This window comes from Ambystoma mexicanum, chromosome 12 (genome assembly GCF_040938575.1).
Source record: "Ambystoma mexicanum isolate Mex_15411 chromosome 12, UKY_AmexF1_1, whole genome shotgun sequence".
NCBI lineage: Eukaryota > Metazoa > Chordata > Amphibia > Caudata > Ambystomatidae > Ambystoma > Ambystoma mexicanum.
Genome location: NC_090936.1, coordinates 1039314945 through 1040264460, shown reverse-complemented (window position 1 = coordinate 1040264460; position 949516 = coordinate 1039314945). Strand labels below are relative to the sequence as shown.

At 45.6% G+C, this 949516-nt stretch overlaps 2 protein-coding genes across 3 annotated transcripts; one reads left to right on the top strand and one right to left on the bottom strand.

The window, feature by feature from the left end:
- Nucleotides 1–118535: 118535 nt before the first annotated feature.
- On the bottom strand, nt 118536–301636 carry GTF3C6 (general transcription factor IIIC subunit 6). 2 transcript variants are annotated; one of them, XM_069629567.1, is made up of 6 exons: nt 301445–301636; nt 272224–272310; nt 218855–218918; nt 218227–218271; nt 217370–217480; nt 118536–119184 (listed from the first exon to the last, which is right to left on the bottom strand). In XM_069629567.1, exons 1-6 carry the CDS (start codon nt 301523–301525, stop codon nt 118880–118882), a joined length of 693 nt encoding a protein of 230 aa, XP_069485668.1. In that variant the 5' UTR covers nt 301526–301636; the 3' UTR covers nt 118536–118879. The 2 variants fall into 2 exon arrangements, with proteins under 2 accessions (XP_069485668.1, XP_069485669.1); XM_069629568.1 differs by having other exon boundaries at nt 301425–301579.
- Nucleotides 301637–352387: 50751 nt separating this feature from the next.
- Nucleotides 352388–828761, top strand: FSCN3 (fascin actin-bundling protein 3). The gene is made up of 7 exons (XM_069629566.1): nt 352388–352784; nt 431376–432072; nt 480631–480749; nt 483464–483623; nt 742725–742895; nt 743556–743774; nt 828469–828761. The coding sequence occupies exons 1-6, from the start codon at nt 352611–352613 to the stop codon at nt 743759–743761; spliced, it is 1527 nt and encodes a 508-aa protein (XP_069485667.1). The 5' UTR covers nt 352388–352610; the 3' UTR covers nt 743762–743774; nt 828469–828761.
- Nucleotides 828762–949516: the final 120755 nt, after the last annotated feature.

Here is a 949516-nt window from a genome sequence, read left to right as displayed (position 1 = left end):
AGCAGGCAAAGGACATAGCAGGGCTAACTCCTGCAAAAGCCCCCAGCCTCCAATCCAAATAATTTACACAGATGACAATTTTTCAGATTGAAATAAACATGGTCACTTTATTGGAGTCATCCTAACGGGCGGTCCTGGCCTCACTCCCGACACAAGAGTTCCTGGCATACAAAATACCTCCCCGGTGGCTTCTCGCCATTCCCGGGGTTTCACAAACCAGTGAGTTCTCCGCACTTCAGTTTGGCAAATTTCCAGGTGACACAGTCACTTCGTGTTTCCGCTCTAGCGAGAATAGACCACCTCTGGTTGACCAACTGCCAGGCCAGTCATTCCCATAACGTTGTATAGAGTGAGTCCCGGATCACTGCAATCAGTTGTTGAGGAGTCCCAACTGTCCCTTATGGGGTCAGTGCCTGTTGAACGCCATCCTGACTCATGCAGCAGGTATAGCTCGCGGCAGCACCCACAGCGCTCCTCCTTCTGTAGGACCGCCCTTGTAACCCGGCCTGTGACAGAAAGTAACATATTATAAACATTGCAAAACATCCCTATTTGAAAAGAAAATGTGGTTACTGCATCCAACAGACAAGCCTGCGCAACCCTCATTACCTGTAACACTCACTTGGGAGGGAGGGTGATGGGCTGCCAAAAGGATTACCTCCTGCAGTTCGGCCCATTTTATGTGCCTGCACAGGGCCAGCTGGTTTCAGCTGGACTCTGGAGGCACGCCCGTTCCACCCCCCTCAGGAGAGGGGAGGCGAGCTGGATGCAGGGGGCCAGTGGGGTGGCCCGCTATCACAGCTTTCCCTCTAGCTCCCTCCTTGCTGTGTCCTGTTAACCGGAGACAGGCCCTTTACCAGCCACTCCCTATCGTGTCCCTCTGAGACCCATGGGCCTTGTGACATGCTGTAGATGGGTGTACGCCCCTACATTTCACGCATTCGTGTGAAAACTTGCAATTTGCACCACAGTGACAGTAACCCCCTTTAAAAAGGTTGCAGGAGCCATTCCCTCCCCCACTGCCCCATCCCGTGTTTTCACTGCCGGCAACCTGCAAGCTGCTCTTGCATGATCACTCCTTGCCCCTCGTGGCCTGTTTGCCTTGGCAAAAGGGCTGCCAACTCTCTTTTTTCCCCTCGTCAAACTTACCGTACCAAGCCCGCTATGGAGTCTTACCCTCCTCCCCCCTCGACTGACTGGACCTCTCCTTTCCCCCCATATAGGCTACCCAACCTTCCATGTCCTTTTGATCCCATGTCATTAGGGGCCTTGGGCCATCTTAGACCTGAAAGCACAGTCATAATCAACCCAACCTGTTGAACCAGAACAGCAGTATTCATCCCCAATTGTGTTCCTGTACTTCAATAATGTGGCCTGCTGCTTGGGGAACGTCTCCATTATCACTGCAGCTAACAAAGAAAATGCCTTGGTCCAGTTACCAAACGTCTCCTCTGGCCTATACCTTTTCGCTCTTTCCTTACATTCCTCTTTGATGATTGTAATGATGGCACTCACTGTCTCCAGCGACAATAATGAAAACAAATCAAAATACTTCTGCACCCAAATGTGCTCCTTTACCCGCTTTGGAATATGCCAAGCCAATGACGACCTCCCTGACATTAATGGAGCAATCGCTACTAGGGCACTGTCTATCCCTGTGCCCCTAAGGCTGAGGGTTGGTCATCAGACCATGGACCAGTGTCTTTCACAACCCCGCCTTCTGTTGCCCCCCTGGGGAGGACCCCCCTAAGGAGCTGCTGCACCCCTACTTGCGGGTGGCATTGCCCCTGCTTGCTCCCCCATCGGTACTGGGCCTTGTTTCTCCTCTCTCCCAGACCGTCTGCTGCACCTGTACCTCCCCCAGCTACGAGGGGGCCGGACCCCACCAGTGCCCCTGCATGAAAGTGGGCTCAGCGGGCCTCTCCCAAACCCCTCTAGGGGTTGCCGCTGCCTGGGCCCCATTTGACTCCTGCTCGACATTCTGCATCCTTCTAAACATTTGCTCGATAAATCTTGCCATGTCACCACTACCCCATTCTGGACCCATTTTACATCCTGGCATTTCTGCCGGTACCTCGCTACTACTGCCCGTGGTGTATGGCCTGGAGCACTCTCTTCAAGCTGTAAACTATTCTCTAACGTCACTCCCAGAACTCCCTGAGGAAGTTATTCTGGGTCGGGATTTCCCTACCTTTTCTACTCTCTTGCAGGAAACCCCACCTCCCTTTGGAGATTTTTTACCCCAGAATGGCTGGCAGTCAAATTGGTACTCCCAAAACTCTCCCAAAAATATGGCACTGGGAAAAATCAGAACCCCATGAAACTCCTTAAAGATGTAAAGAACTTATGAAACCCGAGTTAACCCTTAGAGCCCAGTTCATAGGTTACTTTAGAGAGAGCAATAAAACCACTCCACCTCTACCTACATCAACGAACGAAAATCAATGGAATATGCAAGAGTTCTTGGACATATCTCATCCCTGTTCTCTCCCAGGTCTTAACAACGAATAACCTGGACAAAGGGTAAGGGTATGTGAGAAACCTGAAGGTGTCTCACCCGCCAGTCCCCGGGGATCTGTCATCCAGGTGACCAGGAAAAGGCCATTGCTTTTCGATCCAGTACCTGGGGCTGGACCAGTGCGGGAGGATCACCTAGATGAGGGGTCCTCGGGGAGCGGAAGTGGGACACCGGAGGGTGAGATGCGGTAACACCTTTTCCCCATCCTACTAGGTAGGATACCTAGGAACTCAACCCCCCCCCCTTTCACGAAACGAACACGTTCTCACAGACAGTTTACCGTGAGTGACAACAAACTAACACCAGAGCTGTATACCTGACATGTGCCAACTCAAGAGTCAGGCAGAGTGGGACAATTACTGATAATAACACACACCTGACCTCCATCAGACTTCCCCACACGGATGGCAGTTTATTACGAGGAGAAAGATGGAGAGACCAGAAAGGGTTGCAAGGAGGGAATTGCACTTGGCCTTTTCAGAGAAAGAAAAATGTTACTTTCACGAGCCCTCATGTATAAGAAACATAAGACAGGGAATCAAAGCTGAAGAAAGGTGCATTGTGTATCGAAAGTACCTGGGGCTTTCCCGCATCAATGCCTGAGGTGAGGAGGAGTGATTGTCGCTGTGGTACTGTCCTTGGCTCTGACAACAAAGCCGCTCAGTAAAGTCAGCACATCCGGTGAGTCGGGGAGACTGATAGCATACTAGTCTGTGTTAAGACGCAAGGTTGCAAGCGGCGACATTGTATGAAGAAATCTTCAAAGAACAGAGTTTAAAGTGTATGTGATGGGCGATGCAAATATAATTGAATATCCAAGAAGTGAGTGAACTTTTGAAACCAAAGTATATGCCTTAGACAGAGTGGTCCGGCACCACATGGGTGCTCATTCGAAGGTCTCTAAGGTATCCAACCGAGAGTGTAAAACTGTAAACTGTAAAAGCGAAGTGGTCCTGCAGCGGGTCAAGCCAAACCCTGTGCACATTCGAAAGTCTTCGATAGCAAATAAGAACTATAATTGGCCCGAGCCTGGTTGAGCGAGACTAATTGTGAAAAGGGGATCTGAGCCGACTGAGGAGGATCCGGGGTGAACTGCGAGTCACCTGAGAAAAGATATACAAACTGTAATTGGTCCGAGCCCGGCTTAGGGAGACTAATTGTGAAAAGGCAGATATACGAACTGTAATTGGTCCGAGTCTGGCTGAGGGAGACTAATTGTGAAAAGGGGGTCTGAGCCCAACTGAGGAGATCCGGGGTGAACTGTGAGTCACCTGAGAGAAGATTGTGGTACAAAAGGGGATCCAAGCCCGGCTGAGGGGGATCCAGGGTGAAGAGTGAATACTTGGAAAGGAACTTTTTTGTTTGTTTGATACATCAGGTCCTCTCGATCAAGTGACTTTTGATAACTTAAGAGACTTGGACATAGAAGGCCCTGATGCTTGTGATAGAACTGTGTCCTCATTCCGAAGAAGCCCAAGAGTGTGCTATGCTTGAGTGAACCTCCTTGTCCCATGCTGAAAACGTGGGGAAGGGTGGCCAACGGCCTGAACATCCTGACTTATCATTGTGTGAACACTTCTTTCTTTTTCATGAAAATTCCCCCACACTATTTATAAATTAGCAGTAAGAATTGGCAATAGGTTTTTTTAGTATAGGCCCTTTTATTTTGACGAGACTCCACTAGGACTGGTTTATTATTATTTGATGGTCATAGCTTGATCCCATCTTAGATTTAGGTTTAGATAGGTGTTTATCACACCATTGATAAGGTTCGGTAAACACCCTTGAACTGTGGTCACTTGTGTCTGCCTTACTTTGAAAAAATTGCTTTCTTACATCCCCCAGACTTGCAAGCAGATAGGTGAAGATGGGTTGCCATTTCCCTGGTTCCTGGATCATCATGCTTGGGCCTAGTATCATGTAACTTTGTTCATCACGAATTGGGCGGTAGCCTTTAAATGTGCGGGGTAACAGTGTTACTGCTGCATTGAAGGGTCCACCCAATTTTGAGTCTGGTGTCTTTACCCCCAGCTGATAGCTGGGGGTAAACACGCCGGAAAAATGCCACTTTTCAGCGCAATTACCACTGGCAGTATGACTGCACGGTAATTGCACCAAAAATGCCCCATTGAGTCCAATAGACCCAATGGGGAATGTGGCGTAACAGTTAGCACGCAATCCATGATCCAGAGGTGATATCACTAGACGGGTGGGTGCTAACATAAATAAAGTTGGGCGGTTTTGCAGGCGGGATACCGCCCAACTCAGGATGAGGCCCTTAACATTTTAGACTAGCCTTCAATTCCATGATTCTTTGATGTCCTTTATGGGTGAGCAGGATGACCTGGTCTGTCAGGGATCCTGGGATCATGATGCATGTGTCTACAACTTTCAAGCATCAACGCACCCCTCCCAGCATCGCATGAGGATCACGGTATGTGACAAATTTACTTCTTCCCGCAGCAGTACAAGGGTGAGCAGTGGCTAAAGCACCTACTCAGCCCTCAAACTGCTACAAAACAAGAGTGATTCCATTCATAAAGGTAAAACAGGCGCATGGTACCTGGGCCGAGGGAAGACTATGTTCTTGAGAGGGGTCTGAATGTGATTCAGAAGCAACCCAAACAGCAAAGCATAATAGTTTAAAATAAAGGGAATGTCCAATGAAGGTTCTACACAAATATGTATACTTTAATTAACCACACCTTCTGCAGAAAAAACAAATTAGTAAAACACTACACAAAATCCACCCCTAAGGAAAGCACACAGAATATGCAGATAGCAAGATGCAGCACTCTGGTTAATGAATCAGGGATGAAAGGAAATAAACTCAATGTGAAAGTCAATAATAACCTCAATGTTTGTAAAAAGGATATGTTCTGCTGCAAAAAGGGAGTGAAGTGGCCAAACTAGTCTCCAGGGCCCATAACTGGAGCACAGAGTAGTTAGTAGTCAATAATATGCGGTTCTTGGCAGTTCGACAGCATTGAGCCAGTCTTCTTCATGCTGTGCAAGCCGATCAAGCCATGTTCGGGTGTGGCTGATCATGTAACCCCCAAGTGGGGAGCAGGCATCATGCTGGTTCGAAACGGTGGCTCTGAGCAGTTCAAGTGTGGCATTCGAATGATGCAGCTCAGATGGCTCCACAAGTGTAATTTGAAAATCCGGTCCACTTCGAGTCGTGGTAACTCCTGGTGATGGATTGAAACTGTGATCCTGATTCTCCGAGGTGCAGTTCGACGAGGCAGCAACTTAATGACGAGCGGGTTCGAGTTGTTCGGTAACCACTGAGTCAGGTCAAATGTATTTATTTATTTATTCATTACATTTATATAGCGCACCTAACCCTGTGGCATCTGGGTGCTTGTTCTTAAGAATATGGTTACAAACAGGTACAAAAACGATCTTGGGCATCATGAAGTTGGTTACATCCAGTTACTTTCAAGCTTACTCATATGTATATGCTTAGGGAGTAGGTTACATCCAGTTACTTTCAATTTAGTCATATTCCTGTACATACTTACAGCCTACGTGTGTGTTTAAGGAGTTGGTTACATTCAGTAACTTTCAACTTAGTCATAATCTAGTACATACTTTCAACTTAGTCTTAATCTGGTGCGTAGGAATTGGTTGCATCCTGGTACATTCAGGCTAGATCAAACTTTGAGTTCAAGGATTTTGTTACATCCAGTTGCTTAGGGCTTATTCAGAGGCAAGGTGCGGGTGCAACAAATTACATGCAAAGAAGGGAGCTACTAAGTCCAGCATCAGGTGGGTATTCATATAATGCCAATTGTATGGTAGGGTGGTCTCTGGGTCCCTTTGGGCAGCTCTCCCCATCTAGTGGGACTGGGTGCGGATGATAGTAAGATTAGTGGTTATTTTTTAGGTCTTGTTTGAAGAGCCAGGTTTTGAGCTTCTTTTCGGAATGACCAGAGTGAGGGGTCAGTCCTGAGATCTTGGGGTATGGCATTCCAGTAGTTAGCGGCCATAACCGGGAAGCTAGAGCCGCACTGCTTCCAGCGGTTCTCAATGCGGGCTGGTAATGAGTGGTTGGTTCCAGCATCAAACTGAGGCTTGCTGTGGTTCAAAGAGATGCTCAAGAAGTGCAGATCATGAGGGTCACCAGGGTAGATTCGACAGTCGGAGTGATGCAAAGATGATGGTGACTGCGCAGTTCGAGTCAGGTGGTCCGATGCAGTGTTCGAAGGTCACAGTACGATAGGTCACCCATGGTCGGGTCGACTATCGATGAATATATGCAACGGCAATGCTAGTGGTTTGAAAAGCGGTTTGAATGGTGTGGGTGCAGCAATGGCTTCTTGTTCGAACCAAGGCAATGACACACTGGGCTAGCATGTTGCACAGCAAACTGGTTCGAAAGATGCAACAGAGTAGTTCATAGATTAGGTGAGTGCCAAAGGTAGCACCAGTGGGTCTTGTTGGTTCAACTGGGTCGAACCAGCTTTATGCACAGGGGTCCTGGTGGTCTTGGCTCTCAGGTTGATGTGAATCCTAATCCAGGGATTCAAGGGTATGTTTAAGTCTTTGTTCTTGGCCTCCCAAACATGGTGAGGCTGGCACACAACTGCAGATGTCCATCTGCACAGTGAGATCTAGGGTACTGTTGTGGCTGGCAGAGAGGCATATATTGTCCCAGCAGTAGTCCCCCCACCCCCAATGTGCCCTGTGGATGGTAAGGGGAAAGAGGTTGCCTTTGTCTTGGCCACTCAGTCTTCACCTCCAGTGGCAGGCTTTGGAAAGATCAACTCTCTCAACAGACGTCCATTTAAATCTTCCTCGGGTTTTTGTTCAAGAGTGAATCGAAGAAGGAGTGGGAGACCCCTTCTTCTGAAGATAAAGATCTTCAGGTGATCAGAAATAAGCAAATAAGCAAGTCTGCTTTAAGGGTCCAATCCCTTCTCTTAGGACAAGAGGACTTTGCCTTCTGACATCATACCCAAAGTGTGTTGTGCTATAGGTAGTGGAGGGCACAAGAAGGAAAGATAGATTTAGAGTAAACAAGATGGTAGAACCTTCCTCCAGCTGTAAGGTGCTCTTCCTATCTACACTTACCCTGCCCCTTGCCTTCTCAATAGAATCTAAGGCCCTTTTGTTTTGCAACAACCTGATATGAGGCTACTCCTTTTGTAAATGGGTGTGCCCTTTGATTCCTATTCCCAGGACAGCTTCCTGGGAAGTGCCTGTCTCTCTGGTGAGGGTGTTACCTTCCCTCACAAAGGAACAAAGAGAGGCAACCCGTGGGTCTACAGTCTTGCTGGGAGCAGCTAAGACAGCCTGGCTGGAGGAATACACATTACCCTCCCACAGCCGGACTGGCTCACTTTGCTGACACATGTGTGATTTCAAATTGATGTGGCTTGGATGATTATGCAAAGGTGCTAGCCACCATGCCTTAATCTCAGGTATGGCTTATATTTAAAGTTTAACGTGCCAAAAGGATATTATTCTCATAGTTCTGGAGTTTTTGAAACAGGGGTGCATTTCTTAAATGCAGCCCCTGCACTGCTGTTACTTGACTGTCGCAGCAGCTGCTAAATAGGTACCTGTGACCCCTGAACCTGCTGTGTGCCATTGCAGAACAGGCACTACAGATCAGGATACTGGTCCAGCAGGGCACAGGTGTACACTACTTTTTGGCATGGGCTTATGAAAAGGAGATCTGATTAGCAGATGTCCCTTCCTGAGATGGAACTACCCATATCATTGTATTATTTTAGTAAAAAATAAAACAAACAGTCCTTCTAAACCCTCACCAGATGGCAATCCGTCACACCCTAATATATGGCACACATGTTTTTACTGCAGCGGAGGTCTACATAACCAGAAGAACTGTCTGGCAGAAGACTATACATGCAGGAAATCCAATAAAGTAAACACTTTTTTGAGAGTATGTCTTTCTAGGTGGGGTCACTGCATGACACCATCAGAAGAGCCGCAGTTCGGAGAATGGAGCCGACTGCCAAAGATGACACATGTGAAGGCGCTTGAGATACCTTCAACAATGATGTTTCCTTAACTATGAGGGTCAACACAGGTCCAGAGATGTGAAGACTAACCTCCCAAGTGCAAAGTCCACATGAATGGCATACATGTTTCACTTGTCATCTACAATGGAGTGTCAGTGAACATACTGCCTGCATCAAAACAGATTAATTTCTCCTTCCAAGCGCATGTTTCCTACTTTGAAGATCCTCCATCAAATTCAAGTTGCTGTTCTCTGTCATAGGCTGCTTAAAAAAGTAAAACCTATAAAGTTACACATCAACACTTCTGCCCAACCAGTCTGTCTTCACCATCAACACATTCCTTTTCACATGGACAGAAAGTTGAAAAAGAGCTTGACAAACTTGAAGCAGATGGCATGGTCGAGAACGTCTCTGGCCTACTTTATGGGTGTCCCCCCATTGTGATTACACGCAAGGCAAAACAATCGGAACAGACATGCATTGCATCAACTGGGTCGAACCAGCTTTATTTACAGTTCCAGTCATTTGGAGGGTGAACACCAAGGGGTCCTGGTGGTCTTGGCTCTCAGGTTGATGTGAATCCTAATCCAGGGATTCAAGGGTACGTTTAAATCTTTGTTCTTGGCCTCCCAAACATGGTGAGGCTGGCACACAACTGCAGATGTCCATCTGCACAGTGAGGTCCAGGGTACTATTGTGGCTGGCAGAGAGGCATATCTTGTCCCAGCAGTAGTCCCCCCAACCCCAATGTGCCCTGTGGATGGTAAGGGGACAGAGGTTGCCTTTGTCTTGGCCACTCAGTCTTCACCTCCAGCGGCAGGCTTTGGAAAGATCAACTCTCTCAACAGATGTCCATTTAAATCTTCCTCTGGTTTTTGTTCAAGAGTGAATCAAAGAAGGAGTGGGAGACCCCTTCTTCTGAAGATAAAGATCTACAGGTGATCAGAAATAAGCAAGTCTGCTTTAAGGGTCCAATCCCTGCTCTTAGGACAAGAGGACTTTGCCTTCTGACATCATACCCAAAGTGTGTTGTGCTATAGGTAGTGGAGGGCACAAGAAGGAAAGATAGAGGTAGAGAGAAACAAGATGGTAGAACCTTCCTCCAGCTGTAAGGTGCTCTTCCTATCTACACTTACCCTGCCCCTTGCCTTCTCAATAGAATCTAAGGCCCTTTTGTTTTGCAACAACCTAAAATGAGGCTACTCCTTTTGTAAATGGGTGTGCCCTTTGATTCCTATTCCCAGGACAGCTTCCTGGGAAGTGCCTGTCTCTCTGGTGAGGGTGTTACCTTCCCTCACAAAGGAACAAAGAGAGGCAACCCGTGGGTCTACAGTCTTGCTGGGAGCAGCTAAGACAGCCTGGCTGGAGGAATACACATTACCCTCCCACAGCTGGACTGGCTCACTTTGCTGACACATGTGTGATTTCAAATTGATGTGGCTTGGATGATTATGCAAAGGTGCTAGCCATAATGCCTTAATCTCAGGTATGGCTTATATTTAAAGTTTAACGTACCAAAAGGATATTATTCTCATAGTTCTGGAGTTTTTGAAACAGGGGTGCATTTCTTAAATGCAGCCCCTGCACTGCTGTTACTTGACTGTCGCAGCAGCTGCTAAATGGGTACCTGTGACCCCTGAACCTGCTGTGTGCCATTGCAGAACAGGCACTACAGATCAGGATACTGGTTCAGCAGGGCACAGGTGTACACTATTTTTTGGCATGGGCTTATGAAAAGGAGATCTGATTAGCAGATGTCCCTTCCTGAGATGTAACTACCCATATCATTTTATTATTTTAGTAAAAAATAAAACAAACAGTCCTTCTAAACCCTCACCAGATGGCAATCCGTCACACCCTAATATATGGCACACATGTTTTTACTGCAGCGGAGGTCTACATAACCAGAAGAACTGTCTGGCAGAAGACTATACATGCAGGAAATCCAATAAAGTAAACACTTTTTTGAGAGTATGTCTTTCTAGGTGGGGTCACTGCATGACACCATCAGAAGAGCCGCAGTTCGGAGAATGGAGCCGACTGCCAAAGATGACACATGTGAAGGCGCTTGAGATACCTTCAACAATGATGTTTCCTTAACTATGAGGGTCAACACAGGTCCAGAGATGTGAAGACTAACCTCCCAAGTGCAAAGTCCACATCAGTGGCATACATGTTTCACTTCTCATCTACAATGGAGTGTCAGTGAACATACTGCCTGCATCAAAACAGATTAATTTCTCCTTCCAAGTGCATGTTTCCTACTTTGAAGATCTTCCATCAAATTCAAGTTGCTGTTCTCTGTCATAGGCTGCTTAAAAAAGTAAAACCTATAAAGTTACACATCAACACATCTGCCCAACCAGTTTGTCTTCACCATCAGCACATTCCTTTTCACATGGACAGAAAGTTGAAAAAGAGCTTGACAAACTCGAAGCAGATGGCATGGTTGAGAAAGTCTCTGGCCCACTTTATGGGTGTCCCTCCATTGTGATTACACGCAAGGCAAAACAATCGGAACAGACATGCATTGCATCAACTGGGTCGAACCAGCTTTATTCACAGTTCCAGTCGTTTGGAGGGTGAACACAAAGGGGTCCTGGTGGTCTTGGCTCTCAGGTTGATGTGAATCCTAATCCAGGGATTCAAGGGTACGTTTAAGTCTTTGTTCTTGGCCTCCCAAACATGGTGAGGCTGGCACACAACTGCAGATGTCCATCTGCACAGTAAGGTCCAGGGTACTATTGTGGCTGGCAGAGAGGTATATCTTGTCCCAGCAGTAGTCCCCCCACCCCAATGTGCCCTGTGGATGGTAAGGGGACAGAGGTTGCCTTTGTCTTGGCCACTCAGTCTTCACCTCCAGCGGCAGGCTATGGAAAGATCAACTCTCTCAACAGATGTCCATTTAAATCTTCCTCGGGTTTTTGTTCAAGAGTGAATCAAAGAAGGAGTGGGAGACCCCTTCTTCTGAAGATAAAGATCTACAGGTGATCAGAAATAAGCATGTCTGCTTTAAGGGTCCAATCCCTGCTCTTAGGACAAGAGGATTTGCCTTCTGACATCATACCCAAAGTGTGTTGTGCGATAGGTAGTGGAGGGCACAAGAAGGAAAGATAGAGGTAGAGCGAAACAAGATGGTAGAACCTTCCTCCAGCTATAAGGTGCTCTTCCTATTTACACTTACCCTGCCCCTTGCCTTCTCAATAGAATCTAAGGCCCTTTTGTTTTGCAACAACCTGATGTGAGGCTACTTCTTTTGTAAATGGGTGTGCCCTTTGTTTCCTATTCCCAGGACAGCTTCCTGGGAAGTGCCTGTCTCTCTGGTGAGGGTGTTACCTTCCCTCACAAAGGAACAAAGAGAGGCAACCCGTGGGTCTACAGTCTTGCTGGGAGCAGCTAAGACAGCCTGGCTGGAGGAATACACATTACCCTCCCACAGCTGGACTGGCTCACTTTGCTGACATGTGTGATTTCAAATTGATGTGGCTTGGATGATTATGCAAAGGTGCGAGCCATAATGCCTTAATCTCAGGTATGGCTTATATTTATAGTTTAACATACCAAAAGGATATTATTCTCATAGTTCTGGAGTTTTTGAAACAGGGGTGCATTTCTTAAATGCAGCCCCTGCACTGCTGTTACTTGACTGTCGCAGCAGCTGCTAAATGGGTACCTGTGACCCCTGAACCTGCTGTGTGCCATTGCAGAACAGGCCCTACAGATCAGGATACTGGTCCAGCAGGGCACAGGTGTACACTATTTTTTGGCATGGGCTTATGAAAAGGAGATCTGATTAGCAGATGTCCCTTCCTGAGATGTAACTACCCATATCATTTTATTATTTTAGTAAAAAATAAAACAAACAGTCCTTCTAAACCCTCACCAGATGGCAATCCGTCACACCCTAATATAAGGCACACATGTTTTTACTGCAGCGGAGGTGTACATAACCAGAAGAACTGTCTGGCAGAAGACTATACATGCAGGAAATCCAATAAAGTAAACACTTTTTTGAGAGTATGTCTTTCTAGGTGGGGTCACTGCATGACACCATCAGAAGAGCCGCAGTTCGGAGAATGGAGCCGACTGCCAAAGATGACACATGTGAAGGCGCTTGAGATACCTTCAACAATGATGTTTCCTTAACTATGAGGGTCAACACAGGTCCAGAGATGTGAAGACTAACCTCCCAAGTGCAAAGTCCACATCAGTGGCATACATGTTTCACTTGTCATCTACAATGGAGTGTCAGTGAACATACTGCCTGCATCAAAACAGATTAATTTCTCCTTCCAAGTGCATGTTTCCTACTTTGAAGATCTTCCATCAAATTCAAGTTGCTGTTCTCTGTCATAGGCTGCTTAAAAAAGTAAAACCTATAAAGTTACACATCAACACATCTGCCCAACCAGTCTGTCTTCACCATCAGCACATTCCTTTTCACATGGACAGAAAGTTGAAAAAGAGCTTGACAAACTCGAAGCAGATGGCATGGTCGAGAAAGTCTCTGGCCCAATTTATGGGTGTCCCTCCATTGTGATTACACGCAAGGCAAAACAATCGGAACAGACATGCAATAGACATGCATCAACATACGCATTCCTAACAAGGCCATCAATCGAGAATGCCATGTCACCCCCACTATTGATGACATGGTAGCTAACCTGACTGGATCTATATTGTTTCCAAAACTGGACCTCAAATCCGCCTATCCGGTGAATGTAATCAAGTGTGCCCCATGCCCACAAAAAGTATCTCAACTGCTCCCTTTTCTGAGCTTGGCCAAATACTGCGAGTGCTTCATCCCACCTCTCATCAGCATCACAGAGTCACTCGGAAGCCTCACCTAAGCAAGCACGAAATGGGAGTGGACAGAACGCCATCAACAAGCCGGACAGAACACCAAAGGTGCAATCATGTGTGGAACATCCAATGGTTACTTCGACACAAGAAAAAAACTGATTTGGTGGCCTATGCCATTGGAGCCATCCCCCAACTGAACAAAGATACTCTCAAATAGGAAAAGGAGTCAATGATGTACTATGAGACATTAAGCATTTTCATCCGTATATTACGGGCACCCCTTCAAAGTGATCACTGATCGCAAACCTCCAATACCCATCCTCCATGTGCTATCCCTGAGAACCCGACCTACAATTCAAAAATAGATGCTACAGCTTCAAGTGTATGATTTCGCCCTGAAATTCCAGCCTTGTGTGAGCGATCCAGCGAACTTTCTCTCTCAACATCCAAGAGCTGTTACAGCGAAGCAGTGCACACAGAAGAACATGTATGCGTGAAAGTTGAATTGGCAACTCTGACTACAGTTCAATTGAGAGACCTCATTAAGAGCCACAGAATTGATTTTTCACATGGCATGTGCCCTTTCGCTTGCCAGTCTTGCCAATGCCTTATGCATCACAGGCACACGGTAATGAGCCAGGTCATGATTTCGTGCCATTACCCGTACTCTTTGCAGCGAGGTATGGGTCTCACACTAGATGTTGTAGCATAGCTTGAAAGATGACCTGCCTTGTTTACCTTGCACTCAAACCTTGCCATTAGTATTGACCAGTTTGCATGGCCTTCCAAAGTGTCAGACTCCACCATGTAGCGTGTCAAGAGATTCGCCTGGTCATTAGCAAGATTGGCGTAAGTTGAACCTTCCATATGCTATGTTGATCTGTGGTTGAAAGTACGTGGATAGCTCTGTCATTGCAGCTACATAGTCATTGTGTGTCCCAGTGTAGGGAACTGATGTAAACAGTTCATTGACATCATCATGACTGAGATGTTGGATAGTGTGGTGAACGATCAGGATCGGCCTCCCTTGTGCTCTTGAAGTATTATGTTCTTGAAGTTGAGGTGGCCGAACAACAAATTCCATTTAGAACCTTGTGAAGGGTTTATGGTCTTTCCATCGAAAAAGTTTCCAACTAAACCTTTTCCATCAAACGTTTTACTATCAAATGCATTTTTAGTAATTCTTTGTTTTTATGGGGGGGTAACCCCCCCCCCCAACCCTGCCGTTTTGTAACCTTTAAAAACCCACCTCTAACAAAATGAAACCTTTATCCCACAAACACAAACATTCAATGGTAAAACATGTGTTGTAAAACCTTCGATGGAAAATGTTTAATTGGAAACTTTTTCGTTGGAAAGACCAGATAGCCTTGTGAAGATGCATTGTTCATCATGTCAAAAAGCAGAAGCATGGGCAGGTCTGATTGGTAGGGCCTGGCCCGGCAGCGGGCAGCACAACTGAAGCAGGAAGGCTAGCAGTGGGGTCCAAGTCAGGCATCACAGCGGAAGGAGATCTCATGCAGGCAGACCTCTGGTGTTACCTACAAGGGAAAGAGGAGGTAGACGAGGGTGCCAGAATGCAGCAGCCAGGAGAACCCTCGAAACAGCAGCGGCCTGTGGTGCACTATGGTGAGCAGTGTGTATACTGCAAATTGCTGCCAGGAATCTGAGGCATGGTAGATGAGGGGCGGCGTGGCATGAGCTACCTCATCACCGGTTATGTTGTAGAGAGTCCCACTGTAGCAGCAGTATGTTGTGTGATGCACTAAATAAATGAGCGGCACACACAGGTGTTGTACTTGGTACATGGACGTGAGCAGTGCTTTAAGTGGGATTAGAAATTGAGGGGGGCTCTCGTTTGGGTTTCTGGCCTAAGTACGGGGGTGCTTATGTCATGCCCCCTAATGAGAGCGCCCCCTCACATAAAGGAGATGTGGAGCTGGGGCGTACTGGCATTATCACCTTTGATGCACCCAGCCCCACCTTTTAAACCAAAGAATGGGCTCTGGGCACACCAAAGGTGTAACACCGGTGTGACCCAGCGCGCACATAGCAGGCAGCCCTTTCAATGAAGGATCTGCGTGGTAGGCAACGCGTTAACCACAGGCTCCTTGAATGAAAGGTCTGCCTGCTGTTGATGTCTTCGTACTCTGAAACAGGAGGGCTAGACTTGCCAGCTCCCCTTTTGTTTCCAAGTAAATAGTCATCACGCAGCATGAAGCAAAGGGGCATGATTATTTACTCGGAAACAAAAAGAGAGCTGAACAAAATTCCAGCCCTCCTCATATTTGAGTACCTAGACATCAGGCAACCCACACTGCACAGTTACACCTGCTGCTTGCAGGTGTCAGTACTTTTGTTTAGAAAAAAGAAAAGGCGATGCAGGCAGCTCGTGTAACGGTGCAGCCGCTACACGTGCTGCCCGAGATGTCGGCGTGGCTGGGGCTAGTCGTGTGTGGCCACCGCAGGACCCCAGCTCGGGAGCCCTTTCTGGAGACTGCCATGGCATGGCCCCTGACTAGCCCCAGCCCACTTAAAGCCCTGGACGCAGGTCTTCTGCTTGAGCGCAGCGTTCAGTTCCTTATTTACATGACCGTGCGTGGTGATGTGTGCTCTGACAGCCCACACAGAGGCTGAAGAGGCCAACAGTTATGCATCGTGCAGAACAGCTGGGCATTTCATCAAGGTTGGCATGATAAAAGGTTCGAGACCTGGTTCTAGTGGAGTAACTTTGCTGAAAATGTTGGGGGGCATGACATCTAAATGAAGGGGGGGCATGACATCTAAATGAAAGGAGCCTATGCGAAATGAGTAGTACAAAATGGTGGGACAAACACCTCTGACCCCCGCACCCCTTAAAATTACGCCCATGTCTGGTTCCCAGTTAAATATGGGTTTCAACAGCAAGCCCACTGAGCTATCAGTTTAGGAGCAACTTTTTATTGACTCGTGTGTTATTTTGACATTATTTGGTTTCAATTGTATTGTAGGCTTTTTCCTTTACTGTGTGTAATTTAATGAAGTCAAAGTTCATATAATGTCACTTCCTGTAATGCCATTTGGCGAAACAATTTAAATGGATATACATTGTAATGTGGCACTCATATAGCACTAAGAACAGGCTTTGGCACATTGCTAATCACACTCAATGTGGTCACATAATGGATCTGCGATGAAGGGGGTGATGGGCTATTCTCAAACTCACTCTATTTGGTAAAGAGGAAGCTGAAGTTCAAACTTTGAACTCAATGAGTGTGCTATAGGGTGCAGAAAATGATGGCTGACAATTTGTAGTTCTTTAAAGCCTCTCATGGGGTATGTTATTGTTATGTTATGTTTTTGAGCATTTGTATAGTGCCTTTTTACCATTGGTATGATCTCAAAGCACTGTGGGATGCACGCCCTTGGGGACCGTAGTCCAGGCCAGTGCAGAGAGTAGGGTTGTAAAACGTACTTGGGTGCACTCTGTATGTATGCAGTCAGGCGGTTTACGTGGTGTGTAGCTGCATTCTAATGCTAGGCGTGGCGCAGTGGTTGTCTGAGATCAGTAGAATGTGTGCAGCCAGGCAGAATTGTCAAAAGTAGCTACATTCTAGCAGAGGTGGGGCTTGTGAATGAGATTATGTGTACAGCTAGGCCGGTTTTTCAGGAGGGATAGCTGCGTTCTAAAGACTGAGGTATTCATGGAGGTGAATAAGTATGTGCGCAGCTAGGACAAATTAATCGAGGGGTATAGCGGCATTCCATTGTTTGTTGGTGCAGAGGAGAGAATTAGCATATTGGTATGTGTGCGTATTTGCGCGGCTTGGAGGGAGTCCCCTGTATCTAATTACCTTCCAGTGCCTGCCAATGTGACCGTATCTCCCTTTTTTAGGCCCTCTATCAGTGGTCCTATTAAGTCGGACCCATCTTTCTCCCTTTCTTTCCCCTTTGGCCCTCCAGGGAAGGGTACACCCTAGGTCTCAAAAACTATCCCTCACATTCAGGTGCCTCTCTTCTTCCCTGCACTCCACTCCGGTCCGGCCTTCTCCCCCACTGGCAAGTAGGAAAAAACGCCTACATTTGAGATACAGCAGTGGGAAAGATAAGCCAAAATGTGAGATACAACAGCAGGTAGAAAACTCTTTGATTTGAGATACCTGACAAGTGGAAAAAACGCCTACATTTGAGATACAGCAGTGGGAAAGAAAAGCCAAAATGTGAGATACAGCAGTAGGTAGAAAACACTTTGATTTGAGATACCTGGGAAGTGGGAAAAAACGCCTATTTTTGAGATAAAGCAGTGGGAAAGAAAAGCCCAAATTTGGGATAATGCAGTAAATGGAAAACCTCCTACAATTGGGAAACATCACTGACTGGAGAATGACTTACTAGTTGGCTAACATCGGTGTGCAATGTTATGTATGGCAATAAGGGTGCTAGGGTTGTGATGGAATACAGTGATTGCTGTACTCCCAACCCAGACCACACTTACCTTATTAGTTGCTGCTGATTGATGGTGGTTCACGGGCAAACACACCTGTACTGGAGACACAGACTCCCTCTGAGGAGGGCACAATCAGGGGAAGGGGAGGAGGGCGGGGCGGGACATATGGCAGGGCAGAGGTCGCCAAAGAAAGCCAGGGATGGGAGAGGCCTGGAAAGTGCAAAAAAGAAGATGGAAGAAACGAGAAAAAGACAGTAAAACGGCAGAAAGGAGCACAAATTGAGGTAGAGGGTGGAGAGCTGAGAAAAGGAGAAAGAAAGGAGTGAAAAGGGAAGGAGAATAGCAGAAAGGAGGGAAAATGAAGGCAGAGACCTTGATAGGTGAGAAGAGGAGAAACGCCAGAGTGAAAAGAGAGGGGGGGAGGCAGAAAGGAAGGAAAATGAAGGCAGAGGACACAGAGAGTGAGAAGGAGACATTCACCTCACAGGGGTATGGACGGATATGGACTCCTTTAAAATATAAAACCATTGGAAAAACCTTGATCTTCACATGGAGCACAATTAAGTCTGAGGCAGTTGTCTGCCCGTGCTGCAGCTGTTGTACAGTGCCACTTTGCCTCAGGCCTAAATCATGAGAGGAGCCCCACCCCAAGACAAGCTTGCGAGTATCAGTTTAAGAAATAACTACTTGTTTAATTTTGTCCCGTGGAGAGGAAAGGCCCCTCCCATTGGTAGAAAAGATAATAGGTCACACCGGTCGGTCAACTAGGAAAAATTAAATGCACCAGATAAGATACAGATTTGAGAAGTTGCATATTTGAAAGTTTGTCAGGTGGTCAGGAACTATATGACCTTTTTGCTTCAGTGCCACAGGAATTGTATTCTCTTCTTTAACCATTAGCCATAACTTGGTCCACAAAACTCACGGTGCATCAATTCCTTCAAACATGATCAATATTTCTCAACCTAGTCTCCTTCTCATGGATCAATAGGAATTTTGATTCCCCGTTTCAGCATTCAGCGATTCTCAGATCAGTTCCCTTCCCATATGTCGCTAGGAATTTTGCCTTGGAGATTCAGTGGTTTTTATTCTGTCTCTTTCTCACGTGTCATTGGGAACTTTGACTCCAATTCCCAGAATTCATCAGTTTTTAGATCAGTCTCTTTCTCATGTTTAGATAGGAAATTTCACTCCAAGTTCAAGATTTCAACATTTCTCAAATGAAACTATTTCTCATGGGGCAGTAGGACCCTTGGCTCCAAGCTCCGGCATTCAGAGCTTGTCAAAGCAAACTCTTGTTCATGTATTGCTAGGCACCCTCCCGATATATTCCAAGATTCAGTGCTCTCTCATGTGCCATAACAACCTTTGCCTCAAAGTTGCAGTCTAATCAAACTCTTTTTCAAAAGGTGTCCGGAATGCGCAGTCTTAGTTGCACGATTCAACACTTCCCCATTTTCTTTCCTCATGTATCTCAAGAGACTCTGCCTCCAAGTTCCCGGATACTATTGTATTGTAATGTAACCTAATTTATAAAATGAGAACTAAGGCCCAAAGGCAACTGGGTGCTAAAGAATAGACTGCAGAAGAACCCATCCCAGCCCACACTACTTACACAGAAGTGTCTTCAAAACAAGAATGTCTTTCTCAATGTTTCAACAATGTTTCTCACATAAGCTTATTGTGGGTTCTTCATGGGACCTCCCTCTCCCCAGACCCTCGCTCATGGCATTGCCCTTCCTTGTTGGCAGGGGACTCTTCCTCTCCATTCAGTTGTTGTTTCGTCTTCCATGCTCTCCTTTTCTCTGACAGCTTGCATCGCTGAACCTATCCCTACTCTTGGCCCTGCGGTCCGATCTCTCTCTGACTCTCCTGCTGGTTGCTTCCACCTCTCTCAGTCCAGCAACTTCCTGGTGGCTTCATGTCTTCACAGCATTTGAAGTTCCGCCTCTTCCTCTAAGGATCTCTCAGCAGCGTCCCCTTCTCAGGACATCTAGCTCTCGTCTCCACTGCTGTACATTGGCTCTGCATCTGACATCTCCCATTTCTCTTATTCTAAGGTTGGCTTCTGTTTCCTTCCATGACTTCCCACTGTTCTCTGGCTCTCCAGCGTATGCAGGACAACTGCTCCAGATCCCCCCACCCTCGCTACTCAACACCTGTTGTCCCTGTAGCCTTCCTCCTAGGCATGGAAATGGTCGAAAGTCTTTCGGAAGATAGCTCTCGGGAGGATAGCTAAGGGGCAATGTGCTCGCCTTAGAAACAAGACGAGACAGAGCACCACAGGTTCGATTCCCGGTCCGCGCTTAGAAACCCCTGGGTATTACGCGTGTTATAAATAACCTATCATATCAGATAGGCTATCTTCTTGGTATCCACTTGTTGAGACAGTTTCTTACGGGTATACTTCACCACACCTCTATTGAAAGAGGCGGGTGCCAAGAGTGCCATACAAGCACTCTGACTTAGTTTGCTATCATCTAAAATGAATCCTTTATTTTTCAAATCAGCAAAATGTTCTTATCAAGGAGAGCTCCACTCCACAGTGAACACTGTACGGGTATGGTGCATAAGTCGCATGTCTGAGGCAGCAGCATTTGAAACTCAGCTCCCACCACATTTGGCCTTCCAGCCCCTTTGCCTATGGAAAGAAAAGGCAGCAGAGGGATGGGTCCAACGAATAAAGTGAAAGCGTCCAGTAAGACTTGTCAGCACGGCAGTGGGCCAAAATCCTAAACTGCCTCTTCAATTCTGTGAAGAAGGGTTGCGCATGGAACCATTTCATAACCAAGGGATGTGCTTGTTGATGTAGGATCACTCGATGTCCTCAGATGTCACACTTGCATTTGATGCACCGAGCAGAGAAAATGGGTAGGCCCACTTGTTTTACATTTTGTTTAGGCTTGCTGTTTGCTTGGTTCTTAAAATGGAACACAGAAGAGAGCAGTGCAGAATGGATGGTCGCTCCTCAGGCCGATCCCAATCCTTGCCTCAAGAGAAAGGGGTTGGGGATATGCAGGGAGGCAATCCTCCCCAGGAGATCCCTTTCTTTGATGCTGGTCTGATTTCGAGGTCTACCTCTCTCTGAACCACGTTCACACTGTGTCTTCACTTCACAAAACATGATAGGGGCCCCTCTAAATGCAATGCTTGATAAACCTTGCACTGATGAAGGGCTCACAAGAGCTCAGTTGGTGACAGACTCTCCCCTGCTGCCACAGAACTGTCCTGATGAAGCGGTCCAGCAGGTGGATAAAGGGACTGTTGTTGGTGAGGTGGCTGCACACCTTAGCATCAGTCGAGGACTTCGTGAGGCTCCAAGCCTGACCCCATTCCTTCAGGTGATATGATATGATAGGTTATTGTTACGAAGACGCTCTGGGCACAGGTAAGTCTTCGTGGTAAGTATTTATTAAGATACAGGATATTAAGGCCCCCACAACACAGAGGACTCCTCTCCTCCCACAAGAGGCTTCAACTGACAAACTCAGAATCTTGAACAAAACATAAACACTCACAGAGAGTCTGTGACATCATCAGAACCTGAACTAGTAAACATTCCACTGCATAGCTTTCCATGCAGCAGTGATCAACATCATAACACATCTCCCTTTTTTCCAAAGTTTTATACATACGACCCTCGAACCTTACACTTGACCTCTCTTCACTGTAGCCACCCTACTCTTGTTCCAGACCTGACCTCCTTCCACACGTACCGCTCCCTTCATAACAGCAACCACTCTAACTGGATCTGAGTATAATGCATCACCTTTTCTCTTCACCACACCCTTCTTTATTCTCACCCAATCTCCTCGCTCCACATGCAATTCCTTCCTTCCTCTTCTCTTATTGTCTCGCATAACCCACTCACTCTTCTTTCTCTTGAGCGCATTTCTGACCTCATCAATGACTACATCCGACTCCCTGCTCCTCCCTAACCATGGAGGACACGCCATCGAGGAAGCCTTTCGGCCCCTCATAAGTTCGAATGGACACAATCCAGTAGTTACATGGGGTGCCATGCGCAATGCCCACATTCTGTTTTGAATCGTCACTAATTTATCGAAACCACACTGCTCTCCCATGCGCACACTTTCCATCACACATCTATTTAGTCTTTCCACCACTCCATTGGTCTCAGGATGATAAAAAGATGTCCTCCTATGACTTACCCCACATTTTTTTAAGTATGCAGGAAATATCCCTCCAGTAAATTGCGTTCCATTGTCAGTAAGGACACTCTCAGGTAATCCTTCACTCGCAACGATCTCCTGCAACACCTTCACCATATTCTCTCCCGATATTTCACGCACCACCTTGAAATCTACCCACCTGGAGAATAAATCAACCACCAGTACCACATACCTTCCTCTGCCATACCCTAGGTCAACTGGACCCAAAATATCCATTGCTATATCACACCAGATTTTTGATGGAACTCCTACATCAATAAGGGGCTGCTTCCTAGCCTCCTCTCCCTTCCCACTCCTGATGCAAAAATGGCATCGTGCAAGATGATTTTCAACTTCCTTGTCGAATCCCGGCCACCAATAATCTGATCTTAATACTCCTTTGGTCTTGGTAATACCAATGTGGCCACTATGAGCCAAATCGATAATTCTTTTTCGAATACCTGGCGGAGTGACTGCTCTCTCCCACCTGAACAACACGCCATCAATGACAGATAGCTCATCCTTAACTTCCCAATAAGGTCTCTCACCCTTGACCAATTCAGATTTGTTGGGCCAAAAAGACGTCGATACATATGTGATCACCTTATTAATTATCGGGTCTCTCGCAATCTCCACCAGCCACTCTTCTCTGGATACAATTCCCTCTGTGTTAACAAACACCATTTCCATTTCCATCTCCTCACCTAACCCTTCCTGGGTTGCAACCCTTACTCTTGAAAGATTGTCGGCTAGCTTGTTCTCCTTCCCAGGTATAACTTCCATGGAAAATTTGTGCGCCTGCATCCTGGTAACCCATCCGGCCACTCTGCGCGAAACCTTATCCAAACCCTTACTCTCAAAGATAACCTTTAATGGTTTGTGATCAGTACGCAAAACAAATTCCATACCCCACACAAAATTTCTAAACCGCTCAACAGCCCAATAACAAGCTAAGGCTTCCTTCTCAAGAACGGAATATCTCAACTCTGCACCCTTCAAAGCAAGTGACGCATGTGCTATCACCTCCTCTGAACCATCGTCTTGTCTCTGCGAAAGTACTGCACCCAGCCCTCCTTCGCTGGCATCCACAGTAATTATAGAACATTTCCTTGTGTCAAAACAACCCAATGGGCGGGCCATATCAATTTCTTGTTTGATCTTTGTAAATTCCTTGTCACACTTTTTGTTCCATATGAACTCAACCCCCTTTTTTAGAATCTTCCTCATTTCCAAAACTTTGGATGCATAATTCATCACAAATTTTTGATAAAATTCTGTCATGCCTAAAAATGAACGTAGTTCACTTTTGTTAGTTGGCTTCTCAATTACCTTTATCGAATTTACAATGCCCTCTTTGGGTTTTACCCCTTCATGAGAAACTTCGTGGCCTAAGTAATCTACCTTTGAAAGGGCAAATTTACACTTTTCCTGCCTTAATGTGATTCCCCTTTCTTCAAAAATTCTCAAAACTTCGAATAATCTGTTGTCGTGTTCTTCAAGTGTTTCTCCACAGACCAACACATCATCCTGGAAACAAAACACCCCCTTCACACATCTGAGTAAACGGTCCATTACCTTTTGAAATACCGACGAGGCCGATGCCAAACCAAAAGGCATCCTTCTAAATTGAAAACGCCCTCGTGAGTAATGAAAGCAGTAAGCTTCCTACACCCCTCCTCCAACTCAATCTGGTGATAGGCTGACGCCATATCCAATTTTGAAAAAAACTTCCCTCGCCCGACCCTGGTCAACGTCTCACACATGTTGGGCAATGGGTGCCTATCAACCATGATACATTTATTGAGCTCACGCATGTCTATGCACAGCCTTAGATCTCCTGAACTCTTTTTAACAACCACTACCGGGGACACCCATTCAACTCCACCTGCCTTTTCAATCACACCCGACTGTAATAATTTCATCAACTCCTTCTTGACCCCTTCCCTCAAGGACAAAGGTACTGGCCTAAGCTTCGCAACTACAGGTGTGCTATTTCTTTTCAAAATGATTTGGTGAATAAAACCTTTCACTTTTCCCATGCCTCCATTAAACACTCCACTGTGCTCTACCACATACTTACACGACCCTACACCTGATCTTGATACCTGATAAACCTGCTCCTCTTTGTTTGGGTCCAGCTTGATGGCTAGATTTTTCTGCTCCCTCCATCCCAACAAGGATTGTCCCTTTTTTGTTATGTATACCTTGCCGTCGCATTTCCGGCCCTTGAACTCAAACTCACTCCACACATACCCCAACAGGTCAATTTTGTCCTGATTGTAACCACCTGGATTTATATCAGGTTTAGATAGGCCGGACACTTCCCCTTGCATCTCCTTCTCAAACACACTTCTTGACACCAAAGTGATCTTGGACCCAGAGTCTGCCATCATTGATACCTCATGGCCATTGACTTTCACCACAGCATACGGACGCTCACAATCATCCACATTTTCATCCTCCATGACAACATTAACGGTGTTAACAACAATATTCTGCATTTGAAGTGTCATCTCCTCCTCAGACGACCTTCCATCTTCTTCTTCATTCACATATAGGACCTTCTTTTGAGCATTTTGTCCAAATTGAAAGTTTTTGCAACAATTTGCGTAATGCCCTTTTCTTCTACACTTAGCACATGTAGCCCTGCGTCCCGGGCACACAACCGAGGATGCAAAGTGTGTATTGCTCGCACATCGGAAACATAGCCTCTCATCCTTCTTCTCCCCCTTCTGCGGAGGTTCTTGGCTTCTCTTCTCTTCCACAGTTCCCCGACTTGCTTGCCGGTTCCTGAATTTTCTCTTCCCCTTCCCGTCTGTTACACTTAAAACTTCAGTTCTGCTCTCCTTTGGCTCTGCTACTTCGTTTCTGGATAATTTGGCAACACACGCTAATGAATGTTCCACCCTCCTTGCAATGTCTAGCACGTCATCCAGATTTGGCTCATCTCTTAGCCATAGCTCCTCTCGGATTTTGTTAGCCCTGCAATGTGTCATAAATTGATCACGTATGTGTTCGTCAAATCCATCTTGGAATTTGCAGGACAAGGCAAGGTGTCTCAACGCCGTCACGTATTCCTCCACAGATTCTCCAGAAGCCTGCACACGCATGCGGAAATTGTACCGCTCCAATATCGTGCTGGTCTTGGGATTAAAGTGCTTATCCAACTTCATCAGAGCCAAATCAAATTCGGTCATGTCATCACCACCACCATCCCCAAGCGGTTGTGGAAGCGTTTCGTATATTCTCTGGCCCTCATATCCCAAGAAATGCAGCAACAACGCCAGTTTCCTTTCGCTGGAGTAAGAAGTCCCACCAGCTGCCTTCATGTAGTGTAAGAAACCCTTGCGCCATTGAGCCCACAAGATTTTTGCCGGTCCCGGCACTGGCATAAAAGTTGGCGGTCCTGCGATACCTGGTAAACCTGCCATAATGTCAAGAGTGTGAGCTGCTGGTCTATAACCTCCTAAACAGTGGTTGAATTTCACGTGCCTTCCGATGCTGTGCTAGCTGTCTTCAGATGGAGTCTTGCAAGGTTGAAATTTCTCTTCTGCTGCAGCTTATTCCATACAAAATGCAATGACAAGATCCTCGCTTCCTCTAGTTGGCACACCTTCTACCACACTGCGGTGGTGCGGTCTATGCTGCTCATCCACTCACGAATCCCTATCAGCACAGCACGCTAACTTCCACTCTTGCGCGCTTACTACTGTCTTCACGGTAATGTGTTCCGCCTGCGCGCCTCCTACTGAACTTACGGTAGTACTCTGCGCCGCCGCCCCGGCCTCTCACTGGTTTTTCAAACTTCGTGCTTCCAGTGGAGTGGAGAGGATGGTCTCCTCTGGATGGAGGCAGGTCAAAGCTGCCCACCTTTTCTTCTTGATGTGCTCCGCTCTCCCCGATCCTCGGCGATATACCAAGTACCGTCTCTGGGACACCAGCCCCTCCTTCCCCCCCTTTTTTTTTTTTCTTTCGGAAACTTAGTCCGGTTGCGGCGATCCCGCCTGTGGAAGGATGGTTGCTTCGAGGGGCACAATCGCGCAACTAACGGCGCCACTGAAGAGCACAGTGGGGCAACCAACTCGTCGCTCGTCAGTGCATACGGGCAGCGCAGCACTTACTTGGAAGCAGCACTCACTAGATACGAGGATATCCGCCTTGTTGATCCGAGGGCCGCTACAACGCTGGGGAAGGCGGAGCGGCCCCGAGCAGGGACAAAACAGCTTGCGGCGGGGTGGCCTAGCTTCGGTGGTCGCTTCTACGCTTTCGGGCAGCGGAGCAACGTGCAGGGCGGCTTGTTGCTGGGGGCCTATTGTCATCCCATCCTCGTCGCCATTGTTACGAAGGCGCTCTGGGCACAGGTAAGTCTTCGTGGTAAGTATTTATTAAGATACAGGATATTAAGGCCCCCACAACACAGAGGACTCCTCTCCTCCCACAAGAGGCTTCAACTGACAAACTCAGAATCTTGAACAAAACATAAACACTCACATAGAGTCTGTGACATCATCAGAACCTGAACTAGTAAACATTCCACTACATAGCTTTCCATGCAGCAGTGATCAACATCATAACAGTTATTTAAAACGCGCTTAATACCCAGAGATTTCTAAGCGCGGACCTGGGGACTGAACTCATCGTCTTGCTTCCAAGGCAAGCATGTTGCCCCTGAACTATCCTCCCGATCCAAATGTGGAGGATCCTTACATTCCAGCCAACAAAGGGAGGTTGCCACCCCTACCCACCATCAGGAATATCATCCTGCAAGGATCAAAGACCCTGAAAAACACACCAGTCCCTCATGAGATATTTTCAATTCCTTGTTAACAGCAATGGAGGAGGAGGTCGGCCTCTGCCCCATGCTGAAGATAATGAAGACGCAGCTCCAGTTATTTGAAGACATTTCTTGATAGAGGAAGAGAAGGTCTCTTTTATCCTCATGGTCCTGTGGGAAAGTGCAAATCTAAATCCCTTAGGGAGAGACATGAAACAGTATCCAGTTTTTTCCAGAGCAAAACCCACCACACATTTTTTTAAACACACTTTTTTGAGGTTGTACATGATTTTACCAACCACGACTACAGAGAAGTAAATTTCATCGCAGACAAAACACTGAAAAACACTGATTGTTATTTGTTTTTTTAATTTCCTCCCCCCCACAAGCCCCACTTTTTTCCACCCTTTTCAAGCCACCCTGACCCATTTTAGCCCCTTACCCTTTATATATTTATTTAATCTTTTGGGTGTTTGTCTGCTCTGTTATGTACCACTCTGTTTGTCTTGCAATAAAATGACTGGGACTGGATAACATTTTTGACTGATTTTATGCCACAAAACGCAAGGGGTAGATTTGGGTGAGGCAAAATGGGTTGTGGAGAGGTTGGATGGGGGTGTAGTGCAGGCTGCAGGGTATCCCCCAGATTTTCTGGCAACACATCAATAAAACAATTGTGGTAACAAATCTGTGGTAAAACAAATGGTGTGGTAAAAACACATGTAACCCTGGGAAACTGGGCTCCTCGTTCTCTGGATTATGAATCCGGGTCTCATAGTAGGTTTGCAGGTCTCTCTGCTGGTGGCTAAAGTGTTCCATCCTTCTGAAAGGGATGGGCCCCGACCCCCGCAGCCCTTTTGGTACGGAATAAGATGCCAACACAAAGGGCTGAGAATGGCACTGGGGGATTCATCAGATCAGCGATGTGTTTCCCCAGGGAGATGGAAGAGCTTTCAAACTGGAGGGAGCCTTCACCAACCAACAGGGCAAATCAGTCCTTTACGCCCCCCCCCAATTTATTGGGCTTGGTCAGTGCTTATGATGAAAGACAAATGTGTGCGGATGTATCATGTCGATAAGCTACGGAGTATAAAAGTGTATGCCTTTTCCCCCTTTCTCCTTCTTCCAAAGATGCTTTGCAATATCAGCATATAAGAGTCCAGTGTAATTTTGATATTCCTTCTATCGAACCTGAAGACACGGTTTCCACTCCTCTTCCATGTGTTATGCCAAATGGAGCTGGATGTTCCCCTGTCCCCTCCTCCTTCAATGGCCATCTCGCCTTCATCATACACTCTTCTGGATCCATCCAGAGGTCTTCAGGGAAGGGACATTTCAAAGGATATATCGCTGGCTCTTCAGGGATCAAGCGGTCATCTTACCCTGTATGCTCAGCGTTAGGTCTCCTTTTCATTATGGTGCCCCAGATATGGCATATTCCCTCTCTTCTGTCATGCACTTAGGATCTGGGATTTCCTCCAGAAAGGATCCTCCCTGTGGTTTCCATATCCTCTCTGAGAGCATAGTTTGCATTCACAGAGATCGACGGGAACCTCTATGCATATACTCAAATTCTGGCAGGTTGGTTTCAGCCTTTCAATACTGGGTTGAAATGGTGCAATGTGCACAGTATTTTCTAAAATTGGCACAATACCATGCAATTTGCTGTAATGCAAAATTCCAATAGGTGCCTGGCCACCAACAATATGCGGGATATGTCGGCATCTCAAGTTTAAAAGAAGTTGATGCCTTTGCACATATGCCATAATTTTCATTTTAAAACATTCTTTGTGATGCTGGAGCCCTCAATAGTTCGGACAGCTGCACGTGCAAGCCACACATTGCCCACTGGTCATGCACAAGAATGGCTGCATGATTCTTGCAGGGAGAGGGAGCGTTCCTGTGAGCTGTTCTCTGTGATGCTGCCGCCTTCATAAATGGCTGATGGGTGGCAGGTTGCCACCCATTATGAATAAGTTGCCCCACGTTACAATGTTTGCTCAAAATGTTAATATAATGATTCATTTATTGTGCGGCTGAGTTGTTCTAAGATTCTGCCACGTTTCAAGTAATCTCTATAATGGTGGGATATGATTTTATCCCACCATAATCCCTTGGCCTGACGAGATGGGTCCCTGCCCAAACCCGTCAACCATAGTAAGAAATCCTGGAATGAAAATCAACAACACCCTCATTCTTGATCCACAGGTCAAAGCCCTCGCCGGAAGCTGTTTCTCCCAGCTGCACATGCTACACTGCATCTTACCTTAGAATTCACCCACAGGGCCATGGCCATCATTTCTCAAATAGTATCAGCAACAGACTATGCAAACAGCCTCTATCTTGGACTCCCAGAATACCTAATAAGGAAACTTCAAAGAGTTCAAAATTCAGCGCCAAGACTATTTCTCTGAATGAAGCATTTGAACTTATCACACAAGCATTACATACTTTCCACTGGCTTCCCATCCAGAAAAAGTTTAATTTGAAAACCTTGAGCATCGACCATCATTCATACCATGGGGGGCAGGTGGGCTATTCCTACCAAAGTAAGTTTCCAGAATACTTAGGTCCACAAATGCGGCACTAGTACTAATCCCCAACTTAAATAAGAAACTAATCCTCTGAAACGCTTGGTACTACCATCTGTGGGAAACTCATCTGACTTGTGGAAACTCTCCCCATGACACTGGTCCGCACCTTTAATCTCAGTGAAATCTACCACTAAAGCCAGGAAGTGACATCACCCTCAGCCCCATTTCAATCCTCCTCATCCCTCAACTAACTCCTCACTACTAAAATTTGACCTCCCATACTCCGACAGACTACCTCCTAGGTCTAGTGTTCTTAAGATTCAGACCCTACCCATCTTCTGTTAACAACAATGCTGCCAATGTTTGCACTCCACAACCCAGCGTCTGCCCATATGGCTAACCTGCCCGGTCGGTACCAACCACAAACAACATAGAGATTTTCATATCGACACACAGGTTACCGGTACTTCCGACCGGCAGCCATCAACACTAAAGGTTTCTGCATCTGCCTTCCCGCTATCTAACACACCCTGCCCTCCTTTCTTACATAGCCATGCACACCAAGGCCAACATTATAGGCAGAACCTTGCTATATGAGACCACTTTACACTACATTGCAGTTACACCTTTTGCATATTACTTGATCACATGGTTTCCACATGTAACTTTTTTATATTTTGACAAACTTTGAAGGCTAGTCAACAAAGAAGGCTTTGGCTTACTTTCCTTGTCTGTATTCCATGACTTGGCATGTGAGCAATCTGCATGAATTGGAGATATGTTAAACTGGCGGTTGATTTTATTTTTTGACAAAGCAGAACGTGGTATATGCTGAATTAATGTCTGCCATGTCAGGTGTGCAGTTAGGTGCAAACATTATCGCAAGGGGGATATATGCACATCAGCCAATGTGATTGCTTATCTCTGCGAATCTGCCTTTCTCTGACATGAACTTCCTGAAATCAAAACTGGGATCTGGTCTGACAGCATCTGAGTGCTGTTGCTCTTTAAAGCTACCCACCAGAATACTTAGCCCTGGTGAATAGCATGCAGTGTCAGCCTTCAAATTAAATGTCTCAATTGGTTTCCTACATTCTTGACAATTTCTAGGAGACAGCTACTAATAGAAAATGATGACATTAAGTTGTTTTGAAGTTGCTAATATCATGGTAAATGCATATGTTATTCCTTTTTTATGTCAGGATCAAATAAATCGCCCAAATAATATTGGGGCAAATTCTCTTACTCATGAATGAAATCGCCCCAGTAGATCTCGCCCATAGCTCCAACCTCTTGGCCATTAACTACAAGTAGCTCTTGTTAACCTTAAGATTGGAGACCCTTGCATTAGTGTGTTTAGAGAACCCCGAGTTAGCATCTCTCCGGTGGAATCCTTTCCTACTAGCTTGCTCAAGATGTCAGAGCTTTCCAGTCCTAGGCGGTATTTTCCCTTTCAGTCCTGGAAATTGAAAACATTTACTGGGTAACCCTCTCTTGCTTGGAGGGTTGGTGCTGTGGGAGGAGCGGACGGAGTTGACTGCAACACACTATCGCTTCATAGAACCCAATTCTGGCGATTTACATAAAAGCAAAGAGCATTATGGGAACATAAGAGTGCACACAATTTTAAATTTGAAGCATGTCTTATAGTGATTAAGTAAGAAACCCTTCAAAACAAATAATGGAAATTGGACTATGCTGTTTTGATTGGTCACAATATTCACTCTAACAAAGAGATGTATGTAAATTGCAGGACATATATACCATTTTGGACCACTATAACATGGTATGTGAGGCTTTGGCAGTTTAGTATGCAGTCTCATTAAAACTTGGGTTATCTGATCTGTAGTGCTCTGCGCTACCTCTAGGGCCTGCAGATAGGGCAGCCGTCAACCGAGCTATTGCACCACCTGTGTGTCAACGACCAGGCTGCCTTCAGAAGACTAACACGTTTTGTGCCATTTAAAGCCCAAGTATCTGTGCTGTTCCCTTTTTGTTGGGGGGAACGTTTCTTTGGTCATCAGAGTCCTCTAATCTGTTCCTTTTGAGACTTTGGAATATTCCTTAAATTCATGTTTCTTTGTCTCGCTGACAGTATTTCAGAAAGGCAGCCAAGTGAGTATGGGGACTCTCCTGCGTAGGGAACCATAGCAGCAACAACCCACACCATGACCGTCAGCCCAGAATATTTGCACAAAAATATCCCTGCTAAGAATAACCCATCCACCGCTCACCCATCTTCCTGTCTGTTGTGAAGTAATTGCTACAATTCACCAGACCGGTTGCCCAGTCATGAGCAAATAGGCGCTACACACACAATTCAAGGGGGAAACGAGGGCCGCAGCTGCTTTATTAGGCAGGAGTTAACTTACAGGTAACCATACACAGACCACACAACTTCAACTATTTTATGCTAAGCTGGTGTTCTAACTGTACCCGAAGAGGGAATTGTTAACAATTCCTCCCCAAGGGTTTCCCCTTCTAACACTCCATATGTGTCCCTCTCTATTCTCAACATCTATACGTTCGGTGGCCTCTCAGGCGTCTTGTACCCTTGCGTGACGCTGTCTAAGCTTGTGGCCGTTCAGCACCCTTGTGCTCTCCCAGCAACTAACCCTACTGTCGCCCGCACACTTTTCCTGACTCTGCAAACGGTGGAGTAACTTTGCTGAAAATGTTGGGGGGGACATGACATCTGAAGAAAAGATGCCCCAGCCAAATCAATGGGGACAAAATGGTGTGCCATGAAAGTTGGGGGGACAAATACCCCAGACTCCCTAAAATTATGCCCATGTCTGCAAACCAACCATATTCACGTTTTCACACATTACTTCTAACTCTAAGTCCTGAAAATGCTTTCCGTTGAACTGCCTTCTGGTGTCTGTAGTCTTCCATCCAAGATGGAGGAAAATACAGTACAAATGTACTCTCATATCTACGCAGATTTCTAAACAGGTGGTCTAAGAACTGAAATGAATGGATTATAGTCTTTGAAATGTGTGGGTCGTTTCTCCAGGTAAAGCAGTACTAAAGATGCACTGAAAGCAAGAGTGATGGTGCCACATGACAGGTTTGAAGCCGGTTTGTACCGACTAAGCCCCATATTCTGCAGGGATGAATCAAGTATCATAAGTGGGCAATAACAACACTGAATGTTAGAGAGCTCAGACGTGGTCTAACTAACTGAAGCTCTATAAAATAATCATGTTACATTTATATGATGCACATTGGATCAAAACACATTGACATTCCTAGTACATTGTGCTAGTCTGATGGTGAAAGCTAGCAGGTGTGAGTGCCTGGCTGTGATGAGAGTACCTCACCGTCCGATGACAAGGCCTGTAAATAGACTTGATGTTACCATCTCTTGGCAATTCTATCAAAGATTGGGCATGTGATTGTAAAACTATACACAGGTTGAGGGATCATTGGCATGTGAACGTTTTACCTACCGCTGCAACAAAGAACACCTTTTCGATACCCGTAGCCACATATTTTTTTTTTTTTTAAAGTTATTCATGTATTTTCTTTTCCCCCCTTCTGCCCCAAACAAATTAGCATAAAGACAATTGATACTCCCGAACAATAGGAGAAATGTTTATGTATAGAAAAACAAGTCTGAGGACTGTTAGTTTTCCTTATCACTACTTTTGCCCCCTCCTTCCTCTTCCGTAAAGGGGTGCAGAATGTTTACCACTTCAGACTGTGATGTCTTCCATAGTTTCTTGCACTTGTTTATGTATTTATTTGCATTTTTAAAGCGGTCACACAGCCCGCGGGCCTCGAGGCGCTGTTACAGGAATTGTTTGTTTACTTTTCAGTTGCATAATTGTTTTTTCTTAGTTGTGTATTTATAACGCACTTAGATACCCAGAGGTTTTCTAAGCACGGACTCGGGGATCGAACCTGTGTTGCTTCCTGTCGTCTTGCTACCCTCCTGGGACAGGCTCTTAATTCTATGGGATTATGTACCACATGTGCTAAGGACCCTAGAATATGGACCCAATCTCTCAGTGAGGAGTAACAGCATAGCACAGGGACGCAATAAAGCAATAGATTACTTTTCTAGATGTCATCATATACGCATATATTTACCTCCCTAAATCCATAATCTATACTTCTGAGCACTGGTGCACAACGTAACCCATCCGCCCCTTTAAGGGTGGACTGGGATCCAAAAGAGGCCCTGGAAATAATTTTCAAAGTGGCTCCATATTACACATTTTCAGCAAGCCCAACCCTTTTCCTATGAGAACATGTGGACATAAAATAAGTTACCACACAAAAGAGGCCCAGGGTGCAGAGTCCTATCGGGACATCTTCAGAGTTCCCTAGAGGCCAGTCTACTCTTGCCTGAAACTTGCAAATATGCTGCCATCTGGGACGCCCATCTCCTTATTCGATGCAATCTCGTCTCTGTGTTGCATGTTGTGCATCTTAGTCGAAGTGCAGTGCAATGTCAGTGCAGTGCACAAGCCCACGTCCCATTTTCCACGCTGCTCCCTCTATCCTAATATCTGTAATCCTGATATGACCTCCATAGTCTTCAAGGAGGAGAGTGTTGATAACAGGTGGTAAGAGGGAACCTTCACCAGGTTGGAGGATGAATTCTAACACCCCATTATTTCCATATGGTGATAATTATCACCCTACATAGGTTTTAGGGAGTAGGTTAGTGGTAGTGGAGCTGTAAATTTGGCTTCACCAGGAGTGCAAGTCATGTTACTGCTTTGGTAGCCAATTGAACCTTTGATGTAGTGTTTGGGTCACCAATGTCTTTTTTTTAATCCTGCTATGGGTAATTTTGTATTTTAGGACATATTCCAATAAAATATCAGAAAGAAAATGCTGAATGCACATTTACTGCACATTTAGCGGTTATGAAAATACCAAATCTGATTTTACTGAGTGACCCGCTCCCCATGTTTGGTCAAATCGGATTCGGAGGTTGTGGTGCTGTCCCCCGCTTCCATTAGATAAAGTTCTGACAAAAAAAGGACCCTGTGGCGGCAGTTCCGTCCAACATTGGGAATAGGGAGCTGACGTTGCAGGGGAAGGGGGGAGTCGAGACACAGGAAAGAAGCGTGCCATCGGAAAGTAAGTAGGGGTAAAGGGGTAGCAGGTATGGGTGATACAGGAAAATGGGATCTATGTCATCACTGCACAGTGCCATTTCCAGATTCAACATTTTCGTCGTCGAAATTACGGGGCGTGCATTGATCACATAGATCCTTTCAGGACTTCCCTTGTTCATGCCAACAAAGAGATGGGCTCAAAATGGTCTTTCTGACCACATTGCTCTTTGTGAGCCCACATGGCAGCTTCCACATTGATTTAAACTGGTGTTGGCCAGCACAGGTCTGCTCCCTCTTATCTTCTGTGCGGGTGCCTGGGCTGAGGGGCAGTACTGCTGACCAACCTATAAGGTTTATCATCTGGCCCTTTGATTCCAGTCCCCTCTAGTGGTTGATTGGCTGGCCTTTGATCAGCCCCTTTTTGCAGTGGCACTTAAGGCCCTGCCTGGTTTCTGCTCCCCCCTTTTGCTGCTTTGTTATTTAACTTGGAAGAAGTAGGTCTGCCGACCTGTTGATGGAATGTTCCTAAGATTCCCTCCGTGTTTGCCTTTGTTAACCCTTATGCGGCTACATTTACCCTGCTATAGTGGTTTGGGCTTTCTGCTCTTTGAGACCCAGTTCATGCCTCTTGAATTCTTTTACTGTCGCCCCTCATTCACTGGGTTGAGCTGTCCATGCTGGAACTGGGCGTTTACTGTCATTTTCCTGCCATTTACCGGTAGGATCTGCCACCTTGAAGGGGTGGAAGCTGGAACCTGCTGCCACATGGAAGGGGTTTGGGAGACCAACACACCACATGATCTGCTCTTTGGGATGCCGTAGAGGGTCCCCAGCCATTATCCCCATACTGGGATTGTTTTCTGCTCTGCTGTCCCCCTTCCTTTTCCATTGGGCTGCTGGGTTTCTGTCTTCATGGGTACCTCTGCATTCCTTACCTCTAGGTCCTGGAGTGGGCAATTATTCTGATACTGTCACTTATGGGACCCTCTGGTCCGGGGATGAGATTCTTTGGAGGAGACTCTCAACAAAGCTTCCTATTGACTTTTCTTGGGGGTCCAACTGCTCTTGGTCGCTGGTTCATCCTCCAACCTCTGGATCACATGATCAGGATCTCCTCTGGTACTCCCTGGGGTTGTTTGCTTAGGAATCCTTACCTGTGCAGTAAACCAAACTTGGCTCATTACAAGCGGTGTGCCCACTGACCTTGTCCCATTGTCTTATATTGAAATTTCTACCTGCCCGGGGACTCTCCTATAGTGAATTTTGGGGTACTTACCTGCTCATGGACCTGTACCAACAAAGGATTCAGGAAGGTTAAGGCCAAAGACTGGATTTTTAAAAATGATCAGGGATTTGCGATGTATATTTAAATGTTCTACTCTTCTCTCCTGTAAAAATGCCTGCTTCCTACACTGCAACTAATTTTGGTGACTGTGCAACTATGTTTTCTGGCAGTGAATTGTGTTGGTAAGTGCTGCTAAAAATGTATCCTGATTTTTGGGAAACCTTGTGCTCTGTGTAGTAATGGTTTTCCACTCCCTGGCGTGATATTGATTACCATGCAAGCATTTGTATTATTGTAATCCTATATCCTAGGGAACCTGAACTAATGCGGATGGTTGGTGTTGACTGTAGAACTATTTTGTGTGTATATTAAACATTCCTGGTTCCCTTTTTTGCTTACCCCTCACCTTTATGTGTTAGGCGCTGACCCATGGTCTAGGAGGCCCTACTATATATAACAGGGGTGGTTTGTGTCTATAGGGCACTGTGTTTCGTTGTGCAAGTCCAAAAGTGATTTGACCTGCTTTGCTAGTTTGCGTGGTCCCCCGGTTCTCCCCCACCTCCTCTGTGAATGTATGTTGGGTGCATAGCTGAGATAGTGTACCCATATATAGCAGTGGGGTGTGGAGAGTCCCTTTAGACATTGTGACGAGGCCTGCTTACAGGCCCCGCCAGGGTAAGGAGGGAGCCCACAACACCCAGACTGAGCCGGAGAATGTGTGCAGGCCCTCTCTCAGCACCTCCTTACCAGAGCGCCAGAGTCCCATGAGGGAACGGTGCTGCAGGGAATGAACCGACCAGGACAACAGGGAAAATATTTGTTTTAATCAAGGCCTCTATGACGGCCCTTGTAATTCCACTAGCCCACCAGGGAAACCTTTAAGGGACAAAGGCCTCCAGGCAGTCCTGGGGGATATACTGGTCCCTGCCAGCCAGCTCAGACTCAAAGCCAGAAATGCAGTTAGACTGCATGGAGAAGGGGTGGGGCTTACAAGCCCTTTTAAAACCTCTACAGCACTTCCCATGTCACAGCCCCTTTGTCAGGTAAGTGATTGGATAAGGTAAGTGGCCAATCCTGGGTGGGGTTGGGGTATTTAAGTGAGTGTGTGTGAGTGCTCTAGTGTGGATTAGTTGGGTCAGGACAGGAGTTGTTGGAGGACGTCTGAGAGACCAGAGGAGGCAAGAGCGACCAGAGTACGGAAACATTTGGAGAGAGGTGTTTGTGGTGTATTTGTGTGTGAGTGGAGAGGGTGAGGAGTAGAGTAGGTGAAGCAGGACAGTAGTGGTGGTGGAGGTGGGAGTAGTAAAGAGGTGGTGGGAGTAGGAGGTGATAGTTGGTAGTAGTGGACACGTAGTAGAGAGAGAGAAATGAAGGTGAGGCATGGTAGGCATCATAAAAAAGAAGAAAGTAGAATAGCGGATTTATCAGGGGAGTGGAAGTTGGAGGTAAGAGCAGAAGTGATAATTAAGATCAAAGGGTGGAAGTGGAAAGGCAAAGTGAGAAATTGGAGGGATAGCAACGTGGTGGGAGGAGAATATTTTAAGAACTCAGTGTACTGAAGGGTCGGGTAAAGAACGCGTGTAGAAGAAGGGCGAATAGTACTGGATAAAAGAAGGCACTATCCCTAATGACTCCCTTGGAGTACTAAGCGGGATAGGGTAGGGAAAGTGTAGAAAAACCACAGGGAGTTAATTAGCCAACGCTTTAGGGAAAACATCAATAGGATTAGTCAGAACAACAGACCGATAGGTGTCCCCGTTGGAAAGCTACTAACACCCCCGTTAAGGACGCCTGGGCTAGGAGGGTAAACCCGCAGAAAATGGGATGAGAGGGACAGCCCTAGCGCTAAATTCCCCAAGGACCTGCTTAGCCCTGAGACCTGCCCGTGAATCCCTTAGACCAACCAGTTGTATGTTTATTTATTTATTTATTTTTGCATTCATTAAGTGCACTAAACCCGAAGGCATCAAGGCACTGGTTACAAGAGGTCATCGCAGAAGATACATACACGAGGTACATAGGACATTGGGGAGACCCATCAATGCAACTGTTATGAGGTGCAGCAGGAACATGGATACAACATTCTAAGTAGCAAGTCAATCCAGCATGGCATGAATGCCAGCTCGCCACATGAGCAGCACCCCATGAATCACTCATAGCCTGGGGTGAGTGCAGATAACCGCTTTGTCAGAAGCAGTGCACTGTGAGGTGGCATCAGATTAATCAGCCTTAAACATGGTCGCCAAACCCACACCAAGGGCAGAATGGAGGTCAAGAAGATGTCATTTCAAATAAACACCCTTGGAACTTCTTCCAGTCTCAATCGTGGTTATTTGTAGCGGGGCACACTATTTAATATGTATTTATTAGTACTGTGTATTATGTGCCTAAGTATTTATTTGAACTGATACAGATCTCTATATGTGTAACAACATTAAAGCATATATTTTTCACTACATCAGTGTGGTGTGCTTTCAGTGGAGATAAGTGTGTGGACTAATTGCATGCAGCTTTGTATCAGCTGCAGGACCCTACATGAGAGTCTAGCCTTGTCGCGTTGTCCACGTTTCTTATCTTTAAGGGGGGTTTGGCTTCCCTTTCTTGTCAGGTGGGTTAGCCCCCCATTAAGGATAGTGGTTGTAGATCCTTCAAGAGAGGGTTGTACAAAAACTGCCTCATCACTTATTAATGTTATTTGCCAAAAGTGCTTCATAATGCACCAATTGGCAGTAGTATCAACCTATTTTCCATGGTGGAGAACCACCAAACCCCTGATTATGTGGTCCCATTACAGGTGTGGTGGTAATTGTAATTGTAAGGGGTTATTTATAACGTGCTTAATACCCAGAGTTTCTAAGCGCGGACCTGAGGATTGAACCTGTGTTGCGCTCTGCCTCGTCTTGCATTTAAGACGAGCACGTTGCCCCTGAGCTATCCTCCCGAGACACAAATACCACCTATTTTAGTGCCTGCCATATTACAGGCCTGGGAGAGTATATACACTCCAGTTGTATTCCCTTGCAATGTTGCTGCTAGTAAATATTGCTGTATTAGAAGCTGGAATAGCACCTTGGAATACATCCAATGTTTCCCTCAACCCAAAAGGTGGGGGTAAAACCTGTACAATCTCCCCTCTGTATTTTAAATGTGTTTACCACTTCCTTTCAATACAAGGAAACACTATTTCTATTAAGGGCATTGTAAGGGATTAATATAATAGACAGGCAGATTAAATGTGACCCTTTTGTGCATTACAAATAATGAACAGTAGTTGTATGATCGGAATCATACGAAAATGTCCCCCAAATAATTCTGACATACCTTATACTGCGCATTTGCACCATACAAAAATTTCGACTTCCTTTTACACCGAATAAGTACAGCAGGGGTTGCAGAGGTGCCCCCCACGCCTCTTATTCGGTGTAATGGGCTCGAGGGTTGCAGGGGTGTCCCCTGCTTCAACTACATGGATAGCAGGGGACAATAAAGAAAACAAAAGTAAAAAAAGAAAAGAAAAAAGGACCCTACGGTGTCCGTTCCGTCCCACTAGGGAACGGACATCGCAGGGATAGAGGGGAGTCGGCGGTACACACTGAAGTGTGACGCCGAAAAGGTAAGTAGGTAGAGGGAAGTGGGTAGGCGGATGCAGGGAACACATGATCTATGTGATCACTGTGCCTCGCCGTAATGAAAGTTGCCATTTTCTTAGTCGACATTTTTGGCGGCGCAGTGATCACATAGATTCCATCTTCAGCATAAGGATGGTAATGGTTAGACACATTTTCGTTTCAACAATGTGTGGATTTACTGAAATAAGGCCACTGAGATTTTAGTAAATACTCTGACATTACCACCCTGATGGTAAACCTACAATAAGGGGGACACCCTCAGATTACCACTGGTGGTAATCATCGAGAAACCTCCTGTGCCTACAATGAAGCCCAAGAAGTTTTATTTAAATTATTTGATGCTCTATCAATATTACTTGTTGAATTTTCTTTTAAAAATATAAAAATGTTTTTGGACTTGGAAACCCCACTGTCATTAAAACTGAAAAATTCATTTTTTGGGTGGCTTTGAATGTTTGGCAATGGCCAGCGATCAACGGACAAAGACCAAAGCACACCTTTTGGGCCTAATAGAACATTCATGTAAGTAGCCCTGCTGTAGACAAAACAATTTAATTAAATTCATACCATTTTGCTTGGTCGACCGAGTCTTCCATTATTTGGACCTCTCTTTTCCGTTCGGAGATTTCAGCACCCCAATACACTTCTGCCACACTCTTCTGTTCATCGTCGTCCTATTTTATTCAGGCCACACAAAACCACACGTCCCAAACTGGGGGCCTAGCATTCTCCATCCTTGCTCCTCGACTATGGAAAGCTCTCCCTCAGCACATCTGGGGGAACGATTGTTATGTAGCCTTCAGGAGAACCAATAAGACTCTTCTGTTTCCCATGCAATCTTTCAACCGTTCGACCCCACTTTGTCTTCTAGGAGGTGTATGCTTGTGCTTAATGAACTTGACCGATCTCTGCTGCCATGTGCATGGTCTCCAGGTGCTCTGGTGGATCCGGAAGAGAGTGGATGTAAAGTTGGGAGCAGAGGGAAAGGAAAGATTGCAGTGCATTGTGTTGAGGTTGCAGATCAGAAGCACCTTGAGCTCTGCGTGCGTGTAAGCTTTCTAGGTGTGAAATGTAGGACACATTGAGGGCTTTGTGTACAGAGGGGTGACCCTGTGCTTTTAGCATAAGCACATGTTGGCCAGGGGCTGAGTATGTCACTTGTAGTTAGAAGTATATGTTTGTGATGTTCAAAGACTGGGGAGGAAGAGGGTCCTTTTTAAAAGCTGCGCATGAGTGGCTTGCTTGCGTTTGTGTGTGGTGAGTAAGGTAGAGAGTAATAGAGGATTAGTAAAAAGGTGGGCAATGTTCTTGGGGTTTTCCTAGTGCTTTCAATTATTGGTCTTGCTGCCAATTATGTTAAGTCGACAGTTGTTTCACTTTAGTAGTTGATGCGTGAAGATGTCCTGTGTTTTAGTTATTCAAGGATGCAGGAAAACGTTCTCTTAGGATTTTGCCAGTGCCATGATGTGATGTCTGCTAGTCCTTTTAGTTTCCTGCCTGCTATGCATTTTGTTTCTAGGTGGACCACCGGGAGCAAATATAAGGCTCCCTTAGGTTGTGTCTGTGCGTGCAAGTCAAACTATTGAAAAGTATTGTTCCAGCTGCAGGCCCGGCTCCAGCAGGGGGGTGAGGGGGGCCAGGCCCCCCATAGCCAGCCTCTGGCCCCCCCTAGAAAGGAGGCCATGTCAGTGATGTTTATGACCACCAGGTAACCGAGGGAGTGGGGAGGGGGGTGGATGTCACTCTTAACCACGGGTGCACAACATGGGGCCCAAGTGCGGCCCAGCATGTTGATTTTCCTGCAAGCAGTTACGGCCGTCCTCTATTAGGAAAGTCTTTTTTTGACTTGCCAATGGGAAAGCAAAAAAAGTCCTGCTACTTTCCCCTCCAAATGCAGTGTGCGCAATTCCATACATACAGCCTCATTCACGCAGCTTCCCCTCCCATCAACTTTTTTTTTGGTAACATTAGTGGCATATGGCATTTTAACACCTACACTTGCATATGGATTGCACCAACAGAAGTGACTTCACAGAAAAGGACTTTGCAAGGAGCATCATCAGTTTTTAGTACTTGCAGGTACAATGGAAGTGACTTTAGAAAAGGTTGCCATAAGTAAGCCAAGTGGCAAATAACTTTGTGGTGCAAAATACCTAAATTGCACTGTTATTATATAACAACTCTGTAGTCATTAGGATTTGTTTTTCTTAATGACTTTATAACAGCATGATATGCTAATATAAACTATGAAGTTAATCACTGCAGATAAGGCACAGTGCGATTACATGATTTGCCCAGGATCACACACTTTGGTTCGTAGTGAAACCGGGATGCAGAGTCATTTGTTGATGCCAATTCTATTTAGCTCACTGTCTTTGTGAAAAGGCTCTTGCACTGATGCAATCCACTGGTCACTCTGTTGTTTGGGGGGGGGTGTGAGCACAGTGTTTGGTTGGGGGTGGTGGCCATGGGGCATAGTGTGGGGGTGCAGGCCATGGGGCATAGTGTTTGGTTGAAGGGTTGGGGCCATTGGTCATAGAGTTTCGTTGAGGGGTGGGGGCCATTGGTCATAGAGTTTGGTTGAGGGGTGGGAGCCATTGGTCATAGAGTTTGGTTGGGGGGTGGGGGGCCATTGGGCATAGTGTTTGGTTGGGGTGGGGGCCATGGGGCATAGTGTTTGGTTGGGGGTGGGACCAATGTGGCAAGGTTTGGTTGGAGGGGTGGTGGCCATGGGGCATAGTGTGGGGGTGCGGGCCATGGGTCAGAGTTTTTAATTGTGGGATTGTAGCCATGGGGCATAGTGTTTGGTTGGGGGGCCATGGGGCATAGTGTGTGTTTGTGGGGTGGTTGCCATGGGGCATAGTGTATGGTTGGAGGGTGGGAGCCATGGGGCATAGTATTTGGTTGGGGGTGGGGGACATGTAGCAGAGTTTGGTGGCAATGGGGCATAGTGTGGGGGTGCAGGTCATGGGACACAGTTTTTAATTGTGGGATTGTGGCCATGGGCATAGTGTTTGTTTGGGTGTGAGGGCCATGGGGCACAGTGTCTGGTTGGGGGTGGTAGCCATGGGGCAAGGTTTGGTTGGAGGGGTGGTGGCCATGGGGCATAGTGTGGGGGTGCGGGCCAGGGTCAGAGTTTTTAATTGTGGGATTGTAGCCATGGGTCATAGTGTTTGGTTGGGGGGCCATGGGGCAAAGTGTGTGTTTGTGGGGTGGTTGCCATGGGGCATAGTGTCTGGTTGGAGGGTGGGAGCCATGGGGCATAGTGTCTGGTTGGGGGTGGGGGATATGTAGCAGAGTTTGGTTGGAGGGTTGGTGGCAATGGGGCATAGTGTGGGGGTGCAGGTCATGGGACACAGTTTTTAATTGTGGGATTGTGGCCATGGGCATAGTGTTTGTTTGGGTGTGAGGGCCATGGGGCACAGTGTCTGGTTGGGGGTGGTAGCCATGGGGCATAGTGTTTGGTTGGGGGTGGGGGCCATGTAGCAGAGTTTGGTTGGAGGGGTGGTGGCCATGGGGCATAGTGTGGGGGTGCGGGCCATTGGGCACAGTTTTTAGTTGTGGGATTGTGGCCATGAGGCATAGTGTTCAGTTGGGGGTGGGGGCCATGGGATATAGTGTCTGGTTGGGGGCCATGTGGCAGAGTTTGGTTCAGGGGGTGGTGGCCATGGGGCATAGTGTGGGGGTGCGGGCCATGAGGCATAGTTTTTAGTTGTGGGATTATGGCCATGGGGCAGAGTTTGGTTGGAAGGTGGGGGCTATGGGGCATAGTGTCACATGCAAGAGTGAACCCAATCATAAGCTAAATTAGGCACAGTTAAGAGATGTACCTCCTTTGCCTTTTGTGGAAACCTGACACAATGAAGGCCATACTCCCAAGAGTATGACCAACTCAAACAGCAAAGTATAGCAGTCCAAATAGCAGTCCAAAATAATGAGCTTGTGCCTTGCAAATCTAAAGCGGCATAATGCGTGAAATGTTTGAGCACAGTGTTTTTTCTCCTGAATAATTTGTCTACTTTGTCCACTATTGCCAATATATCCTTATGAAAGAAAAGAATTATAAAAGTGGGAAATCTGTAGTACAAAATGTACGTTTGAAATACACAAAGACCGGCACACCTAAAAATTGATTTTTTCCATGTGTTTAATAATAAGTGAGGGTTGAAGAACACTCCTGTCACTCCTTCGCCTGCCGCTCCTCCCGCATTTAGTTTTCGGCCCACTATAGGCAGCATGTAGGGTACATTCGGCCCTCTGGCAAAATCAGTTGTGCACCCCTGCTCTAAACATTCAGCAGCAACCTCAGAGACATCATTGTGAGAGGCTGAATTGCAGGAGGCCTGGCCAGGATTTGTTTTCTTACCCTAGACCAGTGGTCTTCAAACTTTTTGACCCCGAGCCCCCCCTAAGAAAAATTTCTCCGGCCCAGGCCCCCCCTATACACATGTACTCCAAAATGTTACTCGGTTGCGAACGGTTATCGCGCGCTGGAGTATAATGGTGCCCCCAACGAAGGAGTGCATGCCACACACCACGTTGTTTCAAAATCATTGCTTGCAATGATTCAAATCAGATGAGGACAAATATTTGTGAACAAAGCATTCCGATTATTTTGCTATAATACAGAGGACTCGACTAAAAATAGTGTTGGGTATTTATTTCACACAAACGAAAACACCCAATATTGCTGTCCTGTAGTAACATTTGCTATGCAAGTGCTGTAACAATTTGTTTCTGAAGTACAACAACGTACTGTCAATGCTGTCACTTGCAAGTTGGACAGTGGCATACTGGAGAACTAGTGTGAAGGGTGGGCCTGCCTTTCACCAGCCAGCCTGTCAATATTGGGTTCAATTTTTCCAATAGCCAACCGCAGGCTTTCTTCCACCTCCAGCTTTGACCGATATTTTGTGATCATATTTCCGTGTTTTTGCATTTCTTGTGTATGTTCCCACCTCTCCTTCCGCTTTACGTTTCAGATCCCTACCATCTTTGGGCACTAGAAAACGATCCATCGAGAAAAGGAGCCTGAACCTGTCGAAACATTTCAAACGGTTTTAAAAAAGTAGAAATGCACCCCAAAAAAAGCATAAACATGGCAAACACCACTTGCAAAGAGTTGAACTGAGCCATGTGAAAATGTTGGGGTTGGTGGGAAACACCCCATGCAAAAAAGGGTCAGAAATATGGGGTGGGGAAAAAGGGAGGGGAGATTTTAAAAAAGCAAAAATTCAACAAAAAACGTTCTGAAAAGCTTGGGAGTGGGGGAGGGAAACCCCACACAAAAATGGGTCCGAAACACTGGTTGGATAAAATACATTGGTACAAGTCTCAGAAGAATTACTATTCAGATCATGCAGGCCCAGTTCTAATTTCTTTTTGCAGTGTGGCCCCGGACTAGGTTGCAGGTGATAATGTGCCCCCCCCTGGGTTGCCCTTGATGATGCGTATGTCCCGTCCCCCCGGTCACCCGTGATGTGGCATCAAGCAATGCAGCGCCATACAGTGATAGAAATCAGATGGGCAGTTAGTAGTGCAAGAGGACAGCTTTGTGGGGAGGTCAGGCAACTAAAAGCAGATTGGAGCTTTACCCACAAATACAGGATATGAGAATCCAAAGGAGATGGGTTTGCAGTGAGAGGTGGCATACGGCATGAAGAAAATGGGGCCTTGTGAAATCCATACCGGCAAGGGGTGGTGGTGGTGGATGGCGGAGCTCTCAGTTTTGGGAAAAATGGAACGGTAGCGCAATCTGAGCAGGAACGAGGAGGGCAAGCATTGACTAGGGGTCCATAGATAGCTTGTGTTTAGGGGAGGAGAAAGGAAATGAGCTTAGTGTAGTAGTTGAATTTGCAGTAGTGACAGATGTGGTATTACATACCATTTGGGGATTTTCCCTAGAGCCAAGAACCTTAGTTATGGCCAAGTGCCATCAGTTTGTAGGAGAGGCTTTGCCGAAAGGAGTATCAACCTCAGAATTGGGAAAGAAAAAAGGTACCACCAAAAGTTGAAAAACATTCTCCAAAAGTCAGTAAATCATCTGTCAAACAGGACCAACACTGAAAACGAACCTGACTTCATATCCAGAGAAATAAATTTCAAGCTGCAAGTTACTACCAGGCATGAGAAGTCACTCACCACTTCAATTCGCCAAATGCACACCATATATATACTCCCCATGATCACTCGCTATTGGCGGGTGAAGGTTGAGAGCCCTGGTTTAACCAACACATTTTTTCCAGAACGAGGAGCATTGCGCAAGCTAGGGATCCAATGGATGACTGGAAACACAGCCATGGCAAATGAAGCAGGACCGGTGCTGCATTAACAACGCGGCTCCCCCATGGCAGATTGCTGGGCTCCAGCAATCTGCCATGGGGGAGCCGCGTTGTAAAAAAAAACACCAGCAGAGCAGTTCCGGTCCCCCGCTCGCCTCCTCTCCTCCATGCATGCCCCCCAATGTGGGGGATGCAGGGAGAGAGGGGCGCAGGGGGACCGGTGCTGCATTAACAACGCGGCTCCCCCATGGCAGATTGCTGGGCTCCAGCAATCTGCCATGGGGGAGCCGCGTTGTAAAAAAAAAACACCAACAGAGCAGTTCCGGTCCCCCGCTCGCCTCCTCTCCCCCATGCATGCCCCCCAATGTGGGGGATGCAGGGAGAGAGGGGCGCAGGGGGACCGGTGCTGCATTAATAACGCGGCTCCCCCGTGGCAGATTGCCACGGGGGAGCCGTGTTAAACATAAAGCGGAACGAGTCACTTACCTCGGACTCGTCGGCGGCGGCGGCAGCAGCAGCAACAACAACAGGGAACACAGGACACCACAACGCAGCCTGGACGCGCGATCCAAATGCAGGAAAGCGCGCGTCCAGGCTGCGTTTATTTCCTGTTTCCATGGCCACGCCCCCACCACATCGCACTGGCTGAGCATGTGCATGGGAGCCAGTGGCTCCCCATTGCACATGCTCAGTTCAGTGCGGCCAAAAAAATAAAAATAAAAAAAGCGTTACTCGTTTTCTTTTCTTTTGGAAGGCATCACGCGCCCCCCCAGGCATGGTGGCGCGCCCCCCAAGGGGGGCGCGCCCCACAGATTGAAGACCTCTGCCCTAGACAATGATTTATGCCCCACAGCCATGAAAGTACAAACGACCAGGGAGATGGAGGGCCATTCACACCTCTAAATTAGGTAGCACACTTATTCATGCAGGCTGCCTACAACCATTTTCTGAAACCTAAAATCACAATTTTGGTTCTGTAATTTAAAGTATGTTTTTTTGTGGGAATATATTGGTTTTTCACATCATGCTTAATAAAATGGTTAACTATATAAAACAATAAATGACAGGTAAAGTTGCTTTAACACAGATCTCTGCAGAAGGTGCGTAAACTGACGGGCTGGGGCTTACAAATTACATTGAAAGTATATATTCTGCTGCATTAACTACTTGAGTATACGTGAAAAGATAAGGTTGGTAGTAACAAAAATGTAATTCTGGAGGGGAGTGTAGTAAAATCAAAAAGTGATAGATGCAAATCAATGTTTGAATTAAACATTATCACTACCGTTGCTCTGCGCAACATTCCATGCCATCATTCTGTAGTATGGCTGTGCGATTAGAGAAGTGGACAAGCCATTAACAAATGACCTTCGGTGCTGCCACCGAAAGGTGCAGTTCAATCTCAATTGCTAGGTAGTGTTGCATCTGCACTGGAACACAAGCAACCACATGCATTTTAGCAGTTTTGGAAAGGCTTCTGACATTAGTGACAGGGCCAAAGCTGATATGTAAACAATGCAATGGAAGGCTGGCCAGAGCAATGACGGTGGTTCTAATTGATTCAGAGACTTTTTACCTATTAGGTACAAACAGAACTCAGGCTGTGGAACACAGATTCAATGGCAATAAACTGTCAGGAGAAACACACATTCTATGGGCGTGTCTGGTCATTTACCCACATAATGACTAGCCATGGCAATGTTAATGCCTCACCACCAAAACATAACCTTTGCAGAGCTCTTTGAGCAAGCTTTATCACAAAGTAACAACAAACGTGTTACTGTACAGGGCCTGCCAGTGTTATATCTAAGCATTCTTTTGAGTGTTTAATAACTTAATTGCCTCTGTAAATGAGCTCCTGTTGTAGTGAAATTCTCTTAATGTGTGTCTTCAGCCAGTTGATTTTATAAGCAATATATTTGTCAATGCCTTTGACTTGCACTGAAGTCCTGTCTTAAACAAGCAATCACAAAGCCAGCAGTTTTGCCTTGCTTATAGGTATAGCAGACATTTGCGAGGCAGTGCCATCATATGCCCAGTTACTGGCAGCATTTTCCAGCTTTTCCCATCTTATGGACAGGTGGTACCCTTATGGCAGTACCTGGCAAATGCCTATCCATGCCTAATCAAAATCCCAAACTGTTGGCTAGGCCAATGCATGTTGCCTTGAGTTAGTCTCCCTAAGTGAACGTGTATATGCCCAGATGTGGGTGTCTTGCTTGCTATGCCTAGGGAATCAAGCTGCACCTCACTGAGCTGGTCCAACAAGGCCCTACCTGAAAATGATAAGGCTAGGTTGGCAAGTATTGACCAATTTCAGATCTTCTCATGCATACTTACCAGTGGGCCTCTGACCTAAATAGAATACATCTTTGTTTGGAAGCCTAGTCTACTCTGCCAGAACGTTTCATGATTCAAACTGATAAGTACTGACTTGATAACCTCATTCTGTTTGAGTAACTTTAAAGAGTTTGCATGCAAACAGAACAGGTCATGTGTTTTGTGGGATTTGTTTGGAAAGTATGATGTAAATCTTGGGTGCTGGGTGTTTAGGCAGTGCCAGAAATGAAACATGTACACCCCTAAAATAACAAAAAAGAAGAGAGTTTTCTATAATGTTACGGACAAAGAATTAAAAGTGTACATCTTTTATACCTAAAAAGCAGTTTTTAAATATTTTCTAAAGAGTGCAATCAGAGGTGGATTTAACATTTGGAGAAGGGACAAATGCCAATGCCAACCCCCCGCACCTCTGCTCTACTCCCTCCCCTCGAATAAGAACAGCAGGGCTAAACAGGCCCTACCAGTGAGATCATATCTTTTTAACATGTCTCAGAGGCAGATTATTTACAACAAGAAGTGATTAGAGATGAGAAAAGGTAAAAAGATAGTGACCATAGCTGTGGCCCTTAAAAAAAAGTTAGTGGAAAAATTGGGTGGTTTTAAGAAGGTATTTAAGTGTGATTGTTGGGTGATTAGTAGTTAAGGAGATACAGAACAAGCTGTGTGAAACACTAACTTTTTCATGCATTTCCTTTCACTTTGTGTCTGTATGAGATTTTGTGTAGGTTCACATTAATTGCTATGCTGGAGCTTGTAGGTTTCCATTCAGGATGGGGAAAATAAAGCTACAGTCATAGGGGATAATTTTCCAGGTCAACCGATGTCGAAGTGGTGCTAAATGCATTTAGCTCCACTTTTTATGAGCTGCAGGATTTTGTATGATTTAACAGGCGAAGTTGGAGAGCATATCTGACTTAACAAGGTCCCCCTGCCAAAACCGATTGGTGTTCCACCAGCATTTATTTTTATGTTGGCGGAAAACCAATGGATTCCTATGGGATCTGCCTGACGTTTACACCTGGTATAAGCGGGCAGAGTCCAAAGGAATACGATGTGGATGGCTCCCACAATCGCTAATTGTGGAAGTGATTTACACTTTCCAGATACGTAGTGGTAAAGTAAGGAGCAAAGGCAATTTTCACCTGTGTTTTACTCTTTATTTTTCCAGTACTTGGTGGAAACAATTAAAATTGACTGAATGTGCAAACAGGAGAATAACGCTCTGTGCAATATAGGATTCAAAACAAAACGCCCCCTTAATCTTTTCATCAACATGCTTCTACAATGATGAATACATTGTGAGGTTGGTTTATCATGTGACTTGTGCATTTCTAAAGTAATCTGTATAACATTTAGTATTATTTTAGGTATACAAAGCCAAACTTCAACACATATTTGTACCAACCTGAGCTCGGAAGATGTGTGATCAAGTTTCTAAATTTCAGGCTAGACTCAAATTATGGCTTACCACTTGATCAAAGTGTGTGATCCTTGGCATATTTTTAATTTCACTATGCCTTACCTGTTAAAATTAGGTGCCCCTAGAAGTGATTCAGTTCGCATTATAAGCTATTCCAAACAGCCTCACTCATGGTTTAATAGATGGACAGCAAAGGCATTAGGACACACACATGCACATCTAACTTTGAAAATGTCCGGGCCACATTTATTGAACAACATTGTGTCATTCAATAGCAAATCAAAGTAAACACACCAAACAAAGAGTCATCATGGACAATTGCATTTATAACCAGTGTGTAAACAGTATGTACCAGACCATGATGTACAGGGGCACGCCCCACCAGGAGCGATACCAGGAGGCCACAAACCCCTCAAACAGCACTGTCTGCCGCCTGATGCAGCCCTTACAGCCCCAGGACCCCCTTGCACTCTCAACTCAATTAAATACATTTTGTGTTTAAAATGTAATTTTGGACATGAACCATTGATAGGCAACATTCAGAATGGGACTACTGTAGTGTTTCAGTTGGAAAGGACGGGCGGGGGAGGTTGTGGAATGGGTGGGTAAAGGGAGGATTGCATATAAATGTGTATGTTATTGGAGGATATGTAGTTGTGCTCGAAATATTCTTAAAATCAAAAGACTACCTGTGTTGATTGGACATGTTATGTTCTGATCTTGAAATTAAAAGAAGTTTGAAAAGAAATGCAATTTTGTAGGAAACAAAATCTCCTATTCCTTGCTTCAGTATTCTGTGGGGGGGCTCTATCTTTCACAACAAGATGAAGGGAGCACAAGCATCTCCTCCGGGGCATGCTGGGAGTAGCCACAGTGCTCAGGAAGGTATTGTTGGGCAGACACCATGTGAGATGGTACAAAGACTGGGGGCCTCACTGCTCAGCCCTCTCAGAGGAGGAAGAGGAGGCATCACCCTCAATTCTCCCAAGCCAGTCCACGAATGGCATGCTGGGTGCTGGTGTGAACGGGTGGGAGGGGAGGTACATTAGAATGTGGTTAGGGCAGCTGAAGGAAGGTGACTGGACGGTGAAAGGTGAAGGAGGATCAGATATAACAGAAAGGGGAGAGCAGATGGGAAGGGAACATAGGTAGATTATTGTTGCAACACTATTTTCCTTGCTTCTCTTTTGCTATGTACTGTTTTTTATAGAGGGGTGCAACCATATTTTTGCAGATCTGGGAAGACATTTTTTGCTGGATCACGGATCTAGGAAATCTGGATCAATGCCAGCACTTTGTTTAGGGAACTCCTAGACCCACACCCAATGGAATGTGGGCCCCCCTGATCACAACCCTGGCCCACCCAGATGAAAATTCCTGGAGCCGGGCCTGTCCAGCTGCTTGATTGGTGCAGGTTAAACATTATCTGTTAAGCTTTGTCAAGCCAGGTTTTTAGACTTTTACTGAATCTCTGGTCATCGAGTAGGGTGCAGATTTTCCATGTTAGCTGTTCGGCCACCATAGTGGAAAAGGCACAGCCTCCTGGTCTTTCCCTGCAAGATATTCTGGTTTCTAATAGCATGGTGTTTTTTGATCTAAGGTCTCTGGTTGGTTGATAGAGTGATATTTTGTTTTGGAGGAATTGCAGTCAAAATTCAGACATTTGGCTTCCGACACATACATCTTTTATGAACTGTCCTACACCATTCCATCACTACCACTGCTGCTTCGATTAAGCTCCTCAAGAATAAGAAAATATGTCCTTTTCTTACCAACTACTCTACAAAAACTCTAATCTTCATTCTTGTGCTCAACAAGCTGTACTAATGTACAAGGCCACTCCTTGGCCTTTCTCTCTACTGCTACCTCCTTCTAGACAAAGTTTTTAACTTTTCTACCCATACTTCTCATTATGTACACAGACTCCTATAACTGCAGTTGACAATGTGGCCCCCCTTCAGCGCTCCACTCTACGTCGGGCTCTTCTGAGCCGTGGTTTACTGGGGAATTGAGGTCAGGCAGGCAGAGTGAAAATGGAGGAGGACATATTGTGACACAGATAAACTCACTTTGACAGGAAACTGCGCCTCATAAAGCCATTTGGGATGCTAAATGCTGGGTCCAAGATTCAGACGGCAGTCAATCAGTTGAAGGAACCTTTTTGCCTGGTTCGCACACTCTCCTCAGCCCATAATGTCCCGTCTGGGGTCATTCCCTTCCAGTTGCTGTGTGACTGTTTGACCCAGTGCTTTTTGCAGAAGATAGATGACATTAGGTGTACAATTGCCTCGTCTGACCTAATATCGGTGCGTATGCCTCCTCTTACTATGTCCGATGGACCTATGCAGTCGTGGTCAGCTTTTCCCCCTCTTTGGTCCAGACGAGATAGTGGGAGCTACTCTAAAGATGAAGTCCCCCCTTGATCCCGTACCTGTCATTATCATGAAGAACATTATGCCATGGATTGCCTCATGGGATGGGCAGGTGGTGAACCACTCTTGCAACTCTGGAACTGTTCATGCCCATCTAAAGCACTCTTTAGTGATTCCCCTCCTCAAAAAACCCTTAGTGGATCCTGCTGTTTTTTCTAACTTTTGGCCTATCTCTTTGCTCCCCTTCTTTATGAAACTGCTCAAGTCACTGATCTCACCTCTGCTAAGCTCTTTTCTTGAGAGATCTGATTTTTTTTATCCCTTCCAATCAGGCTTTTTCCCTGGCCGGGGCACGGAGAGTGTTTTGGTCTCCGTTGTAGATTACCTTGCTCGGCTCTCCAATCAGGGTGAGGTGGGTGCACTGATACTTTTAGATCGGTCCGCTGCGTTTGATACAGTGGATCACTCCATCCTGGTTGGGTGGGTGATGGAGACAGCGGTGTCCGGCCAGGTGCTAACCTGGTTGGAGTCTTTCCTAACTGGGCGTCTCTCTTTCTTTCCTCTTTTTGTTCTGCCCCTCTTTCTTTTTCCTGTGGTGTTCCTCAGGGCTCAGGGGCCAGCTTTTGGTCAAGCTCATCCATACCCATGGCCTCCGGTGCTACTCGTATGCTGATGGTACTCAGATTATTGTTCATATTCATCTTCACCAACAGGAGGCTGTGTCCCAGTTGCAGGGATGTCTGGAGGTGGTGGGAGGGTGGATGAGTGATAATTGGCTTGGGCTGAATGGGGACAAGACAGAGGACTTGGTGGTGGGCCACCACACCCCTCCCCCTCCACTTCCCCCTTTCCTCTCTCTGGACTTCCTACTTCTGGCCTGCTTCTCTTGGCTCACTTCCAATCCCTGTCCTAGTGGTGAAGGACCTTGGTGTTAAACTGTGTGTGTCACTTTCTTTGGATGCACAGGTGGCAGCTGTTTGCCAGTCCGGGCACTTCAAACTAAAGATTTTATGGAAAGTCCTCCCTTTCATTCCTCCTTATTTCCATGCTCCGGTGGTTGCCTCACTCGTTTTGAGCAGAGCAGACTACTGCAATTCTCTCTACTTAGCTCAGCCGCTGCATCTCTTACGACGGCTTCAGGTTCTACAAAACACTGCGGCGCGTGTGGTGTCCCATGTCCTGTTTTCCTTTCACATCTCGCCTGTTCTTTGCCAGTTACACTGGCTTCCCATTGAGAAAGAGTACAGTTTAAATCTCTGTGCATAGTACACACAGCGTTCTATGGGCTGGGGGGGCAGAGTATTTGCAACAGAAATCTTGGCTGTGTGCTCCACTCTCAGGATAATGCAGGTATCTCGGTTTCCAGGATTCGGCTCTCTTGCGTTGGCGGCTGTGCCTTTTCTGTGGTGGCTGCCAAACTCTGGAACCCGATACCTCATGGGCTGCGGGTAATAGAGAATCATCTAGATTTTTGTCAAGCTGTAGAAACCTCCTCTTTTAGGTGAGGCTGGCTGATGGTCTGTGTTCTGCTGGTTCTATAGTGCCAAGGTGCCTACGGGTGAACGTGCACTCAATAAATATTTCAATCAATCACTCTCTACAACCTACCCATATCCTCCCCCACTACTTCCTACCAACAAGATGCTGGTTGGTTCTCCATACACAGCTGCTCCCTTTTAGAATTCCTTCTCCTAGGCTTCAAAGCTATCAATGGTCTTGCTGTTCAGTACCGGTTGGATTGTATCTCAGTTTACTCACCATCTCAACTCCTCTGATCTTCCTCTGTACTCAACCTCAACATCCCATACCCTTCTTGTGCCTCCTTTCGCTTCCGCTCTTATTACCTACTTGCCCCACTCCGCTGGAACCCACTACCCATTAACAATCAAAGCCAGCCCAACTGTGGGTCTCTTCAAAGATCAATATAAATGTCACTTGCTAAAGAGGGCACTCTCTTCTCCATTATCCCTACCTGACCCCAGCACTGCCTCCAGGGATGCTAAATAATGTTATTTTGTATGTTTAATTAGTACTCCATTTTAGTTGAAGCACTTGCCCCCTTAGGTTAATGTTACCTTTGTACATCACCTGTTTTACTATATACATTTTGTCTATGTTTCTTTTGTCCCTTGTATAAGTCCTTATTTTTTTTACACCCTCAAACTGGCTCACTACTTGTTCTCATCTTTCTTCTGTTGTATAGGCACCCTTCCTGGGAATGCCTCTGGCACCTGTAAATGTGTTATTGAAAGTCATTTCTGAACGAAATTGACATCCCTGTTTTTCAAATAAATATAGATACCAAAAAATACAAATACCTGATGGACGCCAAATATTTAATGGGAAGATTTGACCAATGCTAATGCTGACAAGAAATACATTAAAAAAACGAATGTTGTACACATAAATAAAAGATATGCTTGATAATAACTTGCTATTTTCTGGCATGTTAATCTAATTACATAAGCTGTGTTGATGAAAAATAAAAGAATACAAGAAAAGTGGACAGACATGCATATGCGTGATTTGTATTTCTTTCATTAAGAGCAGAGGTTTATTTGATTGGATTTTACAATGCTATTTGTTTCACCTATATTGATTGCTATGAACAGTCTGTGGTTTCACCAAAACTTTAGCAAGCAGTTAGCGCTCTCTATCTTGAAAAGTTCAAAGGCATGAGAAAGGCTAAAGAAAGGCAAGAAAATGTGTGGGATTTTGAAAGTCTAAAATTGTATTTTATTGCCACCAATGACTGGCTGTGCTCAACCCACTCGTGGTGGGTTGTGTTGCACCCACTGGTGGCCTGCAGAATTCCAGCCATGTATGGCTTTCTATTTACCACAAACCAGGGCCTGGAAATTATTTTACCCCCAGTGGCTGGCACTGCTCCTCTCCCCACCCCCACCAAGGAAAGGCTATGTTTCGTTCGCAGAGAAAAGCGATGTTCGGCCCACTAGTGGGCGAGTTGTATTCATTCACTAGTGGCTGGTTCAGATGCACCCACCAGAGGTTGTCAGTTCTCCTCTGCCGAGTGGCTTGGTTTTTTCCATCCATCAGTAGCTGACTGCATTGCTTCCATGCTCTCTCTTTCTTTCAGTTTAGGGGCAGACACGGCAAGAGTGGGCCTGGGGACATCAAGAGTTCTATGCACAGTAACTAAGCATCTGCAGACAAAAAGTATTTTCAAAGGCGTTTAGCACAACAATTACGTTAAATTCATCAGGTCAAGAGAAAATACAAATGTTAGTTGACCAACTTAGATGTATTTTGCTCGGGTGGGAGGCCCGGTGGAGATTAGATGTTAAAACTTGGTCACCTCACAATTTCCAGCCTAATAATTTGTGTTCAGTTATATATTTCATATAACCCAGAGAATCATAAATGGCAATAATAGTATGAAAAATGTGCCACCTTTTTTTTTAACTGTCATTCATTGTATGGACGTGGAGCAGCACAAGCCTCCACAAATCTATTTGTGGTGGTTGACGAAATATGACACAAAACGTTTGCAAATCAGTAGCAGCTGCTCATCAAATCACTGGTGACAAATCCTGAAACGAGCAGCGGTTCCGGAAGTCAGTGAAGGCAGATTTTTAAATCAGCCTCTTAGTTGCTCAAATCAGTCTTGAAGGATCCTGAAATCAGTAGCAATAGTTATTCAGATTGGTTGGCAGATCCCGAGATCAGCAGAGGTGAATGCTCAAATCACTGCTAGTAGAACCTGAAATCTCCCTGCTGGTTCCAGAATCCAGGCATGGCAGACCCTGAATTCAACAGCAGTAGGTCGCAGTCTGTGGTATACTTTCCTAAAATTGGAAGCAACGATTCCTCAAAGGAGTGACAGGCGATACTGAAATGATCCACACTTCTTTCTGAAATCCCTAGCAGCAGTTATTTGAAATCAGCACTAGTGTTCCTGGAATCAGTTGTGGGTCAATTCAAGGAATCAAAATCAGATGTCCCTCAAACCATTGTTGCCAGATCCTAAAATCAGTAGCCGCACTTGTTAAAATTGCCATTGGTAGATCAGGAAGTTAACAGTGGTGGTTCCTCAATTGAGTGGAAGAGAATTCACAAATTAATGTGCTGATTCCTCACGCCATTCCTGGTAGAACTTGAAATCAGCAGAAGTGAGTCCTCAAGTTAGTTGTGGCAAATCTGGAAATCAGGTGCAGATATTCATTAAGTCTGTGGTAGCATATCCTGAGATCAGCGAGTGGATCGTCACATCAGTAGGCAGACCTTGAAATCAGCTTGATGATTGCTCACATCATTGGTGGAAAAGTGGTAAATACCTTGCATTCAGCAGGAGTCGTTCCTTAAAGCATTGCGGCAGCTGCTACAATTAGCAACAGTGGCTCCTCAAAACATTGACAGCAGATCCAGAAATCAGCAGCAGTGCTTCTTGAGTTAATTGTGGACCATTTTGAACTCAGCAACAGTGGTTCCTGAAAACAGTGGTATTAGATGATAAACACGGCAGCAGTGGTTTCTAACCCCAAAGGTGGCAGACTGGGAAATCAGCAGCAGTTGTTTCTGATATCAGTAACAGTTGATCTTGAAATCAGCAGCATGCCTTCCTTAAATTATTGGCGGTAAATCATGAAATCAACATTGGTGATTTCAGAATCAACCAGAGACATTCCTTCTCTAGAAGCAGCACTTTACAGCAGCAGTACTTCTTTCATTAGCAACAGAAATTCACATAATCTGTTGTAGCAAGTACAGAAATCAGATGTAGTCGTTTCTGAAGGCAACTGTGCTGATTTATGAAGTTAGTGCTTGTAGATCCCAGCATTGGCATTTCTTGGAATGGTTACAGCAGGTCTTGCAATCGGTGGTTCTTAGAATCGGTGACAAATGTTCTTGAAATAGGTAATAGCATTTCATCAAAATCAGCAGCAAAAACCTGTGTTAATAATGGTTCTTAAAATCAGCAGGAGTAGTTTTGAAATTAGAGGCTGGGGGAATCAACACGATCTTGAGATCAGTGGAAGGTGTATTGTTATGCTTAAAATAATGACAAAATCTATACATTCTTAGGAGAACCTGTGCTAAAAGAATGTCTTTGCACCAACGTCGTCCTTGCCTACTATGCGTCAACATGTAGGCTCAATATGAAATGTGGGGGGAAGCCCCCTGGAAGCAGCCCAATTGCTACTGCAACTGCTGACCTTCCAGTCCATCAGCACACTTGCAGAAAGCAACTGAAGAGATGCTGCATGCGTGTGTAGCAACCCCCCATATGTGTGCTGGACACATGCACTCTCTTTATCACTTCTCCTGCTGGATGCAATGCCCTGAGAGTGCACACTGGGGATATTTACAATGGTGTCTCTCTCCTTCCCTGTCCATAAAGCACTGTGACAGAAAATACCAGATTTTATCGGGAGCAGAACAATATGGCGAAATCCAGCACACAGCCAAGATTCGGATGTAATTGCAATGAACATGCATTGCCACTTGCAAAGCAACTACATGTGGGAGGTGAGTGAGCATAAATGTGGTTGCATTGCATGCCACAATTGTTTGAAGCTTGAGTAGCTGAAAACTTCCTTTCAAAGCCAGTTTAGCAAGCCTGCAAGCAGTGATGTTTTAGTGTGTATGGCAGAGGACTGAACCCTGCAACTCTCCAGATGTGCTGGACTATCACACCCAAGATCCCTAACCATTGAATCTGCTGACTAGGGCCAATGGGAGTCCAAAATGTCCAGATAACCAAAGTTTGCAGACCACAGCTCTAGGGACTCTTGCTCAATTCCTATGGTCCTAGTTTCTTGTGAGTTTTAAAACTCAGAATATTTGGCAACACAATTGCCGGGTGGTCGAGGTTCAGCCTGTCACTGACAAAACATACATCCAGTAGATGAAATGTCAATGCCCTATGCAGTATGGTTCCAGATCATGGTAGTAAAACAGCAAGAGGCAGAGAAATATCCACAAAGCAGTGCAGGATCAGTTATCTTATGTAACTTAACATCACATGAAATACCAGTTAAGTTACGTAAGCCATGCAGATTGCTCCGCGAGTTAAGTGCTCTCATAAGGGATTAGTGTGTAACCTGCAGTCACAGAATGGATTTCCCAGCAGGGCTCTTCTCAGGCTTTCACCCATCCAAGGTCAATAATGCTGCCCGCGACGTACGTGCATAGGGTGGACGGCATTCTAATGAATGCCTGTAGATGACATCTGGTTTATGGAGATGCAAATAACACTCTGGCTTTATAGAGATTACATCCTCTCCGCCCACATGAAAATAAATGCAGGCAGAGATGCATGGGGTTTTTGGTGAATAGAATGGCTACGGGAGACAGGGGAGGACTTTAGCTTTCACCCCCCCCCCCCCTCTGTGTGTCTAATCCACGAGTAATGTAGGGATTGTAATGTATAGTCCACACCCCCTCCACTGGCATCAAGTTGACCCTCTTCAAAGAAAGAGCCGTCTGCCAGTAAGCACTAAATAAAAGATATTATTCTTATTATTAAAATTAATAATAACATAATAACATCTCCATAATGGTGGCCAGGAAGGTGTTGGTTTTGAGCTGAAGAACACCACAATATGACTTGTTTTTATCACAATACCAATGTAGAGTAAGGAGAATACCAAAAAGTGTCAAGTTGTTAACAATCTATAATACACTTTTGTTTAAATTTGTCTGAAGGTCATATCTTACAATACGCATAATCTGTGTGAGATGCATGTTGTCAACGCGCACAGAGGAAGTCATTAGCACATAAAGATATTTCTAAAGGATGCATTCTCCCCCTCTGATATGGAAGTTACATTCAACCGGCATGACCCGACGACAAGGAAATACAGCATTTTCTCCGCTCCCGCGGATCTCTGGTGGTGTTGGGAGGAGGGTGGCAGGTGGGAGAGTGGCGGGACCGCAGGGATTTTTCCTTTTGGCCCAGGTTGTCTATTCATGCATCTTGTTTTCCTCATCCACCCTCTGTATTGGTGGTTCATGGAAATAGTGTAGGGGGTGGAAATGGGCCAAAGGTGGGGTATGCACAAAATCAAATTCGAGTTGTTTAGCTTTCCACTATGGTGTGTATTCCAATGTAGGGCACCGCCTGGCTCTCGTTTTCTATCAGATGTCAGATGGAACCTCTCTGAGCATTGTATCCCTAGAGTTGACAACTATTCACCTTAATTCTGTAGATCTCAAGCAATAATATCTGAAAAACGTAGAGCACAATGCAGAATTATCTTCCAGTGAAAAGGAACAAAATCAGTTTTCTTGATCCAATCCTGCATCTCCAGGAATTCCCAAGATCCCTGCTTCTGCTCCCATGCAACTGATCAAAGTAAATGTCATGTAAAGCCTCCTAGAGTGCCATTGTCCATCCAATTGAAGTCAGCCTTATTTCCAGCTATGGTACAAAAGTATATGAAGGTATGCTGAGTGTAGGTGGGCTGGTGGTGGCAAAGAATGGCTTTCTCCAAAAAAACCCAATGGTCCTAACTGGACTGCTGAGAACAGACATATGTCAACACGAGTTGTAGATGTTTGAAGTTCAGTCCCACTTTGGTGAAAGGGCTTATAGAGATGTACTCGACTTTCTTAACACAAGTAATATGTGTTTTAACTTGTGTATGTTTTAGTTTAAGAACCTCTCCTGTTATTTCTATGAGATTCAACACTCTGCTATTATTACACTGAATTCAAAGGCATTTGTCATTTCTGTTATTTATGTCCATTCTCTCTCCCCCCCGCCTCTTTTTTTCCTTTCTTGTTGTTATTTGGTGTTGTTGGTTGTGATGGTCGCAGGTTTGTGTTTCTAGTCCTAAATTCCTAACAGCGTTTATAAGGTGCCACATCTTGACTAAACTACGTCGAGTATTTAACAGAATGGAGAGATTTGTGGAAAAACAAATCGTTTTCCGTAAATCACAGATTCGACGGACTTCGGCCAATTTCCTCAGATTGAGAGATTGCACGTGGATTACCCTTGCCCTAAAGTTTTGTAATGCTTTCTCTATCCCTCTTCAAGCCAAAAAAACCTGTTTAATTTCCATAGGCACCTAAAGACTCACCTGTTCACTTAATGAACTCGTAAGTCACTCCTCGCTCCCCCTGACACATTTCTCGATCAGATGCATTCAACCATTATGCTCTGATGCAATAATTGTTTGCATAGGCAGAGATGTTTTTATGGGAGGGCAAAAGGGGCACTTGCCCCGGCCCCAACCTTGGAAGGGGGCCCCACCAGGCTGTCTGATATAAAGAAGCAAGTTTCCATTGTTCACCAGACTTAAATAGACCACATCAGGATATTTAAAGTCATTCTGCTGATGCTCTAAACCTATTGCTTGTCTGTTTTGACAAGTGCTTCTGCCTTGATCAATTCATCATGTAATGCGTTCTGTGTTCACTGTGCTTATACAGTTTGTGTGTTCCTTACGGCACAACTGCTGTAGCATTCCTTCCTTCATGTGAGAATTATGTTGATCATGTGCCAAAGTTGAAATACATATTGATCAATGGAGTGCCACAATAGTTTAGAAACTATCTCAGTGTGTCAAGCACTCATTGCAGAGATATGTGTCCATATGCAACATTAGAATAGCACATTGCAGCAAGGCTGGCTGAGCCTTACCTATGTCTGAAGTTTATAAACCTGACTGCATATGTACTTGGTTTTGCAGCACAACAGGTGTTATTATCAGCAACGTACCTGCACCAGATAGGGGTTGCTATAAAAATGAACATGTCATCCTTATGGTGAAGGTCTAGAATTTGGGTTGTTCAGATGGGGTGTTCTAAAACCTAGGCAATCATCTCCATCAGTGAGCATAAACTGTTAGTTCAAGAGGTGAAAAAGAATCCAAATTCAAGACTGTGGAACCAAAGGTTTCATGTTTGTATCCTTTCTTTGTCAGCAGACGATACAATGATCTTGGTCAAATCATCTAATATCACTTACGGTCTTCTGTGAGGTTTGCCTTCTTACATTCTGGTGGCATCGTTTTGCCCATTACTTGATCTTTCTTCTTATGTAGGCCATTTGAGTGGAAGGGGTGGTAGACAAAAGATAGCAGACCAGATGTTGCAGGCCTCAGGCATATTTCAGGGTCTGCTCATGTGACACAAAAACAACCGTTTTTTTGTGGAAAAGTCAAAGGTTTTTCTGCATGTTTATAAATGACAATTTCACAAGCCAGTGTTTTTAAGTATTTAAAGCTTTAAAATACAAAAAACAAACCAAGAATAAATCTGTTAAATCACATTGATTGGTATACTGGTACTTAAATGCTTTCCTTGATGAATGAGAGAATTAAATTATAATCATTCCATTTTGCATAAAACCCTTCTATAATATTTTGTTTGAAAAAATGTTCATGTTTGGTAATGTGATTTGTGTATTTTCAAAGTCAGTTTTATAAAATGAGATTATTTTAGTTCATGGTAAGAACTGGAAAAGAAAGTGTACAAATGCAGAAATTACAGAGTTGGCAAAAATCCCAGCTTTACCCCTTAACCAAGGTGTAATCCTTGGCATCTCATTTAATCTTGTGTTTATTTATTTGTTTAGCAATTTGTATAGCGCTCCAAGCCCGAAGGCATATAGTTGCTTTTTTTGGACAGACAATGAGCAGTGCAGGTTGCCATGTTTACAAAGTTACCTGAGTGTTTATGGTCATTAATGCAGTACAATATAGTTCTAGGTGATCATAATAAGTCAGGTTGTTTTGAACGCTGATGTGATACAATGCAGTACTTAGAGATAATGCTGTGTACAGTTGCAAGTTGCAGGTTATAACGGTGAGGCAGGAAGATTCTAGTCATAGACACAATACAAAACAAAACAATAATAGCAGTATCTGTAGTAGTACAGGATGCAGTGATAATGAGTGTGGTGAATATGGTGGTTATTTTAGAAGTTCCTGAGTGAAGAGCCATGTTTTGAGGTGCTTTCGGAAAGCCCAGTAGGAATTTTCGGATCTCAATGTTGCTGGTAGGTTGCTCCACTGGTTGGCAGCCACCACAGGGAAGCTACTGCCACCTGCGTTCTGACGCTTGAATCGTGGTGTGACGAGCCTGTGCGCTTTTGCTGAATGCGTGGGTCTGGTGGAGTGATTGGGTGTGAATTTATCTGTAAGATATTTAGGTGCTAGCTTATGTATGCATTTGTGTGTCAGGGCAAGTGTTTTAAATTGGATGCTCTCAAGGATGGGTAGCCAGTGGGTGTTCCTTTTGTTCCCTGAAATGTGTTTTATTTTAGGTATATTCATAGCTGCTCTAAGTGCGTTGTTTTGGATCAAATGGAGTTTGTTCATATTCTGAGCCTTAGGGCCAGCATACAGAGCATTGCAATAGTCCAGTCTAGTCAATATGAAGGCTCTAGCTAGGCATATGCAGGTATTGGTGATAAGAATAGTCTGCAGGCAGTAATGAGCTTGGATGTGTAGGCTGCAGCAGATGCAGTGGCTTTGACTTGTCAAGTTAAGGTTAAGGATTAATCTAGGTAAAAACCGAGGGTTTTAACTTCCTTTGACACCTTGATAATGTTGCCATCTATGTTGAATGATTCGAAGGAGTTAGATAGCTTGTTGAGACAGTGTTTGGATCCTATGAGTAGGAGTTCCGTTTTATCAACATTGAGGCATAACCCATGTAGGGCCATCCATTTTGTTCAATGATAGAGACTCAATGTCATGCAAACCGGTGATGGGTGTGAGAATTTGGGTATCATCTGCATAATTAGTATAGGTGACACCCAATTTGTTGAGTCAATCGAATAGAGGCTTTGTGAATATGTTGTATAGAGTCGGGGAGACTCAGGAGCCTTGGGGTACTCCGCAAGTGATTGGTGCAGGTGCAGACTCTGCGAGCGGTGAGAAAACTCTCATGGTTCTATCCGTAAGGAAGTATTTTATCCATTGAATTGCTTTGGGTGAGAATTGGGCTGCTGAGTCTAGGTGATTGCATAATATATTGTGATTGACTAAGTCGAACGCTGCACAGAGGTCTAAAAGGAGGAGGGGAGCTAGGAGATGATTTTTTCAGTATCTCTGTTCGAGACAGGTGAAAATTCAAATAATGTGTCCAATGGTACTTTTAGTGTGAAGGATTGCCTGTTTGTAGTTTTTTGAAGCTATGGTAAAGGATCCTTTGTTCCGTGACGTTGGGAATTTTTTCCAGTTTGATTCTGCTACTCTTTTTATATTACGAAGGGCTTTCAGATTGGGTGTGTACCAGGTGTTGTTGAGGTGGAATAATGATTTAGCTTTACGTAGGGCAAGAGTCGCTACTTTGTCAAAAGCTGTTTGGAGAGTTTTATTATAAAGATCCACTAAGTTTGTAGGGACTTTGTTTTGCAGGTCCTGGAGTGCTGTGATGGTGTGGAGCAAGGGTGAGATGTTGTCAGCTGTGATACTACATGAGTTTCTAGATAGTGCAGCGGGTGCCAGAGGTGTGCAGGGGTCCACTCCTGCGTTCTTGTCTATGTTGAAGGTGATTATATGATGGTCCCACCATGGGCAGTGGTAGTTCAAAGTAATGCTGGTATTGCAGTTAAGGTCCATTAACCAGTCGAGGGTGTGGCCTTTGGTGTGGGTAGGGTTGTGTATGCAAACGTTTGCCTAACCTCTCAAAATTGCCAGTCCCTAAACCTTTCAAAATTGTCAGACCTTCACAGTGAGTTTCTTCTCATTGTCTGATCTTCAAAAGAACGCACTTGTGGTTTCACTGGCTATAGTTTTGCTTCCACTATAAAAGTGAGCATTGATATATTGCACACAACAGGAACTTGTTCCTTTGTATCTTTAATGGCAACACTATTTGAAAACCATGTCCCACTTCTAATCTCAGTCTATCTGGATACAGACCCCTTCCGGGTAGCTTCTTATCTGCATCCACTATCCATGCTATGATATGGTATATCTAGATTTCTCCTTCCTTTCCGATTGGTCTGCTCTATCCATGCTTGAGCACTTTTGCCTTATGTGATGCAGCTAATGTGAGTTTGCTGTCTATTCTGTGTTACATGTACTATTTACATGCAGTCCTGCATTATTATTTCAGACTGCATACCTTCCTGGATGCTATTGATAAAAAGTCTCCTCTATCTATACTATACTAGAACAGAAGTAACCGCTTCACATACTACTAATTTTGGCCTTCATATGCTACTTGTTTATCATTCTGATTAGAGAGCAAGAACGAAGAGGGTAATGGGACTTAAAGGGAGTAAATATGCTTATTTTGAATGTTGCAATGAAGCATATCAACCTATGGGTTGTGATCACGACGAGGGGTAGGCTGCGCCCAGATATTCTTGATCACTTAATTCCTTTGGTTTGGTGGAGGGGGCCCCAAAGATGTATTTGCCCAGGGCCCCAAAAGTGCTTAAGATGGCCCTGTGCATAGGCACACTACAAATGCCAATAAATATGTAAATTAATACAAGATGTGTGTTTTGGAGTTCGAGGTGGCAGCTGGCATCTGTTGGCAGCACCAGGGCATGTAAAATGGTGGTTTCTACACAATGAATATGCCTGCAATGCGAGGCTACAACTGGCACAAGATGACATTAACTGACCGGCCGAGGCTGTACTAAAATATGAAGGCGGTGCCACTAGCCAATGTGGGCTCTGTTTGGTGTTCCCTGGCATATCATGAATGCATCCATGGCATATGATGTTCCCATCCGAGTTAAAATATGGTGGCCAACACAAATCGCCTCTTGTTCACATTAGTAATTATGTGTTACTTTATTAATGTTATGTTTGTTGGATTTCTGTCTGCTTCCCACTAGGGTTCTGATCATATTGCCCTGAGGAAGGCTTTAATTATTTGCCAAACCATAGGCACAATGCCGAAACCTGTAAAGGTGGCCTACGGACAAGTAGGGGACCCACTGTGAAGTCAGGATGTGTACAAACACGTAGGCAGACTAGCACATGGACATTAATTTACCATGTATGGTAGAAGAACTATAAACAGTTATGGAAGGTAGTAATTGTACCTCTATCAAAGTATTGATGACTGTAAAACTCAGAATTTGTTTTCTTGTTCTTGGTGGGATTATGTATGTGTTTCTTTTCTCTCTCTCTTTCATTAATTATTCAAAATGTTTTTATGTTTCTGAAAGAGCGGATTTTTCTTTGTCTTATTTCATCCTCATGACCTCTTGCACTGACCAACTACACTTTTCTCTTAAATGTTCTGATGTAGTCATTAACTATTTTGAAGCCTTTGGATAACTTCACAATATCTGTTCTTTTTAACCTGTCTGAATAAAACACTCCGGTTTGAGAATCCATGTGAATGTGTTCGATTTAGATCTGGGATGCTATTACGTGATATCATGATTGATACACGCTTTTTATGAAAATAACCTTTAATCCAATGATTTTTCATTCGATTTGCAGCATGGACAACATACACCTTGTTTGAGTATTTTTCATACGTGCCATGTCACTGCCTGTAATGCCATCATGTTCAAATGTCATGTGATGTTACTGTAATGTCGTCAGGTGAGTGATATGACTTTCCTTACCCCAGGCATGTTGGTCGATTATCATCCCTGAAGCCGGAATGCACTATGCTTGAGGCCTGTGGAAATGAGCAGAGCAGAGGAGCGTGAGGACACCGTAGGCGCGCACGGGCTCCCGCCAGCAGGGAAAAGAGCACAATTCCCAGAAGAGCAGATCAAATGCATGACAGATGCGACAGCAGCATTATTAGCGGGAATGCCGGATTAAAAGCTCTCTACTGTTATTAATAAATTAGTTCAGTCCCGGCATTTTAACCAGCCATCTGTCGTAGAAATCATGTGAAATGCTACACAATGCCTGCAGCCGAGATAACCCTTCACACACCGGCCACACACAGTGACTGACTTTCACAAGATTCAAATTGCACAATGGCTTTTGCATACAACATGTTCCTCTTCCCAATACACATACATAGAAGAAAAGAAGACAAATGTACAGAGAAAGCAACAAAGAAAAGAGAAAGCATGAAATAGAAAACGAGAGAGTGGCAAACAATGTACACAACATGTAAGGCCGAGGAGCACAGAGCAAATGGCTTTTCCCCGAGTCATGGCTCATGGACTACTACTGATGTCATGGGGTGTAGCGCCGGCCTTCTAGTGTGTGTCTCATCCGCCCCCACCCCACTGCTGCAGGTCAAAGGCTACATATCACCCTACTGCTGGAATGTATGAAAACTCTATAACGTGTTTTGGAGATTAACGATAACACATGTACGGCCTTGGTTTTGATAGAATAAAAAGGTGAATCGGAGGATAGGAATGGGAGTAAGGGGAGGTGAGGCATGTCCAGGATAAACAAACTGTGATTACCACTATCTTGATTTATCTTGGAAGTTCTTTTTCTTTTGTATTGCTTCTCTCTGTTGTGTTACGTGGCTGTGCCTACATAGCGCAGCTTCTGCCATTTGCATGACCCTTTGGGGCTTTCGACCTGTATAAAATGGGGGTGGGAAGTGAATTAGTAAATTGTCCCTTCCATGGGATTTCTAAAGAAGGACAATTATCTGGTCCTATTCAACTTCTTCTGACTTCATTTTGCATCTTCCAGATCTCGAATATCTCCACCCCATCTCTTCTGCACTTAGTCCTTCAGCAGAACCTGTAAGTCACATGTTCCCATCACACATGGGCTGATTTAGACTTTCATGTTTTTGAGTTTCATGAAATGACTACCATCGAATTGGGAAACAACACCTGTAATTCAAGGGCCTGGAGACAACTCCATTTTTAAAGTGCATTATATACATGTATCTTATTATTTGATATCGTGAGAGATGGCTCTTTTCTAGATTCATGTTCTTATAGCTTTACCAATGTCAGCTGGGGGTTGGGGGGGGGAGTCCTTATTTCGGTTCTATGTCATTTCATCCATCGACACCAATTTTTTCGACTGGTGTTTTTACGAAAAATGTTTGCAGAAAATACTCATCGAAATATTTCTTAAATTATTTTGGGGGGGGTCCACGCCCAAGTCCCACCCCCCTCCTCTACCTATTTTTTGTTATTCCAGACACATCCAACCCTTTAAATGCCCTTTCCCATGCCCCCAAAAAAAATTAGATTCATTTTTTTTGGCAAAAACTCTTCATAAAAACACCAGTTGGAAAAATGGGTGTCGATGAAAGGACGTTGTACCCTTATTTCTGCTGGTGCCCTTGAAAATATTTACTTAAATGTTGAGAAAGGATCTTACGTGTCACATCTTATTCTTTCATAAAACCTTCTAGCAGATCCTTAAAGGAATTTCCACACAATTAGGTTTTGTTTTCCTTTTAAGTGCATCTCATTGACGTGCTTCTAGAGCCTATTTCTGATCGTATGAAGCCCCAATCTACTGCCAAAGGATGTTGAAAATTGCTTACTGGAATACCTTCCTACATGGTCCACTTCGTATGTCACACAACTGACATTGCCTACTCATTTAACTCCCAGATGAGAGGACGCTATCCACTGTGAAGAGCCGGGAATGAGACGTAGACACAGAGGGAACATGCTTGAGGCTACAAACTGTTACTAAAACAAATGGGGGTTGGAAAATACCAAAACTAATGGGTCTGTCCTGTGTCAAGATGTCCAAACAAAGGGACGTCCTGTGTCCGTAATCCTATTCTGGCCGTCAGACTCTAATATAACTCCAAGGTGAAAAGGGTATTGTCTCTTGATTTCTCAAAGTGCTCAGATGCTCAAGTTGAAAACAAAGGTTCATATCCAAAAAAAAAGGTTACCAAAAGGACAATGGTCACAGTTCCAGGGAATAGCTTCCTTCCCCAGACTCCTTGTAGGAAAGCAAAGTTAAAAAAGAAAAATCAAGTTTCCCAGAGGATTATTCTCTCTCCTTGGTGTATTCACTTGTTTCAGGGAAATCACTCCCTTACCTCAAGCTTTCTCTTCTCTTCAAAATCCTGAGGGTATCTTTCTTTCTCAGGACTCTTCCTTTGCACACATTTTTAACAGTTCACAAGTTCGATTGCATGGCCTTCCTCGAGATCTTCCTTTCAACAGTTCACACAATAATTCATACTCTCAAGGGCATGCTCCTTCCTTGAGAAACAGTACAATATGCACCCATATTTGTCTTCACCTGGCGTCTGCCAGGACTTTGTAGTGCAAACATTAAACTTCACCTGGTATACTTCCTTGCCAGGACTTCATTACGCAAACACTTAACTTCACTTTGGATACCTTTCTGCCATTCATAACTTGTTCTACAAATACTTTCACTTCTTTAATGACTTTAATTTTGGGCTCTTGCTCTGTTTTTATGAAGCGGCACACTAGTTTAGACAACTCAGTGACCCACTGGAGTTCTTTGGGTTTATCAGTAGTGTCTGGCGCCCCCTCGCTTTGGTTACTTTCACTTTATGTTATTTCTACAGAGCTGCATACGCTCACTGGCAACACGGTAACCCACATGTTCTCCCTGGGGGTACCGGATGCCTCCAGCATGCCTTCACTCTTGGCCGCTTCAGTGCATTGGCCCAACATGTACCCCATTAAACGATGCACCTTCAATGTGCCTTCTATCTCAGTGCCCGGTTCCCACTGCTCTCTACCCTCGAGCGGTGAACCGTCTGCACCTCCGCTTCTTCTTCCTGGGTTTGGGTCTGCCAGCACGTCGCCTGCCATGGCGTGTTTCCCTCGAGCGTGGTGTTTGGCTTTGTTACGGGTCTCGAGGCAGACCAGTGTCCGCAGCATGCGACTCCGCCTCTTCTCGTCCGCTGTAGCCAGGTTGTATTTAAACTTCCCAGCTCGATTATACCTTTTCCAACAACTAGACCGCTGCGTTGGTTGTCTGGTCCTAGTGATCATTACTCTGTTGTTCTTTTGCGTGTCAGTGGTTATGGGACCATTTCCTGAATGGCATTGCAGATGTGGATACTGAACTTCATTGGGAGTGAACCTCGCTGCTCCCTGCCTCTTCCTCATCCCTTTTGTCAATATATTATCCCTGATAGGAGTTTGGAGAGTAGTCAAAGTAGATTTACCAAGAGGTTGGGGAAGAGCTTAACAATATGCCATTAAGGCATGAGGAATAGAGGCAACATCCCTGAAAAGGGGGCGGAGGATTTCCTACAATGATTCCCTGTCATCTCCCGGGGGTTCACCTCCCCAAGGTGGTCCTCCCTCAAAGCCACCCCCAGGATCAGGACCAGGTAGCGACTGTCGTCCCCTGGTCACATAGGAGAAGGCTACCTTAGGGAAAGAAGTTAGGACATCTCCAGCTTCATCCCACACCTAGTAACTACTTCTCTCTACCACTTTCACATTTTCTCCAGACTACTGTCCAGTGCCACTGTGACAGTACCCCTTCACATAGCCCTATGCCCCTTTCACATTGTCCCCACAATATTGCCCTATGCCCCTTTCACATTGTCCCCACAATATTGCCCTATGCCCCTTTCACATTGTCCCCACAATATGTATATATTTCCCTTTCACATTTCCCCAGCATGTTATGAAATGCCAGTGCCACTTTGACATTGCCACAGAATGCTGCCACATGCACAAGTAACCCCGATAACATGCAGACCCAGTCTCACACAAAACACTTACCAGCACTGCAGCATTCTTTGTATGTCCCTCTTGCAAATGTCAATTGTGGCACAAACAGGCCAGCGTGAGGGAAGAGTCACACAGGGCTGGCTGACCACCCTCCCGGGCAGGCCCGGAAGTCGTTTTCAATCAAATCCACCCACAGCCTTCACCCCACATCTTGCAGACTATGCTTCCCTATAGCTCCCTTGCACGCTCCACACTTAACACTTCTTTCCCTTCCTTAAAATCTCTTATCCCCATCCTCATGCTCCTCCTCCCACTCCTGCTCCTCCTTACTTGCCCCACTCCACTGGAATGGCCTCACTCCCAGCCATTAAAAGATCCCTTCCCTCATATGCTTCAAGGCCAGACTCAAGCCTCACAGTCTGTCCTGCAAAGGGACTCCCTCCCACCCTCCTCAGCTGGATCCATCGCTGCCACCTGCCTCCATTCCCATGTTTGGCTGGACATATATTATTTAATATATAACAAATCGCAGCACTAGGCCTACATTAATTGTATTAACTATGTCCGTTACTCTGCCATGTCCCAGGTTTCTGCATCCATTATGGCTGCCTCATGAACAGGATACTCATCCCCAGACACCCTTAGTACATTGTAAAGGCACCCCCACGTCGGCACTGCTTCTGCCTCTTGCACTCCCCCCTCCTATGTTCAACACGGCCGTTCAAAATGACATCCTTAATCTTCTATAAATACTAAATGTAAATACCAAGCCTGCCAAGCAGGGGGATTATCCTAGCGATGAAGACTTCCTCACCTCTAAACTACAGCGGCCTTGGAACCGAAAGAGGCCCTGGAAATAATATTTAAAGTGACCCCATATTACACATTTTCAGAAAGCACAACAGTTTATCCAATGAGAAAATGTAGAAATAAAATAGGTTACCACAATAAAAGAGGCCCACGGTTCAGAGGCCTACCAGGAACTCTCCAGAGTTCCCTGTGGCCAGTACACCAGAATCTTGCATGGCCCGTTTACTTCACCCTCGAACTGTAGACAAGGACAGGGCTAGGTGAAGGCGCCCCCCTTCCCCGCCATAAGCACAGGGTTCGAAGCCCAGGTCGCCTGACCTGTACAGGAGTCAGTGACGAAGATGCAATGACACAGCACAGCGTGTCAGGGTTGCGTCAATGCATTTTAATAAACATACATGCATATTCCGTGCGAAGACAAACACAGCACACTCCGGCTTACGTTGCTGAGCCCGCAGAGGGTTTTAAATTAAGGGTGTGCTTGTCCCCGCCACCCGAGAAGGGTGCACAATGAAGACGATCTACCGAGAGGTGTACATCCTGAGCCTGGACTGGAGCTTTTTGGCCATGTGTGTTCCATATGTTCTGAAGAAGCATGACGACATTGGATCGCTGTTTAAAGAACCAGCAGAAAGCAAATATATATTTTTTCGGAGGGTACTAGCACACACCACCTAGAAATATATTAGTTACAAGGACTTGCTTCCACATTTCAATGGGTACAAGCAGACGGTTGTTTTTGCACAAGACACATTCTCTAGCTGTAAGCATGTTTTTGCACTTAAAATTGATGGCAGCTCCAGTCTGTCCTAATTATTTTTCAACGTGTGACAAACACTGGGAAATGAACCGCTTCGGCGGTTTTTTTCCTGTGCAGATATGAAATCCACCCCGCTGCGTCACACGGGAAACTACCGTGGAGGTTGCATGGAAAATGTAATCTGAGAATGAAAGGCGGCGACGCGCCGGTGCCTGGAGCGGACAGGTGCCCGGTGATCGGCCCTAGGAGGAATCCTTTTGCCTTCGAAGGAAGATACTCATGGGAGTGTTTAAACTCTTGGGCTGGGTGCATACCGTCGTCGTTGAATGGGAACGCATTCTGCTGCATCCAGGTACCATATCATTCATTTTTAGACAATGGACCATTTAGTTCCAAAAACAAAGGGTAATCTATTGGTCAAATAAAAAAAAAGTCAACACCATTCGACAACCAATAACTAGTTCGGGGGGGACAGGGGACACCTTGGGGACTTTGCTACAGGCACAAATCACAGAGTAAAATCTGCCATATTTTTGTGGTCAGTGATGATCATACACATTTGTTCTAAAAAACTAATATTTTTTTCCAATGGATCAATCCCATTAAAAAAAACCTTTGTAAATCAGGACCAAAGAGTGCTGAACAATACAGGATGGTTCTGGTCTAGGTAACACATGCTAGCCTACTTGACACTCCCTGACCGTAGGCAGCAGGACCCCTGCCACTGGCACATTTAACATCATATTGACTGCAACCTGGTAAGTGTGCACAATGCTTGGAATGATAGCAACCGCTGGGGACATTAACAGATGGGCAACTCGGAAAAGCACCTCCAAGTCTCCGTTCCCAAAAAGAAAGGAACCTGTGACGATGCAATAAAACGGTGTACACACCCCAACACAAATAAAAGCCGTCCATTACCTGAAATACAGGCAGCGCAAAGGATTGTTCCATGGCAGTGGTCAAAGTCAAAGTGCATGAAAATGAGCACTATGTTCCTTGCTGGCCTGCCACGCTTCCCACAAATCCTATCGCCCACCCCCTCCCACACATAATACAAACCGCCAAACACATGCGCCTGCTGTCTGAGGGAATGTTCAGTGTAGTGCACTCAAGTGCAAGTTTCAACTTCTTCCTACACTTTTATTTTAAAACCATTCCGGAATGGTTTCTTTTTCAAATAGAGTATAGGAACATTAAACGTAATGATAAAAAGTAGAGGAGTACCGCTCCGCCCACTTCGACCACTGTTCCGTGTTAAGTCAAGTGCCCTGCACTGATAATCTGTAACGACGCATACTTTCATCAAGTTTTTGCTCCTTGTAGCAATGCATAATAATTGACTGGTAGGCAGAAAGCCGAAACACTGTCTCCAGCTCCTTACAATTACCGCATATCAAAGTAAATATTATCACTTCATCATCATATAAAATGCAACAACAGCAAAGCCACAGTCCACGGCTCTATGCAGGAATTCGGAAAAACTAGGACACGCCAGTACTACTGTGGGCAAACCTTTATGCAGACTTATACATAGGGACTGGCTGCTGGCCTCTTTCTGAAAAACGTGCCAAAAGCTGCACAAGCGCCAGTGTGCGGTCAGCAACCACTTCCCATGAAGCGTCAACCAATGACCCGATTGAAGATTACACAACCATGCTTTTGTGTGTGCTGCGCCATTTCGCAATATATTACCGCAGCCGAGCCATGTTTTGGGGATGAGCAGGCCAGGCAGGCAGAATGAGCAACAATTTAAATTAAATATATAATAAATACACGCTTTCTTGCATCATGAATGAAAGTGCATGGATGGATGACCCATAAAAGCCAGGCTCAATTTTCGGTGCCCTTGGAAATACATAACGGGGGCACGTTCTACACAGCACCTTAACTGGCCTGTTGGCCTAATTAATACCCTTCTTAATCGCACGTTTACACCCTGTCACTTCCCGATTACTCTGGTAGACACACTGATCACACTCTGTGAGCTGCCAGCCTGTCCCTTCATGCTCCCCAATTCTGCTGCGACAATATTTCATTGATTACTAATCTCGCTCGCCCCTTGTTTCCCCTAAAACATGCAGTACCTCGCGCTCTGTTATCATGCAGTATATTATAGGTCTCTGGATCACGATGCATACAAGTGATCAGGATGCATGGAAGTGAATTCAAGTCCGATTTGAGCAAGAGATTCTGGGGGGATAAAGGACATTATATACCCCCTGCTTAAAATTGTGGGGGGGATTTGTCTCCCCTGTCCCCCACCCCCATGTCCTACGCCCATCTTAGTATACAAGAGGTTATCCATAATACGTCACCTCATTTTATGTTTCCAAGTGCTGACATTACTACTTAATACCTCCTACAGGAAAACTGAACAGCTGCCCGGTCTGATGTGTTTTTTTTCCACCCTATTCCACCCTCCCCATTTCGCTGAAGATCTTGCCACTGTTCGTGTGGAAGATGGTGAGCATTCGGCTAGGCACCATTCTCAGCCTGAAAGCCCTGGAAACGCTGCCTCTAAAATCTATAACCATCTGGCCTCTGAGTCTGCATAATCTTCTTTAGCACGCGGCTTGGGTTAATGGCCAGGTGTAAATATAAAAAAACATGCATAGCAAGTCTAGCTGTACCAGCTTTTCAGATCCGTTTGGGTCATTCCTCACGTGCATCGCAAGTCTAGTTGCACCAGCTTTTCAGATGTTTGGGTCATTCCTCACGTGCATAGCCATTCTAGTTGCACCAGCTTTTCAGATGTGTTTGGGTCATTCCTCACTTGTGTAGCAAGTCTAGTTGCACCAGATTTTCAGATCCATTTGGGTCATTCCTCACGTGCATCGCAAGTCTAGTTGCACCAGATTTTCAGATCCGTTTGGGTCATTCCTCACGTGCATCGCAAGTCTAGTTGCTTTTTCAGACCAAACGACTTGTGTGGCTAGTCAGTAAACGTCCCCCCTTTTTAGTTTTGGCTATTAGCGTGTGCTAATATGCCACCTATAAGCTGATACATTGCTGTACAGCTAGGGAAAAATGGCATATGAGGGACTCAAAGCTTGTAGATATTTGGTTATTTACCCACTCATTGACTGTCCATGGACCCTATGGTAATTACCACCCACTTCATGTCCCTCCCTGCCAAAAAGACATCCACCTGGCATCTCTTTGAGCTAACTTTAATCAAGCCTTACCATCACATTTTGTGCTGGATGCGCATGCCAGTATTCTGAGAGTGAATGATTTAATTGGAGTGGTTAACTGGCTGCTGGTATAATACAAATATCTTAACCAGGTCTGCCTTCAGCATGTCCTTTACTGAAGACCTGTTAAAACAAGAATTGGGAAAGCCAACAGTATGGCTTGTGTAGAAGTATTAGGCAATCGCCAAGCACTGCTATTATACGCCCAGGTACTCCCACCTTTTTGCAGCTGGAACCATCTCTGGCCAGTTAATACCACTAAGGCGGTGCTTTTCACATGCCTACACAAAAGCTCAAACTGTTGGCATTGCCAATGCTCGTTTTAGCTTAATACTACAATTGATCTTGGCCAAGAAGTGCTGGACATGAACTCACCCTCCCATGCCAGAGAGGGAGCTATTCAGATCCTATTACAGTTGATCATTTAGAGGCCTGTTAAAACAAATATACAATTTGCATTGCATGAATGCAAATCTTTGCACAGCGCAGAAGCCAGGGAGGGGAACGGTACACGCACATCCTTGCATCTTCTCCTGAAAGGAAAAGCTTGACGTTTATCCACCAGAAGGTACAGGACGAAACAACGATAGGTACGAGAGCGGCGCTACACTGCAGAGCACAGACGAATGACGATTGGTCCCCTTAGCACGTGACAGGAACTAAGCAAGCAGTGATGCAGAAAACCAGGGATGTAGAAACTAGGGGGAAAACAGATACGATAAAAGAAAGGTGCACTAGAGGAGCTCCAGATGTCATGGCTGACGTGGCAAGCTTCCCAGCGCACAAGAAGGGGGACGCCATAGGGAGGGTGACCAGATTAAAAAAATAAAAAACTGGGACAGGTAAACTAACATAAAAGTAGGACTAACTCTTGAAAGTTTTGTCAAGGCATTACACTTCAGTAGTGGATGGAGGAGAGGGGGGTTTAAGTGTTAACGTTCAAATAAACACATATTATAATTAACGTATCACTAAAGTAGCACAAGCTTACATTATCTTAAGTTGTAAAATAGAGCATTTCTTCTGTGCAAGCTGTGCCTGGCGGCTATGAAAACCTACTACCAAAAAGCGGGAACACTGCAGTTTCCAATGGAAGCATAATATGATTGAAAAGGGGGGACAGAGCTCCAATTTCCGGGCTGTCCCCGCAAAACAAAGACGTCGGGTCACCCTAGCCATAGTAGGCGTGGTCCCTCTGCCCACGCAGATTCACCGCATTACTTGGGAGGTGGCGTTGCACTGGAAATCCTTGCACTTTTCTGTAAGGAAAGCCATGCTACCTAACAAGACCTGCCACTCCCTATATTGAAGGCAGTTACAATCACAGAACGTGATCTTTAGGGGTGTCGTTTTCTGCATTGCTAAAGAGGGCATTTAAATGCTATGTTAATAGTCGTTTATGCTGCGCACATGTCGGACATCTGCATTCCAGGTGTGCCCACTGGCATTATATTTCGCTACGCATAACGATGAGTCGGTGTCAGAAGGGAGCAGCATTGGGAGGGTTGGGGGGGGGACACGTGTAACTACTGCAATTAAAGAGAAATCTGGTCATTCACATGTGCTTGGACTGGTTGGCGTGTTGAGAGCTGCAGTGCTTGAACAAAGCCTGAAAACATACTGCAGACTGAACCAAGGAAACCGGGAAGACAATGGGCGACACATGTGAGATATTAGTGAGGTCCCTCTAGCAAAGTAAACTATAAATAAGTTGGACATTCCAAGGAACATTTAAATAAAAAAAAGCAAGACATTTGTTTATGTTGGGTCAAAAATATATTGATTTTAAATATAAGGAAATGGGCCTGTAAGTCAAGAGTGGTCGAGTAACCCTATATAAAATCTAAAAGCAAGGTAGAGCTAATTCAACGTGCTCGAAGCTAGATCGACTGCTTTACAAGTAACAGGTCCCAAGGAGATATGTAACTTAATTTCCAAGCATGATATAGACTTTGCATGAAACTGTTGTGTAGGCATACACCTATCTAGGAAACACGGCAGGCAATGTCTCATTTAAAGAACTAGTGTTCATCCTACAGACAGCTGGAGTCGGGTCAGGGGAGTAGCCAAAAGCATAAGATCGCACAGAGAGCAATACCATCCAGTTAATCAATGACGCTCTCCACATCCTGGATAGAGGGGACCCCTTCACACTCATCCTTTTGGATTTCTTTGCCACCTTCGATACCATTGAACATGAACACCCTTCTCCATAGCCTCACCACATGCATGAACGTGGACTGAACTGTCCAACAATGGTTCACCTCCTACCTCTCCAACAGACACTAGAGCCAGACGAGCCTCAACAAATTCCACCACCACCAAGTAACCTGTGAAGTTCCACAATGTTCTATTCTCTCCCTGGTCTTATTCAATCTCAACATCGAACCCCCGGGGAACTCCTTGCCAACAGCAGCATCAAGATACATCATAACAGAAGACATGAAGCTTTGCCTAAATATCAAATTGCACCAATGATATCCAGCGACTAAAGCACTGTGTCTCTCATCGAAACTTGGATATCAAGTGCCTACCAGAAGCTCACCCAGGCAAAGATCAAATTAATTATGTTAAATAAATAGAACACACATCAGGTACACAAAAGTCCACAATTGGCTGGCGGAATTGAAGCTCAACAGTTTCACGCCTCAACTCTCCAGTGCAAAATTGCTTTGCCTCCTCATTGACAGACCTCTCATTCAAAAAACAAGTTACCAAGAAGACTCAAAAAGCACAGTACCAGCTTGCACTCCTCCACATAGTCAAGCCCTTCGTACCAGCCCCAAGGTTCAGAACAAATATAAAAGCCCAGCTCAACGATCACCTGGATGGTGGCGGCACCCTAATTTGTACCTATGAAAGCCATCCAGGATACCTCATCGCACGACAAAGAAAATTCAACTGCAACGCACCCATACTTAAGACGCAGTACTAGCTACACCTTTAGCTGTATTCTATGGGTCATAGCGCACAGGGGTCAAGAGTGATGTAGGGCTAGAGTAAGGGATTAGTCAAATAACACATACCTCAAAGGCCAGGGGTTTGCAGCTATGTGAACAGCTTGCTTGAATTTTTCATGGGACTAAGCTGTATTCTATGGGGCGCAGCGCACAAGGGTAGGGTGAAGTAGGTCAGAAGCATATTTGTTTTAGTCATGCGGCACATATCATAGAGGCTTGTTCCACTGAAAGGACTCACTTTGTGCGTCATAATCCCCGCCCAGCCTCATGCACAGGGAATCAAAGTCGAGTTGGGCTTGAGATCCAGATCAAGTGTGCAGAGGGGAAGAGCCAGGTTTCGTGCACCTACCTGTGGGCGAGATGGTTCTCTATACAGCAGATGGTTAATGGGAAGGAGTTCCAGATGGTGGGTGCTTGTACTGAGAAGGAGGTATCCGCCATACAGGTCGATTTGATCACTGGAATGATGCATAGAAGTGCTGAGCTTGATCTGAGGTTTCTGTTAGGACTGTAGCAGTACATTTATGTTGCAGGTATTCCAGTCCTTTGTTGTACATCACCTTGAAGAAGGACCTCTGCGCAAACGGAAGCCAGTGAAGGACACAGAGCGGGGGAGATGCTTTCTCTGGGGCCTAAGGCTAGGAGGAGCCTTTCTGCACTGTTTTGTACTCAGTTTTCTTAGCTGCGATGCAGTGGGTCCCTAGGTATAGGGCGTTAGCATAGTCTAGCTGGGAAAGGATGATAGAAACGATTGCAGTGACTCTGTGTGGGAAGGTCAGGAAAGGAAAAAGGCAGTGAATGATGCAAATGTGGAGGTAACCTTTTACCATGGAGTTGATGTGATGTGACAGGGTCAAGTCTGTATCCATAATGCATTAGAGATTTTTTTACTGTGTTGGAGGTGGTGGGCAGAGGACCTAGGGAGAGCGGACAGGAGGTGGGTTGAGGGAAGAGGATGGTCTTCCCACATAGAATGATCTCGGTTTTGCCTGGATTGAGTACGAGGCGATTAGCCAGCCGTCATCCAGTGTTTAATCTCTGAGAGGCAGGATGCAAGATCAGGGGTGGTACACATAGACCTATTTGGGATTTTGAAGATGATTTGGGTGTAATTTGCGTAATTGTAGCACGATAGGCCATGGGATCGAATCAGTGCGGGTAGCTGACTCAAGTCGAGGTTAAAGAAGAACTGGGAGAGAGAGGCACCTTGAGGTACATCATGGGTGACTGAGGGGAGCCGAAGGAGCATGTGTACTATTTGAGATCTGTTGGAGAGGAAGGAGGATATCCAATTCAGAGCTGTACCCCTGATGCCAAGCAGGTATGTAGTCTGTGAGGATGGAGTGGTCAATGGTGTCAAACACTGTTGAGAGGTCAAGTAGGATTAGGGCAGCATAGCCATCTGTGTGTCATTTAAGATCATCCCAGATGGACACTAAGCAGGATTCAGTTCCTCGTAAAGGTCTGAAGCTAGATGGGACAGAGTCGAGGATATGGTTTGATTCTGATAAGAGGCATAGTTGTGAGTATTCCGCTCGGTCAGCTAATTTAGGCATATAGGGTTGTTCGAGATGGGTCTGTAGTTGGATGGGTCAAGGGGGTTGAGGGAGGTCTCTTTTAGCAGGGGCTTGTTCTAAGAGGTCTTAAATTCTGCTGGGAAGGTACCGGAAATGACTGATAAGTTGATGGTGGATCTTGAGAGGTTGTGGCAGAGGTGGCTGTCAAGGTTTATTTTAGCAGTGAGGAGGGGAAAGGGCCTCCAGTGGATCCTGATAGTAGCTTGAGGAATTCTGGGGTGTAGAGTAGTGAGAAGGTGGAGAAAAGCAGGAGGGTGGAAGGCGATTCTGGCATTGTGGGTGAGGGGGAGGGGTAGAGGGAGATTTTAGCAAAGATGGATTTGTGTCTCTCTTGGGCTATGTTGTGTAAGTGGTCTGAGAGAGAGTCAAAGAGGGATTGGGTGTGGCTGGGCAAGTTGGTGGTGCATGCAGGGTGTTGAATTCAGAGATGGGCTTGAAGAGTTCCATCGATGGGTGCAGGGTTTTGGGGGATTCTGTTTCAATACTAGGATTTATTGGCTTTGCGTACTTCTGCACGATATAGTTGGAGCTGGGAGGCGTAGGCCATTTTGCTGGATGTTGATGGGACTGCAAGCCATCTACGCTCCAGGATATGGTTCAAGGTTTTCAGTTTTTTGAGGGTTCGGGTGAACCGTCTGGGTAAATGGCCTTGTCTATTTGAGAAATATCCGATGGGGGAAAGGGAGTCGAGTGCTTGTGAGAGCCAGTGATCAAAGTTAAAGATGGTGATCTGGCCCGGGTTGAGGGATATTGAGTTCTGGGAGGCAAGTAGGGTCTCCGACAGGTCAGAAGTTGCATTTATTTCCCTCCAGAGGCAGGATTGTATTAGTGGCCCTTAAGCTGCCAGAGGGGCGGGTGGGTCAACTAAAGAATGGGTGAAGAGGATGACAGAATAGTAGGACCAGACAAGCAGGTGCAGTGGCCTTCAAACTGTAGGGCTGAAGGATGCCCGGGGGGGGGGCACAAGGCTCTTAAAAAAAGATTACAGTACATGCTTATAATATAAGCCTCAGGGCAGGGGGGGGAGGCAGCAACAAAACGTTTACTGTAGGGGGAGGCTCGGCAGCAATATATTTTACTCAAAGGGGGCTCAGCATTAAGGTTTGAATACCACTGGTCTAGGGTGTGACCAGCCAAGTGGGTTGGCCATGAGACCAGCTGTGCTAGCTGCAAGGTTTCTAGGTTGACCAGTAGTGATCAGTGTTAGGTGTGAAGGCACCATGAAGTAATACATAGACAACAGATTAAAAGTTAAAATAAAAGATATTTATTAACTTAAATGTCAGGATGGTTGAAGGCAAAACCTGCACTATGCCAAGGTGGGATTTCCATACCTGAATAAAACTAAGCAAAGTCTGAGTCAATGAGTTCAACTTAAAAGTCTGTCTGTATCCAAAACCTATCCTTGCCCTCAACTACGATTAACAAACCTGTAGGGATGGCAAAAGGAATAATGTTAAACTCAAAGTTCTGAGCTTCTTCCAGCTCACGGCTTACTTTCCGCTTCCCTTCCCCAAGTATAAGAAAGTTCCATGAAAAAAGTCTTAAAGTTTTACCTTTCTTCTGTTCAAAGAAATAGAGTTCAGCAGGAATACTTGGGGTTCCATTCCCCAAGTTTCAAGTAACACAATCCAAGACAAAGGGGTCTTGAGACTCCTGTCCAGAGAGAACAAGTGTAGTCCTTTATGTCTCAGGGCTGAGACCCTTCCCCAAGACTTCAATGCCTTTTATTATACTTGTCTTAGTCTTTTCACAAGTCTTTAAAAACACACCAGATCGACCTGACCCTCCTTCTGGCTGAACTTACCAGTTCCTTTGCAGTGGTTTTATTGGGCTGTTTCACCTTCAACCACTAGGGGCTCTCTGGTCTAGGCACAGTTGACAGACCACACAGTCCACCCATCACAGGTCACGCAACCAAGATCCCCTGCCTTCTCAGACCACATAGGTTCCTTGGCACTTGCTCCTGTACACCAATTAACTCTTGCTTAGGTCCTTTTATTGGCCTCTTAGCTTGGTGTGTAATCACTCTGTCTTCTGCTGCATTAAATCATCACATTCAACATCCTTTTCGCTTGAGCAATGCTGGCTTTTCCCACTTCCTTCATATCAAAAGTAATTGGCTCAACAAATCTTCACACTGTGCCGTTCATTGGGAAAATCCATTTATACTTCTCTCAAAAGGTTTCCAAACATTCCTTTAGTTCATTTAGAAAGCACTCAAACCATTTTTGTGGCTTGCAGAACGTTTCTATTCCCTTTTCAGGTTTATAACACTTTCTGTGTAAAGCCTTAATTGAATCACAATGGGAACGTTTGCTCATGGATATTATTTCTCTTCTTAAGCCTTCTATTCGCTTTAACAATGGCTCGTCCGTTTGTAATCGTTCGCTATAACAATGGCTAGACAGTTTGTATCAACTTGCGTAGGCAGTTTACCGGCACGGACAATGCATCCGCTGATACTGTTGCTTTGAGGTATCGCGCTCGCGTGTATAGCTGCGTGGTGGTTCCAGGTCTGTGAAACTCACTGGCTACTGGATGCACAGGTGGCATTGCTTTAAGGATTCCTCTGCTTCCACTGCTACCTGATTAGGGGTTTTCAGTCTGCCCCTAAAAAGCTCCTACAAGGCTCTCATGCCCTGAGTCAATGAGCACCGGTCTTCAGGAGTACGGGATCAGCCAAGCTTGACACTGATCCCCTGCTGCGCAAACTCTGCATACAGGGTTAGAAGTTTTAAAGCCAGTCTCAAGACACTGAGTCGGCGCGTTCTGCTCCCCACAGTTCGCCACAGCTCCTGCTGGTCTTCTCGTTCTGCTGCTCCATTCACAGGTCTCCCTGTTCCTTCACCTGGTGCCTAATGGCCTGCTGTGCTGGTCTCCCTTTACACACCTGCATCCCCTTGACAGGCTGCAGGTGAGGAACTCTGATTATTCCTGCCTGACCACAATTACAGGGATATGCTTGACCCTCACAGTTCCTTGCAGGCATCTTCTACTTCCTAGTATTGTCAAGTGTTGTATGTGAAGATTTGAAGGAAACTGGCTTATAATAGCCCATAAAGGTTGGGGTAGGGGGGCTTAGGGTGGGTGCCGGTAGGGAAAGGGGGATACCATATCTCACCCAAGGGTACCCCACTAACAATCCTAAAGGACCCTCCACCCAGGGGATCCTTCCTCGCTTCTCCACCCCCAGGGTCAGGGATCCAAAAGCGATGGCCTTTCCTTGGCCACCTGCAGACAGGATCCAAGGGCAGTAGGAGTGAGAATACCCTCAGGTTTCTCACATAGGGGAGTTTTGTTAAAGTGCACCCGCAGGTAAGACTCTATACAACTATCCCTTGGTATAATGGAAGAGCAGCCAGGCTTATCTTAAGAGGAAAAGGAAGATGTGAGCTGTAGGTAAGTACAGTGAACTCAGTAAAAACATAAGCCCAAATAAACTCTCATACACTTGTATTTATACTAAAATAGACATTTTATTTATGTATGCAAGTCAAAGTTATATTCAGGTTAGTCCAAGCAACATACTAGAAAACATTAGCAATACTGTAGGTGAGTAAACCAATAATAGGAAGAAATACAGACCATGAACACAGTTCAATGGTAAGTAAGGATCACTTGTTATAGGCACTCAGAAAATGTTCTGTTGTAGGAAAAAGGGATTATTTAGCACCATCAATAACAAGTCGCTACTTTCAATTACTTGTAATACTTTTCAATGATCTCATTACTTAAGCAGTCCGTCCCTAACTAGTTAAGAGTTCTTCAAAGTCAGTTGGAGAGGGTGTCTGGACAGCCAGCGCCCCCTCCCATCCCCAGCCCCTCAATGGGAACTAGTTCCTATCAGGCACACCAGAAGACAAAGGATAGAGTTTCGGGATCCTCCCATGCTTCCTGTCCTCGCAGGCACACATGAGTTTCGGTGGGCTACACAAAGTGTTCCCGCTGAAGATAAAACTCGAGTCAGGACCTCCCCCTCCCACAATGGTAGGACCACGAAAGAACAACCACTCAAGAAATAGTGAAAAAAGAAAGGAGTCACCATGTTGGAACAAAGGTGACCCTCCTGTGCATAACCGCAATTGTGAATACAGCCTGCGGTGGAAAATAGCACAAAAGTCAGTAGAACACATCCACTGCCACCAGCCATAACTATAGGGTTGTTAATGTAACATAATTGTTACAGAAGCTGAGAGAAAGGGGATACTAGGTAACCTCTGAGCACTCGACATAGGGTGGTGTGTGCTGATCTCTCAAACGGAAAAGCTAAGAAGGATAAAAGGTATCCCTCTAACCATGAGGACAGTAGTTCTCAAGGAAAATAAAAGAATACAAAATGGAGAGCCCAAGGGGCTCCCAACAACACTGCAAATAGGGTGAAGTGTGCTGCAAACGTGTAACACAGATGCCTTTACAAAGCTATGGAGGAAAGCAAGACTTCATAAAATAAAGTAAAACATACATAACAGGATTCCCATGATCAGAGCAAGAAAGAATGAGGGGGTGAGGGGCAGGGGGTGGGGGGTGGACGGAATCATCCTCTCATTCAGGGGAACAAGAATAAGGTCCAGCAAAAAGTGCTGGGGTCTCACTAGAAGAGGGAATTATGCATAAAACAAATACATGTCCCTTACAATAAGGTCATTGGTTTACGTGGAATGTCAAACCAGACGTTGAAATCCCCCAATACCGTGGGGTGGGAGACCATGATGACTGCCATGGAGTCACTTAGGGATTCCGCAAAGCTTCCGATTTATCCTGGGGCTAGATAGATGAGCAAGAAGCTGTGAGTATATGAGGGAGAACAGGAGGGTGGGGGGTATGGGGAAAGCAGGAATTTTACCAAGAGGGATTCATAGTCTGTGTTGCTGGCCTGTTCGTTGTGCATGGTTAATCAGATTTCTACTTGTTGAAAGGAGCAACCTCAGCTTAAATGGAGAAAAAGTACAATTAAGAAGCTATTACCCTTGGGCAGTTCCAAGATTAAACACATTGGTGTGGCATTGAACTCGGTTTAGTACAACAGGGATTCCACTGGCGTACACCTGCTTTTACTTGTCCCACCTGCCCTTGACTTCTCTTTGGTCTAGAAGAAACCATACGCAACAAATCGGGGTCCCTCATGAGAGGAACCCCAGCCATCTGCCAGACCACTAGAGCTCAAGGAAAGCAACTAATGCTTGGTCAATCACGTTTTTCAACTTTGCACTTACCCTGAACATAATGTTTGTGTCAAATCCTTTTCTACCCAGTTAAGTGATGGTTGCCATGTACTTCTTTGATGTTACCTTATTCGCTCACCTGCCCCGAACCTGTAGGGCCAGCCTGCATTACCTCAGCCCCTTTGGCTCCCCTCCATCACCTCATCAGGATCTGTTATCTGCCCTCAGAGATAATTGAGTATGTGCCCTGCCCTTTCATTTCCCTCTTTGATCAATCCTTCCAGTCTCTTTATCCCCTCCAAAAAATCCGGATGTGGCTCCAGGCTCCACTGTGAACATTGACTGACCTTCCTTCTATTTACTCCCTCTCCCATAGTCATGAGCTGGAGAGTAGCCACCTGGGTAAGCTCTACACAGAGACCGCTGAGATTTATATCTAGAAGCTGGCCTGGTGGACAGATTTCAGTAGGCCACCCTACTTACAGGAAACTGGGGAACTCCGCGAGGTTAGCCAAAACCCAATCAAGGTAGCAATGGTGAGCAGTCAAGGCTAGTCTACGGAGAGTGTGAGTGGGGTCAGGGGTCCACAATGAATCCACACAGTGAAGCACACAGAGGAATGAACAAAAATGCTATATTTATTCTAGGTCTTAAACACACACAAAAAATATTTATGTCTAGTTGACTTATACGGTGCACTGTTACAATTTGGAATGTCTCCAGGCACTCACGTGGATCTGTAAGAAAGAGGGCAGGGTGGGTTAGTGAGGGAAGAGGGATATGCTAGAGGTTGTACTTTTCTGTTGATGCTTTAAGAACTAGGAGAAACTGGCGCCTGTGCTCATCGGTTTTCTAGTGTGCTTTGTGTGCACTGGCTTGTTCTGTCCAGAGGCATAAGGCCCAGTGCCTTAGATTGTTTGCAGATGTGGATTGTGATGAATGTGTGGTTTGTATGCTTCATGCGTATTGTGTGTATTGTGGCTGGCCCATAGGGGCTTGTGAGGTACTTGGGATGCATGCAGGAGAGATTAAGAGCAGGGGTGATTAGTACAGTGACAATCTTCAGAGTGTAGCACACTTCCAACACAGAGGCAGGATTCAGAGGGCAGCAGTGTCCGCGCTCAAAATTCATCTAAGCGCAATACCTTGGCTACCCTCAAAATTTAACTAAGTGCAATACGTTGGATACTCTCAAAATTCAACCAAGTGCAATGTATTGGCTACCCTCAGAATTGGACTAAGTGTAATACACAATGGCTACCCTCAGAATTAATCTAAGTGCAATACCTTGGTTACACTAACAATTTCGTATAAGTGCAATACATTGGCTAAATTATTTTTCTTAGTGCAATACATTGGCTACCCTCAAAGTTTCTTCGAAGTGCAATACATTGGTGTTAGGACAGTTTTTCCAAAGTCCACCCAAGGGACTCTATAAAACAAAATCTAGTGAAACACAGAGCTCCAACTCTTAGTATAGACCCGTACCACCATATATTATGGTAGCAATGACAGAGAAGCCAGGCTTATCTTAAGAGGGAGAGAGCGCTGTAGAAAGGTACTAAGAACTTGTAGCACACATATGATCCAAAGAAACACATATAGATTTATTATAAAAATAAACGTGTGCTTATATATACACAGGCAAAGAGAATTCTTTAGAAAGGTAAGTACTATTAGAAGTCAAAAACTTAAAAACCAACACAATGCTTGTGGTAAGTAAATCAAAGCATACACCACATTTAGAATAGCAGTATGCAGTTCAATGTGCATAAAACCTAGTGTTACACATTTAGAATGTCAGTATGCTATTGAAGGGGAGTAAAATCACATTAGTAGAATTTTAGAATGGCAATAGGCAATTCAAGGTAAGTCGACTCTATTGGTAGTAAACTATGTTACTTATTCAGTTTCAGGAATAATATAGTTGCACTAACATTACTTTGAAGAATAGTGGCACACAATTCGAAGGTAAGCAATTACTTATTAATAACTTTTCAGGCAGCCAGTTTGCACTTCAAGAATAAGTAAGAACTCAGTATTACACATTTAGAATGGCAACATGCAATTCAAGGTGAGTAAATCCCCACTGGTTGTAAACCTTTACACTTAGGAATATGTAGTTATACCATTGTTACTTTCCAGAATGGTGGAACACAATCCTAAGGTAAGCAAGCACTCTATAAGACTTTTCAGAAAAGCACTAAGCAGTTTAAAGTAAGCAAAACCTAATGTTACACGCACATTTAGAATGCAATCTGCTATTTAAGGTGCATAAAACCCCATTGGTAGTACACCTTTGTACTTACTCTATTACAGGAATATGTAGGTACATCAACATTACTTTAGAAGAGTGGAACACAATTCAAAGGCAAGTAAATAACTTGATATACTTTTCAAAATGGCAGTAAGCAATTCAAAGGTAAGTAATACATTTGATTCCTGAAACAGAATAAGTTACAAAGTGTTAAGTTACAACATGAACACATAGCAAGTAAGTACTTTGCAACACTTGTTATTATTTCTTACAGAGGTCTATCCTTTAGAAGTCCTTCCCTATTCTAGGGCATATGTGTTGTCAGAGGCAGAAGGGGGACCCTGATGGTCCAGGAGCCAGCTGTAGGCAGGTCCGGATATGGCAGAACTGTATGAAAGTCAGAATTCCAGAGGATTTCTCGTCAAACAAGTTCATACTTTAGTGGAAGTGTTCAGGGACTTCGTAAAAGGATCTCTATAGGTGTTCCAGCATTGGGCCTGCGCGAACTCCCAAACACGCAAATCACCGTCCTAGCGACAGAGGAGCGACTCAAGACTTTAGGTATGTATTACCCTAAGCCACACAATACCTCAGCAGTGAAGAGCTTGCAGACAGACACCTTCACGACGTGGCAGCACAGGATCCGGTCTCTGGATTCTTGGCCGTGGTGATGAAAGAATGGACACTGGATGGGAACTTGCAGCAGCAGTTGTAGGACAGACTCCCAACAAAGGATTCTTCGGTGCTTCACGATTTTGGCATCCTGTTCAAGACACCAGATAAAGGATGGTTGTTGCCGAACAGATTCTCCTCGCTTGCTCAGTCCACAACCCTGGTGAGGGGGACTTCGAGGATTGGACTCTTGCTTCTGGAGGTCCAGCAGGAGCCCACCAAAGTTTCTGCGGAAGACGTTGCACAGTACTCAGGCTTGAGGTCCCAGGGTATTGGTGGCTTGCAGCCCAGGAAGGTTCCAGCTTGTCTGTAAGGGGGTGGGGGAGTTGGAGGGTGAGTGTGGTCAAAATACAGGTCTTCTTAAAACTGATTGGTCCCACCAGCCTATTGATCAGAGCTGTCATCTTCGGGACTCCTCTGTCACATGGAAGTAGGGGTCAGCACAAGCAGTGGTTGCACAAGCAGTGGTTGCACAAGCAGTGGTTACACTGCAGGCATCTTCGGCCTTTGGAATCAGCAACAGCGGTCTTCTCTTCTTCTTCCTCATCGGATTCAGCTCCAGTGGCCAACTTGTCTCCAGCTTCCAACTTTGGGGAGGGGAGGTGGGGTTCTTTCAGGACAACCAGCCTCCTAGTTGGAACTGGTTCCAGGCAGGCATGCCAGAAGACAAAGGATTGCACAGTTTCAGACTCCTCCCTCGCTTCCTGTCTTCACAGACAATCTGGAGCCTTGTCGGGCTACACAATGTGTTCCTGCTGAAGACAAGAGTACAACCAGGACCTCCACCACCCAGGATGGCAGAAGGACTAATAAAAGGACAAGCACACAAGAAATGGCGAAAAAGAAAGAAACCACCATTCTAGTTGAATGGTGTCCCTTCTGTGCATTACCGTGGCTGTAATGACTACCTACGAGTAACAATTGCACAAAAGTCAGTAGAACACATCCACTGCCACCTGCCATAATTGTAAGCCTGTCACTGTGACAGAAATGCTACAGGAGCAGTGAGAAAGGGGATCTTAGGTAACCCCTCTGCACTCAACATAAGGTGGGGGGGTGCTGATCTCACAATGGGGATTGTAGAAAGGATAAAAAAAAGTATCCTTCTACTCTTGGGAACAGTTGTTCACACAAGGAACCCAAGAGAAAATAAAAAGGGAAGAGGGGCACCACAGCAACATTGCTCCCAAAGTGCTGTGTGCTGCAATTGTATAAGGTAGCTGCCCAAAAAGTTATATGGAAGTATAGATTCAAAAATAAAGTATGGAGAGTCAGAACATTTAAACCCGTAAAAAGAGTAAAAGAAAGGGTGAGTTGCGGGCAGAGGTTCCCACTCACTCAGGAACATAGAAAAAGAATCTACAAGTTTAGCAAAAAGTGCTGGGGCTCTTGCATGTGATGGCGATTTGGCATATAAATGAAAATCTAACCTAACAATTGGCTACCCTCAAATTCTGCTAAAATACCTTGGCTACAGTGAAGGCATCATGAAGCAAGACGCAGACAACAAATTCAAAGATCAAAATAAAATGTTTTTTTTTAAAGTTATTTTTATTTATGTATATATTAAATCAAAATGTCAGGATGGTAGAAGGCCTAACTTGACCTATGCTAAGGTGGGATTTCCATACTTGAACGAAACTAAGGACAGTGACTCAAAGAGTTCAACTTAAAAGTCTGTCAGTGTCAAAAACCTATACTTGCCCTCACAAGTAAAGCTAAACAATGTGTAGGGATGTAAATAAAAGAAATGGTGATCAACGTAAAGTTCTGAGCTTCTTCCAACTCTTAGCCTCTTTTTCAACTCGGCTTCCTTTTCAACTCCCTTTGCCAAGTACAAGGAAGTTCCACAAAAGTCTCAAGATTACCTTTCCCAATTTCAAGGCACCATAGTTCCAACGAAAAGAGTCTTGAGGCTCCCGTCCTCTAGACAATATTTGCAATTCATCAAGTCTCGGGGTTCCCTTCCCCAAGACTTCAACATAGTAACTTGTATAGATTTCAACCTTTCAAAGTTCAACATAAATGTAGGTCCAGTTGACACTCCTTCTGGCTTGCCTCAGCAGCTCACTCAGTGCTCCTTCTTGAGTTTATTTCACAATGCCTTTGACTTTCACCATTTAAGGCTCACTGGACTAGGGACAGTTGTCAGACCACACAGTCCACCCATCACAGGTCACGCAACCAGGAAGCCTAGGCTCTTCTGTACTTGTCCCGCTGTATGGATTCACATTCACTTAGTTCTGCCTGATCGGCCGCTCGGCTTTGTTTGTAGCTTTAAACTCTCCTGACTGCTCCTGGCCAGCCTCTTGGCTTTGCCACAACGCGCCACACACCTCTTCCCGTTCTTTGGCCTTTCCACACTGTGTTCATGCATAAAGCTCACTTTGTGGTGGTCTCGCTCCTGTCCCACCTTTCTATTGCACTCTGTCACACTTACGCTCTCTGTAAGTTACTTTCAAATGGGCGCTTTCCCTTTTGGTTTTCATCAGCTATTAGCTTTGCCCATAAAGTTTTATACAGTTCAGGGCTCAATATGCTTAATTTTGCTTGTTTTAACATTTTCATTTAGTTCAGTATTCAATAGTATTGTTTTCATTCATTCAATATTCACAATCTTGCATGTATCAGACCCCTTATGATTGCGCTCTGCCCCTTCTAGACCACCTTTTTCCCACTGGGGTCTGGCAGGCTCACCGCTCTTTGCAATGTTCCACAGGCTCTGCTTAATGTGGCGTCAGCTGTGCATTCTTTGGGGCAATCTGGCTGCCTCTCCCACCTGGTACACGGCTTCGTGTGCACTTGCTGGCTACCTCTCTGCGGGCAGAACAGCGAGCTCTGGGCAGGTGAGCGTCCTGGTTGCTTCACTTCTGGTCATCTCGCAACCCTGTCTGCTCTTGCCTGCCCTCTTGCCGCCTGCTCCCTCTCTCTGCTCTGCCTCTCCAAGTGCTCCAGATTGCCATCCACTCCCCTTTCTACAGCACACCACGTTTCCTGCTTCTCGCCAGCAGATTTCTCCTGCCTCCTGCTTCCCTCCTGCAGGGTTTCCCCGGTCTCTTGCTTTCTGCCAGCAGGTTTCCTCAAACTCCTGTTCATCTCCGCACTGCCCGCTTTCTTATACTCATAATAATTACTAAATGACCACCTGCATACGTCATTTGCCTGACCATAGTTAAGGAGATATGCCTGATGTCCACAATACTTTACCATACCTCTTACTCGTCTCAGTACCAAAGTGGTGAAATAGTCCACCAGTCTTTATCCCTCTTAGTCGCCTCTTCCTCGTCCCAGTACAGTCATAGGTAAAGTGTGAGAAAATGAGTGGAGATGCCGGATAATAGCCCATAAAGGGTGGAGGAGGGTTAGGTTAGTCTTCAATAGGGAAAGGGGATACCATGTCTCACCTGTGGGTACCCCACGCTCAATCCTCAGGGACCCTTCACCCAGGTGACCCTCCCTCGCTTCGCCACCCCCAAGGTCAGGATCCAAAAGCGATGGCCTTTCCTTGGTCACATGAGAGGCGGATCCATGGGGAGTATGAGTGAAAATACCCTCTGGTTTCTCACAGTACCTCAACTAAGTACAGTACATTGGCTATCCTCAAATTCTTCTGAGTGCAATAGGTGGTCTAGATTTGAAGCGCAGTAAGAGTCAAAACAGTTACAAGAATCGCATGTTTGTGATAAAGTAATAAAGTAGTGGCAGTATTTTGGAAGCACAGCACTGGCCGTGTTCCCAGTTCTTACCACCATACCTGTTTGTAGCCGTAGAACGCTTTGTACAGCACCCAGGCAAACAGGTAGTGGGAGCTGCCCTAGGGAGATGCCCTTTGCTTCTGGCCCTTGGTCAGCTGCTCGGGCAAGGTTGCCCTGGGCGATCCCCTAAAGATGGGAAGTTCTGGTTGCGTGCTCAAAGCATAGATCTATCAGGCATCATAAGGGGGGGGGGGCAGTGGGAGGAGGGAGGGTTAGGCCTGAGCCGGCGGGTGCCTAGTGCACAGACAAAACCACATTCTTAAATGTGAAGCCATGCCGAAAACCATAAGAGAGATGCTTACCCAGGATGGTTGTTTGCCCTTGGAATCAGTGAAGAAAAATGAAACTAGCATGTGATACTATCGTACAACACTAAATAATAAGCATATCTACCATCACCATAGGTTCTAAAAATGCATTAAATTACTTAAATTAATAAAATAAGGGCGATGCAGTAAGATGGAACCAAGTCACAAGAAATATGCCCTAGATTCATCAGAAGTGCAATTCCTATGAAGAGTGGGACCTTGTGCCCAAAAGTCACAATGCTTCTCCCAGAATGTATCTGTTTCAAGTAAAAAACTTGTGCGGGTGAAATTTTCAAGGGAGGAGATGCAACAAAGTTACTTGTAAGTAAAAATGTGTTATCTTTCAGGGTTCACTGCCTAGTTGCGACGATCCCAAAGCAGTGGCATGGAATGATGCAAAGAGACTTGTTCTCAACGTTATCCTATGGAGGACAGGGAGAGACAAACGTCAATTACGCGTTTACTTACCCCATGACCTCTATTTTCTCAGAAGACTGAATGGGTCGACTGAGGGTGGGTAAGTGGGTGTTCGCTGGAGGTTGGTTTTCCTACCGTTGGTTCCAGTGAGAGGTGCCCAGGAGCTGCGGGTGTAAAGAATCTTTCTGTTGGGTTCAGGAGCAGAGTGCAACCCTTGTCGCTGGAGAAACATAGTAGGCACTGATGCAGACCTCTTCAGGACACTTCACAAGAAAGTGGAAGGAGAGTTTCAGTGACGGCAGGCGTTCTTCTAATCACGGTTGAAGACCTTCCAGAGCAGTATCCCTTGAAGCTGGAGGCTGAAATTTGGCAGGGAGACACCTTACACCACAAGCTGGTGACCACCGAAGCTCCGGCTGCAAACGCAGAATGGTGACGGTTCTAGCAAGGTAGCCCACTGGAGAGCTGGTCAGTCCACAGAGTGATCCAGGGACAATTCCAAAGGCTCAGGATGGCTGAATACTCAATAACATGTCATGACTGGTTGGTCCTACCAGTCCAGGGGTTGAAGAACTGCACAGGGCCCTTGCCGATCAGCTAGTCCAGTGGCGCTTCAACATGACAGATGCAGGAAGGGATGCTGGGCCTCTTCAGGAGTCGTCTTCGGATCTTCAGTCGGCTGTCCTTCTACACAGGATTCTTGGCTCTAGCGCTGATCTAAAGAAATGGCTGCAGTAGTCCTCCTTTTATCCAAAATCCTGGCTGGGAGCAAAGTCCAAGCCCACCAATGGGTAAGGCTCTGCACCATTGAAACAGCCAGCAGTGGTCCAATCAGGTACCACTGTTGGTTTCACTCATGTTCCACACCAAGACGTTGTCACCACAGATGTGGAGTGGGACCAGACAGTCCCACCCCCTTTATGAGCGCTACACACACCCAAAGGCATCACTAGCCTGTGAAAGCTGGAGTTTTCTCGGGCAAGTGCATAACTTTATCCAAACAACAATATGGCAAAGAAATCATGTGCTATGGCCATTTTAAAGGCACTAGCCATGTTTAGTAGCCATACAAACGTGAATGTACACACTAGAAATAACACAAAAATGGTAAAACTATAATTGCTGCTACTAGCGTGTAAAAGACCAGGGTGATACAAACAAATCTCCATTGCAGCATTGTAAGATGCCTGAAACGTTAAAAAACGACACAAGTGTAAAAGTCAAAGGGGAAACAGTTTCCCAGTACAGACAGTCTGAAAGACTGATCACTTTCCCTACAACAAACTGAGCAAAATGCCAGGGGAGTGAAGCTGACGCTGAAGGCTTCACTGCCCTGTAAAGATACACGGCAGGTTCAGAAACAAAAGCAAAATGTTTGGGGGTTCACAGAACTATGGAGGGAAAGTTGCCAAAAGAGAAATGTTTCCCAATGCTGAGCTTCCCTCCCTGTCCCAATTTCCCCATCCCAATTAAGAATCTGAAAAGCAGTTTCTGGGCTCTGCTGCAAATGCGCACTGACTTCCCTTAACTCTCACCCATCATTTGGCTTTGAATCAACCGTCATGCAATGTGGCATGTTACAAAAAAGCAAAAACAAATTAAGCTTTCATTGTAGACCTTGCAAATCCCTCAGCTGTTTCTTCTTAGCTCCATTTTCACTTGTGACCATATGAAAAATATTCATCACAATAAAGCTCTTTCACCTTAAAAAGGCACACTTGCCTACATTTGACAACTGCATTCAGGGTTTTCAAAGTCCCATTCTGATGATTTTTTAAAGCTCTGATGGAAATGCTTTTCGAGAAAGGATAAAGGTTGAAAAAACAATATTTAAGAGGAATTCGAATTATTGGAGACTAGCACAATAAAAGAAACAGAATTGATGAATATGTATAATCGAATGGCGTTTGTATAGGCATACATTGTGCAGTAGGTAGCCGTGGAGACAGCCTTGAAGAATGAGAATAAATTTCAGTGCACACTTTACAGCAACACTGGGAGAATCTAAACCACGTTGCTTGGGAAATTGCCAGCTCTTGTTGCCAGGCAGAGTGTGTTGGTTTCACCTGAAAGAGCGGCATCTCACATTCTTCTCCTGCCAGAGAGCACCTTGAATCCCCAGGACACCTTCTTTCATTTGTTTGTCTCTTGCAGTAATTATTGCGCTTCTTGCTTGTTTCCGCAGCCTGCTTTCCCAGGGGCCAGGTAACAAACAACTTACTTTTTCCTTACATAGGCCGCTAAAGACAAGGTACATCCTTGCCATGATGCTACGTTGTGTTCTCCTGGGAGGACTTTGTGGCCGCTGTAAAATGGCTTCAGGTGTCCTTCGCCATGGGCATTACAAACAAGATGTATTGACGTCATGCAAAGTGATCGGAGCCCTGGATTTCAGCGAGGGACCGTAGTTAGAAGTACAAATTCAACCTTTGGCAGACACTGCTTCTGCATTGATCACGGGAATGTACAACTATGGTTTTCCAGAGCCGCAATCATACTACATATTCAGGATATCTACGTGGGATTGATCTAGTTAAAATTAATGTAAATGGGAATAAGTTACTTACAAAAGGCAGTGGTAGACCAGTAGATCTGGGGGGAGAGAGGGGTTATTGTCCGAGGGCACAAGACCACAAGATCATGTTACTCTAAGATCCTCTGCTCAAATCCAGTTCGGTTCAATGGCAATCTATAGGGCATTCCAGTCATTGGTAATTTAGTTGTCAATGTGTGCCCTCTTCTTAAATGAAATACTGGTTTACTAATCACAAGTGGTGCCACCATCTTCAGCCTCATCAACTGGCAAACACTGAATACGCAGTGTCTGCCCATGGACAGTGCACAACAGATATGCCCTGCTTCATCATATATATATTTTATAGTTGAGATGAGTAGTGAGCGCCATAGGAAATTGAAAACATGATTTGCTAATAACATTTGACTTGTGCAACGGATTGGGCTGACATTTTGTAGACAATTCCGACTTCACAGATGAAACTGCATCACAGAAACAATAAGTAATGGGGGCAAATGGGAGGGCAGGGGAGGTGAGGGCATGAGAGGAGTGGGGGGAGCAGGCACAGATGATGGGGGAATTTGTGGCGGACAAATATTGTTTGCAGTTATTCCCTGAAAACCACATGTATAATGACTACAAATAATCAAGGGTAAGGCTGAAGGCCATGGCTAGCAACAGGGAGTGATTTAAAGAATACAGTGGGCACTGCTGAAGGCCATTCCCACTGGCCATGGCCGAAGGCACCGAATAATATACAGTGGCCAGTGGCCATGGCAGGCGGTGCCGAAAAATATGCAGAGGGCATGAAAAAAATATATATAGTATAACAAAACCCTTGAAATTCAAGGGAAAAGACTTAATTTTACTCACCTTAACTGCATCAACTAAACACAACAAACCCCTTGAAATTCTGCGCAACTCGGAACCGGCTTAACTCTGCGCATTCCTGTTGCAAAGCCCATGATCACATATATATGATAAGAGAAGGAATTTACAATGCCATGCAAAATGGCATTATGGAAGATATGGCATTATGGGGAGATAAATGGGAATGTGCCGAATTAAGCCGCTCTTGAGTTTTGCAATGTGCTGAATTGCAAGGGTTTTGTTATACCATGTTTTTTTTCAACAAGACATCTCAGTAAAATCATTATTTTCATATCCAGCAGAAAAACATTTTTGTAGTTTTCCTCTTTGAAATTCCAGCATAAGGACAGAATTACCTAAAGGTAAATTGAGCAGTTTTCCCAAGCTGCTAGTGGGCCAGGGAGACAGTCAGTTTCATATCAGACGTGTCAATAATTCCTCTTTCCGGATACCCGATACTTTTCTGTTACAAGGGACACGATTTGGGATCCTCTTAAACAACCAGTGGTAAAAAAAAAAAACTAAAAAAAACGATGCACACCTTTGTCCCTCTCACTCTTTCTCCAGCTGTCTCCCAACATCTACCTCCCTGTGTGCCTACTTCTTATCTTAATAGCTACAAAGTCACAATTACCAAAGTCCATTGCAATGTGCATCACTGAAAGTGCCACCTAAGTAGACGCTATGCTCACTAGCACATAATGGAAGTGGCCAATGTAACGTTCACATGTGCTTAACATAACCATTTTACTATTGCATCACAAATACCAGCAAGTACTATTGCAGATGTTCCATGTACACATAAAGACACCCTCCTTCCAAGGTATAAAGAGGGGATGGCCGTGGTAGAGAAGAATGAAAACAGAAGATTATGCAGATGACACCCAGAAGAGTACAACTTCGGGCCCAGAGAGATCCTGCTTCCCACCCCACCAGAGACAACCCCATAAAACTCCTAGCGGCCTCTAGAACTTCCAGGCAGCCACCCAGGGCATAATTTACATATTAGAAGCCTACCCCTCGTTTGAGAGTGCCCAGAGTTACATGCAGCTTTCCTTTCTAGGGAATCTGTTAGTTCATTGCTGACGGAGTGAGTAGGCAGGTATTTACTCTCTCATAGGCATGGATAGAGGCCAGAAAAGCTCCTTTTCTCCAGGCCGAGTTGCCAGAACGTTCATGGCAACACGGTGTGAGGTTATGAGAGATTCCAGATTGCCTTCTCCTCCTTTGTCATTCAACCATCCGTGGTCTACTACTTCCATGCTTTTGCATAACGGGGAACAGAAGCATTTCAACCCACAGCAGACCGGACTGAGACCACTCCACCCTGGATCTAGGGACCAGGTCTTCCCCATTAAAGGGCATACCACAGGTCATGTCAGAGGATATGACACATTGGCAAATCAGCAGGTCAGCAACAGTAGGTTCGTACTTCCACCACAATGAGGTCAACCAGATTGGCAAGAGCTCTGAAATGGCCTAATGTATGTTGATGCAAAACACCTAAAACAGCATAGCTGTTGGTGGAATGGCTATACATGCTTTCATAACATAACTCCCTTTGTGGACACAATAACCTAAAACAAGAGTCAAAGGAGAAACATTGGAAAAGTGGGACAGGACCAGTCCCATACCAGTCACCATGAATTCTCTGAAATATCAACGTCTTCACTGAAGAATCCAACATCAAAATGTCCCAATCTATAGTTATAAAAGTGGAAATGTGTGGGTTTATGGCAAAGCATTGTTCGTTATATTATTCCATAACTTTTCACCAATCTGCACCAAATTTTGCATGGTTATGACCCTACGGACATGACTGGCTACATAGCATTTGGACACCCCACCACTTGCCCCAGATTTCAGCACCTTCACACGAGACGATTGCCTGAAATCGGCGAAACATCAATGTGGTCGTAGAAGGACCAGCCCACGGCCCTAGAATGCATGGTTTCTGGGACATTTTCACCACAATTCACTGCAACAAACTGCACCACGCCAGGGTGAGGCAACAGGTGGGGAGAGCACAGTAGTTGCCATTATGCAGCAGCACACCAATCACCCCCCTCCTGCTAAACGTCTACTCGGGGGTATGTCAACCAGCCACACATGCCCATTCTCGGTTCAGTTTACTTCAGAGTGCAAGGCACATCAAGCGATAAGTGAATCGGAACAGCGACCTACAGGATCATTGCTTTTTAACAATTGATGAGTGTTGTCAGGTCTGTCCATACTTTTTGCAAGCAAAGTATAAATGAGAAAATGGAAAAAACAAGCAGATTTTTGGAAGATGTGATAGACCAACTTTAACAAACATTTTTATTACACAATTTTGGTCTGCAGGCAGTAGGACTAAAAAGCATGCACACAAGAGCACCACACGTAGGCCGATGTACAGTGCATAGTGCTTCAGCCCGACTGATCACAAGAGGAATAGGATAAGTGCCAGGAAAGGTAAGTGGTGGGGACGGGTGAATGCAGGGGGAATGGGCAGGTGAAGGGGCTGCACAGCAGGAAGGAGCGTTTAGGGGGACCACCAGAAAATGAGAGGGGGAGAAAATAGTGTCATTGTGGCAGGTGGGCTTAATCAAGCATCCCTCTGCAAAGTGGGTCTTATGTACACAGACTTTGGACCTAGATCAGAGACTAAACTGCCTCCCTGAACATTCAGTGACTTCTGATGAAGTCACTGCTGTAAAGCAACCGTAATAAAACGTTACCCATCTGCAGTACACTGTATTGTCTCTTTTGCATCAATCTATATAAAAAACATTTTTACTAATATAGTGTCTGGGTAAACCAGCTGTTGCATGTCTCACTGTAGCTTTTTAACACCCTGCTCCCCCTCTTGAGAAAATAGGATTAACTACTCCACTAAGTCTACCTCTGGGGGTCAGGCACATACAAAGAAGCGGTATTACCCACTTTTGCCAAATGGAAATTTCACAAAAAATATTACCACAAACATGCAGATGGTGAGTTGGGGTAAGGTATATAGAAAGGTTGGGTGTGGAAAGCATGGGTCTGGGGAGAGGTCCCCCCCACTGTTCGTGGTAAAGAAAAGCAGAAAAATCGGCCAACAATATTCAGTGAAAAAAAAAATAATTAACGTTCATAGATCCAAAGAAACCTCCAAACTTGATGTGAATTTATTGTCCTGAATAGGGTCCAGAATTTTTTTTCGAACATTGACTTTGCCAAACATGTCTTTTGATCGATTGCATTTACTTTTTTAATGTCTTTATGTAGTATGCTTTTATGTTTTATGGAAGGTTTTTTATTCCAAATAAAACATGGCTGACTGGCATTTACTTTTTGGGGCGGGTGTGAGTGGACACTTTATTCTCCATGGTCGTTTTATTCTCTGTGCCTGCCTCTCCCTTCATCCGCCGGCCTTGAACCCTCCTTTCCAACCCTTTTTGTCACTACCCATTTCTCCCAAGATTCTCCCTTGCTGCTCACATCACTACTGGCTCTTGTTGTACCATCTAATGACACCATCCACCTGGTTTTACATAGTCTTGTTTAGCAAGGGGACAATTTGCATATCTTTCGCCATATACAAGTTGCTTTGGGAAATGGTAGAACCTGTTGAGGGGTTTCTTTGTCTAGCTAATGCTCTAAATGTAGCGACCATACCGCCATTGTGTCGAGCAAACTTGCATATTCAATTGCCCTGTAAAATCAGTATTATATTGCTGCGTTTTAATAGGAGGAATACTCGTTGCCATCTTAGAGACCAGTAACTGAACACTTGTCATTTCTCAGCGTGGATTGGCTCCTCTGCTACCGTTATGTGCCATTCATGCCATACGCATGGGCTTGCAGCACTGAGGGATGATGAAATACGCAGTGTTGTACAGTTCAAGGTTTCAGGTGGACAGTCAGACAAAGCATAACAAATGGCAGAGCACGCATACAGTGCAAATTAGTTTACCATCACCACAACAAACATCACATAACATAACCGCATAGCAGAACAACATAGCATACCAAAACAGACTACCATAGTATGTTCAAATTGCCCAACATACCTTGGAACATAGTTACTTAAGGCCATGAGATTGAACGCAGCGCCACATAGCATTGGTATTACCTTGCATATCAGCAGAGCATGAACAGATATCAGTTAGAGAGAAAATACATACAGGGATGTATACATTCTAGAACTGGGAGCTGTGCATGTTCCATAGGTGTCACTATAGATGCATGTGTGTTATGATAACTGCACTGGGAATACAAGGTATAGACGCCTCATTCACAGGACTATATACACGTGGTTGTACGCTTGAAACCACACAGGCGCAACTACATACCATGAATTATGCCACAGGGAAGCTATGGCACAGTTGTGTGTCTTTATAAAATGCCAGTTATATTAGACTGAATGGCACCTATCACTTGATTGAAAAACATCCTGACTGAGCGGAGATTCACTTTCAGCGAGCTCAAGTCGCAGGCATCACAATCATCTGAAAAAAGCAAGATGAATGTGAAGGGACTCCCACAGAACTTTTGAGAATACATCTTTCCCCAAACACGTGGTTTGTCAACTTGGAGGGAAATGCAGAGAAATGTTATCTGTGGCATACCTCAGGTGAGGATCAAGGTCAGAGGATAACTTGCGAGACAGAATCAGCAGATTAACTCCACTGCAAAGAAAAGCAGTACTCCTATACTTGCCTATTCAACCCAATGAAGATAAGGAGTCAGTTCTCAGTGGCATGAGCACTTTACAAATGGCACATAAGGGTAGCACAGGAACCAATACACACTGAGGAATGACAAGCCTGTTAAGTAACTGGTCTCCAAGATAGCAGCAATAATATACTGATTTTACAGGGGAATTGAATATGTGAGGTTGCTCTACATACACAATGGCGGTATGATCACTAAATTTGGAGCATGAGCTAGAAAAAGAAACTCAACAGGTTCTGCCATTTCCCAATGCAACTTGTATACAGAGAAAGATATGCAAATTGTCCTCTTGCTACACAAGATTACGTACAAGCACGTGGCTGGCGCGATTAGTTTACTTAACTCAACAAAGAAGTTTCATATGGCTCAGGAAATTACACCAGGATCTCCCACATGTAATCTCATAGATAAATGTGAATCTGGACTTGATGTAATGGATTCAAAACATATGTGATTAACAAAAGGTGCATGCTGAAGTTCAAAATAAAAAGATCATTTATAATTGCTGGGTCATGAGATGTCATCTTTGATTTTTATAACGGCAATGACCTACTACATTGATTTGCAATTAATCTGGATTTTATCAATTACAAAGTCTGGTCCAGAATTGGGGGAAACCCGATATGCTTCAGAAATCTCGAAAAGGCATCTAGGTGAGCTCAATTGCTGCATTATGTTGCTAAAGTTCACATTAAAGAAGAAGTCACTATTCCAAGAAAAACACAACACATGTCCCCAGTAAATCGGAGAAAAGAACAGACGTTGTTTAATAAAGAAGCTTTTATTAATTTAAACAATATTCTTCAGCAACAGGGACCGTCTATATCCAAGCCCCTTAGTAGATCTGAAAGTCGAAACCATCGGGACCATGATCAACCAATATTCTGAAGGTGTAATTTTATCTGCAGATACCTCCATGGAGATGGCTGCTGATTCCAGATATTTCTCCATGGATTTAGCCAATCACATCATTGGTCCCATGCCTGAAGAGTGTCACACAATACGGACGGTAAAAGACCAGAAGCTATTAATACTTGACAAGGGGGCATTTTATGGTGTACTCCCTAAGCCCCTATATCATGGGTCTGCAACATGCAGCTCTCTAGATGTTTTGGACTACAACTCCAATGACCCCTCACCATTGACTTTGCGGTTTCCTGGGGAATTATTCGACCAATCCACAGTGCCTTTAGAAATCCAGTACAAGAAATATTAAAAACCAGTGGAAACATTGTGCAAACCTAAATTTAAGAGGGTACATATGTCACAGTGGCTTCTTCCTGCCATTGATCCGGGGCTCTCATAGATCGAGGCTTCGAATGCATATACAGCCCTCAATTTGACTAAGGGATATTGTGCTGTCTCTGTACTCGTGAACAATATACAGTTGTCTTTATGTTTGGGGGGCAACAATATGCATGGACCAAAACTCCATTTGGGTATATTACTAGCAGAAATTATTTCAATATATTCTTTCATAAAGCCAAGCCTGACCTTGTAGAAAGAGGCATTTGTATGTCTTATTAAAAGTAAAAATGTTGAACACTTGGAGGCGATCCACCACGTGTTGACTCAATTTCCTTTCAGAAAGCACAGTGGTGCAGAACTAAAGCAAACTTTCTAGGCAATGAAAGAACCACGGGTCTTATTCCTGAGGAGAAGGTTGAGGCGATACTGAAATTGAAGAATCCCACAAATCTACATGAATTACGAAGTCTCTTAGTATAGACTAACTACTGCCATGATTTCAAAGAAAGTTACACATAGATCACTTAACCCTTGGTCCAGCTTTTGAAAACAGGAGTCGAGTGGGTGGGGTGGAATCTGAAACAGAGGCTGTAAAACAACTGAAAATAAGTTTATCCCAAGCTCCGTGCATGGCTTATCCCATCATAAACAAGGAATTCTTCCACGAGACAGGAGCTCCAATACTTTAACTGTGGTCATATATCAGAAGCATGACCAGATTAATAAAGCAATCTCTTACACAAGAACAACTTGATCACCGTTTGAGATCAAATTTAATGAATGTGAAAAATCACTCCTTGCAATGGTATGTGTGTTGAACAACTACTCTCCTTTGATCCATGGGGAGCATATATTAGCCAAGACTTCCCCCACCAGCCTCTACAATACGTGCAGAGTGACCGAATACAAAATAGGAAGGTCTCCAACTCAAGGATTACTTCCAGGTTTCTTTCAATGCAGAGTTACCATGTAGAAATCACTCCTGGTCAAAATAAAAAGAGTCCTATGGCACAAGGATTGGCCACTTTACATGAGTGTGTCCAAGACAACTGTCTAGATTAGGAAGAACTCAGAAAAAACAATAATATGGAGACACATCTAGCTTCTCCTCAAAGTGTATGAGTAAAACATGTCAGCAAATGCCCATAGTTTATGTGGATAGATGTTCTGTGTTAATTCAGAATTAGGAGAAAGACAAGGAGGCATGATTTTCACAAGTTTAATTCTCTCTTCAAAGAAAGAAGACCTAGTGTTTCCTTAAATGTGGTATACTAATCATGCTCTATACAAAAGTCAAGAGGTGCTTGTCAAGGTGTCAAGATGGCTAAAAAGAAAGAGTCCTCTGTCCTGAATCCTATTCCAACATAGTATCTTCCTCATTACTCAAAAGAAAACCTACAAATCACCAAGACACATTTTTGGCACTTGAATTAATAAAAAGGGATGGCTGCTGGTTTCTGACCACCCCTCCTGTGTCTCTTTACCATAGACCCTTGCCTATGTTCACAGTCCCAAGCATATCATTTGTGTACTGCTAACCTGCTCTCTAGGCCACCAGGAAGTTGTAACTATGTTGCTTCCCTCGCCAATCCCGGGTCCTTTTAGTCTCTTCCTCTCCTTTTCACAATCCACCCTCAAGTGACTTCCTTTCCCCCCCACTCTGGGCTCTGCTCTTACTCTCTCCCCACTCTGGGGTTTCTTGGCTCCCCCCCCCCACTGGGGCTTGTCTTAGTTTCCCGCACCAGGGTTGGTATCTTTTTCTCTCCCCAATCTGGGGCTTTCCCCTCTTTCTCTCTGCCCACTCTGGGGCTCGACTCACTCTCTCCCCCACTCTGGGGCTTCTCGAGTCTCTCCCTGCTCTGGAGTTTGTTTCACCCTTCCCCCAACCACCCCAAACTGGAGCTTCTGGGGTCTCTCCCCTCTTCGGAGCCTGTTTCACTCTTTCTCTCTATCCTCACTCTGGGGCTTCTCAGGTCTCTCCCAATCCAGGGCTTGCCTCCATCACACTTGCTGTGCCGCCTGTCTCCTGCTCAGCTGGGGCCAACACATACCTGTTTGTAACAGGCAGTGCCAACCGGGAGGCTTGTATAGTCTGTCCAGCGCTCGTCTCTCTGTGGGGGTCGCTTACGTGACTCATCTGCTGGAGTGCACGTCGGCCTGTGTCGACTTCTTGGCCAGTCTTTCGGTGTTGAGACCGGAGGGAGGCTTCTTTGTGGGGCCTTTCCGCGGCTCTTACATGTGCTGCGGTGCTATCCAGTTACCAGTCATTTGAGGCCTTATGGCACACTCCAGGTGCACACCATGGCCTGGGGTGCCTCGTCTGGCGTTTGCTTTCTGCTGCCTGCGTTACCACCTGTGTGGGCTGCGACATACTTGAACTCTGTGGGCTTCACGGATCCTCGGATTGGTGCCTTCACTGACATGCCACCAGGAGGCTGTTCTTTACGCCTTTCTGCGGTTTCCCATAAGGACAGAGTTAACTGTGGGTCAGAAGCTGTGCAAGCCATTAAAGGAGTCCTAGGGTTACCATTCACTTTCTTTTTTGTATACCCCATTAAAGTGATAGTGTCTGGTTGAAAAGGATGAGGACGCAAGTCTTTCTCTGGGGATTTCCTGTCACCTAAGGGGGAAGTCACCCACAAAGGGATTTCGCTTACTTTGTCCATTAGGGGTGTTCATCATCGCAGGCTCACCTCCCTAGTCCAAAAGGGGGTGGCTCCCCCTTGGGGCAGGAGATGAACTCTTTGGTTTCGTTACAGTTCCTACCATATAAAATAAAAGGATGAGAAGGAATTAGTAGCTGGTGCTAGGAATGCTTGGGTGAATGACATGCCTGAACCCGCAGACGTGTATAGAAATCAGTCTCCGAAGTGGTCAGGTGGTGGAACAGATGGCTATATATGAAGCTGCACTTACTGCTGTGTATCACCAGATACAAATAGTAATCATAACCGATTCAAATGGATTTGTTGAGCACTTAGTAAACTGGAACGCCAGAAGTATGCTTTGTGCAAACACACCCATGAAACACGTGAAGTAAAACCAAACAATAGATAATTTAGTGAGAAACAACATTACTACTCTGGAAGAAAATTAACAGTGAATCGAAAGTTGAAGGCCCCAGTAAGACAGGAAACTATCTAGCTGATCAATTAGCCAAAACCAGAGAAAACCAAGGCGAATACATTTATATGGAACATCTCCTTGGGGAAATAAAGGTAACAGCAATAACACAATCACAAACATGCATAATAGCAACCCCCAAACCTTTCCCAAACTTCTGGACCCCTGTCCGTCCAAGGGCATACAAATAAGAAGTACATTGGGACCATAATTATGGTGAAAGGCGCTATAACAAATGACAAAATGAATGATATATTTAGATACATTTGATTGGTGCAGTGATGCGTTCTGAATGCAGCAACACATATGTTGACCATTACGTGTCTCTTCAGCAAGTTGGTTGAATGTCTCAGTGCTCCAAATTGCAAGGGGGAAACAGCAGCTATGTTTGTTGATAAACCACATCTTATCTTGTTTCAGCCTTCCCCAAAAGATGAGTCCGTCCAGGGTAGTCAATTCACCAGATGATGGAAATGAGTGTTAAAGAAGTTTGTGTTGGATTCTGAACGCAGTTGGTGCTTCAATTTATCACTAGCCCAGATGGCTCTGCGGTCTACTCCTACTTCTGCCACCATGATGCCCCCTTTGAACTCATGACCAGTCTTGCCTTAACATCTGTTGTACCAAACAGAGGAACAGCCATTGATAAATGCCTCCACAACTCACAAGCATGTAGAGAACGTGCAAAAGCATCTCCAAAATGCTTTTATGTGTCCCCAGAAAAATCTGGAGAAGTCTGCGGTAAGACCTGTTATAACCATCACACATCCAAAAAGGAATACGAGGTAGGTGATCGAGTTTAACTCTATAATTTCAAAAGGAATCAGGCGATGGAAAGCAAGTTCCCTCCCATCTAGAAAGGGGTGTATGAGATCCTAGATTATTTCTCTCGTGTAATTACAGGATCAAGATTCCAAAAGGGCAACAGAGAAGAACGATGGGGCCATATGAACCAGCTGAAAACCTGTCATGCCTGGAATGCCTTTCATCCGATTGATAAATCTATTCCTTCTCCCACTGAGACAAATCCTGACTAAGAAAAGTGGCAAGTACAAAGGTTTAAACGAAAGGATGAATGTTTCTGTAATGTTTGAATTAAAATGATTGTTTAGTGGTGTTCGCAGAATGTCATGTAAAGATTAGGGGTGGATGAGGAATTCAAGAGAGGGTTGCATGTAAAACCCCATCATTCATGTTTTACTAAACTAGCATTTCAACTCCCCTCTCAGTAATTAAGTGAAAATTACTTCCAGCCTCCCGGACAAAAGTTGGGCCAAGGGAATGGCACCAGAGGAAAGGGTGCAAACCAAGATGAGAGAAACTGAGTTCCATCGAGAGGTCCTGTACCTGTGCCCGCAGAAGCTGCTGAGCCCCCGCATTCCCCTGAAGCTGTGCAGTCAACTACTGACTAGTAACAGCAGAAGTCTCAACAACTCCAAACGAAAGGGGGAAGCGGAGAAAACAACGAAAGACACAGGTAACTCCTCTTAATGTTGAGAACCTGCAAAGGATAAAACAACTCACATTAAATCCACATTAACTACTAGCGTTTATTCTATAATCCTCTTTTAGAACGTAGATATACCTGTAAAGCCTCCCTGAAGAGCTGAAAGGCTTGAATTATAATTGCTTCAATATTGTATGGTGATAACTGAAGAAAACATCTGAAAGCTATTATTCAGGATTTTCTCTCTCCATGACTCTTTTACTTAAAGTTCATTAAATAATTCTGAATTTAATTCAAAGTGCAAGTTCCTTAAAACCTTGAATTTCACATTAGCTTTGCTTCATTAATCAAGGAAGGATGGATGCTGTCTTTAAAACAAATAGCTTTGAATTCTCTTCTTCTCTGTTTCATACATTAATGTTTTTGAAGCCAAACGGTTACTTTCTAAAGATGAATTAAAGATAAAATGTCTTCTTCTTATAAAGATCCTTTTGTAAGTTTCCTCTCATAGATTTCAAAGTAACAGTCGATTAGCATTTATATTAACTGCGCATGCGTGAAACTATCACTCTTCTCATGCGCTCGTATTCGCCTGTGTGTGAAAGTTTCTTTCTGCGCATGCGTGAAGGATAACTGAAAGTCACTCGGCTAGATTGCGCAGCATTCAATAGTGTTCGTTATCTACGCATGCGTGATGAACTACTCACTTTAACACAATGGATGAATACGATTCCTCGTTACAGTTTACTTTTGTACTTTAGAGATTGCGCAGTAACAATTGTGCTTTACACTACTTCTCTGCACATGCTCAGACTACTCTACTCATCAGAGCATGCGTTCGTAAACAGTTACTAACCAAAATAAAGGCAACATGCGTATTAACAGAAAGGAACACATTAACTTATCACAATATGTACATATTCATGTAAGCTTATGAGGAATCAATAAATCACGTATTACTTGAATACGCTTTCCTTCACTGAGCATGCGCGAGAGATTAGCGCTATTACAAGAAACAGTTTAAAATGCCGCTATGCGCTTTGCTTGACAGATTTTTTAAGATCTCCTTTCATGTGGAAAGAAACTGTCTCCGACTGTCAAAACTTATTCAGGTTTCAGTTACTTCAAGATGCAAAGTCTTTTTCCTAGAATCTAATTACCTAACTAAATACCTAAAAGATTTATCAAACAGAAAGATTTTCAGCTACTTCTGCAAACTTCTCTAAGTTTTAGGAGAAGAACCAGGTATGATTCTTAACTTATTAGTTATGGATTTTAAGGTCAATTCTAATCAGAGAAGTTAAGTAAGTAATGAGAGGATTTGCATCTGTTTTCTTGTATTCTCTGCAGGTTCAGTTTCGGTTAGTCTTGACGCAGTCAGCCTGGTGTTTTTATGTTATCCACTTCCCCCTTTCCCTTAGGGGTGTAGTTAACAGGGCTGAGTAGTATTTCTGGTTCTGAGAATTACACTTCAGGGGGATTGTTTGGGGTTCTGCAGCTTCCGCAGACACAGGAACTCTCAGCCTGACGCCTAGCAGCAGAGTATATGCTTTAACTGAGAAAGAAAACGAGTTTTTGAAAGAGTTTTTACAGGAAAATCTTGCTAAAGGTTTCATCAGAAATTCTCAGTCACCTGCTGCATCTCCTCTATTTTTTGTTCCTAAGAAAAATGGGGAGTTGAGAACGTGTATAGATTATCACTCCTTAAATAAAGTCACTGTAAAGAATAAATACCCCTGGCCTCTGATTTCAGAAATGTTAGATCGTATTCAAGGAGCTAAAAATAAAATCTAAATTGGATCTTAGAGGAGCATACCATCTTGTTAGAGTTGGACAGGGTGATGAATAGAAAACAGTCTTCAAGACACGATTTGGGTTATATGAATACCTAGTCATGCCTTTTGGGTTGTGTAACGCTCCTGCAGCATTCCAATTTTTTATTAATGATATTCTCAGAGAATTTTTAGATATCTTTGTGATTGTTTATATAGATGATATCTTGATATTTTCCTCAGATTTGGAAACACACCACAGACATGTAAGATTGGTTTTAGATAAATTGAGAGAGGATCATCTTTTCGCTAAACTTGAGAAAAGTCAATTTCATACTGAGGTGATTGAGTTTCTTGGGTTTGTAGTCTCTCCTTCAAGCCTGGAAATGGACGACAAGAAGATTCAGGCAATAAAAAATTGGCCAACCCCAACTCGAGTAAAAGAGGTTCAAAGCTTTTTGGGTTTTGCCAACTTTTATAGAAGATTCATTGAGGGTTTCTTTCAAATAATTCCGCCAATCACTAAACTGCTCAGAAAAGGAGTTACATTGTGTTGGAGTGAAGAAGCTGAAAAAGATTTTCAGGAGTAAAAAAAAAAAAGATTAATCTCAGGTCCTATATTAGTGCATCCAGATCCGTCCAAATCATTCTTTGTGGAAGCCGAAGCTTCTAATTTAGCTATGGGAGCAATTTTATCTCAGAGACATGAAGACACTGGACAGTTACGTCCAGTGGCTTTCTTTTCTAAAATATTCTCTGAAGCTGAAAGGAACTATACTATAATGGACCGTGAGCTATTATCTATTAAGGCTGCGTTTGTTGAGTGGAGACACTACTTAAAGGGTGCAAGACATGCGATTACAGTTCTTACAGACCATAGAAACCTTCTTTTCTTGAAGTCTGCTAAAACTTGACACCTAGGCAGTTACGTTGGTCTATGTTTTTTGCAGATTTTGATTTTATGTGACATTCAGACCTGGAAAGTTGAACGGTAAGGTGGATGCCTTGTCTAGGCAATTTCCAGGTAGTGAGCAAGAGACGGAAAATATAGTTAAGCCTAAAGATCATTTTATCTCTGCATGGATTTCTATTAGTAATGAGTTAAAACAGGAAATTCAAAATGCTATGGGTGAACAATAAAGGGAAAGTTGGGTTCGTCAAGAATCGTACAGCACCAGTTCTTGCTCAGAAATTTCTTCAGCAAGATCAATTCATGAAGATTTACCAATTGTGGGTGATAGGTTATACTTACCCAGTGAAAAGTTAAGAGAAAAGATTTTACATGAATGTCATGATTTAAGTTTGGTTGGACAGCCGGGTTTTCGAAAAACTTTAGATCTTGTTCAGAGACAATTTTGGTGGAAAACTATGAGAGTTGATACTTTAAATTATGTCAAAACTTGTGAAGTCTGTGCTAAAGCTAAAGTATCTTGCAACAAACCGGCTGGTTTGTTAGAACCTTTACCAGTTCCTCCACATCCTTGTCACACCATTTCAGTTGTTTTAATTGTTGATCTACCAGTAGATCATGGTTGTTCTGTCATCTTGGTAGTTGTAGATTGTTTGACGAAAGAAGCTCATTTTATTCTTGTTAAGGGTCAAGCTATAGCACCAGTTCTTGCTCAGAAATTTCTTCAGCAAATTGTTCGCTTGCACGGTTTACCCAGTAGTATTATTTTTGATCGGGGGTTCACAATTTGTTTCCAAGTTTTGGAATGCCTTTTGTAAAGATTTAGAGATGAAGATTCATTTAACATCTGGATAACATCCCGAATCCAATGGTCAGGTGGAACGTGTGAATCAAGAGTTGGAGAAGTACTTGAGGTGTTTCTGGCATTACATTACATTACATTACATTTGTAGTGCGCGCTATTGACCCTCATGCATAAAGGCGCAGATCAGACAAACAGGTAGTGTACAACAGTAAAACACAAAGACGTTTCCTTCTCTTGAGAGAAGAAAGGTATGAGAAGAGAGGGGAAGACCGGGTGAGGGGAAGACCAAGTGTTTATAACTGGGTGAACCCTTGAGATCAAAATTACAGGATTCTAGATAATGGTGGGTCAAGGAGTCATAGCGGATAGGTTCTCCAAGTATAGATTAGGTGAAGAGATGTGTTTTGAGTTCTTTCTTAAAGACATACAAGGAGTTCTGATGCCTTAATCGATCCGGAAGTTTATTCCAGAGGGAAGGAGCCCTGACATTAAAAGCCTCGTTTTCTACCTTAGAAGTCCTACTTCTGGGCTGTACAATCAGGTTTGAATTCCTGACCTAAGAGAACGTTGGTTGGGTTTCTCAATAATGTGATACTGTAGATAAGTGGGCACAGCTTGTTGCCTACACTTAAAAGTGATAACCAGAACTCTAAAGACTATCCGAGATTCTATTGGAAGCCAGTGAAGAGATCTTCTGGCCTCAGTTATGAGTGTACTTAGGGAGTCTAAGAACTACTCTGACTGCCCAGTTCTGGACAACCTGCAATCTGCGTAATTCAAGTAGACTAATGCCTAGAAGAAGACTGCAGCAGTAATCCAACTTTGCCCCAATTATTGCCCTGGCAATAGTGTCTGCGCATTCTTGTGAAATCATAGGCTTTAAGTGTGAGAGAAGCTTAATATAGTAAGCAGCTCCCGCCACGACTGTGGAAACATGAGCCTTCATGCTTAAGGTAGAATCCAGGGTAACTCCTAGGATTTTAGTTTTAGGCAGTGGAGAGATGATGTCATCTCCTAGTTTGAAGGAACTACAGGCTGTATCAAGAGTTTTTAGAGCCCTTGGACTACCAACGATCAGTAGCTCTGTCTTGCTACGGTTCAGGGCAAGGAAATTTTCCAACATCCACTGTTCAATTAGAGTAAAGATTCTATTTACTTCAAGCTCATCCCTCTCATGGAATCCTGTTAGTGAAATGACGCATTGAGTGCCATCAGCATAATTTGAGAAAATGACCCCCACCTCTTCTAACATGAAGAAGAAAGGTGCCATGAAGAGGTTGTATCGACAAGGTGATCTGCTCGCCCCTTGGGGGACTCCGTATAGCACAGATATTGGAGTGGCTTCTGCCGAAGCCGTGCAGACTCTACTGCTTCTATGCTCCAAGAAAGATTGGACCCCCTGTGCTGCTGAGACTGAGAGATTGGCTACATCTTGTAATCTGGGAATAAGAATAGAGTGTTAAATCAGATCAAAAGCGGCTGATTGATCTAGGGAGATTATTAATGACAGTCCCTTTTTATCCATATCTCCCAATAGTTTCGTTTTATGCTCTAAGAGCGCGGTTTCCGTCCCAAATTTTTTCCTGAAACCAGACTGCTTCGGATGGTGAATAGGGTATTTTACCAAGTGTTCTGCCAGTTGGCCATATGCCACCCTATCCAGAATTTTCAATAGGAACGGGGTGTTTGATATAGGTCGAAAGTTGAGCGGGTTGTCCATTGGCAGACCCGGTTTTTTGAGAATGGGAGTAACCATGGTGGTTTTAATCTCATCTGGGACGCTATTTTCCTTTAAGGAAGTATTTATGAAAATACATAATGCTTCGAGGAGCCGTGGGGGACATTTCTTAATGATCATTGAAGAGCAGGCATCTCCTCTGCATTGAGAGGGTTTCATATGTTCGATGATTATTTGAAGTTCACTCTGAGTAATGGGGTGAAAATCAAATTGGGGTATCGAGGAGTCATGACTAAAACTCCAGTTGGTATCCTTACTTGCTTGGAGTAAAGGTTTTTTTTTTCTCTGGCATTAAGCGAATATTGTGTAACTTATTGAAGAGACCATCTTGTATTAATTGGCAGCAAGAGGTGTCATCTTTTGCTAAATTGTCTAGGGGAGCAAATAACAGATTGACTGTTCTTTTAAATTGACTTGAACGCTGCGCTCCCACCAAAACTCTGCATGTCTTGTCCCACGCAGATCAGACCTCAAACTTGCTTCATAAGTAGTTTCAGATTCTAAAAATATTACCAATTAAAATTAAAACTCAGCATAGAAATATACAGGACCTTCCTGAGGAAGATTGGACAATGAAAGGCAGCTTGGAACCTTGAAACTGCTTCAATGTCTCCTTAGCTTCCAATCACAATGTATCATCTTGACTAGCAATCGGATCCCCGATTGATTCCCTCCTTCCTTCTCACCATGCTGGATTGGGACACTCTCCCTCTGATAAAAAAGATAATTAAGGAATATGAGGGGAATAATAGGCATAAACATCAATAAACATTAAAAGCAGATTACAAAATAAATGGAACCCAAATAAATGAAGACTGGCAGTGAATTAAAACCTGACAACTCCCCTCTTAGTAATTAAGTGAAAATTACATCCAGCCTCCCGGACAAAAGTTGGGCGAAGGGAATGGCACCAGAGGAAATGGTGCAAACCAAGATGAGAGAAAATGAGTTCCCTCGAGACTATAGCATCAACTAGCTCAGGCCAGTAGAGGCTTTGGAAAAAGAAGACCTGGCAGGGTTCAACCCCTCTGCAGGGCTGATGGGTGAACCTCTCTCAAGAAAAGGAAGATTTTAAACATGAAGCCATTATCCCTGAACATTTGTCATTCTCCTGGAGATCTCAGTTCGGGGAAGGAAGACTTGTAGGGATAGATAAATGAAGCCAAAAAGGATTCTCTGAAGCAAACCCATGTTAAAAGGTAACTTTCTACTTTAGTGCATATGATTCAACTATATGGCAACATGTTGCTTCAATACAAAAGAGAATAGGTGTTGCCTTATGTGATAGATAACTCCCAATGAGAGAAGTAGTGATACCCAACAAACTGTTTGAGATTTCATAATCACCAGGAACATTTAAGCATCAAGTCCAAAAACAAAGTATTTGTTCACAGCTTTAGTTGCAACAACAGAAGATTCAGAATGCCCCTTTGTATCAGTAGTGTCAAAGAACTAAATTTGCAAATTGTCTGGACAAGGAAATGAAGGGCATTACACATCCAGAGACTTTTATTTTTAACCAATGGTAAGGAGGAAAGCAAGACCTGAAAAAAGCACACCATTCTGGCATGTTGAGTGAAGTGCCAATGCTCCAGAAACAAATTTAAATTGTGTATTTATTCTACTACTGTCTGATCACTGTACAAAGCCATAATTCGTTTTCTCATTTGTATAGCGCCATTTACCATAATTATGGTCCCAACTCGTTTGTTGGTTGAATGCCCTCCGAGGGACCAGAGTACACATTTGGGAGGACTGGGAGGTGCTATTATGCATGTGTGCATTTCAGCAATTAAAGTTATGTGAGGGTGGCCAAGACCCTATCTGTCACCAATGTCTGAATGGTGTGTGCATGGGTGTAGCAGAGGTAAACTTTGATCTTAACAGGGTGGATTTGATTTAAGGAGCTAGAGTTATGTGGGAAGCAACAGTTCAAATGTCTGTCTTTAAAAGTAGCTTCATTCTCATGGCAGAGGCGCTGTGCAATAGTCTTTGCATTGTAAGTGTGTGCACGGTGTGTGGAATGCACCTGTGGCTTCCGCTAAATTACAAAGGGGCAGTGTGCGAGGGGAGAAATGGGTTAGCTGTACAAACACCAATGTTTACATCCTGTGTTCCGTCAATGAACAAAAAGCAGTGCTAGGTATCACCATAATGACACATTGAAGGGATTCCAATTCATATATTACATGATGCACACAATTTGAAAAGACATTTTGTGTTGCTCGCAAAACCCGTCTATGCATTTCTCCATTTTACTTTATCGATTGAAAGTTGGCCTGGTTCTTAACTCGGAGCAAACCAGCTTCCACCGAAGGAAGTGGCTAAAAGGATATTTTAAGACAATAAGAACAGACATTCGGGAGTTCAGACTTCTATGGTACGTATTAACTTGTAAGATGGCTCTGCGGGTTAAATGCTTGTTTCTGTGAACTGTGTTTGATCTGCAAGTTGCAGGTTCGAATCCCGGCAAGGCCAACTCCGCCTCTCATGCTTCTGAGGTCGATAAAGGAGTACCAATTTCGATTCGGTAATAATAGTAATGTATGTTACTATGTCCTATGTAAAGCACTTCAGATGAAAGCGCTATATAAAAACAAATGATTAAATTATGATTTTGTTGCTCATAAAAAATCTAAGTCTACCTTAATTGCAAAGTTAAAGAGAAGGTCCATCCATAAATAAAATACATTGTGAATTAGAAGTTGTAATAAACTCTTGCCAATTGCACCACTAATGCGAAGAACAAAAAAACACCTGTCCCATCAATCATTCTGAACCCCTAAGAAAGATCTGTTTGCTCGTGTTATGGGACTTTGGTCACAAGATGCTATTGACAGTGAAAAGTACATGTTTAGGCTTGCAGAAATGGCTAATATAAAGACTAGCTAATTTGTGCTAAAATGGGGAAGACCTTGTTGGAAATAAATGGCATTTCCGTTGAGTGCATTTCTTATCAAATTAAGTAAAAATCCCAAATTGTACCATTGAAACAAAAAGGTATAATCAAATAAATTTCATAACATTTTAATGGTACATGATGGGCCCTGATACTAATTTTATTTGACAGATTAAAAACCCATCTATAACACCAAGTTCGAATTTCCCACAATTATGAAATACCATACAATTATGAAAAATTAATAACTTCATAAAGAAGTATGCTACGAATTGTACCAGTTGTCAAATTAGGTGTTCCGAAGCATAGACATGCATGCTTTGCATGTTTAAAAAAAATAATTCAATTTGCACCTTCCTGTTAGAAACTAGAAGATAAAAATAAAATGGCATTCATCAGTATAGGAGGGAGATCTCCCTTTCTCGCTCATGCTAAAACACAGAAATCATGTTAAGACAATGAAGAATGTGGGAATATTCTGTAGGAGTGTCTGATAAAAGAATAAACCAAATGGAAATAAGCAACATCATGATGCCAAAGGGGGGTGATTTTGATTATAAAATAGTGCACACAGATCTACAGGATCATTATTAGTATTGTTGCAAGGAGACAGATGGATGGAGGAGAAATATCAACTGGAGCACTGGGATTCCATAGAGGCTGCAGAAAGGATACTCCCTACTCCAAGGAGATGAGCAGTCCATATGGGTACCTATCCAGTGCAATTTTGAGAACTTGCCGATTGAGGGATTCCAAATCTGAAATTCCAAATCTGTTGAGTGTCTTATATTCCTGTCCATGGCAATAAAAATAATAGTTTTAAAAGGAATCTAGGAGCAGTGTAAGGTAACATGCACAGTGGTCTTCATTGCAATTAAGTGCAAAGAGAGTTCATTTTCATGAAGCCCAGTACATTTTGGAATTGAGTGTGTAGTGTAAAACTGACTGCACTTTTATACAAATTAAGTGTAGTTTTGTTTTTGTAAACTTAAGTCCGATTAAAATAGAATCTGTGTGTGCCTACCAGCACAGTGAATGGTTCGGGATACGACAACAGTGGGCACTGTAGTTATGAAAATGTTTGTGGATGAGGGGTAGATTAGAGGATTCAATTCGATTGACTGAAAATAGTGTGAAATATAAAATTCATTCAACCGCTTGATCTGAACAGCACTGGGGTAATCGTGCAAGTGAAAGGGCCCTATGCCATTCAAAGCAGTCTAAACACACTTTTCCCAAATCCAAATCCTGTAAAATTCAAATGTAAGAATAGTTTAAGATGCAGACACTTAGACACACAGAGCACCACATTACGAGAGGAAATGTAAGGTATGCAGCAGTTTTCTGATTCTGTAAACAGAGGGTGTCATTGGAGAAAGTGAAGGTAAATATTTTAAACATTTGCAAAATGTGACTTATAGTATTGAGATGCTCCTGTGAGCTCAAGGATTTTGAGAGAATGTATAGACAAGCAGCAAAGGTTTAGTTAGAATGTCTATTTTAATTCAACGCTTTATGTCTATACAGAATTGATTATAGAAATGAGTGCTTGTGTGTGCAAAACAGTGAGCTTAATGGTGGAAGGTTTGATTTGATTTTCGAAGATTTATATAGTGCATACCCCACAGGGACCCGGAAGAAACCTGCATCTGGGCGCAGATGGTACTTAGCAATACATAAATTGTACAGTACTGAGAAAAAGGAACCTACACATACAGATACATCTTCAATTGTTTGCCGAATAGGCTCAGGGACTCAATTTGTCTTAAATTATCTGGAAGTGAATTCCAGGTGCGAGGACCTGTAAAAGAAAAACGTCTGTTACCCCATGTAGAGGTTCTGGAACCTTGTACTGAAGATCATAGCATATGATTAAGGGCGATAAGTAGTAATCTTGGATGGCATAAGCTGGAGGCAAACCATGAATACACTTAAAGACCACAATTCGCTCCAAAGCCTCTGGAGGACGTTTTAGCCTGACATAAACCCGAGTGTCATTATCATAAGCATGATAACATATCAAATTGGGAGAAGATATTAAGCCGTGGGCGAATGTACACGTTGAGTAGCAACGGAAGAGCCCTGGGGAACTCCAAAGGTGACAAAGTGTTAGACAGATAAGAACCAATTTTCACCTGTTGAACACAGTTAATAAAGAGGCAAACCAATGTAGTGCTCCATCGGATACTCGGGCTACTGATGACAATCTGGATTTCAGGATATTCAAATCTACTGTATCGATTGCTTCCGATGGGTCCAGCATGACCAGCATGCTGATGTCACCAGCATCGGCAGTCTCGAGTAGATCATCCCAGACAGCAGTTAAAGCTCTTTCAGTGCCATGAACCGGCCTAAATCCGGACTGATATGAGTCAAGAATTCTCCTCAAGAAACCTCTGAAGTTGTACCGTCGCAACTTTTTCAAAAATGTTGCCAGGCCCTAGAGGACTAGCAATGGGATAATTGGACAATATTGTGTAATCCAGAGTTGTTTTTTTTAAACAAAGGGTTAAGATAAGAGGTCTTTAATTCTGGTGGTACACAGCCTTGGGTCAAAGCAGCGCTAATCAAAGCCTGGGCAGTCTGAGTGCCAGTGCATGTTGCTTTGCAAGATAAGCAGGATCTGGATCATATGCATAGTTGGTGGGTTTCAGACTGCTTATCAAGTTAGTCACATTATCCAGACTAACCCGTGAGAAAGTACATTTGGGTAATAACTCCAGGTTTCCGGAGGATGCAGCCTTTATAGTTGTATTGGGGTGCAAACCTACACATTGAGCATCTATGTTCATCCTAATCGACTCCATCTTTCCAGAAATAAAATATTAAAATCATTAACCACTTTTTGAGATGCTTGACGACTAGTATTGATGCACAATGGGTTAATAAAAAGTTAAATTACATTAAACAAAGCTTTAGGTGTGTTGACAGCAGAGTTTATTTGCTTTTGAATACTTATAGATTTGGCTTTAAGAATCCCGGCTTTATATGTCTTCAAGGCAGATTCCACCTTAATGTGGTCAGTTATATTTGTGGTCTTGAACCACCTTTTTCATTTTTCTGATAAATTCCCTTGAGGATCTTTAATTTGTCACTATCCCACTGATGTTTCCTCTTAAGAGTTTTTTTACAGTCCTACGAGGAGCAATAGTATCACAGTTTGCTTGAAACTTTGCCGTCAAATTTGTATAGGAGGGGTGAGCAAGTCATATCAGTTTAAGAGGCCGTTATACCAGCCAGTAATTCATCACTAGATATGCAGTATAGATCTTTCTTTCCGCGGCAAAACTCTGGATTGGCTTTTTTATTCCTTTCAAGTTGGATTTGACTAATAGCCATCGTGAAACTCACCATGAAATGATCTGACCAACTGACAGGTATATTTTTACTGTGCGTTATATTTAAACCTCTATATAATATAGGATCCAAACAGTGGCCTCCTATGTGTGTTGGCAAGTTGGATAGTAGCTGAAGATTGTGTGACTATAGAATATCATTTAGAGGTTTACAATTTGTCCCTTCGGGTTCACCACACCAGATATTCAGGTCACCTAATTATAATCACCTTTTTAAAATATAATACCTCAGAGCCCAGGTAGGTGTCCAAGCTGTCCAAAAAATATGTGGCAGAACCTGGAAGTCCATAACAAAGTTCTAAGTGACAGGAGTCATTGGATGAGAAATGGCAAATACAAGCCAGTATTTGGGAAACAGTGTCCCATTCAAGAGAATGGAAGTCAAGCAGCTCCATGGTGATTTCAGTCAATATGGCTACACCACCTCCTATCTGGGATTCTCAATTAATCAATTTAATCTGAAAAAAGGGCAGAACGAATAGATGAAACTAAGTTGTGCATGTAGAAGTGAACCAAGATTCAGTTATAAAAAGGAATATCTACATCATTTGCACATATAAAATCATTCATAGCAACTGCATTTTTGATAGTCAACCTAGCGTTAATAAGTGCCAAAGATAGTGGGGGCCACGGGGCTGTGATGACTTCAACACTTGGGCCTGCAGCGTTACAACCAATATAAAAGAGTGTCACATTTTATTTGGTGAACGCAGGGACAGGTTGCCCTGTAAGGTGTTTTGGAGAGTGAGTAGCGTTTCCTTTGAATATGCAATCATCATGTTCACAAACACGAGAGCACTTTACACTCGTATACAGTGGGCTGCAATAGTGCAAATCAGATGTATGCTCCCTAAATCACAATCGGTCAGAATATTAAGCCCGATGGCCGTACACACGTACGCCACGGACCGTCTGGCCACTCTCACGCCGGCACTCTCGTGCCTGGTGTGCAAATTAATAGTACCCAAGAACTACAAGGCAACTGGGCGTTGTAGTTTTACTCCCGTATTGGTGCTTCAACAAGATAAAGCAATACTAGCTCGTCACACAATGGTATTTTCAACTGTCTGCAATTGATGAATTATACAATGAATTCCACACTTCAGGTAGACAAAATGTTTAAATACTATTAAAAAACTGAATATCGTAAAAATTAAGGCCTAGCAGCAATTCAAATTTAAAATTAAGTAGCAGCAATTTCAAAATGTGCAATCACGCATTCAGTTCCATTCAATTTCAGTTTAAGGAAAACGGGTTAGTTTCATTTTTGAAGACCAGCTTGTCTGTTATAATGCACTATTATGGTGGCTTCCACAGCCTAAAGCAGGAGATCACTAGTATCTGGATTTGACTTTAATCTTTCTTTAAATAAAATCTGAGCTTTGAAAACACTTCCTGTTCGTTACCCAAAATTGTGGGATGGAAATCAGGGGGCATTAGATCAGCAGTGTCCGTCTGAATTAGTCTATTCATTCTTCAGCAAATATATCGCAAATGTGCGAATTAGGACCAGTGAGCAGTAAAAACTATTTCACGACGTTTTACTGCTCGCCAGTCCTTGTTTCCCAGGGAAGCAAGTGACAGTTCTCCATAAAACACAACGATAGCAAAACAGATTCTAAATTCAAATACTAGTCCATTTTTCAGACCATAAAACAAGATAGAAGACTTGTTATCGTTCTGCTGTTTTTCTTTGGCAATCCTAATAATAATGACAAAAAAGTGGATGCAACAGTAGACTCTTTTCAGCACGAGTGGCAGAAGAGAATTGACAGCAGGAAGTGCAAAGCAAGGAATTCACTAACCACTCTGACAAAGCGCTTCCTTCTACTTACCATTTCACAACACTACAAAGACAAGTGCAAGTGTTTTTGGATGTCAAATTGCAAACAAAGAATTTCTTGCATCTGGAGCTTTGCAATGTCACATTTCAGAGGGAGTGAGGATAAGTGACAAGCCACTATTTGATACCATGCACAAACTGCATAGGAGCAGCTAGGGTGGCATCACTTTTGACTGTGACCATCTACAGGTACAAGGCATCAATGAGCCGGAATTAAACGTTAGACCGCATCATATGTATTGTCCAAAACTGAAATTTGGTAATCTATAGTAATGACGTGCACATTTAGTCACAAACCATCTAAATACATTTTTAATAATCTACAGTTGACACTCAGTAGAAAAAAATTAAATACAAAAATTGAAAGTAACAAATCAACATAAATATCATTAGGTCCTCATAGTTAAGGGAACTGTAGCGAGACCGGTTCTGTCTGTCCGATTCTCTCCAGGCTTCCCAAGAACTTGCAACCAAAGAGAAGAACTGTGACTTCCATCCTTCCCATCCACCCACCCACGTTTGGAGGTACCCTGCCTGTGGATGCTATAGCCCATACGGAAGTCAGTTCAGAGCTCTTTAATTCCAACCTGGCGATGCCACATTAAAGGAGGCTTCTGTGCCGCTCCAGCGTGAGAAGAGCTTAATCTTCTGAAAGCATTCCTGGTGTCTCTCCCACATCACCAGCGGCAACGCAGTCCTTTGCCTTGAACGGCAGACCGTCAGGGCTAGGAGCAGTACCTTCTACTTCACAGTCTGGTTTCTCTACTTCAAAACTAAGGTCAGAGTTTCCCTCTTCCCCAATCTCGTCCTCCGACTCCTCGGCTTGCTCGTCTGAGTTGTGTGAAGCCGATTCGCCAACATCCCTTTTCTGGTGCATGAAGCTGCAGATCATGTTGGGTCGCTGTGAGAATTCATTTTCCTTGATCTGGAACCATTCCACACCACCTGCAAAAAGCAAAGAGAATCACACAGAATATGAGAAATAATCTGAAGGTATAATCTTTTTCTACATTTTTGAGAAGTACATTTTTGATCGTCATTGTCAATAGACCACTCCAGACACCAAGAAATTAGGATGCATCTCTATCAAAAAAGCCATGCACTATTCACAGACAGACATATTGTATGAAAGAACATGCAGCCCTTAATCAATTTAAACAGTGAGGTTTTAAATCACATTTGTGAACGCATGGGCACTGGAGTGTTCCCTAAGCCTAGTTATTGCTGTTCGCTCAAAGATAGTTTTTAAACAGCCAAGTGTGCATGTATGTAAGGGTGGATTGAAAAAAGGACAAACCTAGCTCGGCTATCCATATAAGAAGAACCCATGGGGTTATAGGGATGGTGTGGCGGTAGCAAACAGTAGCTGGAAAGTGTCAGGTGAAGAGGTCTGGAGGGGGAGAAGTAGGTTTGACAGGAGTAATAAGCCACTGGCAAGATTATAATAATTTCTTTTTAAGCGCAAGGCATTCAGGTCCTTCCTCAATTGTAGGATAGAGGTGGGCAGTTATCTGCATTGGTAACTGTCTGCAGAGAAGGTGTGTTGTGTGTGTTGCATGAAAAGGCCCGTTTCCTCCTTTGTTCCCCTCTACATTGTTATGTTTCTGGAGTGAGGGTATAGGTTCTGGTGATGAACTGCCAGCCAAAGATGGTGAGTGCTTCTTCCAGATACAGTGATATTTTGTTTGCAACTGCTATTTAGGTGGTGCAGGCTTTCTTTAATATAATGTGTGCTTGAAGGGTTAGCTAATGAAGCTCCTTGATGTTGGAAGTCTGATTTTCAAATTCCTATGAGGTGACATGCAGCATGCTGGACATCTTTCTGTAGGGCAATGGTGGGATGTGGGACTTCTGCAAGTAGATTGTTGCCTTCATCAAGGTGGGAGATGACAAGGGCATGGACAACTGTTCTGAAACCATGGGCAGGGATGAAAGGCTTGACTTTGCGGAGGAGCAAAAGCTGGAACAATACCATGTGTGTCTTCTTGGCGATGTGCATTTTGAATAAGAGTTCTCAGTAGATTGTAAAGCAGAGACATTTTGAACTGGGTGAGTTCTGGCAAGAATCTGTCAAGCTCTATGTCAGTCAGTCAATTCTGTACTCAGGCATGCTTAGTGGGGTTTCCTAGGAAACAATTTGGTTTTTGTTGGATTGAGCATCAGCATGTGCTGGACATCCATCCTGGATAAGTGAGACAGCACTTGAGTCAATGAACTTGATCTTTAGATAAAGTTGCATGCCATCTGCATATTGGTTTACCTGAATGTCGGTGCAGGCGCAGAGGGAGAAAGTTCCCCTAGAGGTTAAAAGAGACAGGGTGGAGCCGTGTAGAAATCTGACAATTACTCGGCAGCTCTGGGATCAGTTGGGGCCCATCTGAGGGAGATGGTTTGAATGGAGTGGTAGGGGAACCACTGCAAGTCTATTCTATCAATAAGGAGGGTTTCATGGGCAATGAAATTTAAGGTGGCAGTGAGATCGAGTTAACAGGGGTCACCTTTATCCAGGATGTGCAGAACATCATTGATAACTTTTGTGATGGTGGTCTCTGTGCAGTATTGTGACTGAAGTCCAAAGTGGCAGTGCTGTATAAGATTATGCTGAGTTAATACAACTAGATGGCGACAGTCTTCTCAATCACTTTGCACAGCAAAGACAGACTGGTAATGTGGCAATAGTTGTCCCAGTCATTCGGACTGAGTGTAGGTTTCTTCAGCAGGGGGAGGATCTGCCCAGTTTGAGGGATAAATTGAGGATATTGAGAACTGATTCAAATGTGCTACTTTTAATGGAAGGGAGGATGTAGTCTTTTTAGCTGTTGGATTAAGGGCTTCGAGTATTGGTGAGGGCCTCTGGAGTCATTATCCAGAATTGAGTCCATCTTGATATGCTGTGGGTTGGTATGCGTAGGACATCTCTAGGGTGTCTGGAGGTGTCAATCTGTTGCCTTATCTTTTGTATCTCGCCTCAGAAGAAGTTGTTCATGGCGCTGTATTTTTCAGTGCATTGCTGTATTGGAGCATTTGGAAGTGCTTCACCGCTTTAGAAGTCACTGCGCCCTTGTTAGATGCTTCTGTGATGGTTGTTGTGTAGCAGTTTGCTATGGCGAGGAGTGTTAGGCAAGATTTTCATAGCAATGATAAATCATCCTGACCTGTATCAACTCCAGATCCTTTTGCTTTACTGGTGGATTATTTTTCCATATACCTCAGTGAGTGGCAACCTTTTTCCACACTTGCAGATCCTTTTACTCTTTCTATGGGTGTCATTTTTAAAACTCTTCATAGTGTCTTCTTAATGTTATCCTCTGACAACATTTGGCATAAACTGCCTATTGTTGCTGGGGTGCCCTTTGGACTCTCCCTTTTAACTTTCTCTGACTAACCGTGTGAGAACTACAGTTCCCAAGGAAAGAAAGGATACGTTATCCTCTCTAAACTTTATTTAAGTGAGACCACTCTACCCCACCTTATGTGGAGTGCTGGGGAGACACAGTAAAAATGAGAAAGGGGATACATTGTATCATTTCTGATAAAGGGACACGCTTACCTTTAATGGCTGGTGGCAGTGAACCTTTTTTACTAATTTGGTGCACCTTTACCATGGGCTTTTTCCACAGCCCCGGTAAAGGCACCCATGGGTGCACATTTTACCAAAATGGCCCGGTCGTCTTTTTCTTTTCTTCCATTGTTGCGTTCCTTGTCCTTTCTTGGACATTCCCCTGCCCTTTATGGTGGGAAAGTCCTTTGTGTGATTTCTACCTTCGATGGGAGACCTAGTTCCAGCCTGCCCCGGCTCCAGTGTGTCTGTGAAGGCAGGAAGCGAGGGAGGAGTCCAAACATCTGCAGCCCTTTGTCTTCCAGCCTTACTGTGAGCATCCAGGTCAAACTGGGAAGCTGCCTGTTCTGAAAGAATTGCCAATCCCCGAGTTTGAATGTTGTATGTCTGTTTGATTGGCTGGGTTCATGCATAAAAGTCAGATCCTGGAAGCTGAAGAGGTTGTCGACAACTGGAGCAGAAACCGAAGCGGAAGATGAAGAAACAAAGGCCTTATCGATTTCCAGCGATTGGAGAACATGCTGTGTAAGCGGAGCCTGCTGTAACCCTTCCTTCCAATCGACCTGGGGATCCCGAAACGGAAGACCCTGAGCCTGGTGAGATCCACTAGGCTCAAGACTACCTGCATTGTGAGCCATCCCACGTTGTGCTGTGGCCTTGCAGGGCTGAAATACCCCAATAAACTGAGACCTCGAGCCATTGTGTGGTGCACGGCTATCCAAATTGAGCTGAAATTTTGTGGCATCCTGCTGGAACTCCAAACACACGATTTGAGTCCTATAAGTCCCCTCATCAGAGTGCTTGACCTTGCAAACTGGGATAATCTGACCAGTGATATTCAGGCTTCTTCTGGCTCCTGAAAAGGACACCAAAACCACATAGAGAATCTTGCCAGGAGCCTTCTCAGTTGATTTCTGCTGCAGAAGGCCTTCCAGTGTCATGTCTTCATGACAAGGAATTCAGCACCTGGGTTTTTGGCTGCAGATCCTGAAGTCTCCCCCATTGCAACCTCTTCTTCTGTGCTGAGAAAACCATGTTAAGATCGTCTTGCCTAGAGCCTTCCCCATGATCCCTGTTGCAAAAGTCCTTCCATGGTCCTGTCTTCATGATAAAGGAATTTAACGACTGGGTTTTTGGCTGCAGATCCTGAAGTCTTCTTGCTGCAACTTTTCTTTCGTGCTAAGGTACTGTGCTGGCTGGGTATATACTAACCTTAAGCCTTTGTGATTTCTGTAATGCTTTGGGGCGTTTTTGTGACTGGGAGTCTTCTCATCCAGTTCAGCCAGGCCCACTGCCGGAATCCTCCTAGGGTGTCTTCTTTGAAGTCCCTGAACACTAACTAACTTTAAAGTGAACTACGTACTTGTTAAACAGTTTTCCACAGGAACTCTGACTTATACCTGCAACAGAAGCCTGTCTACCTCCGCCTACAGCTGGCTCCTAGACCACTGGGGTCTCGCTTCTACCCCGAAGTGAACTCATGCAATAGAATAGGGACGGGCTGGATACGTAAAGGATCATGTCTTGAAAAGTATAACAAGTGTTTAAAAGTACTTACTTGTGAAAGAGTTAGTTGGTAACTGTAACTGAGCGGTTACAAAAGTTCTTACTTACCTTGAATTTGTGTGTTGTGCCTCTCTGAAAAGTATATAGGGTTAATTTACTCACCTGTGAATTGGGTGTGTCGCTTTCCCAAAAGTAATGCTGTTGGCTTCACTATTTCCTTCAGAGAATAGGTGTAGACGTTCCCCAACTGGGTCTTGCTTCCTGTAACTTGCTGTACAGCCTGTTTAGAGTAAGTCTGCCTTAGGTTTTAACCTACCTAGAATAAAATTGGGTTTTGCTTTCCCTAGTCTATTTATACAGTTGCTAAAACAGTCATAGGTCTTTACAAACCTTTAAGTTGCCGATAGTTCCTTTAAAAAGTATATAGGTTTTATTTACCTTGGGTTACCGGTGTGCCATGCTAGTCATAGCTTACCGCAGTCTGTGCCACTGGTCTGAAAAGCAACTGATATAGTATATTACAACATTAAGTTTTACCGCCTATTATAGATGTGTGCCATTCTTGAAAAGTGTTGTATAGGTGTAGCTAACCTTGGTCTGCTGGTGAACTCTAAATTAGTGTAAATAGTTCTTGCTTATCTTAGACTGTGTTGCACTGTGCTGAAAAGCAACTGTAATGGTCTATTACACCATAAAAGGCCGTACTCACCTACTATAACTGTGTGTTATCATAAATGTAGTCATAGGTATATACTGTTCCTTGAACCTGTGTTCCACTATTCAGAAAAGTATCCTGGCAACAGGGTTGGTTGATTATGCGATTTCTTTGCTGAGTGTCACGGCATAACAGAAAGTAATCTAAAAGTAACTAGTGGTTTTTACTCCCCATGAATAGTTGTAGCCTATACTAAATGTGTATGATAAGGTCTGACTTCCCTAAAATTACTGTTGGGTATTCTGAAGAAGACTTTATGCTTTTGTCTGTGTACCTTCAAGCGTTGTGGTGTGTTTTTATAAATGTGTGTAGGGCTCTATAACCAGTACTTACCCAAAGACTTAACTTGGCATACTTGTATTTATAATAAACCTTTATTTTTTTTATAATACTTCTGTTCTATTGTATCCTTGGTGTACTACAGGTTCCGTGTACTTTCCTACAGGCCTCTCTCTCTCCTAAGATAAGCCTGGCTGCTCTGCCTATGCTACCATATACTCAGGTGGTACAGCCTTATACTAAGAGTGGAGTCTTGTACTGTCTCAGTTGAATGGTTTTGCTAAGCCCTTAGTTGGACTTCAGAAAAACTGTCCTAACAAGGAGGGTACTGGGTTTGCAAGGTGAGAAAGTCTTCTTGATGGTGGATTTCCTCTAGAATTGCTATTGTCTGTGGATAACACGCTTACTGATGAGCTCCTGTGTCTACTAAGGTGTAGAGGGCTAATGTTTGTTGAGTAATGCATGTGTGGTTGTTTTATCAGTTGTGGTATGGTTGAATGAACTGACCTGAGAGTGGATATTCGTTGAGGGGGGTAAGACGCAGAGTATTAGATGATGCACTTTTGTTCCAGTGCCTATATGGGGACGTTTTTAAAGGATCAGTGAGGTGTCTTGGCTGGTTTGGCTTTTCCCAGTGGGGTACGAGGTGTGTGATCGAGTAGGAGCAGCATAGCTGAAGGTCTGTCCAGTCAAAAGCTGTGGGGGCATGGAGGGGAGAAATTCAATATCTGGAGCCATGTGTCATGTTGGGTTATAGCCAGCATAGTTCTAGCCATTGTTTTAAAGATGGGGTTCGTAAAAAGTCCTGAAGTTACATCTCATCAGTTTCTTCTGCAGCAAGCACCCTCTTGACACACTCACATTCCACTGAAGGGCTACTGGGAAGCCAAGTGAGAATGTATACAACTGGTACATCGTTCTGTGGATCTCGTGCCTCTCTTCAGAGATCAATAAATTGCTGATGCTCAAGGGATTACAAATAACACCCAACCAATCAGTGAACAATATGCAGACACTGCATGGCATTGTATTGTATTAAGTCTACAGTCAGGTAATGTCTGATGAAAGTGCTGGTAGTTATCAGGATCCTTATGAATGTATTTAGTTGCTAGGAAGTCAAAAGGCAAATATAGAGAACTGTATGTGGCTGCAGAATTACACACCATATGTTGCAACCGTCTCAACAAAAAGGTGCTCAATGTTGTATAAACTTAACTAAAGGTCCACAGTGTAACTGGCCTACTTGCCATCGGCAGACTCAACTTCATGCACACCAAACTATGGGCCTCATTACAAGTCCGGCGGTAACCCTGCCGGCAGGGCCATCTTAAGCACTTTTGGGGCCCGGGGCACAGACACCTTTGGGGCCCCCTCCACCGAACCAAAAGAATTAAGCAATCCAAAATATCTAGGTGTGCCCCCTCATCGTGATCACAGCCCATAGCTTGATATGCTGCCTCACAGTGATCAAAATAAGCATGGGTACTCCTTTTCAGTCCCCTTACCATTCTCATTTTAATTGGAATGATAAACAAGTTACATTTCAAGGTCAACATTCATAGTCCACGACACAGGTTCTTATGTTCTAGCATAGCTGCAGGACAATGTTCAACAATAACAGCAAAGAAAAAGGTATATTGGCCAAATTATAAATGCGAGACACAGATTGTTCAAAAAGGTTTGCATAATCCACAATAGACAAAGAATTCAGATTGCCAGCCTCACGGAATACATATGTGCTGAAGCATGGATACAGGAGACCCAATAGGAAGCAAGGAGAAAGCTAAACATACCATAGCATAGATAGTGGATGAAAATTAGAAGCTGCCAAGAAGGTGTCTGTATCCAGAAGGACTGAGATTAGAAGAGGGACATGGTTTTCAAGTAGTGTTTCCCTAAGAGAGCAAAGGAACACGTGGTTGTGGTGCACAATATATAAATGCTCACTATTATTATAGAGGAAGCAACACTATAGCCAGCGAAGCCATGAGGGAGGCTTTTCTGACGATCATACTTTAAGAACGAAATCACTGTGATGCCCAGGATCACACATTGGTAAAGAGGTGAAGGTGGAATATGTGCCCACTGTGCAATTTTTCCACTTCACTTCCTGTTCTTATAAACTAAAATAATCCAATTTTATAGAACTGACTTGGAAAGTACACACATCACATAACCCAACATGACAATTAAAAAAAATAAAATGTTATAAAAGCTTGCTATGCTAAATTGAAATAATTCTAGCTTCGTTGTCTCCATCATCAAGGGAAGTATATAAAGTAGCACCATACTGATTGCTGCCATCTTAAAATATTCCATCTTGGTTTCTCTTTTGTATTTTAAAGCTTTAAAAAAAATAAAATACAGGCTTGTGAAATTGTCATTCATTAATGTGCATACAAATCTTTCAATTGTGCTAAAAAGCAAACATTTTTTTTGGTCAAATAAGCAGACCTTAAATATGCTTGCCAGATGCCGGCAATACCTGGACCGTTATCTTCCGTCTAGAACCCCTTCCACTCAAATGGCCTCGTACAATTTTACAATTTTACCGGCGCCTGACTTCCTAGTGCCACTGGGAAATTACATGTCCGGCAGCCCGGGAAGTCAGTGAAATTTAAGTCCCCATTCCCATAGAGTCCTACAGGACTCTATGGGAGTGGGGACATCTGTGAACGCTCTGCCTATGGTGGCAGCTGCGCCTGGCAATGTCAGACCTGTTGGGTACAGCGGTCACGGCAGGCAGACATGTAGTTTGCCAGTCCGGAAACAAGAGTGCTGGAGAGCTTACCGGCACCCTTATTACCGGACCAACAAACTTGTAGCAAGGCCCATTGGCTTGCTTCAGTGAATGCTTTGGTGTGCTTGGCTTTAACATGCCAGTTCTATGTTGAAAAACTGGCTCCACTTTGCCAAAAAGATGGAATTTTAAACCCGGACACTCAGTAACATTAGCATCCAAGATTCTGCCCCAGACTGGATTGCTTCCCATCTGATTGGTCCTTTTCCAACTCATGGAATAGTGACATCTACACTCCAACCCTTTTCCAAGAGAATCGTTCTTGGCCCACTTTGCTTCTCTGCACTCTTGGTAAACTTAATTCTTCCTTTGGCTTCTTTTAAACCAATTATGATTTATGATTAACTCTTCCAAGAGTGATACGATTTACCTCTTCGCTCTCAACTACCCACCAGCTTGCAATATTCACTATCCCCTACCTTGATTTCCCCATCCCACCTTCCAAGGTTCACAGAACAAACTGAATCTGTAGTAATTAATTATCTCCACTGCCTTTGGGGCCAGGTTCAACCTTCTGAACAGTCTCAAGGATGAAGGATAGCTCAGGGGCAACGCGTTTGTCTTGGAAGCAAGACATTGTGGGGCAACACAGGTTCGAATCCCGATCCTGCGTTTATAAACCACTCTGTGGTATTAAGCGCGTTAAATGAACAATAAAATAAAATGTACACCCCAACTAGGCTTTTTTTGCAAGGCTTAGCAACATTAACAAGCCTGATGTGCATCAGTACATCATTCCCCATCACTAGTGCATCACATGCAAATGCTTGCATTCCAATTTCCCTGCTTGTTGCATTTCTTGATTTCCTGTTTGGTGAGGTCATGGCTTTGTGCTCATTTGCCACCTGGAGATGATAGGTAGGAGTGTCCCTTCCTTGTTCCAGCCTTGTAAAGGATGTCTGCTTGGAGGGGTAGCCAGTGCAGAATCTTAGTATTATTGCTTATTACATTGTAGAATTCATGTACTGGATGGATCCAGTAGTCTGGCATTGCACGGGTTTTACTTGGCCCAAGGCATATGGAGATATACGAGTAACACTATTTAATAATAATTGATTTTCGGTGGAAAAACATGAAGTCTATGAATCTATACACTAGGACTGAGAGCTTTAAGTATATGATGGACCTTCAATAATGGCAAGCAAGCAATGAAGTGCACAAGTAATAGTTCAATGTGATTGTTACCAGATTAGTGATACACTGTAGCCTTGTAAACGACCTATGGTCAAAACACGTGTCGGCTGTCAGACAATATACCGATTGTAAAACTCTAGATTTTGGATGTTTGAGCCAAGAGGAGGTTGATTGCCAGATGACAGGCTATTTGCTATGTTTTGTTAAATTATGATGGGAGAATTAATAATTCCATATGATATTTCACTGTTCAGTTGAATTGTAGGTCTGGGTTTTTTCGTTTCCATGTGTTAATATCCCTGCAAAAATAACGCGATACAAAAATATCGCCATATTTTTGCAGCGATATTGAGGCATGGACCCTGCAGGGGACACCCACGCAACCCCCGCATTATTTTTTAAATTTGCAGGGCCACCCCCGCTCCCACAAATTATCCCCCCCAAACATACCGCCTATGCCGTTCCAGACGGCCATATATATGGCAATATTTTTGGTGGGGATAAGATTACCTGATACTGTTTTTTCTTGATCAAGTGATGAATAATATAAAATCACAGATAACCAAATTGTTTTCTTTTGAGAACAAATTGTTCAGCACAGAGACTCTGAAGCAGTCTGAAGCAATCCGAATAGTTTGTTACTCAACGATGTGTATATTCAAACCTTAAAGTGGGATTGATCCAACACCAGGAACCGCTCTAGTACTCGTATTTTTGTGTCATCAGTATACACAGCTGATCAGTATTTAGTCTAGGATTGCACACACTGGGTAGTCATTGAAAACTGGATGCCTATAAGCTTTTCAGATGAGAATGCATTCAAGAACAACGTCGAGTACATTGCACACAAAAACTAAGTTAAACTATTCAATATGAATCATCCCTTTTCACTCTAATTTGGAAAAGAAATGTTTTTGAACTTGTTAACAGCCTCAAATATGACCTTGGTGAAGCAAGAAGTGCAGTGCTAAGCTCCAGTTATCAATTACATATTTAGCAAAACAAAAGAGCTGATGGCTGGAAGGTTTAGAATTAATCTCAACCTCTAGCATTGCTCTGGGAAACGCTCCAGAAGATCGTTCTTTGGCTGGCAGGACATTACAAAAGGAGAAAGCTCATATGTAAATCAGGCTCGGTCCCAGCCAAAGAGAGGCAGTCCAGCACAAACTGCTTGATCACATTCGTTCTGCACGAGACCACAAGCATCCCCAGACATGTATTGTGGCGCCTTGTCAGTGAGGAGTAGCTTGGGCCTCTAGGCCCAGCAGGCACGGGATCCATGTCTCGCGCTGGACTGCCCCCCTTTGGGGTTGGACCACGCCTGATTCGCATATGGATTTTCCCCTGTAATGGCTTGGCATCCTGAAAAAGCCTGACCCTGGACCCATTTGAGTGGTTTAAGGGATATCAGGTAATAATGTCCCCTACATAATGTCGCTTGGAAAAGCCTTTGGCGACATACGTGGTGACATTATGTATGGGGACAGGTTGCGGGGATGTCCCCTGCTCCCACATGTTCAATGTAATAATGTCTCCGCAAAGAACAGTGGTTAGCCTGGTTATCTGCCCCAGACATATCCCATAAACATTCTCTGTGGGTCGACCAGTTTCTTTGGAGGTTTTATGGCCAGCCTGATTGGCAGCCAAAACAATTGTGTGCCTGGTGTGCGATTGGAGGGTTAGCCGAGGCCTGTCCAAGTCAACATGTTATCAATGAGACCCTGTGCATCCCTCAGATTCTTACCTACATTTCTGTCCAACTGTTGAGAAGATGGGCTGCTACTGCTGATGACCTGGTTTGGGCATATTGGCTTTACACTGGCTGTTTTGTCCTTGCTACTGGTTTCAAAGGCTGCTGAAACCCATGCTGGGCTCTTCCAAAGTAATGTCTTACGTCATCCTTACTGGTTCAGTTTTATTTTTGGGGCCTGGCCTTTGCTGCGATGCCTTCGTGCGAAATGCTCAATAAGCGAAAGCATCCAGGTGAGTAAGTAAACCTGGCCTCGATGAGTGTTGGATCGATTGTACTCCGCCTCAGCTCTGTCTTGGGTTCTCCTAGGTCTCCTCCATCCAGATATGGCCGAAACCACTTTCCGAAATTTGAGCCCACGAGGAATAATCATGTTGGGCGCTTTCCCCTTGCCGGGACACGCTGGTTGCAAGCTGGTCCAGATGGAACTGTGTGGTGACACAGCGCACTGGGCCTGAGGGAGAGGTGTCGCTAGAGTGAGTGGGGTGCATAGTACTCCGGAGTCCCAGAGGTGTGAGTTGAATCCCGCAGTAGGCAAAAGGTGCTCCTGCACAGGCTGTGGGGAGGCCCCAGGAGCGAGGAGGAGCTTGGCACCACAGTTGGCGAAGTCTAGCCAGCGAGTTTGGTGAGGGACCGCCACCTGACTTCCCTACTGCGCCGGTGAACGAGGAGTCCCTGCAGCGGAAGGCTGCTGTGTGCTGGTGCCTCCGAACAGCAGGGAGCAGCAGATGCATATGGGAAAACACCTCTCGGCGCACTGTTGAGGCACTGGCCTCCCAACATAAGCAATGGAGAGGAGGTGGAGCACCGGCCCATTGCCCCCAGGCAGTCAGATTGCACCAAGTGTTACGGTATGGAGTAGAGAACAGCAGGGGCAACGAGGCAGCTGGGAGGCAGATGCACTAAGGTGAAATGACTTTAATGAGGCATATGAATGAGGCCGCAGAAACTGGTATTGGTGCAGGTGGTACCCAACTATTGATCTGATCCCTGGCCCCGCTCATCAGTGGTGGAGTGGAGTGGCTGTTGGTAGAGTGCAGGCGAGACACTGTCTTGGGACTAGCATAGTGTGTTTACTGGTCTCTGGAAGAAGTAAAAGTCTCGGGAGGCTGGGTGGCTGGAGACTGCATCGGCTCATCACAGAGAGGCTGCTGGCCTGTCACCGGTCCTGGACAAGTGGTGCAGGGTGGGAGCCGGACTGGTGATCCACTATGGAGTTGTCCCAGGGGTCCCAATATGGCAAAACAAGCAGCGAGACAGAAGGGCCTCATATCCGGAAACATAAAGGCACTCATGCAGGAGTCTGAGGGGCCGAAGCGCCCGCAGCAGTTGACGACTGCCCAAGTGCACTCTCCGCCTCCCCTATTCAACCAGAGACCGATGACCCATCAACAAGGAGATCTGATCTGATGCCAACGCTAATGGAACTTGAGAAGGATATCAAAGATAGCGCAGCTGACCTCACCAAAGCCATAGCTGATCTCAACAAGCACGTCCTGTTGGTGGAGAGGAAGGTGGATGAGGTCGAAACAGTACTATGTGAGCAGGGGCATAACATGATGAACTGGCTCGGCGGGTCGGAACCCTTGAGCAGAAAACTGAGTCGGTTCTGAACAAGCTGGAGAATGCCCAAAATATATCCCGCCGAAATAACATTCACATCAGGGGGATCCCCAAATCTATACTGAATGCAGAGTTGCAGGAATATGTGGTGGGCCTCTTCCGGCATCTTCCAGACTCATGGTGGTGATGGAGATAGTCTTGGACCGGACTCGCCAGCTGTACTCCTCATACCAACTGAGTAAGAATCTGGCCCCAGATATGATAACTAGAGTCCACATGTTTCAGGAGAAGGAGGAAATCATGAGGGCAATGCGAAAACAGGAACCAGTAAGGTTCTGGGATGTCCCGCTGAGACTCTACCAGGATATACTCCGATATTGATGCATAGTAAGGATCAGACTGAATGCAGCAACTATCGTCCTACTATACTAAACAGGGATGCAAAGCTTTATGCAAAAGTGTCAGTTCTTGGCTAATGGGGGTGCTGCCGGGGATCATACATCTGGATCATGCTGGGTTAATTATGGGGAGGCACACCCAAGATAACCTAAGAATGGCTGTCAATGTGGCGATATGGGGACGCAGGACTGCCCAGAAAATGTCCATGCTTGCGCTTGATGCCACCAGACCGTTTGACAACTTGGATTGGTTTTATTTTAGGCGGACATGGAAAAATGTGTGTGTGGGCCAGTCTTTAGTCGCATGATCCTAGCCAACTTCCAGATGCCCTCCATGAAATTGCTGATCAACGGGCAACTCTCAAGTTCGATCCCAGTGTGGAGGGACACGCATAAGGTTGCATAATATGCAGACAACATATTACTGTTCCTCCGGGACACAGCTTGTTCGCTCCCAAGGGTTAACGAGGTCCTGGAGTGAATTTGCGGGGGCGTCCAGCTTCCGCATGAATTACTCCAAATCGAAGGCCCTTAATGTTTCAGAAGATCTTAAATCTGTAACGGCCTGGAGCAGGGATTTCCCCCGAATCTGGGAACGGGATTGTATAGAATGTCTGGGGTTAAAACTCACAACGGCATACGACAAGCTACTTGCAGCAAATATCACGGGTCTTTGGAAAACCTTATTAGCTAACCTTAGGAGTTGGGACATGCAAGAACATTTGTGGTTTGCTCGCATAACCGCCATCAAAATGACCCTATTACTGAGATTTGTATATGTGGTGAGCTCCCTCTTGATTCAAGTCCCTGTCCCTATGGTTAAAACTATGCAGAGGGAGATCCTATGTTTCAAATGGGGTGGCCAGAAACCCCGAGTTCCCAGAAGAATCCTTTTCCGGCCCCCAGGGTTGGGGTTCTCTGAGATATCCAGTTATCATTTGGCGGCACAACTGGCTCCAATGTTACATTGGGCATCAGAGGAGAACCAAGCAAGCTGGCGTAAACTAGAACAGAGTGCCACCAACATTCCACTGCAGTATCTTGGATTCCTTGGCCAGTCGGCACGAGAGGCCCACTACTCGAAACCTCGAAAATGCACTCTCAAATACTGGGGCAAGGCAATACGGGATAAGAAATTGAAACGGGGGTTGGGCCCATGAACACTGTTGAAGATATAACACCGGTTTTGCACCAGGCACATCCCCTAGTTTCTGGGCACACAGGGCAGGGCAGGCCACCTTAACTTTAATGGATTTCTACCGGGAGGGCACCCCACTACAATTTAAGGATCATAAAGTGAAATTTGCTGTGACAGAGTGTTAGGGAGAATTCTCAAAAATGTGCTAATCCCTCCCACCTTAGGGCCCACTAGCTCTTTTGCCGGACCTTGGGGCTTTGTACTTTTAAATCAATGTGTTTTCTGTGTTTGTTTCTTTTTGAATTTTGGAGTCTAACAACTCCATAGGCATCATCTTTTCATTTGTGTCACACAGCACCCTTAGTGCAGTGGCACAGGGAAACCCAGGCTTTCCCAAGGTTTAAATACCTTCTCTGGGATAAAGTACTGTTTCCCAGAGTAAGTAAAGTGAAATTGACTTTACTAGTCTTTTAAATTCCTAGACGCAGCACACCCTATCTTACAATAGAGTGCTGGAGGGGTTACTTAGTATCCCATGGGCCTCATTACGACCCAGGCGGTAAGTATCGGACATTACCGCCATGGCGTAAATAGCGTTTACGGCTTGGCCCGATGGCGTAAAGTGCGGCTCATTCCGACCCATCGGGCACGAGCTTTACGCCATGGCGGTAATGTAAAGTACGCGATGGCGGAAATGACCCCAAAACGGCACTCACCGGCGTCGTCCGCCGCGCTAGGTACACTTCCGCCATCCATCTTAGCGGTCACCGTACTTAGCGGTGACCGTAATTAGCGGTCAGCGTACTTTACGGTCACTGTAAATAAGCGGAACCGGAAGTAGCGCCATCGCGCCGGAACGGGAAAGAGCACGGCGGCCATCTTGAAAAACACAATCCATCGGCATCCTCCGCAACCACTGGACATCTGACCCTGAGACCCTGCAAAAACCAATACCTACCCATTTCCCTGCTCGAAAATGCCCAAATCTGTCCGAAAAGCCTGTGACCGGCAGCGGCAAGACCGGTTCACAAGGGAGGAGCTCAATATACTTGCTGAGACGGAGAATTCCGCTGTGGTCTTTTCCACACAGATGACCCGGCCGGCTATTGTGAAGAAGAAGGCCATATGGGCCTTAGTTGCCCAGCGGGTTAGTGCGGTAGGGACCGTCCCCCGCAACGCAAGGCAGTGCCGGAAGCGCTGGGACGATCTCCGGCTCCGCGTCAGGAGCATCCTCTCGGCGAACCGCAACATGGGCATGGCGACCGGGGGAGGATCTGAGTCCCCAATCAAACTACAGCCCTGGGAAGAAATATGCGCCTCAACAATCGGGATGGAGTCCATTGAAGGGGTAGGAGGGATGGAGCGAGGAGCACCGGCATCAGGCGATGCAGGTAGGTGCCTCAAATGAAGCCATGCTAGAGTCACTGAAGTCCATTCATGTGAAGCCCAATGTTACCCTATAGTGTAAATGCAACACATCAGCAGGGCACTGCCTAGAGCCACATCTGACCTCCACCCAGTACGCATGCAGTATGCACACCCTAACTGCAGGCACCCACATACCTCCATGCTACTTCCACGCAAAAGTGAGACAACCTGTATGCCCCTGCCTCAAATGTGCCGCATCTAGTAACCCAAATGATGTCATCCATCACGATGCACGCGCAATGTACGCAGACCCATCAATAACACTCTTCCTCCTTTGCTCCACCACAGGCTCAAACTCAGAACCCGATGATGAGGACACACCTGACACCACACCTGTCAAGAGGGCCAGGACCACAGGGCCAACACTACAACCCTCCACCTCTGCTGCAGCAGATAAAACACCACAGCAGCCAAAAGCCGGTGCCAGACAACAGGACAGGCCACTGACCGGCACCCCAGCAGGTAGAAAGGTAGCTGCAGCAGAAGCAGTAAACATCCCCCAAATGGTTCCCACAGAGGGGACAGGTTCAGCAGGAAGCAGCACTATGGGGGAAACTGCTGCCATACCAGCTTGCTCAGACAGTGATGCAGGGGATGCAGAGGATACTGATGTGGGACCCCCCACTGCCCACCTCCAATCCCCCACCCTGTCCCAAAGCAGCCCACATGAGGATGCCACACCGGTGCAAATCGATGATGACGATTGGCCATCCCCCCCAAGCCCTGTTGTAAGTCTGCAGGAGGGGAGCAGCCCCATGGACACACCACAGGCAATAGGCATGGCACAGAGGGAACAACTGAGCCTGGAGGAGCTCATAACTCGCCAGCAGCAACTCTCCTCGCTCCTTAATGAGCATGTCACGGAATGTGGGGGTGCAAGGGACTCAATGGAACACTGCACCGAGACCCTGAGGGCAGCGATGGTGCAAAGCACCGAGACCCTGAGGGCAGCGATGGTGCAAACCTCCGAGACCCTGAGGGCTGACATGCAGTCCTGCACAAAGGACATTTGTGCCGAACTTGCTGACATGCGGCGCGTGCTGTCTGAGCTTGCACGCTCAATTCGGGACATGCATCCAACTGAGCAGCCAAGCACATCCTCCGCTGCCAGTTCCACCCCGAGCAGCCCCGTCCGTCGATCAGGCAGGACCCTGCGGAGCACAGGCAGGGGTGCCCCGGGGTCTGGGAGAGGGGGCTGCCATTAGTGCCTGCCCGGTGCAATAATACATCAGCCACTTGATCACAGGGGGTGTTGGGGTATTCAGGGGGGAGGGGGTGTGTTGGGGTATTCAGGGGGGAGGGGGGAGTGGGTGTGTTGGGGTATTCAGGGGGGAGGGGGGAGGGGGTGTGCCACGACATGTTATCTCCGAAATACACTTTTTGCTTCTCCAAAATGAATTGTGTCGACATTTTCATTGCATATGTGTGCTTTATTGGTGTACAGTCCACAGTGTGCATGTCCCAGGAACACACAGTGGCCCAAGTGCAGTCTCCATGTGGTACACACCAGCCGTGTGTGTTAGAAGCAGTGGTCGATGATAGTTTGGCGCATTGCACGCCCCTCCTGGGCATCGCCTCCTCCATAGGGTGCCGCCCCATCTGCACCCTCCTCATCCTCATCGTCAGGTGGTTGCAGTTCTGCGTCAGGGGGCAGGAGCACATTCCGTCTGACGCACATATTGTGTAGCATGACACATGACATGACGATCTTTGCCACCTTCTCATGGCGGTACAGGAGTGCACCACCAGACCTGCTGAGGCATCGGAACCGTGCCTTCAATAGGCCAAATGTTTGCTCTATGACCACACGGGTACGTGTATGTGCACGGTTGAAGTCCTCCTCGTGCTGGTTCTGCGGGTTCCGGACTGGTGTAAGGAGCCACCTCTTCAGGGGATAGCCTGCATCACCTGTATTTGGGCGAGATTGTATGTGTCAGTCATGACGTATGCCAAAAAACATGATATGCCACCATGGCTTGTATCCAACTGTTACTTTGGATCACTCCTACATGCACTGATCAATTCACACAATGCAACAAGTATATGCTCATGTCTCCCATGGCCTGTCTTGCATGCCATCACCCAATGTATGCAGTGGGGTGGAGTGCATTGTGAGTGCCCATCCACTGTGTCCGTTCATGCCGTTTGGTTAGTTGGCCTGGCACATGTCCTGTAATGGCAATGCGCACATCATTGCAACATTTCTGTGCGCCTCATCATGGCCCCAGTGAGCGATGGTGATGTGGACAGGGCCATTTTGGGGGCCCTGCTGTCTGTGTAATGGTGTGTTGATGTTTCTGTCCGTCATGTGCCTCCTTCGTGGTCAGTTGTGGGGGACAGGCCTGTCGGTTGATGGTGTTTGGTGCATTTAGGTGTTCTGCATTGTTGGCAATGGGGTCTGATTTGGTAAAATGCACATGCAGATGGTTGTGTCATGGTTGGGGCACAACCTCATTCACAGGGGAGGGCTGCATACATTGGGTATTGGCTTTACTGGCGTTGGGTGGAGTCTGGGTTGCTCTAGGGTATCATCTATCTCCGTTCTCTCTGCTACTCACAGCCAGGTGGAGTATGCATCATCCCCCCCCCCCCCTTTCAGCCAGGTGGAGTATGCATCGGTACGTCATTCACCTACCCACTTCACATTTCCATGGTCATGACATTGGACTCACCGAGTAGCCAGGATCTTGGGCCTGCATGTCGCTCCATGTAGCGTGGTATTGTGGAGTTCCTCAGGACCATTGCGTCATGGGTTGATCCGGGGAATCGGGCACAACAATGTGTGATGATCTTGTTGGAGTCACAGACCATTTGCACGTTAATTGTGTGGTACTGTTTCCGGTTGCGGTACGGTACCTCCATGGCACGTGGAAAAACCAATTCCACATGGGTGCAGTCGATGGCACCAATGCAACCAGGTATGCCTGCTAGTGCATGGAATCCCACTTTGGTGTTTTCTATCTCCTGGGCAGTCTGTGGTAATGAGATGTGGTCATCTGTGTGCTTGAGGAGGGCATCGAGCACTTGGATGAGCGTACGTGAGAATAATGGTTGTGAGATTCCATGCAAGTGCCCCACTGTGTGCTGATAGGTGCCTGTGGCCAGGAAGTGGAGTACAGACACTACCTTCAGTAGGGGTGGGATGGCGGTTGGACTTTCTATCATGCTGACGATGTCGTTGTGTGTCATGTCTACGTTGGCGGTAATGGTGTCCCGGTCCAAACGGTACAGGGTATGGATCTACTCTGCAGTGAGGTTGAATAGACTGGCTCTGATGCGTGGGATTGGGGGCTGCCTGCGTGGTGCCACTGGCTGTGCTGGTGGGGCTAGCTGGCCCTGCCTTGCCCTCCTTCTCCTCCTCCGTGCAGCCTGTTGTTGTTGTTGTTGTTGTTGCTGCAGTTGTAGCACTCGCATTGCTATCAGGTCCTCCAGCCCCAACATTGCTAGTCGTATTGGTATCGTTGTGGAGTGTGACTGGGTGTGGGAAGGGGTGGGGTGTGCACTTTTTGTACTTCCTGAGTCTGTATTGCCTTCACCTGTGCTGTTTCTGTGCACCTGTGGCAGCTGCATTCACTTTACATGTCCCTTTACGGTTGGTTCGCGATGGCGTAATTAGCACCATGGCGGTAAGGTACTTAACGGCCTGGGTGATGGCGTTAGGTGCATGTCCGCTCGGGTCGGCATTCGCGTACCTTACCGCCATGGCGCTAAGTACGGTGTGGGAGGTCGCGTGTGCGCTCCCTTGGTGCAGTTAGCGGCAGCGTTAACTACGATGGCGCTAATTGCATCGTAGTTAACGGTCATGGGTCATAATCGTGCCTGGCGGAAAACGATGGCGGTAACCATTTACCGCCATCGTTTTTCACTTAGCGCCTGGGTCGTAATGAGGCCCCATGTCTAGATACTCATGTAGCAGTCAAATGCTACCCTTTCCTCTCAAAATGGCTTGTGGCAGTGGTTTTACAATGAACTACCATGATCTTTCCCGACCGCGAACACCGGAGGCATTAAATCACGGGAGCCATGTTTTTCAAGATGGTGTCTGAGCCCCCTCTGCAAAAACAGGTCCCGGTATTCTTTTTTTGCCATTTCTTTCCAGAAAGGTCCTTCTAGAGTTTTGCTGTGCGTGCCAAACCAGGTTTGGTTCCTTTGTTCATTCGCCTTTGGCGGGCTTCAGGAGTGAAGACCGCCTCTGGTGCCCGAGTGTCTGGGGTGGGCAGGAAGTGAGGGAGGTGCCCGAAACTCCCTGCGCTTAGTCTCCTAGGAGACCCAAATGCACTCTGTGGTGATTGGCTGGCTGACTGTCTGGCAAGGACAGCCACCCTGCTGGGTGAGTGACAGCTAAGCTGGAATAAATGGGAGAGAACTGAATAAAAGGCGAGTCTCTTAGCTTGGAAGGCAGAGTCGACCACTGTAACGAAAGAACCAAAGACGAGCTTGAAGAGGACGGCTGCTTCAACTCCTGGACCGTTGGTTGGCCCGGTGAAGCCCTACTGCAGGTGCAAATCGCTAAGTTCATCTCAACAGAGAAGCCTTGCAAGGATGACTTCTCCCTTTGAGTTGTTGAGACCAATCAACTCGACACTAAGCCACCTGGGTACCATTCTCGGAGCTGGTTGTACTTTCCTCAGAGTGCTGCAGGAAACCGAATAACTAGGGAGAGGGACACCAGCTTGTGTGCCGACTACAGCTACTGCAATTGAAGATTTGCCAGTTGCCAGCTTTTTTGACCAGTCCCAGTGCATTGCAAAAGTCCCCCGACGTCCGCCCTCTTGTCCCCACGACTGAGGCCCAGGAACAGCGAGATCTGCAGGAACTGCCAGGAACAGAGGTCACCAGCTGCATCTTTTTCTTAATTTGTAAAGGTAGTGTAAAACCAGACACAGTACTTACCTCTTGCGGTGAAAGTGCTTGGAACTTTCCCAACTCACAGGCCTAATCAGCTTGTGACCCAACATATCCAAGACTTTAGCCTAGCCTATTAAATTGAAGTATCTGCACTGCCTAGGAAATAATTGTATTCTTTCTATGTTCTGATAACCTATGCTAGTTTGCTCCTCTTTAAAAGTATTCTAAATGCCTCAGCAACTTAGAGTGCACAGTACTGAAGTATATTTGTGTGCGATTATATTGCCTCCTTCTTATGAATGTTTTATAACTGACAGTTAAATAAATTAATAAGTATTTAACAAAGAAACCTTGAGTGTAAGAGTTTATTTGAACACCTGTGATTGTAGACCTCTGTGAAGGAACAAGTTACTTACCTGTAACTGTTGTTCTCCAGCATGGGTCTAGCATGGATTCACATGCTCATGAATATCCCCGTCGTCAGGCTGGGAATCCTCGGTAAAGAAAAAATCAGTATCAGTTTCGTTTCTGATCTGTCTTTCGTAGTAGTAACCAATCACTGATCTCTGCGTCATACTGACCACAGCCAATGACTGCCCTCTACCTAAGCCCCGCCTCTGGCAGCCATCTTCAGATTTGGTAGCACGTGAAGTGGCAGTATGACCAAGTGAAGAGCCGCAGAGGGGTAGGCGGGAGGGTTCGCATGTGAATCCATGCCAGACCCATGCTGGAGAACAACAGTTACAGGTAAGTAACTTGTTCCTTCTCCAGCATGGGGTATGGCATGGATTCACATGCTCATGAATAAAGTATACATAGCAGTACACACATGCACAACCACGGGAGGTGGAAAAGGCTCAACATTAAGCATTACATCAAACTCAACATTAAGCAATTCTTACCTCCTCACCAGGCTCACCTTAGGCGAACAGATTGCGCAGCACTGCTTGGCCGACCCTGGACTCCTCCCTGGAATCCCGATCGACGCAGTAGAATTTCGTGAAGGTGTGCGTCGACCTCCACGTAGCAGCCCTGCAGATGTCCAGCAAGGGCACAACAGATAGGAACGCCGTGGTAGCTGCGATCGCTCTGGTGGAATGGGCTCTCGGACGGCCAGGCAGCGGTCGGTTTGCCAACCGATGACAGTACATGATACAGCCGGAGAGCCATCTGGAAATGGAGGCCTTTGAGAGAGCCTTCCCCTGATTGACAGGTCCAAAGTTCACAAAAAGTTGTGACGTCTTCCGAAACACTTCGTGCGGTCCACGTAAAACTTCAGCGCTCTAGCCACATCCAGCGAGTGCAAAGTACTTTCGGCCGGCGACGAAGGCGACGGGAAGAAAACAGGCAACACCAAGGGTTCGTTGAGGTGGAAGTCCGAGGGCACCTTGGGCATGAAGGAGGGGTGCGTCCTGAGCACTACCCTCGTGTCATGAAAAGTCAAGTACGGGGGCTTGCAGGAAAGGGCCTGGATCTCTCCCACTCTTCGTGCGGAGGTGATGGCCACAAGAAACGCTGTTTTCCACGACAAGAACTTCAACGGAGCCGAGTGCAGAGGCTCGAACGAAGGTCCCATGAGCTTGGTCAGCACCACGTTGAGCTCCCACGCCGGGGCCGGAGCCTTCACCGACGGGAACGATCTGAACAGTCCCTTCATGAATTCTTTCACCAGACGATGAGACCACAAAGACGTCCGCCCCGTGGTTCTGGTGTATCGGGAGATCGCAGCAAGATGAATCTTGATGGACGCGTGCGCCAGTCCAGCCTTGGCCAGCGTCAGAAGGTACGGCAGTACCTGGGGAGCCGTAATCCGTAAAGGGTTAATCTTCTGTGCGTGGCACCAGACAGAGAACCACTTCCATTTGTGTCCATAGCATTTAAGAGTTGAGGACGCCCTGGCCTTTGCAAGAACCTCTCTGCAGTCGGCCGGTATGTCGTATCCTCCAAACGCTGCAGGAGCCAGGCCTGCAAGTTCAGCGACTTTGGGTCGTGATGGAGGATGGCGCCTCCTTCCCTGGAGAGAAGATCCGTCCTGTGACGACGAACGGGCCGCTTGACGGTAGGTGGAAAATCCGCCGCTGGAACCTTTGGAGGCACCCTGTTTGCCTCCGCCGCTCCGAAAGGGCGGCCGCCGTTGCTGGAGAACCCCAAGAGACCGGGCCGTCTCCGTGTCCGCCTTGATGGCTTGAAGGGAATCGTCCACTGTTTTCCCAAACAGGTTGTTTCCGTCGAACGGCATGTCCAAGACTCTGGTCTGCACGTCCTGACGGAAGTCAGTAGCCTTGAGCCATCCACGCCACCTAAGGCACACGCCGTTGCCCAACTGGCGAAATCCAGTGTCAGCGATGTCCGTCGCAATCGTAATGGCGTGGTCCGAAGCCACCTCTCCTTCCTGCAAGATCTCTAGGGCTTCCGCCCTCTTGTCGTCTGGTAGGAAGTCCAGCAGGGGGGCCAGTTTGTACCACAACTCCCTGTCGTAGCGGGCTACGATAGCAAAGGCGTTGGCTGCCTTAATCGTCTTCGCTGCCGACGAGATGACTCTGCGTCCCATCGTGTCTAATTTCTTTCCCTCGCCGTCCAGCGGGGAGGTTGATGTAGAGGCCGCGCCCCCCCTGCTTTCTTCCTGGCCGGCGCGGAGACGACCGAGTCCGGGGTCAGTTGTGCCCGAAGGCACAAGGGGGCCGCGTCCGGGACCCGGTACTTCTTCTCGTACCGATCCCTTCTAGCCGGCGTCGTGGATGGGTTCTTGAGGAGGGCGAGGCCCTCATCCCAAATATCGTCTAGTAGAGGTACAGCGAGGACCGTCTTCCTCTTGGTCTCGCGCCGTTGATAAAGGAAACCTTCCTTCTTCTTCTCTTCCGGGCAGAGCTGGAAAAGCTCGGATGCCCTGGCGATCATGGAGTGAAACGATCCAATCTCGTCAGGCGGGGAAGCCCGGGTGGGAGGTGACGACGGGAGATCCTCATCGTAAACCTCGTCGTCTGTACCCGTCGCAGCCGTGTCAGTCCCCGTATCATCCCCACGTGTCGTGGACGGGGAGGAGGGCTGAACAGGGCGCGATGGCTGAAAAGGAGGTGGAGGGTGAATCCTTCTTCTCTTAGGGGGAGGGCTCCCAGAAGGGCCTGGCTCCGGGTCCCCCGTCGGGAGCGGTTCCTCCGTTGGTGGTAACGGCAGTCTCATCCTTATCTCCGAGCATAAGGACTGTATAGCCAACAAAATGGCCGCCGAGTTGTCTTGCGGCACTGGTTGAGGGAGATCCAACGGGCGATCAGGAGCCCCATCGGCATCCTCGACGCCCTCGTCGTCTTCCACGTCGGGGTCCCCCCTGACAGGATGGCCTTCTTCCACGCCAGAGCCGTGGCCTAAGACTTCGATCAGCTCCTCCTCAGAGGCTGAGGCCGAGTCCACGACAACCTCCTGCCCCCCCTTTTTCTTCTCCGTCGGAGGTTTCACGGGGGTCCTGTCGATGGGCGCGAAGAGGACTCCCTCTGCGGTGGCAGGGAGATTCTGGGCCCCGGGGTCGCCACCACTGGTGTAGCCTCCACAGGCTGAGCCAGGGCCGCTGCGACTGTCTCGATAGAGGCCTTGGCCGGATGGATCAAGACTTTCACCACCTTAGTTGCGCTCACCGCCTTGGGGGGAGGGTCACCACCTCGCTCCCCCTCCGATGGGGCCTTAGGGCACGACCGGGGTCTCTCCAGGAGTTTCGCTGGGTGCTCGGCCTTCCTCTTACCCGAGCCAGAGTATTTGGCTCGTGGTTGATGGCGCCGGGGAGGATGCGCCCTGCCTGGCGCCCGTAGAGGCCGACCGTTCGGCGCTCCCGGTGCCAGCGGACTCGCGGTGCTTGGCCTTCTGTTGGACCCCCGTCGCCGGGGCGCCCTCAAAGGTCTTAGAATTCCGCTCGGACTTCTTCTTCTCGCCTGATGGGCTCTTTACTTCCAGCCAGTTGGCGAGACGTTGATGGCGGTCCTTCATGGTCCGCTCCGACATATTGCCGCAAAACGCACAGTCCTTCTCCACGTGCGTCTTGTCCTCATGTAGGCAGTAAAGGCAAAGGGAGTGTTCGTCCTCCTTGAAGACATTCTGAACCTGGCATCCAGGGCAGACCCTGAACAGCTTTCCGGGCGTCGAGCTTCCCTTCTCCTGGGCCATGTTCGAGATGGGCCTGAGAAACTTCTGGAGTCCTCCAAAAGCGTGGCTCGACGAAAACCTCACCCTTGAGGGGCGTAGACGAATCCGACACGGGTCCCCGTTGATCGGATGAAGAAACGGTGGAACTTGAGGCTCTTTTGACCGAAAAGAAGAGAAATTTTTTGAGAAAAAACGTGAAAAATAGCACTAACGCTCGAGAGCAATAGCACGAGGATCCCAACACTTAAACGTGCGGTAAAAATCGGAAGATGGCTGCCAGAGGCGGGGCTTAGGTAGAGGGCAGTCATTGGCAGTGGTCAGTATGACGCAGAGATCAGTGATTGGTTACTACTACGAAAGACAGATCAGAAACGAAACTGATACTGATTTTTTCTTTACCGAGGATTCCCAGTTTGACGACGGGGAATATTCATGAGCATGTGAATCCATGCCAGACCCCATGCTGGAGAAGCCTCCTTACAGCTCACATTCCCTCTTGAGATAAGCCTGGCTGCTCAGCTGCGCTACCAAAATCTGTGTTGTACAGATTCATACCAAAGGTTGGTTTTGCTTACACCTGTAGTCATAGTTGTGTGTAGTGGTCCCAAAGGGTACTGAATACAAACTTTGCCTAACACAGAGCGGGAACTGTTTCGCTATGTGCAGATTAGGCATTTGATCTCGAATAGGGCAGTTAAAGAAGCGGCCAACAGAGCGCCCATAGGGCTGGAGCTTATTGTGAGTAGGGCTGGAGCTTACTGTGAGGAAAGGGTCAATTAAAAATGGAGTAGCAAGACTTTTCGATGGGGCCACAGCTGGGGACATTCTACCCTATGTGACCAAATAGGCAAAAGATGTGGGGGTTAGCATAGCAGAGGAGGAGTGGGCGAGATTGTGAAACGGGCGAGCAAAAGCTCCAGATGTTCGGCCATTAGAGATTTAGTGTATACAATTTGCTTTCGGTGGTGTATGACCCCTCACTGATTGCATTCGATCAACTCTGAAATTCCTCCTACCCCTCGCTGTTGGTGAAACTGTGATCAGGTAGGAGATCTGCGTTATATGTGGTTGTCCTGCCCAAGGGCACATATTTTCTGGAAGGAGGTTCTGAGCCGCATTGAGGACATCCTAGGAATACAATTACCTCATTGCCCGATGGTTGTGGTGTTGGGGGCGGTTGCTGAGGGTCTCAATGATGCTATCGGGGCTCGGGCCACACTCATAACCCATATGCTAACAGCGGCAAGAATCACATTAGCCCATGGGTGGAAGATGGAACAGGGGCCAATTGTGGCTGGGTTATGGGTTAGATTATGGGGAATTATGGTAATGGCGAAAGTGTGTGCCTTGGTGAATGGCAGATCGAGATACCTCGCTGTATGGCTGCCATTCCATGAATATGAATCAGACAGAAAACAGCATTACTTTAGGCCCACCCTGTTCAGAAATTTACTCGGTGCTGTGAAGGGATTGCGATTGGACAGGCTTGGTGGAGTGCTCTTGCAAGATGGAGTGGAGAACATTGGAGGGACTCTTACACCACTGTAGGTTTATTTCGCATATTTGTCACAGCTGGTTGGGAAGGGGTGGGAGGAGGCGGAGGGTGAGGGTGAGGGTTTCTGGTATTGGTTAAACATTTTGTGAACTCGGACACATAACGAAAGCAAATTTTTGACAGTTCCATTGTCATGGTCATGATATTAATGCTGATGGTGGTAAGTCGACTAAGTTTGTCTGGTGTTTGTGTTGAAATAAATAAAGCTTTAAAAGAAAAAAGTATGTATCAACATCACAGACCATACATTACAATTGTACATTCAATTCCTGTTAAAAAGAATCAGAAATCAAGCATACCTCCATAGAAGGTATGATGGTACATAACCCCCCCGGCCCCCGGTGGCGCAGCATGACCAGCTTAGTGCACATACACATACCAGTTCCCTATGTCAGAGCTTCAAGAATCCGAACAATTTTCCTCCATAGAATCGTAAGATGGTATAAATATATCTCGTGGTCACCACACATAAACAAGCGCCACAGCTCATCACCTGTCAGCGCCACCTGGACACCCACGTCCCTAAGTGCTACCGCCCTAAGTTGTTTGAGAGACTTACAGGCTGTTAAAAGATGTTAAGTTGACTTCACACATGCGTCCCCACACAGTCGACATTGCCGGCAATCAGAAGGTGCGTTATCCCAGGCCCATATCATTTAATTTGTCTTTGCTGTTTTAAACTTGACTTTTGGGTAATCCCACACCAGAAAGTTTCTGAGGAAGCTATAAAAAGGTACCTCTGCATGTTCTCTCTGGCCATTATATATTCCCTGAAATTTGGCGCGTTGCTCTTTGTTGCCAAGTCAACCATTAGTTGCCCAGTGCATTGTGAACTCACCAGATTTGCCATAATCTTTCTGTATTTCCTGAATTGACAACTTAGAACATTGTCAGGTGCCCTTGCAAGCCATCTCATAGCCACAGACCAGATTTTCAATAGACTGCTGTTAGGCATTAAATACACTCTGCTTGATATCACTGTATACAGTGCGCCCAGCAGAGCATCTTCTGGAGCATTAGGTACCTTCCCGAGAAGGGACAAAAAGTTTAATTAAAGTTTAACATAAATGGGGGCAACATTGAATTCTAGGTACAGGATTTGAATTCTAGGTACAGGATTTCAATGGAAGTTCGAGGGGGCAGTTAGTAGCCTCTTAAGTAACGAGGCCTCAAATTTGTTAAGTTACATAACGTGGCACAATGTCTGGTCTCTGCCCCGTATAACATGACCGATATAATCTCCGCCTGTTATAATTGTAGGAATACGTTCAAAGAGTAGCCTGCACCCTTCGAAGCAAAGGAATCAATGGCACCAACTGTTGTTGCTGATTTTAGTTTAATATATTCTAAGTGCCTTGTTCCTTGCAATTCTGCATCTAAATAGATACCCAAGTATTTAAAAACCGGGACCCCTTCAATTGGTTCACCCTCCAGCTTTCATTTAAGCTATCTCACCTTCATGCCACTCAGACAGATTTTTGTTTTGTCAGTGTTTATGACAAGAGAATTGCGGGACGCACAGTCTCCCAATTTATTCAATGATGCCTGCAGACCCCAGGAGGTAGAATCAAGAAGAACAGGTAGTCTGCGTAACCCAACCAGTACACAGACATATCAAACAATTTTGGAGGATTAGCAGAGCAGTTTGAAATGTCCTTACCCAGATCAGATAAATAAAGGTTAAATAACATGGATACAAATACACACCCCTGTTTTACCCGTTTTCGTGGAGAACATTCTCATCTTTAACAGACCCAGAGGTAGACCAGCTGCGCAAAGTTTATTCCACAGCCTCTCTCTATCTACCATATCAAACGCTACACGCTAAAGTTGATAAATGCTGCGTGAACTGTTTTCCGTATGGCCCAGGCCTGCAGAATAATGGTCTTCAAAGCAAGGTAATTGATGGTGGTATTGGAACCTTTACGGAACCCGGTCTGATTTAATAGGATGATATTCCTTGCCACCAACCAATCCTTGTGCTCAGATAGTAGGACTCGTTTTTGCAGGAATATCCAGCATGGCTAGCAGACAATACCTTTTAGGGTCAGTATGGGTGTCTTTCTTGTGCACTGGGACAATTATGCCTTCCTGAGAAGAAGGCAGAATCGTTTTTACCTCGCAGATCCAGCCAAAGAGACAGTGAAGAGCCTCTGCCCAAAGGACCAGATCAGTTTTAAGAAGGGAGCTGCAAATCCCATCCGGTCCAGGGGCACAGGAGGATTTTCAGGCCATGATAATATCAAGTATTTCTCCAGTGCTTTTCATAAACAACCATTGATAGTTGGTAATCTGGGAGACAATGTTACTCCACCCCCACCAAAGTGATTAGCCAAATGGTTTTCCCATGTTTTCCCCAGAGACTCCATTAATGTCTCTAACTCTGGAAGTGTTGCCATTGATGATCCTCCAGAATAGAGCTGTCATGAGTTTGAGAAGCTTAAACTAAAAGGTGCCAGGTGGCCCATTCCTTAGTGCGTTTGTGTTTACTTTGCGTAGGTTCTTTTGTATAGCTTTTGCTTCTAGGGCATATAGAGTTGACTTAAGTCAACCCTCAGATCTTGCAGCATTGACCTTTTTTTCCTCTCTAATCTCCTTATCCGGTGTGGGCAGATGTTTCTTATTCATCACAAGGCCGGCCCTGGTATGAGATTTCCACGTTACCATGCAGCAACCCTTAATGCTCTCTATACATGTTGAAAAATGGCTTAAAGCTGTGCTTCCCATTACATCCCAAAGAGAATTTTGAAGAGGGCCCCACGTCATTAAATAGCTATTCCACTTGGCTCGAGCAAGAATTGTGGCCTTCTTTAGATTACCTTTATGCCAAGAAATCAGTGCAGTATTAACAGTTACTAACCCCACATGGGTCGGGTCTTGGATCATAATTTCAAAATTCAACGAGGTCACTAATGGGTAGTGATCGCTTTCCTACCTGTGAGAGAGACACATGTCAATGATCAGATTGAAAGCATTTGACACAAAAATTTAGTCTATGATACTACTTTTTACCTTCCCTACACGTGTATAATTTTGAGGGGTGTCAGAGGAGTAATGCCAGTTTACCATAAGGTAATTGCGAGAATAAAGTAAATTGGCCCAGCTAGAGCCCAGTCTGGGTTAAATCGCAGAGGAGGAACCAGCTGAGTCTAAAGGGCCAGTTAGAGCGCCTTTCGGTATTCTCGCATTGAAATCCCCACAGATGACTACGGGCGAGACATCACCCAATGTACCGATAATTTCCTCTACAGCCCTTATTATGGATGCATGGACCTTTTGTAGAGGGGGGACTGTATACGTTAACGATGAAGAGTTCTTTCCTAGGGAATGAAAGTAAGCATCCCCCCAATAAGGCAGTTAACCCCCTGCAATGAGAGGCAATAAAGGACACATCCCAGGAGGGAATGAGACCACGACCAAGTGCGGTTGAAAGTAAAAGGTTCTTTATCTTAATCGATATAGGGCATGTAAAGGACTCTGCAAACTCCGAGAGTGCTCTGTCTGACAATAGCAAAGACAGTCAGTTACATTACAAATACACATCATGCATGAGCTAAGTTATAGGGGCCACATAGTCTTGGGGATTGGTTGGCGCGTCTAGCTACTATGTTGTCTATATGCTCGGTGCTCCACGATTGGTGGGGATCCACGTGGTGGCATCACAAAGTGCTTGGGTCAGCTGGGCTCGTCTGGGTGGAGCTCCAGGGCACTGGCTGTCAACGGAGATTCACCACTCTGGTTCTAGAAACTTGCCCTTATAGCCTTTCATACACATTCATCACACTCATCTATGCCAGGTTGTTATGTAAAACTTCTAACACATCAACCTAATACTTATGTGGGGACACAAGAAAGCAGTATGCAATAGGAGGCTTCTTCCATACATCATCGTAAAGTTGTCATTAACAAAGGGTCCAGTCTCATGGGTCCAGGTGTCTTATCAGGGGGCACGGGTCAAGCTACCTTTATCATTTTATCCTGTTAGATGCAGTAAATGATGGCTCTGGATGATGTGTGCACAAGGACGGATAACTGTCTTCGTTGTCTGTTGAATTTGTGGTGAACGGGAATACCATTAGGTCAGAGGGGGCATATAGCTGGCACCTCAAAGACGGCGGGATTTAGGACCGGGTAGCTCGTAATTCAATTGGCCTGGCCATGGCAGTACACAGTGGTTGTATGGCAGCCTCTGACATGGGGGAGGTAAATACTTGAAGCGGGTCCAGCAGGAATGTGGGGAGGTGAAGCTGTGCTGTTCGAACACCAGCAAGCCCAGGCGGGCCTTGGCGGGTGGAGGGGGATATGGCCTTGTAACTTTGTGCGAGTTTCTTATTCACTGGACTGCACAAATACAGATGTTGGGCTGGGGGCATTAGGTAAATTACACATTTCTGCCGTTTCCCTGTGCTTACATTACTAGATTCATAACAATGGAGGTTTTTCATTGGCACATACATTACATAACGTTAATCGATCTTATGCTTGCAATGCATGGGAAAGGTGAACTTATAACAAACGTGAGGTAGTATCAGGATGGTTACATACTCGGGAGCAAGAACGCAATGTGTTGATCTAACATTTCGGTTATAGTAAGGACTGGCTCAATGCCCTAGGTGGCTTACATGCAATACAACATATTTCATCACATCATACACAAGTATTTTATATATTGCTTTTCCATTACCCTTTGTTACAATAGCAGCAAAACATTAGTTGATACAAATTGGATTTCCGAGTGGTTGTAAACTGGGCCTTAGAACATGAAGGTGTCTCGGGGGTTGGCGGGGGTCACCTCGCTTTAATATGAGTGACTTGCATTATACATTTTAATACTTTTAACACACATCCTTTAGCAGCATGGATAAGACTGAGAGACTCGAGAGTTTAGCATATATGGTTAACACTTCATCTGGGAGAACAGGGCTGGGGGTCATGAGCACCATATATCACGAACGCGGGGGGGTTAGGTGCAGGGTCGGGGTATACTTGATAGGGACGACTTTTGTTCTTTCCCAGACCTCAACTGCAAGTCCGGTCACTTCTAGGGAAATGATGTACTGCGGAAGGTAAATGATACATGGCCTCATTACACGGTAGGCGGAGAACTATGGTGTTATTAGCGCCATGGTTCATGCCGGTAAAATACCGGCACCGCCTTGGTGGAAAGGGGAATTACCGCCCCATTCCAAGGTTGGCGGGGCAGTAATTCCCCCTTCCACCATTGCCCTTCCCCATTCCCATTTTTGCCCAATAGGGCATAATGGGAATGGGGAAGGCGCTAACTACGGCAGCGCAAATTGCGGTACCGTAATTAGCTCCCTGGGTCCCTTTGCGGGTTGGCTTTTAACGCCTGCAAAAGGGACCTCGTAGTAAGGTGGTAAGGATTTACCGGTACCGGTAAAATACCGGTACCGGTAAACCCTTACCACCTACCGTGTAATGAGGCCCACAGTGTTTGTTCTGTTACTTGTTTGCGTCTAGTTGATCGTGAGAATGGGCCTTCAGCGGATCTGCCATGGGGTGGAGGCTATGAGGGAAGTGCAGGACTCTTCGTGCGCGGTCGAGTAGGGGCTGAGCTGCAGCGTTTGTACGCATGTTGTTCCACTGAGGCCTGTGTTCAGTATACTCAAAAATTGAGTCTTGGTGTGTTACAAAATGATGTCCATGTTATGCTACACTGCGGGCCATGCAGCCTCACGTGTCGATCCGAAGCCACCCTGCCTCCCGGGCCCAGGTGCATGGGGGGCTGCTGACGAGTCATGAGCCTCACGTAGGTGGGCAATGTGGGGGAGGGGGGTCCTAAAGACCCATCCTCCCATACAGAAAGAGGACAGCGGCTCGAGGAAAGGATTGTCTACCAACCAGGACCTCCTTAAATTCGAGCAAGAAAGCATCCAACCTCAGGGCCTTCTTCACGCCCAATACCAAACCCCTCTTCAGACAGCCTGTAATGAAGTGAAGGATCTGACCATTGGGAGCTCTGGAGTGGCCCAGCATCACAGCAAGCAGAGGACAATAGGATGATGTCACCAGGGAGTGAATGAGTTGATTGACAGTGATTCGGAGCCAATAGGTTGAGGGGAAGGAAGTAAGGTGTCTTTCTCTAATTCTGGCGTTGATGTGGTTTTTTTTTTTTTTTTTTTTTTTTTTTTAACAGGGACCGAATCCAGAGGAAGAGGAACCGTCATATGAATGGGCGTACTAAAAGGCCCTAAGTAAATCCCGTTGAAAAGGAGTTGATCTGGCACCTGTTGTGCCGATATTGATGTGGAGAAAGCCCGTTGGCCAAAATCCGCAAGTTGAGAAGACACGGGTTGGGTCCTGTTATAAGAAGAGTGAGCGAGTGAGCAGCTCGCCTCGGCCCCCTCCGCTGTGTGGGAGGAGTTCGGAGGAGAAATCCCAATGACGAGCGGTTGGCCGTGGAAACCCCGAGAAGACGCGACGCTACGCGTAAGCAAACAGCTGATGTGCGGCTGATCGAGAGAGTGAAGGACCGAGGAGAGTCGTCCCACGGCGTTGCAGTGGCTGATCGAGGGGAGAGGTGTAATCTGGAAGGAAATTACCACAGCTGCCGAGGAACTCGTACGGAGGAATGTGCAGCGGAATGACAGACGGTGAGCCGCTCAGCGTATGGGGAGAGGCCCTGTAACGAAATTCCTGAGGCTATCTGTGCACGAACCCAGTGGCCAAAAGGGGGAACTGCAGCCATACTAAAGTATAAACTGGGGAACAGCTGGGGAACTAGGATCCCGTGAGAGAAGTCCGGCATTCCCTGAAATCCTGTAAGGGAAAACTAACAGAGATAAGTGGGGAATGAACAAAGAACCTATCTGAGGGCAGAGACTGTTGGGATCGTATGTTAGCACAAAGTGGAGAAAGTTCGGGAGAAGAGGATAGATCGTCTTCCTAAAAGAAAATCCTTAAGCTAGAGTATCTAAGAAAACTCTTCACCAGGATAACTCGCCACCTACCACAGAATCCTACGCAGAGTCCTTACTTCTGAAGAGACTTCTTTTTTTTATTTCACTTCATGTTAGGAGTTGTCTGAATAAAAGAAATCTGTTGAATTAACCAAACAGCCTCAAGAGTGTTTATCCCTCCCGCTAAGTTGTGACACAGCCTCTCTAACCTTGTGTGGCTATACAGGAGATAATATTCCAACCATCAATAACCAATGGAGTCGTGAGCAGACCACCCTCTTCAAAGATGTGAGTTTCCACGCGTGTTACAATGTAACAATAGTGAGTGAAGATTCTGATCGAAGCTAGGGGCGTGGCATGCCCGGTTGATTTACCAGATTAGCTAGCCATGCCCAGAAAAATTCCTCGCTCTCATCAGCGCTTGATTCAAAGATCTACTCGGCGGGGCGGGAATGTTACCCTGACATGGAAAAACACCCTTTCCAAACATTCCCTGCCCACCCTTATCGCCAGCGTACCTTTGCCCCAGGTACCCATCCACCTCGATGGACGTGCACTAGTAGCCCAGTTTATACAGACCCTGGTGATGGGCCAGGACGTATGTTAATGTGCTTCAGCAAAAAATAAGAAATGTATGCTGCATTTGCACCACTGGAAGTAGTCTCACAAATGTCCACAATATAAATATAATCATTAGAGATAAATCGAAGGTGGATCACAGAGTGAAACAACACCAATAACCACGATCGGTTAATATAAAAACATTTTGCATTGCAAAAAATGCTCTCAATTTGAACTGCCATGGATTTCATAGATGGCAGAGCCGTCACTTTCACATCTTGCGGGCTGCTGCCGTTGTGCAGCTCCGTTTGTACAGCGGCAGACAATGTTGACCGGGTCACCATATCAGTGGGCTGAGGCATAAACAGCACCTCCAGATTGTAGGAGGTTTCCACCACGGTATTAAATGTCCTGATTTGTGTCTTTCAATGTACATATTGTTCCACAAGATTGCGTTATGGGTATTTTACCGGTGCAAACAGGTTGCAGTTTGAAATTGTGGCTATTCATCGGAATACCTCTCCGCAGGCGTTTGTGTTGCGGACTGACACCACCTGCATTCGTCTCAGGCAAGGGTTCGATGAAAGACACAATCTTTGTAGCACAATTGGACACAGTAATGATTTTTTCAGTACACCCTGTAGATCTTGAGAAGGATTATCCAACAGTGCCGGAGTATGATCATTTGATGTGCCTAATAGATTGAAGACGACTTTAACTGCCCTTTTCTTCTTGGTCGAAAGATCTTCATACAGGATTGCTTGCTTAGGGGTTTTCTTCTTCTTACGTTGATAGCAAGCAGAAGAGTTTGGATCAAGCCTACTCGAGCCTGTGTTTTGACTTTACCTTGCCGTGTTTAGTTGTTTCATTATCGCCAGATTATGTTCAGTGATGTTTGCATTAGTCTTATCCTGCAATATGACTAGGACACAAACTGCATTAGTTAGATTTTGAACACAGACCGTTGTTTGTGCAGATTGACTGTTAACCGAGAGAGTCTGTGACCAAAGTGTCACATTTTGATATCAAGTGGACTAACAAAGTCTCTAATATGTTGAACATGGCGGAAGATGAACCACTTGCATTGCTCATGTTGCTCTCCACTCCAGTATCTGTCTGCTCCCTAAGTTCACCTGCATCAATTGGTTCCCCTGTAGCTTGAGGATCGGAGCCAGCGGCAGGCTCCTGGCAGGGGGACAATGTTCGCTCAACAGATCGGACTAGAGAGGATAAGGCCAGTTCCGGCTTAGGCGTCGTTGCTCCACCACCACTCAACACTAGGTCTGCAGCTGTGAGAACTAGCTGCCCATTCCCATTCCCGGCTAGTTGGTGTTTATAACTGGACTTAATGCTAGTAGACTAAATGGCAGGGCGCCTTTCACTGGTGAACTTGCTATTGCTGGGGGGATGTTAGCCCCCAGACCAGTGTGAGTGGTTTGAGGAGTGGTCAATGCCTTTAGTACCGTTTACAATCATCTTGGACCCCAAACAGGGTAGTTGGGCCATCAGCTCATTAGTAAGGTCTGTGCAAGGCAGCATCGATATTACTGACATTGATGGTTTCAGCAATCACAATTGCATCAGTAGGGCTGGCAGCAGTTGCATCAATAGAGATGGCAGCAGGATAAGGTGAGGTTTGAACAAGCGCAGAGTAAAAGTCTGATTTTTTAGTCTGAAGTGAGTTTGTCGGCAGCCTTTTCAGGGCCACAGTGGAGGTCTGTTCAGGGACCGCCACCAACCTCTCGGCAATCCCGGACCGAACCATCCACACTGTTCATGGCGTGCTGAAGTAAAGGGGATATATTGAGCGTCTTCGGCCATTCCCCCCTCCTTTCGTCTGTGGGGGTGAAGATCTTAGAAATATTTGTATGCAGACTGTGCCCATACATATCCATGCTAACAGCACCCATTTTTGCAGTATTCCCACATAAGAGCATACTCTTGTTTGCTTTGCCAAAAATGCCAGTAATGACACTATAAAAAACCATGTCCACACTGGCTCTCCCAAAATATGTCAGTATCCCCACTGTCTATAAAACAAGAAGGCGTCCTGCCACTTCTTGTTTTTGATATACCATGGTTTGTGTATGTTTTCATTCGTTAAAGAATTAACTGGCTGGAGAAAATCAGCTCTATGACCACATTCAAAGTCCATTTTTAGGTTCGCAAGGTCATTTTGCTAATGAATGAGGCTACAACTTGTACAAATTAAGGCAGCCCTCTTTAATCGGCTGTAACATTATTATTTATTGATCTTTTTGCTATGTGCATGAAAGTAAGAAAACAGTGAGAAGCTAACTATTTCTTCCTTAGCAAATGTACATGAACTAAACATAAATAAGCAATTCAACACAGAATGACAATGTAACAAAAACAAAGCGGCGCAATGTGTAAAAGGACCGTCAATTAATCCCAAAGACGGTAAGCATGTGCATTGTTGCCATTCTAGAACATATTACAAAAGACATTGTCACAGTGGTCAGACATATATGGAACAAGGAAAAAAACGAAATTAGTGCAACAATTATTATACATCCTAATATGTGTCTTCGTCTGAGACCTAATGTAGGTCAAACTGCAGGCAAAAGTGACCAATCCCAAGGATTTGTTAAAGAATTAAAACATACACAAACCATGGTATGTCAAAAACACTAAGTGGCAGGACGCCTTCTTGTTTCATAGACTCTGAGCCCACAGTCCTCCCACGAAGGGCTGTTCCTTTAGTATCCCTGCTGTGACAAATCTGATGGGAGTCGTCATCGGTTCACTCGCAGGAACCCCCCCTCCTGTTGCCAGGGAAGGGCAGAAGCTACCTGACACCAACCTGGGGGTGGCCATTTGCGGGAGGGCGACATGGAGGGAGAACACCCTCTGGGAAATAGGGGAGACTCCACAGAAGAAGCATGGCATACCCTCCCCCCCTCCTTTAAGGGATAATGACATCTATTCCTCCATCTAATCTGTGTATGGAATATTGTAACGTAGAACATCCTAATGAAGGCAACAGAATCACCCATACATATCCTTAGGAGAATACTGGTACAAGGAGGAGTGATCAAGTAATGAAGATTACTCTGACCGAAAAGGATATTGTGCGCACTCGTTATTGGAAACATGTGACCACTGGCAGGAGATTAAAAACCAGCAGTGAAAAACCAAGATAGAAAGAAGGAGAATCCATACCAGACAGCGGTCGGGACGTGAGAAAGAAGCAGAAAGTTTGGCCGAGTCACAGCGAACCTGTGTACGTCGTCCGGAGCAGCCCCAAGAGTGGAGGCTTTCCGCTGCAGCACCGTGACCAGAGAAGGCTGCTGAAAGGAGGAGGATGTGGAGCAAAGGCCCGGGGATGGACGAAGCAGTAATCAGAGCCGACAGCAGAAAGCAGTCAAGACCAGTGGACGTGAAGGACTAGAAAGCCACCAAAGAAAGCCAGTGAGCCATGCGCAGAAAGGTTGGGAAGTCAGCGGAATTTGTTCGGTCTACCGTGTACCGGAAAGAAGACCAAATAGAAGCTGGAGAAGCTCGAGCAGGGTGACATGAACTTTGGGACCGTGTGTACAGGTCCAAGACCTGTGTGGAAAAGAGACTGAGAACTAGGACTGGAACAAGAGTTGAAGCCAAAGCATCTGCATATGATCAAGAACAGAAGTGCATATTATGATTTTAAAGGCCTGACAAGGAAGTGTGCTTGGCATGGAAAGTAGTGGGTCGGGGACCTGCATCAAACTGTGAACTGTGCAAAAATGAGACATTAAATCTACCATTCATGGGAAGGGTAAGTCTCTGAGAATAAAGAGAATTGTGTTGAAGTGCTATAAGGTCCTAGCAGAAGAGTATACCAGGAATCAAGGAGGAAGAGAACTGTGTTGAAGCGTTATAGGATGCTGGCAGGAGAGTATACCAGGAACCAAGTGGAAGGACATTTATTTTATTTCTTGATAGCGCCCAGACCCGGAGGTATCACGCTGTTAGTGAAGGTACAGTTAAAATATTGGTTGGAGGCAGCATTTCTGGAGAGATTGTTTCAGTACAGAAGGCAATGTTACAGGTGAAGTCATTGAGTTCAGGAGTATTTATTAAATAATGCAGTTTTTACTTTTTTTGTGAAAGAAGGTGAGAGGGTTTTTCTTGGATACAGGGTGGTAGGGAATTCCACAGGGTGGGAGCAATGACAGTGAAGCTGGAATCCCCAGCTCGCTTTCTGTTGAATCTGGGGGTGTAGGCGAGGTGGAGAAGCACAGGCTGTGAATGTAAGATTTTTTCATGATGCAGCGGGCGAGGTATGGGGTGCAGTGTTGTGAAGGCAAGTGATAGACACCATTTTTAATTCAATGTGCACCTTGATTGGTAGCCAATGTGCTTCACGTCTCCCTAGCAAAATGTGATCTGCTTGTTTCAGACCCCATACTTGCCTGAGGGCGTTGTTTTGGATCAGTTGTAGTTTGTGAGGTTTTTCAGAGAGGTACCAGCAAGGATGGCATTGCAGTAATCAAATTAACTTCCAATGACAGCCCGGGTAAGGGTGAGGCAGTTACTGGTGGTGAGGAATTTTCTGGTGAGGTTATTTAGTTTGGTTGAATGGGCAGCAGACGAGGCAACCACCTTGATATGTTTCTGCATGTTTAGCTCGGAGTCGAGAAACTCCCAGTGTTTTAACGTGGGTAGATACAGGTGTGACATTCCCATCGATGCAGAAAGAGGCAAAAGCTGGGTCAAGTTGCTTGAGGCGGTGTGGGGAGCAGACAATGAGGCGCTCCGTCTCGTCATCATTCAGGCAATGATGGTGAGTAGCCATCCAGGTCTGGATGATGCTGTAGGTGTGGTCTTCGGGGGAAAGGTTGAAGGTGACAGTGAGGTGGTGGCATAGGATGACATGGTCAACGAAGTCAAAGGCCGCCGAGTGGTCAAGTAAGAGGAGGATGGCAAGATCCCCCGTATAGCTGATGCAGTAGAGTTGAATCTTTAGGTTGAGGAGGGCTGATTCTGTGCTGTGTTTGGGCCTGAACCCTGATTGACCAGTACCCAGTAGATTATGGGTTTCAATGCAGGTTTGAAGTTTGGAGTATGTGGTACGGTCTAGAAATTTCAAGAGGTAGGGTACTGTCGTGATAGGGCGGTAGTTGGTAGGCAGAGTGGGGTCGAGGGAGTGTTTTATCAGGAGCGATGTGACCCAGGCTTCTTTGATGGAGTTGGGTACTCTATGGGAGTTGAATGAAGTGTTGATGAAGCTGGCAATGGTGAGAGCAAAAGAGTCGGCGCACATCTTGACGAGTTGGACGGGCAGATGTTGCCTGTGCAGTTGGATGCTTTGAGATGTTGGATGGTAGTGATCACCACCATAGGGGAGACGGCGGTGAAGTGAAAAAGGGAAGGGTCGTGGAACCGCAAGGGGGTCACCTTGAGAGGACGGGAGGAGTGATTTCTTTTAGCATGGTTTTGTCCCCGAGGTTGTGGGTTTTGTTGGCTATGGCTGACTGCACAAGGGAACACACAGCTTTGTTTTCAGAAAGCTATCAATAGGAGGGGCTGGAGTTTCAAGCTCCTTAAGGATTTTAAAGAGCTCTCTTGTGTTGGAGCTTTCTTCGGGATTCTGACATTGTAGATGCTGAACTTTGTAGTAAGGATAGCCGTTTTGTAAGTGTTGGCAATGGAGCTGAAGGCCTCCTTATTAATAGGATTAGGGTATTTTCTGCAGAGATCTTCTTGAGTGCTTTTTAATTTGCAGAGGGATGTTAATTCCTCTGTGAACCAGTTGTGGTGGTTACTTTTTTTGCAAGTTCTAGTTTTGAGGGGGGAGTGTTGGTCTAAGGCGCTGAGGAGCGCAGCGTTTTAGGCAGCGAGAATGACTTCGGGGTCAGTGCTGTCAGGCCACGCCTCTAGGGAGGCACGGATGGTGGATTCCAATAGTTCTTTGGTACGTTTACGGGAGTGTCTAGCAGTGATCAGTGGGAGGTCGCCCGTTTTAGGGGTGGGGGTTGTGGACATAGCGAAGCAGATCAGGGAGTGGTCTGTCCAAGGTAAAGGGTCAATGGAGGTGACTTGAACAGGTGTGTTGCTAAATAGTATCCAATCGAGGGTCTAGCCTTTATCACGGGTGGGGGAGGAACGGACTGGGAGAAGTTCATTTCGTCGAGGTCTGTAGTGAAGGCAGTATCCTTCTGGTCTGAGGGGTCTTTGAATGCTAGGCTGAAGTCGCCTAGGAGTAGGAATTTGGTTTTAAGCTTCAGGAGAGGGGCAATGAGCAGGGGGATGTCAGCGTCCGGGTTGCCTATGTTATTAGGTTGGCAGCAGAAGAGTAGGATGTTGATGGTGGTTGGAATCACTTTTAGCTAGTAGGAGCTTGTAACCCAGCAGAGAAGAAGGGGGTAGGATCTGATGGGTAGGAAGGATTTGGAGATGATGGCAACGCCTCCACCTTGGTTACCCTCTCTGTCAGCTCTCAGAATGGAGTAGCCAGTGGGTATGGCAAGAGATAAGGTGAGAGCAGCTGCCTCGTGCAGTCAGGTTTCCGTTATGGCCAGCAAGTCGAGATTATTGTCGAGTATGAGGTTGTGAATGTCAGGGACGTGGGCACAGATAGAACGTGCGTTGATGAGAGTGCAGGTGAAGTTTTCTAGACTGGTGGGGGTGATGAGGGAGGTGGTGGGGATGATGAGGGAGGTGATAGGTGGGCTGAGCGTGGGCTTGGGTGGCTTCAGGGGGAGATCGGTGATGGGCTTGGTAGTGTGCAGGGGGCCTAGAGCCACTGTATGAGCTGGTGGTTTGGACCCATCTGTATGGAGGCGGCGGCATTTCTGGTTAGAGAGGTTAACAGGGCCAACCAGTCTAGAGCAAAGTCTGTGAAGGCGTGATGCGCCCAGGCAGGGTGCTGTGTGCAAAGTGGAGAGGATGGAGGCGGTAGCGGGAGGTTTTACAATGTAGTTAAGTTTCTGGCAGGAGTGGGGGGTGGTTGGTGCTGTGGAAAGTGGCAGAGTGGTCCTGTGGCAGGCAATGTTGTCTAAGTTGTTGGGAGCCCAGTTTACGTATGGGCAGGTTGGTGGGGGCAGAGGTGAGCTTGGGTAGTGCGATCTGGTACTTAGAAACAATCATTTGGCCTTTGTGTCGTGTCAGTGAGCCGATCCATTCCAGGGTAGGCAGGAAGGGTGAGGGTGGTGGGGTGCTATTGCCATGGTATGTGGGAGGCGTGGCTGGGGGTGCTGGGAGGCCATAGGCTGTGGAGCTGGATGGTATGGTGTGAGCTTTTGGTGGTTTGCTCCATTCTGTGTTCTGAAAGCAGCCTGTACATTCAGGGATTCGCTAATAGTAGCCTGGGCCAGCCCATCGATTCGGACGGAGGCAGGGGCAGATGCCGACGGTCCTTGCTTGACAAGAAGGGCTTCGGCGCGTCCCCGGCTGGACTGACTTGCATAGTTGCCAGAGGGGGGCACTAGACGTTCCTGTAGAGTCTGTTTCTGGCTCCTCAGAGTTGCTTGATCGAGGGTTTCTCCCGGTGCCTCCTGTAAATGCAGAGGGGCCTCCCGCAGAAGGCCGGGAAGACCCAGCTCCCTGAAATCCCGCCCGATGCGAGCCGGAACCGGGGACTCCAATGAATCACTGCAAGGGCTGACAATGTCCGCTGAAAAAGACTCGAGCGCCTGATTTATGCAGTTCCGCCCCAGCCGCATCTTAAGCAGCCGTCCCCACTTACGGACTACAGCCAGAGCGTTTATCCTTTGCCTGGATGACGCCATATTTTGACCACTGATGCACACGTCCTGAAGACAGTTCGGTATCCATCTTGCAGCGCTGTCTCATGTCTACCAGCCCTGCGCTCCGCCAACCAATTACCGAACCAGAAACACACATCTAAGTGTCGACACTGTTTGGTATATTGTGACCCTGAACAATATACATAAGAGATTGTCATCAACTTGTGACACTGTTTGATATATTGTGACCTTGAACAATATGTATAAGAGACTGTTATCAACTTAATAGTGTTCACTGTACAATGGCGATACACTGAATGTTCTGTAACCACCTTTTACTAACCCACCACCGTGCAGAGTATACATGCACTTTTATATGTACTTGTGTTGTGCCACGGCACATAAGAATTCCTTCAGACAAAACTTTTCTTTTCTTTGCAAATAAATGCTGATCATTGTTTCATGCATATTGTGGTGATTTTGTCTATGGTTAACTACCGACACAGTATTTTTCTTGCAAGGTCCTACCGACCACCCATCACGCTACTGGCTAGGGAAGCCTGTTGACTCTACCCCCTTATAATTGTGTATCTTTTCTACCCTCAAGAGTCAGGCCCCCGAAAAAAGAGGGTTCCTTTGCCCATATATTTTTTCTCCTCCTGGTATGGTGTGAGGCCAGGCGGGAGTTGCGGTGTGGTAGCCATAGTTGACATTCCAGCTATCGGAGACAGGGCAAAACGGGTGGGCGCAGGGCTGGTGGGCAGGTTATGCGTTCTTACCAACATCCGGTCTGGCGTAAGCATATGCACGAGGCATGGGGGCCGGAAACACAGTTATGCAGTCAGCACAAGTTTTATGCACATTAGCGGCAAGCACGGAGGCCGGAGTCGCAGCGTTGCGGACAACAGAGGCAATATGAGCATTATCGAAAGGCATGGGGGACTGGCATACAAGCTTGTGGCCATCACAGAGACCCTTTACATTTGGAAAGTCATTAGTGTTGCAGTACTAGTCTTCATCGGGCAGGAGGGCCCAGTGTACAGTGCTGCTGTGGATGTAACGTTTGGCAAGGGTGTCAGTGACATTTGTGGATGGTCGAGGTGTCAACTCAAGAGTAAGTGAGCCGGTAGAGCCAGTGTTGGGAGCAGAGGCGCTCGTGTGAAGGGACACAGGCAGCCTGCGGGGAGGTTGCCGGCAACATCATGGTTGCCCGGCATGGAGACGAGGTTTGGTGTCAGCGACATGATGCATCGCAGCATTGCGGATAGGAATCTGGTTGGTGGAGGTGGTGGGTCTGTAGGTAGGTGTGATTGGTTTTTTGAGGGAGTCAGGCAGATAACAGTGACAGGGCCGGAGATAGCATGAGACTGGGCAGTGTATTCAGGGGTGATCCACATTTCGGCAGCCACAGGGGAATCATCCATCGATGTGATGAGATTAGTAGAGGACCAACTGTGCTGTGCCTCTTACCTGGTTGCATCGGCAGGTTTCAAGCTGAAGAAGTGGGCGCAGCTTGTAAGTGGGAACTCTGTACATTCATCAAACCGCTTTGGGGTTCATGCAGGACAGCATCCCCAGCAGACAGGGGCCTTAGACCCAGGCCTTCGTCCGGGACTCGGCTTCGCCTCTTGGCTCATCCAAGCCTCGTAATTTGCTGCATCCGGCAGCCAACGGTTTCAAGGTTGCAGCTGTGTGCTTCTTAGATGGTTTCAGAAAAGACAGCCAGGCAGGGGAATCTCTGCCTTAATGCCAGTAAGACTGAGATCCTTCTCACTGGGACCCCTGCTCCTGCTTTCCCTATCTCTCTGGGCGCCCTCCTTGGGCCCTCCTGCTTCGCCTTCATGTTAGGCAAAAAACATTGGTGTCATCTTTGACTCCACTCTCTCCTTCTCTCCTCACATCATGGACCTCGCCAAGAAGGCCCACCACCAGCTGCACCTCCTCAGCGGTATTCTTCCTTTCCTCAGTTTCCCCCAGAAGCTCACTGTCTCCAGAGCCCTGCTTCTCTCTAGGCTTCACTACTGCAACAACCTCTTTCTCAATCTGCCTTCCTCTACTCTCCGCCCTCTGCAACTAATCCAGAACAGGACTGCAAGACTTGTCCTTGGCCTCAAACCCAGGGGCTGTCTCTCTCCACCCCTGAAATCTCTCTGCTGGCTCCTGGTGGCTGCAAGGATCAAGTTCAAGACACTCTGCATCATCCACAAGGCTTTCTGGGGGCAGGAGCCGCACTACATCCCACTCTCTCTTCCAAAACACCTTCCTCCTTGAACCCTTTGCTCAGCCATCTCAAACTCTCTGAGGGTCAGACACTTCTGCAAGCTGAGAGTGGGGTGTAGAGATCTCTCCTCTGCAGGCGCGTCTCTCTGGAATGGCCTCCCTGCCCCTTTCAAACTTGAGCCAGACCACCACAAGTTCCGGGAGCCAGACCACCACAAGTTCCGGAAGCCAGTCAAGACCTTCCTTTTCTCCTCGGCTTTCTATCTCACTCTCCCCTGCTGACCTACCGGTCTGCTGCACTGAGTGTCACAAGTCACCCCAGCACTGCCTCTGGGCCTACCATTGCACTTGGGTGTCCCCAGCCTCCTTGTCCTTACCCAGAGCTGTGCTGCTCTGGCTGCACATACTCAGAACAATGCCACCCTGATTGCACTTCCCCCCTTCTCCCTCCCTGCACTTTGCATTCCAGCACAATCTGAATGACACAAGGTCTAGTAAGATCGTTTGTTTTGTCCTCCCTCTGTCTTCCCTCCATTGTCTTGTCCGCCTAGAAACACTTGTGTACAGGAGCGTTATAAATGACTCATCATATCATATCCTGTTCGAGGAAAAGAGAAGACTTGTGTAAGAGAGTTGTTTGGACACTAGAATAACCGGTGTTCAACTTTGGCATTTGGTTATCGCACTTTTGCGATTTTGTTAAACTCGAACTCTTGAACACTGAACATTTCACAGAGGAATCTCATTGGCGGAAGAGGGGAAGCACTGTTCTTGTAGGAGCCTTTAGTTAGGAATCCATTGACCTTACTTACCTCTTATTTTAGACATTTAGTGCCGTTTTCCAAGAGCTTACTTTTGCTCACCCTCATCATCCTGCCCTTAGTATGTGGTTAACCTCCTGACACGATTTTGTTATGCACTATTGTAAATAAACACTTAAACCTTATTATTTTGCCCGTATCAATTTCTGCATACAGAAGTGAGGAGCAGGTGCGATTCGCAAACTCGCCACAAGGATCAAGAGATTATTCATTTTCTTCATTAATGTTGATAAACATTTAGCAATAATGATTCCATTACCTACCTACACCATTAATCTTAATGGGTTGTTCCCAAATAAAATCCTCATCACTGTAAGGTCTCCACGTGATGCTCACTGACTCTGCATTGTCAAAGTATTGCATCGTTTCTATGATGAAGTTCCGATTTTGCTACCAGCATGTCGCAATATTTTCTGCACTGCAGAGCTCCTGAATGCTTTCCAAGTTTCTGAATCGGAGTATACATAAAAAGTATTAGGTTTGTTGAATTGTATTACACCATACTTCCTTGCAAAATTGCAAGGAAGTATTTTATATTTAATATTTAAATACTAGCAAATGTGCCTTTATTACGCGTGGAAGCTCCGACTGGTGGTAGTCTCTGCCTGTGTGTCAGTAGGACATCAATGCAAAGCAGTGTTCTGCAGTATTTGAATAGTGTTGCAGTGGTTGTTAAAAGAACTGGTCCATCCTATCCTTTCCCGTACCATCGGTCAGTCCTAGAACGCATAGCTCGTTTGGTTCTTGATCGCTTTTCCATGTGACACGTAGGTTTTCGGTTTAACTAGTGGAAGTTCAGAATTTCATTTAATTTACAGGGCAGAATTAGTGCATAAAAAGATGCGCTGGGTGAGCACACAATCGATTGCTCATCTCTCATGCAAGCTGCGCCCTGTTGAAGTAGATTATCAGAGTGTTGCTCTGTGTAGGGCTGACTTATTAGTATTGAGTTTACTGTGTGAAAAAGAGTGCTTGCTTGTGCTGCAACAAGAATGCCCCCAGTACCAAAATTGCTTACTTGTGATATGGCCCTTTCCTGGTGCTTTTCTTCCTTCACTAAGTGTCATTATCTTTTTTTTTTTTTTTTGCTGGGTCATTAGAGGTCTGTAATATATAAACAGCGACTCCTTAAGTGTATTCTGGTCCAACCTTCTTCTTGCACAAATTGTTTTGCACCTTCTCTCCACAAGGTGGGGATCGAGCTAAAGATTTGCATCGGTTTTTCCACCCTTGTGTTTCCTGAAGGCTATGCTTCATAATCCCACTGCAATCCATTTCATAGATTTGCATGTAATATGTTTAATACATTGACAACACAGTCGCCCCTCCATTATCTTAACAAGATTACTCTTTTCTACCATCTTCAATGTGGAGTTCATACCACAAAAACTCCAGTCCCTGCAGCCTCTTTACTTCTCTTACCCTTGCCCAACTCTTATTTTGGAGGCACTGGTCACCCATAAGGGTGACCTATAAGGGTGACCAGTGCAGGGGGGCTGTCTCCTTTGGTGATTCCCGTGTGTTTAATGTAGTACATATATGTCTGACAGTGAAGTTCTGCCAGAGTAATTTGTATCCCTTTTTCTTTTGTTTTCATTGACATTTTTGTTACCTTTTTGAACTCCCTAGGACAGTCTGGTGGCAGTGGCAGAGTTTTATACATTTTAACGGTGCACTTCTTGCATCATCTTTTTTCTCCACATATTGTATACCATATGGCATATATTACTTATTGTAATCATAGTTCTAAGGCTTGTATCTGCTTAGATTCACATGCTTTGCATAGGCCGACATCTAGTGGTATCATATGATAGTTTATTTGTATAGCGCCTATACACAATGTCTTTCAAAGCGCTTCAAGGCAAGGGAGGGAACACAGGAAAAATACAAACCGTGAACAATGAACGTTGTTACAAGGCCTCAAACAATAAGAATGTGAAATTTACTATCGTACTCGGCCTGGCGTCATTTCAGATAGTGCAAGAGCGAAGACACAGATAAGGGAGGGAGTAGGTGGGTGGGAAGGGAAAGGTAACAGACAGGCATCTACCGTACTAGGCCTGATGACATTTCTGATAGAGCCAGAGGAGTACAAGAGGAGTGGGGGAGGGGAGGAGAAGGAAGGAGAGGAACAAAACAAGTGACTATCATAGTAGGCCTCACAACATTTCAGATGGTGCTGGAGAGGAAGGGGGAGGAAGAGACACGAGAGGGGGGGTGGAAGACAAACAATGTAGCTATCATACTATGCCCGAGGACAGTTCTGATAAACAAACAAGAGGGGGCCAGAGGGCATGGGAACGGCACACAACATGCTTACCTGCTGTGTGAGCAGGGGTTCGGGCCCTGGGTTCTGCTGATCCAAACAGGAATTGCCCTTTTTGTTCCCTGCCCTTAGCTTCGGACGCCTGGGCGAGAGACGCCCTTGATCTAAGTGTTAAGAGAAGGAAGGAAGAGGCAGGGCTAGGTGCGGAGTATTGCACATGTTGTTTTCGAAGTATCTAAAAAGGACGTTGACTGGGCGGGTTTGTAATATTATCCCTAGTGTGACGTCTACTGTACCCATGATCCCTCACGTGTCGAGGTCCCTCCGATTATCAGTTTCTGACTAGGGGGAGCATAAAGTGTAGCGTGGAGACTAGGTAAGTTATGATTAAGTGTGAAAACCTCCATGATTTACCCAAGAACCTTCAACTCCAAGAGGGAGGAAGGGCAGGCGCATGTGAATCTAAGCAGATACAAGCATCAGAAATAAGATTATGGTAATAATGTATGCCTTATGAGGATTGTGGATCTGCTTGGAATCACATTCTTTGCATAAATTATCGAGCAGTACTTGGAGAAGGAGGTGGTTTATCTAAAGGTAAAACAGACAAGACGTTTTAATACTGCCTAGCTCATCCACCTGTGCATCCCCTTTAGAATGTGTATTTAAACAGTAATGTTGTGTGAAAGTATGAACTGAACTTCAAGTGGAAGCTTTGCAAATGGCACATAAGGGCACATTTGCTATGATAGCTATAGTTGCCCCTGTGCCTCGAGTTGAGTGTCCTCTGGGCTTGCATGGCAAAGTTCGCCTAGCAAGAGAATAGCAAAGTTGGATGCAGTTGACAATCCATTTTGAAATAGCCGATTTGAGATAGGGTCACCCTCTCTCCCTGCGGCTAGAGATACAAAAAAACAGTCTGTTTTTCTGATTGGTTTCGTCTTTGTAGGCAATACATGTCCGCCCTTCTGACATCTGCGTATGTGGAGTGTTGGAAGAATTGGAAGAACGCAGGACGTTCTATGGATTGATTTACATGGAACTTTGAGATTTTCGGAGGAAAACAGGGATGTGTGCGTAGCACAACTTTGTCTTTGTGAATAATTACAAGTGGATCTTGCACTAACAGAGCTTGTAGGTCACTAACCCTTCTTATAGATGGATTGCAATTAGGAAAGTTGTCTTATAATTGAGACGTTTACGACTGGCTTTGTGCATTGGCTTGAAGGCCCCCCCCCAGAACCCCCAATGAGCGTTGTAAGTACAATATTCAAGTCCCAGCCAGGAGTTGGATTAGAACCTGGAGGGCATAATCTTAACATCTTCCATCAATGCCTTAACCAAAGGCACCTTTCACCATGCAACTTTACTTTGTGATGTGGTGTAGGCTGAGCGAGCAGCTAGATATACTCATAATGAATTGAAGACTAAGCCCGACTTTAACAGATGCAGGAGATGGTGTACTTTATGTGAAGGTGAACAGTAACACGAAACGTTTGTGTTTGTTGAAATAATAATGTCTTGTGTTTGGCTTGCATGCTTCTTGCATGCTTCTTTTAGAATATCCATGCACCACTGGTCTAGGTTTAAATGACCAAATTCTATGACTTCAGGAGCCAGGCCACTAAGTTCAATGTCTGAGGGCATGGGAGAAGTGTTGACCCTTGGTTCTGTGACAGGTTGAATGGGCCCAGTAGTTTTTATGGGAGGAAAAAGACATCATTTGTAGGTGTGAAAATCATGTTTGTCGTGCCCACTTTGGAGCCATTAGGATCAATGTTACTTGTTCCTAGTGTAGCTTGTGGACTATTTCGTTCAGAAGAGGTGGTGGGGAGGAGGTGTTTTGGGGGGCAGCGTACCCTCATTTCCCTGACCAGTTCATTAACAGAGCGTTTCCCATGGATCTTGTCTGGGAAAATCTGGATGCATACTCTTGGCATTGTGCTTCGTCTTGTGTAGCAAAGAGGTCGATTTCTGGGAACCCCCAGTTTGAGAAGAAGTTGTGTAGCCTGTCTGCGTTTAATTGCCACATGTGTTCTGAGGGCAGCACTGCACTTCTGCTTAGTACGTCTGCATAGATTTGAGTTCCCCTGGACCAGGCTGTGCTAGGAGAAATATGTTGGGTTTTAGTGCCCACATCCAAATGTTCTAGGCTAGTTTGGTCAGCCCTGGAGAATGTGTCCCTCTGTGTTTTTTATGTAGAACATGGTTGTAGTGCTATCTGTTGGAATAAAGACTGTCTTTTGTACTAGCTGTGGTTTGAAAGCTTGAAGCGCTTTGAAGACTGCTAGCAGTTCCAGAAGGTTGATATGTTTTCTGGTTAAAGCCTGTGGCAACACCTGTGCACTATGTGATGGAGAAAGTGTGCTCCCCACCCCGTTTGGGATGAGTCTTTAGTGAGAGTGGCTTTGATAGCTGGTGTGTTGAAAGGTTTTCCCTTTAAAAGGTTCTCTTTGGACCACCACTGCAGTGATAGAACCAGAGGTTTACGAAATCACCACTAGATCGTCCCATAGACCGCTTGCTTGCAACGATTGTTTCGCCAGCCACTCTTGCATAGGTCGCATGCACAATCAGGTGGGTGGCACTAGGTAAATGCAGGAAGTCATAATTCCAAGAAGGCACATGGCCTTTCGCAGTTACCTGTTGGGCTATGTATTGAGGTGTTTGAAATAGCATGAAGGAAAGAAGGGAGGGGGAGGGGGCAGGGGCCCTGGTATCCACGTTTTGAAGACAGTAATGCTGGAGGCTGGAAGACCACCCCAAATCCAGGGCGGCTGAACCATAGGAGGGTAATGGAACCTACTGGCGGACCGGAGTAAGCTACAGGTATGAGGTCCTAACCTCCTGTGAAGATTTGGACTGACAGCCAGGTATGGCAGCCCAGCGGTGGGGCGGAGCAAGGGGTAGTATGCTGTGTATGAGGTAGGATCCTCAATTTGGTGCACTCAAGAGTTCTGTTTGTTATCATGGAACATACCCAGGTCAAGGGGAAAAATGGAAAGGGCAGACATTGTCGAGCTCTTGAAATCACACAAAGTTATCCTCTTGCAGGAAACTTGGGCATTGGAGACCCCACTGCTGAATGTCTACCTATCTTCTGGGATCCCGACCAAGGAAAATGCAAGTGGAAGATGCTATGGAGGTCTGACAATGCTAATTAGGATTTCAGGATTTCTCTTGATTGCAGGATTAGGGCGTTGGAGACCAACATGGATTTTCTACAGGCGATCCGACTTTCTCCTGCAAAGGGTGTTTCGCTCTGTATTCTAAATCTGTATAATAGCCCACATAAAGCAGAGGGGGACAGGCTTTCCAGAGTGAAGTCTTTTATGGATGATCTCTTAACCAATAGAAGGATTAAACATGAGCACTACATTTGGGGAGGGGAGTTTAACCTTAAAATTGGTGTAGGCCTGCCCAAAGAGCTACTAGACCCATTTGAGGGCCAAATGTTGAGCATTCCACAGCAGCAGATGAGGGATGCTAGGGGCTGTGCGAAGGGTCTTCAGATTTGACTGTGACTAACAGAATGGGGGCTCCGCTCAGTGAATGGTCGCTTAGCACCAGATATACCTGGCCATTTGACCTTTAACAACCATTTAGGCTTGTCTACAATAGACTATTTCTGTATCTCCCTGGATCTTTGGGATAGGGTCGTGAACTTTGAAGTGGTGCCAGATTTTTAATAGTGATCACTATCCCATCCGTTTGATAATGGAGGTGGTGTTGGAGGAGGGGTACCGTCGTGATACCGTGGCATACCCGGCAAAGGTGTTGGCTCCAGGCATGAGAAGAATCAAAATGGGAAAAGATCAAGGAGGCCAACATCCATTTATCTATGATTGAGGACAATGCAGTGTTATTTCATGGTATTTTGGATGGGACCTTGACTCCCCGGGAGATTGTGGATACATTTGTGTAACTTTTGGGGGCTTTCTCCAAGAGTTTCACGGTCCTTACTAAAAAGAAATGGAAGGCCCCAAGTCCAGGGTGGTTTGACGAGGCCTGCAAAAATGTCAAGAGATCTGTTGAAGGCTCTCAAGGCTCCGGTCGGCACCAGAAGCAAGATTGCCCACACCAGAGCTAAATATTGGGGTGAGCTCAAGAGAAGGAAAATGGTAGTGGAAAGTCAAGGATGGGAGTTTGTTTTTTGATGCATCCAAACATAACGATCAGAAGGCCTTCTCGGAATTTGTGAAGGGGGTATCTCGGCAAAGGTCCAGTGGTACCCATGTGGAGGAGGCAGGGTGGATAGAGCATTTTGGGAACTTGTTTAGGGGAGGGAATGAAGGGGATAGATCAGGTCGGAGCCATTCCTCCTTGAAGTTTAGGTTGGAGGATGAAGCCAGTGCAATTAGCCAACAGGCACATAATCGTTTGATGGGCCCTGATGTGATTCCCTACGATTTATTTCAGGATCCCCTTGACTTGTAGGCACCGCTTTTTACTGTAGTGTTCAACGCCTGTATGGAGACGGGACCTACCCCCTGTCATGGAAAAAAGCAATTATTTACCCCATACATAAAAAGGCGGATGTGGCATGTCAGTCTTCATTACAGACCAATTTCCCTTTTGGGCACGTCTTTCAAGATCTTTGGGAGAGTTCTGTTGGGGCCAATAGAAACCTGGCTCTCTGAGGAGTTGGTTTTGTCTGATGTTCAGTTAGGTTTTCGCCCCAGGGTTAGCACTATGGAGCAGAGTCTCAACCTGTATCTGTCGGTGGCAAATTCTGTTTTTTGCAAAGGTGAGGGGGTTTACCTTGCGTTCATAGACCTGAGCACGGCCTTAATCAAGGTAGATAGTTCCAAACTTTGGGCTGTGCACGGGTCAATGGGCTGTTCGAGGGATATCTTGAAGGTCTTGCTAGAAAGCCACTGTGAAAAGGAGGGCTGTGTACACAGTGGACCGGGGGCACACTGCACTGTTTGTTTCAAGGTTGGGTGTGGTGTGTCCGGCTGGGTTGCGTCTTGGCACCCATCTGTTTTTGTTTGTACATCAATGGGTTGTTAAAGGATCTGATGGCTACAAAGGCCAACTTTTTGGTCTGGGGGGAGGGGAGGGGTCAGGCCTTTCCTTTGCTGGCATACACGGACGACACTGTTGCTAGCCAGGACCCAAAGAACCTTACAGATACTTATTGATGCATATGAAACCTTTATGGGAAACCTGGGGCTCAAGATAAACACCAAGAAGTCGGCCGTAATGGCCTGTGTAGGTAGCAAGCGGTCAGCGAAAATGCGGACTATGGTGTGCAAGGGAGAAATCATCCCACGGGTGAAGGATTTGGATTACCTTGGGATTAGGTTCTCCGAATCTCTAATGGGGAAGATGCATCTACAAAAACAATCAGCAAAATTGACCAAACAGATGGGGGGGAATTTCCCACCCTCTTGTGCTGTGTGGGCAAACCACTGGATGCAGTGATGAAAATCTATTTGGCACAATCGAAGGCTGTCACTTTGTATGGCGCCCCGTTATGGGGCTTCCAATCGACTCATGACCTCCAAGTAAAGGAGAATGTGTTTTTTAGGAGATTACTGGGTCTCCCGAATTCCTCTGCCTGTATCATTATTCATAGAGAGCTGGGCTTGGAATTTTGGGAGGACCAGTGGACCTTGGCTCCGATAATTTTTTGGGTCAGGATTTGGGCAAACGAACGTGCCACACTCTGCCACTTTATAATCCGGTCTGTAACGGCCAGGGTTGGCTGGACAAGAATTCCATGGCTTGATTATATCGATAAAGCCTTGGTGGGAGGCAATATAAAATCTCCCACCCCTGCCCCCGACCCCACCCCACAGACCAAAACCCAGTTTAGAAAATATAAATGTATATTGGGGGAAGGGTTTACAATGAAGGGAACTTTTTAGGAGCATGTGATAAACTCTGATGAAGTTCATGCAGTGATTAGCCGGACTACTGAAATAGAACCCTACCTAATCTGGGGCACTACCAAAAAAGACAATTGGCTAATCACTTGTACAAGATTTGATTGGCTTCTCTTGTGGAGAGACAGTTAATTGGAATGGATGCCCAGTACGCGGCTATACAGGAGAAGATTTGGCCCACTTGTTATTGTTTTGCCCAGGTTACAGTGGGATTTGCTGAGCAACATTGCTGCCAGTCCTAAGGGAGGCTAATATTCGCTTTTACAAGCATGCTCTTTTGTTCGTCCTCAAAGCTGACACCGTTTTCTGAAAAGAGCTATGCACCTTAGGAAGAGGCTCATAGGCGAAGAAGATCATCTGGTTGTCAGCACTGTTTTATTATCATATGTATATAGGTTCTTGTCATCTTTATGGTTCCTGGCGTGAAAGTCATTTGCAATTCATTGTATGTTTTAAACATTGGTTTTATGTATATTCTATGTGTTATGATGTAGCTTAAGGGGGCACTAGCATTGACAGTGGACCTTAGTGATGTTATGTGGAGTGTTGGTTCAGGAGGATTCTTTCAAGCCAAAGTGATGTGTTTACTTTTGTAAAGATTCCATATGTATTCAGTTGATGGACCCTTGAGAGAGATCAAACTGTGTGTGGGCAGCTGGGGGTCCTTTCTGTTATTAGCTTTTAAATAAATCCTTAAACACAAGCATTTTGTCACCCTGTGTATGCAGCATAACATTGGCGACGAGGATCTAGCGAAGGCCGTAAGGAACAAAGGACCAGGAGGACCCTGGCAGAGTCCGGTGTCGTCTGGCCCACACCTGGCTCCAAGGCCGCTCCGCTGTCATTGGCGTTGCAGCGGCCCGGACGCCCGTCACATACCTGCTGAGCACGCCTTGCTCATGCCGCTCCGTGCCTCCGCGTAGCAGCGGCCAATGCGGGACACGGTCACACAGTTCACGAAGTAAGTGAGTTGCTTCCCCTGCACGTGCAGCGGCCCCATCCTCCAAGTGACTGAAGCTGCAAGCAGCATCCAAAGCGATAGCCGCTTCCGCGATCAAGGCGAACCGCCTACTATGTAATAGAGGCGCAACGAGAATCCTCGTCCAAATCTACCGCGCGCAGTGTAGTAGAGGGGCAATCTCATTAGCATGCACATTCGCATGACCAGCAGAGGAGGAACGGAATAACAGTATGTTTTTGTACATTTGTAGGTATGAATTTTATGGATTGTCAAGGGATGGGATTTCATTGATTGTAATGAATAGTGATCTCTATTTTTTGTGTTTGATGGATCTTGAATCCGAATAAACATATTGACCTTCTTTCATGTCCAATGTTGCCTTGTAATCCCCTTGTTTTCGCAGAGGAATTACTTCCTGCAGCGTAGTCATAATTAATTTTTGTGGCTTGACATCCGTGTTTGCAGGACACAGGTCTAGAACTGGTAGCATTGTCAGTTCTTTCTTTGGAAAAAGGAAGTACACTGAATAAATAACTCTATTTTCCTCTAGAGGTGGTATCAGCTCTTTTGCTCCTTTTTGCAGTAAAGTTAAAATCTCCTCTTCTAGAATTAATTAATGTTCTGTTGACATTCTTCTTGCACGAGGAGGATGATGGTGCAGTGTTTCGAGGAAAGTGATTGAATAACCCTTTGCCACGGTTTTGAGCACCCAATCGATCTGATGTTATCTCCTCCCATGTGTGGGTGAATGATGATATGCTGCAACCCCCTACCAGATGGATGATAAAGTGAATCGGAGCGTCATTTGTTGGCGGGGGTAGCCGAGCCTCTGAAGGCTGCAAATCTGCCCCACCCTTTGCCTCTACGAAATCCTCTTTGTTGGTTTCATTGATAAGAGGATGATTGTCCCTGGGCACTGTAGTAAGAAGAGGTAAATGTTCCAAATCCAGATATATTGGATCTTGTAAAGCCTTGGCTGCGAAAAATGTGCCGTGTGTTGAAGGTGCCCCATTGGACATAAGGCTTACTTGTGATCTGGCCTAATGTTTGTAAAGTCTTGTGCTCTTTTTTGTGGTATCAAGCTGATCGTCAACTGCTTTTCCAAACAGGACTGAATCTTCAATCAGAGTATTGATTAATGATGCTCGAGTTTCGGGTTTAAACCCAGAATCCCAGAGCCATGAATGGCATTTAGACAGGGTCCCCTCAGCAATTACTCTCCCTGACGTGTGTTGCTGAGTCTAAAATATGTTTTGGGCTACCGGTTTGTCCTCTGTGGCGATCTTTAGACAGTGTGACTTTATAGGTTTGGGCACAGAATCGTGATGTTTGAGAACCTTGTTCCACTGTGTGTTATAACTCGCAAGCAGTGTGGTATTACTTGCAATTCGGTTGATGTATAATCCTGGGGTGGTAGTTTGCTTCCGTAAGGTACACAGCCATTTGCATTCCTTACTGGGAGGTGCCTAAGAACTAGAGAGTGGAACACTTGCCCTTTTACAAGTGATGGTGACCAAAGGGGAGTCTGGTTTAGCGCTTCCCCTAATATATGGAGGGTCAGGTGGAGATGGCTTGAAAAATCTTTCCATTCTGGGGTAACTGCCCGAGTAAGCGATGGTGTAGGAAATTATGTGGCAATCCTCCTTTTTAGTGATTGTACTCAAGGAATGGCCTGCCTAATGACTTTTTTCTCATTTAAAATATCTTCCACAATGTTATTGTTGTCTACTGTCTCTTTGGCATGAATATTCAAATGATTAGCAGCCCTCTTTATAAGACATTGTATTGGTTGTCAATTGGGGAGCTGTGGACACTGTCAGGTGCAACAACATCTGGAGGGTAAATAATGGTCACATCTGGGTCATCCTAGCCATCTTGATCAAATGTAGATGAAGCTGCCATCGCACCGGATTGGTCAGCCTCCATCCTTTTAGCCTATTTTGGGAGACCGGCAGGCGTAAACCGGCCCCCGACAAAGGCTCACGATCAAGGCTCATGACCGAGCTGACCAAGCTCAGAGCGCACCTCCCTCTTTCTGCTCCGCTCTATGTCCTCATTTACACCCTTCATCTGGGATCACCCCACTACCTGCACCTGCTGCACTAGCCCTGATCTAAAGGACTCACAGCCCGCCCGGAGCACTGCCATCATCTGATCGACCCACTGCATATCGAACACCTTAGCAGCTGCACAGTGAGACTCTTTCTAGACCGCACTGCCCCTTTGACTTGTATCCCTTGCACACCGCATCGGACCCTCGCACTTCCCAGTAGCATACGCTTTATACCCATATGCCTAACCGCTTGGCGCCCCTCGTAGACCAAATCCCACACCTCTGCGGATACTGACTGATACACCCCTCTCCTCCTGGTCCTACTGTGGGTACCGGCAAGATCGAACCGCCCAACAGAGATTCCATAACGTGTCTCTCGCTTCGTTGCTGCCATCCTTTTGAACCAAAACCTCTACCTACCAAGTATTCTGTTGTCGTCGTTAATCCATCTGATCTTGCCTGCTGTGACCTACCGCGCTTCGCTGTATACCTGTGAAGTCATTCTTAACCTATCTAATAATTGATCGACTACTGAAGTATTGCTTACCCACTTTACCTGTGCTTTAGCGTGTACTATCTATGCTTGCACTAATTGACATGCTACGAATCCAAGCTACTAGAAAATGTGCCCCACCTCAGTGAGGCTTAACACATGATCTTTACGCGGCTCGCCAGCTAACGGCAACCAGTAGCCTCTTCAACCAGCACCCGAAAACGGTTGTTACACCAGAATTAGTCTCATTGGGCCTCATTATGAGGCTTTCGCCGGTATTTTATTTTTTCCGGCACCCAGAAATGGGCAATTACCGGGTCACTACAGCCTTGCCGGACCCGGTATTTGGCCATTCCTGGGCGCCGGAAAAAAATTCTTCCCCTTTCCCATTGTGCCCCACAGGGCTCAATGGGAATGGGGAAGCGAGATGCACCCGCACCGTTATGATCTGTGCCGGTGCATCCGACATGTTGAGGTCGCGGGTGCCGCTCTGCCCGCCAGCACAACTCGTAGTTTGCCGGTCTGGGATCTACGGTACCGGCAAGCTTACAGGTACCATAGTTCCTGGAACGGCAAACTTGTAATGAGGCCCATTGGTTTTCAACCGAATACCCAAATTGCTACTAGGCCGATTATCACCATGTACCCCAAACTATCTACACGCTGCTCATAGCCTACCCGGTAGTCCTAACTGGCCTCACACTGGTCGTAATCTACTGCGGAAATGGACCATGTGTCACTCCGTGCCTTTACCTGTCCAACATCACAGTGTCCTTCCCTAGCCCACCGGACAACTTATTTGTATGCCACGCACTGCCCCACTGTGATAAAAGACTAGGCTGCTCTGAGCCAGACTCTAAAAAGGATCTCTGACCCCCATAGCCTACCAAAACAACAGACGGCCAGGCTTACTGCTAACCTACCTATAAAAACACCTTTCCTTGGTCAAATGTACATGATTCCATACTACTCATACTCTTCTATACTACCTACCAACATTATTACACTGCATAGTTGGTTCATGCCAAGCCACAACCTTAAATTAGTACTATTGGCGCTCCTCAGCCGTCCTTCTAGCCATGGCTTTAGCACCTTCCACATCCAATACCACCCAAATGACTATGCCCCTTTGTCAATTACTTCATATGAGTAGCTGTAAATCGTTCTCACTGGATAACCACACAGCCACCTATGTCCGCACCTCACCTGTGACCAGAGGAACAATACACTTAGAGACAGGACAAAAAACGATCCACTACATCAAAATGATCAGTTAGCACCCCATCCTGTGAACACCTTAAACTTAACTAGCACCACTGCCACAAACCTAGCTGCTGAAAACAAATACGTACGGGACCCAAATTAAAAGAATAATTCGCTTAGACATAGGCCCAAATGTGCTTCAAGTACAACTAAATCTAAACCTACTAACGGCAAAGCTGGCAATCTTTCTTCACAAATTAAAGGTGCCTTAATTAATGCCAGATCAATCCCTGCACACGCCTTGGACATATCCGACCTCATCACAACAAATGACCTTGACTTTATTGCTATAACAGAAACTTGGCTGCATCCCGCAGCAGGTCCTGCATTAGTCCTTGCCTTACTGGACGACTATGCAATTATTAGAAAGGACAGAACCAGCACAAAGGGAGGAGGCATCGCCTTCATCTCCAAATCAAACCTCAAAATCAGAAATTCCCAACATCCCTTTCCCATCAGGAGAACTCTTGTCCACTAAAATCACAGTCTCTGCCACAACCTCACTAAACCTACACCTCATCTACAGGCCACCAGGTCCCATATCTTCATTCAAAGGGGACATCGCCACCCTGCTAACCACTGATACAAAACGTACTTCTAAAGTGATCGTCCTTGGAGACTTCAATCTAGGCCTTCACGACAGCTCGGATACGCAAGCCACCACACTAGCCAATACCATTGAAACACAAGGTTTCACCTTACGCTCCTCTGGGCCAACACATGCCAAATGTTGCACGGCCGATTGGCTCCCTGACCACAACTGCACTACTCACATCAACAATGATCCCTGCCCATGGTCAGACCACAATACCCTACTATTCCAAATCAGCACCAACACATCCACCAACCTTCCAACGCCTATGGCACCTGCCATTCAAGCACGAAACATGCGCAACATCACGCCAGAAAACATTCTCTCGCGGATCTCTCGGCTCACTATGCATGCTGAAGAGTCAACGGACCTTGCCTCTCTGGTATCTACCTATAATCAAGTGATGGAAACAGCCTTAGATGCAGTGGCCCCTTTGGGTAACTGCAATAGGTGTAGCTTTGCAGTTACCCAAAGGGGCCACTGCATCTAAGGCTGTTTCCATTAAGTTCAGGGGTAAACCACTGGTTAAGCTCATCTTAACCAGTGGTTTACCCCTGAATTTAAAGAGTTACGTAGTAAAAAAAGAAATGCAGAAAGCAATTGCAGGAAAAACCCATCAATCACTAATAACATTTCACCTCCCTAGCTTCGGACTACAGAAAAGCCACCCATCAGGCCAAAAGCAATGCGTATAACCTGCACATAGAAAATGCTAACTCGAGCTCTAAAGGGCTCTTTCAGTCCTAAAAGAATTAGAAGCCCCTTCTCAGAGTCCTGACTTATGCATCAAAGACCACACCTGGTGTGAAAATATTCAAAAGGCTCTTATAGATAAAATCATGGAACTCCAGCTCAAAATTAATAATAAAAAGCTGAAACTCAACACAGCTCAGCAGTTCACCATTGAACTCATACCACCCAAATCATTCCCTAAGTTTGAGTTTTCCTCTATTACGATAGAAGATACCACCATAAAAGGCCTCAAACCGTCACAATGCCAAGGAGACATATGTCATGCGACCCTAATCATAGATTGTGCAGACAACCTGGCACCATTCATCACTTCACTTATAAAAAATTATTTTGCCTAAAACAAAGTACCGGATAACCTCAAGGAAGCTTGGGTGTGGCCTCTACTGAAAAAGACTACTTTGAACCCAATGTACCTACGAATTACCGGCCTATCATGACGGTACTGTTTTTGCAAAGAATTCTGGACAGGGTAGCATATGTCCAGATTCAAAAACACTTAGAAACACACCGTCTGCTAGGCCTCCGGTAATCCGTCTTCCGCCAGAGCCATGGAACGGAAACGGCCCTAGTAGACCTTAAGGCACAAATGGGCCTGATTAGGGACAGAGGTGACCTAGCCATCCTCCTCCTCGATCTTTCAGCGGCATTTCACCTTGTTAATAATAACATCCAATGCCGTCACCTTGCTAGCGATGCCCACTTTTCCAATAATGTAACTGCATGGATCAAATAATTCTTGTCAAACCGTACGATGAGAGTCTTCTCCGCACCAGCAGCAGCTAACCCCACCTCAGTCACCTGTGAAATGCCACAGGGTTCATGCGTTTCACCTACCATGTACAAGGCATTTACTAAACCTCTCTTCGATGAACTGGACAAATTGGTTGTCACATATACAAACTATGCTGATGAGACCCAAATACTAATTCCTATAACGGGGGATTACATCAGCGACATGAATGCCCGTAATGCAATCTATCTCACGATCCAAGCTTGGATGGCTCAGCATGAATTATGTCTTAATGACGATAAGACTGAGATCCTTATCATGGGCAGTCAAACTAAACTCAAAAATCTGTCTCCACTGTACCAATCCTTCAACATTGATGGAAACCTTATCACAACTGCCAAAGAGGTCAAGACCTTAGATGTCTATCTCAACTCCTCGCTCACGGCAAGTCAATGCCATCACCTCACCATCCGCCTACACAGATAAACTCATTGCTGTCTGTAGACCATTTCTCACAGTAGAGAACCGTATCACCCTGGCAGGAGCCTTAATCCTCTCCAGGATCGATTACTCTAATGCCATCTTAGCAGGCTCCTCAACTAAAAACATCATGAAACTCCAAACTGTGCAGAACAACGCCATAAGAGCAGCACTAAATATCCCCAAAGCAGACCATATCTCCACCATCAGAAAAAACATCCACTTGCTACCTGTAAAGGACCAGATTAAATTCAAAGTACTCTCCTCACCTGCAAGTAACCTAGCAGGCCTTACATCCACCTAGTTAAGTCACTGCAAGCCATAAGTTGGCTCAACGTGCAACATAAGCCCCCAGCCTGCACCCCCCGGGCCGTGCATCTCCTGTAACCAAATTCTTAAGCTTGCATTATTTGTGATCCGCATTACCCGTAACCAAACTCTTAAGCTTGCACAACATGTCACAAACATCTTAAGCTTGCTAAACATGTAACCACTTTAAGCTTGCAATACCTGTAAGCACGTCCTCAAGCATGCATTATCTGTGATCTGCATTACTTGTAACCAATTTCTTAAGCTTGCTGAGCATGTAACCAAAACCTTAAGCTGTTAATCAAGTAACCATTCGCTTAAGCTTGCATTTCCTGTAACCATATTCATAAGTTTGTGCGCCCAGATGCCCAAGGGTTAGGTGTGCCATACAAATAAAATACTAAATAGTCAGGGTCATCATCAGGTTCATCCTAGTTGACATACTACACATCTTGATATGCCTGATCGTCCCCTTGGAAAGAGTCATGGGAGAGGTCTAGGACAGTATCTGTGGGCGATATGTGGCGTCTTGGTGATTTTGCTAAGGGCCAAGTCCACACAAGAGGAAACTTTGTCCATTGTTTCTTCAAAACGTTCCTTTGTCCATGTCCCTGTTCTAGGTGTTTTGGGTAGGGGGAACACAATAGCCTCACGGTCCTCTATAGGCCTCTCTGTCTGGAGAAAATGAGATTAAGGGGAATTAGTCTCTTCATACTGTGGCACTTTGTCAGTGACAGAAGGAGTGTGAACATGTGTGTATGTGACTTTGTATGGTATTTATCCCCACTAGCGTGGAATGTTTTGACACCTATGAAACATCTATCGAGAAGAGACTTTTACGTATGCATATTGGCGCCTGTTTTTCTTCATCACCTTGCACTAAACACGGTTACGGCTTTTTCAGCGCATGGTTGGTAGGCCACGAAGTGCCTTCCACCGGCATGCAGCCTTCTTTCGACGGCTCGGTCAAAGAGCGGCCTGGGTTTGTGTGCTTATGTGTGCGTCTCTGTCAGAGGCTTTTCCCCATAGCAGCATGGTGCAGCTGCCTATCGGGTTTGGGGACTGACACGCCAGAAGGTTCCCTTGAAATGTCTTCAGCCTCCAACACGGAGCAGCTGCTGCCTTGGTCTTCCAGATCCGACTCAGGTCGGTTGCGGTTTCTGATTCGGCCCATCATTGCATGGGCCGCCCACCGTTTGGTGCGTCGTTCCTTTAGGGTTTTTAGCCTAAATAACTTACAGGATGCACAACGGCCCTCTGGGTTCTTGGGGAAGGCAGTGATTACACACTCAATGAGAGTCTTTCCACAGATATTTTCTGTTGCAGCTGGGACATAATTTAAAGCAAGTTCTCTCCATGGTGAGTGCAGTTTTTAAAAGGCAGCTGCTCGAGAAAGGCAGTATATGTAAAAAGTGGAAGTATGCATTCTCGGAGAGAAAACGAAATCAGTTCCACACTCTATGTGGCCGAATCCTGTCACTGGATCACCCATCTGATTCCTCCTCCCTGCCCTCTTGGGTCCAGAAACTGCTATATATGGCATGCACCTTCGCAGGCCCCAGCGTGAATTCCCAGTGATGTGTTTGGGACCTGGATGAAATGGAGGTAGGGACTGTATGGTTCCAATCAACATCCATGTGAGAGTAATTCTGCTGCTCTGTAGATGTTGGATTTGAGGTGGTCCATCATTGGATAGCTTTACATGTTTGAATAGTGCAGGTCCTTGCCATTGGTGGGTTGGCACCACCCGACCATATTTTGAGTTAAGAGGCACCTGAGCATAAGAATCAGAAGACTGCTGTTACGGACAGCCAATAATGCCAAAGTTAACTCCAAGTGAAGCCCTCCTGCACTTGAAGACCCTTGGCAATGCCTAGATATTTAACTGGTTGGACCAACCCTTCCTGGCCTTTGCATCAGAAGCCAGCTGACAGAAGCCAAGAAATGTCACAGGAACATCCTGTGGGATGACCAGTCTCTGCAAAGGCTTCTCCGCTGGTCATCGTGCTCAGCTGGAGCTCTGCACCCTGCAGGTTATCTACTTCTGGCCTAAGACCATCCATCCATCTTTCCTGCGTTTTCTGCTCTCTTGCAAGAAGAGGAGCCTTTCTAGGGCGATTTCTCCTTGCCACAAATCTCACCTCCCACCCCTTGACCAGGATTTTCTTCACTGCTACTCTGCGGTGTCTAGAAGGTCTAGTCACATGGTGGGACCTGTGGTGGCTGCAGTATTTAAGTGCCTGTGCAGTCCAGCTAAAAGCTTGTTGGAGAAACAATCCTACCAGAATCCAGAACCGCTGCCTACTTGAACACAATACAGACACCAAATTCTGTCACTGAAACTGTGACCCCTGGACCTCCACTGGCGTGACTAACAGCAGGAGTAAGCATCGCCAGAGAACCTGTAAACCCTATGGATGGTCAACTCAGAATGTGAGGAAGGGAGGCAAGTTTACTTTACCTGTTTTTATGCCACTCTTATGAAGATGTGGTAGTTGCTGAAGAGAGCCACAGATGAGGGTGTTGATGGGATTTTTGCTGTCGCCGAGGTAGTAGTCGATGAAACTTTCGTCATCAGTACGCCAACCATCGTCTGAGTCATGGACGGAGAAGACTTGTGGCACAATGACACCAAGGTGTCATTGGGATCATCGACACTTTGGTTTTTATTGACAAATGCTTTGTTGACGAAGGACATGCTGTGGACGATGGTCTTGCGGACGATGAAGGTGTTAAAGGAGCCGTGGACGAAGCAGTCGTTGTGGATTTCATCGACAAAGTAGGCTGCTTATCTGAGGATGTATGCGCTAGGGCTTTTTTTGATGGGGCAGACTGAGCATGGGTGGTATCTTCTTTCTTCACCGTCTTCTCACAGGAAGCCTTCTCATGGGATCTGCTGTGGCAAAGTGCAGCATGAAATCTAACGGAAGTTGAATCTGAAGCCACAGTCCCTTCATCTAGCCCAGTGCCCAACCATCTGCGACAGGCTTAAGATTTTATTCCAGAAGGAGTGGCACATGGAACATACATTAATATTGTGGTCTGGATATAAGCGTTACAGGCAAGGGAACAGTCCATAGGACTCGACTCTTAAGAGATAGAGAGATTTATATCTATGATTGGTCATTTATAATGCAGTAAATACCCAGAGGTTTCTAAGTGCGGACACAGGGATCGAAACTGTGTTGCTCCGCGTCGTCTTGCTTCCAAGGCGAGCGCGTTGCCCCTCAGCTATCCTCCTGAGACATAAGGATACAAGGGTCTGTCCCGTGGGGCAGCACCCGATGAATGTAGTACTTCCTCAAACCACAGAAGACAACAGAACCTATCTCAACTTTTCAGCGCTATAAAAAGTAATCTTAAAGCTATAAAGTTTGTAGATAAACAAAGGAAAGTAGAGAACTTGAAGAGGAATTCCAAAACTTGAACGTGCAGTAAAAATTCTGAAGATGGCCTCTAGGGTGGAGCTAAGGAAGACACTGCTTATTGATGGTTAAGATGACCCAAAACGACTAAGATAACACCAAAGGGACTGTAGCTTTTCAAATCCAAATGAAAAATGCTTCAATATTACTGAGGGTTCCCAACTTGATGATTGGGAATATTCAAAACAGCATGTAAATCTATGAACGATCTGTAGGGGAGGACTGGTCCAGGAGACCCCTCTCGCCTGCGTTTCTTCCCCAGGTGAGGGCTATGGCCCATTGGGCGTTCCCTCATGCCACCCGGGCCCAGGTGGTGGAGGGCTCACCCACTGGAGACATTGCCCACACGTATCGAATGCCCACATGTATTGATTACAACACAAATTTAGCTAGGCCCAAAAACCATTCTTTGCCCGGTAAAGATGGTGTGAGCTCAGCGCACTGTAGCGCGGCCCCCACCCTTGGAGAACATCCCTGTTGCCGCAGCACCCTGGCAGATCCGCTGCGAGCACGTTCCCACGAACAAGACGGACATGAGCTAGCGCAATACGCTAACATTGTAACAGTTCACCTCCCGCAGTGTACCATCACTATCAGCATGACCCGGCCAGCAGGCCTGAACAATGAGAAGAACAGTAAAATGGTCCTCTGATGGCAGACAGTCTTTATATATATGTATATATTAATGTCAAGACCTCTTGCATTATTTCTTTCATCCACAAAATACAAACGCCTGTAGAATGTATTAAAATGAGAGAGTATGCTCCCATGATATAAGCTAAGGCGAGCTCGCACCATTGCAGGTGGATGCTAATGATAAAGGAACGCTCCAGGGATCTGTTCGTTGCGTGTATCACTAGGCAGCCTACCTCACATGGTTTCGCGCCATAACTAAAGCTAATGCTGCTAGAGTACACGAGAAAGCGGATGCAACTATACTATGAACTCATGTAAAGAATGCGCGAGAGTGCACTTATCATGTGTGAATGTCTGAGCCCCTCATATGCCACCACCGTCACGTACAGTGGCGGGTCGTTTTCTATGTACTCCACTGATCTAACCACTACCTCATTTACTACGAATGTATATGCATGTAACTAAAACACTGTAGCTGCTAGAATATAATGTACAAATATGGTGCTCGGACTGGGTATAATCGAAACGCACCCAGCAAAGGTTAAATGCATGTTTTGAAGTGATTTTAAATAAGTATTATAGAAAGTATTCAAATGCTTGCGATGTCTTTACCTATATTCGGCAACACACGAGGGAGATACCTTTGTGAAAGCGTACAAGGTCTCGATGTATCCCCCTCCCTCCCTCAGAAGGCTGCCAAGACATGAGAACAGAGCCCCGCTCTGCGTTATCACGCCTCCCCCGACCCGACTGGAGCCGCTTCAAAGACTTGTAGCCCCACTGCAGCACCCAAGGCCGCGGCCAGCCACCTGCATTATTTACAGCACAGCAGTAAACCTTAGTTTAAACTCAAGCGCCCCCTCGTAAACCCCACAACCCACCGGACTGTCTCAGACTTAAGGCCCTGTGCAATCAGGACACCCAACACTTTGACAACACACAGCGAAACATCCATAACCACTTCTAACAAGACAGAAAGGCCTGTACCACCCGCCCCAGTCCCCGAAGCTTAGCCCCTCGACCTACGGTCCCGGTCAACAGATCACGAGTAACCAGGCCTCGATATATCATCTCCAGACCCCTCACAAGGTGCATTCCTCCTGTGTTGCATTAACCTATTGAAAGATTTACTAAAGAGAATAGAACTGTAAATGACTGAATGACTGCGGTGTGCATGGCGGAGGGCAAGTAAGTCAGAAAAGGCATTCATCTCTGCCACAGGCCGCCTCGGCACACCAACACCGCCCGGATGAACTCAAGCCGACCTGCCAGGCCCAGCCCAACCCACGAGGGTGACCAGTGACGTCCTCCAGCCAAGACCAACCACACCGCAGCAGCACCTATAGTTAGTCGTCGCCACCCAATCCCAATGAACTTGTGCCCCCTATAGTATGTAGGTTTTGATGACGTTTTTTGTAAATATATAAGCCTGTCTTTGCTATTGTCAGACAGAGCGCTCTCGGAGTTTGCAGAGTTCTTTGCATGCCCAATTCTGATTGATAAACTCCCATTTACGCTCACCCGCACTCTGTCTTGGCCTTATTCCCATTTTGGGAGAGTCCTTCATTGTCTCTCATTGCGGGGAGGATCAGGGTGCCGTTGCCAGTTCCTTCACTGGTGAAACGTTGGCCTCTTGGCTTCAGAGGATGGATACCGTCGTCTGCACGACCGGTAAGTTTCTGGACACCTTTAGTCTTTATAGTCTTTTTATGCGTGGCAGTGAAGCGCCTGGAACTGCGTAAGTATGGGAGGCGCTCTTACTGTCTCTTTCTTTGTCTTTGCAGGTGACGATGTGGAATGAAGAAATCCGGAATTTGCCGCGTGCCGGTAACTGTAACACTGCTGTTGTCTTTGCAGATGAAGATGCAGCGTGAAGAATCCGGAATGCACAGCGTGCCGGTAAGTAGAATAATGCTGTTTATCTTTGCAGGCGAAGGTGCAGCGTGAGACACGGCCGCTCCCGATGGATCAGGTAAGCACTGCGTATTAAAGTTCGTTCTGCTAACCTGTTGTTTCTGGTCTTTTGCAGGTGCTGATGTTGATCACAGGAATGGTAAGTATAATTCTTGCAGGTTCAGGATCCAAAGAAGAAAAGCTGGAGCAGACTCGGTGAGCATTCTGCTGCAGATGCAGAATAACGCGAAGCACGTTTCATCAATCGGGTGTGGTTTAAATAGCCTTGGAGTGATGAGGTGTCTCCTTCCACGGCCCCGCCTAGGTAAGAAAAGAGTTCCTGCTTCCAGAAGAGTTCCAGTGCTGTATCCAGGGAGTGGAGCTGCCCCACCCAGGTAAGAAAGTAGTCCCAGTTCACTGAGGACTTCTAAGAGTCTGGTTAGTAAGCAGCATGGTCTGCCGCAGGTAAGTCCACCCAAGCACCTTCACACCAATGATGAGCCCGGCGCTTCCAGTGCCGGGACCAATGCTTCTGATGAGCCTGGTGCCACCGGCGCCAGGACAAGGTCCAAAAGGTCCCTGTGGGGACCGGCTGGTGCCTAGGATCAGGGTAAGGGGCCTGCTTCCAAGGACGTTGGGCTGATCCTGGCTCCTTGGAAGCAGTGATCATGACAGTATCCCCCCTCAAGGCCCCTCCTAAGTGTGTCTTTCCCGGGGGCTTTGGCTTGTCGGGGTGATTCAGATGGAATCTCTTGACCAGACGAGGTGCGTGGACATGTTCTGAGGGTTCCCAAGACCTTTCCTGGGGACCGTATCCTTTCCAATCAACTAGATAGTATAATTTAGACCTGGAAATTTTGGAGTCTAGGATGTTCTTCACTTCGAATTCGAGTTCTCCGTCTACCAAAACGGGTTCTGGGAGTTCAGTCAATCGGGTTTCTGGTTGTACTGGTTTTAATAAGGAGACATGGAATACTGGATGTATTTTCATATGCGTAGGTAATTCCAATTTGGCAGCCACCGGATTAATTATGGCAGATATGAGGTAGGGCCCAAGGTATCTCGGTATGAAAGTGCGGGGTCCTTTTAAAGGCAGGTGCTTAGTGGATAACCAGACTTGATCTCCTACAGCGTAGTGAGGGGCCTCTTTACGGTGCCGATCGGCTGCCTTTTTGAATTGAGCTTTAGCTCTTTGCAGATGGGCAGTGGCTTCCTTAAAAGCACTGGTGATCTCCGAATGCAAGTGATCCACAGCAGGTGCTTCCATTTGTTGGGGAGGATCCAGGTTGGAGGTTGTAGGATGGTGTCCATATAATAGGAAAAAAGGAGTCTTCCCGGTTCCAGAATGAATCGAATTGTTGTAAGCGTATTCAGCGATCCAAAGAATGTCCTTCCAGGGGTTTTCTGTTTGTTGGAGCATGCAGCGTAGATATTGTTCTAGTGTCTGGTTTGTCCTTTCGGTTTGTCCGTCAGTTTGGGGATGGTGACTGGTCGAAAGTCTTACATCAACTTGGGCTAGACGACAGCAACTGCGCCAGAAGTGGGAGATGAATTGACTTCCCCTATCGGAGACTAAAACCGAAGGAAAACCGTGTAAGCGAACGATGTTTGCCAAGAATTCCCGGGCCAATACTGAGGCTGAAGGCAGACCCTTCAAGGGTATGAAGTGAGCCATTTTCGAGAATAGATCCACGACTACTAAGATGGTAGTATATCCCAAGCATGGAGGTAAGTCCGTGATAAAATCCATGGACAGGGTATGCCACGGACAGGGAGGGATGTCAAGTGGCTGCAATAGGCCGGCTGGTTTTTGCTTTTGACTTTTATTCTGGGCACACACACCGCAGGAGATTATAAAGTCTCTAATATCCCTTTTCCACGATGGCCACCAGAAATGTCTTTTAATCTTTTCCATGGTTTTGGTAATGCCAGGGTGCCCCTCCATTAGAGAATCATGATAACCGGAGATTACTTGTTTTTGTGGTTCCTCACAGGGCAAGTGCAATCGTCCTCGGAAATATGGTAGGTCTTGATCTACTGAGAATTCTTTTCCCTTTAACTGCCAGTCCTGCAAATCGGTCGGAGTTAGAAGCGATTTCACCGTGGTCTTGATGTCTTCAAAAGATTGAGTGCTGACCAAACCCAAAATCCTTTGTTCTGGGATTATGGGTATTGGATCTGGATTGATCAAATCTTCATCTACTCCCATCCGGGAGAGGGCATCCGCTTTTCCGTTCTTACTACCTGGTCGATAAGTAATTATAAAGTCAAATTCTGCTAGGAACAGAGCCCAGCGAAGCTGTCTGGAAGACTGAGCTTTGGCTGTCTTTAGATATTGTAAGTTGCGGTGGTCAGTCATTACAGTGACTGTGTGTCTGGCTCCTAGAAGATAATGCCGCCAGGCTTTAAAGGCCGATCTGATGGCCAAAAGTTCCTTGTCTGTAATTGAATAGTTGATCTCAGGAGGTGAAAACTTGCGGGACCAAAAGGCAACCGGATGTAGTTGATTTGTGACCGAATCTCTTTGTGATAACACTGCTCCCATAGCAAGACTAGAAGCATCCGTTTCCATGATGTAAGGAAGTTCTGGGCGAGGATGTTTTAAAACAGGTGCAGAAATGAATTTAGCTTTTAAGTCTTGAAACGCTTGTTCCGCTTCAGAAGACCACTCAAAACGTTTGTTCTTTTTCAACAGAGCGGTGATGGGCTGGACTATCCGGGAAAATTCAGGAATTAATCTGCAGTAAAAGTTAGCGAATCCTAACATGCTTTGAACTCCTTTTACTGAGGTTGGTGATGGCCACTTGATAATTGCATCAACTTTCTTTGAATCCATATGGACTCCGTTAGGTGACAATATGAATCCCAGGAACTCGACTTCCGTTGCGTTGAAAACGCATTTCTCAAGCTTAGCAAAAAGACTATGTTGACGCAATCTCTCGAGAACCATTTTAACGTGTCTCTGATGTTCTTCTTCAGATGATGAATAGACGAGGATGTCGTCAATGTAGACAACTACACACACGTCAATGAGTTCTCTAAGGACATCGTTCATAAAATATTGGAAAGCAGCCGGAGCATTACACAGTCCAAAGGGCATCACTTGATATTCGAATAGCCCGTACTTGGTGCGGAAGGCCGTTTTCCATTCATCGCCCTCTTTGATCTGTACCAAGTGGTAGGCTCCTCTGAGATCCAGCTTTGTGTATATACATGCATCTTTGACTTGGTCCAGGGGTTCAGGGATCAAAGGTAACGGGTATCTGTTTTTAACAGTGATCTGATTCAGGGCGCGGTAATCTATGCAAGTCCTAAGGTCTCCTTCCTTTTTCGGAACGAAGAACAAAGCCGATGAAGCTGGAGATTTTGAAGGACGGATAAACCCGTTAGCTAGGTATTGGTCCAGGTACTGTCTGAGGTGAAGGTTCTCTGGCTCGGTGAGGGCATAGATCCTGCTGCAAGGAGGAGTTGTTCCAGGTATTAGATCTATTTGACAGTCGTAAGACCTGTGAGGAGGTAGGGTGTTAGCTTGATCCTTCTGGAAGACGTCTTGGAACTCCTGGTATTCGGGAGGTAATTTGAGAATCTCCTCAGAAGAGACCGCCGCTAGTGAAACATCAGGTCGAGGATAACAAGTGGTAGAACACTCTGGAAACTGAACCGTCTTTGCTCGCCAATCAATCGGAGGATTGTGCTTCTCTAACCAAGGGATTCCCAGAATGATCTGGAACTGAAGGGCCTTGATTACATCGAACACTATTCTCTCCCGGTGTCCATTGTAACTCAACAGCGTCACTTCTTGGGTGGCATGCGTTACTGGTCCGGAGGCTATCTCCGTGCCATCCACAGTAGTGATGACGTCTTTTACTGCCTTAAGGACAAGGGGTAGATTCATCCTTGATACCATTTCACGGTCCACATAGTTACCGATTGCTCCGCTGTCAATGTAAGCTTCAATTGCATGCAAACGATCCGGATGTTCAGGACTAATGAGGACCATGGGTATCACGAAATGCGAGGTCACGGGACAGATCTTAACGCTCGGCAAGAGGACCTCTACTCTTGTCGGGCGAGGTCGTTTCCCTGCTCAGACTTTGTGGTACAGGTATCCGCGGCTCCTACAGTCTTCTTAGCTGGTTTCACGGGACAGTCCCGAAGAAAATGTCCTGAATTACCGCAATAGAGGCATAATTGCAGCTGCCTTCTTCTTTCCCGCTCTTTCTGGGTTAAAGGTCCTCTCATGCCCCCTATTTGCATGGGTTCCACAGTGTCAGCTCCCTTATTCGAGGTCTGTGGTTTAGAAAACACTCGGGTATCAAATCTGGAACGATCTGCCTTCCTGTTCTGTAGTCTATGGTCCAGTTGGACAACTAAGTCAATATAGTCTGAACATTCTTGTGGCTGATTCACAACTTGCGCTAGCACATCCTTGAGCTCTCCACGCAGGCCTCTGTAGAAAAGCGTTATTCTCTTGTCCTCGGGCCATTGTGTTTCCACTATGAGTCTATTGAAAGAGGCTATATAAGTCAAGAGGTCTTGGTTACCCTGTCGTAATGAGAGAAGTTCATTGTCCAAGGCCTGCCCTTGTGCATGTCTTGCGAACAGTTTCTCGATGCTGGACTGGAAGGCTTGAAAATCGTGTAAAACCGGATCATCCTGGGTGACTAAAGGGATCGACCAGTCTGCAGCGCTGCCACTGAGATAAGAAAGCACAAAAGCCACCTTGGCCTGGTCTGTTGGGAATGCAGCTGGTCGACATAAGAAGTGCAGGCGGCACTGGTTGATGAACACTGCGAATTTCTTTGGATCACAAGCAAAGCGTTCGGGCGGAGCCAAGGGCACATTACCGGGCAGATTGATTTGCACTGGATTTGAAGCTGATGCAGAAGGATAACTCCCTCCTGGAATGGGCAAAGGTGTCTGTCCTGCCTGCGTTTGTAACAACTGCCTAGCAAGGTCCTCAGTTCGCTCCTTAGAAATTATCAGTTCTCTTCTTAGAGAGCTCGTTTCCTGGCGAGCTGCATGTACTTCTGCTCGTAATTCCCCAAGCAACTGGGCTAGTTGATCAGTATCTGAGGTTTCCATTGCGCCTGGGTAGGAGTTTTGTGGTGGTGGCTTCGCGTTCTGTAACGCTCACCTGATTCCCACGGAGGCGCGGGTCTTGGCAGGAAGGTGTCTGTAACACGAAACGTGATGTGCAGGATTCGGTTGGCTTCTGGGGTCGAACTTCTCCGCACTGTATGTCGAACTCGAAGGGTGAGGTTTCTGCAGGTGAAATAATATGGGGATTAAAGGTCTGGGTTGTTGAATGTCCCCATCTCTCTCTCTTCCCAGCTTGTCTGTTGAGCCCCCCTCCCAGGTCAACGTGCTCACCTCAGATAGGTGAATGCTGGGCTCTCCATCTGCGTCTAGTGCAGGGTGCCGTTGCCAGTTCCTTCACTGGTGAAACGTTGGCCTCTTGGCTTCAGAGGATGGATACCGTCGTTGTCTGCACGACCGGTAAGTTTCTGGACACCTTTAGTCTTTATAGTCTTTTTATGCGTGGCAGTGAAGCGCCTGGAATTGCTTAAGTATGGCAAGCGCTCTTACGGTCTCTTTCTTTGTCTTTGCAGGTGACGATGTGGAATGAAGAAATCCGGAATTCGCCGCGTGCCGGTAAGTGTAACACTGCTGTTGTCTTTGCAGATGAAGATGCAGCGTGAAGAATCCGTAATGCACACCGTGCCGGTAAGTAGAATAATGCTGTTTATCTTTGCAGGCGAAGGTGCAGCGTGAGACACGGCCGCTGCCGATGGATCAGGTAAGCACTGCGTATTAAAGTTCGTTCTGCTAACCTGTTGTTTCTGGTCTTTTGCAGGTGCTGATGTTGATCGGGGACAGGAATGGTAAGTATAATTCTTGCAGGTTCAGGATCCAAAGAAGAAAAGCTGGAGCAGACTCGGTGAGCGTTCTGCTGCAGATTCAGAATAACGCGAAGCACGTTTCATCAATCGGGTGTGGTTTAAATAGCCTTGGAGTGATGAGGCGTCTCCTTCCACGGCCCCGCCTAGGTAAGAAAAGAGTTCCTGCTTCCAGAAGAGTTCCAGTGCTGTATCCAGGGAGGGGAGCTGCCCCACCCAGGTAAGAAAGTAGTCCCAGTTCACCGAGGACTTCTAAGAGTCTGGTAAGTAAGCAGCATGGTCTGCCGCAGGTAAGTCCACCCAAGCACCTTCACACCAATGATGAGCCCGGCGCTTCCAGTGCCGGGACCGATGCTTCTGATGAGCCTGGTGCCACCGGCGCCAGGACAAGGTCCAAAAGGTCCCTGTGGGGACCGGCTGGTGCCTAGGATCAGGGTAAGGGGCCTGCTTCCAAGGACGTTGGGCTGATCCTGGCTCCTTGGAAGCAGTGATCATGACATTGGTCTTTGCAATGCCATAGCAGCTTTTCAATTTTTTATCGATGAGGTTCTTCGGGAATTTCTTGATGTTTTTGTCATCGTCTATATTGACGACATTGATTTTTTCACAGAATTTGGAGAAACACAAAATTCACGTTCGACAGGTCTTGAGGAAATTGAGAGAGAATAATCTTTTCGCTAAATTGGAGAAGAGTCAGTTCCATACGGATTCGGTAGAATTTTTAGGATTTGTGATTACTCCTTGTGGTCTGGAAATGAATCCAAAAAAGGTGGAAGCCGTTCGTGATTGGCCTACTCCAACTAAGGTGAAGGAGATCTAGAGCTTTTTGGGATTTGCCAATTTTTACCGAAGATTCATTGAAGGCTTTTCCAGTTTAGTAGCTCCAATTACTCGACTTTTAAGAAAAGGAGTTCCATTTGTTTGGGAAGCTAAGGCTGATGAGGCTTTTCATATTTTGAAGGAGAAATTCATTACCTCTCCTATTTTGATTCATCCCGATACTTCCAAACCATTTTTTGTAGAGGCTGATGCTTCCAATGTGGCAATGGGAGCAGTGTTGTCTCAGAGGCATAATGTTACAGGACAATTGCATCCAGTGGCTTACTTTTCTAAGAGATTTTCACCTGCAGAGGAAAATTACACCATTTCAGACCGAGAGCTTCTAGCTATTAAAGCAGCATTTGAAGAATGGCGACATTTTTTAAAAGGAGCACGTCACACAGTGACTGTATTAACTGACCACCGAAATTTACTCTTTTTGAAGACAGCAAAAACTCTGACACCTTGACAACTTAGGTGGTCATTATTTTTTGCGGATTATGACTTTATAGTTACTTTTAAGCCAGGTAATCAAAATAAAAAGGCAGATGCTCTGTCACGGCAGTTTCCAGAAAGTGAGGTTAAGTCGGTTTGTGAGTCTCTTCCATTGATCGCTCCAGAACGTTTTGTTCTTGCTGGGGTTGAAAAGGTGAACACAATCTTCAAGAAAGTAAGGGAATCCATTTCTGAGACGCAACTTGAAGATTGGGTTCGTTTGGATCCAGCTCGCAAAATTAAAGATGGTTTACCTTATTTAGATGACAGACTCTACTTACCATCAATTGAACTTAGAGAAAAAATGTTGAAGGAGTGTCACGAATCAGTCTTGGCAGGACATCCAGGGTATCGGAAGACTCTTGAGTTGATCAGAAGACATTTTTGGTGGGAACGAATTCGACAAGATACCCTCAATTTTGTTAAGACCTGTGAAATTTGTGCTAGATCTAAGAATCTCATCGGAAAGCCTTCTGGGTTATTGGAGCCGTTACCAGTTCCACCGCGGCCTTGGTACTCAGTGTCTTTAGATTTCATCACGGATCTTCCACAAGATAAAGGTTGTACTTCGGTATTGGTTGTAGTTTATTTACTCACCAAAGAAGCACATTTCATTCCAATGAAGGGAGAGGTTACCGCTGATAGTTTAGCTCATAGTTTCTTGCAAGAAGTGGTAAGATTACATGGAATTCCCAGTCAGGTTATCTCAGACAGAGGTTCTCAATTTATTTCTAAGTTTTGGAGAGCTTTTTGTGAGAGATTGGGAGTGGAGGTATGTTTATCATCAGGTTACCATCCAGAAACCAATGGGCAGGCAGAAAGGATAAATCAGGAGTTGGAAAAATATTTGAGGTGTTATCTGCAGACAGGTGAAGAGTGGGTAGATTTGTTGTGGGTTGCAGAATTTGCATATAACAACTGTAGTAAGGATGCCACCTCTATGTCTCCGTTTTATTTGGGACGAGGTTTTCATCCTCGTTTTCTTAGTATTGAGATTAATAATGATTCTAGAAACCCAGAAGTCGAAAGGAGATTAGAAGTTATGAAAAGAAATTTGGAAAAGGCAAAAGGGGTGTTGGTGGAGAGTAAACAAAAATACAAAGAGTTTGCTGACCGTAAAAGGAAGATTAGTCCTCAATATAGCGAGGGAGATTTGGTGTGGTTATCAACCAAGTTTTTGAGAATTAAAGGAAGAAATAAGTTTTGTCCTCGTTTTGTAGGACCGTTTGTTGTTGAAAAGGTGATTAATCCAGTGGCTGTTCGTCTTAAATTACCCAGTCATATGAAAACTCATCCAACTTTCCATGTTAGTTTATTAAAACCTGTGGTTAAAGGAACTAGATTAACACCTACTCCTTCGGCAGTGGTGATTGAGGAAGATGCTTCCGAAGAATTTCTGGTTAAAAGAATTCTGGACTCTAGAAGAGTAAGAGGAAAGCTACAGTATTTAATTGATTGGGAGGGCTTTGGTCCTGAAGAGCGCACTTGGGAGAAAGCTAGTGATGTACATGCTCCTCGTTTGGTAGAAAGATTCCATAAAAAATTTCCATTGAAGAGTGGCCCAGGGACTGGGCGTTAGGAGGGGGGGTACTGTCAGGTTGGAGTGACATATTCTTTACATACAGTATCATATACCCACTTACATTGGGTCAAGGGAGACTCATATTTAGTATAGAAAGGTTTTAGGAAGTTATTATGGGTTATATTTTTTATACAGCCAATTTTGCCCTTAACCTTCATTGCAGTCTATGGAGATTGCCCCAAGCCAAGATGGAGGTTCTCAGTCTAAATTCTGATTGGCTGGAGATTGTTTATAGGGAGGACAATGAACATTCTAAACTGCCTTTCATCGTCCTTGCCCAGCTGAGAGGTCGTGTGCCTTGTTGCGCCTGCTTAACTTTGTCAAAGGTTACAAGTTTCTAGCGGTTGAGCGGAAGATCTGAAAGTATAACAGGAGTCATGTTTGGAGTTTGGTGGAGACACAGGACAGGAGTCAGAAACTTCCATTTATTCTGAGAAAAGAAGTTTTCAAGTCTCATTCAAGATAAGTGACTTTCCTGATTTGTTAAACTTGTTAAAAGGTTATATTTATCTAAGGGATTGAAATCAAATCTGTATCTAAAAAGATTAAAGCGCGTACGTTTGTTTTTATCGCTACATGTCAAATCAAACTAGTGCGAGAGTTTTTTGTCCGTTACTTCTCGCCCACGCGTGTGTCTCTGCGCGTGAGAGTGAAGCGCGAGCGCGTACTTTGGACTCACGTTTACTGTTCGTTTACGCAAGGGTTTTTTCTGCGTGACAATATAAGCGCGTGTGTATGTTGTGCGTGTTTCCCGCGACTTGGAGGAAAGCGCGTGTAATTTTTATCGCGTCTTGGATTTTAGCGCGAGTGCGTTTTACCCGCGAATTGAATCGTCTGCGCGTGTGCGTGTTTCCCGCGACTTGGAGGAAAGCGCGTGTAATTTTTATTGCGTCTTGGATTTCAGCGCGAGTGCGTTTTACCCGCGAATTGAATTGTCAGCGCGTGTGCGTGTTTCCCGCGACTTGGAGGAAAGCGTGTGAAATTTATATCGCGTCTTGGACTTTAGCGCGAGTGTGTTTTTACGCGTGTGCGTATTTCCCGCGATTTGGAGAAAAGGCGCGTGATTTTTTTTCTTCCCGTGGTTTCTGGCTTTCCACGTGAAGATTCCAGCGCAAGTTAAATTCGTTCCTGAGAAAAAGACTCTCTACAAAGAAAATATTAAAAACAAATACAAGAACTTAAAAGAACTTCATAAATCTTACTTGAAGACCTTGTTCAAGAATCTTTGATTTGAGCAGACTAACTACAAAGTTAATTTACATTCATGGACCTACTGAGAAGGCTGAATTATCTATAAGATTCTGGTCCACAAGTAAGGAAGTCTTGTCTGCCTTTCACTTCTCTAGGCATTCTGAAGAGAAGAACCAGGTATGGTTTTTAAACTATTTTGATTAAGGATTTAGAGTTTAAGGTTAGTATAGTAACCCATGAGTAATGAGGAATATTGCATGTTTATGTTTTAACTACAGGTGAAGAACCAGCGAGTTGATAGCTTCCAGCCTGGTGTTTGTTTCTTTGTCCCTTCCCCCTTTCCCCTGAAAGTGAGGTAAACTGAGTAGTTATTTATGTCAACTCAGAGTGCCACATTTTGGGTGGATTGTCAGGGGTTCAGCAGCTTCTGCAGACACCAGGTTCTCAGCATGACACATCCACCGGAGGGACATTGCTAGCGCCAGAGGAAAACCCCTGGAGTCTCCGTGGTCCGTGGGAGCTGGAATTGGACCCCTGCAATTTTGTTGAACTTGTGGAGACTGGGCTGGCAAAGACACGGCTTTGGCACTTTTATAATTGGATTTTGGGTTGTGTGTTTTCCGAGCGGCCATTGGACACCCTGGTCCCACGCTGAGCAAGGTTGAGAAAGGAGTCGCCGCCGATGACCCTGGTGAGGCGCTCCAGGGTGAGTAGATAACCAAGCAGCTATCTTTTAATTAGTGTCACCTTCCTGTGTGGGTGGGAGCTCTTTTGGTTAAACCAGAATTGCAAGCTTGTTATTCTATTCTGCAACTTTGAGACATGGCAAATGTGCCTGCTCCTGTGTTTTTTCTGGCAGTGCCAGGTGAACCCAGGGTTAGATGGGAAGACTGGAAGGAAGGATTCAGCAAATATGCCTTAGCAGTGTTTGGTGCCAACTACTCCAATGAGCGCAAGGAGGCATTGCCATTTCACTGTTTGGGAACTGCAGGCCAAGAGGTCTTAAAGAGATTGCCGGAGCCTTCTGACATTTTGGATGCTGGTCCATATGAAAGGACATTAGCCAAACTGGACAGGCATTTTAGAGTGGAGGAGAACATTATATTGGAAAGATATAAATTTGCCACGAGACAGCAGAAGAATGGGGAAAGTATCGAGGATTTTGTCACGGCTTTAAGGGGCTTAGCAGTGAAATGCAAATTCACTCACTGTCAGGATAAGGACTTGAGAGACCAGCTAATGATTAAATGTTCCAATGACAGTATAAGGAAAGAACTATGGAAAGAGAGGAACCCCACTTTGGATCGAGCAATTGAGATAGCGAAAATGGTGGAACACACAGATAAGTGCATTGAAGTTCTTCAATCGGATACTGTGAACAATGGTAAACCCAAGTTGGATGAAAGTCAGGGTTCAGTGCTGAAGGTGTCAAAGGTTGTTCAGAGGCAGAGTACGTGGAATCCAAGACGCGCCTCGCAGAATGCTAAAAGGAGCGAAGAGAACAGACCGGCAACTGGCAGAGGATGGCGTCAATGGGTTCCTGCAAAAGATAGCAGAGGGATTCCCAAAGACATGAATTCTTTCAAGATGGTTAGGGATTCAGGACAATCCAGAGGTTTTCCAGGGAGACGATGCTTTAGATGTGGAAGCTTGTCGCATTATAGCCTCGGATAAGGATTGCTTTGCTATTCATATCATATGCAATGAGTGTGGTGTGAGAGGGCACATTGCCCGATGTTGTAGAAATTTTAATGCTGGGTCAAATCAAGTGCATGAAATAAGTGCAAGGTATGAAGATGAGTCATATTGTGAGGATGGCAGAGAAGTGGTATTTACAGTGAATGCTGTCAATGGCAGAGTGAAAACGCAGAAACCTTATGCTGAGGTTGTAATTCGAGGTGTACCAGTACGCATGCTAATGGATAGTGGTGCTGACTACACCTTGATAAGTGTGGAAGTGTGGAGGAACAAATTCGATAGTTGTAGTCTGTGGGAAAATACTGTTAAAGCAAATGCTTATGGAGATGTTCCCATAGATATTATAGGTTGCTTTGATGCTGAATTACAGTTTAAGGACAGGAAGGCCAAAGGTTATGTGTATGTTACCAACAGAGGGGGTGAATTGTTGTCATGGAGTGATCAAGCTGAATTGAAGATAAGGCTTGAGGCAAGTCATCCCGAGCAGGTAATGTCTGTTGCGGGAGGAGAGCCCACAGAGATACAAACCACGTTATCTGGGAAATTGGGGTGTCTTAAGGGCTTTGTACATGTAATTCGCCTAAAGAAAGGAGCTGTACCTAAGATTGCAAAACTGCGAACTATTCCTCTTGCTCTTAGAGGAGATGTAGAGGAAGAACTCAAGAGAATGGAAAGAGATGGTGTCATTGAAAAGATAGAAGCATCTGAATGGGTCAGTCCTATAGTTGTAGTCAGAAAAGGCAATGGGTCTTTGAGGCTCTGTATAGATCTTAGACATCTAAACAGCATGGTTGTGGCAGACAGGTTTCCTCTTCCCCGAATAGATGATTTGATGGTGGGAGTAGCTGGGTCAAAAGTGTTCTCCATACTAGATCTTAAATCGGCCTACCATCAGGTTGAATTGCACCCTAATTCCAGGGATCTCACCGCCTTCATCACCCCGATTGGATTGTTCAGGTGTGTTCGCATGCCATTTGGTTTGGTCTCAGCCGCAAGTGTGTTTCAGAGTATTATGCATAAATTACTTGGGGGTGAAAAAGGGGTGATGTGTTATCAGGATGATGTTCTTGTATGTGGGAGCGATGAGAAGGAGCATGATGTTCGTTTGAAAAGAGTTTTGGATATTTTGAAGGAGGCAGGCCTCACCGTTGCCTTGGAAAAATGTACTTTTAAAGCCAACAAAGTGGTGTACCTGGGTCATGAGATCACTGGGGAAGGGGTTAGACCCAAGGAGGAGGCTATTGAGGCCATAAAAAGAATGGAGGAGCCTAAGTCTAAAGGGGACATACTATCATTTTTGGGACTGGTGGAGTTTTACGGCAAATTTGTCAAGGGGTTAGCAGAAATGTCGAGGAATATGAGATTTCTCACTCGCAAGGGAGTCGTTTTTAAATGGTGTGACCGGTGCAAGAAAGAATTTTTGATGATAAAAGAGGCTATTGTCAATGCTCCCATTTTGAAAATATTTGAGGAAAGTAAACCCACATTGCTTTTTGTTGATGCCAGTGATTATGGTGTTGGGGCTGTTCTGATGCAGGAGGATCAGACAGGTTTACAGACTGTGGCTTTTGCGTCCAGGTCTTTGAAGGGCCCAGAATCTAGATATTCAGTTATTGAGAAGGAGGCTCTAGCATGCGTTTGGGGTGTCGAGAAATTTAAAAGATTCTTGTGGGGGAGGAGTTTCACCATTTGCACTGACCATAAACCCTTGGTTGGAATTTTTACGAAAGGTGGTTTGGAGGGAGTGTCAAGACGCATTATGAAATGGGTCACGGCATTGCAAGGGTTACAGTATACCATGCTCCACGTAAAGGGGGAGGTTAATGTGGTTGCAGACGCCTTGTCTAGATCTGTCCAGAGGGAAATTTCTGACGATAGTGACTTTACAAGTTCAGAGGAGAGTGCAGAAATATTCCAGGTGCATGAAACATTAAAGAAAAGTGAGTGGGATGTGTCTTGCACGGAGGATGTTGTATATCAAGGAGTACTTACTCTGGTTGCAGAAGGTAAAATTAAGAGCCACAGGGGCGAGATGAATGGTTTTGCCAAAGTGAGGGAGGAGCTATGGATTCAGGATGGTTATTTATACAAGGGTCACCAGATGGTTGTGCCAGTCGGTATGAGGAAGTCTGTTTTGGAGTTGGCCCATGTTGGGCATTTAGGTCTGGCCAGGACGAAGGGACTTGTGAGGTCTGAATTTTGGTGGCCTGGTATCGACAAGGACAACGAGGAACAAGTCAAAGACTGTGTGGAATGTATTGAGGGAAACAAAGGCTTGAAAGTGCAAAAAGTTCCCATGGTAGTGAGGGAGTCCCCGCGTGTCCCTTGGGACGAAATTGCGTTGGATCTCCTCGTTCCATTTAATATTGGTGGTGGCAGAGATAGCAACCTATTAGTAGTCATGGATTTATTATCAAAATGGCCGGAGGTATGTGTACTCAAGGACATATCCAGTAGTAGTATAATCAGATTTTTGGAACAACTGTTTTGGAGAGAAGGGTTTCCAAGAAAGTGTTTGTCTGACAATGGGACCCAACTTGTTTCCAGAGAGTTTAAAGAATTCTTAGAGAATCATGGGATTGAGCAGGTGAATACTTCTTTATATCATCCCCAGAGTAATGGGTGTGTGGAACGATTTAATAGGACTCTGATGGAGCCTATTAGGATAGCGGTGGCTACTGGAGGAGATTGGGTGAGAACAGTGATGGAACGCACGTTCCAGTATAGGCTAACTACCCATAGTGTCACAGGCGTGAGTCCATTTGAGATCTTGAGAGGAAGAAAACCAAATACTCATTTATGTCCAGGTTGGATGGGCAAATCGAAAATGGTGGATGTGGATCTAGAGAGTGTAAAAAGGAGAATTTTTGAAGCTGGAGTTAGATCCAAGGAGAGGTATGATCAGAAGAATTGTTGTAGGGAACTCAAGGTCAAAGAGGGTGATTGGATTAAAGTCAAGCTCCCCACCAAAGTTCGTAAAGGAGCCTCGTTGTTTTCTGAACCCAAGCAAGTTGTGAAAAACTTGGGTTCGTCAGTGTTGGTCAAAGGAGGAGCTATTTGGAATAAGGAAAGGGTGGCTTTTCCGTTTCAATGTTAATTTGTCTTCAGTTAGTTTCTCGCTCCTTGGATAAGCACGTGTGGTTTTTCCCGCGGTTTAGTCTTCAGCGCATCTACATTCTTCACTCAGTTTGGATTCTTATGCATGTTCAAGATATTTCCACGTGAGATTTTTTGTTGCAAGTTTCAAGAACAGTTTTATTAAGTAAAGACACTCTAAAAATAATAAGAAGAAATATAAGTTCTTTCCAGAAAAACTAGAACTTCCATTTACTTTTAATGAACTTAAGACTTTGTTCAAGCTTCTTGAGTTTAAAGAAGATTACCTGCAAAGTTAATTTCACATTCATGGACCTACTAAGAAGGCTGAATGATCGTTGAGATTCAAGTCAACTAGTAAGGAAGTCTAGTCAGCTTATCACTTCTCTGGGCATTTTGTTGAGAAGTTCCAGGTATGGTTTTTACTTATTTTGGTAAAGGATATTGATAATTAAGGTTAGTATAGTACTCCATGAATAACAAGGTGTATTATATGTTTATGTTTTACTACAGGTGAAGAAACAGCTAGCCTTTAGCTTCCAGCCTGGTGTTTGTTAATTTGTCCCTTTCCCCTGGAAGTGAGGTAAACTGAGCAGTTTATAGTATCAGCTCAGAGTGCCACATTTTGGGTGGATTGTCGGGGGCTCAGCAGCTTCTGTAGACACCAGGATCTCAGCCTGACAGAATGAAAGGCCTATAAAAAAAAAAAGTCTGCCCAGGCTGTATGAACCCCGACGAGCCAGCCATGGAGGCGTTGGGAGAAATGGTTAGGGAAATTAGAGAAGAGTTACGGGTGGCTCATCTGGAATACTCAAATCTTAATAAAAGAATAGATGAGTTAAATTTAAAGGTAACACAAATACAAGAAAAAGAAGTGGAAGTTTCGGGAGGTGCAGGAAACCCACCTGAGTTGGTGAGAGTAGGGGAAGAACAAGAACATAGGCTTCCAAGGGAAGTGGTGGGTGGTTTAGGAACTTTAGTTATGCCAGTTCCTTTGGCTGCTCCTGAGCGTTTTTTGGGAGATCCGAGAAAGTTTCACATTTTTCAGACTCAGTGTGAATTACATTTCTTAAGTCGCCCTGAGTTATTTTCAACGGATGCTTCCAAGGTCACATTTACATTATCTTATTTATCAGGAGAAGCCTCTGCGTGGGGAAGTCTTTTGGTGAGTCAAAAGAGTTTGGCTTTGAATAATTATTCCCTGTTCCAGGCCGAATTTAAAAAGATTTTTGATAAGAGACAGGTATCTTTAGAGGTAGATGGAGAACTACTGGAGCTGCGTCAGGGAGGAAAGGAGTTGATTTCTTATATCACTCAATTTAGAACTTTAATTTTAGAGAGTAGATGGCCAGAGGAGAAGAGGACTTCCTTATTTTATCGGGGCTTAAAAGATGAATTGAAAGATGCTTTGGCTGGTGTTTTGGAACGACCAACTACTTTAGATGCTCTAATTGATTTGGTAGTTCGGTTAGATTTTCGTTTAACCGAAAGACGTTTAGAGCGTAGACGTTCTCAGGGAGAAGTTAGGTTTCCAGGAAGAGTAGAGAGATCTAAGGTTGAGGTGGTGAACAGGGAAGTTAAGTCAAAAGGTAAATGAGCTGCAGAGTCGGGTGAGAGGTCCGTTGTCAAAGGAAGAGAAGACAAGAAGAAGGGAGAATAATTTGTGTCTATACTGCGGTAGGAGTGGTCATTTCCTTGAAAACTGTCCTTTTGCCTCCAAGAAGATCTTCAATTCTTCAGGCAGAGTACAACAAGTTGCTAACACGATACAGACAGCTGTTCCTCACATAACTGTGAACGTATCCTTAATGTTTGAAAAGAAAATCTTAGGTTCTGGGCCAATTATTATTGATTCAGGGGCTACAGGAAATTTTATGGACAGAGGATTGGCAAAGATTCTAGGTGTTCCTTTAGTGGCTAAGAAAGAAGTGGAGCAGGTAAGGGCAGTTGATGGTACATCTCTTTCTTCAGGTCCAATCACTCATAATACAGAGGTACTTGAGATGGAGTTAACTGGAGGTCATAAGGAAACTATCTCTTTTGAATTAATTGACGCTCCAATCTTGAAAATAATCTTGGGTATGCCCTGGCTTACTCTGCATAATCCTAGAATAGATTGGAGTGCAAGAATTGTATCCCTAGAATCAACTTTTTGTAAGGAACATTGTTTCTTAGGAAAAAGTCATGAAGAGGAAGAAAAATTTGTGAATTCAGTTTCGTTTTCACTTGCAGAAAGAGGGGCAATAGGTTTTGATGTTGGAGCAGTAGTGGGTGAACTTCCTACTTGTTATCAGGATTTTTGGGATGTATTTGATGAAAAGGAAGCTGGAGAGTTGCCTCCTCATAGACCGTTTGACTGCAGGATAGATTTGGAGCCTGGAGCTATTTTACCTTGCAACAGGGTTTATGCCCTGACAGAAAAAGAGAATGACTATTTGAAAGAATATTTAAAGGAAAATTTGGCTAAGGGTTTTATTCGGGACTCTCAATCGCCGGCTGCCTCACCATTGTTCTTTGTGCCAAAATCTGACGGTTCCCTCAGAACTTGTATAGATTATAGGGCGGTAAATAGAATGACAGTAAAAAATAGGTATCCGCTCCCTCTCATCTCTGAGATGTTAAATCAAATCCAAGGTGCCACCATTTTTTCTAAATTGGATTTAAGGGGAGCTTATCATCTTGTACGAGTTCAAGAGGGGGATGAGTGGAAGACGGCATTTAACACCAGATTTGGCCTGTACGAGTACCAAGTGATGCCATTCGGTCTTTGCAATGCCCCAGCGGCTTTTCAATTTTTTATTGATTAGGTTCTCCGGGAATTTCTTGATATTTTTGTTATCGTTTATCTTGACGATATTTTGATTTTTTCCCAAAGTTTGGAGAAACACAGAATTCACGTTCGACAGGTCTTGAGAAAATTGAGAGAGAATAATCTTTACGCTAAATTGGAGAAGAGTCAGTTCCATACGAATTCAGTGGAATTTTTAGGTTTTGTGATCACTCCTTGTGGTCTGGAAATGAATCCGAAAAAGGTGGAAGTGGTTCGTGATTGGCCTACTCCAACGAAGGTGAAGGAGATCCAGAGTTTTTTGGGATTTGCCAACTTTTACCGAAGATTCATTGAAGGCTTCTCCAGTTTAGTAACTCCAATTACTCGACTTTTGAAGAAAGGAGTTCCTTTTGTTTGGGACGTTAAGGCTAATGAGGCTTTTCAAAAATTGAAGGAGAAATTCATAACTACTCCTATCTTGATTCATCCTGATACTTCCAAGCCATTTTTTGTAGAGGCTGATGCTTCCAATGTGGCAATGGGAGCAGTGTTGTCGCAGAGGCATAATGTTACTGGACAATTGCATCCAGTGGCCTACTTTTCTAAGAGGTTCTCACCAGCGGAAGAAAATTACACCATTTCAGATCGCGAGCTTCTTGCTATCAAAACAGCATTTGAAGAATGGCGACATTTTTTAAAAGGAGCACGTCATACTGTGACAGTATTAACTGATCACCGAAATTTACTTTTTTTGAAGACAGCAAGAACTCTGACACCTCGACAACTTAGGTGGTCTTTATTTTTTGCAGATTATGATTTTATAGTTACTTTTAAGCCAGGAAATCAAAATAAGAAAGCAGATGCTCTGTCACGGCAATTTCCAGAAAGTGAAGTTAAGTCGGTCTGTGAGTCACTTCCTCTGATCGCTCCAGAACGTTTTGTTCTTGCTGGAATTGAGAAAGAAAACAAAATCTTCAAACAAGTACGAGAATCCTTTTCAGAGGCACAACTTGAACATTGGGTTCGTTTGGATCCAGCTCGCAAGATTAAAGATGGTTTGCCTTATCTAGACGACAGACTCTATTTACCATCTATTGAACTTAGAGAAAAGATTTTGAAGGAATGTCACGATTCAGTTCTGGCAGGACATCCAGGATATCGGAAAACACTAGAGTTGGTCAGAAGACATTTTTGGTGGGAAAGAATTCGACAAGATACTCTTAATTTTGTTAAGACCTGTGAAGTTTGTGCTAGATCCAAGAACCTCATCGGAAAGCCTTCTGGGCTATTGGAACCGTTGCCTGTGCCACCGCGGCCTTGGTACTCAGTGTCTTTAGATTTCATCACAGATCTACCACTAGATAAGGAGTGTACATCAGTATTGGTTGTAGTTGATTTACTCACTAAAGAAGCACATTTCATTCCAATGAAGGGAGAGGTTACCGCCGATAGTTTAGCTCACAGTTTCTTGCAAGAAGAAGTAAAACTGCATGGAATTCCCAGTCAGGTCATCTCAGACAGAGGGTCTCAATTTATTTCTAAGTTTTGGAGAGCTTTTTGTAAGAGATTGGGAGTTGAGGTATGTCTATCATCCGGTTACCATCCCGAAACCAATGGGCAAGTGGAAAGGATAAATCAGGAGTTGGAGAAATATTTGAGGTGTTATCTACAGACAGGGGAAGAGTGGGTAGATATGTTGTGGGTGGCAGAATTTGCATATAACAACTGTAGTAAGGATGCCACCTCAATGTCTCCATTTTATTTGGGACGAGGTTTTCATCCTCGTTTTCTTAGTATAGAGATCAATAATGATGCTGGAAACCCAGAAGTGGAAAAGAGACTAGAAGTCATGAAAAGAAATTTGGAGAAGGCAAAAGGGGTGTTGGTGGAGAGTAAACAAAAAAATAAAAAAGATTTGCGGACCTTAAAAGAAAGACTAGTCCCCAGTATAGGGAGGGAGATTTGGTATGGTTATCAACCAAATTTTTGAGAATTAAAGGAAGAAATAAGTTTTGCCCTCGTTTTGTAGGACCGTTTGTTGTTGAAAGGGTGATAAATCCAGTGGCTGTTCGCCTTAGATTACCAAGACATATGAAAACTCATCCAACTTTTCATGTTAGCTTGTTGAAACCTGTGGTTAAAGGAACTAGATTGACACCTACTCCTTCAGCAGTTGTATTTGAGGAAGATGATTCAGAAGAATTTGTAGTTAAGAAAATTCTGGACTCTAGAATAGTGAGAGGAAAGCTACAGTATCTCATTGATTGGGAGGGTTTTGGTCCTGAAGAACGCACTTGGGAAAAAGCAAGTGATGTACATGCTCCTCATTTGGTTGAAAGATTCCATAAGAAATTTCCATTGAAAAAAGGCCCAGGGACTGGGTGTTAGAAGGGGGGTACTGTCAGGATACAGTGACATATTGTGAATTACATTAGGTATGGGGAAAATTAGTATAGAAAGGTTTTTGGAAGTTATGATGAGTTTAATTTTAAAACAGCCAATTTTGCCCTTAACATTCATTGCAGTCTATGGAGAATGCCCCAAGCCAAGATGGAGGTCCTCAGTCTAAGTTCTGATTGGCTGGTGATTGTTTATAGGGAAGACAGTGAACATTGTAAACTGCCTTTCATCGTCTTTGCCCAGCTGAGAGGTCGTGTACTAAGCTGCTCCTGCTTAACTTGTTCAGGGGTTTCAAGTTTCAAGCAGTCGAGCGGCTTCTTTGGAAAAGTAAACAGGAATCTTACGGAGCTTCATTTTGTCACTGAACAGGAGTAAGAAGATTTCGAGTTATCCAAGAAAATAAGTTTCCAAGACTCTTCACAAGATAAGTTCTTTTAAAACTCAAGACTCTTTTTATAATGTCATTGTAGAAGAGTTAAACTGATTTTCTAGTTCATATGAAAACATTAATTAAGAACTATATTGCTGTCGTATGTTTGGCTTTGCTACGCTACGTTATCTATCAAGCGCGTGGTTTTTCCGTTAACAGAAGCCTGCGCGTGAAAGTCTTGGCTTGAGAATCTAGCGCGAGCTCTTTGGTGTCGCGTGATACTATTGTGCGTGTGTTTTTTCTACCCGCGGTTGGTTTTCTGCGCGTGTGCGTGTGCTCGCATCTTGGAATAAGCGCGTGTGGATTTTTCCCGCGGTTTTCGATTTCAGCGCGTGTGAGTTTTCTCGCTCCTTGGATAAGCGCGTGTGGTTTTTCCCGCGGTTTAGTCTTCAGCGCATCTACATTCTTCACTCAGTTTGGATTCTTATGCATGTTCAAGATATTTCCACGTGAGATTTTTTGTTGCAAGTTTCAAGAACAGTTTTATTAAGTAAAGACACTCTAAAAATAATAAGAAGAAATATAAGTTCTTTCCAGAAAAACTAGAACTTCCATTTACTTTTAATGAACTTAAGACTTTGTTCAAGCTTCTTGAGTTTAAAGAAGATTACCTGCAAAGTTAATTTCACATTCATGGACCTACTAAGAAGGCTGAATGATCGTTGAGATTCAAGTCAACTAGTAAGGAAGTCTAGTCAGCTTATCACTTCTCTGGGCATTTTGTTGAGAAGTTCCAGGTATGGTTTTTACTTATTTTGGTAAAGGATATTGATAATTAAGGTTAGTATAGTACTCCATGAATAACAAGGTGTATTATATGTTTATGTTTTACTACAGGTGAAGAAACAGCTAGCCTTTAGCTTCCAGCCTGGTGTTTGTTAATTTGTCCCTTCCCCCTTTCCCCTGGAAGTGAGGTAAACTGAGCAGTTTATAGTATCAGCTCAGAGTGCCACATTTTGGGTGGATTGTCGGGGGCTCAGCAGCTTCTGCAGACACCAGGATCTCAGCCTGACACTATTGGATCAACAGCACACAAGCAGCTCTGCGACTTCACAGAAGCCAACAACATTCTCGACCCAGCCCAATCGGGCTTCAGAACGCTTCAAGGAACTGAGTGCTCCCTGGTGTCCGTTTAGGATGGCCTAAAAAGAACAGTGTACGTGGCAGAATGCACAGTGCTCATCCTTCTTGACCTCTGGGCCACCTTCAATACCACTGACCACACCATACTCCTAGACATCTTCCTGTACGTTACCGACCTACACCGAATCTCTACCATCATCCTCTCCTGCTTATATTATGCCAACTGCCTTTATCTAGGTGCACCGACTTTCCAACTTAGGAAACTCCAAAGAATCCAAAATGATGCTGCCCGTCTCATCATTGGCCTCCCACCTAGAAACACATCAGCTCTGCACTCACTGGATCCCTATTGGTCAACGGACTACCTTTAAAGCCATGTGCATTACTAACTGTGTCATCCACACCACCTGGTCTCGAATTCCTCCAGGATAAAAACAGACACGCTACCAACCCACCAGGATCCTCAGATCAAGGTGCAGCACTACGCCTCGTTATCCCCCATTGTATCTCCACCAGATTGGGAGGATCCTCCTTTTCCATCTGAGCTCCCACCACCTGGAACTCTCTCCCTCTCCACATCAGCCGCATTGACAACCACTGTGCATTCAGAAAGACCTTCAAAACTTGGCTATTCCCTTCCTCTTCCGGAATCCCCTCTCTCCACATTCCCATGACTGTCCTCGCATACAAGCATCAACCCAGACTCAGCAAAACATCCACAAATAATGTTACAGCAGGGGCTTTCGCGGTGTCCCATCCTGATAAAGTCTGCCCATTCCTCTCCCGCGCACAATCACACATCAGCCCCTGGGACTTCCTACACTCTAATTGGTGCACTCTGGTTATCGGACAACATCTGATAATCTGATAGTAGCTTGTACCTTACCACTGAGTGTCGGGAGAGCAAATCAGGCCTTGAAATATGCACTGGGGTCTCATCCCAACTCCTGCCTCAGTCGAATAACTAGGGGCCCTGCACCAGCAGATCCCGTCCTATCGAATAGCAAAGGGTGCATGCCCAAAACACTCAGAATGCTCGATTAGATTCATCACTGGAAGTAGCAAATGAAGTGTGCCTAGTGGGATTATGGGGATAGGACATAGGACATACGACACGCTTTGAAGGACTGCCCCATCTAATTATTAAAGTGGCTTGCCCAGCACTAAAAACGCTCGATTCATAGATTCATTGGAGGTGCGCCTGGTTGAATATAGGACATGATATGCACTAGAAAGGATTTTGAGGGTAGGAATGGTGACGCACAAAGATGGCTCCAAGGGGCAAAAATACGACACACTTGGACAGATGTTTTTGGGGATGGGAAATAGATCAAAGGTCATAGGTGAGACCTTTCAAAATACCAGCAAATGCATGCCATAAGGCTGGGCCGAGACATGTGGGTGGCCTGGTAGTGCATCTAATTAACACATGTGGCCCCACTTCGAGCATTACACCTACAAGGTTTCAGCCCACCCAGGATGCTCCAAGTAACTTGCTAGCACCCCCTTTCCACATATAACTGTTTAGGTTAGGCTTTGAAACGCACAGTGGTTACATACAAGTATCCCTTGACACTGCGCTTATTAGATTACTTGGTTAGATTCTTGAGAACTTGGCTATATCCATTACATTTTATTGCCTATTGCCTATTGCAAAACTGGTCCTTTTCCATGGGAGCATTCTACCGCAACTAGAAGACGCTCTCGGACAATCAGCATATTGCCATGGGCGACTTAGGGGTAGCTGGCCCATAGTGCCAGAAAAATCAGACACAGCGACATTGAAGAAAAACTCTGTCCGAGTTTAAGGTATGTATAAACGCACCACTTCTGTGGACATCTGCCGCAGGCACAGTTCTCCATCCACACACTAGAACGCAGCTACAACTATGACAAATTCGGTCTAGCTGGTCACACAAATATTTGCACTGAAACCCCAGACTTGTCTCAACACCTCTGCCAATAGCAAAATAGCGACAACCTATGACAAATTCTGTCTAGCTGGGTTCAAATCGAGTCTTCTGCACTAGCGCTCTTTCATGACTACCCACAGCACCCCGCCATGTACCTTACCTCTTGGGTTGCTTACTGGTGCCTAGCCAGCCCTCCTAAGTCCTAATCTCGGCCAAATGCACACACGCGTCTTAAAGTCCACTCTTAGAACGTTTTCCCATAGCTGGACTTTGGTTCCAGAGGGCCTTCCTACCACAAAGTGCATTGAAGGCAAAACAATGGCGCTATATAAATGACTATAATACAATACAAAGGGCCTCATTACAACTCAGGCGGTAAGGGTTTTACGGCGGCGTAAACAGCGCCGACCTTTACCGCCCGAGTACGAGGTCCCTTAGCGCCATGGCGGACTTAACACCTGCTTTTAGCAGGTGTTAAAATCCATGGCGCTAAGGGACCATGGAGTTAATTACGCCCCTATGGGGCAGAATGGGAATGGGGAAGGGTAATTGGGAAAATGGGGATTTACCACCCCGCCAAGGTTGGAATGGGGCGGTAAATCCGCCAACCACCATGGCGTAAACGTAGTTTACGCCATGGTGGTAAAGTCACGGCCCAGGCGGTAACTTACCGCCTGGGTCGTAATGAGGCCCAATGTTAGTAACAAGCCAGGACAGTGTAGACAACGCTTTCATGACTAGGAGGGTGTATGACTTTAGGGATACAAGACCCACCAACTAGGGGTGTCACGGTATTAGTTTTATGACGGTATGATAACCTTCTTGCCAAATGACGGTATATCATGGTTATCGCGGTATAGCAAGTGATGTTAACTAATCTTAAGAAATATTTTCTAAAAGGTCATAAATTGTCAGATTTATCATCAAACAAAATCAGGCACCCAGGGCCAGAATTGGGCTTTTCAACATACTTTCCACTGAAATGCCACCCCTTGCTTCCACCAAACACACGTGTGGAGAGGAGGAGGAGGGGGGAGCCCTGCTGCGACTAGCAAAGCAAACTGAATAGCTTTTCTTAAGTGGTCATTTAGGCTTTTAGCTTAGCACTGTATTTATTCTTCCTATTGCAAACATATTAATTTATGTCAGGCACGTGTGATTTATGGAATCGCATTAAAAACTGCTCCAACTGTAACTACTTGGCAGATGGCACAGATGGCAGATGGCACATCCAACAGTGCAAGACCAAGACTGTACAGCACTTGCTTACTGCAGCCTTTCCAAATCAGATTGAAAAGCACACTTAACGGTATAAACGGTATACCGGTATAAACAATGTGACGGTTATTATTCAATTGAGTGGTTCACGGTATCTTTAACAGTATACCGTTACATCCCTACCACCAACTTAAAACCTGTTGCTCAGTTTTAAAACTAGAAAATGTTAAATTATTGTTTTGAGATTTTTATAATGGTTTTAAATGTGTAAATGGATCTTATTTGATTTAATTTAGGCGTATAATGTTTTTTGTTCCTATGTATTTAACTAAGAATGCTGTTGCAAACCCAAAATATTATTTGCTCAGCTGGGTGAAGGGAGAACGAGCGGTGCTAGGCCTATGTAGCTGGATTTGACCTGGGTGATCCAATGAGGCCTGATGTCACGGCCCGCTCCCTTCGCTCCCGTTCTCGCCCCCTTCGTTCCCGTCCCCGCCACTTGGGGGCATGTTTTGGGGTTTATTCCCTACTGGACATTTCCTTCGAACCTTATGCTACAGTGTTCTGATGAATTGGGACCGTTAAAACCTTATTTTCCAAGTTTCTTCCCTTCCGGATCCATTCCAGGTTTTTGGCAGCCAGCATGCTACTTAAATCAAATGACTATGCTTCCCAGAATGCCTTGGCTCACTGCTTCACCTCCTGCTTCCCAGAATGCCTGGCTCACTGCTTCATCTCCTCCCTTGCAGGACAGGGCTGGGTGGAGGATAGGCAACACCTGTGGCTGCAGGTGCAGCAGGCGGCACGCCTGAGGGGTGTGCTCGTTTAGCAGCTTTAAAAGCCTCAGTTTGCTTCAGTCCGGCGCTGGTCATTGTAGCAGTGTTCCTGTTGTGACTAGTCTCCTGTTCCTTGTTCCTGGTTTCTGTGCCTTGTACCTAGTTCCAGTTCCTAGCTTTTGTGCCCAGTTCTTAGCTCCTGTATCTTGTTCCTCTGTCCTGGATTTCGGATTAATGTGCTTAATTGATTTATGCTTTCTGAATTTCCCTTTCTATCTTCCTCTGTCTGCAGACAGCCTTTCTCTGTGCTTTACTCTTTGATGCAGCCCAGGTTGCCGGTGCGTTCTGTCTCTTTATGCTGTCCTGGTTACTGAAAAGCTTGATGCATTAACCTTACTTTTGTAGTATTAGTTTACTGCCTTTTCTCCTTGGATGGGTGGGAAAGGTTTCCTTTTGTGATATTGTTTCCCCTGCTCCTGATCCTACTTTATTGAGATTCCATTCCATATTTTCCATTGCACTTCTGCATTTACGTTCCATCGAATATTAGGTGTGGGTGTTGTTGTAACTAGTTCCAGTGTGTATCCCCTTTTGTTTTCCTCACAAGTTAATATCACAATTCATACTTGCCCCTGACTAGGGTTTTATGTATTTTGTTATCTTTAACCCTTTGCTTTTACAGCCTTCTGGGTTCCTGTTTGATCTACAGGGTTCGTGAAATTACTGACATTCTAGTGGTCTTTCCGGTCCTCGTGAATACTGTTTGAATGTTCCTTATTCAGTATTTTACAGAGTGTCAGTTCACAGAATCTGTCCTTGCTTGCCCGCTACGTGGGTTTAGCGCTGTCAGTATCTGTAAGAGCATAGTGGGTAAAGAGTTTGCTGACTTTCCTTTCAGTCATAAGGAGGTCCTAAGTGCTTACCCCACATCCCTTTTTCATATATTAGTAAATACTATATTTGCACTCCTGGGTTTTTATATATACACAAGTCTTGGGTATTATATGCACGTTGTTAGATCCAAAGTTGTTCACTGTGAAATTCTGTGCACTTTTCCCCTTGCCATAGTCAAGGCCTTCTCTCTTTCTTAACACCTGATAGAAGTGTGCGCAAAGTGTGTGGGCTGTGTCAGTTCTGTACACCGAGGTGTAGTGAAAACAGCCTGACGAGACAAGAACACGGAAGCACTGGGGCTGGAGGATCAGGACTGGCATCCTCCCTCGCTGTGAGGTGTTGAAGATAGGGCGGAAACAGTCCAATATTAGTAGACCAAGCCGGCTGTTTGACTCAGGCTGCGGATGGACGTACCCCATACAAGCCACCTCGAGACAAAGAGGTGTGGGTGCAGGAGGGGACGGTGCAGCACTGAGAGGAAGACAAAGAAGAGTTCTTCCTGCGAGTTGAACACCACCAGGGACATGCCGTTGTGACGCCCACACCAAGTGGCTCAGTCTTCGAATCCAGATGCCTTATCAGAGTCGCAAGGGGAGGTCCAGACTGGTATAGAGGTATGTGCGCAAAGAGGAAAATAAAGTAGTACAGCAGGGAAACCTGGAGGAAAAGGTTTCACCGTCGCAGGTGACCCCACAAGAAGGCGGCCCTGTCCCAGCGGCAATAGCCACACTGAAGACGTTTTAAGAGCACAAAATTGATGCGGTTATAGTGGATGTCTGTCTACTGCACCAGGACGTGCTTGCATTGGCGGACCACTTGGGTACTGCAGAGCTAAGAGTGCAGAATAACACAACCAACATCACCAGCACCCAGACCCAGGTGGTTGGCATACTTGAGCGAGTGAAAATCCTAGAACACCGGGAGGAAGACGCAGAGGGAAGAGCATGCAGGAACAATGTCAGAATATTAGGGCTCCTGGAGGGAGAGGAGGGCGGACATCCTACGGCTTATATTGAGACCATGCTCCAGCTGGAAGTACAAGAACATGGAAAGGATATTGGTCTTCTCCAGAGAAGGAGGAACTATAACCAGGGGATCTTCACAGCTGGCAATCTATCCAGACTGTACTGCGGTAGTGCAACAGCACAGAGCAATGTTTGTGCTGACTAAGGAGCGCTTAAGACAAACAAACCTGTGCTAAATGTTGATTTATCCGGTGAAATTTAAGGTCTTGCATAACGGAAGGCCGCACTTTTTCGAAAGCACTGCTGAGGCACAGTCCTGGATGGACGCACAGGGGATACCGCAGCTCCCGAGCAGGGACAATAACACGCCCTAGCATAGTGACAGGGGAGCAGACTTTGGTTTTTCTTCACCCTACTGTCCTGCTGCAGAGGTTGGTAAATATGGGAAAGAATGCGGGAGCATGGAGTACTGGGATACCGGACCAGTACAGGCACTCAGAGGGCCACTGCAGATGCAACTGTCATGAACCCTAGTTGTACTTTAAGATGCCAGTTTTGAGGCATCTAGCTGCTGCACGTTACCCGAAGTGGGGGGGGGGGGGGGAGAGGCAGCTGGTTCTGAGAAGGCGATTTACTGCTGGGCTGTTTGGTCTGGTTCATGGTTACTGGGTCGTTTTTACAGTGGTTGGGGATTGGAGGATGGGAGCGGCAGAAGGGGGGGGCGAGGCGGGAGTAGAAACGGCTGGGGTGGGGGGGGTGGTGGGGGAGTTTGTGGTTGGGGCCCATAGGGGAGGATGAGGAGAGGGGGCGGAAATGCAAGAAGTTCAGGTGTTAACTGACAAGTGGAACCATAGAAATTGGGTGTTCAGCGGGGAATGCTTAACAGTGAAAGGTAACAGATTGGGCATGGTGAAGGGGGGTGTGTGCAGACACAGGAAGAGCTCTTCGGCAGACTGCTAGGGCGATGGGAATCAAAGGACCCGTATGTACGCAGCTATGGCAGGCCGTAGGGGAGTGAACATGGAACGTGAGAGGCCTCAATAACTATGTTAAGAGACTGCGATTACATACCTACCTGGCTAGGAAGGGTATTCAAATAGCACTGTTGCAAGTAACACACCTGACCGCAGACAGACAGAGCACGCTGGCTAGAAAGTGGGGAGGCAAGCTATAGGACTCACCTTTCTCGGCATACACAAGGGGGGGGTCCTTGTCTGGATTGCTCCGACAGCCCCCTTCCGACTGCTGGAGTTTAAAGGATGACGAGGGGAGGATGGTGGTTGCGCACAGACTGGGAAAGCAGGGGAATTTGCGTTGTAAACACCTACGTGCCAAATCACAAAGCCATAGTGTTCTGCAGGTCATTATACTCGAGGTTGACCATGTATGGAGAGGCGATATGGGTGTGACGAGGAGATTTGAATTGCACCCTTGCCCCGGTATTAGACAGATCAGACACCAAACACACAAAACCAGCACCACCGGCCAAGACTCTCGGCAGCCTACTGCAGGATTTAAGACTGGTGGACATCTGGGGAGCGAGGCACGGGGAAGAGCAGGGCTACTCACACTTCTCGGTTCCTCATGTTGTGCACACACAGATAGATTACATGTTCACAGGGGAAGAAAGGCTGGGTGACTTTGTGCACATAGAATATAAGGCCAGAACACTATCGGACCATGAGCGTGGCCCTGAGACCCCGGATACCTACCTGGCGCCCGAGGGCGGAAGCCCTGCAAGATGAGTTGTTTAAGGACTACCTGAGGGACCAAATAGAGGAGTACTTTAGTATTAACACAGACAGCGTAGCAAACATGAGCACAGTTTGGGGCGCATTTAAGGTGGTCACGTTGGGAAAGGCGATGGGGAAAATGGGAGGCCTAAGAGCAGATCTACAAAAAACCCTGGGAGACATGGAGAATTAGATAGCAAGTGCAGAAAAAGCTGAGGGAGGAACGCCTGCTTTTGCGAGGCGGGTGACGGAACTGTGTAGGAGCGTGGGAAAGAGGGACGCTTTGACTTAGCGGAATACACTCAAAACTGCATGCAAAGAGGGACAAACCGGGGAGACTGCTGGCGTAGCTATGCAGGTGGGAAGAATCAAGACACAGGATTAACGCCATCACTGATGTACACAGAGAGTAAGTCAGAACACAGGAATGGATAAACAAGGTGTTTTTTAGATTCTACAAAACCCTATACACAGACAAGACAACAGAAAGGGGTGAGGACAGAGGAGGCCTTGGGACAAATAGACCTACCGAAACTGGGAGAAGACTAGGTGGACGCACTAGATGCCCCACTGACACTAGAAGAAATCAGGGAAGTGATTAGAGAACTCTCGACCTCCAAGACCGGATGGCTACCAGGGGAGATTTACAAAACATATGTGGGAATACTAGTGCCTAGATTGCAACATGTCTATACAGAAGCAGAAGAGCTGGGAGTACTACCCAGCAGCCTGAGGGAAGCCACGATCATACCAATCCTTAAACCGGGTAAATCACTGCAGTGCTGCACATCGTACAGGCCTCTCTCTATGGTGAACCAAGATTGCAAAATCCTGACGGCGGTGTTGGCAAACAGACTGAGGAGAGTAATAGGGGACCTAGTACACACAGACCAAACTCGGTATGTCCCAGGGCAGAACACCACATGGAATTTGCGGAAACTACAGCACGTTATAGTCACAGACGACACTAATCATCTGACGGACCAAAGAGGAGTGGACTTATTAGATGCAGTCATGTCCTTTGACTCTGTCCGCTAGGGCTGGATGTTTGTGGCCCTGGTGCATTTCGGAATTGGCCAAGCTTTCTTGAGATGGGTAAAGCTGATATACATGACGCCCAGGGTCCATGTGAAGACAAGCATACAGACCTCCGCGGTGTGGGAAGCGCAGAAGGGCACCAGCAGGGCTGTCCACTATCGCTGGTGCTGTATATTCTAGCACTGGAGCCACTAGCTGTGTTCCTCAGGAAGAAATATGAGGAGGCGGGGATAAAGCTAGATGGAGTGGTGCACCTATTCTCCTTGTACGCAGAGGACAAGCTACTGTATGTAAATAGGCCAGATGACAACTTACCGCACTTGTTGGATGTCATCGAGCAGTTCGCTGAACCATCAGGGACAACAGGCTGAAGTCCTGCCTGTTCCCCGCTTGCATGGCTTAGAGACCTCAACAAACAGGCATCTGCCCTGACTGAGACTTCGGTGGGAGACGAATAACTTTTGCTATTTAGGCATTAACGTGTGGCACCACCCAGTGGACACACACAAGAACAATACGCAAACTGCCATGGATAACGTGGCCAGATCCATGAAAATGATCGTACTCCCCTGCATCCTGTATTATTTCACCAATGTCCCTTATAACATACCTGCAGTCTTCTTTCAGAGGCTGAACGTGTTGGTGAGAGACTTCTTGTGGGAGGGATTGAGAAACAGAATTACTTTGAGCAACCTACAGAGAGACTATGCTGCGGGCGGGATGAACGTACCCCAATTCGTGCACGACTACCGGCAGCAGCTGCAACATGTGGTGCGCTGGCAGGGGGACAAAGCTTCACAGGACATCTTGCTATTACAACCGTTGCTGAAGCAATATTTTGAGGGAAGTATTATGGGTTAAGGAGCTTGCTCTAGAGAGACCCTCCCTGCTGTTGCAACTAGGCAAAGACATATGGCGGAGTGCTGGAAACTCCTAGGCAACTCAGATCCTTGCCTCAGTGCATGTTCCCGTGGTGGGAATCAATGAACTGCGGGGGGCACTGGTGCAATATAGAAGACACATGGGAGGACAAGGGGATAGCCACGATTGGGGACATAGTAAGAGAAGATAAACTAATAGCTTGCCAGGCCCTGGTGAGCGAATTTGGTATACATAAAGGGCTAATCCTGCTATACTTAGGCATGGTCAAGAGAATTGGGGAAAGATGGCTTGGTCCGCAGAGTGAAGTGGGGGCCAACGAGAAATTTGACACCATGTACGACCTTTCAGAAGGGGGACACATGGTCTCTGGACTAAATGATTTGTGCCTGGGCAGGTTGGGTGCGTCGGAGCTGAAGGTGCGCAGCAAATGGGAGACTGACATATGGAGAGCACTTATGGAGACGGCATGGGAAAGGGCACTGCTCTACACCAAGCCAGTATAAAGAAATGCCAGGTTCGAACTCACCTAATTGTATGTCACTTACAGAGCGCATATGACTCCATACAGGATGTCTCTCATGGCGAAACGTGGTGACCAGGCCTGTCCAAGATGCATAGGAGGGAGCGGACCTGATACACAGGTGTTGGGTGTGCCCAGTAATACAGACATTTTGGGGGATTTAGAGGGGAGGGTGGCACAGGGTGTCATCCAGATGGAGACGTGGCCCCCAGAATATTGTCTATTGGGATTGTTCCCGTGGGGCGGTAGAAAAAAGGCTCTCATGACCAAAATGAAGGATTTGGTTTGTGTATTACCGAAACGCAGAATTGCCATGGCGTAGAAATCGTCGGATAGAAGCCTGGTGGGCAGATCTAAGGTGATGGTCACTAGCAGAGTCAGCTGTATGGTATAAAGCGCTTAAGATGGGAATGAGGGAATAGAGGCCTGGGACGAGCTGGTACAGAACATGTTCAACCTGGGAGAAGATGAGACTTAGAGGCTGTATGTTCCCATGGGAGGTTGATGCAGGAGGTACTGACACAATGGGGGAACATGTAGTTTGGTGGCCAGGAATTGTTGTGGGAGGTGGTTGTCCTGCCGGAAAGCTGAGATTGCGGTAGAATGACAACTCCCTCCCACCCCCCCCCCCCCCCAGGGGAAACCCTTGAATTGATATATGCCTGTATCATTGGAATGACATGGTGAAAGCTTGTCTGTATTTGTTTATTTGGTGAATAAATAAACACATGTAAAAAAAAAGAAATATAAAAAAATGATATCTAACTAACCCTAAAAATCTTTAGTGTTGATTCAACCATGATCCAGCACTGTGAAATAGAGCAGTATTAACACGTGGTCTGTGAACTGTAGGCACCTTAGGTTTCTCCAGGAGTAACAATCCCAATCCCTGGATGACGTGGATCAGGCACAGCCATGCAACATCTTATTAGCAAAACATGTTTTTTTCTTTTCATTGAAAGACCTACCTGAACTCTCGTCCCCTTCTTTCTTCTCAGTCAGAAACGTCCTTGTCATGTGGAGCTTCTTCATCGTGTGACACTTGTACTTAAGTTGAGGTGCACTGCCGTCATTCTCCACTGAAAAAACAATCAAAGCGGTAACGCCACTATAAGGTACCCTACATTTTGATTAGTAAATGTCAGTTTATGTATAGTTCATATATACAGGACGGCCTCCAGAAAAATCGCTTGGCACATCATCGATTTACATTTTGCCCACTTATTCAGATTACCTTATGCCCACCTAGAAATGGCAGACCCCCACCTGAGAACTTTGTCTCTAACACCCTCTCATGAAAGCAATGAAATGGCATTCCAGGTTAACTTGACATTCCCAGTAAGCTCCCAGTTTATGTAATTAGAATACACTACAATGAAAAAATGCCACATAACATAAAATAGCCCAGAGAGCAAATTCCTGTTGGGAAACCCTGTTTGCAAAGCTCAAACAGACACAAGCTATCCATATGCTCCAAAGAACAAAATGGCAAGAAGTGCGATGAGGCTATCGAGTCAAGGCTTTCAAAATACTCGCTGCTGGCACCTAATAAAATAGGGAACGATTCAACAGCTCAATATAAGGTCCTGTTGAGTTATCCAGTAGGAACATCTACTGACAAATAAAGATATTAACCATGTACATAAAACCAGCCACAAACTAAATTATACTTTTTAAACAGTGTTGCGCAACTGCAAAAAAGACTGTGGCAGCAACTGCTGTACAAAAAGCAAGCAATAGAATTGATCGACATCTATCATAAACAAACATCTGCTATAGGGGAGAAAATACGACAATGGCACATGAAAAAAAGCTGCCCACTCACCGTGATCTGGGTCTTCTTCAAAAATCACACAGGTACCCAGTGTATCTGATGAAAGAGGAAGAAACAATGGATTAAAAAAATCTAAGTGAGAAAGAAGCAATTCCAACATAGGTGGCAAGGTCAACAAAGCTATCTCCCAGAGAGTTGGGATAGTTCTGTTATCTGCAAAGAAGGGAGTCTATGGCATAGTTCTTTGCAGCCCGTAAATGCCCCTTTCTGGAATGCGCTTTGGCTTTAAGATATTGGCTACTACAACATAATAGAGAACGTCTATAAAAAACGAATCCCTCCCCAGAGGAAGACTCAAGTACACTTAGCTAAATAAAGGATATTTGTGTGAAGAGGTCAATTGATTTTACTATCAGCCCAGAGGAAAAATCCATTATGCGTTTTTTAACACTAACAAGTGTACACTTATTGTATTTTGCTTGAAGAGGGTAAAGTAAGACCAGAGCGTCCCTTCATGATGGTGAAACTGTCCTATAGAGAGCCATCAATTGGTTATTTTACCTCATCACATTTTCTATCCTAGTAAATCGATGCTTGCAATGATTGGTCATTCTGGGTATAATCAAAACGTGCAAGGTGCCCCAATGGCTTTGCATTTCATTTCCTGCTTTCTTCCTACCTGCATATTCCCCAGCAAAGACATACTTGTCCACTTGTAAGATGGGCCTCTCGGTATCTATTCCCTGTAAAAAAAAAGTGGAGAGGGGAACAGAAACCTTACTCAATGGGTGCAACTGTATGAAAACTATTACACAAACACAGTGGCTTTTACATTTCTTCTTGTATACTTCTTGTAATTTACACCCAAAATGGCTTCACAAAAGAAATGCCTTTGGAAGAAAAGTAAGTGAAGCAATACATCTGAAACTTTCATTGCATAAAAAATGTGCTCGAATTTTAAGCTTAGAGGAAACCAACTTTTTAAAAAAAATAACCAAGCATGACAATGAATAACCCACAACGGTGTATACTGGGTAAATCTTACAGGAAGCTTGTAAAAACAAACTTACTGTCCACTAGTTTTAGGAAATGAAAACGCATATGTAGAAAAAACCAACGACATAAAGTGACCACCAAAACAATGTGTATTATAATAACCGACTACAAATGCACTATGAAGCGTTAAGAAACGCAATGCCGGTGTTTCGTGCAACATCAAATTATAGGAGCAAGGCCCTGAAGTCAATGAATAAGTTATGGGTACATTCCATTTAACACATCAACATGCATCACCAGTCCTAACTAGAGTTTAAGAGGACGATTGCATCCTCCATTTCTTTCATATGTCCATGCATTCCTCCATTACATCCACGTACCACCTCGCCTAAAATATCAAGAGGAGTGAAAAAAGAACATATCAATTGTATATTAAGGCACTCGTAGCCTGTCTGTGCCTGTGACTTCTCTTCCAACCCTCTGGAGGGCAGGAGCCCATCCACAACCAATGCCGCAGTGATCCTACATGACGTACAACTCTGTGACTTGGGTAAGGCTTCTTGCTGACCTCTGCAAGCAGTGCCCATAGCCATCCATACTCGGCACCTGGCCTGTGAAGCTCAGAACACCCAGCACCCTGCCGCTGACCTGACTGCCTCACAACAGCGGATTTCGGCAGCCGCTGCCGCCATCATCCTCGTGGAGCCACTTAAAATGACCACCGTTTATTTTTGTTACTAGGTAGCCTGTCTGTGCCTGTCCTTTAACGCCGGTCCGCCGTCGCCCTGAATCACTGGATGTTACAACCAAGACTCAAAACTACTGAATGAGATTTATCTTGAAATCCAAGCATGGATGGCTACCAACAGTTTATGTCTCAATGACGATAAGACTGAGCTACTGATCGTGGGCACAGAGGCACGATTGAATAAACTTGACCCCAGGTACTCATCTTTTAACATTGATGTTAACGTGATCACTGTATCCTTAGGACCCAGGCGTTAAGGGGTTAACGGCGCGGTAAAAGGCTGTGGCGCCGTTAACCCCTTACTAGGAGGTCCCTTTGCGGCTCCCGACTTGAACGGACCAGCCGTTAAAGGAGGGACCCGCAAAGGGACCTTCATGGCAATTACGCTACCGCAATTTGCCGCCTTCCCCATTCTCATTAAGCCCTATGGGGCAAAAATGGGAATGGGGAAGGGCCATGGAGAAAGGGTGAATTACCGTCCCGCCAACCTTGGAATGGGGGTGGTAATTCCCCCTTTCTCCATGGCGGACTCCGGCATGGCCCATGGTGCTAAGCCCTCTGCCCTAGATGTCTCCACAACTGTCATGTAGGATAATGGCCAGGAAGCTGCCTTTTTGATCCTACTGGAGGAAGGGCAATACATTCCTTCCAGAGCATAGGAACCCTTCCAAGCAGATCACTTGGAAATCAGTCAATTAAAGGCAATACTGACAAAGTGACACTGACACCAGCGTTCTAACCATTAGAGTCATTTTGAATTCAGCAGATGTGGGAAGGGACAGAGTTCGAGTAGCCAGAGGAGAAAGATAGGCTGAGAAATGTGTTTTACCATCCTGGTTTCTGCTAGGGCTCTTTACAACTTCCTGTCCTCCCAATTCCCTGCAGACAAGGCACTCTGGGTATGATGTCAAAGGACACTTGTTATAACAGCCTGGATTGCCTATTGTCTAAGTAATTTTCCTCGGTCTTCTGCGTGGTGATGCATGGTCACTGAATTCCACAGTTTCTCTTAAAGCAAGACAATGTATCAATGTATCAACCTCTGAAGGATGTAGGACTAAATCGGCTCTGACAGAATTCAAATGTGCGACTTCAGGTTGTACAAAGATGTCAGAGGTGAATGACGAATTAGTCTGAACTCACTCATCCTTGGTTGGAAAAGATCTGCCACACTACCCTTGAACTGAAATCCCTAAACTGGCTCCCAGGCAAAAGGGTCATTTTTTAAACTATGGGCTTGCCAATCACACATGGAAGACTGAGGTAAAATTACTCTGGAATAAATTAAGCATAAACGTTTAGGAGGCTACGTCTTCAGTGCAAGTGGACTAGCTGTAAGGAAAACAAGTTGCTAAATATTGAAATTACAATAGAGGTGGGTAGGTGAGCAAAGGCCATCAGGGATAGAGTGCAAGCAGGTGATGCTTGCAATTTCTGTACCTATTATGTATGAGAGAAGCGTTCACTTTTACTACTGCTCATGCACTAATCCAACTATGGTGCAGTACATTTCCTTTTTATCTGTTGGCGGCCAGGGGGAAGGGGGTGAGGGTGTACTTGCAATAATCCTGCTGTGGGTCAGCAGAGGGAGGGGGCATCGACTTCAGTGACCACATAAATACATGTCACAGACACCTTTTTAGTTCTGGAAACATCCGAACAACAGGAAGGAATGGCAACGGGGCACCAGACTTAGCCACTGCTGCTTGATGCGATTTAACATCTCACAACTGGAATACGTTAATTTGAGATGTCTTTAATATTCCTGTTGGGTTATAAATGTGATATTCACCTGCTCTTAGTCGCTGTTTGATGAAGGCATGCAGCTTCTTGTTATGCATCATGTGCATGCAAGCAAGAGACAGCATACCTTTCATGAGACTGGTTCCATGTGATAATATCCCCGCAAAAATTTCGGCATACAAGAATGCCGCCATTTTTATGCAGCAATATTACCCCATGGAACCTGCGGGGGACACCCTGCAACCCCCCCACTTTTTTTAAAATGGAGTGGGGGAGAACCCTGCAACCCCTGCTCCCATTTACCCCATAAATTATCCCCATAAATAATGTCTATGGCGTTTACTGGAGACACTATGTATGGCGACATTATTTATGGGGATAATATTACCCGATACCATGAGAATACGCTACTCACAGTTCAACCAATTTTATGCGCTCTGCAGTGTTCTTTTAACTAAAAAAGTCAACACTTCCAACTCAGCTTCAAATAATAAGTAGTAAAACTGTCAGTTTACCAGAAGAGTTAGCACTCATGTTTAAGTTTCAAATCATAGGTAGTCAAAGAAAGACTATGTAACGGATGAGCAACCACCCACAGGTGCAGAGTAAAGGGGAACACTGAGCAATTGGCTCCCTTAGTTCTTTAGCACTGGGGGCAGGATACTCACTTTGCCCATGTAGAGATGTTTACAGTTTTTAATTTCTGGTTGTACATACATGAGACTGACTGTGCACTTTGTCAGTGTGGCTGGAGAGGAAACACTATTGGCTTTAAAGCCATGGGCATGAAATGCAGTGTTGGTAATGCAGTGATTGGATATGTTGAATTCTTTAAAAGTCGTGTGACACGTCTTAAAGTAGAAAGCTATCAAGTTATCTCATCAGGTTGAGTGTTTGTTGCTGAGGCGTTATGGGTTTAAAGCTGGCTGTAAATCAGATGGCTTTTTGCAATTCCTTATTAACACATAAGTGTTGCAAAATGTGCACGGCCTCAGGATGGATTTGACTGGTCATTTGCTCATATTCACGGCAGGGTTGGGGGAAATGCTGCCCCCATAATGAATATCAAATAAAAAGTTGGCATCCATGAACCTACAGCTTAGTTTCCCAACGGTGGTCGGCACAATAGAAACATGCACTTTCAATTGAGCAGTTTGACAAGAAAATACCATCTTTAGAAGTATATCCTGTGATAAAAACAGAAAGGAGGAGCGCAAATATTAAAGGGGATTTGTGGGGTTAGTCTGACACAAGTGGTGATTTTAAGTTGAAGCATGTGTCACTTGCGAAAGGTCTTGGTTTTTGCATGAATTTCAACAGTGCACGTGTAGAAAACAGTGTGCCCAGTACGTGGAAGCCTTTTATTAACTTGGATGGGCCCCACCTCAATGATATACTTTGCCCATCAATTCCTGTGGTGTCTGCTTCAAGCCAGAACAAAGAACAGGCTGAGCAAATAACGCCACTGAACGTGTGATTGACTGCTGGTCGAAGTGGCACTTTTAAGACTCAAGAAAAGTGTTCTTTGAAAAAAAAAGGGGCAAGTCCCCAGGTTAGGTGGGACAAAGTAAAAATGAGTGGGGGGCAATTTCACCGCTGTAGGGACACCTATGCTGGCATTGCCCAGCCAACACTACGGTTTTTATTTTATTTAATTTTTTTTTTTTTAATAGACCAGCATGTTGCCCCTGTGCTATCATGGCGGTGGCAGGGGCATGACAAAAGCCATTGCAATAGCCAATACAGAAACCTTGGGGGATGGGGTGATGGGCTGTATAGTGCGCCTTATAAATATTCAATAAGGCCATGGCATTGAAGGACACACAACCATGGCCAGGTGCCTGTGGGGGAGAATGGCTTGTTGCATGTGCTGCTAGCCATGTCCAGTGGCCACTTTGGGTGACTGGGTGGTGGGGGAGTTCAGGTAACCCAAGGCAAGGCCACAGGCTAAGCCCGGTGGGCACTGCTCATATGATACACACCATCAGTAACCCCTCCACCCCCTCAAAACTGAAAAACTTTATACTCCTTTGTAGCACATAGTAATACAAAAGTGCCAAACAGGCGAACACCTTTCTTTACATCTACGTGGTGCAAAAAGTGTAAATGTCGCCTACAATTAACTATCATGGGAATTCTATGGAATATCACTGCATGTATAAGTTTCAAAAAGTTGACAGATTCAATAGGAATCCATTCACTTAATGCCTGCATAAATATGTATGCTGGCGTTCAACCACAGGTTACTTTGAGGAAGCTGGAATGAATAAGGAACAAGTTACTTACCTGTAATTGTTGTTCTCCTGCATGGATTCACATGCTCATGAATATTCCCGCTTGTCAGGCTCGGAATCCTTGGTAAAAGAAAAACCAGTTTCACTTTGGTTTATAGGAGAAAGACAGTTTATAAACAAATCACTGAGCTCTGGGTAATACTGCTCCCAGCCAATGACGGTCCTCTCCCTAAGCCCCTCCTCTGGCAGCCATCTTCAGATTTGGTAGCACGTGAAGTGGCAGTTATGACCAAGAAAGTGCCGCAGAGGGGCAGGAGGGGGGGGGGGGTTGCATGTGAATCCATGCCAGACCCATGCTGGAGAACAACAGTTACAGGTAAGTAGCTTGTTCCTTCTCCAGCATGGGGTCTGGCATGGATTCATATACTCATGAATAAAGAATACATAGCAGTACATACATACACAACCACGGGAGGTGGCAAGTCTCAAAATAAGCAATTGCACTTACCTCCTCACCAGGGTCTCCTTCAAGCGAACAAGTTGCGTAGCACTGCTTGGCTGACTCAGGACTCCTCCCTGTAATCCCTGTCGACATAGTAGAATTTTGTGAAGGTGTGTAGACCTCCACGTAGCACCCCTGCAGATGTCCCGCATGGGCACACCAGACAGGAATCCCGTTGTGCGATCGCTCTGGTAGAATGGGCTCTCGGGATGGCCAGGCAATGGTCGGTTTGCCAACCGGTGACAATGAGTGATTTTGCCGGAGAGCCACCTGGAGATGGAAGCCTTGGACAAAGCCTTCCCATGGCTCACAGGACCAAAGTTCACAAAAAGCTGAGAAGTCTTCGGAAACTCTTTGTGCGGGCCACATAAAACATAAGCGCTCGAGCCACATCCAGCGAGTGCAAAGTCCTTTCAGCCGGCGACAAAGGCGTCGGAAAAAAACACAGATGACACCAAAGGCTCGTTGAGATGAAACTTCGATGAACCTTGTGCATGAAGGAGGGGTGCGTCCGAAGCATCACCCTTGTCTCGTGGAAAGTCAAGTAAGGTTGCTTGCAGGACAGAGCCTGGATCTCACCTACTCTCCTGGGAGAGGGGATGGCCATGAGGAAAGCTGTCTTCCAAGACAGGAACTTAAGTGGCGCCTGATGCATAGGCTCGAATGGGGCCGCCCATGAGCCTAGTCAGCACCAAGTTGAGTTCTCACGCCGGGCCAGTAGCCTTCATTGGCGGGAACAAACGGAACGTTCTTTGATGAATTCCTTCACTAGACGGTGCGACCAAAGAGAAGACCGTCCCGGAGTTCTGGTGTAGCGGGAGATAGCTGCCCGATGCACTTTTAATGGAGGCGTGCACCAGCCCCGTCTTCGCCAACGATAACAAGTACGAAAGGACTTGGGGGGCCTGGACCCTTAGAGGCTTAATCTTCTGCGATACGCAGCCATTTGTGTCCGTAGCACTTCAGAGTCGATGATGCCCTGGCCTTGGTGAGGACATCCCTGCAGTCAGCTCGTACCCAACGAACTCTAATGCTGCAGGAGACAGGCCTTCAGGTTCAGCGATCCCGGGTCGTGGTGCAAGACTGCGCATGCTTCCCTGGCGAGCAGATCTGCGACCACTGGTAGCTTGATTAGAGGGGACGCTGACATATTGAGAAGGTCCGGGTACCAGATTTGCCTCAGCCACACTGGTGCGACGAGGATCATCCTGCACTGGTACTGTCCGAGTTGACTTATGACTCATAGTAGCAGTGGCAATGGAGGGAACGCGTACATAAATAGGCCTTCCCAGGGGAAGGAGAATGCGTCCCCCATGCTACCCGGCTTGGGGAACCTGCTGGCGAACCTCCGGCACTTGGTGTTCGCCGCCGTCGCGAACAGATCGATCTGGGGATTGCCCCACTTGTCCTCTTGATCCTGCCAAAGCTTCCACCCATGACAAGCACGCAGCTCTCTGCTGAGGGAGTCGGCAACAGTGTTTTTTACTCCTGCGAGGTGAAAAGGAACAAGGAATATCCCCCGGGCGACGGCCCAGTGCCACAACTCCTGCGCCTCTCTGGAAAGCGCTGGGGACCTGGTGCCCTCCTGCTTCTGTATGTTTAACATTGTGGTGGTATTGTCCGTGAAGACCCTCACCACTTTGCCCTTGAGGGTCGGAAGGAATTTCTTGAGAAGCCAAAACACTGCCCATAGTTCCAGGACGTTGATGTGTAGCGCCTTCTCATCTGGCAGCCACAGTACTCTGGCGTGGAGACGCCCGGTGTGTGCTCCCTATCCTTCCAGGGAGGCGTCCGTCGTGACCGTCAAGTGGTATGGAGGGCTCTGGAAGTCTGCGCCCCTAGCAATGTTGGAGCGCACGCCCCACCACCTTATCGCTCAACAGAACTCCTGTCGAGCACGGCTCTGTTTTTGAAATTTACGGGTACTGGGATCTAACGGGCAACCAGGAACTCCTGGAGTGGTAGCATTTGCAACCTGCAGAGCCGGACCAGGTAGATGCAGGACGGCATGTCGGGACCCTTGTCTGGACCACTTGTCTCAAGTTGATGGCCTTCAACCAGCCACGACGACGGAGGCAAACCCCATTTATCATCTGGCAGAACACCGTATTCGCAATGTCCAGGGCCACAGTGATGGCGTGGTCCAATGCCACTTCACCCTCCTGAAGGATCTCATCTGCATCCACCCGCTTGTCCTCGGGGAGGAAATCCTGGATCGGAGCCATCTTGTACCATAGCTCCCAGTCGTACCCGGCCAAGGTCGCCAAGGCAGTCTGGACGGTTATCGCCACCGAGTAAATTCCGTCCCACAGTGTCCAATTTCTTCTCCTCGCCGTCGGGAGAACAGAGGTTGACGACGACAGATTGGACGATTTCTTCCTTGCCGCAGTCGAGACCACAGAGTCCAGCGAAGGTTGCAACCGCAGACATTTAGGCGCAGTCTTCCGGCACTCAATACTTCTTCTCTAGCCGGTTCCTCTTCGCCAGGGATGAAGAGGGGTTCTTCAGAAGTGCCAGCCCCTCATCCCAGACATCGTCCAGGAGCGGTACCGACAGAATAGTCTTCCTCTTTGCCTCCCGTCGTTGGTACAGGAAGCCTTCCTTTTCCTTCTCCTCCAGCGTGAGTTGAAAATGTTCAGACGCACAGGCAATCATTGAATGAAAGAATACCACCTCGTCCGGTGGAGAAGACCTTGACGGTGGTGAGAGGCCATTGTCAGTGTCTGTCATAGCAGTGTCCGCCCCTGTCTCCCTAAGGGAGTGGGGGGGGGTCAGCGACGGCTGGAACAGAGGTGTAGGATGCCTCTTCCTTTTATTTGACGGAAGTTGCCGCAGTGTCAACAGGGTCCCCGTCGGTGGAGTCACAGGCGGTGTCGCCGGCATCCTCTTCTGAATCTCCAACACCGATGTGTGGAGGATCAAGAGAATATCCTGCCACAGATCCCTGGAAGGTGCCTGGGGGACAGGATCGCTGGGCCCAGCAACTGTGTCGTCGTCGTCGCCTGTCCCGTCATCGTTGTCACCCATCTCTTCAGGGATGGTGTGGATGGAAACAACTTCTTCCTCATCGGAAGATGAAATATCTGTGAGCTGAAGCTCTTCCACTGCCCCCTTTCCTTTCTTTGGGTCCTGAGGGGGTCGGCTTAGGGCTGAGTTCTGGCATCCTCTTTTCCTGAGTCTTCGACACCGGTTTGGCCGAAGCCTCCCATTTGGGAGGAAGCACCATTCTGGTCGCCACTGGGGTAGCCTGAGCTGAGAGGGGGGCAGCAAACATCTAGATGGCAGAAGACGTCTTGGCCTGGATAACCTTGGCCTGTGCAGGAAGGACAGATCCCTTGTCCTGTCTGGCCTTCTCTGGCTTCTCCTGCAACTCCCCCGGGGTAGCTGACTTTCTCCTTGACGAAGAGCTGGAGATTGAAGCAGACAGAGATGATTAACGCGCCTCGACTGTTGCGGGACCTGCTTGTGCAGTGACCCCGGCGGAAGCAGGCTCACAGTGCTTGGCCTCGTCTTGGGCCCCCACGGATAGAGGGCCCTCAAAGGACTTGGAAGCCCACTCAGGATGGCCGGATCCGGATGAGGCCTGTCCCTGAGGATCATCCGGGGTAGAGGCCTTGGCCTTGAGCCACGTCGCCAGACGGTCGTGCCGGTCCTTCATTGTGGGCTTGGAGAAGCCACAGCTAATTTTACAATCCTCCTCCTTGTGCGTCGGGTGTAGGAAATACAGGCACTGGGAATGCTTGTCCTCCGTGAAAACATTCCGCAGACAGTACAGAGCTTAAAGAGGGAAGCCTCCTTCTCCTCCGACATGATCCGGCGCGGTGTAGGCCTGATGGACGTCTGGAAACCTCCAAGAATAACACTCGATGATTTAACTCCTTGAGAGGCGAAGAATTAAGCCAAAAACGGGTCTCCATTGATCGGATCTATAAGCGATGGAGCACAATGGCTTGATTGAACAAAAACAGAGATTTCCTACCGAAAAAGCTTGGAAAAACGAAGAAAGCTCAAAGAGCAAAACACGAAGACTCCCACCACTTGAACGTGCGGTAACAATCTGAAAATGGCTGCCAGAGGAGGGGCTTAGGGAGAGGGCAGTCATTGGCTGGGGGCAGTATTACCGAGAGCTCAGTGATTGGTTTATAGGATAAAAACAGTTTAGAAACTAAAGTGAAACTTTTTTCTTTTACTGAGGATTCCCAGCCTGACGACGGGGAATATTCATGAGCATGTGAATCCATGGCAGACCCCACGCTGGAGAACTAATATGTTATGTTAAATTAATGGGCATTTGTATAGCGCCTTTCACCATTGGTATGGTCTCAACGTGCTGTAGGTCGAACGCCCTCGGAGACCAGAGTCCAGGTCAGTGGAGATAATCAGAGAATGTAAAGGGTGCGTGTGTGCACTCTGTGTGCAGCTAGACCGAATTGTTCATGGTGGATAGCTGCATTCTAATGCAAGAAGTAGTGTGTAGGGTGTGTGAGACAGTTAGTATGTGTGCAGCTAGGTCGAATTGTCGTGGGGTAGCCACAGTCTAATGGAGGTGTTGCTAGTATGTGAGATTATGTGTGCAGCTATGCCGAATCGATTGTGAGGGATAGCTGCATTCTAGTGTTGCAGGTGCTTAGTGGAGAGTCGGGGTAGTGTACGATTTTCCGTGGGGATGGAGAACGCCTCCATCTACCAGATTGCCTTCCTGGACTTACCAAATTAACTATGCTCCCCTTTATAGGCGTCTGGTGCATCAGGAACCTCCAAGTTTAATATGAACTCAGCTCTATCTGCAATACATGGCCGTACCTTCCCAGGCCTAGTACTTCAAGCAATACTGTGTTAGGCCACCGCACACCTGCTTTACGATACCAGTAGCTCCAGGTGCAGAGGAATGTTGAATAATCTAGGTCTGGGCATGGCAAGGGCTGCTGAGTGTAGTAACAATGCCAGATTCATGTTAGTGCAGCACAGGACCAATGCGTTACAGATCTGTCTACCAGGTAGGATATTGCTCATGGAGTATATGCTTCTGGATAGGCAGATACGTCCATGTGGACGTCCATGGACGTATCTGCCTATCCAGAAGCATATACTCCATGAGCAATATCCTACCTGGTAGACAGATCTGTAACGCATTGGTCCTGTGCTGCACTAACATGAATCTGGGATTGTTACTACACTCAGCAGCCCTCGCCATGCCCAGACCTAGATTATTCAACATTCCTCTGCACCTGGAGCTACTAGTATCGTTGGCAATGCAAATCTCGAATACTTCCTGCAATACGTGGCTGGATCCTCCATGAATCCAGAGACTCAGGTGTTTAAGTTGAAACCATGCCATTCTCTTGAGTGCTTTGCGTTACTGAAGCTTTTAGGTGCTGTGGATGGCTGAGTATTCTAGGTGCAGTGCATGCCTAGAGGTTGCTAGGGGCAGTGCAACGCTGTCCCTTACAGGAGCTGAACTCGCCAGAACATCACAGAGAGCGTAGTACATTTCCAAACCTTTAAGTGTGATGCAGAGCCAGGCAAGATTAAGTGCTACTAGGCTCATGGTTCTGTGTCCTGGGCATTCTTACCTGTTTGTTGTAGTTGATTCTTGGCCTTTCCCTGACCATGGGTAGTTTGCTGGGAGACATGGTCAAAAGCCAAGTGGGTCTTTTAGCACGATTTAGGGGAAGAGCCAGGTCTTGAGTGCTTTTTGAAACGCCATGTATTCTTGCCTGTGAATGATGGGGCAGAGAGTTCCGGCTAGCCTGTCATTGTCCCAACTCCACCTCAGAACAAAAAGAAAATACCCCTGAATTGCGAAAAAGTGTAAAAAGACTGGCATTAATGCCCATCCCTACACCATTTTTCCACTGATACACAGGACTTGCAAAAAGACCCCTTAGTGCATCTGCCTAATGAGGCAGCTTCTCAAGCCTAGCACATCTTTTTTTGTACAAGAAATGAGATGTGATCTATTAAGAAAAAGCATTTGAATGTGCTCATCATATCTCTTTTTAATGCACATCCTGGGTTCACATATAAATACAAATTCCCCTAAACCCAGGTGGATACACAATGGTTGGAATTGTATTTTTTTCTGACCCTATCCATCAATTTCACTTTAAGCGTACCAGTCTGCACGCGACTGCAATCTCAGCATTACTGTTCTTGTCCTGGCCTACGCTCTCTCTCTACTTCTCACAGCAACTTACCCCGGGGATCACTGCTTCCGCTCAGCACTACATAGCTCGACTTACACTGGAGAATGCAAAATAGAACCAGTATACCAGCCTCTATTAACCATCTTAAATGCAATTCTTTTTATTATGGAACTTCTTTGCTTCAGTTAACGCTGTGCACCACCAGTGTCTCCTGGATCATGTCCAGAGCGTTCTAGCAAATCCAGACTATTTACAGATATTTCTGGATTCTTTAACAGTTTATCTGGGGATTGCTAAAGCTGTTCTTTCCCATGGTTAAACAGATGAAAGGAAGTTTAGAATCTTTTGCAAAGTTACAGGTTCCTGCCTAGTACAGACTTACGTCTCCACCACACAAACTTAGTTTCTAAGAGGCCTAGACATCTGAAAGAAATGCAGTTGAGGAAATCAACCCAAGGAATTTATTACCATTCACTCTTCACACAACCACTCTCAATGTGCCCCCTCATACAACAAATCCTTCCCCAAAACATCTTTAACCCAAGACCAAGAAGGGGGCTTGACAACAGCCTTCAGAACCAAGATTAGCCTGTTCAAATATTTGGTTGTGGCTTTTGTATTGTGTAACTCTCAAGCAGCATTTCAGTTTTTCATTAATAAAGTACTCGGCTGAACGTTTGTGAGTCACATTTGGATCCTTTCTCAGGATTCTAGGCAACATGAAGAGCATGTCAAACTGGTCTTGAAGAGACTTCAAGACAACCATCTATTCACCAAGCTTGAAAAAAGCCAGTTCTGCACTGAGGTGGAGTTTTTGGGTTTCATGGTCTCCCCTAAGGGATTAGAGATGACAATCGTAAGGTTTCAAACTGTACACAACTTGCCAGCTCACAAAAGACGCGTAGAGCGCCTTGGGATTATCTAACCTTTTTTTCCAGTTCAGGCAGGATTTTTCACGTTTGGACACTCCGATCACAAAACTACTGAAGAAAGGTATCAGTGTTGAATGGACACCAGAGGTCGGATAGGGAGTATCAACTTATGGCTTGTTTCACGACAGGCACCATTCTTTTGCACCAGGATTCTGCTCAACCATTCTTTGTGGAGGTGAATACCTCAAACTTACCCTTGGGTGCAGTGCGGTCTCACCGGCATCCTCCTATGGGTCCATCACATCCTGTAATCCTTAACATTTTCTTCAGCAGAGATAAACTATTTCTGATCTGGACCTTCTTGCAATTAAATCATTGTTTAGAGAATGGAGGTACTACAAGTTAGGGGCCAAACATAAGGTCACAGTTCTTACAGATAACAGTAATGTGATAGTCTTGAGGTCGGCCAAACTCAAACGCCCCGCCAACCAAGTTGTTGTCATTTGTTGCTGAATACAATTTTGTGGTAACGGTCAAGTCGGGCTGCCAAAATGGTTGGGTGGATTTCTTGCGGAAATGTCATCCTGGGAGCAAGAAGCTTTGCTCTGTGGACGCTGGTCCATTAATTCTGGCAGGAATTATGTAATGGAGTGGGGCGACAGAATCAGCAGTATTTTATTCAGAGGTCCATAAGCAAATGTCGTCAGAACCAATGCATAATTAGGCCGTAAAGAATACCACTTGGTAGATCAAAGATTGTCATACAGTGTTGATGATAGATTGTCGTTCTACGGATAAGTTTAGAGAAAATGCCTTAAAGGAGTGCCATGCATCCTGGTTAGTGGGATACCCAGAATATAGGAAGACATCAGAACTTTCAAGACAGAACTTCTAGTGTCTGTGTATGCAAATGAATACCCCAAGTTTCATCAGGTGTTGTCAGATAGAGGAATACAGTTTATTTTCAGATTTTGGCAGTCTTCCTGTATTGTTTGGGGAATTGATGGTCAGTACTGCTTATCCTGAATCCAATGAGCAAACTGAAAGGGTGGATGAAGAGTTTAAAAAGTATTTGAACTGTTATTTGAAAGCAGGGGATGGTTGGGTGGACCCGATTTGTTTAGCAGAATTCTATTATAACAACTCAGTTAAAAATGTGGCTTCCATATCCCCTTTTTTGCAATCTGTGATATATCTCTTGCTTTCTCCAGGAGGTAGGGGAGGGGGAAACAGGTTCCTGATGTAGACAGGAGCCTCAAATCCACGAAGGAAAACCTGGAAAAAGGCTCTAGGGGATTTACAGTTAAGCAAGGAGAATTATAAGAGGTTTGCAGATAGTTCTAGACGTCCAGCTTCTAAATATGCAAATGCAAAAATACAAAATAATCTATCGGGAAGGAGAATAAGTCTAGGTCTCCACCAAACATTTTAAACTGAGAGGACAGAAGAAGTTTAGTGCCTGTTGTATTGGTCCTTATGTGCTTGAAAGGGTGTTACGCCCTGTGACAATTAGCCCTAGATAAAAATGAAAAGCCGGGAGAACCTTTACTTGCTGAAACCTTTTCTTAAGGGGAACTAGGTTGGGGAGGGCTCATCTTCAGCTGAGCATTGAGTGTCCTGAAGAGGGTTGAGGGGCAAGGTATCGTGGATTCAAGTTTCTACAGGAGGAAATTGCTGTACCAAATTGACTGAAAAGGTTATGGTCCTGAGGAAAGATTGTGGGAATTTGTAGAAAACAGGAGAGTAAGGTGGGAAGGCGCACTCACTTTTGTACCAGTTTGCTAGTTTAAATAGTTTTCTCCTTGATTAAGTATGTAATGGTTAAGAGTTTTAGGTGCTCCTTGTTGAGATCTGTGCTACCAGACAAACGCTTTTTATTGCATTCCGAATTGTCTCCGATTACATCGGACAAAAGTGTGCCCTTGTCTTCGCATCGCGTGCACTGCGGGAAGCCATCCTTCTAAAATTTGTAGAAAACATTCAATTCTCCAGTGAGGGAATTTGGAAACTTAGCCGAAATTCTTAACTGTCTTTCAACCTACGATTTGGAGCACACATGTCCTTGATTCTTGGTGGGCTATTTAGGGTTTGAGGGAAGATCTTCATGGGACAAGTTATATAATATATGATGGGAACTTCTTTTTGTGTTATTAGAGAACAGTCTTTCAAATTTGAGGGTTTATTTAAAAGTAATGAAAACGCAGACATAGAGAACAGTTTGAGACCACTGTCGAAATCACTTGGAGTTAAGCAACTTTTAGCACAGTGTCTTCCTCGTTTCCTAGAGGAAAGGACTCTGTGGCATAAAGTTCCTATTACAGTGTGGGAAGTAGATTAACTCATCCATAGTAGCCGCTGGCTAGACAGAGTGTCACTTGGTGAATACAAGTTCAAATAAAGTGCTTGTTCAGGAATTGTGTTCCCCAGAACTATACATGCATGCAAAGAAGCTACTTCAGGAAGAGTAACAAGTTAATTAATGTACATTGTAAACCAATTAAGTTTTGTAAATAGTTAAATTAGAAGGCTCAAATCTGTAGTGCCCCTGAGAGGCTGGGGGCAATCCTGAGCCAGAGACTAGATATCCTTCAGTGTTATTTTCTCCAAAGCTCCCAGTTGTCTCTTGGCAATTAGCAGAGACACAGAGGCACGAGGAAGGGAAGGTGGGGGAGTTCCAAAGATGAAGGGGAGGTCTCTTAGGTGGAAGAAATATTAATAGCTATGTACATGTTTCAGGTTTCACCCTGAGCCATGGGATCTCAAATCCTATGATGCAAACTTTAATTCCAGCATGGCTAATGTGGAGTTGAGCTTTCTTTACAGCCAAGAATACTTGGACTTTTTGGACCCAACATTGTTTTTTCAAAGAAAACTATATGAAAACTACAGTTTTCAGGAAAGCCAACTCTAGAAATGCACTCCCGCATAAAGAGTGCCCATCTATAAACTTGGCAAATGGCAGCTTTTATGGAGAATTGCTCTGTTGGACGTGAAACTGCTCTTCTGTTCAATATGAAGATCAGGCAAATAGCTATGAAACTCTTTCAGCTGAGAGGTTACTTCCAACATCTCTTCCCCTTTAAAACTGATACCAGAGAGCATGCATCCAGCAGATCCAAAGACCAATATTATACACTCTGCAGATCAGAGTGACTACTGGGATGTTTACCAGATTAGATTTGTCGCAATATTTAACAATCGTCAGATTTGGTGAATTTTCTCCAAATTGATCTGTATTATGCCCTAATATGGATCTTGCATCAATTCTTTCAGCAAGTTTGTAAAATCCCATATCGATAGTTCCCCACAGTAGCTAAACTATTTGCTCCAAACTTTTTCAAACATCCTTCCAAGCTTCCAGAATGTCATGAACCACCGGACGCGTCCCTTCTGGACTTCGTGGTCCCTGGCCCATAGGGGACTGAACTCAGCAGTACTCCCAACATGGCCGCTGAACGTGAAACGCTGTTTGCCAGTCTCAGTGTTGTACGCTCTGAGTTCTACAAAGCAGACATGCCCCCGCTGCCCTGCGCGTCTCAACGCTACCGCTTGCAGTAGTCAGACGTGTGCTGCCGTAGTTCATACAGCGATTTCCACTGATTCCTGGTTCACGGTCCCCCAATTTTCCTCCTCCTTCATCCTCCCCTTTTTGTCCTCACCTTGCATTCCTGGATTTCCTTCGCACTCGCCTTCCGAGTGCGCTCCTTGCCATTTCCTGGACTTTTTTCCCGAACATCTGAACGCTCCCTGGAGACGGGAAACTAACCGCATGCTGGAACCCGAGGACCCACGCACAGGGTTATACAAGACCCGAACAGTGCGAAAGAAGACTTCATCGAAGAACTCGAACAAACAACACAGAAAGGTGAGAAGGGGGGAAACCTGTGACAGATTGAGACGCCAACAAACTGATACAGTTACGGACATGGGGTCTGCAGTTCAAGACCTCATGCAGAAGTTAACAACAGAAGTTCAGAATCTTAAGGCCGAGAATACTGCATTGAAACAACTAGTCCTGTCACGTGATTCCGCGACCAAGGGAAGTGTGTTGCTGGGTGGAGTGGTGGCTAAATATGATGGCTCATCAAAGAACCTTTGTGGCTTCCTCGATTCGTGTTTAGTGCACTTTACCTTTAAGCCCTACTACTTCTCCACCCCCAGGGCAAAGGTGGGCTTTATGATTTCACATCTTTCTGGGAATGCATTAACTTGGGCAACGCCCTTAGTTAATTCGGGTGATGCCCTCCTGGATGACTATGATGGTTTTGTACAGGCGCTAAAGACCATGTTTGACCGCCCAGAACAGGTCTACAGTGCCCAAGAACGCTTATTGGACTGCCAACAAGGATCCCAGGATATGCTTACCTATGTAACAAGCTTTAAGCAACTGGTTAAGGAAGCAGACTGGTCCTCTGAGGGCTGTTTTACCCTCTTTCGAAGAGGGCTGAATGAAGAGATAAAAGACGAGCTAGCCAGGGTAGCTCGCCCAGGTTCCTTCCAGGCTCTCATGGACCTCTCTTTACAAATAGACTTTCGTATCTAGGAAAGGAAGGCGGAAAAGAAGACGACTAAAATGCCCTACCAAAAGACCTCTACAGAACCTTCCTCTAGACCTGAGCCCGCTCACAGACCTTTCCCCGACCACAGACCCAGAACCCAGGCAACTAGGAGCCTTCCGCGGACCCATAACTCTGCAAGAAAGGATGCGACGGATTCACACCGGGCTGTGCATGTACTGTGCCTCCGATAAACATCTTGTGAGAGAATGTCCTTTAGCCCCTCCACGGTGTTCGGGAAACGCCAGCTCCCGATCCTTGATGGAGCACAGCTCCGGGAGAGAGATGTTTGCTCCACATCTATTCCATCCTTGAACTCTCCTGGACAAAACAATCTTGTGATTCTCCAGACCTTTCTATCGCCTTCCAAGAAAGAAGCTTATCCAATTCTGGCATTAGTGGATTGTGGGGCCATGGGGATATTCATAGATCATGATTGGGTCACTACCCACCACATTCCATATGAAACACGAGACATCATGCAACCTGTAGAGGCTATTGATGGAAGATCTCTTTCTTCAGGACCCATAACCTTGCAAACCAAAGAGATCCTGCTTTCTATAAACCACCATCAAGAGAGGATCAAATTTGACATCATAAAATCTGCCCATTATCCAATGGTACTGGGTATGCCCTGGTTACAGAAGCACAACCCCTACATCAACTGGGCGGCAGGATCCTTGTTTCTTGGTTCAGAACACTGTATGTCCCACTGTCTATCCCTGGATTCCTTGTCAAGATCCTCTGAAGATACGCGAACAGACCAGCAAGGTCCATTCACGGTCTCAAATATCATCCAGGTTCCCATGGCCTATCAGGATTACACTGATGTGTTCTCGACTGCCATAGTTCAGGCCCTACCCCCTCACAGACCTGAAGACTGCGATATTGATACTGAACCCTCAGCAGTGATTCCCTTTGGAAGGATGTTCATTCTATCAGAACCAGAGAAAAAAAAGAGCCCTCCGAGAATACTTGGATACCAACCTGGAAAATGGCACTATACGACCATCCAAATCCCCGGTGGGAGTTCCGTTGTTTTTTGTTCCCAAGAAAGATACCAAGGAGCTTAGGCCTTACCTTGATTATTGTGGTCTTAATCAATGCACCCTTGATCTCGGATATCCTGGAAGCGGTGAGAGGAGCTGTAGTTTTCACGAAATTAGATCTAGGAGGTGCCTACCATCTGATCCGTATCAAGGAGGGTGACGAATGAAAAACCGCATTTAGAACACCCTTTGGTCAATTTGAATACTTGGTTATGCCCTTCGGACTCGCCAATGCCCCAGCGGTCTTCCAACGTTTTATGGACCGGGTGTTCTCAGATATGCTGTTCCTCTTCGTCATAGTTTACCTGGACGATATACTCCAAGGACCATCTGAAGCATGAAGAACATGTTAATGCAGTCTTACAGCATCTACGTGAACATAAGCTCCTGGCTAAACCTGAGAAACGCCTTTTCCATGGGTCTACTGTTCACGATCTCGGATTTGTCCTTAGCCCAGAAGGAATTGGAATGGACCGCTCGAAAGTAAACTCCATTCTATCCTGGCCTGTTCCAACTACTGTGAAACAGATTCAATCCTTCCTGGGGCTTGTCAACTTCTACCGAACATTCATACCTTCCTTTTCGGAGATAGTACAGCCGATCATTACATTGTTAAAGAAGGATAATCCCCTTCACTGGACAGCAGTCCAAGATGAGGCGTTTCAACGATTGAAGTCGGAGTTTGCACAAGCCCCCATTTTGGCTCAAACTTTCATTGATCGACACTTCCTAGTGTAAACGGATGCCTCTAACTATGCCATCAGGGCAGTCCTAAAACAGGAATTTGATGACAAATTAGATCACCCCATCGCCTATCTTTCGCGCACCATGACTCCTAGCGAAACCCACCATTCTGTTCTGGAAAAGGAACTATTAACCATCCGTCAAGCCTTCACAGATTGGCGTCATCTACTCCTGGGAGTGAAACATCCTGTTCAGGTCCGCACGGACCATCGGAATCTTCAAGTTCTGCAATCCCTGGAATGTAGGAGCAGTCGTCAAGCCCGTTGGGCCTTCTTCTTTGCCCAGTACCAGTCTCAAATCCATCATGTTCCTGGAACACACAATATAATTGCTGACGCCTTATCCCGACGTCCCGACTACGAAATTTGTGAAGACCGATCCTTCCAAAAGATGTTTTTCCACACAATATTTGTTGCCCAAGCAATCAGTCTCCTGGAAGACATTCGGATTCAAACCCAGTCCTCTTGGATCTGGAAGGAGTTTACTGGGAAGAATCGACGGAATCTCAAAACAAAGGACGGATATTTGTTCCAAGGATAATTGTCTGGTCATCCCCACACAGAGACTGTGACAAAGGATCACAAGCCTATGTCATGACACCCTTCATTCAGGACACCGTGGCATCACCAACACTCTCCGTTTAATACAAAGACAGTTTTGGTGGCCAAAAATGAAAGATGACGTCCAGCATTACATCCAAACCTGTGCAGTCTGCAATCAAAATAAGCATGATAACAAGAAACCGGCGGGTCTCCTGCTCCAACCAGCGCTGCCAACAAGACCTTGGGAATTCATCACTACGGACTTTATTGTGGAACTACCACTTTCCAGGGGATACACACAAATCATGGTTACCATTGATTTATTCACTCACATGGCTCATTTCACACACTTATATAAACTACCATCTTCCTCTGAACTCACTGGAATCTTCCTGGAACACATATTCCGACTTCATGGACTACCCTCCAAGATCATATCTGACAGAGGACCTCAGTACATATCTCAGTTCTGGAAACACTTCTGTCGTATACTAGGTATCCAACGTGCCCTCTCCTCAGGTTATCATCCACAGACCAATGGAGCTACTGAACACTTGAACCAAACCCTGGAGCAATATCTTCGCTGTTTTGCCACCAAGGTCCAGGACGATTGGTCACTTCTAATACCTTTAGTTGAATTTGCATTCAATAATTTGGACCACTCGGCTGTCAAAACCAGCCCCTTTTTCTGTAGCCAAGGATTACGCCCTTCGGTTCTACCATCCATACTCCCACATCCTACCCCAGTTCCTACAGTTCACTCTTGGATTGAAACCCTCATCAACGTACACAGAGAAGCCAAAGAACACCTCGAAAAGGCCCGAACAAACACCAAACATTATGCAGATTCCAAAAGAAGACCAGGGCCTTCATAAGACCAGGGCCTTCATACACAGTGGGTGATAAGGTCTGGCTATCCTCGAAACTACTGCCTCCACACTTACGATCAAATAAGTTGTCTCCCCGTTACTATGGCCCTTTTTCCATAAAGGAAATCGTTAACCCAGTGGCCTTCCGACTCAAACTACCAGAATCCTGGAAGAGGATCCACCCAGTTTTTCACACTGCTCTGTTGAAACCATATGTCCAGTCCTCCCGGACTGCTGCAAGATCTACCCCTGTGGTTGTCAATGATTAATTAGAATACGAAGTGTCCAGAATATGTGACTCCAGGTACAGACGTGGTCAGTTACAGTATCTGGTTGAGTGGAAAGGGTACCCTCCCAGTGAACGCACCTGGGAACCAGTCTCAAACATAAATGCCCCAGACTACTCCGAAGGTACCACCTTATACACCCGGGTAAACCCGGAGGAACTGGGTTTCGGAGGAGGCATGCTGTCATGAACCACCGGACGCGTCCCTTCTGGACTTCGTGGTCCCTGACCCATAGGGGACTGAACTCAGCAGTACTCCCAACATGGCCGCTGAACGTGAAACACTGTTTGCCAGTTTACGCGTTGTACACTCTGCATTCCACAAAGCAGACACGCCCCGAGGCCCTGAGCATCTCAATGCTACCGCTTACAGTAGTCAGACGTGTGCTGCCGTAGTTCATACAGCGATTTCCACTGATTCCTGGTTCCTGGTCCCCTAATTTTCCTCCTCCTTCATCCTCCCCTTTTTGTCCTCACCTTGCATTCCTGGATTTCCTTCGCATTCGCCTTCCGAGTGCGCTCCTCGTCATTTCCTGGACTTTTTTCCCGGACATTTGAACGCTCCCTGGAGACGGGACACAAACCGCACGCTGGACCCGAGGACCCACGCACAGGGTTATACAAGACCCGAACGGTGCGAAAGAAGACTTCATTGAAGAACTCGAACAAACAACACAAAGGTGAGAAGGGGGGAAACCTGTGACACAGAAAGAGTGTTTTTTTCTGGTGAACAGCTCAAGCTGTGGGCTTCTACCAATGTGGTTGATGCACAAACTGCATTTGCAGATCAACCTAAGGGGTCCTTTTGTACATGAAATTCAAGGAGTATACCCGCCAGGAGTATGAAAAACACCTGTCAACATGCGTTTTGTATATGATTGTATAATTGCAAATTGGCATACCTTGGTTGAATTGATCAGATGCTTATATTATTTTTTAATTTTATTGGTTTAAATCAAACCTTTAAAATATTACACAGACGAACAAAACAAAACAAAAGGACAACCAACTCCGGTGTCCTTATCATTGCCCCCAACTAGGCCGCCATCCTTTTCCCCACACAATCAGACAGAACTCATCGCCCGAATTACCTCTTAACGAACGTCCTTGAGAGTTCGCAACACCTTTTAGCAGACTCATAGTTGTCCTGGATTCTCTTTCAATTTATCATCTATGACGGCCAAAAAGGAGGTCATGGGCAAGATTAATTTCATATCCAGTCCATTCCACATTCTCCGCCACCACTCCTCTGCACTCGCAGACTGATTATCATTGTACCATCGACCTAGATGAATTGATCTAACATCCTTCAACGCTGAACAGAAAAGGACTAGATATCTGAGGGACTCTAGCTCCTTGTTACAAAAGCGACAGGTAGAGTTTAGTCTCGCATTACACGCCCAATGACTGGTTCGCTGTTTAGTTCTCAATGCATTCAGCCGGCACAGCATAAATAGTCTTCTAGCATTCGAATTAGGAAAGCGAGTCAGATATTTTTGAAGGATGTTATACCCTCTTGCTTCAGCAGGAGAATCTGTCATCGCTTTGGCCGCCAAACGCTCTCGACATGTATTTATCCAGTCAGCACTTTGGCAGCCGTTGGATTAGTTGGAGTTTTTAAGCTGATGTTATTTATTGCCAAAAGGTCTTCACAACGTTTTATCCATTGGGAGAGAATATCTGAGCCTCCTGATGCAGCGTTGTGAAGTATCTGGAATTGAAATATTCCTTCTTCTGCTCTCGTTTTTCGAAACAATGCTAGTTGATTCCAGCATATCCTTGCATGTAATGAAATTAAGGCTAATTCATACCGAATGCAAGCAGTTGCGATTCCAGGTGGTAAGTTTAGGGTCTTAGACCAGAACATATGTTCTAGTGAGCTCCAGTGTGTAGACGGCAACCAAAAGCATTTTCCGCGCCGTAAGCCAGAATCGGCACAACTTTTTGTTCGTGTCGGGGTCCGGCTTGACTGAATTCCACAGGAGCTGATGCTGGCCCCACAGACCCTCACCAGGAGTTCACTTCTCAACCCTTAAATATAAGCTGAGCTGAAAACCCCAAGAAAGGGAAAGGGGAATTGCAACCGTCTGGTAGGCTCTGGTATCTGTGGTAAACAAATACACCTGGTTACTTATATGATAAGATAAACTTATTTTCTAAAATTATTCTAAATAAACTCTGAACTCTTTACCTCTTAAACCTCAGTAAAAGACTTAGAGGCTAGTAAACTGTGTGGAATATCTTGTAAATAATTTCTTGTGTAGTGCATATAGTTCAAGCCACTCAAGTCTCTTTAGAATCCTAAAGTGATGGCCCTTGCAAACACTTTTCAGAACTAGATATTCTTCTTGCTTCAAAGTTTTTTAACTCTATGTAGTTTTCAATGCTTTTATAAAATGCAGTCTTTTTCTGAAGTATTGAATTCCATTTGCATAAATTACATTAAATAAATATTCTTTAACTTTCTGGAATGCTGTTTTCCTTCTGCGTGTGACTTGTTTCCTTATTTACACAAAGAACGTATAGTTTCTTCCTTGATAAGCGTGTGCGTTAAACAGGTGAAATCAGAAGACGTGAAGAATTGTCCTTGCGTTTAAAATACACACACGATTCTTTACCAAACCCGCGCGTGTGAAAAAATACGTAAACGCGATAAAAATAACACGCGCTAGTTAAAATGGACTTGCGCTCTATCACAAACCAACACGCGCTTTCTCATGAGAAGTCTTTCACGTTAAAAATGTACACGTGCTAAAATTCACTCGCGCATTTCATTTGGGCACGCGCTCTATCGCAAACCAACACGCGCTTTCTCATGAAACGTCTTTCACGTTAAAAATGTACACGTGCACTCGCGCAATTCATTTGGGCACGCGCTCTATCGCAAACGAACACGCGCTTTAAAAAAAAACACGTAAACGACGACTTGCGAGCTCGCGCACACATTAAACAGTCTTGAAGAACATTACACGCAGTTAATTAACTTTAAACTTCTACGCACAATCTTCAAGCTTGTTTTCCTTATAATAACTTTAACTGTAAATGTCTCTTTTCTCAAATACTTTTGAAACTTGTTAACTCCAAGTTTTCTTATAAAGGAAAATGAAAGTTCACTGTGACAATCTTAAAATCTTTAAAAGAACGATCCCACCTGATGTCTTCTTGTTCAAACTGGATCAGCTAACGATATTTTTACTTCTTTGGTAGATTTTCTGAGCTCTGAAAAGGCCTTACTTAAGGAGCTTAACTAATGTACAACCAGCCACTGAATTTCTATGGATGAAAGGCAGTTTAGAATCTTGCTCACCTCCCAAGAATCAAACCCATTGTCCTTTCCACCAATCAGGCAAACCAAACATATCATTGTTCCTTTAACCAATCAGATTAAGTTTCTTTCGCTCCATCTTGACTTGGGCAAGCACAATGTTAATTCTATGTACAAACTCTTCCTGTTACTAACCCAGCCAGCTCTGAAAGCACAAATAACCCAGCCAGCTCTGATAGCACAATGTTAATCCTGTTACTCTTCCTGTTACTAACCCAGCCAGTCCTGACAGTTCGTAAAAATTGCTTAGTGGTTGCACTGAAAATTGCCCATATTTTTATGTATCACTAGGCCCTGGCAGGCCAACTGGCCACATTTTCTTTTTGAGTCGGCCACCCAAGGCTCATCACAGATACTAGAATTTAGTGTCATGCCAAGGTATTTTACACTTTTTGATATCTGCAGTTTCCCTTGATTTATGACTTGTTTTCAAGTTCTCGAACACCAGTATGTCTGTCTTAGATGTATTGATCTTCAAATTATTCTGGCAGACATATTTCTGTACGGCTTCAAGTTTCCGTTGGAGACCAATCGGTGTTAAATCTAGGATTACTAAGTCATATGCGAACAACAGCCAGCTTACCTTCGATGCATTGAGTTTAGGTGGAAAGGATCTCACTGATTGAATCGCGGCACCGATATCAGAGATAAATAGGCTGAAAATCGCAGCTGCTAGCGGGCAACCCTGCTTAACTCCTTTCGACGTCTTAATTTGAGTTGATAACGTCCCTGATGGATCCAACCGAATGGCAATTAAAGTATTTGTGTGGAGTTCTTCGATTGCCGCAAGTAAGTCAACCGGGCAACCCCACAATTCCAATTTTTGCCACAGCAGTTCACGGTCAATCATATCAAAAGCCATCTAAAAGTCCACAAAAGCAAGATACACTCTCGTGTTTGTTCTCAGGGCTTCCATTTTCAGCAGATTTAAAACCAGCAGGTTCAGAGAGCACCTGACAAATTTCACAAAACCTGCTTGTCGTTCATCCACTCTTTTCGCTGTTTTAGCCCAATTGGTCAGTTTTACTTGCAGGAGAGATGCAAAAATCTTTCCCAGAACATCAAGAAAGGCCACCGGGTGATAGTTTTTTGGTGATGCTCCGTTACCCTTCTTAAAAATTGGCACCATTATACCAGTCTTCCATGAGGCTGGCACTTGCTTTTGCAAATTGATTCTCACAAATAAATCAAAGCACATATCAGCCCATACATCAGGAAACTGTTTGATCATACAGTTGGACAACCCATCGGGGCCGGGTGCCCGAGAGTTTTTTGCTCTCACAATTACCTCTCGGATATCATCCTTAAGGAAATGTAAATTCCATGATGTTATATTAGTAGTTGACACGATTGGAGCAAAGTCTTTAAAGTATAGGGCTGTAAAATGCTTAACCCACTCTATTTCTAGAACTGGGCACGCTTGCAAGGCCACTTGCGAGGTTTCCATGCAGTTGATAGTTCACCAAAACTCGCCACTGTTCTTATTCCTGAGGATCTTCATCATTGCTTCAGCATCGTTTTGATGTAATACGACTCAATGACTTTTAATCCAGTTTTTGTAGGCTTGTTTGACTACTTTGTTTTTTGCTGCTATTTCATTCTTTGGGCCCTGATTATTTTTTCGAATCTCAGCTCTCATCGATCTTTTCCGTTGTTTTATCATAAGATCAAAGCTATGTTTTTTCATAAATGACTGATTTTTGAGACCAAGACTTTTACTTTTGTACTGTGACAAAATTGGCATGTATTCAATCTCTTCCGTTTTTGACTTGAACTGATTACATATCTTAACCACATCTTGTTCTTCCAGCTTTAAGCGAAGACGATTTGTTTCCACTAAAACTTTGGTGTTCCACTTTTTGCATTGCGGACCTCGAGTGTCATGGAATCTGAGTTCCAACATTTCGTGGTCACTATTGATCATAGAGCAAATTTTCATGGTCTTTATTTTTCCATGCAGCATATCGGAAACAAAAATGTAATCAATGGTGGAGCTTTGACCTTCTCGCTGCCATGTGGGTTTAGCCGGTATATCACCTTGCGTGTGGCCGTTTAGCATAGCGAGCCCTCTCACTTCCATCTCTTCTAACCATAATTTTGATAACCGACCTTTGATGGAATTCTGAGGATTGCAAAAATCGATGTTTAGGTCGCCACAAACTATCACCGCACTTCCACTACTTGATTCTAACAAGTTATCAAGGATTGCAGTGATCTGGTCGATAAACGGAAATGAACCAGTCCGTTGGTGATTCCAATATAAATTAATAATATGGATCACATCACAAGGGTTAGAAGCGGCAGCAATTTTACGTATCTCACAAACTTGAATGAAGGCAGTGTAGTTCACTGAATTATGCAGCCGGTAACCCGACGATCTTTTAATCATCGTCAAGAGACCTGCTACTGGACGGCCCTTCTCGGCTTTAATAGCTGGATTTAATGCACACTCATAGTCTGTGATTGTTGGTAGTTCACACATCCAGGTTTCCTGTAAACAGATCAGTTGTAAGTCCTGTGCCCAGTTGTTGTTTAAAAGATGTAAATAACCACGCGTGTTCCATGAGGCAAAGGAACATTCCTACTCTGTAGTGGGTTTCGGGCATTAGCTGTTCATGTTTACATTCAGAGCCGCGGCCATCCAATTCCAGTCTTCCACCAGAGCGGGTTCCCTTTGGTTATTTGTTTTTGACGAAAAGGACTTTCCAAGTTGTATCCCATTTTCTATGGTAATTTTGATTTTCTCCATTGGATCTGTTCTGATCCGCGTCTCCTTATCAACTGCCACAAAGCCTTGGGGCGGGAGAGGGAATAATTGGGCATTGCAAGGGAGACTGTTCTGGTCAGACTGGAGTTGCCAGTTTTGCTCTCTTTGTTCCACTTTTCTCACTTCCTCAGATAATTTAGAAGTGCACTTTCTAGGGAACCAAGTGTCACCTAGATGATTTGCCATCTCTTCTTTTTCATGTTGTTCCGGGTCTCTCACTTTATACGTGTCAAAGCCCATTGGCAGCAGCTCTTCATTCGCATCCAAAATTACGTTTGCGATTAAGTTGGAAATTAAATGTAAAATCACCTTATCAGTGCACAATTCCTCTGGAAATTCAATTATTATCAGATCTTTTGACTCCAGAGAGCGAAGACGGGGTACATGGTGAAGCAATTTTAGCACATTTGATCTGTTCAAAATGAGTTTGTCCGTGCCCTCCAATCGATCAAGCATTAATTTGATTAGCAATGACGGCTCTAATTTTCTTGCAGCAGACAGCCTTGTCTTATTTTTCAAATTTTGCACCAACAATGCAGCCTTATGAAAGACCGATTTCTGAAACTTAACTGCTTTAGCATCAAGAATTGCAGTTGTCTCCGGACTTTTCTTTTTTGACATACGCCCCATTTAAATCACCCTGGCAGCGATTTTCAAATTTTTGAGACTTCTGTTGGCCTTGTAACCTTTGTCTTTCTCTTTTCTCTTGAAGAGTAACAAATACTGGACTCCTCTGCTCTCTGCTCACATCGAAATCCTCAGCAACCTGTGGAATAATCTCGCACACTCTGTCTTTGGCTACTCGGGTAGGGCAAGTTGGTGGAATTTCACGCTTCTGTGGCTCCATCGGAGTACACCTTTGTTTCTCCGATGAAGTGATTTTAGGGACACTGTTCGGATTTGTGTCTAATGAGGATGCAGCAGCGTCTTGAGAGACACATGTTTCAGCAACGGTTTTATTCACTTCATCATCAGGATCAATCTTGTCTTCATAAACTGACAAGTCCATTAGTTCTACTTGTATAGCTAAGTCCTCAACATTTGGCTGGCTCTCCGTCGCCTTAGACATTGGCTCTTCAGGTACATGATGAACAGTTTGAGTCTCCTTAATTGTGTCCGCTAATTTCAAGCTAGTAGAAATAGCCTTGTCAACTAATTGGAACATATTTAAATTCCGCAAAAATTTTCGTGCTCCTTTTTGTTGCGATTTTTTCCTGGCTGGCATGTTCTTTTGCTTTTTCATTTGCGGATGACATAACTTTCTGCCAGCGGATAAAGACGGTTGCACTTCAGTGTCCGAGCTTCCAAAGATGGGAAACATGCCTGCGGGCTTTAGAGGCGCCACTGCCACAAGTTGCGGCTCAGGAGCCAAGTCTGTAATTTTCTGAAGTGGAGATGAGCCGGAGGCCATTTGAGAGTCCACTAAGGCTGGATTAGATGCATTTTTTGCTTGCAAAAAAGCTGTATTGAACGAAATGTCAAGGGAAGGTTTTTAACAAACGTTTTTAGAACAAGGTTCAATAACAGTCGTTTGATTTTGCACCTCGATTTCCGACAGAATCGAACTGTCCCTAGGCGCTTCATGTGAGATGTCAATCACTTCCTTTATTACGCCTCCAGATAACTTACTATCTTGGAGGACTTGCTTCTGTGGTTGTGCAGGGTGTTGATGACGAGTCGGCATCTTGGCCAACGGTGAAGAACTTACAAGGGCGTTTGCATTGGAGGCTAAAGCTTCACTTCCCGAAACTTTTAAGTTATCGTCACTCAACAGATCTTCTCTTTTTTTAGTTGTATGTGATTTATGAAATAAAGACAAGGCTTCCTTTGCAACCTCTGCAAATAATTTTTTGGCAATCATGTCGTTCTTTTTAGCCTCCTTAACTGCTAGGATGCCACCCAGAACTTGATGAGACACTTCTTCTTGTTTGTGTCTATCATCTACTGCATTGTTTCTAGATGCATCAATTTTGAATTCATCATGGCTAGTAAAGTAGTGACATCCTTTACGTTGTCGCTCAGAGTTTCATATAACTTGGTGAAGGGTGTCATAGAAATTGCCATTGCGGATGTAAGCGCCATTAAAAGTTCGTTTGAAGGCACATGAACACATGGAGCGGACCGCTCCTCTAATACTCTCCCCTGGGACTCAAATGCAGATCGCCTACCACAAGCCCCTTTCCTCCTTATCTTTGGAAAGGGACGTTCACCCATCGAGGAGTCTGTCATTTCAGAGTCATCAGACGTCACTACACAAGCTGAGCTTTCACTTGTGCGGAGATGGCGCCTCTTATTATTGGGCTGACTGGTCTTATGTGGAATCGGCGCTCTTTTCTGAGAGTCTGCCACGTTTCCCTCTTGAGATTGATCAAACCTATCAGGAGATTCATCAGCGCATGTTTTGCTTCTTTTGTAATTACTAGATCCCCATATATCATGATTTAAATCAGTGACACTCTTACAGGTTCTTTTCTGAGGGGCCTTCGAAGGCAACTCATCAGTTAGGGTAGATACAGATAACCGATTACAAGATCTAGATTTGTTTAAACTGATCAAATTTTGTAAAACGGCAGAAACTACCTCTAGCGAATTTCTTTTATCATTATCCACAGAAGCAGTTTCTTTTACATTTTGAGAGTTCTGAATCGATTAATTATGCCAGTCTGTGATCACACTAGAATCCTTAAAGGGGGTCTCAATAAGCTGTGGGACGTGGTTAGGAGTCGTATCGTTCTGAGAGGCAGCAAGAGATTCACACATAGTGACATTTGACAAACAAATCGGCGAAATAAGAGGCACAGAGGTTGAACTCACGGCATTGGTAACGACTAACCCAGGGCCGTCTATCCCACTGGGCATCCCCGTGGTGCACTCAGGGCGAGCAAACGCGACTGCGCTCACCACTACGTTCGCCAGGACCCCCAGCCGGTGCACTAGCCCTGGAGCTGCAGTGTTCCCCACACTGCGAGGTGCTTCAGCCGCGGCTGACGGCCACGCCCCCCGGGCCAGCCCACCAACGTCATCGGCGTGCGCCATGGCAGGGGAGCCTGAAGCAGCCTCGGGCCGCCGGGCCACTGCAGTTTCCTCAAATGCCGGCACGACACCCACCGAGCCGGCGACCCTCGCCGCACACAACGACGGCGGCATGGCAGCCCCATCAATCAGCACATCATGGTTAGTCTTACTAGTCTCACAAGTCGTTTCGATATTGATGTTGGCCATCTTCACTTCATTTAATATCGTTGTAACCATACACCCCCCTCCCTCCACCTGTTGCACTCGGAAAAGAGGAGTGGATGGGGGGGGGGGTTTAGATTGAATTCTGTCAGCGCAGGAGGTGCAGGAGACGATATAGAGATCCGCTTAACGGACAAACCATCCTCCACAGATTGCAAGGGTTCGAACACCTCTTCCGGCGGCATAACTGCGGAATCCTCAGATAAGTCAATATTATCAGTTAACGACCCACATGAAAAATATTGACTCACTTTTTTGTTCCTCAAATTGTTTGTCTGTATCGTGTCAATATTGGCTTTTTGTCTTACTTGAGCTCTAGTCCTTCGTATCACCTTAGAAGTACATAGATTAGCTGGATCCATCTCTCTCGAAGAGTTATCCTGGACGACTTCGCCTTGCGCCGCTCGTCAAACAGCAAACAGCAGAATCCTCAGCCCTTCGGTCCTCAGGGCTTATATTATGCATCCAGGAAAACGCTTGTGCCACCTCAACTGCTGACTTCCTAGCACTACATTTTAGAGTAGTAAATTAATCAGATCCAAAACAAATGCACTTATTTTGCAATTCAGAATGTAGGGCCCATCCCTTGAGGTGGTAATCTAGACATGGGGGCAGAAATTCAAGTTGCAAGCTACTTACCAGCCATAAAGGTCACTCGCACCTCAATTCTAGTGGCAAATGCATATTTTGCCCCGTGATCTAGACTGTCCAACACAGCCAACATAAAAGAAATATTGAACAACACCATCAGAGCAGCACTAAATATCCCTAGAAATCTACACATCTCTGACCCCAGACAGGGCTTACACTGGCTTTCCGTCTCCCAAAGAGTCTCCCTCAAAACGCTGACACGGACGCACAAATGTTTGGCCAACCAGGCGCCCAGCTACCTGGCTAGCCGATTTACACACCGCACCTCTAACCACCCTCAAAGAGCTTCCCCGGCTCACTGTCTCCCCTTACCCAGATTCAAACTACAGAAAGCAGGAGGTGCCAGCTTCCCAGTACTTGCCTCTAAACTATGGAAGTCTTTACCCAACCCGCTTAGAGCTGAATCTTCATTCCACTCCTTTAAGAGCAAGGCCAGAGCCCGATTGCTTAACCAAGACCCACCTAGCTTCTTTAGGCCCCTACCAGTCGGCTAGTCCCAGTCTCAGATCTACTGCTTCATTCCAAGATTGTAAATACAATGTAATGTTATGCAAGTACTCTAATTTCTGTATATACGTTTTATATTGCTATTTTTATTGGCATCTTGTATGGTTATTCTCACTGTTATTTCCTATGCCCCCACTGCCCTGTTGTTCACTTCTGTAATATAAGTGTTGTCACCTTGTTCACTATATCATTGTAACCTAAGACATGAGCCCAGTTGCCTTTGGGCTAGGTGCGCTACACAAATAAACAAAATACAAAAATAGAGACACTAAGTCAAGACTTTCACAAAAAGTGGCCAGAGTACCAATAGCAATCGTCAAGTATTTCTTTAAATTGTTTCTCTCCCATTAGACTTGGATTTTGGTTTTCTAATCCAGGATTTTAATCTTAGTATTTATTTAGATCTGTATGCCAAACTGTGCTTATAGACGATATCTATTTCATGATCAGAACAATCTAGTTGTGACTCTTTCCCCCTTCCCCTTTTTCTTATTTTTATTTTGATGTATTTTAAGTGGGAGGACAACCTGGAGTGATCAATGGTTATTATGTAATCAATGGCACTGCATCCACTTTCAGTGGTTAGAATACACTACATTTCCTTTGATTCAGCAGCTTACAGTCCAGGAACTAAATAATATTGCCATAAATGGCCCATCATTGTAAAATGCATTTCATACTGCTACACTTACAAGCACCAGAAATACGATTACGGTGACTAATCTACACCTTCTGATGCTTGTGAATATGTTTAGAATCACATGCTGTGCATGGACTAGCGAGCAGTACCAGGAAATTGTGGTGGGATGTGTGAAGGAACAGTAGCAAGCAGATGTCTTAGCTCCGCCAGCCCCACTGGAGAGTCAGTTTTAGAATGTGCGTCTAAGCAGCAATACTTGAGAACAGAACTCCAGGTAGCCACTTTGCAAATAGAATCAAGAGGAACATTTGCAATAAAGCTATAGTAGCTCCTGTGCCTCGAGTACAATGTGCTTAGTGACAGGATCCCCTTCTCTTCCAGCAGCTAATTGGTCTGACTTTCTTAGTGCTCTTGTTTTATCAAAGTAATATACCACTGCTCTCCTAACTAGTTTATGGAGGCTTGTTTCAGCTGAGTTAGTGGGATTTTGAAAGAAAGTTGGAAGTTCTATGGATTGGTTCACGTGGAGCTTAGAAATTAATTTAGGCGCAAAGCGTGGGTGTGTGTGTGCAGTCCCACTTTGTGTTTATGCAAGTAAAAAATGGGTCTTGAACTGAGAGAGCCTGTAGTTCACCAATTCCCCTGATAGAGGCAATAGCCACCAGAAAAGCAGTCTTATAGGTGAGAGCCTTAAGACTAGCTTTCTGCATCGGCTCAAAAAGGAGGTCCCATTAGTTTTGTAAGAACAAAGTCCCATTCGTCAGTTGGGTTAGAAATAGGAGGTTGAAGTATTTTTACCCCTTCCATGAATGCCTTAATTACTGGAATTTTCCACCAGGAAACTTTGCTCAGAGATGTGGTGTACGCAGAGAGGGTAGCAAGGTGGACCTTTGGTGAGTTTAAAACAAGTCCTGAATCCTAAAGGTTTGTTAGATAAAGGACTATATCTTTAGGTGAACAATCAATAGGGTTGATGTTTTTAGTATTGCACCAAATTACAAAAAGCTTCCATTTATTGGAGCAACAACGTCTGGTGTTAGGTTTCCATGCCTCTCTAAGGATGTCCATAAATCTCTGTGGTAGTTAGAGGTGCCCAAACTATGACTTCAGCAGGCAAGCTGTTAAGTTGAGCGTTTTCAGAGCATGGGTGTAGTGTTTACCCTTGATCCTGAGACAGCATGTTGTATGGGCAATGCAGTTTCCTCAGTGAGTAAAAGTGACATTCCCATGAGGTAAGAGAACCATGGCTGTCGAGCCCACATTGGTGCCACCAGGATCAGTGTGACCTGTTCCTGGTGTATTTTGCGCACTATCCCCTTGAGTAGAGGAACTGGAGCAAACTGTACGCAAATCTCTCGGACCATGTTCTCCACAGACTGCTCCCTTTGGGCTTTCTCTGTGGGTATCTGGGAGAAGTAATCTGGACATTATTGCATTCTCCAGTGTTGCAAATAGGTCAATGTTTTGATGACCCCATTCTGCAACGATGTTGTGCAAAATGTGCTCTTCCAAGCGCCACTTGTGCCCTACGGGTAGATGCAAATCTATGCTGAGCAGGTCTGCCAGAAGATTGTGTTCTCCTGGAGTAAATTGCGACAGGAGGAACATGTCATGATTGAGTGCCCATTTCCAAATGTTCTGAGACAGTTTGGATAGCCCTGGAGAGTGACTGCCCCCACCCCCTGTTTGTTCAGGTAGTACATGGCCGTAGTGTTGACTATAAGGACCAGGATGGTCTTCCCTTGTAATTGTGTTTGAAAGGCTTTGACCACAGCAAGTAATTCCAACAGATGTTGGTTGGCTACTAAATGTGAACACATGCCATGTGTTGTCTGTTCTTGGAGTTGTGTTCCCCATCGTGAGATTGGCTTCTACTGCTGGAGTGGTGAAGGATTTCCCCTTCAGAAGGTTCTCCTTTGACCACCACTGTAGAGACTGAACGAACGAGGTCTGTCGAGACAACCACTAGATCCTTTCATTGACCGCTGGTTTGACACCATTGGCTCGAGAGCCACGCCTGCATAGTACGCATGTGCAGGCGGGTGTGGAACTAGGAAGATGCAGTATGCCATCATCCCCAACAGCCGCATGGCTTTCTGTACTGTTACCCAACGACTAGCTACATACTGAAGGATCTGGAACAGCAGGTTTTGAACCCTCTCGTCCGAGGGGGAAGACGAGTCCATCTTCTGTTCGAATTAGGGCTCCTAGAACCTGTTTGACTTTACTGGGCACCAGAATGAATTTCTTTTCGTTGATTGAGAACCCCAGGTTGAAAAGAAGATCTACAGTCTTGTGTGTTCTCCCGACACGCCTGGTGCAAGTCTCCAGTTATGAGCCAGTCATCAAGCTAAGGGTACACTGGAATGGACTGCCTGCGCAGGAGAGCTGCCGCCACTGCTTGTACCCTGGTAAAAACCCATGGGTCTGAGGCAATGCCGAAGGGGAGCACTTTTAATTGATAGTGAGTGTTCTCTATCTTGAGCCCAAGGTACTTTCTGTGCGCTGGCAACATTGAAACATGAAAGTATGCATCTTTCATATCCAAGGTGGCCCTGTAATCCCTTTGTTTTAGTAGAGGGATTACCTCCTGAAGAGTAGTCATCCTGAACATTTGAGGTTTGACATACTTGTTCGCAGGACGCAGATCTAAAATAGGCTGCATGGTTAGATCCTTTTTGGGTACAAGGAAGTATATTGAATAAATACCCTGGTTTATTTGAAGATCTGGGACAACCTTGATCACTCCCTTCTGCAGCATGATCTGTACTTCTTCCAGCAGGATGTGGACATGTTTTGGCAACAGTCTTCTGCTTGTCAACAGATGGTATTGTGGTGAAAGTAGAAATTCTATACAATAGCCGCCGCTGACGGTTTTGGAGGACCCACTGATCCGAGGTGATTCCCTCCCATGCATGGTGAAAGATGTCAATCGTCCCCCTACCGGGGGGACATGGAAAGGCACCTGCACCACAGAGTCATTTGCTGGCTGTGGCAGGGGAGCCTCGGACTGCAGGGTTTCTCCCCCTATACATGATACGCCGAAATCCCTGTTGAGGGGTTTGAAAGGTACCAGAAGTGCCCTGGCGGAATACCAGGGAGATCTTCAAGTTCCATATGCCCCTTGTGCTGAGCGAGGAAAGGATTGACCACGAAAGGACCGGCGGGTAATAATGAACACAAGTTGAACAAAAGGCTTGGCTGAGATTTGATTCAAAGATTCGAAAGTTTCGTGCTCCTTTGTGGGTTCGAGGGCTTCGTCCACCGCTTTACTGAAGAGGGCCGAGTCTTCCACAGGCTTATTCGTAAGTGAAGCCTGTGTCTCAGGCTTGAAACCAGAATTCTTTAGCCACGGATATCGCTTCAAATGGTTGCCTTCTGCCAGTACCCTACCCGCGGTCTCTGCTTAGTCCAGGGTGTTCTTCAATGTTTTGCGTCACTGTACGCCCTTCTTGAACCACTGCCAGAAGCTGCGATCTAGTGGGCGCAGGAAAATTCTGCAGGCCCTCATAGACTAGCCCCAACTGTATGTCGTTATAGCTAGCACTGAGTGTTGTGTTGTTAGCTATATGGTTACTGTAAGCAGCTGACTAGGTGATGTGCTTTCCAAAGGCATAAAGCTTCTTGCAATCCTTGCCTGGGGGAGACTCAGACGAACAGAGTGGAATCCCTGCACGTCTCCTGGTCGTGATAACAACCAGGGAGTCTGGAATGGCATGTCCTCTAAAATAGAGGATCCGAGGGTGCTGGCGGATACTTTTCTCAACCCTTTGGTTGACGGCTCAAGTAAGGGAGGGCGTGAGCAAGGATGGGGCAGTGCACTTTTTAACAGAGTTCAAAAGTGGGCTGGCCTGGCTGACGGGGACTTTCTCCTTGAGGAGATCATCAATGAAATCAGAGTCAGGCACTGATTCTTGCATCACAATTTCATGAGGAGGGTGTTGAACAGCATATGCTCATCTATTGGTAAAGCCTCCCAGGGTTGAGGGACGGGAGGAGCATCCAAGAATATATTGTCCGGTTCAGCCTCATGGGCAGGTGTAGTGGGCCAAGTCCCCTGGTCATCAGCGGGGGTACAGGCATCTGGATCCTGAGAAACTGGGTCCTGGGAAACAACAGCTGGGTCCGGGACATATCATCAGGATCATATTGACCATCCTGGAAGATGTCCTCAGGAGGATCAGGAAAACGCAGCCTGGATGGAGATGAAAAACAAGCCCCAGGAGAGTGGTGGAGAGTGGACTTTAAACGCGTAGGGCAGTCATCCATAGGCCATGGCCTTTTAAGGAGGTCTTCAAGTTCGCCAGATAAATTGATAAATTCCAACATTGTATCCAAGCAGGCCTCAACCCTTTCCCTTGTCCATGCAGAGAAAGAGGATTAATCATGAGGAGGGAAAGGCGAATCAGACGGAACAGGGTCCTGTTGTAGGGCCAGTGACAGAGGTGGAGAGGCTGGAAAATATCCTACATGCAAAGGGAAGGCCTTCTTGGCCTCAGAGGCATGAGAAGGGGCATGAAAAAGCTTCTACCCGAGTTTGGAGAGCATTTTAGCAATGGAAGTGTGTTTTGGCAGGTCTTTTGATGCCTCTGCAACATGCGCCGAAGTTTTAGGTACGGCGCACTGTGATGCTGAAACCTGGGGACCCTGTGCTGGCATCGATGGCGGGAGAGCAGCGTGCCCTGAAACTTCGGCTGGCCTACGGCGCTGATGGCTTTCGACGAATACGTTAAGGGGTTGTGTGTTTGGCCTTATGAGTAGCATGTGTGGCATTGACCATAAGTTGTGATTTCCCCATCGCACTGCCGACGTCTTGCTTAGTTGGAATGGACACTCGGGAGTCGGTATCCACGGTTTCGTCTACAGACTCCGAAACAGAGTTGTGGCTGCTTATGGACACCTTGTCCGAGGCGATTGCAAGAGAGTGACCTCGACCTGCATGGTATAGGCCGCCCAACGCTTTGTACGCCTGCCTTTAGGCCGTTACAGTTTAATGGACTTGCAATGCCACTTGTCATGGTCACGAGGTGGACACCAGTTACACTGCCTAGGAGTGTCTTTCCAAGGAAATTTGCTGTTACACAAAGGCCAAAATTTAAAAAGAGTTTGCTCCATAATAGCATGGAAAAGCAGCCAGATGAGAAAAATAAGCAGGTGGGGTGGAAAGGAAAAGGCATTCTCAAAAGAGAAGTGTCATAGAAATATGTCCTCACTCTCCCAATCGGAAGGTCGGCCTGAGGGCCAAGACCAAGAAACAGCCATTGAGTCGCCAGAGGCAGCAAGGGTTGCAGAGTAGCAAAACAAGAGCAGCAAAACAGGAACAGCCATCGAAGAGGGTCGTTGTCGAACAGTCGCCGAGAATGTCAGCCGATGAGTGCACCAACTATGGAAGAAATAGCAATGTATTATCTCGAAATACGAGCTCTGCATTAAGCGACCAACCAGAAGGGCGGAAAAAAACCAATCTGAGGGAGCTCGACGCGTGAAGGATTTTGGGTACACTACACATCACATTAGAGGTAGTGTTACAGTCACGCCCATGTCAACGTCTTTTTGATCTTCGGAAAAAGATGAAACTTATTGCGATTACCACTAGATGTCAAGATTATATGCACAGCACGTGATTCTCAGCAGATTCACAAGCATCAGAAAAATATATTATAATTCTAAAAACAAATCTAGTTTTGTAATCCTTCCTTGTGCCTAGGAATTAATGGAAATTAAAATATGCGGATTCACTTAAAGTCCTTTTCCAGATCAAGCAGTAAAAATACAACTCCTTCCTGTGAAACGGCTCTTCTGATCCATACATACCCAGCAGCTTTGTGTGTGGAGATAGGCTCCTTAAAATTGGCTGGCAAATACATTTTGTTGGGAGCCTGTTTTTAGGGAGCAAAAGCGGCTGGAACACTGCTTATCTGTAGGGCTGGTGGAAAGGCTGAGACAAAGCTTGAATAGAGAAAGCAAAGGCTGAGACAAAGCTTGAATAGAGAAAACCGTGAACCTGGGAGAGGATTTAAGAAGCAAGGTGGAAGCAGAGAGCCTGGTAGGTGAGACCAAACAGTGACTAACTACTGAACAAACCTTCCCAGAGGAATAGTTAAGTTTGTGGTATGTTAGAGACTAAGGTCAGGCATTTAAGACAGAACGCTAGGTTTTGTCATCTTCTGCTTTGGGCCAAACCATGGCAGCATTTTTGTTGTTAGCTCAAGGTAGCCGAGAGGCTTAAGTCTTATTAAGATTAGGTGCTGGAACATTTTCGTAGGCCATCTATTTTGGGAATTTACATTATAGCATAGGCTGTCTCAAGGAGAGACAAGGATTTGTAAGAACAGGTTGTGAACTCCATGATTTAAACCAGTGTAACGCTCACCTGGTATCCACAGGGACGTCACTCAGCCTGTTCTGACCTCTTACAACCTCGAACCCTTCGCTGGAGGCTACTCGACTGGAGACTGGGCCTGAAACACAGGATTGGTGGAGTTTAACTCCCTATTGTCTCAGTGTGCTTCATTCCCTTCCTCCCCAGGGTCCAACCCTTCCCTTTGATCCACAGCTCACATTGTTTTCTTGGAAAGTGTTTTCTGTGTCTTTTAGGTGCCGCAACGTTTTCAGCGTGGATGCCGGTTATGAAGAAGAAATGCGGTATGCAGCCCCTCTAGATGTTTCCACGCTAACCTGGTGTGTCTTTTCCCTCTTGCAGATGGATGAGAAGTTCCGGAGACAGAGTTCCCCCAGAGCGGCTGGGATTCAGGTAAGCGTTTGAAGCGCGTACAGTCTTTAAAAATAAGCGAAGATTTGCTGAATGCTTACTAATGCCTTTTTCTGTTCTTTTCCCTTTTCCTTAGGAAGCGGCGTGCCGGGATGCGAATGACAATGCCGAAGATGCCCGCAGAACAGAAGAAGCGATGAATGATGGGCAGAAGCGCCGCAAGGTAAGGCTGTTATAACAGTGTTCTTGTACTTGCAAGAGCTGAGCGCAGAAGAAAGATGCAGGCCTACTGGAGACCGATCCGAACACGGAGAGTGTCACGCTGCAGGTGCAGAAAACACAAAGCATGTTTCTCAGCCTGGGCGTGACTTAAATAGTCTCTGGGTATCCCAGGTGTCTCTGTGCTGAACCACACCCAAAAGACTAGACTGCACATGCAGTTCTGGGAACCGAAATATGTGGGGGCATCCATCTTGTCCCCATCAATGCACTACAAGTCCAATCCCCAATGTTATCCTATGGGAGTGAGTGAGTCTGGTGCCACAAGCGCCAAGTCTGACTCCAAGTGAGTCTTTGGAGGGATGGAGAGGCCCTCGTTGCGGAGTTCATACCACCTGAATCGGTCGAAGGAGTGGGAGAGATGCTGGACTTTGATGCCCAGTCCAGTGAGTGTTGATGCGTGTTTGTTGAGGACGTGTGCGTTTTACTTGTGGGATGTGTTGTGCATGATTGCCACTATATGTGATGTGTACATGGTTCTGATGTGCAAGTAATGCAATGCTTCCGTGATGCATGTCTGCTCTGCTGGATGGTGGACATTTGGAGCAGACGGGGACTGTCCGCATCACCATTATTGCACCCTACTCACATGCTGGTTACCAGTATACCCTTCCGGTCCATGTTCCAGCTCACTGGCCTTTCTGCATGTGGCGTGGGGTGACCTTCCTCTCAGCCCAGGCACAATGTCATAGCATGACTGACGTGCATGTATCCTCTGCCTGCATGCGGGTACTCCATGTAGGCATGCTCCCTTGCCCCTCCTCCGCCACTCTGCACCCCAGTTCCACCTTTGCACTGGTCTGCTTCAATCTTGCCATTGTGTACTTTCCTGTTCATGCGTCCTGTGTAGATGCTAACTTCCAGCGTACAATCTGCCAGACATATGCTGTGTGGTACAGCCTTAGTACTTGATGCAGGGTATCTCACTTGTACTGTGCATAGGTCAGTTGCCCCGCAGGGACATAAGTGCCCATTCATGCTCCATGTGCATTGCACGCATGCCCCTATGTGTCCTTGACTGGATGATCACTGTAATACAAGTCCTGGGTGACATACATTGCATGGCATCTCATCAGCCTTCCCATGTCAACTGTGGCTTAGTACTGCGTTGCACACATGTTTAGGGTCTGACAATCTGTGTGGGTCACAGGCCTCAGCCTGTTTAATGGACAATGACTCTATCTGACTGTTGTAGTGTCTTCTTCACACATGGGCGGCCTCCAGAGTTTTCATCATGTGTCCTGCTTACTGTCCCATCATCACTTGCAGTGTTGTCACTTGAATCACATTAAGCTGTTGATGCCAGTCAACACTGCCTGTCAATACACAGATCTATGGTCAGCCTTTTGATACCATGCTGGGCATCCCTGCTTTTGTACTTGGGTGCAGGGGTGCTTTGCTTGTAGATATGCTACCCATTGAATGCACAGTGCACGCGATGCCTGAATTTGACCTTGCACTGCCTTCACATTTCCTGACACACACCATGGAGTCCTTGTACATGTAGGTAGTGAGGGACATACACATTTGCTGCACTGCATAGACCCACTTCTATGCAAACTGCCACCTTTCAGCAGGTCTGATCACAGAAGCAATTCAAAGTTGACCCATCATGCATGCCAGGTTCTATTTTGTGTGTCACATGTCTGCCTGATGTGTTTGTTGTCAGTGTGTGTGTGTGTGTGTGTGTGTTGTGTGCTTCTGACATGTGTAGTGACCTTTTTTCTCTCTATTTTTCAGGTGATGACGCAATGGAGGCGGAGCACGGTGTTGTCATGCCAGACACAGGGTTGTTACCAATACATCAACCCGGCACAAGTGAGGGTCGTGGGGTGGTAGGCCACGAAAACCCCCAAGTGCTACAGTCCATCTTGTCTCTGGCTGCCTATGGGTCCAGCCCTGATGACGACTCGGACGTCCATGTCGAGTTGGATGAGCATCAAGTCCATGTGTCAGGGGTGAGTGATTCTGATGTGGACACTCCTCTGTCTGCGACACCTGCAGGGGTCAGACAGTCTTGGTTCCTCCGCCCGTGGTGGATCGGTACGCAGGGTCACCCTCCACACCAGTCACTGATGTGCCTGGGACATCACGTCGACGAGGGCATGTAGTCGTGCAGCCGTGGGCGGTGGCAACACAGCGAGGAAACCCGGTCCTTGGGTCCCGCAGGGGTCAAGCCCAGCAACGCGGTCGCCGCACGCAACCGCAGTATACTGAATGGGAGCAAGACATGACTGCCAATTCAGAACGGCAGGGGGCAGCAATGGAGAACATCGCTGAGAGCATGGAGCGTGTGGCCCGATCTGTGCTCCCCCTGCTAGGCAGGTGCTTCTCCAGCACGGCCCGGCCCGCTCACTCACTCTGGCTGGGCATGGCGGCCTCAGACAGGGCACGCCAGGCTGAAATGTCGTCTCTGCGTCAAGCAATTGCTGCTCACGCAGAGGCGCACATGGATGCCCTGAGGGAGGGGTATGCTTCCCTGAAATCCACTCTGGGTGTCCTTATGATGTCCCAGAGGCAGCGGGCAGAGGAGAGGTTTGCACAGCTTGAGCGTACCATCTCGGCTGAGCTACAGGCTTGCCGGGAGGTGCAGCGATTGGCCAGCCAGGCCTTGCAGGAGGAACTCTGTGTTACACGTGCTACCTTGCAAGATGAAGCACGTCTATCACGTGAGGTTCTGCATGCAGACCTACGTCACATCGCCACACAGAACCAGGCTCACCCGTCCGGCAGACTTGCTGCCATCGAGGGGCAAGTTGCGGCTAGGCGTGGCCAGGCTACTGTGCCACGTCCTCCTTTCCAGGATGAGCCAGACTCGGACGACCATCTATCTCCCACATAGGTCGGGCTGTGCAGGCGTTGAGCCCATGGAGGTTTTTTTTTTGGCTCAGCATCATCGCATGTGGGTGTTGAGCAGCACCCTGTACCACCCCCCTCCTGGGTGCCTCCCCTCCCCGCCGGGTCGTATGTGGCCATTTTTTATTTTTCTTTTAGCTTAGTTAGTTAAGTTTCTGTTTGATAGTTAGTTTAATTAGGTACTGTAGGTTTTTCATAGTTAGTGTAATTAGTTAATCTAGTTTAAAATTGCTTGTCTATTGTGCTTTCATGTGACGGTGCAGTGCTTTGTGGCTTTTGAAAGCTTCCACTGGCTGTTCCAGCTGGGCCCTTCAGGCTTGTCTTGTGTATGTGTTTGCTGCTTGGGGTCCTTGACTCACATATGCCACTCCTGCCTCCCTTATCCATGGGCTCGCAAGGATGGTTCGGTGTAACAGCCTATTACACAAGGGCTTTGGACTGTCATATCTGTGGCATGTCTGGTGCTGTGTAACTTGTGTTAACACCCCTAGTGGGGATGATTGCGGTGTTATTGACCACTGTTCTGCTTTTGCTAGATGGGGTGTTTCATGATTAATGTGTACATTCATTGCTATGCACTGTGTAGCATGTTTCTTATCTTTACTGTACACATGCTTGTTGCAATTCATGCCGTAGATAGTGTGTTCCACACTTTGGATGTGAGAGACGGTCTGATGGTGTGATTTCAGATGTACGTCTCTGACATGGTCCAGTAATGAGATGCCTGAAGAGACACACACAGATGACTCTAAAGCATTAATCATGTGTTTCATGGCCTTTCTGCAGGGGGATGAGCCTCCAGACCCCCTTTGCCAGCAGACATGGCCCATTGGACATCTGGATTCTGGACACGTTTGGTGGTGCCCACATGCACATGTGTGCGCAAGCAGAGGCACAGGGATTGCAGACATACATCCTAGAACTGCTGACGTGTTTCAAGGGACTCCAGGCAAGGTGAGCAGCACAGGGGGGCCACAACACAGCAAAGCTTCCACCAGGCCAGTTGCACATGCATGCTTAGTAGCAGCACTGACGGTGGGCTTGGACGTATATTGGCATTGAAGCGCACAATACAGCTCAGATGTGTTGGTGGACTCATGGCTAGTTGATTGCAAGGTTGTCTGGGACACCTGCAGGGGCAGTGGCACATACCCTCCGGTCCACCATGGGGCATTGAGGCACTTGTATCACCCATGTAGCCTTCCGAGACAGGGAAAGGAGCAGCTCACAGGGACATACAGCTAGGGACAGACTCGGGTGCAGGGCATTTCATTTCCATGTACATTTTGAAACATGCACTGCCTACTTTGTTTCGGTCATGGTGGAACACGACTTGTTCTGAAGTCATACCTTGCTATATGCGTCTGTCTGCTTACCCACGGAACATTGCATGTTGTGTGAATCGTGACACATAGGTGTTCCATTTGCCACGCACCCACCGGTGACTGACTTACTGTATTGACTGTGTATGACCCATTACAGGGGTAATGTTACATATCGGTACGAAGCATCCACACCAGATTGTCTGTTTCTAGAGTAGTTGGTTGCTATGGGGCATATTTGGTGGTGTGTTTGTGTGTTATGGGCACGCACAGATTAACAACTGTGGCTCTCTTTGCAGCATTGAAGCGCTCCTGTAACCGGACCTGAGAGTGCGCAGGCAGGAGGCCAGCACTCAAAACCAGAGCCGATGTAATTCAATTTGGTATGTTTTTTTCCCTAATCACCCCAAGTCCTATCCAATTCTAAACCCTGTACCCTCTACCCGGTGTTCCTGCTTCCCATACCTATCCAACCAACGTTCCCTAACCCTCTTTCCCCGCTGGGGTTGCAGATGCCTGTGTAAGCCCCAAGCTTCCAAAACCCTAGAGGGGGTGGTTGGTTCGTGCCACTCCCAAGCCTGGACTCCGGACGGCCCGGACAATGATGTACAAGTTTGTTAGGATTGTGTATGTGTTAATGCAGGTAGTAAATTTTCGTGCATTCCCTACTTCCACGTGTCATTCCTCCTCCCCTCTCCTGCCACTCATTCCAGTTATCGAGTATGCCAACGCCTGTCCCGACTGCATATCCTTGACCCTCCTTCCCCACCAGGGTCTCAGAGGCCTGTGTGAGTTTGACCTTGCAGGCACCCAGGCCACGGTGGGGGTGGTTGGTTCGTGCCATTCCTGCGCCCGTACACGGGAGCTGTGACAGTACACATCCATTCGTGGTACATCATTCTATGTTATGTACCACACATGGTTCACATCCTGTTGTGACATTGTTTTACTGTGCTACCTTGGTTGTTACATCATTGTGGTAGTACTTGGCCTTTGTGAGGTACTGCTACTTCAAGTCATCTACTGGAGGCTGTTCTGGTTAGTTTTTCTGCCTTGGATTTTGTGTTTTTGCAAATCAAGGTGGACTCTGAGGGTGCAGGCAACATTTTACACACAAGGTGGGAGATGGCGACGAAGGGGAAGGGTGATCCTGTGGCCAGGTGAAATTGAGGGTTGAAGGCTCCATGACCCAGGTGCAGTTGTTCAGTGGGTCATGGTGATTTGTGAGGGAGGGGGGTGTTTTGTTGTTGATAGTTGCCTTGCCCTGCAGTGTGATGGGGACCCCGACATTGTAATTGTGGTATCCTATGTACATGATGTGTTCTGCTGATCAATGTCTGTTCATGTCTTGTGTTTACCTTTGAGGTGTGAGGGGATAGTTGTGGTTTGAATGCTGGGGTGTACACATGGTGAATATTCACATGTGATGTGTAGAGGACACTGATGGTCACTTGATTGCACATGCATATGTTGAGTGCATGTCCTTACTGACCCACACATTCGCACTATGATGCACTACATGTACAACCACCCTTGGATATCCACGTGTACACTCTGTTTGCCTTCTGCTGCCCACTGTGTCCCTGCAGCACATGTTCTGTGACCAATTATGGATCCTCTACGTGCCTAATTTGCTTTTTGATGTGGTTTGTCGCTTAGATGTGATGCTCAGGGTGTGCATCACACACAATGGCTGTTCACTGTGCTGTGCGCTGAGCAGTGTGTTGCAGGAGTTGGACACAGCACACAGAAGCTGCAGTGTTGATTTTGCAATGCACAATGTGCATGTAGACAGGCATTCATTGTCATGTTACGGCTACAACTTTTGTAATGCATTTGGGAATGACTTATTTTGGGTGGGAGGTTGTTGGTCAGTCATTTCATCTGATTCCATGTCAGGCATCAATGTCTGATGCCAATGTACATTTTTCACATGGCAATGTGTACCTTATTGGTACTGTGTTGGTGTATGGCTATTGCTTGCCATGTCATGTTGTGGTTTGGGAGGGTTTGAGTGGTATAACAGTGATGGTCATGGCCTGTTTCGCAGGTGTGTGTGATTCACACCTTGCATGTCAGGGTCAGCCGCTTCTCGAAGCAATGAGCTGGGGGTAGATCTCTCTCCGCGGCAGGGGCCTCCCTCTGGAACAGCCTTCCTGACTCCCTGGAACTTGAGAAGAACCATCTCCGGTCCGGAAGCACCTCAAAACCTTCCTCTTTGCTTCTGCTTTCTCTCTCCCTTGCTAAATTCTTCACTGAAACTGCACTGAATCTGCAACTGGGCCACTCTCACCAACCTCGGTCCCTGGCCCAGCCACTCTCCACTTGCACTGCCTCCCTGGCAACACCTGCACTGCAGGACTGTCTCTCTATCCCTACAGCCCACCCTTCCCAGCACTTGTCTGCACTTACCTTTGCACTTGCCACCAGCTGGCCTATTTATTTATTTTTTATTCTACTTACCCTGTACTGCACTCCCCCCTCCCCTTCCCCTTGCACTTTTCCCTTCCCCCTGCCCCTGCGCAATCTAAATGACACCTGGCCTAGTAGGATCGTTGTCTGTCTTCCCTTGTTCCCCCCCCCCTCCCTGCTTCGTCGCACCTTGAAACACTTGTGTATAGGCATGTTACAAATGCCATATCATATGTGTGCCTTTTGGTCACACAGGATAGCTTGTGTCTAAGTAGCTAGGGATGCACACAATGTGGCACTTCCATGGCAACAATCTCAGGGTGGTAAGGTTGTGACAGTTGACTCTCTATTTATCATCATCGATTGTCACCTGGTATGTGCCAGGCCTGTGTGCACTCCGCAGGGGTGTGAGTTTAGGTGACAAATGTGGCCACAAGCTTGGTCCGGGCTTCCTCGCCACGTCCCCTGTCCCCTCCAATGGGCAGCGCCTGTGGTTGGGGATGTGGGGGCACCACCATGTCTACCGTTACGCCCTGCCGTGTTGCAACATTGTGCAGGACACATGCTGCCACAATGATCCTGCACACTACTGGGGGTGCATAGAGTAGCTGCCCACCAGAGCGGTCAAGGGAGCGGAAGCGTGACTTGAGCACTCCGAAGGTGCGCTCCACTATGGCCCTGGTTGCAATATGGGCGGCGTTGTATCTTACCTGGGGTGGTGTGGTGTGGTTCCGGATTGGCGTCATCATGTGGTTGCTCAGAGGGTAGGCACTGCCCCTCTGGGGAGGTGTAAATGGTTGTGATTATTTGGGGGGGTCAGCGGGGTGTGCGTGCGCGTGTGTGTCCCCGTCCGTCCATCAGGGCGGACCTTCTGTATATGAAACTGTCATGGGTGGAGCCAGGGTAGTTTGCATAGACAGAGGTGATGATTCCCTTTGCATCGCATACCACCTGTACATTGATGGAATGCCAGTGCTTGCAGTTTCGGTAGATGTGCTCAGTGGCCCTAGGTGGACGTAGGGCCACATGGGTGCAATCTATGGCACCGAGCATTTTGGGGAAGTGTGCCACCCTGTAAAAATCCAGGACAACGGCCTGCCTTTCCGCGGGTGTTCTGGGACCTGGTCTAGGCAGCGTGACTGCGTGGCCTGTGAGACCCCCCCCCCCCACTATGGCAGTAGTCTGCTGAAATGACCCAGTGGCCAAAAAAGCAGGACATTGAGCGCCTTCTCCAAGGGGCTCAATGCTTGGGAGCAAAGAGTGGGGGATTTAAGGTCATCTTCCCACTCCCTGACCAGGTCTAGGATGATATGGGGTGGAAACCTATACCTGCCGTAGACCTGGTCGTCAGGCATCCCAAAAAGGATTGTCCGTGGTGCGAAAATGCGTGCCCTGGCTATTCTCCTCCTCCTGCGGTGTCCCACGATCAGTGCTGCGACAAATGGGGCATTCATCGTAGCTGTATATAAGTGTTTGTTGTTTGCGCGCACTTTTATACTGTGCGCGGGGACGCTTCCGCCTGCCTTCGTGTGGCGGACGCCTGTGTGCGTCTTTTGCCGTGCGCAGGTTTCCCGTATTTGAATCCATGAATATGGGTTGTTCGTGTGCGTGTGGGCGTTCCGTGTAGTTCCCTGCAGTACTTCCCCAGTTACGCCTTCTTTTTCACGCGTTATTCCCCATTCCGCGTGTTACGCCCACTGTTCCGCCCACTTTGGTTGTGCGCGCCGTGCTATGTGCGCTTTTGCTGTGCGCGTAGCGCACGCCGTTTGGTGGAGTGTGTGCCCACGTGCGCCATGCAAGGATTTGGCGCACGGACAGCGGGAAACACGCGCAGCATCTTCCTTGAATCACACGCGTGCGCTGGGTTTCTCACGCTTGCGCCACCTTGCGCTGGGATTTTAGGCGCACGTTTGTTCCATGAATCGACCCCCGAGTGTCACGCTGAAGGTGCAGAAAACAAAAAGCATGTTTCTCAGCCTGGGTGTGGCTTAAATAGTCTCTGGGTATCCCAGGTGTCTCTGGGCTGAACCACACCCAAAAGACTAGACTGCACATGCAGTTCTGGGAACCGAAATATGTGGGGGCATCCATCCTGTCCCCATCAATGCACTACAAGTCCAATCCCCAATGTTATCCTATGGGAGTGAGTGAGTCTGGTGCCAAAAGCGCCAAGTCTGACTCCAAGTGAGTCCTTGGAGGGATGGAGAGGCCCATGAGGGCCATGTAGGTGATTGTGGCCTGGCTCCAGCCTGAGATCTTGGAGGGCTGGCGACATGAGGGGCAGGAATCATGACAACCAGAACATACAAAAGGTGTTCGGGCTCCCCAAGGACAACCCCATGTTGTGCTGGTGCAGCCTTTGTACTGTTTGCTTCAGACCAATCCTTATTATGCCCGGTATATTCCCTAGAGCCCATGGGTGTATGTCCAACATTTACCCAATAAACTCACTAATTAAGATACGTTGTTTAAACACAAATTTAGTGTCACATGTTATTGGTCACATGTTATTGCTTGGCCTTACCATGCTTCTCATGTGGACCAATCTTCCCTCAATCCCAAAAGGTACCTAGAATTGTAGGAATAACAGACGTACTATTCCCTTCTAGCCGTATGACACAACAACCCAATGGCATAACCCAAGGGGTATACATTCAAGTTGCAAGCTACCAGCCAGCTTTCAAAAAGTTGCTCGCCACCTCAATTTTAAACTTGCCAAGAGTCAAATTTCACTAGCAAATGGCTAGTGGCGGGTGCTAATTTTGCACCCTAGGCTAACTCATTTAATTTAAGGCCCTCTTCAATGTTAATTTTTATGACGATTCAGGTACTCTTAGTCTCCTCATGCTTATTGGAAGTCCCCTGCTTTCCATTGTGATGCACCCCATTTGACACCTGTTGGTTATCTGCAATGGCCAACTTTTTAAGATCCATGAGCTTTCAGTCAGCCAGATGGTGATGCAACTAACTTGGAAAAGCACCAAAACGTTATCAAGCACAGTTAAACTGCCCCTACATTCAAAATGAATCCACTTTTATCAACCTTAATCTGTTCATGCAAATTATTTAGACCCACTTGTATCCATCCTTAGCAATTTATCAGTTCCAACAACACAGAAACACACCATGCCCGTCGGAGGTTTGGTCCAAGAGTGGTACTCCGCACTATTACTTCTACGTTTACTAGGAACCTTAACTTAACAGCCTCGCTTTCAAACTATTTCAGCTCAAGCGGTTGGGCAAGTTCTTTTTCCTTAAGAGCCAATCGTCAGCCTCTGTTCTTTTGCATCTACTTTCCTGTACTCAAGCTATCTAGCTTCTTCTACGTAAACCAGGCGACCTATCTTAAGGGCAAGATCCATTTGTCAAAGTTTAAAAACAACTTGGTCAATTACCAGAGAGGGAGAGGAAAATGGTAGTGAAACAGCAGAATCATAAGTTTTCTCTTCTCTGGTGGGCATTTAATCTTGAAAATGTTTAATAGCTGGCACCCAGTCAGCTTTGCTTAAGCCAGCAAACATTTCAAAGAAGGTTGGCCTTAAAGACAACAACGGTGGTATCTGTGTACAACTTCTAAATATCGAAATTGAGATTTGATGAGCAAGAGATGAAAGCAGCTCCTGGGTATTGGGCATCACCCGGCAGGGAGGAACTAACACGATAGAACCAGGAGCTAACACACAATGTACCCCAAATCAAACTTGCGCATGAGATGCAAACACTAAATATATATCCATGATATATTTTCCATCCTACTTCAAATGCCCCATAGATGTGTCTTCAGTCCCCTTCATTCATATTACCACATTTAAAGAGTTAATATCACATATGTATGTTTGTAGGGAGCTAGTTGGCCTGAGGAGTCAAAAGTGGCTCCTGGTAACTGATAGTTTGGAGCTGACCAGGCTCTCCTGCTAGAAGCAGGACCTAAGTAGCTCCCAGCAATTTCACACCATGACTCATTAGCTACTCTGCATTTAGACTAGACACATTTAGTGTGTAGTTCTTAGGAGTACATATCTCAGTTGCTGGAGTTCAAAAAACCTGTACCCAATCAGTGCTACCAGAGTTTGGGGAGATTTTTATTATGCCTTATTTCCATGTCTCAGATAGAGCAACCTACTTGGCTTGCAGGGCGTTTCCTCCTAGTGACCCGACCTCTTCAAGTAATATTGTGGCTGAGCAGTTAGTGCAACCCTTCAACAGCATGAGGCTGGTATAAAAAAAAAAATATATAAAATAAAAAAAAAGTACAGTAAACATCTAAATACACAATAAGGCAATGTCCAAAATATATATCTAAAATATATTCTGCACAATAAAGTTGTGTAAAAGCAATAATTACAAAACATCGACAGTCAAGAAAATTAGAATAACTTCAGAAAATAGAAAAACAAAAAACTGAAATCTTACAGGATTGTGTAAATGTTACTAAGGTCACAAGTCCATCTGGACTTTTAGGGAGGCTCATAAGCCTCTGAAGAAATAATTACACCTAAATCCCAATGTTGGGCTATAGATTCATAGGAATAAATCGGTCAATGTTAACCAATAGAGGAAAATAAAGCGCTAGACACGGAGATGCAGAGGCAGGAGGGATACAAAAACGATGCCCAGAGAAACGAGAGGTCCCAAACTAAGAGGTTCAGTCTCCAAGATCAACTCACCAGTCCCCAGGACGAGAGGTTTCGTTTCAGGGGCGATTTGTGACATCAATTGGTTCTGTTCTGGATAGACACGGTCAGCACAGGAGCTTTACAGCCATGAAACAACGGAATCAAAGCCCAAACGTACGTAGGTGCCCCCAACAGGAAATACATGCTAATGAGTTGTCTCGGAAGAGAATAGTTTCAGAGTCTCCAAAGGTAGGCATCCCTTTCACAGTTCATGCCCCAGTGCGCATGCTCAATGGGTCAGGCAAGGCCAGAGGAGTTTGCTTTACTCAGCCTTGCATGGCCCAAAGGGGATGCAGTCTGGGGTACTGCAGCTCTGAATGTACGCAGGGGTGCTCCTGTGCCCTCACACATAACTGACAGATGATGCTCCAGCTCCTGTGTGCATGTGCAGGAACCAGGAAGTGCTTGCTCCATTTTCAATTTGCGCGGGTGCCTGGAATGCCATTGCAGGATGAAGTCCTCCTGAAGGCGGCAGAGCGCATTCTGAACCAGGGCTGCAAGCAAGTACAAAAAAAAAAAAATATGTATGTGAATGTGTGCATGTCTGCGGGTCCAGAAATGTGTATGCTTGGGTGTGCATGTTAATCAGAGAGTGTATGTTACGGGTCGAAGAGTTATGAGGGCTGCCCCTTGCCCGGCACCATCAAAACCGTGATCGGGCATTTGATTTAGGGATGCAGGGAAAGATGGGGTGCATTTTTTAACTGGGCATAAAAAGTTAAAGCAAACATGATATGCCAGAGGCATAAAGCGTAGCCAGACTGGCTGCGACAATGCAGTCCAGTCTAGCCACGTAACAACACTTATAATGCAACACCAGAGGCAAAGTGTTTCACAGATACATTTTGGGCACCTAAAATCTGCGGTTGTGGAGTGTCCCTTTTCATCCACTGGTCAGTCGTCTCCCTGGATGCCACAGGATCAAATCACAGCAGTTGATATAGCACTGGTGCAGGGGGTGCCAATTTTTACTCCTAAACTGGAGGGTAGATGGGGGACAGTTACCTACAATCACGCAACACTGAAACATTTGGCAGAGAGACAACCTTTCTGTGCAAACTCAGAGGATATGTAAACCAGAGGAATTCCAAACATCGCCACCCCCAGCACACTCACAGAAGTCCTTTGTGAGCTCCGAGCCGGAGTTCACTTCAGTGAATGACATTACATGGTCAGTCTCCTTATCCACTAAATTAAAGAAGGACAACAAAAGTAATGTTGCCTGGCTACATTATTTCTAAACAACTATAAACTCCATTTTGGGTGCCTGTTGAAGAAAAAGGCTTCAACTGGAGCAGCCACTAAAGTACACCACCACCAACCACAATAAGGAAAAACTGTCATGGACAGATCACAGACCCAGTGAGACAATGGGGCATATTGGCAGAGGCCCCCACCTCACTGGGATAAAAGGGTCCGAGCATCACATAAAACATGCAGAAAAGGTAGGGGACACAAAGAGGGGATGAAGAGGACATTAAACCCTCTGTTTACTGTTACACAATTTAAAAATATCACTAATTTGTAAAATCGCAGTGTCTAGCCAGCCTACATAAATACAAGTATACTTCCATTATTCTCAAAGATTACAAATCAAAAGTATATTGCCAGTTAGCAAATACACAATTCTGGAAGATCCCCCTACCCTTTACCCCCCCTCCCGTAATGCCCCAATTTGAAACATTTAGCACACTGGTTTAATCCCAGTATATTACTATTTTGTAGAAAAAAGGTGTGTATTGCAAGGTTGGCCATCCAGTTTGCACAAAAACAATATATGCAGTGTACTGCTACCCAGTGTGGTATACTGTATGGTGATAAAATACACAAATCCCAGGATTTATACACTTTGCAATATACCCCCAAACGATCAAACCTGAGGTCTGCTGTATTGTCAGTCACAGCACGGCAGTATATTCTTTCTTAGTTTGCCACCTTGGAATATTCTTGTTTAGTGAAACTGTTGTATATTCCCAATTTTAAAATCCGAGTTTACTCCCAGGCGGAAGAATACCACTTTCCACAATCCTAGTGCATTCCCACTTCTCTGCTAGAAGTGTTATCCAATTTTCAGAACGTCAGCATTTTCCTTTTTAGAACAGTATATCTCCAATGTATCATTACACTATTCCATCATACGCCCACTCTACCATACACAATTCCAGTTTGCAAATTGCCAGTGTATTTATTTCCAATCTGTATGATCCCAGTATACTACCATCGTAATCTTACATTCACAGTTTGAAAATACCAGAGTAATAAGAATCTCAACTGTGTATTTATGGTTAGCACACATACTCATTTCCAACCAATAATCCCACTGGTTTCAAAGTTTGCATAATTGCACTATATTTCCAGGATGACAATAACAGCATACTCACAGTGTTAAAGAGTATAGTGCATTGAAGGAATGTCACATCAGCCTCAAACATCATGTGCTACTGCTGGAGAAACCATGCTTCAGAAGCTTTACCTAAAAAGACAACACATACACCCATGCCCGACAGAACTTAATCACCGGCAGTCTAATGACGCTCAGGGCTCAAACTGAAACAAGTGTCTCTAGCTCCATTGGACAAATACAGTGACATAAGCAAGGCTCAAAATTTGCACTCGCCACAAGCCAATGGCTAGTGATAATTGATTCTTGCCGATTGCACAGAATGGAGTTCGCAAAGTGACTTTTTATGGCTGGCTAGTAAATTGCAATATGAAAATTTACACCCTGGCATTATCATTCAGTAGCTATGCAGTTGGCACGAAAGAAAATAAACGCATATCTGCTGGTGTTTGAATTTCTTCCCGAAAACACAGTATGGCAAAGCCTCAGCATGAACATCTTAAACCTTTATTATGAATTATTTCTGTTTCTTTAGAGTGATATCGCCTCCATATATGGACTCTGAGGCAGAAGGCATGGTGGTGGAGGGAGGGCAATACATGGAGAAGAGGGATGGGAGAGAAAGCTGGCATGGGACGATACAGGATGAATGTTAACAAGCGTTTTTTCTTTTTAGAAGGAGGAGGGACAGTGTTTGCGGTTGTGTTGTACCAACTTCTACTTTGTGCCGAGCAAAGTAGATAATCAGTATCCTTGCTCTGTGCTTGGGAATTGCAAATGGATACATGTTCTTTGCCTACGGACACACGGAATATGGATCTTATGAATGTGTTGGATCAGTTTGGGTTCTTGTTTTTAACATTCATTCACAGACAACAACCTAGAGAACAACGATACAATCATTACTTCCTTACAAGAGAAAGCATGCCTTCTTGTGCAGAGGTTTTGCATCAAAATGTTTCAAGGCTTTCATACAGGTTTCCAACACAGCATTTAATATCAAATTGCAACAATTTCTTTATTTGAACATACTTACCAAAATCTTGCATCGGTTTTCGCATCGATCTAAGAAATCCGTATCAAGAATTCCTGATAACTCAACCATAACCAGCTGCTCCTGAAACTAAAATTTAAAAAAGCATGTTTGAAAAAGGGAACGAAGTGCAATAAATCGAAATCTGTCCTTTCACGTCAACATACATATTACTAATGAGATCAATTTGACTTCATGGGTTCCCTCCTGCAGAGACACTGGCATGCCCAACCATCTACCTTCGCATATATGAGGGCCTCTGCCCTTTCCCAGCCAAGCATGTCAAAAAATAAAAATAAAAACAGTGTGAACACACAGGCCTCACAAATTCTTTAAAATACTACAAGGCCTGTAGGTCGAGTAATAGTCTACCTACTTGAACTAAGAGAAATGCACTATAAACATGGTAGTGGGGAGCAAATACTTTACCAGCGCTTTCTGTAAAATGGTGCATTTCACCATAAACTTACTTCATGTTTGAAGCACTACTGCACCCCAGAAGGCCACCATGCACAGTGAAACATGTTTCACACTCATTGTAAACAAGGCTTGTTTGCAGTAAATGTCAACTAAAGGTTCCAAAACATCCCAGAATTTCGTTGTACTCGCCACACGGTTGAGTTCTATGCAAACGGCACTCGACCTTCATAAAAACTCGACTAGAAGAGCAGTCCAATAGACTTTGTGAGGACCAACATGGATACCAACCTTTGCCCTGAACGTTGAAGAAACAAGGTAATCAAAACTTGCTTCGGTCATTTCCCCACCCTCCTGCATATGTTCAAGCAGTGACTTTCCTAATCCGGTCAAGCCTACACTACACAAAGCTCCTTGATTTAGGAATTAACAGGTAATGTACTAGGTGATTCTAGCAGGCTCAGAAAGCAGCTACCAGATTCCTAGTACACCTTTCAATAGTGACAACCTCACTTTGGCTTTACAATCACTAGATTGGCTCCCAGGCAAGTGGGCCTATGCAACACGTACAGAGAATATTACAACGTGAGCCTACAATTCTTCCAAAAGAAACGGATAAAATACCACCAACCTCCCACCAAACCCTCAGATCACAAGTATCCCTAGTCAAGAAACAAAGATTCTGGTAAAAAACAAACTAGTGGCAAAGTGGTGTCTGTTCTATCCACAGTGTGCAACCATATGCAGCTGCCTATACCAGCTATATAAGACCTTAAAGTACTTAAGAGTGGACATGTTTTTGCTGCTAAATAAATGGCCACCTCAAGAAAGACAGCCTTATGCAGCAACAAAAACACATTTCTGATGAACAATAGTCAGAAGACAAAATGCAGACAAAAAGCTACTATAAACCTCCTTTTCACGCTGATGATTTGCATACAGACTCCCTAATAAACCAATTTCCATACTTCTTATAGAGTTCCTTTTAAGTCGCCTTGAAAATTGCCTCGATATCGGCACACAGAATGAACTTACATAAATCATCATAGTAGTTAAGAGTGAGTGACATTCTCTATGCTGGCACACATCACTATGTTCACTTCCAAAGATTTTTCAATAAGACAACTTCTTTATTTTTATTCACAATACACCTCAAAACATGACTTCAGCATATGAGTGAACGGTCCTTATTACACGCTGCGATATAACGTTTTATGCAGAAGCTTTCTCAAGAATGGTGGCCGTGTGCCTGAAAACAAGAACAACTTTACTTTCACTACAGATTTCATATACACTTCACTACATAACACCACTATCTGTACAACTTTCAGGACACTCATCAAGGAAAACCTGACTGCTACTCTAGGATAACCTATGGTTGACCTACTCCCTGCTGCAGTACTCGAGAACCTTTCAACTGAAGCAATCCTCCCTTACCCGGTAATCATCAACAGCTACCCAACTCAAGGTCTCGGGCCAATTCTGCCGCTTCTCAAAAAACCAACAGAGGATCCCGATGACTTTGCAACTCCCTACTCATCACCCACCTTCCCATTCCTAGTGGAGATCCGTAAGACAGCAGTAGCCACACAACTAACACATCGACGCAATAACTCCTTCAAGTCCTACCAATCTGGCTTCAAAGCCAGATGCAGCATGGACATGGCTGCCATCAAGGTGATGGCCAATGCCCTGAACACCCTTGACAAAGGCCATCCTTGCCTCCTGGTTCTACTTGACCGATCAGCCACGTTCAACATAGTAGAAAACCAGACACTCACAGCTGCATGGCTATCAGCAAGGTCATCCCGAGCAGGTCCAAATCCTACCTTGCTAACTGCCCACAATTCACCCAAATGGATTCCTATAGATCACCAACTTTACCCATAACCTGTGGAGTCCAGCAAAGCTCCATTCTCTTCTCCTTGACCTTCAATCTTTACATGGAATCACTCGGATCCCTCCTGGCTCCACACACCATCAACATCCACTCATATGCAGAGGACACTCAGCTATACCTCAAGATATCCTCCATCGATCACAACTACGGGTTCAAGGCCTGCCTCACTTTCATCCAGTCCTTGATGTCCAGTGCTTACCTGAATATCAACACCTCTAAGACTGAATGCCTACGGCTGACGAACATCATCAAACACCCTGCCATCTAGACCTAGCTTTCTGCTATACATTTCGAGGGGCTTCGAACTCCAGCTGCTCACCTACACCAAGTCCATTTGGTTCTACATCAACAAACAACTGTCCTTCAAGGATCACAGAGAAAGGAAGACAAAAACGTTTTGCATCCAGCAAACCACTTTAGATCTGCTGCACCAAGCCTTGGTCTTCTCACGGGTCGATGGTGGCAATGCCCTCCTAGAATGCCTCCTGGATACCATTGTGGCATCCCTCAAATGTGTCCTAAATACTGCAGCTCAACTCAAAAGGACTCTGCAAATTCAACCACATCACCCTGCTTCCTCGAACTGCACTGGCTCCCGTTACAAGCATGCCTCAACTTCAAATTCAGCTACACCATCTACAAGGCCATTGTCCTAAAGTCCCCAAGTTACTGTGGTGAGAAGTCCAGCATCTCCGGAAGCATACAATCTACCAGAAGCAAGGTCTTGTGCAGACTTAAACTCTGCCATTGCAGGAAGCAAAGAACTATAAAACTGGCCTAGGTCTATTCTCCACAGATTCTGGAATGCGTTCCACTCCAACTGCAGACTCACCTCCTCGCTTCTACATTTCAGAAAGGAGCTTAAGACACTCCTTCAAGGAATGGCTTCTCCTTAGCACTTAGGTCCACTCTGCCTCCACTCCCCACCTAGCCAAACTGAGTGAGTGATCTGTGCACTCCACCCATCCCCTGGATTGCTGGTAGATCCCTTGCTACCAAAATGCCTGCCCTTCACCTCTTCAGCTAGCTCCATGCTCTCTTTATTGATACCTTCTGAACAGACCCATTTCCCCCACCGTGTACTTTGCCCTATGACTTGTAAAGTGCTCTGTTCCCGATCTAGGTCCAGGCTTAATTAATAACCTAAACAGGGCACAACATTTGCACTTTCTACTAGCCAGTGGCTAGTGATAACCGACTCTTGGCGAGTAAGAAATAGTGTGCATTGTATATGTGTACAATTGAGGAGTTGAGCGACTTTATTGGTGGCTAAAAGCTTGCAACTTGACATTTTAACCCTCCCCCAATAAGAATAACAATGTATTAGTGGTCCCCTAACCCAACACGTTTGAATTGCCTCTTTATGCCAGCTTGGATATGTGCCCTCATGAAATGTACGAAGTCCATTTTCAGTGTCCATTGGGTCATCAGAGAGGTCACGTATCAAGAGGTCTGCAGCACCTTGTAACAGTGCTCCTATAAAGAGTGTCGTCATCATATTAAATCGCGTATCTGTGCTTTACACCCAACCAACTTGCGACATGACAAATTGTGCTTCCTTCCACCTTCTCATTCATAGATAACACATTATCATTCAGACCTTCACAAACCAATCATTGCGAGTTTATAAAGCCAATAATCCCCCTTTCATTATTTTTTCTCCGTCACTACCTCTTGAAAGTTACAGAACATCCAGAATTAATGTTATGGTGGATTGTGTCCCTTCTCCGCAAAATTAGTCATCAACTGTGATTTACTTTGTCTCATTTGTACGCTTTTAGAGTTCAAGTAACAATGCTTGTGTTATCGCCAATGTAATTTAACCCACAAAGCCATTTAATTAAGTACACCATGTACTCGCTAGGGCTCCTGTGGTTTAAATCTAATAACTTCTACAGCAATGGGATATTTCATATTCATAACTATGATTGCATTACCAACCTAAAAGACTTAGGAAGGTCCCCTTTTTTGATGATAAGAATCTGTGAATATCCATCGTCAACGTACCAGTTTCAACTATGAAATCCTCTCTTGTATGTAAACAGCGGTTTCTCCTTTAAAAAAGTCTTCATTTAATTATCCATCTTAAGACGGGACAGTGGCTTTCTATGATGTTCTTACATTCCCAACTGTCTTGTTAAAGTTTATGCACTGTAGCAAACAGGCCTAGGAGCCTAACAAGGGGACATATTTAAACAGTGTGCTTTATTAAAGTAACCTCTAAGCCCTACTTCTATAATGAAGTACCTACTCTAGAAAACAACAAACAGGTGCTCGTCAGGACATCTCACAAATTAATTCTGTCCTTTATCAAAGCCTATAATGACTGAACAGCTGCCCTAACACTATGTAAAGAAAGAGAATCTAGGATTTAACTTCGCATAGGGTTACTCCCCCCTTGGACAACCTAGAGGTAAGTGTTCTGCTTGATTTATGCTTGGTTCAAAATGGCGCGGGCGCGCAATGCATTCTGGGAGTGCTCAGAGCCATGTTGGATATTTACTTCACTCCACAGTGAAAGGCTGCACACATTTTGCTGAAGTGTTAGATTCACAGTGCTGAGACAAACGTGCTTTTTCAAACTTGATATGCAGTCAAGGCCATTTCTGCTGGGAAAAGCTCATGTTGTTATGACTTGCTACTGTTCTTCGTGGAGCATGTTTTTGGAGCAGGGAGGCCCTGCGTTCCTTGGGGGGAGCTCTCGATTGACCCAGCTGGCAACCGACGGCTGTTCCTCAACTGCGCAGGTGCAATTCCAGAAGGTTCGAGAAATAACTCCCCTTTTGTGGAGTTCCTATATATGCGGAAACCCGGAGGGGTCAGGTGAGACTTCAGCCAGAGAAGGATGCTCCGTCTGGCCTTCCTGTGAGCTGTGGCACTCTCGGCCTGGCTGCCCCCGGAGTCTTCCAGCCGCTGCTGGGCGAGATGAGGACAAGAATTACGCTCACAGTGATGTATTTCTTTTTACTTCTTTAGTTCTTCTGTGATCTATGTCCATATTAGTTTTATGAGTTATTTCTATACACTTGTAATCTTTGAATAAATAGCCGTAAAGAGCTGATTATCTTCTACAGAGTGCGTGGCTGTGAGTTATTGTGTCTGTCTGTTTATGGGTTGAAGTATTTGCTCTAGAATTGCATTGGTGATTTATGGTTGCAGGGGAGAGCAATACATTATGGCGCTGTGAGCAGGGTTATTTGTGATGAAGTGTTCCAAATATTCAAGAATCTGTTTGAATGTAAATAGGCTTTGGTTATCTTGCAAACGAAAGTAAGTTGGCAGTGAGTGTTGAACTGTGTTAAGCTGTTTTTTTTCCTTGCTGGTGTGTGCGTGCTTGTGGGAGTGATTGCAGTGAGAAAAAAAAAATATAACGATATAAAGAGGTTTTGTACCATTTTGCAGTAATGAATAGTTTGTTCAGGAAAAAGAGTGTTCCCGCTGGCGGTGAATGTTCTGATGTTATCATTCCAGGCAGGACTAAGAGTCCATATGATAAGTTGGTTCAGGCATGGGCCTGTGGTGCAGGGCTAAGTGAGAATTGGGATCAAGGATTGGGGGATGCCGATCCGGCTGATGTAATTGCATGCTTTCAACAAGTTTCAGTAGAACGTGGTAAAGAATGTGTGGCATTAGGCAGGCCAGGTTGGGTTCTTTTGCATGTTTATAGGAAAATACATCAGAGGCAAATAGATAGATATGAAAAATGAGGTTTTGCGATTAGAAACAGAGCTGGCTGCAGAACGGCAGACTGCCTTAATGCAGCAGATTCAAATGAAACTGTTTAAAGATAAGGCCGACACATATCAGGCGGTGGCTGAGAGGGCAGCAGTCAGAGTAGCTCGTTATAAGTATAGGAAAAGACGGCGAGGGGTCAACAAAAGAAAGGTGGCAACAGTAATCGCTACTGCTGGCGCAGACTGGGATCCAGACAAGTGGGATGGTGATATTTTTGATTCGACCAGTCTAGAAAGTACTTCTGCAGAAGAGTCTGACCCCAAACCAGAGGTGAAACAGAAAACAGTGGCAGTGAAGCCTGTTAGAAGGCGGCGAGCCGGACCACACCCGCAGAATCCTGGTGGTGGTATGGTGGATTTAACCACTTTGGAAGATTACACACAACAGGAGGTTGGGGAAATTATTACCCGTTTTAGGCAAAAATCAGGGGAAGCTTTATTGACATGGATGGTGAGATTGCTTGATGGGGTGCTGCAGGGTTGTTGGTAGATTCTACTGATTCACCACGTTTTTTACCCCTGTCAATTGACACCAATGTACAGGAGGTCTTAAGAGCAGGACCGCCCCCTGATGCAAATGGTCAAGATACGCAGGTGTCTTTGTTGCACCCGATAGCCCAAGCATGTAACCGTAAATACCCCATTACCACAGACTGGCCAAGTGAAGAAACAAAGTGGTATACATTGAGAGAAGCAATTCAAAAAGTCAGAGAGCATGCTATGAAAGAGGCGATTCACATAGATGCTCCTGATCACATGGGAGCCGTGCCGCTCTCAGTTTCAACTCGCAACATGGTGATTAGAACTGCGCCACCCGCATACAAAAGTATCATTATGACTTTGCTCGTAGGCATGACGGGCAAGGCTACTGATGAGGTAGCAGATGCCATTAGGCAACTTGCAGATTTGGGAGAGTGGGACAAGAGTGATAACAAGCCATGGGAGAGAGAGAGGGGCACAGTGAGAGAAGAACTGAAGGCAGGCGTCAAGATAGAGACTCCCGCGTGTGCCGAAAAGACATGTTTTTGGCTTTGTTAAAAGATGGTGTGCCACATGAAGAAATTGATGGCATTGAAACCAGAGTAATGTATGAATTATACAAAAGACGAGGGCTTGCAGCAAAAGAACGCTATAAACAGGTTAAGAAACAAGTAGTCACCAAGCCACAAGGGGATGCCTCACCTTCTGCTCCCCCTGCGGAAGAACAAGATGAAGGGTCTATGGAGACACCTTCCCCGTATCAGCCAACATACGCCGATTTGAGAAAGGTGGCGAGTGCAATGCTAAAGGCAGAGTCAAGTCACACTCATTCGAAGTTTGACTAGGGCTATGGCCAAGCTCCGCAGCGTCTGCCCGCATAAAAGTGGATAGGCGGCCTCATGTTGATGTTAAGATTTTTTGGGGGCCAGGAAGTACACAAGGGGTGCGAGCATTGATGGACACCGGGGCGGAGGCCTCTTTGATTCATGGTAATCCAACACGATTTAAAGGCAAACAGTTTACGATCACAGGTTTATGGGGAAAGGAGACCCCCGCAGTGCAAACGCGAGTGGAGATGAAAGAGACAGAAATACCAAGTGTTGATTGTCCCGATACCGGAGTATATAATTGGCTTTGACATTTTGGAAGGGTTAACCTTGGGACTTGACGGTAAAACGTATCAGTTTGGGGTGAGTGCATTGATTTGTACCCCCATTACTGTAGGCAAATTGAAGATGCCCCCAGTGCAAGTGCCAATAGCAACCAAGCAGGTAGCAATGAAACAATACCGCATTCCTGGGGGGGCACAAGGAAATTTCCGACACCATCAAAGAGTACGTGGAGACGGGTGTATTACGCCCTATTCCCACATCATGGAACAATCCGCTCTGGCCCATTAAAAAGGGGGATGGGTCGTGGAGGATGACGGTGGATTACAGGGAGTTGTAGTGCCCGCAGTCCCAGATGCCATTACTTTGATTGAAAATGTCCAAAAGGTTTGAGGGGACTTGGTATGCAGTGATGGATTTAGCTAATGCATTTTTCTCCGTGGCAATCGCTGTTGAGTGTTAAGAGCAGTTTGAATTTGCATGGGGTGAACGTCAGTACACTTTCACGAGACTACCCATGGGGTACATGCACAGTCCGACTATCTGTCACCGGCTGGTGGCAGAACACTTAGACAAGATACCGTGTAAACCTGACATACACATTTCTCATTACATTGATGACATTTTGATTCAGGGCAAGGATGAGCACAGCGTGCAAAGTCAGCTAGATGCCCTTATGGAAGGATTGAAAAAGGAAGGGTGGGAGATTAATCTGAGTAAAATTCAAGGTCCAGCTGAAACAGTGATATTTCCAGGTATTTAGTGGCATCATGGGCATCGAGAAATGGTGCCAAAAGCTTGACAGAAAAATACTTGAATTCACCACTCCAACGAACAAAAAGCAAGCTCAGCAGTTTATAGGACTGTTTGGGTTTTGGAGACAGCACATTCCGCATTTAGGGCAGATATTGCCCCCCCAGTGGGGGGGGGGGGAAGAGCAGCAGAGAGCCTTTGAGATGGCGAAAGACACTGTGCAGGAGGTGCTTGATTTATGGCCCTTGAAGGAAGGTGAAGTGGAGTTAAATGTGTCTGTGCAAGACAATTATGCTAACTGGAGTGTGTGGCAGAAACAAGACAGGAAATGTGTGCCATTAGGGTTTTGGAGTCGTAAGTTGCCCGATGCTGGTAACTCATATGCTCTGTTTGAGAAACAATTGCTGGCATGTTATTGGGCTCTTGTTGATACTGAGCAAATGACGGTGGGCCATGATGTATTGATGAGGCCACAAATACCAATCATGCAGTGGGTACTGAGCTCTCCTAAAACACAGAACAGGACATGCTCAAGAAGCCAGCATAATTAAATGGAAATGGTACATTCAAGACAGAGCCAAATCAGGACACGGAGTGGCAAAATTACATGAGCAAGTAGCCAACATACCGCCCTCAGATTACATACCACCGGAAGTGCCTGAAAAACGTGAGTCTCCAGTGAAATGGGGAGTACCTTACAACGATTTGACCGTGGAACAAACAGAGCATGCTTGGTTCACGGATGGTTCAGCTCGATACGTGGGAACTGAGCGGTACTGGAAAGCAGTGTCGTACAATCCCAAAACCAAAAAGATATTGACAACGACAGGGAAAGGAAAGAGCAGTCAGTTCGCAGAACTTTATGCAGTTTACCAAGCATTGAAACAAGAGACCCCTGGTCAATGTTATGTGTACACAGATTCATGGTCAGTGGCGAATGGATTGGCAGTGTGGTTGCCAACTTGGCAAAAGAATGGATGGAAGATTCATTCAAAAGAGTTGTGGGGAAAAGAACTATGGTAAGATATTGCAGAAATGTTGTTACAAAGTGAAATCACTGTATATCATGTGGACGCGCATTGTGCCACAGATTCATTAGATCGTTGGTTTAATTCTGTTGCAGATGAACACACCAAGATTGCCTCAGTGGATGCAGAGGCTCGGGAGGACGATATGGAGGGTTTGGCCAAATGGGGCCATCAGAAATGTGGGCACCTTGGAGAAAAGGCTACTATCAGGTGGGCAGAAGCTCGAGGCATCAGTCTTCCCTTAGAAGTAGTGAAAACCATTATTTTGTAGTGTCCGTGTGCCAATACCAATTGCATAGACCTATACCTCAAGTTGTTCGAGGCACATTGAGAAGAGGAAAATTAGCAGGTCAAATTTGGCAGATTGATTATAATCGGTCCTATGCCAATCAGCAGAGGTTGTCAGTATGCATGCACTATTGTAGATACATACTCGAGATATTTGATGGTTTTGCCGCGCAAACGTGCAACCCAATTGAATACCATCAGGTTGTTAGATCAGATCATATTACATTATGGAGTGCCTTTGCAGATTCAAAGTGACAATGGGTCACATTTCAAAGGCAAATTAGTGCAGGAATTTTGTCAGGAAAAGAGCATTGAGTGGGTCTATCATATTCCCTTCCACTCAGCTGTAGCAGGGCTAATTGAACGAATCAATGGGTTACTGAAAGAACAGTTGCGCAAATCTTGAGACGGCAGTTTGGCAGGCTGGCGTGATTGTGTGTTTGATGCGGTGCAGGTGCTGAACAATAGGCCTGTGTATGAACATGAAACTCCTTTGATGCGATTAATGACTCCTACTTTGCAGGTTCAACCAAATTCAGTCAGAGAAACATCGTTATACTGGGAAATTAAACCAGGTTCTTTAGCTCCCTATCGAGCAACTACAGAGTCAGCAGGGGTGGACTTGCATTCTAATGACGAAATCAGATTAGATCCAAGAGGAATAGTTGTCATTGAAACAGGGATTGGAGTACAGATTCCCCCAGAGCATATGGGATGGATTTCCCCTAGATCTGGCCTAGCATTGAAGGGAGTTCAAGTGTTGGGAGGGGTAATTGATGCGGATTACCAAGGCAAGATTAAAGTCATCCTAATGAATAGTGGGGATCAATTGTTATCAATCAACAAGGGTGATCGAGTGGCCCAATTGATAGTCATTCCCATTAAGTTGTCCATGATTAAGAAAGGGGAGCCTCCTACAGTGTTAACTACCAGCATGGTACCGGGTGCAAAGGTGTGGTGCAACAGCCAAGTGGTCCACCAGTGCCAGCAGATGTCATTGCATCAGGCAAAGATCAAGTGGTTTTAGTAATGGAGCCTGGTAGAAGGAAATGGCAATATGTACCTGCAGACAAATGTTACCTAGGAGAGTGATGTGCAACACTGTGATCTCTTTTCTGGGTTTGCTTTGTAGATCCTGGGTCTGGTTGGTGTGGCTGTGGCACTAAACGGACTCCATTTGTAAGGGTTAGACGGTCTTCTGTCACCAGCAAAAAATGTCACATCTGTGCCAGTGATCAAGAGGATACTGATAGTGATGAATAATGTTGTCCCCAAGCAACTCTATGTCAGTGCCGACAAGCCCGCCAGACCGAAGACATGGATCCGTGAATTGCGACAAACACATCAAGAGCAAGTGAAAACAACCTTGATGCCAGTTGTGCAGGAGCCCTTTGTAGGACGGAGGAAACACTCTACTATGATAACTCAAGAAGAAAATATGTGGATCTATTTAACACAGCAAGTACTGAATATATCACACTTTTGTTTAACTGTGTCAGGACTGGCTAGTTTAATAACAGGAAGAGTAACAAGATTAACATTGTGCCTTTAGAGCTGGCTGGGTTAGTTGTGCTTTCAGAACTGGCTGGGTTAGTAACAGGAAGAGTTTGTTCATAGAATTAACATTGTGCTTGCCCAAGTCAAGATGGAGCGAAAGAAACTTAATCTGATTGGTTAAAGAAACAATGATATGTTTGGTTGCCTGATTGGTGGAGAGGACAATGGGTTTGATTCTTGGGAGATGAGCAAGATTCTAAACTGCCTTTCATCCAGAGAAATTCAGTGGCTGGTTGTATATTAGTTAAGCTCCTTAAGTAAGGCCTTTCCAGAGCTCAGAAAATCTACCAAAGAAGTAAGAATATCGTTTGCTGATCCAATTTGAACAAGAAGTCATCAGGTGGGATCGTTCTTTTAAAGATTTTGAGATTGTCACAGTGAACTTTCATTTTCTTTTATAAGAAAACTTAAAGAGTCAACAAGTTTCAAGTTCATTTGAGAAAAGAGACATTTACAGTTAAAGTTATTATAAGGAAAACAAGCTTGAAGATTGTGCGTAGGATTTAAAAGTTGATTAACTGCGTGTAATGTTCTTCAAGACTGTTTAATGTGTGAGCGAGCTCGCAAGTTGTCGTTTGCGTGTTCTTTTTAAAGCGCGTGTACATTTTTTACGTGAAAGACGTTTCCTGAGAAAGTGCGTGTGGTTTGCGATAGAGCGCGTGCCAAAAAGAATTGCGCGTGTGAATTTTAGCGCGTGTACATTTTTCACGTGAAAGACGTTTCCTGAGAAAGCGCGTGTGGTTTTGCGATAGAGCGCGTGCCCAAAAGAATTGCGCAAGTTAACTTTAGCGCGTGTACATTTTTTTTACGCAAAATACGTCTCAAGAGAAAGCGCGTGTTGGGTTGCGATAGAGCGCGTGCCCAAAAGAATTGCGCAAGTTAACTTTAGCGCGTGTACATTTTTTTTACGCAAAATACGTCTCAAGAGAAAGCGCGTGTTGGGTTGCGATAGAGCGCGAGTCCATTTTTATCAGCACGTGTTATTTTTATCGCGTTTACGTATTTTTTTCACGCGCGCGGGTTTTGTAAAATAATCTCGTGTGTATTTTACACGCGAAGACAATTCTTCACGTCTTCTGATTTCACGTGTTTATCGCACACGCTTGTTAAGGAAGAAACTATACGTTCTTTGTGTAAATGTGTAAATAAGGAAAACAATTCACACGCAGAAAGAAAGCAGTATTCCAGGAAGTTAAAGAATATAATTTAAAGTAATCTATGCAAATAGAACTCAATGTTTTCAGAGAAAGACTGCAATTTATGTAAGCATTGAAAACTACATAAGGTCAAAAGAACTTTGAAGTAAGAAGAATATCTAATTCTGAAAAGATGTTGCAAAGGCCATCACTTTAGGATTCTAAAGAGACTAGTTTGGCTTGAACTATTTGCACAACACAAGATATATTTACAAGATATTCCACAAAGATTACTAACCTCTAAGTCTTTTACTGAGGTTTAAGAGGTAAAGAGTTCAGAGTTTATTTAGCATAAGCTTAGAAAAGAAGTTTTCTTATTATATAAGTAACCAGGTGTATTTGTTTACCACAGATACCAGAGCCTACCAGACGGTTAAAGGGCAGCAGTGTCTCCGTTGTTATTTTCTCCAAATTCCCCTTTCCCTTTCTTGGGGTTTTCAGCTCAGCTTATATTTAAGGGTTGAGAGGTGAACTCCTGGTGAGGGTCTGTGGGGCCAGCATCAGCTCCTGTGGAATTCAGTCAAGCCGGACCCTGACAAACTGATGTGCACAATGCTGAAGCTTTATTGACTACATGTTTAGTAGCGGTGCCCACGCCTGTTCCCGTTTTAAAGCATATTTTTCGGCGTCACACATAATGATTCTTTAGTTCAAGACTCAGACATTAGACAATCTTTTTCAGTCTACGAGTACTGCAGGTTCTGCCAAGAAACCGACAAGAAGTGGAGAAATTTGACACGTGTGATTACGTACAATGTAACCCAAGGTGATGTGTGTTATATTATGACGTGCAAAGCACAAGAAATTGGTAAATGCAGACGAATAGAGTTGACCGATCAATACAATCATACCACATTCGAGAGGAAACTGCGTAAATAACACTATGTCTTGCAATCATACAGTGATAACTGCTAGTCATTTGAATCATGTGAAACTTCCAACAGGATGGCTCTTTTCATGTGGTAACATTACATATACTTATATTCCAGCTGCTTGATTTATGCTTGGTTCAAAATGGCGCGGGCGCGCAATGCATTCTGGGAGCGCTCAGAGCCATGTTGGATATTAACTTCACTCCGCAGTGAAAGGCTGCACACCTTTTGCTGAAGTGTTAGATTCACAATGCTGAGACAAACATGCTTTTTCCAACTTGGTATGCAGCCAAGGCCATTTCTGCTGGTAAAAGCTCATGTTGTTATGACTTGCTACTGTTCTCCGTGGAGCATGTTTTTAGAGCAGGGAGGCCCTGCGTTCCTTGGGGGTGGGGGGGAGGGGAGCTCTCGATTGACCCAGCTGGCAACCGACGGCTGTTCCTCAACAGGTGCAATTCCAGAAGGTTTGAGAATTAACTCCCCTTTTGTGGAGTTCCTATATATGCGGAAACCCGGAGGGGTCAGGTGAGACTTCAGCCAGAGAAGGACACTCCGTCTGGCCTTCCTGTGAGCTGTGGCACTCTCGGCCTGGCTGCCCCCGGAGTCTTCCAGCCGCTTCTGGACGAGATGAGGACAAGAATTACGCTCACAGTGATGTATTTCTTTTGACTTCTTTACTTCTTCTGTGATCTATGTCCATATTAGTTTTATGAGTTATTTCTATGTACTTGTAACCTTTGAACAAATAGCCGTAAAGAGCTGATCTAAAGAGTGCATGGCTGTGAGTTATTGTGTCTGTCTGTTTATGGGTTGAAGTATTTGCTCTATAATTGCATTGGTGATTTATGGTTGTTCTGTGCACTTTTCAGGGGAGAGCAATACAGTAAGCTGGTTTTCTGACCCAAACCAAAGAGTTCTTATGTTTTTTTCCAGCTTTCAGTTCAGTAGAACAGTTGCTAAAGAAACGTCTCTCAGCTTGTCTTTAGGATTAAAACAATGTCCTTGTCAGGCAGTCCATACAGTTTCAAACATATCCATTCTCCTGTGATGTATGCTGTACGAGTCACTGTTAAGTACCAAACCAACGTTTGTTCTTTGTCCCCTCCTGTGATGTTTACAGTTTCAACCTTGGGCAGGATCCAGGTCTCTTCAGCCTTATTTGCATTATTCCTTCTCTCACCCTTTTGAGGGGTAGACTGTTTTCAGTACCTGGGTGGGCATTGGGGCTGCTCATCCCTTCTGTCAATATCACTTTTTGCAGTGCTATTCAGCTTTGTTGATTCATCGCTTCTCTCTTCCCCTTCAGATCCTTAGCCCTGTGTGTGCATCGAACTCACTCAGTCCTGGATCATCGATTGCTTCTCTAACCCCATCTTGGGGTGCTCGGAATGTTAGGCCCTTGTGAGCCTTGGGCTTGCTGAGTCCTGGATAGTCTATTGCTTCTCTCGCCACCCTCCTTGGGTACTCTGCTTTTTAGCCCTGCGTGGTATTTGGGCTCGCTCAGCCTGCTGCGGTTTGTGGCTTTTCTCACCCACATATGGAATATTTGCTTCTTTATCGCCATGTAGTTTTTGGGCCTACTCAGTATGAGCTGGTCTGTGTATTTTCTTACCCCATTCTGGGACAATTATACCTTCACACCAGGATGGGCTTGATTGTGAGCTCACCTCTCTCCAATTGCTACCCGGGTGCTGCCGCGTACCTGCATTACAGTGGCACTACCCTGCAGTAGAGGTGGTTGTAATGGCCCTTACAGTGCCACGTCCGTGTCTTGGCTTCAGTTCACATGGTCTGCTATTCTGAAGCGTCTGTCTCTCTGTGTCAGCGGAATAAGACACCAGTGCGCCCAGTGTTGTTAGTTTTGGCTCGTGGTTCCCATATGCTTTCACTGGAGTGGCAGCACTCTGCGGGCTGCCGTAAAGCTCCTCTCTCCACGCCGACTGTGTTACTGTCAGCTCCTTCTGTGTGGAAGCGTGTCCCTATGTCGCGGGCCTGCACAAGCCAGCATTCCTCACCTTACGGTTGATTCTCTTCTCCTCAGTTGGCATTGGTGCTGTATTTAGGTTCCACCTTGGACCAGTGAAAAATATTCTATTGGTTTGCAGTTTCATCACAAGCAAGTTACTGGTACGGGTCAGAAACCAAGCCATTCACCTTAAAGGAGCTCTGTACCTCAGAACCATGGTCAGTTCCCATATATTCCAAACATGTTTGGTTGGGTCTTTGCAATGAGGGGTGGTGAAAGGAAATACCTGCTTGGGCCTTCCTTGACCTCAGTGGGTGTCACCCCAATGGGATCCTGCTTTCCCTGCCCCTAGGGAGGGAATTGCATAGTGGGCTCACCTACCTGGTACCAAAGGAGGAGCCAACCCCTTTGGGGAGAAGTGACAAATTACCACAGATTAGTAACAGCACATTAAAAAGCATAAGATTGTTTTAGTTATTTATTATTAATCAATTATCCCTTTAATGGTCTGACATGAACACTTCTTTGTAATTTAGCTCAATTATATTGTCTTGTTTTAAATCTTGTTGTGACTTGACTTGCTCTTTGTTTGAAAATACAAGTCTCACTGATGCTATAAACGCTAATAATTACTTTTGATTTGATAACTACACTTTTTAGTCAAATCTGCTTACGGCAATAGGCTCAAAAATAAAGTGACGTTTGTAATCTTAAGAAGCAGTACATTTCGAGCATCGTGAAATTTTTATTTTTTATTACTGTTTTCACAGTACAGGTTGGATCAAAAAACAAAAATACAAAATAATTTCCACAATGATTTGCCAACATTGATTTCTTCCCCCCGTGGGACCTTTGTGTTTAAAACTTTGTACATCGGGCGTGACCAACCGGGAAGACCATGCAAACATACTCTCTACAAGCTCCATGAAGACTAAGGCCTGTCGGAGCCCTATATCCCACCAAATTAAGATTTGAGGGGCTGCACACCCGGATGCTACCCAAAAGACCCTATGGTGCACTTATTTAATGAATCAGGCTGATTGGATCGAGCAAATTTGGAGACATGCGGCCTCCACATAGCTATGCAGCAAAAAACAAGATGGTGCCTAGATCTGATCCTGATGAGTGGAGAGCTTGGAAGTGAAGAAGACTCTGGTGCAAGGTTATCCCACTGTCGGGGGGAGGAGTGCGGAGAGTGTTAAGAGCCCTGCTTGGTCCCCGGGAACGCTGGGGAACAGCCTAGAGGGCGTACAGTGATAGCGTGGTGGGGCGATATCGAAACCGCACAAAGTCCTGAGAGATGGAGACAAAGCCCAGGTGCTCTGTGAGGTTCTCCGTCCGACATGAAAGGTAACATCAGGAGGAGCGGTGTCAAGAGTCTGGGCACACTAGCTAACATACTCTGGGTCTTTGAGGGTTTGTCTACAGCAGAGAGTTTTTAATCGAGTGATTTGAAAGTACCACAAGATGAAAGAGGGACTATCAGGGAATGATAAGAGGACTCTGGTGAGGAGACTAGGGGTTGGGCTCGAGAGAGTGTAGAAATGGCATGAAGGCATATATTTTCCCACCTGTTCTGGACCATTACGTGGGAGTGAGCCCGCCCTCACCTAACCATGGTGCAAAAACACGCAGGGTAGTCCTCCAGACCCGCGAAATGTATACGAGGAGGCGACAGATTCTCACACCTAGATGAGTGGATATATTGGATACTGGGGGTGAATGCACTACCGAGGGGGACTGAGAAGATTGCGAGGGTCCAGCACAGAAGTGATTATGGCTAAAGCAGCCAAAAACAGAAGGGAATGCAATCGGGGGACATAAAAAGTCTCATGCAGGTGCAAGATAGCATGAAGAAATACCAACAAGTGACGTTGGCGCAAGTGCACTCCCCAAATCCTCAGAAGCATATTGAGGACCCCCTCAGCTACAAAAGCCGATTTAGAGTCCATGCTAGAGAAGATTAAACAGGAATTGAAAGACAACGCAACTACTCTGGCCAAGTCAATGGAGGACTTCGAGAAGTATGTAAGAACAGCTGAATCTAGGATAGAGGAAGTGGAGGCTTCCCTTTGCGAACAGGTGCAGGAACACACAGAGTTCACTGAGAGAGTGAAGGGACTCCAACATCAGATGGAATTTGTACTAGCCAAACAGGAAGATACAGAAAACAGGAGGAGAAGGAATAACATTTGGATACAGGGAATCCCAACACAGATCACAGAGTGAGAGGAGTATGTTATAGCATAATTAGGCGAGATCATAGAGGGGGTGAAGATGTAGACATCGTCCTGGATCGCACACATTTAGTCTTCTCTAGGTTTCAGCAATGGAATGATCTGCTCCCTGATGTTATTACACAAGTCCACTCTTTTCAGCCTCAGGAAACGATTAGGAAGAAAGCCAGAACTAAAGAGAAGATTCTCTTTAGGGAGGTCACCATTTTAATCTTCCAGGATCTAACCCAAGCAACACTCCAGAAGCGGAAAAGCTTGCAACTGGTCACGGCTGGCTTAGAGAATGAAGGCGTGGAATATAGATGGGCACATCTGTACAAGTTGATATTCAAATACAGAATCAAGAGAAGGAAGAAGAGGTGGCAGACTTACTGTACTGGACTCATCAATCCGTAGCCAAGATGCAGAGGTCTTGCCCAATAGAGGAGAGATGCCGAGATGGATGTGTGTGCCGGGGTGAAGGAAGAGAGTATGCGCAGAACAAGGAGGGGAGAGATTGCATGATGGGACTTGATTTTCAGGGAGACACAACACCCCCTTCACCCCCAACAGCAGCGGACCATCGGAATAGGAATGCGCTGGGGAGATTGTTCAAGAAATTGGAATTGATCAAGACGTGTCGATTCTTCCATCGCCACGATTCTTGCATCAGGAGGATCGAGAATATAAATTTTCCTCTGCAGTCCACAGGGGATATTCCAGGATTTATATGATTTTGACCTCTAGTGCCATGGGTAACATCAGTGGATATTGGGATCAGTTGTCTCACGCATCATCCTCCGGTCATGGTAAAACTGTTGGCTAGTACCTCCCAAACATCGGATAGGAAACCGTGGCATCTGAATAAGATAGTATTAAATAATCTGGCTATACAGGAAGTGCTCCAAAATTACTTCACAGAGAGCCAACTAGAGGGGATGGATTGAAGATTAATATGGGATGAGAGCAAATTGGTGAATAGGGGAGGATTTATAGGGAAGTCAGCAGTGTATATGAGTGCCATAGAATGTTTGAGGATAGAATTGGAAGAGAGGGTTCAAATTTCAGAACAGATACATAAGTAGAACGGAATGATTAAAGCCTTGAGAACTTTGCCCAAAGCTCTCTCCCAACTTGAGATGTGCCTGGCCGATTGGTCTGCTCAGATGATCCTGTGAACTAAACAGGCATACTATATATGGGGTAATAAGTCAAATAGCTTTTTGGCAGGTAAATTGCATAAAGTGAATATGAGTATTATATTACAGAGTTAAAAGGTGAGAAGGGAGCCTTGCAATGAAGCAAAAGTAACAGCTATGGAACACTTTGTGGGAAAATAAGGAGGCAGGAATAGATGGATCCGGGGATCCCAATAAAATTAAAAAATAAAAATAAAGGAGGGTTGTCTATCAGGTAAATCGCCCTAAAACATCGAGAGTGGATTGAGATTTGCTAGAGAGACCCACAATAAAGGGAGAAGTGGAAGAACAATTGATGCGCTACCCCGTAACAAAACCCATGGCCCGGATGGGTTCTCCAATGCTTATTTTAGGGCTTTTAAGGGGTCCTATTGGTTCCTTGTGATGCTGGAAATGCATCGGAGGGACAGGACCTCGGTATCCTTGTCCTTTACTGCTTTTTATCTTGTGTTTTGTCGTGTTTTTCATGCAGGAGTTCATGTAGGACTCCTGGCGGTGCAGCTCTCTTTTGGTTTGGTGTACAGTAGGGGTGTCATGGTATTAGTTTTATGACGGTACGATAACCTTCTTGCCAAATGACGGTATATCATGGTTATCGCGGTATAGCAGGTGGAGTTAACTAATCTTAACAAATATTTTCTAAAAGGTCATAAACTGTCCGATTTTATCATCATCACAAACAAAACCAGGCACCCAGGACCAGAATTGGGCTTTTCAAACATACTTTCCACTGAAATGTCACCCCTTGCTTCCACCAAACACAAACACACGTGTGGAGAGGAGGAGGGGAGAGCCCTGCTGCGACTGGCAAAGCAAACTGAATAGCTTTTCTTACGTGGTCATTTAGGCTTTTGGCTCCCCCACTGGCTACTGGTGAAGATGAACATGTTGCCATCTTGATAACATGCACGCCACAGATCAATCGAGGCGGATTGTAGTATACGTGTGTGCGCATGAACACACACACACACACACACACACACACACACACTCTCTCTCTCTCTCTTTATGCGACAGTCTTTAGTTTACTTGCGGGCCAAAAGGTGTTCAGTAAACAGGGACATGTCACCTTTGGTATGGCAGCAGTGAATACCCACAGAGATGAGTGAATTTTGCAGTGTGACTTATTATATGTAAATTCAATGATAGAACCAGGGAAATCCCCCATTGTCATATGTTTAGCAAACATTATCCATTATAAATATATAAACCCCAAAGCCGCCATCCCAAAGTAAACCCTTTTCCTTCTTGGCACTGTATTTATTCTTCCTATTGCTAACATATTGATTGTGTCAGGCACGTGTGGTTTATGGAATGGCATTAAAAACTGCTCCAACTGAAACTACTTGGCAGATGGCACATCCAACAGTGCAAGACCAAGACTGCGCAGCACTTGCTTTCTGCAGCCTTTCCAAATCAGACTGAAAAGCACACTTAACGGTATAAACGGTATAAACAATGTGACCGTTATTGTTGGTCAATTAAGTGGTTCACGGTATCTTTAACGGTATACCGTTACATCCCTAGTGTACAGACCCATGGGATACCCTTGTGGCACCCATGGGTGGGGGTGCAACCTTGTGCCCTTAGTGTATGTTGGTGGCCCACAGAGCAAAGTATGGACTGGTGGCAGCTCCATGCTGAATTTGACAGGTGCTCTGAGTATCCTCCATTTTGGGGATGCCCAAGCCCTGCCACTGGAATCAGCTGATTCCTGATAGGAAACAAGATGGCCCCTGTGGCCTCTTGCTTTCTATTGCCCGTTACCTTGTTTTCCCAAAGTCCTGGGAAGCCCCGACTCTGTCCCTTCCCCCTTACTGGCTTTTGGGGGCGGGGGGGAAGTTCCATATAGGGTGTTGTTGTGAAGTCCAGGCTAGACTGGCTGGAGCCTTCCCAGTGAATGTATGTTGTGGGTACAAGTGTGGGTGGGACCTGGGTGAATGGAGTCTGTGACGAATATGCACTTCTTGTTGTGGATGTCTAGTTTCTGGTGTTTGACACAATGACTGAGACAGCCCTGCCCGAAACTGGTATGAATGGAGTGTTGAATGGCTGGGTACTTGTCCCAATAAACATAACTTGTGAGTGTCTGCAGAGAAGTGAATGGCCTGAATGCACTATGCACCTGATTGGCTGCCTGCCTGCATGAATGCCCTTCTGACCGAGTCAGGGCTTGATTGTGACCCAGCAGAATGAATGGGAGATCAACTAGTATATCTGGGGTGCAAAACAGGGGGGGTCTGGGAAACTCTCTACCAGCACGAACACAGCCCGTTGACTTGTTCTTGGCCGAATGGCCCCTGGGAGAGTCTCAACCAGTCCAGAACCCAAATAGAGAGACACAGCTTCACCTCACTGATGATGCCCAACTGGGCTGAAACACGTTTATGGGGTTGCTGTGGTACTCTTGTTCAGAGGAGAATTGCCCAGCATTTCGGTGATGGACTGCCCCTGGGCAGGACAAAGACTGATATGTGGGGATATTTCTTCTCTGTGAAAAGAACAGTGAGCTAAAGACTTGGTTGAGACTCTCCCAGGGGCCATGCACCCAAGAACAAGTCAATGGGCTGCGTTTGTGCTGATAAGAGAGTTTCCAGACCCACCCCCTGTTTAGTATATCTGGGGGCCTCTCACTGCTAGAATTCGTATTCAGAAGCTGAAGTCCAAACTACGAAGAGTAACTGGAGTGAAACTGAAGCTTGACCTTGAAGCCCTGCTGGAAGAGAAGAATTGCCGCTGCTCTGCATCACTCGGAAAGCTGCTGTGTCTCCAAGGACTGACCCAGAGAGGACCTGGTTAGGCGCCCTCTTCCCGAGCTACGAGGGACCATCGTGCACTGCTAATCTATGCCAGCGCTCCCTGGTAGACAGACCTATGAAAGGCTGCCGACCGGAGACGGGGACCGCCGCGGAATCACAAGCAGAAGCGCCCAGACACTTGTCCATCACCGTTGATGACTGCCACCGTCGACCGTAGCTGCCGTGCTCTCTTTGCCTAGGTAGCATTTTATCCAAGGACACTCTCGCCTGCACTGTTGACCGCTTTGTCTCGTCGGAGAAAGTTGAGGCCACTGACGCGCCGAGGAGCATCCGCCGGTGTGTTTCCCACCACCTGAAGACCGCAGAGTCGCCGACGACCCGACGCCCTTGCTGGGCCAACGTTTTTAAACTCTTTGCAGTCCTGAACTATTGTCACTGAGGTGCCCTGCATGCCTCTTCCTTGCAGGACGCCAACACTCCGTCGTCGCCGAGCACCACTAGGAACGAAGCTGCCACCACACTGTCGTCGTTCACCCTTTTCCTCGTGGGATCTCGACTATCCGTGGCTCCTGCCTTAAAGGGAGCTGCTCAAGGAGGATCCGTCGACGACCCGACGACAAACTCTGCTATTCCAGTTAAATTGGGGTTGTAGAACTATATTAGAAGGAAATAAGACTCTTGTGAACAATATATGGACTGGGCTTGTATGATATCTATTTATTTACAGGTTGCCCAGGTGGTGTCACGATTCTCGCCCAAAAGCCCCTCTGGCAAACCCATTGGCCAGGTGGAGTCAGGACTCAGGCCTCTAGAGCCTGGCATCCTCTTCAAAAGCCCTCATGGGGCCAGTCCTGGCAAAGCATGAAAAACAGTGTGCTTGGGAACTACTTTATTGTATTGTCAGCCAACATGGAGGCATCCACATAGCTTGGTTCCTAAGAACCAAGCTATGCGGTCTAGTGTTTTGGGTGTGGTAGCCTAGGGACTACTTTACCTGGACAATTTTGTAGGGGCTATTTAAACCATACCCGAGCAAGACAATACGTTTTGCGTTACTTTGCAGCTTGCAACGTGACGCTCACCATGTCCAGCTATTCCCTCGAACCTTGGAGAAGCAGAACCTGCAAGGAGACAAAAGGAACATCATTAGCAGCAGCCTCTTACCTGCAATCTTCATCTTTAAACACTCGCAGCTACTGGGAACCGCTTCTTCGAATCTGCACGCCTCCCGGACAAAACGACCTGAAAGAGGAAGATAGAGGCAACATTAAAGCAGTAGAGACATTTACAAATTACGAACTGCTCAAAAGGCTTACCTGGCTGGTCGCCTGTCGGCTGGCACCACTCCGGACATTCCACTCGCGCTGAAGAACACCGCAACCTACAAGGAAGGAAAACACAGGTCAGCAAAGGCAAGACTTTGCAGCGCTGTGCATAGCGCTTACTCACCGCATCATAGCACTCTTAATGCGCCATCATTTACCAGCGGGGCTCAACAAAGCCAGTTCGCCGCGCTGAAGTTCTGCATACCTAAGGGAGAAAAAAAAGAGACATTTTAAACAAAGAAAGGCATGCAGGATAGCAACAAAACTAAAGAACAGCAATAAGACCTACCTGAACAATATCACTCCGCCCATGAAAGACAACGCGCCCCTGCAAAGAAGGCAGGACGGAGAGCACGCCTAATTCTACCACAAGGTGAGGTGAGGGCGCCAGAGGGACTGAAATCATACGGGGGTGAAGGGACGATACTTACCCCAGTCAGTCAGTCTTGAACACAGTCCTCCTGTATTTTCAGGCAGAACCTTCCCCGCAGACCACATCAGGGCAAAGCTGAGCAGCATACCAGCGAGTACCCGGCTGGGTGGCGTCCCTGTGGATACCAGGTGAGCGTAACAGGTCGGGGGGGGGATCTCCACACAGAATTGTGCCTAGTTGGTAGGGGCCAGTATTCTGCCAATTGTTCTAACCAACTGCCTTCCTCCTATTTCTATTGTTGGTTTCCTTTATTGAGTGATCTGTGTGACATTTGACCAGAGTATAGTTGATGCACTTTAATGAGATCTGATAATAATTGTGGTACCACTTAGAACTGTATATATTTGCCATTATAGATTAACTAAGCACAAAGTGAGTTATGGCGATTGTATATAACCTTGAACTTAATTATATAAAGACTGTGTTTTAACTAATACAGTGTGGACGTTCCTTTGTGGAGGCTTGGGGACTACACTGAACTTAAGAACCAGCCTGCATCACATCCTGAGAAGCTAGGCCTCGATTGCTCGTCCATTGCTACCGTAATAGAGAATCTTGGCTGGGGTACTCTGTGCCTCTCCTCTACCTTATAGAGAACAGAAGCACAGACCCCCCCCCTCCAGTCTTTACACTCCTCTAACAAAGTTATTCAATACAACCTCAGAGAAGGGGCAAGCATTTCCAGATATGGCATTCTCCACGAAGATCCTGGTGCATAAACCTGGGGCAGATCTGAGTGATTGTGCCAGCTATCGCCCAATATTTTTACTTAATGGGGATGCCAAATTGTATGCCAAGATTTTGGTGACCTGATTGGGGCCAATCCTTCCAGAGGTGATACACCCGGACCAGACAGGATTCATAGCCGACAGATCAAACCATGATAATATATGTAGAGCGATAAACATCGTGGACTTGGGTAGACGTTTGGGGCAGGAGATGACAGTTGTGGCGTTACATGTGCAGCAAGCATTCGACAGTAAATTGGAATTTTATGTCTGCCACATAAAAGGCTTTTCAACTGGGTCCCAAAATTAGGGAAATGTTATTGCCAAGTTTTCGGTTTCCGACAACAAGGACAAACGTTAAATGGTATGCTTCCCCCCGACCCATACTACCAATATCGAGAGGCCCGCCACAACGATACCCGTTGTCTCCCTTGGTCTTTGCAATGGCTATGGAGCCCTTAGCGTGTCTAATCAGAAAGGAAGAGAATATTTTGGGAGTGGGGGATTGGAGAAGAAGTTGGAGCTATATGTCGGTGATGTCCTACTTTTTCTGGTGAAAGTACGTTACCGTTAGCACTGAAAAAGATCAAATGTTTTGGCTTGGGATCAGGCTTCATGATAAATTATGGGAAGTATATGGGACTTAGTATAAATTAAAATAATAGGGGAAGTAGGTAGGAGGTTCCCCCTGAAGTGGGTAGCAAAGTACCTAGGGGAGAAGCGGTTGTCACCATATGAGGGGCTCTATAAAGCTAATATGCCGGGCATATGGCAGCAGTCTAGGGAGGATTTGCAGGAACTGTTCTGGCTAGCTAGAATCGTAGCAGTAAAAATGACGTTACTTCCCTGACTGCTCTATGCATTTTGTGCCGTTCCAGTGATGATCCCAAGAGCGATGCTTGATAGGATGCAGGGGGAGATATTTATTCGGAACAAAAAGCATCAGAGAATAGCCAAAAGAATCCTGACGATGGCTACGTTTCTAGGTGGTTTGGGTAACCCAGATATCAGGCAGTATTTGTAGGCTGCCCAGCTTGCACTCATGCTGGAGCAGACTGACACAGGGAAGTAAAGGATGGAAGGCTTTGGAACAGGGAGTCACATCTATTCCCCTAAATAAACTTCTATTTCTGGAGGAGACTGTGCGCCAGGCTGTAGGTCATCTTCTTAAAATCGACTGAATGTTGTCTATCCCACTGGTATACAGCCTTCAAATTTAGAAAAATCACAAATTAGTCGCAACCTAGATTTCACACCGGGAATGAATGCTACTTATGTAGCGAGCTGAGAAAATAAGGGAATCATCAGACTCATGGATCTCTATAGAAATAGACCAGTCACATTTGAGATGTGTAGGGCATAATACTTATTATTTTTTTTATTTGTATTGGTTTATTACAAACCTTTAAAAAGAAATAAACAAAAGGCCAAAGGCTAGCAAGCAAGTTTGAGATACAAGTGTTTCGCCAGAATTGAGCAAAGGGAAGGTAATAGACATAATACTTATTGAAAGAGTGGTTCCGATACACCCAAAACAGAACGCTTCACCAAACTGAGTGTAGGGTACACACGGGATCAGAGATTTCGTTAAGAGATGGGATTGAGAGGGGGAAGATCTCAAAGTTGTACAGACTGTTGAATCATGATACTCCCGCTGATAGGCTACCTTACATGGACAGATGGGAAAAGGAATAAGGGGTAACTATTGCACGAGAGGATTGGGAATGCATTTGGGAAGGAGCACATAGAGCATCCAAATGTAGCATGATAAAGGAAACGGTACAAAATTTGATTCAGATGGCATCGAACGTCTCAGCAAATTAATACATGCTCTTGCGTTGCTGGAGAAGATGCAAGAAACTGGAAAACGTATAGGAAAAACTGGTGGAATTGTAATAAATCCCAGATCTTCTGGTGCCTATTAAGGAAATCATGGGTAGACAGCTACCCCTGGATCCTGTAGTAGTGGTTTTGGGGAATGTGGCAGAAGGTTCTTACGAGATGAAGGGTGCAACGGCGACCCCGATTACCCATATGATGAATGCGGCCCCATCTACATTAGCCCAATTCTGTAAAACGAAAGAGGGTCCCATTATTGGTCAATGGTGGGTCAAACCATGGGGAGTCCTGGCAATGGAAAAGATAATAGCCCTGACAGCAGGGGGCTTGATGATCTTCATGAAGGAGTGGGTGTCTTTCCAGGAATATGTTAAATTTTCTATCATAAGCCAGATATATTGAAGAATTTCTTCATCTGCTGATAAGAGGGGGCATTTGTTGAAGTGAGGGAACTAAGAGATATTAGGGAGGAGGGGGAATGGAAAGCCTTGCCTATGCCTACGATATGGCCCTATGTCGACCTTGTAGGGGAAGTAGCAGTCTTAGGTATTGATTATTCATAATAACACTGAGGCATAAGTGAAGAAATGGAGTTACTGCTCTGCCTCCCAGCAGGGAAAAGAATTGTTTAATAAAGAAAGCTTGTAAAAAAATAAAAATAAAAACACAAAAACAACGTTGTACATCAAGAGTTAAATATTTAGATAAGATTGTGTTCCGTTTATGGAATCAATTGTCTGTATAAAATCACTAGCATCATTAATAGAAGATCTATGCTGCTGCACCAACAGTTTCAAATAATGATTTACGCAAATGGCCGTTTGCCTAAATATACCATGTCTACTTAAAACAACCAATATTTTCTTCGTGGTTGTGATAGTTTTTTGTGACCTTGAATGCAAGACAGGGATTCTTCATTATCAAGAAACTGCTGATGCCTCTTGAGATGCACCCAATGCCATGTCTCACTGGTGATATTGTCAAACAATGCTCAATAGTAATGGGTAGGATATGCTTACAATTTCTCTGTTATGAATCAGCCTTCCGTGCACAGTATGCATTATCCAATAACTAATGTTGAGACACGTGCTTCAGTCTTAAATGCATATTCTCTTTGAGGTTTTGGACTCTTAGTATTGTTGTATGGAGAGTTAAATATCTTTTACAATCAAAATTTTACAAATATATATAGAACTGCACCCTTGCCAAGGAAACAGTCCCTTTCCTTAGTTACAACACTAGCACTGAAACAACACGTCCAAGACGTTTGACACAGCGGCACAACTTAATACTTTCTACTATTGTGAGCTTCTTCTGGGCTTTGTAATATTATCTAAAGGCATTTCAAAATATCCATGTTAAATCAAACACCAGACGTTTAAACAAACTTATGTTTAATAATCCCACAGAACATCACACTCCTAGCCCGATATCACATTATTCTTTATGCGCTCTGCTCCAACACACTGTCACAGCAATCCCACCAGATACTACCAACTAAACCCAACTGGATGGTCGCTGCATTATGCCATGCTTCAGACTCCATGTAATACCATTGTATCCCATGTTCAAAACTACAAAAACCTCCAGCCATGCCCAGAAAGCACCACAACACTGAAAACTCACCCACCACAATTACTCCTTCCAGGAAAGTTGTTGTTTAACACCTTGCTTTATCTAGTATTGAAGAAGCTGCTCCAGCTGTTGTTAACCACTATGTTCGGATCTGATCAACTGACCCAATAATACATTCCGTGTTTACTGTAGTTCATCCGCTTTCTGCATTTACTATTGCACCACTAGAGTAGCAGTAATCTGTTTCTATGGGGAATAGGTTGATCCAATGCAATAATCAAAGTTGAAGCACACACTGATAAGTTTCCAATGGCTCCATGATATATGATGTTATTTATAATGCGCTTAATACCGAGAGGTTTATAAGCGTGGACACAACCTGTGGTGCTCTCTATCGTCTTGCTTCCAAGGCGAGCATGTTGCCCCGAGCTATCCTCCCGGGACAAACCATGGCTGAAGACAGCTCGTTGTGTTTATGCTGCAGATATCAGTGCACATATCATATTCTGCAGATATCAGTGTTAAAGGGCTATATCATAGTACCCAATCCTGGCATGGCCAATTCAACCATTCTCCAGTCTGAGGTTATTTTTGTATATAAATATTACAGTGAAACAAAGCAACAGATCATCAAACCCCAGATAAATGTATTTTCAATATGCAGTCTGGATGCAATCAATATTATGTCAGACCATGCGGAATGACATATTTTCAGGGTCTTGTAGAGGGTTGTTTGGGTCAGGCGGCAACTGCTTTCGGCCATATAAAAATTTAGAGCATCCAACTTAAATGACTGCCTGCAGCGTTATGTTGGGATACGTAGGCATACCACATCACCTCTAGCAAGTGTCCAGTTTGTCCCACCACAAATAAATTATCAACACTATTATACATCACTTGAGGACAGTTGTGAGCAGAGACAGCATATGCGTAAAGGTTATTCAAGGTAAGAGTGCACACAGCAACGTCATAACTGTAAGTGGGCAAACAGCCACGTGAAGGGGGGGATGGGTAATCCCTCATGCAACAACTTGGGACCCACTTTCTAAAACTGACGCTCTGCCCAATTTAGAGACTGGCTCCTCCCCGGCCTATTGGGGTCCATGGGCAGGGACGTAACGAAATATACATGGGTGTGGCTAACTGGTGATGGGAGGGACCACTTCCTAGACTGGGCGTGGCAAACTTGGAGGCTGCACCCTCTCTGTTCAACCCCAAGGGATGTCTGGCATGGGGCCCAAGTATCAAATGGTAGCTGCTCAGCATTACACATCAATTCACTTAAACATCCCTTTCACCATACACTCAATCATTTACACACACATTCATTAATTACATACACACTCCTTGCACACATTATGAGATCAAACACAACACTCTTTAACACCGCTACTTTCAGAAAAGGCTTACCTCACATCTCAGTCTAACTAAAAGGAAGGGTGCACATCATCACCCGACCCTCAGTGCAGTTCGCTCACATTCCGTGAGGAAGGGGCTGATATGTGTATTTGATTTTTGTTTGCCAGAGAGGTGAGGGAGCCATTTCTTGAAACCAGCAGCTCTAAAGTGTTGCTGTGTTTGTGCAAAGACATATATCTACACGAACACAGTAACACTTTAAAGCCGCCGGTTTCAGAAAAGGCTACTTTCCCCACTCTCCAACAAAAAACTATTTCGAACAACACCATTGAGCTAATCGGGCTCAGCTTACACAATGACGTTGCGAGACTGTGCATGGGGGAACACTGTGTGCTTATTTTGAGAAATCCCTTGGATAATTGCAGATATTCAACGAGTCACCGGGAAAAAATATCATGTTTCTGCTCCCACCTTCCTCTTCTATCTCGTACCTCTTCTTCCTCCCCCTCCTCGTCCTCCTGTAGGTCTTCATCGCCAATGACTCCCGCACGAACCCTAGTAGGCATCTCCATCGCCGGACCCCGTTCGGGCTTACATTTGACAGTGCATTGGTAGTATAGTGTCTAGGTGGGAGAGAGGGAGGCGGGGTCGAGGGCGGCGTGTAGTTCCCTTTAGAGGAAAGGACCCAGCAACGCATCCTCATCGCGTACGTTCCATGCAACGTATGACCTATTTTGGATCAATTCCACGTACGTAACATCCTGACAACATCCTAGGCTACCACGTGCTCCTTTAATGAGCGGAAAGGCTGAGGCCATTGCAAGCTTCGTGCGCGGATATCAGATTGACTCTTACATAGATGTTCCTCCTATAGCGACCCGGAAAGTCGCCAGTTTGCTGGTAACTAACCAGGTAGAATTGCCGTGATTACGTTTGTATTTAGAAACCTGTTATGTGGTGCAGTGAGGTGTAGTCGTGGGACTATGGACCAAGAATGTCCATCACCTTTGTGTAGGGGTACCAATGTAGTTTAATCACTAAGGCCTCACTTCAAAGGGGTGGGTCTGGATAGGGACAGGCATCATGAAAGTCATTTGGATCCCCAGGTGTAGCTGCTCCTTCCACCTCCTTTTGGTCATACCAGCCAATATTTTAAAACAGTCCGAGATTTAGCACCAGAATGAACAAAACTTTTTTTCCCTATTGGCTTTTGTGGGAGGAATGTTCATTTTAGGCTGGAGAAAGTTACAAATACCAAATTCGGGAGTCTCCTGCATAGCTGCCACATTTCCCAGTTCCATGCGTGCCGCCTCGAGCCAGTCCAGAATTTTTGTTTCCAGTTACATGCAGGAACTTGTAGTTTCGTTTTTCCAATTGTAAGGATGGGCCTACAAGTCCCAGCAATGGGGAAAAAATAGGACTGGCACAAGCAGTCACATAGCTCTCAACTCACACGCTTTTGGCGGGTGTCACCCGCCTTCTAAACAGCTGACTCACCGCCAAGCCTCCTGCACACCCATTAGTTTCAATGGGCCTCTCACCCGCCCGTAATAAAATCAGGTGTTTTCACCCACCTTTGTGACACAAATGGTTGAGAGCTATGCAGTCACACGTGGAAGTGGGCAACTTGGCAGCTATGCTGCAGTGAAAATCAGAAGAGATAGTGGGTCTGCTTTTGTTTACTCCTGTCACTGCCCATGCAACCCCTGGCTCAGATGTTGGAAGGGCTTTGTCAGAAATATCAAGTAAACATGAGACGAGGCACGTTAATGCCCCGTTGCGATTGTGCAGGCATTCATGACAGACCAGATCTAAACCCACATTGCCTATCTTGCGAATACCTGAAATGACTGTTACTTCCTACAATGCCGTTATCTTAACAATGGTTACACCCAATTAAAAAATAATGTTACTGAAAAGTGGCATGAAATGGTTTATGAAAATATGTTGTGTCTGTCAAACATCTGCAGTGACCCAAAGCTGATATGTATTACTGCAGTCCATGGAGAAATCAGCACCAAAGTCAAAATGAATGGAGGCACAGCAAAGAGGTAGAGATGGAGCATGCTCCATATGAGAGAAAATAATGCAATCCTATTTTATTCTTTATATTCTGGGACATGTAATCCAATAGCAGCAGTCAAAGCAAGATACAGTACAAACTACCTAGCACAATCAATAAAACATCAGGGCAACAAAATTGCATAAGCCCCCTGGTGGAAGGGCACTGGGGCTTTGGCGCGAGAGAAGCAGTTGGTCACGCCCCCTTGGGAGAAGGAAGGAAGCACCCGCTTCAAAATCACCAGCAGCTTGCTCTTGCGGCGTACGCCCGCTGGTGGAAGGGCACCGCTGTGAGGTGCTGTGTGGAGGTCCCGAGGAGAGGGGGGCCTGATCGACGGAATAAATAAATAAATACTGTGGAGTCCCTGGATTGTGACATTTCGAAGGAGGAACGACGGATGGTGCATGAAAAACGTGGAGAACGGTGGCCTGGAAACGCAGCAAAGCAATGCAAGTTTTGGTATAGGAGGCAGGAAGTGTTTTCATGATCATAGGAGTCACACAAACTTTTTCTTCCAAGCCTCGATTTTTCCTTGACGGACCATTTGACTACTTTGCTGGTTAACGGCATTATTGTCTCTAGTGCCCTTGTTCGCCGCTTTTTATCTTGAGGCCAATTGGATCAGGGGGAGGAGACAGACTTTGGCTGCCTCTCGAGCTGTCAGGCGTTCCCCGTCCACATAGGCCAACCTGCAGGGGCTACCCCGACGTCCTCTACCTTGAGGCCAAGTGCCAAAACACAGGAGGGAAGAGACAGACTGGCTCCCTATCAAGCTGTCGGCCTTCGTGCCCTGTCTACTTGAATTGTTTCTGGCCCTTCTACTTGTCTCACTGTTGTTTTACCGCTACTGCCCTACACCCCCGACGGGCACAGCAGTGGCTTAGAAGTGATACTCCTTCTTAAAACCTCTGCTACTATCTCCGTGCGATGGATAATTTGTTGACCAAGCAAACCTTTGAATACTTAATTTAGTGAACCTTGTAAAACGATTTTAGATGTTTTTTTTCTTTTTAATTCCTTTTGCACATATTGAACACATCAAACATTTCACATTATATTGTTAGACATTGTCAAACCTGTGATGAACCGTGATACTTTTGTGGCATATTTTGTAGCTACAATATTAGCCTGTTGGACCACTACGGGTAAACGGAAGGCCTAGAGAGTGAAACCATGGGGAGGGGGACAAACAAAAATCTCCAGGCTCTTCAAACCCATAAATGAGGTTAATTTATCAATCACAGAAATCAAGGGGTTCCTGGATGATATTGAGCGGCATGAGGGAGGTCGAATTGCATGGTGGATGACCCTGTGGATTTGATCAACATTTGCAAAACTTCACCCAATAAGGAGGAGAGGGTGGTTGGTCCAAACCTGCACATTTTGGGGGCGCTGGAGAGCCTGAGCAAGATGGCTGCAGGCCCGTCTGCTCACCACACCATATCCAATATCCGGCATAAATCCGGACGTTAAACAGTCCTGAAACCAGCTAGAAGTGAAGACGACCGTTGCTGATCACCCAAGGCACACGTAGGTGCCTCAGAAGATCGGAGAACCTTTTTCAAGCCAAGAACGACACGCGGGAAAGCACTGGGAGAAAGCAGCTTTGCAGCATGCGACAACAGAGTGGGAGGAGCAGCTGGCCTTGAGAGAGAGAGACGGACCAGCACTGAGAGCCCCAATGCTCGCACACAACAGCCGATGCGGGAAAAGGGAACTTTCTGGCGAAACAGAGCGGCTATGGGACTGTTAGCAGGAAGCAGAGCTAGACACCCACTGGTGGACTCCCGATCTGACATCCGGGAGACACCAAGCTACTGAAGAGGCAGTGTCGCACCACAACTAAGAGCGTCCCAGAGGAGACCGTGCACCCGGCGCCACTGCCACTCAGTCCAGGATCGGTCCAGAAGGGCAACCAGATCCCACACAGACAACGTTGGACGGTGGTGGCAGACAGCACCCTGCATTGGGGCGTGGGGCAGCCCGAACCACGAGACAACACTTCCGGGGAATGAAAACCGCACAACCGACGAGCATCCAGGCTCGGAAAGGAAGGCAGACACCTCCGGAGGCGGGGAGACAAGAGGACAGAGAAAGGCGTAACCCCGGCACCCACTCGCGGCATACAACGGAGTGGACTGAGGAACTAGGATGACCTCTGCAGCAAACCACAGGACCCAGGGGAGGGCTGAGGGAACACCTCTGAGAGTATCATCCGCGGCAGCATTTCTGCTGAGAGCGGGTACCCCTCAGCTGGCAGCCCCCAGACGTATAACAGAAGCAGAGGGCACCCCCGCCTACAGCGGAGGAACAGTAGTGGCTGTAAGACACGCAGCCCGGATCCCACACCCCGTTCATAAGGGGGATTGGCAGATGACGCCGAATAGCGCAGTGAGGAGCAACAGCACGCACCCGGCGCAGGGATGGCCTGCGCTGCCACGAAGTCTGGGGCCTCAGGCACCCCACAACACCGAGATGGGTCGCTCAAGGGGACCATTGAGGATCCCAACCAGTGGGAACAGAGAGGTGGCCGGATTTGATCAGAACCACATAGCAAAGACCCAGCGACCCAGCTAATACCTGCGACAACCTGTGGCCACAAACAGTCGAAGCACGCAACAATCAGGGGCCCCACTGAGGTAGAAGGGCCACACAGCAAAGATCAGATAGAGCACAGACTAAAAACTGAGCCACCACAGCAGCCTTGACCTGGGCGCCGGAATTGGTGTTACTGAGGGCAGTAAAGCCAGTGGTAGCCCAGTCTACCCGCACCACAGTGGGAGAGTGTACAACGCAGGGTCCCTCCCCCTAGTGATGGACTAAAGCAGGACCAGCCCAACTGGTGCTTCCCTGTCGCTGGGGTGGTGGTGGGCACCCCACTACGAAGGACTCACGGAAGTAATCCAGCACACTGCTTGGCAGGAAGCACTGGTCACAAGGACATTGACACAGAGTGCATACACCTACTGGAGCCTGTGAGTGAATCAAATCTCGTGAGCACCCGGGAGTAATGCTAACCTAAGTCTGCAGACTTAGAAGATGTCCAAAGCGGGCAAAGGTGGGAAACAGTAGACAAAGCTCCAATTCGAGGCAGCATCACAGCCAAAACCGACCGAGACACAGAGCCCGTCCGAGGGCAGCAGCATGCAGGGCACCCAGGACACGTCGACCACATTCCACGATATAAAGGTAATGTCCGGTCAGCTCCAAAGCAGCATACAGTCCCTGGACGGAAAAATGGACAAGCTGACCTGCAAAGTGGACCACATGCAGGTTCGCCTGGATAAGCATGGGGAGCGACTCGACGAAGCAGAGGGACGGATTTCAGTGGTCGAGGACGAGACAACTTCTATGTCCAGGGACCTACAACAAATAAAAAGAACACTGAAAGAGCTCGCAGAAAAGCAGGAGAACTTAGAGTCAAGGTCCAGAAGAAATAATCTGAGGATAATTGGGATTCCCGAGTCAATTGGTCAACGAAAGATGGAAACGATAGTGGAAGAAATCCTGGGGGAGGTGCTGGGCCGCGGGAACTCTTCAGACGTCTATATAGTGGAGAGAGCACATAAAATCCCCAGCGGCAGGAACCCAGTCCCCGGGGCACCACTATGCCCGATTATAGCAAGAATGCTGAATTACTGCGACCGCGATTCAGTGCTGCGGAGAGCCAGGGAGCTAGGGTCCCTGACATACAAAGAGGACCTCATTAGGATCTTCCCGGATTTCTCTGATAAAGTCCAAGCATCACGTTGCACATGTATTGACGTTAAAAAGAGACTGCAAGAATGAGGCATCCGCTACACCATGCTATTTTCGGCCAAGCTCCGGGTGGAATACGAGGGTCAGACACTGTTCTTCACCACTCCAACGGAGGCTGACGAATACTTGGAACGCTGACTTCGTAACCCAAGACCCAGAGGAAACAATGATTAAGTCAGCTCTGGACTATGATCACGCGGTTGGTCCCCAAAAAGACGGTAAAATGAGCTGAGATAAATGGACCAGTAACAGACCCAATCGTCCATGGTGTGGCAGAATGGTCGGACCACTAGCTAACACCCAAGTGGAAGCAGTTTAATGGTTTAAGCAACGGGAGGGGGGAGGCATGGATGATACTGACAGGTTGGGGAAGTCGGTGGGGGTGGGTGCAGGGGGGCGCAACACACAGAGATGGTATTCTGGTGCACAGAAGGCTACGGGAGGGTCGAGGGGAAGGTGGGATACACAGATCCCGGATACGTTTGAGTCTGGTGGCTCGTCACTGGAACAAGGGAGTGGAGAACTCCAACTATGGCTGGGTCAATTAGGTTCCTAACATGGAATGTGCAAGGGCTGAATTGCCCGTCCAAGTGCTGAAGGGTCCTTCTATATCTACAATGCCAACGAGTAGGGGTGGCGTTCTTACAGGAGACGCATCTCGAGGAAAACAGGGGAGATGAGGTTTGGGAACTCCTGGGCAACAACAGATATTTCTCTTCCTACTCCACCTATGCAAGAGGAGTATGCACTCTTATCCACAGCAAGGTAGGATTTAGCCTGCTCACAGTCATCAGGGACAACGAGGGAAGAGGTCTCATAGTTCGGGGCACGATACAAGGCCATTTATACACCCTGGTCAACTATTACGGACCTAACCAGGACACGGTAACGACCCTTGGGTGGAGCACCAAACGGAGAAGTAATCTGGGCTGGTGACTTTAATGAGGTCATGGACCCTGCGCTAGATCCTGAAACGAGATTGGGGGGATGGTTCGGATGTGGGAGCTGGAGGACGTCTGGAAGCTGGAAAACAGTAAGGCACGACAATATACCTTTCACTCCTCAGTCCACCACACAGCTTCACGCCTGGACTTTTTCTTAATATCACAGGGGATGATGGGAGGGGGAGGGAAAGGGAACCATGGCGATTTAAGGGGGAGGCCCTAACAGACCTACATTGCTAAAGAGATCGGCATGAAGAAACAAATCAGGCACGAGCTCACATCCACTGAGACCCGCTTCGGCTTGTTAAAGGCTGCAGGTTTCAGTTTCAGTTTATTCATTTGTATTGCGCACCAGACCTGAGGGTATGAGGGCGCATGAGCAGCATGGTTATTCAAAGCTTGGTTACAGGTTGCTTATACATTACATCACAATCTTCCAATGTGGCAATGTAGGACAGTGCATACAGTTTTACCAGAAGGGTGTAATACAATACAACATTTTTATAAATAACAGATAAGCATACATTACAGGATTGCGGTAGTGTGGCGTTAGAGGTTAGAGGTATTAGTGGTCCTTGTTCTTTATCCAGCGGATATAGTTGCGTCTGAATGTGCATAGGTTTGGGGTGTCCTGAGGGAGGGAGGTATGGCGTTCCAGTGTTGGGGTGCTTTCACCTGGAAGCTATTGCCGCCCATTTTGGTGCGTTTGAACCTGGGAACTATGAGCAGGCTTGCGTTGGAAGTTCTGGTGGGTCTGTTGGGGGTGTATTTGCAGATTCTGTCTGCCAGGTAGCGTGGGGCAGTGTTGTTCAGGCATTTGTGGGTTAGTGATGCGACTTTAAGCAAGATTTTGTCTGTGGTATTGAGCCAGTTATGGGATTTCCTGATGTTGGAGATGTGTTCTCTCCTGGGAATGCTAAGCGCTGCTCTGAGAGCATTGTTTTGTAGTGTCTGAATTTTGTTGATAATTTGCTTGCTGGCTCCTACGTAGAGGGCATTGCAGTAGTCCACTTTGGACAGTACCAGGGCTCTGGCTAGTGTAATACAGCTCTGGGTGGATAAGAAGGGTTTGGCTGTTATTATAAGCTTGCATGTGTAGGCTGTGGAGGAGGCCATAGTGCTAACCTGTTTGTGGAGGGTTAGGGAGGAGTCAAGATATATTCCTAGGGTTTTCACTTATTTGGCTTCCTTGATCGGGTTCCTGTCAATGATGAAGTTGGTGTAGTTGTGGTCTAGTTTGTTTAGGTTAGAGGTGGAGCCAAGGATGATGAGTTCAGTCTTGTCATCATTCAGGCATAGACTGTGCGAAGCCATCCATGCTTGGATGATGAGGTACACCTTGTTCACCAAGGCCAAATCCTGGTTGTAGTCTCCCGTCAGCGGGATGAGGATCTGTGTATCATCTGCGTAATTGGTGTAGGTGATACCCTGGCCATCTAGATCATCAAACAGGGGCTTCGTGAACACGTTGTACAGAGTAGGGGAGACGCAGGAGCCTTGTGGGACTCTGCATGTGATGGTGACGGGGTCGGCCGCAGCGGAGGTGGAGAAGACGCGCATGGATCTGTTGCTGAAGAATGACTCGATCCAGCCGATGGCTTCTTGGGAGAAGTGGGCAGCTGAGTCTAAATGATTGCATAGGATTTTGTGATCAACTAGATCAAACACCGCAGAGAGGTCTAGTAAGAGTAGTAGTGCAGTTTTCCCGTTATCTCTAAGGGTGTCTATTTGGGCTTTCAGATCAATTAGGGCCGTTTCAGTCCCGTGTTGGGTTCTGAAGCCTGATTGTCTCATACCTAGGAGGTGGTTTATTTCAAGGTATTTTTGGATTTGTTGGTATGCTGTTTTGTCTAGTATCTTGAGCAGGAATGAGACGGTGGTAATGGGTTTGTAGTTGGTCGGGATGGAGGGGTCAAGGGAAGGTTTTTTGAGGAGGGGGAGGACCCAGGACTCTTTGAGGTTACTGGGGACTGTTCCTGATGAGAATAAGGCGTTGATGATCTGGTGATAAATGGCGAGAGGTCTCTTGCCACATCTTTAATGATTTGTGGGGGGCAGAGGTCGCCCTTACAGTTGGATGGTTTAAGGCTGAGAATGATTTTTTCCACTTCGAGAGTAGAGACTTTGCAGAAGCTGAAGCGAGCGGTGTTGGGTGTAGGGTATGCAGGTGAAGGGCTCCGGGGGGTGTTGGTGGGGTTGGTTAGTTTGGTGTTAGTGGGGTTGGTTGGTTTGGTGAGGGAATCTTTCTTGTTTTTTATTTTGGTTTGAAGACCTGAGACTTTGTTGTTTAGTGCATTTTGGACACTGGTGCACCATTGTTTGTTCTTCACACAGGTTTCTGGAATTAGCACCGGTGTTTCAAGTTCTTTGATGATTGTAAACAACTCTTTAGTACTGGAGTTGGATTGTGCAATTCTCTGGTTATAGGATTCTTTTTTGGCAGCTATGATTTCCTTTTTGTAATTGGCCGTTATTTTATTGAGCAGTAACTTGTTGTGGTCTGTAGGAGACTGTCTCCAGACTTGTTCCAATTTGCGTTTTTCCAGTCGAAGTCCTTTAAGGTGGCTGGAAAACCATTGGTTGAGTTTTAGTGGTGCAATGGCGTTTAAGGCTATGCGCATGGTGTTCTTATAGCCTTCTACGAGGTCGTAGGAGTTGGAAGCGGGGAGTTGGTTGAGCGTAGAAAGGATGAGAGGGATCAGTTTTTCCACTGTAATGTTTTTCTTGCTTCTTGTGGGGATGGCTGCGGCTAGCACCAAGTTGGTTATGGGGCGCGAGGCTTCGAGGGAGAAGGAGAGGAGATGATGGTCCGACCAGGTTTGAGGAGAGTTATTGGTGATCAATGCGGCGCAGTTGTAGTCTGCTATCCAGTCAAGGGTTCTCCCTTTGTTGTGGGTAGGGCTAAATACTTTTTGTGTGAAGCCTAGTTTAGACAGAGTATTATTGATAAGGGTGGCCTGGTAGTCTTTGGGGTCTTTGTAGCCTAGGTTGAAGTCTCCTAGGAGAAGGCACTGTGAGGAGTTTTTTAGGTTGTTGGTAAGGATGGCACTGAGGTCTTCCTCAAAGGATCCCAGGGGTCCAGGCGGTCTGTAGAGTAGGTGAATAGATATTGTTTGAGAGTTAGCAGTGGGCAGCTTAGCTGTGAGTGATTCGCATGATGGGAGGTGTGCAGCGGAATCGAGTCTGATGTTAAGGTGAGTTTTGGCAATGATGGCCAGGCCTCCGCCTCTAGATTCAGTTCTATCCGCTCGGATGATGGTGTAGTCCTTGGGGATGGCTAGCGAGAGGGCTGGGCCTGCGGCTGCATGGAGCCAGGACTCTCTTATGGCTAAAAAATCTAAGTCTTCAGCTGAGATGAGGTCTGCGATGTCTGTGGCATGGGCAATGATGGAACGTGTGTTAATGAGAGCACCTTTTATGTGTGGGGTGGTAGTTTTGGTAGGGGTCAGGGTGGTCTCTGTATTGAGCGCTTTGTTTTTGGTTGTCGTAATATTGAGAGAGTTGGGTTTGAGTTTTTTTAACGTGAGGTTAGCGCAGGTGCTAATGGAAGTTCGGTTGGTTAGTTTGGTTTGGGTGGAGTCCCTAGCTCGGGGCTCATATAGTTTGGGTAGTCTGGACCGTAGTCTGGTGAGCCTATCCGAGAGGCATGGAGGAGAGAGTTGGGGAAGCATAATTAGGATGCTAGGCTCTATGAGGAAGGGTGAAGTGGTGCCTAGGCTGACCGTGTTGAGGGCAGAGCTAAGTGGGCATGTGGATTTGATAAAGTGTAGAATAATTCTCAATAGTATTGAGTAAATGCCTGGGAGGAACATTTTGTTGACTCGATTAGACGGTCATATAATGGATAGAATGCAGTGTGTATGTAGGTAGTAACAGCTAGTGCAGCCTGCCTAGATTAAAAAATCTGGCGGTAGGGCAAAATGCCGTGTGCAGGCAGATAGCAAATAGTGGCTGGTGCACCCTGCCTAGATTTAAATTCTAGCAATAGGGCTAGAATTTCAAGTATCAAGTGATGGCAGCTAGTGCAGCCTACCTAGATTAGCACCTAAATTCAAAATAACACAGGCTTGAAGGATAGCACCTAGATTCAGAATAACACAGGCTTGCAGAATAGCACCTAGATTCAAAATAGTTAGCAGGCAGATTCGACAATAGCAATAAAGGGCAGAAAGGCACTAAGTTCAATGCATGGGCACATAAATATGAGTTGCCTGTACGGACTGGGCAGGGTAGCGTTGCCCACCTGAATGCAAATGCACACAGGCCATCTAGGGTTAGGTACTGTTGCAGATGATAAGCAGCATTTAAGTTCAATAAGGTGAATAGAGCATAGTGGCGGGTGTAGGAGAGGTGAGTGAGTACTCACAGCCTCATAAAGTTTGAGCAGGGGGTATGGCACTGGGCTCTGGTCAGCTCAGGACAGTTTCTGGACAGTTGTTGGCCTTGCCCTCAGGGCCTTTCCAGGAGGGGCCGGCTAGCACCTCCCGGTGCCTGATTGGTGGAGAAGTAGGGTGGAGCAGCCAATCATCCGGCGCCTCTGGTCGGGAGAGGAATCGCAGAGGGGAGGCTTCAGATGGCACGGGCGGCCACCTTGGAATGGCTTCAGCCTCGTGTCCTGCAATGGCGCTCGTGTGGTTGTGGCTCAGTCAGGGGGCAGCCACAGCTTTGCTGCAGATGCACTGTGCAGTAAGCGCAAGCAAATTGAATTAAAATAATTAAAAAAAAGAAATTCAGCGTGGATGGTTACCGCGCCTAGCGCGCTAAGAGTAACCCAGATAGGCGTGCTGTGGCAGACATACCTTGGTGCAGTCCTGAACAAGGTGATTCAGCAGTGGGTCACTGCTCCAGCAGTGATAAGGAGCTCCTGCTCCTCTTCGACTTGATTTCAGGTGCGATAGGGACCCCGAACGGCAGGCTGAAACCAAACAATTAATTGAACAATGCAAGACACTAGCACACAGGGAGGTGAAGCTACTGGGATGAAGAGCATCCGTGAGGAAGTATGGAGAGGGGCAAAAATCAGGCAGGCTTCTGGCAAGGGCGGCAAGGGTGGAGGCACATAAGGAACGAGTCACATCCATAATAGATGACAGGGGAGTGGAAAAGTTTGACGATTAAGCGATAACCAAAGAGTTTGGCAGATTCTATATGGATCTATACTCCTCCCAACTATCAGCAACCCAAACGGAACTAGAGGGGTACCTTGACCAGACGGCACTGTACTGGTGTACTGAGGAAGACAGGGCGGGCCTTAACTGTTTCATAACACTGGAAGAGGTACTGTCAGCTATTAAATCTCTACCGTTTGGGAACGCTCCGGGACCGGATGGCTTCTGTGCCGACTTTTATAAGTATTATGCATCCAATCTAGGCCCTCATCTCCTAGTAATGTGCCAACAAAGCACCCAGGAGTGGAAACTCCCAGAATCACTACAGGAGACAGTGGTGACGGTAATACCCAAGCCAGGGAAGCCACCTAACGACTGTGCTTCGTATGGGCCAATCTCTCTTATAAATTTGGATAACAAAATATTAGACAAGATATTAGCTTCCAGACTGGCCCCTCTGATGCCGAAAAAGGTAAAGTCAGATCAGTCAGGATTCATTCCTGGCCGCTCGACTTCTTTTGGGATAAGGAGGATGCTGGGGTTGATATCAGCGGTTAACCCGAAAGACAAGGTAGTGGCCGCACTGTTGGATGCCACCAAACGTTTGACTCAGTGGAATGGCCCTTCCTGTTCACAGTGCTACGCAGTATGGGGCTGGGAGAACACTACATTACAATGGTGGCACTACTATACGAATCCTCGACAGCTAAAGTGAAGGTGAATTGCCGATTTACGCAAGCTATACATCTACACAGAGGCACGCGACAAGGTTGCCCGCTCTCTCCGCTTTTATTTGCCCTAGCGATTGAACCCCTGGCGGAAAGGATCCGAGAGGCTCATATACACAGAGCCATTCAGCTCTTTAAACACAAGGTGGTCATCTCATTATATGCCGATGATATGGTGCTATATATCAAGGATCCGGAACTGAACTTGGATCCTGTCATGGAAGAGGTGGTCGAGTTTGGTCTTTTCTCAGGTCTGGTAATTAATGCCACTAAATCAGTCCTTTTCCCATAAACCAATAGCGTAGCACAGTATGATGATAAGTCAGGCTTCCAATGGTATCTCCCACAGACCCGCTACTTGGGTGTCATGATAGCCTGAGAGGCGCACACACTCTTTGACAGAACTACCAGAAAACACTAGACCATGCGAAAGATGCCGCCAACAGGTGGAAGAACCTACCACTTAACTTATACGGAAGGGCCTCTCTGCTTAAAATGATCCTTCTGCCTCGGTTCTTATATCTGTTTAGTAACGTGCCCACAGGGGTTCCCTCAGAGTATTTCAGGGAGGTGAAATCAGCACTTACTCACTTCCTTTGGGCTGGTAAGCAGCCGAGAGTGGCATGAGACAAATTAACGGCATCAGTGTACCAAGGGGGACTAGCAGTACCAGACATGGAAGCTTATTACACTGTAGCGCAGGCGGGATATGCCCTACATTGGTTAGGAGGTCAACAGGAGAGGAGGCATGTAGAAGTGGAGACAGCACTTGCGGCTCCTAACCTGCTCCGATCCTGTTTCCTTACTGCCCCCAGCAGGGGACGACGGACCGGAAACATGCTAGAACTCACATGCTGATCCTGGGCAAAGATGGAGGGTAAATTTGGGTCAGAAGTTATTTACTCCCCGGAACTGCCACTTATGTTTACCCCTGGTATCCCACTCACTGCGGAGAAGGGCATAGCCAGCCTCCTACACAGGCTGGATTTAACCATAACCTGTTCCTGGAGGGGAGGTTGATCACAATGAAAGGGAATCTCAGTCCCCTAGACATGCTTTTATATTTTAGGTTTAGGTTAAAAACGACAATCCAAAGTAAAAACGACCTTCCAAAAGTTGTTCCCTAACTTCCAAGAGCAGCCTATACCGGCCCCGATAATCATCAGAATGATTGCGGGGGCACAACCGAGGAGGGTGGTGTCTGTTATGTACGCCTTATACCAGGCCTCTAAACTGACTGACAACGCACTCAAGAGGATGTGGGAGCACTCATTAGGTCACCCAATTTCAGATGAAGATTGGACATTTTGCTGCACAGGAACCAAGCACATTGATGTAAACGCCAGATATAAGTTGATACACTGGAAATACTTGCACAAATACTATTACACTCCGGTTCAGATCCATGGTTTCTTCCCGGGGGCAACCACTGACTGTATTAGATGCAGGGACCCAGGTGCAGACTTTTTCCACATGGCATGGTTGTGTGCAGCCCCTTCTGGGGGGAGGTTAACAAAACCGTTGGGGAAATAATAGGACAAGAACTTGAAATGGACCCCATGGTCGGCTTTGGGGATACTCTAGCCCTATCCCCAATGGTAGGAGGCGACTAGCTGGGCTATTGCTACTTCTGGCCAGAAGAAGATTGGCAATGCATTGGAAAGGCTCTAAGCCCCCCAAAGTAGAAGCCTGGCTAGAAGACGTAGCCAGGATATGGAGACTGGGTACAGGAACCTCACATCCTACCAATCTGCACCATCCAACATATGGGACCCATATGTGCACTACCTACTGAGTTTGGGAGAAAGAGATGCCACAGAATCTCACCAAACCCACAGCGACAGAGAGCAGAGTAATGGGGTATAGGCTGTGAGAATCACCTATGCTCATACCCTTGACACACAGCAGGGTTATCGACACCAACCTCACACTGGTAGAAGTGATTAGGACTGGCCAACCCTAAACAAACTGTGCATGGGCAGCAAACAACAGATGCCCACGGTTGGTTAAACTCTCTCCAGGCTCCTTCTTGATATGCACAAATATTTATGATCTCACCGAGCCTTCACCATACTCCTTCTTGATGTAATACAGAATGTCTGATTTGACTGTTGCCCCCCTCGCTCCCCTCTCGATGAGCCTCTTAATTACCTGTGCTGTATGTTAAGAAGGTTAAGGATTGTTCTTGTTTATGCTGGACCTCCAGCTGCTTGTTTGTTAAAATATCAATAAAAAGATTATAAAATAAAAAGGAAAACCTGCACATTTCGAGGGTGGACCATATGACGCCCTTCGAAATTCCCCCTACCGCAACATAGAAGGGGGGGCACAAATGTGTGCTTTGAAAGAAGCAGCTAAGTAAGGAACTAGGGGCATCCCAGCTAAGCATTGTGGAGACCCAGCCACCATAAAAGAAGGTGTAGCGTTTGGGACAATTAGGGCTATCGATACTTCCAGTCGAGCACTTGGAGCGAATGTTGATTGCGAAGGGTGACCAGTTTTAATTACCTTCACCCTCCGGCAGGCCCCCATTGAACTTTCCTACAAGTTTGATGCTATTGCCCCCACAAACGAAAGCATAGATTGGGAAACATTGCCACCCTCAGCTATAATAAATTGCCAGGATGGCCCCTTGGAAAATAGTGATTCTTCATGGAAGGTGCAAGGGAAATAAAAACCTAGGGCATCCCTATTGGACAAGCAGACCATGAAGAGGGGCCTACGGCCACCCACTTTTAGGAACATGAGTACTCAAACAGGTTTACATGACCCACCGACCCTATGTTCATAGCCCTCCAGGCTATTTAGCGATCAATTTGGTTAAACAGTGTGTTCCAATTCTGGAGGAAGCCCTGACCACGACCTTTGGTAAACAGCTGAACTCCATTATAGAAGAAATAAGGGTGCTTAGGGGAGTGATTGCCTCCCTTGGTGGCAGCATGGAGGGCTCTAGGCCTACTATGGAGAATAGTGCATTTCCCACCAAGGGGCTTAATAAGAGGGGTCTTGTCGGTAGGCCCCAGGAGCAACCCAATATGGGTACCACCCCTAGTGGAGTAGGGGGGGTATGATCTCGGACCGTGCCAAAGGCCCGGCAAGTCCTCTTGTCTTAGGCAGGGGTGGGGTCTTTGGCGATCACTGGAGACCACCCCCCGAAATGGGGGGTTGTGGCGGTCGCGGGTGCATGAGACCCAACTATATCCACCTAGGACATTCCCTCTGCCTCTCGAGGCCCGTCCATCTAGTCTCTCGATGTGTAGGCTTGGACCCCGCCTCTCGGGGCTGAACTTGCGCCGCATAGGGGACACTAGAGGCCAGGCCCTTCACTACCCGAGGACCAGTGCGCCAAAAGGCATGCAGGCTCCCAAGGGTTACCTGACTAATGTTCCATGGTTGGCAAGAGGGGCCTTTGAGGATGCTGAATCACTCAGAAACAAATGCCTACATTGGTTCAGGGAGGCTAGGGGGAGTCTCTCGGTAATTGGGAGGGACCTCCTAAAATGCGACGGGGGCTGTTTGGCGATTTCTCCCATGGATTATATTGAGGTCCAGTTGGCCTCATGGGACTTGGTGGAGGGCATCCTAAGTATTAACTTGCGTGCCATCCCTCCTAAGGGGGTAAACTTCTTGGTACGCTCACAGCTATTTTTCGAATCCAGCCTTAGGCATGAGTGGCCTTCCTCGCAGTCACCTACCCGTTTGGCCCACAGGATGGTGGAGGCTGCTGGAGAAGTAGTCTCCTCAGGCGATGCAGCTTCCATCTCTGATTCTACCCCCATTTTGGACCTGTTGGATTGACCACTGGGGATGGCCCAAGGGAGATGCCATATCTGGAGCCTGACCAATATGCCTAAAAAAACCTTTCCTGGAATGTAGCTGGCTTAAATCGAATGACTACCAACCCGGCCTGGTGCAACCTTATTAGAGAGCACCGGGTCATATTGTTCCAGCAAACATGGGCTTTAGAGAGAGCGCCTTTGAGGGTTATGTGACTACCACAATCCCAGCAGCCAAAAGCCCCCGAGGAAGACCAATGGTCAGGCTCCAGATATGGAATGATGTCAGGCTTCCCTGGAAAGTAGTATTGGTTGAAACTGGCTCCCCTGATCTACAACTGTTAGGCGTGAATGTGGAGGGGGGGACGATTCTTGCTCATTAACTTATACAATAGGCCGAGCGTGAAGACTGGCCTGGTGACTCTATTGAAGTTACAAGACCTGTGCAACCTTAACACTCCTCTGATTTCGAAAAGCCTGTTCATACTGGTAGCTGGGGTTTTGAATCTTCAGGTGGAACCCCTGGCGATAACAAAAGATCTTTGAGAAGACCAGGACCTTGCATGGTCGATCCCCCCAATATCATCTGCCCCCCCATAAAAGAGTCCATAAAGCCGTGGTTGAGTCAGCGTGAATAATTCCTAGTCTGAACCTTAGAACATGCAATGCCAGATTTCCGGTGACCAACCACCAGCCATGACATTTAGCGGCCCGAAGGGAGCCTTGCGTATTGATTATATATTTATTTCGGCCAGCCATTGGCCCACAACCCGGAACCTGATTATCATTGACAGGATGGAGGGTGACCACAAACCCCTTTTCCTTTCTTGCTGTATTGGGTTTGGTGGATCTAGGGGTAAAAGGTGGGATGGGGTAAGTCAACATATAGTGGTCAAGTGGCAGACTAGAAAATCAATAAAGTAGCCAGGTTGGATTGAGAGGTGTAAAGCTCAAGGCTTATGCAGAGATAGTGGATAATTTGGGCAGCATCTGCAATTCTAGTGCCCCAGCATCCACTATAATCACAGAGTATGAGACCCTGGGCAAAAATGTGGTACCCTTTGTGTCCACAGTAAATGCAAAGACTAAACGTATGGCAGCAGAAAAAAATCCCTGGTACAACGCTGAATGTTGTAGATAGAAAAAAAGATATAGGGCCTCATTACGAGGTTGGAGGTAGCATGGCGCTATTAGCGCCATGGCTGCCTCCAAACTCGTTCCGACTCCGCCCTGGTGAATGGAGCAATTACCGGTCCATTCCAAGGTTGGCGGGACTGGTAATTCCCCATTTTCCAGAGCCATTCCCCATTCCCACTTGAGCCCTTGTAGGGCTCAATGGGAATGGGCAAGGCGCTAATAACGGTACCGCAAATTGCAGTACCGTTATTAGCTCCAGAGTCCCTTTACGGGTCCCGTCCTTAACGCCTGTAAAAACCAGGCGTTAAGGGAGGACCCGCAAAGGGAACTAGTAATAGGGCTGTAAGGGATTACTGGCACCGGTGCCCTTACCAGTGCCGGTAATCTCTTACCACCCACCTCGTAATGAGGCCCATAGTGCTGCATGCCAGATCCGCAAATCCTGTGGACAAAGGGGCCCTGCAACAAATGAGGGCAAACCGCAAAGTTCTTTTGTGCGCAACAAAAAATAGCATATGCCCAAGCTTCCTGTGCCACCCTCCATGAGGCGATGGAAGAAGGGGACATGGTGCGGTTTTGGAAGCTGGTCTCCCCTTGTAAATTAGGTGGTGATCATTCCGCACAATGTTGTATTTCTGGCACTGCCTGGAGAAGGCTTTTCTCAAATCTCTATACAAGTATGGGAATGCAGGCTGTCCAGCATAGCGTGGAGGACCCAGCCACAAACCCCAAACCCCCTAGATGCAGTTTTGGTCATAACACATAAGGAAGTGGAAGAGGCATTGGGTTCTCAAAAAGATGGAACGCAGCAGGGCCTGATCTTATTCCCTTCGACTTCTATCGAGATGAAATAGCCATCTGTGTACCAATCTTATACAGAGTATTTAACGCTGCCATTGTCACTAAAGAAGTACCGCAAACTTGGCGGGAGGCCTCAATAGTACCAATACATAAAAAAGGGCCTAAAGATCAGCCTGAAAATTACAGCTCGATTTCCCTACTCAGTGCTGTTTGGAAAACTCTAAAAATGGGTAGATGACACAAGGCGCATTAGTAATGCCCAAGCCGGGTTTCGAACTGGCTGGGGTACAGTGGACCATTGGTTTGTACTGTTCGTATTCCAGTAATACACAAAATTGCTAAACATGAAATTATATGTCATCTTTCTGGACCTTAAAACAGCGTTCGATTCCGTGCCAAGAGCAGTATTGTGGCAAACCTTGAAGAAGCGTGAAATCCCAAAACAGTTGCTTGATGCTATTCAATTATTACATGTATACAACCAGGCTACTTTGCGATGTGGTCTGGGAGGGGACCTGACTGATTGGTTTGATGTGTTGAAAGGTGTCCATCAGGGATGCGCCCTGGCCCCACTTATCTTTTTGTTATACATCCAGGAAATTGTGGTTGCATTGGAGGCTCCTAAAATTGGGTCAAATAAATGTCCCACCCTGTTCTTTGCCGATGACGTGGCCATTCTCGCTACTAGCCCTATCGGACTCCATGGGAATGGGGCTTTACAGAATTCCGCCTCCAGAATTACCGGGTCACCAGGGTTGTAATGCCCCGGTGATTCTGGCAATCAAGGCGGCGGAATGGAATTACCGGTCCGGCTGCAGCCTGCCGGTTTTTCCGGCACGGTTACCGCCGGACTCGTAATGAGGCCCATGGTCTTTAAACCCCCTTTTCAAAGTCATGCCAGGTGAAGATAGAAGTCGATGGCCTTAAATTGGACCAAGTTGGGCATTCTGACTACCTGGGGATTAGATTTAATTAAGTGGGGCTGGATGGACCAATTGGTCAAATCCAAGGTAAACAAATATAGCAAATATAGTGGGGCAATCCGGTCTTTCTTCTCGAGCCATGGTAGCGGGGCAATTACACCAGCCCTAGCACTATTTGACAAATAAGCACTGCCTGTGTCACTTTATGGCGCAGAGATCTGGGGTTTTGCAAATAAAAATGTCTATATCCAGTTATGAATATCTTCTTAAAGAAATCATTGTTCCTACCTAAGAATGCTCCAACCGTGCTGATTTACTTAGAACTTCAAGTGCTGCCTGTGGCGGATCTGATTGCCTTAGGCCAGGTCTGTATTGGGTTAGGCTCTGGTCCGTAGCGAGCCTGGCCCACTACAAAGATGCTCTGAGATACTTCCTGCAATTGGAAGGTGCGAAAAACCAGGGTTGGGTTCTACATGTGAAAAAGTTGTTGTGTGTGCTATGTGCCAGACACTTCTGGGAAAATCCCAGTGAGTGTCGCCCTTCACTCAAGGCCGAGCTTAAGACAACCGCTAAACGCAACACATTCACAAATCTATAGATCCAAAGGCAAGCCCTAAAAAATGGCCCAGTATTTCGTATACCCAATTCATTGGGGAATAGCAAACCTTTCTTGGATGGTATACACCCCCCTTATGAGCACTCTTTATTTTTTCTTTTTAGATTAGGTTTATTGTATACTGCCTGGTATATGCAAGGTTTCCCCCCCACCAAAACACTGGTGTATGCCCACTCTGTAAAAAAGCTGAAGAAACCTTAACCCATTTTACATTGTTATGCCCACTTTTAATGGGGCTCACGTGTAGGTACTTACTATCACTTCTACTTAACATGGGGTTAAGAAGCATGAAGGAATCAATGCAATTTCTCATCAATATACTAGAGTGGAAAGTGGTATTTGCTTCTGCTAGCTATGTCCTCCGTGCCTGGCTTTTAAGAAGTAAGTTGACGGGCAATGAGCTAAACCATTTGTAGGTTACATTTGAGGTTGTGAGCTGCGCTCTCCTCTTGTAGTCTAACCAGATTTTGATAACGCAGTATTGAGGCTGCAAGCCTTTCTCTCCTCCCAAGGTTGAAATCTAATCATATAGTTGTTATTTTTAACTTGTTTAACTTTTTCCTACAAAGTGCATGGTCTTACCTTGTTGTGGAATTATTATTTGTGGTTCTATTATATTTCATGCTAATTGAAAGTGACTCTATTAATTGTGATTGTGATTGTGTTGTTCTTTGCTAAAGGATTACTCTGAATAAAGCTTAAACACACAAAATTGCATGATGCATTATGGGTAGAGGAATAAAGTGCATCCTGCATAAAGTGCCACATGCTCTTCATGTGTAAAATACTACAATTTCATTGTGATTGGTTATTTATAACGCTCTTAATACCCTGAGGCTTCTAAGCGCGTACCCGGGGATTGAACCGCGTCATCTTGCTTCCAAGGCAAGCATGTTGCCCCTGAGCAATCATCCCGAGACCTGAGCTATCCTACCGAGACACAATAGATAAAATCATGAATTCCCTTTTGAAACGAGCATTCTAACTCAGCAACTGTAACATTGTATATAAATACTAAAAATCAGATGTCACAGTGCAAAATGGCATTTCCATGTGCAAGAATACGGGCCATACAAATGCGTGTTACTCTCAGCTGGTTGCCAATGCGCAAAGCAGCCCTCAACCAACCTTAAAGAATTATATCACATCAATAATGCACAAACAAAAAAAGAGAAGCCCAGTTACACAAAATGGCCACCAGAAAAGAAGAATTGTGTTTACAAAAGAAAGGGTCTGACAACACAGGAAAAAAATATGTGAATAAAAGAAGAGAACATAACAGTACAATAAGAAATATATTTTCCAATAGAAAAAATCATGAAGCAAAATATATATATTTTTTAATGAAACACAGTAAGTACAACTAGCAAAGGTAGATTGATCGTAATGAAGGGGAACTGGAATAGGAAGACCAGAAATGGGGTGGGAGAAAGACAAGTGCCATTCCCTGGTAGTCATGGGAACAATTAGATCATGGCAACAGATTCTAAATGGGAAAAATATCAGGGGGAATGGCACATCTACTGTTGTGACCCTTTCTAGGTCCAGGTATACCAAGTCTGGGGGTTACTGGATGTGCTGCCGTGCACCCATTGTGGTTCCTCTGCCTCTGTCTAGGTGTCCCAAACCAGGGTTTTAATACATTTGGGGTAGCCACACTGTAGTCAGCCGCATCTGGCATCTAGGTCAGCTGTGTTGCCGCCTCTGCCTGCCGCCCCTTTCTCTCCACAGAAAACTCTATCACCCTGGCAAGGGCCTTGATACTTTCTCGGATTGATTACTGCAACTCCCTCTTTTCAGGAACTAGCACTAGAAACATCAAAAAATTACAAACTGTACAAAACATCGCCATAAGAGCAGCATTAAAAATCCCTAGACACAACCACATCTCATCCACTAGAAGGAACATTCACTGGCTCCCTGTCCAAGACAGAATCAACTTCAAAATCTTGATGACGACACACAAGTGTATCGTTAACAAGGCTCATAAATACCTCAGCAAACTCATCATTATAGTCAACACTAACAGACAAACCCGTTCCGCCTATACCAACATGCTTTCTATCTCTAGTTTTAGAAGACAAAAAGCAGGAGGCTCAAGCTTCTCGGTACTAACCCCAAAATTGTGGAATGCCCACCCTTACCACCTGAGTAATGACACCTCATTCTGGTCATTCAGAAAAAATCTGAAAACCCTGCTTTTCAGATCCGACCTTTTGCGATAGCTTATTAGACTATTATTCTCAGTACTAATCAACATAAAGACCTGTAACAAAATATAAATATGTAAAATAATGTGATTCCTGCTTCTGAACTCATTGTAAATTCACTGCCTGATGTTTATATGCAATGTACAGTGTAAAATTGTAAAGTAACGATCGCTAAGATGCCAAATTTGCAACCATATCCTGAAGTTGTAATCAGCTCTTAGTTGCCTCTGAGCTATGTGCGCTCTACACATGAATAAATAAATAAATTGCGGTTGTGCCCTCAATCTGAGCTTCTCTCCCTCTGGCCAGGTGTCCCAAGGCCAGGTGCTACCGCTTGTATTGTTGTATCCTCTATCTGGGCCTTTCCCACACTTGCCCAGTGTCTCGGGTCTAGGTGTTGCCGCTTTGTTGTGTCCCCTGTCTGGGCCTTTCTCATCGCTTGCCGGGGTGACCCAAATCTGGGTGTCACTGCTTTTCTATCCTCTATCTAGGCCCTTCCCCCACTTGCCGGGGGCCCCTCGTTTGGCTGTTGTCACCTCTTCTGTTGTGTGCTCTATCTGGACCTCTCTCCCACCTGCCAGGCATCCCAGGTCTGGGTGGTACCACATTCTCTGAGGAGTCCTCAATCTGGACCTTCCTCCCACCTGCTAGGTACCCCATAGCCAGATGTCAACGCTTTTAGGGCTGCAACCGCAATTGTAGGCGTTCACCCACTTACCAGGCATCCCCAAGCTAAATACTGCTGCTGTGCCCCAACTTTGGCCTCCGCACAATCCCTTGTAGCCTAGGTACAGGTGCCCTTTGAGCAATTGCCGTGTCTGCAACCCAGACAATTCCACCCACCTCAGGTTTCGCACAGCAGAGCCAAAAAGAAAATATCACTAAATGACTGAACCGCAAGGGTTTACTACCCCTGGTTCAACAACCACTACCAAAGGACCCCCAAGGTAAACAAAAAAAACACCTAGGATCCAGAAAGGAAAGAGCGGTAAACAACCAAACCACCAAGGTCTAGAACCGTGGGTTCAACAATCCACAACCTCCCCAACTACAAGCAACAACTAACTACAAGAAGCAAAGACTTACCCCCAAGGACCAAGAAACACACAAATCCAAAGAGGACGCCCACTCAAAGGAATACAACCCACAACCCAAACACCATGCCTTGCCACAAGAAAGACAAAGAAGCCAGAACGGACAACAGGAATAATAAAAAAAAAAAACCGCACAGGAAGGTGCCAACCAGCAAGTTCCCACAGCCCCGAAGGACTGGACAAAAAACTGCCCAGATGGCTCGAGGAGACATACAAAGAACAAAGCAAAGATAGACTACATTGCTCGCTACCTCTCCACATACAACTGTTTGGTAAGCAAAGACAGACCAGAAACAAAAAAGGATAGGTAATAAAGGTTACTAATACAGACCCCACCGGGACACCAAAGGCAACACGAAAATTAATAAACCATCCCAATCCGGTCTACACCGTGGACAATACCCCAATCGGAATCAGGGGGACAAACTGGAATCCATTACCTTCTACAGGCCCTACATCACCAAAGACTGGAACAACAAATGGGTACCAACACAATTCACCAGCCGGAACTAACCAAAACCAACCTACCCCGCCATAAACCTTATCAGTCTGCTCGACGAAGCGACCGATCACCAAAGAACCACTCCGCCCAACAGGCCCAACCAGGAAAGAACCACCAGCAATGAAAACCCAACCGACAGCACACCGAACTGAACCAACAATACAAGCAACAACCCGAAAGGAAAATCAAACAAACTACACTGCAGCCATCTCAACGTTAGATCCATGGTAAACGCTCAATAGAAATCTGAACGTAGGGCCCTTTGGGTATCGTGCATGCAATGGATGGGTTTGCAGAATAAATCCGACCCCAAATAATCGAACCAACTCAGGAAAATGGCAAAGGTTACTTTTTTTTAATTAACAATTATCTAAAACATGGAGTTACAACGGACATCAACGGGCCTTCGCTCGAGCTCTCAGTGAATTTCTCATAAAACACAGACTTTATACTAAAATTACGTCATACTACGTGGCAAATAAGAACAATCTACGAGGAATTGTGATATGCTCAAGGGGAACATCTTAATATACTTTCTATAAGGGGTGGGATTGTGATTGGTTATTTACTATCAGGTGGATAACTTATGCATTGCTCTAAAACATGCCATCTTCAACACTATTAAGTACATAGTATATCATTGGTCTTCAAACTATGAGGCATTCCGTTATGTGGCCCCTTACAATTGGTTGGCACGCTCGTGCCATTCTGGAACATTCGACTCACTTAGTAGCACGCAAGCTCAGACCCAGGTGCTAGGAGGTGGACTTGACTGTACCTCCCCACCCAATTAGCCCAACATCTCTCATCAACCATGCCTTCTGCCATGAAGATTGTCTTTGAACTTGGCCTTGCAAAAGTATCCCCGGCTCTGGGAATTATATGGGAGTGCGAGCACGCACTAATGTTATTATAGAACTCCATGCTCAACTCCATTTCCATCCTTGGCTCACGTGACATTGCTCACGTCCATTGCTGACATCCATTTCGCAGCATTTCAATGTCTTTAATGAATAAAATGTGGTACACATGGTGTTCTTTCTTTGCACCTTAACAAGGGATGACTCAGCTTCACACATCACCACCTTCAAGAATAGATAACCGACTTTAGCTGCTTCAGCTTTGACACCAGGCCAGACAGCCCTTCCAGACTCTTCCACGATCTCAGCTAACTCTTGCTGCAACACAGCTCTCACCTTTTCTCTCCATGGGTCCTAGCTTACTAAAATTCATGACACTGATGTCCAGCTTCTATACAATGGCGCTACGCCTGCAGTCTATTCACTGCTTATAGCCAGCATCTAAGATTACTTAATCTACTTGCGTTACAGCACCTTTACAGTTATTGAACTGCTTGCATTTTCTGCAGTGCTTTTCACACGTGCAATCTTCTTTTCACATATGAAAGTGTCTAGCGTGAAGATTGCGCCAATCTTCTTGAAGAAAAAGAAAAATAGTGCCCGACAGATTCTTACTGTACCGAGTGACTGTGAACCAAATAATAGTGCAGATGCGAGCTCGCGAGCCAGAGCCCAACCATACTCACCATTGGACGCCCTGGTAAAAGTAATCTCACATAGGGAGTCACAGAGCTTACAGCGTTTGGAGGCAGAGCCGACAGGGAGAACGAGAAATACAAATGACATCATGGAAGCAAGATGGAATAGTGGGGAGGATGCAAAGGTCCACAGATCTGAAATGAGGAAAGCAGTAGATGCTTACATGCAAGGTCTCTCCATTCCTCCACTTACAAATCCAACTTCATTAACTAACCACCACAAATCACACCATGATGTTGATAAAATCGTGGAAATTGGGAACCAAGCACAGAAGGGAATTGAAATTGGAGGGTCTGTCCCAATGATCCAAGGAGCAGCAATATCAGTGACCAGCGCCACAAACTTAAATGCAAACACTTTAAGGATCCCCACTCCTACACCCGATTCTGACTTAACTTCCCATCCATCATTGGGCTTACCTACAGACTTTTCAAAAGATGTATTAACGCTGATCAAAAATGCACTAGGGGACTTGGTTGTGAACACAAAAGAGAAAACGAACAATGTGATCCCTACAAAAACTGTCAAAACACAGGATATGTTGGGAACGGGAAAAGTCACTCCTCGAGTGGCACCGTGTTCTATGATTGTGAAATGCAGACCAGCACCATGTACGCAATATGACCTGAATAGAAGAGCGATACTAGCAATCTTCTCAGACACACCGCTGCTCGAAGACATAAACTCAGCTGATTTAACCTTGGTGGAATTTATCTCAAATCAGAACTTAAATGCAGTTCGAGTGTGGTTTCAATCCAGAGCAATTCGTAATCTGGTATGGCAGGCGAAGAACTCATTATTCGACCTAGGTTTTCAGCTGGATACAGAAATGGAGGACACATCAGAACCTAATGCGTCAAACATTGCAGAACTCATGCCAAGGGTAAAAACTGACGTTGCAAATGGCCAAGATTCAAATCAATTGTCAAATGACAGGAATATGTGTGTATGTAATTGTATTAGTAACTCAAATTAGCTATCTAATCGGACAAAGTTATCCCCCCTTACTTTGGTGAGCTGGAACTCGCGGGGATTCAAACATTTGCTGAATAACAATGAGAGTGGCCTAAACAAATTCGACATAATTTTGCTGCAAGAAACCTGGTTACTAAGTCCCATACTCTGGTCAGGATATCAAACACACTTGAACCCAGCTAGGAAGCCCATTATAGGCAGACCCACTGCGGGCCTGCTGGTGGCGGTAAAGGATGAACCAGGAACAATGTCACAGATATGGGCTATGCCGAATACTCATATGCTCCTTATAAGGGCGGTGATCAACGACGACATCTACGCAATTCTGAACATATATTGGAATCCAGCAGCTATTACCACGGAGTGCTTCTTTAGGGACCTGAATTTGATATTTGACATTGTATCTGCGGATGATAAGATTCTGTACTTCATCTTAGCAGGGGATTTGAATATGAACTGCTTGGCAGCAAATGGGACACATAAGAGTGAGAAACTGTTACAATGGAACACAATGGTTACTCACAGAAATCTGCAAATGCTGAATGGTGCATTTAACACTGACATGCCCCCCGCACCAACTTGGAAGAGAGGAAACTCTACATCTACAATTGATTATATATATGTAAACTGTGCCCTATGGTCAGCAATGTGCTCCTTTAGTGTGTCCTCGTCTGCGTTAAGTGACCATAATATGTTGTGTGCTAGTTGGCAGGCCAGGGCCAAAACTAAGGTTAGTAAACCAGAGCCAATAGGTGGCGGCTGCATTGTGGTAAATGGTGGTAAGAATCGACTCTGATGGTCAGAGAACGCCTTATGGCACTTCAATCAAATTTTACACGATTCAACTAACTCCATTAATTGGCAAACCTCAGACATAGGATTGACATATAGCAACACAATGCAGCTATTTAGCCAACAGAAGGCGGGTCATTCCAAAAGAGTGAGCCATATCCATGTTTTTGACAGCTCTACACTCACTAGGAAAAGGGCTTATCGTGCCGAGGTAAGAAGTTTAGCAAGGCTTCCTCTCGACATTAGACTGGATCTAACTAAAAAAGCACGTTTGAGTTATAACAACTGGGTCAAAGGACATCGAGCAAATCTTTATCAAAAAGATGGAGCCATTATGTTGTCGACTCTGGCTGATAAAAACATCTCAAAAATGTGGGCAATATTAAATCAAACCACGAATACCCGACAGTTAGATCTGCAATCCACAGTAGTTGAGGCACATCAGTGGGTAGATTATTTCCAATCCCTATATGCCTTACCTATAAACACGATCTCGACCCCAAATGAACAAGAAGTGATGAGGTTTTGGTTGAACATTGATCAGAAGGAAATTAAACATCTAATTATGACCTCTAGCAACTCGCGCGCAGCAGGCCCCGATGGGATTTCAAATGCCTTAATGAAAAAACATCCTGAAGTTTGGAGCTCAATTCTCTACAAGATATTCGCCACAATAATTAAGTATCAGAAATTACCCAAAACTTGGACGGAAGCCGTTACAGTTCCGATCTATAAAAAAGGCGACCGCCAGTTACCAACGAGTTATCGCCCAATCTCTTTATTGGACGCTCCGGCGAAAATATTTTGTAGATTAATACTAAAAGAGCTTAATGAGTGGGTAGATCAAAACAGTCTAAGAGACTTATTTCAGTCAGGCTTTGTCAAAGGCATGGGCACAATACCGAACATTTTAGCACTTTCGATGATTCAATCGGAGCAAGCAGATGGTGGACTCCCCTTATATCTGGGGTTCATTGATTTCAAATCTGCCTTCGACTACATTGACAGAAACATGCTAATAACCAAACTCAGACAACATCGGTGTCCAATCTCTCTCACAAATCTAGTGGCATTACTACACACCTCTACATCTATGCGAGTTAAATTAAACATGGGAGGAAGACTATCACCTGCCATCCAGACCTACAGAGGAGTGAAGCAGGGCTGTGCTCTTGCCTCTTTCCTATTCAACTTCTATATTCTGGATATAGGCCCTGTTCTAATGAACTGTGTAACAGATGCGCCTCGTATAGGCTCTCAAAGGGTTCCCTATCTACTATACGCAGATGATCTGGTACTATTATCCTGTACACCTATAGGCTTACAAAACATGCTAAATCAACTAGGCACTTATGCAACATCAAACAACCTTGTGATCAACACAGCTAAATCCCAAATATTAGTGTGCAAGAACAACTTCACAAAAAAATATCACCTTGAGTGGTCTCTTCAAAACTGTGTATTAACCAAAGTCGTCAAATATAAATATCTTGGAGTTTATATTGAACATAAAAAAACCCTAAGTACCACGACAACTGAAACTAGGGTGAAGTTAAACTCCTTGATTTCACAATCGAAAATCATTCTCCGAAGATATGGGAAATTCACAGTGAAACATGTTGTGCAATTCTATAAGGCCAAAGCAATTCCAATTCTGCTATATGGTGTTGAGGCCCTGGTCCCACAAAATCGTAAATTTTGGGATAGCATAGAAGCTAGATATTGGAAAAAAGTTTTAATACTTTCGCCAGGAACACCTTTGGCCATATTGCGACATGAATTGGGTCTGATCTCCTTATATACTCATGTATTATGGAAGCAATGCGCTCTTCTCCGAAAAATGCTGGACGGTATGGGGAAACGCGGCCTTCTACATGTATTGGCCCAAAATGTATTAACCACCAAAATTGGTATGTCGTTGAAGTGGAGAAATCATACGCTAAATGCGATTTCTGATGCTTCAGTAACGATCGAGCTTCTATTGACAAATCCTGATCGTGCCAAAAACAAAATTCACCAAGCAGACTGGATATTCAACATGACAATCTGCTCAAAACTTAAGGATTTTAACCCCGAAGCATTTGGTGTTAAAAGGCATGGGGTAATATCAGAGTATCTACTAAAATATCCATCACCTACATGCCGTCAGAAATATCTAAGATTCAGACTAAATCAATATGAAACTAATGAGATTTTATATAGAAGGAGAGTAATATCAAAGGATCAGAATTTCTGTCGGCACTGTAATGACAAAGAACAATGCGAAACATTGCAACATCTTATAACTGAATGCCCCGCCCTATATAACATAAGAGCAAAATGCTTTGGAAATAAATTGTTGGTCCAGAGTGGTACTAGTCACAGACAGTTATGGAATCTCTTATTTTCTAACCCAAGATTAACAATACAGCTTGCAATTGTGCAATTTCTTAATCAAATATTTCCTGATACGAAGACTGCTTGTATCTACGTGAAGTAAAAGGCAATCTGGTAGTCATAACATTATACATTTTACTGTTTTATGCTGCCTTGTAATGATCTGTAATGAGATACAAAGAATGATTGACTTTCTTTTAACGTTGTAAGTATGGAAATGTAACTACAAAAATGATAATAAGTGTAAATATTTGAAAAGTTGGTTTACCAGCTAAAACAAATAATAAAAAAAAAAAAAATAAATATGAAAGTTTACTTTCGTGACGTCACCAGTTCCTCTTTCTCTCTTTTAATATTCCTTCGGGGAGATCCTCCCTCAGATTATCGTCTCTTCAGGGATACATTTGATAGGGTTTTTTCAGTGGATACCTTCTTACGAATATACGCTGCGGAATTGGCAAAACTGTTGAGTTTAAACATGGCACAATCTCAGGCTTGCATCATACAGGCAGTAGGGGGGCAGGATTTCCTGCAGAGGCATGTAACTACTCCTCCACAATTCCCCCTCTGGTCAATCAATTGACCAGATTTCACCAGTTTCCACATCTTGATATTTTTTCTTAAAGAAGTGCTTCTTAGGAGTCTGGATCTTCATCAGCCCCCTCAGGGTGCCGGCTGATTTAACATGTTCATCCACACTCCAGGTCATGTAGCTGCACTGTCCTTTCGGATTTCAATAGATCCATCGTCCTACGTACTTATGATTTTTTGGATACAGGAACTTTGTTCCCTCAGGTGCTACAATGCTGGCCTCTATATATTTTCTGACATCTTCATCAATCAATTCCTTGGGTCCAAACCCTGATTAGATATTGATCATGATCTTTGTTCCTACTGCCTTCTTGGCTGTCTTCTTACATTGGGCAATCACTATCCTGATCACACAGAATCCAAACATCACCATCACCAATAATGATCCAAGAAACTTGACGATGCTGGCTATCCACCGTGGAATCCATGAGAATATCGAAGCAAACCAACGGTCATCTGCAATGTTCTCTGTCTGGTCTTCCATCTGGTCATGTAGGTTCGTCAGCTACGTTATGGCGTCTGTCAAGGTCCCATTTTCGTCATTGTGAGAAGGTATGAACTCGCAACATGATTGCCCGATTTTGGCGCAGCCTCCTTCCATCGCTGTGATTAAGTTAAGGACATATCTGTTCTGCAGGGTCATTAGTTGTATGGCCCTCAACTCTTCCTTGATAGCATTGAATCCCGTTATGGTGGTGTTGATTGTCTGTAGAAGCTCCCATCTTGTAATCTGCAACCATTTGGCATTCCCAGGCATGAAGATAGTTGTGAATATTGAAGTAGTCTTGCTAAACAACCTGTGCTCATATGAAATGGCATCATACACTTCTATCGACCTAGCTGAGAAGTAATTCTCTCTTTTGGTTCAATTAAGAAATCCAAGCGATCTTCTCCTTCTCAAGTGGGCATCTACCTTCAGAAATTCTCCAACGTTCAGGTCACTCTGAGGAATCACTAATGCTGGAACACGGATAAACACCAAGGAACACGCCCCTCCCCAATCCTTGGGCAGCTTCATGTAGGCCCTAGGCCCACAAGCCCAATATCGATCCATCAGAACGACTGTCCCAGCTCCCATTCTGGAAACGTCAATTGTAGTTTTGCAGTCCTTGTTTTCTCCCACATGATTCTTTCCATCTCTTTGGAAGCATAATGTTGCGTTTGCCAATGGGATCACAACCATTGGACCTGATTCATCTTCTACCCATGGCCTGTTTGGGCCATGACTTCAAACACCCATCGTTTACTCTCTGTACCTCTCGTACATACTCTGGCTTCAGTAGATGAGCTTCACAGGACATCAGTCCTTCTTCCCATCCCTTCTTGGATTTCACTTGTCCATAGACTAAGACTTGAGTTTGCTCCCAACATCCAGGAGATCCAGCTATTTCTGATATATCAGGGCAATACATTCACTTCATGTCTTCAACAACTACCTCTTCCTGTCCTGCTGCAGGATACACAAGCATCTTGCTCTTCCATTCAGGTTCCATCCAGGTTTCTTTTCCATCTGTGTAGTCTTTATATAATCATCCTGAAATGGAAATGACCATTTCGACCTCTATCGCAAAGTGGCCAAACTTACCTGAAATTGTCCACTGGTCATACATGCTGCAAGGTGAATGAGGCATCTGGCATTGTGTTCTGGGACTTCTCTGGAAATGAAAGTTCACACTGTATTCATGGCATAGGGTATGAGAGCACAGATGTAGCAATTCCCCGTAGATGTTCTCTCTCCCAACTTTCTCATGTGCTGATACCACATGTTATTTATTACCCAACTGTGCTGCATTGTCTAGATACATGTTTATCCCCTCACTATCTTCCTCTGCATTTCTCTCATATCTCCCATATGCAAAGTTTGTGTAATGATCATAAAGCAAATCAAAAGCAGTTCTCGCAGTAGGGAGAGCCATAGGGACTTCTCCCTCTGCATAAGTAACAACGCGATAGAGAGTGTGAAACATGAGGAACAGAAAAACAAAAAAAGTAATCATACGTATTTATCATTTCTCTACTACATCACAAACCTTTTTATAGGGTACGAAATCAATCAGTAAGGCACACTAACTGATGAATTCCCCACCTTCACAGGAGTAAAACAAGGTTACAACCTGGTCTCAACTCTTTTTAATCTTTATTTGAGCGGTCTTCATGACATCTGGCAACATGATAACATATATCCTGTGAGATTAGGTAAACTCCGAATTCACTGGATGGCTTTTGCAGATGATCTAATCTTCTTTGATATAACACATTATGGACTACAGAATAAACTACAAATGTTTTTAATTTATGCACAAAAATGTAATCTTCATCCAAATGCTGGCAAATCAAAGATCGTCATTTGCGCAGGTAGAAAAAAAGTTAGATCTTTAAAATGGCTAATGGAAGGTAAAACGATTGAATGTACATTGTACATTAGAACTAAGGTATCTGGGATATAAGCTCTGTAATGTATCTTCAATAATTATGTGGAAGAACTCTCTCAACCAAAAAATAACACCACTAATTTCATAGATGAAAATGATCTTTAAAAAATACTGTAAATTCTCTGTTATGCCAGCCATAAACTTCTACATTTTAAAGCTCGAATCGGTCCTTCTGTACGGTCTTGACATGTGTTTGTTGGGCATAGACAAAATCTTGCATCAGCTTCAGGGTTGGGTTTGGAAACAGATTCAGGGTCTAGCCAATTCAGTACCTAACCCTATTCCCAGACATGAATTAGGGCTTAACTCATTATCTTCTACATTCCAATGGAGAATGTTGAATAACTATTCAAAAATGATTAATCCCCCCCAAAATTCTGTATATGCTGATTTATCAGCGATGCTTAGCGATGCTCGTCCTCCATCCTTGAAACAGTTTAGTATCAGAATGCAAATTTTATTGAACTCACTAGACGTCGTTAATCAAGACCTCATCATATGGCCTGCTTACGTCAAAAAGAAATTGTATCAATATGATTGGGTGCACACCGTTGAGCCTCTTACTAAATATAGTACATACAAGGAATATGCTCAATTCTTTAAAAAGACACTGTGATCCCGTACCTACTTTGCTTTCCCTGTCTAAAAGCTTGTTCCCTATATATCAGATTTAAACTAAATCAACTTCACACTAAGGAACAAATGAAACAGAGGGGACCTAAGTTCATCTGACATTTGTCGATTCTGTTTGTGTCAAGACCAATTAGAAACTCTGAAACATCTCGTTATTGCGTGTCCCCACTATAATCTGTAAGAATGCATGCCTTTGAAAAACATGCAGTCGGTACATCTATGTCTTCAAGGTAGTTTTTTGGCTCTGTTGTATGTGGGGTGAAAATGTCTCTTGTTCTTTCACTAACATGCATTTTGAATATAATTAACAATGACTTAACAATGACAATCTAGCACTGTGCTCAGTGTTTTATTAATTTTTCTGTCAGTTCAATGTACGCATCTGTCTAGTGAAACCTAGGAAGTGTTCCATAATGGGTGCTTATGTAGTCTCTAGTATTAGACCGCTCTGTCTTACAAATAAAGTGTCTCTGTTGTTTAGCTGTCTCCTACAAAGTTGAACTATAGTATTGAGTATTGGACCATTCTGTCGTACAAATAAGGTGTCTCTGTTTTTTAGTTGTGTCTTATAAAGTGTATCTGTATTGATTTATCGTAAACATGTACTAACTGGTCGTGATGCTTGAAGTTCCAATTTTAACTGCTAATATTTGCACTTTTGCTATGTTGCACAGGGTACAGGAGGTACCTAATTTTATTGAGACTATTTGTACAGTTGTTATTTTGCACAAGGAACGGGAGATTGGGACTGTATTTTTTTTTCTTCTTTTTCTCATATGTATAAATACACCATTTGACTTTAAGCTTTTAAATGTAAGATGCAAACAAATGTATATAATTGCTCACTGATTCTATACAATGTTTGTAAAGGTTTGGGAAAAAAACATACAAATAAAGGTTAAAAAAAAAGTTATCGTACAGGCATATATTATGCACAAAAACATAGGCTTCCACTTTATGCGCCATCCTGCTACTTGTTGCATTTGTTCACTCTCTAGAACCGTGCCAGTTTCTGTGTTTCTCATTTTTAATACAATCATCACATTATTTTACCCTTGCAACTGTAAAATTTGTTTGATTATTGCAATGAGGAGCCTTCCGATAATAGAGCCATTCTTAGGATCCTATAAAAAAGTGCAAACATCAACGTCTCTCCTGACAGGAGAAGGATAAGCTTGAAGTATAAATAGAAAAACAGCAAGCACAAGCCGAGGCACATCACTATCAGTAAGTACCATGTGTTTAACCAAATAGGTATTCAGTAAGAAATGCTTCTGGATATTGCTCTTGTTTCCAATTTATGATCACAAACTGACGTTTAGGCATAACTTTGAGAAGTCAATGTGTTTCTAAAGTCCAATTGTGGCCTACTAAAATTCTCAGCAAGACTTTGTACTCCTGCTAAAATATCTATAGAGTATCACCTGAATTTTTGTCCAAGCTAAATCTGCAACATTCACTGGTCGTTGCTTTATCGTCCTTCTTCTTTGTCACTGATTGAGTCAGCACACGCTGAAATTCTTCTTCTTGCCTTGCTTCTGGATCTGCAACAGTGGGAGGGCGGGTCTCACCTTTATAGACTTTTACATCTGCTAAGTGAAGCCAAGCTTGTCTTCCTTAGACCTTCACAGCTGAAGGGGTTGTATTCTCAACACAAAAGGGACCATGAACCCATGGCTCATGCCACTTTCTAGTAAAGTTCTTGACAAGGATTAAGTCTCCAACATATAATTTAGGTGCTGGTAGTAATTGTAGTGGATTGGTTGTTGAATTGTCTTCTTCTGTGTTCTGAGACCGACCCCCCGACCCCTGACTTGATCTGAAATGAGAGAGATGCGAGAGGTCCTACATGTCAAATCGTCCTGTAATTCATCACCTAAAGCTTTAGATACACTCTGGGCATCACTTCTACTTCTAGATGGAGGTGTGAGGGGTGTTCTCATTTGCCGCCCTGTCACCAGTTCATGAGGGGTGAGGTGATGGTCTGATCCGGCCGATTCCGAAGGGCATATAACGCTAGAGGTAGGCAATATAGCCATCCCTTTTTCAATGTCAATTTAATCTTGGCAATCCTTTCTTTAAGGTGGCTGTTGAGTCTCTAACATATACCGTTCGCTTGCGGGTGATGAGCAGAAGAAAACTTGTGTTTAATGTTCAATAGAAGCCCTATTTGGTCAAATACCTCATTAACAAAATGTGGCCCATTGTTGGATCTTAGCAATACACACACCCCATCTCGGGAAGACGTCACGCACTAAAAACCTTGCTGCACAAGTGTCATCAGGGTGTGTACACGGACCTGCCTCCATTCACCTAAAGAAGGGACAGACCACCACTAATAGATACCAATATCTGTTACACACCTGCAGCATATCGACATAGTCAATATGTAAGAGCTGAAACGGACCATTCAGTCGAGGTATTACCCCTCTCATTGTTCTCAGTGTATGCCCAGCAGTAAACCTTAGACACACGATGCACTTTACCATAAATAGTGCAACATGCTCCAACAAATTCTTCTGCAATCGTAGCAGCAAGATTTCCCTCTTTACATGTGCGGGTTAATGCAGCTGCTCAAGCGTGACCTTTAATAACGCTACTGGCATCACCAGCTTTCCAATGCTATCCTGTCGCCATAATGATTCAGTGGGGGATAAAGAACACCCCCTTTGCTTCCATAATTCCTGCTCTTCCTGCGGTGCACTCTCTTGAATCTCCATTAATTGGTTTATCGACAATGTATTAAACCCTTCTTGCACTAACATGGCTATAACTACTTTTTCCTTAAAACTCTCAGTATCAAAACTTTAATATCTGGGGAATATGCAACCCTTTTGGCTTCTACGTGTACGGCTTTGTTCCTGCAAGAGATACAATCTGTTTGCTTAGTGCGCGCTGCGCATTTAACAACTGCTATGGCTACTGGGAGTTGTAGTGCCTTAATAAGCCTGTCCAATAAGGATGTGTGCTGCACTGGAGTGCCGTCCGCACCGGGGTAGCCTTTCCTTTTCCAACGTGCTAATCCTACGTGTACGGTTGACATCACGTAGGCGGAGACACTGTACACCGTCACTGGCTGCCATTCATGTTTCTAGGGCGCAACAATAAGCGCTACTAATTCTGTTGCTTGTGCCAAAAAGAGAGACGGTAGCCTTGCACTTGCTACAACTTCATATTCTCCATTTAATCTGTGTCTCACTACCGCTGCGCCTGAATGCCTTCCCCCACTAGGCTGATCAATTTTCAAAGAACCATAAATAAAGAGAAACCACCTCCCCCGTCAAAGCATTCTCCTTCACTCGGGGTATATCATCATAAAATTCAACATAATTAGCATAGTCATGCACACGATCACCTTCTGTAACTGGCTCAGCTACAAACGTGGCAGGATTCACTATTTTACATCTCACAATTTTAATCGTTGGGTTGGAAATCATTACCTCATAAGTTGAAGCTCTTTGGGATGTCAGTGTACCATTGGGTTTCTCTAAAATGGCAAACAGATCATGGTCCACGAAAAGAGACATAGAGCAGCCCATGACAATACTCATAGACATCTCAATTGCGAATGCGTCAGCTGCCAATGACTGTTTGCAAGGAAAGTGTCCTCTCATAACTGGGCCTAAAATCCCACTGTAATACGCTAAAGGTTTATACCTCAATGTAGTCCTCTGTGTAAGCACTGCTGTCATGACTGTCCCATTTGTGTGCGAAAACAAATAAAATTACTCGGCATAATTGAGAATTCCTATAACAGGGGCTGTACAAATAGCTTTTTTCAGCTCATCAAACCCTTCCTGCGTTTCCTCAGTCCATTCAAATTTTACATTATCCACTTGTGCTTTCTTTACACAACAATTCTGATGGAACCAGAATCCCTTGTTTCATCAGTGCTGAAATGCTCTGGAATATACCTTCATCAGCCTCTCGAGACATGGGGTACTGCTTTGCTCGAGGTAAAATCGCTCCTGGAATAAGCTTTATTTTGACTTCCCCTATTCCCTTTAATAAACCTGCGTCATAAGGGCCTGTGGTCCAAAGAACGCTTGGCACCTTCTCCAAGTGTTCCTGAAAAAATGCTGGATGCAGCACCTTCTCCAAGTGTTCCTGAAAAAATGCTGCATGCTGCTGCATCATTGCCATTCACTATAGGACTTCCCTTTTCTCTATTTTCATCCAAAATGTGATGCTCATAAAGAACACCACTTCATCATCTGTTCGGTCTTCACTGAACATGTCATCAGTTATATCAGTCAATCTGTACCCTTCCTCGAGAGCTATTACTGTTCTTCATGGTCTACCCTCATCATCTATTCCTTCGAGCATTGCCATTTCCCTTCGTACTATGGCTGCTTCCAATTCTATAGGTATAATCTGTTTGCCCTCTTCATCCATAGGTATTCGTAGTCTAAACAAAAACTCATCAGGTATTCTCCCAATTTTTCCCAATAAGCCAGGTAGCCATGTCAGTAGAATGCTCACCCAATATAGAAAAACCTCTGGATCTACTGGAGCGCCTCGCAGAGCCACTTGCCCTGTGAATGCCAGTATAAATGCGCCCACGTTTAAATAGTGTATTCCTGGAGTGGAACACACTATCCCTTGATCAATAAATGAAATTGTCATGTTAAGTTTTGTCATTAAATCTCTTCCCAAAATGTTAACCGCTGTCTGTTGTGAATACAATAAAGGAACAGGCATGTCACACTCTCCTATAGAGACTGGTGATTCATCAGTAAAAGGAACTCGACTCGTAGCTCCAGAGAACCCTTGAGCATTCATGGCAATTCCCGACATTGGATATTTTCCCTCTGGTATACATGAACAAGTAGCTCCAGTGTCTACTAGAAAAGAAAAAGATTTGCCTCTTATTGTCACATTGACCATTGGTTCCTCTTGGGGGTCTGGTGTCACAGATTGTACTGAACACATCAAGTCACCCTGTGAGCTGTCCTATTGTGGGTACAGGCTCATCTGCGTCCCTGTCAAAGAATTTCCTCGTACCACAGTGGCACTTCCTATTCTGAGTCCTGTGGTTGCATACTGCTGTGTCTGCATAGGGGCTTGTTGCGACTGCCCTTGTGGTGGATTCATTCGCACTCGCTCTTGTTGCTGTACCTGCTGCACTTGCGGCGTTTGTGTCTGAGGAAACGCGTGATCTTGGGCGAACCCTTCTCTAGTCTGTGTACTATATGGTGGAGGATAAGCTGTCCCCCCTGTTGAAAATTGGCCATTCTGTACATTCCCTTGGCTTCCAAATACACATACAATGTGCCCTGTTGTCATCCCACAAGTCCAACATATTGGAGGAGCCCATCTGACAAGTCATCCTTGGTTAAATCCTCCCTGGATACTCTGATTCTCATTCTGTGTATTTTAAAACCCACCTATTTTGGAATCCTCCTCTTCCTCAATAGCGCATACCTCTGCCTCATGGCACAAACCCATATCCACCTCGTCCATCGGGCGCTGATTATTCGCCGGCGATGCACCCACTGCTTTCTGCATTCACAATCCTTCTGCTTGTCAATACCGCTCATTCTATGGCAAATGTTGACGATTTTTTCTGAACTAACTTGGCTTGCTCGATTTTCCTAGTCTCATCTTTCTTCATATTCCACTCTTGTAACAACCGACAGTGACGCACTATCATCAGCTGTATCTTGTCAGGTTTCGTGGGATTTGGATGAATGAGGTGAAATGAGGATATGATTAACATAAAGTATGGTTTGGGCCTTAACTTTCTGTGCAGAGTGTGGAGAGCTTCCCAAGTCAAAATGGAGAATTCCAAAAGGATCAGTGATTGGCCAGAAGTAAAAGAAAGGCATTGTTGGAACATTCTAAACCGCCTTTCATTGTCAGAAGCCCAGCTGGAAGGTCTTATGTTTGAAGCTCTTAAGTTTTAGAAAACTTTAGTTAGGCCCTTGTGCCTAATATTAGTTATTTGGACCAGGAAAGTGTTGGAGATTTAAAAAGAAACTTAGAAAACGTTCCGGTGAAAGAAAGAAGCAAGCTAAGTGATTTCATTATCTTTTATGGAATTTTATGATTATCAAGCCGGAGATAAATATCAAAACTATTAATTAACTTGTTCCTGTTTTTCTTAGTTTTTGTTTATATAGTAGTTCTTTTTGTTTTTTCAAGAATTTATTTTTGAACTTCTAGAACTGTATTTAAATGAATTGAACTGCGTCACATTTTTTTTACACCTGGCAAATTGGAGTGTGGAGGTCTGTTATTCATTTTAGCGTTGTGTGTTTTTTCGGCCGTATAGAAGTTTATTGAGTACTGTACCTTTTGTCGGTAACAGTGCTTTTCTTAGCGTCGGACTAGCGTTAGAAATCTTACACTGTCTGCGCAAGTGACAGTGTGGTAGCCACGCGACTCCGAGGCGTTATGTTTAATTTACTAACATTCTAACCTGGCGCGTGATCTTCACTGGGCTGCCTCTTCAAGGATTAGTCTCCGGGACTGAGGAATTTCTCCTTTCATGTTTGAGCAATTCATATTAAGAAGAGTGGAAGACTATTCCTTTACGCATGCGCCCAAGCCAGTTTCATTTTTGAACTCAATTCCTTGTTCATGTGCGCTTCCCTTTTAGAAGGAGTAAACAATATCTTCACGCATGCGCATATTCTGGTAAAAGGAACGCTTCTTTTACGAGCGATCTTCTTTGCAAGCAAAAGATCCAATTAATGAACACTTTTACACATTCAGAAAACAAACAATTTTAAATTGAATAGTTAGAGTGTCATTCTTGGAATTTGTGGTGAATCTAGACACCAATACAAACTACATGTATAATATTTCCAGCGGGTTGTTTGGTCAAAAGACAGTCGAACTGCTTGAAGACAAACTCCTAAAACTGAGGGAGATTAGCAGTTTTTTTGCAAAACCGAATTGAAGAAATCAGTAAGAGCATCTAAGACTCTATTTTTATGTTTTCTTCAGTAGAATTCATACACTTCCTCTACGTTATTCACAGAGGATAATCAGGTATGGTGGCGTGTTTATTTACTAAAATTTATAAGGAGAAGTCAGAGCCAAGGAATTCAAAGGTTAGTGACTAAAGTGAATTGTTGTTATTTTCACCCACAGGTTGGCAGATAAAGAAGCTGAGCAAAACCTGAAGTTTATTAATTTGTCCCATTTTCCCCCTTTCCCTTGGGGGTGCTCTCAACTGAACTGTTTGATACCAGTTAAGAGGTTAGCATCCAAAGGGGACTGCGGGGGTTCAGCAGCTTCCGGGGCCAACATCAGATTTGAGAAAGCCTGACATATCTCAGCTCACTGTTTTGCTTCCATCCCCACTTGTTTCTTCATCTGTCTCTGTACTGGCTCAGGCAACCCCTGGCATGAAATGTGGCCAAATAATGCCACTGTTTTTTTTCCCACGGCTCGCGAGTTTCAAGTTGCCATTTCTCCTGAATGTCCTGAATGTAAGCAATAGGGTCTTCATCTTCCTTCATCTTACGTGTCATAATTGCACCCATGTCTGATGTATCAGGATACTGTACCCTGAGAGCCCTCCAAACATCTGCTCTACAATTATTAAACAGCGCTCCATCATGCGCTGTGTTTTGTGCATTCACACTTGAATATCCTGCTCTCCTCCATATGTCAGAGAAAAAAGGGGGATTCCCAGATACCTCGCTCTTGCTTTGTGGGAAAAGATAAATATCTGCACAGTTTTTGATGGTTTAAGTGGTATTCATTCCGAAGAAGACAAATAGTCTTATTGTGGTCAGCCGACTTGTGTTTCGTCCTCTACGGTCTTTATCATGGCTATGTTATAAGAATGTGGGCTCGGATGTCCCTGGTGTCTAGTCCAGTTTAGGCCATGGTTAGGTCCTTTATTTGTTCGTCTTGGATGGTTGTAAGGCCTGTTAGGCTGCCTATTCCATGGTCGTCCATATACGACTCCCTCGCAAACTTGCAGATATTTATCTTTTCCCACAAAACAAAAACAAGGTATCCAGGAACTCCCCTTTTTTCTCTCATCTTGCCAAGGGAGGTATGGGCACCACCTCCAACCACCTGTGACCTTGCAAATATACAACCGGACCACCCTAACCCAGAGCGAAGCGCAAGAGTTTTACAATACTAGGGCCCACCTTTTTCACATGCTCCTCCATATGTCATCAGCTCTTTCCCCAAGAATAGCTGCAAGGAGACCTTTTATGTCCCTTATGGCCAGCATGTTTCCTCCTGTCATTTTTTCTAGTCCATATATCCATTTCCCAGCGCCCGAAGTCAAACTTTGGAGCTTACACTTTAAATTATTCTTGTCCATCTGCGGCCATGGAATATACTGTGGTCTTGCTCCCCCTTTTTCCAATAAGGGAAACTGCGTAAACCCCAACCCAGAGTCCGCTCCCATCATTAGTCTATCCATGGCAGGGACTATCTTCCCTGTCTGTGTCCTTATCGGTAAAAATCTTAACCTGTTCACATTTGGCGGAGATTCTCCCTTCTGTCTAAACGATCATCATCGGGGATGCTCTGGATATGCTATTGTATCTGCCCTCCTATCCTTAGGTTGTTCCAGATCAGACCATCTTCTTTATCCAATTGCAGGCTTCCTTCGGGGCGCACGCGCTCCCTCCTTCTTCCCCAAGACTGGGTACCATTTCCTCGTCTGACATGTCTAGGCCCCAATTAGTGTGACTATTATCCTCTTCACCTTTGTCTACGTTCAGTCTGCTTAAGGACAGTGATCTATGTTCGTGACTGAACAGAATTTCTTCTTTGCTACGTGATTGAAATGCTAGGAACTGATCCCTCTTCCCTCGACTTACATACTTGCTACCTTTCTTTAAATCTTGATAGGCCTTATCAATCTTTTCTCTGATGCTCTCCGCATCAAAGTGTTCTTCTTCCAGTAGTACCCTAGATGCCCCTGGCGTTGCTTCCTTTATCGGAAGGAACTATTCTATTCTGTCCCATCGTATTTCTAGGCTTGGCCCTACTGGTTCCTTATGAATGAGACTGGTATCAAGACACCAATGTATCCTCCTTCGTTCTATTTCTTCATTTAGTTCTCTTCTCTTTCTTGCCTCCTTTCTAATTCTTTCTTCCTCTTGCCTTCGTTCTTCTCTTTTTATTCCTTCCCTTCTTTCCTCTTCTTCCCTTCACCTCTGTATTCTTTTGTCCCTTAGTTTTTGCGCTTTCTCATCTTCTCTCTTCCTTTCTCTTCTATCCCTGTCTTCTATCTCTCTCTGTCTATTGTCATACTTTCTTTGCTCTTCTGTCCATTCTTTTTTCTCTTGCTCCTCCTGATACATCTGTTCTCGTTGCTCCCTATTCTTCCTTTCCTGCTCGTCTTCTTGCAATCTCTTCTCTTGTTCATTGTCTTTTCTATCTTGTTTGTCCTTATCTTCTCTTTGCCTAACTTCCTTGATGCTTTTCCCATCAATTTTAAGTAATATCTGTCCTCCCATCCATTTGTTCTGTCAGCTTTATCCTTCTCTCCTTTCCATCTCTTAATCTCTCTGTTTATTTCTGTTGACATATTCGACCGCTCATTCTTTTCTTCCTTGTTCTGTATGATCTCATAGATCTCTTATTTTCTTTTATTCTCCTCTGGACTATCATTGCTACTATAAGCGGGAGGGTCGTATATCGGATTACTATACCCTTCGCCACTTTCAACTCCTTTAAAGGATATAATCCTATTTCTTCCGCACTAGCGCTTTTTACTTCAGGCGACGCAAGGGGAGCTGAGGGCTCAACACCTTCCTCCTTGCGCTGACAAAGCATCCACTCCTCAGGCGACGGAGCTTCCCTTTCTTCCTGGTACATTTTCCAGAGCTCTAGGATCGCTAATCTTTTCTCTAATTTCTTCCCTGTGTACGCAGCGTGCAAGTATGTGGTCATGTGTTGTAATACCGTTTTTGACAATGATCCCCCCTGTGGCCACCCATGAACATTTTATCTGCTGTGCCTTTCACCCATTCCGCACTATACTGTTTGAGCTTGGGCATGTGCTTTGGCAATGTCTTACATAAGTGCATCAGAGGAGTCTCTCCATAATGGCAAGTCTCAATTGACTGTCAATACTTACTGGACTTTATGAAATAACCTTTATACTTTTGCTTAAATCAACACTTTTTCAATGCCTTTAAAACAAGAAATATGAGCATGCACTATCAATCGCTGCTCAAGCCTCTACTTTTTCAGTTATCTATCTCTACCTTTGGATTGGTACCCACCACTTTACTAGGTTTTGATCGCTATTGCTCCTCATATTTTCATTGCTCTTTGAAATCTTTACTCAATAAACAACATACAGACTAGTCGACTTTACACATTAATAAACACAGTGATCACCTTTTTCTCTCTCGCCTTTACTTATGTACTGTATACAGGGTTTAAGACGTGACCTTATGTGAACCTGTTCAAGCGTTAATTTTTCTGCTCTACTTCCATTGGAGTTTTAGACGTCTTCTTCTGAACTCCCTTGAGTTAGGACTCTAGGCGCTATTCTTCTCTTCACACCTTATTTCCAGTTGCTCAAAAATTATCACAATACCATCCCCTTAATATGCCATTCCCCTTAGTCTCCTTATCATTTATTCATTAATCGACTCAAGGCCTTCAGTATCGTCTCCTCCTCCAATCCGACCACTTTGCCTTCTATCCGCAGAGCACTCCTGGAAGCCGGGTAGGGATTTCATCAAAGGGGTACCTCCCCACCACCTCTGTTCTTCTTCCAAGATTTCTATCGGCCGCTCTCTACAGGAAACCCTACGATCTTATGGCTAATGGCGGAGGATGCCCGATCGCCCGAAACTCTGGAGACAAACTAGTTTGGATCTTTTAACCATCCGCACTGCTACCACGTGAGCGTAGGGCTCTTTTGGAATCGTGCATGCAATGGATGGGTTTGCAGAATGACTCTGACACCAAATAATTGAACCAACTCAGGAAGATGGCAAAGGTTACTGTTTTATTAACAATTATCTAAAACATGGAGTTACAACGGACATCAACGGATGTTCGCTCGAGCTTTCAATGAAATTCTCATAAAACGTAAACTTTATACTAAAAATACGCCAGAGGTGACGTCATACTATGTGGCAAATAAGAAAAACCTACAAGGGATTGTGATACGCTCAAGGGGAACATCTAAGTATACTTTCTATAAGGGGTGGGATTGTGATTGATTATCTACTATCAGGTAGACAACTTATGCCTACCTCTAAAACATGTCATCTTCAACACTATTAAGTACACAGTATATAATTGGTCTTCAAACTATAAGGCCTTTCGTTATGTGGCCCTCTACTCGTGCCATTCTGGAACATTTGGCTCACCTAGCATCAAGTAAGCTCACCCCCAAGTGCCAGGAGATGAACTTGACTGTACCTCCCTACCCAACTAGCCCAACATTTCTCATCACCCATGCCTTCTGCCATGAAGATTGTCTTTAATCTTGGCCTTGCAAAAGTATCCTTGTCACTGGGAATTATATGGGAGTGCGAGCACGAACTATCGTTATTCTAGAACGCCATGCTCAACTTTATTTCCATCCTTGGCTCACGTGACAGGTGACAACGATTTGGTCCATTTCGCAGCATTTTAATGTTTTAAATGAATAAAACTTGGCACGCATGGTATTCTTTCTTTGCACCTTAACAAGGGATGACTCGACTTCACACGATCACCACCTTCAAGAATAGATAACCGGCCTTGACTGCTTCAGCTTTGACACAAGACCAGATAGCCCTTTCAGACTCTTCCACGATCTCAGCTAATTCTTGCTGCGACACAGCTTTCAGCTTTTCTCTCCATGGGTCCTAGCTTACTAAAATTCATGACACTGATGCCCAGCTTCTATACAATGGCGGCTTTACCTGCAGTGTATTCACTACCTATAGTCAGCATCTAAGATGACTTAATCTACTTGCGTTACAGTACCTATTAAAGGCATCCATTTTCTGCAATGCTTCTCACACGTGCAATCTTCTTTTCACATATGAAAGTTTACTCAATTCCTTACTTCGTCATCAGGTTCTGTAAGGTCCATACATTCTCTTCAGCCACTATTCTTCAGGCGTCATGCTCGTCTTTCGTGATGTCACCAGCCCCTCTTTCTCTTTTTTCATATTCCTTTGAGGAGTTCCTCCCTCAGATTATCATCTCTTCGGGGATACATTTGATAAGCTTTTCTCAGTGGATACTGTCTTTCGAATATACGTTGCAGAATTGGCAAATCTGTTGGGTTTAAACATGGCACGATTGCAGGCTTGCAACATATAGGCAGTAGGGGCGCGCGATTTCCTGCAGAGGCATGTAACTGCTCCTCTAAAAATCCATGACCTTCTAAGCGAAGGAGGCACAGACGTGCTCTTTCTTACAGATAACTGGTTATCGGACAACTACAAAGCCATTGCAAACAAAGGCATACCGGACAATTTTAAATGAATACACTCCAACAGAGAAACCCGAAGAGGAGGCGGAATCGCAGTTATACATAAAGAACACATCTAAGCATCTCAACTCACCACAACCGACATACAAGACTGTGAATTCCTCTTCATAAAGATAGAGCTCAGTGACAAAACCAACATTGTATTCCTCCTGATCTACAGACCACCTTCTTACAACCTCAACTTTGCAACAAAATTAGCAGACGCGGCCGCAATTTTATCAACCTAGTCATACTGGGAGACTTCAACATCTGTTTCAAAAAAGAAAAAAAATCCACAGCAAGCTCACTCTGTGCACTCCTGGAAACTTTGCATTTCAAGCAAATAGTAAATGGATCCACCCACAATGACGAACACACCCTACATGTAATTTTCTGCAGGGAAGCACTATGTGCACCTGTGCCACCTACACCAATGGTATGGAGGGACCACTACTTGATACCATTCTACATCACATCCCAAACCTGCTTACCGGACAGAAATGCAATACTCAATGCCAGCAAGAAAAGAAACTGGAAGAACCTAGATCTAGAGGCCCTAACAAACCTTCTAGACTCAACCCTTCCAAGCGAAACAGAACCCACCAAAACAACCTTAGACTCAGCAGAGGCACACTCAACAGCTAGATCACAAAGGCCGTTGACCAACTGGCACCAGCAAAAACATTCAGAGCGACACCAAAAACACTGGCAGCAAGATGGTTCACAGAAGAACTGAAAATACAACAACCGCAAAATGGAGAGAACAATACACCCAACAAGACACAATAAAATACCAAAGACAACTCAAACTATACAAATCAACTGTCCTCAAAACAAAAAAATTATATTACCCCACAAGAATAGAATCGGCAAACAATCCACAGAAAGAACTCTTCAAAATCATCAAAGAGATAAAAAAAAAATTCTTCCTGCAATAATTCCATCATCCTGACACAAGCACTTTGTGACAACATCAACAACCACCTGAAATCACAAATAGATATAATTCCAGGGACCATCAACCTAGCCTGGGCAAATACAACCACGACTGCCAGACCACAGCACTGAGCGAAACGCAGACTACAGCAAAACTCACCTGCCTAGAACAAATCACAGAAGAAGCCTTCGCCACACTGATCAAGGACTCCAACCTTGCAGGACCCCCAAGAGACCCCTGTCCCCTGACATCTTCAAAGGAATCCTCAACCACAGAACCACAGCGACACACTTCCGGAACCTAATGAATCTATCGCTCAAAAGAGGAATAGCATTGTCCTCCTTCAAATCAGCATGCATTAAACCACTGATTAAAAAAAGGAATCAGAAAGTGCGAAGACCCGAGCAACTACAGACCGAGATCCAACTTGCCCTACCCGTCAAAGATCCTGCAGAACCATGTGTACAAAATCCTACTAATAGAATCCACACTCCTATAGATATGGGATGACCTAAACATAAACACAGACAATGATGCCCAATCGGCCCTCATATTATTGGACATATCAGCAGCATTTGACACAATCAGCCACGCAGCACTAATAAAAATATTATTGGAATGTGGCATACAGGAATCCGCACTAATGTGGCTTACCTCATTTCTAACAAATTGTACCAAAAGAACCTACCTACCACCATTGACTTCAAACCCCAACAATATATCCTTCAGAGTCCCACAGGGTTCCAGCCTCTCTACTCTGCTTTGCCAACTGATGAGAATCATTCGTACCCACGGACTTACTGCCTACAACTACGCAGACGACACACAACTGATTGTGAAAACAAACAGAACCCAGGAACAAAATAATAGCCTCAACAACTGCCTCACAGGCATCTACAATTGTATGACAACAAACAACCTTAAACTGAACCCGGCAAAAATGGAAATAATGCTCTCACCCGCAGGATTAGACAGAGGGAACCCACAATTGGAATTGCCGACTGGCATGGGAACGCAACCAGAGACTACCAATGTAGTAAATAAATAATCTAGGAATACTAATGGGCAACAGACTATCCCTGGAACCGCAAGTCAACGCAATCACCAAAAAATGCTTCTTCCTCCTAAGACTACTCAGAGGATTACTCCCCTACTTCTCCTTCCCTCAGAGAACCCTCACAATCATATCCCTGATCCTCACAATAATTGACTACGCAAACAGCCTCTACCTAGGAATGCTGGAAAGACTCACCAAGAAACTCCATAGGGTGCAAAATACAGCAACCAGGATCCTATTCAGACTAAACAGAAGAGACCACATCACTCCAGCATTGAAAAGCCTGCACTGGTTACCAGTAAAAAAATAGTCAAATTCAAAGCACTCTGCATTGCCCACAAAGCCTTGTACAGACTAGGAGCTGAATTCCTCGAAGACAAGATTAGCCGGTATCACCCAGAGAGGGACTTAAAAGCCAGGAACGACCTACAAATAGAGGCAAAAGATTACGGAAAAAGGAAATTCGGCGGAGCAGCGTTCTTCTGTCTAATTGCTAACATCTGGAACACCATGCCCCAACAAATTAGAACCACCGAAGACCACATCACCTTCAGGAAATTAATCAAAACCTGGATATTCAACAGACAATGACAACCTCGAAGGGACACCGGCAACAATAACACCATAGACAAACAACTAGAGAGGCGACAAGATTGGCCAAAGAACCACATACAAGAACCTGGCTAGATACCGTCAAGCGGCAACCGAAGAGGTGCGCCAGAGGTCCCAACCAACCGACTGACTTACTAACCCATTTCCCCTTCCTGCTCCTCCAACATAACTGACACCACTACACCATACCTTGGGATAGCCACACTACACATAAACCAACCAAGAATCAATTCTATGTTCACACCCAGCATCCCCAGATGCTGAAGCATACCTAGAGTGAACTACCCCACATAGTCCATAAAACCATCAACAACGCAATTACGCACCAAGACACCAGATAATCATATAGCTACGGCCACCCGTGTCTCTGGATCCCTTATGGACACTAACCAGTGCGCACAACCAAACCCACCATAACCCCACACAACACAGCAACACCAACATGAAAAACTACCACATACCCAAGGCTCTGAATCTTACCCAAACGGTTATGACGTACAGGGCCTCCCACAAAAAGTCCCACATGCAAAACAACACGCACAGACACCAGTTCCTCCTGGTTCTGAACCTATCCTCTCACCCTATCCTCACTAAACTTCCCACCCCACCTCTCTTGCAGAGCCACGCAAGCGTCTGGAGACTGCCCCTGGGTGGTAACGTCAAAGGTGCAGTGCAGTCATTTCAGGTGAAAGTTTTTTTTCCAAACCTTTTTAAGCCCACCATAACTTATACTGGACTGGTGCTCCCTAATAATGGTAAAACCAGGTATGTAGTTTTCCTGGCAGCCTTGCAAATGTCTGTCGTGGTTTGATAAAGCTATTTATAAAGTAGCACTGCCCTCTTAGACAAAGACAATTTTGTGGAGAAAAAGGTTTGCATTTGAGTTAATTTGCATACCCACAATGCTCAGAACTGGCAGTGAACTTCCAGCGATGGCTACTAGGTGGCTTTGGGGAATGTGTGACTTGGCTGAAATGGACTTTCCTACTATATATATATAAGTGTACAGGAAAGAGGGGCACACTCTGGTTACCTGCACAGTTAACCTACTCAGCCACTGATGTTGACCTCCTATCGGCTTCTGTGCTCTTCACATCGTCAGCGAGGCAGTCTTTGCTTGCAGCTCACAGCAAGTGCAGGTGTTATCAAACAATGATGATTCTGCTGCAAGGACGTCTGGTAGCTGTAGTAATCAGTTTTGCAGGGAACCTGCTCACACCCAGACCCACAGTGGGGAAAGGGGGCTAGTAGCCCACAGTGTGGCACTCCAAAGCAGGGCATGTGTCACCCTGGTGCAGCACCCTAAGGGATTCTGAAGCTTGCACCCTACGGAAATCCATGAATATAAACAGTACAGGAAAGGGGGGCGCACTCTGGTTCCCTGCGCAGTTACCCTACTCAGCCACTAATGTTCTCCTCCTACCAATTTCTGTGCTTTTCACATCGTCGGGGGGGGGCATGTGAAGAGCACAGATGCCATTATGTATATAATATATATATATGTATATAGATAGATGCATATATATGTCACTGATATATGCATCTATATATGTACATGCACATATATAATATACATAATTGCGGTAGCGCATTGGCATAGTTAAGCTCAATTGTAACTGTATATGGAGTTTCAGAAAATAACTTTTCTTAATTACTCTTGAACCCTTCCATGAAAAAAATCTGACAATTATCCACACTAAAATTTCGAGGTAGATGGCCCTGCATGGACATTTTTTGACTGTTTGTTAGACGGTTTTATATTTTAAAACAATGTTTTTTATCGCATTTTGAAAAGCTATTAACGTGGGGTTTTCTCACACAAAAAATATTTTCAGCTCAATATCACAAAATTGGCCACTTTGATTTTCACGATTTTCGGCAAGCACCTATATCTTATCATGAATTTATGCACTGAAAGAAATGTTGTAAAACGAGCTGGGCAATTTCAAAATATTTAAGCTTTAAGATGTATTTATATATCTCGCATGAGCACAATGAGTATGCATCTTTTATACAAACTGTACACATACATGTACATTCCGTATATCTACGCTGCATGCAACTCAGATCAAAGTCAGGACTTTGATATTTTTCTCTAGGAAATGTCTTTCTCTTAGAGGGCAGTAAAACAAAGACAATTCCCTGGAAAAAAACGATTTCCATTTGGCCTAATTTGCATACCCACAATGCCTTGTTGATGTAGCTAAGAACTGAAGCTGAACTTCCAGTGATGGCTACTAGATGGCGTTATGGAATGATTGACTTGGCTCAAATTGACTATTCTACACTATATATAATGCAGCACATCTAATTTCAACATGATATTGAAGCAATGTCAAGCATAACAACAAGGTTATTTGCACATTATTATTTTAGTACATTCTGTAAGATTTCAAATGTAAAGCAGAAGCTAAATGAACACTTTATAATCCAGTTTTCAAAGTTATGCATAGTAAAATCAAAGTGTTTGAATGATTATCTGCTCAGTATTTTGTCTTGTCAATCTGTCTATGTCAACTGACTTGGAAGTATTTCAATTTTCAAAAAGCACACATGGTGTCCTTGATCATAATGCGTCATCTTGCATAGTTTAAACACAAATGACAATTGGAAATGTAATTAAGATGCATATTTATGAGAATCCCAAATGGCCTTCACAGGTATTGGGCCCCTTTAATTGTATTGAACAATTTGTCAGGGAGTCTGAAAATAGCACCAGATAGTAATCTGTTTTAGGTCAACCAGTCTTTTCTAAGCAGGAGCCAAGTAGTGCCCAACTCTCAGACATTTGACTGCTTGCAAAAGGAGTGATTTTGTTTAATCATTAGATGCAGTGTCCACTCTAGTTACAGTATTGTGCAGAAGCAAAATGTTTGAAGCATTCAAATCACCCAAAGGCATCTACTGAACCTTACTTGTGTCACAGCCGCACAGCGTAGCTATGTCTCGAGTGATGAAAATAATTACCAGGGCATTAGTTCAATCCCAAAAGAGGTGATTCATAAAATGTGGTACAACAATTATCCAGCATCAACAATCTTACATTGTACCCTTTTATGTAAGTAGTCACACCTCTTCTGCCAGCCTATCAGAGTTTGGGTATTGGCCAAAAGACTCCCTGGAAACATAACTTTGATTCATTTTGACTTTCAAACCTTTTCCAAACTCATAATGTATGTACATTAGCACAATGAGTGGGTAAAAAGTAGAAACCTATTATATATGTACCTCCAGCTCCTGCTCTCAATCATGTGTGACCTTCCAGTTCCATAGGTTATCCAATATCTTCATCATTGACAGGCCATGGAGGAGAATGCCTACTTCACTGCTGCTGCTAAGGGGCACCATAGATGTCTCAGCAGCCATGATGTCAGGTGTTGAGTGTCACAAAGCCTTGTACTGTAATTTAGGCCACCTCCCTCCCACTGTAATCTGGCTGGGCCCTCGCCTGGAAGCTTTCATCCATGAGGTTGGATGGGCCTCACTGTCATCGTGGTGGTCTCCAGGTGGTTTTATGCTGAGACAATCATTGTATGGTTTATCAGGCTCAACTTTGTCTAAGCGTGAGGGCCAAGACTATCTCCATGCCAAGCTGAAAGACCCAGTTTTGCCCACCAAGACATGTGCTCAAATAGGGAACGTTGCCTGGACAGACAATGCCATCCATCAGCTGCGGTCACCCCAACGGGGGCTTGTATGAAAGTTGGTCTAATCAACCGAACAGGGAATTACTTAACGGTGGAGTCTTATCAAAACTGCGTCAACACCCTGGGGGTTGAACTGGGGAGAAAGCAAGTAAGTGCATCAACTTATGTATGAAATACAGATGCTGTAGTGGTGTCAGTTCATGGGTCATCCTGCACGGCCCACAATCATTTCCCTTAGCTCATTAGAGGTAAACAGTTGTTGCTGGCAAACTGGCCTATATGAAAATGCACTGTCAGGCCTTAAAGTGGTATTGGTCAGTAAGCCTGTGGATAAAGTCATTTCTGAAAGGGCATTCTGCCATTGGGCCCAGATGGAGAGTGAATACAGGGTTAGGAATATTTTATTTTGTGCCTTTTTTAAAATAGAATTGTGTCACTTGCATTGTTGTGGGTAAATCTATCCTGTAAAACAAGATCTTTCCACTCTGATGCAGTTTCATTTATCTAGCGCAGTATGCCATTTATCTGGTGCCACCATATGGATAGAAGGTTACTGAAATAGGGGATTAGGCGTAGGCCTTCTTGTAGTGCTCAGTTTTAGGATCCTTCCAAAATGTCTTATTTCCTGGCCTAATTCCATCAACATTTTATTCCATGGTGTCACTCCTGCAGCTGCAAGGCAGCCGTCCCCTAGCCAGATATTTTTGCCTAATGTCAAATTAGTCTGCAGTGTGTTTGTGATCTCGACAATTTATTATTGGAGGCAAATTGCAAACTATTCTTGGTTGAAGGCAACACATTTGTTCTAAAGGTTTCTGTACTACCACTGCATGTATGAAACATCCTAGTTTAGGGCAACATTGGTTAAAGATTAGGTTTTGTTAATGGGTTTGTGTTTCATGTGCATTTCTGTGCTGTTGCATTAGCACCTTTCAGTGTCACTTTGACTTAAATTCAGCAAAGACATTTTAGTTAGAGCCCTTGCCTACAACAGGGGCATCTAGGGCAGTCTGTGCGAACATATTATAAGGACATGCACTCCTTCTGCAGACACTGATGCCAGCTTGACACATTTTTATTTCTGCCAATGCAAACCTGTCCGCCTTGTGAGCTGATAGGCTCTCAGATACTGTACAGCCCTCCAGACACGACCCAGCCCCACAGACGTCCCCACTCTTGCGCGTTCTCAAACCCCAACATCCTGTTCAGTGCTTCCAGATGGAACCAGTCTCCCAGGCCCTATTCATCTTGCAGATCTCACTGATTCTCTAGAGCCTATTCAATTTGTGTAGACTGTTCTCTACCCAAAAGCCTAGCCTAGTATCCCAGAAACCCAGACTCCACTTTGCCAGCAGAACATACTCCGCTCCCAAATCCTACTTGTTTGTCCAGATCCTACATACTCCCTTGTTCTCAGCTGAGCCACCAAATCCTGTACAGTCCACCAAAACTTATAAAGTCTCAAAACCCTACTCACCCCCCCACAAGGCCCCCTAACCTCAGACCCAAATTCCCCCCAAAATCTTAATCATCCCCCAGCCTATAGTTAAACCTAGACCTGATTCAAAACATGGGTCCCTTATTGTCCCTCCACACTCTACTTATACCACAGAATGTCCTTAGACAGGCCTTTCAGCCCCAGCACCCACATGTGGCCCTTGACAGCAGTATGTTCGTGTGCAAATTTGAGGCAACGTGGGTTTCAGTGATGAGCACCAGGCCACACATGCATTATAAGTGATCACTTACAGCCAGACTCTGGATGGTTGTCTCTTCTGGTGGTTAATGTGGTGTTTTCTTGTTGATAAAGTGGATGCATCCTCTGCGGGATAGGTTACCTTTCCATGGGCAAATCTGGGGTTGTTAGCTGGGTGGGATAAGGTATCTTTCTGTGGGCCAAATATGGAGTCTCTGTTTCCTCATGGTGATGTGGTTCTCTTTGAAAGAAGGATTTGATTTGCATTGTATGTTGTCTTCTGAAATGCTTTGACTGGAGTAGTCTCCACATGGCAGTGTTGTTTTGCAGTGCAGGTGATGACTGGATAGGGCTGGAGTGGTTCTTTACTCAGAGCTCGACAGGTTAGTGACTCACTTGATATGTGACTCACTCTGTACCAGCCCAACTGACCTTTCAGAGGCTCTGGCCTGTCAGGACATCTCATGATTCGGAAGAATTTCAAGTCTTTCCATATGCCCACCACTTTTCAATCGATTGCACATGGCCATTCTTCTGTCTTGGCAAAACCCAGTACAGTGCCAATTTCCAAGCCTTCATAAATACAGGCACCATCTTCAGTCCTGTGGACTTGGCTCCCTTTTGTTGTTCTGCTGTTGGTGCATGCTGTCGTATGCACTTCTGCAGGTATAAATCATATTGTCTTCTGTCCGTAATCATCTGAGAATGTGATCTATATACGTTTCAAGTGTAATTTCCTTGTCTCTTGGGCCCCTAACTGGTACTCAGAAGGGAAAACAAGATCTGTTCAGAGCCACTTTGTATGACTCTACTGCATGATGTCACTGCAGACATATTGTGAGCTCACAGACTCTGAGAATATTAGGCGAGCACTTGAGCCCAAGTTCTATGCATATGCAGTAAAGAACTATCAATGTTTACCTTTACTTACTAATGTATCGTCTTTCAATCATAGCAATAATCGGGCACCTTACGGTCCCCGCAGAACACTCGAAAACAGTGAAGAGATCAAACCAAGGCAACACAGCAACAGTCAACCCGTATAATGTATTGAAGGCAGTATTTCGGGCCATGTACCTCCCAGCATTTCTATGGGGATTGATTTGTTCTTAGCACATTACTTGTGTGCCTCTGTACATTGAACCCCTGTTTAAAAGTGGGGTTTCACCTGTTTTCCAACGATTTGTAATCAACTAATCTAAGGATTGTGGTCTTGGCTGTTCCGTTTCAGGGATATTACTCCCATAATGATCTACGTGTTTAGAAAATGTTGCTTGCCATGTTTCTAGGACTAACATGATCTCAGGACTAACTGAGGTATTTTGGGGGGACAGCCTTTAGAGTCAATCTGTGCCCTTGCCACAGAAGGCATTTTGAATGATGTAGATGTGTTTGAAATGTATTAGCTGGTTCAACGGGAGCCAGGGTTAGTCCTTTTGTGTGAATGTGATGTGTATTCCCCTACTAACATGGGTATACGCGCAGCATTTATGTTTGTTTTTGATTGTACCCTTAGGGCTACTTTCCAGCATGCCAGAGGTTAATGTTTTCCTTTTCCATGGAGTACAGTGTCATAACTCCAATTGGACAGCTTAATTTGACAGCCAAGCTACCTGTGGTATGGCATTCTTTCCTACAGAGGGAAGTGCTACATAAGGTAACCTGGGTGGGTGTAGGCTGACTGGCAGGTGCCGTGACTTATAAGAGTGAGAAATTTTGACAGATGACTGTGACAGGTTTGGTCGACTTTATGTGGGGAAGTTAGCAGAAGGATGTAAAAAAAAGTATTTGCAGGGGGCATGGCCAAGATCGCAGAGGAATGAGATGTAAGATCTCAGAGCTCTCCTGTCCGTCCCAGGCCCTGGGTGCCCCAATGTCGACATATCCCAGATGTTATCCCTGTGGCCGATAACCTCAGGGATTTTAGATCCTAAACAGGAAAAGAATGAGCGCATATGGAACATAAGCTGTCTGAATCAGTGAAACAATCCCTTGCCACTCCGTTTCTCCTGGGAGCCACATTAAGATGGCTGGCGGGACAAAGCCCCAGCAGCTCTGAGGTGTGTGAGAATTGGGGGAAGAGCTCCTGGCACCTTGACCCGATAGTACAACAAACAAAAGCAGACCAGAGGCCTAGTCTGGTGGTGCAGGGGATAGGGAGGTGAGTGCTCCACAGAACGGAAGACATTGGTATTTCCTCTGCTGCCCAGTGGCCTGGGAGATTGGGAGATCCCAGCAGATCCCAGCAGATCAGACAAGTGAATAGCAAGCCCCTATCAGAAAAATCAGGCTCACATAAAATTCGGATGATGACAGAGACAGCTTTATTGTTGTTTTGCATGACAAGAAAACTAGTATTCTATATTTACTGGGAGCTGACTGCTCTAATCGGACCCACCCTCCAGACCGTTCACCTTTATAGGTCACTAGTTACCTGACACATTTGAAACCTAAGAACATTCTAGAAACCATCACTTGGGCTTCTTGCAGGAATATCCTACCTCCCACTAACACAATACATCCTTGCATTCACATTTAATTCTTCCTTGATTTCAACTTCCGGGATCACCATACCACATGAATAATCCCTCCCGGAAGCATCCCGCTGAGAGTTGTTCACTTTTCTCCCATTGTGTCATCATTCGTACTCTTCTTAGCAATTCTTTGTCCTGTGACAAATCCCATGGTATTGTCACAACTTCCATGGGGGTGGGGCCCTTCTCATGAGGCCAGGGAGGTGAGTGAGCTTCCCAATAGTCCCCATGGGGGTAGTACTCAGCGGGTGGATCTCATGGGGAGGGAAGCCCTCCATGGGACCAGTGACAATCACCTTTGGAGAAAGCGGTATTCCCCTCTCAATTCTTTCTTCTCCTTCCTTTCACCCCCCCCCCACTACCCTGTGGTTCCCCACATCTCTATCTGTATGTGTAGAGTTAAGGAAGCCAAGTCCCAGAACACTACTGAGATGAAGAAGAGTTCTACTGAACTCTATGGGGATCAGTAGTTCAGTACTGTGACGAGGATCGATGAAGCAATGAGGGATATTAGTGGAAACCAGCAGGTACAGTCTAGTTGCTGGAAGCAGCCTATTGGTTTCCCAGAGTACAGAATAGAAGAGGGAGTATGCCATTCGTCTAGTCTGCCCCTGAGGAACCGAGAATGAAGTTTGAATGCCTCAGACAGACACAGACCAGAAGAAGCTGGAGAATGGGATGCCAAGAACCAGCAGATCGCTGAAAGGCAGAGAGAAACTAACTCCACGGAACAACGCCTGGAGGGAAGCCTCACAGCCTGACTCGCTGAAACTGGAGCATCGACGCAGACTGCAGCGCCTAGAGATTTGGAGAAGCCCGAGTAGGACGCTACGCAGCAGGAACCCGAGAGCAAGGTACGGGTGCTGCCTGGTCCATGAGAGGGGCTGGAGACCGAAAGAGCGGAGCCTAAAGAGGGTCAGGGACCAGATGCAAACTAAATCTGATGATAATACCTGGGTCAAAGACCCTAAGAGAAATATAAGGACATTGACAAATACTTCATAAAATGACACCTGGCAGGGGAGTAAACCAAGGGTCCTTGGACGCCAATATAAAGGAGTCTGGGACCCAAGTGAACAGCAGTCAGTAGACACTTGGCAGGATAGTAAACCAAGTGTCCTGGAAATCCAATATAAAGGGGTATGGGGCCCAAGTGATCAGCAGAGGCAAATCCAAAGTAAATGGGTCAGGGACTCGAAGGAAATACAGAGGCAAAGCCAAGACAAGCGGGCATGGGACCCAGAGACAATAAAGAAGGGAGAGAGCGAGTTGAACTGCATAACATATCCTATGTGGAACAGTACCTGTCAGGAGAGTATACCAGATCTGTTCAGTTGGACATTGAATGAGGGGATAGAGAACCCGCGAAACAACACACCAGGGTCTGGGACCCATATGAAAGTGGGTGAGGCCCACAGAGCCGAAGCACAAGGATCAGGGACCCATAGAAGAAAGAAAAACATTTTGTAAAGGGGCTGAGGTCCAGAGCAAGCCAGAAAAAGCCTATGAGACTATTAAGGGGTCTGGGACCCACAGAGACGAGAAAGGAGTTGTAAAACAAGTCAGAGAGAACCCGAAACAACGCAGAAGGATCTGGGACACATTTGAAAGAGAAAGAGATGTTTTGTATAAAGGGGTCTGGGACCCAGACAGATGAGAAAGGAGTTGTAAAACAAGTCTGGGAGAACCTGAAACAAGCGCAGAGGGATTTGGGACACATGGTAATGAGAAAGAGATGTTTTCTGGAATTCTGAGATAGTCAAGTCTGGCAGGATAGTGCACCAGGCTTAATGCTGCAGTTTTAAGTTGAAAGAAGTAACACAGGGAAGAGACTCTCCCCCCCCGATAAAACAAGAATATGTTTTGTGATGAACAAGCCTACAATTAAGTCTGGCAGGATAGTGAACCAGACTTAACACTATATTTGAAAATTGATAGTTCAGTACTGTGTTTAATGAGCCACACTTGTTTTCCCACCACAAACTGAACTTTAAAGGTCTGTATCTGGAATGAGAGAAGCCTCCTTCTGGATCAAGAAGACACCCAGTTTTCCTTAGTTAGTTTAGTGTAAGGGGCGGAAATAGGTTTGGACCCAGGACAGTGGACACATTATTTTACAAGATATCCTGACAAAGTCCTTAGTGTTTGTGTTGAAGTAGAGCAACCTCTCATACAAATAGGGCAAAATAGGTTTTTCCTTTTCTTTATTCTGATACCCTTATAGTCCATATCGCAACTACCGAGTTTATGAAGTTACGTGGGTCTAAAGATTCTCAGCAGAGTTTCTGCAAATAGCACATTTCAAGCCCTACCTTTTATTCATGCTCTGGAGTCCACTGGGAAAACCAGTAATGGCTAAGCCAACTTTAATATAACATGGGAGTATCACAATGTCAGATAAAAGATAAGAAAAATCATAAGAGCATAACTTAATGTGGTGTCACTGTAGGAATGGCCTAAATCTCACTTTATCCTCATGTTTTCATTCCTTAATTTACTAATTACTTACATTTATAAAATATTTTCCTCCTCTTACACCCCCGAGGCTCACAGAGGAAAGAGAACATTTCAGGCTTAGCTCTCCTCTCCTTCGCCCACCTCTATCTCTTACCTCCATCTCTTGCACCTCTCGTCATTGAGGAAATTGAGTACTGAGGGATAAAGCTTTGTGATTCCCTGGAAAGAAACGTTCAACACATAGACAGGGAGCTGATTCAAGTAGATTGGAGGCTACTGTCTGCGACCAGGGGAAGGATCAGAGACAGGCAGACAGATTTTATCAGGACACTTTTCGAGTCTCACAGATCTGAACCTGCATGCCTTATTGACTCGAGTGGGTTGCAAGAGAGCAAGAGAGAAAAGTCTGACCCACGGTCTTCTATGGCGGTGCCAGGGCATTGGATGGCAGTACTTACAAAGGAGCAATTTGAGTCGTCATTGCACAGGCTTAAAGAATATTGTACCGAATTCATGAAAAATGAAATGAATGCGTTCATAGCAGATTTACCTAAAACCGTACAAAGAAATAGAGCCCTTAGGAAATAAAGTCTCAGATTACGAAACAGACACTTCCACATTGTTTTCGGCATGTGAGCCGATACAAAAAGAGTTAACAGAGCTTAAGAAAGGGATAACAGCTCTTCAAGAAAAGTGGAGGACATTGAAAAATGAACTAGAAGTGAAAATATGTTATATATGTTAAGTTATCTTGCATTTGTATAGTACCTCCTGCCATGAGTTATGGCTTTGAAAGTGCTTTGCCTGTCTGAGTGGCAAAGGAGGAGTATCATAGAACAATCAGAAGTGGTAGGGAGGAACACAGTCGGGTAGATAGTTGACATGAGGGCAGAGAATAGATAGAGGCTCAGAAAGGCATGAGAAGGACAAGGCAGCAGAGCTATGAGTACAATTCGACCAAATTTATAATTGGACTCGACTGTATTTCATGGGGCGCTGTGCCGGTTGGAGAAACAGCTTGAAAGAGGTGTGCCCTGCGCACCCGGGGTTGTGGCTGGAATGTACTCATCTCATGGTGAGCCTGGGCATGTTGAAGCCATGCCCGGGAATAAACAGACAGCAAAGCCCTTCTCCTTCCTTCCCTAGGCCCCCAACAACATTTAGGAGAGGTTGCATGTCAGAAACCTGAATTTGCCAAGTTTGAAAAAAGCTCCCTAAAATGCGAGCAAAAACAACATGAAATACTTTAGGGGATTCCTCATTATGTCGTGGTTAACAATATTATTATTTTTAACTAAAACCCTAGGCTTGTGCTTCTGTGCAAAGGGCTTAAGGACACAAAGGCTGTCTATGCCACAGACGTGGTCAGAAATTGAGCCTTCCACAGTGTCATGGTGAGCCAAGGCATGTAGAAACCATGCCCGAGAAAAGTCAGTGTGCAAGGCCCTTATACTTACTCCTTTTAGCCACGGAAAGGCCACGTTCTATACATGGAAAAGTTAAAAGGAAATCGAGGGTGCACATTTAAGCACACATTCCCTGGGAGTAGAATTCCTGGAGTAAAGCTAGGACTTGCATGGACATGTTTATAGTGGTGTGTGAGACAGGAATCATCTTAAACTGAACGTGTTAATGGGAGTTAATGTACGTAATCAAGCCTTTTCACCGTGGGCTACAATTACTGTGTCCTATTATTAGAGGTCATTGTGTGAATGTAAGGTCAAAACAAGGGTTTGGAGGTCTAATCAACAGATTAGATTTCCAGGTGCACCTTGAACATTAGACATTTAAAGCAAAACATTATAATGGAACCACAACATAATATAACATGACCTAACCCACCTAGTATAAAAGGAGTGCAGCATATTCTCCTCCCACACAAAAACTGAATGAGTACATACAAATGCAAGTAAAAAATAAACAGCAAAACCGAAGACATTACAAAACATGTTTCTACGGCTTAAAAAGAAGACCTGGCACAGCATAATGAAGTGTAGCATAGCAAACCTAACTGAGTGTAGCACTTCCAACTAGGGCAGAGCAAGGCAATATAGCTTGCTTCAGGCACATAGCAAAACTTGCCATCGCTAGGCATCCCAAACAAATACTGATGCAACCCAGGACACACAACCCAGCGCACACACACACAAATAGATCTCTGCTCCAGACTGGCCGTTTCTGGAATTGGAGGTTGCTGCTGCTGTTGGGGTTGGCTGCATGCTCTTTTGTAGGTCAATGCCATGGGTGTGAAGGCAAGGGGGCTCCACCCCTCACGCACCTCCTTCACTCTTGCCGGGGGCACTTCGCTGTTTCCTTTCATTGATAGGTGTCATTCCTCCTTTAATTAAGATGTGTTATCTCTCCTGGCAAGAGGAAGGAACATTTGGGTCCTTTTCAGTGAGAGAGTGATGGCTCATTCTTTTAAACAACTGGTGGCTTCCATACATGGAGTTAGAGCACCACATGACAAGCTCCATGAGTAAGAAGACATCACCCCTATTTGTATGGACCACTATAGTGAGGGTGCTAGCATGAATTGACAGACTGGCTTAGCAGTGGTCAGACTTTGAGCCTATCCTCATTAAAGCTTTGAGAAGGGGCCTGAAGGTTGAGCTACGCATGGCTCATGCTTTGGGTGATCCCCAAATACGACATTTGCAATGGATACAGGAAAAGCATTCGCCTGGATTGATTGGGTTTATGGTAGGAAGCCTTTGTAAATATGGATTTGGAGTAGGTATGATTAGAAAGATAACAGGGAATTATGTGACACTGTGAGCAAGAATGGAGGAAAACAGCAGTTTTTTCAGACCATTTCCACTCTACAGGGCAACTAAGCATGACTGTCCACTGCCCCTGTTACTGTTTGCATTGATAATGGAGTCTTTTTCCCTTTATACCCAACAGAGAGCCAATATATATAGGATCACATGGGGCACCGAAGAACACAAGATTTCTTTATTGGCTGACAAAGTCTTTTTGGCATTGGGGAAGCCTGACATATCTATTCCTGTAGTGGTGGCAGACACTGATTCCTTTTTCTAATGTCCTAGGATTTAAAGTAAACATGGCTAAATCAGAACTACTAAGCTTGACCTTGTCTAAGCCGGAAAAGACACAGTAGGGTGGCGAAGCGGCAGTTTAAATGGGTGAGAACATCTCTGATATGTCTAGGAATCCCCTAGGCCAATCAGATCTGAGGATTGTATAAGGACAACTATTTGCATGTCCTTGAGTACATTTGTCAAAACTTGATTAGATCGATGAGTGTGGCAAATTCATGGGTGCTTAGGTTTGATTTAGTGGGCCCACTTACACACATGAATGTGTTACCATGTTTATTGTACCTATTACAGATTCTCACGATTCCTGTACCCAGAGATGACCTGTCTAACTGGCAGAAAGAGTTCCTCTCATTCATCTTGTTGTGTAGAAAACCACGACTCATTAGGACATTTTTGTTCAGGCCTCAGGATAGGGGTGAATCGGGAGGGCGCCGGACATTGTAGGGTAGTTCAAGGCAGCGCAACTTCGAGGTGTGGGCAAGTGGATGCAAAATATCTCTAATAAACTTTGGCTCCTTACAGAGCAACCAAGGAAACATCAGTGGCTGCCAAAACGAGACCTGCCCAAAAGCTTGTATGCAAACCTATTTACTCGGATGACACTATCCGGGGTGAATTCTCTACTACTCAGGGCTTTACCTCTTTCCCATCACTACTTTAAACTACTTTGGGAAATCCAGTGTTTACAATGGGCCTTGTTGACAAATGTTTCAAAAGATCGAAGAAGGGTGATTTTCAATAATTGGGCGATATGTTTAATGTAGGTGAGATCAGAAGCTTTCAAGATTTCAAAATAAAATATGGCATTACTGAAAATTATAGACTGCAGCATTACCAGATGAAGCACTGGGAAATATAGCTAGATAACAGACTGGGTGGAGCTAGAAACCTGACCTCCTTAGAAACAATTTGGTAACATCAATCAAGGTTTCTCCGGATAAATAAACGTGTCCATGCAATATAAATACACTAAAGTCCTTATTGTAGACACGTGTCATAACATACAGCAAAACTTACATACCTCACCCACATTGGTGCAGGACATGGATATCCAATATATGGCTGTATTGACTGCCATATTTGCTATGTGAAATGTACCCCTATCCGTTGGAGATGTGTTGGAGGAATTGTTGGCAGTTTGGAACTCTACATCATGTCAAGTGGGAAGGTTTGCCTATTAGAGGCTTTTCGCTAGAGGTAAGACAACAGATTGGTTGCTACACTTCTGTTGACAGCCAAATGTTGTATACCTTAACTATGAAGGAATGCTTAATCCCCTTTTAAGGTGATGTGGCTAACCAAAGTTTGGAAAATATTGGTATTAGAACGAATTAGACATTTAATTTGAATTAACCCTAGTAGTTTCTATGCACTTTTGTCACTGGGCCTCATTACGACCCAGGCGGTAAGTTACCGCCTGGGACGTGACTTTACCACCATGGTGGTTGGCGGACTTACCGCCCCATTCCGACCTTGGCGGGGCGGTAAGTCACCAATCCCCATTTACCCTTCCCCATTCCCATTTTTGCCCCATAGGGCATAATGGGAGTGGGGAAGGCGTTAATTACGCCACCGTAAATTACGGTGGCGTAATTAACTCCATGGTCCCTTAGCGCCATGGATTTTAACACCTGCTAAAAGCAGGTGTTAAATCCGCCATGGTGCTAAGGGACCTCGTACTCAGGCGGTAAGGGTCGGCGCTGTTTACGCCGCCGTAAAACCCTTACCGCCTGAGTCGTAATGAGGCCCACTGTCTTTGAACTATGCAAATAAGGACTGTGAACCTATTGTGTCTTGCAAAACTGTGATTCTTTCGATGGTTGCCTGTTTAATGATTTTGAAAACGAGTGAATGTATGGTATGGTTAATAACTGATGATCTTGTATTTTAGGGGTGATGAGCAGGGCAGCTGAAGATAAAACATGCACGTTGATTCTCCTGGCAATTTTGAAATTCACAATTCATATGTAGAAAGGAATGTTTTTCTATATCAGATTCAATTGCTAATAAAATCAGTTGAGAAATAGAGAAGGTGATTGTGGTAAGGTGTCCCTCTACCTTTTCCCTAGACTAGTATATAGTCTAGGGAAAAGGTAGAGGTTTCCATCTAGTGGTTCCCATCCTTTAGGTGTGGCCCCTGTGAAGGCATCATGAAGTAAAGACACAGACAACAGACTTCAAATTCAAACAAATTATAGTTATTAACTTAAATGTCAGGATGGTTGAAGGCCTAACTTGCCCTATGCTAAGGTGGGATTTACCTACCTGAACAAAACCAAGGAAAGTCTGCATCAAAGAGTTCAACTTAAAAGTCAATCTGTGTCTAAAACCTATTCTTGCCCTCACAACTAAAGCTAAAAAATGTTTAGGAATGTTACCAACAAAATAAACATTGCTTAACTCAAAGTCTGAGCTTCTTCCCGCTCTCAACTTTCTTTCAGCTTCCCTTCCTCAAGTGTAAGAAAGTTCCATAAAAAGTGTCAAGATTACCTTTCTTCCGTTCAAGGCAACACAATTCCAAATACTCCTCGAGGTTCCCTTCCCCGATTTCCAAGCAACACAGTTCACAAAGTAAAGGGGTCTTGAGGCTTTGCCCTCAAGACAACTTATACAGTTACTCAGGTTTCGTGGTTCCCTTCCCCAAGACTTGAACTCTGCTACGTGTAATTCAGTCTTTCAAAAGTACATAACTCGAGGTCAACCTGACCCTCCTTCTGGTTTGCCTCACCAGTATGCTCAAACTGCTTCTTCTTGGTTTGTTTTTACAAAGTATTTGAGTTCTCCTCATTCCGGGCTCACTGGTCTAGGCGCAGTTGTCAGACCACACGGCCCACCCATCATAGGTCGCGCAACCAGGATCCCTAGGTTCTGAGGCCACACAGGTTCTTCAGCTCCTGCGGACCAAGTCACTTTCAGTTAATTCCACTTTGTTGGCCTCTTGGCTGTGGTTGCAAGTGGACACTTCTTTGGCTTCTCCTTATCAACCTCTTGATTCTGCAATCACACACACATCTTGCAAGTCTATTGCCTTGCTGCATTGCATTCACTCATAAAAGTTCCCCTTTGTGGGGTTTTATTCACAGGCCTCCTTTTGTGGCACTCTTTCATACATATGCCCTTTTTCATAGTTTATTTTCACATGGGCACCTTATTTCTCCTTCCAGATTGTCTTTGCCCATAAAGTCTTTAGTGTATTCGGTATTCAATATATTTAAATTCAAGATTTCATTAATTTTGATATTCAATATACTTCTGTTATGTTTAATTTCACCTTTTCATTCAGTTTTGTGTTTGAAATTAAATCATTAGGCTTAGTTTTACATTTCCTTTCAGTTCAGTAACTGGTATGCATTCATTATGCTCGATTGTACGGTTTCAGGCAGTTCGGTATTTATCCCCTTAATAGCCAGCAGATTTTGAGAAATGTTGCTCTTGTGGACAAACTACATATTTGGGCTTGGGGTGTTGCAGCCACCAAGGAAAACAGGGAACTCCATGCATTTCTGCAAAGAGGACACACGCTGGAATCCACAGAGGTGTGACTCGCGCAAATCGCCCCAGAATTGTTTATCCACAACCCCGAAAAAGTCTGAAATGTGGCAAACAAATCACAATTCTCAGACATTTCACTATGCCCACCCACCGAAACACATCGCCAGCCCCACATGTCCTACCTTCCCGCGTTCCCACAGGTGTACCGACGAAAACGGTACCTCACATGTGTGGGTGCATCTACCTGGGCGCAAAGGGAAAAGGCTAAGCCATTGGTAACCCCAAGTCTTTTGGCAGAGGAGATTTTGCTAAATTTTGGTCTTGTGGACAACAACACATTTGGGACTAAGGTGTTGAAGCCACCAAGGAAAACAGGGAACCCCATGCATTTCCAAAAAGAAGACACCCATGCAAATCCACAGAGGTCTGACTTGTGCAAATCGGCCCAGAATTTATTACTGTCATGATGCCCGCTCGCGGGGAGCCGGTTCAAGCCGTGCAGCCCCGAAAGCGGACATCCAGTCCCCAAGGAAGGACCCAGCAACCCCATATAGGGGCCCTTTGGACAGTGTCCTGGCGCCTATGGCGCCAGGCTCATAAAAGACATCAGTCCTGGCGCCATATGCGCCAGGCTCATTATGGGAGTGCTTGGGTGCACTTACCTGATGCAGACCATGCTGCAGGATCCCGGCCTCCTTGAGGCCTGAAAGGAACTACTTTACGTGTGGGACTAATTTACCATCCGGGCGTGGTCGGGGAAGGATACATACCTGATTGGAGGAAGGATACATACCTGGAACTTCTTCCAAGGCTATTTAAACCCCACCCGAACAGCCACACGTGCTTCGCGTTGTTCTGCATCTAGCAGCTGGACACTCACCGTGTCTGCTCCTGCATCCTGACTTCTGCCACGCCTGGCAGCATCCTGGATCACCTGCAAAGGAAGAGAAGAAGAGAACAGAAGAAGGAAAAGTCCTTACCTGCTAAATCCGCATCCCGAAGACATCTCGCCGACAATCCTGAAAAGGAAGACTTTAATTTAAAAGCTCATTGCGTCGATCGCTGCAGCGCCGCATTCCACTCACCTTTACAGGGCGCCTCCATGTTCAGCAGCGATCATCCGGATTCGCAGTCACGCCCCAGCGCCTAGGGAGAAAAAGACCAGAACAAAAGGTGAGAGAGAGAAGGGAATAAGGAAAGCTAAATCTCCATGTTAAGACTTACCTGTTGATTCATTCCCTCTTCATTTCGGGACCGCGCCGCATCCTGGCATTTCCGGACCCCGACCCCTAAGGGGAAAAAAAGACATCAGCGTTAATGAGCGAATGAAAAGACATTACCTAAAAATGCTCATTAAAGACTTACCTGATTTCTACAAGGATTTCACCTCTCATCTCGGGTCGGTGCCTGTTCCCCGGCATTCCGTACCCCGGCCCCTATGGGGAAAAATACACTGGCATTAGTACATTAATGCATGGACACAAGGGGAACCTCTTATCAAAAAACTTACCTGGAAGCCAAGCAAGTTTGGTTCTCACCAATCCGAAAATCCAGTGAAGTAACTGGATACCAACGCGCCCCTGCATCAGAAGCTGTATGGAGAGCTCGTCCTTCCAGACCCTAAGATGAGACGCTACGAGAAATCACAGAAGGGTTTCGAGGAGGGTGAGAGGGGAAAGTGGGAGGCCGATTGCATTACCCTGCAGACAGTTAATCCCCTATTTTCGCCCACAGAAGGATACTTCTGCCAGCCAGACAAGCCAGATTTGGGGGCCCGGTCCAGTCCGTCTTCTGAACCCTGCGCATCACCTTAGAAGAGGTCACAGCAGCGCGAACCAGGCCAGTGCCTCCGTGGGAGTCAGGTGAGCGTAACAATTACCCACAATCCCCGGCAAAGTCTGATATTTGGCAAAAAAAACACAATTTTCAGACATTTCCCTCCACCCACCCACCGAAACACAATGCCAACAACACATGGCCTACCATCCTGTGTTCCCACAGGTGTCCCGACGAAAACAGTACCGTACCTCACATGTGTGGGTGCACCTACATGGGTGCAAAGGGAAAAGGCTAACCCACTGGTAACCCCAAACCTTTCGGCAGAGCAGATTTTGTTCATCTGGACAACCTACAGATTTGGGCCTATGGTGTCAAAGCCACCAAGGAAAACAAGGAACCCCATGCACTTCCGAAAAGAAGACACCCGTGGGCACCCCCCTTTCCACTAAAACATTCATGGTGGTTCAGTGCCCCCCCCACACCCACCCAAAACAAGTTATAACTTTAAAAGTTTCTTTTTGCCCCTTTCCTAGGGGCAGATGGGCACATTAATATGCCCATCTGCCCCAGGTTGGGTGAAACGTACTGCCCCATGCATGGGGGGCTATTTAAATGCTTTCTGGCAGCCCCCCACCCCAAATGGATGGGGAGGCATCTCATGTACTCCTTCCTAGGGGCATAGCAATCTGCTCCCAGGGGGAGCTACATGAGATACCCCCATCCACTTAGGGTGGGGGGAAGAGGACCACCTCCTTTCCACTAAAAACATCCATGGTGGTTTAGTGCCCCCTCACACTCACCCAAAACAAGTTATACTTTTTTGTATTTGTTTTCTCCCTTTCCTAGGGTCAGTTTGCCACATTAGTGTGCCCATCTTTCCCCAGGGTGGGCAAAACGCTCTGCCCCATGCATTGGGGGGGCCATTCCAATGTTTTCTGGTGGACGTCTCCCCTCCACCCCAAATGGATGGGGGGGCATATCATGTACTCCTTCCTATGGGCAGATTGCACTAGCAATCTGCCTCCAGGGAGAGCTCCATGAGATACCCCCATCCACTTAGGGTGGGGGGAAGAGGGCCACCACCCCACCCAAATCTTTTCTTTTTCCCCTAGGAGCAGATGGACCCCCATTTGCCCCCAGGGTGCCCAATAATTGTGGCCCCATGCCTTTGGGGTCGGGGGGAGATGGCTGATTACTGTAAGTAACCCCCTCTCTCCCCCACGTCACAAACAGATCCTTGGTGTTCTAGTGGCATTACCGAAATGGCTTCCGAGGTGAAATTTACTTTCAGTTTCCTGTCAGCACGCATTACGCGTGCTGAGGGGAAACTGAAGTTAGTCCAACCCCCGGGCCGTGAGGAGGAACCTCCTCCTCACGTAGCCTGGGGATTGGATTACAGTTTCGTGCAAAACAGAATCCAAAAAAAGGACGAGCTATCTCGTACTTGGCACTACAAACGTAATGTCAATGATGAGATACCTTGTCCTTGGCATTTAAGAGGTTAATAAACATTTGTTGCACTTGTTTTCAAAGACTGTCGCTTAATTTCGGTCTATTAGGAGCGCCCAATGCCCAAGTGTTCTCCCTGACATTCACCGGCTGATTGCAGCTCACTCCGACGGCCCGCAGCTCCCTTTCTGCTTGCGGGGCTGGCGGGCCTTCTGATGCGAGCTCTGCTCGCCTACCGGGCAGTCCTCTTTACACTCCGGCAATCAGAGAGGCTTCTCTTTGGATGCGGACGGCATCCTCTCTCTCCTGGATGCTCCTGCAGCTGCTGCTGCTCGCGCTCAGTGCTGGAGCCTCCCACAGCTGTGTCCACGATACGGGTCACTTATCCCGAACCACACAAGTTCCTTTGGGTCTCTGCCGGCAACCTGGCTCCTGCTCTGGTCTCCCCACGGCTGCCTCCACACATAAAGGGGTCCTCTGCTGGCCTCTCCCATGCAGCCTCCCTTATGTCTCTCCTCTCTGGTTCTCTGACCCTCATTTTATAAACCTGCAACCATTTAACAGATTGCAAGTGTGTATCTTTGCTTAGGTTTTCTTTACCATGATTAAAGATGCATGCCTGACTCTCTGCATGCATCTTTTTCGTCCGAGTACCAGAGTGGTAAAATAAAGGTGTTGTCTTTACTGCTTTCAGTCTCCTCTTCTTCGTCCCAGTACTTTTAAATGACAAATGTGGGGAAATGAGGGATGCAGTCTTGCAGTAATCCATAAAGGTTGAGGGAGGGTTACGTTGGTCATTATTAGGGAACAGAGGATACCATGGCTCAGCTGTGGGTACTTTTCTCTTTTTCTCTTTCTGTATCTCTGAGGTTTACAATTCTTCCTGATTCCATCTTGACCAAAGGAAATGGGCTAACAACATCCCACAAACGCTTCTGGGACTATAGGTTCAATATGGAATGGAATGGGGATGTACCCCGTCTCCCTCAGGGCTATCCTCTCCCCAATCCCCAAGGACCCTCCACCCAGATGATCCTCCCTCGCTTCTCCAACCCCAGCGCCGGGATCCAAGAGTGATGGTCTTTTCCTGGCCTCCTAAGAAGGGGATCCAAGGGACGTAGATGTGAGGATGCCCTCAGATTTCTCACATACTCTGCCCCTATAAGAACGGCTTCTCGCACAAGGGACTGGTGTTTTTCAGTTCTGAGGAGGTGGTTCGCTTCGTAATCTTTCCTGGATCTCAGTACAATCCTATACAGAATTATTTGTTTCAAAGGGGTCTTCTTGCCAACTGTTTGATGGAGAAAAGGGGGCTTCAGGGGACTGGCTTTGTGTAATAACGATTGAAAATTTGGGAAGTCCATTCCAATAATGGTTTGTTCTGGTAATTCAAGGCTAATGGTGGAAGGAAAGTTGGTAGTTATTCCTTTCATCTGAATAGGAATAGCTGCTTTGGGGTAGATTTCTTGATTCCCATACACACATATTATTTTCACCTGGGATGCCCCTCTCAATTTGTCAGGTGATACTAGGTAAGCCCTAACTGCAGTCTGCTTGCTACAAGAATCCACTATAGCCTGCCCTGGAATCCCATTAACCACTGCTGATTCGTAGATGGATTTATTAGAGGTGCCACAAACAAAATTACTTTGGACTTCTACCTCTTCATTATATTCTAGATAGTCCCACTCTTTTCCCAACATACACCTGATCTCCATGAGTTCTTCTTTCATATTCTGTGGGCAATTTCTGGCTAAAAGTCCTGTTTCTTTACAAGAAAAATAGGGTGGAATTTGGGGTTTCGTGGTTGTAATATCTTCCCTCTTCAGTTACTCCCTGGGTTTGGGTTCTGGTCTGTTCTTTAACCTTAAACTCTCACCACTATGGGGATCTCGAAATCAGTATTGGAATTCAACTCTGTCTTTAGGGACAAAAGGGGGTTTAGAAGGTCCTTTCTCTCCTTTCCTCACGCCGATGTAAAGAGTGAAAATATTTGTTGGAGTCTGAAACATTTTGGGTGGTCTCAATAGCTAGTAAGAGAGTGGGTTTATTTACTTTCGAAACTGCCTGTTGGAGAGAGGGAGGCAGTGAATTAATAAACGGTTCCAAGCTTAAAGCTTCTAATACCTCAGGCAGTGCTTTCTTTCCCAACCACAGTGACAGACTGTTTTTAACCCTCTCCCCGAGTTCAATTGGTGTTTACCCACGACCCAGTTTTAAGTTCCTGAACTCTTGGCGGTAGAAATTGGCAGTCTGACCCACACGCTGTAAGAGCCCTTCTTTACTGTTAGCAAAAAATGCTGTACCGGGGATGTTTAATAGTTGATTCGAGATCTGTAACTCTCCTTTTGAAAGGGGTCCTAAATAGCATATTTTCAGCTCGTTGCTCCATTGAAATTGCTCAGTTAGCCGTACAAAATTCAGAAAGAAATTCCCTAGCTCATCCCCCCTCCTTGTAATGTTGTAAGACTCCTTGGGGAATAGTGGGTCTTCCTTAGGTGGCTATTAATCTTTTCAACACTGTTTGTAGTTTTTGCTCAGTTTCTATTTGATGGTTAGCTAACCTAAATAGTACTTCCTCTAATAATGCCATCGTAACTAGGGAGGATAAGGTGTCACTTGAGCCCTCCTCAGATTCAGACATAGAAAAGAATTCAGGCTCTTCGGTGGTCTCAGGTCTTATCTCCAGTTCCTCTGAGCTAACAGAAGTTGAGTTATAGTTACCTCTATGGGGGGAAAAGAGAAGAGGCAGAGAGGGTCCCTTTGTTCTAATTTTATCGAAGCTAAAATTCAGGGTCAAATATAGGTCCAGGATTCTCTGGCTGATAGCGGGATCTTATCCCCATGATTAAAGGGACATGCCTTACACTCTGTAGGCATTTTCTTCGTCCCAGTACCAGAGTGGTAAAATGAAGGTGTAGTCTTTACTGCTCCTCATCTTCGTCCTATTACTTTTAAAGGACAGATGTGGGGAAATGAGGAAAGCAGTCTTGCAATAACGCATAAAGTTTGGGGGAGGGTTAGGTCGGTCATTATTAGGGAAATGGGGATACCATGTCTCACCTGTGGGTACAGTTCTCTTTCTCACTCTCTTTCTGTATCTCCGAGGTTTACAATTCTTCCTGATTCTATCTTGACCAAGGGAAATGGGATAACAACATCCCACAAAACTTCTGGGGCTATATGTTGATTATGGAATGGAAAGGCGAAGTACTGTGTTTCCCTCAGGGCTGTCATCTCCCCAAGGACCCTCCACCCAGGTGGACCTCCCTTGATTCTCCACCCCCAGGGCTGGGATCCAAGAGCGATGGCCTTTCCCAGGCCACCTGAGAAGGGGATCCAAGGGAAGTAGATGTGAGGACGCCCTCAGGTTTCTCACCCCCCCATATGCAACTATTTCTACTTTTATGCCAAATTTACATGACAAAAAGATATATAAAAAAAGTCCCTCACAAGGTGGGGTGGCACTGCATTGGACAGAGCACAGATCCTGGAGAAATTTGGACCCTGATGGTAGGTCTACTCTAGCAGTAGAGAGTTAATGATCAGAGTGTGTTCTTGAGTAGCATGCAGTGGGGCTTTACCAATAACCTGCCATTGTACTTATGACAGGCCAATTACGATGCCATTAGATTGGACAGCACCTGACAAAGGTATACATATTCCCGTGTAAGGTTTATGATTGCCAGTCCTGGCATTGGTCTGCATGTTTTTGGGTTTCTATTTATTACAACAGTCCTTGGGAGCGACCCACAAGTGCTCAAGTCAGGATAATGGGTTGTGCCTCTCATACCAAGAGCTGTGCAGAAAAATGAGTGCCTCACCAGAGCTTTTTTAGCAAGCTTTAGGATTTGAATTTAGTGACAGCCTGAATGCCCCATCAGTATTTGGGTCTGTGTTTGTGACTAGGAGGATGATTATGTCAGGTGATACCGAGAGCATGCTGAAAAAGCATCCCTCCGCTCTGTGATATAACTAGGAATAGTATTGTCCTTGACTTGTAGGTGCTACATTTTCTATGGCCAAATGAGTGTGTGATTCTTTGTGAATCCTTTGTGTGTCCTTTCTGCATGAAGCTCTGGGAGGGTGAAATTAGCTGTGTGGTGAAAGTTCAGATCTACAACTTCTCCTGCAGGTCTTGTAAAGGGAAAGATGCAGGCTGTGACCCGGATACCAAGTTCAAATAATGCACCCTTGCTTGGCGTGTTTGGTCCTTCACCAGTTCATTGTCCAGTTAACATGATTACCCTATTCATGAAGATGGTCGTTGGTTGTAGGTCATCTTATGATTTCAGATCCATGTATATAGTTTGAGCACAGATTTTTTATACGTTTATTAGAATCATTATATCCTGTGCCAAAATATTCCCCAAATGAAATATTTACAGAGTGCCATTGGTCAAATTACAGGTCTGTTAGTGCTATTCAGTGTGAGTATAGTGAGTGTGCAAATATTTCGATTGAGGGTCCTGCTGAATATTAACTTCGGGAATGCAGAGGTACCATACCTTGCACTGTACAATCCCTCTGTGTCCTGCCCCATAGTTTTGTTCTACATTTTAAGAACTCCGGCACCATGGGTGCCATTCCCTTGTTAAGATGGTTGGTGTTGGCAAGACCTTCATGACCGTAGAGAGCATGTCCCCTTTGAATACTGACTGTCCCAGAGAAGTTAAAAAATGAGTTTCAGATATGCTCTCAGATGTGCTAGATGAATGCTTATTCTGATGGCTTGGTGTTATGCTATTTACATAACCTATGCAGTGTGCAGAATAGAGGAAGAGGTGTATTTTATGTAGTTTTTTTAGTTGGAAGTGCTCAGCTGCTGTGTTAATTTGGGACATAAAGGAGATATGAGTGCCAAGTATTAACTCTATGAGCTTATAGCTGGTGTTTGGCCCAATGATTGTGGCCAGCTCAATCTTTTATAGATATGGTGTCCTCTGGCTTTAATCTACTCTGATATGGGAAACTCTTGTAATCCATTAATTGAGTGTGGTTGATGTTTGCCTTGTTGACACCTGTGTGTCTGTGTGCATCTGGAATTCAGTGACAAAAACAAGTCAATGAAAATGGTAGTGATCATAGTAATTACACAAGCAGCTATCGGTGGTCTACTTTTCTGGGTGACATGTGAAAGGACTGTGATGAATCTGATGATGTCATCACTCCTTTCCCTCAGGTAGCCTCTCCTCATGTGGCCAGGGGACAGCAGACGCTACCTGATCCTGGACCTGGGGGCAGCTATTTGAGGGAGGACCACATGGGGGAGACGACACTCGGAGGATGACATGACATCATCAGGTGAGACATGGTATCTCCCTTTCCCTTTTAGGGATATTCCCTCCATTCCTCTTGCCTTGATTACATACTGCCATAATCCTATGCCAAGTCTACTGGCAGCACTCCTCAATATCAGATAACAAACAAGGTCACAAAAACTGAGATGAGCAATGATGATTACTCCCAATCCAATGAGAACCCACCCCAGCAGTCTGGTACCTAAAAGCCGTCTCCAATTGCCCGGACACGGTTTAAAACCATGCCATGAAGAGAAGTATGGAGATCAAGTGTTTTTTCGATCCTGGTGCAGAGCGAGGCTGCTGGAGAACGGGCGATCCGACTGGCTAGGCACTGCAGAAGATGGAGCGCAAGGACAGAGCGAGAAGGCAGCCCGGTGAGCCATGCGCTAAGGGACGTTCCGCAGAGGCTGTGGCAGAGCAGGAGGAAGCAAGCCATGCTTTCTGACATCCGAGGGAGCTGGGATGCTGACAGAGGAGCAAACACCTACTGGAGGTGCCTGCAGGGTCAGAGAGAGCCGCGAGAGCCAGAGAAGCACCCAATCCGGAGCTGGGAGCACAGAGAGACTGCAAGAAACGAACGGTGAGTCCAGGTAAAGGGTTGGGACACCGAAGCACTGTCGGGCAAAACATCGGAAGCCCTAGACAGTGGTACTGTGGTTTGGGACCCACAGTACAAACTTGGGGAAGACCAAGAAGGGAAAACCATAGCAACATTGTATATTGAGAAAGTCCTGGCAGGACAGTATACCAGGCAAAGCCAAGTTTGGGGAATGAACGGCATAAAATAATCCAAAGGAAGACACATGCCCTTAGCATTGGGAATTACATTTTGAATACATTACATTTAATGTGGAAGAGAACCTGGCAGGGGTGTATACCATGTGTTCTGCGAGTCTGGGGCACGCACCCAAGTTGTGTCATTGTGAAGAGTGAATCCCAAAGAAGACACATGCCCTTAGGATTGTGAAATACATTGAATGCAGAAAGAAACTTGGGGAAGGGAGCCATTTCCCCGGGAGTGGATTGCGACACCAAGTTGAGGGAGATATCCTCTTGCTCTACAAAGAACTTGATTCTTAGTGGTACGTTTGTTTTTGGTGGTGAGAAACCTGGGGAAGGGAGTCGTTCCTTGGAACTGTGAATGTTATCCATTTGAGACATTTGCTGGATTTATACTTTTTGTTAGATTTGAACAGTTTGTGCACTTTCAAGACCAAAGACAATATCCTTTTCACCTTAGAGTTACTTTTAAAATGTGAGGGCTGGGATAGGATTTCGGACACAGGACATTTTAGCTTTGGACATCTTGACACAGGACAAGCCCTTAATTTTAGTTGAGGTAGGGAAATACCACCTAGATTAGTGATAGTGAGGCATTTCCAACCCCTTTTTTATTTAATAAAAGTCTACAACCAAAAACATGAGCTCTCTGTTTCTGCATCTCATTCCAAGCCCCTCACAGGACATATACAACTTGAAGGTTAGAGATGTAGATGTGTGGGATGGTTGTGTGGGTTAGGTGGTCTACTCTGCTGGGTGATATGCAAAATGACATAAACAAAATTCAGGTTGGAGATGGAGCTAGTCCTGGCGCTGTTGGCATCGGAGGCACATGCTAGGACGGGGTTTCAATGGGCAATGGACAAGCATGGCCGCCCCATGAGGAACGTTGGGGAACTGCATTCGGCGGTCTAGCATCCAGGGCGGGGCTTGCGCGGAAGGCACTTGGGATACCTGCTGGCTATTTAAACCACGCCCGATTAGAGGCATGCGCTTCACGTTATTCTGCTCTAGCAGCGTGACGTTCACCGGGTCCTGCTCAGCATCCTGGCCTGCAAGGGCGAGAAAAGGCAAGAAGCATTGCCATCCTTACCTGTTAAGCGGCATCCCCTGGCAACCAAAATCGTCCAACGCTCACCATCTTCCTCCAGCACCATCTCTGACATTGTGTGAGCTTCTTACCAGTCTGTCAGGAAGGCCATCTTCTCCAAGACATTTTCCGCTTCCTTGGGTTCTGAGAATCTCTCATCTTCTATTCTTCGCGACCGGCAAGACAACAATAGCACAGGTTAGCCATTTGCAAGGACGCTCTCAGCGCCGCTTGCCGTTTCATCTTACCTTCTCGAACCCAGCTTCAGCATCCACCGCAGCCTCCAACATCTGCAAGAAAAGGGGAGATGGTTATTTGTGCTTAAACCACTAAAGACATTGCTCTCATCTTCATCTTCAAAGACTTAGGTGAAAAAACAGAGTCACAGCCGGTCTGGACTCCGGCCCTCTCCAGTGAAGAAACTAAGCAGAACGGTGCCATTGACGACACACCCCTGCCCAGCGCGGCAGGATGGAGAGCGCATCCTTATAGAAATCAAGGTGAGAGATGTCCCAGGGGAACCGCAAGGGGAACTGGAACCCGGGAGGTGGGGCGCCAGGGAAGGAACAGCAGTTAAACTTCACCTCCTGTTTTCTAGAGCCGATCCTCGACAGCATGAACTCCAGGGAAGGGGAAGGGACCGAAGAGCATCCCGGCCAGTCGAGAGGCATCCCAGTGGATGCAAGGTGAGCGTTAGACTACCTGGACAAAACACTACCGTTCCCGCAATCCCCTCTACTCATTTCACAAACTCTACAAACCCCCCCTTTCAATCTTTCAACATGAACATTTTCCCATACCGTGAAAGACAACAGACTAACTAACCACCAAGCCGTTTACCTGACATGTCCCGACACAAGGGTCAGGCAATCGACAGGAATCACGCACACCTGATAGCCCTTTCTCTTCTCCACAGTGATAAAAGGTGGACTATGAGAGCACAATACGAGTAAGGCAGACCGCACAACGACTCAGCTATCCAAGTACGGCAGTTCAAGAGGAGGAGAAAGGCATTGAGAACCGAAAGGATAACAAGGAGAGGAGCGACCTTGCCCTTTCCGACCCAAGACCTGCGTGGAAGGGATCGTAAGACCACGAACAATAGCCGGTGCGTGCTGCGTCAACGCTACACAGGGTCATCCTCCGCTGATAACCAAGCCAGGGAGAGACGCTTGCCACTGTGGTACCGTCCTTGACTACAGAACAAGAAAAGCCAAGTGGTTCATCACAGCCGGTGTGTCAAAATGAGAGCCGATAAGAAACCGAACTGTGGTGAACAAAAGTAGCAAACGGCTAATTGAAGAAAAGTCCAAAGAACTGTTAATACGAGAGGGGAAAACCAGCTGTAGAGGAGTCCGGCACCACTTGGGTGCTCATCGAGAAACTCTGGGCGATTACCCTATTGTTGAAACTACTGTTACCAGAAGGCCATGGGAACGGGACGAGAAAGTGGTCAAAGTGGTCATACAAGGGTTTAACAAAATCCTCTGTACAGTCAAAAGTCTTTGACCGGCAAAAACGTGTAAAGCTAAGGGAAGTGAATCCCGCATCATAAGAAAATAGAAGAAATTTTGTGTAATTTGCAAGAGTGAGCCCGACGGAGGTATGCCGATGGAAAGTGGCGAACTCTAAAGTCCAGAGGAACATTGGGGGTCATTACAAGGTGGGCGGTAAGGGATACCGGGCACCGGTAAGGAGACCGGTGCCGGTAATCCCTTACCGGCCTATTCCAAGGTCCCTTGGCGGGAACCGTAAGGAACGTGTGGTCTGACCACACGTCCCTTACGGGTCCCGCTAAGGGACCAGGGCGCTAATAACGGGCTTGCAAGTTGCGAGCCCGTTATTAACGCCCCCCCCATTCCCATTGAGCCCTATGAGGAATGGTTTGTTCAATGGGGACTTACCGGTCCCACCAGGGTTGGACTACACCGGTAAGTCCCCATTGAATGAGACCGGACACGGGCACGGTATGGGAGGCAGGGAGCTAATAGCTCCATGGCTACCACCAATCTCGTAATGAGGCCCATTGTGTTGACACAAGTGAACCCGGCATAGGGAAGTCCACAGTGAGCTGTTTTAAAAAGACATTAAGTCTTGTGAATGTAAGGAAAGCCATAGTGAACCCGACGGAGGGAAGCAAACTTTCAAGAAGGGTCTGAGCCCGGCAGAGGGGGGTACAGGGATGAAATGCTAAATCCCACTGACTCGTAAAGGTAACAGACCAAGTTATGTGAATAACCCATAGTGAACCCGACGGAGGGAGGCTGAGAACAAGGGAATACAGTAATCAATCTTAGGCCTTGAAGTTTCCGAATGATCTAAACAGAAAAACTAGTATACTAAGCCTGACAGCATTTCTCCTAGTGCAAATGCATGAAATTTCACAGTTGCGACCAAGCTGGGGAGGGGGGAGAGAAAAAGGGGGGGACAACAGGACAGACAAACTTACTAATCGTAGTACATTTAGGTCATGCATGCGTACAGACAGAGGTGCGAGGAGGAGGAGGTGGGGGGGGAACAAACGCGTCCAGTCCAACAGGGCCCTGGGTTAAGTGCAGAGAGTTTGCCTTTCTCATGGAGCATAAACTGAAAGTGCAGTAATGCTGAACATAGTGCAGTGGCCCGGAGGCAAGTGAAAAAGACTGGCAGGCCTAGGACCTGTAAGGCTCTGGAGGTGAACCAGACAGGCAGTCAGCAAAAACTGAACAGAGTTAGGGAGGAGACGGAGGAGGGAGGGTGAAGAGAAAAAAGAGGTTAGCAGGGGAGAGAGAGAAAGAAGGAGGAAGAGAAGAGGAAGGTCTTTAGGAGTTTCCAGAACTTAAGGTGCTCCGGCTCAAGATGGAGAGAGGCAGGGAGGCTGTTCCAGAGGGAGGCACCTGCAGAGGATAATAAATAATCTACCCCCAAATCTCTGTTTGTGAAAGCGACTCACCCGCAGACAGTTGGTGGAGGACAAGCAGAGGTCCCTAGAGGGAGAGTATGTAGGAAGAGAGCATTGTAAATAGTGCAGGCCCCAGCCCCAGAAAGCCTTGTGGATTATGCAGAGCGTCTTGTACTTGATCCTTGCAGCACGGGGAGCCAGTGGAGCGATTTCAGCGCCGGAGGGATGCGGTCCCTGGGCTTGAGGCCAAGGATAAGTCTTGCAGTTCTTTTCTGGATGAGTTGTAGAGGACGGAGAGTAGAAGTGGGAAGATTGAGGAAGAGGCTATTGCAATAGTCCAGCCTAGAGAGAACAAGGGCACTCGAGGTGGTGAGCCTCTGGGGGGAAGTGAAAAAAGGTAGAATACCTCTGAGGAGGTGCAGTTGGTAGTGGGACTTTTTGGAGATGTCTGAGATGCGAGAAGAGAAGGAGAGAGTGGAGTTGAAGATGACCCCCACATTGTTTGCCTCATTGGTAGGTGAGGGCACAGGGCCAAGGGAGACAGGCCAGTGTGAAAGTGGGAAAGCGGGAGCAGGGATCCCGACGAGGACGATCTGTGCCTTATTGGCATTCAGGCAGAGATTGTTAGCAGCACACCAAGACTGAATTGCGAATAGACAGTCAGGGATGAGCAAGGAGGAGGCTGTGTATAGCCTGAAACAGAGCTGCGTGTCATCCACATAACACTGAAAGTTAGAGGTAAATGTAGAGATCCTGTGGGCCAAGGGGGCCATGTAGATATTGAAGAACCAGGGGGACAGGTAATATCCTTGGGGGACACCACAAGTAGAGAAAGTGATAGAGGAGAGAAAGGACCCAAGTTCCACCTGGGAGGGCCGGTCAGAGAGAAAGGAGGTGAGCAACGCCAAGGCCTGATCTGTGATGCCCAGGGTATCACGGAGACGGGTGATCAGGATGTTCTGGTTTACCATATCGAAAGTAGAGGCGAGGTCAAGAAGAATGAAGACACAGGGAGAGTTAAGTGGTAAAGTCATCTGATAAATACAAAGTTTTATAAGTGATAAAGTCATCTGATAAATGTAAAATAGAGTAGTACCATTGGTATACATTTCAACTTGCAAGATGCTAGCTAGCTATAAAAAGTAACTTGCCACCCCAGTTCTGCAGATACATACAGCACAGAGCACACAATGTTTTAATTGTGAAGAGTCAATTATAACTAGCAAGTGGATAGTGGCGAGTGCAAACTTTGCTACCTTGTAATTCAGATATTTAAAGCTGTAGTGGCTAGAGGATACACAGTCGGGCCCATATGTTGAATGGACATGTAGACAGATGGTAGATTAAATACAATGCACAGGTAGGATGTTGCTGTGTGAGCAAAGTTCATCTGAGGCTGCTAATAATACAATGAGACTGATTGTCTGGAGAAACGGGTGTCTTGTGATCATATCTTATTGATGAAGATTTTCTTGAAACAAAAGCTTGTGAGCTCTTTCCGTGACAGGGTGAGGGAAGTGATAAGGCAGAGCTTGAGAGGAATGTTGTTCCAGATTTTTAGCCATAACTCATGAACGCATTGTTGATAATCGTTTTTCGAATGCCAGGGTTTTCAGGCACAGATCCCCCTTGCTGCGTGAAAAGTAAATGCTCATTGAAGAAGAACCCACCAGCTATGTGCTGTGAACTTTTTAAATGAGTGTCTCTGTGTGAGATAGTGATAATCTTGATTCTTGTACTGCACTGATTATGTTGTGCGAGTTTAAAGGGCGTTTGGGGGTAGTAGTGCATTGTTTCTTTTCTTTCCATGTGGAATGATGTCATCCATCGTAGTACTGTTGACTAGTCCTCCTTCCTGGAGTCTTATGATTAGTAATGAGTGGTTCACTGTGTGGAACTCTGCAAATGTGTCTAGGAGTATGAGAGCCAAGATGCTTTTTGCTGGGTGTTGGATAGGTATGCTGATTCTGTCTCTGTTCTAGGTCTCATCCTTTTGGGCATTGTCCAGGATGTTATTTGACCAAGCATGCTCCAGGAGATTTTATTATAAATGTAGGTATTCATGTTTTTGCTGGAAATGGAATATTGGAGATCGCTTGGTAGTTTGTGGGGTTTTCAAGTTTTGGAGCTGTATTTTTGATCAGTGGCATTATGAAAGATTTCTTGAAGTATCGTGGCAGGATTTCAGTTGCCAGTGAAAGGTACGTGGGTCTCCGTTAGAAGTTGGCTACTGGTCCCTTGCAAGGAATGTCTTTATAAATGTGTGAGGACCCAGAGTTGGTAGGTGAGCCTGCCCTGATTTGCGCTTGCTTTCTTTTAACTGTTTGGAGAATTTCACATCAGTGATGGATTTGAGTTGGTAGAGCGTAGGTGTGCTTGTTGTGGAATTTTCAAGTGATGTTTCTTCTTTTGTATTTGTTCTTTGTTTATGGCTTGCTGGATGTTTTTGACCTTGTTTTGGAAGTAGTTAGTGATGACGTTGTCACATAGATTTTGAAGTGGTATCAGAGTTTTGTTGCATGAGTTTCTGTTCCGTATTTCTTTGAGCATTCTGAACATCTTTGTGCGGGTATGTTGTCATTCTGATAGGTTCAATGTAGTGTTTCGTTGACTTTAAAACAAATGCTTTGTAGGGTCAGATATGTTGCTAGAATGCAGCTGCTACTTGACACTTATAGCTTTTTCTGATTGCTAGTTCCTGTTTCCAGGTGGTTTTCTTGAGAGTGCGTAGATCAGGTTTGACCCATGTGGCTGATTCTGTTTTTGTCTTGTGGAGTAAATTGTCACATGGGTGCTAGGCTGTGCAATTCTTTCATAATTCATGTGTGTAATGTAAGGTGTTTCTCCCCTTCTTTTTTTTATTTTTTATCTGTAGAAATTATTGATCTGCAACCTGTAGGAGACCTGAGCAAAGGAGTACCACACCTTACTGCACACGTGCAAAACAATGAAAACCCAGGGGGACTTTGGATGGACTCTCTGGAGAGTCCCATGTCGATCAGCCCAGATGACTGACAGCTAAACTGGTGCTCCTGGTTTAACAAACAGACACAGCCTTATTTTCTTATAATAAGCATGGACCACTTTCGTAATAGAAATCTGCCAAATCAGTCCTCGGTACACTTGTTTAATATTATATACGTTGCTCCTAACAGAGGAGCTCTCTACTAATACTTGAAAGAAAACAATCATTTAAAGTTCTCCTTTCATCCCTTTCGGTGTCAACACTTTCACATTAGATATAATAATATTGGAGTAGGTCCAGTGAGATCACCTTGGGGATAAGTGCATTCACATTTGGTAAATAAATACTTAAATAGATCTGTGGGATCTCCTTGAGAGTTAACGCATTCACATTCAGGCGCTTTATAAATCAATAAATACAAATACAAATACATTTGGTAAATAAATACTTAAATAGAACAGTGGGTTCACTTTGAAAACCAGTGCATTCACAGTTGGTAAATAAATACTTAAATAGATCTGTGGGACCGCCTTGAGAGTTCACGCATTCACATTTGGTAAATAAATACTGAAATCGAACAGTGGGTTCACTTTGAAAACCAGTGCATTCACAGTTGGTAAATAAATACTTAAATAGATCTGTGGGACCTCCTTGAGAGTTCACGCATTCAGATGTGGTAAATAAATACTTAAATACAACAGCGGGCTCACTTTGAAAACCAGTGCATTCACAGTTGGTAAATAAATACTTAAATAAATCTATGGGACCTCCTTGAAAGTTAACGCATTCACATTCGGTAAATAAATACTTAAATAGAACAGTGGGTTCACTTTGAAAACCAGTGCATTCACAGTTGCTAAATAAATACTTAAATAGGTCAGACCAGCATCTCCTCACTGCTGCTAGACAGAACGTTACAGGAACGTACAACACTTAACACAACAATCAATAATCACCCAGTCCGGCTACCGGGCCGTAATCCACCTCTAATTTGAACTAGACGAGCACCCCATTGCGGATCAAACTGTGAGAGTTGAAACTGTGCCAATCCTAATCCGCGGACCAGGGGGGAGGCCTCTGGAAAATGGGCGGGACCTTTCAACTTTAAGGGTGAACAAACCCCCTATGGGCACCACAGTGCCTTACACATTGAGTACTTTGAGTCGGCCAAAACCCACCTTGTTATACAGTGAGTTAAATGATCCTCACACCCCCGCGGAGTGACTGACAGAGCTCAGCCTCTCAGCGCCACCGGGATGGGAATGGATAAGAATACTTTTCCTGATGATCCTCCACCTCCCACATGTTACCGCAAGCCGGCACACGCAGGGAACGGTGTCCCTTGTTCGCTCTCTTTCCGCTTTCCTACCTGACTGAAAAGACCCAGCACTACACCTGTCTCCGCTCTTTCTCACACGAGTGGTGATGGGCCGGGTGAAGCATCTGCTGAGTACTCCTTTGGATATCATACACCGGCACGCTCTCTCAACCACAGGTGGGGAAGAGAGGAATGCCGGCCTAGAAAGGCAGACGGCCTACGGGCGGCGGGCAGCCCTGACACAACAGAGGGCCTGGGAGCCCTCTGTGTGGGTCTGGAGCTGCCTTCTCTCCTTGTATCTCCAGGCGCTCTCCCCCTCACGATATCCTTGGGGCTCTTAAGATCCCTGGGTACTCTCCACTTTTCTCCGCCAGCAAGGGAGCTCACGCCGGTCATGAGGTGAAATCACCTCAGAGACAGCCCTGCTCCCCCTGCTGGTGGAGCCTACCATATCTCTCCGCTGGCAACACCGTGCGCCAAACCCTGCGCAGCCAAGATGAAATAAACATAGAGAAAGGACAATAAACAAACAGGCCAGTCGAACAAAACATGACACATAGCCTATGAGAAAATACTGAAACCCACAGGAAATGCGAGTTACAGCAGTATCACAGCCGATAGAGCAACAGATGGCTCAAAAGCTGTAGAAGTTCAATACTTTTTTCTTCACAACAAGGTTGGAATTAGTTTTAGTCTGAGCGGACAGGATAGAGTTAGGGTTATCAAACTGTATATCTTGCTCTATTTAGGACCATGGCCCTCTGTCTTTTCTTCTGTTCCCTTTGTTTAGGACCACCTCCTCTTAAAGTCTCTGGGATTTTTAGTGGCCCACACTTATTTCTTGCCCTTTGCTAAGTCTTCTGTATCCAATAAAAGATGCCGCTACCCTGTCAAACTTCGGTATAGTGGCACCCCAGGAGGTCTGGCTAACAGCAATCTCGATAATCGCTGGTTGTACAGTGATACTAAGGGGGGCCGTCAAGGGGTTGATGGGTCACCCAAGTTGGTGGCTTCTGTTTGGAATTAGAAATTCCTTTTGCCCAATAGTAGAAAAACTATCTCTTGCTTCAAAAGATCTCCTGGTGTTAGACTATCTCACCAAAATATGAAGGACAGGCAAGGACAAGAGGTAATGTTACTTAATGTATACTGGAATCCCGCTAAAATGGAAGAGGTTTTGTTGTTTGAGTGTGTGAATGATTTGTTGACATATTGATATTGTAGGGGCCCTCTCCCGAGGGTGATCATTATGGGTGATCTGAATTGCATGGTTGCGGACAATAGTCTAAAGGGAAAAAATAATGACAGAAAGGATGGTCAAAATAAAAAGACCGTGAAAAGGTAACCTGGGAACAACAACAATTCACTGGATGACTCCAAAGAAAATGGGATGAAATGGACAGGTCTCATGTCTACCTGTGGTTTGCATAAATTAAACAGGAATGTTCCAGGTGACTCTTGCCACTTGGAGGAGGGGACGGAGTAAATCTGTTCTAGACTACATTTATATCGCTGAAAACATATTGGGGGCCTGGGGGTTGAGAAATATGAACATAACACAGTATTTGGCTAGCGATCCTTCTTAACCCTCGGTTTCCCTTTCTCGAGGGCTATAATGAGCAGATCCTAGTCTGGGCCTAGTAAATCTGGACGTAAATGCCACCAAAAGTAGAATTATCTTGTGACTGACCATGGTGCTTAAGTTAAATGATCATTTATTGGGAATATTGGACAATTCAGCTGACGGAATTGGAAGTGTGGATTGGGTATACATCTGGTGGAGTTCCAGGATAGCATGCTGCATGAGACAAGAAAAACCAAACATGATGGGTTCATTGACAGAAAGGGCTTTGACCCAATTGTACAAGAAAGGGAATGTTCTTTGATGCAGGTTAATTCAAATGCCTGAAAAATGACTGTATTAAGAGAAAGGGAAATCAAAAAACTAAAACAATTCAGAAATTGGACGAAGTTTTATAGGATGAAGTCGACAAATGATGCCGCCCAAGATATGCGGAAATACTTTATGAGGTTTAATACAGCAAAGTTTTGGGACAAAATCTATAGTCTGGATGGGGCCAACCAAAGGTGTGAAGAAGCCTCCGCAAATGTAATCCCGGAAGGGGCTTGGAACACATTTATGAGGGGTAAATGTAAGTCAAGACAAGAAAGCTGTCTCAGCTTTAAGACAGAAATGCTGTAAAGATGGGATGGTTTTTGGGACCTGGAACTGCTAATGAAAAGAACTAAAGCATCCAGAGCAGCCAGTCCAGATGGGCTTTGGAATTTAGTCTATAAGTCTAATAGCCAACTTTTGGCATAACTATTGGGACAGCAGTTTACAACCATTAAGGCAACAGACCACATACCTGAATCCTGGAGGAAAGCATACCTATTTAAAAAAGGGTATGTGAGGAGCCCGGGTAATTATAGATCAATTTTAATACTGGACTCCTCCTCCAAGATATTTGGTCGTCTACTATTGAAAGACCTAACATCAAACAGGCTTCCGGAAGAACTGTGGTATGCCGCTAAATGGGTCATCATAAAGCTATTCAAGGAAAGAGCTTTGCTTAAAGAATCACCTCCATTGCACATGGCCAATATTGATCTGGCCAGTGCATTTGAAACAGTTGACAGGGACATATTACAGAATAACTCCATGGTTAGGGTCCCTGGGGGCCTGCTGAGACATTTGTTAGGCCGCGATATTGACACGAGCATCCAGGTTCGCCTTGACACCCATGGGAATCTTACCCTCCTGTTGTCCCTAATGTCGGACTTAGACAGGGGTGGATTCTTGTTCCCTATCTTTTTAACCTTTATCTTTCAGACATGACACCGGGGTTGGAAGAGCATAACAACTTTCCAGCTAGACAGGGTGACTAGAAAATACCAGCACTACTCTTTGCTAATGACGTCCTATTTTCATTAGACAACAGTAGGTCTCCAGAGAACCCTAAACGCTTTGGCATATTATCTGAGAGAGAACAGCTTAATCATCAACCCCCAAAAACCATCTATAATGACAATCACAATTAAAAAAGCTAAGCACTTTGGCTCTTGCTTCCTGGAAAAACAGATACCCTATTTGCAAATAAAGCAAAGTACAGCCCCCTTCAGATGAAAATGAAACAAAAACAAGCGCTTATGCACGCTCAAAGTCAAAACATCTTGGTGAAATACTGTAGATATGCATCAAAACCATTGTTAAGCTACTACCATGGGAAGGTGACACCAACTTTGCTTTATGGGCTGGAACTAATGAATGTAGATTGGATCAAAATAGAAAGGTTGGAAATGACCTTTTTGCCAAGTTAGGGAAATATGGTAAGATCTTGGTTCCCCCTAAGAATACATTGTTCAAAGACCTAAAGATAGTCCTTGAAGTAAAGAATATGGGCCCACTGGAGGAATTCTCACGGGAGTGTGAACTCGTATTGGAGGACGCTGGAATGGAAAGGAACATCTTTAGTAATCTTTAGTTAGTAATCCAGCAAAGGTTTTGAGGAAAATCAAATTAAACCAATGGAGTGGAGCTCGGGACCTACTCGCTAAATATAGGTTAAACTCACTCTGGCAAATCAACATAGGCCCTACATTAAGCTGCCAGAATACATAAAAACATTCCTAGACTATAAATATCAGCATGTATTTATGCGATTCAGATTCAACCTACTGCAAACCCTCGAAAGGCAGGGTAGAATCATAGGGAGACCCTAAAACATTGGGTGTCCATTGCACTGTGGCCAAACCCTTGAGGGTACAATCTGGGGAGATTTGTCTCAAAAGAGGAAAGCCTGGAGGCAGAATGGTTTTGGAATTAACTAATGGAGTGGAGAAAGGCATCGGTAATACTTGCACTTGTAAGATTTCTAAGATGCATTCACTCCAGGTTGGGGGAAGATGTTAATTTATGAATGCAATTGATTAGAACATTTTAAGGACAGTACTTCAAATGATTAAATGATAATGCTTTTTACCTTTGCTAAGTCTGTAATTCTTTTAATATTTGTTAAAGTTTTTGTAAACTAATGACACGATGAAATTTAAAAAAACGAAGTATTCTGATGGGTGTTAGACATCATTAAATTGGCAGATGGCTAAACAGAGGACACAGTACACATGTAACCCACTGGACAGTTATTCAAGCTTTGGACTTAAGTTTAGACACTATGCTCACCCGCTCTTGTTCAGGCCCTTTCCTGGCCCCTCCTCCACCACTTCAAGAATATGCATCTTAGGTTATGAAGGTCTTTTCATCCTTGCCGGTCAGACAGCTCACCGGGTTGAGCGCTCGATGCTGCTTTCTGAGCGTGATCTGCAGGTCGCAGGTTCGAAACCCGGCAAGTCCAACTCAGCCTTTCTTCCTTTCGAGGTTGATAAATGAGTACCAATTTTGGTTGGGTGATATTGTATGTAAATATGTGCTCTGTAAAGTGCTTTGGATTAAGGCGCTATATAAATAACACATCATGAGCTTGTTTTCACTTACGCCCCATGAAGGTTTCACTCCTCTCCTGATCTGAATGGTGGTTCTCCTCCTCCTGCCATCTGCCTTTCTTCTGGTGTTTATTCAACTTTTCCACCACTTTCTTTTTCATTTCCTCATTGCCATATGGACACTGTGATGTTGTCCCTCCACCTCGCTTTCCTTGGGCTGTTAGCGCGCTTTACTGTTACGCTCACCTGGCTCCCACAGAGGCGTCGATCTGGACTGGACAGCTGCGGTCTCCACCAATGTGACGCGTAGGGCCGAGATGATGGACTTGACTGGCCCACCTAGCTTCGTTTGCTTGGCCCTTAGGAATATTCTTCTGCAAATGGAGAAAGGGAATTAACCACCCGTGGAGTTGAGCATAAATCCCCCCACCCCCGCTGTTCTCCCCACAGATCACCTTTGATGTCCCTTCTTATAGTCTCACCTGATGGTTTGAAAGGATGAGCTCTCCATCCTGCATTGAGCGCAGGGGCGCGTTGATAACCAGTTGCTTCACTGGCTCGAAGGAATTGGTGAGTTCCAGAACAATATTGACTCCGAAAAGTATGTAGTTCGTAAGAGTTCACATGTCTGACTTTCACTCTTGTCCGATTACTTGCAGTTAGCAGCTTGACCCCAGCGAAGAGTTCCTCGTGGTAGCTGACGAAGTTCAGGTAAGGACTTGGCTTATCCTACACAGTTCAATAAAATAAGGCCAGAATGTAACCTGTTGCTTGCTCCCTTATTCAGGTGTGGAGAGAAACTATGAAGTTCGGGGAATAATGCCTCCGGCGGTAAAATTAGTTAAGTCTATTGCGGTGGGAAGAGTTCCCCTTGTTTGTCCCTTTGTCTCACCTTGTTGTCGTTTTGTTCCCCTTAGGGGCTGGGGTACGGCGAGGATGCAATGGAGACTGCGCCGACCCGTGAAGAGGAATAGTACCCCCGGCGGTAATCAGGTAAGTCTATGGGGTAGTTACTATTGCCTCTGTTTATTCTCTTGGCTCACCTTTGCTGTTCTTGTGTTCCCCTTAGGTGCCCGAATGCAGCGGGAACGTGCTGAAAGATGCAGTGGATCGTGAGGATGCTGCGAAGGCCGGTGAGTCCAGCGCAGCGCTGCAGCAGGCGAGGCAGCATGCGTAAAATGATTCTTTCTTCCAGCTCGAAGGCGCGGTGGATCCGGTTTCAGACCTTGTCCAGACACCCACTGACCCCCGTTTGGAGGACAGTGGGGTACAGCAAAATCCCTGTATGCACCGTGTGCATTCTAATGCCTCTGAAAACATTATATTGGTACTAGGTGGCTTGTGGGCTTCCAATGATATGGGTCCTCGAGTGGTGGGCTCCTCATGTATTCCATCAAATACTCATATCAGCTTTTTGAGGTACAGCAGGTTGTGATGAATCTTATGGATCCCTCACTTAAACCCTGCCTAAAGTCTCCTTCCGGGTGGCCAGGGAAAGGCAGACGCTTCCTGATCCTGACCTTGGGGGTGGTGGTTCTGCAGGAGGGTCACCTGGGAGGAGAAAAGGGTCAGGGTATTTAACTCCTTTTAGGGAGGAGTTCGCCCAGCTACCAAAGTATGTGATAGCTTGTTGCCATAATAAGCCAAAGGTTCCACAGATTAACCATTTCAATGTGGATAGAATTCACCAGAATCCCTGTGGTGTTGAAGTAAAGAACATCTTTTTCAGAACCTCAGAAACGCATGCTGATAGACGTTTTCCTAAAAAAACATCACAAGAGGAAGTTATTGAAGGGAAATTTCCCCCAGAAGAGACATTGGGTATACTTTAAACTCAATGATACATTGTTTTCTGTTAAATGACATTGCCATGTGTTTTCTTATCATGTTACTGAATGTATGAGTGTGAGGGTCAAATATCCTTTGAAAGAGTGTTTCCTTTAGTTTATTCTAGGCAGGGAATCCTCGTTAAGGTAGGGATAATGAGGCGTTTAACCAACCTGTTTAATTTAATAAAATGGCTAACTTTGAGAACCATTCTTAAAGTTGTCTGCCTCACATTTCTGACCCCTCACAAAGTCCTCATGGGTGTAGGGGATTGACCTACAAGCAAGGTTAGGAATGGGTTGGGCAATCTTTGGAATCCACTGTATATCACCTCCTGGGCCTGTATTACGGAGTGGGTTTTGGGCCCCGGTTCCCAGATTCACCCTACTTACATTCCCTAGCCTCTCACCTTTGCCATTATTTATTTTTATGATTTTTTACATTTGTAAAGCGCACTAGCAGCCCAGAGGCATTGAGGCGCTCACAGTAGCGCTTGTACTTCTTCCTCTGGAAGCTTTTGCTATCTGGCTCGTCCATTAGCTTCTCCATATCTTCTAAGTTGAGTTTTCCAAGCCCTCCTGGCGATGGGTGCTGTGCTCTTTCCTGTTGGGAAGGTACATGTGTGCCGATCACAAAAGGTACCATGAGGTTGTCTGTCCAAAGTAGGTGAATTGGTGGAGCTGTAGTAGTTAGGCTATCTGCAGAAAATCATGTCCAAGCTTTGTTCAGGTGAGTGGGATGTTGCTTTTTACATTTGTTGGAGGGTAATGTGATGAATCAATGGTGTCACCACTCTTTTCACGTAGGTGACCTCTCCCCCTGTGGCCACGAGATGGCAACCGCTATCTTATCCTGACCCTGGCGGCGACTATATGAGGGAGGATGAAATGGGGGGAGACGGCCTCTGGGAGAGTAACAAAGGACCATTGGATGATACATGGTATCCCCCTTTTCTTTTGGAGATACCCCATCCATGACCAATGCCTTAATTGCATATTGTTACACCTCCCCTCATCCACCTAGGAAGGGTACAGAAAACCATCCAACAAGATTTGTGTGTGAACCACCAAAACTCGACTTACCCTCCAAAACTCATGAAATGTCTTTTCACTCTTTACTCACAAGTTATCAAGAGCTAACTGACCTTCAAATACTAACACTGATTCAACATACAGAATGGACTTCCATTCCCTTAACTGCAAGATTACTGGGACGAGGAAGGAGAGCCGAGTAATGCAGAGCTGAAAAGACCAAGGGCCTCATTACAAGTACACCCGTCCGGAGTTAACGCCGCTGGTAAAACCATACCGGCACCGTTTCCACGTCCGCCCAATCATGACCCGTGGCCCCGGAAATAGCACCTCCCCCATCCGCCACCGCGGCGTTAAGGGTCCCATAAAGTCCACCTGCACGGAAACCTCTCTGTTACCGGCAATACGAAACACTGCGAGCATCACTACTAGCGCAGACATGGAAACAGCGCCAGAAAAATGGCGTTAAAACTGTTATCACAGTGCCTGCTGAACTGAATCAGGGCACAGGTACACTAAATCAGCTCAGTTGGACCCAGCAGCACACTGGGAGCATACAAAAGGGCCACACCCAGCCCAACACAACACAGAACCATGCAGGCAGCAGCTCTAGTAGCACTTGGACTGGGCCTACTCAACCAACAGGCAGCACTGCACATGATGGCAGTAATGGTGCAGAGGAGGAGGCGGAGTCGGAGGATGCGCAGGCGCCAACCAGCCAACCCTGCACCTATGGCAAACCCCATTGTCCAGCCAGCACAACCCCGCAGGCAGCCTGCAATACCACGCATCAGGGCCTCACCCTGGAACCTTACCCCAGGACAGATCCACACACTATACCGGCTGGACCATCCAACAATCCTGTCCATCACTGCCATGATTGAGAACAACATCAGCAGCCACATAGACACCCCCACCACCATGCCCCCCTCCTGAAGGTTGTGTCTGTGCTGCATTTCCTTGGCACTGGCACCTATCAACACACGGTCGGTGAGCTGCACGGCATATCACAACCCTGTTTTTCAAAAATCCTAGTACAGGTACTGGATGCCCTGTTGCGCCATGTGTCGGAACACATAGCCCTACCCCGTACCCTCCCCGAGGTCATTGCCACCAAGTTGGCCTTCCATGCCATAGCAGGCATGCCAAATTGCATAGGTGCAGTTGACTGCACCCACATTGAGCTGACAGTACCACGTGCAATTGAGATGGTGTTCCGCAATAGGAAACAGTATCACTTGTTGAATGTACAGATGGTATGTGATGCCACGCTACTGATTACACACTGCTGCGCACGTTTCCCAGGCTCAACCCATTATTCAATGGTACTGCGGAATTCGACGTTGCCACGGTACATGGAACGCTATGCTGGACAAACCACATGGCTATTAGGTGAGTACAGCTGACAATGCTCCGACCCTGTTGAAGTAGTGTGTGTGTCTCCAGGCCAATGAGCAATGTGAGTGTGCCGCTGTGACCGCACATGCATCACCCCCCATGCCATCAACCAAATAGACAGCGGATCCCAAACATCACAAAGGAAGACATGACAGGTCAACACAGTGTGCCCGTACACACCCTGCCACATGACACACACAGCCGATACTGTCGCTGTCCCATGCACTTTGTGCCACGGCAAACACCCACCCACATATGGAACACTGCCCTCCCAATGCACATGATGCCTGTAAATGAGACGTCCTGCATTAACTACTTCATTACAGTGGAATGATTCTGCCGTGTGTGCACATCACTGCACTATGCCATACTCGCAATCAAATGTCACCCGCAGGGCAGAGTACACATGCACGTAAATGTGTAGGTCAATATCCATGTGGCTACATCCACTGTGATGGCCAATAAACACTTCCAACCACTGCATGGCACACATGCATGAATGAACAATGATACAAGATAGCACAGCTTCAGATGAAGACATGATACCACAAACACTGACATGTCCCCCCATCTACATCCCATGAAGGTGATGCTGGATATGCACTCACGCCATGGATGATGACACCTGTACGGAAACCAAGGAACAGGCATGAAGAGGTATACAATAGGGCACATGTCCGCACAGGTGGAATGATTGAGAGGACATTCGGACTGATGAAGGCCCGGTTCCGCTGTTTGAGCAGATCTGGCGGATCACTGCTGTATAGCCCAGTGAAGACGGGTAAAATCACGCTCGTATGTGCCATGATGCACAATCTCTGCCTGCGCAGGAACATCCCAATGCCCCCAGACGCAGATGAAGAAGATGGGGATGGAGATAGGGATGGGGATGGAGATGGAGATGGGGATGGGGATGGGAATGGCACCACCTCCCCCTGGGGGTCCACTTCATGGCCAAAGAGCACGGGATGAACTGATCCGCATTTACTTTTGAGACACAGCACATTCACAGCAATGCATGGACATGGTGATGACAATAAATGATGTGTTGTACTTCAAATGAAATGATAGATGTCCACACATGTATGTTTTGATTTCAAATGATGATATATTGATGAATTAACAACAGGGAAGGAGGTGCAATGGTTAGGGAAGCTGTACAACCGTGCCCACCCACCACCCAAACATACCCATCCCCACCCAGGCCCCAATGTTCAAACACCCAAAACAACCTCCCCCACCACCCAAACATACCCACCCCTCACACCCTTCATGTCACGTGTGTCCTGCAGTGCCCCACACGGTTCATAGTGATAATATCGAATTCACAAATCTCGAAAACCAAAATCTCGAATACAAAAGGCCGAAAAATAAAATATCGAATTTTTTTTTCAATGTGTTTTTTTTTTAAATGGGGGGGTTCCCCCCCAACCCCCCTTTTTTTCATTTTTTTTTTATTTTACCCCTTTTTTTTACTTACCTGACCCCAAAAACATATATAAATAAATAAATAAAAAATTCGATATTTTTTTTTTCGATATTTTTTTTTTCGGTCTTTTTGTATTCGATATTTTGTTTTCGAGATTTTGACTGACTACCGCCCCACACACATAGCATCACTTCCGTGTGCGCTTCTGTGCCTGTGCATCCTTGCCCGAGAGTCCCGTTGGACTGGCAGTAGTGGAGCTGGATGGGGTGTTGGTATTGGATGGCACAGAATCAGGTATAGATGGCATACATGCAATATTTGCCTGTTGCCCAATCAACATGGACTCTATGCGCCTGGAGGTGTTGTCATTACCCTCCCGCTCATGGCGTGCCAGGGTGACAATAGTGCTGGCAAAGCATCCAATGGACCTTGATAGGCGATGCACTGATGTGCTGTAGCACTCCCTCTGCAGCCTAGATTCCTCGAGCTGCCTCTCCACCAGCTGGGTGAGGGTAGCCTGCTGCTCCTCCATCCGCTGCATTCGGGACTTAAGCTCTGCCATAGATGGGGTGGGTGACCTCATGGGACTTCGGAGTGATGTGGGGCTAAACTCCAGCTGATGGAAGGATCCCAGGTCATCAAATGTGGGCATCTCCCCTTGTGGCCCAGTATCAGAGTTCTCTGCGGGGCACTGTTGTCACTACAGGCCGCCTCCTCTGCAGTGCAGCTGCCTTCTGTGTTGGTTTGAGTGGGCATGATGGGTTCCTGTGGCACCTGTGTTGCCTCAGGCAGCGTGGAGACACTGGGGATGTTGGTGGTGGTGGCCGGCACATTTGTTGCAGTTGGTACTGGGGGCAGAGATGCCTAACTACTGGCAGCATCCTCTTGTGCAGGGGCGGTGGCTTGGACACGTGCTGGTGCAGATTGCCTGGCCTGTTGTGCAGTATCACTGTCACTTGATATGGCTGTGGGGACACAGAGGACATGCAATTAGTGTTGTGGTGGTGACTGATGGGTGCATCACATGCATTATACAGGTTGATCATTCAGTAGTGTTAGTTACATGCATCTGATTGTTGGGGGTATGCATTGTTGTGATATTGGTTGCCATACGGATCATGATGGGTCCTTTGGCCCAGTCATGCACTGCTTGGGGGGGGGTTGTTAATGGGCCCTTTGGCCCAGTCATGCACTGCTGGGGGGGGGGGGTTGTTAATGGGTCCTTTGGCCCAGTCATGCATTGCTTGGGGGGGGGGGGTTGTTAATGGGCCCTTTGGCCCAGTCATGCACTGCTTGGGGGTGGGGGGTTGTTAATGGGTCCTTTGGCTCAGTCATGCACTGCTTGGTGGGGTGGGGTTGTTAATGGGTCCTTTGGCCCAGTCATGCACTACTTGGGGGGTGGGGGGTTATTAATGGGTCCTTTGGCCCAGTCATGCACTGCTTGGGGGGGAGGGTTGTTAATGGGTCCTTTGGCCCAGTCATGCCATCAACATATTCTCATGTGGCACTCAAGTTTCACCACTTACCAGCATCTGCAGGTGGGCTCACTTCTGCCTCAGCCCCGATCCCATTGTCAAACCGGATATTAAATTATGCCTCTTATTACAAACGATTTATATGTATATTGGCCTACGCCAAGTTGCTTAAAAGTTGTATGCGAATAACTCTCTGCGGCAAGGTCTTGACCTTAGAAATTGATGTAAACCGCCATCTTGAATCAAGCCTCCATTTTAGGTTAGAAACCGCCATTTTGGGGTTTTATACAAAGTTACCCTGCAATCTAAAATGGCCGTCTCGTGTGTCCTTGTTCTTGCCTTAACCTCTCCAACCTCTGTAGGGGAGTTAATGTCCAACCTGCCCTCAGGCTACATGTTAGGGTCATGTAGACCTTGTCCTTTGTTGACCTCGGGAGCAGGGGATTACTTGAATTAGCAATGTTAAACTACAAGTATACAAGAACAGTAATGCTATCCGAATATAATATGCGAAACATTGTTTGGTGTGTATTAAAGCAATATATAAAGAGTGTAAATGTTAAATTGAAGAATAATGGAGTGTGTTAGTAAATGTATTGAAAAGTAAACCGCATGCACGAGATATGTAAATTAGGAAAGTGAACCTGGCGCGACCCTAGCCCAGTGCATGATTAACCTGTAAGGGGGCTGGACATCATTTTACAAATTGTATAAATGCGTCGATGTCCAGCTAGGAAATCCCCTCACTGCTCATATTGAACCCTGCTGGTGGTCTCTGTGATGTATTGACGGCCAAATAGCTATTTGTGTACTTTGTTGAATACTGTTCAGTTTTGTAATAAAGATTCTGGGAATCTTTATAAGCCCGTGTCAGTGTATTTTCCTTTGCTCGGTGTAATAGCCGTAATATTGTATTTTTTCTGATTCCACAGATGGCGCCCGAATAGGGACCCTCAAGATTGACTTCGTCTCGTTGAAGGTTGGCTCGGCTATCGGACCGGGATCGGACGGTGTCAACAGAACCGGCCACTCTAAGACGAGAAGTGAATTCCTCGACGAAACGGCACGATCTGATCCCTGGACGGTGAGCAATAGCCCGAGACGACGTCTTGACGAGGGTCCATATATTTGAGGTGGGTAAATTTGCCGAAAATCACCAGACACGTGGGTCCTTTGCATTGTCCTTAGTAACGCGATCGGGCCTCCCAGTCCTTTGGTCAGGTGAATCGTGTCCCGGTTCTTAATTTAACCCTGACAAATTTGAATTTGGAGCATTGTACTCGCAAGCACAATTATTTAACCAGGTAACACCAGAACCTTGATATGCCTGGGAAATTGTCTGCCTGCTTTAGGGCATTTTTCTGCAGTGACAGACAATCTTTGGAAGATAGCCGTCCCGCACCACAGGAGGGGTCGCCGGCATGTACTATGTACTGTAAGAATGGCTTTGGTAGTATAACATTTAATGACATTTGGCACAGACAAACCAGACATAATTCTAATCTTCGGTGGCCAACCAATGGTAGTTTTGAAATCCCTCGTATAGAATATTTAGAGTCTGTATTAGTAAAGAAGAAGGCTAGGCCTGCAGCATTTGACGCGTGGCACGGTTGGAAAATAGAAGCTTTGCAGCAACAAAAGAGTAGAGAGAAACATATGCGTCGACATATGACGAGTGTCGAAAAGGCACGGATATATGATCAAAATAAGCAATTGGAGTCAGTTAGGAACACGGACAGGGCATTTCAATTAGGCATTCAGAAAAATATACCCTTCAAAAGATTTTCATACGTCAGACAAATTGATTAATAAACTTTTGCATGAACGGAGACCTGATGCCTCCGCGCCACCTCCATATGTCCCTCCTCCTGGCGCTTTGCCCCTTCCTGTTGTAGTTCCCCATCCCATAGTTCCTCCGGTCCTCCCTGTTGTTCTTCCTGTTGTTCTTCCAGCCGTTGCCCCTTTGCCTGCCCCCTTGCCTTCACCTGTTGTTATTCAGAATGTGCCTACTCTTCCTCTTCCAAGTGATCCTGCATCGCTTGTAGTAGACCAGGGAGCAAGACCAAGGGTTGTGACTCGTAATACTGTGTCGCCAGACCAGAGGAGTGAATTGACTGCTTGGGCTAAACATTGTATGGAGAAGGGTGAACAAGCTGATGTTTTTTCCACACTCGAAAATTTAAAAGATATTCCTGAGAAAAATGTTTTTATTGAAGGATTAGGGACTCATTTAAGTATAATGTGGAATAGACTAAATGATGTAGATTTCCCACAAGGGTTACGGGATTTGAACGCCTTAGCGTTGTCCAGAGATACTGCGGAGAAGGTATATGAGCATGTTGAGAGGATTTTTGAGCATAGGAAGGAGTTGGAAGAGTTACAGAGCGAGGAAGTAGATGGTGATAGTTTAGGTATTATGTACTTACAGAAACGGTTTTCTCTTCGTCGAGAATTAAAAGGTGAGGAAGCACGAATTTGTACAAAGGACGCGATAAGATGGATTTCGGATATGTCGATAACTCCAGATGGAGTATATGACACATACAGTCAATATACATTAGAAATGCAAAAGAAAGTGATACAGGTGATGGTAGAGCACCTGCAGAATGAGTGTGTAAGAAGAAAGATTTGTTGTCCCGCAGAATTGTTGAGTGAGAGCTTTTTCGATTGATACTTCTTCGACTGCCTTAGCACTTGATTTGGCTCTGTTGCTTAGTAAGCGTTCAGAGCTGCCTACTTCTCAGTTGCCTATGAGAGAGGTCCCTCCGACATTTGTCCCAAAAGTTGAGATTGCGGCTGATGCTGCACGAGGTATAGTAGCCAGAGAAATTCCTGCACATTACGTTTCACAGTTTGTTCACGTCCCGTTTTCAAGACAGGAAGTGAACACCATAAAGCAATCTATTCTTGATATACGAAAAAATCCGACCGGATTCTATAAAGAAATAGAATCGGTCTTACAGTCCTCTGTATTCAATCTAAGTGATATTGACCTATTATTTCCCGTACTCCTGCCAGTTGATTTGTGGAAGCAGATTAGGCCTATAGATGACATACCTGGGTTGGGAGATACATGGGATAACACGACTAGGCTGGACAGAGACAGACCAGCTTGCCTGATAGAATTATTGTAAAATTGAAAACTATGGTTCCAGAAAAAAGAATCATATGGGACAAGCTTACGGCCTGTGTCCAAGGAAAGTCTGAGGGTGCTACCGATTTGTTCGATCGGTTCAAGCAGGTATTCTCGGATTTCAGTGGACAAGACTTGGGCACAGAGTCAGGGAAAAGTTTGTTTGTCGACAAATTTGTATGTGGATTGCTGCCTGACATCCAGTTACAGATTATGTCCTCTGAAAGCGCTTGGCAGGCGAAGTCCCAATCAGAAGTATTGCATATGGCTCAGTATTATGAAAATCGTGTAAACACTGAAAAAGAGAAACTTGAGAAAAAAAAGGGTGACTTGAAAACTAAAGTTTTATTGCAGCAGATTGTTAGAAATCCTAGAGGGGTTAATCAATTTAGAGGTCAGTACATTCCACAGAGAAGTGCGCCCTTGGCTCCGGTAACTATTAACCAGTGTGCCTATTGCTGGCAGGACGGCCACTGGCGCGCACAATGTCCGACCTTACAGCAAAGGTCATTTGGGAACATGGGTAGACGATCCAGAAGTCGCCCAGGTGCAGGGGGCCCTGGCAGAGGTCAGTTTGCACCAGAATCACAGCAATCTCCTTCACAAGATAAGCAAGTTTCGAATGTGGATAATAGAAACATTTTTGATCACCCTTCTGCCGCGTACCTCTCCGAAGAACTTCTTTTTGATAATATTTTGTTTCGCTAGGATTGCCCGAAGCAGGATTTGGAACCTACGCCTATTCCCGTTCATCAGAAAGACCCCTACGTTGAGATGGCGGTGGGAAATAGGAAGCATCTATTTTTAGTGGATACGGGAGCACAGAAATGTTCCATTGACCATTCACGGGTTCCAAATATTCCCCTGTCAGGGCAGTCCAACGTTTCCGTAGGGTTTTCAGGCACACCTGTAGTTTGTCCGGTCTCTTTGGCGGTACCGATAACACTGGGTCCCTTCACGGAACAGTGTCCATTTTTACTTACCACAAACTGTGGGGAGAACTTGCTGGGGCTAAATTTGTTGAAGGCATTACACGCAGTAATTCATTGTTCTCTGGATGGAATTCGGCTAACAATTTCACCCCAGCAATCACTCGCCTCTCAGTTTTTGACTCGACCTTTACCGCCAGAATTTAGTAATGTTCCAGAATGCTTATGGGTAATTGATGATAATGATGTGGGCATTCTCCAAATTGAACCTGTTAAAATTATTTTGAAACATGGAGTAAAATTGCCTCGCAGCCCGCAATATAAGATCTCAGTTGAAGGCGAACAGGCTTTGAAATGTATAGTTTCTGATTTTGTACATCGTGGAGTAATTGAAGAGATTACGGGTAGCATATGTAACAGCCCCATTTTGCCAGTATACAAAAAAGGTGATAATGTGATTCCCTTTCGTTTTATAATTGATTTACGCGCTATTAACAAAATTGTGGCTCCTCAATTTCCTATTGTACCTGATGTTACAACAATATTAACCATGATTCTGGCTTCTGCCACTCACTTTAGCGTTGTTGATCTTAAAAACGCGTTTTTCAGTATTCCTATACACAAGGATAGTAGGTATTTGTTTGCGTTTACCCTAGGTGGACGCTCGTTTACATTCACTCGTGCACCACAAGGGTACACTGATAGTCCAAGTATTTATAGTAGGTCATTGAAAGAGCAGCTACATACCCTTGAGTTGCCTACTACTTGCACGTTACTACAGTACGTAGATGACCTCCTCTTGGCCGCTGATTCTGAGAGTGCCTGTAAAGAAGGCACCGTGTTGTTGCTTTGTCATCTAGCAAAACATGGCCACAAAGCTTCACTTAAGAAATTCCAATATTGTTGCCAGGAGGTCGCCTATTTAGGCTATCTCCTGTCAAAGGAGGGAAGACGGTTGACACCTGAACGAATAAAGACCATTTCTGGTATGCCTGTCCCAAATACGTAAAATGGAAGTTAGAGCCTTGATAGGTATGGCTTCTTATTGTAGATTGTGGATCCCAAATTTTTCGTTAACGATTAAACCAATGTTGGTTTTGACAAAGAAGGGCATTTCTTTGCCATTGCCATGGACCTTGGAACACCAGACAGCATTCGATTTGCTCAAATCCGCACTGTGTTCGGCGCCAGTTTTAGGAACTCCTAATTATGATAAGGCCTTTGTATTGTTTGTGTATGAATGTGATGGATGTGCTTTGGCTGTGTTAACGCAGGAACATGGAGGGAAGAATAGGCCGTGCGGCTACTATTCCTCCGCCCTTGATCCTGTAGCATGCGCTTTGCCAAGATGTTTGCACGCTGTTGCTGCTGCTGCTGCGTCTGTAAAACAGAGTGTGGGAATGGTCTTGGGTCATGCGTTAACCCTAATGGTACCTCACTCTGTAGGATTCTATTGAATAGAACTCAGACGCAACACCTCACTTCTGCACGATTGACAAGATATGAACTGATCTTGTTTGCTCCCCACATTCAAATTCAGAGGTGTTGTGTATTAAATCCGGCTGAACTTTTACCTGTCTCACAAAATATTGGTGATGATGACGATACGTCACACGATTGCCTTTATATGACAGAACAAGAGACTAAAGGCAGAATCGATTTGAAAGACACGCCTTTGAATAGCCCTCAAGGAGAACTATTTTGTGATGGCTCTTGTTTTAAACTTCCAGACGGTACATCCACGGCTGCTTATGCTGTCACTACTTTAAGCACGGTTGTGGAAACCAAAAGAATTATGCATAACTCTGCGCAGGCTGCAGAAATTATAGCGTTAACTCGAGCTTGTGAGCTTTCTGAAGGGCGTACAGTGAATATATACTGACAGTCGGTATGCCTTTGGGGTGGCCCAATATTTCGGTAGACTTTGGAAAGAACGAGGTTTCTTGACCTCGCACGGAACGAAAATCCAGCACAGCACTTTAATAGTGCGATTGCTTTCAGCACTTACACTCCCTGTTCAGTTAGCTATCATAAAATGTTCAGCACATCAAAAAGTTACAGATGATGTAGGAAAAGGGAATGCCTTTGCCGATCAGATAGCTAAACAGACTGCCAGTGATTTCAGTTCAGAAATGTACGCTGTAAAAGAAGTTGTAAATGTTTGCACTTTGGGAGAAAGTATCAATGTTGTAAAAGATATTCAGCAGATGCTACCATAGAGGAAACTAAGAGATGGATCGAGGGTGCTGGAAGATTGGATGATGATGGGTGTTGGGTAGATAATTTTGAAGGGAAATGGTTACTCCCTGACGCCTACATTACAACGATGGTTATTATGGCTCATGGTCCAACACATGTGTGTGCGCGGAAACTAACAAAAATGATACACAGTGTATGGGCCAATGATAAGATTTTCGAAATTGCGGAGCATTTTGTCCAGAACTGCATGGTTTGCTTGCAGCACAATGTAGGGAAAGGTACCTCAACTCCTAGAGGAAGTTTCGCTCCACCTTCTGTCCCGTTTGAGGTTATTCACTTTGATTTTATTGAAATGGAACGGTGTAACAATCTTAAATATGTATTGGTTGTTATTTGCACCTTTAGTAAGTGGGTTGAGGCCTTCCCAGTTAAAGATGCAACAGCCATAACCACGGCAAAAAGAGTTTTTCCCTAGGTTCGGGCAGCCGAGAGTCATCTGGTCTGATAATGGGCCACACTTTATTGCCACTTTATTGCCACTGTAATCCTGCAAATTTGCAAAGGACTACAGATTGACAAGCGGTTCCATTCAGCTAGACATGCCCAGAGTGCCGGATTAGTGGAAAGGCACAATGGCATTATAAAGAACAAACTTGCTAAGACGTGTGCTGGCACCAAGCTAAAATGGCCGGACGCCTTACCGATCGTGTTACTATCGATGAGAATGACACCTCAAACTAAGACTGGGCTCTCTCCCTTTGAGGTGGTAATGGGGAGACCAGCTAATATTTGGGGTATGCCAAAAAGTCGCTCATTACGGGATATAGAAAATGTGCTTCTTTCAGACTACTGTAACCAGTTGACTACAAATCTGTTTTCAATTTATCACCAGGTGCGAGAGGCATTACCTGTACACTATGAGGGCCCCGGTCACAGTCTACGACCGGGGGACTGGATCCTCACAAAGGTTTCTGAGATGTCATCTTGCCTTGCACCTCGGTGGAGGGGTCCCTACCAAGTCCTGCTAGTCACCCAGACTGCTGTGCGGGGAGCGGGTCGTAAACACTGGATCCATGCGATGCACACCAAACGGATCCCACAGCCCGTGCCATACGATACAGAAGACACAGAATCTCTTCCCACTGCTGTAACTCGTGTGCCTGAAACAGCAACAACCAACAAGGGAGAATCGGAGGCCGCTTCAGAATCCGCAGGGCCGGACAAAACGGCCATCTTGTCTCCGCACTCCCCAACAGTGGAACTTCCGGATCAATCCTTTCTTGATCCCATTTCCGTCCGTTCATCACTTCCAGGAAGAAGTGACGACACTTTGTTCTCACCAGAAACTGCAAAATATAATTTTCACCCAAGGAAATAAATGTACAGCATGGTCTGACTGTGCGACTGAAAAAAATCATTCGAGGGCTTGTCTTTTTGGCCTGATTGTACGGAAAGATTCTGTTGGCTAAGGGTTGTGGGAAAGACATTAAGAAGAAGCACGACTGGAGTCGCCAGCAAACGAACAATTTGTGTTTTTCGATTGAAGACTACCATGCCTGCACCCACTACCACTCGTACTGAACTTTTAGATAAAAATGTGACTAGCAGAGACAATGATCAAGTATGTAAGGGGACCCCCAAAGTGTATTGTTGCCTTCTTGTACTAATTACTGGATTTGTAATGACTTTTGGGTTTGGGTTATGGTATTTGGAAGAAGCATATCCGTTAGAGGACTTTTTACCTATTGAAAATGTATCTGTGATTCCCACTCCTTCTGTGCAATTGCATACTTTGTCGCCTAGAGATTCTTTGCATAGACGGAATTATCAGAATAATACCCTTTTATTAATAATGAATGCCACTCATGCAATTTTTAATAAGACCAATTGCTGGATCTGTACACATTTACCGCAACATGGGGATAAAGGGCTAGCTTGGTATATTTACCCTTTGCCTCTGACAACTGCCTGTTACGCTTCTCTTAGAGCACTATTTTTTGGTCGATGGAATGACAGCATCTCAGGGAACTTTGATGGTACAAATTTAAATAGTTTTGAAAAGAATTTTGATGCCCCTGGGATGCTCGTTTTTGCAAATAGAAGCAAGCCAAACATTGCTTCTGTTAGGCCATCTGATAGATTGTCTCATCCTTTTCAGTCTTTAATCTCTTTAAAAATGGCTCCTATAGGCAATAAGGATGCCACGCCTCCATTTTATTCTGTTAATCACAGCCCCGATTCAGTATCCTTCTGCATACAGAGGAATGGAACACGGTCAATGGGTAATTTTAGAAAGTGAGCCAACGTTGCGAATTTGACTAGTGAAAACAGACCTCTGTACGTAGGCGAACCTGTCTATTTTGTTTGCGGTAATGTGGCGTTTCCGTGGTTGCCCAGGGATTGGCAAGGAAGCTGTTATTTAGGGATTCTATTACCTGGGGTATTTATTGCCAGTACTACAGAAATTTCAAAGACTCGTCCACGACGAGGTGTAAAAGGGGATACTCCAGCGCAAACTTTAGGAGATATTATGAAATCTTTTGTGCCATTTTTTGGGCAAATTACGAATTCAGAAGATATTAGGGGACTAGCGAGAGTATTGGAGAGAACCATCAATCGGACCACTGACATACTCTATAATATGACGTTAGAGCAGAGAGCAATAAGATTAATGGCTCTTCAGAACGGGATGGCATTAGATGTCATCCTGGCAGAGCGAGGAGGAGTATGTAAATTAGTGGGGTCCGCTTGCTGCGTTTACGTACCAGACTCCTCTCTAACGATCTTTAGGGCGATCCAAAATCTACATGTTCTTAGTTCAGAAGTACATGTTCCTGAGGGAAATTGGGAACTTGGTACATGGTTTTGGGACCTCCTACGGTCATGGGGATGGAAGTTGTTCTCGGCCCTACTGATTATCTTGGGAAGTTTTCTGTTTCTTTGTTGTTGTATACAGTGTCTCCCTGGTATATGCTCAGTATTAGGGGGATGTTCCGTGCAAGCAAAAAGTGTATTAGGGAATAAAATATACGCCCCAAAGGAGCTCTCCAAAGAGTATGTGTTGAAGGAAACTCTGATATCAGACCTAATGGCAATAGATATGTCCGACAATGATTTGGGGTGTCTGGACGATGACGCATGGAGTTACTTGCAATCAAATCAGAAATAGTATTAGCACTTGGCATAGGCCAAAAGGAGGGTTTGTCCAACCGGATATTAAATTATGCCTCTTATTACAAACGATTTATATGTATATTGGCCTACGCCAAGTTGCTTAAAAGTTGTACGCGAATAACTCTCTGCGGCAAGGTCTTGACCTTAGAAATTGATGTAAGCCGCCATCTTGAATCAAGTCTCCATTTTAGGTTAGAAACCGCCATTTTGGGGTTTTATACAAAGTCACCCTGTAATCTAAAATGGCCGTCTCGTATGTCCTTGTTCTTACCTTAACCTCTCCAACCTCTGTAGCGGAGTTAATGTCCAACCTGCCCTCAGGCTACATGTTAGGGTCATGTAGACCTTGTTCTTTGTTGACCTCGGGAGCAGGGGATTACTTGAATTAGCAATGTTAAACTAAAAGTATACAAGAACAGTAATGCTATCCGAATATAATATGCAAAACATTGTTTGGTGTGTATTAAAGCAATATATAAAGAGTGTAAATGTTAAATTGAAGAATAATGGAGTGTGTTAGTAAATGTATTGAAAAGTAAACCGCATGCACGAGATATGTAAATTAGGAAAGTGAACCTGGCGCGACCCTAGCCCAGTGCATGATTAACCTGTAAGGGGGCTGGACATCATTTTACAAATTGTATAAATGCGTCGATGTCCAGCTAGGAAATCCCCTCACTGCTCATATTGAACCCTGCTGGTGGTCTCTGTGATGTACTGACGGCCAAATAGCTATTTGTGTACTTTGTTGAATACTGTTCAGTTTTGTAATAAAGATTCTGGGAATCTTTATAAGCCCGTGTCGGTGTATTTTCCTTTGCTCGGTGTAACAGCCGTAATATTGTATTTTTTCTGATTCCACACCATGGATGCCCTCAAGGTGGAGGACACTGCTGCAACTCTCCTCCCATGCTTGCAGCCTTAGTGGGGAAGGGGGTCCTCCACCTGTCCCACTGCTGCGTTGGCAGTGTGTGGAGATCACGTTCCAAACCCTCAGCCTGAGGTCGTCCCACCGCTTGTGGCAGTCCTTGACGCTCCTCACAGTCACGCCCACAGCGGTGCACTTGCGTGCTGCTTCCGCCCACACTGCCTTCCTCCGCTGCTGTGTGGCACGCCGTTGATCGGCACTGAACAGCATCTCTGCATGCTCCACTATATGCTCCACCAGAACAGTTAGCTCCGCCTCACTAAAGCGATGCTTGCGCTGCCTCTGAGCTGGAATCCTGGCAGACATGCTGGTGGTCCCTTTTGCCTTCTCACAGTGTGGATTCTACTTGTGCTGACTCTGGATGGCAATGGATTGTGCTTTATATGATGGCCGCCTCTCTGTTTCCTGTTTTGGCGATCATGGTATTTCCGGTTCCGTGTCCGTGGCGACGGAGGTGGACACGGGTTTTGCGCTACTTGTGGCAGCGCTATGTCCATTTCCGTGGCTTTTTCCGTGATGGTAGTAACAACGTTTCCGCATCCGTGTGGTGCGTGCGACAGACAGCACATAATCGGACGGTCTTTCCGCAACCTTGCGGACACGGAAACTTTGTTACCTCCGTCACGGAATCACTGCGGTCCAAACCTGACAGGTTGTAATGAGGCTGCAAGAGTGCAGGCTGGGCTCTAGTTGTTATGGGAAACATACAAATATGTTGCACTCATTTGTGTGCCCCCGCAGTCACTGCGACTTTGGGGGCACGCAAAATACTGACTCCCATTACTGCCCCCAAGCAGAGCGGGTGTTGCAGGGGTGTCCCCCAGTCTCCTTGGGCACAGTAACATGATTTGGGGGTTCCAGGTGTGTCCCCTGCTTACTATTGTGGTAAGCGGGGGACAAGAAATTAAAAAGAAAAAAGCACCCAGCGTATCACTTCCTACCCAGGTAAGTGGGAGGAACCGATGCCGCATGGATAGCGGGGAGTTGGTGGCGCACACAAAAGTGTGCGCCACAAAGGTACTTTGGGTGGCGGGGTGGGTTGGGTAAGGAAATGCGGGTTGGAATGTAATTGGTATCGATATTTTCGTCAGCGCAGTTACGGGCGGCGCAGTGATCACATAGATTTGTTGTTGTGAGTACGGTCCTGTAACCGCAGAATTTAAATCGCAGCCAGAGCTGAACAGAGCCCGCAGCTGGAGTGAGAAAGCTGTTGCTCTCGGGACGTACTGAGAGACCGTGAAGCTGCAGAGGCTGTCGTGGAGCCATCCGGTTCAGTAAGACAGAAGTGGGAAGCTGACCACAAGACCTTAAACAGTGCGGGAATGAAAGCACAGGGCTTCTGGGCATTTGCAGGAGAGGAGTGGCAGTGTTGTCCATGCCAAAGCCGAACCAAAATCAAAAGTGCCCAGCTGGAACACCAGGAAGCGTGCCGGCTGAGGAACGAAGACAGCTAAGTAGAGCGAGAAGCTGAACGACTGCCTCCGGTTGACCGCGGGTTGAGGAAAAACGCCAACAAGAGCCGGTGAGTTCCCTAAATGGAAGCAGGGACACTGGGGCGTATGGACAAACATGCCAAAAACAAATAAATGTAAAACATGTAAATGGAAGACATGAAAGAGAAGGAAATACTGACCCTTTATTAAATAGGAAAGCAAATGAGCAATAAGAGACTTTAAGTTGTGCAGGTTTATGCAAAACACATGGAAGAAAAGCCCTGGTAGGAAAGTGTACCAGGCAGGTGCTGTGTTAGATGATGTAGACTCGAGAATATTATATTTGATGGTGTGTGCAGAGCACACAAGATAGAAAAGCTCTGGCAGGAAAGTACACCAGGCAATTACAAGAGTGCTAAAGAAAGCAATGACAGGAGAGTAAACCAAGCAAGTGCAAGAGTGTTTTCATGGGAAGTCCTGGTAGGGAGACACCAGGCAAAGACAATTTGAACAGAATACAAGAAGTATATCAGCAAAAGTGGTCCTGAGACGGATATATCAGGACCAGCCAAAGACTGCGTGAAACCAAGGAACCAAGAAGTGAAAACCTTGCAGGAGAATACACTAGGTATCCTACCAAGATAAGCATAAATATTCAAGTTGTTTTTGTGGAATAGTTGCATTGTAGATTAAGAGACATTCAAGGAATGGATAGCTTTCAACATACTACCCTCTGGAATAAGGAACTCAGTCCTTCTGGAACTTTTGATTTGAAGCTATGCATTTTTCCTTTGAGCATTTATAACCCACTGAAGGCCAAAGACATTACATTTTTCACCTTAGAGTTTGTTTTCTTAGCATGTTTGTGTCATGATGCAGCCTTGGAAAGTCTGGAATCACAGGAGACTCCATTGAAGTCCCGACACGTCATCCCCGAAACATGCTCAGCGGTCTAGTGTTCCACCAACATGGCCGCCACCATGTATGTACCGGCTTCAGTTCATCGCTTCGGTGCTGTCAGGCTTTCTCAAATCTGATGTTGTCCCCGGAAGCTGCTGAACCCCCGCAGTCCCCTTTGGATGCTAACCTCTTAACTGGTATCAAACAGTTCAGTTGAGAGCACCCCCAAGGGAAAGGGGGAAAATGGGACAAAATAATAAACTTCAGGTTTTGCTCAGCTTCTTTATCTGTCAACCTGTTGGTGAAAATAACAACAAATTCACTTTAGTCACTAACCTTTGAATTCCTTGGCTCTGACTTCTCTTTATAAATTTAAGTAAATAAACACGCCACCATACCTGATTATCCTCTGAATAACGTAGAGGACGTGTATGAATTCTACTGAAGAAAACATAAAAATAGAGTCTCAGATGCTCTTACTAATTTCTTCAATTCGGTTTTGCAAAAAACTGCTAATCTCTCTCAGTTTAATGAGTTTGTCTTCAAGCAGTTCAACTGTCTTTTACCCAAACAACCCGCTGGAAATATTATACATGTAGTTTGTATTGGTGTCTAGCTTCAACACAAATTCCAAGAATGACACTCTAGCTATTCAATTTAAAATTGTTTGTTTCCTGAATGTATAAAAGTGTTCATTAATTGGATCTTTTGCTTGCAAAGAAGATCGCTCATAAAAGAAGCGTTCCTTTAACCAGAATATGCGCATGCGTGAAGATATTGTTTACTCCTTCTAAAATGGAAGCGCACATGAACAAGGAATTGAGTTCAAAAAGGAAACTGGCATGGGCACATGCGTAAAGGAATAGTATTCCACTCTTCTTAATATGAATTGTTCAAACATGAAAGAAGAAATTCCTCAGTTCCGGAGACTAATCCTTGAAGAGGCAGCCCAGTGAAGATCATGCGCCAGGTTAGAATGTTAGTAAATTAAACATAACGCCTCGGAGTCGCGTGGCTACCACACTGTCACTTGCGCAGACAGTGTAAGATTTCTAACGCTAGTCCGACGCTAAGAAAAGCACTGTTACCGACAAAAGGTACAATACTCAATAAACTTTTCTACGGCCGAAAAAACACACAACGCTAAAATGATAAACAGACCTCCACACTCCAACTTGCCAGGTGCAAAAAATGTGACGCAGTTCAATTAATTTAAATACAGTTCTAGAAGTTCAAAAATAAATTCTTGAAAGAACGAAATGAACTACTATATAAACAAAAACTAAGAAAAACAGGAACAAGTTAATTAATGGTTTTGATATTTAACTCCTGCTTGAAAATCATAAAATTCCATAAAAGATAATGAATTCACTTAGCTTGCTTCTTTCTTTCACCGGAACATTTTCTAAGTTTCTTCTTAAATCTCCAACACTTTCCTGGTCCAAATAACTAATTTTAGGCACAAGGGCCTAACTAAAGTTTTCTAAAACTTAAGAGCTTCAAACATAAGACCTTCCAGCTGGGCTTCTGACAATGAAAGGCGGTTTAGAATGTTCCAACAATGCCTTTCTTTTACTTCTGACCAATCACTGATCCTTTTGGAATTCTCCATTTTGACTTGGGAAGCTCTCCTTAACACCCAAACCATACTTTATGTTAATCATATCCTCATTCCACCACATTCATCCAAATCCCACGAACCCTGACAGTACCCCCCCCTTAATGCCCTGTCCCAGGCCAACTTTAGAAGGATACTTTCTATGAAATTTTGCGACTAATTGTGGTGCATGCACATTCACCTCATCCTCCCATGTACGTTCCTCAGGTCCGACCATTCCCAGTCTATTAAATATTGTAATTTCCCTCTTAACCTCCTGGAATCTACAATTCTTTTCACTACAAGCTCTTCAGATGAATTCTCTAACTGAACTGGTGAAGGTGGATGTACAACTCTAGTCCCCTGAATCACAGGTTTTAATAGACTAATGTGAAAGGTGGGATGTATTTTCAAGGAAGTAGGTAGTTTTTACCGTACTGACACTGGATTGATCACCTTTTCTACTTTAAATGGACCTACAAAACGTGGAGTAAATTTGTTTTTGCCCTTAATTCTCAAATGTCTAGTTGAAAGCCAAACCAAGTCACCAACATCATATTTAGGACCCAACCTCCTTTTTTGATCTGCAAATCTTTTGTACTTCTGTTTACTATCAAAAAGTACCCTTGTTGCTCTTTCCAAATTCTTTCTCATAGTTTTTAATCGAACCTCATCTCCAGGATTCTCTGACTCTTCAGTAATTTCAAAACTTAAAAACCGTGGGTGAAAACCTCTTCCAAGGTAAAACGGAGACATGTTAGTTGAATCTTTAGCACAATTATTATAAGCAAATTCGGCAAGCCAAATCAAATCCACCCATTCTTCCCCTGCCTGTAGATAACACCTCAAATATTTCTCCAGTTCTTGATTTACCCTTTCTACTTGTCCATTGGTCTCGGGATGATAACCTGATGATAAACTGACTTCCACACCCAAATCCTTACAAAAAACCCTCCAAAATCTAGAAATAAATTGAGGACCTCTATCTGAAATAATTTGATTAGGAAGACCATGCAGTCTAACTATTTCTCGCAAAAAGACTTTGGCCAAAACGTCTGCAGTAACCTCTCCCTCCATTGGAACAAAGTGAGCCTCTTTTGACAAGAGGTCCACCACAACTAGAATAGATGTACAACCCTTGTCACAAGGAAGATCTGTAATGAAGTCCAGGGAGATTGTATGCCAAGGACGAGGTGGAATAGGCAACGGCTCCAACAACCCGACTGGTTTTCCGATTTGATTCTTCATTTGAGCGCAAATAGCACAGGTTTTTACAAAATTTAAGATGTCCTGACGCATTTTTTCCCACCAGAAGCTCCTCCTGACCAATTCCAGCGTCTTTCTAAAACCTGGGTGTCCGGACAGCATAGATTCATGACAGTCTCTTATTACTCTCTCTCTCAATTCCAAAATAGGTAAGTAAAGTTTATTTTCAAAAAACGGCAATCCTTTCTCAATTTTTCGAACCGGATCCTTTCGAACCCATTCCTCCATTTGTGCAATTGACATGGACTTTCGAACTTCTTCCTCAACATCCTCAATTTTCTGTATTCCGGCAGAAATAAAACAGCATGGATCGATAATAGATATCATCTCCTTTTCTGATTCCATCTCACTTCCAGGAAATTGACGTGATAAAGCATCAGCCTTTCCATTAAGCCTACCTGGCTTAAATGTCACTACAAAATCATAATCAGCAAAGAACAATGACCATCTTAACTGCCTGGGTGTGAGAGTCTTGGCTGATTTAAAAAAAAAGCAGATTTCTATGGTCTGTTAACACAGTCACTGTATGTCTTGCTCCTTTTAAAAAATGCCTCCACTCTTCAAAAGCAAACTTGATTGCCAATAATTCTCCATCTGAGATCGTATAATTTTGTTCTGCCATAGAAAATTTTTTAGAATAGTAAGCCACTGGATGAAGTTGTCCTATCTCTCGATGTCTCTGAGAAAGAACAGCCCCGATGGCAAGATTCGATGCATCCGCTTCTACATAAAAAGGCTGAGATGGATCTGGATGAATTAAAATAGGGGCCGAACTGAACCTTTTCTTTAATTCTTGAAATGCCTCCTCTGCCTCTGTCGACCACACAAATTTGGCACCTTTCTTTAAGAGTTTTGTTATGGGAGTAATCAACCGAGAAAATCCTTCAATAAATCTTCTGTAAAAATTTGCAAAACCTAAAAAGCTTTGAATTTCTTTTACTTTCGTTGCTGCTGGCCAATCCGTGATGGCTTGAACTTTGTTCGGATTCATCTCCAATCCCTTGGGAGAAACAATGTATCCTAAAAATTCCACAGAATTAGTATGAAACTGGGATTTTTCTAATTTAGCAAACAAATGATTCTCTCTGAGTCTTTGTAGAACCTTTCCCACATGAATTTTATGAGACTCTAAATCCTGAGAATAAATCAAAATATCATCAATATATACTACTACGAATATATCTAAAAAATCTCTTAAAATTTCATCCATAAAGAATTGAAAGGCAGCTGGTGCATTACATAAACCGAAAGGCATCACCAAGTACTCATAAAGCCCAAATCGGGTTTTGAATGCCGTTTTCCACTCATCACCCTCCTGGACTCTCACCAGATGATAGGCACCACGTAAATCTAGTTTGGAAAAAATTGTGGCTCCCTGGACCTGATTCAAGATTTCCGAAATTAGAGGGAGAGGATACTTGTTTTTGATTGTAATCCTATTCACAGCTCTATAATCAATGCATGTTCTGAGAGACCCATCTGGTTTTGGTACAAAAAATAATGGAGATGCGGCTGGAGATTGAGAATGACGAATAAAACCCTTAGCCAAATTTTCTGCAAGGTACTCTTTAAGATAATCATTCTCCTTTTCAGTTAATGCATACACTCGACTACTTAGTAAAAACGCCCCGGGCTCCAAATCAATTTTACAGTCAAAACTCCTATGTGGAGGTAATTCGCCTGCCTCCTTTTCATCAAAAACCTCCTTGTACCCTTGATAACACTCCAGAAGATGTCCTAACACCGCTCCTATATTATGTCCTGTAATACCTGCATCAGTCAGAAAAAAGGAAACCAAACCTTGTGTTTCTTCCCTCCCAGGATTACCTTTCAAAAGGCAATTTTCTAAACAGAAACTAGACTGTAATTCTACCACTCGCCTACTCCAATCAATTTGAGGATTATGCAAGGTTAGCCATGGCATGCCTAAAATTATTTTCAAAATTGGTGTATCAATTAAATCAAATGAGATTTCTTCTCTATGACCTCCAAGTAATTCCATAAACAAGACACCAGTTTCATGAGTTATAGGACCTGATGAAAGAGAAGATCCATCTACAGCCCGAACCTGTTCCACAACTTCCTTCCTCACAAGTGGTATTCCCAATGCCTTAGCTACTCCCCAATCCATAAAGTTCCCGGTGGCTCCTGAATCAATCACTACCGGTCCATACCCTTTCCTTTCCTCCTTCAAATACTAGGATACATTTACAGTTATGTGTGGAACGCTGACTGAACTGTATTTGCAACCTGCTGTCCTTTTCCTCCGGCTGATGAAAATTTTTTGGGTGTAAAGGGACAATTTCCTAAAAAATGACCGCCCCTACCACAATATAAACACAAATTATTCTCACGCCTCCTAGTCTTTTCCTCCTTTGATAAAGGACCTTTTATTCTAATTTGTTGATCATTTAACCTTGGTTTCACTTCTTTACTACCCACCTCAAGCCTTGAACGATCTCCTCTAATGACTGACCTCACCTCCCCCTGAGTACAACGACGCCTTTCTGCTTTTCTTTCACTTATACGATAGTCCAACTGAACTACTAAATCAATCAATTCCTCACAAGAAGAAGGGCGTTGGGCTACACTGGACAAGGCATCCTTCAATTCCTCCTTGAGGCCTCTATAAAAACGAGAAGACCTCTTCTCTGCTGGCCACTGGGATTCTAAAACCAAAGACCTAAACTGTGTGATATATGTGACCAAGTCTCTGTTTCCTTGACGCAAATCTAATAATTCCCCATCAACTTCTAAGGACATTTGTCTTTTATCAAACATTTTCTTAAATTCTTCCATAAAAAGAGAAACATTTTTTAAAGATAAACTCTTCTGCCTGACCAATAAACCTGCCCAAGTAGAAGCCTCTCCAGATAAATAAGACATCATAAAAGTAACTCTGGAAGCATCAGAAGGAAATAGTTCGGGCCTACTAAGAAAGTGCAACTCACATTGGGTTACAAATGTCTGATATTTACTTGAATCTCCATAGTAACGCTCTGGAGCTGCCAAAGGTACTGGCATAACTAATGCCCTAAAACCTCCCTCTGCCCCATCACCTCTACCCACACCTCTCTCCTCACCAGCCCTTACCAATTCCGGGGGAAATTCTTCTCTCCCAATTCCCTGCGTCTGTGCCACCTTTTCACATAACTCATCTACTCGTTGTCCTAATTTTTTATTCTCTTGATATGCCACCTTTAATTCCTCCTGTAATTCCCTCACTAAAACACTTAACGCTTCCATTGAGAACTCGGGGTTCATGACAGCTTAGGAGGACTATTTTTTCTGGCCTTTCATACTGTCAGGCTTTCTCAAATGTGATGTTGTCCCCGGAAGCTGCTGAACCCCCGCAGTCCCCTTTGGATGCTAACCTCTTAACTGGTATCAAACAGTTCAGTTGAGAGCACCCCCAAGGGAAAGGGGGAAAATGGGACAAAATAATAAACTTCAGGTTTTGCTCAGCTTCTTTATCTGTCAACCTGTTGGTGAAAATAACAACAAATTCACTTTAGTCACTAACCTTTGAATTCCTTGGCTCTGACTTCTCTTTATAAATTTAAGTAAATAAACACGCCACCATACCTGTGAATAACGTAGAGGACGTGTATGAATTCTACTGAAGAAAACATAAAAATAGAGTCTCAGATGCTCTTACTAATTTCTTCAATTCGGTTTTGCAAAAAACTGCTAATCTCTCTCAGTTTAATGAGTTTGTCTTCAAGCAGTTCAACTGTCTTTTACCCAAACAACCCGCTGGAAATATTATACATGTAGTTTGTATTGGTGTCTAGCTTCAACACAAATTCCAAGAATGACACTCTAGCTATTCAATTTAAAATTGTTTGTGTCCTGAATGTATAAAAGTGTTCATTAATTGGATCTTTTGCTTGCAAAGAAGATCGCTCATAAAAGAAGCGTTCCTTTAACCAGAATATGCGCTTGCGTGAAGATATTGTTTACTCCTTCTAAAATGGAAGCGCACATGAACAAGGAATTGAGTTCAAAAAGGAAACTGGCATGGGCGCATGCGTAAAGGAATAGTATTCCACTCTTCTTAATATGAATTGTTCAAACATGAAAGAAGAAATTCCTCAGTTCCGGAGACTAATCCTTGAAGAGGCAGCCCAGTGAAGATCACGCGCCAAGATTTCTAACGCTAGTCCGACGCTAAGAAAAGCACTGTTACCGACAAAAGGTACAATACTCAATAAACTTTTATACGGCCGAAAAAACACACGACGCTAAAATGATAAACAGACCTCCACACTCCAACTTGCCAGGTGCAAAAAATGTGACGCAGTTCAATTAATTTAAATACAGTTCTAGAAGTTCAAAAATAAATTCTTGAAAGAACGAAATGAACTACTATATAAACAAAAACTAAGAAAAACAGGAACAAGTTAATTAATGGTGTTGATATTTAACTCCTGCTTGAAAATCATAAAATTCCATAAAAGATAATGAATTCACTTAGCTTGCTTCTTTCTTTCACCGGAACGTTTTCTAAGTTTCTTCTTAAATCTCCAACACTTTCCTGGTCCAAATAACTAATTTTAGGCACAAGGGCCTAACTAAAGTTTTCTAAAACTTAAGAGCTTCAAACATAAGACCTTCCAGCTGGGCTTCTGACAATGAAAGGCGGTTTAGAATGTTCCAACAATGCCTTTCTTTTACTTCTGACCAATCACTGATCCTTTTGGAATTCTCCATTTTGACTTGGGAAGCTCTCCACACTCTGCACAGAAAGTTAAGGCCCAAAACATACTTTATGTTAATCATATCCTCATTCCACCACATTCATCCAAATCCCACGAAACCTGACAGGTGCGTTGTAACCCTTGCTCTCCAGCTAGATGAGCTGCTTTGAAGTTTCGCGCCGCTCTCTCCACTTTGACTGACTTATTGCTGTGTGTCCCGTATTCTTTCTCGGAACACTCTTTCTCCCTGCCTTTCTCCCCACGTGTCCTTGCGCAGCCTCGCACTGCTTTTACTGCCTCCCTCTCTCAGCATCTCGTCGCTGCTCCTGCTTGCTGGCAGCTCTTGGCTTCACGTTCTGCCTCGCGTCGGCTGCTTTGTCACCGACACTATATTTGAGCGTTTCCACGGTCACAGACCACTCTCTTTACCTTTGCATTTACTTTAATTTCTCTTGCATTGCCTCTGGCTCCCCGCTTGGTGCATTCTGGTACTTGATGTCCATATATTCTTTCCTTTTGAACATTGTGGGTCTGCTCACGCCTGGAGTACTTCTTTCTTCTTTGTGCCTTGTCATCTGGGATTCCATAAACCACCAATCAGTACTTGCCTGCACCTCTCAAGGACACCAGGGTTTTTCTGCCTGATGGCTTTTCCCTGGACTGGGGTCGGCTCCCCCGAGTCCCCACTGCCTGGCAGGTTGCTTTATAGCAAAAGTTGGCTCCGGGGAGCAACAGAATCTCTTATCTCTTCCAGAGGAAGGGCAAGAAAGCAGCACCACGCAGAAGGAAGAAGAAGAAAGAGTCCCCAGACTAATCCACAAAAGAACCAGATGAGAAGTCGGAGGAGGAAGCCTGTATTGTCACCAAGGATTCACCCATAGAATCTGAGAGTTAGGGCCAGAATAGTACTTCGGCACTGGACAGTTTTGCTTTGGACATTCTGACATTGACAGACCCTTAGGTTTGGTTTTAGGTAGAGAAATACCTCCATTGCAGGGACAGATAGGCATTTTTCCCACCCCTTTTATTTTAATAAAAGGCTTTGACCAAAACTATAAAAACCTTGTGTCTGAGTCTCATTCTTGGCTCCACACATATGGTGTCAGAGTGGGATCGGGCTCAGTTGACTCAAATTGGGGGATCCTCAGGTTTAGAAACCTAGCAAACAGAGTTTCTGATCCATCAGTAGCTACAGAGCAGTCCATCGGCCTTGATTTATGTAGTAGCCAGGGGGAGTTAATACAACCTGGAGACTGAGTCTTAATCCCAACTGATCTAGTCTTAACGCCCTCGTCAGGCACTTACATCAGACATGCCTCTAAGTCAAGCCTGGCTTGGCGATATGGTCTGCACCACTTAGCTGGCATCATAGACCCTAACTATAGCGGTGACATACAGATTCTGATTCAGAACAGCGGGAATGAGGCCTGCCAAGTGAAGGCAGGAAAAATAATAGCTCACAGGATCCTGGAGAGGGCCATATTTCCTAAAACACAGAAAGTTAAGATCTCTAATAAAACTGGGAGAGAGAGAAAAGGCTTTGGTGTGGCAGATGCAGAATTCCCAAATACATCAAAGGCGGTACCATCTAAAGTGCTTAGAGAGGAAGTTGAAATTATTCCAGACCTTGCATTCACCCAAAGGAATGATACTTTGCTTGCAAAATATTTCCTTCATGTGTTACCTGAAGAATGGAGGGACCTTTTCTTTCCATAAAAACTTGACTTCTCTTTAGGGGTGACCTTAGTCCCGATGGTACTCCCACATCTCAAATAATGATTCCTAATAGCCACACAAGTGTCGCATTAGAAATTGCACACTTCCATTTAAAAGGTGGTCATTTAGTAACAGTGAGGACACAGGCACAAGTAAGAAGCTGTTTCTATTGTCCAGGAATCTATACCGATGTAAAAACTTCATGAATACTTGTACCATCCCGAATAAGCATGGACATAGTTGGGCCCCTTGAATCATCGACGTTAGTATGTATTGGTAATAGGGGACTATGCAACTCGATATCCTAACACATTCCCATTACGCAATAATACGACCCAACAAATCCTCAAGCATTTGATCCCATACTTTTCATGAGTCAGGTTCCCAAGGGAAATCCTAATGGACCAGGGAATTACTTTTATGAGTCGAATCATGGCGGAGGTAAAAGAAATCCTGCATGTAAAAACCTTTAAGACTTCCATTTCCATTTATCCACAGGTTCCTGGAGTTATTCAATAACTCATCAGCAGCATTCGACTTGGTAGATCATGACAAACTATGCAACACTCTAAAAAAAGATTTTAATCTTTCTAACAACGCCACACACTGGATCAAATCCTTTCTCACTGACCGTACATCCAGAGTTGCCATTGGAAACTTTGCAGCGGACCCCATAATAGTACCCATTGGAGTCCCCCAGGGATCCTGCCTCCCCCCACCCTCTATAATGCATATACTAAACTTTTATTCTCAGCCTTAGATGATATGGGTGTCATTTACACCGATTTCGCAGATGACACACAGATCCTCATCCCTATTACAGGCGACTACACCCAAGACACCCTCACCATTAATAAAGTTTACTCCATAATCCAAAACTGGATGGCCCTGACCTGTCTCTGCCTAAATGATGAGAAAACGGAGGTCCTCATTGTGGGCTCCCAAAAAAGAATAAGCACCCTCCACCCGGACTACTCTCACATTAATATCGACGGTACCCGGATCCCAGTACTTAAACAAGTCAAAACGTTAGGTATCTACATTGACGCCAACCTGTCCATGCATAAACAAATAGCAGCCCTTTCCTCGTCCACACCCTACACAGCAAAACTTATTGCACTCAGTCGCCAATTTCTCACCCCTGTAAATTGCATCACCCTGGCTAGAGCCCTAATCCTAACAAAACTAGATTACGGTAACGTCCTCTTCTGTAACGCTCACCTGATTCCCACGGAGGCGCTGATCTTGGCAGGAAGGTGTCTGTGACTCGAAAGGTGATGTGCAGAACCCGATGGGCTTCTGGGGTCGAACCTCTTCGCACTGTGTGTCGAACTCGTAGGGTGAGGTTTCTGCAGGTGAAAGAATATGGGGGTTAATGGTCTGGGTTGTTCAATGTCCCTCTTCCTCTCTCTCCCTCTCCGTAGAGCCCCCAGGTCAACGTGCTCACCTTAGATAGGTGAATGCTGGGCTCTCCATCTGCGTCTGGTGCAGGCCGCTGTTGCCAGTTCGTTCACTGGTGAAACATAGGCCTCTTGGACTCAGAAGACCGTTACCGTCGTTAACTGCACGAGCGGTGAGTTTCCAGACACCTTTTTAGTCTTTATAGTCTTTAGGTGCAAGGCTCGTTAACATTGAACAGGACTTCGTATAATGCTTTTCTCCCTTTTGTCTTGCAGGACTCTTGAGGAAGATGGAGTGAAGCGCCTGGAAATGCGTGAGTAAATGCAAGCGCTCTAACTGTCTTTTCCTTGCAGCGTAGGTCGTGCTGAAGAGCAGGCGTTCTATTGCGAAGAGCGCGATGGGCGTAAGTAAATACCTGTCTAATGTCTCTTCTTTTGTCTTTCAGAAGTTGGTTTGCAGCGCCGGAGTCCGCGGAATGTCCGTAAGTAGAAACAATGCTTTTATCTCCGCAGGCGGCGATGCAGTGTGAAGAAATCCAGAATTCACAGAGTGCCGGTAAGTAGTGACAATGCTTTTGTCTTCGCAGGCGGAGGTGCAGCGTGCCGAAAATGACCGCAGCCGATGGATCAGGTGAGTAGCACTGCGAGTTAAGGCTGCCTTGCTAAACTGCTGTTTCTTGTCTCTGCAGGTGCTGCTGTCGACTGGATGCAGGAATGGTGAGTATGCTTCTTGCAGATTCAGGATGCAGGAATGGTGAGTATGATTCTTGCAGATTCGGGATCGTAAGAAGAAAGGCTGGAACAGACTCGGTGAGCGCTCTGCTGCAGATGCAGAATAACGCGAAGCACGTTTCGTCTATCGGGTGTGGTTTAAATAGCCTTGGAGTGATGAGGCGTCTTCCTCCACGGCCCCGCCTAGGTAAGAAAAGAGTTCCAGTTCCAGAAGCTTTCCAGTGCTGAATCCAGGGAGTGGAGCTTGCCCCACCCAGGTAAGAAAGTAGTTCCTGTTCACAGAGGACTTCTAAGAGGCTGGTAAGTAAGCAGCATGGTCTGCTGCAGGTAAGTCCACCCAAGCATCTGCACACATATTATGAGACCGATGATTCTGATGAGCCTGGTGCCACCGACGCCAGGACAAGGTCCAAAAGGTCCCCGTGGGGACCGGCTGGTGCCTAGGATTAGGGTTAGGGGCCTGCTTCCAAGGACGTTGGGCTGGTCCTGGCTCCTTGGAAGCAGTGATCATGACATCTTCCTAGGAACTTCCAAAACCAATTTAAACAAAATCCAATTACTACAGAATAAAGCCCTCAGAGCGGCTTTAGGGATAAAGAAATCTGAACATATATCCAGCACTAGAAGAGAAAACCACTGGCTGCCAATTGAAGCAAGGATCATATTCAAAACCCTTAGTATCGTCTACAAATGTACCACCAACAAAGCGCCCAGCTACCTCAACAACTCCATTAAAAAAAAATGTCATGTAGGTCGCTGAGATCTAATAATCTGGCCCTCTTAGAAGTTCCTCAATACAAATACAGCAGAGCAGGAGGAAGTAGTTTCAAAGTTCTAGCCCCTTCGCATTGGAACGCACTACCTCTGAGTATCAAAAACAAGGATTCCTTACGAAAATTCAAAAAAGCATTGAAAACCTGGTTATTCAATAAATATTAACCGCTCACGCCCTACCCTCCCATGACCAACTACACTGCTTAGGGCAGCCGCTGTACTGCAAATAAGGCTGAAACAAAATGGGAAGGGCTAACTGACCAATTGGAATCTGGTATATGACTACATGATATCTTGTAACCTATGTATAAAGAAAAATGTATTATTTGTAATGTAACTGCAACATTGTATAATAATGAGTTTAACTCTCCTGTATCTTTCGCCGTGATACCCTAGGGTCTGGGCGAGTAACAAATGTAATTAATAAATAAATAAATAAATAAATAAATAAGAACCTGAAGCATGTCCTAAAGAAGTTAGTAGTGGCAGATGGCCTAAACTTGTAGATCATGACACCTAGGGCCCTTTTTGCCGTCCATAAAACGCCACAATCTTCAACATGATTTTCCCCCTTCACCTTGTTGTATGGCCAAGAGCCGCGTGATGTCCTTGGCATGTTACTGGAGACTTGGGAAGAACGGGAGAAAGCCTCCTTGCCCCTTTCCCAAACTGCCCAACGGTTGAAGGACCATATAGCTCCTGTCAGAACCATATTTGAGACTCATATGTACAAGGTACAAGGAAATTAAAGACCTACCATTATAAGAAGGCTATGCTTAATGTAATTTTCCATTGGACAAAGGGTTTTCATTCTCCTTCCATCATCAGAGAATAAGATGTTGTCCAAATGGTACGATCCATAAGAGGAGACAGAGAAAATATGATTATCAAGTCTCCCAACCCAATAGAAGAATTAATACCCATATTTATCATGTAAACCTCCTCAAGGAGTGGAGAGAGAATACTGTTGTGAATTCTACAGTAATATCAACTACCCTGTTGGCTGACGAATCAGACAAAAACTCCCTGATTCATCCCCTCCTGTCCCAAAATCAGAGGGAAGATCTGTTAGACTTACTAGAACAATTTCCTGATGTCTTTAAATCTGAGCCAGGAAGAGTCAAAGGGTTTTCTTATTACATCCGGACATCCCCAGGAAAAGTGGTCCATTTGAAACCCTACTGGATCCCAGAAGCCAGAAAGTGTATATTCATAGAAGAGGTGGAAAATATGTTGAGATCAGACATCATCGAGTCATCTCAGAGCCCTTGGTTCTCTCTGATAGTACTTGTTGCCAAGCCAGATCAATCGTGGAGGTTCTGCATTGAGTTTGGGAGGGTGTGTAAGGGAGAATTCTCCAAAATGGCTAATTTCTCTTACCTACTGAGTCCCTCAGCAGCTTTGCTGGATTTCTAGGATTTATTTATTTCACCTGGTAAGAGTGTGAGCCTTTTTTCCCACTCTTACATGTGTTTTGCTGTGTGTGTTTAACTATTTTGTGTTCATAGACTATGGAGCCTCACCTACTCCTTAGGCATCATCATTTTACTGTGTGTGTTACACAGCACCTTCAGTGCAGTGACACAGGGTTGTCTTTTAGACTTCCCAAACTCAGACTTAATTTTCTGGGACTGACTACTGTCTCCCACAACATGTAAAGTTGCCATTGACTTTAATAGTCTTTTTAAATCCACATGTCCAGTACAAACTATCTTAAATAGAGTACTGGAAAGGGTTACTAGTTATCCCTTTTGTCTGTTTGTCATGGAACATTGTTTTGTTCTCTTTTCATTAAGATTTGGCTGGTGGCAGTGGTAACTACCCTATTTTTCATACTGCAGTTATTTTAAATAGCCTTGGTATTGTTTTAGGCTATCTTGGTAGCCTCAAACGTAAACCCGCTGGACCATATTTAATTTTAAACGGTTCCGGCTGGGTTTATTCCCCATTTCTTCTTGTAAAGTCTTTCTCGTGTTTTTCTCTGTGCGCCAAGCCAGGTTTGGTTCCTTTGTTCGCCGACCTTTTGCGGGCTTCACAGTAGCCTTCCTTAGGCGCCTGTATGTCTGAGGGGGACAGGATGTGAGGGAGCGGTTTGAGACTCCCTGCACAGAGTCTCCTTGGAGACCCATGTCACACTCTGGTATGATTGGCTGTGGTGATTGACAGCCAGGCTGGGTGAATGGGGGAAAAACTGCATTAAAAGTAGGTATCTGGGACTGAGAAGGCAGAGTCGCCACTGGATCGAGAGAACTGACGGGAAGCTGACAGAAGAGGACCTCTACCACGACTGAACCTCCTGGTGAAGCCCCGCTGCGGGTCCGAATCTCCAAACTTCGATGACAGGGAAGATCTGCAAGGAATCTTCTCCCCTTGAGCTGGTGGGAACAACCAGTTTGCCAAACTGCAAGCCAGGCCTCTCTCCTCTGGTCGAATTTGCTGTGCACAGCTACAGTGAACTGGATAGCCAGGAAGGTCGGACCCTGCTTGGGTTTTAAGGAGCGCACCTTTTACTTGTCGCTTTGCTCCGCTGCTGGTTTCTTCCCTGGGCAGTGCAGGACTCTCCAGTCTTCCTCCTTCTTGTCAGTCCGACAGTCGCTTCAGGAACCGTGATCCTGCAAGACCTGCCAGGAATGTCTGCCTCAGCTACAGCATTCCTCTGCTCCAAAGGTACTGTGCTAATCCGGTTGTTCGTTTCATCCAGCCGCAGTGACAGTGTGTGAAATCTTTCGCCAATCCGAGGGCTTGTCCTTCTCTATTCTTTAAAGTAACTTTTCGTCCAACCAACTTCGTTCTGAACTCTTGGCAAAGACTTAACCGCGAACTACCCTGAACTGTGTGATCCTCTGCAAAGACATTGGTCCATTGACTTTGGCCCTGGCCTCTTGGTTTGATTTCCTCACTGTAGTTCCTTTTTCTAGATTGCCCTGCTTATTTACTTGTTGTTGCTGCTCAACTTCTGTCTAACTTTGTCTTTCCCTTCCTTCTAAATTACTGGAGTGCCATTTTGCTCACACGTCATTTTGAGCCTAACTTGTCCAGAATCTATTGGGTGTGGTGTGGTGTATTAGAATCGTAATTTTTCAATTGCTTGATAATAGTGAAATGTTTATTAACTGATGTGTAATAAATGTATATTCTTTTCCTCAGAAACTTTGAGTCAGTGTTTGTTTGAATCATAGTAATTGCTGTCCTTTGTGTAACTATTGATACTGCTCACTTTACTCTTCAGGTAAGTCTGGCTGCTCAGCCATCGCTACCACTTTACTGTGTAGTACAGGCTTGTACCAAAGGTGAATTTGTACTGTCACTTGTAGTCCTAATTGTGTGTGGTGTTCCCAAAGGGTACTGCAAATAATTCTGCCTAACACTGGTGTACAGCGGTGAGGATCAAGTATAGTGGTTGCACTTAGAGTGCTGCTATTACCTTGGATCAACTAACCACAAGGCTAAACATCACTAAAAAGCAACATTAATCATGTCTGATATGGAAAGCTACAGTCAGGAGACCCTCCTTAGTTAAACTGTGGATTATCTGAAAAATCTGTGTAGAGAAAGGAATCTCTCTGTTAAAGGCAAAAAGTCTGAATTGATTGAAAGGTTGCTAGAGAAACAAAGTCTGGAGGGTGGGTCTGCAATACCTGACACCTCAGCAAATGTGGAAAATGATGAGGATGATAATATGACTATTATTGATGAGTTAGATGAAACAGGTGTGTCCCACAATGTAGGCCTCACTGCTCCTTTACCTGCTCAGCAACCTCAACCTTTGTCCACTGGGACCTCTACAGGTCCTACACTCAGTCCTGAATTCATTGCTCTAGAAAAGATGAGGCTTGAATTGGAATTCAAACGTTTAAATGCTCAAACTGAACAAAAGCATCAATAACTTAAGCTCAGAGAAATGTAGCTGAACCATGTCTTAGAAATGAAAAGTTGTCTATTGAAAATGTTTCTGGAATGCCAGGAGAGAAATGTTGTGCTAGTAATATGCACAAAAAGACAAGGAGTGCCAGGATTCAGTAGCAACGCAAATCGCTTACCTCCATTGGCCCTAGTATACTTAATGCAGTGACTCCGGGATGGGGAGGGCACTACCATCCCGGTGGAACACTAGACCCTTAAGTTTAGTTTGTATAGGAAGGCACCGGAGAGCACCATGTTGTAGGATATATCCTTTGAACGGGCAAACGTTTCCACTGCTTCCAATAGGACCAGGTAGGGAAAACATTCCTGACAGATACTGGCAAGTCCCTGTTAATCCAGAGGACATGGAGAAATGCGCTTTTTCCACCCCATAGGACTCTTTCAGTTCAAGGTATTACCCTTTGGGCTACACATGGCCTCTGCTATCATTCAAAGGTTAATGGACGAAGTCCTTCGACCTTACTCCTCTTTTTGCTGAGATTATATCGATGATATAATCATTCATAGGAACACATGGGAAGAACATCTACACCATCTGTACCTGGTTACCAGAGCTTTGAGGAAAGCCGGGTTCCCAGCCAATCCGAAAAAGTGTCACTTGGCACAGTCAGCCGTCAAGTATCTTGGATTATTTGTTGGTAATGGGCTGATTCAACCACAGAGTGAGAAGCGGAAAGCTGTCCAGAAAACTCCAGTTCCCAGAACCAAGAAAGCTCTAAGAGCCTTTTTGAGGCTAGTGGAGTACTATAGGCGAAGTATTCGCAGTTACTTCTCCATTACATCTTGTCTCACTGATAAGCTTAAGAATGTAGAACCCCAAAAGATGTAGTGGAGAGATGAAGCTCAGCTATATTTTGACAAACTCAAACCCTTTTGCTGCAATTAACCGGTGTTGAAGGTGGCAGACTTTAACAAAGAGTTAATTTTACAGACGGACACTTCACATGTTGGTTTGGGGGCTGTCCTTTCACAAGTCCACGATAGCCTAGAACACCCCATACTTTTAATCAGTAGAAAACTATAACCATCAGGAAAGAACTAGGCCACTATTGAATTGGAGACCATGGCTATACAGTGGACAGTCCCATATTTTAAATACTACCTCACCGGCAGGAAGCTTAGATTGGTACCAGCTCACTCTCCATTGACATGGAAGAACCTCTGCAAAGACACCAATGCACGGGTCATGCGCTGGTTCTTAGATATGCAGCCTGTGAAAAATCGGAAGGTGTCTCACCTGCTAGTCCCTGTGGATCTGTCATCCAGGTGGCCAGGACACGGCCATCGCTTTTGGATCCATTTCCTGGGGATAGACCAGTGTGGGAGGATCACCTGGATGAGGGGTCTTCGGGCAGTAGAAGTGGGACACCGGAGGGTGAGACACAGTATCCACCTCCTTGTAACACATTTGCCCATTTTACCAGGTAGGATACCTAGGAACTCAAACCCCCCCCCTTTCCCGACACAAACACTTTCTCACGGATAGTTCACCGTGAGTGACAACAGACTAACTCCAGAGCCTTATACCTGACATGTCCCAACACCATGGTCAGGCAATTACGGATCATTACACACACCTGACTTCCATCACACTTCCCCACACAGATACAGGACTGAGCATGACAGCACACTCTGAGCGAGGCAAAACACAAGAGGAAACAGCAGTTCCAAGATGGCAGTTTAATACAAGGAAAAAGACAGCGAGACCGGAGAAGGTTGCAAGATGGGAAGCACCCTTGACCTATAAAGACTGTTACTTTCATGAACCTTGGAAAGTAAGAAACCAAAATCCAGGAACTAAGGCTGATCAAACCTGCACAGTGTGTCGGAGGTACCTGGGGCTCTCCCGCTTCGATAACCAAGGTGGGGAGGAGTAATTGCTGTTGTGGTACTGACCTTGGCTCCTACAACAAAGCAGCATCCAAAAAGAAAGCAAAGCCAGTGAATCATAGAGACTGATACCAAACCAGCTTGTGCTTTGAACCAAGGTTACAAGCGACAACATTGTATAAAGAAAACAGTGTGTGAAGCGTTTGGGATAAGCGACGCTAATACAATTGAAAGCTAAAAGAAATAGATTAGCTTTGTAACTGAACTTTTGGAAACCAAGAAAAGGTACCATACACATAGTGGTCCGGCACCAGGTGGGCTCCCATTCGAAAGTCTCTGTTAGGTATCAAACTGATGCTGAGTGGGGGAGAAATATTGAGATTGAAGTGGTCATGCAACGGGTCAAGACAAACCCTGTGCACATTCGAAAGTCTTCGATAGTTTAAAGTAAATCAAAATTAGTCCAAACCTGGCTGAGGGCGACTAATTGAACCTTGTTTGAAAAGGATCTGCGCCCGGCAGAGGGGGATCCAACATTGAACTTTTACTTTTGCTTATGAAAAGGATCTGAACCCGGTGGACGGGGATCCAGGGTGAAGACCAAAGTTGAATATTGAAGAGAACATTTATGTGTTGTTTCTGGTGCAGCAGGCCCTCTGTATCAAGAGACTTGCGAGAAGTAAAGAGACTTGGACATAGAAAGTCCTGAACTGGGAAAATGTAACTGTATCCTTGTGCCGCGCAAGCCGGAGTCTGTGCTTTGCTCGAGCGACCCGCCTTGCCTGTGCTGAAAACGTGGGGAAGGGAGGCCAGCGGCCCGAGCACCCTGACATATTATTTTGTGAACACTTCTTTCTTTTTCATGAGCATTACCCCACATTATTTTGCAACTTAGTGGTAAGGATTGGCAGCAGGTTTTTTAGTATAGGCCCTTTTAATTTGACAAGACTCCACTAGGACTGCATTATTATAATTTGATGTTCGTAGATTGCTCCCATTTGTAGATTTAGGCTTAGATAGGCGTTTGTCACGCCCTTGCAAAAGTTCAGTAAACACCCTTGAACTGTGGTCACTTGTGTCTGCCTTACTATTGCCATCATGCATATTTTACAAGCCATATTGTTTTATGGTAGAACACTGAAAAGGAAGATAACAGGGAAATGTGGACTTCCTTTCCCGTTTCTCAGTAGATGCTGAGAGAACCAGCAGCACTAGGGGAAGGGTATGTGATGAATCCAATGGTGTCATCACTTGTTTCCCGGCTGTGACCTCTCCCCATGTGGCTAGGGAACTGCAGCTGCTACCTGATCTTGACCTTGGGGGAGGCTACAGGAGGGAGGATCACGTGGGGGGAGACAGACTGCGAGAGAGTAGCAGAGCACCATTGGATGAGACATGGCATCCCCCCTTTTCTTTTGAAGATACCCCATCCATGACCAATGCCATAATGGCCTTTTGTTACACCTCTCCTCATCCAACTAGGCAAACTGGCCCCCAAGATCTGAGTGTGAACCATCAATACTTGACTTACCCTCCAAAACTCATGAAAATGTCTTCTCAGACTTTACTTGCAAGTTATCAAGAGCTAACTTGCCTTCAAACACTTACATAGATTCAACATCAAGAATGGACTTCCATTGCTGTAAGTGCAAGAGTACTGGGATAAGGAAGAGGAGCCGAGTAATGCAGAGCGTAAAAGACCAAGAGTGCAGGCTGCACTCTATTTGTTGTGAGTACAGTCCTGTAACTGGGGGATTTAAATTGCAGCCACAGCTGTTCAGAGCACACTACTGGAGTGATAAAGCTGTTGCTCTCGGGACGCACAGATAGACCGTAGAGTTGCAGAGGCTGTCAATGAGTCATTCGGGAATGGGCCAGCTCCAAACCTATCCCCTGATGACTGGGGGATCACCAGTTGTGTTCAGTGCAGGCCATCTTTCCCCACGTGTCTTCGATAAACTAACCCTCTTTCATAGCGAAGAAGGGACCGGCTTGACTGTGCTCTTCTTCTTCTGAGGTTACCCTCCCAAAGGCCTCCGTTATAGCTGAATCGTTCCCTTTGGGCAAAGGCAAGATCGGGTTATGGGGTGATATCCTCAGCCTCTCTTACAGCTGGTTCCTCTCCAAATCCTATCGACCCTCTTTCTGTTTCTACTAAGGTAACCACCTGTGGGGTAGTGGATCCCCTGTGCTACAGCCTCCCCCATCTTAACTAGATAGGTTGTAGTACGATGATTATAGAGGGTCACCTTCACTTCTCTCCTGTAGTTGAGATCTACACACCCGCTGCCACCTCTAACGCCTGTCGCTAGGCGAGTCCAGACTTAGTTGCTAGTCTGATGTAGGTACCTAGTGGAGGGGCAAGACTTACACTTATTGTAATTAAAGGTCTTGGGCGGTATGGAAATATTCTGTACTTTATATACATCAAACCCAATGGACTGGGGAGTTGCTAGTGTAGGGTCTTTGACCTTCTCTGCTAATTTTGTAAATAGTAGGGGTCCCCGGCTTACATCAGCTGGCTGACATTCCACTTCTGACACCATATGTAGCGAACCATTCAAAATAATAATAAAATGCCTATCTAGCCCTACCACTATGAGGGAGGTTTGCTGCCTAAACAAATAAAAAGTAAGGGTGCTTGTCAAGTCTGAAATTAAATAGTCCCGAGTCCAAATCCTGATAGCTAACTGGACCTACCACTTAGAACATCTTAACAAAAAGAAGGAGGCCGGAGCACTAGCCTCTGTCTTTGGCTTGCCTGGCCCAGCCACTTGGATCTCTTTCCAACAGGTTTTTAAAATGTTAATCAGTGTCCCAAACACAGTTCTCAAGGATCTCCTTTCCATACGTTCGTTTTCAAAGTTTGTCAATGTCCCACAATATGGTTTACAACCTCTCTGTTTGTCAAATCTCAATTCCATATGATTCTTTCTCTACAGGAAGAAAAGGTTTTTCTAATCCAATTCCACCATTTCTGAATAGGTGCTTAGCACTGTTCTTGCTTTATACTTAACAACTGCAACCTCCAGGTTCTCTCGCTCTCCAGTTCTTACTTTGTCTCGTTCTTGGTGAGACGTCTGCCCTTTGGGTTTTCTTGGCTCCCGTAATGCATGTGGCTATCCCAGCCTAGAATATTGAAGTCTCTGGGTTTCTCGGGGCTCTCTGAAGCCTGCTGGCCTTCTAAAAGGCTTATTTCAACTTGACTTAGATAGAGTGACTGCCTGTAATGGTTTATAAGGATCCGGTAACCCTTGTGGCTTTCCCAGCCTCACCTGTCTCTGTGCCTCTCAATGGCATTACCCTTTTGGGAGCATTTGCTGCCCTGCCGCCACTCGACACGGCAGCTAATGCACTTCTCATGTGTAGCTTAGGGATCCGGGCTATCCTCTGCAATCTGGTCTCGGTGTCGGATATCGTGCCCCAGGCCCACCACGACTTCCGTGTGGTCGCACCACCAGACGTGACGGTTGCTTTTCCGTCTCTGTCCCCTGGGCTTGGCTTCTCGGTCGGTCAGGACTCCAGCCTGCCTTCTGGCCTCCGGTTAGCAATTCTCTTGCTCGCCACGCCACCACCAGTTCCACGGTCTAACATGGCTCTGGCCCTCCAGGGCATCTTTCGACAGATGCTCACATAGGAGCCTCTCTCCTCAGTATAGGCTTTTCTCTCCTCGATTCAAAGTTCCTCGTGGTTTTATGTACATCATTACAAACAAAAGGGGTATGTTGTTCTACTTGGACTGTTGCGTTCAGGTAGGATTCAACATTAGCTGAAGCCAAAGAGATTGAAGAAAGGTCACAATTTGGCAAATGAAACCAGTGTTAATAATAGTCTTTCCGATTCCCATGTAGGCGGATAAGGTGTTCTGGAGAGGGAAATCCTTACAGGAATGGGCATCCTTGTCCCCGAAAGGGGAGTTACTCCCAGTGAGGTCCCACTTGTCGAGATCCCTAGCCTTAAAGGGGGTGGCTCCCCTCTGGGGAGAAGGAACAAAAAGTCCAGATTCGTCAAACTCCCTTCATTTAATGATTATATGTGGAGGGTATCCCACTTTGAATGTAGTAAGTATACTGTTTAGGGTTTTTGTCCCTTCACTTAATCAGTATATTGAGGAAAATAGGCTACCCTAAATACATTTGAAATATTAGGATCAGGGTACCTGTCTTAATGTAATGGTTACATTGTTGTGTTATGTTACATGTTTTTAAAGTGCTAGGAAACCAAGGATATTAGAGCAATAGCAACCAAATTACATTTGGCAGAGATGGAAGTCTGGACGAAACATGTGTTTATGCACCCAAACATTATGAAAATTGTAGTGTTTCTTTCTTGTCTCATAACACTTTTATACTCCGGATCATTTCTAGGATGTCACTGGTGAAATTAAGTATGTCTGCATTTAGTGACTTCATTAGTGGTTGTATGCATTTCTGCATTTAGTGTGTACATTGCTTAGGGTATACATTTTTGCATTTGAGAAATATATTGATGAGTGTTTGCCTCCAGACATTTAAATGAGTGCATTAGAGAGGAATGCGTACTGTTCTTTATTGCTACATTGGTGAGAGTATGCCTGCTTTTATCTACTGAGTAAATTGTTGAGGCTTTGCCTCACTGAATTGAATGATGAGTACATTGGTGAAATTATGGCAGACTCTTTAATGGGCACTCTGGGGAGAATATACCCCACTCCTCTTCCTCACCTCTTCTTCTCACTTATCACACATTTTACAATTAAGGAGAGTTTTATCAATCCTCACTTGTCACATGTCCTTGTCTTATCCTCCCTGCACCTTATTCTTTCTCATCAGTCATCAACCTCCCTACTCCTTCAATCTAACTCCTCATACATTCTTTCTCCTAGTATGACCCCTCCTTCCCCACATTTGTAACAGATTGCACATTTTATGAAATTATCATTTTGCCATGCTCATTCACCCTCATTCCTTAGTCATCCTCCTTATCCATCAGGAATCCTTAACTCCTCCCACATCCTCGCCCGCCAGTCAGTGTTACCTCTGCCACTGCCTTGTTTTATGAGTACTTAGAAAGCCATTCCATTAAAATAGTGGACAGATGGACCTATTTGATAGATGAACCAATCAAAAGAAGTAGTTGAAAATCCTTGCCCTAGTGTCAGACCATGCTAACACTTGGTTGGATACTAATGTGTGGACTGATGCACAGCTTGATACACAGTGTACACTGAAATCACTTCCTTGCTCTGACCAGAGCACAGCAGAATTATGTATTGGCTTAAGCAGATATACTTAAGGGGTTACACATTAAGCCCTTAACAGAAGCTTTGGAGTTCAATTGTTTCTGTTACCTGTTTTTTCCTTTTTCCCACCACCATTTTTGGTTGATTCTTTCACCAGCAGGATTGACCAATAATGACTGACAGTTGGCTTGATTAATTGGCTTGTGTTTGATTTTGTTGCAGACTATACAACAATTCCTTACCATTGCATCAGCATATGATTTTCCCTATCTTAAATCATAATCATAACAATGTTCTGGTTTGTTTCATCATAACCTTCGATTTCAATGGTTTGTTAAAAAAGTAACATGTCTACATCTCACAGAAACAGAAGCTGTGTTATTCTGTGACCTCTTTCCTCCATTGTAGATAACAAAACGCAAGTCTTGTGGGATATGTTCAATAATAGTTTCTTGCGTGCTTCTTTTACAGGTCTGGGAGCTGACTCACCGAGGTAACCAAGGGTGTGCAGCTGTAGTGGCACTACAGAGTTGCCATGGGGACTACCTTCTTGTGGACAATGATGGAACTGTCCGGTGTGGGTACCCATCTCCTTGCCAACAGAGTCTCTTCCTGCTCAACCTCCATGCCTTTGGGGATTGGATTCTTAAGTCGATGTGCACTGAAAAGTACCTGGAGTCAGATGGGGAAAACGTCTTCTGTTGTTCCCCAAATCTCACCTGCGACCACCGTTGGATGCCGCACTTGGCCATGCACGCCCACATTGCACTTTACAACATGACTAATAATTGCTATGCTCGAGTAGATCCTACAATAGGAAAAATCTTAGTGGACCTCCCTGAGCCCTACCTGGAAGAATCTGGCTTCCTTCTGAGATTCTGCAACGGACTGTACCACCTTGAAACCTCAGACCACAAGTTTGTCTCCCGGGAGGACACACTGGAGGAGACTCCATCTTCCCTGACTGCTTTCACTTTGCACCTCAAGCCAGGCTGTGTCGCTCGCTTCAGTGATGGAAAGGGTTGCATCTTTTACCCGCAGGGTCGCCAGAGGCTCCTTTGCCTTGGGGCATGTCCCAACAACATGGAAGAATGGTTCCTTCTGAAGCGACTTCCAGCGTGGGTCTATTTGAAGGCTTGTAACAGAAGATTTGTGTCCATCGTATGTGGCAAGTATATTTAATGTTGAGTAATGCTCAGTCCCATAGTGTCCATTTTCATAGATGCAAGTATTACATTTTTGGAGATTGTGGAACTTCTTGGACTAATAGGATGGTGTGAATTGAAAAGAGTTCTTTGCTTTTGATAATATATTCTCTTACAGGGTAAACACTCATACTAGCCTGTACATACAATACAGGAATATCTCACTGAGGGGTGGTGTGTTGCAGCACCTCTTTGGTAAAATCTGAACCCCCTCCTTGTGTGTGTTGATCCAATCAGTGGAATTTGTTTTCTGGCTCTCAAATTATCCAAAGAAGGTGAGTAAAGTGTGGAAAATTCCCAGCATAAGCTTCTGCAGTATGATGAATCTTGGTGGACCCCTTCTTCTAAAAGTTCCGAATGGCAAAAAAGTTTTTTGCCATAGGGATACAAAGACTGTGAAATGAACGGACCACCTGATCCAGCAAGATAGATTTAGAACAAGGCCCAAATATAGAAGTACAACTTAATCCTATTCTCCATATATCTATATATATATATATATATATTTCTGAGGCTTGTGGAATCTGCTTAGATTCACATGCTGTGCATAGGCCGACATCTAGTGGAAGCTGCGGAGTATTAGTTTGTTTTTCGAAACTTGAAAATGGGCGTCGACACAGGGCGTGCCAGTAATACTATCCCTAGTGTGACGTTCACTGTACCCATGATCCCTCACGCATGAGGAGTAGCGTGAGTACAGATAATCCAAGCAGATAGCAAGATAGATAAGACTACCTAGCATCCATGCTCCTTCTCTCAGAGGGGAGGAAGGGTGGGTCGCATGTGAATCTAAGCAGGTACAAGCATCAGAAATACGATTACGGTGAGTAATGTATCTCTTCTGAGGCTTGTGGAATCTGCTTAGATCACATGCTGTGCATAGATTAGCGAGCAGTGTTAAAAGAAGGAGGTGGGATGTGAGAAGGGTCATGAGCAAATAAATGTCTTAGAACCGCTTGCCCCACTTGAGTATCTGTCTTGGAATGGGTGTCAATGCAGTAGTGCTGAGTAAAAGTGTGAATAGAGCTCCAAGTAGCTGCTTTGCAAATGGTGTCAAGAGGTACATTTGCAATGAAAGCCAGAGTGGCCCCAATACCTCTAGTAAAGTGGGCTCTTGGTGTGAAAGGCAGAGTTTTGTCCGAAAGAGAGTAACACAGCTAGATACAGTTAACAATCCACTTAGAGATGGCACCTTTAGAGACGCGATCTCCCTCTCTGCCTGTAGCTAAGGAGACAAACAGCTGATCTGTTTTCCTTAGCGGTCTGGTCTTGTTTACATAGTAGAGGACCGCCATACGCACATCTAGGGTGTGTAGTTTCACCTCAGCCGAGCTTTGTGGGTCTTGGAAGAAAGCCGGAAGCTCGATGGACTGCTTCACATGGAATTTAGAAATAAATTTAGGTGAGAACCTAGAGTGTGTACGTAAAACCAGTTTATCTTTATGAACTGTAAAGAATGGATCCTGCACTGACAGAGCCTGAATTTCACTGACCCTTCTTATAGATGTTATTGCTACTAAGAAGGCTGTCTTATAAGTCAGGTGTTTGAGACTGCTTTTATGCATGGGTTTGAATGGGGGGCCCATGAGTTTAGATAGCACCGCGTTAAGGTCCCATCCTGGTGGTGGGTTTGAAATAGGAGGGTGAAGTCTCTTTACTCCTTCAATGAAAGCTTTAACCACTGGTATCTTCAACCGCGACACCTTGTTATGGGATGTGGTGTATGCTGACAGCGCTGCCAGGTGTACCTTCAGTGAGTTAAATACCAGTCCTGCATCCAGCAGGTGGAGCATGTATGTGACAACTTTGGAAGGAGTGCAATCAACTGGTTTGATTTTCTTATTCTGGCACCAGATAACGAATCGTTTCCATTTGTCAAAGTAGCAGTGCCTCGTGTTTGGCTTCCTAGATTCTTTTAGGATGTCCATACATCCCATGGTCCTTCATGCGTCGAGGTCCCTCAGATTGTTTTTTATGCCATCGTAGACGGATGCTAAATTCAGAGTTCTGATTTCAGCATAACGCCATTAATTATTTCAATTACAGTTAGTTTACTCTTCCTATCCTTTCTATCTTTCTATCACCGGCTCTCGTTAATATCTTCGACAGCGGTGACGAGGAGGGCCGTCGAATAAATAACTTCCATCGACGGACCCTTTCGGCCTTGGAAGAACTCACCGGGCCTCGGCCCAAACAGTAGGGAGAGTGGGGAGGTGGACATTAGAGAATGTATTTACCCCTTTACACTCACTTTTCTCGCCTGGCTGCTATTTACTTTAACTAGGGATAGAACCCCATTCAAATTCTGCCCTAGTTTTAACAAAAAATTCCCCTGGGTAGACAAGCACCTGCTGTGCAATCTTTGTCTACCACAGGATCACGAGGAGGGCCATTGTCGAGCCTGCAAGCTCTTCAAGCCTAAAACGCTCAAGGACCAAAAGACTAAGCGCTGGGCCCATCATGCCATGCAGGCCGAAGCCGCCATGGACGTGGAGAGAACCTACAGTGATAGCAGCATTGCCGCCTCTTGGGATGGCGAAGGCGACAGGGAAACATTAGATTCCCAAGTGCAAGCCCCTGACCCCAATAGACAGGCCAGCGGCTCTGTTACGGGGAAGACATCCAGCGGCGACAGCAGTCACACTGCTCCCAGCCACCATCCAAGGGCCAAGAGTCGACACCACCATCGACCAAACGCCCACACACACCGTCAAGGGGGAGGTCCACAGAATCCCTGTCCTCTGGGTACTTGAGGTCCCAGTCGCCACATGACAGACCACGAAAGTCTCGTCTTCTGGCGTTCATCAGTGGGTTTAGAAACGGCAACTGTACTGTCTTGCCGCCGTTTCTAAACCCACTGACGAACGTCAGAAGATGAGACTTCGGTTCACTCCACTGCCGAAATTCGACACTCCTTATCGAAAACGACTAAGGGCTCCAAGAATTCGGGATTAGCCCACCTGGCAAAAAAACATGTCCTTCGAAGCCTCCTTAAGGGTAAAGATAGCAAGAAACACTCTTCTAAGACCCATCAGCCCCATAGGGAAAAATCTTCTACACCACACTGGGAAAAAGATTCTGATCCTCAGTGTCAAGTATCTCCCCAAAATCCAATGTCGATACCAAGCTCAGCTCAATGGACCTGTGAGGACATTGATAGAGTCATGAGGAGAATATCATTTATGGCAGATTTCTTTGAGAAGAACCCAGAAGCAGTCCAAAGCTTACAGGCCAACCCTCCCACTACTGCAGCCTCTTCCTCTCAGCCCCCACCTAAAACGTCACATCCTCATACCCTGCCTATCTCAGCACAACAGGACCCGGTCCTCATTGATCTGTATGACCCAATTACAGACACTGAAGACAGTTACACGATACAGGAGGGAGGAGAACAGTACTATGATGACGAGGAGGAAGATGTGTATAATATATCCTCTACCGTCAACCTAAACTCCTCAGTGGCAGATTCACCAGTGGACAATCAGCCACTGCAGAACGATATGCTCATTAAAGCAGCTGAGCACTTTCAGATACAAACCCAATAGACTCAGCTGGATAAGGACTTTGTTGAGGATAAACTGGGAGAGAGGAAATCCGTCACCCAATTTATTCCCATCTTGCAATCTATCCAGAGGAGAATACAACCTTCTCTGCAAACCCCAAACCAGACACAGGCTGTCAATCTGAGTATCGAAAAGCTCTTCCGCCCAGCTCCCACAGACCCTCTCTACATCAGGGGACATCTGAAAACGAACTCAACTAGAAAGAGGGATCGAACACCTTTAGCCTCTTCGGAGGCACCCCCAGAAAAGGAGGGCAAAAGGCGGTTCACTATGGGAAGGAAAGTGTCCACTTCAGTAGCCTTTCAGACAAGGATTTCAAATAACGCAACATTACTGGCAAGCTACAACTGCCATAAGTGGGATGAGATATCAACACTACTAGCTTCAGCTCCTGAACCCGTCAAGTCGCAACTGGCCATAGTAGCAGCAGCTGGCAAAGTAACATCCAGCTTTATTTAAATAAATAATTTAGATTCCACAGACAATGCGAGCAGGATTATCGCTGAGAGTACCATTATTAAGCGCCACGCGTGGCTGCGCCAGTCTGGTTTCAAGCAGAAAACTCAGGCATCACTCCTTAATATGCCGGTGGAACCCAACGTCCTATTTGGGAAAGCTGTAGAGGATTCCTTATAATCTGCTAAGGAGGAGTATGACTCTTTAAAATCACTGGGCCAGCTAACGAATAAGACACCAGGCCAAAGAGGCAGTAGCAATTTTCGTAGCGTTCGTGTACAAAATTCACAGAGGGGATCAGGTTAAGGACAAAGTCAGAGCTCATCCTGGGAAAACAACCAGGGTCAAGCCTCACAGTGTTTCCAGAGGGGCCAGTGTCAATCTCGTGGCCGGGGGAGGGCCTCCACTTCTAGAGGTGGAGCTGCACCTCCCAAGCAATGACCACCCGCTTCAGGTATCCTCCCATGCCTCTCCAGTAAGAGGGCGTATTACACACTTCAGCCACGCTCGGGAGGGGATCACCTTGAACAAGTGGGTGCTTTCAACTGTGGCGTGCTGTTATTGCATGGAGCTTCTTCAACGACCCCAAAACCATCCCTGTGTCAAAATATACACTCGAAGGAAGAACAACGCATCCTTCTCAAGGAGATCGCTACACTGCTTCTGAAGGACACCATAGAAATCATCCCGGTGGACCAGGTAAACAAGGGCATTTATTCAACCTACTTCCTTGTGCCAAAACAAATCCAACAATGCATCCAATATTAGACCTATGCCCTGCAAACACCTATGTCAGACCACAAAAGTTCTGCATGACAACGCTACAAGAAGTAATCCCTCTTCTAAAGCAGGGGGACTGTATGGCAACATTGGATATGAAAGATGCTTATTTTTATATTTCAATGTTCCCTGCGCACAGAAGATTCTTTCATTTCAAGATAGCAAATCAGCACTACCAATTCAAAGTGCTGCCCTTCGGAATAGCATCTGCTCCAAGGTATTCACAAAGGTACTGGTGGTGGTGGCAGCACACCTGCACAGGGAGGCAATCCCAGTGTACCCTTACCTGGACGACTGGCTGATTACGTTGGAAACACCCCAAATTTGTAGGCAAATCACTCAAAGAACTATCAACCTTCTCTTCCAATTGGGCTTCTAAATAAACAAGAAAAAATCAACCCTTGAGCCAAGCACAACCAAACGGTTCCTAGGAGCTGTGATAAACACGGAAGAAGGATTAGTCTTTCCCTCAAAGGAAAGAGTCAACATGTTACTGCAAATGCCTCATTATCAAGCCGGCCACTAGATAAGCGTATGCAAAGCTATGCATCTGCTAGGCATGATGGCATCTTGCATTTTCCTGGTCCCACACGCACGTCTGCGCATGCTCCCCTTGCAGGAGTGGTTGGCGAAACAGTGGTCTCAGGCAATCGGTCAGTGGGATGATCTAGTGAGCAAGGGAGAATCTGTTGAAGGGGAAACCCTTCAACGATCCGGCAGTGCAAGCGATAGTTAGGACAGACGCGTCACTCTCCGGGTAGGGGGTTCATCACCTTCATCACACAGCACATGGTCTGTGGAATCACGCCATGGCGCAGAACCACATCAATCTGCTGGAACTTCTGGCAGTATTCAAAGCTCTTTAAGCATTTAAATAATAGCTAACAAATCAGTCGGTACAGATCCTCACCAACAGCACTACGGCCATGTTTTACATCAACAAACAGGGGGGCACACATTCCCCAAATTGTCCAGGCTAGCACAAAAAAATTGCAAACCGGCACTCAGATGGAGGATGTTCCTATCCTCACAACATGTTCCAGGCGAACTCATCACTCTAGCCGACTCGCTGAGCAGAGATCCCCTACTAGAGGAACATGAGTGGCAACTAGTCACAGAGGTCGTAGACCACATCTTCTCTCAGTGGGTTTACCCCATGCTAGACCTGTTCGCTACAAGAGAAAACAAGCAATGCCCAGACTTCGCGTCCAGGTTCCCCCAACCAGACTTTAAGGGGAATGCCCCAACACCTCTTATGAATAAGGTGGCGAACAAGATTCACAAGAACAGATGACGCGCATCTAGTTGCTCCTATGTCGGCGAGACAACCATGGTATCAACATCTGTGCATACTAGCGAGGTGCAATCCCATCAAACTCCTGTGCCAAACCAACTTACTGACTCAACACTGGGGATTAACGGTGCACCCTCAACCTCACTCAATGAACTTGACAGCATGGCTCCTGAAGTCATAGAGTTTGGACATCTAAACCTGCCACAAAGGTGTATGGATATCCTCAAGGAGGCTTGCAAAGCAAACACCAGGCACTGTTAATTCGACAAGTGGAGGAGATTTGTAATGTTGTGTCAGTCCAAACAGATAAACCCAGTAGAGAATGTACTCCATCCCACATTCTCTATTATATGCTCCACATTTTAGACTCTGGGTCAGTATTCAACTCCATAAAGGTTCACCTGGCAGCTTTATCAGCTTACACCACCTCTCAGAGTAAAGTATTGTTGTGAAAAGTCCCAGTCATCAAAGCATTCATGGAGGGAGTAAAGAGACTTCACCCTCCGATTTCGAACCCACTGCCAGGCTGGGATCTCAATGTAGTTCTTGCAAAGCTCATGGGACCTCACTTTGAGCCTATGCACAAGACAAGTCTTAAACACCTTACATATAAAACTGCCTTCTTAGTGGCTATTACTTCCATAAGAAGAGTTAGTGAACTTCAAGCATTGTCAGTGCAGGACCCGGTCTATGTCATCCACAAGAACAAATTGGTTTTACGCACACACCCTAGGGTTTCTCCTAAGTTCATCTCCATATTTCACATAAACCAATCCATTGAGCTACCGGCCTTCTTTCAGAACCTAACCAGCTCAGCTGAGAAAAATCTCCATACGATAGATCTAAGGAGGGCGGTCCTTTACTATGTAAACATGGCCAGACGGCTCAGAAAAACAGACCAACTGTTTGTCTCCGTAGCAACAGGCAAAGAAGGGGATCGCATTTCCAAAAATGCTATCTCCAGATGGATATTCAGATGCATACAGCTCTGTTACTCATTATCAAGCATAACACTGCCTTTCACAGCAGGAGCTCACTCCAAAAGCGGTACAGGAGCTGCTTTGGCCTTTATCGCAAATGGACACCATTTGCAAAGCAGCTACATGGAGCTCAGTACATACTTTCACTCAGCATTACTGCATTGACACTCATTCCAAAGCAGATACATAGGTGGGACAAGCAGTTCTAAAACATCTATTTGCTGCTGGACCTTCTCACAACCCACCACCTTCTCCTAAAACTGCTTGCTAATCTATACATGGCATGTGATCTAAGCAGATTCCACAAGCCACAGAAGGGATACATTACTAACCGTAGTCGTATTTGTGATGCTTGTATCCGCTTAGATTTACACCCGCCCACCCTTCCTCCCCTTGGAGAGAAGGTGCATGGATGTTTATATGAGCTTTATTTGATACATATCTGCTTTGCTACACCTGTACTCACGCTACACTTCATGCTACCTCATGTCAGAAACAAAACAATCTGTGGGACCTCGACGCGTGAAGGACCATGGGTACAGTGGACGTCACAGTAGGGATAGTATTACTGGCACACCCTTTCGACGTCCCTTTTTGAATTTCAAAAACAACAACTGTAATACTCTGCAGCTTCCACTAGATGTCGGCCTCTGCATAGCATGTGAATCTAAGCAGATACAAGCATCAGAAATACGATTACGGTTTAACGTTGTTAAAGGGATGTTATGGTTAAGTTGCACTACTATGAAATTCATGAAAAAACTTTGTTAAAGGGACGTTATGGTTTAACATGGTATATCTCATGTATACAAATTAATTGTGATGTCATCTTTGATGTCCTGGGTGTTAGTCTTAGCAGTGCACGATGGTGGCGCGAGTTATGGTTGCTTAGCTTACCATAACTCCCGAATTTCTGAGGTTTTTCAGGTAACCATAACGTCCCTTTAACAATGTTTTTTCATTGAATTTAATTGATTTTTATTAGTGCAACTTAACCATAACGTCCCTTTAACAACATTTTTTCATTTAATATATGCATACATATATAATCCCTGACAAAAAGAAATTGTTGAAGGGACATTATGGTTAAGTTGCACTAGTAAAAACCTATGCAATTCAATGGACAAACGTTGTTACAGGGACGTTATAGTTACAGGTAAAATGGAAAAACCCCAGATATTCGCCAGTTATGGTAAGCTAAGCAAGCATAACTCACCCTACCACTGTCCACTGCAAGAACTAACACCCATGACATCAAAGATGACATCACAAATGTCATTGATGACATTAATGAAGCATTTAAAAAACAAAAAACGAAAAATAGCCCAAAAGCGGATTTTGCAGTGCATTTTCATTTTTTACTAGGGCAACAACACAGTGCTATTTTGCAGCGTTTTCCACTCTCCTGCTGCCTTTCTTTCATGCACATACAAATTGAAATTGTAATTTTCGACTGCAGAATCAAATGTCTCCAACATGGCTTCCAGCTTCTTTGTGCCTGTGAGGCTGTGACTCCTGAAGTGCCTTCCTCCATCGTGTAAACTGGCTGGCTGCTATTCCACCTCTATAACCAATCGGGGCACCAGCAGGTTTTAGCCAGCTCCACCCAAGGCCCACTTCTAAGGCCCTGTCAGCTTCCCTGTCTGCTTACCGGGGCGCTACATGTCGCTACTACAACAGCCTGACCTTGGGGATGCCTGCCCCCTCAGGCATGAAACTGGACTTCCGAGACTCTTTTACTTCCCTCTATTTTGGTTAATTTCCCTCCTTCTGCCTACCCTTTAAATTTCATCTCATTCACCTTCTTCTTGTTTACAACTGGTCCCCCCTTCATGCTCTCGTCTAAGCACTCACCTATAATCCTCCCTCGTTTCTTATACCTATTGTTGCCTAGCCTAAGAAATTGCTTTGAAAATAAAATGTGGGTGTTTTTGGGAAATTCAAATTTAGGTGTGTTTGGGAAAGTCACATTTGGGTGTGTTTGGGAAATTCAAATTTGGGTGTGTTTAGGTAAGCCAAATCTGGGTGTGTTTGGGAAATTCAAATTTGGGTGTGTTTGGGAAAGTCAAATTTGGGTATGTTTAGGAAAGTCAAATTTGGGTGTGTTTGGGAAAGTCTAATTTGGGTGTTTTTTTGTAAATCAAAATTTGCGGTGTTGTTTTTTTTGTTTACCTTACTTCAGCCCTCAATTGTAACCTGCTAGCCCAGTGACTGTTCCTTTCCTCCGATCTTGTATATTTCTCTTACTGCCTCATCTCTCTACCAGGCCATGGCGTTATCTGTTTCTCCTATCTTTTCCAACTGCTTCTCCATTGACTTTCCTTCCCTTCTCACTAAGTCTGGTAAGAAGAAGTTCAAAAAGGATATCTTGGCCTCTAACCCTGATCTTCCTATCGCCAACACCTACTCCAATACTTCCTCCAGACAGTCCCTCACCGACATCCTCTTTGTCGTTCCTTCGCCAGATCTATGGACTCTTCATATGATCTCTGTGCTCTGCTCCACCTCCTTATCTCCCATTAATAGCGGCACTCGCTGGGAAGTTCTCATGGCTTCCTTCGACTCCTCTAAATTTATCATTAATGCCTACCTTAATGGCACTGTCATGGTCCAAGGCCCTCAGTCCAATCTCCTCCTCTTTGATAGGTGCTTCCCTCGCCTCATCAATTTCCTCTCATCTCCTGCTGTCCACTCCTCTCCCCCCCTTGACTACCTTGCCCTCTCTCACCTCCTCCTCTGCCCCTCCTAGGGCTCTTTCTCCACCGCAGGGCATACCTCTGATCTGTACCCCTCCCGGAAGCTCTTTAAGGCTGGCAACTTTCTTCATATTGCCACTCTCAACTATCGCTCTGCTGTCAAACACTCCTCTGACATCTGCCACCTCCTTGAAGAACTAGACCTTGATGTTCTTGGTCTTACTGAGACATGGTTCACGGCCAGCTCTGTCACAAGCTTTGACACTCTCCTCCCTGATGGCTACAAGATCCTCTCTGCACCCAAATCCTCCTGGTCCGGTGGGGGGTAGCCCTGATCTTTCCTGAGTGGATTCCTGCCTCTATCATTCCCACTCAGACTTACTCCTCTTTTAAATGCCTTGTCTGTAGGCTCTCTCTCTCTCCTACCCATTCTCTTACTGTGGCTACAATCTACCGGCCTCCTGGTCAAATCACCTAATTTCTCTCTGAGTGGGCAGACCTTTCCTACTCCCTTCTGGCCTCTACCACTCAACTCCTCCTTCTCGGTGACCTCAATATCCATTTAGACTCTCCTTGTTCCTCCTATGTACTCTCCCGTGACCTCTGTGACTCCCTCTCCCTGTTTATCCTCTACTCTGGCCCGACTCACTCTGCAGGGCACACACTCGATGTCTTGATCTCCTCTGACCTCCCCCTCTCATCCCTCTGACCACTCCTCTCTCCTGAAGTGATCACTCCCTCCTCTTCTCTCACCCTTTCTTCCCCCAAGCCAAGCCTACCCCAACACTGCCACCTACCTTCTCGGACATCCAGCCCATGAAACGTGTGTCATTTGAGGCTTTTGCCGCCACCGTCTCCCCCCCTTCCACCTCTGGCTGTCTCACATCCTGACACAGCCCTGTCTCTGCTTTACTCTTCAATGTCTGATACTCTTGATGCTCTTGCCCCTGTCATGAGGATCCGTTTGAAGTCCAAGGCCAAGTGCCATTCCTGGTATGACTCTGACCTAGCTGCACTTAAACATAAGTGTAGGGCGGCTGAGAGGAAATGGAGGGCTTCTTGTTCATCCTCTGATAAACTGGCCTGCAGCCTGCTCCAAAGGCAATACCGCATCTCTGTCCTCGTCAAGAAGAGTCCACATTCAAGCTTGTGTCTCTGCAGCATCTAACAACTCGGCCGAACTCTTTAAAATCTGCAAGGAGCTGGCCAACCCTGCTGCAGTCTCTACCTCTCCTGTTGCCACCCAGGCTCTTTGCAATGCCCTTGCCTCTCACTTTATCTCAAAAACCCAGGTCATCATGTCCACCCTCTCCACCACTACCCCTCCTCTACCCTCTCTGTCTGTGCTTGCTGACCCTCCTTCAGCCAACCCCCCACCCTCCTTCTCGTCCTTCTTCTTTTTTCCCCTGATGAGGTCGCTAGACAAGTCCAATCTGTGAAAGCCTCGTCAAAACAGGTTCATCCCTGTTCCTCTAAAACCATCAAGGACCACATTGACACCCTCGCTCCGGCCCTTGCCGAGTTTTCTCAACCACTCCTTTGCCTCAGGATCCTTCCCCTCCCTCTGAAGCACTCCCTTGTGCATCCTCTTCTCAAGAAACCCACAGCTGATCCTTCTTGTCCGGCTAACTATCGCCCAATTTCCATTACTCCCTTTCTGGGCAAACTGCTGGCAAAGTTGGCCATCTCTCAGCTTAACCTTCTTTCCGATTCTGTTTGCTGTCTCCATGGCTACCAATCTGGCTTCGGAGCTGCCAGAAGCATGGAAATTGCTCTCCTGAACATCCGTGAAGATCTGCTCTCCAACCTTGACTCTAACATTCCCTCTGTCCTCATCCTCCTCGATCTCTCTGCTGCCTTCGACACGGTCAACCATACCATCCTGCTCATGACCTCTTTCCTCTCTGATCGACCATCCCAGGTCCAACTTGGGTCCTTCCTATCATCTATCTTCCTCTCTACCTGTGGTGTTCCCCATGGGTCTAACCTCACGCCCTGGCTTTTCAACCAATACCTGGCAATTCTCACCCACTGCATTGCCAATTTTTGCTAAAATTTCCAGTGCTATGCTGACGACACAACTCATTTTCAGGCTGCCCTCGCCCACCTCCTCTCCCTCTCTCATCTCTGATTGCCTAACTACCATTCAAGATTGGTGTGCCGCCAGTGATCTTTGTCTAAATGCCAGCAAGACGGACATCCTTCTCATCGGCACTCCTTCACCATCCTTTTCCCTTTCTCTTTGGCCGACCTCCCTTAGCCCTCCTCCTACCCCCACCTGTGAGGCTAAGAAACTCAGGGTGATCTTTGACTCCACACTTTCCTTCTCCACCAACATTGCTGCGATCTCTAAAAAGTCAAACTTCCTACCGCACCTCCTCAGAGGTACTCTTCCTTTCCACTCCTTCCCCCAGAAGCTCATGGTCTACCAAGCTCTGGTTCTCTCTAGGTTGGACTATTGTAACAGCCTCTTTCTAAATCTACCTACCTCTACTCTCCGCCCTCTGCTACTAATCCAGAACAGGACTGCAAGACTTGTCCTTGGCCTCAAGCCCTGGGATCGTATCTCTCCAGCACTGAAATCTCTCCATTGGCTCCCAGTGGATGCAATGATTAAATTCAAAATCCTCTGCATTGTCCACAAGGTTTTCCGGGGCCTGGGTCCAAAATACCTTCAGCTATCCCTCCGCAAATACCTCCCCTCTCGAGCTCTTCGCTCCTCTACCCCAAACTCCCTCAGGGTCAGTCGTTTTCCAAAGAAACAAGCTGGCGGTAGATCTCTGTCTTCGGCTGTGGCTTGCCTCTGGAACAGCCTCCTTGCCACTCTAAAACTTGAGGAGAACCATCTCCGGTTCTGGAAGCACCTAAGACCTTCCTCTTTGCTTCTGCCTTCACTCCCCCTCTCCCCTGCTGATCTGTTCTCTCTTGGCACCGTGCACCTGGCCACGCTCTGTCCTCCGGGCCCAGGTACCTGCTCACCCTGCCACCCTCCTGCACGGCCTCCGGGCCACCCCTTGCACTGGGGTCTGTATCTGTACCCATACAGTCCCCCGCCCCTTTTTCTTCCTGCACTTATCAGACCTACCCTGTTTACTGCCTTAAACCCAGCACTTGTCAATTGCTGGCTGCACTACCACTGTTTGTTGCCTTTATTAATTATTCATTTATTATTGTTTTTCTGTTTCTCCTTTGCTCTGCACTTTCCACTTCTCCCCCTTCCATTCACTGTTCCCCTCCCCCTCTCCCATGAACTTGCACGTTCTCAATGTCACTGGGCCTAGTAAGATCGTTGTTTTTGTTCTTCCCTGTTCCCCTCCCTTGCCTTGTTTCGCTCTGAACCACTTGTGTATGAGCGCGATAGAAATAAAATATCAATATCACTTATGACATCACATGTCTGGCTCCCTCTTTTTTTGTTTAATGACATATCTGCACCAGGTGCTTTTCTTCACTGACAATCAGGAGCAAATCAGAGTGAATCTTTGCTTTGATAGGAAAGAGCATGAACCCCTTTACTTTAAAGTCAGGTATGCCAACAAACCTGATTTTACATACAGATGCAGACACAAATCCTAGTATGCAACTTGACTTCTCAAAAGTACACACACCCATACAAAAACGTACATACAGTAGACAAAATGGAAAGCAAAATTAGGCAAAAATAAGAAAAGGTCTATGTCTGTTGATAATGGCATCAGGTTATATTATAATAAAGAGGCTCCCCTTGATCAGCCAACCAATGATGGAATGGCAAAACAATCCAAAGTGTCGAAAATAGATGCACAAATGGATGCTGAAATTGCGGCAATGCAATCCTGTAAATCGAATGTCATCACCACTGCCACACCTGCCAGTGTTGTCCGATGTGACAATGGAAATGGAGGGTAAATGTTGTGATAAAGACACTCCCCATCCATCTGGAGCTACCAACCAGGAGAGCTTACTACCACCCATGCTATGCTCAATTGCAGCACAACATAAACTACAGAAAGCATATCATGAAATGCGCATTGAGGGCCAGGTTGATGAAGAGACATTGTCATTCATGAATCAAAGTAGTAACTCAAGCAAAAATGAAGAAATTATTTTTGTACACTCCAATACAGGTGATTTGATGTAGGTGGACCACTTATCCCCTATTAATAGTCCAAGCCTCCCTAGCTCTTTGAAGCCTAATGAGTGTGAAACTGAGGCCCAATTGCGACAGGTGAATCATTTAGCATCTAACTCATTAGATTCTTTTGAAGACCTGGAGTGTGAAGGGTCTGCGCATTCACTGTTCTTCAATCCCCCCACTCCACGTCGGGTGGCTGCGGAGTTAATGTCTCCATTAGCAAACGGTGCTCCGATAACTCTGCAACTTGGTAAGTAGTCTCAGGCAAACAAAACATGTCACAAGACAGGCACACCCTGATGTCAATGAATGTGGCCCTATTATCCCTAGCCACACTGTATGAGACACTAGATCAACAAATTTGCCACCAAACAATTTTATTATCACAATTGTTGAACCGGAGTGTCATATCTGCAGAAGCTACTCTGGCTATAGACCAAGCATATGAAATTTTCCGCCACTGTAAACAAAATAATGTTGGCACTCAAACCGTCGTAATAAGCAATATCAGTGATGAAATGCTGCCGCAACCTGATGCAGATATGAATGCTGGTTCACATATTGCCAAGGACATAGAATCAGCACCCATAAAATTGATAGCTGTGCCTGAGAACACAAAAGGTGCTGATAACTCTGACAGATGTGGTGTCCTGTTGGGGGGCAAAGATGATGCATACAAACCAAATGCGTTTTCCATATTCGCCAAAGAAAACCCCACAAATGGGGAAACAATTGATTCTCGTGCTAAATCAAAGGTGAAAGTGAAAAAAGTGGTGGCGACCCAAAAAAAATCAAAAGAAGGATCTAAGTCTAGACGGTTTCTGAAAATTCGAACTGCATCACACGAAAAGATTAATGCGCAATCAAAGCAGAATAATTGCAAAAATGTACCACCAACTACTGGTAGGAATTCCCTGGGGAAATTCCTACCCTTATGGCATACAAACCGCTAGATGATCTGATTGCTGCTTCAATTACATTAGTATACAGGTGGAAACTGCACCACAAGCTACGCTAGTAACGAAGGAAGTGATAGATTCATCTAACGGGCCTCCACCAACTGCATCCAATACATCTAAAGATGCTCTATCTGCTCAGATGCAAGGTGAAATAGACAAAGCAGTAGCACGCTATATGGCTGCGGCGTCTGTGGGTCTGAGTGCAATTCCTCTTGTAACGCAGCCATCACCACCTTCCCTCATGCCTGTAGTAAAAGGGTCTAGCGTTGAAACCAATGCACCTGAAATAAATATGCTGCAGTTCTCACATGAAAATCAAAGAAATGCATGGCCGACGAACCAGGGACAGAAAAAGGAACTTAGTGATAAAAACAAGTCAGCTCTAAATACACAGCAGAACCATGAGTGCCATTACCAATTGATTATTGAATGTCACCAACACCCCTTTCAGAAATTTGACTTGAACAGATCCAGTATCTTAAACATCTGTAAAGAACTTACACAATTGCACAACATTAAGTTGGATGACAATGATCTCCACTCAACAGTGTTGGCTGAAATATTGTGGAATGGAAAATCCGCCCTTTATGATATTGGATTTAACCTCTTTCGAAAAACTAATATGATGAGTTCAGGTGGAGACCTCAAGGCATCCAAAAAGAGTTTACGCATCTATGGTGCAAGCAGTACAAGTGTAAGCATGGTGAACAAGGGACTAACTGTGATATCTCTAGTCGAGCATAACAACCCGCAGGCTCAGAATCAATTCAGCTAGTTTCCTGGAATACTCGTGGATTCCATCATTTTGTCAATTCTAGTGAAAACTCACTTCATGATTTTGATATCATAGTGCTCCGGGAAACATGGCTCATTGATCCTCCTGTTTGGGATGGTTTTGAGATTTTGTTGTTGCCTGCTGTATCTCAAAAGAGAGGACGTCCTATGACGGGATTAAGGATGGCAATCAAGAAATCAAAACATTTTGTGGCTACCTCATGCATGTCTCTGAGTCCTTACATCCAGGTTGTTAAATTAATATAAAATGTTTTGATGATTATTAATATATACTGGGGGCGAGTGCATCTAAAGTCAGAACTATTTTTTAATTACATGGATGTGGTAATTGACAATTTGGCCTTGGAAGGCAATATTGATTTTGTTCTCATTGTGGGTGATGTAAATCTACATTTAATACCGGAATCAAACAGGAGGTTTAACCGGGATGAACAGCAATGGTGTTCATTCATGGATGAAAGACACTATTTCATGGCGAATGGTGTAATTGAAGGGGATATCCCGGCTAAATACACATGGTGCCGAGATCAATCACGGGCCATTATTGACTACATTTATACAAACCATGCCTTTTGTAACATAATGAAATCACTGGAGGTTAAACCTAGTGATAAAAGTGATCACAGCCAGTGGTGTTTAACCTGGTAGTGGAGTTTATCACAAAATTAGCCTCAGAATGAGAGGTACAAAAGGCATGTAGAAGCAAACAATGCAATAAATCGACTTGGGGGGTCTGATAGAACTTTATCAGTATTGGACAAAGCCCTAACAAATGGGGATGGAAAGTGTTATGTGTCATGCATGCAAAAATGTGTACAAGTGAAATCGGCGTCTCGAGGATACAATTATAAACATCAGCATGTGTTTGATGTGGTATTCAAGGCAAAGCACACCTAGCACACCTGGAATAAAAGGCGCCTTAACAAACGCCTGCTCTATGGTAGCCCATGCCACTGAAATAGCGGATATAATCCATAATGAAAACATAGATCTCTTGGCCATTACTGAATCCTGGCTTCACCCTGCAGCAGGACCAGCTACCATGCTAGCCATCCCAAATAATTACACCCTTATACGCATGGATCGTACCACGTCCAGAGGTGGTGGCCTTGCTATAATTGCCAAAAATACCCTAATGCTAAGACTCTCCTCACCCCGCAACACCAATTCCTGTAAATCCCTCACAGCCAAACTCACCATAGCTAACAACCAAACTATCACCATTCACTTGATATACCGACCATCAGGCCCCCTAGGTTATTTTGAGGAAGACCTCATGAACCTACTATCCGACAATTGAAAAAATTCTACTCAATGCCTCATCCTAGGCGACTTCAACCTCAGACTTAATGACTCACGTGACCCCAATGCCCTACAAAATAACAACTCCCTTGAGGAACTAGGATTTACCCAAAAGATTACAGAACCCACACATATCAAAGGAAGGACCCTTGATTGGATTGCCGAACATAACTGCCTAACCACTATCACCTCTATAATGCCTCAGCTATGGTCCGACCACCATCTGGTATCCTTCACCATAGAAGCCACCCCACCTATGAACAATAGTATCCTAGCTCCTACCTCACCTACTAGAAATAAAAAAAACATTACCCCTGAAAATCTTATCCCCCTCATTCTCCCCACCTTAAATTCTATTTCAGATCAGTCCGACCCAGCCACCATGGTAGAAAAGTACAACAAAGTGATGCTCGCCTCCCTGGACAGGATTGCACCACTGAAGATTAGAAAGAGCAAACCCCGCCAACACCTAAATACCTGGTTCACACCCCTTCTGAAAGTTATCAGACAAAAGAAACGCCTAAGCGAAAAAATCTGGAGCTCAAACCCTTCAGACATCAATAAAAATAACTTGAAAAAACTAGCTTCCCTTTACAAAAAAGAAATTATGCTTGCTAAACAAACTTCCTACAACTCCCGTATCACTCAAGCCAAATCCAACACCAAAGAATTGTTCGCTATACTAAAAGAAGTAGAATCCCCTATCCAAGCTCCTGACTCATGCCTTAAAGACAAGAACTGGTGCACAGGCATGCAAAATGCCCTTGCCAACAAGATAACAATACTCCAGGTGAAGATTAATAACAAAAAAGTCACCATAACTATTCCAAATACTGCTAACATCGGCACCACCTTTAAAACCTCTACAAACACATTACCTATTCCACAATCCACTCCATCTCCACCCTCACCAGACACCCCTCCCTTCTACTTTCGCAAAGTCTCCACCAAAGAAGTCGAGAAAGTCATCCTCACTCTCAAACCCTCCAACTGCCAAGGCGACCCATGTCCTGCCCAAATTATAAAAGACGCTGCCCGTGAACTCTCACCCTTCATTACTAAACTTATAAACGCCTCTTTTACATCAGGTACCATACTTAGCAACCTTAAACACTCCTGGGTCCTCCCTCTTCTCAAAAAGCAAACCTTGGACCCCTCCATCCCAACTAATTACCGTCCCATAACTACTATGCCATTCCTACTTAAAATCCTAGACAAAGTAGCTTACTTCCAAATTCAGCATCACTTGGAGCTAAACCACCTCCTAGGAGTTTGCCAGTCTGGCTTCAGACCGCAGCATGGTACTGAGACTGCACTCCTAGACCTTAAGGCACAAATAGACTCACAATGCAAGTTTTCTCTCCTCTAGCTGCCGAAGACCCCGGACCTATATCATGCGGCGTACCCCAAGGCTCATGCGTATCTCCTACCCTATACAATATTTTCACAAAGCCCCTTTTCGATGATCTAGACGGTCTAGGTATCACCTACACTAACTATGCAGATGATACAGAGATCTTCATCCCGTTGACGGGAGATTATGACAAGGATTTGGCCTTTGTGAACAGAGTCTACCTCATCATCCAGGCATGGATGGCCTCCCATGGTCTATGCCTGAATGACGACAAAACTGAACTCCTCATTCTAGAAACATCCTCCAACATCAAAAAACTAGGCCCCAATTATGACTCCTTCACAATTGACAACAACATCATTACTGTGGCCAAAGTTGTCGAAACCCTCGGCTTCTACATAGATTCTACGCTTACCTTTGGCAAACAAATAAATGCTATGGCCTCAGCCACATCTAACACCTGCAAGTTAATTAGAGCAGCCAAGCCCTTCCTCTCACCCAACAATTGTGTCACTCTAGCAAGGGCACTAATCTTGTCTAAACTAGACTACTGCAACGCCCTCTACATAGGCTGTAACAAATACACCACCGCCAAAATTCAGACCCTTCAAAATAATGCCCTGAGATCCGCCCTAAATTTGCCTAAAAATGCCCACATATCAGACCTCAGGAGATCTATAAACTGGCTCTCCACAAAAGAGAAAATCCTCCTCAAAACTGCATCCCTTACACACAAATGCCTTAACCATGCAGCCCCGAAATACCTCATAGACAGATTCACCAGACAAACAGCCTCTCGCCCTCTAAGAAAAGCCAACTCTAACCTCCTGCTAGTACCCAGATTTAAACTCACTAAATCTGGTGGGAGCAGCTTCGCTGTTAAAGCAGCACGATATTGGAACTCCCTTCCCCCTGCTTTAAGGGAAGATCTCCCCTACCTCCAATTCAGATCCAACCTCATTCAATGGCTAAAGGAACATGATGCCTAACCTTACCCTACTCTGCTGACATCTCGGATCTCTTGTATGTTTTGTAAATTTTGTTCTGCCATACTTATGTGTCACACATGCATTCTTGTAAATTTACTGTATATACATCCTTGCTTCTATGACCACACATGCATACAGCATTGTAACCATAGCTGTACCACCTCTCCATGTATAATCTGTAACCTGGGTCTGGTGCGCAATATAAATATTAAAACAAACAAACAAACAAACAAAGCAAACTGAATTAAGATGGCAAATATGACAGGCAAAACATCTGCCAATATGTGTCACGACTCGCTCCCTTCGCTCCCGTTCCCACCACTTGGGGGCATGATTTGGGGTTTATTCCCTACTGGACCTTTCCTCCGAACCTTATGCTACAGTGCTGTGATGAATTGGGAGCGCTAAATCCCTATTTTCCAAGCTACTTCCCTTCCGGATCCATTCCAGGTTTTTGGCAGCCAGCATGCTTCTTTAACCAAATGACTATGCTTCCCAGAATGCCTGGCCTACTGCTCCACCTCCACCCTTGCAGGACAAGGTTGGGTGGAGGATAGGCAACACCTGTGGCTGCAGGTGCAGCAATCAGCACACCTGAGGCGTGTGCTCGTTAAGCAGCTTTAAAAGCCTCAGTCTTACTTCAGTCCAGCGCTGGTCATCGTTTGCAGGGTTCCTGTTGTGACTAGTCCCTTGTTCCTTGCCTTTGTACCTAGTTCCTAGTTCCTGTTTTCTTGTTCCTCCTCCCTGAATTTCGGATTCATGCGCTAATTGATTTCTGCTCCCTTGATTCCCTTTTTGTCTTCCTCTGTTTGCAGGCAGCATTTCTCAGTGCTTTCCCCTTTTAGATGCAGCCCAGTTTGTCTGTGTTCTATATTTCTTTGACTCTGTCCTTTGCTGCTGTAAACCCATATGCCTTAGCCTTCCTCTTAGATTAGCATCCTGTCTTTCCCTTGGAGGGGTAGGGGGAAGTTTGCATTGGTTATTTCGTTTTTCCCTGCTCCTGATCCTTATTTTCCATTGGGATCCATTCCATGTTTTCCATTGCACAACTGCATTTATTTCCCATTTGATATTTAGGTGTGGTGTGCGGTTGTAGCTAGCTCCTGTGTGAATGCTTATGTTTTCCTCACTAATTTGTAAACACTATTCCAACTTAGGTATTTAGTTTTCCTCCCATTGCTGTTATAGCCTTTCTGTGTCCCAGTTTCATCAACAGGATTCGTGGGCTAGCTGACATTCAAGAGGTTTATCTCGTCCTCGTGAGTACTGTTCTTTAGTTCCCTTATTTAATACCATCAAGAGTGTTAGTTCACAGATCCTGTCATTGCTTGCCCTCCACGTGGGTTTAGCGCTGTCAGTACCTGTAACAGCAATTGGGGGTAAGGCGCTTGCCGACTTTCCTCGCGGTCAGGTGCTTACCCCACATCCCTTTTCATATATTGGTTTTGTTGTCACACTCTATTTGCACTCCTGGGTTTTAGCATACATGAGTCGTTGTTCCTGTGTGCACGTAGTTTAATTCGAAGCCTTTCACTGTGTAATTTAGTGCACATTTCCCTTGCCATATTCGCTGCCTTTGTACTCGCCTGACTAATCCTGACAATATGTGAAAGGGCCCCCAAAATAAAAAGACTTAAAACAGCATATAAAAATTGGCAGAGGGGAAGAAATCGCTTTGTTTCCAACAAGATAGTAAGCAGATGCTTCTGAAAATTGTGGGATAATCAACTGCTGACATATGGGGTCGCCTGAATATAGCCACATATAAAGGACAGGCATCAGTTCAAATAAATTCCATCTCTGAACGCAAATGGTGTGAATACTTTCAGAGTATGTATCACTCTGTTACGCTCACCTTGCTCCCACAGAGGCGTCGATCTGAACTGGACAGCTGCGGGCTCCACCAATGTGACGCGTAGGGCCGAGATGATGGACTGGACTTGCCCACCTAGCTTCGTTTGCTTGGCCTGTAGGAATATTCTTCTGCAAATGGAGAAAGGGAATTAACCACCCGTGGAGTTGAGTGTAAATCCGCCCACCCCCGCTGTCTCCCCACGGATCACCTTTGATGTCCCCTCTTATAGTCTCACCTGATAGTTTGAAAAGATGAGCTCTCCATCCTGCATTGAGCGCAGGAGCGCGTTGATAACCAGTTGCTTCACTGGCTCGAAGGAATTGGTGAGTTTGAGAACAATATTGAGTCCGAAAAGTATGTAGTTCGTAAGAGTTCAAATGCCTGACTTTCACTCTTGTCCAATTCCTTGCAGATTGCAGCTTGACCCTAGTGAAGAGTTCCTCGTGGCAACCGATAATATTCTGGTAAGGATTTGTATTTCCAACACAGTTCGATAAATAATGTCAATATGTAACCTGTTGCTTTTTCCCTTATTCAGGCACTGAGAGAAAGTATGAAGTCTCGGGGAATAATAACTCTGGCGGTAAAATCAGGTAAGTCTAATGTGGTGAGGAGGGTTCCCCTTGATAGTCCCTTTGTTTCACCTTGCTGTCCTTTCGTTTCCCCTTAGGGGCCGGGGTTCGGTGAAGATGCAGTGGAAGCTGCGCCGACCAGTGAAGAGGAATAGTACCCCCGGTGGTAAAATCAGGTAAGTCTATTGGGGGGTTACTAATATTCCTCTGTGTATTCCCTTGGCTCACCTTGCTGTTCTTGTCTACTCTTGTCTACTCCTTAGGTGCCGGAATGCGGCGGGAACATGCAGGAGGATGCGGTGGAATGTGAAGATGCTGCGAAGGCCGGTGAGTACAGCGTGGCGCTGTAGCAGGTGAGGCGACGCGCATAAAATAACTTCTTTCTTCCAGCTCGAAGGCGCGATGGATCGGGAATTCAGGTAAGGATCAAAGATATTGCTCTTGTTCTAACCTTTTCTCCTTCTTTCTCCCTTTTTCTAGGAGCTCCAAACTCGAGGCGGGCGTGGCAGAAGACTGGATGCAGACTTGCAGGCACCTTGAGCGTTACGCTGCTGGATGCAGAATAACACGAAGCGTGTGCTGCTCTTCGGGCGTGGTTTAAATAGCCTCCAAAGTAGTCCCAGGTAAGTATTCCTCCCCAGCCCCGCCCGAGTAAAAAAATAGTCCCTAGGTAAAATAGTCCCTTCCAAGACTCATTTAGCTTGGAGCTCTTGCAGCATGGTCTGCATCAGGTAAGCTTGCAGCATGGTCTGCATCAGGTAAGTTCTACTCTATGAGCCTGGCGCCTATGGCACCAGGACTGACTCTCCATATGAGCCTGGGCCATAGGCGCCAGGACCGCACCCAAACAGCCCCTAGCAAGGGTTTTTGGGCTTGCCCAAAATAACTTGATGCCTGCTTCCGGGGTTGCTGGACCTAGTCTGGGTCCCCGGGGGTAGGCATCATGACACACTCCCCACTATCTGGCATGGTCTTCTATACCAAAAGAGATTGCCCTCATATAGTACAATACTCACACAAGGACTTGCTTTATTACATCACAAAATTAAGCCTGTCCCGAGCTATTGGGCCAGATGGCCTGGACAACAAAACATTAAAAGAATATCCGCAAAAAATGGGCAGCGATTCTAAGTAAAATCTTCACACAAGTAATGAGGCGAGGCGAGATACCACCCTGATGGAAGAAATCCATACTGTTTCCATTGTTTAAAAAAGGGAGCAGAACAGACCAGAGTGCATAGAGACCAATAGCTCTATTAGATTGTCCGGGGAAAATGTTTGCTCGCCTGGTCCTGAGAGACTTCAATGCTTGGCTTTCCGAAAAAAAATATAAGAGATCCATTTCAAACTCGGTTTTTGGCAGGTCTTGGTACTAGCATCAATCTAATTGTATTAAATGCAATTATAGCGAAACATCAACATCTAAAGTAACCACTTTATATTGCATTTGTTGATTTTCGCACCGCTTTCAATGCTGTTTTAAGAGAACTTTTGTTAAGTAAATTGATGACTCAAGATTGCCCCTGGTATATCCTCAAATGGTTGATTGAATTCCATAATGAAACATCTATACAGATCCGATCAGATAGAGAGGGCCTGTTGTCGGGTCCAATTATGACATCAAGAGGGCTGAAGCAGGGATGTATACTTGCTTCAGCCATCTTTACCTTTTTCATATCGGACATAGGAATGGGGTTTTTGAATTGTATAACCGACTCACCTAAACTGGGTAACCAGGTCATAAGATGGCTGCTCTACGTGGTTGACCTCCTCTTAATTCCCAAATCACCCCTGGGCCTGAATAACATGCTCCATAATAACCAAATTACAATTAATGTCAAGACGACCCAAATATTACAATTTGCCAAAATGAAACATCGCAATTGTACCATGGATTGGCGTATATACAACAATAGAGTTGAGTCAGTAAAAAGTTACGTCTATCTTGGTGTAAACATTAACAACGATAATCGAGATCTACCGTATGAAATGAGCTTACAAACACACTTATTTCTCAAGCTCAAATTATAAATGGAAGATTCTGTAAATTTACTATCCAACCATTGCTGGTCTTTTACAAACAGAAAGTCTCACCTATTTTACTGTATGGTGCTGAGACAAAAAAGTGAGGCCACCCCCATTTTGGAATATGTTTGAAGCTAGGTATTGGAGAACTTTGCTGAAACTGCCCTCTTCTGTGCCAATTTCATTGATTAGACATGAACTTGGTTTGATCTCATTAAATGCCGGGTATAAATTCTAATCTCCTCTCTTATCTTCTTTCGCCTCTTCTACTGCTCCTCCTTACTCTTTGGCCTACCTACTTCTCATCTCGATCCCCTCAAGTCTATCTACTACTCAGTTATCCGTACCCTCTGTCTCCTTACCTCCCGCGACTCTATCTCAGCTTCCCTCTCCTCCCTTGGTTGGCTTCAATTTCACTCTCAACTTAAATTTCACTTTATCTGCCTTGTCTTCAAATCTCTCCATGGACTCGCTCCCCCCTACCTCTCCTCCCTCCTCCCTTTCTACACTCCCTCCCGCTCTCTTCATTCAGCTGATCACTTCCTTCTGAATGTGCCTCCCTCCCCTTGTGCCCCCTACCGTTTCCGCTCCTTCCAGCTCCTAGCTCCCCTGCACTGGAACTCCCTACCTCTCTTAATTCGTTCTATTCCTACTTTCTCCTCATTTCACACCTCCCTTAAATCTCTCCTTCTCCACCACCCGCCTTGAAATCCCTCCCCTTCTTGCTCCCCCTCCTTTCTTTCTCCTTCCCTTGATTCCCTCCCTCCACTCTCTACTACCCACCTCGCACCCTTTCCCCTCTCTTCTCCTTCTCCTCCCCTCCTTTCCTCTCCCTCACATTCCCACTGCTTTTCCTATTCCCTCCAGTTTAATTGCTCTTATTACTGGTTTATTGATTGATTGATAGATTCATACTGTAATTTGCTTCTACCGTTATATTGTTTATGTTTTTTGTATGAAGTTGTTCAATTGTGCAGCGCTTTGGCGTAATGCGCTATATAAACTAATAAATACAAATACACATGTAAATTTTGTGCCCTAATAAGAAAATGCTTATCAGGAAAAAATGGTAGTGGGTTATTGAGAATATTGTCTGATTATATGCATTCTTCGACTGACACATTTATGAAAAGTTGGAGGTCTAAGGCGCAGGAATTTTTAAGTGCTGCTGATATAACAGAGGAATTGCTCGTACAGAATCCTGATTGTGCTAAAACTAAATAATGGCAAAATGATTGGATCTCGACCAGAGAATCATGTGGTCCATACAAAACATTCATTCCAAATCCATGTTATGATAAAAACGTATGGATTAACAGAACAATATCTTCTGAAGTCCCCCAATCCGCGGCATCACTTAGATCTTTTGCGCCTCAGACTCAACTTATGGAAAACTAGGGAATCACAACAAGGTGGTACCCACAAGATCAAATTACAAATATGTGTCGATTTTGTGGAAAAGCAATAGAAACATTAGAACATATCATAAGTGAATGCGTTAACCTATTACCCTTACACATCAAGTATTTCAAAAGTTTGTTTCATTCCTCAATGCGTATAGATGCCAAGGATTTATGGCAGCACATTTATCACATTCAATCAAAATCCATTGGTTATGCAAGAGGAAATGTTTTATCTGTACTAAAGCTAGACATTGATGATCTTGATGACATAAAATCTGTTCAAGCATAATGTAACTTACGGTCTGGATAGGAATAGTTTAAATATGTGATTCATGATTTTGTTATTTGTTGTTTATTTGTTTTTATTATTAATATTAATTGTAATGTTTCTAGAAATAAGTTTTAATTGCAAAATGAATTATTTTATGTAAGTTCTGTTGAAAGGTTGAAAATTTCAGCTGAATCAATATTTCTTTTTTTTAAAGTATGCTTTGTGGTCTCTTTATGTTTTGTGTATAGTAGTACAGTTATGTAGTAAGTGAGGCATTCTTAGCTACTCATTACATGTTTCACAATACACAAAACACTGAAACAAAAGAATTCATCATGTTACTGTCCAACATGGGAAGATTTAGGATATTGCACCTCTATGATGCATGCTGCAGACAATGCCTACGTTTCTACATGAGTTGGTTCATGTACTGGAAATAACTGTGTAATGCAATGGTCTTTATAGCAATGCATTGGTTAATGAAGTATTTATCTCATGATCATTTTTTCAATGTTCTCAGATCGTTTTCTGCCAACATTACAATGACAATCCCTTGTGGAGGCTTTTCAAGAAAACTAAATGCACATGTGATGTCATCAGTGATGTTATCAATGACATTTGTGATGTCATCTTTGATGTCATGGGTGTTAGGCCTTGCAGTGCACAGTGGTAGCACGAGTTATGGTTGCTTAGCTTACCATAACTGGCAAATTCTTTTACCTGTAACTATAACGTCCCTGTAACAAAGTTTGTCCATTGAATTGCATAGGTTTTTACTATTGCAACTTAACCATAACGCCCCCTTTAACGTCCCCTTTAACAACGTTTTTTGTCAGCGAATTGCATAGGTTTTTAGTAGGGCACCTTAAGCATAACGTTCCTTTAGCATAGTTTTTCCAGTATTGTAGTAAGGTGATAGGGTTTTAGTAGCACAACTTAACTATATCATCCCTTTAACAATGGTTTTTCACTGAATTTCATAGCTTTTTACCAGGATACTGTTAGTTTGTATAGATGTACTCTACAGCATACTGAAACCGGTGGTTCCATACTAATAGCCACAGTGGTTGTGAACAGTGCATCTGTTCACGGACATCAGGTAGCGTCCAACCTGCCGAGAAAGCAGCAACTACGTGAATTGGAAGGGAAAATGCAGTAGGTGTACAAACTCTGTACTTTTGAATTAAACAGCGCAAAGGCATAGGGTATCCAGCATAATGGAATGCAGCAACAGGAAAAGTAGCGTCTGCCAATAACAATCTTACCGCACAGCTGCTTCACATCCGAAAAGAAAACGAAGAGGCAGAGTTAGGGCCGCAAATTAGTGAGAGCAGAACGTCACTGCAATGTGTTAAGTATACCAAAGTTTACCTTATAATTGCAGAGGTCCTGCAGTGTACAATGGTAGGAAAGCATGGTGTTTTCTTTTTGTGCGCAGCAATGGCAACCACCCTAGAATGACTGGAAGAGAATTTCCTGCATGACGAAATGAGTGAGGGCGATAACCCCATTGGTAGGCACCGCAGTGTGAAAAGTAAAAGAATTACTGCAATCGCAAGCACCCTAGAATGGCTGGAAGAGAATTTTCCGCATGACGAAATGAGCAACATAGTAACCCCATAAGTAGGGAACACAGTGTGAAAAGTAACACAATTACAATATATTGCTTCATGTATACCAAACACATTTGTTTTTCTTTAACAGAACATATGGGAATAGAAAGGAGAACACCACAAGAGGCACCTCTAACACAACAACAACATACGGACACAGGAACTGAAGGAAGCACTGTAAATACCAAACTAGACTTCCTCAACGCCAACATGGATGAATTGCTGAACAATTTTGGCACCTTGAAAGATTTCGTACAAGGACATATTGAACTTTTAACCAATGTATCCAGGAGTCACCCAAAAGCCATATAGTCTGCCCACGAAACGGCACACCCATACCCGTAGTCATGTGCACTCCTACTTGCAAACACGCCTTCTGGCACAATCTGTTGTTAAACACCACGCCCAGGAAATCTAATTGACCAATCCAAAATCCTGCACAGTCCCATTTCCATGCAAGCCACCCTGAAAAGACCTGGCTGTTGCACGTGCGCACCTCCAAATGTCACGGCTTTCACAAACATATTGTCCTGTTTGGGGGAGGAGGGGTGCACAAGCACATTTGAAGCAGGATAGAGAATCACCTCTTTGTTGGTAGTTGTGAAAAGGGTGTTTTTTTGTGTAAATTAACTGGTAAGGAAACACCTTGTTGTTTGGTATTTGTTGGGGATTGCTCTCTGCTTTTCCTCCTTACATTATTACCCGAGCTTCTGCAAACTACATTTTACATTGTGCAACACAAGACTATTTTCAATTTGGGGAAAGAAATTATTATCACCTCCACTGACAAACGTCCCATTAGCAGCACTAAGGTTCTCATGGGCATAGAAGAACATCCATGCATGGAAAAGAAAAGCAGACATACACCTGATTGGATAATCCGTAGTCCCATTTCCGTGGCAAGCATATTAAGAAGCATAGCATGTGGCACGTGCGCTTTCCCAACTACTATGAGGGCCGTGCCCCAATAAAGCTGGGGCAGTCCTTCTTCCCTTTCCAGTACTGTGTTTCCAGCACACCCTCATTGGCTACTGTTAAAGTATTGTAAAACGATCTCTGAGTTGTGCATCCACATTCATCGGCATCGCCACCCAGCAGCACGCCCTGCAGGTATCCCTATTTTTTGTACAGTACATTTGCAACTGTGTTGTAAGTCCGTCGCAACACGGTACCTGCCACTGAATCTCAATAACATACTGAAAATGCATACTGTTATTTCTCCCATCACCTACCATGAAATGGCTCCTACAGTGGTAGGTGCTGGCAAAGTTGAAATTTTCCCATAGCAGCCATTGTTATATGGAAAGGGTTACTCTGTTCTTTCGTTCCGTCAATTTTACGATGCTTTCCCCCATTAACGCACCTCGTATGAAATTTGTAAAAATTGCACAGAAAAGGATCAGTCAGCGTATCCCACCAAACTAAGCCAAGTCCATTCATTGCATGCATGACAACAGTTTCCTGCCACTTACCATTCACACTTTATAGTTTGAAACATTTCTTGAAAAAGAAAATGTTGTATATGTGCATTGACAACAGTAACATTCATAAATGTGCATAATTAAATTAAAGAACGGAAACAATGGCTCCACTCATGTAGCAAGCATATATATGTACAAAAGTACATGCAAATGCACAAATATTCTGTTTTACAGTCTGTACATCTTTCCGAACCTTTTGTCATCCTTCCACAATGAGAAGTACTCCATTCTCAAAGTGATTAGTCTTACACTAATACACACACTTGCAAAATAGGACATCATGCAATATACTTGCAAATAACCCACCTACCCCTTCAACAAACATGCTTATGCTCCCAAGTCCCTATTAATATAGTAAGGCATCCATGTATACACACATTTTCTCTTCCTGCCAAGACATCCCCCTACACTTTTAAAGAATGAATTGTACAAATCCAATGACTATGCCATTAGCCAACATATTTTCTTACCATCTTCTTATACAAGTGCAGTACCCACCTCTCTCCTAAAAGCCACTGGCGTGTGCACTTCAAATTACAAACTGCAATAAACCTACTTGCACCAAGCAACAAAGTAAGTACAATACCATTATAGTGTTTTACGTCTTACTGGGAGAGTGCACTATTCTTGTATTGTAGAATATAGATTTGCAGCAACCCACCAGTATGTACTTCATTGTTGCACATGCCACCTCAACAGGTGCTTACAAAAAATGTTCCTCCACAGAGTCCTTCAGAACCTTATAAATAGAGGGGAGAAATCACGCACAATCCTCAAAACTTACTGCAGAAAAGTAATCCTGGAAGCTCTTGTAGACAGTGCAATTACCGTGAAACGGAAATTGTTTATAGTAATTTTAAACACAATGAAAATGCTAAATGCATTAATTGGTAAACTACAAGCAGTACTTCGAAACAAACGCACTATCAGCGTAGATACCTATGGCCACATCTGTACAGGTGAGTGGAGTCACACCACCAATACAGAGCCATACCTCAATGAAGAATCATAATAACAAGAGCAAACAAACCAAATTGCCTTACATCGGAGTGGACGAAGGTATGAAAATATCCACAATAACATAATGGAAGAAGAAACACTGCATTCAGAAATATCCTCATCAAACTTATATGTCACTCTCCATTCCACCAAACCAACACGCCTCCCCTACAAATGGCCTTGCACATCAATGTGAAACATCCGCCAATGCTTAATCAAATGTTTGCAGCAGTTCCTCAATCACTATGTGAAAGGCAACGAGAAAAGAAAAATGAAAATACTACAAAATATGGACTCCTGTCCAGTGCGCATCCACACAGGAATACGAGGACATTCCTTAGACTGTATTTCTAGACTTGCTTGCAAAAGCACCTTCCACAGTATCAAAATGTTAGAAACCCACCCTTCAACTGTCAGAAATCTACTTTACAAACTGTACTATGCAAAAAGTCCAACTTAACCACTGCAACATTTAAATGATATTCTCCTACAGGGTACAGCCAAACAAGTGCTCAAAGAAATAGAGCACATCCAAAGGAAATATTTTGGAACTGAAGAGCACTTACAAACTCCAGCATTTTCAGACAACAGTACTGACACCATTGCAGATGTCAACTTTTTATGTCACACATACTAAAAAGAAATACAAAAGTTCAAAAGAACATCTGCTGAAATGCCACACCAAGTATGTGTGTGTTGTCGTAGAACTTTCTATAGAAAGAGCACCAAAACTATAGATATAATGCAGAAAATACAAGACAATGAGGAATCCCAATGGTTTCAATTAGCTCTGTACCTTATAGCTGAAAACACATACAAAATTGCTAACACCTCCATACTGTGCACATACTGCACTGCAAAATTTCACAATAACCAAATGCCTTCACAGACGATCAGTAATAATTTGAAGTATTTCCACTGCCAAACGCACTGCAGCAACTTAATTTGTATGAGAGCATTATAATCCAAACAGTGCACCCATTTCAAGCAATAATACGACTTCAACTGAAAACTGCAAAATTTACTCCCACTGAATTACTGCGAGGCATTTGTGGGAAACTAGTCTTATTTACCATTAGATCTGAAAGAAAACATAGACACTCTATGGGCCTCATTACAACTCAGGCGTTAAGGGTTAACGCCGTCGTTAACCCTTAACGCCTGATTCCAATTTTAACGGCTGCTTTTAGCAGGCGTTAAAATCCATGGCGCTAAACCGCCTTGGTGCTAATTACGACACCGTAATTTACGGTGCCGTAATTAGCGACTTCCCCACTCCCATTATGCCCTATGGGGCAAAAATGGGAATGGGGAAGGGTAAATGGGAAATGGGGATTTACCGCCCCACTCACCTTGGAATGGGGCGGTAAATCCGCCATCCACCATGGTGTAAACACAGTTTACACCATGGTGGTAAAGTTGGTGTACTTACCGCCTGGGTCGTAATGACCCCATATGAGTGCAAAGGCAAATACACTAATCTTTGATTATCCTGGTAAAGGGTGTACGTACAAAAGACAAAAAAAAATGCCAGCAACTAAACGACTTAAACAAAGTTAGGGAAGCCTTGCAATACCTTAAAAAAACAATGAATACTACAAGGAAATAAAAGTTGAAGAAAACCTGAGAGAAACCACCGAAATAATTCTGGACTTCTCAAAAACTGGTCAATTTGAACTTCTAGATCCTACTACAGCTCCAATATTTTAGATCGCTATACAATTCACCCACTGCATTCCAAAGACACTATAGACGATGCACTAGAAACTTATCAAATGCGGTAAGCCAAAGGAGCGTCAATCAGTATATGGGAAAAAGGTGTGGCAGCACAAGCCTTTCCTCTACTCTTCGTGACTGGAAAAGGTGGAAGATATGATGAAAGATGCACACAAATAACAGCATCAGAATACCGCTGTTTACGAATGTATTTTGAAGACCCTAGCTTTAGACCGAACATGGAGTACATATTCCACCTCCTCTTTGAAGGTGAACTGGCAACGCTACGTTATGGAGTTGCACACACATTGAAAATAGGTTCCCTGTTTCAAAACATATCTGCTACACAGCTACTTCAAAAGGTACAAGACAAGGACGAAGTTTTACAGTCAAGTATTACAAATCTCTTGGCAAACATGCATGGTACAAAAGAGTACTGGTTCCGACGGCACGCACATGTACGGTGTATGCCATGCAACCTTGGTCCACCCACATGGTTTGTCACTTTAAGTATGTATGGGAAGACTTGCACACTTTCCTTTGCATAGCAAACAAAACAAAACAGGTGTAGACATGAAGACACCAGGAGAACTTTGCTCTCTTGATCCTGTAAATGTTTCACAGTACTTCCATCACCATTTCCTTGCCATGCTGCACTTCATTTGCAATAAAGCACTTCCGCCACTCGGAGAAGTGGAACACTTCTTTTGTAGAAAAGAATATCAAGCCAGAGGAGCACTGCACATTCACATGATTTTGTGGATTAAAAATGCTCCTAAATTTGGTGAGGAAAGTGATGAAACTGTTTTGCAGTTCATTCCCAAATATGTCACTTGCGAAATCCCTTCAGAAAGTACACATAGTGACCTACACACACACATTTTGCAATTCCAAAGACACAAGTGTGGCAAGTATTGTCGGTGCAAATTTAAGAACAGAGGCAAATACTACACCAAATGTCGCTTTGGTTTCCCTAGACCAGTTTCAGCAACAGGGCAAGTAAACAGCTTCATGTCTTCGGTTCGACACAGTGTGAAAGGGAAATGTGCTAAGAACACATACTGCATAAAAAGGAGTGAAGCATCAAAGTACATCAAAGATTACAATGCAATAATTGCCTTCCTATGGAATGCTAATGTTGATGTACAGTAAATTGCAGACAATTCCACTGCAGTTGCACGATATGTCACAGCCTACTTAACCAAAGCGGAGAAAACAGAGCTGAAAGACCTCTGGGATGACATGTCATCTGACAAAACACTGGCACAATAATTGTACAGCTTTGGCATAAAAATGCTGTCCCATAAAGAATGTGGCTGCTACAAAGCTGCAGACCGTTTGACCGGCAACACCTTAAATGGGAAATCTGACAACTTGGTCCTGCTGCATCCAGAAAAAGAGTACTGAAATTGTATGAAGACATACAAACAATAGCCAAAAACGATCCCAACAGCCAGGACATATTGAAGAATAACTTATTGGACACATACTACCTGAACAGCAGTATTACTTTAGAAGCCATGTGCCTGTACCAGATAGCCCAAACCTTCTCTTGCAAAGATCACATTAAACCAGATAAGAAAAAAGGTAGATACAGAGTGGAAAGTTGTGAAGGCAGCCTGGTGAAACTTACGAAACGCAGCCTAATTAATCATATGAAATTGTCATTAAAAACCCCTCAACACAAAGAACTGTACAACATGGCCCTACTGCAACTTTTCAAACCATGGAGAAAAGAAGATGATTTATTAGGCACCCACGCCTCCTATGAAGATGCTTTCAATCCAAGTGAAAGTACATTTACAGATGGAAACTTTACACGCCACAAAACCATTTTGGACAATGAACGCCAACAAGAAGAAGAACTTCAAGCACAACTAAATGTAGAGACTTCTGAGAGCAGTAAACCTTCTCTAACTGACAGCGAAAAACCACTTGGACAGCCACTCACAGCAAATGAGGCAGAATTAGCCATGACGGACGTAACCACCACCATGTTTCAGTATGAGCAATCTGCAGAAGAGTTGGCTGTACTGAAATCCCAACTAAACAATGAGCAGCGTACCATTTTTCTAGAAGTAAGTGAAAAAACTGAACATGGTATACAACACAAAAGTAAAACTTGTACCTGTGACAACTACAAACCTATACTGCTGTATGTACGTTGTGAAGCTGGTCAGGGAAAACATTCTTAATAAAACCGTATCAGTAAATACCTCCAACAATTAATAAGCAACAACCTTTCAGCTGTTGTAACTGCCCCCAAAGGTTGAGCTGCCTACAACATAGCTGGAGTTACTCTACACTGATTGCTACTCCTTCCAGTAGAACACCAAAACAAATCAGAGTACCATAAACTTTCAGCAGAAGCTGCTATGGAGCTATGCAGAGTTTTGAAACAAATGAAAATGCCCCTAGTAGATGAGGTGAGGATGGTTGCTAACCTAATGTTAGCTTTGATTGACCTCAGATTGCAAGAGGTCCTCAAAACAGGCTACGAAGAACTGTTTGAAGGAAAACATGTCATTGTTTTCAGAGATATCCTTCAATTAACTCCAGTGAAAGGTGAACCTATCTTCAAAACCTTAGGACACAAAGTGTGCCATAAAAGTCTTGGAAGCACCAGGAATGTAAATCTCTGGCAACATTTCCCATACAGAGAACTAATCCAAAACATGCATCAGTCTACAGACCTCATTTACGCCAACATTTTAAAAAACATACGGGTTGGTGTACTATCAAAGGAGGTGCAGTCTACCCTCAATACTAGATGCATCCATGAGCTGTACGGGCGTAACACATGTGCTGCTGATGTCATTGAACAATTAGCTCACACAAATGTCACCTTTATGTCCTTAATGGCAACTCTAGCAAGCTGTGCACAATTCAATGCAACAATGCGGAAAAAAGAAAAACAACCACTAGTGAAATTCATGCCACAGACAAACAGGACATACACGGTATGACAATACCTATGTGTCAACAAGCCATAGCACGACTAAATTCCTTTGAAAACTCTCCAACACAGCTGGTTTGGAGAAAACGTTAAAATTATGTGTGAACTGTAGAGTAATGCTAAAGTGTAACCTTGACGTAGAGCAAGGTTTAGTTAATGGAGCACTTGATACAGTTGTTGGCTTTCAGACATACCCACAGGACAGTAGCATTCAGTTTGTCAACATCCACTTTGACAAACTTTCAGAAGTTAAAAAAATAGGATGCACAACGGCTCGATTCCTTCTTTTCAAAGACATGTATGTACGCAGAGAACAGTTTTCTCTGTCGCTAGCTTATGCAGTAACTATAAATAAAGCGCAAGGTCTAACCTTAGATCAAGCATTGATTGATATTGGCTGCACAGTCTTTAAAGAAGGCATGAGTTACGTAGCACTGTCACGGCTATGTACACTGGAAGGACTATATCTAGTGAATGTTGATGCAACTGCAGTCAGTGCAGCCATTCCTTGCATCATAGAGTACAATAGACTATGTGCACTCTACACACCACATATTAACATGTACCCTGTTTTTCAGAAACCCTAAGGTTTCAAAGGAAAGCTCATTCAATCAGAAGTTCTAAATGATTTGCCAACAATACCACCAAAGACATTTAAATCAGCTCATACTCCATCAACTACCAAAAGCACAGACAAAAGGACTAAAAAAGACAAGACATACCCAACTCCACACACAAAAAAAGTTCCTCTTCAAACAAACCATGTGTCCTTTCATCAAAGTACTCAGACACAGAATTCAAATACAAATACCTGGCCCATTCAAATTTTCTAATACGTCAGGTGTTAATTGCTATGCAAATGTAAGCATGTTCTATTCAAAATCACAGCAATTGTTGAAAACATTTATTTAAATGGCGCAGACCAGTTGTGTTTACAAATGCTCGTCCTTCACAGAAATGCAGTAAGTAATCCTTTGACACTGACAACATTTACAGTGTCTCAGGAATAAGGCAAGAATTGGACTACTGTGCTGGAATGGTGAAATTCACATTAAACAGACAAGAAGATCCACAGGAATTTCTAATATACTTACTACAAATACTGCAAAGGAAAAACATACTCATAAATGAAATCTTTCATATTTCCTACATGTGGAAACATACATGCAGTCTCTGCAACCATGCCATTCAGGCACAAGTCCCTAACAAATGCTTTGTGTATGTATCAACACCTAACTGTGACTTCATGCCATTTCAGCAACTGGTGCAAAATGGCAACCATAGCATATTGTGTACGTCGTGCAATTCTGACAATCGTTTGACGCTACATATACACTCATATAGTCAATATGTAATTGTCATACTCTTAAAATACAATGCAGATGGAACCAAAAACAACTGCAAACTGACTGCCTACACACATGGGCAGGTATCTTTTGGCAAGAAAACATTCACAGCAGTAGCCATAATCTACCACACAGGCGATACAACCACTGCAGGCCCCTATACCGCATACATTAGAAAGCAATGGTCATGGATCAGAATGCAATGATGCTTCCATCATTCCAAAGCAGAGATTACCTGCAATTCTTGCAAATGCCTACTTAATCTTCTTGAAGCCAAAATCTAGTCATTGATGTACAAACCTGCTATACCCTACTCCCCAGCACCCTTCAGTACCTTCGTAATTGCCCAAAAAAAGAATTACCTTCCACAATGTGGACCTAAGGCAACTTAGCATACAGCAAGTATTCAAGAAATGCATTACAGTGTGTGTTGGACAATTCTATCACCAATTAACCCAATGACTACACTCAGACAACCAATATGTGTACACAAATGACAGTTGCATAATTTTCCACATGATACTTAAAAGGGAAAGTAGTAATAATGAGGGTTCAAAACTATCTTCAGTAACCTTTGAAACCACCAAGTACGCAAATGAGTCACTGCTTCTCTAAGAATATGCATACAAATGCTATACATATGGAACTATCACTACGTAAACCCATAGTGGTACACCACCACTTCAGAATGTACACAGATGTGAAAATAGCAACAGGAAAGCACAAGCTTGTAAAGATACCCTATACGAATAGGACATTGTAAACAGTTAGAATACGCCACCTGGTATCTTAACTGCAACCAGAATACTACAATGCTATTTGCAGCATTGCAACAAACCAACTCAGCCTTCAACAACCACTGTGCTACAAACATATCCTCAAACACTTCCAAAGTATGAGCAGTTACAGTACGCCACAGGTACGTAACTACCGTCACAATTCTGCAGTATCACAGTACAATACTATAATACTTGGAAAACACCAGAAGCAACCAAACGCATAAAGAAACAGTGGTACAAAAAGGAAGCAAGTAAACATTTACAAAACGCCAACTACTATACAACGCCACCCATCCTGCCAGAAATCGTAAACCATTACATTTCCTCCTACTTCAAGAGAACACCTTAAAAATTGCTATAACCACTGCAAACGTTACCGTAATTCATTGTGCACCATAGCAACAAAGACTTTTGAACGTTTCTTTTTAATCCAGCATGGATTCTTTTTTCCCACAGACCCAATGATTATGCAAAGAAACACAGGAACTGCACACATTGCACAGTACACTGGTTCAAAGCATAGTACTTATGAAGTACTAGTTATGAGGGTCCACAAAGTGAATAAATATATGCAATGCTGTAGACTGCAAAGTAACGAAATACCTGCTCTAACATGTTCTGTTCTCTTTTCCCACAGATAATGCAGCTACGATTACTACAAATTTCACATTCCATACACAACAAACAGCACAGGCCCTCCCCAATCCAAACAGTAATTATGAAATTATTGTTATCATACTTCTCTACAATGTCCACATTGCAATGTGTGCACTGATTTCTGCAATGCACATAGCAATGCCACAATTTGCAGTGTACACCTATATTACACTACACAGCTTGTGTCTGCGCCCTACGTGCTTCACTACACCCTGTACAATGTACGGGCCCCAGCCATGCACTCAATATTGCTGACACCTACCGCTGCACTGTACAACTATGCATACAAACATCTACCCACGTACCAGAAACCCCACACATAACACAGCCACCTGCCTCTTAGCCATTGCCTGGCATTTCTTCCACACAATAGGTATGCTGTTTCCTACGTACAGTGTTCACCTAAGCCTATAATAAGTGGACACGCTGAATACACAACCGTACAGTAACCCACCCGATAATCTGCACAATCACAACAATGCAAACTGAACAATGCATCCATATGTTTTACTTAACTGTCCTAACTGCTGCAACATTTGCCTTCTCACATTCCACTAGCACTGTTTAGGGCATTAGGTCATCTTTATTGTTATGTACACCATTTCAAAAAAAGGTATACTACCCAGATTTCACAGTCTGCCATCGTCCACCGTTGCCTCGTTTATGTATGTTGCCATCTGTGCATTCAGTGCAGTGTGTGTTTGGCACCATCATCTCTCCTTATACGTCGTACTAACTTCACCGTAATGACACTATCAACATTCGGAAATGCATGGTACAATCAAAACACGTTGCCGCCTGTATCCTTTTTTTTCCCAGCATCCTCTCCGGAAAGCGAAACTTAGCATATCTCTCCTTCAACAGGACAAATGCTCATTGTAAAACAGCCTTGAGTGGGAAGCATGATTAGCTCCAAGGGCAGACATTGTATGGAATTGTAGAAAAAAAGGAAAGATAACTTACAGTGCAGTTGCTCTGCCCATGTGCCCCAAAGGTAGACTGCAACGATTCAATACGCTGTACATTGCAATTTGCCGTCCACCCAATTCCGGCATTGAATTTGCCGAAGTTATGTAAGTACAACTTTACATCACATGTGTATTAGGATTCAAATGTATTGGGCTGCAGTTCTATATGCATAATTAAGAATTTACTTTACCGCACACTTTCTCTGTGTGCATTGTACGGAGGTTTGTGACAGCAGTAATCACGTGCCGTTACAGTGCCATGTCTCCACCATTCCCCGTACATTGCAAATGTGATTGTACTTCATTTTCTTGCCATTCTTCCCCAGCCCCTGAAAGGGAACTCAATTTGTGCAGTGAAACAGCTCACCTTACGCAGTGCTACATTCCCTGTTATGCCCTTACCATGCCCTTTCAAACAATTACCAGTTCTCCGCACCCACATTGTATTGAAAGTAATAACGGCCAGAGGTGCACGCAGCAGTCAACCGGCACACAAACATCGACAGGTCATATTTCAATGTTGCATTTGTTAGCAAAACAGCTCCTGCATTCTCCTGCAATCCGAGGGGAACCCATGAGGGTTCTTTTTTTTACTTTTTTACTTTCGACACACACACAGACATTTTGCTGTGGGTCTAACAACACTTGCTAGCACTGTCATTCTTTATAAATGAGAAACACATGAAAGGAGCGTCTGGTGGCAACGTTTCAAAGACGTTTTGCTTGTGTGGAGCCGTACAAGGACAGTATTACCTACAAAGCAGAGAGCAAGACTGTGGGCTAACATATGATGCTACTCAATAACACACAGAACAAAGTACTTGAGGCAGCCACCTATTACGACATCCTTCCTGCAAACTCTTGTACTGTACGCTGCCACTAATAACGGCTACCTCCATCTATTCTTATTCCTGTTTCTTCTCAGATACCTTGCATCTTACTGCACTTGCCACCCTTCCACATTCCAACAGACGGGTGGTGGCCCAAGCATAGCAAGATTACCATAAGCAATGTGTTTTCTGTCGTTGATATCTGGGCCAACCGATATGGGCCTGTATGTCCATTTGCGGTTCCGGCAATACGAACCAACCTGCAAATGTTTATGATGTAAGGCATCACAGAGGCAACAGCTGCTACCTTGTCTACCTTGCAAATAAAATGCATTCTTCCACACAGCCCACCAAGGACCATAAATGTATCCTTTTGCCACTTTGCCAGACGACAAAAGAAGTACAGAAGTGCACAGAAGGCATTGCACACTGGATTTTGTTTGCCAAATAAAAGAGCAGTGATTGCAGCCACCTTACACGTTCTCGTGATCATTCTGTAGAAAAATAAAGCTCTTGCAACAATTCACAGTGTTGTTTGTAAAGTATAGGAATGTTCTGAAATCGTATGCTCTGTGTGCGCATGTCTGCTTTTGTTTATGTTGTTCCTTTCTGGAGCTAGGTACTCACATGACAGAGTGTGCTACGCTTGGCACGCACGTTACGAAAGTACCTGGAGTGCACGCCATGTGCAACGACTCTCCACAACTAAAGTCAGCTATGCCAGTGACTGTTGCGATGGTGTATCGAAACCACACATATAGGTAATGGAAGCGATGCACACATTAGAATTGCGCACAATAGGAATGCCAAACCGTGTCCGTTGGCCATTTCAAAAAGTATGCAAAAGAAATCTAACAGTCTGATTGCCTGCCGTCCTGTATATAGCGAGTCTTGACGGGCATAGATGGTTTTGTCCAGTACAAATGTATGTGGGTCGGCCTGTACATTATCCATACTTTAAATGTGTGATGCTTAGTAACTCGTGTCATGTTGAAAATCTTTCTTCACTCTCAAAGCACAGGGTATTATCCAAACCATACCAAACAGAAATGGTGGCATGTCAGTCAGTGAATGGCAACAAATCCAATGACGCACATCCGATGGCACTGGAGGCCACCTATGGTGGTGTACCAACTGCTAAATGTCTTCCACAACCATTCTGTAATGTGATCACCCACAGGAGAGATGCATACTTCCAAGAGTATACGCTGGAGTTACAGATCAGTATAGGAACGGACTCAAACAAGGCAACAGTCTGAAACCTACTTCCAACCAGTGGCCAGACTGTCAGTTCCAAGGGCCCTAGCCATGCACACAAGGCAGTAGGGTCTTGCCACTCCCAACACAACATAGTACACCGAATGGAAATATCCTGATATCACCTGCAATACTCTCCCCATCCCAATGGGCTCTGAAGGTAGTCGCCTGCGCAGCTACCCGACAATTAATTATATGTAAGCAGCTGCGTAAATGGTCCATATCACAAAAGTGTGATGGTAAAAAAATGCTTTCATGTCCCAATGTCTTACTACACTCCCTGAAGCAAGGCTCTGTTCACTGCCACACCATTACAAAGGCAAATAGTGGCATGTCTCGCCAGTGCTGCTGTAGGAAGTCTAACATGTTATCCACAATGATTCTGCAAACAAAGGTATGGTTGTGATAACTTATCCAAATGAGCTATGGCAAAGGTAATGCAATCGTTATACATGTGTGTGCAGTACACATACCAATAGCACAGTGGTCCCATACATGGCCGCATTGCATTGCAGGGGTTGTGCCCAAGGCCTATGCCTACGGCCTCCACCCATGCACCCAAGAACCTAGTCCTTTGGCACACCCACTACAAGGCAATAGAGCCATGCATGGGAACATGTGGCCGCAAGGCTTTCCTGACTAGAGGTACGTATGGGTATAGTAACGGACCCAAACAAGACAACATTCTGAAACCTACTTCCAACCAGTGGCCAGACTGTTAGGTCCAAGGGTCCTAGCCATGCACACAAGGCAGTAGAGGCTTTGCAAGCACAACACAACATAGTAAACCGACTGGCAATATCCTCATATTGTCTCCAATGCACTCCCCACCCCCCATGGAGTCTGCCTGCACTCACCAACAAAATGATAGTCGCCTGTACAGCTACCCGTCAATGAAGTATATGTGAGTAGCTGTGTAAATGGTCCATATCGCAAACCTGTCATGGAAAAAAATATCCTTTCATTTGGCAATGTCTTACAGCCCTCCCTAAAGCAAGGCTGTGCCCAAGCCCTAGCCTCATGGGTACATGCAGAGGCATAAGGCCTCCGCCCATGCACCCAAAAGCCTAGGCCTTGCCCACAACCACTACAAGGCTATGGAGGCATGCATGGGAACATGTTGCCACGTGCCATACTTGACAAACGTATCACAGCCACCGACACCTCTACCCATCGCCACAACACAATGAGAACCCACAAAGTCAACATAACCACAGGCACCTGTAGCCGACAGCACAACACATTCTCAATGTCTTTGCATTATCTGCATTGCAGTCCCCATTCCCAATGGAGCGTCCATGCAATCGCCACAGAAGGTAGTCGCCGGATGAGCTACCTGCAAATTGCCTCATTGCTCTCCCATGCATGGCGACATTGCATTGCAGGGGTGGCGCCCAAGCCCTAGGCTCTTGGGTACAAATGGTCCATATCGCAAAAGTGTGATGGTAAAAAAATCCTTTCATGTGACAATGTCTTTCTGCGCTCCCTGAAGCAAGGCTGTGCCCAAGCCCTAGCCTCTTGGGTACATGCGGAGGCCTATGGCTTCCACCCATTCACCCAAAAGCCTAGGCCTTGCCCACAACCACTACAAGGCTATGGAGGCATGCATGGGAACATGTCGCCACATACCATACTTGACAAACGTACCACAGCCACCGACACCCCTACCCACCACCACTACACAATGTGAACCCACAAAGTCAAGATACCCACCGGCACCCCTAGCCCACAGCACAACCCATTCTCAATTTCTTTGTATCATCTGTAATGCAGTCCCCATTCCGAAGGGAACGTCCATGCAGTCGCCACGGAAGGTAGTCGCCTGATGAGCTAGCCGCAAATTGCCTCACCGCTCTCCCATGCATGGAGGCATTGCATTGCAGTGGTGGTGCCCAAGCCCTAGGCTCTTGGGTACAAGCCCTGCCCATGCACCCAAAAGCCTAGGCCTTGCCTACAACCACTAGAAGGCAATGGAGGCATGGCTGGGTACATTTGGCCACGTACCACACTTGCCAAATGTACCACTGCCAACGACACCCCTATCCACCGCCACAACACAATGGAAGCCCACAAACACAACATAAGCACCGACACCCCTAGCCAACAGCACAACACATTGGGGGTCATTACGACCCAGGCGCTAATTGCGCCAACTTTACCACCATGGTGTAAACTACGTTTACACCATGGTGGATGGCGGATTTACCGCCCCATTCCAAGGTGAGTGGGGCGGTAAATCCCCATTTCCCATTTTCCCTTCCCCATTCCCATTTTTGCCCCATATGGCATAATGGGAGTGGGGAAGGCGCTAATTACGCCACCGTAAATTACGGTGGCGTAATTAGCATCATGGCAGGTTAGCGCCATGGATTTTAACGGCTGCTAAGAGCAGCCGTTAAAATCAGAATAGGCGTTAAGGGTTAACGACGGCATTAACCCTTAACGCCTGGGTCGTAATGAGGCCCATTGTCATTTTCTTTGCATCATCTGCAATGCAGCCCCCATTCCCAATGGAGTGTCCATGCAGTCGCCACAGAAGGTTGTCGCCTGAGGAGCTACCCACAAATTGCCTCATTGCTCGCATACACCCCTCGCACACCACTGACTTCTTTGACCTAAACAACTATATCATATTTTCTGCTTTTCACTCCCCCAAACTTTCCCTTTCTTCTTTCACCCACCGATCCTGAAAAACATGTTTTGCAACCCCTTGCTGCGCTGCAAAATCACTGCAGTGCTCGCGTACACCACTCGCACACCACCGTCTTCTTCGACCTAAACAAATATATCATATTTTCCGCTTTTTACTCCCCCAAACTTTTCATCCCCTCTTTCACCCACCCAATCCAGCAAATCATGTTTTGCAACCCCTTCCGGCGCAGCACTATCCTCCGATACGCCATGGCGGCGTTTCACAAAAATGTTGATGCACAGCACGCTTCCCTCCAGCCAACCACCGGCCGTGTCCAATATTCGCTGACATGACAGCATACTGCAAGCCAATGAGACCTTTGTCAGCTGAGCGAACAGGGAAATGGGTCCGCAGAGCCAGATATCACTAATTTTTTTAGACGTACATTTTAGTTCTCTGCAACAAAAGTACTGGTTGGATTTCCACCAAACACACAAAAGCACGCTTTCGGAACCAAGCCCCCACTCCTGCCGCAAATTTGGTTAAGATCCGCCCAGCCGTTTGGGTTGTAGCCGTGCGCAAAGTTTTTGTCCATTCAGTCTACGGAAAAAAAAATCTTTTGGCGACCACTATAACTTGCCCTCCCCCCTGCACGAAACCTCACCAAACCTGCCGAAAAAATTAAAAGCGGGTCATATACCTTTCTTGCAAAGTTTGGTGAGGATTCCTCCACGGGGAGCAAAGTTATAAGCCGCCCAAAAGGTGGTCTTCCTATGGGTTTAGCAACTTAACCATAACTACACGGCCACTAACGCGGGCCGTCGAAGGCACTCACTCAAAGGTGTAGCTGTAGCATTTTGTAAGTCTTTGAATAGCTGATCCTGTAGCAAAAAAAGGGAAAGATCTTAATTTCTGATATAGTGTAGGCAAGGTATTTCTGACTGACTTGTGCTGCCAGTCTGTAAGCAGTGAGAAGAGCAGTGGCCTAGCCAGGTTGCCAGAAGCTAGAATCTTTGGAACCACAAATCACGCAAATTAAATATATTAATTCCCACACTCTTTATTAGCTGCCTAGAGCTACACATGGCCTAGAGAATATTCTCTTTACCAATTTGATGTGACTCCCTGGCCCATAGGACCCACTGTGATGAATCTGATGGTGTCATCACTCTTTCCCAGGGGTGGCCTCTCCCCAGGCCAGGGGACGGCAGCTGCTACCTGATCCTGGGGGTGGCTATTGGAGGGAGGATCATGTGGGGGGAGACAACCTCCAGGAGAGTAGCCGGTGTGAGAAACCTGAGGGTATTCTCTCAAGTAGACCTCGAGAATCACTTATTTAGGTGGCTGGGGAAGGGCTGGCGCTCTGAGATCCCAACTCTGGGGTCGGGGTGGGGGGGAGAAAATAAATCACAAGCACAACTAAATTGACTTTGGAAATCACTGTATTGTATCAGAAAGAATATATATCTTTGGGCAAAGCATGAATCAACGGCACAATACCACTAGCTACACTTTGACTGTTGGAGCTTTAGGGTAATACCTCTCAGTGCAGGGGATGCAGCTAGCCAACCCAGAAAATAAAACGGCTATAGCGCACCAGTAAAAGGTTATACCGTAACAAACTTAATTCCAATTTTAAGGTGGTGTCCTGGCTTATATAGCTTCACTGTGCTAATTGGGCGTACAGAACCTGGCCATGCTGTGCTAATTAGAAATACGGGAATCCCATTTTACTGTGCTAGCTCATACTAATGCAATCTAGTCTTACTGTCCTACCTGCTGTAATGGAATCTGGCACTCCTGTGGTAACAGTTTTAATGGAGTCTGGCACTGCTGTGCTAATTGGGCATTAAGGAATGTAGCACTGCTCTGTGTACTTGGTCTGTTGATTCTGTCCTTACTTTGGTTACTGGGAGTATTAGAATATATGTGTAATATGCTAAATCAGCCTATGTAACAAACCGTTTCTGTTCTAAGTGGGCATCCTCAAATCTAGCCGTACTTTATGGATTGACTATGACTGCCAATTCCTTGAGTACCGGAGCAGTGCATGGCTATTTAAATGCAGGTGTGTGTATCTGCACCTTTGGTGGCCAATCATGGAACTAGTGTGGGATCCTGGGCTTTTGATGGCAGAATTTACTATATGACACCACTATTTGCCCTAGGGTGTGATTACCTGAGCATATCATCGTACTACTTGACAAGATGTCTTATTTCCTGAGCACATGATGGCAAAACCTGACAAATGGTACAAGCACATGGTCATATGATTCAATACTTTTGTCAATGCATGCTTATCAAGTGTTTTGAGGCAGGCACTTTTAGATTAACAAGTTACTATCAAATAAAAAAGCAAATATGTCTTTAGTTCGTGATAACTTTGGAATTAGAACAGTTTAACAGTGTTTTGGGCAGCTCATCCTCTGTTATATCACAAAAGTGCTGCAATCACTACAATTTTGACAGCATATCTTGTCTTTTAAACCGCTGGCCACACACCTTTCCTCACATGCACTCTGCAGGCATGTACGTTCAAGAACCCTATGTGCAGATGACACTGATCTCTTCTCGGAGGAACTTGTTTTCATAAAGTAATTATGAAGCAGATTCCTTTGGCCTCCTCCATATTTTCATTTGAAGTTGTACCTTGTCGAAGCAGACCCTTCCGGAAAGCAGATGGTGCTCAGAGGATGTTGGTTCCTCATAAAGCTTATCAATCCTCATACCAGCAGGCACAGGGTGGATGACAGGTCCTCATAATAAACTTTCTGACCCTTTCAGGTGGTCAGTTGATATTGGGCCTTCATGACAAATATCCCCCCCAACATTTGTCGGTATCTGAAGTGTAAAAGGTTCTAAGACTGCTCCTGATGACTGCTGTTATTCAGAGAGCCCTCTTAAAGCATGTTGTGATCTCTGCAGGTATTCATACAGTCCCTGTCAAGCATGTCCTTTCCCATATCTGCATCTAACTGGTGGATTGTGAGGCTTTATAAAAGACAGCCTTTCTTTCTTGTGCAGATGTTAGAAAAAACTCTTCTTAATAAATCTAGGTCACCTTGTCTCCTGCGGGAATTATTTAGGATCAGGGTCCTTATGACCTTAACAGTGGCCAGGCACAAGGGATGAGAAAAAGACACACGCTCGCTGGCAGCTAAAGCTCAGGCATTGGGAAAAAGACCAGATTGAGAGGGATCTGCAAACCTGTGGAAGGCTGCATCTCAGGCACTGGAGGTGTCCAGGCCAAGAGAGAGATCCAAGGAAGGTGATAAGTACTTCAACCACTGACCAGGATTCATGGGGGGTGCGTTAAAATAATACAGCCTGAGAATAATTCTAAGAACGTGGGAATACTTTCTGGTGTGGAAAAAGCTAATGATAAGGCCCTACTGGGAGGTCCTGCAACTGTAGAACAAGATTATCTATATCTGACATACCCTAAAGCAAGGTGTGAGAAGAACCTGCAGAGAGGTGAAGATTAGAAGCGAGCTCTGTGCTATAATTTAGAGACTTTAAATCTCTCAGTCTGTAAGTTTGATCCAAGAAGATAAATGGGTGCTGTACCCCTAAGACAGTACATTAGATCCTAACCAGATCACAGGCTCCATAGTTAGACCTCTGCACCACTGGTATGAGTTATACTGCTCATCAGTCTCTTAGCTCTTTTTCTCATACTTTGTGACTGGTTTCTCCCAGGTTGTTGCTCTTTCCTAAGGAATACCTTTATGTTTTTTACTCTTTTATAGGATGGCTGATTATTTTGATTATATAATTTGCCCTAAGTTAGATGGATCCACCTTCTCTCTTGACGCCTGGTCAGCGATTGTATATTCCATGTTTCTAATCTTCTTCTGCATAGTGTTTCCTCTAGTCTAATAAGTGATTCCCATCGTCGCTGATTATTAGCTTGCTGCATGCAATTATGTTTAATCAGAGGCTATGCTGCAGTAACCGTAGGCATAAATAGTCGCACTGCCATTTTGAAATCAGGTTGAACTTGTGGATCCGTCGCACTGACATTTTGAAATCAGGTTGAACTTGTGGATCCAGCACTCTTCTCTGCAGAGGGAGCCAGAGGCTTCTCAATGCGTGCAGGCCAGCTCCCAAATGTTCTTGTCATTCCAAAGTGTTCTCCCCTCTGCTGTGGGAGTGGGCATGGGAGGATAATCAACATTCTGACTAACATGTGTGGTGTCTGCCACCCGCTACCGCAGTACTGTAACTCCTCTATATCCTTGCTAGAAAGCGTTTTGGGATGCTTCTGCCTTTGGATACATTTGTGGTCACAACTTACATCATTAGAGTATCTGAGAGGTGGATGGGGAAAATAGTGTCATACCATACTCAGTCAGCAAAGTGGCGAGTGAAGGTTAGACTGAGTGTTCTCTATTTTCCCATGTTTTTAATATAGGGACATAGACACTACTTTACCTATGTCTCTAGGGAACATGATTGCCACAGACACATGGAGGGGCTCTGAGCAATTCCCCATATTTCCATGTAGCTCTTCACTCTGCTAGTGGGCACCTCTTGTCCCCAGAGACCCCCTCCTTGCTCCTAAAGGGGGTGTAACATTGTGTGTCTTTGTCAGACTAGCTAAAACACCTTCATCTTCGTTTTGGCTTATTTCTCCCACAAGTTCCTGTATTCTTCTTTGGCATTGGCTAGTTTATTTCACTTTCTTCTAGATTCTTCTTTTGTATTGGCTGATTTCTCTCATATTGTCCTATATTCTTCTTTGGAATTGGCTGGCTTCTCTCACTTTCTTTCACATTCTTCTTTGGTATTGGCCAGCTTCTCTCACTTTCTCCTATATTCTTCTTTTGTATGGGCTTATTTCACTCGTCTGATGGTAAAGCTGATGATGGATATTATTCTGGTCACTGAATTTTACAGAAATTGAGTTTTAACAATACCTTATTTTCATATTTAACAACCACAAATGGTTAGGATGTGGGCACGTTATTTGTAGCTATTTTTTTCCTAGTGCTGATTTTGAAAAAGGAACTATTGTGTGCAGTTTCACATTATGAGCTTACAGTACATCAGATGTTGTTTTAATATTTTGGGGAGTGGCTGAAATGCAATTTTAATATTATAAATGTAAATGTCCACTGCTGGTGTTATTGGGTATTCAATAGTGCTTTCTAAAAAGCACATTTTTCTTTGCCCGAGATGCAAAGGCTGGGAGTCTGTCAGCAGTGCTGGGAGGCTTCAGAGGCAAACTGGCCTATTGGTAAAACAAGGGATTGCCCAACAGGGTAAAGGTCAGTAAGGTTGGGACAGAGCCAAACAAATGTCAAATCCTTGCCTGTTACTGTCAAGAAGGCTCCTGATGTCCCCTCCAGGTCTGTCTGCCTCTGTAAGGCATGCACTAAGTTGCAAAACATGCAATTTTGGCCTTCTGCACAAATCATCAAGGTTAAATGTATGCATGAATCACTATCGCTTTTCATCCCTAATGCCAAGAAATGTGAGTAACCTCAAACAGACTTTATCCAAGAAATCCTGGCCAACACTTTTCATATTTAACAATATCCATGACTACCACCCAATGGGCAACTTTATGTATGCCGACAAGAAGATGAAAACCCATGGATGTAGGAAGTAAGCAAAGGGAGGTGGACAGGCGTGATTTACAAAGGGACCATCTAAAGTAAAATTGAATTTCCATAGTAACAGATTTTCTGACATTAGATTGTGCGATGATAGTTAATTTATTGTAAATGCCACTTCTTCACCAAGTTAACCTTGCTGCATGGGGGAATCTGCAGGTATCAGGTAATGGTTGGGATGAATCAGAAGAAGCTTGGACATTTTGCTCTTTGACCATTGTATCAAAATGTGACCTGATTCTCTTCTCTCTTTTCATATAGGAGTGGAAGTGGGGGCCACAACCAAATGTCTCACCCCTCAGTCGGTCTTCCTGTATGAAATGGACTGTGAGACCAACAGCGTCCGACTTTCTGGAATTAATGGCTGTTATCTTGCTAGGGTGAGTACATTCCTAGCATAAGGTTGAGTACTAAGGATAGGAAAAAAGAACTAGCAGCAGGTACTTCTCATACATGGCGAGTGATAGCTGGCCCCGTTTCAAATGCTCAGCCCCTTAGCCAAGCACTGAAATGATCATAGCAGTTATGGAAAAATACCCTGTGCTTGCCCCGTAATCCCCTATGTGGATCTTAGTTGAACATTTCACATTTCTAAGTGCCATGAATATTCTGTTTCAGAGGTAAAGAAAGGGCTAGACAGGCAAGAGAAGAAAGCAGTTATAGATGAATGGCATGACAAGTTTATGGAAACAGATATGTTAAAACAGATTTCTAATTTTTACATCATATGTATTTGAGTTGAGAAATGTTGTTCTGACTTTTCTTATCAAATTAAAATTGGCAGCGCTGTCAGTTGAGCGTCTCATAGTCTTTGCTTTCTAAATAACTAATTGCGTATATCCAGCTTGGACAGTTAGTAAGTAACTTTTTTCCATACAACTCTGACAGTGATGCAATTAATTCAATCGATTGATAGAGTCTTCCACTATCAAGGTCCGCTATAAGTCTGGCAATCAAAGACAGAACGCTTGCTCCAAAGTTGCTTAAATGTATTCTAACAAATAAACAAATAAATGCATAAATAAATAACAATACCAATAATAATAATAATAATATGTAAGTTGCTAAATCCTAAATAACAATGCCCCCTTGAAGAAAGGATATCATTATTTAATAATGCACATCTTGGATTTGCCAAGTGTTAACATAAGGTCATTACTATATGGGAAGAGGTGTGATACAGGGTCTAAGAAGACGGGTAGACAACAACAAATATTAGAACAAGGTTAGTGTTAAGCTCCTAACATTTTAGTTCTATGTCATAGGCTTTCCTCATAATTATATAAGGAGATTTAGAAAGCGGGCATACCTGCCAAATTGCAGCGGCCTGTAACTATTTAGCGACTTGCCGTGATATCTTTTTTCAATGTCATGTCATGTTTAATGGCCATTAGGTCTTGTTCTGCATTTCTACCTGCATACCAGTGATAGCTTATCCTCCTATTCAACATCCAGCTGTGGACAGACATGGCTGACACAGCTGGTGTAGTTAACTTTCCACCATTAAAGTAAATGCATCCCCACTTTTCTGCACTGCTATATTATTCTGGTGTGAAACTCCAATGATAAAACTAAACTTCTGCTCTTACGTGTCTGCCAGTAGAGCCTCCTTCAAAAGACAGCCATAAATTGACTTCCTGGGCATTCTTAAGCATATTGCGGCAATTAGCAAAATAGTAACAGACCACTAACATTTCAGAAATGCTCAGACTCTTCATTTACTTATATGGATATTTTATTTGAAAAAAAAACATGTACTATCACTTCACGAGGACCTAGAGCATAGTTTTGGAGCTTAACATTAGCTTTGTTCTACCTCTGTTGTTGTTGTCTTCTAGCTGGGCTGATTCTATTGAAAGCAGAATGCAGAAAAGGACAAGATTTCAAGTCAATGAGATATCCTATCAGTCAGCTAAATAGTTACGAACCACAGAAATTTGGCAGGTATGTCTGAACTTTTAATTTACTTATAAATAATCAAAATCATGTGAGGTAGAGAAAAGATGTTAGGAGCGTACTACTAGTCTTGTTTAATGTCCGTTGTTGTCTTCTAGCCCACAAGATGCAATTAAATACATAGCTCTCCCTATCTCACGTTCTGCAACACTTGTGTATGGTCGCAATACAAATAAAAATAAATAAATAAAATATCATATCAAAGAAGTAGCTAATCCAGATCAGATAGCACCATAGCGAGTAAAGGAAAATCCATTAAAATATCTCACTAAACGAGTTAGGCATATTTATATTATTCCTTGTATGACACCAATGATGGATCAACTTGACCCACAATCCTTTGGAGTAGCCAAGCTCCATTATTTGCAAACTGTCATAAACCAAACCTAATCATAACATTTCATTTGTAACCATTTTAAATGTAGACAGGTGTAAGGGTCACCTTCTTTTGACACTCGTGCACAAAATAATAGCTTATTTCTCTCTCTATGATAAGCACCCCCTTCTCCCGAACTCAAAGAAAGATGTTTTGCTTTGTAGAATTCTCTCAGCTGTCTATTAAAAATGTTGAAAATGGTTTCTTTCAACCAAAGGATTATCTACCAAATATTTGTAATGTAATGTAAATTGGATTTATAACATGCCACCTATAAAATAAACAGCATCAAGCCACAGGTATATCTAACATTAGGTCCAAGTTACTCTGGTTACTCTGTACCCACATTCCAGAAGAAGGACCTCTGAAGTAGTAAGGTCTTAGGCCGATGCAGTTGTCAACTTCTCTTTGTAAGACTGGAGATTAGTGGGTGAACTATGGCCAGCTCTTCCTTGAGAACACTCAATACATATTTAAATATAGGCATTGCGCGACTAGCTGATCCAATCTATCTGATATTTTGTTATAGTGTTTGGTGTTGTCTTTATCAACATATTACACTATATAGCATGAAGTACAATCACAAAGTATTATCCTATGAATTCATTTTTAAAATGTTGAACAGTCTATCTACCAAAATAAAATCTTTTTGTGTCTCTCTGCCTGTCTATCCATTAATCTCCCTATTTATTATGTAGGTATTATCTGTCCATCTGTCTATCTATCTGTCTACCAGTCTGCCCATCTCTTCTTCCCATACAGCGAAGGTCGCAGAGTATAATGGCGAATGGGAACTCTGAGGAAGAGGATTCCTGTTTCATCGTCTGGTGGCATTGTGGCAAGATTTGCCTCCGTGCCTCTAATTGTGCTTACCTCACTGTGCAACCTGTTGGGCTAATCGTCACCTGTTCTACACAGCCAGGTAAGTAAACAGCAATTACCTCTTGCGCAATCACACTAATTCGCATCATGTTATCTTACTGCATATCTCTCAGCATAGCCATTCTGACTGAAGTATAATTCCAATATTTGCCTTATCCATTATGGAATTTAGCAGTAAGGAAATAGGAACTAGAGTATATATGGACTAATTGCACAAAACAGATAGCATGTTGTTTATCTGTCTTAGTGTACTAGTAAGGGAAGGCTTTGTGAAAAAACTACATATGTGTCATGCCTGCGCCATGGGCGCTCACATTGGCAACCATCATGGACTATTTGTTATTCATTTATCTTCAGAATACTTTTGGAATAACCCCTATTCACACTTTGGTACTTAATTCCCATTTGCGTGACTTTGGTGCCTTCTTATATAACTCAACTAACTACATGTACCACAATGCACCTTGCTACAGCTATCAATTCCTGGCCATTCCCATTTGTCAGCATTGGAACCACATTCCCCAGAAGCCCTAGGGATCAGTGCTGCTTCCACCATCTCAGGACCAGAGAGGGAGGAGGCAGATTGTATTCAGGTGTGCTGCTCCAGGTGCTGCCAATTAGCCTGCCTCAGTACAGGACAGGGCGGTATTTAAGCAGCTGCCTGCAGGAGCTCAGTCTCTTGCATCAAGAGTCCTCCCAGCCTCTTTTTGCCTTTTGTCTCGAATTTGTATGCTGTTCCTGCTGCTGCATTTTCCTGCTTTTGTTCCAGTGCTCTTTCTGGGCTTCCTGCCTTGCAGCCTGCTACCCCCTGCTGCCTACAGCCCTAGCCTTTTGGGCTCCCTGCCTCACAGCCCTGCTCCTCTGGGCTTGCAGCCTGCTACACCCTGCTGCCTACAGCCCTAGCCTTTTGGGCTCTCTGCCTCACAGCCCTGCTCCTCTGGCCTTCCTGCCTTGCAGCCTGTTACACCCTGCTGCCTACAGCCCTAGCCTTTTGGGCTCCCTGCCTCACAGCCCTGCTCCTCTGGCCTTCCTGCCTTGCAGCCTGTTACACCCTGCTGCCTACAGCCATAGCCTTCCGGGCTCCCTGCCTCGCTGCTCTGCTCCTCTGAGCTTGCTCCTTGCTGCTCTGCTCCGTTGGGCTCCCTGCCTTGCAGCCTGCTACTCTCTTCTGCTTTCAGCCCTGACCCTCGGGTCTCTCTGCCTCTACGCCCTGTTCCTTTGGGTTCGCTCCTTGCTGCCCTACTCCTCTGGGCTCTCTGTCTGCCGCCTCCTACAGCTCTCAGTCCTGCTCCTCTGGACTCTCTACCTAGCAGCCTACTACAGTCCTCTGCAATCCACTACAGTTTTTCTGTACCTTGTACCATTTGGTACTGCAGCCCTGCTTCCTTCCTGGCTGCTGCTCCCTTGCTCTCTTCCTTGTTTGCAACCGCTTGTTCTTGATCCATGTCCTTCTCTTCCTTGACTCCTCTGTCCTCCCCTTTAGTTTACCCATTTCTATTGTACTGTTTCTTCCTTCATTCCCTTTTCCTAGATTTCTCTTAGACTTCCTTGTCCCTGGTTATTTCTGTTCTTGTCTCTCTTGTGTCTTATGTTGATCCTTTGTACAGAGCTTGACTGTTGGTTTCCGGCAGGCAACCTTTGCCGCTTCCCTTGTCGCGTTTTCTGTTTAACAGACACCCACAGCTGTTGTTCCCAGCCATGAGCAGACAGAGTGGGCCTCTGTAATAGTTATCCGTGCAGAAGGCTGGAGTTTCCAAGGGTCTGTGGAACACTCTTTTTCCATATCTGCATACACCCCAAGAGGGAATCCAGTTTGTTTGTATCTTTGTATTTCCTGCCCCTTTCTGTTCACAGCTACAGTTGCCTACTTTTCTTTCTTGATGAGTTTCCTGCTGTGTGTGTACTTATCTGTCACCTTACATCAACACAGCCACCCAAACCCTACCTGGGGGCCCTGTGCCACTCTTGACAGAGTGCCATCCTTGACAATATTGGACTGTTTCTGCAATGGGATACAAATTACCTCAATATCTTTTATCCCCACCCATTCTCACTTGAAACCCTTCTTCAAGAATCTTTTTTTACTAGATCAAGGCGCAAGAAAACCTTCAGAGAGGAATGCAGCAACTAGGCTAATAAGCATCTGTTTAACCCATATAAAATATGTCTACTATTGGCTGACAGCCACAGCAAAGGGTTTTGATTATGCCATTTACTGTGAGCTTCTGCTTGGAATTACTGAAGCTGAGATGTGGTGGTTCATCAGGCAAAATAAGGAAACCAGCAGCCTCTCTTTGCACTATGTTGCACTATGTTTCAGAGGCTGCATTTGGGGGGGGGGTTGATGTCTAAAATATATGGATCGACTACTAACTCAATGAGGATAACAATTCAGCCAGGTTTTAAGAATGATCAAAAAAGGCCCTTTATGAAACGTTTTCTCATGTATATTTACTGTGTCTATCTTGTAAAACTGTCTATAATTTACCATTCAGTGGCTCAACGAGATGTACTCTAGACATGATAATGGGAAATGTTACTTTTCTACCACACATTACAGAAAATTGTTTTTCTAGTTTATTGCACATGCCATAAGAGTGAACCTGCCTTGACTAATGAAATTGACTTTAATCCTGATGGATAGCTCACTAGTAAGGAACTGGATTCTAACATGGGAGTAGCATGCACTTCAAAAGTTCAAATCCTGTGGCAGGGCTGAGTCGGCCTTTCGTCCTTCTGAGGTTGATAACTCTTGTGCCATTTAGGGCCAGGAGGATATGTAAGGGACAAAACGTGTGTCTTGGCAGCAAGGCAATGCAGAGCATCACAGGCTCGAATGCCAACCCTGTGCTTAGATACTGGTCTCTGGTATTAGAGCATTGTAAAAGATTAATTAATTAAAGTGTGCAATGCTAATACCTGTTGTTACAGCACTTAGAAACGGGAGGAGCCCAGAATTAAGAGCTATATAAGCACTGTGGCGATTCACAGGATCTCGTCACTTCTTCAGCGGGAGAGACTCCCCTCTTGGGGATAAGGACTCCTGTTACGTGATGGAACTCCCTACCCTTGAGACCATGCAACCCCTAAGGTCTTTAGAAAACCGACAAGTGAGCACTACTGTTTGTTACTGCAATGTTCCCTCTTTACCTTGTTTAAAATTTGAATCCACCAAGACGAGGAAGTAAGCAAGGAACATACAAAGTAATAGTAAGTCATCTCCTAAAAGTACTGAGAGGAAGAAGATTGAAGGAGTTATGCAAAGTAATCCCTTTACAGCTCTAGACAGTACTGGGAAGAAGTGGCCCCGAAGAGGCATGGAGAAGTTCTTTATGGACACAAAGGAAAGACTGTAGTGCTCTGCTGAGGATGGTTTCATGTCTTTATACCAACATATTTTATATTGAATGAACATATCTCAAATATTTTATATGGAAAAATGTTATAGTGAATGCACTTTTTTTTGGGTCGCTGGGTCCCCCAAAACCCGTCCCCCCCCCGCTAAAAACCCACGCCAACCATTTCCCGAAGATATTTAATCCTTTACCCCACCCCTAAATACATTCACTATAAAATGTTTCAATATAAAATATTTGATATATGTTCATTCTATATAAAAGATTTGATGTAAATACTGTATACCGCTGGGGATGACCCAGCTACAGGACATAAAAAGCAAGGAAGGACTCCTTGTAGGAGGAAACCGGCATGAAGCCTGTCAGCCCCGGCAAGTTCAAACCTGGGAACGAAGAAGTCTGAAGAAGTCCTCAGTCGAGAGGACGCCGTGAAAAGGTCAGAGGAAATCTCCAAAGCCAGAGGGAGGCCTGACCTGAGCAGAAGCTGGAGAAAGGGCAACGATGGTATGACCTCAGGGAGGTGGACCCTGTGGTCCTTCAACAGCGCTGATACCGAGAGGCTGGAGAACCTGTGGATCCGCAGCAGCATAGCGGGGAGCAAAGAGAGAGTTGAGGCGAACAGCTGAAGGGAACTAGCAAACCCAACACTCCAGGAAGAACCAGCAACGTGGCCACAGCAAATGGAAGGTAAAAGGAGCTACAGTAGCCCCGGTAGGGGATTGGGGAAGGACGAAGAGTGCATTGGGAGTAATCTCCCTCGGCACAGTAACAGTGTTAAAAACATCACAAGTGAAGAGTGCATCGGGAGTAATCTCCCTCGTCACAGTACAAAGCTAAAGACACCACAAGATAGGAGTGAATCGTGGGTAATCTCCATTGTCACAGTAACAGTGCCAAAATGACCAAGAGTGAGACGGGCATCAAGAGTAATCTTCCTCATCAGAATAATTGAAAAAAGAACTCAAAAGTGAAGAGTGCCTTTGGAGTAATCTCCCTCATCACCAGTGGCGGCTGGACACTAGGGGTGCTAAGGGCTCAGCCCCACCAACATTCCACCACTCCCCATCTTTTCCATGAGTGACATTAAAATTGTGTCATTCATGGACATGGTGGCTGCACTGTACATTGGGGAACGCGCCAATGAACCATCTCAATTGCACATGCGTCAGGCTGTTGAGCTTGGGTGAGGGATAGAAAGTCAAGAAGCTGGCTCAAACTGAGCCCTGGTGGTGTTAAAGAAATTCCCCCAAGACTTACTTTGCCCTTGACCCCACCTCCTGTCCTGTCCCTCATACAGACTGGGGTGGGGTCAGAATTTGCAGATCCCTCACCCCAGTCTGTGCAAGAGACTGAAGAGGGGCTGGTGAGTTGATGACACACAGTGATGTCACCAGCTGATGGAGGGGTCAGGCCTTCAGTATAGAGAGTCGACCCTCCTCCCTTAGCTCTAGTGAATCTCGCTTTGCTGCCAGAGGACGGCCCACCCCACCCACGTGGAGGAACTCAGAAAACGATACCAAAGCAGCACTGTGCATGTGCACACATCGTGAAATGAGTCCACTTACTCCCCTGGAGCAGAGCAGCAGAGGCCTGTCTGGCAGAACATGTGGGACTGAACTGGCTAGCTCCCTGCTGCTACACTGGAGGAGTCGCACCATGATGAATCCCTATTGATTTGCTACGCTGTTATTTTGGGGTAAGTTAAGTATAAATTAAAATGTTACATTTATTTGCTTAAGTGCTGTTCCTTCCTACCTCAGACACTTTTTAAAAATCATTTCCGCTTCCCTGGCCTTCCCTCTTATTTTGTTTATCTTCAATAATTCAATTCTCCCGTGTCCACAGACCCTGCCTGACCTGACTGACTGCTTTCTTCTATGGAGAGGGTTTGATGAGTCCGTTCTGAAGGTTTTCTTCCAAGTATTCTTTCAAGGCCTTCTTTTCGGGAACCGTCAGAGAGAACATTCAACCAAAAGGCACTAAGGCATCCTGTGTCAGTTCAATGGCGCAATCCTCAGGACGGTGAGCGAGTAGCTCTTATGGGTTATTTTCCAAAAAGATCTTGCTGAACTTCTGATACTGTATGGGCATACAGTGCACTCCGGCTATTTGGGACCAGTCTCCATATAGCGTGTCAAGGAAGAACACAATGTTCAGAACAAAAGTAGAGAGTGTTCTCGGTCCAGTCACTGTGAGGGCTGTGTGTTCTCAACCAAGGTATGCCCAATATCACCGGGAAATGATCATCTCGAATGAGATCAAAACAAAGAGTTTTTCTGTGGTCGAACATAAAAAGGTACCAAAGTATGAGTTATGGGTCCAGAACTAAGAGGTTTGCCATCCACCACTTCGACTGCTTGATTCTCAGTGCGCACTTGTAGAGGAATGCGTTCTTTCTTAGCCCAGACTACGCCCATGAAATTACCAGCTGCTCCACTGTCTTAAGGTAAACAATGGATGGCAACCAACTCTCGCAGTCAATGAAGGGAAAACCAAACTCTTGATATTGGGTTCCCACCAGAAGATAAAACAACTGAATGTTCAATATAAAAAATTCAAAATTAATAATACCTATATTGAGGTTTTAAACCATGTAAAAACCCTGAGATTTTCATGGATTTGCATCGCTACTTTAAGAGACATGTATCCTACCTGAAATCCACCTGTGCTTTTTACTCGAATCTAATCTGGCAATTTCACCCTTACCTCACTGAGCAAAACCTTGCCTTGATTGCTGGGGCTATAATAAACTCAAAGTTAGACTACTGCAATAGTCTCCTGATGGGCACGTCCAAGAGCAACATTAAACAATTGCAAACTATACAAAACGGAGCAGTCAGAGCAGTTGCTGGACTTTGGCGACGTGATAAAGTCACAGCAGCCAGGAGAAAGTTCCATTGGCTCCCGGTCCAACAAAGGATCAAATTTAAGGGTACTGCTTTGGTCTATAAATATCTAGCTGGCTGTGCCCCCAAACTATCTAGCCAACAAATGAATGAAGGCGCCTGTCAGAAGAGATATTCACTCAAATGGCAAACAGGATTTACACCAACCTCACCAAATTCTCAAACGCGTTGATGGCACAAACTTTGCCTTTTGGACTCCTATGATTTGGAATTCACTGCCCCAGATGGTCAAGAATAGTGCATCTCTTACTGTGTTCAGAAAACAACTCAAGACCTACCTGTTTGATGAGGGAGATAACTAGCCAGATGCATAACTATCATGATACTTATTAGCATCAATATGTTGTTTTGTGTTCCCCTTATTTGTCTCTGTGAGCACTCTGAGGCCTTTGGGTGATTTTGCACTATATAAAAACAACAATAGATACATAGAAAGCTTCAATAGATCTTCCTATCACCTGCAGGTGTAAACGAAAGACCATTAAGTGATTATCAGGCTGAGCGGTACTGGTGTAGGTGGAAAACAAGGGACCTTGCTAGCTTCCCTGACCGGAGGTCCGCTCTAAGGCCGGGGTCGCTCGTTTCCTGATCTCTTCGGATGTACTTCAGGGCACTGTCTCAGTAGTTGACTTCCTGATCCGCAATACATGCAGAGACCAAGGTCTCTCCTTCGTCGCCTTTCTGCTGATAACTGTTCCAGAGCAGATCCGATCTGCATAGGTTCCTCTTTTGGGGCTTCGCCTGAAACTTTCTTTATTGATTGGTTCACGTCACAAGACATTCAACAATACAGTATCAACTTGTGGTACAACAATGAGGTCTAGTACAGGTAAGGTATCAAGCTATAAGCAACCGGGCTCCCTCCAAAAGTGTGCAGTGGCAGGGGGTGGGGAGCAACGTTAGTCGTGGGGTACATTCTGGCCTATTGGTTTTTGTAGAAGTTATGCCTGGTTATAGTCCTTTGCCCATGGAGCGGGTATTAGCTCACCTACTTCCAAATCTGAGCCCTGAGACATGGGATAGGACACAAAGGGGCCCCAAATGTCCTTGTGCCTAGTCTGCTGGCTGCACAATAGTCTGTATTCTTTGTCGGCATCACTAAGCCATATGTAATCCCTAAGCCAAGTATGTACCCCAGGGGGCGGGGGTGCACCATTCCATCTCATTAAAATACACCTCCTCGCCATTATCATACATGATGTCATCAATTTCCAGTTGTGTTTAGAGTCCCTGGCAACCAGCCAAAAATGCAGCACATACTTCACATGGTATTGCTCTCCCCAGCATATCAGAAACAGCCCCATACCCCCTCCCAGAACTGCAGCAGTTTGGGACACATCCACAACATATGAATAAAATCAGCAGATTCAGTGTTGCATCTTGGGCAGTTGCTCGCCCTTGTGCAGTTAATCAAACGGAGGCAGGCTGGAGCCAGGTACGCCTTGTGTAGGGTTTTGAACAAGATCAGTTGCAGTCGTGTATTAAATGCCCCACTGTGCGTACACTCACAGATCATTGCCCATTGTTTATCTGTGAAGGGGTTTCCTGCATCCTTCTCCCATTGACACCTGCACTTAAAGGTTTCCCTGGGGGGTGTAATAAGCCCATAGAGTGTAGAGACCACCCGCCACGCAGCTGGGGAGCCAACCAGGTATTGCATCAGGTTCAGTGTCGTCGCAATGTTTGGGAACGACAGGGACCATGTTTTAAATGCTGCCTACATTCTAAGGTATTGTAGTGTGCAATGGAGCCCCCCTCCCATATTCACAGGGAATTGCTCTTGTGATACAAATGTTCCCCCAGGGTATAAGTCAGCCATGCATTCAATCCCCACCCCCTTACACTCTTGTAGTACAGCTTCATCACATGCTGGTGGGAGGCACTCTCCTTTCCATATCTGAAGGCCCAGATCAAATGGGATATCGATCCGTAGTCATTTCAGTGCCCGGTTCCATGCATGAATCATGCAGGCAACAGAGTATAATTTACATTTGTCCGCCACCTTCTGCGATATCGGGACCCCCTGCAATGTAAAGGGGTTCGCCGAGCATCTCTCAATGCGTACGTGGGGCTGCCGCCCTCCAGTAGGATGCAAAGTGTAGCTGCGCAGCAAGGAAGTACAACTCCCCACACACCCACACTCCCAAGGGAGGACCAGGGTGTCCCAGCTTACTCGCGGGGCCTGCGGGTCCCATGCCAGCCTTATCAGCTGGGCCCTCAGCTAGGCAAAGTACCCAACACCCTGCCACGCAGGGATATTTTGGAAAATGTAAAGGAGTTTGGGGACTATCACCATTTTGGCAATCGCTATCTGGCCCAGCGTCGAGAGTGGGAGTTTACACCGCCCATCAACCATGGATCTCAGAACACTCAGATGCTTAATGTGATAGTCCTCCAGCAGCGTCCTGGCATTGCGGCTCACCCACACCCCAAGGTACATGACCGACTTTTGCTCCCATCTATAACCTCCCCATGTCAGCCGGTTTAGTCATACTCTCATTCAGTTGGAATAAGATGGATTTGGCCCAGTTTATTATATGACCAGATGCCCACCCAAACTCTGCTATCTCCTGCGAGAGCGGTCCTAGGTTAGTCACAGGGTCTTTAAGATACAGGATAGCGTCATCCGCATATAGTGACACCAACTCCCTAGTGCCACCGACCGCCAGTCCCCTTGCAAGGTGTCATTTACGCAGCCGGGCCACCATTGGTTCTATCGCCAACGCAAAGAGCAGTGGCAACATTGGGCAGCCCTGTCTAGTTCCACGGCCTAGAAGGAAGGTCCTGGACCGTTTACTGTCCAGACCGATTTGTGCATTTGCTGCAGCCGACAACAAGCGCACCGCCGATAAGAAATACTCTGGGATGCCTACCTGCCGCAAGACCTCAAACAGCTAGCCCACTCAACGGAGTCAAACGCTTTCCTTAGGGTCTATCTGGGCAAGGATAGCAAAGAGTCTATGCAGGTTCAAAGAGGTCGATCTCCCCGGTATAAAGCCTGATTGGTCTGCATGGACTATGGTTGAGACATACGGAAGCAACCAGTCCGCCAGCACTTTAGCAAAGATTTTTGTATCTAGATTCAGCAGGGAGATGGGGTGATACAAAGAGCACTCCAAAGGGTCCTTCTCTGGCTTAAGTATCAGAGTAATCACTGCCTCCCGCATAGTCGAGGGGAGTTGACCTACCTTCATCGCCTCCTCCCAGACAGACAGCAAGTGCTAAGTTACCTCAGGGCCTAGCTCCTCATAGAACTCGGCCGTGATTCCATCTGTACCAGGTGCCTTAGTCGAAGGGAGGGCACATATAGCGAGCAGGATATTGTTGTGTGTAATAGGCTTTTGAAGAACTTCAGCTGCCTCGCATTGCAGTGCAGGCAGAGACACCTCTCACACTTATTGCACCAGCTCAGCAGTTGGAATTTTCCTCCTAGACATGGATATAAGCTTATAATATTCGGAAGAAGATGTCTAGGATAGCGTCTGGTTTTACGACCACCTCGCTGATTTCGTTTCTCACAGCGGCGATGACCGTGGCCCCCCTTTCGTGTCTAATTGTTATGACAGGTTCTTATGCATTTATACTTGAAAGGATACACTGTCAAATTGTCAGTTAATCTTCAGTTGCTTTATTCAGATTCTTCAGTTACATCACATGTAGTCAGGTTCATCAGGAGATTAGGAGGTATTCACAAGGCACTCACCATCCAGGCTCACATAACCCAACTACCTAGGGTGGAACTGTATTCAGACCCAAACGTTCCAGGCTTACAGCAAACATTCCACATGTGACATCACGGCCTATATACCTCATCCAGGCAGGATGAATACACAGGAAGAATAGCCAATCACAACACTAATCATTGCTGCAAGCTGCCTGCTCGGTCTACCCTCCTCTCCGTATCGACAAGCTATTTCCGGACGTGCTACGTATTTAACCTCTCGGTCTGCCAAGATGTTAAAGCAATCCAGTGCATCCCTGAGGCCAGTCCTGCAGGCAGCGTCCTCCCCACCTCATTCCTGCTCTCATAACGCTTGATTTCCAGCTTAGTCTCACAAAGTTGTCTACGTGTTGTCTTCAGCATTCCCAGCTCCAGTGATAGACATCCTCCCCGCAGTACCACCTTGAATCCCTCCCACGTGGAACTCATCTTAGGGACCGTTCCTAAATTCTCCTGGAAGCATAGCTTGATTAGGCTAAGCACTTCACTCTTGAATACTATGTCAAGCAGGGCTGCCGATTTGAACCTCCAGAAGGGAAGGGGGATTGTCTTATCACCTGGATCCAATGACCAGAGGACAGGTGAGTGGTCGGATCGTGTTCTGGGGAGGAGAGTACAGTCTATCGTCCTGCGTATAAGGGGCAGGCTCGCTAACATATAGTCTATACGCGAAGAGGTGTTGTGGACCTTTGAGTGAAACGTATATACTCTGCCCTACGGCCGGAGCAGCCACCACACATCTCCTAGCTCCAACTCTGCCATACATCTCTGCACCGTCCACGCTGCTCTAGATCGCAGGCGAGAACCCCCTGCTGTTCTGTCTTTCTCTGAGTCTAGAGAAAGGTTGAGGTCCCCCTCCCATATAATATTGGTGTATAAGTATTTGTGGCATTTGGATAGCAGGGATAGCAGGGACTCAAAGAATGAAGGTTCATCCACGTTCGGACCATAAATGTTGACAAACGTCATCAATGTGGAACCCCAACACCCCGAGACAATCACACAGCACCCTGCTGGGTCAATTACTGTTTCCTTAGTGCAAAAAGTTACTTGTGTATAAATATCATGGCCCCTGCCGAGTACGTGTAGTAGGATGCGTAATATTTGCACTCCCCCCAGGACCTCCCAACTCCCTCATTACCCCTACCGACTAGGTGAGTTTCTTGTAAGAGGATATGATATGATGATATGATATGGCATTTATAACGCGCCTATACACAAGTGTTTCAAGGCGCAACGAGGCGGGGGGAACAAGGGGAGACAGACAACGATCCTACTAGGCCAGGTGTCATTCAGATCGTGCAAGTGCAGGGTGGGGGGGAAGGGAAAAGTGCAAGGGGGAAAGGGGGAGGAGAAATGCAGTACAGGTTTAGTAGAAAAAGAAAAAAATAAGGGCCAGCTGGTGGCAAGTGCAAGATAAGTGCAGACAAGTGCTGGGAGGAGGGGCTGTAGGGATACAGAGACAGTCCCACAGTGCAGGGGTTGCCAGGTAGGCAGTGCAGGGGAGAGTGGCAGGGCCACGGACCGGGGTAGGTGAGTGGCCCTGATGCAGATTTAGTGCAGTTTCAGTAATATTAACAGGGGAGAGGGGAGAGAAAGCTGAGGCAAAGAGGAAGGTTTTGAGGTGCTTCCGGAACTGGAGATAGATCTCTTCAAGTTTCAGGGAGGCAGGAAGGCTGTTCCAGAGGGAGGCCCCTGCAGCGGAGAGAGATCTACCCCCAACTTGTTGCTTGGAGAAGCGGCTGACCCTGAGGGAGTTGGTGGTGGATGAGCGAAGAGCTCGAGAAGGAAGATATTTAGGAAGAGAGAGTTGAAGGTATTTTGGCCCGAGGCACCAGAAGGCCTTGTGGACAATGCAGAGGGTTTTGTACTTAATCCTTGCAGCCACTGGGAGCCAGTGTAGCGATTTCAGTCCTGGAGAGATACGGTCCCTGGGCTTGAGGCCAAGGACAAGTCTCGCAGTCCTGTTCAGGATGAGTTGCAAAGGGCAGAGAGTAGAGGCAGGCAGATTCAGATAGAGGCTGTTACAGTAGTCCAGCTTTGAGAGAACCAGGGCTCTAGAGACAGTGAGCTTCTGGGGGAAGGAGAGGAAAGGAAGGATACCTCTGAGGAGGTGAAGCTGGTAGTGTGACTTCTTAGAGACATCAGATATGTGATGAGAGAAAGAGAGTGTGGAGTCAAATATGACCCGAAGGTTTTTAGCCTTCAAGGTAGGAGCAGGAAGAGGGCCAAGAGAGGCCGGCCAGAGAGCTGCAGGGAAGGAGGGATTGGGTGTGCCTGAGTAGAATCTCAGTCTTACTGGCATTAGGCCAGAGGTCATTGGCGGCACACCATTCCTGGATAGCAGAAAGACAGTCAGAGATGAGGGAAGGAGAAGAGGAAGCCGAGGGTAGCCTTAAAATGAGCTGGGTATCATCCGCATAGCACTGAAAATTGGCGCAGAGAGCAGCGATGCGGTGGGCAAGAAGTGCCAAGTACTGGTTGAACAGCCAGGGAGAGAGGTTAGATCCCTGGGGGACACCACAGGTAGAGAAAAAGATGTCAGAGAGGAAGGACCCCAGTTGGACCTGGGAGGGTCGATTGGAGAGGAAAGAGGACCGCCACGCCAGATCCTGACCAGTGATACCCAGGTTATCACGGAGACGATTGAGCAGGATGGTATGGTTGACAGTATCAAAGGCAGAGGAGAGATCAAGCAAAATGAGAACACAAGGAGTGTTTGAGTCAAGGTTCGAGAGCAGGTCCTCACGGATGTTCAGGAGAGCAGTTTCCGTGCTTCTGGCAGCTCTGAAGCCAGACTGATGGTCGTGAAGACTACCAACAGATTCAGCATGGAGATTAAGCTGGGAGATGGCCAGTTTCTCCAGGAGCTTACCCAGGAAGGGAGTGATAGAGATTGGGCGATAGTTAGCCGGGCAGGAGGGGTCGGAGAAGGGTTTCTTAAGAAGGGGGTGCACAAGGGAGTGCTTGAGGGGGGATGGGAAGACTCCAGAGGCAAAGGAGTGATTGCAGAAGTCAGCCAGGGCAGGAGCCAAGGAGTCGATGTGGTCCTTGATGGTTATGGAGGAGCATGGGGGGACCTGTTTTGACAAGACTTTCATAGATCGGACTTGTCTCGAAACCTCGTCAGCAGAAAAAAGGGGAAAGGCAGAGAAGGAGGGAGGAGAGGTGGCTGCAGAAGGGCCAGAGGAAGAGCAGGGAATTGAGGGTGGGAGGTGATAGGAGGAGAGTGAGGACAGGATGTCCTGAGTTTTTGAAATGAAGTGAGAGGCCAGTGCCGTGCAGAGGGCCTGGGAGGGGACAGGAGCGGTAGAGACTGCAGCAGGGTTGGCCAGCTCCTTGCAGATTTTAAAGAGTTTGGCCGAATTATTAGATGCCGCAGAGATGCGGGCTTGGATAAGGGCTCTCTTCTTGGTGAGAACGAAGAGCCGGTATTGCCTTTGGAGTAGGCGGCAGGCCAGTTTGTCAGAGGATGCACATGAAGCACGCCATTTCCTCTCTGCCACCCTGCACTTGCATTTAAGGGTGACGAGATCCGAGTCATACCAGGAGTTACATTTGGCTTTGGGCTTCAGGCGGATTCTCATGACAGGGGCAAGGATATCAAGAGTATCAGATATAGCAGAGTGAAGTGTGGAGATGGCTGTGTCAGGGTGCGAGTCAGCCGAAGGGGGGGGGGGCGAGAAGGTGGCAGCAAAAGCCTCAACTGACATGCGCTTCATTGGTCGGATGACCGAGAAGGAGGGTGGCAGTGATGAGGGTGGCTTTGCCTGTGGGGTAGGGAAGGGGAGGTGGGAGGATAGGAGAAAGTGATCACTACAGGAGAGAGGAGTGGAGAGAGGGACAGAGAGGGGAAGGTCAGAAGAGATCAGAGCATCAAGAGTGTGCCCTGCAGACCACCTTAGCTCAGTGCCTCTCACAGTATTGGATCACCTTGCAAGATTACAAGCTGGAATGTGCGTGGGCTTAACAACCCACGCACATTTCATCTTATATTCTTGCAGCTAGCCATAATCCCTGCATTGTTTCAGACGGGCCCGCTCTGCCACCATGTACTGCATGCTGCACTACCTTGCAACAAACTGTGTACTTGAGACGTGAACTGTTTTGAAATAATAAACCCCAACATACCCCTAGCCTCCCTCCACTCCCCACTCTCTCCAGCTACCCGACAGTAACCAATATATAACCTTCCCCCACCCACACTGCCCACCTCCAAGTAGTTGTGAATAGACCCACACCCACATCATGGGCCACCACCCGGGGACGGCAGACTCAAAGGCCCGCCCACCATCGCAAGTTCGATAAGAAGATCCGTGGATCTGACGGTACAGAGAGCCACACCAAAGGACAATACAGTAGCTCCAGAGTCAAACATCCAGAGTCAGAAAGGTGTTGTGAAGGTGAGTACAACAGAAACTTACTCTGATTAGTGAAGTGAAACCCTTCTGGCAGTACACGTTGGAAAGAGTACAGAATAAACAAATAGCAGCAAAAGGACCAGGCCCCCCCCCAATGAGCTGAAATCGGGGACGTAGAAATACTCCAGCCAAGTATAATGGAAAGGAGAAAGAAAATCCAAAGCGTTTGGAGGAGGAAGCATTCCGAGGAATTGGGACAGAAAAAGAGAGAGAGGAAAATGAAGGCACATCAGAGGAGGGGAAGAGATAGAAAGTAGAGCGCTTATCCAGCGAATACAGCATCTTACCCAAAGAAGAGGTAACCAGGTTGCAACGCTTGGCGCGTACCCCGAGCAAAGTAATAAAGTAAAAACTGGTGCGCCATGTTGGGAAAGACTAGACCGCAGAGGACGCTTCAGTGTGTAACGTGGAGGGACTTCAATGGCACCGTATGCACCACCTCTTCCACAATCTCCAGGTCGGGCGAACAGTGACAATTGGTGGTATTCCTGGGTTTCTAATAAGGCCTCCCCATCAGGTTGTTGGTGTTTGCCCAAATTCACACGTTCTTTTTAAGACTTCGTTTGGTTTAATATCAGCCACTTTTGCAAGTCTGCAACAGTTCGGTATTCATAAGGTTTATTAGCTTGCCTTTGGAAAATGCGAAAGTTCAGTCTTTGTGAGATTTATTAGCTGTCCATTGGAAACTTGCAATAGTTTGGTATTCGTAAGATGTATTAGCTTGCCTTTGTAAGTTTGCAAAAGTTCAGTATTCGTGATGCCTATTAGATTGTTTTTGTACATTAAGAGCAGTTTGCTACGCATAACGTTGCTTATTCTGCACTGGAGCACCACAGAGTCACTCGCTTGGCTTAGACTCACCAGGTAAGTCACTTCCAGGTGCTCCTCCATGTGTTCGCAGGACTGCTGAAACTGTGGCTTCTCCCGACCAGGCGCACCCTCTTTCTTTGGTCGCCGCTGCTTCTGCCACACAAATTTGGAGTCTCACTGACTCCCGAGGGTCTCTGGTGCAACCCTGCTCACATTACGCCTGCTTCCTTCTGCACAATCTAGTTTGCCTGGGTAAGCATTTCTTCCCCGCGCTTCCCGCTGTGCGACCTCTGCAGTTTGGGATGATCGAGGCACATACCCTCTCAGGACTCATAACGGACCCGGCGTCTTCTGGCTCCTCTACTCCTGCCTCCCACAGCACACACGGCCTGCACTTCTCCTACTTCTCCTTCATCTGCTTTTTCTTCATTATCTGCACCATAAGGGGCCTTTTATGCCTCCCATTGTACCTCAGGCGTAGGTTATTCTCGTTAATTAGCTGACCACATCTACCTCTTTGTTCCTCCGCATCCCTCTTCCTCGTCCCGACGGTATTATGGGACTTGAAGTCCCTAATGAAAAAGCTTGTTTTCTTAGCTTTGTCAACATTGCGAACTTGATTTCCACTTTCTCCATTTAACAAAGGGATATTACAAGAGCCAGTCAAAAGCAGGTTTGAGAAGAGAAATCTTGTTCTTTGCCCTTAAAACTTCCATTATTATACAACTTCCTCTTATTAGGTTTATGGGAGCTAGGGGGATTTATACCTGCATGCATTTCTTGGGTTATAACAGGATGTTTGTTACTTTTAACACCACAAGATTCATGGCTGAATTTGTTCCCATTCAGCTGGTCTACTTGTGGAACAATAGAATTATGCTGACAACAAGCCATTACGTACGGTAGTATTGGTAGGATGTCATCTTGAAAAGAGGTTAAATAACTTTTCTCATCCCCTAGGTAACTCTCAATTTCTTGACCCTTTTCTCCACCCGGATGATTCTCCCACTGTACACCAACCCTAAGGTCAGGATCAGGAAACGTCTGCCTTTCTCTGCCCACCCAGGAGGATACTTTAGGCAGGGTTTCAGTGAGGGATCCATAGGATTCATCACATACCCTTTCCCTAAAGACCTGACCTCCCGGTCCCGGCTTTTTTCTCGCTTTCACCTTAGACCCCCCCCCGCAATTTTAGTGGTTTCACATGTTCCCCAAATCCAGACTGGGTTTCCGTAATAACCTCTTCTTGGGCCCAGAAATTATGAGGAGAGTAAGAAACAAATATATGTTCTTGTTGATCAACTTGTTTAAAGACTTTGTATTTAGTTGTGCTATTTGGAAAACCCACTCATCAAAGGGGGGCAACTCACTACCCAAGATCATAGGGGTAGGAAGGTCAGATATTTCTGCCACTAATATCAACATAGATTTTCCCAAAATAGTAACATCAAGTCTAGTCAAGGGGTGTCCCTCAGTTTGTCCGTGAATACAATTTATGAACTTTTTTCCCACACGTTCCCAGTGTGGTGGAAGAATGTTAGCTTGTACTGCTGAACCCCTGCTTCCTGTGTCTAATTGGGCCCAAATGTTTTTTCATGCCAAAACTAAAGAGAGCCGCTAACTATTTTTTTCACTAGTACCCAAGATTAAATTGGGTTTATCTTGGTACTCACTTTGGGATGGACCTGTAGGATTTATCCCTTCCTCTGAAATTTGACACTCTTCTCCACTCCATTCATCATGCAATGCATGAAAGAACTGGGAAGTATTTCTACAGACGGGATGCTTAAAACTTCTGTGTCGTAAACAACCCAAGTCCTTAGAATCATCACTCAACACACATTTTAAATCTCAAAATTCTGGAAAAGCACTATCTTCAGAACATTCAACCTTTATTGTTTGGGGTGTCTTTAGGCCTGCTGAAAGCACCTTATAATTCTCAGGAGGAGAAAAACTATCAGTGTTGGATAACCTACAGTCCTTGTTGACCATTGATTTACTCTCACAGCATTGCTGGATTTTAGCTCTTCCCTCACCATTTTCTTCAACCTCTGATTCCCCTCAACTGCTTGCTGGATCTCTGCCCAAGGGCTCAAGGTGCGGGCAAGTTCTCCCTCCCCTTACTAGGGGAAACTAATTCCAAGCAATACAGATCTCTTTTATTCCTTCCTTTTGTTTTCCTAGCCCATATCTAGTTTCAATAACCTTAAATTTAAATGGACCTGTCGAATGTTTAACTCTCTCAGGCTTCCAGGATTCCCAGGCGACATCATATATTAATTTCCCAACCCTGTCTCCTCTAAGGATATCGCATGGAGTTGTTGAAAGATTTAAAACCATCACCTTCACCATTGGAGATTAGGGGGTATATCTTGAATCTTGGTCAGGTACAATATACGCATACATATATATCTGGGAAACTCCACTTCCAACATTAAGGAAACCATCTGTTTATCCTTACTGGTGATAATATTGTGCTGAGGGAAACATAGATGATATATATTCCCTTCTATTAGTTGTCTTCTTGGGTAAATAGCTTGTCCTGAGAGTTTAAAAATGTTCAGTCTGATATTCATTTTAAGAGACCACTGATTACCGGAAATGTCTCTGTCGCCCTGTCCCCTTAATGGAAAAAGAATTAGAATCCAACTCCTGCGTAACAAGGGAGATTTCTGAACTGTGGACCTTAGCGGAAGCCTGTGTTTTAAAAAGGGAGAGCGTATGACTATACCAGTCTTCTTCTGATTCATTTTCTCTTAGATCAAAATCAGTCATATATACGTTAGATCCCCAGTTTGTATCAACTGATTCCGATCCCACACTGACACTAAATGTGAGGGAGCGGCCGAAATGTGAGGCAGACAACTTTGTAAAGAGTTTTTAACTTCTGCCATTTTATTAAATATAACAGGTTAAATGAGCACCTCACTATCCCTATCCTAATGAGGATTTCCCTGCCTAAAGTAAACTAAAAGGGAACAAAGGGATGTCTAACCCTCACACTTATATAACAATCAAAGCAAAAGGGTAAAATATGGCAACTCAATTCAACAAAGGTATACAGCATATAACATGGTTCACAGTATGATCAATGTCTCTTGTCATGGACTGGGCGAACTGCCCTTCCCAAGATCCAAACAAGGGTTTTCGCCACAGTTTCGAAGGAAAAACAAAGAAATCCGATTTGAACACAAAGTTCTGTTGTTTCAATGAAGTAACTTCTCAAAATCAAAAGGTCTCACTCCTCCTGGAATAAGAACTCTTTCATATCTTTGGCAACAACAAATGGTTTGGTCAGAATGGACTGCTTCAAGAATAACCTCAATGATAATAATAATAATAATTGTTCTTTTATAAAGCGCTTAATACTGGAGGCCAGTTACTAAGCACAAGACTAGGATTCAAACCTGTGTTGCTATGGATTGACTTGCTTCCAAGACAAATGCATTGCCCCTGAGCTATCCTCCCAGCAGAAAGGATTGTAACTTTTCCTCAACCATCTTTCCCAATTCTTCCCCAAATGTCACAACTCAATATGTTGTTTTACAATAGTACCACTCTTCAGCTCTCGCACGTTCTACTACCTGGCGTAACCTATCACCAGGTTTCTTCTGGGCATTCACCTCTTGCCCTACGGGTCTACTCACCTGCCTGTCTACTTCTTCAGAGCCAAAACAGATAAGTGCTTCAATGGTAACTTTCACAGTAGAATAACAACAACTTCAGTTGTCTTCTTTAGCGTAAATTAGTTGACAGCGTTCAGGGAATAGAAAATTCCCTTTGATCCTTTGCAGGACATCTCCACAAATTATGCTCATCTCCCTCTGGATAACCATCTCCAGAAGGGCAGCTTGTTTGCCACCTTTCTTTCCCTTCTGCATCAATACTGAAAATAATGTTCAGAATGATGTCTTTTCCTGCTTCTCTTTTGGCTTCAGCAATGTGAATCTACATCAACCACAATAATAGGTATCCCCGAACCTGAGTGGCAACCTTTACATCCTTGGGGCTTCCCAACATTCCCCTCTTGTGTTTGGCAACCTTTATTGGACTGATGTTGTGTTTCTCAAGGTCTCATGGCTTGGCTATTGGTGGTATGTCTGGGTTTCGAATAGTACCTCCCCACCAGGTTGTTGGTGTTTACCCAAACTCACAATTTTGAGTGTATTGTGTCCTCCAACGTATTCCTCATCTTAGATGTATTCCATCCAGCTTTGCTGCTGCTCTTGGGAAATTTTTTCGGCAGAGGGCGCCGTGCGTCAATGTCGAGTTGATGGTCCCTCGAAGGCCTCCGTCGAGGGCAACGTCATCGGGTGTATAAGTAGCACGTGCGGCGCCCGTTGGCCTCAGTTCCGTTTTTCCACAGTTACGTTGCTTCGGACTTTCGGCGCGCCTCGAGTTCTGTCAAGAAATATAATATAACGAGAAGTAATTATGTCCTCGTCATCGACGGCGACCCCGAGATCGGGTTTTAAGAAATGGAAGTCATGCGGCTCAAAAATGTCGATCACGGACCCGCACTGCAAGTGTTTGTGGTGTCTCGGGGAAGGCCACAACATGAAGGCCTATTCGAAGTGTCAAGCGATGACGGGGAAGGCCTTGCGAGAAAGGAGAGGAAAGCTACAGGTAGGTCGGAAGGATCGAAAAGCTTCTAGCATCGAGTCGAGACCCCATGGGGAAAAATCTCCTTGACGCGAAAGGCATTGATCTAGATCCCGAAGCGATTCTCATCGCTCGTCGTCTTCGTCGAAAAAGTCGAAGAAACGACGCCATAGGTCTCCCTCCACCTCATCGTCAGACGAGTCTCCGAAAATGAAATGCCCCACAAAACATTCGTCTACCGAAGAGTGGGAAGCATTCAGGGTCAAAATGATAGAGGTGTTTGAGAAGGCGAAGCCTCTGTCCGCGCCTTCTTCGGAAGCCGGCCCGGGAGCGTCATCGCTCCGACACTCGCGCGCCCTCGAGCCCGGGTGATTGTAAAAGGAAGGATAGGGAACCTTCCAAGACGCCTAGCGATAAACGCTCGAGTCGAGTCGACCACTCGAGGTCACCGACGACGTCCGAAACCTATCACACCTCGAAGGGGAAACCGTCGAAGGCCGCCTCGACGCCCTCGAAGCAGACCCTGTCGACGACCACTATGTCATCGACGTCGTTGACGCCTTTATCGACGTTGACGCCGAAACCCTCAGCGCCAAAGGCTCCAACCAAGCCAGGGCAGCCAGAAAAAGAAAAGGAGAAAGTTACAAAACATGTAATTTCTTCAGAGCCTGGTACTACACCTCTTCCTCCTCCTCTCCCAGAGAAGGTTTTCAAGCCTCTCCCTAGGAAGGAGTTTTTCAAATCCTTGACCTCAATTTTTCAGGAACAGGAGAGATCTGAGGAGGAAAATGTACCTTTTGGATTGGAATATGGCACCCCAAATGTCCCAGAATGCTTGATCTCAGAGGAAAGCAGAATGAGGGATTTGGTGGAGTCTTTACACAATGCAAGTGGCATTGACACCTCTCCTGAGAATGACTTTGGTAGACCAGATCCAGGAGAGCATGCCAGTCCATCTTACCGTCAGTTAATGACCAAGGTGGTAGATTACTTGGGATGGGCTAGACCACCAGCCCAATTCGTCCAGGACGATTTAACAGACATATTGGACCATGGTCCCACTGAAGACCCAGTACTACCTTTTCATGTAGCCTTATAAAACAGGGTGGCCAAAAATTGGGAAACTCCGGATTCTATTCCTCCGGTGAATAAATCTCACGCATCAAAATACCACCCAGCCAGTAGCGACCCCGGCTATCTGTCAAAACATCCAACTCCCGAGAGTTTGGTCATACAGGCAGCCACAGCTTCCAACAAACTTTCGTGTCCGTCTATCCATCCAGACAGGGACGATAAGTGTGTGGATGGTTGGGCACGGAAGGTATTTTCAGCCAGGAGCATGGCATTAAAATCTGCCAACTCCACATGCGCCTTGGCAACATTTTCGTACACTCTGTGGGAGTGCATCGCAATGGCGGCGGAGCACATACCAGAAGGGGAAGAAAGGGAAGGTTTCCTAGCCATCGTTAGAGATGGAAAGGAGGCCATGCAGGAATCCCTTCAATCTGGATTGGACACTGTGGATAGTGTAAGCAGGTCCATGGGCACTAGGCTGGTAATGCGCAGGTTTGCATGGTTACGGAAGTCGGGTTTTGCACCCGACGTACAGAACCGCCTCCTGAAAATGCCTTTTGATGGGTCTCACCTTTTTGGCAACAAGGCTGACGAGAGCCTTGAGAGGTTGCAGACCTCAAAAGCAGCAGCCAAATCTTTAGGAGCTGCTATTAGGCAACCTTAGCCTTTTCGTGCGCAAGGGCAATCATGGAGGGGACGATCCTATAGTTATTACACCTCATACGGGAAGACGAGAGGAATGGCCAGTCAAAGGGGCCAAAGAAAGGCCACTCGTGGTGGACGAGGAAAACGTGCTAAGCCAGCTCCAGCTGCAGCCTCTTTGAAATCAGCAGCTGCAACATCCTCCACAAAACCACTTTGAGGACTTGCACTACAAAACACCTGTAGGGGCAGGCTGTCGCAGCATCTGCAGGAATGGCGAGCCATTACTTCAGATGTTTGGGCTCTAGAAATAATAGCCCAAGGCTATTGCCTTCCTTTTCTAAAGCAACCTCAAAGCAATCCACCAGGAAGACACCCATTGAAACTTTCAAACCCGCTCCTACAGCAGGAAGTTCTAACCCTGCTGGAGAAAGGTGCTATAGAACCAGTACCTGCAGCGGAGAGGAACAAGGGTTGGTACTCCCCGTATTTTTTGATCCCCAAAAAGGACGGAGGACTGAGATCCATCTTGGACTTAAGAAACTTGAACAAGTTCCTCAGGAAGGACAAGTTCAAGATGGTTACCCTTTCTCAGATCCTCCGGGCCCTTCAACTCCAGGACTGGTTGGTGTCATTGGACCTCCAGGATGCTTATTTTCATGTGCCGATTCATCTCAAACACAGAAAATACCTGAGGTTCGTAGTTGGCGACTCACACTATCAGTTTCGTGTCCTGCCATTCGGGTTGACCTCCGCCCGGAGGGTCTTCACCAAGTTAATGGTAGTGGTGGGAGCGCACCTCAGGAGAGGGGGGATTCATGTCTACCCCTACCTGAACGATTGGTTGATCAGAGCGCGCTCTGCCGAGCAAGTACTGGATCATCTGAAAGTCACCTGCCACTTCCTCCACAAACTGGGCTTCTCCCTCAATTTAAAGAAGTCTCCAATGACACCTTACCAACAGCTTCAGTACATAGCAGCTGTATTAGACACATCCTTGGGAAAGAGCTTGCCTCCCAAGATGAGTGCTCAAGACATTCTTCAGATGGTTTCCAAATTCCAAAATGCCCAAAATCTCCAGGCTTACAACTTTTTAAGGTTGCTCGGCCTCATGGCATCCTGCATCTTTCTGGTGCCAGAGGCGCGCTTGAGGATAAGATCCCTTCAATGGGCCCTAAAGACTCAGTGGTCCCAGTTCTCGGGTCAAATGACGGATCTTCTTCAGATTCCGAACAAGGTCAGACAAGACCTTCTATGGTGGACCTGTGCAGAGAACATCCTAAAGGGAGAACCTTTTTGGCAACCATGGCTGGAGATCACAGTAGTGACGGACACCTCACTCCTGGGGTGGGGAGCACATGCCAACGATTTGACAATAAACGGTCGTTGGTCTCCATCGGAGTCCAAACTACATATCAACCTTTTGGAGCTGAGGGCAATCAGACTAGCGCTGAAGGCCTTCCTGCCATCTGTCAGGGGAAAGAATGTCCTGATTATGACGGACAACACAGTGGCCATGCACTTCCTAAACAAAAGAGGAGGTGTGGGGTCATTACCCCTGTGCAGAGAGGCAATGCAGATCTGGTATTGGGCGATTCAGGAAGGAATCTCTTTAACGGCAATTCATCTAGCCGGGGAAGAGAATATGACGGCAGATGCTCTGAGCAGGCAGAGCACAGTGTCCCACGAATGGGAATTGGCTCAGGAAGTCATTCAAGAGATCTTCGCCCTTTAGGGAACCCCTCAGGTAGACCTATTCGCAACCAGTACCAACCGAAAATGCAAATGGTATTGCTCAAGGGAATTTCCCCCGAGAGGAGCCCTGGGGGACGCGTTCGTGGTGGATTGGAATTTCCCACTATTGTACGCGTTCCCTCCGATTCCCGTCATTCCTCAGGTCATCAGGAGGTTGAGACGATTCGGGAACCGCATGATCCTAATTGCTCCGGATTGTGCCAGGAGAACGTGGTATCCGGACCTTCTAGATATGTCCATCTATCCTCCAGTACATCTTCCTCAGAGAGAGAACATTCTCTCTGAAATGGAAGGTCAGGTTCTCCACCCAGAGGTCAGAACACTCAACCTTCATGCTTGGTATCTGAAAGGCTGAGATACAGGGATTTGGAACCTTCCAGATGATGTTATGGAGGTGTTGCTTTCGGCAAGAAGGCCAGCAACAAAGTCTCTGTACCGTTGCCGTTGGAAAAAGTTTTGCAACTGGTGCAGGGAAAAGAATGTCGATCCTTTTCTATGTTCTATTCCGGAAGAACTATCTTTCCTTCTGACCCTAGCACATAGAGGTCTGAATAGCGGAACGATAAAAGGTTACCTTGCAGCGCTTTCCATTTTCAAGCGCTCACCGAAAGAATGCTCCTACTTCACAATTCCTTTGATAACACAATTCTTAAAAGGTCTCACTAATGTGTTTCCTCCTCACCCATTTCAAGTACCGATTTGGGATCTAAATTTAGTCTTAAAATTCTTAATGTGTGCCCCTTTTGAGCCTACGCACACATGTCCATTAAGATTATTAACATGGAAAACAGCCTTTTTAGTTGCTCTAACATCAGCAAGAAGAGTGAGCGAATTGCAGGCACTGTCTTCTGGGCCACCCTATACTGTGTTCCATAAGGACAGAGTTGTATTGAGGGTTAAACCATCATTTTTACCGAAGGTAATATCTGATTTTCATTTAAGTCAGAAAATTGTTTTACCCTCATTCTATCCTCCACCTCATCCTTCTAAGGAGGAAGAAAGATTACACAGACTGGACCCAAAAAGAGCTTTACGCTTTTACATCTCTAGACTTTCTAGGCTTAGAGTGGACAACCAGTTGTTTATAGGCTACACAGGAAGAAGTCAGTCAGTAACAAAACAGACAATTTCACGCTGGATCGTGCTTTGCATTTCAGAATGCTACAGACTAGCACAAAAAGACCCACCAGAAGGGTTAAGGGCTCATTCCACCAGAGGCATCCCCTCTTCCACAGACCTTCAGAGAGGTGTCCAGATAAGGTCCATTTGCGAAGCAGCAACTTGGTCTTCACTTCACACCTTCTCAAAATTCTATAGCCTGGATGCTTCCCAGTCTAGGGAGCTGACTTTTGCAAAAGCAGTGCTTTATTCCGCCATCTAAAGGCATTGGTGAAAAAAATCTGACCCCTCCTCCAGAGGATCTATGCAAAATACTGCTTTGGGAGCCTATCTAAGTTGAGGAATACGTTGGAGGACACAATCCACTCGAAGACAACGTTCTTTCGATTGGATGTTCCTCCAACGTATTCCTGATCGCCCTCCCAACCGACCCCTCTGTAGATTTTTTCCGGGTTATTGCCATCTCAAATCTCGCAAGGCTGATACCTGTCTGCCGGCACAATCTGCACAGTACAAGATCAAAGATACAAAAGAGGGGAAAATACGGAACTGAGGCCAACGGGCACCGCGCGTGGTACTTATACACCCGATGACGTCGCCCTTGACGGAGGCCTTCGAGGGACCATCGACTCGACGACATCGACGCACGGCGCCCTCTCCCGAAAAAATTTCCAAAGAGCAGCAGCAAAGCTGGATGGAATACATCTAAGATGAGGAATACGTTGGAGGAACATCCAATCGAAAGAACGTTACCAGTTGGTAAGTAACTTGTTCTTTCGAAGGGATTGTGTCCTCCGACGTATTCCTTATCTTTGATAATTCGTCTCCAGCTTGCTGGCCTCGGAAATGTTTTCTCTGTAGAGGGAGCTGCGCGTCGGCGTCCGCCGAGTTGATGTCCCTCGAAAGCCACCGTATCAGCGCCGACGTCACCATGCCCATAAATAGCCACGCGCAGCATCCGTTGCTCAGTTCCGTTTTTCCGCGCTTCTTGGGGCCTCGGAATATTGTTGCTCCGTTCGGTCAGATAAACCTCTTATATTTCCTCGATAAAACCAACTCGTTCTCGATGGCTTCTTCATCCGAACCGACGACTCCGCGGTCCGGCTTAAAAAAATGTCGAGACTGTGGAAAGAAAATGTCGATAACGGATCCTCACAGGATCTGTTTGTGGTGCTTGGGAGTCGAGCACCATTGTTCGGAGTGTGAGGACTGCATGTCCATGACGGTGAAAGCCTTGAAGGAGCGCAAGGGGAAGCTCGAGAGAGGTAAGTCAGTCAAAACCTCCTCGAAAGTTTCTTCGGCCGAGTCGAGGCATTCGTCTCCTCGCCGTCGAAAGCATTCCCATTCTAGGTCTCGAAGTAGCTCCCACCACTCGTCGAGATCTAGACACTCAAAGAAGAGACGTCGAAGATCCCCTTCCTCGTCATCTTCTGTTTCCCCAGAAAGGGTCTCCTGCCCCACAAAACACAGCTCTCAGGCTGAGTGGGAGGAATTCAGGAAGAAAATGCTAAGCGTCTTCGAGAAAGCGGCCTCGACCCCCTCGAAGACAGCTGAGGGTGATACCCTGGGTGAAAAACCCAAAAAATCGAAATGCCGCGAGCCGTTGCACCCGGCGAAAAAGTCCACCCGAGAGCGCCACGGGTCATCGGGTAGGAAGGCACCATCTTCGACCCCGTCGTCGAAGATCCCTTTGACGCATGGATCGGCGCCATCGACGCCGTTGTCGAGGGGTTCTTCGACGCATCGGTCAATCGAATTGACGCCATCGTCGACGCCGACATCGACGCCGATAAAAGAGAAAACCACGGCTACTTCACAGCCAACAGTTATACCCAGAGCCTCCAGCACGACGCTGAGAACGTCGTCGACATCCTCGAGTAGGATCCCGATCCTCTCGAGTTCCTCGAGGCCTCTTCCAGTTTTCTCGACGCCTTTCTCGGCGCCTTCAAAGCCTTTCACATCGGCGTCGACGACATCGACGTTTTCTCGCCCAATAATGACAAGTTTGGCTCCCCCTGCTTTAGAAATCGGTTTTACACCATTTCCGAGGTCAGAGTACCCCAGATTATCTTCAATCTATGAAGAAGGGGACGATTCTAACCAAGAAAGACCCTTCAGGTTGCAGAGGACCAAAAAACCTGTTTCAGAGGATTTTACCTCTGAGGAAAGAAGGTTGAAAGACCTACAGGAATCATTTTTTCTTTTTTTTGTCTTCGGTTCATTTAGGAAAAAAATGTTTACAGTTATTTCTTTAAAGTAGAAAAACACATTATAAAATTAGTTAAAAAAAAAAATACAAAAAACATGAGAAAGTTGAACATTTACATTCACATATATACATTGCACAACTTAAGACTTAATACTTAATGCAACATCCTACGAACGTACCAAACAATTTCTAAGCTATCTCATGTAAAATCGATACTCATAATAATTACAGAATAGATGGAACATAATATATATGGTCATTAGCACAGCTAGCTGGACTCACTTTCAAGTGGGTGTGTTAAACGCTAAGGAACACAGGCGGAGTGTGCAATATATTCCACAACAGAAAGTTAACAGAAAAAATCATTGAATTTGGATACCTTGGGCCAATGCATAGTTTCTCTGCCAATTCACGATTACTCAATCAGTTAGTTGTCAATACTTCCGCCAATTTAACCTCAATAATTACAATCAAACTTTGGCTGTATCCTTCCATGCAACGTCTCCAGAGAGATTCCCTTGAAATATCCGAGCAAGAGAGGAAACACTCAAATATTTGCATGTGCAGTTCCTCAAAGAAAGAACAATAAATCACCAGGTGTTTTAACGTTTCGGGTGATTCAATGTTCTCACAAAAGCGGCACATTGTCGAATCGGGACTCTTAGATCTAGCAGCCCAATTTTTTGTCCGCTGACGTGTTAGAAATTGATTGAGTCTAAAGCGCATGTAAGTTTTCCTTGCGGATGCAGAAGGAAAATGAATCAAGTATTTTAGTCTACTTTCCCATTTGCCTCGAAATCGATTATATTCCTCATACGACGGATAGGTCCCCATAGCATCCATCATGCTACTCCAAAAGAATCTTTGATATTTTTTTTTGACTCGGCAGCCACATGCTCATAGATGCTGGAGTTTCATTCATATGAGAGAGAATGGAAGTTATTTTCACAGTTAGAAGATGTAATGATCTAATATGCGAGTCGCCCAATGTTTTGTTCAATTCGGTGTATAGTGTATTTTTGGGCGGAAAAACAGCATTTTGGTGTAGTTTGTGATACTTCTCCAATTATGTTTTACTGACAAAGGTAATAAATTTAACTCATGGCATATCATAACATTTGGAATAGATAATGCCATGCCCAGTGCAGTTTTCCACAACTTCCACTGCAATGCATTTAGGAAATCATCAATGTCATAACTGCATATATCTAGAGAGTAAAGAATGATGGGTTCGACTTTCTGAAGGTAAAATTGTATTAATGGGAGTAAAGAAAACATACAGTATTTATGGAAAATAATTTTCATTTGTGAAGCAAGAGTTGTGACTTTTTGGTTTAAAAAATGTTTCCACATTGTTAGTGAATATGAGTCAGTAAGTGGATAACCTAAATAGCAAATCATAGCAGCATATTCTACTTTGGTACCATTTAGGGACCAGGAGAAGCGGTGAGACTTTGCTTTTCCTCCAGAAAAAATCAGTATGGAAGTTTTTGCAGGGTTAGGAGAGAGATTATGATTATAGGCAAAGTCCGCAAATAGGTCTAATTTCCTCTGTAGCCCGAAAGGGGTTCGATCAAAGAATAGCAAATCGTCCGCAAATCCCAGCCAGTCCATCTTGAGAACACCAAGCTTTACTGGAAAGCACTCTCCAGTCACCCATGGATCATCCAAACCCAAGAGGTATAAATTGAAGAGCACTGCTGCCATATTGCAACCCTGTTTGACACCCATTTCCGTGGAAATGGGGTCAGAGAGTGCCCCTTCTTTATTAAGGTGAATGCGATAGGAGGTGTTTTTATGCAGAAGTGCGATCAGTGCAACCAATTGGGTTGGAATCCCCATAGCCAGCATTTTTTTCCACAGAATCTCTCAAACGACACAGTCAAAAGCTGCGGTTAAGTCCAAGCTAGCCATGTAAACAGGGCCTTGTTTGGAAGAGGATGTGAAGGCCTGAAGATGACATAAAATGGTGGCGTTTAGGGGACAGCCTATATATTTCCTAAATCCTACTTGGTAGAGTGACAATAAGTTGAAGTCATTAATGTACATTTGTAATTGCCGTAACAAAAGCAGGGAAAAGATTTTCGATAAGCGTCAGTTAGCGCTATCGGACGATAATTTGCAGGAGATTCAGGAGGACCTTTTTTGTAGATGGGAATGGCAAGAGCGGAAGTCCAGGAGGAAGGGATGATGCCAGTAAGCAGAATGGCATCAAATTTGATTTTAAGGATACAAGCCCAGAAAAGGGGATTGGATTTATATGTGCAGGGCGGTAAACCGTCCGGACCTGGGCTCTGGAGGGTTTAAGTTTCCCTATAGCCTAAATAATGTCCCCTATCGACCACATAACTAGGTTATCAAATTGAAGCTTGGGCTCTCCCACTTTTAACATTTTGAAGCGCTCGGGCAATTGGAATTTGGTCTTAATAAAAGAGACCCAGATTTCTGCTGTAATCACAGATTCAACCGCAATAGCAGGATCGGAGGTTGTGGTGCGCAAGGTATTCCAGATTTGCCTGGAATCATGATTTAACAGATGGTAGATAACTTTTTGGTTATCTTCGTAATGCAGATGACCCTCCAGCCATTTCAACTTATTTCTGTAGCATTGTCTAACTATTTTTATAAGTTCTAAACAGGTTGCAAGGGAGGTGTTTCCTTTTCTGAGCCTTCTAATCTCTGAATTTTTCTGGGCTTTCAAGCATGCCACTTGAAGATTAAATTTGTGAGCATGATTAGATGAGACTTGAACATTCTTTTTAAGAGTCTCTTTTAATTTTAGCAGATGGAATTTTATTCTGATAGAATTTGAATGTTCTATTTGTAGTAGGGAGGTACCTCCTAGTAAGGTACGATGAATAATTTCAGGATCCCACTCAAGGCAGTTGATAAAGGCGAGGCAAACTTTATAGTTCCATTTCACAGATAGAGCATGACGATCCGGTTCTACAAGGGCAAGACACAGCTCGTCAGCATAGCAGGCAATTAGAATATTCAGAGACAAAGCAACTATCATGTGGTCTCCTAATGTCGGCTCTAGTATCGTCAGAGAATCAACACATGAATATAGCCTTGACGAAAGAAAGAAATAATCAATTCGGGACTTGCAATCCGCTCTCTCCCAGGTGTAATTAAAGGGTTCTAATCGGAATAGCGCGGTCTGCATATCCCACTCGAGAAAGAAAGAGTTCCACATTAGCCCAGATCTCTTTGAGGCCACTGAATGGTTGTTCCACATAACACTGGGATGAGAGCTTTCATCATAACAGTAGCAATTCAGATCACCCCTGCAATTATTCTGGCTGTTGGGTACAAAATCAGACCCTTTTCTAACACGGCATTCAATCCGTCTAAAATGGCATCGATTGGCATGCTTAATTTATTCCAGTAAATACAAAGCAATATGAGAATAATGGAAGGATGCACCTCATCTTTCAGTACGCAGGCTAAAATGGAGGCAGAACTACTAATCAATTCTGTGGAGCTTCTGTGGGCGGTATTAATTAAGATCGCAAGACCACCTGACGGTCTTCCCCATGGGCCCCGACTTGCTACCTGAATATATGCAAGATAGCCTTCTATTGCAAAGTTCGTTTGACACATAGTTTCTTGCAATAAGATAATGTCGGGTCTTTGGTGATAATTTAGAGTATACCATTTTTTAAAATTACTTAAACCACACGGGTTCCACGAGTAGATGAGAAATTTTGCCAAGCTAAGAATCTCTCATTCCATTTGGGGGGTGTGGTACTTGATCGATTTTTGGATCCTCCCATGACATCTCCTTTATCGCTGACACAAAGGCCATACATTGTTTCATGGTTTTAGCATCAAAATTGGTTGAATCGCCTGATGTAGAACTGGGAAGTGTGCTTTCAGCAGAGGGGGGCATAGTTTCAACAAAGCTTATTGCTTCCTAGATCAAAGCAAAAATGCTAGTTACTAGACCAATAGATGCTAGATCATCTTTATGTTCCCATAACAATTTTAGAATGAATGGAGACATAAATTTACAGATCATTCTATTATTATTCACAGATGCCAATTTCACCCAATCAATGTTATTTGAGCGGATTATACGAAGGGCAGGAATATCCTGGATGGCAGTCATCATAAAGGTACGATTCAGACGGGCCTTTCCATAACGTCTGGGCTCGCTTTCCCACCCCATTACTGAGGCTGATTTTATGTCTATTGGGTTAGCCTTTGCTAAAGTGCTTTACGGCACTGTGCTTGAAGAGTCAGGGTTAGGCGTCGTCTGATCTATTTCTTGTATTCCATCATGAACAGACATATCGTCCAGATTGATACCTGCTGCCGACGTTTTAGCCTCGGCAGAATGCGTGTTGTGGCCTTTAGGGGTGGTCTTAATGGCGTTTCCTTTCTTTTTTACACATTTGACATGTTTACGAGCACCTTGCCCATTGTCTAAACCAATGATCACTTTTTCTGTCTTTTTTAAATCCAACAAAGGATAAAAATTAGAAAGAACAGATTGTTTCTGATATGGAATAGGGACTTGAGAATCAAACTCCATACTTGCGTTTACCTTTCCTTCATCCAGACAGACTTCCCCTTTCTTATATTTAGTATCATGCTTTTTTTTTACTTTACCCACTAAACCCGCATTGGATTCACCCACCATTTTGTTTCCAAAGCTTTTTTCTTTTCATGTACCTTTTTTTTATTTGGTGGGGCTGATGACATAAAATGGTGGCTGATTGGATTCCGGAAGGTTCAGCATCACTTTAGATTCTTCATTCAATTGGTTCAGATAAAGGTCTCACCACCGGATAAATTGCAAATGTCTCTCATATGTATATTATGCTTATCTATTTTATCACATGCTTGATTTTTTAGTTTTTTTTCTGATTTTCCTTTCATTCTTTTGTTGAAGATGTTTCGTTTTTCTGCACAAGCTTGGGCTCTTCTTTGTTTTTTTGTTTGGGGTAATAGAGGAGGCACTACATCTTGTTGAACAGCAATTGTTTTTTCTCTTTTATCATTTGATGTAAGTCCCTCCCCACTTAGATCAATAAGGTCAGTAAGCGCGGAGGGGCTATCCAAACAAACAGCATTTTTCCCATTAGCACCCGGACCATCCACTGTTGCCACTGGAGTGGTTAAGGTGCTAAGGGTGGTTGCCATCTCTGTTACTAAGACTGTCAAAGCTGCAATGTTTGAGGTATTTACATCCTCTGATTTCTTTGAAGGCGGACCTATGATGTTTGTGGCGGCAGGTCTGGGTGCAAAATCCCCAGACACTGCCTCAGCAAAGGATTTAGGGCCTCATTACATGGATGGCGGAGAACCATGGCGCTATTAGCGCCATGGTTCATGCCGGTAAAATACCGGCACCGCCTTGGCGGAAAGGGGAATTACCGCCCCATTCCAAGGTTGACGAGGCGGTAATTCCCCCTTCCACCATTGCCCATTCCCATTTTTGCCCCATAGGGCTCAATGGGAATGGGGAAGGTGCTAATTACGGTACCGCAAATTGCGGTACCGTAATTAGCTCCCTGGGTCCCTTTGCAGGTTGGTTTTTAACGCCTACAAAAAGCAAGCGTTAAATCCCGCAACCCGCAAAGGGACCTCGTAGTAAGGCGGTAAGGATTTACCGGTACCGGTATATTACCGGTACCGGTAAATCCTTACTCCTTACCGCCATCCGTGTAATGAGGCCCTTAGTTTGTGTGGCAATGTGATGAGAATTTGGAGTCTCCACCTTTTTATGACTCAAGGACGAAAACATATTGCATGAAAGCAACATGCCCTCCATTTTGCTTTGCTTGCTTATAAGTTCAATCATTTGAATCTGTAAGGTTTTTAATTCTTCGTGAGTTTGCTCATGACCCTTGTCCAACAGATTTAAAATCCGAGTTAGGACAGGGAAGGTTTCAAAACATTGTTGTTGTTCATCATCACATTTTATCAGAGCTTCCGGGGTATGAGTTGGCTGTGATAAGTTTCTGGGATTCAAGGACTCATTGAATTCATACTGAGAGACACCAAAGCTTTCTGGACTATGAATAGATTGGGGCTCTTGAGGCAATGATTTTTCTGAATTTGGAGAACTCATGGTCTGGATATTAAGGCCACCTACACTTTGCTTTCTGTGTGGGAGAATGCCCCCCAATGTATGTGCTTCCTTTTGGGCACTAAGATGAGGAGGTACTGAATATGCGTATGTTGGGGGGTTATTAAATAGGAAAACATTTTCAATCCCATATTTGCTTTTGTTCACTGGGGTGGAAGGTTCATGTGATAATCTAATGCGCTTTCCCAGTTCCATCTCTATCGCAGGTGCCAACAAAGAGAAATCCGCAGGGTGAACTCCAAACTTCTCTATCCCCATTTTTTTCTCAATCGCCTCTCTATCTGGGCTAATATCTAGATTGGGCACTTCATTGCCCCATCCCCTGACGGATATTTTGTTGGCTTCTTTGATAGAGAGTGCCCCCAACATTTTTTTGGGGTCTGTTGTATTTTGGTTCAGAATGGAACAGTTTTGCTCCTGCGAGTGACTCATGGTCATGTTCATCAGTAAATGTTTAACCTTTAGTGATTCAATCTCTGCACCAACCTCAATTTTAGGGGCCGTGGGCTCTCGGTTTTCACTTTCAACTGCCAAATTAGGAGGCATTGAAGGTGGCGTTTCTTTAGATGGACAGGGAATGTTTATCTTTTTTGATTACTCCGTTCTTCGAAGAAGGCGATGTTTTTATGCCATAGCTAGCTGACTCTTTGTTAACTAATACAAGCCCCCCATTTCCAGACTCCATCTGCCCTGTCACTGTGCCAAAGGAAGCTATCTTTTCTAGGGAGACATCAGTGATAGCATTGCCTTTGAAATCTTCTTCTATAATCACAGAGGCCAGAGGTATATCTAATAATACGGTGGCACCACCTGATTCCACCTCGTTTTTTTTTTGATTATGCATGTTAGATTTTTTTCCACTGCGAAGGCCCTCAGCCATAGTTGTTGGGATTATAGGCAAACTGCTCAGCAATGGATATAGCGCCGAACCAGAACCCCCCAGTCGAGTGAACAACTAGCAACCTCAACCAAGGAATCTGGGCAGTGCTAATCTATACTGTTACACGATACAACAAGTTACAAGCCCCTCAGCCGCCTCACCGCCTATCAGCCCAACAGTCCACTTAGCAAGCACTTCGGATGCGTGCAGGCGATGCGCGCGCACCAGTGCTAATGTAGGAAGTGGACGTCGGAGTGGGGTGGGCGGGAGCAAGAAAGGCGGGCTCGGAGGCGGGCCGGAAGCGGGAGCAGGTGGCTCTACAGAAGAAACAAAGGGAATATGGGTAAGAATTGGATTAGCAGTGACAAGACCAAAATCAAGCCGCTGCAAAGCCGCAGCACCAGTATTGAAACACCTGGGGCAGGGAAACGGGAGCACAATAGCAGTGGCAATGTCAATGTCAATTACTTGATAAGTCCAAATGTCGTCCAAATATAGCGTATTGCGAAGGTTCTTCAAACTTCCTCTTGCCGACTACGATCGCCAACGCAAACACTGGAGGCGGGCAGAGAGCAAGTTCAGTAGCCTCTGCAGCCCAACAGTCCACTTAGGAAGCACTTCGGATGCGCGCGCGCAATGCGCGCGCACCAGTGCAAATGTAGGAAGTGGACGTCAGAGTGGGGTGGGCGGGAGCAAGAGAGGCGGGCTCGGAGGCGGTCCGGAAGCGGGAGCAGGAGGCTTTGATAAGTCCAAATGTCGTCCAAATATAGCGTGTTGCGAAGGTTCTTCAAACTTCCTCTTGCCGACTACGATCGCCAACACAAACACTGGAGGCGGGCAGCGAGCAAGTTCAGTAGCCTCTGCAGCCCAACAGTCCACTTAGGAAGCACTACATGAGGCAAGTGGGCTGGACCCTTCCCCAGAAGTGGAATTTGTCAAACAAGACCCAGGAGAACATGCCGAAACCCCCTATAGAACCCTGATGGCAAGTATTATTGAATTCATGGGTTGGTCTGCGCCTTCACCTGTTTTTCAACAGGATGACCTTACAGACATACTAGACAAAGGTCCACAGGAGGATCCTGTGGTCCCTGTCCATACAGCTTTACAAAGGAAGATTTCATCAAATTGGGGAACTCCTGAGGTTATCCCTGCAGTCAATAAAAGATTGTCAGCCAAGTATAGGGTAGCTGCAGCTGACCCTGAATTTTTATCAAGACACCCGACTCCAGAGAGCCGGTTGGTTCAAGCGGCAACTTCATCAAGCAGCAGATCCGCTTACCCTACTGTCCCACAGGATAGAGATGACAAAAGGTACGATTCTATGGCAAAAAAAGTCTTTTCTGCTTGTGGTATGGCGTTGAAGTCCATCAACGCCACTTGTACGCTCGCCAGCTTCAGTCACACACTGTGGGAGTGTGCTTCATCAGCGGCTGACTGCATACCGGAAGGAGAGGAAAGGGAAGCCTTCCTTAACATCATTAAAGATGGCAAAGATGCCATGTGCGAATCTCTTCAAACTGGCATTGATTTCGCTGACAGTATCAGCAGGGCCATGGCACCAAGTACTACAATCCGCAGGCATGCGTGGTTATGAAAGTCTGACTTTGCTCCAGATGTACAGGCCAGACTTTTAAATATGCCCTTTGACGGCTCTTCTTTATTCGGTAAAAAGGCTGATGACAGTCTGGAAAAGTTGCAAACATCTAAGCAGCAGCAAAATCTTTAGGAGCTGCTATCCGCCAAACTCCTTTTCGCCCCTCAGGAACCTCTGGGAGAGGAAAGTCCTTTCGCTATTATTCCACATTCGGGAAAGGCAGAGGACAGCCGGCTCAAAGAGGCCAAAGGAGATCCACCTGAGGTGGACGGGTCAAAAGTACTAAGGCCGCAGCAGCAGCAGCAGGTGCCTCTTTACCCTCAGCATCTGCATCAGCCGCCCCAAACCACTCTGAGGTCTTTGCACACAAAACACCTGTAGGGGGCAGGTTAACTCACCATCTGACGGAATAGCAGGCTTTTACGTCAGATGCTTGGGCATTGGAGACAGTTGCCCAGGGTTACTGCCTACCCTTTCTACACATCCCTCAGAGTCATACACCGGGGCACAGCTCTCTAAAAGTTCCAGATCCACTCCTCTTGCAGGAAATTGTAGACCTGCTAGAGAAAGGGGCCATAGAACCAGTACCTGTAGCAGAGAGGAACAAGGGCTGGTACTCCCCCTACTTTCTCATACCGAAGAAGGACGGAGGACTGAGACCCATCTTGGACTTACGAGAATTGAACAAGTTCCTCAGGAAGGACAAATTCAATATGGTAACTCTCTCTCAGATCCTTCAGGCCCTCCAGATCCAGGACTCGCTGGTATCTCTGGACCTCCAGGATGCTTATTTCCATGTGCCAATCCATCTCAAACACAGGAGATACCTGAGGTTCGCAATTGGTGGCTCTCATTATCAATTTCGAGTTCTGCCATTTGGGCTGACCTCCGCCCCGAGGGTCTTCACCAAGCTAATGTCGGTAGTGGCTGCAAGTCTAAGGAGGGAAGGGATCCACGTCTACCCCTACCTGGACGATTGGCTGATCAGAGCTGTATCTTCGGAACAAGCTCAGATCCAGCTAGATTATGTCTGCCACTTCCTTCACAAATTCGGCTTCTCCCTCAATTTAAAGAAGTCACAGATGATACCATCACAGAGATTCCAGTTCATCGGAGCGCTCCTGGACACTTCCCTGGGAAAAGCCTTCCCACCAGAGGTGAGGGCTCAAGATATTCTGCAGATGGTCAACAAGTTTCAAAATGCCCAACATCTCCCAGCCTTCGACTTTTTGAGATTGCTAGGCCTCATGGCATCCTGCATCTTCCTTGTGCCAGAGGCTCGCCTGAGAATGAGATCTCTCCAGTGGGCACTAAGAACCCAGTGGTCACAATACTCAGGAAGAATGACAGATCTCCTCCGGATTCCAGACAAGGTAGCCCACGACCTTCAATGGTGGGCCTATCCAGAGAACATCTTGAAAGGAGAACTGTTTTGGCAACCCTGGCCAGAGATAACTGTAGTCACAGATGCCTCACTCACGGGGTGGGTAGCCCATGTCAACGACTTGACCATCAGCGGTCGTTGGTCTCCATCGGAGTCCAGGCTACACATAAACCTATTAGAGCTGAGAGCAATCAGACTAGCGCTGAAAGCTTTCCTGCCATCAGTACAGGGGAGAAATGTCCTGATAATGACGGACAACACGGTGGCCATGCACTACCTCAACTAAAGAGGAGGTCTAGGGTCACTGCCACTGTGCAGACAGGCAATGCAGCTCTGGTTTTGGGCAATTCAGGAAGGAATCTCTCTATCGGCAGTCCACCTAGCCGGAGAGAAGAATTTGACAGCGGACGCTCTGAGCAGGCAGAGCACAGTCTCCCACGAGTGGGAGCTAGCTCAGGAAGTCCTTCAAGAGATCTTCGCCCTTTGGGGAACCCCTCAGGTGGATCTGTTCGCCACCAGCACCAACAGGAAGTGCGATCTGTTCTGTTCAAGGGAATTTCCCCCGAGAGGAGCTCTAGGGGACGCGTTCGTAGTGGACTGGGAGTTCCCACTCCTTTATGTGTTTCCACCAGTCCCTGTTATTCCTCAAATGATCAGGAGGTTGAGAAGATTCCGGAAAACCATGATCCTAATTGCCCCGGACTGGGCCAGGAGAACGTGGTACCCGGACCTTCTGGATATGTCCATCTGCCCTCCAATCCGTCTTCCACTCAAAGAGAATCTTCTCTCGCAGAAGGAAGGTCAGGTTCTCCAACCAGACATAAGAACCCTCAACCTTCGAGCTTGGCTTCTGAAAGGTTGAGGTACAAGGATTTGGACCTCCCTGATGACGTCATGGAGGTGTTGCTTTCGGCCAGAAGGCCAGCAACAAAGTCTTTATACCGATGCCGTTGGAACAAATTTTGCAGCTGGTGTAGAGAAGAGAATATCGACCCTTTTTCATGTGGTAAACCAACGGTGTTATGGTTTCTACTCTACTTGGCAAACTCAGGCCTTCAAGTTGGCACTGTAAAAGGCTATCTCGCAGCACTATCAATCTTCAAGCGCACTGCGGATGAACCATCGTATTTCAAACTACCCTTAGTAATACAATTTCTCAAGGGATTAACTAATGTTTATCCTCCAAGACCATTCCAAGTTCCCTTATGGGACATAAATTTAGTCTTAAATTTCCTAATGGGTACTCCCTTCGAACCACTCCACTCTTGTTCGCTGAGATTTCTCAGTCTTACAACTGTCCTATTAGTAGCACTAACATCTGCTAGGAGGGTGAGCGAATTACAAGCTCTATCTTGTAAACCCCCCCTACAATTTTCCATAAGGACAATGTTGTCCTACAGGTGAAGCCTAATTTCCTCCCAAAGGTAGTTTCTGAATTTCACATCACTCAGAAAATTACCTTACCATCGTTCTACCCTCCTCCCCATCCGGGGAAAGAAGAAGAAAGGCTACATAGGCTGGACCCAAGGCGAGCTCTAAGCTTTTACATCAGCAGACTGGCTAGGATTAGGCAAGCAGACCAACTGTTTGTAGGCTACTCAGGTCACAAGTTGGGACTACCCATAACAAAACAGACCATTTCCAGGTGGATTATTTTGGCCATTCTGGAATGTTACAAACTGGCAGGGAAAGAGCCACCTCAGAATCTTAGGGCTCATTCAACCAGGGGTATCGCAGCCTCTTCGGCCCTCCAAAGAGGGGTACCGGTCCGAGACATATGTGCGGCTGCCACATGGTCGTCCGCACATACATTCACAAGATTTTACAACCTGGATTCCTCCACTAGTCAAGAGACCAGATTTGGCAAAGCCGTATTACATTCAGTTCATTCCTAAAAGGGATACATGACATTATTACTCCCACCTCCAATTACATGCAACTGCTATGGCAGTCTATCAAAGATAAGGAATACGTCGGAGGACACAATCCCTTCGAAGAACAAGTTGCTTCTTACCTGGTAACGTTCTTTCGATGGGATGTTCCTCCGACGTATTCCTTATCGCCCCTCCCATCCATCCCTGCAGTAATACTTCCCTTGTGGTTGCATCTTACGCTCCTTCAAGGTCAATAACCAATTCAGGCATGACTTATCTTATGCTACAAAACAGAACTGAGCAACGGACGCCGCGTGTGGCTATTTATGGGCATGGTGACGTCGGCGCCGATCGGTGGCTGTCGAGGGACATCAACTCGGCGGACGTCGACGCGCAGTGCCCTCTACAGAGAAAACATTTCTGAGGCCACCAAGCTGGAGACGAATTATCAAAGATAAGGAATACGTCGGAGGAACATCCCATCGAAAGAACGTTCCCAGGTAAGAAGTAACTTGTTCTTCTTTTCTAGACTTTGTTTGGTTTAAAATCAGCCACTTTTGCAAGTCTGCAACAGTTTGGTTTTCATAAAATGTATTAGCTTGCCTTTGGAAATTTGAAATAGTTCGGTCTTCGTGAGATTTATTAGCTTGCCTTTGGAAATGTGCCATAGTCTGGAATTCGTAAGATTTATTAGCCTTTGTAGGTTTGCAAACGTTAGCTTATTAGCTTGTTTTTGTACGTTTACAACAGATTGGTAACATTGCTTATTCTGCCTTTCACTCGCTCGCAAGTGATCCCTCCTGCGCTGTAAACGCAGCCTGCACCGGCACACCCTGGAGTCACTCGCTTGGCTTTGACTCACCAGGTAAGTCTCTTCCAGGTCCTCCTCTATGTGTTTGCAAGACTGCTGAAACCATGGCCTCTCCTGACGAGGTGCACCCTCTCTCTTTGGTCACAGCTGCCTCTGCCACGCTGATTTGGAGTCGCTCTGACTCCTGAGATTCTCTGGGGCGACCCTGCCACCTGAGACTTCTCGACTGCTCACACTACGCCTGCTTCCTGCTGCTAAAGCTCTGCACAATGTAGTCTTCCCCCCGCTTCTTGCTGCGCAACCTCTGCAGTTTGGGATGATAGAGGCACATACCATCCCAGGGCTCGTAACGAACCAAGCGCCTTCTAGCTCCTCTATTCCTACCTCCCACAGCATACATGGCCTGCACTGCTTCTGCTTCTTCTCCATTACCTGCACCTTAGAGGGCCTGTTAGGCCTCCCAGTCTCCCCCAGATGTAGGTTATTCTTGTTGATTAGCTGACCACTTCTACCTCTTTGTTCCTCTCCATCCCTCTTCCACGTCCCAGTACTGCAGGAATTATGGGACTTGAACTCCGTAATGAAAGAATTTGTTTTCGTAACGTTTTCTACATTGCAAACTTGATTTCCACTTTCTACTACATTTAACAAAGGGATATTACAAGCACGGCCATCTTAACAGTTTTGGGGGCCCGGAGCACAGACAGCCTTGGCCCTCCCCCCCAAACCACGTTGCCCCCGTGACACCCATGCCACCTCCCAAAAATGAAGGGATTACAACATATCTCGAGTCCAATTCAACAGATACTCCTCTAAGCTTTAAATGGATTATCTAGTTGTTAATAAAATATAAACACTACACATCTGTGATCGGTTTCCCCAAGAGGAAGCATATTAAGAATGTTTCACTTTGTTTTTGTTGCAAATAATATATTAATTTTGAAAGACAATAAAGGAAAAGGATTTTAAGCAAGCATTTATTAAACAAAAGGAAACCTAACAGTTCAACATGAACTTGTTTTCCTGTATGAATGTGCCCAAAGTACAAGCACTTAGAAAAACATTAAATAAGGCAGTACAGAAATGACAAAAGCATGTAACAAAACATCAAAATTCACTTGGCATTTCAGTTCATGCCCACACGGCAAATAAATTCAAGTAATCCTAGAAAGAATGAGATGGCAGTGAGGGTATGCTTTCTACACCACCAACACTAAACTCTGTTTCCTTCTAGATTTGCGTATTTCAAAATCCTTAATTATGTCTGAAAATTCTATCTCTTGAACCATTTCAGATTCAATGCTTAACAGAGCCAAAGAATTCAGCCTGGCTAGAAGCATATGATTTCGTAGCTCCCTTTTTATCAACTTCAATTTTGAAAATGAACGCTCCCCACTGCAATTTGTCACCATCATAGAGAGGAATATTCTTAATGCAATTTCTAGATTTGGGAATGCAGTGCCAAGCTTATCATTGTTTGTTATCTTGCAAATACGTGAAATTGACATGGTTTCTTTCTTTTCAAATGTATAATGCTTAAATTGCTGGCATTAAGAAATTAGGTTTGATTTCTCAAGATCTTGGTGGTACTAAGAGGCCAGCTTTATACAATGTTCACTAATTTCTTTTCCATCCATGTCTCTCAGGTTCATGAGGAATCCAAATCTAATGCTGATATCTTTGTTTGCGTCACCTTGTCTTGTTAACCCATTAATTATTGAGTCCATGATTGGCAAGTATGTTTCTATGTGAAATGTTTGCCGTCCTTGAAGGACCGTGTCACTAGCAGCTCCTTCAACGCCAGTTAGACGAGAGCTTCTCTGTTTCACACGTTTACCTTGGTCACTGTAATCTGCCTCTGGCGCTTTTGCCTTTGCCTTGACTTCATATTCAATAAATGTGTCTCTTATTTCTTGTACATACAACTTCAATGGCTGGATGATGTTAACTGCAACAGAGAGGTTGATATCTTCTTTCTGAACAGTTTTGTTTGTTTCATTGAAACATAACAGAATGTCATTCCAAACAATGGTTAGAAAAATGGTTTCCAGCTTCTCCATTTTTAAAAAAAGACTTGTGTGTTGTGTCTTTTGTTTGTGGGTTATTACTACTCAGTGAATCAAGAGCAGCTTGAATGCTTTCATAGCCATCACACAGAGCATTAACTGCATCTGCATCTGCATGAGCTGACCATCTAGTGTCAGATAAGTGCTTCACAATCCTGTGAGCTGGACCTACAGAAGACACCAACACATTCCAGTGATGAGTGGAAGCAAAATAAAATCTGTACAAATGTTGAACAAAGTCAAAATAAGAAACTACCTGCATGTTGCACTAGGCAGCCTTGACACCAACTAGATTCAAGGATTGTCCTGCACACGGAACATAAACAGCACATTTGTTGATCTCTTTTATCCTTGCCAGCAAGCCTGAGTTCTGTCCTGCCATATAGGATGCATTATCGTATGACTGGCCACGACAATCTGATATGGGGATACCTGCCCCTTCCAAGAACTGGACCACAACATCTGCAAGGTACTCTGCTCCATGGAAATGAATTGGGAGAAACTCCAGAAATCTGCATCATCCTTTACATATTGCACCGTAAAAGTCAACTGCTCGATCTGACACACATCTGGAGTGGAGTCCATGCTAAGTGAATAATACTTTGCTTCTCTCAGTTCTGAATTAATAGCAGAGAAAACCTTTTTGCTCATCAGTTATGATGAATTCTTCACAAATATTTGCTGACAGAGAGGATGGATTTCCCCTACCAGCACTTCCATATTTTTTGATGTGTTCGTCAAGGAAGGGATAAAATTGGCTGATCAGCTCCAAAATCCCTAAATAATGTCCATTGTGCTGTGATTCTATAATCTGATTTTCTCCTCGGAATGCTAGACCGCGCGATGACATGAACTTTACAACTGCTACAACTCTTTTAAGCACATCCTGCCAGTAGGTTTGTCTATGTGTTAACTGTTCAGCTAATGCTGAGTCAATGCGGCCAGTTTCCTTTTGACGTTTCCAAAGTATTACCAAGCACCTTTCATGCTCAGGAGCATTTTCATGTTCATGAATGTGGGAAGATGCATGCTTCCAGTTATTAAAACCAATTGTACTGAATGAGGAATCAGTACTAGAAAACACACAGCAGACAAAGCAGTAAACTGAACCTTGTGATGCGGAGTATACCAATCATTCACGGTTTACAAGTTCGCCATTTTGCATTTTTCGCTTAAATAATGCTTGTGTTAAGCATCTTTTTGTTCTTTTGTCACCAAGTACATAAACATGGGTTGACTTGGAGAAATTGCTGTTGAGGTTTCGACAGGCTGCCAAACCTTTTTTAACCCAATACTACCGCAATTCGTTGGTGATTGGATCCCATAGTGCAGAATCTGTGGAAGAAAATGTGATGCTCACTGATGCAGTTTCCAATATTTCTGCAGGCTGGCTGTCATCTTCTCTCCTCCTGGTGCAGAGGACTGCTGCTCAGCCACTATTTGTAGATAGCCACTGCTTACTGATGTAGTTTCCAATATTTTTGCAGGCTGGTTGTCATCTTCTTCTCCTCCTGGTGCAGGGGAATGCTGCTCAGCCACTATTTGTAGATGATCACTGCTCACTGATGCAGTTTCCAATATTTCTGCAGGCTGGTTGTTATCGTCTTCTCCTCCTGGTGCAGGGGAATGCTGCTCAGCCACTATTTGTAGATGACCACTGCTAGGTGAAGTGTGAACAGCAAATAACCCCTCAGTGGACTCTTCTATGGACTCAGCATGAGCCTCAATATGCTCGCTTTCACATTGTGGTTGCTCCTCAATAGAAGTATCACTACTAGATGGTTTTGGTTGTACATAGAAAAAGGAAGACAGTTTTTGTTGATCACCATGCTTCTCTTTTCTTTCTACTTTTTTCCTTTTGGCAGCTCCACTTTCATATGACCACCTCATTGTGAGATCATGTATTGATTGGCTTTTTTGTCTTTGCTAAACTTAACTTAGCAGGAGCAGAGCTTTTCTTTCAGAGCATTTCATTCAGATAGACTTGAAAAACTCTGGCTTGTGGCATATTCTTCTCGTGGATTGAGATCCTGAAAAGGCAGGGTTAAAGCTAATCATTTTAGTGCTGTACTTTTGAAGTTTAAAACATGCCATGAATTAGATGGGTCATGTTTTGGAGGTAAGGGTCCTCCATATCCCGGCTTGTGTGGTGATAAATCTCCTTGAAAATTGGGATAATCCTGAGGGTTTGCCTAGCTCACACACAAAATGATTTTAATTAGAAGACAAGTGAAGATGGTGTGAAGACAGTAAGGGTGATTATTTTGATACTCAAGTCTATGTATCATAGACATTGACATCAAAATAAGTTGTCTTGATTAAGCCAAGAGACACATAACTTTGTGATACACCTATGAATGGGCGTTATTATTATACGTAGCAACATGCATGGAATCTCGTACACAGAAAACCCTTCATTTATTAGTCGTAATCCTTTTACGGTCAATAGGTTTGGTACAACACATGAGTTATAATAACAGCAGTCCGTATTAAGGTTGCAGCCCGACTGTACTAACTCACAGCCCACTTAATATTATGCTTCAGTTGTTCATTAAACATGTCATATGTCTGGTTCCTAGTATACAGCTTTGGCGGCACATCATGAACGAAGACTGGGCACTTTTTCACAGTTTTGTCACCAGCCAATTTTCCTGCAGCTTGAAAGTTGCTAGCATGCATGGAGGCAGAAGAGCACGGATATTTATGAAATGTGAACCCTTTCTCAAACTGCAGCTGCATCTGAAAGTGCAGTGGGGTTGGGGCAGAATCAGTCACGCGTCAGGCTGTGACGACAAGTCACTGGCTGACTCTGTGTCTGCAAATGCCTTTCATGGGTTGACAATCCCAGTCTTTCAGCACACAACTCATGCACCATCATTTGGAACGCTGCTGACAAATCTAGAAGTACGAGCAGGCAAGAGAGCCTCCATCATCCACAATCTCAAACACATCTACTATGTGCATTGAAAGACTGGATTGAAAGACCGTCATAAACTATGGCTTTTTTGCCATGGTTTTTTAGTGTGTCCTGACCTGCGTCCATTGTCACCGGAAGCACTCATTGATGTTGTTGCATGGTGCCATTTGGGTGTGCAGTGCAAAGGATCCTGGGAAGAGTCGTCGGATTGTGTACATGCCAAGGTAAGAGGCCATGCGGCCCATGCCCCGCACACGGCTTGCAGATGTGCACAGTGCATGACCATGGAAGACTTTTGACTTCAGAAGCAAGAGTGAAAAACACTAGGTCAAATTAATCATGATGTTGTCCACGTATTTTATCACTTCATAACATCTGTAGTCAGTGCACCAACCTGGGAGAAAAGTGGGGAGAAAGGTAAGAGAGTCAAAATAAGAGGCGAAGGAAGAAGAGTCAAAAGCAGAGTTAAAGGAGCAAAAGAAATGGGGAGGAATAGAAGACAGGACAGAGTGAAGGCACAACAACGCAGTAAAACGGTGAAAACATTAAAAGCAGAGGTGGATTAGAAAGAGAGACAGACGAGTAAAGATGAACGAGGAAGACATAATTGCACAGTAGGATGAGAAGAAAGTGGAGAGAAGGAGGAGACTGAAGGAGGTCGTGAATAGAGATACAGGGTGTGGAACTTGGAGAAGAATAAAGAGAAACATGGCAGAGTGGGTAAAGGAAGAGAATGATGGGGAGGAGCACGAGATGCAACGAGAGAGAGAAGAATAGAAAGGACGGGACAAGAGACAATAAAGTATAGAGTTGAGGAACAAGCTGCATGCTGAAGGTGAGGCCAGAGAGTGGAAAGAAGGTAATTAAGAGAGGAAGGTGAAAAGGAGAGATAGATAGGTAGGGAGAAAAAGGGAGCGAGTGAGATGGAACAAGAAAACAGAAAGACAATACGAGAGAAGGAATGGTCCGTGCTCTGCTCTTCCTCACTCTACCCACTACAGAGGCGGCCTCTGGCTCCCCTCCCATACAGCACAAAACAGGAACCAGGAATTGTGCCTGGTTTCTGCTCTTGTGCTATGGAGGTGTGCGTATTGCACTGTGTCATCTATGCTTAGAGAGGCCCGCTTTTTTTAAATGGGCCTGCAATGGAGGAATCGGTATGGCGCAAATCTCCTCGCGAGTCGCAGCTCTGTAGTCCCTCTCTGTGAATCAGGCCCAGCCTGGGGTTTAGAACCCGTTTCTGAGTCACCAGGCTGCAGGCATTGGCAAGCAAACTAACCGTTGCCATTGGTAAGGAGGATTTGAAGAATTAGCCCAATATTTCTATACAAATGATGTAACAACAAGTAATGTATTTGAAAACACATGTTTGTGATCTATTGGCTAAAGAGGCATCAGGATTACAGGCCAACCTGAAAGGGAACACAATAACCGATGCGCTTCAAGCTCTGGCCGTGTAGCCCAACCAGTGAGTTTGTGCACCTGTGGCAGAGCGTTCTTTACTTAGCCCATCAGACCCATTCTCTGCTCAGTAGACATGGAAATATATTGCACCGCAAATATTGGGATTTATATAGCGCTTCATGCTGTATTCTGGCCGCTTTAATCATATTAACATGTAGATGCTGTTTATTATGCCAGTTAACAGCCCTCAGTTTATCGGCCTTGGAAGCAGTAGACTCGAACCTGTAAACTGTAGGCTGGCTGGCTGGCTGGCTGGCTTACATATCTACAGCACCTAACTCAATGACCAGCTATCCCTTACATGCTGCGCGTCATAAATAACGTGCCATGAGTGTTTGCATTATTCTTGCAGTGCAAGAAGGTGCAAAGGCCGCCATAATGATCGTGCCACAGATTCACTATTGAAGCTTAGATATGAGGGCTACCCACATCAGCGTGCATGTGTGCCCAGAGAAGAGTCCAGTGGCACGAGTTGCTAGGATTCACTTTCCATAAACATGGCCAATATATCTGGATGCCTCTTACTGCATTAAGAAACTATTTTCCCTTCAGAGAAACTCCCTGATATTAGTATTAATATATTTAACTAGGAAGGCTTAACTTTTATTTTTAGCTTGACAGCACAGAGAAGGAGCGAGCAATACATCATGACATGACAATAGGGTATGCAAGTAATGACATTAGACATTTGGTAGCATATATATACAATTGACAACCGTCGGGATACACATAGGGCTGATCCTGGTACGTGAACAGTACACCAGTTTAGGAGGCGATGGTGGTGGGAGACGAGGGTGTAGAGAGAGTATCTTCCGAGTCTACACGCATTGAGTCCATGTAGGAGCAAAACAGTGACCATAAGTTCCTGGGTCTAGAATGCTGCGGCTGTTGTCCAGACCAGGTTTCCTCAGTGTCTGAGGCCCATTTTATAGACCTGAGCCATTGTGCGTGTGAGGGTGCTATAGGGCGGAGCAAGCATAGCAGCATGCATCGTGTAGCGAGGAGCATGCAGAGACCTGCTAGTTTCTTTGAGTCACGTCCCAAGCCGGGGAATTCGTGAAACAGGCATTGCAGTGGAGAGGGGGTCAATGGTGTGGTCTAAGACTGCTGACATCGTCGTACAGACCATTTCCCAGAACTGAGCTAGGTGGGGGCAGGACCAGATCATATGCATGTAGCACTGTCACAACTGCATCTTGGGCATTTGGGGGAGTGTTCCGGTGACATACGGTGCAACCTGATCCGAATGTAGTGGTACCTGTGTAAGATTTTGAATTGTATTAATTTAAATGGAGAGTTAAAGGAAACCCCACGAATACGTGCGGACATATGATTCCATCGTTGGTCCATCAGCTCCACCTCTAGATCATCTGCCCATGAGCGTTTCAGCTTATTGAATAAAGGAGTGGATTTATTTTGTAGCAATGTATACAATCTGGAGATCTTCCCTTTGAAGGAGGCGGAGTTACATAGCTCAGCAAGGATGGGATCATCGGGGGGTACCGTGGGAAACTCAGGGTATCTGAGTTTAAGGAGTCGGTGGAGGCCAGAATATTGGAGCCACGCAGCCGGTTTCTGTCGTAACGTCAACGGGAGATCCGGCCACTCACGGAAGTTATCCTGGGCAAACACACCCCGGATCGATTCATAGCCCGCTTCAGCCCACTGGAGCGCCATGTGTGAAGGGAAAAGCGGAACCCCCGGAAGGAAATTCCAAAGGGGAAGTTGACCATGGAATGGATAAGGTGTGTTGGCCAGTTTCCAGATCTTGGCGAGGGCAATCGATGTGCTGGCTACAGGGTCGTGAGAGTTACACTCAGGGCATAGAGGTGCAAGAATTAGGGATCAGAAATCTTCTCCCTTTACCTCCAATCCTTCTAGTCTAACATGTGGGGTGTATCTGATGTATTGAACCAATGTGAGGTGAATTAGGCCTTGGCAAGAATCCAATATTTGGTAAAATCGGGAGCAGCAAAGCCACCACAGTCAAAGGTGGTGGACAATGTCCCCAGCTTGAGTCGGACTGCCCCAGAGTGCCACAAAAAAGAATTAATAGTACAGGTCAGTTCCTGGAAGAAGCCCTCTCCAGGCCACAGGGGTATATTAGTGAACTGGTAGAGTAGCTGAGGAAGCACTACCATCTTCAGGATTCCGATCCTACCTGCCAGGGATATTGGGAGTTCGCCCAGCCTGAAGCCTTCCCTGCAATTGTGGATAGATATTTTCCATAGTTTCCTTCATATAAATTGTCAAAGTGGCGTGCCACCTCAACGCCAAGGTAGGTGAACTTTGATTGAGCCCAGGTGAAGCCCTCTAAGTCAGGGGTGGGGGACGTGACTTCAGTTAAGGGGAATAGGGTGGATTTAGAGCAATCCACCTTAAGGCAAGAGATATGCCCAAAGTGTAGAACATCTGCGAGAATTGGAGCAAGATTGAGGGTAGGGGATCGTATATACAATAAGGTGTCGTCAGCATATAAAGAGATGATATCTGGTAGACACGCTGTTCGTAAGCCTCTATGTGCATGAGATTGGCACATCATATCCGCAAATGGCTCCATAGCTATGGCAAAGTTCAAGGGGGAGAAGGAGCAGCACTGTCTAGTGCCCCTGGCAATTTGGAATGGGGGGAGCATCTGACCTCAGTATGGACTCTGGCTACCGGCTCAGAGTAAAGTAGTGCCACCCAGGAGCGGAAAATGGGACCAAAGTTACACTTTTCGAGGAGACCCACAAGTAAAACCATGATACAGAATCAAATGCCTTTTGCATATCTAGTGTGGCGGTTACCGCTTGAATTTTAGGATTAATTCTACTGATGATGTTGAACAAGTGTCTCAGATTAAGGGAGGTAGAACACCCAGGAATGAACCCAGCCTGGTCTGGGTGAATAATATGTGTCATATACGGTGCCAACCGTAAGGCAAGTAATTTGTCATAACTTTTAATGTCACAGTTGAAAAGAGAGAGGGGCCGATACGATCCGCATTGTGTAGGGGGTTTGCCGAGCTTAAGAAGAACAGTAATTATGGCCTCGCAGAGGGAGGGGGGCAGTCTACCAATCCCACAGGATTAATTCCAGAGCGCCAGAAGATGGGGGATCATACGGGGTTTGTCCTGTTGGTAAAATTCGATGGGGAGACCGTCTGAGCCTGGTGCCTTGCCCGGGGATAATGAATCAATGGCCAAGGAGATCTCCTCAGCTGTGATCGGTGTCTCCAATAGGTTGCTGGTTTCAGTAGAGAGGACCGAGAGGGGGAGGTTATCTAAAAATGTATCAAACTCGTCTCTGGTGGCTCTGTCAGCCTTGGAGTAAAGGGACTCGTAAAATGATCGGAAATCGGAGTTGACGTCCTGTGGTGATGTAGCCAGGGTGCCATCAGGCCTTTGGACAGCCGGGATGCCTGGGGAGCCCATCTCTTGGCGGACAAAGCGAGCCAAGACCCGACCGGGACATTCCCCCTCCCCAAATTTATGTGCCAGGCAGGGGTTATCAAGAATTTTACGTTCCTGTTCCGCATGTGAACAGAATGTATCAAGTTCTGTGCCTATGTCTGCTAGGGTTGCAGGGGATTGTTGTATAGAATATTGGGCCTCAAGGGTGGACAATGTCGATTCGTTCCCATGGAGGTCTCTCCGAATCACTTTAAGGATCCCATTCTCTTTGGAGATAGCAATGCCTCTGATTTAGACCTTGAACCCCTCCCAGAGAGTGGCCTGCGAGTTGACAGATCCTGTGTTTAGATCAAAGTAATCATCTATGGCCGGTTCCATCTCAAACCTGAAGGCTGTGTCAAGTAAGGAATGTGGTTTCATCCTCCATTGCCGAGTTTTATTGAGATCTGGCCCCCAGTCTAGGGAAATGGTCACCGGGGAGTAATCGGACAGTGCCCTGGACAAACCCGACAGGTGTGAAACATTGGTTGGTTGACACTCAGAGCGAGAGCCCTGGCGTCCCACGGCCTGACGAACAATCCGGATACCAAAGATGCAACCTTCCAGCCGTCCACAATAGCAGAACGGCTAACAGCATCTGACCAGCAGAGCTGCACGGAAGATAGATGGGATGACGGCTTCTCAGACCCCATCCTTTTCCTGATCTTATCAAGACAGGCCCAAAAATCACGGTCCTGAAGAAGATGATAAATAATAATCATCGAAACAGGTCAACCTCTTTTTAAAAGCAAGGATATCCCAGGGAATCAATTGGGATACCCCTCTGAAGAAATGATCAAAAAAATATTGTGTTGTGGAGGAAGTATTCCCCCATAAAAACCATTGTATTACGAACTCCTGTACAAAAACACCAATCCAAGTGGCAAAGCATTAAGTGAAATGCACCCCAAAAGCAATTCTGGACAACAATCCTGAAAGAATCCAGATAAAAACAAAACAAAGAAAGAACACCTGAAAGGAGAACGTAACAACGGATGGGCCTACAAAAAAATCCCATTTTTAGTCTTATTTTATTTAGCAATCACAAGAGTGATCCAATACTTTGGGACCACACACTTCTTACGAAGGTCAATAAAAGAAAAAAGGTCCCATGACCTGTGAAACAGTTCCTCTCTGAAATGTGGCCCCAAGCCCTACCAAGACATTAATCTCTGCCCTTACTCCTAAACGGGCAGAAGATCCGTGCACCCTATTCCTAAGGATAGCAGCCCACATATTTTATGAGGGCTACTCCAGAAGAGAAGATATTCTGAGGCCACACATTAAATGGTACATGCATAATCACCAGTTCCCACGCTAAAAAAGTGGACCCCACGAAGTGTTCTTGTGTGTTTGGTCTGAGACCAACCACCTATCAATCCGTGAGTGCGAATCATGCACTGAGGAGTAGAAGGAGTATGAGCGAGACTCTGAGTACATCTATTATCGATAGTTGGGGCAGTAATTTAAGGATAGTATGGGCTGCTTTGGATAGTTGGTGGGTTTGGAACCCGATCTGTCAAGGTCCACATCAAGGATGGTATTAAAATCGCCACCCCAGATGATCGTAACAAGAGGGAAGCCCGCTAAAAGGGAAGCAAAGTGCAAATAAAACTCAGGTTCATCCACATTGGGGCCGTAGATATTAAGCAATAGAACTTCCTTGTGTTGAAGAGTGCCACAAAACAGTATGTATCTCCCCTGGGGGTCGACATGAGAGGCCTTACATTGTAAGTGGACACACCTGTGAATCAGGGTCATGACTCCTTGATTTTGGGTGGAATAATCAGTATAATACCTTTGGGGTCCCTACGTTTTAGCACATTTTTGGCATTGTTCAGAGCGTGCGTGCGTTTCCTGTAGAAAAAGGATTTTAGTACCATGTCTTTCAGCATAGAGCTGTAGATGACGTATTTTCTTGTGGTTACCCAATTTTTAGTCAATAATATGAACCTTTATTTGTGCGCGCTAGACTTTTGTATTGTTGATTTCTGCCTTAAAATTCACATTTCTCATTTATATTTGGTGTAAACATTTGAGTCAGAATTACTTGTTGGTTTCCAAAGATTGGTTTATTTTAGTTTTTGCCCTCTACACGTGTTTCACTGCCATTATATTTTTTGGTTACCCAACCCTTTTACATTCCAACTCATGAACGATAGATCGTTGTCAACCATTAGGATACAGGTGCGGAATGAACAACAGGAAGTGATGGCCAGGCAGCCCGAGGCCAAGTTCTCGGGAATTGCAGACATGGCGTAAACCAGTGTAGTGTTGTATGTGCATGTCTGTGTACTCCCCCTCCCCATTGAGCGTCAAGCATTTTTGAACAAAACTCCCAACCCGCCCCACCCTCTCCCATATCCCTCCCCCAATCAGAGGAATGACAACCCCATGTTCCATTAACCAAACCCAAAACAGTGGCATCATCGCCTGGGGGCCTGTGAGCTGGCTTGGTGGCGATGCTCTGAAGCCAGCGGCCAATGAAGGATAAACATGGTGCGTAGGACAAACATTATAAAAGGGCCAAGAAACCATCATAGTAGGGAGCTAGACACCGCCCCTAAGCAAATGATATAGTGGATAGATGGATAAAACGGTGGGTCGCTCCTCAGTCGGAACCAGGAAGAATCTGGACTCAACAAATGTACAAAGCAGTTACATAACTTAATAGAATGGGGTGATTAGGTCCCATTACCCTGGGAAATATTCCTCAATGAACTTGGAGGCTTCCTCCGGAATTGTAAAGAAGAAAATTTGGTTGGAGTGTTCGACCCTCAACTTGGTGGGGTATAACATTGAGTATTTGACCCCCAACTCACAGAGCCTCCTCTTGAGCGATAAGAAGGTCTTGCGCTCCTGCTGGACGGACACTGAAAAGTCGGGAAACAGGTGAATCCTGAAGGGTCCCAGGAGGAGTTCTCTTTTGGCCCTTGCTGCCCTGAGGAGAGCATCCTGATCTCGAAAGTTAAGAACCCTTGCAATAATAGGGTGTGGGCGTGCGCCGGGTCTGGGCTTAGCCGATAGGGCCCGGTGAGCTCTCTCAATTTCGAACTGTGGCGAGAGTTTGGGTGAATCGAGTAGCGTGAACAGGGTGCGCTCCACATAGTCCTCCATGGGCTCATCAATGCCGTCCTCGGGAACCCCAATTATGCCAAGGTTATTGAGCCTGGAGCGCGATTCAAGGTCTTCGTTCTTCTCAGAAAACTCGTGCACTTGCCTGGTTAATGAGGAGACCTCCGGCCTGAGTGAGCTCAGGTCGTCCTCAACGGAGCTCACCCTCGTGTCAACCTCAGCAACCCAGCCATCAGTCCAGTCGATATGTGTCTTAATCGAAGATATAGTGCCATTCATGTCATCTTGTTTGGAGTGTAGGTTGGTAAACCCCTCACGCATGAAATCCATCATTGATTGTGGTTTGAGTCAGGGGATGCTGAGGAGGAGGAACCGGGGGCTGGTACCTAATCCGGTAGCTTGGATGGTGTTTTATTAAACATATTGATGGAAGTCTGTTTTTTCCCAGCTCCTTTGGTCATGTTGGGAAATAGAAGCAGTTCAGCAGGGCAAGGAATAGTAGGAGATCTCAAGTGGTAAAATGGTGTAAGGTCACAATCAAATAGAGTAATGAAGAGGGTCAATCGTCGAGACGGGGGATCGGTGATGTAGTATGTGTCAACCAGACCGGACCCAATCACAGAGATCTCCAAGGGTTGAGGGTCAGGTGGCTTCCACAAGGTTGCCTGCGGGAAGGATACTCCGGAATGGATGGTTTAGTATATTTAAGGGGGAAGTTGTACATGTGCAGTGGCCGAAGAGAAAGGGGGGATTATCCAGCAACAAGCGGCGGTCAGCAGAATGGACGAGCCCGTCTCAAGCAAGGAAGTGGGGGGGAGGGGCACCTGTGATGGAGCGCAGGCCAACAGGCACAATGAAGGCTCCCACATTCCAGGCCAACCAATAATTAATAGGGTGGGCTGCCCAGTATGTATCTAAACAGTGGCTGGTAGCAGGATTCTAGTCAGGGCTAGCCAGTATCAGTCTCCAGCAAGTCACAAGAGGGGGAGCAGAGCCAAATAGAAACCACCGGGCAGGTGTGATGAGGAGGAATGGTCAAGAGGGAATGGTCGGACCCATGGCTTGTGTCCTGCCCTCCTATGGTGAGGCGGTATAGCAGAAGCAGTAGGGCCGGGAGGGCCGTAGCACGGTAGCAGAACGGGGAAAGTCCCAGTTGTGATGCAAAAGGTCAGGCTGAGGGAGCGGTCCTGGGGTGCCCAACCGCGAGGCGCCCCCAGGTTCCCTGTCGACCGTTGGCCGAAGGAGAAGTATAGGAGGTCACCGTAGGTTGGGTGTCAGCCCCTACTGCATGTGCCCAGTGGGTTGTCAGGGCGGTGTGGAGTGGGTGAATGGGGCCGCACCCCCGCGGGGTGAAGGGTGCCAACAGTCGCAGTGCAGAAGACTCACCGCCTAATTGATGGTCCGATGCGCAGCGCTCCGGTACCAGGCGTCTCCCTCTTTCTCGTGGTGTAGATCAACCCACTGCGGCAGTCATGGGAGTCCGCAGGCGGTCCCGCTCTGCAGCACCCACGCGGGCGGCACAAGGAGGTCAATTCTCGTAATGAGGGTGTCCTGGGGGCCCACAGGAGGTCGAGGAGGCAGCCCGACGAGGGTCCGGGGGAGGGCGTGGGGGCAGGCAGCAAGCAGCACAGCCGCACAGGGCCCCGTCGCAGCTGATCCGAGGGAGTGGGGTTCAGCAGATAAGTGGGCCCCTCCCCACTGCAGGCCCGTCAGCCTCAGTGCCACGTAGGAAGTAGGTGGAACACTCCGAAGACAAGGAGCGGGCTGGGGTGTAGATCATCAGCGGTCCGGGCCAGGGTTCAATATCTGTAGATGGGAGGCGAGTTAGGGGCACAAAGTTGGGTGAGTGGTGCAGAGAGGTATAATAGCACTTCTCCTGAAATATGCCCGTCTGTAGTCCTCTGGGTCCTCAGATGTGTTCAAGGATACGGCCACCCCGCCGGAGCTCGCACATTAGGCAGCCATCTTCATCCCAGCGCCTCTTCACTTAATTTTTAAATGTAAATATGTTTTTGCTTTCTGGACTAGGATATGGTCTCCCCTACAATTGATCTTTCATTTTACAGAACCTTTATCTCTCTCTAACCTTTTATTTTTTATTTTTTTATTTGTATTAACATTTTCTCATAACAATAACACACTTACATCAAATAGCATTAAACATGTTTCAATACATTCAAAATGTGCCCCCATAACTCCCCTGCCCCTCTATCCCTTTAACTGCCGGCTTATTTTGCAATTGTATTATAACACACTTCCTTAGCTCCAACCAGCGTCTCTTGTGTAGCCTCCACATCCTTATTTTGATTGAACAGCGTCACCATCAGGGCAATCAATTGGTACACATCTGTTCCCAGTTCCAGACTCTGTTCCTCCAGTGCTTTTTCCCACACTGCAGTTTCCGCCTCAGCTCATTTCTTGAGATCTTTCCACCACCTGTCTATGCAGGGCTCTTTAGTAGCCTTCCAACGCATGGCTATGCTTCGCTTAGCTGATATGTAGATTAAGTTTTACATCTTTACCAGGGGCTTTTGCTTAGTGTGTTTCCTGAACAGGCCCAGCAAACACCCTTCTGGGGACCCGATATTTAGATAGATACACCCACAGCCACTTTACTCGCCACCCTCACCCTGTATTCCCAAAAATGTGTACCAGACTTGCATTTTCTTCATCACATTTGGGACATGCCTGCTTGCTTGCTCCTTTAAATTTTGATATTGCCGCTGGTGTCAAGTATGCCCTTTGTGTGATGTACAATTGTATTAGCTGTAGCCTGCATTCCTGGAGACCTTTTTATGATATTGGACTATACTTTTTCCCATTTCTTGTCATCCAACTTTCTTCCCAACTCGTCCTCCCACTTTCCCTTACATTTTAATAGAGTTCTCGAGGTACGGTCTATCAATACCCTGTAGATTCTAGAGATGGCGTGTCCCCCCTCAGAGATATTTGAGTGTTTCATTGTTTGCATTCACATTCTATAGTCTGCTCAGCGACGACTGGCCACCTTCTTTTGATTGTACTAATCATGGTCCAGTGTAGCAGGAGCTGTCCCACGTGTATATTCGTGGCCTCTCTCAATTCCTAAAAATTCAGTAACCCGTCTTCTCCCCTCAGGTCTACTATCGTTGCAATCCTGCAGGCCTCCAGCTCTACTCTTACACCCGTCCTACCTCCATGCATATAAGCCATTACCGCAGTCAGGGGTGTCTGAGGCGAAATTTGATCTTCAAGTCCCATGGTTCTACAGGTCCTCCTCCATATTTTTATTCACTAAATATGGGTGACTGTATTGTTCTCTCAGGGAAGTCCAGCCTAAATCCCTAAGGTAACGCCTTTTCAGCGCTGATTGTAACAGAATCGTCTACCCAGTAGGGTCATCTGCCATCCATTGTACTACAAACTGTAACTGGCAAGCCAGGTAGAACAATTCAAAAAAATCGGGATCTTCAATCCCCCTTGAGTGTAGGGCCTCTGTAATGAGTGAAGTGCAACAGGGTGTCTACCCCCTGTAAAAGCAAAAAGAAATATTGAGGCTGAGTACCCCAAAAGGAAATACACCAGATGCGGGTTTACAAAGATACATAGATCTTTATTCTACAACTGAACAGTTTTCAAAGAAACAAAGTATCAGATAGCTATCAGGCGCTCAGCACATCACAGCGAATACAAGCCCTTTCGGTGTGAGAAGTGAGTGGGGCTGTACATCAGAACATTCCCTCTTTTATACAATTTTGCAACATTGTAGATCGTAGAGAGATCGTACTAGTGCTGTTACTGGACGCGGGGGATATATTAGATTCTACTTGTTTTACCTAATCTAAATTGCCTAATTTTACGTTAGCAGAAAGCTGCCTTAGAAAGAACTTTTTAGAATTGAATTTTAACCACATAACGTTTAATACTTTTTTTTAACCTTTTTCGAGTTGCTGTTATTTTTGCATTAGAATTGGTTGAACTAGTCGAGTTACATTGTCGTTAAAAGGCGTGTGTTAGTTCCTCCGAGATTCTCGGCACACACGAGTAAAGAGATGCACGGAACTACAAATCCCATCTGGATTGTAGTTTCCGCGCTCTCCACTTATTTCGTCCTCTGGCGCGAATGCGCCTGCACGAACGAAACTGCGAGTCTGTGCGAGTATAAACGCCAGACTACGCCAGTATTCCCTCAGAGATCGTACTAGTGCTGTTACTGCACGCGGGGGGTATATTAGATTCTGCTTGTTTTACCTAATCTAAATTGCCTAATTTTACGTTAGCAGAAAGCTGCCTTAGAAAGAACTTTTTAGAATTGAATTTTAACTACATAACGTTTAATACTTTTTTGAACCTTTTTCGAGTTGCTGTTATTTTTGCATTAGAATTGGTTGAACTAGTCGAGTTACATTGTCATTAAAAGGCGTGTGTTAGTTCCTCTGAGATTCTCGGCACACAAGTAAAGAGAGGCACGGAACTACAAATCCCATCTGGATTGTAGTTTCCGCGCTCTCCACTTATTTCGTCCTCCGGCGTGAACGCGCCTGCGCGAACGAAACTGCGAGTCTGTGCGGGTCCGTGCAGAGACTTGCTGACGTGCTTCCCGCTCGGACTCCCGACTCCTTCGGTATCCAGAGACACCATAGAAAATACAAAGTAAGACTTCTAGCTTCTCAATAAAACATTTACCATGCATTCATAATGATGCTTTGTCTAACCTCACGTCCAACAGTCGCCCTGTTGCACCCTCCCCACTTATCATAACTCTACTGAATACACGCTCTGCAGTGAAACATGTATTGGATGTACATGATTATATTCAGGAACACAACTTAGATGTCATGTGTCTCACCGAGACGTGGCTCACTGACTCACATGGGCCCACTATAGAACAGATCACACCACCAGGCTATGTCTTTCTTGGAAAACACTGAGAAGGGACCGTAGGAGGAGGAGTTGCCATTTTATGTAAAAAGTCACTAGGTTTTTATGAGGCAAATATCGAATGCACTGGGAGTGATATTATTCACATTAAGATGACTTCTAATCCGAATTTCACCCTTAATCTAGTTCTTCTCTATAGGCCCCCTGAAGCTGACGACAGTTTCAATGAAGAAATTGTTAATATTATAACACCTATGATGACCACCAATACGGGTCTGGTCATTTTAGGAGATTTCAACCGTTGGAAAGGGGACAAAAGGGCCAAAAAAGCACTGGCCTTAGAAAAAATGCTTAATAATCATCAAGTCATAATTCAAAATGTGGAACCTACACATAATAAAGGCCACATATTGGACTGGATTGGTACCAACAACATACAGATTGGAGACATTGTGACTAGACCATGCATTTGGTCTGATCACTCTTTTGTTTCATGTACTTTGAGGCTTCCCGCTCTAGCACATAGAAAACATGTACCTACATATAAAGTCAAAACCCGAAATTTTAAAAACATCACTCAGCCCATCTTGGCTAAGTGTATGCAAACCCTGATTACTAAAACAACTGACTCCGATGATCCGGAGACACTTATAAATAATTACTACCAGGAGATCACCGAAATGCTGGACAAATCCGCACCAATGAAAGATAAATTGGTTAGAGATTTACCAAATCGCCACAAATGGTTCTCCTCTTCCTTAGCAGAACTCAGAGCGAGTAAAAGACAGGCCGAGCATACCTGGCATAAAGATAGATCCACTATTAACTTGTCAGATTGGAAACAAAAGGAGAAACAGTACAAAGTAGAAATTATTGAGGCTAAGAAAACCTTCTATAACAACCAAATCAGCTCAGCTGGAGATGAGACGAAGGAACTTTTCCGCCTTTTTAGATCCTGGGAGAAACCAACTGCTTGTTGCCTCCCTATAAAACCGACTAATGATGACTGTGAACGGGTACAGAAGGCCTTCGCAGCTAAACTATTAAAAGCCCAAGACAAAATTAAATTAGAAGCAATAGCAGCCCAGTCGTCTGCACAAATGCCTATCCCAATACCCGCTGAGACATACCATACTTGCATACAACCACCCCAAAGGTTCTATTTCAAGCAGGGATACTCAACCAGGTCCTGTTTCAGGTTTCATCTTCAGAGAATCCACCGATGTTGATATTTTGAATATCCTTAAGTCTATGCACCCCACTAACTGTCCGGATGAATTACTTCTATCTAAATTCATCTTGGAACATAAGGAACTTTTCGCACCTTTTCTCTGCAGATTTGCAAACGCTTCCTTCCGAACAGGTGTATTTCCCCAATCAATAAAGAACGTAGCAGTCTCACCACTGCTAAAAAAAGCAGGTCTTGATCCCACTGATGCGGCAAACCTAAGGCCTATCACCAACACCCTGTTTTCTTAAAACTTATTGATAAGATAGCAACCATCCAGCTACAGGCCCATGTCCAGACGGCTGGCATCTTGCATGGTAAGCAGTCAGGTTTCAGAAGCCATCATGGCACAGAAAGTGCGCTTCTGGACGTGCATACATGTATGCTCTCTAGACTAGAAGATAGCAAGTCGGGGCTGCTGATGTTGTTAGACTTATCAGCAGCTTTTGAGTTGCTAGATCACAAAATCCTACTCGACAGAATGCAGACTGTTGGAGGCCTCTCCGATAATGCCATAACTTGGCTGAGGGCATTCCTGGAAGGTCGTCAGTCACAGGTGCATTGGGGAGACAGTTCCTCTGGGTCACTAACTATAACATGTGGTGTGCCCTAGGGGGCATGTCTTTCCCCACTGTTGTTTAACATCTACATCTTTCCTCTCTGTTACGAATTAGATCTTTTCCAGACCTTTATCTGTAACTATGCAGATGACTTCCAGCTGGTCCTTAACATTACTGGCGATTACGACATAGATCAATGTGCAGTAAACGCGGTTTATCAACTGATAAAACAGTGGATGTCCACCAACTGGTTATGTCTGAACGCTACAAAGACAGAGCTCATGATCTTTGGCCCACGCCAGTCACAAATCAAGCTGGGGCAGGAGTACACTGGTTTTACGATAGATGGTAGCTTCATTAACACTGTGCAGAAAGTAAAAACCTTGGGCACATACATGGACAGCAGTGTAGACTGCGAAGCACATGTTGCAGCCCTTACTGTTAGCACTAATTACCATCTCAAAGTGCTTAGGCAAGTTGCGCCACTAGTTTCGGTTGAAAACCGTATCAAGCTCGTGAGAGCTGTTATCTTGCCTCGTATCGATTACTGCAATGCACTCTTAGGTGGTGCAGGTAAAGCAGAAATCCAGGAGTTACAAAAAATTCAAAATAAAGCTATTTGCATCATTTTTCAAATGAAGCGTTCAGAACCCACTCCTGTAGCCAGAAAAAAATTGCATTGGCTTCCTGTGGAACGCAGAATTCAATTTAAATTGATAACTATATGCCACAAATGCATCTTTGGCAGTGCTCCTGCTTACCTTAAGGACGTCATTGGCATTTACCAGCCCAAGAGAAACCTCAGGTCAGCTGAAGGCTATATTTTGGTACAGCACCGAGTTAAACGCTCCCGAGGCTCTGGAAGGGCCTTTCACACCCAGGGAGCTAAGGCATGGAATGCATTGCCCATATCCCTGCGCAAGACAACAGATCTTCTTGCTTTTTGAAAACAATTGAAAACGCATCTCTTTTACTAGTGTAATTCCCTGCAGTAGTCTCTGTTCACTGTACTCTGCTCTCTCGGTGCCTGGATGCCTACGGGCTTTGGCGCGGTATAAGCACAATAACATAACAACATGATGTCCAGCCCATTTACAGGTTAACCATTTCTTGGTCTAGGGGATCATGCTGAGTTCGCTCCTAATTTATTCATCTATAGGCATATGGATTATTCTTAGTATATTCAGAAATAGGTTACAATGGCAACAGTGTGTCTTCGGATTTAACATTAAGCTTTCGTACATGTTTTATACAATGTAGTTCAACAAGTGTTCACATTCAGTATTTAAACAACATTGTGCTTAATATATGCTCGTGGATTAGTATCGTTGGCACTGGTAATCCTCGATCTACAGGTCAACGAAGGACAAGGTCTCATTACATGACCCTAACATTTGGCCTGCGGGCAGTTTAAGCATTAACTTGCATGTAGAGGTCAAGACGGACATGTTACAAACAGAAGAACACTGTCCACCATTTTAGAACACGGGGTGACTTTGGAGTAAGAATCAAAATGGCGGATGAACCTAAAATGGCGGCTAAATCGATCTAAGGTCAGAACCTTGTAACGCGGATTTCTTCGTAGAGCGACTGGGCTTAGGCCAATATATACAATAAAGGAGGCACGATATGATATCCCGTTTAACAAACCCTCCTTTTGGCCTAAGCCAAACGCTAAACTACTTCTAGTCACTTTACGAGTAATTCCACGTCTCAATGTCCATACATCCTGAATCACTATCGGAGATGTCAATTGCCATTAGATCAGTTACTAAGATTTCTTTCAGCACGTATTCTTTGGAGTTTTTCGCTGAGGTGTATACTTTATGTCCTAAAGTACCCATTGCTTGTGCGCAACATCCCCCTAGCATCGAACACATACCAGGAAGACATTGTATACAACAGCAAAGAAACAACAGAATACCTAAAATAGTCAGCAAGACCGAAAGTAGTTTCCATCCCCAAGATCGCAAGAAGTCCTAGAACCAAGCTCTAAGATTCCAGTTTCCCTCGGGAACATGCACTTCTGAACTTAGGACATGCAGATTCTGTATTGCCTTGAAGATAGTTGGGGAGGAATCTGGCACAAAAACACAGCAAGTGGACCCCACTAATTTACATACCCGACCATGTTCAGCCAGGATGACGTCTAATGCCGTCCGGTTCTGAAGTGCTACTAACCTTATTGCTTTCTGTTCTAGAGTCATATTATAGAGTATGTCAGTGGTCTGGTTGATGGTCCTCTCCAGTATTCTTGCAAGTCTCCTGATATCTTCAGAGTTCATTATTTGTCCCCAAAATGGCACAAAGGATTTAGCTACATCGCCTAGAACTTGTGCTGAAGTATCACCATTCTCGTCCCGCTGTGGACGAGCCTTTGAAATTTCTACAGTACTAGAAATGAATACCCCGGGTAACAGAATCCCTAAATAACAAGTTCCCTGCCAATCCCTGGGTAACCATGGAAATGCTAAATTACCGCAAACAAAGGTCTGTCCTCGCTAGTCAAATTCGCAACATTGGCACAACCTTTAAAATCACCCATTAACTGAGTACCATTCCTTTGTATGCAGAAAGAAACTGAATCGGTGTCATGATGCCTACCCCCGGGCATCCTGATCAAGCCCATCAGCCCCGGGAGCAGGCATCCAGGTATTTAATCAAACCCCAGCAGACCCGGCTGGGAGCTGTCTGGGTTCAGTCCTGGCGCCATAGGCGCCAGGCTCATAGACTTTACTTACCTCATGTAGACCATGCTGCAAATGAATCCAAGCCAACGTAAGGCCAGGATGGGACTATTTTACTACAGGGACTATTTTTTACTCGGGTGTGGTTCTAGGGACTTCTTACCTGAAACTACTTTGGAGGCTATTTAAACCACGCCCGAACAGCAGCATATGCTTTGCGTTATTCTGCATCCAGCAGCGTAACGCTCCCCGTGCCTGCAGTCAGCATCCAGTCTTCAGCCACGCCCGTCTCGAATCCAGAGCTCCTAGCAATAGAAGAAAGAAGAAGGAAAGGTTAGAAAACAGAAATTATTTATATCCTTACCTGAATTTCAGATCCATCACGTCTTCGAACTTGAAAAGTACATTATTCTACACGCGTCGCATCACCAGCTGCTGCGCCGTGCCATACTCACCAGTCCTCACAGCATTTTTCAATCCGGCGCAGCCTCCATCATTTTCTCCGCCGAATTTCACCATCTAGGGGACAAAAGAAACATAAGGTGAGTCGAGAAAGCCAACAAATACAACCTCTCCACCATAGACTTACCTGATTAACAACCGGAGGCATTATTCTGTAACAAACCGCAACTTCTTACACCGCACCTGTAAGGAGAGAGAAACCAGCAATTTAAACACACGCATCTTTTGCCGGACTTTTGTTGGGTAATACAGACTCTTACCTGAACACCATCAGCTGCCACAAGACAATCTTCTCTTGGACCCGGCTGCAACACAAGAAAGGAATGTGCAAGAGTGAACATCGGACATATTGAACTCTTTGAACTTTATTCTTACGGGTTCTCGCCTGGAACCTCAGAGTCAATATTCATCCGGAACTCTTCTAACGCCCTCAAACCAGTGAAATAACTAGTATCTACGCACCCCTGCATTCCACGCAGGATGGAGAGCTCATCATTTACAAACATAGGTGAGCTTACTGAAAGTGAATATCGGTGGTGATTAGTGGGGAGAACAGTGGGGTGCCATTACTAAAATCCACAGGTGGCTAAATCCCTTTCTCCACTTGCAGGAGAATACTTCTACGGGTCAAGCAGACGATATTAGGCGGTCCAGTCCATTCTGTCATCTCTGCTCTACGCTTCACGTAGGAGGAGGTCGCAGCTGTCCGGGTCCAATCGACGCCCCTGTGGGAGCCAGGTGAGCATAACAATCGGGGCTATGGTTAACAGTGTAGGAAGGAGGCGTGGCATCCTTATTGCCTATAGGAGCCATCTTGAAAGAGATCAAGGATTGAAAAGGACGGGACAGTCTATCAGAAGGCCTAATAGAAGCAACATTAAGCTTACTCCTATTTGCAAAGAGTGAGCATCCCAGGGGCGTCAGAACCCCTTTTTCAAACTTGTTCAAATGAGTCCCATCAAAGTTCCCCGAGATGCTATCGTTCCATCACCCAAAGAATAGTGCTCTAAGAGAAGCATAGCATGCAGTTGTCAAAGGTAAAGGATGAATATACCAACCTAGCCCCTTATCCCCGTTTTGTGGTAAATGTGAACAGACCCAACAATTAGATTTGTTCAAAATGGCATGTGTAGCATTCATGATGAGTAATAATGTGTTGTTGTGATCATTCTGTCTGTGCTGAGAGTCTCTAGGAGATAGAGTGTGCAGATGCACAAAAGGAGTAGAAACAGTAGGTACATTTTCAGTAGGCAACAAATCCTCAAGCGGATGTACTTCTTCTAGATACCAGAAACCTAAGACAATGATTATTGTAAAACCAATTAACATTAGCACAAGACAGAAATACGTTTTCAGGGCCCACATATTAGATTGTCCATTTTTACAGCTGGTCACACGTTCTCTTATCAGTTCTGTGCGAGCGGAAGCGGTTGCAGGCATTGTAATCTTCAAAGGAAAGCACCAATGTTATTTGCTGGCGACCTCCTGGCCGAGCGTTTTCTTAATCCTTCCACTAACGCTAGCCAACAGAATCCCCATCTGTACAAATGATCGGGCCTAAAACACAAGCCCTTTGATGATTCTCCTCGATGGCACAGCCGAACCGTGCAGTAAGTCTATTTCCTCGGATGCAGATCGTACCTTGTGATCCCTGGTACTGAGTGATCTGTGAACAATGTGTTGTCACTTCCCGTCGGAAGCGACTAATGGACGGAAGCAAGATCAGATACAGGAGCAACTTCCGGAAACAAAACTGTTGGAGGGTGTGGAGATGTAATGGCTGTTTCCGCAGAACTCACAGGCTCAGGGAGAGTCTCTGATGCACTCTTGATACTGGTTGCTGCTTCGTGATCGTTGGTTACAGCATTGGTGAGGGGTTCTGCATCTTCTGTATCGTGTGACACTGGGTGTGTAATCCTCTTGGTATGTGACGCGTGTATCCAATTCTTCCGGCCTGCTACCCTCACCGCAGTCTGTGTGACCAGAAAAACTTGGAAGGGGCCCTGCCAATGTGGTGCGAGGCAAGAAGATTGCTCAAATAATTTGGTGAGGATCCACTCCCCCGGTCGTATGCTGTGACCGGGACCCTCGTACCGTACAGGTAAAGCCTCTCGCACCTCGTGATAAATCAAATACAAGTTTTTAGTTAACTGGCCACAGTAAACAGAGAGAAGTACATTTTTGACGTCTCGTAAAGAGCGAGACTTTGGAACATTCTAAATATTAGCAGGCCTCCCCATAACTACCTCAAAGGGAGAGAGCCCAGTCTTAGTTTGAGGGGTTGTTCGCATAGATAACAACACGATCAGTAAGGCGTCCGACCATTTTAGTTTGTTGCCGGCACACGTCTTAGCGAGCTTGTTCTTGATGATGCCGTTGTGTCTTTCCACTAATCCAGCACTCTGAGCGTGTCTAGCCGTATGGAACCGTTTCTCGATCTGTAATCCTGCGCATATCTGCAGAATTACAGCAGCGATAAAGTGTGGACCATTATCCGACCAGATGACTCTCGGTAACCCAAACCTTGGAAAATATTCCTTTAACATAGTCTTTGCTGTGGCCATAGCTGTGGCATCTTTGACGGGAAAAGCCTCAACCCATTTGCTAAAAGCACAGATGACGACTAATACATATTTGAAATTGTTGCAGTGCTCCATCTCAATAAAATCAAAATGAATAACCTCAAAGGGGACAGAAGGTGGACCAAAACTACCCCTAGGAGTTGATGTGCCCTTCCCCACATTATGCTGCAAACAAATCATGCATCCCTGAACGAAGCGTTCAGCTATTTTAGGGATTTTGTCATTTACCCATACTTTTTGCAACATTTTGGTGACCTTACAAGCACAAATATGGGTGGAACCGTGAGCCATAACAACCATCATCATAATATATGCATCAGGCAGTAACCACTTCCGTTCAACTTTGTCCACCCAACACCTATCATCATCCAGTTTCCTCAAACCCTCAGTCCATTTCTTAGACTCTTCTAACGTGGCATCGGCTTGGCTATCCCTTACGGAATCAATACCCTCATCCAAAGTACAGACATTTGTGGCTTCCCTTGAAGTATACATTTCTGAAGAGAGATCGGTGGCAGCTGTTTGGCTATCTGGTCAGCGAAAGCGTTCCCTTTTCTTACATCGTCTACAATCTTCTGATGCGCTGTGCATTTTATGATAGCTAGCTGAGTAGGGAGTGCAAGTGCTGAGAGTAGCCGTACTATCAAGGAGCCATGTTGGATTTTCGTACCATGTGAAGTCAAGAACCCTCTTTCTGACCAAAGTCTACCGAAGTTGTGAACCACCCCAAAGGCATATTGACTGTCCATGTATATGTTTACTGTAAGTCCTTCCGAAAGTTCACAAGATCAGGTCAATGCTATAATCTCTGCGGCCTGCACGGGGTTATGCGTGATTCTCTTGGTTTCCACAACAACGATCAATGTAGTGATTGCATAGGCTGTTGTGGATGTACCATCCGGGAGTTTGAAGCAGGAGCCATCGCAAAACAGCTCCCTTTCTGGAGTGTTCAAAGGAGTATCTTTCAGATCGATTCTACCCTTTGGGCCTCATTACGACCCTGGCGGTAAGTACCGAACATTACCGCCATGGCGTAATTAACGTTTACGCCGTGGTTCGATGGCGTAAAGTGCGGCATATTCCGACCCATCGGGCACGTGCATTACGCCATGGCGTTAATGTAAAGTACGGCATGGCGTAAATAGCCCAAAAACGGCCCTTACCGCATCGCACGCCACGCCAGGAGCACTACCGCCACACACACCATAGCGGCGACCGCAATTAGCGGTCACCGTAATTAGCAGTCACCGTAAATAGGCGGAACCGGAAATAGAGTCATCGCGGCGGAACGGGAAACTGCACGGCGGCCATCTTTAAAAACACAATCCATTGCCATCCTCCACAACCATACCTGATCCAACCCTGACACCTATCCACACCCATCACCCACCCAATTACCCAAGTAAAAATGCCCAAAGTCGTAAAAAAAGCATGTGACCGGCAGCGCCAAGACCGTTTCTCAAAGGAGGAACTAACCATGCTCGCAGAGACCCTGCAAGATAATGCTGCAGCTGTATTCTCAACGCAGATGACAAGGACAGCAATAGCGAAAAAGAAGGCCATATGGGCCCTAGTGGCACAGCGTGTGAGTGCAGTGGGGGCCGTACCCCGCACTGCCCAGCAGTGCAAAAAGCGCTGGGACGACTTGAGGATCCGTGTCCGAAGCATAATCTCAGCTAACCGGAACCTAGGCACGTCAACTGAGGGTGGATCCGAATCGCCCATAAAGCTGCAAGCATGGGAGGAAATATGTGCATCCACCATCGGGATGGAGAGCATCCAAGGTGTCGGAGGGATGGAGAGAGGAGTGCCGACCTCAGGAGATGCAGGTAGGTGGCCAGAGCAAGCCATGCTAAACTCAACAAAGTCCTATCATGTGAAGTACCATGTAGCCCCATAGTGCATATGCAACACATCGGCAGGTGAATGTCCACAGACACATCCAGACTCCACCCTGTACACATGCAGCATGCACACCCTAACTGCTGGCACACACATACCACCATGCTACCTCCACACAAAAGGCACACAACCTGTATGCTCCTGCCTGAAATGTGCTGCATGTACCCACTGTATAGATGTCACCCCTCACAATGCACGGCCAATGTCCGCGGACCCATCAATAACACTATCCCTCCTTTGCTCCACCACAGGTTCTGACACAGACCTCCAGGAAGAGGGCAACACTGCATCCAGATCCACCAAGTGGGCCAGGCCACAGGCATCCACCTCAGCCGTCCTAAAGGAAACACACCAGCAGCCACAAACCCTGCCTGGGGAAGAGGACAGGCAAGTGCCAGCCCCCACAACAGCAAACACAGACCCAGCAGCAGCACCGCACATGTCACTAGTCGTGCCCACTGAAGGGACAGGCTCTACTGCAAGCAGCACCCTGGGTGAAATCGCTGCCATAGCGGCAACCTCCGACAGTGAGGCAGGCAGCATCAAGGTCATCGATGAGGAAAGGCCCACTGCCCAGCCACATTCCCCCTGCACATCCCTAAGCCCCCTGCAGGCGGATGCCACACAGGGGCAGTCGGAGGCCGAGGATTGGCCAGCCACCCCATCCCCCCAGCCTGAGGTGAGCAGCCCAATGGACATGCAAATGCCACTAGGCATGGCCCAGCAGAACCAGCAGACCCTTGAAGATATAGTTACCCGCCAGCAGCAGCTATCCGCCCTCCTCAACGAACATGTTGCACAGTGTGGGGGGGCAAGGGATGCCATGGAGAGGTCGGCAGACCGAGTCACAGCTGCCATTGAGTCCTCCACAAAGGACATATGCACGAAACTCGCGGCTGTGCGCAATGTCCCCACAGAACTTGTTCAGACCATCAGGGACATGCGTCCAGATGTGCAGCCCGGACCCTCCTCATCAACCAGCTCGGCACAGAGCAGCCCCATCCGCAGATCAGGGCGCAATCTACGCAGCACGGGCAGGGGTGCCCCGGGAGCCAGGGGAGGGGATTCACATTAGTGGCTTGACAGTTGAGCAGGACTACTGCACACCCTGCTGCACAGACACTACCGCACCTTTGTAGGGATTCCAGGGGGGAAGGGGGAGGGGGTGTGTTGGGGTGTTCAGGGGGGAGGGCGGAGGGGGTGTGTTGGGGTGTTCAGGGGGGAGGGGGCAGGAGGGAGGTGGTGTGTTGGGGTGTTCAGGGGGGAGGGGGAGGGGGTGTGTCACAAGAATTCACTATTGAAATACACATTTTCTTTTTGCCACTAATCAAACGTGTGGACATTTTTATTGCGTATATGTGCTTCATTGTTGTACAGTCCACAGTGTGCATGTCCCGCACACACACAGTGCCCCAAGTGGCGTCTCCATGTTACACGCACACGCCGTGTGTGCTAGAAGCATTGGTCAATGAGATACTGACGCATTACACGCCCCTCCTGTGCATCGCTGCCTCCTTGAGGTGCTGCCCCATCCCCACCCTCATCATCCTATCGTCAGGTGGTTGCAGTTCTGCGTCAGGGGGCAGGGGCACATTTCTTCTGATGCACATATTGTGTAGCATGACACATGCCATGACGATCTTCGCAACCTTCTCATGGCGGTACAGGAGTGCCCCGCCAGACCTGCTGATGCAGCGGAAACGTGCCTTCAGTAGGCCAAAAGCTTGCTCGATCACCACACGCATACGGGCATGGGCACGGTTGAAGTCCTCCTCATGCTGGTTCTGTGGGTTCCGGACTGGTGTAAGGAGCCACCTCTTCAGGGGATAGCCTGCATCACCTGTATGTGGGCAAGAATGAATGTGTCAGGGATGAGATTGATTGACGAACATGATGTGCCACCATGACTTGCATTCAACAGTTACTTTGCACCACTTTCATTTGCACTACTGGATTCACACTATGCAACCGCTATATGTCCATGGCTTTCATGTGCTGTTTTGAATGCCAAGACACAATGGGCCTCATTCTGAGTATGGCGGTAAGGGATAGCGGCCACCGGTAACGAGACCGGTGGCGGTAATCCCTTACCGCCATACTCCGAGTTCCCTTTGCGCCCTCGCCCTTAACGCCTGCTTTGAGCAGGTGTTAAAGTCGAGGGCGCAAAGGGGCCTCCAAGCCAATAACGGTGACCGTAACGAACGGTCACCGTTATTTGCATCTTCCCCATTCCCATTGAGCCCTATGGGGGCTCATTTGGGAATGGGGAAGAGCCTTGGTGAATGGGGAATTACCGCCCCGCCAACCTTGGAATGGGGCGGTAATTCCGCCATCCACCAAGGCGCTGCCGGTCCGGGTACGGCGTCAACCAAGGCGTTAATAGCGCCATTGGTTAGCGCCGTACTCGGAATGAGGCCCAATGTATGCAGGGGTGACAAGTGCCTTGTGAGTGCCCATCCACTGTGTCCGTTCAGGCTGTTTCTGTAGGTGACCTGGCACGCGTCCTGTGAGGGTTACACTCACATGATAGCAACATTGCTGTCTGCTTCATTATGACCCCAGTGAACAGGACTGTTGTCAATAGGGACAGTTTGTGGGCCTTGCTGTCTGTGTTGTGGTGCATTGATGTTCCAGTCCATCATGTGCCTCCTTTGGGCACAGTCATGGGGGACAGGCCTTTCAGTAGATGCTGTTGGTGACGTGCATGTACGTGCATTTCGTTGGAGTCAATGTGGTCACAGTATGGTCAATGCACTTGCAGATGGTTGTGTCATGGTTGGGAGACACCTTCATTCACATGTTAGGGCTGCTTAGGTCAGGCCTCACGTATACAGGTGTCAGATGACGTAAGTGCTGCCTCAGGGTATGTTCTGGCTACTGCTAGTCGCAGCCAGGTGAAGTATGCATCATTCCCCCCCTGCATTGGTATGTCAATCACCCACCCACTTCACATTTCAATGCTCATGACATGTGACTCACCGAGTAGCCAGGATCTGGGCCCTGCATGTTGCTCCATGTAGCGTGGTATTGTGGAGTTACGAAGGACCATTGAATCATGGGTTCCTCCAGGGAATCGGGCACAACAATGTGTGAAGATCCTGTTGGAGTCACAGACCATTTGCACGTTGATTGAGTGAAATAGTTTACGGTTGCGGTACGGTACCTCCAGGGCATGTGGGACCGTCAATTCCACATGGGTGCAGTCGATGGCACCAATGCAACCAGGTATGCCAGCTAGTGCATGGAAACCCACTTTGGTGTTAGCAATCTCCTGGGCAGACCGTGGTAATGAGATGTGGTCATCTGTGTGCTTGAGGAGGGCATCCAGCACTTGCATCAGTGTACGCGAAAATAATGGTTGTGATATGCCATGCAAGTGCCCCACTGTGTGCTGGTAGCTGCCTGTGGCCAGGAAGTGGAGCACGGACACTACCTTCAGTAGGGGGGGTGGCGGTGGGTGTTTCAATCATGCTGACGATGTCGTTGTGTATCATATCCACAATGTGGTGATGGTGTCCCGGTCCAGTCGGTACAGGGTGTGGATCTGCTCAGCGGTGAGGTTGAATGGACTGGCTCTGATGCGTGGGATTGGGGGCTGCCTGCGTGGTGGCACTGGCTGTGCTGTTGGGGCTTGCTGGGCCTGCCTTGCCCTCCTTCTCCTCCTGCGTCTCCTCTGTGCAGCCTGTTGTTGTTGTTGTTGTTGTAGTAGCACTTGCATTGCTATCAGGTCCTCCAGCCCCAACATTGCTAGTCCAATTGGTAATATTGTGGAGTGTGACTGGGTGTGGGAAGGGTTTGTGTGTGCTCTTTTTGTACTTCCTGGTCTGTATTGCCTCCACCTGTGCTGATTCTGTGCACCTGTGGCAGCTGGATTCACTTAACATGTCCCTTTACGGTTGGTTCGCGATGGCGTAATTAGCACCATGGCGGTAAGGTACTTAACGGGCTGGGTGATGACGTTAGGTGCATGTCCGCTTAGGTCGGGATTCGCGTACCTTTCTGCCATGGTGGTAATTACGGTGTGGGTGGTCGCGTGCGCGCGTCCTTGGTGCAGTTAGCAGCGGCGTTAACTACGATGCCGCTAATGGCATCGTAGTTAACGGTCACAGGTCGTAATCGGCCCTAGCGGAAAACGATGGCAGTAATCGTTTACCGCCATCGTTTTTCACTTTGCGCCAGGGTCGTAATGAGGGCCTTTGTCTCTTGTTCGGTAGTATAAAGCCAGTCATGTGACTCTTCGTCACTGCAAGCAGTACCTTGCGGGAAAGGTAAAAGTTCAGCCGGATTACGAACACAACACCTCTTAATTTGTATGTGCGGTGCAAACAAGATCAATTCATATCTCGTTAATCCTGCAGAGGTGAGGTGTTGCGTTTGTGTTCCGTTTAATAGAACATCTACAGACTGAGGTACCATTAGGGTTAAAGCATGGCCTAGGACCATTCCCTCACTCTGTTTTACAGACGCAGCAGCAGCGACAGCTCGCAAACATCTTGGCAAAGCGCATGCTACAAGATCAAGGGCGGAAGAAAAGTGGCCGCACGGCCTATTCTTCCCTCCATGTTCCTGCGTTAATACAGCCAAAGCACATCCATCACATTCATGCACATACAACACAAAGGCCTTTTCATAGTTTGGTGTGCCCAAAACTGGTGCCGAACACAATGCAGTCTTGAGCAAATCAAATGCATGCTGGTGTACCAAGTCCCACGGCAATAGCGAAGAAATGCCCTTCTTCGTCAAGGCCAACATTGGTTTAATCACTAGTGAGAAATTGGGGATCCACTGCTTACAGTAAGAAGCCATTCCTATCAGGGCTCTAACTTCCTTCTGCGTATTTGGGATAGACATGCTAGAAATGAGTTTTATCCGTTCAGTCGTCAACCTTCTTCCGCCTTTGACCAAGATAGCCAAGATAGGCGGTGCACGGGTGAAGGTAAACGAACGTCTCCCTAAGGTGAATGCAAACAAGTATCTACTGTCTTTGTGTATAGGAATACTAAAGAAAGCGTTCTCTAGATCCACAACACTAAAACGAGTGGCTGAAGCCGGGATCATAGTTAATATCGTCGTCACATAAGGCACAATTGGAAATTGTGGTGCAACAATCTTATTGATGGCACGTAGATCAATTATGAAACGAAAAGGAATTGCATTATTGCCTTTTTTGTACACGGGCTAAATCGGACTATTGCAAAAATTACCTGCAATTCCCTCAATCACCCCTTGATGCACAAAATCGGATACTATGCATTTCAAAGCTTGCACACCATCGACGAAATCTTATGCTGTGGAATACGTGGCAGCTTTACTCCATGTTTCAAGACAATTTTAACAGGTTCAATTTGCAAAACACCCACATCATTATCATCAATAGCCCACAAACACTCCAGAACATCACTGAATTCCGGCGGCAAAGGTCTGGTCAAGAATTGAGAGACAGAAAGTTGCTGGGGTGAAATCGTCAAACGTACTCCATCAGAAGAACAATGAATTACCGTATTTAATTCCTTCAACAGATTCAACCCCAACAAATTCTCTCCACAATTCGTAGTCAAAAGGAATGGACAATGGTCCATAAAGGGACACAAAGAGATAGGTAACGGCGAAGAAACCGGACAGACAACTGGTGTGCCAGAAAACCCTACAGAAACATTGGTTTACCCTGACAGTGCAATGTTTGGAACCCGTGAATGGTCAATGGAACACTTCTGTGCCCCTGTATCAATTAAGAATAGATGTTTCCTATTTCCCACTAACATCTCAACGTAGGGACCTTTCTGATTAACGGGAATAGGCGTTGGTTCCAAACCGTGCTTCGGGGAAAATCCTAACAGAACAGAATGTCATCAAAAGGAAGTTCTTCAGAGAGATAAGTAGCAGAGGGATGATCAAAAATGTTTCTATTATCTGCACTAGGTACCGGATTGTCCTGTGAAAAAGGTTTCTGTGAATCCTGTGAAAACTGACCTCTACTAGGACCCCCTACACCTGGGCGACCTCTGGATCGTCTACCCATATTCCCAAATGTGTTATTTGACCTCTGCTGGAGGATCGGGCATTGTGCATGCCAATGACCCTGTTGTCTACAATAAGCACACTGGTTAATGTTTACAGGACCCATGGGCGCATTTCCTTGTGGAACGTACTGACCTCTAAATTGCGAATTACCCCCTCTAGGGCCTCTAACAATTTGCTGCAATAGAACTTTCATCTTTAAGTCTCCTTTTCTCTTTTCAACTCTTTCTTTTTTGTTATTGACACGATTCTCATAGTACTGAGCCATGTGCAATACTTCTGACTGAGACTTTGCTTGCCAAGCGCTCTCGGAGGACATAATTTGCGACTGGATGTCAGGCAGCAATCCACGCACAACTTTGTCCACAAATAATCTTTTCCCAGACTCTGTGCCTAAATCTTGTCCTCTGAAATCTGAAAATACCTGTTCGAACTGATTAAAGAACTCGGTAGCAGCCTCAGACTTCCCTTTGGCACAGGCAGTAAGCTTGTCCCAAATAATTCTCTTCTCAGGAATTATAGTTTTCAATTTCGTAACTATTCTGTCAGGCAAAGTTAGTATTACCTGAGGCGGTCTTTCACCAGCTGGCCTTTCTCCATCGAGTCTAACCATGTTAGTCCATGTATCTCCTAATCCTGGTATATCATCTATAGTTCTAATCTGCTTCCACAAATCAACAGGCAGGAGTACGGGAAATAACAGGTATCACTTAAAGTGAATACTGAAGATTGCAAAACAGACTCTATTTCTTTGTAGGACCCTGTCGGATTCTTCCTAATGTCGGGAATAGATTGTTTGATGGTGTTCACTTCCTGTCTCGAGAACGGGACGTGAACGACCTGTGACACATAATGTGCAGGGATATCCTGGCCAGGTGTACCTGCTGCAGCATTAACAGGAATCTCTACTTTTGGGACAAATGTCGGAGAAACCTCTCTCATAGGCAACTGGGAAGTAGGCAACTCCGAACGTTTACTAAGCAACAGAGCCAAATCAAGCGCTAAAGCAGCCGAAGAAGTGTCAAACGAAAAAGTTCTCTTATAAATACTCAATAACTCTGCGGGACAACAAATCTTTCTTTTTACACACTCATCCTGTAGGTACTCTACCATTACCTGTATCACTTTCCGCTGCATTTCTGGCGTATACTGACTATACGTGTCATATACTTCAACGGGAGTTATTTATCGACATGTCTGAGATCCATCTAATCGCATCTTTCGTACAAATTCGTGTTTCCTCAGTTATTGATTTACGACAAGGAAGGAACCGTTTCTGTACGAACATAACGTCCAAACTATCACCATCTTCATCGTCATGCCGTAACCTTTCCAGCTCCCTTCTATACTCAAGAACCCTCTCAACATGCTCTTGCACTTTCTCCGCAGTATCTCTAGAAAAAGCTAAAGTATTCAGATCCCTTAACCCTTGTGGGAGAGCTGTATTATTTAGCCTGTTCCACATTACACATAAATGAATTCCTAATCCTTCAATAAAAACGTTTTTCTCAGGAAAATTGTCTATATTAGAAAGTGTGGCAAAAACATCAGCTTGTTTACCCTTCTCCATGCAATGCTTAGCCCACGCAGTTAACTCACGCTTTTTCTCTAAAGACACAGTATTACGAGTTACAACCCTCGATCCCGCTCCCCGATCTACTACAAGCGGCGCAGAACCACTTGGAAGAAGGAGAGTAGGCAAGTTTTGAAAATCAAGGAACAGAGGTGCTATTACTGGCACAGCAGGCAAAGGTAGGGGAACAGGTGGAGGAGCGACAACAAAAGGAGGAATAACGACTGGATGAAGAGGAACAGCAAGAGGAACAATAGGAGAAGCAGAAGGAACTATGGGAGGAGGAATAACAGCAGGAAGAGGCAAAGCAGCAGGAAGAGGAACATATGGAGGTGGCGCAGTGGCACCAGGCCTTCGTTCATTTAACAGTTTATCAATAAGTTCATCAGAAACGTAAAAGTCTTTAGAAGGGTAGATCTTCTAGATACCAAGTGAGAAAGCCCAATCCATATTCCTTACTGACTCAGATTGTTTATTCTGGTCATACAACAACGCTTTTTCGGCGTTCGTCATATGTCGACGTACATGCTTTTCTCTACTCTTGAGCTGCTGCAAAGCTTCTTTCTTCCAATTCTGTAATACATCAAATGCTGCAGGTCTAACCTTTTTCTTCAATAATATATATTCTAAGTATTCAATACCAGGGATTTCAAAACTACCATTGATTGGCCACTGAAGTTCGGAAGTATGTCTAGTTTGTCTGTGCCAAATATTAAATACTATACTACCAATGCCGTGCCTACAGTACATAGTACACACCGGCAGCCCCTCCATTGGTGCTGGTCGGCCAAATTCCAAAGATTGTCTGTGCTTGCGGAATAATGCCCTGAAGCCCTGAAGCAGGCAGACAATTTCCCAGGCATATCAGAATACTGGTGTTACCTGGTCAATAATTGTATTTGCAAGAACAATACGCCGAAACAAATTATCAGGATACTTAAGAATCGGGTCACGACTCACCTGATCAAATCCTAAGGAGGTCCGATCGGATTACAAATTCTCTAACAAAGATTTCCTCATGTTTGGTGATTTCTGCAAATCTGCCCGCCTCGATATATGGACCCTCGTCAAGATGCCAACTAGAACTGCGTGCTCACCGTCCAGGGATCGGGTCGTGCAGCGCTGTTGAGGTGTTGCATCTCATCCAAGAAAGGGGCCCCCTTTACACCGTCCGATCCCGGTCCGATAGCCGCGTCAACCTTCAGCGAGCTGTCATCAATCTTGAGGGTCCCTATTCGGGCGCCATCTGTAAAAGCAAAAGGAAATATCGAGGCTGAGTACCCCAAAAGGAAGTACACCAAACGCGGCTTTACAAAGATACATAGATCTTTATTCTACAACTGAACAGTTTTCAAAGAAACAAAGTATCGGATAGCTATCAGGCCCTCAGTACATCACAGCGAATACCAGTCCTTTCGGTGTGAGAAGTGAGTGAGGTTGTACATCAGAACATTCGCTCTTTTATACAATTTTGCAACATGATGTCCAGCCCATTTACAGGTTAACCATTTCTCGGGCTAGGGGTTCATGCCGAGTTCGCTCCTAATTTATTCATCTATAGGCATATGGATTGTTCTTAGCATATTCACAAATAGGTTACAATGGCAACAGTGTGTCTTCGGATTTTACATTAAGCCTTCGTACATGTTTTATACATTGTAGTTCAGCAAGTGTTCACATTCAAGTTTGTGCTTAATATATGCTTGTGGATTAGTGTCATTGGTACAGGTAATCCTTGATCTACAGGTCAACGAAGGACAAGGTCTCATTACATGACCCTAGCATTTGGCCTGCGGGCAGTTTAAGCATTAACTTGCATGTAGAGGTCAAGATGGCCATGTTACAAACAGAAGAACACTGTCCACCATTTTAGACAACGGGGTGACTTTGGAGTGAGAATCAAAATGGCGGATGAACCTAAAATGGCGGCTAAATCGATCTAAGGTCAGAACCTTGCAACACAGATTTCTTCGTAGAGCGACTGGGCTTAGGCCAATATATACAATAAAGGAGGCACAATAAGATATCCCGTTTAACACCCCCTGTCACAGAAAACCTCTGCACACTTTATCCAAAGAATTTATTAGGGATATTATATGGGACATTTCCGAAACAGTGTATTAACCTCGACAATGCCAACATTTTTGACAGTGCTGCTCTCCCTGCCATCGACAGAGGTAGTTTGCTCCAAAACTCCATCGCCTTAAACAGGCCTTCTTTAACCTGCACTGTGTTAATTTCATGTTTTTGTTTGGGATCCTGATGTATGTTCAGTCCTAGATATCTAAAAGAGTCTTTACTCCATGGTAAAGGCATAACCGGCGGGCACCCCTGTCTCATCCCTTTCTGCAGTTCCCATTGAAAAAATTGAGCCGTTTCTTACTCTTGCCCTATGTTGAGTGCATATTAACTTCACCCACTTCATATATTGCAGCCCTATTTTCATCCTTACCATAGTAGCATATAACCAGTCTCAGTGTACAGAGTGAAACGCCTTCGTGGCATCCAGCGAGGCGACTGCGCTTAGCTCAGTTCTAACCCTTGTGCAATGTATGACGTCGTGCAATCTCCTCAGATTCCCTGCAATGCTCCTCCCAGAACATATCCTGTCTGATCTTGATTGACTAGGGTTGGTATTACTGTCCTCAGCCTATTAGCCAGGAGTGCCACGAGTATCTTACTATCTTGATTTAGGAGTGACAATGGTCTATAAGAGCCACAGTCCGTTTCTTCTTAGTTTGGCTTTAGGAGTGGGATTATCATGGCCTTGCGCATACTTCCCGGGAGGATTCCCTATACATATGCTTCATTATATACTCTGGCCAGCAATGGAGCCAACAAATCGACATAGGCCTTGTAGAACTCCCCGTCAACCCATCTGTGTCTGGTGCCTTGCCCGAGGAAATGGATCTTATGGTGGTCTCAGCCTCCTCAAGCCTCTGAAGCGGAATAAGGTCCAAGGTGTCCTCAACCGCCTCTTCTCTATCTTGTGGTGGGTCAGTGTGTAGTTCCTTGTAATAATCAAAGAAGGCCTTGTTTATACCTGCCTGCATGTTCACCTCCCCTCTTTCTGTGTCTAGGATGGAATATATTGGAGATTGTACTTTCCTGTTTTTGTATAGCCAGGCCAACATTCGCCCTGGCTTTTCACCTTGAGCATGACTTCGTTCCAGGTATCTCGCATAACTGAACTTAGCCAGCATGTCCCAGTGCGTTATATACGCCTGCCTCAATCTGATTTCTTCCCCCTCATATTCCTCCCTGGCCCCTGCCAATTCCTGTAGTTTACTTGTTGCGTCTCATAGCTCTTTAGTGATGGCCTTCGGCACTCCCCCTGATGTAGCCATCATCTCCCCTCTAATCACCACTTTATATGTTTCCCAAATAGTGCCCACTTGTTTAAAGCTACCCTCATTCACTTCCATGAAATCCCTGGTGCGTTTTCTTATATGTTCCTTAAATGCCTTATCTTGCAAAGATTCACTTCTTAGTCTCTAAGTGGGTATGGGAGGCATAGGGGCCGATATCTTCCATACAACTTATTGGGGGGATTGGTCTAACAATACCCTAGACTGGTATACAGCGTTGGTGAATTCTCGAACATGTTCTTCCCCTGTAAACAAATAATCCAGCCTTGTATGAACATCATGAGGGGCCGAATAATGTGAGAATTCTCTATTATCTCTATGTTGTGTCGTCCATATATCTACCAGCTGAAAGTGGTCCAAGAGTGTATTTAGAACCTTAGCAGGTGGGGCAGGTTCTTGTATGCTTCTCATCTGACCTGTTTTTAATTGGGTTCAGGGTGCAGTTAAAAGTCTCCGCCCCATATCACGACTCCCACCCTGAAAGGTGTTAAGATGGATTTCTGAACTCTGACTTGGAGGGGCAGAGGTTCAGAAGGCCAGCCTAGTTTCTTGGAACAGGGTAACCTCTGGACAAGCCAGACCAATCAGGGTAGCGATGGTGGCGGTCAAGACTAAGTCTCAAGAGGGGCGAGGGGGACTGAAAGACCGCAATTAGCACACAAAGCAAGGACACTTAAAAATTACTCCAGACAGGTGTTATATTAAAAATATAGACACATTTATTACACAGCCTTTGTAACATCGACTATAGCAAAGAATCACAATAATATTAAAGTAAACCAACACATCACAATTAATACAATATATATACAAGACTGAGGGGTCTACGGAATTAGGAGCACGAAATATGTAGAGCACCTAGATGGGGAGGAAAACAGGCAGTGCAAGTAATCGTTAGACCCAGTTCGACATCAGAAATACACCTAACTAGGAGGCAGTCCAAGCCCTACGAAGAGAGGAGCCTTGTGCTCAATAGTACATGCACGCGCTTGTGCGAATGGACAAAATAGGGTATTTTCAAGGGTCTCTGACAGTTCAGGAAGGTGGATGCGGCAAGTGAGAACAAGTCCCCACTACTCAAGCAAGACCTCCACTTGCGGGCAGAGGCAGGGTCAGAGTGCGGGATGGAGCCGCTATTTCGCAACAGCGGCAGAAAAGAAATGGGTTCCTGCGCTAGGGGCCACCGGTTGGGGTATGGACTACTCACCGGTCCCCGACGCAGGCAGACCAAGACTTTGCTAGTTCAGTTCACATTGCTGGCCGGTTCGGATGCGACAATCAGGACGTGTCGACACTGGGTAGATTCCGCGGTAGCAGGATTCAGGGTCGAGGGGGTCACAAATGCAGTGAACGTGCACAGGTCGTTACCACAGCAGGGCAACACGGCAACCGCATTTACTCTGGTCCAGGCACACTCTTCTCACATCAGACCTGGGAATGCCAAGTGTACGAAATTCGGTGTGAGGGTGCCATGGACACAGAGCTAGCAGTAGGCCAAGTTTCGAGGGCTTCCCCGAAACGGCGGCGGTGACAGAGCAAACGTCCCGTGTAAGCTGGTCAGCCCACTGGTTGGCCCAGGGACACTTCCGAAGAGGCTTACTTGCAGGGTTTGATGAAGGTGCCGAGAATAGTTGGTCCCACTATTCCAATGGGTCGGAGCGCCTTCGCAGACCTTCTAGGACGATCACATGCAGAGGGGTCTCGCAGGACGACAGTGGGCTCAGGGTGCCAAACCTTCCAGCGGGTCGCCAGCGGTTCCTCGACTTGGCTTCTTGTTGCAGGATACTTGGCTCCTTATCCCTTGTTCGGTGTGAACTCAGGAGATCGACATGGTAGTGGTGTTTTCGGCCTTCTCTTATCCAAAGTTCCCTTTGCGCCAAAACAGAAAGGACTCAATGGGAGATCTGCTCACAAACACTCACTCCAAACGTGGACCAATCACGGACCACGGTGGTCCCAGGCATTCAGGACACTCCAGACTCTCTGGCACCCAGGATGTGTATTGGAAACAGACATCCCAGCCCACATCCTGGAGGCACACACACAAGGCATGCAGAAGCCCGCGAACGCTTTGGGTTTCACGGGAAAGTGCATGACCAAATAAGGACTGACCCGGGTTGGCTCGACCTGGGGAAGGTGAAGGGCCAAGATGGCCAAAGGACAGGACAAAGAACCACGTGGCATGGCCATTTTGGAGCCAGGTCACCTATTCGTGTCAAATGCGGTAAGCGCTGATAATATGGCAAAAAACGGTTCAAAACATAAGATAAACGATAGCTGCACGAAATATGTAGACCATCTAGATGGGGAGGAAAACAGGCAGTGCAAGTAATCGTTAGACCCAGTTCGGTCTTGTATATATATTGATTTGATTGTGATGTGTTGGTTTACTTTAGTATTATTGTGATTCTTTGCTATGGTCGATGTTACAAAGGCCTTGTAATAAATGTGTCTATATTTTTAATGTAACACCTGTCTGGAGTAATTTGTAAGTGTCCTTGCTTTGTGTGCTCATTAAGGTCTTTCAGTCACCCTCACCCCTCTTGAGACTTAGTCTTTACTGCCGCCATCGCTACCCTGATTGGTCTGGCTTATCCAGAGGTTACCCTGTTCCAAGAAACAAGGTTGGTCTTCTGAACCTCTGCCCCTCCAGGTCAGAGTTCAGAAATCCATCTTAACAAAAGGGCCCAGCCTCGCATACATTGACCGGAAGATTACAGTGGCATCATGATTGGGGCGTAGGTGTTCACCATACACACCTTCCGATTTTCAAGCATCCCATGTAGTACAGCCATCCTCCCTTCATCATCAACTTTAGTGTTCAAAACCTTAAATGGAATAGTAGGGTTCACCCATATCAGGACGCCTCTTGCGCATGTGGAGTATGTCGAACCCACCATCACCCCACCCCATGTGCTGGCCAATTTCTTATATTTCTGTGTATTCAAGTGTGTTTCCTACAATAGCGCTATTCCAACCTTTTGCCGTCTTAAATACCTGACCACTCTGTGGCGCTTAACGTAATTATTTAGGCCCAGGACGTTCCAGGTCATAATCCTCACCCCTTCAGCCATCGTCTACGAATTCCCAACAATCTGGTGGGGCCCTTGGGCCCCTCCCCCATCTAACCGGAATAGCGTTCATCATGTACTCCATATTAACAGGCTTATCTCCTCCCTTCCCTCCCCCCCTGATCTCCCTCTCTCTCTTTAACTTGTAATAAAACTTTCCCCAACTATAACTGTCCAGCAATGCCCTGCATGCTTAGATTCGTCCCACTTCCGCCCCCCAAACCCAAGTCTTCCCGGGGCTCCTGTTGACCAACTCATGGGAACCATAATGTACCGTGTAAAAAGGATATGGGGTAGTAGGTGTTCTCCTATGTTTATAGTTATTGTGCTCCTGCAGAACATCAAATTTTATAGTTACAGAATTCTTCTGCGCCTCATGTCTCTATTGGTCCACGATGGCTCAGCATGACCGCTCCCTCAGCGTCCATGCACTGCAGCCCCTCCAGCTATCCGTCGCTGCCGATGAGTACACTGTGCGTCACCCTCTCCTATGTTCACCCCTCCAAAGGTGGGACTTTCACCCGGTCCATCCAGTCCGGTGCTTTAGATGGCGTCTCAAAGAACAAGGCCTTCCGGTTGTGGAGTATCTTTAGCTTAGCAGGGTAGATGAGCATACATTTGATCCCTGCTTTTTTCAGTCTCACTTTAGTGGCAATGAATTGTGCTCTGCTCTTTTGTACCTGGATGGTATAGTACGGGTATATAGCCAACTTCGCTGAGGCTCTCTGTATGTCACCCCCATTCCTGGAGAATGCTAAGATCTTCTCTCTGTCCTTATAGTTGAGGACCTTCGCTATGATAGGCCTTGGTGGCTTCCTTACCAAAGAGTGATGTGCTCTCTCTATGGCGAATCCCTGGGTAAGGTTTCCAGCCCCCAGTTCCTGCAACAGTAGGTTTTCGATATAATTGGTGGGGTCAGTTCCTTCCGCTCCCTCCAGCAGACCGACTAGCCTTATGTTATTGCGGCGAGCCCTTCCCTCTGCGTCTTCGGCTCTGTCTTCCAGCAACTTCACTTTTTGGCGTAAAATGTCCACTTCCTTTGATGCCTGTTTGTTCTCCGTGGTATTCTCCAGCACTTGAGCTTCTAGCTTACATGTGCGCTCAGCCAGCCCCCGAAAATCTTGCTGCAACAGGCCAGCGTCTATGTGAACTTCGTCGATCTTAGATTCTGTAGTTGCTTGGGATGCAGCGATGGCATTCAAGATCTGCTGATTAATCTGTTCAACTGCCTGCATGTGACCTTTGGTCTGTGTCTTTTCGTTGGGCTCGGTTGCACCCTCTGCAGTGCCCTCTGGATTCTTTGCAAAGGCTTCCATGGTGGTCTGCTTGCCCTTCCCTTTGCTGCTTTTTCCAGCCATCAATTACGTATCGCCTGGGTTTCCACTCTCCTTGGGTCTTTTCCGGGTTTATGCCTTCTCAAGGTCTGCACTACCCGTGTCCGTTAAGAGTTTGCTGTGGCTCTTCTAGTATTGTGGTCAATTTCTTCAGCCGTCTCCCGTCCGGTCGCTATTGTGATTTGTTATGAGCGGGGCCCTTCTTGTTTATCGACTCCTTGGGTCTCTGGCCTTAATTACAGCTTTGCGCCTGCCCCGGACTTCTCACAAAAGCCCACCGGTCCCACTGCTGACCGTTTTAGTTTTGCCCCTTCTCTGGCCTTCTGCAGTGCCTGAAGCTCAGTGCACAGCCAGTGGTGATCCACTAGTGTCCGTGCCCCCAGGGTGTTGCTTGCTACCTACTCGCAATCCCTCCTTTACTTCTTGTGTGGACAGCAACCAGCGTAGCCTGTCCTGTATTCCTCCAGACTCTATCTGGGTGTAGAATGTGCTCTGGTTGTGCCCCCTGTGCTGTGCTGTGTTATTTTACTGTCCATGTTCCAGGCTCCCCAGGCCGCGCTTTACCAGTATCTTGGTCTTCGCCTCCAGCCGGCTTGTGTCAGTCCTCTTATCCCACACAGGTTTCTAAACCCACGTATCCCTTGTACCACGTAGGGTAGATCCATCTCGTCTCGGGGGGTACTCTTCCCTGGAGGGCCCAGCACCCACCTGTCACAGCTCCTCGCAGCCTTGCTCCTTCTAAAGTGCCACCATGACCACCATGACTACGGCACCTTTACTTTGCCAGACCGGGGGGTTGGGCGCCTGATCCAAATTTCCTCTACAGCCTGTAGGCTGGAATATTTCTGCTGTCTGTGTGTGCCTTCCCCCTGCACAGCAATGTGGTATTCCCTTGCGCGTAGCATCCGTTCTGTGGCATCCATCATGTGCTCTTCGTGCTCCACCGTTGCGAGGCCAGTGCGTGACCTGTGCCCCAACAGCCAATCGTGTATGTCTGCGATGGCCCTCCTCCGTATCAGGCTTTATGTGCAGCCGAAAACAAGTCTCTGGTTGCAGTGAGCCACTGCTGCATCTCTTTGTGTCTGTCTAAATGCACTTTAGCAGGTCTGCTTTATTCGTATTCTGGTGTGCAATCATGGGGGCAATGTATCCCTGGGTTTCACTTTCCCAGATCAGGCGTACACATTCACTCGGCCAAGCGGGTCTGCTCCTCCGCTGGCTATGAGTGTTTCAGCGTCAGAGGGAATGTGTCTGTTGTGCAGGGCTGCGTCTCTCATCCCAGGGTGCCAGCAACTCACTTCAGAGCCAGTGTTTTGCAAGCCACCACTGGCGCTCCCCCGTTCCCCGCTCCAGCGCTCTCCTAATGAATGAAGTCGCCCCAATTACACAAGTTTCCTGCTATCATTCCTGAGCCTTTAGTCTTCCGTGTAGGGTTTGCAAGCCGGCTGCCTTTGTTATCGCCCACAGCTGTTCCCCTCCTTCACCGGGGCTTCAACCTCTCATTGTATCCTCTGTCTAGCAGCTGGACTCCCCAGTGTGTTCCGCTTTTCGTGCTTGTCTCTTTGTACATTTAGGTTCACCAATCTACACATTAATGACAGTACTAATATTATTTACAGCAGTAGAGGTGAAGTTGTGAAAGGTATTGAGAAATCATGGGAACTGGCAATATATGCTAACAATCTAGTGCGAGCGGGTTGATCATTACTGTGTACTGAATCGTTGACATGTTAGTGTGTAAAGTTGGGCCTTGGGGAAACTGCATATTCAGTTTCGTTTGAGTGTACAGTTGCCCTACTATTTATAGTGACATTGTGATATTCTCTGTTCCCCCACCTCCCGCCTCTTTGATATGACCCTTTTATATAAAGAAATCCCCAAGACGAACATTGAAATTGCAAATGTGCCTGCTATAAAATGCATCGCACACATATACGAATAGCAAAACCTAGACACAACACTACAATTATAATCCTTTCTGACATACAACGAGTGATTTCAGAGGAGAGGTTCCATTTTCTGTATAATCTGAAAGGCAAAACTTATGCAAACAAAAGGAGAGTAGGGGAGAATGGGAAAGAGAGAGAGAGAGAGAGAGAGAGACAATCGCAAGAAAATGGCTGCTTGTGCAAAAGTAATCTTTTTAGCAGCTGTGCGCGTTCACGGGTAGGTGGTGGTGCTTGTTGAAATCTGAATGCTGGCAGTAGACAGGGAAACGAGGTAGATGCGTCCTACCAGTCTTTTTAAAGTGCTCAAGCAGAGTCTGGGGGAGCCTTCTGAACGTCGGATAAGTGGATCCAATAGCGGAGCCCCTTAACTTTTACTACCAGAGGAGTAGAAAAGGTCACTTCAAAAAGTCAATTGAATCTGGGGCTGTGTCAGGTTTCATTTCATTTATCTGGGTTTCATTAGGTTTCATTTCATTTATCTGGGTTTCATTATCCCTTTATTTGGTTTTCTTTTAAGTTGAAATTGTTTTCAGTCTTTGTTGATGTTGATTTCCTAACTATCATTTTACCAGAGGGAGATTGTCCCAATCCAGCATGGAGGGAAGGAAGGAGGGAATCAAGCAGGGCACTGATTGGTTATCAAGATGTTACAAGGTGATTGGAAGATAAGGTGACATAGGAGCAGTTTCAAGGTTCTAAACTGCAGTTCATTGTTCAACCTTCATCAGGAAGGTCCTGTATTATTCTCTTCTGAGTTTTGGACTAAGTTTCTAATATTTTAAGAATCTGGAACTAAATAAGAAGCAGATTTGGTGTTTGATCTTCGTGGGACAAGGCATGCATAGTTTTGGCGGGAGTGCAGCGCTCAAGTCAATCTTTAAAGACAGTCAATCTGTTAATTGGAATTAATTTAACTCTAGTCAAGTCAAGAAGTAAACTATCAAGGTGCTTTCAGTTTGTTTTAACTTTTAGGTAATTAGTTAGGTAATTAGATACTTGCTAAAGACATTTCATCCTGGCTTGACTTCAATTGAAAGTCATTTCATTATTAGTAAAAACTGAAACTTGGAAACAATTGTAATCTGAATCGGATCAGAAGATCAGCGACTGTTTCTTACCTCATGAAAGTTCTGTTTTAATGCTAATCACTCGCTCATGCTCTTAGGAGAGCTAGCTTATTCTGACAATGCGCAATGTGTTAGCGAACTCAGACGCTCTCATGTACATACTGTCATTCAATCATTTTAATTTCAGAAAATACGCATGTCGCATTCATTTTGATTCGTTACTATTTACTCGCGCATCCTCAGACAGGGAGAGTTATCTGAGCATGTGCAGAGAAGAAGTGAAATGGACAAATTAAAATTGCGCAATCTCAAAGAACTAGTGTTTACGGCATCGAGTGACTGCCTCCACTCACCGTTAGTTTTTGAGTGGGTGATCTGTGCTTAAACACGTTTACACAAATTCAGTAATATAAACGAACAGCAGTTTTCAAAACGCTTGCGCAGATTTAATTAATATAAATAAACTGTGAAGTCCAATACGCATGTCTAGAAGAGTTCATGTGAAGAGTTCTTTCTACACGCATGCACAGATGATATGAATGCAAAGAAACAGAGACTTCGTAGCATATGAGAGGAAACATTTAAAAGACTCTCCATAAGAAGACAACGTTTTTTCTTTTAATTTTCTTTCGCATAGTAACTGTTTAATTTCAATACACTAAGACTTGAAACTGGGTTTGAGAGCATTCTAAGTTATATGATTTGTTTACAACTGTATTCTATCTTGGTTGAAGAAGCAAGAATTAATGGTTAAAGCAAATGTGAAATGCTAGGTTTTTAAGAGACTTGCAACTAGAATTTATTTCAGTATAATTTCATGAACTTTAAGAGTAAGAGTCATGGAAAGCAGAACCGCAGTATAATTGAATTCATAAGTCATCTTCAGTTTTCATCAATCCATTTTGAAGCAATAACAATACAAGCCTTCCAGCTCTTCAGGGAGGCTATACAGGTATTTTAAATTCTTAAGGGGATTAGTGGGAGAAAAGTAATAAGTTAAAGAGATAATAACTTAATTTGTTTTATCCTCTGTAGGTTCACGACAACAAGAAGAGTGACCTGTGTCTTTTGTTGTTTTCTCCACTTCCCCCTTTCCCTTGGAGTTGTTAAGACTACTGCTGTTTAATTTCAGTAGTTGACTGCACAGCTCTGGGGGATTGTGGGGGCTCAGCAGCTTCTGCAGACAAAGATACAGGACCGGACAGACTGTTCCACCTGTGGACATAGGACCGCACGTAGACGAGTTCGCCTGACAGCAGCGGTTGGGTGGGTGGGGAGTCAATCGTGGAGTTTGCTGTAGCGCCTGGTAGGTCTTCTGATCGGGGCAATGCAATCTGTCGCGAAATACATTTGAGTGCTCGTGTTAGTGTTGTCAAATAGTCTTTAAACTCGTCACCTAGAATAGCTGCTTCCCTATGTGCTCCTGATGCTGCCCCAATAGGAAATATTGGTGTGTGCATGCAGTGACCAGTTACCACCTCATGGGGTGATAAATGGTGGTCCTTGCTGGGCTGTGTGCGCAAACTGACCAGGGCCAAGTATAAGCAATGCACCCAGTACTTCTTCAACATGGTGCATAGCTTATACAGCTTACCTTTGAGGAGTCTGTTGATCCGCTCCACAACTCTGTTGGTCTGGAGGTGATAAATTGTACACATTCTGTGTTTAATGCCAAGTAGTGCAGTAATCTCTTTAAACAACTCATTGAAAAAGTATGTGCCGTTATCTAACTTTAAAACATCACACACACGCCATCGTGGGAACACTTTGCGCACCTGAAATTTTGTCGCACATTTGGCATCCGGATGTATACAAGGACCCACCTTCACCCAACGTGAGAAGGGGCAGACGACAACGATCAGATACCAGGACCTGCTGCATCTCTCACCCATGTCCGAGTAGTCGATATGCAACTCGCCTCTCAGAGTTGTAATGTAATTCCTGTGCTGAAACTTTGGCACGGCACGTTGTACATCGAATAACCATACTTGTAAAATGTTCGTGAATGTTCGGAATTAACCAGTTCTCTTTTATATCAGTTGGAATGTGGGGGGGAGTAGAGTTGATTGAATGCTATTATCAACAGTTTGTGTGGCATAACTGTTTTTCCTGTGCATTCCTGCCACCACAATAAATCAGTAGGGAATTGTTTGCACCCCCTTTTGATCCACAACTTTTTCTCCACGTCTGGGGCCCTTCCTTGTAGTTCCTTGATTTGCGCTATGTGCAGGGCGCTGTGGAGACGGGACTGGTCAGTGGCAGGCGTTGTGAGAACATATTCAGCTACAGTGGGTACTGGGAGGTACTGTGATGCTTGTAGCACTTCAATTAGTGCAATGAGTTCTGTTGCCTGTGCAGAATAGTGCTTTAGTAGTCTTTTTAGAATTAATGTCTCCTATTCACCGTCCAATAGACGCACCGCCGATGCCCCAGTATTTCTGAGACCCATGTCCTGGTCAATTGTTGCTGACCCACCAACGAAGAGGACCCCTGCCCTCGAGCAGCCTGCCTTTTGCCTTGGGGATGTCATCCTCCTCCCCCTCATATGTTACACAGTTGTGTTTGGCCAAATCTTCATTAGTTCACATCTCTGTAATGAATGTTGCATAGTTTTCACTGTTTGCATCGTTCAATGTGGATATTTGGGCTGGAGATAATTATTTCCTATGCTGATGTTCTTTGGGTAGTCAGGGTAGATTTTCGATCTTTCTAGAATAGCAAAACCGGCATGTTCCATGTAAAGTGTAATTGAACAGCCCATTACAATGGTGGAACTTTTCTCAATCGCAAATCCCGTAGCAGCAAGTGCCTCTTCGCAAGCTAACTGCCCTTGCATCACAGAGACTAACGTGCCACTGTAATATGCCAATGGCTTGTGGCCCATTGTGCTTTTCTGTGTTAACATGGCAGTCATGAGCTGGCCATTAGAGTGTGAGAGTAAGTAGAATTCCTCTGTATAATCTGGTGTTGTTAGCACGGGGGCAGTTGAAATCACCTTTTTTAGCTCATCAAAATTCTGTAACATTTCTTCTGTCCATGCTATTTTGTTGTCCATTTTTTTTTGCCTCTTTGAGCCCCTGTAGGAGTGGCCTTGTGAATGCTGCCTAATCAAGAATCCATGCCCTGCAGTAATTTCACAGCCCTCAGAATCGTTGCATTTCTTCTACTGTCGTCGGCTGGAGGGTGGCGCGCACAGGGGCAGCGCAACCATGTATTATTCTTTTGCCATGTGCTGATATTAACTGTCCTAAGTATAAAACATCTTGTAGACATTATTGTAGCTTTAGCTTGTCAACCTTGTACCCCTTGTGGGCCAGGAGCTGCAAGAGTGTAATCGAGTCGTGTCTGCAATGTTGTTCAGAGTCGCTGCATACCAGCAGGTCCTCACATACTGGATAATCGCACTGGACACTTGGATGTTCCCTAAATCTGCATGGAGTATTCTGTTAAAAATGCTGGGGCTTTCACAGTACCCTGGAGGTAATCTTGTGTGTTCGAACCTCATTCCCCAATGAGTAAAGACAGTGAGGTACTGTGAGTCTGGGCACAGTGGTATAGAGAAAAAGGCATTTTTTAGGTCAACCACTTTGAACTGTGTTGCCTCTTTGGGTATACCACACAAAATTGTGGCAGGTTTAGGGACCACAGGAAACTCTTGCTGCACAACATCATTTAGGGGGTGTAAATACGGAATCATCCTCCAATTGCCCCTGTTACCTTTTTTTATGGGATATATGGCTGTGTTGCATAGGGAGGTCAATGGTACAATTATCCCTTGGTTGAGTAGAACACTGATGGTATCCTTAATTCCCTCCTCTACCTCCCTGGAAAGTGGATATTGTTGCACGCCGTGGTAACACTGCTCCTGGTTTCAATGTTATGTGTACTGGGGACACTACTTCATGGGGGTCAGTTGCCCACAGTCTCTCAAGCTCCTGCTTTAAATCTGCATCAATGAACTGGGGTGGGGCTGCAAGGGCAATCATGGGGCACTGGACCTCTGGTATTGCACCATTATTTCACAGGGGATACAGATTGCTAGCACTATTTCTCCGTCATCTGGCTTGTACTCAAATAATTCTGTGTCCGTCGCCTCATTCAGAGGCACCGTGGGGTCAATGCAAAGTATTGTGTGCCATTTGCACCTGTCCTGATTGCTCCCTACCACAAACACTTTCTCACGGACAGCCCGCTATGAGAGAAAACAGACTAACACCTGAGTAGTATACCTGACATGTCCCAATACAATGATCAGGCAATTATTGACCATTACACACACCTGACTTCTATTACACTTCCCCACACGGATAAAAGGCGGAGCACGAGAGCACACTCTGAGCAAGGCAAAGTACACAAGGAAACCGCAGTTTCGAGACGGCACCTGAGCAAGAGAGTAAAGACGGCAAAACCAAAGGGGGTCGGAAGGAGGGAAATTCCCATGACCTTTTCAACAAGGAACTGCTACTTTGCAGAGACCTCGAGAATAGAATGCGTAAAACCAGGAAACCAAACCGAAGAATCCTGCATTGTGTGTCGGCGGAGATACCTGGGGCCCTACCGCTTCAATAATCAAGGCAGGGATAATCACCAGCTCCCGTGGTACCGTCCTTGGCTCCAAGAACAAAGCTGCATCAGTGAAATCAATGGTTCAGCACATCGGGTGAGTTGTCGAGACCAATACAAGACCGGTCTGTGTTGAAGCCAAGGTTGCAAACAGCAAAACTGTATGGCGAACGCTGGAACCAACATTATTAAAACATGTGTGATAAGAGACACAAGTGAAGTTGAACTGCTGATGAGTGATGGAACTTCAAAGCAAGCTACAATACCTTTGACAGAGTGTTCTGTCATCGCGTGGGTGCTCATTTGAAGGTCTCTGTAAGGTATCCAGCTGAAAAATGACAAAAGTAGATACATTTGGTCCGATCCCAGCAGAGGGAGACCAATTGAAAGATAACTAATAAATGTGAATCGAATTGGTCCTGCGACGGATCAAGCAAAATCCTCCGAATAGTCGAAAGTCTTCAATTTTGATGAAGTAGATAAAGTTTGGAAAAGTACATGTATTTAGTCTGAGCCCGGGTCTGAGCCCGGCGGAGGGGACCCAAGGTGACTTTAAATGGCAAAGAAGGCCCTGATGTTAAAGTCTTGAACTGCATCCTCAAGCTACAGAACCCAGAGAGTGTGCTATGCTTGAGTGTTCCGCCTTGTCCCGTGCTAAAAACGTGGGCATGGGAAGCCAACGGCTTGAATATCCTGACATATCATTTCTTGAACACTTTTCTCTTGGATAACATTGTTTCCCACACTATTTGTATTTAGAAGTAAGGATTGGCAATAGGTTTATTAGTACGGGCCCTTTTATTTTGACAGACTCAACTAGGACTGCTCCCATCTTTAGATTTAGGATTAGGTAGGCATTTTACAAACCCAATTGAAGTTCAATAAACACCATTGTACTGTGATCACTTGTGTCTGTCTTACTGTTTGATACCATGCCTTCCTTACAGTGGGCCCTTGCCAACACCCTTTGCCAATCTGAGGCACCGCCTCCACAAGTACAGTAATTCCATACACAAATATGTCTGAGTCTATTGGAATTCCACAAATCACCACTTCTCCTCCCATCGCATATATTATCATTGCCCTCATGGCGCACATCCCTGGCGTAGCGCAAACTATGCTGCTGTCTGTGAATGAGATTGTCATGTTGAGCTTGCTGAGCATATCCCTGCTCAGCAAGTTCACTGGCAAACTTTCAGAATACAGTAGGGGAGCTTGCACCACCTTCCCCCCAATTTTTATGTTAAGCTCTTTGGTTTCTGGAACTGCAGCGACAGCCCCAGAGAATCCCTGTGTGTCAAGAGTGTGGCCTGATAGTGAGAAATCTCCCTCACTGATGCATGATTTTGTGGCAACTGTGTCGACCATGACAATGAAGTGTTTGTTTCCTGTCTCTGCGCCCACCAAGGTTTCCTCATCAGGGTGAACTGTCATAATAGTACTGGGGAACATCAATGGGTTATTTCCCATCATGCTCTCCCCTCGATAAGGCACTATGGTGCCATTCGGTACTTAGTTAGGTGTGTGCATGGTACCATTTCCGTGCTGGGGCATTGTCTGCTGTGGGTATTGCTGTTGTTGGTGTTGGTGTTGCTGTTGCTGTGCGTGTGCCCCCGGGACCCGTGGAGGGAGTTGTTTGTATGCTTGGTCTATTTCATAGGGTATAGAGGTCATTCTTGGTGTCGGCATCTGCTGTGTGTACTGCAGTGGTGGGTGGTAATTATTGTATGTGTTGTATCTGAATCCTGGCCTGCTTCTACATTCCCTTTAAAAGTGGCCCCACTTCCTGCAGTTCCAGCACTGTGAGGAATCCATACTCGCCCCTCTTGGTCCCATTCTTCCAAAGTCCCCTCTTGCCCCTAAATCTGCCCCTCCCACGCTGCTGACCTCCTTGTTGCCATTCCTGGGTGGGGTACTGATGTCCGCCTCCCCATTGCCCTTGTCCTCCTTATGCCAAAACACTTCTATTCAGACATCCGCGGACCCCTCTGCGCTCCCTTTCACCTATGTCTGTGCGGGTGTGGACACTGCCCCCTCTACAGCTATTTTAGCAAGCTTCCTCTGTACCAGTCTTGCCTCATTTGCTTGCAGTTGTTGTGCCGTTTGCCTTTTGCGTTCCTTTATTTGTTTGAAGTGGTGTATTATTATACTTTGAATATCCACCCACCCCTTTGCTTCAATGCCCACGAATTTGTCTAGTGCCTTTTGCACTTCTTTCGGTAAGCCCCTCTTCATAATAAAGTAGAAAAGAGGAACTGATCGGTCCCACTGATCCCCCGTTTCCGCTCTCCACAGCTCCTGAACCTTAATAATGTACTGTGCAGGGTCTTCGTCAGCCCCCATAGCATAGTGCATAATGAACTGTATGTCTGGCGTGTCAGGGTAGGTGCATCGAAGCACGCCCCACACCTGTGTTCTAATGTTGTTGAACGGTCCGCCATTGTGCGCATCGTCGTCTAAACTCACTCCTCTGTATCCCTTTTTAATCCACTCCACACATCTCCGGCCTGGTCGTCCACCATTGCCACCAATAAACATTTCTTATGCCTTATGGCGAGGGGTACATCCATAGTCTGTTTTTCAAACGCATATATCTATTTCCCACCCCCACTGTTAGCGGTAGGAGCACCTTGATCAAATTGTTCTTGTCCATCTGCGCCCAGCGTACATATTGTGCCCTACCCACGCCTTTGTGTATCAGAGGCATCTGTAAACCTGCTCTCTTCCCTTCTTTCCTTCTGGCACTTCCCTTTTTCTTTGCCAATGCCATCCGGCCATAGCCCTTACCCTCTGATTCCACAAACCTTCCACCCATGGTGTTATCTCCGAAGCCTGTTGCGCTTCCTCCTACTGTCATCTTCAAACTCATCCACGGTCCTCCACCCATCCTCTCCCAGATCCCCACCAAATCTTCTTTCTACTTTGTCAGACATTACAGTTCCGTACCTTGTGCTGGTTGCTCGCCCATCCTCTTTTTTCTTTATGTTTACATCTTTTATTGCTGTGCTGTCCAATCTGAATAAAATGTCCCCCGCTCTCCAATCGATTAGGACGCTCCCCTTTGCCTCGCTCTGTGCTGTTCACAGTTGCGCTAGTTCTGCTGGCGCCGATTCTAGGGCCCCTTCTAATTTGTTCTGCCTTGTGAACTCCTGGGTGGAGTAGTTGCTAGAGTGGGTATATATGGGGTGGAGGGACCGTGGCCTGTGTGGACACATAGTTTGGATTACTGTATATCGTCGCTGGGAGCGCTGCTAATGGTTATATCCCCTAGTGTTCTTTTCGGGTCCCCCCCGCTTCTGCGTTCTTGTCCCCCTTGTGTGAGCCCCATGCTCCTCCCTCCTTGGTATCTTCTATGTTCTCGATCATCTTCCACAAATCTAAAATTTTCCTACTTTTCTGCAGCTGTTTACCCTTGTATTTCGCTGCTAGGAACGTGGTCACACATTCCAGAATTCCCTTATTATGGATGCCCATGTGTTGCTGTTGTTGTGCTTGTGCCCCCGGGACCCATGGAGGGAGTTGTTTGTATGCTTGGTGTATTTCATAGGGTATGGAGGTCAGTCTTGGTGTCGGCATCTGCTGTGTGTTCTGCGGTGGTGGGTGGTAATTATTGTATGTGTTGTATCCGAGTCCTGGCCTGCTTCTACATTCCCTTTAAAAGTGTCCCCACTTCCTGCAGTTCCAACACTGTGAGGAATCCATACTCACCCCTCTTGGTCCCATTCTTCCAAAGTCCCCTCTTGCCTCTTCCACGCTGCTGACCTCCTTGTTGCCATTCCTGGGTGGGGTACTGATGTCCGCCTCCCCACTGCCCTTGTCCTCCTTATGCCAAATAACTTCTATTCAGACATCCGCGGACCCCTCTGCGCCCCCTTTCACCTATGTCTTTGCTGGTGTGGACACTGCCCCCTCTACAGCTATTTTAGCAAGCTTCCTCTATACCAGTTTTGCCTCATTTGCTTACAGTTGTTGTGCCATTTCCTTTCGCGTTCCTTTATTTGTTTGAAGTGGTGTATTATTATACTCTGAATATCCACCCACCGCTTTGCTTCAATGCCCACAAATTTTGTCTAGTGCCTTTTGCACTTCTTTCGGTAAGCCCCTCTTCATAATAATGTAGAAAAGAGGAACTGATCGGTCCCACTGATCCCCCGTTTCCGCTCTCCACAGCTCCTGAACCTTAATAATGTACTGTGCAGGGTCTTCGTCAGCCCCCATAGCATAGTGCATAATGAACTGTATGTCTGGCGTGTCAGGGTAGGTGCATCGAAGCGCGCCCCACACCTGTGCTCTAATGTTGTTGGACGGTGCGCCTTTGTGCGCATCATCGTCTAAACTCACTCCTTTGTATCCCTTTTTAATCCACATATCTGCGGCCTGGTCGTCCACCATTGCCACCAATAAAAATGTCTTATGCCCTACGGCGAGAGGTACATCCATAGTCTGTTTTTCAAACGCATATATCTATTTCCCACCCCCACTGTTAGCAGCATCAAATTGTTCTTGTCCATCTGCGCCCAGCGTACATATTGTGCCCTACCCACGCCTTTGTGTATCAGAGGCATCTGCAAACCTGCTCTCTTCCCTTCTTTTCTTGCCAATGCCATCCGGCCAAACCCCTTACCCTCTGATCCCACAAACTTTCCACCCATGGTGTTATCTCCGGTGCCTGTTGCGCTTCCTCCTCACTGTCATCTTCAAACTCATCCACGGTACTCCACCCATCCTCTCCCAGATCCCCACCAAATCTTCTTTCTACTTTGTCAGACCTTACAGTTCCGTACCTTGTGCTGGCTGCTCGCCCATCCTCTTTTTTCTCTATGTGTACATCTTTTATTGCTGTGCTGTCCAATCTGAATAAAATGTCCCCCGCTCTCCACTCGTTTAGGTCGCTCCCCTTTGCCTCGCTCTGTGCTGTTCACAGTTGCGCTAGTTCTGCTGGTGCCGATTCTAGGGCCCCTTCTAATTCGTTCTGCCTTGTGCACTCCTGGGTGGAGTAGTTGCTAGAGTGGGTACATATGGGGGTGGACGGACCGTGGCCTGTGTGGAAACATAGTTTGGATTACTGTACATTGTCGCTGGGAGCGCTGCTAATTGATATATCCCCTTGTGTTCTGTTCGGGTCCCCACCACTTCTGCGTTCTTGTCCCCCTTGTGTGAGCCCCATGCTCCTCCCTCATTGTTATCTTCTATGCTCTCGATCATCTAACACAAATCTAAAATTTCCTTTCTTTTCTGCAGCTGTTTACCCTTGTATTTCGCTGCTAGGAACGTGGGCACACATTCCAGAATTCCCTTATTATGGATGCCCAGCACTGGCCACGACTAAGGCATCCCCCTTCGTGTCTCTGCCACCCAATGTTTGTGGTACTTCTCAATCTTCTACCGGTACAAGGGCAAGGCCTTGTACATGTATTCTAAAGGTGCCTCACCTCCTATTGCAGATGTATGCTCTGAAAGGCGTCCCTACGCTTCTAATCGCGCGCAGCGCACGCTGCAAATTTCACAGCTAAACTATCAATTGTCCCTCCCTCCTCACCATCAGCCCACGCTAATTTTCCTCCCCTTCGTGCGCACTCACTCTCGCACTCCACGCACTTAAAACACACTACTAGTTACACAACGACCCTCTTCCGGCCACCACTCTACACAATGAAAAACACAAACACAATAAGCTAAAATAGCAAACAAAATTATAATTGTAATTGGTTATTTGTAACACGCTTAATACCCAGAGGTTTCCAAGCACAGACCCAGGGATTGAACCTGCGTTGCTCCGTGTCATATTGCTTCCAAGGCGTGTGTTTTGCCCCTGAGGTATCCTCCCGAGACAACCTCTACTGTACCCAAGACCACTAATTATGCAGAGCTGCTATGTATTTCCTTTACCTCTGTTACACAATATAAGTGGTAGCACCTTTATTTATTTATTCGCATTTGTTGAGCGCACAGCAGACCGAAGGCATCGTGGCCCTTGTTACAGAGTTGCTTATACTTAGTTACATACAGTTCATGTCCGTTGGTGTTACATAGGACGATAATCTTATTTAGATACATACATCATGCATTGAACAGCAGGAGGATCAGGTGTACAAGGTTAGTTGAAGAGGTTTTGAGTTTTTTGTGGAAGGAGAAGAGAGATGTTTCAGCTCTGAGGTCAGTGGGCAGGGAGTTCCAAAGCTTTGGTGCGAGGAAGGGGAATCCTATGCCTCCTGCTTTAGATCTGTTGATGCGTGGTGTAGTTAGTTGATTAGTGTATTGTGCTCTTATCGGTCTAGTGGATTGAGTTTTACATAATGTGTCAGATAGGTAAGACGGTGCTGCGAGATTGATGCATTTATGCGTGGTGGTGAGAATTTTGAAGGAGATACGGTCCTTGACTGGGAGCCAGTGGGCTGTCTTCCTAGCTTGTGTGATGTGATCTCTTTTTGGTATGCTGAGGGCTGCTCTAAGACTGTTGTTTTGAGTTGTTTGGAGCCTGAATACGTTTTTTTAGAGGTGCCGGCTAGGAGCGCATTACAATAATCTAGCTTGGCTCCTATGGTTGCTGTGGTGATAGAGAGACAGTTATCATTGGTTAGGAATGGTTTCATTGCATTGATGAGCTTAGTACTCAGTGCAGAGGCCGAGACTATGGCGCTGACTTGTTTGTCCATAGATAATGTAGCGTCGATGTGAACCCCCAGTATTTTTACTGAAGGTAGAACTTGGATGATACAGTTATCTATGTTGAAGTTGAGGTACAGCGGCTTGAGGTTGGAGAGTTTGATTTCTGTCCTAGAATGAGTATTTCTGTCTTGTCCCCCTTCAAGCAGAGGCCGTATGGTGGAATAGATTTGTTGTAAGGTAGTTGTAACGCCCACCTGGTTCCCACGGGGGCGTTGATCTAGTCTGGATTACTGCGGCCTCTTCTAGCGTGATGCGCAGGACCCGGAACACCGATTGGACAGGACCTCCAAATCGTGCTTCCTTGGCCCGCAGGAATATCCTTCTGCAGATGAGAAAGGGGATTAACAGTCTGCTAAATGGTGAGCTAGCTCCCCCCTTCCTCCCTCCGTTCCTCTCTATTCCTCCAAACCCGGTTTAAGCTCACCTTATGGTTTGGAAGGTTGAACTCTCCATCCTGCTTCTGGTGCAGGGGCGCGCGTTCGTCCAGTTACTTCACTGGTTTTCAGAATGGCGCTGGCAAAATCCACTTGACTTTCCTGAGCGATGCGCCGTAAGTGTGAAAGTTCAAAGTTCAAGTGAGGCCCCCTTTATGCTGTCTTTTTCACCTGTGATCTGTCCTTTATTTCAGGAGCAGAATGAAGGCGATGCGTCGAGGGGTTAACCTGCCGAGGTGAGTAGTAATGAGGGCGATCCCTCTAGATGTCCTTATCATTCCTCTAAAATGTCTCTAGTCCTTTCCCCATAGGGGCCGGGGTACGGTACCTGCCAACGGGGCGGCGCCGACCCGAAATGTGGAAGAAAAGCCGGTAAGTATTATGGCTGTTAATCAGGCTTTCCTTCTGTGTGTCCTTCTGCTCACCTTTTGTTTCTTCCTCTCTCCCCTAGGTGCAGAGATGTGGCGTCCGATGCTGACAGCCGCGATGGAGCCGGGAGATGTCTTGAGGACAGGACAGGTGAGTGAAGCGTGGCGCTGCAGCGAGCAACGCAATGCTTTTAAATTGAAGTCTTCCTTCAGGGATGCTGGCGAGAAGATTCCGGATGCAGGTAAGAAGCTTGAAATAATCCTTGGTTTTCACCTTTCTCTTCTCTTCCTTCCTTGCAGGTCTTCCAGGTTCAAGACGGGCGTGGCTGTAGTCCAGGAGCAGGAGCAGACACGGTGAGCGTTAAGCTGCAGGAAACAGAACAACGCGAAGCATGAGCTGCTGTCTGGGCGTGGCTTAAATAGCCTCCAAAGAAGTCCCAGGTATGTATCCTTCCCCAACTAGGTATGTATCCTTCCATGGCCACGCCCGAGTGAAAAAATAGTCCCTAAGAAAAAATAGTCCCTTTCAGGTCTCAGGGAGGCCTGAAGCGTGCAGCATGGTCTGCATCAGGTAAGTGCACAAAACACCTCCCTTTATGAGCCTGGCGCCTATGGCCTACAGCGCCAGGACTGATGTCCAACATGAGCCTGGCGCCAAAGGCGCCAGGACTGAGTCCAAAGAGTCCCTATAAGGGGCCGCTGGGCTTTTACCCGAGGGCATGATGCCTGCTTCCGGGGGTGCTGGGCCTGGCCTGATGCTCCGGGGGTAGGCATCATGACAGCACTCCCCGCCAAGGCCCCTCCCAAGGTCATGGGAAATTGCAATGGAACCTTTTTACCAGCCGAGGTGCTTGTACGTGATCACTGGGTTCCCAAGACCTTTCCTGAGGCCCGTACCCTTTCCAATCAATTAGATAGAAAAGCTTTGATTTTAAGATTTTGGAATCCAAAATGTTCTTTACTTCGAATTCTGGCTCTCCATCTATCAGGATTGGGTCTGGTGGCTTTATTAATCTGGTTCCTGGTTGTACTGGTTTCAAAAGTGACACATGAAAAACGGGGTGAATCCGCATGTTGGCTGGTAGATCGAGCTTGACTGCTACTGGGTTAATTATAGCTTTGATTGAGTAAGGGCCTAAATACCTTGGATTAAAAGTTCGAGGTCCCTTGAGCGATAAGTGTTTGGTAGCCAACCATACTTAATCCCCAATTTGGTACGGAGGCGCCTCCTTTCGATGTAGATCCGCATTCTTTTTGTATTTCTCTTTCGCATGTTGCAAATGTGTAGTTGCATCCTTGAAGGCTTGAGTTATCGTAGAATGCAAATGATCCACTGCGGGCATTTCAAGGCTCGAAGGTGAGTCCAAGTCTGAAGTACGAGGGTGATGTCCATATAGTGTAAAAAAGGGGCTTTGACCCGTTCCAGAGTGTATTGAGTTATTATAAGCATATTCAGCCACCCACAGAATATCCTTCCAATTACCCTCCGATTGGTGCAACATACATCGTAGAAATTGTTCAAGGGTCTGGTTCGTTCTCTCCGTCTGACCATCGGTCTGTGGGTGGTGGCTGGTCGAGAGTCTTACGTCGATTTGTGCCAGCTGACAACACTTTTTCCAAAAATGAGAAATAAACTGGCTTCCCCGATCGGAGACTAGTATGGACGGGAATCCATGCAAACGGATGATATTCTCGAGGAATTCCTTGGCAAGAACAAAGGCTGAAGGTAATCCTGTCAACGGAATAAAGTGGGCCATTTTGGAAAATAAATCCACCACGACCAGAATAGTATTGTAACCATTACAAGAGGGCAGGTCCGTGATAAAATCTAGTGACAGGGTGTGCCAAGGTGCTGGTGGAATGTCTAAGGGCTGAAGAAGACTGGCGGGTCTTGTCTTTTGACCTTTGTTTTGGGCACAAACTCCACAGGACATCACAAAAGATTTAATATCCTTTCGCCAGGAAGGCCACCAGAATTGTCGTCTAACCTTTTCCTCAGTTTTGGCAATGCCAGGATGTCCTTCCATCAGGGTGTCATGATGACGGGAAATAACCAGTTCTTGCAATTCCTTTTCTGGCAAAAATAAGCGTCCTTGGAAGTAAGGTAAGCCATCCTTGAGCAAGGCTGAAGAGTCCAGGACTTGTTTTACTCGTGCTTGAATGTCTTCAAGGGTTTGTAAAGTGGTTATTCCCAAAACTCTTTGTTCGGGAATTATCAGCACAGGTTCTGAGTTTGTGTCTATTTCTTCCATTCCAATTCGGGATACAGCGTCCGCCTTACCATTCTTAGAACCGGGGCGGTAGGTGATTACAAAATCGAACTCAGCAAAGAACAAAGCCCATCAGAGCTGTCGAGACGATTGGGCCTTTGCAGTTTTTAAATATTGTAAATTTCGGTGATCAGTGATCACGGTGATGGTATGCCGGGCGCCGAGGAGATAATGCCGCCAAGCCTTAAAGGCGGACTTAATGGCTAATAGTTCCTTATCGGTAATCGCATAATTTATCTCCGGCAGTGAGAACTTTCTGGACCAAAATGCTACGGGGTGCAGTTGGTTGGTTTCAGGGTCTCTCTGAGACAGGACAGCTCCCATGGCTAAGCTGGAAGCATCGGTTTCGACTATATATGGGAGATCAGGATGCGGGTGCTTCAAAATAGGTGCGGACGTGAACTTTGTTTTCAACTCCTGAAAGGCCTGTTCGGCTTCCTCGGTCCATTCAAAACGTTTATTTTTTCGCAAGAGTGCAGTGATGGGTTGCACCACACGTGAAAACTCCGGGATAAACCTGCGATAAAAGTTGGCAAAACCAAGCATGCTTTCACTGAACTAGGTGATGGCCATTTGAGGATGGCATCCACTTTCCGTGAATCCATTCGGACCCCTTTAGGTGTCAGGATGAATCCGAGAAACTCAACCTCGGTGGTATGGAAAACGCATTTTTCCAGCTTGGCAAACAGTTTGTGCTGGCGCAGTTTCTCTAGGATGGCCCTGACATGTTTTCTGTGATCAGATTCCGAAGAGGAGTACACAAGAATGTCATTGATATACACGATAACACAGACATCGATGAGTTCCCGAAGGACATCATTCATGAAGAATTGGAAGGCAGCAGACGCGTTGCAAAACCCGAAAGGCATCACCTGGTATTCGAATAGTCCATATTTTGTACGGAAGGCCGTTTTCCATTCGTCGCCTTCTTTTACTCGTACCAGATGATAAGCCCCCCGGAGATCTAACTTGGTGTATACGCAAGCGTCCTTCACCTGGTCAAGGAGTTCAGGGATCAGAGGCAGAGGGTAACGATTTATAACAGTTATCTGGTTCAATACGCGGTAATCGATACAAGTCCTAAGGTCGCCCTCTTTTTTAGGCACGAAGAACAAAGCTGAAGATGCCGGGGACTTTGACGGGCGAATGAAACCATTGGCGAGGTATTGATCTAAATATTGTCTCAAATGCAGATTCTCAGGTTCAGTAAGGGCATAAATCCTGCTACAAGCGGGTTGTGCACCGGGCACCAGATCGATTTGGCAATCGTACGATCTGTGGGGAGGTAACATGTTGGCCTGTTCCTTTTGGAAGACGTCCTGAAAGTCTTGGTACTCTGGAGGTAGTTGCACGGGGACAGAGGTTACTGATGCTAGATTAATCTTTGGATTTTCTGGGTAGCAGGTTTGTGCACAATCCGGGAAGGTTATTCTCTTCGCTCGCCAATCAATTCGAGGATTATGTGTCTCTAACCAAGGGACTCCGAGAATAACCTGAAACTGTGGAGCCTTGATCACATCAAACACAACTGCCTCCCGATGGCCATCCGGACCTACAAGTGTCACCTCAGCTGTGGAATGTGTTACCGGTCCAGAGGCAGTTTTCGGTTCCATCTACAGTGGTGATGACATCTTTGCTGGTTTTAGGACGCAGAGGGAGGTTTATCCTAGAGACCAATTCTCGATCCACATAGTTTCCTATAGCCCCGCTATCGATGTATGCCTTTATAGCATGCAACCGTTTTAGCTGTTCCGGATCTATGAGGACCATTGGCACAATGAAATGCGAGGTCTGAGAGTTAGTTTTCAAGCTTGGCAAGCGGACCCCCACGCTTGCCGGGCGTGGTCGTTTCCCGATACAGAGTTTCCATGGATTTTATCAGCGGCTCCTACCACCTTCTTGGGCGGCTTAACCGGGCAATCTCGTAGAAAGTGTCCCGAGGACCCACAATAAAGGCATAATTGCATCTGTCGTCTTCTTTCCCGTTTTTTTTGAGTTAGGGGTCCTTTAACTCCTCCGATTTGCATAGACTCCGAGGCATCAGCCCCCTTGGGGTTAGCGTGGGTTTTGGCCCACACCCGGGTTTCAAACTTGGACCGATCTGCTTTTCTGTTTTGCAGCCTGTGATCCAACTGGACCACTAAGGCTATATATTCAGTGCATTCTTGGGGCGGATTTACAACTTGTGCCAGGACATCTTTAAGTTCTCCGCGTAGACCTCGATAGAATAACGTGATTCTTTTATCCTCTGGCCAACCAGTTTCCACAATTAGTCTATTGAAGGTTGCAATGTAGGATAGAAGGTCTTGATTGCCCTGTCGCAGAGATAGAAGTTCGTCATCCAGAGCCTGTCCCTGGGAATGTCGAGCAAATAACCTTTCCATGCTTGTTTGAAATCCTTGAAAATCACGAAGAATCGGGTCATCTTGAGTTACCAGTGGGACTGACCAATCGGCAGCACAGCCGCTGAGATATGACAACACAAAGGCTACCTTGGTCTGATCATTAGGGAAGGCCCCGGGTCTGCATAGGAAGTGCAAACGACACTGATTCATGAATACGGCGAATCGTTTGGGGTCCCCAGCAAAGCGTTCGGGTGGGGCCAGCAGCATGTTTGCAGGTAGATTAATCAGCACAGGGTTACTGGAAACCACAGGAGTGGGGTTCCCCCCGGAACCGGGTAAAGGAGTTTGTCCAGCTTGACCTTGCAAAAGCTGTCTAGCCAGGTCATCAGTCCTTTCCCTTGTTACAATCACTTCTCTTCTGAGGGCATTAGTCTCTTGACGAGCGGCGTGTACCTCGGCCCGTAATTCCCCCAGTAGTTGGGCCAGTTGGTCAGTCTCAGAAGATTCGATAGCGCCTGGGTGGGAATTTGTAGGGAGTCTTTGCGTTCTGTAACGCCCACCTGGTTCCCACGGGGGCGCTGATCTAGTCTGGATTACTGCGGCCTCTTCTAGCGTGATGCGCAGGACCCGGAACACCGATTGGACAGGACCTCCAAATCGTGCTTCCTTGGCCCGTAGGAATATCCTTCTGCAGATGAGAAAGGGGATTAACAGTCTGCTAAATGGTGTGCTAGCTCCCCCCTACCCACCTCCGTTCCTCTCTATTCCTCCAAATCCGGTTTAAGCTCACCTTATGGTTTGGAAGGTTGAACTCTCCATCCTGCTTCTGGTGCAGGGGCGCGCGTTCGTCCAGTTACTTCACTGGTTTTCAGAATGGCACTGGCAAAATCCACTTGACTTTCCTGAGCGATGCGCCGTAAGTATGAAAGTTCAAAGTTCAAGTGAGGCCCCCTTTATGCTGTCTTTCTCACCTGTAATCTGTCCTTTATTTCAGGTGCAGAATGAAGGCGATGCGTCGAGGGGTTAACCTGCCGAGGTGAGTAGTAATGAGGGCGATCCCTCTAGATGTCCTTATCATTCCTCTGAAATGTCTCTAGTCCTTTCCCCATAGGGGCCGGGGTACGGTACCTTCCAACGGGGCGGCGCCGACCCGAAATGTGGAAGAAAAGCCGGTAAGTATTATGGCTGTTAATCAGGCTTTCCTTCTGTGTGTCCTTCTGCTCACCTTTTGTTTCTTCCTCTCTCCCCTAGGTGCAGAGATGTGGCGTCCGATGCTGACAGCCGCGATGGAGCCGGGAGATGTCTCGAGGACAGGACAGGTGAGTGAAGCGTGGCGCTGCAGCGAGCAACGCGATGCTTTTAAATTGAAGTCTTCCTTCAGGGATGCTGGCGAGAAGATTCCGGATGCAGGTAAGAAGCTTGAAATAATCCTTGGTTTTCACCTTTCTCTTCTCTTCCTTCCTTGCAGGTCTTCCAGGTTCAAGACGGGCGTGGCTGTAGTCCAGGAGCAGGAGCAGACACGGTGAGCGTTAAGCTGCAGGAAGCAGAACAACGCGAAGCTTGAGCTGCTGTCTGGGCGTGGGTTAAATAGCCTCCAAAGAAGTCCCAGGTATGTATCCTTCCCCAACTAGGTATGTATCCTTCCCTGGCCACGCCCGAGTGAAAAAATAGTCCCTATGAAAAAATAGTCCCTTTCAGGCCTCAGGGAGGCCTGAAGCGTGCAGCATGGTCTGCATCAGGTAAGTGCACAAAACACCTCCCTTTATGAGCCTGCCGCCTATGGCGCCAGGGTTACCAGACATTTGGTCGAAAAAAATTGGTCGACCAGACAAATGGTCGAATCAATTTGGTCGAAAACCAAATGGTCTAATTTTTTTTTTTATTATTTTCACCCCTTTTTTTGTTTTGGGGGGGGTGTCCCCCCCCAACCCCCTTTTTTTTTCTAAAAACCCTTTTTTGTAAAAAACGAAAACCCGAAAAATAAATATATAATTAAATATATAATTTAAAAAAAAATTCGACCATTTGGTTTTCGACCAAATTGCGTCGACCAAATGTCATTCGACCAGTTTTAGGTCGACCAAATGTCTGGACACCTGGCGCCAGGACTGATGTCCAACATGAGCCTGGCACCAAAGGCGCCAGGACTGAGTCCAAAGAGTCCCTATAAGGGGCCGCTGGGCTTTTACCCGAGGGCATGATGCCTGTTTCCGGGGGTGCTGGGCCTGGCCTGATGCTCCGGGGGTAGGCATCATGACAGCAGTGGCGTCTTGATGGTAATTCCCCGTCAGGGGAAGGAGAACCTGCGTGTCGTCAGCGTAGTTTGTGTAAGTGATCCCTAGTGCGTCTAGTTTATCAAAGAGAGGTTTGGTAAAAAGATTATAGAGTGTGGGGGCAGTGCATGAGCCTTGAGGGACACCACAGTGGATGATGGAGGGTGCTGCATGAGCTGTGTTAGAGAACACTTTCATAGCTCTGCCCTCTAGGAAAGAGGTTACCCATGATGCTGCGTCCTTAGAGAAGTGTGCGGCCTGCGTCGGGTGACTGGTAAGTGTGGTGTGATCTACCAGATCAAACGCAGCTGAAAGGGCAAGGAGAAGAAGGAGAGCAGGCTTGCCTTTGTCCAGGATGTTAGTGATTTCGTTTTTTAGGTCTAGAAGTGCGTTTCAGTTCTGTGTCCCTTGCGGAACCCGGATTGTCTTTTTCCTAGGATCGCGTTCGATTCAATGTAAAGTTGAATCTGTTTGTGGGCGGCTTTGTCGAGTATTTTCAGGAGGAAAGGAACTGTAGTTATGGGTCGGTAGTTGTTGGGGTTAGCGGGGTCTAGCGTTGCTTGTTTTAAGAGAGGGCGCACCCAGGCCTCTTTAAAGCTGTCTGGGGCTATGCCTGTTTTAAAAGACGCATTGATGAATGCTGTGAGAAGAGGGCGAGTGGTTCTGCGCAGTCTTTTATGATTTTAGGGGGGCATACATCACCCTTACATTGTGAGGGTTTGAGGTGTTTTAGGATGTCAATGACCTCGGCTTCCGAGATTGCGGTGAATGCGAATTTAGGCGTGTTGCTAGTTTTAACATTTGGTTTTGTCTGTACGAGTGTACATTGCTTAGGCAGAGTATTGAAGTGGTGGGATATCTTGTTCTGGAGGAGGTTTATTTTTGCGAGCATGGCTGATTATATGCCTGTGCACCATGCCTCGTCTTTGACGATCTCATCAGGGCAAGTGGGTGGTACTGTTAGTTCTTGAAATATACTGAAGAGTTCTTTAGAGTGGGAGTTAGCAGCAGAGATACAGTGGTTGTGCGCTTCAGATTTAGCAAGGAAGATGGCGTCTTTATATTTCTTGGCTATGGATTTGAAATGACCTTTTGTGGTGTCACAGGGGTTACACTGCCAGTTTTTGAGGGCCTGGCGTTTGTCTTTGTGTAGATTCTGGAGTTCTTCTGTGAACCAGGAATTTGAGTGGAATGATTTTTTCTCTTTTTTATTTTCCAATGGGGCAACGGTGCTGACAGCCATTGTGATGGTGTCTTTGAATATGTCTGCGAGGATGTTCAGATCTGTGGAGAACGGGGGCGCTAGACAAGGCAGATTAAGGGATGCACTGACGTTGTCTGCGGTGAGTTTTTTGGCACTTCTGGCTATGGTCGCTGGTGCAGCGGTAGGCACTTTGGTGCTTAGTGAGACAGGGATGTTGAATAGGAGAAGGTTGTGGTCTGTCCAAGGGAGGCTAATGTTAGAGGTGATGGCTGTGTTACAATTATGATCTATAATCCAATCTAGGATGCGTCCTTTTGGGTGAGTAGGCGATGTGGTCTTTTGAGAGAAACCTAGGTCTTTGGCTAGAGAGATAGCAGTTTTGTCCTTGGGGTCGTTGAATCCTAGGTTAAGGTCTCCTATAAGTAGTGATTTAGTGGATTTTTTGATATTGTTACCTAGGAGGTGATTGACTTGACCTATGAAATTGGTAGTGGGGCCAGGTGGACAGTAAATGGTGTGAATATTTATTGTGCTATTTGGTGAGAGTGCTAGCTTGACTGATAGGATGTCTACATTTCCTTCTTGGTGGGGTAAGGCTCTGATAGGGAGAGTTTCTTTGTGAATGAGGGCTACCCCCCCTCCTGGTTTGGCAATCCTATCTTGTCTAAGAATGGCATACCCTTGTGGTAGGGCTAGAGTGGTAGCTGGGCCGGAGGCTTCGTTAAGCCAAGTCTCTGGGATAGCGAGAATGTCTAAGTCTTGGGTTGTTATTAGGTCATTTATTTCTAGGGCGTGGGCATTGAGTGATCGTACATTGATTAAGGCGCACTTGTATATCGTGGGGCAGAGGTTCTTTGTGGGTATAGTAGGAGCATCTGGTTTGGGTACTGCGGTACGTTGAGGGTAGGAGTAGCTGCTAGGTGTTGTATGTGTTTGCTTGGTGCTGTGGCATAAAGAGGTATTGTCACGGTGGTGGTGTGTGTTCACTCTGGTGGTGCGAGAGCTGAGTCTGCAGTTTCTGTGAGGTATGCGTGTGGGGGTGGCTTGGTGGTGGATAGGGAGGGTCCGGATTCTGAGTCTGTGCAATCTCTGGCTGCGGTTAGGTATCAGTGTATCTGCTGTGTTTTTAGGGGTGCTTGTGTGGTTGGGCAGGGGGTCCATCCTGAGAGGACGACCGTGCGCGATTTGCTGGTTGTGGTTAAGCTCTAGGCTGTAGGGGTGTAGTGTGATCATTAAGGTGAGTAGCGTGCTTACTAGACATATGTGGAAGGGCAGAGGGTACATACTGTATGTGGGTTAGCTATCCCTATGCACATTAAACAATACTGGCCTGAAGGGTGAGATGCACATTAAACAATACTGGCCTGAAGGGCGAGATGCACTATAATGGGATGAATGGCAAAATGTACATTAAACAATACTGGCCTGAAGGGCGAGATGCACATTAAACAATACTGGCCTGAAGGGCGAGATGCACTATAATGGCATGAATGGCAAAATGCACATTAAACAATACTGGCCTGAAGGGCGAGATGCACATTAAACAATACTGGCCTGAAGGGCGAGATGCACTATAATGGCATGAATGGCAAAATGCACATTAAACAATACTGGCCTGAAGGGCGAGATACACTATAATGGCATGAATGGCATGAATGGCAAAATGCACATTAAACAATACTGGCCTGAAGGGCGAGATGCACATTAAACAATACTTGCCTGAAGGGCGAGATACACATTAAACAATACTGGCCTGAAGGGCGAGATGCACATTAAACAATACTGGCCTGAAGGGCGAGACGCACTATAATGGCATGAATGGCAAAATGCACATTAAACAATACTGGCCTGAAGGGCGAGATGCACATTAAACAATACTGGCCTGAAGGGGCGAGATGCACTATAATGGCATGAATGGCAAAATGCACATTAAACAACACTGGCCTGTAGGGCGAGATGCACATTAAACAATACTTGCCTGAAGGGCGAGATGCACTATAATGGCATGAATGGCAAAATGCACATTAAACAATACTGGTCTGAAGGGCGAGATGCACATTAAACAATACTGGCCTGAAGGTCGAGATGCACATTATATGGGAAAGGGAGCATTTAGCATTGACTGTTACTAAATGTAGGGGTCCAGGGTAGGGTGAGCGGGACTTGTTGGCAATTTAGAGAGTAGGCGAGTATGACTTTCGGTTAGAGTGCCTTCAGAATGAGTGTGACTGGAAGCCTTGTGGTCTTTGGGAGTCCCAGGGGTCAGGTGCAGGTGTTCACCCGTTCAAGTCTCCTTGTGTATGGTAGTCAGCAGAAGAACAAAGGGTTCACGAGGTTACTGGTGATTGTAAGGAACGCTTTTCGGGCTTGAAGGTGAGGTGACAGGACAGCGTCCCACGCCGTAGTGCAGTGGCGGACAGGGGCAGACAGGAGGGGCCTTTGGCTCACGGGCCTTAGGCTTGTTAGGCCGGATTCCGCCTCCGATTTGCAGCACGCCGGGATGTGCTCGTGTGGATCTGGTTGCTAGGCAACCGCTGTACACGTTGCAGGCACGTTGGAGTGAGCAGCCATCTTTAAAGCAGGGGATGGCTTTTGTGCTCGTTTTCTCGTGGGCACATGTGTGCAGGCTCGCAGAGGGGCCCAAATGATAAGGGCAGATTGCCTGAAGACTCCTTTTTAACAGGCACGGGCACTGTAGTGTGGGCTCTGTGCACGGCAGGCAGCCTGATCACTGGCATACGCGTCGGGCTGCTGATGGCTCGGATCCTAGCTGCTCCTGCAGCATGGAGCACGCCCCGGCACCCGATTCATAGCGGAGGGAGGAGGTGGTGCAGGGTTCCTACCCTGGTGGAAGTGGCTGAGGGGCAGACAGGAGGGGCCTTTGGCTCACAGGCCTTAGACTTGTTGGGTCGGCTTCCGCCTCCGGTTTGCAGCACGCCGGGACCTTCTCCCCTCACTCAGGCAGGCACCCTAACATGGTATCTGTTTTCCTTTCTGTAATGTTCTCCTTAATAAATCAATAATAATAAAACCAAAAAATCACACCCATATAATACAAACAACCTCGTTCCCCACTTGATCGCAACCCAGACTCTTTCCCATATACCCATCCCCCACTTGTTATCACTTTCAAGGGTATACTCGCACGTGCGTGTTCACCCGAACTGCTCCCGTCACTGAGTTCCAACTACGGCCTGCACTCTCTCCGGAGCCGCGCCCCACTTATAAAAGCAGACAGGAATTCTGTAAAAATGGCTCATGCGCAACCTCTGATGACACATCTGGCACTGGTCACTGCAGGTGGGCACGGCACCCTCAAGCCTGCAAGCCTCCATCAGTGCCTGGGTCACTGGGATCACATCGGGGTCACCAAATGAAGGCACGCCCCGGCACGCGCATACCAGAAAAAATACAGCCCGCTAGGGAAAAAGGCCCAAGACATGCTTGCAAGGATAACAAGTATTTATTTCTATAAAAAATAAATGCATCAGCAAAGAACTCTGCTGCTGCCGAACGTTCTGAGCTCCGTAGGGACGTACAGCACATTATTGTAACGGTCACCTGATTCCCACGGAGGCGCTGATCCCGGCTGGGCTGCTATCGTTTCTTCAATTGAGAAGCGTAGAGCTCGGACGACTCTCAGGACTGGGCTTCCTCTTATCGAATGTCTGACTTGCAGGGTAAGTTTTCTGCAGGTGGAAGAAAAAGGGTTAATCACCGTTTGATGGGATTCCTTCTCCCACCAATCACCAGTTTCTCCCACAGCCTAGCTTTCTACTTGTCTCTGCGAGCTCTCACCTTAGGCGTATAAATGCTGAGCTTTCCATCCTGCGTCTGGTGCAGGGGTGCGTGGATTCCAGTTACGTCACTGGATGAGGTCAGTGTTGAGGCTCAAGTCTTTTGCGGCCTTAGTTGTGGCACTGGTGCTGGGATGCCGAAGAGCGATGCCGCCGTTACTGCACGAGCGGATGCCTGTAAGTATACTGTAGTCTTTAGGCTTTAAAAGATGGGCACCTCAATAATGTCCCTTTTCCTTTGTTTCAGGCCTCGGGATGCTGTGGGCGTAGTTTTCCGTTGCCGCTGCACGTGCCGATGCACGTAAGTATAATGTTCGTTGGCCGCTTTTAATGGCACCTCTAATAATGTCCTTTTTCTAGTTTTCAGGTGCCGGGATGCTGCGGGCTTTATATCCATTGCCACTGCACGTGCCGATGCACGTAAGTATAATGATCGTTGGCTGCTTTTAATGGCACCTCTAATAATGTCCTTTTTCTAGTTTTCAGGTGCCGGGATGCTGAGGTTGATGCGGCCGCTACTGCTCGTGCAAAAACTGGTAAGTTAAGATGAATGCGACTGCCTTCACCCGAACCCCTTTTTAATTATGTCCTTTGCCTTTCAGGTGCAGAGAAGCAGCCAAAGAGAAGGCCGCGGTTAGCTCCGTTGCAATCACGGATGGATCAGGTAAGCGGGCGCGGCTGCGAGCGAGTTGCACTTTTCTAACCTTATGTTTATTCTTTGCAGGTTTTGCCGGTGACTGGATTCCGGGATCTGGTAAGTATTGTTCTGTGTCTTTCTTCATCCACAGGTTGCTGCGCGGAAGCTGAAGATGACTCTGGACCTGGAATGCAGGAGTCGACTCGGTGAGCGTCCTGCTGCTGCTGCAGAATAACGCGAAGCACGTGTTTTCCATCAGGCGTGGTTTAAATAGCAGAGAAGTGCTTCCAGTGTGTGTTCTTCCACCGGTTCCACCCAGGTAAGAAAAGAGTTCCTGAATGGAGGGAATAGTTCCTCCCAGCCCTGATGGCTGGGGACTTCAACCAGACTGGATTGTTCTGGGTAAATATGCAGCATGGTCTGCCTCAGGTAAGTCCACCCAAGCATTATTACACTGTTTATCAATATGAGCCCGGCGCCCATGACGCCGGGACTGAAACCCTTCATGAGCCTGGCGCCAAAGGCGCCAGGACACGGTCCAAAGTGCCCCTGTAGGGGTCTGCTGGGTCCGGAGTAGTGGAAGACGGGTCTGCTTCCGAGGGCGCTGGGCCAGTCCTGGCCCCTCGGGAGTAGCGCCCATGACAGCACCCCCCCTCAAGGCCCCTCCCAAACTTGTCCTCCCCGGGGGTATTGGTTTATCATGAAAGGTTCGGTGAAATTTCTGGACTAGACGAGGAGCATGGACGTGGTCATAGGGTTCCCATGACCTTTCCTGAGGTCCGTAGCCTTTCCAGTCGATTAGGTAGAATAGCTTCGATCTGATGATTTTAGAGTCCAAAATGTCTTTTACTTCAAATTCGGGCTCCCCATTCACTTGAATGGGCTTTGGAGGATTGGTCAATCTGGTTCCAGGTTGCATGGGTTTCAAAAGAGATACGTGAAATACAGGATGTATTCTCATATGGGTTGGCAGTTCTAATTTAACGGCCACTGGATTAATTATGGCCGTAATTGGATATGGTCCCAGGTATTTGGGGTTGAAGGTGCGAGGCCCTTTAAGCGATAAATGTTTGGTGGACAGCCAGACTTGATCCCCAACCTGGTATTGAGGGGCATTGCTTCGGTGTTGATCTGCTCCTTTTTTGTACCTCTCTTTAGCTTGTTGTAGATGTGCAGTCGCTTCCTTAAAAGCTTGGGTAACAACGGTGTGCAATTGATCCACGGCGGGTGTTCCAAGATCTTGAGGTGGATCAAGGTTGGAGGTTCGAGGATGAATCCCATACAAGATGTAGAAGGGACTCTTCCCGGTACCCGAATGAACTGAATTGTTGTAAGCATATTCAGCTATCCAAAGGATGTCCTTCCAGTTACTCTCCGACTGTTGTAGCATGCATCGTAGATATTGCTCGAGAGTCTGGTTTGTTCTCTCGGTTTGCCCGTCGGTCTGGGGATGATGGCTGGTCGAAAGTCTTACATCGATTTGAGCTAATCGACAACAGCTACGCCAAAAGTGGGAAATAAACTGGCTCCCCCTATCTGAGATTAGTACTGACGGGAAGCCGTGTAGCCGGACGATGTTTTCAAGAAATACTTTGGCTAGGACTGATGCTGAAGGTAAGCCTTTTAGCGGAATGAAGTGGGCCATTTTAGAAAACAGGTCCACAATAACAAGAATGGTGTTGTACCCGGAACAGGAGGGTAAGTCTGTGATGAAGTCCATGGAAAGGGTATGCCAGGGACACGGTGGGATGTCTAATGGTTGCAGAAGACCAGCCGGCCTCTTCTTCTGACCCTTGTTTTGAGCGCACACACCGCAGGACATCACAAATTCCTTTATGTCTTTTCTCCACAAAGGCCACCAGAAGTGTCTCTTCACCTTTTCTGTGGTTTTGGCAATGCCAGGGTGACCCTCAATTAATGAATCATGATAGCAGGAGATTACCTGTCTTTGTAAATCGGCGTGTGGTAGGAACAATCGTCCTTGGAAATAAGGCAAGTCATTGCTTACGGTGAAATCTTTTCCTTTTTGTAACCAGTTCAGTAAGTCTGGTGAGGTTACAAGTTGTTTAGTTTTTTCTTCAATATCCTCAATGGATTGTGAAGAAATCAGACCCACGATCCTTTGTTCAGGAATTATTGGTACAGGTTCTGGATTGGCAACGTTATCTCCCATTCCAATTCGGGAAAGAGCATCCGCTTTGCCGTTCTTGTTGCCGGGGCGATAAGTGATCACGAAGTCAAATTCAGCAAAGAATTGAGCCCAGCGAAGCTGTCTGGAGGATTGAGCCTTGGCGGTTTTCAGATACTGCAGATTTCGATGATCGGTGATCACTGTGACGGTGTGTCTGGCCCCGAGGAGATAATGCCACCATGCCTTAAAGGCTGATTTAATCGCTAGAAGCTCTTTGTCTGTGATGGTGTAGGTGATCTCAGGCGCCGAGAACTTCCGAGACCAAAATGCCACAGGATGCAGTTGGTTAGTCTCTGGATCTCTTTGTGATAGGACTGCTCCCATTGCTAAGCTGGAGGCGTCGGTTTCAACAATGTAAGGGAGGTCCGGGCGTGGGTGTTTCAGTATTGGTGCCGAGGTGAATTTAGCCTGTAGCTCTTGGAAGGCTTGTTATGCTTCTGCGGACCATTCAAAGCGTTTATTTTTTCTTAAGAGGGCGGTGATGGGTTGTACCACTCGTGAAAACTCTGGAATAAATCTACGGTAAAAATTGGCAAAGCCTAGCATGCTTTGAACGCCTTTCACGGAAGTAGGAGACGGCCATTTGAGGATAGCGTCTACTTTTCTCGAGTCCATGTGGACTCCTTTGGGTGTCAGAATAAATCCCAAAAATTCGACCTCAGTGACATGAAAAACACATTTTTCGAGCTTGGCAAAAAGTTTATGTTGGCAAAGTTTTTCAAGGACCGCCCTAACATGATTTCGATGGTCAGCTTCTGAAGATGAGTACACAAGAATGTCATCTATGTAGACGACAACGCAGACATCAATGAGCTCTCTGAGGACATCATTCATAAAATATTGGAAGGCGGCCGGTGCATTGCATAGTCCAAAGGGCATCACTTGGTATTCAAATAGCCCATACTTAGTGCGAAAGGCCGTCTTCCATTCATCTCCTTCCTTGACCCGTACCAAGTGCTAAGCTCCCCGGAGATCAAGCTTAGTATAAATACAGGCGTTTTTTACCTGGTCAAGGAGTTCCGGGATCAGAGGTAAGGGGTACCGGTTTTTTACTGTTATCTGGTTCAGAGCACGATAATCTATACAGGTTCTGAGGTCACCTTCTTTTTTTGGTACGAAGAACAGAGCCGAGGATGCAGGGGACTTCGACGGACGGATAAAGCCATTGGCCAGGTACTGGTCTAAATACTGTCGCAGATGAAGGTTCTCAGGCTCGGTAAGGGCGTAAATCCTACTGCAAGGGGGAGTTGCACCAGGTAGCAAATCTATCTGACAATCGTATGATCTGTGGGGTGGCAAGGTGTTAGCCTGTACCTTTTGAAAAACATCTTGGAACTCTCGATACTTTAGAGGTAATTGTGGACCGTCAGCCGTTACTGACGCTAGGCCAATGTTGGGTCGTGGATAACAAGTTGGTGTGCACTCTGGGAACTTTATCGTCTTTGCTCGCCAATCAATCTGAGGATTGTGTTTCTCCAACCAAGGAATCCCTAGAATTACTTGGAATTGAGGAGCCTTGATCACGTCGAACACAATTACCTCCTGATGCCCGTCTTGGCCTAGTATCGTCACTTCAGTAGTGGTATGGGTCACTGGTCCGGAGGCGATTTCCGTCCCATCCACCGTGGTAATGACGTCTTTAACCACCTTTGGACAAAGAGGTAAGTTCATCCTGGAAGCCAATTCGCAGTCCACATAATTTCCAACTGCTCCGCTATCAATGTATGCCTTAATTGCATGCAAACGATCCGGTTGCTCTGGGTTTATGAGGACCATTGGCATTATGAAGTGCGAGGTCAAAGAACTGGTTTTTACGCTCGGCAAGCGGACCTCTACACTTGTCGGGCGAGGTTGTTTCCCGGCTCAGGCTTTTCAGAACTCTTATCAGAAGCTCCCACTGTCTTCTTAGGTGGTTTCACCGGGCAATCTCAAAGAAAATGTCCTGAATTTCCACAATAGAGACATAGTTGCATTTGTCGTCTCCTGTCGTGTTCTTTCTGGGTTAGGGGACCCTTTACAACCCCAATTTGCATAGGTTTGATGGCTTCAACTCCTTTGGTGTGACTTTGAAGCTTAGGGAACACTCGTGTTTCAAACCTGGATCGATCCGACTTTCTGTTTTGTAGTCTGTGATCCAATTGGACCACCAAATCAATGTACTCTGAACAATCCTGAGGAGGATTTACTACCTGGGCAAGGACGTCTTTGAGTTCGCCACGCAAACTTCTGTGAAAAAGCGTGATTCTTTTGTCCTCAGGCCATCTGGTTTCCACGATTAGCCTATTGAATGATGCAATGTAGGCCAAAAGATCTTGATTGCCCTGTCGTAGGGAAAGGAGTTCGTTGTCCAGGGCCTGCCCCTGGGAATGCCTTGCAAAAAGTCTTTCCATATTTGCCTGGAAGGTCGGGAAATCACAAAGGATCGGGTCATCCTGTGTAACCAGAGGGATCGACCAATCAGCGGCACTGCCGCTAAGATACGAAAGCACAAAGGCTACCTTAGTCTGGTCAGTCGGAAAGGCTGCAGGTCTACAAAGAAAGTGCAATCGGAATTGATTTATAAACACTGCAAACCTTTTAGGGTCACCAGAGAAGCGTTCAGGCGGTGCCAATGGCACATTTCCGGGTAGGTTGATTTGAACAGGATTGGCTGAAGCCGCTGGGATATAGCTCCCTCCTGAATTAGGTAGCGGGGTTTGCCCCGCTTGTGTCTGTAATAAGTGTCTGGCGAGATCATCAGTTCGTTCTTTTGATATTATCAATTCCCTCCTAAGGGCATTCGTTTCCTGGCGGGCAGCATGAACTTCAGCTCTTAATTCCCCTAATAACTGGGCCAGTTAGTCTGTGTCGGAAGTTTCCATAGCGCCTGGGTAGGAGGTTATTGGTGGGCTTCGCGTTCTGTAACGCTCACCTGATTCCCACGGAGGCGCTGATCCCGGCTGGGCTGCTATCGTTTCTTCAATTGAGAAGCGTAGAGCTCGGACGACTCTCAGGACTGAGCTTCCTCTTATCGAATGTCTGACTTGCAGGGTAAGTTTTCTGCAGGTGGAAGAAAAAGGGTTAATCACCGTTTGATGGGATTCCTTCTCCCACCAATCGCCAGTTTCTCCCACAGCCTAGCTTTCTACTTGTCTCGGCGAGCTCTCACCTTAGGCGTACAAATGCTGAGCTCTCCATCCTGCGTCTGGTGCAGGGGTGCGTGGATTCCAGTTACGTCACTGGATGAGTTCAGTGTTGAGGCTCAAGTCTTTTGCGGCCTTAGTTGTGGCACTGGTGCTGGGATGCCGAAGAGCGATGCCGCCGTTACTGCACGAGCGGATGCCTGTAAGTATACTGTAGTCTTTAGGCTTTAAAAGATGGGCACCTAATTAATGTCCCTTTTCCTTTGTTTCAGGCCTCGGGATGCTGTGGGCGTAGTTTTCCGTTGCAGCTGCACGTGCCGATGCACGTAAGTATAATGTTCGTTGGCCGCTTTTAATGGCACCTCTAATAATGTCCTTTTTCTAGTTTTCAGGTGCCGGGATGCTGCGGGCTTTATATCCGTTGCCACTGCACGTGCCGATGCACGTAAGTATAATGATTGTTGGCCGCTTTTAATGGCACCTCTAATAATGTCCTTTTTCTAGTTTTCAGGTGCCGGGATGCTGAGGTTGATGCGGCCACTACTGCGCGTGCAAAAACTGGTAAGTTAAGATGAATGCGACTGCCTTCACCCGAACCCCTTTTTAATTATGTCCTTTGCCTTTCAGGTGCAGAGAAGCTGCCGAAGAGAAGGCCGCGGTTAGCTCCGTTGCAATCATGGATGGATCAGGTAAGCGGGCGCGGCTGCGAGCGAGTTGCACTTTTCTAACCTTATGTTTATTCTTTGCAGGTTTTGCCGGTGACTGGATTCCGGGATCTGGTAAGTATTGTTCTGTGTCTTTCTTCATCCACAGGTTACTGCGCGGAAGTTGAAGATGACTCTGGACCTGGAATGCAGGCGCCGACTCGGTGAGCGTCCTGCTGCTGCAGCAGAATAACGCCAAGCACGTGTTTTCCATTGGACGTGGTTTAAATAGCAGAGAAGTGCTTCCAGTGTGTGTTCTTCCACCGGTTCCACCCAGGTAAGAAAAGAGTTCCTGAATGGAGGAAATAGTTCCTCCCAGCCCTGGTGGCTGGGGACTTCAACCAGACTGGATTGTTCTGGGTAAATATGCAGCATGGTCTGCCTCAGGTAAGTCACCCAAGCATTATTACACTGTTTATCAATATGAGCCCGGCGCCTACGGCGCCGGGACTGAAACCCTTCATGAGCCTTGCGCCAAAGGCGCCAGGACACGGTCCAAAGGGCCCCTGTAGGGGTCTGCTGGGTCCGGAGTAGTGGAAGACGGGTCTGCTTCCGAGGGCGCTGGGCCAGTCCTGGCCCCTCGGGAGTAGCGCCCATGACAGTACCCCCCTTCAAGGCCCCTCCCAAACTTGTCCTACCGGGGGGTTTTGGTTTATCGGGAAAGGTCCGGTGAAATTTCTCGACTAGACGAGGAGCATGGACGTGGTCATAGGGTTCCCATGACCATTCCTGAGGTCCGTAGCCTTTCCAGTCGATTAGGTAGAATAGCTTCGATCTGATGATTTTAGAGTCCAAAATGTCTTTTACTTCAAATTCGGCTCCCCATTCACTTGAATGGGCTCTGGAGGATTGGTCAATCTGGTTCCAGGTTGCATGGGTTTCAAAAGAGATACGTGAAATACAGGATGTATTCTCATATGGGTTGGCAGTTCTAATTTAATGGCCACTGGATTAATTATGGCCGTAATTGGATATGGTCCCAGGTATTTGGGGTTGAAGGTGCGAGGCCCTTTAAGCGATAAATGTTTGGTGGACAGCCAGACTTGATCCCCAACCTGGTATTGAGGGGCATTGCTTCGGTGTTGATCTGCTCCTTTTTTGTACCTCTCTTTAGCTTGTTGTAGATGTGCAGTCGCTTCCTTAAAAGCTTGGGTAATAACGGTGTGCAATTGATCCACGGCGGGTGTTCCAAGATCTTGAGGTGGATCAAGGTTGGAGGTTCGAGGATGAATCCCATACAAGATGTAGAAGGGACTCTTCCCGGTACCCGAATGAACTGAATTGTTGTAAGCATATTCAGCTATCCAAAGGATGTCCTTCCGGTTACTCTCCGACTGTTGTAGCATGCATCGTAAATATTGCTTGAGAGTCTGGTTTGTTGTCTCGGTTTGCCCGTCGGTCTGGGGATGATGGCTGGTCGAAAGTCTTACATCGATTTGAGCTAATCGACAACAGCTACGCCAAAAGTGGGAAATAAACTGGCTCCCCCTATCTGAGATTAGTACTGACGGGAAGCCGTGTAGCCGGACGATGTTTTCAAGAAATACTTTGGCTGGGACTGATGCTGAAGGTAAGCCTTTTAGCGGAATGAAGTGGGCCATTTTAGAAAACAGGTCCACAATAACAAGAATGGTGTTGTACCCGGAACAGGAGGGTAAGTCTGTGATGAAGTCCATGGAAAGGGTATGCCAGGGACACGGTGGGATGTCTAATGGTTGCAGAAGACCAGCCGGCCTCTTCTTCTGACCCTTGTTTTGAGCGCACACACCTCAGGACATCACAAATTCCTTTATGTCTTTTCTCCACGAAGGCCACCAGAAGTGTCTCTTCACCTTTTCTGTGGTTTTGGCAATGCCAGGGTGACCCTCAATTAATGAATCATGATAGCAGGAGATTACCTGTCTTTGTAAATCAACGTGTGGTAGGAACAATCGTCCTTGGAAATAAGGCAAGTCATTGCTTACGGTGAAATCTTTTCCTTTTTGTAACCAGTTCAGTAAGTCTGGTGAGGTTACAAGTTGTTTAGTTTTTTCTTCAATATCCTCAATGGATTGTGAAGAAATCAGACCCACGATCCTTTGTTCAGGAATTATTGGTACAGGCTCTGGATTGGCAACGTTATCTCCCATTCCAATTCGGGAAAGAGCATCCGTTTTGCCGTTCTTGTTGCCGGGGCGATAAGTGATCACGAAGTCAAATTCAGCAAAGAATAGAGCCCAGCGAAGCTGTCTGGAGGATTGAGCCTTGGCGGTTTTCAGATACTGCAGATTTCGATGATCGGTGATCACTGTGACGGTGTGTCTGGCCCCGAGGAGATAATGCCGCCATGCCTTAAAGGCTGATTTAATCGCTAGAAGCTCTTTGTCTGTGATGGTGTAGTTGATCTCAGGCGCCGAGAACTTCCGAGACCAGAATGCCACAGGATGCAGTTGGTTAGTCTCTGGATCTGAAACCCTTCATGAGCCTGGCGATAAAGGCGCCAGGACACGGTCCAAAGGGCCCATGTAGGGGTCTGCTGGGTCCGGAGTAGTGGAAGACGGGTCTGCTTCCGAGGGCGCTGGGCCAGTCCTGGCCCCTCGGGAGTAGTGCCCATGACAATTATAAGCACAAATAACGCCACTAATGACGCAATCACTTATTGTACAATTCTACAATTCTAAATGCACAAGCTCCATAGATATAGGGCCTGCTCCATATGAGATGCCAGGCTATTGGTCCATTTTCATCTGTTCATCTTGGTCCACGTGGTCTGCCAGGCTCATCATCCGAGGTGAAGTTGGCATGACAATTAATTGGTTACTAACACAAATTGGGCCTCATTACGAGGTATGCAGTAGAGGGTTAACGGGGCCGGTAGAGATGCCGGCCCCGTTATCCCTCTACCGCCCCATTATAAGGTCTCCTCGCGGGACCCGCTAAGGACGCCTGGTTTTACTAGGCGTACTTAGCTTGTCCCGTGAGCAGACCAGGGTGCAAACAACGGGCCCGTCGTTAACTGGCCCGTTGTTTGCATCCTCCCCATTCCCATTGAGCCCTATGGGGGCTCGTATGGGAATGGGGATGTACCGGTCCGAGTTCCCGGGAAGGGGAATTATTGGGCCCTCCAAGGTCGGAATGGCCCGGTACTTCCCCATTCCGGGAACCGGGGCCTGGTACCCGATATGGTGGTAGCCATGCCGCTAATAGCGGCATGGCTACCTCCATACTTGTAATGAGGCCCAATGTAATTTTATCATTGTAACAAGCACCTGGCAGATACAAGGATGGGTTCGGGGGGAGAGCCAAGTTCACACTAACGCACATGCTTCACTCGCTCCCAGACAGATCAGCAACTCCCAAGGTCCTCCACCTTAGTTTTAGTGTATAATTTCGATGCTACCCTGCACCTCGCTGCACAAATTTCCCGACACATTTGTGAAGGCGCAATAGCTTTGCCTTCTGATCTTAGTGATGTATCGAGGGGTGCAAATGTTTTATGGTCAGTGGTCTGAGTTTGGATGGTGCCATGGAATGCAGGGGTCATGGGATGAAAGCATGGCCAAGCTGTATTTCTCAGGTGGGGATCGTTGAGGGCAGGAGGGCCTTGCTATCTGTCCCGTTGGATGGTATTGCCAAGAATCGCTCTTCTCCCTTCTCATGACCTTGCAGAGTGTATTGTTTCCAGGGCATGAGGGCCAGTAACTTTCTGAACAATGGAGATGGTTGTGGATCTCTGAAACATGGTCAGGGTGGGGTTTGCGCTCATGCAAGAATGCCTTATACTAATACACAAAATGCTGTTTGCTGTTCTTGGGCCTAACTTCTAAGATGGCTGCTGTTTGCCAAGAAGGCGTTTACACCCGCATCTACCAAATAGCTTGTAATGCATGCACTAAGGTGATCGCTCATCCTCATTTATGTGAATGTCTCTGCTCCCTTGATGTGCTCTCTTAACGTTTATTTCTCATTCCGTATCGCCTAGGGGGGGTGCGAAGACCCTCTCTCCTTCCCAACATTTGTTAAAACCTCGTTTTCTTTTTTTAACTCTTTATTTAACATTATAGATAACAAGATTCAATACAACAATGATCGAACCATGACAAAGTGTTCATATCATAAAACTCATGAAACAGCATAACTGAGGATAAACAAATGTCTAACAATATGGACTTCCTTAACAATTTTAAAATAACATTTCCGAACTCCATAAAAGGCTCAAGACACACAACCACAAAGACAAAACAACATAAAAACACACAACTAAACAGTCCACTACCACCCCCCATTCAAAGAATAGACCATCAAACAGCGGGATACACATATTCAACCATATAGGTCATTAAAAGGCCCCCAAATCCGACGATAATGCCCCTCCCTTCCCTGACCAAAAAGCATAACCTTATCGTATTTCGACAAGACTTGCACGTCAAAAAGCCATTCCTCCACACCAGGTTTCTTTCTAGACTTCCAAACTCGCAAGATCTGTTTCATCGCCAAAACCAAAACTCTGTTAATCGAATCTGCATCCTTCCCAGCCCTGTCCCCTCTCCCCCTGTTGGACAACAATATGGTCGAAAGGAATGAGCACGGAAGCTTCTCCTCCAACACAAGATCTCACCTGTCCAATACATTGGACCAAAAATCAGAAACTTTCGAGCACATCTATAACATATGCATCAAAGAACCTCCACTACATCCACAACCCCAACACGAATCAGAGTCTGAAAGTCCCAATCTGGCCATTTTAGATGGTGTCCAATACAATCTATAGAGGATCCTCGGTCTAATATATCTCAATTGCAAATCCATCTTTGCTTGTACCCCCACACGAAGCAAAAATAGGTCCACTCCTCAACAGGGATATCTGCACCAACTTCATCCGTCCAGGACAGGCGAAGTCTATACCAAGGCCTTTCGTCAGTTTCATCCAACGGCATTAATCCCGTATACGTGGAAACCACATATGAGGCTGAATGGAGAAGTCCACACAACGAAGGTCTCTCCTCCATGACTCCACCGTCCAACATTCCTGTTCGTTCAGTCAATAGTGCATTCAAAGCATCATAACGATTTTTCTCTCTAGCACCAACCCCAAAAGACGTTCTCAATTGGTCAAAGGGAATCATACGACCGTCTAACCACACATCACGAATACGAAGAATACCCCTATTGATCCAGCTCTTCCAGCATAAGGGCTTGTTTGCTAACTGCAAGCACGATTTATGCCACAAAGAAGCATCATAATGCATCCAAGCATTTCCCCCATTGATTTCTATAAAGCGCAACATCGCCTCCTTAGTAGCGCACATCGTCGGCAACTTCTTCACTGAAGACGGGACTTTCAACGTAGAATACATATCCCTAAGGGCATAAGGCAAGAATTGGGAACTCTCAATAAGATTCCAATTTGGGAACATAGTCAAGACCAGCAGAAAAATATGAGGTCGATTTTTTTCAATAAAAAACCCATACAATACTTCGTCAAGTTTGGATAACCAAATCCTCCATCCTTCACAGGACATGTCAAAATATATTTAGTCACTTTTCGTCGTTTACCAGCCCCCCAAAGAAAATCCTGGAAAGCTTTGTCAACGGGAGCAAGTATTTTTTTCGTGAATTTTAGGGGGATGGATTGTATGATGTAAAGAATTTTCGGTAGAAGAACCATTTTGATTGCATTGATCTTGGCCCATATCCCCATCTTCAGCTGGTTCCACTTCAATATGTCCCTATTAATTACCCCCAATATTCGTGACACATTAAAAGCCGCTATCTCCCAATGGCAGTCCCAAGATCCCAAAACATCACGTGGGATATCCACAACCAAAGGGAAGGCCACCGTTTTCCCCCAGTTTATTTTATGGCCCGACAAATGACCTACCTCTTCAAACATCTGTTTGAGTCTCACACATCCTTCTGCTGGATTAGATAAAACAATAGTCATGTCATCAGCGTAGCACAGAATTTTCATCTCATTATCTCCAAACCTAAGACCATGAAGGCCTGGTTCCTGAATCAAGTACAAAATGGGTTCCAGCGCCAAATAAAACAGGTACGGAGACAATGGACAACCCTGCCTAGTCCCCCTGGATAACCGGAACGAAGATGACATAGCCCCATTTACCCACACCTTCGCACTAATATCAGAATTCAATGCTCGTATAGTATTAACAAATGTGGAACCAAATCCCATCCTCTCAAGAGTGTGGTAAAGAAAAGACCAATTGACCCTGTCAAAGGCCTCTTCCGCCTCCATAAAAAGCAACAGGGTATCTTGAACTCTTGTCTTCGGTAAACCCATAACATCAATCAACGTCCTAATATGGTTGTATCCATATCTACACTTCATAAATCCAACCTGCGAACTACCAATCAGTTTACCAATGCACCCATCCAGTCTATTAGTTAATATTCTAGTAAAAATCTTGAGATCCACATTCAGAAGCGAAACCGGCCTATAATTCTCACATTTTTTACCATCTTTCCCCGATTTTGGAAGGATGACCACACAAGTCTCTTTCATAGAGGGGCAAATAGTCCCATTTCTCATAAAACCATTGTATAAGGTGCATAGGAATGGTATCAGCACACCACTTACAGGGTAATTCATAGAATTTCGCACAAAAGTGGCGCACGCGGCTGGCGCACAGTGTGCGCGTGCGAATGTCTGCGCCAGCCGCGTGAGCTAAAATCGATTTCCGCGCACAGCGTATTCATGGATTTTAGCCTCCAAAACCAGCCGTGGCGCAGAGTGGCGCAGCGACCCTGCAGCAGCGCCAGTTACGCCCCCAAGAACGCCCCTATAGCAAGGAAAAGCCATCAAAATCCCCAATCCAGTGCAAAGGGCTGCGCCAACCCTGGACCAGTTTATAGGGCTGTCAAACAGCAAACGCCAAGCGGGGAACGTGTATAACTGGGGTTCGCGTGAAGTTTCACACGCGATTGGAGCAGGGTACATGTATTATGGGGTTTGCAGTAAGTTTCACACGCGAAAGGGCCTGTACGAGTGGGGTACGTGTATAACTGGGGTTCGCGGGAAGTTTCACCCGTAATTTCAGCAGCGTACGTGTATTACAGGGGTTCGCAGGAAGTCTCACACGCGATTGGATCTGGGTACGTGTATTTCGGGGGTGCCTGGGAAGTCTCACAAGCGATTGGATCCGGGTACGTGTATTTCGGGGGTGCGCAGGAAGTTTCGCACGCGAAAGCGCCTGTGCGAGTGGGGTACGTGTATTCCTGGGGTTCGCGTGAAGTTTCACACGCGAAAGGGCCCTGTGCGAGTGGGGTACGTGTATTCCTGGGGTTCGCCTGAAGTTTTACACGCGAAAGGGCAACGCCCGTGCGCGATACGTCACAGATGCGCTTGGGCATCCACCATGGGCATGCCCCCAGCCAAGCCATATGTCACCTTGCACTACTGATCACCAACTCATGTCCCCTTGCACCCCCACCCCCCAGCAGTGCAGGGCACCTGCCAGCAGGCCCCCCTGATGTCCCACTCATGTCCCCTTTTACTCCCACCCCCCAGCAGTGCAGGGCACCTGCCAGCAGGCCCCCACTCATGTCCCCTTGCACCCCCACCCCCCAGCAGTGCAGGACACCTGCCAGCAGGCCCCCTCTCATGTCCCACTCATGTCCCCCTGCACCCCCACCCCCCAGCAGTGCAGGGCACCTGCCAGCAGGCCCCTACTCATGTCCCCTTGCACCCCGACCCCCCAGCAGTGAAATGCTGATCTCATGACACAAACCAAAAGTCAACAATGTACATCAACACATGTCCGTCACACACATACACTGGTTGGCATTGCTTGTGTAAACCCACATTTTCACATGCATCAACCCAATGAGCAAATCCCACACATGGAACTAAAAAATGAAAATGTATTATGTGCATGAAATCAAAAATGAAATGAAAGCATACCAAAAATATGAAACATGAAATGAAAAGCATGTGAAAAAGATGATTGAATGAAAATGATAACCAATCCAAAAACAATTGAAAGAAAAACAGTCCAAAGTCAGCCTCAAACAACGCAAAACCAAAGGAAACGTTAAAAAAAATCTCCATTGCTTCATGTTCATAATTAAAAAAAAGAGAAATCAATCCATAGTCCAACTATTTGCAATCCATTGTCCGGAAAAAATAAATCCATTGCTCCATGTCCATAATGCAAAAAAAAACAAAAATGAATACATGATGAAACTATATACAATCCATTGTCCAAGGATGTAAAGGGTCCATGATCCCAACCAAACAAATGAAACCTACCTACCTAACTACCTAAAAATATAACTATCTACAAATTTGGGTGGCATTGTCCGTTGACCACAAATAAAAGGAAAACGAAAAGGAAACCTAACTCTAAAAACTATTTACAAGGGCAGCGGGCTAGTCTAACGGCTCACTTTTGGATGTCCCGGGCCAGGGCATCATCGAACTCCTGATCGATGTCCCGGAGGCGGTCCTCTTCCATGGCCCCGGGGGTTCGCAGGGACGATGACATACGGACCTCCAGGTCCCTGCGAATTGCCTCGAGGCACTCGGCCCGCCTCAGAGCCCTACGCATGGAGTTCTCCGCCCTGACCATCATGAACCGTGCCTCTTCTGCCCGCTGCCGCTCCGCATCTATAGCATGGCCTAACCGCTGCCACACGGAAGACACTTCCAGTCCTGGGTCCTCCTGCCCTCTGGCCGATGCCTGCCCCTCCAATGTTGAAGGCCCCGAGCCATCATGGCTCCCACCTTGTTGCTGCTGCTGCTGTGCCTGTGCCCTGGCTCTTGCTGCCTGCACATCCTCCTCCGGCTGGGGTGCAGTTGTTGATGTGGCCACCCGTGCTGGTCGTCCGACTCCTGACTGTGGCAAGGATGTGTCCTCCACCAGCCTCGCCGCAGGGTCAGAGGCAGCTCCACAGGGTACCCAGGTGATACATGGGTGGGAAGATGGCATGGAGGACGACTGGCGCATAGGGGGTTCAAGTGAGGAGGGGGTCGGAACAAGGTCCAGCAAACGGGGGAATCCGGCCCTGGTGAGCTGTCCCAGTAGGTCTACGCGGTCAATGAGGCATTCGAGATGATGTGCAGTGTTCTCACGAAAACACTGCAGGTCAACTCGCATGCCCCGTTGACGCAACGCAATCCCACTCAGGACAGGCTCAACCCGGTCCCAGATAGCCACGTCCGCAGGGAGAGGAAGGCCAGTTGTTGTAAGCGGATCCCCTCCCTGAAAACGGGTCTGGACGTCGGCATCCCTGCTGGTGCGGGATGATGCAGTCACAGGATTGGGGACAGGATTACACACAGGCACCTCCGCGGTGGCCTGTGCTGCCTCCTGTCCCTGCCCCTGCACTGCACCACTAGCACCAGTGGAATCCCCACCTCCAGACCCTGTGTCTGTCCCTTGCACAGCCTCCTCCTCCACCAAACCCCCCACCAACCTGGATGACTCTGTGCCATCTTCCTCCGTCGGACCCTGTGGGGTCTCAGCTGCCCCTTCTGCTGCCGAGGAGTCCAACTCCGACCTCCGCCTCTTGGACCTTCCCTCGGCAGCTGCGGCCTGGGACGCGCCACCGGACACCTCACTCCCCGACAAGATGACAACCTTGGAGGGGAGCCTGGCCTTGCGCCTCCGGCTAGCGGGATGATCCCTACCGCTGTGCTCCACAGCACCCTCTCCGCCCTCTTCTTCAGTTGACGCTGCAGACAGGGAGAGATAAAACACAGGCATCAGGGCACTGTACAATGGACTGATACACACATGACAGTTGCACATGAATGACATTGTTTAACTACAGACACGGCATCACACTCCACGACACACATGTCATTTTAACTCACACACATGAACATTTCAACAGCAATATTGCACCAGGCAGCACCATCCATACACATACAACAGCATGAACAGCCAAAGGTGAGCCTGACATCACATGAAACACAAGGAGTGCACTAGACATGCACACACGCCACCACACTTACATGCATGTCTACATCTCCTCCAACTGTTGCAGTGATGAGATCGCCATACATGTCACATCTGCCATTCATCCTTCTACATATCAGTGTCACGTGCATCCATGTTGCATCACATTTGCACACTTGTCAGATACACATACATGCACATGTACACAGTGCAGAGGCATGCATTATGAACCACCACCCATGCCACAACCATGCCAATGTACATACACAGAAATTCAAACATGTGTGCTCGCACACCTGCATTTGCCCAGCATGCTTACCAACACATATACCATCAATGTGTCTCACAACTGAGAGGACTCACATGTGGCAGCCTCACGCCCATGTTCATACACATCCCTACATGCCCCTACATAAACACATGTGCAAACTGCACACTACTGGCACACCACGACATGCACAGCGTACTATCAACACGCATGTACACTTACTGCTCGACTCCAGACGGGTCTGCCTCTCAAGGATCTGGACGTAGAGCGCTGGGCATATGCGTTCCAGGACCCTCATTTGATGGTTCGACAGCTGGCCCCGGCGCCCTTTGGCATCCGCTGCCTTAGCGAGGCGCCGGGCCTTGTTGAGGGTCCTGGACCTGAAGTCCTCCCAGTGCTTCTTGACATGATGTAAGTCGTGGACTGCCACCCCCTCCGCGTTGATGGCAATCACGATGTCCATCCAGATCCTGGTCCGTACTTCATTGTCGGCGTGCAAACTTCCAAAGAGGGTATCATACTGCCCCAGGACTTGCTCCACCAGGACACCAACTTCGGTGGCAGTGAAGCTGGTGGCCCTCTGCCTCTCTGGCTGGGGGTTGCCAGTGCTGCCAGGTGGTGTTGTGCCGGACATGGCAACCCCAGAGGCAGGAGTGGGTGGGCAACTGGGTCCTGGGGCTGGGCTGTGGATCTATGGAATCCCAGTCGGGAGTCTTCGGTTCCAGCAGGGGTGGTCACAGCAACTACGCCCCTGGCTGACATGCAGGCAGCAAATGGCAGGGCACGTGGGCAGCAGGCAGTCAGGCAGCAGCAGATGGCAGGTGGGAGCGTGCTCGGGGCTCTGGGGGGCAGTAATTCGGCCTTCTGGGCAGGAGCGTGGTCTTCCATGTGTTTTCGCGTGGCCAGCTTGATACGGAGTGATTTGGCACATGAAAAAATTGCACGTCAGCGTGTAATTCGAGGAAAGGGCCTTAGCGCGTAAGTGCGTCAGCACACGCACGCAATTCCATTGGACCAAAAGCTCTCAGCGCGTAAGCGCGTAAGTTACATTACGCACGCGGGTGTTTCCCTCATAGCACGTAATGACAGAGCACACGTGGAAAAACTGTGCGTCCGAGTGTCATTGCGTGCAATTGGAGGAAAGCGCCCGCATACACGCGTATCTGACGTGTACGTGTGGGCCGGTTTAAAAGCTACGTGTAGGACGCCATTTCCTTGTACGTGCTTTTCGTGGAGAGCGAGTGGGTGAAATCTGTACTTCTTGTCGGTTCACACGCGATTACTTCACAGCGTTTCTAGTTCGTACTCCCTGTTACCTCTGACAGCTCTTTTCTGAATTTTTGTTGGGCCTGTTTCCTCAAACAGAGTTCACTTCTCCTTTTGTCCTGTCTCCTCAGACAGCGTACAAATCTTCTTTTGGCGGGGGTGTTGCCAACGCGCACACGCGCATATTTTTCACTTTCTTTTTCCAGGCAGACGGTGAGTTCCGCACGTATTTAGCAACTGTGCTTGCCCCATGTGTCATGTGCCCCTTCAGAGGTCATTGTAGGCTGTGTGTATTACGCGCAGGCTTATTTATGTGTTACTGGGTGCCACAGCGTAGTGCAGGTTCATTTTTTCACGCACGTGGTCTACGAGGGGTTGCGTGCCCGTTAATTTTTGATTTTGGGCTGCCTGTGCGTTGCGTGACCCGTCATCTTCCCCCAGGGGTCACAGACAGCCTTGTTAGAGCACTAGGGTACGAATTACATCTGGTATCCTACCCCTTTGACCCCCAATTGCCCAGGACAATAGTTTACTGCAACTCCCATATGCACAACAACATCAGTGCCATGGTTGGGAGGCGACCAAGAGGTAAGGGAGGCAAAGGTGGCCGACCCTCAAAAGGTGGGCATGGTGGGCGCGGTAAGGGACGTGGCTGGGATTTGCAGGGTGCCCCTATACCCCCATGTGTGAAGGAACAATCAGGGACACCCATGCCCCCTTCACCCATGGTTGAGGGAAACATGGCTGACACCATCCAAGCTCAGCCTCTGTTGGACCAGCCCATTGTGGCACCTGACCTGGCACAGGATGACTCCCTGGCTGACTTCCAGGTCAGCAAGTCTAGGCCACGTGTGGTGGTGCAAGTTGTTGTCACCAAGCCACGTGGATCTGGGGCAGCTATGTCATCTGCTGCCCCAAGTATGCAGGGTGGGGAGGCTTCAGGGGCAGCTGCAGCTCCATCCGCCCCAGCTCTGACTCTCCCAGCTTGGACAGTGTCAGTCCCGGTCCATCAAACTGACGTTCCCCCTGCCAACATTATCCTGCAACCAATGCCTGCATCAAGACCTATGGTCATTGAGCATTCCCACACTCCTACTACCTAGTCCACCGGTGATTCTGCTCCTACTGACCAGAGCGGCGTAAGCCACTCTGGCTCTGCTCCACCTTTAAAGAAGAGGCAGAAGGGTGCTCTGGCACGACAGGCTGAGACCCCAGACACGGCTACACACTACGGTACCTCAAGGAAGCCTTGCTTTAATGATCCGGAATTTGATGCACTTGTGGCATATGTGTCGGCACATAGCCACGAAATGGTGGTGACTGCAGGGTGCAAGACCACACCTGGTCAACGTAAGGCACACTGGCAGACCATCGCCGACCGCATAAGTGCCCTTGGATTTGTGAGGCGCACAGCTGATGATTGCTACAAGTGGTGGAATGACCTGAAACGCAGAGTAAAGAACAAGCTGGCCTCAAATTATGCCGCTACTCTGGTGACTGGCCGTGGGTCTCCACAAGAGGACAACAAACTCACTGAACATGAGTCTGTTGCTGGGGCCTTCGTCACAGAGGAACAGATCCAAGGTGTGGGAGGACTACCTGATTATGATGCATTGTCCGGTGAGTGCCCATGCATGTGTGTGTAATGCATGTGTATGTTGTTTGGGTGACGGGTTCTGATTGAGTGCCAGGTGAGGGTGTGTGTGCCTGAGTGGTATGGGTCACCAATGTGCTTCATCCAAAACATTCAGCGGCCTTGGATTTGGGTGTGACAGTATCCCTTCTGCCCACAGTAGTAATTGTGCACAACATTACGGTAGTTGCCCTTGAAGTGACATCTTGTAACAACATTGTTTGTTTTTTTCAGTGTTCGTTCAGGCTGATTGTTTCAATTCTACCACTTTTGCTATGCATTCCTCAGCCCTATTGTCACATTTGTGACATGCTTCTGTCATTGGTGAACCCCACATTGGCCCACATGTGTTACCTTGTTAGGTGAATGATTTGACCATTCAGGCTGATTGAGTATTGGCCTGATCACAGGAATTTTTGGGGCCTGTTTGAATGTGGAACATGATAGTTCTTTCCTGACATGTTGAAGTGCACAACCATTGATGTGTACATCGGCCTGCAATCACTGTATTTTTGTACACTGGATGTGTTGCAGTGTGTGGTACATGCCTATTTTGTCACACTATGTAGCATTTTTCATCTCATCATGTCCATCTCACATGGATGGCTGACAGTATTCATTCACTGACATATGGATGTACTTGTGGAATGTACCATGGCTATGGTACATGCCATCTGTGTGATGGCATGTGTCATGTATGTGTATTGGACATGCCACTCACAGGCCAATGTGTGATGGCAGTGCTACCCAGCATGCAGCAAATGTGTTGCTTTTCCATCTTGGTGTTATCAGTGTCTGCCTTTTGCCTCCCCATCCAACTCAGTGACAGTGCATGCATGGGAGGGTTATAGTCATGTGGGACATGTGTAAATCATGTACTGGTTCTGTAGCTTGTCAGGCCTATTTGTGTGCTATGGTGCTAATGCCTGTTTCCATTTTTTGTCTTTCATGTTTTTGCAGGGGATGACGCACTTGATGCTGTTGAGGTTGAGGAGATGGTGCAGACCCAGGAGGAATCTCAGGCACGACCGGGCACCAGTGGGGGATGTGGTGTGGTGGTGGGTGAGAACCCAATCTTGCTGCAGACCATTCTGTCGAGGGGTGCTTCTGGGTGCACCTCCCCAGACCTCTATTCAGGTGCTGATTCAGATGATGAGACCTATGTGCCGTTGCAGGTAAGTGTTTCTGGCAGGGATTCTGTTCTGTCCAACCCACCTGCACCAGGGGTAGAACCCTCTATGGGGATGTCAGTGTTGGTAAGTCCGCCTTTGGTGGTTACGGATGCAGGGTCACACTCCACAACATCTGATCCTGTTCCTGGGCCAGCAGATCAGAGGGGGAATGCAGTCCTGCAGCCTCAGGCAGTGCCGGCCCAGCAAGGCGCAGATCGCCTTGCCCCAAACAGGTGTGGTGCCCGCCGACGCGGTGGCCGTACGCCATCAGGCAATACCGCATGGGAACAATCCATGTACGGTATGGCAACCCAACAGGCAGCATCAGTTGAGTTGATGACTCAAGCATTGAAGAGGGTGGCCACTTCCATTGTCCCCCCTGAAAGGCAGATGGAGCAACTACAGCAGGCAACAGACTCCATTTGCCAATCACACAGGGAGGACATGTTGGCGTCCAACAGGGACAGACGGGCGGCACTGGAGACTCTATGCCAATCAATATCAATAGAGTCCCAAGGCCACAGGGAAGCCCTGAGGGTAGAACTCCATCACCTCAGGGAGACTCTTGTTGCCCTTGAGGCTTCCACTAACTTGAGGACAGAACAGCAGCTGGAGCGGCTCACACGTTCGCTCTCACCTGGGATGCAGGCAACTCGGGAGGAGATCTGGGCATCACATCAGGTGCTGCATGGGGATCTCTGCACTATAATCCTCCAGAACGAGACCTTCCACACCTGCATGCTTGCTGCCATGGAGGACCATACCAGGGCTTTGCGTGGACTGCCTCCCATAGCACCACCACCTCCTGTGGCAGCAGCAGAGGGTGAAGAGAGCAACAGCAGCAGTTCTCCCACAATGGCATAGCCGTGCAGGCCATGAGCCCATGGAGGTGTTTTTTTTCCCAACATCCACACAGGTGGCTGTTGGTGCACACCCTGTCCTCGGACCTCCTGGGTGGCGTCCCCCTGCCCCCATGGCCATTTTTGATTTTTGATTTTTTTTTACAGTGTGTTGCCTTGTGTGGCTCCCGTGGGCATCCACTGTATTCCGGCTGGGCACATGCAGGCTTGTCCTCAGTTTGGGGTACATGCTTGGGTTCGTGAGACACACACCCCTCCTGCTTCCCGTTTCCATCGGCTTGCAAAGGGTGTGCCGAAGTGACAGTGACTTACACAGTGACGTAGGACTCCCATGAGCTGTGTGGGCAGTCTGTAGTCAATACTGTGTATACATTCCTAGTGGATATTGTTGTTGTATTGTACAATGCATGGTGTATTGCTATGTGCTTGTGCATCCATTTCTTTCTCCTAATTTGCAGGTTAATTCCTCATGTCTTCACAAGGCCGTCTACTTTGGAGATGGAGTTCATGTTGTAAGCAGTGCACTTACACATTTGCGTGGCAGCAGTACTGTACAGTTGGAAGTGGCCGATGTGCTGGCATAATAAGGTTGTAAGACTACCACTACTTTAACTTAGTACTGTCATGTTTATGCTATGTTTGCGGTTGTGTAGCTGCATTGTATTGTTGGTAAGTATTTGGTCATGTGTGTTGTTAGTTCTACATTACTGGGAGCATATTGTGTGTGGGCAGTTTCCATTAGGGACACTGTACTTTGACACTTGTGTCATGTTTTGGGGATTGCTTTGTTTGTTCTCACATAGCATGACATGCCATCATGTGTTAGGTGGTGGTGCTGGGGAGGGGTTGGGTGACATGGCACTGTTGTCATGTTGTATTTTGCAAAGGGGTAATGATTTTAGCAGCATAGAAGTGTGTCTTTTGATGACACAGCATTGGTGGTGTTTGTGTAGGTAGGGATGCACACAATGTAACACTTCCAGGTGACCAATCTCAGGCTGGTATGGGTGTGACAGTTGACTGTCCCTTATGTCATCATCATTGATTGTCAGATGGTATGTGCCAGGGCTATGTGCACTCCACAGGGGTGTGATTTTAGGTGAAGTAATTAGCCACCAGCTACGTACGGGCTGCCTCACCCCGTGCCCTTTCCCCTCCCATGCGCAGCGGCCGTGCATGTGGTTGGAGATGTGGGGGCACCACCATGTCCACGGGCAGGCCCCGGCTGTTGCAACGTTGTGCAGGACACATGTTGCCACTATGATCCTGCACACTACTGGGGGATCGTATAACAGCTGCCCGCCAGAACGGTCAAGGGAGCGAAAGCGTGACTTGAGCACTCCGAATGTGCGCTCCACTATGCCCCGGGTTGCAATGTGGGCTGTGTTGTATCTTACCTCGGGTGGCGTGATGGGGTTCCGAATTGGCGTCATCATGTGGGTGCTTAGAGGGTAGGCACTGTCCCCTGGGGAGGTGGTGATGGGTATCATTAGTGGGGTTGTGACATTGCTCAGTATCTGACATGCATGCATGTGCTGTGGCATTTATACTCACCGAGCAGCCATTTATCGCTATGCCGACCAGCTTCTAGGTCCCGGTTTAGGGTTGACATTCTGTAAATAAAACTGTCGTGGGTGGACCCTGGATAGTTGGCATATACTGAGGTGATGATTCCCTTGGCATCACATACTACCTGGACGTTGATGGAATGCCAATGCTTGCGGTTTCTATAGATGTGCTCAGATGCCCTGGGAGGATGTAGAGCCACATGGGTGCAGTCAATGGCACCTAGCACTTTGGGGAAGTGTGCCACCCCGTAAAAATCCTGGACGACAGCCTGCCTTTCTGCAGGTGTTCTGGGCAGGTATATGTGCCTGCGGACTGATGGGCATGCAGTCATGATGGCCAAGACCTGGTGTAGGCAGCGTGACTGCATGGCCTGTGACACCCCCCCACTATAGCAGTTGTCCGCTGAAATGATCCAGTGGCCAAGAAGTGCAGTACATTGAGGACCTTATGCAGGGGGCTGAGTGCTTGGGAGCACAGGGTGGGTGATGTGAGGTCATCCTCCCACTCACTGACCAGGCCGAGTATCATGTGAGGGGGAAACCTGTACCTCCCATACACCTGGTATCAGGCATTCCAAAAAGGCTGGTTCTGGGTGTAAAAATTCTGGGCCTGACTATCCTCCTCCTCCTCCTGCGGTATCCCACGACCACTGCTGCTAGGAACGGTATATTCATCCTGATGTCTGAGCTTTTTTGTTGTTTGCGCGCACTTTTATGCTGCGCGGGTCCACGTACGCCTGCTTTCTGCTGGCGAACGTGTTTCCTGATTAGCGCGTCTTTTTTGGCGCACGCGTTAGCCCCGTTCGATTCCATGAATACATGTTTTGAACGTGCGTGTGGGCATTCCGCGCACTTGCCTCCTGTACTTCGCCCGTGACGCCCACATTTTCACGAGTTGTTCCCCATTCCGCATGTCACACCCCCTGTTCCTCCTACTTTTGTTGTGTGCACCGCGCTATGTGCGATTTCGCTGTGTGCGTAGCGCACGCTGTTTGGAGACGTGTGCGCCAGCGTGCGCCACGCAGAATTTTGGCACACATCCTGGGATTTACACGCGCACGGACTTCCATGAATCGCTGTGCGTGGGTTTCGCTGCGATTTTCGAACTGGCACTGCGAATCGCACGCTTTCGCACACTTTCGCACGCTTGCGCTGAAAATTTCAGCGCACATTACTTCCATGAATCGGCCTGTTAGTGTCCTGTAAAATTCCACCGAGAGACGGTCTCCCGGTGACTTACCCTCATTAAGTTGATTAATCGCCACCAATATTTCCTCCTCTGTAATAGGACTATCGACCATCATGGACTGATCTTCAAATAGACTCAGCATATCAATCTTATCAAAAAAGGAGTCCATGTCAACCTGAGACGGGAATTGATCCTCGCGATATAATGTATCATAACATTTCCTGAAACCTTCACAAATCTCACTTTTTTTGATAACATGATTGCCCTCATTGTCCAGCAGTTTCTGAACAAAAGAGTTATCAGTTAGGCCCCGCAACCTAGTCGCCAGAAATTTCCCATTTTTGTCACCTTGCTCCCAGAACTTTTGCTTCATAAAGAACATGCCCTTTTCATATTGTATATCCATTTTTGGTTTGAGCAGTTCCCTGAGCCTTCCAACCACCCTCCTATCATCCGCACTCTAAGAAACTGCAAAATTCTTCTGTGCCACCTCCAAATCCCCTTCCAATTTCTGATGTTCAAGCATATCTTTCTTCCTAGCGCGGGATGTAACATTCATCAATTCCCCTCGCACGGTCGCCTTATAACTTTCCCAAACCATGACATCAGAAGCCGAGCCAACATTAAGGTCAAAAAAGTTCCTCGTAAAATCCTCTAGAGATTCAGCCACCCCCTGTTCTTTTAAAATATAAGTTTTGAGTCGCCACCTGGAGAACTCTGTTCTCTCATGTCCTATATTCAACTGCATCAATATCAAAGAGTGATCCGAAATACCTCTCTCTTTAATAGACACATCCTCCAGCATGTTAGCCAACCTATCCGAAACAAAAAGATAATCAATTCTCGAATGAGAGTCATGCACTGGTGAGTAGAATGAGATCTCCCTCACTTCTGGATTAGCAAACCTCCAAGCATCAATTAAATTCAAGCTATCTACAAACTCCCTAAAGGCTCTACTTGAGTTCTCTGCAGTGAACCGACACTGAGCCGAACGGTCCATTTTCCCCTCCATCACACAATTGAAATCACCACCTAATATCATACATTCCCCGCCCATCTCCCTCAAAAGCAATGAAAACTTCCCAAAGAAAGGACTACCACTAGTGCATGGTCCATAAATGGAGGCTATCGTGATCAATCTATCTTCATATTTAACATCTAGAAGAAGTACCCTCCCTTCCTCATCCATTACCACCTTTTCTATCTGAAGCATTAAACCTTTCCTCTTTGATTAGTGGTAGGGTCAGAGTTGGACAGAGCTGGATGGAGGACAGACTCTTTAGTTTCACCCACCCCATACCCCCTGTGAGTGTGACTGTGCCACTCACCCACCCCCATGCTCCCCGCGGCTACATTTGTGCCCTCCTCCCACCCACATGCCCCCTGTGATCGTCTTTTTTGCCCCCTACTTCCCCTGACCTTCTCTCCTCGTGTTAATTTCAGGCACTTCCTCAATTGCCATCAGGCATAGTAATCGTAGCCGCCTGTCTTTCGCAGCCACCCTCCCCCCCCCCCACTCTGCTCTCTTGTTAAAGTCTGGCATTACCCCAATTGCCGTAAGGCATAGTAATCATAGCCACCTGTCTTTCACAGCCATCTGCCCTCCCCCTCCCCTCTCTTGTTAAAGTCAGGCATTACCCCAATTGCCGTCAGGCATAGTAATCATAGCCACATGTCTTTCTCAGCCACCTGCTCTCTCACCCACCCCTCCCCTATCTTATTAAAGTCTGGCATTACCCCAATTGCCGTCAGGCATAGTAATCGTAGCTGCCTTTCTTTCACATCTTTCACATCCACCTGCCCTCCCCACCTCCTTGCCTCCCCCTGTCTTGTTAAAGCCTGGCACTACCTCAGTTGCCGGCAGGTATAGTAATCGTAGCCGCCTGTCTTCACAGCCACCTCCTTCCCCGCTCAGCCTGTCTTGAAGCCACCCTCCCCTCTCCTTCTCCATCCCTTTTTATGTCCATTAGCACTTACTGTTATCATTTGTCCCATGACCTCTGGTAGCATCTTGTCTGCCCCCTTCCCTCCTTGTCGTCTCCTCCCACTCCCCCCCAGTACTATTCTGAATCGCCGTCTGACTTATTATGATAGTCACTTGTTTGTTCCACTCCTCCTCCCTCTCTCCACAGCCCCCCAACTCCGCCTCCCCCTCCTCCTGTTATTCATGCACTACATCAATTGTCATCAGGCATAGTAATGTTACTGCTCGTTTTGTCTCATTCCTCCCTGCCCCTCTTCTCCTTAATTGTTTTAAATGCCACCTCTATGTCCGACTCCTCCTTCTAAAATGTATGGTGTCACAAGAGGGAGCGGCTTGACTGATAAAAGTTAGGGTACCCTTAAGTTCAGAAAACATACTCATAGTGCCACAAACCCAACGGTTGCTACAGTCGAATCTATTGGTTTTGATCTTCATAGTAGTAGTGAGATCACCATTGCAGGAGGGGAACAGCAATAAGTTCATACCAGCCTAATTTTGTCCCCCCAAAACTAACCTATATACGGCTGGTTTCTAAATCAGGTCTGGATGTCATGGCTGGTGTAATAGATCCTGACTATCGAGGTGACATCAAGATTTTGATACATAACCATGCGACCATGAGAAACAGGCCAACCAGGTTAAAGTCAGAGAGAATTTTGCTCAGAGAATGGTAGAGAGTGCTGTCTTTCTCATACCCATGGAAGTTCAGGAACAAGATCTTACTGAAAGGGGTACTAGAGGTTTTGGTGAGGCAAATATGGGTATGCCTGAGAAACCACAAACACCTCCTGGTAGAACTAATTCCCAATTTAGCCTTTGCCCAACATAATGATCCGATCTTAGCTGTAATGTTTGTATTTTTGTTATGTGTGCGCACTGAGGCCTTTGGGCATGATGCTCTATATAAGAAATTCATAATAATAATAATAATAATAATAGCAGAGGCTTTCTCGAAAGTTGTTCCAGAAAGTGAGGATAGGGCACAGGGTGGTCCTTTCTTCTTTCTTAAACTTGGACTCCTGTACAGAGGTGACATCACCACTGAGGACCTGGCGAGAACTCAGTTAGTAATCGCTCGCAGTCATCATCGAGTAGCCTTATAAGTAGCCCATCCCCACCTAACATCTGGTCATCTGGGAGTTATGAATACTCCAGGTCAGGTAGTTCCACGATTTTATTGGCCAGGAATCCCTGCCGACATAAGGAATTTTGTAACCACCTGTGCCTTATGTCAAAAGACTGCCCCCCTCTGGTAGCTCCAGCTCCACTGCAACCTCTCCCCTCTATTAAGGTACCCTTCTCTTGGATCCGAATTGACATAGTGGGGCCATTAGAGCCCTCTAAGTTGGGGAATAAATACATGCTGGTGATACTTGACCATACCACCCGGTATCTGGAAGCCTTCCCCCTTAAAAAATGCCCTTCCCAACAGATTCTAAAACACCTAATTCCCTTTCTGCCTAGGCTTGGCTTTTCCTGAGAAATTCTAACGGGCGAAGGTACTACCTTCAAGTCCAAGCTAATGGCTGAGGTAAAGGAGATTTTGCAAATAAAGACCTTACGCATCTCCATTCACTATCCTCAAACAGATGGGCTCATTGAACACTTAAACCAGACGTTAAAGAACATACTTAAGAAGCTGGTTAAAGCTGACGGACGAAATTGGGATACTATGATACCCTAGGCGCTTTTTGCCATATGTAAATCCCGACAATCTTCCTTGGTTTTTTTTTTGTTTTGAGCTTCTCAGGCGGAAACCGAGGGATGTTTTAGCCATGCTTCATGAGACCTGTGAGGAGAGAGAAGAAGCAGTTCTCCCCATTTCCCAAACCACCCGCTTAAAAGAGCATATGGCTATAGTAAGGGAAATAGTTACCAAACATCTTGGACAAGCCCAAAGAAGCCAAAAAGCCCAATATAATCAAAAGGCTGTCCACCGTTCCTTATCAATAGGACAAAAGGTGCACATTCTCTTGTGTACTTCAGACGAAAAGATGCTATTTAAGTGGTTTGAGCCATATGAAATACTCGAGAAGAAGGGGTCTTATGACTATCTGGTCTCCCAACCTAAAGTTGCAGGTCTACCACATAAACCTCTTAAAAGAGTGGACAGTAGACCCCGTAGAAAATACCTCTAACTATATGGCAACACTTCTGAAAGAAGGAAGCTCAGAAAATAATTTAGTCCCTCCAGATTTAACACCACCACAGCTGGAAGACATCAAAGACTTACTTTCTCAATTTCCGATGTCTTTTGTGACGAGCCGGGAAGGGTTAAACATTTCATGCACCACATTAGGACACCACAAGGAAAGGTGGTTAACCTAAAACCCTATCACATACCTGAGGCATGAAAAGAGGCAATCCTCTGGGAAGTAGATAGCATGTTGGAAGCAGATATTATCGAGCCATCAGAAAGTCCTTGGTCCTAGCCGATAGTCCTGGTCCCCAAACCAGATCAGTCGTGGAGATTCTGTATGGATTTTCATGAGCTAAACTCCATCCCCCAGTTTGACAATTATCCTATGCCTACGATAGATGATTTAATTGACTACTGGGACCAGCTAAGTACATTTCCATGAATGATCTAAGAAAGGGCTATTGGGAGGCTTCTTTTGACCCCTCTGACAAGGAAAAGACAGGTTTCTTTGCTCCCAGTGGCTGTTTCAATTTAAAGTACTTCCTTTCAGATTGCATCGGGCTCCTGCCACCTTTCAGAGGTTGACGGATAAGGTATTGCGACCCTTTTCCCGTTTCTGTGGCACATACCTAGATGATATTGTGATCCATAGCCAGATTTGGGAAGAACATTTGTTCCGCTTATATGAAATTGTAAGAGCTGGAAGAAAGACTGTACTGACCACCAACACCAAGAAATGCCATCTGTCACAGTCAGCCATTAGGTACCTTGGGTTTTTGTGGTGAACGGTCTGGTGTAACCACAGATAGGAAAAAGTAAAAGCCGTCCAAGAAACATCTCTCCCTAAAACATAAAGGGAACTCCAAGCGTTTTCTGGGGCTCACCAGGTATTACCGCAGATTTATCGCTAGATACTCTACTATAACTGCATGTCTAACGGATACATTTAAAAATGCGGAACCCCAGAAACTTTGGTGGGAAAAACAAGATCAGGATAGCTTTAATATGTCAATGCATATATTATGCGTCCATTGTAGGTCTTGGGGCTGTTCTTTCGCAAGTGTATGAAGGAGTGGAACATCCTATCCTATATATTACTAGGAAGCTCTAACCATAGGAGAAGAACTATGCAACTATTGAGCTAGAGGCCCTATCCATCAAGTGAGCCATAACGTAGTTAAAGAATTAACTTACTGGTTGCAATGTTTGCTAAGTGACTGATCATTCCCCCTTAACTTGGCTAATCTTGAGGAAAGACACAAATCCTCGTATTATGTATTGGTTTTTAGATCGCCAACCATATTGCTTTTCTGTTGAACACCGAAAAGAGTGAGAGCAAGGGAACGCAGATTTTCTATCTATATTTCCCCTGTCTGAATATGAGGAAGGCAATCGTGTTAGGCGAAAGGTATGCCACTTCTCACCATAGGGGAGCCCTTCCCTTTGGGGCTAAGGAGGTGAGGCCGCTAACCAATATTCTCCCTAGGGGTGGCGGAACGCAGGACCTCACAGGAGAGACTCCCCTCATGGAGATATGGTCTCCTGTTCTGTGTTGCACTATCTACCCCTCCTACCCATGAGAGCATGAAACCCCTAAGGTCTTTAGAAAACCAACACGAGAGCACTACTGTTTGTTACTGCAGTGTACGCCCGGTCAGATAGCACAACGAGCTGAACACCCGTTTCTGACATCTCTCTGCAGCCTGCTGATGCAGGTTTGAATCCCGGCAGGGCCTACTCAACCGCTCATCCTTCTGAGGTCGATAAGTTGAGTACCATGCATTACCACGCTGTGGGATAATAATATCAACTGTAATCTTCAGCGCTCAGGTGCCTGCAGGCTTGTAGCGCTATCTAAAACTAGATATTATTGAACTAGATATTATTAATTTGTTTAGGATTTGACTCCACCGAGACGAAGTAGAATGAAAGGTACATACAAAGTAATACTGGGTCATCTCCTAAAAGTACTTAGAGGATGAAGATAGAAGGAGTTATGCAAACTACTACCTTTACAGCTCTAGACAGTACTGGGAAGAGGTGGCCCAGATGAGGCATGAAGAGTACTTCATGAAACACAAAGGAAAGACTGTAGTACTCCGCTGGGGACGACCCAGTTACAGGACATATAAAACAAAGAAGGGCCCCTTGAAAGAGGAGGCCGGCGTGAAGCCTGTCAGTCCCAGGAAGTTCAAATCTGAGAATGAAGAAGTCTGAAGAAGGAGCAAGTCCTCAGTCGAGAGGACGCAGTGGAAAGGTCAGAGGAATCCTCCAAAGCCAGAGGGAGGCCTGACCTGAGCAGAAGATAGAGAACCGCCGAGAGGGGCATGATCTCAGGGAGGTGGACCATGTGGTCTTCAGTGACACTGATACAGAGAGGCCGGAGACCCTGCAGAGCCGCAGCAGTGCAGTGGGGAGCGAAGAGAGAGTTGAGGCGAATGACTGAAGGGAACGAGCCAACACAACCCCCGAGGAAGAATCGGCAACATGGACCTACCAAATAGAAGGTAATGGGAGCGACAGTAGACCCAGTAGGCGCTTGGGACAGTAACAGTGTTAAAGACATCACAAGTGAAAAGTGTATCGGGGTAATCTCACTCATCACAGTGACCGTGTTAAAGACACCACAAGAGAAGAGTGCATCGGGAGTCATCTCCCTCGTTACAGTAACAGTGCCAAAATTACCAAGAGTGAGGATGGAATCAAGAGTAAATTTCCTCATCAGAATAATCGAAAGAAAGAACTCAAAAGTGAAGAGTGCCTCAGAAGTAATCTCCCTCGTCACAATAATCAAAAGAGAGACATTAGTGCTGGTAAGCATAGTGGAAGAGGCCAAGGACACTTTGGAAGTGACCTCCCTTGTTTCATTACTCAAGGAGACAACCGGGCGTGCACCTGAGCGAAGTACCGAGAAGTACGCTTTGCCGCTCATCTTGCTGGACTGGAAACATGAACTGCTGCTCAATACGCTTAAGGAAAGCCTTTAATCAGGCTGTTATCATTCAACTCTAGGCACCGTCCCTTTTTTTGGCGTGAGCCTATTTAATCTGGCGCCCGCGCGCACCTGAGCGAAGTACCGAGAAGTACTGCTTTGCTGCTCCTCTTACGGGTCTGGAAACGTGAACTGCTGCTTAATACGGTACATTACTTTTGCCCGGCATCAAGGACTACTTTTCTTGTTGTGGTCTATTGTGGATTCATTTTAAGGTTTTTTTTCCATTTGCATCTTAAGGAAAGCCTTTAATCAGGCTGTTATCATTCAACTCTAGGATCCACCCCTTTTTTTGGCGTGAGCCTATTTAATCAGGCACGTGCGCGCACCTGAGCGAAGTACCGCTTTGCCGCGTTGCCACTGCGACAGGAGCGGGGCAGGCTCCCTTGTATACGGTACTTTCGCTCTGACCATTGCAGGGTGTTTGGGGTTTGGAATTTGTTGTATTTGTTGCTTTGAATTGTTTTGTTTGGTGTGTTTATTGAGTACACTCTGCTGTGCCCCATTTGTTATTAACGAAGCGTTCGAAGCTACAAAATGAAACAGAGCCTCTATACGCTCGTACAGGCAGGCCTCCTCTCCAATGTGAAGGTGGGGGTGACAATTGTAAACAGCCCAAAGTAGCTGCTCCTGCGGTTTCTATCCAACGACAAGTGTGTTCCACCCCGATTGCTCGCTTCAAAGCTAAGAAGCTGGTGACACAACTCACCATTAACACAAAAGACACTTCTGCACGTGATATACGTTTTTTAAATCCTGACCCTGCAGTGAAATTGCAGGCTTCTAAAAGTGATAGTCACTTGCCTCCAGCAAAGAGTGACTCGGCTTCCTGTCATTCCCATCTCAACATGGATACAAAAAGTAAGTCTGCTCAGTTCACTACTATTAACATCTCCCTTTCTGATAGTATGGTCTTGAGGGGGGACTCTATGGCTCCTATAGCCATAGCTTGTCAGGATAAAAATGTTGTAGCTTCTGATGATGATGCCGTCATCGATTTAGAGTCTGTAGGGTCTAATTTCACTGTTCAGGAGACTATTGAGAACTTGTCTTTTTCGCCTAAGATGTTTTCCAATGCTGATTTTAAGAAAATCAAATGTAACCTCTTCCTTTCTTGCTCCCACCCCATGAAAATGCAATGTTACAGAAAGTCGACCAAATATTCAAGGCATCCCAAAGGTGGTTGAACTTACATTGGAAGCAATGAATCTCACAATGAAGACCATCACTCAGCTTTTCAATACATTGAATGTGAAACTAGATGTTCAAAGCTCACAATTAACTTCTGTTATTGCATGGCAAACGAAACAGGACAAATACATGGAACAAAAGGGTGCCCATTTATTTGAACAAACTTTGCATAATAATGTGCCTACTACATTAGTAGATAAAAGCTCATCACCCATAACATCTTTAACATCTGGCATTTCAGCAAACATTCCTTTCGCATTGTTGGAAAAAGACTCCCCCTCTATGAACCTTTTAGTCCCTTGTCCGCTGTTGAAAACGAATATAGCGATTGCTGATAATACTGCATTAACACCTTCATTACCTTATATTGGTAAAATTATTACTTAACAATTACCTTTCAAAGATAACCTTGATGAAGTATTTGATAGTACAAATATTAAATTATCAGAACAAGAACCATATACCATTTTCTGGAAAAAAATACCACTAAGCAAGAAAATTATTGCTCCTACGGGGAAAAAAACAAAAAATATAAAAATGAGTAAAGTTACCACAACAGCTAGGTCAAAACAATTTATTAAACCAATTACTGTCCCCCCAAAGAACAATCATCTAGCCTCTATGGCGTAACCAATAAATATCTCCAACTGAACCAAGTTCTTAAATTGAAATTTGCTACTGCAAACATTACTATTCTGTCCATAATGCCCTATGCACCGCTGGATAATTTAGTTAATGCTGTCCAAGGTCATGAAAACCTGCGCTCAACTTTAGAAGCCAAGAATGTAAAAGCTACTTTATCTGTTGACACTGATCATGTTTTGTTGAATAACTTAATTGATACAGCTCAGAGTCATAACAATCTACGACCAGCTTTAGAACTTCAGACCACCAAAGCACCTATGTCTGCTGACAATGATCAAGCAGCACAAGATATAAGGAGACAAGAGATAAGGAAGGAAGTTGATGCGTATATGAGTAGATTCCCAACTGCCCCATTATTACAGGCCCCAGTTCTAATCCCTAATGTATGTCCATCTGTGATAGACCTTGAGCCTTTAAATCAACTATCCTTGCTTGATGGGCGACTATATCCATCTAACAAACCATCTTTAAAGGTACAGCGTAGTAATGGTGGTTCGGAATCAGTATCTCAACTTCCTAAATCTACACATGACGCTGAGATTGCATTATTGTTACAATCTTTTTTACCTTCAAATCAGAATAAGGCCTTAGCCCCCATAGCGTCCAACAGCCAGAAAATGAATCAAAATCTAAAACAAACTCTAAATTTGAAAGATCGTAACAAGAGCTCTTCTACCTTAATCCTTGGCTGTCGACCTTTGCCCTATCCGCAGTATGTCCTCAACAGGCGTAGTGTTTTAGAACTGTTCTCTGACATTCCACTGTTGGAGGACATTAGTACTGCGGACATTGAACAAGTTGAATTCTTTAATGACTCTACATTGAGCACAGCTTGTCTGTGGCTGAGCTCTCGAGTCGTTCTGAATCTTATTTGGGAAGCCAAAGATCAGCTTCTTGCACTGTTTTTTTTATTCTGTTGGGACCTCTCAATACTAGCAATGAACAACCAAGAGCAGGTCTGTGGATAGATGCAACCTCAAAGGAACTTGCCAAACTCCCCACAGTTAGAAATTCAGAACAATCTAGTTCGAAATGCATTTGTAATTGTGATTCCAGAAGTTAACTAGAGCATACTGGTGGAAATGATCGCTTTATAACTCTATCATCTTTGAATACACGTGGTCACCATCATCTGATCTATAATGAAAATTGTAAATTTGACAGTTATGATTTGATCCTATTACAGGAGACTTGGCTTACAGCAGCGCCCATTTGGAATGATCACGCACTTCACTTTATCCCTGCTCTTAAGCGAGATAAGGGTTGTCCCATGTCTGGCCTTTTAACTGGTTCCAAATTGAGTTCTAAAATTAGTATAATTTTTACACATGCTCCGAATCCATATTCACAACTTACTATTGTTTCGATTGATACTGTTTTGTACGCACTAGTTAACTTAGACTGGAACCCCAAGAGCATTGACGAACAGAGGTTCTTGCTGGATGTTTCCATCCTGTTGGACTACATTGTATTGGTGCCTGAAATTGGTCATACTATTGTGGCTGGAGATCTTAATTTGCACTGCTTTCTACAAAAGAACAGTCATGAACTCTCAAGAAGTATACAATGGGACCAGCTTATGGCTTCTAGAGGATTTTGCATGCTTAATGGAAGAAGTTTCGATAATAGCGATTTAAAACACACATGGTCTCAAGGCTGCAACAAAGCAACCATTGATTATATCTATGTAGATGACAAACTATTCTCAAAAACGAAATCCTTTCAAATGAAATCCATAGGGCAGTAACCATCAAATGCTTACCCTTAAGTGGATCACTGCTTTGTCTCAACCAGAACAAGCAACTTTGCTCACAAAAGGAACGATGTTTGTCAATGGGCGCTTGAATCGAATAAAATGGACTGAAAAAACGTTAACCCAATTTGAGCAATCTTTACACTCTGCCTTTGCCCATTCCCGAGCAATTCAACTATCTCGCGACATTCCATATTATGACCTTATGAAACGATTTGTTGTGAGACGTAATAATCATTCATCTCACGCATGCCGAAACCATACTTTTGATGTTGAAGCTAAAAATATGAAAACTGCATTTCGTTTACAAAAACGAGAAGCCATGAATTTGTCAATAACCACTAGATCTAAAGCCTTAACTAAAGCTGAGACAACCTTCAGAAATTGGTGCCGTTGGCATCAAAATAAATTGTTGCAACAAGATGGTGAGACTATGTTAATAGCCACTTGTGATAAAAACACTTCCCCTATCTGCAAAGCGTTGAATAATGCTCTAGCTACTCCTCAGACAATGTCTCAAATACAGTGTTCCTGAGTCTGTGTGGATCAGCCATTTTACAAAAATCTACGCTAATCCAACTATCACAGACAAAGCACGTGAGACCCATTCTGATAGCCCTTTCTTTGTTAATATATTAAAGTCTGATATATTATATGTCATCAACACAATAAGTCAATCAAGAGAACCGGGCCCTGATGGCCTTTCTAATAAAACGTTTAAACAGCATCCTGAAATTTGGTCTTCTATCTTACAACAAATATTTGAACAAATCAACATAACACAAAATATACCGTCTTCATGGAAACATTCCATAATTGTCCCTATCCATTAGAAAGGTGATCGCTGCTTGCCTAATAGTTACAGACCCATTGCCTTACTGGATGCCCCCGGAAAAATGTTTAGTTGTATCTTATTACAAGAACTAAACTCTTGGACCTTGAGAGAGTGTAAAAGAGACCCATTTCAATCCGGTTTTGTCTGGGCTAGGCACCTCACTTAACATGATCACTCTAAATATGCTAAAATCTAAATATTTTGAGCGAACTCAATCCATCAATATGGCTTTTGTGGATTTTCGCATAGCCTTTGACTTGGTTGACCGAGAACTTCTATTTGGTCAACTTAAACGATACGGTTTCCCATCTTCACTTCTAACTGTTATTAAGAAGTTGCACACAAACACAACTATACAAGTTAGACTTTCGTTAGATGGCATTCTATCAGCTAAAATCAAGACTCAGAGGGGACGCAAGCAAGGGTACATACTTGCATCAACGTTATTCAACCTTTTTCTGTTGGACATAGGAATGTCTTTTGAAGGTGTCATTACTGATTCTCCCAAAATAGGCCCTCAGACGATTAACTGGCTTTTACATGCTGACGATCTCGTCCTACTTTCCCAAACTCCAAAGGGACTTCAAGAGCTATTGAATAAACTGGACGAATATGTCAGTAATATTAATCTGACCATTAATGTGGATAAAACTCAAATACTGGTTTGTGAGAAAAAAAAAAGAACTATAGAATGTTAAACTATCAATGGTCCCTCCAGAAAAAAACACTCATGGTGGTGCCCCATTACAAATATTGGGGATTGCCCTGTTCAGGGGCCATGGTTGATCTGACCTATGAAGCCTCTCTTGATGCTATAATAAGATCATTGACTTTGCAAGCAAAGATCATATTTTTCCCATTTTTGTCACCTTGCTCCCAGAACTTTTGCTTCATAAAGAACATGCCCTTTTCATATTGTATATCCATTTTTGGTTTGAGCAGTTCTCTGAGCCTTCCAACCACCCTCCTATCATCCACACTCTTAGAAACTGTAAAATTCTTCTGTGCCACCTCCAAATCCCCTTCCAATTTCTGATGTTCAAGCATATCTTTCTTCCTAGCGCGGGATGTAACATTCATCAATTCCCCTCGCACGGTCGCCTTATAACTTTCCCAAACCATGACATCAGAAGCCGAGCCAACATTAAGGTAAAAAAAGTTCCTCGTAAAATCCTCTAGAGATTCAGCCACCCCCTGTTCTTTTAAAATATAAGTTTTGAGTCGCCACCTGGAGAACTCTGTTCTCTCATGTCCTATATTCAACTGCATCAATATCAAAGAGTGATCCGAAATACCTCTCTCTTTAATAGACACATCCTCCAGCATGTTAGCCAACCTATCCGAAACAAAAAGATAATCAATTCTCGAATGAGAGTCATGCACTGGTGAGTAGAATGAGATCTCCCTCACTTCTGGATTAACAAACCTCCAAGCATCAATTAAATTCAAGCTATCTACAAACTCCCTAAAGGCTCTACTTGCGTTCTCTGCAGTGAACCGACACTGAGCCGAACGGTCCATTTTCCCGTCCATCACACAATTGAAATCACCCCCTAATATCATACATTCCCCGCCCATCTCCCTCAAAAGCAATGAAAACTTCCCAAAGAAAGGACTACCACTAGTACATGGTCCATAAATGGAGCCTATCGTGATCAATCTATCTTCATATTTAACATCTAGAAGAAGTACCCTCCCTTCCTCATCCATTACCACCTTTTCTATCTGAAGCATTAAACCTTTCCTCTTTGATTAGTGGTAGGGTCAGAGTTGGACAGAGCTGGATGGAGGACAGACTCTTTAGTTTCACCCACCCCCATACCCCCTGTGAGTGTGATTGTGCCACTCACCCACCCCCATGCTCCCCGCGGCTACATTTGTGCCCTCCTCCCACCCACATGCCCCCTGTGATCGTCTTTTTTGCCCCCTACTTCCCCTGACCTTCTCTCCTCGTGTTAATTTCAGGCACTTCCTCAATTGCCATCAGGCATAGTAATCGTAGCCGCCTGTCTTTCGCAGCCACCCGCCCCCCCCCACTCCGCTCTCTTGTTAAAGTCTGGCATTACCCCAATTGCCGTAAGGCATAGTAATCATAGCCGCCTGTCTTTCACAACCATCTGCCCTCCCCCCCCTCCCCTCTCTTGTTAAAGTCAGGTATTACCCCAATTGCCGTCAGGCATAGTAATCATGGTAATCATAGCCACATGTCTTTCTCAGCCACCTGCCCTCTCACCCACCACTCCCCTATCTTATTAAAGTCTGGCATTACCCCAATTGCCGTCAGGCATAGTAATTGTAGCTGCCTTTCTTTCACATCTTTCACATCCACCTGCCCTCCCCACCTCCTTGCCTCCCCCTGTCTTGTTAAAGCCTGGCACTACCTCAGTTGCCAGCAGGTATAGTAATCGTAGCCGCCTGTCTTCACAGCCACCTCCTTCCCCTCTCAGCCTGTCTTGAAGCCACCCTCCCCTCTCCTTCTCCATCCCTTTTTATGTCCATTAGCACTTACTGTTATCATTTGCCCCATGACCTCTGGTAGCATCTTGTCTGCCCCTTCCCTCCTTGTCGTCTCCTCCCACTCCCCCCCAGTACTATTCTGAATCACCGTCTGACCTATTATGATAGTCACTTGTTTGTTCCACTCCTCCTTCCTCTCTCCACAGCCCCCCAACTCCGCCTCCCCCTCCTCCTGTTATTCATGCACTACATCAATTGTCGTCAGGCATAGTAATGTAACTGCTCGTTTTGTCTCATTCCTCCCTGCCCCTCTTCTCCTTAATTGTTTTAAATGCCACCTCTATGTCCGACTCCTCCTTCTAAAATGTATGGTGTCACAAGAGGGAGCGGCTTGGCTGATAAAAGTTAGGGTACCCTTAAGTTCAGAAAACATACTCATAGTGCCACAAACCCAACGGTTGCTACAGTCGAATCTATTGGTTTTGATCTTCATAGTAGTAGTGAGATCACCATTGCAGGAGGGGAACAGCAATAAGTTCATACCAGCCTAATTTTGTCCCCCCAAAACTAACCTATGTATGGCTGGTTTCTAAATCAGGTCTGGATGTCATGGCTGGTGTAATAGATCCTGACTATCGAGGTGACATCAAGATTTTGATACATAACCATGGGACCATGAGAAACAGGCCAACCAGGTTAAAGTCAGAGAGAATTTTGCTCAGAGAATGGTAGAGAGTGCTGTCTTTCTCATACCCATGGAAGTTCAGGAACAATATCTTACTGAAAGGGGTACTAGAGGTTTTGGTGAGGCAAACATGGGTATGCCTGAGAAACCACAAACACCTCCTGGTAGAACTAATTCCCAATTTAGCCTTTGCCCAACATAATGATCTGATCTTAGCTGTAATGTTTGTATTTTTGTTATGTGTGCGCACTGAGGCCTTTGGGCATGATGCTCTATATAAGAAATTCATAATAATAATAATAATAATAGAGGCTTTCTCGAATGTTGTTCCAGAAAGTGAGGATAGGGCACAGGGTGGTCCTTTCTTCTTTCTTAAACTTGGACTCCTGTACAGAGGTGACATCACCACGGAGGACCTGGCGAGAACTCAGTAACCGCTCGCAGTCATCATCGAGTAGCCTTATAACTAGCCCATCCCCACCTAACATCTGGTCATCTGGGAGTTATGAATACTCCGGGTCAGGTAGTTCCACGATTTTATTGGCCAGGGATCCCTGCCGACATAAGGAATTTTGTAACCACCTGTGCCTTATGTCAAAAGACTGCCCCCCTCTGGTAGCTCCAGCTCCACTGCAACCTCTCCCCTCTATTAAGGTACCCTTCTCTTGGATCCGAATGGACATAGTGGGGCCATTAGAGCCCTCTAAGTTGGGGAATAAATACATGCTGGTGATACTTGACTAAAACACCTAATTCCCTTTCTGCCTAGGCTTGGCTTTTCCTGAGAAGTTCTAACGGACGAAGGTACTACCTTCAAGTCCAAGCTAATGGCTGAGGTAAAGGAGATTTTGCAAATAAAGACCTTGCACATCTCCATTCACTATCCTCAAACAGATGGGCTCATTGAACACTTAAACCAGACGTTAAAGAACATACTTAAGAAGCTGGTTAAAGCTGACGGACGAAATTGGGATACTATGATACCCTAGGCGCTTTTTGCCATATGTAAATCCCGACAATCTTCCTTGGTTTTTTTTTGTTTTGAGCTTCTCAGGCGGAAACCGAGGGATGTTTTAGCCATGCTTCATGAGACCTGTGAGGAGAGAGAAGAAGCAGTTCTCCCCATTTCCCAAACCACCCGCTTAAAAGAGCATATGGCTATAGTAAGGGAAATAGTTACCAAACATCTTGGACAAGCCCAAAGAAGCCAAAAAGCCCAATATAATCAAAAGGCTGTCCACCGTTCCTTATCAATAGGACAAAAGGTGCACATTCTCTTGTGTACTTCAGACGAAAAGATGCTATTTAAGTGGTTTGAGCCATATGAAATACTCGAGAAGAAGGGGTCTTATGACTATCTGGTCTCCCAACCTAAAGTCGCAGGTCTACCACATAAACCTCTTAAAAGAGTGGACAGTAGACCCCGTAGAAAATACCTCTAACTATATGGCAACACTTCTGAAAGAAGGAAGCTCAGAAAATAATTTAGTCCCTCCAGATTTAACACCACCACAGCTGGAAGACATCAAAGACTTACTTTCTCAATTTCCGATGTCTTTTGTGACGAGCCGGGAAGGTTTAAACATTTCATGCACCACATTAGGACACCACAAGGAAAGGTGGTTAACCTAAAACCCTATCACATACCTGAGGCATGAAAAGAGGCAATCCTCCGGGAAGTAGATAGCATGTTGGAAGCAGATATTATCGAGCCATCAGAAAGTCCTTGGTCCTAGCCGATAGTCCTGGTCCCCAAACCAGATCAGTCGTGGAGATTCTGTATGGATTTTCATGAGCTAAACTCCATCCCCCAGTTTGACAATTATCCTATGCCTACGATAGATGATTTAATTGACTACTGGGACCAGCTAAGTACATTTCCACAAATGATCTAAGAAAGGGCTATTGGGAGGCTTCTTTTGACCCCTCTGACAAGGAAAAGACAGGTTTCTTTGCTCCCAGTGGCTGTTTCAATTTAAAGTACTTCCTTTCAGATTGCATCGGGCTCCTGCCACCTTTCAGAGGTTGACGGATAAGGTATTGCGACCCTTTTCCCGTTTCTGTGGCACATACCTAGATTACCTAGATGATATTGTGATCCATAGCCAGATTTGGGAAGAACATTTGTTCCGCTTATATGAAATTGTAAGAGCTGGAAGAAAGACTGTACTGACCACCAACACCAAGAAATGCCATCTGTCACAGTCAGCCATTAGGTACCTTGGGTTTTTGTGGTGAACGGTCTGGTGTAACCACAGATAGGAAAAAGTAAAAGCCGTCCAAGAAACATCTCTCCCTAAAACATAAAGGGAACTCCAAGCGTTTTCTGGGGCTCACCAGGTATTACCGCAGATTTATCGCTAGATACTCTACTATAACTGCATGTCTAACTGATACATTTAAAAATGCGGAACCCCAGAAACTTTGGTGGGAAAAACAAGATCAGGATAGCTTTAATATGTTAATGCATATATTATGCGTCCATAGTAGATCTTGGGGCTGTTCTTTCGCAAGTGTATGAAGGAGTGGAACATCCTATCCTATATATTACTAGGAAGCTCTAACCATAGGAGAAGAACTATGCAACTATTGAGCTAGAGGCCCTATCCATCAAGTGAGCCATAACGTAGTTAAAGAATTAACTTACTGGTTGCAATTTTTGCTAAGTGACTGATCATTCCCCCTTAACTTGGCTAATCTTGAGGAAAGACACAAATCCTCGTATCATGCATCGGTTTTTAGATCGCCAACCATATTGCTTTTCTGTTGAACACCGAAAAGAGTGAGAGCAAGGGAACGCAGATTTTCTATCTATATTTCCCCTGTCTGAATATGAGGAAGGCAATCGTGTTAGGCGAAAGGTATGCCACTTCTCACCATAGGGGAGCCCTTCCCTGTGGGGCTAAGGAGGTGAGGCCGCTATCCAATATTCTCCCTAGGGGTGGCGGAACGCAGGACCTCACAGGAGAGACTCCCCTCATGGGGATATGGTCTCCTGTTCTGTGATGAACTATCTACCCCTCCTACCCATGAGAGCATGAAACCCCTAAGGTCTTTAGAAAACCAACACGAGAGCACTACTGTTTGTTACTGCAATGTCCGCCCGGTCAGATAGCACAACGAGCTGAACACCCGTTTCTGACATCTGTGTGCAGCCTGCTGATGCAGGTTTGAATCCCGGCAGGGCCTACTCAACCGCTCATCCTTCTGAGGTCGATAAGTTGAGTACCATGCATTACCACGCTGTGGGATAATAATATCAACTGTAATCTTCAGCGCTCAGGTGCCTGCAGGCTTGTAGCGCTATCTAAAACTAGATATTATTGAACTAGATATTATTAATTTGTTTAGGATTTGACTCCACCGAGACGAAGTAGAATGAAAGGTACATACAAAGTAATACTGGGTCATCTCCTAAAAGTACTTAGAGGATGAAGATAGAAGGAGTTATGCAAACTACTACCTTTACAGCTCTAGACAGTACTGGGAAGAGGTGGCCCAGATGAGGCATGAAGAGTACTTCATGAAACACAAAGGAAAGACTGTAGTACTCCGCTGGGGACGACCCAGTTACAGGACATATAAAACAAAGAAGGGCCCCTTGAAAGAGGAGGCCGGCGTGAAGCCTGTCAGTCCCAGGAAGTTCAAATCTGAGAATGAAGAAGTCTGAAGAAGGAGCAAGTCCTCAGTCGAGAGGACGCAGTGGAAAGGTCAGAGGAATCCTCCAAAGCCAGAGGGAGGCCTGACCTGAGCAGAAGATAGAGAACCGCCGAGAGGGGCATGATCTCAGGGAGGTGGACCATGTGGTCTTCAGTGACACTGATACAGAGAGGCCAGAGACCCTGCAGAGCCGCAGCAGTGCAGTGGGGAGCAAAGAGAGAGTTGAGGCGAATGACTGAAGGGAACAAGCCAACACAACCCCCGAGGAAGAATCGGCAACATGGACCTACCAAATAGAAGGTAATGGGAGCGACAGTAGACCCAGTAGGCGCTTGGGACAGTAACAGTGTTAAAGACATCACAAGTGAAATGTGTATCGGGGTAATCTCACTCATCACAGTAACCGTGTTAAAGACACCACAAGAGAAGAGTGCATCGGGAGTCATCTCCCTCGTTACAGTAACAGTGCCAAAATTACCAAGAGTGAGGATGGAATCAAGAGTAAATTTCCTCATCAGAATAATCGAAAGAAAGAACTCAAAAGTGAAGAGTGCCTCAGAAGTAATCTCCCTTGTCACAATAGTCAAAAGAGAGACAATAGTGCTGGTAAGCATAGTGGAAGAGGCCAAGGACACTTTGGAAGTGACCTCCCTTGTTTCATTACTCAAGGAGACAACCGGGCGTGCACCTGAGCGAAGTACCCAGAAGTACGCTTTGCCGCTCATCTTGCTGGACTGGAAACATGAACTGATGCTCAATACGCTTAAGGAAAGACTTTAATCAGGCTGTTATCATTCAACTCTAGGCTCCGTCCCTTTTTTTGGCGTGAGCCTATTTAATCTGGCGCCCGCGCGCACCTGAGCGAAGTACCGAGAAGTACTGCTTTGCCGCTCCTCTTGCGGGTCTGGAAACGTGAACTGCTGCTTAATACGGTACGTTACTTTTGCCCGGCATCAAGGACTACTTTTCTTGTTGTGGTCTACTGTGGATTCATTTTAAGGTTTTTTTTTCATTTGCATCTTAAGGAAAGCCTTTAATCAGGCTGTTATCATTCAACTCTAGGATCCACCCCTTTTTTTGGCGTGAGCCTATTTAATCTGGCACGCGCGCGCACCTGAGCGAAGTACCGCTTTGCCGCTTTGCCACTGCGACAGGAGCGGAGCAGGCTCCCTTGTATACGGTACTTTCGCTCTGACCATTGCAGGGTGTTTGGGGTTTGGAATTTGTTGTATTTATTGCTTTGAATTGTTTTGTTTGGTGTGTTTATTGAGTACACTCTGCTGTGCCCCATTTGTTATTAACGAAGCGTTCGAAGCTACAAAATGAAACAGAGCCTCTATACGCTCGTACAGGCAGGCCTCCTCTCCAATGTGAAGGTGGGGGTGACAATTGTAAACAGCCCAAAGTAGCTGCTCCTGCTGTTTCTATCCAACGACAAGTGTGTTCCACCCCGATTGCTCGCTTCAAAGCTAAGAAGCTGGTGACACAACTCACCATTAACACAAAGGACACTTCTGCACGTGATATACGTTTTTTAAATCCTGACCCTGCAGTGAAATTGCAGGCTTCTAAAAGTGATAGTCACTTGCCTCCAGCAAAGAGTGACTCGGCTTCCTGTCATTCCCATCTCAACATGGATACAAAAAGTAAGTCTGCTCAGTTCACTACTATTAACATCTCCCTTTCTGATAGTATGGTCTTGAGGGGGGACTCTATGGCTCCTATAGCCATAGCTTGTCAGGATAAAAATGTTGTAGCTTCTGATGATGATGCCGTCATCGATTTAGAGTCTCTAGGGTCTAATTTCACTGTTCAGGAGACTATTGAGAACTTGTCTTTTTCGCCTAAGATGTTTTCCAATGCTGATTTTAAGAAAATCAAATGTAACCTCTTCCTTTCTTGCTCCCACCCCACGAAAATGCAATGTTACAGAAAGTCGACCAAATATTCAAGGCATCCCAAAGGTGGTTGAACTTACATTGGAAGCAATGAATCTCACAATGAAGACCATCTCTCAGCTTTTCAATACATTGAATGTGAAACTAGATGTTCAAAGCTCACAATTAACTTCTGTTATTGCATGGCAAACGAAACAGGACAAATACATGGAACAAAAGGGTGCCCATTTATTTGAACAAACTTTGCATAATAATGTGCCTACTACATTAGTAGATAAAAGCTCATCACCCATAACATCTTTAACATCTGGCATTTCAGCAAACATTCCTTTCGCATTGTTGGAAAAAGACTCCCCCTCTATGAACCTTTTTGTCCCTTGTCCGCTGTTGAAAACGAATATAGCGATTGCTGATAATACTGCATTAACACCTTCATTACCTTATATTGGTAAAATTATTACTTAACAATTACCTTTCAAAGATAACCTTGATGAAGTATTTGATAGTACAAATATTAAATTATCAGAACAAGAACCATATACCATTTTTTGGAAAAAAATACCACTAAGCAAGAAAATTATTGCTCCTACGGGGAAAAAAACAAAAATATAAAAATGAGTAAAGTTACCACAACAGCTAGGTCAAAACAATTTATTAAACCAATTACTGTCCCCCCAAAGAACAATCATCTAGCCTCTATGGCGTAACCAATAAATATCTCCAACTGAACCAAGTTCTTAAATTGAAATTTGCTACTGCAAACATTACTATTCTGTCCATAATGCCCTATGCACCGCTGGATAATTTAGTTAATGCTGTCCAAGGTCATAAAAACCTGCGCTCAACTTTAGAAGCCAAGAATGTAAAAGCTACTTTATCTGTTGACACTGATCATGTTTTGCTGAATAACTTAATTGATACAGCTCAGAGTCATAACAATCTACGACCAGCTTTAGAACTTCAGACCACCAAAGCACCTATGTCTGCTGACAATGATCAAGCAGCACAAGATATAAGGAGACAAGAGATAAGGAAGGAAGTTGATGCGTATATGAGTAGATTCCCAACTGCCCCATTATTACAGGCCCCAGTTCTAATCCCTAATGTATGTCCATCTGTGATAGACCTTGAGCCTTTAAATCAACTATCCTTGCTTGATGGGCGACTATATCCATCTAACAAACCATCTTTAAAGGTACAGCGTAGTAATGGTGGTTCGGAATCAGTATCTCAACTTCCTAAATCTACACATGACGCTGAGATTGCATTATTGTTACAATCTTTTTTACCTTCAAATCAGAATAAGGCCTTAGCCCCCATAGCGTCCAACACTCAGAAAATGAATCAAAGTCTAAAACAAACTCTAAATTTGAAAGATCGTAACAAGAGCTCTTCTACGTTAATCCTTGGCTGTCGACCTTTGCCCTATCCGCAGTATGTCCTCAACAGGCGTAGTGTTTTAGAACTGTTCTCTGACATTCCACTGTTGGAGGACATTAGTACTGCGGACATTGAACAAGTTGAATTCTTTAATGACTCTACATTGAGCACAGCTTGTCTGTGGCTGAGCTCTCGAGTCGTTCTGAATCTTATTTGGGAAGCCAAAGATCAGCTTCTTGCACTGTTTTTTTTATTCTGTTGGGACCTCTCAATACTAGCAATGAACAACCAAGAGCAGGTCTGTGGATAGATGCAACCTCAAAGGAACTTGCCAAACTCCCCACAGTTAGAAATTCAGAACAATCTAGTTCGAAATGCATTTGTAATTGTGATTCCAGAAGTTAACTAGAGCATACTGGTGGAAAAGATCGCTTTATAACTCTATCATCTTTGAATACACGTGGTCACCATCATCTGATCTATAATGAAAATTGTAAATTTGACAGTTATGATTTGATCCTATTACAGGAGACTTGGCTTACAGCAGCGCCCATTTGGAACGATCACGCACTTCACTTTATCCCTGCTCTTAAGCGAGATAAGGGTTGTCCCATGTCTGGCCTTTTAACTGGTTCCAAATTGAGTTCTAAAATTAGTATAATTTTTACACATGCTCCGAATCCATATTCACAACTTACTATTGTTTCGATTGATACTGTTTTGTACGCACTAGTTAACTTAGACTGGAACCCCAAGAGCATTGACGAACAGAGGTTCTTGCTGGATGTTTCCATCCTGTTGGACTACATTGTATTGGTGCCTGAAATTGGTCATACTATTGTGGCTGGAGATCTTAATTTGCACTGCTTTCTACAAAAGAACAGTCATGAACTCTCAAGAAGTATACAATGGGACCAGCTTATGGCTTCTAGAGGATTTTGCATGCTTAATGGAAGAAGTTTCGATAATAGCGATTTAAAACACACATGGTCTCAAGGCTGCAACAAAGCAACCATTGATTATATCTATGTAGATGACAAACTATTCTCAAAAACGAAATCCTTTCAAATGAAATCCATAGGGCAGTGACCATCAAATGCTTACCCTTAAGTGGAACACTGCTTTGTCTCAACCAGAACAAGCAACTTTGCTCACAAAAGGAACGATGTTTGTCAATGGGCGCTTGAATCGAATAAAATGGACTGAAAAAACGTTAACCCAATTTGAGCAATCTTTACACTCTGCCTTTGCCCATTCCCGAGCAATTCAACTATCTCGCGACATTCCATATTATGACCTTATGAAACGATTTGTTGTGAGACGTAATAATCATTCATCTCACGCATGCCGAAACCATACTTTTGATGTTGAAGCTAAAAATATGAAAACTGCATTTCGTTTACAAAAACGAGAAGCCATGAATTTGTCAATAACCACTAGATCTAAAGCCTTAACTAAAGCTGAGACAACCTTCAGAAATTGGTGCCGTTGGCATCAAAATAAATTGTTGCAACAAGATGGTGAGACTATGTTAATAGCCACTTGTGATAAAAACACTTCCCCTATCTGCAAAGCGTTGAATAATGCTCTAGCTACTCCTCAGACAATGTCTCAAATACAGTGTTCCTGAGTCTGTGTGGATCAGCCATTTTACAAAAATCTACGCTAATCCAACTATCACAGACAAAGCACGTGAGACCCATTCTGATAGCCCTTTCTTTGTTAATATATTAAAGTCTGATATATTATATGTCATCAACACAATAAGTCAATCAAGAGAACCGGGCCCTGATGGCCTTTCTAATAAAACGTTTAAACAGCATCCTGAAATTTGGTCTTCAATCTTACAACACATATTTGAACAAATCAACATAACACAAAATATACCGTCTTCATGGAAACATTCCATAATTGTCCCTATCCATTAGAAAGGTGATCGCTGCTTGCCTAATAGTTACAGCCTAATAGTTACAGACCCATTGCCTTACTGGATGCCCCCGGAAAAATGTTTAGTTGTATCTTATTACAAGAACTAAACTCTTGGACCTTGAGAGAGTGTAAAAGAGACCCATTTCAATCCGGTTTTGTCTGGGCTAGGCACCTCACTTAACATGATCACTCTAAATATGCTAAAATCTAAATATTTTGAGCGAACTCAATCCATCAATATGGCTTTTGTGGATTTTCGCATAGCCTTTGACTTGGTTGACCGAGAACTTCTATTTGGTCAACTTAAACGATACGGTTTCCCATCTTCACTTCTAACTGTTATTAAGAAGTTGCACACAAACACAACTATACAAGTTAGACTTTCGTTAGATGGCATTCTATCAGCTAAAATCAAGACTCAGAGGGGACGCAAGCAAGGGTACATACTTGCATCAACGTTATTCAACCTTTTTCTGTTGGACATAGGAATGTCTTTTGAAGGTGTCATTACTGATTCTCCCAAAATAGGCCCTCAGACGATTAACTGGCTTTTACATGCTGACGATCTCGTCCTACTTTCCCAAACTCCAAAGGGACTTCAAGAGCTATTGAATAAACTGGACGAATATGTCAGTAATATTAATCTGACCATTAATGTGGATAAAACTCAAATACTGGTTTGTGAGAAAAAAAAAAAGAACTATAGAATGTTAAACTATCAATGGTCCCTCCAGAAAAAAACACTCATGGTGGTGCCCCATTACAAATATTGGGGATTGCCCTGTTCAGGGGCCATGGTTGATCTGACCTATGAAGCCTCTCTTGATGCTATAATAAGATCATTGACTTTGCAAGCAAAGATCATATTTTTCCCATTTTTGTCACCTTGCTCCCAGAACTTTTGCTTCATAAAGAACATGCCCTTTTCATATTGTTTATCCATTTTTGGTTTGAGCAGTTCTCTGAGCCTTCCAACCACCCTCCTATCATCCACACTCTTAGAAACTGTAAAATTCTTCTGTGCCACCTCCAAATCCCCTTCCAATTTCTGATGTTCAAGCATATCTTTCTTCCTAGCGCGGGATGTAACATTCATCAATTCCCCTCGCACGGTCGCCTTATAACTTTCCCAAACCATGACATCAGAAGCCGAGCCAACATTAAGGTAAAAAAAGTTCCTCGTAAAATCCTCTAGAGATTCAGCCACCCCCTGTTCTTTTAAAATATAAGTTTTGAGTCGCCACCTGGAGAACTCTGTTCTCTCATGTCCTATATTCAACTGCATCAATATCAAAGAGTGATCCGAAATACCTCTCTCTTTAATAGACACATCCCCAGCATGTTAGCCAACCTATCCGAAACAAAAAGATAATCAATTCTCAATGAGAGTCATGCACTGGTGAGTAGAATGAGATCTCCCTCACTTCTGGATTAACAAACCTCCAAGCATCAATTAAATTCAAGCTATCTACAAACTCCCTAAAGGCTCTACTTGCGTTCTCTGCAGTGAACCGACACTGAGCCGAACGGTCCATTTTCCCCTCCATCACACAATTGAAATCACCCCCTAATATCATACATTCCCCGCCCATCTCCCTCAAAAGCAATGAAAACTTCCCAAAGAAAGGACTACCACTAGTACATGGTCCATAAATGGAGCCTATCGTGATCAATCTATCTTCATATTTAACATCTAGAAGAAGTACCCCCCCTTCCTCATCCATTACCACCTTTTCTATCTGAAGCATTAAACCTTTCCTCTTTGATTAGTGGTAGGGTCAGAGTTGGACAGAGCTGGATGGAGGACAGACTCTTTAGTTTCACCCACCCCCATACCCCCTGTGAGTGTGATTGTGCCACTCACCCACCCCCATGCTCCCCGCGGCTACATTTGTGCCCTCCTCCCACCCACATGCCCCCTGTGATCGTCTTTTTTGCCCCCTACTTCCCCTGACCTTCTCTCCTCGTGTTAATTTCAGGCACTTCCTCAATTGCCATCAGGCATAGTAATCGTAGCCGCCTGTCTTTCGCAGCCACCCACCCCCCCCACTCCGCTCTCTTGTTAAAGTCTGGCATTACCCCAATTGCCGTAAGGCATAGTAATCATAGCCGCCTGTCTTTCACAACCATCTGCCCTCCCCCCCCTCCCCTCTCTTGTTAAAGTCAGGTATTACCCCAATTGCCGTCAGGCATAGTAATCATAGTAATCATAGCCACATGTCTTTCTCAGCCACCTGCCCTCTCACCCACCCCTCCCCTATCTTATTAAAGTCTGGCATTACCCCAATTGCCGTCAGGCATAGTAATCGTAGCTGCCTTTCTTTCACATCTTTCACATCCACCTGCCCTCCCCACCTCCTTGCCTCCCCCTGTCTTGTTAAAGCCTGGCACTACCTCAGTTGCCAGCAGGTATAGTAATCGTAGCCGCCTGTCTTCACAGCCACCTCCTTCCCCTCTCAGCCTGTTTTGAAGCCACCCTCCCCTCTCCTTCTCCATCCCTTTTTATGTCCATTAGCACTTACTGTTATCATTTGTCCCATGACCTCTGGTAGCATCTTGTCTGCCCCCTTCCCTCCTTGTCGTCTCCTCCCACTCCCCCCCAGTACTATTCTGAATCACCGTCTGACCTATTATGATAGTCACTTGTTTGTTCCACTCCTCCTTCCTCTCTCCACAGCCCCCCAACTCCGCCTCCCCCTCCTCCTGTTATTCATGCACTACATCAATTGTCATCAGGCATAGTAATGTTACTGCTCGTTTTGTCTCATTCCTCCCTGCCCCTCTTCTCCTTAATTGTTTTAAATGCCACCTCTATGTCCGACTCCTCTTTCTAAAATGTATGGTGTCACAAGAGGGAGCGGCTTGGCTGATAAAAGTTAGGGTACCCTTAAGTTCAGAAAACATACTCATAGTGCCACAAACCCAACGGTTGCTACAGTCGAATCTATTGGTTTTGATCTTCATAGTAGTAGTGAGATCACCAATGCAGGAGGGGAACAGCAATAAGTTCATACCAGCCTAATTTTGTCCCCCCAAAACTAACCTATGTATGGCTGGTTTCTAAATCAGGTCTGGATGTCATGGCTGGTGTAATAGATCCTGACTATCGAGGTGACATCAAGATTTTGATACATAACCATGGGACCATGAGAAACAGGCCAACCAGGTTAAAGTCAGAGAGAATTTTGCTCAGAGAATGGTAGAGAGTGCTGTCTTTCTCATACCCATGGAAGTTCAGGAACAATATCTTACTGAAAGGGGTACTAGAGGTTTTGGTGAGGCAAACATGGGTATGCCTGAGAAACCACAAACACCTCCTGGTAGAACTAATTCCCAATTTAGCCTTTGCCCAACATAATGATCTGATCTTAGCTGTAATGTTTGTATTTTTGTTATGTGTGCGCACTGAGGCCTTTGGGCATGATGCTCTATATAAGAAATTCATAATAATAATAATAATAATAGCAGAGGCTTTCTCGAAAGTTGTTCCAGAAAGTGAGGATAGGGCACAGGGTGGTCCTTTCTTCTTTCTTAAACTTGGACTCCTGTACAGAGGTGACATCACCATGGAGGACCTGGCGAGAACTCAGTAACCGCTCGCAGTCATCATCGAGTAGCCTTATAACTAGCCCATCCCCACCTAACATCTGGTCATCTGGGAGTTATGAATACTCCGGGTCAGGTAGTTCCACGATTTTATTGGCCAGGGATCCCTGCCGACATAAGGAATTTTGTAACCACCTGTGCCTTATGTCAAAAGACTGCCCCCCTCTGGTAGCTCCAGCTCCACTGCAACCTCTCCCCTCTATTAAGGTACCCTTCTCTTGGATCCGAATGGACATAGTGGGGCCATTAGAGCCCTCTAAGTTGGGGAATAAATACATGCTGGTGATACTTGACTAAAACACCTAATTCCCTTTCTGCCTAGGCTTGGCTTTTCCTGAGAAGTTCTAACGGACGAAGGTACTACCTTCAAGTCCAAGCTAATGGCTGAGGTAAAGGAGATTTTGCAAATAAAGACCTTGCACATCTCCATTCACTATCCTCAAACAGATGGGCTCATTGAACACTTAAACCAGACATTAAAGAACATACTTAAGAAGCTGGTTAAAGCTGACGGACGAAATTGGGATACTATGATACCCTAGGCGCTTTTTGCCATATGTAAATCCCGACAATCTTCCTTGGTTTTTTTTTGTTTTGAGCTTCTCAGGCGGAAACCGAGGGATGTTTTAGCCATGCTTCATGAGACCTGTGAGGAGAGAGAAGAAGCAGTTCTCCCCATTTCCCAAACCACCCGCTTAAAAGAGCATATGGCTATAGTAAGGGAAATAGTTACCAAACATCTTGGACAAGCCCAAAGAAGCCAAAAAGCCCAATATAATCAAAAGGCTGTCCACCGTTCCTTATCAATAGGACAAAAGGTGCACATTCTCTTGTGTACTTCAGACGAAAAGATGCTATTTAAGTGGTTTGAGCCATATGAAATACTCGAGAAGAAGGGGTCTTATGACTATCTGGTCTCCCAACCTAAAGTCGCAGGTCTACCACATAAACCTCTTAAAAGAGTGGACAGTAGACCCCGTAGAAAATACCTCTAACTATATGGCAACACTTCTGAAAGAAGGAAGCTCAGAAAATAATTTAGTCCCTCCAGATTTAACACCACCACAGCTGGAAGACATCAAAGACTTACTTTCTCAATTTCCGATGTCTTTTGTGACGAGCCGGGAAGGTTTAAACATTTCATGCACCACATTAGGACACCACAAGGAAAGGTGGTTAACCTAAAACCCTATCACATACCTGAGGCATGAAAAGAGGCAATCCTCCGGGAAGTAGATAGCATGTTGGAAGCAGATATTATCGAGCCATCAGAAAGTCCTTGGTCCTAGCCGATAGTCCTGGTCCCCAAACCAGATCAGTCGTGGAGATTCTGTATGGATTTTCATGAGCTAAACTCCATCCCCCAGTTTGACAATTATCCTATGCCTACGATAGATGATTTAATTGACTACTGGGACCAGCTAAGTACATTTCCACGAATGATCTAAGAAAGGGCTATTGGGAGGCTTCTTTTGACCCCTCTGACAAGGAAAAGACAGGTTTCTTTGCTCCCAGTGGCTGTTTCAATTTAAAGTACTTCCTTTCAGATTGCATCGGGCTCCTGCCACCTTTCAGAGGTTGACGGATAAGGTATTGCGACCCTTTTCCCGTTTCTGTGGCACATACCTAGATTACCTAGATGATATTGTGATCCATAGCCAGATTTGGGAAGAACATTTGTTCCGCTTATATGAAATTGTAAGAGCTGGAAGAAAGACTGTACTGACCACCAACACCAAGAAATGCCATCTGTCACAGTCAGCCATTAGGTACCTTGGGTTTTTGTGGTGAACGGTCTGGTGTAACCACAGATAGGAAAAAGTAAAAGCCGTCCAAGAAACATCTCTCCCTAAAACATAAAGGGAACTCCAAGCGTTTTCTGGGGCTCACCAGGTATTACCGCAGATTTATCGCTAGATACTCTACTATAACTGCATGTCTAACTGATACATTTAAAAATGCGGAACCCCAGAAACTTTGGTGGGAAAAACAAGATCAGGATAGCTTTAATATGTTAATGCATATATTTTGCGTCCATAGTAGATCTTGGGGCTGTTCTTTCGCAAGTGTATGAAGGAGTGGAACATCCTATCCTATATATTACTAGGAAGCTCTAACCATAGGAGAAGAACTATGCAACTATTGAGCTAGAGGCCCTATCCATCAAGTGAGCCATAACGTAGTTAAAGAATTAACTTACTGGTTGCAATTTTTGCTAAGTGACTGATCATTCCCCCTTAACTTGGCTAATCTTGAGGAAAGACACAAATCCTCGTATCATGCATCGGTTTTTAGATCGCCAACCATATTGCTTTTCTGTTGAACACCGAAAAGAGTGAGAGCAAGGGAACGCAGATTTTCTATCTATATTTCCCCTGTCTGAATATGAGGAAGGCAATCGTGTTAGGCGAAAGGTATGCCACTTCTCACCATAGGGGAGCCCTTCCCTGTGGGGCTAAGGAGGTGAGGCCGCTATCCAATATTCTCCCTAGGGGTGGCGGAACGCAGGACCTCACAGGAGAGACTCCCCTCATGGGGATATGGTCTCCTGTTCTGTGATGAACTATCTACCCCTCCTACCCATGAGAGCATGAAACCCCTAAGGTCTTTAGAAAACCAACACGAGAGCACTACTGTTTGTTACTGCAATGTCCGCCCGGTCAGATAGCACAACGAGCTGAACACCCGTTTCTGACATCTGTGTGCAGCCTGCTGATGCAGGTTTGAATCCCGGCAGGGCCTACTCAACCGCTCATCCTTCTGAGGTCGATAAGTTGAGTACCATGCATTACCACGCTGTGGGATAATAATATCAACTGTAATCTTCAGCGCTCAGGTGCCTGCAGGCTTGTAGCGCTATCTAAAACTAGATATTATTGAACTAGATATTATTAATTTGTTTAGGATTTGACTCCACCGAGACGAAGTAGAATGAAAGGTACATACAAAGTAATACTGGGTCATCTCCTAAAAGTACTTAGAGGATGAAGATAGAAGGAGTTATGCAAACTACTACCTTTACAGCTCTAGACAGTACTGGGAAGAGGTGGCCCAGATGAGGCATGAAGAGTACTTCATGAAACACAAAGGAAAGACTGTAGTACTCCGCTGGGGACGACCCAGTTACAGGACATATAAAACAAAGAAGGGCCCCTTGAAAGAGGAGGCCGGCGTGAAGCCTGTCAGTCCCAGGAAGTTCAAATCTGAGAATGAAGAAGTCTGAAGAAGGAGCAAGTCCTCAGTCGAGAGGACGCAGTGGAAAGGTCAGAGGAATCCTCCAAAGCCAGAGGGAGGCCTGACCTGAGCAGAAGATAGAGAACCGCCGAGAGGGGCATGATCTCAGGGAGGTGGACCATGTGGTCTTCAGTGACACTGATACAGAGAGGCCAGAGACCCTGCAGAGCCGCAGCAGTGCAGTGGGGAGCAAAGAGAGAGTTGAGGCGAATGACTGAAGGGAACAAGCCAACACAACCCCCGAGGAAGAATCGGCAACATGGACCTACCAAATAGAAGGTAATGGGAGCGACAGTAGACCCAGTAGGCGCTTGGGACAGTAACAGTGTTAAAGACATCACAAGTGAAATGTGTATCGGGGTAATCTCACTCATCACAGTAACCGTGTTAAAGACACCACAAGAGAAGAGTGCATCGGGAGTCATCTCCCTCGTTACAGTAACAGTGCCAAAATTACCAAGAGTGAGGATGGAATCAAGAGTAAATTTCCTCATCAGAATAATCGAAAGAAAGAACTCAAAAGTGAAGAGTGCCTCAGAAGTAATCTCCCTTGTCACAATAGTCAAAAGAGAGACAATAGTGCTGGTAAGCATAGTGGAAGAGGCCAAGGACACTTTGGAAGTGACCTCCCTTGTTTCATTACTCAAGGAGACAACCGGGCGTGCACCTGAGCGAAGTACCCAGAAGTACGCTTTGCCGCTCATCTTGCTGGACTGGAAACATGAACTGATGCTCAATACGCTTAAGGAAAGACTTTAATCAGGCTGTTATCATTCAACTCTAGGCTCCGTCCCTTTTTTTGGCGTGAGCCTATTTAATCTGGCGCCCGCGCGCACCTGAGCGAAGTACCGAGAAGTACTGCTTTGCCGCTCCTCTTGCGGGTCTGGAAACGTGAACTGCTGCTTAATACGGTACGTTACTTTTGCCCGGCATCAAGGACTACTTTTCTTGTTGTGGTCTACTGTGGATTCATTTTAAGGTTTTTTTTTCATTTGCATCTTAAGGAAAGCCTTTAATCAGGCTGTTATCATTCAACTCTAGGATCCACCCCTTTTTTTGGCGTGAGCCTATTTAATCTGGCACGCGCGCGCACCTGAGCGAAGTACCGCTTTGCCGCTTTGCCACTGCGACAGGAGCGGAGCAGGCTCCCTTGTATACGGTACTTTCGCTCTGACCATTGCAGGGTGTTTGGGGTTTGGAATTTGTTGTATTTATTGCTTTGAATTGTTTTGTTTGGTGTGTTTATTGAGTACACTCTGCTGTGCCCCATTTGTTATTAACGAAGCGTTCGAAGCTACAAAATGAAACAGAGCCTCTATACGCTCGTACAGGCAGGCCTCCTCTCCAATGTGAAGGTGGGGGTGACAATTGTAAACAGCCCAAAGTAGCTGCTCCTGCTGTTTCTATCCAACGACAAGTGTGTTCCACCCCGATTGCTCGCTTCAAAGCTAAGAAGCTGGTGACACAACTCACCATTAACACAAAGGACACTTCTGCACGTGATATACGTTTTTTAAATCCTGACCCTGCAGTGAAATTGCAGGCTTCTAAAAGTGATAGTCACTTGCCTCCAGCAAAGAGTGACTCGGCTTCCTGTCATTCCCATCTCAACATGGATACAAAAAGTAAGTCTGCTCAGTTCACTACTATTAACATCTCCCTTTCTGATAGTATGGTCTTGAGGGGGGACTCTATGGCTCCTATAGCCATAGCTTGTCAGGATAAAAATGTTGTAGCTTCTGATGATGATGCCGTCATCGATTTAGAGTCTCTAGGGTCTAATTTCACTGTTCAGGAGACTATTGAGAACTTGTCTTTTTCGCCTAAGATGTTTTCCAATGCTGATTTTAAGAAAATCAAATGTAACCTCTTCCTTTCTTGCTCCCACCCCACGAAAATGCAATGTTACAGAAAGTCGACCAAATATTCAAGGCATCCCAAAGGTGGTTGAACTTACATTGGAAGCAATGAATCTCACAATGAAGACCATCTCTCAGCTTTTCAATACATTGAATGTGAAACTAGATGTTCAAAGCTCACAATTAACTTCTGTTATTGCATGGCAAACGAAACAGGACAAATACATGGAACAAAAGGGTGCCCATTTATTTGAACAAACTTTGCATAATAATGTGCCTACTACATTAGTAGATAAAAGCTCATCACCCATAACATCTTTAACATCTGGCATTTCAGCAAACATTCCTTTCGCATTGTTGGAAAAAGACTCCCCCTCTATGAACCTTTTGGTCCCTTGTCCGCTGTTGAAAACGAATATAGCGATTGCTGATAATACTGCATTAACACCTTCATTACCTTATATTGGTAAAATTATTACTTAACAATTACCTTTCAAAGATAACCTTGATGAAGTATTTGATAGTACAAATATTAAATTATCAGAACAAGAACCATATACCATTTTTTGGAAAAAAATACCACTAAGCAAGAAAATTATTGCTCCTACGGGGAAAAAAACAAAAATATAAAAATGAGTAAAGTTACCACAACAGCTAGGTCAAAACAATTTATTAAACCAATTACTGTCCCCCCAAAGAACAATCATCTAGCCTCTATGGCGTAACCAATAAATATCTCCAACTGAACCAAGTTCTTAAATTGAAATTTGCTACTGCAAACATTACTATTCTGTCCATAATGCCCTATGCACCGCTGGATAATTTAGTTAATGCTGTCCAAGGTCATAAAAACCTGCGCTCAACTTTAGAAGCCAAGAATGTAAAAGCTACTTTATCTGTTGACACTGATCATGTTTTGCTGAATAACTTAATTGATACAGCTCAGAGTCATAACAATCTACGACCAGCTTTAGAACTTCAGACCACCAAAGCACCTATGTCTGCTGACAATGATCAAGCAGCACAAGATATAAGGAGACAAGAGATAAGGAAGGAAGTTGATGCGTATATGAGTAGATTCCCAACTGCCCCATTATTACAGGCCCCAGTTCTAATCCCTAATGTATGTCCATCTGTGATAGACCTTGAGCCTTTAAATCAACTATCCTTGCTTGATGGGCGACTATATCCATCTAACAAACCATCTTTAAAGGTACAGCGTAGTAATGGTGGTTCGGAATCAGTATCTCAACTTCCTAAATCTACACATGACGCTGAGATTGCATTATTGTTACAATCTTTTTTACCTTCAAATCAGAATAAGGCCTTAGCCCCCATAGCGTCCAACACTCAGAAAATGAATCAAAGTCTAAAACAAACTCTAAATTTGAAAGATCGTAACAAGAGCTCTTCTACGTTAATCCTTGGCTGTCGACCTTTGCCCTATCCGCAGTATGTCCTCAACAGGCGTAGTGTTTTAGAACTGTTCTCTGACATTCCACTGTTGGAGGACATTAGTACTGCGGACATTGAACAAGTTGAATTCTTTAATGACTCTACATTGAGCACAGCTTGTCTGTGGCTGAGCTCTCGAGTCGTTCTGAATCTTATTTGGGAAGCCAAAGATCAGCTTCTTGCACTGTTTTTTTTATTCTGTTGGGACCTCTCAATACTAGCAATGAACAACCAAGAGCAGGTCTGTGGATAGATGCAACCTCAAAGGAACTTGCCAAACTCCCCACAGTTAGAAATTCAGAACAATCTAGTTCGAAATGCATTTGTAATTGTGATTCCAGAAGTTAACTAGAGCATACTGGTGGAAAAGATCGCTTTATAACTCTATCATCTTTGAATACACGTGGTCACCATCATCTGATCTATAATGAAAATTGTAAATTTGACAGTTATGATTTGATCCTATTACAGGAGACTTGGCTTACAGCAGCGCCCATTTGGAACGATCACGCACTTCACTTTATCCCTGCTCTTAAGCGAGATAAGGGTTGTCCCATGTCTGGCCTTTTAACTGGTTCCAAATTGAGTTCTAAAATTAGTATAATTTTTACACATGCTCCGAATCCATATTCACAACTTACTATTGTTTCGATTGATACTGTTTTGTACGCACTAGTTAACTTAGACTGGAACCCCAAGAGCATTGACGAACAGAGGTTCTTGCTGGATGTTTCCATCCTGTTGGACTACATTGTATTGGTGCCTGAAATTGGTCATACTATTGTGGCTGGAGATCTTAATTTGCACTGCTTTCTACAAAAGAACAGTCATGAACTCTCAAGAAGTATACAATGGGACCAGCTTATGGCTTCTAGAGGATTTTGCATGCTTAATGGAAGAAGTTTCGATAATAGCGATTTAAAACACACATGGTCTCAAGGCTGCAACAAAGCAACCATTGATTATATCTATGTAGATGACAAACTATTCTCAAAAACGAAATCCTTTCAAATGAAATCCATAGGGCAGTGACCATCAAATGCTTACCCTTAAGTGGAACACTGCTTTGTCTCAACCAGAACAAGCAACTTTGCTCACAAAAGGAACGATGTTTGTCAATGGGCGCTTGAATCGAATAAAATGGACTGAAAAAACGTTAACCCAATTTGAGCAATCTTTACACTCTGCCTTTGCCCATTCCCGAGCAATTCAACTATCTCGCGACATTCCATATTATGACCTTATGAAACGATTTGTTGTGAGACGTAATAATCATTCATCTCACGCATGCCGAAACCATACTTTTGATGTTGAAGCTAAAAATATGAAAACTGCATTTCGTTTACAAAAACGAGAAGCCATGAATTTGTCAATAACCACTAGATCTAAAGCCTTAACTAAAGCTGAGACAACCTTCAGAAATTGGTGCCGTTGGCATCAAAATAAATTGTTGCAACAAGATGGTGAGACTATGTTAATAGCCACTTGTGATAAAAACACTTCCCCTATCTGCAAAGCGTTGAATAATGCTCTAGCTACTCCTCAGACAATGTCTCAAATACAGTGTTCCTGAGTCTGTGTGGATCAGCCATTTTACAAAAATCTACGCTAATCCAACTATCACAGACAAAGCACGTGAGACCCATTCTGATAGCCCTTTCTTTGTTAATATATTAAAGTCTGATATATTATATGTCATCAACACAATAAGTCAATCAAGAGAACCGGGCCCTGATGGCCTTTCTAATAAAACGTTTAAACAGCATCCTGAAATTTGGTCTTCAATCTTACAACACATATTTGAACAAATCAACATAACACAAAATATACCGTCTTCATGGAAACATTCCATAATTGTCCCTATCCATTAGAAAGGTGATCGCTGCTTGCCTAATAGTTACAGACCCATTGCCTTACTGGATGCCCCCGGAAAAATGTTTAGTTGTATCTTATTACAAGAACTAAACTCTTGGACCTTGAGAGAGTGTAAAAGAGACCCATTTCAATCCGGTTTTGTCTGGGCTAGGCACCTCACTTAACATGATCACTCTAAATATGCTAAAATCTAAATATTTTGAGCGAACTCAATCCATCAATATGGCTTTTGTGGATTTTCGCATAGCCTTTGACTTGGTTGACCGAGAACTTCTATTTGGTCAACTTAAACGATACGGTTTCCCATCTTCACTTCTAACTGTTATTAAGAAGTTGCACACAAACACAACTATACAAGTTAGACTTTCGTTAGATGGCATTCTATCAGCTAAAATCAAGACTCAGAGGGGACGCAAGCAAGGGTACATACTTGCATCAACGTTATTCAACCTTTTTCTGTTGGACATAGGAATGTCTTTTGAAGGTGTCATTACTGATTCTCCCAAAATAGGCCCTCAGACGATTAACTGGCTTTTACATGCTGACGATCTCGTCCTACTTTCCCAAACTCCAAAGGGACTTCAAGAGCTATTGAATAAACTGGACGAATATGTCAGTAATATTAATCTGACCATTAATGTGGATAAAACTCAAATACTGGTTTGTGAGAAAAAAAAAAAGAACTATAGAATGTTAAACTATCAATGGTCCCTCCAGAAAAAAACACTCATGGTGGTGCCCCATTACAAATATTGGGGATTGCCCTGTTCAGGGGCCATGGTTGATCTGACCTATGAAGCCTCTCTTGATGCTATAATAAGATCATTGACTTTGCAAGCAAAGATCATATTTTTCCCATTTTTGTCACCTTGCTCCCAGAACTTTTGCTTCATAAAGAACATGCCCTTTTCATATTGTATATCCATTTTTGGTTTGAGCAGTTCTCTGAGCCTTCCAACCACCCTCCTATCATCCACACTCTTAGAAACTGTAAAATTCTTCTGTGCCACCTCCAAATCCCCTTCCAATTTCTGATGTTCAAGCATATCTTTCTTCCTAGCGCGGGATGTAACATTCATCAATTCCCCTCGCACGGTCGCCTTATAACTTTCCCAAACCATGACATCAGAAGCCGAGCCAACATTAAGGTAAAAAAAGTTCCTCGTAAAATCCTCTAGAGATTCAGCCACCCCCTGTTCTTTTAAAATATAAGTTTTGAGTCGCCACCTGGAGAACTCTGTTCTCTCATGTCCTATATTCAACTGCATCAATATCAAAGAGTGATCCGAAATACCTCTCTCTTTAATAGACACATCCCCAGCATGTTAGCCAACCTATCCGAAACAAAAAGATAATCAATTCTCAATGAGAGTCATGCACTGGTGAGTAGAATGAGATCTCCCTCACTTCTGGATTAACAAACCTCCAAGCATCAATTAAATTCAAGCTATCTACAAACTCCCTAAAGGCTCTACTTGCGTTCTCTGCAGTGAACCGACACTGAGCCGAACGGTCCATTTTCCCGTCCATCACACAATTGAAATCACCCCCTAATATCATACATTCCCCGCCCATCTCCCTCAAAAGCAATGAAAACTTCCCAAAGAAAGGACTACCACTAGTACATGGTCCATAAATGGAGCCTATCGTGATCAATCTATCTTCATATTTAACATCTAGAAGAAGTACCCCCCCTTCCTCATCCATTACCACCTTTTCTATCTGAAGCATTAAACCTTTCCTCTTTGATTAGTGGTAGGGTCAGAGTTGGACAGAGCTGGATGGAGGACAGACTCTTTAGTTTCACCCACCCCCATACCCCCTGTGAGTGTGATTGTGCCACTCACCCACCCCCATGCTCCCCGCGGCTACATTTGTGCCCTCCTCCCACCCACATGCCCCCTGTGATCGTCTTTTTTGCCCCCTACTTCCCCTGACCTTCTCTCCTCGTGTTAATTTCAGGCACTTCCTCAATTGCCATCAGGCATAGTAATCGTAGCCGCCTGTCTTTCGCAGCCACCCACCCCCCCCACTCCGCTCTCTTGTTAAAGTCTGGCATTACCCCAATTGCCGTAAGGCATAGTAATCATAGCCGCCTGTCTTTCACAACCATCTGCCCTCCCCCCCCTCCCCTCTCTTGTTAAAGTCAGGTATTACCCCAATTGCCGTCAGGCATAGTAATCATAGTAATCATAGCCACATGTCTTTCTCAGCCACCTGCCCTCTCACCCACCCCTCCCCTATCTTATTAAAGTCTGGCATTACCCCAATTGCCGTCAGGCATAGTAATCGTAGCTGCCTTTCTTTCACATCTTTCACATCCACCTGCCCTCCCCACCTCCTTGCCTCCCCCTGTCTTGTTAAAGCCTGGCACTACCTCAGTTGCCAGCAGGTATAGTAATCGTAGCCGCCTGTCTTCACAGCCACCTCCTTCCCCTCTCAGCCTGTTTTGAAGCCACCCTCCCCTCTCCTTCTCCATCCCTTTTTATGTCCATTAGCACTTACTGTTATCATTTGTCCCATGACCTCTGGTAGCATCTTGTCTGCCCCCTTCCCTCCTTGTCGTCTCCTCCCACTCCCCCCCAGTACTATTCTGAATCACCGTCTGACCTATTATGATAGTCACTTGTTTGTTCCACTCCTCCTTCCTCTCTCCACAGCCCCCCAACTCCGCCTCCCCCTCCTCCTGTTATTCATGCACTACATCAATTGTCATCAGGCATAGTAATGTTACTGCTCGTTTTGTCTCATTCCTCCCTGCCCCTCTTCTCCTTAATTGTTTTAAATGCCACCTCTATGTCCGACTCCTCTTTCTAAAATGTATGGTGTCACAAGAGGGAGCGGCTTGGCTGATAAAAGTTAGGGTACCCTTAAGTTCAGAAAACATACTCATAGTGCCACAAACCCAACGGTTGCTACAGTCGAATCTATTGGTTTTGATCTTCATAGTAGTAGTGAGATCACCAATGCAGGAGGGGAACAGCAATAAGTTCATACCAGCCTAATTTTGTCCCCCCAAAACTAACCTATGTATGGCTGGTTTCTAAATCAGGTCTGGATGTCATGGCTGGTGTAATAGATCCTGACTATCGAGGTGACATCAAGATTTTGATACATAACCATGGGACCATGAGAAACAGGCCAACCAGGTTAAAGTCAGAGAGAATTTTGCTCAGAGAATGGTAGAGAGTGCTGTCTTTCTCATACCCATGGAAGTTCAGGAACAATATCTTACTGAAAGGGGTACTAGAGGTTTTGGTGAGGCAAACATGGGTATGCCTGAGAAACCACAAACACCTCCTGGTAGAACTAATTCCCAATTTAGCCTTTGCCCAACATAATGATCTGATCTTAGCTGTAATGTTTGTATTTTTGTTATGTGTGCGCACTGAGGCCTTTGGGCATGATGCTCTATATAAGAAATTCATAATAATAATAATAATAATAGCAGAGGCTTTCTCGAAAGTTGTTCCAGAAAGTGAGGATAGGGCACAGGGTGGTCCTTTCTTCTTTCTTAAACTTGGACTCCTGTACAGAGGTGACATCACCATGGAGGACCTGGCGAGAACTCAGTAACCGCTCGCAGTCATCATCGAGTAGCCTTATAACTAGCCCATCCCCACCTAACATCTGGTCATCTGGGAGTTATGAATACTCCGGGTCAGGTAGTTCCACGATTTTATTGGCCAGGGATCCCTGCCGACATAAGGAATTTTGTAACCACCTGTGCCTTATGTCAAAAGACTGCCCCCCTCTGGTAGCTCCAGCTCCACTGCAACCTCTCCCCTCTATTAAGGTACCCTTCTCTTGGATCCGAATGGACATAGTGGGGCCATTAGAGCCCTCTAAGTTGGGGAATAAATACATGCTGGTGATACTTGACTAAAACACCTAATTCCCTTTCTGCCTAGGCTTGGCTTTTCCTGAGAAGTTCTAACGGACGAAGGTACTACCTTCAAGTCCAAGCTAATGGCTGAGGTAAAGGAGATTTTGCAAATAAAGACCTTGCACATCTCCATTCACTATCCTCAAACAGATGGGCTCATTGAACACTTAAACCAGACATTAAAGAACATACTTAAGAAGCTGGTTAAAGCTGACGGACGAAATTGGGATACTATGATACCCTAGGCGCTTTTTGCCATATGTAAATCCCGACAATCTTCCTTGGTTTTTTTTTGTTTTGAGCTTCTCAGGCGGAAACCGAGGGATGTTTTAGCCATGCTTCATGAGACCTGTGAGGAGAGAGAAGAAGCAGTTCTCCCCATTTCCCAAACCACCCGCTTAAAAGAGCATATGGCTATAGTAAGGGAAATAGTTACCAAACATCTTGGACAAGCCCAAAGAAGCCAAAAAGCCCAATATAATCAAAAGGCTGTCCACCGTTCCTTATCAATAGGACAAAAGGTGCACATTCTCTTGTGTACTTCAGACGAAAAGATGCTATTTAAGTGGTTTGAGCCATATGAAATACTCGAGAAGAAGGGGTCTTATGACTATCTGGTCTCCCAACCTAAAGTCGCAGGTCTACCACATAAACCTCTTAAAAGAGTGGACAGTAGACCCCGTAGAAAATACCTCTAACTATATGGCAACACTTCTGAAAGAAGGAAGCTCAGAAAATAATTTAGTCCCTCCAGATTTAACACCACCACAGCTGGAAGACATCAAAGACTTACTTTCTCAATTTCCGATGTCTTTTGTGACGAGCCGGGAAGGGTTAAACATTTCATGCACCACATTAGGACACCACAAGGAAAGGTGGTTAACCTAAAACCCTATCACATACCTGAGGCATGAAAAGAGGCAATCCTCCGGGAAGTAGATAGCATGTTGGAAGCAGATATTATCGAGCCATCAGAAAGTCCTTGGTCCTAGCCGATTGTCCTGGTCCCCAAACCAGATCAGTCGTGGAGATTCTGTATGGATTTTCATGAGCTAAACTCCATCCCCCAGTTTGACAATTATCCTATGCCTACGATAGATGATTTAATTGACTACTGGGACCAGCTAAGTACATTTCCACGAATGATCTAAGAAAGGGCTATTGGGAGGCTTCTTTTGACCCCTCTGACAAGGAAAAGACAGGATTCTTTGCTCCCAGTGGCTGTTTCAATTTAAAGTACTTCCTTTCAGATTGCATCGGGCTCCTGCCACCTTTCAGAGGTTGACGGATAAGGTATTGCGACCCTTTTCCCGTTTCTGTGGCACATACCTAGATTACCTAGATGATATTGTGATCCATAGCCAGATTTGGGAAGAACATTTGTTCCGCTTATATGAAATTGTAAGAGCTGGAAGAAAGACTGTACTGACCACCAACACCAAGAAATGCCATCTGTCACAGTCAGCCATTAGGTACCTTGGGTTTTTGTGGTGAACGGTCTGGTGTAACCACAGATAGGAAAAAGTAAAAGCCGTCCAAGAAACATCTCTCCCTAAAACATAAAGGGAACTCCAAGCGTTTTCTGGGGCTCACCAGGTATTACCGCAGATTTATCGCTAGATACTCTACTATAACTGCATGTCTAACTGATACATTTAAAAATGCGGAACCCCAGAAACTTTGGTGGGAAAAACAAGATCAGGATAGCTTTAATATGTTAATGCATATATTATGCGTCCATAGTAGATCTTGGGGCTGTTCTTTCGCAAGTGTATGAAGGAGTGGAACATCCTATCCTATATATTACTAGGAAGCTCTAACCATAGGAGAAGAACTATGCAACTATTGAGCTAGAGACCCTATCCATCAAGTGAGCCATAACGTAGTTAAAGAATTAACTTACTGGTTGCAATTTTTGCTAAGTGACTGATCATTCCCCCTTAACTTGGCTAATCTTGAGGAAAGACACAAATCCTCGTATCATGCATCGGTTTTTAGATCGCCAACCATATTGCTTTTCTGTTGAACACCGAAAAGAGTGAGAGCAAGGGAACGCAGATTTTCTATCTATATTTCCCCTGTCTGAATATGAGGAAGGCAATCGTGTTAGGCGAAAGGTATGCCACTTCTCACCATAGGGGAGCCCTTCCCTGTGGGGCTAAGGAGGTGAGGCCGCTATCCAATATTCTCCCTAGGGGTGGCGGAACGCAGGACCTCACAGGAGAGACTCCCCTCATGGGGATATGGTCTCCTGTTCTGTGATGAACTATCTACCCCTCCTACCCATGAGAGCATGAAACCCCTAAGGTCTTTAGAAAACCAACACGAGAGCACTACTGTTTGTTACTGCAATGTCCGCCCGGTCAGATAGCACAACGAGCTGAACACCCGTTTCTGACATCTGTGTGCAGCCTGCTGATGCAGGTTTGAATCCCGGCAGGGCCTACTCAACCGCTCATCCTTCTGAGGTCGATAAGTTGAGTACCATGCATTACCACGCTGTGGGATAATAATATCAACTGTAATCTTCAGCGCTCAGGTGCCTGCAGGCTTGTAGCGCTATCTAAAACTAGATATTATTGAACTAGATATTATTAATTTGTTTAGGATTTGACTCCACCGAGACGAAGTAGAATGAAAGGTACATACAAAGTAATACTGGGTCATTTCCTAAAAGTACTTAGAGGATGAAGATAGAAGGAGTTATGCAAACTACTACCTTTACAGCTCTAGACAGTACTGGGAAGAGGTGGCCCAGATGAGGCATGAAGAGTACTTCACGAAACACAAAGGAAAGACTGTAGTACTCCGCTGGGGACAACCCAGTTACAGGACATATAAAACAAAGAAGGGCCCCTTGAAAGAGGAGGCCGGCGTGAAGCCTGTCAGTCCCAGGAAGTTCAAATCTGAGAATGAAGAAGTCTGAAGAAGGAGCAAGTCCTCAGTCGAGAGGACGCAGTGGAAAGGTCAGAGGAATCCTCCAAAGCCAGAGGGAGGCCTGACCTGAGCAGAAGATAGAGAACCGCCGAGAGGGGCATGATCTCAGGGAGGTGGACCATGTGGTCTTCAGTGACACTGATACAGAGAGGCCAGAGACCCTGCAGAGCCGCAGCAGTGCAGTGGGGAGCAAAGAGAGAGTTGAGGCGAATGACTGAAGGGAACGAGCCAACACAACCCCCGAGGAAGAATCGGCAACATGGACCTACCAAATAGAAGGTAATGGGAGCGACAGTAGACCCAGTAGGCGCTTGGGACAGTAACAGTGTTAAAGACATCACAAGTGAAAAGTGTATCGGGGTAATCTCACTCATCACAGTAACCGTGTTAAAGACACCACAAGAGAAGAGTGCATCGGGAGTCATCTCCCTCGTTACAGTAACAGTGCCAAAATTACCAAGAGTGAGGATGGAATCAAGAGTAAATTTCCTCATCAGAATAATCGAAAGAAAGAACTCAAAAGTGAAGAGTGCCTCAGAAGTAATCTCCCTTGTCACAATAGTCAAAAGAGAGACATTAGTGCTGGTAAGCATAGTGGAAGAGGCCAAGGACACTTTGGAAGTGACCTCCCTTGTTTCATTACTCAAGGAGACAACCGGGCGTGCACCTGAGCGAAGTACCCAGAAGTACGCTTTGCCGCTCATCTTGCTGGACTGGAAACATGAACTGCTGCTCAATACGCTTAAGAAAGCCTTTAATCAGGCTGTTATCATTCAACTCTAGGCTCCGTCCCTTTTTTTGGCGTGAGCCTATTTAATCTGGCGCCCGCGTGCACCTGAGCGAAGTACCAAGAAGTATTGCTTTGCCGCTCCTCTTGCGGGTCTGGAAACGTGAACTGCTGCTTAATACGGTACGTTACTTTTGCCCGGCATCAAGGACTACTTTTCTTGTTGTGGTCTACTGTGGATTCATTTTAAGGTTTTTTTTCCATTTGCATCTTAAGGAAAGCCTTTAATCAGGCTGTTATCATTCAACTCTAGGATCCACCCCATTTTTTGGCGTGAGCCTATTTAATCTAGCACGCGCGTGCACCTGAGCGAAGTACCGCTTTGCCGCTTTGCCACTGCGACAGGAGCGGAGCAGGCTCCCTTGTATACGGTACTTTCGCTCTGACCATTGCAGGGTGTTTGGGGTTTGGAATTTGTTGTATTTGTTGCTTTGAATTGTTTTGTTTGGTGTGTTTATTGAGTGCACTCTGCTGCGGCCCATTTGTTATTAACGAAGCGTTCGAAGCTACAAAATGAAACAGAGCCTCTATACGCTCGTACAGGCAGGCCTCCTCTCCAATGTGAAGGTGGGGGTGACAATTGTAAACAGCCCAAAGTAGGTGCTCCTACTGTTTCTATCCAACGACAAGTGTGTTCCACCCCGAATGCTCGCTTCAAAGCTAAGAAGCTGGTGACACAACTCACCATTAACACAAAAGATACTTCTGCACGTGATATAAGTTTTTTAAAATCCTGACCCTGCAGTGAAATTGCAGGCTTCTAAAAGTGATAGTCACCTGCCTCCAGCAAAGAGTGACTCGGCTTCCTGTCATTCCCATCCTAACATGGATGCAAAAAGTAAGTCTGCTCAGTTCACTACTATTAACATCTCCCTTTCTGATAGAATGGTCTTGAGGGGGGACTCTATGGCTCCTATAGCCATAGCTTGTCAGGATAAACATTTTGTAGCTTCTGATGATGATGCCATCATCGATTTAGAGTCTCTAGGGTCTAATTTCACTGTTCAGGAGACTATTGAGAACTTGTCTTTTTCGCCTAAGATGTTTTCCAATGCTGATTTTAAGAAAATCAAATGTAACCTCTTCCTTTCTTGCTCCCACCCCACGAAAATGCAATGTTACAGAAAGTCGACCAAATATTCAAGGCATCCCAAAGGTGGTTGAACTTACATTGGAAGCAATGAATCTCACAATGAAGACCATCACTCAGCTTTTCAATACATTGAATGTGAAACTAGATGTTCAAAGCTCACAATTAACTTCTGTTATTGCATGGCAAACGAAACAGGACAAATACATGGAACAAAAGGGTGCCCATTTATTTGAACAAACTTTGCATAATAATGTGCCTACTACATTAGTAGATAAAAGCTCATCACCCATAACATCTTTAACATCTGGCATTTCAGCAAACATTCCTTTCGCATTGTTGGAAAAAGACTCCCCCTCTATGAACCTTTTGGTCCCTTGTCCGCTGTTGAAAACGAATATATAGCGATTGCTGATAATACTGCATTAACACCTTCATTACCTTATATTGGTAAAATTATTACTTAACAATTACCTTTCAAAGATAACCTTGATGAAGTATTTGATAGTACAAATATTAAATTATCAGAACAAGAACCATATACCATTTTTTGGAAAAAAATACCACTAAGCAAGAAAACTATTGCTCCTACGGGGAAAAAACAAAAAATATAAAAATGAGTAAAGTTACCACAACAGCTAGGTCAAAACAATTTATTAAACCAATTACTGTCCCCCCAAAGAACAATCATCTAGCCTCTATGGCGTAACCAATAAATATCTCCAACTGAACCAAGTTCTTAAATTGAAATTTGCTACTGCAAACATTACTACTCTGTCTATAATGCCCTATGCACCGCTGGATAATTTAGTTAATGCTGTCCAAGGTCATAAAAACCTGCGCTCAACTTTAGAAGCCAAGAATGTAAAAGCTACTTTATCTGTTGACACTGATCATGTTTTGTTGAATAACTTAATTGATACAGCTCAGAGTCATAACAATCTACGACCAGCTTTAGAACTTCAGACCACCAAAGCACCTATGTCTGCTGACAATGATCAAGCAGCACAAGATATAAGGAGACAGGAGATAAGGAAGGAAGTTGATGCATATATGAATAGATTCCCAACTGCCCCATTATTACAGGCCCCAGTTCTAATCCCTAATGTATGTCCATCTGCGATAGACCTTGAGCCTTTAAATCAACTATCCTTGCCTGATGGGCGACTATATCCATCTAACAAACCATCTTTAAAGGTACAGCGTAGTAATGGTGGTTCAGAATCAGTATCTCAACTTCCTAAATCTACACATGACGCTGAGATTGCATTATTGTTACAATCTTTTTTACCTTCAAATCAGAATAAGGCCTTAGCCCCCATAGCGTCCAACACCCAGAAAATGAATCAAAATCTAAAACAAACTCTAAATTTGAAAGATCGTAACAAGAGCTCTTCTACGTTAATCCTTGGCTGTCGACCTTTGCCCTATCCGCAGTATGTCCTCAACAGGCGTAGTGTTTTAGAACTGTTCTCTGACATTCCACTGTTGGAGGACATTAGTACTGCGGACATTGAACAAGTTGAATTCTTTAATGACTCTACATTGAGCACAGCTTGTCTGTGGCTGAGCTCTCGAGTCGTTCTGAATCTTATTTGGGAAGACAAAGATCAGCTTCTTGCACTGTTTTTTTTATTCTGTTGGGACCTCTCAATACTAACAATAAACAACCAAGAGTAGGTCTGTGGATAGATGCAACCTCAAAGGAACTTGCCAAACTCCCCACAGTTAGAAATTCAGAACAATCTAGTTCGAAATGCATTTGTTATTGTGATTCCAGAAGTTAACTAGAGCATACTGGTGGAAAAGATCGCTTTATAACTCTATCATCTTTGAATACACGTGGTCACCATCATCTGATCTATAATGAAAATTGTAAATTTGACAGTTATGATTTGATCCTATTACAGGAGACTTGGCTTACAGCAGCGCCCATTTGGAACGATCACGCACTTCACTTTATCCCTGCTCTTAAGCGAGAAAAGGGTTGTCCCATGTTCTGGCCTTTTAACTGGTTCCAAATTGAGTTCTAAAATTAGTATAATTTTTACACATGCTCCGAATCCATATTCACAACTTACTATTATTTCGATTGATACTGTTTTGTACGCACTAGTTAACTTAGACTGGAACCCCAAGAGCATTGACGAACAGAGGTTCTTGCTGGATGTTTCCATCCTGTTGGACTACATTGTATTGGTGCCTGAAATTGGTCATACTATTGTGGCTGGAGATCTTAATTTGCACTGCTTTCTACAAAAGAACAGTCATGAACTCTCAAGAAGTATACAATGGGACCAGCTTATGGCTTCTAGAGGATTTCGCATGCTTAATGGAAGTAGTTTCGATAATAGCGATTTAAAACACACATGGTCTCAAGGCTGCAACAAAGCAACCATTGATTATATCTATGTAGATGACAAACTATTCTCAAAAACGAAATCCTTTCAAATGAAATCCATAGGGCAGTGACCATCAAATGCTTACCCTTAAGTGGATCACTGCTTTGTCTCAACCAGAACAAGCAACTTTGCTCACAAAAGGAACGATGTTTGTCAATGGGCACTTGAATCGAATAAAATGGACTGAAAAAACGTTAACCCAATTTGAGCAATCTTTACACTCTGTGTTACGTCTCCTACACCTAACAACCCCTCCGCGGTTGCCACGCCCCCATCCTCGGCCTCTTGCCGTCCCACTCGCTCACATACACACCCGATTGCACGCATATTCAGGCGCCCATTCAGTCATCATACCCGGTGGTTTTCCCATACACCTGGCACTTACCTTCCCTCCCGCTCCTGGCAGCTACACTGGAGACTTCCATGTCACCAGGGTGCCCTGAATGGACCTCGGAGGATATGCGCGTCGCGCGTCACGTGACTCTCCATTTCCATTGCAGCAATACTTCCGTATCACGTGATCTCTGTCATCCCCATCACGTGATACGCCTTCCTTGGATAAAAGCGTCCGGAAGTCAATGAGCGTCGCTTCACAGCTGTTTCCACCTGGATTCCGTGACGCTCGTTTCATTGTTGACTCTACGGATTTTTCTCGACCACGTTTTCTGTACCACGGATTGCCTTTGCCTTGCCCAAGTATTGACTTTGGATCACCAGTTGCCGGTCTACCTTACTACATTGGATTCCTAGTGCCTTTGCCTCTTGTTACCTCGTTTTGGAACTGTTGGTTTTCTCGCTGCCTGACCCTTGGACTGTCCCTGGTTTGCCTCACGGATTTGTTTCTTGTCCTGGATTCTTGGCCTCTGGCCTTCACGCTGGGCGCTTGCCTGTCTGCATACCCACCATCTGCCCTCAATCACTTGGGGAATTCCCAACGCCTCCCTGCTGTTATTGGACATCTTTACCAACACATTAGGTAAGCCATGTAGGATCATTACCCTGGGGTTCTACTTTTGCCAACTGCTTTGTGCTTATCCTATAACCTATTGCCTTACAGCGTTCGAGGGGTCCTTTTCCGGCGGTTCCCGAGTCCAGGCCTACGAACCACTTCACCTGTGGCCTCAAAGACCACACAGGCAGTATTTCTGGTGTTGTCTGTGCGGTACTTGGGGACGGAGGTATCCATACTCTGCACGACCATCAAGTCTGTAACAGACTGTGAAGCCTCTGGCCGTTGGAGTATGGATCCCTCCGCCGGGGACCCCGTGACCGCTTTAATGCAGGCCGTAGCGGCTCTCAGGACTGACATGGCCACAGCCACAGCCGCCATTCATCACCGCCTAGACCTCCTACACAGTGCACATCATTCCCCATCTGCGGACATCGAGCTTAGGGATGACACCCCTCCTGTCCAGGCCACACCTGCTCCCGCTCCTGCCCCTTTATTGATCCCAACCTCCTCTCCTCTTGCTGCCCCAGAACGCTTTCAGGGAGACCCACGGACCTACCGCACCTTCATAAATCAATGCAGGCTCCATTTCTTGTGCAGACCTCAGGCCTTCCCTGATTCGGTTACGAAAGCCGCTTTTCTCTTATCTCATCTATCAGACATAGCGGCCACTTTGGCAAATCCGTTCTTAGAGGGCAACCATCCCGTATTGTATGACTTCGAGCTTCTAGTCACAGAGATGGCTAAAGTGTTTGATACCCGCTACAAGGCCCAGGCAAGAGACCTGGAACTATTGGACCTTACACAGGGTAAACAAACATTGATCGAGTACATCACCCGGTATAACCAACTCGCCGCTGAAACCTCTTGGCCTGAGGAAAAGAAGGCGATCGTGTTTTACCGAGGACTCAATAGTGCTATGAAAGACGCCCTTTCAGTGGTCCCTGCCCTTCCTTCTGTTTTCACAGCCCTTGTAGACCTTGCCCTACAGGTGGACGCCCGCAAATCCGAACGAAGGATGGAATCCACGTTTGGTCAGCCATCTCTAGCACCACCTTCCGGCGGTTCCGAGCCCATGCAAATAGGCGGAATCCGCAGTCCCATAACACAGTCAGAACGTGTACGTCGGAGAACCAACAACGCTTGTTTCTATTGTGGTCTAAACGGACATTATGTAAAAGAATGCCCCCGCCGACCGAGAAACAAAGTGCCGGGTTTTCAGAAGGCTCGCCCATGATACCGGGGGCACCGGCGAGCCCATTCACGACCCCCACTGACCCTGCATTTGGTCCTATCAGACCTGTTACGGTACAAGCCCTATTGAAACCCACCAGAGACATCATTCACGTTGTTCAGATAGTGATAGACTCCGGAGCCACGGGTTGTTTCAAGGACATTGCGCTAGCACATCGTCTTAACCTACCTCTGATCCAAAAGGATCACCACGAACCGGTACAGGCTGTTGATGGCACTTCTTTAGCCTCCGGTCCGATCAAGCATCAAACCGCACCGTTGGAGGTGGTCATACAAGGTACCCACAAAGAAAACTTGTCGTTCGACCTCATTACCACACCCCAGTTCGGGGTCATATTGGGAATACCCTGGTTGAAACACCATAATCCGTTAATCAACTGGGGTACGGGACAAGTGCTATTCGAGTCAGAAGAATGCCAACATTTCTGTCTCATAGAACCTGAGTCACCCTCATCTCCTGCCTCTATTCTCGGTGCTATGGCTTCCTCCCATATCAGTGACACGGCACCTGACGGCACGTCGGCACACACCGTGGGAGCCGTTATGGCAGGCATTCCCAAGGAATACCAAGATTACCACATGGTCTTTGATAAAACCGTAGCGGAAGGCCTACCTCCGCATAGGCCCTATGATTGCCCTATCGACCTCCTTCCAGAAGCTCCCATACCCAAGGGAAGGGTTTACTCGCTATCACCATCCGAGGAACAAACCCTAAAGGACTATATACAACAGGCTTTGCGTTTGGGTCATATCCGGCCGTCTTGCTCTCCGGCTGCTAGTCCTATATTCTTTGTACCAAAAAAGGAGGGTGATTTGCGCCCATGCGTGGATTATAGGCGATTGAATTCCATCACAATAAAGAACAGATATCCTATCCCTCTTATTTCCACGCTCCTGGATAGACTGACTAAGGCATCGATCTATACCAAACTAGACCTAAGAGGGGCATACAACCTGGTCCGTATACGGCGCGGTGACGAATGGAAAACCGCGTTTTGTTCCCGACAGGGATTGTTCGAGTACACCGTAATGCCCTTCGGGCTTTGTAATGCACCTGCAACGTTTCAACGTTTCATCGATGACATTTTTTCTGATATCTTGGATACGTATGTGGTGGTCTATCTAGACGACATCCTGATTTTTTCTTCCTCTTTGGAGGACCATGTCTCTCATGTCAGGGAAGTCCTATCACGCCTAAAGAAGAACACATTGTTTGCCAAACCCGAAAAATGCTCGTTCCATGTCAGAGAGGTGGACTTCCTGGGTTTCCATATTACTCCTGGGGGGCTATCGATGAATCAATCCAAGGTCTGTGCTGTCACGGAATGGCCAATCCCTGGCAACACCAAACAATTACAATCTTTTATCGGCTTTGCTAATTTTTACCGACGATTTATAGTTGGGTTTTCCTCCATTGTATCTCCCTTGACAGCATTAACTAGCCCTCTTGTCCCCTTTTTCTGGACCTCCATACACCAGAAAGCGTTTGACACTCTCAAATCTAGGTTTGTCACAGCCCCGGTGCTGCAGCACCCTGACCCAGACTTACCGTATGTACTAGAAGCAGATGCCTCCTCGTTTGCCCTAGGTGCCGTGCTGTCCCAACCATGCCCTGCCACGGGCTGTTTACATCCGGTTGCTTACCATTCACGGAAGTTCTCCGCAGCCGAATCCCACTACACGGTAACTGAGAAGGAACTCTTGGCCATAAAGGATGCCCTCCAGGTATGGCGGCACCACCTCATGGGGGCAAGGCACCAGACGATAGTGTACACAGACCATAAGAACCTCCAGGACTTGGCCTCGCTCAAATGCGCAAATAGCAGACAGGTGCGTTGGCACTTGTTTTTTGCTGCTTTTGACTTTGTGGTTAAGCACAGACCGGGTTCGGTCCATGGCAAAGCTGACGCTCTTTCTCGCTCCCCTGGGGGGGAAACGCTGCCTCTGTTCCCGGACACGGTTTTAGGAAAGGGCCATGTCATATGTCTATGTACGCCATCCCCGCCCATGCTTACTACCATCAAGCAATGGGTTTCCCAACATCCACATATACTCAATGAATGGGATATAGTACTGCAGGAGGGGTTACCATTCGTCCAGGGTAGATTGTTCCTTCCCACGAGCGACGTCCGCAATCAGGCGCTTGCTTGGCCCCACGACACGGCTATCAACGGCCATCCAGGGCAGCAACGTACCCTTGAGTTGTTACATCGATGGTGTTGGTGGCCATCCATGAGACGAGACATAGATAACTATGTTAACACCTGCTCAGTATGTGCTCAATGTAAGGCTCGTAGAGGACGTCCCTTGGGTTTACTCCAACCACTACCTGTTCCCCCCATGCCCTGGCACACCATCTCCATGGATCTTATCACAGACCTACCATGCAGACAGGGCTATGATACCATTTGGGTTATAGTAGATTCCTACACCAAAATGGCCCGCTTCGTCCCCTGTACCGGCATTCCCTCAGCCCCGACCCTCGCCCGTCTGTTCTTTAAGGCTGTTTTTTGTCTTTTCGGTCTTCCGCAGGTTATTGTATCGGACCGTGGGTCACAGTTTACTTCCTGCTTCTGGCGTGCCCTCACCAAGCTCTTAGGCATTGATGCTCACTTTTCCTCTGCCTATCACCCAGAAAGCGACGGGCAGACGGAGAGAGTAAATCAAGCCCTGGAACAGTACCTGCGTTGTTTGACCCTCCAGTATCAGGATTCCTGGTATAACCTACTCCATCTCGCTGAGTTTGCATATAATAATGCCCGACATTCTGCTACGGGTTTCTCTCCCTTTTATTCTATGTACGGCCAACATCCCCGCACTCTCCCATTACCTGATCTCACTAGTGCCACTCCTGCCGCTAACGCCTGTGTTCGCGATCTGGCCGATGTCCATGCTCAAACCCTTGTCCATCTTCATGAGGCACAGGCGGTTATGAAATCAAAGGCTGATAGGAAGCGGACGGCGGCCCCTGACTATCACGTGGGTGATCGGGTATGGTTGTCGACCAGGCATTTACGCATCCCCGGTTGTCGTAAACTGTTGCCTCGATTTGTTGGTCCCTACAGAATCACTCGCGTTCTGAACCTTGTTGCTTTTCGCCTTGGGGTCCCTTCTGCCTGGCGGCTCCACCCGGTTTTTCATACTTCCCTCCTCAAGCCCTGTCTTGCTCCTACCCGTATCACTACACCTCCTGCTCCTGTTTTACTATCCTCCCCTGATGAGTTCGAGGTCAATGCCATCATGGGTTCTCGTCTTCACAGGGGGCGCCTTCAGTATCTCGTTGACTGGGTGGGTTATGGCCCTGAGGATCGCTCCTGGGTTCCCTCCTCTGATGTCCATGCCCCTCTCCTTATTGCTCGATTTCATAGGGACTGCCCTGCCTGCCCACGAGGTCGTGGGCCGTTGAGGGGGGACTCTGTTACGTCTCCTACACCTAACAACCCCTCTGCGGTTGCCACGCCCCCATCCTCGGCCTCTTGCCGTCCCACTCGCTCGCATACACACCCGATTGCACGCATATTCAGGCGCCCATTCAGTCATCATACCCAGTGGTTTTCCCATACACCTGGCACTTACCTTCCCTCCCGCTCCTGGCAGCTACACTGGAGGCTTCCATGTCACCAGGGTGCCCTGAATGGACCTCGGAGGATCTGCGCGTCGCGCGTCACGTGACTCTCCATTTCCATTGCAGCAATACTTCCGTATCACGTGATCTCTGTCATCCCCATCACGTGATACGCCTTCCTTGGATAAAAGCGTCCGGAAGTCAATGAGCGTCGCTTCACAGCTGTTTCCACCTGGATTCCGTGACGCTCGTTTCATTGTTGACTCTACGGATTTTTCTCGACCACGTTTTCTGTACCACGGATTGCCTTTGCCTTGCCCAAGTATTGACTTTGGATCACCAGTTGCCGGACTACCTTACTACATTGGATTCCTAGTGCCTTTGCCCCTTGTTACCTCGTTTTGGAACTGTTGGTTTTCTCGCTGCCTGACCCTTGGACTGTCCCTGGTTTGCCTCACGGATTTGTTTCTTGTCCTGGATTCTTGGCCTCTGGCCTTCACGCTGGGCGCTTGCCTGTCTGCATACCCACCATCTGCCCTCAATCACTTGGGGAATTCCCAACGCCTCCCTGCTGTTATTGGACATCTTTACCAACACATTAGGTAAGCCATTTAGGATCATTACCCTGGGGTTCTACTCTTGCCAACTGCCTTACAGCGTTCGAGGGGTCCTTTTCCGGCGGTTCCCGAGTCCAGGCCTACGAACCACTTCACCTGTGGCCTCAAAGACCACACAGGCCAGTATTTCTGGTGTTGTCTGTGCGGTACTTGGGGACGGAGGTATCCATACTCTGCACGACCATCAAGTCTGTAACACTCTGCCTTTGTCCATTCGCGAGCAATTCAACTATCTCGCGACATTCCATATTATGACCTTATGAAACGATTTGTTGTGAGAAGTAATAATCATTCATCTCACGCATGCCGAAACCATACTTTTGATGTTGAAGCTAAAAATATGAAAACTGCATTTCGTTTACAAAAACGAGAAGCCATGAATTTGTCAATAACCACTAGATCTAAAGCCTTAACTAAAGCTGAGACAACCTTCAGAAATTGGTGCCGTTGGCATCAAAATAAATTGTTGCAACAAGATGGTGAGACTATGTTAATAGCCACTTGTGATAAAAACACTTCCCCTATCTGCAAAGTGTTGAATAATGCTCTAGCTACTCCTCAGACAATGTCTCAAATACATAGTGTTCCTGAGTCTGTGTGGATCAGCCATTTTACAAAAATCTACGCTAATCCAACTATCACAGACAAAGCATGTGAGACCCATTCTGATAGCCCTTTCTTTGTTAATATATTAAAGTCTGATATATTATATGTCATCAACACAATAAGTCAATCAAGAGCACCGGGCCCTGATGGCCTTTCTAATAAAACGTTTAAACAGCATCCTGAAATTTGGTCTTCAATCTTACAACAAATATTTGAACAAATCAACATAACACAAAATATACCGTCTTCATGGAAACATTCCATAATTGTCCCTATCCATTAGAAAGGTGATCGCTGCTTGCCTAAGAGTTACAGACCCATTGCCTTACTGGATGCCCCCGGAAAAATGTTTAGTTGTATCTTATTACAAGAACTAAACTCTTGGACCTTGAGAGAGTGTAAAAGAGACCCATTTCAATCCGGTTTTGTCTCTGGGCTAGGCACCTCACTTAACATGATCACTCTAAATATGCTAAAATCTAAATATTTTGAGCGAACTCAATCCATCAATATGGCTTTTGTGGATTTTCGCATAGCCTTTGACTTGGTTGACCGAGAACTTCTATTTGGTCAACTTAAACTAAACGATACGGTTTCCCATCTTCACTTCTAACTGTTATTAAGAAGTTGCACACAAACACAACTATACAAGTTAGACTTTCGTTAGATGGCATTCTATCAGCTATAATCAAGACTCAGAGGGGACGCAAGCAAGGGTACATACTTGCATCAACGTTATTCAACCTTTTTCTGTTGGACATAGGAATGTCTTTTGAAGGTGTCATTACTGATTCTCCCAAAATAGGCCCTCAGACGATTATCTGGCTTTTACATGCTGACGATCTCATCCTACTTTCCTAAACTCCAAAGGGACTTCAAGAGCTATTGAATAAACTGGACGAATATGTCAGTAATATTAATCTGACCATTAATGTGGATAAAACTCAAATACTGGTTTGTGAGAAAAAAAAAGAACTATAGAATGTTAAACTATCAATGGTCCCTCCAGAAAAAAACACTCATGATGGTGCCCCATTACAAATATTTGGGATTGCCCTGTTCAGGGGCCATGGTTGATCTGACCTATGAAGCCTCTCTTGATGCTATAATAAGATCATTGACTTTGCAAGCAAACATCATATTGCATAGATATGGAAAATTTACCACGGTTCATATATTAACCTTTTTCCTTCAAAAAGTGGTCCCTATCCTATCATACGGAGCTGATTTATTTATTTATTTATATTTATATAGCGCGCAAGCAGCCCAGGGCATTGAGGCGCTGTTACTTGCAATAACTTACTTACATGGTACAGGCATGATAGCGATTGTTGACACATTATGAATACTACAAGACATCATACTGTTGTTACAGATATTGCATTTGGTCGTATATTACAACATATATGATAAGTATTCGTGCTGATGTGTCAGGCCTTATGTGAAGAGGGTAGTTTTCAGAGTTTTGCGGAAGGTGGTGAGGGAGGCCTCACCTCGGATAGTGGGAGGTAGGGCATTCCAGTGAGTGGACGCGAGATAGGGGAAGCTGGATCCGCCCGCTTTTACTCTTTTTACTAGTGGCACAGAGAGCATGTTGGTGTACGGTGATCTGGTTGGCCTGGTAGTGGAGACGGGGTCGATCATTTGTGAGAGGTATGCAGGAGCAGTGAGGTGAATGCACTTGTGGGTCAGTGTCAGGGCTTTGAATACGATCCTTTCCTTTATTGGGAGCCAGTGGGCTAGTTTTCTGGCTTCAGAGATGTGTTCTCTTTTAGCAAAACCTTGGGCTGCCCGGAGAGCATTGTTTTCTATTACTTGTAGTCTCTCTAAGTTTTTGTTGGAAGTTCCTAGAAAGAGTACGTTGCAGTAGTCTAGCCTAGAGCCGGTGATGGCTCTGGCTATGTTGGTGCAGTTCTCTTTGGAGAGAAAGGGTCTGACTGCGTTGATAAGTTTGGCATGATATGCAGCTGCGGAGGCTATTGCGTTGACTTGTCTATCCATGGATAGGCTGGAATCCAGGTAGACTCCCAGAGTTTTGACAGAATCGGAGACCGGAATTTTAATGCAGTCAATGGTGAAGTGGCTGAAATGGGCATCTAGATTTTTTAGCGTGTCGTGGGAACCTACCAGGAGGAGTTCCGTCTTGTCAGAGTTGAGGCATAGTCCGTTGTCTGCCATCCAGGCATGGATGGTGTTGTAGAGGTTGTTGAGGGTCAGGGAGTCAGTGTCATAGTTACCTGTTAGAGTGAGGAGAATCTGAGTGTCGTTGGCGTAGTTGGTGTAGGAGATGCCCATAGCATCGAGGATGAGGAAGAGGGGTCGTGTGAAGATGTTGTATAGGTTGGGGGAGAGGCAGGAGCCTTGGGGTACACCACAAAGTATAATGGTTGGTGATGCGGCGGCTAGGTCAGAGAATACTTGCATAGTTCTGTCTTGTAAGAAAGAGGTGATCCAGGCTGTGGCCTCTGGGGAGATTTTGGCAGTGGAGGAAAGGTGGTGGAATAGGACGCCATGATCCACAATCGAAGGCCGCGGATAGGTCAAGGAGTAGGAGAAGTGCTGGTTTACCCAATTCTCTAGCATCGTCCATCTGGTTTTTCAGGTCAAGTAGGGCGGTTTCGGTCCCGTGTCTGGGGCGAAAGCCAGATTGGCGGAGTCCAAGGAGTTTGTTCTCTTCAATGAAGTGCTGGACCTGCAGGTAGGCTGCTTTGTCCAATATTTTGAGGAGGAATGGGACACTGGTGATGTGTCTGTAGTTGATGGGGGAGGTGGGATCGAGAGTTGGCTTTTTCAAAAGAGGGCGGACCCAAGCTTCCTTGAGGGAGGCAGGGACTTTCCCTGTGGTAAAGGAGGCATTCACAAAGGCTGTTAGGAAGGGAGCTAGCGCTTCCATGCAGTCTTTGATAATGGAGGCTGGGCATGCATCACCTTTGCAGTTAGAGGGTTTGATGTTCCTCATTATGTTGATGATGTCTTTTTCCTGAATAGGTTTGAAGGAGAAGGGTAGGGGGGATCCGGGGCAGGTGGTGGGATAGGGATATGCTTATTGGGTAGGGCTTGTTTAGTGGCTAGTATTTTGTTTTTGAGGAGGCTTCATTTGGTTTCCATGGCCGTTTGGATTTTCGTCACACCAGTCTTTGTCTTTGGTGAAATTCTGGGGGGCGGGAGTGGGTGTCTCGAGCTCTCTGAAAATGGCGAAGATTTCTTTTGTGCTAGATTGGGCTTCAGAGATTCCGGATTGAAAGGATTTGGCCTTAGCTTGGGTTATTGCCTTTTTGTATTTGGTGGATAGGGCTTTAAAGATCATCTTGTCTTTTTCAGAGTGGGACGTTTGCCACTGTGTGAGTGCGGCTTTTTTCTTGTTGCGGAGTGTGAGACGGTCAGGGGTGAACCAAGAGTTGGAATGGGTAGTGGGTTTGGATTTGCGAGGTTTGAGAGGGGCAATGGATTGATAGCTGCTTTGATGGCAACATCATAGGTTGTTGCGAGTGTTTCTGGGTCTGATGAAAAAGGTGGTCTGAAGGCTGGGCCTTGGAGGAAGGGCAGTAGCCTTTCCTTAGTGAGCAGACGGGAGCTTCTGGCGAGGCAGGGTGGGAGCGGTTGAGGTGAGGGGGCAGCAGGGGAGCTAGTGGTGAGGATGCTAAAGGTGATGATGTGGTGGTCAGACCATGGGGTGGGAGTGTTTCCTGTGATGATGAGTGGGCAGTTGTGCTGTGCTATCCAGTCAAGCTTTCTGCCCTGGGTGTGAGTTGGGCTAAGGATGGTGTTCTTGTAGCCTAGAGCATTGAGGGCAGAGCCAAGGGATTTGGCTGCTACGTCCTTACTATCCCGGAGCCCTAGGTTGACATCCCCAAGGAGAATGGCTTTAGACTGTTTTTTGAGGTTGTCAGAGAGGAGGTGGATGAGAGAGGCTTGAAAGCCTCCTATTGGGCCTGGAGGGCGGTAGACAGTGTGCACAGTAATGGTGCAGTGGGGAGAGAGTGTTATTTTGACTTGGAGGTAGTCGCTGTTGTTGTTGGTCAGGGATTTCTCTACCTTACTGATAGAGAGGCAGTCTCAGGCAATAGTTGCTACACCTCTACCTTTGGAGAGGCGATCTTGTCTAGTTATGGAACAGCCAGGGGGTAGGGCGAGGGAGAGCGCCGGGCCGAAGGCCTCATGTAGCCATGTTTCTGAGATCATGAGTAGATCTAGGTCATGGGAGGTTAGGAGGTCGTGGATGTCTAGAGCGTGGGCATTGATGGACCTAGCTTTAATCATGGTGCATTTCAGGTGGGGTTCAGTAGTGGCTGGGAGGGGTTCATGATGAGGGAGGGTGAGGTGGAGGGGGTGGTTGCGCTGTGGGTGTTAGGGGAGATGCACAACACAGATTTTACACTTGGGGACTCATTTTCAGTGGTGGTGGACAAATGTGGCATAGCATTTGGCACAATAGCATTCAAAATGGTGGTAGAAGAATTGCACATCACAGATTTTACACTGGGGGCTCATTTTCAGTGGTGGTGGACACATGTGGCATAGCATTTGGCACAATAGCATTCAAAATGGTGCTAGAAGAATTGCACATCACAGATTTTACACTGCGGGGCTCATTTTCAGTGGTGGTGGACACATGTGGCATAGCATTTGGCACACTAGCATTCAAAATGGTGGTAGAAGATTTGCACATCACAGATTTTACACTGGGGCTCATTTTCAGTGGTGGTGGACATATGTGGCATAGCATTTGGCACAATAGCATTCGAAATGGTGGTAGAAGAATTGCACAACACAGATTTTACACTGGGGGGCTCATTTTCAGAGGTGGTGGACACATGTGGCATAGCATTTGGCACAATAGCATTCAAAATGGTGGTAGAAGAGTTGCACATCACAGATTTTACACTGGGGGGCTCATTTTCAGTGGTGGTGGACATATGTGGCATAGCATTTGGCACAATAGCATTCAAAATGGTGGTAGAAGAATTGCACATCACATATTTTACACCGGGGGGCTCATTGTCAGTGGTGGTGGACACATTTGTAATCACATTAGTTATGGAGGCAGTACAGTTGTACGAAGAGTTAAGTACTTTATTGGTCGCTGTATTGGTAGTACTTGTAGTGGATGCGGGCTTTGAGGTTTTGTGGGGGAGCCTGGCCTTATCAGCGAGTAAAGAGGGTTGTACAGTACGTGAGCATAGCCGTGTATTACGGGTGCTCGTGGGGATGGGCTGTGAGCTGATGGCGGCTTGCAACCTGAAACGCCTTGAGGTGGAGCATGGGTTAGAGAGAAGCTTGCAATGGTAGTGCTTCTTACCGTCTAGGTGCGGCATAGGATTTGGGCAAACGGCAGACGAGCAGCAAAGAGCTGCAAAAGCACAGGAGGCCTTTTCTCCTGACCTTCTCTCGTCGGCTTCGCCTCTCGGCCCTCTCCCCCTCCATTTAAAACAGGAGGGGAGGGGCAGGCAAGCCGACGTGACGAATGGGCAGCAGACTTCGTGGATGTTTTGGATGCTTCCATGGAAACTGCTCTGGCATCCATTTTAGCAGGTTTCCGGACAGCACACGCGGCGGGGCGGGATCACAATGGAACACACGGTTGTTCCAAACGATAGAACAGCTGATCCAGCATCCAGCTGGAGTGGGGGGTAACGTGCTCGCAGCGGAGCTGCAAAGAGCACAGGAGGCCTTTTCTCCTGATACCGTATTACCTAGACCAAGACAACTTTGGGACCGCTATGAGGGAACATTTTTTAAGTCAGTTTTGTGTTTACCTACCTGTACTCCGATAAGTCTTCTGCGTTATGAACTGGGTTTTATCTCTGTGTCTGGCCAAGTGCTTTGGAAGATGTGTAACCTTTATAGAAAATGCTTATTGGGAATGAATGCAGCAAACATCTTAGGCTCGGTTGCAGCTTACATTCAGACAACGGAAGCTGAATTTCCTAGAAAATGGGGTAAATATGTTCTGAATACCCTTATCGATGCTGGCATAACAATTGACTTATTGTTAACCAACCCTGTGAAGGCGAAACTTCAACTCTATCGTTATGATTGGATCATCACACAAAATTGTGCACGATATGTATACTTTAATCTGCAATTGTTTCCACATAAGAACTTCAGAACTAAGGAACGTTATCTTATCAAATGTCCTTCAGCTTCCGTTAGATCTGAAATGTGAAGACTCCGACTAAATTTATGCCCAACTAACCAAATTTTGGCGAGAAGAGGTTTAATACACAAAAGTCAAAATTTCTGTCGATTTTGCAAAGATTTAAAACAGTTGGAGACCTTATTACATTTAATGGTAGAACGTCCAGCACTTCTTCAACTACGAGTACAGTACTTTCGCAATGTAATGCAATTTACATGTGTTCGCACCACAGATGAAATTTGGAATGCTTTGATTACTAGCACTAGAACGGTGATACACATTGCTTTAACTCAATTGATCAAAACTATTATACCAAGTGAATTATATCTGAATGCAAACTGAGTAACAGCAATCACTTATCTATCCTGATATGTGCATTGTTTCTAACATATTAAGAACAAAATTGTTCTTTTTATAATTTGTGATTTATTCTTTCTGTCTCAAATCCATATTATTTTATTATCTTTTAATTATGAACTGTCTCAAATAATGAACTATGTTTGTAGACTTATGTTTTAATATTGGATCTGTGAAGATTGTATGTTTATTACTATTTATGAACATTTGTATATTACTAATTGTGAATATTATTTGATGTAAATAATGAATTTAAGTATGTTTGAAAGTACAATTTTTGAAAGGTTGAATTTTTCAGCCAAACAAAATAAAAAATAAATTTAAAAAAGTCTGGGAGTTTACATTGTGTTATAAAGAAAGAACTGTTGGACAATTGGTGAAACCAAGGAAAGTCCCTGGGAAGAACTACAAGGACTTTTAAAGGCTTTTACCAGGGACTGTCCGAAAACAGCCTGTAAGGCTAATCCAGTTTGACAGGGAGAAGGGAGTCATTCTCCTGCTCTCACCGTTTGTTGAATCAGAAGCTATTATTTTCGGAGGGCAGACACACCAAATGTAATACAATTATTTGGTGTACAACTATAGAGCACAACTAGCCTTGAAGGGGTAAGATGCTGCACCCTGGACTGGAGTTCTATGCAGGTGGATCACTGGATTATCACACAAATGCCCTTCCAAATTTTATGTATAGATTGATCACTATAACATAACATCTGTCAATTCTGGCTTACTTTAGATGTCTATTCATGACATTTTTTTGGATCTTGTTAATCAAACGGTATGTTTCCCCTTATGAAGAGCTTTGGAAATTGCAGCAAGAGCCTTCAGGGGAGCATGTTGATTAATTGTATGCTTCACAAAACATTTACACAGCCCAGGTTGTTTCATTCCATAATAAGCTAGTATTATGCATTTTGTACAACACTAATCATCTTCGATACCATGTTAGGTACTTTTGTGGTTGATCCAGATGCAGAGCCATTCTTTAATTACAAACAACATTCTGACTAGTTTGCAGGCCGGGTGCCTTTCTGCCCGTCAGGTCTGACCTTGCGGGCGGAAAGGCACCTGCTCGCAGACTTTGATGGTAGCACCGGCACCATCATGAATGGTGCCGGTCTACCGTCTTCCCCATTCCCATTGAGTCCTTTGGGACTCAATGGGAAAGGGGAGTGACTTTTTCCAACGCCTGGCTTCAGGGACCGTCAGGGCTGTAATGCCCCAGTGATTCCCCAATTCCAGGCGCCAGAAAAAATACAGAACTCCGGCGGCTGCCTGACGTTTTTACCGGTACGGCTGCTGCCGGAGTTGTAATGAGGCCCACAATTTCTTTAAACAAATCACTTAACATTTTTTAACCACAAACAACTTAATAAAATGTATACAAACTTTCTCTGCAAACATAAAAGTAAAAATATAATCCTATTTACTGTGAAAATCTTAAAATTAAAAATAACAAGATAATGTAGAACAACCCAAATATCAATGCACATCCCATTCATGTCTTATTGAAAAACTAATTCATACAACAGTTACATAAACAGACAGAATTCTTTTTTATCATCAAGTTATTTTATACACAGCGTACTTAATTGTGCCCAATAGGAGTCTTGAAACTTTCTGTCACAATTTGAAGCCAATTATTTAAAGCAACTGTTCACATTTCGTAGATTCTCCTCCAAAGCTCTACATGTTTGGACTTCTAGTATTTCTGTATTTGCTTCATAGTGCAGCTAAGTCCTCCTCACGATCACACACTTCAATAAATATAATTCAAACTGGATTTGTTAAAGTAATATTCTTGCACCACAACATCCAATGTGCAGAATCACATCTCTCTTGAAAAAGTATTACAATACTGGGAGTACCAATCACCTTTTATAGTTTCAATTTTTCAACATTATATGTGAAGGCATCATGAAGCAAGACACAGACAACAGGCTCAAAATGAAAATGAAATACATTTATTAACTTAAAACTCAGGATGGAAAAGCCTAACTTGCCCTATGATAATGTGGGATTTCCCTACCTAAATGAAACTAAGGAAAGTCTAAGTCAAAGAGTTCAACTTTGGAATCTGTCTTTGTCCAAAACTATACTTGCTCTGACAACCAAATCTGTACAATGTGTAGAGATGTCAGCAACCAAAAGAAAACAGTGTTGGTCTAAACTTCTTCCAGCTCGCAGTTTCCTTTCAACTCTCTTCCCCAAGTGTAAAGAAGTTCCACAAAATGTCTTAAAGTTACCTTCCTTGGATTCAAGAGGATCTAGTCTTAAACAATACTCGGGGTCTCTTCTCCAAGTTCCAAGTAACACAGTAAAGCAATTCCACAAAAAGTCTTAAAGTTACCTTCTTTGGATTCAAGACAATATAGTGTTAACCAATACTCGGGAATCCCTTGGCCAAGTTCAAAGCAGTAAAACACAAGGGAACCTTGAGACTCCATCCTCACATCAGTAAATGTCTCAGATCTCAAGTGTTCCCTTCCCCAAAATAAGCAACACAGTTCAAAAGAAAATATCCTTTCCTTCTTTATTTTAATGTTCACGGTTCATTTTTTTCTGCTTTCAAATATTTGTTCTTGTAGTTTGTAGCTTTCACACAAGTTGGTAGCAATATTCTTTTTTGTTGTTTAGTTTTAAAGTTCCATTGTAAATCATTCTTTCTGTATTTTACTTGCTTTTTCTTCAAAGTTATATTCAATTCAGAATACAACATGTAGTGGTTTGCTTACTCTTTAAAATTATATTAATTACAGGACTTAGTATGTAATGGTGTCTTGAATTTGAAGTTCTGTTCCCTCTTTAGCTTCAAAAGGTCTTAATTCTGTTTGTTCGCAAAGTTTTGATTCAGTTCGGTATTCAATAATTGTGGGTTTTGCTTGTAGCTCATTTTTAGTTTGGGTTATTAGGTAGCGCTAAAAGCGCTACCTTTAAGCCAAAACTATTGTCATTAAAACAAGAGCTTTAACATAAGAGCTTCACATATGGGCTTTGAATGAGGGTATGTAATGCTTTTCCAATGGAGATGACATTTGAGGAGGGATACACCATTGTTAGGTTATTGAATCCCTCCCATTCCCTGCCCCCAGCCATGCTAATCCTTGTGGCTAATCCCACCCATTCCTGCCCATCTCGTAACTCTTCGAGCTCTTTGAGCTCTTCCATGGCGGCACCCATCTTGGATGACTGTCTCTAAGGAAGCTCTCTGGAAACAAGCTGAAACTAGCGACCATCTTTGAATAGGAAAGATACCATGCATCTTCCAAATAAAATGATACATGGAATTATGTGAGTATAATCTTTTTTTAAATAGTAATTTACAGTACTTTTGACAGTAGTAATTATTTCTGTCCTTTCTGCGCTTCATTTCCTTGTTTTTAAAAATATAGCTAGGGCTGTTGCTTGTCCTTTTTAAATCAGTTTTAATATGTATCAATGTCTTACAGCACAAACTCGCCAATTTGATACATGTCATGTAGTGCTCAAACCCTTCCCAGCTCAATGATTGCCTCTGTTAGCTGAAAAGGGTCATGCAGATGCTTGCCCCGCATGGTCCCGCAATCCTTCCGTGCATTCCCTTACTGTTGTTTTCCTTCCCCGCCTCTTTTAAACCAACTGTTAAATAAGAAACTTGCACTTAGACATGAAACCCCACAGTGTTCACATCAGAGAGAATCACTGTTCTCTGTGTGTTCGTAGGATTTTGCTTGCATTTCTAGCTCCCCGTTGCCAGCATGCGCCGTATTGCAGACAACGGGGAGCTATAAATCCCAAGAGCGAGCAAAATCCTGCAAACACACAGAGGACAGTGCTCACTTGAGCAATGTCCTCTATGTGTTCACAGGATTTGTTTGCACTTCGGTTTTCTAGCTCCCCGCTGCCGGGAACGTGGTGCATGCTGGAAGCGGGGAGCTAGAAATACAAAGTGCAAGCAAACTCCTGTGAACACTGTAAGGAAGGCATGGTATCAACAGTAACACAGACACAAGTGACACAGTTCAAGGGTGTTTATTGAACTTAAAAAAAGGGTTTGAAAAACGCCTATTTAATCCTAAATCTACAGATGGGAGGAAGCTACGACCATCAAATAATAATAATGCAGTCCGAGTAGTGTCTTGTCAAAATAAAAGAGCCTATCCTAATAAACCTATTGCCAATCCTTACCTCTAAATACAAATAGTGTGAGGAAGCAATGTTATGAAAAAGAAAGAAGTGTTCACAAAATGATATGTCAGGATGTTCAGGCCTTTGGCCTTCCTTCCACACGTTTTCAGCACAGTACAAGGCGGCACACTCGAGCTTAGTACAGTCTCTGGCTTCTCTAGCAGGAGGACACAGTTCAATAATTAGCATCAGGCCCTTCTGTGCCCAAGTATCTTTGTCCTTCGCAGTCTCTTCATTCAAAGGGCCTGATGCGACAAACAAACGATAATTTCTTTTCATTTTTCAGATTTTCACAAGTACTCAATTTCCTCGGCGATTCACTATTCACCTCGGATCCCCTCAGCCAGGCTCAGATCTTCTCAACACAATGTTCGTAAATTATTTATGCATCCAATTTCTCATAGCATATTCTTTCTAGGGTGACTCCCGGTTTACACCGGATCTCCCTCAGTCGGGCTCAGATCGCAGATCCCCCTCAGTCGGGCTCAGATCTCAGATCCCCATTAGTTGTGCTCAGATCTCGGATCCCCCTCGGTCGGGCTCAGATCTCGGCTCCCCCTCAGTCGAACTCCGATCTCTTATAACACAATGTTCAATTAGCCACCCTCCACCGGGCTCAGAATAATTCCAATTTCCAATATAACTTTACACAAGCTTGCTTTAACCAAAAGCTTTTAGCTGATCTCCTTCCACCGGGCTCGGACTAACTTCATATACTTTTTCATCAACTATAGAAGGCTTTCGAATTTGCACAGGGTTTTGCTTGACCCATTGCAGGACCCCTTTTCTCAGCAAGCAAGTTTGTCACCTGTTCTGAAGTGTAAAGACCACATTACAGAGATGCAAGGTGTTGCTGGTGAGTAATGCAGGTAGGGCAAGGCAACCCCTGTGACATGTTTGCAGGTTACGCTTGATTTCGTGTATCATTGATTAGCCACCTCCTTGATTGAAACATAATAGTGCTTAAATGTTCATCTTCCCTTGAGCAAGGTGTCCCCCCAAATCCCCATGTGACTCTGAGAACCCGATGAAGACATGAGATTGAGCTGTTGCTGTCTCTTCACCTGAAGATACAGGATACTTGAGCTCTCCTCCAATACCCTCCACGGGACAGTAGAACAGAATACCAGTTAGTGTGCAGGCTCAGCTCCCGGAATGTATTTCCAGGTCCACCAAAGGTGGTTACCTGGCCATTCTGTGATGAAGCTAGGCTTTATGCTAGTTACTTGCACTAACAAACTGCAGTGAGACTTGCACGTCTCCCACTGCCCTCCCCTCCCCAATCTTATTGGCTTGCTTGTGCAGCAGCGGTCTCTGGTGTAGCGCTTTCCTGGAAGGGACACTCTTTTTTTTTCAAACGTTTTTTTAATTAAACGGTTGGAGCAAGGAAATAACAAGAAATACCAAACATACAGGTCATTCAATAAAGAGGAAGGCAGTCAACGTGAATCGTCCTGTGTACGCTTGGGTGGATAAAGACTACACAAACAGAGAGTTCTCCCCGACAGCCCAGTATAGCTCAATTCCTCCAGGGATTCAAGTGTAACTTGGTTTCGCCCAGGTGCAAGTAGTCTCGCCAGGTTTGGTTTAAACGTCAACGCTGGATATTCACGAGCATAGTCCAGCACTGGGGCCCATATAGTTTGAAAATTGTGGATCTTTCCTTGCCTTGCAACAGTGATCCTTTCCGCCAGCACGTCCCATACTATAATCCACCATAAAGAAAGCTGTGGGCTGTGGCCAAATCATCCCCCCAAAAATATCGCCTATGGCCGTTCCACACGACCATATATATATATGGCAATATTTTTGGTGGGGATAATATGTAGTGATACCAATCAGCCCTCATAGACCTAAAAATCCAAATGGATGAATTAAAAGATAAAGCAACATGACCCTCTTCCTCTTGTTGGATCTATCAGCAGTCTTTGATCTAGTCGATCAGAAAGTCCTCACCAAACACCTTACCTCAGCAGCCTCTTTCCCCACGAATGCTGCTGCATGGATACAGTCCTTCATCGCTGATAGGACTATGAGGGTCTTCGCACTGACTGCCTCTGCAAAACCTACCCCAGTCTCTTGCAGAGTACCGCAGGGCTTTTGCATTTCCCCTACAGTATATAATATCTTCACTAAGTTACTATTGGACCACCTAGATGATTTGGGTGTCACCTACACTAACTATGCGGAGGACACCCAAATCCTCATCCCCATTACAGGCTCCTATGAAATAGACACCAAAATATACCTAAATATTCAGGCCTGGATGGCCCTCCATGGCCTCTGCCTGAATGACGATAAGACTGAGTTACTTGTTATCGGATCACAGACCCACCTCAATAAGCTAAACAACCAATTTAAATCCTTTAATATTGATGGTAACATCATCAAAGTCTCGAAGGAAGTCAAAACACTCGGCATCTATCTTGATTCTACCCTGTCACTTACCAAACAAGTTATGCGACGGCCTCTGCAACAGCTTACACATCCAAATTGGTCAATGCCTGCAGACCTTTCTTGTCCCACTTCAGCTGCATCACCTTGGCAAGAGCACTTATCTTATCGAAACGTGACTATTGCAATGCCTTATACTTAAGTACTAAGAAAAGTAATGTGAAAAAACTACAAGTGTTACAAAATAATGCGCTTAGAGCGGCATTGGAGATCCCGAGAGCCAACCACATCTCCTCAGCAAGACGCAATGCCCATTGGCTCCCAGTGCAGGACGGAATCACATTTAAAACTCTAGCCATTACTCACAATGCCTATCAAACTCTGCTGCTAAATATTTTGCAGACAAATTCACTAGAAATCATTCCAATAGGCCTACTCTGTCTATTCACACACACTGCTTAAATATGCCTAGATTTAAGCTACAAAAAGCAGGGGGCAAAAGCTTCCCAGTACTAGCGGCTAACCCCTGGAACTCCCTGCACACAGTTATCAGAGTGGAACCGCCTTCTGGATTTTTATGAAAAAAGTGAAAACTTCGCTCTTTGCAGAGGATCGATAAAGGTTCCTCTGATTCACAACGGTAAATGTTCGTCAAAAAATGCTTGTCTATTTACAACACACTATTAATGTCATGATTTCTGTGTGCATGTAACAATATTGCAACTATTCTATATTCCTAAGTAATGTGCCCAGATATCTGTGGGTCAAAGGCAGAGATGGCATTCAGTTCATGAAAATCTATAGAGAATCTCCAGCTCCCATCGGATGTGGCCACCAACACAATGGGGGAGGACCAAGGATTATATGAAGGTTCAGTGATGTTAGCCTCTAGCAGGGTTTTGACTTCCTGAATTAAGGTTTCTCTTCTAGCCTCAGGTAACCGATATGGTTTTAGGTGTACACCTTTACCTACGGGAATGCAGATATGATGATAAATACCCTTCACTCTCCCAGGACTTCCCGAAACACATCAGTATACTGCCATAGCTCATATAGATCTTGTTTCTGATTATTACCAAGGTCAGATGAAACTAGGGCCGGTGTCTTTGGGCAAGAGACAAGATAATATTATGACTGGACATTCTATGGGATTTTCTTAACACTCCTTTAATAAACTGATGTGATAGATTTGTGTTTTAAGGCAGCGATCAGGTTGTGAGATTTTATAATTACATGGATCTGTCTGTTCTATTACTTTGTGTCATGTGCGCATGTCACCACAGCGTCCCGCACTTACCTGCCTGGCGGCTCTATCCTCGTTAGTACCTGCAGCGGCGGTCCTCAGCTGGTATCGACCATCCCGAGGGGCGGCGCAAGGTCAGTCCTGGTTCCACAGTCATCTCCAGCAGTCCCAGGGTCTCTACCATGGCTGCTTCAGTGGGCATGCGCTGGGAATCAGCGTCTGCCCGGCGCATGCGCACTGACTGGGAGGCCATTGGTTACCATGGCAGCGGCAGCTGACTCCCTTGCTGCCCTTCCTGTTTCCTTGGCTATTTAGCCCTGGCTTGCTGGTCTGTGGACACGTCTTAATTGTGCTCTGTCCCAGACCTAGTTCTGTACCAGTTATTCAACTACCTGTTGGCCGCCTACTCCCTTGACCTGCTTCCCTCTTTCTGCGCTCTCTTCTCCTTCCTCCCGCCCTTGCTCTCTCTCTCTACCTTGGACCTTTCCACCTTGGTCCCCTCATTGACTGGAATCTCCTTCAGTCTGTTTACCATCTGGCTCCCACCGTCAGTGCTTACAATGCCCTGCGCCACGTTAATCCGGGGATGAGCGTACTGTGGCGTAGGAAGATGCTGCCAGGCACTCTTTTCTGTTTCATACTCGGAGAGAGGGACCTGGGGCTGACTCTTGCATTACACCATCCTCGGGACTGAAGCACTGGAGAACCACAAGCCTTGCGAAAAGGTTGTTCCCGCCAGGAGACTCAACGAAAGAGAGACCAGGTATTTGATAAATTAAGATGCCTACATTCACCCAAACCCAAGTCAGCCATGAACTACAGGCTCTCAGATTGGAAGTTACAGCATTACAACAAGAAAATGCAGCCCTACGTGGGACCCTGCCTCGTGATTCTGCATCAGACTTGACTGGCATGGCACATACTTCGACCCTGAAATATGACGGTGATCCACGGAAACTAGCAGAGTTCTGTAATAACTGCAAAATGCAATGCAATTCAGGTTTCGACCACAACATTTTCAACATGACACAGCAAAGATCAGGTTTATCCTAAGCAATCGTACCGGTAGTGCCTTGGCATGGGCAGCTCCTTACTTTTCTGCAAATAGTTCTTGGAGGAGTTTGGCGAATTTGAAAAAACCTTTTGCCGGTTTTGCAATCCCCCAATTTGGCTGCGACTCCTCAGAACCAGCTCCTCGATTTGAAGCTAGGACATTTAGACCTAATCACCTACCTAAGTCGTTTTCAGCAGTTCCCAGCTGATTCCCAATGGCCTGAAGTAACGCAACTGACTGTTCCGGAGGGGGCTTTGTGAAGAAAGCAAAGATTAGCTGGTCCATACCCCTGAGCCAGATTCCTTGCAGGGTATGATTGATCATTGATCCGCATCGAACACCACTTGATGGAACGTTGTGGGGAACAGCGACAAACCAGAGACAGTGCTTCCAGACCAGCCTCTGTATTATCGGTCCCGGCTACTCCTGTGAGGGATACCACCAATGAACCCAATGAACCCATGCAATTGGGCGCTCTATGGGGGCCATTATCGGAGCACAAGTGTAGGCACCGTCGTCAACTTAGGCTGTGCCTTTACTGTGGAGGAAGCAGACATTGTTTGGGATCCTGTGCTCTACGACCCCCGAAAGCCAGCGGGAAACTAAAGGTCTTGTTGCATAGACGGCAGGTAGCAATAAGCCCAGTTTCCAGTACTGAAACCCTCCGTGAGGATCCAGTCTTGCCAATGTCTCCACTACGACTGCTTACTGTGAAAGTGTGCTTGCGCTGGAACAACAACCAGTCCTCTGTATGCACCAAAGCTTTTCTGGATTGTGGGGCATCAGGGAATTACATTGACACGTCCTTTGCCTAACACACCGGCATTCCATAGGCCCCCAAACCTTTGGCTTGTCTTATCAAAGGAATCGATGGATTACCATTAGCTTCCGGACCAGTACACCAGCACACGCTGTCTTTGATCTTGTCCATCGCTGATCACGAGGAAGAACTGGTGTTTGATGCCATACTGGCCCTATCGTATCCCATTATTCTGGGCCTTCCCTGGCTCGTCAATCATAATGATCATGTTGATTGGAGGAAGAAGAGACTCAGTTCCTTCCTAGCGGCCAGTCTCCAGTCCCACTATTTGAAGTCAGATCCGACATTACTGATATCCTGCATTCCTCGACATTGGGATGCACTCTGTCTGGGATACCAGAAGAATACAACAGCTTCGCTCATGTTTTTGCCTAACCTGATGATATCTCTCTGCCACCCCACTGCGTGCATGACTGTAGCATCAACTTATTGCCTGACAAACCTATACCACATGTTCGGGTGTATTCCCTAACTGTCCCAGAAAAAGAGGTGCTATGTTGTTACCTAGATTACTGTCTATAGAAGGGATTTGTTGTTCCGTCAAAAGCTCCAGGCCAGGCCCCCCTGTTCTTTGCCCTTAAGAAGGAACATACTTTGTGTCCCTGTGTGGATTATCACCTTCCCAATGAAATCACTGTGAAAGTCATTTACCCTCTCCCCCTGATCCAGGACATTATGAAATCATAACACATTCTTCTACTGTGTTCACCAAGTTGGACTTGCGTGGGGTTTACCATCTTCATACGACATGGGGATGAATGGAAGACGACCTTCAAAACATCCATGGGACAGTTCGAATATCATGTAATGCCCCGACTGTATTCCAGCGGTTCATGGACTCTATCTTTTCAGAGATTGCTCCTCATCCCCAGAAGAACACGTGCTCCATGTATCAGAAGTACTGGCCCGATTGGCGGAAAACCGGCTCTAGGCAAAGGCTGAAAAAATGTGTTTTTCACCAGAACTGTATCGAGTTCCTAGGGTACGTGATTAGCTCGGTTAGGGTGCCTATGGATCGCAGAAAGGTGAAAACCATTCCGGATTGGCCTCGACCACGGGACGTCAAGGCAGCCTAGAGATTTCTGGGGTTTGCAAATTTTTACTGTGGCTTTATACCCGGTTTCTCTTCCCTGTCTGCTGATATCACCTGCCTTCTTTCATCCAGATGACATATGTATGGGACAAGAAAGCCAAATCTGCCTTCTTGGCCCTGAAGACATCCTTTGTCGAGGCACCAATCCTGCAACATCCAGATGAAGTACATTCCTTTATCGTGGAAACCGATGCCTCCAGGTGAGCAGTCGGGCTGTACTACTGCAATTCAATCCTAATACCAACATGGTACACCCTATTGCTTTCCTCTCCAGGAAACTCACCCCAAGCGAAATCAACTACCCTGTGATTGAGAACGAATTATTGGCAATTAATGAGACCTTCATGGAATGGAGGCAACACCTGTTAGGAAGACGTCATATGGTTGAGGTGCATAATGACCATCGAAACGTCCAGTTCCTTAGAACCACCGTCTGTACCAACAGCCGTCAAGCCTGTTGGAACTTTTTCTCTCCTCAATTTGATTTCATCATCTCCTATATTCCTGGACCACACAACTTGAAGGCTGATGCCCTGTTGTGAATATATGACCACAACTTGCCATCTAAAGGAACACACCACAACGATCTTACTAGCGAAGCACTTCATGAACGTTGTTGTCCCGTACATGCAACAGGTCCGAGAGGCCACAGCAATGGACCCCACAGCTTTCTCCCTCTCTCAGGATCCTTGTGTACGTGCCATTCATGGGCTTTTGTTCCATAAAGGACACTTGTACTTACCATCCCTTGATCAGCGGCAGTTTATTTTGTCCTGTTTTCATGATTCATGGATTTCAGGGCATCGTGGAGTAAAGGGTACTCAAGAGCTGCTTCTGTGAAACTTCTGGTGGCCTGGCCTACGGAGACAAGTTCGGGATTATGCACATCAGTGTCCGTTTTGAGACCATTGCAAACCAAGCCATTGCTGTCCTGTTGGTCTGCCTCAACCGCTGGAAATACCACCTTATCCATGGCATGCCATCACCACCGACATGACGTCATTGTGGAATTACCCGAATCTCATGGAAACACCTGTGTCATGATTGTGGTTGATTTCCTCACTAAGATGACCCATTTTGTCCCTTTACCTGCTTCGCCCAGTGCTGCCCGGATGGCTACAGTGTTTCTTCATCAGGTGTTCCGATTACATGGCCTCCCTGTCAAGATCATCTTGTACAGGGGTCCGCAGTATATTTATCATTTCTGGAAGGGGCTGTGTTCTCGTCTGGGTATACAACAGGCTTTGAGTTCTGATTACCACCCACAAAGTAACGGCCAGACTGAGCGGACCCATCAGACACTAGAGCAGTATCTGCGCTGTTATGCCAATGCATTACAGTCCAACTGGTTCGATTTCTTGGACACTGCTGAATTTGCATACAATAATGCCTGCCAAGCCTCCATCAAGCACAGCCCAATTTGCAGCTCCTAAGCTTTCCACACCAATATGTTTCCTGTCACCATACCTGCTTAGAGCACCGTGCCATCTGTTGATGCCTTGCTCCAAGAACTACTTTGTGTTCGGGCTCTGGTGATATGTTTGCTCCAGGACTCCAGTGCATGCAGTAAAATCCAGGCAGATCTGAGACCCTCCATTGCCCCCTGCTACCATGTGGGTGATCAGGTGTGGTTGTCCAACCGTGACCTACCTGTGCGTAATCTACCGTGCAAGTTAGCTCCCTGTTTTTTGGGTCCTTTCCCCATCCTGTATCTCTCCTGTGGCTTTCCGTTTGCAGCTTCGTGATGGGTGGCGAGTCCACCCGGTATTCCATGTCTCGTTGCTAAAGCCTTTTCTACATGACACTTTTGGTCAGGGTCCTGCCCGTCCTCATTCTGTGGATGTCGATGGCCTGCCGGAACACGAAGTTGAAGATGTCTGTGACTACAAATACCGGCGGGAGCACATATTTTTTCTCATTGCCTGTAAAGGTTATGCAGCCTGTGATCGCTCGTGGAAGCCTGCATTTGGTATCCATGCCCCCCGTCTGGTACAATGCCTATTTCATAATTTCCATTGCAAGCCCGGGGCCCCAGGATGGGGGTGTGGTATCATGAGTGCACATCACCATCATGACCCTCTCTTACCTGCCTTGCGGCTCAGTGTAAGTCCCAGTTCCATGGTCATCTCCGGCAGTCCCAGAGTCTCTGCCATGGCCGCTTCAGTGGGCATGTGTGGGGAATCAGCATCTGCTTGGAGCGCATACGCATTGCCTGGGATGCCATTTGTTACCATGGCAGCTGGCTCTGTTGCTGCGCTTCCTGTTTCCTTTGCTATTTATCCCTTGCTTGCTGGCCCACAGACATGTGTTAATTGCTCTCTGTCCCAGACCTAGCTCTGCACCAGTTATTCACCTGCCTGTTGGCTCCTACTCCCTTGACCTGCTTACCTCTTTCTGCGCTCTCTTCTCCTTCCTCCCTGCCTTGCTTTCTCTCTCTACCTTTCCACCTTGGTCCCCTCATTGACTGGAATCTCCTTCAGTCTGTTTACCATCTGGCTCCCCCGGTCAGTGCTTAATCCGGGTGGAGCGTACCGTGGTGTAGGGAGACGCTGCCAGGCACTCTTTTCTGTTTCATACACAGAGAGAAGGACGTGCGGCTGACTATTGCATTGCACCATCCTCGGGACTGAAGCACTGAAGGACCCACGAGTCTCAGGAAAAGGTTCTTCCTGCCAGGAGACTCAACGAAAGAGAGACCAGGTATTTGACACTTCGGCGGGTGCATGATACTTGGACACAAGTTTGTCTTCTGAAGTAGGCAACAGGACGAGTACCTTTTGACCTATTGAAAAGGATCTAAGGGAACCCTTTTTATCGTAAGAGGTCGTTTGTTGCTCTTGTGCCTTAACCATGTGGGCCTGTACTAACAACCTTACAACTGTCATATGCTCTTTCAACCTATTTGAAGTCTGGGAGAGGGGAATTGGAGCTGCCTCTCTTTCTCCCCCAAGTCTCCCTCAACATATCTATGACATCTCATGGTTCTTGTCCATAAAGGAGTTCAAATGAGGAAAACCCTGTTGGGGCTTGAGGGGTTTTCCAAACTGCAAACAAGGCTCAGGGTATCATTTGATCCCAATTTTTCCCATTTTGCTCAACTAACTTTCGGAGGATGGCCTTAAGAGTCTCATTAATTCTTTCTACTAGGCCACCTGTCTAGGGATGATACACCGATGTTGTAAGGGTATAAATCTGCAAGCGTTCTTTAACTTCCCCCATAGGCTTGCTCATGAAAGTCAAGCCCTTTTCCGTCAATATTTCCTTTGTAAATCCCACTCAGAGAAAGGGAGCATGTGTTTCAAGATTTGCCGTGCCGCATTGGCTCTCAGGGGGAAGGCCTCTGGATAACGTGTTGCGTAATCTACAATAACTCAAATCTACTTATTCCCCAGTTTAGAAGTTTCCAGGGCTCCCGCAATATCCATACCAAACCCGGAAAATAGAACCTCAATGATTGGAAGCAGATTCAAGGGGGCTGATGGTGGTATATTCTTGAATGAAGGTTTTAATGTCAGCATACATTCTGGGTCAATAGAACTTATTCACTTTATGTGCTTGAGTCTTGTACTGCCCCAGATGACCCTGCATCAGATGTGAATGGGCTAGCTCTAGTACTACCTACTTTTGGCTCTTGGGGACTACCAACTGAGTTTTTACTAGACCGTTCGAAGTGGTATCTCCTCTATAAAGAAATCCATATTTCAACAAAAAGAAGGGCCCTGCTTTCTCATGACCCTCTGGCTTTCAAACCACCCTCAAAAATGCCTCTGACAACAAGGGGTAATTTCTCTGCGCGAAAGCTAAATCAGGAATTGTTTCAGGCTCTTTCTTCCTCTGTAGGTTTTCTAGGTTCAGTTCTGGGATGGTCATCAGTTGTCTCATCAACCTTCCCAAAGTCTTGAGTCCCGCTATCTGTGTTCTCCTCCCCAGATTCTTTCTTAAGCCTAGGAAATACGGCTTTTTCAAGCACCCCTTGAGGAATTGTATCCCCTTGGTGAATCTGGAATGGATATTTCCTGTTATTTTATAACAAGACCTTGACATCACCTCGGAAGTCTGGGTCCATCACACCCGCTAAGACATGAAGCCCAAATCTCCAACCCGGATTTGGGCGCTAGTCTAATGTATGTAGCAGGGGGTGGAATCAATATCAAATGAGTGGGTATCTGTCATGGCTCAGTCTCCCTGGAGGTTATGGCAGCGATGGAGGAGCCGCCATTGATTTGTTCCATCACATTCTAGCCTTTTTCAGGATGGCGGCCATTCTAGAATATCAGCTGTTGGCAACTGCAGTTCTCTGCGTTGCAACCCTTTGTCTCCTTCGGGGGTAAGATGCTAGTTTTTCCCTTCCTTTTCGCTACCTGTTTAGCGCTTTTTGCCTTCTGCCTTTTTCAGTTCTCTGCCGGTGCATTCTGGCGTGCTTGACTTCTGTCATTTGTTCGTCTGTTTCTCTCTTGCCTTGTTAGGTCTCCTTGCCAGCTGATTCTTACCTGTTTATCTTCCCGACAGTCCATTGCCTTCTACCGCCCTTACTGGTCTTCGCTCCATGGGTCCATCTGGATCAACATTACCTTGTGGACTTCTGACAGCAGCCTGCTATCCGATATAGGTTTTTTTTACACCAAGAGTCGGCTTTTTCTCCTAACTGGCTGTTTCGGAGTGGGTCACACTGCCCTCCCTGCTTCCTTACAGGTGGGCATTGCGGCATCCTTCCGAGGCAGACCTTTTCTCTTTGAGGGCAGAAGAACAGAATGAAAGAAGCCATCTCCAGCACTGCGCCGCAGAAACAACTCTGAAACCACTAGCGATGATCTAGGTGAGCAGGAGGAAGCTGCTTTTGAGAGTAGCCGTCTTCTTTCATCTGGAGGAATTGTTTCGTCCCTACTACAACAGATATCAAACTCTATAGATACTTAAGAAGCTACTGGTGGGATTGATGCTCTGGCACTTAGTATTTAAAATGTTAGGGTCCCAGAACTTGTATCGGTTGTGCCACATCCCATTCTGACACCATTTGCAAAGGCATCATGAAGCAAGACACACACAACAGATTCAGAATAAAAAATAAAATACTTTATTAACTTAAAGGTCAGGATGGAAAAAAACCTAACTTGCCCTATGCTAAGGTGGGATGTCCCTACCTAAATGAAACTAAGGAAAGTCTGAGTCAAAGAGTTCAACTTAAGAATCTGTCTGTGTCCAAAACCTATACTTGCCCTCACAACTAAATCTGTACAATGTGTAGGGATGTCTGCTACCAAAAGAAAACAGTGTTCAACACAAAAGTCTGAGCTTATTCCAGCTCGCAGCTTCCTTTCAGCTCCCTTCCCCAAGTGTAAAGAAGTTCCCAAAAAGTCTTAAAGTTACCTTACTTGGATTCAAGAGGATATAGTCTTAACCAAAACTCAGGGTTCACTTCGCCAGGTTACAAGCAGCTAAACACAAGGGAACTTTGAGACTCCGTCCTCACATCAGCAAATGTCTCAGATCTCAAGGGTTCCCTTCCCCAAGATAAGCAACACAGTACAAAAGAAAATATCTCTGCATTCTTTATTTTTTATATTCACAGTTCATTTGTTTCTGCTTTCAAATATTTGTTCTTGTAGTTTGTAGCTTTGTTTATTTATTTAGTTTATTGGGCATTTATAAGGTGCTCATAAAGCTAGAAAAGTGTTCAAAGCACCACCAGGCAAAAGGGAAGGGAACAAGGAAGCAAAACACGACAATGGAAGAAAAAGACAATGAAAACAAAAGACAACAGCGGTCCGACTAGGCCTTGTGAGATTCGGAGCGTGCAAGTGCAGAGAGAGAGAGGGGAAGGGGGGTGGGGGATTCCAGGACCCAATTCGACTCTTAAGGGACCAGGCTGCCAATCTCAGTGACTATAGAGGATTAACACAGGAGGGAGAGGGGGGAAGGAAGAGGGGAAGAGGAAAGTTTTGAGATGTTTGCGGAACTTGAGGAGATCCGGCTCAAGACAGAGAGATGGAGGCTGTTCCAGAGGAGGGGTCCAACTGAGGAATGGGAACGACCACCAGCTCTCTGCTTAGAGAAGCGTTTGACCAGCAGAGTGGCGGAGCCAGAGGATTGAAGGGATCTGGAAGGAGAGTATTTAGTGAGAGTGAGTTGCAAATAGCGTGGTCGCTGGCCCCAGACAGCCTTATGGATGATGCAGAGTGATTTAAATGTGATCCTTACAGCAACCGAGAGCCAGTTTTCAAGCATGATGTTAAGAACTTTCCTGATTTTGGAGAACTTTTAAATCCAAACATACATATTTGTTCTAAGATGAACAGAAAAAAGTTATAAATGTTGTAGTTTTAAAGGTTATAAGTTGAAAAGCTGTTGTGGCAGTAATAAAGAAAGTATAGCATAATGCTCGCCTCCTTGGGCCTCATTACACGGTAGGCAGAGGTCCAAGGTGCTATTAGCACCTTGGTCCATGCCGGTAAAATACCGGCACCGCCTTGGTGGAAAGGGGAATTACCGCCCTATTCCAAGGTTGGCGGGGCGGTAATTCACCCTTCCCCCCATTGCCCTTCCCCATTCCCATTTTGCCCCATAGGGCATAATGGGAATGGGGAAGGTGCTAATTACGGTACCGCAAATTGCGGTACCGTAATTAGCACCCTGGTCCCTTTGCGGGTTGGTTTTTAACGCCTGCTAAACAGCAGGCGTTAAAGTACCTACCCGCAAAGGGACCTCGTAGTAAGGCGGTAAGGGTTAACCGTCACCGGTGCCATTACCGGTGACCGTTAACCCTTACCGCCTTGCGTGTAATGAGGCCCCTTGTCTTTAATAGAATGAAGACTTCCTGAGCTGTAAGCGTGGGCAATCTTTATTGTCCATAAGTTCTTTCAAGGCAGATAATTAACGTTGGCTCCTCTGGATGTTAGCAAAATTGCAAAGGTCCTGATTTATGTAGGTGGTCATTGATCAACACTGGGCTTCTTCTGAATGACGTGTCAGACACATATATCATGTCCAATTAACACACGTGTGGTTTTCTTTTTCAATAGATTGGTGTAAAGAATGTTAAAGACTGATTTGAAAGTCACTCAATTTGCTTACATTTGGTACTCCAGGATGACATCAAATTTCCACTTTATATCGATCTCTTATTCCGGAGCTGACAATAGTTTCACATTTGCTGAGCCGCTTAAAAACATTGGGCCTCATTAGGAGGTTGGAGGTAGCCATGGCGCTATTAGCGCCATGGCTGGCTCCAAACTCGTTCTGACTACGCCCTGGTGAATGGAGCTATTACCGGTCCATTCCAACGTTGGCGGGACCGGTAATTCCTCATTCACCAGGGCCCTTCCCCATTCCCATTGGGCCCCCCTAGGGGTCAATGGGAATGGGGAAGGCGCTAGTAACGGTACCGCAAATTGCGGTTCCGTTATTAGCTCCAGAGTCCCTTTGCGGGTCCCGTCCTTAACACCTGGAAAAACCAGGCGTTAAGGGAGGACCCGCAAAGGGAACTCGTAGTAGGGCGGTAAGGGATTACCGGCACCGGTGCCCTTACCGGTGCCGGTAATCCCTTACCGCCCACCTCGTAATGAGGCCCATTGAAAATCATGAGCTTTGTTAAAAGGGGTTCTTTACTATGACACATGATTTTATCTTAAAGTTTAATTTTACTTAAAACATTTAGGGCCTCATTACGACCCAGGCGGTAAGTTACTGCCTGGGTCGTACCTTTACCACCATGGCGTAAACTACGTTTACGCCATGGTGGTTGGTGGATTTACCGCCCCATTCCGAGGTTGGCGGGGCGGTAAGTCCCCAATCCCCATTTACCCTTCCCCATTCCCATTTTTTCCCCATAGGGCATAATGGGAGTGGGGAAGGCGTTAATTACGCCACCGTAAATTATGGTGGCATAATTAACAACAAGGTCCCTTAGCGCCATGGATTTTAACACCTGCTAAAAGCAGGTGTTAAATCCTCCATGGCGCTAAGGGACCTCGGAATCAGGCGGTAAGGGTCGGCGCTGTTTACGCTGCCGTAAACCCCTTACCGCCTGGGTCGTAATGAGGCCTTTAATCCTCTAAAAGGTATTACTTCCTTGCCTAAAAACAAATTAGCAATCACTCCAAATAGTTTCCATGAGGATTTTTTTAAACCGGAAGGAGACTGATTTTGTTGAGATTACAACCAAAAAACTCCTCACCAGGTATTTCCCAAAAATATTAGGAAGAATTTGTGACCTTATTTAAGACAATAGCCAAGATTACAGACACAATCACCAAAAGTGCAGATGTGTTCCCTGCACACTGTTTTTCTCTTTTTCCTCCTTTCATTTGCAAACTAAGAAAGCAGAATCAAAGCCTATAGAAATAAAAGCTAGTTAAGTAGGTCCTACACCTGTACAAAAAGCCACTGCAACAAGAGATTACCTAAATTACCTAAGAAATTACCTAAATCTACTCAAGCACGCAATCATGACCAATTGCAGATCTCAAGCACCTGCCTAACTGCCAACTCAGTTCCAGTTGTCCATTTCTGAGTTTATAGAGTAAAGATCACAAAGCAACCACTGAAGCACATATTGACATTTAACTTTCCCCACGGCCAATAGTCTGGCTTCAGACTGGAAGGAGAAAAAATTATAACTGGCAAATGTGGGAGAGGATCTCCTCTTTGCCTTCTATAAGGGCTGTCTAGAAGCAGTAGTTCTCCACCAATGTTGGTTGCAAGAGCTTACTTAAACACCTACAAGACGGGTCCTGCACCATCCTGACTTATAATCAGTCCTTCCTTACCAACCATAGGTACACTTTGGATCATCTCATTCCTCATTGAAAGAAACAATTTATGACATCTCCAGGTGTTTAACTTAACACCTTAGTTAGGTGGGCTGTTTCCAATTGTGTTCAACCTTGGAGGTTAGAATGTTGCTTCCAAGGGTACTGTTTCTTGATCTAATCTAGTCGAGTCATGACTGATCCCCAGCCTACAGTCTCAGCCGGCGTGGCCAGCGGAAGGTAGCCGCTCCCTGATACTGACCCTGGGGGTGGTATACTGAGGATGCATCACATAGGAAGAGATGGCAATCCGGGGAGAGTGGTGACTGCAACAGAGGAGAGGCAGTATACTTCTCTTTCTTGTGAGGAAGATCCCTCAATTCTGGAGTTTTTAATGGCCTGCTTTCATTATTCCAAACCATCTAATTGTGAAACTCTGAAAGCCACTTCAGTTAAACAAAACCCTATTTAATCTTCATGTGTACATGGCAAACCTGAAACATATGAAACATCTGATGTTTATGCTGATTGTAATTTAAATGAAACTGTTCAACATTGTGACTTAAAATCAGTTGAAACTTCCTGGGACAGCAAGTCCCCGAAAGCCTCAGGTAATGTGACGAAGAAGAGGCGCAAGGAGTACATGTGACAGAAATGTGACACTAAGAGTAATGTGCAGTCTAGTTGTCACAAACCTAGTCAGCTGTGCGGCTCCTCTAAATCCCCAAATCACCTGCAGAAATTGGAACAAAGAAGGAGAGAGAGGAAAGGCTACAGAGAGCGCAGAGCGGGAAGTGAGACCAGTGGCAGAGGAAATCCTACAAAGAGTCATAGGGAGAAAAGGAGACATCTGCCAGAAGCAGATTGGCAGAGTTCGGTAGAAGAGAAGAGGAACTCTGGGGAAGAGAAAGCGAGCGGTGTGCAGCAGGGCTGTCGGAGGAGATGCAGTCCTGCAGAGCTATGTGGGTCTTGGCGGTGAAGGTCACTAGACTTGATGCAGGGACCTAATGAGATTCTGCCAAGAAGGGGAAGCTAGCCCCTAGCGAGCACAACATCAGCCGCACAGTGAACCAGTGAGTTAGCGTAGAAGAGTAGGGTGCCCCGGGATGTGCAAATACATGAAAGAAAGTTTGGAAAGCATTTTTCGAATACCGACAAAATAGAACTAAAAAGAGAAGGTGAACATGGTACAATTCTCCTTACATGAAATGTCGTTTGGGGCCAACCTGGAACCAGCATTGCCTAACTCACTGCCGGAACGGGAAACAAAGCGACAGCCATTTTGGAAATCACAATCCGTCGAATATCACAGCCCCTGCAAGACATCCACCCCTGAGAAGAGTGAAATATGTCACAGGAGCGCACTAGGGGCAAGTCAGCCCTGGCGAGGGGCAGGAAACCCAAATTCAGTGACCAGGAGCTGGCTGTACTAGTGGAGGAGGCAGAGATCCACCATGATGAATTACAGCAGCGCAAGACAAGCGGGCAGCGTTGTGCACAGATCTGGCAGAACATCAGCCAGAGGGTGTCTGCAGTGGGGCGCATGCCCCGGGATGGGGAGGACTGTCGCAAGCGCCTCAATGACTTGCGTGTCAGAGTACGCGGCATACTCTCACAGCACAGAAGTGCAAGCAGGGGCACTGGAGGAGGGCCACCACCACCACCCGAGCTCTCACCCTGGGAGGAGAAGATGACTGCGCTAATCGACATGGGCACCATAGAGGGAGTTGGTGGAGCAGAGGCTGGCACTGGTATCCAGCCGGCTGCAGGCGAGTCCCACCCCAAATTAATGCATCTGAAAGGAACACACATGCAGACCCTGAGTGAATGAATGTGCATGAAATGTGTGTGAGGCACTGCAGACACCCATAACTGAGCCTTTGAACCACTGAACCATAGTGCCCCCTAGACTCCCCTGTACGTGCACTGCATCAATACAAGGGCCAGGGTACAGACATCCATTGCCATGGCACAGCTACGTAGAGTGTGAGTATGCATGACTAAACCCCCAGGACCAGGTGCATGGTGCATCCCCATCACGCATGTGATGATGACACACAAACATTTCTGTGCAGTGTTCCTCTACACTGACACATTCTACCAATCACTACATGTGGATTGAACAAAATGCAAGTGCCATGCTTAATCGCTACTGCCTACAATCCCACTTGATGCTATGAACTGAATGATACTAATGTGGGCTGCCCTGAACTCAATCCACACCCTATGTACCCCACAGGCACATGGCGATTGTCACGGGATGACGATGACAGTGAGGAGTCCACTTCATCACAGCGCGCGAGGCAGCGTACCTCGACCAGCACCACCAACCCGCAAAGGGGCCGTCCAGATTCAAACCGACGCCGGACCCATCCCACATCACCACACCACAGCCCAACAAGATGGCTGCAGCACTCACATGGCCGCAGGGTGTCAGCGCCTACCTCACCCCAACCCATTGTGCAGACTCTCAATGCAGAGGCAGTCACCTGTGGGTCAGAGCCTGATGAGGGACAGACACCTCCAGCTGCGCCTCAGGCAGGACTGTTGCTTTCCCCTAGATGCAGCAACACCGAAGGGATGGCCACACTAGAGGGGAGCCCAGGGCCAGTCACACAGGGAACACAAACCCCACGTGTGCATGTGCGTCGTGTCCGCACGCCAGAGCCTGATGTAGACACACCATCATATGGCACCCCAGAAGACCGGCACTCAGACCACAGCAGCCCCATCCAAGCTGCCAACATGTCTCCATGCAGCCCCCCCCAGCAGCGCACAGCTGCCAGGCCGGTTCCCGCCACACCAGGGGTACATTTCGTCACATGAGCAGCTGTGATGGGACGTCTGGACATAATTGAGGCCAAACAGCCAAAAGTGGAGTCCATGGCCAAAGTGCACAGCCAGCACATCAAGGCAATTAGCGGATCCATACGGCATGGCTGCAAGTACATGGCCCGAGACAATGCACGCACACGGAGAGTGGTGGAGCAATGAACCTCAGCCCTGACAGGTTTTGGCCGAAGGGTACGGGGGTTGTGCAAGGTAATATCGGCACTAGCTGAGCAGACAAGGGAATCAAACAACCTTCTCCGCCAGCATCTGCAGGCAACCGGGTCAGTCCCATCAACCTCCACTACACCCATGGAGGGATCCCTTGAGCCTTCACCTAGGCGCCGGTCATTGCGGCACTTGAGATCCCACACACCAGAGGGGCCAGGACATGGAAAGCGCCCGCGACCATCATAGATGGACATGGCATTGTTGTGGGTGCCCTGAGAACATGCACCTACCTGCACTGTTGTGGGGAGTTAACTGGGAGAGGGGGGATTGTGTGCTGGGTGTTCACTGGGGGAGGGGGATTGTGTGCTGGGTATTCTCTGGGGGTAGAGAGGGTTGTGTGCTGGGTGTTCACTGGGGCGAGGGGGGATTGTATGCTGGGTGTTCACTGGGGAGAGGAAGGCTTGTGTGCTGGGTGTTCACTGTGGGGAGGGGGGGATTGATATTCTTTAAATAAATAATGTTCAGAATTCATAGAAAGCATGGACAGTCATGATTGTGATTAAGTGCTTTTTAATGTTCAAGTGATATGTGCAAAATGTAGCCATCACTCGTATCAAAAATAATTCTCAATCCAGCTCTGTCTGACCAACCTCCCCTCCCTCACCCCATTCCTGTGTACACGTGCAACACCTTCTGGCACATCCTCATCTTCACTCCTCAGGTGGCTGCACATGAGCACCGGCGGGCAGTGGCACATTCCTGCGACAGCAAATGTTGTGCAGCATGGCACATGTAAGTACAATTTTGCCAACTTTTTCAGGTGCATACATCAATGCCCCTCCCGTACGTTCTAGGCACCGGAAGCATGCCTTCAGAAGTCCAAATTCCCTCTCCACGCAGATGCGTGTACATCCATGGGCAATGTTGTGTGCCTGCTCAGCTGCAGTGTGTGGATGACGCACAGGGGTCATGAGCCATGTGTACTGGGATATCCAGAATCACCTGCAGGGGAGAGAAGGCAGGTATGAGGACAAGGTAGGTTCAGTGGGTGCACAAGGCTCAGTCATCAGTGACATTGGCAGCAGGATCAAGTTTGTGTTGAAGAGGTCATGCTATCTCGTTGCAATGTTGGCATCCACCCTTTGCCTTCCGGGACATGCATGGTGTGAGGCTGCCATGCAGCTGTGTATCTATGTATATGTGAGTTGTTATGTTCCGCACACCCATGTATTACATGTGGGCTAGTTGTCATTTGGTCACTTACATTGTGGTGTCTGCTGTGCTAGGGGCAACATTGATTAAATTGAGTATTTACAACTTGCAACGCCTCTGTTACTAAATGTAACAGTACTCTGTCCCTTGTCACTGGAGGAGGGGACCCTTCTATCTGCTTGTGCATGCGACATGTGGTTAGCCCATGTGTCATTGGCATTCCCTTTGGCTGCTGTTGCGTTTGCTGATTGGCACTATTATGTACAGTTCTCCAGGCATGTGATTGGCCAATCAGAGGTCAGTGTTTCAGGGATGTACATTGTCGTTATTCAAACTAGTTTTATGTAGTGCTTTTGTGGATGTGCCTACTTTCGTGTAACATTGGCATGACTGTCGGTTGGCCAGGGTGGGATGTCGCTGCTGTGTCAGGGTGGGAAGCAATTCTGCAACACACACAGGAGGCTTTGTGGTAGTTGGGCTTCCATATGTGACTGTGCTGCCACATGTCTTTGCCATCCAGACCGGGTGTGTTCTGCTGTGTTGGACATGTCCAAGGGTTCTCGTGCGAGGTACATGCATGGGAATGATGCAGTGCTGGTGTTGCCTATTGGCATGCAGGGATTTCACTGTGTATTTCCAGCCCCATCAGATGTCATTTAACATGCATTACAGACTACATGTGTACTCACCCAGCATCCATGTGTTATGGCCTCGGTGCCTTTCCATGTACGCTTGCAGGGTACTGTTGCGCAGGACCATGGCGTCGTGGGTGGATCCTGGATAGCGGGCACAGCAGTGGCTGAAGGTGAGGTCAGGGCTACATGTCATCTGCACATTCATGGAATGGTAATTTTTCCGGTTTATGTAGGCTACCTGATGTGCCTGGGGTGGCACTAGTGCTACATGTGTGCAGTCCAGGACTGCTATGACATTCAGAAGTTGGCCAATGGCATGGAATTGACCCTTCAGCTGGTTCACCTGTGCCTGTGTGGCTGGCAATGCAATGTGCTCATTCACATGGAGCAGCAGTGTATCCAGCACCTGTCCCAGAATGGCACTGAAGGTGGACGGGGCCATGCCATGCATCATGGCGACGGTGTGTTGGTAGCTGCCAGTCCCGAGGAATTGTAGCACGGACACAAGCTTCACAAGCGGGGGCACTGCAGTGCTGATGGCTATACGGCTGCCGATGTCAGCCTGGATTGTGTCCAGCAACTGGGTGATGGTTGCCTTGTCCAGCCTATACTCGGTCACCAACTGGCCACCAGTCAGGGCCCAGGGTGTTGGCCTGACCCTGGGGATGGCTGGCCGCCTTGCTGGTGCTGCTCACCTCCGCCTTCTCCTCATCCCCACCACCCCCTGCGCTCCCAGGGCCTTTCCTGGTTGGCTGGCCTCTGTAGCTCCAGGCGCAGCAGGTAGATGTCCACATCAAGGCTCCCGGCTCCAAATGGCAGCATGGTGTTTGAAAGTGTGTGTTCTGCATGGGTGGGTCTTTTGTAGGCCTCTGATTTGCATTGGTTTCACCTAGGCCCTTATTGCTGTCTCCTCCCTGCTCCTGCTGGTGTAGTGGTGTTGGGGATGGTGTGTTGTGCATGGGTGGGTCCTTTGTAGGCCTCTGATTTGCATTGGTTTCACCTGGGCCCTTATTGCTGTCTCCTCCCTGCTCCTGCTGGTGTAATGGTGTTGGGGAGGGTGTGTTGTGCATGCGTGGGTTGTAGGCCTCTGATTTGCATTAGTTTCACCTGGGCCCTTATTGCTGTGTCCTGTGTTCTTTTACCTCCACCATTTGGCTAGGGGTATTTTCGGCGGATTATCTGCCGCTTTTCTGGCGCTAATAGCGCCTACGCCAGACTCGTGATTGCTCTGTAATAGCGCGAATGGATACTGGCGCTTTTACAGCCTACGCTTTTACAGCCGACTGTACTGGCGCGGGCGGTATTTGTACTCGTGATCCGACGGACCCTTAAATCCGGCGCTGATAGCATTACTGCCGGATTTAAGGGTTACCGTGAAACTGGTGATGCGGCCCATTGTGTTTTGCCATTCTGAAAGACTAGGAGAGACTTCCTCTTTGCTTCCCCTCTTTGCCATATTCCACCCAGTGTTGTGGAAGAACCATTTGTTTTGCCATCCTGAGGAAAGTATTAGGTAAAAGAGAAATCTGTGTTGCCTTCAAGAGAATGATCTTGACACAGAACTTTGTGAATAGTTTTCCTGAAACAATCCAGATGAGGGGAACTGATCCCTGGACACAATGATTGTTTTTGTTGAAGTTATATGTTTGAGTTTTTGCACATTTCTGTTGAGTTAAACTTTGAAACATTTACCTTGCCATTTTTGCTTGTTTATGGTAGTATGAGTGTCAGATTTAGTTTGGACACAAGGTCAGCCTGCTTTTGTCCTAGTTTCACAGGAAGGGACATTCACGTTAGGATAGGGAAGGTTAGGCCTTATCCAAACCCCTTTCTGTTAACAAAATGGCTAGTGTCCCACCTCTCATTTCTGACCCATCACACAGCACAGACGTTGTTTGATAGGGTCCATCTGTGGCAATGTTTCGTGTGCACTACTCCTGGATTCAGTCATTAGTCAGTGAGACAGAATGCCTTGCACAGACAGTTTATTTTTATTTAATCTGTTTGCATTGAATTATTTTGACCTATGCTTGGTTTGCTGTTTGGCCCTCCTTTTATGCTACCTAGAGCATTTTCCTTCTACAAGTCCTGCGAAAGATGGTTTTAGGTCACAGACACACACATACTGTTTTGTGTACCTCTGTATGGACCACACCTGGGATCTCTGTCCTCTCTGCTATGTGATCTCCATGAGTGTTCTCGATGAGCGTTTGCTTTGTTGGGGGAACATTGTCAAGCATCTGCCTACAAGGAAATCCTAAGATAGAAGAAGACAAGGTGTAAGGTAGGTAAATAATGTTTTTCTCCTTAACAACCAGTGCCACCTCAGTGATGTGTTCCTATGTGGCACTAGCTCTATTTAGGGACCTTGCAGTTTCTAGGTTGAGTAGTCAATTTCACACCAAAGGGAACTCAGTATTGCCTCAGAGGGGCTAACATCAACACATGTTCTGATGGACTTCTGGGTCCTGGTACCTGCCCAACACCTGAGGTGCCAGGCCTTTGTCCTAAGTCTTGTGACAAGGTCCCCCTGCCTGGCTCTGCAGAGTCCGTGGGGTGACCCATTGGGCTGGGTGCCAACCCAGGCTAGTGAATGATAGGCTCAGGCTGACATAGCCACCAAGAACCAAACCAGGAGAAGAGCCTGAGTGGTTTATCGAAGAAGGAAGCAGGAAACCATAGCAGCAAGCAATTGTACAACAGGTGTCCTTGCGCCATGGCACTAGGTCAGCTCCCTCTTTCTCAGTGCTGTGGACATTAGAGGGATGTGACTACATTTTGGCTAATGACTTCTTCTGAAATGAAAGGTGAATTTTGGAACTAAGTGATCACTACAACTGGACTTCTAAATAAATTTGCAACAGCAGCACCCATAGGAGTCAGTCACCAGCAATTGCTCTGGAATGTTTGTTTCCTCTTCAACCAATGACTCTTAATCTTACGTCTAAAGCAGTTGCCCCACAGTCACAGATAAAGGTTTTCTTTAGAAAAAGCAGGCCCTTTTCTCCATCATACAGACACAGCAGCCTGGGGGATGTGCATTGGTTAAAACATCTGTTGGCAGGAATGGGTGCAATCTGTCAAATTCAAAATATATGTCCAAGAAAAGATCTTGGACAGCCATTTCAAGGACTGAAGCTTTTTTTAGTCATTCACTGATGACAAGGTAATGAAGAAAAAGCATTGACAAACTCATAAAATTTACAAAGCAATCTTCTAAGCTCAGATTGTCACAAAAACGCCAGGACATGACACGCTGCATGTGGAGTTTCTGAGGCTTGCAGGATGGGAATCATTTAATCCAAGAGCTTGAGTGGTTCACACACATGGTAGCATCAAAGAATTGTCACCAAGGGATTCTTAGCTCAGCTCTCCAAATATGACAACAAATCCAAGCAATTAATGTTTAGTCAGAGATTATTCCACCCATGTCCCCTGTCGCGGGCCAAATGTAGCAGCATATGCAGGCTTAGACTTTAAAATCCGAAGAACCCTGATTTCATTCTGTGATAGGTGGGGCTTTCATCTGCCCCGTCCTGTCTACCCCTATTCCTCCCCTCTCCAGAATCAGTCAGGATCAGCATTCCATTGGCAGAGGTTTGCAGTCTTTTTGAGACCAGGGCCATGGGCTATCAAACAACAAAAATTGAACTTGGTTTGTCTCTCAGCTATTTAAGAAAACAAGAAAAATGTGCTGGACTTGTATAGCATCCTTAACCTTTCTCAACTGAATTTGTACCTTCGCCCGCAAAAGTTAAAAATGATAATGACTGCACAAATGTACTCTTCCTTGATGCTGAGAGATTAGATATGCACTTTGTCACAAAGCAAATGTGGGTCAAGGATAGGCCACAGACTAAAGTCTTTTCCAAATCCACTTTATTATGATTATTTCCATGCGGGTTAACTCGTTACCATTTCAGCTGTATAGACTTAGGGCCTCATTACACGGTAGGCGGTAGGGGGTTACCGGCACCGGTAAACCGGTGCCGGTAATCCCCTACCGTCCTACTACGAGTTCCCTTTGCGGGTCCTCCCTTAACGCCTGGTTTTTCCAGGCATTAAGGACAGGACCGGCAAAGAGACTTTAGAGCTAATAACGGTACCACAATTTGCGGTACCGTTATGAGCGCCTTCCCCATTCCTATTGAGCCCTATGGGGGCTCAAATGGGAATGGGGAAGGGCCCGGTGAATGGGGAATTACCGGTCCCGCCAACCTTGGAATGGACCGGTAATTGCTCCATTCACCAGGGCGGAGTCGGTAAGGTTTTGGAGGCAGCCATGGCGCTATTAGCGCCATGGTTACCTCCTACCGTGTAATGAGGCCCTTAGTCTTAGCCTATACTATTTTCCACCAATAGACTTATTCTCTCAAGTACCTGTGAGGGGTCAGAAATGAGAGGCGGACATAAACATGTAGTGTTCTCATTGGCAGTCCTTTTATTTAAATGAAATTGTTTGGAAAATGCCTCTTTAGCCCTATCCTAAGGAAGGAGGTTCCCTACCTAAGGAAATAAAACTAAGAATCAGTCTGTGACAAGTAGTTAGCAACTTAGAAACCGTGCTGGTGTCCAAAACCTTCTAAACTGACCCTTACACTAGAAGCAAAGAACTAAGGGTGTAAGGAAATGTCTCTGACATATGTTTAGTGAAAAGTGTTCATAATCAAAACATACAAATAAATCCAAATGTTTTTTCCAAGGATGGTGAAGGTATCTCTTTCAAACAACAGTTTCTTTGTATCACAAGAGTGTCTCTTTATCCAACAATTTCTTGAGGGGTTTACTCTGGATTCAGAAAGTTCTTGTTCACACAATATCTTCCAAAACGTCAATCTTTGTAGAAAAAGTGTTTCCCCTGAACATCAATGCCTTTATATTGGATTTATGAAGTTCTTGTTTTGAAAACTTAAAGATTTGGCTGATGTACTTTCCAGATTCCCTGGCAAACATCCTTGCCAGGTATTTTGTATCACTGTTATACTCCTCTGCGAGGAATCCTATTATGGGTTCTTCAGATCTTCTGGTATACTCCCTGCCAGGTATCTTCCCACAATTCTCAAAACGGCTCGTAGTTTTGGCTACCTTTACTTCTTGTATGCCTTTCTTCTTTAGTGGATTACCTGGTATACGCCTTTGCCAGGAATCCTCTTATGTGGCTCTTCGGATTCCCTAGTATTCTTCCATGCCAGGTATCTTCCACAAGTGTTAAAGTTCTTTATATAGTTTCAAATGTCTGATGTATTTGCCTGCCGGTACTTCTATTTGTGGCGTTATTAGATCCCCTGGTATACTACCCTGCAAGGTATCTTGCCACAATGTTACAGTCTTGTCACAACTTCAATGGATTGACTGGTAAACTCCCTCCCCCCCCCCCCGCCAGTAATCATGTCACAATGTTACAGTCTTTTCATAATTTCAGTGGATTGGCTGGAATAATCCCCTGCCAGGAAAGCTTTCTTTGGAGGTATTACAGATCCCCTGGTATACTCCCCTGCAAGGTATCTTACCCCCAAATGTCAGCTGCCTTCTCTTTACCCGGACTTCTCTATTGGTATTACTGCTACTTTCAATATATCATATTAGCATCTACTTTGTTCTGTCCAATGTATTTGTTTAGGGTAGCACTTATTTCAGCTCTCCCCCACATTGACATCTCATGCATATGTAACTATTCAGATTTTGTTGTTACACTTTTTTTTGTCGGTATTCAAATTTTCTTCCTTTTGAACCTTGATCTAATATTAGGTTTTCCCTGCCTTTAAATCGCCTTTGAGTATTGTCCAACATATCAATCTCACTTACTTCATTCACTTGCTTACTTGTTTGTCGGTGTGCCCCTGGGTCCCCAATAGCTCTGGGCTGACTCAATGGTGGTTTGTGGCATCCCCAACTTAAGGTGTGCCTCCCTCCCTGGATTGGCTTCCCAGGCGATGCAGGTGTCTCTTCAGCATTCCCTGCATCTCTGTGTTTACTCGCCACCTTCCTTCTCCGGCCTGGACCCGAGAATACTGCTTCCTAGCTCGATCGTACCTTCAGGAGGTCCGCTTTGCTTCTTGGTGCTCCCGTGGTCCTTCAGGTATGCTTGCTGTGTTTCTCCTTCTTTTCCTCCATGCCGGTGTCTGTAACTTTTGTTTGCGAGCCGCTGCATTGAATGTGCCCGTCTTCACCTCTGTGGTCTCTCCTATACTGCCTTTCTGAATGCTGTGGTTGCCATTTTTAAATGTCCCATGCAATTTCTGCTATTCTGAAACTAGTCTGCACGTTGTTTTTTGGACTTTGCTTAATCTGCATTCATTCTTGCCTCTTTTTCTTCATCTCAGTACCTGAGGCTTTATGGGATCTGAAGTCCATAGATTCAATTGGATTTCCAAAATGATGTTGTTCAAAAACTTGACATACAGAAATGTCAGAAACAGAAGATGTTTTCTGTATTTTGTGAATGTTTGAGGTGTACATGGAGTTTTGTCTAGAGTGACATAAGGGAAAGAGTTTCTGATTTTCACGATAAGGGGCAATTGTTAGGTGACAACAAGCCATCAAGAACTTGGGTAACATAGGGTCTTCATCAGGGAAAAGGGAAAAGATTGGGCGTGGGAACTACATCTCATCTAATGGAATCTTCCTTTCTCCCCTCACTTAACCACCCCCAGGGTCAGGATCATGTAGTGGCCGCCGTGCCATGGCCACATGAGAAGAGGTTACCGCCGGGGAATCAGTGATGAGTCCATTTGATTCATTGCATACTCATCTCTGCATTGTTGGACCCGTCATTGTTCATTCAAAGGGAGTTTTGAGAGGCACCAAGTCGAAAAAGTCACTCCCATTGGACAGGGCAATTGAATGCATGATAACAAGAAGAACACAAAACAAAAACGGCTCTCACATTCACTCTTTTCACTTCTCGGGGCCTTCCCACAGCATTCCCATTCTCAATTTAAAGTGTTCGCTTAAAACCTTTCCTCAAAGCCCTGCCCAGCACTCAGTAGTGTCTTTCTTGGACTGTGTGCTATCTTTTGGGCACCTTTGTAGCTTGAGTATGATGGGAGGACCTCCCTGTGGCCTCAGGTCCAGAATGGGAGTTGTCAGTTATGCTAATACCAGATATTGGGTCCTAGCGCACTTGCCCTTGTTAATGTCCCATCTCCCTATCATCTGGATAAGTGTATTATGCATATTTCTATTGCAAGAAGATGTCTCATATCACCCCATCTCTGTTGCATGCTGGAAATACTTTTAAGATCTTTTGGGTCATCTTCCCTAAAAAATAAATTAAAAAAAAAATACTAATTATCATCAAGGGCTAAGAGTCACAAGCCAACAGGAGGCAACTTGTTACTGTTTGACCAGTAGAACTTTTTCCACCTCCCTGCTTTAGGGCCCTGACTCTTCTGCCCACCAGTCCACTCACCACTGCCTCCTTGATGCCTAGCCACCTGCTCATGTACTTTTCCTCTCCTCCTATTCACTCTCAACTTGCATATTCTTGATGCTCCACCAGATGCTCCGTCCTCCACCCATCAAAAGCTTGTTCGGTTCAGGGTTCACTCTTTTCCACAATACCACCCTGCTTATCTCTGAGCCCAATGTGCCCTTATAATTGCTTCGAATCTCTAACTAGTGGTGTGCCACCTCTCCTTCTTGCCTCCACTTTTGCACTCCTCCTTTTTTCTCACTCTTCTCTCTACTTTTGGTGGTTTTCCATCGTTCTTCCTTTCCTCATCCTCCTCCTCTTCATTGATGTGTTTCCTCTCCTCCTCTTTGTTCAATCCATTCTTCTCCCCTCTTTAAAGAGTCTTCATTTCTTCTGCCCCATTTACCCCTTGATATTACTCCTCTTCCAGTCCTTCTCTTTGATCTTATTCATCCTCTCCTTCTCTCGTCCCTTCCGATCCCCTGGTGTTTTTCCTCCTCTCCAACTTTTTGCTTCTTTTGCACTTTACTCCAGCCTCCCCCAAATAGCCTCCTTCTCTAAACACGCACACCGTTTAAGTTAAGCTACCCTGTTTTATAGCTCTGAAGGGCCTGTAATTGAAGTCCAAATTGTTGGAGTGCTTTCACCTGTTAGGATTTTGGAGTATGGCATTTGGATTAGGTAAGCTTGCTTTGAACTACAATTTTGTCAGGTGGGCTTATTTCTGTGAATCTCTACATTTCAGCTCAGCAGGGTAGGAATTAACTATGGGTACATTCTGGGGAAGCGTCACAAATCTAAAAACCTTCAATTACAAACAATGCAAGTTCAATTCAAATAATGTATTTGCCACACAACAGCGAATCGCATTTGCAGATTGCAGCAACAATGACAAATGAGAAGATGGGACCAAGGGGACAATCCTTCATGCTGTCTGTGCCCTGGTAGTACTCCGCTATAGTTAGATGGCCATGCTCATAAATTAGAGATGCAAATCCTTAATGACAATCATAATTCAATTGGACACACTGAACCAAACAACACATGCATTGCAGACACTCTTGGTCCATTCTCAGGGAAAGTCAAAGTGCTTGCGCTTCGAGCAGTCTAAAAGCCCTTACACAAGGCCCTGTATCACAGTGGCTGTTGCATATCTTTGATAAGATTGCTTTGATAACATGGAATTAGCAAGAAGGACATGGATGTTATCCCTCAGGATGGACCAAGAGGTTCCAAAATGCATTGGATGTTTGTTTCTCTGCCCTTATAAAAGACTATTTCATCAAAGGATTTGCATCACTAATGTATGGGCATGGACATCTTACTTTAGAGGGGTACTGCTAGGGCGCAGACAGAACTAAGAATTATCTATGGATGCCACCATCTTGGATTCCATGTTTGGTATTATTTCTGTTCAGAGCAGATCACGGGTGCTGGCCCTCCCTCTCTCTGCAATCTGCTCCGCCTTGTGTAAGTGTGGCACGCAACTCGCCACCAAATCTCCGTGGCTGCCATGAATGAGGTATGAAGAGTATGATTGAGTGTATTGATTTTTAGAATTTTGTGTACAAAATTGTATAATGTACTGTATGCATCAAGTTATTTGATGCACTGTTAAGCACTTTAGTTTTTCTTCGTGTAATACTGTCTTGTATATTTCCCTTTTGCACATGTTTTAGACAAAAGTAAATTAAATTAAAGCCGATAAATTAGTTTTTGAGTGTTTTTTTTAAGAATGCTCAAATACAATAGATTCAAATAAGCCATGACCCCCACTTAAGCTTCAGAAACGACCCAACCCAGTGACATTGTAGTTAGTTTAAGGTTAGTAACCTGCACAGGGGCTGTTTAACTGGGCAGGATACTTTCCCTCAAGTCACTTTTTGTGTTTTTAAATGCCATCCAGGTAAGCACACAAGTGGGAGACTGCTATTGATTGCGCTTCCCAATTACATTCTCCCTCTTAGTAATTGTGTCCCAATCAACCTGATCTGATCTGTGCATTTGTGGTATTGGGCCTTTCCGAAATCTTCCTCTAGTATTACAGTTGTTGTTTACAGAGGACATGTTTTCTCCAAGGTGGCTTTTTGGCGCTGGAAAGAAGGGAGAGAGGGTGTACAGATTACATCAGAAAGCATGATAAAGCAAAGTAACACAATTTTGAAGAAACCTATCTAAGACAATGGGCCTCATTACGAGTATGCCGGTAAAACCGTGTTCATTACCGGCATGCCGGAATGAGCGGGTCCGTGCACGTATGAACCCGCTAATAGCGGGTCATTACGAGTGCGCGAGCACACGCGTTCCCCCATGCCGGTAGTGGCAACACCGCCATGCCGGTAAAGGGCCTCCAAGCCCCATATACCGGCATCGCGGGGCCCGCCCATTGCGCTACCGCCTCACTCTAACCCGTAAATACCAGCACAGTAATACCACCATGGTATTACCGTGTTCGCAAAAAACAGACCCGGAAATTACGTCATCGCGCAGGAACGGGAAATGGGCCGGCGGCCATCTTTAAAAACACAATCCATTGCCATCCTCCATTACTACCACTACACCCGTGTTGTTGAGTGCCAAAACAGAACCAGGATGTCAAAGGCCACCGGAAAAAGCAAACAAAGGAAGAGGAAGCAGCGCTTCTCAGATGCAGAATTGACAATGCTAGCGGACACCCTACAACAGCATGCTGACATTATCCGAAGCACGGATCTGAAGCATGCGGCCCAAACGCATAAAAAACAGGTGTGGCAGGAGGTTGCGCAGAGGGTAATAGCAGTGGGGGTTACCCCAAGGAGTGTCCGGGATTGCAGAAAGCGCTGGGACGACCTCCGCCTCCGTGTGCGGAAGATCCTTGCGGAGAACCGGAGGGCCGCTATGGCGACAAGCGGTGGCACACACTCCCCTGTTAAGCTTACCACATGGGAGGAGATTACAAGTGGATTCATCGATCCAGAATCCATCGAGGGGATTGGAGAGCAGGAGTACGGGGCAGCTACTACAACAGAGGAAGGTGAGTGAACCATCACATCCACCTATAACAAAACATGATGTGACACAAGTGAGGTGGGAGTCAGAATAGGCAAGGCAATTCCCATACCCAAGGCAACATCAACTCACCAACAGAATATTGATTGCCACCCCCTGCACCACACGCATGCTGCGTGAAATCTGTAAACCCATCCATGCCCATGTCCCCCCCACACCTAGACAATCCATTGCCACCAGCCATGCAATCATTGCCAACATGTCCCCTCAGTACACCAAATGCCACACAACAGAAATGAAATCATGCCTGAATGTATCAAGATATAACACTGCCACAAATCACAGCTGCCATTTGGCAATCTCACTGATGACCTGCATCTCTTCTATCCCCCAGGCACCGATGAAGAAGGTGGAACCCAGGACAGGGGGCCAGGCACATCCAGTGCAAGCAAGGGGACCAGGGACACCGCAACCCCCTCCTCCAAAAAATTTCCTCTGACCACTCCCAGTGTGCCACGCAAGGCATCATCTCTGCAGGGGGCACCTGCTGCGACAGTGCCAGCTGTACCGCCGGCCACCACGGACGTCCTGTCCACAGAGGTGGTTGAAGAGGCCGAAGAATTTTCGGGATCGCCCAGCCCAACACCCATTGGCCCCCCTCCCCCCTTGCGGAGACAGAGAGCCTGGATGACCCATGTCTCCATGACTCCGACCTAGGGGACTCGGACATCGGCATATTTGAGGACGACAGTGTCCAGGACGAGGGCCCCACGCAGGTGCCTGCCACCACCCAGCCCTCCGCCACCCAGCCCTCCACCACCCAGCCCTCCACCACCCAGCCCTCCACCGGTACACCTGCATCAGAAACCCCCTTTGAGGACCGTCTGGCAAGGGTGGAGGCCCGTCAAGACGAGATGCTGCAGATAATGCGGCAACAGGTCCTTGCCGGTAATGAGGCCATGAAGGCCATAGCCACGGCCATTGCCGCAAATACAGCAGCCGTGGAGGCGTCCACGTCTGCATTCAGGCAGTGCATGGGGTCACTGACCGAGGCCCTACTAGCCAACATCAGGCAAGTGCAGCAGCCACACCATGGGTCTGACAGAGGATTGACAATTGACACCTCGACCACGTCAACACCTTCCACCTCTGTCCAATCAAGCCCCGTGCGCTTAACGCGCAGGAGTGCACGGTGCATGGCCATGGCACCCCCAGACATGAAAGTCGCCAAAAAGTGACTTTTTGAAAAATGGAAGAAATGTGAGGAGTAGGATTGTTGAAGGCAACACTGTTTGTTGCACACATGGGGACATCTGGGATCTGTGAGGGAGTTTGTTGGGCTGTTCACTGGGGTCTGTGGGGTGGGTGAGGGAGTTTGTTGGGCTGCTCACTGGGGTCTGTGGGGTGGGTGAGGGAGTTTGTTGGGGGATCGTGGGAGGGGGGAGTGGGCACAGTTTTGCACTTTCATATAATACACAAGTTTTCTGGAGAACAATCCATGGCTGGACATTGTCATTTTTGGTGTGCATCCATTTAATGTGTTACGGTGTTCAGTCTCAAAATTACAACATTCCCTTTGTGCATTTTCACATTGGCCCAGTGTCTGACTGACAAAAGTCATTCATGGTCCCTGTGTCTTAAAAGTATTCGTCAATTAGTGCTTGGCGTACAGCATGGCCGTCCCGTGCATCACGTACTGGCAGGGGGGCTCCTTCGCCTCCGTCTCCATCCCCTTCAGCCTCACCTGGGTCATGCATGTCAATGTCAGGTGGCAGTGGTACATTCCTTCGGACGCACATGTTGTGCAGCATGACACAGGACATGGTGATCTTTGACACCTTCTCAGGCCTATATAGGAGTGCCCCACCAGACCTGCTTAGGCAGCGGAACCACGCCTTCAACAGGCCAAAGGTCTGCTCAATCACAACACGGGTACGAGTGTGCACACGATTGTACTCCTCTTCATGGCTGTTCTGCGGATTCCGCACAGGGGTAAGTAGCCACGGCCTCAAGGGATATCCTCCATCACCTGCAAGCAGATACAAATAGGTGCGTGTCACTCTGAACTGACACCTTCAGGGAGCACGGTCATGGCAGCAGCTATTAGGTGTGAGCATGCACATGTCCCTGTACGTGTACCAAATAGTCACCTATATGGGATGTATACTGGAAAGAGGTGTGGAACACTGGATGGGGTTGAATAGATGATGCAGGGTGTAATCATGCATGCTGAGGCAGATGTGCTGTGGCAGTGCAACAATGTGTTGAAGCCTCAGCTTCTGCTGTGTGGCCCACGCAACAAAAAGAATTCCCCCGGCATCCCATTAAATGTTTGAAGCTTTGATCTACAAAGCCCTAATGAAGGCTGAGCTGCAAATCATAAGCATGAACAGCTTTAAAGGTTGCCCCGAGTTCAGCATATGATCACAGTAGAAATTGAAAATAGTGTTTTTCATTGTTGTCTGCATTAGACTCAATCATTAGGCTACTGCGGACTGATAATAGAATTGATGTTTCCATTTTTATTTTTCCGTGATCGTTTTCTAAAATTATTGTGCATTATTTTGTTTCCATTTTATTAGCAATCAATCTTTATTGCATACAGTTTAAAACAAACCGTTGCAATACAACACACATGATCTAAAAGTTTCAATAAAAATATGAAGCAACACATTCGAATTATTCAACTTCTTTACCTTATATCAACATGTGCAAAAAGTTACTCGTATAAATCTAAATTGTATACAAGTTCTTTTTTTAATCATCCGCAACAGTCCACCCTAAAATAAATCACACAATTTTAAAAATCTGATACAGAGAGTATCAGTGCAACAGATCCTGCTCCCAGCATATTCAACCAAATGTTCTCCACATCAGTCCGTGCTAAATTATGTCAGATTTCCTAAATATTGCAATACGTTGTGGCTAGAAGATTAAGCAAAATAACAATAAATGTTTTAAGTTTTCCTTTCCTTCCAGGTTTTTACAATATCTGCAAAAAGCTAATTTCCTGGGAAGACCAATGTGTATGCATATCATTTCATTAGTTTGCTTCACATTAAAACAAAACCACATGAAATCATTTTGCTCTCTGGGAATTTTAGCGTATACGGTTCTACAACCCCTGCTCTCTTTTGAGTAAAAAAAAAAAAGTGATTATACAATGTACACCTCGCCAGTGGCTATCTAGTACATCAAATGCACTCCAATTTTTGCTTTAATGTGCTATACCACCCTGAAGGGTCTTTTGTGATAGATGGAATTAAAATAATAGATCTTAGACAAAATAACCGACACACTCAAAGAGTATGTCAAAGTACTACTTTATTCTCAGTTTAATAAAGCAGGGAGACCTGATAAACATCAGACTGATGCTTGCACACTCACAGAGTAGCTTGATTACATAGAGGTTTTATACCTCAATATGCGTTATCTATGACGTCTTTCTACGTGTCAAAATACAAAACCTATCGAGGGAAGGGATTGGTGAAGGGAACATACCTACTTATAGAATATATAAGGATCAGTGCTTCATTGGCTACGCCTTGTCAGTAGGGCATGCCTTAAACTACACCTAAACACATATAGTACTGATTATAGCAAACAAAACATCAGTGAATTGGCTCGTGCAACTTTGTAAGTTAGGTTGTCCCCCAACCCCACTGATTGGTTGGCATTCTATCCCAACCTTGGACTTTTAGCTCATTAGCAGCACATACGTGAAATGAAATGTAGGTGTTTGAAATCCGTCAGACTACTGACGGGATTCCCAATTAGTCCATCATCTGTCATCGGTAGGCCATCGGCCAAAGTCTTTCGTTAGTAGTTGACCTTGTTCCTGCTCACTGTTCTGGAACATTCAAGGGAGTGTGAGCCCACCACTATTTTAGCTTAAGGCTCTAATGACTAGCCTTTGTTTTCGACTTCTGAATCATGTGTGAAAAGACCACACATTTGTCCATTTCAGCCTTCTATTTACTGCTATTTGATTTAATTATGCAGGGTGCTGTTGCTCCTCCTGGCCTCTAGAGACTTGCTCACTCTATCTCATATGAACTTTATATACTTCATTGAGCAGCAATTTGGCTCTCACAGATGTTTTGGTATTCTTTCATGTATGAAAAATGTCCCACATTCAGAGCTTATCCATGTACTCCCTTTGTGCTTTGCACTTATCCCTCAAAATAGCATCTTTGATCTGGACCAACCTTGACTTGTCATTGGGTCTACTCACGGTGATGTCTTTCCACGTCTCCTGATTCTTACAGCCTTGGCATGTCTCTGAGGTAGCTTGGTTAAATTCGGCGTGAGCTGTCGTCCATTTTCCTAATATGGCCGTCCATGCCACTTTGAATATTCCTCGATAGCAAGCTTCTGTACGTTGTCTTTCAACCTTGTGTTACTGCGTATTTACAGTTATTGGCCAGTAAGTTACTTCATCTTCTTTAGATCCATGATTACTTTAGCTTTAGGTTCATGTTACTCTTAATGCTTCAGTTACATTGTTACTTAATATTTTCATATCGTTTCAACATAAGTTCATATATCTTCATTATGACATCACTTTGTCCTCATCAGATTTTATTTAACAGCGTCCAGTGACGATATTCGCCGATGCATTCTGACATATTGGCAGGCGGCACCCTTCCATATAGCTTTCTTCCACGCGATATCCTTTCACACTTTCAGTGTGAGGGTACGTTCTGTATGGCTGTCTGAGTGCATAACGTCTCTCATACACTCAATGTGGTATATGAACGATACAGGGGGTCCTATTTATGGGTTTTCTTTGACTGTGCAATATGACGGTGGCAAGGGAGCGGCAACTGGCAAGAAAATGTTTACCTGCTCCTCGAGATTACCAGGATTTAAAATCAAAACTTCATGGATCATATCCAAGGTAGAAAGCTGCTTTACACAGTATTCAGCAAACTCCCTTATGGAGAGCCAACAGGTGACTTTGCCAATACTTGCATACAACGTATCAGGAGTTGAACATAACAGTTTATGAAAGAAAGCCAACTGTCTCCACAGCATTCTACTCTGGAGTGATTGAAGCCCCAGTTCAAGGCGTATAGCCACCAACGGGACGCAATTAGGGAGCCACAATAAAACCCTCCTCCATATCAAAGCTTCATAATGATCTGATTCGTTCATTAGCCAAGTAGGGAGTACTTCCAGACCATAGAGAAACTTGGGAACACCCTTACCATTATAGAATTCTACAACTGGTTCTAAGGAAAATGTCCCATATTTTCTATTAATAATACTCTTCATCTGTGCAGCTAAAAGCATGGCTTTCTTTTTTTAAAGTTCCCAGTAAAATGTTTTACATGGATGTGCCAAATAGGAAGGCCCAAATAGACACGATTTTTGTTAATTTCTAAAGAGACCGACCCCATTGATATGCCAAACTTATTTACAACTCTTTCTGTTTTGACAACATTAAGGTACTTTTGTCTTTAAGGGATTGATCTTCAATTTATTAATGCTAATATACTTTTCAAATGCCCAGTCCCTGTTGATCAAGGGGGTTTTATCAAAAAGAATAAAATCATCTGCTTAAGCAAGCCACAATAACTGTGTCTCTCCCTTACTTGGGAGGACGAAGGTGTATCTTTCCAAAATATCCCAAATTCCGGTCACATACGAATCAAAAAGTTAGCGTGCTAAAAACACACCCTTGTCGTAGGCCCAAAATTGTCTCTATTTTCCAGGACATGGAGCCTTCATTATTCAACCTGACCTGCATGGAGGTCACCTTATACAGATAAACCAGTATATTGAGTAGCCCATGGTGTAAGCCCCACTTTTCAAGTTTTTTTTTCAATGTTTTATTTTTATTATAGGAACAAAGAGACAAAGGGAAAAGGGGGGGGGTACCAAAACACCCCATCACTTTGCCTTCATGTCGCTTTAGATGGCATTACAGCATTTCAGTGAACACATCACAATGACATTGCGTACAGCGATTGGGTAAAGAGAGAACTTTAAGTCACTTGCCGCTGTGGCGCAACCCAGTCCACCGGGTCCATAGGGCTCACCACCTCGCACCTGAGCTTCAGTACTTTGTGCACCACCTGAGAATTGGCGGTTTGCACGCAACCCTTGGGAACTGCTCTTTGTATTCGAAAAAGGGGGACCAGATGCTGTGGAATTTGTCCTGCCTACTCAAGTGCAGTGCCGTGATATTTTTAGCCACTACTGTGTCTCAACATTTTACCCACCAGATATTGATCATAGGCCCCTCAAAGTTCTTCCAGGGGCGTGCTATAGTGACCTTTGCCACCATGAGGAGGTGCATGATTAATTCCACCACAGGGCCCATCAGGGGGCACACTCTACCTCCCGTGTCACCCAGTAGCACTAGCCCGCGTTCCCAGCGGACCGTCAGCCGGGGTCTGATATGTTATGATGTGGCATTTATAACGCGCCTGTACACAAGTGTTTCTAGGCGTGACAAGACAAAGAGGGGGAAACAAGGGAGGAAAAAAGACCGATCTTACTAGGCATTGTGTCATTCAGATCGCGCAAGTGCGAGGAAGAGTGCCAGGGGGAGGGGAATGGGGAAGTGTAGTTAACACACAAGTGCAGCCAGCGGGTGGCTCATAAGTGCATAGGGAAGGGACTGTAGGGTTGCAGATACAGACCCTTAAGTGTTGGGGAGCCCGGAGGCAGTGCAAGGGCAGTTGGACATGCAGGAGCCTTGGCCTGAGCGCAGAGGGTGACCAGTGTGTGGCACAATCAGGTGCATCAGCAGGTGAGAGGAAGAGAGAAAGTGGAAACACAAAGGAAGATCTTGAGTTGCTTCCGGAACCGGAGGTGGTTCTGCTCAGGTTTGAGAGAGGCAGGGAGGCTATTCCAGAGGGAGGACCCAGCCGAGGAGATAGATCTGCCCCCAACTCTCTGCTTGGAGACACGTCTGACCCTCAGAGAGTTGGAGGTGGATTAGCGGAGAGCTTGAGAAGGAAGATGTTTTGGAAGAGAAATTTGGGGGTAGAGAGGTCCCAGGCCCCAGAAAGCACTGTGGACAATGCAGAGGGTCTTGAAGTTGATCCTTGCAGCCACGGGGAGCCAGTGAACAGATTTCAGAGCTGGAGAGATACGATCCCTGGGCTTGAGGCCAAGGACAAGTCTTGCAGTCCTGTTCTGTGCTTAATTTGCGCTAATACCTCCTTCCAGAATCGGGCTGATTTCCCTCAGGACCACAGCAGGTGGAAAAGCTAGTGCATCCCCTCCAGCATACCGGAGATAGGAAGGGGTTCCACTTGTGTAAGGTTTCTGGCGTCATATAACATATATAACACACCTTCGCCGCCCCATCCCTGTTTGTGATGTATCTGGAGCTTCTAAATGTGCGGGCCCGGATCCAATTCCATTCCTCCGCACCCAGCTCCCTTCCCAGGTCCCTTTCCCACCTGGTCTAATACCTCTCTTTGTTGGAGGGATACGATCTGTCCAGCAGCATGCACATGGCTGATATCAAGCCCCTCGGTGCTGCAGCAGTCAAGGTGATTTCTAAGGCGTCAAGCTTCCTTCCACAATGTGCTTTCGTGTTATGATCTGACATCCAGTGCCAAAGCTGGGCGTACCTGAATCTCTCTTCCTCTGGGACTTGAAACTTGGCCTTGCACTCTTCAAAGGACAGAGGAACGCCATTTATAAAGATGTTTTTCAGTCAAGATAAGCCTCCTTCCCGCCATTTGTTGAACCTCGCTAAGTTATACCCCAACATGATCTCTGGGTTACCCCACTCTCGGGTAAGAGGACCCAAATTAGTCCTCACACCCCATCTTCTGACCGTCCCTCCTTCAACAATAAATAGAGGTCCTGGTAGAAGCCAGGGGGTCCACACTAGGGGCCTGTTGTGCCAGCTTGAGCTGTGGCAGGGCGTAGAGGGTGCTGGGACCCATGATTCTTCAATCTGCTTCCATCTGGGTGGATCATCTGCCTCTTGCCATGCAAAGGATTGATTGATTTAGAATTTATTACGCGCAAATCCTCAAAGGAACGAAACAGGAACCTGCATCTTGGCAAAGATGTTCATTTACTTGCTCAGTCAGAGTATGGTCATAGGGTTCCTGATTCATTGAAACAAATACTTTTTCAGCTTTGAATGGAAAACAGCGATATAAGGGATGTTCCACAGTTCAACTGGAAGTGACTTCCAGAGGCAGGTCCCCTAATAGAGAAATAGCAGTCCCCAGACGTAGCATGCTGAGAAAAAGGAACAAACAACAGATTTTGGGCAGAGGAGCGCAGAGCTCGAGAAGGCTGATACAGCTGCATGTTTGACACCAGATACCTGGGTGCCGTTCCTTGAATGCACTTGTAGGTCAAGCACAGTGTTCTAAATTCAATTCTTCTAACGGGTAGCCAATGGAGGCGCCTCTGATATATTTAAATGGGGACCCTTTTTGGTAGATTAAAAACAAGTCTGACACCGGCATTCTGAGCTACCTGAAGTCGATGTAATTGACTTTCTCGGGCACCCAGCAAAAGAGTGCCACAAAAGTCAAGCCTGAAATTCACTATAGTCCCCACAACCACAGCACAATCTGATTTGGGAATAAATGGCAGAATGGGTTTCAGAAGCCTTAGTTAACAGAAAACCGCTTGAACCACTTCTGAAACCTGGGCGTTATAATCCAGTATTGCTTGCCATTTACAGCCAAGATTTTTCACCTTGCTAGAGAAGGAGGTATCTGCATTAAAAAATAGCAGGGCAAGAGGACGTGGCATGATAGTCTTTAAGAAGATTGTTTGGGCCAAGCACTATCACCTCTGTTTTATTGGGATTAAACTGAAGCTTGCTTTCAGTCATCCAGTTTTTAATGGCATTAGCACAAGCTAAGACACGGTCTAACACATCTGGGGCAGATTTTAGTCTAACATACATTTGCGTATCATCCACATAGGAACGATACTTCAAATTGAACCTTAAAAAGATGTCCATCAAAGGACATCTTTGCCGAGATTATCATTGGCAGAATGCTATCTCCCCAAGAGCAGGAGAAGTGCATGCTAGACAGAAGGAGCAGGTCTATTCTTGAAAGGCCCTAATGAAGGTGCGAGTAGAAAATATAGCCATGCAACCCTGCATTGGATATCCTCTAGATGTCAACTCTCTACACTTCCCTGAGAAACTTGGCGAATCCCGTGGCCTGTCTGGTGGGTGGGAGAGTTTTGGCAGCCGCTGCGTCTGGGACCAAATTGATTTCACCCCCATGAGCATCTGGCCCTCTGCAAAGGAGATAATGTGCGGGGAGATTGCGAGCAGGAACCGATCCTGCATGCTATTCAGTCAATAGATTGATGCGAATGTGAGTGTTCGCTCAAACAAGTGCCCCTTAACCAATATGTATCTACTCATTGGGTCTTTCTTCACTGCGATCACGGATGGGGAACCTCTGCTAAATAGCAGCTCCACCCTGCTCTTTTTCCCACCGAAGTGGCAAACTATGCCTTTGGGAACTGCCCAAACTTAATACGCTGCTCATCTGAGGCTAAGATTTGCATCTCTTGCAGACAGACTATGTCAGCTAAAACTGTCTGTTAGTCTGCGGGCAGCGCCTGACTTTCATTTTGCAGGGAAGTTAAGGCCGGCACATTCCATAGCTCTTTTTTACGCTGTTGTCAGCCATGGTCTGATACAGACGTGGATGCGTGTGACCCTTGGCGCGTGTCTTGAATTGTGATGACGTGAAGCTGCGCAACCTGCACTGTAATGAGGCACCAAGCCAGTGGCAATGTGATGCTAACAAAACCCCCTAAGAATGGCCCCCCTCCATACTCCCCACCACCCCACCCATCCTCCCTGCAACCCAACCCACCATGGGAACAACAAAGGAACAACGCCCACATTCCCATGGGCAACCAGCCCAACCCCGGCAACCAGGCCCTGAAGAACAGTGAGCATAACTTCCATCATTGGCCATGAACCACCGCCTCTGATCATCATTCCATCTGCTGCACAGGAGACCCTAGATATTTCCTGAAGTCTACCCGAAGCCAGTTCAATAGTTCAACATTCCATAACGTTCATCCGGTCCTAGCCCACCTGGGCTCAGTAATACCATCCCATATGGGCCAGGTGTCTTTCAGAATTCCCCCACGGCCCATGCAGAGCTGTATCGTGTCAACCCCTTGCCCCTCAGGGCTGGAATCACACTTGACGCATGCTAACACTTTTCTTTGCCTGAGTCCACAGAGCCTTTCTTGTTCTTGCAGGCAGCGACATTGGGCCTCCTCCTTCTGCTCACCCAGGCCCAAGGCTCAGTGGGAGCCCTCAGGGGGGTCGTGCTGGGAGTGGGAACGCCAGCGCCACCCTCCTCCGAGGCACCCAGATTAAGAAGCTCCTCAGCCACTTTCATCGAGCGCACTTTCAACGGCTTGCCGCCTGACGAGAAAAGCAGAGCCGTGGGGAACATCCAGGGATAGGCAATTTTCTTCTCTAGCAGCCATTCTATGAGCAGTCTCAAATGTTTTCTGTTCGTCAATGTTGAGGCTGCAAGGTCCTGGTACAGCACAACAGAGGTGTCCCTGAACTGGATTCAGGGCAATTCCCTGGCTGCTTCCATGATGTCCTCCTTGACCTTATGAAAGTGGACTCTCGCCAAGACGTACAGAGGGGTGGGCTGTGCCTGTCGCTGTTGATTATGGTGCAGTTCCAGTGGGTGCTGTCAGGAAGGGCCAGGATGAAATGGAAGAGGTCCCGCACAAATTCCTCCAGATCAGTATCGGGGACCATGAGTGGGATGCCCCGCAGGCAGATATTATTGCGACGGGACCCATTCTGACTGTCCTCCGGCTTTGTGTGAGGGGTCAGAAATGTGAGGCAGACAACTTTGCAAAGGTTTTTCAAAAGATGCCATTTTATTAACTGAAAAGGTTGGATAAACGCCTCATTATACCTACCCTGACAAGGATTTCCCTTCAAAATCAACTAAAGGAAGCACTCTAACAAAAGGTTTCTGTCCCTCACACTTATACCTATAACAAACTTAACAAGGTAACATATGGCAATTCAAATATAACAGAAATAACAGTCATGTTCACAACTTGATAACTGTCTCGCCTTGTAATCTGTGTGAAATGCCCTTCCCCAGATTCAAGCAGGATTCCAGTCAACAGTTCAATGGCATAAAGTTCCAATACAGTTCTTTTTGTTCCAACTTGAGCTTCCACCAACAGTTCACAATGTTAACAAGTTTTTCCTCTTTCCACTTGTGATCAAAAGTTCAAAGCAACTTCTTCTCATATAGCAAGAATACATCCAGAATTCACTAGGATCAACAAACATTTATTTTTCAGGATAATTCTTCAACAGTTCACAAAACACTTCTTTCAACAATGCTAAATGATTCTGCAGCAGTTCACGCAACACTTGCTTCAGCAATATTAATTTGGCGCGCACTCAAGCAAGTACCAGTAAGTTGGTGATTTTCATGGATTTCCCTGGATTTTGATTTTTTTGGAACTCTATCTCCCACAATGAGAACTGTGCTGTGGACATAGCATATATTGAACAGCACTTGTGTATCATTGCTTCTGTGTACATCTGTGCTTCTGTCCTTTTGTTTTGTGTTTAGGCTGCAGAGTCAAGCATATTGTGCTCTGTCACGTCACCTGAGGGTGTGCCTTTAAAAACCGGCACGTGCTTGTCGCGGCTTGAAGTGGTCTTGCGCTACTATCTGGGTACTTGATTTTGCTTAAACAAAAATAAGTTTTCGATTGGGGGAGAGATTTGATTTATATACACGGACATGATGACTTTAACATCAGGGATGCCTCCGGAGTCCGTAATGGCTGGTCTTTTAGACTCTACAGATGAGCTGAGAATGCCACTGCAAGCAAAAAAAAGATGATGGAGCATTTCTACGCCGTTTCTGAAAATGGCTAAACTTCGACCAAAAACAATGGAAAAGTCGGAGAGGCATATGGATATTCATTCTTTCTGTCAAAACACCCCGCAATCATCGACGCAGTAACATGTGCAAGAACTCCGACTTTGCTGGGTAATATCTGCTTGGCGACACTGTCAACTACGGAGAATGGCAGAAAGGAAATAGTAGTGAACTTTGCAAACAAACCATCAGGAAAACGTATCACTGCAGCAGTGGGCTTGTGCACCTTATCACGAGTAAGTCAACCTTAGTCTGTTCCCATGATGCCAACACTTGATCAAAATGCCTCGCTGTCAGAAAGTTTGTTAATGTGTAATGTTATGACGGCACCTGCTCTGATACTTACAGATTTGAACAATTTTCCAGTTGATGTAGTTTCAGATACTGCGGTTCTTGATATAGACCTAAATGATTCATGTTTTTCCTCCACAGACACTTCATGATAATTTATCTGCCTCTCCGGTTGTAGATACATCAGAGTATTTCTCACTCTGTGATATCGGAACATTCCTTTGTTGAGCCAACTCCTCGAAAAGTGTATAATCCCTTGCCCATTGCAGATGCTACCCAGGTGCAACCTCCAAATGTGCCCTAAATTCAATGAATTTGGCCATTCAGCCAATGGTTAAACTCTTTGAATCTATGGATCTCAAACTTTCTGCTCAATATAAACAAATTGAGCAGATTATGCTGTGGCAACAATCAGTGACCTTGAAGTTGGAGGTGAAAATGGAAAGAACGAGCAAAATTAAGTCCTATGATACAACGAAAACAACTGTTAGCGTAGCCACTCAAACTGTTGTTCAACCAATAGAGGGGATAACGGAAGATTTCTGTAATCCCTCCGTTCCTCATTTTGTTGAAATGATATCTGATGTGATCCAGGGGCCGTCTGAAATGGGACCTGATTAAGGGAGTGAAATGGGAGTAGAAAAACAAAGTGAAGAATCTTTATATGTTGATCATTCAAACTCTTCTACGCCTTTATATTCAATGTTTGCAGCAGTCAGTTCACAAACAGGAGTGGTTAAGAGTGCGAAAAAGGTAACCTTTGCTTTGGGGAAAAAAATCTAAAAACATTAAAAATGCAAAATGTAATTCCATATCGCAGACTAAAATATTTCTTATAGCTCTACCCTGCCCAGTAGCCATGAAAATGTCTCAAGCAATCACTAAGACATATCAATCTCAAGCCCATCAAAAGAAACTCATCACACTGCCAAATGGGGTGACAAGCATTTTGTCTTATAAACCACTAGATGATTTAATTGAAGTAGCCTCAGCTTCCAATTTAGGTGATGATTCAAATCAAATTGAAATAGCGGAATTAAATTACTCGTCAAAAGCCCAAGCATCACAAAAACTTGTAGTGAAAACAAATTCTGATATTTATCGAAGGGACATTCGACGTGCAGTTGATGGATATATGGCATCACAAGCAAAACAATCGTTACCTATAAAGCACATATCTGAGTGTAACTCACAAACCACTAAAGAAATTACAGGACCCAATGCAACCATGGATACTGAAATTGTGAGTTCCTGTAAAAGAATTATATCCAAAGCCTCATGTGCGGACGTTACTTTAGTACCTTCTAATAATTTACAAAATTTAGGAAACGTCCCGATAACTAATGTCCCTGGATTATCGCATTCTGAAATTAAACAGTTAATTACAGCTACTATTTCAGAAGCCTTACAAATGAGATCAGTGGAAACGCGGCAATTAACTAAGTCACCGACTATCCCTAACAGGAGAGTTGGTAAAAATATATTGAAAGCAAAACGACCAGCTACTTATTGGTTAATAATAAAATGCTGCCCTTGACCTGCTAGTCAATATATTTTGAACCGAAAATCGGTGCTAGAGATTTTCTCAGAAATCCCTGCTTTAGAAGATATAAACTCAGTTGACATTGAGCAAGTGGAGTTTCTTTTAGATGGGAATAGAACTGCGGTAAGGTTGTGGATAAATTCCAGAGTAGTCTGGAATATGACTTGGGCAGTAAAAGCTCAACTGAGTGATTTATGTTTCATTCTTTTGGAAGATTTACATAACCTACAGCAGTTGAAGGATGATTTGGTTTTTCCTCTCTACACTAACATTGATCTGAGTGTGGGCAATAATCAAATAAAAAGTACATCTTGTGTCTGTACTCAGCACAATAATGGGCAATAGAGGTTGATCCAGAAAGAACAGCTGCTATCATTAGTTAGCTGGAACTTGCGAGGTTTTAGGCATATCCGTAACAAACCATCAGTGCTATCTGTGCATGATATAATCATGCTTCAAGAAACTTGGCTCATAGAGCCACCTATGTCGAATGGCTATGACATCCAGGTAGTTCCAGCGAACAAGGCAGCATGGGGTAGGCCTACGTCAGGTTTGCTAATTGCCACAAAGCAAAGCTCATCCTTAAAAACTGAGTTTTGGGCTTCTCCAAATCCATATATAGAGTTGATCAAAGCATACCATAATACAAAACCTTTTGCTTTGATCAATCTATATTGGAACCCGGAGGCCATGTCTGATGATCAATTTCTTGATGATCTTACTGGTTTACTGGATCTTATTCTACTAGATCCTAGTATTTGTTATACTATCATAGCAGGTGATTGTAATCTCCACTGTTTTGTTCCAAACCAAATCTACCATGGTACTCATTTGATGAAATGGCTAAACTTGGTTAAACTAAGAAATCTTTTGGTCATCAATGGCTCATTTCCCTCTGATGCACCCCCGAGATCGACTTGGCATAGAGGGAATAGTGCTGGTACGATGGATTATATTTATGCTGACAGTAAACTTATGTCACAAATTACATCTTTTCAAGTGAACCATACAGATTTGAGGGATCACAATATGCTGTGCATGGAATGGTTAGTCTCTTAAGTCGGCAGATGAATTTCGATCTGATCACATGCAAGGCAACACAATTGTAAATAAGGCCCGATATAGACTAGTTTGGAATGATACCTCGCTCAAAGCTTTTGGTGCTTTATGCGTTACAACTTGGACAATTTGGTATAAATCAAGAATTGGAAGAAGTAATTTATCCTGATGCTATGCAGCTGTTTCAACCAAATTCAATTAGACCAAAGAAACAGCAAAAACCCCATATTCATAACTTCAACAGAGAAGTCAAAGACAAAAAAACACAAATGCAACAAGAGAAACGTCAAGAGTTAACATTAACTTTAGCCTAACAAGCCAATGCTTTAACACACATTAAGACCAAGTTTAAAAATTGGCTGAGGGGCAGAAAGTCTAGTTTATATCAAATTGATGGAGCCAATATGTTACGTACCCTAAGAAACACCTCACAGATTTGGTCAATGATAAACCAATCTGTTGCTGGTAATCAAGTAGCAATTCAATAAAACTGTATAAATGAGCAAACTTGGGTTAATTATTTCACGAAAATATATAGTCAACACCCTGACTCAAGTAATAACTTGATTTCCACTCAAATTGGCTCATTCCATCTGAACTTTGACAGGGAGGACATTCTTTATTTTATTAATAAAACCAGTAGTTCGAGAGCCCCGGGCTCTGATGGGCTCTCAAAGTTCATGCTGAAGCAACAGCCAGAGGCATGGGCTAACATTTTATTTGACATGTTTAATAATGTCAATCAAATGCAGCAGATTCCTGAGTCATGGAAACGTGCCATTATCATTCCAATCTATAAAAAGGGGGATCACTATAATCCGGCAAGTTATCGCCCGATTTCCTTACTTCACGCACCGAGTAAAATATTTGCGCGTATTGTTTTACGTGAATTTAATAATTGGTCATTAAGGACATTCAAACGTGATCCCCTCCAATCAGGCTTTCTAACAGGGCTAGGAACCTCGCCAAATATGTTGACTATAAATATGTTGAAATCACAAAATGCCACAGATAATCAGGCCCTATATATGGCCTTTATGGATTTCAAAATTGCCTTTGATTCCATTGACCGGAAACTGCTGTATGAGAAATGACATTGTTATGGATGTCTTGCCTCTCTAATTGCTTTGATTCAACATTTGCATTTGAATACTCGGTTGCATGTTCGTTTAAACACAGAAGGTTTACTATCTCTCCCTATTAACACAAAGCGAGGTTTAAAACAAGGTTGCATTTTGGCTTCCACTTTGTTTATTTTTTTCATGGTAGACATTGGTGAATTTTTTCTTTCCATTTCGTCAGATCCACCCAAATTAGGAATTCAGCGCATACCTTGGATGTTATACGCTGATGATTTGGTGCTTCTGTCCCATACCCGTCGGGGCTTCAAAAATTAATTGATGGATTGGCCCATTATACCGATTTGAACCATTCGACTGTGACTCAGGAAAAAAAAAACAGATATTAGTGTGCAAAAGGGGAACTACAAATCGATTCACCAAATATAATTGACACATACATCAAAGGAGTCTTCAGATTGTTTCAGAATATAAATATCAAGGCATGTGTGTTCAAGACTCTAGAGCTTATTCGAAACATCTAAGCAATCTTGATTGCAAAATTACAACCATGACCACTCGAGCAACAATCTTGGTTCATAAATATGGCAAATTGTCTTATAAACATATTTTGGTCTTCTACGAGCAAAAAGTCTTTCCAGGCTTTTTATTGTGTATGGAAGTTTTGTTAACAAATCAACACCCATTATGGGACGTTCTTGAAGCTCGATTTTGGAAAAAGGTTTTGAGATTACATATATGTACACCAATGCCGATTTTGCGCTATGAATTGGGTTTAGTGCCTTTATCCGTTTATGTGACATGGCAAAAATGTGGTTTTCTACGTAAATGCCTACTAGGCCTACAACTAAATAACATTCTAGGGGCAGTAGCACATTACTTGATTACTTCAGTACATCACTTTCCATCAATGTGGCTACATGAGGTGTTTAATAAATTGTCAGATTCAGGCATCACTCTACAACTATTACTTGACAATCCAATGCAAGCAAAAAGGAAACTATACCCGAATAGTTGGATATCCAACAGAGAAAAATGTATGTTATATAAGGATTTTAATTCTGCTTTGTTTGGACATAAGAGACACTGCCAAATGTCAGATTATTTGATTAAATGTCCTTCTGCATATGTAAGAAACAAATATCTTAGATTCAGATTGAATCAATGGCCTACTAATGACATCTTGGCTAGGAGGAGACTAATTTCTAAAGACTTAGATTTTTGTCGTTTTTGCAAAAAGAGTATGCAGGTAGAATCTTTAGAACATATTATAGTCTCCTGTCCTAATTTAGAACCCCAGTGAAATCTATTTTTCTCAAAGACATTATGTATCTTTTTACCAACTGATCATGAGGACTTATGGCGGCGTATCTTTTCCAATACAAAATTACCTATGAGGAAAGCAATAGTCCACTTTCTTGCTCAATTATTCCCAGATTAGTCCACCAACATTTATATCAAGAATGTAGAGTTGTATTTTGCTAGATTAATGAAATGATAATAATTTTAAATGTCACTGTGGATATTTTGTTTGCAATATGAACATATGAACATTTTATGAAATGTATGTGTACATTTTACATTTTTTGTAAAAGATTGATTTTGAGATTTGAAAGCTTGATTTGATTCAGCCAAACAAATTAAAAACAAATATATATATATATATACATACATTTGTGTGCTTCTGCAACTGTTCACAAAAACACCTTAGTGGTTCTGCCACTTCTTCAAGACTTTCAACCACTCACCTGCCAAGCCTACTACTACAAGGTCCTTTGCCCTGGTGTACTCCCTTGCCAGGAGAGATGCAACTACTAACTTCTACGCTATGTGGTGAAGGGTTGTTTCCAATAATTTAGCAATGTCTTTTGCTTCACAGCATCAAGTTTGACTACTTCTTCTGGGAAGACAAGAAACACATCGGTGCTGTTTGTTACACACCTGTGATTGCCATACGCAATGCAGATTATGCTCCACTCCTGAATATCTTCTGTCAGAAGGAGAGCTTTTCTGACACTCTTGTTCCCCCACTTTCACATCAACCAACGGCTGACAATTGTTTTCTCTCACTCTTAGTCTTCTTTGTCTTTGGCAATGTGGGTATAAGCCAGTTCCTCTTATAGCCTCTTTTACACACTGGCAATAATGTTTACAAACACCTGGACTCTTAATTGCCCTCTCTTGGCTTTTGCAATGCTGGGTCTTTATAACTTGCCTTGATATTATTCTCTTTTGGCTTTGGCAATAGTTGTTTGTATTGCGTTCTCCTAATATTGCCCTCTCTTGTTGCTGGCCATTATTGTGACCCACACAAATATAATGACACCCTTTTGGTCTGATGGTTAAGTTCTTATTCTGCCACCTTCACAATTTTGAGTTAGCTTGGTTTGCAGAATAATTATTAGTTTGCTTTATATCAGTTTGGTATAAAAAAAAGTCTCTTTTTCCACTTCACTCTCTTTATATTATTTCTGTGCTTATTGTACCCAGACCCAGTGGACAGTCAAGGAGCGCTCCAGTGTCACAATCTACTAGTGAACTCACCAGGTCTGGCGTGCATGTCCATTCACCTCACTGCCTCCTGGTCCTCTGCTTCTGGTTCCCAGCGCGGACCAGGATCCTGTCCTTCTCGGCTTTCCGTAGTCCACGCCAGTCGAGAATGGACTCTCCTCTCTTCCACGGATCTCCATTGTTCCCACCCAGCCAAGTACCATTATTCCCCTGGGGCCCTTCACCCAGGTGATCCTCCCGACTAATACCGCCCCCAGGGCCAGTATCAGGAAGCTGCCTTCCCCTGGCAACCTGGGAGGAGACATTAGGTAGGGTTTATGTGAGGACTCCGCAGGATTCATCACATTTGCCTCCAAGACATTGCACCTGGTTATTAGAGCTGTGATTCTGTTGGTGCCCTCACCTATTTCGTAGCTCTGCACACAGAGGGTGGCCTCCACTTCCGTTGTCCTGCTCTCAACCTCCTCAATGCTGTCCAGGCTGGTGATTCAGGAGCACTTCTGTTCCCTTTCGATACTCCCTTGTCCTGGCAGCCAGGCGATCTTGCAGGTCAGTTTTGGTGACTGCTTGGGGTGGACAGCACGGGTTCCATTGCAGTCTCCTCAGCGTGAATCATTACTTAAATCCGCTCCCCTTTTTTAGACTTCTCTGCATTGCTCATTAATAAAGCTGCAGTGTCCACCTACTTTCCCACCTTAGGGGTTTTCGCTATGCCGCCCTGTAGCAAAGCCTGGTACGCCCCATATGCCGGGGAAAAAACGACACCTGCCGGCCAAGCCGTGATCTCCATGTGCCTTTCGCCCCCTCCTGAAGGCCCTTTCATCTGCCTGCTCGCAGCACCATGTCAAGCACCATGTCAAGGGATCACTCGACAGGGGCCCTCAGCTCAAGCTCAGCTACCTAGTGTGTGCTCTGGGCCTGTCTGGAGGGCTAATGGCAGGGGTCGGTGGGGGGCTCTAAGGAACTTTGTTTCTGTGGAAAGAAGGCCCGCAGTGCAGCCCCAGCTGTAGAATCAGCACTAGGTGGAAATTTTCCCCCAGGAAATCAGCGTGGTGGGGGTCTGCCGGTCAGCACTCCTATCCCACGACTGCAGGCATGCAGCAGGTGTTAGAGCACCTACCCCAGGGCCCACAAGGCCCACAGGGGATCCCTGCAATCATCATTGGCAACTTCTAGTGCAATGTCATTGAGCCAAACAGCAGCTCCTGAGCCGTCGTGCCCCCCGTCTGGGGACTGCAGACCAGGGCTTTCTCACGCCACGCAGAAGGCGCAGTGGGCAGCAGAAGCACTCTAACGCGGACCCCTGCAGGGACAGGAGTGAAAGTGACGAGTCCACTGGGCCCGGCCAGGCGCTGGGTCCGCTCACATGACCAAACTCGCCCCATGCTGGGCTGTCGGGGCTGCTGGGACGAGATCTCCAATGTTGGCAGTCATTTGCGCCCCTAACTTTCACAAGCTGCTCCCGCTGGGAACCCGCACTGTGGGTGGTATTGCAACAGCAGTATTGTGGTCTTGTTCTGCAGAGTCGGGGCATAGCCACCAGAATCGGGCCGGGAGCGATCACAGAGCAATGATTTGCGCTCTGGCTCCAAGTCACGCCCACCCACTCATCTAGTTTTGACCAACAGGTTTCTGTCTACAAGGTCGAAGGCTGTAGTAAGGTATAAAAAGACAGCGTATGTTGGCATCACATGCTTACCCCATGCTAGTTTCTGAACACAATACATTAAAAACCCCATTGCAATCAACCCCCATGCTCTTTCTACAACCAGTTTGAAATGTACTTAAAACCCCCTGGTCCTTCACCCAATCTGCCAATTTCTGTAAACTATAGCAGGAAAGATCTTTCTGTCTGCATCAAGTAATGTAAAGGAACGTTAATTTATTGGCAAAAATCTATAGCCCTTTTTAAAAAATTGGGATAAAATATGCGTTCTTCCAGGTCCTTTGGGCTTGTTTGTTTCAAGAGAATGTCAGAAAACAACGTATATAGGGTGCTCAACCACATTTCGGGAGACTCTTGAAAGATCCTGTTAGACAGCTGATTTGGACCCCCCTACCCTTGACCCACAAGCGTGCCTACTGATTTTATTCAACATCATCCACAGAGAAGTCCCGCTGCCAATTAGCATCAGCCTCAACCACAAACTGATCTTGCATCATTACATTTCTCCCATATAGTTCAAGGAAGTGTTGCACCCAGATGTCCTCTAAAATTGGGGTTGTCTGTACCTCTTCCTGTCACACTACCATGTCATTAATTACGGTCCAGAAATTAGCTTCTATTTTTTTAAGAGTCATTGCCAACATGGCTTCCCCGTCGTTCTGCTTGAGCCTAAATCTATGGTCTTTAGGCCAATTTCTTAACCTCTGTTTTTCTTTCTTGATAGAGTTTTTCATAGAGGTGCCGTCCAAGTCACTTTATGCTTGTGTACTAGCTTATCAAACTTATGCAAATGTTGCCTAGGCTCTAAAGCTCTTACCTTGCACTGATATCATGTCTTTCACAGTAAATAATTGTAATGTCCGTTCCAGAGTTGTATTGATAAAGGTATTCTGTATCTCTCTATTAAGAAGTAAAATATTTGTGTCACTCCACTTTAATCTGTTACCGCCACAATTAGCTACAAGGGATCGTAAGCCGTTCGGACAGCCTGCCTTCAAAACACTAGAAAAATTAGAAATGAGCATATTATGGTCACTCGATCTAGTTTCCTTAATATGAAAATCAAGACAGGTATCAAGCAAACCCTTAATTATAAACATGTAGCCAATGACAGAAGAGGAGGAATCCCTATGGAAAGTTTCAAATCTGTCCATATCTTCTCTAACTAATTATTCAATAGGAAGAGCCCTCAGTAATCTGCTAACTTTCTCCACATTATACTGTGCTTTATTTTAACGAATCCATCTTATTATGACTGGTTCACAAGAGATGTTTTTCTTGAGTTTCAGTTTGCCCTAACTTATTTGCGGGGAAACCGTCTTGGTCTCTTTTAAGTGTCTTATTGTTTGATATGTGTGATAGATATCAATGAAGTGGTTTTAGTTGTCTACCATGTAGGTTTATAAATAAATACTTCTATTTTCTAAGTATTCCTTTGTGCTTCTGTAGGTAGGCTTTTGCAAATTGTGTTTGCTAATTACACTGGGTTCCATTTCTTTGTTTATGCAATATTTACCGACCCGCTGGATCCCGAAACAGATTGGACTATTGAGTCGCCCTCTATGTATGTAATGAGCCGAAGTATTGACAGCAGACTTGAATCTGTTAGGTGGGCCATATTTCTGCAAAAGGAGGAGGTTTATATGCACTTAACTATTGTGATAATGGATGAGCGCCTTCTGCAGGGTCTCAGCCAGGTTGGAATCAATGGTGTCGAAGGTTGCCTAGAACAATGCAAGTGGTTAGGTTTACTTCAAAACATTTCACCCATTATGTTTATTGGTTATGGCTTATCTCCCTAAGTTCTGGAGGGTATGAAGAGACATGGGTTCCTTGCTTGCTGTGCCATGGAGAACCAAGCTTCACCTCACTGATGAGGGCCAACAGGGCTGAAACTTGTCTTAGGTTGCTTGTGTTTCTGTGCAGATGGGACATTGCCTGGCAGTTCTGTCTGGAGCACTCCCATTTGTGGCAGTACCAATATTGATTTGGATATGACTGGTGCCCCTTCTACAGTGGCACATAAAGGCTTAAAATAATTGTGTGGAAGGCTGACAAGAGCAGTGACCGTTGTGGCGAACCAGAAGATGAAGTCAGACTAAGTTGTGCCATTTTTAAGGGTTTTTATTCAAATAAAAAGTAAGACGCCTATCTAGCCCTACTGCTATGAGGGAGGTTCCTTACCTAAGAAAAACAAAAATAAGGGTGCTCTTCAAAGTCCAAAATAAATAGTCCTTCATTTGAATCCTACTATCTAACTGGCACTACTGCTTAGTAAAAAACAACAAAAAGGAGGCCGGCGCAATAGCCTCGGTCCTTGGCTGTTGCCTGGCCCAATAGTTAGGATTACTCTCCAAAAAGATGGATTAAACGTTTGTCAAGTTGTTTATCTCTTTCCAAACAAAGGATTTAAAGAAACGTTTGTCAAATCCTGATCTCTTTGCAAACAAAGGTTTTAAAGAAAGGTTAATCAATTTATTGTAGCAGAGTCGTGAGCCTCAATGCCGGTTATGTATGCCACCTTTTATATGGTCTCCTTTTCCTCAGGACAAACAAGGCTTTCCTAATATAACTTCCACAATTTTGACTTGTTTCTGGACAATGTTCTTTTTTCATACTTAAGGGCTGGAACTGTCCAGGTTTTCTCTCTCTCTCTATAGTTCTCTTTATTAAATTGCATGGTTCCTGGGCTTCCCAAAGTCTTCTGGCCTTCTGACAGGCTTACTTTATCTCGGTGGGGTGTCTGCCCGCACAGATTTATTAGGCTCCCGTGACTCTTATGGCTTTTCCAGCCTCGAAGATAAATGTCTCTCAGTTTCTCAGGGCTCCTCAAAGCCTTCTGACCTTCTTATAGTTTTGTCTCAACTCGACTTAGATAGGGCATCCGCCTTCTCGGGATTATCAGGCTTCTGTAACCCCTGTGGCTTTTCCAGCCTCGAATGTCACTGTTTGTGCATATCAGCGGCGTTACCTCCTTGGGAGCGTTCGATTCCCTTCTGCTGCTCAAAAAGGCAGCTAATGCACTTCTCGTGCGGAGCTCGTGGATCCAGGTTCTCCTCTGCAGTCTGGTCTTAGCGTCAATTAATGGTCCCCAAGCCCACCGCGGCTTCTGTGTAGTCGCGGCACCAGGCAAGACTGTTGCTTTTCTGTCTCCATCTCTTTCCTGACCTTGGCTTCTCGGTCGGAAAGGACACCAGCCTTCTGGCATCTTGCGAGTGATTTGTTCGCTCTCCACACGGCTCAGTGGTCTAGCACGGCTCCCCCTCCCCTCCAGGACGTCATCTCGTCTGAGGTGCGCCTTTGCGTAGGATTCCTTGTCATTTATTCAATGGTCCTCCTGGCTTTAGGTATGTCATCACAACCAAAAGGGGAGTGTTGTTCTCTGTCTGTGGTGCTCAGGCTGGATCCAGCATTACCTGAACCTAAAGAAATTGAAGAAATATCACTGTTTAGTTAGTCCAAAACAGAAGCAAGAACAGTCTTTCTCATTCTCATGTAGGCTGATAAGAGGGAGTTCTTCTAGGAATGTGAGTCCTTGTCCCAAAGAGGTGATTCACTCCCAGTGAGGTCCCACTTGCCCAGACCGCTAGGGAGGGTCTTGTTGAGTAGGCTCACTGCTCACCTCCCTAGTCTCAACAGGGGTGGCTCCCCCCTGGGGAGAAGGGATGAATTGGCATAAGTCATTTGAAGTCATTGCCCTGTCGGAAGCGGCCCGTTCTGGGTGCAGCTTTATGGCTGGGACATCTGTTCATTTCTAGGTCCCTTCCTCCAATTCATCATAACTCCATGCAGTTTGGCACAACTCGGCATAACTCGGCATTCTGAGCTAGCGGAGGAGTATGGAACAGCGAGGTGGAGTGGGGTGAACCACAGAGCCAAGAAGCTTGTGTCGGCGTACCCCTAGGGCCGAAGTGGTGCTCAACAAGTTTACTAAGGAGTGATTAGCCTGTTTTGCCTTTGAGGAAAGGGCGAGTTGAGGTCAGAGCACTAAGGTGAGAGCGTATGGGATGTATGGCACAGAATGTATGTTTCGGATGCCATTTCCCGTGCTCTATCACCCCATTCTCACTTGTATGTGATATTGTGTAACAAGGTGGACCAACTGTGTTTAATGCCGGGAAGCTGGTTAATGGTACATTGCATTGCTCCCTTTCCTTGCCAAACACTGCCTGTGGATCGCCCGTGTTTTGGAGTTTCACATGGGAGGCTTCTTAATATCCCCATGGCTATCGGCTAGAAGTGCCTAGAGGTTAAATCTGAGTGATTGTGAAAACCATTGTGATTACGCCCGTAGGTAATGGCTGGATGTAAGAAGAGCAAATGCTCTACTCCTAATGGGAATATGTTATCTGAGCTCCTTGCTGTTAGTGCTCATAGAAGAAGACGACTTCAAGAGAGTAGATCACATTCCCTCTCTAATATTGATATGGAATTAGCAAAGGAGGGTCAAACTAATCATGAAGCTCAGAAATATAAACAGGATGGGGCCAGTGTTCTGCAGTGTGGTAGTCCCAATCATCTGGTCCCAGTGTGGCTGTGTCGTGATTTGTCCCCACAGTCGGGTGGGGAAAGAGAGGGTAAAGAAGAGGACACTCTGTTGGTTACTACTTCAAAACCTGTGAGTGATTCTATGGAGAATTACAATGTGGATCCTGATAACATCGAACCAATATGGCAGTTAGTCAAAGATGGAATCATTACTGACTTTCAGAAGTGTAAAAATGTTCATGATTTTGGCATCTTGCTCGACTCTTAAATAAATCTGCACAGTTTGTGATGCCTATTAAGATAGATAGTTCATGTCAAACTGCTCTGTGTTCAGAGATAGCAATGGAGGATAAAAGCTGCCAAACTTTGCAGATAGATTGTGGTAAATTGATTTGTAAATCTAATTCGGAACCCCAGATAGTGGACTTTATTAAGCAGTGTAAAGGGGCTGAGGATATAAACTGTCAGACTGAGATGGATGCAACAGACTTGGCTAAATTAGTGACTCTAGCAAATGATGGGCTGAAGCACATTCAGAGCAAGGATCCTGGCTGGGCCTCATACTGTGTCTCGAGTCAGACTCCTTCCTCCTTCTCCTCCTTCTCTCCTGTGACACCTGAAGAAATTACCAGTGCTGTCCACTCCATGAAGGTCTCTTCTAAACAGGCCTCCCCTTGTTCATCCAGGACCATCAGGGATAACATTGGCTCTCTTGCCCCTGCTCTCGCAGATTTCTGCAATCATTCTTTTGCTACTGGATCTTTCCCCTCACCCCTCAAGCACTCCCTTGTGCGCCCACTCTTGAAAAAAACATCCTATGATTCTACCTACCCAGCCAGCTATCGCCCTATCTCCATCACCCCTTCCCTGGGGAAGCTGCTTGAGAAGCTGGCCTTGCCCCAACTCAACTCTCACACTGAACTTGTTGTTGGCCTCCACGACCATCAATCTGGATTCTGAGCATCCAGAGGCACGGAAACTGCTCTTCTGAATACCTGTGAAGAACTGCTCGATTCTCTGAACTCCAACTCCCCAGCTGTCCTCATCCTTCTCTATCTCTCTTCTGCATTTGACACAGTAAACCATTCCATCCTCATACAAAGGCTCCATGATACACTTGGTATCTCGGAACGGGCACTGGATTGGCTATCCTCTTTCCTTACTAACCGCTACTCCCTGGTCATCCTTGGCCCCTCCTCCTCTCCTACTTCCATCTCCACCTGTGGTGTCCCCAAGGGCTCTATACTCTCCCCCTGGCTCCTTAACATCTACCTTGCTCTCCTTGCATGCCTCATCTCCTTCTGCAACTTCCAGTGTTACGCAGACGACACGCTAAGGTCTCTTCTAAACAGGTCTCCCCTTGTTCATCCAGGACCATCAAAGATAACATTGGCTCTCTTGCCCCCGCTGTCACTGATTTCTGCAATCACTCTTTTGTCACTGGATCTTGCCCCTTTCCCCTCAAGCACTCCCTTGTGCACCTACTCCTGAAAAAAATATCCTCTGATTCTAACTGCCTGGCCAGCTATTGCCCTATCTCCATCACACCTTTCCCGGGGAAGCTGCTTGAGAAACTGGCCTTGCCCAAACTCAACTCTCACACTGAACTTGTTGATGGCCTCCATGACCATCAATCTGGATTCCGAGCATCCAGAGGCACAGAAACTGTTCTTCTGAACACCTGTGAAGAACTGCTCGCTTCTCTGGACTCAAACTCCCCAGCTGTCCTCATCCTTTTGGATCTCTCTTCTGCATTCGACACAGTAAACCATTCCCAACATCATACAAAGGCTACATGATGCACTTGGTATCTCGGAACGGGCACTGAATTGTCTATCCTCTTTCCTCAATAACCGCTACTCCCAAGTCATCCTTGGCCCCTTCTGCTCTCCTAATTCCATCTCCACCTGTGGTGTCCCCCAGCGCTTTATACTCTCACCCTGGCTCTTTAACACCTACTTTGCTCTCCTTGCATGCCTCATCCCCTCCTTCTCCTCTAACTTCCAGTGTTACATAGATGACACACAGCTCTTGTTCAGACTCCCTGCTGCCCCTCTTGCACCCTCCATCATCCCTGACTGCCTATCTGCCATCCAGTCCTGTTGCACTTCCAATGCTTTCTGCCTCAACGCCTGTAAAACTGAGATCCTTCCCATTGGCACCTCTGCTCCCTCCTTCTTCCCCTCACTCTGGCCTTCCTCCTTGGGCTCTTCCCCTTGGCCTTCAACTGAAGCTAGAAACCTTGGAGTCATCTTCGACTCATCTCTCCTTGCTCCCTCACACTCATGACAGTGCCAAGATGTCCAACTTTCACTCTTCCTTCTCAAAGGAATTTTACCTTTTCTCACTTTCCCGCAGAGGCTCAATGTGACTCAAGCTCTGGTTCTCTCTAGACTTGACTACTGTAACAGCTTCCACCTGAACCTTCCCTCTCAAACTCTGCCACCCATCCAGCTTATCCAGAATAGGGCAACAAGACATTTCCTTGGCTTTAAGCCCAGGGAGGGACCACATCTCTCCTGCACTAAAAAGACTTCACTGACTCCCGGTTGCTGCATGGATTAAATTAAAATCCCTCTGCATCATCCGCAAGGCTGTCTGGGCCCGGGGACCACACTATCTTCAACTTTATCCTACTAAATACTCTCCCTCTAGACCACTTCATTCCTCTGGCACCAACTCTCAGTGTGTAAAGCGTTTTGCTAAACAGAGGGCAGGGGGTCGCTCACTTTCCTCTGTGGGCTCCCTCCTCTGGAATAGTCTCCCCCTCCCTCGGCACCTTGAAGATCTTCCTCTTTTCCTCCTCTTTCACTCCTTCCCTCTTCTCCTAATCCCACAGTTGCTGAATTGGTGTACTTGGCCCTTAAGCATCCTCAGAGCCTTGACCTCCCACACAAATTCTTCCCAGCTCATGTCTATCCACAGCACTTAGCATCTGCATACCCTCTGCTCTGGAGTCTCACACTTACACCTCCCGGGTAGCACTCAACATTCCTAGCACTTTGTCTATGGCTCTCCCTCGAGCTTTGACTGCCCCAGCACTAACCACCTCTTCCCTCTTCCTTTCTGCACTTGCACGTTCTGAATACTAACAAGACATAGTAGGTTTGTCTGTCCCTCCTTCTGTTCTTAAATATTGTGTTGTAATGTGTTTCCCTCCCCTGCTCCCTCCCTACCCTGTGGGCCCTTTGAAACAGTATTGACTTATTGTATAAGTGCCTAAAAAGCAAACAATAAATAAATGGGGACTCTGTAGGAAAAACAAAACCAAAGGGTGGCCTATAATGTGTCCGAAAATAGCCAAATCTGAGATGCTTTGTATTTGTGATAAGTCCTTAAGAGAATGGGTCTCATTCCGATTCGTAGGTAACCACGCCGCTATTTGCGGCATGGCTGCCTCCGAACTCGTCCAAACTCCGGCCTGGTGAATGGAGTAATTACCAGTCCATTCCGAGGTTCGAGGGACCGGTAATTCCCCATTCGCCAGGGCCATTCCCCATTCCCATTTGAGCCCCCATAGGGCTCAATGGGAAGGGGGAAGGCGGCAATAACGGTACCAGGACCCGCAAAGAGAACTCGTAGTAGGGCGGTAAGGGTTTAACGGCACCGGTCTCGTTACTGGTGTCCGTTAACCCTTACCGCCCTACTCGGAATGAGGCCCAATGTGTCTTTGATTGGAGACAATAATTTTATTATTTTGGATGTTACAATGCCAGCAGGGTTTGAATCCAAAGAATCCTTGAGGAACATGGTCATGGCCTGTTTTAGATTAAGGACTGGCACAGGATTATGAAAACTACTGTCTTTAAGGTTCTTTGAAGAATTAAAATTGACCAATGGTGTTTGTTTGAGAATAGAGACTGCATATTAGTTGGCTGCGGGAGTAGCAACCTTCCACTGTTTCTATCACATTTTAATAGCCTGACTAATGTTCCATCTGAGCTGAAGTTGGTTGTGAATGCTATTGTTTAAGGTTTTAATCTTTATCATGGACTGCCTGGGTTCGTCCTAATCTACTTTACCCTGTTGCATGTATGGTTGCATTTTTTTTATTTAGTAAGATTTTGATTTGTAATGTAGGCCTAATGCTTCGATTGTTCATATGTATTTCTTTCTGTTGTGTTCTTGTCTGTGGGTTTGTGCTGCGCCGGTAAGCCTCCGGGCATGTTGGTGCACAATATAAATGCAATAAAGTAAAGTAAAGATTTGTCACAAAGTGTTTAGAATTAATTTAAAACTTTCCATATATCACGTTGTTTGCTATTTCTTTCTTATACATAGAGTATGAAAATAATTGTTTTAATCAATCCGGATGAAAGGAGTATTGATTTTTATTTTGAGTATAACATTTGTTATAAAAATATGCAGGCTTAGATTACCATCTTAATGGCCTATTTTCCCTTTTTAAACAGAGCTATGTTGATCTTAGTATAGAGTAATTAAATCGTAAATATCGGAGTTATAGTCTTTATAAATCTATTTCAGACATGTTCGCTTATTGTATTTGTGCTTGTCTTCCTTTTAAATAAGGTCATATTTATTTATTGATTAAGTGTAAAACATGCAAATACATAAACAAAATCCCTTTGTTAACAAAGGAACTGCCGAGATTATGTTGCAGATCCAATTTTTGAATAAGATGATCTCCATCATCTCTTGTTACAAACATCCCTGATATAGTTTCATTGTTTGAGGTAAGGTGGTGTACCCCCTTTACAAAAAGATTGAACAGTATGGTGAAAATGTCAATGAAATGTTTGGATTCTGGAAAGAAAAGATCACAGGGACCTAATTGGAAACCTACCTATTAATCATAGGTCTGACAAGGTATTTGTACAATTGCACAGCAAAGCAAAGTTATGCTTTTAGCATGGTAGTGTAGTTGAAAAGCACATCCCCTAATTCCCCACTAAGGAGTGTTCTGGTGGAGGTATTCCCCCATTTGTGCAGAGTGTCCACAGGCATGGGAACACAATGCTGCCAGAACCACAGAGTGGACCGTCATGGTGATTCTTCTAAAAGTGGTATAGTCATGACATGCAGTACTACATGCAACAATTCACTGATACCCTAGACTGCAGTCCCCCAAGAAATGGATTACTTAGGTCATCTTCAGCCCATTAAATGGTTTTCCAGGGTGGACTTGTGGTGTGTAGGGCATTGGTGCACAGGATCTCACAAGGAGAGAGAGAAATAACACAAGGAGAGAGAGAAATAAAATGAAATGAAAGCCAGTTGCATTATTTTGCCCTCCGCTGTGCAGCAATGGTCTCCACATGCATGCATAGACATTGTGATCCATATCCATTGGATGCAGATAATAGGAGAATCCTGCATAAAGAGCCCGGCCTGTATGTGCAAAAGAGGTGAGGTTCTTCCCTTCGGATTCTCCTGATTCTACAGAAGCCTTATTACTGTTAGTGTACACACATCACTCCGCTGGAAGCAAGCAGGGATATCTTACAATTTTAGGAGAGAAACATGTAGCCTCAGGATTAGTCATCTTGGTCTCTGGCATTGGCACACCAGGAAATTCCGAAGTGGGGGTGCAGGTCAATTTTTGTTATATACACAACGCATTCTCACATTACATTTCTCAGAGACAGTGTATTTAGTCAATATCCTGCCTTACATGCGTCGATATTGCAAATGTATACATCACAGTTTTGATTTAAGTCCTTTTTGTTGTGAGTGTATTGTGGGCATTTTACTAACATATTGTGAACAGCTTGATAATTTAGGAACTCTAATGTTATGTAGTGGAAATGTATAACATTGTTTGTGGCTTAATACAGAAACCCACTTACAGCTGGAGGAGCACAGTACATTCCACAAACATGTGGCTACATGCAGATGAAGGATATAGATATATATATTTCATACTCACTTGCCTTAATTCAAACTCACTATCCTTGAGAAAGTCTTTACTGTTCCTTTCATTTACTTCACTCATCCATACTCAGCCATTCACTCACTGTCTCACTTATCATTACTCGTATCCTCTGAGTTCTTTAGACCCTCATAATCAATCTGCTCAAACACCCATCCACTAATCCCTGGTCCCCTGACTCATGCACTCCCACAATCAATCAGCCTCATCAGTAATCCATATGTTCTCCCTCTCCCAGCCCTCAGTTATCAACACCCTCACCAGTCCTCAAACCCTTAACTCATCCTTAGTCCCATGATCCCCTCCTCTATACTCAAAATCAACATCTACACTTTCACCACCAAACAGTCCAGTTCACTCATCCACACTCTCCATGGATATATCAAGTTGGAAAGAACAAAGGGATCTATTTTATTGTCAGTGACAAGGTATTTTGCTGTTTTTTGTTCTTCCCCATTGCTGTAAAGGGCCAGATGAGGAGTTTGTGTTACGATTGTGCAATCGTGCCTACTTGCTGCTGCGCAGCCGTTATGGCTACATCGGTACCTCTGTGTGTCAAGGAGGTCTACAGTGCAACCAGCCAGATCCCCTCGCCATTGAGCTCACTCCGTGCAGGCAAGCGACGTACCACTTTGGAGGTAAGGGCAGAAGGGTCAAGATGCCGGATGTTCATAAACCTCTAATCACAAGGAGGCATGGCCAAGGGAATGTAGTTGCCAATGCACCTGGTCCCTTCCCCTAGTCATGAAACATTCCCCTCCATCCCCCCGGCCGAGGCATGGGTAGCCAATGGTAATTGTCATATGCTGGAGGGGGCACAGACCAGCCACATCAATGCCTGTGTGCCCATTACATCTTTCTGTTGCTCCTATGAATAGAGACACATACAAACATGAGTGAATGTCAATGGAACTGGGAGCCTAGTTTTCTCATAGTCATTTACTCCACTACATGGAGTGTCATGCCAATCCGCAAACGAGTCTGCAGATGCAGGGAATTGGAAGAAATGTGTTGATGCTGGGAATTGGAAGAAATGAGACACTCTAGCAAGTATAAATAAGGCTGCCATTGTTTTCTGGTTAGTCACCTCCTGTGCAGATCAATGTTTTACCATGCCTTTAATCCATTTGCTCTTCAACACCATTGCAACGGGCTATTTCATGCAATCCTAGATTTCCTCACATGATGTGCACAGCATGAATGTTGGAAGAACATCATTAGAGTACAAAAACACATAAGAAAGCTTGTTGTGACTGTCTCTAGCTGTGTCATTTGTTGATTGCTAACATCCTTTGCAGTTCAGGGTGGAAGATTTTGGCAGATACGGCCGGATGGCAGCGTTACAATCGATGGCCACTGTCCTCAAAACTTCTACATCGAGATCCGAGGGACAAACTTCCTGGCGGTGCTGGCCCCAAATGGCTACTATTTGCGTGGCGACCAGTGTGGGTCTGTGGTGGCAGACTGCGAGAACATCATCAGAGACTGCCTGTGGGAATTCTAGCCGCTCACAGTAGGTGAGTGTTCGGGGTACATTTTGGGTACAATATTGCTTGAGTCATGTGTTCTGTCTGGTGACCCCAACCCAAAGTTCCTACACGTGTTTGCGTTAGTTAGCAAGATGGATGAAAAAACATTTGCAGTCTGTCAAGTATATAAGCAACATCCTCTCACATCTCTCTGCGGACATTTAGCCAGGAATGATCGACTGTGGCATGCTGGGAGTGTGTGGACACTCAGGACCATCTTATAGAGTTTTGGGACCCGGTGTACATACACCTTTGGGGTAGGACTCGATCTAAAAAAATTAAGGGTCTAGAATCTCTGGTCACACAATAAGCAAATGTGTACCCACAAAGTCCCCTTGCCCTCTTCATCCTTATTGGAATAAGATTCATAAAAAAGTGGCATTTCAAGGTCAACATTTAAGCAATAAGCCCCGAGCCGTGGGGGCATTACCCTTAACGAAGGCCCCGGGGCATTACCTGACTCGGTAAAGCCCCACACGGCGAGGAGCTTATTACTATTAGTACCCTGGCCCACAAGACCGGGGTACTAATAGCATTATTTTTCTATTCCGAAACGGTGCAGTGTTTCGGAATAGGAAAAAATATATTTAAAAAAATGGCTGCTGAGAAGGGAAAACTGATTCTGTTTTCCCTTTCCATGGTGGCCATCAGGAGTGGACGCACTGGGGACAGAAGTGATCCCAGCGCGTTCGCTCCCGAAAAAGGACCAAAAAGAAGGTAAGGGGGGTTTGGAGGGCAGGGAGGGGATTGTTTGGAGGGTGGGGTGGGGCGAGCGAGACAAAACACTTACCTGAATCCCTGATGGAGGCTCGTGTGGAGGCTCTGAGTGGGGATTTCCCATTTCGCGCCTCCTCATTGGCTATGGGGCTGCCACGCCATCCGCCGGGAACAAAGGAAAGGAATCCCGGGTGATGGATTCCCGGTCGGGTAAAGCCCAGGCGAGGGCCAATCAGATTGCATGTAAAAATCTGATTGTCCCTCGCCGAGGTACTAATAAAAGATCACGACCAGGGTACTTGTGTTCTGGCACAGGTACAGGGCACTTTTTAACAAGAGCAGCCACAAGGATATATACCAGCCATAGTGTAAATGCAAAATACAGAACAGTAGAAGTAAAAAAAAAGAACTCGGATTAGCAGTCTCACAGATTATAAAAGTGTGCATGCATGGAAGCAGGAGACATATCAGAAGCAACCAGAAGGGTACTCATATCAAATCATAGATCGTGGATACAGATAAGAAGCTACTCAGAAAGGTGCAGCTACTGAGAATTAGACTGAGATTAGAAGAGAGCCAAGGTTTTGAAGTGTTGTTGATGTTAGTGAGCTAAGAAACAAAAGACGTTGTGGTGTGCGATATCTCAGCAGTCATGATTATTCCATAGAAAGCAAGATTATAGCCAGTTAAAGTGAGTTTTTTTAAAGAGAACCCTCAGAATTTAGGGGCTGACATTTTTTAAATGTTTAGGGACTGGCAAATGTTACAGATTAATTGAGTTGCCCAAGATCACCACTTTAATTAAGAAGTGAATTTGGGATTTTAGCCCAGTGTGCAATTTCTACACTTGAACTGTTTTCAGGTTCTAGTCATATGGCTTGGTGCCAATATGTGTGAATGTTTGGCTTTCATGAACTCAAATAATACCTTTTTGTAGACTTGACTTGGACGATGCAAAGATTATGTAAGAACCCAACAATTAAAAACAAAAATGATAGAAAAGTGTTATGCTGAAGGTCAATGATTTTAGCTTAATTTTCTCTATCAAGTGAAATATACAGGTACCTGAATACTCACTGATGCAAGCCTAAATAATCTCATCTGTTTGTTTCCATTATATTGTATTTTACAGCTTTGAATACACCTAACACACACAATGCATTGTTATTCATGATGCGCAGAAGAGCATTTGACGTGGTACAAAAAAAATAAAACTTTTTTTGTGACATAGCAGGAAACAGACTAAGCAATTTGACCAGATTGCGAGACGGCAAACATTTTCACAGAATACAACACAGTCCTATACAGTGAGATAAGATGTTTTGTCCATGATCACTGTATCATCTTGTGATAAAACCAGAATATGAGCCTCAACACTGGTTAAATAGTCTTGAATTTGACTACCTTAACCTTTTCTAGACTGGCACTTTATGTGTTTTCTTGGGGTGTTGCTGCTCAATTTTTAACAACTCTTGTGTCAAGAGGAACAGAGCTCTAGAAGACCACCATGCTGATGCTACATTCATTTTTATAGATAGTGCAATCAAGTGCAGGTATGCTGTTTTGTAACACAGTTGGTGTTACTATCCCCAAGGTATATGCACATGCAAGTTTCTCAACCTCAGACATAGAAAAAGCAAAGTTGATCTTGCCAGAATGTGGTACTGTGCTCTGGCATATGAACAAAGACTTCTGCTTAACTCGTTGAGTTATCTTCTGCACCATAGTGGCAAACACATTTATGGATATGCATTTCAACTGTGATTTTGCAAGTAATCAAGATATTGTTCACAAAAAGGCGAAAACACTACAGGAGTTGTACTGTAGTAAATGCACAAACTGCATTCAGTACAGGGAACACAGGAAGCATTACATGATTAGTTGATCTGAATATAATGTACATGTTGACAATAGCTAGGCTGCATGTTTATAGACTCACAAATGAATTATGCAATATCCAGACATGTGGTATTTATGTTTTATTTTTATTTTAAATGGATAAAAATATCTTTGTATCAGACAGCAATGTGGGGTTCTCGGGGCTCATGCCCTTTTTGCCCTTCCATAAAGACTTCTCTGCCAACAACCAGTTTCTTCTGGTAACCTAGATTGGGAATCTGTTCACAAGTCTGATAAAGTCTTCCACTGCTAAATCTTATTAGTGCACCCTCGGTGATGTGCGCTATGGTGATTGGCCAATATGTGGGCTATACAAATCAGTATAATCAGGGACGTAAGTGGGATGTCTCAGAAAAATTTCTATGAAATGGGTGCACTGCCGGCGTTCCCTAAAGTCCCTGCTCTCAAACCTTGATTCCAACTCTACCTCAGTTTTCATCCTCCTCAATCTATCCTCCTCCTTCGACACAGTCAATCATTCCAACCTCATAAAACGGCTTTGTGAAATCCTAGGCTTCACTGTCCATGCACTTGATTGGTTGACCTCCTTCCTCTCAAATATGCCCTCACAAGTTCAACTGGGCCCGTTCCTCGCCTCTATCTCACTCTCCACCTGCGGCGTCCCTCAGGGTTCTATCCTTTCACTGTGGCTCTTTAACATTTACCTTGCCCCTCTCGCCCACCTGTTCTCCACCTTCTCTCCTAATTTTCAATGCTATGCTGATGACACTAATGCCCTCCTCTTCCTCCTCTCCTTCCTCTCTCATTCCTGACTGTCACACCCCTATCCAGGCATGGTGGGCTTCTAATGATCTCTTCCTTAATGCCATTAAGACCCAGATCCTTCTCATTGGGACCCCTGCCCCCTCATTCCTCCCTACTCTCTTGCTGCCCTCCTTGGGCTCCCTCACCTCACCCTCTTATGAGCAAAAAACCTTGGTGTCATCTTTGACTCCTCTCTCCTTCTCACCTCACATCGTAGACCTTGTCACGAAATCTCATTTTCAGCTTCACCTCCTTAGAGGTATTCTCCCTTTCCTCACCTTCCCCCAGGAACTTAATGTCTTCATAGTCCTAGTGCACTCTAGGCTTGACTACTGCAACAGCCTCTTCCTTAATCTGCCTCTTTCCTCCCTCTGCCCTCTTCAGCTATTCCAGAATAGGACTGCAAGACTTATCCTTGGCCTCAAGCCCATTTACTGCATCTCTCCAGCCCTAAAGTCTCTTCACTGGCTCCCTGTGGCTGCAAGGATCAAATTCAAGACACTCTGCATCATCTACAAAGCTTTCTGGGGCCTGGGACCACACTACATCCAACTCTCTCTCCCTAAATACCTCCCTGCAAGAATACTTCAGTCTTTTAGCTCTAAATCTCTGCAAGTTAAACGCTTCTCTAAGCAGAGAGTGCGGGTAGATCTCTTTCTTTGGCAGGAGCCTCCCTCTGGAATGGCCTTCCTGCCTCTCTCCGTCTTGAGCCGGATCTCCTTAATTTCCAGAAACTTCTCAAGATCTTCCTTTTCTCTTTCTTTTTCTCCTTCTCCCTCCCCCTTCCTGCTAGCTCCACCTGCATCTATTCTGGTGGCATGTACCCCTCATGATCCTTACTAGGGCAGGCCCTCCTTCGTCTAGTCGTCCCCTCATCCCTTACCAGCACTTACCCTTTGGCACCCTTCCACCTCCCCTCCCTCGTTCTAGTTGACCCCTTATGCTGAGCACTTGCCCCCTTGGGGCTCCCTTAGCACTCCACCCACCCTCATGGCACTTCTCCCTCTTCCCCTCTCCCTGCACTTTCTGTTATTGCACTTGCACTTTCTGAATGTCACAAGGCATAGTAGGACCATTACTGTTTTTCTCCCATGTACGCCCCTTGTCTTGTGGCGCCTGGAAACACCTTTTGATGTACAGGCGCCATACAAATGCTCATTAAATATAAATAAATAGTCGATGAGCCTAAGCCAATATCTTTAAGCTCTTGCTCATGAGCTTTGCGCTTTAGAAAAAAATTCCTTTTCTTCCATAATTGTGGTCTATGCCCCTGTGCCTGGCGAGCCACTGCTAGAAGCCAAGGCCTTTTTTTCCTGAAGCATGAGCCATAGCTTCAGTCTTTAGGGGGAAACAAACACATGGCTTTGCCTTTTCTTCCATACTGGTAGGGCTGGCCACCGTCAGGCATGTCGTGGGTGATCCCTACATCTCTTAATTAAAGGGCTTCCTGGTGGGGGTCAGCACCGCAATTATGGGTGAAAAGGTGCGATACAGAACCCCGCCAAACATCCCTTTAGCTAAGAGATGGAGGGATTACCCCCTCAGACCCTGGGTGAGAGGGTGATGATCGCTGTAAAGGGCTGCCTGGTGGGGGTCACCTGCCGCCCATTAGGCCACGACCACCATAGGTCACGCCCCCTTACTGAGCCCCAGCTGGATTTCCCATGCCACTTAGACTACTTGGTATAACTAACAGATTGTTCCAAGTATCATAGCGATGCAGACCTGATCTCACAATTAAGACACAAGTGTGCAGACGGCCGAAAGAGGAGTGAAGTGGGTGCCTTAAATGAACAATGAAGTAAGCATTTACCGAAAAAGAAAGTGGCCATAGAGCAATGGACTGCGCTTTGAATATGACGTCCCCTCATCTCGGAATATTAACACACTGCCCCCCACCCAAGGTTTGAAAAAAAAGTCCATAGAAATGGGAGGGGGAATAAACACTCCCCTTTAATTCTGCCCTTGTCTCTCTTATGAGCTGCACCTTAACAGACCAACCCCCTTCTCCACGTTGACCGTAATAATAACCGTCAACTCTAATCTCCTGGGAAACTACCATAGGTGATTGTTACCATGTGAAATTGCTCCACTTGCTGGTCAAATGGTCAATTACCTTAAATAGATTCATATAAGATTTCGTAGATACTTTTTCTTCATTATTTTAAAGCGCGAAGGGCACACTAATAGCTTTGTAGACCTCGTCCTACCGAGAGTTATGGGCCCATGAACCTTGTCAAAGTCACTTGATTCTCTCTGGCCTTTAACTTGGAGTCCAGGAAGCGTAACTCCTGATATGGCTCTCAGGCTATGTCTATAAAGCTTAATTATAACCCATGGAGTGCTGAGAGAGCATTCTCATTGTACAATCTGCACGCAAGTATAGCTTGCAGATTGTTTCGAGTGCCACATTCTAAGGCTACCAGCAGCGCAGGGAGCACCCACAGCCAAATTCACTTTGCATGCATGCAGCATGAAGCCTAAAATGCAATCATTTTTAATTCGTAGTAGTGCACTGGAGATATTCTATATCTGCTATGTGTGTTATTAGACAAAAAACAAACATAACGGTTTGTGGATGTGTACTCTGCCTAGGGGACAGAGCTATTTCCAGGAAGAATCCACCTCCCGTTAATTGGTTGCTTAGTTTATTGGGCCAACAGCCAAGCAGCTTGGAGCCTACACTCCAGAAATTCTATTTCAAATAATACTTTCCGTTGCTAAACGATCTGTCCCTTGTTCGTGTCTGTGCCACAGTGTTTGTGATAGACACTCCCTCCTCTCCCGAGTTCTCTTACAGTTATAGGGGAGCCTAACCCAGCTGGTAAGTGTAACTTTATTAGGTACTCATTCTTTTATGCCAGGTCTCATCAGTGTGTTAACATCAGAAATGACACATATAAACTGGGGATCTTAAAGAAAGACAGATGTTTTATTACATAAAAAAATGTTGTGTTTTGTATGGCAGCAATCATTCGCAACTACCTATTTGAAAACAATGAGGTGTTTTTGTTTGAGAATAGATTGCTTATGTAATTTGTCTGGGCTTCTTCTGAGGGCACAGCCAGTTACAACATTTTTGGTGCAATGTGGCAACATCATTCTAGTCCTGGTTATGTACATTTATGCGTATAGACATTGGTATAAGTTGGAGACTTTGAGAGGCGGGGGTAGTCAACTTGACTCGGACAAGGCTTTGCCGATGTGTCTGTCATTTAACATCTTCATTGCAATTCTCCTTCCAAAATACGAGTTCCTTTGCTTTCCTTAACACAGCCTTTTTGACACATATTCAACTGTGCATTCACTATAGAACTATAAGGACTGAAAAACCATTGTCTGGCAAATGCATAGATCCTTTCACTGCCTGTATAGAGGTGTGTGGTATTTTTATGCATTAGAAAGGAATCACCCTTTTGAGCAAAAACAACAATGGAAACACTTCCCTTCAATAAGGTGCAGTAAGAGTAGAAAGATAAGGGGGTGAGGGGAATATATGAAAGGTTTAGAATACAATACAAAGAAAGTGAAATTAGAAAGAGGTGACAGTAGCCAGTTCAAGTATGGTCTATATGGTCGTGCATTCGCAGAGTTGGCAAGACATACAGACTTTTAACATGAGCATTTTGGAAGGACTGCACTGGAGGAAAGCTATAGGCAGGGATGCCAGCACTAAGAAGAAAATAATAACTGAGAGGGATAAAACCAGTCTTTCAAAGAGGGATTTTAAAGGTGGGAAAGTGTAGATGAACTTTGTATATATTGTAAAGTTGGATATGACAACCACTAACTACAAGAGCTCTTTGCTATGGAAAGTTGAGAGTGTATAATAACTGAATGCCTATGCTTCATGCAGCAATCCTTGAAGTAATATTGGATGTGGTAAAGATGTATCAATAGACTGTGCTTCAGGATATCTAGTTGCTGGGAAGAGCAGAGCTGCCATTTTAGAGAGATTGAATCTGAGAAATCTGGAGACCATCCATGACTACCCCAAACATAGACAGGCTAAGAGTCAAATCTGTAGAGTTGAAGAGTTGAGGGAACAAGATCAGGAAACGATTTGGGAGTCATCAACGTAGATGTGAGATTCACAGCCAACACATTGCTTAATATCAACTAAAGAGAGAATAGAAGAGGATCAAGAAGCAAACCATTGAAAAAAAGATCTAAGATTGGCAGTGCTTTCCAACAAGTGATAGAAATTGTGTGATAAGGTAGATCGGATGGAACCAGGGATACTAAGAGAATAAAGTGATGAGGACAGGGTGGGATAATCAGCTGTTTTGAAAGAAGCAGGAAATATCATGTGCTGTGTCTATGTTGCTACGACATTCATTGTGCTGGGAACCTGATCCCATTTGGGTTCCTTACACCCAACGGCAGCTGCGAGGTTCTCTCTACGGTTCCCCTGTGACAGTCAATGCAACTGCCTCACTTTTCCATCCTTAGATTGCCTGAATGGACCCAAGCCTAATAGAAGGTAACTGCCATTTCCCTGATATCAACTCTCACACCTCATCACTACGCTCAAAATTGCCCCTACACTGGCGCAACATTAAAGCAAATGAATATTCATGCTATTGTTTATTGCAACCTACATTATTATGCACCAATGTATTGCAACTGACTTATATGGGGAATATATGATGATTTCCTAAGTTTTCTTTGCCAAATGACATTTTATTTTTTATTTTATTACCGATTTTACCACTTTTTCTATTGCAAAAGTGGGGGAACTTTCCACACCCCTCTTACCCTTGTCCCTATTCCCCCTTTCTATATACCTAACTCAAACCCCCATCAATATTTTTACTATAAAAGTAGTGGTAACAAATGCGGCAAAATAAATTCTGCAAAAATGAAATTCGGCAAAAATAGGTAATTTACAATGTGTGGCACATGAAAATTAATTATTATCCTTCCAGGTCATTTTCTCTATCCAATAATTGTCGAAGTTGTTATTCTTGTTAGTTTTCCAATGTATTTTACTAACCACAAAATGTCAGTAATGCTTGATCTACACATGTTTCGCGCTAATACATTGCATACTTTTCAGTTCATTGGTTTCTGAAATATAATATAAACATATGAGTCAGTCATTACATTTGTGAAGTTTACTACTGGGGACTCAGGAGCAGAGGATTCTCATTTACATTGAGTCCGAGCGCAACTAGGTGTGTATAATCTGAAATGGTGCCGATTGCCCTTACTCTCTTCTCAGAATAACCCTCCATGATTATGCAAGTAGGTTTAACTGTAAAAAAAAAGACTCTGCACTGATCAGCTGACTATATCCCAGTGTTCAGTAAAAGCCACCATTTCAGCATCATCGTCAAAGGACTCCTTTCTTGAAGGTCAACTCTTAAGGTAACAACGTTGATGTTACTTAATGGGATACCACATAGATTATTTGCAGAATCATTACCTTCAAGATGCAAACAGTGTTGATAATATGTTAATTAAATAAATAAAAAAGCAAGCCTGCGAAAATATGTACCAACTTCAGTGAGCAGTGCTTGGTGGCAGCACTTGCTGGAGGTATTTTATATGCCATTTCAATAATCTTCAGCTTTTATGCCCTTTCCTCTATAAAATATTCAAAGGTTTCTTCCCATTCCCATATTCAGTGCTTTGATAACCCAGTCCATGTGCTCTGTGTATCTGATTTGACAACCCAGATTATATTATTTACATTTAACCAGTTTCTAGATAAGACTATCATTGGGGCATTCTAAGATGTTCTTTAATTTATGTAACCTATCATACCAATAATTTTTAAAAGACTATCACAGCGTTGGGGACTGTCCCCAGGCAAAGATATATGATGTATGATGTTATTTTTGTACGGCATGGTGCAAGGCATCAATGATATTGTAATTTACATTTACATGGAGGCTCATGCCCTTGGGTTTCTGAGGAACATAATATTTACATCCCCTCTTTGAAACTGAAAATAATGCATCTCCAACATGTCAAGAACATAGCCATGAGTCTTTACATGGTCGATTTGCATATGCTTAATATGATTCCAAATATGAAATCATATTGTGCACTATTCCAATTCAAATGTTTTCGTTTCACTTTTTAAAGCAAACGTTCTGTCTAATACACATAAATACAAACATTGGCCCTCATTCCGACCCTGCACGTATCCTGGCGGTAGAGCTGTCAGGATACTGGCAAATGTGGATAACGTTCAGGGTCGGACTGGGACAAGAAATAGGCCGGTCACCAAAAAAAAAGTGTCCCACCCCTCGCCTCAAAAAAGTGGCCCACCCCTCGACTCACGGCCCTTGACCTCTGATGACATAACCGGACGTGATGTCATTTGACCACACCCCAAAGTGACATCCCGGGAAGTAAGGAAACACAACCTTTCACCCCTTGACAAAACAGGAAGTGGCATCAAATAGCATTGTTCCTAAGTACACTAAATTACTGTGAATCCAAGCAGACGTCCAAGGCCAAATGATAATGTTATTGTATAGCACTTACGCTTAAGCTCTTTTTTTTATAGAACAACTATGCATACAATATCACCCAACCTGTGTTGGTACTCATTTATCGACCTAAGAAAGATGAAAGGCCTTTAAAAAAAAAAAAAAAATTTAAAAAGATTATTTTACTCTTTCACCCTTACATTAAATACACCCCTTCCCCTTTCAGCTCAAAAGCTACCAGAATGATGCATGGAATAGGAAATTAAACAATCATTTGACTAATTAAATCAGTTACTGTCCACCTGACAGCAAAAAACGGTGTTGTGTTGTTTTTATCTAATTTTCTCTCTATGGGCCTCATTACATGGTAAGCGGTAAGGGTTTACCGGTACCGGTATGTTACCGGTACCGGTAAATCCTTACCGCCTTACTACGAGGTCCCTTTGCGGGTTGGGGATTTTAACGCCTACTTTTTGCAGGCGTTAAAAACCAACCCGCAAAGGGACCCAGGGAGCTAATTACGGTACCGCAATTTACGGTGCCGTAATTAGCGCCTTCCCCATTCCCATTGTGGGGTAAAAATGGGAATGGGGAAGGGCAATGGTGGAAGGGGGAATTACCGCCCCTCCAACCTTGGAATGGGGCGGTAATTCCCCTTTCCACCAAGGCGGTGCCAGTATTTTACCGGCATGAACCATGGCGATAATTGCGCCATGGTTCACCGCCTACCGTGTAATGAGGTCTTTTGTATGTTTGTGTTAATTAGCTCAGGTTTTTAAGTTACTTATTCTCTTGACTAACTACAGACTCAATTTCATTATGTCATAGAACCTCCTGAACTTCAAATCTTAAGTAAATAGGTTATGTCACAGTTGATGGTTTCAAGCCTGGATTTCTAAAATACCACACCAGTACAATTCACTTTAAAACTCATTGTTCTAATTGTTTCCCTAAATGAAACCTGGCTAACACCTACTGCCGGTCCAACTCTATCGATGGCAATCCCCTTGGGACATGCCATGCTGCGCTGCGACATAACACTCAAAAAAGGAGGCAGCGTTGCCCTTATTTACAAGGATTCTCTGTATTGTATCCTACCGGCACCATCTCTTACCACCACCTGCCTACCTAACTGTGAACTGATGTAAGCCAAGCTTAAACGCTCCAATAACACCACCTCACCATCCACCTCATCTATCGACCCCCAGGCAACATCAACACTTGAAACTGATCTCATTCACCTATTGTCCACCAATATTAACCCCACCACCCAATTCCAACTCCTGGGCAACTTAATCTTGGGTTAGACGACCCCACTGACTCTGAAGTCATCACCTTATCCAACTCCTTGGCAGCCCTTGGCTGCACCCAACATATATTATCCCCTGCCCACTTGCTTGGTTGCACCCTAGATTGGATTGTGGACCAAAATAGTAACATCTCCATCATTTCCAAATCACTGTGTCCCTGGTCATCTCACCATACCATCACCTTTGCCATCCCTAACCCCACAACCCCAGCTAAGCCAGTAGTCGGCCTGACCTCCATCCTGGCCTGCGGCACCCGTAATTAACCAGCAACAAGGTCATTCCCCTTCTCAGCCTCCCTCTCCCACCCACTCAGAACAATACCTCCTGGTTGAGCACTACAACAACTTGCTTAGTATGACTGTTAACCTCCTTCCCCCCTTAAAACCCACAAAACCAAGCAGTCAACACACTGTAACTCTTGGTTTACCCCATACCTTTGCGCTATCCGCACCTCCAAAAGAGCTGCCAAAGCCATCTGGCTCAAAGAGGCATCTGTAGTCAACAAGCTTCGCCTTTCTGAAATCTCACGTCACTACAAACATTCCATCCAGAATCCCAAATCAGCTGTTTACAACAAAAGAATTTCCAGGGCAGCCTCTAGCTCCTGCAAGTTGTTTTCAATACTCCGAGAATTGGAGACCCCCATCACTCCGTTCTCCACCATCACAAAAGACAGTGGATCATTCTAAGGCACCGTTGTTACCGGACCGGCATAGTACGACTCTGCGAGCGGGTGCCGTCGCGCCCACCAGGGTCAGACCTGGTGGGCATAACGGCACCCGCCCGCAGAGTTTCACAGAAGCACCAGCACTGTTAGTAACGGTGCCGGTGCTTCTGTGGTCCCCATTCCCATTGAGTCCTGTAGGACTAAATTGGGAATGGAGATTAACATTTACCGGCGCCTGACTTCCAGAAACGCCGGGGTTGATATCCCCCGGTGATTCCGGCAAGCCAGGCACCGGTAAATATTGCAAGTCCAGCGGCAACCCGCAGGTAGCACGGCAGGATTACCGCCGGACTTGTAATGTGGCCCAATGCCTGGTGTAACACCAATCAAAGATACCTTCACAGGGAAAATCATACAGCTTTAATCTAAAATAAAAGCCAAGATAACTTGCACACCAGTCTTCACACCTAGGGTAACTCCACCCAACACCCAAAGAGTTACCCCTCTTTTCCATTTCCAACCCGTGAGTATCACCACCCTCGAGAAGACCATTATAGGTCTAAAGCCTTCACACTGTAAAGGTGATGTCTGTCCTGCAACACTGATAAAGGAATGTGCAGAACCCCTAATCCCCCTCATCGCCACCATCATTAACTCATTTTTTGCCTCCTGTACTGTCGCCTCTGCCTCGAAAGAATACTGGAGCTCCCCTCTTCTCAAGAACCCTGCAGTCGACCCCGCGGTTCCAACCAACTATCGTCCCATAACAACTGTGACTTTCCTACCTGCAAGTCTAGGCATTCCTCAAGCTTCACCATATTCTGGGCACTCGGCAATCAGGCTTCTGCCCAAAGCATGGAACTGAAAAAGCCCTCCTAGACCTCAGGAATCAGCTCGAAAATGCCAACAACCATGGTGACCACTCACTAGTACTATTGCTTAACGTCTCTGAGTGTTTGACCTCGTGGACCATGAGATCCTTTGTCAGACCTTCAACTCATTTGCCCCTTTTCTCTGGATGCCACAAAAATGGGTTGCCTCCTTCTTGCCCAACAGAAGCTCCTGTGTCTTCTCCGGGGACACTGCTGCTAACCCTACACCTATCCCCTGTGGTGTACTCCAAGGCTCTTGTGTCTCCCCTACACTCTATAATGTGTACACCAGGCCGCTATTCGACCATTTGGATTCCCTCGACATATCATATACAAACTATGCCCATGACACTCAAATTCTTATTCCCCTTACCAGGGACCACATCTCAAAATATCGTCGATCTGCGTAGCCATTCAATCTCAGATGGCCGCGCATAGCTTTTGTCTCAATGACGAAAAAATTGAGCTCCTCCTCATCGGCCCACCTTTCAAAACTGTACCAAGCCTACAAATGTTTCCCCATCAATGGCCATACCATTCCAGTGGCACCTCTGTCAAGACCCTAGGCGTGTACCTGGAATCTGCGCTAAGCATGACTCGCCAAGTCAGTCACATTGCAGCATCATCGGGCTATGCGGACTAAGCTCATTAATGCTAGCAAATCCTTCCTGTTTTCCAAGAGCCGACTTGAAGTAGCACATGCACTCATCAGATCAAAACTTGACTATTCTAACTCTCTACTCTGTGCACTACTGAAAAAAACCTACACAAACTACAAGTCATTCAAACCAATGCCCTCCGGGCTCCCCTAGACATTGGCAGGCAGGAACACATCTTGCAAGCTAGAAAATCTGGCCACTGGCTCCCGGTTAAGGATAAAATCAAGTTTAAGATCTTGTCCATCACCCACTGATGCCTATCTAACGATGCTCCTCCTTATCTTGCACAGAATACCAAGAAGCATTCTTTGACAAGGCCAGTTAGATCAGCCCACACTCATCGCCTCACAACACCTACATTCAACTTGAAAAAATCGGGGGGCTCTAGCCTCCCAGTCCGTACCCCCACCCTGTGGAATGCGCTTGCCCCGCCCCCCTCACCTGCAAGGAGAACCTTCCTACAACTGCTTTAGGAGGAAACTTAAAACCTACCTCTTCAATTGACAATTCCCTGCCTGTCTACTCCCCTCCCCTGTAGCCCAGCTACGATTGCTTCCCCTCTTTTCTGTAATCAGCGCCTAGATGCCTATGGGCTTTGTGCGCTTCCTATGAATGTACAAATAAAGCAATAAAATAAATAAATATATGCACAGTGCTGTGTCTCAGCCTCTGCCTCAGCTATAATTTAATTAGAATTGTGCCTCTGTAGGGTTATCACATGACTCTGTCATCCACCATGCCCTGGCCTGGGCTGTTCTTCCCAAACTGCATTATGGGATTTGCAGTCTTGGGTCACTTCAACTGAAAACCATGTACTCAAAGAAGAATTAAGTAAAAGCAAAGTGCAGGATGGGATTAGAATGTCCCTGTGACATGGAATGATCCGGTATTAGCACCTTTGGTGGGCGCCCTAGCTAATCAGGGAGCTCAGAATGCTGGCTGTGTTTTCTGGTATAGGCCTGTGTTCCAAGCTCCTCCACTGCCGCATGCCCACAACCTATGTCTCCATCACTCCCTCCCTCATCCCCCATAACGTCTTTTGCACCCACGAGTAACCACGTGCAAGTGCTAAAGGTGAAGTAAGAATTTTAAAAAATGAAACACCTTTCTTCAGTCCTCAGAGCCTCATTTGGAATAGGAGTCCCTCTTCAGGGTTGATTCGTAATCAACCCTGAAGACGGACTCCTGTTCCTGACGCAGTGTTGCAGTACTGAACAAAGATATGTTTTTTAACTATTTTTTTCACTTTGACTTTAGCAACTGCCTTTAGTTATTCGTGGGTACTAATGGCAATATAGCTCTCAGGGCTGCCTCCAGTAATAGCCCTTCCACCCGCGTTAAGGGACCCTCGCTTTGTTCAGGCCCTTAACATGGACAGCAGGCCTCTGTCGGCATTGTCTGCCTATCCCCTTGGGTTATATCCTCTAAATAACCCCTCCAAAATGATAAGTGAACATCAAGCTTCAACTGGGATTCTGAAACTGCATACCTTTCTTTCTTTGGTACCCCTCACAGGTAAGACATGGACATCTGATTGAATTTCTAAACTTCTTGTATGATGAAACCTGCGTCATCTGCCTTTCATGGGTGAAGGTAGAATGTTAAGAGTGTGATGTGTGAATGAAAGGCACAAGTGGATGAGGGTTCCACAAGTGGAAGCTGGAATAAGAGATGCTGGAGTGATGATGCTGACTGTGGGTGTCTTCACAAATCTTTCCGCTACCGTTACCTTAACTGAAATGCAGCTAAGAAGACCAAATAAGATGTTTTCTTTTTGTAACTACCTGACTACTTGACAGAGGAACTAACTGTACCACAGTGGTGACAAGAATGAACGATGACCCAAGTTCATGGATTGAGGTGGGAAAGCCTAAAAGTCGATAACCACAACCCCCAAAAGAGATTCGAGAGGTCTGTGATGACAGGTGGAGTCTTCTGAGTGTTTTGCTATTTTTCAGGAGGTTTCAGCAGACTTTGAGTGAAACATAAGCCAGCACAAAAATACAGTGCCTCTCCCCCTAATTCAATGAAGACTGGTGAATTTTTTAATTGGATGGGTGTAAATGTTTCCCTTAAGTATACGGGTGCGACCAAGTGTAGTGAGAGTGGCCGAACTAACCAAGGGGGACTAGGTGGCGGTTCTTTCCCTGAGAAAACTTTTAAAATAATGAGCTCAAATTGTGCTTTTTACAGCATTCTTTTTCAAAACTGTGTAAAAAAGACACACAGTTTGCATTTGGTTTTGTAGGTTAACTCATTAAAAAATCGAATAGATGCAAGTCACTAAAAGTGCACAGGAGCATTTTCCAACACATTTTCATTATGCATTTTCCCACGATATATGTCAGTTTAAAAAAACATTATTATCCTGGCACTGCCCATACATTTTCATGCTGGCTGGACCAATGTCTGCCAGAATGTCAATATCAGGAAATACTAACTTTTTCTTTGTTATTTATTTAATGTATTACAGCCACAAAATTGCTTTGCATTAAAGGAATAATGTGCTCAAAAATGTTATTGTTATTAAAGCAATCTGTGATCGATAGTAAAAACATTTCCTATGCACCTTACCATAGTTTTCTCACTTTTACACATGCAAAATCAAGCATCGGGGCGTGGCCATCTTGTGCTAATCTTATCCTTTGCCGCATCGCCCTAAGTTGACCTGCCCTTGCGGCACTAAATCATATTCCCGCCCCTGAAGCTGACATCACTAGACGCGTACGGCCCATTTCACTATGCGAATGCACATCTCTTGTCAACGTTCTCTGTGCGCCAGCTAATGACGGGTCTCCATGGAAATGGCAGGACGCCTCTTTCCTTAAGAAGTCTAAACAGACCGCTTCTCATCAGACATCAGAGTTGCTTTTTCACTCGTTTCACTGTCTTTTTTTGTATTTCCTGTGACTTTTTTCTGCTCAGTTCAGCTATCTTCGTTGCTCGTAACCTGTGCGGTCAGATACTATTACTATCATTACTACCGATGTTAATTTTGTCGTATAATGGCAACAACACAGCCCTAACAGTACGAGCCAGAGTATTCCGAGGCGGAATTAGTTGAAAGAGAAAGATGCGGAAACAATGGGGTATCGGACGACAGTTGGGAGGACGAATCACCGGATCCTGAGCCAGAGCCTGGCCACATGGAAGACATCTCCACCTGGTGTACCCGCAATTGGTGCAAGGTCATGCCAACCAAGGAGGAGAACTGCTGCTGCTGAGAAAACTCTGGATTCTTGGCCTACCTATCGGAAGACGAGACACGGCTGCAATGCGTTAACGAGCTGCATGACTTCAGGGCAGCCTGTCTCACAAGGTCCGTATTGAGGATTATGATGGTGCTTATGCACGAACTTCGCACAACAGTTCACCCTCGCAATCCAAGTAACAAGTAAGTGTCCTCTAGATGTGATGTAACTTAGGCCAGTAACATTTCATGTTTGTCTCCTATATTGTCGTAACTTTGATCTATCACTGCCAAATGAATGTAGTCTGGCAATTCAATACATCTCTCGCGATTTGGGGAAATCATAGTGGTCATCTTATGTGTCTTTCAGGTACAACCAAGAAACAATATTTCTCTGTCTCCCAAATGTTATGGATTGCTTGGGTATTCACTTTTGTAATGTGTCTACACTTTAAAGCCCAAGTTGATAGATCCATGAAGTAACATTTGTACTGGCAATTATGCCACCGGATGTAAGATTGCATTTTCAACTAGGTTTGTACACTTATCATGTTCATTTAAATACAGTTTGTATGTTTCTCTTCCACAGGTGGTACAGGCTGGTGGCCTATCGTTCGTTTACATGGTGACTTCATGGGAGGCTTAGATACCGCGTTTGACGAGTAATACCCGCCTGGTCATTGGTGCCATTCGAGCCAAATTCCCCAGTGACAGTGGTCGGTACAGGGGATTTTCCCACACTGTGCTGCAACCCGAAGTATACAATTTATAGTACATTTGTGCCATCAACATCAGCAATAAAATAAAATAAAAATCAACTTTTATGAATAGTTGTTTCAATTATTATTTCAATCAATGACACGCTCATTTGTCCTGGCAGGGCTGGCAGGGTGGGAATGGCCAAGGTGCCAAAAACCATGTACACTTCAAAGGTGTCTTCCGCGCAGGGGCCATTGCTCACCTGGCCTAGCCAGACCAAGTGTCTCCAGGCAGCCTCCCCTGAAGGAGGCCGCGCCCCTGCAATCCACATAAGTGTGTCTCGTTCAGCAGTGTTCCGGCCCTTTTCTGCATGCCTCATGCTCCTCCTTCCCCCCTCCAATATCAATGGCTGTTCGCACCTGTGGCTGTGCCCTCCCAATGGGGCTGGCATGGTGGGAACGGCCAAGGTGCCAAACACCATGTACACTTCAAAGGTATCCTCCGCGCAGGGGCCATTGCTCACATGACCTAGCCAGACCCAGTGTCTCCAGGCAGGCTCCCCTGAAGCAGACTGTGCCCCTGCAATCCACATAAGTGTGTCTCCATTCAGCAGTGTTCCGGCCCTTTTCTGCATGCCTCATGCCCCTCAAACCCCTTCCAGTATCAATGGCTGTTCGCACCTGTGTCCGTGCCCTCCCAAGGGGGCTGGCAGGGTGGTAACGGCCAAGATGCCAAACACCATGTACACTTCAAAGGTATCTTCCGCGCAGGGGCCATTGCTCACATGGCCTAGCCAGACGCTGTGTCTCCAGGCAGACTCCCCTGAAGCAGGCTGCGCCCCTGCAATCCACATACGTTTGTCTCCATTCAGCAGTGTTGCGGCCCTTTTCTGCATCACATACACACCCACTTTTCTAATTCTTTATAAACCCCTTGATAGTTATTCGGAGAACATCTGTGAGCACTGGAAGTCAACTCGTGATCGTGCTACCTGGTCTCGTGCTACTAACTACCCTGCTTGCTGAATCCCATTGTTTGTTAGTTAAGGTAAGGGCAGGTCACCTAATCATCTCTTTCTGATCTCAAAATGTCTATCTATTTCGAACGAATGTACCTAATAGTGTAATGTTCATTCATCTCATTACTTTACCATTGTCTACTGTTTAAAGTGTTCCGATCTCAATATATAGCAAATTTCATCACTGTCAATTGTGATAGAATAGCATCTTTCTCGAACCATTTCTATAAGCATGTTTACTTTTGATGCATGAACGTACATTCTACGGACGAGTAACACGTTACGCTTTACGTCGCATCAATAAATTAAGTCATCCCAGTGCATATTCGACTACGCTACACGTTTTGCTTCTTTGACCAAAAGAAACATTGCATAGAAAACTTTGATATAATCCCATCAATCTCATGCATTCAGTAGAATTTATGTGTAATTATGTGTACTTTTTTAATACCGAATTTTCAAGAATGCCTCCTTGTTGGTTTTCGGTTGCCGTTCTAGGAGCCATATCAAAAGTATGGGCACTATCATGCATAAATTCCCGACGAATATTGATTTAATAAGAGAATGGCTTTGACGTTGTGGATTTCCAGTGTACGAGCTTGAAAGTAGAGTCGAGGCTGTCTTGGTAGACTCGAGGTTAAATCGATTCTGCATCTGCAGCCTGCACTTTACCCCCGATATGTACGACCAATCGCAGTACACAAAAAAACATCGACTCCGAACGTCTCGTAAATTGCTTCCAAATGCAATTCCAGCTCTATTCGTGCACACGCTGCCTCAGGTGACTCCCAAATGATGAATTGCATATTTACCAGATTGTATTACTTTTTAACTATACCACATTTTACTACACATTTGTCCCTGGTTTATGGAGCATCATAGAAAGTAATTATGACCATAGAAAACAATGCCATAGTGCCCTTCAAAAGACGCATAATATTTTCTTAATCGCGTCCTTGACATGTCCATTTTTTTAGGATAGCATACTTATTGGAGCAGAGACCCTCGCAAGTGACGACATCACCGACACGTCCAGTATACCAATGGTGAGCCCTACAGACTTGCAGAAGTTCATATTATCAAGGGTTGGATCTTCCCACATATCTAATGCAAATCTAATTTTCCCTTTTACCACTTCGTGACAATGCACTGAAAATGAAGGAGCAAGATTGTGCATCCATTTCTTTTCTGGAGTCAACAACAACTACTAGCGCCTATCAGGTAATTTTATTTCACTTTTCAATTACGAGAATGTATTATGCTTGGAATGTCAAATAATATGGAATTCTTTATGTATCCTGTCGGCTGTTTACACTATGTGTCATTTAAAGGTTTCTCTTTATATGTACCATTGTCTGCATCCCATTGTCTCTTTTCCATTTAGCTATTTTCATCCATACTAAAACAAGTACTGTGTTACGGGGAGATGCTGGTACTTCGACTACAATTACATCATCCTTTGGAGCTGGTCCAGAGTATGAGCTATGCGTACTGACAGTACCCTTGAATGAAAGAAAGTAAATCCTGCATAGGAAACTATTAGACAGTGACATTCTTATAAACGTGCAGTCCTTTCGAACTTTTGTCATTTCAGCTCTAACGTTACAATATATCCCTAATGCAGAATACATTGCAAAATGTTTGAGTGCAACATTACAATCAGTATGTTTGGCACGGTGATCTCTGATCAAGTACACGTGCCATCAATCAAGTGAAGCTCGAAATGTATATTTTGACTAAACGACGTACACTGTTTACAGGGTTATGTATGTAAGCGATGTGTGCGATGAAAGGTTTTAATTTCAGAAATGTTTGATTTCTTTTTTAATCAATATTCTATTCAAGGAATGTATGCAAGGTCGGGAATTAGAAGAGGAGGCACATGGATCAGCGCTGGTAGACCAGCTTATAAAAACATTTTTTTTCGTTTTCTCAAAGTGTTTTGGGCTGGTGTTTTCTTTATAACATGTTTTTTTATTTAAAGTGCTATCTACTGTGTGTGTGATTTACATTGAACATGTTTTTACAACCCTTCTCCTAGAGGCCCAGAAGGAAAAGAAGTATAAAGACACAGACAACAAATGAAACCAATGATGCTCCTTGCCAAACAGATTATACCATGGAGCAACTACTATTTGATGTGGAGTGTGGTCCAGTCAATAAGCTGACTCGAGATGCTTATGTCCAATGGCCAGAAAAATAAATTGAATGTGACCGGCAAAGCCAGCAAAGTGTTGTTGGACCATTGCTACAATGTGAGAACTCGTCAAGATGAAGATGAAACTGAATATAATGGAGATGCATTGGAATTCCTCGAGGACCACTTGACACAATCTACACCCGCAAAAAAGGTCCACCCAATAAACATTTGTTGTTGATGGTTTCTCCAATTCTTGTGCAAATAACACAAGCTGAATTAACAGAGACTGAAGCTTCAACGCAAATGACCAAGGAACTTGCCAAAGATCTCAACTACAGCTTGCCTAGTTTGGGCGAATTGTCCACCACAGTTGAGTCACAAACCGCAATCATGCAGGACGATTGGCTAATAAAGGAACAGAAATACATTGCATTCAACAGCTGCCTGGTAGAGATTATACTGATGCTGAAATGTGTGGGGAAAATATGCGGGGAGCCATTGTTGATTCTGACTCGTGCATTACAAGGCACTAAACTGAACATCCAAGCCACCTGTGCCCACCTCCATCATACATTTTCATGGTCCACGCAACCGATGCTGGGCAAAGTGCCAGCTGGAAACCTACTGTGTTCAGCAGCTCTACTATTCAGTGGCTCTACTTTTAGTAAGTTAGCCAGTTTCTGTCATTTTGTGGGACTTCAGTTCCTTGCTAAAACACAGTACTACAAATATCAAAGAGAATTTTTATTCCCCACTATTAGTCAAACCTGGAAAATTGAACAATTGTAAATTGAAAGGACATTCTCTGGCAAATGAATCGGGCTAGCTGATAGTGTGACAGCCCCGGATTTTCAGTAAAGTACTGCACATACCCCTTTCAGGACATGGAAACTAAAGAAACTGTGAGTTCGGAGGTCGTGCAGGTGTCCAATGTAAATCCTCAGTGGCCATGGAGAAATATGGTTTCATAAAATCCCTCGAACATCTTTAATCGAGGGGAATGCAAAGAGACCTCATAGCCACGGACAGACATGTCTCAATAGCCAAGGCAATGCGAGAGCAGTTTCCATCAATTTGATGTATGGCACGTTGCCAAATCAATCAATAAAAAAATCACAGCTGCAGGTAAAAAAAAGGGTTCTGAAAATATTTTACAGTTTTCCCAGTCTTTCAGCAACCATCTTTGGTGGAGCTCCAAAACTTGTGATGGTCTGTGGAAATTGTACTTGAAAAATGGCGCTCGTTGATGCACCACTGTTCCAACGTTCACTCATGGACTGTCATGATCTCTGCTTCCAAAAGGTCAGGGTTTTCCCAACTCCCTTGGAAGCAGATCCATAACCCAGGTTCCGAGTGCCAACCAGTCCCAATTTGGACCTTTTGGACCCAGTCCTGGCGCCAGTGGCACCAGGCTCATAAATATGCCCAGTCCCAGCGCTGGAAGCGCCGGGATCATAATGCTTGGGTGGACTTACCTGCAGCAGACCATGCTGCTTACTTGCCTGCCAGTTGAGCCTCTGATCCCCTTCTGTTTGGAACTACTTTTCCTGTTGGGTGGGGCTGGAGCCACTCCCTAGATTCAGAACACTGGAACTCTTCTGGAAAGCAGGAACTCTTTTCTTACCTAGGCGTGGCTGTGGAAGGAGACACCGAAGCACTACAGGAGGCTATTTAAACCACACCCAGTGGATGAATCTTGCTTTGCGTTATTCTGCAACCTCTGCAGCAGAACGCTCATCATGTCTTCTGCATCCGGTCCTGGGCCTAAGGAAAAAGGCTTACCATCCTGAATCCAGTCTTCAGCAACACCTATAAAGACAAGAAAGAACAGGTTAGCATTCCGGCATCTGAAAGGCAAAGGCTTACCTACTCTTCGTGCGCTCCGGAGGTCTTCACACTGCATTCCGGCATCTGAAAGACAAAAGCTTACCAACTCTTTGCACGCTCCGGAGGCCTTCGGCGCTGCATCCCGCATCTGAAAGACAAAACAAGGTGCGTTTAAAGACATTGGGGAACTTTAATACTCACGTGCCATTACTCCTTTCTACATCTAATCCAGTGGGTATTCCGGCACCCTGCAGCCGCTCCGAACTCGTACCTGCAAAATAAAAAGACAGTTAGAGCGCATCGTGAAGCAGGCAACAAGCGCTTACTTACGTGCTTCCAGGCGCTTCTATTCATCACACGGGCTCCATCTTCAACTCACTTCAGCCCGTCATCCGCCATCGCCGGATCCCTGCAAAACAAGAGACATCATTACTAAAGACTTTAAAGACATTTGAATGACTCGAAACTTACCGTTCGTGCAGTAAACGACGGACAGCAGTCCTCTGAAGTCAAGAGGCCTGCGCTACCTATCCAGTGAAGAAACTGGTTACAGCACCCTGCCCCGAGGCAGATGGAGAGCTCGGCATTCACTTACCTAAGGTGAGAGCGTTAACCTTTGGGGGTCTACAGGAGAGGAGAAGAGGAAAGAGATAGGGGCACCCCAATAACCCCAGTTCATTAACCCCATATTTTCTATCTGCAGACATCTTACTCTACACGTCAGGCATACAGTGCACAGAGGTCCAGCCCAAGAGCCAACCGGGTGCTACACATCACCTTTGGAGATACGGTAGTCGCCCAGTCAAGACCGGCGCCTCTGCGAGAATCAGGTGAGCGTTACATGGACAGAAAACCAACATTTTCACCAATGTGCACATGGACCTTTATCGGAAGAACAGGAACGCAAGAAGAAGTGGTTGGTTCCATCTTCAGCTCCACACAAAGCTCTTGAGGAGATAGTGTTTGATAAAACTCTTTCAAGAGACCTGAAGGGATTCACAGAATTCTGTCACACCGGAGATTTGGAGGTGTTTCACAATATGTGCCTAAAGTACAGGCCCAAGAGGTTGCATTTCGGCATAGACGGTATGCAATATCGAACATTACTAGAGGTATTAGCGCATAACAATCGAGAACTGCGGGAAACCTTGGGATGCTTCGTTACACAATGGCCTTTGCAAAAAGAAGCAGAAAAAATGGGTGGTCAAGCCAATATACCAGGAAATGGAATTCAATTTTGTGAAAGATCTCACTTTGACTGTGTTGGACATGCATGCTCATTCCTTGCACACATACATTGCCACAAAACATTGCAGACGTGCCCTGTCCACCAAAAGCAGACCTCGTTGAACAGTTGACTTCCTGGTATAAATTAAATGATTAGCAGCAGTGTGTATGTTCCACAATGTTTGTACATAGTTCATGACCAATGGAAATATATTTAACTTGAATTCCAATGCTATTAAAAGTATGAAGAAGTCTTAAGTGTCCAAATTGTCTTTTCAAATGTATCCTCTTTGTGAATTTGTTTGCAAGAAGTGCCTGTTGGAGGATGCCATACAGTGTAACTCAGTGTGTTCCACCTTCCCACTTTCGGCCAGCTCTTGTTGGTCCTTCACTGATCAGGGCACGGGAGGGTCGGATGTATATCAGCATGAAAGCAACTGCGGGGTCTGCAATTGCCTTAGCATGTACGTGTCCAAATAGACAGAACAAATACGCGTCCCACTAATGAAGGAGACCTAAGCTAAATAACAAACTTGCCATGCAAGAACTAATGACTGTAAGCAAAACCCTGCATGAAAGGGTGCTATTGGTGTGAAATAGGCGCATTCTGACCTATATTTTTATGGGGGCATGTGTTAGGGGTTGTTGCTTTCGGATGCCTTATCAGAAGGGCTGATCTTTCATTTGCGGCCTTTGGCATCTTACGATTTCAAACACAGTGGGGATAGGTGTTAGTGTTACCAAAATATATGACCACTCTAGATTAGGTATATGGCAGGTGAATTTGAGGTGGTGCGGGGGTAGGGTCTGGGGACCAGATGCGTTTAAAGGGAATAGGGGTCATGGGTTCAGTGGACCGCGGCCTGGCAGGGAGAGGTTGGAGATTGCATGAGTCAGTCAGCAGAGATGGGTGGGGCACTAAGGTTGGAGCAGGCCTTAGTCTCACATTCTTGGATGAGCACATTTTGTCAGGGCTCGATACTCGCTACTTGCAAAAATGAATAGCTGCATTTCCATGAGAACATGAGACGCGCTGAGCTGACAGAGGACAGAGGTGGTGGGGGCTGGTTGTGCGCGGTGCTGGGAGAGGGAGAGTGAATAGTTCGCCAGAGGGGGAGAGGGCCCCGAAAAAGAAGGCGTTTGGAAGGAAACAAAATGGAATTCAAAGAATACACATTAGCACAGCGTTAATACACTTATATGAAACATGGGTGATGCAAATAGTTACAGTAGGGGTGGAGATGTCTCCCACCTTAGCTTATACGTCATTTGCCCGGTACGAGAATGCTGCAGAGGGGCGGGATATACTGCCTCTACTCCAACATTTGTTAGTGCACAGGAAGTTCAGTGGAGATGAAAGGGCACTTGGATTTATGACTTGTCAGTGTCTCACGTTATCCGCAGAGCACATTCCTCCACGAAAACAGGGCGCACACAGATGTGACAATGGGGAGGACACTAACTGGAACTGTTGTCATAAATAATTAAATCACTATCAATATAGAAGAGTAAAAAAGTACTCACGATAGCGCGGCATTGGTGGATGCCAGAAAACAATAAGTTTGTTTTTCGAACATATATCAAATGCCATGTTGGTCGGCCGGGCTAATCGCTCCCATGGGAGTGAAGGTCACTGCGTTTGATGTTGCTTGCGTGCTGTTCACACCGACGCATCCTGTACAGTAGTTTTTGATTTGTGGCTTTTACTTTAACAAAAGGAAACTTAGCATACGGGCTCCTAAGAAGGTTCAATTGTTGTTCGTCCTTGGAAGAAAGGGGGGATTCGCTATGGATTGAATGATGGGATGTGTGCAATACCCGCAAAATGGCAAAAATGATAAGATTCACCATTTCAAAACTGGACAAAGGAACATGTAATTTCATTTTATGAAAACCGCTGATCTGAGTGGAAACTCTGCATTACGCCAAGAGAATGGAAATACCAAATATAATGTACGTTTTACTGTAGACGAGTTTATAGACGAATGAATCAAGGTTTCATTTTCTGACCGGTATTGCTGGCTTACATTGTAATGGGTTGTTGGTTGAGGAATATTGTGATGACACGCAAACACAACCTGTATGTATTTGTCTTTGTCCCGGACACATGGACAGTCCAGCACCGAAATGCATCGAGTCCACGTCTGGGTTCCACCAACGGCAAGTTGGTTGCTAATATTCTGTTATAATGCCGTCTATGTGTTGTTCAAATTCTTCCGTCAGCTTCTGCATCTGCATCCCATTGCGAGCTAAACATACTCCACAGCACTAACCTCTCAAGCACATCGTAGACTCCAACTTTCCATGATGTTTTCTCTGTGTTTCCATTGGTTCTGGTTTGTATTCATTATTAGGTTTCACCCTGTGCAGAATTAAAGGGTAAATGGATACATTAGAATAAAGAACGCTACTGAGATATATATCTGTTATGTTTTCTACACAGCTACGTCCTTCCTTTCTGCGAATGTCATCGATTCCAGATACCCAGTGACGGGCTCTTCAGCAGGCAGTGGCAGACACACCTTAATGGCTGGCTTACAATTACGCTGATGTGGGACGATCTCCCCAAACCGATATGCCCTTTCACGTTACCAGCGACAAGGAGCAACCTGACATCTTTTACGGTGGTCTAGCAAGAAGCTGATGAAGAAGCCTTGTGGTTCTATGTGCATCCAATGCGCTTCTTCTACCGAAAGAAACACCGTGAGCCTCATGATAAAGATTTGATGTTCAAAAACGAAGAAATAAAACATTTGGTTGAATCTGGAAATTGGCGGATGTTCTCAGAGCGTTTATTGTGAAATAAAAGCACATTAAACATTGCAGAGAATTAGTGTTTCCTTTAAAAATAGTGTTTTCTATTCCGATTTGGGTGTGCTGTGCTGTGAGAGGATGTGTGTGTTGATATTCTGGGTTCTGCGTCAACTAACATTAAGACATAGGTGATGACTGGGCGCGTTTCGCTACGCTGCCCACTGACGTCATGAAAATAGGTGGAAAATATTGCTACGAATAGTGATGTCAGCTTCAGGGGCGGGAGATATGATTGAGTGCCGCAAGGGCAGTTCAACTTAGGGCGATGCAGTAATGGAAAAGATTAGCACATGATGGCCGCGCCCTGCTGCCTTATTTCGCATGTGTAAAAGTGCAGAAAACTAAGGTAAGATGCATAGGAAATGTTTTTACAATTGTTCACAGTTTGCTTAAAACCACATTCCCGAACGCTCGGGACAATAACATTTTTGAGCGCACTATTCCTTTAAATGTCTTTTCCACCAATTTTTGGGTTTACATTGTTACCCCTGTCTCCCTTAGGTTGCAAGTTCCAGGATTCTTAATACTCTCGGGCTTCTATTGAGAAGGCTGTCACATTACCAAAGGAAAGTCTATGCCAGAATTCTTCTGTTTCCAGCCACTCTTCGCAGTGTACAAAGCAGGCAAAAGAACACAGCATAAAGTGTCTAACCCCCAACCATTACTTGAAGAGATGACGCAAGGTCTGTTTTAGGGTGCGCACCACATGTTGGGCAGATGTCATCTGGATCTTTTTGTTTGAGTCTGCTAGTCATTATTTCTGCGGTCAACAGTAGATCCAAATGGAATCTTAATAATGTGTGTCGTCCACTTACATTAGGGAACTTCACTAAGTAAGCTGGGATGATTCCTTTAGGTTTATCTAGGAAATAGTGACTTTTGTGTAGCTTCAACGCACAGACCTCACCTATGGTCTTAACACAGTGAGCATCCATAATGGCACTTTTCATCTTGACAGGATCCTCCATTAGAATTTTCATTGTTTTGGAGGTATCTGCCAATATGCCCTTAATGATCTTCAATAAGTTCTTCAAGTTCTCCAGCATTGGATCTTTCATAGATTCACATGCTGAGAATATTTCCCGTCGTCGGGCTGGTAATCCCCGGTTACTTTAATTTAGTACTTTTCCTGTGGAAAAACATTTGACACCTTGAATGTCCCATCAGTCATGGGTGCTTTGGTTCCCCTCCAATAGGACGTTGAGTATGTAGCTTTGCCCCAGCAGCTTCACCTTAGATTTCAATCGTCTTCTTAGCTGGTGGGATTCTTCAAGTTCTTCTCGTCACAGAGAAATCATCTTCATACCCAAAAAATATATATTTCTACAACACAGTCAATCAGAAACAACCGAAGACTCTTTGGCGGTGTCAGCAACGAACATGGAGAGCGTTTGCTCAAAAAATCCTTATTCAGGACCTGTGGGACGTGAAGCCTAAAGAACATCTATGAAGGTGACAGACATGTAGACTGCATATACTGCCTATACCCTAACCATTCCTCAGATGAATGTGAAATATGTCAAGGTTTCTCTCAGAAAACCCTCAAGGACAGGAAGCATCGACTGATTCGCTTGCTAAACGAAGGGGCATACCCGGCGTCGGAGGCGGGCTCTTCAAGGAGTGGGAGAGCTGCCACTCTCTCAGAAAAGCCTTCGCCATCAAGCCACAGATCCAGGTGAGACAAAATCATCGACGAGCCACAACAAGACTGCCACACAACCACGGTACCTTCAAATTAAAAAATACCAGGAAAACCACAACCTTTTAGGCCTCCGACAGTCAGGCTTCCGCCCAGGCCATGGGACAGAAACTGCCCTCTTAGACCTTAAAATTCAAATGGATCAGATCAAGGATAAAGGTAACCTTAGACCTATCCGATGCATTCCATCTTGTAAACCACAATATCCTTTGTCAACACTTGGAACACGCTGCCCACTTCTCAACCAATGCCATAAAATGGATCAAACCCTTCCTGGCAGACCGCACCACAAGAGTCTTCTCAACCATAGCAGCAGCACCACTAGTCCCAGTAACGTGCAGCGTACCACAAGGAACATGTGTCTCTCTGACCTCCTACAATGTATTTACGAAGCCGCTCTTTGTCCTCCTTGACAAACTAAGCGTTACATACACTAACTATGCTGACGATTCTCAAATTCTGATACCTATCTCAGGTAATTTTGACACTGACACCAAACTACTAAGTGACATTTACCTCACTATTCAAACTTGGATGGCACAACACGAGCTTTGTTTAAATGACGAAAAAACCAAACTACTTATCATCGGTAACCCCTCTACTCTAAATTCACTACAGCAAGCCTACAAATCATTCAATATCGATGGCAACATCATCACTGTTGCTAAGGAAGTAAAAACAATAGGAGTCTACCTGGACTCATCCCTATCCTTCACAAGACAACCCAATGCCATTGCCTCATCAGCAGCCTACACGGCCAAACTGATCACAGCCAGCCGAACTTTCCTAACAATGGACAACTGCATCTCTCTAGCTAGAGCCCTCATTTTATCGAGTTTGACTATTACAACTCTCTCTTTGCTGGCTCCAACGCTCAAAACATCAATCAGTTACAAATAACTCAAAACAATGCAATCAGAACTGCCCTCAACATCCCCAAAAAAGATCACATATCTACAGCCAGGCACAACCTCCACTGGTTACCAGTACGTGATAGTATCAAGTTCAAAGTCTCATCGCTAACCCATAAATGCCTGTCTAAAAGTGCCCCGGCCTATCTTGCCAACCAAGTCGCTACTGCCCAATCTAACAGTCCCGCCCGTTCTGCCTTCTCACACCTTCGTACCATCCCAAAATTTTAATTGCAAAGAGCTGGAGGCTGCAGCTTCCCAGTAATTGCAGACAAACAGTGGAACTCTATGTCCCTCGCGCTCAGTGCAGACGTGCCACTCTGGTTGTTCCACAAAGGCTTTAAAGCCTGGCTCTTCACCCAAAAGGCACCCCTATCCACCCTAGGAATATGCACCCCAGGATTATCCAGCCACTATCCCACTATCATTAAACTGTTCACGCAATTAACCTTGCAATCCACATACCCACTCTATGTCAAACTATTTGTAATGTCTATGTCAGTACCGTGGTATGTTTGTATCACACGTCCTCAGCTAACTAACATGTAAAGTTATGATCTTGCAGTCAATATATTAATTCCATGGCCAACTATGTGTAACCTAACCATCTTGCAATTTATGTGGCACAACTGTAACCTACACCCACAGCAAACAAAACTGTAACCATATTCTTAAGTAAGCTCCCAGATGCTCGAGGGCTTGGTGCGCTGCATAAATGTACAAATAAGTAAAATAAATAAACCACTGACCATACAGCCACACCAGGTGCTTCCTTGCCTGCTGAATCTGGCGAAGGAGGGTCTTGCTATCTCCCCCATTAAAGTACACCTGGCAGCAATCTCCAGGTTCACCAGAAGAAGAGGGAGACCTCCCCTATACAGTGACAGACTCCTGAAACATTTTATAAAAGGACTGTTTCGATGGCCACCAGGGGGCGTGCAGATGAAAGGCGCAAGATAGTGTTCCTCTGCAACCCAGACCCCTGTGACCCGCAAATGTGTCCCCATTTGCCCCCCAAAATAATGGCCCCATGATGATAGATGACATAGCTGACTGTTGAGGCGTCCAACGAGCGAAAACCTGATCCGAATCACACCGGGGATAACAGAGAAACGCCACCCTGCCAAGCGGTTCAGCGCACGAAAATGAAAGCGGAACGTGAAGCTATCTCCACCTGCGCCACAGAAGGATTGAAGAGGCGCATAGCGGAAGGCATTTCCTATCCCTGGCGTACCGCAGATGTGAGCACCCCACAAATCAGGACATTAGCATTAAAACAGCCTGCACAGATGCTTCGTATGGAGCTCTGAGTGCTCAGGCTCATTGCCGTGAAGAAGATTCACCAGCGCTGAGCGGGCCTCTCCCTCCACGGCCCTTGCGTCCGGCACAAGGCCGCTGTACAAACAAAAAGCCAAAGCAGGTTGCAGGGACGCTGCAGTAAACACAAAGAGACCCGCTCCACTTAGGAACAGACGGAACACTGAGCCCACACGCCGAAGAGGCTGATTTGCGACCCACGCACCAGCCGCTCACAGCACTGCACACCCAGGACTTTACCACTGCCACCCTGTCTGAACTGCTCCCTCCCCCCAAACACGCTGACGCGCCCCGCAGCACTGAATTAACACACATACCAACACTAGGTTGGAGGTGCAGATCGTGAACACTTTCTCCCAAATAGAGCGGCCAGCAGAGTACGGGGACCTCGAGTATTGCGGACCCAGCAAACCCAGCTCGGTGTGTCCACCCATACACACCAAGCACACCGAAAAACTGTTGTACGCTCCCATGAGGAGGAATACTGCCACAACACGTGTGGCAAGACATCTCTCTGAGACAGAGAATGACCACCAAGGTGCAGGAATGACCACCAAGGCGTGGCGGTGCCGGTCCCAAACCGAATCGTGCCAATGGCGGAAAGCAGGCGAGGCAGATACTGACTGAGGCAAGGCCCACGTGGAAGAACCACCTGACCGTGAGACCTCCAACGCAGAAAAGCGAGCACACACACATGGGTTGCAGCCACCCCTCAACCCTGAGCTGTACGTATCGTGGTGAACACGGAAACCCCACATCGGCCCCTGACACAGAGGTATGCTCTCACCTTCCAGCTAACTAAATAAACAAAGAGACAACTGTATAAACCGCCACATAAACATTGGGAGAGGCGTGGTACCCGCATAACTTGGAGCTCCACAACTGGGACACAAATCCAAGACACTGGGGGTCAGGTAACACGACAGTACCCTCAGAAGACACAAAAATGAAGCAGTAACACCTGGGCATAGCCTAGGAGGTGTGGGCACCCTTCCAAGGAGCGTGTGCCCGCCTAACTAGCCTAAGGTCCCACCACAATGAGAAGCATGTAAGTGGTCGACGCTGAACAAATAAGCCAACGTCCAGGCTTTGGACATAGCACAGCCTGCACATGCCCACAGGGACCAGGCGACAATACATAGACATCAGAGAAAATACAAACCTGAGAGGAGCCCACCCGCACCACGGCACACTGGGGTCCACCGATAAGAGAAGCCCTGGTGGACCAGAGAGGACACCAACTCAGATCCCTAGGTTGGCCAGAAGGACCAGTCCCAATTTCACGGTTGGACAGAGCCCGCAGGGAGAAGCAGTTAGGTTCCCCTGATCAAGTGAGGGTGCAAAGAGATCTCCTGTCACATGTGAAGATAACACCTCCGGTGTGTGGCCCCCGATCCGGGGTGTGTGCCCTCCCCCATCAGAAGAGCAAAACCATACTGGTACTTTGAGGCGACCAATACCACAACAATCTTACAGGAGACCGTCCCTATAATCACCCCACACTAGTAATCATAGCCGACCACCCTGGGCGATCTATCAAACCACACTCCCACGCACAAGGGGGAAGAACAACAAAACATTTCCCAGAGATCAAGACCCCAGGAGGCAACCTGAAGTGAAAGCACCAGTGCAGGGATCCTGGGAATAGACTGGCAGAATTTGCGTACCCAGGCAGAAGGGAAAACAACGAACATCATAAAGAAAAGACAATGGCGACAGGAAGTCAAGACTCAATGGCCACCAAAGGAGACGTTGGCATCGCTGCTAGAAGAAATAAGAGGCATGCAAGCTGATATTGGTAGTAAAGTGGATAAGATCAACGTCAGAATGGGCAAGATGGATGAGCGGCTCCAGGAGGTCGAACACAACCAGTCCTGCCTCGACACCATGGAAATGCAATTGGACATCCAAATGGGGGAAATAGAACAACGGGAAGCAGTGATGGGCCTAAAAATTGATGACTTTGAAAATCGTGAGAGGAGGAATAACCTCTGATTCTTCGGCATTCCAGAGAAAGAGGGAGAGACAGAGGGAGACCTCAAGAGCGTGATTCATCAGATTCTAAATCACCTCTTTGACGATGACTCCATTGACACCACAAAAATTGAGAGACTCCACAGGGCCGGAGGACAACCCGGCGGCCCAAGATCTGTCTTGGTGCGTTTCCACAATTACCCCGACAGATCCAAGATCCTCAAAAAGGCCAAAGCGAAAGAACCAGTAATGCTGGTCACGGCACACATCTCTATATTTCAAGATCTCTCGTCCCTCACCCTCGCCAAAAGGTGACTATGCCTGCCTCTAACCAAATGGCTGAAAGAAAACAGAGTGTGTTACAGATGGAGATTCCCCTTCTCAATCACATTCGAATTAGACAGACAAATAAACAAACTTGTAACAGAAACAGAGATCAACAACGCAATACGGGAACTACTCGGAGAAGGTCACACCTCAGGAAACTGAGGAGAAGGTGAAGGAGGCACATGATGGCGAGTGAAGGCCCATGGGAGGAGAAGGATCCCAGGCTCAAGGAAATTCATCAAACTCAACGCATCCCCCTTCCCCCCAACAATTCTTGAATTTACCTTAAGAGCACATACTGAAGCGGCACAGAGAGACGCTTAAGCAAAAGAACTTGCAAGGAAGTCAACGGCAGTGATTAACACACCAACCCATGGATCACAGAGACATGTGCCGTTTTGTGGCCCCAAGCCGGGTCCAGCGAACCCTGGCACAATCGGTAAAGTTAAGACATTTTTACAAATTTGAAAGTTATGTGATAAACAGTTGAGCAGGTAAAATGGGGGGCACCCATCAAGTGGTGTCAAGAGCAGGGGTCTGGGTTAGAGACCCCACTGGTGGCTTGGACTCACCTAGTGACGTCAACTGGGAGAGACCAGGCGTCCTGGAAGGAGGGAAGTATGGGGAGGGGAGGGGCATTGGAGGGAATGGTGAGGCGGAGGCGGAGGGAAGAAGGGAGGGACTCAGGGGTAAACCAATTCAGCAAAAAGGCTCAAGATCACACCACCAGTATGATTAAACACACTGAAACCAAGGGACTTGTCTTACATGCGGGGACATGCAGAGAACACAACAATTACCCATGGTCATGACAAAGGAAGCTCACATAGGTCACAATCTCTGTGTATGTACGTTGAACGTCAAAGGTCTAAACTCACCCACAAAGAGATCCCTAGTTGCCAGGGAGTTTAAGAGAGCAGGAATTGATGTTCTATTCCTACAAGAAACCAGATACCAAAGGGGTGATGAACGTAGAATACCAAGTGGCCTCATAGGCAGCACACACTGGAGCTCGGGTATCCTCAAGAAAGCGAGAGTTGGCATCCTGATAAGAAAAGAGCTATGTATGGAAATCACTAGGACATGGTCGGACACTGAGGGAAGAGCGTCACTAACAACAGGCCTATTACAGAACACAAGGGTCTTCTTTGCCACAATCTATGCGCCCAATCAGGGCCAGAAGAGGTTCTTGCATAGGACCATAGAGAACATTATTTGGGAGACACAGGGACTAAGCATGTTATAAATATGCAACAAAGACAAACATCTACGGAACTAAAAAAAAAATATAAACTAATTCCTGTAACAGCGCCCCGATGCCCGCAGGCTGTGTGAGCTCTTTAAAAATGCAAATGAATAAAATAAATAAATAGGGACACCTCATACTCCGGGGGGGGTTTAATGTATGGATGGACATAGCCCTGGACAGACAGGCTGGAGGGGAAGCACACACTGAACCTGCAGGGCAAGGAGAGGTAGTGCTCAGCACAGCCTTGGAACTCTTTAGTTTAAGAGATAGCTGAGACACCAACACCCACATGAGAAAGGCTTTGCCTTTTATTCCTCCCCTCACGGTACTCTCACGAGAATCGACTATTTATATGTCTCGATAGACCTGTGAGAGGTGATAGGGAAATCAGAAATTCATCTGATATCATGGTCAGACCATGATATGGTGTCTGTAGACATAAACTGGGAAGGTCTAGGTCCACGGACCGCGAAATAGCGATACAATGACACACTATTGAAAGACCCAATATTCAGGGAAGAAATGGAAAATGAAATCAAACAATTCTTTATAATCAACGACACGGGGGAGGTGAAGAAGACATTAGCGTGGGATGTGGCCAAAGCCACATGGAGAGGGATCCTCATAAGAGAAGGGGCACGCAAAAAAAGAGAACACACACTCATAGAGAAAAAGTTAAGAGACAAGATAGTAGCGACGGAGAAACTAGCAAAGTCCGCCCCCATAAACAGACAAAAATGCCTCATAGAGGCCAGAGGCTTAAGGGGTGAACTAAAAGCGATAGAAGAGGGTAAGATTGTCAGGAACTTACACTTCCTGACGCAGAAATTGTATGAAAAAGGGGACAAGGCTGATCCCCTCTGGCGACACGATTACGAAGACAACAAGTCGAGAGATGGGTCACTGAAATAACGGGAACAAATGGCAATAACACGGACACGGCAGAGGGGGTTTACGAAGCCCTATACAGTAGTGAAGGAGCATCACCCACAGGGGCTATCGACCAATATCTAATGGAATCCTACCTCCCCTCCCTATCAAAAGCAGAGGCAGAGGCCCTGAAACCCTGATCACAGACGAAGAAATACAGAAGCCCATAGGACATCTCAAGTTGGGGAAAGCACCGGGTGATGATGGCTTCACCCCAGGTTTCTACAAAACGTTCTCAGTGATCCTGACCCCCTTTCTAATAACACTATTCAATGACAATATGGAGACAGGAAGGGCGCCTGACTCATTTGCTCAGGCCCTCCTCACAGTGATTCCCAAAGAAGGCAAGGACCCCAGGTGTTGTGGATCGTATCGACTGATATCGCTCCGCAACAATATACGACATGGTCATTGGAGCGAGGTTGGAGGGCCACTTTCCGAAATTGGCACACTCTGATCAAGGAGGCTTTGTAATGGGACGACAGGGAGCAGACAATATGAGAAAAATACTCCACTTAATAAATGAAGCCCAAGATATGTAGGGGGATCCCTCCCTTCTCTCTATAGACGCAGAAAAGGTGTTTGATAGGGTGGCATGGGACTTTCTGGACGGGGTCCTGTGAAAGATAGGATTAGGACTGAGAATCCTACAAGACATAAGAGCTCTTTACTCCTCCCCAAAGACCTCTGTGGCAGTCAATGGGGGCCACTCTTGATGGTTTAACCTGGGGAGAGGGACCAGGCAGGGCTGCCCATTATCCTTGTTACTCTTCGTTTTCTCTCTAGAACCACTCGCAAAAGACTGCGACGAGATCAGAGGGTGGAGGGAATTGCGATTGGGGGGAAGATGTATAAATTGGGACTATGCAGACGATATGCTACTTCACGTGACAAACCCACTAACCTCAATCCCAACAGCAATTGAATTGATAGAGACATATGGTCGGCCAGCAGGGCTTAAGATAAACACTGGAAAGTCGTCCTTTTCCCAATAGACAAAAACAGAGATGAGGATGTCGGGCGGTTTGCACCTCTGGGCATGAAATTCAGCCTGGACACGTTACGCTACCCTAGGTATCAATGTCACTAGAGAGCTCAAAGATCTATATGAGGCAAACCCCCCACCCCCTGATGAAAATCATAGAAAAAAACCTTGAACGATGGAACCAGCTCACGTTTTCCTGGATGGGACGACTGAATGCTATCAAAATGGTGATCCTACCCAAAATCCTATTCCTCATTCAAATACCTGATGACTACTTCAAAAAAAGAAGTGCCTCTCTTACGCGCTTCCTGTGGCAGGGCAAGAAACCCAGGGTCTTCCACGCTCTACTATATCTCCACAAAGATAGTGAAGGAGCAGGGCTACCAGAAATACACTCATACTACAAGGCTGCGCAATTGAGAATCCTGATCCCCCACCTTAGGCAATGAAACGACTTACAATAGGTAGGCCTCGATATCCACCACCTCAGTCATGCAACAGTATGGCTATGGGTACCCAGATCAAAGTTACTCATGATAATTCGGGATCATCCCATTTTGGGAACTCTGTGGAACATATGGTGTCAGGGAACAGGGACGGAGGGTGGCACAACTTGGCCGTCACCGCTGGGTCATCTGTGGGTCCCAGGCATTCACAATACCATCAGAACCAGCAAGGTTCCAAGCCTGTTACGAGGCCGGACTTGAGAGGGGAGGACAGCTCTGGAAGGTAGGAACATTTCTTACAATACAGAAACTTGAGGAAGCACTGGGGCTGGGGCCACTTCCAGTATTCTTATACTTACAATTGAAGGGGGTGATGACCAGAGAAATCTGGAAAGACAAACTGCAGAGAGAGCTCACGCCCTTCGAGAAAATCCTAGATACAGGTACCGGCACCAGCAGCCTAATAGGTGCACTATACAGAGCCTTGGTAGAAACGAAGAAATCCCCATCTAATAAACTTAGGGAGAAGTGGGAAGTTGACTTAGGAAGGGAACAATCCCCGCACACCTGGCTCCAAATATGTAGAGAGCCTCACAAACATCAATTGCTAGCCAATACAAACTCCATGGCATCAAACTCCTTTGTAGGTGGCACTATGACCCAGTTAGGCTTGCTAAAAATGTACCAAGGAGTGAAACCTTTTTTTCTGGCATGAATGTGGGATGAAAGCTGTCTATTGGCACATGTCCAGTCCAGTCATACTGGCACGAGGTCCTAAACTGGATAAAAGACCTAGATGGGGTGACAAGGGAGAAAGTACCGATGTTAATACTTTTTGGCCTAGAAGAGCAGGATGAAGAATTTACCAAATTACCAAAGATGGTGCACGGCCTGCTCCTTGCCACCACGGCATGTCTTGCTATGTTTGGAAAAGACAACTTCTCCCAAGGAAAGACGAATGGGTCAACATAGCCCAGAAGTTATACCGAATGGATTGTTTAACCGCAGCTATCCACAGAGACCAGAGCTCCATTGAAACAGACTGGGCTGACTTCTGTGAGCAATAAGTCCACTGAAACCACACACGCAAAAGATATGCAGTAATAAAATCACAGCAAAAAGGTAATCTGTACAAATAATCGCTCGAATAATGCCATGGTTTGGCCTGGGAAAGGTCTACCCCATTACACCATTTAAGGATTGCGGGGGTGTCCCCTGCTCCCCTTAACTGCCTTAACTGGCATAATAGGGCCAGGGGTTGCGGGGGTGTCCCCCGCATCCATTACATGGATTGCGGCGGTAAAACCACACCTTTTTGCAGCGTTCTTTTAGTGTAAACAGCCATTTTTGCAGCGATTTTAACACATGGAACCATGCAAAAGTTGTCCAGTATAACGTAACATCATCAAATTGTCAATATTCTTGCGCAATATCACAAATGTTGGTAAACATATGATGCTCTATGTCTAAGTCACAGATCCCTCTGGTGAGACCTCCAGTAAAAGTGTTAAATGATTGAACCCGTGGCGATATGAAGGAGGGGGCAGGAGGAGAGGTAGGCAGAAAGGGAAAGGGGAATATGCAGAGAAGCACTTGCATAACTGGTTTGTTCACTTTTCCAAAATGTTTTTGTAGATCCACATGGTGGACCACTTGTTGCTTGTGTATGATGTACTATCATAAACTCAATAAAAACTAAAATTAAAAAATAAATAAATAAAAGGACTGTTTCATGCTTTTCCCCCAAAGAAAAGAATACCACCGGCATGGAGCCTAAATCTGGTCATAGCTGGACTCATGATAGCCCCCTTTGAACCTCTTTGTTTGGCACACATCAAGTTTGTAACCTGTAAAGTGGTGTTCCTTATAGCTATTAAATCCTCCAGGCGAGCCTCTGAACTACAGGCGTTAGTGGTGAACCCTACATACCTCCGATTTGCAAGGGACAAAGTAATCCCCTCCACCAATCCCCACTTTATCCGAAAGTACCATCTGAATTCCACAAGAATGCAACTATCACGTTACCTACATTCTTCCAGAACACCAGCTCCTCAGCAGAAAGAGCATTACACTCCCTGGATGTTGAAAGGGCGTTAAAACACTACCTGGACCGGACAAAATCATTTAGAGTGGCAAAGCAGTTCTTTATCGCCTTCGGATCTTCAAACACAGGGAAAGCTATTAGAAAGCAGGGTATCGCAAGGTGGATATTCTCTGCTATTTCCTTCTGTCACGCAAAGGCCAACCAGGCCACTGCAAACTACAGCCAGGGCCCATTCTACAAGGGCTAGAGCGGCTTCTGCAACCCTCTGGTCGGGAATGCCCATCAAAGACATTTGCCAGGCAGCAACATGGGCAGTGCCCCACACATTCACTAGGCACTACTGCCTACAACAACAGCACGTGGAAGACGTGCAATTGGGTCGAGCAGTCCTTCAATGGCTGTTCCAGTGATGTAAGCCCCGCAGCTTCTGGGGTTTTCTAGTTCGTTATATATGTGTACATCTGGGTTGGGCATAGAACACACATGTTTTTCTTTTCAAGTCTTTGTTTTCCTGGTCTTCCTCCTCTAGTCATGTATACTCCTATAAAATATATTCACAGCATGTGAATCTATGAAAGATCCAATTCTGGACAATGGAGTAGTGTCTTACCTGTAACTCCATTTCTCCAGCGTTGGTATCTTTCATAGATTCAAATGCGCCCTCCAGCATTCCCCTTCAGGTAAACATCTTCTTCAGGGGGTTATCCTCCATCTAGAGTGGTTAAAATCTGAGGGGAAGCTGCTGGATGGAGCTACATACTCAAAGTCCTGTTGGTGGGGACCCAAAGCACCCACAACAACGTCAATGGGACACTCAAGGTGTCAAAGGTTTTTCCACAGGAAAAGTACAAAATTAAAGTAACCGGTGATTCCTGACGACAGAGAATATTCACAATCTATGAAAGATACCAACGCTGGGTAAATGGAGTTACAGGTAAAAAACTACTCCCTAATTATTTGGATGATATATCTCGCCCTTGGATATCTCTTCAAACAGTGTGTTTTCCAGCGGGCATGTAATACTTCGATATAGCTGCAATAATCTCCAATGCACATGGGCCTTTAGTAAAATCAAGCCCAGTTGATACCAGAGGGCAGCCATCGGGAGTGACAGCGAGATGCTTAGCACCTTTTTCCACATTCTACCCTCTATCAGTTCCCAATTCAATCCCCAGGCCTGTGGCCCAATGTCCATGCCATATAACAACAACAGTATCACTTTACCTTTGTGGTACTTAATCAGGGGTAAGATCGAGAAGTTACAGTAAGAGCTTTTAATCATTTTCATTTGTGATAAGGCTTGATCGGCTTTTGCTTCTAGACCTTCTTCCACCCATTTTTTGTTTGGGCCGGCCAAAATACGAAAACCAAGGTAGGTGCAATCCCAACTCAATGGTATTTTCTGCGTTTACACCGACCAACTACAATTGCCCTTTTTTTGATTTGTCTAGAAAATGTCATTATTAGGGTTTTTTGAGGGTTAATGAGCAATTTTTTGCCCTCTTCATAGGAGCATATAGCTGACAACAATTGCTGTATTCTTCTAGGAGTGAAATCCAGCAGAATAGTGTCGTCGGCGTATGCCAACCAGTAGATTCTTTCCCCACCAATTTTTGGACTTGCTAAGGCATGTTTCATCAGGAACCTACTCTGGTCCACCAGGTAAAGGTTGAAAAGAAAGGTACAATGATACAGCCCTGTCTCACACCCCTTTCTGTACTAATCCTGGTAGATAGATGGCCCACAGCATTAATCTGTATAGATGTATTCTCATGCAGGTGAATTAATGCTGCTAGGAGCCCCAGAGGAAAGCCCCAGGATCTTAGCTTTGCTCACAAACGAGACCTATTTAAGGTGTCAAAAGCTTTTAAGAGATCCACCATGACATGTACAGCGGACTCTTTATTGCTTCCCACGTGCTCTACCTAAGCATGTTGACAATTAAGCCATTACGACGGGTAGGCATCCCTTTGCTAAATCCTACTTGGCTTCTATCTAAGATGTCATTGTTCTTGGCCCAGCTCTCCAATTCCAGCAGCACCCCCCGCAAAGATCTTACTATTTGCATCTCGCAGGATAATCGGACGATAGTTGGTCAGACCAGTCTTCTTATGTATGGGTACAATGACTGCGGTCTTCCAACTCTCAGGGATATTTCTCATGTTTATGATGTTTTCAAAAAGTGCATGTAAGGAATCAGTCCAGATGCCCACATCTGATTTCAATATTTAGTTTGAAATACCATTTGGGCCTGGAGCTCTTGAAGATGAAGGCTTTTTTTTAACAGAAGCTCCACTGTTTCTTTAGGTATTTTAAATGACCACAGAGTTTCTTGGAGATTTGCTGTAAATTCCATTCCAGTGTTACTGAACAGAGAGCCAACATGCTCCATCCAAACCTACTCAGAGACATTGTTAGTTTGGCTCTGTGACTGGGTATTTTTATTCTTATTTACCAATGCCCAGAAATTACAGGAGTTCTTTGTTATCAGTGCATTCAACATGGCTTCTCCCTGCCTTTGCAATTTTAGATATCTGTTGGCTCTGTGACAGTTTTTAAATTCCTGCATCAGACGGTTTTTCCCTTAATTATTTCATTGCTCAATAGATGGGATTTTTTAATTAGTCTCAGAGTTTTTCAAAGTGCTCTTTTAGGTGGCCATTTTTCATGGTCGAAATCATCCTATTTGTGGGTTTTGGAGCGGGGAGCTATCCCAATCAGGGGCTTGTCCAGGTTGCACATAAAGGATTTAAAGTGATCTGGCTCACATTCTCGTGATAACTGTTGCTCAATTAGGGTCCACACCTTTCCTCTTAGATTACTATTCCATTTTTGACAACTCCCTTTGAACCTCACTCATCTGTTCCCACCTTGATCCACTTCTAAGCTGCATGGGTAATTAGACCTTAGTCCCTCGCCCGGAAACGTTAGCCTCAGTGTAAGCATACTGGGATCGCTTTTATTGGTTATTTTTACAGTCATTTTATCACATTTCTCAATAATGTCTCTGACTATTATGTAATCAAGTGTGGAGTTTATATTCCCATTCCTCCACGTGGCCACCGGAATTAAATCTCCCTCTGCACTTCCATTGCAAATGAGGAGGTCCCAGTCTGTCAGAAATTGTAGCCATCTTTTTCCATTCTCCTATACGAGGGAGCTTTTATTACTAGGCTTATTGTAGTTATCCAATTCAAATTTAAATCTCTGGCTATTAGTATGTGTGCAGTTTCTTCGTTTACCAAGCTTTCTACTAGGAATTTGGAAATCTGGTTCAGAAACCTTTGCAGTGCACAGCACGCAGGATTATAGCATAAGTTTACCACCACCAGACATCTCAGAGAGCCTTCCAAATGAAAATATAATTTGGTCGCTAGTATACCATATTGCTCACTATTTAGGCTAGTTATTTTTTGATTTTTGCATTTTTGATGGCAATGATGAGACCTCCAGAGGGCCAGCCCAGCACATTGCCAGTTGCCAATTGTTCCAATATGTTGAAGCCGTCTAGGTAGAGCATTTCTAGCAGCCATGTCTCCTGTAATAGTAATATGTCAAAGTTCTGTGAGATGTCTTTCGTGGTGGCCACTTTAGTAACGCTTTTGAAACCTGTAGTGTTCCAGCTTAGGACATTTATGTTATCATTTGCTAGAGTAATGCATTTTTTGCCTATAGCTTCTGAAAAATGTATGTTAAGATTTCCAGAAGTACAAACCATATCTTGTTAACACTTGTCTCTGAATTGTGTGCTCCAATAGCCTGCCTTTGAGACATTTTCTGAGGAGAATGCCATGTTACTATCTTTCTTTTGCACGGTCGCCACTGTTAGCAATTTCAATGCGTCTAAACATTGTTTTTTTAGTAGCTACCTTGTAAACCTTGGCCAGAATATCGTCTCAAGACTCTAAAAAGGCATTCACCCCAAAACCTGATTGCAGACCTATGTCCACAATATTTGTGCAACGTTCATCTGCAAAGTGGATGAAGTTCAAGTCATAAAATGAACGTGAATACAACTCAGGGATGTCTTTTACTAACTTCAAGATGGCATTTCTGTTCAAAGTAATTTGTTTGGGCCCTGAGTCTATCTGTTCTAACCAAACGTCTGGACGACAAAAGAAGGAATTCGAAAAAAGTCCTCCTGTACTGGGAGCATTTTCCAAATCGCTGTTAACAGTGTCTTTTTCCTTATTTGGGTCCTTGTCATTTCCAGTGGAAGCTCCACATTGTGACGTAAGTGCGCTGGTAGGGGAGCTTGACAGTTCCTCAGATGCTCGAGATGCTTGTGAGATAGTAGGTATTGCTATTTCATGGGGGATATCTGTTGTAGGTGGCATACTTTTATTTTTCCCCATTTGAAACATCGGGCCCATTTATTTGATGAAGTCTTCTGTTGCTAGGTCAACATGCTTTTTGGCTGTTGTTGCATCTGTGTTTTAGCATTGACCCTCCCTGTTTTCTCCACAGCATGGATCGTTTCAGGTTCCTTGTCCGTTTGTTGTTCCGCATTCTTTGTCTTGCAGCTTTTATCTGTTTTTACATTCTTGTTTCCATTTACGTTCAGAGATGTATCTGTTCTGGCGGCAGATAGCAAAACGTTATGTTGGTGACAGCCTCCACTATGTTTTCCTTCATAGCTATATCGTTGCTTTCACTTTGCTCTTCTTCACTTCGAACAGTCGAGAGATCTAGATATCTCATATATTTCCTAGAGCTTTTGCTGTTTCTCAAATGCTTCTTTTTATTTCTCTTTTGTTTATTCCCTGTGTCATTGTTTGTAATGGGGCCATCCTTCAAGACGTCTATGGAGGGCATAAAGGAGGATCTTGTTTCTTGCTCTTCACAGGCATGCACTGTCGGGTCTGGCTCTTGCCGAGCCATGTCTAGTTCAAGATTTATAGGAAGGCCATTTGAACCGCCCACCTCAGGCCTGGATTCAGGAACCAATCGAGATGTACTTTGAATAATACCTTCTCTGTTTGTTAGTGTCGCCATTATCCTGCAATGAGTTTCTACAGGAATTTGATTGCAGTCTAGTTTGGATGACAGAGGCTCGACTTTCTAGATCAAAGATTCCAGCGAACCCAGCAATGTTTTTTGTAAAAGTTCAAGGCAGACCCGCTCTGTTTTTCCAGTTGTTCTTTTATCATATTCAGCGTTATTTATATTTCGCTAGACTGTAGGATATTTGCAGCAACAATATCCTTAATATTGTCGTAAAGATTCACAAAGGACCTCAATACAGTATACAAGGCTGAAATCGAGGGTGAGGACAGCTTAATTCTCTCATCCATTTCCTTTAAGCTTTCATGCAAAGTAGATCTGGGAAGAGACTCAAGTGATAGATGGAACTATTCACAGGGTGTTCGGTCAAGATGGTAAGGATGGAGTCATGTTCTATGTTAAGGACGCCCTGCGAATCTCCTTGAGTATTAAGTTCAATAGGGTTAATGATACTCAAACTTGGAGCGAGTGGCGTGGGGAGGTCCATTCTTGGCAGTGCGTCTGTCCGAGAGGCCCATTTCTAGATTACAAAGTCTCGTCTTTAGCGTTGCCCTCAGGGTGGTTGAGCGTTTTTCCTGTTTTCTTTCCAAATTGTTTTTATTAAGCATTTCAAAGACATGCATTTTCAAGTTTCGACATCAACATTATGACAGCTTCGGTGCGCAATGTGGCATGACTGCAATAACATTTCCCGCATAACTTTTAACTCCCCCCATACCCCTCTGCCGCAAACTCCATCCTTCCCCCACGCCCCCCTTCAGAGACTAGACGGACAGCGAAATGAAGTCTACTTGTCGTTGCTTCTCCGTAGCATCGAGGATAGTGTCACAGTGTTGAATCGAAGTTATTTATAGGCTTTGAGGAATGGAGCCCATTCCATTTCTCTGCTTGGCGAGATGTCGTCTATGGAGCCTGTGATGTTCTCCATCTCGTAGAGATCTCTGGCTTTATGGGTCCAGGTAGCTTCTGTTGGGAGCTCTTTGGATTTCCAGCTTATGGTGATGCAGACCTTGGCTGCGAGAAGGAGAAAGTGAGTCATGTGTGGAATTCGTATCCAGAGACCCTCTTGCTCTTCAAATCTAAAAAGCACCAGTCTGAGGTCGTTGTCCCTGGCGATTCCTTACATTTTTCTCATCCATGTCAGGACTTCTTTCCAATATGTGTGTGTTTTGGGGCATGACCACCACATATGCCAAAGTCAGCTTGGGAGCCACATCCCCGACAGCATTGGGGGCTAGATTGCTCAAACATTTTGGATAGCCTCTTGGGGTCATATTGCCATCTGTGTAATAATGTTATTCCGTGGAGCTTGTATTGTGCCAAAATTGAGGTTTTTTACGCTGATTTACATATTTGCATCCACAATTGATCTGTCATGAGGGGGCCTAGGTCTTTCTCCCACCTCTTTCGCAGGTCTTCAATTCTGTTCTCTAGCTCCCATATCAGGGATCTGTATATTTGCGAGATGAGCCCCTTGGTTGAGCAGGATTCACTGATTATTTTCCCGAAGAGAATAAGCCCCCGTTGGAGCTTCTTTTTCCATTTTTACGTTTGAAGCACTCCTTTTAGCTGCAAGTACTTGAATACTCCTAGTGGGCCTATTTGCAGAGCGGTTCCCAAGTCCTGTATTGTTATACACCCGTTGGGTTTTATGATTTGCCCCGCTCTTTCCAGGCCCGCTTCGTACCATGTTTGATTGCGATTGGGCTCTTGGATCTCATTCCTTATGGGGGGGCCCAAACGCAGCTCATGGGGCGGGCCATGTCGTAGGCCCTTTCATTTCTCATTTACACCACCATATTTTCAGGAGCGAACCCATTGCAAAGAGATTGACTACACCTGGGGGGAATGTTTTTTTGGGGGCCCCTAGCCATTCTCCAAGTGTCACAGGTCGCATTAAATGGTTTTCAATGGTCACCCATTGCTTCTGTGTATCTCTTCTCAAGTGCGGGATCAGGGCGCAAAGTTGGGCAGCTCGATAATACGTGTATGGGTCCGGCATTCCTGTTCCTTCTTCCTCTCTTGGCTGGATTAGGGTATTGTAGACAATGCGCTGTTTTTTCCCGTCATAGAAATCTTATGAGTCTGGTTTTTATCTCCATGAAGTGATTACAAGGAATGGCAATTGGGAGCCTCTGGTAGTAGTATACCTTTTTTGGCAGCACCACCATCTATATGGCATTCAGGCGACCCAGCCATGATACCGTGAGTTTGCTCCATCTTTCCAAGTCTTTCAATATTTCTGACAGAAGTGGGGGGAGATTTGCCTCGTAAAGATCTTCTGTCTTCTGCGTGATCTTGATCCCTAGGTATTTCAAGCATCTTTGTGCAGTTGGTATTCCCCCTGTGGGAGCCTCCTCGTTGCTTGAGTGGGTAGGTTTCTTGTATGGGAAAAGCGTTTTTGCCATCGGTGGGGCACTTCCACATTTTGAGCCTGCAACGCTTGAATCCCACTGGGTCCTGCCAGTGCTCTGTCATCGCTTAGCCCAGTCAGGTGCTTAAGCACCTGGTTTGCTTTGTCGAGGGTGACCAATTTGTAGTCCTCTCCTTTGTATTGGAAGGTTATGTCAAAAGGGTACCCTCACCTGTATTGTATAGATTTCTCAGTTAGCCACATCGTCAGAGGACTGCATGCTCTTCTTCTCCCCAGCGTGAAGTTTGACAAGTCTTGAAAGATCTTTATCTTGGAGCCGTGGAATTTAAAGTCATGTGTCTTCTTTGCTTTCAGCAGGACCTTTGTTTTCTCTTTGTAACTGAGGAATTTGACAACTATTGAATGCGGGCCTCCCGCAAATGCCCAACCCCGCCTGTGGGCCCTCTCGATGGGCACATTTTTCCCACCTTTGGCCACAAATAGTTGGTTTACGATTTCTTGGATCTTTCTCTCGACTTGAGATGGCGTTTCACCTTCCTTCTCCTCTAGGCCTAGAAATCTTAGGTTGGACCTTCGTTCCCTATTTTCCATGTCGTCCATTTTGAGCATAAATTCTTCTTCTCTCAGTTCTATGTCCGTCATTCGCGCATTTAGCTTCATTTCTACTAGGTCCATGTTGATCTGATTATGTTCCAGGTTCTCAACCTTTCCCTCAATGTGCTCCACCTTTGCTCTGATTTCAGAGATGAATGTCTGTATGTCTGACAGTAAGGCATGGATTTCTGCCATGATCCCTGCAATGTCCTCTTTTGTGGACGCAGTACTCATTTTGGCGACTTGCATATCTGGAGTCTCTTCTTGACTGTATTGCTGTATCCTTTCTAGGCTTTTGGCTGCGCAGGGTCCTGCTTTTCTCTTTCCCCCTTTCTGCAGGTGTACAACGATGGTGCGGGGGAACCCCCCCAGTGCCTCTTTTGTGGTTTCCAGGTTTGTTTACACTGCGTTTTGCTGTGGCCAATTTGGTCTCCAAGCAGTATCCAGGCTTAGGTTCTCTTGTGTCTAATATTGAGTGCTTCCGCCCCGTGGTTCGCAGATTGTTTTTTCCTCCGCTTGTCCTATTATCTTGTGCTCTTTGATACTCACCTGGGGACCCTTTCCCTTCTGTAGTTCCTTTTTCAGTTCTCGTGCCCCCAGTTTTTAGAGTGAGGGTGGCTAGTGGTCGTGTCCTATTTTATGCGTTTGGGTTCTGCCCCGTTGTCCCTGCAGGCTCTGTCCGGGCATGGGGAGAGGGCTGGTGCTCGCCTCTGTCACGCAGAGGCTATGATTCCTCCATGCGGTGCATTGACGCACTGTTCGGATGGCTAACTGGGGTTGGGGGGCGGGGAGCAGCTCTCACCGTGTTTGCTGTTCGTGCTGCGTTGTCCTCTACCTGCTTCTACCGAGGCGGTGTTGCTCTGGTGCTGGTGCAGGTCTTGTCCCTCTTTGCCCCTGGGTCTCAGAGGTCCCTGGTTGGGTTGTTGGGGGTCGGTGGGGGCATTGATTCACCTCTGTGTTGGGCTCTGGGGCTTTCTCAGTGTCCCTTGTCTGACTTCCACAGGTTACGTGTGGAAGCCCCTAGTTAAGAATGCAGGGGCTGCTCACTTGCCTTTCTGGGCCTACTGCAGTTCTTGGGTGTACATGTCCTTTTTCCTGTCTTCTTGGTACTCTGGAGGGAGTCTCGTTTGGGAACTCTTTGGGGCGCCATTCAGCGTGCGGCAGGGAGGCTTGAACGCTATCTGTGCGATTTGCCATTGGGGTCCGGGTGCCGTTGACCCAGCGCCTTGTCTGCGTGCTCCGGTGCTTCGGTGTTCCTTACCCGGCTGCTCGTCTGTGGTCAAATGATCCTCTATGAATCCCCATGTCGGCTCATATTCTAGGGGTGGCTCCGGGCCTTTAGCAGACTTGTCGATTGTGGGGAAGAGCTGCCGGGGGAAAACCGCTCGGGTGCGGGTGCTCCAGAACTTTCATCACTGTTTAGGCGCTCACCTGAGCTCCCAGTCTGCCTCGTCCCCTCTCGGTTTCTGTGGACAATCACAGATAGTTGCTCCTGTTGCTTCAGCGCTTCTGGGGGCCAATGGTCCCTTGCTAGGGTCCGCGTTTCATGGGTTTGTGCCGTCTGGGGGTTCTCGCTGCTGCGGGTCGGCTTCCTCTCTTTTTGGCACTGAGTGTGCTCGGGCCGTTATGTTCGGGGCCCGGTGGGTGATGGGCACGTCCCTTGGTTTTCTCACTCTCTTCTCCCTCTAGGCATGTGTTTGAGGTGCCACTGGGTCACACTTAGCTTTCATGCTTGTCATTGCAAATTTGGGCCGGGAAATCATCTCTTTCCTCCCCGATGAGACGGGAGCCGAAGTTCAGGCAGCCATCACGTTCTGCTCCCCCTAGTGGTTTCCGTTTTTTTCCAGTTTTAAGAAGAAATCTTTCATTTTCTTTTGGGATTTGCTCATATTGCCTGGTTGTCCTCCTAATAATGTGGCTTGCCGTGGGGCATCATTTTGTGTATGGTGCGCCTGTGCATATGTCAATACTATATGTTGGATACAAGCTGGAACAGAGGGAGGGTTCTTTGAACCATTACTTCCTGATGGATCCTGCGCCACTCATTGGTTTATCCCAGGATTCCGTGAAATTTCTTTGGGGGTTGAAGTAGACGTTTTTCTCCCTTATTTGACTCCAACAGCCTTTCCGGTACCATCTCCCAACTTGAGCAAGTGATCTTTAAGTTCTATAGAATGGCAGTGGTGTGCGCAGGGCGTTGTTACATCCTCTTCCTTTTCCCTCCCATGCTTATTCAATGGTAAAGTTTGAGGGAGAGGCACTGCAGTCTCTGGAAGCAGCACATCTCCTACTCTGCCCATGCCCTCGCCGTTATTTATGTTATATTCGTGCAGAAACAGCAAATCTGTCAGTTCTTGTGGGTAATTCCTTTGAGTCGTTTAGGTTGATTCGATCAGCAATAATCTCCACAGGAGCCTCCATGAGCGCCTGCTCCAGGCCTGGGCAGAGGGAAGCGTTCTTCCTTGTTGTTTGAGAACAGTCTGCCATCAGGTTTTTATTACTTTGCAGATAGTACTTGCACACGCACCATTGAAGCTGTAGTCACTTTTCCTTTCGTTTACGGTCCAAATTTTTAAGATGTTGAAGGCGCCCACTCCCGAACACGATTTCCAAAAACACCAAATAATGGACGCACCCCTCTAGGGAATGAGACCAGGAGATGGATTGCAAGTAGAACAAAGTTTATATAAAATAGGTTGTGCATGCATAGAACTCTGCTGCCCCAAGAACGCTTTGCCAAACATTACACAGGCAGCACATTATAAGATGACATTGCATGAGTAGTGGCGCCATGCTATTAGTACACAATTCTGTAATACAGTTGGAGAGACACTACACTAGTACATTATGTATCTGTAGGTGATGACCAGGTTGGATTGGCTGTTGCTTGGGTGTCACTCCCGCAGCACGTGGTTCAGCTGGGCTCATCTCCGTGGTGTGAAGGTTGTGTCGGCAAAAGTGATACATTCCCTGACTGTCTAAAACAACAGGACCTTAGGGCATCAAACACATGATGATCATAAAAGTTTCGCATAAATGGGGGCTTCAGGGTTTACTTACATGTATATGGGTATTCTGCCCACTACAACCAGGCACCCATAAAACCCAGTGCCCCAGATCCAGGTGCCCGTCTTGGGGGGGGAGGGGTTTGATCTACCTGATGCCTCATGATACGGATGGACATGTGTTGTTTCTATAGAGGATATATTGGCGCACAGGATTAGGACTATGGTGGGTGTCCTCATCTGGTCACTGTGAGGGGTCAGATGTGTATCTGGATCAAACAGAGCAGAGGGGCATGGGCCCAGTGGGGGTTGAGGGAGCACAGGCAGGTTAGTGGAGATGGATGCATACCAGGGCGGGTGCCTGCTCGGGTCTCACACAGTGCAGTTAGATCATGTATCCGGGGATGATACTAATTGTTGCAACAATGAATGGCTGAACATCTGTGAGAACAGGGCTTGTGCGAAGCTGGCAGGAGGTGGAGGGGGTCTGGGCTGGCGATGTGAGGCACTGGTCAGAGGGAGAGACAAGCTTTTAAAGATCATTTTCGGGCCTAGTAAAAGATGGCGTTTGGAGTGTCACAAAATTGAGTCTTTGAGTTTCAATAAGACTTGGTTCCGTGATTGCCTTTTGTTGGTAATTAGAGAGTAATTAGTACAGATTATGTATGAGCGAGGGGGGACGTCTCCCCCCTTTAGCATATGTGAGATCCATCAACGAGGGAATGGTAAGGGGGGCTGAAAAGACCACCTCTTCCCCAACTTTCCGCCCTTTCGTTACTCCTAAATGGAACTAATACCCTCTTCCAGTACTTCTAAGTTCCTCTTGCCCTCTTTATGGCCTCATCCCAGGCAGGGATATCTTTTATAGGCAACCAAGCCCGACTCATATTTCTTAAACTTTCCCCACAGTTCCCCACAGTGGGCATACTCCTATGGAGTGCATGTCATGTATCTACAATCTCCATCTAGGACCACCCACACCTCCCTATGGTTTTCAAGATCTTTGGGGCTTCTTGATAGTGGTGTGATAGTAATTGTCAACTACATCCCCAGTATTATATACCTCCACCATGCAGGTTTTGGGCTCATCACTCTCACCAGTTTGTACTTGGGCTTCCCTAGTATCATGAGGCATCTTTCCATTATTGTTACTGTTGCCTATAGTCACCATCATCATCGCACTACTAGGAATCGCTTCAGCACAGCATTGGACTCCTAACTGACACACACAGAATATTAGAAGCAGGAATACGATGATAGGAACCAGTAGCTTCATTGCAGTGCTGAGCCATGATGGTACCCAGTCGAACACCATGCTGAACCAGTCACTGGACTGAACGCCACCTTCTTTTTTTATTCTTACTCCGAGTTCGTGTACTGCAGCTATTAAATGTGAGAGTGTCCCGTTATCAGCACCTGAAGAAGGTATGAAAGCGCAACATGCACTTACGAATTTTCAGCAAACACCGCCATCCATAGCTGTGAGTAGATCGAGCACGTACCTATTTTGCATTGTCATTAGTCTGAGTGCTCTTAGTTCTACCTTGATGACATTGAATCCTTCCTCAGTGTTGTTGGCCAGTTGGATCAGCTCCCAACGTATTATCTGGAACCACTTGGCGTTTGCTTGTGCTTGGATGCTGGGAATCAGTGATGCAAAAAATGTCTGCTGAGTTAAAGAACTTGTATTCATCAGGGATCTGTGCCAAGAGGTCAGAAGAGTCTTTAGACAGGTAGTTGGATGCACTCCTTTTGCGCGACACTTGATCTTGCAGCTTGTCTTCCGATAATACGTCGTTAATGGGCTCTTCATTTGCAGTTTTGGGTGCCAATTGCTGTGTGTTGGGCACCCCTTTCCCTCGGACATGCTCCTCAGGAATTACCAGCAGAGCAGAGTGCAGCGTCTCCAGATCACAGTAGCCCCTCCAGGATGTCGGAAGGTGCAAGTATGCCTGTTTGCCACACACCCAGTAATGGTCCATTAAAGAAACTGTTCCTTTTCGCATGTCTGGAATGGCCAGGGTTCTGTTGCAGCATGTGTTTGAACCCAGGGGTACTCTTCCTTCCCCCTGGAAACAAAGTTTATATTTTTATTCATGCTGAATTTTGATCGTTTTTCTTTAGGGCTGTGACCCATGTTAGCTTTGCAATGTATTGGGAACATATCTGGGCACACGTATCTTCCATCCATTGCAGTCTTTTGTCCCATTACTGATGCATCTTGCCATTTATTTTCAGCGAACATTGTTCCCTTTATTGCTAAGAACAGCTCCTTGAAACATGTTGTACCTTCGGGTTTCTTTTTGCACATCTTCTCGTCAGGAGGGAGCAGTTGTAGTTTTACTGTGTGTGCCTGGAAAGGTGCTCCTGATTCTACATAGTGCGAAATGAAGGAGACATTGGGCTTCTACTATTGGGGTCTCTTGAGGTACCAATATCTTAGGCATCCCTGACGCATGAGGTAGCAATGAACATACATAGCAGCTACCATTCGTGGCTGTCTCCCCGTCGCCCTCATGTCAGAGTACCATTTGTTAGACTGGTCCGGATGGCGGAGGTTGTCTACCTTATCCAGCCCCAACCCATGATATACATTGTATTTGTACTGCTGTACTTGCCTCTTTGTCTCTTTATTTTACTTTTATCATCATCAAATGGCCTTCTGTACCATTTGTTTACAACACTTGAGGCTCTGTGTATTCACAATATTTAGGCCGTAAATGGGAAAAATACCTGTATCAGAGGTTGCATGGGTATCACTGTTAGACTGTCAGTTTTGGGGACCTAAGAGTGACAGTAGGAGACACAGTATCCACAAATTCAACATTAGAGGTAGGTTTTGTGGTTGTCCGTGAGTCAACTTGTGGTACTCTATGGTACTGTAAAAATTTCTGGAGTAGACAAATTATCATTCTGTACATACATTACTTTTTCACTGTCATTAATGAATACTAGCCCAGGCTGTGGTGCTACCTCATTGCGATTGTTATGTAAGGTGGCGAGATTTGATAATGTGTTGTTGTCCCATATCAGTTTTGCATCATCCCATATTAGTTTTCCTCCTTCTTGTATTAGTTTTCTCCCTCCCCACTTCTTTTATGTCTCCAACAATAAAACATATGCTCCAGTACATTCCTAAACATAGCAGAATTATTGTGAAAATGTTGGCTATGAAATAAAGACCACAGTCGTACGAATATGCCATAGTGGCGCTTATTTCATTTCTGCTGCTATCTAACAGAGTTCTAGTAGTAGCCAGTGGCCTTCTCCCTGCCATTGTAGCACCTACAGAGTGGGGTTTAATGGGTTAAACACATTTTCAGTTTCAAATAGGAAATACGAGGAGTAGGATAACAGATGCGAGAGTAGTTTGAATAAGAAACAAGAGGAGTAGGAGAACAGATGTAAGAGTGAGAAACAACGTGTATAAAGAGACATTACTTTTCAGTTGCAATGCATATTATATACCTCATTTATTTACATACATCTTTTTTTTAACTGCTGCATTACTTCTACACTTTTATTTTGCCCTGTATTGTGCTTTTATCTTGCAGTGCCTTTAAGGCATTGCTGCCTCACGTTCATTTTCTTGTATCGTTTCTGGTGTTCCGCTATCGTGAGCCTTCCTAACATCTGAAAGGTGGACCCAGTATTTCAGGCCCTTTACCTTCACTGCTAAAGGAGTGTAGTACACTACTTCATTAGGGCCATGAAATCTTGGGGAGTTCCACCTTCCCTGGGCATTAGAGATTTTAAGGCGCTGTCTGCTGAGGCAGTGGAGGTGTCTGTTTAATTCTCTCTTGTGAATGGCGACGCTATTTGTTTTGTAATTGCCCTTAATGCTCTTGTCAGTTGCGTGAGGTACTCCTTGAATTGTTCACCTACCACAGTTGCCGTTCTGTGTGCATTGGACATTTTTCTTACCGGAGACAACAGTGTCTGCATATGTCGACCAGTTACTATTTCATGTGGGGATAAGTGGTCGTCTTTACTGGGCTGTGTGCTCAGCTCAAATAAGGCCAGTGGGAGACAATAGATCCAGTTCTTTTTGAGAGTGTGACAAAGTTTAGACAGTCTAATTCTAAGAAGACTGTTTATTTTCTAACCACCCTGTTCGCTTGTGGGTGGTAAATTGAACACATCTTATGTTTTATTCCTAATAACGTTGTTACTTCTTTGAAGAGGTTGTTCACGAAATGTATCTTGTTGTCGGAGCATATGACATTGCATATACCCCACTGTGGAACACCTCTCTTACTAAAATGTCACTGTGCACTTCGCGTCTGGGTGGGCGCAGGGCCCTGCCTCCACCCAGCGCGAAAAATGACAGACCACCACTATCAAGTATCTGGCCCCATTGCACCTCTCTCCCATGTCTGCATAATCAATGTGCAGTTCACGGAAAGGTCTGATGGGGTGGGGCAGTGTTCCTCACTATGTCATTCCTGAATTAAATGTTTGGCATGTGATGCTTTCATTGGAAATTTGGTAAGATATTCTTGAAGGTTTGGAATTAACCAATCCCGTTGGATATCTGCAGCTATGTGCTGCTTTGAGGTTTGGGCGGGTGAAGTATGACTGCTGGAATGCTATTTGCAACATTGAAGTGCATTGTATCCTTCTTCTGTATGCTCTTCTACTCTACCTTTGAGCACACATTCTGTTGTTTGTTGTTTCTGGGTGTAGCGGCTTGCTTTGCAGTGGTGTCTGCTGCTGCGTTCCCTAGTGAGATTTTGTCACTCTTGTTCGTATGTGCTTGGCACTTTACGAGTGCTACTACTGATGGCTCTGCAAGTGCTTTGATTAATTCATTCAACAATTCAGCATGTTTTACTGGCGACCCATCCGCCCTTCTGAACCCCCTTCTTCTCCATCTAGATAATCCAGCATATACCGTTGTGGTTACATATGCTGAATCAGAATATATTGTCACTGCGCACTTTTTTGCTGCTGCTACCAATTCTGCTGCTTGTGCTGAATAATTCATGGGTAAACGCTTCTGTACCAGTATCTCATATTCTGCCTTCTCCAATCTTACTACTGCTTCTCACCAGTCTCTGGGTAAATGGATGCTGACCCACTGAATGCATTTTCACTTGCTTTGGGAATGTCGTCCCCTTCTCCCTCATAGGTGGCACAATCATAATTTTGCATGTCCTCTACCGTGCATGACTCTCTGAGGTATGTGGCAGTGTTTATAGTTTTGCAACATATCACATGGCTGTTTGGGCTTGAGATGATAATTTCATAACCTGTGTCATTTTGTGTTGTGAGGGTTGATTTGGACTGTTAAAGTATGGCAAACAAGGATTGTTCTACGAATAATGTGATGGAGCATCCCATCACAATTGTGGAGCTTTTTTCAATTGCGAAGGCAGCGGCTGCAAGAGCCTGTTCGCAAGCAAAGTGGACCTGCTTCACTGAATCGAGCATGCTACTGTAGTATGTTAGTGGCTTGTGGCCCAAGGATGTCTTTTGTGTCAGTACTGCAGTCATCCATTTGAATGCGAGAACAGAAGAAATTCCCATTAATATTCAGGTGTGGCAAGGACAGGGGCTTTGCATATCAATTATTTTACTGTTGTGAAAGCAGTGTGCATTTCTGGTGTCCACCTGATTGCTGTGCTGTCTTTCTGGGCTTCTTTTAATCCTTGTAATAAGGGTCATGTGTAGGCGGCATAGTCTAAAATCTATGCCCTGCAATAGTTGCATATGTCAAGGAATTTCTGCATGTCTTTTACTGTGTGGGTCATTGCTGCTGCTCTCACCGTTGCTGCTCTGACAAGTATTATTCTGTTACCATCTTTCGAGATCAATTGGCCCAGGTACAACACCTCTGCTAGGCAATATTTAAGTTTTTTCTTATCTACCTTGTACCCCCTGTGGGCCAGTAATGTAAGTAAAGTGACAGAATCCCTACTGCATTGTTCCTCCCCATCACTACATATTAGGAGGTCATCAACGTATTGAATGATGGTACTTTGAACAACAATATTGCTGAGGTCTTCATGCAATATTCTGTTGAAAATGCTTGGGCTATCGCAGTACACCTGGCACAGCCGGCAGTGCTTGTATCTTTTTCCCACTAGGGTGAAGACCGTCAGGTATTGAGAGTCTGGGTCGAGGGGTACTGAGAAAAGGGTGTTTTTCAGGTCCACCACAATAAGGTACGTGGCCTGTTTTGGGATACTGCACAAAATTGATGCTGGGTTTGGGATGAGGAGGAGCTCTTTTTGAACAATATCATTGAGTGGGCAGAGGTCTTGCACCATACGCCATGACCCCCCTTTCGCTTTTTTAATCGAATAAATAGCCATATTGCATGGGGAGTTAGGGGAGACAATGATGCCCTTTTGTAGTAATGCGCGTATTGTGTCTTTTATGCCGTCCTCTGCTTCTCTGAACAAGGGGTACCGTCTCACTTGGGGCAATACTGCTCAGGACTTAAGTTTTATTTTTATTGAGGTTACTTCTTTTAATAGCCCTACATCGTGGGGTTTTGTGATCCACAAATTCAGTGGCACTTGTAAATCTATATTACAAAAAGATGGTAGTGCACTGACGGCAGCCATGAGGGGGTTTGTTACTCTCCTGTTTTGTATCATTATGTCACATGGAATGCACATTTCCATTATTATTTCCCCATCAGTGTCACCATCAGTGAACAGCTCCTCATTAGTCAGTTCACGTAATGGTATATTTGGGTCTATACACAATACTGTCCTCCACTCGCACCTCTGCGTGTCCAGGCCAATCGACACAGTACGTCTTACTGACACCTATACCCCTTGCATATCTAGAGACAGGACAGTGCCAAGCAGTATCTCGGGGGTCGCTACTGGCCGGAAAACAAAGTCAGATGGTACCCTCCACTCTTTTCATGTTATTTCTGGCACTACTCTTTCTAGTACCTGTATGCCATAAATAAACATGTCTGCATTTGTTGGTATCCTTCGAATGGCTGTCTCATTTGCTATTGTTTGTATTAGCAGATTGCTCGCATAAAGAGCACATACCAGGGGTGGAGCATATATCCCCCGGTCTGTGAATGCGATGGTCATGTTATGCTTACTCAGTAAGTCCCTCCCCAATAAATTTACAGGTGCGTTCTCATGGTAAAGGAGAGGTGGTCATACTGTTTTCCCTCCTATCTTAACATCCAACTCTTCTGTGTAAGGAACCTTGACCACAGCCCCAGAGAATCCTTGCGTCGCGAGCTTTTTGCCCAATAGCAGGAAATCACCTTCACATAGACATGATTTCTCCTCTCCTGAGTCCACCATAAAGATGTACTGTTGTTTCCTATCTCTGCCCCCACCAGTGGTTCCTTGCCTGGGCGTAAGGTAGTCAATAGGACTGGACATGCAAGTGCTCTCTGTGGGCTGCCCTAATCTGGGTGGGTATTCGTTCCAGGGCAAGGGAACATTTTTTCACTCAATACACATGTTCCTTGATAAGGTGCTGGGGCACCGTTGGCTGTAGTGATAAATGGGTTTACATTTATATGTGCCATTTGGTTCTGAGGGGTAGGGAGTGACTGCAGGCAGTGTGGGGGGTGTCAAAGTGTGTTGTACCCAGGTATGGGTTTGCTATCAGGCTGTCCATCTTGTTCTTACTCTCCTATGGGCCGACCATACGGGCTGTTGGTGGCCATACTGTTGTTCATTGCCATACCTTTGATTGTTTTGTTAATTGGCCACAGGTTGAATACGACATTCCCTTGCAAAATGACCCCACCTCCCACATGACCAGCATGGTCCGGGTCCACCGCCCCTTGGGTGTTGTCTCCCATAACCCCCTCCTCCTCGCTGCCCTCAGTACTCACCTCTTCCTCTTGCAGGTCATCCTTGCCATTGAGGTCCTGCATACCATTCTTCTCCACCCCATTGCTCCTGGCATTGTCCACCAATGTAGCTGCCATCCTACCTGCAGAGCTATTGGCCCCTCCTCTTCTTCTCCCTGCCATTCTGGGGGCAGTACTGCAGTTACTGTCGCAACCTTCACTAACTTTCTCTGCACAAGGTTTGCCTCGCCTGCTAATCTCCTCTGCGCTATTTCTTTTTTCCTTTCTTTGATCCTGCTGCAATTGTATACTATGATGCTTTGTATTTCTGGATACCCTTTGGCTTCTATCCCAGCTATTTTATCAAGGGCCTTCGGTACCTCCTTTGGGAGGCTTCTCTTGATGATATAATAGAACAGGGAGGTGGATTGGTCCCAGGCCGTGCCCGTCTCCGCCCGCCACATCTTCTGCACCCAAAGAATGAATTGCACAGCATCTTCCTCGTCCCCCATAGTGCATTGCATTATAGAGTGTAAATCTGGGGTCTCAGGGAAGGGCCTCCGCAGTGCATCCCATACTTGTGCTCTAACGTTATTAAAGGATGCCCCGTCATGCATGTCATTCCCCATGGTCACTCCCGGGAATCCCGCCTTCACCCACACTGAGTCAGCTTGATCCCCTACTGCTGAGATCAAAAGGCTTTTAATATCCCTGATGGCTAGTGTGACCCCTGCTGTGTTCTTTTCAAATACATATATCCATTTCCACGCTCCCCCCGAGAGTGGTGGGAGCGCCTTAAGAAGATTATTCTTGTCTATCAGTGCCTAAGTCACATAATGGGGTCGTCCTGCTCCTTTGTGAATGAGGGGCATCTGTAATGTTGACCTCACCATCCCTTGCTTACCTTTTATTCCTTTCTTTTTTGTCAATTATATTCTCCCTATCCTGTTTCACAGTCTTCCCCCATCCTTCTTCTGCTTCTGTTTCTTGTGGAGTTGCCCACTGGATCTGCTGTATCCCTCCTACCGCCCCTTTGTCGGACTCATCAAATTCACTCCAACATTCCTCTTCTCTCTCTGAAGCTACTGTATCATATCCCACGCTTTCTACCTCACCTTCTCGTTCCACTTAGACTGTTTTAACTTTGGCGCTGTCTATTCGAAAAAGGAAATCCCCCGATTTCCATTCGTCTTCTCGTAATACAGAGGAATTCTTTAATGGGGGTTGTAACGGCGGTTGCCCTCCCCCGGGTAGCAGCAGTGTTGTTTCACACAGTGTTCGCAATCGGGCCAATTCTGCCTTTGTGGATAACAGTATAATTTCAAAATCTCGAGTGGTCGGCCCTACGGGGGCAGGAGTTGTGTTTGATGGTACATATGAAGGGGGTGGTGCAGTGACTGGCGTCATTGGCGCACTTGCCCCTGGCACATATACTGGGTCAGCGTATCCCTCTGCGGGTCTTGTGAGCAGTGGGTATACCTTTTTTGGTCCTTCCCTTCTACTGTATTATTTGGCACTACCGGGGGCTCTGCCTTTCTTTCCTCTTTATTTGTAGGGGGTGTTTTCTCGAACATCCTCCACAAATAGTGCACTTTCTGTCTATTTTGGAGCTGTTTTCCCTTATATTTAGCCATTAAATAAGTTGCTACATGGTCTAGTACCGTTTTGTCAAAAGACCTCTCTTCCGGCCAGACCTGAGGTGACGCCTCCCCTTTTATTTCTGTGATCTATTGCCCATGGTACTTTTTTATTCGATCACTGTACAAAGGGAGGTGCTTACAAATGTGTGAGAATGGCATATCCACCCCCATGTTTGTCGATGGGCCTCTTTCTTCCGTCCCATCCCACTATTGCTTTTCACTTTTAACCTTTGATATATGAATCACAGTTCTCAATTTTGCACTTCAAACATTACTTATACATTTGTCATGACAGACACATAGGAAAAATACTGACCATTGAACATTACGACACAACGTACTGACAAACATACTGACAGCATCAAACAAAGAACATCATACTTTGAAATATTCCCTTACACTATCAACCCCTTCTCATTAATGCCCTACGTCCCCTGCTTTCACACTCATCACTCACATCACCTATGCAACACCCGGGCCTACCCCCAAGAAAGTTATAGAATGCTAAATTTAAAAACCATTAGTATTTACTGAGCCTACTAAATATATGACACTCCTACTTTTTTTCCTTTTCCTCACTTATTTCGAGCACTGGTCGGGACAGTGCTCTGCAGCGCCACCTTCCACCCCCTTTCGGCGGTAGGTTCCTGTATCTCCTCTTACTTCATCATCTTACTCTTTTATAAAACCTAATGGCCATAAAAAAGAAAAGTGCTTTGTTTTCTACAATCACTCTATTCGTTCACACTCAACCCAACCCTTGCGTGTTCCCTTTAATCTGCTCCATGCCTTCCCTCTTTCCCTCCTTTATTTCCCCTTGCAATCAATACTCACATGTCCGTGGTCTTTCAAGAGCCTCCATTGATGGTCTATCCACAGGTGGGGGCCTCCCTGTCGTGGCCCTAACCAGCTCCAGCGAGCAGATGGGTATTCGCAAAGCCGGGACCTACAGAACCTGCTCCACTGCATACGCTTTTTGTTTGGGGACTGGTCAGCCGTAGGTGGGGGACGGCCCTTGTGGGGAAGCCTTGGATCTTAATGCAGGTACGGGGACGTCGAGGAATATCACATCGGACGCCTCACCAAATAAAGGTGCCCACTTCCCAACACGATATCCAAAAATACCAAATAATGGACACACCCTGCTAGGGAATGAGACCAGGAGATGGATTGCAAGTAGTACAAAGTTTATATAAAATAAGTTGTGCATGCAGAGAACTCTGCTGCCCCGATAACGCTCTGCCAACCATTACACTATCAGCACATTGTAAGATGAAATCGCGTCACTAGTGACACCATGCTATAAGTACACAATTCTGTCATACAATTGGAGGGACACACTAGTACATTATGTATCTGTAGGTGATGACCAGGCTGGATTAGCTGTTGCTTGGGTGTCACTCCCGCAGCCCGTGGGTCAGCTCAGCTCATCTCCGTGGGGTGAAGGTCATATCGGCAAAAGTGATACATACCCTGACTGTCTGAGCTAAAACAACAGTATCTGAGGGTATGAGACAGATGACGATCATAAAAGTTTGGCATGAATGGGGGCACTTTCGGGATTTAATGACAGGTATATGGGCATTCTGCCCTCTGCACCCAGGCACCCATAAAACCCAGTGCCCCAGACCCAGTTTCCCTTCTTGGGGGGTTTGGCTGGACATGTGTTGTTTCTATAGAGGATATATTGGTACACGGATTAGGGCTATGGTGGGTGTCCTCATCTGGTCACTGTGAGGGGTCAGATGTGTATCTGGATCAAACAGAGCAGAGGGGCATGGGCGCAATGGGGGTTAAGGGAGCACAGGCAGGTAAGTGGAGATGGATGCACACCAGGGCGGGGGCCTGCTCTGGTCTCACACGGTGCAGTGAGCTAATTTATCCGGGGATAATTATTGCAACAATTAATGGCTGAACATCCGTGAGAAGAGGGCTTGTGCGGAGGTGGAGGGGGCCTGGGCTGGCGATGTGAGGCGCTGGTCACAAGCTTTTAGAGATCATTTTCGGGCCTAGTAAAAGATGGCGTTTGGAGTGTCACAAAATTCAGTCTTTGAGTTTCACTAAGACTTGGTACGTGATTGCCTTTTGTTGGTAATTAGAGAGTAATTAGTACAGATTACGTGTATGAGCGAGGGGGGACGTCTCCCCCCTTTAGCATATACGCAAGATCCATCTCAATGTGGGAATTATAAGGGGGCAGAGAAGACCACCTCTCCCCCAACATTGTTCTAAATAGTTTAGTTTAGTTTATTCATTTATAATGCGCACCAGACCCAAGGGTATCAGGGCGCCGCAGTTACAGGAAAATGTGAAGCTTAGTTAACATGTTACAAAGTACGGGCAATAGAATGCTCGGTTCTGGGGTTCAAAGGAAATCCCCCAATCAACCCTGATGCGGGATGTAGGACAGAAATCCAATAAACACTTGATTGCCACTGAGAAGTGGAAGGTTAAAAATAAACCATATTCCCATGTGGAGATGTGCCTATGGACAAAAGTCTGTCATTTATAGGGCTCGTAATTAGGTCCCCAAATCACAATCCATCTGTAGTGTTGAAGAGTCTTACCTGCCACTGGCCACATGCTACCCGCCAAAACGCACAGCTGCAGCACACTTGTCCTCACACTTGCCGGGAGCGCGCCCGCACATGAGCGCATCAGGGCTGGTTTTATGGCTCCTCACCGTACTGTGGGGGTGGCTTTCAGCAGACACCTACCAAAGCAGGAGAGCAAAATGAGAGTTCTTCTGCCGCACAACCGCAGCACACTTGTCCTCACACTTGCTATGAGCGCAAGTGCTTGAGCGTATGGGGGCTTGTTTTATGGCTCCTCGCCGTACTGTGGGTGTGGCTTTCAGCGGGTACATAGGAACGCAGGAGAACAAAAGCCGCACAACCGCAGCACACTTGTCCTCATACATGCTTTGAGTGCGCAGGCATGAACTTGTGGGGTTTGGTTTTATGGCTCCTCACCGTACTGTGGGCGTGGCTTTCAGCAGGCTCACAGCAAAGTAGGAGAGCAAAACAACAGTCCTTCTGCTGCACAACCGCAGCACACTTGTCCTCACACTTGCTATGAGCGCACATGCATGAGCTTGTGGGCGTCTGGTTTTATGACTCCTCGTCATACTCTGGGTGTGGCTTTCAGTAGGCACGTAGCAAAGCACTAGAGCAAAACAAGAGTCCTTCCACACAACCACAGCACACTTGTCCTCACACTTTCTTTGTAATAATTTCAGTAATTATACTATAAGAAACCATGTCCATGCTGACTTTGCCAATATATGCCAGTATCCCCATGTCAGAACATACTCCTGCTGGCTTTGCCAGTAAAAATGCCATGCCACAATAAGACAACATGTCAAGGCTGGTTGCACCAATATAGGCCAGCCATAATACTGCCTTGACCCTTGATGCCAGTAAAAAATACAATGCCACATCAGAAAATGTGTCCAGACTGATTGCACCAAAGTAGAACAGTCTAGCCATGTAATACCACATAGGCCAGTCTAGCCATGTAATAACACTTATCATGTTTGCTTTACTCTTGATGCCCATTAAAACATTGCCATGCCATAGTAAGAAAATATATTCAGGCTGGCCCACCAACGTATGGCAGTCTTAATACCCCCTCCATCCAGCCAGCCCCCCCGCCCCCCGCGTGCAATCGGAGGCCCACTTCCCAGCCAGCACACATGCACCCATTCATATCCATTCATTTATCCCATTTACACATGCATTCATACATATATACATACATACATACATTCAATGTTCATATTAATTTGCGCACACATACAACGCTCTAATTCACTTGCGCAGACTTACAGATTCAATCAAACTATTGCATGCACGCATAAACACACACACATACATAGATTAGAGATTTTCCATAACTCTAGCCCTGGTCCAGACTTTGGTGCTCGGCAGAGAGAGCTTTCTGGCCCCTGGTGGCATGTATGCTAGAGCCGGAGTGCCTGCGTCACAACGCTCAGTAGGACCCAAATGTGCAGGGAGGCATGGAAGCACCCCCTTAGGCCTGCAGTTCCCCAGTCTGCATCCCCAATGGACCACAAAAGACTAGGTAGAAAAATAAATGCTGCGGCCTTGCACGGCCCATTGTGCATGCACACCGGTGTGTTTAAGATGTCAAAGGAAAACACGGTTTCCCTTGAACAATTAATGCCAGCCCAGGAATGTTTAGGAACACTTTCACTGGGCTGCCTTTGGCTTGCTGGTGCCCCGTCACCCATTGTGGACATGCTGCTCCTGCCCTGATTCCACGTAAAGACTGGAGGCTTACTATTATGCAATATTCTTCTTTAACTCTTCATCAAGCAGCAAAGTAAAATTCTCTTTTAAGACAATGGCCCTCATTACAAGTCAGGCGTTAAGGGTTTAACGGCGCCGTCGGCGCCGTTAACCCTTAACGCCTGATTAAGAGGTCCCGGGTTTTAACGCCTGCTTTTTGCAGGCGTTAAAACCCATGCCGCAAAGTGACCTTGGTGCTAAGTACGGTGCCGCAATTTGCGGCACCGTACTTAGCGCCTTTCCCCATTCCCATTATGCCCTATGGGGCAAAAATGGGAATGGGGAAGAGCAAATGGTGAATGGGGAATTACCGCCCCACTCACCTTGGAATGGGGCGGTAATTCCGCCATCCACCATGCCGGAGTCCGGCATGGACCATGGTGCTAATAGCACCATGGTCCACCGCCTGACTCGTAATGAGGGCCAATATATGTGTAGCACTTGCAGTTTTAACATACATTTGAAACAAAGCTCTAAATTATCCAGGGTCATGAACCCAGTGCAAGCAATCCCCAATAGAAACGACCCAGCATACAAAAATCTGTGAAATGAATGCCTCCTCCTCTTCTTTGCACCTCCTCACAGCAGAGAATGACTGTTTCTTTCAACACTGAATATTCATTTCTGGGTGATGATTCATAAATGTTTGATGATAAATGTTTTCTTTTAGTTATGGAACACGTGCACATATTTTTTAGGAAAGTCCCAGATTTGTGTGGTTTGTAACTTCCTTTCCAGGATTTCAATTCCTTACTCCAACTGGGAATAAGCTGAGGTCAGGAGAATACACAGGCACACCGCTAGAAGAGATTCTTTCTGGTTCATGGCTCTTAGAATCCTTCTCTGAGGTAGCCCCTGACCCAAACACTCTCTGCCTTAAAAGCACAGAATTATATTTTCATTTTTCATGCTACACTCTCTGCCTGGTCAGCAAATGGATGCCCTTAAATGAGCAACGTTGTGTATCGCAGTTTGATACTTTCCCTTAAAGGGACTGTGTTATATTAAAATTGTATGCTACACCTTCCGCTTGCTCAGCATATAGATCCAACCCCTTAAAAGAGACAGTCTTATATTTATTTTCATACTTCTCTGCAGGGGCTGCTTCCACGTGCCACAGGCAGGAGAATTGATAGCCTCTAATGCAGTATTATGGACATGCTGGTTTTCTCAGCCAGCCCTTTACCATCAACCTGCTAGGTTGCATATTTCCTTAGGATAAGATTGTTTGTGCATATTTGGCAATGGTAGTGCCCACCCTTTAGCGTTTAAGTTGCTTATGATATTTTAATGCCTAGGGATGCAGAGATAATTTAACGGGTGTGTGTTGACATGTTTATTTATTATCCCCTCTCCCTTCTCAATCCTGTATTCACGCCTTTCCTGTCACAAAGTATGCGTCAGAGGCTCTATGTTCTGTTATATGAGTGATAGCAAATATTAATTTGTTTGGCTTTCATTAATGCATTCTAGCACTCAGAAGGGCAGATATGGAGTTGAGGAGCTGCTTCTTTATGCTGATCAAGAGGGAAACACTGCTTCCCCACAGGCTTTTCCGCTAATTTTCTTGCATATATGTTGGTTATGTCACACTATATTTTTGTTTTTGATGTCTAAAGTGCCACAGACTGCGACGAAGTTCGCCTAATTGCCCCTCTCCCCAGCCTCATTCAGGGGTGCTCCCCATTGTCAATTTCTGAATATTTTGTTGCAGTGAAGTATGTTGTCTTTACGACTAGTGTACATTTTCCATTCAGTTATACTCCTTCAGACTTTGCTCCCCTCCTGGGTTGACCTTCCAATGCCTTATCTCCCTGGTACTGCTAATAGTGTCATCCCTTTCATGAAACATGATCTTGCAGCATAGAAATGCACACATTAACCAACCTGGTCGGTCCTGCTCTCACTATCATTCCTGTCAGGATTTCCCATCGACATGCTTGGCACCCACGCTAACCAAGTATCATATACCGCGAGTAGATGCTATAGTGTTTCTCTGTCATGTATCCAGTAATAGGGAAATACATGAAAACGTATTTCTATTGGATACTTCTGTTTCTTTGTCCTAAGGAATAGTATCCGGTTGTTTCAGATTTTCTTAAGAGTTCAATTCTCCTGTATTTTTTCTCTCTTTCCTTCTATTCTGGTCTTTATCATTATTTTTCAGAGTCCAGTTTAGAAATTTTAACAGTTCCCATTTTTTCTAGGGGGAATAATAGATCATGATGTCCGGCGAGTTTCGAGTTGGTGCTTTACTCGTCTGAGGCTCTTCCTGATATTGAAGCCACAAAAAGCCTACCGGTTTCAGTGACATAGAGGCCACATTCATCAGGGCTGGGCAGACACTTTAACATTGATGTGTCCACGAGTGGGTGACTGGTAAAAAGCGATTTATCTTGTTTGCCCCCTCTGGTCAGATTCCAGAGCACGACAAGTAATTCATGCCCTTTTGGGAAGTTCAGTATCCAATCTTCCCAACCACACGGATACTTGTGGGGACCCCTTTAATTAGGTAAGACCATGTCTAAATTCTGCCACATGTTAGCACCTTTGTAATATACCAGTGTGATATTTACAAATGACTATAATGGGCCCCTTCTGTCCCCCTTCCTCTCCTCTCCCCCTCTCCCCCCCCCCCAATGCAGGTGGGATTCCCTGGCATGATCCGACCAGTCACCCAGTGGAGAGCAGGAGAGAAATAAGATAATCGAACAGTAATCGACTTACTGACATTTGAAAAATGCGTACTGAGAGATCTCAGAGATATGAGTAGGAAGAACGGCCCAAGAAGACATCAAAATATGACACGATCAGAAAGGGAAGCCCTCTCTGAACTATCCAGAAGGCCTGAGCTGATAATCAAACCTGCAGATAAGGGAGGCAGAATTGTTATTATGAAATCTGAACATTACCACCAAATGGTCATGGAACTGTTGAATGACCAGGAAAGCATAAACCATTAAAGAACGATCCAACTAAAGATTTTAAAATAGAAATCTCTGCCATGGTTTCTTTCGCATTAGAAAGGGATTGGATAACAGAAAAAGAGTCTGAATTTCTCCAGCATTGGATCTTTCATGGATTCACATGCTTAGAATATTCCCCGTCGTCAGGCTGGGAATCCCCGGTACATTATATATAGACCCTTTCCCGTAGGAAAACTTTTTCGACGCTTATGCGTCCTATCCACCTTGTTTTGTATCATGCGTGCCCCCACCGTCAGGACGTCATGATATAAATACAGGACCCGCCCCCGCGCTCCCTCAGATTTCAACCGTCTTTCAAAGTAGTGGGATCCTCGTGATTACTGCTAGTGGAAACTAGGTTGTTTTTTCTGTTTCGCTTCGGCGACGTTCAAATTCTGGAGAATATGTCTGGAAAAGCGTTATTTCGCCCTTGTGCGACATGTGGCCTCAAAAAAGTTTATGAAGGAGATGCCCACATGGATTGTATCTACTGTCTCCACCCGCACCACACGGCGGATACATGTGAGATATGCCAGGGTTTCTCCCAAAAAACCCTTAAGGACCATAAAAGAAGGCTGGTCGACTGGCTTAATGACGGAGCGGGTGCCTACCCGGCTTCGGAAGTTGGCTCCACGGCCTCCAGGAGCAAGTCGGAACCTCCAACGAAAAAGGTACGGCCAGCAGAAAACCGCGCTGAGGACAAGCATAAGGGGAAGCATGCTGGGTCCTCCTCATCACATAAAAAGCCCTCCTCCTCCTCCTCATCTAAGACGGAGAGGCAAGCGCTGTCAAAATCCTCCTCAGGGGACCGCCCCAGGTCTTCCGTGAGTCGAGATGTTTCAGCCGGGAAGTCGGCATCGAAATCGGCGACGAAGTCTAAGGGCTCGACGACGACAACTTGCTCGTCGACCTCTGTGTCATTGACGATGCCTATTACCGTTCAGGCAGCAGCGGTTGGGATTCCTTCGTCGACGGAGACTCAGTCTATGGCTTGGCTGCCAGAGGTCTATGACCCGATCCCCCCTGAGGTCTTACTGCAGCCAGACACGGCCTGCTCGGTGGAAGGAGAAGGTGGCACGGTTCTGCAGCCATCGGATTTAGGCTTACGGCCTTCCACGTCGGCGACGACGACGAGTGCGAGTGGGGGTATGGTACCTATATCATCAACGTTATTGAACCCCCAGGCAGTTTTGTCTCTGGATGTGCTTAATACTCTTCAGAAGCTCCTGCAGCGGCTGGATACGCAGATCCCTCAACCTGGGACTTCGTCGTCACCTTTTTCTGTACCTCCTGTCGACGAGCAAACTTGTGCGGCTCGCTCGACGACTAAAAACCCATCGACTCCTCAGGCAGTAAAAGATCGTCCTCGAGCGCAGGAGGAGGGTGAGTTGTCGGAGTCCGATTCTATACTGGGTGACTCAGGGTCAGACATCTCCCTGTCACCTTCGAGGGACCCAACATGGAATTCGGATGTAGAGGTAGAGTCTACGAGGAGCCAGTCACAGCCATCTCCTCCGGATGATGTGGGAGCCTTCCATGCAATGATGGGAAAAGCTTGTTCTGAGTTCGGCTTGATTCCTGAGGAGCAGAAGAAAGACTGTTTCCTTTTTGACCATATGGGTCAAAGGAGGAAATCGGTATTTGCCATCCCAATTCTGGACCACGTGTGGCAGGAAGGTCTCAAGACGATGCGTCATCCGTTCTCGGAGCCAGCTATAAAGGGGCGGATTGAGAAAAAGTTTAAAGCTCCGGAGTCCTCTCCAAAATGTCTAACATCACAACCTCTGTCTGACTCGGTGGTGTCGGCGGCAGCGGCTAGGAAGGCCAGGGTACAGCAAAAATGTTCAACTCCACCAGAAAGCGAGGCTAGGAGGCAAGACGCCTTTGGAAAAAAGGTGCTCTCGGTCGGTGCGACGACGGTAAGAGCAGCCAATTCCTTAGCGATCGTGTCACGATACGATAGAGAAATGTGGCACAAACTAGCCCCTATCCTAGAACACCTGCCAGACGAACACCGGAAAGCAGCCATGTTACTGTTGCGGGAGGGCGAAGAGGCCTCGAACCACGCAATTAATATTGCAGTTGACCTAGCAGAGTCTGGATTCAAACAAATCAACCATGGCGTAGTACTTCGTCGACAAGCGTGGCTCAAATGTACTACTTTCCATCCTGAAGTCCAGTACAAAGTCCTTGACATGCCATGTGAAGGGGAACACCTGTTTGGCGAAAAGGTTGACGAAGCGTTGAAGGGGATGAAGGAAGACACGGATACTGCTAGGTCCCTCGGCGCCCTCCAAACGGGTAGAAACTTTCGCTCTTTTCGCCCCTTTAGGGGTGCTTCTGGAAACTCCCGCTTTGGAGCCTCGAGGGACCGTGGATTTAACAGGCCCTCGTACTCTTCACAAGGGTTCAGACGAGCGTCCCAATCGGCACGTAGAAGCAGAGACTATCAAGCTTCCAGGCGGCGAGGCTCGGGTCCCTCGTCGACGAAGAACAAGCAAACCAGCAACCAATGACGGCCTTCGGAACGTCCTGGGGGGACGAGTCTCTCATCACTTCGACCAATGGAAATGCATCACCACAGATCGATGGGTTCTAGACACGATTCGCATGGGTCATGCGCTACAATTCAGAGACAAGCCTCCACGTCTTCCGCCTGTATTTTCGACCCAGCCCCACCTCCGAATCCTACGACAAGAGGCGGCGCTTATGTTGCGAAAAGGAGCGGTAGAGAGAGTTCCTGTGGCACAGGAAGGACACAGAGTTTATTCCCGGTTCTTCGTTGTCAAGAAGCCAAATGGAAAATGGAGGCCCATTCTCGACCTGAGGGTACTCAACAAATGGCTAAAGAGCCTAAAGTTCAAAATGCTAAAGCTCCAGGAGGTTATCAGGTCGGTGCAACCCATGGATTATCTGTCGTCACTAGACCTTCAAGACTCCTATTTTCACATCCCAATACGCCCACGACACAGGAGATATTTAAGGTTCGTCGTCGGGCGAAAGCATTTTCAGTTCAAGGTCCTCCCGTTCGGTCTCAAGTCCTCCCCCAGGACGTTCACCAATTGCTTGGCCCCCATAGCGGCCCATTTAAGGAAGGACGGTCACCATGTCTATCCCTATCTAGACGACTGGCTGGTCAGAGGCTCGTCCATGGAACAAACACGAAAAAGTCTGGGGGCCACGATGTCCCTCTTACAGGAACTGGGCTTCGCGATAAACTTCAGCAAGTCCTCCGTAGAGCCTTCGAGGACCTTGGTCTTTCTAGGAGCGGAGTTTCATACGCACACAAGTCTGGTAAGACCATCCAGCGAAAGAATACAGAAGCTACAAAGCAAGGCGTCGGAATGGAGATGCGGTACCAGGGTATCGGTGCGCAAATACATGTCCCTGCTAGGGACCATGTCATCCTGCATTCCGTTGATAAACAACTGCCGTCTGTTTATGAGGCCTTGCCAGGAATTTCTAGCGGACCGTTGGGCGCAGAGCCAAGGTCGCTGGTCCGACAGACTGATCATCGACGAACAACTGGTACAAGCACTCTGTTGGTGGAGAGTTTCTACTCATCTAACGAAAGGAATGCCTCTGGTGGAACCGGAGTTCCAGAAGACGGTGGTGACGGATGCATCGCTGAGCGGATGGGGAGCTCATCTGGATACGTTACAGGTACAAGGCCAGTGGTCGTTGCAGGAGTCCTCCCTGCATATCAACCTGCTAGAACTGAGAGCAGTGAGATGGGCTCTGAAATCTTTTCTTCCTCAACTGAGGGACTCAGTGGTGCGTGTCATGCCGGACAACACCACTACGATGTTCTACTTGAGGAAACAAGGAGGGACACGTTCCAGGTCCCTATCGACGGAGGCACAGAAAATCTGGCATTGGGCCCTACAACACAACATGCAAATCTTGGCGTTCCACCTACCAGGCGTGAGAAATGTGGAAGCCGATGCCCTCAGCAGAGAAATGAACGAAGTTCACGAATGGGTGCTGAACGACCAACAACTACAGCAAGTATTCAAGAAATGGGGACATCCTTCCATAGATTTGTTCGCGACGAAGAACAACAGGAAATGCCATCAGTACGCAAGCAGATGGCCTCAGCAGGGCTCACTGGGGGATGCGTTCTCCTTCCCATGGTCGAACAAATTCCTGTACGCATTCCCGCCATTTCCCCTTGTCCGGAGGACGTTGCAATGGATCCTCAGGTACCCATGTTGAGTAATTCTGGTGGCCCCGTACTGGGCCAGACAGGTGTGGTTTTCAGACCTGCTACACTTAGCTGTGGCGGAACCGATGGGATTCCAGAAGACCCCCGACCTTCTGTCTCGACAGGAGGGTGTAGTTTGGCATCACGACCCAGACAGCCTCAGGTTGACGGCCTGGCTCCTGACTTCGCCGAATTCGGTCGGCTAACGATTCCGGAGGACTGTCGGCGTATCCTGCAAGCGGCAAGAGTGCCTTCCACAAACGCCTCATACACGTACAAATGGAGAAGTTTCTGTCAGTGGTGTGAGGATCAACCAGGGTTGGCCCCGCAATCGATTAAGCTGGAACAGCTCCTGCCATACTTGCTGTTCTTAGCTCAAAAGGGCCTATCGGTATCGTCAATAAAAGTACACCTGGCCGCCATTTCCAGGTTTACTCGTCGACGGCATTCGACACCATTGTTCAGCGACCGCCTGATTAAGCACTTCCTTAAAGGCCTCTTTCGGAGTTTCCCTCCAGAGAAGAAATTTCCACCGGAGTGGAGCCTCAATCTCGTCTTAACGTCTCTTATGAAGCCTCCTTTTGAGCCAATGTCATCATCGTCTCTAAAGTTTTTGTCGTGGAAATTGGCCTTCCTGGTGGCCATCACTTCAGCCCGACGTATTTCAGAAGTTCAGGCTCTAATGGTAGACCCACCATACTTACGATTTTTCAAGAACAAGGTAGCCCTTGCCACTAACCCACAGTTCATACCGAAAGCTCCTTCGGTGTTCCATAAACACTCCTGTATCGTGTTGCCTACGTTCTTTCCGGAGCCATGCTCGGTAGCGGAGCGCACGTTACACACATTGGATGTAAAAAGGGCTCTCAAGTTTTATCTTCATCGTACGCAACCATTCAGAGAAACAAGACAACTGTTCGTGGCCTATGGTTTGGGTGCTAGAGGAAAAGCCATTTCTAAGCAAGGACTGTCAAGATGGGTGTCATCTACCATTTCGTACTGCCATTCCAGGGCAGGGAAGCCTCTTCTACGACGGCCAAGAGCTCATTCAACTAGAGCAGCGGCATCGTCGACGGCACTGTGGCCCGGAGTCCCTCTGGGGGACATCTGCATGGCGGCTACCTGGGCGGCTACACACACCTTTACCCTCCATTACTGCCTGTCGCAGCAACATGCCGAAGATACCAGGATGGGACAGGCGGTGCTCCGACACCTATTCCAATAAGGTAAGCCCCGACTGAGGGGTTGCATCCTGTGGAATTTATGACTGTATGTGGTTCGTTTTCCTATGTTAACGATTACTAATGTATACATGATCATAGGGAACGGGCTTTGCGAAGAAAGTATATGGGTTTGCATGCACGCCTCCTCTCTTGGGGGTGTACTGCTATGTAATCTATTCTAAGCATGTGAATCCATGAAAGATCCAATGCTGGAGAAGGGAATAGTTTCTTACCTGTAACTCCATTTCTCCAGCATTGGTATCTTTCATGGATTCACATGCGCCCACCTGCCTCCCCCTGAACATGCAAACCGGTTCCCCCACTACTTTGGGGGCCGAAATCTGAGGGAGCGCGGGGGCGGGTCCTGTATTTATATCATGACGTCCTGACGGTGCGGGCACGCATGATACACAACAAGGTGGATAGGATGCATAAGCGTCGAAAAAGTTTTCCTACGGGAAAGGGTCTATATACAATGTACCGGGGATTCCCAGCCTGACGACGGGGAATATTCTAAGCATGTGAATCCATGAAAGATACCAATGCTGGAGAAATGGAGTTACAGGTAAGAAACTATTCCCTTCTTTTGACAACACAAGGCAGAACTCCCTGCCTATATGCCCTATCTAAGATGCATAAAGACTCCATCAATCCCCCAGGGAGACCAATTGTTTCTGGCTGTGTGTCCATGTTACAACCCTTGTGTAAATTTGTCGACTATTTTTTAAAAACCCATCATTGTGACTAAGGAATCGTATGTTCGGGGCACAATGCACACTATCCAGCTGTTCGAGAATTTGGACTTTGACCCACAGAAACAGCTATTGGTGGCTCTGGATATCAAGTTACTATACACTAGCATCCCTCAACAGGCTGCTATTGACTGTGTGTATGAACATCTTATCGCAGCCAATGCACAGACACGAGCTCCACCAGAATTCAACATCGAAGTCATGACATTGGCCTAATGCAAGAATTTTTTCAACAAACGGTTCTACTTACAAATAAAGGGAACTGCCATGGGGGCAACATTTGCCCCTAGTTTGTCAAGTCTGTTTAAGGCCAATTTTGAGCAGAGGTTTCTGTTTAATCAAATTAAAAGGTGGCAGGGTAATATTAAACAATGGGGTTGGTACATAGACGATGTGATCTGTGTGTGGGAGGGAATCCGAGGAATCACTGAAAGATTTCTTCTCATGGCTGAACACGTGCAGCCCTGATATTCAATTCACTATGGAACACAGCAATTCAACAATTCACTTTTTGGATCTGACAATTAACACAATCAAGGAAAACTAGTTTGCAACACTTTCCGAAAACCCACAGATCGGAACACTCTATTGCACTTTGACAGTGATCACCCACAACACATTAAAGAGAATTTACCATACGGGCTATTTCTGAGGATTCGCAGAAATTGTACCTCTCTTGATGATTTTTACCATGACGCTACCCTTCTTAGCAATAGATTACGAGAAAGAGGCTATCAAAAGAAATTGGTGTCTAGATCTTTGAAAAGAGCTTGTTTCACCTGCCGTGACTCACTCCTTATCCCCAAAAGCGTAAACACAGGGGAAGACCAAATGACATGTGTAATAACTCATGGTCAACATGCTTTTGACATCAAAAGGCTATTCACAAGTACAGGCCTATAGTCAGACTCTGCTTACCAAATCAACAAAAACCAAGATTCTCATTCAAGAGGGCCCGCAACCTCAGAGAACACTTGGTACACTCAATGTACATCAAAAAATCAATTCAGGGCAGCCTTTGGAATCTCCGACCCCTGAAAGGGCACTATCCATGTGGGTCATGCTCGGTATGCCAATTTACCCTGAAAATTCAACAATTCCACCTTGGAGAAAGAACATGGACCCTGAATGATCTATCAAACTACAAAACCAATCAAGTTGTATACTGCATCGAGTGCCCTTGCCATTTGCGATATGTAGGCCAAACGATGCACAATGTTGGCATACGGATCTCTGAACACCGGTCATGGATCCGCTGCAAGAATCTCACCTCTCCTCCAACACTAAATTGAGAACAAGCACAGTCCACCAGACATTAAATGGTGGGTCCTTGAACGGGTCCGAAGTGGTCCCAACATTCAAGGTCGACTTTTAGACTTGGAATACAGGTGGATACATAGAATGGGCTAGGTGGCCCATGGGTTGAATGAACCATTTTTTCCCCACCGATAACCACTAGTGTGTAGGCTTTTTCGATACAAGAAGGCCACACAGGCAAATGAGCAATCACTGCTCCACGCGCAATTTATAGACAGCTAGGTAGGTTCTGACAGTCCAATTCCCACTCAGTGATCAGAAGGACTTCAGCACAAGGAGCCCTGCACATGGCTTTTTGGACGTCTACCGGACACATGACACCTGCCCCATGTTCCATCACACTATGACCCGAGTTTTACGGGGCTTTTGGATACTTCGTGACATGACCACAGTGAGCTAACACCCTCTACCGAGCGGGTTGGGGTTGTGGATACACACATACTGAGTATGGGACTCTTGCACATACCAGGTATTCACCTCTCACATGGGCGGATGCGGATTGATAACCACGTTTGCATTTGTTCATTTGAAATATTTTATATTTACCACACATTAGGGTTTAACAATGTTTGAGGGACCTATGCACAAAGTTAACCAGTTGCAGGTACGATCGTTCCTTTGCTACGCTGACCTGTTTCCGTGTGTGTGTTGGCATAGCCAATAATGGCCCTGTGTCCACGGCACCATGATTAGATGACGGGCTACACGCCCTTGAGAGGCTCGCTCGATGCAGCTGCCGTTTTTCAGGTGTGTCACACAGAGCGCAGCAAACTCTGCAGACTGGCCTGATATGACATTTCCTGTACAATCCAAGCTTACCATTAAGGCAGCCCCTCACGTAGGCACAGGATCACAGTTTGATTCTTCTTTAACAACCCGGGCAACAACATTCACTTCCGTGTCCATTACGTCACATCCAATCGGGGCACAGAGATTCCAGGACCCCGATTGGATGGCTGGAACACACCTACAAACTCTTCGAAGGCTGGCTAACCGCACACACAGCTTCTAGCTTTGCTGTACTGAACACAGCTCCTTTGCACACAGCCTTTTGGATTGTAAGGACACAGAGGATTACGAGACAGCCATAAACCTAGGCTTGTCTACGGGAACAAAGCCGCTCCCGCTCCCGCGCAAACACAGGATTTTCAAGTACACATGGCATTCGCACCAACATTAGCAAGTCACGTCTGCCATATGGAGGACGCTTTCATAGCTGGAAATGTTTATTTTACTTCATTATCTCCCATTGTTAGGAGACCAAGCACATCTTCTCGAATGAGGACCCCGGCAATTTCCCGCATATGGACATGAAGGTTGCCCCGCTTTGCCCCTCACGATTGAAGCACCGCAAGGGATACCACGCATGTACCTACCTGCCACAGGTATCCCCTTCTGTTCTTCAAAACTACATGGCATGAACCCGTTTTTAGAGTCTAAAATTGCAGTACTCATACTTGTGCAGCGCATGGAGTATGGAGCACGGACTGACATACCTTCCCTTTTCCGTTCTTCCTTCTCTGTTCCTTTTCTCCATCCCTGTCTCCTTACAGGGGTAGATGACCTTGGATGAAGTAAAAATCTGTGCCCTCTATCCCCGGCAAGCGCGATCATCCTACACCAGTGTCGGTGAACAGACCTGTTTCTTGCAGAGTTCCGTTCGGGGAGCTTGCCTTACTAAGAGGAAATCCACAAGCGATCTGTGGTGAGACATTTATTAAGCACGCCTACTACAGCATGTTAGAGGTAGCAGTATTTTCCTACCCTGACTCCCTTTTAGCCCCCCCAAATGATGTATTCTTCAATTATTTCCCTTTTCCAGTGCATTTAGTGCATCTTTTTACTAATTGCCTAGAAATGTCCAGAAAGGAAACACAATTTATCCAAGAGGGCATTATATTCACTCTTTCCTCTCTTGGTTTTTCTGTTACAGGGGCCGTTTATTCGCCCTGAAGAAGGCGGCTGTCACGAATAAATAGAAATTATTCTGATTCAGTTCCGAGAAGGATGCAATTGCCGCCGAAACGTCAAATCCATGCAAGGGGGAACAATAAGCCTATTGACAGGGTTTCTAGATTGACATGTTTCATATGATCTAATTGTACTTGGTGCTAGACCACAACCCTACCCCCTGCTACGTTGGCATATGGTTATCAGTATTATTTCTTTCTGCCAAATTTACCAGGCAGACATATGATTATTAGAACTATTTAGGCATATGAATAATTTACGATGACGTATGCAAGCTAGAAGTGTCTATTCACCAAATATTTTGAATCTTGTTATTTCTCATAATATAGGTTTCTCACCACCATGAATATATAGCTGTTTTTCAATGTGTGTGTTTTTTTTATCTTCTATGTTGTGATTTGATTTTCCTTTAGAACCACATCAGTTTAGGGACCAGGGTATGATTTATGTTGTTTTGCTTATGGATATATTCCCTGTTGTTCAACTTTGGGATAAATTCCATTAGTAAACAACAAGGGTTCCCTGACACAACTAAAATGCTTTGCTTTACATGACTATGCAAGTGGGTAGAGCCCGTTTGTAGCAGTACTATTCTATTTTAGTTTTTTTACTTATGATTGCTTGAGTCTGCTACTAGTCACCGCGGGCAAACCAGATTTTTTGATGATGGCGAGCAGGAGAGAAGGCAGAAGCAAAGAGGTAGGTGTTGAGGTGCTTCCGGAACCAGAGATGGTTCTCAAGTTTCAGGGAGGCAGGAAGGCTGTTCCAGAGGGAGGCCCCTGCCGAAGAGAGAGATCTCCCACCAACTCGTTGCTTGGAGAAGCGGCTGACCCTGAGGGAGTTGGAGGCAGATGAGCGAAGAGCTTGAGAAGGAAGATATTTGGGAAGTGAGAGTAGAAGGTATTTTGGCCCAAGGCCCCAGAAGGCCTTGTGGACAATGCAGAGGGTTTTGAACTTAATCCTCACAGCCACGGGGAGCCAATGCAGAGATTTCAGTCCTGGAGAGATACGATCCCTGGGCTTGAGGCCAAGGACAAATCTTGCAGTCTTGTTCTCGATAAGTTGCAGAGGGCGGAGAGTAGAGGCAGGCAGATTTAGGTAGATGCTGTTACAATAGTCCAGTCTAGAGAGAACCAGGGCTCTGGAGACGGTGAGCTTCTGGGAGATGGAGCGGAAAGGAAGAATACCTCTGAGGAGTATAGCTGGTAGTGTGACTTCTTAGAGACGTCAGAGATGTGAGGAGAAAAGGAGAGTGAGGAGTCGAAGATGACCCCGAGGTTTTTAGCCATGGAGGTGGGAACAGGAGGAAGCCCAAGAGAGGCCGGCCAAAGAGCTGCACGGAAGGAGGGAGTGGGTGTGCAAATAAGTACAATCTCAGTCTTACTGGCATTAAGGCAGAGGTCATTGGAGGCACACCACTCCTGGATAACAGACAGTCAGAGATGAGGGAAGGAGAGGAAGAGGCAGAGGGTAGCCTGAAAATGAGCTGGGTATCATCTGCATAGCACAGAAAATTGGGGCAGAGAGCGGCGATGCAGTGGGCCAGGAGTGCCAGGTATTGGTTGAACAGCCATGGAGAGAGGTTAGATCCCTGGGGGACACCACAAGTAGAGAAAAAGATATCAGAGAGGAATGACCCAAGTTGGACCTGGGAGGATCGGATGGAGAGGAAAGAGCCAGAGCCTGACCAGTGATACCCAGGTTATCACAGAGACGGTTGAGCAGGATGGCATGGTTGACAGTATCGAAGGCAGAAGAGAGATCAAGCAAGATGAGGACACACAGTGTGTTGGAGTCAAAGTTGGAGAGCAGGTCTGCACGGATGTTCAGGAGAGCAGTTTCCGTGCTTCTGGCAGCTCTGAAGCCAGACTGATGGTCATAGAGACAACCAACAGATTCAGTGTGGAGATTGAGCTGGGAGATGGCCAGTTTCTCCAGGAGTTTGCCCAGGAAGGGTGGGATGGAGATTGGGCAATGGTTAACTGGGCAGGAGGGGTCGGCAGAGGGTTTCTTAAGAAGGGTGTGCACAAGGGAGTGCTTCAAGGGGGATTGGAAGACTCTAGTGACGAAGGAGTGATTGCAAAAGTCAGCCAGAGCAGGAGCCAGGGAGTCAATATGGTCTTTGATAGTTTTGGAGGAACAGGGGTGAACCTGTTTCGACAAGACTTTCATAGATCGGACTTGTCTAGAAACATCGTCAGCAGAGAAAAGGGGAAAGGCAGAGAATGAGGGGGCGGCTGCAGAAGGGCCGGAGGAAGAGCAGGGGATGGAGGGAGGGAGGCGATAGGAGGAGAGTGAGGACAGGATGTCCTGAGTTTTTGAAATGAAGTGAGAAGCCAGTGCCGTGCAGAGGGCCTGGGAAGGTACAGGAGAGGTAGAGACTGCGGCAGGATTGACTAGTTCCTTGCAGATTTTAAAGAGTTCAGCCGGGTTGTTAGATGCTGCAGAGATGCAGGCTTGGATATGAGCTCTCTTCTTGGTGAGGACAGAGAGCCGGTATTGCCTTTGCAGCAGGTGGCAGGCCAGTTCGTCAGAGGATGAACATGAAGCATGCCATTTTCTCTCGGCCACCCTGCACTTGCGTTTTAGGGTGACAGGATCTGAGTCATACCAGGAGTTACACTTGGCTTTGGGCTTCAGGTGGATTCTCATGACAGGGGCAAGAATATCAAGAGTATCAGATATAGAAGAGTGGAGTAAGGAGAGGGCTGTGTCAGGGGGAGAGCCAGCCAAAGGGAGAGAAGGGGGTGAGAAGGTGGTGGCGAAAGCCTCAACTGACACGCGCTTCATAGGTCGGATGCCGGAGAAGGTGGGTGGCAGTGATGGAGGTGGATTGGCCCGGCGGGTAGGGAGGGTGAGGTGGGAAGATAGGAGAAATATAGGTGAATGATTAAGCTTTTGATTAATCATGACAACCAAGGGATCTGGAGAATATTAAATGGGCACTAAACAATCCAAATGACATCGCAAGCGAATAGTGTCCTAGAATTCTCCTTGGTCTGTCACGTTTTTATTTTGTTTTCAAAAGAGAACGTGGGTTCTACGAATATTTTTAAGTTATCAAGCACTCCTTGGATCACAAACTTTGATCTTGAGGATCTTCAGTTTGTCATTGGAAGGCTGAAAAACTCGAGAGCTAGTGAGCCCAACGGTTTATTGAACAGAACCTTAAAGGAAAACCACAAGCTGTGGGCAAACATTTTGTTTATACTGTTTAGTCAAATCACCTCAGACTTAATTATGCTTGACTTTTGGCATGAGGCAATAGTCGTTCCAATCTATAAAAAGCGTAATAAAACCTCTCCCTCAAATTATAGACCCATTTCCTTATTAGACACTGGTAGCAAAGTCTTAACAGGCTTTGTCTTGAAGGACTTGGAGAACTGGATTGAAAGTTGTAACAGGCTAAGTATTTTCCAGATAATTGCTTAGTGTATACTCTATTCCAAAAGAAGTCAGGGACGTTGAAGGAGGGGTTATCTACTCAGTTAATCTGGATCTTACTGCTGCCTTTGATAAGGGGTTTGTGGCCATCTGTGGAGGAAGCTATTAAATGGATACCCCCAGGTCTCCTTAACATCATTTTACTCTTTCACTCCAATCACAAAGTGCGTTTAAACGCTGAAGGGACCTTGTTGAGGTTGATACCAGTTGAAACAGGGCTGCGACAAGGGTGTTTTTTAGCCACACACTTTTTAACTTGTACATTTCAGACATCCAGTTGGCTATTGATAGCACAACTTCTTGTTCCCCTAGGTTGGGCTCTCTCAGAGTAGGCTGGCTATCCTATGCAGATGACCTGAGCCTGCTGGACTCAATTCCAATTAGGCTACAGAGATATCTGGATAGAGTCGGGGCATATGCCTCTCTAAACAAACTGGAGATTAACCGATTGGAGTCCTGCATATCAAATTTCAATAAACTGACTAAATATACAAACTTCAAATGGTTGATAAATGGAGATAGGATCGACTAGTCTGATGACCTTGTATATTTGTGTTTTATTTTTGCAAATTAATATAAAACTGCTGTTACTAAGGAGAGGGTAGTCGAATGTTTAACTGCCTAGACAAGAATTATTTAACTTACAACCACCATAATGTATGTTCTGGAGCTAAACAACATCAAAATTCATCAGTGGCTAAACATCTTTGAGGGTAAAATCTGGTGATAAGTGGAATTGTATTTACAAATAAAAGAAGTAAGGGATGGTTTGCTATTTAATTCATAGGGTGATGTATTTCATGCTGACGTAGACCCTGGGTTGTCTGAATTCATGAATACATGCGAAAGCTTTCTAGTTGAAGCAGATATTGACATACATGCTCACACTGCTGTTATTAGGTAAAAAGGTGTGAGTTAGGGATCTCATGGAGAGCAGAGAAAGCCTAATTGATTTGAAATTGTATAAACAATGCATTGCATCTATGCAGGGGTTAAAGGTACTGATGCTATATATTTTAAAGGCTTCCTCTCGGAGCCACAGATCTTGATGCTTAAATTCAGAGCCAACTGCCTACACACTCTGGAGATGGTACGCCTAAGGTTAAGCTTGCCCCTGCCAAGTGGGTATGTAGATTGTGCAACACAGAGGAAGTTGAAACACTCCACCATTTGATTTTGAATTGTAATCACTTGCAAGTGTGAAGAATGTTTTGTTTTGAGAGGTTCATTCATTCCCCTTCTGCTGTCAATTTGGAAACTTTTTGGGAAAGATTGTCTAGGAGCAGGCAATTGTCTCTCTCAATAGTCTTAGTTGCATTCTAAAAGAAATTGTCCCGCTTTTAGGAGATATACCATACTTAACAAATTTGGTCTTAAGTCTAGAGGAATGAGATTTACAGTTAATTTTAATTATATTTGTTTACATGCGGGTGACTTAATTGAATTTTAAACATTTTTTGTTTCATTGTTTTAGCCAATGTTTGGATGTTTATTGTCCCATTGTTTTAGCTAACAATTTATTGTTCCATTGTTTTAGCTAATGACTTGATGTATATTGTGAGGAAATAACCTTTCTTAGAAGGACTTGCATGAGGGTGGATTTTATATTATCTGTTTATTTATTTTTATTTTTGTATGTAAAAATCTTATATGTTTAACTGTGGACGCATTGTCTACTGCCTGATTATGCTGTGAAAGGTTTAAACTTTTTAAACCATAATACAGAGGACACCACGTTTCAGGGTGAGAGTGATTCCGAGAGAGTAGAGGTCAGCAAGCCGAACAGAGGTATTTAATTCAAATGATAGTTGAGACATTTGCCCTCAATGCATTGAAAGTCCCAAAGGAGGAGGCTATCCACCATGGATAACATCTTACGGTTAACATAGGTGTTTTTGGCATATTGGCGTACCTCAAGGCCCATCAAGGACACTAGATCTCCCAGCACTTAGCCTGAGGTTCTCCTCCTTGGCTCCCCTCTGCACTCCCCTCCTGGGCCCTCCTCCAGCACTTGTCCACTTCTCTGCCGAATGCCACAAGGCCTAGTAGGACCACAACTGTATTTTACTGTTTTTTGCCACTGTTATTAATTCCCCTGTTCCCTTCCCATTTAGCCCTGTGACATTTTGAAATACAATTCTGTTGTATAAGGCACCTTACAAATACTCAATGAAATAAATAAATAAATGAAATGAAGATATTAAATAAAAGGCTGAATAAGATTGAAGCATAAGGAACTCCACACAACAAGCGGTCCAACCTGGCAAGTCCTACCTGAACAAACTGCATACAAGTACACAAAAAGCAGGAGGATCCAAACCCATGCAGGAGGATAAGTTATTGATCTCAATCTTAAGGTTAACCTGAACCCTACGAAAGGTTCTTTCCAGTGAGTTGCTTATGTTAATAATGAAATGAATATGAATAATATGCATGAAAATAATGTGAATTTGTTAGTGACCCATATCAGTCTGATAGTTATCAGTGTGCTTCAGAATGAATTGTTCTCCCACTTTTAGTTAGTGTACCCTCGTGGGTTGATGTCCCACTGTTTCTTGTACTGCTAGTAAGTTTAAATCCCATTGTTTCCGGTATTTTCTCTGTGTGTGTCCCATTGTTATATGACTGTTCGTATTGGAGCTGGTGATGTATTTATACATCTGCAGACTGTGAAATCCTACATTTTGTTGCATTTTATGTCAGAAGTAGAATGCCCCGCATCTTTGAGAATGCGGCTTTGATGATTCCTGACTACATGTCCAGGCATACCCTCGGAGGGTTAGACTCACACCATGGTGCAGTAGTGAATTATAACTGTTCAGTAACTTACATCCAAGAAGGAGAATGAAAACCCAGACGTTCAAGTAACCTTAAGCTTTGAACAAAAGCAAACAGCAAACTGTCAACCAACTTATGCCACAGAGCAGAGGTTAACCCTAAATGCCCTGCGAATGCGGAACTGGGAAGACAAACAAACCTCAAACTCAAAGGTAAGGTTTCCTACCTTTGCATGTGAAGCAAAAAAACAGCTTGGACTGCTCGCAGTCAAGAATGAATGCAGGCCCTGCTTTTGGGGAATAGGCAGGCAGCCACGGCACATCAAAAAGCCGTTAACCGAGGCATGTGTAGTTTCAAGATGTTCCTTGCTTGTTTGTCATGGCCTGTTCTTTCAAAGCAAAAGGGTATACAACTGAAAATCTTTGGCACACCAACCATCCTCTTGGAAAGAACACTCTTGGTAGTTGCATGCCCAAAATTTGCAAACGTGCTATCCTACCAACTATTTACACTAATCATTCAACTCGGGCAACATCTGTCCAGCTTTTAGCCAATGACGGTTTAGAAGCACGGCAAATTATGTCAGTCACTGGTCATGAAGTGACTCCTCTATTGATAGCTATTAGAATTCTCTTGCAATCGAACGTTGTAAATGGTCATACCTCCGACATCATGCCAGTTCTTCTACTGCTAAGTGTCCTTCCATTAATCCACCACTTAACTTTACCCTTCCTTCCAATTCTACCTTTCTCACTCCTCTTCTACTTCCTTTATTAATGTTTGCACTAATCCTCAATTTGCTAACTGTTCTTTCACATTTCATGGAAATGTTCAGTTTAATCACCATCCAGAATAACCCTATTAATAAAATATACGTATTTCCTTGCCAAAAGAACACTTCCTTGCTATCTATTTCCACTACCACAATTTAATTTATTTGTTATACTGCCATAATCTTCTACTTATTATCTTCATCTGTTAATTGGTTTTCCCTCACATCATGTGATTTTCTATATGCAAATGTGCTGTCATTTTTCCCAGTTCAGCACTATTCATGCAAAGTGTTTCTCTGTGCATTCAGTTTTTCTATTTCAATGAAGTTCTGTTCCCAGTTACTTTTTATGCAAAGTCTTTTTTTCCATTTTTTCACAATACTTTTACTAGTTCAGCACTACACCTACAATCATTTTTTGGCACTCTGTATTAAAATATTAATAAAGTTGTATTCCCCGTTATCTTTGTATTCATAATGTTTTTATTTCCACAGTATAAATACATTTCTTTTTTGGAGAGAACTGATTAGCATTGCATGCTAATCAGTGGTATCCAGTACCACCAACATTGCCTCCCACCGTCACCTCTCGGAATAGAACGAGAAGTCTAGACTTCTCATTCCATCCCAACTGCTGACAGCCGGCGGTTATTTTGTGTCGGGTCTGCATAGAAATGCAGATGCAGACACAAGAAAAAGCTCTGAACAAGCTTCCATTATTATCAGTACCCCTGGAAAGGCTCCAGGAGAACTCATAGCAATAGAACCCTCGGAGGGGGAGGGCATTACCGGCCGGGTAATGCCCCTGGGGCAACGTTAAAGCCCTTGCTGAGCTCGGGCTTATAACTCGAGCTCCGGGGCCATTACCCGACTGGTAATGCCTCCCCTCCTTGGGTTCACAAAAACCTACTTAGTACATATGTTGTATAATTGCTCGGCATCCATGCATGAAAAAAACCCAGACATTTTCCTTTTTTTGACTACCTGAATGTTTACTACTTATTTACTGAGGAAACACAAAAGCCTTTGAGAAGCTTTACTCTTTACTTCTTCTTGGCTTCTGAACAATGCTTTGTAACTTTGAAAAAGTTTTACATTTTCAGATTTAATCTTTTAACGCGCTACGCCAATGTATTTTATTGCATGGATCACATTCTATGTAGTTCTCAGAACATATGGACAATAAACATAACACCACTGCAACTATTTTTAATATTCATTGCCTTTACTTATTTTTGTCTGCCTGCACAGAAAACCAAACACATGTTTTTTTTATACTTTATCCACCTGATGTATCTTTTCCTTTCTACGATATATATATTGATTTTATGTTTTCCTTCATTGTCTGGGCTTCTTTCAAAAAGAAATAATTTCAGCTGACAGCAATTGTAACTCAGTGCACTGTGTGCCTGCCTCACCTTTTTGTCCTACATTGGAATGAAACGTCTTCTTTCTATCACTCAATGATATTCATGCACATACATCTCAAACTCCCAGCTGGATATGCTATCACCAATTATGGTTTTCGTGTTGCATGCTGTTTTGGGTCTTACATAGAATTACATATATTTACAAGAAGCATATTGAAGCAGAATGCTTTCAGTCCGATGTGTTTTCCTGGGCATAAAGTGTAATATTTCCAGCTTTGTTTTTCTCTTATACCATTTATTCTATGAACACTCGGAAAACGTAGGTTGGAGTGTAAATCTACTGAAATGGTATTTGATTGTGTTTCATGGATACTATCAGTTTGCAGACGTGTATTCTTTCAGACTATGTGCAGTTGAGACCTACAGACCAAAGGTGCAATTCTCGGTTTCGGCACTGTGTGTGCATTTTGGATCTGATTACGTTTAGACTTCAAATTCATTTAGGATTTTCTCTGCAAAGTTAGCAGCTTGCCTAATTGCAAGAAAATGTATCTGTGCTTGTGTAGAAAATCGCATTTAACAATATGTTTAAAAGCAACTGTGTGAAGGGAACCCACATTTAAGGTTATTGATCTCTATGAAAGTCGATTTTTTTGCTAAATATTTGCTTTGAGTGTTTGACTGTGTAAACAAGGTGTGGTCTAAATCCTGAATTCAACTTGCTCTGTCAAACCTAATCGCCATGGGTGGTCTCCCTGGGAATTCAGAACTAATCTGCATATTTTTGTATTTGTTCTCTGTGTATTTGTGACTGAAGATCTGGCTTATGAAGGGATCTGGGTTTCGCCAGGTGTTTTGGATGACGACTCCCAAGATCCCTCACCACTATGCTGGCTGGCCATGGCTGATGGAGTTGTAGTGCAAAACATCTGGAGAACCAAAGGTTCTATTACACATTTGTCTAAGTTTTAGTTACAGGTTGCATAGTGAGACAGGAAAATAAAAACAATGCCACACTTACGTATATCTTTTTTGGCCCCTTGCAGGAACCATCCTATGTTTGAAAATTACAGCTGAACACGTATTTACCACCAGAAGTTTGAGAGTCAAGATAAATGGAATCTGGAGAATTCTTCCTCAGGCACCCGCTACCCTATCCCAAAGAATACACAAAATCTTCTGTGAAGGACTTTCCTGGCAATATAACACATGAAAACATCATGATGAGAGTGTTGGATTATGAGCAAACACAATGACCAATTTATTTTTATGCTTTGTTTTTTTGACTTATTTTTCTGTGCAAAATATTCTGCGGGGTAAAGGTGTCTGTTTGAAAGCATTTCAATCTGAAATCTTGCATGTGTCTAGAGATAAATTACAAGATGGGCTTCACACGGGTATTCCCCCTAGTTCAATAATGGGCAACCTAACGCCCTTCAGATGTTTTGGCCAGCAACTACCAGTAGCCCTAGTCAGCATGGTCAATGGTGAGAGAGAAAGCTTTCATAAAGGTTTAACAATTTATTTTATTTATTTATTTATATTTATATCGCACGCAAACAGCCCAAGGGTATTGAGGCGCTGTTACGTACAAGAGCTTAGTTACAAGGGCACAGGAATAGTAACATTCAATGGCACATTCTGACTGCTACTACAAGGCATAATACTGATACAAATACAACAATGTTCTAGCACATACAAAATAAGACCTAGGAATGCGTTAAAAGTATGGCTTTGTGGTGACAGGGCAATACTGGCTTATTTACCACCAATCTTACCACACTTCCAAAGTACCGGAATAAATGAATGATTTTCTGCAGGCAGAACTACTGCCCTTAGTGAATGTTCCAAAACCCTAATGGATTCCGATGGAATACTGTAGTGAGGACTAACACTGCTACCCTGCCCCTCCTAATCTGGCAGATTTACCTTAAAACGAGTGGCGGTAAATCGGATGCTCTAAATCCCCTTTTTTGATATGGAGAAGAAGAGATAAATTCAGAAGATGGTCTGAATGTATATCATTCAGAAGATGCTCTTTATCAGTTGTAAGCAAAACCTACGAGTAACTGTATAATCTAAGCAAATGGTTTAAGTGATAGTATTCCAAGCTTTTCTGTGGAACTATTGAAGTAAAACAGGGCCTAATTCGTGGCAGGGTTTTCTTCACTTGTTTGTTGAGCCCTGAACATGTGTGTATGTGGGGGGAAAACGCCCACATTCTGTGTGTATACTGATTTATAGAATGGTATTTATGCGTGTACATGGCTTTGCGTGCACAGGTTTACTGCACTAACTCACCACACCCAGTGGCCGAAGTGTACGAAAAGAAGTAGTGGAACTATGTGCCCTGCTGGCCTGCCCCTGCTCCCCACAAACCCCATCACCAGGTCCCATCACACGCGCAATCCAAACCCCCAAGCAAACTCACCTACTGTTTAAGGGGATTTTCAGTGCAGTCCAGGGCAAGTTTCAATTTTTCCTCCACTTTTATTTTAATATGAAACCTTTTGGAACAGTTTAAAATAAAAGCATACGAACAATAGATTTTTTTTTTACAGTAGAGGAGTGCCCACTTCGACCACTGACCACACCAGAACATTGGGACCAAAAAGTGTACTTCAACAGTTGGTGTCAATTAGAATTACACACCTCGATTCCCTGCAGCTCTTTCTGCTGCACTTGGTCTGCACTGTAAAACTCCAGGCACAGGGAAATATGAAGTAATTTCAAGTACCTTTTCAGAAACCTCAAAGGAGTTCTGTGCCTCAAATAAAAATGCTTATACTTGACAAGAAGATTTATTTTTGTTACATTTCTACCTCTAAAACAGAGATGGAAATGAGAAATTTGCACTAGGGGTGTGCCAAATATCGGCTTCGAGTCAGTCTTTGGCCAAACGTTGGCTGTAATGTAGGATTGTGGGCTCAAAGCCAAAGTCCAATTTCTGTTATTAGCTATATTCTCTCTGAGGGAATTGAAAGGTAGCCCAACATACAGGGGTACCCATTAATTATACAGGTACCCCTAATCATCCTCACACCAGAATAAATGCACCCCATAAGGAAGCAAGGCCAAGAGTCTTATCTTGCAAGGATAACAAGTTCAATCTGTACAGAAATGAGTATGGGGCAAATAACTCTGCTGCCTGAACTGTATATTGTGTCCCTCAAGCGCTCCAAGCTCCTGCAGACTGGGGCCAGACCGGAGCTTATATACTTCTTGACTTGATCACTGGATACTGGCATGGCTTCATCCAAAATTGTCCTTCCTCCCTACAAGGGATGCTGCAGTCTTCCTTCCTTCATGGCCGGGTTTCCGTTTAGGACATACTACTTAACATACTGCTACCCTATTCAAGAATACACTGTAGCTCCTGTTTATCATCATTTTGCTACATTATGAACATTTATATATAGACACATTTTCTCGTCATGCTCTCCATATTTCATTCTTTTGACTAATATTTTTATCTGGTCCTGTAATTTCCCTTAAACCCTTGTTTTCCATAATTCTGCATGACGTGCATTGAGCACATTAAAATAAACCTTTAGCATACATGGGCTTTTGACAGACAGCAAACAGCTGCTCAGTCACTTTGTGTGCTTTGCCAGAGCTTAGTCTCAGTGACGCAACACTGCATGCTCTGCGATTCATTTTTAGCGCAGGCCACATTCCTTCCACGAAGGGAGGCGGAGCATTTTTGACCACTGTGCTTTGAGATTTTAAAACTAATAGAATAATATTTACAAATGTATTCAGCTAATAGTTATTTACACCTTAGATTTAAATACTAACTGCCTTCATTTAGTGCTCACCCATGTCTGTGTGTGATTATATTTGCGTGAAAAGGGCTTTCTCAGTGCTCTAGTACTTAGAACCAGTCAAAGGAAGACTTGGCTAATTCTAAAGTGTTTGGTAATTCTAAAGTGTTTCCCAACATTCCCCCCTTTTGTTACTTCTACAGTAACAAACTCATCCCCACCCGACATATCTACAACCCCAAAAATATTAGTTTGAGTTTCACTGTTTATTGTATGGCAAGGTGTTTTAGATCCCCCAATTGATACCATCATCTTTGCACTATTAGGATTATATGAAGACAACATTGGAGACCCAGTTGGCACGCGCAGAAGAGGACCAATAGGAATACCATAACAGGAACCAGTATTTTAACTGCTGCCCCAATCAAAGGCAAGCGATAGCAAATCCGTGTAGTGAACTCCACCTTCTTTCTTCATTGGAACACCTAGATTGAGCACTGCTTCGATGACGTGGGATACTGACCCATTCTCAGCATCCTCCAGGGGTATAAAAGTGCAGCAGCTGCTTGTACCCCAGGAGCCAAAAAAGATTAAAAGAAAGTCTCTGGTGAGCTAAAAAGTGGATACTTATCAGGTATTCGTCTGAGCAGTACGGAAGAGTACTTTGAGACATTGGGCCTCATTACAACCCGGGCAGTAAGTACCGGTCATTACAGGCATGGCGCAAGTACCGTGTCCGTGCTGGCAATAGACCGCTAAAAGCGGCCTATTACGAGTACGCGGGCACAAGCTTTGCGCCATTCCGGTAATGATCCCACCGCCATGCCGTAAAAGGGCGAAAAATCCCCCTTTCCGGCATCGTACGTGGTGCAAATAGCTCCTCCGGCATCCAAGCCATCGGCATTAGCGGTGACCGCTAATAGCGGTCCCCTCAAATAGCGGTAACCACTATTAGCGGTCACTACTAATCAGCGGAACCGGAAGTAGCATCATCGCACGGGAAAGAGCACGGCGGCCATCTTTAAAAACACAATCCATTGCCATCCACCACAACCAGGAGCCATCTGACCCCCAGAACTCTGCCACACCTCCAACACTACCTGCTGCATTTCACCATGCCGAAAGCTGTCAAAAAAACCATTGATCTCCTGCGCAAGGAGTGCTTCTCCCGAGAGGAGTTAGCCATGCTGGCAGAGACGCTGCAGGAACATGCCGATGTTGTGTTTTCTTCAGACATGTCCCGCCCTGCAGTGCAGCGCAAGAAACAGATATGGGCGGAGGAAAGTAAGTGCCATTGGCACCACGCCCCGCGCTCCCAAAGATTGCCGTAAGCGCTGGGACGATCTGCGTTTACATGTGCGGAGCATCCTCTCCGCCAACCGCAACCTGGGGATGGCGACAGGCGGAGGTGCGGAGTCCCCCATCAAATTGCAACCATGGGAGGAGATATGCGCCAGCACCATAGAGACATATGCAATTGGGGGAGTGGGGGACATGGAGCGAGGAGCCCCGTCATCAGCCGATGCAGGTAGGTGTCCCAAATGAAACAATGCTGATACCACCACAATGATATCCACCTGAACTGACAGTGCAATGATGTAGAGCAGGGGCCACTAGACACATATGTACAAGACTGCCTACAGGCAGTGCACAGCATCACATTGTCCACATGCACAATGCACCCCATATGTGTTTCAACTCAGACGCCTCCATGCATCACCCACCCAAAAGCCAAGCAACCCATATGTCACTCCCCCAATGTCAATCATCTGCCATTCCATATGAATGCAGCCACCCCTATGCATGCCCGATGCCTGTAGACCCATCACTAACCCTCTCCCTCTATTGGTCCCCCACAGGAACGCATTCAGACAGCGGTGACAAGGACACCAGGGAGGAAGATGCCACACCACAAAAGAAGGCCAGGGGCGAGGAGGGAGAACACTGTCCCTCGACTTCAAGGGGTACAGGCCAACCTGCACCACTGCAGAGAGCCAAGAAAATCCCACAGACCACAGCACCAATGTGCACTATGGCCCCTACAACAGCACCCACACCAACCACCATCACCCAGGAGGCAGTGGCAGAAGGCACAGCATCGGCTGCCAGCAGCACAGTGGGTGAGACAGCTGCCACAGCAGCCCTATGGGACGATGAGGCAGACATTCAGCTGCATGTCACAACACCTGCCACAGGCCCCCTGCACTCACCACAACTATCCCCAGGCAGCTTGCAGAACAGCAGCATGCACGGGCTGTCACCTGGTGATTCCTGACCTGCAAGTGCCAGCCCCACGCCAACTGTGCATGATGAACAAAGCATGGTGGAAACCCCTCACACATCCATCCAAGTTCCAACCAGCCAAGATGGGATCAGGGCTATCCAGATGCGCCAGGAGGAGCTAACAGGGCTGTTGACGCAGCATATAATGGAATGTGGCCAGGCAAGGGATGACATTAGGGAATGTGCTGCATCCCTGAAAACAGCAATTGAGACCACCTCGAAGGACATTTGCGCCGAATTGGCAGCAGTGCGGCACGTCCTCTCTGAAATGGTGGCAGCAATGCAGGCCATGCGTCCACCACAGTTGCCAGAACAACCTGGGTCATCTACGAATGCAAGTTCAACCAGGACCAGCCCCGTGCGTAGGTCTGCCCGGAACCTGCGCAGACCGGACAGGGGTGCACCTGGTGCTGGAGGAGAGGGAGTGCTGTAGGTACAGGCAGGCATACTGGTGCCATGTGGACTAATGTTGCACGCTACTGCACACCATGTGTGGGGAAGTTAAGGGGGAAGGGGAGGGGGAGAGGGTGTGTGGGGGAGTTGAGGGGGCAGGGGGGTAACGGTGTGAGGAGGGAGGGTGAGAGGGTGTGTGGGGGAGTTGAGGGGGGAGGGGGGTAACGGTGTGAGGAGGGAGGGGGGAGAGGGTGTGTGGGGGAGTTGAGGGGGGAGAGGGTGTGTGGGGTGGAGGGCTTGTGCACTTTGTTATATTTCTTTAATACACCTTTTGGGAAATCATAATTCACATGTGTGGACATTGCTTATTGTGTACGTGTGCTTTATTGGTGAACAGTCTACAGTGTCCATGTCCCTGACACACCCAGTGCCCTGAGTGCCACCTCCATGTCACACTCCCCGTCCATGTGTGCTAGAAACATTGGTTTATCAGAGTCTGACGCATGGCACGTGCCTCCTGTGCATCGCTGCCTCCCTGAAGTGCAGCCCAATCTCCACCCTCCTCATCCTCATCGTCAGGTGGTTGCAGTTCAGCGTCAGGGGGCAGAGGCACATTCCGTCTGATTCACATATTGTGTAGCATGACACATGCCATGACGATCTTTGTCACCTTCTCATGGCGGCACAGGAGTGCCCCACCAGACCCTCGGAGGCAGCGAAACCGTGCCTTCAAGAGGCCAAATGTCTGCTCAATCACCACACGGGTACGTGTATGCGCACAATTGTAGTCCTCCTTGTGCCTGTTCTGTGGGTTCCGGACTGGGGTAAGGAGCCACCTCTTCAAGGGAAAGCCTGCATCATCTGCATGTGGGCAACAATGTATATGTGTAAGTCATCACATCATATGGGACCTGTATCAATGACACCATAGTATGCATTTATTTCCTGATTTCAACCACATTTCCATGCATGAATGGAGACACACAATGTGACTGCTATGTGTGTATTCCTCTTGTGGACAGGTGTACATGCCATCGTCTAGAGGGCCAGGGGGGGTCCTGTTCCTTGTGAGTGCTCATGCACTGTGTTAGTCCACGCCGGTTGTTTCCATGATCTGGCTGATGTGCTGTCATTGTATGCTTTCATCCTGTCACCGTTGATGTCAGCCTCATGATGATCTCACTATGCACAGCAAATGGTGACATGCAGTTTTGTAGGACCTCTGTGTCAGTGTAGTGGTGTATTAATGTATTTGGCCCTCATGTGACTCCTTTATATGCAGTAATGGGGGACAGTCCTTTCTGTTGATGGTATTTGGTGCTGTGTATTGGCCATACTAATTGCTTATAGCTGCATTGTGTTGCGGGGGATACGGTCTGATTGAGTACAGTGCACATGTAGATGGCTATGGTATGGTTGTGACACTGCATCATTTACATGGTAGGGCTGCTTACATCTTGCATTATGTGGTCAGGTGTCAGGTCCGGTCTGGCCTACTTTGGGGTATGGGCATGGTCCATTCTCTCAGGCACTCGCAGCCAGGTGAAGTATGCATCTCCCCCCCCCATCTCAGCCAGGTGAAGTATGCATCTCCCCCCCATCTCAGCCAGGTGAAATATGTATCTCCCCCCCCATCTCAGCCAGGTGAAGTATGCATCTCTCCCCCCCCATCTCAGCCAGGTGAAGTATGCATCTCTCCCCCCCATCTCAGCCAAGTGAAGTATGCATCTCCCCCCCATCTCAGCCAGGTGAAATATGCATCTCTCCCCCCCATCTCAGCCAGGTGAAGTATGCATCTCTCCCCCAATCACCTACCCACATCGCATTTCCATGAGCCTAACATCCAACTCACCGAGAAGCCAGGATCTCTGCCCTGCATGTCGCTCCATGTAGCGTGGTATCGTGGAGTTCCGCAGGACCATTGAATCATGGGTTGATCCGGGGAATCGGGCACAACAATGTGTGATGATCTTGTTTGAGTCACATACCATTTGCACGTTGATGGAGTGGTATAACTTACGGTTGCGGTACACTACCTCCATGGCATGTGGGACCACCAATTCCACATGGGTGCAGTCGATGGCGCCAATGCAACCAGGGATGCCAGCCAGTGAACGGAAACCAACTTTGGTGTTTGAGATCTCCTGGCCAGTCCGTGGTAAGTAAATGTGGTCGCCTGTGTGCTTCAGGAGGGCATCAAGCACTTGGTTCAGCATACGTGAGAATAATGGTTGTGATATGCCATGCATGTGCCCCACTGTGTGCTGGTAGGTGCCTGTGGCCAGGAAGTGGAGCACAGACACTACCTTCAGTAGGGGTGGGATGGCGGTGCGTGTTGCAATCAGGCTGACAATGTCGTTATGTATCATGTCCAAAATGGTGGTGATGGTGCCCCGGTCCAGACGGTACAGGGTGTGAATCTGCTCAGGGGTTAGGTTGAATGGACATTGGGGGCGAGGGACTGGGGGCTGCCTGCGTGGTGCCACTGGCTGCACTGGTTGGGCATGCTGGGCCTGCCTCACTCTCCTCCTGCGTCTCCTCTGTGCTGCCTGTTGTTGTTGTTGTTGTTGCAGCAGTTCCACTGCAATCATGTCCTCCAGCCCCAGCATTGCTAGTAGTATTGGAATCATTTTGGTGTGTGACTGGGTGTGGGAAGGGGTGGGGTGTGCTCTTTTTGTGCTGGCCCGGTCTGTATTGCCTCCACCTGTGCTGATTGTGTGCACCTGTAACAGTTGGGAACACTGCACATGGCCGTTTACGGGTGGTCCGCGATGCCGGTATTTGCTCCATGCTGGTAAGGTACTTTTCGGGCTTCAGTAGGGCGTTATTTGCATGTCTGCCTGATGTTCCCCTATTTGCGCCATGCCGGTATTGCTGGCATGAAGGGTCGCGTGCCCGCCCTCCTGCCGCTATTAGCGGCAGCGTTAATTATTGTGCCGCTAATAGCGGGTTGGCGTATCATAATCGTGCGGAGCGGTAAGTGATGCCGGTAACCCTTTACCGGCATCGTTATTCACTTAGCGCCCGGGTCATAATGAGGCCCATTGTTTGATCTCTTCTTTCTTCCCTGCATTTGAAATCGTCCTTTTTCTGGCAGCATACAACATTCTTGTGTGATCTGCATGTTTCTTTCTGCTTCTTTAGGTGCTGCAGTGGCTGTTAGCACCTCGACAGACATTTCTTGTCCCTTCAGGTGTTCTTCCAGGATTACTACTAGCACTGAGTGTAGGATGGCCAGTGAACGCTTGCCCCTCCATGAGGGTGGGAGGCGCAAGTAGGCTTGTTGGCCACAAACCCAGTAGTAATCCATCACTGCTGCCATACCTTTCATCATATCAGGGATCACAAGAGTGTGGTTGCACTATGTGTTTGTGCCAACAGGAACGTTTCCTTCTTTGCTAAAACAAAGTTCATACTCTATGGCTTTATGTATTTTCACTGGCTTCTTCATTGTTACAATGCAGGTCAGCCTGCTGATGTGTTGGGACCCTATTTGCGCACACATAGTCTCTATTTGGGATATTGCTTCTATGCTGTACTCAATCAGTCCATCTGCTGGGCACGTCACTGTGGCGCCCTGCCATTTGTCGTTGCCATTTGAGTAACCTCCCAAGGAAAAATATGGTACTTGTAGACACTGATGGTATTTTGTGTTGCCATTGCATAACGCTGGTTCTAGATCAGTGCTCCTCAACTGCATGCTGTATGCCTGGAATGTGCCCTTTATCCTTCGTAGTGCAAGATGTACCAGGCATTGTGCCTCTGTAATTGGGACTGGATGTGGAACTAAAACCTTAGGAGCTCCTAATGCGTGCGGGATAAGTGCACACGCGTAACAGCTTTCATTTATCACATTTCTTCCTGCATTGCGCATATCAGAGTTTGTTTGTTTGTTTATTTTACTTGTATAGCACGCCATGACCCAGAGGTACCAGCTATTCAATGTTTCTAAATGCTGGATGTCAGAAATGACATCAAAGCACAACCCCTTATATAAATCATACATCATTCGTACTTCCTTTTTAATATATTCATATTAGCATTATTTTTCCTACTGTCCACCCCTCCTCTTTATATGGCCACCCTATATAACAGACATACCTTCATCCACTCCAACAACCTCAACCTGTTTCATTCAAAACAATATAATACTTAAAAAACATATACTGCATAATTTCTAGAACAAATGACTTTTAGCGTAATCTTATTCCTACATAACAGATAGGTTTGCACTTGTCTGTCGGGCATCCTTGCCTATTCCTGGAGAGGAGACAAAAGGCGATCAAGAAAGAGAGAAAGAAAGAGAGAGGGGGACAGAGGGAAAAGAAAACGAGGGAGAGGGGGATAAAGGGAGAGAAAGAGAGAGAAAGAGAAAGAGGGAAAGAGGGAGAGAGAAACCCTTTTTCCACCAGGGCAGACCGGGCTGTGGACCTTCAAAAAGTTTGAAAGTCAAACATTTTAAAAACGATACAAAATAAAAGAACAATAAAAAATGGAGAAAGAAAAAAGAAAAAAAATAGGCGTGTGCCACTGCACATCACCCTGGCATGAATCCTTTATCTTACTTTGTTGATTGAGCTTTGCCTTGTCTCAGGTGCTCTTCGGAACCCCGAGAGATGCACCCAATATCTAACTCCTTCATACAGACAGTGAGAGGAGTACAGAACACCACCTCATATGGACCTTCAAACCTGGGGCTGATCAGTTCCCCAAGTAATAATGGTCCAGTTGTAATATGGGCAATGCTGTGTATGGAACTGTAGTCTTGCTTCCTACAGGGGGGGTCCGTATTTCTCCCCCCCTTTACCATGCCCCACTACTGTCCCTGTGTGCCTCCATCCCATCCCCATGTCAATTATTTATGACACATCAACATATAGGGCCTCATTACAACTCAGGCGTTAAGGGTTAACACCACCGTTAACCCTTAACGCCTGATTCTGATTTTAACGCCTGCTTTTAGCAGGCGTTAAAATCCATGGCGCTAACCTGCCATGGTGCTAATTACGCCGCCGTAATTTACGGCGGCGTAATTAGCGCCTTCCCCACTCCCATTATGCCCTATGGGGCAAAAATGGGAATGGGGAAGGGAAAATGGGAAATGGGGATTTACCGCCCCACTCACCTTGGAATGGGGCGGTAAATCCGCCATCCACCATGGTGTAAACGGAGTTTACACCATGGTGGTAAAGTTGGTGCACTTAGCACCAAGGTTGTAATGAGGCCCATAGTATGTATCCTTCCGTCAATGCATGAGCCGTTCATCAGAGTAGGAAAATAAATAAAACTCCTGTGTGTAATCCCGAGTTGCTAAAACAGGGGTCGTGCAAATAGCTTCTTTTAAGTCCTCAATTTATCAGTCCATTCCAATTTACTTTTAAGTCCTCTGTCCTGCCCTGAGACTTTGTAACAGCGGCCTTGTGTAGACTGCGTAGTCTAGGATCCATGCCTTACAATAATTACATAAGCCCAAAAAACTGCTATATTTCCTTCACACTACTGGGCCCAGGGGTGGCGCATACTGCCGCCGCCCTACCTGGTAACATGTTTTCCCGTTTACAAAAATGAGTCCAGTAGATATAGTACCTCCTGTTGGTAATATTGTAGCTTCTTTTTTTCTGCCTTGTATCCTTTGTGAGCCAGCAATTGCAATAAAGCAACATAATCCCTCCTGCACTGTTGTTCTTTTTCCTTACATACCAGCAGATCATCCACATACTGGATGATTGTGCTAGGCACCTGACTTCAATGTAATCTGTACTTGGGTTGCATCGCTCAGTAACCCAACATCATGTAGATTAACAGTCCCTAATTGTCCTGGCACATATCGCATGTCCTCCTAAAAAAATAAAGACTGGGTCACCACTGCCATCAGGGGCAGTGTACCTTCCTATACCGCACCATGATATCACAGGGGATGCAGATTTCCCAAATAATCTCCCCATTTTGCTTACTGTCCTGTAGGGTATTTTGCATAGATTTGGGGCCTAGCGGTATTTTCTTACCGCCGAAATGAAAATAATTCAGTAATAATCACTCTTTGCATTCAGATTAGATTTGGTATATAGTACTACAGTATAGATACATTATTTCAGCACACTGATCAATTTAGTGGTATACATTATGTTGGTATGCGTTATTGGTGGTATTTCTGGTGAGCATAATTCCTTTGTTTTATATGTGGCCCCAATATCCAGAACCCCTTATTTTTACTTAGTTTGTTCGTGTGATCACTAGAGAGGCCCCAGGCTTACATTTCAGGAACACCACATTTTCAATTGGAGTGCCACCATGGGCTGTCCTCGCTGTCTTATCTACGGCAGCGAGCTAACATGCGGTATTTATCACCAACTTATCTACATCGGTGAACTATGTCCAGGGCCTCTCTTTCTGCTGACTCATGTACCTCCAGCAGTAGTCTATTTCATTATATTATTATTATGTTCCGTTCAGAAAACATGCACTTACATACTGAATGGAATCATGCACACAGCTACCGCTAAGTCTTATTTTTAGCTAGCTTAAAAATGACAATTGCACTGTCTAAACCTCTCCCCATATTATCAGTACTTTAATGGTAGATGCACAAATAAAAGAGAAAAATAAAACAGACTATCCGTCTGCTTTCAGATATTTTTTGTGTATTATAAAAAATTGCATTTTTTTTTTATTTTTAAAAGTTTTTTATTTGTTTTGAGTCGAGATGTAAAATAAAAAAGAAACATCAAGACCTTTACAAATCATAACTAATTACATTTCTAAGTATAAAAAGGACTTACATATAAATTCATATATTATATAAGGTAAAAAGAACAGCTACCAGTGCATGTTACATTTATAGCTCCATGACAGTAAGCATAAAGATATAATTACAAAAATCATCAGCGACAAGATCCACGGTCTTGCCGTTTGTCTCCCCCTAAGTAGCTTGAGCCGTTATATCGAAGCTAACACATCCTGATCCAGGTGTATAAACACTTCATCAACAGTAATTGTCCATCAAGTATGAAACTAATTACCCATCAGCAGCTCCAACTCAATGGTCTTTACTAAGCGTGTAGTTCGAATTATCGAGGCATTTGTCGCCCCCCACATACTACTAGTCCAGATCCATTCCCTCGATTCAATAGTATTTACCTCCACAAATGATTTTATCATTCTACAGCGTGCCTTTTCGAAGTAAGTGCAATACAAAAACAGATGTTTAAGGGATTCGGGCGTCTGCTTACAAAAGCGACAGATTATACATATATCAGCTACATCTTTCTTGAACCAATGCTTCTGTCTAACCCGTGTATGTAGCAAGTCAAACCTAAACAACATAAAAGTTTGCCGCACCTTGGGACAAGGGCATAGATTTAGATACGTCATGCGAGGTGTTTGTTTATGCACGAATTTGTTGTATTCTAAATAAGAGGAGTAATTAGCTATTTTTGTGCAAATATCAGCCCAATCAGTTTGATACAGTTTTTTTTTACTCTTTTCCTGAAAGAGCTCCAAATCATCACCTGTTAAATTAATCCTTTCCATAATTCCTATCATACGTTTTTTGTATTGAACTATGGAGAGAGGATTCTTGTTCAACATCATAGTATGAAGATCTAAGTATAGTGAATTTTTTGGCGGGTATAACATTTTCGCAAAGTTCACTAGTAATCTCCAATTGTATTTAGCGGATAGAGAATTCAGGCCTAATTCATGTATAACAATCGCATTAGGCATGGATGGGGGCAGATCAAGAGTGTATTTCCACATCTGCCCCTGTAGTTGGTCAGAAAGTGGGCCCAAGTCACTAAGATATAATTCCACTCCGTAGAGTAATATTGCCTCTACTTTTTTTAGATAAAATTCTAAGAGAGGAATTAATGAGAATTTTCAGATCTTATTTCGAAGCACTTACATTTGATATTTTAGGGTAGTCGCCTTTATAGTAAGTATTTCCTTGATTTTTCGAAACGACATATTCTTTGTCAAAATGAGGCCAAGATAAGGAAGTTCCATAACTGTCTTAATCGAGTCATCATCAAATCTCCATGAAAAATGACTGATTTTTTTCCTATTCGCAAGTATTATTATATTGGATTTTTGGGGATTTACCCTCAAATTATTAGATCTGCAATAGCTCAAAATGTTTTCTAATTTATGTTGCAATCCAGCCTGTGTGCGGTCAAAAAGCAGAATATCGTCTGCATATGCCAACCATGATATGGTCAGTGCTCCTATGCGAATCGGAAAAGATTTCTCCTTGTCCCAAATTTTGTCGATTCCGGCCAGATAAAGATTGAATAACATTGCTGCAAGGTTACAGCCTTGTTTAACCCCTATTCGTGAAGGTATTTTCTCTGTAAGGGAACCTAACCGATCTAATCTTACTTTAAAATTTGTTTGATAATGCAGCATTTCTATCAATGTAATGAGATATTGTGGTATCTTAGCTCTACGAAGTTTTTCCCATAACTTTCCTCGTATTACACAATCAAACGCTGCTTTTAAGTCTATCGATGCCACAAATACAGGCGTGTTGTTAGGACTAGTAGCATGGGCAATAATATGCGCTAAAATACACGCATTAAGCGGATTTCCCATCCCTTTACGGAAGCCAACTTGAGAGGGACTCAGAATACTATTTATAGCAACAAAACTTTCAAGCTCTACAAGAATTAAAGCAGCAAAGATTTTAGCCGCTACATCAATGATTGCTACTGGTCGGAAGTTATTGGGATCTGAAATACTACCCTTTTTGTGTATCGGAATAATGATAGACGTAAGCCATGAGCTTGGAATTGCCTTGGTTCGAAATATCTCCTGATAGGTGCCATAAAAGATATTAGCCCAGAACAGTGGGTCGTCTTTAATTAGGCAAGGTGGAAGGCCATCCGGCCCAGGACATTTGGAGCTTTTTAGCCTATAAATTGCGGCACAAGTGTCGTTCTTGTTCCAAGGACAACAATCAGGAATTAATTGCGACGCAGGTGCATCATCATACTCCATAAATTCAACAGGTAAAGCACATTTTTTAAGAAAAAACGAGTACCATGCTGTGCTGTCTATGCAAGATTCGAAACCTCGAGGAGTCTCTTTTTCAAAAGATCTTATCGTTTTCCAAATATCTTTGTTTTTCCTGTTACATAATAGGCTAACCATTCGTTGATTTTGTTGAATTTCTTTTAACATACGTAGCTCTTTAAGGTTCTTTTTGTAATGCCACAATATTTTTTTTTTCTCTAAACGATATTCACTCTGAGTCATAGTGAGCCTGGAATTCGTTATTTTACGTAGCTCACGAGTTTTCTTTATTTTTTGTTCAGCAGTGGCATGACAATACAAAACACTCCATTCTACTCTCCTTTCCTTCAAGGAATCGTCCGTAGACAACTTTGCAAGGTGCGCCGCTATTGACTTACCGTTCCAATTTAAGATTATTGCATTATCAATATTGTTAACAGTATGAGTTTTCCAAAGGTCTCTGTTTATCAGAGCCGTAAACCTCCGACATGTGGAACGAGACCAGTTAATAGACAACGTAGGTCTATCACATTGAATAAGACCTAAGTGAGTCAAGGGTACGCAGCGTGCAAAGTAGTTTACTACAGCAGAATAAATCACAGCATGATCCCCAAACACTATTTTCAAAGATTTAACTGGCGCTAATCTGCCTGAAAGCTCTTTGGATGCAAACATGTGATCGATCCATGATTGACTATTTCCTCGTTTCCATGTAAATTGACAATGCAGTGCAGAATTTAAAACAAGAAATATGTTCCAATCTTTAAGAAGCCTAATCCACTTGTCTCCTTTATTATGTGAGGCTTGCAGATAGGGGGAACTGACGTTCCTATTATAGTTATCATCAGTGCATAGTGCATTGAAGTCACCTCCGATAAATATATCCGCATTAGGTGCTTTGGCTAGTGCAGTGATGAGAGTCTCCCCGAAAAGCTCAGAGGCTTGTTCTATGGAAAGTTGTGATGGATTCCAGTAAAGAGAGATCAAGAGTAGATGACCATGTAAGTCCACATCCAAGGAAATGTCGCACATAATAAGCAAATCATTGTGATATATGTTATTAATAGTGAATTTTAACGTGGTATCAATCAAAATCATTAACCCCCCTGAGGGTCTTCCTTCACCACCTTTCTTTGCGTGGTGAGAACATACCGCAAATCCCTCAATTTCAATGGTTGTAAGCGCCATCGTTTCCTGAACAAGCAGAATATTTGGAGCATGTTCTAATTGAAGCTTATCTTTCCATTTTAGAAGATTACCAATGCCACAACAATTCCATGACATGATAACTAAGTCATTATTTTATAATGTGTTTGTAGGTGGAGTTACATTAACAACTGTTTTCACCAAAGGTTCCAACCATTTTAGATTGTTAAGGGCGTTCGTAAGAGCTGACAGATGTTCTATCATGTTGTTGTGTGATTTCTTATCACCCAAGTTCAAGGTATTAAGCTGAGAGCCCCCCATCAGCGGGGGCTGTATGAACTCCATAAACTCCATGGCTGTCTTTATGTGGTCGAACCCCATCATTTCAAGTCCCAGAGACCGGAGATCACTTCGATGTTCCCATATCAGTTTTGCAATAATGGGTGAAATCATATTCGATAACATTCTGTTGTTGTTTGACGCGGGTAAACGAATCCACTCTATATCGTTAGACCCTAAATTTCTTAAAGATGGAATTTTATAAAGTGCGTTCATGAGAAATGAACGATTAATTCGTGCCGTACCGTTAATCTGCGGGTCACTTTTCCACCCCACGATAGTTTGCATTTCTGGAGGTATCTTATGAAATTGCAGCATGATCTGGGAATCTTTATCTTCACTAAGTGTATCTTGTACTTTATTTTCAGTCTCGGCGTTTCCTTTTTTTTTAGTGGCTTCAGCTTCCTCCCAATGATGGCTAGACGGCCCAGTCCGTACTTCCGTTTGGATATTTGTAGTACTTGGTTTTTGCGATGCATGTATCGATTCTTCTAGCGTTAAGGTGCCTATGATAGCTATCGGCTGCTCATGCGTGATCTTCTGAGAATATGGCATTTGAGACTCTGATTTGTTGGGTTCAGTTTTAGTAACTACCTCCGTTATTGCATTAATTTTATCTGTCACCAGAGAGTCGCACGTATTTATTGTCTCTGTACCATCACGTGTTTCGGTTGGTTTCACACAAGGTACGCAGCCGTTGCTACATTTATTTGCGTGTTCCGCACCAAGCTGTCAGATTTTTTCGAAGACAGGTCTTTAAAGAAAGCTGTTACCTGTGATTGAATCATGTTTTCAATGCTAGGATGTAGCCCGTCTTCCTTCATGTTTACTTTATCTTCTACTTTATATTTTTGAATGGGAGATTGCAACAGAGACTTTTTTCTCGTTATTAACGTATCACTTCTCTGGCATTTTGTAGATTTGATTTGTAATGCAAACTTGCTTTCATCATCTAATTCATTCAAGTTCAGATTTTGATCAGTCAGCTCTGAAGATGTTTTAGTAGGTGATGCATTTGTTCCATTCTCAATTTCAAGTTCAGCGGCTAAATCATTTATCTTTTTTGCAGTGTTAGCACAATGGCCTTTGTTTTTATGTCTTCTTTTTAATGCTTTTAAATGATTTCTTTTAGCACGTCGCGATATAAAATAAGTCTTGTCTTGAGCATTGAGGGTGTCATGCCCGCCTTCTTTAAGGTTTCCATTAGTAATCAGCTCCACCAATTCCGAAGGACTGTCAGGTGACTTGACAGGTAGGCTTGCATTTAGTGCAGTATCTTCATGTTCCGCAAGCGGTTTCTCAGGCTCTTCGTTTGTTTTAGGCTGCATCACAATTGATTCGATTTGACAGATTCTGTCATGCTGGAGCTTAGCAATTTCCAAGTAATTCATGTTATTAATAGATGAGAAATTGGCTTTTTGATTTTCATTGGTCTCTTTGTGTTGAAGGATTTGAGCAAAGGTTATCGGGATTCCGTTGGCAAAAAATTGTTCATCTGAAGTCTGTGAAGCAGCATTTTTTTTCTCAAGAAAGTGAGTGGAATTAGACATCTCATTTTTTACCAAAGCGGCTGCTCGGATGTGACACTCGGAGTGGTATACATGACAAGAATCTTGTGCTAGCATATAGCCTTCAATTTTTGAAAGTTGGGCCTTATTACTTGCAAGCTCGTTTTTCATCTCTTGTAATAAGAGATGTGAATGTTCATGTCCACGATCGAGTAGATTTAGGATTCTCGTAAAAATAGGTAGGTCATTAAGTTTTTGCTCTAAGCCTTCTTCTTCGTTTAGAACATTGAGTAAGGTCGCTTCAGGGACGTTTGAGAAGTTAAATATGGGGATAGACGTTGTGACCGGTTTTTATTCTCCTAAACCTTCCTGCATGTTACTAGTGTCTGCAAAGTTCTTGAGGGGTGAACTGGTTATAGGCGTTTGACTGGCTAGATTTATCGTGTGTTTCTTGTCGGAATTATTTAATCCCGCCAGCAGCTCAATGGGTTTATGAAAATGTACGTGTTCTCGCCAAGGGCCATTAATGGAGACCGGTGTTGAGGGGCCTAAGGAAAGTCTGGCTCTTTTGTCAAGATCGGACATGATCACCGGTGCCAGCATTGATATATCCGAAATAGGCTGGTATTTATTTGCATGTATATCCACAATTATTTTTTGCATTTCACTAGTTTGCTCCGCAGCCGCAAAAGGATCATTCGTAATGTTTTCATTTGCTGTTTTTATGGAACAGACTTCTATATTGGCTAAATTCTCCAAATATATTTCTGATGGCCGACTCGTATCCAGAGTATCCCTTAAATCATCCGAATGCATAGATATCGACAACAGTGATGTCTTCCCATGCAACAGGGAAATGGGACTAGACACCTCATTTTTTTTTTGGTTTTGTTTTTTTTTTTAGATTTTTTGAGGATTCTAACATGGGGATCGTTTTTGAAGGGCATTCCGTCCGCTTTTTCCCATTTCTCAAAATAGAATCCATAATTTCCCCTGGAATGCCACCTAGAGCTCAAATAACGGTAATTTATGGGCGGTCCTAAAGACAGGATTCGATCTTCCTATGAGGGTGAAATAGACAACTTAATAGGTCTCAACACAAATTTCATGAATTGTATTAAAGCTGGATCCCTAAGGGTAATTAGCCTCACCGCACCCCTCTCCCCCAAGAAGAGAGGCTCCAAACGCCCGTGCGCTCGCAGCGAACAGCAAACAGCACTTCGCTGTACTTCCCGGTGCGCGCGCTGGTGCGCTGGGGCCACAGATTTTAAAGACGTGCCAGCCACGTCACGAAGCTGGAGGGGAGGGGCTAAGTGTACTTGTGACACCCTACAAAAATGAGATAATAAGGGTTGGTGAGGGACTAATAGCTGCAATATTATCAAATACAAGGCCCACACCACATAGAAAGTCAAAGCAGTCAATCAATACATAGGACTACTGAACTACATTTACGTGTACACGTGTACCTTTACGTGTGCATTTACGTGTGCATGTCCAAACACGAATTAGCCCTTCACGCCCGTGGACTGCCTACCACTATGCCTACAACACAGCGTGCATGTTATAGATCAGCCCAAAGTCACCTCGGTTTCCTACTTCCGAGTCAGGCAGGGAGTGTCCCGCAGAAAGACGTCCTCCAGGCGTATCGTCGAGCAGACTTCCCACGGCAGTCTCGGCGAAGTCGAGGCACAATTCCAGCAGGGCAGAGCGTCCACACAGCAAACAGCACTTCGCTGTACTTCCCGATCTTACTCTTTTTACAGAAATAAATGGAAATTGCACAGTAACAATCTGTAACAAAATGAAAAGAGAGCGGCAAGAACATTTTCAATTCGCAACATTAAACATGTTGGTAAAACACTGGAGTTCCCTCTTCCACGCTGACTGAATAGTTTCGCACACATACACACTGCCCCCACACTCTGTAACATAATAACCAGGCCTGTCCAGCATATGAAATTCGTCGGCTGGTCACCTTCTGGAAGTGGTTCAATGAATTCTTCTTAAATCACCCCAGCAAGGACGAGCATCTGCCGTCACTCAAACCGGGGCTTATTGACTGGAATTCCCAGTCTCTGCAGCAGTGCACTGGGATCTGCTTTTTCAATCAGGAAAATCCCCAGCCACCAGCCAGGTCTTTCTCCCAGCTGTGTAAAATGTCTTCTCCTTCCTTCTTCCCCGAGATTCATTAGCAAAGCTCTGTTACAGTCTGCCAAACGAGTTCAGCCAATGAAATTCTGTCATGTCCTACTCTCCTTTTCTTTAACAATGGCTTGGCTTATGCAGTTGCAACTGTAACCAAACTGATTTCCTGCTTATTCGAGTCTTTGCTTCCTGCAAATACTGTGGACAGAGCGCAGATAGAAGCAAAGAAAAGAAAAACAAATCTGGATGCGCGTTTAAAATGACTTTCAGAGCCTGTAATTTTCCATTTCATTTTGCACTGGAGAACACATTATATTATTAATGAGTTAGAATCATTAGTATTGTTAATAAGGTTAGTTAATTAATCCTCAAATGTGTCTCCTGCAACAGAGGAATTTCAGGTGGAGAAAGAAAAATATGCTTTTAACTGTGAAAAAAAATTATTTGCATTTTAAATGTAGAAATCGTTTTGACTGAATAGCCTGTTTTTCATTTACATGTCCATGTCACACTGGCAACACATGCCTTGCTGTACCGCATTATAGCAATGCACCAAACCCATGCAGTGGTGCTGCATAAAAATAACGCTAAATACTCTTACAGTCCTCAAATAACTCCTCATTAGTCATTACATTTAATTATACTATCGGATCTATACATAATACTGTGCGCCACCCGCACCCGTCATGGTCTATTCCAATCACGACTACTCTTTTGTCTGACACTACAAGACCTTGTAAATCTAATGACAATATTGTCCCAGCCACCATCTCGGGTGGCACCAGGGGTCGGAAAATAAAATCTGTGGGCATTCGGCAACATTTTGTGGCAATTCGAGGCACTGCTTTTACTAATACCATAAAAAAATATATCTTGGAACCCAATAAACTACTGACTCCCTTGCTATTGCATTGATTATTACCATTGCTCAAGCTACACACATCCCTAGAGTGGAACAAACTACCCCTTGATCTGTGAATGATATAGTTATATTTAGTTTACTGAGCAGATCCCTACCCAACAGGGTCACAGGGGAACTCTCTGAATATAACAAGGGGGCCTGTACTACATTCCCACCCCCTTTTATATCCAGCTCCTCTGTGTATGGAACTGTAGAAATAGCCCAGAGAATACCTGCATGTCAAGAGTTTTACCTGATAATGGAAAGTTCTCCTCCATAATGCATGATTTAGTTGCACCTGATCTACCATAAATATACATTTTCTGTTTCCTATTTCCTCCTCCACCAAGGGTTCCTCTTCAGGGTGTGCGGTTGTCAATAGGAGTGGACAGGAGAGTGTTCCTCCTCCACCAAGGGCTCCTCTTCAGGGTGTGTGGTTGTCAATAGGATTGGACAGCAGAGTGCTCTCTGTGGCCTGCCCTAATCAGAATATGTATTTTGTCCCGGAGAATGAAAAAGGGCCACCCCCGCAATTGCAACTCCTTGAAATGGGGCTCCTGTTCCCCCTGCCATCCTGTTAAACGGTGTTCCCTCTCCCGGCTGTGGTTGTTGCCCAAGTTGCCCTTGCCTGTCAGCCCCATAAGGGAATTGACTTCAACCTCTTTGCCCAAACTGCTGTTGTCCCATTCCTTGAGGCCCTTGGAATCCCTGCCCTGGAAGTAATGGCCCATAATGAAATCCCATCCCAGGCCTGTTCCTGCACTTCCTTGCTAAATGCCCACATCTGCCGCAATACCAACACTGTGATGTTCCCAATCCTTCTCCCCGGGGCCCAATCCCCCCCCAAAGCCTCCTGCTCTTGCTCCTCGAAATCCTCCTCTTCCCCTTGGTGCTCCTTCATACTGCCACTGTGGGTTGGGGTACTGTCCCACACACCCCATTGTCCCTGTCCTCCTTCGCCCCATAATCCTGCAATTGTGGCATTCACAATTTGCTGAGTGTCTCCTGTCCTTTCTCCCTGAGCCGGTGCCGTCAAGGGTGCTTGGACAACAACCTTATTTGGTTTCTTTTCCACTAATTTCGCCTCGTCCGTTTGCCGCTTCTGGGCTGTCTCCCTGTCCCTCTCCTTGATTCTCTTACAGTGGTGGACTATTATACTTTGTATCTCTGCCCACCCTTTGGCTTCAATTCCCACAATTTTATATAGTGCCTTCTGGACCTCTTTTGGTAATGCCCTCTTTATGATAAAATAGAAAAATGGTACTGTCTCAACTCTCCACCTTTACTGTAACTTAAGAATATACCTAACTGGATCCTCATCTTCACCCATCGTGCACTGCATTAAAGAATGTAAGTCAGGGATATCTGGGTAAATCCTTCGTAGGGCATCCCATACCCTTACCCTTACCTCATTAAAGGCTGCTCCATCATGTTAAATATCTGCAAGACGTATCCCAGAGTAACCATCCCTTGCCCATATGTTCCTAGCCTGGTCCCCAATTATGGAGACCAGTAAACTCTTAAAGACTCCTAGGGCTAAGGCTACCCCTCCTGTTTGTTTTTTAAATTCATAGATCCATTTACTAGCTCCAGCTATAAGCTGGGGGAGAGCTTTAATAAAATAATTGTTGTCAATTTGAGGCCATGGCACATACTGCGTTATCCCTACTCCTTTATGTATAAGAGGCATCTGCATATCTATTTTGTTTTCTATCCCTTTTTTCTTCTGATTCTGTACTACCACCATTAAATCTGGTCTATTTCTTGGTCTGTCCCTCCTCACTGCCTCTTGTGGCAGGGACGGGTTTCTCGCTACCTCCTCTCCTTGATCTCCTTCTTTCCCTGCCTCTTCATTATTTCTACCACCTTGATCTTCCCATTAATTTCCACTTGCTTGTTCTACTTGTTGTCCCAGGACCGTCCATACCCTCTGCCCATCATCTTTTTCAACACAAACATTTCTTATTGCCCAGGGTTGAACCTAAACAAAAAATCTCCTGACTTCCAATCCCCTATTTTCTGCACCCGTACCCTTATTTCTGGTGATACTTCTTCAGCTTCTTGTAACCTGATCAACCTTTCCCGCAATGCTCTTAAATCATTATTTATATCTGCTTGTGGACCCTGTGCTACGGGCATGTCAGTGCTTGTGGATGGGTTATATGGAGGTGCAAAAGCTCTTGAGTCCCCCCCCCCAGTTGCTAATCCTGATAATCATGTTGAAACTCTCTCTACCACTGGGGGCTTATAGACTGGGTTTGTATACCCTACTGCAGGTTTAGGCGTTACTGGGTATATCCCCTTACATTGGATCTCTTTTTCACCTTCCTGATCTTCCATATCCTTAAATAATTGCCAGAGATCTAGAATTTCTTTTGTTTTGTGGGATTTGTTCCCTTTATATTTTGCTGCTAAAAAGATGGTCATTTTTTCTAGCATGTTTGTTTCTGTTATGGGAGCCCTGGTCTGGCCAGGAGCAGGACATACCCCCTTCCTTTGTTTCTACTATCCATTGTTTATTTATTCTGTCACAATACAGTGGCAGAAACCTATGCATGTGTTTTATTGGAGTCTCTTCCCCCATAATGTTGTGCGCGTCCCTAATGCTTCACTTAGACCCTACAGATGTGCTGCGCATGCTTCAGCTTATTACACAAAAATACAGATCAACCCACTTTTCCCCCACACCCCTAATACTTTTTCCACTTTGGTTTCACACACACACACCACGACTCATCAATCTTCCTTCCTTTTTTACCACAAAAGGCAGCAAGAGAAAATATACACAAATAATTGACTAATATCCAGGTCCATTCTTTATACCGAGCCAGTACTGTTTTCCTTATATCCTTTTTAATACCACCTCCCAGCATGTTTTAATAAGCTGAGGATCCCATTGCTTTTATCGTCATTAAAGAATAATGCGTGGTACCACCTTCTCAACCTGTTATAGCTGAGGATCCCTTAGCTCCCAGTCCTTATAAGCTGGGGCTCCCTTTTCTCTCACTCTTTATATGCTGAGGTTCCCTTTTTCCATTAAAAAAGTAGAAAAACTAAATATGTGACAATTTCAATACATAACCCACCTCTTATCCAATCTACTCCTTAACACATCTCCGGAAAAACCCTATCCAATCTATTCCTTAACACGAACCAAACAACCTATTCCATAATACATCACCAAAAGTCCTATTCCATAATACATCACCAAAAGTCCTATTCCATTGACCTTGTAGATCATCCACATCACCATATTATCATTCACATCACCATACTATCATACATTCATACATACATGTTCCCATGTTGTTATCACTTGCAAGAGTATACTCACATGTGTATTGTTCACTCGGGTTTCCTCTGTTACGAAGCTGGCCTGTGTTTCTGGAGCTACGCCCTGCTTCAGTGAGCAGAGAGGATTTCCTTTAAAATGGCTTCTACTAAAACTGCTCAGGATACACGTGTTTTTTTGATTTAGGGGATCGATCGCTATAGATAGGCGTGGCTCTTTTCCTGGTGACTGGCCTGGGGCGTTGTAAAATATGGGGGTGAAACTGAGATCAGGTCAAGGGGTCACCACTGAAAGGTAGCCCAACTTACAGGGATACCCCTTAATTGTATGGGTACCCTAATCATGCTCACACCAGCGTAAATGCACCCCTCTAGGGAAGCAAGACCAAAAGTCTTATCTTGCAAGAATAACAAGTTTAATCTGTACAGAAATGAGGATGGGGTAAATAACTCTGCTCCCTGAACGGTATATTCTGTCCCTCAACCGCTCCAAGCTCCTGTAGGCTGTGGCCACACCAGAGCTTATATACTTCTTGACTTGTATATAGGGGTCTTAGATTATCAACATAAGCCGCCCAGCGCTGTTGACCGTGTTGCATGCTGGTGAAGTTACGGAGAGATACCCCTTGCTCTGTGAAAAATGTACCAAAAACAGGAGGAAAACCTCCTTCTTCACTTATTGTTGCAGCTTCACAAAAAGGTATTCAAACACTGGTTGTAGGTGTACTTAGGGCATTCCAATATGTATTGGGTAAATTGACATTGCTTGATAATGTCAAAATGAATTGCCCCTTGTGAGACACGTGTTTTGGCAAATTGATGCCTTTTTTCAATCAGGGCTTTAAATCAAAACATTGATGCATGCAGTAACATTAAAGGAAAATACATAAACAGTTATGACATTGTTGAATCAAATAGTATATGTCCAATGTGTAATTAGCGATGTCCAGTTAAAGTACCGAATACAAAAGGATCGAATGCCAAAGAGTCGACTCAATTTGACCTAAAACAAAAGGGTCGATTTTTTTTTTTTAATATATTTTTTTTGGGTTTCTGTTTTGGAAAAAAAAGTAGTTTTTACAACAAAAAAGGGGGTTTAAAATGTTTTTTTTAAAATGTGACCCTTTTGTTTTCGGTCCTTTTGATTCGACCCTTTGGTCATTCGATCCTATGCATTCGAAACTTTGACCTAGAACGCTAATCTGCAGTCAATGAATATTTAGACCACCACGTGGTGATAAAAAGTGATAAGTGTTTCCCAACAGAGGGTTAATTTGTCACAGAGAAACCGGGAGGGTGATTGTGGTGGACAGGTTAGGGAGAATAAATTGAAAAATAAAAAGAGAGAAACAAATTAGAAAAACCAAATGCATAGGTTAGTTGTAAGTATGTTTACTACTCATTTAAATTAAATAGTTTATCATTGTAATATCTCTCGGTAAACTTACCAAGTCATAATTTCAGATTTGCTCGGTTATAGTACAGCTATTCACACATGATTTTACGGGTTTAATCCCACCTAGAAAATGGTAATAAAAATATATATATATATATACGGGGGGAACCATTTATATACTGCAAAGATAGGTAACTGACTCATTTAGATTATTGTTAAGTATCAATACGGCGTGTTGGCTGCAGGCCCTGCTCCAATATGTCCTGTTCACATTGTTTGCGCGCTGTCAATTATGCAAGTTGCATTACGCTCAGTTACATTCTCTAACAAGGAAATGCTCATCCGACAGTTAATTATTTGGTTTAACGTGCATGATTGTTTAGTTTCCTGGTTTAAAGGTATCTTTGGACCCAAACACAATTTTCAAACGGCTGCTGCCCATACTGCAAAGTTAATTAAAACTATGGTTTAGTTCATGCAGCATGTTAAGGGCAGAGTTGCCGCAATGTGTCCTATTCTAGGTGTATGCAAGCTGCTAGATAAGCAGGTCGCGCATCCTGCTACATTGTGCTACGATACATTTCCTTACACAAAAGGCGTTCTTACTATGCTTGATTTAAAAGTCCAACATGCATGCTTTGATGGTAACCCAGTTGAATACAACTTCGAACCGTGCGGTGCTAACCGCTACTATTAAGTATCCTGATATCGAGCATGAGTGGCTTACCACAAAGGATCTGCTGTCTGTCTCCTCGCGTCGGCTACGGGAGTGCCGCGAACACGCATTTATTGTTGTACTACACGTTAACTTGGTAACGGTAGTCCTTTTTCCATTACTACTATGTTTCAGTATCAGTGGCCGCCATCTTTTAGGATATTATTACATGGCGTTGATTGCTAATATTGTCAAAGCTACTATCTCTGCCCCTGAAATTTATATAGGCTAGAGTCGAGTATTTATATATGTTTGTGTTTGACTCACAATGATTGCAAATAAAGCAAATTATTATGTTATAAAATTCACGTATGTCAAAAATAAGAATGGCAAGTCTATTTTCTATTTCTATTGATATATGTCAATCACAGTTCTCTTGTTTAATGAGAATTAATGATGGAATACTTGAAATGATATTTAGTTATGATAAATCAATAGTACATTTTTAATATTCATGTTTCAAAACAACTGGCAGTTAGTGGGCCATTATTATTGCTGATTGGCTTCACTTGCGGGTCGAATGGCAAACAAGCATTAATATGCTGATGCAGGCAGTGTCTGGTGAGGTACATGAGTTAAGGGATATTAATTCTAAATGGTTTAGTTACTGCATAAATACTTGATTTACGTCAGTAGAATGGTTCAAAAGAATGAAAATGAAGTTTGAGCGAGACACCATTCTTGCATCTCTCAGATCAAAATATAATGAATAAGCTGGTGAGTGCTTGCATGGCAAAAGACAGTCGGTTCATATATATAGTTGTTTGTCGCAAGAAAACGTTTCAAGAAAATACAATTTGAGAGAGACAACATTTGTGTACCTCTCAGGTCAAAATACGGTAAGTGAGGTGTTGGGTGCTTCCATGGCAAAATGGCCGGCGGTTTATCTCCTCGCTCTTATAGTACTAGTTTAAACATTAATTAATGGTCTGCTGGCACAGATCCTTATTAGTTTGAATTCAGCTAGAAATGTATATGTGTACAGATTCATATTTCGTAGTTCTGGGTCGAATTAGGTATAGAAAATAGAGTGTTAAGTCAAGACATAGGCCATGCATAAGTGCATTAGTTCAGTGGCTGTCCATCGACATAATGTGTGTTCCAAATGTTCAATGCCTCTCAGAGGCATTTTCCTTGATTTACAAAAATATCCCCATTTCATTGTCCGTGTTCAATCCGACCACCATCGATCTGAATCTGCAAATTGTCCGCGCTGCTTCTTGTCTTAAAGATTTTTCTCTGTTTCTTCCACGTCTCCCTAATTTGACCTTTTTAAGGCCAATGAATCTGATGTTACGCATGTCATCCATTTGATGGAAAGTCTGCTAATGTACTGCTAGGGGTAGTGTTCCATCTTGGGTAGCGATCAATGATAAGTTTTATCATATCCGGATCCTAAATTCTCGGATTGTGCTTCCAATGTAAATTTTTTCACATACACAAATGATGGCATCTATTGTGTATTTGGATTAACAATTGATATTTTCTTTGATGATGGCAATTGTTCCATTTCTGTCCTTGAATTTGTTGGTTGGTTTATGTGCATACTGACACCTAGTGCATATTCCACATTTCCTGAAGCCACGTGTTCCACCTTGTAACCATGTTGTTTGGTTCACTTTTTCTTCTGCTGGCAATAAAGATGGGCTGACATTCATTTTCACTGTGCGGGATCGCCTGTAGATAATCATGGGATGGTCATCTATATATTTGCCGATATGTTCGTCCAAGTGCAATAAATACCAGTGTTTGGGTTATATTTTCCTAATTATTCCGTTGTTGCAAAATTTAGTAATAAATGTAACCATTTCATTTTCTCTTTTTGTTGGTCGTGTTCGCCGCTAGAGTTTGTTCTCTTGGCATTCTTTTCGCTTGTTCACATGCTGTTTTGATACATTTGGCATTGTACCCTCTTTCTCTGAATCTTCTGAACAGTAGATCACATTTCTGCTTGAAAGTGTCTTCATTGCTACAATTTCTGCGTGGCCTGATGTATTCGCCCTTAGGGATATTGCGTTTGACTGGATCAAAATGGCAACTTGTTTGCGAATAGGGTAGAATTCACCTCACTTTCTTTCCGAAAGGCCTTGGTAAGTAATCTATCTTATCTTCTTCCACATAGATCGTTAGGTCCAAGTAGTTGATGTTGGTGCTGCTATTCATGCCTGTAAATGTAATCCCAAAGTCGTTCATGTTCACTCTTATCATAAATTGATCAAGGTCTTCTGGTATTCCATTCCAGATTAGAAGCGCTTCGTCAATGTACCTTGCCCACATGGCGACCTTACTGTTGAAAACTTCATCTGTATAAATGTGCATATCCTCAAACATCCCCATGAATAGGTTGGCTAATGCCGGGGCGTATTCAACGCCTATAGCCACCCCTATTTTCTGTCTATAGAAAGTATCATCAAACATGAAGATGTTGTTTTTGAGTGTAGTTAGCAACATTTCTTTCAGCATCTCGACATACTGGTAGTGTGATGCGGATTCTTCCTTAAATATATAGTCGACAGCTTTGATTACTAAGTCATGTTGGATAGATGTGTACAGTGCTTTCACATCCAAGGTTGCAAGTAAGAATCCAGGTTGCCACTTTGTCTTTTCTATTTGTATAATGGTGTCCATTGTGTCCTTTAGATAGGCCTTAATTTTAGGGACTTTGGGTCTCAGAATTCAGTCTATATACTCTGAAAGTTTCTCAGTTGCCCATCCAATGCCATTGACAATGGGTCTTCCTTCTAGTGTGTCCTTAAATGTCTTATGTATTTTAGGTAGGAAGTAAATTATGGCGGTGATTTGTCGTTTCACCCACATACAGGTTTTTTTGTCATCCGAGAGTAATCCCTTTCTGTGCCATTTTTGAATCAGTTCTTCTAATTCAACAACAATGTCCTGTTTTGGATTATTAGAAAGTATTTCATAACATCTCGGTGTCTGCAGGTGGTTTTTTGCCACATTCTGTTCTGTCCATTATTACAATATTACCACCTTTGTCGGACTCTTTAATGACTATTTGTTTGTCATTTTTTAGAGCGATAAGAGCTTGGTGTTCCAATGGGGATAGATTATTCTTCCTGTGTTTCCGTCTCTTCCTTTCAGATTTTAAATTATCAAGTTTTCGTTGATCGAGATCTTTGGTGACTGCTTTATAGGAGGCATCTATAGTATTTTCTGGATCGAGTTGTGGTGTGAATCTTGATTTGACTTTCATTTCCTCACTTGTTAAACCAATTGCCATGACATCCAATTCTTGAAGTGTATGATGAATCTGATATTCTTCTGGTTCTTGAAGAGATCTGATTGTGTTTATATAGTTCAGTTCACCAATGGTCAAGTCACTTCTAACAATCTCTTTTCCTTCTGTTTCCTTGCGATATGGGTATGTTACTTGTGTTTCAAAATATTTTTTCCGTTTTAATTTGCGAACAAACTTGAACAAATCTATATGCACCTTCATTGTGTCATAATTGCAGGTTGGGGCAAAAGATAGCTCTTTGTTAAGGAGTGATATTTCATCATCGGTTAGGTTTCTTTTGAAGAGATTGAGTACTAAATTTGTTACTTGTTTTTTCTGGCCGCCTCTCTTGTACTTGCTCTTGTTTGTCTCAGTTGTTCCTCCGAGTTGTCGGAGTTGGCTGCACTTCCCTGTCCCCCTCCTTCCTCTTCTCCTGGGGTATATATTTTCTTGCTCATTTGGTCGGGAAGCTAAAAACAGACCTGTTTCGTAAAATTTGCATTCTGAGTTCCTTTCTTATAACAACATATTTGGTTGAGAAAGCCTTGCTTATTTTGGGTTTTACTTCCATCTTGGTCCTCATCTTTGTCTTTTTTTGCTTCAGAGTCTGCATCTGAGCTTCCAGATGATGTGTTTGGGGTAATACTCCTGGATAATGGTTTATTGAACTGGTTGTATTTGTCTATTTTGTTTTTCTCTTTTTATTTTTCAATTTCTTCTCCCTAACCTGTCCACCCCAATCCTCCTCCCGGTTTCTCTGTAACAAATTAACCCTCTGTTGGGAAACACTTATCACATTTTATCACCATGTGGTGGTCTAAATATTCATTGACTGCTGATTACACTTTGGACATATACTATTTGATTCAACAATGTCATAACTGTTTATGTATTTTCCTTTAATTTTACTGCATGCATCAATGTTATGATTTAAAGCCCTGATTGAAAAAGGCATTAATTTGTCGAAACACGTGTCTCAAAAAGGGCAATTCATTTAGTCATCATCAAGCAATGTCAATTTACCCAATAAATATTGGAATGCACTAAGTACAACTACAACCAGTGTTTGAATACATTTTTGTGGCGCTGCAACAATAAGTGAAGAAGGAGGTTTTCCTCCTGTTTTTGGTACTTCTTGACTTGGTGACTGGATACTGGCATGGCTCCAAAATTGTCCTAAAAGGGATGCTGCAGTCTTCCTTCCTTCATGGTCGGGTTTCCGTTTAGGACATACTACTTAAACAGGAGCTAAGGTGTATTCTTGCATAGGCTAGCAGTATGTTATCATCAGTTTGCTACATTATTTACATTTATATATAGACACATTTTCCCATCATGCTCTCCATATTTCATTCATTTGACTAATATTTTTTTCTGGTCCTGTAATTTCCCTTAAAACCTTGTTTCCATAATTCTGCATGTTGTGCATTGAGCATGTTAAAATCCCCATTTAGCATACATGGGCTTTTGACAGACAGCAAACAGCTGCTCAGCCACTTCGTGTGCTCTGCCAGAGCTTAGCCTCAGTGACGCAACACTGTATGATCTGTGATCCATTTTTAGCGCAGGACACATTCCTTCAGGGAAGGGAGGGAGGAGTATTTTTTACTCCTACCATGCTTTGAGACTTTATCAGTGCTCTAGTGCTTAGAAATTGTCAAATGAAGTCTTGCCTAATTCTTAAGTGCTTGGGAACAAAGGAAGGTGCTAGCTCCTTTCCAACAGAAGCCAGTCATTAATTGAGAGCAGGGCAGTGGCAGCAGAGGCTTTGGTTTTTGGCTTTCTCAGCCTGCCCAAACAACCCCGGCTCAGGTGTGCTGGCGTAGGAAGTGAGGGTACCCAGCTTCCTTACTACTTGTGCCAGATAACCAGCAGACAAAGATGCGGTATCCCCGGGGCTGATGAGCAGCCCCTGGGGGAATAGGTGTTCTGGAGCAAAGAGAGTGCCCAGAGCAGAAGGTTTGCCAGGTACGCCTTCCCCTCTCTCTCATACCCCCTCTTCTTTCACCCTCCCCAGGATTGCTGGCACTCAAAGCATTGCGGGTTTAACTATCGACCTCTCTACCAACACTGAAGCTTTTGTGCTTGATGCCCAGCTCTTTTTGCCTTCCCCATTTCCACATCCGCCAGCCTCCCGTGCTGACTAGCGGTTGCTGGTCATGGCTTTGTAGCACTCGCAACAGCATTTTGTATGCCCTTTCCCCCCACAACAGACACTGGGGACATATGCCACAGTCTTCACCTTTCTTTATCTTTTGAACAAACCCGCCACACTATTCCACCTCCCCCTGTGGTTACTATTGGGGCAGTGGACATGCCTTCAACTGACACAGAGGTCATTTTACATGTCACCTAAATTGCACTGGATGGGACCTTGTTGTGTCTGTTACACACAAAAGGTACCGTCCTTGCAATGAAAATGAAAGAGTAAAACAAAGGCGAAATCATCTTTACCCTGCACATTTCCAATTCGTTAAAAAAAAATGTGTAAATGCCGCCTGCAAAATATCCTTTGCAGCCGGCATTTAAAATGAGCTATGGAATCCACCTAATTTTGTAAGGTGGTAAAATCAGGAGGATTCGATAGGAATCCATTGGTTTTCCTCCTGCATGAAAATAGCATATGCCTTATTTTACACTTTGCTTTTTAATTTATTTTATTTCATTTTATTGGTGTTTTATGTACAGTCGCCAAATCACACAAGTGCTTCAAGGCACCAAAGTCATCTGGTCGTATCTAGAGCATGAGCAAGAACATGTACAGACCACTGAATAGGACCACTGGGCCATTTATCATTTCATTAGGGTTAGTAAGCAAGTACTTTCAAGGCATAAGAGAGTATGTTCCAGAATTGCTAAGAAGGCATAGATGGGGGAGGTGTGGGCAGGGAGTGGAGTGAGGCATGATGATTTTGGTTGGAATGAGAGTAAGTGCAGTTTCCTGAAGCAGTGAAGGTGCTAAGGGGTCTGAATGTGCCTATCCAGTAAGTGCTAATGTGGTAAAAGGGTGATTAAAGGAGCGTGGGAAGTATTAACTAAGGTGGAAGGTTAGGAAGAGGCATCTGTGGTGTCTAAGTGCTTATAAAGTTGAAAAAGGCGGCATCTGGATGAAGGAGGGAGTGGAGTCATGCAAGTGATGTGTTTGTAAGAAGGTTAAAGCAGTTGGTGTGTTAGATTTGTGATTGAAGGTTGGCAGTGCACCAGTGTTTGGAAAGTATTTTGAAGGTGTTGAATTTGGGTTCTTGGAAGAGAGTGATTTACCCGTTTTTTGTGCAGAAATTTGAGAGGTGCTATGACCATAGGTCTTTGTGTGATGTGGTGTGGTGAGCTTAAGGAATGTTTGGAGGCATGAGGGGCTAGAAGAGTGGATGGTCTTGTTGGTAATGTTTAGACTTCAGAGTTCTATTTTGGTTTTGATGGGTAACAAGTTGAGTGTTTTTAGAGCTGGAGTTATATGACTGTAAGGCTTGAGGTTGAGTATGCATCTTGCAGTTTTATTTTGGATAATTTGGAGCGATTTTAGTTTTTCTCAGGACAGACTCATATATTAGAGTATTAGGGCATTGGTGATGGCTATTCTTTGGTGAAATTCCAAGTATCTTTCTGAGGATGTGTGGGAAGTAGTTCGTTTTTGGTGATGCCTTATGTATGTGGTTTAAGAGATAGGTCAGTGTCTAGTTACTAAGATTCCCATGTTCTCTGATTCTGAAGCAAGTAACTCAGAGGGGTTCCTAGGTCAGTGGGCCATATAAAAGGAAAGCAGTGAATTTATTAGGTGCTAAAGACCCTGTCTTGCTGGGGTTGAGGCATACCTTCTTTTGGGACATACATTGTGTATGGTTGTAAGGCATTGGCTAATGGAGATGTTGGATTTGATGTTTGGTGAAATGGAGAAGGCAAGTTGGGTCTTCTCTACATATCCTTGTGATGTTGGTATGAATTGTTCTTTAATGTGTGTGAGGGGCTTGCTATAGGCATTGAAGAGCCATGGGGATAAGGTGGATCCCTGAGGCACTCCTTGATTAACTTTCAAGGGTTTGATGGAAAATCTCTGACTTTGACAGCGAACAAGACATAAACACACTCCCTGGTTGTCGTGGGAGGACGGGGCCCCGTTCCGCGTTGGTGGAAATTAAGAGAGAGAAGCACGGAGCAACAAGGGAGATGAGGAAAGCCGACCGACTGAGACAGCGCCGCTGTCATGGCCACTGGTCATTGGCCAGTCACTTGACATCCTGCAGGGTCCCAATGGACCCAGTCTTGGCGCCTTTGGCACCAAGCTCATTATAAAGTGTGCCTTGCCCACAAACGGTTGAAGGCACGTGCATCTGGACATGGCAGGGCCCTAACAATGCATGGAAGGCACGTGCAGAAGGCAGGAGGAGTGGCAAGGTGGGGCCTCAGGGCGGGGCCTAAGGGGAGTGGCTGGGGCCAGGCTATATAAGCGTTCAGAAGACCTTACCTGTTTCAGCACGTGTATCCTCGGATTCCGGAACCCTCCACCATCTTACCTGAGTCAGACACGCCATCCCTGGAAGCACTGCCACCGCTTCACTTCTGCAGCTACGTGCGCATCTGACTGGAGTCAGCCACGCCATCGCTGGAAGCGCTGCTATCACTTTACTTCTGCAACTACAAGCGCCTCTTACCTGAGTCAGCCGCACCATCGCTGGAAGCACTGCTATCGCTTCCCCTTCTGCAGCCACACGCATATCTTACCTGGATCTGCAGCCCCTCGCGGGTGCCACCCGGCATCCTTACCAGTCCCGAACTTCCATCAACACCGGATCTTCTTCCGACGCACCATCCTCGAGGATCTTCATCTCTGGCCTCCTGAAAGAGTTCGGAAACCTCCCATCAAGCACCGAGCAGCTGTACCTGCAAAGGGAAAGGAAACACAAGGTAAGCACTTGCATAGACTTCCATACTCTAAGCAGCGAGCTTCAGGTAGAGGCCACTTACCTCTGGTAGTTCCTCCGGAGTAGACTTTGTCATCACACGTTCCTGGGTCATCTTCATACCCAAGGGAGCGAGAAAGGACAATATAGGTTTACGGACAATAATCATGGAGGAAGATTAACACAATCAATACAAACAATAATCTTAGTTACAAAACCTACCTTCAAGACGGAATGGTTGCAGCCGGTCTGGACCATCGCGCCATGGACCAGTGACGCAACTAGGTCCATCTACAGCGCCCCTACTGGGAGAAAACAGTACGGAGAGCCCATCTTTCAATCAAAACAGGTGAGCCTGCATGGGCAAACTCTTGCTCACAACCTTCTGGAACAAAAGGGTTGGGGGGAATCCCGACGTCACCACGCCATTTTCACCATCTCTCATCCTCTCTCAGGAGCAGAACCAGTATCCTGGGTCCTCGATAACACAGTGGCTGGAGGAGAGAGCTGATCCACGGGAGCCTGGTCCAGGGAGGGCTCCAACCGCGCCCCAACGCCCTGCGGAGACCAGGTGAGCGTAACAGCCACTTTCCCAACACGCCAGACTGGAGGGACGCCTCCTACAAGGAAGCGGTACGCGGATGCTCAGGTAGTCCAGGAGGGGGGTGGCAAGGCTAGAAATGGGGTAACAAGCAGAGGACCATTGATTGGGTTGAGAGCCAAATAATCTCAAGGTGTAGTGGGCACTAAATGACCCAAAAGCGGGGTGAGAACCAGATGACCCCAGAGTGGGGAGAAAACCAAATGACCCCAGAACGGGTTGAATACCAAACGACCCGAGGGTGGGGTGAGAGCAAAATTGCTCCAGAATACCCCACAGTTGGGTCAGAAACAAACGACCCCAGCATGGGGTGGGAAACAGATGAACCCAGAGTGTGGTGACTATCAAAGAACCCCAGGCGGGGATAAGATTTGGACAACCCCATGCTGGGGTAAGAACAATTTCAATTCAAGTTGCACCGAAGAGAAAGAACACCCAGTTTGGGGTGTACAACCCAAGATTCGAGGTAGGAGAAATCCACCACAGGAGTGGAGAGCAGATTATTTTCAACAGTGGAACCTAAGTCCAGGGTAACATCTTTACCAACACTTCCAAGCCCCAGCAAATGTTTGTCAAAGTCCAAAGTGTCAAGTACCTGGTCTTTTCGTTTCTGGGTCCGAGGGCGTGAAGAATCAATCGTTGGTCTTCCCTGGTGATCCAGTGCATCTGTCAAGGTGTACGTGTAATGCAGGGACCAACCCCAGGTTCCGTTCCCTGTGATACAAACGGGAAAAGGTGCCTGGAAGTCAATTCCGTATGCCACGGGACAGCGCCCCCAGATTTAACATGGAATAGGCGCAGCACAAAGCACTGGCGGGGGGAGACTGAGGTTATTTACAGCAGCTAATTAATGGTTTAACATGCACGCTGGTGTTGATGGTGATAGCTGCGAGCTGGTGCTAATGGAGTTCCCTGCCAAGAAGATAATAAAGACTTTAATTAATCCCCACTGGTGGAAGGAAGCCCATGTGCAGAGCAGAGGGCAAGGCAGAATAGAGGCGGAAGCAGGGCAGAGCAACAGACAGACTAGGGGCAGAGGCCAAGAGGGGCCACAAAGGAGACAAACCAAGAGGAGACCCCAGGAACAGAGAGCTGAAGAGGCACGAACAGACTGGCAGGATGCAAGCAATGCACAAATGTATGTAGCACATTAAGAGGCATCCGTCCGAGAAAACATAGGGTTTAAATACCCTGGCAGTCCAAGAGCCGGAGCAATGGAATTGGACGTTGTTGCCAGGATGGGACACAACTCTTTCGGAACTACGGATGCGCGGGATTTGGTCACTGGCCTCTCGCGCAGGCAACCTGTTCCCGACATGGCAGTACACATGGAGGAACTGCCGGAGGTCATCTTGTGGGTGGCCCTGAGCCCGTATTGTCTCCCGCCATTGCTGCCTCATCTGCCAGGCACCCTCTGCTGCAGATGCCAACGTGGGTATAGCCGCCATGTAAGTAATGGCGGCCACGGCAGTGACATGCTGAATGCATGACACAAAGGGGTAAGAAAAGTCATTGATTTACAGCAAGCTCATAATCTAAAGTGGGAAAAGGTGAAAAGAAACATTCGGGTATCTGAGTGGTTGAGCTGAGCAACTGGGTCAGGGACCTCATCTTGCGCAAAAGAGTCATATCACTGGGCCAGTAACCCACCGCCATTCACCCACGGACAAGAGGCCCTAACTTTGTTTGTTAGCTTCTGTTTTATTGTAGTGGTAGGGACAGAGATCAGAGTAGACTAGGTTTTTTTGTATGATGGACGAAGTTTATTTTGTAGGACATCCTGACGAGTGCCCTTTAGACTTCATTACTTTCTTTTAGGATAGGGCCAAGAACCAATAGGGTCAGATAGGTTTATATCTTGCCCGTCTCCTGATTCTGGCTTACCACTGTACAGCGTGATTTCAGTGCTTCTGTGGGGTCTGAACCCAGATTGGTTGATGTGTAGGCGGTTGGGCATTTCTGAGAATTGGTTGCATGCTGGTTTGGCCATGATTTTTCAAATGACTGGTAGATTCGAGATTGGTCTATAGTCGTCTGCGTTTGAGTGGAGGGTGCCTTCAGGTTCTTTATGATCTTTTCTACTTCCTATGGTGAAATTGGGGTGAAGGCTTTGAATGGTGGTGGGCTGATGCAGAAGTTGAAAGGCCGGTTTGTCGAAGGATTCTTAAGGTTGTGATTGTCAATAGTGTTCTGGATTTTTTAAATTTTAGTTTGGAATGCTAGAGACATATTGTCAGCCCAGTCTTGGGCAGCAGTGGGAAGGTTGTTCAAGGTTTCAGGGTTGGTGTTTTGGCGGTATATCTTGAAGAGTTCAGCTGTTTGGGATTGAGCTCTAGTGAAAGTATACTGGTGGAAGCATTTCTTTTTTCTCTTGATCAAGCTATATCCTCTTGTCTTTTCCTAATTTGGTTTTAATCCATTTGCATTCTAATTTTCTAAGGGAACGTTTATGGAAGTTGAGATCAGAGTCAAACCATTTGTTTGATCTTTCTTCTGGTGGTTTGGGTCGGTGTGTTTTTATGGGAGCCAGGGTGTAACATGTGGTGGTAATTTTGTGGTCAATGTTTTACAAAATGTCTTTGCGGGTGGTGAAAGACTGTATCGAGTTGGAGAGTGATTAACTGTTTGAGGTTTCTCTGAGGTTTTTCATTGATCTAAAGAAAATGATCTGGGTTGTGTTTTTTTGTGTGTGTCGGATGGAGTATTATGTGACCAGGTGGTAGTGAGGAGGTAGTAGTAATTCCATGCAAGAGTCGTAGAAATACCTCTAGGGAGAGGGGGATTGGAAGACAAGAACATGTCAATGAAATGCCCTTTCTGGTGTGTGGGGCCTTGAGGGAGGAGGTCCATGTTATGGGCACATGGTCTATTGTAGAAGGAGCGTGAAGCAGAGTTGTTGTGATCATCCAGTCTGAAATTGATATCACTAAGGACGAGGAATTTATTTGTGCTGGTGGAGAGGGTGGAAAGAAAGGCATCTCATTTGTTCTGAAAGTTTGTGTTGTGACCAGGAGGCCTGTACATGATGACATGGTGCAGTGTAAGGGTTGATGATGGGTTTATTTTCAAGAATTTCAAAGTAGTTTGTTGTTGAGATGGTGGTGACAGTAAGCACAGTGATTGTTTTTGGGATAGGAGTGCTATGCCTTCGCCTTTGTCTTTCCTATTTGAAAGAAAATAGAGACCATGGATAACCACCTCTCTAAAAAGCCTAAACAGATTAATGAAGATCCTGAAGAAGACACACCAAGCTGTGCTGACATCTTTAAACATCTGAAGCAGGTGGCAAGTGATATGAGTGATGTCAAGGCAGCTTTAAATGACTTGTCTGTGAAGGTCTGTAGTTTGGAGACTCGCATGGTGGATGTAGAAGGTAGAACATCTGGTTTGGAAAGAGAAGCCTCTGGCAGCCACAGAGCATACCAGAAGCTACAAGAGGGGATGTCTAGACTCCAACTAACAAAAATTAACTTTGAAATACAGGCTAGGAGTAACAACATTCGCCTGGTTGGTATTACTGAGAAATCTGAACCCAACCTGTTTGCTTTGGTTATTGATATTTTACAAGGAAGTTTGCCTGGATGTAATGTACAACTGAGTGATTTGGACGTGACATTTAGAGATGGGAAACAAGAAACTGGAAAGGCAAGGCAAATAATTGTCAAGTTTGTGAAGACCTCCATGAATGAAAATATTTTACAGATTGCAAGGCAGCATGAATCATTATCTTGGTAAGGAAATATGTTTCATATCTATCCTGACTTTCCAAAGGAAGTGGTCATTAAAAGGAAAGCATTTGGGGAAGCAAATCGTATGGCCAAAGAACGTGGATTTAAAACTTCACTGCTAAAGCCAGCTATTTTGAAGCTTTTTCTGCCAGATGGGATCAAACTTACAAATGCCCCTGATCAGGCTTGTGCCTGGCTCAGAAGTTACCCCTGCAAAAATTCACCACAATAAGGGGTTTAAATTGCCCTTTTACTTTTATTTTTGCCCTGCTTCGATTACATTACTCCTATTGTGATTTTAATGCTGATGTGATCTATGAATGTATTACTCCTATTATTGTTGCCTTTGTCGATATTGCTTAAATAGGTAGTTTATTATTTTTATTTGTTTAAATTGGCATCTGTTGTTAAACGGTGGTTGCGCGTGTTGCGCGTAGTGCTTGTTTTTGAAATTGCTGTGTGTTTAGTCATACTATTGAATGGTGTCTCGTTTTGAGGAAGGGACCCTGCGGGCCGCTGCATGCTACGCGTCGGCGTAATGATGTAACTGCTTTGACACACACGTTGATATGGCCGCGGTGCTCGTTTTCAGTTCGGGGTGTTGTCCGGGGTGCTTGCGGTGAATCTTTGCGGGCTGGATCATGCGTGGTCCTTTGGCTCATTCGTTCCTTTTTGCCGGGCATGTGGCTTGTGGCCCGCGCTCTGTATTGTGGTCGGGGTCGTGGCGGTGCGTGTCGGGTGCTGTGTTGGGGATGTTGTCGGCAGTGGGGCATGGAGGCAGGGGGCTTATTTATTAAACATGATGCCCGCCCCGCCATGTCCTTCCACCCATGGCGTCCTCGGTGCGGTGTCGGCGTGTGCCGCTGTGTTTCTGGTCGCGGCGCGGGGTGTGGGTCGCGGCGGCTTTGCCGCGGGCCCTGGGCAGCGCGTTCAGTGGAGGGGAGAGTGTGGGTCAGGGGATCGTATGGGGTTTGGTCCAGGGGGAATTGCTGCGGGCGTTCCGGGTGACACTCTGGGCTGGGAGCAGGCTCCATGGCTATGCTGCCACGCCCTGTTGCCGTGTGTGTATTGCAATCCCCGCCTGGGTGATGAATCCCGGGAGACGTGCCTCTAATGCTTTTGGATGTAAGCCGTGGGCCGCCGGCAGGTAATGGAAAAACTACTGCACGTGAAGGTGGGATGGGGGTTGGGTCCAGGTGTGTATATTGGGGCGAGTTGTGATCACAGGTGTTTGTAAGTACAATATTGGCAAGTACGCTGTTTTACTCACCACCCCAGCTCTTGCAATTTTGGCTACACTTATTTCCAGCAATGCTAATGTGCATTTGGTTGTGTTTCTCCCATGTTGTGTGGTACTCCGTTATTCACCAGCACACGTTATCAGTGCCATTATGATTGTCATGAGTCACTAGATGTGTGTATGTGTGTTATAATAGGAGAATGCATATTATTTTAGCGCTCTGGGTTAATAGAGCAGACTATTTATGGCTACATTTTTCTGGGCAGCCAAGTGTGTGATCTGGAGAGTGGGGCTAGTAGTGTGACATTACATTTGGGATTGCTTTATTTTGGTCTTGCAAACAGTGAATGACTAGGGCTGGTTTATATGGTTGCCAATATTATGTCTATATCAGCAAATGCAATCTTATGTGCAGTTATGCCTTTATGGGGGCAATAGATGGGTCACTTGAGAGAAGAAAATATTCTATAGAGGTTTTTGTTACTGATAGGGGATGTATTGAGGGCTCAAGTTATTTTTAATTATATTGTATTTATGACAAATATTGGAAAATGTTTAGGGTGGGGGCTGGAGTTTGTAATTGTATTTATACAGTAGTGGTTTGTTACAATTGCTGTATTTTGTACTACCTTTCTGCTATTTCTGAGTAGTGTGTCATCTATCTGTAACTGGTGCCATTGTTGTCTGGTTGACTCATGCCCGGGTGGGACGTGGGTTCTTACCTTTCTCTTTACTTCTTTCTGATCTCTTTTCTTTTCCTTTTATTCCATACCGATTACACTTATTTTTTAAGCATAACTAGTATTGGCAACTTGAATTGTAAAACTGTGAATCATCTTAACTTTGTTTCATGGAATGTCAATGGCCTGAAGACTATTGTGAATCTGACCAAAGTCTTATCTCATTTGAGGTCATCTTCTTGTGACATTGCTTTCTTCCAAGAGACACATCTGGACTGTAATGAGGCAGAGAAGCTTCAACAGGGATGGGTTGGTGAAACCTTTTTCTCAACTTATTCATCCAGTAAAAGAGGTGTTTCAATACTCATCAAGAAAAATCTGCCAATATCAATTATTTCAAGTAAGGCGGATAAAGAAGGAAGGGCTGTTTGTGTTTTACTCATGATACAAGACACAAAGATGCTTTCATGCAATGTATATGCACTCAATCTGGATTACCCTTTCTTCTTCCATGAACTTGCTCAAGTGCTTCGGAGCTATGCTATTGATTCAATTGTGTTGGCTGGTGATTTTAACCAGGTATTGGATCCTGCCTTAGACCGCTCAAATGGCGACAGTAAGCGAATTCCAAAAAAGAGCAGGAGGTCTTTAGAATGTCTGATGCGCGAATTCAACTTGGCGGACATATGGCGCTTAGAACACCCATCTGATAGATTACAGTTTTCACTCACTGTGTCATATCTACTCCCGAATTGACTTTTTCTTGACCTCTGGACCAGTGACTTCAAGTTGCTATGATTCGAATATTGGGCTCATTGCTGTATCAGACCACGCACCTGTATCCATACGTCTTTCATTGCAGCATACTTTGACTAAATCATCAAGATGGAGAATGAACTCCAACATTCTGAAGAATGAACAAATTAGAGATGAAGTTGTGGAAGAAATTAAAAACTTTATTCAAATTTATAGGACTGATGATGTTACAGTCTCCACAGTCTGGGAAGCAATTACATGTTTTGTCCATGGTGTGCTAATGTCAAAAACTGGTAAGCAAAGGAAATTGAAGGCTAAAGAAATCCAAAGGTTGTCTGCTCAAGCTAAGTGTCTAGACAATAACTTTGCTGCAAGCAGGGATGAAAGAACTAAGACTGAGTTTAGGAATGCAACATTTGAATTGAACAAGCTAATATCCGACCAGATAGACTATGCCATATTCAGGCAGAGAATTAACTACTTTGAAAATGGCGAGAAAGCAGGCAAACTCTTGGCGCACAGACAAAAAATTGCAGAAAGTGATTACTTTATTACTGCAATTAGAGGGGCGAACAATACCCTGAAAATGCAACAAAAAGAGATAAACATGTTATTCCACAAATTCTATGAAAAGCTCTACATATCTGATTTTGCATGGGAGGATGTTGTGATAGAAAACTTTCTGAATTCGTTAGACTTGTCTCAATTGTCAGATGACCAGGCGGCAAGGAAGATTTGAGATAGAGGATATTCGCCTGCCCATTTCAAAACTTACAGTGGGAAAATCACTGTGTATGGATGGGTTGCCTACTGACTTTTATAAGATGCCTGAATCTGCTTTACAGCTTCTATGTGTTGTTCACAACAACGCTTTTGAGACTGGCTCACTGCCAGATACGTTGCAGCACACTTTAATAACGGTTCTGAAGAAAATATATCTGTTACTAGATGCGAAAATTACAGGCCAATCAGCCTAATAAATACTGACTGTAAGATTTTAACAAAATCTTTAGCTGTGCGGTTGGAAACTGTTGTATCATCATTGGTCCATGAAAACCAGGTCGGTTTTGTCGCTGGGACGGCTGTGGCTGACAACATGAGGCGCTTGTTGTTATCAATTGAGAAAGGACACAAACAGTCAGTTGCCAATGCGGTGATCTCACTGGGCACTGGGAAGGTGTTTGATCGTGTGGAGTGGGCCTTCTTGTTTTTGTGCCTAGATAGAATGAAATTTGGACAGGACTTTAAGCGTTGGGTACGGCTATTAAACACAAATCCATCTGCAAGTGTGCTTACAAATGGCCTAATTTCAGATGCTTTCCAACTTCACGGGGGTACCAGACAGGGCTGCCTGTTATCGCCTCTACTATTCATTTTATCAATGGAGCCATTGGCAGTATTATTGAGAGCTGATGTCAATCTTCAACCAATAATTGGCAGTGATCCTGAGAACCTAATCTGGCTTTACGCAGATGACCTGTTGGTTGCTGTTCAGGATCCTGCAAATTGCATACTTCACATGATGCGATATATCCAGCAATATTCTGTAGTCTCTGGTTATAAGGTGAATTGGAGTACGTCCGAAATAATCTCTGCCAACGACATACATGAGCTCAATTCCAGTTCAACTTGTGCCCGGAAAGGATTAAATATCTGGGCATCTGGATCGGTCCAGAGGTGGTAAAGTTACCAACAATGAAATTTCCGATGATTTTGCCGAAACTCAAATCTGACCTGGATAGATGGGGACTTTTGAAATTGTCTACGTGGGGGAAGATTAATTGTATAAAAATGAATCGAACACTACGGGTAAAGTATATTTTATCTATGCTCCCAATCAAAATACCAGGTCATCTTTTCAATGAAATTGACAGAATAATGCAAAAGTTAATTTGGGATGGAAAACCGCCATGGCTTGCAATGTGGAAAATGCAACTCCCCTTAAAGCAAGGAGGAATGAACTTGCCAAACTTCGCCGACTATCATCTGTCATTTGCCACTCGCCATCTCTGTAAGATCATTGACACAGACAAGTAGCGACCACATTATTTAACTTGGGAGTGCTGTGCAGTGTCGCAGCTGGATCCCAGAGCTCTATTGACAATCAAGAAACATCAAAAGGGAATAATCCATTGACAGAATTCTTTCAGGACAGTTGGTATGGTATTTCTAAACGCATGGGTGAAGACCCCGATTCCTCCATCTGGCTTAATCCGGCTCTGAAGTCTCAAGGTAAAGTTCTATTTTGGCCAGAATGGTTTATAACAGGCATAAAATACCTTCAAGATCTGTTTGAGGGGGACTATTGGATCTCATATGCACAGCTGAGTCTGTCATTTAACATGACTGAATGCACGTTTGTAGAACATTGTTACAGCATGCTTGCATGTGTCTCGGCTGGCAGCCCAGAATGCCACCTGGTCAGCCCTACAGACCTGCATAAGGGCCTCTCATCCTGCAGCTATGATGTATGGAGTATTAAAAGCTTGACGTAAGGGAGACCCGAGGTTGCCAGCCATATGGGCTGAAGAACTGGGAGAAGATGTCGATCTGAAATGTTGGCAACAGTGCTCTGGGAATACGCGCCTGATGAGTCTGGACTGGGGCCTTAGAGCCTAGCAGACAAAGCTGCTCTTTAGATCTTACTGGACACCCGTAAGGTTATTCAAAAGACACCCTTTGGAGAATGTGCTTTGCTGGAAATGGAAAAACGCGAAAGGAACCCTCAGTCACTTAATGTGGTTTTGTACAAAAACTACTACATTCTGGGAGGGTATATGTGAGAGATTATGTTTGGTTCTGTGCTCTACAGTCCCCATGGTTGCCTCTCTATTGGTTCTGGGAGATGTGTCTCTGTTGGATGAAGTCTCATTCAGCAAAAAAATGTGGTTACTTTGTGCTTGCATGGTCGCTAAGAAAATGATTTTGCGATCCTGGAAATCGAGCAGCTCCTTCTGTATCGATGAATGGGTGGAGGAGATGCTCAATATTTTTACCTATGAGAAAGCCATCCATAGAAATTCAGGAGACATTGACAAATTCTGGGACACATGGGGAAGCTTCCTTGATGTATATGGGTGATGTATGATTTACATTTGAACAGTCATTTTTCATGCACCTTGTCAATACCATTGCTTTATGAATCAATGTGCTTCTTCCAAGTAGCTGTGTGATGCTTCACAAAATCCTTATGTCTAATTGTTGAATTATTTGAAAATGGATTTGTTTATGAACTCTTATTGACTTTCGTTCTTTTCTTTTTCCTTCTGTCTTTCTCGTCTTTCCTTTACCCTCAGTAATTAAATGTAGTTGGACAATCCATTACTGTTATTACCCAGTTGTTTGGTATACTTATGTTTTATTCTTATGTCGAGTGTTTGACTGGCCGTTGTTATACTTTGTTTCTGTTTTCTGTATTGAAAATAAAAACGTATCACATCGTTTATGTGATGGCCAATATATTTAGGTTTCTGTGCTGAGGGTTTAGGAAAGGCCCACCCCTGTCTTTCATCTCCCCACCCACCCCCACCACCACCACCCTTGCTCTCACTAGGAGCTGCCAGGTCTGGCTCAGCAGCGTCCTAAGCAACATTATATGGGAAGTGTGCTTTATCGTGACAGTGCTGGCATATACAGTGTATAAATAGATCATGAAGGGTCTTTTACAAACTTTATGCTGCCACATAGTGTGGACACAGGGTTGATGAAAAGGTTTTATGGTTCCAATACTGGCCTCTAAAATGGGGATACCAGGATTATGAAACTGTTTTATAGTGACAACAATGGGGTGTGTGTATAATGATTTTGTTGTGTGAAGTGTTGTGCTTGTTCTGGAACATGTTTTGCTAAAATGAGCACTGTTCGTCTGTCAGTTCGGCTTCGACCGAATGCTTGACCAAATATTGAGTCGATTAGTACATGTCCTATTTGGTACACCCCTGATTTGCAGTGACAGGCCATTTAAAGTTGGTCAGAGAAAATGCACTTACTCACCCTATGATGGTAGGGGGCTGGCACCCGCATTCAGGTCAACAAATGTAGGCGTTGCGAAACATCCTGACACTAATGTGTGCTTGAAGGGGCTGGCTGGGGACCACTTGTGTCAGTAACCAGTCCCTCCCCCTGCATGCAAATCTATTTTGTGTATCTAAGATTTGATTTGAATCCATGGAATTGTGGGCACAGTATACAGGGCACACTTGCAATTCATGCTGTGGTGGCTATTTTTCAATTTTCCCATTAACTATTTTGCATAGAAATGCACATACTGTCACCGTCTGCATCTACCGTGATAAAAGCTGTCTGGGGGATTTGGGATGTTAATGATAATGTAAAGTTATGTTGTATAGAGTGAAGATTGCTTCTTTGGTGGCCTCTGAGCACTGGACCCTGTAACAGAGGGAGAGTTATTGGGAGGGGCCATATGCAGCAACTGAAGTACTGATGAGGAAGAATCTGCTTTCTGTGGGTGTTATTATCTTTCCAGGTGAGTTGCGATCGATGGAGGAACTTTGCATTTGTGGACCCATTAGGAACACATACCCCACGTGGAAATAACCAATAATAACGAGGTCCCTCGTTTGAGCAGGGATTGGTTGAAGGTTGCTCGAGGTCTGTAGGGGAATCTGGTGGGGGCACTACCTGGTAGTCCCCTAGAGTGTGGAAGTAACTAGTCAATGTGTGTAGTGTACAGTGGAAGTTAGAATGGTGACCAGGTTAAGGGGGTGTGGGCAATCAAGAAACCACATATATCAAGGTCTGCACATGCATGAAGAGATAGGAAAAGCATAGCAAACCATTAAAAGGCATAGCAATGCATGAAAAGGCCTGCGAGATAAGGCACAACATAGCATCCACCCATACTCTTACCACTGACCACTGTGAACATCTCTCATTTTGTCTTTTGTACTTTGCAAATGTCAAGCTCACTCTCTTTCTCTCACTCTCACTCTCTCCCCTTCCCTTTCCCTCTCTCTCTCTCTCTTAAATAGAAACATTACACACTGTGCAAAAAAGACTGGGGAATGGAAGATGAGGTGATGGGACTGACTGAGCTCTACTCATTATCTTTGGGGAAAGAGCTGCCTGTGATATTTCAGGTGATGGAGGCAGGAGCCAGAATCCCTGGGGTTTCTTGCTTGTGTCTGCCTCTATTATGTCTGTCAGGCATCAAACCCCTCTGACATGTCACACATGCATCCCAAAAACAACCCTCTGCTCACCCGATGTTGTGCCAGCTCCATGACTTCAGTTTCAGTCTGTTACTGAACAATGCAGGTTTTAATTAGGGGGCCTGATCAGATGTGGAGCAGGAAATATAAAAGTGTTGTTAGGCTCCCTCAGTATCCCATCAAGCAGTGTGAACCATCAATTGGCCTTAAGAGGATGTGGTGGATGTAGCATGCAGAGAAACATGCTGACAGTGTTGGGAAGGGAATTGCTGCCATTGGAATAGAATGTTCCATCTAGCAACACTGCAATCTCAAATGTAGCTTTCACATCCCGGCTGGGGGGTGGACATGGCGTTTAACGGCCGACCAGCCCGAGCTTTGTAGGCCCGCCTGAAGTGAGCGACTCAGCTCGGGCTGCATGTTGTTAAACGCCATATCTGTCCCCTAGCCAGAGCGTGAAAGCTATGCACTCCCTGGGATTTGCTGGGTGTTAGGAAAGATTCCCATTTATGTGTAATTTTCCCTCCAGTTGTGTACCCCCCAACTTTTTGCTGATGTTTAACACCATAGTCTGACTTTACCAGGGAGCCCAGCCTTCTGCTGCACTCCTCTGGGCTTTTCACTCACTTCTTATGGGGAAACTGACATTCCCTTAAGACAGTCAGTACTGGGAGACTTTCTTTCCCTTAGTCCTTACCAATGTTGCAACTTTTCTGCAACATGTAACAAGTGTACAGTGTACCTTCCAGTACAGTGCACTTGGGTCTATTAGCCATTTTCAAAGGCTCTAGATACTCTTGAAGGATTTTGTAGGAGTAGTGCAGATGTGCCTTAAACAGGACTGGTGGCAGCTTCTCATTTTGTATGTTTTTTAACCCTTTCCTGCCAGGAAAACGGAGATTACCGTGTTTGGCACAAAATAGGTGGCCTGGCTCCTAAATGGCCATGCCACGAGGTTCTTTGTCCTGTCCTTTGGCCATCTTGCCCCTTCACCTTCCCCAGGTCGAGCCGACCCAGGTCAGTCCTTATTTGGGCATGCATTCTCCCGTGAAACGCCAAGCTTTCGCGGACTTCTGCACACCTTGTGTGTGTGCCTCCAGGATGTGGGCTGGAATGTCTGGTTCCAATACACATCCTGGGTGCCAGAGAGTCTGGAGTACTGTGAATGCCTGGGACCACCGTGGTCCATGATTGGTTCACGTATGGTATGCCTGTATGCAAGCTGATCTCCCATTGGGTCCTCTTTGTTTTGGCGCGAAATAGATTATGGATAAGAGAAGGCCCCAAACACCCATACCATGTTGATCTCTGGGGTTCACACTGAACGAAGGATAGGATCCAAGTATCCTGAAACTAATAAGCCGAGTCGAGGTACTGCTGGTGACCCGCTTGAAGGTTTGGCACCCTGAGCCCGCTGTCATCCCGTGGGACCCCTCTGCATCTGGTCATCCTCGAAGGTTTGCGAAGACGCTTCGACCCACTGGAATAGTGGGACCAACTATTTGCTGCATCTTCAACAAACCCTGCACGTAAGTCTTCTCGGAAGTGTCCCAGGGCCAACCAGTGGGCTGACCAGCTTACGCAGACTCTTTGCCCTGATACTGCCGCCGTTTTGAGGAGGCCCTCGAAACTTGGTATATTGCTAGCTCCGTGTTCACGGCACCCTCACACCGAATTTCATACACTTGGGGTTCCCAGGTCTGAAATGAGATGATTGCACCCGAACCGGAGTATACGTGGTTACTGTGTCGCCCAGCCGTGCTGACGATCTTTGCAGGTGCGCTGCATTCGTGCCCCTCTCACCCCTGAAGCCTGCTGCTGTGAAACTGGCCTGATCCATCCACCAGGAGCAGAGAAATCGCCACTGTATCATTTGGGAATCATCAATGTATCTTCGTCGCTGAAACCCGCAGAGCCGCCAAATTGCCACACTTGAACCTGCAACCGAAGTGGACTCAACTGTCGAAGTTTGGTCCCGAGTGCGCCGGGGTACAGTGAGTAATCGCAACCCTAACTGGCGGCCCCTAGCACCTCCATCCATTTTTACGCATGAGTCGCCCCTGGAGGCCCCTCTCCTTTCCACTGCTAGTGCGAACTAGAAAACTATTCCCAACTCTTGCAATCGACTCTGCCCCCAAGTGGAGACCCTCCTTGAATAGTGGGAACCTATTCTTCATCGTCTCATCCACCTTCCTGAGCTGCTACAGACCCTTGAAGAGACCCGGTGTTGCCCATTTGAACTACCGTGTGCGCTGGCATTGCATGTACATTTGAGCATTATGCTCCATTCTTCTTAGGGATTGGACTGCCTCTTAGGAGTGTGTTGGATGCAGAAGGGACTGAAGACTATTTGCACTGCCTGTTTTCTTCCCCTTTTAGGTTGTAGACCCATTTTGTGCATTAACCCTTTAGACCCCAATGGTCTTGTATATATGTATTTAGATAGGATTGTGTTGGCTTAATAGCATCACTGTGATTTTTATTTGTGTGTTGAAACTCAAAGGCCTTGAAATAAAAATGTATATGTATTTTTAATACTACTACACCTGACTGGGAGTGATTTGTAAGTGTCCTTTACTCTGTGTGCTCATTTAGGTCTTTCAGTCAATCTCACCCCTCCTGAGACCTAGTCTTGACTGCCGCCAAGCTACCTTGATTGGTCTAGCCTGTCCAGAAAGTTACCGTGTTCCAAGAAACTAGGTTGGCCTCCTGAACCTCTGCCCACCAGGTCAGAGTTCAGAAATCCATTTTAACAAATTGGTGTACACCGGTGGGATAGGACTGAAGGTATCCAGTGTTGCACACTAGTGAAGGCATTTCAAGTTATTCCTACCCAGGACACAGAGACTTTGTAGTGATAACTGTAAAGGCCATAGACCTATCTAATATAACAGTAACAAGTACCTTTATAAACATAAATTATTCTAGATCAAACACATTAAGAAAGATGTGTACTGAGAGAGGATTACCTGCTCAAGGTACAAAATTGGAAATGATTCAGAAAATCATGGAAAGTCAAGAGTTGCAATTCAGTGCCCTAGCCTCTGATGAGAGTGCAAAAGGAGGTGGCGCAGCTTCCACTGGCAGAACTGACAGTTCTGTCGCTGCCCTCATCAGTGGTGCCCATGATGACAGGGAAGATGCTATGTCTAGTGTTCCCTCTGCAAGCTCTGATGCTGAGGCCATAATGGAATTCAAGAAGCAAGAGCAGCTGATTAAGCAGAAGGAGCTTTAATTTCACATGGCTAAGCTGAAGATAGAGCAGGCAGAAAAACAGAAAGACAGGGATCACCAGTTGGAACAGATCAAGCTTCAAGTTTCACCAGGATCCAGGGGATCTGGACATGGGTCCGAGTCCTCCTCTCATCCAAGATTTCCTAAAGATCTGCTCAGTGTGTATGATGAGAAGAATTACATTATGGACTGGTTGAATGCTCCGAGTATGCATGCGAAGTTCAAGAGGTTGTAAAGGCTGATAAGAATGCATGGTTGCTTAGCAGACTACCCCATTCTGGCTATAGTGCTATTATGGAGATGTCAAAAGTTGAAAAAGTTGATTTTGCAATGTTGATGCAAATTCTCATTTTAAAGGTTCGCCTTCACCTCCTATGAGGAAGAACAGATTACAGGGGCATCCTTCTCCTCAGATTCCTTCCCCAGTGGGATAGATTCTGAGGTAGGTTTAGTTTCCCTGGGTTCCTGGGAGCCTCAAGTCTCAGAGGCTTGTGCTAGGATTCCTGATAATTCCAAGCTCTACTTTAAGGACAGTGGCCCTCATTACAACACCGGCGGTAACCAATGGCGCTATTAGCACCATAGTTGCTGCCAGTATTGTAACGAGTCCGCCAATGGTAAATGGGGAAATACCGCCCCATTCCAAGGTTTGCGGGGCGGTAATTCCCCATTTACCATTGGCCCTTCCCCATTCCCATTTTTGCCCCATAGGGCTCAATGGAACTGGGGAAGGCGGTAATTACGGTACCGCAAATTGCGGTACCGTAATTACCTCAGAAGTCCCTTTGCGGGTCCCTACTTTAACGGCTGGTCCAGACCAGCCGTTAAGGTCTTGAGCCGCAAAGGGACCTCGTAATCAGGCCTTAAGGGTTTAACGGCGCCGACACCTTTTACGGCGCCATTAAACCCTTAACGCCAGGTTCGTAATGACCCCCAGTATGCTGATTAATGGAGTAGATACTCCTGCTCTTAGGGATAGTGGGTGCAGTCGAACTGTAGTGGATTCTACCTTGGTAGGCCCAGAGGAAGTTGCCAAAGCTACTCTGATGCCCACTAAGCAGGCTCATGCCCACCTCTCCAGTACCAGTTATACCTTTAAATCTTACTTTAAATGGTTCAGTAGTCAGGATTCCAGTGAGCATTCAGAGAGATGTCCCAGGAAAGGGCTTGCTGGGAAATGATCTCAGAGGGCTTCATTACGACCCCAGCGCTAAACCATGGTGCTAACAGCACCATGGTCCATGCCGGGGTCCGCCATGGTGAATGGCGGAATTACCGCCCCATTCCAAGGTTGGCGGGGCGGTAATTCCCCATTCACCATGGGCCCTTCCCCATTCCCATTTTTGCCCCATAGGGCTCAATGGGAATGGGGAAGGCGCTAAGTACGGTGCCGCAAATTGCGGCACCGTACTTAGCACCAAGGTCCCTTTGCAGCACCCTACTTTAACGGCTGGTAAAACCAGCCGTTAAGGTCGGGTCCCACAAAGGGACCTCGTAATCAGGCGTTAAGGGTTTAACAGCGCCAACACCTTTTACGGCGCCGTTAAACCCTTAACGCCAGGGTCGTAATGACCCCCAGAGTCTTAGGGCATGAGGGAGGTACAGCAGAAAGACCCTGCACAAGGTCTCAAACAAGGGAAGCCCTGGCCAAGACCACAGCCATGCCCACGCCAAATGGGAAACCTAAGGCTAAAGGAGTCAAAAAAGACAAAACATGGAAAGAAAACATTCCCCCTAACTCGTCTACCACTGAGGTGGAGGTAGTTGGTCAAACACCTGGACCTGACGAGGTAGATGTGTTACCTGAAGTATTTGATCCAAATGACCATTCTGAACTAAAATATTTGTTAGTAGAAGGTGGTCCTGACAGGGATGAATTCAGTAAGGGCCAACGTGAGTGCCCATCTCTGGAAGCCCTAAGGAGACAGGCCTGCTCTCAGATTGAGGCTGAACCTCCTGGGAAGCATATAATTTATTGGGAAGGTGGGCTCCTCTACAGTGAGCCTACGGAGCCTACAGAAGGAGACCTTAGGAGGTTGGTGGTTCCCCTTGCTGTAAGACCCTTCTTCCTGCATCTGGTGCATGAAGTGCCCCTTGCTGGTCACCTTGGTATCAAGAGAACCAAGCAAAGGTTATCCATGCATTTCTACTGGCCAAAGATGGGGGTGCACATAGAAAGTCACTGCAGGAATTGTGCCACCTGCCAGTTATCTGGTAAGAGTGGCTCAACAATCCAAGCTCCACTGGTAGCACTCCCAGTTGTGGGGGTACCATTTGAGAAGGTAGGAATCGACATTGTTGGTCCCCTTGACCCCCAAACATCCTCAGGCAATAGGTTTATCCTGGTACTGGTCGACCATGATATCAGACATCCTGATGCCACCCCATTGAAGACTGTGACTGCCAAGTCAGTTGCAAAAGCTTTACTTGCCATAAGAAGTTGTGTCTGATAGGGGCAGCAACTTTATGTCAAAGTATATGCAGGCCAAGTGGAAGGAATGTGGTGTCACCTATAGGTTTTCATCCGCATATCACCCACAAACCAATGGTCTAGTTGAAAAGTTTAAAATAACCTTAAAAAGCATGATTGGGGTTCTGGAAGACCCCCAAAGAAAAAAGGTGATATTTTGTTACCATGCTTACTGTTTGCCTACAGAGAGGCATCACAGGAGGGTGTTGGCTTCAGCCCCTTCGAGCTTCTGTTTGGTCACCCTGTCAGGGGACCCTTGGCCATAGTCAAGGATGGATGGGAGATGCCCACTCCCCCCCATTACTCCCAACATAGTAGACTATGTGCTAGGGCTCAGAAAAAGGACTGTGCAAACTGACCATAAGCCCTTAAAGTGGCTAATGAACATGAAGGGAGAGAATCCCAGGTGGCGCTGAAAACTGCGATATCATCCAGATATGCAAGACAGAATTCATCCAACCTGTTTAACACATGATTCACAAGCCTCTGAAAAGTGGCAGGTGCATTCTTCAACCCAAACGGCATTACCCTGAACTGGTAAAGACCGTCTGGAGTTGAGAACGCTGTCTTCTCCTTGGCATGTTCTGCTAGGGCTATTTGCCAATAGCCTGCAGTGAGGTCAAACGTGCTGAGATACTTGAAGGCACCCAAGGTATCTACCAGCTCATCTGTTCGAGGCAAGGGGTGTGCATCTGTCTTGGTGACAGCATTCAGAGCCCTGTAATCCACGCAGAACCTCAATTCAGAAGTACCTGCCTTTGGAACCAAAACCACAGGGCTGGACCAAGGACTACTAGAGGGTTCAATCATCCCAAGATCTGACATTTTGTTGACCTCTGTCTTAATGGAAGACCGTACTTTGTCTGACATTCTGTATCCTCTTCTTTTGGTAGGTACACTGTCTCCTGTGTCTATGTTATATTTGCACCAAGGTGTCAAACCAGGGGACTGCGAAAACATGGGGGAAAATTGTCTAAGCAAACTTGCTCCACCACTGTGTAAGGGCCTGACCATTTATCCTGTAAAGCTCCAGGCCTTATGGGATTCAGGATCAGGACTTGATGACCAGGTGTCAAGTTGATGAGGGAAGCTTTCTGGTCATACCAATGTTTCACCAGGGCTTGTCCTGCCTTCAACTTGTCACTAGCCAGACCCATCAGGAGTGCCATCCTTTTTCTGAGCCCTAACACATAGTCTACTATGTTGGTAGTAATAGGGGTAGTGGGCATCTCCCATCCCTCCTTGACTATGGCTAAGGGTCCCCGCACAGGGTGACCAAACAGAAGTTCGAAGGGGCTGAAGCCAACACCCTCCTGTGGTACCTCTCGGTAGGCAAACAGTAAGCATGGTAAAAGAAGATCCCATTTTCTTCTTTGGGGTTCTTCCAGAGCCCCAATCACACTCTTTAATGTTCTGTTGAACCGTTCCACCAGACCATTGGTCTGGGGGTGGTATGCGGAAGAGAACTTGTAGGTGACCCCACATTCTTTCCACATATCCGGCATATACTTCGACATAAAGTTGCTGCCTCGATCAGACACAACTTCTTTAGGGAAGCCAACCCTAGTAAAGATGCCAAGTAACGCTTTTGCAACTGACTTGGCAGTTACAGTTTTTAATGGGATGGCTTCAGGATAACTGGTAGCATGGTCGACCAGCTCCAGGATAAACCTATTGCCTGAGGATGTTTGTGGGTCAAGGGGAACAACAATGTCAATCCCTACCCTTTCGAATGGTATTCCCACAACTGGGAGTGGTACCAATGGAGCTTGGATTGTTGAGCCACTCTTACCAGATATCTGGCAGGAGGCACAACTCCTGCAGTGACTTTCTACTTGCACCCCCATCTTGGGCCAGTAGAAGTGCATGGATAAACTTTGCTTGGTCCTCTTAATACCAAGGAGACCAGCAAGGGGCACTTCATACGCCAACTGCAGGAGGAAGGGTCTTACAGCAAGGGGAACCACCAACCTCCTATGGTCTCCTTCTGTAGACTCTGTGGGCTCACTATACAGGAGTCCACCTTCCCAATAAATCCGATGCTTCCCAGGAGGTTCACCCTCAAGCTGGGAGCAGGCATGTCTCCTTAGGCCTTCCAGAGATGGGCACTCACGTTGGCCTTTACTGAATTCTTCCCTGTCAGGACTACCTTCTACTAACAAGTCGTTTAGTTCAGGATGGTCATTAGGGTCAAATACTTCAGGTATCGCCGCCTCCTCGTCAGGTCCGGACGATTGACCAACTTCCTCCACCGCAGTGGTAGGTGAGTTTGGGGGAATATTTTCTTTCCCTCCTTTTGGTTTTCTGACTCCTTTAGCCTTGGGTTTCCCCTTTGGCTGGGGCAGCTCACTGATCTTGGTCAGTGCTGCCCTTGTTTGAGACCTTGTGCAGGGTCTTTAGGCAGTGTCTCCCACGAGCCCTAATGCTCGGAAATCGTTGCCCAACAAGACCTTTCCTGGGACGCTTCTCTGAATGCTCACTGGAATCCTGACTGCTGTACCATTGATAGTAAGATTTACAGGTATTACTGGGAACATAAGAGGTGGGGCGTCAGCCAACTTAGTGGGCATCAGAGAAGCTCTGGCAACTTCCTCTGAGTCTACCAAGGTAGAATCCACTACAGTTTGACTGCACCCACTATCCCTAAGAGCTGGAGTATCTACTCCATTGATCAGCACACTGTCTTTAAAGTAGTGCTTGGTGTTATCTGAAATCCTAGCATAAGCCTCTGCAACCTTAGGCTCCCAGGAACCCAGGGAAACTAAAACTACCTCAGCTTCTATCCCACTGGGGAAGGAGTCTGAGGAGAAGGAGGCTCCGGTAATCTCTTCTTCCTCGTAGGAGGAGAAGGCCAGATTAGCAGAGTGGACCCCCAAGGTTTAAACCTTACATCTGGGATCCCCCTTCAAGTGGTCAGTTGTTCCACAAGCAAAACAAGATTCATTGGGTCTGTTTACATAGGGAGGCTTATTATAACCAGAGTTCTGTTTCGGAGGCTGACCTCCACTACCCTGTGAGTTCTCTTGTGTCTTACCCTTATTTTTCTTTTTGTGGCGCTTTTGAGAAGAAGATTTATCAGTTTCTCCACCCTCCTTATCTTTGGACTTTTTCCCTTCCTCCTGCTTACCAGGCTGAGTCTTGTCCTTATGGGACACTCGCTGTGACACCCACAAATCTGCTGCAATGGCAAGCTTCTTTAGATCTATCTCCTTAGAATCTGCCAAATGCTGCTTAAGCTCAGGGGAAGAAGATGCAAAAATATGTTCCAGCATGACAAGACTTAACATACCTTCAAAGGTAGAAACCTTATAACCTTCGACCCAGCCAGTCAAGTTTTTTAAGGATTCGGTTACATAAGATAACCAAGTACCACCTTCTTTTTTCTTATACTCTCGGAATCGTTTTAAATATCGGGCAGGAGTCTTTCCAAACTTTAAAAGTTTGCTTCAACATTGCAAAATCTGCTCGCTCAGCCTTCGACATTTCCATAATGGCACTGCAGCCAGAATGGGGCAGTCTGCTGAGTAACCAGGCAATTTTATCAGCATTGTCAACTTGTTGAACTTCACATGCATACTCAAATGTATTCAGCCAGTCCATAATGTCATTCTTTTCCTCATACACACTGAGCATATCTTTTGGAAACGGTGGATGAGAGGAGGCCCCAGACCCATGTCCAGGACCCTTGGATCCATTGGCAACTTGAAGCTTGGCCAGTTCCAACTGGTGATCCCTGTCTTTCTGTTTTTCTGCCTTTTCGATTTTTAGTTTGGCCATATTGAAATCAAGCTCCTTCTGCCTAAACAGCATACTTCTTGAATTCAAGTATGGCCTCCCCATCAGCACTGGCAGAGGAAACATTGGACGTTTCATCCTCCCTGTCCTCATGGTCGCGGTGGACCAGTGCAGCGGCAGAACTGTCAGTTCTACCAGTGAGAGCATCCCCACCTCCTTTTGCACTGTCCTCGGAAGCTATAGCGCTAAGCTGAGCTTCTTGCCACGCCATGATTCTTTGGATCATTTCCATTTTTGTGCCTTGCGAGGAGACCCCTCTTTCAGCCACATCTTTTTCAATGTTTCGGATTTAGAAGCATTGAAAGTTAACAAGGTACCTGTTTCCATACTGTTTCGATAGGATTATGGCCTTTAAAGAGTTATACTACGACAATTCACTACGTGTCCTGTTAGGAATAACTTGAAATGCCCTCGCTCGTGCGCAACACTGGATACCTTCAGTCGTATCCCACCGCTGTACACCAATTTGTTAAGATCGATTTCTGAACTCTGTCCTGGAGGGGCAGAGGTTCAGAAGGCCAGCCTAGTTTCTTGGAACAGGGTAACCTCTGGACAAGCCAGACCAATCAGACTAGCAATGGCAGCGGTCAAGACTAGGTCTCAAGAGGGGTGAGGGTGACTGAAAGCCTGCAATGAGCACACAAAGCAAGGACGCTCACAAATTACTCCAGACAGGTGTTATATTAAAAATATAGACACATTTATTACAAGGCCTTTGTAACATCGACCATAGTAAAGAATCACAGTAAAACTCCAATAAACCAACACATCACAAGCAATACAATATATATACAAGACCAAGGGGTCTAAGGAATTAGAAGCACAAAATATGCAGACCACCTAGATGGGGAGGGAAACAGGCAGTGCAAGTAATCGTTAGACCCAGTTCGACATCAGAGGCCACCTAACTAGAAGGAAGTCCGAGCCCTACGAAGAGTGGAGCCTTGTGCTCAAAAGTACCTGCACATGCGGGTGCCAACGGGCAAAGGGGAGTTTCTTCAGGGAAATCAGGCAGTTCAGAGAGGTGAACAAAACAATGATGAACAGTTGCCCGCTACTCAGCGCGGCCTCCACTTGTGGGCAGAAGCAGGGCGTGAGTGTGGAAAAGGGTTGCTGTTTACGACAGCGATGGAAAGCCACAGACTCCTGCGGGAGGGCGACCGGGTAGGGTATTGACTACTCACCGGTCCCCGATGCAGGCAGACCCAGGCTTCTCCGGTTCCGTTTCGGTACTGGCAGGTTCAGATGCGATCAGCAGGATGTCTCGACGTCGTGCAGATTCCGTGACAGCAGGAGTCAGGGTCGAGGGTGTCCTAGATGCAGCGAACATGCACAGGATTGTTACCACAGCAGGGCAACTCGGCAACCGCGTGTATTCCGGTCCCAAAGCACACGTCTCACTTCAGACCTGGGAACGCCAAGTGTACGAATCGTGTGAGAGTGCTGAGGACACGGGATTAGCAGTAAGCCAGACGGCGGTGACAGAGCAAGGTTTCTGTGTAGGCTGGTCAGTCCACTGGATGGCCCAGGGACGCTTCCGAAGGCTTACGTACAGGATTTGGTGAAGATGGCGAGAATAGTTGTTCCCACTATTCTAAAGGGTTGAAGCGCCTTTGCAGACCTTCTCGTTCGATCAGAGGCCGAGTGGTCTCGCAGGATGACAGCAGTGCACGGTGCCAAACCTTCAGCTGGTCACCAGCGATTCCTTGACTCAGCTTCTTAGTTGCAGGATACTTGGCTCCTTATCCTTTGTTTGTGAGAACTCAGGAGATCGACATGGTAGTGGGGTTTTCAGCCTCCTCTTATCCAGAGTTCCCTTCGCGCCAAACCGGAGAGGGCCCAATGGGAGATCCGCTCACAAACACTCACACCATACGTGGACCTATCACGGACCACGGTGGTCCCAGGCATTCAGGACACTCTAGAATCTCTGGCACCCAGGATGTGTATTGGGAACAAACATCCCAGCCCACATCCTGGAGGCACACACAAGGCATGCAGAAGCCCGCGAAAGCGTTGTGTTTCGCGGGAAAGTGAATGACCAAATAAGGACTGCCCCGGGTCGGCTAGACCTGGGGGAAGGTGAAGGGGCAAGACGGTCAGCAGACAGGACAAAGAACTTCGTGGCATAGCCATTTTGGAGGCCAGGCCACCCATTTGGGGCAAACGCGGGAAGCGCGGTTAACATGGCAAAAAGGGGGTTCAAAACACAAAGAAACGATAGCTGCCACCAGTCCCGTCCGTGACACACTTGCACATTTCATGATAAGTCCAGCGAGAGTTTCTAGGGCCATTGAAATGACTAAAGACCCAAGAGCGCGGTAATGTAAATTACGGTGCACTCTTGTTTCATGTTGCTCAAAAGCTGCAACATGAGGAAAGGACTAAGGGAAACGAAGTCTCCCGGTACTGACTGTCTTAAGGGCATGTCAATTTCCCCGTAAGAATGGAGCGAAAGCCCAGAGGAGTGCGGCGGAAGGCTGCGCTTCTCTGGCAAAGTCTAGATCAGGTTGTAAAACAACAGCAAAAAGTTTTGGGGTTGCCACATGGAAGGAAAATTACCTACAATTATGAAATCTTTCCTAACAGGATCCAAGTATCCTGAAACTAATAAGCAGAGTCGAGGAACCGCTGGTGACCCGCCGGCATGTTTGGCACCCTGAGCGTGCTGTCATCCTGTGGGACCCCTCTGCATCTGGTCGTCCTAGAAGGTCTGCAAAGATGCTTCGACCCATTGGAATAGTGAGACCAACTATTCTCTGGACCTTCAACAAACCCTGCAAGTAAGCCTTTTCGGAAGTGTCCCTGGGCCAACCAGTGGGCTGACCAGCTTACGCAGACTCTTTGCCCTGATACCGCTGCTGTTTCAAGGAGGCCCTCGAAACTTGGAATATTGCTAGCTCTGTGTTCACGGCACCCTCACACTGAATTTCGTACACTTGGCGTTCCCAGGTCTGAAGTGAGACGAGTGCGCCTGAACCGGAGTATACGTGGTTACTGTGTCACCCAGTCATGGAGATGACCTTTGCAGGTGTGCTGCATTCATGCCCCTCTCACCCCTGAAGCCTGCTGCAGTGAAACTGGCCTGATCCATCCTCCAGGAGCGGAGAAATCGCCACTGTCCCATTTGGGAATCATCGCTGTATCTTCGTCGCTGAAAACTGCAGAGCCGCCAAATTGCCGGACTTGAACCTGCAACCGAAGTGGACTCGACTGCCGAAGTTTGGTCCAGAGTGTGCTGGGGGTCGGTGAGTAATTGCAACCCTAACTCGTGTCCCCTAGCGCCTCCATCCGTTTTTACGCATGAGTGGCCCCTGAGGGCCCCTCTCCTTTCCACTGCTACTGCAAACTAGCAAACTATTCCAAACTCTTGGAATCGACTCTGCTCTCAAGTGGAGACCCTCCCTGAATAGTGAGAACCTATTCTTCATCGCCTCACCCACCTTCCTGAGTTGCTACAGACCCTTGAAGAGACCCCGTTTTGCCCATTTGAACTACCGCGTGTGCTGGCATTGCATGTACATTTGAGCATTAGGCTCCACTCTTCTTAGGGATTGGACTGCCTCTTAGAGTGTGTTGGATGCAGAAGATACTGAAGACTATTTGCACTGCCCATTTCCTTACCTTTTTAGGTTGTGGACCCATTTTGTGCATTAACCCTTTAGACCCCAATGGTCTTGCATATATGTATTTAGATAGGATTGTGTTGGCTTAATGGTATTACTGTGATTTGATTTGTGTACTGAAACTCAAAGACCTTGAAATCAATGTATATGTATTTTTAATATATCTACACCTGACTGGGAGTGATTTGTAAGTGTCCTTTACTCTGTGTGCTCATTGAGGTCTTTCAGTCACCCTCACCCCACCTGAGACCTAGTCTTGACCACCACCAAGCTACCTTGATTGGTCTGGCTTGTCCAGAAGGTTACCCTGTTCCAAGAAACTAGGCTGGCCTCCTGAACCTCTGCCCACCAGGTCAGAGTTCAGAAATCCATCTTAACACCGGGGTGCGGATAGTTTTTCATTTTCTTTCCTTGCCACAGGAGATGTGCTCAGCACAAGCACATCTCCTGTGAGAATGAAATTTTGTTTACAAAAAATGGCCTCAGCCATTGAGATAGAAGAGGGACTAGGTCCCTTTTCGGATGACAGCGGCCATGGAAAACTGGTTCTAAAATGGCCACTGTCAGCCGAAAAGTGACTCCAGATTAACCCCTCACTCTAGCTCGCTGCAGTTTAGCACCACCTATTCTCCCGTTTACCCCAGTTTACAGGACTATCTACCTATCCTAGCTCACTACCAGACTCCCCCTTCCCACCTGAGATAAACTCCAAATTACCCTCACCCCCCTCAGCTCACCCTAGCTCCGTCTAGCTTATCATGTATTTTTCACTCTGGTTCTGCAAACTCCTGATGATATGCCCACGTATTAGCACATTAGAAACATTGCTTTAATTTGCCCAATTAACCAAACCATTTGGAGTTTGGAGGTGTTGCGGCCATGCCCACTGACTTAGAAACATCACGTACCAATGCCTGCCAAATGATGGTAATAGCAGGCTGTAATATTTCAACAGCTGGTACATGGGTTGAGTTCCTGGACACATGATAGCATAATGTAGCAAATGGTCTGTCAACTGCCTATACAAGATCCAAAACTATTTGCTTTGCTAATGCCTTTTTACGCCCTACGTTCACTTGCACTTGGGACTAAAGTTAGTGCATTTAGAATCCTCTGATATTTGTTTTACCAAGGACACAACATGTTGCACCAGTGGCATAAATCCTTTTAGGCTGTTCGTTTGTGAAGGGTACCAAGCTGAAGTGGGAGGAGAGGGAGAAGCAGGTTCAAATCCGGAGCTGCTGATGAGTGCAAAACCCGATCACTAAAGACTAGTATTTAATTTATTAAATGGTATTTAATTGTTCATTTATAACGTGCTTAATTCAAGTGAGTGGCTACTAAGCGCAGGATTGGGATTCAAACCTGTGTTGCGCAGCGTTGGCCTGCTTCCAAGACAAACGCGTTGCCACTGAGCTATCCTTCCTCCCCCAAAGAATCTTTCTTGGTGGTTTATGGTGGTGGCGCTTGAGTATCTTGTGAGCGCTATTTGAATTAGCTGCTAACACTGGTATATTGGGGACTAACACTAATACATTGTCGTGCTTCTGGTCTGGAAAATGGGGGTGTATGTCTGTTGGGGGATAGAGGTTGTCACAAAGTCCCGAATTTGGCTCTGGGAGCCAGCAGTGTGGTGGCGTTAGGGACTGGGGAAACTCTTACAGGCCCGGATGGTGCACACAGAGAAGATCTGGGACCAGACTGGGGATCCCATGAGACTCTGCACTGCAGCCCCACGCTGCAGGCATCAGTCACTGAAGCACAACATCCCCTAGTATCTCTCTTCTCTGAACAGGCTGTTACGACTGAACTGAATTGCTGGAGGAGTTTGGAAATGATCAGAAGGTTAGTGGCGTGAAGAGTTATTGTCAGAGATTGGAAGGGAGTGGTTGACACTAGAGGGAGGTTGTAAAGAGTAGAGGAATTTAGGTGGAGGAGGTGGTGGAACAGAAAGAAGCAAGAAGCAATTGGAAGTGCAATTCAGGAGGAGGCAGGAAATAATGAGGAGGCAGTAGGAAAATGGGAGGAGGAGGAGGAGCGCAGGAAGTAAGTAACAGAATTAGGGGTGAGACCCCGATATGAATGGCTGAAAACCATTGATTTGGACGAACGAGCATGTGGTATGATAGTGAGGATAGTAGGCCAGGTCCAGAGCTAGAACTGGTCTCCCAGGTCAGGGAACTCTGAAACCAATCCCTCCCCCCCAACCCCCACCTGAAGAGTCCAGAGACCACAACCCACAGACATCGCAACTACTTAATAACTTGCTTTTCTACATTGGTTGCAAAATTGTCCCTTCAGGAATGAGACCCAGTATGCCGGAGTCCTTCTATTACTAAGAGGACTCCTCAAAGTGACATTTGTGGTGATACAATTAACATAATCTAGAGAACATCTTGGGTATGCCCATGCCTATTGTGGGTCCCAGCCAACCTCATTCTGGCAAAGTGTTGCAGAGTTATGCGGATAGAGAGCTCCCAATGGCTTTCCAGTGGTTAGTGTGGTGGTGGGACTATAAGCAGATGTTAGGCTGCAGTGGGCATTACATATGCTTTGTATATGTAGGGTAGGGAGGGAAGCAGATTAGTGGTGGGTGCAGACGAAGTCCTAGTCTGGTGGTATTTATCTGGATGGGAGAAGGGTGCCCTTGGTTTCTTTTTTTGGGATGAGTGTGGGGATTGTCAGTAAAGTTCAGTTTTAGCAGTCAGAAACGGTGGGCTATTGCCTGATGAGACGGGCACAAGGTCTTGAGCTCCTAAACTGGGAGCCAATGCAGAAACCCCAATGCAAGCGAGATATGAGATATGATCTTGTTTGTATAAAAGGAAGAGAAGACATGCTGCAGTATTCTGCAATCTCTGCGAACTCTATATTAAATACTGCGGTACGCCTAAATTGCATAGTCTAAGTTAAACACTACAATACATTCCAGAAGCCAGCTTTGTACTGATGTGTGTTAGGCAGAATCCTGTGCAGTGCCCTTAGGGACCACTACACACAATTAAGACTACAAGTGGTAATACAAGTTCACCTTTGGTACAAGCCTGAGCAGCCAGACTTATCTCAAGAGCAAATGAGCAGGAGAAGAGATTACACAAAGGACTACAATTACTGTGACTCAAGCAAACATTGACTCAAGGTTTTTGGTTGAAAAGTAAAAGTACATTTAATTCTAGACCATCTGTTCGTAAAACACTTCACTTCTATTAAATTAAAACCACACATAAAATACACTAAACACAACCAATTCACTTTGTGCAGCACAATTCAAGGTAAGTACCTTTGGTTTTGACAGACCGGTGTTGTGAAACAAAGACGGTACGGGGGGACAGATGCAATCACTTTTTGACAGTAATGACAGTTCGGTCTTACTAAAGATACACGTACCCACGGAAAGAAATGTTAACAGAGTTAAAACACACTTAGCACATGAATCAACACAAGAGAGTTGGGGCTAAAAATCATAGGCAATACTTTTGTCAAGGCAGGTAGAATCAGAGGACACTTTCCTACAAGTGAATAAAAGTCAATAGGCCTACGCCAGTGTCAAGTGGAACAGGGTTCCTGTTGTCGAGGATCACATGGTTAGTACAGTTCACGATTCGAGATTGCCAGGAGTACTTGGATATTGTCAAAAGAGGAAGCAAAAGTTATAAGAGGGAAGGAAGATAAGGACAAGCCTTTGGTGAGGAGACAGGGGTTCAGCCCAGTTCCTCGAGGTTGGACAAAGTACCTTATTCAAGTGAAGAAGAGCTGGTGCTACTGCAGTTGTTCCTGGTAGTTCCTGCAGACTCACAGTTCCTGTGCCTTCAGTCGTGGAGACAAGAAGGAGGACGTCTGGAGCGATCTGCACTACCCAGGGATGAGGCCAGCAGCAGCAAAAGCAACAGTGAATAAAAGGTGCGCTCCTTTAAAACAGGAGAGGCTCTTCAGGTGGCTATCTGGAACACTACAGCTGTGTGCAGCGATTTCGACCAAGAAGAGGATCCTCTGCCTGTGGAAGATGAGCTGCTTGATCCCACCAGGCTCAAGGGAAGAAGACTCTGGACTGGATCTTCTCTTTTCGTTGAAGGGTAGATAGCTCAGGACTGCAGCAAGGCTTCACCGGGCCTCGGTAGTTGCAGCAGCTGTCTTCTTCTCCGCTTCCCTTAGGTTCCTTGCAGTTCCAGTGGCGACTCTGACTTCCAGCCCAAGAGTCCTGCCTTTTATGCCAAAATCCCCCATTCACACAGCCTGGCTGTCAATCACTCAGCAGGGGGGTTGTCCGGCCCAGCCAACCACCTCAGCCAATCGACACAAAGTGCGACTTGGGTCTCCAAGGAGACCCTGTGCAGGGGGTGACTAAACCCCTCGCTCACATTTAGCCCACCTAGACACCCAGACTCCAAAGGAGGGCTTCTGGACAGAAGCCCGCCAAAGGTCGGCAAACAAAGGAGGCAAACCTGGTTTGCCAGGCAAAGTAAAACACAAGAAGGACTTTAACAAACAGAAATGGTGAATAAACCCGACCGGAGCCAAAAGAAAGAGTATTTGGTCAAGCGGGTTCATGTTCGAGGTTAATATAATAGCCTGGAACAGTACCACGTTTATATAGAATAATCGCGGTAGAAAAGTTAGGTTAGATACCACTGCGACCAGCCAAGTCTAAATGTTAAAAGAGCAAAACAAAGCTCAGAGAGGCACAGACGAAAAGGGATAGGAGTTAGCCCTTTCCAGTACTGCATGTAAGATGGGGTGTACTGGGTCTGTAAGTTTAAATGACTACATAAAGTAAATGGCAACTTTACCCGTTTCTGGGGGACAGTAGTCAGCCCCAGAAAAATTGAGGCAGTGGGAAGTCTCAAAGACAACCCTGTGTCACTGCACTGAAGGTGCTGTGTAACACACATAAAAAGTGGTGTTCATAGAGTGGTGTCCTCCAGAGCCCACAATCACACAAACAATTTGAAATACACATGGCAAAACACATGTAGGAGTGGAAAAAAGGCTCCAGAAATCCAGCAAAGCTGCTGAGGGACTCACTAGGTGAGGGAAAGTAGCCATAAATGAGAATTCACCCTAACAATATGGAAAGGGCAAGTACAGGAAAATGGCTTAAAGGATCCCACAATTGCCAGTTATGGACCACTGTGCCTGTCTCCATGCAACTTTCCAAGCTTTTAGACCATACATCTTACCAAACGGCTGGTGATTAACATCACAGTCTTGTCACGGTTGAGTTTTAAGCTATCTGGGCACATCCAGTCGTTAATTTCTGCTATGCATGTTGTTGAATGGACAATTTGCGTTTCTGTACTTATGTAAACAATGGTTGGATGTCACCCATAGAGCTTGTTTCCCCTTGACGGCATCGGAGGGTGATGTTCGACTGCTGGCTCACAGAGAGCCTTCCCATCACCACGAGGCTCCAGTCTGTTTTTGGGTCCTGCAGCATTATCGTTTTCATCAGGTATGCCTCTTGAGGGCTGCGAAGTTCGTGAGATGCAATATCAATGTAATTGAGCGCTTGCACTGCAACATCAGAACTGAATAGCTGCACATTCCAAAATCTGTGTGCGTGCTGCATTTTTAAATATTTGTTTACCGTCTGGGCTATATTTACTATGCTATTTACCACCTTAAAAATGGCCACCCTACCACAAAGCAGCCCAGCCCTTACCTCAATGCAGCCTGATGCTGCAATGGTTGGCCAGTGACCCTCACAAGTAATCCAATCAGGATAGCCGGAAGGTGAACGGCAGCCTCCTTCCAAAGGCCCACTCCTAGCGCCCTGTCTGTGCCTGACCAGGCATGGAGGCTTCGAGGTCCTGTCCCCCTCTTATTTCTTTATGGCGTCAGCACACCACAACAAAGTCTTCTGGACTCTGAAGGCAGTACCTGGCCCCAAGAACCTCTTGCACCACTACACCTTTACTGTGAGTTGCCAGCTCACCTAAATCGATTTCGTTTGACTATTCTCTTCTTGCAATTGTCGGTTTTGTGCTGCCAGTGTGCCTCTGCTATAAACCGGACTTAGTTATCCTTTACATCGTTTGCAATTTTCGTTTTTGTGCTCCCAGTGTGTGTCTGCTAGAAATCAAATTTAGGCATCCTTTACACCTGTTGCCATTTTCATGTTTTGCTCCCATTGAGTGCGCCTCTTCCTGCCACCTCCCCCCTCTCCACTAGGGCTCAAGCACTTACACTAACAGAGCTGCTGTCATGCACAAAGATAGTCTCATTGTTATGTTTGTCTTACCCTACCCTCACCCTATCCCCCTTATTCACGTAAAAGCTCTTGCATTGTTGCAACGACTGTCAGGCACACACAATAATGTATGTTCATATGAGTGCGCCTCTTCCTGCCACCTCCCCCCTCTCCACTAGGGCTCAAGCACTTACACTAACAGAGCTGCTGTCATGCACAAAGATAGTCTCATTGTTATGTTTGTCTTACCCTACCCTCACCCTATCCCCCTTATTCACGTAAAAGCTCTTGCATTATTGCAACGACTGTCAGGCACACACAATAATGTATGTTCATATGAGTGCGCCTCTTCCTGCCACCTCCCCCCTCTCCACTAGGGCTCAAGCACTTACACTAACAGAGCTGCTGTCATGCACAAAGATAGTCTCATTGTTATGTTTGTCTTACCCTACCCTCACCCTATCCCCCTTATTCACGTAAAAGCTCTTACATTGTTGCAACGACTGTCAGGCACACACAATAATGTATGTTCATATGTTGTAATCAGTCTGTATTTTGTTCTATGTTGTACCTTTAACGCATAGCACTTTCCCATTGTGAATGTTCCAATGCCTATTATGAATGTAATTTCTTACTCTCCCTCCTTGCATTTGAGCGCTTTGAAGTGCTTGTTTAAGTGTATAGGTGCTATATAAATGACCAATAAAGAAATAAATACGCTGACACCAATCTTCTGACTTATCCTAATCACTTCTGTTATGTAGATATTAAATAAGAGTGGTGACAGTGCAGAGTTCTGCAGCGCCTCTTAACAATGGGGCAATAGAGCTGGTCAATTGAATGGAATATCGTAAGCAAGACTTACCAACCTTCTCCTTTCAGCTAGCCAACAGTGTGAGTTCGCGAACATGTCTGTAATGTTACGATTATGCCTTGGGACCAGGGACTCAAACACAGCTATCGTAGGTGCTAAATAGCTCTGTTCCCTCTAATAAAAAACAAAGACCCAACTCCTCCCAACATATTCTGTCTCCTACCACTACTATCTGACCTGGCATCAACGTTCTGGCACAGTGCACCAGTGCCAGTTCATGGAGCCACAACTGGCAATATGTTGGTGAAGCAGGTTAATGTAATGCTAGACTGAGTCACATTTAAGATAGATATTCTGGAGCTCATTTTTTATTAAAATGAAATTGCCCGCAGGAGACAGCTTGCTTTTGCACATACGTGCAAAGAGGTTCCCTCTGGGCAATTTTTGGCATTTGCCCAAAGGATTTGCAGTTAGCTGCTGTGTACTGAGGCTCCTTGTTTTCTTAGTGGCTTTCTTCATGTGCTGGTGAGTTTTGCTTCCAATTTGGTTTCAGGAATTATGTTTCCCCTGCAGTCTGTTTTCACTCTCCATTCATTTTCTGTTGCCCCGTATTTCGTCTGGGACCGATCTAGTGTTGGTGGGTTGGCTGCCAGGTTTCCTATGGCAAGACAATTACCAGTCCATTTCATTTTTGTTCTCAGTTCCATTTGTCTGGTTCCAGTCTAGGGTTTCTTTGTTGCACCCAAGTACATTCTGGGAATGGCTGTCCTGAAAAAGACAAAAGAAACTTTGGCCAGAAAAGAGGCTGATAGGCACTGTAGAAGGGAAAGTGGTAACAGCAGGCACGTACAAGGCACACTCTGGAGAAGCATGTACTATGGCCCCAAACTCCCTCACCAGTCTCTGGGGTAGGATTGGCTCTGGCCTACCCCAGGGCACGAGGGGTCTCATTTCCTTGCTGACCGGGTCATGACCCTGTCACAACATATTGTGTGGTGGATAACCCTTGGGTGGTGTGAACAAGTTCTTGGATTGACCTGACCCCATTATTATGGTTTGCCAAAATTCAAATTGTCTGAAAGAAACCCTTTAACTTTTCTGCCCAAAACACACACATGTACATGCAAAAAACGCCCTTTTCCTGCACCCCTATGTAGGAAATGTTTTGGGGTAAAAGTACAGGAGAGCTATGCTAAGTGACTCCGAAGTGCGAACAATCATTCACTCATAAACGCTCCACAGGCAGGGAAGGGACAGGAAAAAAGCTAACCAGTCATAGTATTTCCTTGGCACACACTTATTTTCAATCCCCACTGCCAGGTTGGGTACTCTGTACTGCAGGAGGCCAAAGTAGTGCCAAACCAGGATGGCCTCATGCACACCCATTCACACTGCTTTGGTGTCTGGCGTCCCCCTTCCCCAGGCTCATCCCTCCTGCCTTCTGGCTACCAGGAGCTGACTACACATCTTACTGACTGAGTGATGTGAATCTCGCAACTCACTGCGCTGAATGATTTCATGCATTAACTGGCTGACTGGAAATGTGCCTCACAGCATCATGTGGTGTTTTCCAGTACCGTGCAAATGTGCATTTATTTTCCCATACCTGACCAGACACGCTCCTGACAGATTCTGAATTACAGATTAGAATTACACATCCGACCATTATAAACTACTGTGAGGTGTCAGAAATGTGAGGCGGACAACTTTGTGAAGATTTTTCAAAAGTTGCCATTTTATTAACTCAACAGGTTGGATAAACGCCTCACTATCCCTCCCTGGTGAGGAGGTCCCTGCCTAAAATAAACTAAAGGAAACACTCTAAAAAGAGGTTTCTATCCATCTATGTGTTTATAAACCACCAAAGCCCTCAGGCATCCAGGCGCTGAGACAGACAGACCTGAAACAAAGACAAGATTACAAAACATAAGCTGAAAACAATCCTAAGCGAACAACCTGGGTTTAAAGAGTTTCATAAAGATGGAGTGATTTCCCTCCTTCCTTAATGAATTAAGGTGCTTATTCCAGGCCCGGTGCTACCCGAACAGGGAAGGAACAACCATTCCCCCAGACTCTTTTGAATCGGTTGCCTTTAAGAGTACAGGTCTCTGTTGAGCGTAAGTTCCTACTGGGTCTGTAGATCTCCAATTTCTCTTTTAGGCATTGAGGTGCAGACCCAAAAGGGCATTTGTGTCCCAATATCAACATCTCAAAGAGAATTCTGGCTGGCACCGGGAGCCAATGAAGCTCTCTGCGGGACACAGTTACCAAGTCTCTACGCGCAATGTTATAGATTATTGGTACTGCTTCATTTTGTAGGAACGATCAATCTCAGGACTCTAAGATAATAGTTAGAGTTCCTGACTATGTAGTCCACGTGGGCATCCACATTGAGTCTAGCCTCCATAAAGGTGCCAAGGGTTTTAACCTTCCCAGCTACCGGAACAAGAGCCCCATCAATATGGAAACTAGAAAATTCCAGTTCTAAACTCTCAAGTGAATGCTTGGACCCATATACCATGAGCTCAGTTTTGCTAGCATGTAGGTATAACCAATCAGTGGACATGCAGTTTTTGATGGCCGTGTAGATTTTGTTTAGCCTCTCCTAATCATCGGCATAGTTTCCACTGAGTTCCAAGGTAAGCTGAAAATCATCTGCATGATTAGCAAAGAATATCGCCCATCTCTATAATTCCACCCACAATGGCTGGATATGAATTTTAAAGAGAGAGGGTGATAAGCAGGCCCCCTGCGGCACACCACAGACGATGGGTACAGCGTCAAACAAAGCATCTCCCCAATGGACTGTAGACCTTCGCCCCTCAAGAAATGACTTCATCCATGTCACTGCTTCCTTAGAAAAGCCCCCAATATCAGCTAATCTGTCCAGCAATATTTTATGGTCCAGGAGATCGGAGGCTGCTGAAAAGTCAAGCAAAACCAGCCGCCCGATCTACTCTTTTCCAGGATTGTTAACATCTGGATTTGGAGATCGACAAGGGCGCTTTCCGTACCATGGCCAAAAACCAGACTGTTTTTTATACAGAGCGCCTACCATGTAAGATTGAATTTGCATGGTAGCCACCTTATCAACAATTTTAAGGAAAAAAAGAGTGTTGGTTATAAGCCTCAAATTGGAGGCATCCTTAGGATCTAACCCCTGCTTCTTTAGCAGGGGAGTACCACAACATCTTTAATAGTTCCAGGTATATAACAATGGGCGAATGAGGCATTAATAAACCTACGTAAGAATGGCGCAAAGATACCCCAATGTTCAAGGATGACCTTTGATGGTAGTAGGTCATCCAGACAGACAGCTAGTGGGATGCATGGTCCTCAAAATGTCCTCAACCTCTGTCCCTCACACTTATACATACACCAACTCAACAAGGTAATATATGGCAGCTCAAAAGCAACAAACTAACAGTTAAATTCACATCATGATAACTACGCAGTGTGTTTTGATGTGTCAGTGAGTCATGACACTCCGCTGCTAGCTGCTTTCCTGGACTTCCTGGAGTCTTTCTGTTATCTCCATTGTGAGCCTGCTGGAGGCGGGTACATAGACTGCAGCACACGTGATGTGCGCAGCGTGTTTTGGTGTTTGGGTGTGCAGGCATAGCCGGGTTCTGAGGACCACCACAACCTATTTGTCACTGTCACGGCGCTCAACCTCACTCCTCACTGGTAAGAGACACATTGATGCCGTGGCTATAATCTGTCTCGTAATCTTCCCTCACTGCTGATTTGGTACCAGCTTTAGTCTGTACCGAGAGAAGATTTGTGTCCCCAGATCCCATGTGTTCCTGCCCATTCGCTTCAACTCTGCTTCAATTCTGTGCAGCTGCACCCAAGCTGAAGCACCGAGCAACTTCCACAATTGCCACGTGAGCTGCTAAGCGTGCAGCGCTGGCGATGCAGGGTAATATGGGTACCTTGCCCCGTGTTTCCCTGCCCCTTACAGACCTGTTTGCCAACAACGGTGGAGAGTGTTATAACTGTTTGCATTATATCAGCTAAGACTCTTACAGGTACTGACTCTAAGCAGTTGACACTGCCCAAGGAAAAATAAACAAGCCGCTCAGTCCGGGTTGTCCACAACGAACTGTGAAGCTAATAGATAAACTGGACAAAAAGAAGCCTGATGTCAAGATCACCTATTTCTTGCTGGCACAGGGCTCCAATGCGCAGAACAAGGTGATCGATCTCTGCTCTAACTTAGTTGAAGAGCTAACTGCATCTGTTCCTTGTCTCGGCTCAAAAACCATTAAGACAGTTGTTAGAGCCCTGATTTTTCCAAACTTGGGTGATTACCCGGATTTTGCACTGAATGCCGCCAGCTCCCTCCTACAGAGTGGCTCCTTCTCGTTCCTTCCTCTCAGTCCAGATCCGAGGGAGCTTCAAGAACAAGAAGAACAATGTAAACATAATGATCTAACAAAATTACTGAATGGGGCGGACCCTTCCATTCTAAACCCGACCACTACAAATCAAACATCATTTGCCCAACCTCCTGTGGAACTACTGAAAGAGAAGTCTTTTAAGGCAGAGACAAGCCAGGACTCACAGCATTCACAGAACTGAGACATTGAAGCTGATAATTTTGAGAACATAACCGTACATACACAGGACGGAAATGTTAGTAGCTCCTCAGTGTAAGGAACTCACGTTGGCAACAGTAAAGACGGACACAAGTGATATCACAGTTCAAGGGTGTTTATTAAACTGTATATGTGGATTGGAAAAACACCTAATCTAGGCCTAAATTTAAGATGGGAGCAAGCTACAACCATCAAATAATAATAAGGCAGTCCTAGTGGCGTCTTGTCAAATAAAAGGGACTATACTAACAAAAACCTATTGCCTATCCTTACGCTAAATACAAACAAAAGAGTTTGGGATAGGGTTCACAGGAAAGAAAGAAGTGTTCACAAATAATAAGTCAGGATACAGTAGTCGGGTCTCCCTTCCCCACGTTTTGAGCAGGGGACAAGGTAGGACTCTGGAGCACAGCACACGCTCGAGCTTTCCCAGCAAGAGGTAACAGTTTCATTCTCAGTTTATCAGGGCCTTTAGTGGTTAAGTCTCTTTTTTACGCAAAAAGTCACTTGCCTCCGAGGACCTGAAGTCTTTAATAAAATGACAAACAAAAGTTCCTTTCAGCTTGCACCTTCGGTGATGCCTTTTCACCCTGGGATCCTCCTTGTTCAGGCTCAGATCCCTCTCGATTGTTAGCCACCCTATGTCCGGTTCACTATGGCTTTCAAAACAATCTTCATCTATACCATTCACATATCTTATTGTCTTTTTAAACAGTTCACTGTGGACATCCCTCGGTCGGGTTCATGCTTGTCAACACACTGTTAATCAGGACTTCAGACTTTGCCCCCTTTTATCGCCATCCCTCGGTCGGGCGCACTCTTGCCAACTTAACCGATGCAGGATTCGCTTCCCTTTAGTTTTCACAATCATCTGTCGGTCAAAGGCTTTGGAATGTACAGAGGATTTTACTAGACCCCTATATGACCACTTTGACTCCATTCTCGACTTTCTCCCAACGCCTTCTGGTTACAGTATTTCTACAAAAGGGTAATCGCCCAGAGTTTCTCAAGTGAGCACCCATGTGGTGCTTGAATCTGCTATGCTGGCTTTCCCCTTGCGTATCAATAGGTATTTGTAATTTCTTTAAACAGCTGCTTGCTACTTTCGTTCAACACAGTTCGGTTTCTCATCTGCTCTCCCCTTGACTCACCTGCTGTGATGAACTGCTTGGCTTTCTTGTCTGTGGAGTCAAGGCTGGTACCATTAGGCCATGCGTCTCTCTTCAGGTTGGCTGTCAGCGGAGGAGGCACTCATGTACCATTGACATCTGCTGCAATACACGCTGGCTATTGTTTGCGGTTTTACGGTTCCTTCTCTGGAGGTTTCACAGGCTTCTGTCGACAGGGGTGGACTGGGAACCAAAAGATGCCCTGGAAATAATTTTCAAAGTGGCCCATATTACATATTTTCAGCAAGTCCAACTCTTTTCCTATGGGAAAATTTAGAAATGCTACAAAAAAGAGGCCCAAGGCTTAGAGGTCTACTGGGAAATCTCCAGAGTTCACTATAGGCCAGTCCACCCCTGTCTGTCAATAAGGGCAAGGTCCCTTCTCTCCTTGGAATCCTCTCTATTTGCGCCGTCTTCCTCCTCCTCTTGAATGGTCATGCTGAGTTAGCTCTCTCATTGTGTGGTCTGCTTTGCTCGTTTTGTGCTTTTGTGCTCCACCTTTTATCCCTGTGGGGAATGGAAATGGCCGTCAGGGAGTAGAGTGCTAGAGTATCCTATGGAGTAGAATAGGTAAAAGGTATAACAAGAAGAGGGATACTGCGTCTCACCCATCAGTGTCCCACTTCCACTCCCCAAGGACCCCCCATCCAGGTGATCCTCCCTCCCTGGTCCACCCCAAGGAACTGGATCCAATAGTGATGGCCATGTCTTGGCTACCTTGATGATACATCCCCGGGTACTAGTCGCAGAGACACCTTCAGACCATGTTCTCAGTCTTGGAGACACTCTTGATGCAACTTTCTAATAAAAGTGATAACACGAATTCCAAGTTAAACAAACTCTGCATTAACTTTGAAAAGGTTGTAGCATCATTAAACAGTATTCATAAGTGCATGAATGCTTTTATAGGCCTTACTGACAAAATGAGTAACAACGTCAGTAATCTAGTAAGCCCCTCCGAGGAGCAAGCGCAACAACCTGCATTGAAGAACTGCAGGATTGACTTGGGCTCCAATGCGTGGTATCAACGTAAAAAGAGGAAAGTGACAAAGCAGGATGCCATGTATGGACACCTATCCGATAAGACCAAGAGAATCAATAAAAAACCCTCTCAGGTAAACTTGGCAGAGGCTGGAAATGCTGAGCCTCTTAATCACAGCTGGAGCCAACCTTCCTCAAAACAAATCTGAAGTGGTTTTTGCTTCTCTTAATTGTGTGTCACATTCCTCACTAGCCATTGAGGATGATTCTGCAACTATTACCAACGCAGGCGCAACAACACAACAACAGCATGCGAAGCGGACCGAACCACGTGTTCACCCTAAGTCGGATACTCAGATGATTTTATGTCCCCTTGTTGTAGCACAGATGACTTCCTCACCAATCAGGTGTCCATGAGATTGGGACGCAACTTGCAATCTGAAGCCTCTAATTCTACAATCCAAGTAGACTTGAGGGACAGGGAGAATTCTGATAATCCCAGAATCAAGTTCCCAGACATAGCAGACACTGTCAGTGCTCTGAAGATCCAGAATGTCTTCTGCAATGGGCGGCATTTCCTCCTTAACCATTTCGTACATAGTGGACCTGCTGCATAACGTCATGCCACTACAATACATCAACAGTGGTGATATTGCTATAGTTGACATATCTGAAGATGTCCGCTATGCCACTTCAATTGTTTACTTCTTCTCCAAGTCCACTCTTTTGTATATTCTGGAACAATGCTTCTCCCTCTATGAACTTGGCTATGACTGCTCTATGATTGAGATGAAACATGCAAACATTCCATATATTGCCTCTTATGAGGACAGGGACATGTGTTCTGAACTACTGCCTCCTAGGCCCAGATCGATCAGGGCAAAACAGGGACTAAAGTGTGCATGCTTGATGGCTTCGGCTGGGCTCTCAATGATTAATGGAGCTGTCCCATCTGATTCCCCTTCTAATTTTACCTGTCTTTGCTACTAATCGTGAGACAATGATTGATGACATGTGTGTGTCACACCACCATGAAAGCGATCATTATCCCCTCATAGTCTCTTTAAATCTGCCAGTTCTATCCACCTGGAGTATGCAAATTGGCCAGCTGTCTGTAAATTCTACTCTGAATTGGATTTCTTGGAACAATGCGAATATCGAAAAAGTGATACCTGTAGCAATCCATGCTCTAGGCACTTTCTTGGGGGCTTTCTGAGTAACCGAAGTAACAAAGAGTGTTGAGTCTGCAACCATAGCCCTTGATACATTTGCAGCCTTGGTGGAGAGTGTCAGCTCTTGTGCTATGGCTAAACGTAAGTCTGTCAGTAGGGTAGGCACCATAGTAACAAAAAACATAGGCATCCCTATGATAGGGCTAAACAAGACAGCAAAAGAGCCCTAACGGGTGATTTCTGCACTCTAGCAAAAATTGAACTGGACCCTAATGAGCATAGTCTAAAAAAACAAAGACATAAAAACCAGTTACTCTAAATGGTTGAGAAGACATAAATACTTGATTGAGTGCACTAGGTGGAAAGCCCTGGTCTATGCATCCCAAACCAATGATTCCTGTGAGTTCTGGAGGATCATTGGAGAGGGGGCCTCGAAGAACAGGGAAACCAGGGATCTAAATGGTGCCTCAGAATTTGCATGGAAGCTGCACATTGAACAGGCATTTGGGGCCGTACAGGGGGTGGAATGAAGTAATGACGAACAACGATCTATATGGTCTTACCACCACACCCCTAGAGATATTTGCAGACTCATTGGTTCTAGTAAATCCTCCATGGCACCTGGGACGGACGGAATTTGTAGCTCTCTAATCAAATATGCCTCCAATGGTGGCCTGAGGCGCCGCACGTGCTCTTTTGCTCCATTAGTGTTACCCTGTAAATCCCATCCTCCTGGAGTGATAGTATTGTTGTCCCTGTCCAGTTGATCCAGGTAATTATTGCCTATTGGCGATGTTGGATGCTCCGGCCAAGATATTTGCTCGAGTATTATTACTTGAGTTGGAATCTTGGACAGAAAGCTGTTATATCATGCCATTTAACCTAACCAGTTTTCGGAAGGGATACAATACTACTAATAACACATTAGCTCTCACCACAATTATCCAGCATGCATGGTAAGACACACCACAGTAATTTATCGATCTGAGTGCCGCGTTCGATACCGTGGGTCGCAAACTACTCTGGCGTAAGTTAGCTGGGTGGGGCATTCCCCCCGGCTTACTGAGCATGATTACCTCCCTGCATGAGCACACCTGAGTTAAGATCGGGATGGACCTATACAGGAAAACCACTGAATGGACAGCAGCACACAGAGGTCTAAAACAGGGCTCTATTCTTGCACCAATACTTTTCAACCTCTATCTTGCAGATTTGGGTAATGCCTTGACCAGCACTGCCTCGATTCCACCAAAAGTAGGCTCTGTTCCAATTAAATGGCTGTGCTACACAGATGATATTGCAGTTATTGACCTGACCCCACAGGGTTTGTAGACCTCCCTGAGCAATCTGAAAGAATGTACTGATTGCAATTCTCTGGTGGTTAACACACTCAAGACCAAAATTATGATATTTAGTCCAGCCAGAAAAGGGGCAAAGGGAGCTAAGTAGGAGATGGGCAGAAAGCCCATTGAATTGGTTAATACATTCAAGTACCTGTGCCTTCATCCTGATAGTAAACTACATGACGCAGCACACTTTGATCACGCCTGCAGCAGAACTTCCATTTTAACCTGCACTATTAGCTCTTTTACAAATAAAGCCGGAGGATTTTTGATTGATGCATTGCTCAAGTTGTACCAAGCCAAGGTGACCACGGTTATCCTTTACGGAGCAGAACTATGGGCCATATAAAATCGGATCAAGGTTAGCAGACTTGAACGTACCCTACTGAAAAGGCTGCTTAGATTGCCAAAGCGTACCACCATTGATATGATATTCTTGGAGTACAGCTTGATGCCCATTGCCTTGACACTTCAATCTTGCTGTCTGGTTACAGCCTGGAAACTCACAAATGCACCGGCCCTGACACTGATGAGCCTTGCACACAAGGTCATATCCACTAGATTATCTCTCATGCCACATAGCAATCTGGCCAAAATAAACACACTCTCCAACCATTGGCTACAGCAAAGTGGCCATACGCTGGGCATGACATTAGGCACCTTTAAGAACCGGCTCAAGGCCACACTGAATGAGAGCAGTTACGAACAGTCTATGGTCAATTTAGCCACAAGGAAAACGTGTCTGAATGTCTTCTGTACATGCAAGATCGGATGACATCACACCCATATATATTAAACAATTTATCAGCAATTCCCTTGGCTGGAACTACATAAAATTGAAATTCAATACCGTAGGACCAGGGAGATAGAGGGCGCGTGCCATAGTATTACGAGGGGCAATAAGGAATTTCAATTGTGTGGGGTAGGTATCCTTGAGACGGTAAAACAACTTCTGCTCGAATGTGAGGCCTTGCAGATACTCGACATACCACACAGCTGGCCCTGGGTATGACAGATGCTGAAAGGGTGAATTTAGGTTGGGAGATGTTTCTAAGTGGGAAGAAGGAAGCATGTATCATTTATTTCACAATTCTTTGGAGGAAGATTGCATCTATTTTGGAAATCTGTAGATGAACTGATTTCTGATATTGGGCAAGACCCATTGTTTATTCACCCTTCTGACGTCTACTTTTGATTACCTTCTTCAGATGAATTGTATGTTAGGATGGTACTTTCTTTTTTCCAGATGAATTGTATGCTAGCATGGCATTTTAAGAATGTATGACTTGATGTTTTTTTCTTTTTTTTCTTTCTGAAAGTTTGTATCAAACTATATCACAGTAAAACAAACTAACTGTTCCTCCTTGCAATCTGGGTGAATTCCCCTACCCCAGATTCAAACAGGATTCTGTTTAACAGTTCCAAAGGTGTAAGGAAATCCTGTTTTATTACAACTCAACGCAAAGTTCCAATGCAGTTGTTTTGGATTGAAACTTGACAATAAAACTTCCAATAATTCCGATTTGTTCAACAAGGTTTTTCCTATTTCCACTTCAAGGCAACTTCTTTTCATAAATCAGGAATACTTCCTTGTTTCATTAGGATCAACAAAAATATCTTTGTTAGGATAATACTGCAACAGTTCATCACATTTGTTTTAACAAAGTTAGATGTTCCTGCAGCAGTTCATACACATGTGCTTCAGCAATAGTAAGTTGTCAAGATGATTCTTTAACAGTTCACAAAACCACTTTAGTGGTTCTTGAAATTCTTCAACATTTATTAACCACACCACAGTTCTTCAATAATGTTTACCTGGTCCACTCACCTGCCAGGCCTACTACTACAAAGTTCTCTGCCCTGGTGTACTCTCCTGCCAGGACAGAATAAAAACTACTGACCACAAGTACGTCTGTGGTAAGGGTTATCTTCCAACAAGTTAGCAATGCCTTTTGCTCCACAACTTCAATGTATTTCTTCTAGGACAAGAAACACACTGGTGCTGTGTCTTACACTCTTGTGATTGCCACACGCAATGCAGGTTATGCTCCACTCCTTCTGAATACTTTCTATCAGAAGAGCAGTCCCCTTGCCACTCTTGTTTCCATTCTTCAATATCCACCAAATGCTGACAATGGTTATCTTACACTCTTACAATTCTTTGGCTTTGACAATGTGGGTTTAAGTCGGTTCCTCTTATGATCTTCTTTATATATGGGCAATATGTTTTATCAACACTTGAATTCTTAAGTGCCCTTCCGTAACTTTGCCAATGTTGTTTTTTTCTAACTTGCCCTGGTATAATTCTCTTTTGGCTTTGGCAATAGTTGTTTGTACTGTTTTCTATGGTTATTGCCTTTTCTTGTGGACCTTTATTCTGGTCCACCCACTCACACCCACACCTCTTTGGTCTGTTTGTTAAGTTCTTATTTTGACACCTCTTTCTCTTTATATCAACTTGGTGGTCATATGATTTATTAGTCAGCTTCACATTAATTCGGTATTCAAAATAAGGGTTAATTGTCCCTTTCACTTTATGCAAGCTGGTTCTTTGTTTGGAACACTACGACTTGGCCAGCGGGCGATCGCGGAGCGCTCTGGGGTTACAATACAACAGTGAACTCACAGGGCCTGGCGTGCGTGTCCGCTCGCTCTGCTGCCTCCAGGTCTTCTGCATCTGCTGCTTAGTGCGGGTCGGCAACCTGCTTCATTCGGTCTCCTGAGGCCCGCACCACTTGAAAAAGGAACTTTCTCTGCTCCAGAGGCTCTCCTGTGCTCGCCTGCCACCGAACCCAGCCTTACTTCAGGTAAAGCTTTCAAAGTTCCCGCCTTCCGCTGTGCCGCCTCTGCAATTAAATTCCAGTCTCTAGGGGGAAAACTTCCAACTTAAATGCTTCCCGCTGCGTGACCTCTGCATTCACGGCTTCTAGAGGCAAAGATCCTCTCAGGACTAGCAACTGCTCGACACTCGAGAGTGGGCCCGGTGTCTCCGTTCTCCTCCAGATTCTGCTCCTGCTGCAACGTGGAGAGTTCACAACTACTCCACCTCCTACTGCTACTCATCTCCATGGCCTGCATCTGAGGGGGCCTTTTATGCCTTCCAGCTCCCTCAGGTGTGGGTAATTATCCCTAATGGGCTGCAACCTGCAGTCCAGTGCCTCTGCAGTCCTCTTCTTCGTCCCAGTACTCAGCTTTTCTAATGAAAGGATCAACATCAAGTTCAGTTCTTTCCTTATTTATATTCCCTAAAGGAGTATTAAAGGATTTAAGGAAGGGTTATATTTTACATGGAAATGTTGGTTTTCAGAGTTTAAGTTGGTAACATTTAAAAGCTCTTTTTTAATATTCCACAGGGAATCCTAGGAGCTTTCATCCTTCTGAAAGTCGGTGATTTTACAAGGTAGTTTCTTACTCCCAGTGCATAACTGGTCATGATGGTTTTCCCCCACATTGACATTTTTTGGCTGGGAAAAAAAGCTTCTCTGACAGCAAGCCATTACATATTCCGGTATCTCCGATACGTTCTTCAAATACCGCGTCTCACCTGACTGAGTCCTCCTGTTCCCCTGGGGCCATTCTCCTCCCCGGTGATCGTCCTGGATAATATCACCTCCAGGGTCAGGGTCAAGAAGCGTCTGCATTTCCCTGGCCAACTAGGAGGAAACTGTAGGCAGGGTTTTTGTGAGGACTCAACAGGGTTCATCCCACCACATAACACATTTTTTAATTAGTGTTTTGGTTTTAATTAAAACCTTTCGACTATGCATAAAAACAGAAAATATATCTCCAAAATCAGTACAACACAAAAGCCTAATGGATTACATTACAAAGAAACTGTTTAAAACTAATGCATATCATATGTACATTTGTATATCTAGAATTTTAAACACTTCTAAAATCATCCAGAATAAATGAATCCGTTTAGAAATACTATTGTCCCACATTAAATCGGACCAAAGAATATTGTCGCTTTCCGAGGTACAAAGATCTCCAATTTAGCTAAAGTGATGTTACTTAACATATTTCTGGGCTACACACGATAGTGCTCTGGGCTTGATTGTCTCCTTGTGCTCAGAGTTTTTGCACAGTCCGCATATTCTATGCTTTTCCTCTAGTGATAAACAACCTGTGGCCCATACACTCCAAAGTAGGAAGTATGTTTAGTTAAAATCTTACATAGGTTGATCGAGCTTTATAGCAAGGAAACAATGAAATATAGTTGAATAAAATCCTTCTTTTCCTCGGAAAGCAGCCATATTCCTCGTACATAGAATAGGTACCCAATCCATCAACAGTCATACAGCGTTCTAGATGAAAGAACTTACACTTTACCAGTTCGGGATTCTCCCTAAGGCTGAGTTCATCCAGGCCAATTGTTTGTCATTCAGATTGCATATTTGACAAAAAGCAATTTAACGATGGAATAAACTTCTCTTTCTGCAAAAGTTGAAGAGGCTCGAAAAGGCATGACCATCCTCCCCAACACAAACCCCCGCTCTGTATCTGCACTTGCTAATTCATAAAGATAGAGGTCCCACTCCCAAAGGAGAACGATGCTTAGAGTTAGCCCCCTTCTAGAGAGTTGGTCTGAGCTCCTACCTGTCAGATACGGTACTGAGGAATTCAGAGGTAAACCGTCCCAAGCTGTCAATGTCCTCCGCGGGTGGCAACAGGTCAGACTTTGCGGCACCCAGTTATGGAAGAAATGAGGCCCACACGATAATTTCAAAGAGTAGCAAAGAACAGTGACACTTCATTGCATTGCAATGAAATACAAACAGTGACAGCATTTCCTCTTCTAAACTTAAAGTAGCGACCTAACCTCCACTCTTTATACAACAATGCAATCTGACGAATGGAATCCTTGTCATCATGAGGTCATCCGGCCTTGGATGGTCTTCTAGTCCTGAACTATTTCTTCCCATGTTTGGAGTAGGTCCCACTTAGTCTGACATTACTCTTTCCTAATTAGTCTGTCTTGGATTGGGGTTGTAAAACCGTGGCTGAAATGTTCGATGCAGAAAAGCCAGAGAGTTATTTTTCCAAAAATAACTTTTGATCTTCTCTCCCCTGAACATTTCAGACTTTGCCCTTGCCCGCACAACCTCTACTTACCTGTGGGCGGCACACCTGCTTGTGTGCCGCTGTCTCCAACATCCCTCTGCGATGCCGGTTCCCTTCACTTGCGTGTATGGGAACCGGCGCCACAGGGTCCAATTTTCTTTTCTTTTTTTATTTGATACTTTATTTAGTCAGGGTTGCGGGGGACCCGCTCACATTACAGTGAAGAAGGGTGCAAGGGACACCCCCGCAGTCCCAGCTGCCCTTCTTCACTGTAATGTTTCGTATCGCATATTTGTTCGAATTTTGAGGCTATATGAGATTTTTGTATCGCCAAAATTCAGACAAGTATGCCATACCGTTTTCGTTCTGTCTTTTTAGGTGATTCCATCTGGCATCTGCTTCCTGTGCACCTGCTGCTCCAGATCATATAACGAGAACATCCTTGAAATGTTCTGACTCATGAGAACCCTGCTGCTTTGCTCCCTCTTCCGGGTGGTTTGTACTCTTCCCCAAGTCAGCATCCAATAGACAATCACATTGTTACATTTCCGAGTCTGGCGCAGCTTATCAGCGCCAAGACCTTAATGCGCAGCAAATGTTCTACTGTGCAACCAGCACTACTAGCTTGAGGACACATTATATTGTACTAGCAGCCGCTACAGTGGCTGTGGTATCATGCAAAATAAAACATACCAGATGTGGTCACATAACACTGTTTGCTATTGCCCTACACATCCTAAGTTAAATAACAGTGCCCAAGCTGAGGAGAGAGAAACAAAGTGAAGCAATGGGGGTCCTTACAAGTTGGGCGGTAAGGGATACCGGGCACCGGTAAGGAGACCGGTGCTGGTAATCCCTTACCGCCCAATTCTGAGGTACCGCAAATTGCGGTACCGTTATTAGCTACTTCCCCATTCCCATTGAGCCCTATGGGAGCTCAAATGGGAAAGGGGAATGGCATTTGGAATGGGGACTTACCGGGTCCGCCTAGGGCGCAATGTCCCGGAAAGTCCCCACTCCACCAGACCGGACCCGGACATGATTTTGGAGGCAGCCATGGCACTAATAGCGCCTTGGTTACCTCCAAAGTCGCAATGAGGGCCAATAGATCTTGTGCATCCATAATTAAAATGCTTGCAGTTTTGTTTTTGTATGACCTGCACACTGTTCCAATGCTGTCTCTTCAATACCTTGAGTGATGCATAATTCCAGGGACTTTTTATTGTAGTAGCCGAGCAACTATGATATGCAACCCTCACCAAAGAAGATGTCATGGGGCTTCGATGGAGCTCATTTAATGCTTCTCTAGAAACAGTTCAGTGTTCTCTAGAATTGCAAGGATTCCAGATGATCTCCCATTGCCCAATTCGAATGATTCATTGATTGTTTATTTATATAGCGCCTATACACAATGTGTTTCCAAGCGCTTCAAGGAGGGAGGGAACATAGGAAAACACAGTTACATTCAGTTAAAGTCCTTGAAACAATACAGAATGTGAAAAGTAACTATCGTAATAGGCCTGTCGACATTTCAGATAGTGCAAGTGCAAAGAACAAATTAGGCAAAGAGGGAAGGGAAAAGAAGGAGAACAAAACAAGCAGTAACATTACTATGCCTGACGACAATTGATGTAGTGCAAGAGGTATACAAGAGGAGGGCTGGGAGTGGGGACGGAAGGGATAAGAGTGGGGAGAAGGTGGTGAACAAGACACACTACTGTGCAAATTTGCCAGCTACAAATTAATAGAGCAGGGGTGGGGGGGAGGATGGAGAAGACAAGGAGGGGAGGAGGAGAGAAAGACAAGCTGCTATCAAAAGTCACGAGAACAAATGATAAGAGTAAGTGCTAAGTGGGGGGAAGTATGAGAGGAGGGAGAAATATAATGGGGTGAGGCGTAAGAAGGTGGCAAAAGAAGAGAGATAGTTTAGTTTAGTTTAGTTTAGTTTAGTTTAGTTTAGTTTGTTTATTTATAAAGCTCATCCGAAACCTCAGGTAACTGGGCGCATAATCATGTGTACAGCAGAGTTACATATCGTTCCACGAACATAATAAATACAACAGACAGAGCGTACATTAGTCCAGGCTCTGAAAGTTTACATACAGGAGTAGAATATACCGAGAACAGAATGTACAGAGGGCAGGTTACAGTGGCTGCTGCACACCGGGTTACAGGTTGGTCCTGAATATGCTATGGATAGAGTAAACATTACTATAAGTCGAGCGCGGCAGCTAGCCAGTCATGTCGGTGAAATTCTGGATGTTTAGGCTAATGGCCATGATTTTACCATGGCTCTGAATGGCCAGAATGCGGTTTCCGATCTAATTGTAGTGGGGAGGGTGTTCCAACATTGTGCTGCGAGCACTGGAAAACTGGAGCCTCCTGCTGTTTTTAGGTTATACTTAGGGATCTTTAGTTGGTGCAGGTAAGGTGTTCTGGTGGGTCTAGTGGGGCAGTTTCTAGAGAATTTGTCAGAAAGATAGCGTGGGGCAGTGCGTGATAGGCACTTGTGGGTGATGACCAGTGTTCTTAGCTTGATTCTATCACGGATCGGGAGCCAGTGGACTTCTTTTCTAACCATGGATATGTGTGCCTTGCGCGGGAGGTTGAGGGCACATCTTAATGCATTATTTTGCAGGATCTGGAGTTTGTTTAAGTTGTTAGAGGTCGTGCCTAGGTAGAGTGTGTTGCAATAGTCTAATTTAGACAATATCAGTGCTCTCGATAGGGTGAGGCAGCTGGAGGTGGAGAGGAAAGGTCTACAGGCATTGATCAATTTATTGGTGTATGAGGTAGCTGAAATGGTTGAGTTTATTTGTTTCTTTAGTGATAAGGTAGAGTCGAGGTATACACCTAATGTTGTACCCTCTTTGGAGACTTGTATGATGTTGACATCAATGGTAAAGGATTGGTATCTTTGGTCCAGTTTCTTGAGGCGAGCCTGGGAGCCTACGATAAGTAATTCTGTCTTATCGTCGTTGAGGCAAAGACTGTGTGTGGCCATCCAGGCTTGGATTTCTGAATAGATATCATTAAGCTTTGCCACATCTTCTTCGTAGCTACCAGTGAGCATGATGAGGACCTGGGTGTCGTCTGCATAATTGGTGTAGCTGACACCCAGATCGTCAAGACAGTCAAAAAGGAGCTTTGTGAAAATGTTGTAAAGAGTGGGAGAAATGCAAGAGCCTTGCGGCACTCCACATGTGATTGGGATAGGGTCTGCAGCTGCAGTGGAGGCAAAGACTCTAGTCGACCTGTCCGACAGAAATGACTTGATCCACTTAGTGGCATTCTGTGAGAATGCAGCAGCTGAGGAGAGGTGTTGAGTGAGGATCTGGTGGTCGACCAGATCAAAGGCAGCAGAGAGATCCAACAGGAGCAAGATGGCTAGTTTGCCCTTGTCTTTAGCGTCATCCATTTGGATTTTTAGATCCAAGAGGGCAGTTTCAGTCCCATGCCTAGGTCTGAAGCCGGATTGTCGCAGGCCTAGGAGGTTGTTGTCTTCCAGATGCTGTTGTATTTGGAGATAGGCTACCCTGTCCAAGATTTCGAGAAGGAATGGGACTGTGGTGATGGGCCTATAATTTGTGGGGATATTGGGATCTAGGTTGAGTTTTTTGAGCAGGGGTAGGACCCATGCTTCTTTAAGGTTGTTGGGGACCACTGAGTTTTTTAAAGAGGAGTTGATCAGAGAGGTGATGAGAGGGGCTAGCTCATTAGCACCATCTTTGATGACAGCAGCTGGGCAAATGTCACCTTTGCAGTTGGAAGGTTTGAGGCTGGCGATTATCTTGATTACTTCCTCTTCCGTGACTGGAGAGAAGTGGAAAGATGGGCACATAGGGGTAGAGTGGCTAATTTTGCTGCTGGGATTCTGCTTGGAGGCAAGGCTAGCTTTCTTTGCTGCTATCTTGGTTTGTAGGAGGGAGATTTTGTTGGCAAGGGCGAGCTGGATATTGTTACACCAGGCCTTGTCTTTGATGCAGTCCTCTGTAGGGGGCAGTGGTGATTCAAGTTCTCTTAGTATAGAGAAGAGTTCTTTGGTGCCAGATTTGGCATTTTGTATTCTCAGGTTATAGGTCTCTTTCTTAGCACTTAAGATGGCGGATTTGTAGGTGGAGGCAGCTGAGGCAAATTTGCCTTTAGTGGAGAGAGAAGGGGCTTTTCTCCAGCTAGATTCTGCAGTTTTTTTAATATTACGGAAAGCTTTTAGTTCTGCTGAGAACCATTTGTTGGAGTGGGCAATAGGTTTGGCTTTTCGTTGTTTGAGAGGGGCTATCTGGTTGAGGGCTAGTTCTAAAGTATTGTTATATAAGTCTACTATGGCTGCAGGGTTGTTTTTTTGCATGGGTAGATTAGCTTTACAGATGGGCGCGAGAAGAGGTTTGAGGTTCTCTATAGTGATGTTGCGGTTATTTCTGGAGATTATTTGATGTAGCTTTGTGGGTTGTGTGGTAGATGGTAAGGATCTAGGTAAAGAGAAGGTAATAAGATGATGGTCGGTCCAAGCACAAGGAGAGATGTCAACCAGTGAGAGGTTGCAATTGGCATCTGCAAGCCAATCCAAGGATCTTCCTTTTGTATGTCTAGGTTGATTAATGTGTTGGGTGAAACCTAGATGAGTAATCGTGTCATTAAGGGAGGTGGCTTGGTTGTCATTGGGGTCATTGAGTCCCAAGTTGAAATCTCCCAGAATGATGATTTGGGATTTCGGTTTCAAATTGGTGGTGAGTAAGAGAGAGATATTCTCTTCGAAGGTGGAGGGGGGAGGGGGCAGAAGGCAGATCAAGGGGGGCAAGGAGGTACACAGACCTAACGGGGGCAAGGGGGCAAACAGACACTCAAAGGGGGGCAAGGAGGCCAAAAAGACACTCACGGGGCGCAAGGGGGCAAACAGACACTCAAGGGGGGTCAAGGGGGCAAACAGACACTCAAGGGGGGCAAGGGGGCAAACAGACATTCACGGGGGGGCAAGGGGGCAAACAGACACTCATGGGGGGCAAGGGGGTAAACAGACTCTCACGGGGGGGCAAGGAGGCAAACAGACACTCAAGGGGGCAAGGGGGCAAACAGACACTCACGGGGGGCAAGGGGGCAAACAAACACTTATGGGGGCAAGAGGGCAAACATACACACACGGGGGCGGCGATCCACCGTACCGTGGTGGACAGGGGTAGACAGGGCCTCGTTGTGGCCTTAGATGTTGTGCCGGCTCCCGCCTCCCGGTTGTGCTGATTGGCCTATCAAGGCCCAGCCAACCAATGGGGGGAGGGAGTGCAGGCCAGGAAGAAATACAAAGCCCACCAAACAGAGAAACGGCCATCTTGGAAGGGCCGACAAACAGTATGAAAGGAACACATAGGCAGAAGTCACGGAGGGTGAAAAATGTAAAAGGATAGCTTTTCAAGCTATCAGCAGCCCGCCATGAATGCAATTGGAATTCTTCATTTTTTGAAAGTCAGATATTGTAAAAATCGCGCACGGCGCGAGGTACACTCCAAAATGCAGGGCTTACCTTCCATCAGAGCGTGCTGTCTCCAGGATGTTGTTGTAGGCGGTGGGAGGGCTGCCGTAGCCCAGGCAGCATGATCCCAGCAAGATGAGGCAGTGAAAGTGAATGGTGCTGCTATTGGTCTATACCAACAGAGAACCTTTGCCTTCACGCGATGTAGGAGGGATTTAGAAGGGCATGTGTGGGAAGTGCTAACTCTTCCGTTTCAATGTGGAATGTCTATAAAAGCCAGGAATGGTGAGAAAGGAGGACAGTTCGAAACATCAACTGCCCTTATTACTGGGACACAGTTGACTAACATTGAAGCAAGCCTTGACAATGTACACATTGGCCCTCATTACAAGTTTGCCGGTCCAGAAACAACGGTGGCGGTAAGCTTATTGGCACCAATGTTTCCGGACCGGCAAACTATGACTCTGCGGACGGGTGCTGAACCGCCCGCCAGGGTCAGACCTGGTGGACGGAACGGCACCCGCACGCAGACTTTCACGGAAGCACCCCCACCGTTATTAACGGTGTCGGTGCTTCTGTGGTCCCCACTCCCATAGAGTCCTATTGGACTCTATAGGAATGAGGATCAACATTTTACCGGCGTCTGACTTACCGGACCGTAGGGGCTGTAATGCCCCAGTGTTTCCGGCAAGTCAGGTGGCCTGACTTACTGGACCGCAGGGGCTGTAATGCCCCCGTGTTTCCGGCAAGCCAGGCGGTGGTAAATCATTACGGGTCCGGCGGCTACATGCCGGTTTTACCTGCACGGTCTCCGCTGGACCCGTAATGAGGGCCATTATTTCTGATCTGAGCATGATGACAAAGAGCCTGTTAATTAACTTGATTCTGAATAACGCATCTACAAGGGAGCAGATTGAGTGGGACATTGTCTGTGTTTCAGTACAAGACTTCCTGAAGGCCCAGATGACATCTGTTACTACACTTTATTGCAACTCCCCTCCCTCATCACCTTCCTCACTCCATGAGGAATTATTTCCTTTTGCAGAACCATACCATATCCTCTTCACGGCTTTAGAACCGCCCCTCTTCATCCCCTTCCTTACTCAATGAGGACAGGCCACAGAGAATTAAGGATAGTTGCCCACCCAATGACCACAAACGCATCCGAAAATGCAATACCCTTTATTATGACAGCAAACTGCAAGCATTAGTCCTAGTAGACAGCCTTCAACACCTGTCCAGCTGTTGCTGCCTTATCAGAGACCAGGACTGACAATCCATACTGACACATGATGGTCGCTTGTGCTGGCCAAGTGGCCACTTTGCAAATTTCCCCCGGGGGAATACACAAGGCATCTGCCTAGGATGCCACCACCCCTCTTGTGGAACATTCTTGCACAATAGACACAGTTCCATACTTTCATAGGCTTTCGAAATCAACACCCGCATTCATCTACTCACCGTTGAGACTGCCAGCTTCAAGTCTTTCCTGGAGCCCCCATATGTGACATATAGGTTATTGCATGACCCAAGGTTTTTAGTCTTATTCATGTACTGGTAAACTGCCTACCTCACATCCAAAAGAGACCATTTCTATTCAGATTCTGTCCCCTCTGGCTGCACAAGAGCTAGGTGGAAACTAGACCAAATCTTTCGGAGAAACCGTGCACCGGACCGGAGAAGTAATGCGTCTGGCAGCACCCTAAAATAGGTAGGCCAACCGCCTCTACTACCTTCTATCTCCTGATCGAGATTATATAAACCAGGATCATGTTTGGTCAGAGATTCAAGGTCTACTTGCTCCAGTGGCTCAAAAGAAAACATTAGCAATGACGTCAACACCCTCGTCAAGTCCCTAGGAGGAATTATCTTTCTTCTAGGTGGACTGAGCAAAAGCAAACCCTAGGAACTAGGTCTTCCACTAACCCCAAACCACTCCAGGGTTTACACAATTCCCTGAGTGCTGCTCGTTGCACTTTCGAAGATGCCATCGCAAGCCCCTTTCAAAACCCCTCCAGCAAAAACAAATCAAGAAAAAATCGAGGATTAAAAGGGTTCACAGTAGAGGAATTAACCCCTCATACCTCACTCCAGGCCTGCCGGGATTCCCTTTTGTGAACATTAGCCCTACTTTTAGAGGACTTTCTAGCCCCCTGAATAACTTTGGCTGATTTAGAGGATAATCCTAGCTACAATGAGCCTTGCCACTCTATCACCAGACTCTCAGTCTGATGGGGGGTGTAGAGCGGGGGGGGGGTCCTACTGATGGTGTCAGCACATTGCTCTCCATCGGAGCAAATCAGTGAAAGAACAATCTTTCGAGTCACCTACAGCTCCAATAGAAGAGCAAACCCATGAGTGATTGAACCAGAAGGGGACATCTAGAACCACTTAGCTTCCTTCAGCCTGATCTTTTGCAACCCCCTCTGGATTAGGGAAGTGTGGGTAAGGCACACAAAAGAGCCTTCGGCCACTTGATCTGTAGAGCATCACCCCCCATGCTCCCTTCTTCAGATAATGAGAATAGAACAACATGACCACACAATTTAGCCTGGTAACAAAGATGTCTGGACTCAACTCTGAACCTTTTGGAAATCTCAGACAACACTGTGCAAGATCATTTCAACACCAATGAAAAGGGGGAATTTCGGACTCAACCAGTATGCCATCACATTCACAATCCCCTATATGTGAATCACCCAGATAGAAAAAATGCTCTCCTCTGCCCATGAGAAGATAGATCTCTTCCACAGGCTCCATGACAGGGAGAATGACCTGATGGTTTATGTGTGAGGTGGAGAGCACGTTGTCTTTGCTTAACAGCAAAACAGAGAAGGCTCATCGTCCTTCTTTTACTGCTGCCAGCTCTCTCCAGCTGGATGAGTGCATTGCTTCTGTTGGCGGACACCTCCCTGAGCTGTGCAGTACTCCAATGCTGCCCCCACTCCAAGTTGCCAGTGTGTGTCATCTATATAAGTGGTTTCTGCAGCTCCACTGGCATTCCTTTGACCATTTTCAAGGGGTCTTGCCAACACGATATTCAAAGTGCATTGAGTACAGGGTGCCCGTGTGTCAAAATGTGGTTGGCCAGATATTTCAGATGGAATCTGGCCTTCTCTACTAGGGAAACTGTTGCTGCAATCTGACCCTGTATCCTGAGCCATTGCCTGACCAAAGAAGCCTCTTAAGGTCGTCAAAGGATCCTGTATGTTAGTAGCCTGTGAAGGAGCAATCGGATTGTTACAAACGATCTGATTGTCCCTTGTTGGGTGGTTTGAGTGCAGGGTGCCCGTGTGTCAAAATGTGGTTGGCCAGATATTTCAGATGGAATCTGGCCTTCTCTACTAGGGAAACTGTTGCTGCAATCTGACCCTGTATCCTGAGCCATTGCCTGACCAAAGAAGCCTCTTAAGGTCGTCAAAGGATCCTGTATGTTAGTAGCCTGTGAAGGAGCAATCGGATTGTTACAAACGATCTGATTGTCCCTTGTTGGGTGGTTACCTGGCCAGGAAAGACTCACCTGAGGTGCTCCGTTCGAAGGCTGCTTTCATAGTCATGCCTTGCTCCGTCCTGGTTGGCCTGATAATGGTTTGGTTGTAGTATGGCCTTTGAAATGCCCTCTTCTCCTGGGACCTTCCCTGTAGGGGTTGAGCATATGTTGCATAGTGAAGAGGCATGTAAAGTACAATGTTCGGTTAGCTTGTGCCTTCCAGTCTTGAATATAAATGTGCCACCTGGCTTCCGTAACTGCTCACCCAGTCAGGGCTGAGACTGCTATCTTGTCCATGGCTAAGTCAGACAGCAATTGAATCCGAAGTGCAGACATATTCTCTAGGTTTTTGAAGAGTGCCTGTGCTGTGTAGAACTGAAAGGAGCCTGTACACAGAGAGATATTTGAACCAGCATACCCTTTTTTCTGTGTTTCATCAATGTTCCAGTCCATGGGATGTCATGGAGCCAAATCCTCGGTCGTCATTGATTCTCTACCTGTAAGGTTTATTACAATAGAGTCAATCTTAACAGGTTCTGGTAGGTTAGGCTCAGTTTAGTTGACCAGACATTTCTTGAAAATGAATCTTGGTACCAACTAATTTCTCTGGGTCCTGCCATGCCCTCTTAATTTCTTTCCAAATGGTTTTTAGTAATAGGGGTATGAGCTGCCCCCAGTATATCATATCGGCTCACAAAGTCCGGGTTTCCTGTTCATTTCTTGATGGGAACTCCAAGGTCGCCCACATTTGCTGCAGTAAGGCTGGTCTAGCTTTTTTTGAAATATAACACCTTTTGCATCAGGATCCGCCTCCTCTTGAAAACACTTGTGTATAGGCGCGTTATAAATACCATATTATATCATATAGTCGCCCTGCAGAGTCGCCATATGCAAAGCCCTTTTCTTTCTGAGGGCTTCTGCAATGGCCTCGTCCATTAGCAGTTTGAATTTGACCTTAGTGCTCGGGAGACCAGGAGACGTTTCTCTGGGTCTCTTTTGAGCACCATGGTGGTCCCCTAATCTACCCCCATGAGCTTGCTCCCTGGTGCTAGAGCAGGGTGGGGTGGGAGAACACATGTCCTCCCTCCGTCTTTTCTCTGAAGGGGACCTGGGGTCATGGATGTGGACCTGCACAGTCCTCAATCCATTTTGCAAGTGCATTTTCCTATTGTTCGGCCCCCTACAGGGGTAAACCAACAGTTATCTAATGATCAGACAATCCTTTAATTACAGCAGTCATTCATACACAGGCATCTGTACTTACCTCTGCCCCTACTCACATATGTATTATCATGTGTCTCCCTTGCTCCTGGGCACCCATGTCTGATAAAGATTAGCATTAGTACTGTGCCAACCCTGTTTGCATGGCGTGCTACCTCAGAAAGCTGGCTGACTTCCATGCTGCCGGGAGGCCCTGCACTACTGGGTTAAGCCTTAGTGTCTCAGCCCCGATTTCTTACCCACTCTCTAATGCAGGGGGCACCTGTGCCAGGCCAGTATGTTTGTTATGCCAACCGCCCCATTGTTAGGCGTGCCTCCTGGCTTCTTTGTAATTGAAAGAATAAATTGGAGGAGCTATGGCCCCGCAGCCATGTTATCCCTCCATGATGAGCCAGGGAACGGTGGGTAGTGGAAGAAAACTATATGGTATGGTTCTGTGAAAGGAGATAATTCCTCATTGAGTAAGGAATGGGACAAAAGAGGGGAGTTGCTATGCAGTGACCAGCTGTGGACAATCCGTGATGATGTTGATGACCAAGCCTGGCCGAAGGTTCTCATGCATGACTCTTGAATACTACTTGATTTGTGGCCATGCCAATCCCTCTGAAAGTACTCTGGATGCAAGTGTTCACAATGCTCATTTCAGGGATACAGACCTTTTCAAGGTGTTTGGTCCCTGACCTCCTGAATGCTGCCAGGATGCCCATGGAAGTGGGCCATTCACAATGATGTTTGGGAGATAAAGACTCCTGAAGGACCAAGCCAATTTGTCATGAGTGCTGCAAGGGTAACACGTGGAATCCATTGGGAATTCTGGCTAATGGTACCTCCACAGCTGCACATGTAGTAACAGTTTGAATTAAGATGTGTCGGGAAGGGATAGGGGTTGTTTGTTTGTCTGATAATTGTTCAGACGAACAAACAACCCCCAAAAAATATGAAACTGAAATGTGTTTGCCCCCATAACCCCTCTCCTACTTACCTGTTTGCTTGCCTCCACATTCTCTGCACCCCTGCAGCATCAGATCTGTTCATCTAACATGGGTTGGATCTGACGCCAGAGGGTCCCCTTTTCTTTTTTGTTGTTGGTCGCCTGCCTCTTATGTTGAGGAAGTACGGGACACCACTGCAATCCCTCAAGGCCAAAAATACCAAACATGGGGTGCGGGGGACCCCCCCCCGCAATAACCGCTCCACAAGTTCGGTATATTTTATAATCGAACGAATGGTACCGGCCAAATTCGGTCAAATATTCGATCAATCATAAACAAACAAGTTGGCTAATACCGTCAGGAAGCAGTAGCTAAAGAATTTTCCCTGGATGAAACGAAGTTATTTGGTGTGAAAAATAGCTGCATATGCGTAAATCATACCACTAGACACAACATTAACTTCACACTAAACACCGGATTTAAAAAGCATGTTGTTCATAGGACAGTTTAGTTGGGTATGAATTACAATACCTCATTTAACTGGACCACTGGAGTACCAAAGGCTTTCCAAAATCTACTTTAGCTCCAACCACAGATTGAGATGATCTCAGATTTAGAGAAACATGCCTAAAGCAGCACATACAACTGCCACCCTATGCACCCAACAAAGCAGTTAATCACAGCAATCCCTGTGGGCTATCCGATTAATAATGCTATTGGTTTCTATTTAAGTGTTGTACTGTTACTGTCGAAAGCGATGCCATAAACAGAATTCAGTACATATTCATACACAGACTGAAAGTATAGGAATGAAGACGTTTTATGGTAATAAAGAGACGACTCCAAGTATTGAAGATTAATTTAATTGTATTATGTGTTTGAAAGTGGTGCATTTTTTATTAGCAAACAATGTAGGCCAGGTCAGTAAAATTAAGGTCAACCTACATTTTTTTTTTGATAAAACATTTTTTATTGTTTTAAACATTCCAAACTACACAACAACAGCTTTCATGGATTAGCATGTCCTTCCAAAATACAACCATTAATAGACCATGTATCAATCACTCATAACATTACCCCAGGTTTTAGTGCATTCCGACCATATCCCTCTTATTGCATATGACCAGGTCCAGCCAATTCTAGGGACCAATCTCCTCCCACCTCCCCCATATCTTGTCCGCCTTAGTAGGGCATCCTCTGGCGGTATATACTCGGTGTTCTATGGTGGCACAAATGTTCATGTCTGTTGCCCATTGCTCCATCGTTGGGGACTCCGGGGCTCCCCATTTCTGCGCTATGTTGCGCTTCATCAGTCCTGCTGCTGTGTTCAGGAGCAGCTTGCCCCATTTAGTAAGTTCAGTCTCAACCGGCGCCCCCAAAATGAGAATCCTCGGGTCTAGTGGTATGCGGCACGCCAAGACATTGCCAAGTACAGTACAGCATTCACTCCAGAAGGTATGGATTTGGGGGCATGCCCACAGGGTGTGGAAGAAGGTCCCCTCCTCATCCCCACAGCGGAGACAGTTCGGATTCAAGGCTCTTTCCCATCTGTATAGTATCGTCCTGGGGTAATAGACCCTGTGCAGGATCTTTAATTGAACCAGCCGAATCCTGGAAGAGATGGCCACCTCCCGTGGGTGCATTAGTACTTGGATCCAGTCTTCTGGATCGATCACCCCTACATCTGCCTCCCATTTAGTTTTCAGGGTCGTGAGTTCCGGTGTGGCAAAGGATGTAATAGCATTGTATAGGATGGAGGTGCATTTGGTGGGGATAAGAGCTGGTAACATATTACGTTCTATTGGTGTGTAGTCCGGGATATTGGTACCTGCCGGTATGTGGTTTCTTAGGGCGTGGGCCAGCTGTACATAGTGATATCGCTCAGTATCCGGGAGTTGGAATTTTTGCTGTATAGTTTCAAACGAGGCTATGTCCCTCTCCTCAAGAATGTCCCCAACTCTCAGAATCCCAGCCCTTACCCATCGAGACCATGGTTGAAGCTTCTTTACCTCGGGCAGGTTACAATTTCTCCACAAGGGTTGTGCCACAGTTACACTATTTCCCCACCCAACGAATCTATGCGCCTGTTTCCAAACCACAATAGTATGAACCATGGTTGTTGGTGGGAGGGGTCTCGGAAGAGTTTGGTATAGCAGTTGCCACGGGTCGGTATCGTGCATGGCTGCAACCTCGGCCTTGATGTGGGGGAGCTCCCTATCTCCATGAAGCAGGTCGTTGACTACTGCCAGCTGTGCAGCCCAATAATATGTTTGGAGGCGCGGGGCTCCTATCCCACCCTCCCAAACCGATCTTTGGAGCGTAGTGAGCGCTATCCTCGGTTGACCACCCCCCCATATTAGTTCCCGAAAAAGGGATTCAACCCGCCCAAAGTCGGAGTCCGGGATCCTTAGTGGGGCATTTTGTAAGACATAGAGAAACCTTGGGAGAGTTATCATCTTAAAGAGTGCGGCTCTTCCCATGGGCGTAAGAGGAAGAAGTCTCCAGTGGTGGGCGTCATTAACGAAACGGTCAAGGACCGGTTGAAAATTGCGTAGTGTGTATTCACTCAGGTTTGTGGTCACCCAGATCCCCAAGTATCGAAAACCTTGCGGTTCTGTTCGGTACGGGCATTCCCGAGGGTCAGCCTGCACGTTGCCTTTCACCGGGAAGAGAACTGATTTCCCCCAATTGATTTTAAGCCCGCTAAGGACACCAAACCGGGCAAGCATCTGCGTCACCTTGGGGCAGGACCGAGCTGGGTCTCCCAGGTAAATCAGGAGGTCATCTGCATACAAGGAAACACGGTCCTCATGTCCTTCAGGCCATCTGAACCCCGTCCATGCAGCGTCTTGTCGAAGCCAAAGGGCCAGAGGTTCAATTGCCAGGGCAAAGAGAAGGGGAGAAAGGGGACATCCCTGTCTCGTGCCCTTTCCCAACGGGAAGGACCGAGACGACCAACCATTCACTCTGACCTCCGCTCGAGTGTTAGTGTAGAGTAATTTCACCCATTTCAGGAAGCTGTCCCCAAACCCCATGCGCTTCATGACCTCCCAAAGGCAGTCCCACCTAACCGAGTCGAAGGCCTTTTCAAAATCTACTGCCAGTAGGGCGAGAGGGGTGTCAATGATCGGGGCCCGCTCCAGCGCCAGATGGAGCCGGCGCAGGTTCATGCGCGTTGATTTGTGTGGCATAAAGCCACATTGATCCGGGTGGATCAAGGTATGGATTACTGATTGCAGCCGGTTGGCAAGGAGCTTCGCAAGAACCTTGGCTTCGCTATTAATTAACGAGATAGGCCGGTAAGAGGCGCACTGCTCCGGGGGCTTATCGGGTTTGGGAATGACCACAATAGTGGCTTTACATAGGTCAGGTGGGAGGGTGCCCTGGTCGCGGGCACCAAGAAACATCCTGTATAGGGGGGTCGCCATTTTATTCCCTCCAAGTCTCTGCCAGGTCTCGGCCGGGAAGCCATTGGGGCCCGGTGTTTTCCCTGTTTGGAGTTGCGCTAGGGCTTCGGCTATCTCGGATTCAGCGAGATCCGAATCTAGCTCCTCCCGTTGTTGTGGTGTCAGAACCGGGAGTGTAATCTCATCCAATAGGGTCGGGTCGAAAGGTGCTGTCGGGGCTCGGTAGAGTTCCGCGTAGAACTGGGCAAATGCTTCTGCTATGTCCGCGTCCGTCTGATACCCAACTCCATTTGGGGCAACTATCTCCCTGACATGACGTCTCCCCTCCTCCCTCCTCTCCAGCCAGGCCAGCATCTTGCCCGCCTTGTCTCCCAGCTCGTATATCCTCGCTCTGGTGTCCCAGTGAGCCTGTTTGGCATTATCTAGCATGATATTTCTGAGGGTTTCTGTGGTTTGTTTGAGGAACCTTTGAGTCTGCGGGGTGGGGTCAAGTATATGCGTGCTTTCGGCCTGGACCATTTCAGCCTCTGCCTCTACTATTTTTTGGAGTCTCTCCCGCTTTTTGTTTGCTACCCAGGAGATGATCTTCCCACGCAGCACCGTTTTATAGGCCTCCCACACCACCACCGGGTCATCCACTGCTGGTATATTTATGTCAAAGTATTCATCAGACCGCTCCGTAAGGCGGTCTACCAACTCTGGGAAGCCAAGGTGGTAGCTGTTTAGCCTCCACGTTCTAGGGGGGGTTACAAAGTGTGTTCGTATTTCAATCAATAGGGGGGAGTGGTCCGAGATTCCACGAGGGAGGTATTCAGCAGATATTGCCCTATGTAGGTCTGTGTTCGGGACCAGGAGGTAATCAAGTCTAGAGAGGGAGCCATGTGCTCCCGAGTGGAATGAGTAGCCTCTATCCTGGGGATGTAATTCGCGCCACACATCTCGGAGGCCCAAGGCAGACACAAAGTTGGAGAGTTTCGTGGGAGCATCTGGGTTACGCCCTCTAAGATGGGTACGATCCATAGCATTGCACATGACGTCGTTAAAGTCTCCCCCCAGGACCCATCGATCTGGGTGGTGTGTCCCCAGGAGAGCGGTGACATCCTCCAAGAGTCCCTGGCCCAGTCCGGGTGGGGAATATATTGATACAATGGCCAGCGTTTCGCCCCAGAGTGTACCTAGAATGAGTACATAGCGACCCCGTGGGTCCAATTCCACCACCTGTGGGGAGAACGGGAGCCTTTTGTGTATAAGAATAAGGGTGCCCCTGGATCCCATCGTGTACCCTGCATGGAATGCGGTCCTGTAATTTGTTCTCTGAAAAAAGGTGCAGTGTGTTCCCGCTAGGTGCGTTTCCGATAGTAGGGCCAAATCGGGAGAATGCCTATTCAACAGCTGTTTAATCAGGCGTCTTTTAATCCCAGAGCCCATTCCGTTCACATTCCAACTAAGCAGCTTAAGGGACCTGGGGCGATCGGGTGGGGGTGGGTGTGCTTGTGGGTGTGTCATCTAGAGCTTTCCGTTAAAGGACGCGCAGGGTGTTTGGGTCGGGAGAGCTGCCTCCCCTTGGTGTGTCTGTTGGGGATATGGTTCCAATACATAGTACAGCAGGGTGTAATGTACAGCGGACTGTTCTCAGGTCTGTGGTTGGGCGTGCTATGAATCCGAGCTAACAAAACAACATTAAAACTTTCCCTTTCTTCCCCCACCCTATACTCCACCCCAACTTGAAGTACCTGTCGCCCAAACATACAAATACAACCGACTGTCAGGGGACAGTCAACTCATCAACCCAGGACTATTCCTCAAGTGGTATAACACTACTTAGTCCTAAGTTGCCTTGTTCCGGCCGTGGGGGTTGCGTGGACCGGGCCGTCAGTTACACAGACATCGGGTTCACAGTTAATTCGCTGTTAGCATGGACTAATAACATGGCGCCAGGGCTCAAAGCGTAACTGCGAGTGGGTACCTTATTCTCCATTTCAGTCATTATCTCTGTTTGGCTGTGCCTGGGGTTGGTGCTGCGGGGGTTCAGGAGGTGCCCTGTCCCGCCTTGGGCGATTCCTGCCGTTACCCTCTCTTCCGTCTGGCCTCCAGTCGCCCTCCAGGTGTCTTGCTGCCCAGTTCCAAGCTTCAGCTGGGTCCGTGAAGTGCACAGTTGTTCCATTAAAGTATATCTTCAGCTGCGCCGGGAATAGGAGTCCGTATTTTACGTTGAGGGTCTGGAGACGTTTTTTGAGAGGGCCAAAGGATTGTCTGGCTCTTTGCACTTCTCTAGTGAAATCCGGGAAAAAACCTATTCTGGAGCCGTTGAACGTTATAGTGCCCTTGGCTCTGGCCATTTGGAGTATTGCGTCTCGGTCTCTATAGTTCAGCAGTTTCGCAATCACTGTGCGGGGTGGGGCACCTGGGATTTGCCTGCCAGTTGGCATTCGGTGGGCCCGTTCAATTGAAAAGAAGTTCGACAAGGTCTTGGGGGCAAAGATGTCTGCGAGCCATTGCTCTAGAAACAGTTCCATGCTTGCTCCTTCCGATTTCTCCGGCAGACCGAGGATCCGAATGTTGTTTCGTCTCGCTCTGCCCTCCCCCTCTTCCACTCTTTCTTCCAATGCTCTGAGGCGAGCTAGCGCTCCTGACATTTGCTGGTTCATCGTCCTTACATTGTCCTCTGTTTCTGATATTCGACCCTCGGCTTCTCCAGTGCGGGCTGTGAGTTTTTGGAGGTCGTGGCGTAATAATGACACATCTGCGCTGATGCCATCCATCTTCTTTTCCATCGAGGTTCTCGAACTTGCTATGGCGTTCATGACATCCTTCAGCGAAATGTTCTCCTCCGTTTCTGGTGTTGCGGTAGTACCGGGTTGTTCCGGCGGGAGGGCTTGGGCGGGGGTCGCATACTGTTCTATTTTGCTCTGCGTTGTCGTGCCTCTTGCCTTATCCTTACCCATATCTGAAGGTGGGCCTCGGGAGATTGGCCCCACTCACGCACTGTTGATAAGGCTTTGCGACGTATGCTTCTTGAGGCTGTTTGTAGGGCGGGCAGGTGCGGCACCCCGCTCCGGAGCTGGTAGGATCTGGTGGCGCCCAACGGTTGATGAGTGGGTTTGCCTCTACTCCTCTATTGCCGCACTGTGTGCTTGATTGTTGGCCTCTCGTTGTGGGATTGCTAAGAGGTCAGTCCACAGGTTGCGTTCCAAGCACCAAGCCTCAGGTCACTCAGTGGCTTGGTGCGTCGTCTCCGGCGCCTCAGTGCCGCTCTCTCCACTCCGATCCCCAGAGTCCCAACCTTCCGCCAGCTCTATCCCGTGGGCCGGGGTACGGAGTCAAGGCTGCCTCCAGTGAGACAGCGCTCCCGCGGGGGCCGGGCCCCTGTGCGCCCGAAAACACACAGCTGGATGTGGTCTCTAGGAGCGGGGCCGCCTACCTTCTCAGTTGCGGGCAGCCCCCGCCGTGTGACTCGTTCCACGGGTTCGTGTCCCGCCTTCGCCCTCCAGCTGGTCCAGCCGGTCAGGGTGTCTGCCTCTCCGGTGGTCAAACGCATCCACGGGGGGGTGCGGGGGGTTGGATTCGCGTGCGCTCGGAAGCACACGGTGTGATGTGGCCGGCAGTGGGGACCGCCTACCTTCCCAGTCGCAGGCGGTTCCCACTCTACGATTCGTTCCGCCCGGCAGGAGTCCACGATCTCGTCTCTCCCCTCCGCTCTCCGCTTTCCGTTTTCCGTTGTGGTTCTGCGCGGCTGCTTCAGGCCCCAGCGGGGCAGGGTGTCTGCCTCCTGCAGTTGGCGCCGTATTACGCTTCCTCTTCTAGGCCGCTGTTCCGGCGGCCATCTTGTCCGTTGCCGGCGTCTCGGGCTTCTCGGACCAATTGCTCCCGACTGGAGCTGCGATTCGGGTCGGTATTATGCCGATCTAAGCGCCGAGGGTTCCGCTGCGCCTGGATATATTTTCCGCCGTTGTGGTGCCCGAATTACAGGATATTTCCAGGATTTTGGCTGACGGCCGCGGGAGCTCCGAGGGATCACGTCCTCATCCCGTGCTCGCTGGCCACGCCCCCCCGGTCAACCTACATTTGATGAGATGGTAGAACAAATTGAAAATCTGCATTACAATATACTGTATTTTGATTTTTTTTGTGTGAAATAAAGCAGACAGGCAGGAGTGTGGTTGCAGATTGCACATATGAACCAACATATAATAAAGGTGGTACAAAGACAGCCATGTTGGTTGGCAAAGTGAAACAAAAAGAACCAAAAGGCATTGCAATTCGAAAGCGGTCCACAAGGCACTGTTGAGACCGGAGCGTAGAAGGGCTCATAGCATGACAAGATGGAGCGAGAATGTGTAAGTTGGAGATGCTACACATGACCACATGAGGCACTAGACATTCTATGTCGCTAAAATGTTTCTTCTACTAGGTCATGAAAAAGCACTATCTACCGTTGGTAGTGACCTACTTGTTAGCATGATGGTAAACCCTATAAAAAGAGTTCAATATGTTATTTTTGAGGGTTCAATTTGTCTGAGGGGTTCACTGTCAGAATGTTTCCATGCATTGCAATTAAAATAAACTCACTATGTTACCTGCTGCAAATCAAAATAGCAGACTCAAGTTTCTTTTTTAGTTAACTGAGTCCCTCCCTGTTTGGCATCTATAACCTGCCTCGGTGTGTTCCAATATATCATTATCCTTCAAAAAAGCCTATAGTGATTAACAGGGTAATTCATAGAATTCGGCGCACAAGTGGTGCACGCGGCTGGCGCACAGAGTGCGCGTGCGGCAGTCTGTGCTGGCCGCATGCGCCAAAACCCATTTAGGCGCACAGCGTACTCATGGATTCATACATCCATAAGCAGCCGTGGCGCAGAGTGGCGCAGCGACCCTGCAGCAGTGCCAGTTACGCCCCCAACCCCGCCCCGTGCGCCAAAAATATTGCACAAATCCAGTACATGGCGCAAAGGCCAGTGGACCAGCATAAAGCCCCCCAACCACGGAAACACGTGTAAAACTCCCTGCGCACCCCTCAGAATACACGTACCCCACTCGCGCCAGCGAAAATGCATGTAAAACTCTCTGCGCGCCCCCAGAATACACATACCCTGCTCGCGCCAGGCCTATCGCGTGTTAAACTTCACACGCACCCCTCGGAATACACGTACCCCGCTTGCGCCAGGCCTATCGCGTGTAAAAATCCACGCGCACCCCCAGAACACATGTACCACGCTCGCGCCAGGCCTATCACGTGTAAAGCTTTATACGCACCCCTCGGAATACATGTACCCCGCTCGCGGCAGGCCTATCACATGTGAAACTTCACACGCACCCCTCGGAATACACGTACCCCGCTCGTGCCAGCGAAAACACGTGTAAAAAGTCCCCCCTGTGGAGTGGGCTGCCTGCGGAGCATGCCCAGGGTGGATGGGCTGCCTGCGGGCTATGGACTGGGGTGATGGGCTGCCTGGGGGGCATGCCCAGGGGTGATGGGGTGCCTGCGGGTCATGGTGGATGGGCTGCCTGCGGGGCATGGTCATGGTGGATGGGCTGCCTGTGGGGCATGGGGAGGGTGAAAGGGCTGCCTGCGCATATTCTGGGGGTGCGCGTGGAGTTTTAACACGTGATTGTGCTTGCGCGAGCAGGGTACGTGTATTCCGGGGGTGCGTGTGGAGTTTTACACGCAATTTCACTTGCGCGAGCGGGGTACGTGTATTCCTAGGGGTGCGTGTGAAGTTTCACACGCGATAGGCCTAGCGCGAGCGGGGTACGTGTATTCCTAGGGGTGCGCGGGGAGATTTACACGTGATTTTGCAGTGTCAGCCCTCCTGGGTGTGCCCTTCCCCCCTCCCCATGCCCTGCAGGCAGCCCATCCACCCTCCCCATGACCCGCAGGCAGTCCATCATTCCTGAACATGACCCGCAGGCAGGCCAAATGGCACCATGCACTTGGGAGCCCCGACTCATGTCCCCACCCCCAGTGACGTGCACCTGCCAGCAGGCCCCGACTTATGTCCCCACCCCACCCCCAGTGACAGGCACCTGCAGCAGGCCCCGATTTATGTCCCCCACCCAACACGTCATCACAATCCAGATCCATGGCCCTTATGGCCACCCAAATCCCACCCCACGCCACCCAAGTCCAAACACCCAACCAAGCATTCCATCCACTCCACATTGAAATCCCCATGTCAAGAAAGATCCCAAATAACCAGTATGTGCATGAGTACCAGTCCGTCAGACCCACACAATGGCGACACATGACTGAGAAAACCCACATTGTGACATGCACAAAACCAATGAGAGAAGACCACACAAATGAAGTAAAAATAAAAATATATTATTTACAAAAATGAATGAATGAAACGAAATTACATAAGAAAAAAATTTGAAATAAAAAGATGTCCGAAATGAAGCAAATCCAAAGTCAAAATAGAAACAAAACCATTCCTCCATGGTAAAAATGAATATGTTAAATCAGGTCCATAACTATATACTATGTAAAAATCAAGGATCCATGTGCCGAACAATCGAAAGGAAAACTTAGAAAAAACCTACATAATAAATAACTATTCACAAAAAGGCAAGGCTTAGTCCAAGCGCACCAAAGGAAAAAATAAATAAAGGAAACCTACAACTACATAACTATTTACAAAGGCGGCGGGCTAATCCTACGGCTCACTGTTTGATATTCCGGCCCAGGGCATCATCGAGCTCCATGTCGATGTTCCGCAGGCGGGCCTGTTCCCTGGACTCGAGGTCTCGCAGGGATGCAGCCATGGATTCCCTCAACTCCCTGCGAGTTTCCTCGAGGCCCTCCGCCCACCTCAAAGCCTGGTGCATGGAGTTCTCCACCCTGACCATCCTGAGCCGTGCCCTCTCCGCCCGCCGCCTCTCCGAATCTATTTGCCGGCCCAACCGCTGCCACATGGAAGACACTTGCAGTCTGGGGTCCTCCTGCCCCTCGGCCGATGCCTGCCCCAACGGGTGTTGATGGTCCCGAGCCATGATGCCTCCCACGCTGAGCCTGCTGGTGCCTCTGACGCAAATGCCTCTGCCACCATGACGGCATCCGGGCTGATGGAATCCCCCAGCGCCGTCATGCATGTGCCCTGCCCACTGATGGCACATCCTCCATCCGCTGGGGTCCAGTTGGTGGGGTGGCCACCCCTGCTGGACCTCCAACTCCCGACTGCGGCAGGGATGGGATCTCCACCCGCTGGCTGCGTTGGTTGGGCCAGATCCACAGGGGGCCCTGGTGGCATCTGGGTCAGAAGACGGCATGGAGAACGACTGGCGTATAGTGTGCACAGAGGAGGAGAGGGCCGCAAGACTGGCCGACACATGGAGGAAACCCCCGACCATGTACCCTCCCAACTGGGCCACGTTGGCACACAGCTCTTCGTGATGACGTGCGTGGTCCCCCCAGGAAGCACGCACGTCATCACAAATGTCACGTGTGCTTAACTCGACACCAATCAGGACGGACTCCATCCGGTCACGGGTCCCCTTGTCCGCATGTAGAGGAGTGCCAGATGATGTGGACCTCCCCCCTACCTGCGGATGGGCCTAGGATGGGGCATCCCTGCTGGTGCATGGTGATGCAGTCACAGTGTCAGGAACAGAGACATGCACAGGCACTTCTGCGGTGACCTGTGCTGCCTCCTACCCCTGCCCCTGGACTGCACCACTTGCACCAGTGGTACCACCCCGACCAGGCCCCATGTGCGGATCTGTAGCGGCCTCCTCCTCCTCTATACACACCACCGACCTGGATGGCTCTGCACCATCTTCCGCCGTTGCAAGCCCCTGTGGGGGCTAATCCGCCCCTTCCGCTGCAGCCGTAGTGGCAGACACGGCACCAGTCCCCTCGCTTCGGATGATGTAATTTCCTGGGAGGGTGACTGGGCCTTGCGTCGCCGGGCGGTGGAGGCATCCCTGCCACTTTCCTCCACAGCGCCATCGCCGCCCTCTTCTTCACTCGCCGCTGTGTAAAGGGTGACATTGCACAAGCATCAGGGTACTGTACAATAGTCCCCTAGACAGAAAGCAAAAGCACATGAGTGGCACTGTCAAACATCACTTCCATCATGTCTCCCAACAACACATGGGTCAGTGCAGGTGACACACATGCAGGAACAGGCATGGCACATACAACAAACATTTGCATCCATGTCCACTGCGTCATAGAAACATCCAATGGTGGGCTGCAACTCACATGCATCATGGTACATGCTGATCACATGCACACACATCACCGGAGGTTCATGCATCTGGCCCCGTATACCCACAGACACAGTGGATACAAGCATGAGTAGGCTGTATCAGTGAATCAACACATCGTCACGGACATGTGTTATGCATCCATGGTGCACACACTACTCAGACACATGGACATGTACGTCATGCATGTCCATGACAGTAGCACACATCTCTCACACCCCAAACATGTCAAAGTACAGACACAGGCATACATACATGTGTGCATTCCGCATGCTGCTCCGCATGATGCATTGTGACACGTACACCATCCATGTGGATCACGCCTGACTGGACTCACATGCAGCACCATCATGTCCCTGCACACAAATATCCAAACATGACCCATGTCACACATGCAGGCAAGTAGCTAACTACGGGCACACTGCAACAGGCACTGTTTTAACCGTCAAGGCATGGCCACTTACTGCTCGACTCCAGACGGGCCTGCATCCTGAGGATCTGGTGGTGAAGCACTGGGTGAAAGCACTCCAGGACCCTCATCTGCTGGGTGGTAAGCAGGCCCGGCGGCCCACTGCATCCGCTGCCTCCAAGAGGCCCTGGGCCTTCTTGAGGGTCCTGGACTTGTAGTCCTCCCAGCGCTTCTGGACGTGTTTCATGTCGCGGGGTGCCACCCCCTCCGCGTAGATGGCACCCACTATGTCCTTCCAGATCCTCTTCCGTCCTTCATTGTTGGCGCGCAATGGTTTGAAGAGGGCATCAAAATGCCCCAGAACTTGCTCCACCAGGATACCAACTTCCTTTTCATTGAAGCTGGTAGCCCTCTGCCTTTGTGCTGGGGGGTTGCCACTAGTGCCGGGAGGTGTTGTGTCAGACATGGCAACCCCGAGGCAGGTGTGGGTGGGCAACTGGGTCCTGGGGCTGGGCTGTGGAGTGATGCAACACCAGTCGAGAGTCTTCTGTTCCAGCAGGAGTGGTCACAGCAACTGGACCCCTGCAGATGGCAGATGTGCAGGCACCAAATGGCAGGGCATGGTGGCAGCAGGCAGGCAGCAGCAGTTGGCTCGTGGGAGGCTGCTCTGGGATCTGGGGGGCAGTAATTCGCCTTTCTGGGCAGGAGCATGGTCTTCCGTGTGTTGTCGCATGGCCAGCTTGATACGGAGTGATTTGGCACGTGAAAAACAGCATGTTTGCATGAATTCCGAGGAAAGGCCCTTGGCACGTAAGCGCGTAGGTGACGTAACATGCATGCGGGCGTTTCCCTGGCACGGATTGAAGGTCCCACGTGGGTTTCCATCGCTCTGTACGTGCTTTTCGTGGAAAGCGGTGCGTGTGTTTTCCAGGCGTTGGGGTTCACACGCGATTACTTCACAGCGGCTACAGTGCGTACTTCTTCTTTTGGCGTGGGTGTTGGCTACGTGTTCTTCTTCTACACGCAAGGCAGACGGTGAGTCACACACGCTATTTTTCCTAATGCGGGTGTCCTTGTTAGTCGCGTACCCTTTTTTTCGGGCATACTAGCCTGCGTGTTGATCGCGTATGTATTTTTTGTGTTCCTGGCTGCCACAGCGTACTGCTGTGTTTTTTTATACACACGTGGGCTACAGGGCTCGCGTATCTCTTTTTCTTGCTTTTTTGGAATGCCTGAGCGTTGCGTGACACGTCATTTCTCCTAGGGGGACACAGAATGGGACATTCATCGTAGCTGTATATATGTGTTTGTTGTTTGCGCGCACTTTTGTAATGCACAGGGACGCTACCGCCTGCCTTCATGTGGCAGATGTGTTTAGGCCTGTGCGTGTCTTTGGCCGTGCGCGGGTTTCCCCTATTCAATTCCATGAATACGTGTAGTTCGCGTGCGTGTGGGCGTTCCGTGTACTACCCAGCAGTACTTCCACAGTTACGCCCTTATTTTCATGCCTTGTTCCCCATTCCGCGCGTTCCGCCCCCTTTTTGGTGTGTGCGCTAACGGTGTGCGCTTTCACTGTGCGCGTCGCGCATGGCGTTCTGGATGTTGCAATGACGTGTGTGCCTGTGTGCGGCACGCACGGATCTGGCGCACATCCCGGGGAAAACACGCGCAGGGCCTTCCATTAATCGCACGCGTGCGCTTGCTTTTTCACGCTTGCGCCAGCTTGCGCCATGATTTTCGGCGCACATTTGTTCCATCGATCGGCCCCTAAGTTGCTATTCATTCGATCATCATGCCTAAAAATGGTAAATTTGTAAATGTTAAAAAAGTGGGCAGTATAGTGGTGTCACTTTAAGAGACGAGACCGAGTGACAGAACTCCACCGCGTAAATAAAAGGCGCGTTACTGCATCAGGGTGCCAGTGCATGAGTTGAGCCTGGACAGCAAGCACCTGTCTCTGTGTCCTCTGTGGGGCTGTGGGGGTGGGAGAGGGAGGGGGGTGCTCTCCGGCTCCTACAACAATGGCGACGAGGAGGTCAGCCTGAACAAACCTACACGCTCGACCCAGGAAATGATTCCCGACACCTCCTGAGGGATGCAATGTCGGACGGGGATACATTCCGCTTGATGGGCCATAACTTAAAGCTGAGGCACACCCTGGACCGCCCGCCGTCTCGGAGGTCGCGGATCTTCACAAGAGTGCTCGTCGGACTCCAGGGGCAATTTTTGGAGCGCCAGTTGGGTACAACAATTAAAAAAACATTTTATAATAAAGACAGCAAATGGCATGCTGTTAAGGAGACAATATCACATAGAGGGAGGTGAAAGGCTCACACACGAAAATAATTAACTCCAAGGGGGTCGTGGTGATATCATTATCCGCATGCATTTTTTGCATCTGTGGTGGCACATTTTTTTTCAAGAAGGATTTTGGACTGCTGGGTTGCGGATGCCAATCACGCAGGGGTGCCTGTGTGCTCAGTTGGGACGCTATGTCCTGGTGTGCTAGTTCATCATCATGGATGAGAACCAGGGAAACGTGCCAGCAGCAGCAGCAGCAGCAGCAGCAGGGAATGTGCCAGCAGCCGCAGCTACTATTGGATGGGTGCAAGGACCCAAACAGGAAGGGTCACGGGCGCTGATGCCGTAATTTTGCACATTCGGTGTTCCATCCAGCTTGGGACCGAAATGGAATCTATGGATGTCGACCCTGATATATGCAGCTGGCCCTGCGGTGCAAAAAATCTTTAAGACTTTGAGACCAGTCGATGAGTCCTATCAAGTGGCGAAGGCATGTCTGACAGAACACTTCATGCCATTGGTAAACCTAGACGATGAAGGTTTGTGATGTGGCTGTGAAAGCGAAAGATGATGAACCTCTGGACAGGTTCCATGGCCGCCTCAGGCTTCTGGCATCCACGTGTGCTTCGGACATGAATGGTTCACCAACAGTTCATTCAGGCAGGCGGCTCTAGAAAAATGAGATGCCTAGTGCTAAGAGAACCGGGTTTGACTCTGGCGCGTATTCTAGAAATGGGACGCTCAAATGAGCTAGCTGATACGAGAACTTCAATGATGGATGCAGCAATACACACACTTAAAATTGATGACGTGTGCACGGTAGGGTGCCAACAAGGAACTAGACTGATCAAGAAGGGTATGGGTACTCGGAAAGAAAAGGGACCAGAGCTGCCATCACCATGTTCAAGGTGTGGATATGATCTCCCACACACAATGGAATGTCAACCGATGGGACGCACGTGTGGATGATGAGGGACACCTGACCATTTTGCATGGAAGTGCAGAGCTCTGGTGCCGGTGTTAGTGCCAAGGGGCCCTGGCAAAATAGGCCCAGTGGTACAGAGGCAAAATATGCCCAGTGGTACAGAGAGACGCCCCTAGAGGGCGGCCCATGTGGACCAGGAAGACAATCACGATGGTCAGGAGTTTGAGGAGGAAGATGATGAAGGTGAGGTGTTATTCATCTCCAGCGTCTGTGCCCTGAAGATTAAGAAACGGAGACAGCCTAGGTGCATGGTCAGCACGAATGGACCGAAGTACCTGTGTTAATAGACATGGGAGCATTGGTCAACGTAATGGCACAAGAACACGATGAATCACTACCTGGATTGTGAACTTTGCATACAGTGTGTATGCCGAAGACATCAATTGTCATGACTTGAGCTGCAAACGATCACCCACTACGCAAACAGTGTAGTCCTTTGTTCCCTTGCCGGTGCTCTTGGTGGTTGCCATGGCAACTACATCAACGCTGTAAGCGTACGCGGCATACCTCGGCTTCTGTGCTCTCAAGCTGGATGGCTCCAGGCATTTCCATGGGTACCTGAAGTACAGCGGTACGCCGGCAAGTAACTCCCAACTCCGTGAATTTCTTCAACCGACATTGCGCCTGCTTCTGCTTCCTGGACCTGTTATCGGATTACACTTTGACACCTTCTTTTGTGATTACCCGGATAAACAAGCTTTGCTTCTGTCTTAAGGATTGCCTCTTGGGTCATCCCTTAACTTGTTTCTGCTGGTATTCTTTGCCTTGGGTTCCTGGGGAGTGGGATTTACTGTCTTCTCTGGACCTTCTGTGTGCACTGGACTTTGCACGCTTTGCAGCTGGAATCACTGTGCACTGCAAGTGTCGTTAGTGTGTCCTCGTACCGCCCGGGGGCAGGTCCCTTAACCATACTAACATCCTTCCCTTCCGCATCTAGTACCTTTTCCTCATGTATCCTACTAAATCCCTCAAATCTAGGACTCCTGCTCTGACTCTTACAGTTACCATAGACCCTAATCTAACACATTAGAGAGACCATAGAGATTTTGTGCCCCCAGTTGACCTCTTCAAGTGTTTCAGCTTCATGACTAGTGTTTCACAGGTCAGTGTTGTCCTAAGTGATGTATTATACTTCTTCTAGATTACCGGTAATAAAACCCATCCTTTTTCTTACAGCTTGGCGTTTACCTGGTGGTAATTTTGCCCTTTCATTTAAATCACAACTCGACCTGTAATAGATCAAACAGGTAAAGGGGTGCTTCATAGGAAAGGTCGCCCTCAGTAAGGAGATCCCGTAGTGATTGGGGTTGTTTTATAGAAGAGCACTCAGAAAGTCTTTGTGAGTACTAACAGAATTAAAAGCCATATATATATATACAAATGGAGCCTGCCGATAAATTGGCAGCTTTGCTGCAATTTATGGCAGACTTACGTAACAATATCACTGATGCACATACCGCTATCCGTCACAGGATGGATACCCTACAAGAGGTAGTACAATCACCCCCTCAGGATGAGGCTATTACAGGAGCCGCAGCTGCAGCCCCAGCCTATCCCATTCCTAGGCAAGATCTAGTACCTGTGTTAATGTCAACCCAGTTTCCATTGGCACCTCAAGATAGGTTCCATGGTAACCCTAAGACATATCAAACCTTCATCAATCAATGCAAACTACACTTTTTAGGTCATCCTGCTTCCTTTCCTCATACCACCACAAAAGCAGTGTTGTTTCTTTCGTACCTTGGGGGTACAGCAGCCACCTGGGCTAATCCTTTCCTGTATGATTGCGATGCATTAAATACGGCTATGAATCGTGTCTTTGGTACCCGATATAAGGCAAAAGCAACCGATTTAGAGTTCTTAGACCTTAAACAAGGTAACACCCCCTTACTCTCCTATCTGGCTTAGTTCAATCAGTTAGCAGCTGAGACAGGCTGACCGGAAGACTGGAGGGCAGCCTCCCTCTACAGAGGATTGTCAGACGAATTGAAGGACACACTCGCCTCAGTTCCAGTGGTACCCGTGGGGTTTCCCAAATTGTTAGACCTTGTTCTGCAGATAGATGCACGGAGGCCTAAAAGAAAAGTTGAAAGGAGAACCCCTCAAGTCATGACCCCAATAGCAGCACAACCCGTTACAAACATTACAGACTACAAACCTATGCAAATAGGAACTATCTGACATCCCTTATCGAATGCAGAAAGAGAACAAAGACGAAATGCAAATATGTATGTACTGTGGTTCTGCAGATCATTTTTTACACAACTACCCAAAAAGACCTGCATGGAAACAGGGAAACTCCAAAACTCGACCGTAGAAGGAGTCCCTCCGTTGAGTGGTTGTCCCATGGACTCCCAGTCCCTGTCGTTGTTGCTACCCGTGTATTTGTCTGCATCCCTCTTGTTTCACAAGGAAGTTCCTCTGTAAGCCCAAGCTGATATTGATTCAGGTGCAACTGGGAACTGCATGGATATACACTACGCTAAATTGATTGGTGTTCCTATCATCCCTAAAAAACAACCTGAAATAGTTAACGCAGTGGATGGCACTGCCCTTGTGTCTGGATTAGTGCGAGAACAAACACAACACATACAAATGTCCACTGATTCTGGACATCAGGAACGAGTAACCTTTGATCTAATCGCAACCCTTCAATGCAAAGTGATACTCGGCTTACCTTGGTTACAGACACATAACCTGCAAATCGATTGGGATTCATGTGAAGTAACCTTCTGGTCGGACTACTGCAATGTTTATTGTTTTGCCTTTGACCGAAAAGTACCGAATTCCCCTAGCATAGCCATCCTCGAGTCTTTTACCTCAGTTGGCGCCATAGTAAAGTCCTCCGATACCATGATTCCTAGTGTGTATCAGGTCTTTTCAGATGCCTTTGACAAGAAGAAGACTGAACAGTTGTCACCACACCGACCCTACGACTGCCCTGTTGAGTTAATTCCAGGATCCAAAGTTCCTAGCGGTTAGGTGTATTCCCTTGCCATCAAGGAAGATGGAGTCCTGAAAGATTATCTGGACAAGGTGTTAGCAGCCGGGTTTATTCACCCCTATAAGTCACCTGCTGCCTCCCCATTGTTCTTTGTATCTAATAAGGAAGGGGATCAGAGAGCTTGCATCGACTACAGAGCCCTCAATGCTATCACCATTAAGAATCAGTGCCCCTTGCCGCTCATCTCGGTCTTTCTTGATCAATTGGGTACTTCCACGATCTTCACCAAATTGGATCTAAGAGGAGCCTACAATTCGTTCCGAATATGAGATGGACATGAGTGGAAGATGGCATTCAAGACACATCTTGGCTTGTTTGAGTATCTTGCGATGCCCTTTGGGCTCTGTAACGCCCCCGCAACATTTCAGTGTTTCATGAATTATGTCTTCCAGGATATGTTGGACCACTACGTCATTGTCTACTTGGACGACATCCTGATATACTCGGATACTTACGAACATCACTTGGAACATGTCTGCTCTGTTCTCCAGAGGTTAGGAGAAAACCATTTATTTGCCAAAGCCGAAAAAAGGTCGTCTTCAACACCACAGAAGTATTGTTCTTAGGCTACGATCTCACCGATAAGGGAGTTAAGATTAAGCATTATTGGAATGGCCTATCCCAACCACTCTGAAAGCTTTGTAGTAATTTCTTGGCTACACCAATTTTTATAGAAGATTCATATGCTCATTTTCTTCTATTGTCACACCTTTAACAAGCCTCACTAGTCCAATGATGCTGTTTAAATGGAATCCCGCCGCCCACAAGACATTTGAGACCTGTAAACGTGCGTTTATGACGGCACCTGTACTGCAACATCTGGAATCCCAACCAGCCATTTCTAGTGTAAGCAGATGCCTCTAGCGTAGCTATAGGGGCCGTTCTGTCCCAAAAATGTCCTTTTACCAGGAAAAGGCACCCTGTGGCCCATTACTCCCGCAAAATGCCCCCCCCCCCCGAAAGGAATTACACTTCCAGAACGCCAGCTGCTGGCTATCAAGGATGCTTTCACAGAATGGAGGCACCATCTGTTGGGGCCCCGTCATACTACATCTGTCTACAAAGACCACTACAATCTCCTAGCACTCAAGACTATGAAATGCGTAGCAGCTAGGCAGGCATGTTGGCATTCCTTCTTTTCTTTATTTGATTTTGTTATCACCTACAGATCTGCTCTGTTACATACTAAAGCAGATGCACTTTCTCGTTTAGGTGAGGTGGTTCTGTTTCAAAAGTATGATCAACACATCCTGCTTCCACACCAAGTAGCCAGTGGTTGTACTCCCCAACTCTCACTTAGCGAGCAGATTCAGGTGTGGGTTTTCCAAAAGCCTAACTAACTGGAGGACATGAACGCTGAAGTCATCCCAATGGTGCCATGATTCTCTCATCGCGGTTCATCCATGGAGAAGAAAGACCCTGGAATTGTTACCCAAGTGGTGTTGGTGGCCTTCTATGTCACGTGACGTTACTGAATACATATCCACATGCTCGACATGTGCACAGTGCAAAGGCCAAACTTGTAAACCGATGGGCTTGTTGTGTCCACTTCTGGTTCCACTCAAGCAATGGTACATGATATCAATGGATTTCATTGTTGAACTCCTCGCAGTGCAAGACCACAATACCATATGGGTTGTTATAGACTACCTCACCAATACAGCCGTCTGGAAGCCTCAAACCTCTTCTTTGACATCGAGGACCGATAGTCCAGTGCCTACCATCCTCAGACCGATAGGCAGACTGAAAGACTTCATGCCATTCTGGAAGAGTACCTCTGTTGCCTATACCTGCGATACCAGAACAATTGGCTGACGGTTCTGTTTTCTGCTGAATTAGCTTATAATAATTCAATACATTCCTCTGTTGGTTTGTCTCCTTTTTACGCCCTATATGGGCAACACCCCAGGTCTATACTCCTTGATCCATCCCTTCCTTTTGACAATCCGGCTGCCCATGCTTTTATTAGGATCTCACGGCAGTGCATGACGAAGTCTGTGAGCATCAGAACCAAGCGCAATGTCGGTCGAAGAAATTCACCGACATTCACTGTGCTCCTGCACCAGTATACCAGGATGGTATGAGTGTGTGGTTATCTACAAAGATCTTGAAGATGCCTGCCAAGCGTAAACTACTACCTCGTTACATTGGCCCTTATGCTATTACCCATGTGCTGAACCCTGTTACGGTATGCTTGGACCTCCCTCCTCACTGGCGTGTGCATCCAATGTTCTATGTCTCTTTATTGAAACCTTTCTCCCCTGATACCCGGTTACCAACGCACCCAAACCCTCTTGTGGTTTAAGATATTGAGGAGTATGAGGTCAATGCGATACTTGACTCAAAATTTGGTAACGGCAGACGTTATTATTACATCGACTGGAACGGTAATGTCCCTGAGGATAGAACCTGGGTACCGGTTGACAACATCCACGCACAATTGTTGTTGGCTCGGTGTCAGGCTTCCAGGGGGTATCTTGTCCTTTGGGGGAGGATACTGTCGTGACTTGTGCTGGAAATGATCACCCGCTACGCAAACGGGGTGGTCCTTCGTTCCCTTGCCCTGGCGGTTGCCATGGCGACTACATCAATGCTGTAAGCGTATGCAGCGTACGCCGGCTTCCATGCTCTCACGCCGGATGGCTTCAGGCATTGCCATGGATACCCAACGTACGCCGGTACGTCACTCCTGACTCCCCAGAAGCATAAAGAATGGGAGCTCCATGTGGCCAGTGCTTCTAATCGAAGTAAGTACCCCGACATTCAGTTACTAGTTGGTTGCCTTTTTTGATTTCTTTGACATGCTTCTGCCTCCTGGACGTGCTATTGGATTATGTTTTGACACCTTCTTTTGTGATTAACCAGATAAACAAACTTTGCTTCTGTCATGCGGATTGCCTCTTGGATCATTCCTTAACTAATTTCTGCTGGTATTTTTGCCTTGTGTTCCTGCTGTGGATTTCTGGAGAGTGGGAATTACTGTGTTCTGTGGAACTTCTTTGTGCACTAGACTTTGGACGCTTAGCAACTGGAATCACTGTGCACTGCAACTGTCATTAGTGCATCTTCGTTCTGCCCAGCGGTAGGCCCCTTAACCATACTAACATCTTTCCCTTGCGCATCTAGTATCTTTTCCCACTATCTCCTACTAAATCCCTCAACTCCAGGACTCCTGCTCTGACTTTTAAAGTTACCACAGACCCTGCTCTAACACATTAGAGTGACCATAGACAGTTTGTGCCACCAGTAAACCTCTTCAAGGGTTTCAGCTTTGCAGCCAGTGTTTCACAGGGCATTGTTGTCCTAATTGATGAATTCTACTTCTGCTAGATTATCAGTACTAAAACCCATCCTTCTTCTTACAGCGTGGCATTTAACTGGTGGAAAATTTGCTCTCCCATTTGAATGGCAACTCAACCTGTGATAGATCAAACAGGTAAAGGGGTGCTTCATAGGAACGGTCACTCTCAGTGAGGAGACCCCTTAGTTATTGGGGTTGTCTTGGAGAAGAGCACTCATGAAATCTTTGTGAGTACTAACATCAATACTGTGCTGGAAACATTTACAGAGGTCTTTGTCGGAATCGGGAAACTGGTGGGTGAACCGGTGAAGCTCTATAAAGATTAATCCATTTCTCCAGTGGCCCTCAAACATTGGAGGAGCCCATTCCACCTTAGAGAATAAGTTAACAAAGAACTGGGCCACCCAGTACAATTAGACATCATTGAGAAGGTAGAAGGGCCAACCCTGTGGGTGTCCCCGACTGTAGTGGTGCGAAAACCCAAACAGCCAGATTAAGTGCGCATTTGTGTAAACATGCGGCTGGCAAACATGGCATTTAAATGCGAATGTCACCTAACCCCCACCATTGATGAAATCGTAGGGGAACTTCAAGGGGCCCACTTTTTCCTCCAAGCTCGATATGAGGGCCAGATATCATCAAGTGGTCCTCCACCCTGAACCAAGATATGTAACTACCTTCACAACGCACAGGGATTTGTACTGGTACAAGAGGCTCAGCTTTGGAATCTCAGAAATCGGCAGGGGTGTTTCAGAACATTATCAGATGGGTGCTGGCAGATTTAGAGGGGGTGTTGAATATTAGTGACGATATTCTTGGTTTTTCTAAGTCTAAGGGCCTCATTACACGGACGGCGGTAAGGGTTAACGGTCACCGTTAATGGCAACGGTGACCGTTAACCCTTACCGCCGTACTACGAGGTCCCTTTGCGGGTTGGTGCTCTAACGCCTGCTTTTTGCAGGCGTTAAAAACCAACCCGCTAAGGGACCTCGGAGCTAATTACGGCACCGCAAAATTGTGGTGCCGGAATTAGCGCCTTCCCCATTCCCATAGAGCCCTATGGGGCAGAAATGGGAATGGGGAAGGGCAATGGCGGAAGGGGGATTTACCGCCCCACCGACCTTGGAATGGGGCGGTAAATCCCCTTTCTGCCAAGGCGGTGCCGGTAATTTACCGGCATGGTCCAGGGTGCTAATAGCACCCTGGATCACCGCCTTCCGTGTAATGAGGCCCTAAAAGTGAACATATGGCAAAATTGGAAAAGACTATGGAAAGGATACAATCGTTGGGACTCACACTCCACAAGGTAAAATGCAAATTTTTCCAAAGAAGAACTGAATTTTTGGGATTTGTGTTTCATGAAGGGGGCATTTCACCTGACCCAATGAAAGTGAATGACATAAAGGAGGCGAAACCCCCGGAGACGGTGTCAGAGGTACGCAGCTTCCTCGGCATGGTGATGTATTGCGGACGTTTCATTCAAAAGTTAGCGACAATATCTAAACCATTGCGGAATTTGAAAAAAAAAAGAGACAACGTGGAAGTGGAGACCACTAGAACAGGAAGCATTCAAGGAAATAAAGAAAGAAGGCACTCCCGACGAAGGACACCATAGCGTTCTTCAACTCCAGCTTAGAATCTGAAATCATGGTGGATGCAAGCCCATTTGGTTTGGGTGCGGTGCTAACTCAGTGCAAACCCAGTGGAAACGTCAAACCTGTAGCATTTGCATGCAGGTCCCTGTCCGAGATGGAACAGCACTACTCACAGATTGAACAAGAAGCCTTAGCAGTGCTGTCGGGTGCTGTCATTTTTGGCTGTACATTGGGGAGAGTCCAGCGATGGTGGCCACTGATAACAAGCCTCTGCTGCCAATCATGGAAGGATCATCATCGAAGCCTCCATCCCACATAGAGTGAAGGATGTTGGCCCTGCTAGAGTATGGAGTAGGCCTGGTATACCGCCCTGGGCCTTATATCGCGGCAGACTACTTTTCGAGACATCTGCCCGAAAGAGCTTTGGGATTCATCTAGAGGAATGTGAGACGGAGGAGTTTGTCGACCTCATTGTGAATGCTACCATGCCAATCTCAATGTCGGTACGGAATCTGACTGATGCGTCAAGCAAGGATGAATGCTTCTGCCTTCTCCGAGGGGTACTACGCAAGGGTGAGTGGAAGGATGTCCTGATGGGGCTAAACAAGCGGACCCAAGGGGCCCGAGTATAACTCAACAGCTTTGGAGGATCAGGAATGAACTATCATTCACAGAGGCAGACTGTTACTGAGGGGAAGGAGAAAGGTTGTGCCTATGGTTCTATTTCCGCAAGTGATAGAATTAGCTCATCAAGGACACCAGGGGTCAGCTAAAACAAAGGCACGGCTGAGATTAAAAGTATGGTTTCCGAATTTGGAGAGCTACATCAGCGATTTTGTGAGGAACTATGTATGGTGCCAGGCAGCTGCTCTGGCACAAAGGGAGCATTGAATATAATTCATGCCCAGCAGTAGTCCTGTAGCCAACCTCCGACATGATCCATTAACTACACACACTGCCATGCCTACAGCAGTTTCCACTTTAGCAGTTCTTAATGCAGGAGACAAAAGCTGATCACTGCGGTGCGGGCTATGTGATGGATCAGGAATTGGGGACATGCCTCAAGCAGGCTATTTAAATAAAAGCAAACCAGTGTTGTAATATAGCTCAGCAACATGTGAGTCTGGAGTGTACCCAGCAGGACCCAGGTTTGCATCTCGAGAAGAGAGGGAAACAAAAAATAAGGTTGCCCTTCCCTCGCGTCCGTCCCGGAACAGTGCCCCTGGTTACAGAAAGTAAGGGAACGATGATGGATTTTGCCAAAAAGTAGAGGAACCTTGTACCCTTTAGTTCCCACCCACTTCAACCTCTGCTGTTAACTTTCTTTCTTCAGTTTGAAGCACAATGCACCAATCCTGGAGTGGCAGCTAGATTTGTGCATACATGGCTCCCATTAGGGTCTTCTGCTTGTGCCATTGTGGCTTGTTGTTTCAGACCCGGTCCGTCTTTTGCTGTTTCTTGTGCTTTCTCCACCTCTGGCTAGTGTTGAAGAAGAGTGTGGTACAGAGTTGTGGAAGTGTGTTGCGTGGGATGGGGATAACCCCCACTTTCAGGACCCCCTTTAATAAAGGACCAGTCTGGGTCCTCAGGATCTTTCTTTTTCACCTTCTGGTTAAGAATGCTGACCATCCCTCAACATGGTGTCTTTTTAGAAATTAATTAGTGAAGCGATATGCCCTCAGGTGGCGGGCTGACCCTGTAGGTACGTATTCATGCCAACCCTCCTGATTTAGGCAGGAGTGTCACCATTTTTCAGTGAAGAATATTGAGATTTTTCACTTTCTCCCACCTGAAATAATGCTATCCCCAAAACATTCCTTTGGGGAAATAAATGCTCTCGCGATTTTTCTGACGAAATCTCTCTCCCAATGTTGGCATGTATGGTAACGGCCTGGCCCCCAAGTTAAGGGTACGAACCCAGTGAGGGTCGCTTAACAAGGCTGGCGGGATGTTACCTACAGTGTTACCTACAGGGTCGGCCCACCACCTCAGGGCATATCACCATTAGCACCTGTGTCATTAGGGTGATGGCACGGTGCTAATTTGTTTGGTAATGCGCCTTGTGGGTCATGCGCGTGCCTTACCTCAGCAGGTTTGCCTTGTGGGAGCTTTGAGACCTGATGTAATTTGCTGTCGAGTGCAGGTGACATCCCCAGGAAGGGAGTTACATCCCAGAAGAAAGGTGGGCTGTCACAGCAGCAGACATATTGGAATGGTCGACTGAAGTGCTTGTCAGTAGCACTTTCTATCCGATAGCTTCACAGAGGACCTAATTGTGAGTCCGAATTGGCTATGCATTGTTAGTGGGAACAATCTTTATGAATATAGTTCCACTTGTGTATCACATGATCATTTTATAAAACATTCAAATATTTTGTAGGTCAGGTTGCCTTGCCACCTCTCGCAGACAATCGGCAAGCACAATGCACCGTGAGGCTTCTGCACCCCAAAGGGTCTTGCATCCTGATCCACAAGGGAGGTTGTTTATAATTGGCTGGTCAAAATAGTTTGCATGCCGGTCTGTTATTTTAATATCGTGCTTCGATGTTTAAAAGCACATTTTCTCCCATTCCTTTTGAGCCAGGTTGCTGAATGAAATCTCACCTCTGGGGTTCCTCTTTCGGTTGCCAAGAGGAAGTGTGAATACTTACTCACTGTGGGACTGAGGCCATCCAGTTGCAGAACACTGACTCTATGCACCTTTCGGTTAAATTATTCTAAAAGGGCCAGTGGAATGTTCTTTGCATGCGGCTAAGTGAGGACATAGGCGAAAAACTAACATTACCAGTGTTCATGTGCATTCATTCGCTGCTCTGTGAATGCTGAAGCTGAAGAATAGCTTCATTGATTGGCTGCCTGCTGCTGAAACCTGTCTGCAGGTGCTAAGCAAGCAGCTTGCCTCATTTGCTAAACGGGACTGTGTGCCTGCTGCTGAAACCTGTCTGCAGGTGCTAAGGAAGCAGCTTGCCTCATTTGCTAAACGGGATTGTGTGCCTGCTGCTGAAACCTGTCTGCAGGTGCTAAGCAAGCACCTTGGCTCTGAAACCTGTCTGCAGGTGCTAAGCAAGCACCTTGGTTCACTTGCTAAGCGGGATTGTCTGCCTGCTGCTGAAACCTGTCGGCAGGTACTAAGCAAGCACCTTGGCTCACTTGCTAAGCGGGATTTTGTGCCTGCTGCTGAAACCTGTCTGCAGGTACTAAGCAAGCACCTGGGTTCACTTGCTAAGCAGGATTGTGTGCCTGCTGCTGAAACCTGTCTGCAGGTACTAAGCAAGCACCTTGCCTCATTTGCTAAGCGGGATTGTGTGCCTGCTGCTGAAACCTGTCTGCAGGTACTAAGCAAGCACCTTGACTCTGAAACCTGTCTGCAGGTGCTAAGCAAGCACCTTGGCTCTGAAACCTGTCTGCAGGTGCTAAGCAAGCACCTTGGTTCACTTGCTAAGCGGGATTGTCTGCCTGCTGCTGAAACCTGTCTGCAGGTACTAAGCAAGCACCTTGGCTCACTTGCTAAGCGGGATTTTGTGCCTGCTGCTGAAACCTGTCTGCAGGTACTAAGCAAGCACCTGGGTTCACTTGCTAAGCGGGATTGTGTGCCTGCTGCTGAAACCTGTCTGCAGGTACTAAGCAAGCACCTGGGCTCACTTGCTAAGCGGGATTGTGTGCCTGCTGCTGAAACCTGTCTGCAGGTACTAAGCAAGCACCTGGGCTCACTTGCTAAGCGGGATTGTGTGCCTGCTGCTGAAACCTGTCTGCAGGTGCTAAGGAAGCACCTTGCCTCATTTGCTAAGCGGGATTGTGTGCCTGCTGCTGAAACCTGTCTGCAGGTACTAAGCAAGCACCTTGGCTCTGAAACCTGTCTGCAGGTGCTAAGCAAGCACCTTGGTTCACTTGCTAAGCGGGATTGTCTGCCTGCTGCTGAAACCTGTCTGCAGGTACTAAGCAAGCACCTTGGCTCACTTGCTAAGCGGGATTTTGTGCCTGCTGCTGAAACCTGTCTGCAGGTACTAAGCAAGCACCTGGGCTCACTTGCTAAGCGGGATTGTGTGCCTGCTGCTGAAACCTGTCTGCAGGTACTAAGCAAGCACCTGGGCTCACTTGCTAAGCGGGATTGTGTGCCTGCTGCTGAAACCTGTCTGCAGGTACTAAGCAAGCACCTGGGCTCACTTGCTAAGCGGGATTGTGTGCCTGCTGCTGAAACCTGTCTGCAGGTACTAAGCAAGCACCTGGGCTCTCTTGCTAAGCGTGATTTGAGTGCCTGCTGCTGAAACCTGTCTGCAGGTACTAAGCAAGCACCTGGGCTCACTTGCTAAGCGGGATTGTGTGCCTGCTGCTGAAACCTGTCTGCAGGTACTAAACAAGCATAAGCGGGATTGTGTGCCTGCTGCTGAAACCTGTCTGCAGGTACTAAACAAGCACCTGGGCTCACTTGCTAAGCGGGATTGTGTGCCTGCTGTAACCTGCAGATCGTTGTGGCACGTTAGCGTGTTCATTCAGTGTATTAGGGCGGTTGAGCTCGGCATTTCATCTGAAACATCATATCCCCACCACTCACCGCTCCCCATCAACCCCAAACCCACCCTCAAAAAATAAACACTCGAGTGACATAAATAGGGGTATTGTGAATTAGGAAACGGAAGTGTTTATTTTAAACTTTTGTAAACATACCATTTTTTCTAGAGGAACTGAATATAAGTAGAAAGAATCTGTTTTACAAACATTGTTTAACGGCACAAGCTGGGAACGTTGCGAAAGTAGTGTTTAATTTGGAATTAAATTGGACATTTCCATAAAATGCTGCGCTACAGTTAGAAAAATGTGCAATTGTGGGGAGGAGGGGGGGAGTGGAGAGAGGGAAGTAGGAAATGTGGTAGAATTTGAGGATAGTAGAATTAGTTGAGGGGAAGGAACTGGGAGAATGTATGGGGTTGACCCGTCTACAGAATGGATTGAATGCCATGTATTTCTTTCTGAAAGTTGAGGCCGCCAATAATTGTTAATGGAGGATTCAGCTCAGTGCCCAATTACAGACGGTATGTGTCTGGTCTCAATAGGGCATTTGCAAGAAGTGCCACGGTTGTTGCGCCAATACAATGGTTTTTGTACGTAGTTGACGAATTGGCTTTTAGGGGATTTTTCTTTCATAATGTCACCAAGTACATTTTTTCCAAGGGGGTTGTTAAGGTACCATATGGGAGTCTTTTGTAACTGCTTTTTTATGTACGCACTAAAACTAAATCAAGGTGCATTAAGAGGTCGTTTTCTTAAATGCAGTTCTAAAGATGCCACTGGACAGGTAGGGTTATTGTAATTGGTTATTTATAATGCGCTTAATACCTGCGCAGACCCGCACCAGTTTTGCTCCGCGTCATCTTGCTTCCAAGGTGAGCGTGTTGCCCCTGAGCTATCCTCCCAAGATAACTTTGCTGTTCCTACCTTGGTGTTCAAACATGAAGTCTCTGTTTTGCGATTTGTTCAGTTCAGTTAGTGAGGGTGGTTTTTCGTGGCTTCATTGAACGTTAGTGTGGCATATTTTGGGCCTTTTTCATTTGTAATTATTGTGAAAGCATTGCACTGGTATGTCAAACCACACTTTAATTTGCAGTGATTCAGGTTTTTGAAGGGAAAAAGACAGAAGATGTTTTCAGCCGATAAAGACCTCTCTGTTTTCCTTTGCTTTGGAAGAGAGGTGTCCTCTCTTTCTCATCTGCTTTTCTTAATGAGGGCTGTAAAAATGTTGTTTGCTCTTTGGGAAGATGGATTGTGCATTATGTTGATGTTACGGGAGTGGGGTGAACTGTTTAAATGTCCAGTGACCACGGAACGGATTGAAATTAGAGGTTGATATTCTGTGCCACTGGAGTGCATACTTCAGTATAAAATGTTTGCAGCAGGTGTGCCAACTCATTTTCTTGAAGATATTCAAATGTACTGCTAATGTTTTTTTTCAATAAGCCAAGACTTTGTTTGTTGCCCACCTTGTTACATTGTGTGTAGTCATTTCGTTTTTTGCTCTTTCTAGTTCAAACAGATCATTTTCGGACATGGAAAGATACCTTTTGCATGCTAGACTGCCATCTGGCGGACAATAAGTAGAATGGTATGGTTTTGTTTATTGCGGT

What these genes read in the sequence shown, in the direction of transcription:
- FSCN3 (XM_069629566.1), top strand. Translation starts at nt 352,611, where the DNA reads ATGTGCTCAAATAGGGAACGTTGCCTGGACAGACAATGCCATCCATCA. An exon ending in TTGAACTGGGGAGAAAGCAA is followed by an intron (nt 352,785 to 431,375) that starts GTAAGTGCATCA and finishes CTTCTTTTACAG; the next exon opens with GTCTGGGAGCTGACTCACCG. An exon ending in ATTTGTGTCCATCGTATGTG is followed by an intron (nt 432,073 to 480,630) that starts GCAAGTATATTT and finishes CTTTTCATATAG; the next exon opens with GAGTGGAAGTGGGGGCCACA.
- GTF3C6 (XM_069629567.1), bottom strand. Translation starts at nt 301,525, where the DNA reads ATGGAGATGCCTACTAGGGTTCGTGCGGGAGTCATTGGCGATGAAGAC. An exon ending in AGGAGGGGGAGGAAGAAGAG is followed by an intron (nt 272,311 to 301,444) that starts GTACGAGATAGA and finishes TTTAAATTTTAG; the next exon opens with TTTCAGGAGCAGCTGGTTAT. An exon ending in CTTTGCTGGGGAATATGCAG is followed by an intron (nt 218,272 to 218,854) that starts GTAGGAAGAAAG and finishes CTCTTTCATCAG; the next exon opens with ATACACTGGGTACCTGTGTG.